Here is a 1,152,981-nt window from a genome sequence, read left to right as displayed (position 1 = left end):
CCCCCAGCCTGTCCTCCCCCAGCCTGTCCTCCCCCAGCCACTGTGCTGAGAGTCGGCACACAATTCCCTGCCCGCACAAGGCCCCAGTGGCGACAAAACCCCCACTCCCGCACAAGGCCCCAGTGGTGACCAAATCCCCCCCCCTCCCGCACAAGGCCCCAGTGGTGACCAAACCCCCCCTTCCCGCACAAGACCAAGTGGCGACCAAACCCCCCCCCCCCCCGCACAAGGCCAAGTGGCGACCAAAAATTCAACAGATATTCCCAAATATAAATATTTATTATTATATAAAAAATCCACACCACAGTGTAAATAAACAAGTGATCTCTAGATCATGTACATATTAAAATGTTCAAAGAAGACAATGAATGTAACAAGTTGACAAGGTTCACAGACCACTTAGAGCACAGGACTTAACTTAGGCTGGAAATATATCTTTCTTCAGCACCATAGATTTATTGGAGCATATCAGTCCATAAGGTCCAAGCATATATGTGCTATTGCTCTTTCTGAAGTCCTTCAAAATGAACCGTCCACTTAGATGTCATATAGATATATTCAATTCCTCCACCTCGACGCGTTTCCCCACACAGCAAGTATGGTTCATCAGGAGGCAAAAGATGAGGATTTAGGTGTACAGGTCCATGGCATCAGAGAGACAGGATCAGCAATGGTACAGACAATGCTGTGTAGATGACCACCACTGTCCAAGTGATCGCCATGAGTGATCAAACCCTCACTCCCACACAAGACCAAGTGGCGACCAAACCCCCTCCTCCCGCACAAGGCCAAGTGGCGACCAAACCCCCCCTCCCGCACAAGGCCAAGTGGCGACCAAACCCCCCCCTCCCGCACAAGGCCAAGTGGCGACCAAACCCCCCCTCCCGCACAAGGCCAAGTGGCGACCAAACCCCCCCTCCCGCACAACCCCCCCCTCCCGCACAAGGCCAAGTGGCGACCAAACCCCCACTCCCACACAAGACCAAGTGGCGACCAAACCCCCCCCCCTCCCGCACAAGGCCAAGTGGCGACCAAACCCCCCCCCTCCCGCACAAGGCCAAGTGGCGACCAAACCCCCCCCTCCCGCACAAGGCCAAGTGGCGACCAAATCCCCCTCCCGCACAAGGCCAAGTGGCGACCAAACCCCCCCACCTGTACAAGGCCCCAGTGGCGACCAAACCCCCCCTCCCGCACAAGGCCAAGTGGCGACCAAACCCCCCCACCTGTACAAGGCCCCAGTGGCGACCAAACCCCCCCTCCCGCACAAGGCCAAGTGGCGACCAAACCCCCCACTCCCGCACAAGGCCAAGTGGCGACCAAACCCCCCCTCCCGCACAACCCCCCCCTCCCGCACAAGGCCAAGTGGCGACCAAACCCCCACTCCCACACAAGACCAAGTGGCGACCAAACCCCCCCCCCCCCCTCCCGCACAAGGCCAAGTGGCGACCAAACCCCCCCTCCCGCACAAGTTCAAGTGGCGACCAAATCCCCCTCCCGCACAAGGCCAAGTGGCGACCAAACCCCCCCTCCCGCACAAGGCCCCAGTGGCGACCAAACCCCCCCACCTGTACAAGGCCCCAGTGGCGACCAAACCCCCCCTCCCGCACAAGGCCAAGTGGCGACCAAACCCCCCCACCTGTACAAGGCCCCAGTGGCGACCAAACCCCCCCCTCCCGCACAAGGCCAAGTGGCGACCAAATCCCCCTCCCGCACAAGGCCAAGTGGCGACCAAACCCCCCCTCCCGCACAAGGCCCCAGTGGCGACCAAACCTCCCCACCTGTACAAGGCCCCAGTGGTGCATCAGCTGCTTCTGCCCTTTGCACTTCACAGGGGATGATAGAAGTGGATTAGGCCTCTTTCACACATCAGGTTTTTTTGCCATCAGTCGCAATTTGTCATTTTGTGAAAAAAAACTGATCCAGTGCTGGATCCGGATTTTTTTTATTGACTTGTATTAGCGACGGATTGCCTGACATTTCATCCGTCGTGCTACGGATCCATTGAAAAATGTTTGTCTGGCCGACGGAGCCGATGTCCACATGAACTATTTCTTTGTGTTGAATAAACGGATAACGACGGATCTCTCTCGTCCGGGAAAAAAAAAATGGTACGACGGATCCTTTTTTTTGCAGGATCCGTCGCATCAGTTTAACAACAATCTGTGACAATGTCACAAGACGGATTGTGACTGATGCAAAAAAAAACAAAAAAAACTGATGTGTGAACGAGGCCTTACTCTGAACTCTTTCTGCGAAACACCGTCTCCCAAGCCGTCACCTCCAGAGCTACAAAGCCGCGGCTCACAATGCGCTGTCATCTCTGAATGTGGATTTTTATCCCACAGCTCAGACTTGCAAAGTGCCCCCCACCCCTCCGATTCCCATACTGGGGTCCTACAGCTTTAACCACAGCGGGCAGCTCACCAAGGCTGCACAATAAGCAGCGCGTACAGCCAGTCACAAGTTTGGGAGCGGAAGGGGGGGGGGGGGAGCAGATGGTGAGAATAGTAATACACTCAATAGATCTTTATTTTAGCATATTCCACCCTCCGCTGCCAAGAACATTTATTTGTGAACTGCTGTCAGATTCTGAATGAACGCGCTACAAGACAGACTCGGACCGCTCCAATTCTAGCACAATCCCCCTGTGACTCAACAACATCAGGTTTGTGCCCATTCTTGGCCAGTTGGCAGAATACAGAGGACATTCAGAAGTAACAGGGTGCAAAGCCAGGAATCAATGGCGCCCAAAACCTTGTGTCCGCAGCACCCGCTCGTAGAGAAACATTGCCACACACGTGGGGTGGGCTGCACGTCTGATCCGCGACGCCTTCATAGGGCGGGTGAAGATGGTTTTTGGCATCACCCATACTGACCTCTTATTCACCAACGCGGTCTACAGCTGATGTCCTGGCAAAAATCTGAGCCGTGCAAGCTATGTACTTATACAGACACGTAACGTGAGCCGAGCCGTGTCACAATCTGACTACACGTCCTGAATGCGGATTTCAGTGGCTCTCGGGAGGGGGTGTGTAAATGCCCCATGTATGTAAATCATAGAGTAACGGTGGATGTATGCATGCTATGGGCTATTCTACATGGGAATTATAACCCTCTGGCACATATGTTAAAGGGGTGCATAAAGGGAACCTGTCAAGTAGATTTTTGACTATAAACTAAACAACATTATTGGGCCCTTTAAGAGCTGGGAGTTAGTTAAAGGGGTTTGTCCACTATTCGGACAACCTCTTCTCAATCTTGACGTTTGCACCACAGTAAATTAACACCTATACTCACCTCTAGTGCAAATGCCATGCCAGTGTTGATGGCGCTGGCTCTCCTGGGGATCACCTTATATTGTTTGGCCACAGGGATCACATGATATGACAATGACACGTGATCCCCAGGAGAGCCAGTGTCGACAGCTGGAATGGCACCAGAGCAGAATTTAGGTGTCATTTTAGAAGGAAACATTAGGACTGAGAAGAGGACGTCTGAATACAGTAAATTCCTTTGGGGCTACCTAAGAGTTTTGGCCACAACACATAACTGTGCTAACACTACATCACAGGGTAATGCAAGTGAACCCGCCATCTGCAATATACCACAACTACAGCAAGAAAATTGCCCAATAAAATCAGAACCAGTTGGATTTTTTTTGTGACCACCCAGGTACAACCTGCAGCCCGCCAACCATATCACAATGGCTATCAGCGAGCTCCTGCCTCCCCCTTAGAACAGTTCATCCTTCCATCATAGAGACCGAGGAGCGGAAGTCAATAAGTGACAAAACGACTTATTCTGAGCACTTGGTGGTTTTGTAAAACCAGATGTTTCCTTTCTGGGTTTACCACAATTTACATATTCCGGTGAGACCTTCTCTACATGGGGCCTGGTGACCTGTGAGACGAGGACAATGCTCCGGAGCATCGCTCTAGTAATGCCGATAACACTATAGGGCTCCGTGCAGAATAATCGGGATGGATTTAGAAACCCAGGGCGATTGGTTAGGGCCCTGGTCATCATTATTCAGATGTCAGGACTCACTCAAGCTCCAGGAGAACCCATCAATAAGGACTGAACTCCACGAACTAAGCCAAACAAAGGTGTATAAATGAAATACGTACGCAGCAGAAGTAGGGAGGACATGGTGGTCCTAGGACTGGAGAGAGGATTGGATAGTAAACTAGAATGTGGCATTTGTGCAAAGTGATGTCTCAACCTAAATAGAATCTTGGGGGGGGGGGTTTAAAAAAAAAAAAAAAAAAAAAAAAAAAAAAAAAAAAGAATTCAGTACATACGGTCTATTAAAGACTAGTTTTGTCGGAGAGTGTTCCTGTACCTTGGAACTCCTCCCTCTAATAAAAGGGGATGTCCGTTACTGGACAACCATTCTAAAATGCTGCTCCAAAAAATATAAATAAATAAATAAATGGAATACTGCTGTCCTGGAGAAACGTCTGTGCGGTGTCTGCGAGCGCTCCACATGACAAGGTCATGTGAGTGCTGCAGCCAATGAGCAGCCACTGATTGGCTGCAGCCTTCACTCTGCCATCTGAGCCACGCGAGTAGCTCACATCAGCACCAGGACACAGTGCAGAAAATGCCAGAACAGCGCTTTTTGGTTTGTTTTTTTCAGATGGGACTCTTTAGCATTTAAAGGGAACCTGTCAGGTGCAATATGCACCCAGAACCATGAGCAGTTCTGGGTGCAGATTGTAAATCCCTGCCTAAGGGTACCGTCACACTTAGCGACGCTCCAGCGATCCCACCAGCGATCTGACCTGGCAGGGATGGTCGCTGGTGAGCTGTCAATCAGGCAGACCTCCACAGCGATCAGAGATCAGCATGTAACGACGCTGTGCTTGGTAACCATAGTACACATCGGGTTACTAAGCAAAGCGCTTTGCTTATAGTTACCCGATGTGTACCTTGGCTACGTGTGTAGAGAGCCGGCTTCTAGAAGCTGCGGACGCTGGTAAAGATAAATATCAGGTAACCAAGCAAAGCGCTTTGCTTGGTGCAGAAGCCGGCTCCTGCTCCCTGCAAATTCAGTTGTTGCTCTCTCGCTGTATGTGTGCTTCACAGCGGGACAGCAACAACCAAAAAATGGCCCAGGACATTCAGCAACAACCAGCGACCTCACAGCAGGGGCCAGGTCGTTGCTGGATGTCACACACGGCAACATCGCTAGCAAGATCGCTGCTACGTCACAAAAACCGTGACTCAGCAGCGATGTCGCTTAGTGAGACGTGGTCTTAACTGTCCCTGTATCTAGTGGCAAACTTTTTCTAAAGATCCTTTATGATATGCTAATGAGCGCTGGGGCTAGTCGCAGTTCCTGCTCTCATTTTGCCCTCTTAGCATGGTAGTATGCCCACAGGGGTGGGCTAACATGCTATTCAATGCAGCATCACCAGTGGTGGCGCCCGTACCTCTCTGGTGCTGCAGCCTCCGCACTGCAGATGATCAAGTCACCGCACTTCTGGTCACGCGCACTATAAAGACGGGTGTACGCATCCCGACTTCAGAGAGGTCTAGTGCGCATGACCGTAAGTGCCGGGCATTCTGCGCATGTGCACTGTCCGGTGCGGAGGCTGTAGCACTGGACAGGTACGGGCTCCACCGCTGGTGATGCTGCACTGAATAGCATGTTAGCACGCCCCTGTGGGCACACTACCATGCTAAGAGGGTGGAATGAGCGCAAGAACTAACGCCCTTGTGACTAGTCCCTGCGCTCATTAGCATATCATAAAAGGATCTTTAGAAATCCTTTTTCTAAAGATCTCTTTATCTATGCTACTAGATACAGGGATGGTTAGGCAGGGACTAGCAATATACACCCAGAACTGCTCGTGGTGCATATTGCACCTGACAGGTTCCCTTTAAGAAAAGGTTGTCCAGGAGTGTATTACCCCTTTAAAATCAGTCAACACATGGGAAGGAGCCACTCACTTGTGGAAGACTCAGCCATTAGTTATTGGCCACCTCTGCACCTGAATGGATGGCAGGTATTACATTTGCAGTCGGTAGCAAATCTATGTGATACTTTATAATATTTCAGAACACGTCCTTCCAAAATGATTTTTCCATGCAAAGTGCACAAATTTTTGCAAGTGCCATAATCACCTGAATGCAACGTGCAGAAATCCATGCGATCGCTGCACGAACAACCCCATTCACTTGAATGAGAAAATTTTTGCGCCGGAAGAATATAGCCCAATAAATATATAAAATATATGTATAACAAAAGTAACACCATCATGAAAAGCAAATTCAAATGCAATCTTAAACTATAAAAAGAAACCTCCCCCCGGCTTAGTGCACCGCCCTTAGGAAAGCGGCCTGTAAATTACAGCCATTTGGCTGGACACCGCCGTGCTTCCCGTACAGCGCTCAGCTGTCAATCACCAGTCTTCTGTAAGGAGCAGAGTTTACAAATGTCATTTTTAATAAACCGGATGTCAATTTAATTAACAGAAGAGATCAGAAGGCGGAATTTGCAATTACATCTGCAGACGAGTAAATGATGGTTTATTAGGCCTGGAGACTCAATAAAAACATTAAAGCCACTGGGAGGCAAGTCATGTACGCGGCTTGTACTGACGGGAGGCGTCCGTTTCTTCACCGCCCTGTCTGCGTTACGCCTCCATGTCTACACTTGTATCATAGAAGAGCACAGGCCAGTCCTGAAAAAAGGACGCCCAGGATACACGGTATACCGTATATAAAGACATTGCACCGCATTAGAAAAGTCATGGCGGCCTTCCTCCTAAACGGCACCACCCCGGTCCACCACAGAAGATCACCCCGATAGAGCAGACAATTCAATATACAACCTGTAGACCGGCCTGACACTAAAGAACGCAGTCACTTTTTGGAAACATGGACAACGCTTTAGGCTGCTTTCACACTACGGTTTTTTTAACATCAGTCATGAACGTTTTTTTAACGCAAATGAGTTTTCATTTCAATGCATTTGCAATGGACTCGCGCCAACATGCGTTCACCTGCGTTTGCGTACGTTATAGTGAGGATCCTGCGACTTGCAGTTTAACTTTTTTCAAAAACGCTACTTGTAGCATTTTTGAGCTGCGTCCAAATACTGCAAATTGCTGGATCCTGACTATACTGCACGCAAACGCATGTGAACGCTGGCATGCTGATAGACAGGATCCTGCTTGCTCTACTGAGCATGCCCAGAAACCAGCCTCGCATGATCAGTCTCTCTCTCCCTCTCTCCACCTCCCTCCCCCTCCCTCTCCACTCTCCCCCGCCTGAGAGCGGAGGACGCTCGTAACCAAGGTAAACATCGGGTAACCGCGGTCTTAGTTACCAGATGTTATCTTGGTTACGTGTGCAGGGAGCAGGCAGCCCGGATCCTAGCAGCTGCAGACGCTCGTAACCAAGGTAAATATCGGGTATCCAAGCAAGTTACCCAATGTTTACCTTGGTTACTAGACTCAGAAGCCGGCTCCCAGTCTTCCACGTTCAGTTCCACTCACTCCCGATCACATGACTCCAACGTCCGCCCATAAACTTAAAGTGACAGGATCCTGCAAAATACATACTTTTTTTGCTGTAAAAACAGGATCTGCTTTTGCAGCAAAAAAAACGTTCATGACGCATGTTAAAAAAACGTAGTGTGAAAGCAGCCTAAAATGCATAGGATGGCAATCTACTCCTAAAAATCACAATGGTCAACAAATCTTCCGAATGTATCGGACCTTTTATTGGCGCCAAGGTTTGCAGATGAAGGCAGCTTTCATGGTTCTGTGAAAAGGAGATTTTTTTTTTCCCCCCAAAATGGTCTACTGGGAGGAGAGGAGATAAGTTGCCAATTGCTGAGGGACCAACACCTGGAACCCCACAGCAATCTAAGGAATGGAGCTATATAAATCCTTGAGACAACTGATCGGTGGTAGGGCATGCTTGGGTTCTGTTTTGGGGACTTCCAGAAAAAGCCATGTGCTGTATTCTGCCTTATCTGGCAGTCCCATGGTCAATGAAGGCAGCAGAAGTTAAGCGTGCCCACCCCCGCTCCATGGATGGGGCTGCAGAGTCCAGGTCTCTGGATCACAGCAGTCAGACCCCCCAGCAATCTACTCTTTGAATAAGGTAAAACCCCTTTACCTTAGAACAGAGGTCTCAAACACGCGGCCCCTCAGGCTGCCTCTTGCGGCACGAAGGCACAGGCCCCCTTTGACGATCAGGAGCCACAGCCATCACTGCTTTATTTCAGATGAACATTTTGCCGCAGCCACGCAGAGTCAAGCTCTCTGCACTATTCCAATGGCAGCCACTGGCCAATCAGAGGCAAGCAGCTGATGCGTATGACATCACCCACTTGCATTTGATTGGCTGGTCACGAATCTGCGCCGCGGCAAAACGTTCATCTGAATTTTAGATGAAGAGCTGACAGCGGCCGCGATCGTCAATGGGAACTTGTGCGTGAGGGCCGCAAGGAGCAGGGAAGAGAACGCCTAGGGAAAGGTGGACAGTGTGTGTGTGTGTGTGTGTGTGTGTGTGTGTGTGTGTGTGTGTGTGTGTGTGTGTGTGTGTGTGTGTGTGTGTGTGTGTGTGTGTGTGTGTGTGTGTGTGTGTGATAATAAAACGGGCAAAAAAAAGGTTTAAAAACAGTGATCCAAAAGGTGTAGAGAAAAAAAAAAAAAACTACCACTTTGTCCTGCAATCAATGCACCCCCCCCAGGTTATTTTTTTTTTCTATATGCGGCCCATACACCCAGCTGAGTTTGAGAACCCTGCCTCAGAATATAAGACGTATGGTATCTATATGCTTTCTCTACTATAGAAATAACCTACACCTATGAGATTTTTATGTTCCACAGCCCTTTACAGACACTGAGCCCCAATGGTGACATTGATGACAATCTAAATTCCCCATTTGTACATTTTTGGAGTTTGAGAGGAGCCCGAAGCACCTAGGAGAAACAGACGCCAACACAGTGAGAACATACAGTCTCCATGCAGACGTCCTTGGCGGGATTTGATCCCAGGACCACCAGGCTGCTCTTCACACCTCTTTTCTGTGTTAAATGCACCTTGAGAGCTCGCTCACACGGTACAATTATGGCACAACCCCTCAACAAATCGCCAGCACCGACAAATTATCTAAGAATTATTAGGAGGCTATGATTAATCATCCTGTCTGGAAACACTATTGTCCCATTGTCTCTCCTGCATGAGGGGAACATTCCTGAGCTCTAATATCACACAGTGGTATTAATCCTAATTCCATAGACGCTAAACACACCGAAAATGGCTTACTGAGAAAAGTCTGGAGAGTTCACACTTTATGGTAACAGTAGAAACAAGCCGTGCACCATGGTAAAACCAGGACAAAAAACTGCAAGATTGCATACTTAGGAGGAAAAAAAAATGACTGAACTAGGCCCTCTTATAGGAAGTCTCCCGGCAGAGGATGTCTGAGGAGAGAAGAACCAGGCATATTGAACTTTTGATCTTAGAGGAGGTAAGGTGGTACCAGAAGTCCCCTCTCGAAACACCAAGAGCACATGAACACTCGGCCGAATAGGGTATGCATGTGTATGGAAAAAATGGGGGGCCAGATCTAAGGTGTATGGTCCAAGATGTAATTGAGAAGCTCGACCCTCGCTCATTTCAAATGGGGGACACCATCGCCTCCCTCAGGATCAGTGCAAGCGGTGGGACCACCAACGATGAGCACGATACCGACAATCCTGTAGGTAGGCAATATCTTCACCATTAATGTGGTCTCACATCCTCCTCAAATATGCAGGTGTTCCCGCCAACTTCATACACACTTAGCCCTATTCTTCTTTAGACATGGGTGGGTGGGTCAGTTCCTAACTATAGTTTCCATATGGTTTACCTTGGCTTTACTTTGTCTTAGGAGTCCAGAATTTTCATAAAACCACAAATTTAAAGCATTACTTCCAGAGATGAAGCAGTGCCATAATCCAATGACGCACATCTCCATCTAACGACCTCACGTCCCTCGGTATAAATTATTCAATTTCTGGAAAATCCATTAAAAAGTTAGAAGCCGGTGCCATAGAGCTGACTCCAAAATGTAGTTTGGACAGCAGTAGACTTCTCCCAGCTGCTCCGGTGGGTCATGAATATCGCTCACAAAGCAGCGCTCCTCTCCACTGTGGAGAATTATTTCACCTGATTACAATTAGACTATTATTTCTGTAAGTGATATGTAGGTCAGTCACAGCTTTAGGGAAACCGGAGAGAAAACTACAAGATTACTAAACATTGTGTATATAAATCATCATCTCCAGCAAGTTCCCAGTGTATCTACCTTATGGTAGAGATTACTTTTTTTCCTACTGCAAAGTAGAATTCAAGGGGTAGTCTCAAGTTATTTGGCTACATGATAGGTGAAAACTTGCTGATCGCTGAGGGTAAGCCAACCAGGAGCCCCAGCAATCCCGAAGATCAGGTCTGCCCCAAACAGGAGCCCCAAAAGTCCTGAAGACTGGATCCACCCCAAACAGGAGTACCATCAATCCTGAAAACCGGGTTTGCCAGTCAGGAGCACCACCAATCCCAAAGACCAGGTCCGCCAAAGAGGAGCGCCACCAATCCCAAAGACTAGGTCCGCCACCAATCTGAAAGACCAGTTCCTCCAAACAGGAGCCTCACCAATCCCAAAGCCCAAATCCACCCCAAACAGGAGCTTGAAGACTGGATCCGTCCCCAAACAGGAGCTCCACCAATCCCAAAGACGGGGTCCACCAAACAGGAGCCCCACCAATCCCAAAGCCACCCCAAACAGGAGCCTGAAGACTGGATCCGCCCCAAACATGAGCCCAACCAATCCTAAAGACCAGGTCCGCCAAACAAGAACGCCACCAATGCCAAAGACCGGTTTCGCCAAACAGGATCTCCACAAACCCTGACGACCAGGTTCTTAATTAATATGGTCTATGGGACATCTGGAAATAGCCAAGCACACTACGGCCACAGGACCACTTTAAAGGGTGCACTTTACAAGTTCCATTCTTGGGATCGGTGGAGGGCTGAACAGTCAGACTCACAGCAAACAAGTTTTCACCTATCGTGTAGGTCAGCGATAATTTGCCCAATTGGCATCATTTGAAAAGAGCTTTTGACCTATAAAGAGAAACAGAATTTCTCTCCCCCCCTCCTCCCATCACAAAAAGTAGCACAATAGGATTGCCTAATAAATCAGACGTTGCAGAGGCTAGCCACCACTTCTCACTCTCCGCCTTATCAGAAAGGCAACGTGAAGGCTCCCCTATACAAAGACTAACGTCAGCCAACTGTAATGCCTCTGGGAGCCCTTGACCACCATTTTTTTTTGTTCTCCAGACAGTTCTCAGATGTCTGGTGCTCAGAACACAGGAGCCAGTGGAAAGCTTCTGGCCAAACATCTAGCTACAGTATGAGGCCTAGCCTTTAAGACCCTATAGATTTGGAGATGTTGCTGACAAAACTAGAGGAGTGCACACTGGTGAAACTTTAGAAACAGGGAATTAAACCTATGGCACATGACAGAAGGGCACAGAATTTATGAAGTAGTCAGTGTAAATGTGCGACTGCAATCATATGATGTGGTATGTGCCGCACTGCTGCATGCATTACATGGAAAACATTGCAATAATCATATATTATATTTATTTATAGAGCAATAATTATAAAATAATTATATTTTAGCAGTGTGGAGGCATGGCATTTTTTATTTATTTTTTATTTTTAAATAAAAAAATAAAAATCTGGCAGCAATAGACAATACCTAATACCTACCTGTATTTGGGCCTTGCAGACGGACGCCTCCCTTCCCCATAGCTGGTCCGCAGTCATACTGAGGGCGGAACGCTCTGCAGTTTTGGGAGATAACCGCTCTGCATCAGATTCCAATGTAAAAGCGATTGGACGGTTTCACTGCTCATTATCTGCACAGTCAATAATTAAATTTTAACCCTTGATGTCTGATTATCTGCCCCCCCTCCCCCCCACCATCCTCCAAACCATCCAAATAACATGAATTCACACAGGTCGCTAAAGGATCCACCGCTCCCGATTATTGTGTAATGTGACTAGGTTGAGCGACTTAACCAAGAACACAAAAAAATTTAGGAAACAAAAAGAAAAAAAAAATTCTTATTTAAATTTTGAAATTGTGTGATGTAAATAGAGATCGTGCGCTGGAAATTCAAGGCGCGAACAGGGCGGATCGTGCTCAAAGACAAAGAAATAGTTAAATAGCAATTAGGAGTATTGGAATGGTTAAAGGGAACCTGTCACCAGATTTGGGGCCTATAAGCTGCGGCCACCACCATTGGGCTCTTATATACAGCATTCCAGAATACTGTATATAAGAGCCCAGGCCGCTGTATGTGACGTAAAAATCACTTTATAATACTCACCTAAGGGGCGGTGCGGGGCAGACTGGTCGGATGGGTGTCCCCGGTACCGGCGCCTCCACTTTCAGCCATCTTTGTCCTTCTTCTGAAGCCCGGGTATATGACGCGTCCTACGTCATGCACATGAGCCAGCATTGAGGTTCTGCGCAGGTGCACTTTGATCTGCCCTGAGCAGGGCAAATCAAAGTATTTTAGTGCGCATGCGTGGGACCTCAATGCCGGCTTGTGTGTATGACGTAGGATGCGTCATCCACACTAGCTTCAGAAGAAGGAGGAGGACTAAGATGGCCGAGAGAGGAGGCGCCGGTACCGGCGAATGGAGACACCCATCCGCCAGTCTGCACCATACCGCCCCTAAGTGATTTTTACACAGCGGCCTGGGCACTTATATACAGCATGTTAGAATGCTGTATATAACAGCCCACTGGGGGTGGCCACAGCTTATAAAGGGACAAATCTAGTGACAGGTTCCCTTTAAGTATGTACAATACTATTGAGTGAGCACTACCATGCTCAGGTGCTCAGTACTTGTAACTAGTGATGAGCGAGCACTACCATGCTCAGGTGCTCAGTACTTGTAACTAGTGATGAGCGGGCACTACCATGCTCGGGTGCTCAGTACTTGTAACTAGTGATGAGCGGGCACTACCATGCTCAGGTGCTCAGTACTCGTAACTAGTGATGAGTGAGCACTACCATGCTCAGGTGCTCAGTACTCGTAATTAGTGATGAGTGAGCACTACCATGCTCGGGTGCTTAGTACTCGTAACTAGTGATGAGCGGGCAACTACCATGCTCGGGTGCTCAGTACTCGTAACTAGTGATGAGTGAGCACTACCATGCTCGGGTACTCAGTACTCGTAACTAGCAGTCAGATGATCGGATGGACGTGACTCAAGTACAGAGTATAATGTCAATAGAGAACTCCCTATTGCCTTCCATTATACTCGATACTACGAGTCAGACCCATCCAAGTGTCCAACTGCTCGTTACAAGTACCAAACACATGAGCATGTTAGTGCCCACTCATCACCATTTGTAAGTCAAAGCCAGGAATGGGTAGAAAAAAAAAGAAACATAAAATCATCAAGAATGGCTTCCGTGTTTCTATTATACTTTTCCTCAGATTGTTCCACTCCTGGTTTTGGCTACAAATAGTGAGGTAAAAAGGTCACCAAATACTCAACGTGTATATGTGGCTTTACAATGTTAAGTCTATGGAGCCTGGTTCTAACACTCCATAGACCAAATTGTAAACGCTCCCTCCGAGTCACGCAGAACGAGTCAGAAAGTCAGCAGACCGTCAGCAGAGCACCGCATAGGAGGAGGAGCAGGGAGCAGACCGCCGACAGCGCCGCATAGGAGGAGGAGGAGCAGACAGCGCCGCATAGGAGGAGGAGGAGGAGGAGCAGACAGCGCCGCATAGGAGGAGGAGGAGGAGGAGCAGACAGCGCCGCATAGGAGGAGGAGGAGCAGACCGCGCTGCATTGGAGGAGCAGACAGCGCCGAGGAGGAGGAGCGGACAGCGCCGCATAGGAGGAGGAGGAGGAGCAGACAGCGCCGCATAGGAGGAGGAGGAGGAGGAGCAGACAGCGCCGCATAGGAGGAGGAGGAGGAGGAGGAGCAGACAGCGCCGCATAGGAGGAGGAGGAGGAGCAGCAGACAGCGCCGCATAGGAGGAGGAGGAGGAGCAGACAGCGCCGCATAGGAGGAGAAGGAGCAGACAGTGCCGCATAGGAGGAGGAGAAGCAGACAGCGCCGCATAAGAGGAGGAGGAGGAGACCGATGCTAGATACCGCAGAGGACGACGGTAGGTGTACATAAACACACTGACACTACATGTATATATGCTCAGCGAAGAACAGTGGAAAAGCAGCCACACAGATACAAATGGCAAGTGGAGGATATATAGAACATCCATAAGGGGTGATGTGTGCAAAACGGGGGCAGATTTAAAAATAAGCTCATAATTTGTGCCACTATAAGACCACATTGTGACTTCATGAATAACCCTTAACTACAAAACATTGCAGATATGATGGTGATATGAGCTGTCACTGGCAGAGACAGACGTGTTTTTCCATTAAACATTTCCAATAACCAAGCAGGCAGCAAAGCAACAAAGGACAAGATGACAGAAGCACTGAATCACCGCTGACCTCTGGACTGGGAGGACACAGCCCTAGAGAACCCAGAGGCAAACGCAAGAAAGCCGGGCACGAGCCGCAAGAAAGGACAATCACTCAAGACAGACATGGTTTATTGGCCTCAGACATGGAGCCTGAAGAGCGGCACATACAGGCACCGTACATACAGCGGAGCAATAACCCTGCACTGCTCCATATTTTATGTGCAGAAAAATCTACTGTAATGACAGGAAAAATGCTGTGTAAAATATCGGCTTTTTAATGCATTTTTTTCTTATTCCTTTGAATCGGTGAAAATTGCCGAAAGAATTGCCATACCGCAGATAGGAAACGGCTTCACATCTGCAAGGAAAACAATAAGCAGTATGTGTATGAGGCTTCAAAAATATCACTTTTTTGGTACAGTTAAACTGCATTTTTTGAGGCAAAAATGCAATGTGTCAACAAGCCCAAAAAAGATGCCCACCATACACATGGCACCGCCATACGCAAAACAAGCCGACCGCCGTCCCTCCTGATACCCAAAGTGCTCATGTGTCCTCGGTGAAACGCCTGACAGCCGCTCTGTTCCTACTAGCATTTCAACATGCCCGATCCTTCTCTCTGGAAGTTGAGGACGTCTCCATGCACATTGTTTTATCGCTTGATCCTATTCGCACATTACCATGGTCAAAAAGCAGACGCTGCATTCCACCGAATGGTGCAATCAGCGCTGAAATGCAGCACGAGACCGGTCGCTCTGGTTGCCTTGGCAGCTGTCTGAGACAGCAACTCTGCAGGGGCATCTTAGGACGACGTATGTGGCCGAGGCAACGGTAAAGCTCTGTCTGACACCGCATGGAGTACCAATTTCAGCAGAAGACAATGGCTACTATAGCCAGACTGTCACTTTGAAGAAAAAAAAAATAAATAATATAATAGGAGTTAGTGAGATAGATTATTATAATAAATTATATATATATATATATATATATATATATATATATATATATATATATATATATATATATATATATATATATATATATATATATATATATATATATATATATATATATATTTATATTCTATAAATATATAATATATAGTAATAGATATATATATATATATATATATATATATATATCTCAAGAGATATATAAATAATATATTAATATAAATAATATATATTAACATTTTTATCTCTCTCTCTGTCTCTCTCTCTAACACTATCTATATCAAACCACTTCTAGATGGTGCCATTCAGGATTCCAGGAAAGTAGAGTGACATCATATGGGGATTAGTATGATAATTAAAACAAAAATAATAATGACAATGTAACCGTAGCCATGACAGACGTGTGCATGAATGACGACAACTCCCAACATCAGCCGGTGTCTAATGGGATCAATGTAGGGATGGGGCTCCCCGTCCCCAGAAAGCAGCAGGACAGCATTTCAGGAGCGGCTGCAGTTTCCAGTAGCTGTAGATCCGCAGGGAATCACCGCCACGAGGATCAGCCACGATAATTATCCAGATCTGTTACAATAACCTCCACCCTCCATTCACCTCGCCCTGACACTGCCGCACATCAGATCACCGCTGGATGAAGCGGCACACCCTGTATGGGTCAGCAAAATAATAAGCAGCCGTCTGCGGGCAGATTCAGGGCGTCCTTGGACAACAAGCGGCGGAAATCAGAGGAACCAAGACGATACAGCAGTAATGGACGCCCATCTGCGAGGAGCAAAGTGCGCTGTAAGGGCAGCATACTCGGGGTCAAGCTGTAAAAGCAGCAGAAAAACACGCCTGATTTCTATATACCAAGGGTTATTCCCATCTCCGAAATCCTATTCCTATATGTAGCAGGTGTAATATTGGCAAATACCTCCAATTAGAAATGTAGTATAGTTCTGATTCGCTATGTCTCTTACCTCATGTGCAGGGCATTACAGGTTACGACCACAAGCAACTAACTAGTCACTATATGTGTGGTCTAAATCGTAACCATAGTACTGCAATGCCCTTCACATGAAGTAAGCGACACAGTAAATCAGGAGAACTATACTACATTTCTAATTGGAGATATTTGCTAATATTCCACCTACTACATATACACAGGAACTTGGAGATTGGGAATACCCCTTTACATGAATAGCAATACCACACACAGCCTATATTCAGGTGTGGTGCGGTTTTGGTTTTTGGGGGGAGTTTGTAATCAGCCATGTTTTTTTTAATCCAGGGCCATCGCTTTTCAACTTTTGCTCTGTAGTTTGGCTATATCTCCAGCTACAGAAATGATGGCAGAGGAGCGGGCAGCTGAAGATTAGCATGTGCTATCATACATCTGCCCACCAGTGTCCAACAGAAACCTACAAGCCACGGAAGTGTGCTGCAAAGCCACGTCACAACTGCCACGAACTCACGAGATACGTGTAGGTTTTGCCAGATTTTGTTATGGGAATGTCACAGCCCACCCTATGCTTTGGGCTAAACCTACCTGATGGAAAGACCCCTTTGATGAATGATTATAAAGAGTAGTCCTGCTGGGACCCCCACTTATCGATACTACACAATTAAAGTTTAACTGTCCTTTTCATTCTTATTTCATAAATCAATAAAACACATGGAAATAAGCAAATTTGCTATATATCTTATCAGACATTTTCTTCATCGGACAGAATTGTTCAGTGATTATCATGTCGCACCCAGGGATATGGGCTACTCTGTTCCTGGCAAATGTCTATTGGGAGGTCATAGTGGTGGCCGTTACCCGGTTCAGTGCCCTGGGCCCTTTTTGTAATGGGGATATTTACAGGGGAGATTATGATAATGGTCACTTGTGACACCACTTGCGGTATTGCAGCTATATGTAGGGAGCCATCGCTGCAGAATGTCTCTACTGGGGCTGGTGGTATTGGCAGCTAGTATGGTGGTCCCTCCGCAAGTAGGGTTTTGCCCCAGAGGGTGTATGGTGCAGTGAGCGTCGGAAGAAGGGAGTCCAGACAGGTATTCAGTGCAACTGGTTTACTCACTTTCTGCAGATGTTAACTGGTTGCCCGAGGCCGGCTGGTTTCACCTCCAGGTCCCTTAGTCCCAGTGCCAGTCTGGTTTCTCTGGTACCTTCTTCCCCTGCACCTGTCTCTGGTAAGTGGGTCCCCGTGGTATGGAACACTGGGGGTCCCCGTTCTGTGGTTTGTCCACTTCTGTCCGCCTGACGGTAGCGTGAACCCTGTGGGGTTGGAGTCTCTGGTCCTGTCCCTGGCTCTCTCTTTGCTACCGAGTCTTCTGATTCTTTAGGGTCAGCGAGGTCCTCGATGGTCCCCTTTTCTGTGCAGGGGATAACAGGTCGGCTTGAAGCTCTTTCCTATCCTAGGGTCCTGTACCCCGTTGGTGCGTAGATCTGGGAGTACTCCACCGGCAACCACCTCTCCTGGGTACCAGGTCACAGTCAACCCAAGTCAGAACATCTCGGTCACACCTTTACGCTTTTACAGTCACTGCTCAACTCTCCACTGTCACTGCAGTTCTTCTTCAGACTACTGACTTCTCTCCACAGTCTGCCCCTCCCACCTCGTCAACTAGTGGACTGGATTAGCTCCACCTCTAGGATGTCATCCATGGTCCCACCCTAGCTAGGTACCATTGTATGGGGGATTGTTGGGGAAAACTGGGATTACCTGGGTTTTGGGTGTTACCGGCACTGCGGTTCTGGGTCCCTAAGGGGGTAGGCCCTGCATCCTGGTGGGGATGCAGAACCTTGTAGCACCTTGAGGGCTTCAGGAGCGCTACAATCAAAATTCTCAATTCTGAGATCAAATCTGTATTCAGTGAAGACTTTCCCATTACTGAGATAGGAGATGGCAGTTGGTGCTGATGAGATTCTATGTAGATAGAAGAGAGGAAGGGCGAAGCTGTGTCTCTAGCTCCTCCTACCATCTCCTACCTCAGTAATGGGAAAGTCTTCACTGAATACAGATTATACCTCAACTGATAATTTTGATAATGACTGATCAATAATCCATCCACCTCACAGTTGTGACATATCAAGATGCTGATTAGCCAGCATGATTATTGCACAGGTGTGCCTTAGGCTGGCCACAATAAAGGCCACTCTATAATGTGCATTTTTATCACAAAGCCCAATGCCACAGGTTTTTTGCGAATTGAATGTTCATTTCTCTGCCATAAGCTGTCGCCAGGCGAGTTTTAGAATCAGTACATCCAACCGGCCTCATAACCACAGACCACGTGTAACCACACCAGCCCAGGATCTCCACATCCAGCATCTTCACCTCCAAGATAGTCAGTAACTGTCTCAGGGAAGCTCATCTGCGGCTCCTCGTCCTCACTGGGGTCTCCACCTGACTGCGGTTCGTCAGTGTAACCCACTTGAGTGGGCAAATGCTCACATTCGATGGAAATCAGGCATGTTGGAGAGGTTCTCTTCACGGATGAATTGTGGTTTTCCCTGTACAGACTGGCAAGTGGTGGTCACACCAAGTACTGATTGGTTTCCTGACCCATCAATACTGTAAAATTAGACATTTTATAGTGACCTTTTATTGTGGCCAGCCTAAGGCGCACCTGTGCAATATTCATGCTGGCTAATCAGCACCTGGATCTCAGTAATGGAGAAGTGATCACTAAAGGCCCCGTCACACTAAGCAACATCGCTAGCAACATCGCTGGTAACGAACAACTTTTGTGACGTTGCTAGCGATGTTGCTGTGTGTGACATCCAGCAACAACCTGGCCCCTGCTGTGAGGTCGTTGGTTGTTGCTGAATGTCCTGGGCCATTTTTTAGTTGTTGCTGTCCTGCTGTGAAGCACAGATCGCTGTGTGTGACAGCGAGACAGCAACAACTGAATGTGCAGGCAGCAGGAGCCGGCTTCTGCAGAGGCTGGTAACTAATGTAAACATCGGGTAACCAAGAAGCCCTGTCCTTGGTTACCCGATATTTACCTTTGTTACCAGCCTCCTCCGCTCTCACTGCCTGTGCTGCCGGCTCCTGCTCTGTGCACATGTAGCTGCAGCACACATCAGGTAATTAACCCGATGTGTGCTGTAACTAGGAGAGCAAGGAGCCAGCGCTCAGTGTGCGCTGCTCCCTGCTCTGTGCACATTTAGCTGCAGCACACATCGGGTTAATTAACCTGATGTGTGCTGTAACTAGGAGACTGGGGGCTGGTCACTGGTTGCTGGTGAGCTCACCAGCAACTCGTGTAGCCACGCTCCAGCGATCCCTGCCAGGTCAGGTTGCTGGTGGGATCGCTGGAGCGTCGCAGTGTGACAGCTCACCAGCAACCTCCTAGCAACTTACCAGCGATCCCTATCGTTGTTGGGATCGCTGGTAAGTTGCTTAGTGTGACTGGACCTTAACACAGATTTAGACAAGCTTGTGAATATTTGAGAGAAAAAGGCCTTTTGTATCCATAGAAAAAGTATTAGATCCTTTAGATCCTTGAAGTTCAGCTCATGGAAAATGGGAGAAAACACAAAAGTGGTGCATATATATATATACATATACACACACACATTCATACACACACATACACACACATACACACACATACACACACATACACACACATACACACACATACACACACATACACACACATACACACATTCATACACACATTCATACACACATTCATACACACATTCATACACACTTTCATACACACATTCATACACACATACACACACACATACACACACACATACACACACACATACACACACACACACACACACACACACACACATACACACACACATACACACACACATACACACACACACACACACACACACATATACACACATACACACATGTGAGTGTATATATCTATCTCTAATAGATTGCAGTATATGAAAAATCATTTCTTACACTGGAGTTCCCCTTTAACTCAGTAATCGTCAATTGGACTGTTGCGGGAAGATACTGAACACTTTCACTACTACGACGTGACATTTCCAGAGGAACCTGCCGCCCGTCAATGGGCACTAGGTGCTTTATAGTAAACTGGGAAAAGGCCCAAACCAAATTCCCCATCGTGTGCACGACTTCCGGGTCTGGATTTGGCAGCGCTCTGGGTGTTATTAGAAATGTGAACTGGGGCCTGGCCGCTGCGGGACTGGAAATAGAAATTCTTATCTGCCTCAGCCTATTCCTACCTCCAGAGGCGGCTCTGCAGACAGGCAACCTTTGGACGCTGCTGGCCGGCCGCTCTCCTCAACCTCTCCCTTTCCAGACGAGTATATTTAAATAGTTTTCCATCAAGCATTGGTGTAGTGATGGGGGATCTCTGGAGACCACTCACTGTCTCTTGCTAGAAAGGTTGGCTTTGCCCAATATGAGGGTTTCTTCTTTCTGGAGAAGAGCTAATTTAAATACTTTTTTTTTTTTAGCCAGGGAGCCAACATATACCAGTGCGTCACAGACAGTCCACGGCCTCCCACCTCAACTAGCCATGTATCGGATACGTGCCTCCAGCCTTCATGAGAAGTCTCCAGTCACCAATGATCTCTGCAAAGACAATCCACATCCCCATCCCCAGAGTAGGGGGTCACTCTAAATCAATCCCTTATAGCATGTTCACATCTGCACAATACAAGTCTGTACATTTCCTCATCATCTTCTATTAGGCGATTAAAAAGGGTCATCCAGAATTAATTTCTCTTCTTTTGGGTAACCCTTTATGATAAGAAGCTGTGCAATTAACAAGGGACATCAATAAAAAGGGTAATCATCTGTTAGATCAGATCCAGCAGTAATTAGTTGGTAAAAATGTTCTGCAAACAATTTTGTCAGTTTTGAAAATGATTGATTTTTGCAGGATCCGGGATATGTTATACACACACACACACACGCACACACACACACACACACACACACACACACACACACACACACACACGAGTTTATGGAAAACTGATCCCATTAAGAGGGAACCTGTCACCAGATTTGTCCCCTATAAGCTGCGGCCACCACCAGTGAGCCCTTATATACAGTATTCTAGAATGCTGTATATAAGTGCCCAGGCCACTCTGTATAATGTAAACACCAGCTTTTATTATACTCACCTGCGGGGCGGTTGGGCCTGATGGGCGTCGCTGGTCTCGGTCCGGCACCTCCCATCTTCCTGCAATCTCAGTCCTCCTTCCCAGCTCCATGTGGATGACGCATTTTATGTCATCCACACAGAGTCCTCCTTTGCATTGCTGCACACGCTCTTCTTTCGGCCCTGCTGCAGGCAGAACAAAAGGACTGTAATGCACAGGGAAAGGTCAAGGAATGCCCGCGCATGCGCACTACAATGCTTTGATCTGCCCTCAGCAAAGCAGTGAAAAGTGCAAATGCGCATTGAGGACACTGTATGGATGACACAGTACACGTCATCCAAATAAAGGAAGAGAGGAGGTGCCGGACTGAGACCAGCAACGTCCATCAGACCGGACCGCTCCACAGTGAGTATAATAAAGGTGGTTTTTTTTCGTTATACAGAGCAGCCTGGGCTCTTATATACAGCATTCCAGAATACTGTATATAAGAGCTCACTGGTGGTGGCCCCAGCTTATAGGGGACAAATCCGGTGACAGGTTCCCTTTATCCGATTCCTTTTTATCTTCCATTTAAAGCTGATCCAGTAAGCAAAAAATTGATCCATTATCATTGCTGTTTAACCATTTGTTTTACTTTCAATCAGTTAACGGATCCATTCTTTATAGACTCCAATGTTAATATAAAAAAAAACAAATGATCCTGCAAAAATCAATTCTTTCAAAAAGGAGTAAAGTTTTTTGGCGTCGGATTGCTGCTGGATCTGCTCTAATGGATGAGTACTGGACATGTGGACTCAGGCTAATTTTATGGAGGAACACACAGCCCCTCCATCTGTGCTCAGATTTGGCCATCTCCAAATGGTGGAGGAATGCAACTCACTAAATAAAGACCCCATATGTCAGATGGGAAACCTTTTAAAAAGGTTATCCCCTAACCTAAAAGATCAGGGTATAACTAGCTGTTTGCTGGGGGTCTGACTTCTGAGGCCACCATGGATTTGAGACGTTTGACCAGGAGCGCGCCCCCCCCGCGACGTTTGACCAGGAGCACGCCCCCCCCCCGCGACGTTTGACCAGGAGCGCGCCCCCCCCCGGCGACGTTTGACCAGGAGCGCGCCCCCCCCCCTTGCGACTTTTGACCAGGAGCGCCCCCCCTCCCCCTTGCGACGTTTGACCAGGAGCTGCAAACCCCCCCCCCCGCGACGTTTGACCAGGAGCTGCGCCCCCCCGCGACGTTTGACCAGGAGCGTCCCTCCACCCCTTACAAGACTGCTCTTTATTCCAGCCGTTCTCAGGGTTCTAGCGTCCCAATCTTCAGATCGGCACATTTACCCCAAGGGGAGCTTGGATAGGGGATATATTTCTGCAACCAATAATCTTCAAAATGAACACCTGCAATACCAGACACCTCCTACAAACAAGAGTGGCGCTATTTCCAGAGCAAGAGAAAGTTTTCCCAATCTCAAACAAACCTCTAAACACCGTCCACCAGAAATAATCCCAGATAAGCTATCCTGAGCCCGGTGAGGACAGAGCGGCCCCTCTTACATAATGTGAGTGGAGATCAGCGCAGCTGTGTCTAGCATAGTCTTACATCCCAGCGTTCCTCAGCTTCCTACTTGAGGTGTTGAATATGCCAAAATGACACACCCAACGACGATGCTGGAAAGAATGAAGAAAAAAAAAATAAATCCTCGGAATATATTATACATTTACACCGGGATTTTCCTTTGTGGGTTTCACCCAATCTGCAGGAAGGAAAGTCGTGCACTTGCCGAATTTCTTCATTTCTCCGTACCCCGGCGTTAGTGATAGAAGGGAGTCACCAGAAATGCGAGGCACATCATTATGTCAAGCGGAAAGCATTTAACCTGCTTCATTCCCAAGCTCAACGCTGCTGCCGCCCGGGGCTGCTATGATCACAAACGATATGCAGCAGAGGAGTGATAAGAGGGGGGATAGGGGCCAAGCCAGTGACAGCAGCGCTGCAGGCAATCATCGCCTGCTGTGCGATGCGCAGCTGCCGCCACCACTGAGCGAGAGGTGTGTAAATTCACTGGTGCCTCCACCAGACAAGTCAGCACAGATCAGCCGTCAGCGCAGCACATAACTACAGCACAGGAAGGGCGCACATACATCTGCAAACACCGGCACCGACATCAATGCAACCCCTCTACAGAGGTCATAGCGGGGTACATGGGTGTAATATAAGGGGGCTCCGCTACTTGGGACCCCCTTCTATTAACTAGAGCAGAAAAATCACTACAAAAAGTAGTTCTTGTTCTGGCAAACCTGCATTTCTTAAGTCAAGGTCTAACCTTGGTATAAGTGAGGGGGTTCCCAGGAGACCCCCATTTATAGCCACAATACCCAAAACCATAGTTGGAACGCCCAAGATAGCTATATACACGAAAATGTATATTGACCGACTATATCAATGTTTGGCAGCAGACGACCTAATGTAGAAAGGTATATGGGAGGGATTGGGCATGTTGAATATTAACATGACCAATCCCCTGTTCTAAGGGGAAATGAAACCCCCATTCATAGCCACAATACCCAAAACCATAGTTGGAAAGCCCAAGATAGCTATATACACGAAAAAGTACATTGACCGACCATATCAATTTTTGGCAGCTAGTATAGAAAGACGTATGGGAGGGATTGGGCATGTTGAATTTTAACATGCCCAATCCCTTGTTCTAATGGGAAATTAAACCCCCATTCATAGCCACAATACCTAAAACCATAGTTGGAACGCCCAAGATGGCCATCTACACAAACTACGTTGACTGGCCATATCGATTTTTGTCAGATCACCTAATGTAGAAAGACGTATGGGAGGGATTGGGCATGTTGAATTTAAACATGACCAATCCCCTGTTCTAATGGGAAATGAAACCCCCATTTATAGCCACAATACCCAAAACCATAGTTGGAACACCCAAGATAGCCATATACACGAAAAGGTACATTGACAGACCATATCAATTTTCGGCAGCTAATGTAGAAAGACGTATGGGAGAGATCAGACATGTTGAATTTTAGCATGACCAATCCCCTGTTCTAATGGGAAATGAAACCCCCATTCATAGCCACAATACCCAAAGCGGCGATATACACAAAAACTTTGTTGACTGACTATTTTTGTCAGTAGACCACCTAATGTAGAACGCGTATGGGAGGGATTGGGCATGGTGAATTTTAACATACCAAATCCCTTGTCCTAATGGGAAATAAGCCACAGTCACAAGTCTTTGGAGTGTGTAAGAAGCATGCTCACATATGGGGAGAGGGGAGTCATCACAAATTAGAGACTACCGCTAATCCGGGCATGAATTTGTATAGGGGGAATTGCTGTCAGTCAATCTAAGAGTATAGGGAAACGGAGAAGAACAGCTGAGCGCTGAAGTGAGTGTGCATGTGTACTGGAGGCGGGGGGGGGGGGGGGAGTAATAGTCAGTAAAATGAGTGTGCACATGTCTGGGGAAGAAGAGGGGTTGTGGTCAGGAAGAGTGGCTGAACTGAGCATCCCTGTGTATGGGGAGGGGGGGGGATAAGATTTGTCAGGTGACTCAAGGGTGCATGTGTATTGAGGGGCAGGAGAAATCAGTCATCAGTCTGAGTGTACATATGTATAGGTGGGAGGGAGTCAGGGAGAGAGGCTGAACTGAGCGTGCATGTGTATAGGAGAAAGGGAGTCAGGAAGAGTGGCTGAACTGAGCGTGCATGTGTATAGAGGAAAGGGAGTCAGGAAGAGTGGCTGAACTGAGCGTGCATGTGTATAGAGGAAAGGGAGTCAGGAAGAGTGGCTGAACTGAGCGTGCATGTGTATAGAGGAAAGGGAGTCAGGAAGAGAGGCTGAACTGAGCGTGCATGTGTATAGACGAAAGGGAGTCAGGAAGAGAGGCTGAACTGAGCGTGCATGTGTATAGGGGAAAGGGAGTCAGGAAGAGTGGCTGAACTGAGCGTGCATGTGTATAGAGGAAAGGGAGTCAGGAAGAGAGGCTGAACTGAGCGTGCATGTGTATAGGGGAAAGGGAGTCAGGAAGAATGGCTGAACTGAGCGTGCACGTGTATAGAGGAAAGGGAGTCAGGAAGAGAGGCTGAACTGAGCGTGCATGTGTATAGAGGAAAGGGAGTCAGGAAGAGAGGCTGAACTGAGCGTGCATGTGTATAGAGGAAAGGGAGTCAGGAAGAGTGGCTGAACTGAGCGTGCATGTGTATAGAGGAAAGGAAGTCAGGAAGAGAGGCTGAACTGAGCGTGCATGTGTATAGAGGAAAGGGAGTCCGGAAGAGAGGCTGAACTGAGCGTGCATGTGTATAGGAGAAAGGGAGTCAGGAAGAGAGGCTGAACTGAGCGTGCATGTGTATAGAGGAAAGGGAGTCAGGAAGAGAGGCTGAACTGAGCGTGCATGTGTATAGAGGAAAGGGAGTCAGGAAGAGTGGCTGAACTGAGCGTGCATGTGTATAGAGGAAAGGAAGTCAGGAAGAGAGGCTGAACCGAGCGTGCATGTGTATAGGAGAAAGGGAGTCAGGAAGAGTGGCTGAACTGAGCGTGCAGGTGTGTTGGGGAAAGGGAGTCCGGAAGAATGGCTGAACTGAGCGTGCACGTGTATAGGGGAAAGGGAGTCCGGAAGAATGGCTGAACTGAGCGTGCACGTGTATAGAGGAAAGGGAGTCCGGAAGAATGGCTGAACTGAGCGTGCACGTGTATAGGGGAAAGGGAGTCCGGAAGAATGGCTGAACTGAGCGTGCACGTGTATAGAGGAAAGGGAGTCCGGAAGAATGGCTGAACTGAGCGTGCACGTGTATAGAGGAAAGGGAGTCCGGAAGAATGGCTGAACTGAGCGTGCATGTGTATAGGAGAAAGGGAGTCAGGAAGAGTGGCTGACCTGAGCGTGCATGTGTAAAGGGGAAAGGGAGTCCGGAAGAATGGCTGAACTGAGCGTACATGTGTATAGGAGAAAGGGAGTCCGGAAGAGCGGCTGAACTGAGCGTACATGTGTATAGGGGAAAGGGAGTCAGGAAGAGAGGCTGAACTGAGCGTGCATGTGTATAGAGGAAAGGGAGTCAGGAAGAGAGGCTGAACTGAGCGTGCATGTGTATAGGGGAAAGGGAGTCCGGAAGAGAGGCTGAACTGAGCGTGCATGTGTATAAGGGAAAGGGAGTCAGGAAGAGTGGCTGAACTGAGCGTGCATGTGTATAGGAGGAAGGGAGTCAGGAAGAATGGCTGAACTGAGCGTACATGTGTATAGGAGAAAGGGAGTCAGGAAGAATGGCTGAACTGAGCGTGCATGTGTATAGAGGAAAGGGAGTCAGGAAGAGAGGCTGAACTGAGCGCACATGTGTATAGGAGAAAGGGAGTCAGGAAGAATGGCTGAACTGAGCGTACATGTGTATAGGGGAAAGGGAGTCAGGAAGAGAGGCTGAACTGAGCGTGCATGTGTATAGAGGAAAGGGAGTCAGGAAGAGAGGCTGAACTGAGCGTACATGTGTATAAGGGAAAGGGAGTCAGGAAGAGTGGCTGAACTGATCGTGCATGTGTATAGGAGAAAGGGAGTCAGGAAGAATGGCTGAACTGAGCGTACATGTGTATAGGAGAAAGGGAGTCAGGAAGAATGGCTGAACTGAGCGTACATGTGTATAGGAGAAAGGGAGTCAGGAAGAATGGCTGAACTGAGCGTACATGTGTATAGAGGAAAGGGAGTCAGGAAGAATGGCTGAACTGAGCGTACATGTGTATAGGAGAAAGGGAGTCAGGAAGAATGGCTGAACTGAGCGTACATGTGTATAGGGGAAAGGGAGTCCGGAAGAGAGGCTGAACTGAGCGTGCATGTGTATAGAGGAAAGGGAGTCAGGAAGAGAGGCTGAACTGAGCGTGCATGTGTATAGAGGAAAGGGAGTCAGGAAGAGAGGCTGAACTGAGCGTGCATGTGTATAGGGGAAAGGGAGTCAGGAAGAGTGGCTGAACTGAGCGTGCATGTGTATAGAGGAAAGGGAGTCAGGAAGAGAGGCTGAACTGAGCGTGCATGTGTATAGAGGAAAGGGAGTCCGGAAGAGAGGCTGAACTGAGCGTGCATGTGTATAGGAGAAAGGGAGTCAGGAAGAGAGGCTGAACTGAGCGTGCATGTGTATAGAGGAAAGGGAGTCAGGAAGAGTGGCTGAACTGAGCGTGCATGTGTATAGAGGAAAGGAAGTCAGGAAGAGTGGCTGAACTGAGCGTGCAGGTGTGTTGGGGAAAGGGAGTCCGGAAGAATGGCTGAACTGAGCGTGCACGTGTATAGGGGAAAGGGAGTCCGGAAGAATGGCTGAACTGAGCGTGCACGTGTATAGAGGAAAGGGAGTCCGGAAGAATGGCTGAACTGAGCGTGCACGTGTATAGGGGAAAGGGAGTCCGGAAGAATGGCTGAACTGAGCGTGCACGTGTATAGAGGAAAGGGAGTCCGGAAGAATGGCTGAACTGAGCGTGCATGTGTATAGAGGAAAGGGAGTCCGGAAGAATGGCTGAACTGAGCGTGCATGTGTATAGGAGAAAGGGAGTCAGGAAGAGTGGCTGACCTGAGCGTGCATGTGTAAAGGGGAAAGGGAGTCCGGAAGAATGGCTGAACTGAGCGTACATGTGTATAGGAGAAAGGGAGTCCGGAAGAGCGGCTGAACTGAGCGTACATGTGTATAGGGGAAAGGGAGTCAGGAAGAGAGGCTGAACTGAGCGTGCATGTGTATAGAGGAAAGGGAGTCAGGAAGAGAGGCTGAACTGAGCGTGCATGTGTATAGGGGAAAGGGAGTCCGGAAGAGAGGCTGAACTGAGCGTGCATGTGTATAAGGGAAAGGGAGTCAGGAAGAGTGGCTGAACTGAGCGTGCATGTGTATAGGAGAAAGGGAGTCAGGAAGAATGGCTGAACTGAGCGTACATGTGTATAGGAGAAAGGGAGTCAGGAAGAATGGCTGAACTGAGCGTGCATGTGTATAGAGGAAAGGGAGTCAGGAAGAGAGGCTGAACTGAGCGCACATGTGTATAGGAGAAAGGGAGTCAGGAAGAATGGCTGAACTGAGCGTACATGTGTATAGGGGAAAGGGAGTCAGGAAGAGAGGCTGAACTGAGCGTGCATGTGTATAGAGGAAAGGGAGTCAGGAAGAGAGGCTGAACTGAGCGTACATGTGTATAAGGGAAAGGGAGTCAGGAAGAGTGGCTGAACTGATCGTGCATGTGTATAGGAGAAAGGGAGTCAGGAAGAATGGCTGAACTGAGCGTACATGTGTATAGGAGAAAGGGAGTCAGGAAGAATGGCTGAACTGAGCGTACATGTGTATAGGAGAAAGGGAGTCAGGAAGAATGGCTGAACTGAGCGTACATGTGTATAGAGGAAAGGGAGTCAGGAAGAGAGGCTGAACTGAGCGTACATGTGTATAGGAGAAAGGGAGTCAGGAAGAATGGCTGAACTGAGCGTACATGTGTATAGGGGAAAGGGAGTCCGGAAGAGAGGCTGAACTGAGCGTGCATGTGTATAGAGGAAAGGGAGTCAGGAAGAGAGGCTGAACTGAGCGTGCATGTGTATAGAGGAAAGGGAGTCCGGAAGAGAGGCTGAACTGAGCGTGCATGTGTATAGAGGAAAGGGAGTCAGGAAGAGAGGCTGAACTGAGCGTGCATGTGTATAGAGGAAAGGGAGTCCGGAAGAGAGGCTGAACTGAGCGTGCATGTGTATATGGGGGTCAGAAGGAATAGCTGTGAAACAAACCAAGGGTGCGCTTGTGTGGAGGGGTCAGGAGGAACAGTGGTCAGTCTGAGCGTGCATGTGTACATGGGGCTGGTGGGGATTGGAAGAATAATCAATGATGACTAGAACTAGAAGAATATCCAGCACCGATGTCGGCTTCCTGAGTGAATTAAAAAAAAAAAAAAAAAAAAAAAATTAAAAATCAAGCATGTTTAAAAACACAGTGATAATGATCAGCTCACGCGCTTCAGACTCAGCAGGGGGCCCTTAGTCATAGGATTGGAAGAATAGGAGTTAGTCCAATCAAGTGCGCACATATATGGGGGTAACCGGGAAGAATAAGGGTCCGTGCCCACAATCCGGATCAGTAGGGTTCTGGACGCTGCATTGTACAGTACAAGCACAGTGGATGGGATTAATAGGCATCTCCTGCCCGCTGCGCTTCTGTTTAACTCTGCGTAAACTGACGCACAGCTTTCCTATCCAAAGCACGTCAATTTCTCATGCAGAGCCGCTTAAGTCTCCAGCGCGAGAAACCTTCTGCACTAAATCTGCATCTTCTGGCAGAAAAACGCACCAAATCACAAGGCGCATTTTGGGCACTTTTTTGCCATGCGTTTTTCATAAGACCGACTTGAAAAACGCAGGAAAATAAAAAAAAAAAGCACGCAGAATCGACACGCTGCAGAATCGACACGCTGCAGAATCGACACGCTGCAGAATCGACACGCTGCAGAATCGACACGCTGCAGAATCGACACGCTGCAGAATCGACACGCTGCAGAATCGACACGCGGCAGAATCGACACGCGGCAGAACCGACACGCGGCAGAACCGACACGCGGCAGAACCGACACGCGGCAGAACCGACACGCGGCAGAACCGACACGCGGCAGAACCGACACGCGGCAGAACCGACACGCGGCAGAACCGACACGCGGCAGAACCGACACGCGGCAGAACCGACACGCTGCAGATTATTTTCTGCACCAAATCTGCAAGGAAAAAAATAAGCCACGTGGGCACAGCACTTCACGATTCTCATGGACTTTGCTGGCATACAGTTTTGTGACAAATCTGCACCCAAAAGCACAGTGCGCACAGGGCTAAGTGCTTGTATTGGGTGGTCGGAGGAATCTGCGGCCCATATAAGCATTCACTCAACAGTTATTGAAAGCGCATGGCCACTTCTACTAGGAAAGGGTCAATCACCTAAACTGGGGATGTTGGTGGGTGATCTGGTGGTCTCAGCTCCGTGGGACCTAAGCACAGGACTGGGACTGGACTAGCCCCCTATATATGTGGCACCTCTGCTTTGCGTGGTGTGCACTAGGAGCAGTACCCGCTCAGCACCGCTGCCTCCCGTGCCCCGGGGTGGTGCCATCCTCCGTAGTGTGACACGTTGGTCCGGTGCCCGGGATGACTTTCCTACATCCTCCTCAGTACACGGCTCCCAGCAGCTGAACGTCACAAACACCGGGGGCTACGAGGACACAATGTAACATATGGTGAGAGCTCAGCCAACAACCGCTCTGCAGCAGCTGGCAACATCCACACACCAAGTAACAACCTGTCTCCACAAGATCTCACAGCCACCTCCCCAGGGGCCACCAACACAGGAGGACCCCAAGGAAGACTGCTCCATGGTAACAATGTAACCACAAGGCTGGAGACTAGTAACGGAAGAGGTTCTGCAGCAGCCACACATACAGAGTGTAGATTACTCCTTTAAATCTATCCTTAAAGGGATACTCCGGTCGTTTATCTATAGTGCAGTGATAAAGGAGACATGTCCCCCAATAATCAGTTACAGGGGATACACAATAATTCAGCCTGCAAATAAAATCTGGCTGCTCCTCACAGACAGCGCCACACTTGCACTAAGGCTGTGTCTGGTACTGCATCTCAGCTCAGGTCAGGTGAAGAGGGAAGAGCTGCAGTACCAGACACAGCCTATGTACTGGGAGTGGCGCTGTTTGTGGGGGGAAAAGACCCTTTACGTAATAGTGCACATTCCCAGTGAGAACACATCAAACACATCATCTATAATGACAACCACATAGCACAATCATCACCATATTTACTAACGATCCGACCAGCAGAATACACAGGTTCTGTGGTCGGCTCACTGGTTCCAGTCACACACTGTTTTGGGGGCCGAGCCAGGGCCAGCATGGAGCTCAGCACCAGGAACCAAGACCGGCCGCCGGGAACCAACCAGAGCCCGGCCCGGCCCGGAGCTCGGCCGCCGGGAACCAACAAGAGCCCGGCCCGGCCCGGAGCTCGGCCGCCGGGAACCAACCAGAGCCCGGCCCGGAGCTCGGCCGCCGGGAACCAACCAGAGCCCGGCCCGGCCCGGAGCTCGGCCGCCGGGAACCAACCAGAGCCCGGCCCGGCCCGGAGCTCGGCCGCCGGGAACCAACCAGAGCCCGGCCCGGAGCTCGGCCGCCGGGAACCAACCAGAGCCCGGCCCGGAGCTCGGCCGCCGGGAACCAACCAGAGCCCGGCCCGGCCGCCGGGAACCAACCAGAGCCCGGCCCGGCCGCCGGGAACCAACCAGAGCCCGGCCCGGAGCTTGGCCGCCGGGAACCAACCAGAGCCCGGACCGGCCCGCAGCTCGGCACCGAGAACCAACCAGAGCCCGAACCGGCCCGCAGATCGGCACCAGACACCAACCAGAGCCCGAACCAGCCCAGAGCTCGGCACCGAGAACCAACCAGAGCCCGAACCAGCCCAGAGCTCGGCACCAGACACCAACCAGAGCCCGAACCAGCCCAGAGCTCGGCACCAGACACCAACCAGAGCCCGAACCAGCCCAGAGCTAGGCACCAGACACCAACCAGAGCCCGAACCAGCCCAGAGCTCGGCACCGAGAACCAACCAGAGCCCGAACCAGCCCAGAGCTTGGCACCAGACACCAACCAGAGCCCGAACCAGCCCAGAGCTCGGCACCAGACACCAACCAGAGCCCGAACCAGCCCAGAGCTCAGCACCGGGAACCAGAGCCCGAACCAGCCCAGAGCTCAGCACCGGGAACCAGAGCCCGAACCAGCCCAGAGCTCAGCACCGGGAACCAGAGCCCGAACCAGCCCAGAGCTTGGCACCCAGAACCAGAGCCCGAACCAGCCCAGAGCTTGGCACCCAGAACCAGAGCCCGAACCAGCCCAGAGCTTGGCACCCAGAACCAGAGCCCGAACCAGCCCAGAGCTCAGCACCGGGAACCAGAGCCCGAACCAGCCCAGAGCTCGGCACCCAGAACCAATTACCATCAAGTTGCTCCATAGTTTAATATTTTATCGGTGCAATAATTGTCGCTGCAGGTGGAGGACAGTCTCCGGCCACACGGCACCTCCAGAACCAAACAAAATCTCACCGGTCGCATGAGATTTAGATTGTGGCCAGTGAGCTGGGATTTTTGGCTACCAACCAGCTATGTGACCACTTACAAAAATCAGAGGTCACCAAGGAGCCAGAGCCCATCTGGACTGAGTGCACCCCTCCCCCAACAAGAGGTTCTGCAGCAGCCGGTCCGCACAATGATGGCTCCTGCAGCGCACACTTGTCTGAGTGCACCGGCCAGGAATAAAAAGAGAATTAAAAGGGGCGGAGCGGAGGCGTCCTGGGGAGGGGGACAATGGGGGGCCACACAGGGGGCGAGCCCGGCTGGAGGACTACAACTCCCAGCATGCAGCCCTGCAGGTGCTCTGTTCTCACCTCCTCAGCGCCCGGACTGATGAGCGCCTGCTGCTGCTTCTCGCCGTCGCCCTCCGCTGGAGCAGTCCGGCAGCTCGCCATGATTCCCCGTGCGAATTACAGAGGAGACGCGAAGGAGTCCACATTGGAGGGAAGGCAGGAGCGCGGTCACCGGGACACAGGGAGCCGCGGGAGGCCGAGCGGCCGGCGGAGCGGAGCGGACATCGTGCCACCCGCCGCCCGTGCACAGAGTGTGTGTGAGCGACAGGCGCCGTGAGAGCGGCGGGGGGCGGGGGCTGCAGCACTCAGACCAATCAGGAGGCGACGTTACTGCTCCGCCCACTACGGTAACCCTATCGGTGACGGGAGTGAGCGTACACTGCGCCTTCACCAATGCCTGTGTCTACAGAGGGCGCTGGTAGTGTAGAGGTTAAAGAAAGGGGGCGGTGCAAGTGACGTCACCCACCAGAAGGCTTCAAAAGTGGGTCGGGGGCTGTTGAGGGCAGTTATAGAGGAGGAGTAGGGGGCGTGGCCTGTGCGGCGCAGGTGGCTATGGACGCGCCCTTGAAGTTGGACCGGACCGCTTGTTTTTTTGTCTTTTTATTTCTGCTATTTCCATAATATTCCGCTCTGTTCTGCAGGAGCAGTTGTATAGTTTTACAAGGAAAAATGCAGCGTGTGCACATGGCCGAAGGCTGAGTGTTCCATTGCAGAGGTTTCTGCACCATATCAGCAGCAAAAAACGCGCTTTTGACGCATTTCTGATGTGGTTTTTTTCATGTGTTTTCTTTGCGTTCTTCGGTGGAAAAAAATGACATTTTTTTCTAAGCCAAATCTGCAAACAAAAAAGCAACATGTGCACACACCCAGCGTGCGGTGGCGTCTGGGGGCAGTCCCTCGCCCACAGGGCCCCCACTAGGAACTGCAGGGCCCCATGCTGGCAACATTTTCAGGCTCCCTCGAGACTCCGCCCGGGCTCCACCCACAACTCCGCCTCCATCCCGCAAACATCCCACAGGCTCACCGCCACTCTTGAAAATACTTGTGTGTATATATATATATATATATATATATATATATATATATATATATATATATATATATATATATATATATATATATATATATATATATATATAATATACACACACACACAGTCATAGCCAAAAGTGTTAGCACCCTTGCAGTTGTTCCAGAAAACAAAGTATTTCCCTCAGAAAATGGATAGACCCAATACTCCGCCCCTCTCCATAATATCTCTCCCACACTGCCCCATGTATAATATTTCCCCCACACACTGCACCTCTGTATAATTCCCCCCCCACACACTCTGCTCCTCTGTATAATATTACCCACACACACTGTCTCTCTGTATAATATCCCTCACACACTGCTCCTCTGTATATTATCCCCCCACACACTGCCGCTCTGTATAATATCCCCACACACTGCTCCTCTGTATTATATCCCACACACACACTGCCCCTCTGTATAATATCCCCATGCACAATGTCCCTCTGTATAATAATCCCACACACACTGTCCCTCTGTATAATATCCCTCAAGTACGCTGCCCCTTTGTATACTATTCCCCCACACAAGCTGCCCCTCTTTTTTTTTATGTATATATATTTCACACACACACAGAACCCCACTGTATACTATCTTCCCTACACACACACACTGTCCCTCTGTATAATATCCTCCTGGTATGTATGTGCTCCTCCTGGTATATACAGTGTTTTTCCTAAAATAAGACCTACCCCAAAAATAAGCCCTAGCAGTAATTTTAAGTATTTTCAGAGCAAGGCTTAAATATAAGCCGTCCCCTGAAAATGAGCCATAGTTGCAATTCAATAATGAAGTGTCCTTGAAGCTAAAAATGTTACAGATACTGCAGGACATTTCATTATACATAGCGGGCACCCCGCAATCACACTGAGCAGACGCTGAGTGGCAGGACCTGTAGCGATCGCACCCCCCACACACATCACACACACAATCGCACATCACACACACAATCACACATCACACACACACAATCACCCTTCAGATTGCTCACACACACTCACCACATCCAGCGATACCGATCCTGAGAAGTCGTGCGGTGGAGCGCAAGGACCTGGGACACGTGACATCCTCCCACCCCTGCGGCCGGGGTACATGCTAGAATGTACGGGCTCCTGACAGGTATAACCTAACGGACGCACTCTGTACTGCTGGATGGATGGATGGAGTGTGTGTGTGTGTGTGTGATATCTGATGTGTGTGAATGAGTGTCTGTGTTATGAGTATGTGTGTGCGTCCTTTCAGTAGCAGGAGGCAGTGTGCAGCATATTTGCTGGCAGCGGCTGCCGGAGATCACAGGGAGGACTTCAGAGTCACTCAGCCGTCTGGGGTCTGGTAAGTTTGAGTCCACTGGGAAGGGAGTGGGTCTATTTTTTTGCGGGTGTAAACCTACCCCCAACCGTGTTTCTCCGAGAATAAGACCTCCTTCAAAAATAAGCCCTAGCGCTTTTTTGGGGGCAATAAAAAGTATAAGACAGTGTCTTATTTTTGGAAAAACAAGGTATGTGTCTTTTCTTCTATATATGTCCCTCTCCAGGTATATATGTCCCCATTCTGGGCCCCCCTTCCTGATATGTAGGTACCAACTTGGTTTATTGTCCCCATGCTAGCATATATGTCCTCCTCCTGGTACATATGTCCCCATCCTGGTTTATCCCCTTCCTAGCATATGTCCCCATCCTGAGCCCCTCCTGCCATACATGTCCCCCTCCTGGGCACATTCTGGTATATATGTCTCCTTCCTAGTATATATGTCCCCTTCCTAGCATATGTCCCCATCCTGGGTCCTTCCTGGTGTATACATATCCCTCTACTGGGCACATTCTGGTATATATCGGTTTATCTATATATCTGTAGCTAAATGCACCAGGCTTATGCAAATAGAAGGAGAGGGTCCTCATCGATCATTACGTGGTCTGTTTGATGTCAATTTTTTAAAACAGAATAAATGTCCTGTATGCAGAACCTTTTCTGCTATTCTTAAACAAAAGGGACCTCCGACAGGTCCTGTTATTATTAATGTGTCCCCCCCCCCATTTGTATAACTGATGGGGATCACTTATTCCGTTGTCTGTTCCTAAAACAAAGTGAATGTCTCAAGAATAGAATGAATGTGAACAGCGCCTTAGATGGAACCATCTGGCGGAATATCTCATTACTGAATTACCTATATATTCGGTATAAAGGTTACAGATTAATAGCCAAAGTCTATGATATATATATATACAGTCATGGTCGAAAGTGTTGGCACCCCTGAAATTGTTTAAGAAAATGAAGTATTTATCCCAGAAAATTCTTGCAATTACACAGGTTTTGTTATACACGTGTTTATTTCCTGTGCATTGGAACAACGCAAAAAAAAACAAACAGAGAAAAGAAGGCAAATTGGACATAATTTCACACAAAACTCCAAAAATTGTTGTCCCCCCTCAACTTAATACCTGGTTGCACAGCCTTTGGAATAAATAACTGCAATCAATCCCTCCTATAACTATCACAAGCTTCTTACTCCTCTCACCTGGAATTTTGGACTCTTCTTTATAAACTGCTCCAGGTTTCTCATAGTTGAAGGCGTCTTCTCCCAACAGCAATTTTAGGATCTTTCCACAGGTGTCAATGGGATTTAGGTCCAGTCATTGCTGTCACTTCAGAACTCTTCAGCGCTTTGTTTCCATCCATTTCTGGAGGCTTCTTAAAGCATGTTTGTGATCATTGTTCTTTTGGAAGACCCATGACCAATGATGCAAACCCAGCTTTCTGACACTGGGCACTACATTGTGACCCAAAATCCTTTTGTAATCTTCTGATTTCATGATGTGTTGCACACCATCAAGGCACCCAGTGCTAGAGGCAGCAAAACAGCCTCAAAACATCTCTGAGCCTCCACCATACCTGGAAATAGGTACTTTGCTCTTTTCTTTGTAGGCCTTGTTCTGTTTTCGGTAAACAATAGAATGATGTGTGTTACCAAAAACCTCTATCTTGGTCTCATCTCTCCACAAGACAGATTTTGGCTTACTCACATACATTTTGGCAAGCTGCAGTATAGCTTTTTTATGTCTCTGTGTCAGCAGTGGGGTCCTCCTGGGTCTCCTGTCATAGTGTTGCAATTCATTCAGTTGTTGACTCTGATGCACCTTGAACCTGCAAGATGGCTTGAATTTCTTTGGAACTTGATTGGAGCTGCTTATCCACTATCTGGACTACCCTGCGTTGCAATCTTTCAGCAATATTTCTCTTCTTGAATATGTTGCTCACCATGGACAAAGGAACATCAAGTTCTCTGGAGATGGACTTGTAACATTGAGAATGTTGATATCGTTCAATAATTTTGGTTCTCAAGTCCTTCAACAGTTTTCTTCTTTCTATGCTTACTGTGACCCACACACTGACATACACTGCAAAGATGGAGTCAACTTCTCCCCTTCTTCAGGTGTGCTTTTCATATTGCCCACTCTTGTTACTTGCTACAGGTGAGTTTGAATGAGCATCACATGCTGGAAGCAATGTTATTTACCCCCAATTGTGGAAGGGTGGCAATAATTTTGTCTGGCCCATTTTTGGAGTGCTGTGTTAAATTATGTCCAATTCGCCTTTTTTTCCCTCTTTTTTTTGTGTTGATTCAAGACACACAAAGGAAATAAACATGTGTATAACAAAACCTGTGTAATTACAATAATGTTCTGGGAGAAATACTTAATTTTCTGGAACAATTTATAGGGTGCCAACACTTTCAGCCGTGACTGTGTGTATAAAGGAACGCTAACATTTTGGTGGCATTTGTAAAATTGGCTTCCACATATAAAATACTGGGGTCTATTAAGTTGTACAGGTATTAATAGTAGTGTAGTGTACGTTGACCATTATGGTTTTATATTTCTGAAGAAAATACATATTTTTTTTGGGGGGGGGGGGATCTATATTTCCCATACACAGTGCTGTCACCTCCCTGTGCAGCCAAGTGATCCGAAATTGCTGTTTTGTCTGTGACTGAACCACGCAGTCCTGTCCTCACAGACAATGGCTGCCCCCATAGCCCGCTCTGATGTAATGTGTGTCTGGGATGCCCGCTGTGCCGGCCATTTCTGCCTCAGCTGTGACTGGAAGCAGGTGCATAGCAGGAATGGAGATAGACGTCTCCCCTCGGGTGTCTATTCCCCCTCCGCTCACTCCCGGCACATGTGGCCGAGACAAATCTGCCTGTAACCTGTGCAATCATTGATCTCACAAGTCATGGCTGCCTCTCTGTGCCGGCCACCGATACTATGCCCGTTACATGTATCCGGCCACTTTCTCCACACTTTCTGAATCCAATCTTGAACTTTGTAAGCAGAGAAGCTTATGCAGAGTGAACACATGGCCAGACTAATGCTGTACTCCCTGCTGGGACAGGGCTGAGCGCGGCATCTGTCTGCTCATTAAATATTAACATTTTATAGGCCTCTTTTTACAGTATATTTCCAGTGCAGGATGGTGCGAGCCCAAAAATAAGGGCGTCTCATATCTATCTATTTGTATGTGTTTTTATCTGTCGGGTATTTCATATCTATCTATCCTATCTATCTATCTATCTATCAATCTCTCTATCCATCCATCTATCTATCCCTCTATCTATCCCTCTATCTATCCATCTCTCTATCTCTCTATCCATCCACCTATCCATCCACCTATCCATCCATCTATCCATCTATCTATCCATCTCTCTATCCATCTATCCATCCATCTATCTACAGTCATATGAAAAAGTTTGGGCACCCCTATTAATGTTAACCTTTTTTCTTTATAACAATTTGGGTTTTTGCAGCAGCTATTTCAGTTTCATATATCTAATAACTGATGGACTGAGTAATATTTCTAGATTGAAATGAGGTTTATTGTACTAACAGAAAATGTGCAATCCGCATTTAAACAAAATTTGACCGGTGCAAAAGTATGGGCACCCTTATCAATTTCTTGATTTGAACACTCCTAACTACTTTTTACTGACTTACTAAAGAACTAAATTGGTTTTGTAACCTCATTGAGCTTTGAACTTCATAGGCAGGTGTATCCAATCATGAGAAAAGGTATTTAAGGTGGCCACTTGCAAGTTGTTCTCCTATTTGAATCTCCTATGAAGAGGGGCATCATGGGCTCCTCAAAACAACTCTCAAATGGTCTGAAAACAAAGATTATTCAACATAGTTGTTCAGGGGAAGGTACAAAAAGTTGTCTCAGAGATTTAAACTGTCAGTTTCCACTGTGAGGAACATAGTAAGGAAATGGAAGAACACAGGTACAGTTCTTGTTAAGCCCAGAAGTGGCAGGCCAAGAAAAATATCAGAAAGGCAGAGAAGAAGAATGGTAAGAACAGTCAAGGACAATCCACAGACCACCTCCAAAGACCTGCAGCATCATCTTGCTGCAGTTGGTGTCAATATGCATCGGTCAACAATACAGCGCACGTTGCACAAGGAGAAGCTGTATGGGAGACTGATGCGAAAGAAGCCGTTTCTGCAAGCACGGCACAAACTGAGTCGCCTGACGTATGCAAAAGCACATTTGGACAAGCCAGTTACATTTTGGAAGAAGGTCCTGTGGACTGATGAAACAAAGATTGAGTTGTTTGGTCATACAAAAAGGCGTTATGCATGGAGGCAAAAAAACACGGCATTCCAGGAAAAGCACTTGCTAGCCACAGTAAAATTTGGTGGAGGTTCCATCATGCTTTGGGGCTGTGTGGCCAATGCCAGCACCCGGGAATCTTGTTAAAGTTGAGGGTCGCATGGATTCAACTCAGTATCTGCAGATTCTTGACAATAATGTGCAAGAATCAGTGACGAAGTTGAAGTTACGCAGGGGATGGATATTTCAGCAAGACAATGATCCAAAACACCGCTCCAAATCTACTCAGGCATTCATGCAGAGGAACAATTACAATGTTCTGGAATGGCCATCCCAGTCCCCAGACCTGAATATCATTGAAAATCTGTGGGATGATTTGAAGCGGCTGTCCATGCTCGGCGACCATCAAACTTAACTGAACTGGAATTGTTTTGTAAACAGGAATGGTCAAATATACCTTCATCCAGGAACTCATTAAAAGCTACAGGAAGCGACTAGAGGCTGTTATTTTTGCAAAAGGAGGATCTACAAAATATTAATGTCCCTTTTATGTTGAGGTGCCCGTACTTTTGCACCGGTCAAATTTTGTTTCAATGCGGATTGCACATTTTCTGTTAGTACAATAAACCTCATTTCAATCCAGAAATATTACTCAGTCCATCAGTTATTAGATATATGAAACTGAAATAGCTGAAATTGTTATTAAAAAAAAGGTTAACAGTAATAGGGGTGCCCAAACTTTTTCATATGACTGTATCTATCTATCCATCTATCCATCCATCTATCCATCTCTCTATCCATCTCTCTATCCATCCCTCTATCCATCCCTCTATCTATCTATCTATCTCTATCTATCCATCCATCTATCCATCCATCCATCCTATCTATCTATCTATCTATCTATCTATCTATCTATCTATCTATCTATCTATCCCTCTATCTATCTCTATCTATCTATCCCTCTATCTATCCCTCTATCTATCCCTGTATCTATCTATCCCTCTATCTATTATCTATCCCTCTATCTATCTATCTATCTATCTACTCCCAAAACTTGGGGCCGCATTCCAAAATCAGATGATGAAAAAACGGAGTTATCAGCATTGGCTGATTAAAGAATGGGATTATTAAAATCCGTTTTCCCTGACTTTGGAGCACTGCCCCCATATTTAGATTTCTTGTTTTTAATGCACCACTCAAGTGTTTTTTGTTTCTGCACTGGAGTTTTGCTTTAAATCTAAGCCCCCTGTCATATATTCACCTTCCAAAAAGGAGACCGCTGCACTCTGTAGTGCTAAGATATGTGTAACAATGAATATGGGAATATAGACATGCAATACTGCTAATTACTGCTATGAAAAACATGGAAAAATTAAGATACTAAGCACGCAAAAATGGCCAGTTTTATGTGAGCCCAACAGCCAACAGCAAGGCAACCTCTTTTTGTTGGGTCCCTGCCTACTCCAATACCTCTCTTTGGGTTAAAAACCATCTCCAATTTATAGGCGGACGGGAACCTGCAAAAGAAGAAGATTTAAAATCGTCTACTGCTGAAGAGCGGAGTGCTCAATCAGAAGGCATAGCCCTGTAATCTAAGAAAAAGACTGATGGCCCATCCTACCTTTCTAATGTGAACAGTTGCAAACTGAACATGAAACGCAGTAAAAAAAAGAAGACAGTTGAACTGTGTAGTGCTAAGATATGTGGAACAATGTATATGGGAATATAGACATGCATTACTGCTATGGAAACAAGCAAAAATTGAGATACATAGGGTACAAAAATGTCCACTTTAATGTGAGCCCAACAGCCAATGGCAAGGCGAGTTCTTTTTGTTGGGTCCCTGCCATGAGTCTTTTTCTTATATTATGGGGTCCTGCCTTCTGATTGAGTACACCTGCTCTTCAGCCTCATGCGATTTTAATTCTTTATTTGCAGATTCCTGTCCGCCCATAAATTGGAGGTTTTTTGTAACCCAAAGATAGGCATTAGAGTAGTCAGGGACCCACCAAAAAGAGGTCACCTTACTGCTGGCTGTTGGGCTCACATAAAACTGGCCATTTTTGTGTGCTAAGTATCTCAATTTTTACATATTTTCCATAGCAGTAATGCATGTCTATATTCATTGTTCCACATATCTTAGCCCTAATGAGTGCAACTGTCTCCTTTTTGTTACTATGTTTCATGTTCAGTTTGTACCTGTTCACATTAGAATGGTAGGATGTGCCATCAGTCTTTTTCTTATATAATCACCTTCCGGCGACTTCACCTTTTGCCAACTCCACTCCGGTCCTGTGGCGCCATCTAATGCCTGTAACTTCTGACCGGAAATCAGAAGTTACATCAGAAGCTCCCAATGTAAGTCTATGAGAGCAAAACGAGGCTCCCATAGACTTATATTGAGTTGTGATCTCTGGCATGCTCTAGTAGACCGACCATATGGACAACGATAACAGAAAAAGACGCCAGAAGGTGAGTATAAGACCAGGAGCAAGGGAGCCAGATTTAAAGCACCACTCCAGTGGTGCAATAGAAAGAAACACTGGAGTGGTACCCTTAGATGTTTTGGTGATAATTTTGGGGGTTTTGCACATATTTTGCATAAAAAGTGCTGATTTTATTTTTTTTTGTCTATTTATTTGTGTTTCTAGCTACGTCTCAAATGTATCTATCACAGTTCTATCTGTCTACTTATCTTATATCTCTTTGTGTGTCTATGTAGATCATACTTATCTATTTATATGTGTTTCTACTATATAAATAAGACAGCACTTACGTAAAGTGTGCAAAAAATAAGGTTACTTTATTGACCCATCTCAAGTGCAACATTTCAGCTCCATAAATAACAGGGATGAGCCTTTCTCAAGCATGGCAATCTGCAATGCAGGGATATATAAAGGGCGAGCGCTTAATACATCAATTTATATACATTAAAATGCAAAGAAATAATATGACTGTGACACTGCAATATACACCGGGGTAATAAGTATTGAACACGTTATCAAATTTCCAAGTAAATATACAGTATTTCTAAAAGTTCTATTGACTTGAATTTCTCACCAGATGTCGGTAACAACCCATCCAATGCACACAGGCAAACAAATCAAACCATATATATCCATAAATTAAGTTATATGTAATAATAAGAAATGACACAGGGAAAAAGTATTGCACACACTTACTGAAATTTATTTAATACTTCGTACAAAAGCCTTTGTTGGTGATGAAGCTTCAAGACGGCTTCTGTATGGAGAAACTTGTTGTCTACATTGCTCAGGTGGGATTTTGGCCCATTCTTCCACACAAACACTTTTCAAATCTTGAAGGTCCCGTGGGCTCCTTCTATGAACTCTTATCTTTATCTCCTTCCATAAATTTGGAACATGGAAAACATGCAAAAATTGAGATACATAGGGTACAAAAATGTCCAGTTTAATGTGAGCCCAACAGCCAATGGCAAGGCGACTTCTTTTTGTTGGGTCCCTGCCATATAGGGATATTACGGAGTGTAGGGAACAGTCTCAGGTGAGTGCAGGAGATGACCCCGCTCCCCTCTCCCAGCGCCAGGACTCACTAGGGCACTCCCTGGGGATTCCCTTATTCCTGGCAATACCCCGGTAATCACTACTTGACAGGGTGGTAGTCTGAATGACCAACACCCCATTCTATCCTCTCTGTAATAGAAAGCTCGGGACCTATAATGGGACACTGACCTCTACAATCATACATTTATCTCCTATCTATTGACAAGTGATATATGGCTTTTATGGATAAGCCCTTTAAGTTTTTAAGATGCTTGGAAACCTAGGACCTGCTATCTGGGCATTAGCAAAACACTCCAGTAATGAAATGTTTATTATTGTCACTACATCACTGTCCGTACGTGACTGTAATTTACCTCTGTTTTGGGGCATTGTGGTAGCATGATTTTGTGCACTATATGGGTGTATTTCTTAGGCACTGCTGACAATATTTTGCCCAGAGGTATTCACGGACCTTAATTCTGTCTTGATCTCTGCAGAAGAGGAGACTGTCAGTTTGGTCAAGGGCAATCCTGAAGAATGGGGGACAACAGGGGCATCTTTATTAACTTCTGCACTGGGAAAAATGCTTTTTTTTTCTTAAAGAAATCTACAATGTATAATTGTATTAAATGGTTTTGTATTTTTTTTAAATAATATATATATATATTTTTTTTTTCATTTTTGGCATAAAAAAAACAAAAAAAACCTCTGAAGCTGTGAACTCGTAATATAATAAATTTGCATTAAGAGAGTCAGGTTCAGAAATAAAGAATCTTTGGCTTCTACTCCACCTTTTTGCTTCCCAGGACTGATCTTTCTTTCCTTTCTTGCAAAATCAGAAATTGTCTGTGGATTAATGAGAACAAATAACTTTCACTTTTCAGCCTGACAGATCCCCCGCTGGGTCACGTTCTATAGACTCTGCTCCTTGAGCCGTCTCCAGCTCAGTCAAGAAGCAACCAAGGAAGTCACAAAAATAGATCTTTTTAGCACTTTTCCCTGAAATGTATGTGCGGTTGGTTTAAAAATAAAATTGTGTCATTCACTGTCACCTGATAATGATTTTCACAGCACATTGCCGAAGGATTCTTCCCTGATGTGAGTTATCACTTTGTGCCAGAAGGAGCTGCCACAAGGTCTCTTGCAATTGTCTTCATAACCACAGAATGAGCAAATTACCACACCATAATATACAAGTGCCTCTCAATAAATTAGAATATCATCAAAAAGTTAATTTATTTCAGTAATTCAATACAAAAAGGGAAACACATATATTATATAGAGTCATTACACACAGAGGGATCTACTGCTATATATTATATAGAGTCATTACACACAGAGTGATCTATTCCTATATAATATAGTCATTACACACAGAGGGATCTATTCCTATATATTATATAGAGTCATTACACACAGAGGGATCTATTCCTCTTTATTATATAGAGTCATTACACACAGAGGGAGCTATTCCTATATATTATATAGGCATTACACACAGAGGGATCTATTCCTATATATTATATAGAGTCATTACACACAGAGGGATCTATTCCTACATATTATATAGAGTCATTACACACAGAGGGATCTATTCCTATTTATTATATAGAGTAATTACACACAGAAGGAGCTATTCCTATTTATTATATAGGCATTACACACAGAGGAATCTATTCCTATATATTATATAGAGTCATTACACACAGAGGGATCTATTCCTACATATTATTTAGAGTCATTACACACAGAGGGATCTATTCCTATATATTATATAGAGTCATTACACACAGAGGAATCTATTCCTATATATTATATAGTCATTACACACAGAGGGATCTATTCCTATATATTATATAGAGTCATTTCACACACAGGGATTTATTACTATATATTATTTAGAGTCATTACACACAGAGGGATCTATTCCTATATATTATATAGAGTCATTACACACAGAGGGATCTATTCCTATATATTATATAGGCATTACACACAGAGTGATCTATTCCTATATAATATAGAGTCATTACACACACAGAGGGATCTATTCCTATATATTATATAGAGTCATTACACACAGAGGGATCTATTCCTATTTATTATATAGAGTAATTACACACAGAAGGAGCTATTCCTATTTATTATATAGGCATTACACACAGAGGAATCTATTCCTATATATTATATAGAGTCATTACACACAGAGGGATCTATTCCTACATATTATTTAGAGTCATTACACACAGAGGGATCTATTCCTATATATTATATAGAGTCATTACACACAGAGGAATCTATTCCTATATATTATATAGTCATTACACACAGAGGGATCTATTCCTATATATTATATAGAGTCATTTCACACACAGGGATCTATTCCTATATATTATATAGAGTCATTACACACAGAGGGATTTATTACTATATATTATATAGAGTCATTACACACAGAGTGATCTATTTCAAGGGTTTATTTCTGATAATGTTGATTATTATGGCTGGATACGTCTGTGTGTGGCGGCCCTGTGAATCTCCCCCCAATTTTTGACTGGCCTTTTCTTAATAATCCTATCAAGGCTGCGGTTATCCCAGTTGCTTGAGCACCTTTTTCTACCACACTTTTTCTTTCCACTCAACTTTCCATTGATATGCTTAGAAAAAGCACTCTGTGATCAGCCAACTTCTTTAGCAATGACCTTTTGTGGCTTACCCTCCTTGTGGAGTGTGCCTTCTGGACATCTGTCAAGTCAGCAGTCTTCCCCATGATTGTGCAGCCTACTGAACTAGACTAAGGGACCATTTTAAACGCTTTGGAATCCTTTTCAGAAATAATGACTTCTGGGTTTTCATTGGCTGTAAGCCATAATCATCAACATTAACAGAAATAAACACGTGAAATAGATCACTCTGTGTGTAATGACTAAATATAATATATCTGTTTCACTTTTTGTATTGAATTACTGAAATTAACTTTTTGATGATATTCTAATTTATTGAGATGCACATGTACATATTCATTGAGGATAAGGGGCTATAACAATATTAAAATAAAGTCCATCCCTTTGGGTTCCTGCCTTTGACATCAATGGGTTCGCATACCTGAAGGAAGGCACGGACGCCGGGCCGTACGAGCACTGCGCTCCTTCACCAAGGAGACTCTGTGTACGGGTGTGACTTCAGGTTGGGTGCTTGACACTTATTGCTTTCTTCAGGCCGGTGTCCATCATCATAGACAAAATAATAACCAACGCAACAACAGAGTTCACTTGGCAACCAAAATAGTTCAATTTATTCTTCACTCCGTTATGACAGACATGGCCTCACTCCTCATGGTTCTGGTGCACTGTTTCTGGGCTACTCTTTCTTGACCTGTTCCCCGCTATCATGGTACCCATCCTCATCTGCCAAGTCATTGTCTCCGTTCCCCACCTTTCCTTACACCGTCGTTCGCTTCTGGACCCACACGACTTTCTAGTTGCATGACTTCCCTCTGCCTGCCGGGGTGAGCTGTAAGCTCCGGACCCCACGAGCTTACTTCAGGGTTCCCTGACTGGTCCTAACACCATGGCCATGTCTTCTCTTACTCGAACCCTATGCAGAACTGTCACCCCACGAGGCCCGCACCAGTAGCCAAACCACGTGCCATCTGTCAATCCTCCTCTAACTTGATTTAACCCTATCTCATCTAACATCTAATCTACTGGTGCTCCAGCCCACCCGCTAGCAAACGGCTCCAGCTCTTCATCGCGATCCTACACTCCTCTAGCAGCATTTACATGTTAATACACATTTATAACAATCAACACCATATAATACATTTAGGGGTACTTTACACGTTGCAATATCTTGTGATTGCAGCTGTAGCGAACATTATCACTACGGCAGCTTCACACGCACATACCTGGTCGGCGACGTCACAGTGACCGCCGAACAATCCCTCCTTCAAGGGGGAGGTGCGTTCGGCGTCACCACGACGTCACCGCAACGTCACTAAGCGGCTGGCCAATAGAAGTGGAGGGGCGGAGATGAGCGGGACATAACATCCCGCCCACCTCCTCCCTTCCGCATTGATGGTGGAGGCAGGTAAGGAGATGTTTGTCGTTAATGCGGCTTCACACACAGCGATATGTGGTGCCGCAGGAGCGACAAACAACATCGTACCTGCAGCTGGAGCGACATTATGGAAATGAACGATGTGACACAGATCAGCGATTTTTGACTGTTTTGCGCTCGTTCATCGTCGTTCCTAGGATTTACACATTGCGATGTCGCTACCGGCGCCGGATGTGCGTCACAACAACCGTGACCCCAACGATATAGCGGTAGCGATGTCGCAACGTGTAAAGTACCCCTTAGTATAAAACACCTTTCACCGTACGGGTAGACTCCGCTCACTCTCCAAGGATCAGCTAAGCACTTTTTGTCTTTTTTTTCTACCTATCTGTATTGGTCTCAGGACCTAGACATCAACCAATCAAAACTGACTACAATAAACCAAAACTTAAAAAAACCCAAAACTTTTAGCTACCCTTTAAATAGTTTCTATTGTATTGTATTGTATTGTATTGTTAGTTAGCCCTGCCCATGGTAAAGTCCTGGGTCACCCTCAATCCTGCCAGAAGTGCCCATTTGTGGGTAGGCTTTATATAATCCACACACATTTTTAGCCAAGATACTGTTTCCGAAAAATCAGAAGAGTCCCAGCAAAATCTGGACGGTTGGCATGTATGGGATTGTTAGGATAGACCTGTCATATCACAAACAAGTTTTGAAACCATTGAACATTTATTTGTGGTTTGAAAAAATGGTTCCATCTAATTTGTAGTTAAAAAAGTTTTAAAAAACTTGTCACCAGGTCAAAATTCCCACTGTTCCCCTGAGGAGTACAATTATTTTTTTGTTGTTTTTTATTTCGCCGTACACTGGTTTTGGGTTTTTTTTTTATTAGGTGGGCATGGCTCACAACATATTCGGGGGGTGGGGGGTGTCTTTATCATCTTTATTATTATGTGTCTTTATTGTTACTCGGTGGGAACGCCCCCTTGGAAAACTAAACTAAATATATACGTAAGTAAGTAAATGACAGCAATCCTGAGATCTGGTCGCTGCAACCCCATGAGTGAGGCACTTTAGCCTTTTCTTAAAGGGTTTGTCCACTGCTTTTTCATTGATGGCATATTCTTAGGATAGGTCATCAATGTCTGATCAGCTGAGGTCCGACACCCTGCACCCGCTGATGATCAGCCGTTCTCGGTGGCGGCGGTGGCAACAGGTGACTGGAAATGCTCACTTCCCGAGCTGCTCTGTCTTCTGATAGCGGCCATTGCTGGGTACTGCACATCCGCCATTCAAGTCAATAGTGCAGGATGTGCAATACCCAATCGCAAAAGCTATCAGAAGACAGAGCAGCTGCGGATCTGAGCATTTCCAGCCGCCTGCTGCCACTTCCTGCACCAAGATAAGCTTATCAGCGTGGGTGTCGGGTGTCGGGGTCAGACATTGATGACTTATCCTAAGGCGGGCTTTGCACGCTGCGACATCGGTAACAATGTGTTACCGACGCTGCAGCGATAGTCCCCGCCCCCGTCGCATGTGCGATATCTTGTGATAGCTGCTGTAGCGAACATTATCGCTACGCCAGCTTCACACACACTTACCTGCCCTGCGACGTTGCTCTGGCCGGCTAACTGCCTCCTTACTAAGGGGGCGGGTCGTGCGGTGTCATAGCGACGTCACACGGCAGGCGACCAATAGAAGCGGAGGGGCGGAGATGAGCGGGACGTAAACATCTCGCCCACCTCCTTCCTTCTGCATAGCCGGCCGGGACGCAGGTAGGAGATGTTCCTCGCTCCTGCGGCTTCATACACAGCGATGTGTGCTGCATGCTGGAACGAGGAACAACATCGTACCGTCGCAGCAGCAGCATAATGGAAATGTCGGACCCTACACCAATCATACGATAACGACGCTTTTGCGCTCGTTAATCGTATGTAAAAGGCTTTACACACTACGATGTCGACAGTGACGCCGGATGTGCATCACTTTCGATTTGACCCCACCGACATCGCACCTGCGATGTCATAGTGTGCAAAGTACCCCTTAGGATAGGCCATCAATGTAAAAGTAGTGGACGACTGTTACGGTAACCGAGGGGCGATGACTGCCCGGGGGTGGACCCACTGGACCGTGCACCAGACTTCCCCAAAGGAGCAATCAGCAGTGAACCCCTATACAGGGATTGTGAGGTGCTCCAAATGGAAAGCCTAAATGCATGGCATCCGGGGACCAGAGGAGGTAGTCTCTTACGGACGGATACAAACTCAATGTCCAGTGTAGATGTGGCGGCACCGAGGTGAAGGCTGAGAAGAGACGGTGCTTTGGTTATGATGTGGCCAAGACAGCTCTGTGGTGATAGCTCAGGTGTGGCGGCACTCTGGTGATGGAACAGACGTGACGGCACTGTGGTATAGGCTCAGATGTAGAGGTGTCACGGGCGGGGAGGAGGGTGTCAGCACACTACGCTCACCCCTTCTACTCGGGTCCGGCGGCCGCTGCTCAGTGGTGGCTCGAGCTGTAGGCCGGATCCCGGGGGTCTCTCGAGCGGCACTCCTCGCCCGTGAGTGAAAGGGCTTGGTTGGGTGTGGGGATTGTTTGTAGTCCGTGACGCCACCCACGGTTGTGGTGATTTCACCACCGCTGCTCAATACGGGGGTCCCGGGGATGGTGATGCGAAGCAGCCAGGTGTTGTGTTGCCCCTCCGTGGGTAGGGGTCGGTGATCCCGGGGCCCGGTGACGGTTTGGGAGGTGCAGGGCCTGGTGGGCGCAGGGACGCGGGGGCAGCGCTGTGCCTTGCGGCACTGTGGTACTCACTCAGCCTGAGACGTTGACACAGTTTGTACGGTAAACCAAACGGCTGGTAAGACGGTCCCACGGACGGCTGCAACTGCTCTCCCAGTAGGTGACGGTGATGTCCCTCTTTCTTGCACCTTGTGTACTAATTGGTTGCGATGGGTCCCCACCGGTAACCCGCTCCCCGGCTTCAAGCTGGACCGGGGGAGCTCTACTCTTTGCCCGCAGGCGCTGGCCCTGAGAAACTGGTGCCGTGGCGGTGGCGGTGTCTCTCCTGCTCTGGTTGGGCTGTTGCCTTCAATCGGGACTTTGTTGTTGGGGGATCTACGTCCCCTTCACTGACGGATTTGGCAATTTTCGGCGACTCCTAGCCTTGCCGGGGTCCGAGAGGCCCCTGCCCTGGTGCTGACTGTCCTTCGGAACACTGCTCCAGACCACCGGGCACACAGCCTACGGGGTCCTTCCAGGAACTTCCAAACGGTCCCCCTCCAGACAGTCACCGCCGTTGCTGACCTGCCCTGCACTTAGCTGGACTCTTCAGGCTTTTCTCTCTCTGTCACCACTCTTGCTTTCCTCCTTTACTACTTTTCCTTCCTTCACTTTCACTTAGTCGTTTGCTCAAGCCCTGCCTGGGCTACTCCTCCACTCCTTCCACTTCCTCCTCCCTGACTCAACTGCCTGGTACTTCCCGCCTCCAGAGCTGTGATCTCCTTGGTGGGCGGAGCCAACCGCCTGGCCCACCCCCTGGTGTGAATCATCAGCCTCTGGAGGAAGGCAACAAGGATTTTTGGTTCAACTTAGATGTGCCTACCTGGGATGTAGGGTGTGGTGGTGTGTGACACGTGTCCCCTGGCTTGCCCAGGGCGACACAGAGGCACTCTGGTAAAGGTACAGACGTGATTGCACTGCGATACAGGCTCAGATGTGGTGGCACTCTGGTGAGGGTTAGACATGACAGTACACAGGCAATAGTGGAAAGGAGGCTCTAGGACGAGACAGAGGTTAGCAACAGGAGATTGGTTAACATATGGGGACCTGAGAACTAGCAATGCACAAAAGGTAACATTGCTCAGGCGCCTCCTGTCAGGAGAGGCGGTCTTAAATATCTTTAGGGTAATAGGTGAACTCAGGATACAGGTAATGGGACGCCGGACCCTTAAGAAAGGCAGTGTGGCCACTTACTGAAGCCCTGCACGTGGCCTTGAAGCTGGAAAAGGTTGCAGCAGACTCTGGGACAGGAGTGGAGGGAATGGAGCCGCCGGATGGATGAGAGGGAACTGGTCTGGGTCTGTCGTGGTCTGGGACCGGGAACATGTGGAGATACCATGCTGGGACCAGAAGCTGCAGAGCTGCTGGAGAGGTGAGAGGGGAACGCCCCCGTCGGGCACGTAGACGGCACACTGGAATCGGGTTTTGGCACTACAACAACCTCTTTAAATGGAGCGGAAGTGCGCATGCTCAATCTGCACTTCATTCATTGTCTACAGGATCACTAAAAATAGCTGAGTGCTTCACTCAGCAGTCCCATAGGAAATAAATGGAGTGAGGTTGAGCATGCGCCAAATCGCTCCATTCAAGACGGGGCTGTTGAGTTCTGCTCTCAGGACTCCAGAACAACAAATTCTTAAGGAACCCAGTGTTTGGATCTGCAAGTTTTCCCTTTTATTACAAATAAGAGATAACTTGGGGTTTTTAGTTTGTTTGTTTTTTTGGAGGGGGGGTAAGATTAACCCTTTAATATTAGCCCTATTGGGGGGTATTAACCCTTTAAATTAGCTAGGAAAATATTAGCCCTATTGAGGGGGTATTAACCCTATAAATTAGGTAGGAAAATATTAGCCTTATTTATATTTATATAAAAATCTAAAAAATATGTACATTTTTTATAAAAAAAAAATGCAATTAAATCTATGATTTTAGCAGAAAATAAAATTTAAAATTTTAGTGAGTCAAAAAAAAATAAAATAAATTGTAGCCTTATAACCAAAACTGTACAACTCCTGGACCAGACGAGACGGTGCTGCTAACCGGTCAATTCATCATAAGTGCATAAGGCTGAATTAGAAATTGTGCATTACCATATCAATGCGCAGCAGCCGAGCGGATTAACTGAGCGCTGCATACAAGACCCTCCAGCACTGAGGGGGGCATACGAACAATACCCCACCAAAGCTCCTCCGCCACTGAATAGAGTCTATGAACGCGCCTGGAAGATTTCTCTTCAGTTACTCGTCTGGCTTGTAGGACATTGGACATGACCAGGGTTCAAGGCAGCAGAACTGATTTATTGTGTTCCTCTACTAATAATTAGGAATAGTCTCAATAAACCCCCCCGCCATATATATTATGGCATTAACAAGGGTGACTTTTAATGATATAGTGCCGCCTTATTCCGTAGTTCTGTGCTCACACTATACGTCCTGACAATGGGACCCCATAAACTAATTATTCCAGACATGTGCAAACCTGAGTCTTAATTTTGTGGGAAACCATTTGACCTTGTAGGATTTTTTTTAATTAACCAGAGAAAACCCAACTATAGAATGAGGGGAGAGAAAAAAACAACCCATACGGATTCTTTTTAACCATTGTGACATGGTATGGCAGTATTATTTAAACTAAATCTATGGCAGCTTTATTTTACAGGGGCCTTGTTCACTTGATTTTCATCAGTTTAAGAAATGTAAATAATATATTTACAATGTAAGTTTTTCTTGTAACTTACTACATTTCTAACATCTAAAAGGTCAATTTTTCTGAAATATTGTTTATCACATGATTACATATGTGACTGATTATTAAATTGGAAATTTTGCCCCTCAATGACTTAATCCCTTAGGGTTGGGGAGGAACTCTTCTGTATCTAAAGAGTTAATTTAAATTTTTGGAAATTAAGCTTTTTTTAATACCCACTACTCTATAAGTCTTGTATAAAGCATAAGGCTATGTGTCCACGGTAGAATGTACCTGCGGATTTTTCTGCATGAAAATCCGCGACTTTCGCGGCAAATCCGCACCTTTTTTTTTGTTGCGGATTTGCCGCGGATTTACCGCGAATTTGCCGCGGATTTTGATGCGGATTTTTTTTTTTTTCCCCACTCTATACCCAAAATCCGCACCAAAATCCGCAACAATAATTGACATGCTGCAGATTTTTCCGGATCAAAATCCGCGGCAAATCCGCCGCGGAAAAATCCGCAGCATGGACACAGCATTTCCAAAATGCCATTGAAATGGCTTGGAAGTGCTACAGATTTTCGGAAAATCCGCGGCAAAATCCGCGCAAAATCCGCAGCGTGGGCACATAGCCTAAGGGGCACTTTGCACACTGCGACATCGCAGCCCGATGCTGCGATGCCGAGTGCGATAGTGCCCGCCCCCGTCGCAGCAGCGATATGTGGTGATAGCTGGCGTAGCGAAAATTATCGCTACGCCAGCTTCACACACACACTCACCTGCCGTGCGACGTCCCTGTGGCCGGCGGCCCGCCTCCTTGTTAAGGGGGCGGGTCGTGCGGCGTCACTGTGACGTCACACGGCAGGCGGCCAATCGGAGCGGAGGGGCGGAGATGAGCAGGATGTAAACATCCTGCCCATCTCTTTCCTTCCGCATATCCTACGGAAGCCGCAGTGAGGCCGGTAGGAGATGTTCCTCGCTCCTGCGGCTTCACACACAGCGATGTGTGCTGCCGCAGGAGCGAGGAACAACATCGGACCGTCGCGTCAGCGTAATCATGGATTACGCCGACGCTGCACCGATGATACAATAACGACGCTTTTGCGCTCGTTAATCGTATCATCTAGGCTTTACACACTGCGATGTCGCATGCGATGCCGGAAGTGCGTCATTTTCAATTTGACCCCACCGACATCGCACCTGCGATGTCGCAGTGTGCAAAGCCCGCCTAAGAGTATATTGATCCGACAATGGACGGTTGTGAGCGAGTCTCAATTTTGGCAGTAATATCACCAAATTTTCAATAATTTTGGGACATATAGTCAAATCTGGTTTTTGAACTATTTATTACAGTTGAAACCAGAAGTTTCACTCCGTTCGCTATACATCTATATATAGCGATATATATATATATCTCACTATCTGACATGAAATCAGAATAAACTTTTCCAAATTTAGGTCAATTAGGAACCAAAATTATTTATATTTGCTAAATGCCAGAATAATGAGAGAATGTTTTAAAGCATTTTTATTACTTTCTGCAAAGTCAAAAGTTTCCATACATTTCATTAGTAGTTGGTATATTTAAAAATATAAAAAATATTTTTTATAGTAGTCTCTAAGATTTACCCTGTCTATCAACTATTTTTGCTTCCTCATTGTTTTTAATTGTTCATTTTAATTAATTTGTCAATAAAATATATATATTTTACATTTAATGTTGTTTTGACTCTTAAGGGCGCTACCGAAAGCACCCGCCCCCGTTGTTTGTGCGTCACGGGCAAATTGCTGCCCGTGGTGAACAATATTGCCAGTACGCGTCACATACTTACCTTCCTAGCGACGTCACTGTGGGCGGCGTACTGCCTCTTTTTTAAGGGTGCGGTTCGTGCGCCATCACAGCGACGTCACACAGTTGCCCGCCAATAGAAGCGGAGGGGCGGAGAGCAGCCGCATTAACGACACGCCCACCTCGTTGCCGGCAGAACGCAGGTACGTTGTTGTTCGTTGTTCCCATGATGTCACAAGTAGCGATGTGTGCTGCCTCAGGAACGACGAACAACCTGCGTCCAGCACCAGCAACGATATTTGGGAAATGAACGACGTGTCAACAATCAACGATTAGGTGAGTATTTTTGATCGTTAGCGGTCGTTCGTAGGTGTCACACGCAACGACGTTGCTAACAAGGCCGGATGTGCGTCATGAATTCCGTGACCCCCAACGATATCTCGTTAGCGATGTCGTTGCGTGTGAAGCGGCCTTTAGAGGCAGGTTTTTGCCTTCTTTGCCCTGGGGAGTCTTTTTGAGATAAATAAAATATATTGTGGTCAATTCATAAAAACATTTATGCAAGAAAAATGGTGTAAAAACTTTGAAAAGTCTTAATTTTTTGCGCCGGGCGGAGTTGCACAAAAATGTTAAGACATTTGGTGTTTTCATACCAGTTTAAATCATCTCCACCGAAATGGCCGGAACTAGGGAGGGGGCAGAACAAAGTAACGTTTACTTGCCTGGAGGATCAAACTGGAACTGGACCAGCCACCGAGTCTTCACTACTGCCAATGAAGGTGGCAGCAGGTACACAAGCCGATAAGTGGCCAACAGAGGGCAGCAAAAGAGGATATGTGGTACCTCGGCAGCTGGCGCAATGTATATAGTACAATCTCTGATAGAAGCAACAGCAGCAGCAGGCAGAGATGTGGATCTGTCCAGTATGGATGGATACGGCATCAGTGACTGGCATGGATTACAGCAGCGGGTATTGAGGTAGCTGACTGGCATGGATGATTGTAGCAGCAAAAGCAGATTAGGATTGCACTAAAAAATAAACATAAGTCAGCAGCAGAATGTAGCACAATAACAGCAGCAGTGACAGCAGCACTAAGGACATGAGAACTAGCAACGTAACTAATTTGTTGCCCAGGCACCTCTCTTAAGGGGAAGGTGCCTTAAATACCTGAAAGCTCTCAGCTGACCTGAGAGGCACTTCCAAGTCACGGCGCGCTGGCCCTTTAATAAAAGGGGCATGGCCGCACACGCACCTTATGAGCATTCCCAGGAGGCCTGTCAGGAGTCTGCAGGCCTCGGCAGACAGCATGATCTGAGGATGGGGCGGACACTGCAGGACTGTCAGGCAGGTGAGAGAACTGACGTCCTCGCCAGGGAAGGGAGGCAGGACAGTGCAGGGATGCCAGTATAGGCGTTACACAAAGTTGGCATTAGGTCAAATGTAGGTAAAACGTCTAAAGAGGAATGTAGGGCTGCCTCTGGGTTGATAATTTTGTTTGCATTGTCAAAATAAAATAAGGAGGCAGCTGCTCAGAGCAAAAAAATTTTATCTACCTGACTGTGGAGACACAAGGGTCAGTGAGAGCACTCTTTCACTGGCCTGCTGTCTTCAGACTGCATAGACCAGGGCTCATCCCACTGAACGCTCGCACTCCTTCCCTGTGGGCAAAACACTACTCAGACAACCCAGGGTGAGGGAACCACACATTGGTAAGACTTTATTAGTTCACCAACAGTCAAAAACATATAGTACATTCCCAGCAAAACACAAGATGATACAAGTGACAGAGTCTCACCCTTCCGCTGGCCCTCCAGGGATTAAAATCTTCATGACTTCAGGGCTTCCAGGGTCAACTATCCCAGTCCAGCAGGACCTCTTTTTTTGTGGACACCCACTGTTAACAGATGGCGGCAAGCTTGGGAAGCTAACCAAGCACAGCAAGGTATGTAGCCAGCCAGACGACCTAGTTGTCCCAACCTGGGCTCAGTGTTGAGCAGTGAAGCAGTTCTATGATCCTTCAGCTGGAACGGTGGATCATGAGCTGAAATACTGTAGAATGGATCTTGAAGCAGTTCTGTTATCTCCCACAACTGGAACCATAACTCCTCAGCTGAGGTCATGTATAATATCTTTCTGGTGAGAGAAGTAAATTAGTATCAGGAACCTGTGATGTTGAGTGCCTCAGCCAAAAGGGCCCATGTACATTTAGACAAGGTACAAATACTTGTTCATTTTATGTAGCGGCATAATGTAGTGGCACAAAAAGGCCTGATTCATCATTCTTTTTGCAGTTTTTTTTATAGTAAATGTTTGTATTTTAGCAATTTTCTTGCTACATTTTTACACTACTTTTTCAGCCCTTTTTATATTTGGGTTTGCTCAGCAATTTGGGCCTGGTATTCAATAACCAGATGTTTCTGGCTAATTCATTATTTGTGTCTGTCAATTTTTTTGTTACGCGTTTGAAGACTATAGTACACCATTTTACTTCAAAAAGGCACACATTTTTTAGCTGCGGGTTGGATACAAAATAGAGGCTGTGAGCTCTATACAAAATAGAGACTTCAGGCTGTATACAAAATATTTGCTGCGTGCGATATATAGAGTTTGTGGGTTGTATACAGAGGCTGCAGGATATATACAGAGGATGCAGGCTGTATATAGAGACTGCGGACTGTATACAGAGGCTGTAGGCTTCATATAGAGGCTACAAGCTGTATATAGAGGCATCGGGCTGTATACAAAATATTTGCTGCATGCGGTATATAGAGTTTGTGGGCTGCATACAGAGGCTGTTGGCTGCATATAGAGGTTATAGACTATATAGAGCCTGCAGGCTGTATAAAGAGGTTGCGAGTTGTAGATAGAGGCTGTGGGCTATATATAGTGTATACACAGCACTATACTGTATACACAACCACACTATATACATACACTATATACAGACACACTGTAATAGAGGATATAGTGTGGACCTGCATATACAGTATAGTGTGGTGTATTAGCTGGGAACGAGAGCTGGAAGACAGACACACACAGATCATACTAGCCACGAGCACTGCCAACACTCAAATCCTAGCGTGTTCTGTGGTGACTTCTGGTTTGTAATGTGCATGTTAGCTTATTTAGCGCATGCGCAGTACAAACCTCACAAGAAACAGCGGACAGGCTGGCAGCATCTGATGTCACTGAAGATGTCAGACTCGACCAGCCCCGTCTGCTTTGTGTGGCTATGGCATTACTAACAGGTGGGAGGGCGGGCCCCAGGGAGCGGAGTGGGGCCCGATGAAGAGGTGTAGGTATAGGCCCTGAGATGGAGTGTTACCCAGTGAAGAGATTGGGAGGCGGAGCCCAGGATCTTTAATATAGTCATTTTTTTTACAAAACATTCTGTAAAAAAATAAATACATAGAGTCATGTCAGATTTTGATCTGATTTGTGAATCAGACTTTCACATTCAAGTGGCTAGGGTCACAAAAATAGACAGCGCATGGGTGCAATCTGTATGCTGTCCAATTTTCATTGACTGTGAGGCTATGTGGAGACAGAGCCTTTGCTGAGTGTTTGGAGCAGAAAGCAAAAAAATGTTGACATTTAGGCGGGAGTCACACTTGCGAGTGCCTCGCGTGTATCTCGCGCAAGTATCTCATTGAATAACCCGGAACAGGTGCACACTCTCCGGACAGGAGCATCTCAGCTGCATAGACATACATGCAGCCAACCCGCTCCTGTCAGGAGAGAGTGCGGCTGTGCCGGGTGATTCCATGAGAGACTTGCGCGAGTTACACATGAGGCACTCGCAAGTGTGACTCCGGCCTTAGAGGAAAATTTGGAGAGTTTTTGTTCAGTTTCTGCTACAAAAACTGATTGAAAAACTCCTTGTGCACAAATCCTTAGCGAGGAGAAATCTGGAAAACCTCCATCACTGTTCCTACTCATACAAGAAAAGCAGATGATACACGCATGGAAAACACTGACACCCTAACTAAAAACTGATGGAAATCAAAACAAGCAGACAAGAAAAAAAATCAGATGTGTGAATCCGGCTGTATATTAAGAAATAATCATAGTTTAACTTTAAGCATTTGACATTTAGTACGAGGCTGGAATGCCGGTTATATAACTGCCTCCCAGGCACAGGAATGTGGATCTGAGATTATTATTTATAAAGTTCCTAAGAAGTCTTCTCAGTGAACTTGGAGCTGGATGGTCAATTAATAACTAGACTTAATGGAATATCAGGCCGTCTGTTAACAGGGTTGTCCAACTTTGGCACAAAAGCTTGCAGTCACTTTATATGACACAGATGTGAATCCTGACAGCATGCACAGTGCATGCTACAGGATACGCCGATGCTGAGAACGGGCAGTGATGTGACCACAAGTAAGCGATATGTATAATCCCAGCCACATTCCAACTAGACTTGCAAGCCATGCACGTCTAGTTGGAGTGTAGCCGGAAGTATGCATATTGCATACTTGTAGTCGCATGACTGCCTGGTCTTAATGCCGGCACTGGAGAATCCAGACAGCACACTCTGTGCATGCTGTGAGGATTTACAAGTCTGCAGTCACATAAAGTGACTGCAAACTTTCATGACAAACTTGGACAACCTCTTCAATGATAGGACTGTGCAGACTTTGTGATCATTAATGAACTTTATTTCTTACAATGACATGTATATTTTAATTAATTCATGGCTTAAATGAGCATCCAAGACCTTCAAGGTCCACAGAAGAGAGGAACCTCACTCTGTTGACTCAAGTTATTTATTTCCTGCTGCTCAGAGAGCTGTACCAAGTCTGGAATCACATCACCTCGTGTGCCTTATGCCTTAAGGCCCTGTTACACGCAGTGATATCGCTAGCAAGCGTACCCGCCCCCGTCGGTTGTGCGTCACAGGCAAATCGCTGCCCGTGGCGCACAATATCGCTCGGACCCATCACACGGACTTACCTGCTTAGCGACGTCGCTGTTGCCGGCGAACCACCTCCTTTCTAAGGGGGTGGTTTGTGCAACGTCACAGCGGCGTCACTAAGCGGCCGCCCAATAGAAGCGGAGGCAAGGAGATGAACAGCCATAACATTCCGCCCACCTCATTCCTTCCGCATTGCCGGTGGCCGCAGGTAAACTGTAGTTCGTCGTTCCCGAGGTGTCACACGTAGCGATGGGTGCTGCCTCGGGAACGATGAACAACCTGCGTCGTCAACACTCAACGATATTTTGAAAAGGAACGACGTGTCAACAATGGACGATTAGGTGAGTATTTTCCATCGTTAACGGCAGTTCGTTGGTGTCACACGCAACGACGTCGCTAACGATGCCGGATGTGCATCACGGAATCTGTGACCCCGGCGATATATCATTACATATGTTGTTGCGTGTAACGGGGCCTTTATATTGTATGGAAAATTCAAAAAGGTGCTGTCAATCCCAAAGCCCTCGATGAATGTTAAAAGAGAGTCCAACATATTTACAAACCAAAACCCTACCCGAAGGTCACAGGACAAGTACACGTCCTTTCTAAAGCTTGGGACAACCAATATCTTCCCATAAAAGGAATCTGTCACCAAGTGTTTTCTACCTCATCTGAGAGCAGCATTTTGTAGGAAAAGAGACCCTGAATCCAACCATATATCACTTAGTATACTGGGTGCAGCAATTCTGACGCAGAGTTCCTAGATAAAGCATGAGAAAGTTAACTTCACCCACACAAGGCTCTCTATGCACAATGTCTATTGACAACAAGCTGCTTAGCAGAGGAGGGGGCATGGTCAGACAAGGGCTCACCTGCCATGTACTCCAGGCAATGATGATAATCTCCTGGTGATAAGATATGAATTGTGTAGAAACAACAGCACACAGCTGTTATGTGCTATAGTGTACACGTAGAAAATAAAGTAAACTAAGGTCTAAGGGATACTTTTCACATAGCGAGATCGCTGCTGAGTCACAAGTTTTGTGACGTACCAGTGACCTCATTAGCGATCTCGCTGTGTGTGACACTGAGCAGCGATCTGGTCCCTACTGTGAAATCGCTGATCGTTACACACTCTTCTGGTTCATTTTTTGCTCGTTGGTCTCCCGCTGTGCAGCACCCATCGGTGTGTTTGACGGTGGGAGACCAACGAGCACCGACTTTGTGTAAGCACCGTATGCTGGAAACCAGGGTAAATATCGGATAACTAAACAAAGTGCTTTGCTTAGTAACCCGATGTGTACCCTAGCTATGTATACAGGGAGCCAGCGCTGGCAGCCTGTAAGCGGTGTACGCTGGTAACCAGGGTAAATATCGGATAACCAAGCAAAGCGCTTTGCTTAGTTACCTGATATTTACCCTGGTTACCAAGCGCAGCACGAGTCGCTGGTGGCTGGTCACTGGTCGTTGGGAAGAGCTGACTGTTTGACAGCTCACTAGAGACCCTGTAGCGACGTACTAGCGATCCTGACTAGGTCGAATTGTGGTCGGAATCGCTGGTACTTCGTTTAGTGAGATGGTACCCTAACTCAAAACTACTGCACCTGACCCACCCGGATCTTGTACAGACTAGAGTAGAGGTCTAAGCTACAATTTCCCTAAAGGCCCCTGCGTGGACTGAAACAACTCTAACTGGATGTCTAGGATGACCACTCGGACCTTTGTTTCCTAAGTGGACAACGGTGGTATGATGTACCTCCTTAAGAATCCGGATGAAGGAGCAGAGTAAAAAAATAAAAAAATAAAGTAAACACTTGGCAGACAGGCTGTAATTCCTAGCAATGTGCACTTCAGAAATACCACCAGTAGAAAAGGCAAGCCCAGGGAAGCTTTAAATAGTTACACCCCTGATAGGGCAGACTGAATTACAGCATTGGAAACACTTGATGACAGAAAGGCATTGAACAAAAACAAAGTGTTCAGAACCAGAACAGTCACAGTGTATAGCTTTACTTTTATTTAAGTGGTAAAAAAAATGTCATGTTTGTAAAAAAAAGAATTGTGCTTTTGTTGCCATTTTTCAAGACCCATAGCGTTCTCATTTTTGGAGATATGGGACTGCATATTGGCTTATTTTTTTTTTACTTGAGCTGGTGTTTTTAATTATAACAATTTTGCATAGATATATTTCTATGGCTTGTTATTGTATTTTAATGCAATGTTGCAATGACAAAAAAACGTAATTTTGGCGGTTAGAAATTTTTGCTTGCTACGCCGTTTACTGTTCAGATTATTTGATTTTATATTTTGATAGATCAGGCATTTCTGAATGCGGCGATACAAAATATGTATATTTTTTATTGTTTTATTCCCAATATGGCAAAAAAGCAGGTGATTTAAACTTTTTTTTTAATTTTTTTTTATTTTTAAACTTTTTTATAATTTTTACTGATTTTACTAGTTACTAGTTTACTAGTTAGGTGACTTTATGCCTGCACTGTCCAATCACTTTTCCTTATCAGAGCGACGCTCTGCCGGCATTCACAGGAAACACGTCATGGCAGCGACAGGGGTCATCATCTGACTCCGCCCTCCATGCCAACCCATTGGTGCCCCGTGATCACGTCATGGGGCACTTCCCTGTGCTGTCCTGCCCCCCTTCCCTGGCGGGGACGTTGGTTCTCTCACCTGCTTGGCCCTCCTACGGTGGTCGCCCCGTCCTCGGTTCATGCTGCTGTCTCCTGGGGCCTGCACACATTGCATAGGCCTCTTGGAAATGCCTGTAGGGTGCGCGCACAACCTTACCCCTTTTCTTAAAGGGCTAGTGAGTCCTGATCCAGAGGTGCCTCTCTGGTATGCTGAGAGGTTTCAGGTATTTAAGGCACCTTTAAGGGAGGTGCCTGGGCAACGAGTTCCTAACCTTGCTAGTTCTCTGGTCCCGTTGTGCTGCTACTGTCTTTGTGCTGAGTTCTGCTGCTGATTCATCTCTGTGTTTCAGTGTATTGTTAGTGTGCTGCTGCAACCATTCACGCTGGTCGGTTACCACAATATCTGCTGCTGCAAGTGTCATCATCGGCCGTTGTTACCGTATCCATCCATCTATACCGACTGAATCCACTATTCCAGCTACTGCTGCCATTACTATTACCAGAGTCTATATTATACTCGTGGCACCAGCTGCCAATGTACCACAGATCCCCATGGGCTGCCCTTGGCCACCTGCTTACAAATGTTACTTCACCACTGGAGTCCGCTCCAGCAACTTCTACTCCGATTGCCAGGCGATGGCGTGTTCCTGCCGTGGATAATGCTGGTGATGGAAGAGGAGTCGATACCAGCGGCGCCGGTGGGCGCAGGCTCCGCTCATCCACTGGTATGGGTTTCCTTGGGACCTGTAGTACCACTGACTGACTGTAGGTGGCATGTGTCTCCCAGCTGAAGTTACCATCATTCAGCTACAACCAATGGGAAGACACCACACCCTTCTTAATTCCCCTCCTGTCTGCTGACCACTGCCAGAGATAGTTCTGAAATCCTGGTTCCTGTTCCGCCCTGTTCTGTTTTGTGATTCCTGTGTTCTGACTTCTGCGTGTTTCCTGACTACCCTCCTGCCTGCTGTTTATGTACCTCACTGCTCGATCCGGATTTGACCTGTGCTACGTTTTCTGATTACGTCCTTGCCTGCCGATTCTGTCCCTGTTCTGCTATTCCTGGTTGGACCCTGCCTAACGACTACTCTCATTGGACTGCAGCCTTCCACAGGTAGTGATCACCTTGGGCCCTGTGTAATTCCAAATCCCTGTATAGGGGTTAAAGGGTTTCAGGGTTCTGGGGGTCCTGCTTGATGAGTGGCTTCCCTCTAGCCTGTCCATTACAGCCTGTCTGAGTCTGTGGATCCAGGCAGGCATTACAACCAGCATGTGTACCTACTGCCACCTCTGGTGGTAGTAGTGAAGACTCGGCGGACGGTCCAGTTTGTTCCTCCAGTCTAAGGAATAGTTACCGAATCTTCTTCCACACCACCCTAACGTTCTCCCTAATTATACCTATCCTTGTGACTGCAAACTTTGAAGACTTGTCTTTCCTTTTATACCTGGTTACTGGATCCGTGTTATCTCCATAATTGTGTCATGTGGAATTCAGAATATTTGGTTGCTCGTATTATTTTGATGAGTGGAAATATTCAGATCTTGGCAGAAAGGAGCGATGAGCAATGTGGTGAAATGGTGCTCGTTAATTAGAGGGGAACGTTGAATTTCACATAATTTACATTTTTAGTTAAAAATGAGTCACCCTGCTATTTAGATCAACCGCTAACTGAAAGAGCGTAAACACACCACGTCTGCTGATGAGACGGAGCCGCCTACACTTTATACATTTCCCCAGGTAGATGCAGGTTTCTGGCAAATCTTAAAGATCAAAAAACATCAACTGTTTAAAATTACAGATTAAATTCTCATCGGACTCATCAGAGATGTATCAAATTGATAGAAAACACATTGCAGTCAAATCGGAATGTTTGCTACCAAAAATCTCAGCAAAACCAAGGGATGTCTCCCACTTTTGAAATACCTCTGTGAACTGACTCTCCATGTATAACAAAAGAATCTAATGCATTCGTATAAATATACTCAACAAAAAATATAAAACAGCACTTTTGTTTTTGCTCCCATTTTTCATGAGCTGAACTCTAAAGGCCCCGTTACACGCAACAATGTATCTAACGATATATCGCCGGGGTCACGAATTCCATGATGCACATCCGGCATCGTTAGTGACGTCATTGCGTGTGACATCAACGAGCGGCCGTTAACGATGGAAAATACTCACCAAATCGTCCATCGTTGACACGTCGTTCATTTTCAAAAAATCGTTGATTGTTGAGGACGCAGGTTGTTCGTCGTTTCCGAGGCAGCACACATCACTATGTGTAACACCTCGGAATCGACGAACTACAGCTTACCTGCGGCCACCGGCAATGAGGAAAGAAGGAGGTGGGCGGGATGTTACGGCCACTTCTATTGGGCGGCCGCTTAGTGATGCCGCACGAACCACCCCCTTAAAAAGGAGGCGGTTCGCCGGCCACAGCGACGTCGCTAGGCAGGTAAGTCCGTGTGACGGCTCCGAAAGATATTGTGCGACACGGGCAGCCATTTGCCTGTGACGCACAAACGACGGGGGCGGGTACGCTCGCTAGCAATATCGCTGCGTGTGACAGGGCCTTAGGATCTTAGGCTCTGTTCACACTAGAAAAAGGATTTTTCTCAAGAAATTTCTTGAGAGTCTGAAAGATTAGTGCACTTGCGGTCAAAAAGGGCACCAATAACGCACCAAAAACCGCATGCGGTTTTACCACGGTTTTGTGCATTTTTGATGCGTTTTTGGTGCGTTTTTTCCGCAGGTCGGTCCCTGCGGTTTTTTACCATTATCTATGGCAAAAAACGCAACATGCACATTCTTTTTCTCAAGAAATTCTGCAGAAAGAATGTTCTTGAGAAAAAAACGCAGTGAGCGCACAGCTATTTTTTTTCCATAGGTTTTGCTGGGGAATGTCTGCAGAAAGGTTACAACCATTTTCTCCAGAAATTTCTGCAGCAAAACCGCAAAAAAAAAATGCGGGTAAAATCGCAGTGTGTGAACAAGGCCTAAGACTTTTTCTATGTACACAAAATACCTTTTTCTTTCACAAATTAATCACAAATTTGTCTAAATCTGTGTCAGTGAGCACTTCTCCTTTGATAATCCATACCCCGCACAGGTGTGACATATCAATATGCAGATTAGACAACATGATTATTGCACAGGTGTGCCTTATTCTGGCCACAATAAAAGGTCACTCTAATTGCACTCTACCTCAAAAACTACATCGGTGGCATTGTGCTGTGTGATAAAACTGCACATTTTAGAGTGGACTTTTATTGTGGCCAGCCTAAGGCACACCTGTGTAATAATCATGCTGGCTAATCAGCATCTTGATATGTCACATTTGTGAGGTGGATGGAGTATCTTGACAAAAGAGAAGGGCTCACTATGACAGATTTAGACAAATTTGTGAATAATATTTGAGAGAAAAAAGTATTTTGTGCAAATAGAAAAAGTCTTAGATCTTATGCGGGCGTCACACGACACGATCTATCGTGCGATACATCGTCGGGGTCACGGTTTTTGTGACGCACATCCGGCATCGTTTGCGACGTCGTCTCGTGTGACACCTACGAGCGACGCAAAACGTTTGCAAATGGTGTGAAAATCGTTTATCTGTCACTCGTCGCTCATTTATAAAAAAATCGTTTATTTTTCTTTGCGCCAGTTGTTCATCGTACCCGGGGCAGCACACATCGCTCCGTGTGACACCCCGGGAACGATGAACACAGCTTATCTGCGTCCCGCGGCATCCGCCGGCAATGCGGAAGGAAGGAGGTGGGCGGGATGTGTACGTCCCGCTCATCTCCGCCCCTCCGCTTCTATTGGCCGGTCGCTGTGTGACGTCGCTGTGACGCCGAACGTCCCTCCCCCTTCAGGAAGAGGATGTTTTCCGCCCACAGCGAGGTCGCTCAGCAGGTAAGTACGCGTGACGGCGGTTTAACGACTTTGTGCGACACGGGCAGCGATTTGCCCGTGACGCACAAACGACGGGGGCGGGTACGATCGCTTGTGCAATCGCACAATAGATTGTACCGTGTGACGCCCGCATTAAAGTTTAATTAATGAAAAATGAGAGCAAAATCAAGTGTTGCATTTCTATTTTTGTTCAGTATAGCTGCCATATACTTTGATACCACATTTCTCCAGCAGTAGCCACTGTCAGATGGCGACTCAAAAGTTAAAAGGTTTGTGCTAGAACAATCCCTTTAATGGATTACAGTCAGGGCCAGAAATATTTGGACAGTGACACAAGTTTTGTTATTTTAGCTGTTTACAAAAACATGTTCAGAAATACAATTATATATATAATATGGGCTGAAAGTGCACACTCCCAGCTGCAATATGAGAGTTTTCACATCCAAATCGGAGAAAGGGTTTAGGAACCATAGCTCTGTAATGCAGAGCCTCCTCTTTTTCAAGGGACCAAAAGTAATTGGACAAGGGACTCTAAGGGCTGCAATTAACTCTGAAGGCGTCTCCCTCGTTAACCTGTAATCAATGAAGTAGTTAAAAGGTCTGGGGTTAATTACAGGTGTGTGGTTTTGCATTTGGAAGCTGTTGCTGTGACCAGACAACATGCGGTCTAAGGAACTCTCAATTGAGGTGAAGCAGAACATCCTGAGGCTGAAAAAAAAAATCCATCAGAGAGATAGCAGACATGCTTGGAGTAGCAAAATCAACAGTCGGGTACATTCTGAGAAAAAAGGAATTGACTGGTGAGCTTGGGAACTCAAAAAGGCCTGGGCGTCCACGGATGACAACAGTGGTGGATGATCGCCGCATACTTTCTTTGGTGAAGAAGAACCCGTTCACAACATCAACTGAAGTCCAGAACACTCTCAGTGAAGTAGGTGTATCTGTCTCTAAGTCAACAGTAAAGAGAAGACTCCATGAAAGTAAATACAAAGGGTTCACATCTAGATGCAAACCATTCATCAATTCCAAAAATAGACAGGCCAGAGTTAAATTTGCTGAAAAACACCTCATGAAGCCAGCTCAGTTCTGGAAAAGTATTCTATGGACAGATGAGACAAAGATCAACCTGTACCAGAATGATGGTAAGAAAAAAGTTTGGAGAAGAAAGGGAACGGCACATGATCCAAGGCACACCACATCCTCTATAAAACATGGTGGAGGCAACGTGATGGCATGGGCATGCATGGCTTTCAATGGCACTGGGTCACTTGTGTTTATTGATGACATAACAGCAGACAAGAGTAGCCGGATGAATTTTGAAGTGTACCGGGATATACTTTCAGCCCAGATTCAGCCAAATGTCGCAAAGTTGATCGGACGGCGCTTCATAGTACAGATGGACAATGACAAGCATACAGCCAAAGCTACCCAGGAGTTCATGAGTGCAAAAAAGTGGAACATTCTGCAATGGCCAAGTCAATCACCAGATCTTAACCCAATTGAGCATGCATTTCACTTGCTCAAATCCAGACTTAAGACGGAAAGACCCACAAACAAGCAAGACCTGAAGGCTGCGGCTGTAAAGGCCTGGCAAAGCATTAAGAAGGAGGAAACCCAGCGTTTGGTGATGTCCATGGGTTCCAGACTTAAGGCAGTGATTGCCTCCAAAGGATTCGCAACAAAATATTGAAAATAAAAATATTTTGTTTGAGTTTGGTTTATTTGTCCAATTACTTTTGACCTCCTAAAATGTGGAGTGTTTGTAAAGAAATGTGACAATTCCTACAATTTCTATCAGATATTTTTGTTCAAACCTTCAAATTAAACGTTACAATCTGCACTTGAATTCTGTTGTAGAGGTTTCATTTCAAATCCAATGTGGTGGCATGCAGAGCCCAACTCGCGAAAATTGTGTCACTGTCCAAATATTTCTGGACCTAACTGTATGTCAGTCTGGAAATGTTTACACACCCATAACATGTTTTACAATCCAATAAACTTGTACCGTCTACATTCAGAGAGAGGAATAGACTGTTACGGAAAGTAGGGACTCAAGCCTAAGGCTATGTGCCCACGTAGCGTATTTTCATGCAGTTACGCTGCGTTCTGCACCGCAGCGTAACTGCATGTGTCCTGCGTCCCCAGCACAATCTATGAAGATTGTGCATAATCCATGCCCACGTGACATATTAGAGCGCAGCGCTGCCGAAGCGCTGCGTTCTAAAAAGCAACATGTCACTTCTTTCATGCGCTTTACATGCAGCCCCCGCTCTGTCTATGGGAGGGGCTGCATCCAGAGCGCATGAAATCGGCTTTTCAGTACGCACTGTTTCTGCAGCGATTTGAAGCGCACGTGTGCTGTTCAAATCGCTGCAGACATTTCTGCAGGGACAGAACGCAACGTGGGTACATAGCCTAACACCTCTACATGCAGCAGTCAATAGCAGCCACGGCATCTAAGCAGTTTGACAGAGAGACAGGCCTCCTGTTTGCCTTATTGCAATGGATAATCCTGGTAGTGGGTCCCTGTGTCTGACTTCACTCTTATTGAGCCCTGCCTCAAATAGGAAAAATGAAAAACTTGGTTTTAAGAAATATTTTAAAAATGTTTCAAAAACTTAATATTTTTCCCTTTCTCTAATTCCTCCCTTTTTCCTTGTATTTCTTGTATTAAAATTTGTAAAAAGTTAATAAAAAGATGCAAACAAAAACAAAACAAAAAAAACTTAATATCATAAACATTAAAAATGGTAAAATTCAAAGTTTTTTGTGCGCCTCCCACAAAAATGAAATAAAAGTTGCATGTACACAAGAGGAGAATCCCTAAAATTGCCATCCTAAGATAACAAGCCACAGTTTCTTTGTCAAACAAATAAAAAATGTCTCATCGAGGACCTGCAAGTGCAATGCATCGAGGACCTGCAATGGAACGCATCGAGGACCTGCAGTGGAACGCATTGAGGACCTGCAGTGGAACGCATCGAGGACCTGCAGTGGAACGCATCGAGGACCTGCAGTGGAACGCATCGAGAACCTGCAGTGGAACGCATCGAGGACCTGCAGTGGAACGCATCGAGGACCTGCAGTGGAATGCAACAAGGATCCTTCTCAGAATATGGCTACACAAACAAAAGTTTTGTCTCAGCACAATATATTGTGTTGTTTCAATTGTTGCCTTGTTTTCTCTATAATCAAATCCAGTTAAAGATAAAAGATGTAAAATAAAAATGTGAAAACAACTTCTTAATATCTTACTTCTATGCAATAAGATTCTATTAAGACTTGAGCCTAAAGCTGTCACGAGTGTGTCACGGTCTGATGTGATCTCGGGGTGATCTGGGATCTGTGGATCTGGGATCTGTGGATCTCAGGTCCGCCATGGTGCCTGCTCTTCATATACCCTGAGTTGCAGCGTATTTAGTTCCATCGTTACTATTGCAGCTGCAAAGTTTTCTATGGAAGAATCCATGGAGTGCTTTTTTGTTGTGTCTTTCCCCATCTGTTTGTCTTACCTTCCTCGTCTTGTCTTATTGTAGTAGTGTTCACTAGTCACTGTGAATTCAGGGCCAGCGAGTGCCTAGGCATGGGATCGATGTGGACCCGTCTAGGGATGTTAGGGAATGCAAGTGTAGTGCCAACGTCTCTGCAGAGACGCCGACTTAATCACCGGCCCAGCCGGGTCACGTGTCTCCCCTGCACTTCTCCGGCCATAAATGTGTGCTACTGCCTTCTTCCTCTCCCAGGCCATGTGCATGCAGGGCCTGGGAGTGTACGTAAGAGACACGCACGTGCAACGGCCCTCCTCTTGAAGGGCCAACACGCTATTTCCAGGAAATGCCTCTCAGCCTATGACTGAGAGGCACAGTGTATTTAAGGTATCCTCCCATTAGGGAAGGTGCCTGTGCAGTGCCTCTAGTTAGTCAGTCAGTGGTCTAGTCTGCTACCGATCTGCTACCGAGCTAGTTGTCAGGCCCTGAGCTCCTGTCCTGTTGTCCCTGTGTTCGTCTCCAATACCTGCCTTCCCATACCTGTCTTCCCCTGCCGTGCCCAACATTCTTGTTTATACTCGCCTGCTCTGCCTGTATCTGTCATGCCTGAGTCTGTCACCAGTCCTGGGGATTAGCTGCCACAGTCCTGGTCATTGCCCTGGGAGTTGAACCTGGTGTTCGCCCAGTGGTGGGTGCTTAATTAAGCCCTTCCTACTAGTGGTCTAGTGAGTCCACTAATCCCGTTTGCTGCCTCTACATCAACTGTGAGGGTTACATCAGGGACCAGCTTCAGATGAGTGTTAGGAGGTGACTCTGCTTCTCTCTTCCTTGTACCAAGGCCTACCATTGCATCGTTTCCCCGGTATACCCTTTGTGTTGCGTTGCTCGCCGAGGGACCTCCCCTCCCCCCACATGACATTACTCTAGTGTTCCTGCTGTGTTGCGCCACTCGATGGGAGTCCCCTTCTTCCTGGCTTGACACCTGTAGTCACATCATGACAAAAGCCTTCTAAAGCCTGAGTCAGCACAACTGAAAGATACATATGATGATTTCTGCTCCCTTTTAGCATTGAGGTCCTGGGGTCAAATCCATCCAAAGACCCTAGCATTTTCATAGGTCTTGTTACTCACCTTGTCTGCTTCCAGCACCGCATCCTGATGAGTGGACGCGGCTACTGCCAATGGTCGTGCAGGGCGGCGGGACATTTAAACTGTTTTTGTCTACCCGCTATGAGTTTTCTTCTTTACCATGACCTCCTGTGTTGTTTGTTGAGCCTCTGAAGGCTGCCATGGTATCTGGTGACGAAAATGAATGTCTCACCTGCCAACCTGTTTTATGGGGAAAAGTCCCACTTATAGCCTTGTGGTTTTAGGTTTTATTTTCCTGGACTCCTGCTTCCAGTGTGTTTAGCTTGCTATTATATCTGTTAATTTTATTCATGACTAAAGGCCACTTTACACGCTACGATTTATCTGACGATATGTCGTCGGGGTCACGGATTTCGTGATGCACATCCGGCATCATTAGCGACGTCGTTGCGTTTGACACCTACGAGCGACTCCGAACGATCGCAAATTGGTTGAAAGTTGTTGATCGTTGACACGTCGTTGAGTTTCAAAATATTGTTCGTCGTTTGGAACGCAGCAGACATATTGCTACGTTTGACACCCTGCCAACGACGAACAACATCCACACGACCGCCTTGGTCAAACAATATATCGCTGAACGATGTTGCGTCGTTTGTGAGATCGTTACGTGTGACCGCTAATAAACGACCTATGTGCGATCTCGGCAAATCGTAACTACGATCTGGGCGTGTCACATCGCTAATGAGATCGTCAGATAAATCGTAGCGTGTAAAGCGGCCTTTAGGCTTTCCTCCTGTTCTCCTGAACTCTTACTTTTGCTAACCTTGGTACTGATTCTGAGCTTGTTGGAGACTTTACTCAAATCTCATCCCTTGGCATGTTTGTATCTCGTCTTTTTTCCATGCAACAATTGATACCATTGCTGACCACATCTCGCTCCTACAATGCAATGGCCACCAATATATGAAAATTTGGGCAACATGATCTGTGAATCCTTAAGCAACAAAGTGCACACCCCTTTGGTGGTTGTGAGTGAAGTCCAGGGAATTCCTTAAACCTCTCACTTCAGTCTACCCTCTATCCAATGGATGGTGGTTGGAGAGTCTACATTCCTGCATGGGATTCGCAGGGATTTTCGGTTTTCAAATCCATTTAATTGACTAAACCTGTCTTTATGTATATATAGTGTAGCTGTCATGTATCAGCGTTCGAGCCCTTCAGCCTGTGCTTTGTGGTTGGCTTGTCTGTCCACTGAGCAACTGCGGATACATATTTTCTCTGGTTGTTTATTATCTGTTATCATTGCTTTGGTCTTTTAGATTAGCAGGTGTTTTCATTTACTTATTTGTTTGTCCAGTCACCTTTCGGGTGGTGCTATAAATCTGCTGGTGATATTTTCACTTGGATGTCCAGCCATACTGCCGTTGTTTATGCCAGACAGTGAAAGACCAGCTTGAGGTTCATCTCTCTGCTGTTTATGCTATTCACCGTGCACCTATCATCTGTTTCTGAGTAGGAAGTAGGCGGCGTAGACTTTTGCAGTATTTACCTTATCCTTTCTTCGATATTTTGTGGTTTGTTACTTTGAGAATTTTTTGTATCTTAGCACTTCTTCCTTTCTGTAGGTATATTACACTCTTCTCTACCCTCTTGGTTATTCAGGAGGTATGTGAGGCACTCGATGGCCATTCAGGCAGCGTAGACCCAAGTTGCCACAGTTTAGTTTGGGTCATTCAAGTAAATGCAGGAACCACTGGGGACTGCAGGGCCCAGATCTTTAGTCTGAACAGGAACTGTCTGAGTCAGTTGCAGTATTTTCAATGTTTTACCAAGTTATCCGGAGTGAGTTTATTACACAATCATGACAGTTGTATAACTCCGGATTCTAGTGCCGTTACAATCCTTTTCTGGGTTACAGTAATTATATTGGTAATCACCGGATCACACAGGGGTTTATGTGTAAGCCAGAAGTCATTAGTAAAATGTAGGTCTATGTAGCATCAGAACGAAGCTCCATAGGCTTACATTACATTTAGGTAATAAAAAGTTTTTATGTCAATGCTTCCTTAATTAGCATAATATATTTGTTTTGTCTGGGAATGTATGCACTATAGTACATTATATTGACTACCATTTTATACTAACAGAAATCTGCCCTAAAATAATAGGATAGCAATCTGAGCATCTGAAGTAAAAGCTACTCTGCTGTGACTGCTCAGCATTCAGAAAAACAGGATGGACAGCAGTGTGAGAAGCCTCTTCTTACCACTGCATGCCTGGTATCTCCAGTATTGGCCCAGATAGACAGGGTGGACAGCAGTGTGAGCAGCCTCTTCTTACCACTGCATGCTTGGTATCTCCAGTATTAGATAAGATAGGCAGGGTGAACAGCAGTGTGAGCAGCCTCTTCTTACCACTGCATGCTTGGTATCTCCAGTATTAGATTAGATAGGCAGGGTGAACAGCAGTGTGAGCAGCCTCTTCTTACCACTGCATGCTTGGTATCTCCAGTATTAGATTAGATAGATAGGGTGGACAGCAGTGTGAGCAGCCTCTTCTTACCACTGGATGCCTGGTATCTCCAGTATTAGATAAGATAGACAGGGTGGACAGCAGTGTGAGCAGCATCTTCTTACCACTGGAAGCCTGGTATCTCCAGTATTGGATTAAATAGACAGGGTGGACAGTAGTGTGAGTTGCCTATTCTTACCACTGTATGCCTGATATCTCCAGTATTGGATCAGATAGACAATGTGAACAACAGTTTGAGCAGCTTCTTTTGGAAACGGTATGCTAGGTATCTCTAATATTACATCAGAAAGACAGTGTAGACAGCAGTGTGAGTTGCCTATTCTTACTTCAACACCCCTGGTGTCTCCAGTATTGGATCAGATAAACAGGGTGGACAGCAGTGTGAGCAGCTGCTTCTTACCATAGCATGCTTTGTATCTCTAGTATTCGATCAGACATACAGGGTGGACAGCAGTGTGAGCAACCTCTTCTTACCTCAGCACTCCTGATATCTACAGTATTAGATTAGCTAGCTAATTAAAGGAATTTAAAAATGTATTTACAATGGCATTTTCTTTTTATATCTATTTCTGGAGAACCTCTTTAAAGGGTTTAAACAACAATGCTCATGTCTTAGTAGATGTGATGGCATTATCACCTGTCACCTGATGCAGAATTGAGCAGTGCTGGAAATAAACGTATAATAATCGTGAAATCTAAACTCTGTGGCCACAACAGATTATTGGTTGGGGTCCCAGCTTAAACAACTAATAACGCCGGTAAAAACGCAACGTGTGCACATAGCCTAAAAATGTAACTTTCTAATTGTATCTAACGTAAATAGTATTTTCTCCAAGTTGCAGATCATAAGTCCCAAACATAAAAGAAACATTTTGGATAATGAGGCTCTTAAATGTATTTAATAAATTAAATCAATGTATCACATTAATGTCCTAATTTCTTGCTTTTTAATGATGGACAATAACCTTTCATAACATATTTCTGTAGAAAAGAATATCAAATGTTCACCTTCCCCAGGAGTCACCAGTAATTACCAACAATATTCCCGTCTCTTACAGGATTTCTTTTGTTGCGTTCGTTTTGAGAATGTAACTGTCAGGTTCGTTTTTCTTTACGCGTCGTCCTAATCAAGGACAATATGTTTTACTGCTAGACAAGATTGGGCAGGAGAGTAATTACTGATCGTAAAAATATTAGAAGAAGACAACTCTCACCATAAAAAGTTTGTCATTTCCTTCATTACTGTCAGTGTTAGTAAAGACAATAAGTCAGACACAGTCTACTACTCCCAATTACATTATTCTGTATAGAGGACTATGTGGGGCCCATTATTCTGTATGGAGGGCAATGTGGGCACATTATTCTGTATGGAGGGCTATGTGGAGCCCATTATTCTGTATGGAGGGCTATGTGGGGCCCATTATTCTGTATGGAGGGCTATGTGGGGCACATTATACTGTATGGAGGGCTATGTGGGGCCCATTATTCTGTATGGAGGGCTATGTGGGGCACATTATACTGTATGGAGGGCTATGTGGGGCCCATTATTCTGTATGGAGGGCAATGTGGGCACATTATTCTGTATGGAGGATTATGTGGGGCCCATTATTCTGTATGGAGGGCTATGTGTGGCCCATTATTCTGTATGGAGGGCTATGTGGGGCACATTATACTGTATGGAGGGCTATGTGGGGTCCATTACTCTGTATGGAGGGCTATGTGGGGCCCATTATTCTGTATGGAGAACTATGTGGGGCCCATTATTCTGTATGGAGGGCAATGTGGGCACATTATTCTGTATGGAGGATTATGTGGGGCCCATTATTCTGTATGGAGGGCTATGTGGGGCACATTATTCTGTATGGAGGACTATGAGGGGCACATTATACTGTATGGAGGGCTATGTGGGGCCCATTATTCTGTATGGAGGGCAATGTGGGCACATTATTCTGTATGGAGGATTATGTGGGGCCCATTATTCTGTATGGAGGGCTATGTGTGGCCCATTATTCTGTATGGAGGGCTATGTGGGGCACATTATACTGTATGGAGGGCTATGTGGGGTCCATTACTCTGTATGGAGGGCTATGTGGGGCCCATTATTCTGTATGGAGAACTATGTGGGGCCCATTATTCTGTATGGAGGGCAATGTGGGCACATTATTCTGTATGGAGGATTATGTGGGGCCCATTATTCTGTATGGAGGGCTATGTGGTGTACATTATTCTGTATGGAGGGCTATGTGGGGCCCATTATTCTGTATGGAGGGCTATGTGGGGCACATTATTCTGTATGGAGGACTATGAGGGGCACATTATTCTGTATGGAGGGCTATGTGGGGCCCATTATTCTGTATGGAGGGCTATGTGGGGCACATTATTCTGTATGGAGGGCTATGTGGGGCCCATTATTCTGTATGGAGGGCTATGTGGGGCCCATTATTCTGTATGGAGGGCTATGTGGGGCCCATTATTCTGTATGGAGGGCTATGTGGGGCCCATTATTCTGTATGGAGGGCTATGTGGATCCCATTATTCTGTATGGAGGGCTATGTGGGGCCCATTATTCTGTATGGAGGGCTATGTGGGGCCCGTTACTCTGTATGGAGGGCTATGTGGGGCCATTATTCTGTATGGAGGGCTATGTGGGGCACATTATTCTGTATGGAGGGCTATGTGGGGCACATTATTCTGTATGGAGGGCTATGTGGAGCCTATTATTCTGTATGGAGGACTATGTGGGGCCCGTTATTCTGTATGGAGGACTATGTGGGGCAGATTATTCTGTATGGAGAACTATGTGGGGCCCATTATTCTGTATGGAGGGCAATGTGGGCACATTATTCTGTATGGAGGATTATGTGGGGCCCATTATTCTGTATGGAGGGCTATGTGGGGCACATTATTCTGTATGGAGGACTATGAGGGGCAGATTATTCTGTATGGAGGGCTATGTGGGGCCCATTATTCTGTATGGAGGGCTATGTGGGGCACATTATTCTGTATGGAGGACTATGAGGGGCACATTATTCTGTATGGAGGGCTATGTGGGGCCCATTATTCTGTATGGAGGGCTATGTGGGGCACATTATTCTGTATGGAGGGCTATGTGGGGCCCATTATTCTGTATGGAGGGCTATGTGGGGCCCATTATTCTGTATGGAGGGCTATGTGGGGCCCGTTACTCTGTATGGAGGGCTATGTGGGGCCATTATTCTGTATGGAGGGCTATGTGGGGCACATTATTCTGTATGGAGGGCTATGTGGGGCACATTATTCTGTATGGAGGGCTATGTGGAGCCTATTATTCTGTATGGAGGACTATGTGGGGCCCGTTATTCTGTATGGAGGACTATGTGGGGCCCATTATTCTGTATGGATGACTATGTGGGGCCCATTATTCTGTATGGAGGACTATGTGAGGCCCATTATTCTGTATGGAGGGCTATGTGGGGCACATTATTCTGTATGGAGGGCTATGTGGGGCACATTATTCTGTATGGAGGACTATGTGGGGCCCATTATTCTGTATGGAGGGCTATGTGGTGCCCATTATACTGTATGGAGGGCTATGTGGGCCCCATTATACTGTATGGAGGGCTATGTGGTGCCCATTATACTGTATGGAGGGCTATGTGGTACCCATTATACTGTATGGAGAACTATGTGGGGCCCATTATTCTGTATGGAGGGCTATGTGGTGCCCACTATTCTGTATGGAGGGCTATATGGGGCTCATTATTCTGTATGGAGAGCTATGTGGGGCCCATTATTCTGTATGGAGGGCTATGTGGGTCCCATTATTCTGTATGGAGGACTATGTGGGGCCCATTATTCTGTATGGAGGGCTATATGGGGCTCATTATTCTGTATGGAGGGCTATGTGGGGCCCATTATTCTGTATGGAGGACTATGTGGGGCCCATTATTCTGTATGGAGGGCTATGTGGGGCACATTATACTGTATGGAGGGCTATGTGGGGCCCATTATTCTGTATGGAGGGCAATGTGGGCACATTATTCTGTATGGAGGGCTATGTGGGGCAGATTATTCTGTATAGAGGACTATGTGGGGCCCATTATTCTGTATGGAGGGCTATGTGGGGCACATTATAATGTATGGAGGGGTATGTGGGGCCCATTATTCTGTATGGAGGGCTATGTGGGCCCATTATTCTGTATGGAGGGCTATGTGGTGCCCATTATTCTGTATGGAGAGCTATGTAGGGCACATTATTCTGTGTGGAGGGCTATGTGGGGCCCGTTATTCTGTATGGAGGGCTATGTGGGGCCCGTTATTCTGTATGGAGGGCTATGTGGGGCCCATTATTCTGTATGGAGGGCTATGTGGGGCCCATTATTCTGTATACAGGGCTATGTGGTGCCCATTATTCTGTATGGAGGGCTATGTGGGCCCATTATTCTGTATGGAGGGCTATGTGGGGCCCATTATTCTGTATGGAGGACTATGTGGGGCCCATTATTCTGTATGGAGGGCTATGTGGGGCCCATTATTCTGTATACAGGGCTATGTGGTGCCCATTATTCTGTATGGAGGGCTATGTGGGCCCATTATTCTGTATGGAGGGCTATGTGACACATATTATTCTGTATGGAGAGCTATGTGGGGCACATTATTCTGTGTGGAGGGCTATGTGGGGTCATTATTCTGTATGGAGGGCTATGTGGGGTCCATTATTCTGTATGGAGGAATATGTGGATCCCATTATTGTGTATGGAGGACTATGTGGGGCCCATTATTGTGTATGGAGGGCTATGTGGGGCCCATTATTATGTTTGGAGGACTATGTGGGGTCCATTATTCTGTATGGAGGGATACGTGGAACCCATTGTTCTGTATGGAGGACTATGTGGGGCCCATTATTCCGTACGGAGAGGTATGTGAAGCCCATTATTCTGTATGGAGGACTGTGTGGGGCCTGCCATTAGGTTGGCCCATGACTTTGCCCAAGTTTTTAATTTTAGCTCCCTGTGTATTTAAGCTTGACATCCCTGTTTTAGAAACTTACTTTTGGTTTGGATGAATTTGATTGGATACATTTTGATTGGATAAATAGCAATTCCTTTTTATGTTGTTATTATTTTGCAGAATGTCATCTGCTGTTGGTAACAGCCTGTAGCCTTGTGAATAGCCTTAAGGTCCAGTCACACTAAGCAACTTACCAGCGATCCCAATAACGATAGGGATCGCTGGTAAGTTGCTAGGAGGTTGCTGGTGAGATGTCACACTGCGACGCTCCAGCGATCCCACCAGCAACCTGACCTGGCAGGGATCGCTGGAGCGTCGCTACACGAGTTGCTGGTGAGCTCACCAGCAACCAGTGACAAGCCCCCAGCGCCGCGTGGAAGATGCTGCGCTTGGTAACTAAGGTAAATATCGGGTAACCAACCCGATATTTACCTACCTTGGTTACCACCGCACGGAGCTACACGTGCAGAGAGCAGGGAGCAGCGCACACTGAGCGCTGGCTCCCTGCTCTCCTAGTTACAGCACACATCGGGTTAATTACCCGATGTGTACTGCAGCTAAATGTGCACAGAGCAGAGAGCAGCGCACAATGCTTAGCGCTGGCTCCTTGCTCTCCTAGTTACAGCACACATCGGGTTAATTAACCCGATGTGTGCTGCAGCTACATGTGCACAGAGCAGGAGCCAGCACTGACAGTGAGAGCGGCGGAGGCTGGTAACAAAGGTAAATATCGGGTAACCAAGGACAGGGCTTCTTGGTTACCCGATGTTTACATTGGTTACCAGCCTCCGCAGAAGCCGGCTCCTGCTGCCTGCACATTTAGTTGTTGCTGTCTCGCTGTCACACACAGCGATGTGTGCTTCACAGCGGGACAGCAACAACTAAAAAATGGCCCAGGACATTCAGCAACAACCAACGACCTCACAGCAGGGGCCAGGTTGTTGCTGGATGTCACACACAGCAACATCGCTAGCAACGTCACAAAAGTTGTTCGTTAGCAGCGATGTTGCTAGCGATGTTGCTTAGTGTGACGGGGCCTTTAGGTATACAGGCTGCCCTAATTACATAATACCTATCTCTACCAGCATGCAACAAAGAAGAAATTAAAGGGTTGTCCACTACTTGAGCAACCCCTAGTGAAATAAAATAACATATACTCACCTCCTTCACCTCTGCCATTCCAGTAATGTTGACCCCGGGTCTCCTGGGGATGGCTAGACATTGTTATTCCATGTAAGTCCTTCAAGCCAAACAGCAGCTGATATTGGGCTGCTCTGCTCTCATTTCTTCCTTTTGACCAAAAATTCATTCAAGGGTAGTGAGAGCACAACCACCCAATAGCGGCTGCTGATTTGCTGCACGGCTCACATGGTCAACAATGCCATACGAACCCCATAAGATCTGGCATCAATATATCACTGGAACGGCAGCAGTGCGGGAGGGGAGTATATGTTTATTATTTTAGATGGGGATACTACATTTAAAAAGGGGTTTTCCAGGTAGTGGAAAAACCCTTTAAAATTTTCCTAAACTTTGCAGCTTGTTAGAATCTGTGATATTTAATTGCTAGAAGTTTTATCCTAAAGACACTTAAAACAATGGTGCAAATGTATTAATAGGGTTATAATATGAAAAAAAATTGATACTCCTCTCCCGGACCGACTTTTTCATAGATAGCATTGGGCATTGAGTGTTCTCTGTGTGACCATAGAACTTGTACACCCCTACGACCAACAGAACCATCGGCTCTCTGTAGGGCACCGCAGGGCACCATTTCCCTGCATTACATCATCATTACTTCATGCAATTTTTTTAGACTCTGTTGGACTCTACATGAATCCGAAAGGAAAAATAAGTGCCAATATGCTTCTATGGATGTTGTATTATGACTTTCCTATTAAATGCTTGTAGAGAACAGCATTTTGGTCCTGTACATGACCCCTTTCCCAAATTGAACTCATAATTTTTGTTATCTTTTTCAATAAGCAATTTCTTAATCCCTTTCAGTGCAGGTGCCGTCTGTATCACACAGTTGGCTCCTGGGAATATCTGCTGCCATTGGAGCTAGCAGGATTGCAACAATTTAACCACTTAAATGCTGCTATCAAGCTTAACATCGACAGTTAAAAAGCCTCCAATATAGTGGTTGTAACTCCAGAGCCCATTGACCCCCTCCCCTGTGCATCGCGATCGTGGGGTGCCAAATATTTTGCCAGGAATCTTCTGAAGGCCTCTGTGTCTGCTATAGTATTACTCCTATGATGGCCATCCCACGGCTGGGCTTCATAGGAGACCAGTAATTTTACAATACACTGCAATGCTTTATTTTTGCAGTGTAGTTTGCAACCGATCAAGAGATTGCAGGTTCAAGTCCTCTATAAAAACTAACAAAAGATATAAAAAAATCCAGCCAAAAAAAACAAGCCCTCATGCAACTATGATGGTGAACGTTATGGCTCTTGGAAGATGGTGAGACAAAATAAAAACTGCAAAAGCAAAATATGACCCAGTCTTTAAGGGGATAAAATTATTCCAAAGCTTCATTCACGGAATCTTCATATTTTAGTTTTAAATTTTAACTTTTCAACCTGAAAGTTAATTTTTACCAGCATATGAAAGCCACATTCCTGCAAATTGCTCATTATTTTTATGTCTTTTAACCCCTTACAGTCAAATGTTACATGTTCTACATTTCTGCATGAGGAAAAAGGGAAGAATGCAGACTCAGGAGTGGCAAAAGGAGAGTCAGTCATCCGCTCTGCCTTTCCATAAACATCTCTAAATCTGTCATTCAACCGCCGAGCGCATGCATGTAAATGTCTCTAATTTTAAAGCAGATATGAAAATATAGTAACCCACAGGAGGTCCTCATGGCTTATAATTCTGTTCTTAGTGCGTGACTAAGTGGGGGTGAGTAAGGTAAGCTGCACATTATATCAGTGGATTAGGAGACAGGTCACCAGTATATGGAAAAGAGTAAACTGGTGACAACTATTCCCAACACATTACAACTTCTATTTCATATTAAATAAGTCCAAAAAAGCATTGGGGCATGGCACTGCATTATAGAATTTTTCAACAAACCATTATTAAATCAAACAATGGGGGCAAGCGATTCATGCAAAAATATTTTTAATAAGAATTTTTTATTACATAAATTGATCAAACATCAAAACATAAAACACTTCCTTGAGGAACTATGATGTTTGCCAGACAGTATTTTTCATATTTATATACAGCTGCAAATATCCAATAAATAGAGCTAATCATGCATAACCCTCCAATATTCAAATATATATAGATGAACAGTACTATGCAGTGAAAAAGTTCTATCAAAAATCAATATAATAGCAGTACTGATTATGAGAACCCTAGTTAGTAATATAGTGAATGTTCAGGACAAAAACCCTCCCATTCAGAAATTATACACAACTGGGTGAAAAAACGTTTTTTCATTCAATATAACCAGTATCACAAAGATATCAAAAGATGTATTTCTTTATTTCTCCAGTGAATTAATTTGGACATCCTCATGATCCCTGCATCTGATTTAATGAAACCTCTCCACGTGGGAGTTTACAGCGTGGTTAGCAACATTGCCTGACAACAGTGTGCGCCATATATGGACCGGGCAGTGATTTGTATTGCCCAGGTTTGCACACGCCTTTTAAGCTCTCCATTGTTGGTATCAGAAGCATGTGGTTATCCACAGCTGATTAGCATTCGTCTTCAATGGTTTCGAGAGTGAGCACACTATATAAGGTTGGTAATCCCCCACCATGGCACGCCTCCTGGAAGAAGCCCAGAGGCGAAACGATCGTCGAGGTGGAGGGACGTGTATGTTTGCCAGCAGCTTTCGATTGACTGATTTCAGCTGTTTTCAGATATTAACGGTAAAATCTTGTTTTCCATGAACCTCCATATTTAATTATCCGTGCAGCATCTATCTGTTTGCTGCTCCTTATGCATGACTGATGTCAAATACATAGTATACTGATTATGCATTGCCTGTGTATCTTTGTATAACGGGGCTGTCAATAGTTGGCTCCGTTGTTATATTGGTATATGTGCACCTTCCCTCTAGCACTGTTTATGGAACATGAGGATGTCCAAATTAATTCACTGGAGAAATAAAGAAATACATCTTTTGATATCTTTGTGATACTGGTTATATTGAATGAAAAAAACGTTTTTTCACCCAGTTGTGGTGTATAATTTCTGAATGGGAGGGTTTTTGTCCTGAACATTCACTATATTACTAACTAGGGTTCTCATAATCAGTACTGCTATTATATTGATTTTTTATAGAACTTTTTCACTGCATAGTACTGTTCATCTATATATATTTGAATATTGGAGGGTTATGCATGATTAGCTCTATTTATTGGATATTTGCAGCTGTATATAAATATGAAAAATACTGTCTGGCAAACATCATAGTTCCTCAAGGAAGTGTTTTATGTTTTGATGTTTGATCAATTTATGTAATAAAAAATTCTTATTAAAAATATTTTTGCATGAATCGCTTGCCCCCATTGTTTGATTTAATAATGGTTTGTTGAAGAAAACTTCTTTTCATGTCTGTTCTCTTTATCTATCCAATATGTCTGATATGTCTGTCTATCTACTGTATCTATTTATCTATCCATCTGTCACGGCCGGGCGGTCGGGCAGACCCAGGAGGTGGATCCACTGGACCGAACTCTCTGAGATGGTGGTAGGGAGTCCGGCAGCTGAAGCACTGATGGGCAGTAGAACAGTCCGTGCAAGTGAAGGCAGCGGAGGAGTCCCAGGGACCACGGAGTCACAGAAGGTGGTCTTGGTGACGTAGCTCAGGTTCGGAGGCCGAGGTGATATCAGGCGGGGTCCGGAACCTCTGGAGCAAGATGACGGGTCACCGCAGGGATCCGGGATGGTACGGACTGTCAGATGGCAGACGGACAGCGTGCGGGGATCAGGACACGGCAGACTGGATGGCGAGGCAGGTACGGCTCTACAAAGACAGATAGGTGAGTACAGGCACATAAACACCAAGAGACCTGACTCCTAGCTCAGGGAACACGAAGATCAGGCCCCGCCCCCTTGGACAATGACCCCCTATATACCCTGTACCTGTGCAACCTCATTTCCTGTTAATGGACGCTGGCCCTTTAAGAAAGGGTCAGTGACCGCGCGCGCGCCCTAATGCGCATGCGCGCCGCCCGGGTGCCAGAAGCCAGGGAAGGAGGCTGCGAGGAGGACGCAGGGGAGCCGGCCAGGTCCAGGGAAGCTGTCGGGCGCCGGGATCGGGGGCCCGGAGCCCTGGGACGGACGGAATCCGGTGACTGGGGAGCGGAGAGCGTGGCAGGTGAGCCGGGGAACGGGGGTGAGGACCCGGGGAGCGTGACAGTACCCCCCCCCCCCACGCCCCCCTCCCCGCAACCGGGACATGAAGGCACGGATAAGAGGAGTGCCCACGTTCTCCCTGGGCTCCCAAGACCTATCCTCAGGACCATACCCTTCCCAGTCCACCAGGAAGAACTGTCGACCTCGTACGGTCTTCATGGCCACGATATCCCTTACCGCATAGATGTCATCATCGGCAATAGGAGGAGGGGCCGGACTGGCAGCAGCGGAGAAGGGACCAAGGACAACCGGCTTGAGCAGAGAGACGTGGAAGGAGTTGGGTATCCTCATCGTGGCCGGGAGCTGTAGCTTGTAGGATACCTCATTGATCTTGCTGAGGACCTTAAACGGCCCGATGTAGCGAGGACCCAGCTTGTAGGAAGGTATCTTCAATCGGATGTACTGGGAAGCAAGCCAGACCAGGTCACCAGGAGAGAAACACGGAGGATCCAGACGTCTCTTGTCAGCGTGTTTCTTCATCCGCTGGGAAGCGCGCCCAAGGGACGCTTTGACAGAGTCCCAAACGGTAGCAAAGTCACGAACTGCAGTATCAGCAGCCGGGACATCCGATGAAGGGGATATAGGCAATGGGACGGCGGGCTGGAGTCCGTAAACAACATGGAAGGGAGATTCGGAGGATGACTCACTGACGTGGTGGTTATGGGAGAATTCAGCCCAAGGCAGAAGCGAGGACCAGTCGTCGTGATGGGCGTTGACATAGTGACGTAGGTATGAGGTCACGATTTGATTGACCCTCTCCACTTGGCCGTTAGACTGAGGATGGTAAGAAGAAGAAAAGTCCAGAGTCACTCCCAGATGTTTGCATAGAGCCCTCCAGAAGCGGGAGGTGAACTGAGTTCCTCTGTCGGACACTATGTGGGATGGAAAGCCATGCAAGCGGAAGATGTGATGTATATAGGCTTCCGCGAGTTCCTGAGCAGAGGGCAGTCCGGCCATAGGAACGAAGTGGGCCATTTTGGAGAATCGATCAACCACGACCCATATGACTGTGTGCCCGGAGGATAATGGCAAGTCCGTAATAAAGTCCATTGCTATGTGTTGCCACGGGACTGAGGGTATCGGTAAAGGCAGAAGACGGCCATGGGGCAAGTGTTTGGGCGTCTTGTTCCTGGCACAGGAGGAGCAGGCAGAGACAAAAGCAGCGACGTCCGTGCGAAGGGATGGCCACCAGTAATGGCGTACAATCGCACCCCATGTTCTCTTCTGACCAGCATGCCCGGCTGTTTTTGAGGCATGACCCCAGTGTAACACTTTTTGCCTGTCGGTATCGGAGACATAGGTCTTCCCGGGCGGTATCTGGGCTAGGGTGACAGGGGCCACCGGAATGATGTTGCTAGGACAGATGATGGGTTGGGTAGTCTCTTCCTCCTGCTCCATGGGCATGAAAGACCTGGACAAGGCATCAGCGCGTACATTCTTGTCCGCGGGTCGGAAGTGAAGCTGAAAGTCGAACCTGGCAAAGAATAAGGACCACCTGGCTTGCCGTGGGTTCAGTCGCTGAGCGGACCGCAGGTATTCTAGGTTCTTGTGGTCCGTGTAGATGATCACGGGATACACTGCACCTTCCAGGAGGTAGCGCCATTCCTCCAGTGCCAGTTTGACTGCCAAGAGCTCTCGGTCCCCGATGGTATAGTTGCGTTCAGGCGCTGAGAAGCCCTTGGAGAAGAATCCGCAAGTCACCATCTTCCCGGAGGAGGACTTCTGCATGAGCACTGCTCCGGCTCCTGAGGAGGAGGCATCCACCTCCAAGGTGAACTGGCGGTTCAACTCCGGACGGTGAAGTACAGGCGAGGAAGCAAAAGCCCGCTTCAAAGAGCCAAACGCGGCGTCGGCCGCAGGCGACCAGTCCTTTGGATTTGCCTCTTTCTTAGTCAAAGCGGAAAGTGGAGCAGTCAGAGCAGAGAAGTGAGGGACGAATTGGCGGTAGTAGTTGGCGAATCCCAGGAAGCGTTGGATTGCCTTCAGTCCAGAAGGGGGAGGCCAGTTGAGAATGGCGGAGACCTTCTTGGGATCCATCTGCAGTCCAGTCTCAGAGATGATGTACCCCAGAAAGGGGAGAGAAGACTGCTCAAAGACACACTTCTCATACTTTGCGTACAGACGGTTCTCTCTTAGTCGTCGTAGAACCAGCTGTACGTGCTCTCTGTGGGTTGGGAGGTCCGGAGAGAAGACAAGGATGTCATCTAGATATACTACCACACAGGTGTAGAGGAGGTCTCGGAACACGTCGTTCACCAGTTCTTGGAAGACGGCAGGGGCGTTACACAGGCCGAAGGGCATCACGCAGTACTCATAATGTCCATCGCGCGTATTAAACGCGGTCTTCCATTCGTCACCAGAGCGGATGCGCACCAGATTGTAAGCACCCCGAAGATCCAGCTTGGTGAACAGACGAGCTCCTCTAAGCCGGTCAAACAATTCGGGGATGAGCGGCAGAGGGTACTTGTTCTTAACAGTGATCTGATTCAGACCCCGGTAGTCGATGCAGGGACGTAAATCGCCCTCTTTTTTCTTGACAAAGAAGAAACCTGCTCCAGCAGGAGAGGAGGATCTCCGAATGAATCCCCTAGCCAGGCTCTCTGAGATGTAAGTCGACATAGCCCTTGTTTCGGCTGGAGATAAAGGATATATCCGTCCTCGTGGTGGCGTTGTTCCAGGGAGCAGGTCGATGGCACAATCGTAGGGGCGATGTGGCGGCAGTACCTCGGATTCTTTTTTATCAAAGACATCAGCAAAGGACCAATAAGCCGAGGGCAGCCCCGGTAGGTTCTCAGGAACCGGAGGTCGTCGGATGGGTTGTGTGGATTTTAGGCATCTCTCATGACACGAAGCACCCCAGCGGGTGATTTCGCCAGTGCCCCAGCTGACTGATGGTTCGTGAGTCCGTAACCATGGAAGGCCCAGCAGGATCTGATGGGACATGTGCGGAAGGACGTAGAAGGCGATGTTCTCGGTGTGAAGAGCACCGATGCGCAGTTCAACCGGCCTGGTGGTCCAGGAGATGGTGTCAGAAAGGGGTCTCCCATCCACAGAGGCAATCACCAGGGGCTTGTTGAGTGGGATAACAGGCACCTGGTATTTGTCCACGGTGGCTTGCTGGATGAAATTGCCTGCTGCCCCGGAATCAAGATAGGCCTCAGCCGTGAACCGCGTCTCTCCCGTTGTCACTTGCACGGTCCATGTGACCGGATCAGAGAGAGTCCCAGCACCTAGGGTGGCCTCTCCTACCAACCCTAGGCTTTGGAGTTTCCCGGCCTTTCCGGACAGGAACGGAGGAGGTGTGTGCCCTCACCGCAGTAAAAGCAGAGACCCTTGGCAAGCCGCTCTGTTCTACGTTGTGCAGACTGACGCACTCGGTCAATCTGCATGGGCTCGTGGACGGGACTCCCAGCTGTTGATGACTGAGGTACGGAGGGCTTCTGAGGAGGAGATGAATGCCGTAACGGGCGTCTCTCACGAGATAGCTCTTTGGAGCGCTCCTGAAAACGTATGTCCACACGAGTTGCTAGGGCAATCAGGGCATCTAGGGTGGAGGGCACGTCCCGACCCGCCAACTCATCCTTGATGCGACTCGAGAGTCCCTCCCAGAAGGCGGCTGTTAGGGCCTCATTATTCCACCCGAGTTCTGAAGCCAAAGTGCGAAAACGGATGGCGTATTGGCCCACCGTCAGTGTTCCTTGACGTAGGCGGAGGAGTGATGAAGCAGAGGCAGAAGCGCGTCCCGGCTCGTCAAAGGTGCTGCGGAATGCCTGCAGGAACTGTTGAAGATCCTTGGTCATGGGGTCCTCCTTCTCCCACAGGGGGTTCATCCACGCCAGCGCCTCGCCCTCTAGGTGGGACATTATAAAGGCGACCTTGGCTTGGTCGGAGGCGAACAGATGTGGCAGCTGCGTGAAATGAAGGGAACATTGATTTATGAAGCCCCTGCAGGTCTTGGGATCTCCAGCATAACGAGGAGGTGACGCCAAACGGAGTCGGGAAGCATCTGACGAGGTTGCCACCGGTGCGGGGGCCATGGCTTGCCTGGCGGGGGACCTGGGTGCCGCAGGCGTCATTGATGCTTGTAATGTGTACAGGCGGGTGTCCACGGAGGTCATGAATTGCAGCATGCGGGTCTGGACTTCACGCTGGCGTTGGAGTTCCTCTTGCAGGGCCATTAGTGCTGCAGCGGGATCCATGGCCTGATCTTACTGTCACGGCCGGGCGGTCGGGCAGACCCAGGAGGTGGATCCACTGGACCGAACTCTCTGAGATGGTGGTAGGGAGTCCGGCAGCTGAAGCACTGATGGGCAGTAGAACAGTCCGTGCAAGTGAAGGCAGCGGAGGAGTCCCAGGGACCACGGAGTCACAGAAGGTGGTCTTGGTGACGTAGCTCAGGTTCGGAGGCCGAGGTGATATCAGGCGGGGTCCGGAACCTCTGGAGCAAGATGACGGGTCACCGCAGGGATCCGGGATGGTACGGACTGTCAGATGGCAGACGGACAGCGTGCGGGGATCAGGACACGGCAGACTGGATGGCGAGGCAGGTACGGCTCTACAAAGACAGATAGGTGAGTACAGGCACATAAACACCAAGAGACCTGACTCCTAGCTCAGGGAACACGAAGATCAGGCCCCGCCCCCTTGGACAATGACCCCCTATATACCCTGTACCTGTGCAACCTCATTTCCTGTTAATGGACGCTGGCCCTTTAAGAAAGGGTCAGTGACCGCGCGCGCGCCCTAATGCGCATGCGCGCCGCCCGGGTGCCAGAAGCCAGGGAAGGAGGCTGCGAGGAGGACGCAGGGGAGCCGGCCAGGTCCAGGGAAGCTGTCGGGCGCCGGGATCGGGGGCCCGGAGCCCTGGGACGGACGGAATCCGGTGACTGGGGAGCGGAGAGCGTGGCAGGTGAGCCGGGGAACGGGGGTGAGGACCCGGGGAGCGTGACACCATCTATCTATTTATCCTCACATCTATCTGTCTATCTATCTATCCCTCTGTCTATCCCTCTATCTATCTGTCTATCTATCTATCTGTCGCGGGCGGAGGGGTCAGAACGCCGCTCGCCTGGTAATCGCTGGTGCTCGGGTCCGGTGCTTCTGCTCCTCGGTGGCTCGAGCACGGGGCTGGACCACGGGGCTCGAGCAGCGCCTCCTCGCCCACAAGTGAAAAGGGGAGGGTTGGTGGTGGGATGTCGGTTGTGACGCCACCCACGGGTTGTGGTGATGGTGGGCACCACCGCTGCTGGTGACGGGGGATCCCGAGAGCGATGGTGGAGAGCAGCTAAGGTGTTGACCCCTCCGTGGGTAGGGGCTGTTGGTCCCGGGGCCCCGGTTGGGGAGCAGGGAGGAGGGGATAGGTGCAGGTGCCGATGCGGGGAGGCAGCGTGGATGCGGGGCAGCGTTACTGTGCAGCGCTGTGCCGGATAGCACTGGTGTACTCACTCAGGTAGTCAAGAACAGAGTCTCTGGTAAACCAAACGGCTGGATGGACGGGGCCCGCAGTCGGCTGCGGTATCTTCACTCTCCCCGGACGGGTTGATGGTGGCTGTCGTTCCCTGCACCTATGTGTAAGTGTTTGACCCCTATGGATTCCCACGGGTGGTCCGCTCCCCGGATTGTACGTGTCGGGAGATCCCGTTTTGCCCGCAGGCGCTGGCCCTTGGATCTCTGGCCGTTGGCGGTGGCTCTTATCCGGACGGGTTGGGCTGTTGCCTTCTGACGGGACTTGGTTGGGAATGAACCCCTGAGGTCCAGACCACAATCAGAGAATTCGACCTTTGTGGCGGCTTCCGAGCCTAGTCGGGGTCTGAGTACCCTGCCTTGGTGCTTGGCTTTAATCTGCTCCCCGGTTTGGTACCGGCGGGCCACCGCCCGACCCCGGTCCTACGGTTCCGCAGACCTCCACCAACTCCTGCAGACGGCCACCACCATCTGCCGACCTTGCTGATGGTGCCTGGGCTCCGACCCAGACACACACAGTCTCTCCTTCTCTCTCTACCACCTCTCTATTTTACCTCCTGAACTTGACTTTTCTCAAATAACTACTTTTCCCGCCTCCAGGCCTGTGAACTCTTCGGTGGGTGGGGCCAACCGCCTGGCTCCGTCCCACCTGGTGTGGACATCAGACCCTGGAGGGAGGCAACAAGGGTTTTGTTTGACGGGTGTTCCTGACCAGGGGAGGGTGTGTGTGTGTGTGTGAGATGTTATTCTGTGACCCCTGGGGTCCAGGGCGTCACATATCTATCTATCCCTCTGTCTATCCCTCTATCTATCTATCCCTCTATCTATCTATCTATCTATCTATCTATCTATCTATCTATCTATCTATCTATCCCTCTATCTAGCTATCCCTCTATCTATCTATCTATCTATCTATCTATCCATCTATCCCTTTATCTAGCTATCTATCTATCTATCTATCATAAGAATGGGGTCATCATTAAAAGTGGTCTTTAACTTTATGTAGCCATCAGCTGCCCCACATATACCCGTTCACACTCAGTTTTGATGAGCATGCATGTGCTCTCAATGTGGAGAAAGGAAAGGAAAGGCTGATGTGTCGCCCTGGGCAAGCCAGGGGACACAGGTCGCACACCACCACACCCTACATCCCAGTTAGGAACACCAAAGCTAACCAGAAATCCTTGTTGCCTTCCTCCAGAGGCTGATGATTCACACCAGGGGGTGGGCCAGGCGGTTGGCTCCGCCCACTGAGGAGATCACAGCTCTGGAGGCAGGAAGAACCAGGCAGTTAGAGGGAGATAGAGTGTAGAGTTTGAAGAACATGGAGGTCTAGCTGAGGGCTAGAGAGCAGTTAGAGCTCAGGGAGAGCTTGAGAAAACAACTAAGTGAAAGTGAAGGAGAAAAGTAGTAAAGGAGGAAGGCAAGAGTGGTGACAGAACAGAAGGAGTGTGCAAAGCCTGAAGTAGTCCAGCTGTGTGCAGGACAGGTCAGCAAGGTCAGCAACGGCGGTGACTGTCTGGAGGGGGACCGTTTGGAAGTTCCTGGAAGGACCCCGGAGGCTGTGTGCCCGGCGGTCTGGAGCAGTGTTCCGAAGGACAGTCAGCACCAGGGCAGGGGCCTCTCGGACCCCGGCAAGGCTAGGAGTCGCCAGAATTTGCCAAATCCGTCAGTGAAGGGGACGTAGATCCCCCAACAACCAAGACCCGATTGAAGGCAACAGCCCAACCTGTACAACAGAGACACCGCCACCGCCAGGGCACCAGTTTCTGAGGGCCAGCGCCTGCGGGCAAAGAGTAGAGCTCCTCCGGTCCAGCTTGAAACCGGGGAGCGGGTTACCGGTGGGGACCCATCGCAACCAACAAGTACACAAAGGTGCAAGGAAAAGGGACATCACCGTCACCTACTGGGAGAGCAAGTGCAGCCGTCCGTGGGACCGTCTTACCAGCCGTTTGGTTTACCGTAAAAACTGTGTCAACGTTTCAGGCTGAGTGAGTACCACAGTGCCGCAAGGCTGCCCCCGCGTCCCTGCGCCCACCAGGCCCTGCACCTCCCAAGCCATCACCGGGCCCCGGGATCACCAACCCCTACCCACGGAGGGGCAACATAACACCTGGCTGCTCCTCATCACCGTGGGTGGCGTCACGGACAATAAACAATCCCCACACCCAACAACCCCCTTTCACTCACGGGCGAGGAGTGCCGCTCGAGAAACCCCCGGGATCCGGCCCACCGCTCGAGCCACCACTGAGCAGCCGCCGGACCCGAGCAGAAGGGGTGAGCGTAGTGTGCTGACACCCTCCTCCCCGCCCGCGACACTGACACCTCTCACAGCTGTTTATCTCCTTAAAGGAGTTGCCTCCTTTTCCTTTTTTCAGAAGCGCACTGGTCTCCAGTCTCTTGGCTTCTTGCTAGCCGGGGGGGGGGGGGGGGGTGCAGTACCGGTATGACTTATTGTGTATGGCCAGCTTTATGGATATTGTTTATGTGGCGCCCCTGACCTGGTCAGGCACCACTGAGTACTGCACCCATGCTGGGGACAGTACAATACAGGTAATCCAGAAGGCTGACAGGGGTGTGGTACACAGGCGCATAGTAATCAGCTCTCACACATGTACCCATGAGAGGACCCCTGGGGATCCCAGGAGGGGGAAAAGCCTTGACCTTCACTGGAATAGTGGAGGGGGCCAAAAGCCTCCATCTCCTCTCAAGGGGTGTGGTAAGAGAATCTGGTTGCTAGGTGGCGTAGGCAAGAACAGGAGAGGAGGGGCAGTGAGTCAGTTAGAGCAGAACTCCATAGGGCTCAGTGAGGAGCAGACCTGTGGGGCTGTTGCTGTCTAACAGCGCCCGCGCAGTGGCTACTGACGGGGGAGAACGGTCAACTAGGAGGGCTACCCGAAATCCATCTTCAGCTAAAGAGAGAGCACGGAGTGGGAAGTAAGGAGACTGCTAGAGAGTACCAGGCCCAAACGGGCGGCAGATCCCGAAGCGGAGATAGATCCAGCTTTCTTTTGCTAAACCTGCCGGTGTGGGGCTCTCAAAGCCCACGCCACAACACCACAAAAAGCCGCAGCCACGTAGCCACAGTTAGGGCCCATAGCTCACAGGAGGCAAGAAGCTGGAGTGATCTGGCCCAGGCAACAAGCACACGGCAAACGAAGGGGAGTGAGGCTTCAGCAACTTCCCTGGGTGACCCCCATAGGGACTCAAAGTCGGGGTCACCCCAAACCACCAAGGGCTAAGGAAGGCGAGTTAGTAGTCACCCTCACAAGTCAGCCTGAAGGACACCTGGTTCCCGCCTGGTTCATCCCAGCTACGCCCGGGTTACTCACCCTGACACCTGAAGTGAGTAAAAACCCTGAAAGACATTCTGCCTGTGTGGAGTTATTCTGCGCCTTGTGGTACTACGCACCTACATCGGGCCCTGGGGCTTGCCTCACTCTCAGGAGGCTATTCCAACTAACTGCACATACCATCAGCCCCAGGCGACCCTCAACCTGCAGTGGCGGTCCCTACTGGCCGCAATACTGAGAGTGGCGTCACGACAAGAAGAAGATCTCCTACCTGTGACAAGATCCAGCTACGTGGAGTCCCTGAAGGTAATGCACCGACACTACACCTGTGGGGCTTCACATTTAGACTTTAGAATATGATATAAACATCTCAGTGTGTTCACAGCCGCACAATAAAACAATTAGCCGGGTGTAGAAGTATAATTGATATACAGTCATATTGATTCAAGTGGAATCACAAGATGAAGCATATAACACACAATTTTTATTGATTGGGTTAAAATCAAATTAGTAAAGGAAATGAGAAGGGTTCAATACAAATTCTGTATGCAAAGGTTAATTTCCAAGACCTGTGAAGAAAAACTACAAATGTTCATACCTCTGTTTGTGGATACTGGATATATAAAAAGGGCATACTTTTAGAATAGTACACGGTATGGCTTATGATTAAAATACTCCTATAATAAAATATCTGCTCTACGCTGTACCCCATAAAAATTAATTCCGCCCGTGTTCTTTGCACATAATATGACGCTCACACTGTCCCTCTTATGGTACATGCTCTCCACACTGTCCTTTCCATATTGAGCTCCCTCTTCACATGGTCCTCTACACTGAGTCCCCTTACACTGTCCAGAATTTATACTGTGCCCCTTCATCACACACACCCTCCTCATTATGGCCTCACACTCCCTCCTGCTCCCTCTCTATACTGCTTCACCATTACCCATTCTTTATTCTGTGCCCCCCTCACATGTTTTTCATCCCATACTGTCTCCTCACTAACTCCCACTCAGCCCCCCTCACTCCCCATACTGTGTCCACATACACTTCCCACTTTCACTTTGTGTGCACCCTTCTTGCTCCCTTTCCCCCATACCGTGTCCTTAAATTTACTCCCTCGTTCCCCATACAGTCCTTAAATTCCCCCACTCACCCCCCCATATTGTGTACTCAAACCTTATTTCCCCCATTTGCTCCCCATACTGTGTTCATATGCAATCCTCCCCTTGCTCACCATACTTTGTCTGTATACATTCCCCTCACCCTTTCTCCCAATACTATGCCTGTATACATCGCCCTCAACCTCTCTCCACATACTGTGTCTATATATACATTCCTCCCTCAACCTCTATCCCCTTATTGTGTCTGTATATATATATTCTCCCTTCACTCTCTATCCTCATATTGTGTCTTTACATACATTCCCTGCCCACCCTCTATCCCCTTATTGTGTCTATATATACTGTAATGCTGCCACCAGGGAGAGCCAGAGCTCTGCAGCAGACGACACTACACAGAGCAATGAGAACCAGGAAGGAAATGCACAGCGTTCTCATGCACTGCCTAATCAGCACAGCTGAGAAGCAGAACTGCAGGGTTTGTGAGGAATAGTCAGACAGGCTGGGTCAGACACCATACGGGCAGAAGCAAGACCGGAGGAGCAAGCAGAAGCGAAGTCAAAGTCAGGCTAAGATCAGTACCGAGGAAGCAACCGAGTGGGGAATAAGAGGGGGGACACAGGACAGGAGGGATGACCAGGGGACAGAACACAGACAAGGGCAAGGGGGCACAGGAACAGACAGATCAGGATATCAATCACAGGACCAGCAATCACAGGCAAAGCAGAGCTAAGCTTATAGCCGGCACTGGTTCACTGGAAGTGTCAGCTTTTAAGGCATCCAGGGGCCAGAAGTGAGGCCTGAGAGATGGCTCCGCCCCCTAGCCATGTGGATAGGGAGGCGAATCATGACATATACATTCCCCATCACTCTCTACCCACATATTGTGTCTCTATATACATTCCCCCTCACCCTCTATCCCCTTTTTGTGTCTGTATATACATTCCCCCCTCACTCTCTATCCACATATTGTATCTCTATATACATTCCCCCTCACCCTCTATCCCCATATTGTGTCTGTAGATACGTTCCTTCCCTCTCACCCTCTCTTGTTTCTCTTCGGTGTCTTCAGCTCCTCTGGGGCACTTACCACCTCTGTCTGTCTCCTCTGTGGCGCCAAATGATGTCAGAAGCATGATCAGCTGACCTGATCATGCTGCTGACGTCCCCCTGAGCAGGAAGTGCCAATGGTCAGGGATTCAATTATACTCGTCTGAAATATGCGAGTACAATTGATCAGTGGGAGCCGGCGCGTGAACTTTCTCTGAGCCAGCTGTCAGTTCTACAGCCGGCTCAGTGAATGGCAGACTTCCAATGGGGGGCACAAAACACAGCCTCAGGCAGCCCCCCTATTAGCTGTACCCGGGGCATAAGTCCCACTGGCCCTACCCCCCTAGACACACCTCTGTTATGTCTCTACCAGCTTAGAAGATGACATTTGTGCCCATTCTAGTTTGCAAAATAGTTCTAGCTCAGTGTGATTGAATTGAGTTGTCTGTGAACAGCAATTTTTAAGTCTTGTCACAGGTTCTGATTGGAATTTAGATCTGGACCGTTCATACACTTGAATATGCTTTGATCTAAACAATCCATTATATCTCTGGCAGTATGTTTAGGGTCATTATCCTGCTGGAAGGTGAACCTACGCCCTAGTCTCAAATACTTTAGAGCCTCTAACAGGTTTTTCTCCAGGATTGCCCTGTATTTAGCTCCATCCATCTTTCTATCAACTCTGACGAGTTCCCGTGTCCTTGATGAAGAAAAGCCTCCCCACTGCATGATGCTGCCACCACCATGTCTGATGGTGGGATGGTGTGTTCAGGTTGATGTGCAATAATAGTTTTCCACCTCATATAGCGTTTTGCATTTAACCCAAAAAGTTCTACTTGAGTCTCATCTGACCGGAAAACCTTCTTCCACATAATAGGTGTGTCCCTTGCATGGTTTTTTGCAAACTGAAAATTGAATGTCTAATGGTTTGCTGTAAAAAATGGCTTTTTTATTGCCAGTATTCCGTAAAAGCTGTGGTCTCTGCAGCTCCTTTAGTGTGACCAAGAGCCTCTTGCTGCTTCACTAATTAGTATTTTCCTTGCTTGGGATATCAGTTTAGGTGTATGGCCAAGTCTTGAGAAATTTGTAGTTGGGCCATATGCCTTCCATTTTGGATAATGGATTGCACAGAGCTCTTTTACTCTTGTCCACAACTTTATCCCTGAGCTGTCTGGTGTGTTCCTTGGTTTTCATGATCCTGTTTGATCTCTAATGTTCTCAAACAAAACTCTGAGGCCTTCACAGAACAACTGTAGTTAAACTGAGAATAAATTACACACGTGTGGACTCAATTTACTAATTAGGTGACTTCTGGAGACCTAAGGTCACTAAGGATTTTATTTATGGGTATCGGACTACAGGGGGCTGAATACAAATGCAACTCACAATTTTCAGAGTTATTTTTTTATGTTTTTTTTTTAATATATCTTATCTGATCATTCATTTTTAAAATTTTCAATTCATGGTTAAAATCTGTATTCAGAGAAGATTTTCTCTTTAAAGTGAACCTGTCAGGTCCGATATACACCCAGAACCAGGATCAGTGCTGGGTGCATATTACTAATCCCTGCCTAACCGTCCCTGTATACACTAGCATAGATAAAGAGATCTTTAGAAAAAGTATTTCTAAAAATCATTCATTGTATGCTAATGAGCGAGGGGACTAGTCCCTGGGCATTAGATAACCTTGCCAGTCGGCTAAATTAACATGTTAGTACGCCCCTGTGGGTGTGCTAACATGCTAATGAATGCGCAGCGTCAGACGATGGTCATGCTCACCTGCCACTGGATTTCGACTCAGTGCGCATGACCCCGCAGTTTGGGTCATGCGCACTATGAAGCCAGGTGTACGCGTCCTGGCTTCAATCTGAAGTAGTGCACATGACCGAAATTGTGGGGTCCTGTGCACTGAGCCGAAATCCAGCACAGCTTTTTTCTACTATCTGCAGGATGTTCTGTTTTTAAAAGTTTCTACAATTTTAATTTGGATGTTTCAATAAAAGTTTTAGTTTTTATCGATACTTTGGATACTTGGATTTTCTCTAACTTTGAAATTTCTTCCCTACCGGGATTTTTCATCCGATTACTTTCGATGTATCTAATTAAGCGTTTGAGGGGTGAAATCACACATTTTTTCTATATCTGATATGTTCACACATCACAAATTTGCTCCAGTCGATGAAATGTTTATTTTAGTAGCAGAAGAAGTTCAAGGCTAACAATTTTATTTATGTAGTAAATGTGTAATTCATGTGCAGCTGATCCACACCACGTTGTGATGCAATGGCTATCAGGGATTTGCCAGGTATAAGAGAAGTCCCAGTGAGCGTCGCAACACACAGGGTAGACAGGGAACACGATACAATGGTGGGCCCTGCCGCTAGGGAGACAGGATCGGGGTCACCACCTGCCACTTACCTGAGGCTGATTCCTGCATTCCCTATCGTCCCGATATGGGTCCTTCCCCTTGTTGCCAATCATGTGCCTAGGCCCTCCCGTACCCTGAACTCACCCTGGCTAGTGAGAAGGCTAGAGAAAGAGCACTAGTCTCACCACTGCAATAATACAACACAAGGGAAGGGAGACAAACAGGGGAAAAATAGACACAAAGGGAAACCACTCCAAGCTCCTACAATGTAGCAAACACCACAGCTGTAATTGTCATGACTCCTCAGCTTCTTTGAGAGACAGGCTTCTTTCAAAGTGGTCATCATCAGAATGAGATTCTATAGCCATCATCAGATAACAGAACAAATGAGTTGTTATAGCGAAAGGAGACTGGTCAAAAAAGAGAAGCACCTGGGATTAAGGCTACAAAGTACAGCCAGATAGGAAAGAGTCCATAACCCCTACAGCACTAAAATCAAGTAGATTTACTCAAATACAAGTAGTGGACCTTCAAGCAAAAAAGCATTGTGAAGTTCTGGTTCTCGACTTGCCAGAGGTGTCTCCAGAGTGGGACGAATTCATGACACACATTAAAGGCAATCTGCCTGAGAGAAGTGTGCAGCCCCAGCGCAGACCAGGGTGCTCGGATCTGGGATAGTTGTGGCTCGAGGGGTCCAGACCCGGGCTCGGCAGACACTCAGATCCTTGAAAAGAGGATTATTTACAGGGGAGAAGTTCGTGACGCCACCTGCGGGTTGCAGTAATGGGAGTACCACCGCTGCTGGAAGGAGTACCAGGGCAGATGGTGGGGAGCAGCAAGGTGTCAGTCCCTCTGCAGGTATGGAAGGCCCCGGTTTCTGGGGTTGTTGGTGAGATGTTTGGGAGCGCAGGGTGCAGGGGAGCCAGGTTACTCACTGCGGGTAGTCGTGGTGCAGGATTAGGATTAAAAGCAGATGTCGCGGGCGGGGAGGAGGGTGTCAGCACACTACACTCACCCCCCACTGCTCGGGTCCGGCTGCTGCTGCTCAGTGGTGGCGGGCGGGGAGGAGGGTGTCAGCACACTACGCTCACCTCCCACTGCTCGGGTCCGGCTGCTGCTGCTCAGTGGTGGCTCGAGCGGTGGGCCGGATCCCGGGGGTTTCTCGAGCGGCGCTCCTCGCCCGTGAGTGAAAGGGGGGGGGTTTGTTTGGGGATAGTTTATTGTCCGTGACGCCACCCACGGTTGTGGTGATTTCACCACCGCTGCTCTATATGGGGATCCCGGGGATTGTGATGCGGAGCAGCCAGGTGTTGTGTTGCCCCTCCGTGAGTAGGGGTTGGTGATCCCGGGGCCCGGTGATGGCTTGGGAGGTGCAGGGCCCCGTGGGCGCAGGGATGCGGGGGCAGCGCTGTGCCTTGCGGCACTGTGGTACTCACTCAGCCTGAGACGTTGACACAGTTTTTACGGTAAACCAAACGGCTGGTAAGACGGTCCCACGGACGGCTGCACTTGCTCTCCCAGTAGGTGACGGTGATGTCCCTCTTCCTTGCACCTTTGTTTACTTGTTGGTTGCGATGGGTCCCCACCGGTAACCCGCTCCCCGGCTTCAAGCTGGACCAGGGGAGCTCTACTCTTTGTCCGCAGGCGCTGGCCCTCAGAAACTGGTGCCCTGGCGGTGGCGGTGTCTCTGCTGTACAGGTTGGGCTGTTGCCTTCAATCGGGACTTGGTTGTTGGGGGATCTACGTCCCCTTCACTGACGGATTTGTCAAATTCTGGCGACTCCTAGCCTTGCCGGGGTCCGAGAGGCCCCTGCCCTGGTGCTGACTGTCCTTCGGAACACTGCTCCAGACCGCCGGGCCACTACCAGTCCGCGATCCTTCCAGGAACTTCCAAACGGTCCCACTCCAGACAGTCACCGCCGTTGCTGACCTTGCTGACCTGTCCTGCACACAGCTGGACTACTTCAGGCTTTCTCTCTCTGTCACCACTCTTGCTTTCATCCTTCACTCTATCTGCACTTCACTCAAGCCCTGCCTGGGCTAATCTCTGTTGTTTACTCCTTCATGTCCCTCACTGGACTCTCCTCTCAAGCTCTTCCCTGAGCTGACTCATAAACTGATCTGCCTGGTTTCTTCCCGCCTCCAGAGCTGTGAACTCCTTGGTGGGCGGAGCCAACCGCCTGGCCCACCCCCTGGTGTGAACATCAGCCTCTGGAGGAAGGCAACAAGGATTTCTGGTTAGCTTTGGTGTTCCTAACTGGGATGTAGGGTGTGGTGGTGTGTGACCTGTGTCCCCTGGCTTGTCCAGGGCGACACATTCCCCCTTAGCAAAATGCAGACCGTCCGCGGGCTGCCGTCCAACACCGGTTTTATTTTTCTGCAAAAGATAACATGGTAAAATAATAACATATGTACATTTTTAATGGATCTTCCCATAACGGGAGGCACATTTCTTTAACGTTGCATAACGGTTTACGGTTACGGTTTCCGCTCTCTCCCACCCAAGTAACCTGGCCCTGATGCTGCCCCTAAAGCCCAGGCAGCACCCCTTGACCCACAGTCCAGCACACGGTACCCGAGCGGGATCTGTCCTTCCCTCCAGAGGGTAGCCACCGGTTCCTTTGGTGGCTGGGCCCCAGCCTGCTCTGCTGAGGGCCCTCCCTCCAACCTGCCTCTCCGGAGGCGGCCTGCGGAAACGGTAACGGCAAACAACATATTTACAAGCCACTTAACGTTTGTGGTTGCCCTGCAAGTTCACGGGCTTGTCCATGGATAGTTCCCATGCAAAACTTTTAAACGGTCCCCACGGGGACAACGGTGCCGGCTCCGGCCGGTTCAATCACAAAGGCAAATCAGGTAAGGTACTCGGTATCATCTTCATCATTCTTTCAAACTTTTCAACTTTTAACCATGAACTCAGTGGTGGTCCCAACGGGGACTGGACAACGGTGCTCCGCTGCCCTACTCCAGGCCTTCAGCTTCATCCGAGGGAGGGGGTGCCGAGCTCACTCTGCTCTCCTGGCTGCCCCGTAGTTTCACATCCAGGGCAAACCACCCCCTCTCTCCGCAGTGTCGGGTGTACCGAACAAGGTCTCCCGGCATTAGGTTGCGGCCAGGATGCTCTTCGGGCAGGTGGGCATTCACATCCCGCCGGGCTACAAACACTTCGGCCTCCAGGCCCGGCTCGTAGATGAACCCGTAGCCCCGGCGGACATCAAACCGCCTCACCTGCCCCTCGTACAGCGGTCCCCGGACACGGAACGTGGCCTGGCGGAGATTTTCTTTTTCTCGGATAGCTCGGGACACCAGCTCGGCCTTCTTCCGTTCCCTCTCAGCGATCTCCAAGCCCAGCTGTACCGGCTCCCTATCCCAATACGGCGCTGCTGCCAGCGCCGGCGCACGGGTCGGGCCCCGCGGGACATCCTGGACGTTGCCCACTGTCAGGAATCTGGGCGGCATGTCCCGCGATGTCTTGGCCTTGGGCGCTGCCTTGCAGCAACAACCCGGCGCTACCTCAGCCGAGGTGTGGGGAATGGGCATAGGGGCTTTCCGCTGCTGGGCCTTCGGTTCGGAGCGGGTCATCGGCTCCGGCTCGGGAAACTTCTCAAGGGATGCCTCCGGTTCAACCTTCGGAATCTTCCACGGCAACACCTCCGGTTTACTACGGGCTCCGGCTACAGGTTGGCCCGCCTGGGCGGGGACGCTGGGTACTGCTACCGATTGCAGTGGTAGCAGGCCTAGTGGCGGGGTCACGGCCTCTGGGACGGGTGGCGAGGGAGGCGACGGGGGGAGAGGGCTTGGACTGGGCCCCACAGCCGCGATGACCGGCCCTTCAAGGGCATCGGGACGTGGGTCACTCACTCTCCCTTTCTCCGCCTCCTCCTCGCGTCTCCGCACGGTGGCTACAACGTCCGCCATGTCGGCCTCCCACTCCTCCATGAGGAGCTGCATCTTCACCTGCAGCCGTTGGTAGAGCTGCGCGGTCCGGATTTCCACCCACGCCGCGGTTCCAGGCGCGGGGGCTACGGTGTCGCGGGACGGCATCCACATGATGGCTTCTTCTTCCAGGAACGGTATGTCTGCAGAGTCCTGGCGTCCCTGCTTTTATAGCTGCAGCTACATGCAGCCAGCCGCCATCGCGTCCCCCTTAGCTCTTTTCGGCCCCTTCTTTTTCGGGGCGGGATCTTGGCCTTCGCGCCTCTACTACTCGAGAAGACGCTCGAGCGGGAACTTTTCGCGCCAAAGATGGCGACTTCTGAAATTTTCCTGCCGGATACCTCCGGCGGTAACAAGGCGAACCTCTACCAGACGGCAGAGCGGTAAGATCCTGTTCGTGACGCCAAATTGTCGCGGGCGGGGAGGAGGGTGTCAGCACACTACGCTCACCCCCCACTGCTCGGGTCCGGCTGCTGCTGCTCAGTGGTGGCTCGAGCGGTGGGCCGGATCCCGGGGGTTTCTCGAGCGGCGCTCCTCGCCCGTGAGTGAAAGGGGGGGGGTTTGTTTGGGGATAGTTTATTGTCCGTGACGCCACCCACGGTTGTGGTGATTTCACCACCGCTGCTCTATATGGGGATCCCGGGGATGGTAATGCGGAGCAGCCAGGTGTTGTGTTGCCCCTCCGTGGGTAGGGGTTGGTGATCCCGGGGCCCGGTGATGGCTTGGGAGGTGCAGGGCCCCGTGGGCGCAGGGACGCGGGGGCAGCGCTGTGCCTTACGGCACTGTGGTACTCACTCAGCCTGAGACGTTGACACAGTTTTTACGGTAAACCAAACGGCTGGTAAGACGGTCCCACGGACGGCTGCACTTGCTCTCCCAGTAGGTGACGGTGATGTCCCTCTTCCTTGCACCTTTGTTTACTTGTTGGTTGCGATGGGTCCCCACCGGTAACCCGCTCCCCGGCTTCAAGCTGGACCGGGGGAGCTCTACTCTTTGCCCGCAGGCGCTGGCCCTCAGAAACTGGTGCCCTGGCGGTGGCGGTGTCTCTGCTGTACAGGTTGGGCTGTTGCCTTCAATCGGGACTTGGTTGTTGGGGGATCTACGTCCTCTTCACTGACGGATTTGGCAAATTCTGGCGACTCCTAGCCTTGCCGGGGTCCGAGAGGCCCCTGCCCTGGTGCTGACTGTCCTTCGGAACACTGCTCCAGACCGCCGGGCCACTACCCGTCCGCGGTCCTTCCAGGAACTTCCAAACGGTCCCACTCCAGACAGTCACCGCCGTTGCTGACCTTGCTGACCTGTCCTGCACACAGCTGGACTACTTCAGGCTTTCTCTCTCTGTCACCACTCTTGCTTTCCTCCTTCACTCTATCTGCACTTCACTCAAGCCCTGCCTGGGCTAATCTCTGTTGTTTACTCCTTCATGTCCCTCACTGGACTCTCCTCTCAAGCTCTTCCCTGAGCTGACTCCTAAACTGATCTGCCTGGTTTCTTCTCGCCTCCAGAGCTGTGAACTCCTTGGTGGGCGGAGCCAACCGCCTGGCCCACCCCCTGGTGTGAACATCAGCCTCTGGAGGAAGGCAACAAGGATTTCTGGTTAGCTTTGGTGTTCCTAACTGGGATGTAGGGTGTGGTGGTGTGTGACCTGTGTCCCCTGGCTTGTCCAGGGCGACACACAGACACTCACACTGAAGATAAACCAAAGACTCTGTACATCACAGTCTCTACAGAGGAGCCCGTCCTGGTATCCGCTCCCATCGGTGTCACTGGGTAATCCGGTGCTGCTTCCGTGCACAAGTTAGTTCTCTGTGTGGCCCCTCGGGTTGAAGCTGTTGGGGCCCCGCTCACTATGTTTTTATTGTAGCTGTGCTCTTGATGGCTGGCACTTGGGATTTTAGTGGGCCGCATTACTGGAAAGCCCTATCCTCCGTGATGTGCTGTCGCCTCCAATCTCTGAGCTCTTAGGGAAGTTCATAAAGAGACTCTCCCTCCCAGGTTAATTATCAGGATGATGAACTGGCTCCTGACCTAGGGTCCTGTACCCCATCGTGCTCGGTACCGGTCAGTTTCTTTGGATGTCTGATTCCGACAGTCCTCCTAGACTATGTCCGTCGCACCCTTCCAATGTCGCTGCCACCGGTCCCTAACTCCTCTGGTCCCGGTCTACCGTCTGCGACCCAACCTCGGTCTAGCTCCCCGGGAGCTACTACTCCCCAGCTCCTCACTCTTTGAGGGCTCTCACTCAACTATCCTTCCTCCCTCCTACCAGTCTGCTTGACCCCTAGGTGGGTGGCCTTATTCCGCTTAACCAATCCACTGGTGTGTCTGACAGGATATGATGTGAGGTGTGATTGGGATTTGTGCTGATGTTAATGAAACTGGCTTCTTAAGAACCTAGCACCCTGAGTAAGGATTGCAGTACCCTGTGGCACCCTGATATACTCAGGGGCGCCACAGAAGCATGATGTGGGGGCTGAGATCCTGAGTCCAGCGATGTGTCACTTTCTGGGCTGCTTTCTGTCATTTTGATACAATCACTGCTTTCTTTGCTGCAGATCTAGCAGAGCTCTGAATGCTGAGCCATGTATAAACCCACCAACACCACTAACTTTCTATTTACACTGTATATTGATATAAAGGTGCCAATTAGTGGTGGGTGAGGTTACACAAAGCAGTTGACTAGGAACCACGAGACACCTAGTTCTGTAGTGATAATCTCCAGTTAATAAAACACTGATTTTATTGTAACAACAACACACCATGGCAATCATGGTATCTCTGCTATTACATCATACTGCCCTCTCAGATTCCTTTTAAGCCTCATTGGGGTGGTGGAGGACGGAGGAAAAATGTAATGGGGATGGCTGTGTAAAGTTAAAAACCACTTGAAACTGGGAAATCTTTAAAGAGGATCTTGTCTGTTCTCTTCAAAACTGCGCCACTCTTGATTATGGACTGTCTAGGTAATGCAGATTAGAGCCATTAAGATCAATCCGCTTTATCCTGCAACACGAAAGCTTATGGACTGGTTTCTGGAAGAAAGTACCCAGACGTTTTAATCTTTTAATACCCTTTAATATACAGTTCATATATATTGGAGGCACAGTAATTCTGCATAGAAGACCATGGCTGTCTCATTATGATTTTGTGCATCATGGAGTCATATTGCAACCACATTACTGAGCCCAAATAAGTTATTTTGGAGGGCGAATCTTATAAGGATTGATAAAAAAAAATTCGGAAATACAAGGTTTTATAGAAAAGTTACTTTGGAATGTTTGGTTCCCTTCTCTTCTACAATGGAAAGATTCAGTGGTTAGTCATGTGGATGTATTAGCTGCGGACTCTTCTTGTAAGTCACTTTCATAAGTTTTTGGACTCAGGACAAGCACATTTGCTACAGTCTGACATTCTGGGACAATAGTCTGGCTTCAAGACACTGGAATGTTATGAAAGCGAAATAATGACATTCCTCGGGGACTGATTTCCTTTCTGGCTGGATAGTTGGGTTCTACTGACAAGATAACAAAAATAAAAACAAAACATTTATGCAATCTATCTAAAAGAAGAAAAACATGTATGTGTAACCCTGCGGGGTATGAAACGGGCAACGATACAAATACAGACAGTATAGGAATATGAACGCTATCTGGATGAAGAAAGTTAATATTTATACATTAGAGAGGACATTACTTATTGCTTGCATAATTTGGGGATATGAATGATGAATGGGACTGAGCTACGGAACTTGGCACAGCCACACTTGTAGCACTTTATAAACTGTAATGGTCACCCTTCCTTCAGGAGATTTGCGAGGGTCCCATATATTGACCCCCTCCAATCAGGTATACAATGCCTAGGTGATCTGTCACGATTCCTCTGTGCAGAGCATCTTGCATATTAGGAGATGCTCTGCTGTGCTTTCTTGGGCTACTGGCTGGCAGGTTGATTGACAATGCAGGCTTCCATGCTGGTTCCTGGGGGGTGCTGATTGCTCAGGTATTCCATCTTCCTGGTAATTGCTCTGCTTCTTTACTGAGCATGCTTTTCCAGAACCTCGCCAGTCGTACATTCTGGTTCTGTAGTTGTGCTGTTGGCCTGTGTTTCTGCATGCGTCCTGATCTTTGTTTCTTGTCCCCGGACCGCTGTTTGACTCCTCTCTGGCCACTCCCTGTTCCTGTCATGACCTTCTGGCTTTTGATCTCAGACCGTTACCTGACCACGTCTCAGTTTTTCTCCCTGAATCTATATGCACACTCCTGGAATTCTGACCCTCGGATTGTGATCTGACTACACTTCTGAATACTCCCTGTACCCATACGTGTCTTCCTGTTAGCAGACCCCGGCTTGCCTGACTACTCTTCCGTCTGTACTACCTGTAAGTAGTGACTTGCATTGCATGATCAACGTTTAAAGGGGATTGTCTGGTAAAAAGAGGATGTGATAATAAGAGGATAGGTGATAATTTGATGATTGGTGGAGGGTCCGATTGCTTGAATCCACCATAGCAGGACCGGGAACTTTTATCCCCTTTTAGAAACGAGTGGGTGAATACATGCTCAATCACCATTCCATTCATTCCCTATGGGGCTGCCGAGTTCTTGGCTTATATTTTCAAAATAATAGAGAATGAATTATGCAGCGATTTGGCATCTGACAGTTTGCAACAGGTAAAAAAATTCCCCCTTCAGCCTATTGGTACAGAGCTCACCACTTGGACTTCCACCGATCAATAAGTTTTTGTCAAAAAGTAACAATGTGTTTTAATCAAAGGCTTTAAGTTTGATGAAATCCCTCTGGCTACCAGAGATGAGTAGATCTTTTGAAATTTAAATTCGATGACTTCTGTGAATTTTCTCACTACTGGAAATCTTGGAATTGCTCGAAAAATACATATGGAGGTGAGGTGAGAAGAGAAAAAGAGAAAAAGAACCCTGGTGACCAAAACAGCTTACACTCTACAGGAGAGAGAGAGAGGATCCCACTGACCATAAGAGCTTACACTGTACAGGAGAGAAAGAAGACCCCACTGATCATAAGATCTTACACTGTACAATACAGATCAGGGAAGCAGGCTGTCATTCATTACATGTCTCACACTGGTAAAATAAGCTCTGGAAGCAGATTCTCAGAGAGATCTGTGTCTGGCACATAGATATGTTGAGCTGTTAGCTCATTTACATATTAAGAAAAATGTAGAATCCTTGGGAATAAGACATCGGGTCACAGGTCTTAAAGTATAACTTTATTAAACTTCCTATGACCTGTATGCCCATATTGACGGCTTAGGAGAGGGTTGATCCTCCTGACAGACTCCCTTTAAGTGCCTATGGTCTTTAACAGTGTTTTCCTGTGTAGTGTTTGACTATTTCTAGAAGTCCCGTGGACAACGAATGAGCAGAAGTCAACCATGTGCACCTCTGCTCCATTCAAGACGGGACTAATGTGCACGTTCCAGGGGGTCTGGAGCTCCATTCTCAGGGAATGCTGGGGGCCAAGTGATCAGTACGTTATCTCCTATCCTATGAATAGTTGATAACTTACCATCCTAGGAATAACCTGATAAGGATAAGTGGCATTCTGGAGATGAACTCTTGAGATAACCAGAGATCTACAGTTGGGTCCCATAAATCTCCTTACAGATGGAATATCCCGGTAGTTTCTCCACAGGTAAGTCTACACTTTATGTGTCCTATTTTTGGAGACAAGCAATAAGGGAAAACATTTACAAGTATTTTAATCCGTGGGTGATGATTTCATCATCCCTCTATGAAAATACTCTGTGATGACAGAACATGCCAGGCTTTATTTTCTAATGGAGGTTCCATGTTTTATTTTTGGCAGGGATGTTAGTCAGTTCCTGATTAGTAACCTCGATGCCGATGTCACCAGGTCTGTTATCCAAAGCACTGATAATGTTGGGTTTCATGTGTGATTAGATCTAAAGGCATTGATAGTCTCTGCACTAGTATCTAGTATCGAATTGCACAATGGTTTGTCACCTCTTCTTCCAAAAACAGTGAACTGGTTTCTAGAGTTACAGATAGAGTTCACAATAGTGACGATATTTTCAAGCCCTCACCAATCTGATTGCACTTAAATATACCTCCTCTGATAATCTAGACTATATATTTACATCTATGTAGTCCCATCGTCGTGTTACGTCACCACCGGAGTCCGCTCCAGCGACTTCTTCTCCAATCGCCAGGCGACGCCGTGTTCCTGCCGTGGATAGTGCTGGTGATGGGAGAGGAGTCGATGCCAGTGGCACCGGTGGGCACAGGCTCCGATCATCCACTGGGCTCAGTTATCTTGGGATCTGCAGTACCACTGGCTGACTGTGGGTGGCGTGTGTCTTCCAGCTGAAGTTGCCAGCGTTCAGCTACAGCCAATGGGAAGACACCACACCCTTCTTAGTTCCCCTCCTGTCTGCTGACCTCTGCCAGAGATAGTTCTGATTTATTGGCTCCTGGTCCGCCCTATTCTGTTTTGTGATTCCTGTGTGCTGACTTCTGCGTGTTTTCTGACTACCCTTCTGCCTACTGTTTTTGTACCTCGCTGCCCGATCCGGATTTGACCTCTGCTACGTTTTCTGATTATGTACTTGCCTGCCGATTCTGTCTCTGTTCTGCTATTCCTGGTTTGACCCTGACTGACGACTACTCTCTCGGACTGCAGCCTTCCACAGGTAGTGATCTCCAGGGCCCTGTGTAATTCCAAATCCCTGTATAGGGGTTAAAGGGTTTCAGGGTTCTGGGGGTCCTGCTTGGTGAGTGGCTTCCCTCTAGCCTGTCCATTACAGCCTGTCTGAGTCTGTGGATCCAGGCAGGCTTTACAGGTCGTAACTGCATAGTTGTATGTGGTAAGAGAAAGTGTGCTCAAATATCGTGTGCATTGTCCACCAAGAGGCCCTAGTGGAGAACACAGATAGAGGGAGGTTCTACGTATGGGATCTAGACAGCCAAGTTTTGCCATGGCTAGGACCTGCTAACAGTGGCCTGAGAAAATGATGACTGTAGAAACTGTGCAGGTGTGGCAAATACCAACGGTCTTGCTCAAGTGAGTGGCCAACAGGGTCTACGCCAAGCCAGATGAGGTGTAACAGAGGAGCATCTGATATCGTTAGAGAGTTTTTTAGGCAACAAGGTGCAATCGTATAGGAACCCTACAAATTCAGTTAACAGGGTGCACCCTTTCTCAGTATCAGGGGTATGGCCCAAAGACAATTAATCCAGGCAGTGATTATAGCAAAAGAGACTTTCCCCAATTGTTTTCAATTTGCAAGGACTCTGACTTGAGTGTGACAGCAAAGATGTGGACCTCGAATGGGCCGTAAGGCTAAGATCCCTGAAGACTTGTCTCCTCAACACTCGCTCACCCCATCACTTGGCCATCTTACATAAGCACAGATTAGCATAGTAGACTCCTCTAATCATGTAGGTCCTATCCTCCCATTTTTTTTCTTCAATCTAGTCTTCAATGTTTGAATAAGAAAAAGACTGATGGCACATCCTACCTTTATAATGTGAACAGCTGCAAACTGAACATGAAACATAGTAACAAAAAGGAGACCGCTGTACTCTGTAGTGCTAAGATATGTGGAACAATGAATATGGGAATATAGACATGCATTACTGCTATGAAAAACATGGAAAAATTGAGATACTTAGCACACAAAAATGGCCAATATTATGTGAGCCCAACAGCCAACGACAAGGCGACCTCTTTTTGTTGGGTCCCTATCAAACTAATGCCTCTCTTTGGGTTAAAACCCCCCCCTACGATTTATGGGTGGACAGGAACCTACAAATAGAGAATTAAAATGGCCTAAGGCTGAAGAGCAGGAGTGCTCAATCGGAAGGCATGACCCTGTAATCTAAGAAAAAGACTGATGGCACACCCTACCTTTCTAATGTGAACAGGTGCAAACTGAATATGAAACATAGTAACAAAAAGGAGACGGTTGCACTCTGTAGTGCTAAGAAATGTGGAACAATGAATATGGGAATATAGACTTGCAATACTGCTATGGAAAACATGCAAAAATTGAGATACTTAGCACACAAAATGGTCAGTTTTATGTGAGCCCAACAGCCAATGGCAAGACCATTTTTGTGTACTAAGTATGCTCAACTCGCCATGTATTTTGCAATTGTCAGCACCAAATAATATACCATATAAAAAAGCCACACTCTTCCTGCAAAACTAAAATACACAGTACAATGCATAAAAAGCAGCAGTTACGGAATGTCTAATTGTGATGCCATATAGTGCTTGAACAATGCCAACATAAATTGTATAAATAAAAACTACATACATGGAATAGTGTGTACAATGTCTGTCGATACTGTTGTGTAATTAACGGGAATATCCACCCCTCCTGATTCCATTTGTTTCCCCAGGTAAAATAATAAAGCCTATACTCACCTCTCTTACTGGCACCTTTCCAGCAATGCCGCTACTCGCAGTGCCGCAGCGCTCACTACCTGTTGATTAACTTGTTTGGTCCAAAGGCGGGGAGACAAAAGCTGGCACTGATTGGACGCTTTGTGAAGTCACATCAGCCCTAACACCGCAAACCGCGAATTCTTTGCAACACACGCTTTGCAGGTAAATTTCTGGATTTTGAGGAATTTTCATTTCTATATTTTAAAAAGAATTAATCCTCCTTCGGAAAAAGGATTGCCAAAGAAATGCAAAAACTCAAGAGAATTGCTTGTGATAAGCACGCACACCATCTCTGAGTGACACAGATTAGAGATTTTTTTTTCCTGTACAAATTATTGTGTTGTCTTGCTGCTGCTTTCCGGTGCATTAAGAAGGGTGAAAAAAAAAATGTGCAGGTGTAGTTCAAATGCAGCAGGACAGATACCAGTTACAGATACACTTCACTGATCAATCACACTGAGTCTGTCACTGGTGCTGATGGCAATTTTCCTATCTCTCACTCCCCCAATTGAATCTCTGTATTAGGCTGTCCCACTTGCGTATGACTCGCACGAGTGCAGTGAGAAAATATTGTTACATTGCGCTCGGCCCCATGTAAGATAATGCTGCAACTCAGATCTGCAAGTTTTTCCTCAGCCCTAAACAGACTGAGGAAAAAAAATTGAAGCATGATGAGATTGTCTGTGTCACTCGCACCCATAAAGTCTATGGGTGCGAGAAAAACATTGGCTGCACTCACATGTTATCCAAGTGCAGTGCGATATATGCGCAGGCTGAAAATGGAGGAGATAGGGAGATTAACCTCTCCCTCTCCTCAACAGCTGTGACCCGATTGCAAGCCACTCGGCTCACACTCGTAGCAGAGCCTGAGGTGAGGGTCATTAGCATATCGCATCAGAAGCCATACGCAAGTGTGACCCCAGCCTTATTCACAGACTACTACACTCATCTTCTTCACTGCTGCAGTTCTACAACACTATTCTACTTGAAGTATTTGTCCAATGTTTTAAGCCTTTCTAGTCCAATTTCTATTCTTCAGCTGTGAGCTGAGATGTATTCTCTTTATTTTAAATCACTCTAAAATGGCTGCTGCATTTCCTGCCTTGGCTTTTATACAAGCTATGATAGTCCTCTTGCACAGCTTCTAGCTTCCCAGTTGCAGAACAAAGTTCACAGAGCAGATTACATGGGATAACAAGCTCTTTACTTCTTGGAACATGCGGTAATGATATGCACAGTCATACAGAATTGCATCAGGAAGAGAAAGTGAAACCAGGAAGAAAAACAAAAGACTTTTTACAATACAGTGAGTAAGGAAACTTTACACAACATCTCCAGCTACTGTTAGATCAGCATAAAGTCCTCCTTAACACATACAAATAAGTCCTCATCTGTTGTATATACCAACAAGTCCCTCCTAATTGCCTGTGCTATATCATGTAATGTAGCGGCAAGGCTTTATGGCTTACGGTTTAGGTCATGTCAGCTTTCTGTGCCTGATGCAATCGTTTGCAATTTGCATCAATTAAATCACAAATTGTTTAAATTTGATGGGACCTGAAAATTTCATAAAATTCAACCTGAATATGATTTGCATTACATCAATTTTCTCATCTGTCATTTTTTAATAAAGGTGGGGTATTAGTTAAATAACACATTAGTTGAGTAATTAGTTAAATCTTGCTGAAAGGGAATCTATCAGCACTCTTTCACTCCACAAATAATTTATATGGGCATGTAGATCTTTCAAAGACAAGGCCAACAATACTTTACATGGCCAGTCCTTTCCCTGTTACTGAAAAATCAGCATTTGAATGGATATGCAAATGAGGTTTTAGATTTGAAGCCCCTGGCACTCCAGCTCTATTCCTCGCCCAGCGCTGCACCTCCTAGTTCTAACCCTAACCCTAGTCCTACCCTAACTGTAGATCAAAGAGAAAAGCACGACCAGAAATCCAAGGTGCAAAAGGTGAAATCTTTATTAACACAGGGGTAGGTGCGGGGCGGCACGAAACAAGTGGGGGCGCAGACACCATTCACTGAACAGATTATATATACACAATTATCACTGGTTCTTTATAAACTGATGTTTTGGTCTATCCATAATGTAATGTAATCATATACCATCAACTATTTCATATATTGCATGTAAATTACACAAAAATACACATATGATAGAACCAAAACCACCATTAACCACCAGGCAGGGCCATGTCGCAATCTAATGGAGAGGAAAAATTTCCTACAATACACATCCATCTGACTGCCTGATACTAATTAATGGGGAGGAAAAATGTCCTTAAATTTCCATCTATTAGAGTCCTATAATCAAATTGAAACAATATTAGGACAATAATAGTAGCAGTGACATATCCAAAAGACTCAGGGGACTAAGCACCAAGGCTTGTATAAGTAAGAATAGACAGGTGGCACATTTTTACCTGGAAGGCAATGGTGGTCAGAGGGAGGTGTTCAGAGAGAGGTGTTGTCTGCGTCCTTCCCGACGGCCGTTTCGGCTATGCAGCCTTCGTCAGGCTGACCCCCTGACGAAGGCTGCATAGCCGAAACGGCCGTCGGGAAGGACGCAGACAACACCTCTCTCTGAACACCTCCCTCTGACCACCATTGCCTTCCAGGTAAAAATGTGCCACCTGTCTATTCTTACTTATACAAGCCTTGGTGCTTAGTCCCCTGAGTCTTTTGGATATGTCACTGCTACTATTATTGTCCTAATATTGTTTCAATTTGATTATAGGACTCTAATAGATGGAAATTTAAGGACATTTTTCCTCCCCATTAATTAGTATCAGGCAGTCAGATGGATGTGTATTGTAGGAAATTTTTCCTCTCCATTAGATTGTGACATGGCCCTGCCTGGTGGTTAATGGGGGTTTTGGTTCTATCATATGTGTATTTTTGTGTAATTTACATGCAATATATGAAATAGTTGATGGTATACGATTACATTACATTATGGATAGACCAAAACATCAGTTTATAAAGAACCAGTGATAATTGTGTATATATAATCTGTTCAGTGAATGGTGTCTGCGCCCCCACTTGTTTCGTGCCGCCCCGCACCTACCCCTGCGTTAATAAAGATTTCACCTTTTGCACCTTGGATTTCTGGTCGTGCTTTTCTCTTTGATCCATAACTATTACGACTTATCCTCAGTCCCCATCCAGTTCCCTATACATAACATGGTGCTTATCTATATATATAATTGCCTTATTCTGTCTGTCTGTCTGTCTGTCTGTCTATCTGTCATGCTCCAAAATTGTGTCCTTACGGTGACACAAAGCTGATTGGCCGCTGGGCTCGCCATGGCCCCGCCCCCCCACACGGATTGGCCGCTCGCCCAGGCTGCGCCCCCACACGGATTGGCCAGCCGCTCGCCCAGGCTCCGCCCCCCCCACAGATTGGCCTCTCGCCCCGGCACCCTGCAGGCATTGGCAATTCGGCCACGCCACGCCCCGCCCCCCTCACGCAATGCACGCTAGCTCTGGCCCCGCCCCCTCCCTCCCCCCGCGCATTCCCCGAACTGACACGGCTGTCACGGAGGTGAGTACTGTACTCCCCCCCCCCTCTCCCCCCCCCCCGCGCATTCCCCGAACTGACACGGCTGTCACGGAGGTGAGTACTGTTCTCCCCCCCCACCCCCATCCCCCCCCCGGCCCCCGCTCGCACGGGAGTGGTGTGGATACGTTGGTAACCATGCTCGCATGGTTACAAGCGCATCAAGGTCCTGCTGCGGCGGAAGATCCACACGCACACACATAACAGCACACACACAAACATACACACACATCAGATCACACTCACTCTCACACACACCTCACACACACCTCACACACACCTCACACACACCTCACACACACCTCACATCGCATCCACACACTCACAGCATCCGGCGATATCGCTTGCTTCTCGGCCTCGATACTGTGCTGTTGTGACCTTCCAGGACCTGACGGAGGATCACATGGCTAGAGGCATGTGGTATCTCCGGATGTTGTGAGTGTGAGCGCGTATGTGCGATATCGTCAGTGTCTGTGTGTGTGAGTGTATGCGATCGGGTGTGTGTGAGTGGATGCGATCGGGTGTGTGTGAGTGGATGCGATCGGGTGTGTGTGAGTGGATGCGATCGGGTGTGTGTGAGTGGATGCGATCGGGTGTGTGTGAGTGGATGCGATCGGGTGTGTGAGTGTCGGCAGAGGAGCACGGCGTGCTGGAGGAGGCTGGGAGCAGAGAGGCTGATCATGGGGAAGGCTGGGAGGGGGAGGCTGATGCCGGGGGAGACTGGGAGGGGAAGGCTGATGCTGAAGGAGGCTGGGAGGGGGAGGCTGGGAGGAAGGAGGCTGGGAGGAGAGAGGCTGATCCTGGGGAAGGCTGGGAAGGGGAGGCTGATGCTGAGGGAGGCTGGAAGGAGAGAGGCTGATGCTGGGGGAGGCTGAAAGGAGAGAGGCTGAGGCTGGGAGGAGAGAGGCTGATGCTGGGGAAGGCTGATGCTGACGGAGGCTGGGAGGGGAAAGCTGATGCTGGGGAAGGCTGGGAGGACGGAGGATGGGAGGAGAGAGGCTGATCCTGGGGAAGGCTGGGAGAGGGAGGCTGATGCTGGGGGAGGCTGGAAGGAGAGAGGCTGATGCTGGGGGAGGCTGGAAGAAGAGAGGCTGATGCTGGGGGAGGCTGATGCTGGGGGAGGCTGGGAGGAGAGAGGCTGATGCTGGGGACAGAGAGGAGAGGCTGATGCTGGGAGGAGAGAGGCTGATGCTGGGATGAGAGAGGCTGATGCTGGGAGGAGAGAGGCTGATGCTGGGGGAGGCTGGGAGGGGGAGGCTGATGCTGGGGGAGGCTGGGACGAGGGAGGCTGATGCTGGTGGAGGCTGATGCTTGGGGAGGCTGATGCTGGGGGAGGCTGGAAGGAGAGAGGCTGATGCTGGTGGAGGCTGATGCTTGGGGAGGCTGATGCTGGGGGAGACTGGGAGGGGAAGGCTGATGCTGAGGGAGGCTGGGAGGGGGAGGCTGGGAGGAAGGAGGCTGGGAGGAGAGAGGCTGATCCTGGGGAAGGCTGGGAACGGGAGGCTGATGCTGAGGGAGGCTGGAAGGAGAGAGGCTGATGCTGGGGGAGGCTGGAAGGAGAGAGGCTGATGCTGGTGGAGGCTGATGCTTGGGGAGGCTGATGCTGGGGGAGACTGGGAGCGGAAGGCTGATGCTGAGGGAGGCTGGGAGGGGGAGGCTGGGAGGAAGGAGGCTGGGAGGAGAGAGGCTGATCCTGGGGAAGGCTGGGAAGGGGAGGCTGATGCTGAGGGAGGCTGGAAGGAGAGAGGCTGATGCTGGGGGAGGCTGGAAGGAGAGAGGCTGAGGCTGGGAGGAGAGAGGCTGATGCTGGGGAAGGCTGATGCTGAGGGAGGCTGGGAGGGGAAAGCTGATGCTGGGGAAGGCTGGGAGGACGGAGGCTGGGAGGAGAGAGGCTGATCCTGGGGAAGGCTGGGAGAGGGAGGCTGATGCTGGAGGAGGCTGGAAGGAGAGAGGCTGATGCTGGCGGAGGCTGATGCTGGGGGAGGCTGGAAGGAGAGAGGCTGATGCTGGTGGAGGCTGATGCTTGGGGAGGCTGGGAGAGGGAGGCTGATGCTGAGGGAGGCTGAGAGGAGGGAGGCTGGGAGAGGTAGGCTGAGAGAAGAGAGGCTGATGCTGGGGGAGGCTGATGCTGGGGGAGGCTGGGAGAGGGAGGCTGATGCTGGGGGAGGGTGGGAGGAGGGAGGCTGGGAGGAGAGAGGCTGATGCTGGGGAAGGCTGGGAGGAGAGAGGCTGATGCTGGGGACAGAGAGGAGAGGCTGATGCTGGCAGGAGAGAGGCTGATGCTAGGATGAGAGAGGCTGATGCTGGGAGGAGAGAGGCTGATGCTGGGAGGAGAGAGGCTGATGCTGGGGGCAGAGAAGCTGATGCTGGGGGCAGAGAGGCTGATGCTGGTGCAGCATGAGGGATGGAGCACGATGGGGGGGTGCGCAGCATCGGGGATGGAGCATGATGGGGAGTGCGGAGTATGGCGGATGGAGCACGTTTGGGAGTGCGCAGCATGGCGGATGGAGCACGTTTGCGAGTGCGCAGCATGGCGGATGGAGCACGTTTGGGAGTGCGCAGCATGGAAGATGGAGCACGATGGGGGGTGCGCAGCATAGGGGATGGAGCACGATGGGGAGTGCGCTGCATGGGGAATGGAGCACGATGGGGAGTGCGCTGCATGGGGGATGGAGCACGTTTGGGAGTGCGCACCTCCCCCCAACACACACACACACACGCGCGCGCGCACTGCACAACACACCACACACACACACACTGGGAACCACAAACAACTGCCCTACACAGACACCCACACACACAGACAACGCTGCACACACACAACACCCAACACACAAACACCGCGGCACACACAAATATACGCACATACCGCACAACACACACATTGCACAAAACATACCTCCCCCCAAAACACACCACACACACACAAACCGCACAACACACACACAACGCTACAGACACACAGCGCTCCACAAACAACGCAACACACGCAACACACATACAACACCGCTCTCACCCCCCGTCACACCCAGACAACACCCAGAACATGTACAGCCCCTACACAAACACTTGGTAACTACACACAACAACATCTATATATATATATATATATATATAACAAAAATCATACATTAACTACACAATACGTAAATTCTAGAATACCCGATGCGTAGAATCGGGCCACCTTCTAGTTAGTCATATATGTATCTGGTAAATCATGGTGTGGCTGTGGCTCTTTTTGTCTACCCTAAGTGTAGCCCAAACCCTATCCCTTGCACTAACCCTAGTTAGGGTTAGAAAATGTAAGTAACAATTTAAAGCTTATTATAATACATTACAACACTAGTGTTTTTTTGTTTTTTTTACAGGAGACGTCTTCCCCAAAAGGTCTTTGTCTCTCCTCTCACAAAATCACAAATGAGAAAAGTGGGAGGCTGCAGTGGAACACAATACTACATTTTTCAACTAAGTTGCAACCTAAACACATTTTGATTGCTGTACTCTGCTTAGAAGCGTGTATCACTCACCAGGATGTTAAAGCAGCTCCTTGCTGCTTCACTTATTTTGCTCACCAGACAGGCACATACTGCGTGCCGCCCTGCCCTCTGCCCTCCAAGGAAAAGCAGCAGTGAGGGCAGATAGGCAAAATGTTGCACCCTTATAAAATTTGGTGCCCAGAGCAATCTTCATTGTGGATGTCTTCTTTATGCTATGCCACTATATACCCAAGCTGCAATACCACTTGCAATTTGTGAACATGGGGCCATTTTTGTAAAGAAGCAGCAGTGTTTCCTCATCCTCGACAACCTATTTAACGTTGAAACTTTTTAGATTTTTTTGTTGATGCTGCTTAATTTGACAGCTAAAAAACCCTAATAACATTCAATCAACACTCTGCAGATCATATGACTACATTAAAAGTTATATCTATTAAACGATTTGTCCTGTCTAAATCAATAAGTCTGTAGTCACTCGATGTGATGGGAGACTTGTCAATCGCTCAATGCAAGTGTATTGAACAAGGTCACAACCTCCTTGTCGGAATGTGGCCGGGAGTATGCAGATCGCATACTCCTGGCCACGTGACCGCCGTTCCGGGCTGTGGATCCGGTGGATCCTCACAGTGCGCGCGATGTGAGGATTCACAGTTCTGCAGTCACTTTATGTGATTTAGACTGACAACCCCTTTAAAGGGCACTTTGCACGTTGCAACATCGCTAGCCGATGCTAGCGATACCGAGCGCGATAGTCCCCGCCCCCGTCACAGATGCGATATTTTGTGATAGCTGCCATAGCGAACATTATCGCTACGGCAGCTTCACACGCACTCACCTGCCCTGCGACGTCGCTCTGGCCAGCGACCCGCCTCCTTCCTAAGGGGGCGGGTCTTACGGCATCACAGCGATGTCACAGGACAGGCGGCCAATAGAAGCGGAGGGGCGGAGATGAGCGGGACGTAAACATCCCGCCCACCTCCTTCCTTCCGCATAGCCGGCGTGAGCCGCGGGACGCAGGTAAGGAGATGTTCCTCGCTCCTGCGGCTTCACACACATTGATGTGTGCTGCCGCAGGAACGAGGAACAACATCGTATCTCCTATCGGTCCGATATTATGGAAATGACCGACACTACACAGATCACCGATTTACGACGCTTTTGCGATCGTTTATCGGTGCATCTAGGCTTTACACGTTGCGACGTCGTTACTGGCGCCGGATGTGCGTCACTTTTGATTTGACTCCGACGATATCGCAGTAGCGATGTTGCAACGTGCAAAGTACTCCTAAGGATCAGACACATCATCCACTTAGTTCACCTTGATCGGGCAGGTAAATGAAGCAGGTTGGCTGGATGACGTAACTCAGAGCTCTGCAGATGAATGTAGACAGAGAAATCCGGAGCGTAAACAATGTTGTCATTTTGTGTTATTTTAATATTATGTCTGTTCAGCTCGTGGGCTAGATTACTCCTGGGAAGGCAATTATGTCTTGAAGATTATCATTATGCACCTGCTATAAACCATTTGCTGCTTATTTAGTTACTTTTTAGAATTCTGTCCATATGCTCTATTTTAATGTCAGATTCTCTACCCTTTACTTCATTATGAATTAAGAGGATATGTCTGTGATTTGCTTTTCTCATCTTTCTTTACTGTAGTTTCCCAGTCATTTTTTTTTATTCCCCATTCAACAATGAAGTCATTGCTAGGGGTTTCAGAAGCAAAAACACTGAGAAAATGCTCGAATGTCTTTAGTCTTCACATTGAATTGTACTTAAAGGGAACCTGTCACCACTTTTTTGGCCTATAAGCTGCGGCCACCACCACCGGGCTCTTATATACAGCATTCTAACATGCTGTATATAAGAGCCCAGGCCGGGGGTATAACATAAAAATCACTTTATAATACTCACCTAACGGTCGAGCTGTGGGCCTTATGGGCGTCTCCGTTCTCCGGTGCCGGCGCTGCCTCTTTTGTCCATCTTTGTGCTCCTTGTTCTCTAGCCGCGGTGCATGACGGGTTCGATGTCATCCACACTCGCCGGCATTCAGGTCCTGAACAGGGCAGATCAAAGTATTGTAGTGCGCCTGCGCGGGACCGGCGAGTGTGTATGATGTAGCCACGTCATGCACACAGGCTTCAGAAAGAGGACAAAGATGGCCGAAAGAGGAGGCACCGGCACCGGACAACGGAGATGCCCATATGGCCCACCGTGCGACCGTTAGGCAAGTATTATAAAGTGTTTTTTATGTTATACCCCCGGCCTGGGCTCTTATATACAGCATGTTAGAATGCTGTATATAAGAGCCTGGTGGTGGTGGCCGCACCTTATAGCCAAAAAAGTGAAGACAGGTTCCCTTTAATAGTATGGAGAGTCTTCAGAGCAGAATCCACCTGAACAATGGTCGGGTCACTTCTTTTAGCCGTTTGTCATGTTTTAAAACCTAAAGCGGGTAAAACGCGTTAAAAAAACCTAAACATTTGCGTAACAAGTGTTTTTCAATAGAAATGTGTATATTTATGCTTTTGAGCATTTATTGAGTGCTTTTTCGGGGAGATTACAGGAGGAATCTGACTGAAAAAAAGCATTATGTGCAAATAGCCTTAAAGAGAACCAATCCCCAGGATTTTCGTATATAACCTACAGCCAGTGCTATACTGGCACTATCAGGCTGATTCTCTACATACATGTAGAGGTCAGCTCGGATGTTTAGGTTTTGAAATCCAAAAAAGTAAAGTTTATAAAGTTAGCTACTTACTGAGTGACAGCAGCTGAGGAGCAGATAATATATTCATAGTTATCTCCTCCCCCTGTGAGAATTAGCATAAATATTATACAAATTATTCACTTTGCCTCTTGCAGGACCTGTGTGAGGTCATACAGGTCGTATAGCACTTGCTTTAGGTTATATACGAAAATCCTGGTGATTGGTTCTCTTTAATGAATTTTCAAACTATCAAACACTTATTGAAGGCCTGATGGTGTGCTTTCATGACCCTCAGAACTCCACTCCTCCACTCAAATGAGGTGTTCTGAACGCCCATCTGAATCTCTTTCCACCATAGGTTGTCAAGAGTTTTCACAGGACAAACCTCTGTCTGATCACCTTGTTGATAGCTCAGCACATCTTGACTCAGGATTAGTAATGCTAAGGTAAGGATGGTTGACCTCGAGGAGATGAACATCCAACACCGCGGAGACACCATCATGTGTTTCTCAACGCAGTGACACTAGAACAAGGCCCCCTGGGAAAATATGCAAAACAAGAATGCCGCAGAGACACCATCACATGTTTCTCAACGCTGGCAGGAAACTAGCCAGATCTTTCACCGGGAAGGAACAACCACGAGAAGGGCAGTCTCCAGTCAAGGAGACCACCTATGCCAAACATGGTATCCATCCACAGACAGCTGTTTTTCGGTATTTGCCCCTCATCAGTGTGGAGTAGGAAACTGGCTAGTGGGAGTAATGCCTAGTAGAAGACTACATAGGTAAGGATGGTTGACCTCGGGGAGATCAACATCCAACACAGCGGAGCCACCATCGCGTGTTTCTCAACACAGTGACACTATAGAACAAGGCCCCCTGGGAAAATATGCAAAACAAGAATGCCGCGGAGACACCATCACATGTTTCTCAACGCTGGCAGGAAACTAGCCAGGTCTTTCACCGGGAAGGAACAACCACGGGAAGGGCGGTCTCCAGTCAAGGAGACCACCTATGCCAAACAAATTTCCTGTCAGCGTTGAGAAACATGTGATGGTGTCTCCGCGGCATTCTTGTTTTGCAGGATTAGTAATGGGCAGACCCGGACTATAAAAGTCCAGATCCACACAGGTGCAAAGGGAACTCCGGGTAACGTTCCGGATCCTGCCACCTGGGTAATAAAAAAAAAAATCACAGAAAAAAGAAAGACAAGAATAAAGCAAACGCTTCATACTTACTCAACGCGGCTGTACACTGCTTCTGGGTCTGCTCACTCTACTTGGGCCGCTCATTATCTTCACTGCTCCCCCCACTCACCGGCAGTCTCCGTGCCTCTGATTGATTGCAGTCAGACAACGCCCCCACACTATTTGACAGCATGTCTGATTGCTTTCAATCTTACTTGCTGTCTGCGTCTAGATTGGTGTAAAAATATAAAAAAATAAAAACCGGTCCTCCACCTGTGATCACAGGTAACCTGACTTCAGGTGATCTTAGGTGAGGTCACTTAGTTCAATGAGGTCACCTGAGGTCAGGTTACTTGCGATCACAGGTGAAGGACTGTGAGAGCCTCCAGCTGTGACAGCAAATAAGCTGAGTGACGTCACCGCTCATAATTGCGGCTCATTCTCTGGCTGAAGCTCACAGCGGTCGGTCATATTCTATGCCCACACACTGTCACTTCAGACGTAGCAGAGCTGGAATCGTTGTGGGACCTCGTGTGGATTACGTCGGATCTGGGTGTTTGGGAAGTTAATAAATGGGAGAAAGAGGTTTTTTTTGTATTTTGTTTCAAATAAAGGATTTTTTCGGTGTTTGTGTTTATTTACTTTCACTTACAGATTAGTAATGGGGAATCTCATTGATGCCTCCAATTACTAATCTAGGGTTTAGTGGCAGCTGTGATCTGTCATTATCTCCTTATTACCCCGATTGCCACTGCACCATGGCAATTGGAATGAGCATGGTAAAGGGGGTGTATTCTTCTTGTCCTCCCTCCTTTGTGATTGCAGAATCTGCTCCTGCTTGCTGATTTTTGCTGCACCTTTTTACCCTGTTTATGTGGTATTTATGAAATCTTATGTACTATTATGTATGTTTTTGGTGCATTTTGCTTGTTTTTCTGCTGTTGTTCATCCATCAGTATTGAGGCTTTGCCTTTCTTATTAATATATAGTGTCTTATTTTTTTATATGGAGGGGGTGACCTGTGGGTTTTTTGTCTTATTATATGCAAGCCCCTGTATGTGTTGAACACTTTTTTTTTAAAATGCTTTTAACTCCATATTGGTGTTTTTTGGCTAATAAAAATTGATTGAATATTTTTTATTTGGTGATCCCAATTACTACACACCTTCTTGCTTCTTTTATATGGTTCTATTTACTTTCACTTACAGATTAGTAATGGGGAATCTCATTGATGCCTCCAATTACTAATCTAGGGTTTAGTGGCAACTGTGCGCTGTCATTAACCCCTTATGACCCCGATTGCCACTGCACCAGGGCAATTGGGATGAGCATGGTAAAGTTCTGGGGTTGTCTTTAATGGATGCGACAATCCTGGGCAGCAGCAGGCTGCTATTTTTAGGATGAGGGGGCCCAATAAGCATGAGTCTCTTCATCCTGAGAATACTAGCTCCCAGCTGTGTGCTTTATCATGGCTGGGTATAAAAATTGGAAGGAGGGACTGCCTGCCGGTTTTTAAAAATTATTTATTTAAGTATTTAAAAAAAAAAAAAAAAAGGCGCATGCGGTTCCTCTAATTTTTATACACAGCCAAGATAAGCGCACAGCTGGGGGCTGCAGCCCATAGCAGTATGCTTTATCTGTGCTGGGTATCATAATATGGGGGACCCTATGCCAATTTTTTCAATATTTATTTTTACACCAATATAGACACAGACAGAGTGTGTGATTGCAACCAGTCAGACACGCTGTCACACAGGCTGGGTCACTGTGTGATTGCAACCAGAGAAACGGCTAGTTTGCAGGGAAGCAGTGCATATGCATGAAAATAATGAATAAGGAAGTAGAGTGAGCTGCCCCAGAAGTATTGTACAGCCACATGGAGACCGGTAAGTATGAAGCACTTGCTCCACTCCCCCTATTCATCATTTTTAAGCATTTTATTCAGGACCCCATAGACTTATATGGGGACCGGCATCCGGTCAGATATCTGGGATCAAAACCGACCCCAGACCGGGTTTATTTTTAAAACCCGATTGGACTTGCCCATCACGGGCATCTGCGGTTCTGATCATCACTACTCATGATAGGAAGGACACTCTAAACAGCTTAGCAACAATACTGTACTTTCTCAGCTGCACTTGATGATGGCTGAGATTCAGCAAATGGATAGTGGATAGGGACTTTCCCTTGGGTTACCATGGCTAGACTCCTTGTGACCAGGGCAGACACTTCACCATTCAGCTGGACAGGTTGAACCAAGACATCATAATCTTGACCTTGTGACCCTATTCAGACCTATTGCACCAGACCACCGTCTCAGTAGCTGCAGGTAAACAGGTTGTCTATGAACCATTGGGGCGATACCATTTTTCTCATCTGAGCCAGCAAACGTTTGATGCCTATGCAGCAGGCAGATCACCCTCTGAAGCACTCTTTCTTCGGATGGAGCCAGAGTCAGTTCCTGCTTCAAAGCATCCAGAATCACTAAGACAAGCTATAGCTGGCATAGGAGGAAGGACCCAGCCAGTAGATATATGTAGGGAGCAGATGTGATAGGCTCCCTCACAACAGGTGATCAAAGAAAGCAAACAAGCAGACTAGCAGAGATTAACTCTTGATAGCCTGCCTATGAATCAGCACACAACAGGTCTATGTCCGAGTCTGCCTGTGTTGTGCCCAGGCACCAGAGAATCTATGGCAGAGTGTCCGAATCAGGAATCTGAACAGGACCTGGACGCCACCATGACAGTTGGCGAAGTTAGAGAAAATCTCCGTGTGAAAGTATTCAACCCCTATTCAGCTCTTTAATGTAAACACATGCTTAGTTATTGCTAAGTGACTTCAACACATATGGCTATGGGTGAACAGATTGTAGCTGGTTTTCACTGTTCTCTTGTCACACACGATCTGTAATGTTTATTCAGTATTTTATGGCTTTTTTTCCCTATCCCTATTACAAAGCTGTAAACTGTGACGTCCTCTCACTATCCGGATTCACTACAAAATGTCTGCTACATTCCCTGCCTCTGCTTTTATACAGGCTTATGTTAGTTCTAATGTGGTCATATCTAACGTCATATGAGCCAAATTGAATTGCAAATTGTTTACATTTATTGAGGTCCAGAGAATTTCCTAAAATTCACTACTTATTTGATCAGCAGCAAATTAATTTGTTCATCCCAAATACACAAGTGACCTAAAAATAATTTTAAATGGGATTACTGAAGCAGACAACGCCCATCCATAGTCACTACATCTGACACTCGGAAGCTACTACAATAGTAAGCAGCCAGCAAATACTTTAGTGATGAGAGCAAATTGTTTTTGCCTTGATTGATTACAGACAATTCATTATGTTCCCATGACAGATTTATTAAATTATTGTTTACATTCTTTTTATCTATTGAATATTGCTAAGATTTCAGCTGAGAGGACAATTACTAAATTACCAATTTTTGTTTTGAAGGCTTGTACCTGTGTCATGAAAAAAATATTTTCAATAACTTAGTGGTTATTTTGAGTTAATAATATGGCACCGAGTCATTTATTCAATTATTCCTTTATTCATTTTTAGACCCCTGATATTTGTAATCGGACTCCAGTTTCAGATTTTTTGTGTGGGAGTGTTTCTCTCAGCAATACACTGACAAGCAAAAGGGTAACAATGTTTTGATTTTTCAGGCTCAATATCTCACCATCGACTACAGCTTTGAGTGTGAGACTACCATCATTTTATAGAGAATCATAGGCCCTCTTCACACATTCGTGCATTAAACCCAGAGGTGTGACAGTCTGTGGTGCAGGTCAGTATGGCCATCCATGTGTCCCTGTGTGTGTTCTCCGTGTGACATCCGTATAGCACACGGACAGCATGCACTGTGTGACATCCATATAGCACACGGGCAGCATGAACTTGTATACTTACCTGGCTCAGACTCTGATGTCACACTTGCTTCTGGGTCCACAGTCAGTGCAGGGTATATTCATGAGGCATAATGAGCGGGATCCGGAATCAACAGCAGCGCCGGAGACAGGTAAGTTTAAAAATCCATTTTATTTCAGTGAAAGGGGGCTGAATGGGTGTCCTCCAGTAGGTATCACACTGATGTCACACGGATCACATCATTGTGCGGTCCGTATGACATCCGTGCTGACAGTCAAAAATGGACATGTCGCCTTGTGAAGTACATGGACATGCATGTGCTCCACACAAACACACGGTCTATGTCAAAACACAGTGTTATGAGCAAACCCATTGATTTCAATGGGTCTATGTGTGTCCGTGTCATAGGCTGAGACGCATTTCCTGGAAGTAGCACACCAGCCCTTTTAGAGGAAGGCTGGTGTGTGCACGCCCTAAGCACACTCCCGGGAGACCTGGGCTGCATGCACAGGCCCCGGCAAGGGAAGGAGGCAGCTGCACACGTGGACAACCGGGGAGGTAGGTGCGGGGGAGGACCTGAACCGGCCAGCGCGGTGAGTAAGTCAGCGGCCCTGCATGGACGCCAATGTTGCACTATCTTTGTTGTTCTTGCCAACCAATCAGAGCTCAGATGTATTGAGACCGCGCTCATCTAGTCACTTTTGGCACAGATTCCGCATATCACATACTCCCAGCCACTTAACCACCATTCCCAGCGCTGACACTGGAGAACCCTCACAGTGCACAGTGCACGAGATGTGAGGATTCACAAGTCTGCAGTCAAATAAAGAGTCACAGAGTGACTGCAGACTTATGGATTTAGACAGGCCAACCCCTTTAAGGTGACAACCATCATTCCAGACCTTATCCCCAAATAAGTGGGGGCACAATGTGCAGTGCTTAAGGGGTTCTCCCGGAATATAAATAAATAATAGAGAAGTCATTGTAAATAGCCTCCTACATACCTTGAAATCCTTCCCTCTGTGTTAAATTTTCATATATACGGTTTGTTTTTCCCTATCTTTCTTTCAAGAATCATATATATATATATATATATATATATATATAGATATATGTATATATATATATATATATATATACTAGCTGTACTACCCGGCTTCGTCCGGGTTAATAACTGCTGTTAACAAAATAGAATGTATTAACAAAAATGTATTCTGCACACAAAAACCACAAAACAAATAGATATAAATGTAATTATCTGTCTCCCCGTCTGTATATATCTCTCTGTCTCTCTTTCTTTGTCTGTCTGTCTCTTCCCCTGTCTGTCTCTGACTGTCTCTGTCTCGTTCTCTGTCTGTCTCAATCTTTTTCCCTGTCTGTCTATCTATCTCTGTCACTTTCCCTGTCTGTCTCTTTCCCTCTCTTTCCCTGTCTGTCTCTTTCCCTGTCTGTCACTTTCCCTGTGTCACTTTCCCTCTCTTTCCCTGTCTGTCTCTTTCCCTGTCTGTCTCTTTCCCTCTGTCTCTTTTCCTGTGTCTGTCTCTTACCCTGTCTGCCTCTTTCCCTCTCTTTCCCTGTCTGTTTCCATGTGTCTGTCTCTTTGTCTGTCTCTTTAGCTGTCTGAGTCTGTCTCTTAACCTGTCTCTCTTTCCCTCTCTTTCCCTGTCTGTCTCTTTCCCTGTCAGTCTGTCTCTTTGTCTGTGTCTGTCTCTTTGTGTCTGTCTCTTACCCTGTCTATGCCTGTTTTTTACCCTGTCTGTGTCTGCCTCTTTCCTGTCTGTGTCTGTCTCTTTCCCTGGCTGCATTGTGACATGCCAACATTCCATATAAGGGCGTGGCTGCGCATTCTTCTGAAGTTCTGGCTGCACTGTGGCTCCCAGCTCCATTCGCTTTAATGGAGGCAGGTTTTTTGGTGAATAACTGTAAAGCGCAGGGTTAAAATTTCCCCTCAAAACATAGCCTATGATGCTCTCAGAGTCCAGAAGTGTGAGTGTGCAAAATTTTGTGGCTGTAGCTGCGACGGTGTAGATGCCAATCCCGGACATACACACACATATGCACACACACATACACACATTCAGCTTTATATATTATATATATATACCGTATATATATATATATATATATATAATATATAAAGCTCAGTGTATGTGTGTATGTATGTGTGCGTGTGTGTGTGAGTGTGTGTCCACTAAAGGAATCCGCACCGTCACATTTACAATCATGACATTTTGCACAGACGCCTCATGTGACCCAGGGAACGTCATAGACTATGTTTTGACGGGAAAAATTAACCTCAAGCTTTACAGTTACTCTCAAAAACCCTGCCTCCATTAATCTGAATGGAGCTGCAGACTATTAAAAGCAACTGTCAGTGGTTGCTATAGGAACAAAATAAACTGTTAGTATAAGAAGCTTACTTGTGAGTGAGAAACAGAAAAAGACAGACAGAGACAGACAGGGAAAGAGACAGAGAGACAGAGACAGCCGGGCAAAGAGACAGCCAGGCAAAGAGACAGACCTGGAAAGAGACAGACCTGGAAAGAGACAGACCTGGAAAGAGACAGATCTGGAAAGAGACAGACGGGGAAAGAGACAGCCCTGGAAAGAGACAGCCGGGCAAAGAGGCAGCCAGGTAAAGAGACAGCCGGGCAAAGAGTCAGACTGGGAAAGAGACAGCCGGGCAAAGAGACAGACTGGGAAAGAGACAGAAGGGGAAAGAGACAGAATGGGAAAGAGACAGCCTGTAAAGAGACAACCCGGGAAAGAGACAGCCCAGGAAAGAGACAGACAGGGAAAGAGACAGACGGGGAAAGAGACAGCCCTGGAAGGAGACAGATGGGGAATGAGACAGATAGATAGAGACAGACAGACACAGAGAAAGAGAGAGACACAGAGATAGACACAGAGATAGAGAGAGACAGACAGAGAGACTGATACAGAGACAGACAGAGAAACTGATACAGACAGAGACAGACACACAGAGACAGACAGACAGAGACAGACAGAAACTCAAAGAGAGATAGTTACTATCCCGGGCAAGCATTTTTTTTTTCTTATTTCACTGCTGAGGTGGTGCTTCTATCCTAAGTTCCTTGATTCTAATCATATACTCACCCTCCAGTGTCTTCTTCTAGCACCGTCACTCTGGTTCTCTCTTCTGGAGTTTGTGACCTGTTGGTGTCTCCTTCTGTCTGTCTCTTTCTGTCTGTTTGTCTCTGTGTCTGTCTCTTTCTGTCTTTTTCTGTATTTCTTTTTCTGTCTGTCTCTGTCTCTGTGTGTCTGTCTCTCTGTCTGTATCTGTGTGTCTGTCTCTTTGTCGGTCTCTTTCCCTGTCTGTATGTCTCTCTGTCTGTCTCTATCCACGTGTGTCTCTGTTTCTATCCATGTCTGTCTTTCTGTGTCTGTCTCTGTCTGTGTCTATCTCTCTGTCTGTCTGTCTCTGTATTAGTCTCTCTGTCTCTCTCTATCTTTCTGTCTCTCTCTATCTCTGTGTCTGTCTATTACTCTTTATATCTGTGTCTGTTAGTCTGTTTCCCCATATGCCTCTTTCCCCATCTGTCTCTTTCCCTGTCTGTCTCTATCCCTGTCTGTCTCTTTCCCCATCTGTCTCTTTCCAGGTCTGTCTGTTTCCCCGTCTGTCTGTTTCCCCGTCTATCTGTTTCCCCGTCTATCTGTTTCCCCATCTATCTGTTTCCCCGTCTGTCTGTTTCCCTGTTTGCCTCTTTCCCAGTCTGTCTCTTTCCCTGTCTGTCTCGTTCCGGTTCTGACTCATTCTAGGTCTGTCTCGTTCCAGGTCTGTCTCTTTCCCTGTCTCTTTCCCTGTCTGTCTCTTTCCCCATCTCTGTCCTTGTCTCTATCCTTATCTGTCTGTTTCTTTCCTTGTTTTTGTCTCTTTCCCTGTCTGTCTGTCTTTTTCTCTGTCTGTCTCTTTCCCTGTCTGTCAGTGCCTGTCTCTTTCCCTGTCTGTATCTGTCTGTCTCTTTCCCTGTCTGTGCCTGTCTGTCTTGGTCTATCTGCCTCTGCCTGTCTCTTTCCCTGTCTGTGCCTGTCTCTCTGTGTCTGTCTGTCTCTTTGACTGTCTGTCTCTCTCTCTCTTCATGTCTGTCTGTCTCTTTCCCTGTCTGCCTCTTACTCTGTCTGTGCATATGTCTGTCTGTCTCTTTCTGTCTCTCTTTATCTGTCTCCCCACCGACATCATAATACCTCACACATCAGCTTCTTATACTATGAATGTCCTTTGTTCCTATAGCAACCAATCACAGCTCCTATTAATAACCTATAGCTTGCAGCTTCATTGACTTTAATGGAGGTAAGTTTTTTGGAGAGTAACTGTAAAGCGCAGGGTTAAATTTTCCCATCAAAACATAGTCTATAACGTTCCCTGAGTCACATGGGGTGTCTGTGCAAAATTTCGTGATTGTAAATGCGACGGTGCGGATTTCTTTAGTGGACAAACATACATACACACACACGCACACACACACACACACACACACATACACTCAGCTTTATATATTAGATATATATACACAAACACTGTATATATGCAACAAAAGTATAACCGCTTCACTTTTGTTTTTGCTCCCATTTTTCATGAGCTGAACTCAAAGATCGAAGACTTCTTTGGATGCAAAAGTCCTTTTTCTCTCAAATATTTTACACAAATTTGTCTAAATCTGTGTTAGTGACCTTTTCTTTCTCCTTTGCGAAGATAATCCATCCACCTCACAGGTGTGGAATATCAAGATGCCGATTGGACAGCGTGATTATTGCACAGGTGTGCCTTAGGGTGGCCAAAATAAAAGAACACTCTAAAATGTGCACTTTTAAGGTATGGGGAATACCAACAACTTGAACCTGAGCTGCAGCACGGTGGCCAAGATCATACAGTGGTTTAACAAGACAAAAAAAATCGACCAAAAGTCGACCAAAAAAATTGATTGCACATGCTCAGTGTTATATCCAGGGGTTGTCTTTTTAAAATAGATGTATGATTGCTGCCAGCATTGCTGCAGACGTTACAGAGGTGGAAGGTCCCCCTGTCAGTGCTCAGACCATATGGCACACACTGAATGACTTGATTTCCATAAGGATAACACAAATTGAAGACCAGGGTGGGAGGAGCCCACCCGGTCAGCAGCAGCTCATGGTAACGGTCATAAGCAAAAAGAGAACAATGAGCAAAAAATGCTGACTAAAAAATCATTTTTATTTGTAGTCAAAGTGCACAGTGCATAGAGTATTTTGAAATACTTTATGCACTGTGCACTTTGACTACAAATAAAAATATTTTTTTATTCAGCATTTTTTGCTCATTGTTCTCTTTTTGCTTATGACCATATGCCACACACTGCATCAGATTGTTCTGCATGGCTGTTGACTCAGAAGGAAGCCTCTTCTAAAGATGATGCACAAAAAACATGCAAACAGTTTGCTGAAGACAAGAAGATTACTGAAACCAAGTCCTGTGGTCTCATGAGACCAAGATAAACTTATTTGGTTCAGATGGTGTCAAGTGTGTGTGGCGGCAACCAGGTGAGGAGGTCAAAGACAAGTGTGTCGTGCCTACAGTCAAACATGGTGGTGAGAATGTCATGGTTTAGGGCTAGATGAGTGCTGCCGACTGTGGGGAGCTACAGTCATTCAAAGAACCATGAAAGCCAACATGTACTGTGACATACTGAAGCAGAGCGTGAACCCCTCCCTTCGGAAACTGCCACAAACATGCTTCAAGTTGACCACTGCCTTACTAAAGAAACTGAGGGTAAAGGTGCTGGACTGGCCAGACATAACTTAACCCTATTGATCATCTGTGGGGCCTCCTCGAATGGAAGGTGGAGGAGCACAAGGTCTCTAACTTCCACCAGCTCCGTGATGTCATCATGGAGGATGGAAGAGGATCCAGCGGCTCCTGTGAAGCTTTAGTGAACGCCATGCCCAAGAGAGTTAAAGCAGTGCTGGAAAATAATGGTGGAACCACAAAATATTGACACCTTGGGCACAATTTGGCCATTTACACTTAGGGGTGCACTCACTTTTTTATTACCAGCGGTTAATGGCTATGTGTTGAGTTAACGGACATCAAATTTACACTGTTATGCAAGCTGTACACCGACTACTGTACATTGTAAAACAATAACAGGATAATTGTGGTGTACTCCGCGCTGCTGTACACAGAATCACTCCATGCAATAAAGCAATGTGGGTAGTTTATTCTATGCGTTTCGAAGAGATATCCTCTCTTCATCCTCAGAAAAATCCACCAATAAACCATAACAGAGATAGAGGTACCAAAGAAAGTCCAGCTCGATCCTCGGGGTGTATTAAAAATCCAAGCTCATGGAACAACGCGTTTCGACACATAGTCTTAGTCTTGAACAAGACTAAGGGTGGCTTTACATGCTGCGATATCCGGCCCGATATCGCTAGCATGCGACCCACCCCCATCGTTTGTGAGAAACGGGCATATTGCTGCCCGTCGCGCACAAAATCCGGCACCCCCGTCACACATACTTACCTGCATAGCGACGTCACTGTGACCGGCGTACCGCCTCCTTTCTAAGGGGGCGGTCAGTTCGGCGTCACAGCGACGTCACTAAGCGGCCGCCCAATGAAAGTGGAGGGGCGGAGATGAGCGGGACGTAACATCCTGCCCACCTCCTTCCTTCCGCATTGTGGCCGGAGGCAGGTAAGGAGATGATCCTCGTTCCCGCGGCGTCACATGTAGCGATGTGCACTGCCGCAGGAACGAGGAACAACTTCGCCCCTGCGACAGCAGCGATAACTGGCAGCGGACCCCCATGTCAACGAGGAGCGATTTTGGACGTTTTTGCAATGATCCAAAATTGTTCCTAGGAGTCACACGCTACGACATCGCTACAGCGACCGGATGTGCGTCACAAAATCCGTGACCCTAACGAGATCGCTGTAGCGAAATCGTAGCGTGTAAAGCCCGCTTAAGACTATGTGTCGAAACGCGTAGTTCCATGAGGTATATCCCCCTACAATACTTTGCCAAACTGCTGTATTTTAATGGATATATTCTAATAAAGCTTGGATTTTTAATACACCCCGAGGATCGCGCTGGACTTTCTTTGATACACATCTTAGGATACTTGGCAGCGGAGCCCTCCGTGCGCTGGATCCAGGCGGGGAGCGGTGAATGGCAGTAACGGTGAGCTGAACCCTCTCTCTCCCTTTTTTCACAAGAGATAGAGGTACATGAAAATATAATAAAATACTTACAAAAATGTGGGGGTGTACTCACTTTTATTATATACTGTATTTATAGTCAGTGAAAATGTGTAATATTAGGATAATTGTGACCTGCTTATATTTGAATCTCATAATATAAATATCTATCTGCAATCTGTATATAACAGAAGTAGAACTATTTACTTGTGCCTAAAAACTAGCAATCAGCAAATATGGGAAGGATCGAATATATTGTATTTGTATCAGTGGAGACTTTATTACAAAGCTCCGAGTCCCAACAGTAAAATAGTTAAAGGGATATTTGGACGCTCCCCATCAACTTGTTCTGCGGATTCCAAATTCAAGACGGCTCTGCTGCATTCTAAAGAGAGGGCAAAAGAAGTTCAGCCAAAGTTTAGAGGGGCAGAAAATAAAAGCACAGGCTGCATGAAGAAAGAGAGAGGAATGAAGAAAAATAGAACAGACCTTTGTAGACCTTGTGTGGGTAATGTGTGCAGGGACAATGGGATATGATGAGCTCTGGAAGAGATCCTACAATTTGCTTCATCCCTAATATAAGCAGAATCAATTCTGATTAGAATTAGAGTGTAATTTCCTACTTTTTGTATTTTTTTTTATATAAAGTACCTAATGATTATTTTACATTTTTATATGTACTAAACTTCTTATTAAACTAATAATATCAGAATTCATCAATGGGGTGCTGTAGTGTCTCAAAAGTATCAGCTGAATCTGCAGAATTCTTTTGGATTTGCGTTTTATAGTTTTATATCAGCTAAGATTTAGGCAAATAATGGGTCCCCTTTTAAAGAAAATGTATAGAAAATGATAAACTGATCCGTTAATAATGGCATCTATAAAGTACAAACAAGTAACATATTGCCCAAATTGACTAGTCACGGCTGAAAGTGTTGGCACCCTTTTAATTGTTCCAGAAAATGTAATATAATTATTGTAATTACACATGTTTATTTTTTTTTGTGTATATTGAAAAAACACAAAACAAAATAGCAAAAAAGTCAAACTGAAAATAATTTTACACAAAAACCCAAAATTGTTCAGGACAGAATTGTTGACACCTTTCCAAAATTGTGGGTAAACAACTTTGTTTCAAGCCTGTGATGCTCGTTCAAACTCAGTGATAAGAAACAGGTGTGGGTAATATGAAAACCACACCTGAAACCAGATAAAAAGGGGAGTTGACTTAATCTTTCCACTAAATCTTTGTGTGTGCCACTCTAAGGCGGGCTTTGCACGTTGCAACATCGGTAACAATGTGTTACCGATGCTGCAGCGATAGTCCCGCCCCCGTCGCACGTTCGATATATAGTGAAAGCTGCCGTAGCGATTATTATCGCTACGGCAGCTTTACACGCACATACCTGCCGTGCGACGTCCATCTGGCCGGCGTCCCGCCTCCTTCCTTAGGGGGCGGGTCGTGCGGCGTCACAGTGACGTCACACGGCAGGCGGCCAATTGAAGTGGAGGGGCGGAGATGAGCAGGATGTAAACATCCCGCCCACCTCCGTCCTTCTCATTGCAGCCGGGAGGCAGGTAAGGTGAAGTTCCTCGCTCCTGCGGCTTCACACACAGCGATGTGTGCGGCCGCAGGAACGAGGAACTACATCGTACCTGTCGCTCCCCCGGCATTATGGAAATGTCGGAGGCTGCAGCGATGATACGATGACGACGATTTTGCGCTCGTTCATCGTATCATCTAAGATTTACACACTACGACATCGCAAGTGACGCCGGATGTGCGTTACTTTCGATTTGACCCCACCGACATCGCACCTGCGATGTCGTAGTGTGCAAAGCCCGCCTAAGTGTGGAGAACAAAAAGAGGAAAAGACAACTAGAGTACTTCAGAACCAAAATTGTTGAAAAATATCAACAATCTCAAGGTTTCCAGATCATCTCCAGAGATCTTGATGTTCCTTTGTCTATGGGGTGCAACATAATGAAGTTTACAATCTTTGGCACGCTAAATAATCTCCCTGGACATGGATGGCAAAGAAAAACTGATGAAAGGTTAGACCGCAGAATAGTCCAGATGGTGGCTAAGCAGCCCTAATCAGGATCCAAAGAAATTCAAACTGTCCTGCAGGCTCAGGGTGCATCAGTGTCAGTGCAAACTATCTGTCGACATTTGAATGAAATTAAACACTATGGCAGGAGACCCAGGAGGACCCTACTGCTAACACGGAGACATAAATAAACTAGACAGCAGTTTTTCAAAATGTACGTGAGTAAGACAAAATCCTTCTCTGAAAGTGTCTTGTGGACAGATGAGACCAAGATAGAGCTTCTTGGTAAAGTTCAGCAGTCTACTGTTCACCAAAAATGGAAAGAGACCTACAAAGAAAAGAACAGAGTACCTACAGTAAAAAAAAGTGGAGGTTCAAATATGTTTTGGGATTGTTTTCTTGCCTTTGGCACGGAGTGTCTTGATTGTATTCAAGACATCAAGAATTCTGAAGATTACTAAAGGATTTTGGGTCGCAATGTAGTGCCCAGTGTCAGAAAGCTGGGTTTGCGTCCTAGATCATCAAGACAATGACCCCAAACATACTTCAAGAACTCCCCAGAAATAGATGTAAAGCGCTGGAGAGTTCTGATGTGGCAGCAATGAGTCCGGATCTAAATACTGTTGACATTTGTGGAGAAATAGTAAAATTGCTGTTGGGAGAAGGCGCCTTCAAATATGAGAGACCTGGAGCAGTTTTCAAAAGAAGAATCCAAAATTACAGTAAGAAGCTTGTTGATGATTAAGGAAGCGATTGATTGCAGTTATTTATTCCAAACGGTGTGCAACTAAATTTTGAGTTGAGTTAAGATGAGGGTCGCAAAAATTTTGTCCAGCCCATTTTTGGAGTTTTGTGTGAAATTATGTTCAATTTGCCTTTTATTCTCTTTGTGTTCTTCCAATCTAGAGAAGGAGGCTGCAGCTCCCGCTCCGGTCGCAGGAGCGGCGGGTCGGGAGACCCCAGTGGTGACTCCCCGCGTGGTGGCGCCTGAGGATGAAGGAGCCGCGGATCCCGTGTTGGACGCCGAAGCTGAGGCGGAGGGATACGGGCTGCTGCTGGGGACCGCCGCTTGGTTGGAGCGAAAGATGGCGCAGTTTTCCATCCACGTACGGGTCGAATCGATGCAGCAGGCTGTGGGCTGGAGAGGGGAGATGCAGAAAATGGTGGCCATGGTGTGGGCAAATGAGAGGCCCGCCTCCTGGAAGGCACCCCGGCAGGATAAGGCCGTGCAAACTCTTCCAGGCCCGCCGACCCGTCAGGAGACCAGGCCCGCTCATGGTGAAACCGGCGAACCCCAGATGTCCCAGCGTCCAGAAGAGACGGCGTCGTCTGTGGGGCTGTCCCAGATCTCCGTGCAAGCCTTGGGTGTAAGGAGGGCGTACATGGGTGCTCAGCTGCACGTCCGGCTTTCTCCGCCACCCTCTGACCATGAAGATGAAGAGGAGTGTTAAGGTAGCAGTTCCCGGCTACCATACTGCCCGTCCCCGTTGGGACTTTGTTTGATTCCGTTGTTTACCCATTTACATGAACAAGGCTGAGGACTTGCAGGCCACCCAATAACTTTTGGGTTTGTATATAATCCCGGACCACCCTTTCACGTCTTCAGTCTCCGGAGAGGCTGGTTGGAGGAAGGGCCTGCGGCAGAGTAGGCTGAGGTCCCGTCACCATGGTAACCGGTGACTACCCTCCAGGGCCAGGGGTCCCCTGGACGTGGGGCCTGTGAGAGACTGCCGAGTATGGAACTTTGTACCCGGCCCGTTGTGGGCAAAACCTGGACCTGAACCCGTTTCCTGGACTGGGGAAAAGGGGTGCTGACCTGTTCTTAGAAGCAGCATCAAGGCTAGGTTTGCTTGGGTGGGCAAATGAAAGGACCCGGTCCCGTTCCCGTTGAATAAAAATGTTTTTACCCATTTGCAACGTTTAAGAAAAATGCCTCCCGTAAGGGATGATCCAAAAAGTCTGCTTAAAAATGTAAAAAGTTAATATATTTGTCTATTTTTTCCTGTTTTATCTTTTTCAGTTTTCAAAATAAACCGGTGGTGGTCGGACAGCCCGCGGACGGTCTGTATTAAACCACGGGGGAATGTGACGCCCTGGACTAGCCAGGTGGTCACAGGTAGGCCCTTGCATAACACCAGTCCCAAACATAGGTAACACCCGCCAAACACATAAACCCTAGTTACCTCCCTCAGTGCCTAATGGACACACCAGGGGGGCGTAGCCAGGCGGTTGGCACGCCCACCGAGGAGTTCAGAGGGTCTGAGGCAGGAAACACAGTAGTCGGTTAGGAGTTGAGTGGTGAAGTTCAAGTGCAGAGGCAGACCTGTGCCCAGGTCTGCCGCAGACTGACAACAGGTGTCTGGGTCGGAGCCCAGTCACCTCTGGCTAGGAGGCATATAGTGGCCTAGCCTGCAGGAGCCGGGAAGACGGCCAGGTGGAACCGTAAGGGACCGGGACAGGGTAGTGGCCCACCGGTACCGACCTGGGGAACCGACTGGAAACCGGAGCACACAAGGGGGGTACTCAGACCCTGAAACGAGGTCCAGAAGCCACTGGACCGAGTTAATTTACTGATTGAGGTCTGGACTATAGGTCCTTTCCCACCCAAGTTCCGACTAAAGACAGCAGCCCACCGAGGGGGATAGAAAGCCACCGCACAGGCAGAGAGATCCCACGGGCCAGCGTCTGAGGGCCAACGGGCTTCCCCGACACACATACCGCCGGGGAGCGGACTCCCGTTGCTGAAGCGAAGGCAGTCAACATACACACTACACGGTGCAGGAGAAAGGCAAATACCACCAAACAGGGTGGGGGACCAGACGCAGCCGGCTGTGGGCACCGACCACCGTCATCTTAGTTTACCAGAGACTCTTGTGCATCAATCATAGTGAGTACAAATGTGCCCTCGGGCCGCGCACCGCCAAGCACCGACATACCATCCCAATCGGGTCCCGGGGCCATCATCCCTGCCTACGGAGTGGTTAACATCTTGCTGCATAACCATCTCCCCCGGGTGCCCCGTAACTGCAGCGGTGGTGTCTATACCTTCACCACATCCCGTGGGTGGCGTCACGAACTTAACTAAAAACGACGGCCCTGGCCGTACACCTACCTACCACCCCCTACGTAGCGCCAGCATCCTTTCAGAGCGAAGTGACCCCGGGTCCGGAGGCGCTCGAGCCACCCACCAACGAGCCTGGATCCGAGCGGCTCGGCTGCAGCCGAGTGCGGGGCGGTACATATATATATATATATATATATACACATATATATATATAAAAAATTCTGCTTGTGTTTCTAATTTGATATTTTCCTCTATTCTGCAGTGACTTTATGAATAAGACCATTTGAAAGTTTGAAAGGTGGAAACATTAAAAATTGTGGTCACCTCACCAACTGTATATATCCTGCACCTACTCTATTGATTGTATATAACTGCATTTGAACCATTAAAAATTACTGTGATTCAACTAGGATGTGTGCAGCGAATAGTTTTTACACAGATTTTAGAGGCCTCTTCCGCTTGCACCTCGATCTTCAGTGCACGGCAACCTCTTCCTATTATGTAATCTCGCATTGAGTTCAATGACTTCACCTGAGGTCACAGCTGGGGTTCTCTTGGTACCCCAGCTGTGACCTCAGGTAAACTGATCTAAGGTGATCTCATTGAACTCAGTAACCTAACCTCAGGTGAAGACATTGAACGTGATACCGAATTGCCAGATTAGGCAATATGTGCACACGTTCAATATTTGGTTACAGACATTTTTGCATCAAATCTGCATCTTCTGGCAAAAACCCTGCACTGATATCCCATGCATTTTTATGTGGTTTTGATGCTTTTTTTGTGCCAAGAGAGCATGCCCTGAAGGATTCAGGCAGTGTTGAAAGCCAAAGGTGGATTTACAAAATAATAACAAAATAATAAAAATAAAAATTTAGATTTTAAGGAGCAAAACAGTAACAATACAGTGATATAGCAAGAATTTGCATAACTACTCATATGCTGGATAGTTGGAAGTCAAATGTATGTATGAGATAGCCAAAATAATTCTCTATAAAATGATAGTAGTCTTATGATCAAACCTGTAGGGATATATGGAGACTGAAAGTCAAAAGGTCAAAATATTGTTACCCTTTTGCTCATCAGTGTATATCCATATTAAAGGCTATAGACCGGACGTTCCTGGAAGCCTGTGACATAAGACATTCATTCATTGTTTATGGCTAATGACTTTCATGTCTATGAGGTTATAAGACCCAGAGCCAAGAATAATATCACAAACTGTATAAGATCTTCCATTAACGGGTCATTCAAAGGTTTTTACATTGATAACCGAACCACATCACCATACTTATGTCCTAACTGAATTAATAAATGAGCTGCGCTGAGTGCGAGCGATCCTGGACGTGACAACAGTTGCCGCTGTGTATGAGCCACGAATGAGTATAATGTCATAACTCAGCAATGACAAAGATTCCATTAAACAGACAGGAGTATGATGTTTGCAGTCAGGCATCTGATGAGCGCACTCTGCATTCCGCCATTTCCTAATGAGCGTTCCTTTATGTGCTGATACTTCTGGGTTCTGTTTGTTTGTTCTTTATGGTTTCATCTATCTGGGATGTCATACACAAAGACGAGCCAGAACATGAAATGTCAATTCATTCCATGTGGAAATACCAAGGCATGGTGATAAGGTAGATCGACAGAGGCTGGCGGCAGCCATGGATGACCTAAGATTGCAATCACAAAATAGACTTTATGGTTCCTTCAATTTATGTTCAAGGCAAATTGTGATGTCAACTGTTTTAGCCTCCCACATACATTACAGGAATTTCTAGAAAGTCTCATTGTTTAACTTCTCTTTGTGCTGCCAAACTTTACCCACTAAGACAGCTTAGCCAAGATGGAGAATAAAATCTAGTTAAGGGACATTGGCGTCTGTATAGCTTTCTTTTCTTCCTAGTCCGCACAAGGAAATTCAGAATCAGTTTTGACTGTGATGTTGTGTCAGTCCCTGTTTATTTGGTTCAAAATGATTAAATGGAACCTGTCATGTTAATATCGATATGACTGATAGTTCGGCAACCTGGAGAAAATTAATTTTGTTTCTCCTGGCAGCCGCCGGCATCAGTCGTAGAGTTGTGCCGACACAGCTATAGCCTTCATTCACTATACTGTAAGCAGAGGCTATAAGCACGTCTGTCATGCTTGCTGGGTGTAGCAAGCATGGTGATGTGCGTTCAGAACTACGTGCACAACAAAAAACACTAGAAAAGGGGACACCGGGGACACAAAAATAACCGGAGACCCTGGAACTAGTGAGAGTGTAGATGGACACCTCCTAATCTCAACTGAGCTATCCCTCCTCTTTTCACCAGTCCCTATACAGTCTCCGCAACTGTCGCCTAACAGGAACCTGAGACCTTCGGAAGACTCTATAGCAACCCTGACTAGTGAGGGGGCAGGTGAGGTTCACTAGACCTCACTGCTGCACTAACAACACACCAGGCAAGTAAAGACAAACAAGGAGAAAAAACAACCAAAGGGATATAGCCTGAGAACAAGAAATTCCTACTGCAGAACCTTCCTCCAAGGCGTCCAGAGACCAAATGACTTTGTATCTTCAGCAGGGATTTCTGGGATACACCACTATATAAATCTGAAGGGCGTGACTACTTAATAAGTGCAGCTGATTACTCAGCAAGGAACTGCTTGGAAAGGCTGCAAGAGCAAAACTAACCCTTAACTACTTCAGTACCAAGAGAAACAAAACCCATTTATAGAAAAAGTCATCCAAAACTCCAGCGGACAAATTCCAAGACTAAAGGGGGCTTTACACGCTACGATATCGTTAATGTTTTATCGTCGGGGTCACATTGCTAGTGACGCACATCCGGCGTCATTAACGATATTGCAGCGTGTGACACTTACCAGCGATCTTAAGCGACCTCAAAAATGGTGAAAATCGTTCACCATGGAGAGGTCGTTCCAAAACCAAATATTGGTAATGGTTGATTATCTATGCTGTTCCTCGTTCCTGCGGCAGCGCACATCGCTGTGTGTGACACCGCAGGAGCGAGGAACGTCTCCTTACCTGCCGCCGGCCACAATGAGGAAGGAAGGAGGTGGGTGGGTGGTTGCGTCCCACTCATCTCCGCCCCTCCGCTTTGATTGGCCGGCCGCTTAGTGACGTCGCGGTGACGACGCTGTGATGCCAAACGTCCCTCCCCCTTGAAGGAGGGATTGTTCGGCAGTCACAGCGATGACGCCGACCAGGTAAGTGCGTGTGATGCTACCGTAGCGATAATGTTCGCTACGGCAGCGAACACACGATATCGCACACACGACGGGGGTGGGTGCTTACACGCTCAATATCTCTAACAATTGCTAGCGATGTCGTAGCGTGGAAAGCCCGCTTAAGTTGATATTATTAAACAATTATTGCAAAGCAAATTTTATTAATTAATTCCATTAAAAATAGATCCACACATGGGTCAAAATCTTATATCAGATAGGAATAGTAGTCTCTCGGACTACGCGTATCAGCGTATGTGCGCCTTCTACATGGACCCATTTAAATGTAGAGAGCCAGATGAGAGGCTCCAGTCCAAAGGCTGTAACTGGTCTCTACATGCAGGGAGACGAGTGTGACAACATCCTGGTGCTTTGACTGACAGCTGGCTTTGCAGTGCAGCGCTTTATTTTTAGGTTCTATATCAATAATTCTGATACTTGAGGTTCTACTAAAATTCGGGGTCTAAATGTCATGAAAAATTCTACATATTTAAAGGGGGTGATAAATCTCTTACATTTCTGAAATGTCAATTAACAAATTCATATCTGATAGATGAGAGCCCCACCTCGGAGACTGACATCTATCTGGAGTCCAGTGATCATTTCCCCCATACACATAAATGGAGAGAACCATGCCCATGCTTCCACTTACCCCACTGGTCCTAGTTCTCAAGTTACATAAGAACAACCGTTGCATTCGAAAAGTGCGCCACTTTCCCCTTTCTCCCGCCTATTTTGTTTTGAATTTTTATAAATTAAAATGGAGTAAAGTGAAAGTTTTTACTTACCCATCTCTGGAGCTGGAGCCATTTTTTCTTTTTCATTAATCTTTTAACCATCATAGACTAAAAAAAATAAAAATGGTGAGAATACTTATTCAGAATCAACCATAGAGAATAAGAGGTCATCCCAGTATATAATAATATTAAAATACAGATTTATTTTTTTTTGTTTACTCTATGCTAATGAGAAAGTGGAATTATGATAAATCCAAAAAGTATTGACATTTTTTGACTATCTTTTAAAATGGTGCCATTCTCATGTAGAACCCTAGAATCCCATTTAAGGGAACCCCGATAAGGCTTAAGTCAGGTTACCCAACTCTCTTCAGTGACAAGTTATATATAAGAATTATTTCAGCAAATAATAAGAAAGGTTGAATACCTAGATTGAGCAAAAACATTTACAGGACCCTAGCCCTGCAGCAACGTCCATGGTCCATGTCCGCCCATCCAAAGCCCTGCGAAGATCTACCCACTGGCATCACACCCTCTTCTTCTGATTAATATACCCAACCAGAGCGAAAACGTTGTTTCAGAGCTACTAATCAGAAGATGTTGGAATAGGTTTGCAAGGCTCTTTTTCCGGTGGCCACAGACTACTGATGTGGCCCTTGCTCAACCTAGGTATTAAAGCATTCTTATTATTTGCTGATATAATTCTTGCTGTTGCAAATACACAGTTTCGTAGTTCCTAATATTCCTAAATTGTCTGGAACTGTTAAGACGGCGTCACACGTATCTATTTATTGTGCGATCGCACAAGCGATCGCACCCGCCCTGTCGTTTGTGCGTCACGGGCAATTAATTGCCCATGGCGCACAAAGTTGTTTACCCCCGTCACACGTACATACCGCCCTCACGACGTCGCTGTGGGTGGCGAACATCCTCTTCCTGAAAGGGGAGGGACGTGTGGCGTCACAGCGACGTCATACAGCGGTCACCCAATAGAAGCGGAGGGGCGGAGATGAGCGGGACTTAACATCCCGCCCACCTCCTTCCTTCTGCATTGCCGGCGGCCGCAGGTAAGCTGTGTTCATCGTTCCCGGGGTGTCACACGAAGCGATGTGTGCTGCCTCGGGAACGACGAACCACTGGCGCGCAGAAGGAGGAACGATTTTATGAAAATGAACGACTTGTCAACGAGCAACGATAAGGTGAGTATTTTTGCTCATTCACAGTCGTTCGGAGGTGTCACATGCTACGACATCTCTAATGATGCCGGATGTGCGTCACGAATTCTGTGACCCCGAGGACATATTGTTAGATATATCGTAGCGTGTGACGGTGCCTTTACAGTTTTTCTGAAACAATTCTAGCAAATTCAGGGAAGGGTTTACAAAAAACCTCTGGTAATTCAGTGATCCCTTTCTGTTTGTTTTTTTTTGGGGGGAGGAGTGTTCCAGGGTAAAAATCATGGTGGAACGTAAATGTTCTCAAATCTCAAACATTAATGTCTCCATATTGAAAAAGGTATATGTTGCAGTAGACAGATCTTTCTCGTAAGCCAACTGTATACAGTAAAAAAAATATACTGAGGACAACCAGTCCCTCTTGTCTAGCCTATTACAGTTGTACTAAAACCCACTTCTGTTCCTTAAATGGAACCTATCATGTCCCCAAATGTTATTAAACTATAGATTGTGATGCTACCACCAGGGGGAGCCGGTAGTCAGGCAGGATGTAGTGCTTCTAAGTGTAGTCCGGCGCAAGCCCACTAGAGGTCACTAGTATCCACGGAAGGATGCAATAGAATAGTAGATTAAGCAGAAGGTCAGTGCCAAGAAGTCACGTAGGTACAGAGGGGTAAGCGGAGTCGGAGTCACATGAGAGCTGAGGGTCAGAAAGCCAGGAGGTATCGTCAGGAGCTGGAGGGGAGCAGAGCCGTAGTTAGATAGCAAGCCGGGGTTGGAAACCGAGAGGACAAGTAAGAATAGAGGAGGGAGGGAGACGGGATAACAAAGCAGGGAGCGAGTTAGGGAGACAGGGAGGTCAGACAAGATGGGAAGGATGGAGGTCAGGGAAAAGAGTACTAGGTAGCAGGCAGGATCAGAGCAGACTCACAGGAACCAGAAGTGTAGAGCAGGAACTATCACTGGTGGCGTACCGAGGAAAGCAGTTCCAAAATAAGACAGCGTAATCCCCAGAACGAGGCACAACAGAATAGGCTCCTCCAATCAGACCTAACCATGGATAATGCAGACTGCAGGAAAAGAAATACATAAAATGGCTCTGCATAAGCAGAGTTATATGTCAATCAGGACATAGATGTAGCATTAATCTGCAGGTTAATAGTGTTATAATGCTGCAGCTACTGGGAGAAACTTAACTTTATTTCTCTGGGAGATGATGGCTTTCAGTCATGGGGCCGTTCATGGTGCGGCTACATTCACTATTCACTATACTATGTGCGATGATTGTAAGTACGCTTTGGCACATTGATTGATAGATCGCTCTACACAGATGCCCTGCAGAGTGAGCTGGCAATCAAAGTGCCAGTGCATGCTTACAGCCGCCGCTTACTGTGTACTGAGCGGTGACTGTATCTTTACCGGCACATGTCTAGGACTGAAAGCCGGAGGCTGCAGGGAGGAATAAAGTTCATTTTCTCCCAGTAACTGCACTTTCAGTAAAACAGATGGACAGCATTGTAATGCTATTAACCTGCAGATTAACCCCATGTCTGCAGGTTAATAGCGTTTGGGGGTTCCCTTTAATGTTTTATCCCAACCATTGGCACCTACTTGCCCAGTCTCGCCATGACTGCACTACGGAGAGATTTTTGCCTGTAGACACTTTTCTCTTCTACTCCTTCAAGGCCTAAAATAAGTCAGTGTCTTCCTTTTCCTTTAGTCTTTAATACATGTTCCTTTATTTTCTTCTTTTCCATATTCCCCTAAGTCCTTTTATAATTGCTATGTAGATCAGAAAAGCGGTCACACTTAAATTTGTAAAGCAGATGGCACAATCCTGGCATTAAACGGATTAGAGGAGAGATGCAGACATGAATTTAATGAAATGTTATACTTGGGATTATATCTCCCCATTTCCAGTGATCTCTGAATATTATTAAAGCTTTTTTCTTCCATAGAGGCTGATTCTGGAACTCCGAGGTCGTGTCACTAGAAGTCTATTATTCTTGCCTAAGGTTGGATTTGCCCACAATGCAATTTTACATATTCCGATCATACAATAGCAGAGAAAGGCTCCACAGAGAGAGTATAATTTTGCATGACATTACTTTCCCGGGGGCTGAATCGAGCTACCCACAGGGTAAATTCAAAGGCAGTACCATGCAGAATGTTTATATATTATTTTTAATGGGGAAAATAGGTTTTCCTTTAGAATAATTAAATGTATGCCTCTTGTATCCTTTTCTAAGAATATAATAGTTCCCCTATTCCATTATTCATAGACTCATAATGAGGGTTATGTATAACTTGTGTGGCTAAATTAAAAACTAAAGTCAATTTATCAATAAAGGTCACTCAAATTGTAATTGGAGCAAAAAGTGCCCATCTGCAAAGGGAACCAACCAGAAACCCCACAAGGCCTAAAAAGCGATGAAATAGTATTTACCAATCAACACATCGCAACTCAGCCTATGAACAAAAACCACCCCTACTGCAACATCATAACACTAGAAGGCAACTTGTAAATTAAGATATTTTCTTCAAATATTCAAATTTTTAATATAGCGGAAGTACACCGAAAACTTAATTACGTATATCTGTAAGGCTATGTGCGCACGCTGCATTTTTTGCTGCGTTTTTGCGTGTTTTTCGGGTGCGTTTTTGGTCTCAAATCTGCATGAATTTCCTTCCCCAGCAAAGTCTATGAGATTTTATTTTTGCTGTCCGCATGGTGACCACAAAGATGCAGCATGTCAATTCTTTTTGCGTTTTTCACTGCGTTTTTCACCCATTGAATGCACTGGATAAAAACACAGCAAAAAAAAGCCTCAAAAAACACATCAGAAACGTGCATAAACGCATGCTTTTTTTATGCGTTTTTCCTGTGGGTGCGTTTTTGTGCTTTTTTTAGGGGCCAAAAACGCTGCATGTTTGTAGTCAGAAAAATGAAATTAAAATATAAAATATAATATATATATATATATATATATATATATATATATAATATAAAATATAAAATAAAATATGATGTTATAAAGCAAGCTTTAGAGACATCTCAGGTCTCTTCAGAAGGGACCTGAGATGTCTCGAAAGCTTGCTTTATAACATCATATTTTATTTTATTTTAGTTAGCCATTAAAAAGTATCACAACTACAAAATTTGAATTTTGTTTCTCTCACTGACAGCAATCAGTCATTTTTCATCTGGCTAACACGGTACCAAAACCTGTAGTCAGAAAAAAACAGCATGCGTACATAGCCTTACTCTGAGTTTTGCAGAAACTTAGCTGACTGTCAAGGCGGCATTGGGCTCTGTTCAGATTACAGATTCTGATACTCTAACCGATGATTTCTCTAATGTCTGGGATCAACATAGGCAGACTCGGGTGTCAACCTGCTGTGTGCTGATTCGTAGGCAGTCTAGCAAGAGTTAGGGGTACTTTGCACGCTGCGACATCGCTAGCCGATGATAGCGGTGCCGAGCGCGATAGTACCCGCCCCCGTCGCACATGCGATATCTTGTGATAGCTGCCGTAGCGAACATTATCGCTACGGCATACGGCAGCTTCACACACACTTACCTGCCCTGCGACGTCGCTCTGGACGGCAGGCGGCCAATAGAAGCGGAGGGGCAGAGATGAGCGGGACGTAAACATCCCGCCCACCTCCTTCCTTCCGCATAGCCGGTGGAGGCAGGTAAGCAGATGTTCCTCGCTCCTGCGGCTTCACACACAGCGATGTGTGCTGCCGCAGGAACGAGGAACAACATCTTATCTCCTATTGGTGCGACATTATGGAAATGTCCGACGCTACACAGATCACCGATTTACGACGCTTTTGCAATTGTTTATCGGCGCATCTAGGCTTTACATGTTGCGACGTCGTTACCGGCGCCGGATGTGCGTCACTTTCGATTTGACCCCAACAATATCGCAGTAGCAATGTCGCAATGTGCAAAGTACCCCAGTAATGTCTGCTGGACTCTTTGCTCCTTTGTGGGGAGGCTTATCAAATCTGCTCCCCTCCTATTTATGTTGGTTGATACCTTCCACCCATGCCAGCTATAGTTTATTTTATCTTGGTCTGTGAGGTGTGATGTCCCAGAATTACTGGTAAAAGTTGTGCTCTTTTCTTAGTGTGGTTGTGGAGTTTATCCCTGTTGTTTTGTATCTTCCTTCCTGCTCTTGTTTTTCTCCTGAATCTCTTATTGTCTTTACCTTTGTGTATGTGCGCTGTGTGACTGTTCTGGCTTGCCTTGACTTTTTTTATCTGTGGGTTTCATCACACTCCTGTCTCGTCCCTCCCTGAGGGGAGGGAGAGGGGGAATCAGATCAGGACTGGTCAGGAGCAGGGCCAGGAAGGAGACTCATGATTCTCCACCATCAGGAGTATCCATGAGATTAGGGATAATATAAGGCCCCCTAGCTTCAGTGACAGCTTAGGAGCCCCAGTATCACATAGACATCATGACAATATTAACTGAAGGACATACCATGAAAAAATAGCTCAACACAGAAATAAAGGCTCCAGGGCTCTGACGAACATTTCGCTCAGTGGCTTTCTCAAGGAGTCATATTATTCTCACTTTAACAGATAAAAATAAACAATTTAGATGGAAAAATTAATATTTTTTATTTAGTTGCAAAATAATTCTGCACACAGAGATAGTCTCACTTTTACATTCTTAAATATTCAAGGTTCAGGCTTATTAAGCTTTTCATTTGACCGACAACTCTTTAGTTGTTCAGTAATAACAATATCAATAAAAAATGCAAATTGTCCAACAATTGTGCATACACGCTGAATTGTAAAGCGCTGCAGAATATGTTGGAGATATAGAAATAAAGATTATTATTATTATTATTATTCCTCAACATTGAGATTGTAAACATAAAAACAAAAAGTTTGGGACATCACAGCATGAATAGATATTTTACTAGTAGACAAATGGTAAAAAAATGGAAATAACATTTTCAAAAAAATCTTGATTTTTTTTTAGTATTGAGGAGGAGCTCAACACACAGAAATCCTCGGCTGCTATCAATGAGTTTATTATAATTGTCTGAAAAATGTTCTGCAGCGCTGAATGCATTTGAAAAAATCATCAATATCTGCTGCTGGCAGCGCCCTTTGTAATTTTCTATCAATGACTTCCCAGCTGTGCTCAATGGGAGACAATGGGAGATAAGTCCGGACGAAGGCACGTCTGACTGCAACCAATCAGAGATGCGAGGACTGCCGGTGGGCGGGGAAAGCAGTGCATATGCATGAGGTTAGCGAGCAGAAGTAGCATTAGAGCCGCATGACGACTGTTAAGTATAACGCGCTTTCTCTAATCTCCCTGTCCCTTCAATCACCATTTTTAAGCTCCTAATTCGGGTTCCCATAGACTTATTAGGGGACTGGCATCCGGCCAGATATCCATGATCAATTCCGGGCCTGAACAGAGTATTTTTTATAATCAGGTTGGATCTGCTGATCCCCGGGTGTCTGCGAGTCTGTCCATCACTAATTGTAAAGTGTTTTATCCCTCATGGCCGCAGTACTGCCAATGGTCACAAGATGTTACTGGTCTCCTGTTCACTACTGTATAGAATTGGGTGGGAGAGTAGGTCTGCTTAGCAACAGACAGAAGAGATGGGGACAGTTATGGCAGGGTTAACTGCATGGTGGGCCCACAGTGGTGTGGGAGGGTCTTGTAGGGAGAAGCAGTTTCCTCTTTAGTATAATTGTATAGAGGAAGCCAGAGAGAGAAGATGGAGGAAGGAAGGTGTGAGCAGACCAGGCTCAGTATGCAGATGAAATCTCCAGAGGCGGACTCAGCAAAGGGAGACTCTCACCTGGCAAGCTTTGTGGAAAAGTGTGGCTTCATTGTCAGGCCAACGGAAAAGGGGACCTTAGTGAAGAAGGGAGGCCCTGCTGAAGAACAGTGGTGTCACAATTCTTGCTCGGGGAAGACGCTCGAGCAGGAAATCTTCACGCCAAAAGATGGCGGCACTTCAAATTTTTCGGCCGGACGCCGCCGGCGGGGACTGCAAGGTGCACTTCTACCGGTAGGTAGATCGGTTCTATCCTGTTCGTGACGCCAAGTTGTTGCGGGCGGAGGGGACGCGCTCGCCACACTCGGGTCCGGGGCTTCTGCTGCTGCTGCTCGGTGGCTCGAGCAGTGGGCCGGACCCGGGGACTCGAGCAGCGCTCCTCACCCGTGAGTGAAAAGGGATGGTTTGTTTGGGGAGAGAGTTCGTGACGCCACCCACGGGACGTGGTGATGATGGCACCACCGCTGCTGGTGACGGGGACCCCGGGAGAGATGGTAGGGAACAGCTAGGATGTTGTCCCCTCCGTGGGTAGGGGTTGGTGATCCCGGGGTCCGGTGGTGTAATGGGGAGGCTGTATGGCTGGGGGTGCAGGGTTGCAGGGACAGCGCGGCGCGGTGCCGGACGGCTCTGGTGTAATCACTCAGACAATCTACGACAGAGTCTCTGGTAAACCAAACGGCCGGATGGACGGGTCCCGCAGCCGGCTGCAGTGTTGTTGTGCTCTCCCCGGACGGCTGATGGTGGCTGTCTTTCTCTACACCTGTTAGAATGTTCTGACTCCTGTGGTTGCCCACCGGTAGTCCGCTCCCCGGTGTATAGGTGCCGTAGGAGCCCGTTTTGCCCGCAGGCGCTGGCCCTTGGATCTCTAGCCTATGACGGTGGCTGTATATCCTCTCTGTGTGGACTGTTGCCTTCTGTCGGGTCTTGGTTGTTGGGAAACCCCTGGGGTTCCTGTCACACTTGGATTTGACTATTGTCGGCGGCTCCAAGCCTGGTCGGAGTCCGATGGCCCTGCCTGGGTGCTTAACTTCACTCCGCTCTCCGGTTCTGTAGCGATGGACCACCGCCCAACCCCGGTCCTACGGTTCCGCAGAGATCCGCTAACTCCTGTAGACGGCCACCACTGTCTGCCAACCTTGCTGTCAGTGCCTGGGCTCCTACCCAGGCACACGCAGACGTTTTACTCCTCTCACTTTCACCTCCAAAACTAATCTGTCTGTTTTTCCCGCCTCCAGGCCTGTGAACTCCTCGGTGGGTGGGGCCAACTGCCTGGCTCCGCCCCACCTGGTGTGGACATCAGACCCTGGAGGGAGACAACAAGGGTTTTTGTCTGACTGCTGTAACTGTCTAGGGTAGGGGGTGTGTATGTTGTTATGTCTGTGACTACCTGGCTAGTCCAGGGCGTCACAGATGCCCCGGGGCTCAGTGTCCAGAACACGGGAGGTGATGGCTGTTGGTGGTGATGCACCGGGCCGGACCAGAGGGTGTTGGTGTACTCACGATTGAATAAATGCACACAAGTCTGCTGGTAAACCAAGGTGTCAGTGGCCGGCTGCCGCTTCAGGGTGTATACGGTTCCCACAGTCGGCTGGTGTACCAATGTCACTTCCTCCGGCACTTTGTATTTTCCTTCTATTTTAGACAACCTTGTATGGAACGGGGAAGTCCACTCCCGGTTTGGTTTTGGTTGGGAGATGTGCCAGCGAAAACTGATCCTTGGGATCTCAGTGGGTTGTTGCGGATACCCTATCCCCCGCGGTGGGCTGCTGTTTCGCTCTATCTGGGCTAACACAATGGAACAACGTCTGGAACCTTGATCCCGGCCTGGTTAATTAGAGAAGGGGCTTGCAACCGTCTTCTAACTAGGGTCCAGGTACCCTGCCTGTGCACGGTTTCCGAACCGGATGTCCGCTGTCGGTACCGGCGGGCTCCAACCCTGTCCTGGTCCACTCTGGATCTCCCGCAACCGGACTTCCGTCGCCTTTGGACACGGTCCACTGCTTGCCACCTAGCCAGTAGACCAGGGCCACTACCCTGGCTACCGTTCACTAGGGTCAAACTTGACTCCAACTTCAACTTGCACTTCCAGTTCACTTGAACTCTAACTTGAACTCTCACTTGAACTCTCACTTGAACTAACTGGTTCCCTCCCCCGGATCCTCAAGACCCCTAGGTGGGCGCTCCCAATCTGCCTGGTCCCGCCCAGTGGTGTGTCCTTCCTACCCTGAGGGGGGTGGCTAGGATTTTGTGGCAGATGGAACCTGATGTGGGATGGTGTTGTGTGGGGTGTGTGTTTTTCTGTGACCACCTGGCGGCGCCAGGGCATCACAACTACTCTTCCGAACATGCGACCCCGTAAGATAGTGACAAGCGTTACAAGTGGCATGGGATCAACGACTCTAAGAGCTGTCCTTGGAAAGTAGCATAGCAGTGCAGGGTATTATAGCCACAGCAAAATAAGTGGATCCATGTGATTGTGTATCGGTAGGATGCAGAAAAACCAATCTCCCCTTCCCTCCTTGGCAGCCTCTGTAGGAGACAATAAGATCATGTTTATAACCCTTCTGGAAGATCCGGTCTATGTTACGGTGGAAAATGGACGATGTATTATTTGCTGTATCCTGAACTTGAGTACACTTGAATACATAGAAATTTAAGTTTTTAAAACTTGATTTGGCTCTTTAATGTGAATGCAAGACTCAGCGGTACCGCACTACATACAGCAGAGGGCAAGATGAAGGTGTCCAACCAAGAGGTATCGGCACAAGTGGGATGTGCTACATCACCCTTTTCTGTAGCGTGCCGGGGTGAGCGAAGTGAAGCCCTCGTCCATGATTGCCACCCTGGGCACGTTCACACTGAGCCATCTCTTCTGACCAGATTTCTCGAAGTCAGCCTGGGTAATTCGTTCCATGTTACGTCCTCAGTTTACATTGCTGCGTGCTGTAATTTATACTGTCTTTGAAATAATTTCTGTTTGATTGAAATGGATAAATATTCTAAAAGTCTAGGAATCTGTAAAATCCTAAACAATTCCAAATTGCGCAATATGGGATTTTGGGAGGTTCTTGCTGCTCTGGTAATCCTTATTATTTCCCTATGTTTTATGAAATTGATATTATACATGAAATCATAGAATAGTGGAGTTGGATATATGTTGTAGAGATGATATACATTGGATCCATGTTATTATAATTATCTATTCTCTAATGTTGTTATCACAAGATAATATTGGTGCAGGGTCTACAAGGTATGTCCAGTTATGACCACTTAATTTAGTGCAATGTGCTCTTCCTTACCTTACATTATAAGTAATAGGGAAGTAATAGAAGTAAACCGAAGCCTGTTAAAAGATGAAGAACCTCATAGTCATATGGAGCTGTATCAATCAGAGTTTACCAACTTCTCCCGTTTCCCCAAAAATAAGACCTACTCTGAAATTAATCCCTAGGTTGATGTTTTGGGGCTTTTTGGAGTATGCTTAACATATATGCCCCATGTAAAGCACCAGCAGGGGGAGCTGGAGCACAGGGAAGTGCAGGGGCCGTAAAGCATCCAGTAGGTGACATGCTCACCCAGTGGATGAAAGGGGATAGTTGTACGTGCCGGGGTCGGTGCCAGGAGATAATGAAATACCAGGGGTTGAACGGAGACTGAGTCAAGGGAAGCCGGGTCAGAAGCCGAGAGAGAGCGTCAAGGACCGGAGGGACACGGAAATCAGAGTCAGTGACGAGCCGTGGTCGGCAGCCGGGAAAGCAGATAGAAGTGGGGAAACACTGGGAGAGGAGCGAAGGAAAGGTAGCTGGAGAAAGTAGGATGGAAGTCAGAGAAGAAGGACGCATTCAGGGGACCGGGAGAACAGGGAGGACGTTTGCCGTCAGGGGACCGGGAGAACAGGGAAGACGGACGCAGTCAGGGGACCGGGAGAACAGGGAGGACGGACGCAGTCAGGAGAGCGGGAGACAGGGAGGATGGAAACAGTCAGGAGGACAAGAGAACAGGGAGGATGGATGCAGTCAGGGGACAGGGAGGACGGAGACAGTCAGGGGACAGGGAGAAGAGGGAGGACGGACGCAGTCAGAGAACCGGGAGAACACGGAGAACGGACGCAGTCAGGGGACCAGGAGAACAGGGAGGATGGACGCAGTCAGTAGAGTGGGAGACAGGGAGGACAGAAACAGGAGAACGGGTGAACAAGGAGGAAGGGCAGGATCAAGTACTCACAGGGACCAGCAATCACGCTGCGAAGCACAATTATAACTGGCGCCAGATCACCGGAGATGACCCCTAGATAAGGCGCCGTGATACTGGAAACTGAGGCATGGGAGAAACCTCCCACAGGCCAAACCTCGGGGAAAGCTGACAACCCTGCAGCCACGGGGCCAATAGGTCGTGACACCCTACTCCAAAAATAAGCTCTACTTGTGATTCCATAAGGAAGTGTCTAAACAGCTGCAAAAGTTAAAGAATACAGCAGGACACTTCATCAAAGAATGCAGACATCAACAAAATAAGGAGGGGACATGTGGTAGACTTGAAGTTCAAAGAAACCATTGAAAACTGTAGTGCTGTAACTGGTGAGTGGCCACATGAGAATTAGTGATTTTCCGGCATGCTACTGTGCCGCCCTGGCAAAAACAAGGTGTCACAGAGGGCTGCATCTATCTTTTTGGTGCAGATCTCACTTTCCCTTGGGGAGTTTCCCACACCAATACACACCAACCAATCAGGCCCCACTCGCCCCCTCCTCAGGAAAACGGGAGGGGGAGAGATGAGCTTGGAGAGAGCAGAGTTTAGTTTCAGTCAGTTCGCAGGAGGAGAGAAGTCTGGACGCAGCTCCAGTGGGGAGCTAGGCAGAGTGGCAGTAAGGGCCCCAGGAATAGGCCAGCCGCTTGTGGGGACCTAAACTGGACCGGGAGAGGGTAGTGGCCCCCCGGAGCCAGCTGTCGGGACCCTGTCTGGACCTGAGCACGGAGCAGACACAGACTCAGACCTCAGGCAGGAGAACAACACCTGAATTACACACACGGGTGTGGGACCCGTCTTCACAGCATCCGTGGGCACCACTTACCAGCAATTTGGTTTACAAAAGACTCTGAGTATTTCTTCCATCTGCGTTCCTGACCCTCCACATCAATCCAGATTCATCCAGCACCACGATAACCGAACTGTGAGTGTACTATTCCCTGCAATCCCTGTCACCACCACAACCCCCAATTGGGCCCCGGGACTACACCTCCCCTACCCATGGAGGGGATTCCACCTTGCTGCCCCACACCACCAGTCCCGGGCACGGTCCCCAGAGGCAGCGGCGGTGCCACCTTCTCATCACCGCAACCCATGGGTGGCGTCACGGACAATTCCCCTGTACATAATCCCCTTTTTGCTGTGGAGCCTGGGATCATAGACCGGGTCACGCCACCGTACACCTACAAAAGTGACCCCTTGGCCCGGATATGAGTACCCCTTATCCCTGGGCGACACACTACCATTGAGTACTGTGGCGGCCATATGCCAGATTGCTGAATTCAAACAAAGTGAATTGAAAACATGTTTTGATTTGTTTGGCAGATGTTAGTCTAATGTGTATGGGGGCTTTTGGGTATTAAAATGAATAAAAGATTAAAAAAAACTAAATTTCCATTTTACAAGGCCACATGTGGCGCCCCTGAATATGGTGCCACAGGGAACTGCATCCTGTCACCCAGGGTGCAGGGCTTACCCCCCATGGTTCCAGGTTCTTAAGAAACCTGTGTCACTACCATCAGCACCACAAATCCCAATCACACCTCACATCATGACCTGTCAGACACACCAGTGGGTTGGTTAAGCTGGAATAGGGCCATCCACCTAGGGGTCAGGCAGACTGGTGGGAGGGTGGAAGAGAGCAGAATAGTGAGAGCCCTCAAAGAGTGAGGATCTGGAGTAGTAGCTCCTGGGGAGCTAGAGCGAGGTTGGGTCTCAGATGGTGGTCCAGGACCAGAGGAGTCAGGGACCGGTGGCAGAGACATTGAAAAAGGGTGCGACGGACATAGCCTAGGAGGACTATCGGCATCAGAAACCTAAAAGAACTGACCGGTACCGAGCACAACGGGGTACAGGACCCTAGGTCAGGAACCAATTCAACGTCCTGATAATTACCCTGGGAGGGAGAGTATATTTATGAACTTCCCTAAGAGCTCAGAGATTGAAGGTGACAGCACACAGCGGGGGATAGAGCTTTCCAGTAAAGCGGCCCACTAAAATCCCAAGTGCCAGCCATCAAGAGCACAGCTACACTAAATAAAGTGAGTGGGGCCCCAACAGCTTCAAGCCGAGGGGTCACAAAAGTGAACTAAATTATGCATGGAGGCGGCTCCGGATTACCAAGTGACACCGGTGGGAGCGGACACCTGGACAGGCTCCCCGTAGTGACTGTAATGCACAGAGTCTTTGGCTTATCTTCACTGTGAGTGTCTGCTTTATAATCCTCATCCAGGACTACCCACAGTGAGTAACCTGGTTCCCCTGTACCCTGCGCTCCCAAATATCCTACCAAAACCCCAGAGGCCGGGGCCTTCCCTACCTGCGGAGGGACTGACACCTTGCTGCTCCACACCATCTGCCCCGGTACTCTTTCCAGCAGCGGTGGTACTCCCATTACCGCAACCAGCAGGTGGCATCACGAACTTCTACCTTGTAAATAATCCCCTTTCAAGGATCGGAGTGTCTGCCGAGCCCGGGTCTGGACTCCTCGAGCCACGACCACCTCGGATCTGAGCACCCCGGTCTGCGCTGGGGCGGCACACACACATAGCGATGATGTTATGCTCATGGGGTGAGCACTGTTTAGTGGGTCCACTGGACCGAAAGTACCGTTCACTTTCTTGGGGGAGCGAACTGACCGGCTGCCGAGTCTGCACTACTGCCTCCGACAGTGGCAGCAGGTATATGGACCAGTAAGCAGCTGGCAGAGGGTTGCCCCAGGGGATCTGTGGTACCTGTGGAAACAGCAGCATTAGTAGGCAGAGGGGTGGATCCATTTGGGATGGATGAATGGATGTTGGCAGCAGCGGCTGGCGTGGATACTTGTGGCAGCTTGTATAGTAGGAGACAGCCAGCATGGATGGTAGCAGCAGATAGAGAGACACTGTAACAGATATACAGTCAGCAACAGCAATATACTTAAACAGTAACAGCAGTAGCACTGAGAACTAGCAACTAAAGTAACGCGTTGCCCATAGGACAGAGGTGCCTTAAGTACCTGCAACCTTCCAGCTGACCTGGGAGGCATTTCTGGGTTAGGAGGATGCTGGTCCTTTAAGAAAAGGGGCATGGCAACGGGCACTCCCTATGGGTAGAGGCTGGAAGCCTGCAAGGTGCACAGACACTCTGGGAGACAGCACCATGGGACGGAGACAGGACCGCTGTCGGAGGATGCCTGGTTAGGTGAGGATGCCAACGTCCTCACTGGGAGAGGGGCGCAGGACAGTGCAGGGACGTCGTGAGGGTTACACACGACCTGAAAGCTTCAGTATCCAGATGATATTTTTTGGTAATAGTAAATGATGATAATGTCTCATTATATTTACCAGGAGCCCCGTGAACTTGGAATGATTAAATCCTACTGAATGTTGTGTAATATAAACCACATGAGCAGCCGTCCCCCACCCTCATACCATCCCAACACATCACAAAAAATGTCTCTCTGTTTTTCCTCTAAATATTTGGCATTTCTTTGGCCTGAACCTAATGTTGAAGTCTAGTTGTGAAGAACAATATTGAGGACCTTGATGAATAATACTACTAAACATGTCATAATGTGTTAACACGCAGAAAAGCATTCTAGGCCACAACGTGTCCACATCATCGGCCAAGTCACATTTTCTATTTTTTCTAGCAGCTGTAATTGTATTTTCAGATATTTCAGAAATTGATCTGGACCCTAATTTAAATATCTGTTAGATTTCTCAGTAGACAAATGGATCTTCAAAGCCAAAATTGGCTAGACGAGGGGCAGAGTCTAAGGAATCTCTCTGTCCATCACCTTTAACCTCACCAAGGGGGTATGGTTTTTCCTGGTCGGAGTCCCAGACCACAATCTGGAGGAAATTTATGGATTGCATTATGGTAGAGAACTTGTCCTGAAGCCATTAACATAGAAAGAGGTTGACAACTAAATATTAACCAGGATGCGGCAATGTGGAGGATGACATGGAACTGTAGTCAGGACACAAAAGTGGACAGAGACAAAGGACAAGGCAGGAACTTAATCTAAGAACTAGATTAAGGTCAGAATTTTAGACTCAGACTTCCAGTACTTACTAAAGCTGGGTTTACACACTGCAACATCTCAAACGACATCGCTGTAACGTCACCGGTTTTGTGACGCAATAGCGATGTTGTTTGCGATGTTGCAGTGTGTGAATCCTATCAGCGACCTGGCCCCTGCTGTGAAGTTGCTGGAAGTTGCTGATCACTACACGTCGTTCAGGACCATTCCTAGGTCCTTTGTTTCCCGCTGTGCAGCATGAAGTTTCAGTGTGTGAATCCTTTTCAGCGACTTTGTTAGCAACTTCCCTTTGAAAAGGCTGCTTATCAACGTCCCCAACAACCAGCTAGGTCGCTCTGCAGGTCCGGATCGCTGGTAAGTTGTTGGCCAGGTTTGCCGGGTTGAACGCTCACCAGAGACTTAGCAGAGACTTATGGAGATCGCTATTGCGTCACTAAACCGGTGACGTTACAGCGATGTCCTTTGCGATGTTGCAGCGTGTAAACCCAGCTTTACAGTAGACTTTTCAGCAGTCTCATTATCATCACAGACAGGATTGCAATGACTGATAACACCTTTATTCACAGTTGATAACATCCACCAATCACAATAGATGATGTAACAGCTTAACCTTCTTTCACAATGATATTTGCACATTCTCCTTCGATGCTTCAGTTAAAAAAAATAAGGTCTGCTTCTTTATCCACTTATGAACCACCTCTTTTCCCCCTTTTATCCACTTCCTGATCTTATCCTTCATTTGGAAAAAAACATCTCAAATGTGTCTTGGTCAAAATAAGATGGTCTTCCAGCACACTGAAGTTAAAGGGAATTTGTCACCAGGTTTTTGATACCTCATCTGAGAGCAGCATAATGTAGAGACAGAGACCCGGATTCCAGCGATGTGTCACATACTGATCTGTTTGCTGCCATTTTGATAAAATCAATGTTTTCTCTGCTGCAGATCTAGCAGTTATACAGAGCTCATGAATATGGTGGACTACCTGCAGCATGCCAAGTAGTTCTGTATTATTAATCTGCTGTTGATTAAAAAGTGATTTTATCAAAACTACACTAAGCAGCCCAGTAATTGACACATCACTGGAATCAGAATCTCTTCCCCTACGTTATGCTGCCCTCAGATTAGGTGGCAAAAAACTGGTGACAGATTCCCTTTAAGAAAACAGCTGCCTATTAAAGTCTATGGAGAGGGATTGCAGGGGGAGGAGCAGAGTCAGAATTAGAGTGAAAGAGAGAGGTACATATACAGGCAGAGCAGTGCTGCCGCTTTTTAGTATTTACTCCACCCAAGTGTTAGATTCACAGCTGCACTGCGTCATACTGCCAGGCCAGTTTTACCATATACTGTGTGCAGAATTATTAGGCAAATGAGTATTTTGATCACATGATACTTGTTATACATGTCGTCCTACTCCAAGCTGTATAGGCTGAGAGCCAACTACCAATTAAGTAAATCAGGTGATGTGCATCTCTGTAATGAGGAGGGGTGCGGTGTAATGACATCAACACCCTATATACGGTGTGCTTAATTATTAGGCAACTTCCTTTCCTTTGGCAAAATTGGTCAGAAGAGAGATTTGACGGGCTCTGAAAAGTCCAAAATTGTGAGATGTCTTGCAGAGGAATGCAGCAGTCTTAAAATTGCCAAACTTTAGAAGCGTGATAAATGAACAATCAAGCGTTTCATGGCAAATAGCCAACAGGGTCGCAAGAAGCGTGTTGGGTAAAAAAAGGCGCAAAATAACTGCCCATGAATTGAGGAAAATCAAGCGTGAAGCTGCCAAGATGCCATTTGCCGCCAGTTTGGCCATATTTCAGAGCTGCAACGTTACTGGAGTATCAAAAAGCACAAGGTGTGCCATACTCAGGGACATGGCCAAGGTAAGGAAGGCTGAAAAACCACCACCTTTGAACAAGAAACATAAGATAAAACGTTAAGACTGGGCCAAGAAATATCTTAAGACTGATTTTTCAAAAGTTTTATGGACTGATGAAATGAGAGTGACTCTTGATGGGCCAGAAGCTGTATCAGTAAAGGGCAGAGAGCTCCACTCCGACTCAGACACCAGCAAGGTGGAGGTAGGGTGGTATCATCAAAGATGAACTTGTGGGACCTTTTCGGGTTGATGATGGAGTGAAGCTCAACTCCCAGACCTACTGCCATTTTCTGGAAGACAACTTCTTCAAGCAGTGGTACAGGAAGAAGTCGGTATCATTCAAGAAAAACATGATTTTCATGCAGGACAATGCTCCATCACATGCATCCAACCACTCCACAGCGTAGCTGGCCAGTAAAGGTCTAAAAGATGAAAAATAATGACATGGCCCCCTTGTTCACCTGATCTGAACCCCATAGAGAACCTGTGGTCCCTCATAAAATGTAATATCTACAGGGAGGGAAAATAGTACACCTCTCGTAACAGTGTCTGGAGGCTGTGGTGGCTGCTGCACAAAATATTGATCGTAAACAGATCAAGCAACTGACAGAATCTATGGATGCTCGGCTGTTGAGTGTCATCATTAAGAAAGGTGGCTATATTGTTCACTAATTTTTTGGGGTTTTGTTTTGTCATGTCAGAAATGTTTATTTCTAAATTTTGTGCAGTTATATTGGTTTACCTGGTGAAAGTAAACAAGTGAGATGGGAATATATTTGCTTTTTATTAAGTTGCCTAATAATTCTGCACAGTAATAGTTACCTGCACAAACAGATATCCTCCTAAGATAGCCAAATCTAAAAAAAAAACACTCCAACTTCCAAAAATATTAAGCTTTGATATTTAGGAGTCTTTTGGGTTGATTGAGAACTTAGTGGTTGATCAATAATAAAAAAAATCCTCTAAAATACAACTTGCCTAATAATTCAGCACACGGTGTATAGTGAACATGGTAAATAAAAAGCCCCCAAAAATATTGTGTAATTGCTTTTTTTTGCAATTTCACTGCAATTGGAATTTTTTTCCATTTTCCAGAGTAGTTCAATGGAGACATTCAAAAGTACAACTCATCCCCCAGAAATCAAGCCCTTATATATTGGTATATTGGTGTCGCGGGCGGGGAGGACGCCGCCGCTGCTGCGCTCTCGCTAACGCTCGGGTCCGGCGCTGCTGCGGTTTGCTGCTCGGTGGCTCGAGCGGTGGGCCGGATCCGGGGACTCGAGCGGCGCTCCTCGCCCGTGAGTGAAAGGGGTAGTTGGTTTGGGAGATTTACTCCGTGACGCCACCCACGGGTCGTGGTGAAGATGGGCACCACCGCTGCTGGTGACGGGGATCCCAGGAGCGATGGTAGGGAGCAGCTGGGATGTTGTTTTCCCCTCTGTGGGTAGGGGTCGGTGGTCCCGGGGCCCGATGATGTGGCGGGGAGGCTGGGTTGGTGAGGTGCAGGGTTGCAGGGACAGCGCGGCGCGGTGCCGGATGGTACGGGTGTACTCACTCAGTAAGAGTGTACACTCACTCAGTGTACAAAGTCCTCGGTAAACCAAACGGCTGGATGGACGGGTCCCGCAGCCGGCTGCAGTGTCTCTCCCCGGACAGGTGATGGCGGCTGTCTTTCCCTGCACCTTGATGTTCTCAGTTGACTACTATGGATCCCCAAAGGTAGTCCGCTCCCCGGTGTATGGGTACCGGAGGAGCCCGTTTGCCCACAGGCGCTGGCCCTTGGGTCTCTAGCCTTAGGCGGTAGCTGTATACCCTCATGGTGTGGGCGGTTGCCTTCAATCGGGACTTTTGCTGTTAGGAAACCCCTGGGGTTCCGGTCACATTCGGATTTGACTATTGTCGGCGGCTCCAAGCCTGGTCGTGGTCCGATGGCCCTGCCTGTGTGTGCTGGCTTCACTTCGCTCCCCGGTTGGTACCGGCGGGCCAACGCCCGACCCCGGTCCTACGGTTCCGCGTTGCTCCACCACTCCTTCAGACGGCCACCACCGTCTGCCAACATTGCTGTCAGTGCCTGGGCCACAAACCCAGACACCCAAGTGCTTGCTCCTCTCACTTCAAACTCCAACACTTAACTGTCACTTTTCCCACCTCCAGTCCTGTGAACTCCTCGGTGGGTGGGGCCAACCGCTTGGCTCCGCCCCACCTGGTATGGACATCAGACACTGGAGGGAGGCAACAAGGGTTTTGTGTTTGGCTGGTGTAACGGGGTGCCAGGGGTGCCTCGGGGGTTGTAGTCGTGGCTAGAGATGAGCGAACCGGTCCCGGTTCGGCTCGAGGTCGGCTCGCCGAACGGAGGTCCCGTTCGAGTTCGGCTCGTCGAACGTTCGACGAACCGAACTCGAACTGCATAGGAAACAATGGCAGGCAATCACAAACACAGAAAAACACCTAGAAAACACCCTCAAAGGTGTCCAAAAGGTGACAAACAACTCACAACACAACACAAACACATGGGAAAGTGACAAGGACATATACTCATGCGAAAACAAAAGAGCAGGACAAGGAAAAAGAGGAGACACAGATATAGGCATGGCACGCCCTTCTAAAATTATGTAAAACACCGCAAGGTGACTCCAAGCGTAGTCTCCCTTTTTTTCCAAAAATTGTGCCCCACACACACCCACCCATTCAGTGGCAGCACTTGTGCCCTAGTTGTGCACTTCACAGCTAGATTTGCATCAAGCACATTCAAAAATACGGCCGAATTAACCGTCCCCAGGATGACACCGGGGTAGGTAGCTAAGTCTTTCCTGATCCCAGCTCTGTTCATCTTGGCTTCTTTTAAAAACACAGCAAGCAAGGGTTACTCCAAGCGGAGTCTCCCTTTTTTCCAAAAATTGTGCCCCACACACACCCACCCATTCAGTGGCAGCACTTGTGCCCTAGTTGTGCACTTCACAGCTAGATTTGCATCAAGCACATTCAAAAATACGGCCTAATTAACCGTCCCCAGGATGACACCAGGGTAGGTAGCAAAGTCTTTCCTGATCCCAGCTCTGTTCATCTTGGCTTCTTTTAAAAACACAGCAAGCAAGGGTTACTCCAAGCGGAGTCTCCCTTTTTTCCAAAAATTGGGCCCCACACACACCCACCCATTCAGTGGCAGCACTTGTGCCCTAGTTGCAAACAGGATGTTTTGATTTGTATCAAGCACATTCCAAATCCACAAGCATTTACTCTCCCCAGGATGACACAGGGGTAGTAAATTCCTTCTGGATCCATGACTTGTTCATTTTGATGAACGTCAGTCTGTCCACATTGTCACTGGACAGACGTGTGCGCTTATCTGTCAGCACACACCCAGCAGCACTGAAGACACGTTCAGAGACAACGCTGGCAGCTGGACACGACAAAATCTCCAAGGCGTAACTGGAGAGCTCTGGCCATTTTTCTAGATTTGAAGCCCAAAAGGAGCAAGGCTCCATTTGCAAAGTCATGGCATCGATGTTCATTTGGAGATACTCCTGTATCATCCTCTCCAGCCGTTGACTATGTGTCAGACTTGTTGTCTCTGGTGGCCTTGCAAAAGAGGGTCTAAAAAAATTATGAAAAGATTCCATAAAATTGCTGTTACCAGCACCAGATACGGTCCTACTGGTACGGGTAGACTGTTGAAGATGACGAGACCGTCCCATGTTTGTCAAGTTACAACTGGGAGATTCACTCCCTGCACCTGCACGGTTGTTTGGTGGAAAAGCCGAGCTAAGATCGAGTAACAGCTTCTGCTGATACTCCTGCATACGTGCGTCCCTTTCTATGGCTGGAATTATGTCACAAAATTTGGACTTGTACCGGGGATCTAATAGTGTGGCAATCCAGTAGTCATCATCACTTCTAATTTTGACAATACAACTGTCATGTTGGAGGTAGTGCAACAAAAAGGCACTCATGTGTCTTGCGCAGCCATGCGGACCAAGTCCACGCTGTGTTTGTGGCATAGAGGTGCTACCCGTTCTTTCTTCCTCTGACATCTCCCCCCAACCTCTTTCAACTGAAATTTGACCAAGGTCTCCCTCATCCGCTGAGTCTTCCATGTCCATGGACAGTTCGTCCTCCATTTCTTCATGTTCTCCTGCACCTTCCTCAACATTTCGCCTGCTACTATGCGCCCTTGTTGATCCCTGTCTCCCATGGTCCCATGCCTGCTGCGTTGGTGATGATGAACGTCTGGACCTTGGTGATGTTGTTGTCCCTTGCGCATATGAATCCTCCTGTAGTTCCTCCCCTTCCTGTTGTCCCACCCCTTGACTCCGAATAGTGTTTAGCGTGTGCTCCAGCATGTAAATGACTGGAATCGTCATGCTGATAATGGCATTGTCAGCGCTAAACATATTCGTCGCCATGTCGAAACTGTGCAGAAGGGTGCATAGGTCCTTGATCTGAGACCACTCCATCAGGGTGATCTGCCCCACCTCTGCATCTCGTTGGCCCAGGCTATACGTCATGACGTATTGCACCAGGGCTCGGCGGTGCTGCCACAGTCGCTGTAACATGTGGAGAGTTGAATTCCAGCGTGTCGCCACATCGCATTTCAGGCGATGAACCGGCAGGCCGAAAGACTTCTGGAGCGATGCAAGTCACTCAGCTGCGGCGCTTGAACGGCGGAAGTGAGCAGACAGTTTTCGTGCCCTGTTCAGAAGGCCATCTAGGCCGGGATAGTGTGTTAAAAATTGCTGGACGACAAGGTTCAACACGTGAGCCATACAAGGTACGTGTGTCACCTTGCCCAGGCGAAGGGCCGCACCCAGGTTTGCAGCATTGTCGCACACGGCCTTACCAGGCTGCAGGTTGAGTGGAGACAACCATTTATTAAACTCGGACCGCAGAGCTGACCACAACTCCTCAGCTGTGTGACTCTTATTCCCAAGACATGTCAAGCTAAAGACCGCCTGATGCCCTTGCGCTCTGCTGCCAGCATAGTAATGAGGGGTGCGTGATTCCTTCTGCGCAGTGAGAACGCTGGTGGCCTGACCAGGCAGGCTTGGGGCGGAGGTGGAGGACCCAGATGAGGTGGAGGAGGCAGAAGCAGTGGCGGAACTTGGACAGACAGAGGATTGACACACAAGTCGTGGGGACGGCAAGACTTGTGCAGCAGACCCTTCACCATCTATCACCATAGTTACCCAGTGCCCAGTCAGCGACATGTATCGTCCCTGTCCATGCTTACTGGTCCAAGTATCGGTGGTGAAATGCACCCGTTCACACACAGAGTTTCTCAAGGAAGCGGTGATGTTGTGTGCGACATGCTGGTGTAGCGCGGGCACACCTTTCTTAGAGAAGTAGTGGCGACTAGGCATCTGGTACTGGGGCACAGCGACAGACATAAGGTCTCTAAAATCCTGTGTGTCCACTAGGCGGAAAGGCAGCATTTCGGTAGCCAAGAGCTTACAGAGGGATAGAGTCAACCTCTTAGCTTTGTCATGGGTCGCAGGAAGTGGCCTTTTATTTGACCACATCTGAGGGACAGAGATCTGGCTGCTGTGTGTAGACGGTGTTGAGTAGGGTGTCCCTGGAAAAATGCAGGTTTGTGAGGAAAGTGCAGGCGGAGACATGATGTTGCCTTCATCCAACGTTGGTGCTATCGATGTCTGAGAGAGCTGTACACACTCACTTGTTTCCCCTTCCGAACCAACTGACGACCTACCAAGCAAACTGCCTGTTGCGGTTACAGTGGTGGAAGTTGTGCGTGGAAAAACAGGTGTGACAGCTGTCCCCACAGTCCTAGAAGATGAAGAGCGCGCGGATGCACTGGAAGGGGCAGGCCGTGGATGGTTCGCTCCGCTAGGCCGCATTGCAGCACAGTGAGCTTCCCACCGGGACCTATGATATTTATTCATGTGACGATTCATGGAAGAAGTTGTCAAACTGCTGAGGTTTTGACCTCTACTAAGAGAACCATGACAAATTTTACAGATCACATAATTTGGGCGATCTTTTTCTATGTCAAAAAAGGGCCAGGCTAGGCAAGGCTTAGAGGCCATGCGACCTGTTGATCCACCCCGAATAATGCTCAGAGGCAGAGTGGTGGCTGAGGATGCAGTTGTAGACGTGCTACCAGTGCTCCGACTCTGTCCAGGAAGGCGCAAGGTAACTTCGTCGTCGGTTGCATCCTCCTCCACCGCCTCTGTTGACCTCCTCGAGTGCCTGACTGGGGATTGACAGTAGGTGGGATCTAGAACTTCATCATCAATTGTTGTGTTTGCACTCCCCTCCCCCTCAGACCGAGCCTCTTCTTGCCCTGACCGAATATTTAAGTTGTCATCCCAATCGGGTATCTGCGTCTCATCTTCATCAGTATGTTCCTCATTGTCTATAACCACAGGTGTTACAGTTTGTGACAAAGGGTCAACATTATGCTCAGAAACTTGGTCCTCACGGCCTGAATCAGAGTCACAAAGGTTCTGGGCATCACTGCAGACCATTTCCTGTTCTGTACTCACTGTAGCTTGGGAGCAGACCTCTGATTCCCAGGCTATAGTGTGACTGAACAGCTCTGCAGACTCAGCCATCTCAGTTCCACCATACTGTGCAGGGCTGATGGAAACGTCAGAGCTGGGAGAAAGCAAGTTTGATTGGGATGACAACTCAGAGGACTGGTCTTTTTTGGATGCGGTACTTGAAGTGGCTGAGAGGGCACTTGTTGGACCACTTGAGATCCATTCAAGCATTTTCCTTTTTTGGCCATCATCTACCTTTGTTCCTGTTGTTCGTGTCCGTAAAAAAGGGAGCACATCGGATTGTCCACGGTAAGTAGTAGACATCTTACTTTTGCTGGTAGATGGTCTATCTTCAGCAGATGATAATGGAGCTTTGCCACCTTCCCCACGGACAAAACCTTTTTTGCCTTTTCCACCACGCCTCTTCCCCTTTCCACCAGCATCTGTCATTTTGCCACTCATGTTGATTGCGACAAGATTGTGCACTGAAAATGTGGTAGTAAAAATTGAGAGGTGGTGTAGATTGCAGCGGTGGTCTAGCTTTATTAACAGCAGAATAATAAAGAATAAATATCCCTGACAATGCAACTACGGCCCTTAAACTGGCAGCAAAAATTGCTAGTATAATGGCTTAGTTATAATGAGTTGGAGTGTGCAATGCAGGCAGACGTGCTGCAAATGTCTTTGCACTAGTGTGACTAGACAACAGTCCAATAGCCACGTTTAGGATGCCACTAGGTACACTGAGTGTTTGCTAGTATAATGGCTTAGTTATAATGAGTTGGAGTGTGCAATGCAGGTAGAGGTGCTGCAAATGTCTTTGCACTAGTGTGACTAGACGACAGTCCAATAGCCACGTTTAGGATGCCACTAGGTACACTGAGTGTTTGCTAGTATAATGGCTTAGTTATAATGAGTTGGAGTGTGCAATGCAGGTAGAGGTGCTGCAAATGTCTTTGCACTAGTGTGACTAGACAACAGTCCAATAGCCACGTTTAGGATGCCACTAGGTACACTGAGTGTTTGCTAGTATAATGGCTTAGTTATAATGAGTTGGAGTGTGCAATGCAGGCAGAGGTGCTGCAAATGTCTTTGCACTAGTGGGACTATAGCAAAGTCCAATAGCAACGTTTAGGATGCCACTAGGTACACTGAGTGTTTGCTAGTATAATGGCTTAGTTATAATGAGTTGGAGTGTGCAATGCAGGTAGAGGTGCTGCAAATGTCTTTGCACTAGTGTGACTAGACAACAGTCCAATAGCCACGTTTAGGATGCCACTAGGTACACTGAGTGTTTGCTAGTATAATGGCTTAGTTATAATGAGTTGGAGTGTGCAATGCAGGTAGAGGTGCTGCAAATGTCTTTGCACTAGTGTGACTAGACAACAGTCCAATAGCCACGTTTAGAATGCCACTAGGTACACTGAGTGTTTGCTAGTATAATGGCTTAGTTATAATGAGTTGGAGTGTGCAATGCAGGTAGAGGTGCTGCAAATGTCTTTGCACTAGTGTGACTAGACAACAGTCCAATAGCCACGTTTAGGATGCCACTAGGTACACTGAGTGTTTGCTAGTATAATGGCTTAGTTATAATGAGTTGGAGTGTGCAATGCAGGTAGAGGTGCTGCAAATGTCTTTGCACTAGTGTGACTAGACAACAGTCCAATAGCCACGTTTAGGATGCCACTAGGTACACTGAGTGTTTGCTAGTATAATGGCTTAGTTATAATGAGTTGGAGTGTGCAATGCAGGTAGAGGTGCTGCAAATGTCTTTGCACTAGTGTGACTAGACAACAGTCCAATAGCCACGTTTAGGATGCCACTAGGTACACTGAGTGTTTGCTAGTATAATGGCTTAGTTATAATGAGTTGGAGTGTGCAATGCAGGTAGAGGTGCTGCAAATGTCTTTGCACTAGTGTGACTAGACAACAGTCCAATAGCCACGTTTAGGATGCCACTAGGTACACTGAGTGTTTGCTAGTATAATGGCTTAGTTATAATGAGTTGGAGTGTGCAATGCAGGTAGAGGTGCTGCAAATGTCTTTGCACTAGTGTGACTAGACAACAGTCCAATAGCCACGTTTAGGATGCCACTAGGTACACTGAGTGTTTGCTAGTATAATGGCTTAGTTATAATGAGTTGGAGTGTGCAATGCAGGTAGAGGTGCTGCAAATGTCTTTGCACTAGTGTGACTAGACAACAGTCCAATAGCCACGTTTAGGATGCCACTAGGTACACTGAGTGTTTGCTAGTATAATGGCTTAGTTATAATGAGTTGGAGTGTGCAATGCAGGTAGAGGTGCTGCAAATGTCTTTGCACTAGTGTGACTAGACAACAGTCCAATAGCCACGTTTAGGATGCCACTAGGTACACTGAGTGTTTGCTAGTATAATGGCTTAGTTATAATGAGTTGGAGTGTGCAATGCAGGTAGAGGTGCTGCAAATGTCTTTGCACTAGTGTGACTAGACAACAGTCCAATAGCCATGTTTAGGATGCCACTAGGTACACTGAGTGTTTGCTAGTATAATGGCTTAGTTATAATGAGTTGGAGTGTGCAATGCAGGTAGAGGTGCTGCAAATATCTTTGCACTAGTGTGACTAGACAACAGTCCAATAGCCACGTTTAGGATGCCACTAGGTACACTAAGTGTTTGCTAGTATAATGGCTTAGTTATAATGAGTTGGAGTGTGCAATGCAGGTAGAGGTGCTGCAAATGTCTTTGCACTAGTGTGACTAGACAACAGTCCAATAGCCACGTTTAGGATGCCACTAGGTACACTGAGTGTTTGCTAGTATAATGGCTTAGTTATAATGAGTTGGAGTGTGCAATGCAGGCAGAGGTGCTGCAAATGTCTTTGCACTAGTGGGACTATAGCAAAGTCCAATAGCCACGTTTAGGATGCCACTAGGTACACTGAGTGTTTGCTAGTATAATGGCTTAGTTATAATGAGTTGGAGTGTGCAATGCAGGCAGAGGTGCTGCAAATGTCTTTGCACTAGTGTGACTAGACAACAGTCCAATAGCCACGTTTAGGATGCCACTAGGTACACTGAGTGTTTGCTAGTATAATGGCTTAGTTATAATGAGTTGGAGTGTGCAGAGGACAGGAGGGTACAGTGCCAGGATTGTGGGGTCTGGGTAGAGGAAAGGAAGCCTGCCTTTCTATTCCCTCCTAATAGGGAAATGCAGGGAGGAAATCCCTGACCTTTGCTACACAGATGCTGTCGCTGTTTTCAGGACCTGTCACCTTAACTCTGACCCTGCCCGTACGAGCCCTTAAAAGGACTGATAGATAGTGCTATCCCTAAGCTGTCCAGCGTATCCAGTATCGGCGATAGGACAAAGGACGGAGCTGCGCCAGTGATGTCTGACACCAAGGACGCAGAAGAGATAATGGCGTGCTGGAGGAAAATGTCCGGTTTTATAATGCAGGGACATGTGACATGGACATCCTATCACACATGCCGTTGCTTCTCTGGCTAAAAGTCCACTTAGCTGTGTGTGTGTCTGTGATTGGCTGACATGCTGGCCCGCCCCACAAGACGCGTGCGCTTAGGGAAGGAAGACAAGGAAAAAAAAAAAAAAATGGCGATCGCCATTATACAAACAGGAGTGATCTGAATGCGCTGTTCACGCACACTATACACTGAAATGTCATAATAGTGTGAGTCACAGAGTGACTTACACTATTACAGCGGAAAGCCAGCTAGGAATTAGCTGGTTTTTTGCTGCTAGAACCGTTCTCGAACGTTTCTAGAACTATCGAGCTTTTGCAAAAAGCTCGAGTTCTAGTTCGATCTAGAACAGGCCCCAAAATCACTCGAGCCTAGAACTGGAGAACCACGAACCACGAACCGCGCTCAACTCTAGTCGTGGCCCCTTTGCTTGGCAGGCTCACCCCCGGCTCCGCCGTCACTATTGGGACAGGAGATGACTTGGTGGGGCAGAGTGTGGTGGTGCAGATAACGCCGTCAGATGTACAAACACTTTGCAGACGTAGGTCGGTTGAACCAGAAGGCATGTTTATTGCACACTTCTTCAAAACAGAGGCAGGAATCAGATGGTTTCACACGTTCAGCTGGGGAAAACCTTTTCTGGACGTCTCCTCTAGTGGGGATGTGCCCGGCTACTCCACTTCACCTAGGCTCCCACTCCGGCTATCACAGACTGGACCCACACCAACTGTGCTTCACCCTGGAGGACACTTCTCTTAGTTTCCTTCGCTTTCCTGTCTATCCAGCTCCCACACTCTGCCCCTTCTGCTTCTTCTCTCCTGTCCCGGACTCAACTGCCTCCCGACTCTAACTTTTTCCTTAACAACCCTTTTCTCCCTCCCCTTTTTGCTGCCGGCTCCTCCTTTCCTTCGTTCTGTTTCTATGGGGACAGCCGTCCCACCCGGCCACTAGGGGAACCCACTAAAACAGTAAAAACATTTTTATTAAATAACATTAACAATTCTCAGGGTACAACTGCGCCTCATTGTAAGGGGTCTGCCCACCCCTTACATTCCTCCCCTCTTTGAGCCTAAGCCTCCCGGCAAGGCACAAACCTAGAAAATACAACTTAGCAGCAAAGTCATTTTTATAAAAAACTCTAAACAGGTTCACATCAAGGCACACTCAAGGGGCGCACCAGTCTGGCGCCCGGAGTCCCTCCTGGGAGCTCCCGGTCTTGGTAGTGTGCCCGGATGCCTTCAGCACTCCCGGTCTTTGCAGGGCTTCTGCCCGGAGGCTTTCACAGCCCTCCCGGTGTTGGTAGGCAGGAACAAAAACCGCAAAGTCCTCCTTAACAACACAGAGGGAGCCCCTGGCTCAGTCCAGCATCAGGCTCCTTCCGGGCTCGGTAGCTTAAACAGGTTGCAAACTGTGGAACTTTTCTGGCTCTTTAACAATGCCGGTATTCAACACGAACATGTCCATTACCTCCGGTCATTACGGGTCACTCGGGATGGTAAGCGCGCTGCCATTCGGCCCGCTGAGCCCTCACATAATCAGAAAGGGACTGACCTGGCAAGCGACGCAGTCTCCGGGACGGCTCGTAGTTGACGGTTGGTTCTGGTGCCTCCGTCTCCGGTCTTGCCTCCTCAACCCCCGACGGGGGTGACGGGGTCGCTGAACGGGACGGCTGGGGACAGTGGAGATGCTGGGGAAAGTGGAGGTGGGCCTTCTTTTCCCGCTCTTGCATACACTCCACCCCCAGTCTCGCACATCACGTCGACCCAGCATAGGCGGCCCTTCTTTTTCTCTGTAACGCCGGCCTCTTCACACTTCTTCAACAACATCCTGGGGCCAGCACCTCCCCTCTTTGGGCGGTGTACTCCGTACTTCTTTTTCTTCACCGGCCAGCCCCAGGCTTTTCTTTTGGCGCCAATTCTTCGCGCGCTTCCTGTGTTCATGCAGACGGCGGCCGTCTTGCCGCCATCTTGTGCCCGGTCCAACGCCTTAGGCACCACTTGTTCTTCCCACCATGGGATCGGGACCCTTCGCCAGTAATCCGGATCCTGCCGACTATGCCACATATAACGGGGTGCCAGGGGTGCCTCGGGGGTTGTAGTCGTGGCCCCTTTGCTTGGCAGGCTCACCCCCGGCTCCGCCGTCACTATTGGGACAGGAGATGACTTGGTGGGGAAGAGTGTGGTGGTGCAGATAACGCCGTCAGATGTACAAACACTTTGCAGACGTAGGTCGGTTGAACCAGAAGGCATGTTTATTGCACACTTCTTCAAAACAGAGGCAGTAATCAGATGGTTTCACACGTTCAGCTGGGGAAAACCTTTTCTGGACGTCTCCTCTAGTGGGGATGTGCCCGGCTACTCCACTTCACCTAGGCTCCCACTCCGGCTATCACAGACTGGACCCACACCAACTGTGCTTCACCCTGGAGGACACTTCTTCTCTTAGTTTCCTTCGCTTTCCTGTCTATCCAGCTCCCACACTCTGCCCCTTCTGCTTCTTCTCTCCTGTCCCGAACTCAACTGCCTCCCGACTCTAACTTTTTCCTTAACAACCCTTTTCTCCCTCCCCTTTTTGCTGCCGGCTCCTCCTTTCCTTCGTTCTGTTTCTATGGGGACAGCCGTCCCACCCGGCCACTAGGGGAACCCACTAAAACAGTAAAAACATTTTTATTAAATAACATTAACAATTCTCAGGGGACAACTGCGCCTCATTGTAAGGGGTCTGCCCACCCCTTACACTGGTGTCCCTGTCTAATGGGGGTGGGGTGTTTGTGTGTTATCTGTGACGACCTGGCTAGTCCAGGGCGCCACATTGGCGGAAAAATAACAAAGTTATGACTCTTAGAAAGAAGAGAGGAAAAAACAAAAACGAAAAAAATTAAAAATGGCCATGGCGTAAAGGGGTTAAAGTCACTCTTTTATGTTTTTTTTTGATTTCTCCAGAAAGTTGCAAAATTTGTCACAGTTGTACTCCAGTCCAACCCTGGAGCAATTTTGTGACATTTTAGCGGAACATACAACTTTTTGCCCTAAAAAGTAGCATAAGAAACCTCAAAATAAACAGCATTTTTGCCACAAAATATAATCGCGCTGTATAAATAAAATAAAAGTTATTTATTTTTGTTCAAAAGTCATGAACCATGTGTGTCATTTTACAGAATTTGGAGCAAAAAAACCCATCAACGAATACCATGATGCAAAGAAAGGAACGTACCTTAAAAAGGAACGCAAATGATGAATCCTGTCCATTGAACAATTTTAGGCCTCTTTCACACGTCCATGTTTCCGATATGTATCGTGTCCGTTTTTGCACGGACCTGAGACACAGACACATGTAGACCTATTAAATTCAATGGTTTTGCGCACACGTCTGTGTGGACCACATGCATGACCGTTTGCTCCACATAACAACATGTCTGTTTCTGGCCAGCAGCATGGATCTGTGTGGCATCAGTGTGCATTTACCAGAGGACAACTAAGTCACTGAAAAAAGATGTTATTTATATATACCTGTCTCCGGTGCTGCTGTTGCTTACGGGTCCTGCTCATTATGTCTCATAAATATTCACTGCACTGACTGCAGACAATGAAGCAAGTGTGCATTGCTGGAGACAGGTAAGTATACAAGTTCATACTGTCCGTGTGCTATCCGGATGTCACACGGATAGCACACGGACACACGGATGGCCAATGGAACTTCACAACGGACCGTGCAAAACGTTTGTGTTTTGCATGGACGTGTGAAGGGGGCCTTAAGGCCCCGTCACACGCAACGACGTATCTAGCGATATATCGCCGGGATCACGGATTCCGTGACGCACATCTGACATCGTTAGAGATGTCGTTGTTTGTGACACGCATGAACGACTGTTAACGATGGAAAATACTCACCAAATCATCCATCGTTGACACGTTCATTTTCATAAAATCGTTGATTCTTGAGGGCGCAGGTTGTTCGTCGTTCCCGAGGCATCACACATCGCTACGTGTGACACCTCGGGAACGACGACCTACAGCTTACCTGCGGCCGCCGGCAATGAGGAAGGAAGGAGGTGGACGAGCTGTTACAGTCGCTCATCTCCGCCCCTCCGCTTCTATTGGGCGGCCGCTTAGTGACGCCGATGTGACGCCGCCCGAACCGCCCCCCTAGAAAGGAGGCGGTTTGCCGGCAACAGCGACGTCACTAGGCAGGTAAGTCCGTGTGACGGCTCCGAACAATATTGTGCGCCTTTCGGGTAGCAATTTGCCCGTGACGCACAAACGACGGGGCGGGTACGCTCGCTAGCGATATCGCAAGCGATATCGCTGCGTGTAACACCCCCTTTAGACAAAGGGGTTGATCCATCAATCACTTTACGCCATATTTTTTATGACTATTGACGTTTTTACACTAGTCCCGGACACCTTATCCAACTTTTAGAATGTGTGGGGAAAGAATGGGTGAGCATTTCAGATAGATTTCTCATTTTAGGCAGTTATTAGGTCAGGAATGTAGTCCAGTCCCCAATTTCCATACATTTCTTGTGGCTTGGCAGCTGAAAAATGCACAAATTCATTAGAAGGCACAGGTTTCTTTGTGAATTTGGTGCATCTTACTGCAGCGCACACCATTAAAACTCCATTCTTGGTGATTTTCGGCTATAGTAGTTCTTTTTATGATGACAAATTGTCTAATTTGGACTGTAATTCTGCTCCATCTTTGATATATGATCACTTTCATTGCTCCATGGCACAAACCAGTGTCCATACCGTATCCTCTCTGTATTCGGAGGTGCACCACAGTATAACATACAGCCTGGCTAATCAGCTTACCCTACACATACATAACTGAGTGTCCAAAGTTCACAGTGTGCTGATCTCTGCTTACCGTCAGGTCATGTTACAGGGAGAAACCGTTAGGAAATGGAATTTTTACTTTATGGTAAAAACAGAGAATTTAGTTCTACAAAGTTCTAGTATTTTAGTGTATCTCCATTTAAACTCTCTACGGACTGGAGGAGGTGGGGTAATTGGGGTTGGTTCAGATGCTATAAGTTCACTTGTTTATGTAGAAATTTAATTTAGAAGCCTTCTATATCAAAGGGAGAACTAATTTTTAAGTTGTGCCAAATTAAGTTTTAACATAAGTTTAGACTTGCTTGAATCGCATCGAGAGTTGAGAAGGATTCAGGTAGTTTTGAAAGCCACAGAAACATTTACAAAATACTAACAAATAAAAACAATTTTATTTGGAAAATCACATACAGACATGAATGAAAAATCTAAAAACAACCACAGGATCTTTTCCCAGAAGAAGCATGAATACCCCAGCGAAACGCGTGTCGGTTGTCCTCTGGTCCTATCCTGGGGGGTTGTTGATGACCTAGGAGCAGTCCTGATTTATATTTGTTTGCACTTGTACTTTACGTAATTATGGTCTCCTTATCATTATTACTTGCCCTGAAAACAGTTCCCAGTTTGATATGCATTATATGGGATATCTCCCTTGCATTTATATTGTTTGTATTTTTACTCCTATTTCAAAGAATACTGGGTCCTGTTTTCTACTTGTATACCATATACTATTAGTTGACTTCTTTCCTATACACTTCCCATCATCTCCCCTTCTCCACTCTTCTAAGGTTGTTTTTAGATTTTTCATTCATGTCTGTATGTGATTTTTCAAATAAAATTGTTTATATTTGCACAAGTACTCCATTCCTCTTGTTTTTTATATGTTAAACTGAGTTGTGCATACACCTGCATAGCTGTACGAAGGCTAGCCAGGTGGTTATACAGTCAACTTGAATTTGAGATTTTTGCTTCTAAAATACTAACAAAGTAATAAAAATATATATTTTTTATTTTTAGGAGCAAAACAGTAACAATGCAGTGACATAGCAAGAATCTGCATAACTAATCATACACTAAATAGCTCCATGTCAAATTTATGTATGAGATAGTGAAGATGATGGTCTATAAAATGAAGGTAGTCTCACGCTCAAAGCTGTAGCGGACGGTGAGATATGGAGCCTGAAAGCCAAAAGTTCAAAACATTGTTACCCTTTTGCTTGTCAGTGTAAGGACAAGAGTTAATGGAATATCACTATGCAACGTAAAATTAAGGATTAGATAGTTTTCCATGCGTTAGGGTAGATTAGTAACATCCAAACTAATGCTTCTGACATATAGATATTTGTCCTGTAAATTGGTAAATAATAATAAAAAAAATCAGGTGAAAAGTAGAATTAGATAAATATCTGAAAATACAATACAATAAAATACATCACAAAACCATAAAATGTGCATTCTGATTAGAACTGTCATGATGACTTTGGGGTAGTAGGGAACCCAAGCTGCTCCTAAGCTGTCTCTTCAGCTAGGGGACCCTATGCTGTCCCTAACCTCAGGGATACCTCTAATGTTGGAGAGGCCTGAGCCTCCTCCCTGGGACTGCTCCTGACCAGTCCTGAAATGATTCCCCCTCCTCCCCAGAGAGGGACAGGATAGGAGTGTGTTGAAATCACAGATAAAGACATACAAGGGAAAAAAACAAAACTCTTGACACACAGAACGCACACACAGGATAAGAAAATAAAAAATTCAAAAGGAAAAAGCAGAGAATAAAACAACCGCTCCAAGCAATAGGCACAACTTTCACCAGAGTCTGGAATACCACACCTCACAGAGCAACAGAGAAATAAGCTGTAGCTGGCATGGGTAGAATGATTCCACTAGCATAAAAAGGAGGAAAGCAGATGTGGTGGGTCTATCCACAACATGTGATTAAAGGAGCAAAGAGACTAGTAGAGATGAACTCTTGCTAGCCTGCCTATGAATAAGCACACAGCAGGTTGATGCCAGCGTCTGCCTATGTTGATCCCAGACACCAGAGAAACCATTGGGTGGAGTGTAACGGCCCTGTTACACGCAACGATGGATCTAACAATATATCGCCGGGGTCACGGATTCCGTGACGCACATCTGCGATCGTTAGCGACGTCGTTGTGTGTGACAACAAGGAACGACCGTTAACGATGGAAAATACTCCATCGCTGACACGTCATTCCTTTTTAAATAATCGTTGATTGTTGATCTCGCAGGTTGTTTGTCGTTGCCGAGGCAGCACACATCGCTACGTGTGACACCTTGGAAAAGACGAACTGCAGCTTACCTGCAGCCACCAGCAATGCGGAAGGAAGGAGCTGGGCGGGATGTTACGGCCACTCATCTCCGCCCCTCCACTTCTATTGGGCGGCCGCTTAGTGACGCCGCTGTGACGCCGCACAAACCGCCCCCTTAGAAAGGAGGCTAGGCAGGTAAGTAGTGTGAAGGCTCTAAACGATTTTGTGCGCCACGGGCAGCGATTTGCCCGTGACGCACAAACGACAGGGGCGGGTGCTTACACCAGTGATATTGCTGCGTGAAACACCACCTTTAGAATCTGCAATCTGAACAGAGTTCAATGCCGCCACGACAGTCGGCGAAGTTTGTGGAAATCTCTGGGTGTCAAGAACATGTATAAGGTTATAATAATATCACTATCATGAGTATTAGCATATACATAAATTGTATGTGAAAGATCAATTATTCTAGTCATTAGTACAATGCATTTATGCTCTTTTGTTAATAATAAGAAAAAGATAGCTATATAATTTATATAAACATTTGCCCTAATATAAAAATGAAAACATGTTACGATAGATAGATAGATAGATAGATGGGTAGATAGATAGATAGATAGATACAGAAATAGTGTTTAGTACACTAGCAAATATTCATGAATGAACAATCCCAGGAACACTCATTTCCCAATTATTGGCTTGTCTAAACAGGCTGCAGAATACCTGACAGAGAAGACAAATGGTAATTCAGGGGGTTGATATAGGACTTTTAAGCTTATAAATCATCATTCTCAGCAGCACAGTGTTTTATGGAAACTGAACATTGTGCTGCTGAGAAAATTACTGTATGTACCACAAAATGATGAATTTTGTGATTTTGTCCTCATCAGGAATATTGATTATATAATCAAAGATGGTCTGTAGGGTATGTGACAAATATTTGAATACCGTATTACTTTGTGCAATGCGCATTCAAATAGGTATTAACCCCTTTACGACCGAGGAGGTCCCAGTACTTCCTAAATTAAAGGAGTAATCATCGCTGATTCCTGCTGATTTGAACAGCAGACATGTGCGGCTAAAGGCTACTTTACACACTGCGATATCGGTCCTGATATCGCTAGTGTGGGTACCCGCCCCCATCTGTTGCGCGACACGGGCATATCGCTGCCCGTGCCGCACAACATCGCCCAGAGCCGTCACACATACTTACCTGTCCGGCGACGTCGCTGTGACCGGCGAACCGCCTCCTTTCTAAGGGGGCGGTCCGTGCGGCGTCACAGCGACGTCACTGAAACGTCACTGATCCGCCGCCCAATAGCAGCGGAGGGGCGGAGATGAGCGGGACGTAACATCCCGCCCACCTCCTTCCTTCCGCATAGCGGCCGGGAGGCAGGTAAGGGGAGCTTCCTCGTTCCTGCGGCGTCACACGCAGTGATGTGTGCTGCCGCAGGAACGAGAAACAACTTCGTTACTGCTGCAGTACCGATTTTTAAGAATGGACCCCCGTGTCGCCAATTAGCGATTTTGCACGTTTTTGCAACGATGCAAAATCGCTTATCGGTGTCACACGCAACGGCATCGCTAATGCGGCCGGATGTGCGTCACAAATTCCGTGACCCCAACGACTCCGCATTAGCGATGTCGCAGCGTGTAAAGCCCGCTTAACAGGCACAGGTGGATCCGCGATCCACCTGTGCATGTTAACCCCGTGGATTGCACTGTCAAAATGTGACAGTGCAATTTAAATGGCCACAGAAGGGAAATCGCCTTTTACTGCCGCCATCAGAGGTCCCGTGACACAATCACGGGGAGCCGATGGTTTCCATAGTAGCGACGGATCACGTGATGACTCCTGTCACTATCATGACGTAGTTCCTGTTACAGCCGACAGAGCAAAACCTCTAAGAGCAACACTGCATTTCTGCTGATCAGAGCTGTGCAGCTCTGATCAACAGAAATTAATCAGTGATCAGACTACTGATCCTTATAGTCCCCTAGGGAGACTAGTAAAATTAAAAAAAAAGTAAAAAAAAAATAAAAGTTCAAATCACCACCTATTCGCCGCATTGAAGATTAAACAAATAAAAAATATACATATATTTGGTATTGCCGCATTCAAAAATGCCTGATCTATCAAAATATAAAATTAATTAATCTGATTGGTAAATGGTGTTGCCGCAAAAAAATTACAAACACCAAAATTACATTTTTGGTCATTGTAAATTTTGCGCAAAATGCAATAACAGGCGATAAAACGTAGCATCTGCACAAAAATGGTACCAATAAAAATTGAAGCTCAAGACGCAAAAAATAAGAAATCACTCAGCCCAATATTATGAAAAATTAGAACACTATGGGTCACGGAAAATGTCGCAAAAAGTGTACCACTTTTTTTACCAAACTTCTGAATTTTTTTTAACCCCTTAAACTCGCACCGACCCGAGGCATCACACGGACACATTAGTGTTACTATACAGTGAACATAGTGAATAATATACCCCCAAAACAATCGTGCAATTGCACTTTTGTCTTTGCAATTTTTCTGTACTTGAAATTTTTTTTGCCATTTTCCAGTACACTGTATGGTAAAATTCATGGTTTCAATAACTTCAACTCGTCCTAAAAAATACAAGCCCTCATATGGCAAAATACGGGTCTTGGAAGAGGTAGAGCAAAAAACAAAAATGAAAAGCAGAAAACCGCCAGGGGATGAAGGGGTTACAGTATTAGTTAAATACATAATGACCATCTGTGTTTCTATACAGACTGTCGGCGATGTGTTCAACAGAAATGTGTGGCAACGCAATAGAGAATTTGGCTTTGACTACATCTGCGGACAATTTACAGCGCTGACCATGGAGAAGATATAGTCCGGTATTTTTTATGGCCCTCAAATCAGAGTACTCATGAAAGATCCACACTTTAAATAATCACAGAGCAATGCCGAGGCAGATGCATGGTCTTCTTTCACTATGGTTGTATCAAAGTGCATTATCCCGAAAGCCGCTAGGATCTTTTTGCCTAAGTGGGGAGCAGGGTGAATGATTCCACCAATATTTAAGAACTATAGAAGAAAGATACTGAGAATACTGGGCTACCCACATGATGGCAAATTACTGCTGGACACTTCAAAGTGCAACTCACCGCAAAAAAAGTCTTTAAAGATCTGCTTTTGCAAGGAATCTCAGTAAATGATCAGTGTATCAATGACAACTTTTTATGCATGTTTAATGCTCATTTTGTGATGTAAATTCTTAATAAATAAAAGAAATTCACATGTATAAATTTGTTTTAATAGCCAAGAAGACAAAAATAATAATGTATAGTAGACATGCAGTCCTAGTGTTTGATCGCATGCATGTACATAGGGTACATCACATCTCATTAAGTAGAACTGATGGAAGAAAATAAGGACAGATTTAGAATCGGCTACAAAAACTGGCCTAAAACAGGTGAAATATCTTAGGTAGTAATGTGACGCCCTGGCCGGGCCAGGTAGTCACAGATAGGGCCCCGCATTACACCTGTCCCTCATAGGTAACATACAGCCAAACATTTAAACCTAGTCATCCCCCTCAGGGCTTGATGGACATACCATGGGGCGGAACTAGGCGGTTGGAAGACGCCCACCAAGGAGTCTCAGACAGCCTGAGGCGGGAAAGTAAAGAGAACAAGTCTAGAGTTCAAGTTGGAGAGGTGTGTGGGCTAGATCTGTGTGCAGCTCCAGCTGAGGAGAGAACCCAACTTGAGCAGGTGCCAGGGTAGGAGCCCTGGTACCTTTGGCTAGGAGGCAGATGGCGGTCTCTGTCTGCAGGAGCCGGGAAGACGGCTCGGTGGAACCGAGGTGGACCGGGACAGGGTAGTGGCCCGCCGATACCGACCCAGGGAACCGACTCAGAAACCGGAGCACAAAGGGGGTACTCAGACCCTAAACTAGGTCCAGAAGCTACTGAGGGCTAGCTAATTAACTGATTGCAGCCAGGACTAGAGGTCCTGTCCCACCCAAAGTCCCGACTGAAGGCAACAGCCCAACGAGGGGGATAAGCAGCCACCGCCACGGCTCAGATATCCCACGGGCCAGCCTCTGCGGGCAAAGGTCTCCTTAGGTGACAACAAGCCGGGAGCGGACTCCTGAACTTGCAAGCACAGGCAGTCCACCATCCAACACAGGTGCAGGAGAAAGACAGAGACCACCAGCCAGGTGGGGGACCAGACTGCAGCCGTCTGCGGGCACCGACCACCATCACCTTGGTTTACCAGAGACTCATATGTTTACTAATAGTGAGTACAACAGCACCCTTCGGTCGCCCATCTCCCTGCACTGCCAAACACCCCCAACGGGTCCCTGGGCCACCATCCCTGCCCACGGAGGGGTTAACAACTTGCTGTCAAACATCTCCCCCGGGTGCCCCATAACTGCAGCGGTGGTGTCCACCTTCACCACATCCCGTGGGTGGCGTCACGAACTTAACACGGCTCCGGCCGTACACCTACGTCCCCAACCACAACCCCCTTTTCAGTTGAAGTGACCGCGGGACCCCCGGGTTCGGAGACCCTCGAGCCACCCACTGTAGGTCCGGATCCAAGCGGCTCGTCAGTAATTTTCTTGTTCCCCAGTGTTATCAATCATGCTGTGCAAATGGAAATTTGGTCAGCCAGACTAAACCGCCTATTAAACCATCACCAGTCGACTTACATGTAGTGGAACGGCGGTCATTTAGCACTCGTGGCCGGCCAGCACCCCAAATAGGTGACAATAAGGAGGAGGTGATGCTGGAGCCTGTGAGACTCCATGCTGTGAGAGGGGGGGATGAGCTCCACTTGGAGGCAGCTAATTGATCAGATCAAACAGCACAGTTGTTCAGCTGTATAAGGAGAGACCTCGCACCTGGCACAGGTTTAAGCGGGCTTTACACGCTGCGACATCGCTAATGCGGAGTCGTTGGAGTCACGGAATTCGTGACGCACATCCGGCCGCATTAGCGATGCCGTTGCGTGTGACACCGATAAGCGATTTTGCATCGTTGCAAAAACGTGCAAAATCGCTAATCGGCGACATGGGGGTCCATTCTCAAATCTCGTTACTGCAGCAGTAACGAGGTTGTTCCTCGTTCCTGCGGCAGCACACATCGCTGCGTGTGACGCCGCAGGAACGAGGAAGCTCCCCTTACCTGCCTCCCGGCCGCTATGAGGAAGGAAGGAGGTGGGCGGGATGTTACGTCCCGCTCAGCTCCGCCCCTCCGCTGCTATTGGGCGGCGGTTCAGGGACGTCGCTGTGACGCCGCACGGACCGCCCCCTTAGAAAGGAGGCGGTTCGCCCGTCACAGCGACGTCGCCGGACAGGTATGTATGTGTGACGGCTGTTGTGCGACACGGGCAGCGATTTGCCCGTGTCGCGCAACAGATGGGGGCGGGTACCCACACTAGCGATATCGGGACCGATATCGCAGTGTGTAAAGTAGCCTTTAGGCTACCTTCCCACAATGAGCTTTTGATGCTGTGTATTTTTGCTGCATCAAAAACGCAGCGTCTTAGACCACATGCAGATGTTAAGTATTTGGTGAGTTTCTTACCTCAGTATTTGTAGCCAAAAACAGGAGTGGGTGATAAATACAGCAGTGGTGCCTGTGTTTCTATTATACTTTTCCTCGGATTGTTCCACTCCTGGTTTTGGCTACAAAGTCTGAGGTAAAAAACTCCCGAAACACTCAACGTGTGCATATGGCCTAAGACACTGCATTCAAGATACAGCGTCAAAAAACTCACCAAAAGCTCATCCTGGAAACATAACCTAAGGCCGCATGCACATGTTGAGTATTTGGTGAGTTTTTTACCTCAGTATTTTTAAATAAAAACCAGGAGAGGAACAATCAGAGGAAAAGCATAATAGAAACACGGGCACCACTTCTTTATTTATCACCTACTCCTGGTTTTGGCTACAAATACTGAGGTAAGAAACTAACCAAATACTCAATGTGTGCATGCGGCCTTAAGGCCCTGTCACACACAGAGATAAATCTGTGGCAGATCTGTGGCAGATCTGTGGCAGATCTGTGGCAGATCTGTGGCAGATCTGTGAAAGATCTGTGACAGATCTGTGGTTGCAGTGAAATTGTGGACAATCAGTGGCAGGTTTGTGGCTGTGTACAAATGGAACAATATGTCCATGATTTCACTGCAACCACAGATCTGCCAAAGATTTATCTCTGTGTGTGACGGGGCCTTGAGGCTATATTCCCATGAAGAGCTATTGGTGAGTTTTTGGATGATGCACTTTTTTTCTGAGTCATAAACGCAGCATCTTAGGCCACGTGCCCACGTTGAGTATTTGGTCAGTATTTTACCTCAGTATTTGTAGCCAAAACCAGGAGTGGGTGATAAATACAGAAGTGGTGCCCGTGTTTCTATTATACTTTTCCTCTGATTGCCCCACTCCTGATTTTCACTTACAAATACTGAGGTAAAATACTGACCAAATACTCAACGTGTGCATGTGGCCTTACAAATACTGAGGTAAAATACTGACCAAATACTCAATGTGTGCATGTGGCCTTTGCTGTGTTTTTGACTTGGCTAAAATACACAGGATCAAAAAGTCGCCATAGAGAGAACATGAACTTTTTAAGATGTGATGCATGCTGGGAGAAAAAAATGAAATCTGCACCCATCACTAACTAGAGGGCATAGTATGGGAAGCTCAGAATTCATACATTGCTTTTTTCATTATTTTAGTATTCATTTGCAGTGACTGGTTATACAGTATGTTCAGCAAGGCTGGAGACATACAGATTATCGTGTGCAGCACGGAGAGAGAGCCGGGAGTATTGCACACAGATGGCTTGCTTGGTTCGGGATTCTGTATTCTGTCCGGCTGCCATGGTTTTCTCATGTAGCTTTGGATATATTTCAGTCTTCACAGCAGTCACTCTCGAATGACCTCCAAGTGACCATTTCACACATATTGTCCAACATATTAGCCTGTAATGGACCAGACCGCAGCTTCTTACACTGCTGTGAATTGCTCCACTTTTCTTTGCTATTCATTTATTTATTTTTTTAATAAAATGGTTATACAAAGTGAAACATTTTCTATGTAAAAAATACACAGCTATATAAATGAAAATAACATTACATTTAGGGGTCACTCACGCCACCGTATATATCAGACGAGTGCTATCCAATATTTTATTGGATAGCACAGTGCTGATCTGTGTTTCTTATCTCATACTGATTCAGCATGAGAAAAAAAATCACGGCATGCTAATCGTACGCTATTTACCCATTCAAGTCTATATGACCGTGGAAAATATTGGACTGCACTCGGATGACATCAGAGTGTGGTCCGATTTCCTTGCACTGACAGAGAGAGACATTTTGTTCTCTATCTTCCCCTCACAGTGTGATCCGATTCTCTCAACCAAGAGCAGCAGTTTATACTATCCTGACGCTCAGATCAAACACTAATCAGAGATTCATATACAAAAGGAGAGAGATATTGGAGCACCCAAAAACCACCAAGGAAAATTAGAATAAAATGAATACAATTTTATTGAGTATGTTATTTAAAAGACAAGAAATACAGAATATATCTCATGTGTGAACAGGTCAAACAATGGAGGAAAAAAAACATATAAGGAGGATAAATCAGAAACATATACAGTTAGGACCAGAAATATTTGGACAGTGACACAAGTTTTGTTATTTTAGCTGTTTACAAAAACATGTTCAGAAGTACAATTATATATATAATATGGGCTGAAAGTGCACACTCCCAGCTGCAATATGAGAGTTTTCACATCCAAATTGGAGAAAGGGTTTAGGAATCATAGCTCTGTAATGCATAGCCTCCTCTTTTTCAAGGGACCAAAAGTAATTGGACAAGGGACTCTAAGGGCTGCAATTAACTCTGAAGGCGTCTCCCTCGTTAACCTGTAATCAATGAAGTAGTTAAAAGGTCTGGGGTTGATTACAGGTGTGTGGTTTTGCATTTGGAAGCTGTTGCTATGACCAGACAACATGCGGTCTAAGGAACTCTCAATTGAGGTGAAGCAGAACATCCTGAGGCTGAAAAAAAAGAAAACATCCATCAGAGAGATAGCAGACATGCTTGGAGTAGCAAAATCAACAGTCGGGTACATTCTGAGAAAAAAGGAATTGACTGGTGAGCTTGGGAACTCAAAAAGGCCTGGGCGTCCACGGATGACAACAGTGGTGGATGATCGCCGCATACTTTCTTTGGTGAAGAAGAACCCGTTCACAACATCAACTGAAGTCCAGAACACTCTCAGTGAAGTAGCTGTATCTGTCTCTAAGTCAACAGTAAAGAGAAGACTCCATGAAAGTAAATACAAAGGGTTCACATCTAGATGCAAACCATTCATCAATTCCAAAAATAGACAGGCCAGAGTTAAATTTGCTGTAAAACACCTCATGAAGCCAGCTCAGTTCTGGAAAAGTATTCTATGGACAGATGAGACAAAGATCAACCTGTACCAGAATGATGGGAAGAAAAAAGTTTGGAGAAGAAAGGGAACGGCACATGATCCAAGGCACACCACATCCTCTGTAAAACATGGTGGAGGCAACGTGATGGCATGGGCATGCATGGCTTTCAATGGCACTGGGTCACTTGTGTTTATTGATGACATAACAGCAGACAAGAGTAGCCGGATGAATTCTGAAGTGTACCGGGATATACTTTCAGCCCAGATTCAGTCAAATGCCGCAAAGTTGATCGGACGGCGCTTCATAGTACAGATGGACAATGACCCCAAGCATACAGCCAAAGCTACCCAGGAGTTCATGAGTGCAAAAAAGTGGAACATTCTGCAATGGCCAAGTCAATCACCAGATCTTAACCCAATTGAGCATGCATTTCACTTGCTCAAATCCAGACTTAAGACGGAAAGACCCACAAACAAGCAAGACCTGAAGGCTGCAGCTGTAAAGGCCTGGCAAAGCATTAAGAAGGAGGAAACCCAGCGTTTGGTGATGTCCATGGGTTCCAGACTTAAGGCAGTGATTGCCTCCAAAGGATTCGCAACAAAATATTGAAAATAAAAATATTTTGTTTGGGTTTGGTTTATTTGTCCAATTACTTTTGACCTCCTAAAATGTGGAGTGTTTGTAAAGAAATGTGTACAATTCCTACAATTTCTATCAGATATTTTTGTTCAAACCTTCAAATTAAACGTTACAATCTGCACTTGAATTCTGTTGTCGAGATTTCATTTAAAATCCAATGTGGTGGCATGCAGAGCCCAACTCGCGAAAATTGTGTCACTGTCCAAATATTTCTGGACCTAACTGTAGGTATAGGGAATAAGAAATAATGCAAGAAGTTAAGACCAGTTCATAAATCAAATAATAAAGCTACATAGCTAATCCCACCAATGGTCAAATATTACTATGATGGTTGCCACCACAACAGTGTAGCAGTGCTAATGTGCATATAGCATAATTTACTCACAGTAATTTTCTTCACAGAGCCCCGACACACGTTTTGCAGAATTGCTTTATCAAAAGGAAGTGACACTTCCCTTTGATAAAGCAATTATGCGAAACGTGCGTCATGTCACTTCCCTTTGATAAAACAATTCTCTGAAATGTGCGTCGTGTCACTTCCCCTTGATAAAGCAATTCTGTGAAACACGTGTTGGGGCTCTATGAATGAGTTGTGCTTTATGGACACTAGCACTGCTAGACTATTGTGGGGGAATCTTTCCCTAATATGGAGCTTACTGTCTGCCCCATGGAGTTTTTGCCTTTCTCTGGATCAACATGTTAGGCTGTGGGTTGAAGTTGATGGACTTAAGTCTACCTTCAACCTTAAAAAAACTATGAAACTATTATCTTAATATTTGACCATTGATGAGATTAGCTATGTAGCTTTTTATTTGATTTATGAACCAGTCTTAACGTCTTGTATTAATTATAATTGCCTGTACCCACATGTTGTTGATACAGAATACACAGCCGCTCCTGTCAGCTCAACGCAGCTAATGAAGGGAATAGCGCGATCAGCTGAGCTGTCACTGAGGTTACCCGCTGTCACTGGATCCAGCGGTGGCCGCGGGTAACCTCAGTGACAGCTCAGCTGATCACGCTACTCACCTCAGTTGCTGCGTGGAGCTGACAGGAGCGGCGGTGTCTTCTGCAGCTCCGGTCACCTCCATGCAGCAGAGCTGGAAGCGACGCTGGACCATCCTGGATTACGCCGGACATGGAGGGCTTTTTCGGGCTTATTTAAGTGGTGAACCAGGGTATATGTTTGTGTTTTTATTTCTGATAAAGGATTTTTTCGGGTGTGTGTGTTTATTTACTGTCACTTACAGATTAATCATGGAAGGTATCTCGTGGAGACGCCTGACATGATTAATCTAGGAGTTATTGGCAGCTATGGACTGCCAATAACTCCTTATTACCCCAATTGCCAAAGCACCAGGGCAAATCGGGAAGAGCCGGGTACAGTCCCAGAACTGTCGCATCTAATGTATGCGGCAATTCTGGGCGGCTGCTGGCTGATATTGTTAGGCTGGGGGGCTCCCCATAACGTGGAGCTCCCCATCCTGAGAATACCAGCCTTCAGCCGTATGGCTTTATCTGGCTGGTTTTAAAATTGGGGGGACCGCACGCCGTTTTTTTTAATTATTTAATTATTTATTTCATTGCACAGTATAGACACGCCCACCAGCTGCTGTGATTGGGTGCAGTGAGACACCTGTCACTCAGCGTGGGGGCGTGTCTCACTGCAACCAATCATAGGCACCGGTGGGCGTGGAAAGCAGGGAATACGAGATTGTTTAATGAGCGGCCTGCTTTTTCAAAATAGTAAAAGCCGCCGGAGCAGTGTGAATGCCGTGCAGCGCCGCGCCGGTGATCGGGGATCGGTGAGTATGAGAGAGGGCTGCTCAATTCAGTTACTCAGGAGTTTAGCGGTCACCGGTGAGTCCTTCACAGGTGACCGCTAATCAGGACGCGGCACAGACAGAGCCGCAGCATGACAATGAAGTCGGGTGAAGTTCACCCGAGTTCATTCTGACAGTGCGGCTCTGTCTGTGTCTGCTGTCATCTGCCATTCAGCTCTGCTACATGGCTGTCTGTGTCTGCTGTCAGCGGCCATGTAGCAGAGCTGAACGGCAGATGACATAGTAAAAACGCATCCCTACACATTACACACGCTTGGCAAGTCAATAAATAAAAAAAAAAAAAAAAAAAGGTGCCCGATGCATACGTCACAGAACACGATCTAAAGGATCGCACACAAAATTGATCAATTTAACATAGACTACTAACGCACGTGTGACAGCAAATGAACGACCTACGTGCGATCTCATTAAATTGCATATGCGACCTGGGCGTGTCACATCGCATACGAGATCGCACACCTAATTGTAAGGTGTAAAGCTGGCTTTAAGGCCACTTTACACACACAGATAAATCTTTGGCAGATCTGTGGTTGCAGTGAAATCATGGACATATTGTTCCATTTATACACAGCTACAAACCTGGCACTGATTGTCCACAATTTCACTGCAACCACAGATCTGCCGCAGATTTATCTGTGTGTGTAAAGTGGCCTTTAGGAGAAGTATCCTTTGGATCAATCTTTGTGGCCCAATAATGTGTGAGAACCTGGGTCCACTGCAGGATCTTCTGGTATTATTAGGACCAGTGCGACCCTACAGGACCCCAAAAAAACAACTATTTATATCTCAGTTTCTCTAAGGACTTGTTCACACATTGCATATTTACCACAGAAAAAAAATGATGCATTTTCTAGTACCAGCAATTTGAGTGAGATTTCTGCATTCTCATACACATGGTGCTTATTTTTCCTTGCAAATATGAACCATTAAATTGTTTTTTTCAAATCAAAAACTCACCAACAGCTCATTGCGGGAACGTGGCCTAAATAGTGGCAAATAGCAACGATTTGTCTGCCACGAGATTGGTCTATTGCAAGGAAAAATATGCTGCAAATACTCACATAGTCCTAGGAGCAGAGATGTTCACATTACGTGCAATCAATCCTGATTTTTCGGGTCTTCAATGAAATTGGGCCTTAACTTTTATGTGATGTTTGATGTTATGTGATATTGAAAGAAAACTCCTGAGCAGTATGAAACATTTTTGCCTTAAAAACATATCATAATCTGAGATTGATTTGGATCCCTGTAAAAACATATCAATTATCTGCCACTGGCAAGGATAAAAATACAAATCAGTGTAATAAGGGGAGGAAAAGTTGCAGTATGGATGCGGCATACATATACAATAGGGAAAATATGAAGTTGATACACTGATGATTTAGCAAGTTTTCCCACCTACAAATAATGGAGAGGTCTGTAATTTTTATTGTAGGTACTCTTCAACTGAAACAGACAGAATCAAAAAAATCCAGAAAATCACATTGTATGATTTTTAAATAATTAATATGCATTTTATTGCATAAAATAAGTATTTGATCTCTTATCAACCGGAAAGAATTTTGGCTTTCACAGATCTGTTATTTTTTCCTTTAATAATTCTTCCTACTCTGCATTTATTACCTGTATTAATTGCATCTGTTTGAATCCGTCATCTGTATAAAAGACACCTGTCTACACACTCAATCATTCACACTCCAACCTTTCCACCATGGCCAAAACCAAAGAGTTGTCTAAGGACACCAGGGACAAAACTGTAGACCTGCGCAAGGCTGGGTTGGCCTACAGGACAATAGGCAAGCAGCTTGGTGAGAACGCAACAACTGTTGGCACAATTATTAGAAAATTGAAGAAACACAAGATGACTGTCAATCTTACTTGGTCTGGGGGTCTATGCAAGATCTTGCTCATGGGGTAAGGATGATTCTTTGAAAGGTCATGAATCAGCCCAGAACTACACAGGAGGATGTGGTCAATGACCTGAAGAGATCAGGGACCATAGGATTAAACATTACCATTAGTAACACACTCGACATGTTTGGAAGAAGAAGGAAGATGAGTACAACCCCAAGAACACCGTCCCAATCATGAAGCATAGGGGTAAAGACATCATACTTTGGGGGTGCTATTCTGCAAAGGGGACAGGACAATTACACCGTATTGAAGGAAGGATGGATGGGGTTATGTATCACAAGATTTTTGCCAACAATCTCTTTCCCTCAGTAAGAGCATTGAAGACGTGTTGTGACTTTGTCTTCCAGCATGACAATGACCTAAAACACACAGCCAGGGCAACTTAGGAGTGGCTCTATAAGAAGCATTTTAAGGTCCTGGAGTGACCTAGCCAGACTCCAGACCTGAAGCCAATGGAAGATCTTTGGAGGGAAATGAAATTCAATGTTGCCCAGTGACAGCCCTGAAACCTCAAAGATCTGGAGAAGATCTGTATGGAGAAGTGGGCCAAAATCCCTGCTGCAGTGTGAGCAAACCTGATCAAGAGCTACATTAAACTTCTGACCTCTGTAATTGCAAACAAAGGTTTCTGTACTAAATATTATATTCCGTTTTTCTATTGTATCAAATAATTATTTTATGAAATACAATGCAAATTAAATATTTAAAATCATACAATGGGATTTTCTGGATTTTTATTATTCTGTCTGTCACAGTTGATGTGACAGTTGTACCTATGATAAAAATTACAGACCTCTCTATGCTTTGCAGGTGGGAAAACTTGCAAAATCGCCAGAGTTATCAAATACTTATTTTCCCCACTATAGCTGTACAGACTTTGCTGTGTATACCTCTTAAAATGTCCAAAAAAGTCCATTTTGGGGGACACATTGGCGGTAACGTTGTCGCTTCTTTGAGAGCCATTTCAAGAGACAATCCTGCAAAAGAGCTGTATTTTTGGGACACATTCAAATATTTTGCCCAGATTTGGCAGCAGTTTTTGTCCCTCATTCCAAATTTTCATGTTAACCTAAATTGAAAATGGAAATTTTGAGAAACCTTCGTTTCCAGCAGATTTTGTTTTATTTTTAAAGACTTGATGACTTTATTTCACTGTGTTGATTTTTTTTCTCACTTTTTCTTCCTTCGTGCCAAAAATAAATCCTTTTTCACCCATATACGTTAATGCATTAAGGAAATCTTTTGAAAAAGCTGCCTGGAATGGAAGCTGGCGGAAAATAGACAAAGTGTAATAATTACTCCCAGCGTTGTCATTTATAGATGTTGGCTGACTGAGCAGCAGAGAAGTCTTAAATCCTCTCCGCCTTGTGTGAGTCAGAGCTGAAAGCACTTGATAAACATTAGGGCGTAGTCCTCCAATTGAACATAAGACGCCGTGCCAAGGTTATTTGTTTTTTATGATGTATGACCAAATAATATCAGAGCGCAATTTCTTATCGTTAATTCATTTTCTCCTTTCTAAGATGCAGACCTTCAATAATAATCTTATAAACGCAGGAAACGGTTATGTAATAGGTGACGGTGACCTCATGTCTTTAAAGCCGCCACCCTGCCCGTCTATTGCTGCGCGTGGCGTTGGGTGTCAGAACCCCGGCCATAGTTTATTCCTGGCCAGGTCATAGAAAATGTGGATCAAGTGATGCTGAATTTGGCAACGATGTACCGTGAAGGTCTTAAATTGCAGTTAGTGTCTTGTTATTTTTTTTCTAAGGAGGCTACAGGCGGGTCATTTTTAATGCAATGAGTCAATGTCTTATTAATAGATCACTTTGTGATAGATTCCTATGCGCCTGTAGATCATGGACTTTTATCCGGCTGTGTTCGTGTGTGATGACGAGGTGATCAAATCATAAAAGCTGCCTGTCATGATTCACCTTTGAGTCTGTTCTTTGCAGAGCCATTTGATTTTGTCTATTGCTTGGTTGTTTGTATTCCCCGGGTCCTTGCCTTTCGGCAGGGATTGTTTGGTGTCTCGTTGCGGTAATCACCTTGCTTTATATTTGGGCTGTTTCCACCGGACCTTCGCCAGTAATAGTTCCTGCTCTGCAGTGTGCGCTTATGGTTTCCGTGAGTTCTTTCTGATCCTCGACCTGCTACCCTGACTCCTTTCCCTGTCTACCGCTCTGTCTATCTTGTCTGTGCTCCCTGACTTCCTGACCCTTCGTTTGTCTTGATCCCTCAGTCCCGCTTCCCCTTCGACTTCTGACCTCTGTTTCCTCTCTGACTATGGTTCTGCTCCCCATCTGGAACTGACACTATCTCCTGACTACTGACCTTAGGCATCCACGTGACTTTGGCTCCTCTTCCTCCTTTGCACTGACATGACCTCCGGCTCTGACTCTTGGCGTGTACGGCCATTCTACTACCTCCCCATCTAGATACTGGTGACATCTAGTGGGCAGACGCCACATTACACCTAGGAGCTCTACATCTCTCCTGTGTACCTGCTCCCCCTGGTGGTACCATTACACTGTCAATGACACTGACACAATGCCAAATGACTAAACTAGCCATAAGAGCATAGGAACTGGGGATCAAAAAATATCATTTTGAACCCAAATATGAAATGTTTGACTTTAACAGAAGGCAGTTGGTTTGCTGAATGGCAGCACCATAATGAATGTATGCTAGCAACAGTGAAGCATGGCGGAGAGTCCTTGCAAATGCTGTGGTAAGAAGAGACTGCTCACACTTAAGTCTTTTATAGTCTAATACTGGAGATCAGGGGTACTGATGCAAGAAGAGGCTGCTCACACTGCTGTTCTCACTGTCTGTCTGATCTAACACTGGAGATGCTAGGATTGCTGATATAAGAAGTGACTGCTCAGAATGCTGTTCATTCTATTCTATCTGATCAAATAAAGGAGATACCAGAGGTCTGAGGTAAGAAGAGTCTGCTCACACTGTTGTCCACCTTGTCTATCTGATCAAGTAGTGGAGATTACGGGGAGTGCTGAGGTAAGAAGAGGTTGTTCACACTGCTGTCCACTCTCCCTTTCTAAATCCTGAGCAGCTGATGTGTTCTGGAAGTAGCTCAACAGTACATGATATAGAATATCCATAGGTCACAGCAATGGAGCTTGCTACTGCACATGCTCACAAGCTCCTACCCTATTAATATTTTAGGGTAATTTTCTATCAGTGTAACAAGACACTGATCATTTTAATGTACTATAGCGATCACGTTTGATTTGCTAATCAATTATATTTTGGAATTTTTGTATGAGAACCTTTCTTTTATCTTACATAGTTACATAGTTACTTAGGTTGAAAAAAGCCCTAGGTCCATCTAGTTCAACCTTCCTCCACCAGTTCTACATTTAGTCACTAAGTCATTTATAACCAACAATGTTTTGTACTGAGGAAATCATCCAGCCCTTTTTTAAAAGCTGTTATAGTATCTGCCATTACTACCTCTTGTGGTAGTGTATTCCACAGTCTGACCGCTCTAACTGTAAAGAACCCTTTCCTATTTAGGTGTCGGAATCGCTTTTCTTCCACTCGCAGTGAGTGCCCCCTGGTCCTTAGTACTGTCTTTGGAAGAAATAAGTCATGTGCCAGTCCTTTATCTAATTTTTTTTATCTTAGTAGAGAGCCCCTTCAATCTTTGAATGAGATGTTATACATAAATCAGCATAGTAGAAATAAATTAATGTAATATTATTCCACCAATTAAATAACTACTCTGAAAAAATCAATGAAGAATGGTTATAATGGAGAATTCCTAAATAATTAATAAGATATGGATTTTATTCTACTACAATGAAAGATTTATCAAGGTCGGACCTTATGATGTTATAATTACAGATTATTGAGTGAATATCACTATAAAGAACAATCAGGGCTATTTTATAGGGAGATCATTTGACTATATAGTTACACTTCTGCACTCCAGCACCCTATTGTCCTCTTTCAATAGATCTGCCTGGCACCTCTCTTGGCCAAAACGTCTGTCCTTCAACCTGAATGGGTGAAGATGCGCAAAGAAAACACAGAAAGGAAAACAATGGCAGTGCCAGATCTGTCATATGACGGACACAAACTATTATAGCTGTTACGGTCGCCAAGGAGATAGTCTCTTAAGGGCGGGTACAGTCTCTTAATGTCTGAAATGATGTGCAAGGATGTGGCAGTATGGTGGTGGGAGTGTGGACTTGGCAGCATGGAGGTTATGGTTCTGACATGGCAGCACGGTGGTGGGAGCTTGGACTTGGCAGCACGGATGTGGTGGCTCAGACGTGGCGGCAAGGAGATGGTGGGTCAGACGTGACGGCACGTAGGTAGTGGCTCTGACGTGGCAGCACGGAGATGGTGGTAGAGAGCAGGCTCTAGGACAAGACAGAGATTAAGCACACGAGAATTGTACTAGGACTCCCTAGCAGGACTAGACATAGTAACGTACAGGCACCTAAGAACTAGCAATGAACAATAGGCAACGTTGTTCTGGCGCCTCCTGTACGGGGAGGCGGTCTTAAATACCTTAAGGTAGTAGGTTACTACAGGAATCACTTCAAGTTAATAGGACGGCAGCCCTTTAAGAAAGTTGGTGTGGCCGGGCTTGCACCCTATGGGTACTCACTGAAGGCCTGCATGCGGACTGTAAGGAGGGAGAAACCATGGCAGACCCCAGGGCAGGAGAGGGGAGCGGCGACCCTGTTGAGGCTTGGAGCGGGTGTTAGTCAGGATGCTATGCTGCGGCCGGACACGGAGCACATGGGACCAAGAGACAAGTGAGGAGAAGGGCAACTCCTCTGGAGACTGGGAGCGTGAGCGTGCGGGGATGCTATGTTGGAACTACAATAGTATTTATCAGGTCTTCATCATGGTGTCCACATGCTGATCTATTTTTTCTATACTTTTTGACACAATCTGAGGCTAAAATGGAGCCTTTAAGGGGTTGTCCAAAGAACAAAGTTCATTTTAGTCTCTTCATGACATCACTATTTTCCATTTTTTGTTTCCGTTTCCCCCCCTTCTTCCAAGAACCATAACCATAACGTTTTTATTTTGTTCTACACGTAGCCATATACAGTCCCTGACAGATGTTCTGTCGCTTATTCATGTTATGTAAATAAAGCTTATAACCTGACTTTAAATTCATCCATTGGTTTTATAAATTACTCTTTTGAAAGCTGAAACCCTCCCAAATTTGGTTTAGGTTATGAAAATAAAGTTGCTGCAAAGCTGAAATATTGATCATTTAATGAACACGGAAAATTCAGATTTTACCAAAGACAAAAGTTTTGTCGCCTTGTCATATAATGCACCCAATCCTAGTTTACATCCTCACCTGTGCTCACTAAATGATCGGTTAATTAGTGGGTGTGTATAAAAAGAAACCCAACACTCCAGACCTTCAGTTGAACTACAACTTGACCACTGACAACATGCCAAAAATCCACCCTGCGACCAAAGCCTTGATTATCAAGAGGCTGAAGACCAATCCACTGCAGAGGTGGCTGGCACTTTTAATGTGTCTCAGCGTCAAGTACAAAGAATAAAAAATAGATTTGAAGAGACTGGAGATGTTTTTGACAAACCCGGATCCGGCAGACCCCGCAAGACAACTGCTCAGGAGGAATGTTTGTTGGTTAGAAAATCCAAAGCCAGCCCCTCTTCCACTGCAGCAGAGCTCCAACAGGCCTAGCCACCTCAAGTCCCTGTGTCAACTAGAACAGTTTGTAGGATTCTGTCTCGAAATGGCCTCCTTGGTCAAATCAGTGCCCAGAAGCCAGCACTAAACAAAAGGCAATTAAAAAACCAAGTGGCATTTGCCAAGTAACACAGCCTGCTAAACAGATGGACGCTGGAAAAGTGGCAGAAGGTGGATTTCTCTGATGAATCTTCAGTTAAATTGCACCACAGCTGCCGCAAATACTGCAGGAGACCTACTGGAGCCCGTATGGATCCAGATAACAGTTAAGTTTGATGGTGGAAAGATCAAGGTCTGGGGTTACATTCAGTATGGGGGTGTGCGAAACATTTGCAAGGTGGAAGGCAATATCAATAGCCTAAAATATCAAGAAGTATTAGCTATCTCTTACATTCCTAATCATAAAAGGGGTCAAATTCTGCAGCAGGATGGTGCTCCATCTCACACATCCATCTCTACAACAAAGTTCCTCCTGGCAAAGAAGATCAAGGTGCTCAAGGACTGGCCAGCCAGTCACCAGACATGAACATCATTGAGCATGTTTGGGGTAGGATGAAAGAGGAAGCTTGGAAGACAAAACCAAAGAATCTAGATGAACTCTGGGAGGCATGTAAGACTGCATTCTTTGTTATTCCTGATGACTTCATCAATAAATTGTATGAATCATTGTTGAACCGCATGGATGCAGCTCTTCAAGCTCATGGAAGTCACACAAAATATTAAATATGGCTCTAATAGCACCACAACTTCATTCACCAATATTATGCAACACATCTTTGTATTAGAAGATAATTATTTGTTTGAATTTCACATTACTTTCTGTGGGCGACAAAACTTTTGTCTTGCCACAATCTGACCTTTCTGTGTTCATTAAATGATCAATATTTCAGCTTTGCAGCAACTTTATTTTCATAACCTTAACCAAATTTGGGAGGGTTTCAGCTTTCAAAAGAGTAATTTATAAAACCAATGGATGAATTTAAAGTCAGGTTATAAGCTTTTATTTACATAACATGGATAAGCAACAGAACTTCTGTCAGGGATTGTAAGGGCTTGTTTTTTTTTGTGGGACAATTTGTACTTTTGATTGACACCGTTCATTTTATCATGTGTAACATGGCAAAGCGGTAAAAAACAATCCAAGTGCGTTGAAATTGCAAAAAAGTGCCCTTCCACAACTGTTTATTTTATTTACCATGTTTGCTATACGGTAAGGCTGACCTGATATTATGATCCTCCAGGTCAGTACTGGTAAGGAGATACTAAACATATATAGGGGGTTTTTTTATTGAAAGTGGGGGTTCAGCCATTTCCATTACTGGCCACATCGATATTATGTTGAGAAACAAGGTTTCTCTCAAATACCTTGTGTTGTCAATAGTGCCTCTGAGCGGCACTATTGCGGTCCACTCACCCCCTTCGCGTGACGCCCCGGGCTCCGTGACCTCTGATGTACAGAGTTGTCAACTGAGCCCGATAGGTGGCGTCTCGTCACAGCCCAGCATCACAGCCCAACATCTCCCTGCTCTCCATGTCTTTCACTACAGAATGCCGCAAGCAGGAGCGCTGCTGGGCTGTGACAAGCGGTGAAACGCCGCCCAGAGCCCAATCACTCACGGAGACCGGGGCCAGCCACGGTGATGTCAGGTCAACTGGAAGTTGACGTGACATCACCGGATCCCAGAGGTCACGGAGTCCAGTCAAGGAGCCACACCAAGGACACCCATCGGACCAAACTGTCTTGATATACATAGAGCACGGGAGAATTTAAAAAGTTTTTTTGGGAGTATACAGGGGAGTAAGGGGATAATATACATCTTTATGGAATGAAGCACAGGTGCTGCTGAAGGTGCTAGTATTTGTTCAGACATGAAAAAACTGGTGACAGGTTCCTTTTAACCTATGGGTAAACACTGGAGTGGACATAACTGTCCAAAACGCCTTAGGTGCAAAATGTCCTCCTTTTGGTTTGTTTTATTTATTTTGTAATGCAGGTCTAATAAAATTGGAATATTTAATGATTCCGGTGCTGGATTCCACCACTCCATTTTCCTATAAACATACCCCTCAGCATTAGTTACGAACTCAAATACACCTGTTTTCGGCTGTCTAACATTGACGGTTTGTTTATATCGCACTGATCAGGGCTGCGGCATAATTTGATGTTCCTGGGAAGCAGCACAAATTACGAGACCTGACATTTCTAATTCTGGTGTCTTCTTATGTGGCAGAAGGAGCTTTGGGCCTCTTGAGGCACCAGAACTGGATTGCAACCACTAACCTTTACATTATGTCCCTGATTACGACTGACAACCTTCCATCACCTGAATAGAAGACAAAGTGATTTACAAAATCTTTTGTTTTTCAATTTTGAATTTTTGTTTAATTTTACTCATAAAATCTAGAAATTGTATGTATTTTGTGATCCGCAATGGAGTGGAGCACCGGTAAGGCGAGTTACCCTCTCTGGGAACATTAAGAGATTGTGTTTCCAAATTGCATTGGTCGAAACTTAATTTTTACCGTGAAACAAAAAAAGTTCTGTGCAGAGAGGAGACATCTCTTTTTTTTTTCTTAATAATGATTTCTAAAATGATATTTTCACAGGGAGAATAGACATCTGGCTGCACTAAATATGTTAGAGATTAACATCTCAGCACGCCTGTCATCAGCTTCATAATACCCACACATGGAACAGAAAATACTTTATCCAGAAAATAGCGGTGGACTGGCCCACCAGCTGCTACAACGTGACTCAACATCATCACCTTGGCGTGTTCAAGGGATAATTGTATCTTCTGAAATAACATTTTCGGCCATCTCTCTCCACTCTAAGTTTACAACTACTAGTTATTACCTTTCTCCACATACTAATATACAATATACTGTACATTAAAGAGTTTTTTCCTGGAAACAAAAATTGTTCAGAAATGACCTGCAAATAGTAAGTTATAAGACTTTAAGGGATTGTCCGGGACTTTAAAGAGGACCAACCACCAGGATTTTCCTATATGAACTAAATCCAGTGCTATACTGGCGCTATCATGCTGATTCTATACATACCTTTAGTTGTCAGATCGGATGTATACCTTCTGAAATGTAAGTAAGGAAAGTTTGTGAAATGCACTGTTACTTGATTGATAGGTGCAACAGACTATATAATAGGTGGGTCGGGTTTTGCTAGGTATTCCCACACCTGTCTGCTGCCTGTCCTTCCTCCCCCCTGTCTTTACTCCCTCTTCCCCCTGTAATAACAGAGACAAGGGGAGGAAGAACAGGCAGCAAACAAGGGCAGAAATAACCCAACCCATCTATTAGATATTCCATTGCACTTATCAATCAAATAAAAGTGCATTTCACAAACTTTACTTGCCTTTCTTTCAGAAAGTATACATCTGATCTCATAACTAAAGGTATGTATAGAATCAGCATGATAGTGCCAGTATAGCGCTGGCTTTAGTTTATATAGGAAAATTCTTGTGGTTGGTCCTCTTTAATCCTCAGAATAGGTCATCAATGTCTCATTGGTGATAAAGCGACACTCAGTACCCCGCAGAACAGCTGTTCCTGATGATGCTGATGGCCGAAACAATGCAGCACAGCACAGCTCTGTCAACTGTGTAGTGGCCGTGGCCAGGTACTACACATCCGACCCCTATTCAAATCAATAGAGAGCATATGTGCGGTGCCCGGCGGTGGTCACTATACAGTTGATGGAGCTATGCTATGCATCAACTGAGTAGTTTCAACCACTGGCAGCACTAGCGACAGCTCATTGAAAGGGGTGTCGGGTGTTGTTCTCCCACCAATCACACATTGCTGACCTATTCTGAGTCCCAGACAACCCCTTTAATTATATACTTCTATTAGACAAGGGGGCCCCAGCCTCTTGTACCCGCTGCATTCTGGTTTCCAGCTCTGTGCTTGGGACAAGATTTTTCTAGAGTTAAGCAGACCAGTGGAAGTTCGGTTCGACAGGTTCATCCTGACTTTGGATAAAGTTTGGTTTGGGACCTGGACTTGACCTGAACCCCAACTGAAGTCACTAATTGGGCGGTTCGGGTCTCCACCTACATATAGCCAGCCATAAACAGATCACTTCCAGGGGCAGGTGGGCAAGGTTTTTCCATTGTTTTCTTTGGTGTACACTACATCTGATCATGCTGTTATTACCCTCAGTGTGAGCCGTTCAAACACTGCAAGTGTCTTTTACCGGATGAGCTCCGAGCGTACCCGAGCACAGCAATACTTGCATGAGTGGTTTGCCTATGTAAAGTACCCGAACTCCGAACTCTGTTTTTTCGTAAAGTCTGTGTTTGGTATGAACACCGAACATCAACCCTTGGGTTCGCTCATCTCCACTTATTTCAGTAGCTCCATCATCCCCCATGCCTGTCCACACATTGAAGAATGGGGCTGGCTTATTTATTGAAATAATCAGGTTGCCACCTCCCTTCTCTCACTGTTCTGGTCACTTGTCAATACAGAAAGTACTGTCCTGTATCAAACACGGGTCTCGAAACCAAGCTGCTTCAACTTGGGATAAAGTGCCTACATGATGATTGGGGTACCTGTAATACTAGTAAATTATATAACTTGATAATTAAAGCTAATTTTTGAACAGTTTTTCTCTAGAAAGAACTTTTAAATGGGGTTTCAGCTTTTTTTTTTAAATCTATAGAGCAGGGTTCCCCAACTCCAGTCCTCGAGGGCCGCCAACAGTGCATGTTTTCAGGATTTCCTTAGCATTGCATGGGTGTTGGAATCATCAACTGTGCAGGTAATTAAATTATCACCTGTGCAATACTAAGGAAATCCTGAAAACATGCACTGTTGGCGGCCCTCGAGGACTGGAGTTGGGGACCCATGCTATAGAGGGTACAAATTCTTATATATACAGTTGTGCTCAAATGTTTACATATCCCAGCAGATTTTTTGCTTACTTGACCTTTTTTCAGAGAATATTAATGATAACACAAAATCTTTTTTCCCACTCATGGTTAGAGGTTGGGTGAAGCCATTTATTGTCAGACTACTATTTATTTTCTCTTTTTAAATCATAATGACAACCAAAAACATCCAAATGACAATGATCAAAAGTTCACATACCCCAGTTCTTAATATCGTGTATTGCCCCCTCTCACATCAATGACAGCTTGAAGTCTTTGGTGGTAGTTTTGGATGAGGCTCTTTATTTTCTCAGATGGTAAAACTGCCCATTCTTCATGGAAAAAGCCTCTACTTCCTGTAAATTCCTGGGCTTTCTTGCATGAACTGCGCGCTTGAGTTCTCCTCAGAGTGGCTCAATGATATTGAGGTCAGGAGACTGAGATGCCCACTCCAGAACCTTCACTTTGTTCGGCTGTATCCAATGGCAGGTCGACTTAGCCTTGTGTTTTGGTTTATTGTCATGGTGGAACGTCCAAGTACGTCCCATGCGCTGCTTCCGGGCTGATGAGTGCAAATTTGCCTCTGATAACATGCTGCATTCATTTTTCCTTAAACTTTGACCAAGTTTCCTGTGCTTTTGTAGCTCACACATCCCCACATCATCAGCGATCCACCCTTGTGCTTTACACTAGGAATGGTGTTCCTTTCATTATAGGCCTTGTTGACACCTCTCCAAATGTAACGTTTATGGTTGTGGCCAAAAATTTCGATTTTGGTCTCATTACTCCAAATTACCTTGTTCCAGAAGTTTGGAGGCTTGTCTCTGTGCTATTTGGCGTATTGTAGTCGAGATACTTTGTGGCATTTGCGCAGTAATGGCTTTCTTCTGGTGACTCGACCATGCAGCCCATATTTCTTAAAGTGCCTCCTTATTGTGCATCTTCAAACAGCCACACCACTAGTTTTCAGTGAGTCCTGTATTTCAGCTGATGTTATTTGTGGGTTTTTCTTTGCATCTCAAACAATTTTCCTTACAGTTGTGGCCACAATTTTTGTTGGTCTACCTGATCATGGTTTGGTTTTTACAGAGCCCCTGATTTACCATTTGTTAATCACAGTTTAAACACTGCTGACTGGCATTATCAAGTCCTTAGATATCTTTTTGTATCCCTTTCCTGTTTTATACAGTTCAACTATCTTCACCCGTAGATCAGTTGACAATTCATTTGCTTTTCCCATGACTCACAATCCAGAAATGTCAGTGGCTGGATGAAAGATGCAAGAGTCTGTCTGGATCCCAGAAACACACTCAGCTTTTATGCAAACAGAAAAAAGCTGTGGAAATAAAAGCGCAGATAGGGTATTACCCCAATATGTGTGGGGTGAGGAGGGGGAAGTAATAAGACTCACCAGATGCAGTTGTGACAGTCACAACAACTTTACTTGCGTGTACAACTAGATCAAAGCTGCAGCCACCCAAACGGCAGATAACAGAGAGGGGTAGAGAGGGGTTATTTAATGCCGCGCCAAATGATCACTGTTCAAATGTCAGATTAACGTGTCTTTATTGTTGGCATAGGTCTACGCGTTTCAGGAGCTCAGCTCCCTTCCTCAGAATCGTCAAGCACCAAAGAAACATCAAATCACTGATGTTTCTTTGGTGCTTGACAGTCCTGAGGAAGGGAGCTGAGCTCCTGAAACGCGTAGACCTATGCCAACAATAAAGACATGTTAATCTGACATTTGAACAGTGATCATTTGGCGCGGCATTAAATCACCCCTCTCTACCCCTCTCTGTTATCAGCTTTTATGCACACACACTGATTACAAGAAAACAGGTCACAGGTGAGGATGTTATCTTTATTAGCCATTCAAACCCATTTGTGTCAACCTCTGTGCACGTTATCAGGCCAAAATCACCAGGGTATGTGAACTTTTGATGAAGGTCATTTGGATGTTTTTGGTTGTCATTATGATTTAAAAAGAGAGAACACAGTAGTTTGGCAATAAATGGCTTCACCCAACCACTAACCATTAAACCCGCTTTACACGCTACAACAAATCTAATGATGTGTCGGCGGGGTCACGTCGTAAGTGACGCACATCCGGCATCGTTAGTGTTGGTGTAGCGTGTGACAGCTACGTGCGATTGCGATTGGACGTAAAACCGTTCATCGCATACACATCGTTCATTTTCATAAAAATGCATGTCAGGTTGTTCAATGTTCCCGAGGCAGCATAGTTACATAGTTACTAAGGTTGAAAAAAGACCTAGGTCCATCTAGTTCAACCTTCCTCCACCAGGTCTACATTTGGTCACAAAGTCATTTATAACCAACAATGTTGTGTGTACTGAGGAAATCATCCAGTCCTTTTTTGAAAGCTGTTATAGTATCTGCCATTACTACCTCTTGTGGTCGGCATTCCACAGTCTGACTGCTCTAACTGTAAAGAACCCTTTCCTATTTAGCTGTCAGAATCGCTTTTCTTCCACTCGCAGTGAGTGCCCCCTGGTCCTTAGTATTGTCTTCGGAAGAAATAAGTCATGTGCCAGTCCTTTATATTGACCACACATGTATTTATACATATAAATGAGATCTCCTCTGAGACGTCTTTTTTCTAAGCTAAACATATCTAACTTTTTCAACCTGTCGTCATATGTGAGGCCTTCCATTCCTTGTAGTAGTCTAGTTGCCTGCCTTTGAACTGACTCTAACTTCCGAATGTCCTTTTTAAAATGTGGTGCCCAAAACTGAATCCCATATTCCAGATGTGGCCTTACAAGTGATTTATAGAGAGGTAACAATACGTTGGGATCACGGGATCTAATCTCTCTTTTTATACACCCTAGAATCTTGTTTGCTTTAGCAGCTGCTGCCTGACATTGAGTGCTGCTGCTCAGCTTATTTGTAATGAGAATACCCAAGTCCTCCTGTTCTGTAGTCCCGAGTTTACTTCCATTTAATGTATACGCAGTTATACGATTACTCCGTCCTAGGTGCATGACTTTACATTTATCAACATTAAATCTCATTTGCCAAGTATCTGCCCATTCTGTCATCTTATCCAGATCTTTTTGTAATATTATACTATCAAGGTCAGTTTTTAATATCCTACATAGTTTGGTGTCATCAGCAAAGACTGACACTTTACTATCAATCCCATCCACAAGGTCATTAATAAAGAGATTGAAAAGAATTGATCCTAGCACAGATCCCTGCGGCTCCCACTGCTGACTATGACCCTTTTAGAGAATGTTCCATTTATGACTACTCTTTGTTTCCTATCTTTTAGCCAATTCCTTACCCAGTTGCATATAGTTTCCCCTAGTCCTTGCTTCTGGAGCTTTAGTATAAGGCTATTATGTGGTACAGTATCAAATGCTTTTGCAAAGTCCAAATAAATCACATCAGCTGCATTACCAATATCCAGGTTTGCACTTACCCCCTCATAGAACCCCAACAGGTTGGTTAGACACGATTTATCTTTCATGAATCCATGCTGTCTGTCAGTTATTATATTATTTTCTGCATCATATTTTTGCATGTCATCCCTTAAAATGCCCTCAAAAACTTTGCATACTACTGATGTCAGGCTTACTGGACGGTAGTTGCCTGGATCTACCCTCTTACCTTTCTTAAATATCGGTACCACATCAGCAATCCTCCAATCCTGAGGCACCAACCCTGTTACAAGCGAGTCTAAAAAGATAAGATACAGCGGTCTGTCAATTACGGAGCTCAATTCCCTCAATATTCGTGGATGAATGCCATCTGGCCCGGGGGATTTGTCAATGTTTAATTTACCCAGACGTAGGCGTACTTCTTCTTGTGTTAAATTAATTATATCGGGTGGTGAACTTTGATTTTTCACTTGTTGAATGATGCCTGGTACAGTCAGTTCCTTGGTGAACACAGAAGAGAAATGCCTATTTAATATCTCAGTCTTTTGTTTGTCCTCTATAACTAACTTGTTATTTGTCATGCTCCCCGGGTCCCCTGTCCAGCTCCCCGGCTCCCCTGCCACGCTCCCTGGCTTCCCTGGCTCGCTCCCCGGCTCCTCTGTCCAGCGTCCCCCGCTCCACAGCCTCCAGGCCTCCTCACCTAGGATCCCCAGACGTCCCGGTCCCCGCTCCCAGCGTCCGCTGTCAGCTTCGCTCCAGCCCGGCTCCCCTGCCTCCTGTTCGCCTCTCCCTGCCCTGGCTTCTGGCACCCGGGCCTCGCGCATGCGCATTAGGGCGCGCGCGCGGTCATTGACCCTTTCTTAAAGGGCTAGCGTCCACAGACAGGATATTGAACACACAGGTACAGGGTATAAAGGGGTTTAATGTCCAAGTGGGCGGGGCCTGTTCTTCATGTTTCCTAAGCTAGGAGTCAGGTCTCCTTGTCTCTGTGATATACTCACCTCTCTCTCTTCTAGAGCCGCTCCTGCCTCGCCATCCGGTCCTGCCGATTCCCGAACCCCGCACGCTGACTATCTGCCATCCCGTCAGTACGTACCATCTTTGATCCCTGTGGTGACCCGTCCTCTCGCTCCATCAGTTCCGGACTCTGCCTGACAACATCTTGGCCTCCGAACCTGAGCTCCGTCACCCGGACTACCATCTGTGACTCCGTGGTCCCAGGGACTTCTACATTCCACTATTTTGCACGGACTATCCTGCTACCTGTAGTGCTCCGGCTACCGGACCCCTTGCCTTCAGTGAGGAGTTCGGCCCAGTGGATCCACCTCCTGGGTCTGCCCGTCCACCTGGCCCTAACAGTAAGAACAGGCCATGGATCCCGCCGAAGCACTAGCGGCCTTGCAGGAGGAACTCACACGCCAGCGTGAGACCCAGACCCGCATGCTGAACTTTATGTCTTCTGTGGACGCCCGCCTGAACACGCTACAAGCGTCGGTTACATCTTCGGCATCTCGAGCTTCCACTGGACAATCCACGACCCCAACTCCCGTGGCAGCCTCCTCGGATGCTTCCAGGCTTCGTCTGGCCCCACCACCCCGGTACGCCGGAGATCCCAAGACCTGCAGGGGATTCATAAACCAATGCTCCCTCCATTTCAAGCAGCTGCCGCATTTGTTTGCTTCCGACCAAGCCAAGGTCGCCTTCATGATGTCCCATCTAGAGGGTGAGGCACTGGCGTGGATGAACCCCTTGTGGGAGAAGGAGGACCCTGTGACCACTAACATCCAGGAGTTCCTGCAGGCATTTCGTGGCACCTTTGATGAGCCCGGACGCGCCTCCGCGTCTGCCTCATCTCTCCTCCGGTTACGTCAGGGGACTCTGACGGTGGGTCAATATGCCATCCGTTTTCGCACCTTGGCTTCGGAACTCGGGTGGAACAATGAGGCTCTAACCGCCGCCTTCTGGGAAGGTCTCTCGGGTCGAATTAAAGATGAGCTGGCTGGTCGTGACGTGCCGTCCACCCTGGATGCCCTGATTGCCCTAGCAACTCGAGTGGACATTCGCTTTCAGGAACGATCCAAAGAGGTGTCCCGTGAGAGACGTCCGATACGGCATTCCTCTCCTCCGCAGAAGCCCGCCGTACTTCAGTCAACGGCATCTGGTGTCTCCGTCCACGAGCCCATGCAGATCGACCGTTTGCGGCAGTCTGAACAACGCCGAGCAGAACGACTCGCCAAGGGCCTCTGCTTCTACTGCGGAGAGGGCACACACCTTCTACGCTCCTGTCCAGAGAGGCCGGGAAACTCCAAAGCCTAGGGTTGGTAGGAGAGGCCACCCTAGGTGCTGGGACTCTCTCAGACCCGGTTACGTGGACTGTTCAAGTGACAACGGGAGAGACGCGGTTCACGGCCGAGGCGTACCTCGATTCCGGGGCAGCAGGCAATTTCATCCAGCAGGCCACGGTGGACAAGTACCAGGTGCCTGTTACTCCACTCGACAAACCCCTCGTGATTGCCACTGTGGATGGGAGACCCCTCTCTGACACCATCTCGTGGATCACCAAGCCGGTGGAACTGCGTATCGGTGCCCTGCACACCGAGAACATCGCTCTCTACGTCCTCCCACACATGTCCCATCAAATCCTGCTGGGACTCCCCTGGTTACGGACACACAAACCGTCAGTCAGCTGGGGCACTGGTGAAATCACCCGATGGGGCTCCTCTTACCACGAGAACTGTCTGAAGACCATATAACCCATCCGACGACCTCCGGTTCCAGAGTCCCTACCAGGACTGCCTTCGGCCTATTGGTCCTTCGCGGACGTCTTTGACAAAAAGGAATCAGAGGTACTTCCGCCACATCGTCCTTACGATTGTGCCATCGACCTGCTCCCGGGAACTACACCACCTTGAGGTCGGATATATCCGCTGTCTCCTGCCGAAACAAGGGCCATGTCTACCTACATCACAGAGAACCTGGCAAGGGGATTCATTCGGAGATCCTCCTCTCCTGCTGGAGCAGGCTTCTTCTTCGTTAAGAAGAAAGAAGGCGACCTACGCCCATGCATAGACTACCGGGGATTGAACCAAATCACCGTGAAAAATAAGTACCCCCTGCCGCTCATCCCCGAATTGTTTGATCGGCTTAGAGGAGCTCGTGTGTTCACCAAGTTGGATCTTCGGGGTGCCTACAACCTGGTCCGCATCCGCTCAGGGGACGAATGGAAGACCGCGTTCAATACTCGCGATGGGCACTATGAATACTGTGTGATGCCCTTCGGCCTGTGTAACGCACCAGCAGTCTTTCAGGAATTGGTGAACGACGTGTTCCGAGACCTTCTCTACGTCTGTGTGGTGGTGTATCCTGATGACATCCTGGTCTTTTCTCCGGACCTCCAGACCCACAGAGAGAACGTGCAGCTGGTACTACAAAGACTGAGGGAGAATCGTCTGTACGCCAAGTACGAGAAGTGTGTCTTCGAGCAGTCTTCTCTTCCCTTCCTGGGTTACGTAATCTCCGATACCGGCCTGCAGATGGATCCGGAGAAGGTCTCTTCCATTCTCAACTGGCCCCCTCCTTCTGGACTGAAGGCAATCCAACGCTTTCTGGGATTCGCAAACTATTACCGTCAGTTCATCCCTCACTTCTCTGCTCTGACTGCACCTCTCTCCGCCTTGACCAAGAAGGGGGCTAATCCAAAGGACTGGTCACCTGCGGCCGACGCCGCGTTTGGCTCCCTGAAGCGGGCATTTGCTTCCTCCCCTGTGCTCCACCGTCCGGAGTTAAACCGACAGTTCACCTTGGAGGTGGATGCCTCCTCCTCGGGAGCCGGAGCAGTGCTCATGCAGAAGTCCTCCTCCGGGAAGATGGTTACTTGCGGTTTCTTCTCCAAGAGCTTCTCTGCGCCTGAACGCAACTACACCATCGGTGACCGAGAGCTATTGGCAGTCAAACTGGCTCTGGAGGAATGGCGCTACCTTCTGGAGGGAGCAGTGTACCCCGTGATCATTTACACGGACCACAAGAACCTGGAATACCTGCGGTCTGCTCAGCGACTGAACCCACGGCAAGCCAGGTGGTCCTTGTTCTTTGCCAGGTTCGATTTCCAGCTCCATTTCCGACCCGCGGACAAGAATGTACACGCAGATGCCTTGTCCAGGTCATTCATGCCCATGGAGCAGGAGGAGGAGACATCCCAGCCCATCATCTGCCCTAGTAAAATCATTCCGGTGGCTCCTGTCACCCTGGCCCAGATACCGCCCGGGAAGACCTATGTCTCTGAAACCGACAGACAAAAAGTGTTGCACTGGGGCCATGCCTCGAAAACAGCCAGCCATGCTGGTCAGAAGAGAACATGGAGTACAATTGTACGTCACTACTGGTGGCCATCCCTTCGCACAGACGTCGCTTCTTTTGTCTCAGCCTGCTCCTCTTGTGCCAGGAATAAGACGCCCAAACATCTGCCATATGGCCGTCTTCTGCCTCTGCCTATACCCTCTGTTCCGTGGCAACACATTGCAATGGCCTTTATTACGGACTTGCCCCTGTCCTCCGGACACACAGTCATATGGGTCGTGGTGGATCGGTTCTCCAAAATGGCTCATTTCGTCCCTATGGCAGGACTGCCCCCAGCCCAGGAACTCGCTGACGCCTATGTACAACACATCTTCCGGTTGCATGGCTTTCCATCACACATTGTGTCCGACAGAGGAACTCAGTTCACCTCCCGCTTCTGGAGAGCTCTCTGCAAACATCTGGGAGTGACTCTGGACTTTTCTTCAGCCTACCATCCTCAGTCGAATGGCCAAGTGGAACGAGTCAATCAGATCTTGACCTCCTTCTTTCGTCACTACGTCAACGCCCATCACGACGACTGGTCCACGCTTCTTCCTTGGGCTGAATTCTCCCATAACCACCACGTCAGTGAGTCCTCCTCTAGCTCCCCCTTCCATGTCGTTTACGAACTTCAGCCTTCCGTCCCATTACCTGTATCCTCTTCCTCGGATGTCCCTGCTGCTGATGCTGTAGCACGTGACTTTGCAACAATTTGGGACTCTGTCAAGACGTCCCTTGGACGTGCTTCCCTTCGGATGAAGAGACACGCAGACAAGAGGCGTCTGGATCCCCCGTGTTTCTCTCCAGGAGATCTGGTCTGGCTTGCCTCCAAGTATGTCCGATTGAAGCTACCATCTTACAAGCTGGGTCCTCGCTACATCGGGCCGTTTAAAGTCCTCAGCAAAATAAATGAGGTCTCCTACAAGCTGCAGCTCCCGGCCACGATGAGGATACCCAACTCCTTCCACGTCTCCCTGCTCAAGCCGGTTGTCCTTGGTCCCTTCTCCGCTGCTGCCAGTTCGGCTCTTCCTCCTATTGCCGATGACGACATCTATGCGGTAAGGGATATCGTGGCCATGAAAACCGTACGGGGCCGGCAGTTCTTCTTGGTGGACTGGGCAGGGTATGGTCCTGAGGATAGGTCCTGGGAACCCCGGGAGAATGTGGGTACTCCTCTGATACGTGCCTTCCTGTCCCGGTTGCGGGGAGGGGGGCGTGGGGGGGGGGTACTGTCACGCTCCCCGGGTCCCCTGTCCAGCTCCCCGGCTCCCCTGCCACGCTCCCCGGCTTCCCTGGCTCGCTCCCCGGCTCCTCTGTCCGGCGTCCCCCGCTCCACAGCCTCCAGGCCTCCTCACCTAGGATCCCCAGGCGTCCCGGTCCCCGCTCCCAGCGTCCGCTGTCAGCTTCGCTCCAGCCCGGCTCCCCTGCCTCCTGTTCGCCGCTCCCTGCCCTGGCTTCTGGCACCCGGGCCTCGCGCATGCGCATTAGGGCGCGCGCGCGGTCATTGACCCTTTCTTAAAGGGCCAGCGTCCACAGACAGGATATTGAACACACAGGTACAGGGTATAAAGGGGTTTAATGTCCAAGTGGGCGGGGCCTGTTCTTCGTGTTTCCTAAGCTAGGAGTCAGGTCTCCTTGTCTCTGTGATATACTCACCTCTCTCTCTTCTAGAGCCGCTCCTGCCTCGCCATCCGGTCCTGCCGATTCCCGAACCCCGCACGCTGACTATCTGCCATCCCGTCAGTCCGTACCATCTTTGATCCCTGTGGTGACCCGTCCTCTCGCTCCATCAGTTCCGGACTCTGCCTGACAACATCTTGGCCTCCGAACCTGAGCTCCGTCACCCGGACTACCATCTGTGACTCCGTGGTCCCAGGGACTTCTACATTGCACTATTTTGCACGGACTATCCTGCTACCTGTAGTGCTCCGGCTACCGGACCCCTTGCCTTCAGTGAGGAGTTCGGCCCAGTGGATCCACCTCCTGGGTCTGCCCGTCCACCTGGCCCTAACATTATTATATTTTAAGGGGCCAATACTATCCTTTGTTTTCCTTTTGGCATTAATGTATTTATAAAAGATTTTGGGATTTATTTTAATGTCATTGGCGATTTTTGTTTCAGTAGCTAGTTTTGCTTGTTTGATTTCTTTTTTACATTTTCTATTGATATCTTTATACTCCTGAAATGCTATTTCTGTATTCTCAGCCTTCAAGATTTTAAACGCCCTTTGTTTTTGTTTTATTATACTTTGTACAGTCTTATTTATCCATAGTGGTTTCTTTTTATTCCGGGACATTTTATTACCAGAGGGTATACGTTTTTTACAGGACTCTAGCAGTATATCCTTAAACTTTCCCCATTTATGTTCAGTATCCCCAGTTACCATGACTTTGTCCCAATCTATACATTTAAGTTCTTCCCTTAATTTGTTGAAATCAGCTTTCCTAAAATTCCAGGTTTTAGCATTTCCCCTTTGAAATGTTTTATTGAATATTACGTTGAAGCTTACCATATTATGATCGCTGGTGCCCAAGTGCTCCCGGACCTGTAGATCTGAAATTGTATCCGGTCTATTTGACAGGACCAGATCTAGCAAATTATCTCCCCTGGTCGGTTCACCTACCATCTGAGAGAGGAAATGGTCTTGAATGGTAGATAAGAATTTACAGCTTTTAGCACAACCAGAAGATTCTATGTCCCACTGAATGTCTGGATAGTTGAAATCCCCCATAATAAGAACCCGATTATTATTATTAGCTGCCTTTTCAATTTGTTCCAGCATTTCACCCTCTACATGTTCAGGTATGTTAGGAGGCTTATAGCAAACTCCAATTAGCATTTTTCCATTATTCCCCTCCCCATGTACATTTACCCATACTGACTCTACATTGTTGCAGTTCCCCCCAATGTCATCATTCAACACAGGTTTTAGGTTAGATTTGATAAATATACACACCCCACCACCTTTTTTGTCTTTCCTGTCCCTCCTAAATGTATTATAACCCTGTATGTTTGTCACCCAGTCATGGCATTCATCCAGCCAGGTTTCCGTAATTCCGACCACATCACAATCCATGGTTGACATAAGAGTCTCCAATTCATTCATTTTGTTTGCAAGACTTCTTGCATTTGCCAGTAGACATTTAATCCTATTAACACCTTTATTACTCATAGCCTCCCTATGTTCCTTGCATGTCCCATTCCCCCCTAATCCTTCATTGACCCCTACCGTCTCACTGTCTCTATCTGCTCTATCTATCCCCTTTTTTGCTCCACTACCCTCCCTCCCCCCAGATCCTAGTTTAAAAGCTCCTCCATCGCAGTGTGTGACACCCCGGGAACATTGAACAGATCTTACCTGCGTCCCGCAGCTCCCGCCGGCAATGCGGAAGGAAGGAGGTGGGCGGGATGTTTACGTCCCGCTCATCTCCGCCCCTCCTCTTCTTTTGGCCGGCTACCGCGTGACGTCGCTGTGACGCCGAACGTCCTTCCCACTCCAGGAAGTGGATGTTCGCCGCCCACATCAAGGTCTCATGGACGAGTAAGTACGTGTGACGGGAAATAATCGTTTGTGCGACACGTTCAACAAATTCAACATGCCGCACATACGATGGGGGCGGTTACGATCGCATACGATATCGTATGCTAAATCGTAACGTGTAAAGCAGGCTTAAGTGGAAAAAAAGATTTTGTCTTCTCATTCATATTCTCTGAAAAAAGGCAGAGAAAACAAAAAATCTGCTGGGGTATGTAAACTTTAGAGCACAACTGTATATAAAACATAAAGAAACTTGTCTCTGGAATCCGTGCCCTAGCTCCAGCACTGCCTCTCCAATGGTCTTAGTGGTCCAGACCAAAAGTGACCACATTCCAACCACCAGTCACCAGACCTTGTATCCAATCAATAGCCTCAGTGGTCGGAACGTTATCACCACTGTAGCCAATCTCCAACCTTCGCAGTCAGGTGACTGGTACCCAGACCATGAAACCCAGATTTGTGAAAGCAGCCTAACTCATTATATCCTGACAGTCGCCGTGTAACTTATCACTGACGTTTTTCATAATGTCTTGGTGGACATATGAAAAACTGGCTATATATTGCCAAAAAGAATTATAATAGAAAAACAGAACACGGCCTAAACCATCCTGGTATTATGATCATTACCACCGGGCGTCCATGTTCAGAATGTGTGGATATAACGTAACATTTTCAGAGAACAGTTCCAGACACATAACGCAACATCTGGTAGATCCATCTAATAGTGAAATTATTTCCACCGTGTACATGTTTTTCATTATGTAACTTTGCAACTATACTTTGTTTTGTAATTGTACAATTTGTGCAGGACGGATGAGAAAATCATCTGAATGTTGTAATGTTGTTTGTTAGGAAGCTGGAATGCGGAAGTTCTGCTCATGTCCTTTTGGTTACATTTCAAGGTGAACTGCAGAGAAAACTTAATTCGATATTAGTTATGCAGAACTAGCTCAAATCCGCTATTTTTTGTATTGCAAACTTGTCTTGCACAGATTTTGATATTGGTGAAAACTAATGTTACTTGTGAAATACCCCCAGGAAAAGGGACAGACCCCCTAGTGGTTTTGTTAATGTTGAACCTTATGGGTTATTGTCACTTGTGTGATACATCCACATGTTACCTCTGAAGGATATGGAATCAGGAGGTCTCGATGCTTAATGGAGTCCATAGAGTATTGGAGTGGATTTACTTTCATTTGATGCTGAAGGGGTTAAGGAACTTTTGCTTTCTGGCTGAGATTACTCATAGCCTTAATCGCAGCTGCATCATCTTAGCTTTACACAATTCCACTATATTTACCCAATCCTGGCTTCACTCCATGCCGGTAATAGATCTTCTATACTGACCACTTCGAAGGAGCCAGTTCCTGGAGAAGCTGAAGTGTTTGTTTCATTTGCAGCTGTGAAGTTTCCTGCTGTAGAAACTCAGAAGTGCTATTTATTGTGTCTTTCTCCACCTGATTGTCTTACCTTTCCTGTGTTTTTTTTCCATTGCAGTAGTGAGACTAGTGTCTTGCTAGCCTACACTTGGAGCTATAAAGCTATAAAGTTTCTTGCTGAAGAAACTCATTAGTGGTATTTTGTGTCTTTCTCCACCTGTTTGTCTTACCTTTATCATGTTTTTTCATTGCAGTAGCAAGACTAGTGTCTCACTGGCCTACACACTAGCCAGGGTGAGTTTAAGGCCAGCGAGGGGAAATCCATATGATGGTGCTCAGGGGGAAGGACCCATCTAGGGTTCTTAGGGAGTGCAGGTTCAGACTCAGGAAAGTGTTACGAGGTGACAGCCCTTCCCTCACCCTATCGCTAGGGCCTTACTTTAGATCTTCCCTGGCTTTCCCTGGCGGAGAGCAGCCGAATGTAAGACACGCCCACCTCGTTGCCGGAGGACGCAGGTACGGTGTTTTTCGTCGTTCCTGGGGTGTCACACGTAGCGATGTGTGCTGCCTCAGGAACCACGAACAACCTGCGTCCTGCAACAGCAACGATATTTGGGATTAGAACGACGTGTCAACGATAAACGATTAGGTGAGTATTTTTTATCATTAGCGGTTGTTCGTACGTTTCACACGCAACAACGTCACTAACGAGGCCGGATGTGAATCACGAATTCCATGACCTCAACGACATCTCGTTAGCGATGTCGTTGCATGTAAAGCCCCCTTAAGGTTGCAAAATTCAAACTAGCTGGATCAGTAACAGAAGGAATACAACCAAGGACAGAGTTAGAAGCCAAAAACGTTGTCAAGTGAATGGCCAAGTCAAATGCCAGGAAATCAGTGAAAATGTGGTCAGATAGGTCAAGGTCAGGATCACGGGTGTTATTTGCAAGAGAAAATCAATCCTGTTGAGACTCGCATCGACCAGCAATAGGCAAGTCCTTAAGGGCCGCGATATTCTTCACCTGCTCCCGGAAGGGATGGTAGGTTTGACAGAGCATTGGACTTGTTTGGGAGCAAGGATAAAATAGCCAGCCCAAGACTACAGCTTAAGCTCCGGAGATGCATCCCTCCCAGTCATGTCCACAGAGCTGCTCCCTTCTCATCTATATAAGGTGCACACATTCCCACCATTGGCTAACACCAGGCAAGGCAGCATCCTGCGTTGCCGAGCAACTGGGAGACACAGAGTCCCATGTCTACCGGGCTATGAAAAAACTGGGAGGCGTCCCACATTCCCACATCACACATATCCCTATGTCATAGAGGCAGACATAGGGGTACTTCTCACATAGCGAGATCGCTGCTGGATCACGGTTTTTGTGACGCACCAGTGACCTCATTAGCGATCTCGCTGTGTGTGACACTGATACCAATAGTGAAACGTGGTGGCTTGATGATGCCTATAGTGAAGCATGGTGGGGGTTTGGTGATGCCTTCAGTGAAGCATGGCTGTGGCTCAGTGAAGCATACAGTGAAACATGGTGGTGGCTTGGTGATGCCTACAGTGAAGCATGGTGGTGGTTCAGTGATGCCTACAGTGAAGCATGGTGGTAGTTTGGTGATGTGTTCAGTGAAGCATATCCGTGGCTCAGTTATGCCTACAGTGAAACCTGATTGTGTCAGGGGCTGCTTTGCTTCTGCTTCGGTAGCAATAGAAATCTCCAGCATGTCACACGATCTCATAGTAAAAAACGTCATACCAACTGTGAGTAGCTGAAGTTTGGGCATCATTTGACCTCATAACAAGACAATGATCCCAAGCATACCTTAAAGTCCACCAAATCTTGGTTTCAGAAGAAATCCCGGAAAATTCTGAAGGGCTATCAAAATTACCTGGCTTGAACCCCATAGAATTTTTTTTTTTTAATTTGAAGAGGACGATTGCAGCAAACAAACCATGTATTAGTGACCTGAAGGCCATTAACCATGAGGCCTGGAATAAGATTCCACAGGAACGCAGCCATGAACTAGTGTCTGGTTATGCATGACGTTTGCAGCAGGTCATAACAGCCAGACGTTCTCTATTAAGTTTGTAAGTTATGGTAGTAATCCCTAATTTCTATTGAGGGTTGAACAATTTTTTATTGCAGCTGAAAATGCTTGGACTGGTCCAAGGACTGAAGACTCACACCACGTCATGCACCAGACACTAACTGCTATGAATTAGTAGATCTAGTAAAGGTTTACATCTTGGACCGAGCACCATGGCACATGGAGTCCCTACAGCTCTGTAGTATGAGGTGTGCAGCACGGATCAGAAGTCCCTAGAGCTCTGTAGTATGAGGTGTGCAGCACGGATCAGAAGTCCCTAGAGCTCTGTAGTATGAGGTGTGCAGCAAGGATCAGACGTCCCTAGAGCTCTGTAGTATGAGGTATGCAGCACGGACGGATCAGAAGTCCCTACAGCTCCGTAGTATGAGGTGTTCAGCACGGATCAGAAGTCCCTAGAGCTCTGTAGTATGAGGTGTGCAGCACGGATCAGAAGTCCCTAGAGCTCTGTAGTATGAGGTGTGCAGCACGGATCAGAAGTCCCTAGAGCTCCGTAGTATGAGGTGTGCAGCACGGATCAGAAGTCCCTAGAGCTCTGTAGTATGAGGTGTGCAGCAAGGATCAGAAGTCCCTAGAGCTCTGTAGTATGAGGTGTGCAGCAAGGATCAGAAGTCCCTAGAGCTCTGTAGTATGAGGTGTGCAGCACGGATCAGAAGTCCCTAGAGCTCTGTAGTATGAGGTGTGCAGCAAGGATCAGAAGTCCCTAGAGCTCTGTAGTATGAGGTGTGCAGCACGGATCAGAAGTCCCTAGAGCTCTGTAGTATGAGGTGTGCAGCACGGATCAGAAGCCCCTAGAGCTCTGTAGTATGAGGTGTGCAGCAAGGATCAGACGTCCCTAGAGCTCTGTAGTATGAGGTGTGCAGCACGGATCAGAAGTCCCTAGAGCTCTGTAGTATGAGGTGTGCAGCACGGATCAGAAGTCCCTAGAGCTCTGTAGTATGAGGTGTGCAGCACGGATCAGAAGTCCCTAGAGCTCTGTAGTATGAGGTGTGCAGCACGGATCAGAAGTCCCTAGAGCTCTGTAGTATGAGGTGTGCAGCACGGATCAGAAGTCCCTAGAGCTCTGTAGTATGAGGTGTGCAGCACGGATCAGAAGTCCCTAGAGCTCTGTAGTATGAGGTGTGCAGCACGGATCAGAGTGCGGGGAGATATTTGATGGATGATCTGGAGATTCATTAGATTATTGAGATTCTAGATACTATTAATGATTAGAAGGCGAGGATGGAATTTGTTTTCTAAAGGTGGAGCTCTCTTCTTGAAACAAATATCGTGACACTCCTAGAAACCTTTTAACAGTGTCATTTGCTTAATCACATCTTCCACTTGTATTTTCATTTCTGTTGCTTATTAACCCCTGGTTAACAGAGACATTGTTGTCTCCTTAACTGAGGTGTGTCTATCAGAGGTTGCATTGTACCAGGAGTGCCCATTTAAGAATGACATTCTTTGACAAGGCCCACAGATTAACTTGTAAGAAGAGATTCAGATCCCTACAATCCCTTGCACTCTTCTATCTATAGGATTGATAGGATTATTCACACTTGGTTCTTGGCCTCCTAGAATGATGACAGATCCTTAAGTAGAGAGGTATCATAAATATGCTCAGCAAAGCATATTCTGATGTTGTTCAAAATCTGAAAAAAGTTTGATGACAGCTCATGGTGCATGTAGCTATATCCGCAAAGACGAGAAGGACACCTGCTATCCACAATGCTAAGAAAGAAATGTCACTCGATTTATTTTTTCCATTACTTCATTGCTCTATGTTTCTAAGGAAACCAAGGAACTCCAGATTTTATTGCAAATACATTTATTGAGATGGCATGTTTATCAGCATATTGGTCAATATCAAGATGGGCCAACTTTTCTGTCCAATTTGGACCTTGATCAACTCCACATAGAACCTGTCAATAGGAGAAACCTGAAGGCAAACAGCAAATGGGACTGAAACATTGGCCCTTCTCCATGTAAAGGCCCCGTCACACGCAGCGATATCGCTAGCGAGCGTACCCCCCCCCGTCATTTGTGCGTCATGGGCAAATCGCTGCCCGTGGCGCACAATATCGTTAGATGCCGTCACACGGACTTACCTGCCTAGCGACGTCGCTGTAGCCGGCGAACAGCCTCCTTTCTAAGGGGGAGGTTCGTGCGGCGTAACAGTGGCGTCACTAAGCGGCCACCCAATAGAAGCGGAGGGGCGGAGATGAGCGACCGTAACATCCCGCCCACCTCCTTCCTTCCTCATTGCCGGCGGCCGCAGGTAAGCTGTAGTTCGTCGTTCCCGAGGTGTCACACGTAGTGATGTGTGCTGCCTCGGGAACGATGGACAACCTGCATCCTCAACAATCAACGATTTTTTGAAAATGAACGACGTGTCAACGATGGACGATTTGGTGAGTATTTTCCATCGTTAACGGACGCTCGTTGGTGTCACACGCCACGACGTCGCTAAAGATGCTGGATGTGCGTCACGGAATCCGTGACCCCGGCGATATATCGTTAGATACGTTGTTGCATGTAACGGAGCTCTAACACAATATACTAATCAACATACCGTTTGAATACATTCCTTTGCATTAGAATCTGGAGTGCCTTGGTTTTCCTTCTGAACTTTATGGTTGATACTTACCATTCAGCACCTGATAACCCACCCCCGTGAACCTACCATTTTGAATTAGTGTTCCATGTTTAGATATGAACTGTTTTTTTTCCAACATAAGACTTGAATGATTCTTAGAGGCACTTTGCACACTACGACATCGCAGGTGTGATGTCGGAGGGGTCATGTCGAAAGTGACGCACTTCCGGCGTCGCACTCGACATCGTAGTGTGTAAATCCTAGATGATACGATTAACGAGCGCAAAATCATCATAATCGTATCATCGGTGTAGTGTCTGGGAATTCCATAATTACGCGACTGCGACAGGTACGATCTAGTTTATCGTTCCTGCAGCAGCATACATCGCTGTGTGTGAAGCTGCAGGAGCGAGGAACATCTCCTACCTGCGTCCTGCAGCTCATGCCGGCTATGCGGAATGACAGAGGTGGGCGGGATGTTTACGTCCCGCTCATCTCCGCCCCTCCACTTCTATTGGCCGCCTGCCGTGTGACGTCGCTATGATGCCGCACGACCCGCCCCCTTAATAAGGAGGCGGGTCGCCGGCCAGATCGACATCGCAAGGCAGGTGAGTCCATGTGAAGCTGCCGTAGCGATAATGTTCGCTACGGCTGCTATCACAAGATATCGCTGCTGTGACGGGGGCGGGGACTATCGTGCTCGGCATCGCAAGCATCGGCTTGCTATGTCGTTGTGTGCAAAGTGCCCCTAAGATTTAACATCACATCTGATCTTCTGGGACCCACACAATTCTGAAACTCATATATACTTATGCTAATGAGCCTCTACTTCCACTCTGCTGCAAGCGTGATCCGATCCTGCAATCGGATCACAGCTGGAGAGGGAGGGATTAATCTCCTCATCTCCTCCATTGTCAGCCTGTACGTATATCGCACTGCACTTGGATGACATCCGAGTGCAGTCCGATGTTTCTCTTGCACCCATAGACTTGTATGGGTATGAGTGATCCGAGACTCGCAGACAATCGCAGCATGCTGCCATTTTTTTCTCAGTCCAATTAAGGCTGAGGAAAAACTAGCAGATCTGAGCTGCAGCATTGACTTACATGGGGTCGACTGCAATTTGAGATTTTCTCTACACTCGTGTGAGTGCCGCTTTATTCATACATACATTTTGTAATGGTTGAAGGAATTATGAACTATTCCAAACATCCGTCAATTTTGAAACAAAACCTTCAGGCCTCTGTTATAAAGCTGAAGATGCAGAGGAAATTCACCTTTCAGCATGCAGCAAGATCTTTGGAATCTTCAAATGTGAAACCATTTTCATTGTGTTTTACAAGTTTGTGTAAGCATGTAAAGTTAACAGCGCAGACAGGGAGACAGCAGCGAACATGTTATTTTTGATAAATGAGCACGGTGTTGAGTCAGCAACTCTGATGAGCAATGTAGTTACTGCCCAGTGCCTGTTAATACCTGAACTTTACCTGTACTTTATTGCTAGTCACAGTTGATGGAGCTGCATTCGGGGAATATGGATTACAGTGGAACTTCTTGGGAACATTTTTGATAATAAATTGGTAAATGAGGGATAGTGTGGGGGAGGGATTATTCAAATAAACTTATTTACCTGTGTGTGGTTTTCTTTTTTGGAGTACTGGATTAGTAATGGGGGGTGTCTGATAGACTACTCTCCATTACTAACACTAGGGCTTGATGCCAGCTGACACTACACATCTGACATCAACCCCCCAAAATATTACCCCAATTGCTACAGCACCGGGAAAATCAGGAAGATCCAGGCAAAGAGTCAGAATTGGCTCATGTAATGTGATGTGCTAATTCTGGGGCGGCTGTGGGCTGGTATTTTTAGACTAGGAGGGGCACAAGAACCATGGACCTTCCCAGCGTAATAATATTAGCCCCGAGCTGTCGCTTTATCTTGACTGGTTATCAAAACTAGAGGGGACCCCAAATATTTTTTTACAATTATTTATTAATTTAGATACCAGCAGCGAACTGGGAGTCCAGGCATATTCCCTATGCTGTTTCCATCCATTTCAGTTATTTTCCTGCTCTCTAGCCCTCCTGTTAAGATTGCTTTACATGCAGCGGTATCGCTAGCGATGTCGCTCATGAAAGCACCTGCCCCCGTCGTTTGTGCATCACGAGCAAATCGCTGCCCGTGGCGCACAATATCGCTAGGCCCCGTCACACGTATTTACCTTCCCAACAACATCGCTGGGGGCCGCCGAACCACCTCTTTTCTAAGGGGGCGGTTCGTGCGGCGTCACAGCGACGTCACACGGCAGGCGTCCAATAGAAGCGGAGGGGCGGAGATCAGCCGCATTATCGACACGTTCACCTTGTTGCCGGAGGACGCAGGTAAGCTGTTGTTCGTCGTTCCCGGGGTGTCACACGTAGCGATGTGTGCTGCCTCAGGAACAACGAACAACCTATGTCCACAACGACCAACGAGATTTTGAAAATGAACGACGTGTCAACGATCAACGATTAGGTGAGTATTTTTGATCGTTAACAGTTGCTTGGAGCTGTTACACGCAACGATGTCGCTAACGACGCCGGATGTGCGTCACGAATTCTGTGACCCCGATGACATATCGTTAGATATGTCGTTGCGCGTAAAGCCCCCTTTAGAGTCTTCTGGAAAAATGCTCCAGTTTTCCATTGACTTCCTTTATACTCATTACTCGAGTCAAGCCCGTCCGAGCGTCAGACCTGTTCAATTCGAGTACCAAGCATTCAAGCATTTTAGTGTTCACTCATCACTAGACCGTAGCCCACACGATCAGCAGCTAGTGTCACCTGTAACATCAACCAGCTTAAAATACCTGTTTTAAAGTAAAAAGAAAAAAAAATATCGAATGAAAAACATTGTGTTATGTGAAAAACTACAATAATTTGCAAACCCAGAATGTGTAACAATAACAACCTAAACCTGCACTAAAGTATGAAATTTTAATATATAAATATAATATATAAATAATAAATATTATATTATATAAATTAAATAAATAAATAAATTATATATTATATAATATATAAATAAATATAATATATAAATATTATAAAGTATGAAATTTTCTTCTTTTTTTCATTATTCTGCCTCAAACAAAATAAAAATGGTATGTAACTAAAAATACTACCAATTAAAATCACAGGTAATCCTGAAAAAAGAATGTCCTAATACAGGTCCATAAATGGAAAAATAAAAATATTATTAATCTTTTAATGCAGCAGCATAAAATATATTTTTATTGTCCAAAATATTAAAAACCTAAAAAAAAAAATCACATTTGTATCATCATATTTGTGACGATGCATAGCATAATGTTATTTATACTGCAGGGGAATATTGCAAAAGTAAAACCCAAAAAGCAATTGCTGTTTTTTTCCGCCATACAGTGGAAATAAAAAGTCTACATACCCGTATTAAAAAAAAATAAATAAAAAAAACCAATGAGGTTGCATAAATATTTACACCGTTAAACCAATACTTTGTCAAAGTACTCTTTTAAATTTATGATAGCCCTAATTCTTTTTGGATAGGAGTCTGTCAGCGTGGCACATCTGGAATTGGCAATGTTTGTCCACTTTTTTTGCAATAGCTCCAAATCCATCAGATTACAAGGGCATCCCCTGAGTGCAGCACCCTCTTTAGGGCAATTCACAGATTTTTGGATTCAGATCTAGGCTATAGCTGAGTTATTCCAAAACTGTGATCTTCTTCTGGTAAAACAATTCTTCTATTGATCCTCTTCATTTTTATAGCAGAAACCTGAAGGTTTTATTGCAAAATTGACTGTTGTTTGGAATAGTTCATAATTCCTTCAACCATTACAGAAGCTTCAGTAACAACCATCAAAAAAACAGCCCCAAAGCACAATTCCACCTGCCTCCACCATGCCACACTGTGTGTATGGTATTCTTTTGGTGATGCACAGAATTGGCTTTGCGCCAAATATACCTTTTGGATAAAAAGTACAACCTTCGACTCATCAGACCATAACATATTTTTCCACATGCTTTTGGCAAACTTGATATAGGTTTTGTCAAAACTTATTTCATTGTAAGAAAAGGTTTCCATCTCGCCACCTACCCCATAGGACAGACATATGAAGAATACGGCAGACTGTTGTCACATGCAGTTCACAACTAATCCTTTTCATAAATTCCTGCAGCTCCTTTATTGTTGTAGTAGGCCTCTAGGGAGCCTACTGGACCTATTTTCTTAATGTCGTTTAATGAATTTTTGATTGAATTTGTCCAATTCTAGGTAAAGTCACTGTTGTGCCAAATTTAAAGGGATTGGCCTCTACTTTATAAGCCCCTTTAATGTGAACTAACTGTCATAGATAAGCATTTCACTAAATACTTTGCTTTTCCAAATGATGCTGTTACCTGAGCTGCTTTTCTGGTCGCATAATCTGTGGAGGAGAATCTCCTGTTTCCTGTGATATCATATCAGATTCTATCTCACATCCAGGCTCTGGAAACTGACAAATGGGCGAGGCTTGCCATGCATGTGCGTGCAGCTTGTTGTGCTGGTGGGCAGGGTGCATTCACCAGAGCTCATCTGTAAAAGCAGACATCTTTCCATGGAGACCCAGCTCTCACTTCCATCTGTATATGTAGTGAGGGGTATATACATGTACATACCCTGCTGTATGTGGAGTTTCAGGGGTGTGTATTATCCTTAAGCATTTAATGCAAAACCAATAATAAAGTCAGGGACGTAGACAACCTAAGCCACTTCTTGATGACCATTTTCACAGTGTTTAATGGTATATTTAATTCCTTGGAATTATTTTTGTACCCTTCTTCTGACTGATAGCTTTCAACAATGAGATCCCTTTGCTGTGTTGTAAGCTGTTTATGGACCATGGTTTTATACTGTAAAAGGAAAATCCGGCTACAACAGCTAAACTTTATATGGAGTTAATCAGAATGGGTGTAAATGATGGCAGCCGTATACTGACTACTATTTTACAAGAGTTTAATTATGATTGGCTAATTCTGAGTACAACCACATCCCCAATTATAAGAGGGTGTTCACATTTATGTAAGCACATTAAGATTTGTTATTGTTATTCCCACCTCAATATGATTTCATTTTGCTTCTCAATGGATTTATACAGATTATGGATAACATTAAAATTGGAAGGAGTTATTAAATGATTCTTATTATGTTTTTTTACATGAGAAAAACCTGGTATTTTAACAGACTTTTAATATCCACTGTACATTACATGAAACCCAAAATGGTAATATTAACCCTATAAAGACAGCCCATTTTCATTTTTACAACTTTATTTTTTTCTCCTCTTCATAGAGTCATAGAATCATAGAATGGTAGAGTTGGAAGGAACCTCAAGGGCCCCTGTGATGTCACTCAGGTGATTTGCAGTCACAGGTGGAGGACTGTGGGAACCTCCAGCTGTGACCGCAAATCACCCCTGAGTGATGTCACCACTGATCGCGCGGCTCACTTAAGGTACCGTCACACTAAGCGATGCTCCAGCGATCCCACCAGCAACCTGACCTGGCAAGGATCGCTGGAGCGTCGCTACACGGGTTGCTGGTGAGCTGTCACACAGGCAGATCTCACCAGCAACTAGTGACCAGCCCCCAGACAGCAGCGACGCGTGGAAGCGATGCTGCGCTTGGTAACTAAGGTAAATATCGGGTAACCAACCCGATATTTACCTTGGTTACCAGCGCACACCGCTTAGCGCTGGCTCCCTGCACACCTAGCCACAGTACACATCGGGTTAATTACCCGATGTGTAGTCTGGCTATGTGTGCAGGGAGCCGGAACTGACAGCGTGAGAGCGGCGGACGCTGGTAACGAAGGTAAATATCAGGTAACCAAGGAAAGGGCTTCTTGGTTACCCGATATTTACATTGGTTACCAGCGTCCGCAGAAGCCGGCTCCTGCTCCCTGCACATTCAGTTGTTGCTCTCTCGCTGTCACACACAGCGATGTGTGCTTCACAGCGGGAGAGCAACAACTAAAAAATGGTCCAGGACATTCAGCAACAACCAACGACCTCACAGCAGGGGCCAGGTTGTTGCTGGATGTCACACACAGCAACATCGCTAGCAACATCGCTGCTATGTCACAAAAGTCGTGCCTCAGCAGCGATGTTGCTAGCGATGTTGCTAGCGATGTTGCTTAGTGAGATGTGGCCTTTAGTCTCTGCCTGCAGATCACAGTGGGTGGTCATTGTTCTATGGCCACTCGTTGTGACTTCAGATGTAGCAGAGCTGGAATCATCATGGGACCTCGTGTGAATTACATGAGACCTGCAGAGGTGTTTTTGGGGTTAATAAAGTGGTGAAAGAGGGTGATTTTTTTGTCTTTTATTTCAAATAAAAGATTTTTTCGGTGTTTGTGTTTATTTTTTTTCAGTTACAGATTAGTAATGGGGGGTCTTATAAATGCCTCCTATTAATAATCTAGGGCTTAGTGATATCTATGTGCTGTTATTAATGCCTTATTACCCCAATTGCCATTGCACCAGGGCAATTGGGAAGAGACGGGTAAAGCATCAGGTTTTCATATCTAATTGATGCGATGCATGGAGCTGGCTCAGGAGCTGAGCCTGCTTCACACAGGGCAAGTGCCAGCTGTGTTATGCAGTCAGCACCTGCTTTTAAAGAGGTTGACCACTACTTTTACATCAATGGACTTTCCTTAGGCTTGAAACACACATCCGTGAAACACGTGCGTGTTTGGTCCGTTTCCGTGTATACTGGAGACACGGCCAAACGTGCACCAATGTTACTATATCTCTGCGGTTACAATTGCGTTTTTGGTTATGTCCGTGAGTCTGTCTCCGTGATGCGTTTTGTGGGCCGTGTCTCACGCCAGCATGTCCGTTTTATTCACGCAACACGCAGCACGGACCCAATGAAAGTCAATGGGTCTGTGCGCACGTCCGAGTGACACGGACGCATCTCTGTTTGTTCCCTGTATGTTTTGTGCTTTTTTCATGTGATGTCAGTCTTTTTTCTTTTTATGTTTCGTTCTCTCCCTCAGTCCGTCGGTCGGTCTCTATGTCTGTCCCTCTAACTGTCTGGCGGTCAGTTCCCCCCTCTCTCATACTTACCATTCCCCGATCTCCGGCGCAGCGCTGCACTGCTGTTTTAAAAACTCCGGCGGCTTTTCCTCTTTTGAAAAAGCCGGCCGCCCATTAATCAATCTCGTATTCCCTGCTTTACCCGCCCACCGGCGGCTGTGATTGGTTGCAGTGAGACACGCCCACCACGCTGAGTGACAGCTGTCACACTGCACCCAATCACAGCAGCCGGTGGGCGTGTCTATACTGTGCAGTAAAATAAATAAATAAATAATTAAAAAAACCGGCGTGCGGTCCCCCCCCATTTTAATACCAGCCAGATAAAGCCATACGGCTGAAGGCTGGTATTCTCAGGATGGGGAGCTCCACGTTATGGGGGGCTCCCCACCCTAACAATATCAGTCAGCAGCCACCCAGAATTGCCGCATACATTATATGCGACAGTTCTGGGGCTGTACCCGGCTCTTCCCGATTTACCCTGGTGCGTTGGCAAATCGGGGTAATAAGGAGTTATTGGCAGCCCATAGCTGCCAATAAGTCCTAGATTAATCATGTCAGGCGTCTATGAGACACCCTCCATGATTAATCTGTAAATTACAGTAAATAAACACACACACGCCCGAAAAAATCCTTTATTAGAAATAAAAAACACAAACAAATTCCCTCATTACCAATTTATTAACCCCGACAAACCCTCCATGTCCGGCGTACTCCACGGACCTCCAGCGTCGCGTCCAGCTCTGCTGCATGCAGGTGACAGGAGCAGCAGAAGACACCGCCGCTCCGGTCACCTCCACGCAGCTAATGAGATGAGTAGCGCGATCAGGTGCTGTCAGTCAGGTAACTCGCGGCCACCGCTGGATCCAGCGGTGGCCGCGGGTAACCTCAGTGACAGCAGCTGATCGCGCTACTCATCTCATTAGCTGCGTGGAGGTGACCGGAGCGGCGGTGTCTTCTGCTGCTCCTGTCACCTGCATGCAGCAGAGCTGGACGCAACGCTGGAGGTCCGTGGAGTACGCCGGACATGGAGGGTTTGTCGGGGTTAATAAATTGGTAATGAGGGAATTTGTTTGTGGTTTTTATTTCTAATAAAGGATTTTTTCGGGCGTGTGTGTGTTTATTTACTGTAATTTACAGATTAATCATGGAAGGTGTCTCATAGACGCCTGACATGATTAATCTAGGACTTATTGGCAGCTATGGGCTGCCAATAACTCCTTATTACCCCGATTTGCCAACGCACCAGGGTAAATCGGGAAGAGCCGGGTACAGCCCCAGAACTGTCGCATATAATGTATGCGGCAATTCTGGGCGGCTGCTGACTGATATTGTTAGGGTGGGGGGCCCCCCATAACGTGGAGCTCCCCATCCTGAGAATACCAGCCTTCAGCCGTATGGCTTTATCTGGCTGGTATTAAAATGGGGGGGGACCGCACGCCGGTTTTTTTAATTATTTATTTATTTATTTTACTGCACAGTATAGACACGCCCACCGGCTGCTGTGATTGGGTGCAGTGTGACAGCTGTCACTCAGCGTGGTGGGCGTGTCTCACTGCAACCAATCACAGCCGCCGGTGGGCGGGTAAAGCAGGGAATACGAGATTGATTAATGGGCGGCCGGCTTTTTCAAATTAGAAAAAGCCGCCGGAATAGTGTGAACGCCGTGCAGCGCCGGTGATCGGGGATCGGTGAGTATGAGAGAGGGGGGGACACTTCAGTCACTCGGGGGATTAGTGGTCACCGGTGAATCCTTCACAGGTGACCGCTAATCAGTACACGGCACAAAGACAGAGCCGCGGCATGACAATGAAGTCGGGTGAAGTTCACCCGAGTTCATTCTCATCCCGCTACTCTGTCTTCCGACATGTAGTAACGACATTTTGCATCACACACGTACATTTCACACGAACAACACATACACATGTCAGTTATTTCACTCACGCACACACGGACATTCCACACGCACATACGGCTAGCATACGGGATACACACGCAGGCCACACATACCATAAAAACGGACCTAAAAAACGGAAAACGGACCCGAAAAACGGCCCGTTTTACACGGACGTGGTTTTCACGGATGTGTGGCGGAGCCCTTAGAAGAAGTCATCATTGTCTGATCAGCCAGGGTGCAACATCCGGCACCCTTGCCGATCAGCTATTGCCGATGTCGGCGGGGGCAGCAGGCAGCTATAAATGCTTAGTTCCGGAGCTGCCCTGTCTTCTGATAGTGGCAAGGTACCGCACATCCACCTCCCTTTTCAAAACAATAGGAGACGAATGTGCAGTATCCGGCCGCTGCCGCTATCAGAAGACAGGGCAGCTCCAGAACTGGGCATTTCCAGTCGCCTTATACTGCCGCCAGCACCAATAACAGCTCATCGACAGAGATGCTCCATACACCGCATCAGCTCCATGATGGTTATATCTCACTGATTGGTAAAAGGTTAAATAATTAAACTAGTCTAAAAAAAAAACAATAAGCAAAAAAAGTAAACCTTCATATTTTTTTATGGCTTTTGGAATATTACAATAGAAAAAAAACAACAAAATTGCTGTATCCCTAAAGTCAAAACTATCTGTATCCTTCAGGGGTTAAGCTAGAATATATATTTTCATCATAACATCTCGCTGGTCACTCTGATAAGAAAAAAATGTAATAAGGCAGGTCATTATCAAATACTCACGAGATGGGGAAATTATTAGTTTTTTCTTGTTATTAGTCTAGTCCCTGATCCAGACGATGATTTGATATCATTTTATTACAATTCTTCACGCGGTCCAGTGCCAGCTCTCATTCCTATTTGGCAGCTCTTCCTTGATTCCCTTGAGCTCACGTTCGGATATATAATTTCAGACATATGAGTAGTGTAATTTGCTGCACTCATATTAATAAAAGCTGTTGTCCAGACAATTGGCGTTACTGCGAAAACTGGGTGATGGCGCGGATTTCCTGGGAGGACCCAGCATTCTTGGCTGCATGAATGTGGCTGCTACATAGCAAGGAGCATGATGAATAAGAATGTCCCTACAGGAGCAAAGAGGGGCATGAGGAACATAACTTCCCATTAAGCCGGTGTCACACTTGCGAGTGTCTCGCGCGAGACTTGCGTTGCATCCCCCGGCATGGACTCACATTCTCCTCACAGGAGCGTGTCAGTTGCATGCATCTCTATGCAACTGCGACGCTCCTTTGAGGAGAGTGTGAGTCCATGGCGGGTGATGCAACACAAGTCTCGCGCGAGATACACTTGAGTCACTCGCAATTATGACACCGGCCTTAGGGGCACTTTGCACACTACGACATCACAAGCCGATGCTGCGATGCCGAGCACGATAGTCCCTGCCCCCGTCGCAGCTGCGATATCATGGTGATAGCTGCCGTAGCGAACATTATCGCTACGGCAGCTTCACATGCATTCACCTGCCCTGCGACGTCGCTCTGGCCGGCGACCCGCCTCCTTATTAAGGGGGCGGGTCGTGCGGCGTCATAGCGATGTCACACGGCAGGCGGCGAATAGAAGCGGAGGGGCGGAGATGAGCGGGACGTAAACATCCCGCCCACCTCTATCCTTCCGCATAGCCGGCGTGAGCCGCAGGACGCAGGTAGGAGATGTTCCTCGCTCCCGCGGCTTTTCACACAGTGATGTGTGCTGCCGCAGAAACGAGGAACAACATCGTAACATCGGTCATTCCCAATTAATGGAAATGACAGACGCTACACCAATGATACGATTACGACGATTTTGCGCTCATTAATCATATCATAAAGGATTTACATACTACGATGTCGAGAGCAACACTGGATGTGCGTCACTTTCGATTTGACCCCACCGACATCGCACCTGCAATGCTGTAGTGTGCAAAGGGCCCCTTAGACTGCGGGGAATTAAAATATGTAGATATTTCTTTTCAGTTACAGATTAGTAATGGGGGGTCTCATAGATGCCTCCCATTACTAATCTAGGGCTTAGGCACCTAGAATAGCAAAATTAAAGTAACGGCTAATAGACATAACAGTGTTTGAGTGTTGGGTCATGTGCACATGAGAATTTGCAGCAGATTTTTGGCAGGGAAAACACTCTGTAAATTTGCACATATTTGCAGTGTTTTTGTGTGCGTTTTTAATGCATTTTCATTTGTGTTTTTTCCAATTTTTTTCAAATGAAGCAAAAAACTGAAAGAACTAACAGGCTGCAGATATGGAAAAAAAGTCATTGATGGTACAATCTGCAAGGCAATAAACAACTTTAGATTTCAGAAATCTCATTCACTGCTGTTAGAGCAAGTGCAGAAAAACACATGAGAATAAACACTTATAGATCCATAAAACCTCAAAGTTGTACTTAATCATAGAATCATAGAATGGTAGAGTTGGAGGGGACCTCAAGGGCCATCGGGTTCAACCCCCTGCGAGTGCAGGTTTCCTAAATCATCCCAGCTATATGTTTATCCAATTTCCGCTGGAAGATTTCCATTGATGGAGAGCTCACCACCTCCCATGGTCGCCTGTTCCACTCCTTGACTGCCCTCACTGTCAAAGTTTTTCCTAATGTCTCATCTGATTCTCCTTCCTTTTAGTTTCATTCCATTGCTTCTTGTACTTCCTTGTGCTAATGAGAATAGGGTAGTTCCCTCTGCACTGTGACTACCTTTCAGATATTTGTAGACCGCTGTTAAGTCTCCTCTCAGCCTTCTCTTTTTCAAACTAAACATCTCTAGTTCTTTCAGCCGATCTTCATATGACATGGTCTGCAGACCTTCTACCATCTTGGTTGCTCTTCTCTGGACTTGCTCCAATATATCAATGTCTTTCTTGAATTGGGGTGCCCAGAACTTTACACAGTATGTGCACTTGTACATTGTATTGTGGACCCATAGCTGTTCTGCTGCGTGCCCACAATCAGGATTTACAATGTTTTGGATGCAGCGTATTTTCCCTGCGTCCAAAATGCTGCGTTGTAAAGTACAAGCACAGTGGATGGGATTTCTAGATATCTCATGCCCATATTGCTTGTTTTTCCGGCAGAGAATACTGACCTCTTCCCGAGCCGCAGCATGTCAATTTTTTGCTGTGTAAACAAATTCTTATCAAGTAGCAAAATAAATGAACAAATGAGAAATCTAAATCAGTGTTTGGTGTGACCCCCTTTGCCTTCTCGGTACACTTGCACACAGTTTTGAAGGATCTTGGAAAGGAGGTTGTTCTAAACATCTTGGAGAACTAACCACATATCTTATTGGGCTCAGAGCTCTGCGGGGGACGGATTATCACTTCCAGGTCTCCTTGTTATTCTTTATGCTGAATGAAGTTCTTTTCGACTTTGTCTGTATATTTGGGGTCATTGTTCTGCTGCAGAATTAATTTGGAGCCAATCAGACGCCTCACCGATGGTAAAATATGATGGATCAGTTTCTGCCTGTAGTTTAGATACAACCTTTCTGCCATGTTCCTTCTAAAACCTTGTGTATTTGTACCTAGAAGAATTGATACTTTTATGCTATTTTGAAGACAAAGTAGCCACTAAATATTGATATGATTTAGCTTTTAGACTCTGGCTGCAAACCCCCAAAGTAACTTTTGGAAACAAAGGACAGTAACACTGTGACTTACAAATGTAATTTGTTTTGTGACTAAGTTTTTAACTTAATTTGCTCTTATGTCAAATTAAATTTCCCAGTTAAAATTAATTGACATGCTATTAATCCATTATAGCCCCTACTTATGGCCCCCCATCCTGGTGTAAGGCTCCCATCCTGGTACTTTATATATGGTCCACCAACCTGGTACATGGCCCCCATCCTGGTATATATGATCCCCCATTCTGCTACATGGCCCCCTCCTGGTATTTATGATCCCTCATTCTGGTACATGGCCCCATTCTGGTATGTATGATCACCCATTCTGCTACATGGCCCCCTCCTGGTATTTATGATCCCCCATTCTGGTACATGGCCCCATTCTGGTATGTATGAATACCTATTCTGGCACATATCCCCCCATTCTGGTACGTATGATCCCTCATTCTGGTACATGGCTCCCTATCCTGATACATATGATCCCCTATTCTGGTGCATGGTCCAACATCCTGGTACATGGCCCCCCAACTTGCTACATGGCCCTCATTCTGGTAAATATTATGCCCCCCCATCGTGGTACATGGCCCTCATTCTGATACATGCCCACATCCTGGTACATGGCCCCCCCATCCTGGTACATGATCTCCATACTGATACATGCCCCCATCATGGTACATGGCTTCCATCCTGGTACAAGGTCCCCCATCCTGGTACATGACCTCCATACTGATACATGCCCCCATCATGGTACATGGCTTCCATCCTGGTACAAGGTCCCCCATCCTGGTACATGACCTCCATACTGATACATGCCCCCATCATGGTACATGGCTTCCATCCTGGTATTGGGTCCCCCATCCTGGTACATATGATCCCCTATCCTGGTACATGGCCGCCCCATCCTGGTACATGACCTCCATACTGATACATGCCCCCATCATGGTACATGGCTTCCATCCTGGTACAAGGTCCCCCATCCTGGTACATGACCTCCATACTGATACATGCCCCCATCATGGTACATGGCTTCCATCCTGGTATAGGGTCCCCCATCCTGGTACATATGATCCCCTATCCTGGTACATGGCCCCTCGTCCTGGTACATGGACCCTCATCCTTGAATATATGATCCTCAATTCTGGTGTATGGCCCCACATCCTGATAAATGACCCCATCACGCTGCACAAACTAATTTACTCACCCTTCCTCTGGTCCCTCGCAGTGCAGCATCCTCATTTCAAGGAGCCAGCTGATCAGCGTGTGAGAGCGCAGCGCTCACATGTTGATCAGCTGACATGCTGCCACACGCTGAAATAGCTGACACCGATCTGCGGGAGATTGGAGGGGGGGAGAATATAAGCTGCTCGTACCTCACATTTCTGCTCGCATCATGAAGAAAAAAAGATACAGAGCGACAAATTCATAAATTGGTGCACTCATTAGTCAAGGTATTACTGTGTTATACATAGAAGTAAAAGTAATTTAATATCATTGTTTGCCCCAAGGAGTATTGAAGGAGCTTTTAAATGACATATTAAAATTTCATATAATAGTCTATGACATTCTACTGAATCCATACTCTGCTCTTTGTATACCGGCCAGATCTTCACACTTCTCACTAGTCTTTTGAGTTGTTGGTGAACGTCTCATGATCTAGACTCTGTCAAAGAATTAAAAGACCCCCCCAAAAAATAAATAAATTGTCAAAAATGTTGTTAATTATAACCCTAACTTGCTTCTAGCTACCTAATTTCTAACACACATACATGGCTGCATGCCTATATTCATAATGACTGTATAAGGTAACGATTCAGTCCCAGCAGATTAGTTTCGTCGGCATATACTGTAAGGGGAAAACTTTGCCAGCGCAGAACAAAGGTCTTTATGTTGTGTTCGAAGTTTTCGAAATAATAGTTTGTTTCATGGTCGTAAAGGGCGAGAGACTCGACACATTTACAAAATAAATTATTTTAGTGCCTCGTTAGAAGTAAGAAAAAAAATAATAGGGCAAAAAAGTGTAGAAGCATAATTATGGGGGACCGGGGGTGGCCAGTGTTGTTCACGCTTTGGTGGTATGCCATCACCGTCCGGCATCAGTATTCAGTCAGTATAATGTGCCATTATTCATTATTATTTGATCATTGTATTGTATTTTTATCCAATTGCTGTATACTGTTATTATTCGGTTATGGCATGGTGGTATTATATGCTGGTTCCTCTTCTTCTTTTCCCCTCAGGCTACGTTCACATGACCGTAGTGCCATCTGTGGAAAACTGACGGCACTCTGACCAATGATATTCAATTGGGTTGATCAGATTTTTCAGGGTTTTTTTACACGGTCCAACTGTCCAGAAGATTTTTATGGATACATTAACGTAGGAAACTGTATTTTGTTGTTATAAAATTATAATTGCTGCTGATGCTGATATATAAAAACAGATGACAATACAGCAGAAAAATAGTGTTTCTTTTGGATGAAAATCGGGCATTTTTTTTTTAATACACTCATTTGAACTTCTTCCTGTATCTAAAACTGAATGTTTCCAAAACTGAACTCCTTGTGCTTCCCTCTCTGATGCTCGACACTATGTGGCGTACTGTGATGCTAGTCACTGGGTGATGCTAGATACCAATTTTGTGAAGTGTGAATGGAGAGGTAGTCAAAAAAGCCAGGGTCAGGAACCAGGAGGACATGAAAGGACACAGGGAACCAGGCAGAGAAGAGATCAGGATACAGGCCGAGGGTCAGGATTCCAGGAGAGTATGTATAGGATACAGGGAGAAGGAGACATGGTCAGGAGAAGATCCAAGGTCAGAAGCCAGGAGGTAACGACAAAGTCAGGGGGATGGGTAGAGCAGAGTCAACTACAGTCAAGGGTCGAGAAGCCAAGATCAGATAACTGTTCACAAAGGGAGCCAAGAACACTTACTGCGGAACCAGGATATATGACATACCAGGCGAGCATGCTCCCTAATGAAGTAGAGCAATCACCCGGAATGAGGAGCATCTGGGAAAGCTCCTCCTAAAACCAGTGTAGGACCCAATGCTGAGAAACAACCAATCCACAGAAGCTCAAGACAAACAGCAGAGCATCTAAACCTGCAAAACGCTCTTGTGACGGAACAAGCAAGTACCGACTCTGCAGGAGAGCATTGCAAAACATAACAGTGCACAAGATCCTCCATACATCGGAACCCTGACACTCCCTCTACTAATGTACCTAAACCCAATATTTTTACATCTGTGTGTGTTAGCACCATAACATCTAGGCAGCATATCCACTGACTTGGTTTGATCTATCCTTCACTCTTTATATCCATTTTCTCATTTGCTCATGTCACCTGTACCTCAAAAACATCTCCAGAATTCACCCGTTTCTTACCATCGCACCACAAAAGTTCTTTCTAATCCTAAGATTTATTATCATCTTGATAACTGAAACTCTCCAGTAAATGGTCTTCCTCACACTAAACTCTCCCCTCTCCAATCTAGCATGAGGGTCATCAGGTCACAATCAGAGGGTCAGAATTCCAGTAGGGCACGTAATAGATTCAGGGTGAAAACTGATATGTGGTCAGGTAAGAGTCCAAGGTCAAAAGCCAGGAGGTCATGATAGGAACAGGAGCGTGCAGAGAGGAATCAAACAACGGTCTGGGGTCAAGAAACAAAGATCAGAACACATGCAGAAACACAGGGCAACAGCAGAACTACATAACCAGAATGTACAACTGGCAACCAAAATCGTGTTATTTACCAGTGCGACAGTTTTAAATCTAACCTATTAACAAATCTTTTAGGCCAGACACAACCCCTCACTAATCCACCTATTCTGAGCTCTCCATTCCCTAAAAAAATGGTTTTCTCTAAAATGTTAATGCACAGGAACAGAGACAGGGAGTTACGAAGAAACTGAAGCATGAAGGATCAGATGCTCTGGAAGGTCTAAAAGCCAATCTGCTGCATTAGAAGATAGGAGTCCTTGGTAGAGTTGGGACCCAAATGCTTTGAGTTAAACTGAAGAAAAAGGCAGATGTGAACAGCTATCACTTTCTCTAATGTAATTCTATAGGTCTCCATTTAGAATACAGATAAAAGTGAACAGGGAATAAAAATGCTTAAAGTTGCAATGCCAAGGATTCTGATGTTTCCTAAGAAATGCCCTTATTGTTCATCTTCCCCAGGTATTATGTGCAGGGAAATTCAGGAAAGGCACAGTTGTTTTCAATACACACATTGTGCTGACGAGACAGTGAAAAAAAAGAAGTTCTCCTCTATGAAACGTTCACAATACAGGTGCCAGGAGATCATGGCTCTGCTGACGTCTGCATTCCAGCCAAGTCAATGGAACATTTTATGAGTTGCAGGCTGAACTTTTATGAATAAGAAGAGATCTGTCGAGTTATCTGTTAACAGTTTCCATAGATGATTTGTTCGTTAGCCAACTAGGGAGCTGTCTGTGCACAGTTTTGACGTAAGGCCTTCCCTAAATCCTTGTTATCAGTGGCGTAACAAGAGTTTGATGGGCCTGGTGCAAAATTTGGACCTGGGCCTCCTCCTCCCTGTTGGTCAGATGTATGTATATCTATGTATACATTTAGCATTCTAAATCAATCCTATAAAGACATACGATTTGCCCCCCTCATTATGTAGTAATGTCACCCACCCTGTTCTAATTTCCCCCATCTTGGGCTCCTTTCTCGTAAATATGTCCCCCATCTTGGTATACAGTGCCTACAAGTAGTATTCAACCCCCTGCAGATTTAGCAGGTTTACACATTCGGAATTAACTTGGCTGTGACATTTGGACTGTAGATCAGCCTGGAAGTGTGAAATGCACTGCAGCAAAAAAGAATGTTATTTCTTTTTTTATTTTTTTTTAAATTGTGAAAAGTTTATTCAGAGGGTCATTTATTATTCAACCCCTCAAACCACCAGAATTCTGTTTGGTTCCCCTAAAGTATTAAGAAGTATTTCAGGCACAAAGAACAATGAGCTTCACATGTTTGGATTAATTATCTCTTTTTCCAGCCTTTTCTGACTAATTAAGACCCTCCCCAAACTTGTGAACAGCACTCATACTTGGTCAACAAGGGAAAGACAAAGGAGCATTCCAAGGCCATCAGAGACAAGATCGTGGAGGGTCACAAGGCTGGCAAGGGGTACAAAACTCTTTCCAAGGAGTTGGGCCTACCTGTCTCCACTGTTGGGAGCATCATCCGGAAGTGGAAGGCTTATGGAACTACTGTTAGCCTTCCACGGCCTGGACAGCCTTTGAAAGTTTCCACCCGTGCCGAGGCCAGGCTTGTCCGAAGAGTCAAGGCTAACCCAAGGACAACAAGGAAGGAGCTCCGGGAAGATCTCATGGCAGTGGGGACATTGGTTTCAGTCAATACCATAAGTAACGTACTCCACCGCAATGGTCTCCGTTCCAGACGAGCCCGTAAGGTACTTTTACTTTCAAAGCGTCATGTCAAGGCTCGTCTACAGTTTGCTCATGATCACTTGGAGGACCCTGAGACAGACTGGTTCAAGGTTCTCTGGTCTGATGAGACCAAGATTGAGATCTTTGGTGCCAACCACACACGTGACGTTTGGAGACTGGATGGCACTGCATACGACCCCAAGAATACCATCCCTTCAGTCAAGCATGGTGGCGGCAGCATCATGCTGTGGGGCTGTTTCTCAGCCAAGGGGCTTGGCCATCTGGTCCGCATCCATGGGAAGATGGATAGCACGGCCTACCTGGAGATTTTGGCCAAGAACCTCCGCTCCTCCATCAAGGATCTTAAGATGGGTCGTCATTTCATCTTCCAACAAGACAACAACCCAAAGCACACAGCCAAGAAAACCAAGGCCTGGTTCAAGAGGGAAAAAATCAAGGTGTTGCAGTGGCCTAGTCAGTCTCCTGACCTTAACCCAATTGAAAACTTGTGGAAGGAGCTCAAGATTAAAGTCCACATGAGACACCCAAAGAACCTAGATAACGTGGAGAAGATCTGCATGGAGGAGTGGGCCAAGATAACTCCAGAGACCTGTGCCGGCCTGATCAGGTCTTATAAAAGACGATTATTAGCTGTAATTGCAAACAAGGGTTATTCCACAAAATATTAAACCTAGGGGTTGAATAATAATTGACCCACACTTTTATGTTGAAAATTTATTAAAATTTAACTGAGCAACATAACTTGTTGGTTTGTAAGATTTATGCATCTGTTAATAAACCCCGCTCTTGTTTGAAGTTTGCAGGCTCTAACTTATTTGCATCTTATCAAACCTGCTAAATCTGCAGGGGGTTGAATACTACTTGTAGGCACTGTATATGCTCCCCCATCCTGGTAAGTAGGTCCCCCATCCTGGCATACAGTCAGGGCCAGAAATATTTGGACAGTGACACAAGTTTTGTTATTTTAGCTGTTTACAAAATCAGGTTCAGATATACAATTATATATATAATATGGGCTGAAAGTGCACACTCCCAGCTGCAATATGAGAGTTTTCACATCCAAATCGGAGAAAGGGTTTAGGAATCATAGCTCTGTAATGCATAGCCTCCTCTTTTTCAAGGGACCAAAAGTAATTGGACAAGGGACTCTAAGGGCTGCAATTAACTCTGAAGGCGTCTCCCTCGTTAACCTGTAATCAATGAAGTAGTTAAAAGGTCTGGGGTTGATTACAGGTGTGTGGTTTTGCATTTGGAAGCTGTTGCTGTGACCAGACAACATGCGGTCTAAGGAACTCTCAATTGAGGTGAAGCAGAACATCCTGAGGCTGAAAAAAAAGAAAAAATCCATCAGAGAGATAGCAGACATGCTTGGAGTAGCAAAATCAACAGTCGGGTACATTCTGAGAAAAAAGGAATTGACTGGTGAGCTTGGGAACTCAAAAAGGCCTGGGCGTCCACGGATGACAACAGTGGTGGATGATCGCCGCATACTTTCTTTGGTGAAGAAGAACCCGTTCACAACATCAACTGAAGTCCAGAACACTCTCAGTGAAGTAGGTGTATCTGTCTCTAAGTCAACAGTAAAGAGAAGACTCCATGAAAGTAAATACAAAGGGTTCACATCTAGATGCAAACCATTCATCAATTCCAAAAATAGACAGGCCAGATTTAAATTTGCTGAAAAACACCTCATGAAGCCAGCTCAGTTCTGGAAAAGTATTCTATGGACAGATGAGACAAAGATCAACCTGTACCAGAATGATGGGAAGAAAAAAGTTTAGAGAAGAAAGGGAACGGCACATGATCCAAGGCACACCACATCCTCTGTAAAATATGGTGGAGGCAACGTGATGGCATGGGCATGCATGGCTTTCAATGGCACTGGGTCACTTGTGTTTATTGATGACATAACAGCAGACAAGAGTAGCTGGATGAATTCTGAAGTGTACCGGGATATACTTTCAGCCCAGATTGAGCCAAATGCTGCAAAGTTGATCGGGCAGCGCTTCATAGTACAGATGGACAATGACCCCAAGCATACAGCCAAAGCTACCCAGGAGTTCATGAGTGCAAAAAAGTGGAACATTCTGCAATGGCCAAGTCAATCACCAGATCTTAACCCAATTGAGCATGCATTTCACTTGCTCAAATCCAGACTTAAGATGGAAAGACCCACAAACAAGCAAGACCTGAAGGCTGCGGCTGTAAAGGCCTGGCAAAGCATTAAGAAGGAGGAAACCCAGCGTTTGGTGATGTCCATGGGTTCCAGACTTAAGGCAGTGATTGCCTCCAAAGAATTCGCAACAAAATATTGAAAATAAAAATATTTTGTTTGGGTTTGGTTTATTTGTCCAATTACTTTTGACCTCCTAAAATGTGGAGTGTTTGTAAAAAATGTGTACAATTCCTACAATTTCTATCAGATATTTTTGTTCAAACCTTCAAATTAAACGTTACAATCTGCACTTGAATTCTGTTGTAGAGGTTTCATTTCAAATCCAATGTGGTGGCATGCAGAGCCCAACTCACGAAAATTGTGTCACTGTTCAAATATTTCTGGACCTAACTGTATATGTCCCCCATCCTAGTGTATATGTTCTTCATTCGAACCCACATCTGTTATGATCCGGTAACCGTGGAAGATTACAAAAAACTCTCATTGGTGGAAAAACACCAAGAAAAACAAAAGTAGTTGGAACCTGGGCTGACCGCATTCCCCTAACTATCAGACCACACTAGAAGCAGCCGAGGAGCATTCCTAAACACCTAGACACCACGTCACAGCCTGAGAAACTAGCTATGCCTCAGATAGAAATGAGGAAATCTACCTTGCCTCAGAGTAGTCCCCAAAGGAGTAGACAACCCCCGAGATATAAAGATTACGGTGATGTAGTAAAACACGATACACAGAGAAGAAAAATAGATTTAGCAAAGGCGAGGCCCCACTAACTAGATACAAAGGAAAGGAAAAGAAACTGATTGTGGTCACTACAAAATTCCTGTAGAAGAATACCAATCTCCTGATAGGAAAAATGGCCCTGGAGGTCGAATGACCTCACCCCAACTATATCAGGTACTGCTGTAAATAATGAGAGAAAAAAATACCAAAAAGAACACAAAATTCAAATAATCAAGTTAGACAGGGAGAAACTCCCTTTTCTTGCAGCAGAGCTAGCAAAGGGGAAACCTCCATGCTCACCACACAAGAGAAACCAAACTTCACCTGCAAGATAACAGATACCAAAACAAAGAAAAACTCTAAGGTGCAAACCAGGAAGCAAGGGAAAAACTAGCAAACTTATCTGCAGAAGTCTTGCACAGGGAAACAGGGAAGGACAGAACTCCAAGCCAGGTTCAGAGCCTGAGGAAAATTCAAAAATAACCGGCGCCAGCAAGGCAAAAAGTGCTCTCCTATATACACCAGGCTTGTCTGCAATAGGACCTCCTTAACTCCCAATTAACGCCGACATCTGTCTGAGTCACAGGCTCAGACTCAGCTCCATTACTATTCCTGGCCACCAGAGGGAGCTCCAAAACAGCACCCACACAGACAACATTCACAACACACATCCTAGTGTATATATAACCCCATCCTGGTAAAAATATGTCCATCCTGGGATATATGTTACCATCCTGGTAGATATGTCCCCATTCTGGGCCCCTCCTTGTATATACTGTCACCCTCCTGGTGTCTACTGTCTCCCTCCTGGACCCCTCCTGGTATATTCTGTCCCCCTGCTGGGCCTCTCCTGGTATATACTGTCCTCCTCCGGTATATACTGTTCCTTTGAGCGCTTTGTCAACCCCACTAAACAACTATAGAATGACACAGTGGGGACACACAGGGCGAAAAGCATGAACTACTTATCATTAGATGACTCAGGTAGAAGTTCAGTAGAGTTTTCAGTAACGATACCACAAAGGAGTACAAGCCACCTGCTTCCACCAAGGCTTGAAGGACTGAAAAATATCACTAGCACCAATTAAAAGAAGAAAATAGGGGTATTTAAACACCAAGGGAATAGTGTTAATCAACAGCTGGGTGGAAGTCCAGCTCCTCCTGGGTCTAAAAGGGAGAGAGATGAATCCAGCAGGAAAGCTACCTATACCAATGAATACTGACAATAGGAACAATGGAAAGTCAGGGAGCATTCTGCACAGCCTGACGCTGTGACCTTCTATGGCCAGAAACATGACTGTCTGTCACACGTGACACAAGGTGGTGCAAATCTGATTTGCAGCTACAGGAAACATTCATAGCAGATAATTACTGCTAAAGGGGCATTTATAAATTATTGAGGCCAATAGCTCAAAGCGAGGTTATGGACGTCTTCATACGTCCAGGAAGACCTCTTTGTAGGTGGTGACGCCACTCTGTTGGCTGGAAAAGTCAGAAGGAGAATCAGAGTAGGACTAAAGACTAGGAGCAGTTTACTCACTAATTCAATGGGCGGTTGGCTGGGAAGAAAAGTTGTGTGAAGGTTTTCATTTTTTTGGAACTTGTATAGCTATATTTTGCAATGAACACTTATGTTTCAAGCAAACTCTGATTATTATCGATCATTCTAGTGTCAGCTTATTGTAGTAAAATATCTCCTCCAAGAAGATATTGTATCACCCAGGCTGGTGACCTTGCATTCTCCTTTTCCTCTCCCCCAGCGTGGTCGTCGGTTCCCTCCCCTGTCCAGGCGTCCTGCTGCTGTGGTCCCTTTCCCATCCCATGCTGCAGCTCCACAGAGTGTCTGTACTCCTAGCAGGCTCCCGGACCCTGCCTATAGGGCAGGCTCGTAGCCATGCCCCCTTTCTTAAAGGGCCAGCATCCTCCTAACCTCGAAGTACCTCCCACGTCAGCTAGGTGGCAGTAGATATTTAAGGCCACTCTGGCGTTTGAGAAGTTGCCTGGGCAATGAGTTACACCTAGACTCATTGCTGTATTCAGGTTCACTATGCTGTTGCTAGTTGTGCTAGTTCTGTTGCTTATACCTGTCTGTATTACAGAGTGTTGCTGCCATTATATCTACCTGCTGCTGCTGCTGTGAACCACTACCTCGGCTGCCTTCCACGATACCTGCTGCCACTAACTATCATCACCAGCTGCTGCCGTCCATCCATCCATCCTGGGCGGAGCCTCTATTCCTGCTTCCATTTTCATCAGTGACTGTTGCTCTCGTACCCCTGGGGCTAGCCGACACAACACCAAGTCTCCCGAATAACACCCGGACCAATCCCTGCAGTGTAACACCTCCACCATTAGGGGCTCTGGAGAAAACTGGGCAAAAGTCCATAGTCACGCCCCTCCGGGTTTCTGTGTATTGCGTCCCAGTGGGTTTATTAAAATCCCTGCTCTCCCGGCGAGCATAACAGATATCCAGAAATCTCACCCCATATCCATTTCTTATCCTTCACTGGATTTAATTAGCATTATTATTCCCTTCTTTATTTTAGGCTTTCCATTTGTTAGAGATAGGCCCACTGCAAAAGTAAGCTCCATTAGACGGCAATATGCACTTTACGTCTACTGCGCTCTACTTTTTTTTATCGCTATTGATAGAAGCCAGATGCTCCGTTTTATTGGATTAAATTTGCATTTGATCCAGAAAGTAGTGGGCTGTGACTTTTCACAACAGGCCAGAAAACACATTAAAGTGAGTTCCTGTTCAACTGTTATTGTTGGTGGTTGAATATCCCTTGGTAATTCTAAAGATGAAGGGAGTGGTCCTCAAACTATTGTCTAACTGTACACATCCAAGCGGAAAGGGCCGCACATTCATTGGCTTCCATGTAAGAATCTGCAGCTGGAGAGTTAAAGGCTTCTCCGTGGAGAAACCACATGATCCATATTCCTACAGTACGCTCCTCGCTCTGACATTGGAGACATTGTTCTCCTTCATTTTTCATCTGACTCAATGAAAAGCTATGTGTATACGTTTTTTTTTAAATATATTTTTTTAATCTTAGTTTTTTTTTGTCTTGACCAGATGCTGATTACTCATCACCGTTCTCCTTTTGATTATACCACGCACGATATTGTCTAACAAAGCACTTACTTATCTGTCCAAACTCAGGTAGCACTTAAAAGTGGCCGGCAACATTTTTATTTACCTTTTCTACCCTAAAGATAGTCATAAAATAGTTTGAAATTGGGTTGTCCCCTACTTAGATATTCAAGACGTTCCATTTGTCATGAATATCCCTTCCGTGGGGGGTCCGAAACCCAACACCTACACCAATGAGCCTCCAGCATTTCTAGTGGTGGTTGGATATAAACAATGTGCAAATCTGGAACAGTGCAGTTTCATATATTGTGTGGTGGCCGCTCTTGGATAATACAACTCAGCTCCCATTGTAATAAATAGGATACTTGTCACGATTCCTTTTTGCAGAGCATCTTGCACACAGGTAATGCTCTGACGCGTCTTCCTGAACTTCAGAGCCGGCAGTGACAAGTTTCCTTTCTGCAGAGCATCTTTTATTTGGAGATGCTCTGCTGTGTTTGTTTGAGCACTAGCTTTCAGGTTGTTTGACAACACAGGATTCCATGCAGGTTCTGGGAGGTGCTGTTAGGGCCAGGTGGACGGGCAGACCCAGGAGGTGGATCCACTGGGCCGAACTCCTTGATGATGGTAAAGGGTCCGGTAGCTGGAGCACTACAGGTAGCAGGAGAGCCCGTGCACAAGAGTATAATGGAGAAGTCCCTGGGACCACGGAGTCACTGATGGTAGTCCGGGTGACGGAGCTCAGGTTCGGAAGCCGAGATGATGTCAGGCGGAGTCCGGAACCGTTGGAGCGAGATGACGGGTCACCACAGGGATCAGAGATGGTACGGACTGTCAGGATGGCAGATAGGCAGCGTTCGGGGTGCGGGATTCGGCAGGACCGGATGGCGAGGCAGGACCGGCTCTAGAAGAGAGAGAGGTGAGTATCTCACAGGAACACAAGGAGACCTGACTCTTAGCTTGGGAAACACGAAGAACAGTTCCCGCCGCCCACTTGGACACTAAACCCCTTTATACCCTGTACCTGTGTGCATCATTTCCTGTCAGTGGACGCTGGCCCTTTAAGAAAGGGTCAATGACCGCGCGGGCGCCCTAATGCGCATGCGCGCGGCCCGGGTGCCAGAAGCCAGAGCAGGAAGCTGTGAGGAGGAAGCAGCAGAGCCGGGCTGGGGCTGAGAAGCCGACGGGCGCCGGGAGCGGGGACCAGGACGCCTGGGAAGCGCAGGCAATGGAGGCTGGAGAGCGGGGAGCGGCGGAGACCGGACCGAAGAACCGGGGAGCGAGGCAGGGGAGCCGAGGAGCGTGGCAGGTGAGCCGGGGAGCAGGGCAGGGGACCCGGGGAGCGTGACAGGTGCTGATTACTCAGGTGTTCCACTTTCCTGGTAATTGCTCTGTTTCATTACTGAGCATGCTCTCCCAGAACCTCGCCAGTCGTACTCTCTGGTTCTTCAGTTGTGCTCTTGGCTTGTGTTAGTGCTTGTGTTCTGATCTTTGTTTCTTGACCCCAGAGCATTCATTGACTCCTCTCTGCCCGCTCCCTGTTCTTGCCATTATTTCCTGTCTTCTGACCTTGGACTGTTACCTGACCACGTCTCTGTCTGCTTCCTGAACCAAATACAGACTCTTCTGGAATTCTGACCCTCGGTCTGTGACTTGACTGTGTTTCTGCTTACTCCCTGTGTCCTGTCGTGCTCTCCTGTTTCCTGACCCCGGCTTGCCTGACTTCTCTTCCATCTATACTATCAGTAAGTAGTGACTAGCATCACAATACTTAAAGGGGTTCTCCCACAAAAGGAAGTAAACTTTAATCAGTAGATCTTGGAATAAAAATTATTTCTACAATTGTATATATTTAAAAAAAAAATGTTCCTATGTTGAGAAAATCTTATATCCAGCTCCGGCAAAAATTAAGAGATCACTGCATAGTTTTATAAAAATCAGCCTCTCTACATGTCGATTCCAGTGTCAGTTGAATTCCAACCAGAGTAAACTCATTCTACTGGCCAGAGGAGTGGCATAAAGTCACCGAAAAGCAGTGTGATAGACTGGTGGAAAGCAGCCAAGACGCATGAAAGCTGTGATTAACAATCATGGTTATTCCACAAATATTGATTTCTGAATCTTCCTGATAAAACATTATTAATATTGTTGTTTCTAAATGATTATGATCTTGTTTTATTTGCATTATTTGAGGTGTGAAAGCAATGCATATTTTATTACTTTGACAATTTCTTATTTTCAGAAAATACAAAATTTATTGCTTGGAAATTCTGAGATGTTGTCAGTAGTTTATAGAATAAAAAAAAACAATTTACATTTTACTCAAAAATATACCTATAAAGAGAAAAATCAAAAAAACTGACAATTTTGAAGTGGTCTCTTAATTTTTTCCAGAGCTGTATGTGTCCCTGCTGCGTACTGTGTAATGTCAGTGTCTGATTGTACAGGGACATGGTCTGATGTACACAGGCTGTAGCTGTCTATTTTATCTGTCCTGGGTATCAAAATACGGCGGACCCTATGACATTTTTTTCCAATTATTTCTTTTTATACTCCACCACCACTCAGCAAAGCCGACACGTTCGAAGTCTGACTGCAACCAATCACAGACTCTGTCACAGAGGGTGGGCGGGGAAGCAGTGAATATGCATAAGAGTTAATGAGAGGACCCGGAAGCAGTGTGACAGCCGGGTGGAGATCGTTAAGTATAACTGACATGCTCTAATCCCAATTTTGCACCGTTTTAACTTTTTTATTATTTTTATCTGGGTGGCCAAACTTGAACAGTAACATCGACTTCCCTTTCAACTTTTCAGGTAGGGTTTGTCCATCACTAATAGGGAATAAAAAAGTTTATTAAAACTAACATGTCAGGAGATCCCACAGATCCTCTTTAAGGCCCCCTTCACACGCACGTGTCTCCGGTACGTGCTAGGTCCGTGCCTGCATGTACCGGAGACACGGGCACACGTAAACCCATTAAAATCAATGTGTGCAGCCATTGGCCCGTGCCTCCGTGTGGAGCATACATGTGTCTGTGTGCTCCACAAGGATGCATGTCCGTGTTGCTCCGGCATGCAGTGTGGATGCGGTCCCGTGTGACACGCGCCGGAGAAAACTCACGTGTCAGAGAAAGAAAAAAAAAATCTTTACTCACCTTCTCCTGCCCTCCTGTCTCTGCCGCTGCTGTCACTTGCTGCCGACCGCCGCTCATTATGCTCATTTAATATTCACTTCACTGCGACAGAAGCGGAGGGGGAGTCGGCAGGGCTGGAGACCAAAGATCCGCACCACGGACAGCGACGCCAGGGACAGGTGAGTAGAAATTATCCGTTCTCCGTGTGTTATCACGGATAACACACGGAGAACACACGCAGTGCCATAAACATGGCACACGGAGGGGAAAACGCACCTTTGACACATCCGTGAAAATCACGCACGTGTTTCACGGACGTGTGAAGGGGGCCTAAAGTACATTAGTTCGACTCTGCAAAATCTTGTACACTTTCCAGGATTGGATGTAAATGACAGAATGTAGTAATGTGCTCATTCAATGCTTCTGTAGTAGAAGCAGGAGCTCCGGAACCTCCACACATCACACTTTTCTTGCAGCATGACATACTATCCTTTTATGTACAGTATTTGTTTACCAAAATTTAATTTCAATTTTCTGAAATCCTTCCAGCATATGAGATATCTCCAATTATATATTTATTATTAGTCCTAGGGGCACATTTTTCTTAGTGACCCTTTTAATTAGATTTTAACTATAACATTATAAGTTTGTGGAGGAGTAAATTAGCAGCTAATAGGACAGAATATATTTAGAATGAATCACTACTCTCCCCCCTTATTCACTTATTCACTATTTACCCATCGTAACATAGCGCAGTCCCTAGCAACGTTTCCAGACTGAAAACTGGCAAGAACTTACTTTAAGGGCGGCTTTGCACGTTGCGACATCGCAAGCCGATGCTGCGATGTCGCACGCGATAGTCCCCGCCGCCGTCGCAGGTACGATATCGTGTGATAGCTGGCGTAGCGAAAATTATCGCTACACTGGCTTCACATGCACTCACCCGCCCTGCGACCGTCGCTCTGGCCGGAGACCCGCCTCCTTCCTAAGGGGGCGGGTCGTGCGGCGTCATAGCGACGTCCCACGGCAGGCGGCCAATAGCGGCGGAGGGGCGGAGATGAGCAGGATGTAAACATCCCGCCCACCTCCTTCCTTCCGCATATCCTACGGAAGCCGCAGTGACGCCGGTAGGAGATGTTCCTCGCTCCTGCGGCTTCACACACAGCGATGTGTGCTACCGCAGGAGCGAGGAACAACATCGGACTGTCGCGTCAGCGTAATTATGGATTACGCCGACGCTGCACCGATGATACGATTACGACGATTTTGCGCTCGTTAATCGTATCATCTAGGCTTTACACACTACGATTTCCCATGCGATGCCGGATGTGCGTCACTTTCAATTTGACCCCACCGACATCGCACCTGCGATGTCGTAGTGTGCAAAGCCCGCCTAAAGGCTACTTTACACACTGCGATATCGGTCCCGATATCGCTAGTGTGGGTACCCGCCCCCATCTGTTGCGCGACACGGGCATATCGCTGCCCGTGCCGCACAACATCGCCCAGAGCCGTCACACATACTTACCTGTCCGGCGACGTCGCTGTGACCGGCGAACCGCCTCCTTTCTAAGGGGGCGGTCCGTGCGGCGTCACAGCGACGTCACTGAAACGTCACTGAATCGCCGCCCAATAGCAGCGGAGGGGCGGAGATGAGCGGGACGTAACATCCCGCGCACCTCCTTCCTTTCGCATAGCGGCCGGGAGGCAGGTAAGGGGAGCTTCCTCATTCCTGCGACGTCACACGCAGCGATGTGTGCTGCCGCAGGAACGAGGAACAACCTCGTTACTGCTGCAGTAACGAGATTTGAGAATGGACCCCCATGTCGCCGATTAGCGATTTTGCACGTTTTTGCAACGATGCAAAATCGCTTATCGGTGTCACACGCAACGGCATCGCTAATGCGGCCGGATGTGCGTCACGAATTCCGTGACCCCAACGACTCCGCATTAGCGATGTCGCAGCGTGTAAAGCCCGCTTAAGGGTTCGCTCACATCTGCACATAAACAATCGGTCCAATTTTCATCCCAAAAAGTTGGGAAAGTGAAATCCATTTGGTATTCCGTATGTCATGTGAGTGCTATGCGAGTGTGCGATTCTTTCTCACCTAGCATCTGTATGCGATTTTTTTTTTCAGCAGCTATTATTCTACCATCATTTACAGGACCATATACAGGGTTCTATGCTAGGGAATGGTAGTGTATCCGTCAAAATTTGATCGCCCACCAATGGTCCATTTGTCATCTGGCCAATTACAGCTGAGGAAAAACTCGCAGATTAGCACTGACTCATTGAATAATATTGGTGTAAGTGCAATACGATTTTTCATCACAGTGCACTCGTGTTTATACACAGATGTAAGCAAACCCTAAAGAGCACATATCAGTAGAGATGAGTGACCCCTAAAGAGATCATATCATCAGTAGAGATGAGTGAACCCTAAAGAGGACATATCATCAGTAGAGATGAGTGACCCCTAAAGAGGAGATATCATTGGTAGAGATGAGTGAACCCTAAAGAGGACATATAATCAGTAGAGATGAGCGACCCCTAAAGAGGAGATATCATTGGTAGAGATGAGTGTGTTGCGCCCAGGGAAGGGGGTACTCAGTCCCGGGCGGTTGCAAATGGGTATGTCACTCTGGTGGCTGTTGCCCGGTCCCGTGCCCTGGGGCTTCTTTTGTAAAAGGGGAATATTTACAGGAGAGATGAGAGTTAATATCATGTGACGCCACCTGCGGGTTGCGGTTAAGGATAGAGAACCGCCGCTGCTAAATGTGGGCACTCCCAGAGCTGGTGGTGATGGCAGCAATGGTGTTAGGCCCTCCGCAGGTAGGGCCGTGCCTGGGAGATGATAAGGGACAACCACACCAGGATCAAAAAGTACAGGGATAATACACCCAGGGATGACACAGTACAGGGGTAATACACACAATGATGTCACAGTACAGGGGTAATACACACAATGATGTCACAGTACAGGGGTAATACACACAGTGATGTCACAGTACAGGGGTAATACACACAGTGATGTCACAGTACAGGGATAATACACACAGTGATGTCACAGTGCAGGGATAATAAACACAATGATGTCACAGTACAGGGATAATACACACAGTGATGTCACAGTACAGGGATAATACACACAGTGATGTCACAGTGCAGGGATAATAAACACAATGATGTCACAGTACAGGGATAATACACACAGTGATGTCACAGTACAGGGATAATACACACAGTGATGTCACAGTACAGGGGTAATACACACAGTGATGTCACAGTACAGGGGTAATACACACAGTGATGTCACAGTACAGGGGTAATACACACAGTGATGTCACAGTGCAGGGATAATAAACACAATGATGTCACAGTACAGGGATAATACACACAGTGATGTCACAGTACAGGGATAATACACACATTGATGTCACAGTGCAGGGATAATACACACAGTGGTGTCACAGTGCAGGGATAATACACACAGTGATGTCACAGTGCAGGGGTAATACACACAGTGATGTCACAGTACAGGGATAATACACACAGTGATGTCACAGTACAGGGGTAATACCCACAATGATGTCACAGTACAGGGATAATACACACAGTGATGTCACAGTACAGGGGTAATACACACAGTGATGTCACAGTACAGGGATAATACACACAGTGATGTCACAGTACAGGGGTAATACACACAGTGATGTCACAGTACAGGGATAATACACACAGTGATGTCACAGTGCAGGGATAATACATACAGTGATGTCACAGTATAGAGATAATACACACAGTGATGTCACAGTGCAGGGATAATACACACAGTGATGTCACAGTACAGGGGTAATACACACAGTGATGTCACAGTGCAGGGTTAATACACACAGTGATGTCACAGTACAGGGATAATACACACAGTGATGTCACAGTGCAGGGATAATACGCAGTGATGTCACAGTACAGGGATAATACACACAGTGATGTCACAGTACAGGGGTAATACACACAATGATGTCACAGTACAGGGATAATACACACAGTGATGTCACAGTACAGGGATAATACACACAGTGATGTCACAGTACAGGGGTAATACACACAGTGATGTCACAGTACAGGGGTAATACACACAATGATGTCACAGTACAGGGGTAATACACATAATGATGTCACAGTACAGGGATAATACACACAGTGATGTCACAGTACAGGGATAATACACACAATGATGTCACAGTACATGGATAATACACACAGTGATGTCACAGTACAGGGATAATACACACAGTGATGTCACAGTACAGGGATAATACACACAATGATGTCACAGTACAGGGATAATACACACAGTGATGTCACAGTACAGGGATAATACACACAGTGATGTCACAGTACAGGCATTATACACACAAGGATGTCACAGTACAGGGATAATAAACACAGTGATGTCACAGTACAGGGATAATACACACAGTGATGTCACAGTACAGGGATAATACACACAGCGATGTCACAGTACAGGGATAATACACACAGTGATGTCACAGTACAGGCATTATACACACAGTGATGTCACAGTACAGGGATAATACACACAGTGATGTCACAGTACAGGCATTATACACACAGTGATGTCACAGTACAGGGATAATACACACAGTGATGTCACAGTACAGGCATTATACACACAGGGATGTCACAGTACAGGGATAATAAACACAGTGATGTCACAGTACAGGGATAATACACACAGTGATGTCACAGTACAGGGATAATACACACAGCGATGTCACAGTACAGGGATAATACACACAGTGACGTCACAGTACAGGGATAATACTCAAAGTGACGTCACAGTACAGGGATAATACACACAGTGATGTCACAGTACAGGGATAATACACACAGTGATGTCACAGTACAGGGATAATACACACAGGGATGTCACAGTACAGGGATAATAAAGACAGTGATGTCACAGTACAGGGTTAATAAACAATTTATATGAGGGTAGTTGATATTCCCAATAATAAATACTTTACCCTGATTCAGAAGGATACTGTGGTATTGGACTTTATAGTATATTTAATCAAATGATGTGTACAAATCCTCCAATGATAATCTCCTGCTGATAAAACAATTATTGTATCAAAAATACAGGAAGTAGCTTAATAAGTGACTTTGCTGGAATTGGAGCCTGTGTCTCTACATTATGCTGCTCTCAGATTAGGTGGCAAAAACCTGTTGACAGGTTCCCTTTAAAGATTTGACTGATATTCTTAATGTCACAAGACAGAAAACCTAACGTGTCCACTTTAAAAGCCAAATAAGACGCTCTTGAAGTTGAGTAAGGTGTGACCTCATATTTCCAACCTTCTGCATTGTACCTATCTGCCAAATCAGAAAATGAACATTTAGGAAAATTCTGCATGTTTGGACTTACAACCCTGGTGACTGGAAATTTGTAGCTACAGAATAAACCTGAAATGAGAAAAACCCAAATTTGAATCATTTTCTGATGGGGAAAACGTCCAAATGTAACACTGAAGCAGATTGTGAGTCACAGGGTGTAACCATTCATCATGAGAGATACTAGATAAAGTAGTCAAACATTCCAAGGAAAGGCAATTGCTGATCCGAGAGCCATTCTACGTCCATGTTGGCTTGTTCCACTTCATAACCTGAAGTGACTTTCGAAGTGAATAAATGGCATTATTTACCGGGCCATCACTCTGGGAACAAAGCTTTACTAACGCTAATGCATGAAGTGTTCCAGTTAATACACGTGCTTGAAAAACCGCAACAAGAATTTTCTAAAATGTGGTTTATACAGCTTTCAGCATTGATGTAAAATTCTATTTACCGTGATTTTCAAAAAATAAGACCACCCCCAAAAATAAGCTCTAACAGGAATTTTCAGCATTTTCGGTGTAAGGGTTAAATATAAGCTCTACCCCGAAAATAAGCCCTAGTCGCAGTTCAACAATGAAGTGTCCATGCAGCTAAAAAAGATAAAGAATATTGCAGGACACTTCATTATAGACAGCGGACACCCCCAAAAGAGAGAAGACAGAAGACCCCCGCGATCATACTCACCAGACGCCGAACAGGAGGACCTGCATTGGAACGCACACCCACACACATCAGATCACACACCCACACACATCAGATCGCACACACAATCAGATCACACACCCCCACACATCAGATAACACACCCCCACACATCAGATAACACACCCCCACACATCAGATCGCACACACAATCAGATCACACACCCCCACACATCAGATAACACACCCCCACACATCAGATAACACACCCCCACACATCAGATCACACACCCCCACACATCAGATAACACACCCCCACACATCAGATAACACACCCCCACACATAAGATCGCACACACAATCAGATCACACACCCCCACACATCAGATAACACCCCCCCACACATCAGATAACACACCCCCACACATCAGATAACACACCCCCACACATAAGATCGCACACACAATCAGATCACACACCCCCACACATCAGATAACACACCACCACACATCAGATCGCACACACAATCAGATCACACACCCCCACACATCAGATCACACACCCCCACACATCAGATAACACACCCCCACACATCAGATCACACACCCCCACACATCAGATAACACATCCCCACACATCAGATCGCACACACAATCAGATTGCAGACCCAAACATGTCAGATTGCACACACTCATACACACACACAAACATCAGATTGCACACACACATCAGATCACACAGACACATTCACCACATCCGGTGATACCCATTGCTTCCGGCCAGCATGTGAAACTGGGATGCAGTCTGGTGGAGTGTGAGGACCTGTGGTGGAACGCAATGATTCGTTCCACTGCCAAGTCCTCCATGCATTCCACTGCAGTTCCTTGCACTCCACTGCACTGCATCCCAGGTTGGCCTGCTAGCTGGAAGCAGTGGGTATCACCAGATGTGGTAAGTGTGTGTGTGAGTGTGTGTGTGTGTGCGTGCGATCTGATGTGTGTATTTGAAGGAGTGTGTGTGCGATCTGATGTATGTGAGTGGGTCAGCCAGAAGCAGGAGAGGACCACGTGGAGCATACCTGGTGGGAGTGCCCACTGAAGATCGCAGGAGGCCCTGGAAGCCAAGCAAACATCCGGTGTCTGGTAAGTATGATTTTCCTGGGAAGAGGGCTCTGCTTTTTTGAAGAGTAAACTTACCCCCAACCATGTTTCACATAAATGGGAGGGTGTTGATCCAGGGAACTAGTCTGATTGCCGTATGTGGAGTCAGGAAGGAATTGTTTTCCCCATTGGAGCTTGTTTGACACATTGGGGTTTTTTTGCCTTCCTCTGGATCAACATGTTAGGCTACGGGTTGAACTAGATGGACTTAGGCGGGCTTTGCACACTACGATATCGCAGGTGCGATGTCGGTGGGGTCAAATTGAAAATGACGCACTTCCGGCATCGCATGCGACATCGTAGTGTGGAAAGGCTCGATGATACGATTAACGAGCGCAAAAGCGTCGTAATCGTATCATCGGTGCAGCGTTGGCGTAATCCATAATTACGCTGACGCGACAGTCCGATGTTGTTCCTCGCTCCTGTGGCAGCACACATCGCTGTGTGTGAAGTCGCAGGAGCGAGGAACATCTCCTACCGGCGTCACTGCGGCATCTGTAGGATATGCGGAAGGAAGGAGGTGGGCGGGATGTTTACATCCCACTCATCTCCACCCCTCCGCTCCGCCGCCTGCCGTGTGACGTCGCAGTGACGCCGCACGACTCGCCCCCTTAACAAGGAGGTGGGTCGCCGGCCAGAGCGACGGTCGCAGGGCAGGTGAGTCAATGTGAAGCTGCCGTAGCGATAATGTTCGCTACGGCAGCTATCACAAGGATATCGCTGCTGCGACGGGGGCGGGGACTATCGCGCTCGGCATCGCAGCATCGGCTTGCGATGTCGTAGTGTGCAAAGTACCCCTTAGAGTCTCCCTTCAAACTTAAAAACTATGAAACTATGAAATAAGACCTACCTGAACATAAGCCCTAGCGTTTTTTTCGAGGCAAAAAAGTATGACAGTGTCTTATTTTTGGAAATACATGGTATTGCACCTTTTGTTGCACCCTACTGTTTCTTCATGCCAGACTTTTTTTCCCATGAGGTGGGACCTCTATAGACAGTGTGGTTTTCCAGAACCTCCCATCGATACTTGATACGATTGAGATCTGAAAAATCTGGTGGGTCAAGACTTTAAATTCTTTTTTTTTTCTTCAACTGTCTCGGACTATTCCTAAGCAATTTTGCAGTGCGTCAGGCCATTTGGGAGTGAGTGGCCATCCTTTACCCCTCGTGCACATCAATGAACTGTGAGCGCCAATGAACCTGGTAAGCCTCATGCAGGAATCAGAAGTGAGGGACGGTGGAGCACTGAAAACTAAAGGGGGAGGCTACGATGTTCTCTAAAGTAGTAGGGGGGATTCCTGTAGGCAGCTGAGATTATAGAGAGGTTTTGTTGACTGGAAGAGTGGCCATGTAGTACAGCCCTGAAGTACAAAGAGGGAGGGTTGCTGTAGTTGGAGGCGTCGTGACCAAAATAAAAAGCTACCCAACTAAAGGATAACTCACCGAAAAGGACATAAAATTAAAAAGACTCACAGAAAAATAGGCGACTGTACTTACCAACACCGGGTCACAATATTAATGCACTGCAGGATGCAGCAGCTCCAATGATAAAGGTGGGGGCAGCACAGGTGCAAAAAATGATGAAACAACCACTCGTGCACCTACTGTACCATTCATGGAGTTGGTGGTTGCCAGACACCGTGCGCTCCACTTATCTCTTTCACTTATACAAACCTTTATCCATGTGCTTGTATAATACAAGGTAACCACTACTTCCGTGGATGATAAATGTGGTTGTTGCACCTGTGCTGCCTCAACCTTTTCCATCAGGACCTGCTGCATCCTGCAGTGCAGTTCTGTGTGTCCTGCTTTATTTTCTGTGATGCTTTTTTAATTTTATAGCTTTTTCAATGAGTTGCTTGGAATTTCAGTGCGGGACTCACAAGACTATGAGACCCCTTGACATGGGTTGCGAGCTTGCGTGTTTTGGCTAAAACATCCACCAATACCTCATGTATTTTATACATCTTTTTCATCATTTTTGTAGCACATTCTTTTCATCATTTGCAGAGAGCAATCAAACTCTTTAATGTTAGCTTGGAGAATTTAGGTGTCAGGGACTGGAGTAAGATTTCTGGTGTGAGGTATGCCACAGCCCTTCAGGAATAAGACAGGCTTTGGTGTCATGCCTTCCGTTTCACACCCATCCCAACTCAGCTTCACCTATTGTAGCGTAGATGGGCCAAACAGGCGTGAAAATGTTTGTGCAGTTGGGCAAAAAATGTGTGATTTATGAAAGTGTTTTACACCAGATTTCTGGAGAAAACAATTTGATTAATCGGAAAATATGAGTTTTCCGATCAGAAACTGTTTAAGTTTTTTCAATGTTTTTGAAAACGTTTTGAAGCATTAAGAGTTTTTTTAAAAGAATTTTTGACTTGATGAGTCAACATTGGAGCAGATGTCTGGAGAAGTCCCATTTAGAGGTGACATGTTATTTTTTTTCCAGCAGATATTTTTCATACCTTGAAAAGGAAACAAAAATGCTAAACCCCCCCCCCCCTGAACATATGAAAAACGAAGTGGATTAACACTGGAAAGAATTGGGAGGGTATTTCTATTGTTATTCAAGCACTTTTTAAATAGAACCTGTCACCTCCACAGCTAATTTCCAGCAGATAGTGCTAGTGTACAAGTAAATCATGTCTTGCTGCCTTACTCTAGCAGCGGCTACAGGGAGAAAATGAACTTATATTCTCCCTGTTGCTCCTTTCCAGTCATTGGGGCAGTGCAAGGAGTGGTTATAGTCACCACTAACTACACAGTGAATTTCATGTAATTATTCTCCGACGCATTGTTTGACAATCTGCTCTTTGCGCACACACTGCACACACATGCTGCAGAGCAGGCTGCCAATCAATGTACTTGGGGAATGATTACAGTGTGGTCACTATACAGTAAGCAGTGACTGTTTCAGCTCCCTGCAATGCCCCAAATGACTGAAAACGAAAGGCTGCAGGGAGAATAGGACTTTCATTTTTCCCTGTAGACGCTGCTCCAATAAGTTATATGTGCAGGTAAATTGCATTTTTTGGAGGTGACAGGGTACCTTTATTGCAGTTTTTAGAGCAGATCTGAATATAGCCTTTGGCTTCTGTGTGCTTGGACCCCGGACAGCTGACACAGAGTCTTTAAGAAACAGCGCTTCTGAGTCTTTTTTTTTTTCCAAAGATTTTAAGTGAATCTGTGAGTAAATCCTCTGTGCGTCTTTGTTAAAAACTGGAACCCTGATTGCACTAGGATCTAAGGCGGGCTTTGCACACTAAGACATCGCAGGTGCGATGTCGGTGGGGTCAAATTGAAAATGACGTACTTCCGGCATCGCATGCGACATCGTAATGGGTAAAGGTTCGATGATACGATTAACGAGCGCAAAAGTGTCGTAATCGTATCATCGGTGCAGTGTCGGCGTAATCCATAATTACGCTGACGCAACGGTCCGATGTTGTTCCTCGCTCCTGTGGCAGCACACATCGCTGTGTGTGAAGTCGCAGGAGCGAGGAACATCTCCTACCGGCGTCACCACGGCTTCCGTAGATAATGCGGAAGGAAGGAGGTGGGCGGAATGTTTACATCCCGCTCATCTCCGCCCCTCCGCTCCTATTGGCCGCCTGCCATGTGACGTCGCAGTGACGCCGCACGACCCGCCCCCTTAATAAGGAGGCGGGTCGCCGGCCAGAGCGACGGTCGCAGGGCAGGTGAGTCCATGTGAAGCTGGCGTAGCGATAATGTTCGCTACGGCAGCTATCACAAGATATTGTACCTGCGACAGGGGCGGGGACTATCGCGTGCGACATCGCAGCATCGGCTTGCGATGTTGCAACGTGCAAAGCCCACCTAAGGCAATATACAAGCCCCATATTATGGATCTGTGCAACACATATGGGCAATCTTGAGGTTAGCATGAGGTCTAACCTGTCACCATAATGTAAAGGGGGCTTTATATGCTGCGACATTGCTAGCGATGTCGCTAGCGTTCGTACCCGCCCCCGTCGTTTGTGCGTCACGAGCAAATCACTGCCCGTGGAGGACAAAATCGCAAGTACCCATCACACGTACTTACCTTCCTAACGCCGTCGCTGTGGCCGGCGAACAGCCTCTTTTCTAAGGGGGTGGTTCGTGCGGCGTCACAGCGACATCACACGGCAGGCGTCCAAAAGAAGCGGAGGGGCGGGGAGCAGCCGCATGGATGACACGCCCACATCGTTGCTAGTACGATGTTGTTCGTCATTCCTGGGGTGTCACGCGTGGCGATGTGTGCTGCCTCACGAACGACGAACAACCTGCGTCCAAAATCAGAAACAATATTTGGGAAATGGACAAAGTGTCAACAATCCACGACTTGGTGTGTATTTTGCATCGTTAGCGGTCGCTCGTATGTGTCACACGCAACGAGTCCGGATGTGCGTCACGAATTCCGTGACCCCAACGACATCTCGTTGGCGATGTCGTTATGTGTAAAGCGGCTTTTAGACGTAGACCTGCCATTCGGTTTCTTGCATGTACCCAACACACACATACAGCTGAGCTTCCGGATGAGGCTGTGAAGAATCGTCTCATCACTGTGTGTGGGAAGCTATGAGAACATCTATATTTAACCTTGCAGTTTGTATTTGTTAAAGTAATGAGAATAGCAAAATAGATCGCTTTAATTTAACTGGAATTTCCACTGATTATGTGAGACTGCACACAGGATACTAATGTATGTGGAGGAGACCTATTCTACATTATTCATACGTAATTGTGGTAATAGGACAATTGCAGATGAACATAAAGCAGACGCATGGCAGCTACTGTTTGGTCATCATAGAAAACAATAGGTTTTCCTATATTACAGCACCACTCGAGCGTTTTGTTTTTCAGTGCTGTAGTGTACGCTCCTGTCATATACTAGACTTCTGGTGGCTTCACCATTACCAACGTGCACTGGTCCCGCAGATCCATCTTTCCTGTAACTTCATACAGGCCGAAAGTCAGAAGTTACATCACAAGCTCTCAGTACAAGTCTATGTGAGCAAGAAAGAGGCTTTCATAGACTTGCATTGAGTTGTGACCTCACAAATCACTGGAGCCTAAGGAAAGCGATGCTGGAAACAAATTGAAGACACCAAAAGGTGAGTATAAGGCCTCAGTTCTACTTGCACTTTGCTTCTGATGTGAGAGCATTAGATGTGATATGCTAATGACTCTTGTCTCCCGCTCTGCTGCGAGTGTCAGCCGAAGGTCATGCGACTGTGATCCAATCTTTTGATCAGATCACAGCTGTGGAGGAGAGGGAGGGAGCACTTTCTCCCTCTTCTCCTCTGCCTGTCTTTGCATACATCGCACTGTACTTGGATGACATCTGAGTGCAGTGTGATGTTTCACACGCACCCATAGACTTATATGGGTGTGTGTGTGAGCCAACTCTCTCTGCCAAACGCAGCATACTGCAATTATTTTCTCATGCTGATCTGGACACTGCTCCAGAGTTTTGCACTAGTGCAATGTGATGTTTTATTGGGTTGTACTTGGCCATGCAAAATGCAAGTCAAACCAAGCCCCTAGGCCTCTTTTACACGTCTGTGAAAATCACGCACGTGTTTCATGGACGTGTCAAAGGTGCGTATTGCCCTCGGTGTGCTGTGTGTATGGCCTATGTGTGTTCTCCGTGTGTTATCCGTGATAACACACGGAGAACAGGAACTTTCTTTTCACCTGTCCCTGGCGTCGCTGTCCGTGGTGCTGAACTTCGGTCTCCGGTCCTGCCGACTCCCCGCTGCTGCTGCTTCCAGCCGCAGTGAAGTGAATATTCAATGAGCATAATAAGCGGCGGTCGGCAGCAAGTGACAGCAGCGGCAGAGACAGGAGGGCTGGAGAAGGTGAGTAAAGGTTTGTTTTTTTTTTCTCACAGACACATGTCTTCTCTCCGGTGCGTGTCACATGGAACACATCCATGTGGTCCGTTCGCATTACGTGTGACATGTTTGCATTCCGTGTGACACCAGTGCTGCCGGAGAGAAAACGGACATGTCGGTGTGAGAAACACACGGACACACGTAAGTACGGAACGGACACACGTTCTATGCGAAAATACTTACGTGTGTCCAACACCATAGGAATACATAGGTCTACGTGTGTACGTGTCTCCGGTACGTGAGAAAACTGCCAAACACGTACCGGAGGCACGAACGTGTGACAGAGGCCTTACGATGGGTTCCGAGGACTTGAATTTAAAGCACCACTCCAGAGGTGCAATAGAAAGAAAATGCCGGAGTGGTGCTTTAAGGTCGATCTGTCACCAGATTTCCCAGTACAAACTGTATACAGTACATTACTAAATATATCTCTTAGTCCTAATGAGGCTGTTGTACGTAATTTCATCATTTAAGTCAGAATTACTGTATAATCCATTATGAAAGTTTTTTTTCTCCCACCTAACCGCCTGATTAACAGCTTCTCAGTGTCCCTCTCCTTCACACAGATCTCACACTGTTTAGTACAAGCTGCAGCTGTCTCTGGGTGGATGTAGACTGAATATGTCGCGGGTGGAGGGGCCGCGCTCGCTACGCTCCGGTCCGGAGCTGCTGCTGCTCGGTGGCTCGAGCGGTGGGCCGGACCCGGGGACTCGAGCAGCGCTCCTCGCCCACGAGTGAAAAGGGGGTGGTTTGTCTTGGGAGATAGTTCGTGACGCCACCCATGGGTCGTGGTGATAATGGGCACCACCGCTGCTGGTGATGGGGATCCCGGGAGCGATGGAAGGGAGCAGCTAGGATGTTGGTTCCCCCTCCGTGGGTAGGGGTTGGTGATCCCGGGGCCCGTTGGCGATACGGGGAGGCCGGATAGCTGGGGTGCAGGGTTGCGGAGGCAGCGCAGCGCGGTGCCGGATGGCACTGTTGTACTCACTCAGGCACAGATTCACAGAGTCTCTGGTAAACCAAACGGCTGGATGGACGGGTCCCGCAGCCGGCTGCAGTGTCTTTACTCTCCCCGGACAGGTTGATGGTGGCTGTCTTTCCCTGCACCGTTGTGTAAGTATCGACTCCGATGGTTTCCCAACGGTAGTCCGCTCCCCGGCGTGTATGTACCGAAGGAGCCCGTTTTGCCCGCAGGCGCTGGCCCTTGGATCTCTAACCTATGGCGGTGGCTTTCTATCCTCACTGTGTGGACGGGTGCCTTCTGTCGGGTCTTGGGTGTTAGGGAACCCCTGGGGTTCCGGTCACTCTCGGATTTGATCGTTGTCGGTGGCTCCTAGCCTAGTCGGGGTTCGATGGCCCTGCCTTTGTGCTTGGTACAAATCTGCTCCCTGGCTCGGTACCGGCGGGCCACCGCCCGTCCCCAGTCCTACGGTTTTGCTGACTTGCACCACCTCCTGCAGACGGCCACCACCGTCTGCCGACCTTGCTGACAGTATCTGGGCTCCGACCCAGACACTAGCAGTTTCTCTACTCCACTCCACTTGAACTCCAGACTGAACTGAACTACTTTTCCTGCCTCCAGGCCTGTGAACTCCTTCGTGGGTGGAGGGAGGCAACAAGGATTTTGTTTGACTGATGTAGACTATCCAGGGGAGGGGTGTGTGTGTGATGTTATGTCTGTGACTACCTGGCTAGTCCAGGGCGTCACATTCCCCCTTGGTGAAATGCAGACCGTCCACGGGCTGCCCATCCATCACCGGTTTTATTGAAAAATAGAAATTTAACAAGGAAAACATATAACATAAGCATATTTTTCATTCTTCCCTTACGGGAGGCTTTTCTCTTAAATGTTACTTAACGGCATAAAAACATTTTTATTAATAACGGACTGGTTCATGTTCTTCCGCTCCCCCACCCAAGCAACCTACACCTTGATGCTGCCCCTAAGAAATGGGCAGCACCCTTTTACCCCAGTCCTGGTCCAGGTTACCCGAGCGGGAACGGGTACGGTGTCTCGCAGCCGGCTGTCATTTCAGGGGACCCCACGTCCAGGGGGACCCCTGACCCCCGGAGGATAGTCGCCGGTCCTGGTGGCGACTGGACCCCAGCCTACTCTGCTGCGGGTCCTTCCTCCAATCTGCCTCTCCGGAGGCAGCAACAGAATACAGCCCACAAGTTATTTACAAGACCACAAGTTCGTGGTTGGCCTGCAAGTTGGACCGCTGCCTTACTTGAGGTCGCCTTGCTCATACGTCTCCCCCAACTTGACATCCAGACGGTACGGTGGGGAGGGGACTGGGACCGCATCTGGACACCGCGGCCTTCCCTCTGCTTCACATCTAGGGTAAACCATCCCCTCTCCCCGCAATGTCGGGTGCAGGTCACCAGGTCGCCCGCTTGCAGGTCACGACCAGGGTGGCCCCGTTGGAAAATGGGAGTTTACATCCCGGCGAGCCACAAATATCTCGGCCTCCAGGCCCGGTTCGTAGACGAAGCCATATCCCCGCTGAGGGTCAAACCGTCTGACCTGGCCTTCGTAAACCGGGCCCCGCACCCGGAAGGTGGCGTTGAGGAGATTGTCTTTTTCTCTTATGGTGCGAGCCAGCACTTCGGACCTCTGTTGCTCTCGGGCGGCAATCTCGTGGCCCAGCGGGTTCGGCTTCTTGTCCCAGTAGGGGGCATTTGCATGCCCCTGCGCGTGGGTCGGGCCCCGCTGGACCTCCCCCACACCGGCCATGACCGGTATCCTCTTTGGGGGGTCCTGCGGTGACGTGGCCTGGGATGCTGCCTTGTAGCGGCGACCCAGCGCAGCCTCAGCCGAGTAGTAGGGTTTAGGGACAACAGGCCTCATCTGCTGGGCCTTCCTGCCCGCGGCTTCCACCTCTTCCGTAGCCGGACGGACTGCCGGAACCAGCACTTCCGTGGGTGCGGCCACTTCCGGGGCCGACGGCTTCTTTTCGAGGATGGGCACCTCCTGCGGGATCTTCCATGGCAGCGGGATCAGTGCGGGTCGTTCACGGGCAACGCCTACAGGCTGGTCCTCCAGGGCGGATGGGCTGAACTCCGCTACCGGTGTTGGGGGCAGCGGGCCTAGTGGTGGGGCAGCAACAACCGGTGCAGATGGCGGGGGAGGCAGCAGGGTGAACGGACGCAGACCGGGCCCCTCAGCCGCAGCGACCGGTCCTTCAAGGACACAGGGGCGTGGGGCGCTTACCCGCTCCTCCAGCACTGTCTCCACCTCGCGTCTCCGCACGGCTGCCACTACTTCCTCCATTTCGGCCACCCATGGCTCCATTAGGAATCGGACTTGGGCCTGCAGGCGGCAGCACATTTGCGCGGTCCTGGCCTCCACCCACGCCGCTGTTCCTGGCATGGGCTCTGGGATCTCAGCATTGCCGGACGGGACGGACATACTGGCGCTTGTGCTTCCAGGAACCGGATGTGTAGCAGAGTCCTGGCGTCCCTGCTTATGCCTTCGGATACATCAGGCACACCTGCACCCGCCCCCCCTTGGTTCTTTCTGCCACTTCCCTCTTCTGGGGGCGGGGCCTCACTTTCGCGCCTTCCCTGCTCAGGGAAGACACTCGAGCGGGAAATCTTCGCACCAAAGATGGCGGAACTTCAAATTTTTCGGCCGGACACCGACGGCGGGGACTGCAAGGCACACTTCTACCGGTAGATAGATTGGTTCTATCCTGTTCGCAGACGCCAAGATGTCGCGGGCGGAGGGGCCGCACTCGCTACGCTCGGGTCCGGAGCTGCTGCTGCTCGGTGGCTCGAGCTGTGGGCCGGACCCGGGGACTCGAGCAGCGCTCCTCGCCCACAAGTGAAAAGGGGGTGGTTTGTTTTGGGAGATAGTTTGTGACGCCACCCATGGGTCGTGGCGATAATGGGCCCCACCGCTGCTGGTGACGGGGATCCCGGGAGCGATGGAAGGGAGCAGCTAGGATGTTGGTTCCCCCTCCGTGGGTAAGGGTTGGTGATCCCGGGGCCCGGTGGTGATACGGGGAAGCAGGGTAGCTGGGGTGCAGGGTTGCGGAGACAGCGCGGCGCGGTGCTGGATGGCACTGTTGTTCTCACTCAGGCACAGATTCACAGAGTCTCTGGTAAACCAAACGGCTGGATGGACGGGTCCCGCAGCCAGCTGCAGTGTCTTTGCTCTCCCCGGACAGGTTGATGGTGGCTGTCTTTCCCTGCACCGTTGTGTAAGTATCGACTCCGATGGTTTCCCAACGGTAGTCAGCTCCCCGGCGTGTATGTACCGAAGGAGCCCGTTTTGCCCGCAGGCGCTGGCCCTTGGATCTCTAGCCTATGGCGGTGGCTTTCTATCCTCACTGTGTGGAGTGTTGCCTTTTGTTGGGTCTTGGGTGTTAGGAAACCCCTGGGGTTCCGGTCACTCTCGGATTTGACCGTTGTCGGTGGTTCCTAGCCTAGTCGGGGTCCGATGGCCCTGCCTTTGTGCTTGGTACAAATCTGCTCCCTGGCTCGGTACCACCGTCCCCGATCCTACGGTTTTGCTGACTTGCAACACCTCCTGCAGACGGCCACCACCGTCTGCCGACCTTGCTGACAGTGTCTGGGCTCTGATCCAGACACTAGCAGTTTCTCTACTCCACTTCACTTGAACTCCAGACTGAACTGAACTACTTTTCCCGCCTCCAGGCCTGTGAACTCCTCGGTGGGTGGGGCCAACCGCCTGGCTCTGCCCCACCTGGTGTGGATATCAGACCCTGGAGGGAGGTAACAAGGATTTTGTTTGACTGATGTAGACTATCCAGGGGAGGGGGGTGTGTGTGATGTTATGTCTGTGACTACCTGGCTAGTCCAGGGCGTCACAAATACACTTGGAGTCATGAGTAGAGATGAGTGAACCTCAGGTATGGTGTTTGTACCAAACACAGACTTTACAAAAAAAATCAGAGTTCAAATTTGGAGACCTGATGCTTTACGTATGAACATCACTCGTGCAAGGATCGCTGTGTTTGGGGACGCTCGGTGTTCAGCCCAGTGTGAGCCGCTTGCAGTGTTTGATCAGCTTGTACTGAGGGTAACAACAGCGAGATCGGATGAGTTGGAAAAATTGCCCACCCGCCCCCGGAAGTGATCTGTTTATGGCTGTCTGCATGTGGGAGGAGACCCAAACTGCCCAATTAGTGACTTCCATTGGGGTGCAGGTCAAGTCTGGGTCCCAAACCAAACTTTTTCAAAAGTCAGGCTGCACCTGCAAAACCTAAATTGAACAGGTCCGCTCATCTCTACTCAGGAGCTCTCTCTCACAGTGGCTGGATTTATTCTCATTCTTACGGCCGGATAGGCTGTGACCAATATGGTTGAGACAGGGGGTGTGGACCCACTGGACGACAGTGCCCAGGCTTACCCTGAAAGGCCGTGACTAAAGCGGCTAGCTGGTTTTCTCTAGAGCCCCTGGTGGAGAGGTTAGGTTTTTGCTGCAGGTAGCTGCTAGGTACCACTCAACGGTGGTCCCCAAGTCCACAGTAGCTGACCCAAATAGCAGCAGGTGAGATGGAGTCATAACAACAGGCAGAAGTCAGGACTCACAGTAGGCGAGATGGAATCGGAGCCAGAATCAGGAGTTTGGATTGGTAGCAGCAAGACAGTTGCATGCAGAGCCTCTCAGGCCATACAGGAACAGGTTCAGACAAGATGGCTGGTACAGACTGGACGGCTAGTTTAGGAACTGGCAAAGACAGGTTCAGAAACATAGGACGGGAACTAGGAACACATGCTGGACAGACACAGGAACACAGGCTGGATAAGTACAGGAACAAAGGCTGGACGGGAACTGGAACACAGTTTGGACGGGTACAGGACGAAAGGCTGGACGGGTTCAGGAACAAAAGCTGGACAGGTACGGGAACAAGGCTGGATGGGTACGGGAACAAGGCTGGATGGGAACTGGAACACAGGCTGGATGGCACAGGAAAACAGGCTGGATGGGTACTGGAACAGAGGCTGGATGAGCACTGGAACACAGGTTGGATGGGTACAGGAAGAAAGGCTGGACAGGCATAGGAACACAGGCTGGGCAGGCACAGGAACACAGGCTGGATGAGTACTGGATCACAGGCTGGATGGGTACTGGTACACAAGGATCTGACTCAAATCTAGTAGTTAATAGACACGCTAGACACTAATGATCTGGATGATGCCGTTGCTCTTTTCTTGGGACATCTTCATGGTTGCTCATCGATTCGAACCACTTGCCTTTTGCTCGGGAATCAGCCTAATCACACACTGAGCTATTAGGGAATGTGAAAACAGGCTGTAATGTATAGTATACAGGAAGAAAAAAAAATTCAACCACCAGGGTCAAAACAGTAACAATGCAGCGAGATGACAAGAATCTGCATATCTAATCATATACTAACTAGTTGCAAGTCAAATTTATGTATGAGATAGCCAACATGATTGTCTATAAAATGACGCTATTGTCACGCTGAAATACATAGTGGATGCTGTAATATGTTGGCTGAAAGACAAAAGTTAAAAACATTGTTACCCTTTTGCTTGTCATTGTATAGCAACATGTGTGCCAGCCAATTTTTTAAGGTTTTAATTTATGAGACAGAGGTAGAGTGGGGGCAGAATTCTTTTGATATTAAATACTCTAAAATAATTTACAAGTTAAAAGTTTATTTGAAGAATTATAGAATCCTGGACAATGCCTTTAAATATAAAATTATTTGCTACATTATTTTGTGCCCTATAAAATGACTTTTCTAGACGATAGTATATTCCAATATGTCTACATTACAAGGGTTTACACTGAGACAAGGGGCTGACCTATGGCAGTGGTCAACTGACCTAAGAATATTTTTGGATTGTGAAAGGATAAATCATACAAGACCAAGGGAGAACATAAAAATTTCAAGTCGATGTTGACCAAGTCAGAAATTACAGTGCAACTCATTCATCATCCTTTAGAATTTTCATTCAAGAGCTTTTCAGACTCCAGTGAACTTGTCGGCTCTCTTGTTGAGAGCTCTGAGTTGTGCCTATCCTCTATTATTCCTGTCACTAATGTATGAAAAAAAAGACATATGGGCACTATCACTCCCTTTGTCAATAGTATACAGTATGTTCGTGGTGTAATATTATGTGCACTTATTGGACAGTGTTAAGTCTTTTTTACACGTCCACAATTTACGGTCCGTGGACAAGCTGCAATGCCCCCACCAGCTGTGGGTCTCTGGCACCAACTCAACAGCTTGATAGACAAGTTTGAGGCTACTGACTTTGGGTCAAAGGACCTGCGGCCAGTGTGGACATTGCGATCCATACTTGGACTATGAATGTTGTTTGTATGAAACTGACCTTAAGCCCCCCCCATACACATTAGTTAGTTCTGGGCAAAATGATGGTTCAGTGTCACACTTTACACAATGGCAGCCGTGTTCAGACCAACAGATGTCTGACTCACAACAAAAACATACCTCAACAACACCACAAACAAGGGGGACACCAGGAACCCAATAACAACAGTGGACCCTGTACTAGTGAAAGGGTTGATGGGCACCTCCTGTCCTTATCTGGTGCTGTATCCTGCACACCTAGCCAGACCCTATAGGCTCTGCACCTGCCACTGAGCAGGAATACCTGAAGCCCTGAAAAATCCCTAGTATAGTCCTCGCTAAGAAGTGGGAGGAAAGGTACACTTGACTCACCGCTGCACTCATACAACAGGAGGGTAGGTGAGACAAACAGGGGAATAACAATCAAAATGGAGAAGATATGTCTCAGGATGAATCCACAGCAGCTCTTTCCACCAAGGCGGCTAGTATACAAATGGTTTTATACAATCAGCAAAGATTGCTGGGAAACTTTACTACTTAAACACAAAGGGGCGAGGCAATAGAGCAGCTGCAGCTGACCTGCACTGCTGGGAAGCTGCTAACAGCAAAACTGACATTAACTGTTTCAGCACAAAGAGAAAGGAAACAACATTTAAATGAAGAGTCCCAGATAGAGATTAGAGGCGCCAGTCCTAAAGCTGTCACTAGTCTACAAACACAGGGAGACGACCATGAAATTCAGTTGATCATTCAGGCAGCAGCTTTCTCTTCTCGGTCCCCCATAGACATGAATGCTCATTCTGCCGAGTGCTCCTGATTCGGAGCCAGGTATATTTTTCTCTGAAATGTCAGATGGAAAATATCATTTAACATATCAATGGCGGTGGTTGACAGGTCTGTCCCCTACACTATGAAAGGAAAAGTTGACTTTTAATAGGATTAGAAAAACATGTCTACTTTCTTCCAAAAACAGTACCACTTGTGTCCACCGTTTGTGTCTGTTGTGTCTGGTATTCAGAAGGGTGAAGTACGCAGACAGCAGAGGGACTGGAAACCACAGGCAGACAGTTCATGCCAAAACATGCTGGCAGGTAGTGCGATACCGGAAACCGCAGGCAGGTAGGTAACTGTGGAACTGGAGGCGGCAGCCAGCAAGTAATGTCCTTGAGACTGCATACAGGTTGCAGACAAAGCTCTCTGGTAACTAGGAAGTATTAATACTATGGAAGCCGTACACAGCCAGGGAGACGTCCTGAAAACTGTAGGCAGACACATGGAAGACCGGGAACAGGGAGCACACAGAACTCCGGATAAATTAGAATGTCTGATAACCATGGACGAAGTCCTGGAAACCGGAGGCAGGTAGTGCGATACTGAAAACCGCAGACATGATGGTAACTATGGAATTGGAAGCTGTAGCCAGATTGTAGAGGTACTGGAAGCCACAGGCGAACATGGGTCATCTTGAAGACCGCAAACAGGTTGCTGTGCACAAACAAACTAAAGTCCCAGGTCTAGGAAGGCCTTATGTAGGCTTTGTCAGTTCACCACGTGGGAGCCAGCTGGGGTACTTGCAAAGCCCAACGTGGAGCACAAGACAGTTTAGTGGATCGGGGACAGGTGGGAAAGATATGGTCTTTACTAAAGAATATGAAAATTAGCACAAAATAAAAAACACCGATCTCTCTGTAATGTTATAGCAGTATTAATAAAAACAAGAAGCAGAAAACGGGAGCATTGAGATTAAAATAGAAGTAAAAAATGATACAGGTAAAATATATCTTTGTATCGTGTTAGCCAGTAGAGATAAAAAAAAGTTTGTTTAAAAGAACTGAGAGTCCTCAGTAGTTGATACCTTTTAATGGCTAACCGAAAATATGGTAGTAATAGCAAGCTTTCGAGACTCTCCGGTCTCTTCTTAAGGCTCAGTAGCTGAAGAAGAGACTTTAGAGTCTCGAAAGCTTGCTATTATTACCATCTTTTCGGTTAGCCATTAAAAGGTATCAACCACTGAGGACTCTCAGTTCTTTTAAACAAACTTTTTTTAAGTAAAAAATGGACACTTTAGGCTTGATGATACAGTTAGGTCCAGAAATATTTGGACAGTGACACAATTTTCGCGAGTTGGGCTCTGCATGCCACCACATTGGATTTGAAATGAAACCTCTACAACAGAATTCAAGTGCAGATTGTAACGTTAAATTTGAAGGTTTGAACAGAAATATCTGATAGAAATTGTAGGAATTGTACACATTTCTTTACAAACACTCCACATTTTAGGAGGTCAAAAGTAATTGGACAAATAAACCAAACCCAAACAAAATATTTTTATTTTTAATATTTTGTTGCGAATCCTTTGGAGGCAATCACTGCCTTAAGTCTGGAACCCATGGACATCACCAAACGCTGGGTTTTCTCCTTCTTAATGCTTTGCCAGGCCTTTACAGCCGCAGCCTTCAGGTCTTGCTTGTTTGTGGGTCTTTCCGTCTTAAGTCTGGATTTGAGCAAGAGAAATGCATGCTCAATTGGGTTAAGATCTGGTGATTGACTTGGCCATTGCAGAATGTTCCACTTTTTTGCACTCATGAACTCCTGGGTAGCTTTGGCTGTATGCTTGGGGTCATTGTCCATCTGTACTATGAAGCGCCGTCCGATCAACTTTGTAGCATTTGGCTGAATCTGGGCTGAAAGTATATCCCGGTACACTTCAGAATTCATCCGGCTACTCTTGTCTGCTGTTATGTCATCAATAAACACAAGTGACCCAGTGCCATTGAAAGCCATGCATGCCCATGCCATCACGTTGCCTCCACCATGTTTTACAGAGGATGTGGTGTGCCTTGGATCATGTGCCGTTCCCTTTCTTCTCCAAACTTTTTTCTTCCCATCATTCTGGTACAGGTTGATCTTTGTCTCATCTGTCCATAGAATACTTTTCCAGAACTGAGCTGGCTTCATGAGGTGTTTTTCAGCAAATTTAACTCTGGCCTGTCTATTTTTGGAATTGATGAATGGTATGCATCTAGATGTGAACCCTTTGTATTTACTTTCATGGAGTCTTCTCTTTACTGTTGACTTAGAAACAGATACACCTACTTCACTGAGAGTGTTCTGGACTTCAGTTGATGTTGTGAACGGGTTATTCTTCACCAAAGAAAGTATGCGGCGATCATCCACCACTGTTGTCATCCGTGGACGCCCAGGCCTTTTTGAGTTCCCAAGCTCACCAGTCAATTCCTTTTTTCTCAGAATGTACCCGACTGTTGATTTTGCTACTCCAAGCATGTCTGCTATCTCTCTGATGGATTTTTTCTTTTTTTTCAGCCTCAGGATGTTCTGCTTCACCTCAATTGAGAGTTCCTTAGACCGCATGTTGTCTGGTCACAGCAACAGCTTCCAAATGCAAAACCACACACCTGTAATCAACCCCAGACCTTTTAACTACTTCATTGATTACAGGTTAACGAGGGAGACGTCTTCAGAGTTAATTGCAGCCCTTAGAGTCCCTTGTCCAATTACTTTTGTTCCCTTGAAAAAGAGGAGGCTAGGCATTACAGAGCTATGATTCCTAAACCCTTTCTCCGATTTGGATGTGAAAACTCTCATATTGCAGCTGGGAGTGTGCACTTTCAGCCCATATTATATATATAATTGTATTTCTGAACATGTTTTTGTAAACAGCTAAAATAACAAAACTTGTGTCACTGTCCAAATATTTCTGGCCCTGACTGTATGTCCTCTTCAGAGTTTGCTCATCTCTACTGATGATATGTCCTCTTTAGGGTTGGCTAATCTCTACTGATGATATGTCCTCTTTAGGATTGGCTAATCTCTACTGATGATATGTCATCTTTAGGGTTCGCTCATCTCTACTGATGATATGTCTTCTTTAGGGTTCGTTCATCTCTAAAATTGATATGTCCTCTTTAGGGTTTGCTCATCTCGACTGATGATATGTCCTCTTTAGGGTTCGATCTTCTCTACTGATGATATGTTCTTTTTAGGGTTCGCTAATCATTACTGATGATATGTCCTTTTTAGGGTACGCTCATCTCTGCTGATGATATGTCCTCTTTAGGGTTCGCTCATCTCTACTGTTGATATGTCCTCTTTAGGGTACGCTCATCTCTGCTGATGATATATCCTCTTTAGGGTTCGCTCATCTCTACTGTGAATATGTCCTCTTTAGGGTTGGCTAATCTCTACTGATGATATGTTGTCTTTAGGGTTCGATTATCTTGCTCATCTCTACTGATGATATGTCCTCTTTAGGGTTCACTTGTAGCGCCCCTGAGACACTCAGGGCACTACAAGGAACTGCATCCTCTTTGGGATGCAGGACCTACCCCCTGGGCCCTAGAGTACCAGTGCCGATACCACCAAAGCATAACTAAAATCCTAGTTCTCCACTCCACACCGGGCATAGAGGGTTAACCATGTAAAGGGATGGTCGCCATGGAAAGGAACGAGTCCCAGGATTAGCCAGCCTAGTGGGAGGGGTCAGCAGTTAGTAGAGAGTCCAGAGAAGAGTGGCACACAGGAGAGGTGTGCGGACGTGCCTGAGCTGGGTCCGTGCAGTGGTGACCCGGGGGCACAGGAGAGAGGTCGCCAGGATGGGCACCGGAGATACCGCTGGGATCGGGGCACGCACGGGGCACAGGGCTTGATAAATACCTGCCCGGTGAGGACACCTTCACGGACTTCACCAAACCAAATAATCTGGGGGCATCAGCAGTAAACTAGGATCGGGGTTCGGACACTTACCTCCCCACAGGGTCCGCACTGCCCGCCATACGGAAAAGGAGACTGTACCCCAAAAAGGGACAGTAGGGCCCCAAATGCTCCACGCTATGGGGACCCAACCAACAGAGAGTGCCGGGGACAGAGCAACCTGGGTCACTACATTGGCACTGGTCCTCCTGGGACCTGAACCAGCAACCCCTGGGTCCAAGTGAATAGAGACTGTTAAAAACAACCTGTGTGTATTATCCTTGTACTGTGACGTCCCTGTGTGTATTACTCCTGTACTGTGACGTCCCTGTGTGTATTATCCTTGTACTGTGACGTCCCTGTGTGTATTACTCCTGTACTGTGACGTCCCTGTGTGTATTATCCCTGTACTGTGACATCACGGTGTGTATTATCCCTGTACTGTGACATCCCTGTGTGTATTATCCCTGTACTGTGACATCCCTGTGTGTATTATCCCTGTACTGTGACATCCCTGTGTTTATTATCCCTGTACTGTGACCTCCCTGTGTGTATTATCCCTGTACTGTGACATCACTGTGTGTATTATCCTTGTACTGTGACCTCACGGTGTGTATTATCCCTGTACTGTGACATCCCTGTATGTATTATCCCTGTACTGTGGCATCACTGTGTGTATTATCCCTGTACTGTGACATCACTGTGTGTATTATCCCTGTACTGTGACATCACTGTGTGTATTATCCCTGTACTGTGACATCACTGTGTGTATTATCCCTGTACTGTGACCTCACGGTGTGTATTATCCCTGTACTGTGACATCCCTGTGTGTATTATCCCTGTACTGTGACATTCCTGTGTGTATTATCCCTGTACTGTGACATCACTGTGTGTATTACCCCTGTACTGTGACATCACTGTAGTTATTACCCTTTCTCACACATGACGTTTCTGTGTATACGTCCTTACATACTAGTGTTGTGCCTTCACCCATAACTATATTTAGCTGGTATCTGAGGTTTTACAGAGGCAGAAATCTCTTTGTATTACATTATAATTACATTTGCTTAAGATCCATTTATATTATAAAGCCTTTTTGCTTATAAAACCATTTATTTCTCTAAAAATCATATTACTGCAAATGGAAACGAAAGCTAAAGCCGCTGATTCATTAAGTGGGCAGAGGAGCCGGAGCGGGCGCCTACCCGATGAATCATGTACCCTGATCACAGCCAGTAGTAATGAGATTTCAGTGGCAGGTTCTGTTCTAAATGAAGTCTTCATTGCTACATACATAGTGATAGAAATGAATGAGATTTGGCAGAAACATCTCTCACAAGCTCAGTGGCCCAAGAGATATTTGAGAAATTAGGTTTTCTGGCTTAAAGGGATTGTCCTGCAGAACAAAAATATGTTCCATTGTGTGTGAAATGTTCCTGTATATCACGACACTTACTAATATGTTATCGTTTACTAACTTTCCCTGATGTCCCGGTTCCAGGACCCCTCTTTCCATCGCGGCAGCTCTACTTCCATGATGGATTTCACACAAGACTAAAGGCCCCGTCACACGCTACGATATATCACCGGGGATACGGAATTCGTGACGCACATCCGGCATCGTTTAACATATCGTAGCGTGTGACAGCTACGAGCGACTGTGAACGAGCAAAAATACTCACCTTATCGTTGCTCGTTGACACGTCGCTCATTTTCATGTCGTTCCTCCTTCTGCGTGCAGGTTGTTCGTCGTTCCCGAGGCAGCACACATCGCTCCGTGTGACACCCCAGGAACGACGAACGACAGCTTATTTGCGTTCGGCGGCAATGCGGAAGGAAGGAGGTGGGCGGGATGTTTATGTCCCGCTCATCTCCGCCCATCCGCTTCTATTGGCCGGCCGCTGTGTGACGTCGCTGTGACGCCGAATGTCCCTCCCCCTTCAGGAAGAGGATGTTCGCCGCCCACACTTACGTTGTTAGGAAGGTAAGTACGTGTGACGAGGATTAACGACATTGTGCGCCACGGGCAACGAATTGCCCGTGACAAACGACGGGGGCGGGTACGATCGCACGATATATTATCACCATGTGATGGTGCCTTAAGTTTTCTATCTATCTCTCTGTCTATTATCTATCTATCTATCAGAAGGAAATGACACTTTTTGTTTTTTCTCAATGTGCTTTATCTCATTGAATGCATTAAAACATATGTACCAACCCGCGGTAAAACAGCGGCAAACCACAGCAAATCCGCATGCGGTTTTCGGGTGCGGTTTTGCTGCAGTTTTTTGCCGTGGGTGTGGAATTTTTTTTTTTGCCTGTGGAATTTTCTTAAGAAAATTCCATTTTCTAGTGCGCACAGGGCCTAACAGTCAGGAATAAACCTCTATCCTCCCCTCAGTTGAATCTAATCTTTGCTCTTAAAGGCTTATGAAAAAATCAGTGTTTCACAGCACCAGCAAAATACAACATTTCTGAAATCCTGTGCACATGTTGCTTATTTTTTCCATGCAGATTTGAACCTTGAGCAGTTTCTTTCAGTGTTTCACAGTGTTTTTCACCCGATCAAATGAGTAGGAAAAAAAAAATGCAAGTAAACAATCATAAAAAAATGCAGAAAAAATTACGAGTCTTTTATGCAGTGATTTTCCTGCCACCACTTTGGTATTTGCAGCAAATTTTACTCCTACAAAAAAAACAAAACAAAAACGTGCAGATACCCCAAAGGGGCTAGCTCCTCTCGGTGGATACAGTCTTTACTAATAGAGAGAAGCCAGTCTCCCCTTTAGGCTACTTTCACACATCCGGTTTTTGCTCTGCAGCACAATACGGCGCTCTGCAGAAAAACCGCAACCGTTTTTTTGCTGGCGGTTGCGTTTTTTTTGCATACTTACATTAGTGCCGTATTGTGCCGCATGGGCTTGCGTTCGGTCCAGTTTTTGCCGCATGCGGCAGATTTAGCCGGTGACGCGGCCGGATGGAACGTTGCCTGCAACGTTTTTTGCTCTGGCAAAAAAAAACGCATTGCGCCGCATCCTGCCGCTGCGGCGCATTTTTCAATGCATGCCTATGGACGCCGGATGCGGCGCGATGCGGAAAAAAACGCATCCGGCCGCCGCATGCGGTTTCTTCCACTGCGCATGCACAGAAGCGTGCCGCAACCGGAAAAAAATGGACGGGCCGCATGTAAAAACTTATGGAAAGGATGCAGTGTTTTCGCCGCATCCGTTGCATAGGTTTCACAGCCGGATTGAGCCGCACTGCTAAAACCGGATGTGTGAAAGTAGCCTATCCAGTTTGAGCACTGCGGCTCAATCCGGCTGTGAAACCTATGCAACGGATGCGGCGAAAACACCGCATCCTTTGCATAAGTTTTTACATGCGGCCCGTCCATTTTTTTCCGGTTGCGGCATGCTACTGAGCATGCTCAGTAGAAAAAAACGCATGCGGCGGCCGGATGCGGTTTTTTTCCGCATCGCGCCGCATCCGGCGTCCATAGGCATGCATTAAAAAATGCGCCGCAGCGGCCGGATGCGGCGCGATGCGTTTTTTTTTGCCGGACAAAAAAACGTTGCAAGATACGTTGCCTCCTGCCGCCACTTTAATTAATTTTGCCGCATCCGGAAAAAAACGGATGCAATGCAAACCCATCAGGCACAATCCGGTAACAATGCAAATCTATGGGGATAAAACGGATGCGGTACCGGATACGTTTTACCCGTTTTTTTCCGGATTTTGCCTGATGGAAAAAACCTGATGTGTGAAAGTAGCCTTAGGGTGGCAATCCTCACCCTCTCGCCATAGTGACCGTTCCCTCATCCAGGAGGTCTAGTCTCTTCTTTCTTTGGCAGATTACAACTGCAGTGCTCACTGGAGCCTTACATGAATCTCATTGGCCCTAACAATTTCAATTGTCAAGTATTGCTTAGCGTTCACTTAGAACAGCAGATAATCGTATAAAAAGAATCTATCAGCAATTTCTTGCTATGTAATCAGAGAGCAGCATGATGTAGGTGCAGAGACCTTGATTCCAGCGATGTCACTTACTGAGCTGTGTATTGGCATTTGAAAAAAAGTCATGTTTTTATTATTTCTAGTGGACTAGGTGTCTTGTGCCTTCTAGTCCATCCACGCCCCCACCGCTGATTGGCAGCTTTCAGTGTATATTGACAGAAAGCTGCTAATCAGTGGTGTGGGTGGGATTATACAGAGCTCAGCATTCAGAGCACTGCTAGATCTACAGCAGAGAAAACTGTAATTGTATGACAACTGCAGTATGCAGTAAAGTAAGTGAAACATTGCTGGAATCAGGGTCTCTCTACCACATCATGCTGCTGTCAGATTACATAGCAAAAACCTGCTGATCAGATTCCCTTTAACATTGCATTAGCACAGTCCTGAACAGTTCAACATGTAGCAAGAAGGGTTCATATTGTAAAACGTTTGAAATATGTAAGAGGTTGGCAAACTCATTTTGAACCATTCTGTGTCTAAATACATAGATCCTAGCAAATTTGGCTTTTTGGCACCCCCTGACACCTAGTACACAGGGAAATGGCATCAATTGCTTCTTCCCTCTCTCCTTCCCATCAGTACTAGCTATGACCCTGAGTTTCTTCTGCACTCAAAGTACCATCACAGCTTCCCCCCTACTAGAGAGGTGCGTTAAATCTAAGCCCCCCATCCAATGTCTTATGCTCACCCTCTGGTGTACAGTGCTGGCCAAAAGTATTGGCACCCCTGCAATTCTGTCAGATAATACTCAGTTTCTTCTTGAAAATGATTGCAATCACAAATTCTTTGGTATTATTATCTTCAATTATTTTGCTTGCAATGAAAAAACACAAAAGAGAATGAAACAAAAATCAAATCATTGATCATTTCACACAAAACTCCAAAAATGGGCCAGACAAAAGTATTGGCACCCTTAGTCTAATACTTGGTTGCACAACCTTTAGCCAAAATAACTGCGAACAACCGCTTCCGGTAACCATCAATGAGTTTCTTACAATGCTCTGCTGGAATTTTAGACCATTCTTCTTTGGCAAACTGCTCCAGGTCCCTGAGGTGTGAAGGGTGTCTTCTCCAAACTGCCATTTTGAGATCTCTCCACAGGTGTTTTATGGGATTCAGGTCTGGACTCATTGCTGGCCACTTTAGTAGTCTCCAGTGCTTTCTCTCAAACCATTTTCTAGTGCTTTTTGTACTGTGTTTTGGGTCATTGTCCTGCTGGAAGACCCATGAGCTCTGAGGGAGACCCAGCTTTCTCACACTGGGCCCTACATTATGCTGCAAAATTTGTTGGTAGTCTTCAGACTTCATAATGCCATACACCCGGTCAAGCAGTCCAGTGCCAGAGGCAGCAAAGCAACCCCAAAACATCAGGGAACCTCCGACATGTTTGACTGTAGGGATCGTGTTCTTTTCTTTGAATGCCTCTTTTTTTCCTGTAAACTCTATGTCGATGGCTTTTCCCAAAAAGCTCTACTTGTGTCTCATCTGACCAGAGAACATTCTTCCAAAACGTTTTAGGATTTCTCAGGTAAGTTTTGGCAAACTCCAGCCTGGCTTTTTTATGTCTCGGGGTAAGAAGTGGGGTCTTCCTGGGTATCCTACCATACAGACCCTTTTCATTCAGACGCCGACGGCTAGTACGGGTTGACACTGTTGTACCCTCGGACTGCAGGGCAGCTTGAACTTGTTTGGATGTTAGTGGAGGTTCTTTATCCACAATCCGCACAATCTTGCTTTGAAATCTCTCGTCAATTTTTCTTTTCCTTCCACATCTAGGGAGGTTAGCCACAGTGCCATGGGCTTTACACTTCTTGATGACACTGCACACTGTAGACACAGGAACTTTCAGGTCTTTGGAGATGGACTTGTAGCCTTGAGATTGCTCATGCTTCCTCACAATTTGGATTCTCAAGTCCTCAGTTCTTTGGTCTTCTTTCTTTTCTCCATGCTCAATGTGGCACACACAAGGACACAGGACAGAGGTTGAGTCAACTTTAATCCATGTCAACTGGCGGCAAGTGGGATTTAGTTATTGCCAACACCTGTTAGGTGCCACAGGTAAGTTACAGGGGCTGTTAATTACACAAATTAGAGAAGCATCACATGATTTTTCAAACAGTGCCAATACTTTTTGTCCACCCCCTTTTTTATGTTTGGTGTGGAATTATATCCAATTTGGCTTTATGACAATTTTTTTTTTCATTGAACACAAATTAAATGAACATAATAATACCAAAGAATTTGTGATTGCAATCATTTTCAGGAAGAAACTGTATTGTATTAAAGTAAAGAGTATGCTCTGACAGAATTGCAGGGGTGCCAATACTTTTGGCCAGCACTGTATACACCTTTTTTTTTCAATGTCGTTATGGTGCAGCGGCACTATCTTATGATTGTAACTTTTGACTAGCCAAAAGTCAGAAATGATGTCCCAAGCTCTAAATGCAAGTCTATGACAGCCAGAATGAGGCTTCCATAGAGTTGTATGGTGTTGTGATGTCTGGCGCTCTCCATGAAACACTGGAGCAGCCAGCAGGTCACCAACCTGAGCGAGAGTGATAACAAAGAGGAGGAGAACAAGACAAGGGAAAGGGAACTTGGATTTAAAGCAGAACTCCAGCAGTAAAATGTAAAACAAATCAATGGAGTGGTGATTAATAATGGTTATGGGCAGGGTCGCCATTAGGAATTTCAGGGTTACATACTGGCAACATTTTTGGGCCTCCTTGAGACTCCACCCCTGAAACCTTCCACAGTTGCGCCGCCACTCTTGGAAAAACATTATATATATATATATATATATATATATATATATATATATATATATATTGTAAGGATGCAATGTGGTAGATGGCCGGTATGTGTCACAGAGGGGGAAATCCTCTGTGATCTGAACCTGGAATGTTTCTCTGGGACTTGTAGTTCCATGAGGATTGTTGTACACATTCAGGGCTGGGTTCATGGGATGGTCAGAAGTGATGGGCGGGACTGACCATCCACATACCTCCCATACGTAGGTGTGTCTCATGGGATTTAATGGAGCTGTCGTTTGTCACATGATCTCTGTGTGCTGGTGGGAGCCATCTTGGTTAGAGCACATGTGCAGGAGATCCTGTGCATACAGAGCTGGTGAGGGCTCTGAAATGTCAGGGAGCTGCAGAATCCACTGAGGCTTTGAGGAATTGGAACGTGTACAAGGGCCGGGATGTTGAGCCCAGTGTGAGAGTCTCCCTGGACTGGATGGAGGCAGACTGACAGCCTGCAAACCTACTGGCAGGTAACACCCCAGAAAGGGGACTATACTGGCTGATGCCAGAGAATGAACTGTATGAACAATCAGCAGTTTAAACAGACAGTGAGACATTGTCCTGCGGGAAAGTGGCTGTGGCCCATTACACTGCGTGGTTTATGAGGATGTGAATAAATCACCGAGATTCTTTAAGTGACAAAGTGCTTGTGTGTGTCTTGATCCCGCTGCCAGACGTGTGCCCCAAGACGTTCAGGGCCCAGGTCGTCACATTATATATATATATATATATCTCACACAAATGTTAACATGTTAAAAATGTTAGCACCCTTTAAGTTGTTCCAGAAAATGAAGTATTTCCCTCAAAAAATTTATAATACAACCCCCCTACACTGCCCCTCTCCATAATATCTCTCCCAAACTGCCCCAATGTATAATATACCCACACACACTGACCCTTTGTATAATATCCCCCCACACACTCACCCTATGTATAATATCTCACCCACACACTGACCCTCTGTATAATATTCCCCCACACACTGACCCTTTGTATAATATCCCCCCACACACTGACCCTATGTATATCCCCCCACACACTGACCCTCCGTATATCTCCCCCACGCACTGATTCTCCGTATAATATCTCCCCCACACACTGACCCTATGTATAATGTCCCCCCACACACTGACCCTATGTATAATATCCCCCCCACACACTGACCCTCCGTATAATATCTCCCCCACACACTGACCCTATGTATAATATCCCCCCACACACTGACCCTCCGTATAATATCTCCCCCACACACTGACCCTATGTATAATATCCCCCCCACACACTGACCCTCCGTATAATATCTCCCCCACACACTGACCCTATGTATAATATCCCCCCACACACTGACCCTCCGTATAATATCTCCCCCACACACTGACCCTATGTATAATATCTCCCCCACACACTGACCCTATGTATAATGTCCCCCCACACACTGACCCTATGTATAATATCCCCCCCACACACTGACCCTCCGTATAATATCTCCCCCACACACTGACCCTATGTATAATATCCCCCCACACACTGACCCTCCGTATAATATCTCCCCCACACACTGACCCTATGTATAATATCCCCCCACACACTGACCCTATGTATAATATCCCCCCCAAACTGACCCTATGTATAATATCCCCCCACACACTGACCCTATGTATAATATCCCCCATACACTGACCCTATGTATAATATCCCCCCACAAACTGACCCTATGTATAATATCCCCCCACACACTGACCCTCCGTATAATATCTCCCCCACACACTGACCCTATGTATAATATCCCCCCACACACTGACCCTATGTATAATATCCCCCCACAAACTGACCCTATGTATAATATCCCCCCACACACTGACCCTATGTATAATATCCCCCATACACACTCACCCTATGTATAATAACCCCCCACATACTGACCCTCCGTATAATATCTCACCCTTTGGCACTGCTTTCTGAAGACCATAGTAATGCCATAGCAAGAGTCAATTATACTATTCGCATATATTTTTTGGAATGTGGCATGAACCAAGAAAACTCAGAGGAAAAATTGAAAAACACATTGGAGATGATTAATGAAAACTGGGCTGCATGCCAGCAAAGCTGTTTTCACCCATAGAAATCCATAAAAATGCTTGGTTATGAACCAGTTTTCATATACAGAACCTCAGCGCAACCGCAGAGTTTGCAGCCAATTTGTGGTTTTATTATTATGGGTAGCATCATTATAATGCTGTAGGATATGCACATTTCTATAAGGAAAACATAAAGCGCCTTTAATCATCTGCATTGTGGATTCAGCATTGTAAGAAGAGATAACTATATATCACGCAATACAGCTGGGGTCAGAGGGATTTAGACTTTTACTGCACTATTGTCATGAAAATTGTGGTTAGAGAATCGTCTTAATTTTATGCATTCCCAGACTATGAGATAGATACGGACTTCAAAGTGTTCTTCCTTTGATCCGCTTATTTTCTCCATACAGTCAGTGAGCCACAAATTGGAGGGTCATTAGTTGAGCCGCTGATGGTTCATTTCCACAGCTGATCACCCAGCTTCAACCTCAGATCTGGTGACATCTCACCTGGGCGCTGGAGACACACATGAAGCAATTCCGGAGAAAACCCCTCCTATGTCACGTGCTTTAAATATTCCCACCAGATGGCAACCTTAGATGACCGCAACACTATTCCTATAAGTATTATATTTTACATTGAGTTAATTTGCTGCCAAATAATTCCAACATATGAAATTGTGAAAAAGTTAGACTATGTTCCCATGTCCAGTAATCATCCGTTACAATGGATCCAGCAGCAATCTACTCCCAAAAAAGTTGTGCACAACTATTTTGTCCATTTTCCGTTTTTTTTTAATATGACAGTTTATGTAAAATGGATCAGTTAACCGATTGCTACAGTGTTTCTCCGAAAATAAGCCCTAGCAGGAATTTTCAGCATTTTCTGCGTAAGGCTTAAATATAAGCCCTACTCTGAAAATAAGCCCTAGTCACGGTTCAATAATGAAATGTTCATGCAGCTAAAAAAGTTAAATATACTGCAGGACACTTCATTATAGAAAGCAGACACCCCCAAAAGAGAGAAGAAAGAAGACCCTACAATCATGCCGACTAGACCCCGAATGGGAGGACCTGTAGTGAAACACATCAAGGACCTGTGGTGAAACGCACACCCACACACTTCAGATCACACCCACTGATGCGCACACACACTCACTCACTTACCACATTCGGCGATGCAGATTTCTTCTGTCTGGCAGGGGAACCTGGGACGCAGAGCATTAGAGCACAAGGACCTGCGTCGCAACGCATGGAGAACCTGCGTCGCAACGCATGGAGAACCTGCGTCGCAACGCATGGAGAACTGCGTCGCAACGCATGGAGAACCTGCGGCGTAACGCATGGAGAACCTGCGGCGTAACGCATGGAGAACCTGCGGCGCAACGCATGGAGAACCTGCCGTGGAACGCAACGAGAACCTGCAGTGGAACACAGTAATGTGTTCCACTACAGGTACTCTATGCGTTCCACCACAGGTCCTCGCTCTCCACTGCACCGCATCCCAGGTTCCCCTGCGGGCCGGAAGTAATCGGTATTGTTGGATATGGTGAGTGTGTGTATGAGTGATTGTGTGTGCGCAATCTGATGTGTGTGTAAGCATGAGTGTGTGTGCGAATGTGATCTGATGCATGTAAGTGTGTCTGCCAGGAGCAGGGGAGGAACAGTTGTGGAGCATACCTGCTAGGAGCGCCCGCCAAAGATCGCAGCAGGACCTGGGAACGATGCATACATACAAAATCTAGTATGATTATCCTGGGAAGGTGGGGGGTGGTCTACTTTTTTGGGGTGGTAAAGATATTCCCAACTGTGTTTAACTGAGAATACACCCTACCCCATAAGTAAGCCCTAGCACATTTTTTGGGGTAAAAAATAATATGAGAGAGTGTCTTATTTTTGGGGAAACACGGTATTTAGCCATCCATTTGTAAAAGATCCATTTTTGCTTACTGGATCATTTTCAAATGGTAGATAAATAGCATAATTCACAATCTGTATACAGACCACAATGCACAGTCCTGCTATGAGTCCTAATCAGAACTAAAAATGTCACATATACCTATGACACCATAGTTTGTTTGGGTCAGGAGACCCCAAGCTCGTCCGTGATTTGCAGCCCAAATACAGAGTGTGAAGGAGGCTGGATTCTATGACTGTTTCAATGATAATTGCAAAGAAGTCTTCATCTGATGCTATTTCAGCAGTACAGTCCCTGGCAGACGTTCTGTCGCTTATCCATGTTATGTAAATAAAAGCTTATAACCTGACTTTAAATTCATCCATTGGTTTCATAAATTACTCTTTTCAAAGTTGAAACCCTCCCAAATTTAGTTTAGGGTTATGAAAATAAAGTTCCTGCAAAGCTGAAATATTGATCATTTAATGAACACAGAAAGGTCAGATTTTGGCAAGACAAAAGTTTTGTCGCCTTGTCATATAATGCACCCAATCCTAGTTTACATCCTCACCTGTGCTCACTAAATGATCGGTTAATTAGTGGGTGTGTATAAAAAGAAACCCAGCACCCCAGACCTGCACTTGAGCTGCAACTTGACCTCTGACAACATGCCAAAAATCCACCCTGTGACCAAAGCTTTGATTATCAAGAAGCTAAAGACCAGATCCACTGCAGAGGTGGCTGGCACCTTTAATGTGTCTCAGCGTCAAGTACAAAGAATTAAAAACAAATTTAACAAAACTGGAGATGTTTTTGACAAGCCCAGGTCCGGCAGACCCCACAAGACAACTGCTCAAGAGGAACGTTTGTTGCTTAGAAAGTCCAAAGCCAGCCCCTCTTCCTCTGTAGCAGAGCTCCAAAAGGCCTGGTCACATCAAGTCCCCTGTGTCAGCTAGAACAGTTTATAGGATTCTGTCTCGAAATGGCCTCCATGGTCGAATCAGTGCCCAGAAGCCAGCACTAAACAAAAGGCAATTAAAAAACCGTGTGGCATTTGCCAAGTCCCACAGCCTGCTAAACAGATGGCCGCTGGAAAAGTGGCAGAAGGTGGGTTTCTCTGATGAATCTTCAGTTGAATTACACTACAGCAGCCGCAAATACTGCATGAGACCTACTGGAGCCCGTATGGATCCAGAAAACAGTTAAGTTTGGTGGTGGAAAGATCGTGGTCTGGGGTTACATTCAGTATGGGGGTGTGGGAAACATTTGCAAGGTGGAAGCCTAAAATATGAAGTATTAGCTGCCTCTTACATTCCCCAATCATAAAAGGGGTCAAATTCTGCAGCAGGATGGTGCTCGATCTCATACATCCATCTCCACAACAAAGTTCCTCCTGGCAAAGAAGATCAAGGTACTCAAGGACTGGCCAGCCCAGTCACCAGACATGAACATCATTGAGCATATTTGGGGTAGGATGAAAGAGGAAGCTTGGAAGACAAAACCAAAGAATCTAGATGAACTCTGGGAGACATGTAAGACTGCATTATTTGCTATTCCTGATGACTTCATCAATAAATTGTATGAATCATTGTTGAACCGCATGGATGCAGTCCTTCAAGCTTATGGAAGTCACACAAAATATTAAATATAGCTCTAATAGCACCACAACTTCATTCACCAATGTTATGCAACATATCTTTGTATTAGAAGTTAATTATTTGTTTGAATTTCACATTACTTTCTGTGGGAGACAAAACTTTTTTCTTGCCAAAATCTGACCTTTCTGTGTTCATTAAATGATCAATATGTCAGCTTTGCAGCAACTTTATTTTCATAACCTTAACCAAATTTGGGAGGGTTTCAGCTTTCAAAAAAGTAATTTATTAAACCAATGGATGAATTTAAAGTCGGGTTATGAGCTTTTATTTACATAACATGGATAAGCGACAGAACTTCTGCCAGGTACTGTACATTCTCATGACTAGTAGTGATGAGCGAGCACTACCATGCTCAGTGCTTGGAAAGAGCTGTCAGACGCCTGGACAGGCATGACTGTGTGGCAAGTATAATGGAAGTCAACTTCTGGAAAAATGATAGAGTTTCCCATTGACCTCCATTATACACGGCAGACAAGTTGAGACCGTCCGAATGTCAGACAGCTCGTTCTGAGTATCGAGCATGGTAGTGCTCACTTATCACTAATGGCTAGGCAATGACCCATAGGCAATGTTGACCTGTTCACATGCCCAGTGCACCACCACTCCACATGGCTCTACAGGTATTAAAATAGGACTAGGGGAAATGTGCAAATGGGTTAAAACTGGCTTAGTGATAGTAAACCAAGGGTGATTATTAATGGAACATATGCCAATTGGATCACAGTTAAATGTGGGTTTCCCAAGCTAGAGGTCAGTATTGGGGCCTGTTCTTTTTTAATACACTTAGTAATGAGTTTCTTAAGAGTATACAAAGTACAACTTCAATATCTGTAGATGATACTAAGCTCTGAAAGGTAATTAACACAGAGGAGGATAATTTAATATTATAGAGTGGTTCATGTAAGCTGGAAACTTTAGTGACCCTTGCCAGGCAGCTTCTGCCACAGCTAATAAAATGATGGAATGCATTAAAAGAGGCATAGATGTTGGAGAACATAGCTTTGCTTCTATACAAGTCATTAGTGAGGCGACACATATATACCGGAGCACAACAGGACTGTGAAGACATACAGTTAGGTCCAGAAATATTTGGACAGTGACACAAGTTTTGTTATTTTAGCTGTTTACAAAAACATGTTCAGAAATACAATTATATATATAATATGGGCTGAAAGTGCACACTCCCAGCTGCAATATGAGAGTTTTCACATCCAAATTGGAGAAAGGGTTTAGGAATCATAGCTCTGTAATGCATAGCCTCCTCTTTTTCAAGGGACCAAAAGTAATTGGACAAGGGACTCTAAGGGCTGCAATTAACTCTGAAGGCGTCTCCCTTGTTAACCTGTAATCAATGAAGTAGTTAAAAGGTCTGGGGTTGATTACAGGTGTGTGGTTTTGCATTTGGAAGCTGTTGCTGTGACCAGACAACATGCGGTCTAAGGAACTCTCAATTGAGGTGAAGCAGAACATCCTGAGGCTGAAAAAAAAAAGAAAAAATCCAACAGAGAGATAGCAGACATGCTTGGAGTAGCAAAATCAACAGTCGGGTACATTCTGAGAAAAAAGGAATTGACTGGTGAGCTTGGGAACTCAAAAAGGCCTGGGCGTCCACGGATGACAACAGTGGTGGATGATCCCCGCATACTTTCTTTGGTGAAGAAGAACCCGTTCACAACATCAACTGAAGTCCAGAACACTCTCAGTGAAGTAGGTGTATCTGTCTCTAAGTCAACAGTAAAGAGAAGACTCCATGAAAGTAAATACAAAGGGTTCACATCTAGATGCAAACCATTCATCAATTCCAAAAATAGACAGGCCAGAGTTAAATTTGCTGAAAAACACCTCATGAAGCCAGCTCAGTTCTGGAAAAGTATTATATGGACAGATGAGACAAAGATCAACCTGTACCAGAATGATGGGAAGAAAAAAGTTTGGAGAAGAAAGGGAACGGCACATGATCCAAGGCACACCACATCCTCTGTAAAACATGGTGGAGGCAACGTGATGGCATGGGCATGCATGGCTTTCAATGGCACTGGGTCACTTGTGTTTATTGATGACATAACAGCAGACAAGAGTAGCCGGATGAATTCTGAAGTGTACCGGGATACACTTTCAGCCCAGATTCAGCCAAAGGCCGCAAAGTTGTTCGGGTGGCGCTTCATAGTACAGATGGACAATGACCCCAAGCATACAGCCAAAGCTACCCAGGAGTTCATGAGTGCAAAAAAGTGGAACATTCTGCAATGGCCAAGTCAATTACCAGATCTTAACCCAATTGAGCATGCATTTCACTTGCTCAAATCCAGACTTAAGACGGAAAGACCCACAAACAAGCAAGACCTGAAGGCTGCGGCTATAAAGGTCTGGCAAAGCATTAAGAAGGAGGAAACCCAGCGTTTGGTGATGTCCATGGGTTCCAGACTTAAGGCAGTGATTGCCTCCAAAGGATTCGCAACAAAATATTGAAAATAAAAATATTTTGTTTGGGTTTGGTTTATTTGTCCAATTACTTTTGACCTCCTAAAATGTGGAGTGTTTGTAAAGAAATGTGTACAATTCCTACAATTTCTATCAGATATTTTTGTTCAAACCTTCAAATTAAACGTTACAATCTGCACTTGAATTCTGTTGTAGAGGTTTCATTTCAAATCCAATGTGGTGGCATGCAGAGCCCAACTCGCGAAAATTGTGTCACTGTCCAAATATTTCTGGACCTAACTGTAGCTGAACTATAGTGGGTGCAGAGAAGAGCGACAAAGGCAGCACCACGGTTACCACTTTGGTAATGGGTGGCACTGCTGTTACCGAATTTTGCCGGATTCAGAAGACGGCAGTCTGTTTCACCCTGGACATGAAATACTTAAAAGTAAAAAAAGATCCAAATGTAAGTAGAAAATGTACACAAGGTTGTATTGGAGTTATAGAGCCTTCATTTTAATTACAGCGTCTTTCCAGTTCTTTTCAGGGTTTTGTTTTCTCCTTGTACAGGTGCTGAGTATTGCAGACGACCACTCGTCACACCTTATATTTTTCTTTGCCTTTTTCACTGATGATACATAAATGCTGCAAAACCCAAAATGAGAAATGATTATAGACGGCTTCATATATTAATAATCACAGCAATGCATTGACCTTAGGTCACCTTTGGATTTCTAACTTCGTGTTACACTATCTACCCTTATTTATCAGTATCCCGGCTCCAATCTTTGACACGTTATTCCCTAGAGAGGAGAGTGCAGCACCGGGGGAACGGGAGAAAAATGAGTGTTATTTGTCTATGTGGGGGCTCATACTGTATATAGGAGGGCTAAATGGGGCTCTTCTCTATATAGGAGGGCTATATGGGGGCTCTTCTTTATATAGGAGGGCTATATGGGGGCTCATACTGTATACAGGAGGGCTATATGGGGGCTCATACTGTATATAGGAGGGCTATATGGGGGCTCATACTGTATACAGGAGGGTTATATGGGGGCTCATACTGTATACAGGAGGGCTATATGGGGGGCTCATACTGTATATAGGAGGGCTATATGGGGGGCTCATACTGTATATAGGAGGGCTATATGGGGGCTCATACTGTATACAGGAGAGCTATATGGGGGGCTCATACTGTATATAGGAGGGCTATATGGGGGGCTCATATTGTATATAGGAGGGCTATATGGGGGCTCATACTATATACAGGAGGGCTATATGGGGGCTCATACTGTATACAGGAGGGCTATATGGGGGCTCATACTGTATACAGGAGGGCTATATGGGGGCTCATACTGTATACAGGAGGGCTATATGGGGGGCTCATACTGTATACAGGAGGGCTATATGGGGGGCTCATACTGTATATAGGAGGGCTATATGGGGGCTCATACTGTATACAGGAGGGCTATATGGGGGGCTCATACTGTATATAGGAGGGCTATATGGGGGCTCATACTGTATACAGGAGGGCTATATGGGGACTCATACTGTATACAAGAGGGCTATATGGGGGCTCATACTGTATACAAGAGGGCTATATCGGGGCTCATACTGTATACAAGAGGGCTATATGGGGACTCATACTGTATACAAGAGGGCTATATCGGGGCTCATACTGTATACAAGAGGGCTATATGGGGCCTCATACTGTATATAGGGGGGCTATATGGGGGCTCATACTGTATATAGGAGAGCTATATGGGGGCTCATACTGTATATAGGAGGTTGAAAAGGTAAACCAGCTCACCAGGTGGAATTTAGAAAAAGGTGGTATATAGGGCAGCGCACGGATAAGCAGGTCGGCTATCCAGATCCAAGAATAAAAAATAGGCAAGATTAGCAACATGTCTCCGATGAGATAAAATCCAATTTATTAGAAAAACATTAAAATATGTAAAAAAAATAAATAGGGAATGCACTAAACAGTCCGGTGACCCTGTAATCGGGGTCTCTGCCTCTACAGCATGCCACTCTCAGATGAATGTCAGCAGGTTTTTGCGGTCATCTGAGAACGGCATGATGTAGAGGCAGAGACCCTGATTACAGGGTCACCGGACTGTTTAGTGCAGTTTTTATTGAATTCCTGTTTTCTCTGCTGTGGATGTAGAAGTGGTCACAATGTTGAGCTGTGTATATCTCCGCCCACACCCCTGATTGGCAGCTTTCTGTGCACACGGTGCATTGTCAGCAAGCTACCAATCAGTAAGGGGGGGGGTTACACAGATTAGCCTGACTGGGGTGCACATGAGACCTAGTCCTGCAGTGATAATTTCCTGCTGATAAAACACTGATTGTATTGAAATTACAGCACACAGTCTGCGCCCAATCACCGCAGGCTTCTCCCTCCCTGCCTTCAACCCCCTGTGTATTACTTATATGTCTGAAGGCAGGGAGGGGGAAGCCTGCGGTAATTGGGCGCAGGGCTCGTGGAGAGTAAGTGCCAACACCTCTGCAAGAGTGACGTATAAGCTTTTTTAATTTTAATGGGCTCAAACATAGGGAACGAGAAGTGGTTGTCCTAGTAGTTGACAACCCCTTTAACCAGCTTCATTTTTACTAAAAAAAAACCCAGATTATTTCAGCACTGAATGGATGTAAAGATTACTTACGTGAAGGTCTCGGAAGTGTTCATTGTAGTCCAGGGCATACCCAACCACAAAAATATTGGGAATTTCAAATCCAATATCTAAGACAGAAAAAAAATGATGTGGAAGGAAGATTGAGATAATGCCCCCCCCCCTTCTAAAATATTATTATTATTTATTTTTATAGCGCCATTTATTCCATGGCGCTTTACAAGTGAATATAGACAAAGAATGAAGGAAACAGTGTTGCAGATGTAGTAGAGCTGAGTTTGTCAAAGCTTTCAGAGGTTTTTTTTGCACAAAATGTATGAAAATTGTATTAGAGATTTCTGTAAATGGCAGACAATGAGAAGCAAAAGGGTAACAATGTCTTGAACTTTTGACTTTCAGGCTCCATATTTCCCCATTTACTACAGCTTTGAGCGTGAGACAACCTTCATTTTATAGACAATCATCTTGGCTATCTCATAGATAAATTTGGCTTACAGCTATTTAGTGTATGATTAGTTATGCAGATTCTCATCATGTCGCTGCATTGTTACTGTTTTGCTCCTGGTAATGAAAAATCTTTTTCTTCCTGTATACTACAAATTACAACCTGTTCTCACATTCTCTAATAGCTCAGAGTGTTATTTGGCGGATTCCCAAGTGAAAGGTCACTGGTTCGAATTGAGAAGCAATCAAGAAGATTTCCCAAGAAAAGAGGAACAGCGTCATCCAGCTCATCGATAGTGGTCTCTCGGCAAGAAAATTGCCAAACTGCATGATATGAGGCCATGACAGTTGGAAGGATATGAAATTAAGTCCATCCATTCAAAAGCCAAGAAGTGGACGTCCAGGCAAAATATCGGAGTCAATAAGTCGGCTCATCACCAGGTCTATCAGTTCTGGCGCAACAAACACGGCAGCGGAGTCAGCTCACATGCTTCATAATAGTGAGATCACAGACGTCCATACAAGCACCGTGCGACATGTTACACAAGTCTGGAATGGTGGCCCAGAAAAAGGTGAAGAAGCCTCGACTTCAATATCATCATAGGAAGTGTTGGCTTGTGTTTGCAGAAAAATGGAGAAAACTGGAAATAGGTGATTTGGAGCGAGAGACGAAAGTCAATAGATGGCACTGATGGGAGTAAATGGGTCTGGAAGAAACAAGGGAAAAAGAGGCTAATAGATCGAGAAATTGAAGGAACTGTCAAGTGTGGTGGAGGAAGCCTGGTGATATGGGGTTGTTTCACAGCCAAAGGCGTTGAGTACTTGACGAGGATTGATGGTGATCTCAATGCTGAGCTATAGGTGAGTATCCTACAAGGTGAGTTATTTTGTACACAGGAGTATTATGGGTATGAAAAGGATGACAGTGTTCCAGCAGGACAACAACCCGAAGCATACATCGAGATTGGACAAGAAATGGCTCAGTGACAATTAAGTAGAGGAGCTGGATTGTCCTCACAGTCCCCAGACCTCAACCCAATCCAGCACTTGTGGGTACAAATTCCCAAGTGAGCTGACCAGTATGCAACAATATTGGGGACACTGGGATAAGAGTTCGGTTGAGACATGTGTCGTGGGCGGAGGAGGGGACGCTGCGCTCACCCACTGCTCGGGTCCGACTGCTGCTGCTCGGTGGTGGCTCGAGCGGTGGGCCGGATCCCGGGGACTCGAGCGGCGTTCCTCGCCCGTGAGTGAAAAGGGGAATGGTTTTGGGGATTTATTGTCCGTGACGCCACCCACGGTTGTGGTGAGGTTGGTGACACCACCGCTGCTCTGGACGGGGATCCCGGGAGCGGTGACAGGGAGCAGCTTGGATGTTGGTTCTCCCCTCCGTGGGTAGGGGGTTGGTTGTCCCGGGGCCTGGTGATGGGGTAGGGTTGGTTGGCAGGGGGGTTACGGGGCCTGGCGAGGTGCAAGGTCGCGGGGGCAGCGCTGTGCCGCATGGCACGGTGGTACTCACTCAGCCAGTAACGAATACACAGTCTCCGGTGAAACAAACGGCTGGATGGACGGGTCCCACAGACGGCTGCGGTGTTTCTCCTCCCGGCAGGTTGATGGTGACTGCCTTTCCCTGCACCTGTGTAGTGTGAACGGTTCCAATGGGTTCCCACCGGTATCTCGCTCCCCAGCTTGGATGGGTGCTGAAGGAGCCCCTTTTGCCCGCAGGCTCTGGCCCTGGGAACTGTAGCCTTGGCGGTGACTGTGTTTCCCTTCACGGTTTGAGCTGTCGCCTTCTATCGGGACTTGGCTGCTGGAAAACCCCGGAGGTTCCCTTCGCTAACGGATTTGGCAATTTCAACGGCGACTCCTAGCCTTGCCGGGGTCCGTAAGCCCCTGCCGGATGGTGCTGGCCTCTCTTTGTTCACCGGTCCGGTACCGCCGGCCAACCACCCGTCCACGGTCCTTACGGTTCACTCTGATGAGCCTCTCCTGCAGATGGTCACCACCGTCTGCCAACCTTGCTGCTTGTGCCCGGGCCACACACCCGGACACGGTCAGTCTCCTCCTTTACCACTTCACTTCTCTCCCTCCAGAACTGATCTGACTCCTTTTCCCGCCTCCAGGACTGTGAACTCCTCGGTGGGCGGGACCAACTGTCTGGCCCACCCCCTGGTGTGGACATCTGTCCCTGGAGGAAGGCAACAAGGATTTTATGTTTGGCCTTGGTGTGCCTAATCGGGGTGTGGGGTGTGTTGGTGTAGTTCCTGTGACGACCTGGCTTGTCCAGGGCGCCACACATGCATAAATCTGATCTAGAGAAAACCCAGAGGGATTCAGGCAGTGGTCAAAACCAAAAGTTGGATTTACAAAATAAAAATGAAAATTTAGATCTTTAGGAGCAAAACAGTAACAATGCAGTGACCTGACAAAAATCTGCATAACTAATTATGTGCTAAATAGTTGCAAATCAAATTTATGTATGAGATAGCCAAGATGATTGTCTATCAAATGAAGGTTGTCTCACGCTCAAAGCTGCAGTGGATGGTGAGATATGGAGCCTGAAAGCCAAAACATTGTTACCCTTTTGCTTGGCAGTGTATATTGCCCCCATTCTTCCAATATCCCTTTTTTCCATAGACTCGCATTGTGGCATCAGAACTTAGGAAATTGCTCTAAATTGGGGCTCTCCTCACACACACACACATATATATATATATATATATATATATATATATATATATATATATATATATATATATATATATATATATATATATATATATATATATATATATATATATATATATATATATATATGGTATAAAATATGGAACAATTAACACCTTGACCATGATGGTTTTAATATTTTTCTGACTTTCTGTTATCAGTAATATTGTTGTCACCCATTTCTGGGCTGATATAAGGCAGGGTACAGCCTAAAGGATATCATCATCATCATTTGACGTCCACAGAACAGTGCCTCCTCGTGGTCAACAGTTGTAAAAATATACGGTTTAGGTGGAATCAACCACAAAAGGTAAAGAGATATTTTTAGTAATTTTTAGTCAGTCACATTCATAGGATTAAGAATTATACATCACAGTCTCATTTGTCATTCTCCATCTTCGTAAATGATAAATCTGCCTGTATAAGGAACAGTAGATTCCTCCTCTTCATATTTATATATATTTTTCTGTAGCTTATATAGCGCTATTAGATATTATATAGATATAGCATATTCCATTCCGTAGCACTTTACAGTATATTATATATATATAGATAGATAGAGAGAGAGAGCTCTATACACAGTACAGACCAAAAGTTTGGACACACCTCCTTATTCAAAGAGTTTTCTTTATTTTCACGACTCTGAAAATTGTAGATTCACATTGAAGGCATTAAAACTATGAATTAACACGTGTGGAATGCAATACTTAACAAAAAAGTGTGAAACAACTGAAAATATGTCTTATATTCTAGGTTCTTCAAAGTAGCCACCTTTTGCTTTGATTACTGCTTCAAGCTTCAAGAGGTAGTCACCGGAAATGGTCTTCCAACAGTCTTGAAGGAGTTCCCAGAGATGCTTAGCACTTGTTGGCCCTTTTGCCTTCATTCTGCGGTCCAGCTCACCCCAAACCATCTCGATTGGGTTCAGGTCTGGTGACTGTGGAGGCCAGGTCATCTGGCGTAGCACCCCATCACTCTCCTTCTTAGTCAAAAAGCCTTTACCCAGCCTGGAGGTGTGTTTGGGGTCATTGTTCTGTTTAAAAATAAATGATGGTCCAACTAAACGCAAACCGGATGGAATAGCATGCCGCTGCAAGATGCTGTGGTAGCCATGCTGGTCCTTTATGCCTTCAATTTTGAATAAATCCCCAACTGTGTCACCAGCAAAGCACCCCCACACCATCACACCTCCTCCTCCATGCTTCACGGTGGGAACCAGCCATGTAGAGTCCATCCGTTCACCTTTTCTACAAAGACACGGTGGTTGGATCCAAAGATCTCAAATTTGGACTCATCAGACCAAAGCACAGATTTCCACTGGTCTAATGTCCATTCCTTGTGTTCTTTAGCACAAACAAGTCTCTTCTGCTTGTTGCCTGTTTTTAGAAGTGGTTCCCTAGCAGATATTTTACCATGAAGGCTGCTGCACAAAGTCTCCTCTTAACAGTTGCTCTAGAGATGTGTCTGCTGCTAGAACTCTGTGTGGCATTGACCTGGTCTCTAATCTGAGCTGCTGTTAACCTGCAATTTCTGAGGCTGGTGACTCAGATAAACATATCCTCCGCAGCAGAGGTGACTCCTGGTCTTCCTTTCCTGGGGCGGTCCTCATGTGAGCCAGTTTCTTTGTAGCGTTTGATGGTTTTTGCCACTGCACTTGGGGACACTTTCAAAGTTTTCCCAATTTTTCGGACTGACTGACCTTCATTTCTTAAAGTAATGATGGCCACTCGTTTTTCTTTACTTAGCTGCTTTTTTCTTGCCATAATACAAATTCTAACAGGCTATTCAGTAGGACTATCAGCTGTGAATCCACCAGACTTCTGCACAACACAACTGATGGTCCCAACCCTATTTATAAGGCAAGAAATCCCACTTATTAAACCTGACAGGGCTCACATGTGAAGTGAAAACCATTTCCGGTGGCTACCTCTTCAAGCTCATCAAGAGAATGCCAAGAGTGTGCAAAGCAGTAATCAAAGCAAAAGGTGGCTTCTCTGAAGAACCTAGAATATAAGACATATTTTCAGTTGTTTCACTCTTTAAGTATTTCATTCCACATGTGTTAATTCATAGTTTTGATGCCTTCAATGTGAATCTACAGTTTTCAGGGTCAGGAAAAAAAAGAAAACTCTTTGAATGAGAAGGTGTGTCCAAACTTTTAGTCTGTACTGTATACATATACATACACACACTATATTATATATATATTATATATATATATACACACACACACACACAGACAGTATACACACACACACACACATACGCATACATACACACATGCACAAATATATATATATATATATATATATATATATATATATATATATATACACACACACACACTGCATATATTATTTATACATTTTTATTTTCACTTTTTGTGCTATAATGTATGTATTCAGGGCTGAAAAAGTAAAACCAACAAAAAGACAAGATTTTTGTAATTAAGTTTCATTAAAAATGTTGCACCATTTGACTCCTATGGCCTGTGTGTACCACTGTTCTTTGCTGGCTGCAGAGTGAGTTAACTGAGTCACCATAAGTGAGCTCTGACAGAAGTTTTTGTAAGTCTTTTGTGTTTTTCTGAGCTCTTAGCTATTTTATGACTACCGACTGCTTCAAAGGTGAATATGCAGGGAAACACAAAAAGCCTTTAAACCTCAAACGATGCCCAATTTTTAATGAAAACCAATTGTAAAAATATTCATTTTTCCGGCCTAATATACATGCATTATTTTAAATGAAAGGGGATGTTACTAGTGTGAGACATGTAGATCAGATGAATAGACTGTCAGTCATTACAGGTCTCACCCTTTCCTTTTAAATAACCTCCAGAGGCAGATTCTCAGGGAGATCTATCTCCGGTCCATAGATCTTTGCTCATTTATATATAAGAAAAAAATGTGAATTTCTTCGGCATAAGACCTTCAGCTTCCTATGACCTACATGCCCATACAGACGGCTTAGGAGGGTTGATCCGACTGACAGATTCCCTTTAATCCGGCGAAAGCAACATCTGCACAGACTTTGCCTGTTCTCCCCGTGTTTGCTCCAGATTCTTACATTTCTTTCCACACAAAAGAAAAAATAATTTGGATTTTCGACTGTAAACCTCGGTGGTGACAAGAACGGACGCGGATGATCTCTGTACTGCGCTGTAGAATATGTTGGCATCAAATAGATAACTAAAACCTAAGCTAAATCATTATCAAAGTTGGATCTGACGAAATATTTGTGCTTATCGCAACGCAAAACATTGAAACAATTCTGCATTCCTGCTGTAGACATCAAAGCTTCATTCTAATGGGAATATTGATACAATCTGTAAAATACCGAGCTAGGAAAGTATATATATATATATATATATATATATGGTATATGTTTTACACATTGCTTGTATGAACTGCTGACTGAACAGCAGCGAGGAATAAATCCACTATCAGCAATACACAGCTCTGCCCGGGGGGCACATTCTTTGAACAGGGCAAGTCTATCCTTGTGTTTGCATAGTAAGTGATCATCATGGCTACTGTGTGCACCCGGGAGGGGTGGAGAAAAAAAAAATCACCGTATACTTCAAACTATGAGGTATATACACACACACAGAGGGTTTAAGGCTTTTCCCCGTTCAGTTGTTCCGTTGGTGCTTCCATCTGAACCCCCCAGCAAAACATGTTTTGGACATATGCACCAAAGAGGCCACGGACTATAATGGTGCAGATGTTGTCACCGTGTACTCAGGAGTATACACCTACTAGAGGCAGACACCCAGACACAGTCTACTACGTCTGTGTGTCCACCTTCAATAGGTCTATACTCCCAAAAACGGTGCACGACAGAGCACACGGTGACTCCGTCTGCTCCATTATAGTCCGTGGCCCTGTTGACAAATACGTCCGAAATCCGTCTTGCAGGGCTTTAGGACAGAAGCCCAGACGGGACCACTGAACAAAAGCCCCGACGGGACCACTGAACAGGGCGAGGAACGTAGTGTGAAAGTGGCCTTAGAGTAAAACGTGAGAGTAAACTCTTAAACTCCTCCTCAAAATCTGCTCCGTTTTTGCTCCGAAAACTCAACAGAAAGATTATGTCCACAAACCTGAAGACTCTACAAAATACTAGTACTTTTTATAAATAAAGCTTACATGGTGAGGAAAATACAATTATAGTAAGAACTACTACAATCCTTAGGTAAAGCCATTCACTGCACAGAGCAGTTTTCCAGGTCCAGTCCTCACGAGGTCCCAGCCCTCTCGAGTTACCAGCCCTCCCGAGTTACCAGCCCTCTCGAGTTACCAGCCCTCCCGAGTTACCAGCCCTCCCGAGTTACCAGCCCTCCCGAGTTACCAGCCCTACCGAGTTACCAGCCCTCCCGAGTTACCAGCCCTCTCGAGTTACCAGCCCTCTCGAGTTACCAGCCCTCCCGAGTTACCAGCCCTCCCGAGTTACCAGCCCTCCCGAGTTACCAGCCCTCTCGAGTTACCAGCCCTCTCGAGTTCTCAGCCCTCCCGAGTTACCAGCCCTCTAGAGTTCTCAGCCCTCCCGAGTTCCCAGCCCTCTCGAGTTCCCAGCCCTCCCGAGTTCCCAGCCCTCCCGAGTTCTCAGTCCTCCCGAGTTACCAGCCCTCCCGAGTTACCAGCCCTCTCGAGTTACCAGCCCTCTCGAGTTACCAGCCCTCTCGAGTTCTCAGCCCTCCCGAGTTACCAGCCCTCTAGAGTTCTCAGCCCTCCCGAGTTCCCAGCCCTCTCGAGTTCCCAGCCCTCCCGAGTTCCCAGCCCTCCCGAGTTCTCAGTCCTCCCGAGTTCTCAGCCCTCCCGAGTTACCAGCCCTCTCGAGTTACCAGCCCTCTCGAGTTACCAGCCCTCTCGAGTTACCAGCCCTCCCGAGTTCCCAGCCCTCCCGAGTTCCCAGCCCTCCCGAGTTCCCAGCCCTCCCAAGTTCTCAGTCCTCCCGAGTTCCCAGCCCTCCCGAGTTCTCAGCCCTCCCGAGTTCCCAGCCCTCCCGAGTTCTCAGCCCTCCAGTCAACAGTGCATGTTTTCAAGATTTCTTTAGTATTGCACATGTATTGCTATTATCACCTATGCAGGTAATTAAATTATCACCTGTGTAATACTAAGGAAACCCTAAAAATATGACCTGTTGGTGGCTCCTGAGGCCTGGAATTGGGAAACCCTGACATAGAGCATTAAAGAACAATGTGTGCCAATGAGTCACTAGGGCCAACATGGTGGAGAGTGAGTGCCATAGCTAGTTTCACCTTCATGGTACCATCCTGGCCTCATAACAGGGTCGTCCGGTGCTTGCTGATCCTTCTGATCTCCTGCAGAACTATAGGAGCTTTACCACGCCTCTCACTTCCATATCAACTGGAGAGAAAGTGTTAATCGACACTGCGGTAGGAACGGAGACCAAGAAGAACAGACCCTGGATAGTGATATATTGTCAACGCGTTTCGGAGCAAACCTACCTCCTTCAGGACAATCACAATTTGTGATTCTCTTGAAGGAGTTTTTTTTCACTCCGAAATAAGTCAACAATAAATCACTATCAAGGATCTGTTCTTCTTGGTCTCCATATATATGGCAGCGTGGATTAACCCCTTCTCTCCAGTTGTTTAGCATTTATTTCACTGTGGGGCTGCTGCAGCCGTTCCATGTTTTCTTCAGTAGTTTTGACTTTCACAAATTTTTCAGGTGAGCGCATTTCCTGAATTTTACACCTTTTCCATGATAGATAAAACCCTAATCTTATTCTAATTGTCTCACCAGTTGCTCTACATTCTCACTTCTGTATCGGGAGGACAATGGGGCTGTTTACTTCTTGTGCCTATCGCACACGTGTCCCAGTAGGCATCAGTGGACAGGACATCATCAGCCCAGCTCACCATCTGAAGCCAAGGCAGAACAGCCCTTTTTCTAAAAGCGGTGAAAAAGTGCACAGTGCATGATGTAGGGGCTGAGATCCTGATTCCAGGGATGTGTCCCTTGCTCAACAGCTTGTTGTAGTTTTAGTACAATCAGTGTTTTAATAGCAGGAGATTATCACTGCAGGACTAGGTATTATGTGCCAGGCAGTCCAGCTAATCTGTGTAACCCCACTCTCACTACTGATTGGCCACTTGCTGACAATGTACAGTGTACACATGAAGCTATATATCTGTGGTGGGGACGAACACAACTCAGCATTCATAGCACTGCTACCTCTACAGCAGAGAAAACAGGGATTGTATCAAAACTGCACTAAGCAGCCCAGTAAGTGACATCGCCGGAATCAGGGTCTCAGCCTCCACATCATGCTGCTCCCGGATTTCATGGCAATAATCTAGTGACAGATTCCCTTTAATACACTGAAGATGTCATCAATGGCAGATAAGTAGGGCTCCGATACGAGGCATTCCAAGTAGCGTTCTCGGCAATGGTGACTGCACAGTTTATGGAGCCGAGGTGTTCCGGATCTAGTTACTGCGCACATCTGTCCGGAGCTAAAAAAAAACCCCAACTGATTGGTATTGAATTCCCATCAATCTAATAGTGATGTCCCATCGGAAGGTTACATCATCAACATCATAACGTCGGAGACTAGAGGGATACGGTCAGTGCTGTTTGTATCAACTTTTACTCTATTTTGACCTGACAATTAAAACTGATATTAGGGCTTTTGGAATCTTTTTTGGAGCATGTGAAGAAATTATGATGGCTTTACATAGGACTGCAAATTAACCTTTTGAAATTTCTTCACAATGAACTTTCTGGTGGAACCACACAGTATTGGTGATCCTCCAGAGCTTGACCTGGCTCCCAGCTTCAGCTAATGGTGGGTCCCATAGGGAGAACGGACCGCACGCTAAATAGGAGATATAACCCCAACCTGTCTCCCTACAATAAGAACGCATATCGAGCCATAAACTGCAGCAAACTAAGGACAGCAACACAAGACAATAAAATGTAAAAGCGTCTCACAGTCAGGTCTGTATTTGTTATTGGGCGATCGCTTCACCAACAAACTGTAAAGAAAAACAAACAAATCATTAGGAATTGATTGATTTCACGTTATAAAATTTATATTTTATATATATATATGTACATATACATATATATATATATATATATATATATACACACACACACACACACACACACACACACACACACACACACAGTACAGACCAAAAGTTTGGACACACCTTCTCATTCAAAGAGTTTTCTTTATTTTCATTACTCTGAAAATTGTAGATTCACATTGAAGGCATCAAAACTATGAATTAACACATGTGGAATGAAATACTTAAAAAAGTGTGAAACAACTGAAAATATGTCTTATATTCTAGGTTCTTCATAGTAGCCACCATTTGCTTTGATTACTGCTTTGCACACTCTTGGCATTCTCTTTATGAGCTGCAAGAGGTAGCCACCGGAAATGGTTTTCACTTCACAGGTGTGTCCTGTCAGGTTTAATAAGTGGGATTTCTTGCCTTATAAATGGGGTTGGGACCATCAGTTGTGTTGTGCATAAGTCTGGTGGACACACAGCTGATAGTCCTACTGAATAGACTGTTAGAATTTGTACTATGGAAAGAAAAAAGCAACTAAGTAAAGAAAAACGAGTGGCCATCATTACTTTAAGAAATAAAGGACAGTCAGTCCGAAAAATTGGGAAAACTTTGAAAGTGTCCCCAAGTGAAGTGGCAAAACCCATCAAACGCTACAAAGAAACTGGCTCACATGAGGACCGCCCCAGGAAAGGAAGACCAAGAGTCACCTCTGCTGCGGAGGATAAGTTTATCCGAGTCACCAGCCTCAGAAATCGCAGGTTAACAGCAGCTCAGATTAGAGACCAGGTCAATGCCACACAGAGTTCTAGCAACAGACACATCTCTAGAACAACTGTTAAGAGGAGACTTTGTGCAGCAGGCCTTCATGGTAAAATAGCTGCTAGGAAACCACTGCTAAGGACAGGCAACAAGCAGAAGAGACTTGTTTGGGCTAAAGAAAACAAGGAATGGACATTAGACCAGTGGAAATCTGTGCTTTGGTCTGATGAGGCTAAATTTGAGATCTTTGGGTCCAACCATGGTGTCTTTGTGCGACGCAGAAAAGGTGAACGGATGGACTTTACATGGCTGGTTCCCACCGTGAAGCATGGAGGAGGAGGTGTGATGGTGTGGGGGTGCTTTGCTGGTGACACTTTTGGGGATTTATTCAAAATTGAAGGCATACTGAACCAGCATGGCTACCACAGCGTCTTGCAGCGGCGTGCTATTCCATCCGGTTTGCGTTTAGTTGGATCATCATTTATTTTTCAACAGGACAATGACCCCAAACACACCTCCAGGCTGTGTAAGGGCTATTTGACTAAGAAGGAGAGTGATGGGGTGCTACGCCAGATGACCTGTTCTCCCCAGTCACCAGACCTGAACCCAATCAAGATGGTTTGGGGTGAGCTGGACCGCAGTGAAGGCAAAAGGGCCAACAAGTGCTAAGCATCTCTGGAACTCCTTCAAGACTGTTGGAAAACCATTTACGGTGACTACCTGTTGAAGCTCATCAAGAGAATGCCAAGAGTGTGCAAAGTAGTAATCAAAGCAAAAAGGTGGCTACTTTAAAGAACCTAGAATATAAGACATATTTTCAGTTGTTTCACACTTTTTTGTTAAGTATTTAATTCCACATGTGCTAATTCATAGTTTTGATGCCTTCAATGTGAATCTACAATTTTCATGAATCATGAAAATAAAGAAAACACTTTGAATGAAAAGGTGTGTCCAAACGTTTGGTCAGTACTGTATATATATATGTATATATATATATTATATATATATATAGATAGACACACGTACAGTATATAGATATTAGATATATTTACACATATACGTATGTGTGTGTGTGTGTGTGTGTCTCTCATATATATATATATATATATATATATATATACACACACACACACACACACAACCACATCCTTTCATCATAGGAAATACAGAAATGTGTAAAACAGATGTTCTCCAAATATGAGGACGACTTTTGGCTGTCATAGTTCTCGTGGGCTTCTACATTACAGTAGTGGTTCCAAAGTCTTCCCCCTTCCTTTTCCTTTTCTGATTCTTTAGGTCTAGTGAAATTTGAATTCGGCATTTTGCTCGTGTTTGGCCAAGAAATTCGATTTGCATTTCCTTATTATCAAGTAGAACGTTCCATATTAAATGTGTTGCGATGTGGGTGCCAGAAGCCCTGCTGGAGAGTGAAGGCCAGAAGATAGAAGAGGCCGGATGGAGCGGAGGACTGGACAGGAGTGGGCCGCGGCGATGGAGGAGGTAAAGACTGAGGAAAATAATTTTTTTTTACCCCACTTTCCAACCCTGTATAATTCGAAAAAAATGGTGTCTTGCCGCCCTTTTGCTGAGTTCCTGGCATCTCTGAGTGCCATTAAGAATTGATATACTGTAGGGGGTGCTCAAACTTTCACTGCCCCCCCCCCAACCCAAAAAAAACCTTTTTTATTTCCCCAGTAATTCCATTAACGTCAGATTATCTGGCTCAGTCTGAATGATGAGTAATGATAGATTTCACAGCCGTCATGTACAAATTAGCTCCAGAGAGAAGGTTTTCCCCCCATGAAGTAATGCCGTGCTCTACTGGTCAACTTTAAAAAGGACCACAAAGGTAGAAAATTCACAAAGAAAACCCCCCTCTCCTTAATACCCCCTTATGTTAACCCTTTTTTGTATCATATTACAATTAAAACTCAAAAACATATAACAAGTAACCAATGACCAGTATGTCATTGGTTATGAACAGGTTAAAAAAAAAATAATCCAAATGTTTTGCTCTTTGTTTCCCTGGCACATTTAACTTTGATGTGGTCTATGGTCATAATTTAGCTGAAAGGAGCTAACCCCCCCTCCCCCTAAAACAGATAGAGTTGGAAACTCTCATGGGACTGTCAAAATGAGCTCACTGATGGACTCTCAGTTAGCCCTTTCTTAAGTAACAGTCAGTACAGCACAGAGGTCACAGATGGAAACTAGAGGAAAGGTTATAAAAATGACTTAGCCAAAAATATACATATATAATATACATTTAATTATGGGGAAAAAAAATGTTGCCAAAGCTGGACAACCACTGTCCTCAAAAAAAACTTTTACCCCTTACATCACCCAGGTATTGACACCAGCACTGATAGAGGATCATTTGCTAGAACTGTTAATGCAACTATAAAATCGGGAAAAAAAAACCACAAAACTTTTTGCCTTTCTTCCATTTTTCCCCTATGGGTGTAACAATGACATATACAGTGCTGGCCAAAAGTATTGGCACCCCTGCAATTCTGTCAGATAATATTCCACAAATTCTTTGGTATTATTATCTTCATTTAATTTGTCTTCAATGAAAAAAAATAAAAAACATGGTCATAAAGCCAAATTGGATTCCACGCCAAACATAAAAAAGGGGTGGACAAAAGTATTGGCACTGTTTGAAAAATCATGTGATGCTTCTCTAATTTGTGTAATTAACAGCGCCTGTAACTTACCTGTGGCACCTAACAGGGGTTGGCAATAACTAAATCACACTTGCAGCCAGTTGACATGGATTAAAGTTGACTCAACCTCTGTCCTGTGTCCTTGTGTGTAGCACATTGAGCATGGAGAAAAGAAAGAAGACCAAAGAACTGTCTGAGGACTTTAGAATCCAAATTGTGAGGAAGCATGAGCAATCTCAAGGCTACAAGTCCATCTCCAAAGACCTGAAAGTTCCTGTGTCTACGGTGCGCAGTGTCATCAAGAAGTTTAAAGCTCATGGCACTGTGGCTAACCTCCCTAGATGTGGAAGGATAAGAAAAATTGACGAGAGATTTCAACGCAAGATTGTGCGGATTGTGGATAAAGAACCTCCACTAAAGGGTGCTTTACACGCTGCGACATCGCTAGCTGATGCTAGCGATGGTGAGCGTGATAGCACCCGCCCCTATCGTTATGCCGATATATTGTGATCGCTGCCGTAGCGAACATTATCGCTACGGCAGCGTCACACGAACTTACCTGGTCGTCGTCGTCGCTGTGACTGCCGAACAATCCCTCCCTCAAGGGGGAGGGACAATTGGCACCACAGCGACATCACCGCGACGTCACTAAGCGGCCAGCCAATCAAAGCGGAGGGGCGGAGATGAGCGGGACGAACATCCCGCCCACCTCCTTCCTTCCTCATTGCTGGCGTGTGGCAGGTAAGGAGAGGTTCCTCGTTCCTGCGGCGTCACACATAGCGATGTGTGCTGCCGCAGGAACGAGGAACAACTTCGCCCACGTGACAGCAGCGATATTTGAGAATGGACCCCCATGTCAACCAGGAGCGATTTTGGACGTTTTTGCAACGATCCAAAATCGCTCCTAGGAGTCACACACAATGAGATCGCTACAGCGGCCGGATGTGCGTCACAAAATCCGTGACCCCAACGAGATCGCTGTAGCGATCTCGTAGCGTGTAAAGCCCGCTTTACATCCAAACAAGTTCAAGCTGCCCTGCAGTCCGAGGGTACCACAGTGTCAACCCGTACTATCCGTCGGCATCTGAATGAAAAGGGACTGTATAGTAGGATACCCATGAAGACCCCACTTCTTACCCCGAGACATAAAAAGCCAGGCTGGAGTTTGCCAAAACTTACCTGAGAAAGCCTGAAACATTTTGTAAGTATGTTCTCTGGTCAGATGAGACAAAAATAGAGCTTTTTGGGAAAAGCCATCAACATAGAGTTTACAGGAAAAAAAAAAGAGGCATTCAAAGAAAAGAACACGGTCCCTACAGTCAAACATGGCGGAGGTTCCCTGATGTTTTGAGATTGCTTTTCTGCCTCTGGAACTGGACTGCTTGACCGTGTGCATGGCATTATGATGTCTGAAGACTACCGACAAATTTTGCAGCATAATGTAGGGCCCAGTGTGAGAAAGCTGGGTCTCCCTCAGAGGTCATGGGTCTTCCAGCAGGACAATGACCCAAAACACACTTCAAAAAAGCACTAGAAAATGGTTTGAGAGAAAGCACTGGAGACTACTAAAGTGGCCAGCATTGAGTCCAGACCTGAACCCCATAGAACACCTGTGGAGAGATCTCAAAATGGCAGTTTGGAGAAGGCCCCCTTCAAATCTCAGGGACCTGGAGCAGTTTGCCAAAGAAGAATGGTCTAAAATTCCAGCAGAGCATTGTAAGAAACTCATTGATGGTTACCGGAAGCGGTTGTGCGCAGTTATTTTGGCTAAAGGTTGTGCAACCAAGTATTAGGCTAAGGGTGCCAATACTTTTGTCTGGCCCATTTTTGGAGTTTTGTGTGAAATGATCAATGATTTGATTTTTGTTTCATTCTCTTTTGTGTTTTTTCATTGCAAGCAAAATAAATGAAGATAATAATACCAAAGAATTTGTGATTGTAATCATTTTCAGGAAGAAACTGAGTATTATCTGACAGAATTGCAGGGGTGCCAATACTTTTGAATAGAATGGAGCAAAAAACCTTTTGCTGAAAATGTGGTCCAGATGTAAGGGTTGTCTTCTTAAAGAGCTGGTCTTTATAGAGGTTTCATTGTACATTTTTCAGTTAGTAGCAACTCTGCAAAGGTATAGATACCGACCTCGCCACTTTCACCATTTTCGGGCTGTACTTTTCCAGATGATTTAGGAGAACTTCCATTGTTCTGCCGGTTCCTATAACATCCTGCAAATGAAATAGACACTGGGTAAATATATAGACAGAGCAGTGGCTTCAGCTGAATGACTATAGCTGGAAAGTCATCAAAGAAGGGTCAAAGACAATTAGAAGAGAACACGCATCAATCTCAAATCTAGTTGTGTGGCCACCGTTGGGTACAATTGTTTTGTTTTCTTACACAAATACATGTATTTTTGGCTAAAAAGCATTTTTGTGATTGGGACTAATTCAAAATTTTGCCTCCTATACCCACTGTCAGTTGCAGCTGCAGAATGAGGTAACTGAGAATCTGTCAGTGAGCTCATTGTAATCTTATCGGGCTGAGTTTCCTCATATTTTCTAAGCTAAAAAACAATAATGCCTCTCTTTTCCTATACAACAATCAGTGGGAAATGGACAGCACTTGGATGGCATCGGTTATGTCAACAGCCTCTATTATAGGTGCAAATGCTACCAAGAAAAATAGGGATAGCACTCATATGCAAAAAAAAACAAAAAAAAAAAAAAAACCCAACCCCCCCCCCCCCCAAAAAACCCCACAGACGTCTGAATGAGCACTAACAGTATAATGGGAGAATTTGCAATTCATCAGTCTTTTCTTTTTTAGCTCTTCTCAGCTGATTTATGACAACAGACCACATCAAAGTTGAATTTGCAGAGATACAAAAAGCCTGTAAAAATAAAACTGTGCAAAATGTTTAATTAACTAGAATTGTAAAACTGTTTTTTTTAGCCCAAACTTTATGCATTTAAAGTAAAGAAAAAAATAAAATAAGTTTTTTCACCAGCGGTGGACAAACCCTGCTGTACTAGGTGGTAGTATTAGTATCATTAGTTAAAGGGAACTTGTCACGTAGAACATAGTATCAGACCTGTTGGCAGTATATTAAAGAGTTGGATGAGCCGAGTAGATTGATATGTAATTTGGTTGGAAAAGATTCAGTATAATTTGGATTTTATTTCCCCGCTAATTCTAGGTTTAGGAGTCGAAGGGGCGGTCCTAATCAGTGATTAGTTATTCAGTCATCTCCACATCATCTCCTGTAGAACCTCTAGTCTAGAGTCTATAATTGTGTCAACACAGGGGATCTGAGTTTTAGTTTTGTTGGAAATAATTCTGTATAATTTGGATTTTATTCCCCTGCTAATTCTATGTTTAGGAGTCCAGTGGGCGGTCCTAATCAGACAAAGGTTCTACAGTCATCTCCAAATACAGTTGTCTTCTGTTGGGCCTCCGAGGTCCAAAATTGTGTGAACACAGGGGGAGCGAAGTAGATTGATGTATAGTTTTGTTGGAAATGATTCAATGTAATTTAAATCTTATCCTTTTATATCCCAGCTAACATTATGTTTAGGAGTCCAGTGGGCGGTCCTAATCAGTGATCGGGTCTAAACTCAGTCTCCACATACAGTTGTTTTCTGTTGTATCTCCGGTGTCCATGATGGTGAATTTATTATATACTATATATTATATATATATATATATATATATATATATATATATATATATATATATATATATATATATATATATATATATATATATATATATACTGTGAGGTAGCACGGTCGGCTGCGCAGCAGAAGACACGGGATTCCAGGCATCAAGGTTCACAGCACACGGTTTTAATGTCCAAACAAAAAGTCCATAACAAAATACATGTGCCTCTCCAGCAGAGGGCTCAGGAAGTTCTGGTCACTTCCCCCACACCCGGCACACCTGCCCTTGTTCCTGATTCTATTTAACCCTTCCTTCAGCCTGTAGGGAAACAGCATTAACCCTATAGTGGATTTACTTTCTATCATGGAGTGAGCACAACCGGGGCGAGACATACCGGCCGTCATAGATAACCCCGGTCACAGTCTCACATACCCCCCCCCCTCAGTTCAAGCGTGCGGGGTTGAACTCCCACCATCAAACACGGGCCGCGGGACAAGGCATCGGCGTTGCCCTGCAACCTACCGGCCCGGTGTTCAACCGTAAACCGGAAGTTTTGCAGAGAAAGGAACCACCGGGTAACCCGGGCATTCCGTTCCTTGGCGGACCTCATCCAGACCAGTGGAGAGTGATCCGTCACCAAGCGAAACTGCCGTCCCAGCAGGTAATAGCGTAGGGACTCCAAGGCCCACTTGATCGCCAGGCACTCCTTCTCCACTACGCTATAATTCCGCTCGGGAGGGGTGAGCTTCCTACTTAAGAAGGTGACGGGGTGTTCCTCCCCCTGAACCACCTGAGACAGCACTGCACCCAGGCCGATCTCCGAGGCGTCAGTCTGTACTATGAACTCCTTCCGGAAATCAGGGTTGACCAGAACGGGCTGTCCGCACAGGACCTCCTTCAGGGCCCGGAAGGAGTCCTCGGCCTGCGGGGTCCAGCGCACCATGACGGACTTCTTGCCTTTGAGAAGGTCCGTCAAGGGGGCTGATAGTCCCGCAAAATCCTTTACAAACCTCCTGTAGTACCCCACGATACCCAGGAAGGCCCTAACCTGCTTCGTGGTCAGGGGTCTAGGCCACTTCTGGATCGCCTCAACCTTGTTAATTTGGGGCTTAATCACTCCTTGGCCTATCACGTAGCCCAAGTAGCGGGCTTCCGTGAGTCCCAATGCACATTTCTTGGGATTGGCTGTCAATCCGGCTGTTCGAAGCGCGTCCACCACCGCTTGTACCTGTTCCAAGTGGGTCTGCCAATCGGAGCTGTAAATAATGATGTCATCCAGGTACGCTGATGCATACGCCTGGTGGGATTCCAGCACTAAGTCCATCAACCTCTGGAACGTGGCCGGAGCGCCATGTAACCCAAAAGGCAAGACAACATAGTGGAAGAGACCCTCCGGCGTAACAAAAGCGGTTTTCTCCTTGGCGGACTCCGTTAGTGGCACCTGCCAGTACCCTTTGGTCAGGTCGAGCGTGGTAAAATATCGCGCCTGTCCCAGCCTATCAATCAGCTCATCCACCCGGGGCATGGGGTAGAGATCGAACTTGGATATTTCGTTCAATCTCCTAAAGTCATTGCAGAACCTTAAGGAGCCATCGGGTTTTGGTATTAGGACAATCGGACTAGCCCATTCACTCCGGGATTTTTCGATGACCCCCAGGCGTAACATTGTCTTTACTTCCTCCGATATGGCTTGTCGTCGAGCCTCCGGTACCCGGTATGACTTCAGGCGTACCTTCAGGTGGGGCTCGGTGACAATATCATGTCGTATCAGACTGGTCCTACCGGGCAGCTCGGAGAAGACATCGGGGTTCTGCTGAACCAACCGTCTGGCCTCTCGCCTCTGTTGCTTGGTGAGGGCTTCTCCAATCCTTACTTCCGGTTCGTCCTCTCCGGAGGTCGCTGGAGCCGGATGTGAACGACCCGAAGAGGAGGGAGGTGGGGAAAAAACAGCCATCAGGCTTTCCCGTTCCTGCCAAGGTTTTAATAGGTTGACATGGTATATTTGTTCAGGTTTCCGCCTACCGGGCTGCAATACTTTATAGTTAACCACCCCGACTCTTTCCTTTATCTCGTAGGGGCCTTGCCACTGAGCCAGGAATTTGCTCTCCGCCGTGGGGATCAATACCAACACCCGATCCCCGGGTTTAAAGGTCCGCACGGTGGCTTGTCTATTGTAGCGGCCGCTTTGCGCGGCCTGAGCCTCCTGTAAATGCTCCTTCACAATTGGCATGACCGCGCTTATGCGGTTCTGCATACCCAAAATGTGTTCAATCACACTTTTATGGGGGGTGGGCTCTTGTTCCCATGTTTCCTTTGCCAGGTCCAACAATCCCCGGGGATGTCGCCCGTATAACAATTCAAAAGGCGAAAACCCCGTGGATGCCTGTGGCACCTCTCGTATGGCAAACATCAAATAGGGAAGCATCATATCCCAGTCTTTCCCGTCTTTTGAAATCACCCTTCTTAGCATGGTTTTCAGGGTTTTATTGAAACGCTCGACTAAACCGTCCGTTTGAGGATGATACACAGACGTACGCAACTGCTTGATCTGGAGTAGCCGGCATAGCTCTTTGGTCACTTTAGACATGAATGGGGTCCCCTGATCCGTAAGGATCTCCTTGGGCAATCCCACCCGGCAGAACACAGCAAACAACTCCCGAGCTATAAGCTTTGCTGCAGTATGTCTGAGAGGTATCGCCTCGGGATACCGGGTGGCATAGTCAACGATCACTAGGATGTGTTGGTGCCCTCGAGCGGACTTTACGAGGGGCCCCACCAGATCCATCCCTATCCGTTCAAAAGGGACTTCTATAATGGGTAACGGTACCAACGGACTGCGAAAATGGGTCAGGGGTGCAGTAAGCTGACACTCCGGGCAGGTTTCGCAGAACCGTTTTACCTCCCCAAAGACCCCGGGCCAATAGAACCTTTGCAATATTCGCTCCTGCGTTTTCTTGACCCCTAGGTGGCCACTCATCAGGTGTTTATGAGCCAAGTTGAGGACCCGCCGGCGATGCGGCTGGGGCACCACCAACTGTTCTACCCCTACGCCCCGTATTTCATCTACCCGGTAGAGTAAATCCTGCTTAAGAGCGAAATGGGGGTACCTTACCTGGGCACCGGGCAGCTGTGCCACCCTGTCAACTACTGTCACCCGACTCCGGGCATGTATTAATGTAGGGTCCTGGAGTTGGGCTGTCCCAAACGTATCCGGGGACGCCTCCAACTCCGGGATGGGCTCGATCGTCTCAGCCTCTCCTGCCAATACCTCTAGGGGCGACCTATCGGGTTCACACTCTGTCCCTATCATGGTGACCCCTACGGCAGGTGTCCCGGATTCAGGATTGTAGGGCTCAGGTCCCGGACCGACCAATATCTGAGGGGACTTAGGGGGTCCCCTCCATAGAGTCCAAAAATAGGGCAGATCCCTTCCTAGGATCACGTCATAAGGAAGAGTGTTAAGAAGTCCCACCTCATGTTGCACCTGACCGCAAGGTGCTGTGATGGTGACAATCCCCGTGGGATAGTCGCGGCGGTCCCCATGTATGCAAACCACCCCCACGGTGCGTCCTGTGGCCTTTACTTTAGCTCTCAAGGTGGATCGCACAAGGGTCACTAAGCTTCCGGAATCCAACAATCCTGTAACCGGACATCCATTCACCTGTATTTGGCACAAGTGGGGCTCCGTCTCTGGGGAGACCAGGTCAGCGGTACACACCACCTGAGCATACATTGAACCCCGCCGGGTAACCCCACAATCCATGGGCTCCGTGGTGAGTGGACACTGGGCTTCCATATGTCCCACCCGCTGGCACCGCCAACATCTAATGGGGACGGAAACCCCCTTGACGGGTTGTCGTTTAGGGTACAGAACCTTCCGGACCTCAGGAATGGCGGCCGCGGCCTCAGACGGGACGGTAGGGGACTCCTGTACCGTTGTCAGCGGTGGGTCCTTGGCCCTAGGCTTGGAGGGGCCGGACCGACGGGCGGTACGCAAAGTCTCAGTGTCCCGTATCAAGTCCTGCGTAGCCACATGCCGCTCTACCAGGGACACTAATTGGTCCAGGGTACTCGGGTCACCCTGTCCGACCCACCGTTGAACGGTGACGGGTAAAGTGCGCACAAAACGATCCACTACTACCCTTTCCACCATTTGCGCCGGGCTCAGAGTGTCAGGCTGCAACCACTTTTTTACAAGATGCAACAAGTCATAGGCCTGGGAGCGTACGGGTTTGGCTTCCTCATAGAACCACTGATTTACCCGCTGAGCCCGTACATAGGTATTCACCCCCAACCGAGCCAGTATTTCGGCTTTCAGGGTCACATAGTCAATGGCGTCCTCGGCACAGAGGTCCAGGTACGCTTTTTGGGGTTCCCCCGTCAGATAGGGCGACAATACCTCAGCCCACTGCGGGGTCGGCAGCTTTTCCCGCTCGGCCACCCGCTCAAACACCGCCAGGAACGCTTCCACATCATCACCCGGGGTCATCTTTTGCAACGCTTGTCTCACCGCTTTCCGGACGCTGCCGTCGTCACCCGGTCCCGGGGTTGTTGCTGCCGGTCCGGCACGGATCGACTTGGCCAGGAGAACCATCTGTTCTTGGTGCCTTTTTTCCTGCAATTGCAATGCTTGCTGCTGACGTGCATTGGCCTGCTCCATCTGTTCTTGGTGCCTTTTGTCCTGCACTTGCAAGGATTGCTGCTGACGTGCATTGGCCTGATCCATCTGTTCTTGGAATTTTTTTTCCTGCACTTGCAAGGATTGGAGCAGGTGTGCATTGGTCTGTTGCTGCTGTGCATTAGCCTGTTGCTGCTGTGCATTAGCCTGTTGCTGCTGTGCATTAGCCTGAGCCAAATGCTTTAGTATGTCCTCCATGGCGTCGCCGGGTTTGGGCTGTAGTATAGCCGCTCGAATCCAGGACATGCGCAGCTGGGTCACCAGGGATGGATGCTACACCTCACCGGCTGTCATGCCCGCATTCTCCACCATATGTGAGGTAGCACGGTCGGCTGCGCAGCAGAAGACACGGGATCCAGGCATCAAGGTTCACAGCACACGGTTTTAATGTCCAAACAAAAAGTCCATAACAAAATACATGTGCCTCTCCAGCAGAGGGCTCAGGAAGTTCTGGTCACTTCCCCCACACCCGGCACACCTGCCCTTGTTCCTGATTCTATTTAACCCTTCCTTCAGCCTGTAGGGAAACAGCATTAACCCTATAGTGGATTTACTTTCTATCATGGAGTGAGCACAACCAGGGCGAGACATACCGGCCGTCATAGATAACCCCGGTCACAGTCTCACAATACATACATACATACATACATACATACATACATACATACATATATATATATATATATATATATATATATATATATATATATATATATATATATATATATATATGTGTATATATATATATATGTATATATAAAATAAATTCACCATCTGTCTGTCTCTTTCCTTGTCTGTCTGTCTCTCTATCTCTGTGTTTTCTCTATGTGTGTATCTGTCTGTTTCTCTCTTTGCCCGGCTGTCTCTTTGCCCGTCTGTCTCTTTGGACGTCTATCTCTCTGTCTGTCTCTTTTCAGGGCTGTCTGTGTCTGTCTGTCTGTCTTTCTCTCTCTATCCGTCTCCCCACCGACATCATATTACCTCACACATAAGCTTTCTATACTAAAGGCTACTTTACACGCTGCGATATCGGTCCCGATATCGCTAGCGTGGGTACCCGCCCCCATCTGTTGTGCGACACGGGCAAATCGCTGCCCGTGCCGCACAACATCGCGCAGACTCGTCACACATACTTACCTGCCCGGCGACGTCGCTGTGACCGGCGAACCGCCTCCTTTCTAAGGGGGCGGTCCGTGCGGCGTCACAGCGACGTCCCTGAGCGGCCGCCCAATAGAAGCGGAGGGGCGGAGATGAGTAGCCGGAACATCCCGCCCCCCTCCTTCCTTCCTCATAGCGGCCGGGAGGCAGGTAAGGAGAGGTTCCTCGTTCCTGCGGCGTCACACATAGCGATGTGTGCTGCCGCAGGAGTGACGAACTACTTAGTTACTGCTGCAGTAACGATAATCGAGAATGGACCCCTGTGAGGCAAATCCCGGGATATGAAGATGAATTATGACTCCAGTCATAATCCCTCATCACTCCCTGGCAGTGCCCCCTCCCTTCTTGTTCTCAGTGTTCCACTTACACCTCCATGGCCATGTCCTGTGATATGGAAATTAGGTGGTGTGGGAACAATGGACACAGGATGACTCCCTGCCGTCACCCTGTAGTAGGAGCTGCTAGCTAGTTAGCAAGGCTATGGAAATAGCCAGACAGAACGACTCCAGTAAAAAATGGTTCATATCTCGCAAGCCATATTTCCGATAAATATGGCAACCATAAAAATGGTGTCTCTGCATGCGGACGATGCCGGCACACCCTTTTTATGGGAGCAGGACATTGGGAAATGCCCCAGGCGTGATATCAGCCAATGGGGAACTGGCAGACAGGTCATGAGTCCCCTCGTTCTGTAGCTAAATTCATAACTGTCACAATGAGAGCATTGGCGTCTGCCTACGACGCTCCCAGGCAAAGTTATGGCCAATATCCCCTTTGCTGGATAATTCTGATCCATGCAGGGGGAGTGGCAGTGCTTCCCTGTGAGGTCACTAAGGTAGGAGGGGACCTGGATCTGCCCAGGTTGATAACCCTACTTCGGCCATTTTCCAGGGTTCTTTCGCTGGGGGCACGTGTAGGAAACATCTGTGGGAAGGATCCTAGAAACCTGGGTACAGCGCCCCCCTGTGGCCAGACGCAACAAGGTAACTGCTGGAACTGTGTATGCCTGTTTGTAACCCATGCTTTGATTGTAACTGTACTCTGACATATGTATATTCTGTAGATTCCCTATTGTATATATTGTAGTTTCTAGTGTGCTTTAGGCTGATTAAATTATATAATTAATCTTGGGCTGTTCTGTTATCTCGATCTTGAATCCCACGTCTGTGTGTTCGGCTAATAGTTACCGTGAAGCGGTTGGTGGCAGCGAGTTGTGCCAAGGATTATTGTGGGGAGGCCAGTGAGATTCGGGAAGATATTATATATTCCGCCCGCGGAGGTCGGGGGAATATATACCCTACTCTCACCGGGGACCCTTCAATAATCGGCATAAGTAGTATAGCGGCCTCCTTGCTTATTGTCGGGCAATTCCATAATTGGCCTGACTATAAGAGGGGCGCTAGAGAGCGCGTCACGTGCTCTGTCTGTCGGTCGGGAGGTATAAAGGAGGGGTGACCCCCACTTGTTACCCCCCGATTGTGACGTACTGGTAGCCAGCGCGGGGGATTTCTGAGTGACCCCCCCGGTGGTTTGTGACATATTGGTGGCATAGCGGTGGGATCGAGATAATAGTGTGTGTGAGTGTGAGACCCATACTCCCAGACACTAAAGACTGCCTGCAGCAGCTGTGGCTGCTGGGGTCTTCAGACTAGCTCAACACTAGAGTGTCAGAGTGCAGATACTGTAAGGTGTGTGGAGGCATCAGGTGTCAGTTCTGTGTCAGTGACCAAAAGTCTGCAAGAATGGCTGATGGCACCAGGAGCAGAGCTATGCAACTGGCCAATGCTAAAGCAGGAGCCGAAGAGAGGGAGGACGGTGCTGTGGACAGTAATGAGGAGGTTGCCCACGAGTCCTCCAGGAGCTCGACGCCAGAAAACCGTTCTGCAGAGGACAGCGCACAAGCTGGCAATTATGGACAAGATGAGGAGCAGCTCACCCAAGGGTCCTCAACGAGCCAGATGCCAGCCCTCCGCTCTGCAAGGGACAGTGAATCACCAGGCTCCGCAGCGGGCCGCAGATCACCACGTGCCATTCCACCGAGCCTGGGAGGCTCGGATAGCCTTCTTCAAATGGCTATGGCCCTTCTCCAGGCTGGAGACCAGGAGGGCTACAAGGGACTCCTGGCAGAGCGCAGGGCAGAGCGGCAAGCAGCGCGTGAGGCTGAGGCTGCGGAGCGGCAGGCAGCGCGTGAAGAGCGCCAGGCAGAGCGTGACTACCAGCTGCAGCTAGCTCAGCTCCGGCCCTCATCAGCCACACGTGACCTTCAAGACACCAAACTTCCAAAGGTCCGTGTTGAGGACTTCCCAGTGCTGGAGAAGGATGGAGACTTGGACTCTTTCTTGACTGCGTTTGAACGGACTTGCTTGCAGCACCATCTGAACAAGGACCAGTGGGCCAAATACCTGACCCCCCGTCTAAGGGGTAAGGCCCTGGATATCCTTGGGGACTTGCCTGCTGAGGCAGATCAGGGCTACGACACCATCAAGCGGGCCCTGATCCAACAGTACAACCTCACCCCGGAGTCCTACCGCAAGAAGTTCCGGAGCCTACAGAAGGGACCAAAGGACTCCTGGGCTGACCACAGGCGGGCACTTGCCCGAGCTGCCGACCACTGGACCCAAGGCCTGCAGCTTTCCACCGGACCGGAGATCCTGGACTTGTTCATCACGGAGCAACTCTTGTGGAACTGCCCGGAGGATCTCCGCCAGTTCATCCGAGACCAGAAGCCAAAGGGGTCCACGGCTACAGCTGCCCTGGCTGATGACTACACCAACAATCGGGCCCCTGAGGCCAGGAGAGCAGCCACCAGCAGCACCTGGAGAGGGGGTAAGATGAACTCTGCGACTGCCCCACCTGCCCCTAGACTGCAGGGGGTGTCCCCCTCAACTCCCCTCTCCAGGCCCGTGGCGGAACCAAGACGGTGCCACCAGTGCAACCTACCTGGACACTTCAAGGCCATGTGCCCTCAGCGTCCCAAGGCCCCGGCTCCGTCCCCGTCCCAAGGGCCGCCCAAGGTGTATTGTGTGGGTGGGGGTGGTGGTAGGTCCCTGGACAGCTTCCAACCTGTCACCGTCGGCCGGTCTGTGACCATAGGACTGCGAGACAGCGCCTCGGAGGTGACTCTGGTGCGGCCTGAGATGGTGTCCCCCCAAGACTTGATCCCTGGAAAAACCCTCGCTGTCTCCGGGATTGGAGGCATTGACCCGGCGCTGCCTGTTGCTGACATTTATGTGGACTGGGGCGCAGGGCGAGGGGTGAGGGAGGTGGGGGTAACTGATCGGATCCCTGCAAACGTGCTACTTGGGACAGATTTGGGGCAGATAACCTCCCAGTTTGGGCCCCAACCAAGGGCTGAACCTTCAGCCCGTACTGACATGACTCCTAACAATGTTAATGTGTTATCTATGAATGATGTAAGGGAGGAGGGAGTGAACTCTGATATTTCTGCTTGCATAGACACCATAGACACACACTCAGCTGCAGCTGTGACAGGGGAGGGGGTCAGAGAAAGGTGTGACAATGCCTCTACAAGTAACCAGCCTGTGAGCTGGGATCTGTTGCCCTCTGCAGGGATAAGAAGAGAGCAGGGTGCTGCAGGGGGAGGACCAGTGTGTGGGGTGGGGGCTACCACAGCAAATGTGGGGTCCCCAGAGATTTCACAGCGGGGTTCTGTTGCTGCAGGAGGGGAACAGGCAGGTGAGATTGGGGCCGGTCCAGGAGCGGAAGTGCTCCCAGGTAAGATCTCGGTGCATGGTTCCCCCACAACCGGGGTGTCAGGAAGCCAGGTAGGTCTGCCTGAACCGGCGACTTGGTCAGGAACGGAGGAGGAGCAGGCACGACCCACGGTCGCAGCGGCTGTGGCCGCTGTCACCCGCAGTGGGAGTGCTGGAAGCCAAGGGGCCTCCCGGAGGTCCGATAGCTCTTCCCCTTCTGACCAAGTGGCAGCCGAGTCAGGTGGAGGCCAGGACACAGGTCCCGGGGTACTGACCGAAGATGTGACAGTCTCGTCGATTCTGGCCACATCTAGTCAGGGGTTTCAGGCAGCGTTAGAAGCTGACGACAGCCTGAAAGCTCTTAAGGAGCAGGCGGCCCAGCCTCCCTCGGACTCGGACCCGGAGCGAGTGGTCTGGGACCAAGGACGGCTGTACCGGGCCACGGTCCAGCAGGGTTCACCGGAGGCGTGGCCCAGGGACCGACAGTTGGTGGTACCCTATCCGTTCCGGACGGAGTTGTTGCGGATCGCACATGAGATTCCGATGGCCGGACACCTAGGGATCGCTAAGACCAAGGCCAGGTTAAACCAGCGTTTCTACTGGCCAAAAATGGGGGCCGATGTGGCTGCCTACTGCCGTTCGTGTGAAACCTGTCAGAGAGTGGGGAAGGCGGGGCCACGCCCCAAAGCCCCACTAGTATCTCTGCCAATCATCGATGAGCCTTTCAGGAGGGTGGCTGTGGATCTGGTCGGCCCGCTGGCCATCCCCAGCAGCTCCGGGAAACGCTTCATACTGACGGTAGTGGACTATGCCACCCGGTACCCAGAAGCAGTGGCCTTGTCGTCCATTCGGGCTGACAAGGTGGCCACCGCATTGCTGGAGATTTTCTCCCGAGTGGGTTTTCCCCAGGAAATGCTCACTGACCGGGGGACCCAATTCATGTCCCAGCTGATGGAGGCCCTCTGTAAGGAAGTCCAGGTGCGACATCTGGTGGCCAGCCCGTACCATCCACCGACTAATGGCCTGTGCGAGCGGTTCAATGGCACCTTAAAGCAGATGCTTAAGATGTTGGTCGACTCCCATGGGCGTGACTGGGAGCGGTATCTCCCACACCTGTTATTTGCTTACCGGGAGGTTCCACAGGCCTCAACAGGATTCTCACCGTTTGAGCTCCTGTACGGGCGACGTGTGCGGAGCCCCCTGGCTCTGGTGAAAGAGGCTTGGGAAGGGGATTTGGCCACCCCTGGAGTGTCGGTTATCGAGTATGTCATGCGCTTCCGGGACAAAATGCAGGCCTTGACGCAACTGGTACACGACAATATGGCTCAAGCCCAGGCCGATCAGAAGCGTTGGTACGACCAGAACGCTTGTGAGAGGACCTACCAAGTGGGTCAAAAGGTGTGGGTACTGGTCCCCGTACCACAGGACAAGCTTCAGGCAGCCTGGGAAGGCCCATACCTCGTGTACCAGCAGCTCAACCCTGTGACGTACCTGGTCACCCTGGACCCTGCCCGTGGAAGGCGGAAGCCCTTCCATGTGAACATGATGAAGGCACATCATGAGCGGGAGGCATGTGCGCTCCCCGTGTGCAACCTGCCCGAGGAGGGAGAAGCGGAAACCCTCTTGGATATGCTAGCCCAGGTTAGGGCAGGCGGATCCATTGAGGATGTGGAGGTTGGCCACCAGCTCTTGGAGGACCAACGGTCCCAGCTGTGGGCCACCCTACACCCCTTCCGGGGGTTGTTTACCAACCAGCCCGGAAGGACTGACTTGGCTGTCCATCACGTGGACACTGGGGATCATCCCCCGATCCGGCGTTCAGCATATCGGGTCTCCCTGGAGGTGCAGCAACACATGCGCCAGGAGATTGACGAGATGCTGAAGCTGGGGGTGATCCAGGCATCCAACAGCGCTTGGGCCTCGCCTGTAGTCCTCGTCCCTAAGAAGGACCGAACCACTCGGTTCTGCGTGGACTACAGGGGGCTCAATGCGGTCACGGTCGCCGATGCGTACCCAATGCCACGCATCGATGACCTGCTCGATCAGTTGGCCGGGGCTCAGTACCTGACCATCATGGATCTGAGCCGGGGATATTGGCAGATCCCCCTGACTCGCAAGGCCAGGGAACGCTCTGCCTTTATTACCCCATTTGGACTGTACGAGTCCACGGTGATGCCATTCGGGATGAGGAATGCCCCTGCCACTTTCCAGCGGATGGTCAACACCCTGCTCAAGGGACTTGAAGGGTACGCGGCCGCGTACCTGGATGACATTGCCGTCTTCAGTCCCACCTGGGAGGACCACCTAGAGCATCTAGCACAGGTGCTCAGGCGGATCCACCGGGCAGGTTTGACCATCAAGCCGGGAAAGTGTCAGCTGGCCATGAGCGAGGTCCAGTACCTCGGTCACCGGGTAGGCGGGGGAACACTGAAGCCCGAGCCTGAGAAAGTGGAGGCCATCGCATCCTGGCCCACCCCCAGGACCAAGAAGCAGGTGATGTCCTTCTTGGGGACCGCTGGGTACTATAGGAGGTTTGTTCCATGCTATAGTAGCCTGGCAAAGCCCCTGACGGACCTCACCAAGAAGAAGCTGCCCTCTGCAGTCGATTGGACAATGGACTGCGAGACAGCCTTCCGGGCCCTAAAGGACGCCCTGTCCAGCCCGCCCGTGCTACAGGCAGCCGACTTCACGCGGCCGTTTGTAGTACAGACCGACGCCAGTGACTTCGGCCTCGGTGCGGTGCTCAGCCAGGTGGACTCTGCGAGCCAAGAGCACCCAGTCTTGTACCTGAGCAGGAAGCTGTTACCAAGGGAAGTTGCCTATTCCACGATGGAGAAGGAGTGCCTGGCCATAGTGTGGGCCCTGCAGCGTCTGCAACCCTATCTATACGGGCGCCACTTCATCGTGGAGACGGACCACAATCCCCTCAGCTGGTTGCACACCGTCTCTGGGACGAATGGGCGATTGTTGCGATGGAGCCTTGCGCTCCAGCAATACAACTTCACCATTCGCCACAAAAGGGGCCGTGACCACGGTAACGCAGACGGGCTGTCCCGACAAGGAGAGGTCGCGGACGGGCGCACGGGGGAACACCGGAGTGTGCTGCCCCCTAGCGCCCTCAAAAGGGGGGAGGTGTGAGGCAAATCCCGGGATATGAAGATGAATTATGACTCCAGTCATAATCCCTCATCACTCCCTGGCAGTGCCCCCTCCCTTCTTGTTCTCAGTGTTCCACTTACACCTCCATGGCCATGTCCTGTGATATGGAAATTAGGTGGTGTGGGAACAATGGACACAGGATGACTCCCTGCCGTCACCCTGTAGTAGGAGCTGCTAGCTAGTTAGCAAGGCTATGGAAATAGCCAGACAGAACGACTCCAGTAAAAAATGGTTCATATCTCGCAAGCCATATTTCCGATAAATATGGCAACCATAAAAATGGTGTCTCTGCATGCGGACGATGCCGGCACACCCTTTTTATGGGAGCAGGACATTGGGAAATGCCCCAGGCGTGATATCAGCCAATGGGGAACTGGCAGACAGGTCATGAGTCCCCTCGTTCTGTAGCTAAATTCATAACTGTCACAATGAGAGCATTGGCGTCTGCCTACGACGCTCCCAGGCAAAGTTATGGCCAATATCCCCTTTGCTGGATAATTCTGATCCATGCAGGGGGAGTGGCAGTGCTTCCCTGTGAGGTCACTAAGGTAGGAGGGGACCTGGATCTGCCCAGGTTGATAACCCTACTTCGGCCATTTTCCAGGGTTCTTTCGCTGGGGGCACGTGTAGGAAACATCTGTGGGAAGGATCCTAGAAACCTGGGTACAGCGCCCCCCTGTGGCCAGACGCAACAAGGTAACTGCTGGAACTGTGTATGCCTGTTTGTAACCCATGCTTTGATTGTAACTGTACTCTGACATATGTATATTCTGTAGATTCCCTATTGTATATATTGTAGTTTCTAGTGTGCTTTAGGCTGATTAAATTATATAATTAATCTTGGGCTGTTCTGTTATCTCGATCTTGAATCCCACGTCTGTGTGTTCGGCTAATAGTTACCGTGAAGCGGTTGGTGGCAGCGAGTTGTGCCAAGGATTATTGTGGGGAGGCCAGTGAGATTCGGGAAGATATTATATATTCCGCCCGCGGAGGTCGGGGGAATATATACCCTACTCTCACCGGGGACCCTTCAATAATCGGCATAAGTAGTATAGCGGCCTCCTTGCTTATTGTCGGGCAATTCCATAATTGGCCTGACTATAAGAGGGGCGCTAGAGAGCGCGTCACGTGCTCTGTCTGTCGGTCGGGAGGTATAAAGGAGGGGTGACCCCCACTTGTTACCCCCCGATTGTGACGTACTGGTAGCCAGCGCGGGGGATTTCTGAGTGACCCCCCCGGTGGTTTGTGACATCCCCATGTCACCGATGAGCGATTTTGCACGTTTTTGCAACGATGCAAAATCGGTCATCGGTGTCACACGCAGCAACATCGCTAATGCGGCCGGATGTGCGTCACAAATTCCGTGACCCCAACGACTCCGCATTAGCGATGTCGTAGCGTGTAAAGCCCCCTTAACAGTTTATTTTGTTCCTATAGCAACCACTAACAGTTGCTATTAGTAGCCTATAGCTCCCACTTCCATTCAGCTTAATAGAAGCAGGATTTTTGGAGAGTAAAGGGTGCTTTACACGCTGCGACATCGCTAGCGATTGTTAGCGATGTCAAACGTGATAGCACCCGCCCCAGTTGTTCGTGCGACATTTGGTGATCGCTGCCGCAGCGAACATTATCACTATGGCAGCGTCACACGCACATACCTTGTCAGCGACGTCGCTGTGACTGCCAAACAATCCCTCCTTCAAGGGGGCGGTTCGTGCGGCGTCACTAAGCGGCCGGCCAATAGAAGCGGAGGGGCGGAGATGAGCGGCCGTAACATGCCACCCACCTTCTTCCTTCCTCATTGCCGGTGGACGCAGGTAAGGAGATGTTCGTCGTTCCTGCGGTGTCACACATAGCAATGTATGCTGCCGCAGGAACGACAAACAACATCGTACCTGTGGCAGCAGCAACGATATTATGGAAAGGAGCGACGTGTCAATGATCACCGTTTTTGAATGATTTTGCGATCATTGATCGTCGCTCCTTGGTGTCACACTCTGCGACGTCGCTACCGGCGCCGGATGTGCGTCACTAACGATGTGACCCCAACGATATATTGGTAGCGATGTCGCAGCGTGTAAAGCACCCTTAAGTGTAAAGTGCAGGATTAAATTTTCCCGCCAAAACATAGTCTATGACGTTCCCTGAGTCACATGAGGCATCTTTGCAAAATTTCGTGATTGTAAATGCGACGGTGCGGATTCCTTTAGCGGGCATACATACACATACATACATATATACATACACTCAGCTTTATATATTAGAATATATATATATATATATATATATATATATATATATATAATGTATATACCTAATAATCTAATATATAAAGCTCAGTGTATGTATGTGTTGTAGCGGGGTGGGGGTCCCCCAGGGCGACAAAGAGGCAATGACCCAAAAAGTCCGATCAACACAGGTTTATTGCCTTCGCTGAACAGGTAAACGTCCTCCGGGATACAGCCAGGCTATACACAGTCCATAGGATACCACATCACACAGGTACCGGTTGCCGTAGAAGACGGTCTTACTATAGCTCGCCCTGCTATTTCAGGTGGGCCCACAGACCTGTGTTATCGCTCCACACAGGTCTGAACTCCTCTCAGCTTCCTGCTCTGCAGCTTACAAAAGCCGACTCTGCCCCGCCCAGGCCCTTACAGAGACCTTTTAATTGAACTGTGGTCATGAACCACCTGCATAACCCGGCCTGGAGATAGTGGACTGACCGCTAAGCAGGGCTCTAATATGTTTCTGTACGCATTCTGGGAGATACATACCGTCCGTCACATACGAATGGCCCCACTATCTCACATGCCCCCCCTCCGTTCAAACCCGAGGGGTTGAACAGACGCCCCCAAACAGGCCGCCCGAGACAGGGCATCCGCATTGCCCTGGGATGATCCGGCCCGATGTTCCACCGTAAAACTGAAATTTTGAAGGGACAGGAACCAGCGGGTGACCCGTGCATTCCGTTCTTTCGCATTTCTCATCCAGACGAGGGGCGCGTGGCGTGGTCCGTCACCAACCAAAACTGTCGCCCGAGCAAATAATAACGCAGGGACTCCAAGGCCCATTTAATAGCCAAGCATTCCTTCTCCACTACGCTATAATTCTTCTCCGCCGGGGTAAGTTTCCGGCTCAAATAGGTAACCTGATGCTCAGTTCCGTTCACCTCTTGCGAGAGTACGGCACCCAGACCCACCTCGGAGGCATCCGTTTGCACAAGGAAGGTGTTACCAAAATCGGGGCTAATGAGGACCGGTTGTCCACACAAGGCAGTCTTCATGGACTGAAACGCCTCCTCGGCCTGAGGGGTCCAGCGTACCATGGCCGCCTTCTTACCCTTCAAAAGATCGGTCAAAGCCGCCGTTCTCCCAGCAAAGTCCGGTATAAACCGCCGGTAATACCCGACAATGCCGAGGAACGCTCTCACCTGTTTAGTGGACACTGGTCTGGGCCACTTTTGGATGGCCTCGATTTTATTTACTTGGGGTTTGATCACCCCGCCGCCAATCACATACCCCAAATATCGGGCTTCCTCCTGACCGATTGCACATTTGGTTGGGTTTGCTGTCAATTCTGCCGCCCGTAGGGAGTTAACGACGGCCTGGACCTGGGACAAGTGGGTCTGCCACTCAGCACTGAAGATAATGATGTCGTCTAGATAGGCGGATGCGTACTTCTGATGGGGTTCCAACACTATGTCCAACAGTCTTTGGAAAGTAGCCGGGGCTCCATGTAAACCGAAAGGCAAGACACAACATAGTGGTAGAGCTCATCTGGTGTTATAAAGGCCGTTTTTTCCTTGGCTGACTGTCAGCGGCACCTGCCAATAGCCTTTGGTAAGGTCAAGCGTCGTGAAATATTGAGCCTTTCCCAACCGTTCAATAAGTTCGTCCACCCGGGGCATAGGGTAAAGGTCGAACTTGGAAACCTCATTCAATTGCCTGAAATCATTGCAGAAACATAGCAACCCGTCGGGTTTTGGAATCAGCACAATGGGACTAGCCCAGTCACTCTTTGATTCCTCGATCACCCCTAGGGTAAGCATCTGTTTCACCTCTGCTGCAATGGCTTGTCTCCGGGCCTCGGGCACCCGGTACGGTTTCATACGCACCTTTACCCGAGGCTCGGTGACAATGTCATGTTGGATAACCGAAGTATGGCCGGGTAACTCTGAAAACACATCCGAGTTCTGCTGTACTAACTTCACGACGCTGCGGTTTAGTGAATGTGTCGCCTAGGTGTACCCCCACCTTCGGTCCCCAGGATGGGCAGCACTACAGGATCCCCACAGGGCTCCACCGGTGTCACTCCCGTAACCATACAGTCACGGTCTTTCCAGGCTTTAAACAAGTTAACATGATACAATTGTTCCGGCTTCCACCTCCCCAGCTGGTGTATGCAGTAGTTCACCTCCCCTACCTTTTCCCGAACCTCATAAGGCCCCTGCCATTTGGCCAACAGTTTACTCTCGGCCGTGGGCACCAAGACCAAGACCCGATCCCCTACATTAAAAGATCTGATGGTGGCTCGTGTGTTATAAGTGCGCCTTTGTGCCCCTTGTGCCCTTGTTAAATATTCTTTTACAATAGGCAAAACCGCTGTGATGCGGTCCTGCATTAGAGCCACATGTTCAATCACACTTTTATATGGGGTGGGCTCCTGTTCCCATGTTTCCTTGGCTACATCCAGCAAGCCCCTAGGGTGTCTGCCATAAAGCAACTCGAATGGTGAAAAACCCGTGGATGCCTGCGGCACCTCTCGGAGCGCAAACATAAGATAGGGCAACAGCATGTCCCAGTCCCTCCCGTCCTTGGCAACCACTTTTTTTAAGCATGGACTTAAGGGTTTTGTTACACCGTTCGACCAGCCCATCGGTTTGCGGATGATAAACCGATGTGCGCAGGTGCTTTATTTTCAACAGTTTACATAATTCTTTTGTCACCTTGGACATAAACGGAGTCCCCTGGTCAGTAAGGATCTCCTTTGGTAGCCCAAGACGACAAAACATGGCAAATAATTCCCGGGCAATAAGCTTAGTGGAGGTATGGCGCAGCGGAATGGCCTCGGGATAGCGTGTGGCATAATCCACCACCACCAAAATGTGTTGGTGACCGCGTGCGGATTTTACCAGGAGTCCTACCAGATCCATTGCAATCCGTTCAAAAGGTTCCTCTATAATTGGGAGAGGCACCAATGGACTCCGGAAACTTGCAATGGGCGAGGTCAGCTGGCAGTCCGGGCAGAATTCACAGAATTTCCGTACCTCTGCGTACACTCCCGGCCAAAAGAACCTCTGTAAAATGCGCTTTTGTGTCTTGGTAACCCCTAAGTGCCCCCCCAGGGGGTGTGTGTGAGCCATGTTAAGCACTGCCTGACGGTGGGATTGGGGCACTACCAGTTGTTCTACTATCTCTTCCCTGATTTTGTCTACTCGGTAGAGTAAATCATTATAAACCGCCATGCGGGGAAAGACAACTTCTGCCCTTGGTTGTTGAGCCACCCCATTCACCTCTTTTACATTCCCCCACGCCTGGGAGAGGGTAGGATCCCTCAGCTGCGCCATCCCGAAGACCTCCCGGGACGTGTCCAGCTCCGGGATCGCTACGGTCTCTTCGCTTTCTCCCGCCAATACCTCTAGGGGACCCCTGTCAGGTCCACCCCCTGCCCCTAGGTCGGAGACCCCTACAGCAGGTATCCCTGACTCGGGATCCTCGGGTTCTGCACCCGGACCCATTTTTGCCTGGAAAAAGTGCTATTACGCTCCCACTGGTACCAAAACAACGGAAAATCCCTTCCCATTACTACCCCGTATGGTAGGGTTTTCACCACTCCAACCACATGCGTCACGTCCCCGCACGGAGTGGAGAGGCATACCTCTGCTGTTGGATATTTGCGGAGTTCACCATGTATACACACAATCCCAACCTCCCTCTGCGTGGACTCCGACCCAGAGATCAGCGACCCATGAACGAGGGTCACTATGCTGCCAGAGTCCAAAAGGGCCTCTGCCCGATGCCCGTTTACAAACACATGACAAAGAGGAGGTTCCAGAATAGGGCGTGCAGTATACACCATATTAGCATACAGAGACAGTCGGCGTGTGTACCCGCAATCCACGGATTCCGGAATCAAAGGGCAGTAAGTGGCAATATGGCCTGGCCCTTGACATCTCCAGCATCTCATAGCGGTGGCCCCACCAGTTTTTGTAATCATTCTTGGGGGAACTGGTCTTTTGCCACTCTCAGTGCGGGTTGCTCCCTCAGCAAGGGCTTGGGTTTTGTTGTTTACCAGCACCGTACGTCTATCTCGGCCAGGGTCCAGTGGCCGCCGGGCCTGACGCACTGGGGCAGAGTCTCGTATAAAGTCCTGTGTGGCAGTATATCGCTCCACTAGATTCACCACCTGATCCAGGTTACCCGGGTCTCCTTGCCCCACCCAACGTTGTATAGCGATTGGCAGAGTCCGCACCAGCCGGTCGACCACCACCTTTTCCACCATCTGGGCTGTAGACGAAACCTCCGGCTGTAACTACTTTTTCACCAATTGAAGTAAGCCATATGCTTGAGATCTGGCAGGGCTGGTCTCCACATAGGTCCATGTAAATACTCGCTGTGCCCTCACATATGTATTAACCCCCAGACGTGCAAGGATCTCACCTTTTAGTTTCTCATAGTCCAGGGCATCCTCCCGGCTGAGGTCAAAGTAGGCTTTCTGGGCATCCCCCATAAGAAACGGAGACACCACTTCCGCCCACTGGCCTACCGGCAGTTTTTCCTGCTCCGCTGTGCACTCAAAGACGGTAAGGAACACCTCCACGTCCTCCCCTAGGCTTAGCTTCCGCAGGGCAGAGCGAGCCCTGTCCCGGGGTTCCCGTCGGTCTGAGGCAGTTGTCGGCGGTATCTCATGCAGGGCCGCAATCTGTTGCCGTAGTAGTACATTCGCCTCTTGTTGCTGTCGTTGGGTCTCCTGGTGGTGTCGCTGGAATAGACCCAATTGCTCCTGTTTTTGCTGAGTTAGTACCAACTGCCGCAGAAGCTCCTCCATGTTATCAGCCGGTTTATACTGTAGCGTACCAGGCCTAATTATTGACATGCAGAGCCGTTACAGACTTCAGCTGGTGGTCAGGCTTGCTTCCAGTTGTGCAGTGGTGGGGTTATGCCCGCATTCTCCACCATAATGTAGCGGAGTGGGGGTCCCCCAGGGCGACAAAGAGGCAGTGACCCAAAAAGTCCGATCAACACTGGTTTATTGCCATCGCTGAACAGATAAACGTCCTCCGGGATACATCCAGGCTATACACAGTCCATAGGATACCACGTCACACAGGTACCGGTTGCCGTAGAAGACGGTCTTACTATACCTCGCCCTGCAATTTCAGGTGGGCCCACAGACCTGTGTTATCGCTCCACACAGGTCTGAACTCCTCTCAGCTTCCTGCTCTGCAGCTTACAAAAGCCAACTCTGCCCCTCTCAGGCCCTTACAGAGACCTTTTAATTGAACTGTGGTCATGAGCCACCTGCATAACCCGGCCTGGAGATAGTGGACTGACCGCTAAGCAGGGCTCTAATATGTTTCTGTACGCATTCTGGGAGATACATACCGTCCGTCACATATGAATAGCCCCACTATCTCACAGTGTGTATGTGTGTATGTCCGGTAAAGGAATCCGGGCAAAGAGACAGACGGGCAAAGAGACAGACGGGCAAAGAGACAGACGGGCAAAGAGACAGACGGGCAAAGAGACAGACGGGCAAAGTGACAGACGGGCAAAGTGACAGACGGGCAAAGTGACAGACAAAGACAGACGGGGAAAGAGACAGATGGGCAAAGTGACAGATGGGCAAAGTGACAGACGGGCAAAGTGACAGACGGGCAAAGTGACAGACGGGCAAAGAGACAGACGGGCAAAGAGACAGACGGGCAAAGAGACAGACGGGCAAAGAGACAGACGGGCAAAGAGACAGACGGGCAAAGAGACAGACGGGCAAAGAGACAGATGGGGAAAGAGACAGACGGGGAAAGAGAGAGACAGACAGACACACATATAGAGACAGACACAGAGATAGAGAGACAGACAGACATAGAGATGGAGACAGATAGACTGATACAAATACATACAGAGAGATAGAGACAGACAGAGACAGACACAGACAGACAGCGACACACAGACAGAGACTGGAAGAGAGACAGAGAGACAGTTACTATCCCGGGAAATGCCGGGTACTACAGCTAGTATATATTTATTTATGAAGACATCAAGATCCGAAAGTCCAGTCACTTTCTCTATGTAACACATTATACTTGGCTCTACATGGTTCTGCTTTTACGTCAAGTCCAATTGTTTTTATAGTACAATAAATATTACTGCAGCAAGAAATCCGATAAATTGTTTTGAGGAGTAAATTGGACTGATGTGGTGCTTTTGCTCAGTGAGAATAGTTGTAGAAGCCATGAAATAGAACATAAGCTTTCAGCGGCACTGGCTACTATTCACATCTGTGCGGCATGGCCTTTAAAAATAAAATAAAAAAAAAAATGTAATAAAAAGACAGCAAAGTGCTAATGTCGCTGGCGGAGGGGCCGCGCTCGCTACGCTCGGGTCCGCGGCTGCTGCTGCTGCTCGGTGGCTCGAGCGGTGGGCCGGACCCGGGGACTCGAGCAGCGCTCCTCAACCACGAGTGAAAAGGAGGTGGTTTGTTTTGGGAGATAGTTTGTGACGCCACCCACTGGTCGTGGTGATGATGGGCACCACCGCTGCTGGTGACAGGGATCCCGGGAGCGATGGCAGGGAGCAGCTAGGATGTTGGTTCCCCCTCCGTGGGTAGGGGTTGGTGATCCCGGGGCCCGGTGGTTATACGGGGAGGCTGGATGGCTGGGGTGCAGGGGCAGCGTGGCGCGGTGCCGGATGGCACTGTGGTACTCACTCAGGCACAAATTCACAGAGTCTCTGGTAAACCAAACGGCTGGATGGACGGGTCCCGCAGCCGGCTGCAGTGTCTTTGCTCTCCCCGGACAGGTTGATGGTGGCTGTCTTTCCCTGCACCTGTGTATGTATGTGTTGACTCCGATGGCTTCCCAACGGTACTCCGCTCCCCGGCGTATAGGTGACGAAGGAGCCCGTTTTGCCCGCAGGCGCTGGCCCTCGGATCTCTAGCCTGTGGCGGTGGCTGTGTATCCTCACGGTGTGGACTGTTGCCTTCTGTCGGGTCTTGGGTGTTAGGAAACCCCTGGGGTTCCGGTCACTCTCGGATTTGACCGTTGTCGGCGGCTCCAAGCCTAGTCGGGGTCTGATGGCCCTGCCTTTGTGCTTAGCTTCATTCCGCTCCAGGGATCGGCACCTGCGGGCCACCGCCCGACCCCGGTCCCACGGCTCCGCAGAGATCCACTAACTCCTGCAGACGGCCACCACCGTCTGCCAACCTTGCTGATAGTGCCTGGGCTCCCACCCAGGCACTCACAGTTTCTGTCCTCTCACTTCCACCTCCAAACTTAATCTGTCACTTTTCCCACCTCCAGGTCTGAACTCCTCGGTGGGTGGGGCCAACCACCTGGCTCCGTCCCTGGATCCGGGCTCGTTGGTGGGTGGCTCGAGCGCCTCCGGACCCGGGGTTACTTCGCTCTGAAAGGGGATGCTGGCGCTTTTGGTGGGGGTTAGGTAGGTGCACGGCCGGAGCCGTGCTAGAGTTTGTGATGCCACCCACGGGATGTGGTGAAGGTAGACACCACCGCTGCAGTTACAGGGCACCCGGGGGGAGATGTTATGCAGCTAGTTGTTAACCCCTCCGTGTGCAGGGATGGTGGCCCCGGAGCCCGTTGGTGATAGCTGAGCGGTGCAGGGCGATGTGCGCAGCCAGAGGGCACTGTTGTACTCACGATTAGTAACACACACAAGTCTCTGGTAAACCAAGATCATGGTGGTCGGTGCCCGCAGCCGGCTGCAGTCTGGTCCCCCACCCGGATGGTGTTCTCTGCTTTTCTCCTGCACCGTGTTGTGTAGATGTAGACTGCCTGCGCTTCAGCGACAGGAGTCCACTCCCCGGCTTTGTGTATGTCGGGAGAGCCCGGTTGCCCGCAGACGCTGGCCTGTGGGATCTCTCTGCATGTATGGTGGCTTTCTATCCCCCTCGGTGGGCTGTTGCCTTCAGTCGGGACTTGGGTGGGAAAGGACCTATAGTCCAGACCACAATCAGTTAATTAACTCAGTCCAGTGGATTCTGGACCTCGTTTCAGGGTCTGAGTACCCCCCGTGTTCTCCGATTTCCGAGTCGGTTCCCCGGGTCGGTAGTGGCGGGCCACTACCCTGTCCACCACGGTTCCACCGAGCTGTCTTCCCGGCTCCTGCAGGCTGAGGCCACCGCTTGCCTCCTAGCCAAGGCGTTCGGGCTACGACTCTCACACCTGTCACTGTCTCCACTCCACTGACAACTCCTTACTACTACTCGTTTTCCCGCCTCAGGCTCTCGGAACTCCTCGGAGGGCGTGGCCAAATGCCTGGCTCCGCCCCCCTGGTGTGTCCATCAAGCCCTGAGAGGGGTGACTAGGGTTTTTGTGGTTGGCTGATGACTCCTTTTTAGGGGATTGGTGTTATGCGGGGCACTACCTGTGACTACCTGGCTAGTCCAGGGCGTCACACTAGTATGAAATAAGGTCCCCCAGGTGGAGGTTAGAGGATGCCAGAGAGTCCCAATGCAACCGGCCAGAGAGTCCCAATGCAACCGGCCAGAGAGTCCCAACGCAACCGGCCAGAGAGTCCCAACAAAACCGGCCAGAGTCCCAACGCAACCGGCCATGCTGAACCTTCCGTCCAAGTTCCCCTACAGGCTACAGTGTTGTTCAAAGAGGGATTTCCTGAGTAGATTAGTATATAGATTTTTAGGAAAATCCATTTATATAAATCCCTGCTCATTCTGCGTCTTCTGAGTCTAGAGGGCGGTCTCACTCACTGATCGACAGCTCTCTCCATCTGCTGTTATTAAAGGAAGGCAGCCAAGTACTTACAGGACCGCCCACTGGACTATTAAGTCGAAAAGAAACAAAAATGTTAAATAGATTAGAAGTTTTACTTAATTTGAATATTTTCCCACAAAACGATGAGCTCCTCCTGCAGGACAGACTTTTCAATGTGACATGTTCCTTTAAGCGTTTACCACTTTGTGCAGTAATGCTAGTTAGCACCTATCACTGCTGTTTAACCACTTAAATGCTGCTATTAATCTCTGATCCTGGGTGGGGTATTTGTTTGTGACCCATGGCAAGTACGGTGTCTTACTGAATTTCCATGGCAGTTGGGACTCCTGTTTAAAACCCTGTTGCCACCATCTGGGTGCTCCTGAGACGCCCACCAAAAAATGCTTTAAAAATAAATAAATAAAATAAATAAAAAGGTCTAGAAATGATATTAAGAAATGGAAATGTGCTTACCTCTACAATCAGGACATTCTGGAATAAAGAGAAACACAAATGAACCGCGACACTCTTGTCCATACAATAATATAATAATAATAATAATAATAATAATAATAATGTGCAATACCAGACACAGCGTTTACTGATTGGATTAATTTATTTTAGATTTTGATAGATCAGACTTTTATGAACTCCTCCATACCAAATATGTGGGGTTTTTTTTCATTTTTTTTTAATTATTTTATTTTTTTAATGTCGTAAAACAAAACGGGGGGGGGGGGAAGCTTGATTTGAACTTGTGAGTGTTTTGGGGTTTTTTTTAAAAAAAAAGGTTACTTTAATTTAAAAAATTTTTTTTATTGCGTTTAACATTTGACATTTTAATTAGGGATGATCGAATACCTCAAATATTCGGCTTCGTGAATATTTGCCGAATAGGTCGCCGCTATTCGACTATTCGTGAATATTTGATGCACAATGTAAGTCTATGGGAAACCCAAGTAACAAGTATTCGGAACTATTGGGGCTTCCCATAGACTTATATTGCGCATCGAATAGTCACGAATAGTCGAATAGCGGCGACCTATTCGTTGGATATTCGCGAAGCCGAATATTTGATGTATTCGATCATCCCAAATTTTAACATTTAATCATCTGAACAGTTGTGTGATACACAGCAGTGCATTAGCACCGCTGTGTATAGCAGATATATAACAATCTATGAATGCCAGCCACAGTCTGGCATTCACAGGACAATCATAACAGGCGGGGGGAATCAGTAAACTCCTGATTCATGACAACCCATCGGCACCCTGCGATCATGTCACGAGAGCACCGATGGGCAGGAGCAGTGACGCGTCTCCTTATTCAAAGATTGACAGTGGAATATAACAGGTTAACAGCTGCAAGGGGGTGGCACATGATGTCAGGGAGCCAGCATATGACATACCAGTACTTCACATGCATTAAAAGGAACCTGTCAGCCCGTTTTCACATATGGAAGTAGTGATGTGGCTGTATAGGTCCTTTTTTTCCAATAAAAATGTGACCTTTTTTCTAGAGATCCGATGTACCAGTCATGAGAAATTTAGTGTAAAAGTCATATGCAAATCGGGATGAAAGTAAACTGGGGGTGTATACAAGCACTTAGACCGCCTCTTTCAAGGGAAGTGCCACGCCCCCAGTGCCCTTTCAATCTGATTTGCATATATCTTCTCCACTACATTTCTCATGACTGGTTCATCGGATTGTTAGAAAAAAGGTCATATTTTTATCAGGGGATGGCAACCTACACAGCCACAGCGCTTCCTCCATGTGAAAAAATCTGCTGACAGTCTTGCTTTAAGTTTGTTTTAGAGAGACCTGGTATAACTTAGTGCAGTCAAATGAATGGAGAGACCCAACCGGGAATTCCCAGAAATAGTTTAGCAAAGGCTGAATATAACAGGTGACTCAGGGAGCATTTCTTTCTGTTGGGGGGCTATTTATCAGACTGAACAGTCAATAAATGGCCCTTATTGAATTGGAAGTATCCAGAGTTACATGAAGATTGCTCATACACTTAATTTCAATCCCATTCAGTGAGAATCGCCGGATACAGCGAATGAATCGGCTTTTGTGCAGGGAAAGGTGGAAGTGTTTAAGTGGAGTCACTTTATATTAAAGTGAAACGATGCATTAAATACCTTTCCAGTCAATTTTGACAGGTCCTCCCCTCCAATTATCTGTAGGTCTTCTGTAGACTTGTCATTCTGAACAAAACAAGATGGAGATATTAGCTGGAAATTACTGGCACACTCATCCATGAGTCAGATCACATCCATTATCAGCATTACACCTACAGAGGCCAACCCAGTGCACAAAGCAGACGCTGCTCGGGGGAGATTCATCAGTCTTGCCTAAGAGAAAATACTTGTTGCTAATAATAATAATAATAATAATAAAAAAAAAAAAAAAAAAGATAAAACTATAGTAAAGTATGTATTGTATACAGAAAATTCCAAAATATAGAATTTAAGCTGGAAGAGACTTAAGTGGCAGATCCCAGGAGGGCTGTTTTTCCATAGTGATCCAGATGCAATGAGGCTAATGCTCAAACTGATCATGAACACATTGAACTGATTGCTTAAAGGGGGTATCCTATCAGGGTAAGTGATGGCATAATGCTGGGATATTTAATCAAGTACTGGTCCAACTGTGAAACCACAATGAAATTCATTAAAAAATATGGCGCCACCCACTGTGCAGGAAACTACAGCACAACTGCGTTCCTTTGAACAGCGTTACAGCTTCCTGCTGATTGGGGGCAGCGCTTCACAGGGAAGGAGCCTTAAGTTCCTACGTTCTCCTAACTTTAAAGGTACTCGGTCAGCAAGTTTCTGCAATGTATCTGAAGACAGCATGCTGGAAGAGTTAAGACAGAGACTTCAGCCCTGCCTCTGTCTTTTTTTGTTTACCTGCAATATTAGCTTAAGCCTCTTATCTTTATCATTAGTGGGTCTCAGCAGCCTGTGAGCTCTACTCTGACTATTCCCCCTTCTGTTATTAGCTGCTTCTGTCCATGGGGGCCTTATTAGGTCCACATCATGAGACAAATTTGATTTTCTCATGTATGTGATTTCTCAATAAAGAAGACAGAATTTTTTATGGAAAATTTTGGTGCTGGACCTTTCCTTTTTCTTTTGATTTGTGGTAGCCAACTACATCTTCCCACCTGTGGGTCTACAGAAATAACGGGGAGCTATCTCCCCATCCCTGTTTCCTTTGGATTACACAATGTTAGCTTAAGCTTATCATCTTTATCATTAGTGGGTCTCAGTAGCTGTGAGTTCTAGTCTGACTCCACCCCCTCTGTGATTAACAGTTTCTGTCTATGGAAATTAGTGATGGGCAGTCCGACTCTTTTTGGTGATCCGGTTCCCATGGCTCCGCTCACCAAAAAGAGTCGGCTCTTTCAGATCGTTCTCGGCTCCTTATTAAATATGTGTTCACCCCAGGTGAACACATATTTAAGATTGTAGTAACGCCGCCAAAGCCCCGCCCACCCGTGGCTAAACCTCGCCCACTTACAAGCGGCCAATTAGATTGCTGAGTAGGCGGAGTTTAGCCGCAGTGGGCGGGGTTTTGACGGCGAAAAGAGCCGTTTAGATATTTCAGTGGCTCACACTGGTGATCCGGCTCCTGTCGCTCACAGCAGGGAGGCGGATCTTTGTGTCGGATCGTTCGCAACCGACACATCACTAATGGAAATGTACACTCAAAGCCTGGTGTGGTGGAGACAGCTCCCAGAGCTCTGCTGCATGCAAAATCTAAAATGTTTCACTGTGTCAGAACAGCTGCACCCAGTAATCTAAGTGATACATCATTGAACTCCGGGCCTCTTTGCCTACATCATGCTGCTCTCAGATGAGGTAGCAAAAACGTGCTGACAGAATCCCTTCAATTCAGGAAAGTGAGCACTCTAAACTGAACATTCCCTAGAGCAGTGTTCCCCAACCTATGGCTTGTGGGCCCACGATGTGTGGCCTGCAGGAATCTGCCAGTTGGTGCATTAGCACCAGTTCCAGCAATGATGTAAAGAACTGGTCTCCAGACGGTGACTTGTGAGTATCTCCGCACAGATGAGCAGTTCTGGACACACATATATTGACCTACGGGCTGAAGATGGAAATTAAAGTGGGGTAAGATGGAAAAAAGATAATACTGCCAGATAGGCGGCATGGTGACTCAGTGGTTAGCACTGCAGCCTTGCAGCGCTGGGCTCCTGGGTTCTAGTCCCAATAAGGACAAAATCTGCAAGGAGTTTGTATGTTCTCCTTGTGTTTGCATGGGTTTCCTCCGGGCTCTCTGGTTTCCTCCCACACTCCAAAAACATACTGATAGGAAATTTAGATTGTGAGCCCCAATGGGGACAGTGTTGCCAATGTATGTTAAGCGCTGTGGAATTAACAGCGCTATATAAATTAATAACTATTATTATTATTATTATTATTATAGAAGGGGGACATGAAGCTGTATGTGATGGGAGTGCTTAATGTGACTATACCCAATAGTGGCAAAGTGGGGAAACCTGGGATATAAGTGCACTGCCTCTGTGCGAATTCCACAGGGAGGCTCTGGATGTCAATAATGGAAGCTCTGGGTGTCACTACTGGGGGAGGAACAGGAGCTGAATGTCGGAGGTCTCTGGATGAGGCTTGCAAACCTCTCTCAGAGCTGAATGTGGCTCTCAGGGTAAGTAAGGTTGTGGTCCACCATTCTAGAATCATATATTAGATTTTTGACACAAAGGAGAACCCACATAGAAGAGCCAAGGACCAAAAAGCCACCACCATGGATTTTTATAGCTGTTAAACTCATCCATGAGATAGATCAGATGCTCTACTGGAATGTCAGGAAAACCTTACCAGAAGAAAGACCGTAAAACACTTTCTCCCATGGCAGGATCTCATCCCATAATAGTTGCTAAACAGGTGGTCATGGATCCGGCTTCTATAACCTTCGTGCCGAGTCTACCCAAACATTTCAAAGAATTGTCCATGAAAGGAACGCAAGGACACATTGTGTTCTCAAGAATGTAGAATATAAAACATCCTAAGAAATATACAAAAATGACTCCCCATTTGGATGTTTTTGCAGGTTTCCCTGACTGTGGACCTTTCTTCTCAAATATGAGGTCTCACACCATAGGACATGGACAGGGGTTGGCCTTGGGAAGCCAAACTGATTGCACAAAATATATAGATATATTAGTTCCTCTACTTCCTTTCTCGAAGGATAAGTTGGTGGCCAGTGTTCCAAAGACATTGAAACACTAAATACGAATAATCATTGACTTACACAGTAACTTCTCAGCCTGATAAAGTCTACTCTCATAGAGATGAACCTTTCTGAATTGCGGCTCAGGTTTTTTATTTGTTCCACGAGATCAGCACAGAATTTGTAGCCTCCTTTGAGCACGCACAGGACGGTGATCTGATTGTCTCCGATGTCTTTCATAATATCATTGGCCAATCTTTCTATCCTGGAAAAGAAACACAAGTAAAATGTCTCAGAGTCCAATTATCTGCCGGTCATAGAAGAGCGGAGGAGGAGGCGAGTCATTATCTAATGCCACTGGCATTAAGGATATTACTGAAAATATAATAGAGGTTACAGGACGGTAGGATATTGTCCTCATCAAAGGTAAGAGATGAAAGACGCTCTTCAACTAACATCAGAGCATCTCTTTCAAGATCCAGACTATTGTCAATAGAAACTATGTAAAAGAAAAAAAAAGCGTGAGTCCGATAAAAAAAAAAGCCGATTGACAATGCGGCGTAGGTAAATAAAGTAATGTGGACAACTTTGGGACACAAAGTGTGACTAGTCTGGAATTTCAGTTGAGCAAGCACTACCATGCTCAGATGCTCGATACTAGTAACTAGTGATGAGCGGGCACTACCATGCTCGGATGCTCGATACTAGTAACTAGTGATGAGCGGGCACTACCATGCTCGGATGCTCGATACTAGTAACTAGTGATGAGCGGGCACTACCATGCTCGGATGCTCGATACTAGTAACTAGTGATGAGCGGGCACTACCATGCTCGGATGCTCGATACTAGTAACTAGTGATGAGCGGGCACTACCATACTCGGATGTTCGATACTAGTAACTAGTGATGAGCGGGCACTACCATGCTCAGATGTTCGATACTAGTAACTAGTGATGAGCGGGCACTACCATGCTCGGATGTTCGATACTAGTAACTAGTGATGAGCGGGCACTACCATGCTCGGATGTTCGATACTAGTAACTAGTGATGAGCGGGCACTACCATGCTCGGATGTTCGATACTAGTAACTAGTGATGAGCGGGCACTACCATGCTCGGATGTTCGATACTAGTAACTAGTGATGAGCGGGCACTACCATGCTCGGATGTTCGATACTAGTAACTAGTGATGAGCGGGCACTACTATGCTCGGATATTCGATACTAGTAACTAGTGATGAGCGGGCACTACCATGCTCGGATGTTCGATACTAGTAACTAATGATGAGCGGGCACTACCATGCTCGGATGTTCGATACTAGTAACTAGTGATGAGCGGGCACTACCATGCTCGGATGCTCGATACTAGTAACTAGTGATGAGCGGGCACTACCATGCTCGGATGTTCGATACTAGTAACTAGTGATGAGCGGGCACTACCATGCTCGGGTGCTCTGTACTGGTAACTAGTGATGAGCGGGCACCACCATGCTCAGGTGCTAAGTACTGGCAACCAGTGATGAGCGGGCACTACCATGCTCGGGTGCTCAGTACTCGTAACTAGTGATGGGCCGGCACTACCATGCTCGGGTGCTCGGTACTCGTAACTAGTGATGAGTGAGCACTATCATGCTCAGGTACTCAGTACTCGTATCTAGTGATGAGCGGGCACTACCATACTCGGGTGCTTGGTACTTGTAACAAGTGATGAGTGAACACTAACATGCTCAGGTACTCGGTACTAGTAACTAGTGATGAACGAGCACTACCATGCTCGAGTGCTCCATACTCGTAACTAGTGATGAGCGGGCACTACCATGCTCGGGTACTCAGTACTCGTATCTAGTGATGAGTGGGCACTACCATGCTCGAATGCTCAGTACTCTACCATGCTCAGGTGCTTGGTACTTGTAACAAGTGATGAGTGAGCACTACCATGCTCAGGTACTCGGTACTAGTAACTAGTGATGAGCGGGCACTACCATGCTCAGGTACTCGGTACTAGTAACTAGTGATGAGCGGGCACTACCATGCTCAGGTACTCGGTACTAGTAACTAGTGATGAGCGAGCACTACCATGCTCGGGTGCTTGCTACTTGTAACCAGCAGTTGGACGCTCGGACAGGCTCGACTCCTGTACCGACTATATCGGAAGTCAATGGGGAACTCGAGTATTTCATGCAACCTCCACGGGTACAGCCCCAGTGATATACTCCGTGTCTAATATTTATGGAGCACTTATATCTTATGAATTAATGAACAAGTCTGATGGATAAGTAATTAATATAAATCACATCACCGGCGGGGGGGCTTCAAATATTGGGATGAAAAAGGTAGAATTAATAAATCTGCCCCAATGTATCTATTGGAACTGGTATTGGGGGACACTACCAAGATTTGTTGGTTGCCTATTTGCCAGCGTGACTCTCAGTACTGGGAATACCTGTCAACTATGACTCCATGGGGGATGAAGACACATTCCAGATCCTCGCAGTAATGGTTGGGGAGGGTGAACACATCTAAGTTATATCCCGTCCAGCTGTCAGAAATCTACAAAGACAAAATATTAATCATAGTGAGATGAGCTGCACATTTCATGACGGTCTCATAAGTCTATGTATAGGTGTGAAATTAATGTGTAATCATCTATAAAAAAAATATATATATTTATGTCAGGTGATATTTATTATTATTATTATTTATTAATTAGAGCACCATTTATTCCATGGCGCTTTACACGTGGAACGGGGCATACATAGACCAGTACAATAATCATGAACAATACCAGGCTCAGACTGGTACAGGAGAAGAGAGGACACTGCCTGCGAGGATCACAGTCTACAGTGGATGGGTGAGAATGTGCCGCCCTCGTGCCAGCAGCCGGCGCTGCTCAGATCCGGGCCTTCAGGGGTGGTGGCTCAAGGGTCTCCGGACCCGAGGGTCTCGCGGACACGCCGAATAAATGGGGGGACGTAGATGTACGGGCTGGACCATATTAACTTCGTGACGCCACCCATGGTGTGTGGTGAGGTGGGGACACCACCGCTGCTGTTACGGGGCACCCGGGGGAGATGTTGTGCAGCAAGTTGTTAACCCCTCCGCAGGCAGGGATGGTGGCCTCGGGACCCGGTTGGTGCGTGCAGGGGATGGCGACCACAGGGGGAGCTGGTGTACTCACAGTTAGTTAAAACACACAAGTCTCTGGTAAACCAAGGTGATGGTGGCCGGTGCTGCGGCCGGTTGTGTTCTGGTCGCCCACCCGGCTGGTGGTCTCTATCCTTTTCCTGCACTGCTGTATGTAAGAAGGACTTTCCTAGTGTGAAACTCAGGAGTCCGCTCCCAACTGGATGTGGGTTAAGGAGCAGTGCCCGCAGATGCTGGCCCGTGGGATCTATGGGCCCTGGCGGTGACCTCTTATCCCTAATCGGTGGGCTGTTGTCTTCTATGATGGACTTTGGGTGGGACAGGACCTCTAGTCCTGGCCTCAATCGGTTAATTAACTAGCTCCAGTTGGTTCTAGTCCTGGCTTCAGGGTCCGACTGCCCCCCTTTGTGCTACGGTTTCCGTGTCGGTTCCCCGTGTCGGCGGGCCCAACCCTGTCCCGGTCCACCTCGGTTCCACCGAGCCATCTTCCCGTCTCCTACTGACGGAGACCACCGTCTGCCTCCTAGCCAGTGGCACCAGGGCTCCTACCCTGGTACCGTTCAACTTGGACTTCACCGCTGGAGCTACCCGTAGCTCCAGCCCACACTCCTCTCCAAACTGAATTTCAGACTTAACTGACTTGTTTTCCCGCCCTGGGCTGTCTGGACCCCTGGGTGGGCGTGTCCCAACCACCTGGTCACGCCCACTGGTGTGTATCTTTCCCTAAGGGGGGGGTGACTAGGGTTTTCTGGTTGGCTGTGTGTTTCCTAATGAGGGACGGTGTTGTGCAGGGGCCTAACTGTGACTACCTGGTTTTGCCAGGGCGTCACAAGAATACAGTAGGTGAGGACCCTAGCCGCGAGGGCTCACAGTCTATAGGGGATGGGTGAGGATACAGTAGGTGAGGACCCTGCCCGTGTGTGATCACAGTCTACAAGGGATAGGTGAGGATACAGTAGGTGAGAACCCTGCCTGCGAGGGTTCACAGTTTACAGGGGATGGGTGAGGATGCAGTAGGTGAGGACCCTGCCCGTGTGTGATCACAGTCTACAGTGGATCGGTGAGGATGTAACGGGGGCAGGGGGCGCCTCAGGGGGTGTAGTCGGGTCCCCTCGCCTTGTGGGCCGCAGGCTGAACCCCGGCCCGGCCGTTACTTGCAATACAGGTGTGTTGTTGGGGCAGAGTGTGGATGCATGGGGCCCATTCATGACAGCGTTCTTTCTGTGCTCTCCAGCTCCTTCTTCACTTTCAGGAAAGAGACAATTGCAGGCAGCAGATAAGCCAAACACCGTTTTATTAGACAAAGCTTCCATCTTTTTGTTTGCAGCAGGTTTACTTTAGTACGTTACAAGTTACAAGTCCTTTCCTACGAAAACGGTTTCCTTTTTCTCTACGGGCACTTTCCTTTGCCTGCAGGGGCCAATTGTTATCCCCCTAGCAGTGGTACTCCTATCCCGATTTTAGTCCAGCCCTTTCCCAGGGATTTGTATTGAACTAGGGGACGGCTCCAGTACTCACTACCGGCTCCGGATTAGCTCCAACTTCTCCGCTCCACTGCCACAGCACCCACTCCTGCACTCTGCCCCGGCACTTCTCCTCAGCTCTCTCCTGTTACATTCCCAGCACACTGCCCTGCATTCAGAGCCCAACCCCCCTTCTCTTCCCTCCTAGGCTGCCCTGCCCCTTCCTTCCCTGTTACCAGGGGAACCACTCACTACACTGGCACCTGGGGGGGAGAACCGTACATAACACACAACATTGTACAATGTGCCACCATACTCCTGTGGCGTCTTCAGGGGGGGAAAAAACGTCTTCTCCACACTAGGGGTCCGTCCACCCCTTACAAGGATACAGTAGGTATGGTCCCTGCCCGCGAGGGCTCACAGTCTATAGGGGAAGGGTGAGGATACAGTAGGTGAGGACCCTGCCCATGAGGGCTCACATTCTATTTGCACTTTCTTGCATCCATGTTCAGGTACATGGTAATTGCAATCATATCATCTAATCAGAGAGAAGGAGCTTCTTCTGTCTGCCCACTGGTCTCATGTAACACAATCCTTAGAAGGATCTACCCCTTTAAGTAGAAGTAATGTGTCTACATTAGGCTTTGTTCATAATTACTCTTTTATTTTCAGTTGTTTTTTTTTTTTGTCTTAGGAACAGCTCCACTAAAGTATCCAGGGATTTCCATTGACCCTGTCAGCAGGATTTAGCACTATAAAGTAAAGCTATGACCATAATGGGGCTGTGGTGCTGATGAAATGGACGCCTGCAGTGAATGAATCCGATCTGTGGTTGCTGCATAATCTTCCTCTAAAGTTTTCATGATAATGTCATCCGTGCACCAGGGTGGGACTTGTGAGGTAGGGTCTTCTGCTTCTCCACCCCTCCGCCTGCCTCCTCTGTTTCTTCAACAGGTCTCTGATTATTCAATGATCTGCTTACTGTTTTGAAATTCCGCGTCTCTGCTGCCATGATTGCGGTGGGCAGCAAATGCGCAATGTGATTCTGCAGGACTTCAATAATATGGTGCCGGATGCGGCGCATGCGCAGACTGAGCTTTCGGCTCAATAACCTCTTAATTAAGCGGAAATCTTGATCTGCACATGCGCCACATCAGTGCCATATTATTGAAGACAGTCTGTAGAATCACACTGCGCATGGTCCTCAATAAAATGGCGTCAAATTTGGCGCAGGCACAGATTGAGATTTCAACTTAATGAAGAGGTCATTGAGCTGAAATCTCAGTCTTCACATGCAACAGATCCAGTGCCATGTTCTTGAAGACCTGCAAACCATCCGCAGAATCACACTGTGCATGTGCTGCCTACCACCATCATGGCAGTGGTGGAGGCGCGGAATCTAAAAAAGGAGGTAGGTCACTGAATAATCAATGGACCTGTAGAAGAAAGAGGTGGCAGACATAGTTGGCTGAGCACTCCTCCCATCAGTCTAAGGGCTCATTCAGATTTCCGCTTTTTGCGTGTGATTGTTATTTGAGCGTTTCGCAGATAGCATTCATTCATATGATAGTGAATGGGGCTGTTCCTATTTACGTGATTTTTCTCGGGCCAAGCAGTATGTGCAAAATCATGGAGACATTGCTCAGTAGTGGTCCGAGTGTCAGATTAAAATCGCCAATGCAGGTCTATGTATCCATGAAAAAAAATCTGACCACACTCGATTTCCCATTGGAGTGCAGTCCAGTTTTTACGGACTGTTAGATAGGAGAACGTAGAGAATTATTATTTTTTTTAGCATATGAGAAAAAATGATGAAACTTGTACAAAACTGAAAATGAAATGCGGTCAGTTTTTCTCGTACGTGAAAAAAACCTGCCATGTTGTGACGCCCTGGACCCCAGGGGTCACAGGTAATAAGGCTATGTGCGCACGTTGCGTACAGTTCACTGCAGAAATTTCTGCAGCGATCTGAAGAGCACATGTGCGCTTTAAATCGCTGCAGAAATGTCCGTAGTGAAGCCGATTCCATGCGCTCTGCCTGCAGCTCCTCCCATAGACAGAGCAGGAGCTGCCGGCAAAGCGCACGGAAGAAGTGACATGTCACTTCTTAGAACGCAGCGCTTCAGCAGTAGCCGAAGCGCTGCGCTCTAAAACGCCACGTGCGCACGGCCCCTGCACAATCTCCATAGACTGTGCAGGGGACGCAGGACGCATGCAGTTACGCTGCGCTACAAAGCGCAGCGTAACTGCATGTATTTGCGCAGCATAACTGCATGTATTTGCGCAACGTGCGCACATAGCCTAACACCTACCACATACACACACCCCCCCACCCCCTGTGAGGTCACACACACGTCACCCGAAAGGGAGACCTGATGCCTCCCCCAGGGCAAGTAGAGCACACCAGGTGGGTGGAGTCAGGCGGAAAGACACGCCCACCGAGGAGACTACTGTCCTGAGGCAGGAAGTTCAAGCAGAGTAGTCTGTACAGTGACAGTGAGTGGTAGTGGAGTAGCTGTCGGGGACCCGGGTAGGAGCCTGGGCCCCTTGGAGAACGTCAGGCAGGCAGACGGTGGTGGCCGCCTGCAGGAGTACCGGTACAGCAACCGGCGGAACCGTACGGACCGGGCCTGGGTTGGAGCCCGCCGGTCCTGAACCGGGGAGTCAACCGTGTACCGGAGCACCAGAAACCGGGTACTCAGACCCCGTCCTAGCTTAGAAGCCACTGAGTATAGGCAAATTGACTGATTGCTGGCTGGACCTCACGGGTTCATCCACACCCAAAGTCCTGAAAGAAGGCAAAAGCCCACCGAGACCGGGTGAGCGCCACCGCCAAGGGCCAAACACCCGACGGGCCAGCGTCTGCGGGCAACCGAGGGCTCCTCCGGCAGCTCAATGCCGGGGAGCGGGCGGCCACTGCCCAGGCAGGGGAGCCGAAACACAACTACCAGAGGTAAAGGGGAAAGGGGCCACCATCAACCCCACAGGGGACATCAGCAGCCGGCCGCGGGAACCGACCACATCCGAACTTTGGTTAACCAGTGACTCTGAGTGTGAATTAATCGTGAGTACACCAGTGCCATCTGGGCACGACACTACACCGCGGCACGGCACCCTGCACCCCGACAACATCATCAGCGCTTGCAGTCCCCCAAGCCGGGCCCCGGGACACACCGCCCCTACCCACAGAGGGGGCTACCATCTCGGCTGCGGACGCAACACCGATCCCAGACGAGCCCGCCATCGCCTCAGCCGCAGCGGTGGTGCATCCCGTCACCACGACCCGTGGGTGGCGTCACGACCCGTGAGACGACAGCGCGGCCCTCCCCGGCTGCGCCCCGTCCCACCACCATCACCACCACCCCACTACCTCTCCCCTCTAACAGAGCGACGTGACCCCCGGTCCGGAGGCGCTTGTGCCACCGACAACCCGAGCCCGGACCTCGAGCGGCTCGGCCCGAGCAAGCGGAGGAAGCGGCCGGGCCCCTCTCAGGGCGGTACAATGTGAATGAGCGCAGAGTTCTCCTTCAGGTGTCAGTAACTTTCTTGTAAATGGTCCGCGTTTCATCAATGTTTTTGATTAGAGCGCCATCAGTGTTTGGTCCGAGTTTCATCAGTTTTTCTCAGAGGGAAAAAAATAAAAATAAAAAAAAAAATAAATAAAAAGTTTTCCCAGCTTCTCGTATCAATCTGTGAAAAACAGAAAATAAATGGATGACATCCAAGTGCTGTCCGATTTTTTCACGAATCCCGAGATTAGCATTGGTGACACTCAGGTTCAATATCTGACAAGTCTCTGCTTTTGTGTGGACCACTCGGTTCAAGGAAAAAAAAAAAAATCTACATGTGAATTACTCCATAGTAGGTACGAGCGGCATGTGTGAAAATTACGGAAAACACGTACAAGAAAAACTGAGCCCTAAGGCTGGAGTCACCCCCCGAGTGCCATCGACTGACAGGCAGACCGTAATGTATGGACAGTCCGGGGGTCTCCTGACGCGTACTCTGCCTCCTCATACAGTATATGCCTCTGAGGCTGCGCCGTTTCGGTCAGGAAAACCACAGCCGGTCCAAACATGACCGCCTGTGACACACTGACATGTAAATGCGGCCTTAAGCCATTTATACATTTTTGCTGGATCTTACCTGCCCTTTAAAAAGGGGTCTACCCATCTCCAAAATCCTGTCCCAATATGGAGTAGGTGTAATAATAATATTAGCAAATATCTCCAATTAGAAATGTAGTATAGTTCTCCTGATATAGCCATGTCTCTTCCCTCATGTGCAGGGCATTGCAGCTTAGGTATCCATGGTTACGACCACTCATATAGTGAGTTAGTTAGTTGCTAGTAGTCATAACCATGGATACCTCCCTGCAATGCCCTGCACATGAGGTAAGCAAGCTTGGAATATATGGTGTGCACTCTGCCCTAATGGGGAGGAAAGATTGAGGTGCTAGTGAGGGGGACCGAGATCCAGACTACAATATATATAGGACACTGTACTCTCATAGAATTGGAAAAAATATCAATAGATTTGTTTTTGTGCCAAAAATGTATTTATTTATATTTTTATATTTTTAATTAATAGGCAGACTGAGTGATAGGGGACGTTTCGGCCCAAACATAGGCCTTCTTCACGCCAATATACACTCAGATGCTGAGAGGTGGTTTATTCAGATTCTGTACGTGCAGAAAAAGAGGGGGGGGGGAGGTTTTTTTGTTTTAGAGGAACACCACTTAAATTATTAACTCTTTCATTGGTAGTCTCAATGGACAAGTCCTTATTAGTGTTTATGTGAAATTTCACAAAGCCAGTAATTTGAACCAAAAAATTATTCTTTTCTTGTGGTCCCTTGAATGTTAGTATGGTCAATATAGCAGGTGCTGGGGCAATATAGAAGTCCATGCAGGTTGAACCATCAAGAATAATCATAAAATATGCGTTCTTATTAGTGCTATCATGGAAGCCTACTGTGTCCTTGCTTATGAACACCAGAGGTAGTTTTATGGCTTGCAGACCCTTGGAACTATGGTGTACATCAGGAGTCACGTATTGTAAAAGGTTCTAAACACCACTGTGGAGCTTGGTATTAGCTGCACATTCTTGGTTCAGTAGGAGTACAAGGCAGTGGGTAGTGAATTCCTCTGGTTGCCGTCTTCCCAGACCGTGGCTAAAATGAGGTAAGCAACACAACTAATCAGGAGAACTATACTACATTTCTAATTCCAGGTATTTGCTAATATTATTATACCTACTACATATTGGGATAGGATCTGGGAAACGGGAATATCTCTTTAAATCTGTAGGTTTTGTTTCGGGAGAGGCATATACTGTATGGCTAGTCACCTTGTTGTGTCTGGTGGGCACTAGGTACTTCAGCTTTACATATATTCTATATGGTGATAATGTTGATTAAACTTAAAGGGTATTCCCCATTTCCAAGATCCTATCCCAATATATAGTAGGTGTAATAATAATAGCAAATACCTCTAATTAGAAATGTAGTATAGTTCTCCTGATTAGCTATGTCTCTCAGCTCATGTGCATTGCTGCTAAGGTATCATCGGTTATGACCACTAGAAACTAACTAAGTAACTAGCTGCGAATATATGCATGGTCGTAACCATGGATACTTAAGGTCCTGCACAATGTAAGCAAAATAGTGATTCAGGAGAACTATACCACATTTCTAATTGGAGATATTTGCTAAAATTATTTATTATTATTACATCTACTACATATAGAATGAAATTCTTAAAAGTGTTTGAAACAACTGAAAATATGTCTTATATTCTAGGTTCTTCAAAGTAGCCACCTTTTGCTTTGATTACTGCTTTGCGCACTCTTGGCATTCTCTTGATGAGATGGTTGATGAGAGGCAGTCACCGGAAATGGTTTTCCAACAGTCTTGAAGGAGTTCCCAGAGATGCTTAGCACTTGTTGGCCCTTTTGCCTTCACTCTGCGGTCCAGGTCACCCCAAACCATCTCGATTGGTTTCAGGTCTGGTGACTGGGGAGGCCAGGTCATCTGGTGTAGCACCCCATCACTCTCCTTCTTAGTCAAATAGCCCTTACACAGCCTGGAGGTGTGTTTGGGGTCATTGTCCCGTTGAAAAATAAATGATGGTCCAACTAAACGCAATCCAGATGGAATAGCACGCCGCTGCAAGATGCTGTGGTTGGCATGCTGGTTCTGTATGCCTTCAATTTTGAATAAATCCCCAACAGTGTCACCATGAAAGCACCCCCACACCATCACACCGCCTCCTCCATGCTTCACGGTGGGAACCAGGCATGTAGAGTCCATCCGTTCACGTTTTCTACAAAGACACGGTGGTTGGATCCAAAGATCTCAAATTTGGACTCATCAGACCAAAGCACAGATTTCCACTGGTCTAATGTCCATTCCTTGTGTTCTTTAGCCCAAACAAGTCTCTTCTGCTTGTTGCCTGTCCTTAGCAGTGGTTTCCTAGCAGCTATTTTACCATGAAGGCTGCTACACAAAGTCTCCTCTTAAGAGTTGTTCTAGAGATGAGAAGGTGTGTCCAAACGTTTGGTCGGTACTGTAAATTTTATATATATTGCAAGGATGCAACCGGCAATGTGGCAGATGGCCGGTATGTGTCACAGAGGTGGAAATCCTCTGCAATCTGAACCCGGAATGTTTCTCTGGGACTTGTAGTTCCATAAGGATTGTTGTACACATTCAGGGCTGGGTTCATGGGATGGTCAGAAGTGATGGGCGGGACGGACCATCCACATACCTCCCATACGTAGGTGTGTCTCATGGGATTTAATGGAGTTGTCGTTTGTCACATGATCTCTGTGTGCTGGTGGGAGCCATCTTGGTTGGCGCACATGTGCAGGAGATCCTGTGCATACAGAGCTGGTGAGGGCTCTGAAATGTCAGGGAGCTGCAGAATCCACTGAGGCTGTGAGGAATTGGAACGTGTACAAGGGCCGGGATGTTGAGCCCAGTGTGAGAGTCTCCCTGGACTGGATGGAGGCAGACTGACAGCCTGCGAACCTACTGGCAGGTAACACCCCACAAAGGTGGACTTTACTGGCTGATGCCAGAGAATGAACTGTATGAACAATTGGCAGTTTAAACAGACAGTGAGACATTGTCCTGCGGGAAAGTGGCTGTGGCCCATTACACTGCGTGGTTTATGAGGATGTGAATAAATCACCGAGATTGTTTAAGTGACAAAGTGCTTGTGTTTGTCTTGATCCCGCTGCCAGACGTGTGCCCCAAGACGTTCAGGGCCCAGGTCGTCACAATATATATATATTAGATATATACACACACACACTAATATAATATATATATATATAACCAGCCATGAAGAGTCCATCCTTTCACCTTTTCTGCATCGCACAAAGACAGTGGTTGAAATCCAAAGATCTCAAATTTGGACTCATCAGACCAAAGCACAGATTTCCACTGGTCTAATGTCCATTCCTTGTGTTCTTTAGCCCAAACAAGTCTCTTCTGCTTGTTGCCCGTCCTTAGCAGTGGTTTCCTAGCAGCTATTTTACCATGAAGGCCTGCTGCACAAAGTCTCCTCTTAACAGTTGTTCTAGAGATGTGTCTGCTGCTAGAACTCTGTGTGGCATTGACCTGGTCTCTAATCTGAGCTGCTATTAAGATGCGATTTATGAGGCTGGTGAGTTTGATAAACTTATCCTCCGCAGCAGATGTGACTCCTGGTCTTCCTTTCCTGGGGCGGTCCTCATGTGAGCCAGTTTCTTTGTAGCATTTGATGGTTTTTGCCACTACACTTGGGGACACTTTCAAAGTTTTCCCAATTTTTCAGACTGACTGACCTTCATTTCTTAAAGTAATGATGGCCGCTCGTTTTTCTTTACTTAGCTGCTTTTTTCTTGCCATAATACAAATTCTAACAGTCTATTCAGTAGGACTATCAGCTGTGTATCCACCAGACTTCTGCACAACACAACTGATGGTCCCAACCCCATTTATAAGGCAAGAAATCCCACTTATTAAACCTGACAGAGCACACCTGTGAAGTGAAAAACATTTCCAGTGACTACCTCTTGAAGCTCATCAAGAGAATGCCAAGAGTGTGCAAAGCAGTAATCAAAGCAAGAACCTAGAATATAAGACAAATTTTCAGTTATTTCACACTTTTTTAAGTATTTCATTCCACATTGTGAATCTACAATTTTCAGTCATGAAAATAAAGAAAACTCTTTGAATGAGATGGTGTGTCTAAACGTTTAGTCTGTACTGTATACATATACATACACTATATATAATATATATATATATATATATATATATATATATATATATATATATACACACACACACACACACACACACACACACATACATATACACACACACACATACACAGTATATATGTTCACCTTTTTATATAATAATATACTATCTCAGTGTATTTGGAAGTTGATGATCTCCTGTCAAATAGGCCGGACGGCTTAGATGTTCTAGCATGGTGGATACTGAGGTCTACAGTAGACTCCAGCAAACTATTGGCCGTCCACAATCGTATCGTACACGGGGCCAATGGTCTTCAGAAGTGACGGCTACCATAATAAAACATTTAAAATAGTGGTGACTCATTTCACAGGAATATTGAAGAGGTTGAAATGTTGGGAGTGGAACTCTCTCTGGTGACATCAGTTACCCTTAGGTTCCGGCTATGTAACAGGCCGGCTTTCTGTGCTGCACAGAGCAGGCTCAGCTGCTGAGCTCGCTGCTAGTGTTGAGCCACCCCCCAAGTGTTCGAGTTCGGTTTGTCGAACGGCGGGATAGTTCGGCGAGCGTTCAACGAACACCTTCGAACCCATTGAAAACAATGGCAGGCAAACACAAACACATTATACATATACACATACAGTTAATAAACATTGCCATTATACTTACAAGTCCCCGCGACACGTCCTGCACTCTGTCTCCCGCAGCTTTTCCTTCCGATCATCGCTGCGCCCTCCTGGTAACCAGCACTGATGATGGGACCTTCCGTGACGTCGTCATAGCATGTGACCAGTCCCGTGTGTATTATCTCATTGGCTACAGACTGGTCACATGGCTAGATGTCATGCTAGGTCTTGTCAGTGCATCTCTCTGGTACGCGGTGCTCGTTTGAGCATCTCCGTGTACAGGCGAGATGCTTGGGCACATGCTTGGCTCCCCGTTCCTGCATGTGGGCGCTCTTTACAGAGTCAGCCCACATGCAAGGACTGGATGCCACAGCCGGTGAATAGCGGCACCGGGAATCATGTGATCGGAGATCACCGTTGGTATAGTAACCCGCCTGTCAGATTACTATTTCAACGGTGCAAAACTACAAGGCTCAGCATACTCCATCCAGAACTGTATGCAGGAGTTTTTTGCCCCCCAAAAAAATTACGTGGGCTTCGCCATATTTTTGTATGCTAGCCAGGTCCAGCAGGCAGCTACGGGCTGCCCCCAACCCCCAGCTGCCTATTTATACCCGGCTGGGAACCAAAAATATAGGGAAGCCCTTTTTTTTTTTTTTAATTATTTCACAAATTTCATGAAATAATTAAAAAAAAAAAATGTGGGCTTCACCCAATTTTTGTGTCCAGCCAGGTACAACTAGGCAGCTGGGGTTTGGAATCCGCAGCGCAGGGTGCCCAAGCTTTCTGGGCACCCTGCGCTGCGAATTACAGTCCGCAGCCGCCCCAGAAAATGGCGCTTTCATAAAAGCGCCATCTTCTGGTGCCGTATCCAACTCTTCAGCTGCCCTGGTGATGGGTGGCTCGCTGGGCAATAATGGGGTTAGGGCTAGCTGTATATTATCAACTGGCCCTAAGCCCGAAATTCATGGTGTCACGCCAATATTAGACATGACCACCATGAATTTCTAGTACAGATAAAAAAAACAAAACACAACACACAGAAAAATATTTTTATTAGAAATAAAACACAACACAATTAGTGATTCCATCTTTATTGAAATAAAGAACCCCCCCCCCTCCACAGTAATCCTGGGTCAAGGGTCCCGCGCCGTCCAATCTGGATCCAATATCATATGATCGGTTTGCTGGAAGGCAAAGCAATCAGATGATGTGTCTGCAAAAAAATGACACAGCAGCTGATTGTATAAACTGCTTTTATACAATCAGCTGATGCATCAGTGCAAAAAAAAACAAAACTACACAGTTCTGTGCAGACTCCTGTCCGACAGCAGCAGCTGATAGTTTAGCTGGCCTCACCGCTCGACTTATAGTGTCAGCTGATTCCATCAGGTGACCGCATCAGCTGATCATCGCCAGGTCTGAGAGAGAGAAAAGAGAGAGAGAGAGAAAAGAGAGAGAGAGAGAGAGAAAAGAAGAGAGGGCGAGAGAAGAGGGCGAGAGAAGAGAGAGCAATGCAGCCTCATTCCGTGAACTGCTCCGATTTTAGAGGTGTGTCCTGCAGCTCACAGCTGATGTCCGGCTCCTCCCCTCAGTGCATAATTAAATTAAATTATAATTATAAATAATAATTACAATTTAAAATTTAAAATAAATTAAATTATATTCTTTACCAGGACGGCCAGGACTAGAACTCGTGAAGTAATTCTTCTTAGGCTGGAAACACATCTATGCGAGTAAAATCGGTCCGACTGGGCTGAAAAAAAACTCGTCTGATTTTAGTTCACGTTAGGTCCGAGTGCAACGCAACTGCGATGCTTTTTCTGAATAAATTAATGCTTTTACTAGCGTGTGTAATGCGTGTGTAATGCATGTGTAATACGTATATTTTACTATGTCATCTGCCATTCAGCGCTGCTACATGGCCGCTGACAGCAGACACAGACCTTGATGCAGCAGAGCTTAATGGCAGATGACAGCAGACACAGACAGAGCCGCACTGTCAGAATGAACTCGGGTTAACTTCACCGGACTTCATTGTCATGCTGCAGCTCTGTCTGTGCCGCGTCCTGATTAGCGGTCACCTGTGAAGGACTCACCGGTGACCGCTAATCCCCTGAGTAACTGAATTGAGCAGCCCTCTCTCATACTCACCGATCCCCGGCGCGGCGCTGCACGGCGTTCACACTGCTCCGGCGGCTTTTACTATTTTGAAAAAGCCGGCCGCTCATTAATCAATCTCGTATTCCCTGCTTTCCCCGCCCACAGGCGCCTATGATTGGTTGCAGTGAGACACGCCCCCACGCTGAGTGACAGGTGTCTCACTGCAACCAATCACAGCAGCCGGTGGGCGTGTCTATACTGTGCAGTGAAATAAATAAATAAATAATTTAAAAAAATGGCGTGCGGTCCCCCCCCAATTTTAATACCAGCCAGATACAGCCATACAGCTGAAGGCTGGTATTCTCAGGATGGGGAGTTCCACGTTATGGGGAGCCCCCCAGCCTAACAATATCAGTCAGCAGCCGCCCAGAAATGCCGCATACATTAGATGCGACAGTTCTGGGACTGTACCCGGCTCTTCCCGATTTGCCCTGGTGCGTTGGCAAATCGGGGTAATAAGGAGTTAATGGCAGCCCATAGCTGCCACTAAATCCTAGATTAATCATGTCAGGCGTCTATGAGACACCCTCCATGATTAATCTGTAAGTTACAGTAAATAAATACACACACACGCCAGAAAAAATCATTAGAAATTAAAAACCCAAACACATTCCCTGGTTCAGCAATTTGTTTTTTTTCGTCTTTTATTCCAAACAAAGGATTTTTCGTTGTGTGTGTTTATTTACTTACCTTCCATGATTAACGTGTAAGTGAATCTCGGGGAGACGCCTGTCATGATTAACCTAACCTTATTACCCCGATTGCCCCCGCACCAGGGCAATTCGGGATGAGCCGGGTAGAGTCCCGGGACTGTCGCATCTAATGGATGCGGCAATTCCTGGCGGCTGCTGGCTGATATTGTTAGGCTGGGGGGCTCCCCATAACGTGGTGCTCCCCATCCTGACAATACCAGCCTCCAACCGTGTGACTTTATCTTGACTGGTATCAAAATTGGGGGGAACCGCAGGTTTTTTTTTATTATTATTTATTTATTTATTTTACTGCACGATATAGACCCGCCCGCTGAAGGCTGTGATTGGTTGCAGTGAGACAGCTGTCACTCAGTGAGGCGTGTCTGACTGCAACCAATCATAGGCACCGGTGGGCGGTGAAAGCAGGGAATACCAGATTGAATAATGAGCGGCAGCCATTTTCAAAAGAGGAAAAGCCGCCGGAGCTTTGTGACAGCCATGCAGCGCCGTGCCCGTGAACGGTGAGTAGGAAAGAGAGAGGGATTGTGCTGGGGACGCAGGACGCATGCAAATACACAACGTGCGCACATAGCCTTACTGTGAAAAGCCACACTTTTGGTGATCGAACGGTAACTCGAATGGTTGAACATGAAGCAAATCATTAGAGTTCGTCGAACGACTGGAACACCGCCCAAAATCACTCTAATTTGAAATTGGCGAACGGTTCGAATCGAACATCGCTCATCTCTACTCGCTGCACATAATACTGGTGCATGGTCGCCATTGCCAAGAGTATAATGGGGTCAATTTGGTTTCTGTTATGTGTCCATTTTTTGGCTAAAACAAAGCGCTGCATGCACGTTGCAAAACTTCAACCAAAAGACCAGATTATACTCACCAGGGCCCTCACTCTTTAGTTTACATCTGACGCGCCCACGGGGTCGGGGGTTACTCGTCGCCGGGCCATGGTGCTTCTCCTTGGACGCCGCCGTGGCCTTGCCCATTTCCGTGACCCCCGGGTGTCAATAAAAGGCGGGGGATGGGGATAGTTGTTCGTGATGCCACCTGTGGTGTGTGGCCAATATTAGCTGCCGCCAGGGGACTTCTCTGTTGGGGCGGATGACAATGCAGCTCAGATGGTTCAGCTACAGGCAGAGCTATGCCCCAGAGAGGATGGTGGTGGTAGTAGTCTCTCAGGCGCTGATGGCGCGGTGACGTGACGGGGAGGCCACCGGCAGTAACAAGACGACACAGGTGGAACAGTTCAAGGTCTCTTACTCACTGGTCACACACCGCCGTTGGAGCACCAGGTTGCTTTGTGATGGGCCTCAACCGATCCCGGATACTTCGGAGGTCGTGGCCGGTGGTTCCTGTGCATCTTCCTTCGATGTTTTCCCTCCACCCCAGCTCCTGGGCCGTGGAGCGGGTCACGGGTGCCTTCTGCACTCCCCGCGAACCCTGGGATCCCCCTTCTTTCCTCAGAACTCGGGTCGAGTCTCCGACTCCAGACACGGGCCCCAAACTTTCCATGTCTTTCCGGAGTCTACCCTGACTCGGACGCTGTCCGGTGCTAACTGCTCGTGGTGTGTCAGATGGCTCCTGACTTCCCCTGTGTGGGAGTCCCTGAACTAGTGGGCATGAGATCCTATACCTCGTGATGACTACCCCAGCACCTACCCTAGCCCGGTCCCGGTGACAGAACCCCCGTGTTAGGTGTTGGTTGAGTGTGGTGGTGGTTGTTACCGGTGACGACCTCTTCCGTATCCGTGATGAAAACTGCACCTTTGATGCAGTACCCTGTGGCGCCTGAGGCCGCAGGGGCACCACACATCTATTTTGTAATGATCAGTTTTTCACATGAGTGTTCTCTGTTCTCAAAAAGCAAATTGAGTGTGAATACAGCCTTATTCTAATTGCAAGAAAGTTGTGTGGGTTCACTTACCACCAGTCCATGGCCTGGGTTGTGAGAAAGCTGGGAGAAGTTGTCATCCATTTATGCCGAAGTCGGACGCCTTGTGAGTGCTGCAGGAGGAGGGAACACAACGTGTGCAATATTCTTTGTAGCAGGTGATTTTTGGCAGCTTAGTACATAGAGCAAACAATAAAACCTGCATATTCCAAGATCACGTTTACTTTCCTGCAAAACTGTTTGTTGGGAAAAGCAAAGTCCCTTCAGTTTGGTTTTATATAAAAATCTATTGTTACCACATAGAAGAGGATATAGTATATACCATTATCATATACAGTAATCCGAGGCTAAAGAAAGTTGTAGACTTTAAGGTTTATTTGGATAAAAGACTGAATCCCACAAGGGCCATTCGGCTATGTAGGCATGGGCATAACTATAATGGAGCAAGCTCACCCAGGTCCTGGAGCCTAGCGGGGCCCAAAAGGTCCCATTGACCCACATGAGAAATCATATATCAATGATTGGGGCCCTATTGCAGACCCCTCCGAGCTTCTAGATACGCCACTAGGGTATGTAGGGTGTCAAAAGCTGCATGAAGGGAATGTTACATTTAAAACCTAGAAGATCTGAATTATGGAATAAACTAGGGTGTGCGCCATGGTAGGAATCTTACTCCAATCTCTGACTGGAGTAAGGAACGCCACAACTCATTATGAATTAGATGAGCAAAGGTATCATGCCCCCGCCATCCCCGGTCAAACCCCAGTTTCACCCATACTGGCGCAATTGCGAGAAACTGGAGTAAAAACACAAAAAGTCTTTTCAATGTAATTTACTACAGAATTCTGCCAAAATTCCTTTGATGAATCGGAGCCTATGTATAGGTTTCTACACTTTGCTCCATTTTTGTGTGGATATTTTACCCTTTTTGTTCAAGATTTCATTTTTAATCTGTTTTTTTAAATTAAAATTTTCACTTTTTTGTGTCTGTTTATGGAAATCTGCAGAAATAGGGATAATAGAAAACATAAGTACACACATGGGAAGCATGCATGAAAAAGAGAATGCATTTTTCAATTCACCCCATAGACCTCTATGGGCTAAAAACAGATCGACCAGAGCATGCAGTGTACTGTTGTACCCCGCTATAGGAAGGCAGGGGCGGTGGTGGAGCGGGGGTCACAGAAGGAAGGGGCGGTGGTGGAGCGGGGGTCACAGAAGGAAGGGGCGGTGGTGGTGGAGCGGGGGTCACAGAAGGAAGGGGCGGTGGTGGTGGAGCGGGGGTCACAGAAGGAAGGGGCGGTGGTGGTGGAGCGGGGGTCACAGAAGGAAGGGGCGGTGGTGGTGGAGCGGGGGTCACAGAAGGAAGGGGCGGTGGTGGTGGAGCGGGGGTCACAGAAGGAAGGGGCGGTGGTGGTGGAGCGGGGGTCACAGAAGGAAGGGGCGGTGGTGGTGGAGCGGGGGTCACAGAAGGAAGGGGCGGTGGTGGTGGAGCGGGGGTCACAGAAGAAAGGGGCGGTGGTGGAGCGGGGGTCACAGAAGGAAGGGGCGGTGGTGGAGCAGGGTCACAGAAGGAAGGGGCGGTGGTGGAGCAGGGTCACAGAAGGAAGGGGCGGTGGTGGAGCGGGGTCACAGAAGGCAGGGGCGGTGGTGGAGCGGGGGTCACAGAAGGAAGGGGCGGTGGTGGAGCGGGGTCACAGAAGGCAGGGGCGGTGGTGGAGCGGGGGTCACAGAAGGCAGGGGCGGTGGTGGAGCGGGGGTCACAGAAGGCAGGGGTGGAGCGGGGGTCACAGAAGGCAGGGGCGGTGGTGGAGCGGGGGTCACAGAAGGCAGGGGCGGTGGTGGAGCAGGGCGGTGCAGTGGGTGTCCCAGATGCTTGCTGCAGGTGCTGGCGGGAGCAGCCAGAAACTGTCAGCGGTGCAGGCTTCAAAGATATGATGCCCAGAGTCAGCGTGTGCGCAGATTGAGCTATAGGCTCAATGACGAACCGAGACCTCATCTGCACATGTGCCACTTTTTCTTATATCCGCTGCTAGGAGATCAATGGGCCAGAGGCAGGGCGTGCGCTGTTGAGATCTTGAGCAGAGAGCTCAATCTGCGCACACGCTGACTCCGGGCGCCATTATTTGAAGCCTGCACTGCCGACATTTTCAAGATGCCTCACCTTCCGCAGATGCCTCCTACCATCATTCTCCACCACCCCGATAAGCTAGATTCGGCTTATAAGATGTATCTCTCATTTTCCTCCCACATTTTTTGGGAGGTAAAGTGCGTCTTATAATCCGAAAAATACAGGTAAATAATAAAGTAAATATAACTCCGCTACTTTGCGGATTTTCGCATATCGAGGGGGTCTCTAGAACGTAACTCCCGCAATAGGTGAGGGATCACAGTTTTGTGCCCTGGTGTAGACGGATAAAAATCATTGAGCCATTTCTATAACTTAGGTTGTCGCCTATCGTGAACTTTCAACCTATAATAATAATAACACTAATAAAACGCATTAATAATTCAGCAATATTTCGCAAGCACTCGCGTGTGATCCACAGGAGCTTCTCAGCTCACATCCATAATTTACTGACTCCCTTCCCTTTCCTCCCTATGGCACTCAGTAATCCTACACTCACACAGACCCATGTGCGCTCTGAGAGCCTCTCTAGTGCTCACCACCCTCACACACAACCCCAAAATCAGGGAAACTTCACTCTTCTACCCAGAGAAGCCCTCATTTCACTGCATCTTTTATAGACCCCCCTCCAACCATATGCAGACCCCAAAGCCCCAGCTCACCTCAACGTCCCTTCCTGTCTGTGGAGGGAAAAACAAAAAAAAAAAGGAAGAAGGGAATATGGGGGAGGTTGAGATCTGAGCTGGGGAAGGAGGGCTCAGCTCAAAGACACTGCTTGTTTCCCTACAATTTGCTGGCAATCTGAGACTCAAGTAATAACCCTTTCCTTCCCAGAGAGGCATGCAGAGCACATGGCGTACGTAATATGAGCCATGTGAGATGTTGGGAGAAGAGACTACAAAGTGAGAATCCTTTATGGGTAAGAATTTTAGGAAAACTGGACTTGATGTAAAATGGGAAAAAAAATCGCAGAATGTGACAATGCGGGTAACATTACAAAAGTCGGTCGTAAATGCTGCAATTATTAGTCGGCTGTTGTCACCGTCAACTAGCGATTGTCACATGTGCTTCAGACATTTCAAGGGCATGTTCATCTCAGGGAGTCTCCATGGGGATCTTATTCCCTTGTCTAAGGGTGGCTTTACACGCTGCGACATCGCTAGCCGATGCTAGCGTTGACGAGCGTGATAGCACCCGCCCCTATCGTTATGCCGATATGTGAAGATCGCTGCCGTAGCGAACATTATCGCTACGGCAGCGTCACACGTACTTACCTGCTCGGCGACGTCGCTGTGACCGGCGAACCACCTCCTTTCTAAGGGGTTGGTTTGCTCGGCATCACAGCGACGTCACTAAGCGGCCGCCCAATCAAAGCGGAGGGGCGGAGATGAGCGGGACGTACATCCCGCCCACCTTCTTCCTTCCTCATTGCTGGAAGGAGGCAGGTAAGGAGAGGTTCCTCGTTCCTGCGGTGTCACACGTAGCGATGTGTGCTGCCGCAGGGGCGAGGATCAACTTCGCCCAAGCGACAGCAGCGATAATTGGGAGAGGACCCCAATGTCAACGAGGAGCGATTTTGGACGTTTTTGCAACTATCCAAAATTGCTCCTAGGAGTCACACACAACGAGATCGCTACAGCGGCCGGATGTGCGTCACAAAATCCGTGACCCCAACGAGATCGCTGTAGCGATCTTGTAGCGTGTAAAGCCCGCTTAAGGTCACACATCCAGTAGAACGGATCTGTTGGCAAAATAGTTCTGCAAACACAACTTTCTTGTCCTTTTTGAAAAATATTGTTTTTTTCTTTTTTTTTTACAGAATTCATTCTTTTAACATTGGAGTCCACGGAAAACAGATTCCATAATTGATTGCTATTTAATCATCTGTTCTTCTTTCATTTGTAAAGGATCCGTTTTTTGCTTACGAGATCACTTTCAAATGGAAGATAAATAGGAGTCAGGTAATGGATCCGTTCTCCATAGACTCCAATGTTAAACAAACAGATCCTGCAAAAATCTGTTTTTTTCAAGACAGATAAAAGTTTTGTTTGCAGAACTGTTTTGCCAATGGAGGTCTGCAGGGTCTGTTCTAACGGATGATAACTGGACGTGTGAACTGAGCCTTAGGCCTTCTTCACATGCATCGGAGACACAGACTCACGTAGATTCATTAAAATCAATGGGCTTGGTCACACATCTGTGTTTTCACACAGAGCGAGTGTCCGTGTGATCCACACGGCGACATGTCTGTTTTCTGCCGGCAGCAAGGATGCCACACAAACTTCACACTGATGTGATCCATGTGACATCAGTGTGACATGTACAGAAGAAGACATAGGTGACATAAAAATAAAAAAAATGTATACTTACCTGTCTCCGGTGCTGCTGTTGCTTCCGGGCCCGCTCATTAAGCTCATGCATATTCACTGCACTCAGGGCGGTCCAGGAAGTAACAGCAGCGTCGGAGACAGGTAAGTATACCAGCTCATGCTGTCCATGTCCTATCCAGAGATCACACGGATAGTACAGGGACAGCACATACATACCTTCATCACGGATTGTACAAAATGTTAATGTTTTGCACAGATGTGTGAAGGAGGCCTTCATGTCCTCCAAATGTAGTATGATTGCCACACAATCAGGTTAAATGTTTATTAGAGTTGGTGCGAATCGATTCATCGGCCACTGGACGGGAGCCCTAAGTACCTCCAACCTTTCAACATTGGATTTTCTTTTGATTAGCCATCCTGGTGCAACGTCACATACGTGTCATGTCACAATGATAATGTCAGCTAATCCAAAGGATCTGGCTCGGATGCCATCAGGTAGAAGGCGATTCTCAGGGCTCCCGTCCAGCACCCATAGATTACTAACATGGCCGAGAAGCATGAGTGGTCATGAAATTGTGAATTCTTGGGGTGGTCACATCGGTAAATTGCTGATATGTCCATGTTCTTATCACATCTTAACCCACGTACCAATCAAGGATGAAACTCTGACTGTAGCAGGTTTTATGGGGCCGCTGATCACAATGGGGCCCCTAGATGCCAGACGGGCAAGAATGACAGATACACGCTCTTCTCTTCCGGGTTTTCCTGCAGTGTCGTCCACTCTGCATGTGCAGGACATGTCAGAGGGAGCAGCAATGTGGGAGGAAGCCCAATCCAAAAGTTTGCTATGGGGTGCAGGCTCTTCTAGTTATGCCCCCAAGGTGTAATAAAACCTAGCACCGTTTTATCAGCAGAATGATTGAGGGCAATACATGCTGTGGTTTTCGAAAATATTCATGAATTGACTCATTCAGTAATTTGTCCGTGTGCACACAGACCAAATATACCCATCTTCAAATACCGAATTCTATTCACAATATGGATCTGTAGCGGTTTCCATAATATACAAGTTTACTGTTTGCAGCGATTTAGGATCTATGAACAGGGTGTTACCCAAGCATGAGCCATAAATGTGTAATGATAAGCCAAAGGTTGCTGAATGGAGGTCAGCCAGACATCTCCACCAAGCTGGAGGAGGAGAGGAGACTGCTGAATGGAGGCTAGTCAGACATCTCCACAAAGCTGGAGGAGGAGAGGAGACTGCTGAATGGAGGCTAGTCAGACATCTCCACAAAGCTGGAGGAGGAGAGGAGGCTGCTGAATGGTGGCCAGCCAGATATCTCCACCGAGTTGGGGGAGGAGAGGAGGCTGATAAATGGTGGCCAGCCAGACATCTCTACTGAGTTGGAGGAGGAGAGGAGGCTGCTGAATGATGGCCAGCCAGTCATCTCCAATCAAGCTGGAGGAAGGGAGGAGGCTGCTGAATGGTGGCCAGCCAGATATCTCCACCGAGTTGGGGGAGGAGAGGAGGCTGCTGAATGGTGGCCAGCCAGATATCTCCACTGAGTTGGAGGAGGAGAGGAGGCTGATGAATGGTGGCCAGCCAGACATCTCCACTGAGTTGGAGGAGGAGAGGAGGCTGATGAATGGTGGCCAGCCAGACATCTCTACTGAGTTGGAGGAGGAGAGGAGGCTGATGAATGGTGGCCAGCCAGACATCTCCACTGAGTTGGGGGAGGAGAGGAGGCTGATGAATGGTGGCCAGCCAGACATCTCCACTGAGTTGGAGGAGGAGAGGAGGCTGATGAATGATAGCAAGCCAGATATCTCCACCGAGTTCAAGGAGGAGAGGAGGCTGCATCAGGGTTCAACAAAACCTTATTATTGCTGGAGCTGGTATAGGATACATTTTGGAGTGTAGGGGGTTTTACTACTGACATGTGACCGCCATTAATATAAGATTCACTAGCTGCCTTGTATTGTGACTAATGAGAATCATCCACTCCTGACAGTCATGTGGGCTTCCTGCAAATGTGATAATGGAACACACAAGGGGATCACTTGGAGATCGCATGATCACAAGAGCAACAACTCATACATCATATTGAAACAAAAAGGCACTAAGAGTCTTTACATTTGCAATAAAGGAATACCCACACAAGCAGAAATTAGAATATATTAAATATTTATTAAAGTGCTGAAGGGTATAACAGTGATTAAATACATATAATATTAGAATGACCAGAGGGGAGCTGTGCTGGAGGGAAAGAGAACCTCACGTGTCCCAGAACCTAGAAAGGGAGTTAGTTTCCCAAATCTAGAAGTGATCATAAAGATTAACGGCAAGTGCCGAAGGTGAGAGGCAGCTGCATCAATGGTTTAAGCCTCAAATGTAGTAATTAAACTACAGTGTGTAATATAATAATGAAGGCAGCGTTACTCACCAGAAAGGATCACAATGAAACCGGGATAAAACACGTGGGGACCGGCGTCCCAACACGTGTTTCGCGTTGGTGTGCTTCGTCGGGGGACAGATAATGGTCATATTACACTGCCTTCTGTTCTAAACTAATTAGATCCACAATTCGGACTTTTGGACATGTGCCAGGTGCGGTATGAAATAGTATTTTCATGCATTTAATTTGGTAAGGACATTAATTGCAAACATTTTTATTAGGAAGGAATAATATATTTCCTTCTTTCATTTGTTCCATCTGTATGAGTGATATTGTGCATCTACAGCGAGGCCTTACATCTAGTGAGGCACATGGGTCGCTGAGCCGGTTTTGTGCAGGAAAATGGTTCTGAGGTGAGTCAGATTTCAGCGTTTTAAAACCTGTTCTCCTGGTATTTGTGACCCTGGATGCTTCTTTCTTTAAAATGGCACCAGCCAGTCCTGGTTATTACCTCGGCTGGCTCCTCTGTATGCTAATAAGCTTTGCATGTCTCCATGATTAGCTTTACACTAATTATAAAAATGGGTGGGTGTGAATGTACAGGATTTTTTTCCAGGGCCCTTTGGTTTTTGGTCTACAAGAAAATCTGACTAATTTTCCACTTTATTATAGAGACTCCTAATGATCTCCTCCCACAATCCATAGAGATGGGGAATTTTAATTATGAGCCCCAATGAGGACAGAGATGACTCATATACATCTGACAGATTGGGTACTGATGGTTTTGCTATACTCATGTATGTACGCTCAGATCTTTGCTAGCATGCTGCTTTTCTCATACATATTTATTTATATTAAAAGAAAAGCCATCAACAGAGGTGGGTATAACCCCAAAAATGTCACTGTCTCTATACCTTGTAATGTGGCCTTGATGTCTCCTGCTTGTCACCAGTGGAGTTACTGTCTATGGAGGCATGACATCCCACTCTTCTTGAAGGGTGGCCCTCAGGTCATTGAGGTTCTGGGGTACAGAGATCCGAACCTCTGTACAGCGACTCAGCTGATCCCATAGGTTTTCTATGGGATTCAGGTCTGGAGAATGTGCAGGCAGCTCAATTTGAGGTACTCCTAATGGTAAAGGTAATCCCTGGTGATGCAACCTTGATGAGCAAGAGCATTGTCGTCTATGACTGCATTAATGATGTTATTCCAGTAATAGGGGCTATCACTGTACCATTCACAGTGTAGGGCAGTTCTTTACTTACTAGACACACCTACCCACACTGGAACACCACCACTACTCTCCTTGATGTCTCCAACATGATGATGGTGGCCATCATTTCTGCTCAGCTTGAATCGACTCATCAGTGTGTAGAACGGCTAGGGGAGGCAGTGGTAGTCATGTGTGCAAGGGTTCCAAGGCCACAGCGCAGCCGCTCGGTAACCCCTTGCCTCCCGGTCTCCGCCCCACTGCAAGGATGCTTTTTCCACTGTCAATTCATTCTCTCTTATCAATAAAGCAGACACTGGTGTAGTTCCTTTAAACTGCCAATTCTTACTGAACTTCAAAACGGAAATTTTCCTTTTGTATAACACGGGCACCGCTTCTGGACCCAATAAGGTTCCTTCCAGACTCCAATTCCACATATAATTTAACAGCCGTCCGCTTTCCTAGCACCAGTGTTCCATCGAACACCCCTAGGCCCCTCATTCTCTTGTCTGATGTCACACTGCACAAACCAAATCAAATAGTCTTTAAGCCTATCAGTCCCATCCACAGGGATTAGCTTGCGCTTTGGAAAGACTACATGCGACAGCACTCCTCCGTTCCGTTACTGCTTTTGGCCAGGACCTACCCTTTACTGTTCAGGGCCCACTGACCTTTGGTCTTGCAGAGGATTTCTTTGGGTTTTCTTATCCAGGAAAGAACGTACTCCATCCCAACTGACTGGACTAAAACCCCTCTTCTGGGGACGCAGTTCCACAGTCCTCTCAAGAGCAGGGCCCCCCATGTCCGGGATGAAAGGGCTGACCCTTATGATCTTCAATTTATAATCTCTTAGCCTCTTGTCTCTATCTCCTCCTGGTGACTCTCCTACCCTCCTTCTATATCATGTCCTATATATACTGTCCTCCTCCTTTCTCTTAACCCTTTCCATGCCTACCCAGGTGCCAGGACAGCCGTCGCTAGAACACTGCCACCTGGTAGCCATTTACAAGAAACCTAATACATTAGATTACATTACATCAAATCTTCTGTGTGCTGGATACTTCTGCGGGGGGGGGGTGGGGGTGGGGGGGGGGGTGGCGTAGCCTTGACCCCTCCACAAGTGAACAGCACTGAAGCTCACTGGTCTCTCGTCCAACATAGATGAATCATGTGCCTGGTGGTTCCCTTTCAGGTCATCTAGCACGCAGACCATGCTGATGTAAACACTTTTGAATGGTGGGACGTGACACTTGGGAGCCTCTCACCTCCCTTTAAAGGAAATCTGTCACCAGATTTTTACCTATTAAACAAAAAGAATCACCTTCTGCAGCTCCGAGGCTGCGCTCTATGAAGGTGCACCTTGGCCCTGTCTCCCCTTCCAGACCCCAAAAATAACTTTATAAAACTTGACTGCTAGGAATGGTAATTATCTGTGTTGGCCAGATGGGCGGGCTCATTTTCTGCTCCTTTATCCCCCTCCTGCTGCTGATCACCGTCCTCCTTCCTTGATTAACACTCAGGTTGACGCCCTCCGTCATCCTCCTCGTCGCATTTTCAAATCTCGCGCCTGTACAGTTAGGTCTGCTCGTGCAGGCGCAGTTCGCTCTGCCATAGCGCGGCCAGAGCAGAAAATAAAGCTGCCCTAGCTCGCTCCGGTGAGCTAAATGCGCAGGCGCGAGATTATGGGTGGGTACGAGCATGGCGCTGGTGAGGTCATGCACAGCGCTGACCTCACCAGCGCCATGCTCGTACCCGCCCATAATCTCGCGCCTGCACATTTAGCTCACTGGCGCGAGGTAGGGCAACTATGTTTTCTGCTCTGGCCGCGATATGGCAGAGTGAACTGCGCCTGCGCGAGTAGACCTAACTGTACAGGCGCGAGATTTGAAAATGCGACGAGGAGGATGATGGAGGGCGATCAGCGGCAGGAGGGGGATAAAGGAGCAGAAAATGAGCTCGCCCATCTGGCCAACCAAGGTAATTAGCATACCTAATGGCCAAGCTTTATAAAGTTATTTTTGGGGTTTGGAGGGTGAGTCAGGGCCAAGGTGCACCTTCATAGAATGCAGTCCAGGAGCTGCAGAAGGTGATTCTTTTAGTTTAATAGGTAAAAATCTGGTGACAGGTTCCCTTTAAATGTGTCTGGATTTGTATAGAATTCATCATCTGGTTCTGAAGGGCATTGTTCACAATGAAGCAATCATGAGTGTGGGTTGTGGCTAAAGGACATCCACTTCTCTGTCTTTTTTATGTGACTCTTCCAGTATCTCTGTGTCACGGGTATGACGGGATCAATATGAACAGGGGAACCTAAACTGGCCCTCAGGCAAGGGGAACCCTGGCTGACCTTGATCCCAAAGATACGTTTAAAGGTGACGATGTTTGGGCTGCCTTCCTTACCCTAGCTCCTGAACAACCCTGGCCTAGTGGCCCCCCTCTCTCCACCCAGGTGAGGATCGAGACAGGAGTGATTAAATCACACAAATAAACAGACAAGGAAAAACCTAAAGCAAACTCACAGCAATCACTCAGAGGTATAGACAATAAATGATCAGGAGGAAACTAAAGGCCCAGTCACACACAACGACTTACCAGCGATCCCGAAAATGATGCGACCCTGATAGGGATCGCAGGTAAGTCGCTGGGAGGTCGCAGGTGAGATGTCACACAGTCAGATCTTACCAGCGATGCAGGAACAATACAGGTCGCAGTAGCGACCTGTATAACGATCTCAGCAGTCACTGTGACCCTGTCACACAGTGTCAAACACAGCGATGTGTCCTGCCCAGCAGGACATCGCTTTTGAAGAAAATGGCCTGGACCATTCTGCAACGACTAGAGATCTCACAGCAGGGGCCTGATCGCTGGTAAGTGTCACACATAACAAGATCGCTAACTGGATTGCTACTGCGTCACGGAAGCTGTGACTCAGCTGCGATCTCGCTAGCGATTTCGTTATGTGTGGCGGTACCTTTAAGGAAGGGAGAAGATAACCAGACAACAAGAGAATTTCCACAACAAACCAAACAGCAAAGAGAAGTTCACCAGCAACTGGATAAGAAAGCACTAGGATCAGGAACGTATAAAGCTATCTGCGGCATGTTTGAACAGGATCCACCATCTTAAAAAGGGTAGAGGTGACTGTGATAGGTCTCCTGCAACATGTGACTCAAACAGTAATCCACAGGCTAGCAGAAATTAACTCTTGTAAGAGTCAGCATCGTGTGGAGTGTCTGACTCTGCTGTATGAGCAGCATCAGAGGTAGTCATCGTCTTGCTTAATGAGGGATGACACAGGCCTAATTTCATCTTGATGGATCACAATGCTCCTGCTCATTGAGGTTTCATCATTAGGAACAGCTTCTGGAGACTGGGGTAACTCAAATGGAGTGGCCTGCACTTTCTTCAGACCTGACGTCTATGCCTGGTGGTGTGGTAAGAGATACAACATGGTGTCTGGCTCAGAACTCACCGAATGTCAGGGCAACTTCTGACGCTGTTCACACAGCAGTCAGACACTCAACGCAATGCTGCTTTTGAGTTGCACAGACAGGCTCGGGCATCGACCAGCTGTACTGTTGTTGGTGATCGGACTTGCTATTTCTGCTAGCCTTTGGATTACTGCTTGAGTCACATGTTTCAGGAGACCTATCACAGTTGCTTCTGCCCTTTTTAAGATGGTGGAGCCTGTTCAAACATTGTAGCAATATCTTGTTACGTTTTTCAAAAATGTCACAAATATCACAAAGATTTTTTGTGAGTAGTGTATATACAATCTATCACAAAAGTGAGTACACCCCTCACTTTTTTTGTAAATATTATTTTTATAACTTTTCATGGCACAATACTGGCAACAAAAGTGAGTACACCCCTACGTGAAAATGGCCATATTTTGCCCAAAGTGTCAATATTTTGTATGCCCATCATTATTTTCAAGCACTATCTTAACTCTCTCGAGCATCACAGGAGCCGCTGGATCCTCTTCCATCCTCCATGATGGCATCACAGAGCTGATGGATGTTGGAAACCTTTCACTCCTCCACCGTTCATTTGAGGATGCCACATAGATGCTCAATAGGGTTTAGGTCTGGAGACATGCTTGGCCAGTCCAGCGCCTTTACCCTCCGTTTCTTTAGCAAGGCAGTTGTCATCTTGGAACTGTGTTTGAAACCGTTATCATGCTGGCATACTACCCTGCGGCCCAGTTTACGAAAGGAGGGGATCATGCTCTGCTTCTATATGTCACATTCGATGTTGGCATTGATGGTTCCCTCAATGAACTGTAGCCCCCCTAGAGCCAGCAACACTCATACAGCCCCAAACCATGACAATTCCACCACCTGTAGGCAGGACACACTTGTCATTGTACTCTTCACCTGGTTGCTTGACACCATCTGAATCAAATAAATCGTTGCCCGTGGAGCACAACATCGCGCGGACCCTTCACACTACTTAACTGCCTAGCGACGTTGCTGTGACCGGCGAACCGCCTCCTTTCTAAGGGGGTAGTTCGTTCAGCGTCACAGCGACATCACAGCAGCGTCACTGCTCCACCGCCCAATAGAAGTGGAGGGGCGGAGATGAGCGGGACGTAACATCCCACCTCCTTCCTTCCTTCCTCATTGCGGGCGGACGCAGGCAACGTGAGGTTCCTCATTCCTGCGGTGTCACACATAGCGATGTATGCTGCCGCAGCAACGAGAGTCTACATCGCTAGCTGCAGCAGCAGCGATTATCGAGAATAGGGGGCATGTCACCGATGAGCGATTTTGAACGTTTTTGCGACGATTCAAAATCGCTCATAGGTGTCACACGCAACGAAATCGCTAAAGCGGCCGGATGTGCGTCACAAATTCCGTGACCCCAACGAGATTGCTTGAGCGATGTCGCAGCGTGTAAAGCGGCCTTTATGGATAGCTGGAGAAATGGGTGTGTCTGGCTATCCACATATCTCCGCCCATGGGTGTGTCTCAGGCTTTTAAAATGGTGTCAGTTTGTTTGGCACATAGTCTGTGTGTGGTGTTATTGTGAAACCTCCAGGAGTTAACCTCTGAGAGGGGGTTGGATATACTGAGAGGGGTCAGTGTGCAGAGGCTGGGGAGCCTCCGGAAGCATTCTCTGAGAGCTAGAGGATTCGCTTCTCCTGACCAGGAATGGACGTCCTTCCACATTGCTGTTGCTTTGAAGCCACCAGAAAGCCTATGTTATGTTAGGGAAGTGCCGGTTTAGGTGTATGCAATAATCTTGCTGGATTGTGACAGTGTACCTTCATTGCTACCTTGAGAAGTGCGCTCTGGTGAGTGATTCCCACTATACAGTATATACATTTTTTATTTTTTTTGTACACTATTATTGTAAGGAAGAGTGATATAAAGAATTAGCAACAATATATTTTATTATCTTTCACTAGAAATGCTACTCTCTTCTATGTTTTCTCTGCACACTGTACATGGGGGGGGGGGGGATGTTGGATATTTAGTTATTAGCGATGTAGATGATCTTGTGTCGTTCCATCATATCAATATCCCGCTCCAATATTTTCATTTCTGCCTCCAGCCTTTCTTTATGCGCTTTCTTGGGGACTGTATCAATCACAACTGACAAGCCTTGGTACTCATGGTGGAGCTGATCCCAGTTTTTCTTAATTCCCTATATGAAGAAGAAAATGGAATTAGGACGCAAGCCATAGATGACCACATAGAACCGACAAAGGAGATGGACTTGTTGCCTTCCCTCTGAAGACACCAATTACGTTACTCAGCACTTACAAACAAAATAAAGCAAGTGTGAACAGGTGCAAGCTGCTAGGCTTGCATAATATTTATTTATTTTACTCACTTACTTAATATAGCGCTATTAGCTGCTATGATCTCTGCTATACTGGATTTCTGCTCTGCATTCCTTAGCACAAAAAGAGAAGCTTCAACAGCATGGGGGAAATTATAAAGCAGTAATAAGCTGTTTGGATACAAATTAAGCTCCTGGGTGAGGTGAGAGACTTGTTAGAAAACTCAGCCTGATCTTTCCATGTGTAAATCTTCTTGCTTACTCACTCGGCTCCTCACTCCCCTTCCATCTCCTTTCTTTATAAGTACTAGCAATATACCTGCAGCTTCGCTTTATGAAAATTATATGTTAAATTCTTGGTAACGCTTGCTAAGGTAAAATTCACAGTTTCAGCCTGAAGTTTACATCTTCAGCGTTTACATGTTTTTTTTCAACTTTTATTTTTTGTTAGTTTGGCGTTAACACTGAAATGAACAAAAAACAGTTGTTAGTATTAGTTTTTGACCCTCACACTGGTCAAAGGTCTAACAGGTGAATCTATAAATATAAAGCGGAAAATGTGTCACGGGTGACAGACAGTCCTGTGGTGTCCGGCTATAGAAGGTCACAGCGTTTGGCTGCACAAACTGCTCCCTGACCTTCTATCATTCCTGCTGGGTTTTCATCCCATTCCCTTTAGGACCTTGGAGAATTGTGCCGCTTGTCAGCTGCTGTTCATCAGCAATTCCCTTTCTTTATATAACTTCACTTCCTGTTACTCGGTGCTGATGATATTTGATACATCTTTATCAAGTCTTCAATGCAAACAGGCAGCTTGCATACATCAGGAGAATCTTAGGGGTACTTTGCACACTACGACATCGCAGCTGCGATATCGGTGGGGTCAAATCGAAAGTGACGCACATCCGGCGTCGCTGTCGATATCGTAGTGTGTAAAGCGTTTTTGATACGATTAACGAGCGCAAAAGTGTCGTAATCGTATCATCGGTGTAGCGTCCGACATTTTCATAATTGCGCGGCAGCGACGGTATGATGTTGTTCCTCGTTCCTGCGGTAGCACACATCGCTGTGTGAGAAGCCGCAGGAGAGAGGAACATCAGCTTACCTGCGTCACCGCAGCTTACACCGGCTATGCGGAAGGAAGGAGGTGGGCGGGATGTTTACGTCCCGCTCATCTCCACCCCTCCGCTTCTATTAGCTGCCTACCGTGTGACGTCGCTGTGACGCCGCATGACCCGCCCCCTTAGCAAGGAGGCGGGTCGCCGGCCAGAGCGACGTCGCAGGGCAGGTGAGTGCATGTGAAGCTGCCGTAGCGATAATGTTTGCTACGGCAGCTATCACCATGATATCGCAGCTGCGACAGGGGCGGGGACTATCGCGCTCAGCATCGCAAGCATCGGCTTGCGATGTCGTAGTGTGCAAAGTACCCCTTAGTGCTTGTTGCAGCTTCTCTCCCGGAGTCACTAGAGATAAGTTGTTTGTAGTTTTCCTGTGTTTGTTATCCATGTTTTTTCCTTTAGCGCCTAGTGGAGTTGACAAAGAGCTCATCCTATCCGCTCCCTACCTAGGGCCCAGATCAGGGTCAGGTATCTGGCTTGGCGCATAGCTGCGGAACCTATCTAGGGCAGTGAGGGACCCCAGGGCCCAGAGCTAGGCTTGATCAGGGGTCCCCATCTCATTATTTCGTAGACACAGGGTTTCCCTTTCCGTTTGCTGTTCAGTTGGTACTTACTCATACCTAGCGTGACAGCTTCAGTGTTGAAAGCTGCACTTGAGTTGCTATAGGCAACCAAAACGATCTTACAGTGAGGCACTCTTCATAAATGAGGCCCTGATTATGTCTGCAGGGTCCTCACTCCTCTTGGTTTCTATTAAATTGTGTTATTCTGTAATGTACAATATTGTCTGAATATGTCCCCTTTGAATTGTAAAGAGCTGTGGAATATGTTGGTGCTAGAAAAAAATAAAAACATTATCACAGCCCGCAGCACAGCGCACCACCCGCAGTAAGCCCAGATCACAGCGCACCACCCGTGGTAAGCACACAGCACACCACCCACAGTAAGCCCACAGCACACCACCCGCAGAAAGCCCACAGCACAGCACACCACCCACAGAAAGCCCACAGCGCACCACACCACCCGCAGTAAGCCCACAGTACAGCAGACCACCCATGGTAAGCACACAGCACAGCACACCACCCGCAGCATCTCACCTGCCACCTGTGACCCCGCTCCACCCCCCCCCGGTAAACTACATTTGGATTATAAGACGCACTCCTCATTTTCCTCCCAAATTTTTGAGACAAAGACAGACACACAGAGACAGAGACACACCGAGACAGACACACACACACAGAGACAGAGACACAGAGACACACAGAGATAGACACACACAGGCAGAGACACACACAGACAGAGACACATACAGAGACAGAGACACACAGAGACAAACACACAGAGATAGAGACAACTGTAATTTGGATAATGTATCTTCATTTACACCAGTTTAGACCTTCAGTTTATAAAGTGCTGGCAATCATTCTATTTTACACACAAAGACACACAAATAAAAACACACAGAGACACACACATATACACACAGAGACAGACACAGACAGAAACACACAAAGACACACACAGAGACACACAGACAGACACACATAGAGACACACAGAGACAAACACACAGAGACACAGACACACAGAGACACACAGGCACAGAGACGCACTGACACACCCAGAGAAACACAGAGATACACAGAAAGACACACACAGAGACAGACACACACAGAGATAGTCAGACACAGAGAGACAGAGACACACAGAGACAGAGGCACACAGACACACTCAGAGACACACAGAGACACACAGAGATAGACAGACACAGAGATAGAGACAAACATAGACAAAGACACACAGAGACATGCAGAGACAGACACAACACAGAGACACACAGAGGCAGATACCATAGAGACAGAAACACGGAGACACACAGAGAGACACAGGCACAGAGATACAGAGAAAGACACACAGACAGATGCACAGAGATAGAGTCACAGACAGACACAGAGAGACATACACAAACACACAGACACAGATACAAAGACACACACAGACAGAGAGAGGGAGACAGAGAGACAGACAAACAGAAAGAGACAGACAGTCAGAGAGGGGGAGTGGGGGAGAGGGAGAGTGGGAGAGAATATGAGTGAGAGAGACAGTTACTATCCCGAGCAATGCCGGGAACTACAGCTAGTCTGAAATATACTTATAAAAAATGAAGGTACTTAGCGCGTAAATTGGCCAATTCATGAGATCTGTCAGCCGTGGCAATGCATCCTTTCTTGACGGGACAACCTGACATAGTCAAGTTTCTTGCAATAGTTTCAAGGTAATAAAAGACCTTCTTTTCTCAATGGGAAATAGTGAGGCAGCATGGCACTAAGGGGTACTTGGCACGCTGCGACATCGCTAGCATCGGCTAGCGATGCCGAGCGCGATAGTCCCCGCCCCCGTCGCAGGTGCGATATCTTGTGATAGCTGCCGTAGCGAACATTATTGCTACGGCAGCTTCACACGCACTCACCTGCCCTGCGACCGTCGCTCTGGCCAGCGACACGCCTCCTTCCTAAGGGGGTGGGTTGTGTGGCGTCACAGCGACGTCACACGGCAGGCGGCCAATAGAAGCGGAGGGGCGGAGATGAGCGGGACGTAAACATCCCGCCCACCTCCTTCCTTCCGCATAGCCGGTGGAGGCAGGTAAGGAGATGTTCCTCGCTCCTGCGGCTTCGCACACAGCGATGTGTGCTGCCGCAGGAATGAGGAACAACATCGTATCGCCTATTGCTGCGACATTATGAAAATGACCGATGCTACACAGATCACCGATTTTCGTCCCTTTTGCGATCGTTTATTGGCGCATCTAGGCTTTACACGTTGCGACGTCGTTACTGGCGCCGGATGTGCGTCACTTTCGATTTGACCCCGACGATATCGCAGTAGCGATGTCGCAGCGTGCAAAGTACCCCTAAGACTGGATACACACATACAGTATACTTTATTATGGAGCTAAAAGTGCATGTGTAGAATATAGAAGTACAAGTCCATCCTGTATGTTTCCTATTCCTTTTGAATCTATTTTTTGCTTTTGCGCAAAACCTGTGTTTGTGAATCTAGCCTAATACTGAGATTTTACAAGGGTGTCCAAAAGGGCCTACGTATAGGACCTTCAACGTTAGACCTGAATACCTCAATCACACTCTGCCTCTCTTCTCCAGAGAGCTGTTTCATGGCTCCCATCCGAAGCCGTTCCTTCACATAGGCATCGTATTCCTCTTGGGCTCTCTGCACTTCTTCATTTCTCTTTGCTAAGTACTCAGGAGTAGAACCATAATCCTAAAGAGCAAAAACAATAACATAAATAATAATAATGTGAGGAATGTACACGAAAAGCGCATCCCATCCGATTTGTTAAGGAGGATTACAACTGTACATTATTTCTAGTTCTAAGGAGAAATGAAGAACACTTTAAACTTTGTTTTTAAGTCATGTGAAATTGTATCTGAGAGAATGACTCTTTATAAGGGTTTTCAGCTTGAAATCCTTGTATTCCCCATGTTGTATCAACACTGAAGGATTTTTGTGACTTCTGCATTGTGCTGTTTCTGGAAATCTATAAAATAGTTGACCACTGGATATTATCATTTTCTTCCTTAAGGCCCTGTCACACACAGAGATAAATCTGTGGCAGATCTGTGGTTGCAGTGAAAGTGTGGACAATCAGTGCCAGGTTTGTGGCTGTGTACAAATGGAACAATATGTCCATGATTTCACTGCAACCACAGATCTGCCAAAGATTTATCTCTGTGTGTGTGACAGGGCCTTTAGGCTAGGTTCACACTTCCGTTAAATTGTATCAGTCACAATCCGCGGCTCTGGTAAACAACGGAATCTGTTTAGCGGATTCGGTTGTTCCCATAGACTTGTATGAGCGGTGGATTGTGACTGATGATGCTGCGTTGCACCCTCCGCCCGACTGATCAGTCGTGGAACGACTGACTGCGGGGCTGAAGGAATGCAGCCTGTAACGTTTTTTGAGCAGCGCAATTCATAGGATTTCGCTGCGCATGCTCTCTCTGGCTCCCTGCACACGTAACCAGGATACACATCGGGTTACTAAGCAATGCGCTTTGGTTAGTTACCCGATATTTACACTGGTTACGTGTGCAGGGAGGCCGACACTTCCCCGCTCGGCTTCGCCCCCACCCGCACTCCACATGTATACACACACACACACACACACACACACTCACCTGTCCCCAGCCCTGCAGTCCCCGCGGCACTGACGTCCTCAGCGCCACGGCCCCGCTCGGCTCCACCCACCCCGAACTCCGCCCCCCCGCACACAACGGAGTCCGACAATTGAAGTCTGTTCTTTGTCATCCGTCGTACAACGCATCAGTCACATGCGTCAAGCAACGCATGTGACTGATGCAAAACAACGGAAATGTGAACCTAGCCTTAATCAGATCCACAATCAACACTATTTCTTGGACAAGATCCCCCACACGTTAAAGTCATCTGAACCCAACAATTTTCGGTGGGATTGGCTGAACATCTGACAATAATGGAGGCCTCCTGATGCTCTCTACCAAGAGATGATGATGGAAGATAAAGAATCCGCCTGTTTAAGAGAAGGCAACGGTGGTCACGTGGCCACAAGTGTGTGATATGCAGACTCCTGGCCACAATACAACTAGAAGGGCAGAGCCTCACTCAGTGCAAATGTATTAAGCGAGCCTGTCGTTCTCTAGCATTCTGCCATATCACTTACTCACGGTCATGTGACTGCTGTTCCTGGTTCAGAAACTGGTGAATCCACACAGCGCACAGTGTGTATGATGTGAGGATTCATAAGTCTAAATAGAGTGACACATAGAGTGACTGCAGACTTATCAATTCAGATCGGACAACCCCTTTAAGGTGCCCATACACAGCCGGCTGACAATCCAGAGGCAGCGAGTATTAAAAAATCCCAGAGATTGGCAGCATGGGTTGTTATCTGACTGTCAGTTTTTCCTCTCAGTTGCCAGCTTCTGAATTCTTTTATAAACCTCTCTTTAGGGATATTTGGGTGCAGTTTATAGTTTGTTCCTGACTGAGTTGTGGAGAGGTCATCTTCTGTTGTTGTTCCATTATGTCTTCCTTTAGTGTTAGTGGTGTTGATGAAGAGCTCATACCCTTCATCGTTACTTAGGGCCCATTTGCCAGGGTGAAATAGAGCCCCAGGTATTCCTGCTTGGAAACTGTATAGGATCGGTGACGGCAATTAGGGTGAGCTGCAGGTTATCAGGGGTCTCCACTTCCCCCCTTTCCCTAGCTATAAGGCATTCCTTCCCCCTTCCTGTGTGTTATAACATATGGCTGGCTTAGCCTTTCGCCCCTGCCATGACACCATCTCTCCCGATTTCCCTATATACATGACTGCCTGGCTCAGCCCAAAGCCCTTGTGTTCTCTATGGGGAGAGTGGACTGAGATGCTGACGGACTCATTAGGACACAATTTTTCTGCCAACAGAACAAAGAAATCAGGCAAATAAAATGAAACCACCCCGATCCTTATTTCCCCTGACAGCAATTGTCCTGGGAGAGACAGGAGGCCCCGATATATGTTGGGTTCAGCCGACTTTCATCAAATATGTATTGGATTCATAAAGTTTATTCTGAATGATTTTGTTTTTGCTTTTTTGTACAGGATGCATTTACTTCTGCTTCTAAAATTAGTCATCCAGGATAGGTAGCTGCCATGTTTATAGCATTTCTATCCTATGCATTAGGTATAATGCCCTGTGCAGCGTGCACAATATGGTATAGATCAGTGGGAGTGCTTAGTAAGTATATGATAACTGTCACTTGAGATGATTGATATAGCTTGTTATCAATGCAGTGTATAAATTATGTACTCCTTCCTGTTATGTTAAGAGCCTGCGTGACGTATACAGAAATATTACCTTCTTTTTGATGTATTTAGGAACCAGTCCAGAGGTTTCCAGGAGATGTTTATCCCCCCTTTTGGTGTCTACATAGACAGGTTGTGGTTTCTTAGGCACAGCCATGACAGCCTCGGCTACGTTGGTTGTGATGAAGCTTTTGTTAGTTTGCACTCCCATGAGTGGTTGCTCCGTTTTGTGCGGTACCGGGGGGCGCTTGTCTTCTGCCAAGCATCGGGGCGGTCTACCTGTGGAGTCATACAAAGCGCTCTCTTGATATGAACAAGAGAGCAAAACCTATAAGTCATGATTGTTTTAATTGCCTTATGTGATGATTATACGATGCAGATTTTTAATATACTATGTGCAGCAAGTTGTGTTTTAAAGAGATATTCTCATCTCATAAATTGATGACATATCCCTTTATGATCAGTGGGGTTCTTTCTCCAGGGACCACCGATCCTGAAAATGAACCTATGTCTTCTTCTAACTGTTCCGTGCACAATGTCACTCTCGGCCACCCGGCAAGACAGGAAGCCGAAGCTTGCCATATTCACTTTACTGGAGCTGGGCTACGAATCTCTGCACAGTCAGACAGCCAAAGGATTGATGTGAGTCTCTGAGGTCACTGATCATATCCTACCTGTAGCACCGGCGTCTCTGCAGAGACGCCGACTTACCGCATCGGCCAGGTCGCGTCCTCCTCCCGCACTTACCCAGCCAATCACATGTGCTGCTGCCTCCTTCCCCTCCCAGGCCCTGTACTTGCTGCCCATGGATCCCGGGAGTGCACCTAAGACACGTGCGTGTACACCGGCCCTCCTCTTAAAGAGCCGGCATGCCATTTCCTGTAAATGCCTATGGCTGAGAGGCACTGTGTATTTAAGGCACCCTCCCATTAGGGGAGGTACCTGCGCAACACCTTTAGTTAGTCAGTCGTCAGTCTGCGAAGTAGCCAGGTGTCAGGTCCTGAGCTCCTGCACTGTTATTCCTATGTCCGTTTCCCGTACCTGCCTTCCCATACCTGTCTATTCCTATCTGTACCAGCCTGGCCAGCCTACCTCAGTCACCTCACCTATAACCGTCTATTCCTGTCACCTGTCCAGGGGGTCAGCTGCTATAGTCTCGGTCACTGTTCTGGAAATGGTATCATGGTAACAGGCGTTTAGTTAAGTCCCTCCTACTAAGGGGTAAGCCCGGGTTCCCCCTGTGGCCCACAGGGTTCACTAATCCCGCTCACTGCCCCTACACTGGCCATGAGTGTTACACTACTATTTGAAATCACTTTAATAACTGTAAAACTGCAGTTGGATGGAGCTACATGGTGACTTTGGTGTGACGCCCTGGACTATCCAGGTCGTCCCAGGTAGTCATACACCACACCACACCCCCCTTCCAGTTAGGTAACACCAGCCAAACTAAAACCCTTGTCATCACCCTCCAGGTTTGATGTCTCAAGATCGATATGTGTTCCTGCTACATCACAGCATAATGTAAGTAAGTGGGGTTGCATTGCACCAGGGACCATGACAATCATGTGGTAAAAAGTCTGAACCAGCTATACATTTTGTAACTTGCTTGTTGAGATATCTTGAAGGTCACAATGTGAGCCCATCTTTGGCTGTGCAACCAGTGTCATTCACAAAGTCACCATGTAGCCCCAGCCTTAGGATAGGGTCCTCACATGGTGCTACACCCATGCTTCCGACATCCACACCCATCTTCTGGCCCTGTTTGTTTCTACTAAAAGCTATATTTTTGCTGATCCTGGAATCCTTCAGCTTCATTATGGAAACATGGAACCGAACGCTCACCTGGCACACTTTACCTGCACATGGACCAGGTCACTTACTTTGTGCCAGGGTGGCTTCTTTTGTGTGCTTCTGTAGAAATTCTTTAGGGGAAGGCACTTCTACTTTGGCTGGACCCAAGGTTTTGTGGGCTGCTTTATTTTTCTTCTCTTCGATCTTCACCGAATCACTGAATGTTGAAATATATCTGTACAAAAAAAAAAGATGATATAATTTTTACTCTTTGGTGGGTGATCTAACCACTGGAACCTAAATGGGGAATAATTTTTACCCCCTTTAGATTGAAGTGTCAATTTTCATTCTCGGACAGCACTCTATTCATTCCCTATGGGCACTTGTTTTTGTCCAGCAGCTCCATAAAGAAAGAATGGAGTGGCGGTCAGGCGGTCTCTGAGTAGTAGGTATAAAAATATTCTGTTCTACCAATTGGTGTGGGTCCGAGCGATATAACTGATATATACTAAAGCTTAATCCCATAGACCCTGTATAGCAGCCCCCAGAAACACTAATCATACCATGAGACGCTGTGTGCCACATATTCTAAGGGGTACTTTGCACGTTGCGACATCGCTATTGCGATATCTTCGGGGTCAAATAGAAAGTGACGCACATCCGGCGCCGGTAACGACGTCGCAACATGAAAAGCCAAGATGCGCCGAGAAACGATCGCAAAAGCGTCGTAAGTCGGCGATCTGTGTAGTGTCGGACATTTTCATAATGTCGCACCAATAGGAGATACGATGTTGTTCCTCGTTCCTGCGGCAGCACACATCGCTGTGTGTGAAGCCGCAGGAGCGAGGAACATCTCCTACCTGCCTCCACCGGATATGCGGAAGGAAGGCGGTCAAGAAGGAGCTCATCGCCGCCCCTCCGCTTCTATTGGCCGCCTGCCGTGTGACGTCACTGTGACGCCGCACGACCCGCCCCCTTAGGAAGGAGGTGGGTCGCCGGCCAGAGCGACGTCACAGAGCAGGTAAGTGCGTGTGAAGCTGCCGTAGTGATAATGTTCGCTACGGCAGCTATCACAAGATATCGCATGTGCGACGGGGATGGGTACTATCGCACTCAGCATCGCTAGCATCGGCTATTGATGTTGCAGCGTGCAAAGTACCCCTTACTCTTCAACAACGCTCCTAAATTGTTATGACATTGAAACCTAGAGTTGTTTAAACATTTTGTGATGGATGCATAAAGATATAATGTATGTAGGCTGAAGTGTACGATGGTGGTAGAGTTCCTACCACTAAAGACACTAAAAGTGTTCTTAAATATGTACGTGTGATAATATATAAAGTAATGGTATCTTGTAAAGTAATGTAAGATATAGGAATGCATAAGATGTAGTGTAATGTAAATATGTAGCAGTGTTGGTGAAGCAATGTAGTAATGTACAATGATGTATGGTGTCTGCAAGTAAACATCGCCATCTACTGGCTGGACATTATAACAGTATAGGTAACTTAGGTTTCCCGGTAACTGACTGCAGGGCAAGAGACAGTTAAGCTGTGGGATTAGCTCACAGGGGAAAGAGCCAGTTCCTAGGAAAAGGAGAGACTCTATCTTGCTAGTGAGTAGGGTGGACGTACAGTCTATAGAGTCGTGTTTTGGTCACATTCTGTGGGTGATTTGTGGAGGCTTCAACCTTGAGACTGAACAAGAGTAGGGTGAGAGAACGAACCAGACACAGAGAGTGGTTGTATCTCAGAACAGAGATTAGCAACTAAACCTGACACTGTTAAAAAAAACGAACGTGATGCTTGTGGATAGGGTCTAGAGACGGACACTTGGTAGCAGGTCCCGAGTAGCTTACTGATGAGAGGTATCGGGCCGGAACGGTGTTGGAAGCAAGAAGAGTATGCAGTCCTGTATGGCAGATCTGTAGGAGGGGGGCAGATTGCAGATTGGTTAGGCAGACAGGCCAGAAAAGTAAGTCAGTTCTGCAGAGAGGTTTCCTGGGGCAAAAATTTCAGGGTCCACATGGGAATCAGGAGGTCTCCTCCATTGTGTCCTAAGGACATGGAAAACCGCAAAGATAAGTAACGGGGAAGAGCAGAAGCCAGACTCGGGTGCTGAAAGGCTAATAACCAGGGCAAGGGCTAGACAGAATATAGACTTGCAGCAGCAGAAGGAAAGTGGCATGTCTGTCCTGGTAAGTTTGTTATGAAGGTCTCCCTCATGAAGATTGCTTCTGTGATGTGTTACCCAACTATGTCTATGACAATGACCGGTGACAGGGTGGTGAAAATGTGGCGCCCTGGCCTAGCCAGGTCATCACAGATAACATACAAACACCCCATCCCACTAGACAGTGACACCAGCCAAACACAAAATCCAGGTTCTGATGTCCACACCAGGTGGGGCGGAGCTAAGCAGTTGGCCCCACCCACCGAGGAGTTCACAGGCCTGGAGGCGGGAAAAGTGAGTAGTTGAGTGTTGGAGTTTCAGGAGTGAGGAGCAAGCACTTGGGTGTCTGGGTTTGTGGCCCAGGCACTGACAGCAAGGTTGGCAGACGGTGGTGGCCGTCTGCAGGAGTGGTGGAGCAACGCGGAACCGTAGGACCGGGGACGGGCGACGGCCCGCCGGTACCGACCGGGGAGCGAAGTAAAGCCAGCACACACAGGCAGGGCCATCGGACCCCGACCAGGCTTGGAGCTGCCGACAATAGTCAGATCCGAATGTGACTGGAACCCCAGGGGTTTCAAAACAGCAAAAGTCCCGATTGAAGGCAACAGCCCACACCGTGAGGGTATACAGCTACCGCCTAAGGCTAGAGACCCAAGGGCCAGCGTCTGCGGGCAAACGGGCTCCTCCGGTACCCATACACCGGGGAGCGGACTACCGTTGGGAATCCATAGTAGTCAGAAAGAGACCATTAAGGTGCAGGGAAAGACAGCCACCATCACCTGTCCGGGGAGAATCACTGCAGCCGGCTGCGGGACCCCGTCCATCCAGCCGTTTGGTTTACCGAGGACTTTGTACCTTTCTTGCTGAGTGAGTACACCCGTGCCATCCGGCACCACGCCGCGCTGTCCCTGCAACCCTGCACCTCACCGACCCTGCCTCCCCGTGACAACATCACCGGGCCCCGGGACCACTGACCCCTACCCATGGAGGGGGAAAACAACATCCCAGCTGCTCCCTACCATCGCTCCCGGGATCCCTGTCACCAACTGCGCTGGTGCCCATCTTCACCACGACCCGTGGGTGGTGTCACGGACTAAATCCCCCAAACCAACCACCCCTTTCACTCACGGGCGAGGAGCGCCGCACGAGTCCCCGGATCTGGCCCACCGCTCGAGCCACCGAGCAGCAGCCGCAGCAGCGCCGGACCCGAGCATTAGCGAGAGCGCAGCAGCGACGGCGTCCACCCCGCCCGCGACAAACATGCCGCAGAAGATGTGTCGCGGGCGGGGAGGAGGGTGTCAGCACACCGCGCTCACCCCTTCTGCTCGGGTCCGGCAGCTGCTCCTGGTGGCTCGAGCCGTGGGCCGGATCCCGGGGTGTCTCGAGCGACACTCCTCGCCCGTGAGTGAAAGGGGGTGTTTGTTGGGTGATGGGATTGTTATAGTTCGTGACGCCACCCACGGTTGTGGTGATTTCACCACCGCTGCTCAGTGTGGGGGTCCCGGGGATGGTGATGCGGAGCAGCCAGGTGTTGTGTTGCCCCTCCGTGGGTAGGGGTTGGTGATCCCGGGGCCCGGTGATGAGATGTGAAGTGTAGGGCCTGGAGGGCGCAGGGACGCGGGGGCAGCGCTGTGCCTTGCGGCACTATGGTACTCACTCAGCCTGACACACGGACACAGTTTGTACGGTAAACCAACGGCTGGTAGGACGGTCCCACAGACGGCTGCACCTGCACTCCCGGTAGGTGACGGTGACGTTTCTCTTCCTTGCACCTATGTTGTCTGATGGTAGCGGTGGATTCCCTCCGGTTACCCGCTCCCCGACTGCAATCTGGGCCGGAGGAGCTCTACACTCTGCCCGCAGGCGCTGGCCCTGGGGAAACTGGTGCCCTGGCGGTGGCGGTGTCTCCCCGGTAATGGTCGGGCTGTTGCCGTCAATCGGGACTTGGTTGCTGGGGGATCTGCGTCCCCGTCACTGACGGATTTGGCAAATTTGGCGACTCCTAGCCTTGCCGGGGTCCGAGAGGCCCCTGCCCTGGTGCTGACTGTCCTTCGGAACACTGCTCCAGACCACCGGGCCCACAGCCAACGGGGTCCTTCCAGGAACTTCCAAACGGTCCCCCTCCAAACAGTCACCGCCGTCGCTGACCTTGCTGTTCTGGCCCTACACTAAGCTGGGCTCTCAGGCTTTCTTTCCTTCTGTCACTTTGCTTACTCTTCTCCTTTACTACTTTCCTTCCTTCACTTTCACTTAGTTGTTTACTTTAGCCCTCAGCTAGACTTCACTCTTCCCCTGCCCGGGGCTATCTGCTGTTCACTCTTTCATGTCCCTAGCTGGACTCTATCTCCTGGTTACTTCCTGCCTCCAGAGTTGTGAGCTCCTTGGTGGGCGGAGCCAACCGCCTGGCCCACCCCCTGGTGTGCATCATCAGACTCCTGGAGAAAGGCAACAAGGATTTGTGGTTAGCAGGTGTGCCTACCTGGAGTGTGGGGTGTGGTGGTGTTGTGACCTGTGTCCCCTGGCTTGCCCAGGGCGACACATTCCCCCTTAGCAAAATGCAGACCGTCCGCGGGCTGCCGTCCTACACCGGTTTTATTTTTCTGTAAAAGGGGATAACAAGGGTTAATCAAACATAAATACATTTTTTTTTTTTTTTAATCAAAAACTCTTCCCAAACGGGAGACACATTTTCTTAAACGTTGCAACGGTGTACGGTCACGGTTTCCGCTCTCTCCCACCCAAGCAACCTGGCCCTGATGCTGCCCCTAAAACCCAGGCAGCACCCCTTGACCCACAGTCCAGCACAAGTCACCCGAGCGGGATCTGTCCTTCCCCTCCAGAGGGTGGCCACCGGTTCCTTTGGTGGCTGGGCCCTGGCCTGCTCTGCTCAGGGCCCTCCCTCCAACCTGCCTCTCCGGAGGCGGCATTGCGGAAACGGTAACGGTACCCCACATATTTACAAGCCACTAACGTTTGTGGTTGCCCTGCAGAGTTCACGGGCTTGTCCATGGATAGTTCCCATGCATATTAACTTTAACGGTCCCCACGGGGACAACGGTGCCGGCTCCAGCCGGTTGCAATCACACGGTGAATCAGGTGAAGTACTCGGTCATTTTCATTTTCATCATTTCCAACTTTCAACTTTTTCAAACAAACACACAACACTCTTTTACATTTGCGGACCCCTTTCATTCATAGAACGGTCTCCCTGTACCTAAGTGGGGGTCTACCTAGGTTGGAACGGGTGGACCTTCGGGGCCCGGTGTCAGTGGTACTAGACAGTGGGGTAGAGGGAACAATCGGTTCCTCCTCCCGGCTATAGTGTGGAGCAGGCGGAGGTGCAGGGGGGCTGGGTGCAGGTTCATCCCTGGGCACTGGCACGGGTTCTGGCTCACGGTTAACCGCTTCCACTACTTCTTCATCCACGGGTTGTGGGAACAGTATCACTGGAAGTATCACCGCGCCGTTCTGTGTAGGCCAGTTTGCTGGGAAGTCACCCATTACAGTGTGGATTACCTCTGCTGCCTTTTCCACTGGTGGAGAAACCGGTACTTCAGCTTCTGCTTTCAATACTGGGGGGCATTTTTTTAGATGGTCCCGAGAAACTGTGGCCAGGGTGCCCCCTTGGTCACGACTGATCTGGTAGGTTTTCCCATTGTCCCACTCGGTGGGTTGTACGACGTAAGGGACTTGCTCCCACTGGTCATCCAGTTTGTGGGCTTTTCTCTTCCGTTTCAGCACCACATCTCCTGGCTGGAAAGGACTTGCAGGCGCCTTCTGGTTGAACCGGTGCTCTTGCTGTTCTCGACTTCGACTGAGGTTTTTCTCTACATACTCCTGGATTTGCCGGTACTGGGCCCTCCTCCGACTCTCCCACTCTGCCGTCGAAGGGAGTGCTTCCGGAGCTTCCAACCCCATCTCCAGATCCACCGGCAGGCGGCCAGGCCGAGCCCTCATCAGATACGCTGAGGTGCACTTTGTCGAGCTGGTTGGGATATTATTGTACATGTCGACCAAGTCGGGTAACTTTTCCGGCCACATGTTCCGTTCTTCCAGCGGTAGCGTCTTGAGGAGCCCCAGGACCAAGTGATTCATTTTCTCGCACATGCCGTTGGTTTGGGCGTGGTACGGAGTGGTCCGGATCTTCTTGCAGCCGTACAACTGGCAGAATTCGTGAAACACCTCTGCTTCAAAAGCCGGGCCTTGGTCAGTCAGCACCTTCTCGGGGTACCCATGAGGTCGGCAGAAATAAGCCTGGAACGCACGAGCAGCAGTTCGACCAGTCAGGTCCTTGACGGGGACTACCACCATAAATCTTGAGTAGTGGTCTACCATGGTCAATGCGTAGGTGTACCCACTTCGGCTAGGGGTGAGCTTAACATGGTCCAGGGCGACCAGTTCCAGCGGCTGATGGGTGACGATGGGATGTAACGGTGCCCTCTGGCTAGTCTCGTCCTTTCTCCTCAGCGTACAAGGACCGCACTCTCGGCACCAGGCTTCCACCGATTCACGCATCCCACTCCAATAGAACCGCTCCCTCAACAGCATCTCCAGCTTCTTCCACCCGAAGTGGCCAGCACCATCATGGTATGCCCGCAGTACAGTAGCGACATCAGCCTGAGGAACGATCAACTGGCATATTTTCTCATGGGTCTTCGGGTTGATCAGCTCACGGTACAGCCTCCCTTGGTGTAGGTAAAGCCGTTTCCGTTCTTTCCACAAGCGTTGGGCTTCGGCTGGAGCGCTAGGGTCCATTCCCATGGCACCTTGTTCCACCAGAGTCTTGACAAGGCGGACAGCCGGCGCTTGGTCCTGGGCGTCCTGCCACTCTTGACTGGGCCGCGGGTCCAGATCCACCCTTTGCTGACACACCTGTACCCTCTCAGTAGGCGGCTGGTGAAACGCAGGCAGCTCAATCTCCTCGAGGTCGTCGTCCTCACACCCCTCTTCTGACAAATGGGGCATCCGGGAGAGTGCATCTGCATTGATCTTGACACGACCAGCTCGGTACTTTATGGTGAAATCATAGTTGGCTAACCGGGCTACCCACCGCTGCTCCAGCGCGCCCAACTTGGCCGTGTTCAGGTGAGTTAACGGATTGTTGTCCGTAAACGCGGTGAATTTTGCTGCCGCCAGGTAGTGGCGGAACCGCTCTGTGATAGCCCACACCAACGCCAATAGCTCGAGCTTGAAGGAGCTATAGTTCTCAGGGTTCCTTTCGGTCGGCCGGAGTTTTCGGCTGGCGTAGGCAATCACCTTCTCCTTTCCATCCTGGACCTGGGACAAGACCGCTCCTAGCCCCACGTTACTGGCGTCCGTGTGGAGAAGGAACGGGCGCCCATAGTCAGGGTACGCCAAGACCTCTTCTCCGGTCAAGGCCGCCTTCAACTGGCCAAAGGACTCCTCATGCTTGTCCTCCCACAACAGTGGGGCTCCAATGGGTCTACCACCTTTGGTCTGTCCCACGAGGAGATCTTGCATGGGGGCAGCCATCTTCGTGTACCCCTTTATAAAACGCCGATAGTACCCTACCAGACCCAGGAACTGCCTTACTTCCCTCACTGTGGTTGGTCTCGGCCAGCCCTGGATGGCAGTGATCTTCTCAGGGTCGGGGGCAACACCATCCGCACTCACCACATGTCCTAGATAGTGCACCCTGAGTTTCAGCAGATGGCACTTCGAGGGCTTAAACTTCATCCCGAACTTGGCAAGGGACGCGAACACCTCGGCCAGGTGCTCCAGATGGGCTTCATACGTCTGGGAATAAACAATCACATCATCCAAATACAGCAGGACGGTCTCGAAGTTTAAATGTCCCAAACAGCACTCCATCAACCGTTGGAAGGTCCCGGGGGCATTGCACAGCCCAAACGGCATGCTATTGAATTCGCAGAGCCCCATCGGGGTGATGAAGGCGGTCTTCTCCCGGTCCTCGGGGGCCACGGCCACTTGCCAGTATCCGCTGGTGAGGTCAAGGGTCGAGAAGTAGTTTGCAGTTCTCAGTGCAGCCAAAGATTCTTCAATATTGGGCAATGGATAGGCATCTTTATGGGTTATCTGGTTGATCTTCCGGTAGTCCACACACATCCGCATGGTACCATCCTTCTTCTTGACCAGTACCAACGGAGCGGCCCAGGGACTACAACTGTCCCGAATAACCCCTGCCTCCTTCATATTCTTCAACATATCTTTGGCACACTGGTAATGTGCAGGGGGAATAGGTCTATACCTCTCTTTGATAGGGGGATGTTCACCCGTGGGAATGTGGTGTTGGACCCCCTTGATCTGCCCAAAGTCTAGGGGGTGCTTACTGAAAACCTGTTCGTACTCCTGCACTACCCTGTGTACCCCTGCCCTGTGATGTGTAGGGGTGTCGTCAGTGCCCACATGTAGCTGTTGGTGCCACTCCTTGGTGTCCCCCTGGGGTGGGGAAGTGCTGGTGGTAGGTGGGCGTGTGGATGGACGGGCTTCCTGGATAGTGTGAGGGTCCAGGGTGAGCAGCTTGGCAATGGTGGCATACCGGGGGAGCCTGACTTCTTCCTCCCCACAGTTCAACACTCTCACAGGCACTCTCCCTTTCTTCACATCTACCACCCCTCGGGCGGCCACTACAGTGGGCCAGTGCTCGGAAGGCATGGGCTCCATCATCGCAGGGTAGTCACGCCCCTGAGGCCCTACTGCTGCCCTACACCAGATCATCATCTCACTCCTAGGGGGCACAGTTAATGGAGCAACATCCATCACTCGCACTCCACCAATCTCCCCTCCGGTTGAGCTTACATGCTGGCGGTACATCAGGGCGCGGATCTCACGCTGCACAGCCCTCTGCCGGCTCCCCGCCGCCGTGGCGGCTAGCCGTTGCAAAAGGTTCAACACATCAGCCATGCAGTGTTCCATCACATTGGTTCCCAGCACTATTTTCGGGTTATGATCACTGGGTTCATTCATGATCACAATCATGCCCTGATGTTGCAGTTCAGCTTGCCCCACTGTCATAGCCACTTCTTTATACCCCACCTGGGTCAATGGAAGTCCATTAGCGGCAATCAAATTTATACTAGGGTCTGGAGGCGCCAGCTCGTCTGTGGCCCAATACTGCTGATACAACGTGTACGGTATGGTAGTTACCTGTGATCCAGTGTCCAAGAGAGCCATCACTGGTATGCCGTCCACAGCCACGGGGATGATAGGGCGGGCCCCGACATATTGGTCTCGCCAGTCCGGGGGGCAACGGTGTTCTACTCCTGAGGATTGGCCCGGGGCCCCAGGGGTTGCTCGTTTAACGGGCACTGTCGGTAATAATGGCCCGGCTTACGGCACTTGTAGCAGATTGGAGGTCTGCTCCGCGGGTTGTTAACGCTTCTCCGCTGCATCCAGGGTACATCTTCAGGGCTGTCAGCGAGCTGTATCTGCGCTGGAGGCTGGGATCTGGTCAGAGGTTGCAGTGCAGCAAGGATTTTGGCAAGGTCTCCGTCCAGGCGACGGACCTGGGCGGCCAACTCTTCGACTGTGCTGCTCGGGGCTGCAGGCATTACAGAGGTTGGTTTGGCTGAGGCCGCCATAACAGGAGCCGTCTCGACGGGCCACGGGACGGGTTCCAGAACTTCAGCAGCTAGGGGCTGTAGTGCTTTAATAGCCCGCTCCTTTAACACAGCGAAGTCCACATCAGGGTGTTCTAGGGCCCACAGCCGGAGTTGTTTACGATCCTCAGGGGACCTCATCCCCTGCGCAAATTGCTCCACTAACATCTTGTTGCTATCCGCCTCATTAATAGAGTTCACCCGCTTCAGCGTGCGGAGGGCGGTCTGCAGACGTAGAGCATAGTCCCGAATGCTATCCCCAGCTCGTTGCTGGCACTGGTAAAACTGCATCCTCAGCTCAGCTTCGGTCCGGGTCTCGAAGGCAGTCTGTAGCCTCTCGAAGATGGCGGCTACAGAGAGCCGGTCCCCCTCGGCCCAGGTCTCCGCTTCCTGCTCCGCCGCACCGGTTAACTGGCCTAGCACTATCGCCGCACGTTGCTTATCAGTCAGGGGATACAGCTCTAGCAACGGATTAAGCTTCTTCCGGAAAGCCTGTAGGGCATCCGGTTTCCCGTCATACCGCGGTAACCAGGCAGCTCCGGGTGCATAGGGCAAGGAAAACGGCATGACCTGAGCAAGCGCGGGGGCCGCGGCACCTCCCGCCGGTACAACCGGGACTTGGGCAGGCCCATTCCCATCCGCGTGTGCAGCTGCGGCTGCGACCACCGCTCCTCCAGCGGCTCCGTCGGGCGCAGACATCTTGTTTCCGTCCCCCTTAGCTCTTTCCGGCCCCTCCTCTCTCGGGGCGGGGTTTTGGCCTTCGCGCTTCTACTGCTCGAGAAGACGCTCGAGCGGGAACTTTTCGCGCCAAAGATGGCGGCTTCTGAAATTTTCCTGCCGGATGTCTCCGGCGGTAACAAGGCGCACCTCTACCTGACGGCAGAGCGGTAAGATCCTGTTCGTGACGCCAAGTTGTCGCGGGCGGGGAGGAGGGTGTCAGCACACCGCGCTCACCCCTTCTGCTCGGGTCCGGCAGCTGCTCCTGGTGGCTCGAGCCGAGGGCCGGATCCCGGGGTGTCTCGAGCGACACTCCTCGCCCGTGAGTGAAAGGGGGTGTTTGTTGGGTGATGGGATTGTTATAGTTCGTGACGCCACCCACGGTTGTGGTGATTTCACCACCGCTGCTCAGTGTGGGGGTCCCGGGGATGGTGATGCGGAGCAGCCAGGTGTTGTGTTGCCCCTCCGTGGGTAGGGGTTGGTGATCCCGGGGCCCGGTGATGAGATGTGAAGTGTAGGGCCTGGAGGGCGCAGGGACGCGGGGGCAGCGCTGTGCCTTGCGGCACTATGGTACTCACTCAGCCTGACACACGGACACAGTTTGTACGGTAAACCAACGGCTGGTAGGACGGTCCCACAGACGGCTGCACCTGCACTCCCGGTAGGTGACGGTGACGTTTCTCTTCCTTGCACCTATGTTGTCTGATGGTAGCGGTGGATTCCCTCCGGTTACCCGCTCCCCGACTGCAATCTGGGCCGGAGGAGCTCTACACTCTGCCCGCAGGCGCTGGCCCTGGGGAAACTGGTGCCCTGGCGGTGGCGGTGTCTCCCCGGTAATGGTCGGGCTGTTGCCGTCAATCGGGACTTGGTTGCTGGGGGATCTGCGTCCCCGTCACTGACGGATTTGGCAAATTTGGCGACTCCTAGCCTTGCCGGGGTCCGAGAAGCCCCTGCCCTGGTGCTGACTGTCCTTCGGAACACTGCTCCAGACCACCGGGCCCACAGCCAACGGGGTCCTTCCAGGAACTTCCAAACGGTCCCCCTCCAAACAGTCACCGCCGTCGCTGACCTTGCTGTTCTGGCCCTACACTAAGCTGGGCTCTCAGGCTTTCTTTCCTTCTGTCACTTTGCTTACTCTTCTCCTTTACTACTTTCCTTCCTTCACTTTCACTTAGTTGTTTACTTTAGCCCTCAGCTAGACTTCACTCTTCCCCTGCCCGGGGCTATCTGCTGTTCACTCTTTCATGTCCCTAGCTGGACTCTATCTCCTGGTTACTTCCTGCCTCCAGAGTTGTGAGCTCCTTGGTGGGCGGAGCCAACCGCCTGGCCCACCCCCTGGTGTGCATCATCAGACTCCTGGAGAAAGGCAACAAGGATTTGTGGTTAGCAGGTGTGCCTACCTGGAGTGTGGGGTGTGGTGGTGTTGTGACCTGTGTCCCCTGGCTTGCCCAGGGCGACACAGATGCAAGTAAGTTTTTCACACCCCAGCCGGAGCGAAACCCATGCACAACAATTTATTGAAGAAGGAGAGTGGAGCCCTGCCGGCCTTCACCTGGCTACCCCATTTAGATTCGAGAGCGTCGTTACTCCCTGTGGCAGGGGGGACGTCAAAATGTGGGTGAAAAAAAAATGACTTTAACGTGTTGTTCTGGTACTGTTATTCTAAACTGGGTGGTGGCAGAAGGACTGGGGACCTCCATGATAATAACAGCTCAGGTGAACTTGGGAAAGTGTGTTTAATGGTGCTTTATGCTAAAGGAGCATCAGATGTGTACCTGCTACATCTTGTGTATAATTGTCAACCAATTAAAATAAAAAGCTGATACTCCCCTCCTGTATCCGGCGTTCCCTGGGCTCACGTTCTTGTGACATTTGAGTACAGTTGTGAGCAAGCACTGCCATGCTCGGGTACTAGTGATGAGCAAGTCAGACATTCAGATAGGCTGAACATGTGTGACGAGTATAATAGAAATAAATGGGGAACTCAAGCATTTGTCTGGAAAATGCTTCACAAAAATGATGCTCGAATTCTCCATTGACTTCCATTATACCCAGTACTCGAGTTGCGCCCATCCGAGCATCCAACTGCTGGTTACGAGTATGGAGTGTCCGAGCATGGTAGTGCCCGCCCATCACTAGTTACGAGTATCGTGCACCCGAGCATGGTAGTGCCCGCTCATCACTAGTTACGAGTACCGAGCATCCGAGCAAGGTAGTGCCGCTCATCACTAGTTACAAGCATCTTGCACCCGAGCATGGTAGTGCCCGCTCATCACTAGTTACGAGTACTGAGCACCTGAGCATGGTAGTGCCCGCTCATCACTAATTACGCGTATTGCACACCCGAGCATGGTAGTGCCCGCTCATCACTAGTTACGAGTACTGAACACCTGAGCATGGTAGTGCCCGCTCATCACTAGTTACCAGTACCGAGCATCCGAGCATGGTAGTGCCCGCTCACCACTAGTTACGAGTACCCATGCACCCGAGCATGGTAGTGCCCGCTCATCACTAGTTACGAGTATCGTGCACCCGAGCATGGTAGTGACCGCTCATCACTAGTTACGAGTACCGAGAATGGTAGTACTCGCCCATCACTAGTTACCAGTACTGAGCACCTGAGCATGGTAGTGCCCGCTCATCACTAGTTACCAGTACCGAGCATGGTAGTGCCCGCTCATCACTAGTTACGAGTACTGAACACCTGAGCATGGTAGTGCCCGCTCATCACTAGTTACCAGTACCGAGCACCCGAGCAAGGTAGTGCCCGCTCATCACTAGTTACGAGCATCTTGCACCCGAGCATGGTAGTGCCCGCTCATCACTAGTTACGAGTACTGAGCACCTGAGCATGGTAGTGCCCGCTCATCACTAGTTACGAGTACTGAGCACCCGAGTATGGTAGTGCCCGCTCATCACTAGTTACGAGTACCGAGCACCCGAGCATGGTAGTGCCCGCTCATCACTAGTTACGAGTACCGAGCACCCGAGCATGGTAATGTTCGCTCATCACTAGTTATGAGTACTGAGCGCCTGAGCATGGTAGTGCTCGCTCATCACTACTCAAATGTCAGAAGAACATGAGCCCTGGCAACGCAAGCGCCGGATATAGGGGGGAGTATCAGCTTTTTAATTTTAATGGGCCATACATGGGGAATGAGAAGGGGATATATTACCAATGGACAACCCCTTTAAGACGGTTGTTTGTAAGTCGGAGATTGCCTGTACAAGTGACTGCAGATTTATGTTACCTAGGGAGGATTATAAGAAGTAAAACAAAACAATAAACATTTTTAGAAAACATTTGTTACATATATAAATTCATCTAAAAAAAGTAAAAAAAATCTACATATTTGGTATCTCCTGCATAATTGTCCAAACTAATAAAAAGAACATAATATTTACCCTTTAGAGTGAATGCCAAAATGAAAAAAATTGAAATGGCAGGGTCACTGTTTTTACTCACTACGACTCGCTAAGAAAATGGAATAAGGGACATTAAAAAGTTGTGAGGACTCCAAAACAGTGCTGATAAAAACTACTGCGAAAAACAACTACTCTGCCAATAATAGGAAGTTATAGTTTGAAAAAGGGCGAAGAAGAGTAAATCACAAGTGTAAAGGGGTCCACATGTCCTCGAATATATTTGTGACCGATCTGTCAAGGTATTGGTATGTATTTCTATCAGAGATATTACGGATAAATGAGACAGAGAGAGAGAAAGAGAGAGATAGATAGAGGGATAGATAGATAGAGGGATAGATAGATAGAGGGATAGATAGATAGATAGATAGATAGATAGATAGATAGAGGGATAGATAGATAGATAGATAGAGGGATAGATAGATAGATGGATAGAGGGATAGATAGATAGATAGATAGAGGGATAGATAGATAGATAGATAGATAGAGGGATAGATAGATAGATAGAGGGATAGATAGATAGATAGATAGAGGGATAGATAGATAGATGGATAGATAGATAGATAGAGGGATAGATAGATAGATAGATAGATAGATAGATAGAGGGATAGATAGATAGATAGATGGATAGAGGGATAGATAGATAGATAGATAGAGGGATAGATAGATAGATAGATAGATAGATAGATAGAGGGATAGATAGATAGATGGATAGATAGATAGAGGGATAGATAGATAGATAGATAGATGGATAAAGGGATAGATAGAGGGATAGATAGAGGGATAGACAAAGTGGATAGATGGATGGATAAATAGATAGGTAGATAAATGTTAAATAGAGGGATATATAAAGATAGAGGGATAGATAGAGGGATAGATGGATAGGTAGATAGAGGGATAGGTAGATAGAGGGTAGATAGAGGGATAGATTGATAGAGGTATAGATAGAGGGATAGATTGATAGAGGGATAGATAGAGGGATAGATAGAGGGATAGATTGATAGAGGGATAGATTGATAGAGGGATAGATTGATAGAGGGATAGATGGATAGATAGATAGAGGGATAGATAGAGGGATAGATAGAGGGATAGATTGATAGAGGGATAGATAGAGGGATAGATTGATAGAGGGATAGATTGATAGAGGGATAGATTGATAGAGGGATAGATTGATAGAGGGATAGATTGATAGAGGGATAGATGGATAGATAGATAGAGGGATAGATAGAGGGATAGATAGAGGGATAGATTGATAGAGGGATAGATAGAGGGATAGATTGATAGAGGGATAGATTGATAGAGGGATAGATTGATAGAGGGATAGATGGATAGGTAGATAGAGGGATAGATAGAGGGATAGATAGAGGGATAAATGGATAGAGGGATAGAGAGATAGATGATTAGATAGAGGAATAGCTAGATGGATAAATAGATGGATGGACAGAGAGATAATTAGGCAGAGATATAGATAGATAGATGGATAGAAGGATAGATAGAGGGATAGAGGGATAGATAGAGGGATAGATAGAGGGATAGACAGAGGGATAGACAGATAGATAGAGGGATAGATAGAGGGATAGATAGATAGATCTAGGGATAGCTCCTCTTTGTCTCCGGGGTACATGTGAGCTGCGCTCTACACTCTATCCCTGTCTCCCCTGTGTGCTGCCCCCCCTGTATTTCTCACCTGGGGGGTTTGGGCGCTTTCGCCTCCTCGGTGGGGATGAGGTTATAGATATTCTCCTCTGGGCTCATGGTCTTCATCTTCCTATATGAGGAGTCCTCGCTGCTGTCACTGACTCCAGGACACCGCCGCTCTCCAGTGTTGTCTATACGTTACTGCGGCAACCGTATCTACACAGCTGCTAGCTTTTCCTGGCTGCTTTTTTTTTCCAACTAGCTTTATTTAAACAAATTAAATTATACAATCCCAAGTAGTTGTAGAAAATGTCGCTTTTTAGAATAATTTTTTCCATTTTCCTCTTTGCCTTCCAAGAGTTATAAAATAAAGACATTCTGTTAGTTAGCGCATTTCTATTTTTTTATTTTGGCATTCATTTTTTAAATAAATCTTATCATATTTTATTAGCCTGGTCACTTACGGATGTCAGACATGATTTTTTTCAAAAAAATGTATTTACATTACAGGAAAAGCCGGGAAATATGAACTTATATTGCAAATAATGAAAACATGGAAACAAAATTTTCAAAACATCTTGATTTATTCAGTATCGAGTGCAGAAATCCCCGCACTTCCAGCCTTGGCTGCTATCAATAAGGTTATTAATCGTTGTATGAGGAATGTTCTGCCGTGTTAAATGCACTTGTACAAATCATCAAGATCCGCTGCTGGCAGCTCCCTTTGTAGTTGCCGACTAATGACATCCCAATGTACTGGATGGGAGGCAAGTCTGGAGACGCTGCAGGTAATGGGAGCAAGTATAGGCCACGTAGACTACTGATAGTAGTACCAGAACAAATGGCCTGACTTTGTTGTATTGAAAAACATCTCTAGTGTCACACACGGACGTAGGGAAGGTCCGGTGTGGGGCAAGACACACATGACAAGCAGGGGTTTCACCAACACCAAACACGGGGTACACCGGGGACAGTTATCAACGGTGGGCCATGGTGCCAGTGAGGGCGAAGGTAAGACACCTCCTGCACTTATTTGCAGCTGCACTCGTCACTTTTAGCCAGTCCCTATACAGGTTCCTCAGCTGCTTGCCAGCAGGAACCTGAAATCCTGAGACCCTGCAGTAAACCCTGGCTAGTGAGCAGGCAGGTAAGGATCACTAGCCCCACTGCTGCACTAATACAACATGAAGGGATGGTACAACAGACGGGGGTAACAACAAAGGACAAAGCCCAGCTTCATGGCTGCAGTCAGACACCAGGACTGCAGTCTACAATGCTTCACTGCAACATGGGTTCCAGCAGTTCCTTCTACCTCGAGGCCTAGCTACAGAATGGAATGGCGTCTTGATGAATGAACGCTCTGTAGGATGATCGATCTTGTGCAGCCTAGATAGGTCCTCTATTGGGACATATGACCATATATGGTGGAAGGGAGAGGTCACCAATTGGAAATACCTGAGGCCAGGAGTCAGAAGCTGCTGGAAAGCAAACCTGACATTAACCCTTTCAGCACCAAAGGAAAGAGAATACATTTAATGTGTGAGGAGTCTCAGATGGCAAAGAGAAACTCCAGATCCTGTCACAACTCTTTAGTAACAAAGAGATGGCCGTGACGTCTGGGGACTCTTTGGGCAAATCACCGTATCACTGGTTCCACAATGTTTACGTCTTGGTGTTACAATTTTAATGTTGATAAATGTTTTTTTTTTTACCTTTTTTATTTTGTCCCCCCCCTAGACAATACTGTAATATTGCAGGCAGTGTGTTTTACAATTCAATAGATCCCCTTGATTGGCATAACAATGCCATCGGCACCCCAAAATCATGCTGTGAGTGGGCCAATGGGAGTCAGAAGGGACACAGTCACCCATATCTGTTTATCTTTCTCCTATGTAGCTTTCAATTTCAATTTTGGAACAAATCAAGCCAAACGTGTCACTTGAAGCAAGAATTACCAACTTACATCTTGTCTACTTTGGACACATTCTACGAAAAGAGCAATCATTGGAGAAGGACATCATAGTGGGAAGAATAGAAGGAACAAGGTGAAGAGGAAAACCAGCAACCCGATGGCTTTATACTATCAAAAAAAGTCAAAGAAGATCCTGGAGGACCTATCTAGGTGAAGAAGACCTTGATGGACCTATCTAGCCTAAGGAGACCTTGACGGACCTATGTAGCCAAAGAAACCCTGGTGGACCTATCTAGGCAAAGAGGACCCTGGTGGACCTTTTTAGGCGAAGAAGACCCTGGTGGACTTATCTAGGCTGCACAAGATCAATCTTCCTAAAGACCATTCATCCATCAAGTCGCCATGGCTCCAGATCAAGCAGAAGGCTGTTAGAAAGCTACAGTTTTTAAGTATTTCATCTTGAATCTTGTTAACTCACAACTATCACCCCAAACAATTATAATAATAACCTCCGTCTCTCCTATGCCCTGTAGACCGGCTATAATTTTTCCCGTAATGACACAGGTGATTTGTCAAGCACCGCAAAATGGCACTGCTAACTGTTTCTAGGAGACTGAGGACACCTCCTGGTTCAGCCCAGATCCTACCACAAGACACGGAGCTACTGCTATAAATCATCCATTACTACAACCAGACTGCCTGCATCACCTGAGCCTGTAACATAAGCATCGGTCAGCAGGTTGTGTGCTGCCCCCTATAGGTTGTATTATTCTCCTGTGCACAGCACACAAAGACTGTCACAACTTTATCTCTTGTGCATTAATATATGATAAGGGAAGCTATCATGAAAAATGACTTATTGTTTTAAATCAGGTTTTGTGTTAAACATTTTTTTTTAAAGATTTTTTGTTTGTTTTCATACTGCAATTACGTTTCAGGAAGAGCTTTCAGCAGGTTCCTTATCATCAGAGGCAGGATTATAATGACAGGTAACATCTCTGATAACACTAGATACACAAATCACAATAGGTGTTCATAAGGAGCTGCCAATGGATTAAAGACTCTCCGACCAATGGATGTAGAGCGGAGCCCACATCTGTAATAGATTCTGAGTTTTTCCAGTAGAAAGCGCTGGTTACACTGATTTTATTGGTGTGTTTGATTACAGATTATTTTGTTCTCAGCTTAAGATGCTTTTGACTGAATGTCTCAGAGGCTCCCATTAAGTCATTCTGTCGCGGGCGGGGAGGGCGCTGCGCTCGCTAACGCTCGGGTCCGGCGCTGCTGCTGCTGCTCGGTGGCTCGAGCGGTGGGCCGGATCCAGGGACCCGAGCAGCGCCCGTGAGTGAAAAGGGGGTCTTTTGTTTGAGGATTTAGTCCGTGATGCCACCCACGGGTTGTGGTGAAGATGGGCACCACCGCTGCTGGTGACGGGGATCCCGGGAGCGATGGTAGGGAGCAGCTGGGATGTTTTCCCCCTCCGTGGGTAGGGGTTGGTGGTCCCGGGGCCCGGTGGTGTGACGGGGAGGCAGGGTTGGTGAGGTGCAGGGTTGCAGGGGCAGCGCGGCGCTGTGCCGGATGGCACTGGTGTACTCACTCAGCAACAGATGCATAAAGTCTCCGGTAAACCAAACGGCTGAATGGACAGGTCCCGCAGCTGGCTGCAGTGTCTCTCCCCGGACAGGTGATGGTGGCTGTCTTTCCCTGCACCTTTTGTGTACAGTGTTGACTCCGATGGCTTCCCAACGGTAGTCCGCTCCCCGGCGTATAGGTGCCGGAGGAGCCCGTTTTGCCCGCAGGCACTGGCCCTTGGATCTCTAGCCTGTGGCGGTGGCTGTATATCCTCACGGTGCGGACGGTTGCCTTCTGACGGGACTTCAGTAGTTAGGAAACCCCTGAGGTTCCTGTCACACTCGGATTTGACTATTGTCGGCGGCTCCAAGCCAGGTCGGGGTCCGATGGCCCTGCCTGTGTGCTTAACTTCACTCCGGTCCCCGATTCGGGACCGGTGGGCCACCGCCCAACCCCGCTCCTACGGTTCCGCAGAGATCCGTCATTCCTGCAGACGGCCACCACCGTCTGCCAACCTTGCTGTCAGTGCCTGGGCTCCAACACAGACACTTGCAGTTCGTGACCTCTCACTTTCACCTCCTAAACTGATCTCTCTCCACTCCTCAACTGAACTGACTGCTTTTCCCGCCTTCAGGCCTGTGAACTCCTCGGTGGGTGGGGCCAACCGCCTGGCTCCGCCCCACCTGGTGTGGACATCAGGCCCTAGAGGGAGGCAACAAGGATTTTGTGTCTGACTAATGTAACTGTCTGGGGGTGGGTGTGTGTGTGTGTTTTGTCTGTGGCTACTTGGCTAGTCCAGGGCGTCACAATTCTTCACCCTTTAACGGAGTGTCAACCCCAGCGTGTCTCCATGGACTCTAAAATAATCAGGCATATAGTAGGATTCATTAGGATGCTTTACATGCTGCGACATCGCTAGCGATTGCTAGCAATGTCATGCGCGACAGCATCTGGCCCCTGTCGTTCGTGCGATATGTGGTGATCGCTGCTGTAGCGAACATTATCGCTACGGCAGCGTCACACGCACATACCTGGTCCGCGACGTCGCTTTGACCGCCGAACAATCATTCCTTCAAGGGGGAGGTGCGTTTGGCGTCACAGCGACATCACAGCGGCGTCACATGGCAGCCGTCCAATAGCAGAGCAGGGGCGGAGATGAGTGGCCGGAACATGCCGCCCACCTCCTTCCTTCCGCGTTGCCGGTGGACGCAGGTAAGGAGATGTTCGTCGTTCCTGCGGTGTCACACACAGCGATCTGTGGTGCCACAGGAACGACGAACAACCAGCGGCATGCACCAAAAACGACATTTTGAAAAGGAGCAACGTGTCAACGATCAACGAATTTTTCCATTTTTGTGATCGTTGATCGTCGCTCCTTGGTGTCACACGCTGCGATGTCGCTAACGGCGCCGGATGTGTGTCACTAATGACATGACCCTGACGATATATCGTTAGCGATGTCGCAGCATGTAAAGCACCCTATTGTCCTGCATCTGATGGATGGCTATGCGTCCTTGTTCCTCTCTGCAGGGGATTTTCCTAATACACATCTTTTCAGACTGGGCTTCTGGAACCCTCTGCATACAGTGAGCTTCATGTAGAAAATGTCTGAGCGATACGTGTGATGAGTACTTCTGCCCATCCAAGGGCTCATCCCAGGAAAGGTACAACAATAAGCCACACTTTTGGTTAGTGAGGTTGCTGGTGCGATGAGGTGAAGGAGTGATGATCTGTTGCTTCTGGAACCTTCTGCATACTGTGAGCTTCCTGTAGAAAATGTCTAAGGGAGTGGGTGTGATGAATACTTCTGCCCATCAAAGGGCCTGATCGCAGGCGAGAGAATAAGACACACGTTTGGATAGTGAAGGTTGTTGGTGCGATGAGGTGAAGGGGCCAGGATCTGTTGCTGTACCAAGTCCTGGTGCCCATGAATGGACTATAGAAATTGGAGCTGGAGACAAGTGCAACGGATGTGATATCCAATGTCTGGATTTGCGGAACTATCTTAAGAACTGTTTTTGCCAGCTACATGCGCTACAGTCGCGATACCCATTGTCTGGAAAAGCATAAGGATTTTGGTTGCCTTTAAACCGTAGACGGAAGAGATTAAAAATGTTGTATCGTTAACCTGCCTAGGTGATTAATACAAACCACAAACTCAGATCTTGACAGTGATGTCATCAGTGACCCCGCCCCCTCTCTTCAGATGACCTTTGCACCCGCTCATTAGATGCTTCCATATAAAAGATAGGGGTGGGGTCTGACCATTGTGGCTAATGTACAGGTATTGTTTCCTGAAACAACAAAAAGTTAGAGCCTATCTTACAACAGTTTGTGATATGTAAAAAAAAGGGCAAAAATAAAAGCAAAAATAGAAAAAAATAATACAAAACAATAGCTCCTTATGTGATGACAGTTTCCCTTTAACACAACTGAAAATCCTGTGAACGGGAGAGGATTTTCACTAAATATTAAGTTCATTTGCAGCCGCCGTATTGATCACAAGTGGCTTTGATGACATCCTGCCAACAGTTTTATAATGCTGTAACCAAAGCCATCCTCTCGCAAATCAATAATCTGCATTATGCTGCTGCATCGGAAGAGGAGCTGTCAAGAAAGACGGCTTTTACGCAACTCGTATGAAAATCCCCTGAATGCGAATATTGAAAAATCCTGAATGACAGCCTGTTATTACAGGGAATCCCAGATTTCCCCCTCTCCCTATGAGAGTAAATGTGTTTCGCCAGCTCTACTGGGGATTCTTCGGTTTTTAGAAGGTGGAGATGTTTTATCTTTAATATTAATGTTTGATCATAAGTTTCTCACCTCCTTTGATCGGCGCAATAAACACAATGGTGGAGTATAGCTTTTCTTTAACAATTTGGAGATGCAGCCATTTTTCGTGTTTCTTTTACGTTTACATTTTTTTACTCATTATTCCAAAAGCCAGCACTTTTTTTTAATTTTTTTTTTCCATTGACATAGCCACACAGGAATTGTTATTGGTGAGAAGAGTTTTAGTTTCTTATAGTTTGAGACATTTTACATATCATACAGTTTTGATACTATTAATTTTGTTCAGTACATTTATGATGATACAAAATTTAAGTTTTTGTTTGTTTTTTTTTACTACCGATAAATTTGATTTGTTGCATAGTATTCTTGGAGTTATGGCCTTTATGTGGGTTGGAAAATCACCGAAATAGATGGGAACAGCATGGGAAAGAGACCTAGATGCATCTGACTACCAGGTCACTACTGGAAAATAAACACTTTTATTTTTATTTTTTTTTAAATGACATTATTTTTTGATAGCCAGTTAAGGTAAAGCAGACAGCTGGGGGCTGATATAGGCTAGGAAGGTCCATGTTTATTTGACCCTTCCCAGTCTAAAAATAACAGCCTCAAGCCACCCCAGAATTGGTACATTACACATAAGATGCGTCAATTCTGGCACTTTTCACGGCTCTTATCAATTGCCCTGGTGCGGTGGCAATCAAAGTAACTTATTTTGCTTTGGTGTCAGCTGTGTAATGACAGCTGACATTAAGCCCAGGGGTTAGCAATGGAGAGGTGTCTATCAGACACTGCCGAATAACCATGGACTTTCTCAGCCTGATAATATAAGCCCCCAGCTGTCTGCTTTGCCTTGGCTGATTATCAAAAATGAGGGGGACCTCATGTTGTTTTTTAAATTATTTATTAGGTTAAAATGAAGATAAAAAAACCTTAGGGCCACATGAAAAGTACTAACGGGTGCAAGTGTACAAACCCTGCTCTATTCTAAGCTCTCCCTCCTAGATCATCTCTCCTAGCACTGCTTCCAGAGGAGATTGTGCCAAGCATCATGTCCTCGGGTCTCATATAACACTTGATGACGCTCGGCAGCCGGCCAATCACAGCAATACTAGTATCCCGGCTACAGCATTACCGTGTAAGGCAGGTAATCACCGCATGGTTATTGGCTAACAGCCTTAAAACAGGCAGGGTGTGGTGTCGAGCATGGCTCTCAAACACCCACAATACTTGATTGAGTAACAAGTGTACTCCAAAACCCTGATGCTCGATCGAGCATCGAGCAGTAACAAGCACGCTCCCTCATCACTAGTTCCTAGAAATGCCCCTACCTGTCCAGCGTAAGTGTACCTTAACTTGCAGGCACAAGAATGCTCTCTCTGAAATAGAAAAAACTGTAAAATATCTGATTTGGCAAATATGAACACAAACAATCCAGAACTCAGGGGCAAAACTACAATAGGTGCAGGGGTTACAATCACACCCGAGGCCTGGGGCATAAGGGGCCCAAAAAGTCTACATGAAAAGACCAATACTATTAAAGACTTTTAATATTTGGATTCCCCATTGGATCTTTGCACTAGGCCCCATGACCCTCAAGTTACATGACTGCCAGAACTGTTAGGGTACCATGATGAGTTTTTGACATGGCGTATTTTTCCTGAATCAAAAATGCAGTGATTTACAGTTCTAGCAAAGTGGATGAGATTTATAGAAATCTCCTGCACACTATATAATAATTAATAATAATATTATTCATTTATATATATATATAGCGCTATTAATTCCGCACCGCTTTACATACATTGGCAACACTGTCCCCATTGGGGCTCACAATCTAGAGTTCCTATATGTATGTCTTTTTGAAGTATGGGAGGAAACTGGAGTACCCGGAGGAAACCCACACAAACACAGGGAGAACATACAAACTCCTTGCAGATGGTGTCCTTGGTGGGATTTGAACCCAGGACCCCAGAGCTGCAAGACTGCAGTGCTAACCACTGAGCCACCGTGCCGCACTATGCTGCTTTGTTACTCTGCGTAAGACCCCCTTCACATGTCTGTGTTTAAAAAAAAGAACATTTTGTCCCGTTAATGATGTGGGTACATATGTGTGTGCGTGTTTCATGTGTGTGTAAAGTGTGCGCTATTTGGAACTTCTATATTCATCTGTCCCTGGCGCTGCTGTCTCCGGCACTGCTGTCCCCTACGCTGCTGTCTCCGGCACTGCTGTCCGTGGTGCTGCTGTCTCTAGTGCTGCTGCTGCTTCCGGGTCCGCAGTGCAGTGAATATTCATGAGCATAATGAGCGGGCCCGGAAGCAAGTGATAGCAGTGCTGGACACAGGTGAGTAAGGAAAATCATATACTTCAAGGACATGTGTTTTCTTCGGTACGTGTCACACTGATGTCACGTAGATCACATCAGTGTGCGGTCCGTGTGACACCCATGCTGCTGGAGAAAAATGGACATGTCACTGTGTGGAGAAAACATGAATGAGAACGCAGACCCATTGATTTTAATACATATGAAAATGGACGTCATATGTAGAATCACGGACGTGTGAAGGGGGCTGAAAACTGACCTGCATGTGTCCAATATGCAAGATGTCAATTTCTCTTGTGGTTACGCGGAGTTTTCTATGCGGAATTTTTCCATAGACTTGCATTCGATGTGTAGAATCCGCAGGTGAAAATTCACACATGCGTTTTTAGTGTGTAAATGCATCAAACACGCATATAGTCCGCACCTAAGAAAGTCAACACCAGGAAGGTTCATAAACAAACCAGCTTTATTTAAAGCATGACACACCAGAGAGAAAAAAATCAGCGTCAAAAATGCAATAAAATTGCACACAAAAGCGCCAGGACAAAACACAAGTAAATTAGGTGCAGAAATTCTGCAGCATCAATACTCAACCAATACTGATATCGCGAACATAGCCTTATGTTTAATTTGTTTGTATGGATATTAATTTTTCCTCATTATTATTCACAATTTTTCCGGTAATACATTTAATGTTTGAAGAGTTGAGAGGATTTTTCATATAATAACATTTGTACTAATTAATTCATCATTTATCCTCTTGCATTTATTGGTGTGCTTATTCCTTCTGGATTTTTTTGTGTTCCTTTTTTTCTCTCCTAATTTCGGATATCAGAAAAGGACGCAAATAATTCACTATTTTACATAATTTGGAGTATTTACTTTTCCTTAAGCGGGCTTTACACGCTACGATATTTCTAGCAATTGCTAGCGATATCGTATGCAAAAGCACCTGCCCCAGTCGTGCTTGCGATATCGTGTGATCGCTGTCGCAGCGAACATTATTTGTACGGCAGCGTCACACGCACTTACCTGCTCGTCGTCGTCGCTGTGACTGCCGAACAATCCCTCCCTCAAGGGGGAGGGACGTTCCGCTCCACCGCGACGTCACCGCGACGTCACTAAGCAGCCGGCCAATCAAAGCGGAGGGGCGGAGATGAGCGGGACGTAACATCCCGCCCACCTCTTTCCTTCCGCATTGCGGCAGGTAAGGAGACGTTCCTCGCTCCTGCGGTGTCACACACAGCGATGTGTGTTGCCACAGGAGCGACAAACAACATCGATAATCAACCATTAGGGGCACTTTGCACACAACGACATCGTAAGCCGATGCTGCGATGCCGAGCACGATAGTCCCCGCCCTGTCGCAGGTGCGATATCATTGTGATAGCTTCCGTAGCGAACATTATTGCTACGCCGGCTTCACACACACACACACACTAACCCGTGCGACGTCGCTCTGGCCGGCGAACCGCCTCCTTATTAAGGGGGCGGGTCGTGCGGCGTCACTGTGACGTTACACGTCAGGCGTCCAATAGGAGCGGAGGGGCGGAGATGAACGGGATGTAAACATCCCACCCACCTCCTTCCTTCCGCATAGCCGACGGGAGCCGCGATGACGCAGGTAGTAAATGTTCCTCGCTCCTGCGACTTCACACACAGCGATGTGTGCTGCTGCAGGAACGAGGAACAACATCGGACCGTCATGTCAGCGTAATTATGGAATTCGCCGACGCTACACCCAGGGCCGGCGTCAGCACCCGGCAAACCCAGGCAAATGCCGGGGCCCTGGAGAGCCGGAGGGGCCCACTCGGCCTTGTCAGTTCTCCTGTCCCTTGGCCGGGGCCCACTCGCCTTTACAGTTCTGCTGCCCCCGGCCGAGTTCCGGGGACCGCAGTCTTCGGCAGCAATCTGCGGCGCCGTCACTTTAAGGCGCGCAGACATCCTGGTTTGAATTTCATCTGTGGGCGGAGCTGCCGCCTTCTCAGTCCCACAGATGAAGGAGGCGAGCTTCTGTCCGGCGCTGTGTGGGCCCCCTCTCCACCGTGACCTAATCGGGTAAGTGCCCTCCCCGCCTCCCCATTAGTGCCCTCCCCGCCTCCCCATTATAGGCCCCGGTGAGCTGCTTCTAACCCCCCAGATGTATGCCCTGCCAATCCCCCCCCCCGCCGATTCCGCGGGTGCTGTACCCGCCAAGCCGCGGGTGCTGTGCCCGCCGAGCCGCGGGTGCGGGGCCCGCCGAGCCGCGGGTGCGGGCCCCACAGAGCAGCAGAGTTGTGTGTATTTATCTGTATGTAGCAGAGTTATATGTGTTTGTCTGTATGTAGCAGAGTTGTATGTGTTTGTCTGTATGTAGCAGAGTTGTGTGTGTTTATCTGTTTGTAGCAGAGTTGTGTGTGTTTGTCTGTTTGTAGCAGAGTTGTGTGTGTCTGTTTGTAGCAGAGTTGTGTGTGTTTGTCTGTATGTAGCAGAGTTGTGTGTGTTTGTCTGTATGTAGCAGAGTTGTATGTGTTTGTCTGTATGTAGCAGAGTTGTATGTGTTTGTCTGTATGTAGCAGAGTTGTGTGTGTTTATCCATACCTCCCAACTTTTAAAGAAGGAAAAGAGGGACAATGTTTGCGGCGCGCACAGCGCGCCGCGGCAAATTTTTAGGCCACGCCCCCTAACCACACCCATTTCACAGTCACGCCCATATCCACTCCCCATCCACACCCATTCAGCACAAACATGCAGGCAGCTGGCGGGCCTCCAGCACGGACACGCAGGCAGCCGGCGGGCCTCCAGCACGGACACGCAGGCAGCCGGCGGGCCTCCAGCACGGACACGCAGGCAGCCACAGTGAGGCGGCCGGTCGCCCGCACAGTGAGGCGGCCGGTCGCCTTCACAGACAGGCGGCCGGCCGCCTTCACAGACAGGCGGCGGGCCGCCCGCACAGAGAGGCGGCCAGCCGCCCGCACAGAGAGGCGGCCGGCCGCCCGCACAATGAGGCGGCGGGCCGCCCGCACAGACAGGCGGCGGGGGGCGCCCGCACAGACAGGCGGCAGGGGGGCACCCGCACAGACAGGCGGCAGGGGGGCACCCGCACAGACAGGCGGCAGGGGGGCGCCCGCACAGACAGGCGGCAGGGGGGCGCCCGCACAGACAGGTGGCGGGCCGACCGCACAGACAGGCGGCCGGCCGACCGCACAGACAGGCGGCCGGCCGGGGGTGAGGGGGGAGGGAGGGAAATCAGCGCTGGGGAGATTAGTTTACTGTACCAGCAGCAGCACAGGCAGCGCTCCTCTCTATGCCACGTCTACTAGGATGGTAGGAGGGAAAAGCAGGGAGGCGGAGAGAGAGTGGGTGGGCGGAGCCCGGGAGCCGGCCATCCCGCCCGTGGCAACGGGACAAACAACGTAAAGCGTGAAAGTCCCGCTGTATCCGGGACGGTTGGGAGGTATGCAGCATGTTAGAATGTGTACATGTGTAAGATCCCGCTGGTGGTGGCCGCAGCTTATAGGCCCCAAATCTGGTGACAGGTTCCCTTTTAAAGTGAACCTGTCAGGTGCAATATGCACTCAGAGCCAGGAGCAGTTCTGGGTACATATTGCTAATCCCTGCCTAACCGTCCCTGTATACACTAGCATAGATAAAGAGATCAAGAACAAATATTTTTAAAGATCTTATATCTTATGCTAATGAGCGCGGGGACTAGTCCGAAGGGCGTTACTTCACTTGGCTAGTCGGCTCACATAGCGTGTGAGTACTCACACAGGGGCGTAATAACATGCTAACATGCTATGCGAGCCGACTAGCCAAGTGAAGTAACGCCCTTCGGACTAGTCCCCGCGCTCATTAGCATAAGATATAAGATCTTTAAAAATATTTGTTCTTGATCTCTTTATCTATGCTAGTGTATACAGGGACGGTTAGGCAGGGATTAGCAATATGTACCCAGAACTGCTCCTGGCTCTGAGTGCATATTGCACCTGACAGGTTCACTTTAAAGGGAAACTGTCACCAGAAATTTAGCAAAAAAAATAAAAGATTCCCCTCTGCAGCTCCTGGGCTGCATTCTGGAAAGGTTCCTGTTGCTATTGTGCCCCCTTTGAGACCTAAAAAAATACTTTATGAAGTCTTACCTTTTTGTATGCAAATCTGTTTTTATGGTCACGGGGGCGGGCTGTCTGGCGTCCGTTATTCCCCCTCCTGCCGCTGTACGCCGTCCCCCATTGCTCATTTCCATACATGAGGACGCCTTCCTCATGTAACTGTCCTCCTGAAGTTTTGTGCATGCCCAGTGCCACTCTCGCGGGACTGAGCACTGTGCAAAGTGTGAACGCTTTTGAGGTGATTGCGCAGGCGCGAGATTATGGGCGGCGCTGTGATTGTCATCAGCAGCGTCATCCAAGTACCCGCCCATAATCTCGTGCCCGCGCTTCTCACTCTGCCTCCACCGTTATGCGCAAGCACTGGCCATATGAACCATGTTACCTATTACCGTGGGCGCGAGATTATGGGCGGCGCTGTGATTGTCATCAGCAGCGTCATCCAAGTACCTGCCCATAATCCCGTGCCCGCGCTTCTCACTCTGCCTCCACCGTTATGCGCAAGCACTGTCCATATGAACCACGTTACCTATTACCATGGGCGCGAGATTATGGGCGGCGCTGTGATTGTCATCAGCAAAGTCATCCAAGTACCCGCCCATAATCTCGTGCAAGCAGTAATAGGTAACATGGTTCATATGGCCAGCACTTGCGCATAACAGTGGAGTCAGAGGGAAAAGTGCGGGCACAAGATTATGGGCGGGTACTTGGTTAACGCTGCTGATGACAATCACAGCGCCGCCCATAATCTCGTGCCTGCGCAATCACCTGAAAAAGCGTTCACATGCGCAAAACTTCGGGAGGACAGTTACATGAGGAAGGCGTCCTTGTGTATGTAAATGAGCAATGGGGGACTGCGTAAAGCGGCAGGAGGGGGAATAACGGACGCCAGACAGCCCGCCCCCGTGACCATAAAAACACATTTGCATACAAAAAGGTAAGACTTCATAAAGTATTTTTGTAGGTCTCAAAGGGGGCACAATAACAACAGGAACCTTTCTAGAAGCAGCCCAGGAGCTGCAGAGGGGAATCTTTTATTTTTATTGTGAAATTTCTGCTGACAGGTTCCCTTTAACTGGTAGAGGAGCCAGGATAAAGCAGAGCTGAAGCTGTTGGGCAGCTAGGACCCAGCAGCTCCACAGGCAGGAGACCACTGATCGGTAAGCTAATAGAAGCCTGCAGATGTCACTCTGCATAGGTTATTACTGGCCAGTGCTATCTGCAGGAGAGAGAAGTGCTGATTGCACGGTCTCCTCAGCTTCCTGACTCCCCGCGTGTCTGCAGCAGTGAGAAGCCGCACACGGGGAGTCAGAGAACAGCTGCAGACAAACGCAGGCTCCGGGACTGGGGGGGTCGGCTCTGGTGCAGGGGGGGGCGGCTCTGCTGCAGGGGGGGGGTCGCTCTGCTGCAGGGGGGTCGATCTGCTGCAGGGGGGGGCGGCTCTGCTGCAGGGGGGGGTCGCTCTGCTGCAGGGGGGGGGTCGCTCTGCTGCAGGGGGGTCGCTCTGCTGCAGGGGGTGATTCATACCTCAGCAGCAGTCACAGGAGTAGGTGCGCGCTCGGCTCTGTAATGAGAAACAGCGAGGCGGGGCTACAGTGGGTGGGTGGAGCCCGGGACAAACAGCCTCACGGGCGGGAGTCGGGATCAAAGGCTCAGAAGAGGGACTGTCCCGCTATATCCGGGACGGTTGGGAGGTATGGTTTATCTGTATGTAGCAGAGTTGTGTGTGTGTGTCTGTCTGTATGTAGCAGACTTGTGTGTGTGTGTCTGTCTGTATGTAGCAGACTTGTGTGTGTGTGTGTGTCTGTCTGTATGTAGCAGACTTGTGTGTGTGTGTCTGTATGTAGCAGACTTGTGTGTGTGTGTGTCTGTCTGTATGTGGCAGACTTGTGTGTGTGTCTGTCTGTATGTAGCAGACTTGTGTGTGTGTGTCTGTCTGTATGTAGCAGACTTGTGTGTGTGTGTCTGTATGTAGCAGACTTGTGTGTGTGTGTGTGTGTGTGTGTGTCTGTCTGTAAGTGTATATGACTGTATAGATTTGTCTGTTTATATGTATTTTTGTGAGTTTGTCTTTAAATATGTATATGTACGTGTTCGTATCGGTGTCTGTGTGTGGATGGGGCCCACTGGGACTCTTCCGCCCGGGGCCCACAAAAACCTGGAGCCGGCCCTGGCTACACCGATGATATGATTACGACGCTTTTGCGCTCGTTAATCGTTTCATCTAGGATTTACACACTACGATGCCGAGAGTGACGCAGGAAGTACGTCACTTTTTACATGAACCCACCGACATCGCACCTGCGATGTCGTAGTGTGCAAAGTACCCCTTACCGATTTTTGGTTTTGGGACGACCTCTCCATGGTGAATGATTGTCACCATTTTTTAGGTCGCTTAAGGTCGCTGGTCAGTGTCACACGCTGCGATATCGTTAATGACGCCGGATGTGCGTCACTAACAACGTGACCCCGACAATAAAACATTAACGATATCGTAGCGTGTAAAGCCCCCTTTAGGTGTGGCTTTTTATTATATTTTTTTTGTGTTTTTCACATTTAGGCTATATACTGTTACACAATTGCAACCTCTGCTTCTGGGGGGTGCATTTTGCTTCTGTGTTTGCAGACGATCAGTATTGCCCATTTAAGACGTTTCCCTTTTAATACAAGTGAAGTGAAGCATTATGGGTAGGTGTGATTGTCAGACAGGAGGAAGAAGTGCGCAGGCCTGCCTTGTTCTGCTGCTGGTAGTGCCCATGTAAACGAGCCTCAGCTCTGCAGGTAAGAAGTGCATACAGTACCCAGAGGCCACCCTATGAATGGAAATGTGTCCATATACTTCTGTACTAGAAATACATATACATTGTATACATTGTTGTTGCCATGCAAAAGTTACTGTGTAAAGAGCACAGCATTACAAAATTAAAGGGGTTTTGCACTTTAAGAAAAGTGGAACCCCAACATATTTATATACATAACATAAACAGAGCAGGTATGATATACAGCCTTCCAGGAATGCCGCCACTGTTTTGGCTGTAGCATGTTGACAGCTCATATGACCGCTGCAGACAATCACTGAGCTCATTGACTCTGCTGATGTAGATGGCACAAGAGGCTGCTGCAGTAGTGATGTCACTGCTGCAGCCAAAACAAACACCTGAGAGGCGGTGTAAAGTTTGCACTAGTCTGTTTGTTACATTTGTTACATTGCATATATAAAAGTGTTTGGGGTTCACTTTCCTTAAAGGAACCTCTCACCAGATTTTTCACTATTAAACTAAAAGTGTCACCTTCTGCAGCTCCGGGGCTGCATTCTATGAAGCTGCACCTTGTGCCCAGACTCCCCTTGCAGACCCGAAAAATAACTCTGTAAATCTGACCGCCACGTATGCTAATTACCTGATCTAGTTGGATGGGCGTGCCCATTCATTTTCGGCTCCTGTCCCCCCTCCTGCCGCTGTTCGCTGTCCTCCTTTCTTGATTGACGTGGATGACGCCTCCGTCATCCTCCTCATTGCTCTTTCAAATCTTGTGGCTTTGCAGTTATGTCGGCTCGCGCAGGCGCAGTTCGCGCTGTCATATCGCGGGCAGAGCAAAAAACATAGTTGCCCTCATGCGCGCCGGTGAGCTATTTGCAGAGGTGCGAGATTATGGTCGGTGCTGTGCATGGCGTCACTGCGTCATCCTCGTACCCGACCTAATCTTCCTGCCTGTGCATTTAGCTCACCACGAGGGCAACTTTGTTTTCTGCTCTGCTCGTGATATGGCAGAGCAAACTGCGCCTGCGCGAGCAGACATGACTCTGCACAGGCGTGAGATTTGAAAGAGCAACGTGTATGATGACGGAGGCGTCATCACGTCAATCAAGAAAGGAGGACGGCGAACAGCGGCAGGAGGGGGGGACAGGAGCCCATAAAGAGGACACCCACCCCACTAGATCAGGTAATTAGCATACGTGGTGGTCAGATTTTCTAAAGGTATTTTTGGGGTCTGCAAGGGGAGTCAGGGAACAAGATGCACCTTCATAGAATGCAGCCCAGGAGCTGCAGAAGGTGACACTTTTAGTTTAATAGTGAAAAAACAGGTTCCCTTTAAAGAGACCATGTCAGCAGGATTTAACACTATAAAGTAGAGCTATGGTCAAAATGACACTGAGATGCTGAGTAAATGGATACCTGCAGAGAAGGAATCCAATCTGTGGTTGCTGAATAATCATCCTCCAAAATTTTCAAGATGACGTTATCCATGCATCAGGAAGGGACTTGGGGTGGTAGGGTCCTCCTCTTCTCTTCCCCTGCCTCCTCTGTTTCTTCCAACACTGATTATGCAGTGACCTGCCTCCTTTTTTAAATTCCACGCTGCCACTGCCACCGTGATTGCAGTGTGCAGCGTGTGTGCAGTGTGATTTTTGGGGGCAGTCTTCAATAAAATGGCCGTGGATGCACTGACAGAGATTTTAGCTTAATTACCTCTTCATTAAGCCAAAATCTAGATCTGCGCATGCTCCACATCTGCCGCCATTTTATTGAAGACCGTGCGCAGTGTGCTTCTACAGACTGTCTTCAATAAAATGGAAACAGATGTGGCGCAGACTGAGATTTCAACTCAACGACCTCTTCATTAAGCTGAAATCTCGATCTGCACATGTGCCGCATCCGATGCCATTTTATTGAATTCCATGCGCAATGTGATTCTACAGCGCAAGATGGCAATGGTAGCCATATAATTTGCAGGTTTTCAATAAAATGGCGCCAGATGCTTTGCATGCACACACAAAGTTTTCAGCTCAATGATGTCTTCATTTAGCCATAATCTCGATCTGCGCATGTGCCACATACGGTGGCATTTTATTGAAGACAGTCTGTAGAATCAAACAGAGCATGGTCTTTAATAAAATCGCATCGATTGCGGCACATGCGCAGATCGAGATTTTGGCCAAATGAAGAGGTAATTGAGCTGAAAACTTGGTGTGCGCATGCAAAGCATCTGGCTCCATTTTATTGAAAACCTGCAGACCTCTAATAGAATCGACGGCGGCGCAGAATTTCAAAAAGGAAACCGGAGGCAGGGAGAAGGGCGAAGAAGCAGAGGACCCTACCCTCAAATCCCAGGATATTGTAATACTAGGCTAGCAAATGGGCTCTTTACCCAATTTAGAGTTTTGGAAAATGCGGTCCTTGTATGCTCCATGACGTATGGATTGGCTGCATGTCTTCCGACCCAAACTTAATGCACCACTGATTCTTCAACCAAATCAATATACAGTAATGCTGAGTAGTTAGTTTACCTGGAATGAGGACTGGAGGGATTGGTCTACTGTACATTATTCTATCCAACACCATAATCCCGGGAGCCGAACTATTGTGATGTTCCCTCATGAAGACTTCTTCACGGCATTGCCCAGGTGGTCTCCAATCCAATCATTGCTATCATTGACAAAATATCAAAGATAAAAGGGGATTCAAAACTGAAGATTCTAGACCTTAATTCCTGCCTCCATTGCCATCTTGTTCTGCACTATGAAAGCCTTTGAGAGCAATGGAGTGGTCAGTGGAACACCTGTAACTAGACAACTAGATTATAGCCACATTTTTTACAAATGCTTTCTGTTTATTTATTATGCATTGCTTATATAGCGCCAACATATTTTGCAGCGTTTTACAGAGATTATAATCACAATGTAAATTTCTTATCAGTATGTCTTCGGAGAGTGGGAACAAACCGGAGAACCTAGGGGAAACCACACAAACACAGGGACGACATATAAACTACTTGTAGATGTCCTTTAGTTTAGCACTGAACAGGGTAAGGATCTGTCTCTTCATACAGTGTCACGACAAATAAGAGAATTTGGACTGAAAGTCCACTCTGCAGTGACCAAGCCTCTCATTTGCAGAAAAAATCAAAAGGCTAGTCCAACTTTGTGAGGAGCTTGTTGTGTGGACAGAGGAGAAGTGGTCCACAGTTTATTTTAGTGATGAAAGGAAGTTTAATTTATTTGGATCTGATGGGAAACATTGTTTGTCGACAAACTGGGGAAAGACTGAACCCAGAGTGTGTTAAGAAGTCAGTGAAAGGTGGTGGAGGAAGTGTAAAGGTTTGGGGAATGTTTTCTGCAGCAGGAGTTGGACTGCTCCTACAGCTACATGGCAGAGTGAATGCAAGTCTGCATCAGAACCTTCTTCAGCAACACGTGGTTCCTTACTTGTGTTCATCACTGACTCAGCCAGCAATGTTCATGTAGGACAATGCCCCCTGTCACACAATAAAACGGGGAAAGCAGTTCTTTGAAACAGAAGACATTGAAACAATGAAATGGCCAGCCCAGAGTCCTGTTCTAAACCCAATAGAAAACCTCTGGAAAATCCTTGGTGACAATGTTTTGGTCAAGAAACCCACAACAGTCAAAGAACTGTGGAAGAGACTGGAAGAGGAGTGGGCCAAAATCCCACCAGAGCAGTGTGAGAGACTAGTGGCTGCAGATGTGCTGAAGTCATTCACAGCGACGGCCGGTACACGTCCTACTGATTGGTGACTGTTGTTAAATACAAAAAATGTAGTAATCTTTCCCTGTGCTACAGTCATTGCTGTTTTCTGAATATGATTATCACGTTTTGGGCAAAATAAAGGTTTAATGTTGATAAACTTTGGATCTTTTCTAAAACACTGTTCTAGCGGCACGCTGCACCCCTTACAAAAAAAGCATAAAATGTTCAAAAAATGTAGATTACATATTTCTGAAAAAAGCAAGTGATCATACATTGTTCTCTAATTTTGATCTCCAGGGTACTTGGTTCTCAATGTTTTAATGTTTATTTAATGTTGATGTTGATGAAATCCTTATTTTTTTTTTTCAGTGAGGCATACCAAAGCATGTGCTAATACAGATAAGAAGTTTAGAAATCTGAAGAAAATGGCAAGTCTCCGCAGTCTGCATTCCATAATTAAAATGTCTAGGTTTCTGCTTTCAAATTCCTGGACACATTCCAAGCTCTCAACTCTCAGTTCTCTTGTTGGAGAGAAGAATTTGATTCTGATGGGGCCTCCAGGCTCGGGGAAGACCTCCGTTGGCAGAATACTTGGGCAAAAACTTGGTTGCCCTGTTATAGATGTAGATGACGACATCCTTGAAGAAACCTGGAATATGAGCGTCTGCGATAAATTGCAGGATGTTGGCGATGAGCAATTTTTAGAAGAGGAAGGAAAAGCTCTTTTAAAGTTTTCAGCATCTGGAAGTGTAATTTCCCTTACGGGATCAAACCCTCTTCACCTCAGCAGCATGGAACACGCTAGGAAAAATGGAATAGTTGTTTATCTTGATGTCCATTCACAGGATATCATTGAGCGGCTTGAACGAATGAAAGTGGATCGCATTGTTGGCCAAAGGTCCGGCATTTCAATAGGCGACATACTTAAGAAAAGGAAGCATTTTTATAAAAAGTGGCATGATGTGCGCGTACTGTGTCAGACAGGGGATTGTGTAGAAGTGGTGGCTGACAAAGTCATCGATGCCGTTAAAAGATATCAATGTGTAAATTCTGAAACTTTCGTTTCTACGAGATCTCGAGAGCCAAACCAAAAACAATCAAAATTCTTCAGTGATGTCGTTGTAGAAGGCTTGGCCAGTGATGGAGGACTTTATGTTCCTGGAAGTGGCCTCCCCAAGCTTACTGATGGTGAATGGAGAAGACTTGTGCAATCATCGTATATCGAAAGGGCTCAGGTGATAATGGAAAGGTGTATACATCCGGCTGACGTACCCCCCGTAGTTTTAGGTGAAATTCTTGAAAGAGCCTATGGTGACAACTTTTCTTGTAATAAAATTGCTCCCGTCAGACATTTGTCAGGGAATCAGTTCATCCTCGAACTATTTCATGGACCAACAGCTTCATTCAAGGACTTGGCCTTACAGTTTATGCCTCATATTTTTGCCTATTGCATTCCAAAAGTATGTAACTACCTTGTCTTAGTAGCGACGTCTGGAGACACAGGCAGTGCGGTCTTGGATGGATTCAGCCGCCTCAATGACCTTGATAAGCGAAGAATTGCCGTGTTTTGTCTCTATCCAGAAAACGGAATTAGCCAAGTGCAAAAATCACAAATTATTGCCTGCCAGGGAGAGAACGGATTAGCAGTGGGAGTAGAATCGGATTTTGATTTCTGTCAGAAAGCTATTAAAGCGATGTTCACTAATCCAGAATTCACTGGCTTTCTTACTGCTGAATATGGGACAAGTCTAAGTACGGCTAACTCCATCAACTGGGCCAGACTGCTTCCTCAGATCGTCTACCATGCGTCTGCCTATCTAGATCTGGTCAGCCAAGGTGTTATTACCTTCGGATCCCCAGTCGATGTGTGTATTCCCACTGGAAACTTTGGCAACATCATGGCTGCGCTCTATGCAAAACAAATGGGGATCCCTATCCGTAAATTTATCTGCGCATCCAATCAAAATCATATTTTGACTGATTTTATAAAAACTGGACTTTATGACCTCCGAGGAAGAACGTTGCGTCAGTCCTTCTCCCCGGCGATTGATATCCTTAAATCATCCAATTTGGAACGTTATTTGTATCTTCTTGCAAACCAAGATGGACAACTTGTCAATGAACTCTACAGTCAACTGGATAGTCAAGGATATTTTCAACTACCAGATAATTTATTCCGTCTTTTGCAGCAAGACCTTATCAGTGACTGGTGCTCGGAGTCAGACTGCATATCGGCAATCCGTGCCGTCTACGGTGCAACAGGATATCTCCTGGACACGCACACAGCTGTTGCCAAAGTAGTCGCAGATAGGGTTCAGGACCGTACATGTCCCGTTATCATTTCATGTACAGCTCATTACGCCAAGTTTGCACCTGTTATTTTACAGGCATTAGGGATTGAAGAAATTAAGCAAAATCCATTATCTCAGCTCCATGTGTTGAATTCCTTCCACCCGCTGCCTCCGGCTCACAAGTCACTACTAGGATTGCCTAAAGACAAAGACCATCACCAAACCCATAAATGCCAGGCTGACTCCATCCACGTTATGGACAGTGTAGAAAACTATCTACAAAATCTATTTTTAAAAGTTCACTAACGGCCAAAGCGGTAATGATATTTCCTATAAGAAGAAAAAAAGTTGTCTACTGGAAAAGCCAGACGTTTGATAAGGATAAAAACACAATAGGAAAATAACTTCCGCCAAAACAGATTAGGAACATGAGCAAAACATAGAAACATTGCAGGAAAGCTATTTCAATGCTAATCTGGAAAAGGAAAGACCAATCTATAATTAGGCTGTTTTGCCAGGAATGTATTGTAATCCTCTAGGAAAACATGACACCAAATAATTAGCAACTGCTGTGGAAGTAGATACAACCCCTCGTATGGACTGAGCTACAGTCATTAGGGAAGTGCAATATGAGCGATTCCCTACAATATACATATTACCCCAATGCTATCTATACAACTGCAGAATGGTTCAACAATAAATATGTTGTCAGTATCTTATGTGTATCCAAAGTCTTATTTTAGTAGCTAGAGGCAGAATATCTGGCTATGCCAATTTTAAAGGGCCTTTCAGCAACTTTCTGTGTACCCACTCTTCACCCATTCTCATCCTTGCTGGTTCTTTGACTCTCCACCCATGCTCATCATTGCTTCATCTCCTGCCCAGACTCACCACCCATGCTCATCATTGCTAGTTCTCCTGCCTTTACTCTGTACTCATGCTCATCATTGCTGGTTCTACTCCCCTTACTCTCCACCTACGCTTATCACTGCTGGCTATGCTGCCCTGACTCTCCACCTATGCTCATCAATGCTGGCTCTTTTGCCCTGACTCTCCACGCACACTCATCAATACTGGCTCTCCTCCAGCCCTGACTCTCCACCCATGCTCATCAATGTTGACTCTCCACCCATTCTCATGATTGCTGTTTCTGTTACCCTGACTCTGCACCCATGCTCATTATTGCTGGCTCTCCTGCCCTGACTCTCCACCCATGCTCATCAATGCTGACTCTCCTGCCCTGACTCTCCACCCATGCTCATCAATGCCTGCTCTCCTGCCCAGACTCTCCACCTATGCTCATCAATGCTGGCTCTCCTGCCCAGACTCTCCACGCACACTCATCAATACTGGCTCTCCTCCAGCCCTGACTCTCCACCCATGCTCATCAATGTTGACTCTCCACCCATTCTCATGATTGCTGTTTCTGTTACCCTGACTCTCCACCCATGCTCATCAATACTGACTCTCCTGCCCAGACTCTCCACCCATGCTCATCAATGCCTGCTCTCCTGCCCAGACTCTCCACCTATGCTCATCAATGCTGACTCTACTGCCCAGACTCTCCACCCATGCTCATCAATGCTGACTCTCCTGCCCAGACTCTCCACCCATGCTCATCAATGCTGACTCTCCTGCCCAGACTCTCCACCCATGCTCATCAATGCTGACTCTCCTGCCCAGACTCTCCACCCATGCTCATCAATGCTGACTCTCCTGCCCAGACTCTCCACCCATGCTCATCAATGCTGACTCTCCTGCCCAGACTCTCCACCCATGGTCATCAAAGCTGGCTCTCCTGCCCAAACTCTCCACCCATGCTCATCAATGCAGGCTCTCCTGCCCAGATTCTCCACCCATGCTCATCAATGCTGACTCTCCTGCCCAGCCCAGACTCTCCACCCATGCTCATCAATGCTGACTCTCCTGCCCAGACTCTCCACCCATGCTCATCAATGCTGACTCTCCTGCCCAGACTCTCCACCCATGCTCATCAATGCTGGCTCTCCTGCCCAAACTCTCCACCCATGCTCATCAATGCAGGCTCTCCTGCCCAGATTCTCCACCCATGCTCATCAATGCTGGCTCTCCTGCCCAGACTCTCTATCCATGTTCTTCATTGCTGGCTCTCCTGTCCAGACTCTCCACCCATGCTCATCAAAGCTGGCTCTCCTGCCCAGACTCTCTATCCATGCTCTTCATTGCTGGCTCTCCTGTCCAGACTCTCCACCCATGCTCATCATTGCTGGCTCTCCTGCCCAGACTCTCTATCCATGCTCTTCATTGCTGGCTCTCCTGTCCAGACTCTCCACCCATGCTCATCAAAGCTGGCTCTCCTGCCCAGACTCTCTATCCATGCTCTTCATTGCTGGCTCTCCTGTCCAGACTCTCCACCCATGCTCATCATTGCTGGCTCTCCTGTCCAGACTCTCCACCTATGCTCATCAATGCTGGCTCTCCTGTCCAGACTCTCCACCTATGCTCATCAATGCTGGCTCTCCTGCCCTGATTCTCCACCCATGTTCAACTCTGCTGGTTCTCTTGCCTTGACTTTCCACTCATGCTCATCAATGTTGGCTCTCGTGCTCTGACTCTCTATCCATGCTCTTCATTGCTGGCTCTCCTGTCCAGACTTTCCACCCAGGCTCACACTGCTGGCTCTCTTGCCTTGATTTTTCACCAATGCTCATTATTGCTGGCTCTCCTGCCCAGACTCTCCAGCTTCACTTATCATTGCTGGCTCTCCTGCAAAACTGGAAAAATGGAAATCCGTTTACAAGTACACACAAATGTTTTTCTGACATTACAATTGAGTAATAAAACACATTTTTGTGACATCATAACTATTGATTGTAGCTTTCATCACCATAGAGCCGTTGAATGTACACAATAGTATCATCACACTATACTGTAGCAAAGCATGTAGTAACATACTATTGTGACCATAATATAACAACAATATGGTGACATCATTATAATAATTACAAAATGTAGCGACATCACAATAAATTAAAGCCTTTAAATAAACTTAACGTGTGAAATCATAGCAAATTGAAAGGCGTTGTAACGTCATCACAATAAAAAAAGAAACTAATTACATTTTGAGATGATTTTTTCACCTTAAGGACTGGATTGATATTAGTGATAATAAATCTATAGTCTGCAACCAATCTAACAGCTTCATGCAAGTCATCCATTTCTGATTTATACTGACCTCTGGTGGTTTGATGAAGTAAGTACATTTTTTTTTTTTTAAAGTGTAATTCGTGGTGTAGAATAATTAAAATTCTCTAGAGATAGTGATTTGTAAATCTTGGAAGACATTACAGTTATTTTAGATGATGAACGATCATTACTGTTAGGTTGGATCAACTTGTTTATACAAATCATCTGCATTCCACATTTACATTTATTATATCATTGGAGAAAAAGTTTGAAATGGCATAAAACGTCTTTGGCAAAAGCCTTCTGTAATAGTACAAGTTATATATTATAATTTAAATTGGGGTGGGGAACCAAGGGCCATTTGGAAATTTCTACCAACTTTCGGGGGCTGCACAAAATTATCAACTTGAAAACTACCCTCCTATATTTGGTCAAACAATAAATTAACTCCCTCTGGTTGTTGGAGCGGCTTCTCTTTGGTGCGGATGTGATGTTCGGTGAAATTGATCATGTGACTTCTCACAGCTGCTTTTCCAGGTTTGTCTCGGTCTGGAGCGGAGTCAACTCTTTGTGATAAGTTTTGTAAATCATATAAAATAGTACAGGAGACACTGGGACTGCTGTATATACATCACATAGGAGACGCTGGGGCTTCAGTATATACATCACATGAGACATGAGGGCTTCAGTATATAGATTACAGGACACGTTTGGTGCATGTGCATGACAGGAGGGGCTTTGGGCATATACATCACAGAAGGAGCGGGGGTACAGACAGCACTGGAGGCACAGACAGCACTGGGGGGTATATACCGCACTGGGGGGCAGAGACAGAACTGGGGGTATATACATCATTGGGGAGCACATACAGCACTGGGGGTGTATACATCACTGGGAGACACAGACAACACTGAGAGCCATTGGGGTACTTTGCAAGTTGCGACATCGCTACTGCGATATCGTCGGGGTCAAATCAAAAGTGACGCACATCCAGCGCAAGTAACGACATCGCAACGTGTAAAGCATTTTTTTCACCAATTAACGATCGCAAATGCGTCGAAAATCGGTGATCTGTGTAGGGTCGGACATTTCCATAATGTTGATGCGACCGCAGGTACGATGTTGTTCCTCGTTCCTGCGGCAGCACACATCGCTGTGTGTGAAGCCGCAGGAGCGAGGAACATCTCCTTACCTGCCTCCACCGGCAATGCGGAAGGAAGGAGGTGGGCGGGATGTTTACGTCCCGCTCATCTCCGCCCCCTCCGCTTCTATTGGCCGCCTGCCGTGTGACGTCGCTGTGACGCCACACGACCCGCCCCCTTAGGAAGGAGGTGGGTCGCCGGCAAAAGCGACGTCTCAGGGCAGGTATGTGCGTGTGAAGCTGCCGTAGTGATAATGTTCGCTATGGCAGCTATCATAAGATATTGCATGTGCGACGGGGGCGGGTACTATCGCGCTCGGCATCGCTAGCATCGGCTATCGATGTCGCAGCATGCAAAGTACCCCATAGACATAACTGCAGGTATATACATCACTGCTGGACACAGACCACGGGGGGTGCACTTACTGCAGTTTGGGTCTATACATCACTGAGGGGCACAGAAAGCACTGAGGGGTATACACAGTACATCAGGGGGGAATACAAACATTACTGGGGGACACAGACAGCACTAAGGGGCACAGACAGCACTAAAGGGTATAGACATTACTGGGCAGTATAGACATCACTGTTGGGCACAGACAGCACTAGAAGACACAAATCACTGGGGGCGTATACAGCACTGGGGGCATATACAGCACTGGGGGCATACACAGCACTGGTGGGCACAGACATCACTGGAGGGGACACATACAGCACTAAGGGGATTTATACATCACTAGTTTGTTTATACAGTACTGGGAGGCATGTACAGTACAGGGAGAGATGGGCCTGCAGCTCTTCTAAGTTCTGTGGGACAGGAGCGCATCACACACTAACACCGCCCATAAAGTACATCCTCAACTTGCTGGCACTGGCCAGAGTGAAGATATATTCCTTCGGTATATGCCCACGCAGCATTCAGTAGTGAACACGGCGTGTGAGTGCTCGCAGCCCACGTAGCACTTTAAAGGGTCGGCAGCTGGCGCCCCAGCAGTGCAGTCCCCGGGAATCTGCCCTGGGGCTGCAAAAAAAAAAGGTGTTATACATAATAAGGGAGGTTTTTTTTTTCCTTTAAACGAGTATTACCTCCATATTTCTGCAAGTAAAGCTGAATTTAGAGTGAAAGACAATGGTGAACGAGCATTCTTGTAGAACACTTTTCACAATTGTCTTTCAGTGTAGACAGGCTGCTGATCACCCAAATAACTAGCAAAACGCTAATTCATTGGGTGAAATGATCTTTTGCGCAGCTCAATAATAATCTTTATAGCCCTAACGTATTCCACAGCGCTTTACATACATCAGCAACATTGTCCCCATAGGGTATTCATATTGTGAGCCCCAATCAGTGTGGAGTGTGGGAGGAAACCCACACAAACACAGGGCGACCATACAGACTCTTTGCACATGTTGTACTTGGTGGGATTTGAACCCAGGACCCCAGCATTGCAAGACTGTAGTGCTAACCACTGAGCCACCCAAGATCAAAAGCTATTGTTCTCAGTAGTGCATCGTCCTGCCAAGAATGATGGTAGCCTATGTGCTCTGAATGATCTATTACAGATCATTCAGTACTAGTGATGAGCGAGCACTACTATGCTCAGGTGCGCAGTACTCGTAACAACCAGTCAGATTCTCAGATGGGCTCGGCTTATGTACCGAATATAATGGAAGTCAATGGGGAACTCAAGCATACTTCTGGATCTTCGAGAATAATGCTGGAATTCCCTATTGACTTCCATTATACTCGGTACACGAGTCGAGTCCGTCAGAGCTTCCGACTGCTGGTTACGTGTACTGAGCATGGAAGTGCTTGCTCATCACTAGTCAGTGCGCATCATTTACTGCAGCTTGCCTGTATAAACAGACTATTAAACGACAGCCGATCAGTAATGGTTTACCTATTGGTGGTTGTTTGCTGCCGGTGGGTCAATGTAAATATACAGTGTAAATATAGAATAAATATTTACATCCAGTAACTTACCATTGATTGCAGCCATTTTCTTTGTTTTTTTTCCTCCATCTTGTCAAATCTTCATGTTGATGTCTTTATTCTGTCATGTGGCCACTGCAGAGTTTTCCGCACTGATCACCGCCTCACAATAACCGAAGATAACCCACATGTTTATGACTCGTATGCTGAAGCCATGAAGACATCTGCATTTGTAGGTGGAGCAAAGCTACTTCTGCCGGAAGAGTACACAACAAAACGTATGAAGAAGTTAAGATCCCACCGCTGCCACCAATTGTGGAGACATGGGAGTCAGTGGGTGCTCTTATCCGCTGGCCTGGCCGCCTTAAGAAAGAACGCATGGACCAGGGCTCATCCCAACTGAATGCCCAAATTCCTTACCCGTGGGCAGAACACTACTCAGACAACACAGGGTGCGGGAACCACAATAATTAGACTTTATTGGATCCCCAACAGTCAAAGGCATATAACACAAAACCATGCAAATCACACAATGTAACAGGCAACAGAGTCTCACCCTTCCGCTGGCTCACCAGGGAGTAGACTATTTGTGCCTTGGTAGCTTCCAGGGCCACATACCCCAAACCAGCAGCACCCTGCTTTTGGCAGGCACCGGGAACAGGATAGTGACAAGCGTAGGAAGCTTCACAAGCACAGCAAAGTCCGTAGCCAGGTAACCAAATCGTCTCAACCCTGGGTTTCTTCCTGCTGAATCCTAGAATCCTCGGAATTACTCCTGCACAATATAATCCAGTTTCTGATCTAACTTGTGCCGAAGTGCCTAGGCTGGGTAAATGACTTCCAACCGGGACCGAAACACCTAGATTGAAGCCATGTAGCAAAAGAACACCCTGGTGACCCAAACATTCTTTTTTTTATAACTTCCCAGGGTATTGTGGTCTTACCGGATTGGTGGAATAAGGCTGTGCTCTTATTGGGTGGCATTCCAATCTGCATAGTTAATTCTCCTGCATAATTCTCCTCTGAGTGAGGTAGACAGAGAGGCTGAGGGAACTTACATTAAATTAGAAATGCACAACCTCAGACAATGGAAGGCTCCGATGCGTCCAGCGGAAAACAATGACTTAAACACGAGTTACCACACAAAAGAGGCCCATGTCTGTCCAAATTAAGAACATTAACCCTTGACAGACATTGAACAGGGCTGTGTCTTCACAACCATCTAACTTAAGGGAGCTGGAGCATTTTTGCCTTGAGGAATGGGCAACAATCCCAGTGTGAAGATGTGGAACACTCATAGAGACTTATCCAAAGCGACTTGCACCTGTAATTGCCGAAACAGGAGGCTCTGTAAAGTTCTGACTTTAGGGGGGTGAATAGTTATGCACACTGACGTTTTCAGTTATTTTGCCCTATTTCTTTGCTTGAACTGATGCAAACCATCAAAAAACAGCGAAATTCCAGGTTGTGAGGTAGCAAAACACAAAAAATGCCAAGGAGGGTGAATACTTTTGCGAGACGTAGTTCAACAGATACAGGAAGAGTAAAGGTCGCTTTACACGCTACGACATCGCTAGAGCGATGTAGTTGGGGTCACGGATTTTGTGACGCACATCCGGCCGCATTAGCGATGTCGTTGCGTGTGACACCATGAGCGATTTTGCATCATCGCAAAAATGTGCAAAATCGCTACTCGGTGACATCCCCCCCCCTATTCCCAATTATCGTTGCTGCTGTGTGTACGATGTAGTTCGTTGTTCCTGTGGCAGCACACCGCTCAGTGTGACACCGCAGGAACGAGGAACCTCTCCTTACCTGCGGCCGCTGGCAATGAGGAAGGAAGGAGGCGGGCGGGATGTTACGTCCCGCTCATCTCCGCCCCTCCGCTTCTATTGGGTGCCCGCTTAGTGATGTCGCTGTGACGCCAAACGAACCGCCCCCTTAGAAAGGAGGCGGTTCGCTGGTTACAGCGACGTCGCTAGGCAGGTAAGTAGTGTGACGGGTCTGAGCGATGTTGTTCGCCACGGGCAGCGATTTGCCTGTGTTGCACAACCGATGGGGGCGGGAACGCACGTAACGATATCGGTAACGATATCGCAGCGTGTAAAGCAGCCTTAAGCTTACAATGTATTTTTTTAATACATTCTTACCTCATCTGCCCAAAAATTTTGCACATACATGGAAATGAGTGTATCGCCTCCTTGTATTAATCAGTATGAAGAAAATCAAGGGAAACTTAGACGTGCTAATATTACTTTAGTCTCCACAATGCAGTTAATTAAAGCTTCACCATCTTGTGCTTGGCAGTCACAGATCTATAATCTACTGGGCTTAATGCTCTATTCCCATTATAGATTTCATATTGCAGCCTCAGACTCTTTGATGCTGTAAATTTGCTAATAAGAGAAAAAAAATAGCAGAGAGAATTAAATGAAACCCTCTCGGAATAGCACTTTATTAAAAAATGTGATTAAATTTGTTAGAAGCGGTTAGTCTAATGGTTATAAATGATTCATTCTATTACAATGAGCCCGAGACTTATCCAACTGCGACTTCATTCTCTATAAGGTTAAGCCAAAGTGCAGGGGTTAAAAAGAAGCCAATATAAAGTCTATTGACTGAGGTCACTTAGGAATATCCGGGACCTGGAATTGGAACTGCTTTCTCTGGTGACTTTTCATGGACTTTTCACCATTTTATATACATTTTTTTAGTGGCGTAACTTGAAGCTTGTGGGCCCTAATGCAAAATCTTCAACAGGGCCCCCAACTATCATAGGTCTATAATAGTAATAGTCTTTTCATATGGAGCAAAGGGACCTTTTTGCCCCCCCCCCCTTCAGTCTTCAAAGCCTGGGTGTAATTGCAACCCCTGCACAAATTATAGTGCTGTGTATAGGAGGCTGTGTGGGGGCTCCTGCTGTGTATAGGAGGCCGTGTGAAGGGGATCTTGCTGTGTATAGCAGGCTGTGTGGAGGCTCTTGCTCTGTATATGAGGGAATATGAGGGAATGTGGGGGCTCCTGTTGTGTATAGGAGGCAGTGTGGGGGCTACTGCTGTGTATAGGAGGCAATATGGGGGGCTCCTGCTGTGTATAGGAGGCAATGTGGGGGGCTCCTGCTGTGTATAGGAGGCTGTGAATTGGCTTGTGCTGTTTATATGAGGCAGCCTGGGGGCTCCTGCTGTGTATTGGAGGCTGTGTGGGGGGCTCCTGCTGTGTATAGGAGGAAGTTTTGGGATTCCAGCTGTTTATAGAATGCAGTGTGGGGGCTCCAGCTGTGTATAGGAAGCAGTGTGGGGGCTCCTGTTACATATATGAGGCTTTGTGTGGGCTCCTGCTGTATATAGGAGGCTGTGTGGGGGCTCCCTGCTGTATATATGAAGCTGCGTGGGGGCTCCTGCTGTTTATGGGAGGCAGTGTGGGGACTCCTGTTACATATATGAGGCTTTGTGTGGGCTCCTGCTGTATATAGGAAGCTGTGTGGGGGCTCCTGCTGTTTATGGGAGGCAGTGTGGGGACTCCAGTTGTGTATAGGAGGCTGTGTGCGGGCTTCTGCTATATATAGAAGGCTGTGTGGGGGCTACGGCTATGTATAGGAGCTAGTGTGGGGGCTCCTGCTGTGTGTAAGAGGATGTGTGGGGGCTCCATCTGTGTACAGAATGCAGTGTGGGTGCTCCTGCTGTGTATAGGAGGCATTGTGGGGACTTCAGCTGTGTATAAGAGGCAATGTGGGGGCTCCTGTTGTGTATAGGAGGCTGTGTGGGGGCTCCTGTTACATATGTGAGGCTCTGTGTGGGCTCCTGCTGTATATAGGAGGCTGTGTGGGGGCTCCAGCTGTATATAGGAGGCTGTGTGGGGACTCCTGTTGTACATAGGAGGCTGTGTGGGGGCTCCTGCTGTGTATAGGAGGCTGTGTGGGGGCTCCTTCTGTATATAGGAAGCTGTGTGGGGGCTCCAGCTGTGTAAAGGAGGCTGTGAGGGGGCTTGTGCTGTGTATAGTGGACTACACTTGCCTTGAACCATGTCGCTTCCATTAGTTGTGTTCTGGCCTGAAGTCTGCATATTGCACTCTTGGCCGCTGTTCCCAGCCCTGACCCAAGAGAATCCTCGCAGTGTACAATGCGTGCACTCGGAGGATTCACAAGTCTGCAGTCACATAGAGTGGCACACAGAGTGAGTGCAGAATTTTCATTATAGACTGGACAACCTCTTTAACATTATTACACGATAGGGAACATTATTAAATAATAGGCCCAGGATGAAGAGCATACATTATTTGTTTAAGGTGGCATTTATAGGGGCCAATTAGGAAACATTATTAATGTTTTAATATATTTTAGGGTTTGCTCACACTGGCATATATTCTCATGTGAGCGCATCGGATGCGATATGCTAATGACACTCGGCTCAAACTGTGCTACGAGCGTGAGCCTAGTGTCAGTCTACTGTGCTTCCATTCTCTCATATGCAAGAATCAGAGCAGAACTGCGGAGAAGATGGAGAGATTCATTTGTCCATCTTCTTTGTCTGTTTTGGCATATATCGGACTACATGTGGATGACATCAGTACAGTTTGATGTTTTCACGCACCCATAGACTTGTATGGGCACCCTCAGTCCGATATAAGCTGCCAATCACAGCATGCAGTTATTTTCTCATGATGTGGTAGTATTTGTCCCTTGGATGTGGTATTGTTCGGTCACCATATGATGGTAAGATGTGGTCTGGTCATAGTTTGGCAGTATTTCTCTCTTGTATGTGGAATTATTCGGTCACCATGGAAGTAATATGTGGTCTAGTCATGGTGTGGTGGTATTTGTCCCTTGTGTATGTTATTATTCGGTTACCATGTGATGGTAAGATGTGGTCTGGTTATGGTTTGGTGGTATTTCTCTCTTGTATGCTGTATTATTCGATCACTGTGTTAGTAATATGTGGTCTGGTCATGGTGTGGTGGAATTTGTCCCTTGTGTGTTATTATTAGTCTTGGCATAGTGGATTTTGTTGTGTATGACTGTCATTTGTTCTCTCTGATATTAATTAGATGAAGATTATTTTTTTCCATTTGAGATTAAATACTGGGAAGTTTAACCCCTCCTTGTCCTGTGGCTATTACATAGCTGCAAAGATGCACTTATAGGGGTTCACCAATGAAAACAAGTAATCGCCTCTCTTCAGGTTAAGTGTTGGCTTATTGATTAGTGGGGGTCCTATTGCTGGGACCTGCACCTATTGTCAGCATATGGAACTTTTATCACCATTAGACTGGATCTCATTTACGACTCGATCACTGATCCATTCTTTCCCTCGGCAGCTGTGAGCGCTGCACTTGGCTTTTTCTGGCAGTTCCAATGAAGATGAATGGAGCTGCGGTCACACATCCGACCTGCGCTCTATTATAAAATCGGGGGAAAAGTGTCCTGTCAGGGATAACATTTCCCCATCCTTCCAATTGGTGCTGATTCCTATGGTTTGATTTCAACAATTAATAAGTTATCACTGATCCTGTGGATTCCAAGGATCGGTGATAACTTGTTTTCATAAAAGAACCTATTTTATACAAAGTACTGTAATTGTACATCCCAGTTATGGTGCGCACAGCAGAGGTGCAGGAATCTCCTGTATTTTACAGTTGACGCTCCATTATAACGGGGATAACAGCTAACAGGTATTTGCATATACAGTGGGTACGGAAAGTATTCAGACCCCTTTACACTTTTCATTCTTTGTTTCATTGCAGCCATTTGGTAAATTCAAAAAAGTTCATTTTTTTCTCATTAATGTACACTCTGCACCCCATCTTGACAGAAAAAACCCCAGAGATGTAGAAGTTTTTTGCAAATTTATTAAACAAGAAAAACTGAAATATCACATGGTCATAAGTATTCAGACGTTTTGCTCAGTATTGAGTAGACGCACCCTTTTCAGCTAGTGCAGCCATGAGTCTTCTTGGGAATAACGCAACAAGTTTTTCACCCCTGGATTTGGGGATCCTCTGCCATTCTTCCTTGCAGATTATCTCCAGTTCCGAAAGTGAGGGGTGCATTTTATAATCTGAATGTAGCTTACTAGTGTGGTGGAGAGTGGTCACAAGAGGCTGGGGGAATGCTGCGGTGGCTGGGATGGCGTTGCGGCGGCTGTGCAGGGTCTGCAGAGGCTGGTGGTACGGCAGCTGTTAGGTGCAGCAGCGGCTGGTGCTGGGGCGGCTGTGTGGGGTCTGCGGCGGCTGTGCAGGTGCAACAGTGGCTGTGTGGGGTCTGCGGCGGCTGGTGCTGGGTCTCCAGTGGCTAGTCCTGGGGCAGCTGTGCGGGATCCGCGACGGCTGGTGCAAGGTCTCCGGCGGCTGGACTGGTGCTGCAAGGTGGGTAGTGAGGACTTCAAATAATGCCGCCTGGAGTCGGTGCATGCGCAGATGGAGCTCTCATTTGCACACGCGCCGCCTCCAGCCCATTTATCTCCCAGCAGCGGATTTCAGGAAAATGGCGCCCGGAGGTGGCGCTTGCGCAGATGAGATCTCAGCTTGCCATTGAGCTGAGAGCTCAATCTGTGCTGACTCCGGGGTGACATTTCTTTGAAGCCCTCACTGCCCATAGCTGCTACAGCTCGAGCCCCAGCACAGCTGCACCAGTAATGCTTCCCCAACACCAGCACGGCTGCCCGAGCCCCAGCACAGCTACCCAAGCCCTAGTCTCCGCCGCAGCCCCAGCACAGCTGCACTAGCCTACAGTTTCTGGCAGACCCACCCCCCCGCCTCCTTTGAGCCCACTCCACCACCACTGCTGCCCCCTCCGGTAAGACACCACCGGATTATAAAGCGTACCCCATTTTTTTTTTTTTACCTTTTTTTTGCTCTGAATTTGGGGTGCGTTTTATAATCCGTTGCATCTTTGTTTTCTTTTCTGTACTTGCCTAATTTCACTGTCTGATGAAGACCCAAATATAGGTCAAAATGTAACATTTTTTGGATTGCCTGTATAATAAAGTCCTTATAGGGCAGCACGGTGGCTCAGTGGTTAGCACTGTATGGTGGCTCAGTGGTTAGCACTGCAGTCTTGCAGCACTGGGGTCCTGGATTCGAATCCCACCAAGGACACCATCTGCAAGGAGTTTGTATGTTCTCCCCGTGTTTGCGTGGGTTTCCTCCGGGTACTCCAGTTTCCTCCCACACTCCAAAGACATACAGATAGGGAATTTAGATTGTGAGCCCCAATGGGGACAGCGTTCCTGATGTATGTGAAGCGCTGCAGAATATGTTAGCGCTATATAAACATAAAGATTTTTTTTTTCTTTATATTCAATTTTGGAGTGCCAAGTTTTCTTGTATCTAATGATGGGTTAGAAACCTTTTTGAGCACCATAATCCCAAGTGTGCCATAAACCTTATTCTACTTCATCATCATATGTCACAACATGTGATATAAAAATGGGAACGTACTGTCCCGTAATTGTAATTTTAGAAACTTAGACATTGTCTGATTACGCGTTAATCCAAAAATATGTGTTTAGCCTTTACTATACCTATACAGAATGTGGAAGAATAGTGTATGTATTGTTCATTTTACAAACTACCTGCAAATGATCATCTAATTTTTCAAGTCTACAGTCTGGGTGTCAATGGAAACACTTATTAATAAATTAGTATAATCAATTAACTTGGTTAAGTGATGTAGTTCCTACTTATCACCTCCAGATGGCACTTGCGTCCAATCTCTATCTGATAGTATTTGGTTCTCTGATGCCCAATCTGTAAATCCCCCAGTAATTTACTGGAAGACGATGAACATGAAAGAGTGGGAACGTGAAAAACTCAGCCTTGGGAAAAGTAATTGCCATGAAGATCTGTTTTTAGTGCTGTACTATGATAATGTAGTTATATATAATAAATGTATGTAATAATAAATAATAATAGTAATAATAATAACATGACTTCTACAATTAGTTCATATACCATAACACATGATAAATTAGTACCTGATGTTTGGATAGAGGCGTCAATTCATCATCACCTTTGCCTCTGTATTTGTCTATTATTTTGTGTTTTGCACCTTTTTTGTGTTTTGCACCTTTTTTGTGTGCACACAATTCATCATTCTATTATGCTATTTTTTTTAGTCTTTTTTAGTCTATTCCATATGTGGTCGCTTTTTTCCCCCCTTTTGTCGCTTTGTGAGCGAAATTTAGACGTTCCAGATTTATTTGACTAATTCATCAATTGCAACTTTAAAAAGTTGCAAACTTGGGTGTAACTTCACTCCAGTTACCCTCACCCCCCCCCCCCCCCCCACACACCCTCCTGGTGTAATTCCGGTATGACAACTGTTTGCACTTTTTTGTGATGTTTTGTGTAATTTTTTTCAACTTTTGGTGCCATAAGTCGCAAAAAAAAGAAAAAAACACCCCATGTTTTTTTGCCCCATTTCATGAATGTTGTATGCTGTACTGATGAATTTGGTGCCAAAAACAGGCAACTAATACCACAAGATAAAGTAGGAAAGTAACTTAAAAAAGTGATGAATCAGGGCCCAGATGTCAAGATTCAGTTTGGACTCTGCTGTTGTAGAGTTGTATTTGTCACCTGGTCCTGCGGTCAGTGTTTCCCTGTGCCTGGCCGGTGGGAGGAGCCTATCCTTTCGTGCCTCGTACCTGGAATCATGATGCTTTATCAGGATGTCTCGTTCATCGGTGCGGCGCCAGTTATAGCCCTGCTCTGCAGCGTGCGCACCTGGTACCTGCAAGTTCTCCTGATTCTGCCTGCTACCTCATCTAACCTTCCTGACTTCCATCCTCCCAATTCGGTCTGACCTCCCTGATTCCCATCCCCTCTGTCTTGTCTTTCCTTCCGGTCTTCCTCTCCTGCTCCCTGTTTGTTGTTCTGTCCCTGTGCCCCCCTTCTATGGCTTGCTCTCCTGGTTCCCGACCTCTGGCTGTCTCCTGACACTGACTCTGCCTACTCCCTTGTACTGCATGACCTCCCAGCTCTGACCCTGCTTGTAGAACTTCTCCGAGCAATCAATTTGTGATTACTCCTGTGACACCTTGTGGATCCATAATCCTGTTACACACACACCAGTGTTCTGGCTCCCCCTAGTGGTGACTTTACACCAGAATGATTAGACCTTTTACAATTTTTTCTTAAAGAGAATCTGTAAGGCTAATTTTACTAATAAAACTAGAAGTATGGCATTATAGGACATAGAACAACAATAAAAATGATACCTGTATTGTAATTGTCTTTTCAGAGAGGAAGGAGACAAACTCTAGTGCTATATACCTATTGGAGGTAGCAATCCTAAAAGTCAAAAGTGGCCGTGTAACAAGCCTTTTCATATGACCTAGGATTTATGCCAGATCAGAACCTCAATTTGCAGACACGGTGTTTTGGGATGATTGTCCCTCGTCAGGGCAAAGTATGAGATCTGATCTGGCTGAATGACAGCCAGATTGGTTTGTCAGTCTCCGCAAGGAGAAAAGTTTTCCCGTTAGACCCCAGTAGAGCTTTTCCTTCAGCCAGATCAGATGTATATACAACAGGTGAAATAAGTTTTCATTTTTTAAGTAAATATAATTCTAAAGGTGATCTTAACATGAAATTCTCACCAATTGTGGGTAACAATCCATCCAATCGACTCAGGAAAATAAATCAAACCATACAGTATATATCCATAAAAGAAGTGATGTGTAAAAATGAAAAATGACACAGGGAAAAACCATTGAACACGCTTACTGAAATGTATTTAATATTTCTTACAAAAGCCTTTGTTGGTGATGAAGCTTCAGGACGCCTCCTGCATTGTGTGTTATGGCATCCAAAGAGTTTAATTTTGGTCTCATCTGACCTGACTATATTCTCCCAGTATTGCACATACTTCTCTAAATGTTGTGGAGCAAACTTTAAATGTGCTTAAACCTTTTTTTTGTTCAGCCATTGAGTTTTACGTGTTGAGGGTGCATACAGGTCATGGAGGGTCAGTGCATTACTTATTGTTTTCTTTGAAACAATTGTACCTGCTGATTCCAGGTTTTTCTGCAGCTCTCCACTTGGCTCTTGGACAACTCATCTGATAATTCTTGTCACTCCGCTGTCTGCAATCTTGTGTGGAGCACATTGTTGTGGCCGGTTTATGTTGAAATGATGTTCTTTCCACTTACAGATTATGACCCCAAAGTGCTCACTGGAACTTTCGGTAGTTTAGAAATTCTGTAACCAATGTCATCAGTGTATTTTGCAACACTAAGGTTGTAAAGGTCTTGAGACAGCTCACTGGTTTTACCCATCATAAGGTGTTTCTTGTGGGGCACCTTGGTGATGAGACACCTTTTTATGGGCCATCAGTTGAACCAGCTGATATAATTTTCAATAAGTGGCATCATTACTGTGGGAACCTTTTTGCTTTGACCGCGGCTAACCTGAGTGACGTTACCACTGGTCGTTGCTCATTCTCTGTCTGCAGTTACAGAGTGCAGCCATGTTCCGTGATCGCGTGCTGTGACTCAGATGTAGCAGGGATGAATTGTTGTAGGACCTCGTGTGGATTAAGTCGATCCTGCAGGGGTGTTTTGGGGGTTAATAAAGTGGTGAAAGAAAGTTTTTTTTGTATTTTATTCCAAATAAAGGATTTTGTCAGGGGTTTGTGTTTACTTACTTTCAGTTACAGATTAGTGATGGGGGGTCTCATAGATCCTCCCCATTACTAATCTAGGGCTTAGTGGCAGCTGTGGGCTGTTATTAACCCCTGCTATTACTCCGATTACCACAACACTTTTGCAATCAGGTACAGCAAGATAAAGCACCATTCTTGTGGCATATAATGGATGCACAATCCCGAGCAACTGTAAGCTGCTATTTTTAGGTTGGGGTTAGCCTAATAACCATAGGCCTCCCCAGCTTGAGAATACCAGCCGCCAGCTGTCGGGCTTTATCTTGGATGGGTATCAAAATTGGGGGGGACCGCACGTCACTTTTTTAAATAATTTATTTAAATAATTAAAAAAAAAAGCCTCATGCGGTTCCTCTTATTTTGATACACAGCCAAGATGAGCGCACGGCTGGGGTCTGCAACCTGTAGCGCTGGGCTTTATCTGTGCTGGGTATCATAATACAGGGAACCCTGCACCAAGTCATTTATAACCAACAATGTTGTGTGTACTGAGGAAATCATCCAGCCCTTTTTTAAAAGCTGTTATAGTATCAGCCATTACTACCTCTTGTGGTAGTGTATTCCACAGTCTGACCGCTCTAACTGTAAAGAACCCTTTCCTATTTAGCTGCCGGAATTAATTTATTTATTTTTACTGTCTGATATAGACGAGCACAGCACTTGTGATTGGAAACAATCAGTTGGGATGAAGAAGAGAAAAGCACTGCACAAAGAACCAGGGGCACTCCTATTATAATATGAATATCAAAAACACCTTTATTCAATATTATAGTGGTATGCTCCATCTCCTTTTTTTGTGGAAGCAATCAGTTGACATGCTGACACTCAGGGTAGGGGCGCATTTGACTGCAACCAATCACAGACACCGCTGGGCGGGGAAAGCAGTGAATATGCAATGAGGGTTAATTATCGGTCCCGGAAGTGAATGCACGGCCTGGAAGTAGTGAACTACTATGATGGATGCTCGGTAAGTAAAGTGCTCCTATCCCTTCTACTAACATTTTAAATCACCGGAAACTGGTCCCAATAGACTCATATGGGGACCGGAATCCAGACTGGAACCGGATTTTAAAAAACAGATAACAGGGACCCGCCGGTCCCAGTTATCTGACAGTCCGCCCGTCACTACTTACTAATATTTATTTTGGGGGGTAGGGGGTGTTCAGTTAGGCATTTTGTATTGTGGAGGTCACTTTATTCCTCCGGCAGCACAAATAGGTCCTTGATAATTGTTCCTGATTACTGTCTGCAGTCCATATGACTATTACGCAAACAAAATAACCACCTCTACAATGTACAGAGAATTAGGTAAAAAGGGGTAAATTACAAAAAAAACAAGCAGACAAGAATAAATAATAAGTATCACTAATAATATTTAGGTGATACATTCTCCTTAGCCTTATTTAACCTTTGATTCTCCTCTTTGTCCACAGCTGCCACTTGAGCATAATACCTCGGTAAAAAGGCTGAAAATTTACAAATGTAATCATAAAATCAGCGACTGAAGTGTTTTTATTTATCTTAATCAAGAGTGCATAATACACCCAAGGAAAAAACATGCATTAACGAGCCGCAGTGCATCAATTACATTGCGTGCCACAATTACAGCTGCCCATGAAGCCTTTTAGCAGTTGTGTTAATAAAAGAATTAAATTGAAATATTAAAGGAAAATGTATCTGTAAAACCGTTCAGTTCTATTGCATTTTATTTGTTTATAGCCCATGAAAAATGAGTGTGCGGTCCTTTTCTTCTGGTCTACTGAGTTTTTATGTTTGTAACCTAATTATGTTTATTTGCTTGACTAATGATAGTGCTATAATTACTTTACAATCAAAGGACACACCGGGAAAATAGCAATTTGCATGTAAATTGGATCAGTGATGATGACAAACCATCTTATCTAAAAGTAAATTTATTTATTTATTTTTTTAAAAAAGTGCGATTCGGGTGAACTTTCCATTCTCCAACAAAGTTCAGAAAGGTCGAGGACGCTGACTGTGATGATCGGGCTGCCTGAACTCACAGATTACTCTAAAATGAAAGCAGTGGTCTGAACTTAAAGGGATAATCCAGTTTACACCCTACATATTTTTTTCATTCTTTGCAAATTGAATAATTATTATTATTTTTTTTTTTTTGCATAAATTTCACATTTGCTATTGGCATATGTGACACCCCTCGACTATCAGGTTGTCACAGGGTATTGTGCAATCTGCCCTTCTGTGCAATATCCACCTCCTCCTTGGTTATGGGTCCCCAACTACATGGTGTTGCCTACATCAGCCAATAAAATCCTAGGTACACTCTGCACCACACCCACCAGACACACCAGTGGACGGTCTGAGTGGAATAGGGTCGCCCACTTGGGGGGTTGGTTAGGGTAGGTCAGGAGTGTCAGGAGTAGGTCAGTGTGAGTTGGAGAGTGAAGGAGAGAGGAGGTCAGAAGCCGGGCTCCTTGGAAGCAACTAGGTAGCAGACGATGGTCTGAGCCTAGTAGGAGCTAGGCCCCCGGTCGCAGGGGTTCGTGACAAGGGGCACAGAACTGTCGAGGAGGACAGCCGGCGGCCTTGCACCATCACCGGGCTGGGACCAAGGCACGATGGGGTACGTGGACCCTAGGTCAGGGAGTAGCTTCAGGCAACCTGACAATTTACCCGACGAGAACGGAGCCTTCAAGGTCCGTTCTCCAACCGCTCCAAAATTGGGGTACTAGCGCAACGAGGGGGATAGGACATTCCACTAAAGCGGTCCAGAAAATCCCAAGCGTGAACCCTGAGAGCAAGCTCCCACAGTTAGCCACACTGGGGAGCGGGACCCGACTAGGTTTACGCTACCGGGGCCAACCAAGAAGTGAACTAAGTGCCAGGAGGAAGGTCACAGATCACCAAGCAGCACCATCGGGGACGGGACCCAAACTAGCTTAGCGGCAGCGGTGTCCAGAACTTTGGTTTATCCAGTTGTCGGTGTCAGCTTTATGGACTGTGTGAGTATGAAAGTGTTCCTCTTCACTCCCCACGGCACCCCCCAGCTCCCATCACCTAGTCTCGGGGCATTCCCCCCTACCCGTGGAGGGTTCTAACATCCGGCTGCCCCACTCCATCGCCCCGGGTACTCCCAACTGCAGCGGTAGTACCCCATATTACCACACACCACGGGTGGCGTCACAAACTCTAAACATAATCCCCTGTAAATACCCCCTTCATTTGAGTGGCCACACGACCCCTGGGTCCGGACACCCCTCGAGCCACCGCGGATCTGGATCCGAGCAGCCAAGCTGCTGACACGGGGGCGGCACACATATTAATTGTTTACTTCATGGTAGGAAATAACATAGTTACATAGCTTGAAAAAAAGTCCTCGGTCCATCTAGTTCAACCTTCCACCACCAATTCTACATTTTGGCATAGTCATTTATAACCAAGAATGTTGTGTGTACTGAGGAAATCATCCAGCCCTTTTTTAAAAGCTGTTATAGTGTCTGCTATTACTACCTCTTGTGGTCGGCATTCCACAGTCTGACTGCTCTAACTGTAAAGAACCCTTTCCTATTTAGCTGCTGGAATCTCTTTTCTTCCACTCGCAGTGAATGCCCCCTGGTCCTTGTAGCACCCATCCCTACCAGGTCCCAGGGGGGGCGCTTCTCCTCTCACCTGCCCGGTTCCAGCGCGGCTCCCACGTGTGCTCCCGCTCCCAGCCTCCGGGGGTGTTGTCCTTCCTCTCACCTGCCCTGCAGCTCTGCAGCCTCCTCTCCTGCTTCATGTCCTGCCGCGGTCTTCTCACACCACCGGGCCATGCGTCCTGCTCCAGAGTCTGCTGCTTCTGCCTGCTTCCAGGCCACATGCAGGTCTTCAGTGAGTGCTCATAGGGTGCGCGCGACCATGCCCTTTCTTAAAGTGGTAGCGTCCCATTACCTGGAAGGGACCTTAGAGGTCACCTGTTACCTAAAGGGTATTTTTTAGTTCGCCTCCCTTAACAGGAGGCGTCTGAGCAACGCTACCAGTAGCGTGTTGCTAGCTCTCAGGTCCCCAGTTGTTATTGTGTCTAGTCCCTGTACCTGTCCCAAGTTACTAACCTCTGTCTTGTCCTAGAGTATCATCACCTTCATCGCCTGTGTGCTGTCTTGTCAGTGCCTTGACCGCAGTACCGTCTGTCTCAGAAATCTCCTGATTGTCACGTCACCTGAGCCTCCACCACAGTGCCGTCTCGTCCCAACCTACTCTTCGGTGCCGTGTCGTCTCTGCCTCCACCTTGGTGCCATTATATCTCGGACTCCAGCCCTGGACGTTGTTACTATATCAATCCATAACAGACTGCCCCCTATGGTCCCTGCCTGCCGTGCATTTAGGCCTTTTGGAAGTGCCGCATAGTCCCTGTATGGTCACTTCCACAGGTGAGTCCGGTGCACAGTCCAGTGGGTCAACCCCCGGACACTCACCGCCATTCGGTGAGCGTAACAGTCCTTAGTATTGTCTTTGGAAGGAATAAGTCATGTGCCAGTCCTTTATATTGACCACACATGTATTTATACAAATAAATGAGATTTCCTCTGAGACGTCTTTTTTCTAAGCTAAACATATCTAACTTTTCCTCCTCTCATCATAAGGGAGGCCTCCATTTCTTGTAATAATCTAGTCGCCCGCCTTTGAACTGACTCTAATTTCTGAATGTTCTTTTTAAAATGTGAAGCCCAAAACTGGATCCCATATTCCAGATGTGGCCTTATATGGGATTTATAGAGGGGTAACAATACGTTGGGATCACGGGATCTAATCTCTCTTTTTATACACCCTAAAATCTTGTTTGCTTTAGCAGCTGCTGCTTGACATTGAGTGCTGCTGCTCAGATTATTTGTAATGAGAATACCCAAGTTCTTCTCCTGTTCTGTAGTCCCGAGTTTACTTCCATTTAATGTATACGCAGCTATAGGATTACTCCATCCTGGTTGAATTATTTTACATTTATCAATGTTAAATCTCGTTTGCCAAGTGTCTGCTCATTCTGACATCTTATCCAGATTGTTTTGTAATATTGTACTATCAAGGTCAGCTTTTAAAATCCTACATAGTTTGGTGTCATCAGCAAAGACTGACAATTTACTATCAATCCCATCCACAAGGTCATTAATAAAGAAATCTAATATATAAAGCTGAATGTGTGTATGTGTGTGTGTATGTATATATGTATGTCTGGGATTGACATCTGCACCGTCACAGCTACAGCCACAAAATTTTGCACACTCACACTTCTGGACCCCGAGAGCGTCATAGGCTATGTTTTGAGGGTAAATTTTAACCCCACACTTTACAGTTATTCACCAAAAAACCTGCCTCCATTAAAGCGAATGGAGCTGGGAGCCACAGTGCAGCCAGAACTTCAGAAAAATGCGCAGCCACGCCCTTAAATGGAATGTTGGCATGTCACAATGCAGCCAGGGAAAGAGACAGACACAGACAGGGAAAGAGGCAGACACAGACAGGGTAAGAAACAGACATAGACAGGGTAAGAGACAGACACAAAGACAGACACAGACAAAGACACAGACTGACAGGAAAAGAGACAGACAGGGAAAGAGAGGGAAAGAGAGAGACAGGTTAAGAGACAGACACAAAGAGATAGAGCCAGACACAGAGAAACAGACAGACAGGGAAAGAGAGGGAAAGAGACAGACAGAGTAAGAGACAGACAAAGACAGGTAAAGAGACAAAGACACACAGGGAAAGAGACAGAGGGAAAGAGACAGACCGGGAAAGAGACAGACAGGGAAAGAGACAGACAGGGAAAGAGACAGACAGGGAAAGTGACAGAGATAGATAGACAGACAGGGAAAGAGATTGAGACAGACGGAGAAAGAGACAGAGACAGTCAGAGACAGACAGGGAAAGAGACAGACAGACAAAGAGATAGAGAGAGATATATACAGAGGGGGAGACAGACAGAGAATGGGAGAGAAACAGAGACACAGTTACTATCCCGGGCGTTAATACATTCTATTTATACATTCTATCCCGGGAATGTTAATACATTCTATTTTGTTAACAACAGTTATTAACCTGGGCGAAGCCGGGTAGTACAGCTAGTTAATAATAAAGCTGGGGATGAAACAAGGACTATAGGGTCTTCCCTGATATGAAAGGGAAAAAGGTGAGAAAATAGGCGGCTCACCTTTGGTGGTTGTGTCACCCACATTTAGTGCAAAAACGTTATCACCTGTCGCAGTGTCCACGAGCCGTAAGGCCGCAGGAAACAAACATGAACCTGGTCAGACGTGGTCAATCTGCTCTTCTGTGAATAAGATAATGGTCCAAACTGTAGTATAAGAGAAAAGGAGCTTTATTGATTTGTTTTGAAGTGACTCCCCACTTATTCTTCAGAATAGGCACTAAATTACCAATAGACTATGATTAAGAGTGGTTTTTCGCTTGAAATGCGTTAGATGTTTTTATTCTTACCTGTTTTTTAACATGCATCAATAAAGAATCCCTTTTATTTAAGAACATTTCGGTATTCATATGACAAGAATTTCCTTGGATTGTGCTGGATCCTTCATCCATTTTTCACAGACCTTAAAGGGAACCTATCAATCTGCATATTGCTAATCCCTGCCTAACTGTCTCAACCTATAGTAGCATAGATAAAGAGATCTTTAGAAAAACTATTTCTAAACATCCTTTATGATATGCTAATGAGGCCAGGGACTACTCGCAAGTGCGTTACTTCCCTTGGCTAGTTGGTCCCCTTAGCATGTTAGCACGCCCCTGTGGGTGTGCTAGCATGCTAATGAATGTGCAGCGACAGAGGCATGGCCGCTCTCACCTCAGCTGCCACAGCTGGTTTTTGGCTCAGTGGCCAACATCAGACTGTCCCAAGATTTCCGGTCATGCGCACTATACCAGTTTGAAGCCGGGACTTGTACACTCGGATTCATAGTGCGCATGACTGGAAGTCCAGGACTTCTGATCATGCACACTGAGCTTAAAACCAGCAGTGGTGAAAGCGACCATGTCCCTGATGTTGCACATTCATTAGCATGTTAGTACACCCACAAGGGTATGCTTTCATGCTAAGGGGGCCAACTAGCCAAGGGAAGTAACACCCTTGTGACTAGTCCCTGGCCTCATTAGCATATGATAAAGGATCTTTAGAAATGCTTTACTAGATACAGGGATGGTTAGGCAGGGCTTAGCAATATGCACCCCGAACTGCTCGTGGTTCTGAGCACATATTGCACCTGACAGGTTCCCTTTAAAATAACAAAACATTCTACACCCATTTTTATAAATGGCCATTACGTCTACTGCATGATCCTGGTCCACCATTGTCACAGCTAGCAGCAGTGATTGGCTGCAATGGTCGCACAATTGAAGAAGACATTTAATCATGGAAGGTACTCATGAAATACTATTAAAATTTTATATATTGCTACTTTATCTCTTGATTCTTTTTAACTTTATTTTGTATCTCAAATGGTGAAAAATCATCATTGCACCCAATTCATCATTTGCGATTCTATTTAAGTCACTTTTCTTTCTTCGTCTTTTGGTATTCTCTGACTTTTTTTTGCCAAATTCATCAAAATGGCACATACGGTTTATGAATATTGCGCAACTATTTAGTCCAAAAAAATGAGATGTCTAATATTGCATCAAAATGTCTGGCGTACATGAAATCACTCCAGGGAATGGGGATGGCGTGCATATTTTCAATAAAATTTGCTATTTTTCAAAAAGTCACCATGATTTTTCAGGTGAGAATATTTGGAAAAACCTAAACTCAGTCCACAGTGATAAACTAAACAACAACAACAAATAAGAACTAAACAGACGACCACATAAATTACAGTAATTTTAAAGAAGGTGCAGCTGGAAAAGTTGAATAAGGCACAAAGAACCAAAAAAATTTGCAAAACACCAAAAACTTGATCCGTATATGTGTTTCAAGGGGTTGCAGAGTCGTTGTTTTTTCCCTTTTTTGTTCTTTTTCTCACTTTTGTAGCCTTTGTGTTCCTTTTCTCATAGAATAGGGAAGGATATAACAAGGTGAAGGGATCTCAGGGGTCATGATAAAATGATATGTGATGCAGAGGATTAGAGAGTCTTGGGTTGTTGTGCAGTTTTTAGTTGCAGCATGGATGATCCACACACCTCTCAATAAGGGGCAGAACCTTCCTGCATAGGAACTTTTTGAAACAACATTGTTAAATTATAGCTTAATGTGGTCTCTGGATGGAGCTATATGGCATACATATGGCATGATTTTGACACTGTCCACCTACAGTGCCTACAAGTAGTATTCAACCCCCTGCAGATTTAGCAGGTTTGATAAGATGCAAATAAGTTAGAGCCTGCAAACTTCAAACAAGAGCAGGATTTATTAACAGATGCATAAATCTTACAAACCAACAAGTTATGTTGCTCAGTTAAATTTTAATAAATTTTCAACATAAAAGTGTGGGTCAATTATTATTCAACCCCTAGGTTTAATATTTTTTGGAATAACCCTTGTTTGCAATTACAGCTAATAATCGTCTTTTATAAGACCTGATCAGGCCGGCACAGGTCTCTGGAGTTATCTTGGCCCACTCCTCCATGCAGATCTTCTCCAAGTTATCTAGGTTCTTTGGGTGTCTCATGTGGACTTTAATCTTGAGCTCCTTCCACAAGTTTTCAATTGGGTTAAGGTCAGGAGACTGACTAGGCCACTGCAACACCTTGATTTTTTCCCTCTTGAACCAGGCCTTGGTTTTCTTGGCTGTGTGCTTTGGGTCGTTGTCTTGTTGGAAGATGAAATGACGACCCATCTTAAGATCCTTGATGGAGGAGCGCAGGTTCTTGGCCAAAATCTCCAGTTAGTCCGTGCTATCCATCTTCCCATGGATGCGGACCAGATGGCCAGGCCCCTTGGCTGAGAAACAGCCCCACAGCATGATGCTGCCACCACTATGCTTGACTGTAGGGATGGTATTCTTGGGGTCGTATGCAGTGCCATCCAGTCTCCAAACGTCACGTGTGTGGTTGGAACCAAAGATCTCGATCTTGGTCTCATCAGACCAGAGAACCTTGAACCAGTCTGTCTCAGAGTCCTCCAAGTGATCATGAGCAAACTGTAGACGAGCGTTGACATGACGCTTTGAAAGTAAAGGTACCTTACGGGCTCGTCTGGAACGGAGACCATTGCGGTGGAGTACGTTACTTATGGTATTGACTGAAACCAATGTCCCCACTGCCATGAGATCTTCCCGGAGCTCCTTCCTTGTTGTCCTTGAGTTAGCCTTGACTCTTCGGACAAGCCTGGCCTCGGCACGGGTGGAAACTTTCAAAGGCTGTCCAGGCCGTGGAAGGCTAACAGTAGTTCCATAAGCCTTCCACTTCCAGATGATGCTCCCAACAGTGGAGACAGGTAGGCCCAACTCCTTGGAAAGGGTTTTGTACCCCTTGCCAGCCTTGTGACCCTCCACGATCTTGTCTCTGATGGCCTTGGAATGCTCCTTTGTCTTTCCCATGTTGACCAAGTATGAGTGCTGTTCACAAGTTTGGGGAGGGTCTTAATTAGTCAGAAAAGGCTGGAAAAAGAGATAATTAATCCAAACATGTGAAGCTCATTGTTCTTTGTGCCTGAAATACTTCTTAATACTTTAGGGGACCCAAACAGAACTCTTGTGGTTTGAGGGGTTGAATAATAAATGACCCTCTGAATAAACTTTTCACAATTTAAAAAAAAAAATAAAAAAAGAAATAACATTCTTTTTTGCTGCAGTGCATTTCACACTTCCAGGCTGATCTACAGTCCAAATGTCACAATGCCAAGTTAATTCCGAATGTGTAAACCTGCTAAATCTGCAGGGGGTTGAATACTACTTGTAGGCACTGTATATGCAAAATGGCATTTCTAGTAAGTGTTATATCTCATCTGATCTTTATCTGAATCTCACAGCTGGACTGCCCATTACTGCTGTATAATGTGTGTCGCCCAGGGAAGGGGGTACTCGGTCCCGGGCGGTTGCAAACAGTAATGTCACTTCGGGTGGCCGTTGTCTGGTCCCGTGCCCTGGGGACGCTTATTAAACGGAGGTATTTACAGGGCATAATAGAGTTAATGTTCGTGATGCCACCTGCGGGTTGCGGTTAAGAATGTAGGACCGCCACTGCTCAACGTGGGTACTCCCAGGGATGGTAGTAGTGGCAGCTACCGCAGGTAGGGCTGTGCCTGGGAGATGTATGATGTATAATGATGATGGAGACCACACCAGGTTAACTTTAACAGTCTCTACTCACATGGACACTCGGCTTGCTTGTTCCGGTCCCTGTACTGCCAGTGCCAGATAGTGACTCCGGTTGCTCTGTCCCCGACACTCTCAGTGTGGTTGAGACCCTGAAACTTGGAACTCTGGGGGTCCCTCCGCTGTGAGACAGTGGTCCATCCGTTTGGCTGGCAGTGCGGACCCTGCGGGGAAGTAAGTGTTCGAACCCCAATCTTAGTTTACTGCTGATGCCCCTGGATCTGAAAGGTCAGTGAGGCCCCTGGAGAGCCCTCACTGTGCAGGTATTTGCCAAACAGTCTAAAACTTGCGCTTGACCTAGGGCCCTGTGCCCCGTGTGTGCCCAGATTCCAGTGGGGCTCCCTTGTACCGTTCCTGGGGTCTTGACTCCTGCCCAGAGGTACTCTCTTGGCCTGGCTGGCAATCTGACTGCCGTGCCCCTGAGTCACCGTTACACAGACCCAGCTTGAGGCACGTCTGCTCTCCTCACTACATTCTGACAGACTACTTCCTCTTCTCTCACAGACTGGCCTGCCCCCTCCCACCTGGTGGTCAAGTCCCTTGGTTCGCTCTGACCACTGGGTGGCCCTCCCACTAGCCCTGGTGTGAGTGGTAACTGGGATTTTTAGGTGTGTGTTGCTGTTGCTGGCACTGGTGTTACAAGTCCCAGGGGGTAGGTCCTGCATCCCCAAAAGGATGCAGTTCCCTATAGTGCCCTGAGGTTCTCAGGGGCGCTACAAATGCATACCTCCCAACTTTTGAAGAACAGCAAGAGGGATAAAATATGTGGCGCACAGCTTGCCACTGCATTTATTGACCCCTCCCCTAGCCACACCCATGTGGCAGTAAAGTTTCCAGGACTATTCAGTCGTTCATAGTTGTAGAAGCCAAGAACTTTCTCATCTTTATGTAGCTTCACTATATGCAGATAAAAACGCAACGTGTGAACACGGCCTAAATATCCAAGCAAAGTGGATGTGATTTCATGAAATCTCCACCTGCTGAACTCTATTGCATTGCGTGGTGCGGACACCTGCAGGAAAAATGACAAAAACAGAACGGAGAATAACAAGAATAAACAATTATAATCGGCGCCACTGAGTACTGCACCCATGCTGGGTCAGTGCAAACAGGTAATCCTGAAGGCTGGATTAGGGTGTGTACGCACAGACACATAGCAACCAGGTCTCCCACACCATAGAGGGGACCCTTGGGCAGACCCAAGAAGGGGCTTGCCTCCACATCCAATCTAAGGGTGTAGGGGAGGGCCTGGAAGCTAGGTTGCAGTGGCAGTCAGGAAAGTAGGAGGAGAGCCAGTCTGATAGTGGAGACGCAGGAGAGCGGACACTCTAGTCAGACCCTGCACGTGGACTAGCCGCTGGCGGGGGAGAACAGTTGCCACACAGTCAGCCTGAAAGGCATCTGAAGAGAGTCAGACAGTCGAGTACGGGGACTCCTGGTAATCAGGCACGCATGGGGAACAGGTCCCTAGAGCCAGACATCTATTTAGTGATCTGCTAAAACCTGCTGGTGAGGGTACTTGAGGTACCTCACCAACAATACAGAGTCCGAGCCTCAGGAGCAATGAGGGGGCCCATAAGGAGGATCGAGCCTGGAGCCATCTTCTTTGGTCCACGCTGCCGGCAAAAGGGCCAGAAAGGGCAGAAAAGGCAGTTGCGACTTCCCTGGATGAATCCCACAGTACTTCAAGTCAGGGGTTATCCGAAACAAAGAGTGCTAGGAAGGAGAGCTAACGGTTTCCCTTAGACCAGCCTGAAGGATACCTGGTTCTCTCTTGGTGTATCTCAGCATCACCCGGGTACCTTACAACAACACCTGAAAGTGAGTAAAGACCAGTTGCAAGACACTTTGGACTGAGACTGAGTTATTCTGCGACCTGTTGTTCTACACGCACACCTGAGCCCCTGGGGCCAGCCTCACTCATGGGAGGCCACGCCATCTAACTGCAGACTCCATCAGCCCCAGACGCTCATTAAAGCTGCAGTGGCGGTCACCCATATCCCTGACCGCAAACCGTGAGTGGCGTCACGACTCAGATGTAAATAAGCTGACATACCTGTCGCCAGAAGATCCCACAGAGAAGAACCTGTGGCGTCCCTGGAGGTGGAGCGGTGTCCCCGAGGTGACCGCTGCAGCAGGTGGGCGACACATCCACCCATGCAGTTAAAAGGACAACATGGAAAAGGAGAAAAGTACTGCACAAGAGTGGAGAACACACCTGGAGAAAAAACACAGCATTTACACTACGTGTGAACACTGCCTCAGTGTTATATTTTTATTACATTTTTTATGGGTTTAATAGAGAAAAATGATCAGTCATGTCATGTTTTTACGCCATTTACTGAACCCCATAAATAATCTGATCACTCTGTTGCACGGGTAGTTCCGATTAGATACACCAAAAATGTCCATTTAATTTGTTGATTGGTGATGGTTTTTTTTTTTTAAAAAGCGCATTAAAAATGACAATATTTTATTTTTTTAAATTATTTTTAGTAATTTTATTAGAAGAAAATATTTTTCTTCTATTCTCCCTCTAGAATATAAGAGACAGAGATACTGCTCTGTACAATGTATCTCTATTTCCAATGCAATTTGCCTGTGGTGTCAGAGACTGCAATGCAACTTCAAATACACACTATCGTCCATATGACATCACCAGTGTCTGTAGCTCCAAAGTGAGGGCTCCTGTTGAAATGCTTGAAAGTTGTTGGTTTGAGTCACATGGAGGGATGAAGATAAAGAAAAAAAATGATGTTTTTGTATTTATTTCTCTTTAAAGTTTTATAGGTACAAAAAATTCTGACATTTTCTTCCTCTAGGGACATAGAGATACAGTATATTTGCAATGTATCTCTTCGTAGCTGAATCATCTCCTTCTGTGTTCCCTGCCTGCAATACAGGTTAAGATAACCAAATCCTCCTTTACCTTTCTGTCTAGGCAGTGGCTTGATGGTAGAGCTGCTGCTGATAGCTGAGTTCACAAGTTCTTGTCCTGGTGAAACCAGAGGAGAAGTTAATTTATGCACTGAGAGATGTGCCCACCCTTCTGCCCTATAGTAATGTGACCCATACTTGTCTCATATAATAATATTAATTTTATATAGTGCTATTAATTCCAGAGCGCTTTACATACATTGGCAGCACTGTCCCCATTGGGGCTCACAATCTAGAGTCCCTGTCTGTATGTTTTTGGAGTGTGGGAGGAAACTGGAGAAACCCATGCAAACATGGGGAGAACATACAAACTCATTGCTAATGTTATTCTTGGTGGGATTTGAACCCAGGACCCCAGCGCTGCAAGACTGTAGTGCTAACCACTGAGCCACCATGCCACCCAATGTGCCTATTGTTTAGTAATGTCCTCTTTCTGGTTCCCTTATTGTCCCCTGTTATGCCGTTGTTTCCACACACAAAAAAATATTCTCACCTATCCTTCGTTCCTGTGGTGTCCTCTTATCTGCTTCTTGCAATCTACAGGTACATAGACCCCTACTTAATTGCTTCTGGTGCATGGGGTCACCGCTGCAGGCTGCCGTCATGGCTTTACTTCAGTTGAATGCTTTGTGGCGCCATATAGCATTGAACCGCAGTAAAGCCGTGACAGCAACGGCGGCCCCATGCACTGAATGTGATCATCGATAGGTACTTCTTGCAGACTGCAGGCACATAGACCCCTCAATGATTGTGTCCTGCACACGGAGCCACCGCTGCTGTCAGTGCTTTACTGCAGTTGAATGCGCCAGAAAGCATTCAACTGAAGTAATGCCTTGATGGCAGCCTGCAGTGGCGGCTCTGTGCACCGGACGTGATCATGGAGGGCTCTATGTGCCTGCGGTCTGCAAGATGCAGGTAAGAGGACACCAAAGGAACAGAGGACAGGTGAGAATAATTTCTTATGGGACCCTTACTCGAGTGTAAGCCGAGTGGGGCGTTTTCAGCATAAAAAGTGGGCTGAAAAACAGCTTATACTTGAGTATATACAGTTAGGTCCAGATATATTTGGACAGTGACACAATTTTCGCGAGTTGGGCTCTGCATGCCACCACATTGGATTTGAAATGAAACCTCTACAACAGAATTCAAGGGCAGATTGTAACGTTTAATTTGAAGGTTTGAACAAAAATATCTGATAGAAATTGTAGGAATTGTACACATTTCTTTACAAACACTCCACATTTTAGGAGGTCAAAAGTAATTGGACAAATAAACCAAACCCAAACTAAATATTTTTATTTTCAATATTTTGTTGCGAATCCTTTGGAGGCAATCACTGCCTTAAGTCTGGAACCCATGGACATCACCAAACGCTGGGTTTCCTCCTTCTTAATGCTTTGCCAAGCCTTTACAGCCGCAGCCTTCAGGTCTTGCTTGTTTGTGGGTCTTTCCGTCTTAAGTCTGGATTTGAGCAAGTGAAATGCATGCTCAATTGGGTTAAGATCTGGTGATTGACTTGGCCATTGCAGAATGTTCCACTTTTTTGCACTCATGAACTCCTGGGTAGCTTTGGCTGTATGCTTGGGGTCATTGTCCATCTGTACTATGAAGCGCCGTCCGATCAACTTTGCGGCATTTGGCTGAATCTGGGCTGAAAGTATATCCCGGTACACTTCAGAATTCATCCGGCTACTCTTGTCTGCTATGTCATCAATAAACACAAGTGACCCAGTGCCATTGAAAGCCATGCATGCCCATGCCATCACGTTGCTTTCACCATGTTTTACAGAGGATGTGGTGTGCCTTGGATCATGTGCCGTTCCCTTTCTTCTCCAAACTTTTTTCTTCCCATCATTCTGATACAGGTTGATCTTTGTCTCATCTGTCCATAGAATACTTTTCCAGAACTGAGCTGGCTTCATGAGGTGTTTTTCAGCAAATTTAACTCTGGCCTGTCTATTTTTGGAATTGATGAATGGTTTGCATCTAGATGTGAACCCTTTGTATTTACTTTCATGGAGTCTTCTCTTTACTGTTGACTTAGAGACAGATACACCTACTTCACTGAGAGTGTTCTGGACTTCAGTTGATGTTGTGAACGGGTTCTTCTTCACCAAAGAAAGCATGCGGCGATCATCCACCACTGTTGTCATCCGTGGACGCCCAGGCCTTTTTGAGTTCCCAAGCTCACCAGTCAATTCCTTTTTTCTCAGAATGTACCCGACTGTTGATTTTGCTACTCCAAGCATGTCTGCTATCTCTCTGATGGATTTTTTCTTTTTTGCAGCCTCAGGATGTTCTGCTTCACCTCAATTGAGAGTTCCTTAGACCGCATGTTGTCTGGTCACAGCAACAGCTTCCAAATGCAAAACCACACACCTGTAATCAACCCCAGACCTTTTAACTACTTCATTGATTACAGGTTAACGAGGAAGACGCCTTCAGTGTTAATTGCAGCCCTTAGAGTCCCTTGTCCAATTACTTTTGGTCCCTTTAAAAAGAGGAGGCTATGCATTACAGAGCTATGATTCCTAAACCCTTTCTCCGATTTGGATGTGAAAACTCTCATATTGCAGCTGGGAGTGTGCACTTTCAGCCCATATTATATATATAATTGTATTTCTGAACATGTTTTTGTAAACAGCTAAAATAACAAAACTTGTGTCACTGTCCAAATATTTCTGGACCTAACTGTACGGTACATTCTTTGAAAGTCTTTTTGGAATAAATCCCACTAGATACCTAGATTTTGGATGTGGTACCATAAGTAAGGTACATATCCCTTTCTTCTACACCTTTCAGCACACGCTGACGTTCGTTCAGTTCATTGGTACATGGTGGCTCTGCATTGTGCCAGCTATTTCGGGACATGGCTTGCAGCTGTACAGGAGATTATACCCTCCATTACTGTGTTCTCATAAACTGTTGCCCAACACTCATTTACCGTTCATTCTAATGGAATCAGTCTGGGAAGACACAGATAATGTAGTCTCCGTCTCCCTTTTCTGTTTTCTTTCACTGATTAATGTTTGCATCTAAACTTTGGCATCACAAGTGATGTTTGCTTGTAAATGCTAGTCAGCTGACACATATATTCAGATGGCATCCGTGACGCGCCAACAATGCCAATGAAGAATCTTTTGTACTAAGGAGGACTGTACAATACGGATCTATGTCTTTCCAAGCCTCTTTTACAGTCATATCCCAGAGTAAGGGGTGGCACTAGGAGCTGCATAAGGGCTATGTAATATTGCTGTTTCTAGCTGTTGTTTCTATTGTTCATTTATCTCATGTTAAAGGTGTTCTCTGTCTTCAGAAATATTTGGGTCCCAATCAGGTAATATGTTAAATAATAAAATGAAACCTTAGTAAGTTGCTGCCGCTTCAGCGCTGCCTCTGCTGCTCCCCACTGGTCTTGGGTTACAGGGCTGCAGTGGTGATGTCCATAATACCCCCTGCATGACTGATGACATACTGGTACGTACGTCATCGGTTATGTCGCGATAATCATTGCTGGCTGCTGATTTAATTAGCAGATATGTTGGGCTAACAGGAGCGGGTGGATCTGCGGTCCACCCGTGCCTGCTTGCCATTTAGCAAAACACTAAACCTCCACTCATACTTGGTCTCCTTATAGCCTCAGCCCCCTGATCAAGCCAGACCTGGTGAAACATGTTTGGGAGGCTAATAGCCGAACAGTTTAATAAGCTGAATTAGGGAGAGATCAATAAAAGGTATAATAATAGGAAACTCAGGTCCGCAGCCTGACAGCTCATACAAGATAAGATGATCTAATAATAAGCTCTCCTTCTCTGCTATGGTTTTAAATGGTCAATCATTTAGTGTTAATGGTTTTGAGTTAGGGTACCTCTAGTTGCCTTTGGCAAATTGTGTGTAATGCTTGCGACTTAGATCGCGCTGTCAAAATGCGACAGTACGATATAAAGTATATACCAACTTACCAACATTGGTGTTGGTGAAAAAAGGATGTCATATATTTTATATATATATGAAGGTCCAGACCTTAGGCCCGTCTGAACACGCCATTGTCACGCTGTACTACGGGATGTCCTGAAGCAGTATAGCGCAAACTGCACTAGAAGGCAGCAGAGTGGTAGTAGAGCCAAGTAACCCTACAAGGTGGCAGTGGAATAGTCAGAGAGCCTAGAGGCCAAACAAAGTACAAGGGGAAACACCAAACTCCGCGTCATAAGCAAGCTACGAGGTCAGGAGACGGTCGGTCACGGAGATATCAGAGGAGAGAGACAGAACCAAGTTGGGGATGGTGCATAAGTCAAGTACCAGGAAGTCAGAATACACAAGGGGATAAGGTAGGAGGGCTGGGGCCGGCAGCGGGCTGACAGACACGGGTCAGGAAGTCAGGGGAATGCAGTAGGACGGATCAGGGAACTTCATCAGAGCCAGCTATACACGTTGTAGGTATAGACTATGACTGGTGCAGCAGAAGAGTTGCAGCAGTAAGATACAGTTAGGTCCAGAAATATTTGGACAGTGACACAATTATCGCGAGTTGGGCTCTGCATGCCACCACATTGGATTAGAAATGAAATCTCTACAACAGAATTCAAGTGCAGATTGTAACGTTTAATTTGAAGGTTTGAACAAAAATATCTGATAGAAATTGTAGGAATTGTACACATTTCTTTACAAACACTCCAGATTTTAGGAGGTCAAAAGTAATTGGACAAATAAATCAAACCCAAACAAAATATTTTTATTTTCAATATTTTGTTGCGAATCCTTTGGAGGCAATCACTGCCTTAAGTCTGGAACCCATGGACATCACCAAACGCTGGGTTTTCTCCTTCTTAATGCTTTGCCAGGCCTTTACAGCCGCAGCCTTCAGGTCTTGCTTGTTTGTGGGTCTTTCCGTCTTAAGTCTGGATTTGAGCAAGTGAAATGCATGCTCAATTGGGTTAAGATCTGGTGATTGACTTGGCCATTGCAGAATGTTCCACTTTTTTGCACTCATGAACTCCTGGGTAGCTTTGGCTGTATGCTTGGGGTCATTGTCCATCTGTACTATGAAGCGCCGTCCGATCAACTTTGCGGCATTTGGCTGAATCTGGGCTGAAAGTATATCCCGGTACACTTCAGAATTCATCCGGCTACTCTTGTCTGCTATGTCATCAATAAACACAAGTGACCCAGTGCCATTGAAAGCCATGCATGCCCATGCCATCACGTTGCCTCCACCATGTTTTACAGAGGATGTGGTGTGCCTTGGATCATGTGCCGTTCCCTTTCTTCTCCAAACTTTTTTCTTCCCATCATTCTGATACAGGTTGATCTTTGTCTCATCTGTCCATAGAATACTTTTCCAGAACTGAGCTGGCTTCATGAGGTGTTTTTCAGCAAATTTAACTCTGGCCTGTCTATTTTTGGAATTGATGAATGGTTTGCATCTAGATGTGAACCCTTTGTATTTACTTTCATGGAGTCTTCTCTTTACTGTTGACTTAGAGACAGATACACCTGCTTCACTGAGAGTGTTCTGGACTTCAGTTGATGTTGTGAACGGGTTCTTCTTCACCAAAGAAAGCATGCGGCGATCATCCACCACTGTTGTCATCCGTGGACGCCCAGGCCTTTTTGAGTTCCCAAGCTCACCAGTCAATTCCTTTTTTCTCAGAATGTACCCGACTGTTGATTTTGCTACTCCAAGCATGTCTGCTATCTCTCTGATGGATTTTTTCTTTTTTGCAGCCTCAGGATGTTCTGCTTCACCTCAATTGAGAGTTCCTTAGACCGCATGTTGTCTGGTCACAGCAACAGCTTCCAAATGCAAAACCACACACCTGTAATCAACCCCAGACCTTTTAACTACTTCATTGATTACAGGTTAACGAGGAAGACGCCTTCAGTGTTAATTGCAGCCCTTAGAGTCCCTTGTCCAATTACTTTTGGTCCCTTTAAAAAGAGGAGGCTATGCATTACAGAGCTATGATTCCTAAACCCTTTCTCCGATTTGGATGTGAAACTCTCATATTGCAGCTGGGAGTGTGCACTTTCAGCCCATATTATATATATAATTGTATTTCTGAACATGTTTTTGTAAACAGCTAAAATAACAAAACTTGTGTCACTGTCCAAATATTTCTGGCCCTGACTGTATAGTGTGCCGGAAGCAGGAACGAAGCAGAGAAAGGTTAACACCTGACATGATCAGGCTGGAGCAGGAACACTGCCAAGGCAGATTCTGGCCTGAATCATGACAGCCATGACCCATATTGAGTCACCAACTTTTAGAAGGAGTTTACGTAAATACCATCATATTTTGGCCCAGGACAACCCAAATTTGGTCTCCAAATTGCCATTCTCTACTTGCTTCTTTTCAAGTTTGACTTCAATGATGTGATTATGTAAAGCCCAGTCAATGCTAGAAGATTCTGGACCAAAGAGAAACCAAGACATAATCAAGAGGAAGACCGGGCAGGGAGTTATGGCAGTAGGATAGTTGAGGTGAAGATGCAGTAGAGGTGAATATCTGCTCCTAGCCAATAGAATCCAGAAAAACTACAGTTAATAGCAGCCATTTTGATGAATTCACCTAAATTGAATCTCCAAAAATTTGGTTGGGAAATTCATAGTGACATTGAGCTTTTTTTTTAGAATCGATTTGCTTGTCTTTATCCAAGCACTAAAGTTCTCCTTGTTTACATAGAGCTCTAACAGAAAGATCAAACACTTAACCAGTCAGTTAATTAGTTGATCAAAGTCATGGAAGAATTACAAGTCCCATTAGGCTACCAGTGGGGAGTAATAATAATAATAATTTTATATAGCGTCATCGTATGCCGCAGCACTTTACAATTGAATGGGGAAATTTACAGACAATAAAGACAATAAAAAGGAACACATTCAACAGATACAGGAAGAGTGAGTATGGCTTTATCTGGCTGGTATTAAAATTGCGGGGGACCTCACGCCGGATTTTTTAATTATTTATTTATTTATTTTACTGCACAGTATAGACACGCCCACCGGCTGCTGTGATTGGGTGCAGTGACACAGCTGTCACTCAGCGTGTGGGCGTGTCTCACTGCAACCAATCATATTTGCCGGTGGGCGGGGAAAAGCAGGGAATACGAGATTGTTTAATGAGCGGCCGGCTTTTTCAAAAAAGGAAAAGCCGCTGGAGCAGAGTGAACGCCGTGTAGCGCCGGTGATCGGGGATCGGTGAGTATGAGAGAGGGGGGGACACTTCAGTCACTCGGGGGATTAGCGGTCACCGGTGAATCCTTCACAGGTGACCGCTAATCAGGACGCTACACAGACAGAGCCGCGGAGTCGCTGTAAAGTCCCCTTTACACACTGAAACTTGCTAGCGATGCATGCTGCACAGCGGGAAACAAAGGACCTAGGAATGGTCCTGAACGATTTGTAGCGATCACAACTTCACAGCAGGGGCCAGGTCGCTGATAGGTTTCACACACTGCAATGTCGCTGGGGAGGTCGCTGTAACGTCACAAAACCGGTGACGTTACAGCGATGTCGTTTGCGATGTTGCAGTGTGTAAACCCAGCTTCAAGGCTGGTATTCTCAGGATGGGGAGCTCCACGTTATGGGGAGCCCCCCAGCCTAACAATATCAGCCAGCAGCCGCCCAGAATTGCCGCATACATTAGATGCGACAGTTCTGGGACTGTACCCGGCTCTTCCCGATTTGCCCTGGTGCGTTGGCAAATCGGGGTAATAAGGAGTTATTGGCAGCCCATAGCTGCCAATAAGTCCTAGATTAATCATGTCAGGCGTCTCCCCGAGATACCTTCCATGATTAATCTGTAAATTACAGTTAAAAAACACACACCCGAAAAATCCTTTATTAGAAATAAAAAACACTAACAAATTCCCTCATTACCAATTTATTACCCACAACAAAGCCCTCCTTGTCCGGCGTAATCCACGGTCCTCTAGCGTCGCATCCAGCTCTGCTGCATGCAGGTGATAGGAGCAGCAGAAGACACAGCCGCTCCTGTCACCTGCACGCAGCTAATGAAGAGAGCCGTGTGATCGGCTGAGCTGTCACTGAGGTTACCTGGATCCAGCGGTGGATGCAGCGGTGGCCGCGGGTAACCTCAGTGACAGCTCAGCTGATCGCGCTACTCACCGCCGCTCCGATCAGCTCCACGCAGCAAATGAGGTGAGTAGCGCGATCAGCTGAGCTGTCACTGAGGTTACCCGCGGCCACCGCTGCATCCACCGCTGGATCCAGGTAACCTCAGTGACAGCTCAGCCGATCACACGGCTCTCTTCATTAGCTGCGTGCAGGTGACAGGAGCGGCTGTGTCTTCTGCTGCTCCTGTCACCTGCATGCAGCAGAGCTGGATGCGATGCTGGAGGACCGTGGATTACGCCGGACAAGGAGGGCTTTGTTGTGGGTAATAAATTGGTAATGAGGGAATGTGTTTGTGTTTTTAATTTCTAATAAAGGATTTTTTCGGGTGTGTGTGTGTTTATTTACTGTCACTTACAGATTAATCATGGAAGGAATCTCGGGGAGACGCCTGACATGATTAATCTAGGACTTATTGGCAGCTATTGGCTGCCAATAACTCCTTATTACCCCGATTTGCCAACGCACCAGGGCAAATCGGGAAGAGCCGGGTACAGTCCCAGAACTGTCGCATATAATGTATGCGGCAATTCTGGGCGGCTGCTGGCTGATATTGTTAGGCTGGGGGGCTCCCCATAATGTGGGGCTCCCCATCCTGAGAATACCAGCCTGCAGCCGTAAGGCTTTATCTGGCTGGTATTAAAATAGGGGGGACCGCACGCCGGATTTTTTAATTATTTATTTATTTTACTGCACAGTATAGACACGCCCACCGGCTGCTGTGATTGGGTGCAGTGACACAGCTGTCACTCAGCGTGTAGGCGTGTCTCACTGCAACCAATCACATTTGTCGGTGGGTGGGGAAAGCAGGGAATACGAGATTGTTTAATGAGCGGCCGGCTTTTTCAAAAAAGGAAAAGCCGTCGGAGCAGTGTGAACGTGCAGCGCCGGTGATCGGGGATCGGTGAGTATGAGAGAGGGGGGGAAATCACCAGCAAATTAGGTGAGTAACGCGATCAGCTGAGCTGTCACTGAGGTTACCCGCTGTCACTGGATCCAGCGGTGGCCGCGATTAACCTCAGTGACAGCTCAGCTGATCGCGCTACCCACCTCATTTGCTGTGTGGAGCTGACAGGAGCGGCGGTGAGTAGCGCGATCAGCTGAACTGTCACTGTGGTTACCCGCGGCCACCGCTGCATCCACCGCTGGATCCAGGTAACCTCAGTGACAGCTCAGCCGATCACACGGCTCTCTTCATTAGCTGCGTGCAGGTGACAGGAGCGGCTGTGTCTTCTGCTGCTCCTGTCACCTGCATGCAGAAGAGCTGGATGCGACGCTGGAGGACCGTGGATTACGCCGGACAAGGAGGGCTTTGTTGTGGGTAATAAATTGGTAATGAGGGAATTTGTTTGTGTTTTTTATTTCTAATAAAGGATTTTTCGGGTGTGTGTTTTTTAACTGTAATTTACAGATTAATCATGGAAGGTATCTCGGGGTGACGCCTGACATGATTAATCTTGGACTTATTGGCAGCTATGGGCTGCCAATAACTCCTTATTACCCCGATTTGCCAACGCACCAGGGCAAATCGGGAAGAGCCGGGTACAGTCCCAGATCTGTCGCATCTAATGTATGCGGCAATTCTGGGCGGCTGCTGGCTGATATTGTTAGGCTGGGGGGCTCCCCATAACGTGGGGCTCCCCATCCTGAGAATACCAGCCTGCAGCCGTATGGCTTTATCTGGCTGGTATTAAAATAGGGGGGACCGCACGCCGGATTTTTTAATTATTTATTTACACGGCACACAGAGCCGCGCGGCATTAAATGAAGTCGGGTGAAGTTCACCTGCTTTTTTGACACGTCCCCAACGACCAGCTAGTCGCTCTGCAGGTCCGGATCGCTGTTAGGTCGTTGGCCAGGTCTGCCTGTTTGACAGCTCACCAGAGACTTTGTAGCGATCCCGGTTAGGTTGAGATCGCAGGTTGGATCGCTAGAAAGTCTCAGTGTGTAAACCCAGCTTGAGGGTCCTGCTCACAAGCAACAATCTTTAAGGAATAAGGAACTGTTGTCATGTATAAGTGTTTGTCCATCAATATAATAAATAGGGCATTTCAAATAAGCTGCATAATCCAGTCATCAGCCAGAATCTGTGCAGTTACTAGGTGCTATTGGGTGGATGAAAGATAGGGAGACAGATGAAAAGGAGGGAGCAGATTCATGAGTAAAATTTATAAAGCAGGAACAAGGATAGTTAAGTTCGTGAGTTGAAGTGATAGGCCTGCCTAAAGAGATGGGCTTTTGTGCCGCCCCAGCGTCAGCAGCCAGAAATGCTTGGATCCAGATCTGTGGTGGCTCGAGGGGTCTCCGGACCCGGGAGGGGTCGTGCGGCCACTCAAAATAAAAGGTTTTTTTTTACAGGGGATTGTGTGTTTAACGTTCGTGACGCCACCCATGGTGTGTGGTAAGGTGGAGTACCACCGCTGCTGTTGGGAGCGGCCGGTGGCGATGGGATGGCAGCCAGGTGTTTAACCCCTCCGTGGGTATGGGAAAATACCCCGGGACTCGGTGATGGTAGTGACGGGATACCGTTGGGGAGGAAAGGGTCACTGCATACTCACTCAGTCCAATAACACTGACACCGACAACTTGTAAACCGAAATTCTGAGCACTGCTGCAGCAGGGAGGGAGCACGACTGGATCCCGTGCCCGTTGGTGTTGCTTGTTAGCCTGTGACCTTTCCCTTGGCACCTTGTTTACTGTTTGGTCTCTGTAGTATAGAACTAGTCGGGTCCCGGTTACCCGTATGGCTAACGGAGTGAGCTTGCTCTCAGGGTTCACGCTTGGGATATTCTTGACTGTGTATTGGGAAAGTCCTATCCCCTCATTGCGCTAGTACCACGATTTTTGAGCGGGTGGAAAACGATTCCTGAAGACTTCATCCTTGTCGGATGAATTACCAAGACACGTGAAGCTACTTCCCGGCCTAGGGTTCACGTACCCCGTCGTGCCCTGGCCCCTGCCCGAAGATGGCACAAGGCCGCTGGCTGCCCTCCTCGGCAGTTCCCTGCCCCTTATCACGATCCCCTGCGACCGGGGTTCCAGCTCCTACCAGGCCCAGACCAACATCTGCCACCTACTATTCTCAAGGAGCCCTACTCCCAACCTCCTCCAACGCTACTCCTCACTCAACTGTCTCGCTCCTGTCATTCCTGACCCTCCCTAACCAACCCCCCAAGTGGGCGGCCCTATTCCCTTCAGGCTACCCATTGGTGTGTCTGGTGGGTGTGGTGCAGACTGTTCCTAGGATTTTAATTAGCTTGTTCTTAGCAACACCAAAGGTCAGGGACCCGTAACCAAGGAGGATTGGATACTGTGCATAAGGGCAGAGTGCACAATACCCTGTGACGACCTAATAGGCCAGGGCGTCACATTCCCCCTTGGTTAATCGTAGCTCGTCCCCGAGCTCCAGGACACCAGAGGTTTATTTTTTATTTTTAAACTGTAGGAAGTAAGAAAAAGGTTAACATTTTTTTTTTTATTTAAATTTTCATCCCACGCAGGGGAGGCACTTTACTTAAACGTTACTTAAACTTTAAAGAGTTCATCTCCCAACGATGGGACGCTACCGGTTTTAGTGATAACGGAGACTAAACCTGCTCCGTTGCAGCCTCTTCCTGCGACAGTCCAGTCCCAATGTCCCGGATCCCAATAACCCGCCACCCAAACAAACCTGACCCCTGCAAACCAATCCGTGGGTCCATGACCAGGTTAAGGTCCCGGGTTTGGTCTTAGACGACTCTGGTTGGCACAGGAGGTGCAACTATATACAATACACAAGTTTGTGTTGGTCACGCCAGTCCTGTGACCGTGGTCCATTTTTACTAACTACAAAATCAACGAGTCCATGTACCGGGTGTACACACTGTAAAGGAATTTGGTTATCAATCAGGTAACTTCTTCGTTCATTTGCAACTGGTTAATTAAAACACTTACAGTGCCTACAAGTAGTATTCAACCCCCTGCAGATTTAGCAGGTTTGATAAGATGCAAATAAGTTAGAGCCTGCAAACTTCAAACAAGAGCAGGATTTATTAACAGATGCATATATTTTACAAACCAACAAGTTATGTTGCTCAGTTAAATTTTAATAAATTTTCCACATAAAAGTGTGGGTCAATTATTATTCAACCCCTAAGTTTAATATTTTGTGGAATAACCCTTGTTTGCAATTACAGCTAATAATCGTCTTTTATAAGACCTGATCAGGCCGGCACAGGTCTCTGGAGTTATCTTGGCCCACTCCTCCATGCAGATCTTCTCCAAGTTATCTAGGTTCTTTGGGTGTCTCATGTGGACTTTAATCTTGAGCTCCTTCCACAAGTTTTCAATTGGGTTAAGGTCAGGAGACTGACTAGGCCACTGCAACACCTTGATTTTTTCCCTCTTGAACCAGGCCTTGGTTTACTTGGCTGTGTGCTTTGGGTCGTTGTTTTGTTGGAAGATGAAATGATGACCCATCTTAAGATCCTTGATGGAGGAGCGGAGGTTCTTGGCCAAAATCTCCAGGTAGGCCGTGCTATCCATCTTCCCATGGATGTGGACCAGATGGCCAGGCCCCTTGGCTGAGAAACAGCCCCACAGCATGATGCTGCCACCACCATGCTTGACTGTAGGGATGGTATTCTTGGGGTCATATGCAGTGCCATCCAGTCTCCAAACATCACGTGTGTGGTTGGCACCAAAGATCTCGATCTTGGTCTCAGCAGACCAGAGAACCTTGAACCAGTTTGTCTCAGAGTCCTCCAAGTGATCATGAGCAAACTGTAGATGAGCCTTGACATGACGCTTTGAAAGTAAAGGTACCTTACGAGCTCGTCTGGAACGGAGACCATTGCGGTGGAGTACGTTACTTATCGTATTGACTGAAACCAATGTCCCCACTGCCATGAGATCTTCCCGGAGCGCCTTTCTTGTTGTCCTTGGGTTAGCCTTGACTCTTCGGACAAGCCTGGCCTCGGCATGGGTGGAAACTTTCAAAGGCTGTCCAGGCCGTGGAAGGCTAACAGTAGTTCCATAAGCCTTCCACTTCCGGATGATGCTCCCAACAGGAGAGACAGGTAGGGCCAACTCCTTGGAAAGGGTTTTGTACCCCTTGCCAGCCTTTTGACCCTCCACGATCTTGTCTCTGATGGTCTTGGAATGCTCCTTTGTCTTTCCCATGTTGACCAAGTATGAGTGCTGTTCACAAGTTTGGGGAGGGTCTTAATTAGTCAGAAAAGGCTGGAAAAAGAGATAATTAATCCAAACATGTGAAGCTCATTGTTCTTTGTGCCTGAAATACTTCTTAATACTTTAGGGGAACCAAACAGAATTCTTGTGGTTTGAGGGGTTGAATAATAAATGACTCTCTGAATAAACTTTTCACAATTTAAAAAAAAAATAAAAAAAGAAATAACATTCTTTTTTGCTGCAGTGCATTTCACACTTCCAGGCTGATCTACAGTCCAAATGTCACAATGCCAAGTTAATTCCGAATGTGTAAACCTGCTAAATCTGCAGGGGGTTGAATACTACTTGTAGGCACTGTACTTTCTAACATTTTCTAAATGAAAAATTACAAACTGTGGAAAATAACAAACGAAAACACCTATACTTAAGAGTTCTATGGCATTGTTAAACTACTGGCATTATGAATATTTTTCAATAGTAGATTGCCGGGTCCCGTAGCTACGCTTCCTTGCGACTACGTGCCACTGATGCCGGCACAAACCCTTCCTCAAACATCACATGCTTGGTCACCTCCAGAGCATACCAGCCCCGCTCTCCGCAATGCCGGGTGTAGGTAACCATTTCTTCGGGTTGAAGGTTGCGCTCGGGATGCCCCCAAGGGAGGTGCTGTGCGACGTCCCGCCGGGACACAAACACTCCAACTGTGAGTCCTGCTTCTCGGATGAAACCCCATCCCTGCTCGGGGTCAAACTGATCCACAAGGCCACGTCACCATGGCCTCTTAACCCGGATCCGCGGTGCTCAAGGGGTCTCCGGACCCGGGAGGGGTCGTGCGGCCACTCAAAATAAAAGGGGGGTATTTACAGGGGGTTGTGTGTTTAATGTTCGTGACGCCACCCATGGTGTGTGGTAAGGTGGAGTACCACCGCTGCTGTTGGGAGCGCCCGGTAGCGATGGAATGGCAGCCAGGTGTTTAATCCCTCCATGGGTAGGGGGGGAATGCCCCGGGACTCGGTGATTGTAGTGACGGGATACCGTTGGGGAGGAAAGGGTCACTGTGTACTCACTCAGTCCAATAACGCTGACACCGACAACTTGTAAACCAAAATTTTGAGCACCACTGCAGAAGGGAGGGAGCACGCCTGGATCCCGTGCCCGTTGGTGTTGCTTGTTAGCCTGTGACCTTTCCCTTGGCACCTTCTTTACTGTTTGGTCCCTGTAGTATAGAACTAGTCGGGTCCCGGTCACCCGTATGGCTAAAGGAGTGAGCTTGCTCTCAGGGTTCACGCTTGGGATTTTCTGGACTGTGTATTGGGAAAGTCTTATCCCCCTCGTTGCCCTAGTACCACGATTTTGGAGCGGGTGGAGAAAGATTCCCGAAGACTTTGTCCTCGTCGGGTGAATTACCAGGACGCGTGAAGCTACTTCCTGACCTAGGGTCCACGTACCCCGTCATGCCCTGGCCCCTGCCTGGAGATGGCACAAGGCCGCCGGCTGCCCTCCTCGGCAGTTCCGTGCCCCTTATCACGATCCCCTGCGACCAGGGTTCCAGCTCCTACAGGCCCAGACCAACATCTGCCACCTACTATTCTCAAGGAGCCCTACTCCCAACCTCCTCCAACGCTACTCCTCACTCAACTGTCTCGTTCCTGACACTCCTGACCCTCCCTAACCAACCCCCCAAGTGGGCGGCCCTATTCCCTTCAGGCAATTTAGGCAATAGGTTTGGTCATAGGCCACTATCTTCCCTCTTCCTAGTCACAGTGTTTCCCTTCCCTTTCGCCGTGCGCTTGGTACTTTGCCATATCTAGCGTGACAGCTTTCGTTCCTTGGGCAGTTAGAAAAACGTTTCTATTGTGTCACTGTAAGCATGTGGCCAAAAAAGTAGATGGAGCAGTCAATATCATGTTTTGGATGTTATCACCTATCTGACGTAGTCTAATCACACCCGGCAGTGCTAGACAACCTGTTAGGGAAATGGCAACATTCATTGCCAATTTATTCACACATTTTCTAGAGGAATGACTGAGGAAGATCACAACACAACACAGAGTCTTAAGAAAGGATGATCCAGAATTGTTATTTCATTTAGAATTTATTAAATGGAAATGTCATGAGCAGTGACGGGTCGTCTAAATACAATTTTAAAAGACCCAAACCACAGGAAAAATCCTCCGCACTCATTAGTTGTTGCAAATAGCTCGTTCTCCATGTGCTGATTATTCACGTTACTACGCTATTCATGCAGGATAAATGACTTTTGTGCCCCCAGGGTGTAACAGACATTTACTTGTCTTACTCTTTTCTATCATTCTCCTTGAATAGCTGTCATAGGTCTGGCTGATTTTTCATCCTGAACAGACTGTATTTGTTGTGGGAACTTTGTCTATGTGTATAGGCTATGGCGTTCCTCCTGACTAACATATGGATGATAATTTTATGTGGACATAAGTTGTTGGCTAGAGTGGGAATACAAGTGGCTGCTGATAAGTCTTTGGCATTACCCAGAAAGAAACGAGATAGGATGATGATACTTTACATTTATTCCACATACTATCCACTGATGACAACACACTTCTTACATTGGTATTCCAAGTTCTGTAAGTCCAGCAAAAAGAAGGATTTCGGTTGTTCTTCAAACCAGGCACCTGTAGCTGTCATAGCATCAGAAATGGTGTGAAATTTGGTACCCTTGAGGTGTTTCTTCAGGTTTGGAAAGAGATGATAGTCGGAGGGAGCTAGATCTGGTGAATACGATCAATAGTCAACCAGCTGGAAGCCCAACTCTGCCAGTTTTGCCGTGGTCGGTTGTGCAGTGTGAGCGTAGGCGTTGTCTTGCAGGAACAAGATTCCTTTGGAGAGCTTGTTGCGCCTTTTAGCCTTCAGAGATGCCTTCAATTGGTCCTAAAGTTCAATGTAATTCCTTGCATTGATGGTGGAACCCTTTTGAAGGTAGTCCACTAGCAGCTCGCCCTCCTTATCCCAGAACACAGACGCCATCACCTTAGTGGCTGATTTTTGCCCCCTTAACTTCTTTGGATGAGGAGAACCTCTGTGATTTCACTCTTTTGACTGCTCCTTCCTTATTTTCAGCGTCATACAAATAAATCCATGTCTCATCCATAGTGTCTGGTCGATCCAGGAAGTTCTTATCAGTCCGGAAACGCTGATAAATGGATTGGGAAGTTTTCACTCCCATGCTTCTCTGATCTGTTGTCAAACATTTGTGGACCCACTTTGCAGATAGCTTCTTCATGTCCAAATGTTCATGGATAATGATATAAACACATCCACAGGAAATCTCCATGATGTCTGCTATGGCTTTAGCTGAAATTCATTGATTCTCCAGTATGAAGTTGTGTAAAGCATCGACGATTTCCGAAACAACAACCACTCTCGGTCGTCCATGACATTCCTCATCATTGTTGCTGAAGTGGCCCGTTTTAAATTTGTCAACCCAGCAGAAGGAGTCCCTCACCCGCAACTACCTCCCTGTGCCCCTGCTCTACATTCACACATTCAATATTTGGTCGGTATTTTACCTCAGTATTTGTAGCCAAAATCAAAAGTGGAAGACAAAAACAGAAGTGGTGCCCATGTTTCTATTATACTTTTCCTCTGATTCTTCCACTCCCGATTTTGTCTACAAATACTGAGGTAAAATACTGACCAAATACTGAGTGTGTGAACGTGGCTTTACAGGCAAAGCAATGGAGTCATTACAATGGGGTACATACCAGCAAAGAAGCGGCTTTTGACTTAAAAAGGGGGTAGAGTGGGTGCCCATCTCTTCACAGCCATGCTCGCATGGAGGAGCTGCTCTCTGGACTTCATCACTGGGTTTGGGTCAATGTAAGCGGAACAGAACCAGTGGCTTTGTTCTTCTTAAAGAAGCACTCCCATGGAGGATTGTGGCGAGCAGGGTGTTATAATTTGGGCTTTTGACCAACATTTGCCCTAGTTTAACCACTTTTAGGATCTGATTATAGATGGTTAGGATCTGGTATGGTAAGGTCTGCAAACCATGTCATATGAAGAATGGCTGAAAGAACTAGGGATGTTTAGTTTGAAAAAGAGAAGGCTGAGACGAGACTTAATAGTGGTTTACAAATATCTGAAAGGAAGTCACAGTGCAGAGGGAACTACCCTATTCTCATTAGCACAAGGAAGTACAAGAAGCAATGGGATGAAACTAAAAGGAAGGAGATTCAGATTAGACATGCGGAAAAACTTTCTGACAGTGAGGGCAGTCAAGGAGTGGAACAGGCGACCACGGAAGGTAGTGATCTCTCCATTAATGGAAATCTTCAAGCGGAAACTGGATAAACCATATAGCAGGGATGATTTAGGAAACCTGCACTCGCAGGGGGTTGGACCCGATGGCCCTTGAGGTCCCTTCCAACTCTACCATTCTATTATTCTATGATTCTATGGTATGTCAATGCGGTCCAATATAATTAAATAATATTTGTAAGACAAACCATCATAAATCCGCAAATGTTCTAATAGATAAATAGATACAGGATTTGACTTTCTTCTCCCCTGTCTGTCTTGATTTGTTCCTTTGCTCGGCATAATATGTGTGGTTTGACAGTATGCCAGTCTGCATAAAACAGCTGAGAAAAAGAGAATAATACTCAACCCTGAGCTGTGACAACTCTTCAAAAGGTAATCTAAGCTTACGGTAATTAAAATCATCTCTATGCTGATGTTTGCCATTATTAGCATTGTGGGGAGCATGGATCATCGAGCACTATTCACACTGCACTGGAGATTGTACACTTGTTTAATATGAATACTGATTACAAGATAGACCATGAATGCCTTGTAGGTACGGGTTACACCTCTTATCAGAATGGCTCTTCCATTTCATTCTAAAGCTGGGTTTACACACTGAAACTTTCTAGCGATCCCACCAGCGATCCCAACCTGCCCGGGATCGCTACAAAGTCTCTGGTGAGCTGTCGAACAGGCAAACCTGGCCAACGACGCAACAGCGATCCGGACCTGCAGAGCGACCTAGCTGGTTGTTGGGGACGTTGTAAAGCAGCTTTTTGAAAGGGAAGTCGCTGTAAAGTCCCCTTTACACACTGAAACTTTCTAGCGATGCATGCTGCACAGCGGGAAACAAAGGACCTAAGAATGGTCCTGAACGATTTGTAGCGATCACAACTTCACAGCAGGGGCCAGGTCGCTGATGTGTGTCACACACTGCAATGTCGCTGGGGAGGTCGCTGTAACGTCACAAAACCGGTGACGTTACAGCGATGTCGTTTGCGATGTTGCAGTGTGTAAAGCCACCTTATGGGATTTTTTGCCCCTTTTTAAAATTCACAGTTGAGGACCATCATGATAAGAGAAAGAAAAAAGCTATACCCCCCTGGAAATCTGCTCCACCTACCATCACTTTGGCTCTGAAGATCTACACATGATGACGTCACGACAGTGATTAGCAAAAAAGAGACAGCTGCACTCTGTAGTGCTAAGATATGTGGAACAATGAAAATGGGAATATAGACATGCATTACTGCTATGAAAAACAAGTAAAAATTTAGATACTTACATACTTAGCACACAAAGATAGCCATTTTTATGTGAACCCAACAGCCGATGGCAAGGTGACCTCATTTTTGTTGGGTTCCTACCAAACTAATGCCTCTCTTTGGGTTAAAACCCCCCACAATTTATGGGTGGACATGTTCAGTTCCTGTCCACCTATAAGTTGATAGGGACCGAACAAAAAGAGGTCGCCTTGTTGTTGGCTGTTGGGCTCACATAAAACTAGCCATTTTTGTGACGTGCTACGTATCTAAATTTTTACATGTTTTTCATAGCAGAAATGCATGTCTATATTCCCATTTTCATTGTTCCGCATATCTTAGCACTACAGTGTGCAACTGTCTCCTTTTTGTTAGTATGTGCCATGTTCAATTTGTACCTGTTCCCGTTAGAAAGGTAGGATGTGCCATCAGTCTTTTTCTTACATGACACTGATTGGCTGCAGGGTTCAGAGACTCATGGTAAGGATCTAATTGCTTCAGATCAATCAAAGACTTCGGGAGCGGCAGTCCTGAAACACGGAGTGGATTCCAGAGGCAACTGCAGCATCTTTTTTTCTTCTTTTTTTATCAGTATAACTCCACACCATATATTTTTTCACTTCAGTCTTAATGGGAATCCGGGATGAAGTGGAGGGATGATCTTCGGCACTTCAATTAGAATTAATCTAGAGGCAGTAGGCAAAATTGACCTCCACTCCATTCAGCCCTGGTACTTTACATCACTGCAGGGCCACGCAGGTCAGACCCTCGCCGATTGGAAAGATATTCTCTATCCCATATGCCTCTACCAAAAATGTTACTCCAGCTAGGGGCATGATTTGTACCACTTCTGAGGTGCAGAGCTGGCCGCAACTGATATAAAACCTCCAAAAGTTGCAATAAAATTTCACAACTTTGAGTTTCATGAAAATGTTGCAATATCTTAAAAAACTGGACCATAGTATTTTTCCCCACTCCTAGTTTATTATATAATAGAATATAATAGAATATTAGAGTTGGAATGGACCTCCTGGGTCATCTAGTCCAACTCCTGCTCAAAGCAGGATTCACTAAATCATCCCACACAGATGTCCGTCCAACCTCTTTTTAAAGACTTCCATTGAAGGAGAACTCACCACCTGTTGTGGCAGCCTGTTCCACTCATTGATCACCCTCACTATCAAAAAGTTTTTTCTAATATCTGATCTGTGTCCCTCCCCATCAGTTTCATCCCGTTACTTCTAGTCTTTCCTTGTGAAAAAGAGAATAAAACTGATCCCTCTACAGTGTGACATCCTTTAAGATATTTGTAGACAGCTATTAGGTCTCCTCTCAGTCTTCTGTTTCGCAAGCTAAACAATCCTAAATCCTGAAACCGTTCCTCATAGGACCTGGTTTGCAGGCCAGTCACCATTCTGGTCACTCTTCTCTGAACTTGCTCCAGTTTATTGATGTCTTTTTTAAAATGTGATGCCCAGAACTGGACACAATATTCCAGATGAGGTCTGACCAAAGAGGAGTAAAGGGGGATAATGACTTCACGTGATCTAGACTGTATGCTTCTGGTAATACATCCTGGAATGGTGTTTGCCTTTTTTGCTGCTGCATCACACTGTTGACTGTTATTCAGTTCAAATGTATAGAGGAGTTCAGAAAAAATACTCCCCACCCAATAGGAAAGAGAAAAAGTGCAAGCAGGGCGAGCATCTGTCACGCTCCCGGTGTCACGGCACCGCTCCTTACCCACTGATCCGGTCCACGTGCCCACCGGTCATGGCTGCCGCTCCCGCTTGTGCTCTCCGGCGTCCTGTCCCTGGTCTCTTGTGTCTGACTCTGATTCTTAGGCACATGTATGTGTATAGGGCGGGGCCGCGTCCACTCACCTAGTCTTATAGGCCCAGCACTCCTGAAGCAGGATATGACATGTTACAGGGACAGAGTATATAAGACTTCCTTTTCCATGTGGGCGGCGCCTGTTCAACGTGTTTCATTAAGCTAGGTATTTAGGTCCCCTCTTGCCTAGTCTCCTATTAACCTTGTGTATTTCACAGAGCCAGTCCTGCCACTCTAACCTGGTCCTGACCACGGTTCGCCCTGGAAGTCCTTTGGTGACTGTCGGCTGTGACCCCACCATCTTCTCCAGCCTGAACCCGTCCCCGATCCTCGGCTTCACCTGTGGACCTGCCCACTTGTTCACCTGGACCTGGATCCCGCCTGACATCTCTACCCGGCACCTGGACCTGAGCCTTGTCATCTGGACTACCTCCAGGAGCTCCGTGGATCCGGAGACATCGTCATTCCAGTCTCCTGAAGGACTCTGTTCCTGTACCGTTAGTGCTCCGGCTACCGTGCATCTAAGCCCTCTGGTGGGGTGATCGGACAGTCCCTGTACAGAGTTTAGCTCCGGGTTGCCTCACTGGAGGAGTCCGGTGCACAGCCCAGAGTATCCACCACCGGGACATAACAGAATCCTATCCCAACAGGCCCCACAACAGCTACATTGCCTGCCGCTACATCACATATACCCTTATTCACATTTACCAAAGTAAAATTACTTGTGTATAGTGTTTAGACATAACTTCGTGTTTAAGTTTTTCCTGGACTATTCGGGATAGGTAAGGTGAGTATACTTGTCACGCTTGCCGAGGGAAGCAAGCATGGTGGGGTGCATTCAGACCTATGTGCGTCTGATGCACAACAAAAAAACACAAGAAAAGGGGGGCACCAGGGACACAAAAACAAAAGGAGGCCCTGGAACTAGTGGAAGGAGTTGGTGGGCACCTCCTAATCTCACCTGCAGCTGTTTCTCCTTTCTTCACCAGTCCCTATACAGTCTCTGCAACTGTCGCCGAACAGGAACCTGAGACCCTCGGAAGACACTATAGTAGGCCTGACTAGTGAGGGGCAGGTGGTGTTCACTTGACTTCACCGCTGCACTAACACACCAGGGTAATAAAGACAAATGGGGGGCAAAAACAACCAAAAGGATATAGCCTGAGCACAGTAAACTTCTACTGTAGAACCTTCCTCCAAGTCGGCCAGAGACCAAATAACTTTGTATCTTCAGCAGGGACTGCTGGGATACACCACCATACAAGAGGAAAAACTGACACTTAACCACTTCAGTGGCAAGAGAAACAAAAGCCATTTAAATGTAGAGAGCCAGATGAGAGGCTCCAGTCCAAAGGCTGTCACTGGTCTCTACATGCAGGGAGACAAACGTGACAGTACTTCAGTATTTTAGAGCATACTGAATGTTTTCAAAATTCCAGAAGTGGGCATCCAATTTAATAGAACCTGTCACATTATTTGCCCTACAATATCTGAGAAGTCTCTGAATTGTTCCTCGATAACGTGTCTCTAAAGCTAAATGCAACAGTATAAATGTCCAATGCACAACACAAAGGGTCCTTTTCTTTTAAAATTTGAAGATCTTTCATATATACAGTATATTATGTGTTCATGGCACAAAATCACATCAGCATAAGGCACTTTAAGTTCTAATTTGTTAATTGGTTATTCAACTAATTTAGACCTGATTTATAAAGGATTAATAAACATTAAATGAGCAATAAACTACATTTCATAAATATGATAATTGCACAGAGCAGGATGCAATGACCACATAAACCAAAGTCACTTTGTTACATAAGTCGTTATATAACGGGCTATACATTTTTTTTTAAAGCTGCTTTTCCTATCTGTAGGGACTGAATCCTCTTTTTTCTGTGGCAGCCAGCAGTGGTTGTTAATGTATCATTACTATTCAATACCACATGCAATCAGGCAAAAATGGAACTTTTCTATCTGGGTCACAACCATGAATAGAAAAGAAAGAAAAGACTTCCAGAAGCCCAAGGCACATTTCATTTCTTCACAAAAGGTATTGTAAAAATACATTGACCTTATAGGTTAGAAACATTTGTTTCCACATATTTCTTGGGGACAATTTTATGTCTTTGGATTGCATTATGTAAAACTTTGTAGTGCTCGTTTCATTTCTTTTGCATCTGATCGCTGCCTCAGCGTTAACAAACTTTTAAGTTTTCAGGTAAGCCACTGTGGGCATGGGGATGAAATAATAATGCCTTAGCTATACTTTAAAGAGAGTCTGTCAGGAAAACTAACAGTATAGTCTAAGCACAAAACCTTGTAAAGGATATAGCCCTGTATAAAAAAATATGTCACTGTCATCTCCCTGTTTTTTGGAGATTAGTGACAGGTTTAGGACTGAGGTCTCTCATTTCCATCTGGGATTCTACATTTAAACAAAGTTGCCTTTCTTTTGGGGCTTAATTAGTTATTGTCAGTTTTGTTGTCTGCAGCTCATTGCAGTAAATGTCAGCTTTAGGTTTAAGTAGTGTGGTTTCCCAGCAATCATTGCTGATAATACAATCCATTTGTATTCTGGCGCTTTAGTGGAAGGTTCTACTGAGGAGTTTAGCTGAAGTTGGACTTCTGTTCTGTTGCTGTCATACCGACCCTCTTGTTGTATTAGTGCAATGATGGTACTAGCAATCCTCATTCACCAGCTCACTACCCAGGGTGTCTACAGGGTCCCATAGGGCCACAGGTATCCAGCTTGGTGACAGGTTGAGAGAACCTGTATAGGGACTGGCTTAGAGAATAGGGACAGCTGTAGATGAGTGCACCCGCCAAACTCGAACATCTGCAGGTTCACTCATCTGTACTCACAAGTGGAAAGTGCTTGTTGGAATTTTATCACTTTACCAAGTATCGACATTCAGAAAATACATAGTTATATGTGATTTCTTTTTGTTTTGTAATTCAAAAGTTATTTGTCTTTGTCTATAGTGTCAAAATCATCCTGACAGTGAAAGGCTAAACTCAGGGAATACTGTTTTTTATCCTTTTGCAGATGTAGAAGATGCTGCCCTTGGCTGAGATTGGATGCGCATTTTGCCATTTAACTTCGCTTTCTACATGCATATTTCATATATCATCACATTATAAAATCTTCAGGATGGATTACAAGCTGCTTTGATGCAGGAATGGAGGAAATTGATGTGATGGACGAGTGTCCAGATGAGTGTATGCGGATTCTGAGGGCTAATGATCTATTTGTCATGTGAACATTGACACTTTATTTCTTAACAATCAGGAGACTGAAGCTCCATTTGATTAATTTGGTTTCTTCATTTCTGGGAAATGGAGCTAAAAGATGAATGAACAAAGCTAAAATTGATTGCGTGTGATACAGTGTATCAATCATTAGTTCAGACTGGCAGATCTGCTTTGTTTCTTTGCTGGATAATGAAATATGAAATGAAGGAAGAAACACAGGAGTTTATATTGTGGAGTGGGTGAGAATGTGAAACTGAATAGATTTATTGCGGTCACCTCAGATTTGGATTTCAGACCATTTTATTAGACATTGTCTAGACAGTTGAGACTGAAGACATTTAATTTCATTAACAGGGGTGTCTCATTTGCAAAACCAATTTCCTTAAATACTATTATTTGCTATGAAAAAAAACCAGTTTTTGTTTTAGTCAGCTTGTCACATCATTGATGGTTAGGTAGCAGGGACAGTGTGCACCTGAGCAGTCCCACGATTAAGGAGTTCTCAGGATTATCCCTGATGGTGGAGTTGCCTTAGTCTCGTTTCTTGCTAAGCTCTTGGATTCTTACCCAAATGTCCCCCTTATCCCTCCAAGGATTAAAGGGGCAGGAGAGCAAGGAAACACACAGGTAATCAAGACAAGGCAACATGTATGACAGGGCTCTAAGATCATAGAATTATAGAATGGTAGAATTGGAAGGGACCTCAAGGTCCACCAGGTACAACTCCCTGCCAGTCCAAATTTTCCTATATCAGCTATATGTTTATCCAGCTACCACTTGAAGTTTTCCATTAATGGAGAGCTCATACCTCCTGAGGTAGCCTATTCCAATCTCTCACCGCCCTTACAGAGCTTCTCCAGTTGGAAGCTGCACTGCTGCTAAAGGAACGAACATCTAAGCTTAACAGAAATTAGCTCCTTCATCGTGGTCAGACTAGAACTTCTATAACCGGCATAGAGTGAAGCCAGGGGTGGGTAGATATAGCGAAAGGGAGAGATAATCATAAGCTGCAGCTGAAATGAAGGCTAAAGAGAATTCTCAACCACAATGGAAAAGGTACTTAACCCCTTCAGCATAGAAGGAAAAATACATCGACAAAACAACAGTCAAGTGAGCTCTACAAAAGGCCTGCTATAGAATAAACACTGAGACCTTCCGTGGCTATGACGTCACGGAAGGTCTTGTTAACTGAACTTTGACTGTCACTGTGCGAGTGTTGCATTGCATCACCCGGCACATCACACACTGTCCTGACAGGAGCGGTCGACTGCATGTATTTCCTTGCAGCTGAGTTACTTCTATCTGGAGAGCATCAGGCTATACAGAGCAAAGAAGCAGAGCTGACATGGCTCTTCTTGCTTCTCTCACTGTATAGCCGCTTGTCTTTACAAAATGATGAAGCAGAGTTGACATGGCTCTCTCTGTGGACTATGTCAGACTAAGGATTTTTGAGTAAAATGTAAATTGTTCTTATATTCTATAAACTACTGACAACATGTCTCCAAATTTGCAAACAAAAAATTTTGTATTTATTCTCTGAATATAGTAGTTCATAGAATAAAACAACAATTTATATTCTACTCAAAAATATACCTATAAAGAGAAAAATTAGAAAAACTGAAAATTTTGCAGTGGTCTCTTAATTTTTGCCAGAGCTGCGTAGATATGTGTGTATATATATATATATATATATATATATATATATATATATATATATATATATATATATATATATATATATATGTGTATGTATATATATATATATATGTGTACACAATATATAGTTGTATAAAATAAATAATATAAAAAAATGACGTAGCACTCCGTGGTATTTTTGATTCGCGGTGCAGATAAAGTGGATGGCTATGGGCTGCCACCCACATCTGTCTGGCTTTACCTTGGCTGGCAATCAAAATACAGGAAAGCCCATTAAGTTTTGTTGTTTTTTTTTTTTTAATTATTTAAAAAAAAATGAAAAAAAAATGTATGGGCTCCCACCGTATTTTGATCGCCAGTCAGATAAAACCAGGCAGCTGGAGGCTGGCATTCTCCGCAGCCCGCAGCAGTCCCTGGAAATAACGCATTGTTTCTTAGCGAAATTTCCAGGCGCTTTACCCCACTCGTCCAGCGGCCCTGATGGCGCTGGCACGCTGGGTAATAAAGGGATTAATACCAGCTTTATATTCTCAGGTGGTACTAAGCCCGAAATTCATGGTGTCATGCCAAATTAAACATGGTCACCATGAATTTCTAGTAAACAGGAAAAAAAAAACACAAACAGAGAATTTTTTTTTTATCAGAAATAAAACAAAAAACATTTAGAGGCTCCATCTTTATTATAAAAAATTTCTTAGTTCGATGTAGTCCACAGGGAGAGCCATGTCAACTCTGCTTCAACACTCTGTGAAGACAAGCGGCTCTACAGAGAGAGAAACAGATAGAACATTGTCAGCTCTGCTACATTGCTCTGTACAGAGCAAGAAGCAGGCTGACAGTGAGGGTATGATTCCACTTGTGACTCGCATCGTTATCAGCCAGTTTGGCCTGATGCTCTCCGGACAGGAGAGCCTCAGCTGCATGGAAATACATGCAGCCGACTGCTCCTGTCAGGACAGTGTGCGGCCGTACCGGGTGATGCCGATGCGACACTCGCATAGTGACAGTCAAAGTTCAATCGAGTCCATGAGTCATGGACTCAGGTGAACCCTGAGGTCACCGCGAACATGGCCAAAAACAGCCGAAGACTGCCGAGTGACGAGCTGTGCAGTGCATACCCATGGAAGTTAACAGGACCTGCCAAGATGTCATAGCCATGTGACCAGTCTAATCCAATGTCTGTACAACATTCACACCAGACTGGTCACATGGCTATGATGTCATGGGAGGTCCTGTAAGTCAGTGCTGGTTACCAGGCGGCACAGCAATGATCGAACACAGAAGCAAAAGTGGCCGGGAGACAGTCTGCAGGATGCATCGCGGGACCTGTAAGTATAATTCATAATGTTTTTTAATAATGTGTTTTTTTTTACAGCCCCTGGACCCGAACTGTAACAAGAACTTCCCAGAAAGCTCATGTTCGGTATTGTGTGCACAAACACAATGTGTTCGGTATGAACCCTGAACCTAACAGTTTAGGTTCACCCATCCCTACTATTCAACACTTTCAACTCTCTCCTCCATCCCCCAGTGCTACCTCCTTCTTCTCTCAACTCAGCTGAAGACATTGCCTCTTTCTTCAAGCAGAAGACTGATAACATAAGAGCAAGCTTTGGCCCTCACTCCCCCCAACCCCTCCTCATAACTACTGAGCCCTCTTCCTCCAAATCCAGCTTCTCCACCATGACAGAAGATAATCTCTCCACTCTACTCTCAAGATCACATCTCACCACCTATGCACTTGACCCACTCCCATCCCACCTCATCCCCAATCTCACCGCAGTCCTCATCCCGTCCCTAACCCATCTTTTCATCCTATCACTAACAACTGGTGTATTCCCTTCATGCTTTATACATGCCTCCATCACACCTATCCTCAAAAAGCCATGCCTTGACCCAGCCTCTGTGTCTATCACTTTTCCCCTATGCCTCAAAACTACTGGAACAGCATGTTCATCTTGAACTGTTTTCCCTCCTCTCCTCCTGCTTCCTCTTTGACCGGTTACAATCTGGATTCCCACCGCATCACTCCACTGAAACTGCCCTAACTAAAGTCACCAATGACCTACTAACTCCCAAAGCCAAGCAACACTACTCTGTCCTCTTCCAGGACCCGTCCTCTGCCTTTGACACAGTGAACCATTTCCTCCTAATAAGATTCTCTCATCTCTTGGCATCACAGATTTGGCCCTATCGTGGATCTCTTCACACCTAACAGACTGTACATTCAGGGTCTCCCATTCTCACACCACTTCCTCATCTCACCCCCTATCTGTTGGTGTTCCCCAAGGTTCAGTTCTTGGACCCATGCTGTTCTCCATCAACACCTTCGGCCTGGGACAGCTCATAGAGTACCATGGCTTTCAGTATCACCTCTATGCTGATGATATGCAGATCTACCTATTTGGACCTGATATCTCCTCCCTTATAAACAAAATCCCACAATGTCTGTCTGCTATTTCATCTTTCTTCTCAGTGCAATTTCTAAAGCTTAACATGGACAAAACTGAATTGATTGTCTTTCCTGCTCCTCACTCAACCACTCCAAGAATCCTATCCATCAAAGTTGATGGCTGCTCACTCACCCCAGTCTTGCAAGCTTGTTGCCTCGGACTCTGCTCTATCCTTCAAGTCACACATCCAAGCCATCCTCACTTCCTGCCGACTACAACTCAAAAATATCTCCTGGATTCGAGTATTCCTTAACCAAGAATCATTAAAAACACTAGTGCATGCCCTCATTATGTCCCGTCTTGACTACTGCAACCTCCTGCTCTCTGGCCTCCCGTCTAACACTCTTGCACCCCTCCAATCTATCCTAAACTCTGCGACCCAACTAATCAATCTCCTCCCCCCCCACTATTCTCCAGCCTCGCCACTCTGTCAATCCCTTCACTGGCTTCCCATTGCACAAAGACTCCAGTTCAAAACACTAACCATGACATACAAAGCCATCCACAACCTGTCTCCTCCATACATGTGTGACCTAGTCTCTCGGTATCGACCTGCACGCAACCTTAGATCCTCACAAGATCTCCTTCTCCACTCCTCTCTTATCTCCTCTTCCCAAAATTGTATACAAGATTTCTCCTACGTCTCCAGCATACTCTGCAACGCTCTAACCCAGCATATCAGACTCTCATCTACCATAGAAAGCTTTGAAAGGAACCTGAAGACACACCTCTTCCGAGAAACCTACAACCTACAATAACCCTCAGACCAGTACATCACTGCGCAACCAGCTCTACCCTCACCTATTGTATCCTCACCCATCCCTTGTAGACTGTGAGCCCTCGCAGGCAGGGTCCTCTCTCCTCCTGTACCAGTCTGCGCCTTGGTGTGCATGATTATTGTACTTGATTTTATGTATACCCTTTTCACTTGTAAAGTTACATGGAATGAATGGCGTTATAACAATAAATAATAATAATAATAATAATAATAATAATAATAATAATAATACATAAGCTACATCACTAAAGGAAAGATACCTTTTGTGCCTTTCCCGATTGTGAAACACTAACCCCCAATTAGTGGAGAGTAAATACAGGAAATTGGTGTAGCTAGACCTACAGGATGTTGAGTTCCTTCAGAATGTAGGAGCAGGATCTGTGCCCTGAGAGGAGGCTGGGAATAGACTTGATGCCATGACTGACCACCATGTGAGAAGTGACAGTCGCTACCACATCTGTGATCTACAAGGTCTGAGGTGTCTGGATGTTAGTTGATGTACAACAGCAAAAGCTAGTCCGAAAGAGTGAGCAATGAGTGAGTGTTAAACATCCTCTGTGAATGGAAATGTCTCAGAGAAGAGTGCAGAAGCACAGAACAGCAATGATAGTGTCAGGGCAGAGGAGAGAGGCTATACCAGCTGTATAGGACAAGACATAGGAAGGGGGAAGGAATGCCTTATTGCTAGGGAAAGGCGGATGTTGTGACCCCTGACAACAACCTGCAGCTCACCCTCACCAACTCTATACAGGTTCTGCACCTGTCACCGAGCTGGCTACCTGTGGCCCTGTTATACCCTGGCAAAAAGGCCCTAAGTAAGGATGTCGAGTATGAGCGCTAGTCATCAATACCAACACTAAAGGAAGACATAAGGAAACAATACAGGGGAAACATGAATGCTATCACCAGAGCCCTGGTAAATAGCAAAAGTCAAATACTTATCTGAGGAGCAGCAACCCCAGAAGTCTCTGGAGCAACAGGAGACAAGCACTGCAGTCCACAACAAGGAGAAAACTATAAACTGCACCGAAATCACCCCAAGGTGAGGTTAATAAAGGAAGTCAGAGGATAGCAACTGAAAGGAAGGACTGACAGCTCTCCAGGGTCATAAAATCCGCAAGCTGCAGAAACAAGGAACTGTCAGATAACAACACATGCTGCCAATCTCTGTGATCCTCTAGCACTTGCTGCCACTGGATTGTCAGCTGGCTGTTATACATCTGTGACAGGCCGTGGCACATCCATGACAGATAGTCAAGGATTGAGGCCAAGAGTTGGCCTGCGTAAACCTAAAGGGTGCTTTATATGCTGCGACATTGCTAATGATATATCGTCGGGGTCACGTCGTTAGTGACATACATCCGGCGTCGTTAGCGACATCGCAGCGTGTGACACCAAGGAGCGACGTGCAATCGTTGATCGTTGACACGTTGCTCCTTTTCCAAATATGGTTGCTGCTTCAGGTACGATGTTGTTCGTCGTTCCTGCAGCAGCACACTTCGCTATGTGTGACACCGCAGGAACAACGCCAAGAAAGAAAAAGAATATACCCACAGAGGGATCACCAAAAAAATTGTAAAATAGAAAATCTTTATTACAAATAGGAAGACATATGGAACTCCATACTGGGAGTGAACACACAATGAACAATTAAAAACATTTAAAACATACACAGATCCCCTAAGCCAAAGCACATATGGGATAAATACTAGATTGATAGGAACAACGAACATCTCCTTACCTGCGTCCACTGGCAATGAAGAAGGAAGGAGGTGGGCGCTGTGACGCCGCACGAACCGCCCCCTTAGAAAGTAGGCGGATCGCTGGCCAGAGTGACGTCGCAGGAAAGGTAAGTCTGTGTGACGGGTGAAAGTGATGTTGTGCGCCACGGGCAGCGATTGGCCCGTGACGCACAACCGACGGGGGCGGGTGCTTAAACCAGCGATATCGGTACCGATATCGCAGCTTGTAAAGTACCCTTAAGACTTATCATGCTGGAGAGGCATCTCCTGAGCAAGTGTGCCTAAATTAAAGTGGAAGTGTGTCAAGAGTGTTTTTCCTTCTGTTGAACCATATAGAGTTTTGCTAAGATAATGTTCAAGTTTGCCATAATCTGGAACTTCAATAAAAGTTTATTGAAGTATTATACTGAGTTTGATCATTTCTGTGTTCTGGACCCCAATTTGTTGCCTGGTCTTGACTTATATGGAGGGAAGATCAAGACTTGCTGCTACTCTTGGAGACTAAAAGGGTACTTTACACACTGCGACATCTCATTAGCGATGTGAAATTTTAGATCGCAAGTGTGATCTTTCGGGATCGCACATAGGTCATTTAACGCATGTTATTTCACATCGCTAATGAGATCGCTAGCGATGTCGCAGTGTGTAAAGTACCCTAAATCGTTCCAAATAGTCTATGATTAGAACTTTGTACAAGAAGAGCAGCTCTGAAATACAAACTGCTGCTCTAACATGTAGAATTGTGCCGGCTCATACAGCGCAACATGGAGAAAATGGCAAATGGATTTCATGAATATGCAGTATATATAACTGTGACCTAACATTGAAAACCGTGTATGATCTAGCTCAAGATCTACCTAAAACGTCCAGTATGTTCAGGATTTCTATGTTCTGTTTGTTCCTTTTAGTCAATCTAATAATGTCCCTTTCTACAACCTCAGGCGATTCATCCTGTATTGTAAAAGCAAAATGTTCCGAGTACTGTATGTCCCCTTAATGGACTTACAGATAAGATGCCATTTGTTTGCAAATATGCCGAGAGCAAAACATATCCATATTTTAATTACAATTAATATAGAGAATGTTTATCTGTGGTTTATATAAAATCATAGAAACTCCATTAAGAAGGCATTTGGCTCCGAGCGATAAATGAACTTACAAAGCTACAGCTAATGGCCCGGCTTTTCAAATATCACGATCATTGTTTCACGGTTAAGGGGCTCACATATTATTAGAGAATAGACGTGAAGGAGGCTGAAGAGAAGCAAATAAACTTTTTTATTTATTATAATTAGAATGAAAACAAAGGAAAGACAAAGTAAACACCACATATTCATTCTGTAATTTCGGCAAGTATGTAAAAAAGTACAACTTCTTCTTTGATGCATATAGAACAACCTATTGATATATAAAGGGCATGTGTCAGCAGGATTTCACACCTCGAGCTATTTATGTGCGCATGTAGCTCTTTCAAAAACAAACCCAGTAATACCTTTGTGAGAATACAATATATTTTTCTATATGCTTTTTTACTGTGAGAATATGTATATATGTATCTCTATATACTCTTATATAACCATTATATACTTTTCTATAACCAAGTTTTCTTTTTTATATGAGTACGAAGAGAGAGTGTGTTTTTGGATTACTGCTACATGTCAGGGAAGCAAGTATGCGGACATCAAGGTCACCAGCTGCAGACTAAAGGTACCGTAACACTTAGCGACGCTCCAGCGATCCCACCAGCAATCTGACCTGGCAGGGATCGCTGGAGCGTCGCTACATGGTCGCTGGTGAGCTGTCAATCAGGCAGATCTCCACAGCGATCAGAGATAAGCCACCAGCCATCAGCGACCCGTGTAACGACGCTGTGCTTGGAAACCATAGTACACATCGGGTTACTAAACAAAGTGCTTTGATTATAGTTACCCGATGTCTACCTTGGCTACGTGTGCAGGGAGCAGGGAGCCGGCTTCTAGAAGCTGCGGACGCTGGTAACCAAGGTAAATATCGGGTAACCAAGCAAAGCGCTTTGCTTGGTTGCCCGATGTGTACCTTGGTTACCAACATCCGCAGCTTCCAGACGCCGGCTCCCTGCTCCCTGCATATTCAGATTGTTGCTCTCTCGCTGTCAAACACAGCGATGTGTGCTTCACAGCGGGAGAGCAATGACCATAAAATGGTCCAGGATATTCAGCAACGACCAGTGACCTTACAGCAGGGGCCAGGTCGTTGCTGGATGTCACACACAGCGACATCGCTAGCAAGATCGCTGTTGCGTCACAAAAAACATGACTCAGCAGCGATGTCGCTAGCGATGTCGCTTAGTGAGACGTGGCCTTAATACAAAGCAACGGAATGCAGATGTGATAAAAGACTGGCTATCTGTGCAAGTCCAAATTCAAGGGTGAAGATGTTACGTGCCAGAGACATTGTCAGAGATGGAGTCGGAAAATAGGAGGCATTGAGAGGGAGTTCCAAATTGGATACATGTCACAGACTTTTTGCATATTTTTTAATATAACCAATGGCATATTTACGAATTTTACTAAGAGATTAACCCTTAAATGCTCTATAAAAGGCTTGCAAAAATAAAGCACATCACTCTTGTGCACCTACCCTCACTGAGAGGGGGTTTACACCAGATATCTGTGTGGTCTAAATCTCTTTGCTGACAATCAGTGATTTACAATCTGAGGTTAGCAGACATTCACTGTTAAGAAGGAGATATATTTTCCGAAAGTGTGGAATGTCTCCTTATCACCTCTACATGGCTGGTCCGTTCCTCCATTACAGAGAAATCAACATATGAATGATATGCAAATGAGTCTGAAGCTCTGAAGCCTCTGTCACTCCAACTCTATTTCCCAACCCGTGCCACCTCCTCCTGCTTGATAGATGGCTCCTTTGCCTGAAGTCACACAGCATAGAGGCTGACAGTCCAGCAGAAGAAGGCAGCGCTGAGCAGGGAATAGAGCTGCAATGACGGGGCTTCAGACCTACCACAGTCCTCTCTCCTCATTTGCATATCAATTCAAACGCTGATTTCTCAGGATCAGAGGAACACACTGGTCATGTAAAGGTATTGTTCATTGAACAGGACTTCATGCAAATATAAATATTTTGTGGAGTGAAAACCTGCTGACAGATTTCCTTTAAAGGTTTGTTGTAAACCTCCTGTATAGGTTCTTTTGTAAGTATAGAGATGAAACATCAGAGCTTCCTCTGGTGGATTCAGGTTCTAAGACATTAAGATACCCAGTACTGTACATGTAACAGAAGACAACCCTTTTTGGAGGTTTGGTTGTGGCACTAAATTTGTTAACTGTCAGTAATTTTTTCATATCCTGGCTATTGTGGCAGTAGAGTTGGAGAAGGCAGCTGCTTGTATCTCCTTGGCATGATGGTACCTAAAGGGTCCTACTCCTAACTACCTTAAAGAAGAAATAACAAATATACAGCTGCACTCTGAAACGCTAAGGCATGCAAACATTGAATATAGGAATTTGGACATGCAATAAGGAAATAAATAATAAAAAATTGAGACACTTAGAGCATAAGAAATGCCAGTTTTATGTGAGCCCGGCAACCAGCATCAAGACGTATCTAATTTTGCTAGGTCCCTACCAATTAGAGGCATAGGGTCTTTCTGGATGGTGACATGCTGTTAGTCACAGTGGACATAGAATCTCTCTTCACCTGCACTGACCATCCACATGGACCCTGTTGGCTATTTGCCATGAAACGCTTGATTGTTCAGTGTGACATATCACAATTTTGGACTTTTCAGAGCCCGTCAAATCTCTCTTCTGACCCATTTTGCCAAAGGAAAGGAAGTTGCCTAATAATTAAGCACACCTTATATAGGGCGTTGATGTCATTACACCGCACCCCTCCTCATTACAGAGATGCACATCACCTGATTTACTTAATTGGTAGTTGGCTCTCAGTCTATACAGCTTGGAGTAGGACAATAGGTATAAAAAATATCATGTGATCAAAATACTCATTTGCCTAATAATTCTTGTTATGATCCGGAACCATGGAAGACAACCACAAATACTTGGCAAAAAAGGTGGCAAGAGCATTGGCAACTAATCTGGCCACCATCCCCTTTCTAACCAACACAACTAGAAGTAGCCGAGGGGTGAACTAACATCCTGTGCACCGCGAACCCAGCCGGAGAACTAACTATCCTAAAGGTAGGAAAGATGAATAACTCTCTGCCTCAGAAAATAGACAAGAATAGCAAGCCCCCCACATTCAAAGACTGCGGTGATATAGGAAAAACACAATACACAGGTAGATGACAGGATTAGCAAAAGGTGAGGCCCCCACTGACTAAAATAGGAAAGGACAGGAAAGGGACTGATGGTTGCCAGAGAAAAACCCTGCAAAATACCAACTTCCTGATAGTACAAAAAGGCCCTCAGATCACTCGATCTGAACTCCGTCCTATACCAGGTGCCCTTGTCATACCAATGAACAGAAAACAAGAATTATAACAAATTCAACAAGCCACAAACACATGGACCCAAAGGAGTTATACTCCACACAGAACTGCAGGGAGTTCCTCAACAATCCACTGAGGGGGAAAATCCCTGGAAGGAAAAAAAACGGAAACCAACCACAACAAATGACAAACCCAGATAAACAAAAGAACCAGACAATAAATAAAGAGCAAGCACTTATCTGGAGTAGATGTGGTGTAGAGCAGGATTAAGCAGGCTAGAGATACAAAGAACAACTGACATCCGGCAACAGCCTGCAATCAGACCAGGACTTAAATAAGCAGAGAGTTAGGAAAGGAAACACCCACTGCACAACACACCTGGTCTCTGTCCAAACCTTTCCTGGCCACCAGAGGGAGCCTCCCAGCAGCTAAAACATAACTAACATTCACAACAAATTCTGCACAGAGTGTATATGCATCTTACCAATCATAAGCAATTGGGGGTATGTCCTGACCCATATTTCCAGCGGGTGAGTCCTGCTGGGTGAGTCTTCGGCCCCTCTCCTGGCAACTCAATGTGCATGTCCAGGAGCCAAAGCAACACATCCTCACTCCCTGACATGCGCACAGACACCAAGTACAAAAAACCCATCGAAAGCACTCCTTCCACAGGATAAAATTCAAGGGCAATTAGGCCCTTGAATTTTGATACTTCACCTGCTGTGTGATGCTGTCATCTTCCTTTATGGCTATATCTGAGTCGACTCCTTGGAAGTTGGATGAGCGTCCCTTTGCGTGAGCTAATTGCCCTTGAATGCTGTCCTATGGAAGGAGTGCTGCGGACCGTATTTTCATTATGGCCTTTTTTATACGCTAAATGTCTCAGTTTTTAAATTTATTTTCTTAGTAGTAATGTATGTCCACATTCCTGTATTCAATGTTTGCATGCCTTAGCGTTTCAGAGTGCATGTGTTTAATTGTTAGAATATGTTGCATGTTCAGTTTGCACCTGTTCACATTTGTCTGTTAGGAAGTGGTCAGTTGTTTCATTTTACCTTGAAGATGAAGACCCTTTAAAAAAGTTGTCTCACAACCATATTTATCACCTATACACAGGAATGGTGATACATATATAATAACTGAAGGTCTAGCCACTTGGACGCCCACTAATCCTGAGACTGTTGTACCAAAGAGCCTAGTATTGACCTCTGCTCCTCTTCTGTAGACCTATAGGAGTGTTAGAGCAATGACTGACCATAAATACGATAGACAGTGAATGGAGTATTTTCATACATGGCACTACAACAGCCACCTTAGGGACCCACATTCTCAAGATCATGGTGGTCCCATCGATTGAATAATTATCTTGTGGATAGGTGTTAATGGTGTTTATGGGTTAAATGCTTTATGTAATAAGAATAATAAGACGGGAGCACAATGAGGAGTACCAGCGATATTGAAAACTAAAAAAAACTTTTATCCACTGCTCACCTTTAAGGGTTGTGCACCCCCGCACAACCCTATTGTTAGGCTAAGAATGTACCCATCGAAGGATTCCTGCCGTCCCCTCTCGCTATCGCCGCGGCTTCAGTGTGCTCGGTCCGGACAACACGTGATCATACACAATGCTCCGTCACAGCAATTCCTGTGGTCTCTGTGATAATGTACCCGGTGTCCTGCAACTCTGCTCCTATTTGGCTAAATGGTCTCCTTTCCTCAAAGCAGCTCCTGCCATGCTTCCCACAAAGGGGAATATATGTGTGGAGCCCCTGAGTATATCAGGGTGCCACACGGTACTGCATCCCCCAGGGTGCAGGACCTACTCCCCCATGGTTCCAGGTTCTTAACAAGCCGGTGTCGCTAACATCAGCACAAATCACAATCACACCTCACATCACGTCCTGTCAGACAAACCAGTGGGTTGGATAAGTAAAATAAGGCCACCCACCTAGGGGTCAGGCAGACTGGTGGGGGGAAAGGAAGTAAGTTAGAGTCAGTGTTAAGTAGAGGGTTGAGTGGGAGCCCTCGAGGAGTGAGGAGCTGGGGAGTAGTAGCTCCCGGACAGCTAGACCAAGGTTCGGTTGCAGACAGTAGTCCGGGACCAGAGGAGTCGGGGACCGGTGGCAGCAACATTGGAAGTGTGCGACGGACATAGTCTAGGAGGACTGTCGGCATTTGACATCCAAAAGAACTGACTGGTACCGAGCACGATGGGGTACAGGACCCTAGATCAGGAGCCAGTTCATCCTCCTGATAGTAACCTGGGAGGGAGAGTATCTTTATGAACTTCCCTAAGAGCTCAGAGATTGAAGGCGACAGCACACCGCGGGGAATAGAGCTTTCTAGTAACGCGGCCCACTAAAATCCCAAGTACCAGCCATCAAGAGCATAGCTGCACTAAAAACATAGTGAGCGGGGCCCCAACAGCTTCAAGCCGAGGGGCTACACAGAGAACTAACTAATCGGTGGGAGCGGACACCTGGACGGGCTCCCCCCATAGAGACTGTGATGTACAGAGTCTTTGGTTTATCTTCAGTGTGAGTGTCTGCTTTCTAATCCTCATCCTGCACCACGACTACCCACAGTGAGTAACCTGGCTCCCCTGCATCCTGCGCTCCCAAACATCTCACCAACAACCCCAGAGGCCGGGGCCTTCCCTACCTGCGAAGGGACTGACATCTTGCTGCTCCCCACCATCTGCCCCGGTACTCCTTCCAGCAGCGGCGGTACTCCCATTACCGCAACCCGCAGGTGGTGTCCCAAACTTTTCCCCTGTAAATAATCCCCTTTCAAGGATCTGAGTGTCTGCCGAGCCCGGGTCCGGACCACTCGAGCCACGACCACCCTGCATCCGAGCACCCCGGTTTGCGCCGGGGCGGCACATATGCAAGGAAACAACAAAGCCGGTCTGATGGAGCGCTATAACGGAACAATGAACCAAAGGGTTTTTTAAAAATTAGCCAACCAGATATCACCTGAGTAAGACAACATACTGGTGGTCGAAACGCGTTGTGGCTCATAAGGGACCATTAATAAAAGGTTGGCTAATTCTTAAAATACCCTTTGGTCCATTCTTCCTTTATAGCGCTCCATCAGACCGGCTTTGTTGTTTCCTTAAATGCCTTATGTAAAAGGCTGTGCATCAAATGAAATGATGGTAAGTGATGGCCAGGTCTATTATCTGGCAAGACAAGCCAGTCCGAGAAATGTTGATGGTGCGGAGGATTACTGTGGTCCAGAGCTGATGTCTATTTCAGTTCAATTACTAACAAGTTCATTTTCCAAATTGTTTAGTAGCTAAGAGAAAAGTGTAAAAATAAAACCCTTCCTCTGTGATTGCCATGGATGCTCCTCTTCCTCCTCCGGGAGTTGCCTTACAGCTTTATTATTCTCTTTGTGGGTAGCAGGTGATGGTGTCGTTGGAAAATATGAATCAATATGAGAACAGACTCTTTAGAGTGACCGACCTATCCCCATGGTATATCGTTGACGTCATGTGTCTTGGGGCCTTCATCACTTTGGCTCCAGCACTCACCATCTCTGATGAGTTACTTCTTTCCCACCCATATAAAATGGAGCAGGACCATGTATTTGTGTGACTCTCTGTGTTGTGAAGAAAAGTGTAATTCCTTAAAGGGAATCTGTCAGCAGGTTTTCGTTATGTAATCTACGAGCATGTGTAACGTGTAATTCCCAATAAAAATGTTTTTATTTATAAAAGTTCAAATCACATCCCAAACCCCCAGTGATAAAGTGCATGTGACTATACAAAGAAGATAAAATAGGGTTACACTCAGGGAATGTCCCTAAATTAAGAAAGGGCCTAGATAGTCCAAAATGAAAAAAAAAAAGTACAGCACACTTAAAAAAATAGACTTTAATTTGAAAAAATATTTTAAAAATTGAATATAGAAAAATGGCCATACAAGCCGTGTTTACGCGTTTCAGGGTGAGCATGCCCCTTAATCATAACTTCACAGCACATACAAATTTCTTGCGTTAACCCCTTCACCCCATTTTTCCATTTTATTTTGTTTTTATCTTCTCCTTCTTCCTAGAGCCATAACTTTTTTATTTTTCCATCAATCTTGCCATATGAGGGCTTGTTTTTTTGCGGGACGAGCTGTACTTTTAAATGTAGCCATACGTTTTACCATATAGTGTACTGGAAAACAGCAAAGAAATTTCAAGTGTGGAAAAACTGCAAAAAAATAGTTTTTGAGATATTTTATTCACCATGTTCACTATTTGTTAAAACTGATGTGTTGGTGTGATGCCTGAGGTCGGTGCGAGTTTGTAGATACCAAACATGTATAGGTTTACTTTTATCTAAGGGGATAACCAAATTCACAAGTTTGTCCAAAAAAAGTGGTGCATTTTTTCGCCATTTTCCAAAACCCGTAGCGTTCTCATTTTTTGGGATCTATGGCTCAGTGATGGCTTATTTTTTGCATCTCGAGCTGACGTTTTTAGCAGTACCATTTTTGCGCAGATGTTATGTTTTATTATTGAATATTGCGCAAAATTTGCAGAGACCAAAAAACGTAATTTTGGCATTTGGAATTTTTTTGCCACTACGCCGTTTACCGATCAGATTAATTGATTTTATATTTTGCTAGATCGGGCATTTCTGAATGCGGCGATACCAAATGTGTATATTTTTAATTTTTTTTACCCTTCTATTTTCAATGGGCCGAATGGGGGGCGATTTGAACTTTTAGATTTTTTTTATTTTTTTTAATTTATTAAAAACTATCTTTTTTAATTTTTTTTTAAATTTTACTAGGTCCCCTAGGGGCTATAAGAATCAGCAGTCTGGTCGCTCTTCCATTTCTCCAGATCACAGTAACACAGCTGAGATCTGGAGAAAAGCTGCTTTACACCCTCACGCACAGCCCTCTGCCGGCAGTAAGAGAAAGTGACTCATGATAGCTACGGGAGTCATCCCATGATCCAGTGCTACCATGGCAACCACCATAAGTCAAGTGATCACGTAACTTGACTTCCGATAGGGCTAGGTAAGTTATGCTTATGGCGGCATGCTGATACATTTCGCTGTCAAATTTTGACAGCGAGATTTAAGGGGTTAATAGGCGCGGGTGGAGTGCGATTCCACTCGCGCCTGGCAAGCACACGTCAGCTGTTGAAATCAGCTGATATGTTCACGTATTGCCACGGACTGCCCATGGCAGGTGGCTGGGATCAATCTCACACGATCCATGACGTACCCAGTATGTCATGTGTCGTGGAGAGGTTAAAAGTCCTTAGAAAGACCCATCCCCTAATCACATGATTACAAAAAAACTAAAACTTTTTAAAACATATGTATGAAAAAACACTCGAAAATACAAAACAAACAATGCACCAGCAATTCTATTAAACTTTGTAATGTAGAATTAAATCCGACCTTTTGTTCAGACCATTTGGATAAGATGAATCCAGCATAAGGATCCAAAAAGGCTTCTCTATTAAAAGGTGCACATTTACGATCATCGCCCCACTGTCATGCTAGGTATGGGGAAATACCAAGCGCACCATGAAAGGGAAGGGAAACCCTGTGTCTAGGAAGAGGGAAGATGGTGACCACTGATCAAACCTTCTGCTGGTCCCTGGGGGTTCCTCACCACCCTAGATAGGTATCCAGCTCAGCGCAGAGGTGCGGATCTTCACCCTAGGTATCCCTAGTGCTGGACCCTAAATAGGAAACGGATAGGATGAGCCCTTTGTCAACGCCACTAAACAAATATAGAAGACACAAGGAGGATACACACGGGGAAAAGCATGAACTACTTATCCACAGATGACTCAGGATGAAGTGCAGCAAAGCTTCAGCAACGATACCACAGAGGAGTACAAGCCACCTGCTTGTAACCAAGGCTTGAATAAACGAAATAATATCACCAGCACCAGTCCAAAGGAAGGGGTATTTTAAGCACAAGGGGGAATACTGATGATCAGCAGCTGCATGGAAGGTGAACTCCTGCTGAGTCCAAAAGGGAGAGATATGAATACAGTAGGACAGCTCTCTATACCAAGGAATACTGACACAAGGCAATAGTACATGATTGTGGACATTACAGGATAGGGCCAGAATTACTATATGTTGCCAATTGTAAAACAATATCCCTGTATGGGGTGGATTGGGGTACAAAAAAAGGAATTTTTTTTTTTACAAAACAAACTAAAGTATAAAAATTCAATTTTATGTAAAACTGGAGTAAAAAGAAGACCTATTCTATATGCATATCATATATGCGAAGCACCATTAAAAAAAATAAAAACATGCCCCAAAAATATCAATAGTCATATAGAAAAACAATGGTACCAATGAAAATGTCATCTTCTCCCGCAAAGAATTTGTCCCATCATAAAACAATTTTTTTCTATTTACCAGCCTGGGTATGAGACCTCTGTTTTAGATGGTCAGCCAACTACAAATTTAGCGGGTTTGACCAGCTTTTTTCCAATATGTGCGGAGGCTTTTAGTCTGAGCCATAAAGGTGAGAAGCTTGCAGAATTCTGATGTTGGGTAGATCTTTATTATTAGGGATGATCGAATACCTCAAATATTCGACTTCGTGAATATCCGATGAATAGGTCGCCGCTATGCGAATATTCGATGCGCAATGTAAGTCTATGGGAAGCCCGAATAGTTCAGAATAGTTGTTAATTGGGTTTCCCATAGACTTACATTGTGCATCGAACATTCGCGAATAGTTGAATAGCGGTAACCTATTCGGCAAATATTCGCGAAGCCGAATATTTGAGGTATTCGATCATCCCTATTTATTATCTAATCATGTCCACTCTGGAAGCAGTTGCAATAACACTCGTCAATTCCCTTATAGGCGGGATGACCCTCCATGGCTAGGAGGCAGCGGCAAACAACGATGCAGGATCTGTCAAAAGTTCTGGTTACGCTCAGACAGTATTTCTAAATCAATAAGAACTGTGAATCTGGCTTCCTGCAGACAGGATTGTACTCAATAATTTATCTGCTCTATTTCTGGGGCGATGCCCATATGTACAATGAGGTGATAATTACATTACCCCAAGACAGAAGTGACAGAAGGGTCAATGAAGAAAATTAACAACAAAGGGGAGAAAATAAATTACCAACCTGAAGGGCCGAGGTGGACATACACCGGACGTACTCTCTAAAAATACAGTAAATATCAGTTGAACTTGGTTTTATTATGACACATACCTATGATTATAATATTAATGGTATTTTCTTTATTAGCCCTAACAGCAGGAAACATGGTCAGATAGCCCGTGCGGGTCCTTTATATGCTATGTAAAAATTGTCTCCCTCCTTGAAAATTTCTTATAACTTATTAGTAGTGATGGGCTGACCCAGACTATAAAAGTCCATATCCGCGCGGGTTCAAAAGTCCTTGAGCAACGATCCCGGGCCCAGCGTTCTCAGGGAACTCCAGGTAGCAATCCAGGTTCTGCAACTCGAATAAAAAAAAGGAAAAATAAAGAAAAAAAGGAAAAGCAAGAGCGTTATATTTACCGAGTCTCTTGCGCACTGCTTCTGGGGCCACTCATTAACCTCATACACATGCGCTGCTTTCCCCGCCAACCGGCAGTGCCCGCATCTCTGATTGGTGGCAGTCAGATGCGCCTCCACCCTGTGTGACAGTGTGTCTGACTGCAACCAATCAGAGGCACTGTATGTTTTTCTCTATTTGGTGTAAAAATAAACAAATAAAAAAATTGGTGTAGGGTCCCCCCTATTATGATACCCAGGACAGATAAAGCATACAGCTACAGGTTGCAGCCCCCAGCCATCTGCTTATCTTGACTGTGTATCAAAATAAGTGGAACCACATGTGGCTTTTTTTTTCTACAAAATGATTTCAATCAATAATCTAAAAAAACAGCATTCGGTCCCCCCCAATTTTGATACCCAGCCATGATAAAGCCAACAGACTAGAGTATGGCTCAGCTCACCGTGGTGCAAGAATACAATTATTAATGGATTGTTTCTTCACACAGAAAAATTTCCATTTGTAAAGAGAGTCTTTCTCTATAAAACTACTTGTGACTTCTATTGACATCCCCACACCTTTATAATAGGTAAATGTATTTAAATTCCTTTTTGTGAATATTATACTGTATATCTATATATAAAAAATATTTTTTGTAGTTATTAACATGATGCAATGTCTCTATGAAAATATCACATGTATATTCTCATAATGTGGTACTAATAGTTTGTTATACTGTTTTATTATGTACAGTAACAGTGATCGAAGAAGGCCTTTGCCGAAACGTTTTTTGCATGTTACTTGGAATGTCACAATAAAGAAATAGAAAAATAATAAATTTTGAGTGCCAGAGTTTATTCTATTATATTTTATGATAAAGCCAACAGCTGGGAGCTGGTATTCTCAGGCTGGGGTGACCCATGCTTATTGGGCCCCCCAGTCTAAAAATAGCAACGTGCAGCCACCCAGGATTGTTGCATTCATTAGCTGCGATAATCCCAGAACTTTACCTAGCTCATCCCGATTGCCCTGGGTTGCTGGCAATCGGGCTAATAAGGGGTTAATAACAGCTCACAGCTGCTATTAAGCCCTAGAGTAGTAATGGGGAGGGTTTATGAGAGATATAACCACAAACACTGAAAAAAATCCTTTTTCAGTGCTTTATTAAAGGCCAAAACATCCAGGTCTGATGTAATCCACATAAGGTCCCACAATGATTCCAGCTCTGCTGCATTACTCAAGGCACAATGCACTGGCATAGAACATGATTACCCACTGTTGGCTTCAGTCAGAGACTCAGCCTCAGGGATGAGCGGTGATGTCACTCAGGTTATTTCCTGTCACAGCTGGAGGTTCCCACAGTCTTCCTGTGACCATAGGTAACCTGACCTCAGTTAACCTCATTAAACTCAGTGACCTCAGTGAGATCACTGAGTTCACAGACCTGTATCTTCTGGCAGAAAAACATTTTTTTTGCCAAGAGATGCAGATTTGGTGCTGAAATTTTTACACCATATTCCTGCATCCAATCTACACCTCCTGGCATAAAAAATAGGATAAATACTGCATCATAATGCAAGCAGTTTTAATGGTATTTTTTTTACTGGATGTGTAGATTGGGTGCAGGAATATGGTATAAAAATATGGTTTTGATGCCGTTTTGGTATGGCTTTTTACCAAAAGGGGCAGATTTCTCTCCTAAATCTTCATCCATCACCTATGAGTGATTTTATCGAGAAGGGAAATAACCCGCATCAACTCAGCCGCAAAGTGGAGAACACATAACGTTGCAGAGTGGGATCACTGAGTGCTGAGCAGCAGAAGGAGGAAAAGTCACCAACACTGCTGACTCGATAACTGCAGAGTCCAAACTTCTCTGGCATTAACATCAGCACAGACAATGCGCACTCTCCAGGAGCTTCATGGCAGAGCAGCCACATGCAGCCATACATCACCAAGTACAATTCCAAGTGTCAAATGCAGTAGTGTAAAGCCGCCCCCACTGTACTCTGTAGAAGTGCAAATATGTTCTCTAGAATGACAGATCACACTTCTCCATGTGTCATTTGATGGAAGAGTCTGGGTTTGCTTAATGGTAGGAGAATAATAATCATGCATTGTTCCAACCATAAAGTTTGGTAGAGGTGGGCTCGTAGGGGTAAACCTAGTCCCTTAGTTCCAGTGAAGGCAAATTATTCTGCTTCAGATATTCAAGACATTTTGGCCAAGCTAGCTTTATGGGAACAGTTTGGGGAAGGCCTTTTTGTGTTAGTGCACAATGTCCATAAAAACATGGCTTGGGGAGTTTGGTGGAAGAATATGACCAGCCGCACAGAACTTGGACCTCAACCTATCCAACACCTTTAGGATGAATTAGAACAGAGACTGTGAGCCCTCTACTCCAATATTAGTGTTTGATCTCACTAATGCTCTTTTGGATGAAAGGGCAAAAATCCCTCCAAAATCTTGTGAAAAAGACTTCCCAGAAGAGTGGAAGCTGTTATTTCTCCAAAGTAGCCATCTCCATACTACTGTCTATGGAATTAAGATAGGAGGTCAGAAAATATCCTGGTGTCTGTTTTAATCTTATCCCAGTTTCCATTGTATCTCCTTTGCTTTTGATTGCAGCTCATGTTCCAAGTGGCTTAGGGTACCGTCACACTAAACGACGTACCAGCGATTTCGACCATGATACAGGGTCGCTAGTGAGCTGTCAAACAGTCAGATCTCACCAGCGACCAGCCACCAGCTACTCGTGTAACGATGCTGCAATTGGTAGCCAGGGTAAATATCGGGTAACTAAGCAAAGTGCTTTGCTTGGTTACCCGATATTTACCCTGGTTACCAGCGTACACTGCTTATAGGCTGCCCGCGCTGGCTCGCTGTATACGTAGCTAGGCTACACATCGGGTTACTAAGCAAAGCGCTTTGCTTAGTTACCCGATATTTACCCTGGCTACGTGTGCAGGGAGCTAGTGCGGACAGCCTGTAAGCGGTGTACGCTGGTAACCAGGGTAAATATCGGGTAACCAAGCAAAGCGCTTTGATTAGTTACCCAATATTTACCCTTGTTACCAGCGTACGCTGCTTACACAAAGTTGGTGCTCCTTGCTCTCTCGCTGCCAAACACAGCGATGTGTGCTTCACAGAGGGAGACCAACAAGCAAAAAATGAACCAGAACAGTATGTAACAATCAGCGATTTCACAGAAGGGGCCAGGTCGCTGCTTAGTGTCACACACTAAGAGATCGCTGATGAGGTCACTGGTACGTCACAAAACCTGTGACTCAGCAGCGATCTTGCTATGTGAGAAGTACCCCTTAGTCCAGGAGATAGTATAAAGTGCCAGGGAGGGGCAGTCGTGGGCGAGGGTAGCAGTCCTCAACCCACCTTGGCACAGTACAGACATGGGGGGCAGAGTGGTGTATGAGATGGGTGTGGAGGTGGTACCTGCCTGCAGCTGCGCTTCTGGGTTTTCTGGCTTCTCAGGACCTCGTTCAGTACAATCAGAGTCAGTAACGAGTCCACCAATTAAAACTAAACATTTTCTTAGCACACAGCCTCCATTTTTTAAAGGCAATTTTTGCTTCTAGATTTTTTACAGGCATGTCTTTCATTGCAGAACCTGGCTTCCCAGCTACGGCCACCATGAGGCAATGTATCCTCTCCTTCCTGACCCAATCACTAAGTATGATGGCTGGTCTGACGGTTCAAATCTTGACTAATGGTTGGACTCTTGATGATGCCCTTCTGAGCTATTTTTCCCACAGGTACTCACTGCTGCCGGGCTAGGAAAGGGACGCTATCCCTTATTACACCCAATAGCAGAGGGGCTCATTCTCCTCTTCAATCTCCTTTTCTCCTTCTATCTTCGCTCTGTGCCTGTCTTCTCCACACTCCACTATGCTACATCTGACCCTGCAGGTCCTTTCTCTCTTCTTGTCACCACTCCCTATTTGCCTTGTACCAGGAAGCTTCTTCCCTATATCTCCTCTGTGTCGGGGACCATCCTCCCCCTTTCAACCCATGCGATCCTGTCACTCCCTACACACTCCCTTATGCTGAGGGACCAGGGACCCAGTGACACCTAGTGGTGGCCGGCTATATTACACAGTGAAATTCCCCACATACAATACATTACTAAAATACATCAACTTGCCATCACCTTCTACAACATGCTTTGAGAGCGGCAGGGCACTGGACACCCTCTTACAATAGCACCATTGTAATCCTACTGAATACAATGACTTCTTACAGGTTGCCAATAACGCTGTTGCTTTAGTGCTGAGAACTATTAATATTAAAAATATGTAAATTATAGGTTTTGACACCGAGAAGGAGAATTTGCTTGTAGCAGTTGTAAATAAAGGTTATTGGTTACTATTATCTCCAGGGTGCCATAAGGATTTCGTCTTCCACTATTAATATTTCATCTCCCTCCTGCTTTTTACTGAGGGTGCGGTTTGCCATCCTGTCAGGAGCACCATCTTTTTTTTTTCACCACACTAAACAAAAAGGATGATTTTAAAAAGGCCCCATTTGTTATAATTGGGCACATTACTCTCTCAGTGACCACATAAACACTTTCTAAGTTATGATGGATCAAGTGCGGATTTTATATAATAGGGATTTTTCCTATTCCAGTGTTGGTTTATTTATTTTCTCATGTAATTCATGCTTGTATTTTAGGACTCATTTCCATGCACACAGTTATATTATGCCTTTATTTTATACCGGTATAACGCCTTATAGAAGTGTTTTCATGTTGCTTCTTCAGGAGTACATCACTCACCTATCTCAAGGCTTCCTTGTTTCCAGGAGTGGTATGCAAATCAAAAAAGGTCAGTGGAGCCTCTGTTAGGAGTCTCGACACAGAAAATAGCCAGATATCCCTCCGGGAAGGACCCAGCCAAGAACTGGCTCTTTTTAAGGAGACCACCATAACCACTATATCCTTTTTTGATTTGCATATGTCCCAGGGGGCAATGCACCTAGGATTTCACTGTGTTGAGCGCCCTCGCTGGCTGTCGGCAGTGTTTTTTCTGGCTGGTCTCCCCGAGATCAGTGATTGTTTTGTCTTGCTGATCTACTTGGCATTGCTCCCACCTAGCCAGAATCCTAGTCCACACTGATGAGGGGCAATACCCCGAAACAGCTGTCTGTGGATGGATACCTGGCCTTGGTATTTTCCTTGTCATATCTTTAAACTCGTCAAAGAGTTAGATATTGACTAAATGGGCCACTTAATATGGTGGTTATGGTGGTCTCCTTAAAAAGAGCCACTCCTTGGCTGGGTCCTTCCCGGAGGGATATCTGGCTATTTTCTGTGTCGAGACTCCTAACAGAGGCTCCATGGACCTTTTTTGATTTGCATACTTCCCAGGGAACAATGCACCTAGGATTTCACTGTGTTGAGCGCCTTTGCTGGCTGCCGGCAGTGTTTTCTCTAGCTGGTCTCCCCGAGATCAGTGATTGTTCTTGTCTTTCCAGGTCTGTCTCTTTCCCAGGTCTGTCTCTTTCCCCGTCTGTCTCCCTGTCTCTTTTTCTGTCTCTTTCACTGTCTGTCTTAGTCCATCTCTTTGTCTGTGTTTTTTCCTGTCTGTCTCTTTCCCTGTCTGCCTGTCTGTCTCTTTCCTTGTCTGTCTTTTTCCCCATCTGTCTTTGTCTCTCTTCCTGTCTCTTTCCCTGTCTGCCTGTCTCTGTCCCTGTCTGCCTGTCTCTGTCCCTGTCTGCCTATCTCTGTCTGTCTGTTTCCCCATATGTCTCTTTCCAGGTCTGTCTCTTTCCCCGTCTGTCTCTTTCCCCATCTGTCTCTTTCCCCGTCTGTCTCTTTCCAGGTCTGTCTCTTTCCAGGTCAGTCTCTTTCCAGGTCTGTCTCTTTCCAGGTCTGTCTCTTTCCCCATCTGTCTTTCCCCATCTGTATCTTTCCCCATCTGTCTCTTTCCCCATCTGTCTTTGTCTGTCTCTCTGTCTATCTCTTTCCAGGTCTGTCTCTTTCCAGGTCTGTCTTTTTCCCTATATGTCTCTTTCCCGTCTGTCTCTTTCGCCATCTGTCTCTTTCCCCATCTGCATCTTTCCCTGTCTGCCTGTCTGTCTCTTTCTTTCTTTGTCTGTCTCTATCTCTCTGTTTCTTTCCCCATCTGTCTCCTTCCAGGTCTGTCTCTTTCCCAGGTCTGTCTCTTTCCCCGTCTGTCTCCCCATCTCTTTTTCTGTCTCTTTCACTGTCTGTCTGTCTCCATATATTTGTCTGTGTCTTTTCCTGTCTGTCTCTTTCCCTATCTGCCTGACTCTGTCTGTCTCTTTCCTTGTCTGTTTCTATTTCTCTGTCTCTTTCTCCGTCTGTCTCTTTCCCCATCTGTCTTTGTCTCTCTGCCTGTCTCTGTCCCTGTCTGCCTGTCTCTGTCTGTCTCTTTACCCGTCTGTCTCTCTGTCTCTATCTCTGTCTCTTTCCCTGTCTGTCTCTGTCTCTCTCTGTCTCTTTTGGTCTCTGTCTCTTTCTCTATCCGTCTCCCCACTGACAACATATTACCTCACACATAAGCTTCTCATACTAACAATGTCCTTTGTTCCTATAGCAACCAACAGCTCCTATTAATAACCTGTAGTTCCAGGCTCCATTCACTTTAATGGAGGAAGCTTTTTGGAGAGTAACTGTAAAGCGCAGGGGTTAAATTTTCCTCTTAAAACATAGTCTACGATGTTCCCTTGGTCACATGAGGCATCTGTGCAAAACTTTTTCTGTCTCTTTCACTGTCTGTCTTTATCCATCTATTTGTCTGTGTCTTTTCCTGTCTGTCTCTTTCCCCATCTGCATCTTTCCCTGTCTGCCTGTCTGTCTCTTTCTTTCTTTGTCTGTCTCTATCTCTCTGTTTCTTTCCCCATCTGTCTCCTTCCAGGTCTGTCTCTTTCCCAGGTCTGTCTCTTTCCCCGTCTGTCTCCCCATCTCTTTTTCTCTCTCTTTCACTGTCTGTCTTTATCCATCTATTTGTCTGTGTCTTTTCCTGTCTGTCTCTTTCCCTATCTGCCTGACTCTGTCTGTCTCTTTCCTTGTCTGTCTCTATTTCTCTGTCTCTTTCTCCGTCTGTCTCTTTCCCCATCTGTCTTTGTCTCTCTGCCTGTCTCTGTCCCTGTCTGCCTGTCTCTGTCTGTCTCTTTACCAGTCTGTCTCTGTCTGTCTCTCTGTCTCTATCTCTGTCTCTTTCCCTGTCTGTCTCTGTCTCTGTCTGTCTGTCTCTTTCGGTCTCTGTCTCTCTCTCTATCCATCTCCCCACTGACATCATATTACCTCACACATAAGCTTCTCATACTAACAATGTCCTTTGTTCCTATAGCAACCACTCACAGCTCCTATTAATAACCTGTAGTTCCGGGCTCCATTCACTTTAATGGAGGAAGCTTTTTGGAGAGTAACTGTAAAGCGCAGGGGTTAAATTTTCCTGTTAAAACATAGTCTACGACGTTCCCTGGGTCACATGAGGCATCTATGCAAAATTTCCGATTGTAAATGCGACGGTGCGGATTCCTTTAGCGGACACACACACACACACACATACATACATACATACATACACACATACATACATACATACATACACTCAGCTTTATATATTAGATTTCGTATACGTTTTTATTGGTGATGATGACAGCTTGAAGATGCCTCCTCTATAGAGAAACTAGTCACTTGCAGTGCTCAGGTAGGATTTTGTCCCGTTCTTCCACACAAACACTCTTCAAATCCTTCTATGAACTCTGAGCTTTAGTTCCTTCCATAAATATGGATTCAGCTCCAGTGATCGGCTCGCCTATTCCAGAACCTTTATTTTCTTTCGCTGAAACCAATTGAGCATTTATTTCCTTGTTGTGTGTTTGGGATCATTGTCTTGCCGAAATGTCCACCCTCATTTCATCTTCATCTTCCTGGTAGATGGCAGCAGATTTTTATCAAGAATATCTCCATACAAATTTTCCATTCATCCTTTCTTCAATTGTATGGCGTTTGCCAGTGCAGTATGATGAAAAACAGACAAACACCATGATGTTCTCGCATCCAAACTTCACTGTGGGTATGGCGTTTTGGGTTGATGGGCAGTGTCATTAAGATGGATATGTCTGGGCTCATTCTGTATATAGGGAGTTATGTGAGGACTCATCCTTTTTATAGGGAAGCTATGTATGGGCTTACACTGTATATAGGGGACTTTGTGAGGGATCAAACTGTATAAAAAGAGCTATGTGGGGCTGATAATGATTTAAAGGGGCTATGTGAGGGCTCATCGTAAATATAGGGGACCATGTGAGGGTTCATACTATATATGTGGGGCTATGTTAGTGATAATTAGTGATGAGCGAGCATGCTTGTCACTACTCGGTACTCGCACGAGTATCGCTGTACTCGGGCTGCTCGGCGGGGACCGAGTAATCTCGCGATACTCGTGCTGTACTCGTGGTCTTCATTTCTGCATGTTGGCGCTCTTTTGAGAGCCAGCCCTCATGCAGGGATTGGCTGGCAGACCACTGCAATGCCACAGCCCTGTTAGTTGTGGAATTGCAGTGATTGGCCGGCCTGCACAGCGTGACCGAGCCTTTATATCGGCCGGCGCGCTGTGCTCTGCTCACAGCTATCCAGACTGTCAGTGCAGGGAGAGTGTCGCTGATTCAGGGAAAGCTTTGCGGCCCTTTATAGCTTTTTCAGTTGCAGGGCTGCAAACAGTGTGACCAAAAGTCCTTCTCAGGACTATTCTAGTTGTATACAGGCAGGCAGGGTATAGCCAGGTCGGAGTACAGTAGCAGAGTCCTTCTCAGGACTACTGTTGCTATATACAGGCAGGGTATAGCCAGGTCTGAATACAGGCTAGTGACCAAAAGAGTCCTTGTCAGGACTATTGTACCAGTATACAGGCAGGCAGGCAGGCAGGGTAGTGGTGACCGTATACCAGCCTTCATCATATCTGGGGCTGGTGTACACAGTGTAAAACAGTCCAGATAGTGTCTGACTTGTCTGTAATTGTCGCTCCCCAAAAAAACCTGTTAGGTTCTTATTGCGTCCGTGCTTGGTTTTTAAAACCGCACGTGTGTGCCTGTTGGTGGCAGCGTACAGGTGCACTTGTGTGCAATTTCCAGAAACTTTAATATAACGCACAAGTAGTGAATATACACGTCAGCAGTGCACAGCATTGCAAAATGCGCAAGGGCATTGGCAAGGAACAAGGAAGTGGACGTGATGGTGGTGCAGGCAGAGGCCGAGGTCGTGGGCAAGCTCTAATTTCGCCACAACAAAGGGCCACATCTAGTCGCTCGCACGTCCTGTCCCAAATTCTTGGGGACCGCAGCAGTACACCGCTCTTGAACCAAGACCAGTGTCAACAGGTTGTTAGTTGGATAGCAGATAATGCTTCCAGTCAGATTGGCACCACCACAAACACTCTGTCTTCCACACGGTCAAGTGTCAGTAGCCGTGATACTGCACCGCACATTTCTGAACCTGATCCTCCTTCCTACCACCAGGCTGAGTACACGTCCTCCTCGGACATTAATGATCCCACACTTGGACACTCGGAAGAGCTGTTCACGTTTCCATTCACACATTCTGGCCTCTCGCCAGCTCATATTGAAGTGGGTCATGAGGAGATCGTCTGTACAGATGGCCAAATATTTGAGCAGCCACGTTCTCACGAAGTTGGCAACGTGTCTCAACAAGTGGTGGACGATGATGAGACACAATTGTCAGGAAGTCAGGAGGAGGAGCAGGGTGCGGAAGAGGAAGACGACGTGGTGGATGATCCAGTAACTGACCCAACCTGGCAGGAGGATATGCAGAGCGAGGACAGCAGTGCACAGGGGGAGGGAGGCGTAGCATCACAACAGGCAGTAAGAAGCAGGGTGGTGGCCCCAGGCAGAAGTCAGGCAACCGTTCCCCGGAACAACACAACGACACAAGGTGCCTGTACAAATGTTAGGTCTTCCCGAGTCTGGCAGTTTTTTAAGTTGGATCCAGATGATTCAAAAAAGGCCATTTGCAACACCTGCCGTGCCAGCATCAGCAGGGGTACCAAAACTAGCAGCCTGACCACCACCAGCATGATCAGGCACATGTCAGCCAAGCACCCGACTTTGTGGGAAGTACAACAGAGTCGAGGAGCAGTGCTTGCTGATGTCACTGCTACGTCTTCGCTGGTTGTGCATGCGAGCCAATCCCCTGTCCATGCTGCCTGCGAACAAGCCTCCTCCACTCCAGCACCTGCAGTTGCCTACGCAGAAAGAACACCATCATCAAGCACGTCCTTGTCCCAGCGCAGCGTTCAGTTATCCATTCAGCAAACCTTTGAACGCAGGCGCAAATACACTGCCAACACCCCACATGCCACAGTTCTAAATGCTAACATTTCGCGACTGCTTGCGCTGGAAATGTTGCCTTTTAGGCTGGTGGAGACAGAAGCATTCCGTGACCTGATGGCGGCAGCTGTCCCACGTTACTCGGTCCCCAGCCGCCACTATTTCTCCCGGTGTGCCGTCCCCGCGTTGCATAACCACGTGTCACAAAACATCACACGTGCCCTGAACAACGCTGTTTCACCCAAGGTCCACCTAACCACAGACACGTGGACAAGTGCTTGTGGGCAAGGCCGCTACATCTCGTTGACGGCACACTGGGTTAATATTGTGGAAGCTGGGACCCAGTCTGAGCGAGGGACGGAACACGTCCTTCCCACACCAAGGTTTGCAGGCCCTACCTCAGTCAGTGTTTCACCCACACTCTACAGCTCCGGAATGTCATGCTCTTCAGCCTCCTCCTCCTCCTGCGCATCCTCATCCACTGTGCCCTCCACACCAGTCACAAGCTGGAAGCACTGCAGCACTGCCTCGGCGAAGCGGCAACAGGCTGTGCTGAAGCTAATCTGCATAGGTGACAAACCCCACAATGCAGAAGAGCTGTGGACAGCTCTGAAACAGCAGGCAGATCACTGGCTCACACCTCTGAACCTAAAGCCAGGAAAGGTCGTGTGTGACAATGGCCGGAACCTGGTGGCGGCTTTGAGGCGAGGCCAGCTGACACATGTTCCATGCGTGGCCCATGTGCTCAACCTCGTGGTTCAGCGGTTTATAAAGTCATACCCAGAGCTGTCTGATCTGCTGGTAAAAGTTCGCCGCCTGTCTGCACATTTTCGAAAGTCACCTACTGCTTCAGCCGGCCTTGCCGGCTTTCAGCGCCGTTTGCATCTTCCGGCTCACAGACTGGTGTGTGATGTCCCCACGCGTTGGAATTCAACTCTGCACATGTTGGTCAGGATATGTGAGCAGAAGAGGGCAGTTGTTGAGTACCTGCATCACCTAAGCCGTCGGGAAATGGGTCAAACTCCACACATAACACCTGAGGAGTGGAGATGGATGTCAGACCTATGTACCATCCTCCAAAACTTTGAGGACTCCACCAAGATGGTGAGTGGTGATGACGCCATTATTAGCGTCACCATACCGCTACTCTGCCTTCTAAAACGGTCTCTGCTGAAAAACAAACATGATGCATTGCAGGCGGAGCGCGATGAGTTGCAGCAAGAAACAGTAGTGGGTGTGGGTGATAACACACAGCCCAGCCTCGTCTCATCACAACGTGCAGTGGAGGACTATGACGAGGAGGAGGATGAAGACATGGAGCAACTCTCCGGCCAAATTGAGGATATGACATGCACACCAGTCATATCCTCGGTTCAGCGTGGCTGGCCAGAGGACAGGGTAGATGAGGAGGAGGAGGAGGAGGAGGAGGACAGCATGTTCAGTCATCTTGTTGGTCAGGCTACTGAAGTCCTGGCTGTTAAGAGTCTGGCGCACATGGCTGACTTTATGGTAAGCTGCCTGTCTCGTGACCCTCGCGTTAAGAACATCTTGGCCGACAATCATTACTGGTTGGTAACACTGTTAGACCCACGCTACAAGGAGAACTTTTTGTCTCTTATTCCCGTGGAGGAGAGGTCAACCAAAATGCAGCAGTTCCGGAAGGCCATACTCACGGAAGTAGGCAAAGCATTCCCCTCAGAAAACGCTAGCGGCATAGGTCAGGAATCAGTGGACAACCGAGGCGTACAGCCGAGAGAGGCACAAGTCCAATCCGCCAGAGGTAGGGGAACAGTCTTTAAGATGTGGGACAGTTTTCTCAGCCCCTCACGTACCACAGCCCCTGAGGTGCGGGGTAGTGCCACAAGAAATCCTAAGTTTGCCCAGATACTGAAGGAGTACCTTGCAGATCGAACAACTGTACTCCGACATTCCTCTGTGCCTTACAATTATTGGGTATCCAAGCTGGACACGTGGCATGAATTGGCTCTCTACGCCTTGGAAGTCCTGGCCTGCCCTGCTGCTAGCGTTTTGTCAGAGCGTGTTTTTAGTGCCGCAGGTGGAATCATTACAGATAAACGCACCCGCCTGTCAACTGAAAATGCTGACAGGCTGACTCTGATCAAGATGAACAAGGGTTGGATTGGGCCAGACTTCACCACACCACCAGCAAATGAGAGCGGAATTTAAAGTTTGCCATGTACCTCCACTCACCCATGGGTACACACTTCTGGACTTTGGATAATCGCTGGACTGCTCCTCCTTCTCCTCATGCGCCACCATGATGATGACCGTTACAAATTGCAATACTTAGGCCTTTGTTTCAGGTATACCCCCAGTGGTAAATTTTTTCGCCCATTCTTTGCAGAATGGACATTACAACGACAGGAGACCCGCTCCTTTGCAATGGGAACAATGTTTTGAGGCCCTCATGCACGTCTCTACCCAGGGACAACGTGGAGCCTCCCAATTTTTGGCTGCCCTGCCTAAGGGCTATACTATAATACACCCACTTCCTTAAAATGGACACTTAATGTTTTGAGGCCCTCATGCACGTCTCTACCCAGGGACAACGTGGAGCCTCCCAATTTTTGGCTGCCCTGCCTAAGGGCTATACTATAATACACCCACTTCCTTAAAATGGACACTTAATGTTTTGAGGCCCTCATGCACGTCTCTATCCAGGGACAACGTGGAGCCTCCCAATTTTTGGCTGCCCTGCCTAAGGGCTATACTATAATACACCCACTTCCTTAAAATGGACACTTAATGTTTTGAGGCCCTCATGCACGTCTCTACCCAGGGACAACGTGGAGCCTCCCAATTTTTGGCTGCCCTGGCAAAGGGCTATACTGAAATAGACCCACTTCCTTACAATGGGCACTTCAGGTTTACAGGCCATAATGCACGTCTCTATCCAGGGACAATGTGGAGCCTCCCAATTTTTGGCTGCCCTGGCAAAGGGCTATACTGAAATAGACCCACTTCCTTACAATGGGCACTTCAGGTTTACAGGCCATCATGCACGTCTCTATCCAGGGACAATGTGGAGCCTCCCAATTTTTGGCTGCCCTGGCAAAGGGCTATACTGAAATAGACCCACTTCCTTACAATGGGCACTTCAGGTTTTCAGGCCATCATGCACGTCTCTATCCAGGGACAATGTGGAGCCTCCCAATTTGTGGCTGCCCTGGCAAAGGGCTATACTGAAATAGACCCACTTCCTTACAATGGGCACTTCAGGTTTACAGGCCATCATGCACGTCTCTATCCAGGGACAATGTGGAGCCTCCCAATTTTTGGCTGCCCTGGCAAAGGGCTATACTGAAATAGACCCACTTCCTTACAATGGGCACTTCAGGTTTACAGGCCCTCATGCACGTCTCTATCCAGGGACAACGTGGAGCCTCCCAATTTTTGGCTGCCCTGCCTAAGGGCTATACTACAATAGACCCACTTCCTTACAATGGGCACTTCAGGTTTACAGGCCATCATGCACGTCTCTATCCAGGGACAATGTGGAGCCTCCCAATTTTTGGCTGCCCTGCCTAAGGGCTATAATATAATACACCCACTTCCTTACAATGGGCACTTCAGGTTTACAGGCCCTCATGCACGTCTCTATCCAGTGACAACGTGGAGCCTCCCAATTTTTGGCTGCCCTGGCAAAGGAAAATACTACAAAGACTCACTTCCTAAAAATGGGCACATTAGACTCAAGAGGCCTTCATGTACGTCTCTTCTCAGGGACATCGGAGTGCCACACAATGTTTTCACGTAAAATCTTTCATGTATTAATCTCAAAAAGTAACATACACCAGCTCTATCTCACTATTGGGTATGTGCCCTTAACATTTCCGCCATGAAAAATCATTTTGGGGTCATTTTGGAAGGTTTTCTGGTGAGTCCGTAAAAATGGCGTAAAACGCGGACAAAATTGTTCACAGCTGTGACTTTTGAGTGATAAATGCTTCAAGGGGTCTTCCCCATGCTGTTGCCATGTCATTTGAGCACTCTTCTGAGACTTTTGTGCCATTTTTAGGGTTTCTCCATGCTGCCGGGGGGTCATTTCACAAAAATACTCGGGTCTCCCATAGGATAACATTGGGCTCGTTGCTCGGCCCGAGTACACGAGTATCTTGGGAGGCTCGGCCCGAGCTTCGAGCACCCGAGCTTTTTAGTACTCGCTCATCACTAGTGATAATACTATATATAGCAAGCTATGTGAGGGCTCATATTGTATAAGGAGTTATGTGGGGGCTCTTACTGTATATAGGGGTTTAAATTGTATATACGGAGGCTACGTGGGGGCTCATAATCTATATAGGGAGCTATGTGGAGACTCATGTGGTATATACAGGATTATGGGAGGGCTTATACTGTATATAGGGCGCTATGTAGGAGCTCATACTGTATATGTGAGGCTATTTGAGGTCTCATTCTTTATATATGGGGCTATGTGAGGGTTCATACTGTAAAAAGAGAAATATGTAAGGACTAATACTGTATATAGGTACAATGTGGGACTCATGCTGTATATAAAGAGGTTACGTGTGGGCTCATGCTGTAAATAGAGGGTTGTTAGCAGATTTAATTCTGCTCAATATTAACTAACACAAATTAATATTAATATACAATAATAATTATACTTAATATATTAATATTGACCAGAATAAATTTCAGCCTATTGGTTCAGCCCTTCATATCAGTCATGGTCTCTCAGGTGGCCCCTTGGGGAAACTAATTGCCCACAACTCTTCTTTTATGTATAGCGCTATGTTATATGTATAGTGCTGTACATAATGTTAAAAAAAATTGCAGGGCGCTGTTTCTGTCTTTTGGCATCTACAGATGTGCAACAGAACACCTGTGTTACTCACGTAAACTATTACCAGAACTATCAAAGGAAAACGTGGCACTAGGCAGCGAATAGAGCTGGAGTGACGGAGGCTTCAGATCTACAAAAAGCGCTTCAGTCACAATTACATATCAATTCAAATGTTAATTTCTTAGTAACAGAGGAATGAACTGACCATGTAGAGGTATTGCTGGACTTGTCTTTGAAAAAACTACCGTACATATAAATGGTCTGGGTGGGGGTGAAATCCTGCAGACAGATGCCATTTAAGTCTTCATTAACTAGAATCTTTTTTAAAATCTATTTTACGTGTTCATACACACACACACACACACACACACACACACACACATACTAACACACACATACACACACACATACACACACATACACACGCACACATACACACACACACACACACATACTAACACACACATATACACACACATACACACACATACTCACACACGCACACATACACACACACAGACACACACACACACATACTAACACACACATATACACACACATACTAACACACACATATACACACACATACACACACATACTCACACACACACACACATACACACACATACACACACATACACACACACACACACACACACGTATAAATATACATTTGAAACAGAAGTTTACATAAACTCTCTAAAAAGACACATCTGCAGGTTTTTCTCATTATCTGACATGAAATCAGAATAAACCTTTCCAGTTTTAGGTCAATTAGGAACCAAAATTATTTATATTTGCCAAATGCCTGAATAATGAGAGATAGAGAATGTTTTAAGGCATTTTTATTACTTTCTGCAAAGTCAAAAGTTTACATACACCAAGAGTGCTATGCCTTTAAACAATATGGGACAGCCCATATGATGATGTCTTTGGAAGCTTCTGATAGGTTTATTGGCAACATCTGAGTTAATTAGAGACATACCTGTTTATGTAAATGTCTGGTTTCAACTAATATATATATATTCATCTTTGTGAACAGGGTTTGGGGTTTCTGTCTCCATTACATTGAATGCTTTAAAAATTCAAAAAATCTTTGCAAATGTCCTCCAGTTTCCCCATGCAGTGATTTTATGAATGTCTGTTTTACATCAAGTGTTGTTCACACTAAAGTCACAAAACATAAAAGGAAAAACAAAGAATATTTTTGTTTTTGCATAAAACTCATGAACTGCACACCAAATTTTGAAAAATTTGGGGCACGAAAATGCCAACAACTACCACAAAACAAAAGAAAAAAATATAAGTGACTTAAAAAATGCAAATGATAAATCGGGTCCTTTATATTTTAAAGTTGATTTGTAGAATTTGCACAAATTTTACCTTGTGTATTGCAAAGGATGAAATTTATATTGTAAGTCCTGAAAGTGTTAATTGTCAATTTTGTGATTTTGGAAACCTGTAGTGCAGGTTAACATCCTACTTTGGCTATGTGCGCACAATGCATGTTTGTGATGACCACAACGATGCACACTTTTGGTCCCAGAAAAACGCTCCCTCCTTATGCATTTTTTGCTGGGTTTTCCTGCGTTTTTTTTACAGTGCTTTTCACCAGTGCGTTTCTTAAGTCAAATCTATTGCCTGGAAAGGCTCAAAAACGCAGAAAGAATTGTGGTCACCACAAAGACGCAGCCAAAAAAAAGCTGCAACGTACGGACAGAATAACTGAAATCTCATAGACTTTGCTGGGGAAAAAAATGCATGCAATTTTGCGTCCAAAAATGCACCCAAAAAACGCGGAAAAACGAGGGAAAAAATGCACAAGGCCTTATGTCCCCCACAGAATTATTACACAGTGAGCCGTCAGGATTTGGTAAATCCCATCCACATTGTATTACTTTGTGGATTTTCCCAGTGGAAATTCCAGATGAAAAATCATCAGTGAATTTATTGTTATTCTCTTAGCTTTTTATTATTGTTTTATGCCTTTTAAGTAACATGGAAATAAATATGTTTAACATGAAGCTTATGGATAACAGTGCACCCATGGTTCTCATTCTCACTGCGGTATCTCTGGAAATTCTGATACAATCTCTCCCGGCAAAGAGAAGAGTAATCAATAAGTTAATGTTCCATACTAGATGTCTGATGTGGTGGGGGATGGGTAAAGGCTTTCAGATAAAACTGAGCGATGGCTTTCAAAGCATTACTTATTCAACTAATGTCACAAGACAATGTACAGTACCCTATGACTGATGACTGGACCAGTTTATCGGTTCCCAGTATGTTTGTGTATATCAGAATATGGTATGTAAATTGCAAAATTATGTAATCTAATTGTTGAAATTAATCTAATCAAACGTAGCAATTTATAATAAAACGCATTTCGCTTTAATCACAGAAGAATCAGGTCTGCTAGGTGCTTAAAGTGAATCTGTCAGCAGAAAATGACTGTTCAAACCAAGCACATGTGCTTAATTCACCCTTGGAGAGGTCGAGCAGTTTAGTGAACTTTTCTGCCTACCTGTTTTCTATCTTTTTCTCATGATGGAGTGTGGAAACATGAGGGAAAAATGAGGAAAACAAGTAGGTGGGAAGGAGCACTGAACTGTCTCCTCCTATACCAGTCTGTTTTGTACTGTTAATGATTGTTGTACGTATACCCTCTTTCACTTGTAAAGCGCCATGGAATAAATGGAGCTATAATAATAAATAATAATAATAATAATAATAATAATAATAATAACTGCCCGGCCATGCCAAGGGTTCAACAAGCATTTGTGCTTGGTTTGAATAGTCATTTTGTGCTGAAAGATTTTCTAACAACTGTGGGCCATAACATTACGTCCTAAGCCTGTGGCTGCTGCGGTCAGCCGGCGTCAATCCCGCAAATGGCTGTACTGGTATAACATGAGGATTGTGCGGGCACAGAAATTGTGAATGCACAATCACTGCCAGGAGCATTTAGGGAACTGAGAAAGGGCGTGTGCTCGCTCTCGCACCCTTTCGGGACTGCTGCGACATGATCATGGGGGTCCGATGGTAGTCATGGCAACCCGACACTATCATGACAATTTCCGGGTTTTCCAGCTATGGAAGCGTGTAAAGGGCACTTTACACGCAGCGATATCGCTATCGATATCGCTAGTGAGCGTACCCGCCCCCGTCGGTTGTGTGTCATGGGCAAATCGCTGCCCATGGTGCACAACATCGCTTATACCCGTCACACGTACTTACCTGCTTAGCGACGTTGCTGTTGCGGGCGAACCGCCTCCTTTCTAAGGGGGCGTTTTGTTCGGCATCACAGCGACGTCACTAAGCGGCCGCCCAATAGAAGCGGAGATGAGCGGGACAAACATCCCGCTCACCTCCTTCCTTCCTCATTGTGGGCGGCCGCAGGGACGGTGATGTTTCTCGTTCCTGGGGTGTCACACGCAGCGATGTGTGCTGCCGCAGGAACGACGAACAACCTGCGTCCTGCAACAGCAACGATAATTGGGAATAGAGCGACCGGACAACGATATGGTGAGAATTTTTGATCGTTAGCGGTCGTTCGTGCATTTCACATGCAACGACATTGCTAACGAGGCTGGATGTGCGTCATGAATTCGTGACCCCAACAACATCTCATTAGCGATGTCTTTGCATGTAAAGCGGCCTTTAGACCATGTCAACAACCTGGTCTAAAAGGCTTCTGTCAATGTAACACTGACTAGTATAATGTATTGCAATGCTTACGCATTGCAATACATTATTTAAGTCATCAGAGTAATAAAAGTTAAAGTCCAAAATGAGGATTAAGCAAAAAATTAAAAAAAGTTTAAAAAATTGTAAAAATATTTAAAAATAATCATAAAATAAAGAACAAAATGCATAAAAACCCTATAGATACATATGTTTATGTAAAAAACATAAAACTATATATATATTTGTCATTGCCACTTCCTGATCTATAAAATTGTCACAATCTTTAACCCCTTCAGTGAACACCATAAAAAAATTAAAAACTTGGCAAAAAACAATACTTTTTCATCATACTGCTGAAAAAAAGTGGAACAGCTGAAAAGGTAACATTGCCCCGCAAAAACAAGCCACCACATAGCTCCATCAGTGAACAAATAAAAATGTTACAGTTTTCAGAATATAGCGATGCAAAAAATTATTTTTTCTATCAAATTTTGTTTGTGTAAAAGCGACAAAACATAAAAAATGATATAAACATGGTAAGTGCAAAAAACACCCAAAATTTATTTTTTTGGGGGGAGAATTACTTGTTTTTGTTCATTCTGCCTCTTAAAAATCAGAATAGAAAGCATCCAAAAACTGATATGTGCTTAAAAATGGCTGTTGATTTGTTTATTCTTCCACTTAAAGATCACAGTAAGGCTCAGCTCACAATTATATTGCGCTCTACGCTGAGCACTTACAGCAGAATTTCCATGTAAATGTTTAAAATACTTGATTCAGACAATATCCCCAATGGAAAACTCCCTATAACGAGGCAGAGGGATTCATTTTGGACTTTCTCTGTCCTATAATCCTGCGATGTCCATCTTTTTAAGGTTGTATAAAAAGTGTGGTTATCCCAACTTTTGTGCACTTCTGGAAGACAACATCGCTGAACAGAGGCCAGACGGACTCCAGATTAACTCTGCTGCCTCATATATTGCATGGCTCCATTGGGGGTCTCATCTGATTCATGTCTTATGGAGATTTAGATGAAAAGTAAGGGCTTAGCGTAGAGCACAGGATAAATATGATTGAAAGTTTTTTGTAAAATGTTCCCAATAAAAGCTTCAACTCAATCTACAAAAAACAAGTCCCCACTAAAGTCCATTATCTGTCAATGGAGAAATAGGGGGCATCCACATTACCGGTAGCACAAAGGCTCTGAGAAAGATCTATGGCTCCCCTAAAAAGAAATATGGCAAAATCTGTTCTCCCAAATCCAGAGTCCCACAATGTGTATATACCACATTCAGCATCCACACTTTTGGCATTTCAGTAGTGATGAGGGCCTGTTTAATTTAAGGGGTGTGTGCCTCCAGAAGCCCAAGCTGGGCACAACACACTGGGCACTACAATGTACTGGGCACTACAATGTCAAATTTGCAATCTTCCCTCGGCAACAAAATGTTTCCAGTAAAAATGTAATTATTTTTCTTTACTTCCAAATGGTATAAAATTCTGTGACACACCTGTGGTGTCAATATGATCACTGCATGATTTAGATGACTTCATTGAGAGGTTTAGATGGTAAAATGAGGTCACTTATGGGGAATTCTGTGTTTCTGGCACCTTTGGTGCTCTGTCAATGTGACATGGCACCCACAAACCAAAACAGCAAAATCTGCACTACAATATAGTACTCCTTCACTTCTGTGCGTTACTCTGTGCCTGAAAAGCTGTTCCTGATTACATGTAGGGTATTGGTGTACTCAGGAGAAATTGCATAGCAAATTGTATCAACCATTTTTTCCTGGTACGCATCTGAAAAGTAAAAAGAAACATGTTTGTGGGAAACATTTTTTTTTTTTAATTTTCACTTCTCAATATTATAACTTTCTGAGAAGCAGCTATGGGATGAGATTTCTCACCCTACCTCTAAATAAATTCCTTGAGAGGTGTGTTTTCCAAAATGAGGTCACTTGTTAGAGATTTCCACTTTTTGGTCACATCAGGGGCTCTGTAAATGTGGCAATGTATCTGCTATCTATTCCAGCCAATTTTGCACACCAGAAGTCAAATGGTTCTCCTTCCCTTTCAAGCCCTGCCGTGCGCCCAAACTGTAGTTTTCCACCGCATATGGGGTAGTTACATACTCAGAAGAAATTGCACAACAAATTGTATTATCCATTTTCTCCAGTTACCCTTGGGAAAATTAAAAATTTGGGTCAAAAGAAACATATTTGTGTGGAAAAATTTAATTTTTCATTTTAGCTGCCCAACGTGATAAAATTCTGTGATGTACCTGTGGATTCAAGGTGCTCACAAAACATCTAGATAAATTCCTTGAGGGATCTTGTTTCCAAAATGGGGTCACGCATGGGGATTTCTGCTGTTTCGCATGTCAGGGTCTCATCAAATGTGACATGACATACACTAGCTATTTCAGTTGCCCAATCAGTAGATTTCCACCACATATGGGGTATTGGTGTACTCAGGAGAAAATGCACAACAAACTTGATAGACCATGTTCTCCTAGAATCTTTGTGAACATTTGGGGCTAAAGCAACATTTTTGTTGGAAAAATGTGCTTTCTTATTTCCACAGTTCAATGTTATAAGATTCTCTGACACACCTACGGGTTCAAGGTGCTCACTAAACAACAAGATAAATTCTCTGAGGGGTCTAGTTTTCAAAATGGTGTGACTTGTGGGGAGTTTCCACTGTTGAGGCACATCAGGGGCTCGGCAAAGGTCGCATGGCATCTGCTATTTCAGACAAATTTGTGCTCCAAAAGTTGAATGGTGCGCCTTCCCTCCTGCGCCCAAACAGTAGTTTTCCACAACATATGGGGTATCGGTGTACTCAGGAGAAATAACACAACAAATTATATGTTCCATTTCTCCTGTTAATTTTGTGAAAATACTAAATTTGTGGCTAAAATAATATTTTTGTGGGAAAAAGTAACAATTCCATTGTTTCCCCTCCACATCGCTTTAATTCATGTGAAACGCCTAAAGTGTTAATACACTTTTTGCATGGGGTTTTAAGCAGTTTGATGAGTGTAGTTTTTAAAATTGTGTCACTTTTGGGTATTTTCTGTTACCTAGGCCGCTCAAAGTCACTTCAAATGTGATGTAGTCCCTAAAAAAAATTGGTTCTGTAAAATTTGTTGAAAAAATGAATTATTGTTGATAAATTTTTAACCCTTCGAACTTCCCAAGAAAAAAAAAATGTGTTTCAAAAATGCTGCTGATGGAAAGTAGACATGTGAGAAATGTTATCTAATATTTATTTTGTCTGGCATAAATATCTAATTTAAGGGCATAAAAATTAAAAGTTTGAAAATTGCAACATTTTTTATTTTTTTTATCAGATTTTTTATATTTTCATAGATAAACATAAATCATATCGACCGAAATTTACCACAATCATGTAGTATAATATATCACCAAAAATTATCTCAGAATCACTGAAATATATCGAAAATCAAAAAGGTCCATGGAGCCTTTGTTAGGAGTCTAGACACAGAAAACAGCCAGATATCCCTACGGGAAGGACCTAGCCAAGTAGTGGCTCTTTTTAGGAGACCACCATAACCACCCCGAGATCAGTGATTGTTTTGTCTTGTTGGTATTTCCCTTGTCATATCTTTAAACTCATCAAGAGCTAGATATTGACTAAAAGGGCCACTTAATATGGTGGTTATGGTGGTCTCCTAAAAAGAGCCACTCCTTGGCTAGGTACTTCCCGAAGGGATATCTGGCTAGTTTCTGTGTCGAGACTCCTAACAGAGGCTCCATGGACCTTTTTGATTGGCATACTTCCCAGGAGGCAATATACCTAGGATTTCACTGTGTTGAGCACCCTCGCTGGCTGACGGAAGTGTTTTCTCTGGCTGGTCTCTCCGAGATCAGTGATTGTTTTGTCTTGTTGGTCTACTAGGCATTGCTCCCACCTGGCCAAAATCCTACTCCACACTGATGAGGGGCAATACGCCAAAACAGCTGTCTGTCGATGGATACCTGGCCTTGGTATTTCCCTGGTCATATCTTTAAACTCGTCAAGAGATGGATATTGACTAAAAGGACCACTTAATATGGTGGTTATGGTGGTCTCCCAAAAAGAGCCACTCCTTGGCTAGGTCCTTCCCCGAGGGATATCTGGCTGTTTTCTGTGTCGGGACTCCTAACAGAGGCTCCATGGACCTTTTTGATTTGCTTACTTCCCAGGGGGCAATGCACCTAGGATTTCACTGTGTTGAGCACCCTTGCTGGCTGACGGCAGTGTTTTATGGCTGGTCTCCCGAAGATCAGTGATTGTTTTGTCTTGAAATATATTGAAAAATTCCAGAGTTATTACCACAGAGTGCCACCGGTCAGAACTGAAAAAACTGGCCTGTTGAGGAAGGTGAAAACAGGCTGGAGGGTGAAAGGATTAATATATTTTTTTTATGTTTATGTCTTGAATTAAAGAAATATTATTTTGTAAACAAAAAAAAATCATTTGTTTCTGTGTTGTCATATTCTGACAGCAGGATAGATTGATGTTTTTATTGGTACCATTTTAGGGTATATAAATATTTTATGATTGCTTTTTATTGAATTTTTCGGGAAGCAGGATGAACAAAAAAACAATTCTCTAACTGTTTTTTAGGTTTTTATGACAATTAATGTGCAGTATAATTGCCTCGTTAGCTTTGTTTTGCAGATCAGTGTGATTACGGCGATATAAAAGTTATATTTGCATCATTGATCTTTGAGCGTTTTACAACTTTTGCACAATAAAAATGCTTTAAAAAGAAAAATAAACTTTTATGTTGCCTTATGCAAAGACGTATGACATTTTTCCTTTTTCCGTGTATGGGCTTGTGTTTTTTATGGAACGATCTGCAATTTATGTAAGTATCAGTTTAGGATCCATATAACTTTTTGGTCACTTCTTATTACTTATTGTTTTTGCCTTCTTGTGGATCAACATTTTAGGTTAGGTCATGGGGTGCACACAGGCTCAGGGAGACAACAGCATGGACTGGGGATGGGGCAGCCACCGCAGGACATCCGGACAGGTGAAATAAGGGGGGCAGGACAGCGCAGGGACGCTGGTATGGGCGTTACAGTGAAAATGCAGTGAAATCAATAGTGTTCTATAAATTAATAAATAATAATTATAATAAGAATAAAAAAATGCTGGAAGGCGAGTATAAAACCGGGGACAGGGACCTCAGATTAAAAGCAGCACTCCAACACTAACCCCCCCTCCAAAAAACGCTGGAATGGTGCTTAGGAAACATTAATGTTGGCAATTTAGCACAAGTCTGTGATGGTGGGATATTGTGGGTTATGTACAATTTTGTGTGGGTTAATGTTTAGGCGTGGTTCACTGTCCATTATTTGTATTGCTTGTGTGTACATCGTATTGTCTGCAGGGTTACAACTCCTTGAAGCGTTTCTGTCCCTAAGTGTGGGGGGAGGTGGGCCTGGACGTCATCTAACCTTTTTGCTTACCTGGGGGTATGAGGCGGTCTGTTTGAGAACTTCAAGAGTGAAGCAGGAAGATTGAACCTCTGAGGGAAAAGCTGTGCCTCCCCAAAGAGACCTGGACATTTATCGCTTATTGGATTATATTCATATTTCTGGACTAATTTTACCCTCTGTATGGTGGATTATGTTATGGACCGTTTGATTTGCTTGGAATAAATGCTCTTTGGATTGTACAGCCATCTCTCGCTCTGTTGATTGTGTGATATGGGAGAAGGACCCCGTCACAGGTCAAATCCAGGTCAAATCCATAGGTTGGGCCAGAAATATTCAAGAATTTGCCTTGTGACTTCTGAAACTCAACACGTCCCTGGCAAATTTAGGATTGTTGGCAATATCACACTCATAGTACTGGCATCCACTGACACTGTCTCTTGCAGGGCCTAATAGAGGTACTAAGATGAAAGTCATGGAACCAGTGTAAGGCCATAGCATCTCATTGGCATACAGATTATTGCATCACGGGCAGAAAGTAAGGGTGATGGAGACCCCATGATGTTTTTTTAAGTTTTTTAAATTTAAAGTTGTTTAAATAATTTAAAAAAAAACAAAACATCATGGAGTCACTCATATTTTGACACAGCTAAGATAACACACACAACGGAGGGCTGCAGCCTCCAGCCATCTGTTTTATCTGCACTGGGTATTAATATATGGGGGACCCTACGCCATTTTTCCCAATTGTTTATTTATATTTACACTCCACTTTCTGACCCAGACAGCTAGTGGGAGGGTAACCAATTACCTTTGTTAGGCCTCTGTCACAAGCACGTGAAATAAACAAAATGTTTTTTCACGTACGTGTTAAAGGGGTGGTTTGCTCCCCGTGTGCTGTGTTTGTGGCACGTACGTGTTCTCCGTGTGTTATACGTAATAACACACAGAGAACGGAAAGCTCCGCCTTACCTGATTCCTCCGGAGCTGTCTGTGGTGCTGAATGACAGTGTCCGGCACAGGCCACGCCCCGCTGACAATGCTTCCGGCCCCCAGTGAAGAAGATGCGTTGTTCAAATGCACTGGGGGACGGATGCAGGTGACAGCCGCGGCAGAGACTGCAGGGCTCGTGGAGGTGAGTATGTGTTTTTTTTATTTTTAACATGACACGTATGTTTCTCCGGTGCGTGTCACACGGGACTGCATCTACACTATATCTGCGTGGTACGGGTGTGGGCCGTGTGACACCCGTGCTGCCGGAGAAAAACGGACATGCCGTCGTATGGAACACACGGACACACGTAAGTACGGAACGGACACACGTTCCGTTCCTAAATACTTACGTGTGTCCTAACCATTAGGATTACCTAGGTCCACGTGTGTATGTGTCTCCGATACGTGATAAAACTGCCAAACACGTACCGGAGGCACGAATGTGTGACATAGGTCTTACAGAGGGTGGGTGCGGAAGCAGGACTGCAACCAATCACAGGCACTGTTACAGTGGGTGGGCGGGGGAAGCAGTGCATATTCATGAACTTTAATGATTAGACTAGGAAGCAGTGTGACAGCCATGAGGAAGCTCAGTAAAGTATAATTCTCCTGTTTTAATGACCGCACGTCATTATTTTTTTTCCCTGCACCTGGCCATCACAGTAACGCCAGAGGCAAAGATGGCTACGGCATTATTGTGATTGGCAAATAATCCTTGCATCTTTAGTGGCAGAAAATCAGGCGCCAAACATATTGGGAGGGGACTTGAAACGCACAAAGGGAATACTAATATGCTCATTGAGTAACGGATATCGCGTATTCCTTAATATTCATGCGAGTATAAAATAGTGGCGAGTATATTCGCTCATCACTATATATTATCTCTATACGATATCAGGAAAAAATGTCATAGACAGCCATATCTGTGCCGAAAGTTAAACATTGCACTTTATGTTAGGAAATCTGTCATGTATTATCCTTTATCCTGCAAATCCAGGATTAAAGTCAGCAACCCGTCTAATCCAGGCATTTATGGGCAGACTAATTTCTGTTGAACATTCTGCATTTTCCGGTGTATGGAGCCCAGCAGAGGCTCTCTGGCCACATCGGGATGCCATAAAGCAGCTTTGTCTTCTCCAATGCATTTTGTACTGGCAATTTGTCCCTAATTGTGTAAATCAATACATTGACAGATTTCCATCATTTACAACTCATTACAGAGCTGTAGAGGCTGTGGCCGCCCACTAGGATCGTCACTAAAGACAATTACGTTCTGCCAGTCACAACCAACAAACACTATTAAAAGACGCAATACACATAAATATAAGATTTCTCAATGATGATTGGGTAAAATAATCAAAATTGTTTAGGGTTAAATCTATAAACTTGCCCCTGTGAAAAGAAGAAAATACATTTACTACTAAGTGCACAGCGATGTATATATATCAAATATTGTCTTTTTTATGTGAGCTTCTTCTGCATCCGATATTTTCTGGAATGCTGCCTACATTTTTGGGGATTTTACTATGCTTGCCTATAATTGTTTGTTGGCTCACCTGCGATTTAGCGAAACGTTGCCACCTGTTCACATGGGCCAATAAATATGTCTGTTTTTTGCCTGGAATGTGCTAATGATGTGCTGCCCAATTCTTTTTGCTTTTTTTATCTATCTATCTATCTGTCTGTCTACTTATCTATCTATCTATCTATCTATCTGTCTATCTATCTATCTATCTATCTATCTATCTGTCTGTCTGTCTGTCTGTCTGTCTGTCTGCCTTTCTGTCTATCTATCCAGTGGTGCAGCTAGAGTCTGATGGGTTCTGGTCCAAAATTTGGACCTAGGCCCACCCCTGCATGTTAGTCAGATATATGGGATGTAAAGACATATGTGTTGCCCCCCTCTCATTATGTGTAATGTTCCCTATCCTTTGCTCCTTCCAGATATATATTTACCCATCCTGGTATATATGCCCCCAATCCTGGGCCCCTTCCTGGTATAATTGTATCCTATACAGTTCCCTTCCAGGTATATCCAGGTATATATGCCCCTCATTCTTGGACCCTTTCAGGTATATCTAACCCCTACCCTTGACCTTTTCAGGCATATATGTCCCCCGCCCTGGGCTCCTTCCTGGTATATCTGTCTGCCATCCTAGGCCCCTTACAGGTATATATGCCCCCCATTCTTGGCTTGTTCCTGGTATATGTCTTCCCCATCCAAGGGCCCTTCAGGTAAATATGTCCCCCATCCAAGGCCCTTTCCTGGTATATGTGTCCTCCATCCTGGTATATATGTCCCCCATCCTAGGCCCCTTCCTCATATATATGTCCCCCATCCAAGGCCCCTTCCTGGTATATGTGTCCCCCATCCTGGTATACATGTCCCCCATCCTGGGCTCCTTCCTGGTATGTCCCCCATCCTAGGCCCCTTCCTGGTATATGTGTCCCCCATCCTGGTATATATGTCCCCCCATCCTGGGCCCCTTACTGGTATATATGTCCCCCATCCTAGGCTCTTTGCTAGTATATGTGTACCACATTCTGGTATATGTCTCCAATCCTGGTCCCCTTCCTGATATATATGTCACCCATTTTGCTCACCTTTCCCTATTCCAACATCGCTTGATGTCTTCTTTTGTATCTGTCTCCAAGGCCGGCAGCTGACATCGGCATACCTGCTATAGGCGACGGATGACACCACTGCCATGCGACACCAATTTCTGGCATGCCTATGTCAGCTGCTGACCTCTGACTGGCGTGTATTGTGGTGCGGAATCTGGCGAGTCTCTGAGCCGCAATACATTTCAGCTGAATACATACAGCTGAAATAGGTGCGAACATCGGCGGAGCCCCCTCCTGCACGCGCTCAGTCACTGTCGCACCCTTTGCACCCTGTATCTATATCTGTTATACTGTTCATCTATCTTTTTATCCCTCCATCTATTTCAAGAAAATATCTATTTTTAATATAAGTTTCCAAGTAACCATCTCAAACCCATTACAGCAGATCAAGCAGAGAAGCCATTATCCCGGCCTCTAATATTGAACCATGATTCAACTGAGCTAATTTTTCATCTATTGACACACAGTGAAACAGGACGACTTCTGTTTTCTAACGCTCTGCCTTGGTAATGCTGTGTTGACAATGAAAGCCTTTACAGTTTAGTACCATTCTGGAAAATGACACAGTAAAAAGAAAACCCTCATCTAATGTTAATGTGATAAAAGCTTGCCATTAAAATCTACAGATGCATCATTAACTCGGTGTGACAAATTCAAAGGACCTACGTGACTGCTTGTGACTTCATGTCATTAATTTTTTACAAGGAACCTATTTTCAGAAAATTACCAATTGCTACAATCAAAGTTTTGTATGTAAGACTTAATTATTATAAAATAAAACCTCAGAAGAAAATAAATATTGTAGGTTCCATCTGGTTATCAAGAGTTTGAGACATCATGAAGAGCAGATGCTATTAATTATACCCTGATAGGGTCAGTAGTAGTGATGAGCAAGCACTTAACTGCTCGAGTGCTCGTTACTGGAAATAAATACATAAATAATAATACTATTATTAAAAAAAAAGGCATAGGGTTCCCTCATTTTTGCTAACTAGGCAAGGTAAAACAGGCAGTTGCAGGCTGTTATTATCAGGGTGGGGAGGTCCATTGTTATTTGACCCTTCCCAGCCTCAAAATAACAGCCTGCAACTACCTGTTTTACCTTGCCTAGTTATCAAAAATGAGGTAACCCTATGCCTTTTTTTTAATATTAGTATTATTTGCTTGGCAGGATATCAAAAATAGGGGGGACCCCACACGTTTTTTTTTAAATTATATATTTTTTATTAAGTTAAACAAGGCTAAAAACATCCTTTAGTACCTGCTCTAATGTAAGCTCTCCCTCCTACATCAACTCTCCCTGAACTGCTTTCAGAAGACAGTGCGCCGAGCATCAGGCCCCCTTGTGTCATATGGGGTTGAATGATGCGATGCGGCTGGCCATTCACAGTAATGCCAGTGTAAGGGGTCCCAGGCTCTGCCACCCTTACAGAAGTGTTCAACTGCACTATTCCCTTTATCTGTGCTTATGAACTTAATGATTGTGTGTAGTCGTGGCCACCAGGTGGCAGTGTGCCCTTATGGACTGCTCCCCTGAGCTATTGTGTAGGAAGGGGTTAAGAACAGGGAGGGCTGTAGTGTATAAAAAGGCCAAGTAATAGGAAGTGGACAGGAGAGTCCCACAGTAGGAGTAAGAAGAAATAGCCCCCAACAGAGAGAATTGTGCTGACCCTCAGGGTCCCTCCCGTTACGGTCAGAGGTACTTGTGTGACCCCGCTGGAGAGAAATCTGGATGACAGGATCGGCAGTTGTTACTTGGAGAAGATACCCCGCGATTCCCCTTGCTTAAGAAGACGGTTAGTGTGGCCCTACGATAGGATGGGAGCCAACGTGGGAGCATTCAGTGAGCTCCTCGTGTGTGGTGTATACAGTGCAGGGGATGATGGACCTAGTGGTGCACATGGAGGCTCAGGAGCCAGGGGAGCAGCCAGCCAGGCAAAAATATGTAGTAGTGAAATCCCAAAGGAACCTCTCTGGGTTCAGAAGCGGCGCTCCTAGGGTGCGAGTTCATGATGATGATGATGATGATGATGATGATGATGATGATGATGTACAGAAGATGACAAGTAAGTTTCTGAGTTTGAAACGAAACCCTTTGTGTTCAAGTTATTGTCTCAGAGAAATAGTGAATTTGTGGTTGAACTATTTAAGAAAGGCGTGGCGACCGGGGCGCGAGGGTTTAAAGACTGGCTGCGCTGCGGCCTACCAGCCCCTGAGCAGGGGAACACAGTAGCCCCCACTAACCACTCTTACACCAGTAGGAAAAATGTCTACAGCATTACCATGTGTGGCAGGTAATCCCCACATGAAACATGCAGGTGAGGACTAGAGCTTTCATTCGAGCACCCATGATAATCGATCAAGTACTGAGCAGTACCGAGCATGCTCGCTCATCACTAGTCAGCACTCATCTAATTATCACCACACACAGGACTACAATCAAAGGTAACGCCAAGAGCTGGAGGCAGATAGCACAAGATCACGTCATCGATAATAAAGGCCCCGTCACACACAGAGATAAATCTTTGGCAGATCTGTGGTTGCAGTGAAATAATGGACATATTGTTCCATTTCTACACAGCCACAAACCTGGCACTGATTGTGTGACGTCCTGGACTAGCCAGGTAGTCACAGGTAGGCCCTTGCACAAACACCTTCCCCTAAAAAGGTAAAAAGTCATCCCTCTCAGTACTTAACGTTCACACCCGGGGGGCGGGGCCAGGCGGTCGGCCACCAAGGAGTTCGGAGAGTCTGAGGCGGGAAAAACAGAGAGTTCAGTGACAGGAGTGGATGAGAGTGGTAGCAAAGTGAAGACGTCTGTCAGGGATCTGGGTTGGAGCCCGGATACCCTGTGGCCAGGAGGCAGACGGTGGTGGCCGCCTGCAGGAGCTGGGATTACAGCCGGTGGAATCGTAAGGGACCGGGACCGGGTAGTGGCCCGCCAGTACCGAATCGGGGAACTGATTGGAAACCAGAGCACCAGGAGGGGTACTCAGACCCAGTACGAGGCCCAGAAGCCACTGGACCGAGTCGAATTCACTGATTGGGGTCTGGACTTTAGGTCCTTTCCCACCCAAGACCCGACTGAAGACAACAGCCCAACCAGAGGGATAGAAAGCCACCGCCCAGGCATCGAGATCCCACGGGCCAGCGTCTGCGGACAAACGGGCTCTACTGGCACACACAAAGCTGGGGAGCGGACTACTGTCACTCAGGCATAGGAGTCACCATTCTACTAAAAGTGAGGTGCAGGAGAAAGGCGGAAACCACCAACCTGAAAAAGGCGGAAACCACCAACCTGAAAAAGGCGGAAACCACCAACCTGAAAAAGGGGAAAAGCGCAGCCGGCTGCAGGCACCGTCCACTATCTTGTTTGGTTTACCAGAGACTCCAGTGTGTCTGTAATAGTGAGTACAACAGTGCCCTCAGGCCGCACACCGCGCCGCACCGCACCGACACGCCAGCACGCATCCATCCCCCCGCCTCAGCACCTCCCTCGGGCCCCCCGGGACCATCACCCCCTACCCACAGAGGGGTCAACACCAAGCTGCGCAACACCGTCCCCGGGAGCTTAGTCAACGGCAGCGGTGGTGTCCATCTATTCACCACATCCCGTCTGTGGCGTCATGAACTTAACCCCCAAAAACAACCGCGGCCTCGGCCGTGGACCTCCCCACCGAACACCACCCCTCACGTAGCGCCAGCATCCCTTCAGAGCGACGTGACCCCCGGGTCCGGGAGGAGCTCGAGCCACCCAACGACGAGCCCGGATCCGAGCGGCAGCCGGCCGAGCCCCGGGGCGGTACAATTGTCCACAATTTCACTGCAACCACAGATCTACCACAGATCTACCACAGATCTGTATGTGTGACAGGGCCTTAAGTGGTGAACAAAGGTACTTGTTGTAGTTTTGATAAAATCCCAATTTTATTTGCTGAAAATCTACCAGTTCTCTAAATGAGCTCTGTATATCCCTGCCCATACCTTGATTTCAGCGATGTGTCACTTACTGTGCTGCTTGCTGTAGTTTTGATAAAATCATAGTTTTATCACCAGGAGATTATCACTAAAGGAACTAGGAAACCTGCTGCCATGAAGTGCTCCATATTTATGAGCTCTGTATAACCACACCCCACCACTAATTGGCCGTTTTCTGTCTATGCACAGTGTACACAGAAAGCGGCCAATCAGTGGCGTGGGCGAGGTTCTACAGAGCTCAGCATTTAGAAAACTACTAGATGTGCAGCAGAGAAAACAGTGATGTTATCAAAACTGCAGCAAGCAGCTCAGTAAGTGACACATTTCTGGAATCTGGATCTCTGCCCCTATGTTATGCTTCTCTCAAATGGAGTAATGAAAAGCTGGTAACAGATTCCCTTTAAGTATCAGTGAGCATTTTCTCACCTGCAGTTTAGTAGTAGAACTCCTAATAATCACACGTCCATTGCTGATAAGCAGTTCTCCGTGCACGGATTTTATGGGCTTCCATTTGGACTCAGGGGCTGAAAAGATGTATCTGTCACTTCTTTTTAACCCCTTATATAAAAGTAAACCTATACATGTTTGGTGTCTACAAACTCGCACTGATCTGAGGAATCCCACCGACACATCGGTTTTACCATATAGTGAACATAGTGAATAACATATCTCAAAAACAATAGTGCTATCGCACTTTTTTTGCAATTTTTCTGCATTTGGAATTCTTTGCCGTTTTCCAGTATATATATATATATATATATATATATATATATATATATATATATATATATATATGTATAGCTATATGGTAAAACTTATGGTTTAATTTAAAAGTACAGCTCGTTCTGCAAAAAATGAGCCCTCGCATGACCATATTAACTGAAACATAAAAAAAGTTACGTCTCTCGGAAGAAGAATGGCGAAAAAAAAACCCCGAAAGAGAAAAATCGGCCGGTCGTGAGAGGGTTAATATCAGATTAATTGCTGTAAATTGCAAAACCTATGTTTCATATAATCCTAAGGCAAACCCGTCCATGGTAGAGGATACGCTGTGTGCCCGGGTATCACTGATTCTGAAGCCCGAGCCCCTCCGTCCTGTGCCGCAGATTTGTGAATGTCAATGGATTACCAGTAATGCATTAGCAGCAATCGATGTGGTTTGAGGGGACTTTTGTCTCTGGGATGGCATTTTCTGTTTCTTTAGAAAGCTATAAAATATTTATATTGGATTCGACATCCTGATCAAATGCTGCTTTGAAGTATATAAAAAAGTCAACTAAAACAGATCATTCACTTCCTTAGAGAAACCTGACAGTATTTCCAAAATATCCTCCACTATTGTGCTCCTGTCAGTGCAGAATGAAATTATTAGACAGCCATATTGAGATATATATATATATATATATATATATATATACAGTATATTGTCCAAGAAGTTCCAGATTGGTGTCAGTTCATGAAGTCATTGACTGGGACTTTTTTCCCAGTAGGTAAGTCCAATAGGGGAAGAAGTCTGAGGTGTAAGGGGCACTTTGCACACTACGACATCGCAAGCCGATGCTAGCGATGCCGAGCGCGATAGTCCCCGCCCCCGTCGCAGCTGTGATATCATGGTGATAGTTGGCGTAGTGAACATTATCGCTACGGCAGCGTCACACGCACTCACCTTCCCTGCAACGTCGCTCTGGCCGGCGAACCGCCTCCTTATAAATGGGGCGGGTCGTGCGGCGTCATAGCGACGTCACACGGCAGGCGCCCAATAGAAGCGGAGGATCGGAGCTGAACGGGACGTAAACATCCCCCCACCTCCTTCCTTCCGCATAGCCGGCGTGAGCCGCAGGACGCAGGTAAGGTGATGTTCCTCGCTCCTGCGGCTTCATACACAGCGATGTGTGCTGCCGCAGGAACGAGGAACAACATCGTAACATCGGTCATTTCCAAATTATGGAAATGACCGACGCTACACCGATCATACGATTTGGACGATTTTGCGCTCGTTAATCGAATCAAAAAGGTTTTACACACTACGATATCGCCTGCGATGCCGGATGTGCGTCACTTTCGATTTGACCCCACCGACATCGCAGCTGCGATTTCGTAGTGTGCAAAGTGCCCCTGACCCTCAATCTGTACAGAAGACGTACACATCTACTCCTACATTGTACTTGCATATAGGTTTTTATGAACTGACCAGTAAGAAATTGCTCATGGTTGTCTTTATGGTGTAAACATGGTTGTCTTCTGTTGAGCAGTTTGGACCAACTGGTGTGTAAGGGCTTGGGCCAATATATATCCAAATGGATAGTTTGACCATGTAGTTACTTCAGGAGACAACTAGTTTGAATCAAGTTATCATTCATTATCTATTATACAGTGTGCCCACCCATATCCTGTCCACCGCCATTAACATGAGAATGGCGGCAGCTATAAGCATAGAAGTGGTGTCTAGGTATAGTAAAGTAGCCATGCGCTACGCAATGAAACCACCTATAACGCCACCTGGTGGAAAACAATGGAGATAGCATTTTTATCTTGAAAACGGAACAAGATAGAGGTAAAAAAATAAATTACAAAGTTGTAGGGCATCATCAATTCAATATGAATCGACACCTTGCATACAGAAATGCTATGATTAGAACGTGTAAAACTCACAAGGCTGCGGACGTGAAGCGATACCTAATGGAGACCTTCCTAAAAGTCATTGGGTATAGTGGCTGTGTGGAGTGGCCTCCACGCTCACCTGACCTGTCCCCACTGGACTTCTTTTTGTGAGGTCACATCAAGCAGCAGGTGTATGCGACCCCTCCACCAACATTGCAGGACCTACGACAGCGTACCACAGATGCTTGTGCAAACGTGTCACCTACCATATTGCACAACGTGCAGCAAGATACAGTATGCTGTCCAGAGTCCAGATGTGCATTGCAGCTGACGGGGGCCACTTTGAGCATCAAACTTAAATAAGGGCCATCTGTGTGACCAGCATTCAATGTTTTGGGGGGGTCATGGGTTTCATATCATATGATTTCTGTATGCAAGATGTCGATTCGTATTGAATTGATGATGCCTCTTTATAATTCACTTTTTCTCTCTATCTCGTTCCGTTCTCTAGATAAAAGCTAACTCCGTTGTTTTCCACTAGGTGGCGCTATAGGTGGTATCATTGTGTAGCGCATGGCTACTTTACTATACCTAGACACCACTTCTATTTCTATAGCCTCCGCCGTTCTCAAGTTAATGGCAGTGGACAGGATATGGGTGGACACACTGTATTTATGGTCTTTTCATTCATTCATTACAGTGACCCCCCTGTAACATTCAGTGCAACCTAGGGTGTAATGATTGTCATTGTAGAGGGATCCGAGGATGCACATTCAGCTGAAATGCATTGCAGCACAGAGACCGACTGGGTCCTTGTACTGCAATAAACGCTGCCAGCCAATCAGAGGATGGCAGCTGACGTAAGCAATAGCATGCTCATTACTGGGTGTGTCACCCATAGCAGGCACACCTCTCACGCTGTACAAAGAGCTAGTAAGACGTAGTACAGTGTATTCCCCACTAGGTGGCAGCAGAGTAGTGAAGGAGAGTCAGAGTAACACTGTAACAGAAGCAGCTGAAGTACAGCAGAGTAACTTCAGCAAGCAGTTCGCAGGCAAACCACCAGGGGGCAATAGAGTAGTCAAGCAGTCAGGGTCAAGCCAGGAAAGTCAAGTCACTGCAAAGGGAGGATCAAAATCAAGTCAGAAAACAGAACCAAGTTGGAAGCCAGGAGATCAGGTATGCAGAGGGAAACATAAATAACTAACAGGAGTGGGAGGTCAGGGATCGGGAAAGACAGACGAACGGGGGAGGGTACAGGTCAGGGCAGAGTAACAAAAAGTCAGATCAAACAGGAAATCTCACCAGAGCCAGTCACAGGCTGCAGAGCAAAACTATAACCAGCACAGGAATGCAAGTACATAGACCATATATAGTGTCTCCTAAAACTAGAATGAGGCTGATGGGAGTTAACCCCTGACATGACCAGGCCGAGTCTGGGAAACTCTGGAGCGGGGAGTACCGGTCCTGGCTCATTACAACACAAATTTCAGCTGCCGGCCTCCGCACTGGCTATGGGACGTGGACACTGGATGTCATGGGAGCTTTGGAAGGTGAGAAGAATGTGTTTGTTTTTTTAATCCATTAAAGAACAGCAGTAGAATTGGGAACATATATACAGTACTTTAGGGGCTCAGGATGGGAGACATATATAACAGGTTGGGGGGCATATATACTAGGAAGGGGCCAAGGATAGGGGGTCATATATAACAGAAAGGGCCTCAGTATTATGGTCATATACAACAGCATGGAGGATAAATATACCAGGAAGGGGGACATACAGTATGGCTAAGCATAGCTAAATAAATTTTATTTGGTATATATTTAGCATAAGATGGTCTATGTGTTAAATAGTACTTCATAAATAATGACCAAGTGTGGTGTGAGTCCAACCTCACTAGTACTAGAAAGGAATGTCTGCAATGGCAGTTACTAACAATGTTTCCTCGAAAATAAGACCTACCCCGAAAATAAGCCCTGGCGGGATTTTTAGGACTTTCTGGAGTATGCTTAAAATATAAGCCCCACTCCAAAAAAAGCCCTAGTTCTGGTTCCCTAATGCGGGCGTCACACGAGACGATCTATCGTGCGATATGTCGTTGAGGTCACGGTTTTCGTGACGCACATCCGGCATCGCTTGCGACGTCGTCCCGTGTGACACTTATGAGCGTCTATAAACGATCGCAAATCAGTTATGAATCGCAAATCGTGTACAGGTCGCTCATTTTTAAAAAATCGTTTATTCTACTTTGTGCCGGTTGTTCATCGTACCCGGGGTAGCACACATTGCTCCACGTGACACTCTGGGGACGATGAACACATCTTACCTGCGTCCCGCTGGCAATGCTGAAGGAAGGAGGTGGGCGGGATGTTTACGTCCCGCTCATCTCCGCCCCTCTGCTTCTATTGGCCGGCGGCTGTGTGATGTCGCTGTGACACCAAACGTCCCTCCCCCTTCAGGAAGTGGATGTTCGCCGCCCACAGCGAGGTCACTCAGCAAGTAAGTACGTGTGACGGGGGTTTAACGACTTTGTGCGCCATGGGCAACTAATTGCCCGTGCCGCACAAACGACGGGGGCGGGTACGATCGCTCGTGCAATCGCACGATAGATCGTACCGTGTGAAGCCCGCATAAGGATGTGTCTAAGCGGCTGAAAAAAAGTAAAAGTATACAGTAGGACGCTTCATCAAAGAAAGCATACACCCTCAGAAGAAAGGAGACATCCCCAAAAGAAAGCAGATACCCCTCCCCCCAAAAAGCAGACACCCACCCCACAAAAAAGAAAAAAAAATCACACCCACCAGACGATTTACAAACAATTACAGTTCGCAAGTGTCAATGGTGGATGGGCTCTCACACAGAGATCCGTGTTGCTGTCAGGTTCCTCTCCTTTTCAGCTGCATTGAACTGCAGATCTCACAAACAGATCAGTTACCAGTTTCACTCAGCAGGATTGATACTGCTTCCGGTCACCAGGGGGAGCCAACTGCTGTAGAACACCGGGGTACCTGACAGAGATGCAGATATGTATGTGAGAGCCCATTCACTTGCCAATTCTAATTGTTTGGGGTCTAGTAAGTGCCATTCTTTTAGGGGGTGTCTGCTTTCTTTTGGGGGTAAACGTAGCAATACATAGAGAATAATACATTTAAGCAGATAAATTAAACCTTTGTAAATATGGTATGTGCCCACCACTGTAGGACGAGTTCTCCACCATGAGATTAGCAGCTCAGAGAAGAAAATGTGCATCTGAACCAATAATAAGAATAACACAAAAAGTTGATGTTCCAGAATATGATGACAGGATTAGATTTGAGTAAAGAATAAATGTGGATTCTTGTTCATGGGAAAATATAAGACATCCCCTGAAAATAATCCCTAGTGCTTCTTTCAAAGCAACAAATAACATAAGACCCCGTCTTATTTTTGGGAAACAGGGTAGTAGTATGGTACAGTATTTTTAGTTAAAAGTATTATGACAGATGGTGAGATAACCAATTATCAGAATCCTCAAATCCCATAATCCCGTTATTATTGGATTGAATTCATTTCATACTATCCTCTTTAATGATACAATATAATTTTTCTTCTATCGTATCATAAAAGAGGATCGTATGAAAGGAATAAAAAAAAAACAAAAAACATTTTTTTGTAATATCAACTTTCAGATATAAAGTTTCTATAAAAATGCATCCAGGATGGTCACACTCCGATTCACCGAATACTGACAGTTCAATTCCAGCCGCGTCGGCATAATTTGAGGTTTATCGTTTACGAGTCACTTTCAATCTGTCACGTTTCCAGGTCGAGACGACTGCCGCTTATTTCAGACTGCAGATGTGTTAAGGATTTTGGCCGTCTATTAACTATGTCAGCAAAGATCATTTGCCCCCCAGTAAAAAAAAAAAAAAAAAAAAGGGTCTGCCAGACTGATTTATATTTCGGCATTTTGCTTTATGGCTCTATTTATAGGGGGTGATATATTTAGCAGCAATCTCCCTATATTGCACGCAATTGACCTGAAGTCCTCAGTCTTTTCACCGCATATCAAGCCGCATGACAAATGGTGGATAAATTAAATATCATTTCATCTAATCGTACATTGTGTAAAATTATATCCCGATTATCACTTGATTTGGAAGATGTATGCACTTTCTAAATAGACACTTGTAATATGCTCATGAGAGTCGCTAATTACACATAAATTAGATTTGTCTTGAAATATTAATATAAATTCGCATCGCACGCTGCAAGGGAGATACATAAAATGCTCATTTTAAAACTTACAATTTGTTCTCCTTTGTCATCAGGGTACATGTTAATTAGAGGAAGACGACATAATATGCCAAGCTTCTTTGTGGCACATAGAATATATGAAAACAGGTTACGGAATCTCATTGCTCTCAGTAGTTCAGTAGAATACACAGTTACAGTGTATCAATGCGGCGCAAAAACGCAATATGAATAATTTTTTGACGATTATTAGACAGTAAAGCGGGCTTTACACGCAGCAATATAGCTAGCGATATCGCTGGTGAAAGCACCCGCCCCCGTCATTTGTGTGTCACAATCGCTGCCCGTGGCGCACAATATCGTTAGGACCCATCACACATACTTACCTGCCTAGCGACGTCGCTGTTGCCGGCGAACCGCCTCCTTTCTAAGGGGGCGGTTCGTGCGGCGTCACAGTGGCGTCACTAAGCGGCCGCCCAATAGAAGCGGAGGGGCGGAGATGAGCGGATGTAACATCCCGCCCACCTCCTTCCTTCCTCATTGCTGGCGGCCGCAGGTAAGCTGTAGGTCGTCGTTCCCGTGGTGTCACACGTAGCGATGTGTGCTGCCTCGGAAACGACGACCAACCTGCGTCCTCTACAATCAACGATATTTTGAAAATGAACGACGTGTCAACGATGGACGATTTAGTGAGTATTTTCCTTCGTTAACAGTCGTTCGTGCGTGTCACATGCAACGACGTCGCTAACGATGCCGGATGTGCGTCACGGAATCCATGACCCCGGCGATATATCGTTAGATACGTCGTTGCGTGTAACAAGGCCTTTAAGCTATTTGATTAATCGGTATGAATGTGAGTACGGGTCATACGAAGGGCCCAGAAAGAGCGGTTGGTTCACGCACCACTACGTTCCACATACCCATGAGTCAGAATAAGGACTCCGAGGACTGGCGATATATCGTTAGGTACGTCGTTGCGTGTAACAAGAGAAGGGAAAATGAATGAAAAGAAGCTACAAAAAGATTGTCATTTTTTTGGACATTTGTTATGTTGGGATCTGAGCCACGTCTGTATACTGTGAAAAGTGCAATGAAAATATATCGTAACTGTTTGTTAAAACTTTAAAATATATCCTTTAAAAAAATTGGACCCAATTTTTTTTCAAAGAGATGTCAAAGAAAACTTAAAAGTATTTATGTTCCCAAATTGCCACCATTACCTGTCACACTACCCGAGTGTAGCAAGCGTGGCAAGGTGCGTTCGGATCTACATGCATCTGAAGCATAACAAAAACACAAGAAAAGGGGGCACCGGGGATACAAAAACAATGGGAGGTCTTGGAACTAACCTCCTAACTAGAGATGAGCGAACCGGCCGTGGTTCGGCTCGAGTTCGGTTCGTCGAACGGAGGTCCCGTTTGAGTTCAGTTCGTCGAACGTTCGACGAACCAAACTCGAACCACATAGGAAACAATGGCAGGCAATCACAAACACAGAAAAACACCTAGAAAACACCCACAAAGGTGTCCAAAAGGTGACAAACAACTCACAACACAACACAAACACATGGGAAAGTGACAAGGACATATACTCATGCGAAAACAAAAGAGCTGGACAAGGAAAAAGAGGAGGACACACAGATATATGAGTATATGCAAGGAAACGTCGATGCCATTACTGTGCAACTTGAGCCCTGCTCATTTTAGGCGTCCAATCTGGATAAATTGCCTGAGCTTGCCACGTACGCCTTGGGGATCTTGTCGTGTCCTGCAGCCAGCGTTCTCTCGGAACCTTTCTTCAGTGCTGCTGGGGTCTGCTGGCAGATAAGCACACGCGTCTGTCCACTGACAATGTGGACATGGCTCTCAGAGGACTTTTCTTCCCCTGGGTCAGCCAGGGGACGCGAAAGGCACACGTATTTTTGAGAGTGCTTCATGCAAAGCATCTTTTTCATTTTGAAAAGGGGGATCAACTGATGCCAGTCAAGTGGGGTGTGTGTGGCCCAATTAGTGGCAATGAGGGAGACTGTGGTTGGAGTCCCCTCGCTGTGTTTCTAAAAGAACCAAGATGAACAAGTCATGGCTCTCAGAGGACTTTTCTTCCCCTGGGTCATCCAGGGGAGGTGAAAGGCATGCGTATTTCTGAGAGTGCTTCATGCAAAGCATCTTTTTCATTTTGAAAAGGGGGGTCAACTGATGCCAGTCAAGTGGGGTGTGTGTGGCCCAATTAGTGGCAACGAGGGAGACTGTGGTTGGAGTCCCCTCGCTGTGTTTCTAAAAGAACCAAGATGAACAAGTCATGGCTCTCAGAGGACTTTTCTTCCCCTGGGTCAGCCAGGGGAGGCGAAAGGCACACGTATTTTTGAGAGTGCTTCATGCAAAGCATCTTTTTCATTTTGAAAAGGGGGATCAACTGATGCCAGTCAAGTGGGGTGTGTGTGGCCCAATTAGTGGCAACGAGGGAGACTGCAGTTGGAGTCCCCTCGCTGTGTTTCTAAAAGAACCAAGATGAACAAGTCATGGCTCTCAGGGGACTTTTCTTCCCCTGGGTCATCCAGGGGAGGTGAAAGGCATGCGTATTTTTGAGAGTGCTTCATGCAAAGCATCTTTTTCATTTTGAAAAGGGGGTCAACTGATGCCAGTCAAGTGGGGTGTGTGTGGCCCAATTAGTGGCAACGAGGGAGACTGTGGTTGGAGTCCCCTCGCTGTGTTTCTAAAAGAACCAAGATGAACAAGTCATGGCTCTCAGAGGACTTTTCTTCCCCTGGGTCAGCCAGGGGACGCGAAAGGCACACGTATTTTTGAGAGTGCTTCATGCAAAGCATCTTTTTCATTTTGAAAAGGGGGGGTCAACTGATGCCAGTCAAGTGGGGTGTGTGTGGCCCAATTAGTGGCAACGAGGGAGACTGTGGTTGGAGTCCCCTCGCTTTTGAAAAAAGAACCAAGATGAACAAGTCATGGCTCTCAGAGGACTTTTCTTCCCCTGGGTCAGCCAGGGGACGCGAAAGGCACACGTATTTTTGAGAGTGCTTCATGCAAAGCATCTTTTTCATTTGGAAAAGGGGGGTCAACTGATGCCAGTCAAGTGGGGTGTGTGTGGCCCAATTAGTGGCAACGAGGGAGACTGTGGTTGGTGTCCCCTCGCTGTGTTTTACATGATTTTCGAAGGGCATGACATGCCTAAGAGGTTGAGTTTCAGCATCTGCAACTTGGTTACAGAAAGGCTGCATTTACACCCTTTTGAGACCGAGGATTTTCGAGACCTTATGCCCATTGCAGTGCCCCAAGAGCCGATGGCCAGTCGCCACTCCTTCTCCAAGAAAGGCGTGCCCGCGCTACCACAGCAGGTCGCACACAACATCACCGATTCCTTGAGAAACTCTGTGTGTGACAGGGTGCATTTCACCACAGATACTTGGACCAGTAAGCATGAACAGGGGAGTTACATGTTGCTGACTGGGCACTGGGTAACTATGGTGAGAGATGGAGAAGGGTCTGCTGTACAAGTCTTGCCGTCCCCACGAGTTGTGTGTCAATCCTTCCTCTGTATGTACAAGTTCCTCCACTGCTTCTGCCTCCTCAACCTCGTGTGGGTCCTCCACCTCGGCCCAAACCCTGTGTGGTCAGACCACCCTTTCTTGTAACTGCGCCCAAGGAATCCCACACACCTCCTTACTATGCTGGCAGCAGAGCTCAACAGCATGATGCGGTCGACTCTTTACTTAGAAATGTCTGGGAAATGTGAGTCACACCGCTGATGAGTTGTGGACGGTAAGATCTGGAGAGTGAGACCGAGTTTCATCAATGGTTGTCTCCACTCAACCAGCAGCCAGGGAAGGCCGGGTGCGACAATGATGCAAACCAGTCTGCGACCCTTCTTCAGGGAAATGTGACACACGTGCCTTGTATGGCTCACGTGTTGAACCTGGTTGTCCAGCAATTTTTAAAACACTATCCCGGCCTACATGGCCTTCTGCAGAGGGCACGGTGTAACGCCTATCCTGGATCGACACACTCAGATGGGCTGTAAAGGATAGGCTAGAGGCAAGCCACTCACCAAGCTGGACACCCAGAACCCTGAAACCCTTTAACCCCTATACAGTGATTTGGAATTACACAGGGCCCAAGTTGATCAATACCTGTGGAAGGCTGCATTTACAGAGAATAGTAGTCATGCAGGGTCAAAAACATTAATTGAGGAAGAGGAACAGAATGGGATGGCTAGGACTTAATCAGAAAACAAGCAGAGGTGAAATGCGGATCGGCCAACGAGGTACATAAACAGCAAGCAGGAAAAGTAGTCAGGTAACAAGCACACAAACTCATAAAACTGAACTGGGGGTAACAGTAACAAGAGGTTCATAGCTTTGTCTGGCAGTGGTCTGCAGACAGGAGGGGCCTAAAAAAGGGTGTGGTGTATTCCCATTGGTTGTAGCTGAATGATGGTACTTCATCTGTGAGATACCCACCACCTACATTCAGCCTGTGGTTCTGCATCTGTCAAGGTAACGCAGCCCAGTGGGTGAGCATAACCTGCGTCCACTTGCGCCGCTGGCATCGACTCCTTTCCCATCATCAGCACTATGCACGAAAGGAACACGTTGTTGTGACGCCCTGGCAAAGCCAGGTTGTCACAGAAAGAGTTAATCTTCCTTGGTAATCTGATCCCACACCGGTGCAGCAGGACAAACCACATCCCCCAGGGTAAGAGAAAAGCAGAGCAGAGGGGAGGGGCTGGAGCAAAGTGTTTGGAGAGACAGAGAGAAGAGAAGTCTGGAGTTGTAGCTCCCAGGCTGAAAGTGAAGCGTGCTCCGAGAGGGCCGGGACAGGCCGTAGTGAGGAAGGGGCCAGAGGTAGCCGGGGCAGGGTAGTGGCCCCTCGGTACCTAGGGTGACCCGGATCACTACAGGGGAGTGGATTCCCCGTTCCCGGCTGAGGAGAAAGAGGAAGAGAGTGGAGAGAAAGGCATCTGGCTGCAGGGAAAGAACAACAGGAGCTGCTGCACCGTGTGTGGGACACTAACACCCCCGTACCGAAGGCTGCGGACACTGGCAATTCCTAGTTTACCAGTGACTCCGTGTGAATTACTTGTGAGTACGCCCGTGCCCTCGGGCACCGCACCGCAGCACTGCGCCCTGCTCCCTGCTTACTCCATCACCGGGCCCCGGGACAGTCAACCCCCTACCCACGGAGGGGAGAAATAACATCTAGCTGCTCCATACCATCGCTCCCGGGATCCCCGTCCAGAGCAGCGGTGGTGTTCCAACCTCACCACAACCGTGGGTGGCGTCACGGACAATCTCCCTTACCAAATCCCCTTTTACTGTGGAGCCTGGGATCACAGACCGGGTCACGCCACCGTGATACCCACAGAAGTGACCCTGTGGCCCGGATCTGAGTACCCCTGGTCCCCGGGCGACACATTGTCACCTGGCGACCGGAGTACAAATTGATTGAGTGGACTACGTTGGTGACTTAACAGCCGTGTCCGGCAATGATGCAAACCTGTCTGCGGCCCTTTGTCAGGGCAATGTGACACACGTGCCTTGTATGGCTCACGTGTTGAATCTGATTCTCCAGCAATTTTTAAAATACCATCCCGGCCTACATGGCCTTGTGCAGCGGGCACGCTGCTATGTGCTCACTTTCATCCTTCGCACCCAGCAGCTCAACAACTTTCATCGCTCCGGAAGTCTTAGGGTCTGGCGGTTAAACGCCTGAAATGCGATGTTACGACACCCAGGAATTGGAATCTGCACATGTTGCAGCGTCTGTGGCAGCACCGCAGAGCCCTGCTGAAATACGGTATGACGTATACCCTGGGCTAACTTGATCCAGAGGTGGTGCAGATCACGCTGCTGGAGTGGTGTCAGATCAAGGACCTATGCACCCTTCTACACAGTTTACAAATGTCGACGAAGATGTTTAGCACTGGCAATGTCATTCTCAGCGTGACAATTCTGGTCATCTACATGATGGAGCACACTGTAAGCATTATTCGGAGTCAGGTGTTGGTCCAAGAGGAAGGGGAGGAAGTACAGGAGGAGTCATATGCAGAAGGGATAATAAGATCTACAAGGTCCAGACGGTGAGCGGCACCTAGGCGGAAGTCAAGGGACGGTGGGGGAGAGGGATTAACAAGGGCGCATAGTATCAGGAAAAATTGTTGAGGAAGGTGCAGGAGCCCATGAAGAAATGGAGGACGAACTGGCGATGGGCATGGAAGACTCAGCAGATGAGTGAGAGCTTGCTCACATTTCGGTTGTGCGAGGTTGTGGGGAGAGGGCAGAGGAAGGAGGCACGATTCTCACCTCTCTGCCACCAACACACCAAGGACTTGGTCCTCCTGGATGCACAAGACACATGAGCGCCTTCTTGCTGCACTACCTACAACATGACCCTCAGATTGTACGAATTCGAAGTAATGCTGACTACTGGGTTGCCACACTGTTAGATCCTCGGTACAAGACAAAATTTGGCGAAATAATTCCTGCCATAGAAAGGGACGCACGTATGCAGGAGTGTCAGCAGAAGGTGGTACGCAATATTAGAGTTGCTTTTCCACTAAACACCTGTGCTGCACAGAGTGAATCTCAACGCTTTGTCATGGATAGGAGGAAATGGTCTTTTACTTGTCCACATCTGAGGGACCGAGGGCTGGCTGCTGTGCTGAGATGGCGTTGAGTATGGTGTCCCTGCAGAGTTGCACTTTTGGTCATATACAAAATGAGTTGAAAAAGGACAGATGCTGGTGGAAAGGGGAACAGGTGTGTTGGAAAGGGGAAAAAGTTTTTGTCCGTGGGTTTGGTGGTTAAGCAAAAGTAACATTTGCTGAAGAAACAACATCTGTTACGGTGGGACTGGCAGATTTGGATAAGGTGGTATATACTATGTTACCGCTATATAACGAAAATTAATAAGAAAAGAAAGAGAAAGGTATATATCCCCATCAGCAGTCAGTGTCCACCGTGCTCCCAGATGGAAAAGGAGAGGTTGGCAACTGGAAGGTTAGGTGGAGGATACAGATCTGTGTGGCTATGAAACTAATAGTAGCCTGAACCAAGTTAGACGCCACTCGGATCTGGAGACTGGGAGCCCTGTTAGCGTCACAGGGTCCACACGCCCACCCAGCCCAGGAACTCCCTGTTAACATCACAGGGGCCATTGAGTACGCTGACCGTGTGCATTGGGGCCACACCTGTGGACAGCAGGCGCATCAGCAGCAGCAGGCCTGTTAATGCCACTGGGCTGCACAAGCAGGACTGGTAGGACAGGAGCTGGTCTTAACCGTTCTGCGTTACCAACTGTGGTGGCGGCCTGCATCGACGCCCTATCCCTGCCTACCTCTGGCCTAAAGCCGCAATGGGTTCAACACATGGAGGTGTGCTCTTTCGGAGCATAATAGAAGACTGCGCACCTCCTTGTTGGCTCCAGCCCGTTTTATAACCTGGGTCCGCCCCAAACCAGGGTGTACCACAATGCACCTCCTGGAGACAAAAGCAGAGTGACACGTCATGAGTGGCATAACTAGCGTCCTATTTGGAACCGCAACTTCAATAATGACCTCATGGCTGCCACGACACAAACACCTCACCAGTCATCGTCTGACCATCAATAATGAGGTGACAAGTCATATAGGCGGGCCTCTGCAAGCCATTTGGGAGTGGCCTGGCCACATCGTCAGGACACCTGATGCCCTGTGGTGTATATGGGCCCCCCACATCAGGAGCAGGGCCAAAGAGTTCATTACCGGACCTAGTCTCTGATGCAGTAAGTGTCTGAGCATGCTCAGTAGCATGAAATACAGTCTCTGAAAAAAGACTATCAGCTTTAGCATGGTGTCTAGGCACAAAACAGGACTTAGACCCGGCACGGAGTGCAAGTACCTGTGCAAAGAGGCTTTTCGCACTAAGTGTGGGAGCATGCGCTGTATCCCGAAATGAAGACTTAGCCTCAGGAATGGCACAGTCAGGCTGAGCATACTCACTAGGCGAAACACTGTAGTTAGGCTGCGGCTGGGTTAAATCGGCACACGCAAGCGCACTAGCAGCCTCTCCACACTGAGACGTGGAGGAGAAATTGCTCTTTGGGTGTGGACTTGGAGATGCTGTCTATGAACAGAAGGAAAAGCTAAAGGTGTGTGCTACAGCAAGGAGCCACCGTGGAAACACTTCGTTCAATTGTGAGGGGAGTCATTTTGGAGTTTGGTGAGGAGTACCGTAACGCCAGTGAGCAGCATCCTGTGCCACATACCAACATTCTTACGGTGCTGTCTATACTGTTTACCGTGAGAGGAGCGTAAAGTCTGTATTTCTGGCAACTGGACATCACAGTACCTGGGTAGGGTAGGCTGTGCCCAGACAATAATGCGGGCACGCAACACTTTGTTTTATTAGCAAAACACATATCTGTTCTTGGTAGGCTGACTATTTATAGACAATAAGACTTGCTGCCTCTGCACTGTCAAATTGTCACGTACACTTTAAATCATAGAGGGACAGCGACACATGTTTGCATTGACTGTTGATTTTCAAGATTTCCATGACTGTGTTGCACAGCTGTGAGGTTTGCATTCACACTGTTATCATCTGCCTTATCTGTGAGGCTTTAGCTAACAAGGGTATTCAGGGGGGGTAATGTGTTTTGTCTATGTTTACGTAGATAACTGGGAAGCTCTTGTGATGCGCCACTGGTAAGTCATGTTCGCGCACACACACACACACACTCACAAACACACAATTACTGCTACGCAGAGGGATTAGCAGGTAGTAGGCAACAGAATAGATTGTTCAATTATTTAAATTGTATGCATGGTTCTTATTGTTTGTTTTGGTAAAGTTAAACAATCATTTATCAACCCAACTGCCTAGAGTCCTTTTCCTGTTGCCTGGTTTTGCTGCATACTGTGGAGCCCACCCTGTACATGACTTAAAATGAAGCATAAGTCGCAATGTGAATTTCACTGAGCTACAATGCGACCTAGCGTGCCTGTGCAACCACCGCCTGCCCCATCAAGTGCATCTGCGTGCTCTTCATCCTCTGTGACTGTGGGGACAGCAGTCACACATGGTTTTTCACACTGAACTTCCACCCCTTTACACGCAACAGGGAGTGTGATTGGCAGGTCATCACTTGTTTTGGAAGTGGAAACAGATGGTATTGTTGAGCTGTCAGACATCGAGAAAACCAACATTGGATGCAGGCTACATTATATCCACACCTGCACCTTCATCACAGATTGGCTGGACTACCTGCATTTAATAATTGCATTCCAGAAATGTAAAGGAGTGTAGAATGCACATGTGTTGTACCTTGCTTGGCAGCAAAGGAACACTAACTTATTAACTTAGGGGCACTTTGCACACTGCGACATCGCAGGTGCGATGTCGGTGGGGTCAAATTGAAAATGACGCACTTCCGGCATCGCATGCGACATCGCAGTGTGTAAAGGCTGGATGATACGATTAACGAGCACAAAAGCGTCGTAATCGTATCATCGGTGCAGCGTCGGCGTAATCCATGATTACGCTGACGCGACGGTCCGATGTTGTTCCTCGCTCCTGCGGCAGCACACATCGCTGTGTGTGAAGTCGCAGGAGCGAGGAACGTCTCCTACCGGCCTCACTGCGGCTTCCGTAGGATATGCGGAAGGAAGGAGGTGGGCGGGATGTTTACATCCTGCTCATCTTCGCCCCTCCGCTCTGATTGGCCGCCTCCCGTGTGACGTCGCAGTGACGCCGCACGACCCGCCCCCTTAACAAGGAGGCGGGTCGCCGGCCACAGGGGCGTCGCACGGCAGGTGAGTGTGTGTGTGAAGCTGGCGTAGCGATAACTTTCGCTACGCCAGCTATCACCACATATCGCTGCTGCGACGGGGGCGGGCACTATCGCACTCGGCATCGCAGCATCGGGCTGCGATGTCGTAGTGTGCAAAGCCCGCCTAAGTATTACAGACAATTTTAGGATGGCAGAAAAAGAGTCAGCTCTTTGGGTAAATTAAATAGCGTGACAAAAGTGGACAAGTGGGTACAGTGGCTGTGTTCTGTGGGTACCAGGACAGTAAAGGAAGCCTCACTTTCTATCCCTCCGAATGATCAAATGCAGCAAGGAATTCCCTGAGTTTGCTATAAAATTAGCATAGCAAAATGTGCATGAGGGTGTCATGCAGAGGTGCTGCAAATAGATTTGGACCAGTGGGGCACTAATGGAGTACAACAGCCAGTTCTTGTATGCCACTAAATGGCAGTATTTTTTGCTATCATTATAGCTTATTAAAAACAGGGCAGGAGGGTGTCATGCAGAGGTGCTGCACATAGATTTGCACCAGTGGGGCACTAATGGAGTACAACAGCCAGTTCTTGTATGCCACTAAATGGCAGCTTTTTTTGCTATCATTATAGCTTATTAAAAACAGAGCAGGAGGGTGTCATGCAGAGGTGCTGCACATAGATTTACACCAGTGGGGCACTAATGGAGTACAACAGCCACTTTTAGGATGCCACTAAGTTCACTCAGTGTTTGCTAGTATAATGGCTTAGTAACAATGAGTTTGAGTGTGCAATGCAGGCAGACGTGCTGCAAATATCTTTGCACTAGTGGGACAATACAGAAGTCCAACAGCCACGTTTAGGATGCCACTAAGTTCACTCAGTGTTTGCTAGTATAATGGCTTAGTAACAATGAGCTTGAGTGTGCAAAGGGCAGGAGGGTACAGTGCCAGGGTTGTGGGTCTGGGTAGAGGAAAGGAAGCCTCCCTTTCTATCCATCCTAATGGGGAAATGCAGCGAGGAAATCCCTGACCTTAGCTACACAGACGTTGTCATCTTGTGTAGCTGTTAAACTCTGTTTTCACGGCCCTGACTGTCACCTATGGCTCTGACCCTGCCGGTATTAGCCCTTAAAAGGACTGATAGAAACTTCTATCCCTATTCTGTATAGCGCTGTGTATAGAGCGTACACAGCAGTATCGGAGATAGGAGCTGCGCCAGCGGTGACTGACACCAGGGACGCAGAAGGCAGCTAATGGCGTGCTGGAGGAAAATGTCCGTTTTTATAATGCAGGGACATGTGACATGGACATCCTATCACACATGCCGTTGCTTCTCTGGCTAAAAGTCCACTTAGCTGTGTGTGTGTCTGGGATTGGCTGACATGCTGGTCCGCCCCACTACACGCGCGCGCTTAGGGAAGGAAGACAAGGGAAAAAAAAATGGCGATCTCCATTATCCAAACAGAAGTGATCTGAATGCGCTGTTCACGCACACTATACACTGAAATGTCATAATAGTGTGAGTCACAGAGTGACTTACACTATTACAGCGGAAAGCCAGCTAGTAATTAGCTGGTCTTTTTGCTGCTAGAACTGTTCTCAAACGTATCTAGAACTATTGAGCTTTAGCAAAAAGCTCGAGTTCTAGTTCGATCTAGAACAGCCCCCAAAATCACTCGAGCCGCGAACTGGAGAACCTCGAACCGCGAACCGCGCTCAACTCTACTCCTAACCTCACCTGCAACTGTCCATTCTTTCCTCACCAGTTCCTATACGGTTTCCGCAACTGTCGTCGAACAGGAACCTGGAACCCTAGGAAGACCCTATAGTAGCCCTGACTAGTGAGGGGGCAGGTGGAGTTCGCTAGACCTCACCGCTGCACTAACAACACACCAGGGAAGAAAAGACAAACGGGGAAAATTTACAAAAAAAAGGATATAGTCTAATGGTCATGTCACACATAACGACGACGACGTCGCTGCTAAGTCACCATTTTCTGTGACGTAGCAGCGACCTTGCTAGCGATGTCGCTGTGTGTGACATCCAGCAACAACATGGCCCCTACTGTGAGGTCGCCGGTCGTTGCTGAATGTCCTGGACCATTTTTTGGACGTTGCTCTCCCGCTGTGAAGCACACATCGCTGTGTGTGACAGCGAGAGAGCGACGAACTGAATGTGCAGGGAGCAGGGAGACGGCTTCTGGCAGCCTGCGGTAAGCTGTAACCAGGGTAAACATCGGGTAACCAAGCGAAGCGCTTTGCTTGGTTACCCGATATTTACCTTGGTTACTAGCGTCCACCGCTCTCAGGCTGCCAGTGCCGGCTCCCTGCTCCCTGCAGGTTTGCTTATTAACCCGATGTGTACTCTGGCTACGCGTGCAGGGAGCCAGCGCTAAGCGGTGTGCGCTGGTAACTAGGGTAAATATCGGATAACCAGCGAAGCATTTTGGTTTGTTACCCGATATTTACCTTACTTACCAAGCGCAGCATCGATTCCACGCGTCGCTGCTGGCTGGGGGCTGGTCACTGGTCGCTGGTGAGATCTGCCTGTTTGACAGCTCACCAGCGACCATATAACGACGCAGCAGCCATCCTGGTAAGGTCAGATCGTCATTGTGATCGCTGCTGCGTCGCTACATGTGACCCTAGCTTTAGCACAGGAATTCACCTTGCAGAACCTTCCTCAAAGGCGGCCAGGACACAAATGACTTTGTATCTTCAGCAGGGAATGCTGGGATAGACCACTATTTAAACCTGAAGTACGTAACTACTGAGTAAGTGCAGCTGAGCAAGGAACTGCTTTGGAAAAGCTGCAATAGCAAAAACTGGAAATTAACCATTTCAGTGCCAAGAGAAATGAAACTCATTTAAATGAAGAGAGCCAGATGAGAGGCTCCAGTCCAAAGGCTGTCACTGGTCCCAACATGCAGGGAGACGAACGTGACACTACCACATACTTCTGTTCCTGCAGTCCTTAGTGCATAAGCATATTTGTCATTCAGGTAAAAATTAAGTTAAATGCTTGATTGCACCATATGATTAGTTCTTTTCACACAAAGTAATGGAGATGATGTCTTATTCCCTATTATTCTTGTTCCTATATCGTTTGACTGACTTTATAGAAGAAGGAAACGTTACTATAAACCTGGCCGAAATCCTGTGCCAGCACCATTGTACCATTGTACTCTACTATGAAGAAAGCAAATGGAGAGAGTGAAGGATATCCAGCAATTGTTATTTTCATAAAATCATTCATTATTGAGTATGTAGTTAAAAATCTTTGAACATGAAGGTTCAGTTCCTGGATAAAAACATTTCGGAATTAATCTCTAGTCATGTGGACCAGAGCTGCACAGATCTGCTAATCAGATCCGCAGACATATGCGGGGAATGATAACAATGCCTCTAACTCCTCCCTCTGTCTATAGCTCCTCCCTCTGCCTCTAACTCCTCCCTCTGCCTTTAGCTCCTCCCTCTGCCTCTAGCGCATCCCTCTGCCTCTAGCTCCTCCCTCTGTCTCTAGCTTCTCCTTCTGCCTTTAGCTCATCCCTCTGCCTTTAGCTCCTCCCTCTGTCTCTAGCTCCTTCCTCTGCCTTTAGTTCCTAGCTCTGTCTCTAGCTCATTCCTCTGCCTCTAGCTCCTCCCTCTGTCTCTAGCTCCTCCCTCTGCCTTTAGCTCCTCCCTCTGTCTCTAGCTCATTCCTCTGCCTTTAGCTCCTCCCTCTGCCTCTAGCTTCTCCTTCTGCCTCTAGCTCATCCCTCTGCCTTTAGCTAATCCCTCTGTCTGTAGCTCATCCCTCTGCCTTTAGTTCCTTGCTCTGTCTCTAGCTCATTCCTCTGCCTCTAGCTCTTCCCTCTGTCTCTAGCTCCTCCCTCTGCCTTTAGCTCCTCCCTCTGTCTCTAGCTCATTCCTCTGCCTTTAGCTCCTCCCTCTGCCTCTAGCTCATCCCTCTGCCTTTAGCTCCTCCCTCTAGCTCCTCCCTCTGTCTCTAGCTTCTCCTTCTGCCTCTAGCTCATCCCTCTGCCTTTAGCTCCTCCCTCTGTCTCTAGCTCCTTCCTATGCCTCTAGCTCTTCCCTCTGTCTCTAGCTCCTCCCTCTGCCTATAGCTCCTCCCTCTGCCTTTAGCTCCTCCCTCTGTCTCTAGATGCTCCCTCTCTCTCAAGCTCCTTCCTCTGCCTCTAGCTCCTCCCTCTGCCTTTAGCTCCTCCCTCTGTCTCTAGCTCATTCCTCTGCCTCTAGCTCCTCCCTCTGTCTCTAGCTTCTCCATCTGCCTCTAGCTCCTTCCTCTGCCTCTAGCTCCTCCCTTCTCCCATTGTCAGAGAATCTCATCAGTAACAACTGCCACCTCTTATGTAGATAGAGAAGGGAGGAGGGGTGGAGCTCTCTCTCTAGCTCCTCCCACAGCATCTAGCTCCTCCCTCTGTCCCTAGCTCCTCCCTTCTCCCATCATCATAGAATCTGATCAGCACCAACTGCCATCTCCTATCCCAGTAATGAGAAAGTCTTCACTGAATACAGATTTTACCTCAGATCTGAGAATTTTGATAATGACTGATCAATTCTGGCAGAGAAAGAAGCAAATCTGTCTAATAACAAATATTACAAAATTGCTTATTTTTATGTGTCCTATTGATTTATCAAATAAAAATTAAAATGACTTACGCTTTTAAATGTAGAAATAAGTTTCAGCTAAAATGATGTGCATTTAAAGGGGTTGTGCACCTTTGGTCCACAAGATGGATAATCCCTCTAAATGCATGTATTTGGGACTAAAACTAATTTGCAATTGGGCGTCATAAAATATTTGGCACTCTGTCTTCTAGCCTTCATGTTGGGGCTCGCTCACATGTGTGTATAAATCAGACTAGTGGAATTCGTAAAAAAAAAAAGGGATTGCAGTCTGCAATGTTATCCGGTGAGGCGGTGCGGAGCTGTGTTTTTTTTTCTCAGCTTTTTTGAGGATGTTGCAATTTGACTCCAAAATCAGTACATTGTCAGGAAGAAATTGGATACTATCATCAGTATAGCATCCGATTATTCTGTAAGACGGGAAACTGTAAAAGATTAATAGCCGCTGAATAAAAAAACGGATTGAATGTTTGATCCAATTGGCTTTTGCAGCCTGTATGTGTGGTGTCCCTGAAGCCATCAGAGAGCTGCAAGGTACTGCATCCTGTCAAAGATGCAGGGCCTACCCTCAGGTACCCAGAAGACCAGTGCCGGTAACAGCAAAACACATTATAATCCCTGTTTTTTCCCCATTCCTAAAGACTGGTGACAGGCTAGGGTTGGACCCAATGGATGCCCACCCAGGGGTGGGGCCGATACAGTCCACTAGGTGACAACCATGGGAGGAGGGGTCAGACAGTCAGTTAGAGTCAGTAAGTGGACGTGAGAGGAGACGGACGTAACTGTGTCGCCCTGGACAAGCCAGGGGACACAGGTAACAACACACACACACCCCCACCCCCAGCAGTTCACAGCAGACATCCCCAAAGTGACCTGCTTTCTGCCTCGGGCTCAGACTGACACACCAGGTGGGCGGAGTCAGGAGATGGAGGCGCCCACCCAGGAGTGAGCTGGCCTGAGGCAGGAAACGAGCCCAGACGAGTTCAGGAGTGAAGGAGAGAGGAAGTCTGCAGAGAGGCAGACGCAGACTGGGGCCTAGGTTGGAGCCTAGGGCCCCTGTGCAGAAAGACAGGCAGACGGTAGTGGTGTGGCGCCCCTGACCTGGTCAGGCACCACTGAGTACTGCACCCATGCTGGGGACAGTACAAACAGGTAATCCAGAAGGCTGACCGAGGTGTGACTACACAGGCGCATAGTGATCAGGTCTCACACATGTACCTTTGGGAGGACCCCTGGGGATCCCAGGAGGGGGAAAAGCCTTCACCTCCACTGGAATAGTGGAGGGGGCCAAAAGCCTCCATCTCCTCTCAAGGGGTGTGGTAAGAGAGCCTGGTTGCTAGGTGGCGTAGGCAGGCACAAAGGGAAAAGAGAAGGAGGAGTAAACAGTCTGCAGCAGAGGGTGGAGGAGTGAGGAGCATGGAAGTGGAGCTCAGACAGGAGCAGCGGTGAAGGTCCCAGATGTGAGCCGGTTCAGAGCAGAGTCCAGGGAGCCCCAAGGAGAGCTGACCCCTTCCCCTGGGCTGCTGTAGTCTGACAGCGTCCGCGCAGTGGCTACCGACGGGGGAGAACGGTCACCTAGGAGTGCTACCCGAAACCCATCTCCAGCTAGAGAGAGAGCACAGAGTGGGAAGTAAGGAGACTGCTAGGGAGAACCAGGCCCAAACGGGCGGCAGATCCCGGAGCGGGGATAGATCCACCTTTCCTTGCTAAACCTGCCGGTGTGGGGCCCTCAAAGCCCACACCACAACACCTAAAAGCCGCAGCCACGTAGCCACAGTTAGGGCCCATAGTTCACAGGAGGCAAGCAGCTGGAGTGAGCTGGTCCAGGCCACAAGCAAACGGCAAACGAAGGGGAGTGAGGCTTCAGCAACTTCCCTGGGTGACCCCCATAGGGACTAAAAGTCGGGGTTACCCCAAACCACCAAGGGCTAAGGAAGGCGAGTTGGTAGTCACCATCAGAAGTCAGCCTGAAGGATACCTGGTTCCAGCCTGGTTCATCCCAGCTACGCCCGGGTTACTCACCCTGCCATCTGAAGTGAGTAAAACCCCTGAAAGACATTCTGCGTGTGTGGAGTTATTCTGCGCCTTGTGGTACTACGCACCTACACAGGGCCCTGGGGCTTGCCTCACTCTCAGGAGGCTATTCCAACTAACTGCACTCACCATCAGCCCCAGGCGTCCCTCAACCTGCAGTGGCGGTCCCCACTGACCGCAATTCTGAGAGTGGCGTCACGACAAGAAGAAGATCTCCTACCTGTGACCAGATCCAGCTGAGTGGAGTCCCTGAAGGTAATGCACCGACACAACACCTGTGGGGCTTCACATCTGGCGTCACGAACAGGATAAGGACTAGACCTGTTCAGACAGGTGACCATGTGCCTGGGCGGTCCGCTTGAAAAATTGGAAGCGCCGCCATATTGCCACCATGAAAAGCGCGCCGAAAAACAACAGCAGCCCGCGCTGGAAGAAGTTACCGCCCACGAAGAGGTGTGGCTACCCAGAGATCCCCTGCAGGGTCCTGACCTCGCAAGTGATGAGAGCGGAGGCGTCCAGAGACGTCGGGACAGAAAGGGAGCCAGAAGCCTGCTGCTGGGAGAGGAGCTGCTGAAAGAGGCAGAGCGGAAACTGAACAGCTTGCTACTAGAGGCAACGACGAGTCCACTGCTGGGAAATCGTGCAGAAGAGGGCGCAGAAGAAATGGCGTCTGACCGCAGAAACCCAGAACCGGGCTCCGCTGCCTGGTGGTATCGGGAGCTGGCCCAGTTCTGCGACCGACTGGAGACCCGGGTCGTGGAGCAGATCAGAGAAGAACGCATGGAACTTCTGGAGATGGCTGCCGCGGTTCAGGCCTATGAAGGGAGAGCCGCGCGCCGAGCGCCAGACCGAGTGGCAACGACTCAGACCCCGATGCTGCCACCGATGGGTGAGTCCGGTGTTACCCCTGCCAGCACGAGTGCCCCGACCCCTGCTGCCGCCGCGACCCTAATCCACGCCGCAGGCGTAACGCTGACCCAGGCCGCCGCCATGCTAGGCCCGGCCCGCCAAGCCCAGACCGCGGCAGCAACGCCCAGTCCGTCCCGCCAAGAACCGGCTACGGTAGCGATGCCCGCTGAGGCTCCGGCTACGACAGAAACGCCAATCCAGGCCGCCGCCATGCCAGGCCCGGCCCGCCGAGACCCCACCGCAGCAGCAACGCTCGTCCGCGCCGCAAGTGAGGTGCTGAACCAGGCCGCAGCCACGTCCGGTGCGGCCCGCCAAGCTCCGATCGCTGCAGCGACGCCCAGCCCAGCCTGCACCGATCCCATCGCGACAGCGACGCCGATCCAGGCCGCCGCCACACAGGGCGCGGCCCGCCAAGACCAGGCCGCCGCCATACAGGGCGCGGCCCGCCAAGACCAGGCCGCCGCCATGACAGGCGCGGCCCGCCAAGAGATTGCATCACCAATTTCCCCGGCCTGCAAGGCCAGAGCAGACACCGCTCCCCAGTCCAAAGAGGTCCCTGCTGGAAAGCCCACACTGGGGGAGGACCCCGCATACTGGCAGCTGAAGGCTGACATGGAGGCCAAGTTTCCACAATGGATGGTGGACCGGTACATGCTCCCTCCGCATACCCCCAAGAGGATTCCGGCAACCCCTGCAGCAATCACGCCAAAGAGTCCCCCGCCTGGGCCTGCTGAAGGAAGTTCACCCCCAGCACCGCCACCAAAGGAGTGCCAAGAAGAACTAAGGGGGAGAGGAGGCCAGGAAACTGAGGAGCTGACTCAGGAGATACCAGCAGTGGATCCATGCCCAGAGCCGGAGATGTTGCCATATTCCCGCTGGGATGAAGAAGACCTGACACCTTCTGCTGAGGAAGATCTGCCCCAAAGCCTCACCTGGGAGCTTGTAAGCTGCACATCGCAGAATCCAGCCCGCAAGACACGGCGCCGCAGCAGAACCCAGTCTTCCCCTGTGCCGCCATCCCCAGAGCAGAGAGAAGTCACGGCCAGAGACCTACAAGAAAAACGGTTCCTGAGAAGAGCCAAAGCACAGGTTAGAGGACCCCTTTGTAGAGGAATTGTGGAAGACTTTAGCCTGAAGTCAGGATACGGATTCATCGTTGCACCTGGTATCAAAGAAGGCATTTTTGTCAATAGGAGAGACGTCAGAGCTAATTTGCCCAGAGGACATCCTGGAAGAAACTTAAAGATGGGAGACTCCGTACAATTTACCATGCATCAAGGAGAAAGAGGGTGGTACGCGCTAGATGTAGTACCATGTCCTAAAGAAGAAGATAAAGAAACAGACACAGGAAAAGAAAGAAAAGACAAGGAACCTATCGATGAGACCACCACAGATGAAGAGAAAGGTCAAGGAAGCAACAGGTGCCGCAGCCCTACAGGCCCAAGCCCTGGTGAGGAGGAATCCATGTAAATAACATAAGAAATACAGCAAGTTACCAGTTTGAAAAAGTTTGTTTTGCAACGTTTTACAAGTTTAAGTATGTGCCCACATAAACTGATGTGAGAAATGAACCTTAAGGCTATGAACTGGCTATAGCCACAAACTCTCGCAGTGTAAATAGTTACACCAGAGGGCACCACCACCACCAGAGTCAGCCTGTTTAGGGGCTTGGCTCGTCTGCAACCAGGGAGCACGTCCGTATATAGGGCCTTGGCTTACCTGCAACCAGAGAGCATGCCTGTTTATGGGGCCTGGCTCTCCACCACAAAGAGGGTACCTGGTCAGCACCAACTGTGGAGGCCGCCTCTACATCCTGCCAGAAGAGGCTGAAGGCGCGGCTCCACCAGGCCAGGTATACCCTGAAAACCACCAGCCCATGAAAGCCGCCTCTACATCCTGCCAGAAGTGGCTGAAGGCGCGGCCAACGTGAAAGGGTTTTGGGTGGGTTAACGGACTTGTGGGTGGAGGGTGGTGATGTATGGTACCTGGTGCTTTTAAATGTTTTACATGTTTTAATGTTTTATGCATTTTAAAATGTTGTCTTGCAGCCCGAGGACGTGCTGGTGATAACTAAGGGGGAATGTGGCGCCCCTGACCTGGTCAGGCACCACTGAGTACTGCACCCATGCTGGGGACAGTACAAACAGGTAATCCAGAAGGCTGACCGAGGTGTGACTACACAGGCGCATAGTGATCAGGTCTCACACATGTACCTTTGGGAGGACCCCTGGGGATCCCAGGAGGGGGAAAAGCCTTCACCTCCACTGGAATAGTGGAGGGGGCCAAAAGCCTCCATCTCCTCTCAAGGGGTGTGGTAAGAGAGCCTGGTTGCTAGGTGGTGTAGGCAGGCACAAAGGGAAAAGAGAAGGAGGAGTAAACAGTCTGCAGCAGAGGGTGGAGGAGTGAGGAGCATGGAAGTGGAGCTCAGACAGGAGCAGCGGTGAAGGTCCCAGATGTGAGCCGGTTCAGAGCAGAGTCCAGGGAGCCCCGAGGAGAGCTGACCCCTTCCCCTGGGCTGCTGTAGTCTGACAGCGTCCGCGCAGTGGCTACCGACGGGGGAGAACGGTCACCTAGGAGTGCTACCCGAAACCCATCTCCAGCTAGAGAGAGAGCACAGAGTGGGAAGTAAGGAGACTGCTAGGGAGAACCAGGCCCAAACGGGCGGCAGATCCCGGAGCGGGGATAGATCCACCTTTCCTTGCTAAACCTGCCGGTGTGGGGCCCTCAAAGCCCACACCACAACACCTAAAAGCCGCAGCCACGTAGCCACAGTTAGGGCCCATAGTTCACAGGAGGCAAGCAGCTGGAGTGAGCTGGTCCAGGCCACAAGCAAACGGCAAACGAAGGGGAGTGAGGCTTCAGCAACTTCCCTGGGTGACCCCCATAGGGACTAAAAGTCGGGGTTACCCCAAACCACCAAGGGCTAAGGAAGGCGAGTTGGTAGTCACCATCAGAAGTCAGCCTGAAGGATACCTGGTTCCAGCCTGGTTCATCCCAGCTACGCCCGGGTTACTCACCCTGCCATCTGAAGTGAGTAAAACCCCTGAAAGACATTCTGCGTGTGTGGAGTTATTCTGCGCCTTGTGGTACTACGCACCTACACAGGGCCCTGGGGCTTGCCTCACTCTCAGGAGGCTATTCCAACTAACTGCACTCACCATCAGCCCCAGGCGTCCCTCAACCTGCAGTGGCGGTCCCCACTGACCGCAATTCTGAGAGTGGCGTCACGACAAGAAGAAGATCTCCTACCTGTGACCAGATCCAGCTGAGTGGAGTCCCTGAAGGTAATGCACCGACACAACACCTGTGGGGCTTCACAGTGGCCGTCTGCAGGGAGCCGGGGAGACAGTTGGTGGAACCACAGGTAGCCGGGGCTAGGCGGTGGCCCCCCGGTACTGAATCGGGGAGCCAGCTGGAAACCGGAGAGCAGGAAGAGTGTGCACGGAGGCGAAGGAAAGGACTTACACTAGCAACCTGGGGTCAGGGGAAAAACACCGCAGCCGCCTGTGGGACCCGTCCATCGAGACGTTTGTTTCAGCAGAGACTCTGTGTGCTTCATTGGGCTGAGTGAGTACCACCGTGCCGTGCGGCACAGCGCTGTCCCTGCGCCCCTGCACCTCCACAGGCCCCCTACCCGCCTGCCCAACATTCCAACACCCCATCACTGGGCCCCGGGATCACCAACCCCTACCCACGGAGGGGCAACACAACAACTGGCTGCTCCACACCATCACTCCCGGGATTCCCAGCCAGAGCAGCGGTGGTGTACACTCAATCACCACAACCGTGGGTGGCGTCACGGACAATAAACTATCTCCCCACACCCAAAATCCCCTTTTCACTCACGGGCGAGGAGCGCCGCTAGAGTCCCCGGGATCCGGCTCGTCGCTCGAGCCACCGAGCAGCAGCAGGCCGCAGCAGCCGTGGCAGCCGGACCCGAGCAGTAGGGAGAGCGCGGCGTCCCCTCCTCCACCCACGACATAACCACACTGACAGGAGAGTGTAACGGTGATCTGAGGGCCCAGGGGTGTGGTTGCCGGTGGAGTATGGTGGAGTACTTCTGGAATCATAGCACCGACGGGGTACAGAGCCCTAGGTCAGGCAAACATACGGGCTACGATTGAGAGATTACCAGGAGGGGACCCCCTGACTCTCCATGCCACGGGGACCCACCAACCACAGACAGGTACAGGGAAAAGAAGCCACCAGGTCACCATCCTGGCACTGGGACTAAGGGGACCAGCGATCAGGACCAGCCTTTCTCGGGTTACCAGCCATAACAACGCTGTGAGTAAAGAAACCAGTTACACTGCAATCCCTTGTGTGGCCTACCTTCTTTCCGCGCCTAACAACATCATCTATCCTCAGGGGTCCGGCCCTACTTGCGGAGGGGGCCCAACATCCAGGCTGCCATCAACACCAGTCCCAGTAGGGAGAACTGTGCAGCAGCGGCTCCACTAAATAGCTGCAACCCGCAAGTGGCGTTAAGGCAAAAACATTTGTCATCTCCCCTGTAAATATTACCCCTTTTTTAAAGCGACCCCCTGGGTCACGGAATCGGGCAACGACCACCCAGTGACATCTCCCCAGCAATACATCGCCCGGGACCGAGTACCCCATAGCCCTGGGGCTTCACATATGTATCACAGTATATTGCAGACTACAGAATGAGTTAACAGTGAATCTGTCAGTGAGCTGGTTCGAGCTGCTGCAGCAGTTGTAACTCTCCTAATTTTTTTATGAAGGTCTCTAGTCTGATATATGACCTCATAAAAATTGAGCTGAACCTTGATGTGGTCAGAAATCAGCATAGAGCAGTTTCAAAAAAGAAAGACCCATCTGTGTTGATTTTTACGTTCACAAAAAGTGGATTGTGTTTCTTCCATGTGTCGACCGTTTTGCCTGTTTTTCATACATTTTAAAAACCTGTTTTCCTTATCTGTTTCCAAACATTGAAGGAGGGAAACTGAGCAATGAAAAAGTTAAAAATGGATGAAAAATAAAAGGGACACACGTACATGTTACCAGATGCCTGAGTGGTTCTATTTCATTCTGTGGGTCCCTGTTGGGGGTCTGTCTGAATCCTGTCTGAGGCATACTATTAGGGGAATTCAAATGGAACCCCAAAACGCACTTCAGAAATGCAGTGTGAACAAGGTCTAAGATTTGTGAACTTTGCCATCAGGGTAAGCTCACTGACAGATTCATTGGTAACTCATTTTGCATTGCCCAGGTCTACTTTAAAGGGTAAGGCGGGCTTTGCACATTGCGATATCGCAAGCCGATGCTGCGATGTCGCACGCGATAGTCCCCGCCCCCGTCGCAGGTACGATATCGTGTGATAGCTGGCGTAGCGAAAATTATCGCTACGCCAGCTTCACATGCACTCACCTGCCCTGCGACCGTCGCTCTGGCCGGCGACCCGCCTCCTTCCTAAGGGGGCGGGTCGTGCGGCGTCATAGCGACGTCACACGGCAGGCGGCCAATAGCGGCGGAGGGGCAGAGATGAGCAGGATGTAAACATCCCGCCCACCTCCGTCCTTTTGCATAGCCGGTGGTAGGTAAGGAGATGTTCCTCGCTCCTGCGGCTTCATACACAGCGATGTGTGCTGCCGCAGGAACGAGGAATAACATCGTACCTGTCGCGGCACCGGCATTATGGAAATGTCGGTGAGTGCAACGATGATACGATAACGACGTTTTTGCGCTCGTTCATCGTATCATCTAGCATTTACACAGTACGATGTCGAAAGTGACGCCGGATGTGCGTCTCTTTCGATTTGACCCCACCGACATCGCACGTGCGATGACGCAACGTGCAAAGCCGCCCTAATTCTTCTTTCAAGTAACTTCAGAGTAAGCACTCATACGTGTACTGTATATGAAGATTAATACTATTTCTGACCAATATATGACTTGTATTCTCTATTTAGCCAGTTTTATCCTCTGCAGGCCCTTTTCCTGAGGATAGGGTCACACGACAGCTTTCTCTCCATCTAAGACTAATCAGTTTGATCAGAGTGTCATCAGTTTTTCTTTGAGGACCTTCTCCGTGCTGTCAGTCCGTGAAAATCGTATTCAAATCTCATCCGAGTGCTATTGTCCATGTTATTCGTGGACCCTTAAGGACGCTTTACACGCAACAATATCGCTAACGAGATATTGCTGGGGTCACGGAATTCGTGACGCACATCTGGCCTCGTTAGCGACGTCTTTGCGTGTGACACCTACGAGCGTCCGCTAACGATCAAAAATACTCACCAAATAGTTGATCCCAAATATCCCAATATGGTCCTTCCTGAGGCAGCACACATCGCTTCGAGTGACACCCCGGGAACGACGAACAACAGCTTACCTGCGTCCTCCAGCAACGAGGTGGGCGTGTCGTTAATATGGCTACTCTCCGCTCCTCCGCTTCTATTGGTGGGACGCTGTGTGATGTTGCTGTGACGCCGCACGAACCTCCCCCTTAAAAAAGAGGTTGTTCGCCGGCAACAGCGACGTCGTTAGGAAGGTAAGTATGTGTGACGCATACCTGCGATATCGTTCGCCACGAGCAGCGATTTGCCCATGACGCACGAACGACGGTGACGGGTGCTATTGCGATGTTGCTGCGTGTAATGCAGCCTTTAGACTTTCATTGCCACTTTTGATCTGACTCTCGATTTTTTTCCTCAGACCACTCAGTCTGAGTAATAGATTGGACATGTGCAGAGCCCCATAGAGTATCATGAGAACAAGTGCAGCCCATGAAAACCACGGATAACATTAAACCGAGATCATCGGTCATGTGCATGAGCCTTTACAGAGAGCCTGGCACGGGTGACAGTCGTAGAAGGTCACAGTGTTTGGCTGCGTAAAATGCTCTCTGACTTTCTGTTGTTCCTGCTGTTATTCATTGCACTAGATAGCTTTCCTGCTGGATTTTCATCTCTTCCCCTTCCGGACTCTGGAGAGCTCTCCTTCCATCCAGTTGCTGATTATTAGTATTCTCCATGTGTTTAAATACTCCCATCTTCTCTGGACTGGTGCTGGTGATATTATTCAGATTATTCTAGCTCTGGCTGCAAGCACCTTTCTTCAATGTCCTGTGCCTGATGTCCCTTGTCTGGTGATCTGAACCTGATGACCCGTGCCGGAAGTTCTGTACCTGCCTGTGCCCGTGCGGCATGTTCCCTTCCTGTTCTACCCTATTTGTCCCTCCAGTCATGTTTGTTCTGCCTAAACCCATACTTCCTGCCCTGTCAGACTGTCATACTTGCCTGACCTCTGTCCTGCTGTCTCCCTGCTCTGCTCAGCTGCCGCAGTCCTGGTTACTGCCCTGGCAATGGCACCTGGTGTTCTGCCTCGCGTCAGGCTCTTAGTTAAGCCCCTCTCATGAAAGGGTAAGCCTAGGTTCCCCCTGTGGTCCAGAGGGTTTACTCTTTATCACAATATCCCAATCTCTGATGATTGCCCGGAGCACCATCAAATCTATTATGATCAAATATAAAGAACATAGTACCACAACAAACCTACCAAGAGAAGGCCACCCACTAAAACTCTCAGCCTGGTCAAGGAGGGCATTAATCAGAGAGACAGCACAGAGACCAAAGGTAACCTTGAAGGAGCTGCAGAGTTCCCAAGCAGAGACTGGAGTTTCTGTCCATATGAGCATAATACGCCATACACTCCATAGAGCTGGCTTTTATGGAAAAGTGGCCAGAATAAAAGCTTTTATTTACAGCCAAAAATTGGAAGGCTCGTTTTAAGTTTGCCAAAAGACATCTGTGAGACTCCCTAAATATATAGAGGAAGGTGCTCGGGTCAGTTGAGACCAAAATGTTACTTTTTGGTCACCAAGGTGATTGCTATATCTGGCACCAAACCAACACAGCTCATCACCCCAAGAACACCATCCCCACAGTGAAACATGGTAGTGGAAGAATCATGCTGTGGGAATGTTTTTCAGCAGCAGTGACAGGGAAAAATGGTCCAAGTCCAGGAGAAGATGGATGGTGCGAAATACACGTATATCCTTGAGCAAAACCTTTTTCAGTCTGTCAGTGATTTGATACTGGGACGGAGGTTTACTTTCCAACAAGACAATAACCCAAAGCAAACTGCCAAAGCAACACTCGAGTGTTTACAGGGAAAGAGTGTAAATGTATTGGAGTTGCCTAGTGAGATCCCAGACCTTAATCCAATTGAGCATCAGTGGTCAGACTTGAAGATCTCTGTTCACCAGAAGAAACCTTCCAACTTGCAGGAGCTGGAGCTGGAGCAGTGTTGCCTTGAGGAATGTCCAAAAGTTCCAGTTGCAAGATGTCAAAAGCTCATAGAGGTTTTTCCAAAGCCACTTGCAGCTGTAATTGTTGCAAAAGGAGGCTCTACAAAGTACTGACTTTAGGGGGGTGAATAGTTAGGCACACTGAAGTTTTCAGTTATTTTGTCCTATGTGCAAATGTTCACAGTTGTTGGCATGTTCTTTATATGAACTGATACAAATCTTCAACAAAAACAGTGAAATTCCAGGTTGTGAGGTAGCAAAAAAAACCAAAAAAAACTCCCCAAAAAACAAAAAAGATGGGTCGGATAGATCGGAAAGATGGGATGCCAAGATGGGTCGGATACTTTCACAAGACATTGTATTAAGCTATGGCAATGAACAGATATACATTCACATTATGATCCCAATTCATCAGTCCTATATTTTTAAAATGACTTTTCTTTTTATGTTTGCGATATTCATTTTGCATCAAATTCTTCAAAATGGAGCAAGCAGGCTGATGAATTTTGCTCAAAAGTTGCTTTTTCCTTGTCTTTTACCTTTTTTTTGCATCTTTTATAAAGCAAAAAAATCACATGATCCTTTAAAATATCGCACATTAATCTTTAACTGTACAGATAAAATTAAACAGATTTTGTGTTCCGGTATTGGACTGGAGTACACTTGTACAAAAAAAAGAAAGAAAAAAAGCAGCATTTCAAAAAGTCACAAATGATAAATTAAGCTAAAACATCTGGTAAAGGAAAAATACATGCACTTCCAAAAAACTAGCTTAGAAAAGTAAATCAAATAATGAATAAGGCACAAAGATTAAAGTTAATATTATTATTATTATTATTAATAAAGAAAAAATCAGACTTAAAAGTCATAAAGACAAAGACTATTTGTCTCTATGAGTGTATGTCGCGGGCGGGGAGGAGAATGGCAACGCTGCGCTCTCCCACTGCTCGGGTCCGGCCGCCGCTGCTCTGCGGCTGCTGCTCGGTGGCTCGAGCGATGGGCCGGATCCCGGGGTCTCGAGCGGCGCTCCTCGCCCGTGAGTGAAAGGGGGTTTGTTGTTTTGGTGGTGGGGAATTTGGTGATTGTCCGTGACGCCACCCACGGTTGTGGTGATTGTAGTGACACCACCGCTGCTCTGAACGGGGATCCCGGGAGCGGTGACTGGAGCAGCTAAGTTGTTAGTCCTCCCCTCCGTGGGTAGGGGGGTTGATGGTCCCGGGGCCCGGTGATAGGGTAGGACAGGATGTCAGGCGCGTTATGGGGCCTGATGAGGTGCAGGGACGCGGGGGCAGCGCTGTGCCGTACGGCACTTTGGTACTCACTCAGCCTGAGACGTTGACACAGTTCACGGTAAAACACACGGCTGGAAAGACGGTTCCCACGGACGGCTGCTGTTGCTTTTCCCCGGTAGTTAACGGTGACTGTCTCTTTCCCTGCACCTAGTACTTCTGTTGGTATCGATGGGTTCCCACCGGTAACCCACTCCCCGGCTTGGATATGGGCCGGAGGAGCCCCTCTTTGCCCGCAGGCGCTGGCCCTGAGAAACTGGTGCCTTGGCGGTGGCGGTGTCTCTCCCACACGGTTGGACTTTTGCCTTCAATCGGGACTTAGTTGTTTGGAAACCCGGAGGTCCCCTTCACTGACGGATTTGGCAAATTACGGCGACTCCAAGCCTTGCCGGGATCCGAAAGGCCCCTGCCAATGGTGCTGGCCTCACTTTGTGTACCGCTCCGGTACCGCCGGGCCACCACCCGTCCACGGTCCTTTCGGCAACTCTGGTCGGCCACTCCTGCAGATGGTCACCGCCGTCTACTAACCTTGCTGTCACTGTCTGGGGCACACACCCGGACGCTCTCAGTCAGTTTTTGCTTGCTCTCCTACCACTTCACTCCTCACACTTCTACTTCCCTAGCTTAACTGTCTACTTTTCCCGCCTCCAGGGCTGTGTACTCCTCGGTGGGTGGAGACCAACCACCTGGCTCCACCCCCTGGTGTGAACATCAGCCCCTGGAGGGAGGCAACAAGGATTTCTGGTCTAGCTTTGGTGTACCTAACCGGGGTGTAGGGTGTGGTGATGTAGTTACCTGTGACCCCTGGCTTGCCCAGGGCGTCACATGTACATCTCTATGGGTTCATATATACAGTTGTAAGAATGGTGGACTGTTGCTGTTGCGTTCCTGACCCTAAAAACACCAATCGCGTTGTGAGGTGTAAAGTGAATAATGTCTTACGTATTTTGTAAATATTGTGTCATGTGGATTGTAATCTAATGTGATGTATTACAATGAATTCTTATGTAATGTACAGTGTAGCCTGGGATATGTAGTGCTGATAGTGTGTTATAAACTTGCTGTACATTACACATTACATATATGGTTGTCAGAGTGTAAGGTAAAAAGTAGTTAAGTGTTGGGACTAGCCCACAATGGGAGGGGTCAGTCGATAGGGAAAAAGACAGGTAATTTTAGAAAGTTAATGAAGACCCAGTGTGTAACAGAGAAGAAGGGGTGGTCTGCAGGTTGTCAAGGCCATATGTAAAGGGTGACGTGTGGCAGGAGGAGAAAAGAAACCTTAAGAGAGATAGCGTTATCCTTAGGTGTTGACTGGAACATGGAGTCGAAACAAAGGTGAAACTAGAGACCGCCTTTCAGATGGAGCAGCCCCAGATGATAGGAGCCAAAGGACAGGACTCTAGTGGCCAGGTGTCACGCTGTACAAAGTGCTGGTAAGATGTAGTACAGCGCATTCCCCATTAGGTGGCAGCAGAGTAGCGAAGAAGAATCAAGGTAACAGTGTAACAGAAAGGCAGCTGAAGTACAGCAGAGTAACATCAGCAAGCAGTTCACAGGTGAACCACCAGGGGGCAATAGAGTAGTCAAGCAGTCAGGATCTAGCCAGGAAAGTCAAGTCACTGCAAAGGGAGGATCAAAATCAGGTCAAAAAACAGAACCGAAGTCGGATGCAGAGAGATCAGGTATGCAGAGGGAAACACAAAGGGCACATGGAAGACAAGACAGGAGCGGAGGGTGAGGTGACACAAACACGGAAAGGAGGAAGAACCAGGATGGGTAAACGAATAACAGGAATGGGAAGTCAAGGACGGGGAAGGGTACAGGTCAGGGCACAGTAACAGGGAGTCAGGTCTAGCAGGAAATCTCACCAGAGCCAGTCACAGGATGCAGAGCAAAACTATAACCAGCACAGGAATGCAGGTGCAGCAACCAGATATAGTGTCTCCTGAAACTAGAACGAGACTGATGGGAGTTTACCCCTGACATGACCAGGCCGGGTCTGGGAAACTCTGGAGCGGGGAATACCAGTCCTAGATCATGACATCATTTCCATAATTGTCAAGGTACCAGGATAATATTGACTGGTGAATGAATATAGTCGACTTACCCTGGCGGAGACTCCCCAAGTAAAAGAGAGCATGAAACCCTGCTCTATCTTGGTGGCAAGGCCCCTATACCTCCCATGCCTCCTCCTCTACGAGGAGAAGAGACGTGTAACTAAATAAAAGCAAGTGACTGTCATGAACTCTACCATTGTGATGGACAGGGTTGCACTAGGACTCCACGACTAGGATATCGTTTATTGTTATGCATTGTATTGTATTATATTTCTGTACCTATGCTTAGCTTTGCCTTTCCTTATGTTTTGTCTCTACTCACTCCCTGTAGCCCTGTGATCTAGCTTGTCCCCTCCTTCCGTCTCCATTTTGTGAATGTGCCTCCACCTGCAAGCATCCTGTCTTATGTTCTCTGGAGAAATTATTCCTTCTTACCTGCCGCTTTCGTCATTGAATACAAGATTTTCAGTTAAAAGCAACCCTCTTTTCCTGGAGTCTTCTTACATGCGATCGTGGCTGAGTTAAGGGGGTGTTACATGCTGTGATATCGCTAGCGAGCGTACCCGCCCCCGTCGTTTGTGTGTCACGGGCAAATCGCTGCCCGTGGCGCACAAAATCGTTAAGAGCCGTCACACGCACTTACCTGCCTAGCGACGTCGCTGTGGCCGGCGAACCGCCTCCTTTCTAAGGGGGCGGTTTGTGCGGCGTCACAGCAGCGTCACTAAGCGGCCGCCCAATAGAAGCGGAGGGGCGAAGATGAGCGGCTGTAACATCCCGCCCACCTCCTTCCTGCCTCATTGCCGGCGGCCGCAGGTAAGCTGTAGTTCGTTGTTCCCGAGGTGTCACACACAGCGATGTGTGCTGCCTCGGGAACGACGAGCAACCTGCATCCTCTACAATCAACGATTTTATGAAACTGAACGACGTGTCAACGATGGACGATTTGGTGAGTATTTTCCATCGTTAATGGTCGTTCGTGCGTGTCACATGCAACGACGTTGCTAACAATGCCGGATGTGCGTCACTGAATCCGTGACCCCGGCGATATATCGTTAGATACGTCGTTGCGTGTAACGGAGCCTTTAAGCTATCTGATTAATCGGTATGAACGTGAGTACGGGTCATACGAAGGGCCCAGAAAGAGCGGTCGGTTCAGGCACCACTACTTTCCACATACCCATGAGTCAGAATAAGGACTCAGAGGACCAGTAATATCGGGAGCGACTCAGTAAAGAATTAAGACTATGTGTGAAAATTCTTTGTACTGAAGAAACGATCTGGAAGTTATGTGTGAAGTTGTTGCTAAGCAACTGTTGAGTAAAGTGGTGTTATTTAAGATGAAGTGGTGGTCTCCTGATTCGTCATATAGTCATAAGCCAGCCAAAACTAGGGAAGCATGCGGCCTGCGCGGTCCAACAGCCCACACAACACAAGTCCACACACCCAGCCAGGACCATGTATTTCATGGAGCATGTCAGGGTGTCTAGAGTTAATCGATCTCCAACAACTACCGCCACATGGCACCCTACATAGTTATACCCGAAAAAGTTGTCACCCTTAAAATTGTTCCAGAAAATGAAGTATTTCCCCCAGAAAATGATTGCACGTACATGTTTTCTTAGACATGTTTATTTTCTTTATGTTTATTGGAATAACACAAGAAAAAAAGAGAGGGAAAAAAAGGGAAATTGGACATAATTTCACACAAAACCTCAAAAATTGGCTGGACAAAATTGTTGGCACCTTTTCTAAATTTTGGGAAATAACTTTGTTTCAAGTATGTAATGATCATTCAAACTTGGTGGCCATACATCCTCAATAACCTGAAAACGAATGTTCTCCAGATTTTTACCACACAATTCAATTATGTATCTAGAAAGGGTGCTTTTCTCACTCCTGGAAGTCTAAAGTGGTCTAAGATGGGACCTCTAAACATTCTTGTGTTTTTGCCAGCATAATTCCGGGACCATCATAAGTATTCAGATACAGTGACGAGCAAAAGGGTACCAATGTTTTGAACTTTTGACTTTCAGGCTCCATCTCTAGCCATCTTTTTATTAAAAATCATCTTGGCTATCTCATACATAAATTTGACTTACATCTATGTAGCATATGATTAGTTATGCAGATTCTTATCATGTCACTGCATCGTTACTGTTTTGCTCATGATGTTTGCATAAATATTTTCTTCCGTTATACTACAAATAACAATGGGTTTTCCCTAACAGCTAAGTGTGTTATTAGGTTGATTCCCAAGCAAAAGGTCACTTGTTTGAATTGAGAAGTAGCCATGAAGAAGATTTCCCAAAAAAAAAAACCAGCATCATCCAGCTCATCGATGCTCGGCCAAGAAAGTTGCCAAACTGTATCATGTGAGGCCATAAGAGTTCGAAGAATAAGAAATGAAGTCCATCCATCCATTCTGAAACCAAGAGGTGGACGTAGGCATAATATCAGATTCAACAAGTCGGCTCATCACCATCACAGGGTCTATCAGTTCTGGCGACAAACTCGGCAGTGAAGGCGGCTCATATGCTTAGTAATAGTGAGATCACAGACATGCATGCAGGCATTGTGCGACACACGTTACAGAAGTCTGGAATGGTGGCCCGAAAGAAAGTGAAGAAGATTCAACTTCAATATCATCATAAGAAGCATTGGCTTGAATTTGCAAAGAAGTACGAAAAGTAAAAGTGGAGAGTAAAAGATTGTAAATGGCTGATTTGGAGTGATAAGACGAAAGTCAATCGGGTCTGGAAAAAACAAGTGAAAAAAGGCTAGTGGAGTGAGAAATTGAAGGAACTGTCAAGTTTGGTGGAGGAAGCCTCTTGATATGGGGTTGTATCACAGCCAAAGGTGTTGGATACTTGACCAGGATCGATTGTTGTCTCAATGCTGAGCTATATGTGAATATCCTATAAAAGACGTTACTTCATACACGAGTGCTATGGGTATAAAAAGAATGACAGCATTTCAGCAAAATAATGAACCGAAGCAGATTGGCGAAGAAATCGTTCAATAACAATGAAGGAGAGGTGCTGGATTGTCCCCACAGTCCTCAAACCTCAACCCAATCCAACACTTGTGGGTAGAGTTGAAGACAATACATACATGTATACAAACCCAAGTGAGTCATCCAGTATGCACCAATATTGGGAATGTGTAGAAGATAGTAGAGATGAGTGAACTTGTTTGGCTTATATTGGCCAACTTCAAATTCAGTACAAACATCTCCCTATCCGGTTCTAGGTCATGTACCCAAGCCTTTTTGGGAAAACCCGGTAATGATACGCTATGTTAATTTGCTAAAATACTTAACTAATACCATATGATGCTTTTGGATAGGATTGGAGCGCTGTATAATGAACGGGGGGATGTGTTTAATGATGGGAGGAGGTGGGGAGAGGCCAGAGGAGCATCACACTTTTTTTTTCCTTAACTTTATTTTTGGATGTTCTGCAACCATTCATGGGACAGAAAACATCCACAAGGTTCAGACACCAGAGCTTGTGTGATTTGCTGCCTAAGTCCTCTGCATATAAATGCGAACATGCGGCGTTGGCACCATTTTATGATTGTTAAAGCTTAGGGAATGGGCTGCTGCCGATACTGCTAGACAGTGAGCTTAGCTAGGGGTTTAATCATATAATTAATAGGTAATGATGATTCATAGGTAGTTGAGAAGTTGAGATAGATAGGAGAGCGATAGAAAAGGGACATGCAGTGTAGGAAAATATGTGTGCCATAAATCGGCATTGCAAGATGGAAATAGGGATTGCTACTTGTGAATGCCTGCTAAAGAGTTGCCAGTGAACCATCTCAATAGAGATTGCTACTTTTTAGTGATTGCTAAAAATTTGCCAGTAGTGTGTGTGTGAATTATATTTTGGAAAGGAGCAGTGTGTGTGGGGGGGGGAGGGGCATATTATGGACAGGAGCAGTGTGTGGGGAAAATATTTTGGAAAGGAGCAGTATGTGTCGGGGTATATTATGGAGAGGAGCAGTGTGTGTGTGTGGGGTGGAGTATATAATGTAGTGGAGCAGTGTAGGTGTGTGGGGTGGAGTATATAATGTAGAGGAGCAGAGTAGTGTGTATGTGCAAGTTGCAGTATATAATGTAGAGGAGCAGTGTGTGTGTGTGCGGGAGGTTATATTATGAAGAGGAACAGTATATGTGTGGGGTGAGGTATATTAAAGAGAGGAGCAATGTGTGAGGGGGGGTATATTATGGAGAGGAGCAGTGTATGTGTTCGTGTGTGGGGGTGTGTGTCATGGAGATGAGCAATGTGTGTGGGAGGGTATATTATAGAGTTGAGCAGTTTGTGTACATCTGGGGGGATATATTATGGAGAGTGACAGTGTGGGGGTTTATTATGGGTAAGATCAGTGTGAGAGGGCAATTTGTGCAGGAAGCACAGCATTTATTCAGGGTCACAGCGTGGGACATAATAATATTTTTGGGATGATATAATGATACTTTTATTTGTAACTGAACCATGTCGGAATGTGCTGTTGAAGATGGAGAAAAAGGAAATTTAGAGAGAGTATCATGGCGTCTCTAGTACATGAAGACAGAAGGGATGGGAACGGCTCCAATTAGAGACTGTCATCTATAAGGTAGCTGGAGATAAATATTTAATTGTGATACTGTCTTTTATCAGTACTGTAGTTCCTGTATGGTCTGTAGTCTGATGACGGCTGGTAACAACTCCCAGAATTACCTTACCAATATTACCTTACCTTACCCTTACTCAGAACTCCTTACCAACGTTAAGCTTAAGGAAATGCTAGGAGTTGTAGGTTCATGTGATACAATTGTATATGGTGCCAGCCTAACTTTACAATTGATCGCTGTACTAAGCTTGTTATTGCATTCATGTACTGATAGTTGTTCTGGCACTGCATTCATGTACTGATGGGGGTTTTGATCCTGCATACATGTATCAATCCATAACGTTCTTCATAATTATGTTAAAATGGAAAAATCCTCAAAACTTAGAATTTTGAGATTAGGATCAGGATTAGGTGGATTTCTGCTCTAAAAACTCAGTGCAAGTTAGAATGTGTTCTCATGAGTTTTTGAGACAGAAACTGAGCAGAAAATACCAAATTCCTTTTCAAATACTCACAACTTGGTTCTGGTGATTAACTAATGACAGTGGTTGTGGTGATGTATTCATGTAAGTACCCTTTTACATTTTTTGCGGCTCTTGGGATTGTCTATGTATGGCCCTCGGACCAAAAAATGTTGTGCAGCCCTGCTATATCTGCTATATCTGCTTGATACAACAGTGGATAGAACCTGCTCCTATGAGCATAATGCCCCGAGGTAAGGGAGAGACTGCCCATATAAGCTAAATATAGAGGTGAGAGCCTGACCCTATGATTTTAAGAAAAGAGAGAAAAACCTGCCTATATGAGCTTACATAGAAACCATAGTTTTAATTTTTGCTTAATAAACCAACATCATGCATGAAAATAAGAAACTTTACAATATATCTTATGAGAGAAATTTGCTCCTTTCTTCTCCTGGACTGATTTTTCATTGTCAATTCATGGGTAAAATCTGTATTCAGTGAAGAGAGATTTCTCCACTAATGAGATAGATGACAGTTGGTGTTTTTAAGATTCTATGGAGGAGGGAGGAGCTAGAGGTCGACACAGACATTCTGGTGCAAGGTCTCTGGAAACAAAAGTTACAGTTCTCCATAGAACTTTATGAGCACCAACTGTCATCTCCAATCTTAATAATGGTAAAGTTTGTACTTACTGAAAATAGATTATACCAATGAATTTTGATTTTTGAGAATGAAACATCAGTCCTAGTGGAGAAAAAAGTGGATTTTTGCAGACACATTGCAAAGTTTCTTATATTCATGCCTATGGCTGAGAGGCACTATGTACTTAAAAGGGGTATTCCCATCTCCAATAACCTATCCCAATATGTAGTAAGGTTAATAATAATAATAATAATAATAATAATAATAATAATGCTAATAATAATAATGATAATAATAATGGTAATAATAATAATAATGATAATATTAGCGAATATTTTTAAATAGATTTGTAGTATAGTTCTCCTATTTAGCAATGTGTCTCACCTCATGAGAAGGACATTACAGAAGCTTAGGTATCTGTGGCGCCCTGGACTAGCCAGGTCGTCACAGATAACACTCAAACACCCCACCCCCATTAGACAGGGACACCAGCCAAACAAAAATCCTTGTTGCCTCCCTCCAGTGTCTGATGTCCACACCAGGTAGGGTGAAGCCAAGCGGTTGGCCCCACCCACCGGGGAGTTCACAGGCCTGGAGGCAGGAAAAGAACAGTTTAGTCCAGAGGTGGAAGTGAGAGGAGTAATCTCTGTAGTGTCTGGGTTTGTGGCCCAGGCACTGACAGCAAGGTTGGCAGACGGTGGTGGCCGTCTGCAGGAGTGTTGAATCAACGCGGAACCGTAGGAATGGGGTTGGGCGTTGGCCCGCCGGTACCGACTGGGGAGCGAAGTGAAGCCAGCACACACAGGCAGGGCCATCGGACCCCGACCTGGCTTGAAGCCACCGACAATAGTCAAATCCGAGTGTGACCGGAACCCCAGGGGTTTCCTAACAACCAAAGACCCGATAGAAGGCAACCGCCCACACAGTGAGGGTATACAGCTACCACCTAAGGCTAGAGACCCAAGGGCCAGCGCCTGCGGGCAAACGGGCTCCTCCGGCATCCATCCACCGGGGAGCGGACTACCGTTGGGGATCCATAGTAGTCAACTAAGTACATCAAGGTGCAGGGAAAGACAGCCACCATCACCTGTCCGGGGAGAGACACTGCAGCTGGCTGCGGGACCCGTCCATCCAGCCGTTTGGTTTATCGAGGACTTCGTGCATCTCTTACTGAATGAGTACACCCGTGCCATCCGGCACCGCGCCGCACTGTCCCTGCAACCCTGCACCTCACCAACCCAGCCTCCCCGTCACATCACCAGGCCCCGGGACCACCAACCCCTACCCACAGAGGGGGAAAACAACATCCCAGCTGCTCCCTACCATCGCTTCCGGGATCCCCGTCACCAGCAGCGGTGGTGCCCATCTTCACCACGACCCGTGTGTGGCGTCACGGACTAAATCCCCCAAACCAACCACCCTTCTCACTCACGGGCGAGGAGCACTGCTCGAGTCCCTGGATCCGGCCCACCGCTCGAGCCACCGAGCAGCAGCCGCAGCAGCGCCGAACCCGAGCGTTAGCGAATGCACAGCAGCGGCGGCGTCCTCCCCGCCCGCGACATATCCATTTTTATGAACACGCATACAATAACAGTTAGTTGCTAGTGGTCATAACCATGGATACCTAAGGTCCTGCAATGCCCTGAACATGAGGTAAGAGACATGGCTATATCAGTAGAGGTAAACTGGAGATCAAAATTAGAGCACAATGTCTGATCACTTGCTTTTTTAAGGAATAATGTAATCTACATTGATGGACATTTGAATGTGTTTTTGTAAGGTGGCACCATGCCACTAGAATAGGGTTTTACAAAAGATCCAAAGTTTATCAACATTAAACCATTAAACCTTTATTTTGCCCAAAACGTGACGATCATAATTAGAGAACAGCAATAACTGATAAGTACATTTTCTGAAGGTAACAACACTCACCAATCTGTAGGACGTGTACCGTGTACACTTACTATTGTGGCAGGCTTCTCTTCCGGGTTCTCCTTGTCAGTTTCAGACGCGCACTGAGCATGCGCAGTGCGCGTCTGAAGACGGCGCGTAAACACCCGGAAGAGAAGCCTGCCACAATAGTAAGTGTAAACGTGCGTGCGCAGGATAGAATGAGCGACGGTGACATCGCTCATGTGACTCCATGGTATCACGCCCACAGGGGCGTGATACCACGGAAAGTATGCAGGGCAAGGTGCCGCACCCTGTAACCAAAAGCTCTCTAATTTACATAGGAAATATGAAGGTAATAAAACATTTTTTATTACTTTCATATTATACAATTTTATAACACAGGGATGGGTAGGGAGGTGTAATTATGGCACACATGCGTCTGCTGATAGGTCAGAACGCATATTCTAGGTGACAGGTTCCCTTTAACAGACTTCGGGTTCAGTTTTTCCCCAGTTTGTCGATGAACATAATGTTTCCTATCAGACCCAAATAAATTAAACTTCCCTTCATTACTAAAATGAACTGTGGACCACTTCTCCTCTGTCCACACAACATGCTCCTCACCAAGGTGAGTCTAGTCTTTTGATTCTTTCTGCTAATGAGAGGTTTGGTCACTGCAGAGTGGGCTTTCAGTCCAAATGCTCTTAAACATTGTGACATTGTATGATAAGAAAGATCCTTACCCTGTTCAGTGCTGAACTGGCGAGCAATTTCATCTGCAGTGTAGAAACGACTACCGAAGGAGATCTCCGTATTATCCTGTCCTCTCTTGCATTTATCTTTCGAGGGCGACCATCCTTTTTGGGGAACTTGAGTGGTTTTGTGACGTTGTAAAGATGCAATATTCTCAAAATCACAGTCTTGAAACTACTTCTGTTGCTATGGTTGATAGGGTCAACCCTTTGACCTTCATCTGGACAACCTGCTGCCAGAGGGTTTCAGTCACTTTGGAACGGCACGCCATTTTTGAAAGTCAGTGGTAATTGGAAAGTTAGGCTGCCAGTTACAAAGGGTTTATCAGATAATTAATGAAATTAGCACCAGGGGCCAGATTAACACCAATAACTGCAGATATCTGAAAGTGTCCTCTAATTTTGATCATTTTTCATTTATCACATTTATATTTTGATTATGTGCATTTTGAAAAAATTCAATTTATGAAATAAGCTTGAAATACTGTGCGTTTCCTTATGTTAAGACATAATCACATAGGACGTCACAATGACCGCAACATTTAGGAAATCGTGTGCTGTGTCTAATTTTGATCTCCAGTGTATACTATATTTGTAATTGGAGATATTTGCTAACATTATTATTATTACACCTGCTACATATTGAGAAAGGATATTGAAGATGGGAATACTCCTTTTAGGCATCCTCCCACTAGGAGAAGTGCCTGAGCAACATGGTCAGTTAGTTTGTTAACGTCTTGCTAGATAGTTGTCAGGTCCTCTTGCTCCATTGCCCGTTACCTGCACCTGTACCTGCTTACCCGTACCTATCTCCAGCACCAGCTGTCCTATCTGCACCAACCATCCTGGCTTGACCACCTGTCCCACCTGCACACGCTACCTGTATGTTTCTGAGTCCGTCTCTGTCTAAGGGGGTGTAAGGCTCGGCTGCCCCACACCTGACTACTGTGTATAAAATGTAATATTTAAAGTTTATGTGTAATGGTGTAATGTGTTTAAACAGCCACTAGGTGGCTACAATGTGTAAGCTGCTTCCCTGGTATTCCTGGGCTAGAGGGAGTTAGGGAAGGGGACGGGCTTAGTCTGAAAAAGAGCGGTTATGAAGTCAGTTGGTGTGAGGAGAGTCCCTGAGGGAGAGGAAGAGGCTGCATCTGTGAGAGGCGTGGTGGAGGAAAACGCCAATAATTTTAATTTGGCGTAACCTTCTGGGTCGAATCTGGGTGCCGGACACACAGTGCGGCCCGGGTGGTGGCCATTCAATGGTGGGGATCTAACAAATCCCCTCAGTCAGCGAATGGTCAGTGGGCCCTTGAGAGAGGAGTAGGTCCTGACTGACTGGAAAGACTGTTGATTCTGCTGTGGTTATTGAAGCTCAAGGGAAGGATGAAAAGCTTAGGAACCCTAACGAGGCCCCAATTACCAAGGAAGCGGTCGACCGGAAAAATGTACAAATTAATAGTGGCTCCGGTTGCTAATGGCAACGACCAAAAGGAAAAGCCGGAGGGTATGTCTAAAGAACGGTATTTATTAAGGATGATGTCCTCGGTAACTAGAAAACGATGTGCCCGCCGTTGGCAAGATGTTACAAGTTAACAGATGTTTTTGTTCAGAAAAGTCTGTGTCAGTGTGTGGCGTTTGAGGGCACTGGGACCTGCTGCAACCAGCAGCTGGTAAGCAGTCCTGAAGATAGAACAAGCACTGCCCTCCAGCCTGCAAGTAAGTGCCCCGCACCACAAGCCCCGGCAACCCTTCCCCTGTACTAGAGGGGCAGACATGGTGCAGAGAACTATTCCAGGGCTGTGCTGCAGCAATCTGGCAGTTTCTGGTACGACTACCATTGCACCCTGCCGTCCATCTAACACCTGCCCTGGGGGTCAGCTGCCACAGCCCTGGACACTGCTCTGGGAGTGGCACCTGGCGTCTACCAGCAGCCATGCCCATCCTCACCATTTGGGGCTCTGGCGTATTCCCGATAGACACTTAGTTAAAGGGAACCTGTCACCACTTTTTTGGCGTATAAGCTGCGGCCACCACCACCGGGCTCTTATATCCAGCATACTAACACCTGCTCAGGACCTGAATGCCGGCGAGTGTGGATGATGTCAGACACGTCATGCACTGTGGCTAGAGAAGAAGGAGGTCGAAGATGGCCGAAAGAGGCGGCGCCTGCACCGGACAACAGAGATGCCCATATGGCCAACTGCGCGACCGTTAAATAAAGTGATGATAAAGTGTTTTTTATGTTCTCACAGCAGCCTGGGCTCTTATATATGTCGCGGCGGAGAGGGGTTTTGGGGGAACGCCGCTCGCCTGGGGAATCTCTGGCGCTCGGGTCCGGTGCTTCTGCTCCTCGGTGGCTCGAGCACGGGGCCGGACCCGGGGGCTCGAGCAGTGCCTCCTCGCCCACGAGTGAAAAGGGGGAGGTTTGGTGGTGGGATGTCGGTTGTGACACCACCCACGGGGTTGTGGTGATTGTGGGCACCACTGCTGCTGGTGACGGGGGTTCCCGGGAGCGATGGCGGGGAGCAGCTGAGGTGTTGGCCCCTGCGTGGGTAGGGGCTGGTGTCCCGGGGCCCGGTAGGAGGGAGCGTGCTGCAGGGTGCAGTGCTGCGGTGCGGTGCCTGATGGCACTGTTGTACTCACAATTGAACCACACAGAGTCACTGGTAAACTAGAAACTGCCGGAGTCCGCAGCCTTCGGAATGGAGGGTGTTTAAGTCCCACACACGGTGCAGCAGACCCCTGTTCTTTCCCTGCAGCCAGGTGCCTCTTTTTCCACTCTTTCTCTTTCTTTCCTCCTCGGCCGGGAACGGGGAGTCCACTCCCCTGCAGTGATCCGGGATCTCTTTCGATACCGGCAGGCCACTACCCTGCCCCGGTCACCTCAAGTCCCCTCCTCAGTAACAGCCTGTCCCGGCCCTTTTGGAGCACGCTTCTGTAGCAGCCCGGGAGCTACAACTCCGGACTCCTCTCCTCTCCCCACACACTCTACTCCAGCCCCTCCCCTGCTGTTCTGTTTTGCTCTTACACTGGGGGGGGGGTGTCTGTCCTGCTGCACTGGTGTGGGATCAGCTTACCAAGGAGGAGAATGGCCTGCACTTTGCTGGATTTCTGCAGGCTCTGTGACACCCTGGTTTTGCCAGGGCGTCACATATACAGGATGTTAGAATGCTGTATATAAGAGCCCGGTGGTGGTGGCTGCAGCTTATATGCCAAAAAAGTGGTGACAGGTTCCCTTTAACTAAGTGTCTATCGGGAATACGCCAGAGCCCCAAATGGTGAGGATGGGCATGGTTGCTGGTAGACGCCAGGTGCCACTCCCACGGCTGTGTGCAGGACTGTGGCAGCTGACCCCAAAGGCAGGTGTTAGATGGGCGGCGGGGTGCAATGGTAGTCGTACCAGAAACTGCCGGCTTGATGCCGCACATCAGGGTAAGTCCAGGTCCCCCTTGTGGTCCAGTGGATCCACTCCTGCTTGCCATCTCAACACCGATAAGCGTTATGAGCGTTACACCATCAATGTTAAGCTAGTGGACAACCTGTTTAATACAACAAGTGAGATCTTGCCATGTGAGTGTAATATACCATTGGCAGTCTGCCCATATAAGCTCAGTCTATGTGCAAGGAAATGCAGTTGCACAAGACAACATGTAATAATGATGTAAGAATTGCCTGCAATCGGTGTTGCATCTGAAGTCGACAATGCAGAGAAATAAACACGCGACTGCTTCTGTCACTTACAAATCCTGTAAAAAAAAAATAAAAAATAGAGCAACATTGAAAAGGCTGGAAAAACAAGAATCCCAGAAGCCAGAGCAGTGTTTCCAGGAGGAGGAGACAATTCTCAGTGATGTCTCAGTGTTTTCCTAATCACTAAGCAGCCAGCTCAGGTTCAGCACTGGACAGCTCCTTCCACCTTTCCTCCTGCATTACAAATGGCTGTTCCCTGATTGACATTGCAACTGCCCATACACAGCCCCAGAAAGACTAAGTATACCTATAGGAGTAGACTGGGAGGAAGGGGGGGAAGAGCTGAACGGGTTTGGTTGTGGCAAAGTGTAGTTAAATCCTTTCGCGAGCAGAGGAAGGCGGAGAATATTCCTTAAGCTCATCCAAGTACTCAATTAGCCAAAGCCCACATTGCATTGTTCTTCAATGGGCTTCATTGCTTTGATGCGCGCAGTGGATGTGGCTACCCGTGAGATGAAGATATTAGAGGGTGATGTCCCTGGGAATTTGTCTTCTCTTTCCTCTCTGAAGACCATAGTCGAGGATGAGGATACAGACGTAAGCAGCCTAACTATAGCTTCTGTGCTAGATGGGATGTAACCTGCTCAGATCAAGGCAGTTGTCTGCGTAATTCCTACTGGAAGCCTGCTGGGGGAAGACGGGATAGACTGGATATTCATTTCTCTTCTGATTTTTTTTTTCTTCTTCATTTTTTTTTTTTTTTTTTCCTTATCTGACCACAGGTGATATCATTAGGGGTGGATGCACCACGATGATCCAGGATGTGCGATTCTAAGACCTGATCACAACTGATTTGAGTTCTTTTGGATTTGCAGATCACTCCTGATCATGGCTTATATTATGATTCTTGCAGCCTTCCTTGCCCATGTCTGTTTTCTGGCAGCCTCTAGCCTAGACTTGGAAGGGCGTATAGCTCATCAAGAAGAGCACAAGATAACCAGGGATAAGCAACCCATCTACAACCACCCTAGAAGCCTGGAGCATCCCTCCATGTGGATCAGGACCACGGAGAGCACCGTTCTAGAACAGAATCTGGCTGAGGACTTGCCAAAACATGTGGCTTCTTTCCTATATACAGGGGATTCTAATGAACTCAGGCGAGCCAACTGCTCAAAGAGGTATGAGTTGACTAGTCTATCAGGTGTTTCACCCACAACTACTCATCAGTCTTTGCACAGTTCGGTGGATTTACTTGTCCATTCCTCCAACTTTTTAAACATGATGTTCCAAAGCAATAAATCCAGAGACCACACCTCGCAGAGGGACTTGGAGTGGTACAGTGCTCTCATAAGGAGTATCCTAGAAGGAGAACCTAGAATTTTTAGGTCTGTTATCACTTTAAACATGGACCCATTATACCATATTCCCGAGGTGTATCTGCAGGCATCTCGAGAAGAAGACAAGCTCCATCTCCAAGATCTGTCCTCTTCAGCTCAACATCTGGCCAATGCCACCCAGGAAACTGAGTGGTTTCGGGCATTCAAACCCAAGGGGAGGCCTCACCACCAGCACAAGAGGGTTTTAAATGGTGCTAAAACTTTAGATGAGAGCTGGAAGAAGGGCTTTAACTACCTTACTGACAGGAGTCACATCAAGTGGTCCTCACCTTTTCTGGAATGCGAACATGGGAAATACAAAGCCAACTGGCTCCTTTCTCTTTCTGCTGCATTTTATGGGCTTAAGCCAAATCTTGTTCGAGAATTCAGGTAGGAAGACATTTTCTAAGGAGGGAGAGCTCTAAGTCTTCTTGTTCTGCTGTGCCATGATATCCACAGGAGACATGCCAAGGGGGCCAATTTTCTTATTAGGGCTAGGTTGCACCAGATTTCTACCTTGATAATAGGCGACTAATAAGGATACAAGGAGGGAATCTCTTCTGCAGAAGATACAGCAGCTGTTTCTACATATCTGATAGTGGAGTTCTGTGAAGCATGTATTTGCATAATAACAACTGCAGACTAATTAAGTTTGATAATTACACAGGACATTGTAGAAACCTAAAATTGAATCTTTTGTTTCAGACACATATCCCCCACCGGTAGGAATGCAAAGCTTAATGATGGTGGCTGTGCAATTAGAGACTGTCATAATTTTACCAGTTGAAAAGAACTGTGCACTGTTCCGGAAAGCAGACACAACCCATAATGATGGCCATACACACTACACATACATCACACACATCACACATACACCAGCAGCAGCCTGCTAAATATAGAGCACAAATCATAGAAACCATTGCCACCCTTTGTGTGCCAGAGTCCATACAAGGCAGAGTGAGATCTGCTGTGTAAACTCATTACGGCTCTCCATCATTTATTAATCATATGTTGAAGTGCATACAGTACCATAATATATTTATGGGCTCTGCTCCACTAAATACAAGCATGGACCTGTGCCAGTCTATGTGATCATGGCACTTGGCAGTGAGGAGCAGTGCCAGGCAACAAGCAGCCTGCTTTGTAGTTAAGATTCTGGGATTTCAGTCATTTACTTGACGTGGGATAAACTTTATGCACTTATTACATGCAATAAGCCAATAATGTCAGGATTATTGTACTTAAGTACAGAAAGGGGCTTCCTGGTGAGCGGCATGGGAGTAGGGGCGGAAGGCTAGAATAATGCAGATTATATGAAGACATAAATGACAAACACAATCCTTGGACTGACAATACTGAATAAAATTATTATTTATTATTTTTACTTATTTATTGTCATTTTTTTGTTAATTTTATGAATTTATTTATTTGTTGTTCATTTAATGTATGTATTTATTCATTTTTAGTTAATTTTATTTATTTTTTATTTATTTTTTGTTGGTTTGCTTTACGTATTTATTTTTCGACATTTTATGTAATTATTATTTGTTGTATGTTTTATATATTTATTAATTTTTTGTTAATTTTATATTTTTTTTATTTTTTTCATTTTATTTATGTCCATTTTATTTATTTATTTTTGCTTATTGTAGTTATTTATTAGTTTTTGTTCATTATATTTATTCTTTTTTGTTCATTATATTTATTTATTCTTTTTTGTTCATTTTATTTATTATTTTTATTCATTTTATTCATTATTTTTTGTTCCTTTTTTTTATTTTTGTCCATTTTATTTATTTATTAGTTTTTGTTCATTTTATTTGTTTATAATATTTTGTTCATTTTATTTAGTTTTGTTTAGTGTATTTATTTATTATTTTTTGTTCATTTTATTTATTATTTTTTATTCACTTTATTTATTCATTATTTTTTGTTCCTTTAATTTATATTGGTGCATTTTATTTATTTGTTTATTTTATATATTAGTTTTTATTCATTTTATTTATTTATTATTTTTGTTCATTTTATTTATTTATATTTTTTCGTTCATTTTATTTATTTATTTTTGTTCATTTTATTTATTTTTGTTCATTTTTATTGTTGTTCATTTTATTTATTAAGTTTAGTCATTTTATTTATATTATTTTGTGCATTTTATTTATTTTTGTTCATTTTATTTATTTATTTATTTTTGTTCATTTTATTTATTCATTATTTTTTGTTCATTTTATTTATTTTTGTTTGTTTTCTTTATTATTTTTTGTTCATTTTATTTATTTATTTTTGCTCATTTTATTTAATACTATATTGTTAATTTTAGTTTTTTTTATTTTTGTTTATTTTATTTAGTATTTATTTACTTATGCTTGCAGAGCACATTTCATAGTCACATATGAATATTAATTATTTATTATTTAATTATTAATTGTTGATTTTTTATTTATTTATTTATTTTTTAATAACTTTCTGTATCATGCATCACTCTTCCTAATGATAAATCTCCTTTTTATCTCATTATGATGCGCTGATTGTCTGATTATCATTATAGATGTTTGTTGTCAATTTTCATTAGAACAATTATCGCTCTGTGTAAGTTGCAAAGTCAATAAGTAGAGGTAAAAAAAAATATATGCATTTTATCTCTTAGTGGTAACCCTGTGTAATCATTAACATGAGGTTGTTGTTTACTCCACACGCAGAAGCTGAAGCCTACACACAGACCTCGTATTTCTTGCAGCTGATGTTTTGCTACAAGTGTTTCCAGTCTAGTCAATGCTTTTTGAGTTTACGCAGCTCTCCCTGGGCATATGACATTAAGGATCTCTCCTTGGTATAGGTCATCAATATCAGATCTGTGGCGGTCCGAAACCCGGCACCCCATCGGTTAGCGCAGTGCTGCTCTGTTCAGTGTTTACATCCGGCCGCTGGTACAGCTAATACCGGCTGTAGGGTGTCAGATTCCACTAATAACCTATCGATGACCTATCCTATGATTTTGATGACCTATCTTGTGGTATGGATGAACTATCCAATATCCATATACTTGGAGAACCCATGTATCAGCCGCACATGTTCTCCTGTTTCTCTAATTTTCTACAGTGTAAGTCGGGTCTAGTTTCCCGCCAAGCTTGGTCAATATGTTGGGTATCTATACCGGAAACTACACAAAATATTATATAAGTTGTGCCAAACACGCTTGCATTTGGTCTGCATCTTGGTACATCTGCACTAGCCAACTAGGCTTTTTAATACAACTTTTTACAAAATATAAGTGAATACCACATGGTAGGATGGTGGCATGTAGCACGTTATCCATATTAGGTTTCCATCTCAAGGCATCAATTCATCTGAATCCTTAAAATATACATAATGCAATATAAACCCAGCCAAAAATCCAAGCTCTTTAATTTGAAGAGAACCCCTTCCCTTTGGAAAAGTCTTAGTTCCACAGGGATTTTAAACTTATAGGTACAAACAAAATGCACATCAAACAGAGATCTTGAAAATGCTGAGGCATTGAAACAAATTATAATAATATGTACATTAAAGGGGTATTCCACCAGGCATGCCCCTATCCATAGAATAGTTACTAATTTCTGGAGGGTAGGACCTCCGCCATCCACCTCCAGTGAACCCAAGTTCATGGCTCTGGCTTCTGAGTTCATGGCTTGGCTTTTTTCAGTGGTCTTATAGAATAGAGGAAAATGTTCTGATTTCTAGAGGGTTGGACCACTGGCGTCCACCTCCAGTGATCCAAAGTTTATGTCTCTGGCTCCAGAGAATGGGGTTCTGCATGGATCGGAGGTGGACATGATTGAACTCCACTTTTTTTTATTGTCTATGAACTGCCAGAAATCGCTGAGCGCTGTGCTTGGCATTTTTCAGTGGTCTCATAGTGGATAGTGGAAAACTTACTGATTTCTGGAGGATTGGACCATTGGCACCCACCTTCCGTAATCCCAAGTTCATGGCTCTGGCTCCTGAGTTTATGGCTTGTCTTTTTTCAGTGGTCTCATAGAATAGAGAAAAACTTACTGATTTCTGGAGGATCGGACCATTGGCATCCACCTCCAGTGATCTCAGGTTCATGGCTCTGGCTTCTGAGAATGTGAATCTGCATGGATTGGAGGTGGACACAATTGAGCACCACTTTATTCATTGTCTTTGGGACTGCCAGAAATCGCTGAGTGCTGTGCTTGGCTTTTTTCAGTAGTCTCATTAAATAGAGGAAAACGTACTGATTTCTGTAGGGTTGGACAACCGGCACCTACCTCCATGGATCCCAAGTTCATGGTTTTGGCTCCTAGGGATCTGCATGGAGCAGAGGTGGACACAATTGACCACCACTTAATTCATTATCTTTGGGACAGCCAGAAATTACTGAGCGCTGTGCTTGGCTATTTGCAGTGGTCTCATAGAATTGAGGAAAACATACTAATTTCTGGAGGATTTGACCATTGGCATCCACCTCCAGTGATCCCAAGTTCATGGCCCTGGCTCCTGATAATCGGGATCTGCATGGAGCGGAGGTGGATATGCTTGACCACCACTTTATTCATTGTCTATGAACTGCTAGAAATCACTGAGCGCCGTGCTTGGCGTTTTTCACCAGTCTCAGCGACAATTAATAGAATGGAGGTCAAACCAGTCCCACACTGCTCCATACAAGACGGGCTGCAGAGTTTTGTTTTCAGAAGCTAGAGCCCAATTCTCAAGATTACTGGGGGTCCTAAGAAAACAAACCCCCAGCAATTATTCAGTTTCCACCTCTCCTATAGATAAAAGATTATTTCTATTGGGATATCACTAAAAAAAGTTGCAGAAATGTAATCATCACACAGTAATTTAACTTTATTCACATAAAACTGAGAAAATATATTTTTCTTTCTAGTTATAAGTTACACTTCTTCATAAGTATCTTGTCTAAACGTCATGCATTATTAGTTGTATCTCCTTCAGACATCTTAGGGTACGTGCACATAGCAGCTTTCTATTTAAAAAATATCCTTAAAAAACAAATGAAAGACTTTTCCTATTAATTTTATTGTAAAACCACTTTGATATTCAAAAATTTAGTAATTTACTTCTGCTTAAGGGTTTGAAAAATGCTAAAAAAGAAAGTACGTTACGCCTTAGAAGCTGCTCCAAACTAGATGCTGTGCAATAAAAGTTAACAAAAAACTTTAGGAAACTATTCCAAAATGCTTCAAAACCACTTCAGGAAACAAAAAACTCCTCTAAAAGCTCTCGAAATAGAAGTGCTTTTTTAAGCTTTTTACCCTAGAAAACTCGTATTTTTTGACTGCCTTAAAAAAAAAACAAAATCACCCTGCGCACATAATCTAAAGGGTGCTTTGCACGCTGCGACATCGCTAACGATATATCGTCGGGGTCACGGTGTTTGTGACGCACATCCGGCGTCGTTAGCGACATCGCAGCGTGTGACAGCTAGGAGCGACGATCAACAATCGCAAAAGCGGCAAAAATCGATGATCGTTGACACGTCGCTCAAATCATAATGTCGTTGGTGTTTCATTTCGCAGGTTGTTCCCCGTTTCTGCGGCACCACACATCGCTGTGTGTGACACCGCAAGAACCACAAATATCATCCTACCTGCGTCCACCGGCAATGAGGAAGGAAGGAGGTGGGCGGGATGTTCCGGCCGCTCATCTCCTCCCCTCCTCTTCTATTGGGCGGCCGTTTAGTGATGCCGCTGTGACTTCGCTGTGACGCCCTTGAAGGAGGGATTGTTCGGCGGCCACAGCAATGTTGCTGAACAGGTATGTGCGTTTGACGCTGCCGTAGCGATATTGTTCGCTATGGCAACGATCAACACATGTTGCACGAACGACGGGGGCGGGTGCTATCGCTCGCGACATCGCTACCAATCGCTAACAATGTCGCAGCGTGTAAAGCACCCTTGAGGGTCTATTCAAACTGAGGTTTGTAGGAGTTTTTGGAGTGGAGACTCTACAAAATCCTTCTTAAAAATTCATTCCAAAGATTGGAGGTTTTGCCTAATCTCTGCTCCAAAAACTCAGCAAAAAGACATTGTGTGCACATATCCTACTCTGTCGAGTTGAGTGATTTGCGTTGCACAATGATCATCATTCTTGGCAGCGCATTGTCCGGTGTAAACAGAACCTTCGCAGCTGAAAACAATGGCAGCCTATACGCACTGAGTGGCGGATCGGGAGCGGCGGGCGCTTACTGTTGCCGATTGGGAAATGTAAACTTATATTTATCACAGAGGTTCCTATGAAATTATGGCCGTCTGTAACTGGAGCCCATTAGCTGACTATAGACTTTTGTAAACGGAACAGTCTGTAGTCAGCGATTTTGGTCATTGTATCCCTATTTCTCACATTTTTTAATTATTATACTAATGTAAATGTTAAAGTAAAACTTAAAATGATATTTCCACATAAAACATGTCTGATCAGAAGTAACACTTTTGTGGGTCTTTTGCTCAAGTTGCTTTGAAATACGGGATACAATTAGGAGTAATGCCTTCAGTCGTATTACGAGCTCCCAATTATATGGAGCCATAATCTGGCACCAATAGAAATCTCTAGGGCCATGCTGTACCTCCAGTTCATACTTAGGCGCATATGATGATGCTGCATGGAGAGTCTACAGCTCTGTGAGAGTCCATATACATCGCTGCATTAGTATGTCTGATAGTGGAGAATCACTTTTTATGGTCTCATAGACTAGATGATTCATATAGAGAAGGCTTAAAGGGGTATTCTGTAACGCTCACCACTGGTGTTGTTGAGGTGGCAAGCAAGAGTAAAAAACGACCACTGGAGCACAGTGGGAACCCGGGCTTACTCTTTAGCAGGAGGAGCTTAAAGGGAACCTGTCACCAGATTTGCTGACTAGAAAGGCCCCGTTACACGCTACAATTTATCTGACGATATGTTGTCGGGGTCACGGTTTTCGTGATGCACTTCCGTCGTCGTTAGCGACGTCGTTGCGTGTGACACCTACGAGCGACTCCGAACGATCTTAAAAATATCGAAAATCATTGATCGTTGACACGTCGTTCAGTTTCAAAAACATTGTTCATCATTTCGAACGCAGCAGACATATTGCTATGTTTGACACCCTGCCAACGACGAATAACATCGTTAGTGCGTCCGTCATCAGTGACGCGGGCGTGTTGTTACGAGCAATGCTCCACGCCTCCTCCGCTTTGAGTGGTGGTACCAACTGCATTCTGATTTGGCAGGCATGGTTGATAAGGCGGACAAAATTATACGCCTCTGTTGTTTCCAGAATCGTTGGGAGGATTGCAGTGTGACGGTGTCCACACGACCGCCTTTGTCAAACGATGTTGCGTCGTTTGTGAGATGGCTACGTGTGACCGCTACAAAATTACCTATGAGCGATCTCGGCAAATCATAGCAGCGACCTGGGCGTGTCACATCACTAGCGATATCGTTGCGTGTTATGCTGCGGCCACCACCAGTGAGCCCCTATATAGAGCAACAAGTCTTTCCAAAAGTGAAATCCAACTCCCTAAGAACTTTTTGGCAGGCTTGTAGACATTAACTGCTTCCTTACTTTAACACTTTGAATGCCAAATTGGAGATCAAGAGAAAAGCTGGGCACCTCATGTTTATTGAGCTGTGTGTTTCTCTGGGATAACGCAGGGGTTGAATGGTAAAAGGAATGGCTTTTGCAGTGCAGATGGTTTGACGTGAGCAGGAAAATCACCATTCAGACTGTTATTTTTGCATGACTCAAATCACCAGATATTCAAAAAAAAACAAGTCACATATTGTGTATCCTGACTGTGAGCCTGGTCTTAAACCAGTACCACACAATGTAGAGATTGAGAATCCACTGTCTGCCTCTCCCACAGCAGTCATGACAATGGCAACTGATGGTTCTGATCCTGATGTAGAAGAATATATTGATTGGCCCGATGTATACCTTGATCCAGAAGAACCAGTGGGTCAGCTGCACTTGCTGAGCCAATGACATTTAGATGATCTTGTAAGATATTTGTCCACGGCCTCCTTCACACGTCCGTGTCTCCGGCACGTGTGTTGTCCGTTTCCTCACGTGCCGGAGACACGGGCACACGTAGACCCATTAAAATCAATGGGTCTGCGCACACATGCGTGTTTTGCTATGGACCGTGTTTACGTGTGGAGCATACGTGTGCCCGTGTGCTCCACACGTAGACATGTCCATTTTTCTCCGGCATCACGGGTGTCACACGGCCCGCACACGGACCGCATAGATGTGATCCGTGTGACACGCACCGGAGAAAACACACGTGCTTGTACAAAAAAAAAAAATCTATACTCACCTTCTCCAGCACTGCTGTCTCTGCCGCTGCTGTCACTTGCTTCTGACCGCCGCTCATTATGCTCATTGAATATTCACATCACTGCGGGCTGGAAGCAGCAGCACCGGGGAGTCGACAGGACCAGAGATCAAAAATCAGCACCACGGACAGCAACGCCAGTGAGAGGTGAGCAGAAAGTTCCCGTTCTCCGTGTGTTATCACGGATAACACACGGAAAACACACGTTGTGCCATAAAAACGGCACACGGAGGACAATTCGCACCTTTGAAATGTGATTTTCACGGACGTGTAAAGGGGGCCTAACGAAAAGTCAAAACTGCTAGCTTCTAAACTTGGGCAATGGAATTTGCTACAACTAGGCTCCACACCAAGTTTGCTGAATATTATGCAATGAAAAGCGTTGTCTGTTTCTGTACTGATGTAAATGGTGTTACGATGCAGTTGGATGGTACACACATTCCCGATGAAGGGAGGTTATTCATAGACTCCTGCAAAACGAGTTTGAAAACTGACTTGTTGCACAATGGTAACGAAAAACCATCTTTTCCATTGGCTCATGCGGTTGGTATGAAAGAGACCCATGCTTGAGTAGAGTTAATTTTGAAAACAATCAAATAATCAGAACATGAATTGGAAATTTGGGCTGACCTGAAAATGGTAGAACTGCTGCTTGGCCTACAATTTGGGTACACGTAGCATATATGTTTCTTGTGCCTATGGAACAGTTGTGATGGCAGCAAAAATTACAAAATGTGCGACTGTACAATAAACCCCTCTGCTGGGAGGAAATTAAGGCCTTAGCTACACGACATGAAAATCAGAGCAAGTGGAATGCGATAAAACATCGCATTCCACTCGGACCATTATTAGCCTATATGTCAGCACCCATGAGCGATTATTTTCTCAGCCCTAATCGGACCGAGAAAACAATCACAGCATGCTGCGACTTTAATGCGATACTTCTTTCTTTCGCACCCATTCAAGTCTATGGGGTGAGATAAAAATCGCACTGCACTCGCATTACACCGGTGTACCACGAGTGTAGAGCGAGAATGGTAATAGCTGGCAAAAGGAGGAGAGAGGGAGATAAATCCCTCCCTCCACTTTGCAGCGCCGGCCCACCCCTCCTCAGTGCCGACCCGCCCCCCGCAGCTGAGGTCTAATCGCATGATCGGACCTCAGTTGCAGTGACATTCACATGACACTCGGCTCCTGTTGTGCTGTCAGCGTGAGCCGAGTGTCATGTGAGGATCACACTAGTCCACCGTGTGGCCCCGGCCTAATTGTAATTCTCCTGTTAGCACTCCAGTTTCAGTCACGGTGCAATGCCGACGTAGATTCAGTCACCGCTTTGTGTATGGAGAGTGGAAGCTGTAATCATCCTCCTCACTGACTGACAGCTGTGTCTGGTGATGAGCGGCTGTCAGTCAGTTCAGGGGGCGAGGTTATAGCCGCCACTCTCCATACACAGAACGGTGACTGAACCCACCGGCAGCAGGATTCAATGTGGAGGTGTAGGGCGGGTTCAGAATGCCATTATCCTGCAGATTAACTCTATATCTGCAGATTAATACCAGGTTACCATCATATTATGTCATGAAGGGGTTAAACGGGAATACAAGACTTTTTTGAAATGTTATTATTCCATTACATTTGTATATACTGTTTACTACGGAAACTTTGCTGTAGATCAGATAATTGTTGGAGTAAAACACGTTGTGTACAAACTTGTTCAATGCTTTCCAAGTGCTGAATCATTTGGACACACGTATGCATAACAGCATTTCCTGACATGATACATCAATTCTGACTTTGGTTTTGGAACATGGACACTTGATTTAGTATAGGACACATGGTTTTTGCTCAGTTGAAGACAACATTTTTGTTGTTGTGATGTGTTACTGAACTTCTGCATGCGGTTTGGATACAATCCCTGTTTTCTCTGCTTTAGATGTAGCAGAGCTTAAAATGTTGAGTCGTGTATAAAAACATGCAAATGACCCTGATCAAAAGTTTACATACCCTGGTGATTTTGTCCTGATAACATGCACAGAAGTTGATACAAATGGGTTTGAATGGCTAATAAAGGTAACATCCTCACCTGTGACCTGTTTTCTTGTAATCAGTGAATGTGCATAAAAGCTGAGTGAGTTTCTGGGATCCAGACAGACTCTTGCATCTTTCATCCCGCCACTGACGGTTCTGGATTGTGAGTCATGGGGAAAGCAAAAGAAATGTCAACAGATCTACGGGAAAAGATAGTTGAACTGTATAAAACAGGAAAGGGATACAAAAGATATTCAATGAATTGATGATGCCATGTCAGCAGTGTTCACACTGTGATTAACAAATGGAAAATCAGGGGCACTGTAAAAACCAAACCAGGATCAGGTAGACCAACAAAAATTTTGTCCACAACTGCCAGGAAAATTGTTCACGATGCAAAGAAAAACCCACAAATAACATCAGCTGAAATACAGGACTCACTGAAAACTATCGGTGTGGCTGTTTCAAGATGCACAATAAGGAGGCACTTGAAGAAATATAGGCTGCATGGTCAAGTCGCCAGTAAAAAGCCATTACTGCGCAAATGCCACAAAGTATCTCACCTACAATACACCAAACAGCACAGAGACAAGCTTCCAAACTTCTGGAACAAAGTTATTTGGAGTGATAAGACCAAAATCAAACTTTTTGGCCATAACGATAAACGTTACATTTGGAGAGGTGTCAACAAGGCCTATGACGAAAGGAACCCCATTCCTACTGTAAAGCACGGAGGTGGATCACTGATGATGTGTGAGCTACAAAAGCACAGGAAACTTGGTCAAATTTGAAGGAAAGATGAATGCAGCATGTTATCAGCAAATACTGGACGCAAATTTGCAGTCATCAGCCTGGAAGTAGCGCATGGGACGTACTCAAACGTTCCAACATGACAATGATCCAAAACACAAGGACAAGTCGACCTGTCATTGCTACAGCAGAACAAAGTGAAGGTTCTGGAGTGGCCATCTCAGTCTCCTGACCTCAAGATCATTGATCCACTCTTGGGAGAACTCAAGTGCGCAGTTCATACAAGAAAGCCCATGAAGTTACAGGAACTGGAGGCTTTTTGCCAAGAAGAATGGGCAGCTTCACCATCTGAGAAAATGAAGAGCCTCATCCACAACTACCACAAAAGATGTCAAACTGTCATTGATGTTAGAGGGGGCAATACACGGTATTAAGAACTATGGTATGGGAAGTTTTGATCATTGTCATTTGGATGTTTTTGGTTGTCATTATGATTTAAAAAGAGAAAAACACAGTAGTGTGACAATAAATGGCTTCACCCAACCACTAACCATGAGTGGAAAAAAAGATTTTCTGTTATCATTCATATTCTCTGAAAAAAGGCCAAGAAAGCAAAAAATCTGCCGGGGTATGTAAACTTTTGAGCACAACTATATATATGTAAAGATGTTGTTAAATCCAGTGGCTGAAAATCTGTATAAACCTAATAGATCCTCCAATGAGGGTTTGCATCTAGTTCAGACGATCCTCTGTGAGGTGACCACACATCAGCAGCACAAATCTCCCTCCTGTTCTGATGATTTACTACAACACATCAGCGCAGACACAATGTATTAGCGTTAAGTCCAGACTGTTCGGCTCGCTGAGGATTACCTAGACGCATTATGTCTGCATGGATTTTCATCCCATAGATGTAAACATCTCGCCAACATGGGCTGGGTTTAGTGGGAGAGGAGTGGCCTCTCAATATATTTATTACCATTTAAAGGGGTTGTCCATTTCTGAGGGCTTTTTTTATTTCTTAAATACCTGTATGTATTTGATTCTAAAAATCATTTTTTTAATTGGATTTCATGAAATTTTTTATACCATTGTGCTTTTATAAACTCTCTGCTTCCTTGCAATTTTTTTATATTGTTTGTGAAAATAAATCAGCTAAGAGAAGCTCAGAAAGACACAGATAAGAGAGTTACAAACTCCCTTTCTGACAGCATAGCAAGTTTACTGATGGAGTCTTAAGGCCCCGTTACACGCAACGAAGTATCTAACGATATACAAAATGTGAAAACACACAATGGAGTATAAAAATCCACTAATTTATTTGATATATAATATACAAACATGTATCATAGAAAAAACTTTATAGGTTAATGCAAAATAGAAAAGAGACAAAAACAAGGAGGTGGCCCTTGAAAAAGGATCACGAAACGGGCGTCGGGCTTGGACCAGTGACTATCGGATCCTGCTTATTCATCAGGAGGGTATGTAACTCCTCTATTCGTGTGTCCCTAATGTAAATACTATTGAGTATTTTGCTACCATACTGTATGGGGTAGGGACCTGTGGTAGTTAGAGTGTGAGTAGCCCCCTGATTACAAGTGGGACTTTATTGAGATTTTAGGTCTGTGGGAGGTGGGATAACGAGTGCCTTTATTCTACCTGTAATTTACTGCCCCCTTCTCCCCCAGACTCTTCCAGGTAATGAATATTAATGTAGTCACTTGGTCCCCACCTTGTTGAGATTTACTACCTCTTTGTTTTTGTCTCTTTTCTATTTTGCATTAACCTATAGAGTTTTTTCTATGATACATGTTTGTATATTATATATCAAATAAATTAGTGGATTTTTATACTCCATTGTGTGTTTTCACATTTTGTATATCTCTGCAGGAGTTGATCCTATTATTATCTTTCATTATGGGGGAATTTATGTGCACTAGCACTTGATGACGGTTTCAATATGCTTTCCCCCCACTTTTTCCATGAATATTGTATTCATTGAAGTATCTAACGATATATCGCCGGGGTCACGGATTCCGTGACGCACATCTGGCATCGTTAGCGACGTCGTTGCGTGTGACACCAACGAACGGCAGTTAACGATGGAAAATACTCACCAAATCGTCCATCGTTCCTTTTCAAAAAAGCGTTGCTTGCTGAGGACGCAGGTTGTTCATTGTTCCCGAGGCAGCACACATCGCTATGTGTAACACCTCGGGAGCGACGAACTACAGCTTACCTGCGGCCGCCAGCAATGAGGAAGGAAGGAGGTGGGCGGGATTTTACGGCCGCTCATCTCCGCCCCTCCGCTTCTATTGGGTGGCCGCTTAGTGACGCCGCTGTGACGCCGCACGGACCGCCCCCTTAGAAAGGAGGCGGTTCGCCGGCCACAGCGACATTGCTAGGCAGGTAAGTACATGTGATGGCTCCTAACGATATTGTGCGCCACGGACAGCGATTTGCCCGTGATGCACAACCGACGGGGGCGGGTGCCTTCACCAGCGACATCACTAGCGATGGCTTTTTAGCAAACCTGTGATGCTAGTCACTACTTACAAGAAGTATGGTTGGAGGAGTGGTCATGAAAGCCGGGGTCTGGTAACGGGAGGACGCGTATGAGCACAAAGAGAAAATAGGGGCGTAGTCAAGTCAAAATCCGAGGGTTAGTCATCCAGGAGAGCACATATTAGATTTCTGGGAGAAGCAGAAACATGGTTAGGTAACGGTCCAAGGTCAAAAAGGCAAGCAGTCATGACAGGAACAAGGGACAGGCGGAGAGAAGTCAAATAACTTTTCGAGGTCAGAGAGAAAAGATAGAGACACAAGCCAACAGCACCACGACAGAACCAGAAAATACAACTGGCGAGGTTCTGGGGGAGCATGCTCAGTAAAGAAGCCTGAGCAATGCCCAGAAGATGGAACACCTGAGAAATCAACATGGAACCCTGCGCTGTCAATCAAGCTGCTAGCTCAGTAACTCAGGAAAGTGCAGCAGAGCATCTCTAAAGGCAAGATGCTCTGCAGAGAAGAATCGTGACATATGGAAAACTTGACTAATCTGCACCAACATGGAATCCTGTGCTGTCAAACACACTGCTAGCTAGTAACACAGGAAAGAGCAGCAGAGCATCTCCAAAGGCAAGATGCTCTGCAGAGAGGAATCATGACAAAACCCATTTGCAAAAATGATTTTTGGCCCCAATGACATAAAAAAAAATCCAATCTCATCCGGGACCCCTGTAACCTAGATGTTTGCAGTAAACTGTATCGCAAATCAGTAATACATTAGGAGCATCTTGCTCTTGCAGGGTTGATATTAATACAGACGTGGTGTATTATTAGGTTGTAGACCATTTATCACTTTGACAAGTAATGAAGATTCTCTTTTAGTCCCTATCTATACCACCTAATAATTTTAAATGAGTAAGAATGGGTTTAGGTGGCCACATAATGGCACATGCCGCCCCGGCATCTCAATACTATGGAGCTGTGGGCAGTCCTTGTTCTGCCATATGGTGCCTCCCTATGGTGCCATGTTACACACTGCCTGATAGAGCATGTAAATCAGAAAGAAAAAATATTTCAAATAACTTAGAGGCATGAACGAGCATCACCCCATAGGGGGATATTGGACTATTCTGCCCACCTGCTCTTTTTTCATATTTATTATACTGCCCAGTAATAGGTTGTACAGTATACTCGAGTGTCCCTATGGGTTATCCTCATACTATACAGACCAATGCGTATGTGCCGCCCCCGTGTCAGCAGCCGGGCTGCTCGGATCCGAATCCGCGGTGGCTCGAGGGGTGTCCGGACCCGGGGGTCGAGCGGTCACTCAAATGAAGGAGGTATTTACAGGAGGTTATGTTTAGAGTTCGTGATGCCACCCGTGGTGTGTGTTAATGTGGAGTAACACCGCTGCGGCTGGGAGTACCCGGGGGTGATGGAGTGAGGCAGCTGGATGTTAGAACCCTCCACGGGTAGGGGGGATGCCCCAGGACTCGGTGATGGGAGCTGGGGGGAGCCGTGGGGAGCGAAGAGGGACACTTTCGTACTCACACAGTCCATAAAGCTGACACCGAGAACTGGATAAACCAAAGTTCTGGACACCGCTGCCACTGAGGGGAGCTAGTTTGGGTCCCATCCCCGATGGTGCTGCCTGGTGATCTGTGACCTTCCTCCTGGCACTTAGTTCACTTCTTTATTGGTCCCGGTAGCGTAAAACTAATTGGGTCCCGCTCCCAGTGTGGCTAACTGTGGGAGGTTGGTATTTTCTGGACCGTTTTTGTGGAAAGTCCTATCCCCCTCGTTGCGCTAGTACCCCAATTTTGGAGCTGGTGGAGAATGGATCTTGAAGGCTCCGTTCTCATCGGGTAAATTGTCAGGTTGCCTGAAGCTACTCCCTGACCAAGGGTCCACGTACCCCGTCGTGCCCTGGTCCCAGCCCTGTGATGGTACAAGGCTGCCGGCTGTCCTCCTCGACATTTTCATGCCCCTTGTCACGATCCCCTGCGACTGGAGGTCCAGCTTTTACTAGGCCCAGACCACCGTCTGCTACCTAGTTGCTTAAAAGGAGCCTGGCTCCTGACCTCCTCTCTCCTTCACTCCCTACACTTCACTCTACACTCTCCAACTGACAACTCCCTGACACTCCTGACCTCACCAACTAACCCCACAAGTGGGTGACTCTATTCCACTCAGACCGTCCACTGGTGTGTCTGGTGGGTGTGGTGCAGAGTGTACCTAGGATTTTATTGACTGATGTAGGCAACACCATGTAGTTAGGGATCCATAACCAAGGAGGAGGTGGATATTGCACAGAACGAAGGGCAGATTGCACAATACACTGTGACGACCTGATAGTCCAGGGGCGTCACACGTAGTCTGGGACACCATGGTAGTTTTCTACCAGCCATTCAAATGTAGTGTTTTTAATCAAATGAAGAAATGCAATTTTTAATTTTTTATGAGAAACATTTTTTTTTTGTCCACTTGGATTTGCTGGAAATTGTGAAACTACTTCACTATTTTTTTTTTTATTGTGTCCCTGTGTAGCACCATTATTTTCATATTGATAGAGTTGTCTGATGACTTGCTTTGTTCTTGGGGAGCTGATGTTTTACAGATTACATTTTGATAAAACATTTAGATTGCTTAAAACACAGTTCTGATGTTTCAATTATTTTTTGTACGTCATTTACTAATCTGCTTAATTAATTTCATATTTTCATAGATGAGACTTTTACGGATGAGGCAATATCAAATACAGTGCCTTGCGAAAGTATTCAGCCCCCTTGAATTTTTCAACCTTTTCCCACATTTCAGGCTTCAAACATAAAGATAAAAATTTTAATGTTCTGGTGAAGAATCAACAACAAGTGGGGCACAATTGTGGAGTTGAGTGAAATTTTTTATTGCTTATTTTAAACTTTTGTAAAAATAAATAACTGAAAATTAAGGCGTGCAATATTATTCGTCCCCTTTAAGTTAATACTTTGTAGCGCCCCCTTTTGCTGCGATTCCAGCTGCAGTCACTTGGGGTATGTGTCTATCAGTTTTGCACATCGAGAGACTGAAATTCTTGCCCATTCTTCCTTTGTAAACAGCTGGAGCTGAGTGAGGTTGGATGGAGAGCGTTTGTGAACAGCAGTTTTCAGCTGTTTCCACAGATTCTCGATTGGATTCAGGTCTGGACTTTGATTTGGCCATTCTAACACCTGGATACGTTTATTTGTGAACCATTCCATTGTAGACATGGTTTTATGTTTGGGATCATTGTCTTGTTGGAAGACAAATCTCCATCCCAGTCTCAGATCTTTTGCAAACTCCAACAGGTTTCCTTCAAGAATGGTTCTGTATTTGGCTCCATCCATCTTCCCATCAAATTTAACCATCTTCCCTGTTGCTGCTGAAGAAAAGCAGGACCAAACCATGATGCTGCCTCCACCATGTTTGACAGTGGGGATGGTGTGTTCAGGGTGATGAGCTGTGTTACTTTTACACCAAACATATCCTTTGGCATTGTGCCCAAAAAGTTCGACTTTGGTTTCATCTGACCAGAGCACCTTCTTCCACATGTTTGATGTGTCTCCCAGGTGGCTTGTGGGAAACTTTAAATGACACTTTTCATGGATATCTTTGAGAAATGGCTTTCTTCTTGCCACTCTTCCATAAAGGCCAGATTTATGACTGATTGTTGTCCTATGGACAGACTCTCCCACGTCAGCTGTAGATCTCTGCAGTTCATCCAGGTGATCATGGACCTCTTGGCTGCATCTCTGATCAGTCTGCTCCTTGTTTGACATGAAATGTTTGAGGAACGGACGGGTCTTGGTAGATTTGCAGTGGTATGATACTCCTTCCATTTCAATATGATCGCTTGCACAGTGCTTCTTGGGATGTTTAAAGTTTTGAAAATCTTTTTGCAACCAAATCCAGCTTTAAACTTCTCCACAACAGTATCCTAGACCTGCCTGTTGTGTTCCTTGGTCTTCATGATGCTATTATTATTATTATTATTACTATTTATTATTAATGCGCCATTTATTCCATGGCGCTTTACAAGTGAAAGAGGGTATACATACAACAATCATTAACAGTACAAAACAGACTGGTATAGGAGGAGAGAGGACCCTGCCCGCGAGGGCTCACAGTCTACAGGGAATGGGTGATGGTACAATAGGTGAGGACAGAGCTGGTTGCACAGTGGTCTACTGGACTGAAGGTTATTGTAGGTTGTAGGCTTGTTGGAAGAGGTGGGTCTTGAGGTTCCTCTTGAAGCTTTCCACGGTAGGGGAGAGTCTGATATTTGCGCTATCTGTGCTTTAAACAGAACACTGAGACTATCACAGAGCAGGTGCATTTATACGGAGACATGATTACACACAGGTGGATTATATTTATCATCATCAGTCATTTAGGACAACATTGGATCATTCAGAGATCCTCAATTAACTTCTGGAGAGAGTTTGCTGCACTGAAAGTAAAGGGGATGAATAATATTGCACGCCACAATTTTCAGTTATTTATTTTTTACACAAATTTAAAATAAACAATAACTATTGTTCCACTTCACAATTGTGTCCCACTTGTTGTTGATTCTTCTCCATAAAATTTAATTTTTTTATCTTTTTGTTTGAAGCCTGAAATGTGGGAAAAGGTTGAAAAATTCAAGGGGGCCGAATACTTTCGCAAGGCACTGTATGTTTATTATTTTTTTAATTTTGGAAAAATTCTAAACTTTGTAGAAACTAAATCAGTTTGTATCGCCATTTTCTAAGACCTGCGCCTTTTTAATTTGTCCATTGATGAAACTGTTGTTTTATTTGCATGGCAAGCTACGGTATAATTTTTATTTGTTCCATGTTGAGGTTCAAATTTATTTTTTTTGGGGGGAGTCAAACGTCAGAAAGAAGTTAAACTGCACTGGTACATGAAAAAAGCCCTGCGATCGGTTATTATGGGTAATGTAGACAATTTTTCTCTGTTGATAATTTTGCCCCTATATGTGGCCCAAAATAAATTTTACTTGTAAGAAATGTAATTTTGGGAATTGGCATTAGTGATATTGAACTCTTAAGCGGGCTTTATACGCTGCTACATGGCTACCGATATATTGTCGAGGTCACGTCGGTAGTGACGCACATCCGGCACCGGTAGCGACATCGCAGCATGTGACGCAAATGAGAGACGATCAACGAGCGCAAATACGTGCTATATCGTAGCTCGTTGTCACGTCACTCACTTCCATAATATCGCTGCAGCGATGGTACGATGTTGTTTGTCGCTCCAGCGGCATCACACATCGCTGTGTGTGACGCTGCTGAAACGATAAACATCTCCTTACCTGCCTCCACTGGAAAAGGAGAAAGGAAGGAGGTGGGTGGGATGTTCTGGCCGCTCATCTCCTCCCCTCCTTTTCTATTGGGCGGCGGTTCAGTGACGCTGCTGTGACGTCGCTGTGACGCTGAACGAACTGCCCCCTTAGAAAGGAGGCGGATCGCCGGTCACAGCGTCGTCGCAGGGCAGGTAAGTAGTGTGACGGGGGAGTGCGATTTTGGGCACGATGGACAGCGATATGCTCGTGTCGCACAAAAGAGGGGGCGGGTACGCACGATAGATATATCGTCACCGATATCGCTCCCGTAGAGTTTTTATCATGAAATGCTTCTTTCCTCACTGCTAGGACCCTATGTGATCAGTTTTGCCAATTGGAGGAAGGTAGGAAAGTCTTTTCCAAACCCGATAAACCCCTTTACGAATGTACTTTATGTAGGTAGGATCATGCACTAAGTGCCAAAAATTTGTAAGTTTTCTGACATTTTTTAACTCTTGATGAAAACTTTTGGCTAACGATAGCTTTCTTCACAAAATAAATTTGATTCCTGGGGATAACAACAACATGACATCCTCTGATTGTCTTATTATAAAAGGAGTTGTCACAATCCCTCTGTGCATGGCATCTTGCACACAGGTGATGCTCTGCTGCGCCTTCCTAAACTACAGAGCTGGCAGTGAGATGTTTCCTTTGTGCAGAGCATCGTGCTTTTGGAGATGCTCTGCTGTGTTTCTTTGAGCACTTGCTGACAGGTTGTTTGACAGCACAGGATTCCATGCAGGTTCTGGGAGGTGCTGATTACTCAGGTGTTCTACCTTTCTGGTAGTTACTCTGTTTTATTACTGAGCATGCTCTCCCAGAACCTCGCCAGTCGTGCTCTCTGGTTCTGCAGTTGTGCTCTTGGCTTGTGTCTGTTCTCATGTTCTGATCTAAGTTTTCTGACCCTGGATCGTTGTTTGACTCCTTTCTGCCTGCTCCCTGTTTTTGTTATTAACTCCTGGCTTTTGACCTTGGACCATTACCTGACCACATCTCTGTCTGCTCCCTGAATCTAATACGCACTCTCCTGGAATTCTGACCCTCGTCCTGTGACTTGACTGTGTTTCTGCTTACTCCCCTGTGTCCTGTTGTGTCCTCCAATTTCCTGACCCCGGCTTGTCTGACTACCTTCCCTTTATACTATCTGTAACTAGTTACTAGCATCACAGACATCTTAAAATGAATGTCTACTTTGGAGGAATAATATTGATACTTTCATCCAACTATTTCCTTTTTTATAGTGGAAATTTTCATAGCAGGCACTGGAAAAATACCCATCATTCTTCACTACCTGCAGTAATCTAGTAAAATCATAATTAATGGTTATTCCCATTTTTGCAAGTTTTCACCTATCTACAATTTGCCCGTCACCACTCTATTCATTGTCTATGGGATTATCGCTGCACTCAGCTATCTCCACTTTATCAAGGCATTTCAGAGCCTTGATTTTAGGATTGATGAGGGTCCAAGCTGTTGAATTGCCAAGTTATTGCTTATCTTGTAGATAAGTGATATCTTCGAAATCTGGGAATAACTCTTTAACAGTAGTGATAAGCGAATGTGCTTGCCAATGCTCAATACTAAATTGAGCATTGGGGTGTTCGAGATTGCTTGTTACTCGATCGAGTATCAAGGTGCTTGAGTGCCATGCTCAAGTCACCATCCCGCATGTATTGCAGCTATTAGACAGCCAATAAACATGCCGGGATTGCCTGCCCTTAACGGTAATGCTGTAGCCATGTTGGCTACTTTGCATTACTGTGATTGGTGCATTGCGTCACTGAGACCCAGCGACACTGATGAGAGTTGCCATCACTATCCGGCGCCTATGAATAGCTGTACTTTACTATTATTCACAATTGCTGGAGCTGCATTTCAGGAACGTGGACTACATCGGAACTTCAGTGGAACATTTTTGATTTTTTGATAAATTAGTCAGCAAAGGATAGTGTGGAGGAGTCTTTATATAAATATATTTTTTGTGTGTATGTCTTTTTTTTCTTTTCACTTACTGGGTTAGTAATGGGGGTGTCTGATGGACCCCTCTCCAAAACTATCCCCTGGGCTTGATACCAGGTGACATTACACAACTTATCAACCCTAAAAAATATTACCCAGATTGCCACCGCACCAGGGGAATCGGGAAGAGCCGGGCGAAGTGACGTATCACATAATATGCACCAATTGTTGGCCAGATGCAGGCTGGTATTTTTAGGCTGCAAGGGGCCAAATAACCATGGACCTTCCCAGCCTGATAATATCAGCCCCCAGCTGTCTGCTTTATATTGGCTAGTTATGAAAAATGAACAGGACCCCATTTCAGTGTTTAAAATGAATTATTAATTTATATAGTTCCTAGCAGTGACCTGGAACATTAGGTGTCTTCTCCATGCTGTTCCATCCATTTCAGTGACTTCCCAGCCCCCCCATCCCTCCTGTTAGGGTCTTCTGGAAAATTTCTCGAGTTTGCCATTGACTTCCATTATACTCGATACTCAAGTTGAGCCCGACGGAGTGTACGACGGGCTTTATTCAAGTAACAATCACGCAATCGTTTTAGTGCTCGCTCATCTCTATTTAACAGCAATGTCCTAATACAAACTTATTATAAGGACTTGTTTTATAAGCTGGAGCTGAGCTCAGATTCGCCATCGCTGCCCTGTGAATTCGTCAGCAGAATGCAGGCACCATTTATAGCAGCCTGTATTGTGCCTAGGGAGCAACAGGCACAGGCTATCATAAAACACCGGCTGACAGGAAAGCCATAGGGAACGCCGCATTTCCTTACGGCTTCCCTGCCTCATTACTGGAATGTGAATGCTGGTAATGGGTGTGATGTCTATAATGAGCCTATATCAGAGAATTGCTCTTCGTGCAGGTCTGTAATACATAAGTGCGCTGTACGCTCCCCGAAGTAAAGCCGCCACCTGATTCCACAATATTATGCTACATAAATGTGGTCCCTGATTCTCATGTCCTGTATATTTCCTGCCCAATATTCCAGAATATATATATTTTTATTTTTCGATCATGTGTGATATTTGAGATATCTAGTAGGAGTCACATAATCCGTTTATGCATCGATTCTGCCCATGACGGAGAAGTGATTATTGGCAAATCCACTTTCTATTCATTTCAAATGATGCTTTGACCTCAAACTGTCCTTGAAGGTCATTGGAAATAAGATGCTCTGCGGAGAACGTTAAGCTTCTGTAATTTTTTTTTTCCTCCTCACCTTTGCAGTAAGTCTCCTACTCCGTAACAGAAGATGAATCATTGAAATTATATCTTTAACTATTTACTGTAAGAGCCTGAAATTCCCTAATGTCTAATATATTGCAGTCGCTTCAAGTGCGGAGACTAAAATTCGAGATGCCTGATTTTCTGCACGAGTTGATTTATGAGCTCTCGCCATATCCACGTTTAGAAGACCTTTACTTTATTGTTGAGTTTCCATGGAGCTGTAGATTTTTTTTTTATTCTGTCGAAGAAAGTAATGCAGTGTGCGAAAGGAAATTCTGATTTCATTATAAGAGTGCGAGCGTGTTCCAGCTGTCACCGGGCTGCCTCTTCGCTGAATGGTGCCTAGAATAGGAAATCTTTATCTCATTACACAAGACTTAATACAACAAATAATGCTTAAACCAATAAAGCAAGCAACGTAAATAGGAACATTTACCATAAACACAGAGTCCATGCATCAAGCCCTCCGCTAGCTCTGGACACAATAAATGAGTAAAAGACAATAACAAATTATTAGGAATAATCTTAGTCATTATTTTTATGTTCTGTAAAGCGGATCAGTCACCAGATTTCACTACACAAACTGCATACATTGCTAAATAGATCTTAGACCTGATAAGGATGGTGTATTTAATTTGAAAGTCCATGTTAATATGACCATAATAGTTTATCTCAATCTTCAGTCATCTGTCTTGATTAATAGTTCCTTGCTGTTCCTCCTCCCTGCTGAGATCTCACACTGCTCAGTACAAACTGCAACTGTCAATAAGTCTGGGTGGGTGGAAGCAGAATACAATTGGACTCATGAGCTATTTTTATTAATTAACTAAACTTTTAAAATGTTTATATGAAAGGAGTTGTCCAGGTACCTCAGTGTCCCTCCTCCCTGCTGAGATCTCCCGCTGCTCAGTACAAGCTGCAGCTGTCAATAAGTCTGGGTGGGTGGTAGCAGAATACAATTGGATTCATGAGCTATTTTTATTAATTAACTTATAAAATGTTCATCTTAAAGAAGTTGTCCAGGTACCTCAGTGTTCCTCCTCTCTGCTTAAAGAAGTTGTCCAGGTACCTCAGTGTTCCTCCTCTCTGCTGAAATCTCCTACTGCTCAGTACAAGCTTCAGCTGTGAATAAGGCTGGGTGGGTGGTAGCGGAATACAATTGGACTCATGAGCTATTTTTATTAATTAACTTATAAAATGTTCATCTTAAAGGAGTTGTCCAGGTACCTCAGTGTCCCTCCTCCCTGCTGAGATCTCCTGCTGCTCAGTACAAGCTGCAGCTGTCAATAAGTCTGGGTGGGTGGAAGCAGAATACAATTGGACTCATGAGCTATTTTTATTAATTAACTAAACTTATAAAATGTTTATCTTAAAGGAGTTGTCCGGGTACCTCAGTGTTCCTCCTCCCTGCTGAGATCTCCCGCTGCTTAGTATAAGCTGCAGCTGTCAATAAGTCTGGGTGGGTGGTAGTGGAATACAATTGGACTCATGAGCTATTTTTATTAATTAACTTATAAAATGTTCATCTTAAAGAAGTTGTCCATTTACCTCAGTGTCCCTCCTCCCTGCTGAGATCTCACACTGCTCAGTACAAGCTGCAGCTGTCAATGAGGCTGGGTGGGTGGAAGCTGAATACAATTTGACTCATGAGCTATTGTTATTAATTAACTAAACTTATAAAATTTTCATCTTAAAGGAGTTGTTTGGGTACCTCAAAGTCCTTCCTCCCTGCTAAGATCTCATACTGCTCAGTATAAGCTGCAGCTGTCAATAAGGCTGTGTGGGTGGAAGCTGAATATAATTGGACTAATGAAGTATTTTATTCATTAGCTAAACTTATAAAATGTTCATTTTAAAGGAGTTGTGCGGGTACAGCATATGGATGACGTATATATAGCTGCTGGAGCTGCAGAATGGCTCCTATATTAAAAAAAATAGGAGCTGTTCTGTAATACATTTAACATAGTTGTTAACTGCAACTCAATTCAAAGTCTTTACATCCATCTGCCGCTGGAAAAAACAACTAATCCATTGGGGTAATTGCTGTTGGCCTCCTACCACTCTTATTTTGATTAGCTATCTTAAAGATAGGTCATCAATATCTTATGGCTGGACAACACTTCTAATTTCAGGATTGTGCATCGATCCTGACATATATTTTCAAAGTGAATATATCAATCTTATCAGGTCTAAGCAATCCAATTCAGGCTGATTTCAGACATCTGTGCAACAAGTCTGTGTAGGGACTAGCCACTGGTCTTTGGACATCTGGCTATAAGGCTACAGAGTTCAATTCGGAAGATCAATGGCTAGTCCGTATATCATAAATTATACCTTGACATTGTTTCAGGAAGTAAATTTAAAAATTGAGACACTTGGAGCATAAAAAGGCCAGTTTTATGTGTGAGCCCTGTAGCCAGCGTCAAGGTGTATCTCTTTTTGCTGGGTCCCTACCTAAAATGCCTCTATCTGGGCTGAAAAAGTCTACAAATTTATGGAGGGGCAGGAACCTGCTATTAGAAAATTAAAAATTGCCTTAAGGTAGGTGCTAAGCAAAAAGAGATACACCTTGACACTGGCTGCTTGGCTCACATAAAATTGGCTTTTTTTATGCGCTTGTTTCAATTTTTAAATTTATTTCCTTAAGAATAATACATGTCCAAATGCCTGTATTCAATGTTTGCATGCCTTAGCTTTTCAGAGTGCAGCTGAATATTTATAAGTGTATGTTTCATGTTCAGCATGCACCTGTTCACACTTGCCTGATAGGAGTGTCATCAGTTTTTTTAAAGTTTACTTTATTTTTTTTATTGTTTCTCGACGGTTTGAATGTGATCTGATAATGTATACAACTTGTATGGTGAAAGTCTGTTGACGGCAGGTCCACTTTAAATTTTTCTTAAGCCTCATGCACATTGCAGATCAATAGATAGAGAGCCATACGGTTTAATACCTACATACTACAGAGCTATAAGCATTTCATGTACAACCAAATGGTATCTCCATATAACACAGCACTATTGAGGTTCACCACACTTGCAAACTATCACCTATCCACAGATGCCATGGATGATCAATGGGACCCCCTACAATACCAACAATGAGGCTCTAAAGTGCCCCATATGAATGGAACGATGACCATGCATGTGCACCAAGCTCCATATAATGCTTAAGAGACAGCAAAGTAGCGTTTGGCTATGTTCAACAGTTGCATAGACAATGAAGTGAGTGCACATGCTTTCTCAAGATCAGTAGGACCCCCAGTGTTCATCGATTTATATCCTATTCACCATAGAACAGGTGATAACTTGCTGGGACAAACCCTTTAAAGAGATATTCTAATGTAGGGTAGGATAACTCCATCATATGGTATCCATTGGAGCTTGATGCCAAAAAAAACCTTCTTATGAAGCGATGAACCGAGGGCCCTCCGATCTGAAGATCAAGTCATGGGATCAGATGGACTAACGGATAAACCAGGGAGAATGTTTATTTACAAGGAGTAACAAATGCAAGCTGCCAAGCAGCAAGAGGGGGAAAAAGGAGTAAAGGTGGGAAAACACCCCTCCGTACAGCATGAGAAAAAGAAAGACTTCAACCAGCTCACCCGATCCAAAAGGGAACCACAAACCCAGGACGGTGCATGGACAGGTTTTCTAGTCGGCCAGACTGCAACAACGAAGGAGGAGAAAAATCCAGCATCCAAGTTCAAGTGTTACTATAAAACTAATCCATTTAATAGTTCTGCATTAAAAATACTTTCCAGTGGTTTAAAATCAAGTGCACATAGTGGTAAATAGTACGCGTTTCGGACGTTCCATCCTTAGACTGAGACTAAGGACGGAACGTCCGAAACGCATACTATTTACCACTATGTTCACTTGATTTTAAACCACTGGAAGTATTTTTGAATGCATAGCTATTAAATTGATTTGTTTTATAATAACACTTGGACTTGGGTGCTGGATTTTTCTCCCTCTCCGTACAGCAGTATACTCTTTAGATAAAGTGAACAACCCAGGTCGCCGCAACTAGTACAACATACAATATAGTTTTAACAGTAGTACAGCGATATGCATATATTCAATGTTAAACAATCTTGGTTTGCCTATCCTAACTGGTCTCCTCTAAAGGGGCCATGCAGATACCACACTCTGGCTACGGAGGCCTAATATGGTTCCCTAACTGCTGTGCTTGGGCATACACTCACAGCTCCGTCTGCAGGATTGGTCCGCTCTAAGGCTTGACAGTACAATGCTCCACACTTCACTCCTTGAGGGCGATACAGGACTTCTCTTTCCACGCTTCACCGGGCAGCTGGGCTCATCAGGCGACGTGTCATAGCAGGCCAGATACCGACTCTCCTGTGTGCATCCCTCAGATGGACTAATGGATAAACAGGGAGAATGTTTATTTATAAGGAATAACAAATGCAAGCTGCTGAGTAGCGGGAGGGTGGAAAAGGAATAAAGGCGGGAAAACACCCCTCAGCACAACAGTATACTCTTTAGCTGAAGCGAACGGTGAGGTCACTGCAACTAGTACAACATACAATATAGTTTTAACAGCAGTACAGCGATATGCATATATTCAATGTTAAACAATCCTGCTTTGTATATCCTAACTGGTCTGACCCTAAAGGGACCGTGCGGATACCACACTCTGGCTATGGAGGCCTAATAAGGTTCCCTAACTGCTAAGCCTTAGAGCTCCGTCCGCTCTAAGGCTTGACAGTACAGTGCTCCACACTTCACTCCTTGAGGGCGATACAGGACTTCTCTTCTCACGATTGACTGGGCAGCTGGGCTCATCAGGCGACGTCTGCTAGCAGGCTGGATACCGACTCTCCTGTGTGCATCCCTCAGCATGACCTGGAACTCTCACACTGGCTACCACTTCCTGTTCTGCCTGCACTTTTCCCAGGTCAGACCAAACAAACACACAGCAGCAGGGGAGATGCGGCTCATTCCATAGTGTTCTGCAGGAGAGCCAGTCTCTTAAAGCCACAGTACAACAAAATCTTAAAGTCACAGTAAATTAACATCCTTCGTAAGGGCTGCACTCCCCTACAGTTATGCATCTATATTAAATGGGAGGCATACACAGGTAGAGAATGGCCCCAAGGTGTAAGGGGGTCCATTTCCACCTCGAAAGCAGGTGACATTCTGCATTATGATGAGCAAAGGACCTCTATATTGTTCTTGCACAGGTTCCCTCTTCTGTATTCTTTGCCTCCATCTTTATAATTGTCATGTTAGCTTTCATTATAATCCTGCCTGTAATGATAATGACCTAACTGCTGAGGAGCCATCTCTACAAAACAGTAAAGGGTGCTTTACATGCTGCGACATCGCCAACGATATATCGTCGGGGTTACGTCGTTAGTGACGCACATTCGGCGCTGTTAGCGACATTGCAGCATGTGACACCAAGGAGCGACGATCAACGATCACAAAAACGTCAAAAACCGTTGATCATTAACACGTCGCTCCTTTACATAATATCGTTGCTGGCTGCAGGTACAATGTTGTTCGTAGTTCCTGCGGCATCACACATCGCTATGTGTGACACCGCAGGAACGACGAACATCTCCTTACCTGCGTCCACCGGCAATGCGGAAGGAAGAAGGTGAGCGGCATGTTCCGGCCGCTCATCTCCGCCCCTCCTCTGCTATTGGATGGCTGCCGTGTGACGCCGCACGAACCGCCCCCTTAGAAAGGAGGCGGATCGCCGGACAGAGCGACATCGCAGGGAAGGTAAGTACGTGTGACGGGTGTTAGCGATGTTGTGCGCCACGGGCAGCGATTTGCCCGTGATGCACAACCGACGGGGGCGGGTACACTCGCTAGCGATATCGGTACCAATATCGTAGCATGTAAAGTACCCTTTAGTGTCATTCTAATGTGAGGTTCAACGACTAGTGTGAAAAAGGATAGATTGTTTTCTTAATATATGTAGGGACATGGAAAATAAATGAAAAGGCTGATTAAAGCTGATTTTTTTTTTTATCTTGAGATTATATTCCCTTTCATTTAATGAGACTTTCTTTCGATAGAATAATGCTCAATTTATAAAAAAAAAAAAATTTGACTATATTTATAAGCTGGGGACTCAATGTTCTTGAAGCATTAAACAACCTAATCAAGCAAAACAGCACAAATGCATAGAGGTTGATTGGATTATATAGTATAATTGTCCAACAACCGGGTCACCGAGCTGTGTTCTGCTCTAATAAATTGGTCCAGTTATTTTAGCTATTATGATTTATTAATAAAAAAATAAATATTCCTGGTGATCTACGCCTCCTCTTCCAAATCCTAAAACTACTAAACTGGCAACAAATACAGAAATTAAATTAATATATCGCATAGAAATTTAAACTTTGTTGCAGATGTTGACAGCCGTCATCCTCTTTTAGCTCATGAGTTCGAAAACTAGACATTTTTTTTGCTAGTTGCCGGAGTAAATTCTGGATACTTATTTACAAAATCACAATTTACCTCTATTTGTTGCTAATAACTGGGACAGCCAACCACCCAACCTCTAAAGCCTGCTTTACATGTTACGATTCTGCATATGATATCGTATGCGATCGTAACCGCCCCCATCGTATGTGTGGCACGTTCAATTTGTTGACTGTGCCGCACATATGAGTAACCCCCCGTCACATGTACTTACCCGTCCATACGACCTCGATGTGGGCGGCGAACGCCCACTTCCTGGAGTGGGAGGGACGTTCGGCGTCACAGCGACGTCACGCGGCAGCCGGCCAATAGAAGTGGAGGGGCGGAGCTGAGCGGGACATAAACATCCCGCCCACCTCCTTCCTTCCGCATTACCGGCCGGGAGCCACAGGACGCAGGTAAGATCTGTTCATCATTCCTGGGTGTCACACACTGCGATGTGTGCTACCCCGGGTACGATGAACAATCTGACGTTCAATTCATGAGGAATGAACGATGTGCGTGCGATGAACGTTTTACCGTTCATTTGCAATCGCACGTAGCTGTTACACACTACAATGTACCTTACAATGCCGGATGTGCGTCACTTATGACGTGACCCCGCCGACACATTGTAAGATACATTGCAGCGTGTGAAGCGGGCTTAAGACCCCCAGAAGACTCAAAATCTTGGGGTTCCAAAACCCTAATTCTGCAATCGCTTAGTGATTGTTATCCCCATACATACAGGATGACTTGTGATTATAGGAATAACCTTTGACAATCAGCAAATCCATGGAAAGGACATCACAGACTTGGCGCTATCTTGGATCCCCTCATACCTAACTGACCGGACTTTCAGCATCTCCCATTCTCACACCACTTTGTCATCTTGCCCTAATCTGTAAGTGTCCCTCAAGGTTCCGTTTTTGGACCCCTCTTTTCAATCTACACCCTCGACGTGGGACAGCTCATGGAGTCCTACGGCTTTCAGTATCATCTCTACACTGATGACATACAGATCTACCTCTTCGTACCTCACATCACCTACTTACTAACCAAAATCCTGCAGTGTCTGTCTGCAATTTCATCCTTTTTCTCTGCTCGCTTTCTAAAACTTAAGATAGACAAAACAGAATTCATCAACTTTCCTCCTCGCACTACCACACCACCTGACCTATCCATCAAAGTCAATGGCTACTCATTCTCCCCAGTCCCGCAAGCTCACTGCCTGGGAGTAACCCTCGATTCTTCTCTCCTTCAAGCCACACATCCAAACCCTCTTCACCTCCTGTGCCTGCAACTCAAAAAAAAATTTCCCGGATTCATACATTCCTTTCCCAAGAAGCTGCAAAAACACTATTACATTCCCTTATTATCTCCTGCCTGGACTACTGCAACCTCCTGCTCTGTGGCCTCCCTTTAAACAGTCTTGCACCCCTTTAATCTATTCTAACTATGCTACCCAATTAATCCACCTGTCCCCCCGCTACTCCCTGACCTCTCCTCTCTGCCAATTTCTTCACTGGCTTCCCATTGCCCAACGCCTCCAGTTCAAAACACTAACTATGACATAGAAAGCTATCCACAAGCTGTCTACTCCCAGTACAAAATAATAATAATAATAATAATAATAACAATAATGTATAATTCATCAGAAAATAATTTATTGTTTAATTCAGGGATTTGTTTGTTAAAAATATTAAAAAAACATTGATAATGTTTTTTTCCCTATTAAAATAAAATGTAGAAATGTTGCAATTTTCACACTGACCACTGGGGGGCATTTTACACTATAACTTGCTGTTGATTCAGGAAGCAACACATATACATTAGCCACAATGAACAGACTCAAACCCTTATCTTTTGTATTGAAGCAGCTAATGAGCGTGTGCTAAGGGCATTGTGAGGAGAGGAGGAGCAAGGTCAGCTTTGACATACAATAGAAAAATTCTTCCAGCCGAAAATCCAGATAAAAAATAGAACTAATGACATATTCAGTTTCATCAGCTGTGACATCGCCTACTGTGTTTGATGGATCCTTTGTTGCCTGTCATTGTAATCCTGCCTCTGATGATAAGGAAACTGCTGTAAACTCTTCATGAAATTATAGGAAGTAAGAGTCTAAAAACGTCCAGTGCGAAAAGTGTAACATTATTATTTTAGTTTTTAATAAAGATTGAGATTTTTTTAAGAAAATGGCATTTTTCTTAAATACATGTTGTCATGAAGACCTTGTGTAGATTAACCTTACCGACTCCTTCAATATCTATATATTTTCAATATACGTTATTCGTGTGGCGTCTTTTTGATGTATTTGGTCATTTGAAACCACAGAAAATCTTCATGAGAACTCTAAGAGTCAATTCTGAACAGGAGCTGTCATCAGGTTTTGAGTAGCTGCAATTGATCATGTCTCAGTTATATATACCTAATGTACATTAAAGGGGCTTAAGATATTGATGACCTCTCCTCAGAGTAGGTCATCAATATCAGATCAGTGGAGGTCTGACATCCGGCATTCCCTGTTTTCAGCTCTGATGGTGTCCAAATGTAAATTGTGAAATGCCAAACACCAAAGCTCTGTACAATGTGTAGTCCCGTGGTGAAAAAAAAAATAGTGGATAGTATGGGGGATTTTTTATTCAAATGAACTAGTTTTCCTCTGTATGTGTGTTTTATTTTTACTTTGCACTTACTGACTTAGTAATGGGGGTTTCTGATAGATGTCTCTCCATTACTAACCCCATGTAGCATCAGGTCCAAGTCTTACATTTACTTTACACTTACTGGGTTAGTAATGGGTGTGTCCAATAGACCCTTCTCCATTACTATCCCCAAAAAGCATCGGGTCCAAGTCTTACACTTACCGGGTTAGTAATGGAGGTGTTTGATAGATGCCTCTCCATTACTAACCCCAACGAACATCAGGCTCAAGTCTTACATTTAATGGGTTAGTAATGTGGGGTGTCTGATAGGCACCTCTGTTACTAATTCCAAAATGCATCAGGTCCAAGTCTTACACTTACTGGGTTAGTAATGGAGGTGTCTGACAGACACCTCTCCATTACTAACCCCACGAAGCATCAGGTCCAAGTGTTACACTTACTTGGTTAGTAATGTGAGTGTCTGATAGATGCCTCTCCTTTACTAATCCTACAAAGCATCAGGTCCAAGTCTTAGGGGTACTTTGCACGTTGTGACATCGCTACTGCGATATCGTTGGGGTCAAATCGAAAGTGACGCACATCCGGCGCCGGTAACGGCGTCGCAACGTGTAAAGCCTAGATGCGCCGATAAACGATCGCAAAAGCGTCGAAAATCAGTGATCTGTGTAGCGTCGGTCATTTTCATAATGTCGCACCAATAGGAGATACAATGTTGTTCCTCGTTCCTGCGGCAGCACACATCGCTGTGTGTGAAGCTGCAGGAGCAAGGAACATCTGCTTACCTGCCTCCACCGGCTATGCAGAAGGAAGGAGGTGGGCGGGATGTTTACGTCCCGCTCATCTCCGCCCCTCCGCTTCTATTGACCGCCTGCCATGTGACGTCGCTGTGACGCCGCACGACCCGTCCCCTTAGGAAGGAGGTGGGTCGCCGGCCAGAGCAACGTCGCAGGGCAGGTAAGTGCATGTGAAGTTGCCATAGCGATAATGTTCGCTACGGCAGCTATCACAAGATATCGCAAGTGTGATGGGGGCGGGTACAATGCTAGCAATGTCGCAACGTGCAAAGTGCCCCTTACACTTACTGGGTTAGTAATTGGGGTGTCTGATAGATGTCTCTCCATTACTAACCCCATGAAACATCAGGCTCAAGTCTTACATTTATTGGGTTAGTAATGTGGGGTGTCTGATAGACATTTCTCCATTACTAACCCCACAAAGCATCAGGTCCAAGTCTTACACTTATTGAGTTAGTAATGGGGGTGTCTGATAGATTCATCTCCATTACTAACCCCACGAAGCATCAGGTCCAAGTCTAAGAGACTCCATTACAGATCCAGGAGACTCCAGCACAAAACATGCTTACACTGTGTTTTTGCCACATGTCAGTGGCTCCATCAAGGTATCCATATGAAGACCAGAAAAATGGGTTTCATGAGAGACCCTTGACAGGTCTATTGAGTTTAAAGAGGCAGACAGAGTCAATGTGTCCACTGTTTTTTTTACCCACTTCAAGGAGGGGGATTCTGCTGAAGCAAAGGCCAGACAGAGCTCAAGTGACTCCATCTGCCTCATTAAAGTGAATGGTCCTCTCTGGGGTTCCACCGAATTCCTGTTTATCAGGGCTTCATGTGGAATCCCCGATGGAGCCACTGACGAGTGGCCAAAATGCAGTTTAACCTTGGCCTTACCGTGAACTTTTGCACTTTGATTTTTGTAGAGAATTGGAGATTTTGTAGAGCAGACTGTAAGGAAATAGTGTCAAGTCCCCGATAACCCAATCGAATGTGCATTTTGATCCGCTGTCATACTTGGCACCTAGTGCTATTGATAACAATGGTATCCTTTTTAGGTTGAATAGACAAAAAGGTATTCTTTGCTATGCATTTAAAAAAGAGGTGGATATAAACTGAACCAGGAATTAGAGATGATCAGATCAATTTGGGCAACCCCAATCCATGGTCGAGGTCAGTGCTCTCTGGCTGTGGACAGGATTTGGGTACATTTTCTGAGCTTTTGGGTTCCCCAGCATGTTGTTTGATTCATTAGCTTGCTGTGGCCTCACCTGTGCGGCATGTGGCACACAAGTGACATCTTGTCAGCCCGGCTAATCATAAGCCGAGCCTGGTATCCCAAAGGGTATGGAAATTTGCTCAACTCCTGTCCACGGCCAGAGAGCACCGACCTGGAACGTGGATCGGAGTTGCAGGAAGTGATCGACATATCACTACTGGTAATACACAACTGGCTTATATTGTATCCAGCTAACCAAAAAGATATCAGGTAAAAATACACGTAACTAGTAAACAATGAGTATAGCATAAGAAAAAGTTTGAAGACCGCATCCAGTGACCAGTGAGATACAATCTAACGAGAGAACTGACCCCTGTTTTAGTTTTCCGAGGCTTAGGCAAGGGCATAAAAATGCAGCACCTGTTTAAAGGGTGGACGTGGCAGGAATATATGAGGCCGTGTCACTCTTTGTAGACAGGCTTTGGTTTTGTTCTTTGCTTTGACACTGACACATTCAGATGGGAACAATAGGACGCTCTATCTACATAGTTATTAGAACACAGTGCAGACACTTACCTTTCTACCGTGATTGATTTCTTCTGTCAAGATCAACAGGGGGTTCCAGTTATTTAATTAGATTTTCAGAGTAAGGGACATGTTTGCAAATGAGCTTAGGCTGTAAATATCCCCAAAGTCAGCTGGGGAGCCGCTATCGGGAGCTGAATAGTGATCTTCAGTGTAATCACACCGCAAGGTCAGCCATTTTAAAGTATCTGTGCTCCTTGGTTATCCATTAGGGAGGCAATGAAGAGAGAAGAAGCTTTACAAAGATTTACATATATGCATACATGCATATGGAGGAAATTATTATTTGGGATTATTGCTGACATTTACATGAATGGGATAAAAGATAGTAATAAAAGGGGATTATGTTCTTTCTATTTGGTTGAACATCTTATGTTTTATTAGTAATATCAGCATTTCTATTTTGTATTATTTCCAGCTATGGGATATGTCAAGACACCACAAATCGTACCCAGGGATCTGCCCTGGAGAAGTCCACCAATCTTTGTGTTCAAAACATTACCTTTGCCATATAGGAAAGCTCCAGCAGAGAAACCATTAATAGGTGTCATGCAGTGACTATAGGGGTTCCACCAAGTACACGGGAACCCCCGGCCAGAGACGCAACACACAGGATACACGTTACAATGGTGGGTCCTTATGCTAGGGAAAGGGGAGTAGGGTCACCTCCTAAACTCACCAGAGGCTGATTCCTGCACTTCCTAACGTCCCTATACGGGTTCTTTCACCCTGTCGCCAATCGCGTGTCTTTCCCTTTCTTTCCCTGGACTCAGCCCTGTGTAGTGAGCAGGGCAGCGGAAACGCTAGTCCCGCACCAGGTTAAAGACACAGAGGGGAAATGACAGTCAGGGATAAAATAAACAGCAATCATACAAAGCACTCAAAATAACAATAGGTAAATGAGGAACGGACCAGAGGGAAAAAAACAAAGAGGACAAATGAAGGGAAAAGCAACACAACTTTCACTCAGTATACATTCTCTGAATGGCTTCCTGGTCCTCAGCTCACAGGTTCCCTCTAGAAGAAAGTATAGCACAAACTATCACCAGTGTTTTACTTGGATTAGAAGAGAGGTGTTTATAGCAGAGCTGATTAGCAATAGAGAACAGCTGACTATTGCTCACACTCAGAGTTCAGGAGACCAGAGGATCTACTTAACCTTAGCTGCTTGGATAACGTTACCGCTAAGTGACATGCAGTGGTTCAGGACCACCCCTATCGTGCTGCTTGGATAAAGGAGAATCTGCACAGCCAGCAGTATTAAATGAGCAAGTATGTATGAAGCCCTGAGCTGTGATCTCCTGATACCAGGAATAGGAAGGACCACTGTCCGTCATGGTACCCTCGTGACAATGGGGTTGTACACCAATTGTTTCTAAAATAAGGTCAAGAATGGCTTAAAATAAAAAAAAACTCGTGCTCACCTACTGATCTCCTGCAGTGCTCCCTGGGTTCTCTGGGTATATATGATTTCAAATGTACAGACATGTGACTGCTGCAGCCAATCATTGGCCACCCTGCTGCTCTAAGTTGATGTCCCACTCCCCACAGAAAGCAAATGCTTTTTGCTTTGGTTTCCGCTTTAGCGGCTCCACTTTTAACTCACAGAAACATAGATAAGCATTGATGTGGGAGCAGATCATCAGAGCTGTTGAGGGAGACAGACATATTATTAGGGATGAGCAAACCAGAATTTTAAAGTTCGGTGCGCAAACTCAAACATGAACTCTTTATGGAAGTCTGTGTCTGAGTTTGGAGTTCGGGTGCTGAATAGAGTTTGTTGAAAGACTGGTAACTCCAGTCCTCAGCTGTCTGCTTTATCTTGTCTGGTTATCAAAAATAGAATGGATCCCATATTATTTTTTTAAAATTATTTATTTAAATAATTACAAAAAACAGCATGAGGTCTCTCCTATTTTTGGTAACCGTCCAAGGTAAAGCAGACAGCTGTGGACTGGTATTGTCAGGCTGGGAAGGCCCATGGTTATTTGGCCATTCCAGCCTAAAAATAGCAGCCCTCAGCTGCCCCAGAAGTGGTGCATCCATTACAGGTGCCAATTCTGGTGCTTTGCCAGCCTCTTACCAATTGCCCTGGTGCGATTGCAATCAGGGTAATATTTTTGGGGTTGTTGTCTGCTGTGAATTGACAGCTGACATCAAATCCAAGGGTTAGTAATGGAGAGGTGTCTACTTTATCTACACTGGTTATCAAAAGTAGCGGGAACCCCATATAATTTTTCTTTATGTATTCCCTATCCACATTTGTTTGCAGTACAATTGCCCTGCTCTTACCCCTTTTTGCTTCCTTTTGCAGCCCCCTAGTTATTACTATGACCATTTTACAGACATTTTACAGCACCAAAGTTCAGGTCCCCACTGGCTTATACAGGGTTTGGTGTTCAAGGTCAAGTTTTGGTCCCGAACCAAACTTTTAACTAAAGTCCGGCAAACCCAGTTATCCCGAACATGCCTATTTATTATAATTGGTAAGCCTGATCCCTTTTCGATGTATGGATCAGCCATGAGAGAAAATAGAGATGTTTCTGCTATTGAAATAAGTGGTTAGCCAGCCCCCTCCACACACAGCTTTGCTGATGTTCTGAAACAAGAAGTGTCATGTATGAAACCATCGCTATAGATAAATGCAATCCAGAGTGACAGTGCATACAAGGTATCCCCAACCTACATATCCTCACATACACAAAAGGTTTATCAAAGCAGATGCTGCAAATACTATACATCCAACCATTCATACCTGCTGAACACTAGTTGCGCGTTTCACCAGAAAAGCTTCTCCTGGGGATTAGCTTGCCCATTATCCAACACTACAGTGCTCATTGCTACTGGACTACCATATTAGTTTTTGTTTTGTACATGTACATTGTACGTCATTGCAAAGATATCAGAGAGTGAAACATGCGACCACGAGAGGTAGTGATCTCTCCATCAATGGAAATCTTCAAGTGGAAACTGTATAAACATATAGCTGGGATGATTTAAGAAAACCTGCACTCGCAGGGGGTTGAACTTGACGGCCCTTGAGGTCCCTTCCAACTCTACCATTCTATGATCCTATGTTTTGAGCCCCAATACTCTGATACATAATGAATAGGGATGATCGAATACCTCAAATATTCGGCTACGCCCATATTCGACGAATAGGTTGCCGCTATTCGACTATTTGCGAATATTCGATGCGCAATGTAAGTCTATGGAAAACCCGAATAGTTGCCAAATAGCAACTATTAGGGCTTCCCATAGACTTACATTGCGTATCGAATATTCGCATAGTGGCGAGCTATTTGTCGAATATTCACGAAGCCGAATATTGCCGAATATTTGTGATATTCGATCATCCCTAATAATGAATAACAGAGTATTACCATGTGTGTGCTATATTACTAGTATTATTCTATGTGGTAGAGGGGCCATTGGACTCAAGGGCTCAGGAACAACCGCTATCTTTGCACCCCCTATAGCTATTCCTTTATTCCTGGGAGAAGTCACCTTCGCGAACTTAAAGGAGGACATGATAATTATATTCCTTTTTCTCGTTTACAATAACATCACTTCTACATGTATTTGTTTTTTGTTTTTTTGTGTGCAGTGAACCCATTAGCCAAGTCATGCGCTTCTGAGAATAAAATAAATACTTTTCTACCGTGTAACAGATGAAATGTGTTTGGCATAAGCTTCTGTGTGTGTTTTTTTAATCATCAATATATGTGTCAACAGATTTTGCTCGGGGAGTCTCAGCTATATCATACTGTGCTGCGCAGACCATATGGCATTTCGTTAGATTTGTGTCCCTGTTTAAAGACAAAAATACATCACATGTTCAGTTCATTTTGGTAAAGTGTACCCGGAGTCAGGTCTAATTGTAATAGAAAGGGAGTTATTTGTTAGTTGTGTATAGGTGGCTTATTTCTGAGTTTTGGCATGTGCCTCCCTACTTTTCCGGCCATGTCTGAACACCCTCCTCAGGGAATGCAAACGTGGTCCTGTTTTACATTAGTCTGTCCCTACCAAATAGGAAGTCTATGTCTTACTACAAAAGTGCTTATCTGTTGTAAGAATTTCTTTGCCGTAAGCCTTGAGTGGCGTAATGTCCCATTTAAACCCTAAGCAGCTACTTCTAGCTGCCAGTTATAGATTTTATCTATTCTGGTCTGATGCTTGTCTAGTTCTAGTATCCTGTAAATTCTGGTGTTTAGTTCTTGACAGCTTGTATTTTGACTTCCTGACTTTTTCTTGATTTGTCCTTGACTTTGACATCCTGGTAACGACCCACCGTTTTGACCCTTCTATCTGCCAGCTCACTTCACCAGCCAACAGCCACATTGTGGACATAACCCAGAGGGCCCTGTATGAGTATAGAAAGGGTGAAGGCCAGAGTTCCAATAGGACTTACTAAAGAAAGTTGATTGGTGGGGTTTGTGAGGATAGCAACAAAGTTCAAGATGCAAATAAAACGTAAGTTGCACATGTCCCATCAAAAAAATATGAAGAGGGATACAGCTCATATAGGCGTTTATTTTCAGTGCTTCACAGACTTGTATCATGTTTCCGGGTTTTATACAATTGTTAGAACTTGATTACCTTATTTTGTCTGCTTTTTCCCCGAACACTATGCTGAAGGGCTGTTTTACCTGTTTAGTTCTTACTCTCCGATAATTTTTTTTCAGCTGCTACTCAACAAGGAGCCCTACTCTACTTTTCAATCGGAACATTGGACTTTCCCTTTCAGAACTTCTTTGCTTTCCTCCATTTTAAAGGGAACCTGTCACCACATTTGGGGCCTATAAGCTGCGGCCACCACCACCGGGCTGTTATATACAGCATTCTAACATACTGTATATAAGAGCCCAGGCAGCTGTGTAGACTGTAAAAATCACTTTATAATACTCACCTGAGGGGCGGTGCGATGCAGACTGGTTGGATGGGTGTCTCCGTTCTCCAGTAGCGGCACCTCCTCTTTCGCCCATCTTTGTCCTCCTTCTTCTGAAGCCGGGGTGCATGACGCGTCCTACGTCATCCACACTAGCCGGCATTGAGGTCCTGCGCATGTACACTACAATACTTTGATCTGCCCTGTGCAGGGCAGATCAAAGTGCGCCTGCGCAGGACTTCAATTCTGGCCTGTGTGGCTGACGTAGGATGCATCATGCACCGAGGCTTCAGAAAAAGGAGGAAAATAATCATTAAACACATTAACAAATTTCTAAGTAAATACATTTCAAAAGGTGCCATTGATATGAATTTCTCACCAGATGTCAGTAACAACCTATTCAATTCACACACTATAGATGTCCACAAATTATGTATAATAATTAATAATGAGAATGACACAGGGAAAAAGTATTTAACATAATTACTAAATTTATTTAATACTTCCTTCAAAAGACTTTGTTGGTGATGACAGCTTCAAGACGCCTCCTGTATGGACAAACTAGTGGAATGTATTGCTCAGGGGTGATTCTGGCCCATTCTTCTACACAAACACTCGTCAAACCCTGAAAGTACCACGGGCTCCTTCAACGAACTTTGAGCTTTAGCTCTTTCCATACATTTTCTATTGGATTCAGGAAAGGTACGGCTCGGCCATTCTAGCAGCTTTATTTTCTTTCTCTGAAAACAATTAAGAGTTTCATCAATTGTGTGTTTGGGATCATTAACTTACTGAAAAGTCCACTCTTATTTCACCTTCATTTTCCTGGTAGATGCCAACAGATTTTTATCAAGAATGTCTCGGAACAGTTGTCCATTCACCCTTCCTTCAATCATATAAAATTTGCCAGTGCCGTATGCTTAAAAATAGCCTCACATCATAATGTTACCACATCCAGCCTTCACTGTTGGCATGGTGTATTTGGGGTGATATGTATTGCCTTTTGACCTCCAAATATGGTATGTTTTACGTCATCAAAAGAGTTCAATTTTGGTCTCATCTGATCAGACTATATTCTTCCAGTATTTCACAGCCTTGTCTAAATGTTGTTGATCAAACTTTAAAGGTACTTGAACATGCATTTTGTTCAGCAATGGAGTCTTGCGTGGTGAGCGTCCATACAGGCCATGGAGGTTTAGTGATTATTTATTGTTTTCTTAGAAACAATTATATTGGGTCCTTCTGTAGCTCTCCACAGGTGGTTCTTGGAAAACTCTCCTGATAATTATTTTCACTCCTCTATCTGAAATCTTGCAGGGCACACCTGGAAGTAACCTGTTTATGGTCAAATTATGCTCTTTCCACTTCTGGATTATGGCCCCAACAGTACTCACTGGAATCATATAAATATTTCTGTTACTAATGCCATCAGTATGTTTTGCTACAATAAGGTTCTGAAGGTATTGAGATAGCTCACTGGTTTTACCAATTATGAGATGTTTCTTGTGTGGCACATTGGTAATGAGACACCATTTTATAGGCCATCAGTTGAACCAGCTGATATTGTTTTTGACTAATTGGCAGGATTGCTTTATAATTACTGATACATTTCATCTGGTGTCATGACTTTTCATGGTTTTTTGCACCTTTCTTTCTGCATGTGTTCAATACTTTATCCCTGCGTATTTTCTCATTATTACACATACCTTAATTTATGGATATCTATGGTTTGATATCTTTGCCTGTCTGTATTGGATGTGTTGTTACTGACATCTGGTAAGAAATTCATGTCAATACCAGCTTTAGAAATATAGTTACTTAGAAAATTGAAAACTAGTTCAATATTTTTTTCACCCTCTGCATATTACAGAAATTCACAATTTTGCAAAGCCTTATCAATAAATATATAAATAGTTACTCTTTAAAGGGGTTATCTAGTACTAGGATTACCCCTTCTCATTCCATATGTTTCCCCCAATTAAAATAAAAAAGCTTATACTCACCTCCCGTGCATGCACCATTCCAGCAGTCTTAGTGCTCATGTTCCCAAGGTTAACCTGAGGTTGTGACGGTATGCGAGCCCCAGCCCAATTACCGCTGGCTTCTGTCTTCCTGCCTTCAGATATATGAGTTAATCGACAGGAAGTGAGAGTTGTGGCTGACGCTCACGTCTTGTTGATTATTCCCGCGTCTGAAGGTGGGGGGGAGAAAAGCTAGTAGTGATTGGGCCGTGGCTCGTGTGACATCACAACTAGAGATAAGTGCACCTGAGGCTTGAAGTTTAAGGTTCAGGTTCAGAAACCGAGTTCCAAAACAACAAGGTTCAGGTTCGAGGTTTGAGCGAGTGATGAGTACAATCCACTCAAGTGAGCAGCGCCGTGCTTGGGTATGAGTGATGCACAGCCCTGTGCGAGCCGCGTGCAGTGTTTAATCAGCTCACATTTGGAGTAAAATCAGCGTGATCAAACCCACCCTAAAATAAATTTAAACCCCACCCTGCCCCAGAAGTGTTTTGCTAATGGACCGTAAGCAAAACACTTCTGGGGTAGGGTGGGTAGGGTTTATACATTTTTCTGTGAGCCGATCAAACACTGCAGGCGGCTCGCAAAGGGCTGTGCATCACTCATACCCAAGCACAGCGCTGCTCGCTTGAGTGCTTAGTACTCATCACTCACTCGAACCTCAAACCCGACTCTTGTATTTTTGGAAGTCAATTTCAGAACCCGAACCTCGAGCCTCAGGTTTGCTCATCTCTAGTCCCAACCTCACATTAGCCCTGGGATCGCGAGTGCCCACACCACTGGAATGGTGCATGCTCTGGAGGTGAGTATAAGCTTTTTTATTTCAATTGGGGGAAACATTTGGAATGAGAAGGGGTTTGTCCTAGTAGTAGATAACCCCTTTAAAGGGATATTCTATTTAAGCCTTTCACAGATAAAATAATTCCTAATCCCAGTATTCTGCAGTCTTGATGATCTATATTTTCTTGTGTAAATTTGCATTTCTATCACAAGTTTTGGCATTAGGTGCTTATTTCAGAACATACTTAGATTAGTGAGGACAAATGATGAATCTCCTGACAAGTCGGAGATACAGTTACTTCTATCATCAGATGTGTAATGATGCAATTTATTGTCAGTCCCCATGGCAACTTCACAATTTTAGTTTGTGAACGTTTAATATAAGGCAGCATACACTCAATCAATGTTCATAATCCTGGTGGGTGGTTTTTAAAGGGCAACTTCTATACTGATGAGTTATTATAGTGTGTAGTTAAATTATCTGTATAGTCCAAAACTTGATATTTCGACATAGATAGTTTACATATATAGGAATGTAGACATGGTACAGTCTCAGATTGAATTATCCTGGATCCACCAAGATATATCATCAATATGGTCTAATAGGTCATTCGTAGATCATCTTAGAAAAATTATACAGTAGTGGTAAGGGTTTACCTCCACATGGGATTGTCTTCTGATGGACCTTTTGAGTCTATTATTGAGCCAGAGCCCAAAACAACCAGAGGATCTTCTTAAGGCCCTTCACACACTGCAACATCGCTAGCGATATCGCTGTAATGTCACCGGTTTTGTGACGTAATAGCGACCTCCCCAGCGACATTGCAGTGTGTGACACGCATCAGCGACCTGGCCCCCGCTGTGAGGTCACTGATCGCTACAAGTCGTTCAGGACCATTCTTTGGTCCTTTGTTTCCCGCTGCGCAGCATGTATCGGTGTGTTTGACACCATTACAACGACATCGTTAGCGACCCAGCCCATTGGCGTGCTAGTGTTCCCTTTCCAGCGAGGTCGTTCTGCAGGTCCATATCGCTGCTGCGTCGTTGGCCAGATCTGCCTGTTTGACAGCTCACCAGCGACTGTTAGAGACTTTCCAGCAATCCCGGCCAGGTTGAGAACGCTGGTGGGATCGCTAGAAAGTCTCAATGTGTAAAGGGGCCTTTATACTATCAAAATCCAATCACAACCTCATTACTTGGTCAAAATTTGGTCACAAAAACACAACAACCATTTTATCTTGTTTGGGTATTGTTCCAGGAACCAATCTTTTCAGATTCAATTTTGGAATATCGCTTTTCGAGATCCTTTACCATAAAATTCAGCCATAAAATGATTAGTGTGGTTCAATGCTGATGTTGCGAGATAAAGCCTGGTTCACAGTCAATGTTGTAATTCGTCATGAAGGTGTTAGACATGATTTGAGCTCAATACAGGTGCAAGTCCAGTTCTTCCACATCAATCTCATACATATTTTGTAATAGAGTTGAACCAACCACTCACTGTTACTAAGATGTCCATGCCAAGCCACAAAGAACAAACCCAAGCCCTTGACCTCTACAAGAGACAGCAGTACTAACTCGAATGGGAGCATTCTAAAAAGGAAATGCAGCAATAAATGCTCATTTATTTACAGTTTCTGAGGAAGTTTCATAGTTAAAGAGAATTTGTCATCAGGTTTTTACTACCTGAGAGCAGCATAATATCGAAAAAGAGGCCCTCATTCTATATCACTTAATTTAGTGGGTGCAGCAGTTGTGACACAATCAGTTGTATAATGTAATAGAGCTCAGAAAGTTAACACTGCCCACACCACAGCTTTCTATCTACATTGTCTATTAAGCGTGAGCTGCTTATCAGATGTCATGTCATGACTGTCACTGCCATCTCCCTGTTTTTGAAGATCAGTGGCAGCTTATGGAGTAGAGCCGTTTATCTCTATCTGGGACTTTGCATTTAAATGTCGTTTCATTTCTTTCTGTACAGAAATAGTTATTGCCAATTTTTCTGCTCGTAACTCTTCTGCAGTTAAGGTCAGCTGCACCTGCTCTGTAGACACACAACCTATGGGTTTAAATAGATAGGTCTCCAAGCAAGCCTTGCTGATTATACAAAGCCATTTGTATACTGGCCCCCTTTGGTGAAGAAGCTGCTGAAGGATTCATCCTGGAGTTGAATCTTCTTCATTTTTGATTGTATTTCCCTATTTGTCGCACCTACCATCTTGCTGTATTAGTGCAGTGGGGGGCCCAGTGAGACGCACTGTCCCACTCCTCAGCTAGGACTATAGTAGGGATTTTTTTAGGGCTTCAGGTATCCTCCTTGGCGACAGATGCGAAGCCTGTATAGGGTATGGTGAGGAGTGCAGGATACAGTGCCAGGTGAAGGCAGGAGGTGTCAATCTACCTTCTCAGTAGGGCCAGTGCAAACCATTGTTATTGTGTCCCTGGTGTTTCCCCTTGTTTGTTGGGTGTTATTGTTGGGTGTTTTTTGTTGCGCCTCAGACTGTTGTTCTGTAGATTGTTGGTCTGAACGCGCTTGCCACGCACGTAGTGTGACATCAAATGAGGGTTTGTGATCGGATCAGAGCTCGAGCGATGCAGTCCAGGCAGTAATAATCTCCTAGTGAGAAAATCTTCATTATGTGGCGATAACAGCACACAACCTTATAAGTGACACATCTATGAATTCAGTGTTTTAACAGCAACACCATACTGTCTTTGTATTACATAGAAAAAACTGCTCACAGAATCACATTTATGGTGCCCATACACATTTGGTAGCTCAAGCAGAATGCTTGCTATGCCTCTAGACTCAATGGCGTATATAGGCATGCTCATCTAGTTTGAATGAATACATATATATCAATTTATTTATCAATATGAAGAACACTCAGTAAAGCTCTACTTTGCTGTAGAGATGAGCAGACCTTTTGAAATTTTTTTCTGCAGGTTCAACCTTTAGGGGTACTTTGCACGTTGCGACATCGCTACTGCGATATCATCGGGGTCAAATTGAAAGTGACGCACATCCGGCGCCGGTAACGACGTTGCAATGTATAAAGCCTAGATGCGCCGATAAACGATCGCAAAAGCGTCGTAAATCGGTGATCTGTGTAGCGTCGGTCATTTCCATAATATCGCACCAATAGGAGATACGATGTTGTTCCTCGTTCCTGCGGCATCACACATCGCTGTGTATGAAGCCGCAGGAGCGAGGAACATCTCCTTACCTGCGTCCACCGGTTATGCAGAAGGAAGGAGGTGGGCGGGATGTTTACGTCCCGCTCATCTCCGCCCCTCCGCTTCTATTGGCCGCCTGCCGTGTGACGTCGCTATGACGCCGCACGACCCGCACCCTTAGGAAGGAGGCGGGTCGCCGGCCAGAGCGACGTCGCAGGGCAGGTAAGTGCGTGTAAAGCTGTGGCAGCTATTACAAGATATCGCATGTGCGACGGGGGCGGGTACTATCGCACTCGGCATCGCTACCATCGGCTTGCGATGTCGCAGTGTGCAAAGTACCCCTTAGAATGAAGAATTTAGATAAAGATCGATTCTGGTCACTAACTTGACCTGAACCCCAAAGGAAGTCACTGATTGGACAGTTTGGGTATCCGCACACTTTCAGCCAGCCATAAACAGATCAGGTTCGGTGGAGGAATCGCGGGCTTTTTCAAATATTTTTTTGGTGGCTACACACTACATCCGATAACACTCTTGTTACCCTTAGTGCGAACCATCCAAACACTACAAGCAGCTCATGCTGGGCCAAGCACCGGGCGTACCTGATTACAACTATGCTCGCTCGAGTTGTGTTTTGGTAAAGTAGTCCAATTTCAGAACACTGAACTTTACTTTTCAGGTTCACTCATCTCTACTTATCTGTTCTGGGAAATGTAGTATTGGACATGTTGAAATCCAACATGACCAATCCTGTTTACTTTCTACAATGTGTGTGAGCGCTTTTCCAAGAGTATGCTCTTCATATCGCTCACTGCAGCAGATACTTGAAATTGTACGTAGTAATGTCAAGCTTCTGTGCTACAATTTAACCAGATGGAAACCATATTTATGAAGTTAACAATAGTTGTGAGACCGACATTGTCTTCAAAAGTGATTGTTGTAATTGAGGAATTTTTAGATGCTACATGATTCACAAGTCATGTAATACTGTGAACCTTAGTGGTCTATTGATATACTTGATTGATATACTGTTGAAGAGGACCTGCTAATTGCCATAAATATGAATATTTGTTAACTTGATGGAAATCCAGCTGTTGTTTTGTTTCTGTGATTCTCCATTCATAGGATATGGCCCTGTCTTTCCTCTATATAAATCTGTTTTTTTTTAAGCCAACTAGGTGTTTCTTCTCACACTGGAAAGACACACTGATGGGAATTTTAGATTGTGAGCCCCAACGGGGACAGTGATGACCATGTCTGTAAAGTGCTGTGGAATTAATAGCGTTATATAGGCGAGTAAAAAAAATAATGGAATGTAAAGGGAAAAAAAAGTGTTTAACACACCCTCCTTTCACATTTGAGAAATATAATGCAAATAAGAAATATACATATTTGGTATTTTCTGTAAAAATCCAGTCTATTAAGATATTACTTTTTTTTAAATGTGTTAGAAAGAAAGAGAAAAAAAGTCAAAACGCAAGAATGGCACTTTATTGGTTGTTGCGCTACCCACAAAGAATGCAATAAATATAGATTAAAACGTAGTATGTATGCCAAAGTGGTATCAATAAAAATATAAGCTGAGTGTACACAAACCAAGCACCATCACAGCTTCATTGACAAAGCAAAAAGGTTTTCGAAAAATGGCAACACAAACCAAAATTATTGTTACAATGTTCGGAATCCTTTTTGACTAATAAAGTATTAAAAATCCCTTAGAAGTTTGGTATCACCATTATCATGCCTCAGGATTTGATCCTGCATTTCCTTCTCCACCGAGCCACAGTCAGGTTCGGTCTCTGTTTAGGTTCTGATCTTCTTTTGTTGTGTTCAGTCCTTTTCTGCCAGCAGGTGTTTCCATGCTGTAATTCAGCCTGCCCTATACCTGGCAGATGTAACTATCTAAAGTTTCTCCTGACTTCTTTTTCCCGCTGTTGATGTTTTGAAGTGATCTCTGCTTTGAGCTACACACTTTCAGCCTATTGTTACTCCCTGGCAGATTGTTTTGGTTTTACTTATTTTTTTACACTGAACCTTCTGTCGGATTCTTTAGGAAGTACATGATACCTTCGATGGCTGATTAGGAAGCTATAGTCTGAGCGGTCCTCTTGGTTATGGTTGTTTCAGTCTGGTAAGAAAGAAAAGTTTTTGTTTTTTTTTGTTTTTTTTTTCTCCAGCTCACCCGTAGTATTTTTTCACCTGGCTCCAGGACCCAGAATGGTGCAGGGATATAAATTCCGTGTTCAGGAATATAAAGCAGCAAGTAGTGGAAATTCCTTTCCTGATCCAGCAACACGTCCGAGATAGATGTGAATTAAAAATTCATTTTATTGAAAAATTGTTAAAACACCAATCATCAGAATGACATCCAAAAAAATTTTTTCCCTTAAAAAGAAAGCATCTTACGCGTTTCTGGCCATTGTGGCCCATTGTGATGTCTATGACTAAGGGCCACAATGGCCAGAAACGCGTAAGACGCTTTCTTTTTAAGGGAAAAAATTTTTTTGGATGTCATTCTGATGATTGGTGTTTTAACAATTTTTCAATAAAATGAATTTTTAATTCACATCTATCTCGGACGTGTTGCTGGATCAGGAAAGGAATTTCCACTACTTGTTGTTTCAGTCTGGGAAGGAGCCTTTAGGGACTGCGGTTTCATGACTCTCTCATGGCTCTGCTCATGCAGAGCCACTATATGTGTTTGTTTTCCTTCTGTTGGTTTCCTCTGGGGATTAGGTCATTTGTGAGGAGCCTATTCTGTCTGGCCTCATTCTGGTGGTCTTGTTAGTTTTTTATTGGAGTTGTTCCTCTCTGAATGCTGTCAGTAATAGTTCCTGCTCTGCAGTGTACATTTCCTGGTTTTCATGAGTTTTGGATCTTGTTTCGCTTCCACGTACCAGCTTTCCCTCTGACCTCCATTCTGTCCAGTCTTGGCTTACTTCCCTGTCTCTGTACCTGCTCTCCCCCTGACCTCTGTTCCATCCAGTTTTGTCTTAAATCCCCTGTCTCCGTACCCTTTTTTCGTTTGTAATCCCCTCTCTGCTCCCTCCTCCAAACTCACTTGTCTGCTCGGCTTCTGACCCCGTTGTGTACTCTTAGGGGTACTTTGCACGTTGCGACATCACTAGCAGATGATAGCGATGCTGAGCGCAATAGTGCCCGCCCCCGTCGCACATGGGATATCTTGTGATAGCTGCCGTAGTGAACATTATCGCTACGGCAGCTTCACACCCACTTACCTGCCCTGCGACGTCCCTCTGGCCGGCGACCCGCCTTCTTCCTAAGGGGGCGGGTCGTGTGGTGTCACAGCGACGTCACACGGCAGGCAGCCAATAGAAGCGGAGGGGCGGAGATGAGCGGGACGTAAACATCCCGCCCACCTTCTCTCTTCTGCATTGCCGGTGGAGGCAGGTAAGGAGATGTTCCTCGCTCCTGCGGCTTCATACACAGCGATGTGTGCTGCCGCAGGAACGAGGAACAACATCGTATCTCCTATTGGTGCGACATTATGGAATGACCGACACTACACAGATCACCGATTTACGACGTTTTTGCAATCGTTTATCGGCGCATCTAGGCTTTACACGTTGTGACGTCGTTACCGGCATCGGATGTGCGTCACTTTCGATTTGACCCCGACGATATCGCAGGAGCGATGTCGCAACGTGCAAAGTACCCCTTACTTCGGCTTTGTTTCCCTCTGGCTCTTGACATGACCTCCTGGCTTTCCGACCCGCTGCTCTCACCTGGCTCCAGCTTTGTTTGCTCCTCTGTACAGACGTGATTTCCTGGCACTGACCTCAGGCTTACTGACGACTCTCTTGCATCCCCGCATTGGTGCTAGTGGAGTTCCGGCGCCCCCTAGTGGTAGCATCACATGCACAGCTGGGAGCTGTAGTCTGTGCAAGAACTGGGCGGTTCAGCTGCAGTTGTACTGAGTGAGACCTTGCAATGTTCTGCATATAACAGCCATACTCAAGGTCATGATCTCTAAATAATAAATGCCGTAAAAACAAAACTGAAAAAAATAGCAGAATTACATTTTTTTTTCACTGTATTAACACACTAGTAATGTTTTTTTTTCTGTTTTTCCATATATTACATGGCAAAATGAGTAGCATCACTCAAAACTACATCTCGTAGAGTAAAAAAAAAATGAAAGCACAAAACCGGAAAATTTCTCAGTCACGAAGGGGTTAAAGTCGTCCTCAAATATTTGTAAATTTAATTAGTTGGCATTTTATAAACAATTTACATTTATTTTTTAATGGTCCTCAAGGAGAAACTATTATCCCAGCAAGATTTTTTTTTGGCTTTTACTATTGTAAAATGAGCTCGTAATGAACATATTAACCGGCATCCTCGTATGATGAAAATGATAATGAAGTGATATTGTTTCTTGCTAAGGGAATCGATTCAGATTATATTTCCGATGATGATGTTAATATTATTATTTTTATATTCTTAATTAGTAGTGTATTAGGCCATTGACTATAATGGAGCAGACGGAGTCAGCATGTGCTCTGTCTTGCACCATTTTCGGGCGTATACGCTTTCTGGAGGCGGACACCTAGACATAGTAGACTACATCTTAGTTTCCGCTTCCAGAAAACGTATATGCCCGAAAATGGTGCACGACAGAGCACACGGTGACTCCGTCTGCTCCATTATAGTCACTGGCCCTGTCGGCGCATGCGTCCAAAACCCGTTTTGCTGGACGGAAGCCCTACAGGACCAATAAACAGAGGTCAGAATGGCCTTACTGTTATTGTCTACGAATGTTTTTGGTTTCCAATTTTTAATTTATGTTTTTGGGCATCATCTATTGACTTATTAGGTGAGCACTTATGTCTGTCAAGATAAATAGAGACCTATTCAGGTATCACTTAGGTTGATTTTTTTTTTTGCAGTAATCCTGATTGTCATACAGAAAATCAATATTAGATGGTTAGTTGGCCCCTCAAAAAATTAGGCAACACAACCAGCAACATCTTAGGCTGTCAAATATGAAGTTGCAATTTTGCTCTGGTCTTTTTATGCAGTTGCCTTAAGTTCCTTTGTTTTCATCTTGCAGGGGAGTACTCAAAGTGGATGTCAATCTTCAGAAAACGGACATAGATCAATGCTCAAATGATGGATGGTTTTCTGGTACTCATAGATGTCAACACAACAGCTCAAAGGTAAGCACGCATGAAACAAGACTTTAAATTGTAGGTAGAGATGAGTGGACCCTTGCAGTGGCGTAGCTACTGCTTTTGCCGCCCGGGGTGGTCGTTGAATTTGACAGACACACACAACTCTGCTGCATAGACAGACAGACACACACAACTCTGCTTCATAGACAGACACACACACACAACTCTACTGCATAGACAGACAGACACACACAACTCTGCTGCATAGACAGACAGAGACACACAACTCTGCTGCATAGACAGACACACACAACTCTGCTGCATAGACAGACAGAGACACACAACTCTGCTGCATAGACAGACAGACCCAGCTCAGCTGCATAGACATACACACACAACTCTGCTGCATAGACAGACACACACAACTCTGCGGCGTAGACAGACACACACAACTCTGCTGCATAGACAGACACACACAACTCTGCTGCATAGACAGACACAACTCTGTTGCATACATACAGACACACAACTCTGCTGCATACATACAGACAGACAGACACACACACACAATTCTGCTGCATACAGACAGACATACACAACTCTGCTGCATAGACAGACACACACAACTCTGCTGCATAGACAGACACACACAACTCTGCTGCATAGACAGACAGAGACACACAACTCTGTTGCATAGACAGACAGACCCAGCTCTGCTGCATAGACATACACACACAACTCTGCTGCATAGACAGACACACACAACTCTGCGGCATAGACAGACACACACAACTCTGCTGCATAGACAGACACACACAACTCTGCTGCATAGACAGACACACAACTCTGCTGCATACATACAGACAGACAGACACACACACACACACACAACTCTGCTGCATACAGACAGACACACACAACTCTGCTGCATAGACAGACAGACACACACAACTCTGCTGCATAGACAGACACACACAACTCTGCTACATAGACAGACACACACAACTCTGCTGCATACATACAGACACACAACTAACTCTGCTGCATACATACAGACAGACACACACACACAACTCTGCTGCATACATACAGACAGACACACAACTCTGCTGCATACATACAGACAGACAGTCACACACAACTCTGCTGCATACATACATACAGACACACACAACTCTGCTGCATACATAGAGACAGACACACACAGCTCTACTGCATACATACATACATACAGACACACACAACTCTGCTGCACATATAGACACACACACGGTTCTTGGAGGCCACACACGCGGCTCTTGTGGGCCCACACACGCGGTTCCAGGGGGCCAACACATACGCTCGGGGGGGAGCACGGCATACACCTGGGGGCGGGGAGAAGCCCATACAGCTCACTGGGGCCCATAAACCGGGTGGCTGGGAGGGAACATACAGGTCGAGTGGGGGGGGTGTAGCACTTACCGCTCGGTCACGAAGAAGAGGGGGCCCACACAGCACCGGAGGGAAGCACTGTGCTGGGGGTCGCTGGCTGGCACTGCGCCTCCTTCATCTGTGGGATTGAGCAGGCCGCGCAGTTGCTCCTCCCACAGATGAAGTTCAAACCAGGAAAACGCTGTGGTCTGCGCGCCTTAAAGGAACGGCAGTCACAGTTTCCTGCCAAGGACTGCGGTCCCCGACACTCAGCCCGGGGGCAGCAGAACTGAAGGCGAGTGGCCAAAATGCCTCCCCCCTGACACGTGCCTCCCAGGGTGGACCGCCCCCCTCTGCCCCCCCTTTGCTATACCACTGGACCCTTGGAAATTTGGGTTTGGTGGGTTCAGCCGGACGTTAGATTAAGTTCTATTCTGGACCTGGACTTGACCTGAATCCCAATGGAAGTCACTCATTGGGCAGTTCGGGTCTCCACCACATGCAGCCAGCCATAAACAAATCACTTCCGGAGGTGGAAAGACAGAGGTTTTTTTGGGGGAGGGGGACACACTACATCTGATAATGCTGTTGTTACTCCCAGTGCGAGCCGTTCAAACACTGTAAGCGGCTCACACTGGGCTGACCACCGAGCGTACCCGATCGCGAGTGGTCTGCATTTATAAAGCACTCAAACTACGAAGACTCATTTTTTTGGAAAGTCTGTGTTCAGTATGAACATTGAGGTTTAGAGTTTGGGTCTGCTCATCTCTAATTGTATGTTGAGCTTAAACAAATAAAGGGGCATTCTCATCTTAAAGGGAACCTGTCAGCAGATCTGGGGCCTATAAGCTGCGGCCACCACCAGTGGGCTCTTATATACAGCATTCTAACATGCTGTATATAAGATCCCAGACCGCTGTGTAGAACGTAAAAATCACTTTATAATACTTACCTAAACTGTTGCTGCGGTCGAGTTGGGTCAGATGGGCGTCTCCGTTCTCCGGTGTCGGCGCCTCCTCTTTCAGCCATCTTTGTCATCCTTCTTCTCAAGTTGGGTTGCATGACGCATCCTATGTAATCCACACTCGCCGGCTGGCGAGTGTGTATGATGTAGGACGCGTCATGCACACAGGCATCAGAAGGAGGACGGAGATGGCCGAAAGAGGAGGCGCCGGCACTGGAGAACGGAGATGCCCATATGACCCAACTCCACTGCAGCAACCGTTAGGTAAGTATTATAAAGTGATTTTTTATGTTCTACACAGTGAGCTGGACTCTAACATACAATATGCTACAATGCTGTATATAAGAGCCCACCGGTGGTGGCCGCACCTTATAGGCCCCAAATCTGCTGACAGGTTCCCTTTAAGGTCTCATTCAGATGTCCATTTTTCACATACAAGTTCTATCTGTGATAATCTATGAGACCATTCCAATGTCCATGATTTTTTGAGGACTGTCGGTCTGCGGAAAACTGTGGCGACATGTCCAATTTTCATCAGTGTGTCGAATTAAAATCGGCAATGCAAGTCTGAGTCGGTGAAAAAAATTAGCCCGCACTCAAAACTCACTGGAGTGTGGTCCGATTTTCATGTACTGTCAGAATGGTGAAGGTGGAAACCCTTTTTTTTCTCTCCACCTACGAGATCACACTCGGACCACACTCACATCAAACTCTGGTCAACAAAATGGGTCAGTTTTTCCTCATCCGTGAGATAATCAGGCATCTGAATGAACCCTAAGGGGTACTTTGCACACTACGACATTGCAGGTGCGATGTCGGTGGGGTCATGTCGAAAGTGACGCACTTCCTGCGCCGCTCTCGACATCGTAGTGTGTAAATCCTAGATGATACGATTAACGAGCGCAAAATCGTTGTAATCGTATCATCGGTGTAGCGTTGGCAAATTCCATAATTATGCTGACGCTACGGTCCGATGTTGTTCCTCACTCCTGCGGCAGCACACATCGCTGTGTGTGAAGGCGCAGGAGCGAGGAACATCTTTTACCTGTGTCACCGCGGCTCCCGTCGGCTACGCGGAAGGAAGGAGGTGGCCGGGATGTTTACATTCCGCTCATCTCCGCCCCCCTGCTTCTATTGGCCACCTGCCGTGTGATGTCGCTGTGACGCCGCACGACCCGCCCCCTTAATAAGGAGGCGGGTCGCCGGCCAGAGCGACGTCGCACGACAGGTGAGTGCATGTGAAGCAGCCGTAGAGATAATATTCGCTACGGCAGCTATCACAAGATATCGCAGCTGCGATGGGGGCGGGGACTATCGCGCTCGGCATCGCAGCATCGGCTTGCGATGTCGTAGTGTGCAAAGTGCCCCTAAGGACTGGTATGCAATAGCTTCATGATTGATAGGAGCTGACTGTCAGCATCGGAAATTAAGAAGATGCTCCCTCATGGCTCAATTCAAGTAAAATGGTCTGCATTGCATTTTCCTACATAGACTGAAAAAAACTGTATAAACTGTAGCTCTAATTTGGATTCATTTTGAGAAGAAATGGTGGCATATCTTAGCCCTGTCATCACTTCTATTGATGGCAAAACCCCTTTAATGTAAGGTGTGGGATTCACATACCGCTTCACAACATTTGTATCATATCATACGTTGTCATCAAAATCTTTCCCAAAAATGTGTAGTTCAACACAGTTATAGAGAGAAAATGAACATTGATAAACATTTTGAGGAAAAACCCCGAAATAATTTAATGTGGCATATAACTTTGGTGAATGTTGTAGAGGCAGTGTGTATCTGAATAGTGCTTTAAAATGGATGTAGTTAGAGATTTCTGACTTATTTTATCTGCTTTATGATTGATAATTGGAATTCACTGAAAAATACACTCAAATTTCAAACATGTATTATAAAAACAAAGTATGTTTGTAGATATTTAATGCACTCAGTCTTAGGGGTACTCTGCACGTTGCGACATCGCTACTGTGATGTCATCGGGGTCAAATCAGAAGTGACGCATATTCGGCGCCAGTAACGACGTTGCAACGTGTAAAGCCTAGATGCACCGATAAACGATAGCAAAAGCGTCGTAAATCGGTAATCTGTGTAGCGTCGGTCATTTCCATAATGTCGGTACGATGTTGTTCCTCGTTCCTGCGGTAGCACACATCGCTGTGTATGAAGCCGCAGGAGCGAGGAACATCTCCTTACCTGCCTCCACCGGCTATGCGGAAGGAAGGAGGTGGGCGGGATGTTTACGTCCCGCTCATCTCTGCCCCTCTGCTTCTATTGGCCGCCTGCTGTGTGACGTCGCTGTGACGCCAAACGACCCGCCCATTTAGGAAGGAGGCGGGTCGCCGGCCAGAGTGACGTCGCAGAGCAGGTAAGTGCGTGTGAAGCTGCGATAATGTTCGCTACGGCAGCTGTCACAAGATATTGCATCTGCAACGGGGCGGGGACTATCGTGCTCGGCATCGCTATCATCGGCTAGCGATGTCGCAGCGTGCAAAGTACCCCTTAGGGTACTTGCAGGCGGGACGCAGGTAAGGAGATGTTCCTCGCTCCTGCGGCTTCATACACAGCGGTGTGCTGCCGCAGGAACGAGGAACTACATCGTACCTGTCGCTGCAGCGAAATTATGAAAATAACCGATACTACAGAGATCACCGATTTTCGACGCTTTTGCGATCGTTTATCGGTGCTTCTAGGCTTTACACATTGTGACGTCGTTACTGGCGCCGGATGTGCGTCACTTTCGATCTGACCCCGACGACATCGCAGTAGCGATGTCGCAACGTGCAAAGTACCCTTTAGACTGGCCCAACAGAGTACCGGAGGATCCTCTGGTAGGCCCAGGCACTAAAATATTAAAACTCTCCAAAATTCCAGGATAAGACAATCCCATTTGTAGATGCTTTTTGAGCATATAATTTGCTACTTGGGTCTATTTTTTATTTGTTCTTTGTCAAATAACCTATTAGAGCCTATTCATTATATTTCCTGTGTTTACAATAATATTAACACAGATTACAATACAATTAAAGGTGAATTTGTACATGTTCTCTATGGATGGTAGTTGCATTTTCATTTCTTGTGATGTGACCTGAGATTTCCTGTTTTAAGGCTGCTTTCACACATCCATTTTTTCCTGTGCGGCACAATCCGGCACTTTGCAGAAAAAACGCAACCGTTTTTTTCTTTGCTGCCGGTTGCGTTTTTTTTGCATAGACTAACATTAGTGCCGCATTGTGCCGCATGGGCTTGCGTTCCGTCCGGTTTTTGCTGCATGCGGCAGATTTAGCCGACGCGGCGGCCGTATGGAACGTTGCCTGGCGCGTTTTTTGTGCGGCAAATAACCTGCATCGCGCTGCATCCGGCCGATGCGTTGCATTTTCCTATACATACCTATGGACGCCGGATGCAGCGCGATGCAGCAAAAAACGGACGTGCCGCATGTAAAAAACTTATGCAAATGACGCGGTGTTTTCGCCGCATCCGTTGCATAGGTTTCACAGCCGGATTGAGCCAGCACATTATGGCCTTGCAGCACTGTTTTTCTGAACGTGCAGTTGAGCTGTTTCATATTTGCGTGAACGTTTCTTGTTCTCTCTGTATGTGTGTTGCTTATTTCCATATGCGATTGTTTTCTCTAGCATTACTAAAATTAATTGACAAGTTCATTGACTTTATTGACTTTATAGACTTCAAATTGCCTATAACACGTATGGGCAGGCTAGAATTGGTGAAGTGCTTCCCCTTGAGGCAGGGGGCAACAGTTTTTGTCCACTATCAGTACAGGACTATAAAATATGTTGACGATACATAATGTGATCTCAGGAGATCTAGGATCAGAAGGTCATAGTGTAGAGTTAACCTCGGATCCTCTTTAGTGCCTGCTTGTCGTTTACCCTGAGTTGGAGATTTTTTTATTCCATTTGCTGCTGAAGGGGTTAAGGTTCTATTCTATCCAACTGTGTTTTAAAAGGTAGTGGTAACCTCAGCTGCAGCCACTCCCTTCTGCTGTAAATATCCACTCCTCACTCCACCCTGTGCCAGCTATAGTTCATTCTATACTCTCCACTTTGAAGCAGCCTCTCTCTGGAATAGCTTAGGTGTTCCTTTCTGTTATAGCTGAGAAGTTTCCTGCTGGAGAAGCTGTGGAGTGATAATTTTTGTGTCTTTTCCCACATGTTTGTCTTCCTCATGTTGTGTTATTGCAGTGGGGAGACTAGCATCTTGCTGGCCTTCACACTAGTCAATGTGAGTTCAGCGGCAGCGAGGGCCTAGGCATGTAACGGCGCACTGGGGAAAAGACTCATCTAGGGCCATTAGGGAGCGCAATGATCAGCCTCAGGTGACTGTTAGAAGGTGACCCTGCTCCACTCTCCCTAGCACCAGGGACTTCCATTGTATTGCTTCCCTGGTTTTCCCTTTGTGGTGCATCACTCGACTGGAGACCTCTCTTATCTGGTGTGATAATTATGTTTTTGAGTGAGATATCAACCCCATCAGCAGTGGTTCGTTCAGTCTGTTACCTAATGCACTATGTTTAATGCCCAGAAGGAAGTGAGTGCTATTAAGAATAGCTGTGTATATATACAGTTAGGTCCAGAAATATTTGGACAGTGACACAATTTTCGCGAGTTGGGCTCTGCATGCCACCACATTGGATTTGAAATGAAACCTCTACAACAGAATTCAAGTGCAGATTGTAACGTTTAATTTGAAGGTTTGAACAAAAATATCTGATAGAAATTGTAGGAATTGTACACATTTCTTTACAAACACTCCACATTTTAGGAGGTCAAAAGTAATTGGACAAATAAACCAAACCCAAACAAAATATTTTTATTTTCAATATTTTGTTGCGAATCCTTTGGAGGCAATCACTGCCTTAAGTCTGGAACCCATGGACATCACCAAACGCTGGGTTTCCTCCTTCTTAATGCTTTGCTAGGCCTTTACAGCCGCAGCCTTCAGGTCTTGCTTGTTTTTAGGTCTTTCCGTCTTAAGTCTGGATTTGAGCAAGTGAAATGCATGCTCAATTGGGTTAAGATCTGGTGATTGACTTGGCCATTGCAGAATGTTCCACTTTTTTGCACTCATGAACTCCTGGGTAGCTTTGGCTGTATGCTTGGGGTCATTGTCCATCTGCACTATGAAGCGCCGTCCGATCAACTTTGCGGCATTTGGCTGAATCCGGGCTGAAAGTATATCCCGGTACACTTCAGAATTCATCCGGCTACTCTTGTCTGCTGTTATGTCATCAATAAACACAAGTGACCCAGTGCCATTGAAAGCCATGCATGCCCATGCCATCACGTTGCCCCCACCATGTTTTACAGAGGATGTGGTGTGCCTTGGATCATGTGCCGTTCCCTTCCTTCTCCAAACTTTTTTCTTCCCATCATTCTGGTACAGGTTGATCTTTGTCTCATCTGTCCATAGAATACTTTTCCAGAACTGAGCTGGCTTCATGAGGTGTTTTTCAGCAAATTTAACTCTGGACTGTCTATTTTTGGAATTGATGAATGGTTTGCATCTAGATGTGAACCCTTTGTATTTACTTTCATGGAGTCTTCTCTTTACTGTTGACTTAGAGACAGATACACCTACTTCACTGAGAGTGTTCTGGACTTCAGTTGATGTTGTGAACGGGTTCTTCTTCACCAAAGAAAGTATGCGGCGATCATCCACCACTGTTGTCATCCGTGGACTCCCAGGCCTTTTTGAGTTCCCAAGCTCACCAGTCAATTCTTTTTTTCTCAGAATGTACCCGACTGTTGATTTTGCTACTCCAAGCATGTCTGCTATCTCTCTGATGGATTTTTTCTTTTTTTTCAGCCTCAGGATGTTCTGCTTCACCTCAATTGAGAGTTCCTTAGACCGCATGTTGTCTGGTCACAGCAACAGCTTCCAAAAGCAAAACCACAAACCTGTAATCAACCCCAGACCTTTTAACTACTTCATTGATTACAGGTTAACGAGGGAGACACCTTCAGAGTTAATTGCAGCCCTTAGAGTCCCTTGTCCAATTACTTTTGGTCCCTTGAAAAAGAGGAGGCTATGCATTACAGAGCTATGATTCCTAAACCCTTTCTCCGATTTGGATGTGAAAACTCTCATATTGCAGCTGGGAGTGTGCACTTTCAGCCCATATTATATATATAATTGTATTTCTGAAAATGTTTTTGTAAACAGCTAAAATAACAAATCTTGTGTCACTGTCCAAATATTTCTGGACCTAACTGTGTATATATATATATATATATATATATATATATATATATATATATATATATATATATATATATGTTTTGTTTTGTTTTTTCCTGGAGAAAAATTGTAGATTTCATTACTTTCTTGTGCGCGGATGGGCTTATAAAGTGGTGTGTCGTTTAAAAGAGGAGTGACTCATGTTCAAATGTTTTCACACCTTGTGCTAGACATTCATGCCTGATTTTTAAAGAATTGTGTCGCCCTGGGCAAGCCAGGGGACACAGGTCACACACCACCATACCCTACATCCCAGTTAGGAACACCAAAGCTAACCAAAAATCCTTGTTGCCTTCCTCCAGAGGCTGATGATACACACCAGGGGGTGGGCCAGGCGGTTGGCTCCGCCCACCGAGGAGTACACAGCCCTGGAGGCGGGAAGAACCAGGCAGATTAGCTCAGGGGGAGCTTGAGTGAGGAGCTAAGTAAACAGAGTCCAGTGAGGGGCATGAAAGAGTAAACAATGAGAGTAGCCCAGGCAGGGCTTGAGAAAACAGCTAAGTGAAAGTGAAGGAAGAAAAGTGGTAAAGGAGGACAGCAAGAGTGGTGACAGGAAAGAAAGAGTGTGCAGAGTCTGAAGAGTCCAGCTGTGTGCAGGACAGGGTCAGCAAGGTCAGCAACGGCGGTGACTGTCTGGAGGGGGACCGTTTGGAAGTTCCTGGAAGGACCGCGGACGGGTAGTGGCCCGGCGGTCTGGAGCAGTGTTCCGAAGGACAGTCAGCACCAGGGCAGGGGCCTCTCGGACCCCGGCAAGGCTTGGAGTCACCAGAATTTGCCAAATCCGTCAGTGAAGGGGACGTAGATCCCCCAACAACCAAGTCCCGATTGAAGGCAACAGCCCAACCAGTGTAGGAGAGACACCGCCACCGCCAAGGCACCAGTTTCTCAGGGCCAGCGCCTGCGGGCAAAGAGTAGAGCTCCTCCGGCCCAGCTTGAAGCCGGGGAGCGGGTTACCGGTGGGAACCCATCGCTACCAACCAGACATTTCAAAGGTGCAAGGAAGAGGGACATCACCGTCACCTACTGGGAGAGCAAGTGCAGCCGTCCGTGGGAACCGTCTTTCCAGCCGTGTGGTTTACCGTAAAAACTGTGTCAACGTCTCAGGCTGAGTGAGTACCACAGTGCCGCAAGGCACAGCGCTGCCCCCGCGTCCCTGCGCCCACCAGGCACTGCACCTCCCAAACCATCACCGGGCCCCGGGATCACCAACCCCTACCCACGGAGGGGCAACACAACACCTGGCTGCTCCGCATCACCATCCCCGGGATCCCCATATTGAGCAGCGGTGGTGAAATCACCACAACCGTGGGTGGCGTCACGGACAATAAACAATTCCCACACCCAACAAACCCCCTTTCACTCACGGGCGAGGAGTGCCGCTCGAGAAACCCCCGGGATCCGGCCCACCGCTCGAGCCACCACTGAGCAGCAGCCGCCGGACCCGAGCAGAAGGGGTGAGCGTAGTGTGCTGACACCCTCCTCCCCGCCCGCGACAGAATCATCAAGTATTATTAAATAGATTTCTAGACTTAGATATTGATGGCCTCTCCTAAGGCCGGCTTTGCACAAATCGAAAGTGACGTACATCCGGCATCACTTGCGATGTCGTAGTGTGTAAAACCTTTTTGATACGATGACCGAGCGCAAAAGCATCATTATCGTATCATCGGTGTAGTCTCCGACATTTCCAGAATGCCGGTGCAGCGACAGGTACGATGTTGTTCCTCGTTGCTGCGGCAGCACACATCGCTGTGTGTGAAGCCGCAGGAGCGAGGAACATCTCCTTACCTGCGTCCCGGTTGCAATGAGGAAGGAAGGAGGTGGGCGGGATGTTTATGTCCCGCTCATCTCCGCCCCTCTGCTTCTATTGGCCGCCTGCCGTGTGACGTCGCTGTGACGCCGCACGACCCGCCCTCTTAGGAAGGAGGCGGATCGCCGGCCAGAGCGACGTCGCAGGACAGGTGAGTGCATGTCAAGCTGCCGTAGCGATAGTGTTCGCTACGGCAGCTATCACAAGATATCGCACGTACGACAGGGGCGGGGACTATCGCACTCGACATCGCAGCATCGGCATGCGATGTCGTAATGTGTAAAGCCCGCCTAAGAGTAGGTAATCAATATCACATCCCAGGGATCCCACACCTAGCATCCCCACCTTTATGCTGCTCCCAGATATACACAGTATTCAGAGCCGGAATATCACAGCTCAGTACCTCGAGTAGTGGACGTTTTTGGGTACTTTAGTTCAGTTCCCATTGATATGAATGGGATACTCCTTCAATAACTAAGTCTATTTAACGAGGGTATATCATCAGCTCAAGAGTGGCCAGTTCTTGTTATTATATAATTCCCCCTGTTCTCCTGTGTATGGCATCTTTTTTAAAATCTCCCATATGAGTCTTGAGATATGGGACCTTTTTATTTCATGCTAATGTTTATGGTCTTCACCAAGAGGATTCTCGGGGGATGTGTCTTTAGGCTGCTCTACATTCCTATCTTGTGAACTGCTTGGTAAAGATCATCAAAATTTATACTACATAAAAATGCCCATATCGCTATGGTGGATTTAATGTCATGCAATAACCGTGGCAAACGCGTTCATACCAAAAAGAGTCTGACGCACAATGAAAAAAATCACCAAAATAACACCAAAAACAAGGGGGGCACCGGGAACACAATAACAATGGTGGGCCCTGGTGCTAGTGAGAAGGTAGATGGGACACCTTGTATCCTCACCTGTAGCTCTACCTACTCTCCTAGCCAGTGGCAATACAGTCTCCGCAACTGTCGCCGAGCAGCACCCCGAGACCCTGGGAAGATTCTATAGATGCCCTGACTAATGAGAGGCAGGTGAGGTACACCAGACCAACCGCTGCACTACTAAGACAAAAGGGTAGGGGAGACAAACAGGAAAAACTGCAACACAAAAGGATAAGGTACAGCTTCTGGAACGCTCCAACTGAGCTCCTTCCACCAAGGGGGCCAGTATACATATGGATTTGTATCTTCAGCAGGGATTGCTGGGTAATACTTCTATGTAAACCTGAATGGCGTGACTATAAAGCAATTCCAGCTGACACACTCAGCTAGGGCCTGCTGGAAAAGCAAAACTGACATTAACCATTTCAATAATAAAAGAAACTAAACACATCAAATGTATAGAGCCAGATGGAGATGAAAGGCTCCAGTCCAAAGGCTATCACTAGTCTCCAACAACAGGGAGACAGCCATGACATTTATAAAACAAACAAAACAACAAATAGAAAGATGAATAAAGGGGAGCAGCAGGAATAAATAAGTACACAAACTGGAATCTTTTGACCTGGTGACAGGTTTTCTGTAAATAGGTCTGATCCATAATACCATACTTGGCCTTGTTGGTACTGTTGCTGATAGCAATCCATCATCTAGCGCCCATGCCCACCAGAAGCCCCCTGTTACGAACCAGCGTCGCCATAGCAGCAAGCAGCCTGCTGCGGTTCCTGTTGCGCCCAGGCGCTAGCTGCCGTTCTTGGCCGTGCCTTGGGTCGACCAGTTGGCTGCTCCTTCCACCACGTCTAAGTGTGGAGAGGCAGCTAGTGCGCATGCGCGCGCTGATTTACCCGAGCCAGAGTTTAAGCCTGGTGTTTTACCTAGTGAACATGCTCAGCCTGATTGTGTCATTTCTGAGACTAAGTCCTCAGTTGAGGCTACTGAGCATGCTCCCACAATTAACCCTAACAGCCTCTTTGCACAGGTACTTGGACTTCGTGCTGTGTCTAAGTTCTGGGATGTGCCTACTGAGCATGCTCAGGCAGATAGTCTGATTTCTGAGTCTGTTGTTCAGGCTACTGAGCATGCTCAGGCACTTAGTGCATCAGAGGCTAGGTCCGGTAAGGGCCTCACTGAGCATGTCCGTGAGGTGGCAGGCCCTGATAGGGCAGAGGGTGTCAGATGTCCTGATGACGTGGCCACTCCGGACTGGCTCGCAGAGGCCCGCCCCTATGATCTGGCACCTCACCATTGGTCGTCAGACGATGACTGGTGAAGTGTTTGGGGTGTGGCTGCCATGAGGTCATCAGTGACGTGGCGGTTTTGGATAGGCCGCTGGTGACGTCGCTGATGATATGGCACTCTGCCATTGGATCTTGGTGGTTCCAACCTGGGTTTGGGGCGGATCTAGGTTATAAAAGGGGCTGGAGACAACATGGAGGTGCGCAGTCTTCACTCATATTCACTTAGAATTCATGGTGGCATAAGCCTTGTGGGAAGCGGTAGGTAGGGCTAGGCGAACGGTGCCTGTCACGCCAAGATTCGTGGCTAAGCACATGAGGGTCAGGCGCCGTGTTTCCTTGCTACCGTTCCTGTTGTGCTATAGCAGTCCAGTGGCGTTAACTGGGCTGCGGCTGCTGCGTCACCTGTCCAGTTGTGCCTCCTACGCACACGGACAACATACCTGCTGCGTCACCTCTCTGAGAGTGCCCTCTACACACACGGACAACGCACCTGTTGCGCCACCTGTTCGGTTGTGCCTCCTACGCGCACGGACAGCATACCTCAGGACCCCTGTGGAGTTAACAGGGTGTTCCAGGATTGGGTGTGTAAACCTATTATCCTCCTTGGCTTCCCAGTCAACGCTACTGGTGTGATCCCTCGGCCTGACGTGTCCTCTACACACGTGGCCATTCGAGTAGTGACCAGAAACGCTAATCAAAGGACCGCTCGGCCTGTCGTGTCTGACACACGTGGCCAACAGGGCGCTGTCACAGCGGTCTTCTCGGTCAACGCTACCTGGTCACCATCTGGCCTGACATGTTCCCTGCACACGTGGTCGGGGTTGCGCCAATTCCACTGAAAAGCTAACTGGGTTGTCGGCCGGTCTGATGTGTCACTACCCTCGTGACTGGTTCCCTGGGTTATCTCAGAGCCATCCAGCTCTATAGTCTCCGCCTAACCCACAGGATGTCAGCAGCTCCATTACCATCTGGAGCACGGTGGGCGCCGACTGGCGATTGGGATATATACCCCCTGGTCCTAATCTGTCGTTTCCCCCATAACACCCCCATCTACCTTGATATTCCTGATTTATATCATGTAACACTTTTAATATCAATGATGGCCTACACAGAAACTCCCAGGTAAAATAAGCCACAAATAGGTGACAATAAAACCCAAAAGCTCAGTTGAGTGCCCTATAGATTCTTCATGAGAAGATTATGGGCTGACTCGTATTAGACCCTAGATACCCCATAGATTATAAAGGGCTCAGTCTTCATTTTCAGATTTTAAAATAATTACTAATTAAGTTATGCAAATGGGGAACATAGTGTTGGAAACTTCAAGTGAAATAAGCCTCAAATAAATGACCATAAAACCCAAAAGCTCAGTTGAGTGCCCTATAAATTCATCACAAGAAGCCTATCGACCAGCTCGTAATAGAACATGGAAGCCAAATAGATTATAAAGGGCTTAGTCTCCATTTTCATATTTTGTAATAATTACTAATTAAATTATGTAAATGGTGAACATAGTGTTGGAAACTTCCAGGTAAAGTAAGCCATAAATAGGTGACCATAAAACCCGAAAGCTCAGTTGAGTGCACTATAGATTCTTCACAAGAAGACTATGGGCCGGCTCATATTAGAGCATGGATGCAAAATAGATTATAAAGGGCTTAGTCTTCATTTTCATATTTTAAAATAATTATTAATGAAATGATGCAAATAGATGCATCTAAAATAATTATAATATATATTTTTTTTTTTTATTAATAAAAATACTTATATTTTAACACAAACTATTAGTCAACATCACCTTGTATAACCAGGCAAATATCAGTAGCTTGGATACGAAGTCATGTATAACCAAGGTTATAGATTCATTTTACCTGGGACCCATTGCCATGGAAACACATTTCTCATGCTATAGGAAAACATCATAATAGGCAGAATTGTCTGTTCATTCAGCAAAATAAGGTCAGAATCAATTTAAGAATTAAGCCTGACTGAATTAATCGCATGACTCATGAAACATCGGAGGAAAATAAATTGCACTTATCTATCATTCCTGCCCATGACAACAATGCCTGTCATATTGAAATCCATCATTAGTAATACATTTATATTTAATATGCCTGATGGCAAAGAAGATTCATGCTGCATAATAGATCCGAAAATGTAAAGGCCCGCATGTAAAACATGTTCAATGGGCAGCACAATCCATAAATTGGAAGAAGGATCCAGAGCTCAGACTGGACGGTGACCTTAGGTCGTCCTCGGATAAATAATTAGTGATGGTTGAATTTATTTGAGAGGAATGTAACTGTAATTGACGCTTTAAAAAAAAATAAATCCATATTTTATGAGTGGATATAATGCCGCTATCATTTTTCTGAATCGTAGAGGGCCAGAAAATGGTAAAAAAGACCTCTCTGCTGCTACCTGTAACGTCTTTGGCACTTCTACGTGCTAAAACCCCGGGACCTCACTGTGCAGACATGATGTAAGGTTGTGAGGTCAAGACATGTGTAGTGACTTTACGATGGGCTCTCTAAGCCATGACTTTTACCTTGACAAGGCCCAGGACGGTCTTGCATGTCATAGCCGAAAGTTCCGTGTTGTGATTTCAGGATGTTGCGTTGATAAGAGGAGGCACCGAGGATCATGTAAGAGACAGTGTGGCGAAAATGAGAATAAATTTGTAGCATATCAAATTTCCTGGTAAAATCCGGTGAATTTGGCGAAGTAAAATTTCTTCAGATCTGTATTACGTCACCACCGGAGTCCGCTCCAGCGGCTTCTACTCCGATCACCAGGCGACGCCGTGTTCCTTCCGTGTATAGTGCTGGTGATGGGAGAGGAGTCGATGCCAGCGGCGCCGGTGGGCACAGGTTCCGCTCATCCACTGGGCTGGGTTTCCTTGGGATCTGCAGTACCACTGGCTGACTGTAGGTGGCGTGTGTCTCCCAGTTAAAGTTACCATCATTCAGCTACAACCAATGGGAAGACACCACACCCTTTTTAATTCCCCTCCTGTCTACTGACCACTGCCAGAGATAGTTCTGAAAATTCTGGTTCCTGTTCCACCCTGCTCTGTTTTGTGATTCTCGTGTTCTGACTTCTGCTTGTTTCCTGACTATGTCTCCTGCCTGTTTAGGGTACCTCGCTGCCTGATGCGGATTTGACCTCTGCTTTGTTTTCTGATTACATCCTTGCCTGCCGATTCTGTCCCTGTTCTGCAATTCCTGGTTTGACCCTGCCTGACTACTACTCTATCGGACTGCAGCCTTCCACAGGTAGTGATCACCTTGGGCCCTGTAAAATTCCAAATCCCTGTATACGGATTAAAGGGTTTCAGGGTTCTGGGGGTCCTGCTTGGTGAGTGGCTTCCCTCTAGACTGCCCATTACAGCCCGTCTGAATCTGTGGATCCAGGCAGGCATTACAATCTGCTCATCTCTATCAATAACCCATTGGACGTGTATAAATATTCTGTTAGCTTTGGATTCTCATGTAGCATTTGGCATCTGTTCAAAAATGTTGTTTTATTTGGAGATGAAGTTTTTTGGTTTCTGCATTGGAGTTTCCTATTCTGATTGTGCTCTCTGCCTATCAGCCACACGGTGATTTTAATTAGTGCTAGATACTCTCTACCCATGTATTTGTACCGCCCCGCTCTCAGCAGCCGAGGCCAGGGCCCTATTTGTGACTAACAGGCCCGGCCAGGGCGTCACACTCCCCCTTGGTTAAACACAGACTGTCCGCGGGCTGTCCGACCACCACCGTTTTATTTTGCTGTTTAACTGAAATGAGATAAAACATGTTTACAATTATAATAACATATTTACATTATATGAAAGCTTGGTTTCTTTCCTTACGGGAGGCAGTTTACTTAAACGTTGCAATAAAACATTTTATTAACCGGGAATGGGACGGGACCGTGTCCTTCTCATTTTTGCCCACCCAAGCAAACCTAGCCCTGATGCTGCCTCTAAAAACCAGGTCAGCACCCCTTTTCTCCATTGCAGGAAATGGGTTCGGGTCCGGGTGTTGCCCATACGGGCCAGGTAATAAGTTCCTTACCTGGCAGTCTCTCCCAGAGGCCCCACGTCCAGGTGACCCCTGACCCAGAGGGTAGTCACCGGTTTCCATGGTGACGGGACCTCTGTCTACTCTGCCGCAGGCCCTTCCTCCAACCAGCCTCTCCGGAGACTGAGGCATGATGAAAAAGGGTGGTCAGGGACTATTTACAAGGTCCAATAGTTTTTGGGTTGGCCTGCAAGTTCTCAGCCATGTCACTATTTAACTAGAAAAACAGGAACATCAACAGGGTCCCAACGGGGACTTGCAGAAAGGTAGCTGGCAATCGCTACCACTTAACACTCTTCATCTTCAGGACTGGATGGCGGGGGAGGGGAATGCGTGCGCTTCCGGGCACTGTTGCTCACCCTCCTCTTGACATCGAGAGCGAACCATTCCCTCTCCCCACAATGTCGGGTGTAGGTTACCAGTTCTCCAGGCTCCAGGTCCCGGTCGGAATGGCCAATAGGGAGATGCGGGTAGATGTCCCTCTGGGACACAAAGATCTCTGCGTCCAGGCCCGGCTCGAAGATGAAACCTCATCCTCTTTGGGGGTCGAAGTGCCGGACCTGGCCTTCGTGTGTCAGGCCCCTCACCCGAAAGATGGCGTTGCGGAGGTTATCCTTCTCCGTATAGGTCCGGGCCAGCACCTCCACTTTCCTCTTTTCGTGGGCGGCGATCTCCCAGCCCAGCTGGCGCTGCTGCCGCTCCCAGTATGGAACGTCTGCCTGCTCCGGTTCGCTCTGCGCGGGGGTCGGGCCGAGCCGGAGTTCCCCCGTGCCAGCTACGACCAACACTCTCTACACTGGGGAACCATGCTGTGTCATGCCCTGCTCGGCTGCCTGAAAGCTGCAGCCCCGCGGTGCCTCAGCCGGGGCCTGGGTTTTGGGAGCGGCCAGCTTTGCCCGCTGGGTCGACTTCCGGTCAGCAGCCACTTCTATCTTGGCCGGGCAGATTGCCGGGGTCTCTGTCGACTGGTGCGTGGCCTTTTCCGGGACCGGCGAGTTCAAGGCGGGACAGGGCATCCTCCGGAGGTTGATCTTTCGTGAAGCCGGGATTGGTGTCGGGGTGGTGATGGGCTGGCTGTTGGCGGCTTCCTCGAGCTGGTCCTCGGGCTGGTGGGACGGACTCTGGTGCCGGTGTTGATGGCAGCGGATCGAGCGGGGGGTCAGCAGCAACCGGGACGGACGGCGAGGGAGGCAATATAGAGGGCAGGGGCAGACCGGGTCCCTCAGCCTGGTCGGCCGGTCCCTCGGGGACATAGGGGCATGGGTCTCTCACCTGCTTCTCTAAAGTTGCCTCCACTTCGCGTGCCCGGACGGCCGCGGCCAGCTCCTCCATCTCGGCCATCCACCGCTCCATTATAAAGCGCGCCTGCGTCTGGATCCGGCGACACATCCGCACGGTCTGAGCTTCCACCCATGCCGCTGTTCCGGGCACGGGCTCTGATACTCCGGGCTTGTTAGACAGGTCGGCCATGTCGCTCTCACGCGGTCCAGGAACCAGAAGGGTGGCAGAGTCCTGGAGTCCCTGACCTTTATCGGTCACATTTCGCGCAGAATTTTCACCCGCCCCCCTTGGTATTTTCTTGGCACTCCTGTGTCTGGCTGGTAAGTTTCGTTTTGCGACTTCCGGCTTTGCTTTACGGCCGTGTTCCCAGGGGGAGGGGCTTCAGCTTCGCGCCCTTTCTCGGGGAAGGAGACCCTGGGCGGGAATTGTTGCGCCAAAAGATGGCGGCAAGATGGCGTTTTCTGGAAAAAATTTTCAACGGATCACCGATGACTTCAGTACAAGGCGCACTTCCACAAGGTAAGTGGATGGGTAAGTATCCTGTTCGTGATGCCAGAAATTTGAGGTGTACTGCCCCGCTCTCAGCAGCCGAGCTGCTCGGATCCGGCCCTTCTGTGGGTGGCTCGAGGGTCTCCGGATCCGGGGGCCTCACGATCACTTCAAATGAAAAGGGGTAGTGATGGGATGGTGGATTTAGGACGCATATGTACGGGCTGAGCCATACGGAGTTCGTGACGCCACCCACGGTGTGTAGTGATATTTGACACCACGATTTGATGCAAGGAGATGGGCGACCGCAGGGTGCTGATGTACTCACTATTAGAAACACACACGAGTCTTTGGTAAACCAAGGTGATGGTGGTCGGTGCGCGCAGCTAGCTGCGTTCAGGTTCCCCCACCAGGCTGGTGGTCTCTGTCTTTCTCCTGCACCTGTGTAAGATGGTGGACTGCCTGTGCTTGCAACTTCAGGAGTCCGCTCCCGGCTTGTGGTTGCCTAAGGAGCCCTTTGCCCGCAGACGCTGGCCCGTGGGATCTCTGAGCCGTGGCAGTAGCCTTTTATCCCCCTCGATGGGCTGTTGCCTTCAGTCGGGACTTTGGGTGGGACAGGACCTCTAGTCCTGGCCGCAATCAGTTAATTAGCTAGCCCCCAGTCACTTCTGGACCTAGCTTCAGGGTCTGAGTACCCCCCTTTGTGCTCTGGTTTCCGAGTCGGTTCCCCGGGTCGGTACCGGCGGGCCACTACCCTGTCCCGGTCCACCTCGGTTCCACCGAGCCGTCTTCCCGGCTCCTGCAGACGGAGACCACCGTCTGCCTCCTAGCCAAAGGCACCAGGGCTCCTACCCTGGCACCTGTTCAACTTGGGTTCTCGCCTCTGCTGGAGCTGGACACAGCTCCAGCCCAAACACCTCTCCCACTTGAACTCTATACACTTTCTGAACTTTTCCGTCCCAGGCTGTCTAAAACTCCTAGGTGAACGTCTTCCAACCGCCTGGTTCCGCCCCCTGGTGTGTCTATCAAGGCCTGAGGGGGTGACTAGGGTTTTGTGGTTGGCTGTGTGTTGCCTGTGAGGGAAGGGTGTAATGCGGGGCCCTATTTGTGACTACCTGGCCCGGCCAGGGCGTCACATATTTGTAGACTTTTAGTCCAGGAGAGACATGAAACTAGCATAGGGACCCCATCAAAAAAGATGACCTTGCTGCACATGATTGCTCAAAAATTGGCCAATTCTTGTATGCTAAAGAATTTTCATTTTTCTAAGTATATTTTATATAGCATTAATGCAGTTTAAGTTTCATATATTCTATGTTGGTATAGGTCTTGGCACTTAGAGTGCTGCTGTACCTTTTTGTTTGTGTTTCATGTGATTATAGAAGCTGGCACCTGTTCACACATGTTTTCTTTGGAGATGCAGTTTTTTCGTTTCCACAACAGGCAGGTAGGTATCATAAGCACATACAGAAAGGAAGTTATGAATTAATTAGGGTGGAGATAGCTGCATGAGCTAGCTAGTAACCTAAGCTCTTAGATCCTGCTCACTAGTCTGCAAGAATTAACTGAGAAGTAAAGATGTCAGCTGGACTATCCCTCCAATGAAACTGATAGCCCTCATGGTCCATTGTATTATGCAATTGAATGCAGCCATATAGAGCTCATGGGTTTTCCCTGAGTTTGAAACCCACAACCTCTCGTATCCCAAGCTACAAGCCTACCACTAGACAAATGATGGGTTATTGGTAGATCTAGTGGTAGGCTTGTAGCTTGGCATACGAGAGGTTGTGGGTTTGAATCTAAGGGAAAGCCCATGGACTCTTTATGGCTGCAAAGAATTAACTCCTGCAGAGCTGAAGACCAGTGAACCTGAACCAGCTGACACCCGGCTCAGGCTGAACAATACAAAAGCCTCAGGTTGCTTGTCAGGCGGTGTGAACAGGGGCCAACCAAAACCATGCCCGCAGCTGTGTGCAAAGTCGAACATCGCATGACACGTTGTGAGTTGTGGGAAGCTGAGGTGGTGGGACAGGTGAGGGCCAAAGTAAGTATAATATAGATATATATTTTTTTTTTATTTTTCAACCCCATTTATGCCCTGTGACCTGAAGAGACCTCAGAATCTAATGAATGTCAATTGGGACATCTTAAATTTGCATCCATCAATTTGATGCAAATTGAATTATTTAATGAAATTCAATGAAATCTGTGGAATTTCAGCAGATTTGCTCATCTTTGGTCTGTTCCCAACTTTTTATTTTGCCTGGTGTAAACAGGCCATTAAAAAGTGCTAACAAATTTGTAGATTATAGTGGTACTTTGGAAACTTCAGATACTGGAAGATAGGGCAAGGAAACACATTTCCAATGACGACTATTCGGTCATTATCCAGATCTCAAAATTCATGTTTAATCTTATGCAAGGTAGGCTCACTAGTTGACTGATGTACATATCAGTGCATTTGTGGTCCTCGGCTCCTCCTTGCTTATTCCCGTCAGTGCTGCCCCCACTTCTTGATTGACAGAGGAGATAGAGGCGCTTCTGTAGGCCGTTACTTCTGCTCTACATCTTCAATCAAGAAGTGGGGGTGACTCTGGCGGGAAGAAGTGAAAAGGAGCCAAGGACCACATGTGCACCGATACGCGCACCAGTTCACTTCCGATCCTAATTTGTGAAGAATTAAAATATGAATTTCAGTGCAACGGAGAAGGGGATAACAGTTATCATTGGAAATGTGTTTCCTTGCCCTATCCTACAGTACATCAAGCTTCTTAGGTACATTCTTACTGACGTGTACTTTATAAATAATACTTTCATACTTGAGTTTTGGAAATGTACATTAATTTTTGATGAGGGGTCTTGTTCTGTAAGGCAAATGGAGTTCATTGGTTGTATGATATAAGCACAAATTGGATATAATACGTGTGAGCCTACATGCTGTTAAGAACCAGATAGATGCTTTCTGGATCAATACAGTTAACTAATTGATGCAAATGTGTTGATCACTTCTATTAGAGGAATGAAGGTCAAGGAAATGCAATGAAAACTCTGCAAAAGATCCTCGTCTATTATCCAGACCAGAGTTGATTTTCTGTGACAGATTTTTAATTCCATCATATAGTAAGCAAAATGGCCACATTCTGTAAGAGACCATCCCAATGGAAGACTACTTTTGCAATGCCATTTTGGGTAGATATGTAAGAGGGGTGTACTATTGCTGTCACGTTCTTGACCCCTGAAGACACCAATAGTGTTGTGTATTGTAATGTGAATAATATCTTGCTGCTTTTGTCTATAATATGTTATGTGAACTGTGATGATAGTGTGTGTATAGTGTATAATGTGTTCCTGTGTAACATACAGCATAACCTGTGATATGTAGCATTGATAATGTGAAGAATGGCATAGCATTCATATAGGAAGTTATGAGACTATAATTAAGTGAGGGGACTAGCCCACAATGGGAGGAGCTAACTGATAGGGTAATAGACAGTTCCTTTGAGAAGAGTCAGTTCAGTTTAGGAGTAAATACCTAGTGAGCGACAGTTACGGATTGTCTGTAGGTCTTGAGGTAGCATACAGTTGGTGGTTTGTGGCATCATTGAGAAGAAAGGCGACTGGAGACGAAATAGTGTGAACCTGGAGCTTGACTGAGACACGAAGTGCAAACAGCGTTGAAACAATAGACCAATCCTCGAATAGAACGGCTCCAGACAATAGAAGTCAGAGTACAGGACGTTAATGGCCAGGCTTATTAGCCATCAAGGTAATGGGTTACTCTTAACTGGCATGTGAATGAAGTTGGCCTAACAGAACAGATTCTCCTCGAGTGTTTGAGATTGCAAGGATCTACTCTGACCATGGTGATGGGACCCCTGATCCTCACCCCTGTTAGGAGACTAGACGTAGAGCCACTACAAGGGAAAGTGACTGTCAAGAGTTGTACTGTAATGCTGAGCTGAGTTGTGCTGGAACTTACAGGACCAGTAGGAGCTGAAGTGACCCAGTTGGAGCTCGGACTGTGTCTGATTATTCCTTGTAGAACTGTTTGAAACTAACTGTTGGTCTCTTGTGGAAATGAGTCGTCATCGAGCCCTGGCCAACTGACGTGAGCGGCAGTATGGGGCCTGCATAGGTTCACAGCCTACATGACACAAGTCCACACACTCAGCTAGGACCAACTTTTCCATGTAGCATGTCCGAGTGTCCGGAGTCAGTCCCTCGACCACGACTACTGGCCCACACTACTCTATAGTTATCTCAGAAAGGTTTCCCTGTACTATTTCTAGTGGGCAGACGGGATATTAAATTACACAAGTGCCTTTAATGCAGGAGTGTCAAGCTCAAGGCTGGCAGGCCAAGTTCAGACCACCACATCATTTTATGTGGCCTGAGAGCTGGGTTGCAAGTAAAACCCCGGGTGCTTTTCTTTGTGTCCATGGTAAAGAGTTATCATCATGTATGCGTAATAAAAATTCAAAAATCTAAAAGACGAATCAGACTTCCCCATGTGTAAAATCCATCATGGATGAAAACCTCAGTTACTCTGTACTCAGCAATAAATTCACATAAGAAAATCATCAATGCCCAGTGGGGATATAAGGTTGGTCTATACAGTGACCTTTTTTTTTTCTTGCGGTCTTTCTTAAGGGAAAAGAAAATATAATATCCCAGAGTATTATAATAATAGGACAGATAATACATCATGCAGCAGAATAATTCCCGAGACAGGACTTGAATGTGTAAATCTAGATTAATGGACTTTGCAAGGTCACAGTGATGCATTATATTGGCAATGAAAAAAGGGGATAAAAATCCTTCACAAAAGTACAATGCTATTGTAAATATACATATATTACTAAACCTAAATATAAAATATAACGGGGATTCAATTATTATACTATCCTATTTGTAAAGAGGTGACATTTCTAAAAATCACTCTGGTCTGCCATGTATCAAATGCACAACATAAAAATGAGCTTCACGGAATATCCCTGACAATCCTACCCCCACTGCACACCAAATAGGACAATAGATAAACATGGCAAACATCACCCCGTGGAGGTTCTGATGGTGCATGATCATTACACAGGTACCAACCCTTCCAATAAATGAGGGCTATGGATATAAATAAGTGTCTTATGCAGCATAAGCCATCTAGACAAGGGAAATGTATCTCTCTGGACACCCTCACCCATGGAAATATCAGTTTGGCCGAGCATTCTTGTCTTCTTTCCAGACATAATCATTTGGTCATGGCTAATGTCCACTCCCTCTCCATTAGAAAAAAATAATCAGATGATTGTCTTATCAGGGGACAGTCGGACTCATTGGCTTATCTGGCCAAAATCGTCTGGTTTGGCCAACATTTATCTAAAGTGTATAGGGCCTTTAAATAAAACAAATGACTCACTGTTATGGGGGAGTGCTGTGGGCATCTTCTGTGCAGTAGTCATTATGTAGGAAGACGATGAATTGTCACACTCACCTACTGTCAAGGCTGTGATCCTTTGTTATCTGCCTCCAAGGAGGAGCATATTTAATTCCATTTGGTGCTGAATTATAGCTGTTAATGGCAGATGCAACCACGCCCTGCTGCTATGTAAACCCACCCCTCTTATGAGGCAGATTTCAGGTTTACAGAATTCCAAATAGTCCTACATTTTTAAAGTCTTAAAAATGTAGGGCCAAGTCCATACAGGGGTTTTAGAGCTTTGTCTAAGGATAGGTTCACATGACTGTATTTTCTCCATCCAAGAAAATGGTTTGATTAGGCTAATCAGACTCTGATCAGAGTTTCTGTCATGGGAAATCAGGGTAACAGAAGATGAACCCCTAAGCTGATCCTTAAACTTGGGACTTTAAGCTTTCCCTTTTCCCAGAGGTAAGCTTGATGGTAGCTAGGTCTGGGCCCCCAGCATGTCCCTAACTCTTGTTTTAGCCCTGATCTTACACCCCTTCTCCCCCCACCCCAGGAGAGGGTCGGGAATGGAGAAGCAAACCCCACAAATAACAGTCAGGGGAAAGAACCAAAACTCATGCACATGGCAACCAGACACGAGGGAGCGACAATACGAACCCAGGAGGAAATAGACACAGGAATCAAATAAACTAACAATGGGGATATTTCCACAGCAAACAAATGGTCACCAAGCTCTGGATGACAAAAATAAGGACCGATACGCAGGAGCAACGCTGAAGCTATATTCGGCGACCAGCAACAGAATCCAGAACCTTTATAAAGGGTAAAGGTGACTGTGAATGGTCATTAGCAGCCTGAGATCCCAGCAACCATTCCCAACCCAGAAAGACATAACTCCTGCTGTACTGCAGAGCATTGAAGCAAAACACAGCCACGCCCGTGACACCCAGCGAGTGCAAAGCCAAACACCACATGACAGTTTCAACTAAATTTGATGAAAGTGGGATAATTTTTACTTGGAGGTGGAGAATAATAAAAAAATGTTTTTCCATTCTGACAATTCATCATGACCACAGACCTATAGACTTGAATGGCTGAGTGCCACCCGATTCTCAGAAGCAAATTGTGCTTGCTACAAATTTTCTTTTCCCCTGGACCACTTTGGCCAAGGAAAAAATTGGACATGTACAATAATATTGGTGTGACTGCAATCGGATGTTTCGATGGATCACACTAGAGCTGAAAATGCAGTCACCTGCACGAATCCTAAATAAAAAGACAAGCAGGGAGCATTAAACAGACATGAGACGAAATTAATCATTGCAGAAATTTAAAACAAAAGTAGCTAAAAAGAATATGGTATCAGGTGAATGATGGAAATTCAACTCTTAACCGGGCTTTACACGCAACGACATCGCTAACGAGATGTCGTTGGGGTCACGGAATTCGTGACGCACATCCGGCCTCGTTAGCGACGTCGTTGCGTGTGTGTCACGAACAGCCGGGGGGGGTCACTCAGAAATTCTCCGTGCTGGCCACCAATGTCACGATCGGGGGGTAACAAGCGGGAGTCACCCCTCCTTTATACCTCCCGACCGACAGACAGAGCACGTGACGCGCTCTCTAGCGCCCCTCTTATAGTCAGGCCAATTATGGAATTGCCCGACAATAAGCAAGGAGTCTGCTATTCTACTTATGCCGATGATTGAAGGGTTCCCGGTGAGAGTAGGGTATATATTCCCCCGACCTCCGCGGACGGAATATATAAAAACCTCTCCGAATCTCACTGGCTGCCCCACAATGATCTTTGGCACAACTCGCTGCCACTAACCGATTCACGGTAACTATTAGCCAAACACACAGGCGTGGGGTTCAAGATCGAGATAACAGGACAGCCCAAGATTAATTATATAATTTAATCGGCCTAAGCCACACTAGAAACTACAATATATACAATAGGGGATCTACAGAATATACATAGGTCAGAGTACAGTTACAAGAAAGATATGGATTACAAACAGGTATACAATTCAATCAGTTACCTTGTGCGTCTGGCCACAGGGGGGCGCTGTAGACCAGGTTTCTAGGATCTTTACCACAGATGTTTCCTACACGTGACCCCCGGCGAAAGAACACTGGGAAATGGCCAAATTGGGGTTATCAACCTGGTCAGATCCCTGTCCCCTCCTACCTTCGTGACCTCACAGGGAAGCACTGCCACTCCCCCGGCCTTGAGTTAGAATAATATTCCCAGAGGAATATTAATCATAACTTTCCTGGGAACGTCGTAGGCGGACGCCAATGCTCTCATTGTGACCGTTATGAATTTAGCTGCAAAACGAGAGGACTCATGGCTTGTCTGCTAAATCCCCACCGGCCGATATCACGTTTGGGGTATTTCCCAAGGTCCTACTCCCATATAAAATATGGGCCAGCACCGTCCGCATGCGGGGACGTCATTTTTATGCTTGCCATATTAATGGGAAATATGGTTCACGAGATATTAACCATATTTTACCGGAGCCGCTCTGTCTGGTGGCCTCCATAGCCATATAATGAGATACAAACTCTTGTTACAGGGTCACGGCAGGGGGGGCATCCTGTGTCCACTGTTCCCAGGTCATCTAATCTCCATATCACAGGAGATGGCCATTGGATGTGTTGCTGGGATGTGACACCTTCCCAGATGTTGGACATCTGAGAACAAGAAGGGAGGGAGCTCTACCATGGAGTGATGAGAGCGATTATGACTGGAAATCATAATTCCTCTTCATATCCCAGGATTTTCCTCACAGTGTGAAACGCAGGAACGACCGTTAACGATCAAAATTACTTACCTAATCGCTGATCGTTGACGCGTCGTTCCTTTCCTGATTATCGTTGCTGTTGCAGGGCGCAGGTTGTTCGTCGTTCCTGAGGCAGCACACATCGTTACGTGTGACACCGCATGAACGAGGAACATCACCGTACCAGCGGCCGCCCGCAATGAGGAAGGAAGGAGGTGGGCGGGATGTTACGGCCGCTCATCTCCGCCCCTCCGCTTCTATTGGGCGGCCGTTTAGTGACGTCGCTGTGACGCCACACAAACCGCCCCCTTAGAAAAGAGGTGGATCACCGACCACAGCAACGTCGCTAGGCAGGTAAGTAGTGTGACGGGTCTTAGTGATGTTGTGCGCCACGGGCAGCGATTTTCCCGTGACGCACAACCGACAGGGGCGGGTATGCTCGCTAGCAATGTCGCAGCGTGTAAAGCCCACTTTCTATAGAAAATTGCAATACATGTGCTTCTTTACTTTAACTTTACTTACGGTATATTATAGTCCCTCTGTAAGGAAAAAAAATTGCTTCTATTTATTAAATTGCAGTTTTCTATTTTCAATCAATTCATTATACAGATAAATGCATTGTTTATGTGGGCCTGTTAAAGATCCGGCATTTCCCTTTCAAATGTTCTTGTGAATAGAATAAAAACGTAATCTGCCGATAAAATGAGAAATAAATGGGATGTTAAAGCTGTTTACAAATAAAGGAGTGTGTATAATCATCCCTACGGTTCTGTTATTCAACCCCGACCTAATGGAGAAATTATCTCAGCAAGAAGGCAGAAAACTGAAGAAAGTGCAAAAGCGGAATTACTGCACTAAACTAACTTAATGCGCTCAAGCAGTTTCCCGGTTCCCTGGTTTGGCTGATAATGGTTTCTGGCTGTGATTTCCTTTGGAGAACTAAATCCACTAGTCTTCCATGTATAACCACCCACACTGCAGAGCATTTTCTATCTCCCTGTAGCTATAATGCGGGCCTAAGTACATGTTTTACATATAAGGAGGCAACACCGACATTACACATTTTAGTTCCACAAAGCGAGTGCATACAAATACTCAGCGTGTTGCGTTTTATCCGGAAGGTATTTATACAAGATACTAATCACCTCTTAATTGAGTAATAATACACTCATTCCTTCTATTGTCATTTCTATTGGTCAAATCATTTACATTGTGCTATTCCTGAATTTTATTTTTGGATTTTAAAGGGAACCCGTCAATCGTTTTATTTTTATACTAAACCCCCATTACTTGCTTTTAGTTTTTAAAATTAGTAATTATATGTGATATTAATAAATTTATTATGTAAAATGTAATGTTTTATCAAAACATATATATATATATTCATTTAAATAGTGCTATTAATTCCACAGCGCTTTACATACATTAGCAACGCTGTCCCCATTGGGGCTCGCAATCTTGGTTACCTGTGAGTATGTTGTTGGAGTGTGGGAGGAAACCAGAGGAAACTCACGTAAACACGGGGAGAACATACAAACTCCTTGCAGATGGTGTGCTTGGTGGGATTTGAACCCAGGATCCCAGCGCTGCAAGACTGCAGTGCTAACCACTGAGCCACTGTGCCGCCCATGTACTGTAGGCAAATTATATCTAGCCAAAGTCATGTAGGTGGACCCACTTGGTAGTAATGTCTAACGCTCGCGGCTGATGTAAGGGCAGCGAGCGGGATTAGTGGACTCACTGGATCACAGGGGGGGATGGGGCTTATCCCTTAGTGGAAGGGGTTTAGCTAAGGGATGCCAGGTACCACTCTCAGGGCAGTGACCGGGACTGTGGCAGCTGACCCCAGAACAGGTGATGGACTCAGATGCAGGCAGGATGATTGAGGCAGGCTAGACAAGCGGGTATGGACAGGTATCTTGGGCACAACAGATAGGTATGGGAATGCAGACTCGGGTACAGGTAATTGACACAGCGATAATGGGACCTGACAACTAGCTAGACAGACAGGACACTGACTAACTCAAGGTGTTGCACAGGCACGTCTCCTAATGGAAGGGCGCCTTAAATACATAGTGCCTTTCAGCCATAGGCTGACCCTTTAAGAGGAAGGCTGGTGCATGCATGTGCCCTAACCACACTTTCTGGAGACCTAGGCTGCATGCAGAGGCCCCGAGAAGGGAAGGAGGCAGCAGCAGACGTGAATGACCAGGGAGGTGTGGGGGGAGGACGTGACCCGGTCGGTGCGGTGAGTAAGTCGGCATCCCTACAGGGACACCGGGGCTACATAAAGTCATGATAGAAAGGTCCTGATTGATATCCATGATAATACTGGGAATTCTGCTATGATAGGCCTGTGGCTTTTGTAGTGTGCTGCTAATTGTGGGCCAAGTACCCCTATCTTCATTGTACATGCGCCGGAACTAAAAGACAAAAGGGCATGTTCGGGACTTAGAATTGGTTTGAGGTAATACAGTTAGGTCCAGAAATATTTGGACAGTGACACAATTTTCGCGAGTTGGGCTCTGCATGCCACCACATTGGATTAGAAATGAAACCTCTACAACAGAATTCAAGTGCAGATTGTAACGTTTAATTTGAAGGTTTGAACAAAAATATCTGATAGAAATTGTAGGAATTGTACACATTTCTTTACAAACACTCCACATTTTAGGAGGTCAAAAGTAATTGGGCAAATAAACAAAACCCAAACAAAATATTTTTATTTTCAATATTTTGTTGCGAATCCTTTGGAGGCAATCACTGCCTTAAGTCTGGAACCCATGGACATCACCAAACGCTGGGTTTCCTCCTTCTTAATGCTTTGCCAGGCCTTTACAGCCGCAGCCTTCAGGTCTTGCTTGTTTGTGGGTCTTTCCGTCTTAAGTCTGGATTTGAGCAAGTGAAATGCATGCTCAATTGGGTTAAGATCTGGTGATTAGAAAAAACAAGCCTGGCTCACTATCTTAGTTGGGTGCTCTGGAGAAAAAAACAACTGCAGAAAATTACATGTAACTCCGGCACTCCTTAGAAAAAATGTATAAAGTCTTGGGTGGTGCTGAATACGTTTTTATTAAACAAAGGAATAAAGTCTGTCCCAACGTTTCGGTCTACACCTGACCTTTATCAAGGGATCTATCAGACTGACAAAGTGAACAAGAAAAAACAAAAAACAACAGAAACAAACAATGAGTATACAATAAATATACAAAAAATAAGTGTATCATCACAAGGAGAATCATACAAAGGTGATTGAGGGAAAACATGACATGAAAATGAAACACATCTTCTGATGCAAATATTTTGTAAATGCACATCATACCCTGGAAGAGGGAGTACAAATAACACAAAATTACAGACAATGTATGAACATAAGATACCATGGACAGGTGCCGTAACTAGTAAATTATACATTTGGACATACCTAGAGAATTGTAGAGAATAGAATGAACATGCACCAATGGATGACACGTGTAGTAGTCAACCGCGTCTAACACTAGGGTTCGGTACTATATGAGAAAATGAAAAGAGCTCTAAGGTATGCGCAAAGATACATGATCAAAATTGTGAGCATCGACATTCACTAGGTACCTTGTGACCGTATAACTCAGGTTATGTGCCGCGCTCATTACACAAGAAAAGACGTGTCTTGTTGGCAGAGCCTTGAGAGGCAAGATACTATTTATATTCTAGGTTAAAAATGATAAGGGTTAAGGAAGAAAAGTACAGAATCAAATCCCGAGATAACGTGGAGTATCTAGGATCATACCTGTGCATTTGCTGTTTGGCAGAAAAAGGAAGGGGGGGGGGGAACAATTAGAATGAACAGGGTGTTATGTCCAAAAATGTGTCCTGATGGGAAAAGCAGAGGTAGTAAGATGTACTAATGTCATTCTCCATATATTGTCGTTGAGTGATTATGTACTGAAAAATGAAGTACCTGATTTCTCAGCGTTGGAATCACATTCACTGTAGTATCAGTTAGAGGTAAAGACCATGTATTTCCGGTCAGGTAATAAAGAAGGTAATATGACTATTCTCTGGGTGAGAAAGAGAAAAGGAGAAAGATAAGGGACAAAAGGGAGAAAAATGAGAAGATAATAAACACAGCATCTTAAAGGGGGATACTGGTGTGTTCATGTGCCCTTGAATAAAGCTGCCATATATATATCATGAAAAATAGGAAACATATGTCGCCCAGTACCAGGACATATGGTAAATTCCCCACAATGATACCTTAATCCCTCTCTTCTCCCAGAGTACGGATAACCATCCTCCTTATATACATGCACTTCCACTTTTTCCTGTTAGATTCTTCTCCTGATGCCACCGAAGTTTTGCCATTGTGGCTTTCCACATTAAATATCCTATTATCCCATGTGACAGGTACATTACTGTTTCCTATTTTTCATGATATATATATGGCAGCTTTATTCAAGGGCACATGAACACACCAGTATCCCCCTTTAAGATGCTGTGTTTATTATCTTCTCATTTTTCTCCCTTTTGTCCCTTATCTTTCTCCTTTTCTCTTCCTCACCCAGAGAATAGTCATATTACCTTCTTTATTACCTGACCGGAAATACATGGTCTTTACCTCTAACTGATACTACAGTGAATGTGATTCCAACGCTGAGAAATCAGGTACTTCATTTTTCAGTACATAATCACTCAACGACAATATATGGAGAATGACATTAGTACATCTTACTACCTCTGCTTTTCCCATCAGGACACATTTTTGGACATAACACCCTGTTCATTCTAATTGTTCCCCCCCCCCCTTTTTCTGCCAAACAGCAAATGCACAGGTATGATCCTAGATACTCCACGTTATCTCGGGATTTGATTCTGTACTTTTCTTCCTTAACCCTTATCATTTTTAACCTAGAATATAAATAGTATCCTGCCTCTCAAGGCTCTGCCAACAAGACACGTCTTTTCTTGTGTAATGAGCGCGGCACATAACCTGAGTTATACGGTCACAAGGTACCTAGTGAATGTCGATGCTCACAATTTTGATCATGTATCTTTGCGCATACCTTAGAGCTCTTTTCATTTTCTCATATAGTACCGAACCCTAGTGTTAGACGCGGTTGACTACTACACGTGTCATCCATTGGTGCATGTTCATTCTATTCTCTACAATTCTCTAGGTATGTCCAAATGTATAATTTACTAGTTACGGCACCTGTCTATGGTATCTTATGTTCATACATTGTCTGTAATTTTGTGTTATTTGTACTCCCTCTTCCAGGGTATGATGTGCATTTACAAAATATTTGCATCAGAAGATGTGTTTCATTTTCATGTCATGTTTTCCCTCAATCACCTTTGTATGATTCTCCTTGTGATGATACACTTATTTTTTGTATATTTATTGTATACTCATTGTTTGTTTCTGTTGTTTTTTGTTTTTTCTTGTTCACTTTGTCAGTCTGATAGATCCCTTGATAAAGGTCAGGTGTAGACCGAAACGTTGGGACAGACTTTATTCCTTTGTTTAATAAAAACGTATTCAGCACCACCCAAGACTTTATACATTTTTTCTAAGGAGTGCCGGAGTTACATGTAATTTTCTGCAAGATCTGGTGATTGACTTGGCCATTGCAGAATGTTCCACTTTTTTGCACTCATGAACTCCTGGGTAGCTTTGGCTGTATGCTTGGGGTCATTGTCCATCTGTACTATGAAGCGCCGTCCGATCAACTTTGCGCATTTGGCTGAATCTGGGCTGAAAGTATATCCCGGTACACTTCAGAATTCATCCGGCTACTCTTGTCTGCTGTTATGTCATCAATAAACACAAGTGACCCAGTGCCATTGAAAGCCATGCATGCCCATGCCATCACGTTGCCTCCACCATGTTTTACAGAGGATGTGGTGTGCCTTGGATCATGTGCCGTTCCCTTTCTTCTCCAAACTTTTTTCTTCCCATCATTCTGGTACAGGTTGATCTTTGTCTCATCTGTCCATAGAATACTTTTCCAGAACTGAGCTTGCTTCATGAGGTGTTTTTCAGCAAATTTAACTCTGGCCTGTCTATTTTTGGAATTGATGAATGGTTTGCATCTAGATGTGAACCCTTTGTATTTACTTTCATGGAGTCTTCTCTTTACTGTTGACTTAGAGACAGATACACCTACTTCACTGAGAGTGTTCTGGACTTCAGTTGATGTTGTGAACGGGTTCTTCTTCACCAAAGAAAGTATGCGGCGATCATCCACCACTGTTGTCATCCGTGGACGCCCAGGCCTTTTTGAGTTCCCAAGCTCACCAGTCAATTCCTTTTTTCTCAGAATGTACCCGACTGTTGATTTTGCTACTCCAAGCATGTCTGCTATCTCTCTGATGGATTTTTTCTTTTTTTTCAGCCTCAGGATGTTCTGCTTCACCTCAATTGACAGTTCCTTAGACCGCATGTTGTCTGGTCACAGCAACAGCTTCCAAATGCAAAACCACACACCTGTAATCAACCCCAGACCTTTTAACTACTTCATTGATTACAGGTTAACGAGGGAGACGCCTTCAGAGTTAATTGCAGCCCTTAGAGTTCCTTGTCCAATTACTTTTGGTCCCTTGAAAAAGAGGAGGCTATGCATTACAGAGCTATGATTCCTAAACCCTTTCTCCGATTTGGATGTGAAAACTCTCATATTGCAGCTGGGAGTGTGCACTTTCAGCCCATATTATATATATATAATTGTATTTCTGAACATGTTTTTATAAACAGCTAAAATAACAAAACTTGTGTCACTGTCCAAATATTTCTGGCCCTGACTGTATATCCTGTCTTCACCCCGTATAGTTCTGCTCTGGGTCATGTCTAGAATGGAGCTTTTACTTTAAGGGATGATATCATGGAAAGGGACACAGCCTCCTCCATCACAGTGCATAGGGATCATACCAGCAGTGTGCGGAGGTGCTACTAAAAGGAAACAAATTTACTGCAGGAGGTGGGTTTCTATGAAAGGGGAAAACAAGAAATTTAAACCGCAGGATACGGCTCTATATACAGGGGACACAAAGCAGAATGTACTCCAGGAAGGGGCTCTGTACACAGTGGACAGAAAAGAGGATATATTGTATTATGAGGCTATATACATGAAATTAGTTGAGCTGTGTATATTGCCTGCTGTTTTTTTGATGCATGACAGATGGTTATTTTCTGAGATATGCATCAGTAGAGCAGTACTTACAGTTTTTCACAACTATTCTCCTTTGTGTGCCTGTCCTGTATGTAGTGATGTACAGATCTAGTACATTATAGCTTCATTGGAACTCTTTAAAACCCCAGATATGACAGCTAATAGTTGTTTATCACATTTTAATTAAGTTGGTTGGATAGAAATACGAGATAGCACAAGAGATCGGGGGCGGCATACATCCAATATTTTCATATATTAATCACTGTGTTAGGATGGTGAGACCAGATTTTATGGTAATAAAATGCTAATCTCTCATGATTTGAATAACACATTTTGTATAATGAGAAATAATATTGCAGTTCAAGTGACCAAATGGAAAACAGAAAACTAGGTAGAGCCTGTAAAAATAACCAACTATATCTTCAGTATTGGATATTGTTTAATAGGATCAAGAAAACATTTGTAATATTATATAATTTTTCACGCATACATTCTGCATTGCAGCATGGATCTTCTCAACCAAGTGCCGCCATATGTTGTAAAGCTGTCTATTCACTCCTGGGAGCTTTGCTACCTATGAGGGAAGATTCAGAATTATTGTCTCCAAAGTATACAGAGATTCACTATGTTTCTGTCGGGGGAGACCGCTAAGGGGTCTTCAGAGTCACAGAGTCGGAGTTCAAATCAAATCTGCTCAGATGTATGTATGAGGAAAAATGACCACACAGAGACGTGTCTCTATCCGGGAGAGGATCAATGCTCCTCTAATCCGTATATTATAAAATACACACAGTTATTCAGTTCAACATTGTCCTTGAATGGTCAGAGATAAACAGCAGAGTCCATATAGTATGTCATCAGCCTGTTACTGGCTTCCTAATACCAGTTCAAACCAGCTACTGAATACTTCTTTTTTCATTGTACATTTTGGCTTCATTATCTTTGTTAACACCTTGCTGACCATACATCTAAGGTCCAGTCACACTAAGCAACTTACCAGCGATCCCAACAACGATAGGGATCGCTGGTAAGTTGCTAGGAGGTTGCTGGTGAGATGTCACACTGCGACGCTCCAGCGATCCCACCAGCAACCTGACCTGGCAGGGATCGCTGGAGCGTCGCTACACGAGTTGCTGGTGAGCTCACCAGCAACCAGTGACCAGCCCCCAGCGCCGCGTGGAAGATGCTGCGCTTGGTAACTAAGGTAAATATCGGGTAACCAACCCGATATTTACCTTGGTTACCAGTGCACGGAGCTACACGTGCAGAGAACAGGGAGCAGCGCACACTGAGCGCTGGCTCCCTGCTCTCCTAGTTACAGCACACATCGGGTTAATTACCCGATGTGTGCTGCAGATAAATGTGCACAGAGCAGGGAGCAGCGCACACTGCTTAGCGCTGGCTCCCTGCTCTCCTAGTTACAGCACACATCGGGTTAATTACCCGATGTGTGCAGCAGCTACATGTGCACAGAGCAGGGAGCAGCGCACACTGCTTAGCGCTGGCTCCCTGCTCTCCTAGCTATAGCACACATCGGGTTCATTACCCGATGTGTGCAGCAGCTACATGTGCACAGAGCAGGGAGCAGCGCACACTGCTTAGCGCTGGCTCCTTGCTCTCCTAGTTACAGCACACATCGGGTTAATTAACCCGATGTGTCCTGCAGCTACATGTGCACAGAGCAGGAGCCGGCACTGACAGTGAGAGCGGCGGAGGCTGGTAACAAAGGTAAATATCGGGTAACCAAGGACAGGGCTTCTTGGTTACCCGATGTTTACATTGGTTACCAGCCTCCGCAGAAGCCGGCTCCTGCTGCCTGCACATTTAGTTGTTGCTATCTCGCTGTCACACACAGCGATCTGTGCTTCACAGAGGGAGAGCAACAACTAAAAAATGGCCCAGGACATTCAGCAACAACCAACGACCTCACAGCAGGGGCCAGGTTGTTGCTGGATGTCACACACAGCGACATCGCTAGCAACGTCACAAAAGTTGTTCGTTAGCAGCAATGTTGCTAGCGATGTTGTTTAGTGTGACGGGGCCTTTAGCTGGTGAGAATCAACGGATTATACATTCTCTTAGTATATTATGAATACTTGCATTGTTAGCCTAGTATAATTTGTTTCAATGACGTATTCCAAAGGTGCATCCTGGTATATAAATAAATCAACAGAAATTGCGGTGGCCCCTGGGCATCAGCTGTGTTGCTTGTGTAGACGGCAGGCGGTAATCCTCCACATACACTGGGCAGGTGGTACTTATCCCCCAAGCAAAAAAAGTTCCTGGATAGAGTCCAACAATAGAGATAGGGCAACACTCACCAACGTACAGCCATTTCGCGTGTACTCCATGGACCCGAGGAAGCGTGAGTACACGCGAAACGGCTGTCGTCCATGAGGGGGCCCTGCTGTCAACTCTGCTCCTGCCTTTTTACCTGCACCATGAATAAATAAAGTCTTTTTTACTGGACGTTGGTGAGTGCTGCCCTATCTCTATTGTTGGACTGCATCCTGGTATGTACATCAGCATCTGAACAATACTCATACAAACACAACGATCTTATTATATGGACAATTGATTCATAGCCTGGACATTCACATTTCCACACCGGTCTATAGCCACAGTGTGATAGATTCATACAACACAATGTCACGCACGTGACTAGTGGGGTTTACCCAGTACCTGGTAAACCCCCAGAAGATGTTACACACAAGGGTCACAATACAATGGAGGTCCCTGCCTCTGGGCAGAGGGGTGAGGAGGCATCTCCTGAACTCACCTAAAGCCAACTCCTGAGCTCCCTAGCGTCTCTATACAGGTTATTTCAACCTGTCACGAGCAGGATACTGCAGACTCTCAGCTGGTCCTATTCTCACCCTGCCTAGTTAGCAGGCCGGCGAGTCCACTAGACTCGCCACTACAATACAGAAACACGAGGGTAGGAATGCAAACAGGGAAAATAGACATGCAAGGAAAACACACTCCAGGTGGCTTCAGTGCAGCAAACACCACTGCTGCACACAACACTACAGACGTCTTCCAGAGTAGGCTCCTTCCAAAGTGGACCAAATAGAAATGAGGATTCAGTTTCTATCACAGGCATTATATGATCAGATCACGACTTAAATAGGGAAGGGGAGTGATCCCAAAGAGCCACACCTGAGATTGACAGCTAAAGCCCGCAGCCAGGCAGGAAAGTGTGCTTAACCCTTACAGTACCACAATGAAGAAGATGTTATTAAATAACAGCAGTGGACCTGCCAGCAGCAAGGCGCTGTGACCTTCTGACCATAGATTCACCCGAGGTCTCCCCCAAGCGAGATACAGTCATGACACACAACAGATGCATACCTATAGGAGATACAGAGGTAAAAATTGCCCCATTGTAACATAAGATACTAGTATTGTAAATGACACATGGTAGGTGTGTACCATTCTTCAGAGTTTCATTGACGTCCAGGACCCCCAAGGTTACTCCTCTGCTGCACAGATCTGTAATATATCCAAGAACATTCTTTACATTGACCCTAATAAAAAAATAAACAAAAAAGATGAAGGGAGAACATTATGGATTATTACCCTGCAAGAATCTTTCTACATTACATCAGAGCATGTGCACCAAATGTATACATAGACCTCCATTTCACCAGACAAAGGCCAATAGTGTCCTCTTGGCCTCCATTGAGTCAATGTAGATTTTTATGCCTTCTTTATTGAATGCAATGGCATTGTAGACTAGTAGATATACTTTAGTAGAGCGTCATGACGTATGCCTTCAATTTTGTCTACTGGGTTTCCTCCAGGTATAAGGGAACTCCCAGCAACACACAGGGTACATGGGGAACACTATACAATGGTGGCCCCTGGTAGTAAGGAGAGGGGAGCAGAGTCACCTCTTGCCACTCTCCTGAGGCTGATCCCTGCACTCCCCAACGTCCCAATACGGGCCCCCCTATGACAGAGAGGCACTATGTATTTAAGGCACCCTCCCATTAGGGGAAGTGCTGAAGTTAGTCTTCCAGTCTGCTAGCTAGTTGTTGGGTCCCATACTTCTGTCCAATCACCTGTACCTGTGACCGTCTTCCCATACTTATCTGTCCCTGCCATGCCCACTATTCCTATCCGCTCCCACCTGTCTGCAGCAGCTATCCCGTCTGTACCTGTCTTCATCCATTCCCATATGTGAGTCTGTCTCCACTCCTGGGGGTCAGCTGCCACAGTCCTGGTGACTGCCCTAGGCATGGTACCTGGCGTTTGCCTTGCTGCGGCTGCTTACTTAAGCCCCTCGCACTAAAGGGTATGCTCGAGTCTCCTCTGTGGCCCAATGGGTCTACTCCCCCTTGCTGCCTCAACAACACTGGCGGTGCTCATTACAGACCTCCAATTACAAGGAAGAGGGTCTTAGTTGTCAATTAATCCTCAGGAATGAGAGGTTCAGTGTTTGAGTATATGCATCTAGTCCATTCATTGTTCTTCTTGGCCATCTCGGTCAGTCTCATACACTAGGAGTGGAGCTGCACCTTTCATACCTAGTCATGGAGGATTTCAATGGTGGGATCTCCAGCAATCAGACTTTTATCACCTGTTCTGTGGCTAGTAGATAAATGGTTTTGGCATCAATACAGAAATTGAATTATAAGACACCCCCAAGATCTAAGGGGTCACAAGTCTGGACATTCTCCAATTACAGAAACCCACAAAGTTTTATTACTTTTGTTGAAAAGTCCCTTTAATCTTTGCGTATTGACCAAAATTGAGCTTTAAGTGACAGCAATGGCTCCACTTTATTCCAATAGCTGCAGTTTCACTAATGCAAATATTTGTTGAATCAAATGTATGACAGTTCCCGGATAGCCTAAGAAAATCATGCTCAATTAGCTTCTGACAGACGTGCAGCGTGCCAAGTTTTGACAGACTAAAAATTAGACTTAGCTATGAAGGAGTTACATGAAATGCCAGAGTCGCTAGTGTGAAGAAAAGATCAACTGCGGCTTATCTCCAAATGATCATGACAAGTAACTGATACACGGCTTCAAGGGGCTTCATGGTAACCCTTTAACAATTGAACATTGCGGAAGACAGGACATGTTGATGATGCTCATAGAAGCCCTTCTCAACTTGTGAGCCAAGCACGTACCCATGCCGATCTCTGCCAGTGGATGACATGACTTTTTGGCACCAAAGATAATTCTTAAGAATGTTTCACCACTTTAGATACACAGGTCATTTCCATAAGATGTGCCATAATGACTAATAGGTGGTGGTACCAAAGATAAAAATCCCACATGTTACGAAAACAGGTGTTATTTGCCATTGTTCGGTAAGTAAAGGCCCTACCCATGCTTTATACCCAACAGTCATAGGTCTCACATTTCTGGAAGCCTTTAGAGGCAGGGTGTTATGATTCCTCTGTGCAGAGCATCTTGCACACTAGGAGATGCTCTGCTGCGCTTTCCTGGACTACTGAACTGGCAGTGACACGATTCCTCTGTGCAGAGCATCTTGCACAGTAGGAGATGCTCTGCTGCACTTTCGTGGACTACTAAACTAGCAGTGACATAATTCCTCTGTGCAGAGCATCTTGCACATTAGAAGATGATCTGCTGTGTTTTCCTGAGCTACTGAGTTGGCAGGTTGATTGACAGTGCAGGATTCCAGTCTGGGTCTGGGAGGTGCTGATTACTCAGGTGTTCCATCTTCCTGGTAATTGCTCTGCTTCTTTATTGAGCATGCTCCTCCAGAACCTGACCAGTCTTACATTCTGGTTCTGCAGTTGTGCTGTTGGCCTGTGTTTCTGCATGTGTTCTAATCTTTGTTTCTTGACCCTGGACCGTTGTTTGACTACTCTCTGCCCGTTCCCTATTCCTGTCATGACCTCCTGGCTTTTCACCTCGTACTGTTACCTGACCACGTCTTAGTTTTCTCCCTGAATCTATTATGTGCTTTCCTGGAATTCTGATCCTTGGATTGTGACCTGACTATGCTTCTGTATACTCCCTGTATCCATACGTGTCCTCCTGTTACCAGACTCTGGCTTGCCTGACTATGCTTCCATCTGTACTATCCGTAAGTACTGACTTGCATTGCACAGGGTAACAAAAAGGAGACAGTTGCACTCTGTAGTGCTATGATATGTGTAACAATGAATATGGGAATATAGACTTGCATTACTGCTATGAAAAACAGAAAAATTGAGATACTTAGCACACAAAATGGCCAATGTTATGTGAGCCCAACAGCCAACGGCAAGGCGACCTCTTTTTGTAGTAATGTATGTCTATATTCCTATTCCCATGTCTCCTTTTTGTTACTATGTTTAATGTTCAGTTTGCACCTGTTCACATTAGAAAGGTAGGATGTGCCATCAGTCTTTTTCTTAGTTTAGAGGCAGGGTCTGCCACTGACTCAGTAGTGGTAGTGTAATAGTACGTATTGCATTAGGATAGTGATCAAAGAATTGTATGTTCAAGTCTCCTTGTCGTACTAATGAATCTTATAAAGAAAACATTTCAAGTGATGTTTGTGCAAAAAATGGTAAAACATCAAAAAGTTATATATTTGATATTACATGAATTATACTGACCCATAGAGTAAAGTTAACACAGAAAATAGTATAATATTTAAAAATTTGAAAACATAATGAGTCAGGATTGCTGTTTCTTTTCATTTCCTCCTATAAAGAGTTAATAGAATTTAATAAGCCACATGCACCCCAAAACAGTGTGCGGCAAAATACACAATACCCTTTACAGCTATGTACATGGAAGAATAAAATTATGAATATTTGCATGCAGGATGAAAAAAACTGAAAAAATAGTTTTAAGGACCCCAAAATGACCATTCGTGAAAAGGGTTTTTTACATGGCCAGTTCACGTTCCTTTAGAAGCTGCCTTTAACTGCTGCTGGGCAAAGAGTTGTATTATATTTACAAACAATGTAACTTTTTTGATTATTTTTAATTACCCTCCATCAATTCCAAAATGGTTATATATAACATATGTCATTACGGTATTTTGTTTCTTTCTTTCTTTCCCAAAGATAAGGGTGGATATACTGTACCATTGGTGCAACCTGTGCAGCCATATAAGTGCCCAAGAGTAAAGGGGACCCAATTCCACCTCCAACGCTTGTGAAGTTGTGCAATCTAATGAGCTATTAGACTGTAAAGAGCCCATATATTATTCTTGCACAGGACCCTCTTCTGTCTGTTTCTGTTCCTGTCCAAAGACTATGCTACAGCATGGTTATACATGGTAAATTGATGTTTAAAAGCTGCTTTCAACTGCCAATTCTTACTCTATTTACAATAATAGTATGGGAATCCCCCTGACAGAATTCTTATGGTTTTTTTGCCTTCCTCTGGATGAATATTGTTAGGTTATAGGCTGAACACGATGGGCTTGTGTCTCCTTTCAACCTTAAAACTTTAAAACTATGAGGATAGGAGTAATGAAAGGAGAAGCACTGACAGAGAAAATCTTATACCCTGTAAATATAATACAGATCTTGGCCCAGCAGCAGTTAAAAGCAGCTTCTAAAGGAACATGAACTGACCATGTAAAGAAAAACACCGCAGCACAATATTTGGTAAAGAAGTAGCAAAATAAGTTAATTGTCACCGGTGTTACGGGTGACAGCCAGCTTCTGGTCATAGAAGCTTACAGCGTCTGGCTGCACAGAATGCTTCCTAACTTTCCATTGTTCTTGCTGTCAGTATTCATTGATATAGGTAGCTTTCCTGCTGGATTCATCTCTCCCCCTTTTGGACCCAGCAGGAGCTTGCCTTCTACCCAGCTGTTGATTGTCAGTATTCCCTTGATGTTTAAATACCCCTTCCTTCCTTGGACTGGTGCTGGTGATATTTTCAGTTGTTTCAAGCATAGGTTGCTAGCAGGTGGCTTGTACTCCTCTGTGGTATTGTTGCAGAAAGCTCTGCTGAACTTCTACCTGAGTCATCTGTAGATAAGTAGTTCATGCTTTTCCCCCCGTGTACCCCCCCCCTTGTTTCTTCTATATTTGTTTAGTGGGGTTGACGAAAAGCTCATCCCATCCGTTCCCTATTTAGGGTCCAGCACTAGGGATACCTATGGTCAGGTATCCGGCTTGGTGCATTGGTGCTGAAGGAATAGTAATAGAAAGGGAGTGGGGAGGGGGAAATTGGATCCAGCACCCGAAAAATTCTTGTAAATTCCTCCCATTCTATTACCATTCCTGTGCACCAGAGTTGGCTGACCTGGAGGCTCCGTGCACCGCTTGTTATTTCTGAGGCATCCATCCCGGTAAGCTGAAACTAATTTTCTTCGCATGGGTGCGGAACCTATCTAGGGCGGTGAGAGACCCCAGGAACCAGCAGGAGGTTTGTTCAGGGGTCACCATCTTCCCTTTCCCTAGACACATGGTTTCCCTTCCTTTTCGCAGTGCACTTGGTACTTCCCCGTACCTAGCGTGACAGTAATGAACCATATTACAAAAATTCATAACGTTGCACTGCCTGGAGGATAACTAAATAAAATAAGTTGAGTTACGCTTTAAAAATTATCTCTATAATAAAACTTAACTGTTATTTTCCTGATAGTTTTATTCTATGAATAAAATTATAATATAATAATATAGAATATAATAATATTAATATTAATAATAATATAATAATAATTGAAATAATATAATAATATATATAATAAATAATATAATAATGAAATAATATAATGAAATAATATAATAATATTATATATAATGTATATAATACTAATAATATATATATATATAATAATAATATATAATATAATAATAAAAATATATAATAATATAATAATATAATATAATAATTATTTTTTATATATGCTATTCTACCATAATATATATATATATTTATTTATATATATATATATATATATATATATATATATATATATATTATGGTAGAATAGCAAGCTATAGTACGTAATGTTTTACATTTGTATCTTCTATCGAATGTATACTGTAAAACAATGGATGACTCCATGTTATAGGTAGTCATCATAGTTATCAGTGGTGATGACAATTACGTGACTCAGTGATTGCTTGGAAATGAATGATTCATCTTCTACTATCTCCAATCACTTGTGTAATATTACGACCCCTTCACATGAATGAGTCGCGCGGAGGCCTTGACATCTCTCATATGTAGATTCAACCAGAGAACACAGAATGTAACACAAGTATTCGAGATCGCAATGGTTGGAAGGGAACGGCAACGCATCGTTTTACCATTGCCGTTGAACACCTACATCACAAGCCCAAGTATGTGTTTTCTTTGTTCCTTTCTCGTTGTATCATCGCAGAACATCCTGACATTGACATTTGACCAGATTAATATGGTTTATCTGTTGTCGGTGACTACATATACTCTTCAGCTAATTGTGCTTGACAAAATTTGCCATAAATAATTTATTTCAATTTATTAAATAAAAGTTACCATTGTACATGTCTTATCTCGGCCGCGCAGAGAGGTAGGATCCTTGTTCTCTGTAATATAATTATTTACTCGTATGGAAGAGGGATTAGTGATTTACATAAGAAGGGAATTTGGCAGGACAATGTGTTGCTAAAATTGCTGCTATTCGGTTCCACTCGGAAAACTGTTACCAAAAAACTTGATTGAAAATTAGTGCCAGGAAACAGCTTATTTTACATATAGTACAAAACAGTGACAGTGCTGCCGAAGAAAACGTTGAGTCTCTTGGCAATCACATTATATCAAATGATAACATGTAAACAGAAACATATTGAGCTTCTCCCATTGTTTGCACAATTGAACCTCAAGTTGTATCCATCTGGAAGGAGTCCAGGTTCTCAGCTTCTGCAGTTTGGAGAAAAATTGTATTAGCGTAATTTAGCATTTCCCTTAATAGTTCCCCCACCCCGTTGATGAATTTTTGAGGCATGGGCTCCCCCGACTTTCTCATACATGTACACTCGGCCAAGCATGCATGTGTTCTATATGTGGAGAAGTAAAGGGGTTATCCACTACTAGGTCAACCCCTTTTGATTCTATGTTGTCACAGGTGACCGGGGAACACAGGGAAACTTATACTGGCCTTAAGGCTGAGGCACCTGCGTGCACCCTCACACCCGGAGGTACTCTTGAAAGTAGGGAGGTCCAGGCCCCCAACCTGGCCCTATCTCCTGTCCTCGTCCCTGATGGTAAGACCCCCCCCTCCACAAGCCACCACTCGCGGGGAAGGGGCAAGAACAGAAATCAATAACCCATGCAAATAAAGACTAACAAGGGTAACCACGACAACTCGTACACACGCCAACCACACAAAAAGGAGCCACTAAAAGTGCACAAGGGGAAACAACATAAATGGGGAAGAAAACAGACTACTTGGTCACTTCCATACCGTAACAAGCACACCACAAACTGCTGCAGCTTGCACCAATGCTACAGCCAACAAAACAAAACAGAAAGAGGGTCACTCCAGCTCCTTACACCTTCTGGCCAAGCTTTCAAATGATTGCAAATAACCCGAGCCCTCTGGTGGAAGTAGAGGGTATATATAGGACCTGGGTGTAAACTGACATTAACCCTCTCCTCCCCAAAGGAAAGGGAATCCATTTAGTAAGCAGAGTCTCACAAGGAAAGTGAAACTCTGACCCAAAACATGTCACTAAACGCTACAACAGATAGAAGACCGTGACACATGTTTCCACCTGGAAAAATAAAGACTTTACTCACCTCCCCTACCGGCGCCCTTCCAGCAGTGTCTGGGGTCACGTGGAGTTGTGATATCACACAAGCCACACGTCCAATCAGAGCCGGCTTCTCTCTCCACGCCTTTGGACCAAATGAATAATCAACAGGAAGTGAACTCACTTCCTGTTGCTTAACTCGTTTGGTCCAAAGGCAGGTAGAGCACAGTTGGCAGTGATTGGACGTGGGGCTCGCATGACGTCACAACCCCATGTGAGCCCCCATACCGTAATGAATGGTAAAAAGAAACAATTTTACTGTTCTTATGGTAAAACGTCCTCTTTAATTTTTTTAATTTTTTTTTTTTAAATTTAACGTTTTCTTTACGTCTCCTAAGGTGCCTTGAACCTGTAATCATGTTGATTGTATGTCTTTGGAATATCGGAGGAAACCTCACAAAAAAATTCCTTGCAGATTCTGTCCTTAGATGGTGTTGATCCAAAGACTCCAGAGCTGCAAAGTAACTGTGCTGCTAATCACTGAGCTGCCATGCTGCCCGTATTTCCCTGAAATCTTCAGTGCTTCAGTACATGGTGAGATTTCCAGTCTCTTAGGAATACACTGATGGTTTCAACGGTGGGTCCAACAGCCATGAGAGCCCATCATCACCTTGTACTACTCATACTGCAGGGGGCGTGAAGAACTACTGAATCGGCACCTAGGTCACCTCACTTAGATGCTATTTTAAGAGATAGACACCAGTATATAAATTGTTAAATAGCAGCAATCGGAGTCAGCTCTGATCTCTGCTGTTAGAAGAACTTACTGGTTGCAGCGGTGGACATAATATTGATGCAACCTTTGCATCCACACAGGGGATCAAGAGGGAATTGCGCTCATTTCCGTCTCCAAACTAGGTGGAATTGAGCATTATAATGAATTATTGGACTGTAAAGGGCCCATATACTCTTATTGCACAGAGGTCCTATTCTGTCTTTGTCCCCTACTGACCAGATGTATCACAGAGCTGACATTACCTTATACAGAGAGAGATCAGCTCCTAAGGCCAATCCATACACCTGCTCCCAATATGCACCATGTATGTATGGAGTCTTTGGTGTCTTGGATATTACAAAATTAGATTTGCTCTGCAGCGTTTGGAGGGCTTCAAATTCAAGCCCTCAAAATAGTACAAAACCCCTGACCAGACTTGCTAAATCAATTGAGACCAAATAACTGATTCAAAAACCAAACCTTCAAAACTGATACATACCCCACACAAGACCCCTAAATACAGGCCACTGACCAAACTGCTAAAAATACACATTCAAGACCAAATTCCCCAAATTAATCCAAAGAGCATTCAGACAAGTCTTATACCTCTGACGGACACTGCAGTGTCTCCAAGTATCCTTACATATTTTATTTCACACAGGGGTCCAGGAGCATATTTTAAAACACACCATACTTTTTTGTGGTTTGCAAGTGTACCGCCCCGGGGCTCAGCCGGCTGCCGAGCCGCTCGGATCCGTGCTCATCGGTGGGTGGTTTGAGCTCTCCACGGACCCGGGGGTCACGTCGCTCTGAAAGGGGGTTGGTGCTACACGTAGGGACTTTGGTGGGGAGATCCACGGCCTGAGCCGCTGTGGTTTGTAGGGGATTTAAGTTCGTGACGCCACCCACGGGTTGTGGTGAATGGATGGACACCACCGCTGCCGTTGACTAGGCTCCCGGGGATGGTGTTGCGCAGCTTGGTGTTTACCCCCTCCATGGGTAGGGGGGATGATGGTCCCGAGGGCCCGAGGGAGGTGCTGAGGCGCGGGGATGGATGCGTGCTGGGGTGTTGGTGCGGTGCGGCGCGGTTCGCGGCCCGAAGGCACTGGTGTATTCACTATGATAAACACGCTGGAGTCTCTGGTAACCAAACAAGATGGTGAATCTCATACAAGAAATATAAATTAGCAATTGAACTAAAAAAATAAATTGATTAAACAATAGGAAATAGAACAAAGCAATATGGAGACAATTACAGATTTCCAGATCTTCAGATAGATGTAAAATATCATAAGTACCAAGAAGCCATACCCGAGATTCACTATCAACTAATAGTAAATGTGTTCCTGCTTCTCCCAAAAGCCTGTTCATTCGAATCTCTCTCGTATTCTCTCATGGACCATTAGCTAGCAATAAAAAAGTGCTCATTAGGGAAATGAGGAAGTTGCTAAAAATATTCAGCCCGCAGAGGGGGGAAAAAGGAATTTTGTAAAAGATTCTTCTTCACTATTTTGCTGTGTACTTTACTGTTCATTTGTTTAAGTAAATACTTTTTTCCTACTTTCATACCTTATGTAACTGTCATATTATGGGATCATCTGATGCAATGGATTCTATAAGCCGTAGTTTTGGGTGATAGCACGGACCGGAGGCAATGATGCAGCGGATCGGGACTTGCTGGACCAATTTAAGTTAAAAAAGGCATGAAGATCCAACGTAATCCATAGTGTACTGGTCCCACAACGTCCCCGGAATCCATACTTCAACCTATGTAGCCTCTTCTCCATGGATTATGTCGGATCTTTTTCTTTTATAAATTGTAGAATGGGGGATAGTTTGGGGGAATCTTTATTCTTATATACTATTTTTTTCCTTTGTGTGTGTGTGTGTGTGTGTGTGTGTGTGTGTGTGTCTTTTTTAACTTTACACTTACTGGGTTAGTAATGGAGGTGTCTGACAGACGCCTCTCCATTGCTAACCCCTGGGCTTGATGCTAGCTGACAAGTAATGAGCATGCTGAGCACCCTAATGCTCGATCGAGTATCAAGCAGTGCCAAGCACGCTCGCTCATCCCTAGTCCTTATTACAAATGTTCTACCATTTTGATGCTGTAAAGTGGCTTTAAGTACTTTATCTATGTCATCACTTTGCAAAAATGTTACAAACCCATTATAGAGTTTCTACTTCTGACTATTGTCTGTTCTCTCACTCCCTACTGTAAGGGCTCACTGACATTGTCGTATTTTGTCTCCAAAATATCGTATCACACTCACACCAATATTAGTCTATGGGGGTGCTCACATGTCAGATTTTTTCCGCAGACCTTGTTGATCCAAAGAAAAAATCTCAGCATACTTGAGTTTGATCTGTTATTTGGGTCGCACTCGGCATTGCAAGTAAATGAGTGTGTGGAAACCCTCTGTCATGATAGGTTTGGGGAAGTACCAAGTGAACAGTGAAAGGGAATGGAAACCCTGTGTCTAGTGAGAGGGAAGATGGTGACCCCTGACAAACCTACTGCTGGTCTCTAGGGTCCCTCAACACCCTGGATATGTTCCGCACGTATGTACCTGACCCTAGGTATCCTTAGTGCTGGCCCCTAAATAGGGGACAGATGGGATGAGCCTTTCATCAACCCCACTAAACAACTATAGAAGACACAAGGGGGACTGTTATGATCCGGAACCATGGAAGATCACCATAAATCATTGGCAAAAAGGTGACAAGAGAATTGGCAACTAATCTGGCCGCCATCCCCTTACTAACCATCAACACTAGAAGTAGCTGAGGGGTGAACTAACATCCTATGCACCACAAACCCAGCCAGAGAACTAGCTATCCTAAAGGAAGGAAAGATGAATAACTCTCTGCCTCAGAAATAGACCGCAAAGGTAAAGCAAGCCCCCCAAATTCAAAGACTGCGGTGATATAGGAAAACACAATACACAGATAGATGATAGGTTTAGCAAAGTTGAGGCCCCATTGACTAAATAGGAAAGGATAGGAAAGGGGGTGATGGTGGCCAGAGAAAAACCCTACACAAATGCACATATCTGATAGTACAAAAAGTCCCCAGATCACTAGATCTGAACTCCGTCCTATACCAGGCGCTCTTGTCATACCAATAAACAGAAAGCAGGAACCATTACAAATTCAAGAAGCAACAAACACATGGACTTATAGGAGCAATACTCCAAACATAGCTGCAGGGAGCTTCCCAGCTAAGCAACAGAGAGGGAAGATTCCTGCATGCAAATAAACTGACAATAACCACAGAAAATGACAAACCCAGATAAGAGCAAAAAGAACAAAACAACATAAGAAAGAACCAAGCACTTATCTGGGGTAGATGTGGTCTGGAGCAAGATGAGAAGGCTGGAAAACCAAGGAACAAATGACAACCGGCTCAGCCTGCTAGCAGACCAAGGTTTAAATAGGCAGAGAGTTAGCAATGGAAACGCCCATTGCTCCAACACACCTGGTCTCTGTCCAAACCAGTCCTGGCCACAAGAGGGAGCCTCACAGCAGCAAAAGCATAACTGACATTCACAACAGGGAACACACAGGGGGAAAAGCATGAACTACTTATTATTAGATGACTCAGGTTGACGTTCAGCAGAGCTTTCAGCAACGATACTACAGAGGAGTACAAGCCACCTACTTGTAGCCTCGGCTTGAAAGAACTGAAAATATCACCAACACAGTCAAAAGGATGGAAGGGGTATATAAGTTTGACGCCCCAGGGCTGTTGGGTACTCGGTCCTGGGCTCTATAGTGTTCGGTGGGGTTAGTCGTGGTCGTAGTACCATGGCCCTTGGTGTGCCGTCCCTCAGGAAAGAAAAAGGGGTTTTTAAGAAAAATAAATTAATAAAAGTGCTTGTTGACTACGCCACTTGTGGTGTGCGGCCAGGTTATTTGGGGCCGCCGTACAGGTTTCTGCTGGGGCTGATGGAGTGATGCAGCCTGGATGGTTAGAGCCCTCCACAAGCAGGGGCAGGCTCCAGCAGTGAATGATGGTGGTGGTAGTGGGGAACAGTCTATGTGAGTGCACGCCGCCAAGGAAACAGTCCACACCAGAGTTGCAGTTTAACTTGCCTCGTTTACTTTTGGTACTGGAACCACGGGTGCCGGTTCCAGGTGTACCCACTCCCATTGTTCTCCGTGCCAGCTGGACCTGGGATGGCTGTCCTCCATGCACACTTGTTGTGGTTGGGCTCCTGTGGCCTGGAGCTACTTGGAAGTCCCTTCTTTTATCTCTGGGCCCTAATGCAGGCAGCCTGGACTATTTAAGGGGTTCAGTCCCTGGTCCCCTCTGTGCTGCTTGTGCTTCAGGCTTTTTAGGTTGGCGATTGACCCTGGAGATCTTCTCGCCCGGCAGAGTTAACAGCTGACCATAAAGTGTCCCACTGTCCTAGGGTCTGCACCCCGCTTTGTTCTGAGTCCCGTGAGCTTGGTTCCAAACTTCCACAGTTCCTGCCGTGGTTCCTAGAGCCTGCTGCTTCCACAGGTAACCCACGGTGCCTGGAGTCCCGTTCCGTACTCCACAGTTGTCACTCCTTTTACAGCAATCCGTTGTCTCTGCAGGTCACTCTTTTGTATGTTACTCTTTCTACTCCTTCACTTCACTCCTCTCTCCTTCTCCTCCCCACTAAACTTCTCCTGACTTACTGAACACCATTTCCTTCCAGCTTCCCAACTGACCACTGGCCCCTTCCCCTCACTGGGTCTCTCCCTAAAGGCTGGGTGGCTACTTCCAATCAGTGCCCTCCCCTTTTACCTATTACTAGACAGTCTCCTTGGTTAGTGTTGGGTTTGTGTATGTGGCCTGAAGTTGCTGGTGTATTGACTGGCACGGATATTCCGGGGTTTGGGTTTCCACGGGTTACTTTTTTGGCACCTGGTACTGCAGGGGTGCTCCATAAGCACCAAGAGAATGCTGATGATCAGCAGCTGGGTGGAGGTCGGGTTCCTGCTGGGTCCAAAAGGGAAAGACAAATCCAGCAGGAAAGCCACCTATACCAATGAATACTGACAGCAGGAACAATGGAAAGTCAGGGAGCATTCTGCACAGCCAGACACTGTGACCTTCTATGGCCAGAAACCACATGACTGTCTGTCACACGTGAAACACCTGTGACACCATAGACAAAAGAGATAAAAGGGCAACACAATACAATATATAGTGGAATTTTAACCAAACACACACCAAAAAGCAAATATAGCGAAGAAAATCATCAAACTGTACTCGGATTACATCTGAGTGCAATCCAATTTCCACAGATTCACAGAATGGAGAAGATGGAGAAAGTTTCTTTTACATCTTCTCCTTACAGTGAGATTTAAATCTCATGATGTGAAATAATCAAATCACACTACGCTGACACTCAGATCAAACTCGAATCAGAGTGTCATGAGCATAACTGACTCAGAAGAGAGAATCTACGATCGTGTGGCCCCGACCTTATAGATGGCATCAGGGAGAAGTAGAGAATTGTGCACAGAGTCTACATGTGAGTAATATGCTGCGGCTTCCTGCGTTTCCTGACAGTCTCTGTATTTTGTCAGTTTCTATTCTGTTTGTCCTGCTTTTTCTACATGGATTTGTGACTGTCTGCAGTGGTCACAAGTCCTTGTGTAAATATCATATCTGGATGCAGAGAGTGCCGAGGGATCTGATAAGCAGTGGAAATGGGGGACTGGAAAATTCACTATAAAACCATGTTTCTATGGCAGAATTTTGGCATTTGTAAGCCAAAACTAGAGATGCAATGAACACAGATGCAAAATAGAATATTACTGTGTAAAAGTGACCTTTAGTTAAAAGAAAATTCTAGACCTTTTAAAAAAAAATTGTTCGGATTTGGGTCTATTTAGAATTCAAAATATTTACATATTTTTGAGAAATGTGCTCTAGCCAATGCCAAAAATCAGTTGAATATACAACTTAACCACTGCCGGGGTTAAAAAATGCACAGAAGACGTAGACTTGTTTCGTATTCATATATAGCGCAATTTTCCTTTCTAATGGTATTAATACATATACAGTTAGGTCCAGAAATATTTGGACAGTGACACAAGTTTTGTTATTTTAGCTGTTTACAAAAACATGTTCAGAAATACAATTATATATATAATATGGGCTGAAAGTGCACACTCCCAGCTGCAATATGAGAGTTTTCACATCCAAATCGGAGAAAGGGTTTAGGAATCATAGCTCTGTAATGCATAGCCTCCTCTTTTTAAAGGGACCAAAAGTAATTGGACAAGGGACTCTAAGGGCTGCAATTAACTCTGAAGGCGTCTCCCTCGTTAACCTGTAATCAATGAAGTAGTTAAAAGGTCTGGGGTTGATTACAGGTGTGTGGTTTTGCATTTGGAAGCTGTTGCTGTGACCAGACAACATGCGGTCTAAGGAACTCTCAATTGAGGTGAAGCAGAACATCCTGAGGCTGAAAAAAAAGAAAAATTCCATCAGAGAGATAGCAGACATGCTTGGAGTAGCAAAATCAACAGTCGGGTACATTCTGAGAAAAAAGGAATTGACTGGTGAGCTTGGGAACTCAAAAAGGCCTGGGCGTCCACGGATGACAACAGTGGTGGATGATCGCCGCATACTTTCTTTGGTGAAGAAGAACCCGTTCACAACATCAACTGAAGTCCAGAACACTCTCAGTGAAGTAGGTGTATCTGTCTCTAAGTCAACAGTAAAGAGAAGACTCCATGAAAGTAAATACAAAGGGTTCACATCTAGATGCAAACCATTCATCAATTCCAAAAATAGACAGGCCAGAGTTAAATTTGCTGAAAAACACCTCATGAAGCCAGCTCAGTTCTGGAAAAGTATTCTATGGACAGATGAGACAAAGATCAACCTGTACCAGAATGATGGGAAGAAAAAAGTTTGGAGAAGAAAGGGAACGGCACATGATCCAAGGCACACCACATCCTCTGTAAAACATGGTGGAGGCAACGTGATGGCATGGGCATGCATGGCTTTCAATGGCACTGGGTCACTTGTGTTTATTGATGACATAACAGCAGACAAGAGTAGCTGGATGAATTCTGAAGTGTACCGGGATATACTTTCAGCCCAGATTCAGCCAAATGCCGCAAAGTTGATCGGACGGCGCTTCATAGTACAGATGGACAATGACCCCAAGCATACAGCCAAAGCTACCCAGGAGTTCATGAGTGCAAAAAAGTGGAACATTCTGCAATGACCAAGTCAATCACCAGATCTTAACCCAATTGAGCATGCATTTCACTTGCTCAAATCCAGACTTAAGACGGAAAGACCCACAAACAAGCAAGACCTGAAGGCTGCGGCTGTAAAGGCCTGGCAAAGCATTAAGAAGGAGGAAACCCAGCGTTTGGTGATGTCCATGGGTTCCAGACTTAAGGCAGTGATTGCCTCCAAAGGATTCGCAACAAAATATTGAAAATAAAAATATTTTGTTTGGGTTTGGTTTATTTGTCCAATTACTTTTGACCTCCTAAAATGTGGAGTGTTTGTAAAGAAATGTGTACAATTCCTACAATTTCTATCAGATATTTTTGTTCAAACCTTCAAATTAAACGTTACAATCTGCACTTGAATTCTGTTGTAGAGGTTTCATTTCAAATCCAATGTGGTGGCATGCAGAGCCCAACTCGCGAAAATTGTGTCACTGTCCAAATATTTCTGGACCTAACTGTAAATGTGGCAGATCCAGTATACAGGGGATACATCACTGTCACAAGATACGATATGTTCTATCCTGTAGACTAATGTCATCTCCAAATGGGAAACCTGTGTAGAGCACTGAACGTGTCTCTGATTAAAGGGGGAATATTGATTGAGAAATAGCGAGGTGATACAGCAGAGGTATTGCTGGTCAATTGTATGGATTTCTCATTAATGGCTGAACTTTTGGAGGAAGGAGCACAATTAGAGGTGGAATATTACCGTTAATCACCCTGGAGGCCTTCTTGTTGTTTACCTCTGCTTGCACATTTCCAATAAGCACAGCCTGGTCATTTTTTTGGGGGCGGGGGACAAACAGCAATACCTACATGTTAAAAAGCACAGTGCCTACAAATGAGCCTTCATGTTTCATTGTGCTCCATTATATACAATTGGTGTGATTACGTGGATGCCAAGAATGATCATTTTTAAGCAAGCCTAAAAATAATTAAGTTCTTCAGGTACCGTACTTGGTTGCCTTTTTGGACAAGATGATAATTAGGAGTGAGGGTTCAATTATTGGTAGCACATCTCGATAATTTGGAACACATTCCTGATTATTGGCCAACCTAATCGGGTGAAGCCTCTGTCTTTTCCAAGAGGAAACACCTGCTTTTTTTTTTTCTTGAAGTATCTTTTTTTTTTTTTTTTTTTATTGTTTCCTGAAATATTTTTTGAATCGTCCCATTGTTTTGTATTTTAAAGGGAACCTGTCAGGTCCAATATGCACCCAGAACCAAGGGCAGTTTTGGGTGCATATTTGCGAATCCCTGCCCAACCGTCCCTGTATCTAGTAGCATTGATAAAGAGATCTTTAGAAAAAGTATTTCTAAAGATCTTTTATCGTATGCTAATGATCGAGAGGACTAGTGTGACGCCCTGGACTAGCCAGGTAGTCACAGTTAGGCCCCCGCACAACAACCTTCCCCTAAAAAGGGTACTATCTGCCAACCTAAAACCCTGAGTCACCCCTCTCAGGTTCTGACGTACACACCAGGTGGGCGGAACCAGGCGGTTGTCCACGCCCACCGAGGAGTTTGGATGGCCTGAGGCGGGAAAACACGTTAGTCAGTTAATGAGTGGAGAGGAGAGTGGGAGGGAAAGGAAGGAGAGGAGTAGGGAGAGTGACAGAGGAGAAGAGAACGTCTGTCAGGGGTCTGGGTCGTAGCCCAGACACCCTGTGGCCAGGAGGCAGACGGTGGTGGCCGCCTGCAGGAGCTGGAACTACAGCCGGTGGAACCGTAGGGACCGGGGATGGGCGGTGGCCCGCCGGTACCGAACCGGGGAACCGATGGAAACCAGAGCACCAGGAGGGGTACTCAGACCCAGTACGAGGCCCAGAAGCTACTGGGCCGAGTCGAATCAACTGATTGAGGACTGGACTTGAGGTCCCTTCCAATCCAAGGCCTGACTGAAGACAACAGCCCACCCAATAAGGATAGAAAGCCACCGCCAAGGCATAGAGATCTAAAGGGCCAGCGTCTGCAGGCAAACGGGTTCCTCAGCACACATTCAGCTGGGGAGCGGACTACCGTCGCTGAAGCGTAAGCAGTTAAATCTACACAAAAAGGTGCAGGAAAAAGGAGGCAACCACCAACCTGAAGAAAGGGGAGAAGCGCAGTCGGCTGCGGCCACCGTCCACCATCTTGTTTGGTTTACCAGAGACTCCAGTGTGTCTGTAATAGTGAGTACACCAGTGCCCTCGGGCCGAGCACTGCACCGCGCCGCACCGCATAAACACTGCCCTACACCCGCATCTCCAGAGCGACCCCTCGGGCCCCGGGACCATCACCCCCTACCCATGGAGGGGTTAACATCAAGCTGCATAACACCGTCCCCGGGAGCCTAGTCAACGGCAGCGGTGGTGTCCATCCATTCACCACAGCCCTGTGGGTGGTGCCACGAACTCTTAATTCCAAAAACCACCCCACCTCTGCGCTTAGCGCCAGTGAGAAACCCCCCTTTTCAGAAAGGCGGCGGGACCCCCGGGTCCGTGAGAAGTTCGAGCAACCCACAACGAGCACGGATCCGAGTGGCTCGGCAGCCGGCCGAGCCCCGGGGCGGTACACTAGTCTCCTGGGCATTAGTTGCCCGGCCAGTCGCCTCCATTAGCATGGTAGTACGCCCCTGTGGGGGTGCTAACATGCTAATGCATGCGCAGCATCAGAGGATGATCTCACTCACCTCTCCCTCACCATCACGTCCGACGCTGGATTTCGGCTCAGTGCACATGATTCTGGAGGTTCAGTCACGTGCACAACTTCAGTTTGAAGCCAGTACGTGTATACCGAACCTCCAGGGTCATGCACACTGAGCCAAAATCCAGCATCGGACGCGATGGCAGCGGAGAGGTGAGTGAGATCATCGTGTGACGCTGCACATTCATTACTAGCATGATAACACGCCAACAGGGGTGTACTAACATGCTAATGGAGGTGACTAGCAAGGGGAAGTAACACCCATGGGACTAGTCCCCTCGCTCATTAGCATACGGTAAAATATCTTTAGAAATACTTTTTCTAAAGATCTCTTTATCTATGCTAGTGTATACAGGGATAGTTAGGCAGAGATTAGCAATATATACCTAGAACTCCTCATGGTTCTACATGTTCCCCTCCTTTCTCCTTACCTATTGACTTTTTTTCCTGACTCCCTGACCTCGGCTGATCCCCTGACTGAAGCTCTGTGCGCTCCCTTGTACTTACGTGACCTCTCCGTTTACCGACCCCGGCTCCTCCCCTGATTCCATCTCTGCACGCTCCCTTGTACTTACATGACCTCTCTGGTTACTAACCCCGGTTCGGCCTCTAACTCCGGCTCTGCTCGCTCCTTTTGTTATTTACATTATATGCTGGCTTTTTACCCCCGGCTTTTTTGACTGCCCCTCACTACGTGTGTTTAGCGAATCCTAGTGTACAAACCCGGAAGATCCACTCCACTAGTGTGCCTGGAGACACCTAGTGTTTTGTTGTCTTATTTCACCTAGGTTCTCATCATCACACCTGCTGACTTCCATTAAAAGGGTTAATCCTAAAAAAAGATCAAGTTATTCTCTATTCACAGGATAGAGGATGTTACGGAAAGCTGTGATTCCTACTGATTGGCCTGATTGATATTCTATGGATAGGAGATAACTTGATTTTTGGGTACTAACCCTTTAAACTCAAAGCAATTGTATTTTTTAATTTTGAGGTCCATGAAGTAAACTAAGAGGTTTTCTTGTTCTCCGAAGTCATTTTGCATAAGTGTAAAAAGAAAAGTATCTGTCAAATTTTTATGTATAACTAGTATTAGTTTATAATATCTTTTCTTTTATAGCATTCAGTTAAATGTATATGTAGCACCCACGGGGCAGGGGTTAAACTGTTAAGGGGGCTTTACACGCAGCGATATCGCTAGCGATATCGCTGGTGAAAGCACCCGTCCCTGTCGTTTGTGCATCACGCTGCCCGTGGCGCACAATATCGTTTGGAGCCGTCACACGGACTTAGCTGCCTAGCGGCATCGCTGTGGCTGGCGAACCGCCTCCTTTCTAAGGGGGCGGTTCGTGTGGCGTCACAGCGGCGTCACTAAGCGGCCACCCAATAGAAGCGGAGGGGCGGAGATGAGCAGCCATAACATCCAGCCCACCTCCTTCCTTCCTCATTGCCGACGGCTGCAGGTAAGCTGTAGTTCGTTGTTCCCAAGGTGTCACACGTAATTATGTGTGCTGCCTCGGGAACGACGAACAACCTGCATCCTCAACAATCAACGATTTTTAGAAAATGAACGACGTGTGAACGATGGACGATTTGGTGAGTATTTTCCATCGTTAGCAGTTGTTCATACGTGTCACACGCAATGACGTTGCTAACGATGCCGGATGTGCGTCACAGAATCCGTGACCCCGGCGATATATCGTTAGATATGTCGCTGCGTGTAACGGGGCCTTAACTCATCACCAGGCCGGTGATGTCGGGTATGGGGATGTCACGGGTGGCCCTGCCCGGCTTCGTTGCCCAGAGGCGTACAATAAAATGGATGAAGGATGGAGGATGGGTGATGGGGATTGTCTCGTGATGCCACCTGCGGTATGCAGCCAGAGATTAGCCGCCACTGCAGTCGCTGTCCTCTGGGGCGGATGGTGTCATAGCTACTATAGTTTAGCTTCCCACAGGTGAAGCTAGGCCCCAGTGAGGATGATGGTGGTGGTGGTAGCCGTTGACGCCAAAGCGCGGGGCACCGGTGCCGACAATAACAGGACAGCACAGGGGGCTGCGGTCAAAGTTCTTTTTACTCACAGTACTGTCGTCACCCTCAGAGTACCGGTTTCTGCCGTGATGGGCCCCAGCCGTTCCCGGGTAGTTCAGAGGCTACCACCGGTATTGTGAACTGAGAGACCTTCCTTTCGGTGCGCTTTAGTGTGGATCCCCGTGACTTGAAATTACTTGGGGACCCCGGTGTTCTTGTAGTGTTAGCTCCCGTCCCATGTGCAGGAGATGCGGGTCCGTGGTGGGATCTGACCTTGATCATGACGCCACACCCTATGTGCTGCTATGCTCCGTGATCTTGTGGGACATACAATCCCCCTGTCCTGCAGATTCTGGTGGTGCAACCTCAAGTGTACGCCACCTTAGGGCTCTGCACCCTAACTGCGCTGGTACTGAGGGAGCTATTGAGCTCTACCTCCCGCTACTATGTTGCTCCTCTGTCTCTCCAGCTCACCCGGTAAACTCCTGCTTCTTCCAGTCGGGTCAGTTCTAACAAGAGAAGCTCTGAAGCACTCTCTCCTGCTACCGTGTTGTTCTGTGTCCCAGACTATTCTGAGGTAAAAGCTGAGTGCTCTCTCATTCCCCTGTGCTTCGCCCACCTTCCTGATTATTCACTGGTGGCTGGGAAAAACCTGTTGTTATGGTTTCCACCTTTATCCCAGTTTCAGTGTCTGGCTGCTACGCTAAGAAAGCACCTGAGCTGTGTGTGTTGTGTAAGTGAAAATCAATGGTTAACCTCTTCCTTACCCGGGATGAGCATTGCACCTTAAATCAGATGCAATACCCTGTGGTGACTGAGCCTCAGGGGCGCCACATATATATTCCTTTTATCGGTGTCTCTTTTTTAAAGTTTTCATTAACTTTCACTTTAGATTGAACATTTCTACATGGTCGGCTTCTGTCTCAAAAGCTGGAGCCTCAGTGCTAAAATTGAACATACCATTCAGTACTATAACGTTGATTTTCCTGTCGCAATGGTATTGGGTGAAAGGGTGAGACATATTAGGCAGCAAGAGAACAGTCAGTTCTTGAGGTTAATATGTTAGAGGCAGTAAAATAAAATTGCAAATGTGGGTAGCAGCGTTTCATTAGGACTAAATTAGGAAGCCTAGATGCCTGGGTCAGAGCATATCTCATAGCAGCAGGACTTGTGGGCTGTTTCTAGTATATGGCAGCTCTGGTGGGGTGTTTCAATGTACCAACAGTCATGTGAGGTGTTTCAGTGTGTAGCCGCTCTTGTGGGGTGTTCCCAATGTACCGCCAGCCACGTGAGGTGTAACGGTGTATAGTCGCTCTTGCGGGATGTTCCCAATGTACCACCAGTCATGTGAGGTGTATCGGTGTATAGCTGCTCTGGTAGGGTGTTCCCAATATACCGCTAGTCATGTGAGGTGTACCATTGTATAGCCGCTCTTGTGGTTTGTTCCCAATGTACTGCTAGGTATGTGAGGAGTACCGCCGCTCTTGTGGGGTGTTTCCAATGTACCACCAGTCATTTGAGGTGTACCGGTGTATAGCCACTATTGTTGTTTGTTCCCAATATACCGCCAGTCATGTGAGGTGCACCGGTGTATAGCTGCTCTTGTGTGGTTTTCCCAATGTACTGCAAGTTATGTCAGGTGTATCGGTGTATAACTGTTCTGGTGGGTTGTTACCAATGTACCGCTAGTCATGTGAGGTGTACCATTGTATAGCTACTCTTGTGGTTTGTTCCCAATGTACTGCTAGGTATGTGAGGAGTACTGCCACTCTTGTGGGGTGTTCCCAATGTACTGCTAGTTATGTGAGGAGTACTGGTGTTTAGCACCTCTTGTTGGGTGTTCCCAATGTTCCACTAGTCATATGAGGTGTACCAGTGTATAGTCACTCTTGTGGGATGTTCCCAATGTACCACCAGTTATATGAGGTGTACAGCGGGCGTTGTAGGATGTTCCCAATGTACCACCAATTATGTGAGGTGTAGAGCAGGCCTCGTGGGGTGTTCCCGGTGTACCGCTAGTTTTTTGAGATGTAACTGTTGTACAGCAGGTCTTATGGGGTGTTCACAGAGAAATGGAAAGTACCCACCAAATGTGGTTCAAGGGAAATAACTGGTGAACTGCAGACAGGGTCAAGGTTCATTGCGTTAAAGGTGTTCAATGGACTCTAAGATTCCTTATATCCCTTTCTATTGAATCATGGGATGTGCTGGAAAAAGAAGTCCGATCCATGGAGGTCAAACCTCACAACTTTTACAGGACTCAAAGGATTTGCTTATGATGCCAGATACCACAGGAGACCCTCAGAAGTCCTATGGAGACCATGTCTCGATGGATCAGAGCTATATTTGGTGCAAGTGCCTCTATTATAATTGATGTGTATATCTTCGTGTACTGAGGAATGGACATTCTAGAAGGATCTAATGGATATTGGAGAAGAATTATACACCTGCACATGCAGAGGATGCATTTCTGTGAAGCAAACCCTGAAATATATGTCAGAACACTGAAGAGTGTGAAGCGCCTGCATCAAGTTGCTATGGAGATGATCGTATCCTCGACGAATGCTAAAGCAATAGAACATGTGGAAATGCTCAGTAACATCCTAATCAAGGCACAGGATAAAACAAAAGAAAACAGCGCTGGCTAATAACCGTCCCTAAACCAAAAATGTGTGGACATTCACAAATATCCACATATTCATCAACAATGTGAGATGGAAAGGTATCGACTCCATTCTCTAAGATCATGTTAACACCGTAAACAAAAAGGCCAATGAAGAGTAGTGATGCTGAAATGGGGGGGGGGGGGGGAGGTGGATTTATCAGGTGGATAATGGGCAGTATCCCATCTCCCTGGTTCAGTTGGTTCTGATCTTGGAAAACCCAATTGTTCACACAGATGGGCTATAGCAGACAACCAGTTCTAATAACATTGCTGTCTAAGGGAAATAGAAAGACTCTAGTGGACAAAAAAAAGAAAAATGAGGTTGTTCAGCAGTGTAAAAACATTTATCAGATGAATCCAGATATCTGCCTCACCATACTGATGAACGGCTCAGAATATGGTGCAAGCAGCAGAAATAGTTGAAGCTTTTCATGTCAGGTTTCACCACCAGCTCAAGCTGGTGGAGTAATAGTAGGGGGGGATTGTGTTCTTGGCACACGTTGGTGTAGCGCCCCACGGGGCAGGTGTTTTCAGCCTATTCTATTCGTCGCCAGGTCGGGCTGCAGATCCTCTGCGTTGTCACGAGGTGGCTTGGCCCGGTTCCGTTGCCCCGAGGCGTACAAGAAGGGAAGGATGGCGGTGGACGGGAGGCAGGAGGGAGGATGAAGGTGGTAGTTGGAGGTGGAGGATGGGGTGACGATGAGGAAAGTCTTTTAGATGATTGTGACGCCAGGGATGGGCCGCTGCTGCCGTTGCTGCTCTCCAGGGCTGATGGTAAGGGTCGCAGCCAGGATGGTGTCGCTCCTCACAGGCGGAGTGGGATTACCCTGGGGAGGAAGATGGAGGACAGGCAGGGGTTCGGTGGTAATCCCCGATGGCGCCGCAGCGCTGGGCGCCAGCGCCGGTAAAGGATAGGCAGAGACAGGGTCTTCTGTTTCAGGTCTTTTTACTCACAGGTAGTTCAGGCACTGCCCCAGAGTACCGCTCTCTGTTACGATGGGCTCAAGCCGATCCCGGCTAGTCGGCGGTCACGGCTGGTGCCCGTGAAAGTTGTCTGTGTGTTGTTTTCTGAAGGCACCAGCAGTTAACTCCCTTCTAATCCAGCATAGATATTACCCTTCTAAGAAGGTGTAATACCCTGTGGCGCCTGAAGCCTCAGGGGCGCCACATTCCATGGTGGGAAATGGCAGCACTCTGGGGCTGCAACATTTTACAGGAATCACCGCATTTTGTTATGCATTAAACCAAACAATATTTCTGCTGCACATGCATTAGAGACAATAGCTGAGTGGATAGAGCGCTCACCTAGGAAGCATAAGGTTGCGAGTTCTAGACCTGGTAAAGAATGACCAGGTGTAGAACTGGTGGAGGAAGGTTGAACTAGATGGACCTAGGTCTTTTTTCAACCTTAGTAACTATGTAACTATGTAACTATGTAATGCTGGGACCTGGGTTGCCTTTATTCGAAGCTGTCTGTCTTTTCAACATGGAAGTGGTTCTGAAATTTTACAGATATATGTGTTGCTTCAAAATGGTTCTGCTTTTAATATAATTAGGAGGCCACATGGCACAATTAAATATAAAATATAGAGTAGGACCCCCCCCACCTATTGAGATTTGCCATGACGTGGCAGGGGTGGCTCAAAAAATGGATCAATTGTTTACTAAAAATCTCATTTTACATTATAGTACAGTTGGAATAATTGTGAATTTACACTTATAATTTGTTGCATGCCATTCTCAAGCAGTGCTGGCTCTCCCTCTTTTATTGTTATTGCTGACATAGGTGGAAGGATCTAGCCAGCAGATATAGAAGGGAAGCATATGTGATTAGCTTCCCCACAACATGTGATCAAAGGAGACTATTAAAAAGACTAGCAAATATTAACTCTTGTTAGCCTGCCTATGAATTACTATTCTGCAGGTCGACAACTAACACCAGAGAAGTTATCAGGCGGAGTGTCAAAATCTGTAATCGACACTGCCATGACAGTCGGGAAAGGTTGTAAAAATCTCTGTGTGATAAGCGCACAGTGCCTGTTATAAGTCTACATAGAGTGACTGCAGACTTAAGGGGGCTTTACACGCTGCGACATCGCTAGCGATCGCACCCGCCCCTGTCGTTTGTGCGTCACAGGCAAATCGCTGCCCGTGGCGGACAAAATAGTTAGTACGCGTCACACCTACTTACCTTCCTAACGACGTTGCTGTGGCCGGCGAACAGCCTCTTTTCTAAGGGAGCGGTTCGTGCGGCGTCACAGCGACGTCACACAGCAGGCGTCCAATAGAAGCGGAGGGGCGGAGAGCAGCCTCATGAACGACACTCCCACCTCGTTGCAGGTACGGTGTTGTTCGTCGTTCCTGGGGTGTCACACGTAGCGATGTGTGCTGCCTCAGGAACGACAAACAACCTGCGTCCAAAATCAGCAACGATATTTGGAATATGAACGACGTGTCAACGATCAACGATGTGGTATTTTTGATCATTAGCGGTCGCTCGTACGTTTCACATGCAACGACGTCGCTAATGAGGCCAGATGTGCGTCACGAATTCCGTGACCCCAACAATATCTCGTTAGCGATGTCGTTGCGTGTAAAGTGGCCTTTATGGTTTAAGAAAGGACAACCCTGATAAGCTTATAGAGCATTTCTAGGATAAAATAGATTGGACTATTCAGAGCATAGTATCTCCATCTAATTTTCGGCAACTGCACAAAGCTATTCTGTTCTTATGGGTCAACGTTCCTGCAGAAAGATTTCAACACCTAGTGGGATTTATGGCACAACAACCTGCTGCAGTTCTGAAGGACAAAGGAGGTCCGACACTTCACAAGATAAGTGTTTTTCGAATAAATTGTAAATTCGGTGTATATAGGTATTCCTTCTATAGCTAATATCCAGCACACATAGCAACGTCCCAGAAGAGGTCTGTTTATGTAAATCCTAATACACTGATGTGACGAAAAAATATTTTTATTTTTCTGGTATGATAATTTCGGAGGTAACACATGATTTCCTCTTAATAAAGTTACAATGTTTTCATTTTGTATTTTATGACTTGAAGCATGGGTTGATTTGACACAGCCGGTCGCTTTTGTAGTAGAAAACAAGCATCTTCATCTTCGCCTCGTCTCTGTGGTGCTTCACTTACCATCTGCCTTTGTGCATTAGTAATTATGTCCAGGCAAATGAAATGCAGCAGGAACTCTGATGTAGCTGGTTAGACCTTCTGTTACTAAATTGAGAACCTTAACTAATTTGTTATACGACATTAAATTAAAAGAGATTTTGTTACAAGAGCAAATAAAAGGCCAAAACTTCCCCGAAAATTATTGAAAAGTTCACTTGCCCCAGATGATGCAATGATGAAACATATAATGTGTCTCCGTGTTTGCTCTTATTGTTCCCCACTGGGCAGGGAATAGAGCTGGAGTGACGGAGGTTTCAGATCTACAAATAGCTCTTAAGCCTCCTTTGCATAGGAATTCAAATGCTGATTTCTCATTAGAGAAGGAATGCACGACCATGTCAAGGTATTGCTTGACTTGTCTTTTGAAAGAGCTACAGTCATATATAAATAATTCAGGGCAAATCAGGTCCTCCGGAGTATCCTGTATAAAGACGCTCTTCACCTTTTTCCCAGGGGCACATATTTCCATAATATAGTATATGAAAATGAGTTTGTAAATTAGACAATACCTTTAGAGAGAATCTGTCAGCAGTAAAGAGGACCAACCACCAGGATTTTCTTATATAAACTAAAGCCAGTGCTATACTGGCGCTATCAGGCTGATTCTATACATACCTTTAGTTGTGAGATCGGGTGTATAGTTTCTGAAATATAGGCAAGTAAAGGTTGTGAAATGCACTTTTATTTGATTGATAGGTGCAACAGAATATCTAATTGGTGGGTGAAATGTTGCTTGTTATTCCCACTCCTGTCTGCCTACTTGTCCTTCCTCCCCCTTTCTTTCCTCCCTCCTTTCTCACCCTTTCTTTCCTCCCTCCTTCCTCCCCCGGAGTAACAGACAGAGGGCGAGGAAGGACAGGTAGGCAGACAGGGGCAAGAATAACTAGCAGAACCAGACCCACCTATTAGATATTCCGTTGCACCTATCAGTCAAATAACAGTGCATTTCACAAACTTTACTTGCCTGTATTTCAGAAAGTCTACATCTGATCTCACAACTAAAGGTATGTATAGAATCAGCATGATAGCGCCAGTATAGCACTGGCTTTAGTTTATATATAAAAATCCTGGTGGTTGGTGCGCTTTAAATACTGCTGACAGATTCCCTTTAACGGAATTGTCTAATTTAGAAACCCATTTTCATGTACCCTATTATGGAAATATGTGCCTCTGGGCAAAAGGTTAAGAACGTCTATATAAAGCATCCCCTACTCCGGAGGACCTGACTTTCCCTGCATTATACAGACAACCCATTGCTTTAAATAGTCACTGGGTTCATTACATAGGCTTCATTACTCCTGTTGTGGTGCTGTGGGAAAATTGAATAAATTGAATGCTCACTATTAGGTTTACTAACAGAAAACCTACTAAAGCCCAAAGGTCCCTAACCAACCATTGCAGCCATGATACACCTGGTTTACAAATTGGTTAATAAAAAGTATTTGATGAGAACTTATCTGTTGCATACTTTTTATGCAATGTGATTATAGTTTTGTTCGTAGCTAATTCATATAAGGAGCGTCACCTCTAGATATGAGCCTTGAGGACATGTTGGGATACCTACATAGTCAGTTGCCTTGGTAGTTCGGTCCTCTTCAGTTTCTATACTTCACAGACTGTGTGACATCACCTGTTACTCCACTGGCAGACACAGACAGATGAGGGCCCCTGTGCAAGAACAATATGTGGGCCCTTTACAGCCCAAGAACTCATCAAAATACACAACTGGACCTGCTTTGGAGGTGGAAATGGGCCCCCTTGGCTCTTGTGCCCCTTTGTGGCTGCATAGGCTGCACCAATGATATTTCCGCCCTTGTGCTGCTTGTTGTGTTGCTTTGCTTCCATCTCCATGGATGCTACCGGCCAGGGCTTCCTGGATTGCTCCATCACATCTTGGCTTTTCATTTTCGGACTTAACTATTAGCATTGTGTGTACCATTATTTGTATACCTGGTATTCAGCTATTACGCTACATCTGTCAGTCACCTGCTGGCATTTCTACATTTTGGATCTCCCTCCATTGAAGAAGTGTGCAACCCATAGCGAAACGCGCGTTGGTGGTCCCCTGATCCTATTTTTTTTTTTTGGGGGGGGGGGGTCTCTGATGGCCTAGGAACATTCCTGGACTGTGTTTCTACCTGCACTTGCACCTTAGGTAACTATGGCTTTCTTGAGTTTTGTATGGCCTGGGTGCCTTTATAACTCTTTCATATAATGAATTTTTGTGGTATTGCACATGTACATTGATTACCTTTTGTATTTACTATACCTTGGATGCCATTAATTCCTAACATATATGGCCTCAGCTCCCCCCCTGTTTCTCCATTATGTGAGATTGTTTTTACATCAATCTTTTTATCCATACCTGTGTGTGATTTCTTACATAAAGTTGTATTGTTTTTGCACAAAGTACTCTTTGTCCTCTTGTTTACATTTGGCATTTCTACAAGCTCGCTGATATCCTTTTGCTTATACAACCACATTTTTAGGTCACTTGCTCTTTAGTTCTTTTACTGTTTTATCAGCCTAGTTGACTTTTTTTGCATCATGTATTCCTGATATTATATTTGGCCTTTATGACATGTGTATTATTATTGTTTGTGTTTTTCTGCTATTTGTACTAGCAACTACGGTACTATGTACCTCCGACACACTATTCTCCATCATTTTTTATAATAAGTTGACCACATCTTTATAGTTCTTCTTGAAGTATCTTTATGGTATCTTGTAGTGCGGTGGTTTATATATTTTTATGTTGTCTTCTAGTTTAGCTCTAAGCAAAAATCCAGCAAAGCCAATTGCGTTGTTGCCTATGTATGTCATTATGATAATACCTAATATAAAACAAAATTAAGATAAAAATGCAGCCGGTATTAGGACTAGGCACAATCGCATGATACATACTGTAGGAGAAAAAGGTAAAAATTGCGATCAAACGCCCATAAAGCAAAGCAGTGAAAAATCTTAATTAGTAATTACACAGGTGAGGGTGTATTACACAGACAAACATATAGGGGGCGCACATTCCAGCAGATAACATATTACATATCGAGCTGAACATACATTTGCAACATACAAGCAAACCAGAATATTAGACCACTAGGTGAACCCACTATAAAGAATAAAGAGGTGGAATGTGATATTTCAAGATATCAACAGAATATTAGCATAATATAAACTGAAGGCTCACCTATAATGAGGCTAAGAAGGTGGATAGCTCGTGCGGGAAGGAATGGCGACCACACAAGCTATCTACCTTCTTGGCCTTATCTTGTTGTGTAGTGTCACGCCGGGAGAGGGGAGGACCGCTGAGCAACGCAACACACAGGGTACACGAGGAAAACAATACAATGGTGGGCCCTGGCGCTAGTGAGAGGGGAGCAGGGTCACCTCATAGCACTCACCTGCGGCTGATCCCTGCACTCCTGAATGCCTCTAGGCAGGTCTTTTTCCCTGTGCGCCGATCACGTGCCTTGGCCCTTGCTGACCCTACACTCAGCCTGGCTGGTGAAGGCCAGCGAGAAGCTAGTCTCGCTACTACAATAAGACAATATGAGGTAGGTGAGACAAATGGGTGAAGAAAGACAACAACAAGCACTCCTAGGTTTCTTCAGTAAGGAGCTTCGCAGCTGCAATAGAAACAACACCACAGCTATGCAGCAATTAGCTCCTTCAACATGGTCAGAATAGATTTCAGTTATAGCTGACATAAGGAGAAGTGAGGAGCGGATAATTATAGCAGGAGGGAGTGGCTGCAGCTGAGCCTTAGGACTGGAGCTTCCCATCTCCATCTAGTCTCCTCATTTAAATGAGGTTTACTTTCCTTTGGCATCTCATGAGTTAATTTCAGTTTTGCTGCCAGCAGCTCTGAGAAAGGCAGGTCAGCTGTTGTTGCTTTGGGCCCATTCCCATTTAGGTTAAATATTGGAGCCTTCCCAGTAGACCCTGCTGCTTTTAGAATCCATTTCTACTTTGGCCAGCCTGGTGGAAGGAGCTGCTGAGGTATTCTCCTGTGCCCATCCACCTGCTACTATTGAGTCCGTCTGCTACAGTGAAGTTTGGTGTTTTGTATCCTTCAGTTTATTCCCCTGTCAGTCTTTCCTTTCCCTCCATGTTTATTAGTTGAGTGGTGAGTCTAGTGTACTCACCGGCCTACTCACTAGACAGGGTGAGTTTAGGGCCAGCTGAGGGACCCCGGTATCCTGCTCACAAACAGGTTGAAAGAACCTGCATAGGGACATTAGGGAGCTCAGGAGTCAGCTTGAGCTGAGTGCAGCAGGTGCCCCCTCACCCCTCTCCCTAGCGGCAGGGACCTCCGTTGTAACCCCGGTTTTTCCCCCTTCTTGTGATGTCTATGGGTAGTGCGTCAGCCACCTGTTGGTCTGATCGCGGGTGTCACGTATTATATATAGACATATTCTACTCCGTGCGTGACACTTAAGGTTACAACTACCTGTTACATCACTGCAGGATAGAAAAAAATCTTAACTCTTTCAGTGCCAGATGGAATGAAATTTGCTCCAACGCAGGGTTAATTTAGAGCGGGCACTAAAGCGGATCTGTGATCCACAAGACGCTGTGACCTTCTGATCCCAGATTGTCCCGAGATCACATCAGGCCGTGATGCACTTGTGACACCAACATGCTAGTCAATGGCCAACATCTTCCTGTTATGTACTGTACTTTCTTGGCAAAACGTGATGTGGCACTTGGCCACTGCGATCAGAGTTTGGTTACAAGCTCAGGTGCTTGTCCGGACTACCGGGGCATGTGGGCATATTTTATTTTTATTTTATAGCCATTGCTGCACTCAACCCTTTTAAGTTTACAGTATCTACTAGTAAAAACTGTCATAAAAATAAGACTTTAATACAATACTCGGTAAGATCCCGAAGCCTTACAGCATAACTGATAATAACCAAGACGTGGGAAGCCTGGGAGAGTCTATCCGGTGTTACTAAATGCAATTTCTAAAAAATGTATTAACCAGGCTGCTTAAGTCCACCGGGCCCAGGAGCACCAACGTCAGCAAAGCTATATATAGCAACAGTGAGAATTCTTCTCCGCTCCCTGCCTTGTTATCTACACCCGCTCCACTTTCCACTGAGCAGCCAGTTGGCTGAACCGGTGGGGTTGTGGAGATAAGTATTGCCTCATCAGACTGTGTTCACATGTACAAGGAACAAGTAAATTGATTTGGAACATGAAACATAATAATTCCTCTCCATAAATGGCCAGAGCGGAATCGAATTTTATATAGTATATCACTGTACAGACTAAATTATACATCCATATTACTGTAGGGCCAATTATACATTATACATGGAAGAGTGTAAATTACGACAAGCTCGGAGCAATATCTGTTTGCAAGGACATTTAGTGAGGAATGTTAAATAGTAAAAAAAAAAAATCTGGGGCAAATCCGAACCAATATGAACTTTTCGGATGATATATTCTGTGTAAATATTTGCTGTTAAAGGGAACCTGTCACCATATTTGTCCCCTATAAGCTGCGACCACCACCATCTCTTATATATAGCATTCTAGAATACTTTATATAAGAGCCCAGGCCACTCTGTATAATGTATATCTAAAAAACAGCTTTTATTATACTCAACTGCGGGGCGGTTGGGTCCAATGGACGTCACTTGTCTCAGTCCGGCGCCTCCTATCTTCTTGTGATTGCCGTCCTCCTTCCCAGCTCCGTGTAGATGACGTGTCCTATGTGTTATGCTCACAGGGCGAGCACGGGGTTAATGGGACTAAAGGTACCGATCACTGGCCTAGAGGAGTGAACTGGATCGGCTGCTAAGTCTTCACTAAAGCCACCGAAAATGGTGATAGGCATAAACGCTGGTAGGCAGCTGACAGAGGGCAGCCCCAGGGGATTAAGAGTACCTCAGCAGCTGACAACACGGATACAATACAGTCTCTGGTTGTAGAAACAGTAAGAGCAGCCAGTGTCATGGATTTGAATGGATGGATGTGGCAGCAGTAGCCGATGGGGATACTTGCAGCATTGGATATTGTAGTAGGCAGCCGGCGTGGATACTTGACGCAGCAAATATCGTGGTAGGCAACTGGTGTGGATAGTTGCAGCCGCAGACTTGTAATACACTGAAACACAGATACGAATCAGTAACAGCATTCCAAACAATGATAGCAGTAGCACAAAGGATCTGAGAACTAGCAATGTATAGAACACATTGCTCAGGCACCTCTCTTAAGGGAAAGGTGCCTTAAATATCTGAAGCCTCTCATCCAAGCTGAGAGGCACTTCCAGGTCAGGGCATACTGGCTCTTAAAAAAGAGGGGTGTGTCTGGTGTACACCCTACGGCCATTCCCAGGAGGCCTGTGCGGCATGTGCAGACCCTAGAAGGCAGCAGTATGGACAAGGGTTGGGGTAGCAACCACTTGGTGACTGGGAAGGTAAGAGCTGGCGTGCCCGCTGGAGGAGGGAGGCAGGACAGAGCGAGGAGGCCGGTATGGGTGTTACACAACATCATGCTTACAGAATCCATCATTGCGCTCATGTGCACTTCTCTCTGCACTGCTGAAGGCAGATCAAAGTATTATAGTGTGCATGCGTGGGTGTTCTTTGACCTTTGCCCTTGCAAGAAACTACTTTGGACTTGTACTGTATGACAACAATAGTCATGGAGCTACTGCATTTTGTAAAAAGTATTGTTATTATGGGAATAACCTTTAACCTACAGACTCCAACTTTAGTTTTGACTTTGGTCTGTTTCACCATTTGTTTTCTCTAATTATTTTGCAACCCAACATCTGATAGTTGTGAGAGACAAGTGTGTAACAGATGGCCAGGGGAAACAAGAAACCCTATGCAGACCGTTAGACTGGGGTCCCTGAGCTCACCCTCACACCCATAGGTATCCTTAAAGGTAGTGAGGTCTGGGCACCCCAACCTAGCCCTGCCTCCTGTCCTAGCCCTGATGACAAAGTCCCCACCTCCCACACCATCCAGGAGACCGACTAGGACGGAGATCTCAAAAACCTCACCAACAATGAAAAACAGATGTCAAATAAAACCTCATACATACCTAAAACCTACACCAGGAACAACCAAGGATATACGGGAAGGGATAACAAGGGAATGGATGATGTACAAAAACACTTGCACAAACTACAAAAGACAGCAACAGCAGTGGTGGTCACATGGTGGTTATGTCCTCTGCTCCCAGGCTAGCTCCTAACTGAATAGAATAACCAGCAACAAGTCCAGGAAGCAGAGGGCTTATATCGAGGCTGGGAAGTGATTAACTGCTGCCAGCTGAGCAAGTCTGGTGCTGCACCAGAAGAGGTGCCCGAAGGGAAAACTATAATTAAAGGGCATGCTTGCAGATGGTAAGCCCTGAGCCTGTCCCTATACATGTGACACTGGCCTTTGCAATGACTGACTGAGGATGCTCATTTTCAGCTGATGTGAGTACAAAACCAGGCAAAAGGCTTCTTTAATGGGTGTTCAAGGGTAGAAATTTAGTGTAAGCAAATAATCCTAGATCCACATGTATATTTTTCTGTATATTTTAATATGCATCTCTAATTGTGCTGGAAGCTTCATGATAGATATATAAAGTATTTACTGTTGATGTCTTCATGTTACATTCTGCCAATTATCTTGCATTCAGTCTGTATATTGTTCATAGACCTCTAATTTTCAGTTCTACTCCTAATGATATGTAATGATTCCTGGCTGGCTCGCCAAATAATTAGTATATCCATGGGAACCGTGGCGCCCAAATCCTGGCCAGTTATTTTCATTTTTGCAAGTGATTAATGCATTCATTAGTTTAGGCAGAATTGTAGCAAATATTGATCATCCTGTTCAGAAGAAAATATTTGTTGTTGTGCCATTGGTGTTCATTACTTATTATTAACTCATTATATTGGACATAAAGTCTAACAGTTGTGATAGATCAGTGTTTCCGTCTTAGTGATCAATGTTCCCTTCATTATAGTCAATAAGTAGATGTTCCTCATTTACATTTATCTTCTTTATATAATATATAGTAAGTAAAGCTCATAGTTTAAGCCACTTCTGTAACTGATGGAAACTAATTACATGGAATCACCTGCATACAAGATATTATTATCACGCTTGTGCTGTGTCATCACTTTACATGGAGATATCGGCTTAAGACAATTTCCATAAACCTTAAAATTGCAGATGGCTGTCGGTGTGGTGCGTTCTCCTTTCAGGTCATTCCCTTAAGCCAGAATATAGTGACATACAAAAGAGGCGCTCTCGTCTTAGCAGACCAATACATACAGTCATATGAAAAAGTTTGGGCACCCCTAATAATGTTAACCTTTTTTCTTTATAACAATTTGGGTTTTTGCAACAGCTATTTCAGTTTCCTATATCTAATAACTGATGGACTCAGTAATATTTCTGGATTGAAATGAGGTTTATTGTACTAACAGAAAATGTGCAATCCACATTTAAACAAAATTTGACCGGTGCAAAAGTATGGGCACGTCAACATAAAAGTGACATTAATATTTTGTAGATCCTCCTTTTGCAAAAATCACAGCCTCTAGTCGCTTCCTGTAGCTTTTAATGAGTTCCTGGATCCTGGATGAAGGTATATTTGACCATTCCTGTTTACAAAACAATTTCAGTTCAGTTAAGTTTGATGGTCGCCAAGCATGGACAGCCGCTTCACATCATCCCACAGATTTTCAATGATATTCAGGTCTGGGGACTGGGATGGCCATTCCAGAACATTGTAATTGTTCCTCTGCATGAATGCCTGAGTAGATTTGGAGCATTGTTTTGGATCATTGTCTTGCTGAAATATCCATCCCCTGCGTAACTTCAACTTCATGACTGATTCTTGCCCATTATTGTCAAGAATCTGCTGATACTGAGTTGAATCCATGCGACCCTCAACTTTAACAAGATTCTCTGTGCCGGCATTGGCCACACAGCCCCAAAGCATGATGGAACCTCCACCAAATTTTACTGTGGGTAGCAAGTGCTTTTCTTGGAATGCCGTGTTTTTTTGCCTCCATGCATAACGCCTTTTTGTATGACCAAACAACTCAATCTTTGTTTCATCAGTCCACAGGACCTTCTTCCAAAATGTAACTGGCTTGTCCAAATGTGCTTTTGCATACCTCAGGTGACTCTGTTTGTGGCATGCTTGCAGAAATGGCTTCTTTCGCATCACTCTCCCATACAGCTTCTCCTTGTGTTGACCGATGCACATTGACACCATCTGCAGCAAGATGATGCTGCAGGTCTTTGGAGGTGGTCTGTGGATTATCCTTGACTGTTCTCACCATTCTTCTTCTCTGTCTTTCTAATATTTTTCTTGGCCTGCCACTTCTGGGCTTAACAAGAACTGTACCTGTGTTCTTCCATTTCCTTGCTATGTTCCTCACAGTGGAAACTGACAGTTTAAATCTCTGAGACAACTTTTTGTATCCTTCCCCTGAACAACTATGTTGAATAATCTTTGTTTTCAGATCATTTGAGCATTGTTTTGAGGAGCCCATGATGCCACTCTTCATAGGAGATTCAAATAGGAGAACAACTTGCAAGTGGCCACCTTAAATACCTATTCTCATGATTGGATACACCTGCCTATGAAGTTCAAAGCTCAATGAGGTTACAAAACCAATTTAGTGCTTTAGTAAGTCAGTAAAAAGTAGTTAGGAGTGTTCAAATCAAGAAATTGATAAGGGTGCCCATACTTTTGCACCGGTCAAATTTTGTTTAAATGCGGACTGCACATTTTCTGTTAGTACAATAAACCTCATTTCAATCCAGAAATATTACTCAGTCCATCAGTTATTAGATATATGAAACTGAAATAGCTGTTGCAAAAACCCAAATTGTTATAAAGAAAAAAGGTTAACATTAATATGGATGCCCAAACTTTTTCATATGACTGTATATTACATGGTTGGCCATATACAATATTTGAATGCTCTCACATCCCAGTGCCTATGTGGTGCCCCTGACCTGGTCAGGCACCACAGAGTACTGCACCCAAGCTGGGACAGTGCTTGCAGGTAATTCCAAAAGGCCAGAATGAGTTGTGTACACACAGACACATAGTGACCAGGTCTCCCACACCTTTAGAGGGGACCCTTGAGTAAAATCTGAAGAGGTTAACTTTCAATTCTCAGCAAGGGGTGTAGGGGAGGGGCTGGAAGCTAAGTTGCAGAGGCTGCAAGGACAGTAGGAGAAGCGAGCCAGTCTGGAGCAGTGTCCAGAAGTTGCTGAAAGAGGCAGATGTACAGCCACGCTAATCAGACCCTGCATGTGTGGTAGCTGTTAGCGGGGGAGTACAGTGACCAGAAAGTCAGCCTGAAAGACACCTGAAGAGAGGCAGTCGAGTACAGGGACTGCTGGTTACTCAGCACGCACAGGGAACAGGTCCCTAGAGCCAGACATCCATCTACTGATCTGCTAAACCTGCAGGTGAGGGGACTAGAGGTTCCTCACCAAAGATACAGAGCTCGAGCCTCAGCAGCAACAGGGGGACCCATAAGGAGATAGGGCCAGAAGCCATCTCACCTGGTCCACGCTGCCGGCAAACGCGCCAGAAAGGGGAGCAAAGGCAGTAGCGACTTCCCTGGATGAATCCCACGATACTGCAAGCCAGGGGTTATCCGAACCAAAAGAAGTGCAAGGAAGGCGAGTTATTAGCTACCCTCAGAACGGCCTGCAGGAATTCCTGGTTCCACTTGGTATAATCTCAGCATCGCCCGGGTATCTCACCAACCGACTAAAAGTGAGTAAACAAGTTGAAAGACATTTCTGAACTGAGACTGAGTTATTCTGCGACCTGTAGTTCTACGCACATACACCCGAGCCCCTTGGTCCAGCCTCACTCTCGGGAGGCCATACCACCAGACTGCAGACACCATCAGCCTCAGACGCTCGTTAAACTGCAGTGGTGGTCACTACCCTGACCGCAAACCGAGAGTGGCGCCATGACTCCTATGAACGTGAACCTGACATACCTGTTGCCAGGGGGGTCCCTAAAGAGAGGTCCCCGCAGTGTCCCGAAGGTGACCGCTGCAGTGCTGTGGTGGGCGACTCACCTACAAATAGTAATAGTGCCCCCTTTAGATGCCACACAGTAGTAGTCCCACTCATAAGGTCTCGTGCATGTATATTGCCTACTGCAAATTATATGCTCCTTTTTTACCCTAGATAGTAATTATCTGACTTGTGATGCTCAACACTATGTGGTGTTAGTGTGATACTAGTCACTAGGTGGTGCTAGATACTACTTGTGTGCAGTGTGAACAGAGAGGTAGTCAAACAAACTGGGATCAAGAACCAGGAGGCCACAACAGGACACAGGGAGCAGGCAGGGACGATATCAAGATACAGGCCGAGGGTCAGGATTTCGGGAGAGTATATATAGGATATGGGGAGCTGGAGGAGACGTGGTCAGGAGGTCCGAGGTCTGAGGCCAGAAGGTAACAACAAAATCAGGGGGGCCGAGCCGAGCAAAGTCAGCTGCAGTCCAGGGTCGAGAAGCCAAGATTAGATAACTGTACACAAACTGGAGCCAAGAGCACTTACTGCGGAACCAGGAAATACAACTGGTGACATTCTGGATGAGCATGCTCCCTAATGAAGCAGAGCAATTACCCGGAACGAGGAGCATTTCATAAAGCCCCTCCCAGCACCAGCGTAGGACCCAATGCAGAGGAACAACTGTTCACAGGAGCTCAGGACAAACAGCAGAGCATCTCAACCAGGAAAATGCTCTGTTCGATGGAACAAGCAAGTACCGGCTCTGATGAAGAGCATGACAGAACATCACAGAGCACAAGATGCTTCACACATCGGAACCGTGACTTGACCTTTTTCAGCAAATATGACCCTTTTCTGTCCTAAATTATTTACCCCATTTGTGTCCTTCACACAATAAATGTTCCCCCACTGTCCCTGTGTCCCTTAAAGGGAATCTGTCAGTAGGATCAGCCCTCCTAAGTTGTCTTTATTGTTATGAAGGCCATAGAAAGTTTAATAAAATGATACCTTGATATCTAGGATACGATATCTTATTTGAGAGAAATCCATATTTTTATTTCTGTTCTTCTGACGTACATGTCTCACACTGATAACACCACCTTTTATTTAGCATATGCTCTGGTGACAGATTCTCAGGGAGAGCTATGTCTGGACAATAGATCTTATTTAGAGCTTGAGAAAAATGTGGATTTCTCTGGAATAAGACATCAGATGGCAGATATCAAGGTAACATTTTATTCATCTTTCTATGACCTACATGCCCATATAGATGGCTTAGGGGGGTTGATCCTACTGACTGATTCACTTTAAAAAATAATATTCCCTTTCTGAACTAAAACAGTACTGAAAACCTCCTCTGGCCTCCCACTTAATAAACCTGACCAACTTGTACTGCTAACGGGATATGTTGCCAACTTCTTCCCAAAAAATGATATAACTTATATTCAATTTACGCTGAATTAAATTTCTTCTTGTCTGTAAAGTCAGCAGCCTGGTAGACACAATACCAATATAGTTTCAGAAATGACTATCTTTTGCAATAGCATAAGCACACAACTAGTTTAGAAATAAACACTCCCGTAGCATATTATTTAAACACCAAAAGAGCTCTTATTTACAATAGCTTCCTCAGAGGCTCAGAGGGGCTGTATATGCGAAACGAGCGTGGAGGTTCAGGCGCAGATGAGAACCTCAGGTGCAAAATAGATAAGATTATCCTTGATCCTTGCTAATGGAAAAAGTATTGAGATAGTCAGTATGTATGTATATATATATATATATATATATATATATATATATATATATAAAGAGAGAGAGAGAGAGAGAGAGAGAGAGAGCACTTGCAGTTTACACACTAACACCTAGTTTACATGCTGTCGATCTCCATTACTTGAAGACATTGTTAATATCTGATTTGGCATATTGGAACACTAACACTTTATGTGCTTGCATTAGTTGTATGTAATTGCTTGCCTGTTTATACAACAATTAGGATTTATGTATTATACTATGCTTATGCCCATATGGCACATTTATTATATTCTTTTGCAATAACCTTTTTGTCTAAAGCTCTTAATGTTGCCCATTTCTTGGTGCTTCTTCCAAAGATCTTGAATAACACTTCTTAAAATCCCAGTGTGCTTTGAAATGTTTCTATGGAGAGATACCTTGCTGATGCACTATAACTACTTTGTATCTTGTTGCTTAACTCAGTCCTCCCACGGTGTATGATCTGTGACATTAAACTAACTTCCTCATCTTCACCTTTGTAGCAGAGTTTGGCTGTTCCTCACCTAGCATTAGGTTTCCTACACAGCTGTTCCTGTTTCAGTTAATGACCATTTTCATGTGTAGGTAAAACAATCATCATTATTACCTGTTTAGTATAATTGACTATTCTCACACCTATCCTACAAAACCCCTGACTTTGTGCAGCTATTCATAGAAAAATTAACACTGTTTTCAACGGTGGTCTCAATTAGGACTTATGAATTATTATATGCTTATCCTTATGTGATATCATTATAGGGCAAACCAGTTGTCTTAACAAAACTTTATTTTTAATGGCAATTGTCTCTTGAGCTGCATATTTGTTTTCAATTGTTTAGTAATTTATTATAAATAAAAATGATGATTTTTCTGTAGCATTTTAAGTCTGTGCCTTTGTTCTTTAACCATGCCTTAGGTCGCTTCCCTCCAGTTATATATGTCCTAGGTTGCCTCCCTCCGGTTATATATGTCCTAGGTCACCTACGGTTATATGTCTCTTCCCTCACATGTCTGCTGATCTGATCACATCCATGTACAGCTAACAGGCATGTGTGGATCTCTGATCCACCCGAGCCTGTTAATACCTTAGATTGCACTGTAAAACTCTGACAGGGCGATCTAACTCTCTCCGACAGGGATCACTCTGTTCCCCGCCACCATTGGAGTCCCATTACGTGATCACAGGACGCCAATTAGTTGTCATGACAGCGCGGGATCAGATGACGACCCCTGTTGCTGTCATAATACACTTCCTGCAAATGTAAGCAGAGTGCAGCACGCATTTCTACTGATCAGTGCGATACTGATGCTGAAGCACCGCTCTGATTAGGAGAAGCGATCTGACAGTGCAGTTATAAAGTCCCCTAAGGGAACTTGTGAAGTCAATAAAAAATGTTAAAAATAAGTGTTTAAAAAAATATAAAAAATAAAAGATCAATTCACCCCCTTTTTGCCCCATAACTACATTTAAAAAAAAAAAATAACACACTCAGAATTGGTATTGCCGTGTTCAGAAATATCCGATCTATCAAAATATTAAATCAATTAATCTGATCGGTACATGAGGTGGTGAGAAAATAATTCCAAATGCCAAAATTAAGTTTTTTGGAGTTGCTACAACGTTTCATTAAAGTTCAATAACAGGGGATCAAAACATCACATCTATGAAGAATGGTATAATTAATAACGTCAGCTGAAGAGGCAATAAATAAGCCGTCACTGAGCACCAGATCCCGAAAAATGAGAACGCTAAGAGCCTCGGAAAATGGCAACAAAAGCGCTATTTTTTTTTTTTTTTTTTTTAGAAACTTCTACTTTTTTCACCACTTAGATAAAACTAAACCTATACATGTTTGGTATCTACGAATTCGTACCGACCCGGAGAATCAGAATGCCTGGTCAGTTTTATCATACATGATAAATAAAAAACCCAAAAAACAATTGTGCAATTGCAATTACATTTTGTTTGCCAATTTCACCGTACTTCGAATTTTTTTCCCAGTATTTCAGTAACATATGGGGCAGAATGAATGGTGTCATTCAAAAGTACAACTCGTCCTGCAAAAGACAAGCCCTTTTATGGTTATATTGACGGAAAAATTAAAAAGTTATGGCTCTTGGAAGAAGGGGAGGAAAAAATGAAAAATGGAAAATCACCAGGTGGTGGAGGGGTTAATTGGACTGTATTCAGTCCTGACATCCTTTCTTTAATATTGATCCTGGCAGCATTTTAGCGACTAATATTAATGTAAATCTCAGACTTCTACTTCCCAACAGTAACAACATGCAGGAGGCAATTGTCTGACAATCTGATTGCAAGAAGTACAATATTTCACATTTTTATAAAATAAATCTTTACATGTAAAATAATTATTAATTGGAGAATTAGAGTTTCCAGCAAAACGTAGAAAATAATGCAGAGTAATGAAGTGATGTACTACATGTCCCAGCAAAGAGGCAGAAAGGTAAAGCTGAACAAAAAAAGGCACAAAACAGCAAAAACCTGCAATGATTAATCAGGTCCCTTGAGCCTCTGAAGTTCCTCCTGGAACTACATCTCTTATTTCTTCATTGTTTCTCCCACTGTGGTAGATGGGATACCTGGATTAAGTGATATTGAGATACGACAAGTCCTGCCATAGCCTGTAAGTGAGCGAATGCACACTCTGATATTGAAGTACTACAGATTCCGGCATAGGCTGTGAATAAGTGAATAGTGGAAGCTCGGCCAACCTATATTATTGGAGAGATTATTTCAGGGCATTGTTCACAATGAAGTGGTCATCAGTGTGAGTTGTGGCCAAAGGATGTCCACTTCTCTGCCTTTCTGTGAAATCTTCCAGTCTCTCTGTATCTCTGTTGCAACCTGGTGATGACACTCTGCAATGGCGCAGTACTGCTGATAAATTGTTAGGTGCTGTCTTGGTCTCATGATGTCAAAATGTGAACAACATGATGAGGAGGACTGTTCAAACACCAATTCTAATTGAACCCTGACATTTATTGGATGATTCATGGATCTAACACCTGTTTGTGTGAACTTTGCCATAAAGCTCCTTGTTAGAGAACAGCAAGTTGAGCAAAAAGTCCTAAAACAGTTGGACGTGTGCCGTCAAAAGTTCAGAGAAGGTCACATTAGGGTCACCTGGAAAGGTTAGAGGGCATTTTAGGATACTCCTGAAATTTCACCTGAAAGTCAAATATCCCTAACTTTCTGTGAGTGTTGTGTGTGTGTGTGTGTGTGTGTGTGTGTGTATATATATATATATATATATATATATATATATATATGTACAGTATATATATAGTGCCTTGCCAACTTATTCATACCATATGAACTTTTCCACATTTTTTCCACATTACATCCACAAACTTACCGTAATTGTATTTTATTGTGTTTTTTGTGTGTTTTGTGCTGTGTGATAAAACATTAGAGTGGCCTTTTATTGTGGCCAGCCTAAGGCACACCTGTGCAATGATCATGTTGGCCAGCCTAAGGCACACCTGTGCAATAATCATATTGGCCAGCCTAAGGCACACCTGTGCAATAATTATGTTGGCCAGCCCAAGGCACATCTGTGCAATAATCATGTTGGCCAGCCTAAGTCACACCTGTGCAATAATCATGTTGGCCAGCCTAAGGCACACCTGTGCAATAATCATGTTGGCCAGCCTAAGGCACATCTGGGAAATGATCATGTTGGCCAGCCTAAGTCAAACCTGTGCAATAATCATGTTGGCCAGCCTAAGGCACATCTGTGCAATAATCATGTTGGCCAGCCTAAGGCTCACCTGTGAAGTAATCATGTTGGCCAGCCTAAGGCACACCTGTGCAATAATCATGTTGGCTGGCCTAAGTCACATCTGGGCAATAATCATGTTGGCCAGCCTAAGTCACACCTGTGCAATAATCATGTTGGCCAGCCTAAGGCACACATGTGCAATAATCATGTTGGCCGGCCTAAGCCACATCTGGGCAATAATCATGTTGGCCAGCCTCACATTGCACAGAATAATCACGTTGGCCAGCCTAAGTCACATCTGGGCAATAATCAAGTTGGCCAGCCTAAGGCACACCTGTGCAATAATCATGGTGGCCAGCCTAAAGGTCCAGTCACACTAAGCAACTTACCAGCGATCCCAACAACGATAGGGATCGCTGGTAAGTTGCTAGGAGGTTGCTGGTGAGCTGTCACACTGCGACGCTCCAGCGATCCCACCAGCAACCTGACCTGGCAGGGATCGCTGGAGCGTGGCTACACGAGTTGCTGGTGAGCTCACCAGCAACCAGTGACCAGCCCCCAGTCTCCTAGTTACAGCACACATCAGGTTAATTAACCCGATGTGTGCTGCAGCTAAATGTGCACAGAGCAGGGAGCAGCGCACACTGCTTAGTGCTGGCTCCTTGCTCTCCTAGTTACAGCACACATCGGGTTAATTACCTGATGTGTGCAGCTAGCTACATGTGCACAGAGCAGGAGCCGGCAGCACAGGCAGTGAGAGCGGGGGAGGCTGGTATCAAAGGTAAATATCGGGTAACCAAGGACAGGGCTTCTTGGTTACCCGATGTTTACATTAGTTACCAGCCTCAGCAGAAGCTGGCTCCCTGCTCACTGCACATTAGTTGTTGCTGTCTCGCTGTCACACACAGCGATCTGTGCTTCACAGCAGGACAGCAACAACTAAAAAATGGCCCAGGACATTCAGCAACAACCAACGACCTCACAGCAGGGGCCAGGTTGTTGCTGGATGTCACACACAGCAACATCGCTAGCAACGTCACAAAAGTTGTTCGTTACCAGCGATGTTGCTAGCGATGTTGCTTAGTGTGACGGGGCCTTAAGGCACACCTGTGCAATAATCATGCTGTCTAATCAGCATCTTGATATGCCACGCCTGTGAGGTGGATGGATTATCTCCGCAAAGGAGAAGTGCTCACTAACACAGTTTTAGAGAATATGGTGAAAAATTGACAGAAAATGTCTTAGATCTTTGAGTTCAGCTCATGAAAAATGGGAGCAAAAGCAAAAGTGTTGTGTTTATATTTTTGTGTGTGCATAACTATCTTTATTCCTTGCCTATAGTCATTAAATAACTTGCATTTGTAGTTGAATTAGCCTCGTGTCAGTCTTATCAATATTGTACTGAACAGTCAAACGTTGACTATGAGCCGTATATATGTAAGAAATTGCTGACCTGCTGTTCTTTGAAGCCATTCCAAGTCTACATACATTACATTGCTTGTTTTCTTTATTCCAGTGTATACCAATTAAGGGCCTTGGATTTGTTCTCGGAGCCTACAAATGCATTTGCAAGCCTGGATTTTATCATCCTCCTGACATCTTTTCAGAGAATGGCTTTCAAAGTAAGTGCCTTTTGGTTGAGCAAGAAAAAAAAATAGTGTCATTAATAATGCAGGACTCCTTTTTATCCTTGTCAGGGTTATACAGTAAATCCCTAGGGGTCTGCAACTTTATAATTATATAATCACTTAAATAGGTTTAGCCCTTTGTTTTGTCATCTACGGTTCTCACTGGGACCCTGGAATATATTTATTTTGGTGTATTTTAGTATTTTTCATGCTATTAAATGAACTCAGTTAGTAAAATAACCTAACATTTAGGGGGAAACGCAAAAAAAATATGTTTTTTTAAGAAAGCACCGAAACGCGTGTCACTGTTAGATTGCACAGATTTTTCTTCTTGCTGTGGCTAAACAAATTTAAATGGATTTTTAAAATTTGATAAAAATATTTTGTTTTATATTTTTTTAGTTCGAGGCATCCGCTGGAATTTGCTCTACTGATTATTCAATTTTTTAAGAAAGGCACCAAATATTCCCTGTATCACAGAAAGCTATGATGGAAATTTATCAAGACTGTTGTTTTTTGCCTAAAACCAGGAGCCTATTGGAGTAGGGTGCACTAAAAGTAATAAATCTTTGGCCAATAAATGAAATCTACAACAACTCGGAGCTGACTTAGATTTTAGTTACAATTTGTACCTGGCGTTAGACAATTTTTCGTAGGAATATTGGCTGTGCCCCTTTTGCAACGTTCCTCCTACTTTAAAAATAAAAAGTGCTATAGGGGGGTGTTAAAGGGTTAAAAAGTTTCAAAATATCCCTTTTGTCAAATTTTGGGACACTGGAATGTTTTGTAAGACTATGATAAGTCATCAATATCACATTGATGAAGGAAAGAGGGTTGATTTGCATCTCCATGTCATGGGCTATGTAATGACAGGACAGGGGCCCCTAGGCTGGCCCTCAGACTTGAGACCCTGTGTTGTCCCTTATCTCAGAGGTAGGCTTGATGGTAGCCAGGTCTGAGCACCCAGCATGACCCTAACTCCTGTCTGAGCCCTGATCTTACTCCCCCTCTCCCCCACCCTTGGGGTGGGCCAGAAACCACAAAGACAAGACCCCACAAAAAGACACAGACAAGAGAGAACGGAAACTTGTACACATAGCACTCAAACACACAGGAGACAATATGTGTACTGGGGAATAATGAAAAAGGGAAGTAAGTAACGCACAACTGGGGAATGCTCACACCACTCAAAAGCGCAACACGGATCACCATTAACAAGATAACTACCAAGACCGGGTTCGCTGGAGCTTATGCTGAAGCTATCATTGGCGCATACTGGAAGGAAGCAATTAATGGGGTAGTTATCAACCTGAGCTCTTAGGTGCTGCTTACAAATCTACAGGAATTAACTCTTGCAGAGCTTACGACCAGTGAACATGAACCAGCAGATGCCCGGCTCTGGTTGAACAGTCTAGAAACCTCAGGTTGCTTGTCAGACTCTGTGGTGTGAACAGTGTCTGACGACGCCGTGCCTTCAGGTGTGTGCAGAGCCAAACATCACATGACACTCCACCAAACCTTTGGCTTGAAACTGGGTCCCTCAGTGATTACTAGGAACAGCTCAGCACACTTCCTAGTGGCAATGCCTGGTACTGCACCTTGGTTCTAGTCTAGGTGCAATGTCCTTCTAATGCCTTTCTAGTTCACCCATGGCACCCCCAGGTCCCTAGGCACATGCACCATTATTCTCTAATGTAAGCATTGATAATAGAATGGCCGTGCCTTGCTCACATGCTGATGGTGTTGTCTCGTAACCAAACAATAAATTTCACTGCTGTCCATTAGCGTGGCTCCCATTAGAGACAATGAAGTTTATTGTAGGACGAGTGAAGTAATGATTTTTTAAATACAGTAGAAGTCACAGTTCATAGTAGCTCCCATGCATCAATAATAACTTCTATAAAGCGAGCATTATAGAAAGGAGCGCAGCAATATTCCCGGGTTCCTCAACGACAGTTCTATAAAGACCTTACTCAAAGATCCGAGGCGCGTTCCTCCCATTGTTCTGTGGAGTCTAGGAAAGGTTAATGCTGTTAATCGCAGCTTCATATTTATCACTTTTCCTACATTGTATTAATTACAAAAGCATATCAAGAATAGTATTAAGGCACAAATAGCTACTAATCTAATTAAAGAATTCAGATTAAGAAGCGTAATAGGTATCATAGAGATAAAAACCAAAGATCATAGCCTAATAATACATATGGCAATGCCTCTAGATGAGTGGTCCTACATATCCACTGCACAGGTCTCCTCTGGAACAAAACATACCGGTATGTTAGAAGGGTTGCATATTGAGATTTTAGAACAACTCACTTGGATAGATGCATGCAATACCTCGTGTGTCCTGCAGAGGCCACTGTAGGAAAAATGTGCAGCTGGCCAAGGGGTTTCAGAAGCAGCGATCAGATGATCGTTAGGCTAGCCTCCCTATAGAAAGACATTTAATCTGGCCAGCACCGTTGAATCATATGGAAGACAGTAGAGATTCAATATAGCATAGTATTTATTTTCAAAACATGGGTGATAAAATCAATCCATGGACACTGAGTCCAGTCTATTCATTTCAGGCAGATTCCTGCCCTTAATCATGACAACCAGTATCCTTAAAGGGAACCTGTCACCAGATTTGGTGACTATAAGCTGCGGCCACCACCAGTGGGTTCTTATATACAGGATTCTAACATGCTGTATATAAGAGCCCAGACCACTGTGTAGAATGTAAAAATGACTTTATAATACTCACCTAAGGGACGGTTCGGTGCAGACTGATCAAATGGGTGTTTCCGTTCTCCGGGTGCGACACCTCCTGTTTTGGCCATCTTTGTCCTCCTTCTTTTGAAGCCTGGGTGCATGACGCATCCTACGGCATTGAGGTCCCGCTCATGCGCACTACAATAGATCAAAGTGGCCTCCAATACATATATTCCATCTGTGTAATACATTAATGAAACCCAACTGTCAAAATTAGTTTTTTTAACCCAAAATATATCCATTGAAATAAAAAAACAATGTCCATATATTTTAATATGTTGCCCATATAACACATTTAGGCAGATGCATCATTTTTTAAACAAATAGTTGGTTTGGACCAAATCAATGTTTTTTTCTGTTTCTTGCATTTTGTAGATGTCCTCAATTATTTTTACTCTTTTGCATATTATTTACATGAATTATTTTCATCCCTATAGGGGAGAGTGAAGAGAACCAGTTTTCTAGAGGAGAAATATCTGAAGAGGAATATAAGTGTCTACCCTGCAGGGAAGATTGTTCATACTGTACGGCTGATGCTCCCTGCTATGCGCAGGAGGACAAGTATCTGCGGATTGCTGTCATCTCGTTCCAGGCTTTCTGCATGCTGCTAAACTTCATAAGCATGCTCGTGGTCTATCATTTCCGTAGAGCAAAGGTAAAAACCTTTACTTGTTTTGATAGCTACAATTCGTGCTGGATATTCGTTCCACTACAAGGTTCCCAGATAGGGTTTCTGGGGGAGTTAAAGGGGGTGGTCCGACACCTAAAATTTATTTTCTAACTAACTACCTTTACCCCCTATCCACTTTTGTGATTATTTTTATTATACAATTCCCTACACTTCTCCCCTCTCTATCTAATCCCTAAAAATGTTTTTTTTTTTACTGCACTTCCTGTGTCGTTTCATTTGAGAGAAGTCTCAAATGTGACGTCACAGGAGGCTGGAGCTGCAGTCACTACCCTTAGGGGTACTTTGCACACTACGACATCGCAAGCTGATGGTAGCGATGCCGAGCGTGATAGTCCCCGTCCCCGTCATACATGCGATATCTTGTGATAGGCTACGGCAGCTTCACATGCACTTACCTGCCCTGCGACGTCGCTCTGGCCGGCGATCCGCCTCCTTCCTAAGGGGGCGGGTTGTGCGGCGTCACAGCGACGTCACACGGCAGGCGGCCAATAGAAGCAGGGGGGCGGAGATGAGCGGGACGTAAACATCCCGCCCACCTCCTTCCTTCCTCATTGCAGCCAGGACACAGGTAAGGAGATGTTCCTCGCTCCTGCGGCTTCACACACAGCGACGTGTGCTGCCGCAGGAACGAGGAACAACATCGTAACATCGGTCCTTCCGAAATTATGGAAATGGCCGACGCTACACCGATCATACGATTTCGACGCTTTTGCGCTCGTTAATCGTAGTAAAAAGGATTCACATACTCCGATGTCGACAGCGACGCCGGATGTGCGTCACTTTCGATTTGACCCCACCGACATCACACCTGTGATGTCGTAGAGTGCAAAGTACCCCTTAGTGTCCATCACCCCTCCAGCACATTACTAGGGGCAGAGCTGCAGATACTTACCAGTTTCTTGCATCGCAGCCCCATAAGGATGTCCTAGATCCTGGATGAGGCGTGATGGACACATTGGCCGGGGTTAGTGGAGTGCTGGTGTCACTCACTACCTCTATCACTGCCCCATATAACGCTTTGTTTGAGGATGGTGCTAGAAGCAGTAAGTGACACAACTGCCACCCTCTTATTATTATTATTATGATTATTATTATTCATTTATTTATTTATAGAGCACTATTGTTTCCATAAGAAGGGGTTATATACAAAATACATATACATGTTACAGCAAACAGACTGGTACAGGGGGAGAGGGCCCTGCCCTTGAAAGCTTACATTCTTATGACGCTTTGTTTGAGGGCAGTGCTAGATGTAGTAAGTCACATCATTGTCGTCCACAACTTCTAGCACTACTTATAAACTAATCTTCATAAGAATGTAAGCCCGTAAGGGCAGGGCCCCCTCACCTCTGTACCAGTCTGTCTACTGTAACTTATATCTGTATTTGTATGTAACCTCCTCACATGTACAGCACTATGGAAGCTATAGTGCTCTATAAATATTAATAATAATAATTATAATAAGGGGGTGGGGCTGGTGTCACTTATTGCTTCTAGCACCGCCCTCAAACAAAGCATCATAAAGGGGCTGCGCTGGTGTCACTAATTGCTCCTAGCACCACTCTCAAATGAAGCATCATAAGGGGGTGGTGCTAGAAGTAGTGAGTGACACCAGTGCTCCACTAACCCCGGTCACTGTGTCCATCACGCCTCATCCAGGATCTAGGACATCCTCAGGGGATGGCAATGCAAGAAACTTGTAAGTGTCTGCAGCTCTGCCCCTCGGTGACGTCCTTTTCCAGTATTGGCGATGGATGCTGTGTAGAGTGACTGCAGCTCCAGCCTCCTGTGACACCCCATTTGAGGCTCCTCTCAAACAAAACATCACAGGTAGTGCAGTAAAAAAAAAACATCTATAGGAATTAGATAGATAGGGCATAAGTGTAGGGAATTGTATAATATAGATAATAAATAGATAGACAGATAGACAGACAGACAGACAGACAGACAGACAGATAGATAGATAGATAGATAGATAATACATTTTAGGCATTAATAATAATAATAATAATAATAATTTTATTCATTTATATAGCGCTATTAATTCCACAGCGCTTTACATACATTTGCAACACTGTCCCCATTGGGGCTCACAATCTAGAGTCCCTATCTGTATGTCTTTGGAGTGTGGGAGGAAACCGGAGTACCCGGAGGAAACCCACGCAAACACGGGGAGAACATACAAACTCCTTGCAGATGGTGTCCTTGGTGGGATTTGAACCCAGGACCCCAGCGCTGCAAGGCTGCAGTGCTAACCACTGAGCCACCGTGCCGCATTGGACCACCTCTTTAATATATTCTATGTATAAAGTCTTCTGCACAGTTTGCTATATGTTTTTATTGTATATACATTATTTTGTTTCATGGCATAATGTCACATTGATTGCATTGTGAGTTTTAAGATACTAAGCAACAAAAGAAAGAATGGATACATAGTCAAATCTTGCAAATCATGATTTAGTTGGAGTTGTTGCCCACAGAAGTTAATTTCCTATCGAAAGACCATTATTCCTTGGTCTAAAAATTGAGATACTTAGTTCGTAAAAATGGCCAGTTTTATGTGAGCCCAACAGCCAACGGCAAGGTGACCTCATTTTGTTGGGTCCCGATCAAACTAATGTCTCTCTTTGGGTTAAAAACCCTACAATTTATGGGCGGACAGGAACCTACAAATGGGGAATTAAAATAGCCTAAGGCTGAAGAGCGGAGTGCTGAATCAGAAGGCATGACCCTGTAATCTAAGAAAAAGACTGATGGCACACCTTACCTTTCTAATGTGAACAAGTGCAAACTGAATATGAAACATAGTAACAAAAATGAGACCGTTGCACTCTGTAGTGCTAAGATATGTGGAACAATGAATATGGGAATATAGACTTGCAATACTGCTATGGAAAACATGCAAAAATTGAGATACTTAGCACACAAAATGGCCAGTTCTATGTGAGCCCAACAGCCAACGGCAAGGTGACCTTTTTCTTTTGGGTGCCCATCAAACTAATGCCTCTCTTTGGGTTAAAAAACCTACAAATTATGGGCTAAGTATCTTAATTTTTGCATGTTTTCCATAGCAGTAATGCATGTGTATATTCCCATATTCATTGTTCCACATATCTTAGCACTACAGAGTGCAACTGTCTCCTTTTTGTACAACATTTTTGTACAACATGAAAGATTTTATGACTTTTCGCAGTTTTGCCTCAGTTTTGGCCAACTCCAACAGCAATTAGAATGGTTAGGGGACCTCAGAGACGATGTGGTCAAAAGCACCTGAGAAAAGTATTTGGAGAAAAACCGAGCATTCGCTAGTTCAGATGAGACTCAGTCCTTGAGCCCATGCATAGAGTAACTATTTTTAATTGTTCCGTTACAAACATTCCATAGGAATCTGAATTGGGAAATGTATTTTTAATTTGTGAATGAAAAATGGATGCCATATGATTAGCAAGATGGGATATATAGATGACACAGACATGTCAAAAATGGAACATATTACCTAAATAATTAGGGGAGGTTCACACATGGCGGATATACTGCAGATCTTTTATTGAAATTTCTGGGTAGAAAGGCATATTAATAGGATGAGGATAATAAAACTCTTCAGCAAAAATGTACCTGGGGTGCAGATTTTAATCCTGCTTTATATCAACTTTACATGATGGATTTTTTAACAGTGAAGTTTTTATCTTTTGCAATACTGGGGGGAGTGAACACTCGGCAATTCTGCAGGACATTCTGTCCTGGATATTTCTGTTCATTTGCTACTGATTCAAGGTGAAAAACAAAATGGAAAATTGTAGTTTGAATGTTCAATAAAACCGGTTACTATACATGTTATTTTTTTCTAATCTGTTAGGGATTATGGATTTTTACTTTTGACAAATGATTATAGGGGCAGCCTTCTTACTGGAGCTGCTGACCATTTACAGATATTATTATTATTATTTCATTATTTATTATAGCGCCATTTATTCCATGGTGCTTTACATGTGAAAAGGGGTATAGATAGAAGCCAATAATCATGAACATTTCAAGGCACAGACAGGTACAGGAGGAGAAAGGACCCTGCCCACGAGGGCTCACAGTCTAAGGGGGATGGGTGAGGATACAGTAGGTGAGGACACTGCCCGCGAGGGCTCATAGTCTACAGGGGATGGGTGAGGATACAGTAGGTGAGGACCCTGCCCACGAGGGCTCACAGTCTAAGGGGGATAGGTGAGGATACAGTAGGTGAGGACACTGCCCGCGAGGGCTCATAGTCTACAGGGGATGGGTGAGGATACAGAAGGTGAGGATCCTGCCCTCGAGGAATAACAGTCTACAGGGGATGGGTGAGGATTCATTAGGTGAGGTTCCTGCCCACGAGGGCTCACAGTCTACAGGGGATGGGTGAGGATACAATAGGTGAGGACCCTGCCCACGAGAGATCACAGTCTACAGGGGATGGGTGAGGATACAATAGGTGAGGACCCCTGCCCACGAGAGATCACAGTCTACAGGGGATGGGTGAGGATACAATAGGTGAGGACCCTGCTTGTGAGGGATAACAGTCTATAGAGGATGGGTGAGGATACAGTAGGTGAGTACACTGCATGTAAGGGCTCACAGTCTACAGGGGATGGGTGAGGATACAGTAGGTGAGGACCCTGCCCGCGATGGATCACAGTCTACAGGGGATGGGTGAGGATACAATAGGTGAGGACCCTGCCCGCGAGGGATCACAGTGTGCAGGGGATGGGTGAGGATACAGTAGGAGCTGAGGGTATAAAAGGTCGTGCGGCGTTATAGCGGACTGAGGGTTATGGCAGGTTGTAGGATTATGCTTTATATCAGCAACATGGACAATAAATTGGAGATGTCTATTGACTTCTATGAGAGCGTGTTGTGAGCACGCTTTTTTACATGTGCAAAGGTCATTTCACAGGGAGTGGGAAGAGGTGAGCTGTAATCATCACCTATTGTGAATTGTGAATTCTGTGCTATCTATATACAGGTGATACCTGATATGTGTAATCCTGCCTATGATGTTAATAAGATGACTACTGAGAAGTTTTCTCTACAGAATTGAAATAATCAGTCTATTATGAGGCTCAGTGGTAAAAGTAAAAGAGCAAGACTTCAGGATTTTTTTTTTTTTAATATACAGTATATCACCAAAGTGAGTACACCCCAATCAGTTTTGTGAATATTTTATTATATCTTTTCATGCAACAACAATGAAGATCTGACCCTTGATACAATGTGCAGTGTCAGTGTACATCTTGCATAACAGTGTAAATTTGGAGCCCTCTAAATAACTCAACACATAGCCATTACTGTAATGTCTAAACCAATGGCAACAAAAGTGAGTACACGGGTTACTGAAAATGACCAACTTATACCCAGAGTGAGAATATTTTGTGTAGCCACCATTATTTTCAAGCACTGCCTTAACTTTCTTGGGCATAGAGATCACTAGAGCTTCTCAGGAACCATTGGTTCTTTTTTATTCTGCATGACGACATCACAGAGATGGTGGATGTTAGATACATTGCGCTTTTCCATCTTCTTCTTGAGGATCCTCACAGATGCTCAATAGGGTTTAGATCTGGAGACGCTTGGCCAGCCCAGCACCTTTACCCTCAGTTTTTTTTTAGCAAGTCAGTGGTCGTCTTGGAGATAAGTTTGAGGTCGTTATCATATTAGAATATTGCCCTATGGTGCAGTTTCTGAAGGGAAAGGATCATGCTCTGCTTCAGTATGCCATAGTACATGTTGGCAGTCATGGTTCCCGCAATGAATTGTAGCTCCCCATGATACTCCCACCACCATGCCTGACTGTAGGCAGGACACACTTGTCTTTTTACTCCTCGCCTGGTTGCCGCCACACACGCTTGGCACTATTTGAACCAAATAAGTTCATCTTGGTCTCATCTGACCACAGGACATGGTTCTAGTAATCCATGTCCTTAGTCTGCTTGGATTCAGCAAACTGCTTGCAGGATTTCTTATGCATCATCGTTAGAAGAGGCTTCCTTCTGGGACAACAGCCATGCAGACCAAATTGATGCAGTGTGCCGCATATGGTCTGAGCACTGCCAGGTTGACACCCCCCCCACACCCCTGTAGCCTCTCCAGCAATGCTGGCAGCACTCATACATCTATTTTGAAAAGATGACCTCTGGATATGATGCTGAACATGTGCACTAAACTTCTTTGGTTGACAAAAATAAATTACAGCTTGCGGTCCCCCCTATTTTTTTTATAATTAACCCAGGTAAAGTTGAGTGTTGGGTTGGTATTATCAGGGTGGGAATGGCCATGGTTATTGACCCCTCCAACCTGAAAATAGCAGCCCACAGTCACCCTAGAATTGGCGCACCCATTAAATGCACCAATTCTGGCTCTTTACTCTATTCATCCCAATTGCCCTGGTGCAGTGGCAATCAGGGTAATATATAGGGATGATGATAGCTGTGATTGATTTGTCAAAAAACCCAGCTGCCATCAAGCCCTAGGTTAGTAATGGAGATGCATCTATGAGACACCACCATTAATAGTCATGTAAGTCAAAATAAATAAGCACACGCAGAGAAAAATCCTTTTTTTAAAATAAAAAATACAGACCTGCAGGTCCAAAGTAATCTACACGATGCCTCATGATGATCTTGGGCTCTGCAACATCCAGAGGCTGCAGTGACAGAAAATACGATTGCTCATTGCAGCCACTGGAACAAACTGAAGGCAGTGGTCACTTCCACATCTGTGACCACCTATGAAGTTGCTGCCAGATTTCCGGACTGCTCTGACGCTGTGTCATGCAATCCAAAAGTCTATCAATCCAGCAGCTGGTTCAACTGAAGTCACAGTTGGAGGTTTCCCCTGTACCCTATGCAGATGTTACTCGAGGTTTAGCTCCAAAATCACCAATGTAAGGGCGGCATCTGAGCCTGTTCACGCAGCAGAGTCTGACACTACACTCTAGGTCTCGATAGGCTTCTGAGTTTCTCAGACAGGAGTGCAGGAGAAACTTCCGCTAGCCTGGTGATTGTCTCTGGAGTCACATGTTGTGAGAGACCTATCACACCTACTGACTTTTTTGGATAGTTTATTTGATCCTTCCGGATTGGTTATAGTTTGATGTGATACCAGTCCTTGTGCTGTGGTGTTCCAGTTTCTGTAGATCTTGTTTTTCCTGTCTGTCTTTTTGTGTGGGATTAATCACTCCTGTCTTGGCCCTCCTCGGGGGTGGAGGAGAAGGGATATTGGAGCAGAGCAGATCAGGAGCAGGACTAGGTTGGCGGTCCAAACCGTTTCACCATTAGAAGTACCTCTGGGATAAGGGACAGTTAGGGCCCCTTAGCTTGAGATTCAGTCTAAGAGCCCCAGTTATCCCTTTTGTGATGCCTGCCTGGAGCCACGGACTCACGATCAGTGAAACAGGTGAATAGAGGCAACCGCCCACAAAGCAGGAACCCGGACCCCGCAACCCTTTAACCTCTATACAGGCCCCCTGCACCTCCGGGCCTGGTTGTGATCCCTGTGACCACGATCTTTCCGTCCCTGCGTAATGGTAGTATTTCTTTAGCGGTGTTTACCTTTTGGCTTGTTTTAACTTTGCTCTATATATAGGGTTTGGTCTCAGCTGCAAAGTTAAGAATTTCAACATATCACTGAAATAGTAAGCACATCTAAATATAGCAAAATCTTAATAGCACATGCTGCTTTGAGATAAAAGTAGAAGTCCGTGATTAGAGAGATGAGTAACTATTTTTATTTATGTAGAATGCAGAGTAGTAGACTAGTATCTCAACACAAATGGGTGGAACTAGGGGGGTGCAGATTGTCATTGCTCTTGCAGGCCATGTTGCATATTTTGTATTGAAGTTCAGTAGCAACATCTTATGCTTCTAATAAAACACAAGGATAAATGTGTAAAAAAGGCTGTGTCAAAAACGGAGTAGGGGAAAGTCTGGTATGAGCCCAAATACACAACTTAAATGGGGAAAACACCACGTCAAAACAAGGGGTACACCGAGGATACTTTAACAACGGTGGACCCTAGCACTAGTGAGAGGGAAGGTGGGCACCTCCTCACTTACCTGCCTCTGTACCCTGCACTCCTAACCAGTCCCTGTACAATTCCACACCTGTCACTGAGCCGGAACCTGAAGCCCTGAGATGACCCTACAATGGTTCCTGGCTAGGGAGTGGGCAGGTGATGCACCACTGCACTGAAACAATACACCGGGAAAGGAAGACGAACAGGGGGAAAACACCACAACAAACTGCTGCAGTCAGCACCAAGACTGCAGCCACACCAGAAACTCCAAGAGAGGGTAACAGCAGCTCCTTCTTCCTTCAAGACCACAATCCAAATGAATCCAGAATAACCGGCACCCTCTGCTGGGAGCAGAGGGTATATAAAGGGACTGGGAGTGGTCTAAAACTGGAAACACCTGGGATGGTAATTGACCTGCTTGCTTTCAAGGAATAATGACATTAACCCTACAACTGCCAAAGGAAAGGCAAACACGTTTAAAATAGCAAAGTCTACCAAGGTAAAGTGAGACTAAAGGCCCCGTTACACGCAACGACATCGCTAACGAGGTGTCGTTGGGGTCACGTAACTCATGACGCACATCCGGCCTCGTTAGCAACGTTGTTGCGTGTGACACGTACGAGTGACCGCTAACGATGCAAAATACTCACCAAATCGTTGATTGTTGACACGTCGTCCATTTCCCAAATGTCGTTCCTTGTTTTGGATGCAGGTTGTTCGTCGTTCCTGAGGCAGCACACATTGCTACGTGTGACACCCCGGGAATGACGAACAACAGCGTTCCTGCGTCCTCCGGTAATGAGGTGGGCGTGTCTTCCATGCGGCTGCTCTCCGCCCCTCCGTTTCTATTGGACGCCTGCCATGTGACGTCGCTGTGATGCCGCACGAACTACCCCCTTAGAAAAGAGGCTGTTCGCCGGCCGGCCAACAGCCTCTTTTCTAAGGGGGCGGTTTGTGCAGCGTCACAGCGATGTCGCTAGGAAGGTAAGTATGTATGATGGCTCCTAGCGATATTGTACGCCACGGGCAGCGATTTGCCTGTGACGCACAAACGACGGGGGCGGGTGCTTTCATGAGCGACATCACTAGCGATGTCCCTGCATGTAAAGCCCCCTTAAGACCCAAAACCTGCACTAAACTCCTATAGCATAGAGAGAATCATGACAGGCCTATATTATTGAGGAACCTCATAACAGATACCTAACTGCCATGCAAAATATGATACAATATTTTCCTAACAAATCCACCTACTGATGTCTACTGACAGATTAATGCTCATTATATTTAAGGATCATTTTAACTGGGATCCTTACAATTGATATAAGTTAAAAATTATGTAGCCTTTTATATACCACTTAGTTTCAAATTTTGGGCATTTAATGATATTGTGCGTCTGCATTCAGATTTTAAGCCTGGTTTCATTTATTATGTGTCCCCAATATTACTTTCAGGCATCTGTTGAGTTCACTTTTTGTTAATTTAGTCCAAGAATTCAATCCACATTATATGAAAATTTTACCCATTATGTAAATGTTATAGACTTTTAACGACCTTCCTAAGCAGATAAAATCATTAGGAGGAACATACGACGTGAATGAAACCAAGAAGCATTTCCCACAGCAGAAGAGCGCCAGATCGTTTTCATCCAAGCAAAATACTCCTACCTTGGAATCTCCCAGTATCTATTCGGAACTGGGTTGAACTGGTCCATTAGAGGACTCTCTGGTGAGTTCAGTTCTCCCACAATTATGGACACTATTGATCCAGCACAACACAACTATTTGGGAGCCAATCGCTCGCAAATAATTATTTGTCCATATTTTGTAATATATCGTGTGTGCAATAATGAAAAAAGTATATGATGTATTTAAAGGGAACCAATCACCAGGATTTTTTTATATAACCTAAAGCCAGTGCTATACTGGCACTATCAGGCTGATTCTATACATACCTGTAGTGGTCAGCTCGAATGTTTAGGTTTTGAAATCCAAGAAAGTAAAGTTTATAAAAGGAGCTGCTTGTTGAGTGACAGTTGCAATAGAGCAGATAATATATTTATAGTTATCCCCTCCCCCTGTTAGAATTAGCATAAAAATTATGCAAACGATTCACTTTGGCTGTTGCAGAACCTGTGTGAGGTCATACCCATGTGACCAGAAGGGGCGGGAGCTCAGCCAACAAAGATGGATACCAGGTCACATGGGTATGACCTCATACAGGTCCTGCAGCAAAGTGAATCGTTTGTATAATACTTATGCTAATTCTAACAGAAGGAGGGGATAACTATGAATATATTATCTGCTCCTCAGCTGCTGTCACTCAACAAGCAGCTAATTTTATAAACTTTACTTTTTTGGATTTCAAAACCTAAACATCCGAGCTGACCACTACAGGTATGTATAGAATCAGCCTGATAGTGCCAGTATAGCACTGGCTTTAGGTTATATACGAAAATTTTGGTGATTGGACCCCTTTAAATGTGTAAAATAGTGGTGGTGTGGGGGAGGGGGCACAGAGTGATCTCCATTAATGTGTCCTAATGGAACCAATCATTGATATACACTAACGATAATTTATTTTATGGCATTTTGTTATCACACATTTACAATATATATTTTTAACATTATCTGATTTTCCTATACTTTGAATTAGCCTAAAATGTGACATGATAAAACCAAGGGTAAGTTGATATTTAAAGGCCATATAAAAACTTCAAATCATTTATTATTGCATTGCATGTACTTTTAGAAATAAAATTGATATAAAAAATAAACTGTTTTTCTTGCAGAGCTTGTATGAAATACACTACAATGCAGGCTGCAGAATCCCCTTCTGAGCACATTGTCAACTTACTCAGTGACTGCTCAAGCTTTTAGTCCCTTTTTCATCTATCCTAAAGCTAATCAAATTGTATCTGATCTTTTTTTTTGTTTCTTTGGGTTTTTTTTAAGAAAAGATCAGAGAGGGGCTGCACACCTGAGCAGTCAGTAAGCTGCGTGAGAGAATGTGCACAGAACAGGATTGTGCAGCTTGCACTGTATTGTATTATATGCAAGTTCATCAAAACAAACTTTTGAATTTGTAAAGCAAAGACGGTAGGAAGACTAACAATGTTCAGCTGTGCAGGTTACTGTTGAATGTCTGGTGTTCTCTGATAAGACGTTTGCCCAGTGAACTAGAGCATAGCAAAAGAAGATTATCTGCACTCCTCAGAAAAAAAATTAAATCATTTTTCTTCTTTAATTGAACATGGTTAAAAACTGATAAAGCCACAGGCTATGTCGACATTGTTCTGACACCTTTCGGAGCAAGGAAGTGCCATTATTCACAGAATGTGCTCAAAGCAGGATTGTGCAGCCTGCACTGTATTGTATTACATGCAAGTTCTACAATACAAACAATAGATTTTGTAATAGAGGCCAATTGAAAATCTATTTTAAATTCTGAAAATTACATTCAAATTAATAAAAAATGGTTTCAAGTTTTACAAAGCCCATAAAACATCTACAAGTCTTTAGCCATCATTGTGAGCCACTGCTCAGGACTTTTTTGATTGACGTAACAGTAACATCACCCAGACATTGCTATAAACAGTCACTGAGCTCAGTGGTTAATGCGGATGTAGATAGCATTAGTCACTCAGTGATTGGCTAAAGTCTCCTCACCACTGGCATGCTGGAATAGTGTGTCAGTCTCCACAAGGAGAATAGCTTCCCCTTTAGACCCTATCTTAACTTCTCATTCATGAGGGGTTGACACGGACAAATATGTCAGATTAAGAGTCAAATCGTTTGACTCATAATACAACATATTTGTCCTTGTCAATTCACAACTTAAAGTTGTTCTATTAGATAAATCCTTAGAGAAAGACCTATTATAGGTCGAAACGTTAGGATATTCTTTGGAATTTTTCACAACTTTTTCTGTATTGTCACTAATAAAAAGCATTGAAAAACCACCAAGAACTCTCTTTAATTTTCTAGATGTGTGCTATAGTCTTTATATTATCTTAACTTCTCATTCAACCAGATTAGATCTCATACTTTGGACTGACGAGGTGCATCCATTCCAAAACACCGTGTCTGCAAATTGAGGTTCTGATCTGGCATAAATCCTAAGTCATATGACAAGGCTCGTTAAAGGGTCACTTTTGAGTTTTAGGATTGCTACCTCCAATAGGTGGGAATACAGTTCATCTACTTCCTCATTGAAGAGACAATTTGTACGTTTCAAAGAGGAGCATTGTGGCTTAAAGTCCCCTCACCACTGGCATTCTGGAATAATGGGTCAGTCTCCGCAAGGAGAATAGCTTCCCCTTAGACACTATATCATAGTACGTACTCTTCTGCAGTTTAGGTTTCTTAACAGGATCCAACATTTTTTAATGATTTCCTTGATTTTAAAGTATTTTAACATTGCTGTATGTCTGTATGACAAAAAGTGTTCCTAACTGATTTAAACCCAAGATTTCCAAAACTGAACAAAGGTCTTTGACTAAAAGCCGCCTCTTCCTACGAGCTCCTTAAACAATGTCTTCTACTTTAGGCTGCTTTCACACATCCGTTTTTTGCCGTGGGGCCCAATATGGCGCTCTGCAGAAAAAACGCAACTGTTTTTTTTTTGCCGCCGGTTGCGGTTTTTCCCGCATAGATTTGCATTAGCGCCGTATTGTGTCGCATGGCCTTGCGTTGCGTCCGTTTTTTGCTGGATGTGGCATATTTAGCCCATTCGGCGGCCGGATGAACGTTGCCTGGCACTTTTTTTGTGCGGTGAAAAAAACGCCTTGCGCCGGATCCGGCGTGATGCAGTGCGATTCACAATGCAAGCCTATGGACGCCGGATGCGGCATCCTGTGGCAAAAAACGCATCCGGCCGCCGGATGCGGTTTTTTGTACTGCACATGCTCAGTATCAAGCCGCATGGAAACACTTATGCAACGGATCCGTTTTTTTTCGCCGCATCCGTTGCATAGGTTTTTGAGCCGGATTGTGCCGCTCAGCACAAACCGGATGTGTGAAAGCAGCCTTAAGGTCCACATCGAATTCTGATATTTTTCCAAACTGTGTCACTGCACTTTAGACCTTGGTTCACCCTACCCCCTAGGTCAAGCCACGCTCTATTATGACTGCACCATGCCCTGCTGTTCTCAAGACTTATAAGCTACTTACGATAATTCTTCACGTTCTTAGGTCATCCACTTCACTTGTTCATGATTACCGATGATCGCGTATTACCTTCTATACAATGCGATGTTCGTGAGCACGTTGTAGATATTAATTGTTACCTAGAAATACATTTACAAGTCACCTAACTCCATTCAAGTCCTTGTTTCACTTTACTGCACACAGTTGGACCTGGTGCCTCGTTATTTACACCTCGTTTAATATGTAGCTGTTAGTCATCTGGTAAAGCACAATGAGCTGATTATATTCAAAAAGACTGCTCTGACCTTCTGTTCTGTGGAATATGTCAAAGAGCCACAGTAGTGTGAACACTTTGAATTAAAGGAAGGTAATTAAGAAAAATGGCTGGCATCTTTTGACATTATCTCAAGTTGAGTAATTGTGCACACTACCTTTACCATTGTAATTTCTGTCTATATCTGATGATTTGTGCATACATCATTTCCTCCGTTGTAAGGTTGCACACCTTTTTTAACCTTTTTTGTGTAAATTATGCATGCAGTGGCTTTTGTCTCTATTTCGCTTTGGCTGTGTGTAGTAATTGCTTAACACTGAGGTGTTCCAATTTTGCAGCTGGGCATAATTAACATTAAAAAAATGCACGTATGCCTGACATTAGGAAAAACACATTTCCACCTAAAATACAGCCGCATTCTAGTTTATCCCCTGTTTCTCTATCACCATTATTAAAATAATTAAAGCAAACACTTAACTTACACATCGAATTACCATGAACAAAAGATTCACATTTTCAATCATTAAAGGGGTGATCTGAAAGTACTGTATTTTCCGGATTATAAAACACACTTTCCCCCCCAAAACTGGGGGTAAAATGGGGGTGTATGTTATAATCCAGGTTACTGGGACAGGGGTGGTGAAGCGGGGTTATAGGAGGCAGGATCAACGATACTGAGGGCTCGGATGAGTAGTGGAGCGGCTTATGAGGGACACAGGATGGGGTGTCTCGGTGGCGGATGCATTGATCTGACTGCAGGCTCCACTGACACGATGAACTTCAATAAAATGGCCGCAGAGGCTGTGTGTGCACCAATTGATGAGCTGGACTTCAAGAAAATGGTCACAGAGTCCTATCTGTACACGCGCCATCTCCGAGGCTATTTTTTTAAAGATCATCTCGACAACCGCGGGCGATTCAATGGAGCATGCTGTCAGATCAATGGCATCTGCCGCTGAGATACCCTGTCTTGTAACCCTCATGAATCGTTCCACTGGATTGACAACCCTGAAGCCCACCGGCAGAACAATGGCACCGGCCGCAACACCCCCGAGCTCACTGTATCAACGACCCTCCTGAGCCACAACACCACCTCCTCTGAGCCCACAGCATTGCTGACCCTGCCTCCTGTGATCTTCTTGAGCTGCTCCACCACCGCCGCTCCCCCCTGTAAAGCATTAAGATTAAGACACACTTGGATTATAAAACGGACCCTCATTTTACCATTAAAAATTATTTTTTCCTATTTTCCTCCTCTAAATTTGCGGTGCTTCTTATAATCCAGTGTGTCTTATAAAACGAAGAATACTGTAAAACCTATTTTGATCCTAAATGCTTTTATATTTAATGTAATAAACTAATCACATATCTAATTTAGTTTGATTAAAATTCCGTAACATTTCCTCTCTATTCAAACTGCTTTATTTTCTTTTTTAACTTCTGCCTCTGATGATGTTTGGTTCAGAATCCTAATGTATGCTGGGATAGTCAAACGAAGCGTCATTAGGGAGAAGAGTCTGTGGCCACTGCCACAACCTTTGCTCCCTCCCTGAAATGAACCATCAACAGTGACACCAACCCTTTCAGGGGCTGAATTAGTTTCTGCTCTATTGAGCATGTGTCAGATGTGAACTTCAATGGATGCTCAGTAGATTCTGTCTACGGCTCTCCAGTATGTCCTCAATCAATTATCAATTGTAAAAAAAAATCTCTTGATTTAGATTTTCTGTAGATTCGGGGCTCAATCTGGTGATCATTTGCTGTGTGGTTGATTTCCTTCCCTGCTAAGCCACAGCCTGGTTGGTCTCTGTCCAGCTGCTGATGGTTCTCTTATTTTGGTTTGTCTTCCTCTGCTTTGTTGCTAGTCAGGTATTTCTCACTTTCTTATTTTGTCTCTGTCCCATCACAGCTTGGGTGGGGCTATTTATACTCACCTTGCAACAGTCTTCTTTGCTGGCTGTATTTCTAGGTAGACTTCAGCTAAAGAGTTGCTGCCCTGCAACCAAAGAATTTTGCCTGCTAGGCAGACACCAGTTGTGTTACTACTCTATTTGCTTATTTACCTTCACAACACCTTTCCCTGGTCCTCATTTAGGTTGGTGAGATGTTTCCTTTACCTGCATTTATTATTCTCCATTTTCCCCCTTTGTGTATGCACTTTAAGTTTTCTAACCTTGGGCCAAGTCCACTGTGGAGACACGGGGCTCAGTGGGTGCTCTCGTCCACTAAAACCCGCCGCCTTTAGAAAGACAGCGTGGCTCAGGGCTCATCCCAACTGAACACCGGCCTCCTTAACCGTGGGCGTAACACTACTCAGACAACACATGGTGAGGGGACCACAATAATTAGACTTTATTGGATCCCCAAACAATTAACGGCACATAACACATAACCAGCAAAACACACAAATGTAACAGGCATTTAAATCCGCTGGCTCACCAGGGATTTAGAATGTCCATGCCTCAGAGGTTCCAGGGCCGCTTACTCCAGTCCAGCAGCACCCCGCTTTTGGCGGGCACCCACCAAGAAAGGAATAACGCCAGATTTAGGAAACTGTGTGAGGTCTGCAAAGTCTGTAACAGGTGACTGAACTGTCCCAACCTGAGTGTCCTCCTTAGGTAGTCCTGGTATGATGTTACAATCCTGGCAGCCGGAGTCGAAATCCCTAGGCTGTGGATATGGTCTCCAACCGGATCCGGAGTCCCTAGATTGAAGCCATAAGATATTCTGATCCTCTAGTCAGCTCCAAAGAGCTTAGACTGGATCCATCAACCTTCATCAACCCTGGTGGCTTAAAGAAGACCCTTTTATAGCCATAACCTTCCCTTAGGATACACTGCGTCCTCATCGATTGGTTGGACAAGATTGCTTCTCCCATTGGATGAATTTCAAGCTGCATGGATAATGTTCATTTAAATGATGTGCATAGAAAGACTCAGTATATCTACATGGAGTCGGCAAGTCACAGACTCAACAATGGCTACTAAGGTAATCACATTAGCAATACACAACTACAATACAATGGTTACTGGAAAAGTCTGGAGAACAATACGTCTAGCTTTCAGTGGCCAACACAATTACATTGAGTCAACAAGAGTCTTGTAAAAACAATGAGGGACTTCTCCCCCATCTATAGACAATCTAGTGTGCTGTCTGGCTGGATTTTAAGAAACTTTAACCCATGAGAGTCCATGTCGTCACATTCCTCCCCCTTCTTAATATTAGCCAGACATGATAGGCTTCCGATCATCCTTCTCCTCTTGACGGCATTGTCCTTTTTAATGGTGAGGTCAGCAACAGAGGCTTGCATCTATACACCTCCCCCTGATTACCTCCCCCAAGTTGAACAGCCATATTGTGGACAAGCACTAAGGTGGGGTCCATGAGTTGGGCCTGCACAAATCTCCCACTATCAATCCTCCCCCAGTCAATAGCCATAGTGTGGTTAGACTTACTCACGGTTCTTGGCTCAGAAGTGGATGATGGAGACCGGGAATGCAAACCATCCCTGGAAAAGATGTTAGAAAGATCCACATCAGGGTCCTGCTTGGCTTGGAGGTGGGTGATGGCTTCTTCAAACTGACTGGATAGTCCTTGTCCTAGGTCATTCTCCAAAATGACTGGTGTGAGCAGGTAATTCACAAGCCCCACTTTCACTTCCCTTTGAGTGGTATCCGAAACAACAGGCTTGGTGGGGCCATCTATGAACCCAACTTCAACTTCCTCCTGGCTAGTCCCCGAAACAGCAAGTAGTGGAAATTCCTTTCCTGATCCAGCAACACGTCCGAGATAGATGTGAATTAAAAATTCATTTTATTGAAAAATTGTTAAAACACCAATCATCAGAATGACATCCAAAAAATTTTTTTCCCTTAAAAAGAAAGCGTCTTACGCGTTTCTGGCCATTGTGGCCCTTAGTCATAGACAACTCCCGAAACAGTCTCCGAAACAACAGGTGTGAGGAGGCTGTCCATAAACTCCATATCGACCTCTTCCTGGTCAGACCCCAAAGTAACTGGTGTGGGGACGGTGTCCATAAGCTCCACATCAGCCTTGCTCTGATTAGTCTCAACAATGACAGGTGTGGGGAGGCTGTTCACAAGTCTCACATCAACCTCTCCCTGGTCCTTTCCCGAAATAACTGGTGTGGGGACGGTGTCCATAAGCTCCACATCAGCCTTGCTCTGGTCAGTCTCCACAATGTCAGGTATGGGGAGGCTGTTCACAATCCCCACATCGATCACTTCCTGGATGGTCCCCAAAATACCAGGTGTGGGGAGGCTGTCCACAAGCTGCACCTCGACCTCTCCCTGGTCGGTTTTTAGGTCCAACTGCACACATGCCAGAGGGACGTCTGAGCGCTGGCCCTCAGCCAGGGAGATGGATAATTGGGAATCTGGTACAGGGTCTTCTGGAGAAACAATAACTGGGCTTACCAGAGTGATGGAAGATCCAATGTCTCGAAGTCCCTGAGCCTGTATATCACCGACCTTGACCGTCTGGATGTGGGGATGGAGGTTGGCTGGTGTACGTTGTCCGACCTGCCCTAGGGTGTGGACTGGATAAACCACTTCCTCAGCTATTGGTGTTTCTTGGGAGTAGCATTCCTCAGGTATCGTTGGTTCATCTCGGCATATGTTGACTGGTTGGACTGGCAGATGGGCTCCAAGCATGCGGCCTCTTTGTTTTGGTGCAGCTTCTGCTGGGTAGCGGGACCATCCTTCTCGACCGGCTGGTGCTAGCAGTACAGCAGCTGGAATCGCATAAACATATTCCATAACCCAAGCCCTCTCTTCTCTTGAGGATCTAGGCCCCAAAGCATCCGACAACGATAACAACGCTGTGGCTTGGGCCATTTTGGACAAAGTTGATTTCCGATTGTCACTAGATCCATGATGTGGCACATAGTTTAAATCCTCTGGGTCAATATCGACGGGATCCTCATCGTCCTCTGCATCAATCTGGGCATCCCAACTGACTAATTTCTGGATCAAGGCTGACCGAGTCTCAGCGTTCCAGTAGATAATCTTTCGCCTCTGGCACAGATCCTGTAGCATCCATTTACTGCAGCGGTCGTAACTCCTCCCTTGTCCTTGTCCCATGGCTGAGCTGGTGGGGTTGGACATGGCAGCGTCTGGAACCTGAATGCCTCCCCTATGGCCTGCTGGGTATGCTTATGTGCCTCCCTGGTTGTTGAGCCCTGGACGGTGTCTGAAAACACCAGTCCGCTGCAGCTCCCCTGGGTAAACCAGGCTGAGTAGTATCCCACTGCTGCCACCAATTGTGGAGACATGGGGCTCAGTGGGTGCTCTTGTCCACTAAAACCCGCCGCCTTTAGAAAGACAGCGTGGCTCAGGGCTCATCCCAACTGAACACCGGCCTCCTTAACCGTGGGCGTAACACTACTCAGACAACACATGGTGAGGGGACCACAATAATTAGACTTTATTGGATCCCCAAACAATTAACGGCACATAACACATAACCAGCAAAACACACAAATCTAACAGGCAACAGAGTCTCACCCTTCCGCTGGCTCACCAGGGATTTAGAATGTCCATGCCTCAGAGGTTCCAGGGCCGCTTACTCCAGTCCAGCAGCACCCCGCTTTTGGCGGGCACCCACCGAGAAAGGAATAACGCCAGATTTAGGAAGCTGTGTGAGGTCTGCAAAGTCTGTAACAGGTGACTGAACTGTCCCAACCTGAGTGTCCTCCTTAGGTAGTCCTGGTATGATGTTACAATCCTGGCAGCCGGAGTCGAAATCCCTAGGCTGTGGATATGGTCTCCAACCGGATCCGGAGTCCCTAGATTGAAGCCATAAGATATTCTGATCCTCTAGTCAGCTCCAAAGAGCTTAGACTGGATCCATCAACCTTGATCAGCCCTGGTGGCTTAAAGAAGACCCTTTTATAGCCATAACCTTCCCTTAGGATACACTGCGTCCTCATCGATTGGTTGGACAAGATTGCTTCTCCCATTGGATGAATTTCAAGCTGCATCGATAATGTTCATTTAAATGATGTGCATAGAAAGACTCAGTATATCTACATGGAGTCGGCAAGTCACAGACTCAACAATGGCTACTAAGGTAATCACATTAGCAATACACAACGACTTCTCCCCCATCTATAGACAATCTATCGTGCTGTCTGGCTGGATTTTAAGAAACTTTAACCCATGAGAGTCCATGTCGTCACATCCACTTGTGCACAATCTTTCTTGTTTAGTTATAGCGACCTCCCCTCTAGCTCTTCATAGGGTGCGAGAAACCGCACAATGGCCTTTCAGTAGCCAGATCCGAGTTGGTGTTTTTAGTTGTGCACCCAGCTCATGTTTCTGGAGACATGCAACCTGTAAATTAAGCTATTAAGCGGGCTTCCTTCACTACAGTAATGCCAAACATGTGGACACTATATGTGGTTTAGGTGCACTGTGGGGATCAGAAAGGAGAGAGGCATTTGGATTCGGGAGCACAAATTTTTCTAAATTTCTTTTTGATGGTGAGTCATAACGCTTTTCCAGAGCCTTTGTGCTACTAGTAACTTGGAAACCCCCTATATTTGAGTTTACATATGATGGACCAGATTGGACACTTGTTTTTTGGTTGTTTGAGGTTAAGCTTTTATTGTGCACATTTTACATAAAATCTTGGATCACATTTATACTGTGTTCTACACTGAGTACTTGTGACGCCCTGGGCAAGCCAGGGGTCACAGGTCACAACACCACACGCACCCCACATTCCCTGCAGGTACACCAAGCTAACCCAAAATCCTTGTTGCCTTCCTCCAGGGGCTGGTGTTCACACCAGGGGGTGGGCCAGGCGGTTGGCTCCGCCCACCGAGGAGTACACAGCCCTGGAGGCGGGAGGAACCAGGCAGATAGAGTTTAGGAGGAGGAAGTAGAAGGAGGTGAAGTGGAGAGCTGAAGTGAGAGAAAAGTGACAGTAGTAAAGCCTGAAGTTGGTCCGGGTGTGTGCCCCGGACTGTGACAGCAAGGTCAGCAGACGGTGGTGATAGTCTGCAGGGGGACTGCTCGGAGGTTGCTGGAAGGACCGCGGACGGGTGGTGACCCGGCGGTACCGGAGCAGTATACGAAGAACAGTCAGCACCAGGGCAGGGGCCTTTCGGATCCCGGCAAGGCTAGGAGTCGCCATAATTTGCCAAATCCGTCAGTGAAGGGGACGTCTGTCTCCTAACAACCAAGTCCCGATTGAAGGCAACAGTCCGACCGATAAGGGGAGACACCGCCACCGCCAAGGCACCAGTTTCCCAGGGCCAGTGCCTGCGGGCAAGAGTAGAGCTCCTTCGGCCCAGCTTGAAGCCGAGGAGTGGGTAACCGGTGGGAACCCATCGCTACCAAAGAGACTTTCATAGGTGCAGGGAAGAGACTGTCACCGCTAACTGCAGGGAACATCAGCACCGTGAACCGTCCGAGGGACCCATCCAACCAGCCGTTTGTTTACCGAGAACTGTGTCGTGTTTACTGGCTGAGTGAGTACCTCCGTGCCGTGCGGCACAGCGCTGCCCCTGCACCCCTGCACCTCCACAGGCCCCATACCCGCTTGTCCACCATACCAACCCCATCACTGGGCCCCGGGAGCACCAAGACCCCTACCCACGGAGGGGCAAATCAACAACTGGCTGCTCCGTACCATCACTCCCGGGCTCCCCAACCAGATCAGCGGTGGTGCCCACTCAATCACCACAGCCGTGGGTGGCGTCACGGACAATAAACTATCCCAAAACCCAATCCCCTTTCACTCACGGGCGAGGAGCGCCGCTCGAGTCCCCGGGATCTGGCCCATCGCTTGAGCCACCGAGCAGCAGCAGGCCGCAGCAGCCGCGGCAGCCGGACCCGAGCAGAGGGAGAGCGCGGCGTCCCCTCCTCCGCCCGCGACATACTTACATCAAGGTTTCCATCTAAATCTCCAAATTACAGGATTCAGATAACACCTCAGGGGGATCCATTCATTATAATGAGGCAGCAGACTTATTCTGGTCTTCATCTGTTCAGAAGTGAAATAACTGTGGTTGACATGCTTTTATGCACCACTGAAGAGGCGGACAATGTCAGATCATAGCAAAGACTAAGTTCAAGGGGACTCTATCTACATCATTATAGTGGTTCTGTCAAAATAAAGTATTTCATGGAAACACGGACACCATTTCTGCATTTGTAAGGGGGTCAAGGGCTCGGCCACCCCATAGATAAAAATGTTGCAACTGTATAATGCTTGATGCAGCCACTAGGTGGCCACAGTGTAGTGACTACTTAGATGGTAACTTCGGGTTAGATAGCGTTAACTGCAGGGAGGAGTTAAACAAGGAAAAAGGGCAAGCAAGCAGGAAGTCACAGGAGAGTCCTGAGAGAGAGACAGATGCTGTGTCTGTGGGAGGCATAGTGAGTGAGGAACCCAGTAATCAGAATTTAGCCAGACCTTTTGGTGGATCAGGATCTCGGACACGCATAGTCCTAGACAGGAGAGCATCAGAATATAGTGCAAGTTGCTACATCCCTAGGAGAGGGTTAAGTCTGTACGTTCCTGGGTGGTAACTGTTCTTCCTCTGGATAATACCCAAAGAATTCCCTTCCCCTCAGAAGGCAGAAGGTCATTTTGGCTCTAAAGTGAGTAGGTACCGAACATAGAGGCAGAGGAGAGCTGTCGTGATTAGCTCCTTCACTAGCTAATGCCACATCCCTGTGGGTTGGAAGAAGTGTGCTTAAAGGACTTTTTGAATCTCCCAGCGTATTATGACTTCAGAAGAGAAGATGAGGGGCTTAGAGGCATTTGTAGAGGCCCAAATACCAGGAAAGCGGTTGACCTTCAAAGTATGTTGCTAACAAAAAACCCCTTCGGGGAACAACTATATGCTCGCCTTGATCATGATGAAATTTGGTGTTCAAATTCTACAAGTAAAGATCCAGTGATAGAAAGACCTTTGAAAGTGTCTGTATTTTTGTATCAACATGAGAATGGGCTTTTAAAATTTAATTGCAGTGGAGAGGCGATCGGGACTTTAAGAGTTAACATCAGGCTGCACAGCATCCAAGCCTCTGCCATGATTACAACTGCCCCCATCTGCCCCTCCAACTCATTGATTATCCACTCCTGGTTTTTGCTTACAAATACTGAGGTAAAAACCTCACCAAATATTCAATGTGTAGCCTAATTGTGTAAATTAGTTTTTGATGGTAAATGTCCTTTTTTTAAAATTAATAATGTATTTTGTAATATTTGATATACCGTATTTTCCAGATTATAAGACGCACTTTTTTTTACCCCAAAACTGGGGGTAAAATGGGGGTGCGTCTTATAATCCAGATATGGCTTACCGGGGTGGTGGTGGTGGTGGCGCAGTGTCGGCAATACTGATAGGTTGGAGAAGGGAGTGTCACTGCAGTGGAGCAGCTCAGGTGGGTCACAGGATGGAGAGTCAGCCATACTTTTGGCTTGGGGAATGTTGTGGCGTCCATCTTATAATCAGTGCATCTTATATGAGCTCACCAGAGGGGAGCGGCGGTGGTGGAGTGGTTCAGGAAGGTCTCTGGAGGCAGGGTCAGTGATGCTGTGGGCTCGGAGCATGGGAGTGTCATGGCTCAGGAGGGACACTGTGTGGCTTAGGAAGGTCTCTGGAGGCAGGGTCGGTGATTCTGCAGGCTGGGAGGAGAGGGTGTCGTGGCTCAGTAGAGTCAGTGGGCGGAAGGTAAGCCATTCTGCAGGCTTGAGGGTGTTGAGGCGGCGGGCGCCACTGATCTGCCGGTGGGCTGCGGGCTCTTTTGAATCACCTGTGGTTGATGCACTGGACACGCACCACACACACACTGCTTCAGTAGCCATTTTTTTGAAGTCCATCGTGTCAACTGCCAGAAATTCAATGCAGCCATTTGGCAGATAGAAGGTACCCGCTTCCGCAACACCCTCGAACCTGCAGTATTGCCGACCCTCCGACCACTGACCCTACTGAGCCACGAAACCCCCTCCTCCCAGCCCACTGCATCGCCAACCCCCCGTCTAGTAACCCTCCTGAGCAGTGACACCCCCTCCTCCGAGTGGCAGCATTGCTGACCCTGCCCCCTCAGACCTTTCTGAGCTGCTCCACCACCGCCGCTCCTCCCTGGTGAGCTAATATAAGATGCTCTAGGATTATAAGACGGACCCTCATTTTAACATTAAAACTCATTTTTTTTTTCCTATTTTCCTCCTCTAATTTTGGGGTACGTCTTATAAACCGGTGCGTCTTATAAAATGAAAAACTTTGTACATTAAAAATTCTGAAATCTTGCAATTTTCCTAATGCCAAATAAGCTTAATACTAGGTTCATACTTCCTGTTGTTTTCAGACGCTGCACGGACAGCAGCAATAGACTGTCTCTGATCTAAGTGCTTTTTTGCATTGTGAAGGGAAGAGGAAGAGACGTGTTGTCACATCATCTATTGTGATTGGTGAATCCTGTGTTATGTGTGGTATCTGTCATTGGAATCCTGTCTGTGACGATAATGAGAATACTAAAAAGTCTGCTACGTAGAACAGGAAGTATAATGCGGGCGTCACACGGTACGATCTATCATGCGATCGCACGAGCGATCGTACCCGCCCCCGTCGTTTGTCCGTCAGGGGCAAATTGCTGCCCGTGTCGCACAAAGTCGTTAAACCCCCTTCACACGCACTTACCTGCTGATCGACCTCGCTGTGGGCGGCGAACATCCTCTTCCTGAAGGGGGAGGGATGTTCGGCTTCACAGTGACGTCACACAGCCGCCGGCCAATAGAAGTGGAGGGGCGGAGATAAACATCCCGCCCACCTCCTTCCTTCCGCATAGCCGGCGGGTGCCGCAGGACGCAGGTAAGCTGAGTTCATCGTTCTTGGGGTGTCACACGGTGCGATGTGTGCTGCCATGGGTACGATGACCAACCAGCGCAAAGAAAAATAAACGATATTTTAAAAATAAACGACGTATACACGAGTCGTGATTTGTAACCGATTTGCGAACGTTCAGCGTCGCTCGGAGGTGTCACACGGGACGACGTCGCAAACGATACTGGATGTGCGTCACAAAGACCCTGACCCCGACGATGCATCGCACGATAGATCGTCTCGTGTGATGCCCGCATAAGTCTAGTATTAGGCTTAGGGGTACTTTGCACACTACGACATCGCAAGCCGATGGTAGCGATGCTGAGCGCGATAGTCCCCGCCCCCGTCGCAGCTGTGATATCTTGTGATAGCTGCCGTAGCGAACATTATCGCTACGGCAGCTTCACATGCACTTACCTTCCCTGTGACGTCACTCTGGCCGGCGAACCGCCTCTTTCCTAAGGGGGCGGGTCGTGCGGCGTCACAGCGACGTCACACGGCAGGCGGCCAATAGAAGCGGAGATGAGCGGGACGTAAACATCCCACCCACCTCCTTCCTTCCTCATTGCAGCCGGGACGCAGGTGAGGCGATATTCCTCGCTCCTGCGGCTTCACACACAGCGATGTGTGCTGCCGCAGGAACGAGAAACAACATCATACCCGTCGCTGCAGCGACATTATGGAAATGCCCGACACTACACCAATCATACAATTTCGACACTTCTGTGCTCGTTAATCGTATTAAAAAGGATTCACATACTCCGATGTCGACAACGACGTCGGATGTGCGTCACTTTCGATTTGACCCCACCGACATCGCAGCTGCGATGTCGTAGTGTGCAAAGTACCCCTTAGTGTTCAGTTTGAAAATACAGATTTTTTTAATACAGAAAGTGTGTGAATAATTAAAAGAAACATTAACATTCTTTAAAAGATACATTTATTATACAACACGGATTTCAACAAAAAGTCATTTTCTGAAGACACATTTCCTTTCAAAGAAATATCAATGGACTAAATATTAACCTTGTAGATTTGGCGTTATTAATTGAAAATCTGGCTAACTTCTATTACTCCTTACCTAGATCATTTTATATAAATGGCAGGTTTTTCAAGGAAAGTAGCTTCAATATCTTTTTCCTTCATGCTTCATTCAACTCCGCGAACAGCAGCCGTATAAAATTGAAAGCAGAGAAAATAGTTATTAATGAAACGACCTCTCTAAAAGTCATACGGCAAGAATTCACTGAGCGAGCCACCACAGTAACTCACCAAAATATCACTGATGGGATCAACTGACCTTGAGGTCATGAAAACTAAAGGAGAGACCTGCCGGTTCGAAAAGATATTCACTGCCGGATCTTCAATCACTTATATCATATCATATCATCAGTGGCATTCTTCCCCAAAAATGTACGTGGGAAGTTATCCTAAGGACTTGTTTCAGAAGCACTTGGGGGTTCTTGGTGCTGGAATTATGCTAACAAACAACATAAAAGTACTTCTAGAAAACTACAAAATATGAAGCACAAGTTTGTTATTTAGGTAGGTCCGAAAAAATTTGGATGGCAAAATAGGTTTTGGCATTTTAGCTGTTTACCATAAACATGTTCAAGTTTCAGTTATATAATCAATATGAGCTTAAAGTGCAGACTCTCAACTTTCATTTGAGTCTTTTCAGATCCTAATTGGAGTAAGGGTTTAGGAATTACAGCTCTTTAATATTTAGCTGCCTCTTTTCCAAGAGGTCAAAAGTTATTGGCCAATTATCTCAATAGCTCTTTAATGTGATGCATGGGCTATTCCCTCTTTAATCCAACATCAATTAAGCAGCTAAAAGGTCTGGAGCAGATTCCAGTTGTGGCCTTTGCACTTAGAAGCTGTTGCTGTGAACCCACAACATGAGGTCAAGGGAGCTCTCAATGGAAGAGAAGTAGACCATCATTAGGCTGAACAAAAAGTACGCCATCAGAGAGAGCAAGAGAGTAGAAATGTTAGGAGTGGTCAAATCAACTCTGACCTGGATCCCTAAAATCGATCTGCTCATCTCTAGTAGAGATTAGTGAACCTGAGGCTCGAGGTTTGAAGCCGAGTTCCAAAAAAACAAGGTTCGGGTTCGAGGTTTGAGTGAGTGACGAGTATGAACCACTCAAGCGAGCAGCGCTGTGCTTGGGTGTGAGTGATGCATAGCCCTGTGCGAACCGCGTGCTGTGTTTGATTGGCTCACATTTGAGGTAAAATCAGCGTGATCAGATGTAGTGTACATAAAATGATTTTTTTATACTCATCTGTCTCCAGCCCTGTTGTCTTCGGCACTGCTGTCACTTGTTTCAGGGCCCGCTCATTATGCTCATGAATATTTACTGCACCGCGGACCCAGTATCAGCAGCGCCCGAGACATCAACACCATGGACAGCAGCGTCAGGGACAGGAAAAGTTCCTGATCCCCGTGTGTTATCACGGATAGCACACGGAGAACACACGTGTGCCAAAATCACAATACATGGATGGCCATATGCACCTTCAACATGGCCATGCAAAACATGTGTGTTTTCCATGGACGAGTAAAAGAGGCCTTACACTTATGGTTGATCGGGTCGGCTGTTGGTGTTTGATTGATAATTGATAGGTTTAACAATTGTTTTGTGGCTGTTTAAAGTTTGAGGTCAATACTGGAAATCAAACACAGTTTTTGATAACCAGGAGGTGGCATACCCACCAGCGAGACTGTAGTTCGGAAATGGAGATTTGGGTTACGCAACGTCTGGTTGAATAAATAAGTGAAATTATGTCCATTCTTTAACCAAACGATTATGTATTGGGTTATGATGAGTATTCATATACAAATTCCTTGCCCAAACATACAAAGGGGATAATGTTCACTGCAGGCAAGGATAAGTTACGTCTATAGGCTTATTATTATAGGCTCACTGCTTCTGACGTAGAGAAAAGTAACAGCTCAGCTTGCATTTTCTTCATCACATAATTAACTCAGACTTTTGCCCTTGTCCAGACACCAGACCAATTTAAAGCGAAGCTGTCAGGAAGTTTAGAGTAACCTGATTAATTATATTGCTGGGTAGGATAATAAAAGTTCAGCCATACTTTCCTCCTCACATGAGCTGAAGATGATTGGCGCTAGATGGGAATTATGTAGAGCATCGGCACATTTGTCCGGAATTAGCTTACCCTCAGTAAACGGTGCAAGAGGATGGTGGTTAGACAACATGGCCACTATATTACACTCGTGGGAGGTGGAGAATCATTTCGGAAGATGTGAGGAGAAAAGGGACATATTCCGCGCTGTTGAGGCTCCAAAATTAGTTTCACACCATGTTTTTAAAGGAGTTGGGTCTCCACAACTCTTCAAGTTTGCTCTCTTTTTTTCCTATATATTCACATAGATTAGACCTTATTGCGCTGTTTTGTATTTCCAGATTTTCTACATACTTAGAATAATTTCTGTACAGAGCTGCAGAAATCTATAAATTGCTGATATTAAAAACAGATGAGGCAAAATACCATCAGGCAATGCCCTCTAAATCCTGGTGTAATATACAGTATAAAACTATTTGCTGTCCATACATTAAGGGCCTGGTGTGAAAGCCTGACCACATCAGATGTGACTATACCTTTAAAAACCTGTCACCAGGTTTGTCTAATAGAAAATAAACCTACTATCTTTTCCCCTTTTTAACAGCGATCTAGCAACCTGTATATAAAGCCCCCGTCACATTTAACGACTTACCAGCGATCCCGAAAACGATGCGACCTGATAAGGATCGCTGGTAAGTCGCTGGGAGGTCGCTGGTGAGATGTCACACAGTCAGATCTTACCAGCGATGCAGGAACGATGAGCGACCTGTGTAACGATGAGCGACCTGTGTAACGATGAGCGACCTGTGTAACGATGAGCGACCTGTATAGGAGGTCATTGTTAGGTGTCAAACACAGCGATGTGTCCTGCCCAGCAGGACATCACCTTTGAAGAAAATGGTCCGGACCCTTTGGCAACGACTAGCAATCTCACAGCAGGGGCCTGATCGCCAGTAGGTGTCACACATAACGTGATTGATGGCAAGATCGTTACTGCATCACAGAAACGGTGACGCAGCAACGATCTCGTTAGCGATCTCGTTGTGTGTGACAGGACCTTAAGACCCAACCCTCTGCATATCCCAAAAAATAGCTTTCATAATCCCCCATACAGTACAGTCTGGTCCAAAGAGCAATGCTAGACTTGCTCAATGCCTCCTATATGCCTGCAATCGCATGCTTCTACCTTTCTTCCTGTGGATTATGTGTCCTACGTCATCAACACATCACCTCCAATCTCACTCATGTACAGGCACACTTATCCCTGAGAGGCACTGGTTACTTAAGGCACTCTCCCACTTGGTAAGGTGCCTGATCAACGTGATTATTTAGTGGTTTGATCCCTAGTCAGCTAGTTGTCAAGTCCCCTTATCTTCTGTGCTTCTCTGTTACAGTGTACAGTGTCCTTAGCTATCTCCTGGTCCCGTCGGTACCCTGGGGTCTGTTCTTCCTGACCGTGCCATCTGCCACAGCTATCTCGGTGGTCCCAGCTTTAGTCATGACTGTGTCCATCCACTGCAGCCATACATTATGCTTCAGATACCCACGTGGTCCCAGTTTTACTAGTGACTGTGTCCGTCCACTCTGGCCGTGCCACTTGCCTCAGCTACCCCAGTGGCCCCAGCTATAGAAGTAACTTTGCCTATCCTCCCGGGCTGTGCCCTCTACCCCAGGCCACCTGGTGGTCCTGGCTGCACTAGAGACTCTGTCTATTTGTTCCAGTGTCCATCCCTGCCCTGGGGGTCAGCTGCCACAGTCCCGGTCACTGTCATCGTGTGGCACCTAGCGTCTGCCTCTCTGTGGGTGCTTAGTCTTCCCACTAAAGTAAAATCCTCCCTGTGGTCCAGTAGGTCCACTCCTGCTCGCGACTTTACCATCTGCAGTGGTGAGCGTTACACACATGCCCATTACAAGATTTTTCTCTACCCTCAAAAGGGCAGGGCATAGTATTCTGGTGCAGGGGCAACATTGGGGGTGCTATGTGGATGACATATGATGCGTCATTGACATGCAGCAGGACAGGAGGATGGTGATTGTGGGTAATGATGAACAAGACAAACGTTGCCCATCGGACCGAGACCATACCGGGGATTATAAAAGGCATTTTTGGGGCTATTTATATACAGTTTGCTACACTACTGTAAAAGAGGCAAATAAGGTGGGTACCTTAGCTTATATTGGATAAACCTCGTGAATGGTTGCCTTTAAATGCTCTACAACAAACTCCTAGCTACACATAGAAGTAGCAGAGAGAAAACAAACCTGAGGGAACAGTATTATTTGTGAAATATGGAGCTCAGGAAGGGAATATTTGTTAACATTATTGAATTTGTACGACTCCCCGGTGATTAGACAGAGAGGGTTTAACACAACATTAGATTAATAAGATTGATGACGATCATGGATTGTGAACTTGTTTATTTGCTGGAAAAATATTTTGCTGTAGGAGAATGATATACCCAGTGCACGCTGCCTTTTCGGAGGTTTGCAGTAAAGTAAATCCACTGTGTACACTGGACTGCCGGTAGATATTGCATTGCCAAAGTAATAGAGATATCTTACAAGTACAATATTTATAGATTTGGATTGTTTAAAGAGTTACTTCATGTCATTTTGAAAAACTGTTTTCAAATCTCTTACATAGATATTCTTTCATTTACGTTCTTCAAGACCAGACATCTGCTACAATGATCCTCTCCAGCTCTGGAGGACCCGACTTGTCCATACACAGGCAGTTATATTGGGAATCATGTAATACTTCATGTCTCCTGTGGGGGCACTGTAGAAAAATTTGAAACTCGTTTCCTTCCGACACTGATTATTGATCCTCGCAGCTGAGGAACTTCCTGTGATCATGTAATTTTTTAGGAACCCTTCTATTGCATGTGTCAAGTGACTTTCATAGATTATAAGAAAATATTCTATTGCATGATCACTCAAAGCCCTTTTCAGCACATTTTTGGTAGCTGTTATAATGGATGTTCCTATATTTAGTATTTTTACTTACTTTACCTATAATGTTTTTGACTATATACCTACCTGACCTCACATACTGTATTAGCTCGCCTTTGACTGATTATCGGCAAGGTATTGTCTATGATTTAGTACTATGCTTCCCAGCTGCTGTTGAGTATTAAAAACCAATGGCATAACTTGAAGGTCTTTGGCCATAATGCAAAATCTGTTACCGGATCGCCAATTCTCACAAGTCTTAATAGTGTTGGTCTTCTCATGTGGCTCCCTCCGCTAGGCCGTACCATGTGAGCCAGCTTTAGGTGTCACTCTAAGTACGGGGAAATACCCAGCCTATGGCAAAAGAGAAACCCTGTTTCTAGGGAAAAGGAAGGTGGTAACCCCTGACCGAACCTACTGCTTATCCCTATGGTCCCTTACCACCATAGATAGGTTCCGCACCAATGCTCCAAGCCAGATACCTGACTCCAGGTATCCCTAGTGCTGGGCCCTAAATAGGAAATGGATGGGATGAGCTCTTTGTCAACCCCACTAAACTACGATAGAAGACACAAGGGGGACATATAGGGGAAAATGCATGAACCAGTTATCATTGGATGAGCTCAGCAGAGCTTTCAGCAACAACACCACAGATGAGTAGTAGCCACCTTCTTGCAGCCAAGGCTTGAGGCTTGAAGGAACTGCAAATATCACCAGCACCAGTCCCACGAATGAAGGAGTATTTACACACCAAGAGAATGCTGATGATCAGCAGCTGGGTGGAAGTCGAGCTTCTACTGGGTCCAAAGGGGAGAGAGATGAATACAGCAGGAAAGCTACCTATACCAATGAATACTGACAGCAGGAACAATGGAAAGTCAGGGAGCATTCTGCGCAGCCAGACGCTGTGACCTTCTACGACCAGAAACCACATGACTGCCACCCGTGACACACCCATGACATTAGGTCTGAGAGAGGGTGTCTGCCACATTTAGCTCCTGCCTCCCCCACAGTAATGGCAGTAAGAGCCCCCTTTATCAGTATATGGGCAGTTAAAGTTTCCCCACAAAAATAACACCTTTCCCCATTGGGTCTTCTTTCCACCAAGCACTCCAATCATGTTACCACACTAAGCTTCAATCACCTTCACTATCTATAAGTATCTATAAGTATCATCCTACCTCTAGCTTTGTACTTCCTTAATTTATCTCTCTAATCCCAAGGACAGTATATGCACATCTAGTTTTGTTCTTCTGTGAGGGCTTACAAAACTCACCATCTGGAAACCTGCTCTTTATAGCTGTTTTATGGACAAATTACTAATGCACCAAGCTGGCAAAAAACTGCGAGTCACATGTCATGGACCCGTGAGCCACATGTAGCTCTCGAGCCACAGGTTGGTGATCCCTGCTCTAGGACTTAGGTGCGACTGCAAACCCTGCAACCTCTGTAGATATGCCCTTATATAAGACCATAATGAAAGTCATGGTAAATGGGGCCATATAGGCTGACACTGTCAGAGTCTACTGTATTCAGGCAAAAGTGTTGTAAATATTATGTAATTTATACTCAAACCACTTGCTTGGTATCTATTGGGTATTAAAGGGGTTATCCACTACTAGGATAACATCTAATGCCATATGTTTGCCCCAGGTAAAATAATAAAGACTATACTCACCTCCCATACCGGCTCTGTTCCAGCGATGTCCGGCTCGTGGTGCGGGGACTCACATGGGGTTGTGACGTCATGCGAGCCAGGGTCCAATCAGTGCTGGCTTCCTTCTAACCGCCTTTGGACCAAATAATCTATCAGCAGGAAGAAGGAAGCCGGCGCTGACTGGATGCAGGGCTTGGGTGACGTCACAACCCCACGTGATTCCCTGCACCGTGAGCCGCAGGATCTCTGGAATGATGGAATGGAGTATAGTCTTTATTATTTTACTTGGAGCAAACGTTGAATCAGGAGGGGTTGTCCTAATAGTGGACAACCCCTTTAAGGTCAACTCACATCAGTTGTGTGTTTTGTTGTTTTTTTGTTTGTTTTTTTAAATGGAGCCACTAATGCATTCATATATTTTCCAAATCAATTTTAAAGCTCAAAGAGGTTGTCGACTTCAACAACGTTTTATTTTAAAAATGTGCATAAGAAAAAACAAACTATTCACCGATCAACAGCTGCTTCCATTTTGACTTGTCCTGTTTTCCCTGCCGGGCTCTACTTTCTTTTTAGAAAACAAGAGAGGACCTAGCGTCACCTTTTCACGGGTGCTCAGGAGGAACAAATTGCCAAGAGAAAAGAGATAACTCCGGCACACTGTATTATTTCCCAAAATGAAAATCAGAGACAAAATAATGATGAAATCTTCTTCTTTTTCTTGATCTTTTTATTGAAAGCAAAAAACAGGGGGGTGCTGTACAATTGCAGAGAGTCCGCCTGGTTACGTTACAACATTTCGGCCTACCTACCGGCCTTCATCCGGTCGGACAAACTGACTAGAATATTTTGACAAATTAGACATAAGAAAATAGATCAATACAGACATACATGTGCATACGCATACAATGAAAATTTAGATACTAATCATATCTGAAACAAGCATATTCTGGAGGAGAATGCAACAGATATCTCGTGGGTCAACAAAAGAGACCTTTGGAACACAAGTGAGTGAGATGTGGAGTTGTGAGTACCGAAATGGAGAAGGGATTAATAAAGAAGTTGTAGAGGGGGAGGAGCATAAGGGTAAGAGGCTCACCTATACATGCAGGAGTCCCGGTATAGGCGGAGAAAAAGTGCTGATGTGAGCAATCTCTTGTCTAGATATGTAAAAATGAGGAATCAGTCAAAGAGGGCATATAGTGAAATGAGATGTTAATAGGGTGAAATGCGACATACCTAGTGATAGACGTGGATATTTCAAATCAAATGGTCAGCTACGAAAACCGTTTAGGTTCTTTGTGGTTCTGAGGGGATATGTGTATGTGTATACATTAAATATACGTATATATATATTTTTGTATTTAGTCTTTGTATATGTGTTGTATAGTACTTGAAGAGTAAAATATCATGGAAATTATTAATTATAGAATAGGTAGGCCGAAACGTTGTAACGTAACCAGGCGGACTCTCTGCAATTGTACAGCACCCCCCTGTTTTTTGCTTTCAATAAAAAGGTCAAGAAAAAGAACAAGATTTCATCATTATTTTGTCTCTGATTTTCAATTTGGGAAATAATACAGTGTGCCGGAGTTATCTCTTTTCTCTACTTTCTTTTTAATCTTCTTGACCACAGGAAATGACTGTTCAGCCAATCACTGGCCATAGCGGGGATCTGCCTCAGCCATTCATTGGCTACAACAGTCACATGTTTCTGTGTTGAATATCGGATAGAGATTGGTCGGAGAAGAGCTAAATATTGCTACTTTACAAAGTGGAAAACCCTGCTTACATGGGGGAAAAAACATTTCAGCAAGAAACAAAAATCTGGTGGAACTCCAGCCCGACTTTGCCTTATTTACCGCCAACATATCCAGGTTTGATCCAACTTCCGCCTAAGTTTGGTGGCAATAATGATCATAAAACCCTAACTAAAGTCAAAGACAAAGTAGAGCTCCTTTTTGGGGTTTCTAGGGTGCTAAAAGCTTTACAACTCCCATTTGACCCCATGTAGTACATAAAACAAGGAAGAAAATAATATCTGCAGTATATTCCTAATACAGTTTTGCAGGAGGACCTATGAAATGGCCTTCATGTTTGTGAAAATAATGGGGGGAAAAAGCAATTTTGAGGATTTTGGAATAATATCTGTACTGTACATACATTTTCATACATGACTAATACATGTTTCTTTCTGATTAAACTATATTTTCATTAAATTCCATGAGCTGAGACATATTTTCATTACTTTTCTTATAGCATGACCTTTAGGGTTGTGGGGAATGCGATGTGTAATTTTATGGATAGTTGCCTTGTTATGGAGTTATCAATCTCAATTTTGCTTTCGACAAGACTCTGCCTCATTCTACTTCTGATCCGCCGATACTCTGACCCGTTAGTGAGGGAGAACCAAAAAGATATTGCAATGTAAAAATGTATTGCTGAAATTACTTAGGTGACCGTACATGGGACAAAAGTCCTTTATTGACACTTTGGAATTTTTTTACATGATCAAATGGACACTTATCAGAAACCCATCCCTAAAGACTAATATTTTGCACATAGAAGATTATTTGCATGGAGAGAAATATTATACCTCTTACATTGCATTTTTGTTTTGAAGTCAATATAATCGCATATCTTTAACAACGTGTGAGAAATAGGTGCCCCAATCAATGGATCGTGTTGGTAATAAAAACTAAAATATAGGAGCTAATGCTTCATTCTATGAGCCATTTTACTTTGGTTGAATGATCCACCTACTGTATTTTTCTCTAAAATGAATATTCCCATAATTAAGAAAGATAAATGGACCCTGGTGCATATCCCAATCCCATGTACCTGTCACACTTGCTAAGTGTGACGAGCGTGGCATGTGCGTTAAGACAAAAAATCATAACAAAGGGGACATCAGGGACATGATAACAATCGAGGGCCCTGGAGCTAGTGACAGGGGTAGATGGGACACCTTCTATCCTCACCTGCAGCTGTCCCTACTCACCTAGTCTGTCCCTATACACTCTCCGAAACTGTCGTTGAGTAGGAACATGAGACCCTGAGAAGCCCTGTAGATGCCCAGGCTAGTGAGAGGCAGGTGAGCTTCACCAGACCTACTGCTGCACTAATAAGACGCAAGGGAAGGAAAGACAAACCAGGAAACAGCAATGAAAAAGGATAAAGCCCAAGTTCAGGACAACTCCTCAGCAGGACCATCCACCAAAGTGGCCAGAGAACAATGAATTTGTATCTTCAGCAAGGATTGCTGGGAAACACCTCTACTTAAACCTAAAGGGGCGTGGCTGGAAATCAGCTGCACTTCAAACACTCAGCTAAGAACTGCTGGACAACAAAAATGACATTTACTAAGGCACTGAAAGAAATGAAACCACGTTTACATGTAGAGTCCCAGATGGAAATGAGGATTCCAACCCTGAATCCGTCACTAGTCTCCAAAAATAGAGAGATGACCGTGACAGTCAATTGAAAGTAGTATCAACTAAAAGGAAACAAGGCCTACTATAAGCCGGAAACGTGGTGGAATTTTTGTTCTTGTCAATATTGCCAATATGAAGTTTTTATAAAGATGTGAATACATTTACAAGAAATTTTGCTGCTCAAAAATTTGTTTCTCAAGGGAACATCAAGATTTTAGAAGATACAAGTATTGTGAACCCAGTTCTCTGACCGTTTGACTCATACTTACATAATTTGAACAAATCTGGCTTGACATGCTGATTTCTATAGACTAGCAGAACCAGTGGCGTAACTAGAGTTCGATGGGCCCCAGTGCAAAATTTGGACTTGAACCCCCCCATTCCCGCATGTTGGTCAGATGTATATGTATGTATACATTTAGCATTCTAAATCCTATAAAGACATACGAGTTGCCTTTCCTGGCATTATGCAGTAATGTCCCCTGTCCTGTTCTAATATACCCCATCCTGGGCTCTTTCCTGGTAAATATGTCCCATATCCTGGTATATATGTCCCCATCCTGGTATATATGCCCCCATCTTGGTATCTCCCCCAAAACTGGTATATACTGTCCCCCTCCTGGTATAAATATTCCTCTCCTGGGCCCCTCCTGGTATATACTATACTCGCTCTGCCCAGTTGTCACATCGCACAGTGTCCTCCTCTATAGCATGCGTCCGTGCTATAGCAATGCATGACATCATTGTCATGCGCTGCCTCAGTCACGAGGCTGCTGCTGAAAGCTGCTGGCTTCTGTTTGCCAGCACTGTGTATCGCAGTGCAGGGACCCGACAGGTCTCTGCACTGTGATGCATTTCAGCTGGATGTGTACCCTTGGACGCACACCCACCTGAAGCAGGTGCTAGGGTCAGCAGGCCCCAAGCACCACCAGGCCAGGTTGCAGTCACGATCCCTGCAACCGCAATCGTTCCGCCCCTGAGCAGAACATCTAATGTGAATAGGAGGCTCCTGACTCACATCTCAGAAAGATGAGCTGCCACCAGAGGTGATTGCAGTATATTACCCTCCTTCCATTTACCAGATGGAGAGCACAGGCACACTCTTCTGAATCGAGCATGCATATGTATGTGGGAGTCGGAAGAATTAGCTGTTGGACAAATAGGAGTTCACCTGAAAACTATTGGAGGTGTATAAGCATCTTTATTTTTGAATGTGCTCTTCTTTTAAATTGAATGGCATACGTAGAACATTCCTAGCTCCCCAGGCATAAGTGGGGAAAGAAAGGGGCAAAAGCATCGGAGAATGCCTGCTTTACAGAGATATCATATAGATTCAAAGAATATTTTATTTAAAATTTTCATTACATGGTATATAAAGTGTGATTTTCTATTTCTGTCTTAAGCAATTTCTCACACTAGTGTAATTTCGTTTGTATATAAGTGAAGTCATAACAATGTGATTGATCTACAAATCCAAATGGTGATCAATGAGTCAATGTGTTTCCTAGTCAGTGTTGCTTGACTGACATAGATGTGCTCATTCTTAAGCCTGCTTTACACGAGTCGATCTATCGTGTGATAGCACGAGCGATCGTACCCGCCCCCGTCGTTTTTGCGTCACGGACAAATCGGTGCCCGTGGCGCACAAACTCGTTTAACCCCCGTTACACGCACTTACCTTCCGGACGACCTCGCTGTGGGCGACGAACATCCACTTCCTGAAGTGGGAGGGACGTTTGGCGTCACAGCGACGTCACACGGCAGCCGGCCAATAGAAGCGTAGGGGCGGAGATGAGCAGGATGTAAACATCCCGCCCACCTTCTTCCTGCCTTTAAGCCGGCGGGTGCCGTGGGATGCAGGTACGCTGTGTTCATCGTTCCCGTGGTGTCACACGGAGCAACGTGTGATGCCACGGAAACGATGAACAACCTGCACCCATGAAAATTAACGAGATTATGAAGTTAACAACGAGTACACGACTCACGATTTCTGAGCGATACTGCGTCGCTCAGAGGTGTCACACGAGACGACGTTGTGCACTATGCCGGATGTGCATCACAAAAACCGTGACCCTGACGACATATCGCACAATAAATCGTCTCGTGTAAAGCCCGCATTAATCATAAATAGTAATTGTTTGACTCTTTTCTTTTTCTAGAGCATCAGAGCTTCAGGACTTATTCTACTAGAGACCATTTTGTTTGGATCACTTCTACTATACTTTCCAGTAAGTGCATTGATTTATGTATGTATTCACACTATTGCATACCTGCTATTGGATTATACATTTTGTATACAAGAAAATAAGTTGAAGCATCAGTGGCATTACTAAAAATCTTTTTAAAGCCTTGTTCACATGATAGATATCAAATACAGGGGGTGGTGACAACCCGTCCAATTCACACAGGCAAAGAAATCAAACAATAGATGTTCATAAATTTAGTGATGTGTAATAATGAGAAATGTTACAGGGAAAAAATATTGAAGACACTGAAATGTTTTTAATACTTCATACAAAAGCCTTTATTGGTGGTGACTAGGGATGATCGAATACTTCCATTATTTGGCTTCGCAAATATTTTCCGAATACCTCGCCGCTATTCGACTATTTGCAAATATTCGATGTGCAGTGTAAGGGGTACTTTGCACACTGCGACATTGCAAGCCGATACTGCGATGTCGAGCGCGATAGTCCCCGCCCCCGTCGCAGCAGCGATATCTTGTGATTGCTGCCATAGCGAACATTATCGCTACGGTAGCTTCACATGCACTCACCTGCCCTGCGATGTCGCTCTGGCCGGCGAACCGCCTCCTTATTAAGGGGGCGGGTCGTGCGGCGTCATAGCGATGTCACACGGCAGGCGGCCAATAGAAGCGGAGGGGCGGAGATGAGCGGGACGTAAACATCCCGCCCACCTCCTTCCTTCCGCAGACCCGGCGTTAGACGCGGTGATGCAGGTAGGAGATGTTCCTCGCTCCTGCGGCTTCTCACACAGCGATGTGTGCTGCCGCAGGAACGAGGAACAACATCGTACCTGTCACTGCTGCCAAATTAAGGAAATGTCGGACCCTACACCGCCTATGTCTATGGGAAACCCGAATAACAACTATTCAGAGTTATTCGGACTTCCCATAGACTTGCATTGCGCATCGAATAGTCGAATAGTGGTGAGGTATTCGGAAAATATTCATGAAGCCAAATAATCAAAGTATTCGATCATCCCTAGTGGTGACCACTTCAAAATGCATTCTGTATGAATAAACTAGTCGCCTGCATTGCTCAGGTGTGATTTTGGCCTATTCTTCCACACAAACACTCTTCAAATCCTGAAGGCTCTGTAGGCTCCTTCTATGAATTCTGAGCTTTAGTTCTTTCCATATATTTTCTATTGGATTCAGGTCCAGTGATTGACTGGGACATTCTAGTGGCTTTATTTTCTTTCTCTGAATCCAACTGTTTCCTTGGCTGTGTGTTTTGGATCATTGTCTTGCTGAAATGTCCACCCCCGTTTAATCTTCCTCATCCTGGTAGATGGCAGCTGGTTTTTATCAAAAATGTCTCAGTACACTTGTCCATTCATCCTTCCTTTAATCGTGTGAAATTTGTCAGTGCCGTATGCTGAAAAATAGCCTCACACTGTGATGTTACCACCTCCAAACATCACCGTTGGAATGGTGTTAAAAGCCTCCAAACATGGTGTGTATTATGGCATCCAAAGAGTTCAATTTTGGTGTGATCTGACCAGACTATATTCTCCCAGGCTTGTATAAATGTTGGTGAGCAAACTTTAAACATGCTTGAACAGGCTTTTTGTTCAGCAATGGAGTCTTGCGTAGTGAGGGTGCATACAGACCATGGAGGTTGAGTGCATTACTTATTGTTTTCTTTGAAACCATTGTACCTCCTGATTTCTGGTTATTCTGTAGCTCTCCACAGGTGGTATTTGGCTCTTTGACAACTCTTCTGATAATTCTTTTCACTCCTCTGTCTGAAATCTTGTAAAACCACCTGGTCATGGCTGGTTTATGGTGAAATTAAGTTTTTTCCACTTCCAGATTATGGCCCTAACAGTGCGCACTGGAACCTTAAGTAATTTAGAAATTATTTTGTAACCAAAGCCATCAGTATGCATTGAAACAATAAGGTTGAGAATATTTTGGGATTGCTCACTGGTTTTACACATCATGAGATGTTTTTTGTGTAAATAGAAACCTTTTTATAGGCCATAATTTGAACATGTTTTAGGTATAAATGACATAGTACTGCAAAGGGGCCCACCGGAGGATTCTCCTGTTCTCCTGTGGGTCAGTCCAAGCATGGTTACAGTGGTCGGACCTCCCACTAACCTACAAGCTATTATCTATCCAAAATGGAATATCTCATCAATAACCCTTTACGAGCATCAACTGCAAATTTTGCCCATTTAGCGGCACAATTGTGATGCAAATACTCATGAGAACCTGATTGGAAAGGTTGAATTAATTAAACCTGATTGATCACAGTGATGAATGCACAATTACAATATTGAGCAGTCCACACAATGGAGGAGCCAGCTATTTACATGAATGACATATGCTATCCAGTTATCATGAACCTTGCCAGCGTACTGTTGGCTTATTTTAGTTCTTCATATAAATGCTCTTGACATTTAGATATGACATTTTATACAGCTCCAACTATGCATTTTCTGTTGATTGAAAATGGAGCCTTGTCTTTGAGCTTTAGGTTTTCTCGAATCTGCAGAAAGAGGACACACGGCTAACACCGAAAGAGCTAATGATGAAAAACGCAAGTGGACAGAAGTTTTCTTTTAGGCTACTAATTATAATTAGACCTTTTTAATTACAGTGTAATTACTATTCAGGGTTTTAAAAGTGAAAATAGATCCCTTCATTCGAGACCGAAGAAGCCATCAGGAATAAGAGGGGAAGGTGAGAGAAAAGTTCTTGAATAACTTAGAATACAAATGGAATTTTCTCAATGACAATGACTTTGATAAGACGTTGACCTTTTCTCATATTCCCCTGACTACCTATAAAAAAATCTCTGTGGTTAACCCCCCCCCCTTGTATTTGGTCTTTAGTAATGGCACTCGTAGCTCCTCTAAGTGCAGAAAACCAGTTTTATTTCTATAATGGTCTGACCCTTTTTGACCATATATTTTAAAGTGAGTGAAATAATTAAAAACTCCACCCGGTCAACAATATTTAAATAATTAATGGTTGCTCTAAGCTATAAGCAAGGGTGCCACCATCTTAAAGGAAATTTATCACTAGAATTATTCCTCCTAAGCCGTCTTTATGAGCAAATAGGTCATACAGAGTTGAATAAAATAATAACTTGATATCTGCAATCTACTGTTATATTCCACAGAAATCCAGTTTTTGTTAATATGCAAATGAGCTGTTAACATCTATGGGCCAGACACAGATCTCCCTGAAAAACTGCCTTTAAATGAAAGTGAGCTTTAACAGTTAGAAACATGTAATGACTGAAAGTCTGCTCTCTTGATCTACATGTCTCACACTGGTTACACCCCTTTTCATTTAGAGTCAGATTTTCAGGGAATATTTTCTCCCGCCCATAGATTTTAGCAGCTCAATAACATATTAAGAAAAACATGGATTTCTCAGGAATAAGACGTTAGATTGCAGATATCAAGGTATAATTTTATTTAGCGTTCAATGATCTGCATGCCCATATAGATAGCTTAGGAGGATTGATTGCACTAAGAGATTACCTTTAAAAAAACTGCCCAACGAGGAAGTGATAAACAATAACCAATTCACTTCGATTGGCCATTAGAATGTACAGTAATATCTTGACTTACCAGTTTAATTCATTCTCCTATATCTATTTGCTCTTATGTCAAATTCAAATTCCCAATTAAAATTAATTGATATGCTATTAATCTGTTCCAGCCCCTACTTATGGCCCCCATCCTGGTACTGTATATATATACCCCCATCCTGTTACATGGCCTCCATTTTGGTACATGGCCCCCATCCTTGTATATACAGTATGGTCCCCCATTCTGATATATATCTATAATCCCCCAGCCTGGTACATGGCCCCATTCTGGTACATGGCCCCCATCCTTGTATATATGGTCCCCCCATCCTGATATATATCTATAATCCCCCATCTTGGTACATGGTCCCCATTCTGGTATATATGGTCCCCCATCCTGATATATATCTATAAACCCCATCCTGGTACATGGCTCCACATCCTGGTACATGGCCTCCCACTCTGGTACATGACCCCCATCCCACCACACACTTAAAAAAAAAACTATTACACTCTCCCTCTTTCCGGTCCCCCACAGTGTGACATCCTCATCTTATGGAGACAGCTGATGGCATGTGGGAAAGCAGTGGTTACATGCTGATCAGCTGACACGCTCCCACACGCCATCAGCTGCCTTCATAAGATGAGGACTCCATGCTGCAAGAGACCAGAGAGAGGATTAGTATAATAGTTTTTTAAGTGTGTGGCATGATGGTGGCCATGTACCAGGATGGGGGATCGTATACTGTATATCAGATTGGGGACCATATATATCAGGATGGGGAACCATATATACTAGTAAGAGGATCATATATACTCTATGACATGAGGACGCCGGACTATGAGATGAGGACCCTGGACTGAGGATGAGTATAAGTTTTTCTAAGTGTGCATTGTGATGCAGACACATCTCATCAGCTGCCGGGATACTGTACTCGTTGCTCTCCACACCCGGGACAATGGGTGGGGAGCAAGGGAATATTCAGTTTCTTAATGAGCAGACACACATGATCACGCAGCAGCTGCTCATAACTCAGATTTGTGCTTATATCATGAAGCAAAAAAGATAGAGAACGACTGATCAAATATTGAAAAATTCTTACGTTGGTGCACTTGGTAGTCAAAGTATTATTGTATACATATTTGTCAGAACCTATATTATACTGTAGATTCTATAAAAAAAGAAAAAGAAGGAATAAATAGAGAATCATGCTGCATTTTTTTATTTCCACTTGAATAATGGAGACCATAGTGAAAAGTTGCCGAACCCCACTATTGTCAGTTGCGTCATTCGGGTAGTGTTGGTGTCAGTTTCTCTGGCTGTAACAGAAAATGGTGATATTCCTTAGAGAATTTATCACTCACTGTAACTTTACAGATAGCTGACATTGGATCTTCTTCTGGGTTTGGCATGGTAAGGATATGCCTGAATTTGAAAATCTTTAAGAACTACTGTACATAAAGCTACTGTATATTCAGCCACAAAGGCTTGGAATTAACCTATCCCTATAATGACTTTCTCTATAATGACATTTTAATTAAATCACTCCATTACAGAAAAAATCAGCTCAGCTATTTATAGAATGTGAGAAAAACAAATAATAACTAGGATTTATGAGACATATGTAGCGTGGCGCGAAATGGTAGTCGTGGGCGAGGTCTGCATTGTCTTCACCCAGTCTCACTTCATGTAAGGCCTCTGTCACACATTCGTGCCTCCGGTACGTGTTTTGGCAGTTTTTTCACGTACTGGAGACACATGTGTGGCAGAGGCCTAAGGCCCCCTTCACACGCACGTGTCTCCGGTACGTGCTAGGTCCGTGCCCGCATGTACCAGAGACACGGGCACACGTAAACTCATTAAAATCAATGGGTTTATGTGCACACACGTGTTTAGCCATGGGCCCGTGCCTTCGTGTGGTGCACACGTGTGCCCGTGTGCTCCACATGGATGCATGTCCGTGTGTCTTCGGCAGCACGGGTGTCATGCGGCCCGCACACATACCACACGGATGTAGTGTGGATGCGGGCCCACGTGACACACGCCAGAGAAACACACATGTCATTTTAAAAATAAAAAAAAACATACTCACCCCCACCAGCCCTGCAGTCTCTGCCGCGGCTGTCACCTGCATCCGACACCCAGTGAATTTGAACAATGCATCTTCTTCACTGGGGGCCGGAGGCAGCATCAGCGGGGCGTGGCCTGTGCTGGACACTGTCAGTCAGCACCACAGACAGCTCCGGAAGAAACAGGTAAGGCGGAGCTTTCCGTTCTCCGTGTGTTATTACGTATAACACACGGAGAACACACGTAGTTCCATAAACACGGCACACGGAGGGGAAAACGCACCTTTGACACGTCCGTGAAACACGTGCGTGATTTTCACGGACGTGTGAAGGGGGCCTAAGACGGTGTACTGGCTGGGTGTGTGTGCTGTTACTACTAGGGTGGTATTCTCTTGCAGGCCACATGCTGCCTTTGGCCAGGACCAGTTGTTACACAGCTCACTGAATGAGACCACCACTTGTTTGAAAAACGTAGTTTTACTGAAGAAAAGGTTGATGACAACGATACGACATACAATAGCAGGCACATATCTTCTTGGACGTTTTGTTATCACCACAGAGTATCTCCAAACATATTTCCTCTGCATGTTCAATCTGACATATTCCTCCCAAGTCTGAGATATTTCACCACCACCCAGCTCAGCTTTACTGCACAGTCAATTAAAGTCATCCTGTCCTTACTGCAGTTCTTTATCTTCTCCCTCTTAAAGTGATAATGCCAATATAGCTGGACTAGGCTTGTAGCCTACTGATGCTTAAAGGACTGCAGCCTGGGAGCCTCTTTGTCTCATGTACTATCCCATCCTGGCCTGTTACCTTAAGAGCCATAAGCTACTAGGGACCAAATCACTAAACTTCCTTCTGCCAGACCTCTCTCTTTCTGCCACTCTCTTGCTTTCTTAGTTCTCCATCCTGCGTCTGGCAAAACTCTCTGTGTTTCAGTCTTCTCTCTCTCTCTTTCTCTTTCTCACTCTTTCTCTCAATCTCACTCCCGTGGTTTTCGGTCTTTTGTCCCAGGACACCCACTGTATGCGGTCCTGCTCCTTAGTCAGATCTCTTGCCTGCAACTGCTGCAGTCTCATCCCTATCTGAACACTACATGGAAAACTGTCCTCTCTCCCTATGCACTAGCTTCTCCCCTATGGGCTAGTCCCAACATTAACTATGTCTGCCCCTGAATTGTGTTGCTGGGCAGACTTAACCTTTCACCTATATTTTTATACACATACATGCAGTCTTGCAGCGCTGGGGTCCTGGGTTCAAATCCCACCAAGGACACCATCTGCAAGGAGTTTGTATGTTCTCCCCGTGTTTGCGTGGGTTTCCTCCGGGTACTCCGGTTTCCTCCCACATTCCAAAGACATACAGATAGGGACTCTAGATTGTGAGCCCCAATGGGGACAGTGTTGCCAATGTATGTAAAGTGCTATGGAATTAATAGCGCTATATAAATGAATAAAATTATTATTATTATTATTATTATTATAAAACATTACCAGCCGTTAACTCTATCTTTTACTACATATAACACTGTTATTCACTATGCATCATACCTTATATTACTATACACATGACTCATCACATTACATTACCATCACAATAATGCTTGACATTATATCACATAACCATAATGCAATTGATGTCTTCAAGGTTTAAAGGCAACAACCCAACCACCTACCTTCACACTTACTATATAATTCCCTTGTTCTAACTGGAAATCTTATTTACTACTAATTTCAGAAAATTGTGGAAAAATATTGAGACTGACCATGTAGTGATTACATATTCTAATGTACAAACTCCCCTTCATCTTAAAGGAGTTAGAAAAACATAACTGTTTTTTTTCCTAAAAAAAGCACCTTGTCTGTCCAACTGTTGTATGATCCGCGCCTCCGAGCGCAATAAACCCAGTCAGAGGTCAAGATACTGTAAAGGTAGATTAGTGGGGGTTGCGATCACCTTATGGGGTTGTGTAAGTGTGGGTACAATACTGGTAATGGCCTGAAGACATCTCTTCTGTCAGCTGCTGCTTCTTTCCTGAATGATGGTGGATAAACAACACTGCAGTATATACAATAATATTGTCAGGCTTCCACCATGGGGCGCAGAAGCAGAATGGACATTGAACTCCAAAGAGCAGTTATTCTAAAGCCCACAAGTGGGCACAGGCAGCAGTGAATAGGTAGTCAGCAAGCTTAAGTCTTAGCCAGGAAGTCACAACTGAACAGGGGAGAGAGAAAGCCATAAAACAGGTAGATGTCAGGAGCCAAGAAGTCACGTCAGAAGCCAAGAAGGGAAGCAGAGCCGGGGTCAGGAAACGATACCGGGGTCAGAGGCCAGGACAGCAAGTAAGTACAAAAAAGGAGGAGGGGACCAAGACATAGAATGGGACCGGGGTCTGAGAGACAGGGCAGACAAACAGTACAAGGGAAACAGAGGTCAGGAACAGGTAAGCTGGGTAGCGGGACGGATCAAGGCTAACTCACAAAAAAACAGTTGTACACGTTGCAGAGCAGGAACTATTACTGGCGGCGTTCCGGAGTTCTCTACACTATCATAAAGCGGCGTGAGTCCCAGAACGAGGCACAACAAAACAGACCCTCCCACCTGACTTAATCCTGTCAGAGTCAAGCTACAATCATGACAAATATACAGTAGAAGAAAATTCAGGACAAAGAATAGAGCATGCAGGTTAGTTTCTTTTATTGGTAATACATTCTGGCTATGCGTTTTAATACCAAATTGTATTTTTATTCAGTATCGGAACAGTTATTCTCAACAGCGCCTGTGTCCTCCATTTTCCTATATACAGTTAGGTCCAGAAATATTTGGACAGTGACACAATTTCCGCGAGTTGGGCTCTGCATGCCACCACATTGGATTTGAAATGAAACCTCTACAACAGAATTCAAGTGCAGATTGTAACGTTTAATTTGAAGGTTTGAACAAAAATATCTGATAGAAATTGTAGGAATTGTACACATTTCTTTACAAACACTCCACATTTTAGGAGGTCAAAAGTAATTGGACAAATAAACCAAACCCAAACAAAATATTTTTATTTTCAATATTTTGTTGCGAATCCTTTGGAGGCAATCACTGCCTTAAGTCTGGAACCCATGGACATCACCAAACGCTGGGTTTCCTCCTTCTTAATGCTTTGCCAGGCCTTTACAGCCTCAGCCTTCAGGTCTTGCTTGTTTGTGGGTCTTTCCGTCTTAAGTCTGGATTTGAGCAAGTGAAATGCATGCTCAATTGGGTGAAGATCTGGTGATTGACTTGGCCATTGCAGAATGTTCCACTTTTTTGCACTCATGAACTCCTGGGTAGCTTTGGCTGTATGCTTGGGGTCATTGTCCATCTGTACTATGAAGCGCCGTCCGATCAACTTTGCAGCATTTGGCTGAATCTGGGCTGAAAGTATATCCCGGTACACTTTAGAATTCATCCGGCTACGCTTGTCTGCTGTTTTGTCATCAATAAACACAAGTGACCCAGTGCCATTGAAAGCCATGCATGCCCATGCCATCACGTTGCCTCCACCATGTTTTACAGAGGATGTGGTGTGCCTTGGATCATGTGCCGTTCCCTTTCTTCTCCAAACTTTTTTCTTCCCATCATTCTGGTACAGGTTGATCTTTGTCTCATCTGTCCATAAAATACTTTTCCAGAACTGAGCTGGCTTCATGAGGTGTTTTTCAGCAAATTTAACTCTGGCCTGTCTATTTTTGGAATTGATGAATGGTTTGCATCTAGATGTGAACCCTTTGTATTTACTTTCATGGAGTCTTCTCTTTACTGTTGACTTAGAGACAGATACACCTACTTCACTGAGAGTGTTCTGGACTTCAGTTGATGTTGTGAACGGGTTCTTCTTCACCAAAGAAAGTATGCGGCGATCATCCACCACTGTTGTCATCCGTGGACGCCCAGGCCTTTTTGAGTTCCCAAGCTCACCAGTCAATTCCTTTTTTCTCAGAATGTACCCGACTGTTGATTTTGCTACTCCAAGCATGTCTGCTATCTCTCTGATGGATTTTTTTTTTTTTTCAGCCTCAGGATGTTCTGCTTCACCTCAATTGAGAGTTCCTTAGACCGCATGTTGTCTGGTCACAGCAACAGCTTCCAAATGCAAAACCACACACCTGTAATCAACCCCAGACCTTTTAACTACTTCATTGATTACAGGTTAACGAGGGAGACGCCTTCAGAGTTAATTGCAGCCCTTAGAGTCCCTTGTCCAATTACTTTTGGTCCCTTTAAAAAGAGGAGGCTATGCATTACAGAGCTATGATTCCTAAACCCTTTCTCCGATTTGGATGTGAAAACTCTCATTATGCAGCTGGGAGTGTGCACTTTCAGCCCATATTATATATAGAATTGTATTTCTGAACATGTTTTTGTAAACAGCTAAAATAACAAAACTTGTGTCACTGTCCAAATATTTCTGGACCTAACTGTATGTATACACGTTCCTCTGCATCGCAAGTCTCCTGCCTCAGAATAACCCTACACTCTAACTTGCCCTTCAAACCCCATATCCAAGCTCTTACCACCTCTTACCAACTTTAACTCAAAAATATTTCCAGAATTTGTCCTTTCTGTAACCTTGAACTTACAATATTGCGTACCCTCAGCGTCTCCTGACTTAAGAATTGCAATATGCTTCTTTGTGACCTCCCAACTAGCCTAACACCCTACCACCTCTCCAATCTGTCCTTAACTCTGTTGTCTGATTAATCCACCTCTCCCCGCTACTCCTCTGCCACTTTCCCCACTAAATCAAGATTATACTACTAACAACAACTTACAAGGCCGTCTATAAGCTGTCTCCTCCATATTTCGCCAAACTAATCTCCCGATACCTCGCCACAAGTAATCTCTGGTCGTCTCAAAACATCCTCCTGCCCTCTGCCCCTGTATGTTCTTCACTCAGTAGCCTCCAAGACTTCTCCTTGGAGTCCCACATCCTCTGGGTGGAAATCAGTGACTCAACACATTTGACTTATCTCCCACATTTGGAACTTTCAAGCGAAACCTGAAAACTAACTCATTTATTCAAAAGTGTCTACAGCCTGCGAAAACCCTGCCACCACCTCACTACCACCGGAACACCAGAACTGATACAACCCCCACCCCCCATTCCGTTTTCTCCTTTCCCAGTTTTCTGAAGACTTTAAGCCCAGGAGTGCAGAGACCTCGTCCCCACTGCATCTGTTTGTTTTTGTGAATCATTTCAGCAAGGTTTAATAGAGGTGAATTTGGGATCCAGATTTCGAGAGCCTACAAGACACATCCAATCTGGCTCGGAGGTAGACCACATGCACATAAAGGATCAGCTGTAACTAGTTCTCTATCACTGTGCAGATGCGGTGTAACATATAAAGTGCTGGAAAGTCCAGCCACATGGGATAAATTGCAATCTCCTGCAAGATTTTAACTGCCATTAAAATCTCTACCAAGTAGACAACAACATATAAAACGGCATAGCAGAATTCTGTATATTTAGCAGTGGCTCAGTGGTTAGCGCTGCTTTGCAGCGCTGGGATCCTCCATTCATCCCACCAAGGACATCATCTGCAAGGAGTTTGTATGTTCTCCCCGTGTTTTCGTGGGTTTCCTCTGGGAACTTCTTTTTCCTCCCACACTCCAAAGACATACTGATTGTGAGCCCCAATGGGGACAGGGATGATGGATGTGTCGCGGGCGGGGAGGGTGCTGCGCTTACCATGCTCGGGTCCGGCCCTGCTGCTACTGCTGCTCAGTGGCTCGATCGGTGGGCCGGATCCTGAGGACTCGAGCGGCACTCCTCGCCCGTGAGTGAAAGGGGTGGTTTGTGTGGGTTTGGGATGTCGGTTTGTGACGCCACCCACGGTATGCGGTGAGGTTGGGACACCACCGCTGCTCTGTACGGGGATCCCGGGAGCGATGACAGGGAGCAGCTGGGATGGTTCTCTCCCCTCCGTGGGTAGGGGGAATTTTGGTGGTCCCGGGGCCCGGTGATGTTGACTGGAAGGTGGATGGCGGGGTTTGGCGAGGTGCAGGGTCGCTGGGGCAGCGCGGTGCCAGACGGCACGGTGGTACTCACTCAGCCAGTAACGTACACAGAGTCTCTGGTAAAACAGACGGCTGGATGGACGGGTCCCACAGGCGGCTGCGGTGATCACTCCCGGTAGGTTGACGGTGACTGTCTCTCCCTGCACCCTTGTTGTGTTTTCGGCCCCGATGGCTTCCCACCGGTAGCCCGCTCCCCAGCGGTGTGTTTGCCAGAGGAGCCCCTTTTTGCCCGCAGGCGCTGGCCTTGGGAACCCTAGCTGTGGCGGTAGCTGTATTTCCCTTCACGGTTGAGCGGTTGCCTTCAGTCGGGTCTTTACTGCTGGGAAACCCCGGAGGTTCCCGTCGCAGACGGATTTGACCGGTTTAACGGCGACTCCAAGCCTGGTCGGGGTCTGTAGGTCCTGCCGGATGGTGCTGGCTTCTCTTTGCTCCCCGATCTGGTACCGGCGGGCCACCGCCCGTCCACGGTCCTTACGGTTGTGCGTCAATCGGCCTCTCCTGCAGACGGTCACCACCGTCTGCCAACCTTGCTCTCAGGTGCCCGGGCCACGTACCCGGACACGGTCAGTCTGCTCCAGCTCCTCAACTACTACTTCCACCCTTCACTTTCCCTCACGGAACTTCAACTCACTCGCTTTTCCCGCCTCCAGGGCTGTGAACTCCTCAGTGGGAGGAGCCAACTGCCTGGCTCCACCCCACCTGGTGTGGACATCAGCCCCTGGAGGGAGGCAACAAGGATTTGTGTCTGACTTTGGTGTTCCTAACCGGGGTGTGGGGTGTGTTGTTGCAGTACCTGTGACGTCCTGGCTTGTCCAGGGCGCCACAGCTGTACAACGCTGTGGAAAATTAATGGCTCTGTAAGCAAGTTAAATAGGTAAATTAATCATATTGAAAATGTGAAGGTCTGCTGGGCCTGTTTTCTATTATGTCTACCCTGTAGGGATTTTAATGGCTGTTTAAACAGTAAAGAAGCTTACATTTTATTATCCTGTGTGGTTAGACATTCTAGTATTTTTCTATGGGCATTCCTATAGTTATGATTGCCTAAAGAGGATCATATGGTGATAATGATGACATGAATAATCAGAGGTTTTAAAAGACAACCTTTTAGTGTTCCCACTGTCATTAGCCCCATAGCCCCTGAGGAAGTCTTTTTATATTGATGAACATATTTGTGTTTGTATATAAACTAGGTTCTGGTTAAGTACAGTATAGCAGTCACACTGCAGGCACATCGTCTTTGGACATATTGCATTATGGTTTTTAGAAAAGTATAATTAGTTGTAGAAAAAGACATGGTCCGCACCTTCAAAATGTATACATTTATCTGTGGCTAATAATAAGCAAACAGGTGGACATTCGGGTCTGCAGAAAATTGGGTTCAGCGATCGAACTTGACCCCAAACAACGAACCTTATACAAATCAATGGGGACGAGTCATTCGGGACTGTGAAATGGCCGTAGTAAGCACTAGGGGCTGTGGTGGAAGTTAAATGGTAGTAAGAGCAGGAAAGTTATACATACCATATTTCCCAGTGTTTCCCTGAGAATCATGCTGCATTCAGACTCTTTCGGGCCAGCTAATTAAGGTTGATGAATATTCACTGCTTCCCCTGCCTACACTGTGCTAGTGTCTATGATTGATTACACACTGCTATACACGCCCCCACCCTGTGGCCATGTCTGTGATTTTGTTGCAGTCAGTTTGCTGTATGGTAGTGTAAAAATAATTAAATAAATAATTATAAAAAGTGATGTAGGCTTCTGTGACGCCCTGGCTGAGCCAGGTAGTCACAAATAGGGCCCCGCATTACACCTATCCCTCATACAGTGCCTACAAGTAGTATTCAACCCCCTGCAGATTTAGCAGGTTTACACATTCGGAATTAACTTGGCATTGTGATATTTGGACTGTAGATCAGCCTGGAAGTGTGAAATGCACTGCAGCAAAAAAGAAGGTTATTTGTTTTTTTTTTTTTTTTTTAAATTGTGAAAAGTTTATTCAGAGGGTCATTTATTATTCAACCCCTCAAACCACAAGAATTCAGTTTGGTTCCACTAAAGTATTAAGAAGTATTTCAGGCACAAAGAACAATGAGCTTCACATGTTTGGAATAAGTATCTCTTTTTCCAGCCTTTTCTGACTAATTAAGACCCTCCCCAAACTTGTGAACAGCACTCATACTTGGTCAACATGAGAAAGACAAAGGAGCATTCCAAGGCCATCAGAGACAAGATCGTGGAGGGTCACAAGGCTGGCAAGGGGTACAAAACCCTTTCCAAGGAGTTGGGCCTACCTGTCTCCACTGTTGGGAGCATCATCCGGAAGTGGAAGGCTTATGGAACTACTGTTAGCCTTCCACGGCCTGGACAGCCTTTGAAATTTTCCACCCGTGCCGAGGCCAGGCTTGTCCGAAGAGTCAAGGCTAACCCAAGGACAACAAGGAAGGAGCTCCGGGAAGATCTCATGGCAGTGGGGACATTGGTTTCAGTCAATACCATAAGTAACGTACTCCACCGCAATGGTCTCCGTTCCAGACGAGCCCGTAAGGTACCTTTACTTTCAAAGCGTCATGTCAAGGCTCGTCTACAGTTTGCTCATGATCACTTGGAGGACTCTGAGACAGACTGGTTCAAGGTTCTCTGGTCTGATGAGACCAAGATTGAGATCTTTGGTGCCAACCACACACGTGACGTTTGGAGACTGGATGGCACTGCATACGACCCCAAAAATACCATCCCTACAGTCAAGCATGGTGGTGGCAGCATCATGCTGTGGGGCTGTTTCTCAGCCAAGGGGCCTGGCCATCTGGTCCGCATCCATGGGAAGATGGATAGCACGGCCTACCTGGAGATTTTGGCCAAGAACCTGCGCTCCTCCATCAAGGATCTTAAGATGGGTCGTCATTTCATCTTCCAACAAGACAACGACCCAAAGCACACAGCCAAGAAAACCAAGGCCTGGTTCAAGAGGGAAAAAATCAAGGTGTTGCAGTGGCTTAGTCAGTCTCCTGACCTTAACCCAATTGAAAACTTCTGGAAGGAGCTCAAGATTAAAGTCCACATGAGACACCCAAAGAACCTAGATAACTTGGAGAAGATCTGCATGGAGGAGTGGGCCAAGATAACTCCAGAGACCTGTGCCGGCCTGATCAGGTCTTATAAAAGACGATTATTAGCTGTAATTGCAAACAAGGGTTATTCCACAAAATGTTAAACCTAGGGGTTGAATAATAATTGACCCACACTTTTATGTTGAAAATGTATTAAAATTTAACTGAGCAACATAACTTGTTGGTTTGTAAGATTTATGCATCTGTTAATAAATCCTGCTCTTGTTTGAAGTTTGCAGGCTCTAACTTATTTGCATCTTATCAAACCTGCTAAATCTGCAGGGGGTTGAATACTACTTGTAGGCACTGTAGGTAACATGCAGCCAAACATTTAAACCCTAGTCACCCCCTCAGGGCTTGATGGACACACCAGGGGGGCAGAACCAGGTGGTTGGAAGATGCCCACCTAGGAGTCTCAGACAGCCTGGGGCGGGAAAGTTCAGTGGAGTTCTAGAGTTCAAGTTGGAGAGGTGTGTGTCCTGGAGCTGTGTGCAGCTCCAATAGAGGAGAAAAACCCAATTTGAGCAGGTGCCGGGGTAGGAGCCCTGGTGCCTTGGGCTAGGAGGCCGACAGCAGTCTCCGTCTGCAGGAGTCGGAAAGACGGCTCGGTGGAACCAAGGTGGACTGGGACAGGGTAGTGGCCTGCCGGTACCGACCCGGGGAACCGACTCGCAAACTGGAGCACAAAGGGGGGTACTCAGACCCTGAAGCTAGGTCCAGAAGCTACTGGGGGCTAGCTAATTAACTGATTGCGGCCAGGACTAGAGGTCCTGTCCCACCCAAAGTCCCGACGGAAGACAACAGCCCAAACGAGAGGATAGAAGGCCACCGCCACGGCCCAGAGATCCCACGGGCCAGCGTCTGCGGGCAAAGGGCTCCTTAGACGACCACAAGCCGGGAGCGGACTCCTGAAGTTGCAAGCACAGGCAGTCCACCATCCAAAACAGGTGCAGGAGAAAGACAGAGACCACCAGCCAGGTGGGGGACCAGACCGCAGCCGGCTGCGGGCACCGACCACCGTCACCTTGGTTTACCAGAGACTCGTGTGTTTACTAATAGTGAGTACATCAGCACCCTCTGGTCGCCCATCTCCCTGCACCGCCAAACACCCCCAATGGGTCCCGGGGCCACCATCCCTGCCCACGGAGGGGTTAACAACTTGCTGCACAACATCTCCCCCGGGTGCCCCGTAACTGCAGCGGTGGTGTCCACCTTCACCACATCCCGTGGTTGGCGTCATGAACTTAACACGGCTCCGGACGTACATCTACGTCTCCAAACCACAAACCCCCTTATAGTTGAAGTGACCGCGAGACCCCCAGGTCCGGAGACCCTCGAGACACCCACTGAAGGTCCGGATCCGAGTGGCTCGGCTGCCGAGCACGGGGCAGTACACTTCCACCATATTTTGATAGCCAGCTAAACAATTATCCATATAGCTTCCCATGGGCAAGTGGCTGAACAGTTAGGGCCCCTGTGCTGCTCTGCTCTAATTCACATTAAGGCCGACTGACATAAGGTAAGGTTTTCACTCCCAGTATGTTTTCCTGACCAAGCCATTTTATTAAATTCTGACCAGTGTCACTTTATGTGTTAATAACTCTGAAACACTTCTGTATATTCCAGTGATTCTGAGATTATTTCGTGACATATTGTACTTCATGATGTCAGTATATTTAGGACTATATTTTTTGTGATTATTTGTGAAAAAAATCAGAAATCTAGCAAAATGCACCAGCATTGCATTACATTACATCTTTCAGTGCTGCACTGCTACAAGCCTCTGAGATCATGCTCCTAGCATGATCCCAGAGGCTTTCCATAGCTGGGTGACCCAGAAGTCATCATGATGAGAGGGGTTTAGGGGGTTTAACAGCATGGGACGGCATGAGGACCATCCCTGGCTATGACAATTGGGGCTCAGCTGTCATGTAAGACAAGCTTCCAGCTCTTGTGCCCGCATGATCTCCAGGACGTACTGGGTACGTCTAAGGTCGGGAAGTTTCCAACAAACAGGATGTACCCAGTATGTCCAAGGTCGTGAAGGGGTCAATATTAGAGACAAATTAGGACCTTCCAGACTGGGTACTCCTTGTCACCTTGATCAAAGTAGCGTCAAAGTAAATACCCTGTGATATTTGCATGTACTATTGTTTACTTATTTACTTACTTTTGGGTATATGCTTGGTTTTGTTTTTTAGTTATTTGTTTGTTTTTTTCTTGGGTTTTGACTGTGAAATGGCAATAATGTGAACTTACTCTTATACATTGCACATATACCAACTTATACTCCAGCTCATTTCTTCAGTTTTCATGGAGTAAAACGCAGATAGCAATATAAAACTGCTATAGTACAATGTTGAATACCGGTATTAATTTGCACTTGTGGCAAAATTATGTTAAATAAGTGTTACATTTGCCTTCCGCCTAATAGCAGCACAAATGGCCAGTAATACCACACACAACCAGTGGGCAGGAGTGGTGCTGATATTAATTAAAAGGAACCATGTGTTTCAAAAAGCTTTTGGTCCATGATTATAGGCATGTGAAAACAAATTACTAGCGATAAGGACAGGCAGGCGATCACAAGCTGACACCAGGAAAACTGTTGTGTCCATCGTAAGACTAGAAGCTAAGCCGCCCGCACCGTGTATAGAGCAGCTGCAGGATGATCTGGATTATGCCATGGACTATCACAACTATAGTAGTAAATTATATACCCTAATTTGTAGATTGTAAGATACACTTTTTTTCCCCCCAAAATTATGAGTAAAATGGGGTGCATCTTACAATGCGGATATGGCCTACCGGGGTGGCGGTAGTGGACGGGGTCATAGGAGGCAGGGTCGGCAATACTGAGGGTGTCACTGTGGTGTCGCGGCGGCGTGGGCTCCTGATCTGACAACACTCTGACACCGCGTCCTGTGACCCTCCTCTGCAGTGACACCGGCAGGTCAATGGTGCTCGCCGTTGCGACACCCCCGAGGCTGCAGTATCGCTGACTCTCCATCCACTAACCCTCCTGAGATGCAACACCTCCTCCTCTGAGCCTGCAGCATTGCTGACCCTGCCTCCTGTGACCTTCCTGAGACGCTCCACCACCGCCATTCCCCACTGGTATATATATTATAGACACTGCACTCTCTACTCAAAACGAAGTATATAAAGACCAACAAATTTGTTTTTTCAAAAAAAATTTTTTTGTATTTTTATTTTTCAGTGGTTTGTCAATGCTATAAGTAGAAGAAAGGATAGTAGCAATAATACATATGGTGGGACGTTTCGGCCTTAACATCGGCCTTCTTCACGCCGTATTACACTGTAAAAAGGGTAAAATAAAGTAGAATCAACATACATGAAAAGAGAGTTATTTACATATATTTACATTTATACATCAGAAAAAAGAAAAGACTATCTGTCTCAGAAAAGGAATATTTTTCTTTTGCGAAGGAATTTTTTTCCATGTCGACATTGAATCCTTGGACATATGAGGTGCAACATTATATAATATGGTTACCCTAGAGGTATCATGTAGAGACCGGACAAAAAGCGACAGTAGTAAAGATGAAAAAATATAAAAATATATATGAGACCTACCTCCATAAGGGTGAGGGAACTAGTTTCCAAAAGGTGAAAGGAGTGAATGCAAGAAGGAATAGAGTAGAGGGAACACTCTGGGTATTGTTTTTTTCTATTGGTCACAGAAAGCAATTCCTGTAAATAAAGGTAAAGGATTGAGTAGGTGGCAGACCAACATATAGAGTATTTACGGATCCCTAATGGGGATATGTACATCTAGATTAGATTACCTGGTGGGAAAAGTATCTCAGGGTGCGTCTGCTCTGGCGAGATCTAATGTGTATATCCGTAGAACATTTGGGATTGTAGTCCCTATAGTATAGAGTAAAAAATATGATGGGTTTTTTCAGAAGGGGTTTTTTTAAAAAAAGTATCTATGAGATACGTCGTGGATAAGCTAGCTACCTCGTAGTATTGTATATCCTTATTTCAATAATATTGGGGGTAGTGCAGAACCTTGTTCTGGATATGATATTCTTAATTACAACACCAAGCTGCTTGTCCTATAGAAAAAGGGACATGTATGGTCAGCCAGTCACTGGAGCTATGATACGGGTTATATAGCAGCAGAAATACCTTTTTGGATTCCACAAAAGAGTTATGGTAAATTGGATGCCCTGTGTTGATCTTTACAGAATGTGGTTCCTTAAAAGAAATATGAGTTGAGCATATTTAGGATTATTGTACATATGTGCGGTCATCAGTGTACAATGTAAAGCAACGGTACCTTGGAGCAGTCTAGATTATTAATCACCACTTGTTGCAGGGAGTAGTTAGCCAGCAGGAGCTTGCTATAATCTAGGAAAGGTAGTATGTGTCAGGGTTGAAAACAAGTACCAGGTCATATAGTAGAGCTACTCAGCATACTATGCGTTACCTGTATTATCTTTATGCAGAAGGTATATATAGGAGAGTGTTGGGTGTCCCTCTATAGGAAAAATAGATGAAATTAATAGATTGTATGGAGGGTGCTTCCAGGTGGAGGGGTGTAGGATCGCATCATACCTTATGGACGCCGTCTTCCCAGACTGTGGCTGCTGCAATGAGGAACTGTGTTCGTGGGCTATTTACCTCCGAAATCCGGAAGTAACGTCAGACGCCGGCGCATGCGCAGTAGCACTATGCGTTCGTATTAGTGTGAATAAGGTACCGTTAGGTATGTAATAGAGGCACAGGCGCCTGCGTAGTTGGTGGTTTTTAATACTTAGGGGAATAACTGTACTGGGAAGACGCTTTCCTGGTATGTAGATGTTTGTAACAGTAAACGAAGAGGATAGATGATAGAGAATGAGAAAGGAGAATCAGTAATGATTGACATTATGCAAAACGGTGTGTGAGAATCGCACTGCAGATGGTATATATACACAATGAATAGTAAGTGGACATGAATATATATATATAAACATTATGAACAGAGGCACAATTTAACCCTACTGTAGCATAGGTAGTGTATCACAATGGTTAAATGCCATATAAACATAAGTCGTATGACCTAAAGGAAAAAAATGTTAATAGTAAGAGGACATGAATATATAAATATAAACATTATGAACAGAGGCACAATTTAACCCTATTATAGCATAGGTAGTGTATCACAATGGTTAGATGCCATAAAAAGATAAGTCGTATGACCTAAAGGAAAAAGATGTTAATGCATAAACTATAAGGGTCCCAATATACTACAAGGTGCCTAAACAGTATAGAGTACATAATACTATGTGGTGGTGCCAATATATACTTTACCATCTAACAGTGGGTGCGTGGTGGAAGCAGAAATGGTGGTAGAGGTTTTTCTTAATTTTTCTGTAAAGAATTACAAGAAGATTAGTTCTCAGATATCCTATAGTTTAAAGAATAGATAAACACTTGAGAAGCTATTTTTTAAGTAGGCCAATCGATTTCTCTATTAAGTCCTTTAGGTGTAAGGGTTTGGAGTTTATATATCCAAAAGCTTTCACGCTTTTTCAAGAGTTCTATGTGGTTACCACCACGTCGCGGCCTGTGTACTCTGTCTATAACTTGGAACCGCAACTATATAAAAGAAATAAGACGCCAACTTGACGACACTACCACGTACCAAAAAATATCATTTGATCCAGTGTTCAAAATCCAACAAAAAATCCAGAATTTACTGACCATTTATCAGGATAAAGGCACCATTGATTCTTCTACTCGCTCTTTTCTAACCAAAACACATCCCATAACTCCCGTTTTCTATATCCTACCCAAAATACACAAATCACTCACAAACCCCCCCGGGCGGCCTATCGTAGCTTCTACCGAGTCCATCCTCTCACCCCTATCCATCTACCTCGAGAAGATTCTTACCCCCCTTACCAAAAAGACCAGGTCGTTTATATTGGACACCAATAGTTTTCTCCAAAAAATTACAAGTATAGGTTCAGTATCCCCCAATAATCTCCTTTGTACATGGGACGTATCCAGCTTGTATACCTCCATTTCACACACAAAGGGTATCAAAGCCACCAAATTAGCACTAGACGACACTAATCTAGAACAAGACTCCATCGACTTTATCATGGCTCTTCTAGAAATAGTTCTCAATGAGAATTACTTCCTATTCAAAGATGACTTCTATATCCAGTGCCACGGGACCGCAATGGGATCAAATGTAGCCCCTGCGTATGCAAACCTTTTTATGGATTTTTTTGAGAATCGGTACATCTACTCCTACCCATCGTTTGATGAACTGGCCCTGGTATGGGTCCGTTACATCGATGATATTTTTTGCATATGGCAGGGTGATACTACAAGCCTCTCTTCCTTTAATGATTACATCAATAGTATATGGCCGGAGTTAAAATTTACACTCAACCATCACCCAAGTGAAATCAATTTTCTTGATACGTGTATTAAAAAAGATGTAACGGGCCTTTTATCATCTGATCTCTATCGTAAGCCTACCGACCGCAATTGCATGCTTTTATACAACAGCTGTCACCCAAAATCCACTAAGAACAGTCTACCAAGGTCACAGTTTAAAAGGATCACTCGTATAGTCTCAGATGATACCATCAGGAAACAGAGATTAGAAGAGATGACTGAGAGGTTCCTCGTACGGAACTACCCTGAGACCTTATTAAAAACAGAAAAGGAAAGGGCTCTCCTTGCTACCACTACGGAAAAAGAGACTATCAAATATGACAGAATTCCGTTTGTGCATACACACCACCCCTCTATGCCCAAAATATATAACATTATTCATCGCCACTGGCCGCTTCTCCAAAAGGCTTATCCAGATGTAGGTTCATTTACCCTTCCTCCACTAATGTGTAAAAGGAGACCACAAAATATAAAAGATTCCCTGGTCAAAGCCGATGTGGGAAGTGATAAATCCAACACTCAAACATTTCTAGCGCCTAAACGAACTGGCACCTTTCCTTGCCTCAGTTGCGCCTCCTGCTCAAACGTGATAAAGGGTGACCATTTTATGCACCCCAGATCTGGTAAGAGCTTTCATATTAAGGAACACTTTACCTGCGAAAGCAATTTCGTAATTTATATAATTAAGTGTCCTTGTGGTTTACTATATGTAGGGGAAACGATCCAACATGTAGGTGACAGAATTGCTAGCCACAAATCGACTATTAGATGTGGGAAACTATGGCTTCCTATCCCTCACCATTTTCATGAAGCCAGACATAGTGTGGCGCAATTGCGGTTCCAAGTTATAGACAGAGTACACAGGCCGCGACGTGGTGGTAACCACATAGAACTCTTGAAAAAGCGTGAAAGCTTTTGGATATATAAACTCCAAACCCTTACACCTAAAGGACTTAATAGAGAAATCGATTGGCCTACTTAAAAAATAGCTTCTCAAGTGTTTATCTATTCTTTAAACTATAGGATATCTGAGAACTAATCTTCTTGTAATTCTTTACAGAAAAATTAAGAAAAACCTCTACCACCATTTCTGCTTCCACCACGCACCCACTGTTAGATGGTAAAGTATATATTGGCACCACCACATAGTATTATGTACTCTATACTGTTTAGGCACCTTGTAGTATATTGGGACCCTTATAGTTTATGCATTAACATCTTTTTCCTTTAGGTCATACGACTTATGTTTATATGGCATTTAACCATTGTGATACACTACCTATGCTACAGTAGGGTTAAATTGTGCCTCTGTTCATAATGTTTATATATATATATTCATGTCCACTTACTATTCATTGTGTATATATACCATCTGCAGTGCGATTCTCACACACCGTTTTGCATAATGTCAATCATTACTGATTCTCCTTTCTCATTCTCTATCATCTATCCTCTTCGTTTACTGTTACAAACATCTACATACCAGGAAAGCGTCTTCCCAGTACAGTTATTCCCCTAAGTATTAAAAACCACCAACTACGCAGGCGCCTGTGCCTCTATTACATACCTAACGGTACCTTATTCACACTAATACGAACGCATAGTGCTACTGCGCATGCGCCGGCGTCTGACGTTACTTCCGGATTTCGGAGGTAAATAGCCCACGAACACAGTTCCTCATTGCAGCAGCCACAGTCTGGGAAGACGGCGTCCATAAGGTATGATGCGATCCTACACCCCTCCACCTGGAAGCACCCTCCATACAATCTATTAATTTCATCTATTTTTCCTATAGAGGGACACCCAACACTCTCCTATATATACCTTCTGCATAAAGATAATACAGGTAACGCATAGTATGCTGAGTAGCTCTACTATATGACCTGGTACTTGTTTTCAACCCTGACACATACTACCTTTCCTAGATTATAGCAAGCTCCTGCTGGCTAACTACTCCCTGCAACAAGTGGTGATTAATAATCTAGACTGCTCCAAGGTACCGTTGCTTTACATTGTACACTGATGACCGCACATATGTACAATAATCCTAAATATGCTCAACTCATATTTCTTTTAAGGAACCACATTCTGTAAAGATCAACACAGGGCATCCAATTTACCATAACTCTTTTGTGGAATCCAAAAAGGTATTTCTGCTGCTATATAACCCGTATCATAGCTCCAGTGACTGGCTGACCATACATGTCCCTTTTTCTATAGGACAAGCAGCTTGGTGTTGTAATTAAGAATATCATATCCAGAACAAGGTTCTGCACTACCCCCAATATTATTGAAATAAGGATATACAATACTACGAGGTAGCTAGCTTATCCACGACGTATCTCATAGATACTTTTTTTAAAAAAACCCCTTCTGAAAAAACCCATCATATTTTTTACTCTATACTATAGGGACTACAATCCCAAATGTTCTACGGATATACACATTAGATCTCGCCAGAGCAGACGCACCCTGAGATACTTTTCCCACCAGGTAATCTAATCTAGATGTACATATCCCCATTAGGGATCCGTAAATACTCTATATGTTGGTCTGCCACCTACTCAATCCTTTACCTTTATTTACAGGAATTGCTTTCTGTGACCAATAGAAAAAAACAATACCCAGAGTGTTCCCTCTACTCTATTCCTTCTTGCATTCACTCCTTTCACCTTTTGGAAACTAGTTCCCTCACCCTTATGGAGGTAGGTCTCATATATATTTTTATATTTTTTCATCTTTACTACTGTCGCTTTTTGTCCGGTCTCTACATGATACCTCTAGGGTAACCATATTATATAATGTTGCACCTCATATGTCCAAGGATTCAATGTCGACATGGAAAAAAATTCCTTCGCAAAAGAAAAATATTCCTTTTCTGAGACAGATAGTCTTTTCTTTTTTCTGATGTATAAATGTAAATATATGTAAATAACTCTCTTTTCATGTATGTTGATTCTACTTTATTTTACCCTTTTTACAGTGTAATACGGCGTGAAGAAGGCCGATGTTAAGGCCGAAACGTCCCACCATATGTATTATTGCTACTATCCTTTCTTCTACTTATAGCATTGACAAACCACTGAAAAATAAAAATACAAAAAAAAATTTTTTTGAAAAAACAAATTTGTTGGTCTTTATATACCTCGTTTTGAGTAGAGAGTGCAGTGTCTATAATATATATGATAGTCTGGGCCTTGGTCCACTCACTAGCACCTCCAAATTCACTTATAGCTGAGTGCACACCATATAACTCTATATTCCCCACTGGTAAGCATTAGGATTAAAGGCCACTTTACACGCAACCCCATTGCTAACGAGATATCGTTGGGGTCACGGAATTCGTGACGCACATCCGGCTTCGTTAGCGACGTTGTTGCGTGTGACACGTACAAGCGACCGCTATTGATCAGAAATACTCACCAAATCTTTGCTCGTTGACACGTTGTTCCTTTCCCAAATATTGTTGCTCATTTTGGACGCAGGTTGTTCATCGTTCCTGAGGCAGCACACATTGCTACATGTGACACCCCGGGAATGACGAACAACACTGTACCTGCGTCCTCCGGCAACGAGGTGGGAGTGACCTTAATGCGGCTGCTCTCCGCCCCTCCGCTTCTATTGGTTGCCTGCTGTGTGATGTCGCTGTGACGCCGCACGAACCGCCCCCTTAGAAAAGAGGTTGTTTGCCGGCCACAGCGACGTCGTTAGGCAGGTAAGTACGTGTGATGCGTACCTCTGATATTGTTCGCCACGGGCAGCGATTTGCCCGTGACGCACAAACGACGGGGGCGGGTGCGATCGCTAGCGACATCGCAGCGTGTAAAGTGCCCTTTAGACACACTAGGATTATAAGACGGACCCTCATTTTAACATTAAAAATTATTTTTTCCTATTTTCCTCCTCTAAATTTGGGGTGGGTCTTATAATCCAGGGCGTCTTATAAACCGAAAAATACCGTACTTCACTGTTTTTGTAGCTCGTTGTTGATTAATTGAACTATTAAGGTTGGGATTTATACCTTTATGTTGTAATTTAACTAATGCTAAATATCACTAATAACAAAAAAGGAAAGGCACAACATCAGAATTCATGCCAAAAGCAAAATCTATAATCATATAGCCAAGGTAAATAAATTAATGAGACTGAACAGCTCTATTCATCATTACCGGATTTAATGCGCGTCTGTACTTTCACGACCAAATAATGAGAGCCTTTGCTAATTTACACTCGGCCTCTTTGAACAGGATCAGCAGGAATAATTTACAATATTTAAAAGGATTTTTTTAATCGTTAATTGGTTAAAAAAATAAGAAAGAAAAGAAGAAAAAGGAAACTTTAAGTCATCTAGGGGAGTGCTGAGTTGTAGATTTAAGTTTCCTTGAAAAATGGAGAGAGGACGGAAATGATTCTTATCTTCCTATTTTTGACCCACTTAACTTATTCACATTCTGATGACTTGAAAGTGAAGCAGACGCGAGCTAATGAGAATCATATAATCATTCATTACTAAAGTGCTGATATAACTATTAGGAAACAACTAGTCCTTCATGGTTTGGACTTTTCACAAGGGATTTGTAAACTGAGATTGATTAGTACTGTATGTATTGATCCCACTTGCATAAAGGGGGCTTTACATGCAGCAACATCGCTGGTGATGTCGCTAGTGATCGCATCCGCCCCCGTCGTTTGTGCGTCACGGGCAAATCGCTGCCCGTGGCGCACAATATCGCTAGTCCCCGTCACACGTACTTACCTTCCAAGCGACGTCGCTGTGGCCGGCAAACCGCCTCTTTTCTAAGGGGGCGGTTCGTGCAGCGTCACAGCGGCATCACACGGCAGGCGTCCAATAGAAGCGGAGGGGCGGAGAGCAGCCGCATGGATGACACGCCCACATCGTTGCCGGAGGACGCAGGTACAGTGTTGTTCGTCATTCCTGGGGTGTCACAAGTAGCGATGTGTGCTGCCTCAGGAACGACGAACAACCTGCGTCCAGAACAAGGAACGATATTTGGGAAATGGACGACGTGTCAACAATCAACGATTTGGTGAGTATTTTTGATAGTTAGTGGTCGCTCGTAAGTGTCACACACAAAGACGTCGCTAACGAGGCCGGATGTGCGTCACGAATTCCGTAACCCCAGCGATATCTCGTTAGCGATGTCGTTGCGTGTAACGGGGCCTTTAGGGTCATCACCAGCAGTAACAAGCTAGCAATGTAATAGACAGCAGGGCGCTCGGGTGACGGTGGGTTCCATATCTATGAGGCCATCTGCAGTCATGCGCATATGGTATGTCCAGCTATTTTTAGTCATTTTTTTTCTTTCTGTGTATTGACTTAAAGGGTCCATAAAAGAATGTTTGTTGAAAAATTTGTATACCCTATACAATGTAATTTTTCCAGTTGCTGTGAATATCGCATTTGTTTTCCCGCGTGCGTAGAACATTGTTGCCATAAGCAACAAACACAAAATTTTGAAAACATATATTAGACACATAAGGTTTTCATGAGATGTAACATTCATTTACATAGAAACAAAGAAAGATCACAAAGCCAAAGACTTATCAGCAGCCCCTCGTATAAGGAATAAGTAAGAACGTATTAATTTTATTTTCAAGAAAGTGATGTTTATGTGTAATAAATAGACAGCAATTCTTTATCTTCATACTAGCATGTATTCTTTTTGCATTGATGTCCTAATGAATGTCAAAAGCGAGGACCTGCGTACGCCCCTCCGGTATAATTGAGGTCATTGTAAGGGAAAGACAATTTCAATATAAACGTAATACCCATGAAAGGAAATGATTTGCTGCTATAATTGTTCCATCTTCCTAAATAATACATTAGGATTAGACATGGTACACTGGATAATATAAATTATTAAGGTAAATCTGACACACTACTGCAAGTTACACTTGAACTTTGTGATTATTGTAGACCTTCACTTACTATTTGTATTTTATCTTTCTTATAGAATAGCATTTGTAGTTTGTGTCGATGTCATGTGCAACGGGAAATAGAAATTCAGCTATGACGGCTTCGGATTTGTTTTAACTAAAACTGCAAATTATGCACAAGTCACAATTAGACTCATATCTGTTATATAAAGCTGAGTGTGAATGTGTGTTTGTGTATGTGTGTCCGCTAGAGGAATTCGCACCGTCGCATGTACAATCACGAAATTTTGCACAGACACCTCATTTGACTCAGGGAACGTCATATACTATGTTTTGAGAGGAAATTTTAACCCCGCGCTTTACAGTTATTTGCCAATAAACCTGCCTCCATTAAAGTCAATGAAGCTGGGAGCCACAATGCAGCCAGAGCTTCAGAACAATGAACAGCAGCGCCCTTGAGTGGAATGTTGGTGTGACGCCCTGGCAAAACCAGGTAGTCACACAGTTTAGGCCCCCGCACAACACCACTCCCACACAGGGTTAAAGCAGCCGACAAAATCCTAGTCACCCCCTCAGGGAAGGACAGACACACCAGTGGGCGGGACCAGGTGGAAAGGAAATGCCCAACTAGGGGTCTGGAGAGCCCAGGGCGGGAAAACAGGGCAGATCAGAAAAGTAGTAGTTCAAGTTTAGAGCTCAAGTTGAGAGGAGTGAAGAGGAGTAGTTGACAGGTGTCAGGGTCGGAGCCCTGACACATTGGCTAGGTGGCAGACGGTGGTCACCGCAAGTAGGAGATGGAAAGATGGCTCGGCAGATCTGAGGTGAACCGAGTAGGGTTGTAGCCCGCCGGTACCGACACCGGAGAACCGACCCGGAAACCGTGCACAAAAGGGGGTACTTGGATCCTGAAGCCAGGACCGGCACCGATGGCCTAGCTAATTAACCGATTGAGGGCATTATTGCAGGTCTTGTCCCAACCTAAGTCCCGAAAAGTAGAAAACCACCCACAGAGAGGGATAGGGCATCCGCCAGGGCCCGGTAGATCCCACGGGTCAGCGTCTGACGGGCACAGCTCCCAACCAGAGGACGGGGAGCGGACTCCTGCGTTACATACCGGGAAGTCTACACAAGAAAACACAAAGTGCAAAGAAAAGGGGCAGTGACCATCAGCCCGGATGTGGGACCAGATACACCCGTCTGTGGCAGCCGGCCACCATCACCTTGGTTCACCAAAAGATTTGTGTGATTGATTCCACAGTGAGTAACTTTCCCGGCCTGACCGGGTGCGCCAGCCACTGCCATTATCATCCCCTGCACAGAGACATTGGGTCCCGGGGCATCCATCGCTGCCCACGGAGGGGTTAACATCCAGCTGCCAGTCCATCGCCCCTGGGAGCCCCACAACAGCAGCGGTGGTGCTACATCTCACCACACAACGGGGGGTGGCGTAAAAAGACAGTTTTCAACAACCCCCGTACAAATACGCTCCCCTTTTATTCGGAGTGTCAGCACGACCCCCGTGTCCGGAGAACCCCCTCGAGCCGCACCGTAGATCCGGATCCGAGCAGCACCAGCTGCTGGCACGGGGGCGGCACATTGGCGTGTCACAATAAAGCCAGGGAAAGAGACAGACAGAGACAGACAAAGAAACAGACAAATAGAGAGACAGACACAGGGACAGAGACAGACAGGGAAAGAGACAGACAGTGAAAGACATAGAGAGACAGACAGAGAAAGAGACAGACAGACAGACAAGGAAAGAGACAGACAGACTAAGAGATAGAGTAAAACAGAGAGAGACTGGGAGAGAAACAGTGAGACAGTTACTATCCCGGGTAATGCCGGGTGCTACAGCTAGTTGATTAATAAATGTGAATCTGACTTTGGTTTGGAAGTTTTTAGGTCCTGTGCAGCTTTAATGGCCTCTTTTCATTTTCTGTGTTGGGGAGAGTTCAAAACCGTCGCAAATCTACAGAAAATCACTATGTAATACATGTGAATAAGGTTATTAAAATCCCATCAGCATGTAGTGAAAAAACTTCTAAAAAAGAAAAACATGCTACCTTTGGGAGGTTTGTCCAAGGCTGACATATTGATGACTTATCCTTCAGATAGAGTATATCACAAAAGTGAGTACACCCCTTACATTTTTGTAAATATTTTATTATATCTTTACATGGGACAACACTGAAGATCTGACCTTTGATACAATGTACAGTGTCAGTGTGCAGCTTGTATAACAGTGTAAATTTGATGTCCTCTAAATAACTCAACACACAACCATTAATGTCAAAACCTCTGGCAACAAAAGTGAGTACACTCCTAATTATCTGCTGCCTGGCCTTTGTAGATGCTAGACTGTATGAGTAATTTCTATCACGTGATAGGGGCATGTTATGATGCAGCCCATACAGTCTCTAGCATCTACAGAGGCCAGGCAGCAGACAAGTGCGGGAATAGATTGCAAAACCCGACCCACCTATTAGCTATTCGGTAGCTGCTGACAATCAAAAACCAGTGTATTGCTGGAACTTTACTTGCTTGTGTTTCAAAACCTATACATCCAATCTGACCACTACAGGTATGTATAGACTCAGCCTGATAGTGCCAGTATAGCACTGGCTTTAGTCTAGATAGGAAAATCCTGGTGATTGGTGCGATTTAATGGCTATTCTTTTAGATGATCTGCAGAAGTTCCCAAAATGTTAGTTCTCTAGTTATTACAGGTCTGAAGCACCTATGGATTCAAGAGAATCTATCTATCTGTTTCCTACCATTTACAACCTTAATTTCCAGGAAGACATTTGCAATTAAAAGTAATCTGATATTAGAATTTTGCCCTAATCTGAGAGCAGCATAATATAGAGACCCTGATTCCAGTGATGTGTCACCTACTGGGCTGCATGCAGTAATTTTAATATAATCACTGTTTTCTCAGCAGGAGCTTATCACTAGAGGACTAGTCGACCAGCTGCCATGTAGTCCTCTACATTCATGAGCACCCTAACCACTAATTAGAAACTTTCTGCCTATGCATAGTGTACACAGAATCAGTGGTGGGTCGGGGTTATACAGAGCTCAGCATTCAGAGAAATGGGAGATTTTCACCAGAAAAAAAACATGACTTTATCAAAACTGCAGCACCCAGTAAAGTAAGTGATACATTGCCACAATAAGGGTCTTCTTTACGTCTACATCATGCCGCTCCCGGATGGGAGAGCAAAAACCTGATGGTTACTGGGGACATCTTCCCTTTAAAGCTTACCAGCCTATGTTTATTATAAATCAGAGCATTTTTCTGCTTGATTCCATTCATTCATATTAGATACATATTGTTAATGGAAAGGTCAGGTATTAGTCATAAAGAAGCAATAACCCATTATATAAGAAAGATGATATGACAAACACACTTCTGGACATGAGCTTTCATATTTTTGATTCATTTAATAGGGAATGTCAAGGGTCATGTATCAGATTATAATCCAATTTGTCTTGTAACAAGAACTAAGTGCATTAACTTTGGGCAACGTCACTAAAACATTTATAATGTACGTCAGAGCGTCTGAGTCTTTTTCTCCTGTGCCCCACTCTTTACTGGTATTTTCAGAATACTCTAGCTATGGAAGTCTTTTGGAAATCTGAAAAATTCATAAAAACTCTGAATAAGTTATTTTTTGCTAACTGTACCCTATACTGTATACTTCTCAAAACTCCATTAAATAATAATAATAATAATAATTTATTCATTTATATAGCGCTGTTAATTCCACAGCACTTTACATACATCATCATCACTGTCCCCATTGGGGCTCACAATCTAAATTCCCTATCTGTATGTCTTTGTGTGTCGCCCGGGGACCAGGGGTACTCAGATCCGGGCCACGGGGTCACTTCTGTGGGTATCACGGTGGCGTGACCCGGTCTGTGATCCCAGGCTCCACAGAAAAAGGGGATTTGGTAAGGGAGATTGTCTGTGACGCCACCCACGGTTGTGGTGAGATTGCAACACCACCGTTGCTCTGGACGGGGATCGCGGGAGTGATGGAATGGAGCAGCTAGATGTTAGTTCTCCCCTCCGTGGGTAGGGGGTTGGTTGTCCCGGGGCCCGGTAAGGTAGGTGGATGGGTAGCAGGCGGGCTACGGGGCCTGGTGAGGTGCAGGGTCGCGGGGGCAGCGCGGTGCCGCACGGCACGGTGGTACTCATTCAGCCGGTAATGATGATGACACAGTTCTCAGTAAACACACGGCTGGATGGACGGGTCCCACAGACGGCTGCGGTTGTTGTTTCTCCCCTGACCCAGTTTGGTGGTGTAAGTCCTTTCTTTCACCTCCGTGCACACTTCTCCTGCGCTCCGGCTTCCAGCTGGCTCCCCGGTTCAGTACCGGTGGGCCACCGCCCAGCCCCGGCTACCTACGGTTCCACCAACTGTCTCCCCGGCTCCCTGCAGACGGCCACTACCGTCTGCCTGACTTTCTGTACGAGGCCCTAGGCTCCAACCTAGGCCCCAGTCTGCGTCTGCCTCTCTGCAGACCTCCTCTCTCTTCCTCTGCCTGAACTTGACTGGGCTTGTTTCCTGCCTCAGGCCAGCTAAACTCCTGGGTGGGCGTCTCCATCTCCTGACTCCGCCCACCTGGTGTGTCTGTCTGAGCCCGAGGAAGAAAGCAGGTCACTTTGGGGATGTCTGCTGTGAACTGCTGGGGGTGAGGGTGTGTGTGTGTGTTGTTATCTGTGGCCCCTGGCTTGTCCAGGGCGCCACATTCCCCCTTAGCAAAATGCAGACCGTCCGCGGGCTGCCCGTCCATCACCGGTTTTATTTTTCTTTTAACTGCAAAAGATTAAAACATTAAACACAAGCATTACTTTGCAAACTTCCCACAACGGGAGACATATCAAACATTAAAACACTTTTAATAATAACAATAGAACGTGTCCTTCAGTCACCCACCCAAACAACCTGGCCCTGATGCTGCCCCTAAGCAAATGGGCAGCACCCCTTGACCCCAGTCCAGAACCAGGCTGCCCAGATAGTTAACGGGATGGGTGCTTCGCTGCCGTTGCGGCCGGGCGGACTGCCGGAGCCGTCGTCATCTCCGTCGCGGCCAGGCGGACTGCCAGGGCCGTCGTCATCGGCGGTGCCGCTGGGATGGAAGCCGGGACCGGTGGCAGGGCGTTGACAAAGGTAAGACCTGGGGACCCCAGGTCTGGGCCCTCCCTCGCAGACGCTGCGAGCTCCGCTACCGGTGACAGGGGTAACGGGTCGGTCGGGGTGTTGGCCACGGTCACGGGCACCGAGGTTTCAGTGGTGCCGGACGGACGGGACATCTCGTGCAGCGGTGTTCCAGGAACCAAACACTGGCAGAGTCCTGGCGTCCCTGCTTCCACAGCCGCGGTTCACATGCGGCCGGACGCCATCCCGTCCCCCTTAGCCTCTTTTTAGCACTTCTTTCTTCAGGGGGCGGGGCTCCACTTTCGCGCCTTTCCTGCTTGGGGAAGGACGCTCGAGCGGGAAATTTTTCGCGCCCAAGATGGCGGCTTTGCAAAATTTTTGCAGCGGAGCACCGCTGACAGTCCAGAACAAGGCGCACTTCCTCCAGGTAACTGGATGGGTTCGATCCTGTTCGTGACGCCAAATGTGTCGCCCGGGGACCAGGGGTACTCAGATCCGGGCCACGGGGTCACTTCTGGGGGTATCACGGTGGCGTGACCCAGTCTGTGATCCCAGGCTCCACAGAAAAAGGGGATTTGGTAAGGGAGATTGTTTGTGACGCCACCCACGGTTGTGGTGAGATTGGAACACCACCGCTGCTCTGGACGGGGATCCAGGGAGTGATGGAATGGAGCAGCTAGATGTTAGTTCTCCCCTCCGTGGGTAGGGGGTTGGTTGTCCTGGGGCCCGGTGAGGTAGGTGGATGGGTAGCAGGCGGGCTACGGGGCCTGGTGAGGTGCAGGGTCGCGGGGGCAGCGCGGTGCCGCACGGCACGGTGGTACTCACTCAGCCGGTAATGATGATGACACAGTTCTCAGTAAACACACGGCTGGATGGACGGGTCCCACAGACGGCTGCGGTTGTTGTTTCTCCCCTGACCCAGTTTGGTGGTGTAAGTCCTTTCTTTCACCTCCGTGCACACTGCTCCTGCGCTCCGGCTTCCAGCTGGCTCCCCGGTTCAGTACCGGTGGACCACCGCCCAGCCCCGGCTACCTACGGTTCCACCAACTGTCTCCCCGGCTCCCTGCAGACGGCCACTACCGTCTGCCTGACTTTCTGTATGAGGCCCTAGGCTCCAACCTAGGCCCCAGTCTGCGTCTGCCTCTCTGCAGACCTCCTCTCTCTTCCTCTGCCTGAACTTGACTGGGCTTGTTTCCTGCCTCAGGCCAGCTAAACTCCTGGGTGGGCGTCTCCATTTCCTGACTCCGCCCACCTGGTGTGTCTGTCTGAGCCCGAGGAAGAAAGCAGGTCACTTTGGGGATGTCTGCTGTGAACTGATGGGGGTGGGGGTGTGTGTGTGTTGTTATCTGTGGCCCCTGGCTTGTCCAGGGCGCCACATTTGGAGTGTGGGAGGAAACCGGAGAGCCCGGAGGAAACCCACACAAACACGGGGAGAACATACAAACTCCTTGCAGATGGTGTCCTTGGTGGGATTTGAACCCAGGACCCCAGCGCTGCAAGGCTGCAGTGCTAACCACCGAGCCAACTGGTCACCAGATTTGGCGACTGTGGTCACCACCAGTGAGCTCTTATATACAGCATTCCTGAATACCATATATAAGAGCCCAGGCTGTGCTGTAGAACATAAAAAACACTTTTATAATACTCACCTAGGGGTGTGGTCCGCTCCGATGGGTGTCGCTCCTCTCTGCTGCAATCTCCGTCCTTCTTATACCCAGCCCAGTCTGGATGACGCGTCTACGTCATCCACACAGTCCGACATTATGGTCATGCGCTAGCGCACTTTGACCTGCCATGCTGAGGGCAGGTCAAAATATTGGTGCGAGAAAAGATTAAAGACCGCCTGCGCATGCGCACTACAATACCTTGATCCGCCCTGAGCAGGTCAAAGTGCGCCTGCTCAAGACCACAATAACCAGTGTGCATGATGTAAGACACGTCATGCACACGGGCCTCAGAAGAAGGAGGATGGAGATCGCCGCACAGAGGAGGCTCCGGACCAGAGAGCAGTGACACCCATTAGACCAGACCGCCCCCCTGAGTGTCATAAAAGAGTTTTTTACGTTCTAAATAGGGGCCTGGGTTCTTATGTACAGTATATACAGTATTCTGTAATACTGTATATAAGAGCCCATTGGTGGTGGCCACGGCTTATAGTCACCAAATCTGGTGACAGGTTCCCTTTAAGGTCATTAATATGTCCCTTACAGAGATAATCTCTTATGTTCAATCTTATGGAGCTTTCGACTATATGTTAGACCCGTTGAAGCAATGAGACAGAGTGCGAAACGGCCGTCGTCTGACGTGTTGTTCTGTCTTACCCCTTCCTGCTGCCACAGCACGTAACCTCCACCCGTGAATAAAAGTTTTTCTGCACAACAAGAAGCGGTGAGTGCCTTCGTTTCTCCTATAGACTACTTGGTCCTTTTTGAGCCTTCTAGAAATACCTGTTCAGCTGAGTGGTGGTTGAGACGGATCACTGCTGTTGCCAATGATTGGTTAAATGGGCATTACCTGGCAATTTTTATGTATCTAGATGCATGGAAGTGGTGACCAATTTGCACCAGAAATCTTAGTTTTGTTCTGTCCAACTCCAGAGAACAATGAAATGATATGAGATTCATTTGAAGAAGGAACCTTTGTGCTCTGAAAGCTTAATATAATTTTTCTGGTTAGCCTATAAAGGTATGACTCCTAATATACTTTTGTCATTCTTGGGACATAGTATTTCAATTGAGATTCATTTGAAAATTAGTTTAAAAAAAGCAAGTCATGGGAAGACGTTTCCTCTTGTTGGCTCTCCTACACCTTTTTCCTTATCGAATGATTTCTCCTTTATGGGGTGCATTCTCATGATCAGTGTTAGCAGCGTTTTGGGTGCAGCATGTTTCAGTTGTGTCCAAAACACTGCATTGTACGGTACAAGCACAGTGGATGGGATTTATAGAAATCTCATGCCCACTATGCGTGTACAACCTGCAGCAAACACTGACCTGCGGTGCGGCTTTCCGAGCCACAAACATGTCAATTCTTTGCCGCGGAGTCACAAGTGTTCTCTGTAGGGAGAACACAATCGAGATACCGCAGCCTCCAGAACCCTGATCATTGGTATGAGTAGCTGCGGTTTCCTGCATTCTCCTGTGGAGGAGGCTCGCTGCCCCGCAGGTCAGACCCCACCAAGTCCAGGACACAGCGGGTCCTGATTGTGGGCACGTAAGTGCTAGTTCAGCATCTGGATATTAGTTGGGTCCCCAAAACTGAGAACCACTGTAAAAGTGCAGCCACTATTCTGGGAGACTCAGGCCACTCATGTATAACATAAATTGCCATTCGCGCCTGCTATCAAGAGCTACTTCTGAATGGTGCAGAAAGGGAAGTTCTGTTAATAGAAGACATCCATCACAAAGACATCAGTTAGTTTGCCAGCGGTACCAGGAGCCAAACTTGCAGCAATGACGTTACGAGATGGTAAAAATAGTCCATCCAAGATAAAGCAACCAGCGCCAGGTGAGGAGGAAATTTAGAGTTAAAAGGACAATTTTAAATGTCTTCATGTGAAGTTTAAAATATTCCAGATTTCAGCTTTCAGCAGAAATATTCAGAACTCGACCATAATGGGAGAAAGTACCGGTTTAGGCCCCCTTTAAACATTCGTGTTTCCAGAACGTGGTGTCCATGTTCAAACGGAGACACATTCATATGCATACTCATTAATATCTGTGTTGATTTTCACACCTCCGTGTGACCCACAAAGAGATATTAAATTTTTAACATCAGCACGGATGACAAGCGCCAATAGAGGTTTGTGGGTCCATGAAAAACATATAGATGACATCAGTGTGACATGGACCAGAATTGCATGCATTCAAGAAATTAAAGATTTTTATGTGTTAAAGATGAAGAAAGATAGATAGAGGGATAGATAGATAGATGATAGAGAGATAGATAGATAGATAGATAGAGGGATAGATAGATAGATAGATAGATAGATAGAGGGATAGATAGATAGATAGATAGATAGATAGATAGATAGAGGGATAGATAGAGGGATAGATAGAGGGATAGATAGATAGATAGATAGATAGAGGGATAGATGGATAAATAGATAGATAGAGGGATAGATAGATAAATAGATAGATAGATAGATAGATAGATAGATAGATGGATAGATAGATAGATGGATAGAGGGATAGATACGATAGATCGATAGATAGAGGGATAGATACGATAGATAGATGGATAGATAGATGGATAAATAGAGGAATAGATAGATAGATAGAGAAAGACAGATAAATGATTAATAGATAAATTGATTTTACAGCTATTAGACAAATAAATAAATAATTGAGAAAAGAAAACAGTTTGGGCTCCCCCTATTTTTGATAACCAGCAAAGGTAAAGCAGACAGCTGTGAGCTGATATTGTCAGGCTGGGAAGGTCCATGGATATTGGCCCCTTCCCATCCTAAAAATAGTAGCCTGCAGCTGCCCTAGAAGTGGTGCATAACATTATATGTGCCAACTCTGAAGCTTCGCCTTGGCTCTTCTCAATTCTTCCTGGTACGTTGGCAATCGAGGTAATGGTTTATAGAGTTGATGTCAGCTGTGTAGTGTAAGCTGGTATCAAGCCCTTGTGTTAGTAATGGAGAGGTGTCTATCACCCCCCCCCATTACTAACCTAGTAATAAAAAAATTACACACTCACATGAAAAAATAATTTATTTCTATAAACACTCTGTGAAACTTCCCTTGTTTACCACTAAAAAAAAACAAAACTCATGCAGCTCACTATTATGAAGCATTCACTGCTGTATTTGTCATACTGAAGCTGATAGACCTTGTGATGAGCCGACTTGTTGACTCAGATATTTTGCCTGGACGTCAGCTTTTGGTTTTTGAATAGATAGACAGACTTCATTTCTTATTCTTTCAACTGTCATGGCCTCACATGATGTAGCTATCAATTAACTGAATTATGCCGTTTCTCTTTTCTTGGGAAATCTTTATGGTTGCTTCTCTATTAGAACCAGTGACCTTTTGTTCGGGAGTCAACCTAATAACACACTGAGCTATTAGAGAATGTGAGAACAGGTTGTAATTTGTAGTATACAGGAAGAAAAAGATTTTTCAATCACCAGGAGCAAAACAGTAACAATGCAGTGACGACAAGAATCTGCATAATTAATCATAAGCTAAATAGTTGTAAGTAAAATTTATGTAGGAGACAGAAAAGATGATTGTTTATAAAATGAATGCAGTCTCACGCTGAAGGCTGTAGTGGATGGTGAGATATGGAGCCTGAAAGTCAAAAGTTCAAAGTATTGTTACCCTTTTGCTTGTCACTGTATGTGAGAATTCAAACACCCACCGAATTGTACAAACTCATTGCAAGATCCTGTTTTGTTATTTTTGAAGAACTTTAGTCAAAAATCATCCTTGGTTTATAGTTATTGTGTCATTCAGTCAACAGATCCTAAACTATTAGATAAAAAAAAAAGTTTCATACAATTTGGAAAAAAATGAGAATAAAATCTTTGTATGAAGTGAAGGTTTTCTGAACAATGTTATTGAATAATTCTTTTTTTTGTAAAATGTTTTGTCCTCCAATGTTTTTCCCAAAGGCTGTAGATCATAAGACATTGTGCCTATCTCTTCTCCACTCTTGTTATCAGAAGGATCCAGTCACTTCTTAGAATCCCAAGAGCTACATGGTTTGTATTCAGTAACATTTCTACAATGGCGTGCTTCATTGATTACGTGGCCTTGACTTTTAGAATTTCTACAGAACACTATATGGATGTGCAAGGTTAGAAAATAATTGTAAGGATATCTGTACTTTAAAGATTCCTAGGAGCCGAAATATATGACATACAGTTAGGTCCAGAAATATTTGGACAGTGACACAATTTTCGCGAGTTGGGCTCTGCATGCCACCACATTGGATTTGAAATGAAACCTCTACAACAGAATTCAAGTGCAGATTGTAACATTTAATTTGAAGGTTTGAACAAAAATATCTGATAGAAATTGTAGGGATTGTACACATTTCTTTACAAATACTCCACATTTTAGGAGGTCAAAAGTAATTGGACAAATAAACCAAACCCAAACAAAATATTTTTATTTTCAATATTTTGTTGCGAATCCTTTGGAGGCAATCACTGCCTTAAGTCTGGAACCCATGGACATCACCAAACGCTGGGTTTCCTCCTTCTTAATGCTTTGCCAGGCCTTTACAGCCGCAGCCTTCAGGTCTTGCTTGTTTGTGGGTCTTTCCGTCTTAAGTCTGGATTTGAGCAAGTGAAATGCATGCTCAATTGGGTTAAGATCTGGTGATTGACTTGGCCATTGCAGAATGTTCCACTTTTTTGCACTCATGAACTCCTGGGTAGCTTTGGCTGTATGCTTGGGGTCATTGTCCATCTGTACTATGAAGCGCCGTCAGATCAACTTTGCGGCATTTGGCTGAATCTGGGCTGAAAGTATATCCCGGTACACTTCAGAATTCATCCGGCTACTCTTGTCTGCTGTTATGTCATCAATAAACACAAGTGACCCAGTGCCATTGAAAGCCATGCATGCCCATGCCATCACGTTGCCTCCACCATGTTTTACAGAGGATGTGGTGTGCCTTGGATCACATGCCGTTCCCTTTCTTCTCCAAACTTTTTTCTTCCCATCATTCTGGTACAGGTTGATCTTTGTCTCATCTGTCCATAGAATACTTTTCCAGAACTGAGCTGGCTTCATGAGGTGTTTTTCAGCAAATTTAACTCTGGCCTGTCTATTTTTGGAATTGATGAATGGTTTGCATCTAGATGTGAACCCTTTGTATTTACTTTCATGGAGTCTTCTCTTTACTGTTGACTTAGAGACAGATACACCTACTTCACTGAGAGTGTTCTGGACTTCAGTTGATGTTGTGAACGGGTTCTTCTTCACCAAAGAAAGTATGCGGCGATCATCCACCACTGTTGTCATCCGTGGACGCCCAGGCCTTTTTGAGTTCCCAAGCTCACCAGTCAATTCCTTTTTTCTCAGAATGTACCCGACTGTTGATTTTGCTACTCTAAGCATGTCTGCTATCTCTCTGATGGATTTTTTCTTTTTTTTCAGCCTCAGGATGTTCTGCTTCACCTCAATTGAGAGTTCCTTAGACCGCATGTTGTCTGGTCACAGCAACAGCTTCTAAATACAAAACCACACACCTGTAATCAACCCCAGACCTTTTAACTACTTCATTGATGACAGGTTAACGAGGGAGACGCCTTCAGAGTTAATTGCAGCCCTTAGAGTCCCTTGTCCAATTACTTTTGGTCCCTTGAAAAAGAAGAGGCTATGCATTACAGAGCTATGATTCCTAAACCCTTTCTCCGATTTGGATGTGAAAACTCTCATATTGCAGCTGGGAGTGTGCACTTTCAGCCCATATTATATATATAATTGTATTTCTGAACATGTTTTTGTAAACAGCTAAAATAACAAAACTTGTGTCACTGTCCAAATATTTCTGGCCCTGACTGTATGGTGTTGATACAATATGTTAACTTGCGAAGATTAATATTCTCTTGTAGAAGGAATGAAGCTCCTATAACCAATATTTTATTTTACTAATTAAAACCAGACACTGATGGAGGTGTCAATCTTGCTTGAACTGCTGATACCAACATTCAGAGACAAGCTTCTCATCTGTCACATGGACCATAGAAACTTGTCGTTTGGACTCAGTTCCATTGAGTTCTGTGGGAGAGCGCTGTGGTCATGCTCGGTGACTTCGGCAGAAGGTATTGTGTGGGATGTAGGGAAAGCTGAGTTGTAACTGTAGCATTGGCGGATCTTGTGTTATCTATTGTAAGGTGAAGAAATGCCCTATCGCTAGGGAAAGGGGGAAAATAGTGACCCCTGACAACAACCTGCAGATCAGCCTCGCTGTTCTCACCATGCCCTATACAGGTTCCGCACCTGTCACCAAACAGGAATACCCCAGCCCTAGGCAAACCCTGATCTGGGCCCTAAGTAAGGATGGAAGGTATGAGCTCTTCGTCAACACCACTATCACTAAAGGAAGACACAAGGGAACAATACAGAGGAAACACAACTGCAATCACCAGAACCTTAGTAGATAACAAAAGACAACACATATCTGAGCTGCAGCAACCACAGGAGTCTGGAGCAACAGAAGACAACCTTTCCAGACCTAAGCAATTAACAAACTATAAACCGCACCCAAATATCCCCAGGGTGAGGTTTATAAAGGATGTCAGAGGCTGGCAAATGAGAGGAAAAAATGACAGTGTCCCAATGTCCTAGAGTCCACTGCTGCAGAAACAGGGAACTGTCAAATAACAATACGTGCTGCCAATCTCTGGGATTTTCTTACACATTGTCACCCGGCCGTGACACATCCGTGACAGTTTTACCTTTCATGGTAATCCTGGCTGTGATGATAATGAGATTTCAGAGAAGTGATCTGGACAGAACAGGTAGTGTGAGTCTATTATAAGGCTCAGTGGACTAGTGAAAATTTAAGATTTTATGACTTTATTAAAATAGCAAAATACCCATAGCTTCGCTCGCAGAAAATGATATTTAAATTGTTGGTTATGTATGTTAAGGTTACATTTCCAGTTCGACTCTGAACTTAACAAATTTAGTGTTAAAAATTAGTTTTTTTAACCTCTTCTTTTTTTGCTAGTTTGGCGTTACCAGTGTCAGCCTTTGATTCAGCCTGTCTCATCCATTTCCTTTCAAGCTGGGTTTCGCAGTGTTCACTTGTCTCAGCTGTTTGAGACAGTTTTGCTTTGTTAGCTTCTGCATTAACTTGCCCAATAGATGTTCATTTTTTGGGCGGCATTTTCAAAAACCAGTCCAGTGTATATATCTATATATATATATATATATATATATATATATATATATAAATAACACAGAATGTCTGTCCTGAAGGATCTCAAATCTCATTTATGAAAACTGCCTCACAGTCAGACTGTTTGGTCATGTGCGCACGTTGCGATTTTTTTCATGCGTTTCCGCAGCGTTTTGAGCTGCAGCGTTTTAATGCAAAATTGCATGCGTTTTGATTTCCAGGCAAAGTCTATGGAAAATAGGGCTTTCTTGTGCGCACAATGCTTTTATAAACGCAGCGTTTTTGGTGTCAAAAATTTGCCAAAATCTCTGCTGTTAAAGAAGCAGCATGTCAATTGTTTTTCCATTTTGGCTGCGTTTTGCTAACATTGAAGTCAATGAGAATTATAAAAACACAACCTAAATCAAAATTCTAGCTGTTTACATGCTTTTTTGATGCTAAACACATGCTTTTTTGGCAAAATCAAAGCATGCGTTTTTGGCATTATAGTCAGGTCAAGAGGTTTCCATTTGCCCTCACATCCATTCCGACTTTAAAAAATGAGTCAAACAATACATTTACTTTATTTTGAACATAATTATTAAATCTCATTAATCATTTTCGGAAAATTATCATTATAGTGTTTGATTTATAGTTTATAATTTTTTTTTTATTTTTTTTAATTTTTTTTACTACTGTTTGAATGTTTAAACTTCATTTAGTTGTGTATTTGTATTGAAAACGCATCTCAATTTAAGCACTGAAAATGCATGTAAAACGCGGTCGAAACGTGGCAAAAGCGCAAGAAAAACGCATGTGTATTTCCCGCGTTTATGTGGTCAAAACCAAATTTGACAATGACAAATTCTGCCAGACGATGCGTTCATTTCTGCAAGTTACTGAACGCAACGTGCGCACATAGCCTTTTACTTGTCCATAGCAAACAATCAGAGCTCAGCTTTGACATTACCTCTGCAGCTTCAGTGCTGAAAGCTGCACTTTGGTTGCTATAGGCAACCAGAATGATCTTACTGTGAGTCAATTCTTGTAAATGAGGCCACAGTTACTTCTGCAGTGGCTTTAGGCAACTAGAACAATCTTACTGTGAGGTGTCATGACCCCGGCTGTCAGTGTTTCCTGGAGCGTGGCCAGAGGAAATAGCCCCCCCTACGTGCCTCATTCCCGGGATCACGGCATCTTTATTTATTGGGAACTTCCGTTCATTCGGTGACAGTTATAATTCTGCTCTGCAGTGTGCCGCTGGTGCCTTGTGAGTTCTGATTCTGCCTCCCGTCCTGACTGTGTCTGCTCCCTCACCTCCTGTCCTGCCTGTGTACGTTCTCCCTGCCTTCTGTCCTGACTGTGTCTGCTCCCTCACCTCCTGTCCTGCCTGTGTACGTTCTCCCTGCCTTCTGTCCTGACTGTGTCTGCTCCCCCACCTCCTGTCCTACCTGTGTTTGTTCTCCCTGCCATCCGTCCTGACCGTGTCTGCTCCCCCACCTCCTGTACTGCCTGTGTACGTTCTCCCTGCCTTCCATCCTGACCGTGTCTGCTCCCCCACCTCCTGTCCTGCCTGTGTGCGTTCTCCCTGCCTTTGATCCTTACCGTGTCTGCCTCCCACCTCCTTTCTTGCCTGTGTACGTTCTCCCTGCCTTCCATTCTGACCGTGTCTGTCCCCCACCTCCTGTCCTGCCTGTGTATATTCTCCCTGCCTTCTGTCCTGACCGTGTCTGCTCCCCCACCTCCTGTCCTGCCTGTCTACGTTCTCCCTGCGTTCTGTCCTGACCATGTCCACTCCCCCATCTCCTGTCCTGCCTGTCTACGTTCTCCCTGCAGTGCGTCCTGACCGACTCTGTTCCTCTCTGACTCCCATCCTCCCTCCTCTGTTGTTCTGTCCTCCTGTACTCCCTGCTATTACCAGCTCTCCCGGCTCCCGACTGCGGTCTTGTCTATTTACTCTGGTTTCCGCACACTCCCAGGTCTTTGACGTTCCCTCTCGGTACCTGACTTTCCCTGGACTCTGTCCCCGTTTACCCCTTTGTACCTCGTAGACATCCTGGTCCTGACCCCGTACGACCATCCACTTCTTTCACTGGGGGGGACTTGTGTTACGAGGGGGACCCGGGGAAGCGTGCCAAGATGGGAAATGGACAGCTTCCGCCGGTCAAGGTCCACTGTGCGGTGTAAGGGACCGCCGCTATGGTGGGTGAAGAGTGAGCGGGTTGCTGCTAGCGATCGTCTGGAATGTCACAGACGATCCATGTACACCGATCTGCCCTAACCCGTGAGGGTTGTATGGCACGGATCTCACGGCTCGGTGTACCTGTTGCACGGGGAAGCACAGAGGTGCCCACGCACGTGTGCCAGTGGAAGTCACGAGAATATGGCACGAGGGTAGCACAGAGGTGCCCACGCACGTGTGCTTTCAATAACCAGGTGAGTCCGGTGGAGACTCGAGGAGCTCACCTGGGACAGAAACACGGCCTGTTGAAGGGGATACTGCCGGAGCAGCAAGGCAGGAACACGGCCTGCAAACGAGGTACTGCCGGAGCAGCAAGGGCCAAGCCCACAAGAGACAGTAATGCCTGAGCAGTGGCGTGGCAGCACGCTGCCAGACATCCAAACATAGAAGGACGGTCGCGCGCCGCCATGATGGCAGGGGGAGCTTTTAAGGAGGTGCAGCTCCACCCGAGGGCGGGCGCGAGGCGGAGATGACGGACTTGACCCAATCAGGGTCCACGACGTCCCAGCCTGGCCAGTCAGGATTCACCACGTCACCAGCCTTGTCATCAAGCCGTGTGACGTCAGTGAGCGAATCAGGACCCACCACGCATTGCACATGCTCACCCTCCTGCCTCTGGGAAATAGAGGCGGGATCCTCGGTCTCACAATGTGCAGAGATAACGGGAATCTCACTGCTTCCCTGAGCAGTAAACCTCTGCACATTGCGCAGCCTCGCAGACCTTCGGGGCCGCTGAGCAGGAGAGTGTCAGGTTTCCGGGTTTTCCAGTCCTCTTTTGAAAGAGCTTGCCCTCGGTTAACATGGAGTTTTATGTTCTGTTGCCCTACTTCCTGTCCAGCTGCTTAAAAGGCCGCCTCTAAGCCTAGTCCAGTGCCTGAGTATACTGCTTGCTGTGTGCTCCTGCCTTGCTGCTGCTGCTACTTGATTACCTTTGGATCCTCCTGAAAATCTACCGACCGACTCTGGACCACACCCGGTTTCTTCAAACTGTGCCCGGACTCCGTCTGCCGTCTTTGGTCAGCACGTCTGCCCGGTTTCTTCCGGTTCATAACCATTCTGGACTTTCATCCCGTACGGACACTTCTGGACTTTACCGCTTGCCCCTTGTGTCCCGGCTGCGGCGCATTTAGGCCTTCCGGGGTTGATTGCCGGACAGTCCCTGTATAGGGGTTCGCTCTGGTGGTCTCCCTGGGGGAGTCCGGTGCGTGGCCCCGGGAATCCCCTTCGCTCCGTTTCGGAAAGGTATTTTCATGTGTTTGTTATACTGTGTATTTCCGTTGTGTATCTACCGTGGTTACATATCATAAACATCTTGTACCACAAACTCGTCTCTGGCTGTCATTGCCCTACGCTATCGAAATCCTCAAAACATACAGTAGTATTACAGAGAGTCTGCGGCAGGCCAGGAATGGGAGACCGCTTCACTCCTTGTAACAGGAGAACCACTAGGTGTCACCCTTCTGCTGCCTCTCTGAGAAGGTATCTCCTGCACACTGCGCAGTCTGGCAGACCTTCGGCGCTGCTGAGCAGGAGTGCTCGTGGCAGGCAAGGAATGGGAGACTGCCTCAGTCCTTGCCTCAGGAGAGCAACGAGATGTAACATTACCCCCCCGTCTAGGCCCCCCCCCGTCCGTGCTCGAAGGCCGCTATCAAACCCGGGGCGCGGATATGATCCTCCAACTCCCAGGATCTATGCTCCGGACCACGGCCGGCCCACTCCACGAGGTAGTACCTCTTGCCCTGTATGACTTTTGTCTCCACAAGTTTTGCCACCTCAGGGTCGTCGGACGGGGAGTCGGTTTGAGCCGGCAGGGACCCCGAGAATTTATTAAGTCGTACAGGTTTCAGGAGGGACACGTGAAAGGTGTTGGTTATAGCCCAGCATGGAGGGAGCTGGAGTCGATATGCCACTGGGTTTACCTGCTGTAGTACTTTAAACGGACCCAGATACCTAGGGGCGAATTTGGCTGCCTGTACCCGTAGGTTAACATTCTTAGAGGACAGCCATACTAGGTCACCAGGGGCGAAGGATGGTGCAGGGCGGCGGCGAACATCAGCCGTTGTCACCATCCGGTCTTTAGCCCTTTTAAGAGCCTCTTGGGTGTCATCCCAGATCTCCCGGGCCTTGGTCGCCCAATCCTCCACTCTAGTATCGGGTGACGTAATGGGCATCGGAACCGGGATTCTGGGATGTTGTCCGTTATTGAGTAGGAACGGAGTCTGGCCAGAGGATTCATGGACCGAATTGTTAATGGCAAATTCGGCCCAAGGAAGGAGGTTAGCCCAGTTGTCGTGGTGCGCGGATATAAAATGGCGGAGGTAAGTTACCAAGGTCTGATTAGTCCTCTCCACTAGTCCATTGGTCTCGGGATGGTATGCGGAGGAGATGTTCAGCTCTATCTGCAGGAGCTTACAGAGCTCTCTCCAGAAGCGAGACGCGAACTGGGGACCCCGGTCGCTCACCACCTTGTCAGGCATGCCATGCAACCTAAATACATGCCGAATGAACAAGGTGGCGAGAGCACGTGACGTCGGGAGTCGTGGGAGAGGCACAAAGTGGACCATTTTAGAGAAGTGGTCAGTGATGACCCATACGACCCTGTGCCCTGCTGACTTGGGCAGATCTCCCAGGAAGTCCATCCCTACCACTTCCCAGGGACGATCCGGCACTGGCAGTGGGTGAAGAAGACCTGCCGGTCTCTGCCGGGACGGCTTATTCCGAGCACACGACATACAGGCTCCCACATACTCCTGTATGTCCTGGGGTAGTCTCGGCCACCAATAATGCCTGGTCACCAGGTCTCTGGTCCTTTTGACCCCGAAGTGACCCCCAACCTTGGAGGCATGGGCCCACGATAGCACCTCGTTCCGTAGTTCAGGGGGAACGAGGGTCTTGCCAGGTGGCACCTGGTCCAAAGAAGTGGGAGTGACCATCCTCAAGCTGTCCGGGGGTAGTATAAGACGAGGCTCCTCCTTGTCCTCCTCCAACACAACCATACAACGTGACAAGGCATCGGCCCGTACGTTCTTCTCACCGGCCAGGTGGCGGATAATAAAGCGGAACCGGGAGAAGAATAAAGACCAACGGGCCTGCCTTGGGTTCAGGCGTTGTGCTGTCTGGAGGTATGTGAGGTTTTTGTGGTCAGAAAATACCTCAAATGGATGCTTCGCACCCTCCAGGAGATGCCGCCATTCCTGGAATGCTAGTTTCATCGCCAGTAACTCCCTATCCCCTATGGAGTAGTTCCTCTCGGCCGGAGAAAAGGTCTTGGAGAAAAAGAAACAAGGATGCTTCCTTCCTCGTTCGTTTTTCTGGTACAGGACTGCACCTGCACCGACCGAAGAGGCGTCTACCTCCAGTAGGAAGGGTTTGGAGATGTCTGGACGATGAAGGATGGGAGCTCTGGAGAAGTGAGTTTTGAGAGTGTGAAATGCCTCTACCGTTTCTCGTGTCCATGCTTTGGGATTAGCGCCCTTGCGGGTAAGGGCAATGATGGGTGCTGCCACCGTCGAGAAGTTGGGAATGAACTGGCGATAATAATTGATAAACCCCAAGAATCGCTGGATCGCCTTCAGCGAGCGGGGCTCAGGCCAGTTCATCACTGTCTCCAACTTCCCCGGATCCATTGCTAACCCCTGACTGGACACGATGTACCCCAGGAACGGCAAGGATTCCCGTTCAAAAACGCACTTTTCCAGCTTAGCATATAGCGAATGGGTACGGAGCCTCTTAAGTACTCGGATGACATCCCTCCGATGGGTGGTAAGATCGGGGGAGAAGATAAGAATGTCATCCAGGTATGCAACCACGGAAAGATACAAATCCCGGAAAATGTCATTCACAAAGTCTTGAAATACGGCGGGGGCATTGCAGAGTCCGAAGGGCATTACTAGATACTCGTAGTGACCGTCCCTGGTGTTAAAGGCGGTCTTCCACTCATCGCCCTTTCGGACTCGCACTAGATTATACGCCCCGCGTAGATCCAGCTTTGTGAAGACCTTTGCCCCGCGGAATCGATCAAATAGCTCAGTAATGAGGGGCAAAGGGTATTTGTTCTTGATCGTGATTGCATTTAATCCCCTGTAATCGATACAGGGGCGCAGATCCCCTTCCTTCTTCTGCACAAAAAAGAACCCTGCACCAGCCGGTGAAATAGACTTGCGAATGAACCCCTTCGCCAGGCTGTCCTGAATATATTTGGACATAGCCTCCGTCTCTGGCGCAGAGAGTGGATACACTCTGCCCCTAGGGGGCTCGGAGCCTGGCTTCAGGTCTATTCGGCAATCATATGGCCGGTGGGGAGGAAGAGTATCTGCCGCCCTTTTTGAAAAGACATCCCTGTAGGCCTCATAAGGTGTCGGTAAACCCGGCCCCTCTGTATTCCCTGAGGACCCTACCGACCTAATGGTAGCGGGTGGTTCGGTAGTCACGAGGTGCTCTCTACAGGATCCTGCCCAGGATGAGATCTCCCCTGTTGCCCAGTTGAGTATAGGAGCATGCTGTCTCAACCAGGGAAGGCCCAGTAGGATCTCATCCGTCCCCCCTGGAAGCACCAGGAAGGACACCTGCTCATGGTGTCCCGGTGGTACATCCATCCTGAGAGGGATGGTGATCTGGGTGATAGGATCGAGTAGTATGGACCCGTCGACTACCCGAACCCTGAGTGGCTTGGGCAACAGAACCAGGGGAACTGAGTATCGGGTTGTCAGGGAGGTCGAGATGAAATTGCCTTCAGCGCCTGAGTCCAAGCAAGCCATGGCAGAGAAGAGAGTAGTGCCGAACTGCAACTGGGCGCTGATAGTCAACCTAGAGGGAGAGGTAGCGTCTAGAGTCCCCCCTCTGATAGAAACTAGACGCTGTCTTTTCCCGACGGTTTTGGGACATCGGGTAGCTATGTGTCCCCTCTGCCCACAGGAAAAGCAGATGACACAAGACCGAGAACCTGGGGCAGAGGAGACCACCTTGGACACCTCCATTGACTCCACGGAGTCGCCTACAGAACTGGCTGGGAGACCTGTCTGATGGAAGACGGGAGGCAGACGCTTTTTAGGCCGAGAAGACGTGGGTGCTGAAGAGACCTCGAGCCTTCGCTCCGCCTGGCGGATGCCTATGCGAGAGGCAACCTGAATCAAGGACTCTAAAGTGGCAGGCACCTCACGCGTGGCCAGTGCGTCTTTGACAAACTCTGCCAGGCCCTCCCAAAACACAGGGACAAGGACCTTATCCGGCCAGTCTAGCTCTGCGGCAAGTGTCCTAAAGTGTACCGCAAAGTCCCCGACTGAAGCGGACCCTTGCCGAAGTCGTAGGAGGCGCAGTGCAGAGTCGTGGGTGACTTGAGGCCCGAGGAACACCATTCTCATGGCCCCAAGATAAGCTGGTAAGTTATTCACCACACGATCTCCGCGCTCCCACAACGGCGTGGACCACTTCAGCGCTCTCCCTGTGAGCAGGGACTGGACGAAGGCTACCCTCGCCTTCTCGGTAGCGTAAAGAGTCGCGGACAGCTCTAAGTAGGTGGTAACCTGGTTTATAAAACCACGGCACTCAGAGCTGTTGCCGCTAAAGCGCTCTGGAAGCGCAAGGCGAGGAGACCTTCCGCCCAATAGCACAGCCTGGGTAGCCGCCTGGGTGGCGACTGTCGTCAGAGTAGTCTTATCGGAGGAAGACTGCTCCACTGCTGCCAATCGTGACTCCAACTGCTGCACATAACGCAGCAACTGCTGCTGCTCTTCAGCCATAGCCAGACCTTTGGCGCGACCGTAATGTTACGAGGGGGACCCGGGGAAGCGTGCCAAGATGGGAAATGGACAGCTTCCGCCGGTCAAGGTCCACTGTGCGGTGTAAGGGACCGCCACTATGGTGGGTGAAGAGTGAGCGGGTTGCTGCTAGCGATCGTCTGGAATGTCACAGACGATCCATGTACACCGATCTGCCCTAACCCATGAGGGTTGTATGGCACGGATCTCACGGCTCGGTGTACCTGTTGCACGGGGAAGCACAGAGGTGCCCACGCACGTGTGCCAGTGGAAGTCACGAGAATATGGCACGAGGGTAGCACAGAGGTGCCCACGCACGTGTGCTTTCAATAACCAGGTGAGTCCGGTGGAGACTCGAGGAGCTCACCTGGGACAGGAACACGGCCTGTTGAAGGGGATACTGCCGGAGCAGCAAGGCAGGAACACGGCCTGCAAACGAGGTACTGCCGGAGCAGCAAGGGCCAAGCCCACAAGAGACAGTAATGCCTGAGCAGTGGCGTGGCAGCACGCTGCCAGACATCCAAACATAGAAGGACGGTCGCGCGCCGCCATGATGGCAGGGGGAGCTTTTAAGGAGGTGCAGCTCCACCCGAGGGCGGGCGCGAGGCGGAGATGACGGACTTGACCCAATCAGGGTCCACGACGTCCCAGCCTGGCCAGTCAGGATTCACCACGTCACCAGCCTTGTCATCAAGCCGTGTGACGTCAGTGAGCGAATCAGGACCCACCACGCATTGCACATGCTCACCCTCCTGCCTCTGGGAAATAGAGGCGGGATCCTCGGTCTCACAATGTGCAGAGATAACGGGAATCTCACTGCTTCCCTGAGCAGTAAACCTCTGCACATTGCGCAGCCTCGCAGACCTTCGGGGCCGCTGAGCAGGAGAGTCTGCGGCAGGCCAGGAATGGGAGACCGCTTCACTCCTTGTTACAGGAGAACCACTAGGTGTCACCCTTCTGCTGCCTCTCTGAGAAGGTATCTCCTGCACACTGCGCAGTCTGGCAGACCTTCGGCGCTGCTGAGCAGGAGTGCTTGTGGCAGGCAAGGAATGGGAGACTGCCTCAGTCCTTGCCTCAGGAGAGCCACGAGATGTAACAGACTTGTGCCCTCTACTGGAGTATTCCTGTCAGCACTCTCTTGGTGCTCCAGCTCCCCCTGCTGGTTTGTTACGTCTAGTGTCATCTAGTGGGGAATCCCTACCTAGCACTTTCCTGGTGTTCCAGCTCCCCCTGGTGGTTCATTACATGAGGTAAGCATGAGGGTCAGTCTAGGAGCCCCGGTCCCCTGTTAACCCCTCACACCCTGTGACAGAGACACAGCCAAGGTAAAGGGGCTAAAACCTGGCCACCACTGAGCAAGACAGAATTTGCAGGAGACTATCTTTTTCTGCTTCCAGCTTCCTCCTCCATAGAATTTTAAAATAATCCAATCTCAGTAATGTGAAAATATGTCTTCACTGAATACACATTTTACCAAGGAATTGAGAGGGAAAAATCAGTCCAGTAGTAGAAAGAAGCAGATTTATCTGATAAGGTATATTACAAAATTTCTTATTTTTACGGGTATTACTGATTTAGGAAATAAAAAGTAAAATAATGGTTACTCCTTAAAGGTATTAGTTACAACTGTACAAAGTAGATTGGTTCTGTAGTGATGACTTCTACTTGTCTCTTCTCTGAAAAACATGAAAAAACAATATAAAAAGACAAACACTACACATTCCCAAGACACAACCCCTTCTGCTTGGATGTCATTACGGTAATACATTTGAAACAATGCTATTTATTAATTTTTATAATTTACATAACTTTAAACAATGACATCTCTTTATAACTCCCCCACTACAATATCGCTTTCGTTTAGGATTTGCTCACACTACAGAATAAAGAAATTGGTCTGATTTTCATCTCGGAAAGTAGGACAATTTTTTTTATCATTTGTCATCCATGTGCAATCTGTTTTTTTCAGCAGCTATTAGTCATTTACACTCATTTCCAGGACCATTTACAGTATTCTATACTACAGAATGATAATGTATCTGTAAAAAATGGATGCCATTAGGGTGATCCGCGTGGCATCCGATTTTTTTTTTCTCACACTCATAGCCTTGAATAGAGGAATCTCATCCATTTTACGCAACCATACTGTCATGAGTGTCTTCCGTCCTTTTGATATTTGTAACAGTTTTGGGATCTGAGTTCCTCATTAACTTGTGAGGATCAATATATTAAATGTAATTGAGTTCTCTTGGTGTAGCAAGGGTTAATGTCATTGTCCCTGCTAGTAACTCCTCGGTTATTGACCCCACATGCAGCTGTATGTGACCACTTCCATTGCCTCTAAATAGTCACATGACCCATCACCTGATGCTGGATATAGAAGATTCATTCTGTTTTGTCAACGTTTGGAGGGAGGAAGCAGTTAGGAGCTGCTAGAGCTTTTTCTTCAGTCGTTTTGTTGTTTGGAGTCATGTTGCCTGTAGCCTTGGTGTCTGGCTGCAACTGTATAGTTTTGTTAATATCCTTTTGTCTATTTCCCTCTGTATGTCTCCCTACCCTTGTGTTTTATTATTGCAATGGTGAGACTAGTGCTCTCGCCGGCCAGGGTTAGTTTAGGACAAGCAAGGGCCTAGGTACAAGATCAGTGATGAGGTGAAACAACCCCTATAGGGACATTACGGACTGCAGGTAACAGCCGCAGGTGAGTGCAGGTGATGACCCCTCTCCCATCTCCCTAACACCAGGGCCCACTCTTGTATTGTGTCCCTATTGTACCATGTTTGTGGCAGCACTCATTGGGAGTTCCCTTATACCTGGCGGAACCCCGATAGTCACACTGTAACACAAACGCAGCATCCTGTGTGTTTTTTTCTCCTTACAGCTGAGAAAAAAATGCAGATCTGCACTGACTCATTGAATAACATTGGTCCAAATGCAGGGTCATTTTAGCTCTTGGGCCTGATGGGCACTTTTCCGGGGGCCAAACGAGCATAGGGTCCCCTGCTATTCTGTGTAGTTAAATCTTCAGACAGCTTTACACTGAAAGCATGGCCATGGTTAACTGAGCGTTTTTCATGCCGCTGCCTCCTTCCCCGTTAAAACTAACAAAATATAGCCTGAAAAAGAAGATTTGTATCTTGGCTAACAGAGGTCAGATAAGATTCTGGCTTCAACCATGCTCCGTCCCACAAGTTGTACAGCATGTGTTTAATGTTTTATTACCAGTTTTATTGAAGTGTCAATTAAATAAATACAGTATATGATTAATATCTGATCCAAGCGTCACCATATTGCATCCGATTCTCTCACTTTGGATGTTATACGCTCATGTGAGTGCACCCTACTGGGTAGGTTTCATCAAGTTTTTAATGTTTAATATATTTTTTAAATAGTTTGCATTTATTTTTAATTTAGTCTTTAAAAAAAAATCTTCAAAAACTAAAGTTTACACACTTTCCAATAAGCCTCACAAAACACTGACACTTCATGGAAACGTATGCCCTGTGTTGTGATCGTCTCCCAGAATGTAGAGACCAGTGACAGCCTTTGGACTGGAGCATCTCATCTGGGTCTCTACATTTAAATGGGTTTCATTTTTCTTGGCACTGAAGTGCTTAAGTCGTAGTTTTTCCTCTTGCAGCTTTTCCAAGCAGTTCTTTGCTGAGTGTTTTCAGCTGCACTTACTAAGTCAAATCATTCAGCTTTAAATAGTGGTGTATCCCAGCAATCCCTGCTGAAGATATAAAGTCATTTGGTCTCTGGCCGCCTTGGAGGAAGGTTCTGCTGTTGAAGCTTCCTGTGCTCAGGCTATATCCTTTTGGTTGTTTTTTCCCCGTTTGTCTTTACTTCCCTGGTGTGTTGTTAGTGCAGCAGTGAGGTCTAGTGAACTCCATCTGCCCCCCACTAGTCAGGGCTACTATACGGTATTCCTAGGGTCTCAGGTTCCTGTTCGGTGACAGTTGCGGAGACTGTATAGGGACTGTTGAGGAGAGGAGGGACAGCTGCAGATGAGGTTAGGAGGTGCCCACCAACCCCTCTCAGTATTTCTAGGGCCCCCCTTTTCTTGTGTTTTTTGTTGTGTATCAGACCCATGTAGGTCTAAACGCACCTCGCCATGCTTGCTACACCCTACAAGCATGACATCCTCTCTTTACCCACCAATTTTTGGTATTTTTACATCTCCTAGCACTTAGCATTGCATGAATCCGTAACTTCATGTTTCAGTTAATAAATAATGGATGCTTTCAATTTTTAGTTGAATTTGGGTAAAATTACATTATAGTTTGCAAGTTACTGGCAAAAGCTATTGCAATTCTTCAATAGTTTTTCATCCCTATTTGATCCTTTCTTGATATTTCTTCTTAGCTAAACACAGTGCGGTAAATTAAATGATTTTTCTCTTATTTGTTTGTGCGGCTTGAATTTTCCTTTCAACGACTGCATTAATATTCATCTGCGTGTGGTCTTTAAAGAAGATGTTGTGTGATCCAGATTCCACATAGCAGATCTGTGCTATATAAAGTAAATGGTATATACGTGTGTGGTGTGGGGAGCTTCTCCGTGGGTTAAAGACTCCTTCAAGCGAGAAAGCTGTGTGACCTACATACCCTTTTCTTTTGCAGCTATGTTAGCATAGTGATATTTGCTTTCTGAAATATTTTTCTCTTATGCCCTTAGAGCATTGGTGAAAAATGTGCCCATTAAAACATGAAAAGACAAACACTGCATATTCCCAAGACGCAACCCCTTCTGCTTTGAATTCTGTAATACTGGAACGTTTAAAATCATGCTTTTTTTAATAACTTACATAACATTCAGGCACCTTATACTTCCCCCATTAAAACATTAATTTTGTTTATCGTTAATTTTTTTTTACATTTTTTTAAATTGCTATTTTTTTGTCTTAAATCTTAAAATATTGCACTTTTCACACTTTCCACGAAGCCTCACAAAATGCTGACACCTCAAGGTAGAGGTCACTTCTCAGTCATCACAAGCAGAGTTACAATAAAAGGTAACACCGCTATATTGAAAACACATGATCCACCATTCATAATTGAGGTCGGTCACAGCTTACCTCCTCCTCCTCTCTGCAATAATTATAAAATAAAAAAAATCTACAGGTTTGAAAGTAAAATAATGTTTCAAAATCTGCATCTTTTCTTGGAATATTTTCCTATATTTTTTTTTTCTCACAACTCTGTTTTCTGCAGTTCTTTTGTTATTCCTCCTAGGAATAAATAACTTGACAATTGGATTTTACCACTCAAACGTGGCCTGTTTGCGCCCTTATTTTAGCCCCGATGCTCACCTAAGTTTGCATTTTTATTTATGTCCCCTATATGGTTCCAGAAATATGGGACCTTTTATTGGGTGACAATTTTTATGTTCCTTCCTAAGGTGTGTGACTATTGGGTTAATAATGCAGCGTTTACTAATCATGCATCTCCTGAGAATCTTTACACCATTAGTGGAATTCCTTTAATGGAAAAAGGAGAGAAGATGGTGTTTTCTGAGCATAGGTAGTTTAAAAGAGAGATTAAAATCTATCTAGAATTTGCTTAACTGATGGAGTTGTGCATATTTGGGCACAACTCCTAAAAATGCATGAAATAAATCCAATGGGTGTAGCCGATCTGGTGTGCCGGAAATTCCTTCAAGTGAGTTGCGGCAGGGCATAATGAGGATGGGCTCCTGAAGAAGGCTGGATACAGTCGAAACGCGTTGTGTTTTAAAATACATTTTTATTTTATTCTTCTGGTATTTCTTTGGTCGTTTTTTTTTCAATTGGATTACATCTCTAATCAATCATGGGAGTGCCCTTCTCTTGGTAGCTCCAGCCTCATTACTTCCGAGAATCAGGTGAATTGTGGCCCCCTTTGAAAGACAACAAAAATTATTAGTACTAAATAAAATGTTCTGTACAGTGAAACCTGTAAAAAAGATGAAAAATAGAAATGCCAGATTAGTGTTATTAGTGTATTTAGTCACTACACTTTCCTAAAAAATGCAGTAAGAAGCAATCAACCATTGTATGTATACCAAAATGGTATCAATTAAAGCTTCAACTTGTCGCACACAAAAAATAAGGTCCAAAATGAAAGTGCTACTGTAGAGCCCCACGGAGCAAGTGTTTTAACCTACTCTTTGCCGGGCCGGGTGATGCAGATCCTCTGCGTCGTCACGGGGAGGCCTGGCCTAGTTCCGTTGCCCCGAGGCGTACAGTAAGGAGGGTGGTAGGAAGGATGGAGGTGGTAGTTGGAGGTGAAGGATGGGGGTAACGGTGAGGAAAGTCTTAAGATGATCGTGACGCCACCTGTGGTACGTGGCCAGGTAGGCGGCCGCCGCTGCAGGGTCTCTCACTGGGGCAGATGTTGGGTGCAGCCGGGATGGTATCACTCCCCACAGGAGGAGCGGGCCCCAGGAGGATGGCAGAGGCATGGCAGTCCCCGGGAGCGCTGGAGCGCAGGGCGGCGGCAATCAGAGTCAGAGTCAATAGGTGCCGGTTCCAGGTCTTTACTTACTGGTTCAATGCTGCACCCCGGGTACTGGTCTCTGCCATGATGAAGCTCCGGTCGATCCCGGGTAGATCAGAGGTTAGGTCCGATATGGCAGTCTCTGTGGGTCTCTCCTTCTCTAAGATACTTTGTCGATCCCCGTGGCATAAAGCACCTTGGGGACCCCCTTGATTGTTTAAGTGTCCCAGCCCTATCGCAGGTGAAGTGGACCCTCGCCTTGGGACAAGCCACTGAACTCAGTCCCGGATCTCGTGTATCACGGTGCCTCGAGCTATTTGGGTGGTGGACAGGAGACTTGAAATCTTTCTGTCCTGCAGATTTTGAAAGCCAACGTGAAGTATAACTTGCCCTAAGACTCTGCACCCTGTATTAGCGCCTGTGTCGGTGAAGCAATTAAGCTTTCCTTCGGCGACCGCTGTTGAACTCCTCTGCCCGACAAGATTTACTGATACCAGTTCCCTTCCGCCCGGCGTCTCCAGCTTGCTCCGGGTCTGTCCGATTCTACCTGGAAGAGCTCTAAAGCACGCCTTCCAGGGACTGTGTTGTTCTGCATCCCAGACTGATCTGAAGTCATTCTGTCTCTCCTCCTGGATTTCACTGTGCTCTCCCCTCCCTCTGGATGAGTCACCAAGCTAGGGGACTTTCCAGTTGTCATGGTGATCACCTATGCGCTAGTTAGGGAGAAGCCAATGTTTTGCAAGGGAAACTGACTCATTTCCTAGCTGTGTTAAGCAAGCTATGACACAGGTTGTTGTATAAGAGAGACATACCAGACACCAATCTCCCATACCCAGGGTGGATATTGTACCTTAATTGAGATGTAGTACCCTGTGGCGACCAAAAGCCTCAGGGGCGCCCCACTACTGGTCTAAGAAAACGAGGACCCAAACAGTTGATTGTCACATCATGGCTACGCAGTGCCTTGGCCAACACAAATTGTGATGTCAGAGATTTCCTCAACACTGAAAGCCCCAGCATTGAATGAAGATGTCGAAAAAGACGGTGTCACGAGTGTGTCATGGGTGACAGACAGTCATGTTGTCTCTGGCAATAGAAGGTCACAGTGTATGGCTGTGCAGAATACTCCCTGACTTTATATTTATTGTACTAGGTAGCTTTCCTGCTAGGTTTGCATCTACTCCCTTTTAAGACCCAGTGGAGCCCTTCTTCCATCCAGCTGCTGGTTATCATTATTCTCCATGTGCTTAAATACTCCCATCATCCCTGGACTAGTGCTGGTGATATTATTGAGCTCATTCACACTCTGGTTGCAAGCAGATGGCTTGTCCTCAGCTATGGTGTTGTTGCTGTTACTTTGCTGTCTTTCTGCCTGAGTCAGCTGTGGATAAGTAGTTCATGCTTTTCCGCCTGATTGTATTTTTTAGTGTTTAGTGGGGTTGACGAATAACTCATCCAACCCCTTCCCTATTTAGAGCCCAGCACTAGGGATACCTAGGGTCAGGTATTCGGCTCAGTGCATAGGTGTGGAACCGATCTAGGGTGGTGAGGACCCCAGGGACCAGCAGAAGGTTTGGTCAGGGGTCACCATCTCCCCCTTCCCTAGACACAGGGTTTCCCTTCCCTTTTGCTATTCACTTGGTAATTCCCGTACCTAGTGTGACAGCCAAAGAGAATGTTGTTGTAATGATGGCAGAGAGGGCTGTGAAGAGGAACAGATGGGGACTGCAGCAGCGAGGCAAGTGAGAGGTGAGTATTTATTCCCCGCCTTTTTCTGTCTCTCTACAAATCAGTAAAATGATGGTTGCACATTATTTTACTGAATTTGCATGAAGTAAATCACAAAAATCTCAGATTTAAGTAAAAAAACTATTTCAATTACACTATTTCAATTTGTCTCAAACCAATTAGCCCATTTGGTCCATTCATAATAATGATAATATAATGATGTTATATTACCGATCCAGACCCGTGATACAGAGAAACATATTTTTAGGAATTTATGAATTCAAATTGCATAAAAGGTAAACAGAAAAGTCCTTCAATCCAATGACAGGAAGTTCACGGCGTATGAGTGTCAGTGTGACAACCTTCAAAATCAAAAGCCATTCCAGGAGGTCCATCACGAGCCCACCGCCCGGAACTTTCACCCTGAATATTTTTCATACTGACAGATACGGGGATGAAACTGTCAGATCAACAGATTCTTTAGACAGATGTTATAAGTTAAGGATTTGATTGAATATTCATGTCTGTACACGTAGGAAGTGATCATCGGACAAAATAAGAGAATGTTACAATTCTTAAGGGTGCTTTACACGCTGCGACGCGATGTCGAGCGCGAAAGCACCCGCCCCCGTCGTACGTGCGATATTGCGTGATCGCCGCCGTAGAGAACATTATCGCTACGGCAGCGTCACACGCACATACCTGCTCTGCGACGTCGCTCTGGCTGGCGATCCGCCTCCTTTCTAAGGGTGCGGGTCGTGCGGCGTCACAGCGACGTCACACGGCAGCTATCCAATAGAAGCGGAGGGGCGGAGATGAGCGGGACGTAACCTCCCGCCCACCTCCTTCCTTCCGCATTGCCGGTGGACGCAGGTAAGGAGATGTTCGTCGTTCCTGCGGTGTCACACACAGCGATGTGTGGTACCGCAGGAACGATGAACAACATCGTACCTGCAGCCGCAACGATATAAAGGAAATGAGCGACGTGTCAACGAGCAACAATTTTTCACGTTTTTGTGTTCGTTGATCGTCGCTCATTAGTGTTACACGCTGCGATGTCGTTAACGGCACCGGATGTGCGTCACTAACGACGTGACCCCGACGATATATCGTTACAGATATCGCAGCGTGTAAAGCACCCTTTAGACTTAAGACTAACCATGCTTTTACTTCTTGTTTTTTTACATTTGTACAAAACAATTATACAATTTTAAGGCTTTTAGTATGTCTTGGGACTTTTTCTTTGCAGGGTAATATTGAGATTCCAGAGCCCAATCATTGAAGGGAATATGTATTGTAGCAAAGCTAGGTAGGACTCTGGTAAATCCTAGCACTGTGGGGCTTGATTACATGCACCTGGCTAGCTTTGACTAAGAACCAGGTCATGTGCTCACCTGAGTCTCTCATCTACAGTGTATGGAAACCTGTTTGGTGCTGGAAGCTGCTGGAGCTCAGGCTAAAGGGGTCACCAAGCCAGTAGGACCATACCCCTTATTTATGGAAAGTTTGCCCCCAGGAAACACCGACAGTAATCTGTTTGGGTGAGCCCGAACAGACATATATGTATCGGCGTAATGAACTATTTGCTGGTATAACTCTGTGCCCAGAAGAGGCTGTTTAGTTTTGAATCCCTTGAAATTTTATGAATTCGATAAAACTGCATGTTTGGAGCAAACTGAATTGCCTGTGTGAACACTACCTAATGCCTACCCGGATGATTAATCCGTACAGTATACAGTTAGGTCCAGAAATATTTGGACAGTGACACAATTTTCGCGAGTTGGGCTCTGCATGCCACCACATTGGATTTGAAATGAAACCTCTACAACAGAATTCAAGTGCAGATTGTAACGTTTAATTTGAAGGTTTGAACAAAAATATCTGATAGACATTGTAGGAATTGTACACATTTCTTTACAAACACTCCACATTTTAGGAGGTCAAAAGTAATTGGACAAATAAACCAAACCCAAACAAAATATTTTTATTTTCAATATTTTGTTGCGAATCCTTTGGAGGCAATCACTGCCTTAATTCTGGAACCCATGGACATCACCAAACGCTGGGTTTCCTCCTTCTTAATGCTTTGCCAGGCCTTTACAGCCGCAGCCTTCAGGTCTTGCTTGTTTGTGGGTCTTTCCGTCTTAAGTCTGGATTTGAGCAAGTGAAATGCATGCTCAATTGGGTTAAGATCTGGTGATTGACTTGGCCATTGCAGAATGTTCCACTTTTTTGCACTCATGAACTCCTGGGTAGCTTTGGCTGTATGCTTGGGGTCATTGTCCATCTGTACTATGAAGCGCCGTCCGATCAACTTTGCGACATTTGGCTGAATCTGGGCTGAAAGTATATCCCGGTACACTTCAGAATTCATCCGGCTACTCTTGTCTGCTGTTATGTCATCAATAAACACAAGTGACCCAGTGCCATTGAAAGCCATGCATGCCCATGCCATCACGTTGCCTCCACCATGTTTTACAGAGGATGTGGTGTGCCTTGGATCATGTGCCGTTCCCTTTCTTCTCCAAACTTTTTTCTTCCCATCATTCTGGTACAGGTTGATCTTGGTCTCATCTGTCCATAGAATACTTTTCCAAAACTGAGCTGGCTTCATGAGGTGTTTTTCAGCAAATTTAACTCTGGCCTGTCTATTTTTGGAATTGATGAATGGTATGCATCTAGATGTGAACCCTTTGTATTTACTTTCATGGAGTCTTCTCTTTACTGTTGACTTAGAGACAGATACACCTACTTCACTGAGAGTGTTCTGGACTTCAGTTGATGTTGTGAACGGGTTCTTCTTCACCAAAGAAAGTATGCGGCGATCATCCACCACTGTTGTCATCCGTGGACGCCCAGGCCTTTTTGAGTTCCCAAGCTCACCAGTCAATTCCTTTTTTCTCAGAATGTACCCGACTGTTGATTTTGCTACTCCAAGCATGTCTGCTATCTCTCTGATGGATTTTTTTCTTTTTTTTCAGCCTGAGGATGTTCTGCTTCACCTCAATTTAGAGTTCCTTAGACCGCATGTTGTCTGGTCACAGCAACAGCTTCCAAATGCAAAACCACACACCTGTAATCAACCCCAGACCTTTTAACTACTTCATTGATTACAGGTTAACGAGGGAGACGCCTTCAGAGTTAATTGCAGCCCTTAGAGTCCCTTGTCCAATTACTTTTGGTCCCTTGAAAAAGAGGAGGCTATGCATTACAGAGCTATGATTCCTAAACCCTTTCTCCGATTTGGATGTGAAAACTCTCATATTGTAGCTGGGAGTGTGCACTTTCAGCCCATATTATATATAATTGTATTTCTGAACATGTTTTTGTAAACAGCTAAAATAACAAAACTTGTGTCACTGTCCAAATATTTCTGGACCTAACTGTATGTTATTAGACAATGACTTATTGTTTACATTTTGTAGGTTTTACTCTCCCTACTTTGCCTCATGCCTAGAAATGTGTAAATTTGTTCAAGGTGATTTAAATTTGCTTCAATTTTTACCCCCAAATTAATTTTTGGGTGGTTTGCTTTTTTTGGAGGCGGCCACAATTTTGCTAAATTGGAAAGGAGCTAAGAAAAAAAAATAATTCTCAACTTGATACTAACTGTCCCAAAACAGCCAACTGTCCAATACACTGCCCTTATTTCCAACGTGCAACGTCCTCTTTGGGCCTCTTCATCCTGCATCGGGGCTTCTGAGAAAGTCTCTGAGGTTTCAATATCATGATGTGCACTTTTTGATATGCTCCCTTGACTTGGGGCAACATTGTGATTTTACCACAAGTGTCATGACGTCAGAAGCTTACTCAGGGCTGTAAACCCCAGTGCAGAGTGAAGTTTTTTAAAAAAGACATCAAACACTTGAACAAGGATGGAAGAATAGACTTTTTGGGAGAGCTTTTCTTCAGCAGGGGCAGGCAAGTTGGTCAGAGTTGATAGCAAGATGGATGGAGCAAAATACTGGGCAATCCTGGTGAAAAACCTATAGGAGGCTGTAAAATACTTGAGACTGGGGCATAGGTTCACCTTCCAGCCTGATGACTCTAAACATCCTGCCAGAGCTACAATGGATGGTTTAGATGAAAGCATAGTCATGTGCGTGAATGGCCCAGTCACAGTCCAGACCTAAATCCCATTGTGACATTGTGGCAAGGCTTGACAATTGCTGTTTACAGATGCATCCATCCAAGCTAAAGCTATTTTGCAAAGAAGAATGGGCAACATTTCAGCATCTAGATGTGCAAAGGTTGTAGAGAGAAACTCCAAAAGACTTGCAGCAGTAATTGCAGTGAAAGGTGGTCCTACAAAATATTGACTGAGAGGGCTGAATACAAATGCACATCATAATTTTCATATTTATATTTTTAAAGTAGTTTTAAAAACATGTATCATTTCCTTTACACTTCACAAATACTTGCTACTAAGTGTTGGTATATGGCTAATGATGCCCGAGCGTGCTCGTCACTGCTCGATACTCGATTGAGCATCAGGGTCCTTGGGTACAATTCGTGGTTGGTTGAGTATCAATGTGTCAGGGTTTCCCCTTCCTGTCCACATGGCTAGGGGGTGGAGCCTTCTCCCGGGCCTCACTTCCGGAGCTGGGATGCTTTAAATTCTGTCATCTCCGGTGAACCATCGCTGGCTATAAGCTTAGCGCTGCTTTGCCTGTGAGTGCTAGTCCCTGTAAGTGTGATCCTTATCCGGTCCTTCTCTGTCCCCTAAGCCTCTGTCTGTGTTCTGTCCCCTAGTCGTTCTGCCATTCCTCTGTCCCACCTCCTTCCTTCCCACAATAGCCCCGGTTGTTCCCCCCACTCGATTGTTTTCTCTGGTACTGACCTCGGCCTGATCTCAACTCCTCCTCTGCTAGTTCCTCCGGTCTTCCTGCTGTCCGTACTGTGTATGACCCGGACCCATCTGACCATCCCCCACATGCTCCACAGCTTTAGCTGTCCGGCTGATGCTGGCAGACACTGCATTAGCACACACTGGGAGTTCCCCTCCTTGCTCATTCAGCTCTGTGTAGTGTCTTTCCCTGCAGGACTCCAGCTCTCCCTGCTGGCAGCCTGACACAAAGGTGTTTCAATGTGTCCTTCGTGAAACATCGAACACACTGCACATGCTCGCTTCAGTGAATAATGGGAGTGGGCATCTCAGTGAGGACCACTTGTAGTCTCTGAATGGCCCTCACTGGACCCTCCCTCCACCGGAAATGCTTTGCTTATGGCTGGCTGTATGTGATAGGGGAGAGCCAAACTGCCCAATCATTGACTTACTCGAGTTGAGGCCATCCATGAGTCCAACCTGTTTGACAAGACTAAGGCTGTGTGCACACGTTGCGTTTTTTACCGCGGAAATGCTGCGTTTAGAACCGCAGCGTTTCAGTGGCAAATTGCATGCGTTCAGCTTTCCCAGCAAAGTGTATGAGAAAGCCGAAAAATCAGTGCACACACTGCGTTTCTAAACGCAGCGTTTTGGATGCCAAAAATCGGTGCGGAAAGAAAAGCAGCATGTCACTTCTTTTGTGCGGTGTGGCTGCGTTCTCTCCCCCATTGAATCAATGATGTGGGTCAGAACGCAGCTACACCGCAGTGAGCTGCTTTTTTGTTGCAGTCCGCGGGCTTTGTCGGCATGCCAGAACGCAGGCATTTACCTGGAAGTGAGGTCAAGAGGTTTCCTGTTGACCTCACTTCCTGGCAAAGTCCTGGAAAGCCCCCGGTGTCGCCAAAGTGCCCGCCCCGACCCCAACCCCCCTCCCGAAAATCCAACATGGCCGGCCGCAACCTACTCCTATGATTTCTGTCGCATGTGCCTTAAGACATGCGACAGAAAAATGCCCCCCAGGCCCTGCCAGGTCACCCCCTATTCCCCCGGTATTCCCCCTTACCTGTACGGTCGCAGCGCTGATCCCCCGCGGCCCCCTCCTCCTTCACAGCAGACGCCGGTCAGTGCGGTCACATGAGCAGAGCAGCTGACAGCCAGCACTGTGTTCAGAGAGCTGTGCTGGCTGCTCGCACTATGCAGCTGTGACCCGGGGAGAGTGGGTGCAGATTTTTGGCACCCACTCTCCTCAAATGGAGGGTCTGCCCTCCTAGAAAATGGGGGATACGTTCCCTGAACGTGCCCCCATATTCTAGAAGGTCCAGAGCCGACGTGGGACGTCCAAATGGATTTCTGCAGACCCGTTTTTTTCAAATTTTTTGATTAAATTGGAGAACAAGGGAATGATTTGGGGAGTGTTTTTTCTAATAAAAAATTTTTTGTCATTTTTTTTTGCTTTTGTTTACTGTCAATTAGTTATGTCTGGTATCTGATAGACGCTGTGACATCACTAATTGCTGGGCTTAATGCCAGGTGACATTACACATCTGGTATCAACCCCATTTATTACCCCGTTTGCCAACGCACCAGGGCGCGGGATGAGTTGGGGCGAAGCGCCAGGATTGGCGCATCTAATGGATGCGCCACTTCTGGGGCGGCTGCGGCCTGCTATTCTTAGGCTGGGAAGAGTCCAATAACCATGGCTCTTCCCACCCTGAGAATACCAGACCCCAGCTGTCAGCTTCACCTTGGCTGGTGATCTAATTTGGGGGGACCCCACGTTATTTTTTTTTTTAATTCTTTATTTATAAATTTAAAAAAAAAGCCTGGGGAGCCCTCCAAATTGATCACCAGACAAGATGAAGCTGCCAGCTGTGGTTTGCAGGCTACAGCTGTCTGCTTTACCCTGACTGGCTATCAAAAATAGGGGGGCCCCACGCAATTTTTTTCATTTTTTTTTTTTATAAATACTAAGCTAGGCACCCTTTAGTGCCACATGAAATGTACTAAAGGTGCCAGCTTAGAATATGCAGGCGGGGGTGGGACGTTATATATATTTGACATCCATTCATCCATTGACGCTTTTTTGGCTGTGTGCCCACAATCAGGTTTTGCAGCGTTTTGGGCGCTGAGTGTTTAACCTGCATCCATAACGCTGCGTTGTGCAGTAGAAGCACAGTGGAAGGATTTTTGGAGATCCCGTGCCCACTGTGCTTCTTTTCTCCGCAGCATAAACTGACCGGTGGCGTGGCTTCCCGAGCCTCAGCATGTCAATTTATGCTGTGGAGACAATAGTGCTCTCTGCAGGTAGAATAGAGCTAAAGTCCACAGCAGCCTGAACCCAAATCGTGGGCATGGCCAGCTGTGTTCTCCTGTTGACAACATTCACATCTCTGCAGGAAGGCTGGCACTGTGTACTAAACGCCGTGTCGCTGGATCACGGCCACATAGCCTAAAAGTGAGAATATTGTTGCTACAGCAACATTTTGGGTGAAGTAGCGGATGATTCAAAATGCTTAATATACTCCTGAATAAAATCCTTGAGGGAAGCAGATTCCAAAATGGGGTCACTTGTGGGGGTTTTCTGACGTATAGGTACCCAAGGGGCCCTGCTAATGTGACATGGTGCGCAAAGTATATTTCAACTTTTCCAAAATTCAAATGGTGCTCCTTCCATTCCAAGCCCTCCCATTTATCCAAACAGAATGTGGAGAAGGAAATGACATCACAGGGTTTTTTTTCCAAAGGTTTGTGTTCAACCAACTTTATTAACACTGACAAGTCTTAAAAAACGCACCTAAAAAAACGCATGGAAAACGCATGAAAAACGCATGCGTTTTCGATGCGTTTTTCTCAAAAAGCATTGTTTACAATTCTCCCCTCTGCCAGAGAGTGCGTTTTTTTCCGCGCTGAAAAAAAGCAACGTGTGCACATAGCCTAAAGAGCATTCGAGCATTGTTCTGTTCGCTTATCATTACGAGTAGCGAGCACCGAGCATAGTTGTGCTCGCTCATCACTACTGTATATATCACATAAAATCCTAATAAAATGGATTTGTTTGTGGCTGTAATGTGAAAACGTTCACGGGGTATGAATACTTTTTCAAGGCACTGTAGATGACACAGGATCCACCATTCACAATAGGTGATGGACACAACTCACCTCCTCTCCCTTCTTGCATAATGACATATGTAGAGGTCACAGTGCATGCCCAGAATACTCCAACATAGAAATCAAATAGTCCAGGTTAAAATGTAATAAGAATTTTATCAGTATTTATCTTTATTTCTATAAAAATTATTATTATTATTATTATTAATTTCAGTATTTAGCATTATTTCAATAAAAATATTATTATTATTAAAAATTATTTCAGTATTTACCATTATTTCTATAAAAAATATTATTATTATTGTTATTATTAATATTATTATTAATTTATTGAAAAAAATATAGTATTGAATCAAACCATTTAAAATACATAAATTCTATTTGATTAAAGTGCAGATTTATTTATTATTTTGTGACTGATGACTTATTTAAAAATTGGAGTATTTCGGTAATAACCTAAATCCAGACTCCTGCTATTGCCCAGTGAATCTGTTGGAAAAATACACAGATGCAGACGACACAATTTGTCATAAACCACCAGTGTCTATGGAAGGGCTGACAGGAAAGCCATAGGGAATTAAGCTCTGCTTTCCATCTTTATTATCACACATCTTCTGTTTGTGAGTGGAGCGATTCTAATAACAGGACCTCCTACAGGGACATAACCATTGATGTGAGCACATTTATCTTTTAGGAATATTGAATTGCTTTGTTTTTTTATGGTATATACTGTACAAATAATGTGCAAAAGTTTTAGGCAGGTGTGGAAAAAATGCTGCTATGAAAGAATTCATTAAATAAAAGAAGAGTTGATAGTATTTTGTTTATTAATAAAAATAAACTAAGGGAATGAATAAAAGAGAAATCAAAATTGGATCAGTATTTGCCCTTTCTTTGCCTTCAAAACACAATACATTTTTCTACATAGGGATATTGTAGGATTATAGTCAAGTGAATAAATAACCAATTATGTGATAATGATCCCCATTTTCATATATAGGTTAAAACAGTCATTAACTAAAACAAAAACAGCCGTGTAGGAGGCTGAAAACTGGGAAAGGAACAGTGAAACTCTGGTAGAAAGGTGAGGTTGTGTTACGTCATACACCATGCCAAGATTGAGCACCACAGGACACAAGGTAGTTATACTTCAACAGCAAGGTCTCTCCCAGGCAAATATTTTGAAGCAGACTGGGGTTTCAAGATGTGCTGTTTAGGGAAAGAACCAGGAAATGTGCAACACTGAGGACTTGCTTGTGCTGTGGTTGGCCAAGGAAACTTAGTACAGCAGATAAAAGACACATCATCCTTACTTCACGTCAAAATCAAAAGATGTCCACTATCCATCAGTGCCATCAACTCAGAATAGACAGCAAGCAACCAATAGGACAGATACATCCATCTATTATTGGGAGAGGTCTGACCAGGAGTAGCCTTCATGGAAGAATTGTGGCCAAAAAAAAGCCATGACTTCGACATGGAATCAAGGCCAACTGACTCAACTACGCATGAAAACATAGGAACTGGGGTGCAGAAAAACTACAGCAGATGCTTTGGACTGGAAAGTCAAAATTTGAAATATTTTACTGTAACAGACGTTTGGTTGCTAAAGGGCTGGAGACTGGCACAATAAGTGCCGACAGGCAACCATTAATCATGGTGCAAGGTCCTTGCAAGTTTGGGGTTGCATTTCAGCAAATGGTGTTTGAAATTCGGTCAGGATTTATAGTGTCCTCCTTGCTAAGAAATAGAAATATAGGCAAATACTTAGAAATTATGCAATACTATCAGGGAGTAGGGATGAGGGGACCTGTGGAAATTTGAGTTCGCCGGGTTCGGCCAGACTTTAGCTAAACTTTGGTGCTGTAAAATACCTATATGCCATTTTGGTCATAGTAATGGCTCGAGGGCTGCAAATTGAAGCAAAATGTGGATAAGAGCAGGATCATTGCTCTGCAAACAAATGTGGACAATGAATAATAAAAAAAGTGATATGGGGATCCTCCTATTTTAGATAACCAGAGAAGGTGTAAAGCAGACAGCTGGGGGCTGAACTTACCATGAACTGTCTAATTTACTTTGGCTAGTTATCAAAACTATAGGCGATCTCACACTTTTTTTTTTTCCCAAACATTTTTATTGATTTTCCAAATTTTATAAAAACCATAACAAAATGAGTATGATTACAATCAATTGACAGAGTATGGTATAGAAAAAGAAAAAGTGGGGTAAATCCCCCTCTTGCTAGTCCAGATTATTCTTTCATGAAAAATGACAAGTAATGAAACCACACTTTTTTAATGATTAATTTTAATCATTTAAAACAACGACGTGAGGTTCCCCAGTCAAGGTAAAGCAGACAGCTGGGGGCTGGTATTATCCGGCTGGGAAGGCCCAAGTATATTTGTCCTTTTCCAACCTAAAAATAGCAGTCCGCAGCCACTCGAGAAGTGGAGCATCAATTAGAGAGAGAGCCTAGCCACCACTTACTGAAACCCATCTTTGTGTCTCTGCTCATACAGCTGAATTATACTTTACAACAGACAGTGGACAGAAAGTTAGACAGAAGGAAGAGAACTTATGGCAGTTTGTAATGATTTGGGGTAAAGCAAGATATTCTTTACTTAAAGTGATTTAACTTTTTATCGTACTATCTATCAAATAGGATCAAGTTGTATGAATGTACAGGGACCAGTGAATTATATGCCATCACTGTAAAATCTATGATAATCTTTTTATCCAACACAGAATGTCAGACCTTGCACTTACATGATCGCTGGATGTGCAGAATAAGCATTATAGAAACTTGTCTAGTTAATATCCAGAAAGGAAAAGATGTGTTATAAATATCTGAAGTAAAACTACAAGAAAGCAGATATGTCCAAAACCATTTATTCTTTACTTCTATGAGTTAATGTAGCCTGTCAGTAGTCTGCACATGATGGTCTGAATCAGTACTGTACAAGGTTTTGGGCAGGTGTGGAAAAACATGCTGCAAAATAACAATACTTTAAAAAAAACAGAAGTTTATTTAATTTAATAGTTTCTTTTTATCAGTTAAAATGCAAAGTGAATGAACAAAAAAGAGAAAATCTAAATCAAATCAATATATGGTGCCATCACCATTTGCCTTCAAAACAGTATTAATTCTAATCTGTGCACTTGCATACAGTTTTTAAAGGGAACCTGTCAGCAGAAATTTCGCCCAAAACCTAAAAGATTCCCCCTCTGCAGCTCCCGGGCTGCATTCTAGAAAGGTTCCTGTTATTATTGTGCCCCCTTTCTGACCAAAATAAAGACTTTATAAAGTGGTACCTTTTTGTATTCAGATACTGTAAATGTGACACGGGGGCGGGCTCTCTGGCGTCCGTTATTCTGCTTCCTGGTCCTGTATGCCGCCCCCATCGCTCCTTTCCATAGCTGATGCACCGCCCACTGCTCCAGCCATCCCCGCGCATGCCCAGTGCCAGTCTCACGGGACTGAGCAGTGTGACCGCTGGTGACGTGTGCGCAGACAAGTGATTATGGGCGGGGCTGTGATTATCAGCAAGTACCCGCCCATAATCTCGTGAGCGCGCAAACCTCACCAGCGGTCACACTGTGCTCAGGGTAGATGCTAGACTGTATGGGCTCCTTCCAGGGATGACGTCCCCTTTGTCACGTGATAGTATTTTGAACACGCCCCTATCACGTGACAAAAGGGACGTCATCCCTTGAAGCAGCCCATACAATCTAGCACTACCCTGAGCACAGTGTGACCGCTGGTGAGGTTTGCGCGCTCACGAGATTATGGGCGGGTACTTGCTGATAACAATCACAGCCCCGCCCATAATCACTTGCCTGCGCACACGTCACCAGCGGTCACACTGCTCAGTCCCGTGAGACTGGCACTGGGCATGCGCGGGGATGGCTGGAGCAGTGGGCGGTGCATCAGCTATGGAAAGGAGCGATGGGAGCGGCATACAGGACCAGGAGGCAGAATAACGGACGCCAGAGAGCACGCCCCCGTGTCACATTTACAGTATCTGAATACAAAAAGGTACCACTTTATAAAGTCTTTATTTTGGTCTCACATGGGGCACAATAATAACAGGGACCTTTCTAGAATGCAGCCCAGGAGCTGCAGAGGGGGAATCTTTTAGCTTTTGGGCGAAATTTCTGCAGGCAGGTTCCCTTTAAGGAATCCTGGAAGGGAGGTTGCTCCAAACATCTTGCAAAATTAACCACAGAGGTATATGACTTCAGATGTAGCAGAGCTGGAATCATAGTGCGACCCCATGTAGATTATGTCGGACCTGCAGGGGTGGTTTCGGAGTTAATAATTGGTGAAAGAGGGTGGGGTTTTTGTATTTTATTTCAAATAAAGGATTTTTTCAGTGTTTGTGTGTATTTCTTTTTACTTACAGATTAGTAATGGGGGGTCTCATAGACATGATTTTGGCACACGTGTGTCCTCCTTGTGATATCCATAATAATACATGGAGATCAGGCACTCCTATAATCACTTGTCCCTGGCGCTGCTCTCTGTGGTGCTGATTAGGGATGATCAAATACCTCAAATATTCGGCTTCGCAAATATTTTCTGAATAGGTCGCCGCTATTCGACTATTCGCGAATATTCGATGCGCATTGTAAGGCTATGGGAAACCCGAATAACAACTATTCGGAACTATTCGGGCTTCCCATAGACTTACATTGTGCATCGAATGTTCGCATAGCGGCAACCTATTCGTCGGATATTCGCGAAGCTGAATATTTGAGGTATTCGATCATCCCTAGTGCTGCTGACTCCGGCCGCCGCTGTCTCCCCTCTGCTGTTACTTCCAGGTCGCGGTGCTGTGAATATTCATGAGCATAATTAGCCTGCCTGGAAGCAGGAGACAGCAGCGGCTGGAGACAGCAGCGCTGGAGACAGGTGAGTATAAAAATCATTTAATTTCAAAGATACGTGTTTTCTCTGGTACATGTCCTGTGGTTCACATCACTGTGTGGTCCGTGGGACATCAGTGATGCCAGAGAAAAACACATTTTTCTCTGTGTGGAACACACGGACATACGTGAGCGCCACATGGAAACACGGTCAGTGAAAAATCACTGATGTGTGCGCAGACCCATTGATTTTAATGAGTCTGCGTATGTCCGTGATTCCGGTATGTATGAAGAGGCCTTATACATGTACTGATGTGTGAAGGCGGCCTTATACATGTACTGATGTGTGAAGGGGGCCTTATACATGTACTGATGTGTGAAGGGGGCCTTATACATGTACTGATGTGTGAAGGGGGCCTTATATGTGACGCCCTGGGCAAGCCAGGGGTCACAGGTCACAACACCACCACACCCTACACCCCAGTTAGGAACACCAAAGCTACACAAAAATCCTTGTTGCCTTCCTCCAGGAGCTGGTGTTCACACCAGGGGGTGGGCCAGGCGGTTGGCTTCGCCCACCGAGGAGTACACAGCTCTGGAGGCGGGAAAGCCAGGCAGTTGAGTGATGAGTTGAAGTCTAGCTGAGGGCTAGAGTGGAGTCCAGCTAGGGCAGTGAAAGTGAAAGTAGAAGGAAGTGAAGTGGAAAAAGAGGAAAGTAGGAGTAGTGACAGTTTGTAAAGCTTGAAGTTGGTCCAGGTGTGTGCCCCGGACAGTGACAGCAAGGTCAGCAGACGGCGGTGATAGTCTGCAGGGGGACTGCTCGGAGGTTGCTGGAAGGACCGCGGACGGGTGGTGACCCGGTGGTCTGGAGCAGTATACGAAGAACAGTCAGCACCAGGGCAGGGGCCTTTCGGATCCCGGCAAGGCTAGGAGTCGCCATAATTTGCCAAATCCGTCAGTGAAGGGGACGTCTGTCTCCCAACAACCAAGTCCCGATTGAAGGCAACAGTCCAACCGTAACAGAGAGACACCGCGACCGCCAGGGCACCAGTTTCTCAGGGCCAGCGCCTGTGGGCAAAGTAGGGCTCCTCCGGCCCATATCCATAGGTGGGAACCCATCACAACCATCATCATCTTAGGTGCAGGAAAAGGGACCGTCACCGTCAACTACTAGGTAAAAGCAAGTGCAGCCGTCCGTGGGAACCGTCTTTCCAGCCGTGTGTTTTACCGAGAACTGTGTCATCGTCTCAGGCTGAGTGAGTACCACAGTGCCGCAAGGCACAGCGCTGCCCCCCCCGCGTCCCTGCGCCCACCAAGCTTTGCATCTCCCACCTCATCGCTGGGCCCCGGGACAACCAACCCCCTACCCACGGAGGGGAGGACTAACATCTGGCTGCTCCATACCATCACTCCCGGGATCCCCATACAGAGCAGCGGTGGTGCCAACAAATCACCACAACCGTGGGTGGCGTCACGGACAATAAACAATCCCCACTCCCAAACAACCCCTTTCACTCACGGGCGAGGAGCGCCGCTAGAGTCCCCGGGATCCGGCCCATCGCTCGAGCCACCGAGCAGCAGCAGGCCGCGGTGGCCGCGGCAGCCGGACCCGAGCAGTGGGAGAAGCGCGGCGTCCCCTCCTCCGCCCGCGACATATACATGTACTGATGTGTGAAGGGGGCCTTATACATGTACTGATGTGTGAAGGGGGCCTTATACATGTACTGATGTGTGAAGGGGGCCTTATACATGTACTGATGTGTGAAGGGGGCCTTATACATGTACTGATGTATGAAGGGGCCTTATACATGTACTGATATGTGAAGGCGGCCTTATACATGTACTGATGTGTGAAGGGGGCCTTATACATGTACTGATGTGTGAAGGGGGCCTTATACATGTACTGATGTGTGAAGGGGGCCTTATACATGTACTGATGTGTGAAGCGGGCCTTATACATGTACTGATGTGTGAAGGGGGCCTTATACATGTACTGATGTGTGAAGGGGGCCTTATACATGTACTGATGTGTGAAGGGGGCCTTATACATGTACTGATGTGTGAAGGGGGCCTTATACATGTACTGATGTGTGAAGGGGGCCTTATATATGTACTGATGTGTAAAGGGGGCCTTATAGAAATGGTTTTGGTCATCCAAATGTTTTAGTCTAGTTTATCATTTGTGACCCTTCAAATGTTGGAAAATTTTTGTTCAGTGGTTTTCCAGTACCATAATGGAGAATAAACGCTGTCTAATTTTTGGTGACTAACGTGCAACATTTTACTGCTTATTGAAAGAATCCTTCAACTATTTACGATAAAAAGGTGCAACACAAACAAAAAAAAAGGCCTCTTTTGAATTTGTGCTAATGCAAACACTGTGCGTCCATCTTGATTTATTTGGCGCAAAATTCGCCAGCAAAAAAAGTGGACAAGACAAAAAATTACTTAATGAAAAGTCGGCAAATAATGAATCTGGTCCTCTATACTGTATGATTCTATGTTTGCTGGGAAACGTACTGATTTTTTTTTTTTATTATTTTTCTCTATTTGGATGGGGATAAGTACTTTAAATTTAGAGTGTTCGGCCCAATTTACAGTATAGCATTAGACCGAAGCAAGCATAACACAGCTGGATATTATATATTTCCAACTGATCTTTGCAAGAATACAATTTCTTTTTTCTTATCTATAATATTCGAGAAAAATAGACATAGAACATAGAGAGAAATAAACCGGGTGCATTTAGTGGTCCAGAGAGAGAGACTGGACCATTAGCTCCTCGTGATGTGGTGATAGATGGCTGACCCAGCTCTTCTAAATGTTTTTTCACCTCATTAGTTTGTAAATTGCCCTTGGTTTATGCAGTGGGCTGAGAAGCTATTCTAAATCCATTTGCTTTATGTTTGTTTGTATGTAATAAACCTGAGATATTTTTACCTACAAACTCCGCACTTCCAGCGGGGTAACGTTAAGCTTGTGGGCCCCAATGAAAAATCTCCAACAGGGCCTTTAATATTATTGATCTTCTCATATGGACCAAAGGGACTATTTGCCCTTCCCTAAAGGCCGCTTTACACGCTACGACATCGCTCAAGCGATCTCGTAGGGGTCACGGAATTTGTGAGGCATATCCGGCCACTTTAGCGATGTCGTTGCGTGTGACACCTATGAGCGATGTTGAATCGTTGCAAAAACGTTCAAAATCGCTAATTGGTGACATGCCCCCCTATTCCCAATTATCGTTGCTGCTGCGTGTACGATGTAGTTCATCGTTCCTGTGGCAGCACACCATCACTATGTGTGACACCGCAGGAATGAGGAACCTCACCTTACATGTGGCCGCCGGCAATTAGGAAGGAAGGAGGTGGGCGGGATGTTACGTCTCTCTCATCTCCGCCCCTCCGCTTCTATTGGGCACCCGCTTAGTGACGTCGCTGTGACGCCGAATAAACCAGCCCCTTAGAAAGGAGGCGGTTTGCTGGTCACAGCGACGTCGCTAGGCAGGTAAGTAGTGTGACGGGTCTGAGCGATGTTGTGCGCCACGGGCAGCAATTTGCCCGTGTTGCACAACCGATGGGGGCGGGTATGCACGCTAACGATATCGGTAACGATATTGCAGCGTGTAAAGCGGCCTTTAGGCTCCATGGAATACAACTTCTCCACCCTCTGTGACTATACCGTTGGGTAATTCTTATTTATTTACAACTTTTTGAAAAATTGTGAAATGTCTAAAGTACAAAAAAAGCAAAAACTTAATCATGATTGTCAACTGTCCCTTTTCCAACAGGTTATTATCCTATATTTTGATCCAAGCACTTTTCGCTGCATTCTCCTTCGATGGGTTCGACTTTTGGGATTCGCAATTGTCTACGGAACTGTGACATTGAAGTTATACAGGTATCATACACTATTTTTCTCAGACAATATAATTCTGACTTTTACATCTTTCATTGTCTTATCAATGTACATAGTTTCTTTATTATGTTATCTCTATTATTATTTCTTTCTTTTATTTAAAAAACACAGAATATCCACCTAATTAAAGGGGTTATCCCACCGATTACAGATTACCTATCCACCGGAGACGATTTGATACTACTTTGTTTCCCTGAAAATAAGTCCTAGCCCGAAAATAAGCTTGAATATGATTTTATAAATGTCGTATGCTTGAAATATAAGCCCTATTCCATAAATAGGCCCTAGTTACGCCCATCACTACCCTTGAATTGAGAGCGAAAGATCAATCAGGAGAAACAAACATTTCTGTAATAAGGTCTGTGATAGACCTTCACTGGCCAGCCACGCTGTGGAGTAGTTGGATGCATGTGATGGAGCATTCTTGGCCCAGTCTTGACATTTTATCTTATGTTTCTTGTTCAAAGGTGGTGTTTTTCAGCCTTCCTTACCTTGGCCATGTCCCTGAGTATGGCATACCTTGTGCTTTTTGATACTCCGGTAAGGTTGCAGCTCTGAAATATGGCCAAACTGGTGACAAATGGCATTTTGGCAGCTTCACGCTTGATTTTCCTCATTTCATGGGCAGTTATTTTGCGCCTTTTTTTCCCAACATGCTTCTTGCGACCCTGTTGTCTATTTACCATGAAACGCTTGATTGTTCGGTGATCACGCTTCAAAAGTTTGTCAATTTCAAGACTGCTGCATCCCTCTGCAAGACATCTCACAACTTTGGACTTTTCAGAGCCAGTCAAATCTCTCTTCTGACCCATTTTGCCAAAGAAAAGGAAGTTGCCTAATAATTAAGCACACCTTATATAGGGTGCGGATGTCATTACACCGCACCCCTGCTCATTACAGAGATGCACATCACCTGATTTACTTAATTGGTAGTTGGCTCTCAGCCTATACAGCTTGGAGTAGGACAACATGTATAAAAAGTATCATGTGATCAAAATACTCATTTGCCTAATAATTCTGCACACAGTGTATAACAAATATGTTTATTTTCATCTGTACTGTTGATCTATAAAAATAAAAATTAAAATGATGGTTACTCTGTAATATAGTCAAAGGGTATCTTTTCTCTCTCAGAGCAGCAATATTTGGTCCTTATTTTATCTACCTACTGTTGTTCAGAGTTTCATCCTATAATTAGTGCAGAGCTTTCTTCTACTTTCCTCTTGGCTGTCCTATTTGGCAGCAAAATTGGCATCTTGTCTAGGACAGATTCATCAAACCTTAAGGGTTTCTGGTCTGCTTTGAGGTCAATACATGTCCCTATATATTGAACTTGCTTTTTCTTTACAATAGTTTGACTTGTTAGATCAAAACTTGTAGGCTGGGTAACATCATGATACATTTTCATAGAAACAAAAACAATTTTTGATGAAGAACTTCAAATCAACTGCAAAGAAATAGGGAGGAATTAACATTAAAAATGTCCACAATAAGACACAAACAATAGATCCACAACAATTTGCAGCTTTTTTCATCTTTCAAAGGTTTTAAAATGTGACAAGACATAAGTAAAATATCACCTATATTATACAAGTGCATCTCAATAAAAGAGAATATCATCAAAAAGTTAATGTAGTTCAGTAATTCACTAGAAAAGCGAAACACATAGCCCTCTTCCCTATGTACTAGTTTTTACAAGCTTTTAAAATGGTCCCTTAAGCGGGCTTTACATGCTACGAGATTCCTACAGCGATCTCGTTGGGGTCACGGATTTTGTGACGCACATCCGGCCGCTGTAGCGATCTCGTTGTGTGTGACTCCTAGGAGCAATTTTGGATCGTTGCAAAAACGTCCAAAATCGCTCCTCGTTGACATGGGGGTCCTCTCCCAATTATCGCTGCTGTCGCGTGGGCGAAGTTGATCCTCGTCCCTGCGGCAGCACACATTGCTGTGTGCAGTGTGACACCGCAGGAACGAGGAACCTCTCCTTACCTGCCATACGCCAGCAATGAGGAAGGAAGAAGGTGGGCGGGATGTTCGTCCCGCTCATCTCCGCCCCTCCGCTTTGATTGGGCGGCCGCTTAGTGACGTCGAGCGAACCGCCCCCTTAGAAAGGAGACGGTTTGCCGGTCACAGCGACGTCACCGAGCAGGTAAGTACATGTGACGCTGCTGTAGCGATAATGTTCGCTACGGCAGCGATCTTCACATATCGTCATAACGATATGGGCGGGTGCTATCACGCTCGCCATCGCTTGCATCGGCTAGCGATGTTGCAGCGTGTAAAGCCACCCTTAGTCTGGTTCAGTAGGCTACACAATCAGGGGGAAGATTGCTGACTTGACCAGTCCAGAAGGCAGTCATTGACATACTCCACATGGAGGGTAAGCCACAAAAGGTCATTGCTACAGAAGTCGGCTGTTCACAGAGTTCTGTATTCAAGCATATTAATGGGAAATTGAGTGTAAGGAAAAAGTGTGGTAGAAAAAGGTGTAAAAGCAACCACCGGGATAACCGCAGCCTTGATAGGATTGTTAAGGAGGGGCCATTAAAAAATTTGGGGGAGATTCACAAGGAGTGGACGATATATATAATATATATATATATATATATATATATATATATATATATATATATATATATATATGATCAGTAACCTCTTCCCAAGCTGGCGATTTTTCAATTTTGCCTTTTTTGCTTATTCCTCTTTTTCCAAGAGCACTCAGAACTTTAGGGCTTATTGTATATGGGAAAAATTGTAGTTTTGACTTTATTTTATGCTAAAGTTTTTATTTATTTCAGTGTTTAAAAAAACCTTCAGAATCTTGTAAAAACATTTTTATTTTTTGCTTCTATTATTTGTGTTTCTAAGAGCCAAAACTTTTTTATTTTTCCATTGATGGAACAGAGCTTGATTTTTTGTGTGCTGAATTTTTTGTTCTTATTGATACCATTTTGGGGTCCAACTGATCACTTTTCATTGAATTTTTGGGGAAAATGCAATGACTTAAAAATGGTAATTCTTTAAGCTATTTTTTTTCCTTTTGACGTTCAATGTATAGTTTAAATCATTAATTTTGATGATTCGTACTTTTTCAGATTTGATTATGACAAATACTATTTTTTTATATTTTTTAATTTAATTGCGAGGGACTGATATGACCCAGTACATGACCTCACCAGCAACCAGGCTATTTTAATGTCACTAATAAATGGTTAAACAGTAGTGATCAGAGCTACTGTAGTAACACAATAGACATCTGTTTAGTATGAAGTGGGATCATCTTCTGAGCACCCGAATGTGACCTGTGCCAAAAAATGTATGTAAGAAGTTCTTACAGGAATAAAACTTTGAGGGTCAGGAATTAACGGGATAAATGGTTGTCTCCCTGTTTTTAGAGACTAGTGACAGCTTTAGGACTTGAGCCTCTGATCTCTATCTGGGAGTCTACATTTAAATGTTGTTTTGTTCCTCTTGGTGCTGAAACAGTTAATGTCAGTTTTGCTACTAGAAGCTTTCCAGCAGTGCAGGTCAGCTGTAGCTTGCTCTGTAACCACACCCCTTTGGGGTTAAGTAGCAGAGTTTCCCAGCAATCTATGCTGATTATACAAAACCGTTTGTATTCTGGCCGCCTTGGTGGAAGGAGCTGCTGTGTATTCGTCCTGATGTCATATCCTCTCCAGTTTGGTTGTTATTCCCGTTTGTCTCACCTACCCTCTTGTTGTATTAGTGCAGCAGTGGGCCTAGTGACCCTTACCTTCCCACTCGCTAGTCAGGACTATTGAAGTGTCATTTCATTGCTTCAGGTTCCTGCTCGACAACAGGTGCAGAGCCTGTATCGGGTCTGGCTAGGAGTTCAGGGTACAGCGGCAGGTAAAGGCAGGTGCCCCATCTACCCTCTGACTAGCACCAAGGACCACCATTATTATAGTGTTTCTGGTGTCCCCCTTGTTTGTGGTTTTGTTGTGGGGTGTTTTTGTGGTGCGTACAGACATCTGTTGGTCAGCACGCACCCGCCATGTGTAAAACGTGACAATAGCCTAAGGTTGTGCATTCCAGACTTCCAGTGCAGCTTAAAAAAGTCTTGGCAATAAAGGTGAGAGCTTCGGATAATGGATTTTGTCTGGCTTATATGCCTGTTTAATCTTTTCTAACCACCGCAGTAACAATTGCTGCAGAGTAAATATTTTTTTATTGTTAAAAAAAAATCTCCAAATAAATAAAAAAATATAAAAAGTATAAACATTTTGGTGAATGATACATAGACTATTACATTTGATTATTCGTATAACACACAATGATAAGAAATTCTTTATTTAGTCTTCTTGAGATGGAAAAAAAACTATTGATTTATTTTGTACCAAGTCATTTCTGGGAAATAAGCAAGATGTGACGTATTAGTGTAAAGAAACGCAATGTAATGCTGCCACCAGGGGGAGCCAGAGCTCTGCAGCAGACGACACTACACAGAGCTATGAGAACCAGGAAGGAAATGCACAGCGTTCTCATGCACTGCCTAATCAGCACAGCTGAGAGGCAGAACTGCAGGGTTTGTGAGGAATAGTCAGACAGGCTGGGTCAGACACCGTACGGGCAGAAGCAAGACCGGAGGAGCAAGCAGAAGCGAAGTCAAAGTCAGGCTAAGGTCAGTACCGAGGAAGCAACCGAGTGGGGAATAGGAGGGGGGACAGGGGACTGGAGGGACGACCAGGGGACGGAACACAGACAAGGGCACGGGGGCACAGGAACAGACAGATCAGGATATCACTCACAGGACCAGCAATCACAGGCAAAGCAGAGCTAAGCTTTTAAGGCATCCAGGGGCCGGAAGTGAGGCCTGAGAGATGGCTCCGCCCCCTAGCCATGTGGATAGGGAGGCGAATCATGACACGCAATCTCATTACCATCAGCCCTGCGCAATAGGTAAAACATGACTGAAATAAACTCTTAAGGCCGCTTTACATGCTGCGATCTCGCTAGCGAGCGTACCCGCCCTCGTCGGTTGTGCGTCACGAGCAAATCGCTGCCCATGGCGCACAACATCGCTCAGACCCGTCACACTAGTTACCTGCCTAGCGACGTTGCTGTGACCGGCGAACCGTCACAAAGTGGCCGCCCAATAGAATTGGAGGGGCGGAGATGAGGTGGACGAACATCCCGCCCACCTCCTTCCATCCTCATTGCCGGTGGCCGCAGGTAAGGTGAGGTTCCTCATTCCTGCGGTGTCACACATAGCGATGTGTGCTGCCGCAGGAATGACGAACAACCTGCGTCCTGCAACAGCAACGATAATCGGGAATAGAGCACCGGGTCAACAAGCAACGATAAGGTGAGTATTTTTGCTCGTTAGCGGTCGCTCGTACGTTTCACACACAACGACATTGCTAACGAGGCTGGATGTGCGTCATGAATTCCATGACCCCAGCTACATCGCATTAGCGATGTTGCTGCGTGTAAAGCGGCCTTTAGATGTGAACACGTACCAAATGTTTCACCGATACATTTTAGATTTTGGCATTTGGGTAAAATGATGAGACTTTGTGCATAACCACGGCTGTAGTTACAGTTTCTGCTGCACGAGGCACTAAGATTGAATAGGTCCTAGTTAATCAGTTGCCAATTTTGCAAACACAGTGAAAATCACTGTGCTAAAGCGGAAGAATTGTCACAGTTTGGATTAGGTTTCTATGTGGCTTACAAAGGTGGAACATTCGCAGTTGCAGGAGGCCCTCCGAGCCAGGGGTTGCAGGGGGCCCACCGGGTGCCTGCACTGTGATACACGCTGCCAGCCAATCAAAAGCTGGCAGCATTCATCTGCGTCCCCGTGACTGAAGCGGCACATGACAATGACGTCATACATTGCCATAGCACGAACGCCGATGAAAGCTGCCGGCCACACAGTGCGGCAGGTGGGTCAGGGGTGAGTACAGTATATACCAGAAGGGGGACACTATATACAAGGAGCGGCTGAAGAGAGGAGCATATATAGCAGGAGGGGGACAGTATATACCGGGGGGACATTATATACCAGAAAGTAGGCAGTGTATTCCAGGAGGGACCCAGGAGATGAGCATATACACCAGGAAAGGGACAGTATATACGAAGAGGGGTCCAGTAGGGATACAATATATACCAGGAGTGGGACAGTATATACCAGGATGGGGGACATATATACCAGGATGGGGGACATAATTTCTAGGATGGGGGGAGATTCCAAGATGGGGAGCATATATACCAAGATGGGGAACATGTATACCAGGATGGGGAACATATATACCAGGATGGGGAACATATACTGTATACCAGGGTGGGAAAACATATATACCAGGATGGGGGACATATTTACCAGGAAAGAGCCCAGGATGGGGTACATTAGAACAGGATGGGGGACATTACTACATAATGGGGGGAGGGCAACTTGAATGTCTTTATAGGATTTAGAACAATAAATGTATACATACATATACATGCATCTGACTAACATGCAAGGATGGGGGGCAGGTCCAAATTTTTCACTAGCGCCCATCAAACTCTAGTTACGCCACTGGTGTTTTAGACACTTTTTCATGTCTTACTATACATTTGGAAATACAGTATGTCCAGAAAAGAGGATGGCGGTTTAAATACATTTTCCAAATTACTCCTGTGTGCACATTTCAGTTTCTAGATGTGGCGCCCTGGACTAGCCAGGTCGTCACAGATAACACACAAACACTCCCACCCCCATCAGACAGTGACACCAGCCAAACAAAAACCCTTGTTGCCTCCCTCCAGTGTCTGATGTCCACACTAGGTGGGGCGGAGCCAAGCGGTTGGCCCCACCCACCGAGGAGTTCACAGGCCTGGAGGCGGGAAAAGTGAGAGTTAGAGTTTGGAGTTTGAGGAGTGAGGAGTGTGCACTTCAGTGTCTGGGTTTGTGGCCCAGGCACTGACAGCAAGGTTGGCAGACAGTAGTGAAGCAACGCGGAACCGTAGGACCGAGGTCGGGCTTTGGCAACCCTGCATCCCAGCCATCCTGCCTCCCCGTCACCTCACCGGGCCCCGGGACCACCGACCCCTACCCACGGAGGGGGAAAACAACATCTCAGCTGCTCCCCACCATCGCTCCCGGGATCCCCGTCACCAGCAGCGGTGGTGCCCATCTTCACCACAATCCGAGAGTAGCGTCACGGACTAAATCCCCCAAACCAACCACCCCTTTCACTCACGGGCGAGGAGCGTCGCTCGAGTCCCCGGATCCGGCCCACCGTTCGAGCCACCGTGCAGCAGCAGCCGCAGCAGCGCCGGACCTGAGCGTTAGCGAGCGACCAGCAGCAGTGACGGCATCCTCCCCGCCCACGACATAGACCAGTTGCCCTTTTGGCACATTAGAATAAAGAATGGCACATGTTATGCAGAGGCAAAGTTATAGGAGCTTTAAGTTACAGGGATGGTTTATTACCGGTCGCTTCCGCATTAGGAGGTCAGTGGTGCCAATAATAATATCCCTCAGATATCTGCCAGAATGTGTTCACGATTTGTAGCTGCATTTGTTCTATTCTAATGAACAAGACAGGTGCATAGTGTAGCATCGGTGTCACTGCACTGCGCTGCCTCTCCCCAGCAGTGACACTCACTCACCACCGCAGACAAACTGCACCTTCCTGGCTTGCTTTCCCATAGTCCTCCGTGTGTCAGTTTCCTTCCTCCTCCTCCTCCTGGGGCTTGTGCACACCATACAGGTCTCCCGGGAATGCGCACGCACCTGCCTTGTTGCTTTTGAGTGGCACTAGGTACTTAAGGCACCCTGCCACTAGGGAAGGGGCCTGAGCAACTTGGTCAGTTAATCAGTATTGTCCCTCTAGCTAACTAGTTCACAGTTCCCTTTGTCCACTGTTTGTTACCTGTGCCAAAGTCCATCAACCTGTACCTGTCACCCCGCCTTGGCTGTACCCTCAGTACCTGCCTGTTCTGGCTGTAGAGTCTACCTCAGCTGTCCCCACTTGCACCTATCAGTTCTAGATACTTCGCCTTTCCATACTTGAGCCCGTTCCTGTCCTGAAGTGAGGTTCCACAGTGTCGGTCATTGTCCTCGGAGTGGCATCTAGCGTCTGCTTTGGTAGGTGCTTAGTCAAGCCCTGCCCACTAAAGTGTAAGCCCGGGGACCCCAGTGCTCCATTGGGTCCACTCCCGCTTGCCGCCCCATCATCACTTGCAAGTGTTATACATAATACCTGCAGATTAGGCGTTCATATGTGAAGATGTAACATCCTTAGCACCGCTCGCCTCCTGATGTGGAAGTGAGCGACACTGGACAACGCCTTCAAAAAAGGTACTGTATATGCAGTATGGTTAGTTGTGGCATATCTACCTCCTGGATCCAGACCTATCTGGTCAGACGTGTACTATGCAGCTGATGAATTAACCCAACCAAGCCCTAATATGATTTTTGTTCCGTTATAAAACAGATTATAAACTGAGCATTATCAGAGACTTAATATTTAATTGAACACATACAGTGTTTGCATGTTCAATTAGGCTTGTCTATACTATGTATAAGCTGGAGCAGAGGTAATGCCTTGCCCGTACCAATAATTCATAAGGAGATTAATGAGCAATCGTACTGTGCTCATTCTACACTGCTGGGAGGGTTTTATCAGATTAAAACACAGAGAAAATAGATAGAAAACTTTACATAAAAAATAAGCTATACGACTAATGAATATAAAGGAGCTGTCCCGCCATCTGAAATTACATTTCTCTGTTAGATCTTGTATTACATAGCAATATTTCAATTGCGGTCATTAAAAAAAATGCTCCTGTGTGTACGGATCACTGTCACATATTGGGACGTTTCGAAAGACTTCTATGATTCCGGGAGATTTGCCAACTCTTCTAAGAATGTTGGAGGTCTGCCATTTTTTTTCTGGAGCCTCCAGTACTAGAGCTGAGCAAATTAATTTAGGACAAATCAAATTTGTCACAAGTTTCCTGAAAATTTTGGATTCTAACAACTCTAAAATTTTTCGGGAACCAAATTGCAAATATATATTAAAATAGCTTGGAAAAAGTGAACATAATATTAAAAAAACACATTATACTCATCTGACATCTTCTCCATCATCACTGTAGTTCTTGGGTCCTCCTCAAGGTCTTCACCTTTGGGTTTTTCATGTGGGGGGCAGTGTGTGTCTCAGAACCAGAAGAACCACAGTGTGAAGACCTGCGAGGAGGACCGAAGAGCTACATCACCAACAAAAGGAGCATTAGGAGTCAGGTGAGTCTAGGATAGGTAAATATAATGTGTTTTTATTAACCCATTCCTGAACCTTTGTTTATAAGGCTTTGGGGTTTGGAGAGACCTTAGAGTATAATGGCAATTAGGACCCTTTCGATAGGGCTCAAATTTATTCTGACCAAATTTAATCTGCTGGCCAATTCCAGCAAATTTATCGAAAATTAATTTTGGGAGATTTTCTCATCTATATAAAGGACATTTTGGCCGTGTTGGAAATTGTGAATAGTTGGATGTTCTGAAAAACAATAAAATGTCTTTAGGCGGTGCCATAACAAGTATGTAATAGCAGTATTTAGTCACAGGAATGTTTTTTTTTAACACCACAAGATGCCAGGAACTGGCAAACGCTAAGTCTATTTTTTTCTGTTCTTCCAGGGTTCTGAAGGTGTTCCTCTCTCGGACAGCCCAGCGCATCCCGTACATGACCAGTTGTAGAGTAATGAAGATGCTGTCTGTAATTCTGCTATTAGTCCTCTGGTTCCTTGTTGCTTGGACATCTGCTGTTTTCCAGAACATGGATCGAAATATTCCTCTGATTGGCCAAGGAGAAACGTCTGACCATTTCCAGTTTAAGATGTGTCTGATAGATCGATGGGATTACATGATGGCCATTGGTATGTTGGACTGATACAGATAAGGTTTCAGCTCATTTCATTGTTTAGGGATTGGTTTTAACTTGGTGTAGAATATTATTTAACTTTAAAACACTGAAAGAAGTACTAGGTTATACATTTTGTAGTCCCAATATTCTATCTGTAGAATAACCTATCAATATTAGATTGGTGGAGGTTCTGACTCTCGGGATAGAATGGCTGCAGGGTTCTGATAGGTATCATCCCAGAAAGGAGAAGTAGAGAAATACTCCATAAGAGTAAACACTGGTGTAAGATCCAGCTGGTGATCAATTGAAGCCGTGAAGATTGAATATTTAAAGAGGTTGTCCACTACTTTTACATTGATAGCCTATCCTAAAGGCCGCCTTACACGCTGCGACATCGCTAAAGCAATGTCTTTGGGGTCACGGAATTCGTGACGCCCATCTGGCTGCAGTAGCGATGTCGTTGCGTATGACACGTGCGATCGAAAATCATCACAAACACATGCAAAATCGCTAATCGTTGACATGCTCCCCTATTCCCAATTATCGTTGCTGCTGCAGGTACGATGTTGTTCGTCGTTCCTGCGGCAGCACACATCGCTATGTGTGACACTGCAAGAACGAGGAACCTCACCTTACCTGCGGTCGCCGGCAATGAGGAAGGAAGGAGGTGGGCGGGATGTTCGTCCCGTTCATCTTCGCCCCTCCGCTTCTATTGGGCGGCCGCTTAGTGACGTTGCTGTGACGCCGAACGAACCGCCCCCTTAGAAAGGAGACGGTTCGCCGGTCACAGCGACGTCGCTAGGCAGGTAAGTAGTATGACGGGTCCGCGCGATTTTGTGCGCCACGGGCAGCGATTTGCCCGTGACGCACAAACGATGGGGGCGGGTACACACGCTAGCAATCTTCCTAGCGAGATTACAGCGTGTAAAGTGGCCTTTAGGATAGCTCATCAATGTATGATCAGCTGGGGTCCGACACCCGGCACCCCCACCGTTCAGCTGTTCTTGGTACCAGCGGCAGTCAGCTGGAAGTGCTCAGTTCCGGGGTTGCCCTGTTTACTGCACATACACCTCCCATTCAAACCAATAGGAGACGGAAGTGCAGTACCTGGATGCTATCAGTTGACAGGGCAGCTCCAGAACTGAGCATTTCTGTCCTTTTCAATGTAAGTACAACTGCCTCCCCAGGTCTAAGATATCTATTTAATAATATATGCAGGTTATATTATGATTTCTGCTGACAGATCCACTTTACGACCGATAAGACTTCTCACAGTGACTTTATTCACATTGTTTTAATACGTTTTACGTCTTCCAGGAGCGCTGTAGACACATCGCTATGAACCAATTTAAATGTTACTCATCTAAAAATTTGGTATATGTTAATATTATGCAAATAAGCAGCTGCAATTTCCTTAAATCTTTTCTTTTTAAAGTAGGACACTTGATTCATTTTCATTATCTCAGCGAACACATTAGACTTGAAGACACGCTTAATGTTACTTTTAAGCCTTGTTCTCAGATAGCGGGTTCTGATCATAATAAAGAAATATTACAGCGATTCAGGATTACAACAGGACAATGTTCTGGAAAAGAAATAATTGAAAAACGAAATCATTTTCCTAACTTTTTTTACAGTTCCGAATATAGCGCCAACTTATTCCACAGCACAGTACAGAGATTATTATTAATCACCACAGTCCTTTTGCCCTTCAAAATCTCAAAGGGGCCAATTTCAAGGCCCTAGCAGTATGTTTTGGCGGCATCATACACAGAAAGATCACACAAACTCCATTTCAATGGAGAAATGTGCCCAATGATCAACTTTAGGCTACAAATAGTGGGTTCTTGGGGCACACCATAGGGAAGGAAAATTTAGCCACATCAACATTGGGAACATACACCAACTTGGGACATCTGCATTTGGTGTCTACAGCTAAGGCTACATTCACACGACCGTCCCGTCCATTTTTACACATATGCATCCCTGTGACAACCACATCTGTTCCATTCCGCATATGGTCATCTTTCCATCCGTATGGCTTCCATTTTTTTGTGGTCCGCAAAAAAACGGAAGAAAGGTTTGTGCCATAATCCAGGATCCATTACATACAGTTAAAAGCTAGAAAGATAGATAGATAGATGATAGGAAAGACATATATAATGTCCCACTCCCCTGCATTTTGTAAGCTTGCACCTTTTAGTGCCTTTCATGTGGCACTAAAGGGTGGTTAGCTCCAAATTACATATTATCCTCCAAAAAATGACTTGGGGTCCCCTCCTATTTTTGGTAGCTCGCAAGGTGAACAGACAGCTGCAGTCTGCAGACCGCAGCTGGCAGCTTCACCTTGGCTGGTAATCCAAAACAGAGGGCACCCCACGCTGTTATTTTAAATTAAATAAATAATTTAAAACAAAACACGTGGGGTTTCCACCAAATTGGATCACCAGCCAAGGTAAAGCGGACAGTTGTGGTTTGGTATTCTCAGGCTGGGGAGACCCATGGTTATTGGACCCTCCCCAGCCTAAAAATCGGTAGGAAGCAAGTCCTTTATCCGTCATCCAGACAAATTTCACATGATCTCTGCTGTCGTTCAGCAGTACCGCAGTATTAATACTAATATCTGGTCAACAGTATACATGTATATGGACACTAACCACAATTTCTAGGGTCTGTCTCTATCTAAAGCTGACCATAGATCATAGGATTATTGAAGAACAAGATGTCATTTGGCCAACAACTGTCTGTCCACACTCCCCCATACACATGAATACTCGGCTCTGGCCAAAAGTAAATCTGTTCTCAAAGGAGAGAAAGCCACTACCAAATGGCTCTGAGAGCAGATAATCTACTGAAAACCAAAAATGTTGGGAAGGAGAATTCAATCTGTCCTATCCATATCTGTCCAATCATCATCTGTTGGTGAAGAGTTGGGATGCCCCCTTACATCTTAAATTTTTGGCCAGTATGCCGATATTTGTGGTTTTGGCTGATTTTAGTCCAATGTATATAGGGGGTGAAATAGTACTGACATCTACGTAGCTTTACACAATACTCTATATAAACTTTACTATGTAATTGGCACTTCTTGATTTATTGGCTTTTTCGATAACATTTGACATTACATACAGTCATATGAATAAGTTTGGGCACCCCTTCTAATGTTAACCTTTTATCTTTATAACAATTTGGGTTTTTGCAACAGCTATTTCAGTTTCATATATCTAATAACTGATGGACTGAGTAATATTTCTGGATTGGAATGAGGTTCATTGTACTAACAGAAAATGTGCAATCCGCATTTAAACAAAATTTGACCGGTGCAAAAGTATGGGCACCTCAACATAAAAGTGACATTAATATTTTGTAGATCCTCCTTTTGCAAAAATAACAGCCTCTAGTCACTTCCTGTAGCTTTTAATGAGTTCCTGGATCCTGGAAGAAGGTATATTTGACCATTCCTGTTTACAAAACAATTCCAGTTCAGTTAAGTTTGATGGTCGCCGAGCATGGACAGCCCGCTTCAAATCATCCCACAGATTTTCAATGATATTCAGGTCTGGGGACTGGGATGGCTATTCCAGAACATTGTAATTGTTCCTCTGCATGAATGCCTGAGTAGATTTGGAGCGGTGTTTTGGATTATTGTCTTGTTGAAATATCCATCCCCTGCGTAACTTCAACTTCGTCACTGATTCTTGCACATTATTGTCAAGAATCTGCTGATACTGAGTTGAATCCATGCGACCCTCAACTTTAACAAGATTCCCAGTGCCGGCATTGGCCACACAGCCCCAAAGGATGATGGAACCTCCACCAAATTTTACTGTGGGTAGCAAGTGCTTTTCTTGGAATGCCGTGTTTTTTTTGCCTCCATGCATAACGCCTTTTTGTATGACCAAACAACTCAATCTTTGTTTCATCAGTCCACAGGACCTTCTTCCAAAATGTAACTGGCTTGTCCAAATGTGCTTTTGCATACCTCAGGCGACTCTGTTTGTGGTGTGCTTGCAGAAACGGCTTCTTTCACATCACTCTCCCATACAGCTTCTCCTTGTGCAACGTGCGCTGTATTGTTGACCGATGCACATTGACACCATCTGCAGCAAGATGATGCTGCAGGTCTTTGGAGGTGGTCTGTAGATTGTCCTTGACTGTTCTCACCATTCTTCTTCTCTGCCTTTCTGATATTTTTCTTGGCCTGCCACTTCTGGGCTTAACAAGAACTGTACCTGTGTTATTCCATTTCCTTACTATGTTCCTTACAGTGGAAACTGACAGTTTAAATCTCTGAGACAACTTTTTGTATCCTTCCCCTGAACAACTATGTTGAATAACCTTTGTTTTCAGATCATTTGAGAGTTGTTTTGAGGAGCCCATGATGCCACTCTTCATAGGAGATTCAAATAGGAGAACAACTTGCAAGTGGCCACCTTAAATACCTTTTCTCATGATTGGATACACCTGCCTATGAAGTTCAAAGCTCAATGAGGTTACAAAACCAATTTAGTGCTTTAGTAAGTCAGTAAAAAGTAGTTAGGAGTGTTCAAACCAAGAAATTGATAAGGGCGCCCGTAGTTTTGCACCGGTCAAATTTTGTTTGAATGCATATTGCACATTTTCTGTTAGTACAATAAACCTCATTTCAATCCAGAAATATTACTCAGTCCATCAGTTATTAGATATATGAAACTGAAATAGCTGTCGCAAAAACCCAAATTGTTATAAAGAAAAAAGGTTAACATTAATATGGGTGCCCAAACTTTTTCATATGACTGTAGTGGGGATTTTGCGGAGACAACATTATTTAGATGTTTGGCATTAAACTAAGGACAATGTTCCAGGTAGAATATTGTTGTTTTGGGAACAGGACGTAATTGAAGGATCAACTCAGCTAATCCTGTATTAACCGGTGTAGGATATCCATTATATTTCTGTACAAATAATGAAAATCTAAAAACAGAATGGCTCATAGATGGATGTCCTATTTACTTGTAGCAACATACACTCGCTAGAAGATATTATGAAATGCAGTCAAGGTAAAATCAAAGACATATGGAGGTACATTTGGACTACACACTTCTGTGGATGCTGTAAAGTGATACTTATACACCTCATATGAGGTATGCAGCTGTCATAAGAGATTTTCACAATAGAGGGTGCAGAAAGCAGTAACAACCTGGCCAAGGTGACGGAGAGGAACGCAAGGCTTCCTTGATACATAGGTAGGCAACGGTATTATACAGTAAATGGCATCAGATAGTTTTGGATCCTATTATGGATTTTGCATAAGGGTCCAGAAACTTTCTAGAGGTTGTTGCATTAACACAGTAACACCTATCTACATGCAAGATGATGAAAAAATGATTGTTGGAGATTCTGGTAAAACCGTTGATTTTTGGTGATCTAGGTAGTTGGATCTGTTCTGCTGATTGGTGATATATGTTGTTCATGAGACAACCATTTTAAAGGAATTGTCCCCTACTAAGATAATCCCTTCTGATTCCACATGGTTCCCCCAGGAAAATAGGAAAACCCATACTCACCTCCGGTGCTGGCACCATTCCTGTGGTGTTCATGCTTGTAATACGGGTGCAAACCTGACATTGTGATATGATAACGAGCTCAGCACCCTGCCAGCCCCGGCTTCAGACATGTGAGGAATCAACAGGAAGTCAACAGCAGCCGCAGCACTCACTTCCTGTTGATTTAGCCCATTTATCCGAAGGTGGGTAGACAGAAGCCAATGGTGATTGGGTGCGGGACTCGCGTGATGTCGCAACGTCACATGAGCCCAGGGATTGTGAGTACTGGCACCATTGGAATAGCACCGGCATGGGAGGTGAGTACCGGCACCACTGGAATAGCGCTGGTATGGGAAGTGAGTACCAGCATCACTGGAATGGGGTGGGCATGGGAGGTAAGTATAGACTTGTTTATTTTACCTGGGGGAAACATTTGGAATCGGAAGGGTTGTCCTAGTAGTGGACAACCCCTTTAAGTTTTACCTTTAGACAATATGACTATACACATGAAACAAATGTAACATAGGACTTCCAACAGACTGAGAATGATAGGACATACACAAGGCATCCGTTTTCTGTAAAATATACTGTATATTATATGTTAGTTATGGTTATAGTAACCACTTGCACATATAAATGGGGACCCAAAATGACTATTAGAAACCTCACTGTCCAATTATGCTGAGGGTATGAATTTCATTATCTTTGTCTGAAACGTACTACACAAGGACTCCTGGGTATTTGCCTTTTCATTTTTTCCTTTGCAATCAATGTCTTGCTTAGTGTAACAATTCCCTTGGATTCTTTTTTAGTATTAGAACATATTTCTTTGCTTAACAGAGAAATATGCAGAGGATTCATGTCAAATTTTTGGAAATTTCCTGAAGCCAGTGCAGAAGATTGCATTATCCAGAGAAGGCTGATATGACCTTGGGTGTGGCCGGGAAGGCTTCCTTACTATTCTTCAAAGCTATCACATCACATGGCATAGCTAAACTAATCATGAGAGACTATCATAGCCTATATAAAAGCCGAAGCCGGGAATGCAGCAGCCAGTAGGGGGGTGAATCTGGTTAGTGAGAGTTTAAAACTTAGTAATTATGATAGGGAAAGAAAGCTTTGTTGTTCCAAAGCCATATACTGTATGTTGAGATCACTTTGATATTATTTAGGATTTCTTTGAGTTGAAGAGCTTAAAACAAGTTGCAGATACGAGACCTCTGAATGTTATACTTCTCTCTTCAAAGCAATTTAATTACTTCGTGAATCAAATTTTTGGAAGAAATTCGGCAGAGTCGGCGAATACAGATTAGCTCCTCTCTATTACTTACGCTATAGACACGTTTGTGCAAACATATGGTTCGAGGAGTCATCTTTCCCAACACATATCATCTCTACGTCTTCTCCGCACCTTCTCTGTGTCTGATGGAACACATGACCAGTGTTGTTCTTCTTAAGGGAACATTTAAGTGTTTTTGGTCATTCATTCTATCTTTTCGTATTAATAAACTTGGGAGCTGTTTACATTGCATTTTGACCTATTCTTTAGGTATTTTTGTCTGGATCCCCAAAATGGGATTCAGGCAAACCTTCTGAATGACCCGTAGAAAACAGTGAGACATATACGGATTTCAAATGGACTCCATTCGTGATTCTTCCAGCGATGTCTTTCTTTTCAAACAGGCAGAAGAACATAGACACAGATTTATCAAAAGTGTCTAAAAGGAAAACTGTCTTTGTTACCCATATCAACCATTCAGCGCAGCTTCCATGTTCCCAGATCAGTTTATGAAATTAAAGTGTCACGGGCGAAAGACAGTTATGTGGTTTCTGGCCATAGAAGGTCACAGTGTTTGGCTGCGTAAAATGCTCCCTGACTTTCCATTGTTCCTGCTGTCAGTATTCATTGGTATAGGTAGCTTTTCTGCTGGATTCATCTCTCTCTCTTTTGGACCCAGCAAGAGTCCTACTTCCACCAAGCTGTTGATCATCAACATTATCTCGATGCTTAAATACTCCCTTCTTCCCTGGACTGGTGCTGGTGATAATATTTAGTTTACGCTAGCTCTGGTTGCAAGCTGGTGGCTTGCTCTCATTTATAGTTCACACACTTTTCCCCCCTCTGTGTCCTCCTTGTGTCTTCCTGTAGCGTTTAGTGGGGTTGACAAAGAGCTCATCCCATCCGTTCCCTATTTAGGATCCAGCATTAGGGATACCTAAGGTCAGGTATCCGGCTTGGCGCATAGGTGCGGAACCTATCTAGGGTGATGAAGGACCCCAGGGACCAACAGTAGGTTTGGTCAGAGGTAACCATCTCCCCCTTCCCTTAACACAGGGATCTCCTTCCCTTTCCTTTTCGCTGCTCACTTGATGTTTTCCCGTACCTAGCATGACAGAAAGCTATGCTGTGCTTGGTTGCTATCGGCAACAAAGTCACTTTTTCTTTTAGACATTTTTGAAAACTAAGACCCATAGTCTATTACATACTGTTCTTGTCTGATGGTGTCACACTTGCAACTTACTCGTGCGAGAATAGAGTCCTAGTGGGGTTGACAAAGATCTCATCCCATCCGCTCCCTATTTAAGGTCCAGCACTAGGGATATCTACGGTCAGGTATCCAGCTCGGTGCATAGGTGGGGAACCTATCTAGGGTGGTGAGGGACCTCAGGGACCAGCAGTAGGTTTGGTCAGGGATCACTATTCCCCTTACCTTACCGTTCGCTGCTCACTTGGTACTTCCCCATACCAAGCGTGACAGAAAGCTATGCTGTGCTTGGTTGCTATCAGCAACCAAGTCACTTTTCCCTTTAGACACTTTTGAAAAATAAGGCCCATAGTCTATTAAATACTGTTCTTGTCTTAGGCCGGTTTCCTACTTGTGAGTGACTTGTGCGAGAATAGAGTCGCATCACCCGGCACGGCTGCTGCTCTCCGGACAGGAGCGTGGAGCTGCATGTATTTCTATGCAGTTGTACGCGCCTATTCGGAGTCGGAGAGTAGCAGCCATGCCAGGTGATGCAACTCGATTCTCAAATCAGTCACACACTGGTCACTCGCAAGTGTGACACCGGCCTTAAAGTCAGACACTTCCAAAAACATAGGATTCACATGGACCGCCCAATGGAAGGGCCAAAACACAATGTAAATGGGTTTTTTATTCCTTTTAAAACTAAATTCACAAGATGCTTATGTAGTGCAAAATTTCCAAGCTTAATTGTGTGTAAAAAAAAAAAAAGCATAATAAAGTATCAGCAAAATTAAAGGGAAATTGTCACCACTATAAGCTGCGGCCACCACCATTGAGTCCTTATATACAGCATTTTAACATGCTGTATATAAGTGACCAGGTTGCACTGTATAACTTAAAAATCACTTTTAAAATACTCACCTAAGGGGCGTTCTGGTCCAATGAATGTCGCTGCTCTCCTGTCTGACACCTCCTCTCTGCTGCAGTAGCTGTCCTTTTTCTATCCAGCCCATTATGGATGACATGTCTAACGTCATCCACAGTGGGCGGGATTGCAATCCTGCGCAGGCGCACTCTGATCTGCCCTGCTGAGGACAGATCAAAGTATTGTAATGTGCATGCATGGGTGCTAACCTTTCCTCGCACCTGCATATTACAGTACTTTGATCTGCCCTGAGCATGAAAGATCAGAGTGCGCCTGTGTAGGACCTCAATGCCGGCCTGTGTGAATGATGTAGGACACGTCCTGCATAGGGCCTCAGAAGAAGGAGGACGGCGATCGCCGCAGAGAGGAGGCACCGGACCGGAGAGCAGCGACACCCATTGGACTGGACCGCCGCCTAAGTGAGTATTATGAAAGTTATTTTTATGTTATACACAGCGGCCTGAGCGCTTATATACAGTATTCTGGAAAGCTGTATATAAGGACTTACTGGTGGTGGCCACAGGTTATAGATGACAAATCTGGTGGCAGGTTCCCTTTAATAAGAATGTAAAAGTCTCAGCTACACTTTGCAGCAATTTTTCACACATAAATTGACCTGATCAACAAAATCTTCAAAATCAGTTTGGAAACACGTGTGGGTTTTAATGCAAAAACATTAGCAGAAATGCAATGGAAAATCTGCATCACAGCTCCAATATGTGCATGTAGACAATAAATGCCTTAGTTCTACATACTGTCTGCATTGTGTCTCATGTCTTATGGTGCCTATATGACTTATATAATTGTAAAACTACTGTGTCCTCTTTATTTTTTAGGTGAATTTGTATTTCTCCTCTGGGGATTGTACCTTTGTTATGCAGTGCGAACCGTCCCCTCCGCCTTCCATGAGCCCCGCTATATGGCCGTAGCCGTTCACAACGAGCTCATAATCTCAGCAATATTCCACACCATTAGGCAAGTAATTGTAAATGACATCTTGTAGAAGGCAGAACATGAATAACAGTTGGGTCATACAACGTTTGTCATATGCATCGGAAAACCATTCGGTGTACAGTATGTAAAATGTATCCATCGGCAGTATATACAAATCTTTTCACGTTTCAATGTATCACTATTACAGGTTTGTGTTTGTGACGAAACTTCAGCCAGACTGGATGTTGATCCTATTTTTTGTTCACACTCATCTGACTGTGACAGTAACGGTGGGATTGCTGCTAATACCCAAGGTAATCATTATCTACTTGTCCGTAATTTAGTAAATAGTATTTCTGAGAGTAGGACCGGACAGTCTGTCTGGCCACATGAAACTGAGCTCAATGGCCAATTGCCGCACGATTTTATTGTACAATTGTGCGAGTATTGGCCCACCGTGCATGGGTAGACCTTTTGACCGTACTGTCTAGCTCTACCCTAATTCTACAACCTATTAAACAATGATGGTCGATGTCAAATGCAACATGGAACACATACTGTAGGTAGTCTGATATAAGACTTGAATGGTAAAGCTTGAGTAATACATTTTGAGCTTAGAATATCAGTAGGTATACTAACTCTCAATAAAATACCCAACTCAATTTGGAGACTTAAGCCGGCTTTACACGCTGCAATGTATCTTATGATGTGTCGGCGGGGTCACGTCGTAAGTGACGCACATCCGGCATCGTAAGGTACATTGTAGTGTGTGACAGATACGTGCGATTGTGATTGAACGTTAAAACGTTCATCGCATACACGTTGTTGAATCCTGACAAATTGCATGTCAGGTTGTTCAATGTTCCCGAGGCAGCGCACATTGCAGTGTGTGACACCCCGGGAACATTGAACAGATCTTACCTGCGTCCTGCGGCTCCAGCCGGCAATGCGGAAGGAAGGAGGTGGGCGGGATGTTTACGTCCCGCTCATCTCCGCCCCTCCACTTCTATTGGCCGGCTGCCGCGTGACGTCGATGTGACGCCGAACGTCCCTCCCACTCCAGGAAGTGGATGTTCGCCGCCCACATCGAGGTCGTATGGATGGGTAAGTATGTGTGACGGAGGTTAATCGTTTGTGCGGCACGTTCAACAAATTGAACGTGCCACACATACGATGGGGGCGTTGCAAATCGCATACGATATCGTATGCGAAATTGCAACGTGTAAAGCAGGCTTTATTCTCAATGATTCATGGGAAAGAAACATGAAAATATCTTTTACCTGCCAAACCAGAAACTAGAATTGAGCAAATGGATTAGAGGAGAATAAAATCGGTCTCAAATTTTACAAAAATGTTTGAATGTACTTGCAACAAAATTTTTCAGGACTCAAAGGGTCAAACAGGGGTTAAAAAGGAATTATATACAGTACAGACCAAAAGTTTGGACACACCTCTTTCAAAGAGTTTTCTTTATTTTCAGGACTCTGAAAATTGTAGATGCACATTGAAGGCATCAAAACTATGAATTAAAAGATGTGGAATGAAATACTTAACAAAAAAGTGTGAAACAACTGAAAATATGTCTTATATTCTAGATTCTTCAAAGTAGCCACTTTTGCTTTGATTACTGCTTTACACGCTCTTGGCATTCTCTTGATGAGCTTCAAGAGGTAGTCACCGGAAATGGTTTTCCAACAGTCTTGAAGGAGCTCCCAGAGATGTTTTTTGCACTTGTTGGCCCTCTTGCCTTCACTCTGCGGTCCAGCTCACCCCAAACCATCTCGATTGGGTTCAGGTCTGGTGACTGTGGAGACCAGGTCATCTGGCATAGCAGCCCATCCCTCTCCTTCTTGGTCAAATAGCCCTTACACAGCCTGGAGGTGTGTTTGGGGTCATTGCCCTGTTGAAAAATAAATGATGGTCCAACTAAACGCAAACTGGATGGAATAGCACGCCGCTGCAAGATGCTGTGGTAGCCATGCTGGTTCTGTATGCCTTCAGTTTTGAATAAATCCCCAACAGTGTCACCAGCAAAGCACCCCCACACCATTACACCTCCTTTTCCATACTTCACGGTGGTAAACAGCCATGTAGAGTCCATCCGTTCACCTTTTCTACAAAGACACGGTGGTTGGATCCAAAGATCTCAAATTTGGACTCATCAGACCAAAGCACAGATTTCCACTGGTCTAATGTCCATTCCTTGTGTTCTTTAGCCCAAACAAGTCTCTTCTGCTTGTTGCCTGTCCTTAGCAGTGGTTCCCTAGCAGCTATTTTACCATGAAGGCCTGCTGCACAAAGTCTCCTCTTAATAGTTGTTCTAGAGATGAGAAGGTGTGTCCAACCTTTTGGTCTGTACTGTATGTATATATATATATATGTATATATATATATGTATATATATATATATATATATATATATATATATATATATATATATATACACATATATATACTTAGCTCTCCTCATGTACTCCTTTCACCCAGCCAAATCAGGCCATCTGCTTTGTGCTGATGAGGGGGAAGCAGCCCGAAAAGCATGTCTGAAAATTAAGTTTCGGGTTTGATTTCTTATCCTAAGTGGCAAATGCTCGTTAAAGGGTCGATATTAACGTCCAAGACTGCTACATCTGAAAAGGTACACTGCAGCTCATATACATAGGTTTGACCTGTCATACATGACAAATCTCTACCACACCACTTAAAGACTTTCAACAATGCCGTTTGAAAGACAATCCGAAAGTGTTCTAAATATATCAGCTCACTGATAAAAATGGCACAAATCAAGGAGAAGATTGAGTAAAGTCTCTGGTTTGAAGAAGACACATTTAGCTTAGAAAACTCATTGACAGAGGTGGGTGGTTCTCCTCCCCAGCTGAGAGGTGGGTTTGGTGTCTGGTCATAAGCAGACGTCACAGCAAATGAAAGGTACATAAACCAGTTACATTTGTAATGTTATAAGGATTAAAGGGTTATTCCCTATCTATAACGTACTGATTGCTGGAGGTCCAACCACTGCGAGCCCCAACAATATTAAGAGTGGGGCTCTCAAATCCAAAAACTGGCTCTGTAGAGCTCAGTCATGAATAGAGGCCAGAGAAGAGGTGAATATTAATCTTTTTTCAACCCTTTCCCGACCCTTTTAAAGCAAGAAAAAAGTTGGCCAAGGGCCATTGTAATGTGTCGCAAGGCGATAGTTGTGAGAGAGGGCTGCATCTCCCATGTCTGGGCACCCTACAGAACATTGCGAGTTGTACAGTATTTGTAGGAGCATTGTGGTACCTGGGAGCCAGAGATCTCCTGATTCCAGTCTGTTGTACCTTGGGTGCTACTGCTCCTTCTGTTTCTCACAATAAGATAACCAAGCCAGTACTTGATAACAAAGTCTCTTTTATGTATGATTTATCTTTTTTACAGTAAGAACAGGTCATGCAGGCTACATTTTTCTCTTTACAATAAACTGGCTCCTTTGCAAGACTAACAGACAGCATCTTATTGTAGGCAACAGAGATTACAAATGAATGGGAGGAAAGCTGTAGTGCCTGCATCTTTCCAGATATAGGAAGATACATGGGTTCAGGTTTGTCGCTATGGTACCTATACTTTCTCCACCAGATCTGCTACAATCTCAGGGCCGCACCTAGTGCCCAGTGTCCGCAGCAGGGCATCCCTTTTTCCGCTAAGGTTCCCTTTTCTGCTGGCCAGCATTGTTTCCGCACCTTTCTCAGCTTTGCCTTGCAGGAGTTCCTCCACTTGCCTTAGGTTCTTTAAATCTCCAGATCAGCTATATCCATTCCTTTTGAGCCTGGCTCAGACACCCCCATACTTTGCACTGACGAGGGGCAAGCACCCCGAAACACCGTGTCTGCAAATTGGGATTCTGATCTGGCTTATATATCCTGAGTCATATTGCAAAGGATTGTTGAAAATCCACTTGTGACTTTTAGGATCGCTACTTCCAATAGGTGGCGCTGTGCTAGAGTTTGTCTCCTTTACTGGAGAGACAATTTAAGTACACCTGAGCACTTTCACATCCCTCACACAACTCCCTGTCTCCTCTCTAACCCCCATCACTCCTCCCCACTGAGGGCTGGCTGTGCTATGCAGTTAACCCTGTGAGAACCCTAACCCAAACTGCGGCCATGGGGATAAAAACATTTTGCATTAAATCAGCACCAAAAAAGACATACTGTATATCAAACATCTGCATTAATTAATGTTGTTTTCAGGGGGAATACATGACTGCTGATTCACCTTCTTACACCATTTTGCTGGATTCTCGAGATTCGAATTGTATTTTTTTTGGGGGAAATTCAAAGCAAATATGATTCACCTGAACTCAATTCGTTCATCTGTAACAAAATAATTCAAATCCATTTCAGCTCCATCCAAGGCCTCTTTCACACGTCCGTGAAAATCACGCACGTTTTTCACGGACGTGTCAAAGGTGCGTATTGCCCTTGGTGAGCCGTGTGTATGGCACACGTGTGTTCTCCGTGTGAACTTTCTACTCACCTGTCCCTGGCGTCGCTGTCCGTGGTGCTGATCTTCGGTCTCCGGTCCTGCCGACTCCCCGCTGCTGCTGCTTCTGGCCGCAGTGAAGCGAATATTCAATGAGCATAATGAGCGGCGGTCGGCAGCAAGTGACAGCAGCGGCAGAGACAGCAGGGCTGGAGAAGGTGAGTAAAGTTTTGGGTTTTTTTTCACACAGACACATGTGTTGTCTCCGGTGCGTGTCACACGGAACACATACGTGTGGTCCGTATGTGTTACGTGTGACCCGTTTGCATTCCGTGTGATACCCATAATGCCGGAGAGAAAACAGACATGTCTACGTGTGGAGCATACGGGCACACGTATGCTCCACACGTACACACAGTCCATGGCATAATACGCACGTGAGCGCAGACACATAGATTTTAATGGGTCTATGTGTGCCCGTGTCTCCGGTACGTGAGGAAACGGACCAAACACGTACCGGAGACACGGACGTGTGAAAGAGGCCCAAGACAGAGTCTGGTTTTTGGTTTCCAGAGTCCCATTCTCAGGACCAGCTGTAAGACCTCTGGCAATCAGTAAATTATCCCCTTTTCTATGGTTACATTGGCCAACGTTTATGCTTAGAAAAGGAACCCTAAAAATAAAGGCTTAAGCAATATTCATGTCTATTGTATTTTTTTGCCTATTATTTTCTATGCTTTATTTCAGTTTTCACACTCACATAATAATCCAAGAGATGACATCGCAGCTGAGGCCTATGAAGATGAGTTGGACATGGGAAGATCTGGTTCTTATCTAAACAGCAGTATCACCTCTGCTTGGAGTGAGCACAGTTTGGATCCAGAAGATATCAGGGTAAGATCATATACATCTTACACTTTTGGAGGTTAATCTTCAAAAAGTCTAAGGCAAAAATATAAAAAATACTGAATAATTTGTGCTGTACTGATATCATCTGGCCACTATGATCCAATTTATTCCTAAAAGTAAGGGGTCTGCACGATTTGTGTTTTTTTTCCATCTCTATCTATGGGACGGTGATGGCAAATCAGTAATAGATGGAAAATCAATTAAAACAAACTAAATTAAAACAGTAAAGGATCCTTTACACACTGCAGCATCGCTAGTGATATCGCTGTAACTGCACCGGTTTTGTGACGTAATAGCGACCTCCTAAGCGACATTGCAGTGTGTGATACGCATCAGCGACCTGGCCCCTGCTGTGAGGTCGCTACAAATCTTTCAGGACCATTTTTTGGTCCTTTGTTTCCCGCTGCGCAGCATGTATCGGTGTGTTTGACACCGTTACAACGACATCGTTAGCGACTTAGAACCCAGTCCTTAGGTGTGCTATAGCGTTCCCTTTCCCGCCCCCTTACCTCCGATTGGTGGTCGCTTTTGCATTCTGATTGGGCAGCTTGCACTGAAAAGAAGGCAACTTTAGCGCTTCCGTCCTTTGTTTCAAAGCTACCTTGTTCCTGAGCGTGCTGATTTGCGGATCATTAGAGAGTTCTCCAGTCTACAATACTATAATGCCTATACGGGAAGCATCATTTGATTGAAGCTGTATTGATGCTGTATAGATAAACCAGTGTGGAGTCGCCGCACAGAGAACTCTACAAAGCTCTGCTAAGCAACAGAACCTCAGGAACAAAGGATAAACAACCGTGACTTTTGCCAATTTTTCCAAGCTCAGGGTCGCCAATAAGAACGCACTAGCGATCACCAATCGGAACTGAGGGGGGCGTGTAAAAAGGACACCTAGGTGGCTTCAGCACCAAACACCACACCCCTAACATAGGTGTGAGTGGTCAAATAGCTGCTGTGTGACACATGCCCAACGACCAGCGAGGTCGTTCTGCAGGTCCGTATCGCTGCTGCGTCGTTAGCCAGATCTGCCTGTTTGACAGCTCACCAGCGATTATTTAGAGACTTTCCAGCGATCCAGGCCAGGTCGGGATCGCTGGTGGGATCACTAGAAAGTCTCAGTGTGTAAAGGGGCCTTTAGACTGGTAGGTACCAAAAATGTATTTGACAGTTACCAAATATCCCGTTAAAGGATTGTATATCCTCCCTTTAAGACCAGAGAGTCCAAAACACAAATCCATATTTGTGGGAAATAATATTCTTAGGCTGGGGCTACACTATGACATGTGTCACATGACAGCAATTCTCAGAAAATTTGCGCAACAAAAAACACCTGTGCCACTTGTCTGAAGCTTATTGTCAAGTGACTGTTTAGATCTGATTTGTTTTTTAAAAAAATGGCCAAATTGCACATGTAACTTGCATTGAAGTCTATGGCAAAGGAGTCACATGTGATTTGTGACCAGTGACAACAACTCCAACACTTTTGAAAACATTTGCGACTTTGTGTTGCAGGTGGTCCGCAGTTTGTGGTGTCATTAGATGGGATATTGCTGTGCGACATTGCAATTTCAATGTTACATTGTAAAAAGATGGACATACTGTCCATATTCCACCTTGAAGACACAAGTATTGTTATGTGAAAAGTGCGTTGTGACATGCGTTATTAGTGATAGATGGTGTTTTATTTGACAGTATAGAAAAATAGAGTTAATGTTTAGGACTTGCCAAGAGTAGGAGGGGCTACAGTGAAGGTACAGATACAGCTTCCTGTCAGGAGATCAGATAGGGCCCAGTGTACAGTAAGAACAGACCTAAGGTCTGGCTAGTGAGCAGAGGCACATAACTTGTGTGTCCTTAATGTGTAAGGAGACTAAAGGGGGCTTTACACGTTGTGACATCGGTAACGATATATTGTTGGTGTCACGACGTTAGTGACGCACATCCGGCGCCGTTACCGACATCACAACGTAATTAATTGGTGTCGTTTGCTTCACAATAGTATTCAAAACAGCCAAGCAAATAGTGTAAGAACTGTGGTAACAATTAAAATTTAACCTTTTATAGCTAATTATTAAAAAGTATTAAACCACACAACAATTCTGGTTGTAAAACCAACCCAATAAATGGAGCAGATGTCGGGCTCTTAGTATTACCAAATAAGGACAAACTTCACACGGAGGGAAGAAAAAATCTTCCCACCATAGTGATGGTAATAAAGACAACAACAGTTGTCAGACACAATAAACAATATTGTAAGCAGTATTCAGCAGGGTCATATAGACAACACTTACTGTAATCTCTATATACAATAAAGAAAAAAGAAGACAAAGTTGTCCAATATATAGAGGGGGGGGCACACACCGTTATAGCCTCACATTACCCCTCAATTGGCAACCATCTGACCTGATGTGCTCTCAGACCTCCCAACGCGTTTCATAATTTGCTTAAAGGCTTTATGCCAGGCCCAGACACAACATGCTGGAGGTCTTTTTCTGAAGATCTTTCTTGACCATAGTCCCCTGAGGAATAAGCAAATTATGAAACGCGTTGGGAGGTCTGAGAGCACATCAGGTCAGATGGTTGCCAATTGAGGGGTAATGTGAGGCTATAACGGTGTGTGCCCCCCCTCTATATATTGGACAACTTTGTCTTCTTTTTTCTTTATTGTATATAGAGATTACAGTAAGTGTTGTCTATATGACCCTGCTGAATACTGCTTACAATATTGTTTATTGTGTCTGACAACTGTTGTTGTCCTTATTACCATCACTATGGTGGGAAGATTTTTTCTCCCCTCCGTGTGAAGTTTGTCCTTATTTGGTAATACTAAGAGCCCGACATCTGCTCCATTTATTGGATTGGTTTTACAACCATAATTGTTGTGTGGTTTAATACTTTTTAATAATTAGCTATTAAAGGTTAAATTTTAATTGTTACCACAGTTCTTACACTATTTGCTTGGCCGTCATCACAACATGTAAAACCTAGGAGCGACGATCACCAATCGCAAAAACATCAAAAATCGTTGATCGGTGACACGTCGTTCCTTTCCATAATATCGTTACTGCTGCAGGTACAATGTTGTTTGTCGTTCCTGCAGCACCACACATCGCTATGTGTGACACCGCAGGAACGACAAACATCTTCTTACCTGCGTCCACCGGCAATGCGAAAGGAAGGAGGTGGGCGGGATGTTACATCCCGCTCATCTCTGCCCCTCCGCTTCTATTGGCCGGCCGCTTAGTGACGTCGCTGTGACGCTGAACGCACCTCCCCCTTAGAAAGGAGGCGGTTCGCCGGTCACAGCAACGTCGCTATGCAGGTAAGTATGTGTGATGGGTCCGCGCGATTTTGTGCGCCACGGGCAGCGATTTGTTCGTGACGCACAAACGATGGGGGTGGGTACGCGGGTACGGTACCGATACCACAGCGTGTAAAGCGGCCTTAAGGCCCCCTTCACACGTCCGTGATACACGTGCGTGTTTGGTCCGTTTCCGTATATACCGGAGACACGGCCAAACGTGCACCAATGTTAATCTATGATTGTGGTCACACGTCCATTATTTCATTATGTCCGTGTGTGCGTGTCCGTGATCCGTATGTGTTTGCGTTTGGCACGGATGCATGTCCGTTATCTGCACGGAGCACGCACACGTGGACACAATGAAAGTCTATGGGTATGTGCACACACGTTAGTAAACACGTACGCATCTGCCTATAGTCCGTGTCCGTTTGGTGTTTTTATTTCTAGTGATGTCGGCTATTCTTTCTATTTCTGTGTATGTCGGTCAATCTCCCTGAGTCCGTCGGTCAGTCTCTCTGTCTCTCTGTCGGTCTCTCTGTCTGTCTGTCCCTCTCTCACAGTCTGTCGGTCAGTTTCCCCCCCTCTCTCATACTTACCGTTCCCCGATCTCCGGCGCGGCGCTGCACGGCATTCACACTGCTGCGGCGGCTTTTACTATTTTAAAAAAGCCGGCCGCCCATTAAACAATCTCGTATTCCCTGCTTTCCCCGCCCACCGGCGCCTATGATTGGTTACAGTGAGACACGCCCCCACGCTGAGTGACAGGTGTCACACTGCACCCAATCACAGCAGCCGGTGGGCGTGTCTATACTGTGCAGTAAAATAAATAAATAAATAATTAAAAAAAAACGGCGTGCGGTTCCCCCCAATTTTAATGCCAGCCAGATAAAGCCATACGGCTGAAGGCTGGTATTCTCAGGATGGGGAGCTCCACGTTATGGGGAGCCCCCCAGCCTAACAATATCAGTCAGCAGCCGCCCAGAATTGCTGCATACATTATATGCGACAGTTCTGGGACAGTACCCGGCTCTTCCCGATTTGCCCTGGTGCGTTGGCAAATCGGGGTAATAAGGAGTTATTGGCAGCCCATAGCTGCCAATAAGTCCTAGATTAATCATGTCAGGCGTCTATGAGACACCTTCCATGATTAATCTGTAAGTGACAGTAAAAAAACACACACACCCGAAAAAATCCTTTATTTGAAATAAAAAACACACACAAATTCCCTCATTACCAATTTATTAACCCCGACAAACCCTCCATGTCCGGCGTTCTCCACGGACCTCCAGCGTCGCGTCCAGCTCTGCTGCATGGAGGTGACAGGAGCAGCAGAAGACACCGCCGCTCCGGTCACCTCCACACAGCAAATGAGATGAGTAGCGCGATCAGCTGCTGTCAGTCAGGTAACTCGCGGCCACCGCTGGATCCAGCGGTGGCCGCGGGTAACCTCAGTGACAGCAGCTGATCGCACGGCTGTCTTCAGTTGCTGCGTGGAGGTGACCGGAGCGGCGGTGTCTTCTGCAGCTCCTGTCACCTGCATGCAGCAGAGCTGGACGCGACGCTGGAGGTCCGTGGAGAACGCCGGACATGGAGGGTTTGTCGGGGTTAATAAATTGGTAATGAGGGAATTTGTGTGTGTTTTTTATTTCAAATAAAGGATTTTTTCGGGTGTGTGTGTTTTTTTACTGTCACTTACAGATTAATCATGGAAGGTGTCTCATAGACGCCTGACATGATTAATCTAGGACTTATTGGCAGCTATGGGCTGCCAATAACTCCTTATTACCCCGATTTGCCAACGCACCAGGGCAAATCGGGAAGAGCCGGGTACAGCCCCAGAACTGTCGCATATAATGTATGCGGCAATTCTGGGCGGCTGCTGACTGATATTGTTAGGGTGGGGGGCTCCCCATAACGTGGAGCTCCCCATCCTGAGAATACCAGCCTTCAGCCGTATGGCTTTATCTGGCTGGCATTAAAATTGGGGGGAACCGCACGCCGTTTTTTTTTAATTATTTATTTATTTATTTTACTGCACAGTATAGACACGCCCACCGGCTGCTGTGATTGGGTGCAGTGTGACACCTGTCACTCAGCGTGGGGGCGTGTCTCACTGTAACCAATCATAGGCGCCGGTGGGCGGGGAAAGCAGGGAATACGAGATTGTTTAATGGGCGGCCGGCTTTTTCAAAATAGTAAAAGCCGCCGCAGCAGTGTGAATGCCGTGCAGCGCCGGTGATCGGGGATCGGTGAGTATGAGAGAGGGGGGGACACTTCAGTCAATCGGGGGATTAGCGGTCACCGGTGAATCCTTCACAGGTGACCGCTAATCAGTACTCGACACAGACAGAGCCGCGGTATGAGGATGAAGTCGGGTGAAGTTCACCCGAGTTCATTCTCATCGCGCAACTCTGTCTGCTGTCAGCCGACATTTATAAACGACATTGTGCATCACACACACGGACATTACACACGGACATTACACGTACACATACACGTTAATTCCACACGCACACACGGACGTTCTGCACACAAACACGGCTAGCATACGCAATTCACACAGGTGCCACACGGACCATAAAAACGGACACAAAAACGGGACACGGACCCGAAAAACGGCCCGTAACACACGTGCGTGTTTTTCACGGACGTGTGAAGGGGGCCTAAGACTGTGAATAGCGTGATCCTGAGTAAACAGAGAGAATTAACTGAAGGACAAAGTGATCAATTGAAGACAGGTTCTGGGAGAAGATGCATAGCAGTACAGCCCCGAGTTTAAAGGGAACCTGTCAGCAGAAATTTCCCCTAAAACCTAAAAGATTCCCCCTCTGCAGCTCCTGGGCTGCATTCTAGAAAGGTTCCTGTTATTATTGTGCCCCCTTTCTGACCAAAATACAGAGTTTATAAAGTGGTACCTTTTCGGATTTGGATTCTGTAAATGTGACACGGGGGCGGGCTGCCTGGCGTCCGTTATTCTGCCTCCTGTCGCTTTAGGCCGTCCCCCATCACTCCTTTCCATAGCTGTGGACGCCGCCCAGTGCTCCACAGGTCCCCGCGCATGCCCAGTGCCCATCTCTCGTGGATGAGCACTGTGCCCAGTGTCACCGCTGGTGACGTGCGCGCAGGCTTTAGATTATGGGCGGTGCTGTGATGTTTATTACCAAGCAACCGCCCATAATCGCGGGACCGCGCTTTCCCCCTCGGCGTCCTTCGCTCTGCGCAAGCGCGGTGCTGCTGACCCCACGTCACCTCCTTCCCATCTTGCCCTGAGGCAGGAAATAGATGCCCCTGTGGAGCACTGGGCGGCGTCCACAGCTATGGAAAGGAGTGATGGGGACGGCCTTAAGCGGCAGGAGGCAGAATAACGGACGCCAGGCAGCCCGCCCCCGTGTCACATTTACAGAATCCAAATCCAAAAAGGTACCACTTTATAAACTCTGTATTTTGGTCAGAAAGGGGGCACAATAATAACAGGGACCTTTCTAGAATGCAGCCCAGGAGCTGCAGAGGGGGAATCTTTTAGGTTTTAGGGGAAATTTCTGCTGACAGGTTCCCTTTAAAACTCTCATTGAATTGTCCAAAATCAGATCCTTGCCAGCCAGAGGAAATAAATGGAAATCTTCAAGTGGAAACTGGATAAACATATAACTGGGATGATTTAGGAAAACCTCCACTCGCAGGGGGGTTTAACTCTATGGTCTTTGAGGTTCCTTCCAACTCTACCATTCTATGATTCAGAGTCATCGGCATCATGCCGCCTGCAAGGGTGTAGCTCTACCATAGTTCAAGTCCACACACCCACCCAGGATCTCCACCTTCAGGTGACGTGGCGGTGCGCTATAGACGAAGTACCTCGCTCATTACTATCGCCCCAGCTATATTAGTGTGACAACTACTTCTACTGTAGTATTAGGCTGGTTTCACACATCCGGCATTTCGCCGCTTTGCCGGATCCGTCACACTCCAGTACAGTGTGATACAGTACAATGGCGTCGCGGCAAGCTCCGGTCACATGCTGTCATGTGACCGGAGCATGTGACCAGATCTTGCCGTGATGCCATTGTATTGAATTGCACTGTACTTGAGTGTGACGGATCTGGGAAAGTGGCGAAATGCCGGATGTGTGATACCGACCTTAGTGACAGTGGTACAGAGGAATGGTTACATCTGTGCTGTTCAAAAAGCAAGTAGGAGGTACTAAGATCAAGAGCAAATGATGGGATGTTCCTCAGGAGTCCAGTCCTAGAGATCAGCTTATTATTGGTGGAAGCTGCCATTGTGTCCACATTTTTCCTCCTGCACTAGCATTGCCAGATAACTATTTTACTTCACTTAATATGAGACTGTTGTTTCATTGATGTGAGAGCAGGTTGTTTGTTTGATTGCCATTTTTGGCTACTAGAAGAGGTTTTAAATTAGGGAATCTCCTCTATAGCAATCGTTTGCTCTAACACATTTCATGAGCAGGAACTATGCTGTTAAGTCAAACCCTTTAGGGATTGAATCCTTAAAAAAAAAGCTAAATTTGGAAGAATCCAATTTTATTTTTTGTACAGCAATTTAAACAATACAAATCTGAGCTCTGGTTGTTTGCTGTAAGCATCAGCCCCAGAGATCGTACCAGTTTTGAAAACAGTGACCGACCAGTTGTATTTTACACATGTTTATAAGAGAGCCTGTAAGTCTAGCAGCATCAGTAATCCAAGATAGATGACTGACCAAGTAAAAACATATTCATTACTTAAGTTTGCCTGTATTTTGTGTGTGATGATGTTACTATAGCATGTGTGTATTTATAGGCCTTGTTCTGTTGAGCATGTGCATGTATCTAAAGTCTGTGCTCCATTGTGTTGAAGTCACAATAGTTTATTGGGCTTTATAGGCTGTGCTCTATTTTGAAAATGTAACATTACCAGGTTTTTATGTTGGCTCATTTATTTCAGTCAATGTGATATGAGGCCTGGCTTTTTTGGAGTACGAGTTGCATTCTTTAATGGCACCATTTTACCATTTTGTAAAACTTTTTTGTTTGAAATGCAAAAAAAAAACCTTCTTGCAATTTGAACATTGTTTATTGCCTTTTTTCATGGCTTATACCATGCTCTAATTAATACATTTCATTCTATTCATTGTAACAAACATGATGAGGGGAAATAAACATGTTTTATGGAAAAATAATTCATTTTTGCGTTCCAAGAGCCAACATTTAAATTTTCTATCAACGTATCCATATGAGACCTTGTTTTCAGCCAGACAGGTTAAGGTTTTTGGTAGTATTTTGGTGTATATAAACGCAGGTATGTCTATATGTATTGTTTGGGGGGGTTTCTGCAAAAAGTTTCCCCATCAATTCTGTGCTCTTGTTTTTTAATTTGTTTTTGCCAATTTGTGGGGGTTCCACTATTGGTCCCTTCACCAGTACTTTGAATATTTAATTCTGAAAGGTCACATTGTAAGTGACCCATGGCACAGCACATGCACCAAAACTGGCCCAAAATAGTAGTGGTGGGCTAACTGCGGAAGTCCCATAGACGACGAATAGAGCAGTGATGTGCATTAAGAATTAAGCCTCAAACACATGCAGATGTTACACATACCAATAAATATTCCTTCCATTTTAAATGTCATAAGTGATGGCAGAAGTTTTACAACCAAGCAACCTGATGACCTATGCACAATGCAACAGACCGAGCCTCCATGGCAGGGCACACAGCCTGTAGAGCGTCTTTAGTACCGAGCCTCTGGATTCTGTTTGCATGATGGCATTATTCTGTAGAAGTAACATATTCATAGAAAGAATACCTCCATATACAATATATCACAAAAGTGAGTACACCCCTCACATTTTTGTAAATATTTTATTATAGCTTTACATGGGACAACATTGCAGATCTGACACTTTTTATACAATGTACAGTGTCAGTGTGCATCTTGTATAACAGTGTAAATGCGGTGTCCTCTAAATAACTCATCACGCAGCCATTAATGTCTAAACCGCTGGCAACAAAAGTGAGGACACCCCTAAATGAAAAAGGTGAAATTGTGTCCAAAGTGTAAATATTTTATCTGTCCACCATTAGTACTGCCTTAACTCTCTTGGACATGGATTTCACTAGAGCTTCACAGGAGCTGCTGAATCCTCTTCCATCCTCCAGGACGACATCACGGAGCTGGTGAATGTTAGAAACCTTGCGCTCCTCCACTTTTCATTTCTAGAAACCCTACAGATGCTCAATAGGGTTTAGATCTTAGATCGCTTGGCCAGACCAGCACCTTTACCCTCAGTTTCATTAGCAAGGCAGTGGTCATCTTGGAGGTGTGTTTGGGGCCGTTATGTTGGAATACGAAGTGAGGAGATCAAGCTCTGCTTTAATATGTTGGCATTCATGGTTCCCTCAGTGAACTGTAGCCCCCACAGCCGGCAGCACTCATGCAGCCCCAAACCATGACACTCCCACCAACAGACTTGACTGTAGGCAGGACACACTTATCTTTATTCTTCTCACCTGGTTGCCAGCTCATACTTGACACCATTTGAACCAAATACGTTTATTTTGTTCTCATCAGAGCACAGGACATGGTTCCAGTAATCCATGTCCTTAGTCTGCTTGTCTTCAGCAAACTGTTTGTGGGCTTTCTTGTGCGTCATCTTTAGAAGAAGCTTCCTTCTCAGATGACAGCCATGCAGACCAATGTGAAGTAGTGTGCGTCGTATGGTTGATCACTGACAGGCAGACCCCCCACCCCTGTAACCTCTGCAGCAATGCTGACAGCACTGATCTGTCTATTCTGACAAGACAACCTCTGGATATGACGCTGAGCACGTGCACTCAACTTCTTTTGTCGACCCTGGTGAGGCCTGTTTTGAGTGGAACCGGTCTTGTTAAACTGCTGTATGGTCTTGGCCCATGTGCTGCAGATCAGTTTCAGGGTGTTAGCAATCTTCTTATAGCCTGGGCCCTCTTTATGTAGCGCAACAATTCTTTTTTTCATATCCTCAGAGAATTCTTTGTCATGCGGTGCCATGTTGAACTTGAGTTACATGACAGTGGAGAGGGAAAAGGGCTAATAATGTAACCATTTTCACTTAGTCTTGCACACACTTTTTTTGCCAGTGGTTTACACATTAATGGCTGTGTTTTTAGTTATTTAGAGGATACCAAATTTACACTGGTATACAAGCTGCACACTGACACTGTACATTGTATCAGAGTGTCAGCACAAAATTACTGTTCAAACTAAGCACTGAGGCTCCTTGCATCCTTCACATGGCCATACAGCTCAGTGCATTTTTCCGCTCACTTTTCTTTCATCTAGCTTTGGTCTTCTCTGACTTCTGTAAGGCCATATCTATTAATCAAGAGACCCAGAGATAGATGCAAAACAAGTAGGTGGGAAGGTGCATTGTAGTGTTTGACCACGCCGCATGTGCACGGAGCACTGGTGCTTGGTTTGAACAGTCATTCTGTGCTGACAGTGCTTACCAACTCTTTGATAATCTGTTTAAAGGGAACCTGTCACCGGATGTTTATAATACTCACCTAACGGTCGGTGTGAAGCAGACGGGTTGGATGAGCGTCTCTGTTCTCAGGGTCCACGCTTCCTCTTTCGGCCATCTTTTTCTCCTTCATCTGAAGCTAGTATGGATATGTTCTACGTCATCTACACTAGCCGGCAATGAGGTCCCGCGCAGGTGCACTACAATACTTTGATCTACCTTGCTCAGGGCAAATCAAGGTGCGCTTATGCCGGACCTCAATGTCGGCTTGCGTGTTTGACATAGGACGACACATCATGCACCGAGGCTTCAGAAGAAGGAGGACAAAGATGGCCGAAAGAGGAGGCGCTGGCACCGGAGAACAAAGACACCCATCCGACCAGTCTGCACCGCACCGACCATTAGGTGAGTATTATAAACATCCGGTGAAAGGTTCCCTTTAATATCATACATTAAAAAAACACCTATAAAAGCATGTATTTTTGAAAATGTGCATGTATTTTCCATTGATCACTACTAATAACGATTACCTTTGTTTAAAAATGGAAAAAACATATGTTTACATGCGGTATTCAGAATTTTTTTGGTGCCTTTTTATTTGTATTGGCGCCCGAAGTCAATAGGTAGATAATTTTCTTAGTTGGCTAATATTAAATGATAACAATGAATGATGAACGCACCCCAAAGTTAACTGCACTCATTGATGCCTAGTAACATTAGTTTGGTTCTTCGTTTCAGACACCTGATGAAATTGACCAGGGCCGGTCATATGGCAATGGCTGTGGTGTCAGACAAACTCATGTGAGCAGAAATTGCACGTTTTGTCACTTGCACGTGCCTTAGAAACCATGTAGCCAACCTTGTTAGCTACTTATTTACAGAAATGCACTAATTGCTTGTTCTAGTCACCGACTGGTTTTGTCATCACAATATTGTGAGTCTGCATTATATGTTTGCACTTAACTTGGGAATGTTGTGTCAGGTCATTGTGTTTCTGCACTGATTGAAATTGCCACACCGAGAAGGAAAAATCATGGAATTATGCTAGACATGTATAATGCGAGCAAGGGGTAAGTGGATCCACTGGACCAAAGGCACCGATCACTGACCTGGAGGAGCGTACCTGAACGGCTACCAAGTCTTTGCTAAAGCCACAGGTGGTGGACATAGTCTAAAACGCTGGTAGGTATCAGACAGGAGCAACACCAGAGGATCACGGTGCCCCAGAAGCTGGCAACAATGGTATATACATAAATAGCCTCTAATAGTGGCAGCAGCAGCAAGTATCATAGGTTCAACCGAGATGGGTAGTCGCATCAGCAGTGGCCAAGATGGGTAGTTGCAGTAATGTGGGAGCAACCGGTGTGTACAATTGCAGGAACAGCAGTAGCAGGTATGGATAGTTGCAGCAGAAGTGGAGTCATTAGGCACTGGAACACAGAAGAGCATCAGTAGTACAGCACACAACACAATAACAGCAGCGGCAGCACAAAGGGACCAAAAAACTAGCAACGTTAGGAACACATTGCCTAGGCACCTTCCTTTAGAGGAAGGTGTCTTAAACACCTGATGTCTCTTGGCCATAGGCTGAGACCTACTTCCAGATTAGAGTGTACAGGCCTTTTAAGAACAGAAACGTGTCCGTGAGCATGCCCTAAGGACACTTAAAGGAGACCTGGGCAGCGTACGCACGCCCCGAGAGTTGGGAGTCAGTGGCAGGAACCGGGGACAGAGCAGTGACCCTTTGGCAGCCAGGAAGGTGAGAGTGCCGCGTCAATGTGGGGGCGCCAGTATGGGCGTTACACATGATAATAATATGTAAATGATAAAAATGTGGAAACAAAATGTTCAAAACATTTGGATTTATTCAATATCAAGTATATGGCCATGTGCAGAAAACCCCGAAACTTACAGCCTTGGCTACAATCAATGAGGTTGTCTGAGGAATGTTCTGCCATACTAAGTGCACTTGGCCAAATCATCAAGATCCTCTGCTGGCAGCTCCCTTTACAAATGCCGATCAATGACTTCCCAGATGTGCACAATGAGACACAAGTCCAGAGATACTGCAAGGCATGGGAGCACAGTTAGGCCATGAAGCCTGCTCACAGCCTTTCAATAGATTATTTGTACCTCAAATCGGCACTAATAAGAAATACAAATAATGTGGGTGTTATTCAGCCATCATAGATGCTGAGCTCCACCCATGGATAGTAACCTCTTAAATGCAGCTGTCAATCTTTATAGCATGCCTCAAGAGGTGACAGAGGGAGTGCACTCTGCACTAAATTCCCATCTACCCGCCTTCAATGTGATTGCTGTGTGCCAATGGATTGCTATGATAGCTGTGCTCTACTGAACACTTCCGTGCCTATCGTGACCGTGCTTCTTTGAAGACTAGTCTGTCCGAGCTTCATAGGAGACCATCATTTTTAGTATACACAGCAATACTGTGATATTACTGGGTACAGTACAAGCGGTCGCAGGTGAAAGTCCCCTAAAGGGATAAAGTAGTAAAGTAAAAATGAAAAAAAAAAAAATGAAACTATGAATATATATATATATATATATATATACACATACTGTATATATATATATATATACAGTATATACACATATATATATATATTTATATTTATTTATTTAAAGGCAATGAGGATGTAGACCAGCTCACCCGTGACAGCTCTGAATGAATGGTTTCTCCTGTTGTCCTGAATATTGCACAGATCCAGACCAGGAGTGGGTCTTGAACAATGTAGAAAAGGAAGAGTGATCCAGCAAATATCAAGAGGTCCGGTTGGCATAAGACAATGGATTTATTGGAAAAAAAATTAAAAAATATATATAGCAGAGCTGTAAATAATAAGTTGCAGAAAATAGTGCGTTATGGACAACGCGTTTCGGCGGTATAAGCCGCCTTCTTCTAATAACACCGCAAAAATGCAATAAGGAGCAATTAAAACCCCATATCTACTCCAATATGGTGCCAATAAAAACATCAGTTTGCCCCTCAAAAATAAATTCCTTTGCACACCCTCATTGACCAAAAAACAAAAATGTTTTAGATCTTGGAAAATGGAGACATAGGCTCAATAAAAAAAAAATATGAATCAAAGTACTAGGTTACTTTTACTGTGTAATGATAAACATAAAATCCAAAATATTGCAATTGGAGCTGCATTTTTTTTTCTTAATATCTCCAAATATTTTTCCCGTTTTTCAATTCATCTCATTGTAAAATGGATAGTGTCATTCAAAACGACAACTCACCTTGCTAAAAACAAGCCGTCCTACTTTTATATCAACAGAAAAGTAAAAAAATAAATTCATGGATCTTAAATGAAGGGGAAGAAATTTCTCAGAGCAAAAATGGAAAATTGCTGTGTCATGGAGGGGTTAACTAAAAAAAATAAACATATATTTCTCTTAGTACAGAGTGATTAAAAAACAAAACTAAAACAACTTACTATTTTCCTAAGGCAAAAAGTAGATATGTCCTTAAGATTTCTTCAAGTGCTCCAAAATTATATTTAAAGCTGAGATCATTTCATTTTGATTGATTTATTATTCATTTATTCCCACTTCAAAGTAAGAGTAAAAAAATCACTGTGCAAAGTAGTAAAATCAGATAAGCGTTCTTGACTTGATCAAAATCAAAAAAGTGAATAAAAGAACTACAGTAATATTTTACCCCCTGTTTAAATCAGATTTTTATGTTAAGTTTATTTATTTTTTTTTTATTGTGCCAATGTTTCTTTTTTTTTTTTTTTCATACCACAATTTGTATTAAAAATTAATTAAATTTTGCAATTTTCACTGGGGTTATTTTAGACTCATACTTATTGTTCTTTCAAAAAATCTACATGAACATTAGCAGCAATAGATAGGGTCAGAGACTATCTGTTGTATTGAAGCATCTAATAAGCGTGTGCAAATGTCATAGTTAAGAGAGGTGGAGCAGGGTCAGCTGAGACATCTCCTATTGTTATTGATTGACACCTCCGAACAAGCAAAAATACTCACGTTATCGTTGCTCGTTGACACGTCGCTCATTTTCAAAATATCGAACGTCCTTCTGTGCTCCGGTTGTTCATTGTTCCCGTGGCAGCACACATCGCTCTGTGTGACACCCCGGGAACGATGAACACAGCTTACCTGCATCCCACCGGCAATGCGGAAGGAAGGAGGTGGGCGGGATGTTACGTCCCGCTCATCTCCGCCCCTCCGCTTCTATTGGCTGGCGGCTGTGTGACGTCGCTGTGACGCCGAACGTCCCTCCCCCTTCAGGAAGAGGATGTTCGCCGCCCACAGCGAGGTCGTGCGGGAGGTAAGTACGTGTTTCGGTGGTTACCGACTTTGTGCGCCACAGGCAATGAATTGCCCGTGGCGCACAAACAACGGGGGCGGGTGCGATCGCACGATATATCGTCCCGTGTGACGTCGGCATTACAGTCCTTGCTGCTACAATGTAAATTTAAAAGTCCTTTTCAGGGCTAATTCTATCCTATTCCCTATTAATAGTGCTCTTGGCTGCATTTAGTGTAGGGACAGCTGCTGGATAAGTGACAGAGTACTAGTTTGTGTTTAAAGGCATATAGGCAGGGATTATTTGCTTACTGTCCTTTCCGCTGCAATATAAAACCAAAAGACCTTTTCAAGCCTACATCTATTCTATTCACTATTAATACTGCCCTGAGGTGCATTCAGTGTAGGAAGAGAAAATGTAACTGCCTTGGGGGTAAAAATGGGGCCCTTACCTCTTGGGCCCCGATGCAGCCACACAGGTTTCACCAATTGGATGTCCGCCCATGAGCGGTATTAAAGCTTATATAAGTGCCCCAAGATGGTTTGGTGATGTTTTCCAAACATAGGTCAGGACTTTTCATTTGCAAATGTCTCCCATAAATTAAGATATATTGAAACTCCTTCTTCAGTCTATTTCAAGCCTCTGGTCTGATGCCCTGAGGTGGCACAGGAGGAACTGTCACCGGCATACTCTAGGCCAATCCAGGCCTTGTTAATTTTGATAAAAGTGAGCCTGTCAGCATTTTCAGTTGACATGCAGATGCGCCTATTAGTTGTTAAGCCCCTGCTGACAATAAAAACTCACTCAGACAAAACGCTATCGGTAGGGCAGGCCAGCACCACCAAGGCGTAGAGGGACAGTTCATGCCACATTTTCAGCTTGGATACCCAATAGTTGTACGGCACATAGGAATCATGGAGGATGCTGGTACGGTTGACTAGGTACTCCTTCACCATCTTCCAAAACCTTTCCATCCTTGTAAGAGTACCCCGTGCATTAGGGACTGAGCACTGGGAGGGTCTAATGAAACTGTCAGACTGATAGTGTTCCCCTTCCTCTGTTGGATCTCCCTCATCTCTCCTCCTTGATTGTCCAAGGAACTATAACCTCTGCCGCTGACGTTGATAGATGGAAATTTTTTTTACTAATTGATTGACTAGGGGCTTTTGATATTGCACCATTTTACTTGACCCACTCCGCCACAGGAAGGAGAGATGTGTGGCACCCTGGACAAGCCAGGACGTCACAGGTACTGCAACAACACACCCCACACCCCTGTTAGGAACACCTAAGTCAGACACAAATCCTTGTTGCCTCCCTCCAGGGGCTGATGTCCATACCAGGTGGGGCGGAGCCAGGCGGTTGACTCAACCCACCGAGGAGTTCACAGTCCTGGAGGCAGGAAAAGGAAAGGAGAGAGAGTGCAGTGGAGTTTGAGAAAGGAAGGAGGGAAGTGGTAGTAGAGGAGCAGACTGACCGTGTCCGGGTACGTGGCCCGGGCACCTGATAGCAAGGTTGGCAGACGGTGGTGACCGTCTGCAGGAGAGGCCGATTGACGCACAACCGTAAGGACCGGGGACGGGCGGTGGCCCGCCGGTACCGGATTGGGGAGCGAAGAGAAGCCAGCACCATCCGGCAGGGCCTACGGACCCCGACCAGGCTTGGAGTCGCCGTTAAACCAGTCAAATCCATCAGCGACGGGAACCTCCGGGGTTTCCCAGCAGTAAAAACCCGACTAAAGGCAACCGCTCAACCGTGAAGGGAAATACAGCTACCGCCACAGCTAGAGTTCCCAGGGCCAGCACCTGCGGGCAAAAGGGGCTCCTCCGGCAAATATACCGCTGGGGAGCGGGTTACCGGTGGGAAGCCATCGGGGCCGAGAACATAACACCGGTGCAGGGAGAGACAGTTACCGCCAACCTACCGGGAGTAACCATCCAGCCGTTTGTTTTACCAGAGACTCCGTGTACGTTACTAGCTGAGTAAGTACCACCGTGCCATCTGGCACTGCGCTGCCCCGCGACCCTGTACCTGGCCAAGCCCCGCAATCCACCTTACAGACAACAACTCCGAGCCCCGGGACTACCAAAAATCCCCCTACCCATGGAGGGAAGGAAAAACATCCCAGCTGCTCCCTGTCATCGCTCCCGGGATCCCTGTACAGAGCAGCGGTGGTGCCCCAACCTCACCACACACCGTGGGTGGCGTCACAAACCGACATTCCAAACACCAACAAACCACCCCTTTCACTCACGGGCGAGGAGCGCCGCTCGAGTCCCCGGATCCGGCCCACCGCTCGAGCCACCGAGCAGCAGCAGCGCCGGACCCGAGCATGGTGAGCGCAGCGCCCCGCCGCCCGCGACATGGAAAGTTTTCCTTGTTGCGTGGGTCAAGAAGTGTGAAGAACTAGTAATCAGTGTGGACCAAAATACATATAGTGCAAAGGAAAGACAGTGGAAATGACTCGCCCACCACAGGGCCTTAGGTGACTCGGTGTCGGGCCGGACTAGTCTAGGGTAGTCAGCGGTGGCGGGGCCCGACTCCGTGACCCTGGTGGAGTCAATTAAAGTGGCAGTATGGATGGGGGAGATGGTGATGTTAAAGTTTATAATATATTCGTGACGCCACCTGTGGTAATTTGCAGCTATGGAGCCGCAGCTGCTGGAAGGGACCTCCGGGGCTGATGTTATGGCAGCTAAGGTGTTTCTTGCTCTCCACAGGTAGAGCGGGTACCCCGGGGCAACCTTTGGTGCTTGGTAAAGTCTATGGTGTTGTAGGTGCCGAATGAATCAGACAACACCGGGCTTGTAGCTAAGATGTTTACTCACTGTTTCTGAGTCCAGGTGTCGACAAAACCAGTTGCCCGGCAGTATGCCGGGATCCACTGTCAGGGACCTCCGCCGATCCCAGGTAATTCAGGAGCCAATGCCGGTACACCCCTCTTTGTGTCTCTTTCCCTGACTGTCTTCTCAGCCTTGACTCTATTTGATGAACTGGTCTTGGCCTCCACCACAGGACCTGAACAAGGGGCTTGCCTCACTGGTTTCTTGCCCTCTTCCCAGGGTGACTGTGGCACGTTATGGCCCCGGGCGCTTGCAACCACCCCGGGCCTTCGGTGTTACTTTATGGGGAAATGTCTTTCTTCCCTCTTTCTGGGGACCGTCCCCAAATGCAACCAGATCCCTCCACCCGATCTTCCTGTGGAACAGGCCAGGAGCCAATATGCCATTCCGTGGCCCTGGGATCCTTTCTGACTTTCTTCAGGTATCACCTGGGCCTAACTAGACCCCAGGATCTCCACCAGAAACTTCTTGCTGTCGCTCTCTCCTGAGGTAACTACCTCCCTCTCACACTCTCCTCACTCCTCTGCTCCTTCTGACAGACTGCTCTCACCGACTGAACTTGAACTTCCTGGTTCCGTTATCTACTCACACTTTCTGACTCCTCCCACACACCCACTGGCTAGGCCCCACCCACACTATTGGGGACCAGGAATGGGACTTACGGCCCCATGAATACATCTATGGGGGTGGCTGCCACTATCCCTGACCCAGTGTATGCCTATCAATTGGTGTGTGCAAGTTTTAGTCTGTGGACCGGCATATGACCCCATTCTTACCCAGGATGGGACATCACACCTCTGGCTGAGGTGCAATATCTCTGTGGCGACGGAAGCCTCAGGGGCGCCACAGAACATAAAGTCAGCCATATGTGCTAGACTCCAAACAGGCAGAACTTCCCTGTCCCCACCAGAAAGACGATTTTCCATCTCGTCCCTCTCTTCCTTCTCCTCCTCTTCTTCAGCCCAAATATGCTGAACAGATGAGATGAATATGTTGTGGATGGTATCGTCTGTAGCAGAGGCGACCATCTCCTGTTCCTCGTCCCCTTCAGCCCCCTCCTCCTCATTATCACCTAATCCGCCCTGAGAAGAAGAGAAGAGGCCGGGTTGGGTAGTTTCGCCCTGTGTACTTTCTTCTGCCATCTCCATCTGGTCCATATACAAAGTTTCCTCTTTAATTGTATGCTTGCTGGTGGCTAATGATAATTTAAATGATGAAAAAGCCCACAACCACACCTTTTTCAGCCTTTATTTGAACCCATATCCTTTGTTTGCAAACATTTTGAATTTTTTGCAATAAAAAAGATCACATTGTTACAACGCTGTAAAAAAAACCGCTGCAGCATGTGATGCCCTGACCGCTGCAGCCTATCACACACTATAGCGGTCCCGTGTCTAGTAGAACGGTGACCTAATTAATGCCTGTACAGACCACAAGATGGTCTGCGCTGGATCCAGGAGGGTGACAGCAGGTGAATACAATTTATTTTGTTTTTTTAACAAAATTTAGCCCCCATTAGATCCTTTTGCCAGACAATGTCTTTACAGTACATGTATTCTTTCAGACAACTCCTTTAAAGGGAACCTGACAACTGATACCTAAGAGCCGTGGGCAGCCTGTACTAGGCAGTGGCTATACGATCCCCGCCTGGTATCTGTGACCCTAAAACACTGTAGAGATTCAGAGAAAAACATTAATAACTGTCAGGGACTGAGCCGCATGAAATACTATATCCGCAGTGTTTTAGAGTCACACGTGCCTGGTGGAGATCATACAGCAACTGCCTGATACACGCTGCTTGATACATGAGCGCTCTATACCACGGGTGACATGTATCCGCTGGCAGTTTTCTTGTAAGCAGCACTCTATACCATGAGTGGGTACAGAAGAGATACAGAGGAAATACCAAAAAACAGCAGCACCATAGACATAAAGAAGCCTCTCACTAACTTGTTTATTGATGAAATAAGTGTATATGAATGCAGGGTGATAACACACTCACCGCCGCTCTCTCCAGTGTCCAGCGCTGTTCTGCTCCTCTTCTCAGGGATGTCACCGCCGCTCTCTCCAGTGTCCAGCGCTGTTCTGCTCCTCTTCTCAGGGATGTCACCGCTGCTCTCTCTGGTGTACAGCGCTGTTCTGCTCCTCTTCTCAGTGATGTCACTGCTGCTCTCTCCAGTGTCCAGCGCTGTTCTGCTCCTCCTCTCAGTGATGTCACTGCCGCTCTCTCCAGTGTCCAGCGCTGTTCTGTTCCTCTTCTCAGTAATGTCACCGCTGCTCTCTCCAGTGTCCAGCGCTGTTCTGTTCCTTTTCTCAGTGATGTCACCGCCGCTCTCTCCAGTGTCCAGCGCTGTTCTGCTCCTCTTCTCAGTGATGTCACCGCTGCTCTCTCTGGTGTACAGCGCTGTTCTGCTCCTCTTCTCAGTGATGTCACTGCTGCTCTCTCCAGTGTCCAGCTCTGTTCTGCTCCTCCTCTCAGTGATGTCACTGCCGCTCTCTCCAGTGTCCAGCGCTGTTCTGTTCCTCTTCTCAGTAATGTCACCGCTGCTCTCTCCAGTGTCCAGCTCTGTTCTGCTCCTCCTCTCAGTGATGTCACTGCCGCTCTCTCCAGTGTCCAGCGCTGTTCTGCTCCTCTTCTCAGGGATGTCACCGCCGCTCTCTCCAGTGTCCAGCGCTGTTCTGCTCCTCTTCTCAGGGATGTCACCGCTGCTCTCTCTGGTGTACAGCGCTGTTCTGCTCCTCTTCTCAGTGATGTCACTGCTGCTCTCTCCAGTGTCCAGCGCTGTTCTGCTCCTCCTCTCAGTGATGTCACTGCCGCTCTCTCCAGTGTCCAGCGCTGTTCTGTTCCTCTTCTCAGTAATGTCACCGCTGCTCTCTCCAGTGTCCAGCGCTGTTCTGTTCCTTTTCTCAGTGATGTCACCGCCGCTCTCTCCAGTGTCCAGCGCTGTTCTGCTCCTCTTCTCAGTGATGTCACCGCTGCTCTCTCTGGTGTACAGCGCTGTTCTGCTCCTCTTCTCAGTGATGTCACTGCTGCTCTCTCCAGTGTCCAGCTCTGTTCTGCTCCTCCTCTCAGTGATGTCACTGCCGCTCTCTCCAGTGTCCAGCGCTGTTCTGTTCCTCTTCTCAGTAATGTCACCGCTGCTCTCTCCAGTGTCCAGCGCTGTTCTGTTCCTTTTCTCAGTGATGTCACCGCCGCTTTCTCCAGTGTCCAGCGCTGTTCTGGTCCTCTTCTCAATGATGTCACCGCCGCTCTCTCCAGTGTCCAGCGCTGTTCTGTTCCTCTTCTCAGTAATGTCACCGCTGCTCTCTCTGGTGTACAGCGCTGTTCTGCTCCTCTTCTCAGTGATGTCACCGCCGCTCTCTCCAGTGTTCAGCACTGTTCTGCTCCTCCTCTCAGTGATGTCACTGCCGCTCTCTCCAGTGTCCAGCTCTGTTCTGCTTCTCTTCCCAGTGATGTCACCGCCGCTCTATCTTGTGTCCAGCGCTGTTCTGTTCCCCTTCTCAGTGACATCGCCACACTCCAGTATCTCCGGGTCACACTGCTCTGCAGGATTTCAGATTTGCTGTGCACACATTTTTGAGCTGCATTTTTGTGGGGACCACAAAACTAGAGCATGTCAATTCTTTTTATGTTTTTCATGTGTTTTTTAATGCAGGTTTTTTTAACCACAGGGTGCATTTCTGTGGTTACCACAAGAATGCAGCAAGCGGACATAGCCTAAGGGTATGTGCACATACTGCAGTTTTGTTTCTCCAGCGAAAAACGCACCCTCTGGCAGAAAAAAACGTGTGGCCGGAAAAACACATCCAAAAACCGCATGCGTTTTTACCGTGTTTTTGGTGCGTTTTTTGCAACGTGCGCACAGCCTTTCTGAAATCTAATAGACTTTGCTGGGGAAGGTCATAGGCCGGAATCACACTTGCGAGAGACTTGCAGCGCATCACCCGGCATGGCCGCACACTCTCCGGACAGGAATGTCTCAGCTGCATAGAAATACATACAGCCGACCCGCTCCTGTCAGGAGAGTGTGCGGCCATGCCGGGTGATGTGATACGAGACTCGCGTGAGTCTCTCACAAGTGTGACTCTGGCCATACATGCAGTTTACAACCACAAACTGCACCAGAAAAGCAGCAAAAACACAGCAAAAAAAAAAAAAGCAGCGTGCCTAAAAGAGATTTCTGGCTCAAACAGAGTGTAGTGTGAGCCAAGATACTGGAAAGCGGTGAGGACACTCAGAAGAGAAGAAGACAGGTGGTAGGGGACTATATAAATACATTCACACTACATGACATGCACACACAGACTCCATCAGTAAAAAAGAGAGTAGGAGGCTTCTCTATATGTATTCACCTATATGTTCACATGCATCATCACATCCGGCCTTTGTCACACTTGTAATGGAGCTGAAATATCACATATAAACATATAGGTGAGTACATGGATGTAGACGCAGATAACTACACAAGCATCATATACACATATGTACACAAATACATAGACATGACACACATTACACATGGACTCACCCTCTCTGCAGATGATTGTACTTCCATCGTCTCTGTGGTGCAGCCTCCCCTCCTCCTGGGGCCCGACTGCTGTATTTGTCGCGGGCGGGGAGGAGGGTGTCAACGCTGCGCTCTCCCACTGCTCGGGTCCGGCCGCCGCTGCTCTGCGGCTGCTGCTGCTCGGTGGCTCGAGCGATGGGCTGGATCCCGGGGACTCGAGCGGCGCTCCTCGCCCGTGAGTGAAAGGGGTGATTTGTTGGTGGGGGATTTGATTAATGTCCGTGACGCCACCCACGGTTGTGGTGATTGTGTGGACACCACCGCTGCTCTGTCTGGGGATCCCGGGAATGGTGGTATGGAGCAGCTAGATGTTGGTTTGCCCCTCCGTGGGTAGGGGGTTTGGTGGTCCCGGGGCCCGATGACGGGGGGTTAGGGTGGTGGACAGGCGGGTTATGGGGCCTGTGGAGGTGCAGGGACGCAGGGGCAGCGCTGTGCCGCACGGCACGGAGGTACTCACTCAGCCCAAAGATGATGACACAGTTCACGGTAAACAAACGGCTGGTTGGACGGGTCCCTCGGACGGCTGCGGTGTAGATGTTCCCTGCAAGTTAGCGGTGACTGTCTCTTCCCTGCACCTAGAAACGGTTGTTGGTAGCGATGGATTCCCACCGGTAACCCGCTCCCCAGCTTGGATATGAGCCGGAGGAGCCCCTCTCTTGCCCGCAGGCGCTGGCCTGGGAAACTGGTGCCTTGGCGGTGGCGGTGTCTCCCCTTCACGGTTGGACTGTTGCCTTCAATCGGGACTTTGCTGCTGGGAGACCCGGAGGTCCCCTTCACTGACGGATTTGGCAAATTACGGCGACTCCTAGCTTTGCCGGGATCCGAAAGGCCCCTGCCAATGGTGCTGGCCTCTCTTTTTATACCGCTCCGGTACCGCCGGGCCACCACCCGTCTACGGTCCTTTCGGCAACCTCCGATCAGCCTCTCCTGCAGATGGTCACCGCCGTCTGCCAACCTTGCTGTCTCAGTCCGGGGCACACACCCGGACCAACTTCAGGCTCTGTTGCTGTCACTTTCCTTCACTTCCACTCCTGTCACTTGCTCCTCTACCACTTCCTTCTACTCTCCAACTCAACTCCAACTCTAACTCAGCTAAACTGCTTGGTTTTCCCGCCTCCAGGACTGTGAACTCCTCGGTGGGCGGAGCCAACCGCCTGGCCCACCCCCTGCTGTGAACATCAGCCCCTGGAGGAGGGCAACAAGGATTTGTGTTCTGACCTTGGTGTACCTGCAGGGAATGTGGGGTGTGTTGTGGTGTCATGACCTGTGACCCCTGGGTTGCCCAGGGCGTCACATTCCCCCTTAGCAAAACGCAGACCGTCCTCGGGCTGCCCGTCCAACACCGGTTTTATTTTCCTTTTTTTTTTTTCTGAAAAGATAAAAAACGGTAACACATACAGTTATATTAACATCATCCCACAACGGGAGGCACTTTTCTTAAACGTTACGGTAACATTTTAAACGGTTGCTGCTGCCGCTCTCTCCCACCCAAGTAACCTGGCCCTGATGCTGCCCCTAAGAAACAGGCAGCACCCCTTGACCCCAGTCCTGAACCAAGTTACCCGAGCGGGATCTGTCCTTCCCCTCCAGAGGGTAGCCACCGGTTCCGGTGGTGGCTGGGCCCCAGCCTGCTCCACTGCGGGCCCTCCCTCCAACCTGCCTCTCCGGAGGCGGTACGGTGGCAGTTGCAACAAAACATATTATTTACAAGCCACTAACGTTTGTGGTTGCCCTGCAAGTTCACGGGCTAGTTCATAGGAGTTCCTATGCAAAACCTTTCAAGCGGTCCCCACGGGGACAACGGTGCCGGCCACGGCCGGTTGCAAATCACGGATGCAGACAATCAGGTTACTGTTCGGTAATCATTTTCATTTCCTCATAAACTTTTAAACTTTTAAACAAACACAGTGCTGGTCCCAACGGGGACTGTGACAACGGTGCTCCGCTGCCCTACTCAGATTCCTCAGCTAAGGCGGATCCGTCCCCCTCTACCAGCATATCAAACATGCACTGACATGCCTGCTGTGACAGGGGTACCCGGTACCCATTTCCACCGGTACGCGGGGTATGGAAAACCACTGGGTCTCCTTCATAGCGGGAACGCTCACTTGCCTCCTCAAACTCAGCAGTGGACCCGGGGCTGGGGCCGGAGTCATCATCTCTTGTTCCCGCGTCAGGCGGGTTACCGCCAGCTGCCGCAGCCTCCTGTTTTCCAGCATCCAGCACTTCGGACCCTTCTGCGGTAGCACGGAGCAGCAGATCAGGCGAGTTTACACTGAGGCGCCCCATAAGTAATGGCAAGGGTGATGCATAGGCCGAGACTAGGCCGGGCCCCTCAGCCGCAGCGGCCGGTCCTGGTAGGACATAGGGACGTGGGTCACCAGTCGGCTCTGTTACATCTATTCCCCTCCCGTACATCGGGGCAGTTGTAATCAGCATCTCCACCTCGTTGGTCCACTGCTCCATCATCCGGAAGATCTGATCCTGCTGACGTTGGTGGAATTTAATCACCCGGCCTTCATCCAGGCCACGGTCCCGGGCTCGGGGTCCGGCGCAGTCACTGCCGGGACTTCTGGCATCATTCTGTTAAGGGGCCGCGGTCCTAGCGGTTCCCCCTGGAGTAATTCAGGGACGTCCTGGACGTCTGCAGCCGGTGGGTCCGCCGGGGCGGCTTGGCAGGGTATCGCTACCCAGGTAGCGGGCCTAGTGGCGGAGCGGCAGCAGCTAACACGGGTAGCGGGGAGAGAGGCAGGGTGAGCGGAAGCCGGCCGGGCTCCTCAGCTCCAATGGCCGATCCCTTAGGAATACAGGGGCGTGGGTCTCTTACCCGCTCCTCCAAATCCTCTTCCACCTCGCGTCTCCACATAGCAGCCACCACGTCCGCCATGTCGATCTCCCACTCCTCCAGGAGGAGTTGCATGTGGGCCTGCAGACGATTACTCAGCGGGACAGTCCGGTCCCTCAACCACGTCGCCGTGCCGGGCGCGGGGGTTTCGCTGTTATTAACTGGAGCGGACATCTCTGCAGTCGTGCTTTCCAGGAACGAGCAACAAGATGGCCACAGGGTCCTGACGTCCCTGCTTTTATAGCCACCTCACATGCGACCAGTCGCCATTTCGTCCCCCTTAGCCTTTTTCCGGCTCCTCCTCTATCGGGGCGGGGTTTTGGCCTTCGCGCCTCTACTACTCGAAGACGCTCGAGCGGGAACTTTTCGCGCCAAAGATGGCGGCTTCTGAAATTTTCTGGCCGGACACCTCCGGCGGTAACAAGGCGCACCTCTTCCAGACGGCAGAGCGGTAAGATCCTGTTCGTGACGCCAAGTTGTCGCGGGCGGGGAGGAGGGTGTCAACGCTGCGCTCTCCCACTGCTCGGGTCCGGCCGACGCCGCTCTGCGGCTGCTGCTGCTCGGTGGCTCGAGCGATGGGCCAGATCCCGGGGACTCGAGCGGCGCTCCTCACCCATGAGTGAAAGGGGTGATTTGTTGGTGGGGGATTTAATTGATGTCCGTGACGCCACCCACGGTTGTGGTGATTGTGTGGACACCACCGCTGCTCTGTCTGGGGATCCCGGGAATGGTGGTATGGAGCAGCTAGATGTTGGTTTGCCCCTCCGTGGGTAGGGGGTTTGGTGGTCCCGGGGCCCGATGATGGGGGGTTAGGGTGGTGGACAGGCGGGTTATGGGGCCTGTGGAGGTGCAGGGACGCAGGGGCAGCGCTGTGCCGCACGGCACAGAGGTACTCACTCAGCCCAAGGATGATGACACAGTTCACGGTAAACAAACGGCTGGTTGGACGGGTCCCTCGGACGGCTGCGGTGTAGATGTTCCCTGCAAGTTAGCGGTGACTGTCTCTTCCCTGCACCTAGAAACGGTTATTGGTAGCGATGGATTCCCACCGGTAACCCACTCCCCAGCTTGGATATGAGCCGGAGGAGCCCCTCTCTTGCCCGCAGGCGCTGGCCCTGGGAAACTGGTGCCTTGGCGGTGGCGGTGTCTCCCCTTCACGGTTGGACTGTTGCCTTCAATCGGGACTTTGCTGCTGGGAGACCCGGAGGTCCCCTTCACTGACAGATTTGGCAAATTACGGCGACTCCTAGCCTTGCCGGGATCCGAAAGGCCCCTGCCAATGGTGCTGGCCTCTCTTTTTATACCGCTCCGGTACCGCCAGGCCACCACCCGTCCACGGTCCTTTCGGCAACCTCCGATCAGCCTCTCCTGCAGACGGTCACCGCCGTCTGCCAACCTTGCTGTCTCAGTCCGGGGCACACACCCGGACAAACTTCAGGCTCTGTTGCTGTCACTTTCCTTCACTTCAACTCCTGTCACTTGCTCCTCTACCACTTCCTTCTACTCTCCAACTCAACTCCAACTCTAACTCTCACTCAAGCTCTGCCTGAGCTAAACTGCTTGGTTTTCCCGCCTCCAGGACTGTGAACTCCTCGGTGGGCGGAGCCAACCGCCTGGCCCACCCCCTGGTGTGAACATCAGCCCCTGGAGGAGGGCAACAAGGATTTGTGTTCTGACCTTGGTGTGCCTGCAGGGAATGTGGGGTGTGTTGTGGTGTCATGACCTGTGACCCCTGGGTTGCCCAGGGCGTCACATATTCTCTTGTAATAGTTCCAGTGCATTAGGGGGAGAGCAGCTCAGGGATAAAGGGGGCATGGAGCCATATCTGTATACAGCGGCCTCCCTGGTCTGCTGGAGACAGAGCTGGTGGGCAGAGCCTGCTCTCTGACTCTGACACAGTCTTCCTCTGCGCGCAGGCCGGAAGCTTCTGCAGAGATAAATCCTCCCTCCTGCAGGCCCGCAACAGGTGAGGGAAGGGGGCCGGGGTACTTGTCAGTTCAGTTTAATCCTATGTGTTCAGCTGATCGGGCCCCTGCCTCTCCTGTTAAGATTGAAGCTGCCACCGGCAAAATACATCAACACATATTTTCAGGCCCTCGGGTCCCCCTACTGCTCGGGGCCCATGTGCCACTGCACCAGCTGCACCAGCGCTATGTCCGCCAGTGGTTGACACAGTTTATTTTCATTGTATATTTATAGTCCCTGATATACTTTTATTTGGCTTTGCACCAATATGGGTGATCCTATTTTTAGAGGGGTTGTCCATTACTTTGAACCACTTTTCCTTTATTTTATCATCTGGACTAAAGCTTCAAAAACACTTTTGGAACATTTTCAGGAATATTTTTTTAAATTCACTTACCGTAATTATCTTTTCTGTTAGCGCTGTGTCGATACTGGTCACAAGGTCCCACCTTCAGCTTTACCCTCTATTTCCACCAGCCTCCAGCCTTGTATGGAACATCTGCAGCATGTGTGTCGCCCGTGGATAAGTACTCAGATCCGGGCCACGAGGTCACTTCTGTGGGTATCACGGTGGCGTGACCCGGTCTGTGATCCCAGGCTCCACAGTAAAAAGGGTTAGGTAAGGGAGATTGTCCGTGACGCCACCCACGGTTGTGGTGAGGTTGTGACACCACCGCTGCTCTGTATAGGGATCCCGGGAGCGGTGACAGGGAGCAGCAGAGCTGTTAGTTCTTCCCTCCGTGGGTAGGGGTTGGTTGTCCCGGGGCCCAGTGATGGGGTGGAGGATGAGGGATGGCAGGCCAGGTGTGGGGCCTGGTGAGGTGCAGGGTAGCGGGGGCAGCGCTGTGCTGCACGGCACGGTGGTACTCACTCAGCCCAATGATACACACAAAGTCTCTGCTGAAACAAACGGCTGGTTGGACGGGTCCCTCGGACGGCTGCGGTGTAGATGTTCCCTGCAAGTTAGCGGTGACTGTCTCTTCCCTGCACCTAGAAACGGTTGTTGGTAGCGATGGATTCCCACCGGTAACCCACTCCCCAGCTTGGATATGAGCCGGAGGAGCCCCTCTCTTGCCTGCAGGCGCTGGCCCTAGGAAACTGGTGCCTTGGCGGTGGCGGTGTCTCCCCTTCACGGTTGGACTGTTGCCTTCAATCGGGACTTTGCTGCTGGGAGACCCGGAGGTCCCCTTCACTGACGGATTTGGCAAATTACGGCGACTCCTAGCCTTGCCGGGATCCGAAAGGCCCCTGCCAATGGTGCTGGCCTCTCTTTTTATACCGCTCCGGTACCGCCAGGCCACCACCCGTCCACGGTCCTTTCGGCAACCTCCGATCAGCCTCTCCTGCAGACGGTCACCGCCGTCTGCCAACCTTGCTGTCTCAGTCCGGGGCACACACCCGGACCAACTTCAGGCTCTGTTGCTGTCACTTTCCTTCACTTCCACTCCTGTCACTTGCTCCTCTACCACTTCCTTCTACTCTCCAACTCAACTCCAACTCTAACTCTCACTCAAGCTCTGCCTGAGCTAAACTGCTTGGTTTTCCCGCCTCCAGGACTGTGAACTCCTCGGTGGGCGGAGCCAACCGCCTGGCCCACCCCCTGGTGTGAACATCAGCCCCTGGAGGAGGGCAACAAGGATTTGTGTTCTGACCTTGGTGTGCCTGCAGGGAATGTGGGGTGTGTTGTGGTGTCATGACCTGTGACCCCTGGGTTGCCCAGGGCGTCACATATTCTCTTGTAATAGTTCCAGTGCATTAGGGGGAGAGCAGCTCAGGGATAAAGGGGGCATGGAGCCATATCTGTATACAGCGGCCTCCCTGGTCTGCTAGAGACAGAGCTGGTGGGCAGAGCCTGCTCTCTGACTCTGACACAGTCTTCCTCTGCGCGCAGGCCGGAAGCTTCTGCAGAGATAAATCCTCCCTCCTGCAGGCCCGCAACAGGTGAGGGAAGGGGGCCGGGGTACTTGTCAGTTCAGTTTAATCCTATGTGTTCAGCTGATCGGGCCCCTGCCTCTCCTGTTAAGATTGAAGCTGCCACCGGCAAAATACATCAACACATATTTTCAGGCCCTCGGGTCCCCCTCCTGCTCGGGGCCCATGTGCCACTGCACCAGCTGCACCAGCGCTATGTCCGCCAGTGGTTGACACAGTTTATTTTCATTGTATATTTATAGTCCCTGATATACTTTTATTTGGCTTTGCACCAATATGGGTGATCCTATTTTTAGAGGGGTTGTCCATTACTTTGAACCACTTTTCCTTTATTTTATCATCTGGACTAAAGCTTCAAAAACACTTTTGGAACATTTTCAGGAATATTTTTTTAAATTCACTTACCGTAATTATCTTTTCTGTTAGCGCTGTGTCGATACTGGTCACAAGGTCCCACCTTCAGCTTTACCCTCTATTTCCACCAGCCTCCAGCCTTGTATGGAACATCTGCAGCATGTGTGTCGCCCGTGGATAAGTACTCAGATCCGGGCCACGAGGTCACTTCTGTGGGTATCACGGTGGCGTGACCCGGTCTGTGATCCCAGGCTCCACAGTAAAAAGGGTTAGGTAAGGGAGATTGTCCGTGACGCCACCCACGGTTGTGGTGAGGTTGTGACACCACCGCTGCTCTGTATAGGGATCCCGGGAGCGGTGACAGGGAGCAGCAGAGCTGTTAGTTCTTCCCTCCGTGGGTAGGGGTTGGTTGTCCCGGGGCCCAGTGATGGGGTGGAGGATGAGGGATGGCAGGCCAGGTGTGGGGCCTGGTGAGGTGCAGGGTAGCGGGGGCAGCGCTGTGCTGCACGGCACGGTGGTACTCACTCAGCCCAATGATACACACAAAGTCTCTGCTGAAACAAACGGCTGGATGGACGGGTCCCACAGGGGGCTGCGGTGTTTTTCCCCTGACCCCAGGTTGGTAGTGTAAGTCCTTTCCTGCACCTTCCGTACACTCCTCCTGCGCTCCGGTTTCCAGCTGGCTCCCCGATTCAGTACCGGTGGGCCACCGCCCAGCCCCGGCTACCTACGGTTCCACCAACTGTCTGCCCGGCTCCCTGCAGACGGCCACTACCGTCTACCTCACTCTCTGTACTAGGGCCCTAGGCTCCAACCTAGGCCCCTGTCTGCGTCTGCCTCACTGCAGACCTCCTCTCTCTTCCTCTCCTAGACTTGTCTCCCCTTGTTTCCTGCCTCAGGCCAGCTAAACTCCTGGGTGGGCGTCTCCATCTCCTGACTCCGCCCACCTGGTGTGTCTGTCTGAGCCCGAGGAAAGGAACCAAGTGTCACTGGGGATGTCTGCTGTGAACTGCTGGGGGTGGGGGTGGGGGTGTGTGTGTGTTGTTACCTGTGGCCCCTGGCTTGTCCAGGGCGCCACACATGCATATGCAAACTTGCACAGCCCTGTTGAGACCACCTCGCATTGACATCACTCTACTGTTTTTTACAAGATTAGATAATGTATGGGGAAACTATTACATGAATCCAAGGCAAAGCCGACAAGCGGGAAAATGGAAATATGTTACTAGTTTCTGCGCAATAGCGATGCAGCAAAATAGTGCATAAACAGTATGCATGTGTGTGTGTGTGTGTATATACATATATATATATATATATATATATATATATATATATATATACAGTGCCTACAAGTAGTATTCAACCCCCTGCAGAATTAGCAGGTTTAATGCAAATAAGTTAGAGCCTGCAAACTTTAAACAAGAGCAGGATTTATTAACAGATGCATAAATCTTACAAACCAACAAGTTATGTTGCTCAGTTAAATTTTAATACATTTTCAACATAAAAGTGTGGGTCAATTATTATTCAACCCCTAGGTTTAATATTTTGTGGAATAACCCTTGTTTGCAATTACAGCTAATAATCGTCTTTTATAAGACCTGATCAGGCTGGCACAGGTCTCTGGAGTTATCTTGGCCCACTCTTCCATGCAGATCTTCTCCAAGTTATCAAGGTTCTTTGGGTGTCTCATGTGGACTTTAATCTTGAGCTCCTTCCACAAGTTTTCAATTGGGTTAAGGTCAGGAGACTGACTAGGCCACTGCAACACCTTGATTTTTTCCCTCTTGAACCAGGCCTTGGTTTTCTTGGCTGTGTGCTTTGGGTCGTTGTCTTGTTGGAAGATGAAATGACGACCCATCTTAAGATCCTTGATGGAGGAGCGCAGGTTCTTGGCCAAAATCTCCAGGTAGGCCGTGCTATCCATCTTCCCATGGATGCGGACCAGATGGCCAGGCCCCTTGGCTGAGAAACAGCCCCACAGCATGATGCTGCCACCACCATGCTTGACTGTAGGGATGGTATTCTTTGGGTCGTATGCAGTGCCATCCAGTCTCCAAACGTCACGTGTGTGGTTGGCACCAAAGATCTCGATCTTGGTCTCATCAGACCAGAGAACCTTGAACCAGTCTGTCTCAGAGTCCTCCAAGTGATCATGAGCAAACTGTAGACGAGCCTTGACATGATGCTTTGAAAGTAAAGGTACCTTACGGGCTCGTCTGGAACAGAGACCATTGCGGTGGAGTACGTTACTTATGGTATTGACTGAAACCAATATCCCCACTGCCATGAGATCTTCCCGGAGCTCCTTCCTTGTTGTCCTTGGGTTAGCCTTGACTCTTCGGACAAGCCTGGCCTCGGCACGGGTGGAAACTTTCAAAGGCTGTCCAGGCCGTGGAAGGCTAACAGTAGTTCCATAAGTCTTCCACTTCCAGATGATGCTCCCAACAGTGGAGACAGGTAGGCCCAACTCCTTGGAAAGGGTTTTGTGCCCCTTTCCAGCCTTGTGACCCTCCACGATCTTGTCTCTGATGGCCTTGGAATGCTCCTTTGTCTTTCCCATGTTGACCAAGTATGAGTGCTGTTCACAAGTTTGGGGAGGGTCTTAATTAGTCAGAAAAGGCTGGAAAAAGAGATAATTAATCCAAACATGTGAAGCTCATTGTTCTTTGTGCCTGAAATACTTCTTAATACTTTAGAGGAACCAAACAGAATTCTGGTGGTTTGAGGGGTTGAATAATAAATGACCCTCTGAATAAACTTTTCACAATTTAAAAAAAAATAAAAAAAGAAATAACATTCTTTTTTGCTGCAGTGCATTTCACACTTCCAGGCTGATCTACAGTCCAAATGTCACAATGCCAAGTTAATTCCGAATGTGTAAACCAGCTAAATCTGCAAGGGGTTGAATACTACTTGTAGGCACTGTATATATATATATATATATATATATATATATATATATATATATATATATATATATATATATATATTTTTTTTTAACATTTGTTTAGAGGCAAAAGATGGAAACTAATATATAGTAGTGGACTATGACTATGACTTTACGTATAGTGTTATTGTAAATGATTATTGCATATGGGATGTTCTACTGTCACATAGAGATTTTTGCAGACATCGCCAGCTGTCATGGCGGCGCCCTGATCTGTGGAAACTACAGATTCTGGCACTCTGCCTGCTAACTTCTCTGATGTCTGTGATCAGGGCGGTGAGATGTGTGCGCCGACTGACAGGCTTAGGTAAACTAGTGAGCTGCTTGTTAGTCTCTTTGATTACGTGCTGTGGGGGAGCCAGTCACGTTTGCTCTCCTCCTCTATATGCTGGCTGGACTAGTCCATTAATGCCAGATACATCTTACTGATAATGGTCTGGTGAGGTGGTGTGATCTAGACTTATTAATGGTTGTTTTGCAATATTGCTGTGAGCAGTTGTGGTGTTAACCTTTGTTGTCTTTCTATTGCTGCCTTCCTGCTCTTGCTTTTCTTCTTAGTCTCTTATGGTTTATTCCTGTGAGTTTGCAGTGTGTCTGAGTTTTGGTTTTCCCCTATCTGTCTTAATCTATGTTTCCATCACACTCCTGCCTCTTCCTTCCCTTGGAAAGAGGTGTGGGAGTTAACAGATAAGATCTGGTCAGGAGACCAGTAAGGCACAGGACTTACCACCTTCAGGGTAATCTGGAGTTCAAGGATAGCCTAGGGTCCTGTAAAGTGAGGGACAATATAGGAGCCATCTGTCCCTCACTATCATGCAGTCACATCATGACACCTCCTTTTGTTTATCACCCTTCTTTTCCCTTTTTTGTGACTTTTTGTATATTGCCATAGTATTGGTAAATACTATTAATAACCCAGAAAAAAATTAAGGACTATGTGGCTGATTCATCAAGACTGACATATGCTAGCGCTACTCCAGTTTTGCTAGAGTAGCAGGTGCCAAATTCATTAAAAAGTGGACAGGCACCAATTCAGAAATTCGACTCCCGTAAAGGACTGAAATATCATTTATAGCATACAAAATGCCGTTACTTTTGATGAATTTAATAATCGGGCGTGGCATGCCTCGTTCCGTCCGGCTCCTCCCTAGATTCAGCCATTTCATTAGCGCTTGTTCAAACTATAGTGAAAATGGCAGAAGTTGCAAAGATTTTTCACAAATCCCACTAATTTTCTGGTGTAAAAGCTTTGATGAATTGGCCCCATAGTGAATAATGGTAGATGCATTACCTATGCTAACAAGTATATTGTGTTTTTTTGTCATATATTTAGGATGAGCTGAAGAAACTCTACACTCAGTTGGAGATTTACAAAAGAAAAAAGATGATTGCAAATAATCCACATCTCCAGAAAAAGAGGTGTTCTAAGAAAGGATTGGGAAGATCAATCATGAGGAGGATAACCGAGATCCCGGAGTCCGTTAGCAGGCAGTGCTCTCGGGAAGACAAAGATGGTGGCGATCATAGCAATCCTAAAAACAATACGAGTAACTCTAAAAAAAGTCATCAGGATTCCAATGCACATAACGCAAAGTCGAAGGATGACTCAAAGCACAGGCCATTCTCGCTGAAGAAGTCACATAGCACATATGACCATTTAATAGGACCAAATGACAAACCCAATGGAGTTTCTTCAGAAAAAATGGATGTGTGTGAAAATGCAATACAGACTTCAATCAATGGAAAGAAACCGGGACATAAAGATGCTGACGAGCTGGAGATGGGATCTGCTGAATCGGTACCGTTAGTCTGCAAGTCTGCCAGTGCTCATAACCTAAGCCTAGATAAAAAACCTTTACACCCAAGTTTATCTGTCATACAAAAGTCACTTAGCGCCATTGCTAACTCTAAAGAGAAAAGCCTTGGACTTAGTGACCAAACGAAATGTGCAGAGGATTCGGATAAGTATCAAAGAGTAGACTCGAATGAGAGTGCAGGTCAGAAATGTATGACTTGTTCCGACAAGGAGGAAAACATAGAGCATCACAGGACATCAAGCCCCATTGAAGAAACCCCAAAATCTCACAAACCTGGAATCATGAAACAACAAGCAATGAGTCTGACATTGGCGGATACTGAGAAAACAATCGCTACTCCTGGGTTTAAAGAAAAATTTGATATTGAAGAGGTATGTCCTTGGGAAATGTACGACCTTACTCCCACTACAGTGCCTTCTGAAAATAAAGTCCAGAAGCATGTTTCCATTGCACCTTTGGACTCAGAAAAATATCATACATCACGTTCTAAGAGCAAATCTCACAATCGATCTAAACCAACAGATCAAGGACATCATCAATCAAAGCAGAAGAGTCCAAGTAAATCTGACCTAAACGCAAAGGAAAGCCAAGAACAAGTCTTGAAAGACGAAAATGCAAAAAAGTCTCAATCTGTTGACACAGGACCAATAGATCAAGAGTTAGTGACCAAACAAACTGCTAATATACAAGAAAAAGAACGCAAAAAAAATCCACCCATCATTGAGGGGGTATTACCATCACCAGATGGCCACCATAATTCCAATAATAACCTACCACAAACATTAGCTCTTCGAGCTGAAGTATGTCCATGGGACTACGATTCACAGGATGCATTAAATGTAATGAGAAGTACAGATTTGCCTACCAGCTTGGCTTTAAGCCCTGCATCCCCTTCTAAAGACATGCCAATAAGTCCTTCGAAAAAGAAGGGATCAAAAAGTATTGCAAAAAAAGACGAAAGGGGTCAAAATAAAAGTCACGAGAATGAGATGGATCCAGTTATAAAGATGGACAAGTCAAAAAGTGCCGAGGTTTGCTCCATGGTTGGAGACCATTCCTTGGCTGTTTCGGTAAATAAAGGGAAAAGTACCTCAAACCAACATGGCATAGACAAATGCAAACTAGCGGAAGTGTGTCCATGGGAAAGTCTTTCCGCTTCACAATTGGATCAAGACACGGAATCATCTGACAGCAAACAAAAAATAACGCAAAAGTCAACTATGGTGGACATCTGTCCATGGGACTATCATGATAACAGCGATGGGAAATAATGATGGTCAAAGAAGTGATTGGTGGGGGATGGGTGGGGCAAGCCGCCAACGGCAAAACCAGAGAGTGGGACGTATCACTTGACATATTTAACCCTAATAGCACTGCTAATTTAATGCATCCAAAAAGTACATTTTCTAAAGAGACTGCTCTCATTTTCTTATATGTGTATATGTTTCTTGTACACAGTCATGTCCCATGTTAAAGCATTCCAGATTGTATAATATTTGCAAATAACTTTGATATATTGTGACACAAAATATTTATGCAAATTTGCAGATATTGTATTGATATTGCAACCAAAATACCTGCTCTAAAGTTTTTCTTTATAGACTTTCTGTAACTTTTCACTTGGCTTCGGAAGCCATTCTATTGTAACGAGAACTATTTTTGGGGGCTGATGTGGTTTATATTGTGGTTTTGATTTTTTTTTTCTTTTGTTCACCTCTCTATAACTATTCAGTACTCTAGTTTGATACTGTATTATTCAGGGTTTTCTTATTTTTAAATGGAATGTTACCATACCTGTTCTGCTTATTGTAAATATATAGTTACTAGTGCTTATGGCCTTAGGTTTAGTAGAAATCAAATGGTCCTATCTAAATATGAATTTGTGTACCTCAGGGGACAACTTATGTATTATTTGGCACAATTCTTATATAGTAAAATGTATGAATGGTCACACATTCACTTCTATACTCCAGGACCAATCACATTGTGTAATACCTAGTGCAGGCCTGCGGGGGCAGTGTGTGACAAACCTTTGAATACTGGCTCACGCATTGCCCTCTCCCGGTCAGCGCTAGGAATTATACGCCTATCAATTTTGCAAAAAGCGTTCCTTTAAATCTTAAAGGTTTTTCGAAATATATAAACATGGACCATCTCTTTTTTTTCTAACTTCCATGCACACATTCATCGTTCTTTATGGGAATATAATAAATGCATTTATTACAAAATACACAGTTATAAATCACAAATGTGGATGACCAAATATATGTTTTACCATATTGTACTTGTGAAATATAGAAGTTCCGAACCTCACAAAAATCTTTACCCATCAGTTTCATGCAAAATTACATGTAGTTCATTGGTTTTAAAAGGGTTTATTGGAAAGGTAAAAAATGGCAATGGTCTATCCTATATGTTAAAGGGTTATTCGGCTCATTAAAAGTCATCCAAAAGGATCTATCCAGCCCAAACAGAAAGAATGGAGCAATGGCTCCGGTAGTCTGTGCTCGGGTCAGAATACGAGGCGGTCGGAACGTCTAATAAACAATAATGACCTCACCAATCCCACCTACTTATTGTGTTCTGTTGCTTCCCGGTTTCCTGCCTGTCTCTGCTTCCTGATATGCAGTGATTGATGACATCCTGTAACTTGTACATGTATTTTGTATGTAACCCCCTTCTCATGTACAGCACCATGGAATCAATGGTGCTCTATAAATAAATAATAATAATAATAATAATAATAATCCTGACACATAGATATTTGACCACTGCAGCCAGTCACTGTTTATTATGGTCTATAGCCAACCATGCAAGCACCAGAAAAAAGCCCTGATACCCAAGTTGAGCCCAAAGGTTCCTTTCCACATTAGAAGATACCAATATTATAAATACCACCTTAGGTGGAGTACCTGTTATAGATGTTGCACTAGTACTTAGGAGCTTTGGGTTTTTCTCTAGGCGCCACAGTTTTATGGCTCATTTTTGTGATTAACAGGACTCACTAAACCAGTTTCACACATCCGGCAGTTCGCCGCTTTGCCGTAGCCGTCACACTCCAGTACAGTGCACTACAGTACAATAATATCGCGGCAAGCTCCGGTCACATGCTCTGGTCACATGACAGCATGTGACCGGAGCTTGCTGCAATGCCATTGTACTGTATTGCACTGTACTGGATCCAGAAAAGTGGCAAAATGCCGGATGTGTGAAACCGGCCTAGGACTTTCTTCAAATTGGACATTGGCCGTCCATTCTAACAATATCCATGCATGGCAAGAGACAAGGCCTTCCATTTTTGGTTTAACAGTTAAACACTTTTTATGACAAGATCTAGCACAAAATAATATAAAATAATGTGCCTTCTAGTAAGAGGCTGCCATGTGAAGCAGATTTTGTTTAAAGAGAAATCAAATTTCTTCTATTTTTTTTATAAAATAACAGGCATGTCCTCTAGTGATGGGCGAATAGTAAAATATTCGCATTTGGATTATTCGTACCGAATACAGTATTCGTCAAGAATAACAAACCTTATACAAGTCAATGGGGAAACTGAGCATTTCCCTTGGAAATCTTCAAGGAAAATTCTCGGATTTCCCATTGACTTGCTTTAGGTTTGTTATTCTTAATGAAAACCGGAATAGTAGTAGGTTAGGTATTTGGTATGAATAATCCAAACCCAAATATTTTACTATTCGCCCATCACTAATGTCCTCCTCTGTGACACGCACTTCCCTAGGTTGCCATTATGAGTGACCTTTTTAAGATTGTATTAACACATCCCCTTCTCCACACCATTGAGTTACTTGACTTTCTATAAAATCATCCCTAATGAGATAAGGAAATGTATATAGTCTGTGGACAAAACCTAATATGTAGAAAAATATTGTGTGCTGCTCTGTGGAATATATTGGCGATATATCATTGAATATAAATAAAAATGCAGATCTTGTCCAAGTGGGACAAGGGTTCGATGAAGTAGGTCATACATACTTGCAAATTCATTCTGGAAGAATCCCAGACTTTAGTAGGAGACGGCAAATCATCTGGGCATCACTGAAGCCTTCGAAGAGATGAGCAAATTCATTTGTAAGGAATCAAATTTTTCTAAGAATTTCCTTCAAAATACAGTTTTGCCAACTGTTATATTACTGTTTTCCAAGGCCGAGAAAGGATTGTTAAACATTATCTTCACCTCTTCTTAGACCTCTGCATTCTTTTCCCGCCTCTGCCCATCTGTTGATCAACTCCTTTATCTTCTCTATTCTGACTTCTGTCTATCTTCCCCTTCTGGACCTCAGTTCTGTCATTCTCAAGCTCGCTGAATGCTTATAATGTGAGTTGTGCCACAAACATTTTTTTATCCCCTGCCTAGCTAGATTTTATTTTTACCAAATTTATTCAATGCAAATGAAACTTCCCATCCAAATTCAAACAAATTTGAATTTCGACAGATTTACTCATCTCCATTCTTAAACCATAGAAGAACAAATTTCACCAGCACCCAAAACCCATTCTGGGGTCAAGGTATAGCTAAGTTCCTAGGAAACAAGTGTGGTCAGTGGTGTAACTAGAGTCTGATGGACCCCTGTGCAAAGTTGTATGGGCTCCTGTAGATTTCTAAATCCTATAAAGACATACCAGTTCCCCCCTCCCTCTTCATTGTGTAGTACTGACCCCCATCCTGTACTAATGTCCCTCATCCTGGTATATATAGCCCCATTTTGGTATACATGGCCCCATGCTGGTATATATGGCTTCATTATGGCTCCATCCTGGTGTATGACCCCATCATGCTATATCCTGGTATATAAATCCCCATCATGTCTTCATTCTGGTATATATTTCTCTATAATGGCCCCATCCTGTTATACATATCCTCATAATGGCCCCATCCTGGTATAGAGGTCCCCATACTGGTATAGATGTCCCCATAATGGCTCTATCCTGGTATACATGGCCCCATAATGGCCCCATCATGGTATACATGTCCCCATAATGGCCTCATCCTGGTATACATGTCCCCATAATGACCCCACCCTGGTTTATGTCTCCATACTGACCGTATCCTGGTACTTATGATACAAGCCCTCCTCCGATGATGACATGCCACAACTGACTAGCGCGTAAGCGGGGCAGTGCATGACATCACTGTCATGCACGGTGCGCCCACTTACAGGGCAGTCAGCTGCTGGGTACAGGCATATTTTCTGCTCCCCATGCCCTGGATTATGGACGTGGGGGAGCAGTGAATATTCATAGCCTTAATCGGCGGCCGGCACATCGCAGTTCAGGGACCTGACAGGTCTATGTGCTGCAATGCATTTCAGCTGGATGGGTGCCCTAGGATGCCTATCTAGCTGAAACAGGAGCTGGAACCGGCGAGTCCCCTGTACCCCCGGGCCAGGTCGTGGTTACGATTACATTGACTGCGATTGTTACGCCCCTGAGTGTGGTCATAATAAAACTATTTCCAGCAGAAATGTTGTGTGGCGTGTAAACCGTATCCCTCCGGACATGTAGTATAAAAGGATTAAAAGTATAAGGTCATCATCTAGGGTATCATTAAACTTTTGGAATTTGAGTGCGACACCTTTAAAACCAGTGACTACAAAGTCTTGCTACTATTGATACTAAAGGCATATCAATACATTTACATGAATATGGGTCTCTTTTATCAAGAATAACAAATAAAATGTAAGTGTTACCCCATAGCAGCCAGTCACAGAATGAAAGTTGGTGGGTAACCAGTTTTTGTGTTGGACAGTCTGGCCACGTCTCCATCCATAGAATCTGGTCCTTGTACTAAGTTGTCCTCTGACTGCATGCATTAATTGCACATCACCGTTTGTGTCTCTAATTTATAGAATTGTTTTGGAATAAAGTAATTAATAATTATATGTTATTTTTTTACCAAATGACTTATGCAGTAAGAGTGTACCCCGTCATCACGATATCATTATTTGCATCAAATCTGCCGGTAGTTCTCATTTTATGGCCTAGATTTCTGCATGTGAGTGGTAGATAGGACCGATGAAACACTGCCTTCTGACTTTTAGTAACTCTCTAGAAGAAATATGCATAAGAAATGAAACTATAAGAGATGTCACCCTAATGTGTGTTACTTATAATATATTACATAATGGTATTTACTGTACAGCATCCACCATTTAAAAGATAAAAAAAAGAATTTGATAGACTGATGTTGTGATGTGTCGCAGCATGTAAATATTATAATAAATGCAATAAAACACATTTGTAAGGAAATTGACTTGTGTGATATATTTTATATATATTTATATTTTTTAAATATTTATTTATATGTATTTTTTTATATTTTTTTATATATATTTTTATTATATATATATATTTATATATTCAGTGATTGCACTGAAAACGATGCAAATTACATATGCAAATAAAATCTAATTAAAGGGGTTAAAGTGCAACTGTGATTTTAGATGAGAAAATATATATGTAGAGTTGTCAGCTCACCCCTCTTCACTCCTGGATCCTGCACCGATGCACGGAAACGCCCTGGCCCGGGCGGTAATGGATATCAGGAAAGGCAAAGATCCAGCATCACAGAGAATTGAAGGTTAAAACTCGGATTTATTAGAGCAAAAAGGATAAAACCATACAGACTGTACGGAGTGCACAAATTCACAAGTGGAAAAATGTGGGCTAACCTACGCGTTTCGACCAGAGAGTCTTATTCATGGCATGTATAAGACTCTCTGGTCGAAACGTGTAGGTTAACCCACATATTTTTCCACTTGTGAATTTGTGCACTCCGTCTGTATGATTTTATCCTTTTTGCTCTAATAAATCCGAGTTTTAACCTTCAATTCTCCGTGAAGCTGGCTCTTTGCCTTTCCTGTGATTTTAGATGACTTGTATACATGAGGAGTAATACTATATCTGGCCTTTATTTGACCTGGATCTTCTATTTTTGCATCTTTACCTAGTGTACCTGTACTCACTAGGAGCTGCATCACCACTCTTTTTTCTAGCTCCTTTTTCTTCTCCACCTCAACCCTCCATAAATACGTAGGCAGCAGCTGTAATCTGATACCTAAGTGGACTAATAACCATGAAAACAAAACTCAAACTGAATGATTATTACCCACCCGTCCTGGCTCCAGGGCTGAGTTTTGACTAGCTCCCTCTGTCCTAGTTCACATTGGGTTTCTATAAACACTCAGTACGCACCTGAGATGTCAACTGATCCTTCAGTCTTTTACGGCTGGCTCAGGTGGGTGGGTGCAGCCTGAGTATTCAAATAGATGTGTATCTTGTTACCACATGCTTTCCACGTCTTTGGATTATGTTCTGCAACAGCCAGTTGCCTGATTATCAATTTGACTACTCTTGAATGCTATCCATCTTCAAGCTCCTAATAACAACTCAGCTTTTCTATGTCTTGCACGGAGTTGGAGATGTCTGTATATAATGTGTGACACACACGTTCAGATCAATGGCCATCTAACGCACTACAAAAAACACCTCAAACAAAGAAGGGGTGAACATCAGGGTCACAATACAACAGAGGTTCCTGTCGCTAGGGAGAGGGGTGAGGGGGCACCTCCTAAACTCACCTAAAGCTGACTTGCATGCTCCCTAGCGTCCCTATACAGATTATTTCAACCTGACGGCAAGCAGGATACCTTGGACCCTCAGCTGTCCCTAAACTCACCCTGCCTAGTGAGTAGGCCGACAAGTTCACTAGACTCGCCACCACACTAATAAACACGGAGGGAAAGGAAAGACAGACGGGGGATAAACAGAAGGATATAAAACACAAAACTTCACAATAGCAGATGGACTCTAAAGTAGCAAGTAGATGGGCACAGGAGAATACCTCAGCAGCTCCTTCCACCAGGCTGGCCAAAGTAGAAATTAATTCTAACAGCAGCAAGGACTTCTGGGAAGGCTCCAGTATTTAACCTATATGGGCGTCGGCTCAAAGCAGCAACAGCTGACCTGCCCTGGCTCAGAGCTGCTGGCAACAAAACTGAAATTAACTCATGAGACGCCAAAGGAAAGGAAACTTTGTTTAAATGAGGATTCTAGATGGAAATGGAAGTCTCCAGTCCAAAGGCTGTCACAAGTCTCAAAAGTTTCAGAAAATGATGCAAAAAGGAGTGATTCATTTAGAGGAGGAGTGACTGCCAATTCAATTCAACGTTTCGACCCTCCTGGATCTTAGTCAAAAGTCGCTTATGGATGAGAAGCTGAGGTATAGGAGTGAAAGTGCAGACAGCGCTGAGGTATGTATCAAATAAGTGTCCTTGAGGATATAGGGCTGAAACGTGCATTGGCAAGCGCTCCAGCGCTGTTGCTATCAGTGGTCAGAATCAGAATTGGGATGGTCAGTCATTGGTCTATGGGAAAAAAGGGTCTGCAGCTCATCACATCCTGTAGAGCTGAGAAAGTCCTTCATCAGGTGGGGTTGAGCAGAAGACTGCACCAAGCCGTGTTGGACTATGTAGGTAAAAGCATTACTAAGCTCTAAGAAACTACTACCCATAATATCCAAATATTGGTGAATATATTAAAAAAATATTTAATATAATGAGCAGATACACCATACAGTGGTAATATACTACTTTACCTCGAATATCATAGACAGCGTGTACAGTAATTAAAAGTTTGGATACCATTCTATCCCTCAATTATCTTCTTAGACTGCTGAAGTACCTTCCTCAAGACAGGTAACATGAATGATAATGAAGAGAAAATCTGTCACTTATATTGGTTACATGCCAACAAAGTCAAGTGAACTATTAAATTTAGCATATTAATGAATGACACACAATGGCCTCCAATGACAGTAGATAGGCATAAAACCAATGTGGTCTATGTTTTCAGACTCCGTACAGGTGAGGCAGTCAAAGCTCATTGAAGTGATAGGGTGACACTAAAGTGCAAATCCCAGACAGGGGCTCAAGGACCGTGTAGAATTAGGGCCAATGACAAGTGATTTGTGCTTAGTAACACCTAGGACTAGAGATGATCAAATGTTTTGAAATTCAAATGCACCGGGGCCTGGTTTGCTCAAGGAGCAGCTGCTTGTTTACAGAGATACTGGAATTCTCCAAATATAACCTACTATTATTATTTTCAAGTGGACTATTGTGGACATATTTTGTTGGTAAGATGTCCAGGATCATGTCTGACCAGAAGACATCAACCTGCAAGAGAATCTAGACCTTTATACATCCCTGGTAAGAAGCTATTGGGAGCCGCAAGCTCTGGCTCCACCGCAGAAGCTGGGTTGACGTCATTGGTGCAGAGAACAGTTCAGACAGACCTGCCGATACCAGCTTCCCGTGGATTACAGGTCCAGATGATCAAGGGGACTTCATTCCATAAGACAGTTGAGTGAGGGAATGTAGGGGGAGAGGCACAAACACAGATTTACTATCCAAAAACGGAGACAGTATCCGGCAAATGTCTTGTGTCGTGAGTGACAGAAGTGCTGCAGAAGATCACGGTTCTTCTGTCGTGCAGGAGATTCAAAAACCGAACAGAATAGAGGTGAGGTCTCCACAAATAGATCAGACACTCACAGTGAAGGAGGGGGTTTATAGATCAAAATTCTGTGAGAAGAATGCACCACAATCAGGCGACTCCCCTATATCAGATTCTTAAAGGGGACAAATGGAGGATATTTATCACAAGAATCCTGGCAGTGGGGAGCGCAAAGCTGAAGAATCTTTGGTTAATTTGCATAAATGCCCTATTCTTCATAATTCTATAGGTAAAGCCAAAGCCACACGGCATGAAAATCGGTGCGAGTGGAGTGCGATAAAAAATCGCATTCCACTCAGACCAATATTAGCCTATGTGTCAACACCCATGAGCAATTATTTTCTCAGCCCTAATTGGACCGAGAAAACAATCGCAGCATGCTGTGACTGTAATGCGATCAAGGTTTCTCTCGCACCCATTCAAGTCTATGGGGCAAGAGAAAAATCGCACTGTACACCGGTGTACCACGAGTGCAGGGTGAGAATGGCAATAGCCGGCTATGGAGGAGAGAGGGCGATAAATCCCTCCCTCCCCTCCTCAGTGCCGGCCCTCCCCTCCTCAGAGCCAGTCCACCCCCGCAGCTGAGGTCCGCTCGCATGATCGGACCTCAGTCGCAGGGACACTCGGATGATCAGACCTCAGTCGCAGGGACACTCGCATGACACTCGGCTCTGCTGTACTGCCAGTGTGAGCCGAGTGTCATTCGAGGGGATCGCAGTAATCCCCGTGTGACCCCAGCCTAATAATGATGCTGATTCATATAGAGAAGATAAATACTAATGGGGTTGAACTTGAACCAGTGGACATTAATGACATTTTTAAATGTGGGAGAAAAACGATTTTGGCAGCTCCCCTTCCTAAATGTTATAAATAGAGTGTCTAAATAAAAGCAGAAAGGACTTTTTGTTAATAAAGGGAAATTCTAAATCTTAAGTTAATGGAGAATTTTACTCAACATTAGAGAAGTGTAGTATAATGGTGATGGCTTCAGAAAAATTTCCAAACATTAAATATAGATGAACAGGAAAGAAAGGAGACCTTGATGTGTTCAGTTAACTTTATCTTAAAGATGTATGCTTATGTGTTGCCCAACTGCAGCGGTCGCCCCAGGGACACCATTCCACCTTCGAGGACGCCACAGGGTCTTCACTTTGGAATCTCTGGCCACATGTATGTCAGGTTTATTTACATGGGAGTCGTGACGTCACTCACGGTTTGCGGTCAGGGTTATGGGTGACCGCCACTGCAGATTTAATGAGCGTCTGGGGCTGATGGAGTCTGCAGTCTGGTGGTATGAACTCCCGTGAGTGAGGCTGGCCCCAGGGGCTCGGGTGTGTAGAACAACAGGTCCTAGAATAACTCAGTCTCAGTCCAAGGTGTCTTTCAACTTGTTTTACTCACGTTCAGATGTTTTTGTGAGGTAACCCGGGCGATGCTGAGATAAATCAGGAGGAACCAGGTATCCTTTAGGCCGGTCTAAGGGTAACCGTTAACTCGCCTTCCTAGCACTTCTTGTTTCGGATAACCCCTGACTTGAAGTACCGTTGGATTCATCCATGGAAGTCGCTACTGCCTTTTCTCCCCTTTTTGGCCCGTTTGCTGGCAGCGTGGACCAAGGAAGAGGACTCCAGGCTCGATCCTCCTTATGAGCCCCCTCGTTGCTGCTGATGCTCGGACTCTAGTTGGTTGGTGTGGGACCTGTGGTTCCCCTACCGGCAGGTTTAGCAGATCAATAAATGGACGTCTACTCTAGGGACCTGTTCCCCGTGCGTACCTAGTCACCAGGAGTCTCTGTACACGACCAGCTGACTTCCTCAGCGTCTTTCTGTCCAACTTGCTGGTAACCGTTCTCCCCTGCTAACGGATACTACACGTGCAGGGTCTGACTAGCATGTCAGCACAAGTCTCTCCTTCTCCTTTCTGCGCCTTCTGCTACCAGACTGACTAACTCCTACTACTTTCCTTACAGCCACTGCCACCTTAGCTTCCAGCCCCTCCCCTACACCCCTAGATGAGATGTGGAGGAACGCCCCCTCTTGGGTCTGCCCAAGGGTCCCCTCTAAGGTGTGGGAGACCTGGTAGCTATGTGTCTGTGCATACACACCCTATTCCAGCCTTCAGGAATTACCTGAAGTACTGCCCCAGCATGGGTGCAGTACTCAGTGGTGCCTGACCAGGTCAGGGGCGCCACACTTACAAGATGCAGATGAAGAACGTTCCCACTGTAGTGACTCCCACTCAATGACTATTCATTGGATGGTCATAGCCTAGATGATGAAGCTTTGGGCAGACTTTATATGAAGAAAGGGTGATATCTTTCATGGACAAATCTCATTCTCCAACCAGCAACATGGGATCACAGATGAGTGGGTCGTATAACCTTTTGATCTCAAATATTCCAAAAGAAAGGAATTTGACTATAAAAGAACATCAAATGCAGGCTCAAGCTAATGATTTGATGGAACAAGTCCCTCGTATATCTATTACCATATCTGGGGTTTCTCCTTATCCCGAAACTTATGGGAATGACCTTTGCTCAATTGAATCATTGTATGCTTCTGAGCCCCTTCTTTAAAAAAAATCATATTAAAAGCATGCATTATCGAAAGACCTGGGAAATCTACCCACAAACTACAAAGGGAATCATTTTATTGATAACTCTCCAAATTCAGAAATCTTGCCATATACAACACAACAGTGACAGAACTATTTATTAAATATATATTTGAAGGAATTAAACGGTCTATACAAAAAAAAAAAAATAATTTCTAAATCCAATATCTCAAACCCAACGAACTTAGATATATTTGGCTCAAACACTATGGAAACAATAACAGATTCTTCTTTAAACCCCACTGAACCTACCACTTTCCTTCAGATCTTTACAAAAAGAAATTTACTCCTTATAATAATCTCAGACAGCATATTTTGAAGACATCTCTAGGAAAATCTAAAAATTAAGGGTTTGCTGGAAAAGATTTTACCTCTACTATTAAACACTACATTTCCAAAATGGTATGGCAGTTAATTCCAGGTCTTCACAACAAAAATATTGTGACAAAAACCTTTAGAATCCTCAAACCAATGGGTCTTCCTGCGGAAATTGCAAGAGATGTAATTGTGACTTTAAAATGAATTCAAAAACTAATGCTAAGAAACTCCCAACACCATACAAATCTACGAGCGGCAATCCAAAAGTAATGATAATCGGTTATTTCTATTGCACACAGAAATGAAAATAAAATGATTTCTCCTCTCTTAGGTACCTACTAGTCCAGGAAAAAAAATCACTTAAATAGGCCACGATTCCCGGGAGCTACATTCATTTGAGTATGAACTGCCGAGGAGTGAACATCAAAATGGAAAAAAACGAGCTCAGAGCTGTCATCAAATACCTCTGCTTGAAAAAAAGAAAAAAAAGACTACCAAAGACATACACAGCGACTTGGTGGAAACATTGGGGGACTCTTCTCCTCCATATTCCACAGTTGCACGCTGGGCCAAGAAATTTAAGCTGGGAAGAACATCGTCGGAAGATGAACATCGTGAAGGACGCCCATCCACGTCCCTCAATGAAGAAAGCGTGAAAAAAGTTGAAGTTGTATTGGCAGATCGAAGAGTGACTATCAGGTATGTAGCTGAGGTCACAGGGATCTCATATGGCAGTATTCAAAGAATCCTTGCAAAAGAATTGCATATGAGAAAGGTCTCCGCGTGTTACGGGGGGACCGGCAGATTAGGACCAGGGGGTATATATCCTAATCGCCAGTCGGGGCCCACCATGCTCCAGATGACAAAGGAGCTGCTGGCACCTGAGGGTTAGGTGGAGACTATAGAGCTGGATGGCTCTGAGATAACCCAGGAACTCTGGGAACCGGTCACGTGTGTTGGGACACGTCAGACTGGACGACAACCCGATTAGCGTTTTGGTGCACCTAGCGCTACACCAACCACGTGTGCAGGAAACACGTCAGGCCGGGTGGTAATCAGGTAGCGTTGACCGGAAGACCGCCACGAAAGCGCCCTGTCGGCCACGTGTGTAGGACACGTCAGGCCGAGCGGTCCTCCGATTAGCGTTTCTGGCCACCTCTCGACTGGCCACGTGTGTGTAGGACACGTCAGGCCAGATCGGTACACCAGTAGCGTTGACCGGGAAGCCGAGGAGGATAAGGAACACCCTGTTAACTCCACAGGGGTCCTGGGGTACGCTGTCCGTGCGCGTAGGTAGCACAACCGGACAGGTGGCGCAGCAGGTGCGTTGTCCGTGTGCGTAGGAGGCACAATCGGACAGGTGGCGCAGCAGGTGCGTTGTCCGTGTGCGTAGGGGGCACAATCGGACAGGTGGCGCAGCAGGTGCGATGTCCGTGTGCGTAGGGGGCACAATCGGACAGGTGGCGCAGCAGGTGTGTTGTCCGTGTGCGTAGGGGGCACAATCGGACAGGTAGCACAGCAGCCGCAGCCCAGTTAACGCCACTGGGCTGCTATAGCAAGACTAGAACGGCAGGAGGGAGGCACGGCGCCTGACCCTGATGTGCCGAGCCACGAATCTTGGCGTGACAGGCACCGTTCGCCTAACCCTACCTACTGCTTCCCAACATAGGCTTATGCCGCAATGAGGCTCTAACATGAAGGTGTACTCTGACTGAGCAAAAGTGAAGACTGCGCACCTCCATGTTGACTCCAGCCCCTTTTATAACCTGGGTCCGCCCCAAACCCAGGGTGGAACCACCAAGGTCCAATAGCAGAGTGCCATGTCATCAGTGACGTCACATGCGACCTATCCGGAACCGCCACGTCATTGATGACCTCATGGCAGCCACGCCCCAAACACTTCACCAGTCATCGTCTGACGACCAATACTGAGGTGCCAGATCATAGGGGCGGGCCTCTGCGAGCCAGTCCGGAGTTGCCACGTCATCAGGACACCTGACACCCTCTGCCCTATCAGGGCCTGCCACCTCACGGACATGCTCAGTGAGGTCCTTACCGGACCTAGCCTCTGGTGCACTAAGTGCCTGAGCATGCCCAGTAGCCTGAGCAACAGGCTCAGAAAGCAGACTATCAGTTTGAGCATGCTCAGTAGGCACATCCCAGAACTTAGACACAGCACGAAGTCCAAGTACCTGTGCAAAGAGGCTGTTAGGGTTAATTGTGGGAGCATGCTCAGTAGCCTGAACTGAGGACTTAGTCTCAGACACAACACAATCAGGCTGAGCATGCTCACTAGGCAAAACACCGGGCTTAAACTCTGGCTGGGGTAAATCGGCGCACGCATGCGCACTAGCCGCCTCTCCACACATAGACGTGGTGGAAGGAACAGCCAACTGGACGACCCGAGGCATGGCCAAGAACGGCAGCCGGCGCCTGGGCGCAACAGGAACCGCAGCAGGCTGCTTGCGGCTATGGCGGCGCTGGTTCGTAACAGTACCCCCCCTCTAGCGGCCCTCCCACTCGAATGGTCTAGTCGCCACAGATACCACTGAGCGACGGGCGGAAGATGGAGACATGCAGTGGGAGCTACAAGACTCGCTCCACCGTGTAATCACCCCAGACGACCAGTCGATATGTGGGGAATGTTGCTTCAACCAAGGAATACCCAGCAGAATATCATCTGCACCCTTAGGGAGAACCAGAAATGAAATGGTCTCCCTATGCCCAGATGACATGGCAAGGGTAATGGGCACTGTCCGCTGGTGAATTACCTTGGGCAACAAGGACCCATCCAATACACGGACTCTCACTGGCCTTGGCATTTGCACCAGTGGGATGGCATGCCGCCGGGCAAAAGAGGAGGAGATGAAACTATCCCCAGCACCTGTGTCCACACTTGCCCTTGTGGACCATGTTGACCCCTTAAAGGAAATGGACGCGGGAAACGTCACCCTAATGGATGACGCAGAGTCCAGTCTACCTCCAGCTATGGTCACCAATCGTGGTCGCTTATCCTGACGCTTTGGGCAACGGTTGGCATAATGACCATACTGCCCACAAGCAAAACAGGAAATGCCCTTGCGACTCGAAGACCTAGCAACACCAACCCTAGAGATGTCCATAGGGACAGAGATGTCCTCTGAGGGAGGTGCAGTAGGAGAGACCACTACAGTGGCTGAACGACCCTCTGACCTGCGCTCCAGCTGACGTTCGGAGGTCCGCAGGTCAATGCGGGTAGCCAGAGTCATGAGGCCCTCAAGGGTAGTTGGTACCTCACGCGACGCTAATGCGTCCTTCACGTGCGAGGCTAATCCCCTCCAGAACAGTGGCATGAGAGTCCTCTCTGACCACCCCAGTTCTGCAGCAAGTGTCCTGAAACTCACAGCATATTGACTTGAGGAGGTATGCCCCTGCTCCAAAGTCAGTAGCTGTAGGGCCGAGTCGTGAGTGACCTGAGGCCCCAGGAACACTTGTCGCAAGGACTCCAAAAACTCCTTAGAGTCCTGTACTACGGGGTCATTCCTCTCCCACAATGGTGTAGCCCACTCCAGTGCTCTATCAGAGAGCAAGGAGATGATAAACCCCACCTTCGACCTCTCTGTAGGAAACCGTGCAGCCAACAGCTCTAGATGGACTGAGCACTGGTTCACGAATCCCCTACATGCCTTGCTGTTCCCCGTAAACTTGTTGGGCAGCGAGAGGTGAGGGAGGGTTGGAGTAGGCTTGGTGACTGACACCATTGCAGCCGCTTGAGCCACCACATCATCCATATCAGCAGCAAGAGCAGACTTCTCCAGAGACCTCACTCTGGCATCAAGCTGCAGCATGAACTGACGTAGCTGCTCCATCTCCGCCATGCCAGCCAGACCCTGGCGCAGTCTTACTGTTACGGGGGGACCGGCAGATTAGGACCAGGGGGTATATATCCTAATCGCCAGTCGGGGCCCACCATGCTCCAGATGACAAAGGAGCTGCTGGCACCTGAGGGTTAGGCGGAGACTATAGAGCTGGATGGCTCTGAGATAACCCAGGAACTCTGGGAACCGGTCACGTGTGTTGGGACACGTCAGACTGGACGACAACCCGATTAGCGTTTTGGTGCACCTAGCGCTACACCAACCACGTGTGCAGGAAACACGTCAGGCCGGGTGGTAATCAGGTAGCGTTGACCGGAAGACCGCCACGAAAGCGCCCTGTCGGCCACGTGTGTAGGACACGTCAGGCCGAGCGGTCCTCCGATTAGCGTTTCTGGCCACCTCTCGACTGGCCACGTGTGTGTAGGACACGTCAGGCCAGATTGGTACACCAGTAGCGTTGACCGGGAAGCCGAGGAGGATAAGGAACACCCTGTTAACTCCACAGGGGTCCTGGGGTACGCTGTCCGTGCGCGTAGGTAGCACAACCGGACAGGTGGCGCAGCAGGTGCGTTGTCCGTGTGCGTAGGAGGCACAATCGGACAGGTGGCGCAGCAGGTGCGTTGTCCGTGTGCGTAGGAGGCACAATCGGACAGGTGGCGCAGCAGGTGCGTTGTCCGTGTGCGTAGGGGGCACAATCGGACAGGTGGCGCAGCAGGTGTGTTGTCCGTGTGCGTAGGGGGCACAATCGGACAGGTAGCACAGCAGCCGCAGCCCAGTTAACGCCACTGGGCTGCTATAGCAAGACTAGAACGGCAGGAGGGAGGCACGGCGCCTGACCCTGATGTGCCGAGCCACGAATCTTGGCGTGACAGGCACCGTTCGCCTAACCCTACCTACTGCTTCCCAACATAGGCTTATGCCGCAATGAGGCTCTAACATGAAGGTGTGCTCTGACTGAGCAAAAGTGAAGACTGCGCACCTCCATGTTGTCTCCAGCCCCTTTTATAACCTGGGTCCGCCCCAAACCCAGGGTGGAACCACCAAGGTCCAATAGCAGAGTGCCATGTCATCAGTGACGTCACATGCGACCTATCCGGAACCGCCACGTCATTGATGACCTCATGGCAGCCACGCCCCAAACACTTCACCAGTCATCGTCTGACGACCAATACTGAGGTGTCAGATCATAGGGGCGGGCCTCTGCGAGCCAGTCCGGAGTTGCCACGTCATCAGGACACCTGACACCCTCTGCCCTATCAGGGCCTGCCACCTCACGGACATGCTCAGTGAGGTCCTTACCGGACCTAGCCTCTGGTGCACTAAGTGCCTGAGCATGCCCAGTAGCCTGAGCAACAGGCTCAGAAAGCAGACTATCAGTTTGAGCATGCTCAGTAGGCACATCCCAGAACTTAGACACAGCACGAAGTCCAAGTACCTGTGCAAAGAGGCTGTTAGGGTTAATTGTGGGAGCATGCTCAGTAGCCTGAACTGAGGACTTAGTCTCAGACACAACACAATCAGGCTGAGCATGCTCACTAGGCAAAACACCGGGCTTAAACTCTGGCTGGGGTAAATCGGCGCACGCATGCGCACTAGCCGCCTCTCCACACATAGACGTGGTGGAAGGAACAGCCAACTGGACGACCCGAGGCACGGCCAAGAACGGCAGCCGGCGCCTGGGCGCAACAGGAACCGCAGCAGGCTGCTTGCGGCTATGGCGGCGCTGGTTTGTAACACCGCGCGTTGGGTGCCAAAAATGTTAACCGACGAGCAAAAGAAGAATCGAGTTGACATTTCAATAGCAAATCTCGAAAAGTTCCAAGCAGACAATGAGAATTTTTTGTCACGTTTTTTGACCATGGACGAGACCTGGATCCACCACTTTGATCCCGAAACTAAACAACAATCGAGAACATGGAAACGAGCCGACGAACCGTCGCCGAAGAAATTCAAAGTGTCAAGCTCAGCAGGGAAGGTTATGGCGTCCATTTTTTGGGACGCTGAAGGAATTATTATAGTGGACTATTTGGAGAAGGGAACCACTATTACGGGCTCCTACTACGCAGAACAAGTAAGAAGATTGTGGGAGGCTAACAAGGAGAAAAGGTGCGGCAAACTGCGGGCTGGAGTGCTGTTTCACCAAGATAACGCGCCGGCTCACAAAGCTGCAGTTACCATGGCAACCATTCAAGAAGCAGGCTTTGAACTGGTGGAACACCCCCCTATTCGCCAGATCTAGCCACCAGTGACTTCTGTCTCTTTCCTCGCCTCAAGGAACACCTCCGGGGCAAGAAATTTGATGACAATAGCGACGTGATAACCGCTGTTGGGGATTTATTTGAGGGTCAAGATCAAGAATTTTTTTAGAAGGGAATTCTAAGTTTAGAAAAGAGATGGACTAAATGTATAGACTTGTTAGGAGACTATGTAGAAAGATATTTTTTTTTTTAATATATTCATTGTGTCTATTATTGATTATCATTACTTTTGGATCGTCCCTCGTATTTTCCTCTTCAAAGATCTATCTAAGATAACGATTTAAGGTCAAAATTGCTTCTCAGTTACTAAGAAAGCGAACAAAAGGCACCAATCAGCAACTTCAACTTGGAAACAAATTCCTCTCCATCGACTCTTCAGATAAAGGTCCAACCTCCTTAGACATCTGAAAATACCAATAAATCTTCCAAACTTCTTCCCTACTTGAAGGAATATAATTCTGCATTATAACTGGGATGAAACTTAATTCTCTCTTTTCTAAACAGAAATTGGATGTATAGTTGGATTCAATTTTAAACTTTGTATGTGAACTACAAAATTGGAATAATGTGAATCTTTCTTCATTGACCTACTAGGTTTACAGATTATGGACTGAGTAATTAGCTTACTATCACTGAAATACAACTTGTTCATCAGAAATATCAGGGATGTTATTTGGATTACAAAGGTTAAAACTCAATTGGAATACAATTAGTCATACACCGTGTGCAGAATTATTAGGTAAGATGTATTTTAGCAGATTTTTTTTATTATTGATCAACAACTATGTTCTCAATCAACCCAAAAGACTCATAAATAGCAAAGCTTAATATTTTTGGAAGTTGGAGTGGGTTTTTTTTAGATTTGGCTATCTTAGGCGGATATCTGTTTGTGCAGGAAACTATTACTGTGCAGACTTTTTAGGCAACTTAATAAAAACCAAATATATTCCCATCTCACTTGTTTATTTTCACCAGGTAAACCAATATAACTGCACAAAATTTAGAAATAAACATTTCTGCCATGCAAAATCAAAACACCAAAAATTAGTGACCACCATAGCCACCTTTCTTTATGATGACACTCAGCAGCCTACCATCCATAGATTCTGTCATTTGCTTGATCTGTTTACGATCAACATTGCGTGCAGCAGCCACCACAGCCTCCAGACACTGTTCTGAGAGGCGTACTGTTTTCCCTCCCTGTAGATCTTACATTTTATGAGGGACCACAGGTTCTCTATGGGGTTCAGATCAGGTGAACAAGGTGGCCATGTCATTATTCATTTTCATCTTTAAGACCTTTACTGGCCAGCCACGCTGTGGAGTAGTTGGATGCATGTGATGGAGCATTGTCTTGTATGAAAATCATGGGGTTTTTTTTAACGATACCGACTTCTTCCTGTACCACTGCTTGAAGAAGTTGTCTTCCAGAACCTGTCAGTAGGTCTGGGAGTTGAGCTTCACAGTTGAGCTTCACTCCATCAATCCTCAACCCGAAAAGGTCTCACTAGTTCATCTTTGATGATACCAGCCCATACCAGTACCTCAGCTCCACCTTGCTGGCGTCTGAGTCAGAATGGAGCTCTCTGCCCTTTACTGATCAGGCTCTATCCCATCCATCTGGCCCATCAAGAGTCACTCTCATTTCATCAGTCCATAAGACCTTTGAAAAATCATTCTTAAGATATTTCTTGGCCCAGTCTTGACGTTTTATCTTATGTTTCTTGTTCAAAGATGGTGGTTTTTCAGCCTTCCTTACCTTGGCCATGTCCCTGAGTATGGCACACCTTGTGCTTTTTGATACTCCAGTAATGTTACTGCTCTGAAATATGGCCAAACTGGTGGCATATGGCATCTTGGCAGCTTCACGCTTGATTTTCCTGAATTCATGGGCAGTTATTTTGCGCCTTTTTTGCCCAACACGCTTCTTTCCACCCTGTTGGCTATTTGCCATGAAACGCTTGATTGTTCGGTGATCACGCTTCAATAGTTTGGCAATTTCAAGACTGCTGCATCCCTCTGCAAGATATCTCACAATTTTGGACTTTTCAGAGCCCGTCAAATCTCTCTTCTGACCCATTTTGCAAAAGGAAAGGAAGTTGCCTAATAAGTATGCATCCCTTATATAGGGTGTTGATGTCATTACACCACACCCCTCTTCATCAAAGAGATGCACATCACCTGATTTACTTAATTGGTAGTTGGCTCTCATCCTATACAGCTTGGAGTAGGACAACATGTATAAAAATTATCATGTGATCAAAATACTGATTTGCCTAATAATTCTGCACACAGTGTATTCTTTTACTCAAAACAATTACATAGGTCTACAATAAAATTATTTTTCTGGTACCTGTTTTTTATGGTACAGAAGCAGAGAAAAGGAATTCCTTCCATACTTTTCTCAAGACGCTGCTCTATTGTATTGCAGTGATGTTCCTTGGCTGATGGAAGAATATAACAGAACACAATGTGAGAGAGTGGAGACTCTTTATTGATTCATCCAAAAGAAGTCTGAGAGCCACTACTGCACAATGGCAGCAAGTATGTTCAGTCCCTGTAAGTAGTGATGGGCGAACCTAAACTGTAAAGTTCGGGGTCCGTACCAAACATATACTGTTCGTGCACACGTTACCGAACACGAGCTTTCCTGTGAAGCTCATGTTACAGATCGGGTCCAGTTCGGTCCAGGGGCTGTAAAAAAAAAGCAGATTATTAAAAAAACATTATGATTATACTTACAGGTCCCGAGACGTGTCCTGCAGACTCTTTCTCCCGACCGCTTCTGCTTCTGAGTCCGATCATTGCTGTGCCCCCTGTAAGCACCACTGCCTAAAGGACCTTCCATGATGTCATAGCCATGTCACAAGTCTGGTGTGAATTTTGTACAGACATTGGCTTACAGACTGGTCACATGGTTATGACGTCATGGAAAGTCCTGTTAACTTCATTGCACTGCTCGTCACTAGGCAGTCTTCGGCTGTTTTCGGCTCATGGACTCGATTGAACTTTGACTGTCACTGTGCGAGTCTCGCATTGCATCACCTAGCGCACACTCTCCCGACAGGAGTGGGTCGGCTGCATGTATTTTCATGCAGCTGAGACGCTCCTGTCAGGAGAGTGTCAGGCCGTGCGGGGTGATGCTCTGTGAGACTCGCATGAATCATACGCAAGTGGAATCATACCCTCAGTGTCAGCCTGCTTCTCTCTCTGTAGAAATGCTTATCTTTACAGAGAGATGAAGCAGAGCTAACTCTGTTCTCCCTGCTTCTCGCCCTGTAGAGACACTTATCTGTACAGAGTGATGAAGCAGAGCTGACATTGCAGTACCTGTGGACTACATCAGACTAAGGATTTTTTTTATAATAAAAATAGTCTTTAAATGTTTTTTTTGTTTTATTTCTAATAATAAAAAAAATAATTCTCTCTCTCTCTCTCTCTCTCTATATATATATATATATATATACACCATGAATTTTGTGCATAGTACCAGCTGAGAATACAAATTTGGTATTAATCCCTTTAATACCCAGCATGTCAACGCCATTAGGGCCCCTGGACAAGCCGAGTAAAGTGCCTGGAAATGGTGCTAAGAAACAATGCACCATTTTCAGGGGTGGCTGTGGTTTTTAGCGTGGGGGGCTCAGAACGCTTGGGCCTTACCACTCTGATAATCCCAGCCTCCAGCTGCCTGGCTTTACCTGACTGCGATCAAAATACGGTAGGAGCTCACGCATTTTTTTTAATTATTTTTTAAAATTATTAAAAAAAAAATAATGAGCTTCCTGTATTTTGATTGCTAGCCAAGGTAAAGAGAGGCAGATGGCGGTGGCAGCCCGTAGTTGTCCGCTTTATCTACCCTGAGAATCAAAAATACTGCAGAGCGCTACGTTTATTTTTTTTAATTATTTATTTATTTTTACACTGCTATATGTGTGAGGGACCCAACAGCCAATCTCAGATGCTGTCACGCAGAATGGGCGTTTGTAATTGGCTGTTGGAGTAACCTGGAATCTGCCCATACAGTCTAGTTGCTAGACTGTATGGGCTGGTTTAAGGTTACTCCAGCATCCAATTACTCTGTGACAGTGTCTGTGATTGTCTGTTATTTTAACAGTAAAATAAAACAACATCACAGAGAAAAAATATTTTATTAGAAATAAAACAGACATTTAGGACTCCATCTTTATTACTCAAAAAAACCCCTCTAACGTAGTCCAAAGGGGGTCGAGCATTTTCAGCTCTGCTATATCTGACTTACAGGACCTTCCATGACATCATAGCCATGTGACCAGTCTGGTGTGAATGTTGTTACCTCATGGGTTACAGGACCTTCCGTGACGTCATAGCCATGTGACCAGTCTGTAACCCAATGTCTGTACAACATTCACACCAGACTGGTCACATGGCTATGATGTCATGGAAGGTCCTGTAAGTCAGTGGTGGTTACTCAGGGGCACAGCAATGACTGGACCCGGACACAGGAGCAGCCAGCAGACAGAGTCTGCAGGATGCGTTGCGGGACCTGTAAGTGTAATGACAATGTTTTTTAGTAACTATATTCTTTATTTTACCAAAACTCCCCCCCCCCCGCTCATCCCATAACTGTAAAGTCCAAGTTCTGTGTTCGGACACAAGTTCACGTTATCTCAGAACCCGAACTAGAACTTTGCAAAACATTCGGGCGAGGTTCCCGAACACAAACAGCAGGGGTTCGCCTATCGCTCCCTGTAAGGCATTCTGTGCACTTGAGGAAAAGCTATGAGAATTTAGACTTTTCTCAAGAAACTAAATTATGAGGATCAAGGATGGTCAATATGTGTTGATTTGAACTTTTTTTCTTTGCTCCTTGGGCAGCAAGGAGGATACATGAAATATCCATGCTTTTTGTGTGAATGGGATAGCCGGGTTAGGAGTCATCACTGGAGTAAAAAAAAAAAAGTTGGCCAATGAGAACATCGCAACCTGGACTCAAGAACAAAGCTGCGGAAAGTTTAGTTGATCCCACTAAGCTCTCAACTGATGAAGCAGTTTGTGAAAGATATACAGAAAATAGAGACTTGTAAGTACCTGTGTACCAAGTTTCAGTGACTGTCCTATGCCAAAGTGAAGGAAGACAGTTTAGTGGGTCGGAATATTTGGAAACACATGTAGGACGACGTGTTTAAAGCAAAAATTAAAGCTGTAGAGAAAAGGACTTGAGATTTCGTTAAGAAATTTCTAGGTAACAATAAATACCATATCTAAAATTTAAGTCCATCATGGAGAACATGCGGAAATGTTTCAAAGCCTTGGGTTGTCTTATGAATCTGAAGTAACATTTTTACATTCCCATTTGGATGACTTTCCTGAAAACCTTCGTGTTGTTAGGGAGAGCAAAAAGAAATATTTTATCAGGATATCAAGGATATAGAATGATGATACCACGGTAGATGGAAGGTGAACATGACGGGGACGACTGCTGGATGCTTCACATAGAAAATCCGCAGCCTTCTACCGTGTTTTTCCAAAAATAAGACCTCCCCCAAAAATAAGACCTAGCAGGGATTTTCAGCATTTTCGGAGAAAAGCTTAAATATAAGCCCTCCCCCGAAAATAAGCCCTAGTCGCGATTCAATAATGAAGTGTCCGTGCAGTTAAAAAAAGATACAGATACTGCAGGACACTTCATTATATACAGCGGGCACCCCGTAATCATACTCACACGACGCTGAGCGGCATGACCTGCAGTGATCACACACCCGCATACATCAGCTCTCACACACAAACACACACACACAATCAGATCTCACACACACCAGATCTCACACGCAAACATCGGATCGCACACACAGATTGCACACACAAACATCGGATCACACGCAAACATCAAATAACACACACACACACACAAACATCGGATCGCACACACATCGGATTGCATACACACTCACCTCATCCAGCGACACCGATCTCTTCTCGCCGGGGGAATCCTTAGAGACAGTGTGGTGGAGCGCAACGAACAGGACCAGCGGCCGGACACGTGACTTGCTCTCATTCCCTGCTGCCGTAAGTGCTGGATGTGATGTGTGTGTGTGTGTGTGTGTGTGATCTGCTGTGTGTGTCTGCGATCGGCTGTGTTTTTCTGGAATCGGCTGTGTGTGTCTGCGTTCGGCTGTGTGTGTTTGCGTTCAGCTGTGTGTGTCTGCGTTCGGCTGTGTGTGTCTGCGTTCGGCTGTGTGTATCTGTGATCGGCTGTGTGTGCCTGTGATCGGATGTGTGTATCTGTGATCAGCTGTGTGTGCCTGTGATCGGATGTGTGTATCTGTGATCAGCTGTGTGTGCCTGCGATCGGATGTGTGTATCTGTGATCGGCTGTGTGTGCCTGCGATCGGATGTGTGTATCTGTGATGGCTGTGTGTGCCTGCGATCTGCTGTGTGTGATCTGCTGTGTATATCTGCGATTTGCTGTGTGTGTGTGGCTGCAATCGGATGTGTGTATCTGTGATCGGCTATGTGTGCCTGCGATCTGCTGTGTGTGCCTGCGATCTGCTGTGTGTGCCTGCGATCTGCTGTGTGTGATCTGCTGTGTATATCTGCGATCTGCTGTGTGTGATCTGCTGTGTATATCTGCGATCTGCTGTGTGTGCCTGCAATGGGATGTGTGTATCTGTGATCAGCTACAGTTAGGTCCAGAAATATTTGGACAGTGACACAATTTTCGCGAGTTGGGCTCTGCATGCCACCACATTGGCTTTGAAATGAAACCTCTACAACAGAATTCAAGTGCAGATTGTAACATTTAATTTGAAGGTTTGAACAAAAATATCTGATAGAAATTGTAGGAATTGTACACATTTCTTTACAAACACTCCACATTTTAGGCGGTCAAAAGTAATTGGACAAATAAACCAAACCCAAACAAAATATTTTTATTTTCAATATTTTGTTGCGAATCCTTTGGAGGCAATCACTGCCTTAAGTCTGGAACCCATGGACATCACCAAACGCTGGGCTTCCTCCTTCTTAATGCTTTGCCAGGCCTTTACAGCCGCAGCCTTCAGGTCTTGCTTGTTTGTGGGTCTTTCCGTCTTAAGTCTTGATTTGAGCAAGTGAAATGCATGCTCAATTGGGTTAAGATCTGGTGATTGACTTGGCCATTGCAGAATGTTCCACTTTTTTGCACTCATGAACTCCTGGGTAGCTTTGGCTGTATGCTTGGGGTCATTGTCCATCTGTACTATGAAGCGCCGTCCGATCAACTTTGCGGCATTTGGCTGAATCTGGGCTGAAAGTATATCCCGGTACACTTCAGAATTCATCCGGCTACTCTTGTCTGCTGTTATGTCATCAATAAACACAAGTGACCCAGTGCCATTGAAAGCCATGCATGCCCATGCCATCACGTTGCCTCCACCATGTTTTACAGATGATGTGGTGTGCCTTGGATCATGTGCCGTTCCCTTTCTTCTCCAAACTTTTTTCTTCCCATCATTCTGGTACAGGTTGATCTTTGTCTCATCTGTCCATAGAATACTTTTCCAGAACTGAGCTGGCTTCATGAGGTGTTTTTCAGCAAATTTAACTCTGGCCTGTCTATTTTTGGAATTGATGAATGGTTTGCATCTAGATGTGAACCCTTTGTATTTACTTTCATGGAGTCTCTCTTTACTGTTGACTTAGAGACAGATACACCTACTTCACTGAGAGTGTTCTGGACTTCAGTTGATGTTGTGAACGGGTTTTCTTCACCAAAGAAAGTATGCGGCGATCATCCACCACTGTTGTCATCCGTGGACGCCCAGGCCTTTTTGAGTTCCCAAGCTCACCAGTCAATTCCTTTTTTCTCAGAATGTACCCGACTGTTGATTTTGCTACTCCAAGCATGTCTGCTATCTCTCTGATGGATTTTTTTTATTTTTTTTCAGCCTCAGGATGTTCTGCTTCACCTCAATTGAGAGTTCCTTAGACTGCATGTTGTCTGGTCACAGCAACTGCTTCCAAATGCAAAACCACACACCTGTAATCAACCCCAGACCTTTTAACTACTTCATTGATTACAGGTTAACGAGGGAGACACCTTCAGAGTTAATTGCAGCCCTTAGAGTCCCTTGTCCAATTACTTTTGGTCCCTTGAAAAAGAGGAGGCTATGCATTACAGAGCTATGATTCCTAAACCCTTTCTTCGATTTGGATGTGAAAACTCTCATATTGCAGCTGGGAGTGTGCACTTTCAGCCCATATTATATATATAATTGTATTTCTGAACATGTTTTTGTAAAGAGCTAAAATAACAAAACTTGTGTCACTGTCCAAATATTTCTGGCCCTGACTGTATGTGTATCTGTGATCGGCTGTGCCTGCGATCTGCTGTGTGTGCCTGCGATCTGCTGTGTGTGATCTGCTGTGTATATCTGCGATCTGCTGTGTGTGTGTGTGTGTGAGTGATCTGCTGTGTGTGTGATCTGCTGTGTGTGTCAGCGTGTCAGCTAGCAGCAGGGTAGGACGGCGTGCAGCACCGACGGGAGATCACAGGAGGACCTTGGAACCACGCAAACATCCTGGTCTGGTGAGTATGAGTCTCTTGGGAAGTGGGGGGTCTGCTTTTTTTGGGGGGGTAAACTTACCCCCAACCGTGTTTCTCCAAGAATAAGACCTCCTCCAAAAATAAGCCCTAGTGCTTTTTTGGGGGGCAAAAAAAAATATAAGACAGTGTCTTATTTTCGGAAAAACACGGTTCGGAAAAAGAGAAAAAGAATCAAGAGAAAAGGCGAAAGCGCAAGAATTCATTTCCAAGAAATTTGCAGATTGAAAGTTCAATACATTTTTAAATATGATATTGTGCACATTTTTGGCTACAATAAATAATATTTTTCTTGTTTATCTCTCTTGCACGTAATTTCATACATGTTTTGTGCAAAATCCATACATAATAGTTAAAAATGGTAGTGCTTTTTTAAATCATGGCATAAGAAAACACAGGAATTAGTCATTGGATTTGAAGAAAAATTCATGAGCCCAAATTTTGCGTGCCTGTGTTATCAGTATGCTTTTAGCCCAAATATTTGTCCACTTGGATATTGGAAATTTAAAACTGAACATTTCCCTCCAGAGCCAAAATTGATATTTCGGCCCTGACAGTAATTTAGTAGACTCATATCATTATGTGATTCTTTTACTAACACGCTCGTCTTTTACTTTCTCTTTTAATATTACAGGATATAAGTAAACTTCTATATTATTGCATAGTTGGTATTCATAACTTAATGTTTTAACTGTCTGCTTGTCTCCTCTCTAGATGTTTTACAGGTGTTTTTCTACCCTCCTTTCTTCTTCCCCTATTTTTTCTAAATAAACTAAAGCAGGGACCCCTAAATTAGCCCTCAGATTTTGGACTCTATGCTGTCCCTTATCCTAGAGTTAGGCTTGATGGTAGCCAGGTCTGGACTGCGAGCATGACCCTAACTCCTGTCCGAATCCTGATCCAATGCCCTCTCTCCCCCACCCTGAGAGTGGAGATGCAAACCCCACAAATACCACAGAAAGGGGAAAAGAAAACCAAAACTCGTACACACTGCACACAAACACAAAGGATAGACTGTATGTGTACTGGAGGGAATAAAGTATAAGAAAGGACGTAAATGTACCACGGGGAAACTTCCACACCACTCAAACAGCAAACTACTGGTCGTCACAAAGACAGGAATTGCAGGAGCATAAGCTGAAGCTATCATTGAGAACAACAAATGGACTCCCAAACTTTAAATAGGGAGGAGACAGCTGGATAGGAATTAGCAACCTGAGTCTCAAGTAGCCGCTCACCACTCCACAGGAATTAACTCCTGCAGGACTGGAAAGCAATGGAAAAGACTCAGCCAACGCCCGGCTGAGCAACTAGGAGAGATCAGGTTGCTTGTTGGACTCTGCAATGTGAACACAGTCCGACGCTGTTGTTGCACCCCACGAATGTGGACCTGAACACCGCATGACAGTATATCACCTCTTTTAAGTGGTGTAACACAAACACAATCTTAATAATGTCAAACTGGGGAGTCAAGATGGAGATGGGAGGCTCCAGTCCTAAGGCTGTCACTAGTCTCAAAACAGCAGAGAGGCGACCGAGACTCAAGGTAAGTAAACGTAAAAAAATAGGGAGTACTTGTCATAGGGCACAATATTGATGCGATGTGTATGGATGTAAAGTTTGACATTCACTGTTAAAAATGTCTGAATATTGAGCAATTTTCGTATGTATTTAAATAAAAAAACAATTATTCCCCCTTCATAAAAATGATTGCTCAACAAATGTAAAATCTCAGTACATTCATCACAACTAGTAAAACAGATTTGCAAAAAAAAAAAAGAAATTGCTTGTGACATGCACTCTGTTTCGTAGACAGATACAGTTAGACTATGTGTGCATGTTGAATAAAAAACGCACTTTATGGCAGAAAAACGCACCAAAAACTGGTGTTTTTGGTGTGTCCTTTGGTGCTTTATGTCATGATTTTTTCATAAAATCACTATTTATAAGGGATAAAAAACACAGGAAGAAAATGCTCCAACAATTGACATGCTGCAGATTTTTTTCTGCACCCAAAACCGCAAGGAAAAAAGATGCAACGTGCACACAACACTTCAGACTTTTCACAGACTTTTCTGGCATAAGAATAGACATTCAAATTTGGGCAACAATCAGCACGATAATGTCACACTCGCCAGGTGTAGCAAGCATGGTGAGGTGTGTTCAGACCTCCGTGGATCTGATGTGCAACAAAAAACACAAGAAAAGGGGGGCACTGGGGACATAAAAACAAGCAGAGGCCCTGGAACTAGTGAGAAGGGTAGGTGGGCACCTCCTAACCTCAATTATATCTTCTCTCCTCACCACTCCCTATACAGTCTCCGCAATTGTCGCCGAACAGATGTCTTGGACCTTCGGAAGACCCGATAGTAAACCTGACTAGTGAGGGGAGGGGTGGGGTTCACTAGACCTTACCGCTGCACTAATGTGCCGCCCCCATGCCAGCAGCCGGCGCTGCTTGGATATGGACCCGCTGCGTGGCTTGAGGGATCCTCCGGACCCGGGGGTCACGCGGACACGCCGAATGGAAAGGGGGACGTAGTTGTACGGCCTTGACCATATTCGGTTTGTGACGCCACCCACGGTGTGTGGTGAAGTGGGACACCACCGCTGCTGTTGTGGGATATCCGGGGGAGATGTAATGGCAGCCAGATGTTAACCCCTCCGTGGGTAGGAATGGTTGCCCCGGGGCCCAGTGTCTCTGTGCAGGGTATGGCGATGGCAGGGGCTTGCGTGCCCGGACGGACCAGGGGATGTTTGGTTACTCACAAGCAAATGAATCACACGAGTCTTTTGGTAAACCAAGGTGCTGGTGGCCAGCCGCCGCGGCCGGTTGTACTCTGGTCCCCCACCCGGGCTGGTGGTCGCCGTCTCTTCCTCTGCACTGTTTGTGGTTGTGTGTTTGGACTTCCCGGTATGGAACATGGGAGTCCGGTCCCGGCTTTCTGTGTGCCTGAGGAGCCGTGCCCGCTGACGCTTACCCGTGGGATCTATGGGCCCTGGCGGTTGCCCTATCCCTCTCTGTGGGTGGTTATCTGCTTCTGGGACTTTGGTTGGGACAGAACCTATAATCCTGCCCTCAATCGGTTGATTAGCTAGGCCGTTGGTTCCGGTTCTGGCTTCAGGGTCCGAGTACCCCTTCTATGCACAGTTTATGGTTGGGTCTCCGGTGTCGGTACCGGCGGGCTCCAACCCTGCTCCAGTCCTCCTCGGATCTGCCGAGCCGTCTTCCCGTCTCCTGCTGACGGAGACCACGGTCTGCCACGTAGCCAAGGTACCAGGGCTCCGACCCTGGCACCGTTCAACTTGAACCTTTCCTCCGCTAGAGCTACACCTAGCTCCAGCCCACACTCCTCTCAACTTGAACTCAAACTCAATCTGGACTTGAGCTCGAACTGACTGTTTTCCCGCCCCGGGCTGTTTAGACCCCTAGGTGGGCGTTCCCTAACCACCTGGTCCCGCCCACTGGTGTGAATGTCTTGCCCTGAGGGGGGTGACTAGGGTTTCAGGTCAGCTGTATGTAACCTAGGTGAGGGATGGTGTTATGCGGGGGCCTAATGTGTGACTACCTGGTTTTGCCAGGGCGTCACACTAACAACACACTAGGGTAGTAAAGATAAAAAGGTGGAAAATTAAGAAACAAAAGGATGCAGCCTGACCACAGGAAGTTGACTTCCAGAACCTTCCTCAAAGGCGGCCAGGACATAAATTAATTTGTATCTTCAGCAAGGATTGCTGGGATCCACCACTATTTAAAGCTGAATGGCGTAACTACTTAGTAAGTGCAGCTGATCTCTCAGCAAGGAACTTCTTTGGAAAAGCTGCAATAGCAAAACTGTCACTTAACTTCAGTGCTAAGAGAAATGAACCCATTTAAATGAACAGAGCCCAATGAGAGGCTCCAGTCCAAAGGCGGTCACTGGTCTCAACATGCAGGGAGACGATCATGACAGATAAACTACACCAACTATGCAAAAAAATTTACAGCATGCGCACAAGGCCGTATAGGGGTATTACAAGCCTGGGACACAAGTCTACAGTCACTATGTGACTATAGTCTGCTGAATTGTGAAGTCAGATAGCACTTGTCTGTGATTTACACTGGTTTGATCAAGCTCTTATAATAATTTATCATATTTTGATAGAAATACATATATTGAACAATTCTCCTACAATCATGTCCCACGCAATATCCATAGATTGTGTACCCCCAATATTGGCCACAATAAGATGCTGATTTATTAATAGATATAATTTATATTCTGCCTTTTCACAAGCAAGAAAAACTGAAGGAAAATGAGTAGGAAGGTGTGTGGAGGTGTAGGAGGAGAAGTAAGTATATAAGAACGTTTAGAATTGAATTTTCATTCTTGGAATACGGGAGGGGGTCACTTATTTTACATTGCATTTAATCTCATTAAGTGCCCACTTGTTATTGTCTAAGATAATCTCAGTATACACTTGAGGCGTCAGGTGCCATAGGGTATTGCATCCAGTAACAGGCGCGGTGCTAACCCTGGGTTCCTGGAAGACCAGTGCCGGTAAATACCATTCAAACACACACATCCATGCCCTTTTTTCCAGACTGGGTAATAGGCTAGGGACGGATCTGATGGGTGGCCACCTATTGGTCGGGACTTATCCAATCCGCTAGTCAGACACCTGGGAGTTAGGAGAGGTTAGGAGAGGTTAGTCAGTGCAGTTGACGAGAGACAGACATCTTGACAGACAGTGAGTCCGAAGGTCAGTCAGAAGTTGATATGCAGGCAAAAAGTGTAAAGTGACTTGCTGGGCTCAAGGTGTACGGTCACCAGGGAGAGTACAGTGTGAGTATGTCGCGGGCGGGGAGGGCGCTGCACTCACCATGCTTGGGGTCGGCGCTGCTGCTGCTGCTCGGTGGCTCGAGCGATGGGCCGGATCTGGGGACTCGAGCGGCGCTCCTCGCCCGTGAGTGAAAGGGGGGTAGTTTGGTTTGGGGATTTGGTCCGTGACGCCACCCACGGGTTGTGGTGAGGTTGGAGCACCACCGCTGCTATTGACGGGGATCCTGGGAGCGATGGCAGGGAGCAGCTGGGATGTTTCTCTCCCCTCCGTGGGTAGGGGGGTTTGGTGGTCCCGGGGCCTGGAGAGGTGACAGGGAGGCAGGGTTGGCAAGGTGCAGGGTCGCTTGGCTGTGCAGCGCGGTGCCGGACGGCACGGTAGTACTCACTCAGCCACAAATGGATGCAAGTCTCTGGTAAAACAAACGGCTGGATGGACGGGTCCCGCAGCCGGCTGCTGTGGTTTCTCCCGGACGGTTGGTGGTGGATGCCTTTCCCTGCACCTTTTGTGTATCTTCGGTCCCGATGGCTTCCCACCGGTAACCCGCTCCCCAGCGTGTATATGGGCTGGAGGAGCCCTTTTGCCAGCAGGCTCTGGCCCTGGGAACTCTAGTTGTGGCGGTAGCTGTATGTCCCTTGTGCTGTTTGGACGGTTGCCTTCAATCGGGTCTTGGCTGTTTGGAAACCCCTGGGGTTCCGGTCACTAACAGATTTGACCTGTTTAACGGCGACTCCAAGCCTGGTCGCGGTCCGCAGGCCCTGCCGGTTTGTGCTGGCTTCACTTCGCTCCCCGGTTCGGTACCGGCGGGCCACCGCCCATCCCCGGTCCTACAGTTCCGCGTCGAACTGCCTCTCCTGCAGACGGCCACCACCGTCTGCCAACCTTGCTCTCAGTGCCCGGGCCACGTACCCGGACAGTCAGTTTGCTCCTCTACTCCTCCTTCACTCATTCTCACTTTCCTAACTCCTCCCAACACTGACTTCCTTCTCCCACCTCCAGGACTGTGAACTCCTCAGTGGGTGGGGCCAACCACCTGGCTCCACCCCACCCAGTGTGGACATCAGCCGCCGGAGGGAGGCAACAAGGATTTGTGTCTGACTGATGTGCCTATCTCGGGGTGGGGGTGTTGTGCTGTAGTACCTGTGACGACCTGGCTAGTCCAGGGCACCACAAGTACTCACGGGACCGAACACCGGCGGGGTGCAGAGCCCTAGTTCAGGAAGACGCTTCAAGCTCACCTGATAAATCTGACCGGTGAGGGAATCATCATGGTTCCTCACCAACGTAAGTGTCCGGGGCACAGCAGGAAAAAGGAAACACGGGAGCTAGGACAGAGGTCCACCCAAGAGAGGTTCAAGCTGCCTGCTATATGGGCCAGGGCTGTGACAACAGGAGGGGACTCCAGAACGCTTCAGGCCACGGGGACCCACCAACTGTAGACAGGTGCATGGAAGTAAAGCTCAGCAGGTCACTACACCGGCACTGGGATCAAGGGAATACCGAATCACCTGAGGCCCAGATTGGTAGAGACAAGCACCAGCCAGGTTGCAGCTTCACGGAACCAGTGAGTAAAGAACAAGTTAAACCGCAGCCCCTGTGTTGTCTGAATTCTTCCTGGACCTGGGCATCACCATACTACAATCACCATCATCCTCCCCTGGGGCCTAGCTCTACTTGTGGAGAGCCATAACATTCAAGCTGCTCAATACCACCTGCCCCAGTAGTGAGAGACTTTGCAGCGGCAGCTTTCCCCACACAGCCGCATACCGCAAGTGGCGTCACGAAAAACATTGATTTTATTTTCATTTTTCCTTTTATTTCCCTTTTTTAGGCGACCCCCAGGGTCACGGAACCGGGCACCAGCCATCCGTGATACATCCCCGTGATGCAAGGCCCAGGACCGAGTACCCCAAGGCCCTGGGGTGTGTCACACTGATCTTGGGAAGCATCTACCCCACATCACATGCAGCTGATATCATCTTGATTCGGTGGAGACCTAAGTGCTTATAAGGTTCTGTGGGAAGAACAGGTGAGTGATAGCTTACCCTCAATCTACCTGCAGCTGCCACTAGGGGGAGCGTATTGCACAGGTGTGTACAGTACATGGCTCCCTCTAATCCCTTTGAAAAAAACAGTATGCAGAGAGTTCCCCATAGTGGCAGCAAAAAGATTTGTACCCTGTGCAAATGTCATCTGCAGCCTGTTGCACATAGCTTGACTCCCAATAGATCAGTCAGGATTGCAGCTATCTACGATCCTGGCCATTTCACTGTTTACATGCTGCAATTCTTACTGACCATGAATATAGGTAGTTTGATCGTGATGGTTCTGTCAGCCCCTTGCACCATGACTGTGCATTGCCGATGGGCTGCCATGGCAGACGCAGGCTTAAAAACAACCAATCACCAGGAATTTATTGTATGACGTAAAGGCATTGCCATACAGGCAGTAAGATGCTGAATCCAGGCATACCTTTTATAGAAAAATCCAATGCTTGGTTGATGAAAAACATTTTCAGTCACTTGGAAAAGGCGGGAGGAAGGGGTGTGCTGTCTGTTAGAAGTCAGTCAGAAAGAGGTGAAGAAGGAAGTAGTTAGTCTGAGTAGAGGAGGAGAGGAGTAATAGAAAGTGGGAAGTACTAAAAAGACCTGCAGTGAGAACGGAGTGCTATAAAAGGAGTGAGAACTGTGGAGTACGGAACCGGGACTACAGGCACCGTGCGTTACCTGTGGAAGCAGCAGAATCCAGGTATCACGGGAGGCCTGTGGAAGTCTGGAACCAAGGCTCACAGGACTCAGCACAAGGCGGGGTGCAGACCTTAGGACAGTGGGACACTTTATGGTCAGCTGTTAACTCTGCCAGGCGAGAAGATCTCCAGGGTCCATCGCCAACCTAAAAAGTCTGAAGCACAAGCAGCACAGAGGGGACCGGGGACTGAACCCCTTAAATAGTCCAGGCTTGCTGCAATAGGACCAAGATAGAAACAGAGGGGCTCCCAAGAAGCTCTAGGCCATGGGAGCCCATCAAAAAGTGTGTGTGGCGCCCTGGACAAGCCAGGACGTCACGAGCACTACACCAACACACCCTACACCCCGGTCAGGTACACCAAAGCCAAACACAAAATCCTTGTTGCCTTCCTCCAGGGGCTGATGTTCACACCAGGGGGTGGGCCAGGCGGTTGGACCCACCCACCGAGGAGTTCACAGTCCTGGAGGCGGGAAAAGTAGAGAGATCAGTTTTTGGAGTGAAATGGTAAAGGAGCAGACTGACCGTGTCCGGGTGTGTGGCCCGGACATACAGCAAGGTTGGCAGACGGTGGTGACCGTCTGCAGGAGAGGCCTATTGGAGCTAGCCGTAAGGACCGTGGACGGGCGGTGGCCCGGCGGTACCGGACCGGTACGCAAAGAGAAGCCAGCACCATCAGGCAGGGGCTTACGGACCCCGACAAGGCTAGGAGTCGCCGTGCAATTTGTCAAATCCGTTAGCGAAGGGAACCTCCTGAGTTTCCCAGCAGCCAAGTCCCGACAGAAGGCAACAGTCCAACCGGTAGAGGGAAACACAGTCACCGCCAAGGCTAAAGTTCCCAGGGCCAGAGCCTGCGGGCAAAAGGGGCTCCTTCAGCAACCTTCAAGCTGGGGAGCGGGTTACTGCTGGGGAGCGGGTTACTGGTGGGAACCCATTGGAACCGTTTACACTACACAGGTGCAGGGAAAGGCAGTCACCATCAACCTGCCAGGAGGAGAAACACCGCAGCCATCTGTGGGACCTGTCCATCCAGCCGTTTGTTTCACCGGAGACTGTGTGTACATCATTGGCTGAGTGAGTACCACCGTGCCGTGCGACACAGCGCTGCCCCTGCGACCCTGCACCTCGCCAGGCCCCGTAACCCGCCTGTCATCCATCCCTACCCCATCACCAGGCCCCGGGACAACCAAACCCCTACCCACGGAGGGGAGAACCAACATCCCAGCTGCTCCCTGTCATCGCTCCCGGGATCCTCGTCCAGAGCAGCGGTGGTGTCACCAACCTCACCACCACCGTGGGTGGCGTCACGGACAATAAATCCCCAACACCAAACCCCTTTTCACTCACGGGCGAGGAGCGCCGCTCGAGTCCCCGGGATCCGGCCCACCGCTCCAGCCACCACCGAGCAGCAGCAGCAGCAGCCGGACCCGAGCAGTGGGAGAGTGCAGCGTCCCCTCCTCCGCCTGCGACATGTGCATGGAGGACAGCCAACCCAGGTCACAGCTGGCACGGAGAACAAGGGGAGCGGATACACTTGGGACTGGTACCCACGGGTTCAGGTACCACCACAGCAAAGTAAACAAGGCAAGTTAAACCGCAACACTGGTGTGGACTGTGTCCTTCACGGCGTGCACTCACATAGACTGTTTTCCCACTACAACCCTCTGCTTGCGGAGGGCCCAAAACACCTAACCTGTGCAATTCCATCAACCCCAGCAGAATCCTGCAGCGGCGGCTTCAAATAACCTGACCGCACACCGCAAGTGGCGTAGTCGACAAAAACTTTTTTCTTTTCTTTTATTTAAACCCCTTTTTATTTCGGGCCCCCAGGGTCACGGAACGGGGCATTGGCGGAGACCACGACTCCCCTGAGTGTCACACACGCCCGGGACCGAGTACCCCACAGCCCTGGGGCGTCACATTTGTCTGGAGTGTTCCATTAAAGCAGACAGTTATTTAAAAACAATTTTTTCCACCTTCTTTGAAGCTACATTATCCACATAAAAGAAATGTATTCACATGTTTAACCCATCTAATCATAAATGAACCTTAGAGCAGATCTAATACATAATTCATGCTACAATTATCGTAAAAATAGAAGAACAGAAGCAGCAAATAAATTTAACAATTTAGTGTGGTAAAAACACAAGAAATAGAACTATAAACAGATATAGTATGTGGAAATTACAACCTCTGTGACATGTCAAGGCTTACAGTGGATGCTAATGCATTTAAAGGGATTGTCTATGTAGCGCCCCTGAGACCCTAAGGCACTACAGGGAACTGCATCCTCTTGGGCATGTGTGGCGCCCCTGAGGCTTCCGTCGCCACAGGAACATTGCACCCCAGCCAGAGGTGTGATGTCCCATCCTGGGTAAGGAAAGGAGTAAATGCCGGTCCACAGGCAAATCTGCACTACACCCATTGTTAGGTACACACAGGGATCGGGGATAGTGGCAGCTACCCTCCCATGCTGCATGCTGGGAGGGGCCGTAAGACCCATCCCTGCTCCCATAGGGTGGTAGCTTAGCAAATGGGGGGTGGGAGGAGCCAGACGAGAGTAGAGTAGAAAGAGGAAGGTCGAGTTTAGTGAGTGAGTGGTGAGAGTCTGCGGAAGGCAGAGGAGAGAGCTGAGAGAAGTGCTCTAGTCAGTCAGGAGCAAGAAAGAGAAAGTGACGCTTCCTGGTGAAGACCCTGGGGCCCAGTAGGTCCAGGTGACACCAAGTAGAGAACAGAAGGGATTCCAGGGCCACAGATAGCTTTCAGGCTTGTGGCCTGTTCCACAGAAACATCGGTGGAGGGATCAAGCTGCATACAGGGGACGGTCCCTAGAAACTGGAGGAAGAGAAGTCATTTCCAAAAGTAAAAACCGAAGCCCAGGGAAGTTGCAAACTCCCCGGGCCACAGCCCACAGCAGAACCTCTGAAAAGAGGGTAAAACTACCGACAGGCAAGCCCCTGGCCCGGAGGCTGTAGTGGAGGCCAAGCCAGGTTCAGCCAACAAGGGTGAGGCTCAGAAGTCAGCTGAAGAAAGGAACACAGTAGAGGGGTGCACCGGCTTTTATTCCAGGATCTACCTGGGATCGGCGGAGGTCCCTGACAGTGGGTCCCAGCAGTCCAGAGGCACCTGCGCGCCACAACCAGGAATTGTGAGTAAAGATCTTGAAACTGCACTCCCTGGTGTTGTCTCCGTCATTTCACTGCATAGACTTCCATCACTGCATAGACTTCTATCACTACATCGACACTTACAAGCACCAACTGTTGCCCCGGGGTCCAGCTCCACCGTGGGGAGCAGTACCACCATTGCTGCCGTTCCATCACCCCGGAGGCCCCATACCGCAGCGGCGGCTTAATAGCCGCAAACCACAGGTGGCGTCACGAACATAAACTTACTTTAATCACCCCCAACACTGAAGCCATATTAATTGACCCCACCAGGGTACGGAGTCGGGCCCAGCCACCACTGACGACCCTCCGGACTAGTCCGGCCCAGCACCGGGTGTCCCATAGCCCTGGGGTGGGCGAGTCACATGCAGGACCTACCACCTGAGACCTGTAACACCAGTGCCAGCAATAGCATCACACACCTAAAAATCACAGTTACCACTCACACCAGGGCTAGTGGGAGGGCCACCCAGTGAGCAGAGCGAACCAAGAGACTAGACCACCTGGTGGGAGGGGGCAGGCCAGTCTGTGAGAGAACAGGAAGCAGTCTGTCAGAATGTAGTGAGGAGAGCAGACGTGCCTCTAGCTGGGTCTCTGTAACGGTGACTCAGGAACACGGGAGTCAGATTGCCAGCAAGGGCGAGCGAGTACCTCTGGGCAAGAGTCAAGACCGCAGGGACGGTACGAGGGAGCCCCACTGGAATCTGGGCACGTACGGGGCACAGGGCCCTAGGTAAAGCGCAAGTTTTAGACTGGCAAATACCTGCACGGTGAGAGCTCTCCATGGGCCTCACTGACCTTTCAGATCCAGGGGCATCAGCAGTAAACTAGGATCGGGGTTTGGACACTTTCCTCTACCTCAGGGTCCGCACTGCCAGCCGAATGGACAGACCGCTGTAGATGGGGGACCCGCACAGTTCCAAGCTTTGGGGTCTCAACCACACTGAGAGTGCCAGGGAAAGAGCAACCTGAGTCACTATCTGGCACTAGCAATACAGGGACCGGAACCAGTCGTCCAGGGTCCACAGCGAGTAGAGACTGTTAAAGTTAACCTGGTGTGGTCTCCATCATTATACACCATACATCTTCCAGGCACAGCCCTACCTGCGGAAGTCCTACCACCATAGCTGCCACTATCACCATCCCTGGGAGTAGCCACATTGAGCAGTGGTGGTTCTCCATTCCTAACCACAACCCGCAGGTGGCATCACGAACATTAATTCTATTATCCCCTGTAAATACCCCTTTTATTAGTCGTCCCCAGGGCACGTGACCAGCGACGGCCACCTGAAGTGACATTCCCGATTGCAACCGCCTGGAACCGAGTACCCCCTTCCCTGGGCGACACATCTACATAGACACATCTATGAACAGCCATTTTGTTTATATATTTTTTATTTTAAAATTTTGGTTCAAACAAAACAAATTGTTCACACAGTAAAACTTAACAACAATTAGTCACATTACAATCTAAAGTTAAATTAACATTCAATTTTTGAAATAGAAAAAGTGGAGCACGGGAAAGGGGGAAAACAAAAAAAAAAAAAAAAAAGAAAGGGGGGGAGAGGGAAAGGTTATATGATTAAAGAAAAAGGTAAACTAGAGCTATAGAAGAGTTTTGGCTGAAAATTTAAACTGAATCTCTTAACACATAAATTGCTAAACGTAACTATTAGAATAAAAAAGACGGAGAATATAATTAAATCATTTTTACAGCTAGTAGCTCCACTAACTCAAGGATTTAATATAATAAGATTGGGATTGAACTTCTTTGACCAAAGATTCCATCTCACCGAGTACTTATCATATAATCTATCTTTCAAAGCAAACTTAAATTCGTAAAGATTGTGAGAGGAAATTCTTTCTATTACTTCATGTATAGATGGAATATTAGTATTTCTCCAGTTGGCAGCGAGGAGATTTTTAATCACTTGTATGATATGACAGGTAATATATCTATAATTTAAGTTAAGTTCATCTATCCCAATTGATAGCAGAACTAATTCCGCAGAGAGACTAATTTCAGATGAGGTTACATTATGGAGGAGAATTTCTGTATCTCTCCACAATTCCTTTAGTTTTGGACAACTCCAAAAAATATGACTGGTAGTACCTCTCTCTCCACATTCTTCCCAACATAAATCAGAATTTTGAGAAGAGAATCTATGTAGTTTTTGTGGGGTATAATACCACTCAACCAGAATCTTATAATAAGATTCTTGTATGGATATACAGGTAGGCATCGAGTATGTATAGGTTAATGCAGATTTCCATTTGTTAGATTGAAATGTTGTATTCAATTGTTTTTCCCAAGATTCCATATATTTCAATTTCTTAAATGTATAGTCATCATTAAAAATTGAATATATGTTTCTGGTATTCCATACACCTATGTTTAATGGGTTGTTTAGTAAGTCTATGATGAAGGTGGGTAATTTTTTTGATAGAAGATGTGTTTCTTGCAGAAACTCCCATATACGAGTCCATTTATATTTCTCTGATATTGGTAGATTGTATTTTATAAGTAATATGTTAAAAGGAATAATATCTTTATTACTTACAATATCGTCAAGGAAATGTATACCATATATTTTCCAATTTAATAATTTAATTCTTGGTATCATCAGTTCCACAGTATCTATCGAGATGTTTTTTAAACTTGTCATCAAGACCTTTTGTGCTAATAAACAGTTTAGCAGAGTTCTCCAAGCTTTTATCTCTGCATTATTAGTTGGGTTTCTTGTCAATTTTTTATTTGTTCTAAGCAGATATGACTCGCCCACCCCAGGGCTATGGGACACCCGCCGGTGCCGGGCCGGACTAGTCCGGAGGTAGTCAGTGGTGGCGGGGCCCGGCTCCGTGGCCCTGGTGGGTGTCAGTTGAATATGTGGCTTGCTTGTTAATGGTTGTGTTCGTGACGCCACCTGTGGTATGCGGCTAGTAAGCCGCCGCTGCTGTGTGAGGCCTCCGGGATGATGTTACTGCAGCAATGGTAGTACTGCTCCCCACAGGTGGAGCGATGCCCGGGGCACAGTTGGTGCTTGTGAATGTCTATGCAGCTGAAATAACAGAGACCACTTCAAGGGTGCAGTTCAAGTTCTTTACTCACACTTCTTGTCACAGCTGCAGGGACCCTTGGACTGCTGGGACCACTGTCAGGGACCTCCGCCGTTTCTGGGTGATTCTGAAAGTGAAAGCCGGTGCCCTTCTCTTAGTGTCTCTTTCTTCCGCTGTCTTCCTTAGCCTTGCCTTTGTTAGGATAGACCTGGCTTGGCCTCCACTACAGCCTCCAGGCTGGGGGGTCACCTGTCGGCTGATTACCCCTTTTCTGGAAGTCTGCTATGGGTTCTGGCCCTGGGAGCTTACAACGTCCCTGGGCCTCGGTTTTTACTGTTTGGAGATGATTTTGCACTCCTCCAGTCTCTAGGGACCGTCCCCTGTCGCAGCTTAATCCCTCCACCGATGTTACTGTGGAACAGGCCACAGCAGCCTACAACTACCCGTGGCACTTCTAGGGCCCTCTCTCCTTGGTACCTCTAGGCCTGCTCGTGATACTTCCAGGACTACCCGCGGCCCTGCGACTCCTTCTGTTCCTACGTGGTGTCACCTGGACCTCTGGGTCCCAGGGTCTTCACCAGGAAGCGTCTCCTTCAGTTCCTCTGCTCCTGTCTGACTTGGAGCTTTCTTTCCTTCTTTCTTTCTTTCTTTTCTTTCTCCTCCTTGCCTGCCTCCAGCAGGCCTCCTCCTCCCTCCTCTCTCTCGTTCTTGTTCTCCAACTACATGCTGGCTCTTCACCCTTGCTCTCCCTGAGGTAGACTGACTTCACTAGACCTTCCTCTCTGTCTCTGCTCTCAGATGGCTCCTCCCACCTCCCAGTTGCTAAGCTGTAACCTATAGGAGCAGGGATGGGTCTTACGGCCCCTCCCAGCATGCAGCATGGGAGGGTTGCCTGCCACTTTCCCTGGTCCTAGTATGTACCTAACAATGGGTGTAGTGTGGATTTACCAGGGGACCGGAGTTCACTCTCTTCCTCTCCCAGAATGGGGCATCACACCGCTGATGGGGTGCAATGACCTGTGGCGACGGAAGCCTCAGGGGCGCCACACTCCCCCACAGCAAATCCCAGCACGTCCTCAGGCTGAAAAACAACAAAAACATGTGGAGAAACTGCAAAACATTTTTGTATGCAAAGTAATAAAACAATAAAACATTTCTTCCCTTTATGGGAGGCACATATCAATAAACGTTGAGAACTTCTTATAAAGAAACTATGTGTGCACTTTCAGTTCGTTGCACAGTTTGGGCACTTCCCCCATAATTCTGGTAGGGGGCACAACGGGTGCAACTAATTACATTTTTGGCTACAACAAGTCCAGTAGCCCGACAGTTCGTTTCTTTCAATCGACAAAACGACACAATCAACCAGCCATTAAGTCCAATGGCCTGGTTACATAGGACACATAAACAACATACCAGCCACTAAGTCCAGTGGCCTGGTATGACATGACACATACACTTCCACCGGGGCCCACATTCCAGTTCAGTGGCCCGGTAACACATAACATGGGGGGTGACGTCTTCAAAAAGCATTAGGGGCAGTACAGCAGGAAAGGGTGTCATCTTCGAAAAGAATAAGGGGCAAAACACGAGGGACTTCTTCAAAAAGAATGAGGGGCTATGTACAGTTCAGCATCTCTTCATCTTCTTTACTCTCGAGGGTAGATATCAGGGTCCCACTCCGGCATGGCTCCTGGCAGCAGGTATGCCGACGATATCATCGTCTGGGTCCCCTGGGCGCTGGTCCCTGACCTTCTGCGCTGTGCTGCAGCCTGGATTGGAGTGGGACTACTTGCGGGTGTCGCACGGCGCTGCTGCAGAGGGCTGCTTGTCTGCAGGGGGCTGTTGCTGTGGTCTCTAGGGCCCTGCTTTGGCCGGGCTCCCTGCATCACACACGCCATGGAGATCCTGGTCTGCGTCTCCTGAGTGACTGTCGCAGGACCTCTGCTCAGTTCGGTGGCCCGGGTCGGCCTTGAGGTGGTGCTGCTGCTAGGGGAGATGCTGCGCTCTTGCACTGTGCGGCGCCACTCTGGCTCTTCTGGGGCCGCTTTTTCCTGCAGGATATGTACATGCAGCGCGTACCATCCGCGGCCCCCCATCAGCCGGGTATACTCCACCACATCACCCGGCTTGGCATCGCGCCCTGGGTGGCCTCTGGGCAGGTGCTCCTCGATGTCTCTCCGGGCCACAAACACGTCCTTGCCCAGACCGGGCTCCCGGATGAAGCCCCAGCCGCCTTTCTGCCGGAAATCAACCACGGTGCCCCGTCTTACTGGGCACTCGGATCCCTTCAGGGCCTTCCTGACCTCTTCTTTGGAGGCCAGATTGGCGACTTCTCGGGCCCTCCGTTTCTCCTCCCGGAGTTCCCGCTCCCTCGACCACCAGCCTCCGGCACGTCATCTCGTTGGCCAGGGGAGTTTCCTTGGGGAGCAGCGGCCACTGCAGTCCCCTGGTTTCTATGGGCGCTGCGTCCCAATTCACTCCCGGGGATGCCATTCCCAGGAGGCTCACAGGGGGACTCGGCAGGGGGCCCACTAGTTGTTCCGGGTCCACCCCTCCCCAGGCTCCGTCTGCGGGGGTCTCAGGCAGGCCTCCGGTGCCCCACCGGGTGTCAGCGGGGCTGGCGGGGAAGGCCAGGGGGTCGGTGAAGAGGCTGGTCGGGGGCGCGTGGCGGGGCCATGGGTCCGGACGGATCGGGGCTTCATTTAGCTCACCCTGTTGCTGCTCCGCGGCATCCATCCACTGGCCCAGGCCTTCCGGTATCAGCGGTGTTTCCCTCTGCTGGTCCGCTTCCACCTCCACGCTGCTCAGCCTCCGGGCCAGGACTCGCATTTCCTCTCTCAGCAGGTCCAGCTCGGGATCCACTCTTCCGGTCCCTGGTGCACCTTGCTGCAGCTCCTCCGCCATGCTTCCGACCTGGGGAATGCTGCCCGGAACACTGCTCGAGTGCTCGACCACGCCACTCGGCTGCTCCCTTTTTTTCTCGGAGGCGGGGCCGGAGGCTGCACTAGCAACTGGCGCCAGACTGGCGCCCAGCCCATCACGGCCGGCACCGCTCCGCTTAGTATCAGGTACATTTTCTTTATCTGCTGGTCGGGCGTTTAGACTCTCTCTGCCAGTCGGCCAGCTTGTCTAGTCGCCATTGCTTCTTCCTCCGCCTTCCATGGCGGGCACCGCTTCGCGCTCTTTTCTTGGACAAGGGGGCGGGGCTTCTCTTCGCGCCCTTTCTTCTTGCACGCCCCCCTTCTTCCCGCTCTCAGCAGCGCTAATGGCGGCGGTTTCTCAGTAAAGTACACAGTCTGTCACACGGTTCTCCAGGCGCACAGTACCCGGTTAGACCGGGCACGAAATCCTGTTTGTGACGCCAAAATTTGACTCGCCCACCCCAGGGCTATGGGACACCCGGTGCCGGGCCGGACTAGTCCGGAGGTAGTCAGTGGTGGCGGGGCCCGACTCCGTGGCCCTGGTGGGTGTCAGTTGAATATGTGGCTTGCTTGTTAATGGTTGTGTTCGTGACGCCACCTGTGGTATGCGGCTAGTAAGCCGCCGCTGCTGTGTGAGGCCTCCGGGATGATGTTACTGCAGCAATGGTAGTACTGCTCCCCACAGGTGGAGCGATGCCCGGGGCACAGTTGGTGCTTGTGAATGTCTATGCAGCTGAAATAACAGAGACCACTTCAAGGGTGCAGTTCAAGTTCTTTACTCACACTTCTTGTCACAGCTGCAGGGACCCTTGGACTGCTGGGACCACTGTCAGGGACCTCCGCCGTTTCTGGGTGATTCTGAAAGTGAAAGCCGGTGCCCTTCTCTTAGTGTCTCTTTCTTCCGCTGTCTTCCTTAGCCTTGCCTTTGTTAGGATAGACCTGGCTTGGCCTCCACTACAGCCTCCAGGCTGGGGGGTCACCTGTCGGCTGATTACCCCTTTTCTGGAAGTCTGCTATGGGTTCTGGCCCTGGGAGCTTACAACGTCCCTGGGCCTCGGTTTTTACTGTTTGGAGATGATTTTGCACTCCTCCAGTCTCTAGGGACCGTCCCCTGTCGCAGCTTAATCCCTCCACCGATGTTACTGTGGAACAGGCCACCGCAGCCTACAACTACCCGTGGCACTTCTAGGGCCCTCTCTCCTTGGTACCTCTAGGCCTGCTCGTGATACTTCCAGGACTACCCGCGGCCCTGCGACTCCTTCTGTTCCTACGTGGTGTCACCTGGACCTCTGGGTCCCAGGGTCTTCACCAGGCAGCGTCTCCTTCAGTTCCTCTGCTCCTGTCTGACTTGGAGCTTTCTTTCCTTCTTTCTTTCTTTCTTTCTTTTCTTTCTCCTCCTTGCCTGCCTCCAGCAGGCCTCCTCCTCCCTCCTCTCTCTCGTTCTTGTTCTCCAACTACATGCTGGCTCTTCACCCTTGCTCTCCCTGAGGTAGACTGACTTCACTAGACCTTCCTCTCTGTCTCTGCTCTCAGATGGCTCCTCCCAGTTGCTAAGCTGTAACCTATAGGAGCAGGGATGGGTCTTACGGCCCCTCCCAGCATGCAGCATGGGAGGGTTGCCTGCCACTTTCCCTGGTCCTAGTATGTACCTAACAATGGGTGTAGTGTGGATTTACCAGGGGACCGGAGTTCACTCTCTTCCTCTCCCAGAATGGGGCATCACACCGCTGATGGGGTGCAATGACCTGTGGCGACGGAAGCCTCAGGGGCGCCACAGATAAGCTAAGAGTAAGTCTTTTTTATTTTTATTCCAGGTGGTGAATTTTTCAAGAGACATCCAACTGTTATCAAGGTTCTCTAATAGTGTAAACTGAGTTTGTTTTACTAGGTTGCTTAGGTAATAGGATTGTATATTAGGCACACCCAGGCCACCTTTCAGTTTGTGTTTAAATAGAATGGTTTTAGAGGTTCTAGGCTTTTTGCTTTGCCAGACAAACTTTTGTAATTGAGATTGAATTTTTCCTAACCACTTATTGGGGATATTAAGGGGTAAACATCTAAAGGTATATAGAATTTTTGGCAAAATAATACCTTTGTATGATGATATTTTCCCAAACCATGAGGTCTTTTCTATTTTTAAAGCTTTCAGGACATTGTCCAGAGCAGCAAGAAGGTGTTTCATGTTAGAGGGTATAATTTTATTTAAATTATTAGAAAGCAATATACCTAAATAAGGTACATTACCTTCCCCCCAGGAATAGTTAAATTCTTTATAGATAGCATCTTTTAGGCTGTCATCTAAATTGAAACTAAGAATTTGTGACTTAAGTTTATTAATTTTGTAGTAGGAGATATTATTAAATTCCTGTAAGGCCTTGTCAATATTTCTTAGAGATTCTAACGGATCTGTGATTGATAAAATAATATCATCCGCATAAAGGGTCAGTTTATACTGTTTCCAATTAGTATTAATTCCCTTAATTCTATTTTCCATTCTAATATACTCTGCTAGAGGCTCCATAAGTAAGGCGAATAGAAGTGGCGATAGTGGGCAGCCCTGTCTTGTACCATTAGTAATAGGAAATTTTCTCGAAATATAATTATTAACGTAAATTTGAGCTGAGGGTTTGGAGTAAAGAAGGGATATGAGATTTTTAATTTGCCCTATGAATCCAAATTTTTCCAAAGTTGCATCCAAGTAGCCCCAATGGATTCTATCAAATGCCTTCTCTGCATCTAATGCAAGAAACAGAGAAGGAACTTTTTCTTTGTTAATATGGTCAATTAGATTGATGAGTTTTCTAGTAGCATCCGAGGCCTGTCTCTTTTTGATAAACCCAACTTGGTCCATATTAATTATTTCTGGGATTATAGTTTGGATTCTATTTGCAATTAATTTTGAAATAATTTTCGTGTCCGTATTTATAAGCGAAATTGGCCTATAGTTCGAAACATCCATAGGATCTTTCTTTGATTTCAACAGCATAATTATATTTGCCCCTAACATTTCCTCGGGAATATCATTTGATGATAATATATAATTATTAAGATTGGTTAGGTGGGGTATTAAAATGTTTTGAAATGTTGTGTAATATTCATTATTTAGGCCATCGGGGCCAGGAGATTTTTCATTTTTTAAATTTTTAATAATGGTCTCTATTTCTTTATTTGTGATGGGCCTTATGAACAGCCATTTTGATACACTCTAATATACAGTTGTAGCCAAAATGTTGGCTTTTACAAAGTTTGCTGCTTCGGATATTATACTGGCAATTTGCATTAATTCTTGATTTTTATGAAGAGTGTTCAGATAAATTGTAAAAAATTGCAAAGTCATTCCTTGCTATGAAAATTATCACAAAAATTCAATTGCAATTCAATTCAATTTCAGCCCTGCCACAAAGTGACACGTTTACTTCATTTCAGTGATCTCTTGTTAGCTTATGGGAAAGTGTAGCTGAGGACAAGGCAGCTGAAGGGGGCTGGTGCTTGAAGTAATTTTCTTCTTCTGTGAACCTTAGCTACATGAAAGGAAACACATGCAATCATGATTGACTTGCATCAAAAGGGCTTTACAGGCAAGGCCGTTGCTACTTGTAAGATTGCCCCTAAATCAACCATTTATTGAATCATTAAAAACTTCAAAGATATAGGTTCAATTGCTTTGAAGAAGGCTGGATGGAGCCCAAGAAAGGCCAGTTAGTGCTATGAGCATTTCCTAAAGAAGATTCAGCTATGGAGTTGGCTCAACACCAGTACAGAGCTTGCTCAGGAATTGCAGCAGGCAAAGTGTGATGGCTTTTGGAGGTTGGCCTGATGTCAATAAAGACAGTAAATAAGCCACAAAATGCTAAGGACAACCTCACATTCTGCTGGACGTACAAGGAGTGGACTGTAGAGGACTGGGGTAAAGGCAAAACATTGCCAAATTTTTAATGAAACCGAATAGAAAGAATGATTTTTAGCCCCAAATACATGTAATACATACTAGGGAACCTGTCATCAGGATTATGCCTGTTAAAGTAAAGGTATGGCTATAATGAAGCTATTAAACTGATAGTACAGAAATCCGCATTATGGTTATTGTTTAATTAGAGTTTTAAGTTTGGGTTTTATAAGCTGTTGGTGCATTGGGGTGGCACTGTGGGACCGGACTGTGAGTAGGGTTTTTGGCTCTGGCCTGGCCCCTTCACCTAAAGTTTGTGCAGGCACCGTCCTCACTCCAGGAGGCACTTGCGCCTATTGATCTCACGCCAGACTTCTGTAAAATGGCATGGGTGGAGGCGCATGTGCAGATTAACCCCCCCCAGCAGGCTTTAGGAAAATGGCACCAGCGGTGCGCATGCGCAAATTTGTATCTCGACTCAATGACGAGCCAAGATCTTAATCTGCCTCCACCGCCATTTTACTAAAGTCCGTCAAGAGATCAATCTGCGCAATAAGCAGGGGGAGGGGACAGGGAAAAGCCGAAGACCCTACCCTCATTCCCGCCACACAATACCACCCCAATGTGCCAAACCTTAGGAAGGGAAACTTCAAATGTTGATTAAACAACAACCATGATTCAGATTTCTTCTTTGATGGTATCTATTGAATCAGTGTAATAGCGCCATTAACACCAAACCTTTACTTTAACATGTATAATAGTGATGACAGGTTCATTTCATTTTTTTTTCTTCATTTTTCTGGAATGATACAGTGGGAAATCTCCAATATACCTGATCCGCTTCCCAACCAGGCAAATGAATGTTTTTGAACTTTTTATATTTTCTTCCAAGAACCATAACTTTTTATTTTTCTGATGACATCCCCTTATGAGGGCTTCTTTATTGCCTGGACGAGTCGTGGTTTTGAATGACCCTACTTATTTTACCACATGATGGACTGAAAAATGGGGAAAAAAATTAAACCGAACTGAAATGGTGGAAATAAGCAATTAAATTTTGCCAGTGTTAGTTGGGTTTTGTTTTTTATGGTATCCATTGTGCAATATTAATGTCCAGGCGATTTTATTGTTTTTTGAAAAAAAGGGGATTCATATTTGTATTTATTTAATTTAAACTTTTTATTTTAGTTTTCCTTGTATTTTTAGTCCCCCTGAATCCTTTTATTGCTTGCAACACTTCAGTGAAAATGATCATCTGTCACAGGTGTGTCATGTGTGACAGACAGTCATGTGGTTTCTGGCCATAGAAGGTCACAGTGTTTGGCTGCACCGAATGCTCCCTGACTTTCCATTGTTCCTGCTGTCAGTATTCATTGGTATAGGTAGTTTTCCTGCTTGATTTATCTCTCTCCCTTTTGGACCAGGCAGGAGCTCGACCTCCACCCAGCTGTTGATTATCAGTATTTCCTCGGTGTTTAAATACCCCTTCCTTCCTTTGACTGGTGCTGGTGATATTTTCAGTTCCTTTAAGGCCGGTTTCACACATCCGGCTTTTTGCCGTTTTGCCGGATGCGGCGCTCTCCCGTACAGTTAATACAGTACAATGACAGCGCTGTAACTTCCGGGTCACATGCGCTGGTCACATGACAGCATGTGACCAGCGCTTGTTGCGCTGTCATTGTACTGTATTAACTGTACGGGAGAGCGCCGCATCCGGCAAAACGGCAAAAAGCCGGATGTGTGAAACCGGCCTAAGCCGAGGTTGCAAGCAGGTAGTTTGTACTCATCTGTGGTATCATTGCTGAAAGCTCTGCTGAACTTCCACCTGAGTCACCTGTAGATAAGTAGTTCATGCATTTTCCCCGTGTGTCCCCCCATGTGTCTTCCTGTAGCATTTAGTGGGGTTGATGAAGAGCTCACCCCATCCATTCCCTATTTAAGTCCCAGCACTAGGGATACCTAGGGTCAGGTATCTGGCTCGGCGCATAGGTTCGGAACCTATCTAGGGTGGTGAGGGACCCCAGGGGCCAGCGTTAGGTTTGGTCAGGGGGTCACCATCCTCCCTTTCCCTAGACACAGGGTTTCCCTTCCCTTTCGCCGTGCGCTTGATACTTCCCCGTACCTAGAGTGACATCATCTTCATTGAAACCCAGGGGTTCACAGTGGTACTACCGGTAGTAGCGACTTTGGCTTTCAGGAGGTCCTCTGCTATCATGGCACCACACAATCATGTCACAGGGGGTGAAAGTGCATCCTATTTTAGAAAGGGATTTTATTACATGTCCCTCTAATGTGATTTAATTTCACTAGAAAGCTCCATTTATAACCTAACTCTCTGAATTTTGCACCTGATAGTTGGCGGCTTTGTAATTTTCTCTACATTTAATAATAATGCACTAGTGCCCTCTTCTGTCCATCTGTAATACTACAAGAATACAAGTAGATATTATACAAAGTGCTATTCTCTAGATGACGGTGTGAGGAATCCGATAACCCTGACAGCTGAGTTCAGTGAATTTTATCTAACGCAAATATTTAATACTTCATTTGGTGTTTTAAAGTTAATAAGAATGTGATATAGTTTTACATTAAGTTTTTCGTTTTTTTTATAAACACTTTTTTTTATATACGGTATATATATATTTAGTAGAGTAAGTCACTTGAAGGTGTTTTCTGCGCCCACTTCTCAGCTTTCTGTGTAGGTGTAATGTGTGAGTGTGGTTGCGGCTTCAGTGTGTGGCGCTCCAGATTCTCAACAATGTATAGGATTATGTTTGACAGATATAGCACAAAAGTATCTCCAGAATTTGACCTTTTCTTACAGTACAAACAGCAAAATATATCGGAAAAACTCCCTGAACTTCCAGCCATTGTTTCATTATAAATTAAGAAATATCGTCTGGAACACCATTCTAAGTCTGAACTGGGTGCAAAAACCTAAAAAATTTCACTATATAGCGAGAAGGCCTGCACACCAGTGACAGTGCAAGGGGAATAAATGTCAAGCAGAAACTGCTGTGTGAATACTGGCATGAAAAATACAATAGCTATATGTGAAAATGAAAACGTGACAATGGAATCTGCATAACTGCCATGAACATGTTGCCGGCGGGGCCGAACCGTAGCTAAGGGGCTGCTCGGTGATGCTCGGATCTGGGGCTTTACTATGGTTCTAGTGGGAACCGGACTCGGGCTCGAACAGCGGTCCGCCGCCCACAAGTGAAAAAGGGGATATTTACAGGGGATTGTCTGTGAAGCCACCCGTGGGTTGCGGTGATGGATGGTGACAGATATAGGGGTGTCCGGGGCTGGTGAAGCACGGCAGCAAGATAGGATCCCCTCCACGGGTTGGGAAGTTGTAGTCCCGGGGCCCGGTGTCCCTGTGCTGGTTATGGCGATGGCTGGGGCTTGCGCGCCCGGATGGACCGGGGGATGTTGGGTTACTCACGAGTAAATGAATCACACGAGTCGTTTGGTAAACCAAGGTGCTGGTGGCCGGCCGCCATGGCCAGTTGTACTCTGGTCCCCCACTCGGGCTAATGGTCGCCGTCTTCTCCTCTGCACTGTTTGTGGTTGTGTTTTAGACTTCCCGGTATGGAACACGGGAGTCCGCTCCCGGCTTTTTGTGTGCCTAAGTAGCCGAGACCGCTGACGCTGACCCGTGAGATCTATGGGCCCTGGCGGCTGCCCTATCCCTCTCTGTGGATGGTTGTCTGCTTTTGGGACTTTGGCTGGGACAGGACCTATAATCCTGCTCTCAATCAGTTGATTAGCTAGGCCGTTGGTTCCGGTCCTGGCTTCAGGGTCCAAGTACCCCCTCTGTGCACGGTTTCCAGTCGGGTTACTGGTGTACGTACCAGCGGGCTTCAACCCTGTCCCGGTCCACCGCGGTTCTGCCGAGCTGTCTTCCCGTCTCCTGCTGACGGAGACCACCGTCTGCCACCTAGCCAAGGTACCAGGGCTCCGACCCTGGCACCATTCAACTTGAACTCTCTCCTCTGCTGGAGCTCACCTAGCTCCAGCCCACACTCCTCTCAACTTGAACTACAAACTTAATCTGCCTGTTTTCTCGCCCCGGGCTGTCTAGACCCCTAGGTTGGCGTTCCCCAACCACCTGGTCCCGCCCACTGGTGTGCCTGTCTTGCCCTGAGGGGGGTAACTAGGGTTTCAGGTCGGCTATGTGTGACCTAGGTGACGGAAGGTGTTATGCGGGGGCCTAATGTGTGACTACCTGGTTTTGCCAGGTCGTCACAAACATATGAATAAATATGTTCATGGCAGTTATGCAGAGACCATTGTCATATTTTCATTTTTACATATAGCCAGTGCTTTTTTTGCGGCGGTACGCGCCGGTACGGCATACCAGAAAATCTGAAGAGCGCCTCTGGCTCTGTTCACATGGCTAATTTGTAAACTATACAAATTAGCCATGTGGAGCGGAGGCACAAGCCAGAGGCGTCTCGAGGGTAAGCTGGAGGGGCGCTGTCGGGCTGCCTGATGCGGCGGTGTGGAAGTCTGCCGGGTGGGAGCCGCTATTCTCTGAGCGGGGCTGTCACGCTGACAGCCGCACTCATAGAAAGTGCAGCGCGCGGCTCCCACTGATCAATTGTCCTTGCATCTGTCAGACATGAGGACAATTGAAGCGGTGACACCCGCGCTGACTTCCGGGTCAGAGCGAAGACTTTTATGTGATCAGGTCAGCTGATCAGACTGCTGACCCGGAAGCCAGCGCCGCAGCGCGGAGGCGGCAGAGAAACGCTGATAAGTGCTCCACTGTGGAACTGAAGAAGACATGGAGGAGGAACATTATGGGGTAAGAGGGGAGTATTTATGAAACAGTATGGGGGAGAGAGGGTGGGGGAGGGAACTAGCTGGGAAGAGATGATGGGGAGGGGTAAGTATCTTTGGGCACAGTATGGGGAGAGAGAGGATGAGGTTTCATGCATGGGGAGAGAGAGGATGAGGTTTCATGCATGGGGAGAGAGAGGATGAAGTTTCATGCATAGGGACAGAGAGGATGAGGGGGTGATGCATGGGGACAGAGAGGATGAGGGGTGATGCATGGGGACAGAGAGGATAAGGGGTGATGAGGGGTGATGCATGGGGACAGAGGATGAGGGGTGATGCATGGGGACAGAGAGGATGAGGTTTCATGCATGGGGATAGAGAGGATGAGGTTTTATGCATGGGGACAGAAAGTATGAGGGGGTGATGCATGGGGACAGAGAGGATGAGGGGTAATGCATGGGGACAGAGAGGATGAGGGGTGATGCATGGGGACAGAGGATGAGGGGGGTGCACGGGGACAGAGAGGATGAGGTTTCATGCATGGGAACAGAGAGGAAGAGGGGTGATGCATGGGGACAGAGACAATGAGGTTTCATGCATGGGGCCAGAGAGGATGTGGAGCGAACTGGAAAGAAATTTTGAGGACACAGAATAAAGAGTGACATGGTATGAGGAGCAAGTGGGCAGGATGGGGAGTGCGGTGTTAAAGTATATGGACACACAGGAGGTAGTGAGGAGACAGTAAGGGATGAGAAGAATGTGAGGGGCACAGAATAAAGACTGGGTAGTGGAGGGGGTTGGTATGGAGGGGGGCAGAATGGGAGGACAGTGTGAAGCCATAGCAAGGAGGGGAAGTGTGATGAGGGCACAGTATAAAGACTGGGCAGTATAAGGGGACACAGTGTAAATGAAACTGTAAACAGTAGGCTCAGTTTGGAAAGAGGGAATATGTAGGCCATGTACCATAGAGGGACAGTGTGGGTCATATTTTGTGCAGAGAATACTGTGAGGGGCCATTATTTATTCTGGGGCACAGTGTAGGGCAGATATTTTTAAGTAGAAGTATTATAATCATTCTGCTACTTTTAGGGGCATCGTATCAGGATGTGTTACAGAAGACCGAAGAAGATGGAAATCTGCAGAGACGAGATGTGAATGTGAAAAGTCATCATTGCATCAGGACAAGATGAAAAATAGAAAGAAATGACTAGAGACAACATCATCTATAAGGTACCTGAATGTAAATGTTTATTTGTGATACTATGTCTCATCATTTTAGGCCTTGGTCCCACTTGAGCATTGCTTCTGATGTGAGCGCAATGGGACCCCCACTGATCAGCTGTTCTTGGTGCAGGTGGCCGGAAATGCTTATGTGATGCCCTGGATCCCAGGGGTCACAGGTAACAACAACCACCACACAACACACAAACCCCCATCCCTTGTGAGGACCCTCCCGTCACCCGAAAGGGAGACCTGATGCCTCCCTCAGGGCCAGTAGGGCACACCAGGTGGGCGGAGTCAGGCGGAAAGGCACGCCCACCGAGGAGACTACTGTCCTGAGGCAGAAAATACGAGGAGTTTTGGTTTTAGTCAGTTAGTCAGACAGAGGGTGAAGAGTTGGAGTTGACAGGAGGTGTGGAGGAGAAAACTGTCAGGGACCCGGGTTGGAGCCTGGCATCCCCGTTACGTCAGGCAGGCAGATGGTGGTGGCCGCCTGCAGGAGTACCGGTATAGCGACCGGCGGAACCGTAGGGATCGGGCCAGGGTTGGAGCCCGCCGGACCTGAACAGGGGAGTCAACAGCTAATTGGAGCACCAGTAACCGGGTACTCAGACCCCGTCCTAGCTTGGAAGCCACCGAGTGTAGGCAAATTCACTGATTGCAGTCTGGGCCTCACGGGTTCATCCTCACCCAAAGTCCCGAAAGAAGGCAACACCCCACCGATACCGGGTGAGAGCCACCACCAAGGGCCAAACATCCGACGGGCCAGCGCCAGCGGGCAACCGAGGGCTCTTCTGGCAGCTAAACACCGGGGAGCGGGCTACCTCTGCTCAGGCAGGGGAGCCGAAAACTACAACAAGAGGTGCAAGGGAAAGGGGCCACCATCAGCCTCACAAGGGACACAAGTAGCTGGCTGCGGGACCCGACCATACCCGAACTTTGATTTACCAGTGACTCTGAGTGTGAATTAATAGTGAGTACACCAGTGCCATCCGGGTACGACATCGCACCGCAGCACGGCGCCCTGCACCCAGACATCATCTCCCGACACACCACCCCTACCCACAGAGGGGCTAACATCCAGGCTGCGTCTTCAACACCGATCCCGGGAGCCCCCTTCACTCCAGCTGCAGCGGTGGTGCATCCCGTCACCACGACCCGTGGGTGGCGTCACGACCCGTACAACGACAACGCGTCCCCCGGCTGCGAACCTCGTCCCACACCACCACCCCATTGCCTCCCCTTAACAGAGCGACGTGGCCCCCGGTCCGGAGGTGCTCGAGCCACCGACAAACTGAGCTCGGACCTCGAGCGGCTCGGCCCGGCCAGGGAGCGGCCGAGCCCCTCTCAGGGAGGTACACTTATTTCTGGATCTGCTCCGTCCTCTGATGGTGTCCATGGCCGGGTACTGCACATCCACCTCATTGATTTTAACAGGAGACTGCTGCCACTATCAGAAGATGGAGCAGGTCCAGAACTGAGCACTTCCGGCCACCTGACACCAACGACACCTAAAGTAGGAAATTGGTGGGGTTGCCAGGTGCCGGACCCTGACCAATCAGACATTGGTGACCTATCCTAAGGAAAGGTCATTAATGTTAAAGTAGTGGACAATCTCTTTACTAAAGTCTTGTGCCGTCTGACAAGTTAAGGGTTACTATGTTTTAATTTATGTTCTTAGGAGCATTAAAGGGGTTGTCCAAATTTGTGATGAGTCTGCAGTCACTCTGTGTGTCCCTCTGTGACTGCAGACTTCTGAATTCTCACAGTGTGCACACTGCCCGCTGTCAGGATTCTCTGGTGCCGGTGGTGAGAGTGGGAGGTTATGAAGCTGCAAGTATGCGATTCACATAGATGTGGTCACGTGCTGAACAGACATGCTCAATGAAAATGAATTGACTGAGGCTGGACAAATATTTTTTTTACAAAAAAAGAACTGCATATAGCTATTGTATTTTTCATGCCAGTGTTCATACAGCAGTTTCTGCTTTCCATGTATAATGTATTCCCCTTTCATAGTCACTGGTGTGCAGCCCTTCTCTCTATATTGTTTCATTATCATGCTTTCCAGAGGTGGACATACTATTGGTGCAAACTATGCAGCCGCACAGGGGCCAGGAGTTAAGAGGGTCCATTTCTACATCTATGTAAGCACGGTGGCGGGGGTGCTGTAATCATGGTTGTGTGTGTCATGCAACCCCTAACCCTGCTACAGGTAGGTGATCGGGCCCATGAACGTATGGGCTTTGTTCACTTACTTGACGCTCTGGGGACACTCTGTTTTTTCTTTATTCTGAGGCAATCAAACAAGGAGATTTCTTCTCTTTTAAAAAACAACTTTGACCATAACTTTCAAATGTTGGCAGAGGTGACATACAAGAAATGCAGGCACTTTAAACTCCCTCTTAAATGGTCACTTTAGGTTTGATTTCTTTTTATCGGTTCCTTTCAATTCACTATTTTTTTATCTCTCTTCCGGTGCCCTCTAGCACTACACTGCACTTCCTCTGACTACCTCTGGTCTCTCGGCTGCGCTATGCTACCAGCCGGCAAACTTCACCCTGTTTCTCACTTGACGTTGTGACTTCTGGCTGTCTCAAATCATCCGGCTGCCCTCTGTTACCAGCCGACTTCTCCTTTGTGCCCAATGGACTTCACGAATCACCTATGTTGTCCAGCAGGCCGCTGACAACAGACCTGCTTGTAGGGGACCCGATCCACCGACAGTAGTGATGTGTCGGTCGCGAACGATCCAACACAAAGATCCGGCTCCCTGCTGTGACTGTGCAAGCCACTAAATTTTCTAAATGGCTCTTTTCACCGCTGAAACCCCGGCCATCTGCATGTAAACCCCGCCCACTCAACAATTTAATTAGTCCCTTTGTAAGTGGGCGTGGTTTAGCTGCGGGTGGGTGAGGTTTCAGAGGCGTTACTATAAATTTAAATGTGTTCAACTTTACCTTGGGTGAACACATCTATATATATAATTGCCTTATTCTGTCTGTCTGTCTGTCATGCTCCAAAATTGTGTCACCGTGACATGTCCTTACGGTGACACAAAGCTGATTGGCCGCTGGGTTCGCCATGGCCCCGCCCCCCCACACGGATTGGCCTCTCGCCCAGGCTCTGCCCCCCCCCACAGATTGGCCTCTCGCCCCGGCACCCTGCAGGCATTGGCAACTCGCCCACGCCACGCCCCGCCCCCCTCACGCAATAGACGTTAGCTCTCGCCCCCCCCCCCCGCATTGCCCGAACTGACACGGTCACGGAGCCACGAATCCCAGGTGAGTACTGTACTCCCCCCCCCTTTCCCCCCTCACCAACGGGAGCCCACATCAGCGTACGCCGCCGCCGTATGCTGGTGTTGGCTCCCGTGCGAGCGGGGGACGTGTTGCGCTGGTAACCATGCTTGCATAGTTACCAGTAAATCAAGGTCCTGCAGCGGCGGCACTTCCACACGCACAAACATAACAGCACACACACACGCATACACACACACATCAGATCGCACTCACTCTCACACACACCTCACACACACCTCACACACACCTCACACACACCTCACACACACATCGCATCCACATACTCACAGCATCCGGCGATATCGCTTGCTTCTCGGCCTCGATACTGTGCTGTTGTGATCTTCCAGGACCTGACGGAGGATCACATGGCCAGAGGCATGTGGTATGTCCGGATGTTGTGAGTATCAGCGCGTATGTGCGATATCGTCAGTGTCTGTGTGTGTTAGTGGATGCGATCGGGTGTGTGTGAGTGGATGCGATCGGGTGTGTGTGAGTGGATGCGATCGGGTGTGTGTGAGTGGATGCGATCGGGTGTGTGTGAGTGGATGCGATCGGGTGTGTGTGAGTGGATGCGATCGGGTGTGTGTGAGTGGATGCGATCGGGTGTGTGTGAGTGGATGCGATCGGGTGTGTGAGTGTCGGCAGAGGAGCACGGCGTGCTGGAGGAGGCTGGGAGCAGAGAGGCTGATCCTGGGGAAGGCTGGGAACGGGAGGCTGATGCTGATGGAGGCTGGAAGGAGTGAGGCTGATGCTGGGGGAGGCTGGAAGGAAAGAGGCTGATGCTGGTGGAGGCTGATGCTTGGGGAGGCTGATGCTGGGGGAGACTGGGAGCGGAAGGCTGATGCTGAGGGAGGCTGGGAGGAAGGAGGCTGGGAGGAAGGAGGCTGAGAGGAGAGAGGCTGAACCTGGGGAAGGCTGGAAAGGGGAGGCTGATGCTGGGGGAGGCTGGAAGGAGAGAGGCTGATGCTGGTGGAGGCTGATGCTTGGGGAAGCTGATGCTGGGGGAGACTGGGAGCGGAAGGCTGATGCTGAGGGAGGCTGGGAGGGGGAGGCTGGGAGGAAGGAGGCTGGGAGGAGAGAGGCTGATCCTGGGGAAGGCTGGGAAAGGGAGGCTGATGCTGAGGGAGGCTGGAAGGAGAGAGGCTGATGCTGGGGGAGGCTGGAAGGAGAGAGGCTGAGGCTGGGAGGAGAGAGGCTGATGCTGGGGAAGGCTGATGCTGAGGGAGGCTGGGAGGGGAAAGCTGATGCTGGGGAAGGCTGGGAGGACGGAGGCTGGGAGGACGGAGGCTGATCCTGGGGAAGGCTGGGAGAGGGAGGCTGATGCTGGAGGAGGCTGGAAGGAGAGAGGCTGATGCTGGCGGAGGCTGATGCTGGGGGAGGCTGGAAGGAGAGAGTCTGATGCTGGTGGAGGCTGATGCTTTGGGAGGCTGGGAGAGGGAGGCTGATGCTGAGGGAGGCTGGGAGGAGCGAGGCTGGGAGAGGTAGGCTGAGAAAAGAGAGGCTGATGCTGGGGGAGGCTGATGCTGGGGGAGGCTGAGAGAGGGAGGCTGATGCTGGGGGAGGGTGGGAGGAGGGAGGCTGGGAGGAGAGAGGCTGATGCTGGGGAAGGCTGGGAGGAGAGAGGCTGATGCTGGGGACAGAGAGGAGAGGCTGATGCTGAGAGGAGAGAGGCTGATGCTAGGATGAGAGAGGCTGATGCTGGGAGGAGAGAGGCTGATGCTGGGAGGAGAGAGGCTGATGCTGGGGGCAGAGAAGCTGATGCTGGGGGGAGAGAGGCTGATGCTGGTGCAGCATGGGGGATGGAGCACGTTGGGGGGGTGCGCAGCATCGGGGATGGAGCATGATGGGGGGGTGCGCAGCATCGGGGATGGAGCACGATGGGGAGTTCACAGCATGGGGGATGGAGCACGTTTGGGAGTGCGCAGCATGGCGGGTGGAGCACGTTTGGGAGTGCGCAGCATGGGAGATGGAGCACGATGGGGGGTGCGCAGCATAGGGGATGGAGCACGATAGGGAGTGCGCTGCATGGGGGATGGAGCACGATGGGGAGTGCGGAGTATGGCGGATGGAGCACGTTTGGGAGTGCGCAGCATGGCGGATGGAGCACGTTTGGGAGTGCGCAGCATGGCGGATGGAGCACGTTTGGGAGTGCGCAGCATGGGAGATGGAGCACGATGGGGGGTGCGCAGCATAGGGGATGGAGCACGATGAGGAGTGCGCTGCATGGGGGATGGAGCACGATGGGGAGTGCGCTGCATGGGGGATGGAGCACGTTTGGGAGTGCGCACCTCCCCCCCCAAACACACACACACACACACGCGCGAGCGCACTGCACACCACACACCACACACACACACACACACACACACACACACACTGGGAACCACAAACAACTGCCCTACACAGACACCCACACACACAGACAACGCTGCGCACACACAGCACCCAACACACAAACACCGCGGCACACACAAATATACGCACATACCGCACAACACACACATTGCACAAAACATACCTCCCCCCAAAACACACCACACACACACAAACCGCGCAACACACACACAACGCTACAGACACACAGCGCTCCACAAACAACGCAACACACGCAACACACATACAACACCGCTCTCACCCCCCGTCACACCCAGACAACACCCACAACATGTACAGCCCCTACACAAACACTTGGTAACTACACACAACAACATCTATATATATATATATATATATATATATATAACAAAAATCATACATGAACTACACAATACGTAAATTCTAGAATACCCGATGCGTAGAATCGGGCCACCTTCTAGTATTTAATAAGGAGCCAAGAACGATCCGAATGAGCCAGCTCTTTATGGTGAGCGGATCCATGGGAACCAGATCACCAAAAAGAGCCGGACTGCCCATCACTAATCGACAGTGTGACGCCCTGGCACAGCCAGGTTGTCACAGAAAGAGTTAATCCTCCTTGGTAATCTGATCTCACACCGGTGCAGCCAGGCAAGCCACAGCCCCAGTGTAAGAGAAAAGCAGAGGAGAGGGGAGGGGCTGGAGCAGAGAGTGTGTGGAGAGCAGACAGGACAGAGGTCTGAAGTGGTGGCTCCCAGTCTGGGAGGGAAGCGTGCTCTGAAAGGGCCGGGACAGGCCGTAGTGAGGAAGGGGCCAGAACAGGTAGCCGGAGCTGGGCGGTGGCCCCTCGGTACCTGGGTACCCGGATCACTACAGGGGAGAGGATTCCCCATTCCCGGCTGAGGAGAAAGAGGAAGAGAGAGGAGAAAAAGGCACTTTACTGCAGGGAAGGAACAACAAGGGCTGCTGCACCGTGTGTGGGACACTAACACCCCCGTACCAGAGGCCTCGGACACCGGCAATTCTTAGTTCACCAGTGACTCCGTGTGACTTTCTTGTGAGTACACCCGTGCCCTCGGGCGCCGCACTGCAGCACTGCGCCCTGCCCCCTGCTTATCCCATCACTGGGCCCCGGGACAACCAACCCCCCTACCCACGGAGGGGACATAACAACTACGCTGCTCCCTGTCATCGCTCCCGGGATCCCCTTCCAGAGCAGCGGTGGTGTTCCACCATCACCACAACCGTGGGTGGCGTCACGGACAATCTCCCCTAACAAGCCCCCCCCTTTTACTGTGGAGCCTGGGATCACAGACCGGGTCACGCCATCGTGATACCCACAGAAGTGACCCTGTGGCCCGGATCTGAGTACCCCCTGGTCCCCGGGCGAAACAACAGCACCTCACCTGCCCTTAAAGGGACTGTATCGTCAGAAAAAAAAAAATTAAATACCTGAAAAAATGTAAAGTAATCTTATTTTAATGTTTTGTTTAAATATTATTTTCTTTTTTTAATTGAGCAAAATGTAAAAAAAAAAATTAAAAAGTTTAATATTTTCCACTGTTTCCACTGTTAAACACTAGGGGGAGCAGCTTCTGAAATCCTACAGAAATTCAACTGTAGGAAAAAGCTCACGTTACAGCTTGCAGTAAAGTAGGCGGAGTCTGCTCTCCTGTGTGTGGTGGCGCCTCCACCTCCCAATCTGAGTGTTTACAAAGGATAACAGAGAATGACATGTAGGGACACAGTGCAGAGCCATTTTCCTGGTGACCAGAAATGTCTAAAGTGTCACCAAGGACAGCAGGAGTATCACACAGGACAGGATTAGATACACGGCTCTGCAGACAGTATCACACAGGAGAGGATTAGACACACAACTCAGCAGACAGTATCACCCAGGCTAGGATTAGATACACGGCTCAGCAGACAGTATCACCCAGGCTAGGATTAGATACACGGCTCAGCAGACAGTATCACACAGGCTAGGATTAGATACACGGCTCAGCAGACAGTATCACCCAGGCTAGGATTAGATACACGGCTCAGCAGACAGTATCACACAGGCTAGGATTAGATACACGGCTCAGCAGACAGTATCACCCAGGCTAGGATTAGATACACGGCTCAGCAGACAGTATCACACAGGCTAGGATTAGATACACGGCCGTGCAGACCGCATCACCCAGGACAGGATTAGATACACGGCCGTGCACACAGCATCACCCAGGACAGGATTACATACACGGCCGTGCACACAGCATCACCCAGGACAGGATTAGATACACGGCCGTGCACACATCATCACCCAGGAGAGTATTAGATACACGGCCGTGCACACAGCATCACCCAGGACAGGATTAGATACTGTCTGCTGAGCTGTGTATCTAATCCTGTCCTGGGTGATGCTGTGTGCACGGCTGTGTATCTAATCCTGTCCTGGGTGATGCGGTCTGCTGAGCTGTGTATCACCCAAGAGAGGATTAGATACATGGCTCAGCAGATAGTATGAAACAGGAGAGGATAATACACAGCCGTGCAGACAGCATCAGCGGCGGTACTCGCATGCAGTGGGGCACGGGGACACACAGACACAGCAGCGGCGAGCAGAGCGGTGGCTCGGGAGAGCGGAGGGAGGAAGTGTCATCGGAGACGGTAACGGCGGGGGGAGGGGCGGCACTAGCGGGGGCTGAGGAGAGCGAAGGGATGGGGTGTCAGCGGAGACGGGAACGGCGAGGGGCGGCACTAGCGGTAGCAGTAGCGGGGGCTGGGGAGAGCGGAGGGAGTCGGTGTCATTGGTAACGGGGGCAGGGGAGGGGAGGCGGCCTGTACTCACACATCCCGGCGGTTGACAGGGGTGAAGTGGAGCAAACAGCATACGCTGTGAGCTCCACGATGATGGCGGCTGAACTCCTCCCTCTGCTGTGATCTGGACAGCCCAGGGGGCGCATCCAGGTCACAGCATACGCCCACTGTAACGTTAAACATAGGGTCGGATAGCGACCACTATTCTCTATGCACAGGGGCTGCCATAAAGGAGTGTGTAACTGTCGTTACACACACAGCAAATCCAACATGGCCCCCAGTGCATACAGTAAAATTAGAATAACAGAAAAAGTAAATAAGCTACGATTTTCATTTTGTATTAGAAATACTTGATTTCAGAATCACTATTTTTAATACAAAAATAAAAAAACGCGATACTGTCCCTTTAAGGCAGACAAACTCCAACTCCCTGAATGTTTCCTGTCTACCAGGGATCTAGTTACCAAGCTCCTCCCAGGGCCAAAACCTGCAATTAACCCCTGGTACACTTTGCTCTGACACTGCAGCCGAGCTACTCGGCCCTACTGCAATTCACCAGCCCTATCTATTTAGCAACTTTCCTATCTCTGATACATCTGTGAACCACTCTACCAATTCTGCATCTAACATTGCACTTTACACCTAAAACTTGTGACTGTACATTACATTCAATACACTACAATACATTACAATGTTATACTCTATACTGGCCCTAGATGGCCTCAGCACACTCTTCTACATGCTCCTATAAGATAAAAGCTGAAAGGGAACCTGGAACCAGATTTGGGGCCTATAAAATGCGTCCCTCACCAGTGGGCTCTTACATACCTCCCAACATTTAAAGATGAGAAAGAGGGACAAAGTATGCGGCGCGCGTAGCGCGCTGCGGCAATTTTAAGTCACGCCCCTAACCACACCCATTTTGCAATCTGTCACGCCCACATCCAATCCTTTTCAGCACTGCTGATCATATTGTTTAAGGCTGCGTGCCCACGATCAGTATTTGCAGCATTTTGGATGTAGCATGTTTTTGCTGTGTCTAAAACGCTGCATTGTACAGTACAAGCACAGTGGAGGAATTTCTAGAAATCTCCTACCCATTGTGCTTGTTTTTTCTGCAGCAAACACTGACCTGTTGAGCGTCTTTCCAGATTGCAGCATATCAATTGTTTGCTGCAGTTGCATGCGTCCTCCGTAAGGAGAACACATCAGGAGACCGCAGCGCACTGAACCCTGATCGTGGGCACAGGCAGCTGCGTTCTCCTGCAGAGGAGACGTGCAGCCCCGCAGGTCAGGACCCGCTGCCTCCAGGACACAGCGAGTCCTGATCGTGGGCACAGGCAGCTGCGTTCTCCTGCGGAGGAGACATGCAGCCCCACAGGTCAGGACTCGCTGCCTCCAGGACACAGCGAGTCCTGATCGTGGGCACAGGCAGCTGTGATCTCCTGCGGAGGAGACGTGCAGCCCCGCAGGTCAAGACCCGCTGCCTCCAGGACACAGCGAGTCCTGATCATGGGCACAGGCAGCTGCGATCTCCTGCGTTCTCCTGCGGAGGAGACGTGCAGCACCGCAGGTCAGGACGCGCTGCCTCCAGGACACAGTGAGTCCTGATCGTGGGCACAGGCATACGCACATATTCGGTACATATTTGAAGACAAATTCCCTAAAATACATATAAACAGACAAATCTATACACATTCATCTGCACTGACATACATATATACATATATATATACACACATTGGAGGTAATAACATGGGGAAGCCGGGAGCAGCCGCACTCACCTACCCCGCTTGTCTCTATCCAGCTCCTCCTCGGCAACATTTTAACAGACCTAGCAACGCACAGTGCACACTGACACCGCTGTGTATGTATCACAAGGGAGGATGGGGGTTTTATATACTCATATATATATATATATATATATATATATATACAGTATATACAGCACAGGAGGGGCTGGGGGCTTTAGTATATACAGCACAGGAGGGGCTGGGGGCTACAGTATACACAGCACAGGAGGGGCTGGGGGCTACAGTATACACAGCACAGGAGGGGCTGGGGGCTACAGTATACACAGCACAGGAGGGGCTGGGGGCATAGACAGTACTTGAGGGGCATACATATTAGGCCTGTTTCAGATGTCAGTGATTCTGGTATGTATGTGCTAGTTTTTATACGTACCAGAATCACTGACCTATGCAGACCCATTATAATCAATGGGTCTGCACACACATCAGTGATTTTTCACTGACCGTGTCTCCATGCGGCGTACATGCGTATCCGTGATTGCCGCACAGACACATGTCTGTTTTTTTTCTGGCATCACTGATGTCCCACGGACCACACTATGGTGTGATCCGTGAAACACGTACCAGAAAAACACGGACATTTAAAATAAAAAGCTTTTTCAACTCACCTTCTCCAGCGATGCTGAGTTCGGCAGCTGCTCTCTGCTTCTTCCTGGCTGGTTCATTATGGCATGCATATTCATTTATGCAGCCAGAGCCGACCCGGAAGTAGCTGCAGAGGTGAGAGAGCGGTGGCTAAATGCTGAATCGCGGGACTCTTTAGCACCTCGGAGAGCAGGAGCGGGGGCAGGTGAGTATATGTCCATGTGCAATCACGGAGTACGGATCACGTATCATGGATTGCACATGGACAACCACTGTGTGCCGTGAATCACGGAGTATGAAGGGACATATGCGTGTTTAACACGTCAGAGAAGAATGTCTGTGTTTTTCACTGAGCGGCATACACGTTACTAAGGGGTACACACATTACTGGGGGAAATACACTTTACTGTGGGGCATATAAATAACTGGTAACATAGATATTACTAAGGGGCATATAGCTCTGGTGTTGGGGCTTATACAGCTCTGGGGGCACATACAGCTCTGATGGGGGGGCTGGGGGCACACAGATGTGGTGAGTAGGGGGTGGCTGGAGGCATATAGCTCTGGTGAGGAAAGGGCTTGGGCATACAGATCTGGTGAGGGGGGCTGGGATACATCTGGTGGGAGGGGGCTGGAGGCATACAGAGCTGGGTGGTCCTAGGGGGCATATAGATCTGGTGGGGGGGCTGAGGGGGGCATACAGATCTGGTGTGGGGGTAAGGGGCATACAAATCTGGTGTGGGGGCTGGGGGTATACAAATCTGGTGTGGGGGTTGGGGGGCATACAGATCTGGTGAGAGGGGGCTGGGGCATACAGATCTGGTGAGAGGGGGCTGGGGGATACAGATCTGGTGGGAGGGGGCTTGAGACATACAGAGCTGGGGGGCATATAGATCTGGTGGGGTGGCTGGGGGGCATATAGATCTGGTGGGGTGGCTGGGGGGTATACAAATCTGGTGTGGGGGCTAGGGGGCATACAAATCTGGTGAGGGGGGTGGCTGGAGGCATATAGCTCTGGTGAGGAGAGGGCTGCTGGGGCATACAGATCTGGTGAGGGGGGGCTGGGGGATACATATCTGGTGGGAGGGGGCTGGAGGCATACAGAGCTGGGGGTGCTGGGGGTATATAGATCTGGTGGGGGGGCATACAGATGTGGTGAGGGGGTGACTGCAGGCATATAGCTCTGGTGAGGAGGGGGTTGGGGCATACAACTTTGGGTAGGTGGGGGGTCACATACAGCGTTCCTTGGTGTTCAGCTCCTCTTCCTGCAGTCTCTTTATCTGTGGACAGAGCTCAGCGTGATGCTCGGTAGCTCCGCCCACAGATGCACTTCCATACACAAACAGCCCAGCAGTGAGCAGTGAGTGCACACTGAGCTGCAGGTGCCGATTTAAAGTGCCGGCAGCCAGAGTGCTGCTGCCGCCCACCCATAACAGCGGCAGCACAGAGCCAGAGCAGTGAAGCAGCGCTCGGCTCTGCTCTGCTCATGTACATTAGGAGGGGGAGAAAGTCAGACGGGGAGAGAGCGGGTGGGCGGAGCCACGGGACAAAAGCCTCACGATCGGGACACCGGGACACCCGCTGAATTCCGGTACAGTCCCCTGTATCCGGGACGGTTGGGAGGTATGGCTCTTATACACAGTATTCTAACATGCTGTATATAAGAGCCCAGGCCGCTGTGTAGAACATAAAAAAACACTTTATAATACTCACCTAGGGGGTCGGTGCGGTGCAGACTGGTCAATTGGGTGGCACTGTTGTCCGGGACCGGCGCCTCCTCTTTCGGCCATCTTGATCCTCCTTCTTCTGAAGCCGGTGTGCATGACGCGTACTACGTCATACACACAGGCCGGGGTTAAGATCCTGCGCAGGTGAACTACAATACTTTGATCTGCCCTGAACAGAGCAGGTCAAAGTGCGCCTGTGCAGGACCTCAGTGCTAGCGAGTGTGTATGATGTAGGACGCATTATGCACGCCGACTTCAGAAGAAGGAGGACAAAGATAGCCGAAAGAGGAGGCGCCGGACCCGGGGAACGGAGATGCCCATTTGACCAGTCTGCACCGGAGCGACCTTCTAAGTGAGTTTTAATGTGCTTTTTATGTTCTACACAGCGGCCTTTGCTCTTATATACAGCATGTTAGAATGCTGTATATAAGAGCCCACTGGTGGTGGCCGCAGCTTATAGGCCCCAAATCTTGTGACAGGTTCCATTTAAAATTCTCTAAGTCTTAAATTACAGCTAATAAGAACATTTTGGTCGGGGTCTTCAGGGGGAGGACTTCTTCACATCCTTTGTCCTCCGACCACCTTTTTACATGTAAAGCAGGTCAAAATGTGCATTATGATGAGTTATTGGGCTACAAAAGGTCCAGCAATTATGTTTGTGTCGCGGGCGGAGAGGAGTTTTCGGGAACGCTGCTCGCCTGGGGGAATCTCTGGCGCTCGGGTCCGGTGCTTCTGCTCCTCGGTGGCTCGAGCACGGGGCTGGACCCGGGGCTCGAGCAGCGCCTCCTCGCCCACGAGTGAAAGGGGAAGGTTTGGTGGTGGGATGTCGGTTGTGATGCCACCCACGGGGTTGTGGTGATGGTGGGCACTACCGCTGCTGATAACGGGGGTTCCCGGGAGCGATGGCGGGGAGCGGCTGAGGTGTTGGCCCCTCCATGGGTAGGGGCGGTTGGTCCCGGGGCCCCGGTTGGGGGGGGAGAGTTGTTTGGTTGGATGGATGTTGGTGGGTAGGGGCTAGGTGCAGGTGCCGATGCAGCGCGGCAGCGGGGCATCGATACGGTTCAGCGCTGTGCCGGATGGCATTGGTGTACTCACGCAGGTAGTCAATAACAGAGTCTCTGGTAAACCAAACGGCTGGATGGACAGGGCCCGCAGTCGGCTGCGGCGTCTTCACTCTCCCCGGACGGGTTGATGGCGGCTGTCTTTCCCTGCACCTGTGTGTAAGTGTTTGACCCCTATGGATTCCGATGGGTGGTCCACTCCCCGGCTTGTACGTGTCGGGAGAGCTTATTTTGCCCGCAGGCGCTGGCCCTTGGATCTCTGGCCGTTGGCGGTGGCTCTTATCCGGACGGGTTGGGCTGTTGCCTTCTGACGGGACTTGGGTGGGAATGAACCCCTGAGGTCCAGACCGCAATCAGAGAATTTGACCTTTACGGCGGCTTCCGAGCCTAGTCGGGGTCTGAGTACCCTGCCTTGGTGCTTAGCTTCAATCCGTTCCCCGGTTCGGTACCGGCGGGCCACCGCCCGACCCCGGTCCTATGGTTCCGCAGACGTCCACTAACTCCTGCAGACGGCCACCACCGTCTGCCGACCTTGCTGATGGTGCCTGGGCTCCAACCCAGACACACACAGTCACTACTTCACTCCTCAACTCCAACTTCACTCCACTCCAAAACTAAATTGCAACTCCCTCTCAAACTTTTCCCGCCTCCAGGCCTGTGAACTCCTCGGTGGGTGGGGCCAACTGCCTGGCTTCGCCCAACCTGGTGTGGACATCAGACCCTGGAGGGGGCAACAAGGGTTTTTGTTTGACGGGTGTTCCCTACCAGGGGAGGTTGTGTGTGTGTGTGTGATGTTATTTTGTGACCCCTGGGGTGCAGGGCATCACATTTTCACAAAGGCCTCTTCTGTCTATGTCCGTACCTGATGCTTTCCATTCTGCCAATGACCTAAGACTTCATTTCTACATAATCCTCACACTCCTATATCCAGAACTCATGCTTCTGTAGCTCAAAATCAGTTTTCTTGGTTTGTGATGAAGGCTCAGAAACACGCCACTCACATCACTCTTACCATCTCTCCTCTTCCCAGAACAGTGGTGAGGTCACTGATTGAGGAATGTGCTGCTGAAAAGGAGTAGTAACCTGTTTGGCACCTATTCTGAAGACATTGTATAAACATAATGTTGTAACCTGTTTATCTGTGTGTTTTTATCCCTATGTATTCTCCACAAGTTTAGTAACCTTGGTACTAAAGGGCCCGTTACACGCGTCGATTTATCTGGCGATATGTCGTCGGGGTCACGGATTCCGTGAGGCACATCCGGCGTCGTTTGCGATGTCGTTGTGTGTGACACCTACGAGCGACTCTGAACGATCGCAAATAGGATGAAAATCGTGGATCGTTGACACGTCATTCATTTTTAAAAAATTGTTCGTTTTGGGGAAGCAGCCGACATATTGCTCCGTTTGACACCCTGGCAACATCGAACAACATTCAAACGACCGCATAGGTCCAACAATATATTGTTGATCGCTGATGCATCGATTTTGAGATCGTTAAGTGTAACAGTAAATAAACGAACTATAAGCGATACTGGCAAATCGTAAATACGATCTGGGCGTGTCAAGTCGCACATGCGATCGCACGATATATCGACGCGTGTAACGGGCCCTTTACAGTTAACAATTGACCAGTTCATGGCTTGGAAGTTGTTAAAGAAGCACTCCCATCAAAGTTTTTGTACTTGGTATGATTTTTAAGGGCCGTCGGTCATTTTGCCAATTTTTCACTTCCAAGCGTGCCAAATACGGTGTGAAATAGTACAAAATGTTCCCAATTGTTTACACGTGCACGTTTCTCCTTTATGAAGGTAGGGAATACAAAATCAGCCCACCAAACCATAAACTTGCTTTCCAAAAATTAAATATTTCTTCTTCTATTCCGAGCCCTCCCGATTGTCCAAACAGAACTTTTTGACTACATGTGGGGTATCACCGATCTCATAAGAAATTGGGTAACATACCGTGAGGTCCACTGTTTTCTGTTATCTTTTCTAAAAGTGCAAAATGTGGTGCTAAAACTAAATTTTTGAAAAAAAAATAAAAATTTCCATAGGACAACGTAATGTTATCAAATTCTGTTAAGTACTTGTGGGTTCAAAAAGATCACTGTACCCATGGATAAAATCCATGAGGGTGTTTAGTTTCCAAAATGGGGTCACTTGTGGAGGGATTCTGCTGTGTAGGTACATGAGAGGCTTTTCCAAAATTCAAATATTGCTCCTTCTGTTCCGATCCCTCCCGTTTGTCCAAACAGAGCTTTGGATTACATGTGGGGTATTGCCGTGTTCATAAGAAATTGGGTACCAAACTGTGGGGTCCACTTTTTGGCATTACCTCTTGGAAAAGTGAGAAATTTAGTGCTAAAAGAACATTTTAGTGAAACAAATGAAAATATTCAATATGACGGCCTAATGTTATCAAATTTTGTAAAGTACCTATGGGTTGAAAGTGCCCCTATACCCCTAAATAAAATCCTTGATGGGTCTAGTTTCCAAAATTGGGTGCACCATGTCACACCACTAAGGTACCTATACAGGAAAAAACCCACAGGGGACCCCATCTATTTTAGCCAAATTTGTGTTCCAAATTTCAAATATTGCTCCTTCTGTACCGAGCCCTCCCGTTTGTCCAAACAGAGGCTTTTAACCACATATGGGGTATCAGTGTGCTCAGAAGAAACTAGGCAACAAATTTTGGGGTTCACTTTGTCATGCTATCCCTTGTAAAAGTAAATAAATTGAGGGAAAAGCAGCAGTTTTAGATAATATGTAAATTAATTTATCTTTTCATATTTTTCAGACAGCTATGCTTCGTACCCCACCTGAAAAAGTACTATTCAAATGCTAACAAAAAAATCTTCATATGCACTGCAATGTAAAAACGGCTTGCTGTTCATATGTTTAGCTATGGGGTTTTTTTTTTGGACTATTTCATGTTTCCAACGATGCAAAACGTTAAACATAATCTATAGGCAACATAATCTAGGGTCAGAGACCCTATCTTGACTATAATACCACTTAATTTATTGGGTGCATTTGTTATATTTTTTCTTCTACTGAGATAGTAGAGCTCAAAACGTTGAGCTGTGTGTATAACCCCACTCCCACCACTGATTGGCAGCTTTCTGTCTACACTGTATAAAGACAGAAAAGCTGACTATTAGTGGTGGGGGCATGGTTGGACCAAGAGGCATGCTGGAATTTTGGTCTTTTCCCTTACCATCAAGCTGCTAACCCAACCATTTTTCAGTTGGCTTCTGCTTTTAAGTTTTCACTAGTTTGTATACCATTGACACATGTAGGAATGTGGCTGCGTAGTGAACAGTGGCACATCCAGCAGAAATGCATTGTAGCTCAGAGACCAGTCAGGTCCCTGCACTGCAATACACTCTGCCATCCAAACAGAAGCAGGTAGCTGATAACGGCGTGCCCGTGACTGGGGGTGCATGAAGGTGACATCATACGTCACCATCGAATGCATGCCGATGTTAGCTGCTGGTCACTTTGTCAGTTACAGAGGAAAATATCATGGGACATGGGAGTCGGGGAACGTGAGTAGCATATTTTTTTTTCTGTATTGGAGACAGAACAGGGACTATATGCCAGGAAGGGTTCAAAGATATGGACATATACACCGTGTGCAGAATTATTAGGCAAGTTGTATTTTAGAGGATTTTTTTTATTCTTGATCAACAACTATGTATGTTCTCAAACAACCCAAGACTCATAAATATCAAAACTTAATATTTTTGGAAGTTGGAGTGGGTTTTTTTTAGATTTGGCTATCTTAGGAGGATATCTGTTTGTGCAGGTAACTATTACTGTGCAGAATTATTAGGCAACCTAACAAAAAAAAAATATATATTCCCATCTCCCTTTTTTATTTTTACCACGTAAACCAATATAACTGCACAAAATTTAGAAAGAAACATTTCTGACATGCAAAAACAAAACCCCAAAAAATTAGTGACCAATATAGCCCGCTTTCTTTCTGATGACAACAGCCGACCATCCATAGATTCTGTCAGTTGCTTGATCTGTTTACGATCAACATTGCATGCAGCAGCCACCACAGCCTCCAGACACTGTTCCAAGAGGTGTACTGTTTTCCCTCCCTGTACAACTCACATTTTATGAGGGACCACAGGTTCTCTTTGGGGTTCAGATCAGGTGAACAAGGGACCATGTCATTATTTTTTCATGTTTTAGACCTTTACTGGCCAGCCACGCTGTGGAGTAGTTGGATGCATGTGATGGAGCATTGTACTGAGTGAAAATCATGTTTTTCTTGAACGATACCGACTTCTTCCTGTACCACTGCTTGAAGAAGTTGTCTTCCAGAAACTGGCAGTAGGTCTGGCAGTTGAGCTTAACTCCATCCTCAACCCGAAAAGGTCCCACAAGTTAATCTTTGATGATACCAGCCCATGCCAGTACCCCACTGGCGTCTGACTCGGAGTGGAGCTCTCTGCCCTTTACTGATCCAGCCTCTGGCCCATCCATCTGGCCCATCAAGAGTCACTTTCATTTCATCAGTCCATAAAACCTTTGAAATATCAGTCTTAAGATATTTCTTGGCCCAGTCTTGACGTTTTATCTTATATTTTCTTGTTCAAAGGTGGTCATTTTTCAGCCTTCCTTACCTTGGCCATGTCCCTGAGTATGGCACACCTTGTTCTTTTTGATACTCCAGTATGGCCAAACTGGTGGCAAATGGCATCTTGGCAGCGTCACGCTTGATTTTCCTCAATTCATGGGCAGTTATTTTGCGCCTTTTTTCCCAACACGCTTCTTGCGACCCAGTTGGCTATTTGCCATAAAACGCTTGATTGTTCGGTAATCACGCTTCAAAAGTTTGGCAATTTCAAGACTGCTGCATCCCTCTGCAAGATATCTCACAATTTTGGACTTTTCAGAGCTCGTCAAATCATTCTTCTGACCCATTTTGCCAAAGGAAAGGAAGTTGCCTAATAATTAAGCACACCTTATATAGGGTGTTGATGTCATTACACCGCACCCCTCCTCATTACAGAGATGCACATTACCTGATTTACTTAATTGGTTGTTGGCTCTCAAGCCTATACAGCTTGGAGTAGGACAACATGTATAAAAAGTATCATGTGATCAAAATACTCATTTGCCTAATAATTCTGCACACAGTGTATAACAGGATGAGGATGAGGACATATATACCAGGATGAGAGACATATATGCCAGAATAGGGGACATATATTGCAGGATGGGCCCAGAATGAGGACATATACCGTATTTTTCGGACTATAAGACGCACTTTCTCCCCCCCCACCAAATGTTGGGGGAAAGTGGGGGTGTGTCTTATAGTCTGAATGTGGCTGTGGGGAATGAGGGTGCTGCGGTGGAGCGGGTCATCGGTGGCATGAGTAGGCTGTAGCAGTCTGCTGTGACCACGTGGGCCCGCTCATTTAATATGCACGCCCATCCTCCCGCCCATCATCCCTCAGCGCTGAAGCCGGCGCTGACAGGTGGGCGGGATGATGGGCGGGGGGTGCGTGCATAATTAACAGCCGGCAACTACAGCCTGGAGTGATCATGTGTGGCTATATTCACTGCTCCCCGCACACCATCATCAGCGCGGGGTGCAGTGAATAAGTACGGTATAGTTACCCGTCACCGTTGTCTGCAGCATCGCTCGTCCTCCTGTCTGCCGGCCCGCTGATCTGTGTAGAGAGCGGTGAGCACAGCTATGACGTCATCCCTGTGCGCACCGCTAGTCTCCACAAAGGTCAGCTGATAAGCAGGAGGACGAGCAATGCTGCAGACAACGGTGATGGTTCCACACTCCAGCGGCGCTGCTGCCGACACTGACAGGAGGAGGAGCGATGCTGCATGGAGCGAGGAAAGGTGAGTATAAACGTTTATTTTTTTTGTGTGCCACAGGATACAGGCCATATACCAGAATGGGGGTATATAGCAGGATGCGGCCATATACCAGGATGGATGGGGGTATATACCAGGATGGATGGGGGTATATACCAGGATGGATGGGGGTATATATCAGGATGGATGGGGGTATATATCAGGATGGATGGGGGTATACAGCAGGATGGATGGGGGTATATAGCAGGATGGGGGTATATAGCAGCATGGATGGGGTATATAGCAGGATGGATAGGGGTATATAGCAGGATAAGGGCATATACCAGGATGGCGCTATGTAGCAGGATGGGGGCTATACCATGATGGCGGTATATAGCAGGATGGGGTACATATACACAAGGATGGGGATCATATACAAGGCAGGAGGATCATTACCAGGATGGGGTACCTTAGTAGAGAATTTGAGGACATTACACCCATAACAGTGTCAGCAGCAAATCCTCGCCCCATAACAGTGTGTCATGACCACATTTTTTGCTTAACATTTTATTTTCCTATTTTACGCCTCTAAAACCAGGGTGCGTCTTATGGTCCGAAAAATACGGTATTCCATAATGGGGACCATACTGTATATAGCAGGATATGGGAAAAATATATCCCAAAATGGGGACCAATATATACGAGGATGTAGAACATACATACCAGGATAGAGGACATATATACCAGGATGGGGGAACATATATCAAGATAAGGGCATATATACCAGGATAGGCCCAGAAAGGGGACATATCTACCTGAATTGTGGACATGTATACCAGGATGGGCCCAGGATGAGGATAAATTTACTAGGATGGGGAACATATAAGCCAGTATGGGGAACATATATACCAGGATGAGGACATATATAACCAGTATGGACCCATGGAAGTGCCTAGTCGGCGTGAAACGGTCGTCATCCTTTGAGCTCTCCCTCACCACTCCCCCTCCCTTGTTGTTGTTTGTTCATGTTATTTCATTTTCAACAATAAATCTTGGACTGAAGGTTGAGTGCCCCGTGACTTCTACTTTTTTTGGAATCTGCATCTAATCCTGGGACTACACACGGAGTGAGCACCGCCCGTCCCAACAAGACATAGACTTCACAGGACATCTGTAAGTACACTCCCTCCTGTTTGCAGTGTGGTGCTGCCATCCAGTACATTTTCTTTTTTCCTTGTTGAACGATTTATAACCAGGATAGGCCCAGGATGAGAACATACTGTATATGTCAAGATCGGAGACATACAGTTTATACCAGAATGAGGACATACATACCAGAATGGTGACAAATATACCACAATGTGGCCCAGGATGGAGACATATATACCAGAATAGAGACATATTTACCAGGATAGGGGACATATTTACAAGGATGACACCTAGGATGGGAGACATATATACCAGTATGGGTGATATATTTATCAGGATGTGGGGACATATTTACTTGTTTGGGGGACATGTTTACCAAGAAGGGGTCCAGGATGGGGGACGTAAAGGCTGGTTTACACGTTACGATATCATAAGCAATATCGCTAGCGAGTGTACCCGCCCCCGTCGTTTGTGCGTCACGGGCAAATCACTGCCCGTGGCGCACAATATCGCTAACACCCGTCACACATACTTACCTACTTAGCGACATCTCTGTGGGCAGCGAACAACCCCTTTGTTAAGGGGGAGGTTCGTGTGCCGTCACAGCGACATCACACAGCGGCCGACCAATAGAAGTGGAGGGGCGGAGACCAGCCACATTAATGACACGTCCACCTCATTGCCGGAGGACACAGGTAAGCTGTTGTTCGTCGTTCCCGGGGTGTCACACGTAGCGATGTGTGCTGCCTCAGGAACGACGAACAACCACCGTCCACAATGAGCAACGACAATTTAAAAATGAACGACGTGTCAACGATTAGGTGAGTATCTTTGATTGTTAACACTCGCTCGTAGCTCTTACACGCAACGACGTCGCTAACGACGCCGGATGTGCGTCACGAATTCCGTGACCCTGACGACATATCGTTAGCGATATCGTTGCGTGTAAAGCACCCTTTAGTACACGATGGGGGACATTACTGCATAATGAAAAGGAAGGGCCAGCAACTTGTATGTCTTTATAGGATTTAGAATGCTACAAGGGCCCAGGCATGTGACCAACATGCAGGGGGGAGGGGGCCAGGTCCAATTTTTGCACTGGGGCCCATATATAACTCTAGTTATGCCACTGGTAGTGAGGTGTGATAGTGGTGTAGTACTGCAGAGGAAGAGTATAGTACAGTCAGAGGGAGCTGTGCAGTTCTCTTTAAGGCCCTGTCACACGCAGCGATATCGCTAGCGAGCGTAACCGCCCTCGTCGTTTGTGCGTCACGGGTAAATCGCTACCTGTGGCGCAAAATATCGTTCGGAGCAGTCACACGGACTTACCCGCCTAGCTACGCCGCTGTCACTAAGCGGCCGCCCAATAGAAGTGGAGGGGTGGAGATGAGTGGCCGTAACATCCCGCCCATCTCTTTCCTTCCTCATTGCCGGCACATACCCAATAGTGAGATAGATCTGGTGTATGTTACTTTTTGAGATTAATACATGAAAGATTTTACGTGAAAACATTGTGTGGCACTCCGATGTCCCTGAGAAGAGACGTACATGAAGGCCTCTTGAGTCTAATGTGCCCATTTTGAGGAAGTGAGTCTTTGTAGTATTTTCCTTTGCCAGGGCAGTCCAAAATTGTGAGGTTCACCAATGCCCCTGCATACAGACGTGCATGAGGGCCTCAAAACATTAAGTGTCCATTGTCAGGAAGTGGGTGTATTATAGTATAGCTCTTAGGCAGGGCAGCCAAAAATTGGGAGGCTCCACATTGTCCCTGGATAGAGACGTGCATGATGGCCTTTAAACCTGAAGTGCCCATTGTAAGGAAGTGGGTCTATTTCAGTATAGCCCTTTGCCAGGGCAGCCAAAAATTGGGAGGCTCCACATTGTCCCTGGATAGAGCCGTGCATTATGGCCTGTAAACCTGAAGTGCCCATTGTAAGGAAGTGGGTCTATTTCAGTATAGCCCTTTGCCAGGGCAGCCAAAAATTGGGAGGCTCCACATTGTCCCTGGATAGAGCCGTGCATTATGGCCTGTAAACCTGAAGTGCCCATTGGAAGGAAGTGGGTCTATTTCAGTATAGCCCTTTGCCAGGGCAGCCAAAAATTGGGAGGCTCCACGTTGTCCCTGGGTAGAGACGTGCATGATGGCCTCAAAACATTAAGTGTCCATTTTAAGGAAGTGGGTGTATTTCAGTATAGCCCTTAGGCAGGGCAGCCAAAAATTGGGAGGCTCCACATTGTCCCTGGGTAGAGACGTGCATGAGGGCCTCAAAACATTAAGTGTCCATTTTAAGGAAGTGGGTCTATTTCAGTATAGCCCTTAGGCAGGGCAGCCAAAAATTGGGAGGCTCCACATTGTCCCTGGGTAGAGACGTGCATGAGGGCCTCAAAACATTAAGTGTCCATTTTAAGGAAGTGGGTGTATTTCAGTATAGCCCTTAGGCAGGGCAGCCAAAAATTGGGAGGCTCCACGTTGTCCCTGGGTAGAGACGTGCATGAGGGCCTCAAAACATTGTTCCCATTGCAAAGGAGCGGGTCTCCTGTCGTTGTAATGTCCATTCTGCAAAGAATGGGCGAAAAAATTTACCACTGGGGGTATACCTGAAACAAAGACCTAACTATTGTAACGGTCATCATGATGGCGCATGAGGAGAAGGAGGAGCAGTCCAGCGATTATCCAAAGTCGAGAAGTGTACCCATGGGTGAGTGGAGGTACATGGCAAACTTTAAATTCCGCTCTCATTTGCTGGTGGTGTGGTGAAGTCTGGCCCAATCCAACCCTTGTTCATCTTTATCAGAGTCAGCCTGTCAGCATTTTCAGTTGACAGGCGGGTGCGTTTATCTGTAATGATTCCACCTGCGGCACTAAAAACACGCTCTGACAAAACGCTAGCAGCAGGGCAGGCCAGGACTTCCAAGGCGTAGAGAGCCAATTCATGCCACGTGTCCAGCTTGGATACCCAATAATTGTAAGGCACAGAGGAATGTCGGAGTACAGTTGTTCGATCTGCAAGGTACTCCTTCAGCATCTGGGCAAACTTAGGATTTCTTGTGGCACTACCCCGCACCTCAGGGGCTGTGGTACGTGAGGGGCTGAGAAAACTGTCCCACATCTTAAAGACTGTTCCCCTACCTCTGGCGGATTGGACTTGTGCCTCTCTCGGCTGTACGCCTCGGTTGTCCACTGATTCCTGACCTATGCCGCTAGCGTTTTGTGAGGGGAATGCTTTGCCTACTTCCGTGAGTATGGCCTTCCGAAACTGCTGCATTTTGGTTGACCTCTCCTCCACGGGAATAAGAGACAAAAAGTTCTCCTTGTAGCGTGGGTCTAACAGTGTTACCAACCAGTAATGATTGTCGGCCAAGATGTTCTTAACGCGAGGGTCACGAGACAGGCAGCTTACCATAAAGTCAGCCATGTGCGCCAGACTCTTAACAGCCAGGACTTCAGTAGCCTGACCAACAAGATGACTGAACATGCTGTCCTCCTCCTCCTCCTCCTCCTCCTCCTCCTCCTCATCTACCCTGTCCTCTGGCCAGCCACGCTGAATCGAGGATATGACTGGTGTGCATGTCATATCCTCAATTTGGCCGGAGAGTTGCTCCATGTCTTCATCCTCCTCCTCGTCATAGTCCTCCACTGCACGTTGTGATGAGACGAGGCTGGGCTGTGTGTTATCACCCACACCCACTACTGTTTCTTGCTGCAACTCATCGCGCTCCGCCTGCAATGCATCATGTTTGTTTTTCAGCAGGGACCGTTTTAGAAGGCAGAGTAGCGGTATGGTGACGCTAATAATGGCGTCATCACCACTCACCATCTTGGTGGAGTCCTCAAAGTTTTGGAGGATGGTACATAGGTCTGACATCCATCTCCACTCCTCAGGTGTTATGTGTGGAGTTTGACCCATTTCCCGACGGCTTAGGTGATGCAGGTACTCAACAACTGCCCTCTTCTGCTCACATATCCTGACCAACATGTGCAGAGTTGAATTCCAACGCGTGGGGACATCACACACCAGTCTGTGAGCCGGAAGATGCAAACGGCGCTGAAAGCCGGCAAGGCCGGCTGAAGCAGTAGGTGACTTTCGAAAATGTGCAGACAGGCGGCGAACTTTTACCAGCAGATCAGACAGCTCTGGGTATGACTTTATAAACCGCTGAACCACGAGGTTGAGCACATGGGCCACGCATGGAACATGTGTCAGCTGGCCTCGCCTCAAAGCCGCCACCAGGTTCCGGCCATTGTCACAAACGACCTTTCCTGGCTTTAGGTTCAGAGGTGTGAGCCAGTGATCTGCCTGCTGTTTCAGAGCTGTCCACAGCTCTTCTGCATTGTGGGGTTTGTCACCTATGCAGATTAGCTTCAGCACAGCCTGTTGCCGCTTCGCCGAGGCAGTGCTGCAGTGCTTCCAGCTTGTGACTGGTGTGGAGGGCACAGTGGATGAGGATGCGCAGGAGGAGGAGGAGGCTGAAGAGCATGACATTCCGGAGCTGTAGAGTGTGGGTGAAACACTGACTGAGGTAGGGCCTGCAAACCTTGGTGTGGGAAGGACATGTTCCGTCCCTCGCTCAGACTGGGTCCCAGCTTCCACAATATTAACCCAGTGTGCCGTCAACGAGATGTAGCGGCCTTGCCCACAAGCACTTGTCCACGTGTCTGTGGTTAGGTGGACCTTGGGTGAAACAGCGTTGTTCAGGGCACGTGTGATGTTTTGTGACACGTGGTTATGCAACGCGGGGACGGCACACCGGGAGAAATAGTGGCGGCTGGGGACCGAGTAACGTGGGACAGCTGCCGCCATCAGGTCACGGAATGCTTCTGTCTCCACCAGCCTAAAAGGCAACATTTCCAGCGCAAGCAGTCGCGAAATGTTAGCATTTAGAACTGTGGCATGTGGGGTGTTGGCAGTGTATTTGCGCCTGCGTTCAAAGGTTTGCTGAATGGATAACTGAACGCTGCGCTGGGACAAGGACGTGCTTGATGATGGTGTTCTTTCTGCGTAGGCAACTGCAGGTGCAGGAGTGGAGGAGGCTTGTTCGCAGGCAGCATGGACAGAGGATTGGCTCGCATGCACAACCAGCGAAGACGTAGCAGTGACATCAGCAAGCACTGCTCCTCGACTCTGTTGTACTTCCCACAAAGTCGGGTGCTTGGCTGACATGTGCCTGAGCATGCTGGTGGTGGTCAGGCTGCTAGTTTTGGTACCCCTGCTGATGCTGGCACGGCAGGTGTTGCAAATGGCCTTTTTTGAATCATCTGGATCCAACTTAAAAAACTGCCAGACTCGTGAAGACCTAACATTTGTACAGGCACCTTGTGTCGTCGTGTTGTTCCGGGGAACGGTTGCCTGACTTCTGCCTGGGGCCACCACCCTGCTTCTTACTGCCTGTTGTGATGCTACGCCTCCCTCCCCCTGTGCACTGCTGTCCTCGCTCTGCATATCCTCCTGCCAGGTTGGGTCAGTTACTGGATCATCCACCACGTCGTCTTCCTCTTCCGCACCCTGCTCCTCCTCCTGACTTGCTGACAATTGTGTCTCATCATCGTCCACCACTTGTTGAGACACGTTGCCAACTTCGTGAGAACGTGGCTGCTCAAATATTTGGCCATCTGTACAGACGATCTCCTCATGACCCACTTCAATATGAGCTGGCGAGAGGCCAGAATGTGTGAATGGAAACGTGAACAGCTCTTCCGAGTGTCCAAGTGTGGGATCATTAATGTCCGAGGAGGACGTGTACTCAGCCTGGTGGTAGGAAGGAGGATCAGGTTCAGAAATGTGCGGTGCAGTATCACGGCTACTGACACTTGACCGTGTGGAAGACAGAGTGTTTGTGGTGGTGCCAATCTGACTGGAAGCATTATCCGCTATCCAACTAACAACCTGTTGACACTGGTCTTGGTTCAAGAGCGGTGTACTGCTGCGGTCCCCAAGAATTTGGGACAGGACGTGCGAGCGACTAGATGTGGCCCTTTGTTGTGGCGAAATTAGAGCTTGCCCACGACCTCGGCCTCTGCCTGCACCACCATCACGTCCACTTCCTTGTTCCTTGCCAATGCCCTTGCGCATTTTGCAATGCTGTGCACTGCTGACGTGTATATTCACTACTTGTGCGTTATATCAAAGTTTGTGGAAATTGCACACAAGTGCACCTGTACGCTGCCACCGACAGGCACACACGTGCGGTTTTTAAATGCAAGCACGGACGCACTAAGAACCTAACACAGGTTTTAGGAGCAAAAATTAAGAACTCTGACACTATCAGCCACTGCTGACTGACGTGTATTATACACTACACTTGTGCGTTATATAATAGTTTGGTAAAAACGCACACCAGTGCACCTGTACGCTGCCACCAACAGGCACACACGTGCGGTTTTAAAAACCAAGCACGGACGCAATAATAACCTAACACAGGTTTTAGGAGCAAAAATTAAGAACTCTGACACTATCAGCCACTGCTGACTGACGTGTATTATACACTACACTTGTGCGTTATATAATAGTTTGGTAAAAACGCACACCAGTGCACCTGTACGCTGCCACCAACAGGCACACACGTGCGGTTTTAAAAACCAAGCACGGACGCAATAATAACCTAACACAGGTTTTAGGAGCAAAAATTAAGAACTCTGACACTATCAGCCACTGCTGACTGACGTGTATTATACACTACACTTGTGCGTTATATAATAGTTTGGTAAAAACGCACACCAGTGCACCTGTACGCTGCCACCAACAGGCACACACGTGCGGTTTTAAAAACCAAGCACGGACGCAATAATAACCTAACACAGGTTTTAGGAGCAAAAATTAAGAACTCTGACACTATCAGCCACTGCTGACTGACGTGTATTATACACTACACTTGTGCGTTATATAATAGTTTGGTAAAAACGCACACCAGTGCACCTGTACGCTGCCACCAACAGGCACACACGTGCGGTTTTAAAAACCAAGCACGGACGCAATAATAACCTAACAGGTTTTTTTGGGGAGCGACAATTACAGTACAGACAAGTCAGACACTATCTGGACTGTTTTACACTGTGTACACCAGCCCCAGATATGAAGGCTGGTATACGGTCACCACTACCCTGCCTGCCTGCCTGCCTGTATACTGCTACAATAGTCCTGACAAGGACTCTTTTGGTCACTAGCCTGTATTCAGACCTGGCTATACCCTGCCTGTATATAGCAACAATAGTCCTGAGAAGGACTCTGCTACTGTACGCCGACCTGGCTATACCCTGCCTGCCTGTATACAACTAGAATAGTCCTGAGAAGGACTTTTGGTCACACTGTTTGCAGCCCTGCAACTGAAAAAGCTATAAAGGGCCGCAAAGCTTTCCCTGAATCAGCGACACTCTCCCTACACTCACTGTCAGAATAGCTGTGAGCAGAGCACAGCGCGCCGGCCGATATAAAGGCTCGGTGACGCTGTGCAGGCCGGCCAATCACTGCAATTCCACAACTAACAGGGCTGTGGCATTGCAGTGGTCTGCCAGCCAATCCCTGCATGAGGGCTGGCTCTCAAAAGAGCGCCAACATGCAGGGATGAAGACCACGAGTAAAGCACGAGTATCGCGAGATTACTCGGTCCCCGCCGAGCAGCCCGAGTACAGTGATACTCGTGCGAGTACCGAGTAGTGACAAGCATGCTCGCTCATCACTAATTATAAAGTCTATATGTCAATCTCTATGTCTTTTTGATATGTCAAGGAGTGTGATTTTTTTATTAAACTAATCCTTCAAGACACCGTCTCTTACACGACTTTTTGTACATTGCTTAGGCTTAAAAAAAAAAAAAGTTCACTGCAGTACATGAGTCATCAGCCATACAGAGAAAATTGCTCGCTGAAAGCTTCCTACTGCGTATACGGAAAAGCTGTATGTGCCCAATTATTCCTTCCGAATAACAATGTTTGCCTCAGGGCTTTCTTCTTTTCCCCTTGCAAGTAGATTAGGCTGCAGACTTTTAAGCATTTGAGGACATTTCCCATCAGAACCCCGGATTATGTTATCAGCAGAAAACAGATGGAGAGTATCAGAACAATGTCAGCCATTCTTCACCTGTTGCGCCCATATTAAAACCCAAGAATTGAATGGCTTTGAAATCTGCAAGGATACATTTAGTATTAGGAATAAAAAAAATACATCATTTTATACTAGTTGCAATATCTGCACAGCGTAGGGCTCACAGTTTAACATTTTACTTAGTTTGCAAAAAAATTATATGGGTTATATTATAGGAGCAAAAATGACGCTCCCATTGTTGTACAAGGAAACACTTAGGGGTACTTTACACATTGCGACATCGCTAGCATCGGCTAGCGATGCCGAGCACGATAGTACCCGCCCAAGTCGCACATGCGATATGTGGTGATTGCTGCCGTAGCGAACATTATCGCTACGGCAGCTTCACACACACTTACCTGCTCGGCGACGTCGCGGTGACTGCCGAACAATCCCTCCTTCAAGGGGGAGGTGCGTTCGGCGTCACAGCGACGTCACCGCGACGTCACTAATCGGCCGGCCAATAGAAGCGGAGGGGCGGAGATGAGCGGGACATAACATCCCGCCCACCTTCTCCCTTCCACATTGCTGGTGGACGCAGTTAAGGAGATGTTTGTCGTTCCTGCGGCTTCACACACAGCAATGTGCACTGCCCCAGGAACGACAAACAACATCGTATCTGCAGCAGGAGCGACATTATGGAAATGAACGACGTGACACAAATCAGCGATTTTTGTCACTTTTGCGCTCGTTCATCGTCGCACCAAGGCTTTACACATTGCGATGTCGCTACCGACCGACGCCGAAAGTGCGTCACTAACGACGTGACCCCGACGATATATCAGTAGCGATGTCGCAACGTGTAAAGCCCCCTTAAAGGGATTCCTATGGTAAATGTCCAGTATTTTTTTAGCAGCATGCTGTTTATCAGTGGGTCGCAGACCACCCATCTGATCTCCTCTCTTCTGTACAGGTTTGTTGCTGTCACTCATGCTGCAGAAAAGCCCCAATCACTTCAGAACTGGTTCAGAGATTAAAGAGATTGTCCACTACTGGGACAACCCCTTCAGATTCCACGTTACCCCCAAGTAAAATAATCCAACCTATACTCACCTCCTGTACCGGTGCCATGGCTCGCAGTGCAGGGCTCACGTGACATTGTGATGTCATGGAGCCCCATGTCCAATCAGTGCCAGCTTCTGTCTCATTTTACATACACGGTATAAACAAAAGCAGTGGGCCACCTAGACATTTCATCTACAACAGTGTCACAATTCCTCTGTGTGCAGCATCTTGCACATTGGTGATGCTCTGTCGCGTTTTCCTGAACTTCAGAGCTGGCAGTGACATGTTTCCTTTGTGCAGAGAATTTTGCATTTGGCGATAATCTGCTGTCTTTCTTTGAGCACTAGCTTACAGGTTGTTTGACAGCACAGGATTCCATGCAGGTTCTGGGAGGTGCAGATTACTCAGGTGTTCCACCTTCCTTGTAATTGCTCTATTTCATTACTGAGCATGCTCTCCCAGAACCTCGCCAGTCGCACTCTCTGGTTCTGCAGTTGTGCTCTTGGCTTATGTTTGTGCTCATGTTCTTATCTAAGCTTCTTGACTCCGCACTGTTTATTGACCCCTCCCTGCCCACTCCCTGTTCTTGTCATTACCTCCTGGCTTCTGACCTCGGACCACGACCTGACAACGTCTCTGTCTGCTCCTTGAATCTTATACGTACTCTCCTGGAATTCTGACCCTCGGCCTGTGACTTGACTGCATTTCTGCTTACTCCCTGAGTCCTGTTGTGTCCTCCTGCTTTCTGACCCAGGCTTGTCTAACTACCCTTCCGTCTATACTGTCCGTAAGTAGTGACTAGTATCACAAGTAGCTTTTATGACTGTGCCGTCCCCGTGCTAGTGTACCGCCCCGCGGGCTCGGCTGCGATCGCCGAGCCGCTCGGATCCGTGCTCGTACGGTGGGTGGTGGCTCGAGCCTCTCACGGGGCTCGGGGGTCACATCGCTCTGTAAGGGAGTTGGCGCTACACGCAGGGACTTGACGGGGAAGATCCACGGCCGCGGAGGTTTGGTTTGGGATGTAAGTTCGTGACACCACCCACGGGTTGTGGTGAATAGATGGACACCACTGCTGCCGTTAACTAGGACGGTGTTGTGCAGCTTGGTGTTGACCCCTCCGGGGTAGAGATGAGCGAACCGGTCCCGGTTCGGCTCGAGGCGGTTCGCCGAACGGGGGGTCTGGCTCGAGTTCGGCTCGTCGAACGTTCGACGAACCGAACTCGAGCCCATAGGAAACAATGGCAGGCAATCACAAACACAGTAAAACACCTAGAAAACACCCTCAAAGGTGTCCAAAAGGTGACAAACAACTCACAACACAACACAAACACATGGGAAAGTGACAAGGACATGTACTCATGCGAAAACAAAACAGCTGGACAAGGAAAAAGAGGAGGACACACAGATATAGGCATGGCACGCCCTTCTAAAGTCATGTAAAACACCGCAAGGTGACTCCAAGCGGAGTCTCCCTTTTTTCCAAAAATTGGGCCCCACACACCCACCCCTTCAGTGGCAGCAGTTGTGCCCCAGTTGTACACTTCACAGCTAGATTTGCATCAAGCACATTCAAAAATACGCCATTCTTATCCGTCCCCAGGATGACACCGGGGTAGGTAGCAAAGTCTTTCCTGATCCCAGCTCTGTTCATCTTGGCTTCTTTTAAAAACACAGCAAGCAAGGGTTACTCCAAGCGGAGTCTCCCTTTTTTCCAAAAATTGGGCCCCACACACACCCACCCCTTCAGTGGCAGCAGTTGTGCCCCAGTTGTACACTTCACAGCTAGATTTGCATCAAGCACATTCAAAAATACGCTATTCTTAACCGTCCCCAGGATGACACCGGGGTAGGTAGCAAAGTCTTTCCTGATCCCAGCTCTGTTCATCTTGGCTTCTTTTAAAAACACAGCAAGCAAGGGTTACTCCAAGCGGAGTCTCCCTTTTTTCCAAAAATTGGGCCACACAGACACCCACCCCATCAGTGGCAGCACTTGGGCCCTAGTTGCAAACAGGATGTTTTGATTTGCATCAAGCACATTCAAAAATACGCTATTCTTAGCCGTCCCCAGGATGACACTGGGGTAGGTAGCAAAGTCTTTGCTGACCCATGACTTGTTCATCTTGGCTTCTTTTAAAAACAATGTAAGCAAGGGTTACTCCAAGCGGAGTCTCCCCTTTTTTCCAAAAATTGGGCCCCACACACACCCACCCATTCAGTGGCAGCAGTTGTGCCCCAGTTGTACACTTCACAGCTAGATTTGCATCAAGCACATTCAAAAATACGCCATTCTTATCCGTCCCCAGGATGACACCGGGGTAGGTAGCAAAGTCTTTGCTGACCCATGACTTGTTCATCTTGGCTTCTTTTAAAAACAATGTAAGCAAGGGTTACTCCAAGCGGAGTCTCCCTTTTTTCCAAAAATTGGGCCACACAGACACCCACCCCATCAGTGGCAGCACTTGGGCCCTAGTTGCAAACAGGATGTTTTGATTTGCATCAAGCACATTCAAAAATACGCTATTCTTAGCCGTCCCCAGGATGACACCGGGGTAGGTAGCAAAGTCTTTCCTGATCCCAGCTCTGTTCATCTTGGCTTCTTTTAAAAACACAGCAAGCAAGGGTTACTCCAAGCGGAGTCTCCCTTTTTTCCAAAAATTGGGCCACACAGACACCCACCCCATCAGTGGCAGCACTTGGGCCCTAGTTGCAAACAGGATGTTTTGATTTGCATCAAGCACATTCAAAAATACGCTATTCTTAGCCGTCCCCAGGATGACACCGGGGTAGGTAGCAAAGTCTTTCCTGATCCCAGCTCTGTTCATCTTGGCTTCTTTTAAAAACACAGCAAGCAAGGGTTACTCCAAGCGGAGTCTCCCTTTTTTCCAAAAATTGGGCCACACAGACACCCACCCCATCAGTGGCAGCACTTGGGCCCTAGTTGCAAACAGGATGTTTTGATTTGCATCAAGCACATTCAAAAATACGCTATTCTTAGCCGTCCCCAGGATGACACCGGGGTAGGTAGCAAAGTCTTTGCTGACCCATGACTTGTTCATCTTGGCTTCTTTTAAAAACAATGTAAGCAAGGGTTACTCCAAGCGGAGTCTCCCTTTTTTCCAAAAATTGGGCCACACAGACACCCACCCCATCAGTGGCAGCACTTGGGCCCTAGTTGCAAACAGGATGTTTTGATTTGCATCAAGCACATTCAAAAATACGCTATTCTTAGCCGTCCACAGGATGACACCGGGGTAGGTAGCAAAGTCTTTCCTGATCCCAGCTCTGTTCATCTTGGCTTCTTTTAAAAACACAGCAAGCAAGGGTTACTCCAAGCGGAGTCTCCCTTTTTTCCAAAAATTGGGCCACACAGACACCCACCCCATCAGTGGCAGCACTTGGGCCCTAGTTGCAAACAGGATGTTTTGATTTGCATCAAGCACATTCAAAAATACGCTATTCTTAGCCGTCCCCAGGATGACACTGGGGTAGGTAGCAAAGTCTTTGCTGACCCATGACTTGTTCATCTTGGCTTCTTTTAAAAACAATGTAAGCAAGGGTTACTCCAAGCGGAGTCTCCCCTTTTTTCCAAAAATTGGGCCCCACACACACCCACCCATTCAGTGGCAGCAGTTGTGCCCCAGTTGTACACTTCACAGCTAGATTTGCATCAAGCACATTCAAAAATACGCCATTCTTATCCGTCCCCAGGATGACACCGGGGTAGGTAGCAAAGTCTTTGCTGACCCATGACTTGTTCATCTTGGCTTCTTTTAAAAACAATGTAAGCAAGGGTTACTCCAAGCGGAGTCTCCCTTTTTTCCAAAAATTGGGCCACACAGACACCCACCCCATCAGTGGCAGCACTTGGGCCCTAGTTGCAAACAGGATGTTTTGATTTGCATCAAGCACATTCAAAAATACGCTATTCTTAGCCGTCCCCAGGATGACACCGGGGTAGGTAGCAAAGTCTTTCCTGATCCCAGCTCTGTTCATCTTGGCTTCTTTTAAAAACACAGCAAGCAAGGGTTACTCCAAGCGGAGTCTCCCTTTTTTCCAAAAATTGGGCCACACAGACACCCACCCCATCAGTGGCAGCACTTGGGCCCTAGTTGCAAACAGGATGTTTTGATTTGCATCAAGCACATTCAAAAATACGCTATTCTTAGCCGTCCCCAGGATGACACCGGGGTAGGTAGCAAAGTCTTTCCTGATCCCAGCTCTGTTCATCTTGGCTTCTTTTAAAAACACAGCAAGCAAGGGTTACTCCAAGCGGAGTCTCCCTTTTTTCCAAAAATTGGGCCACACAGACACCCACCCCATCAGTGGCAGCACTTGGGCCCTAGTTGCAAACAGGATGTTTTGATTTGCATCAAGCACATTCAAAAATACGCTATTCTTAGCCGTCCCCAGGATGACACCGGGGTAGGTAGCAAAGTCTTTCCTGATCCCAGCTCTGTTCATCTTGGCTTCTTTTAAAAACACAGCAAGCAAGGGTTACTCCAAGCGGAGTCTCCCTTTTTTCCAAAAATTGGGCCACACAGACACCCACCCCATCAGTGGCAGCACTTGGGCCCTAGTTGCAAACAGGATGTTTTGATTTGCATCAAGCACATTCAAAAATACGCTATTCTTAGCCGTCCCCAGGATGACACCGGGGTAGGTAGCAAAGTCTTTCCTGATCCCAGCTCTGTTCATCTTGGCTTCTTTTAAAAACACAGCAAGCAAGGGTTACTCCAAGCGGAGTCTCCCTTTTTTCCAAAAATTGGGCCACACAGACACCCACCCCATCAGTGGCAGCACTTGGGCCCTAGTTGCAAACAGGATGTTTTGATTTGCATCAAGCACATTCAAAAATACGCTATTCTTAGCCGTCCCCAGGATGACACCGGGGTAGGTAGCAAAGTCTTTCCTGATCCCAGCTCTGTTCATCTTGGCTTCTTTTAAAAACACAGCAAGCAAGGGTTACTCCAAGCGGAGTCTCCCTTTTTTCCAAAAATTGGGCCACACAGACACCCACCCCATCAGTGGCAGCACTTGGGCCCTAGTTGCAAACAGGATGTTTTGATTTGCATCAAGCACATTCAAAAATACGCTATTCTTAGCCGTCCACAGGATGACACCGGGGTAGGTAGCAAAGTCTTTCCTGATCCCAGCTCTGTTCATCTTGGCTTCTTTTAAAAACACAGCAAGCAAGGGTTACTCCAAGCGGAGTCTCCCTTTTTTCCAAAAATTGGGCCACACAGACACCCACCCCATCAGTGGCAGCACTTGGGCCCTAGTTGCAAACAGGATGTTTTGATTTGCATCAAGCACATTCAAAAATACGCTATTCTTAGCCGTCCCCAGGATGACACCGGGGTAGGTAGCAAAGTCTTTCCTGATCCCAGCTCTGTTCATCTTGGCTTCTTTTAAAAACACAGCAAGCAAGGGTTACTCCAAGCGGAGTCTCCCTTTTTTCCAAAAATTGGGCCACACAGACACCCACCCCATCAGTGGCAGCAGTTGTGCCCCAGTTGTACACTTCACAGCTAGATTTGCATCAAGCACATTCAAAAATACGCCATTCTTATCCGTCCCCAGGATGACACCGGGGTAGGTAGCAAAGTCTTTCCTGATCCCAGCTCTGTTCATCTTGGCTTCTTTTAAAAACACAGCAAGCAAGGGTTACTCCAAGCGGAGTCTCCCTTTTTTCCAAAAATTGGGCCCCACACACACCCACCCCTTCAGTGGCAGCAGTTGTGCCCCAGTTGTACACTTCACAGCTAGATTTGCATCAAGCACATTCAAAAATACGCTATTCTTAACCGTCCCCAGGATGACACCGGGGTAGGTAGCAAAGTCTTTCCTGATCCCAGCTCTGTTCATCTTGGCTTCTTTTAAAAACACAGCAAGCAAGGGTTACTCCAAGCGGAGTCTCCCTTTTTTCCAAAAATTGGGCCACACAGACACCCACCCCATCAGTGGCAGCACTTGGGCCCTAGTTGCAAACAGGATGTTTTGATTTGCATCAAGCACATTCAAAAATACGCTATTCTTAGCCGTCCCCAGGATGACACTGGGGTAGGTAGCAAAGTCTTTGCTGACCCATGACTTGTTCATCTTGGCTTCTTTTAAAAACAATGTAAGCAAGGGTTACTCCAAGCGGAGTCTCCCCTTTTTTCCAAAAATTGGGCCCCACACACACCCACCCATTCAGTGGCAGCAGTTGTGCCCCAGTTGTACACTTCACAGCTAGATTTGCATCAAGCACATTCAAAAATACGCCATTCTTATCCGTCCCCAGGATGACACCGGGGTAGGTAGCAAAGTCTTTGCTGACCCATGACTTGTTCATCTTGGCTTCTTTTAAAAACAATGTAAGCAAGGGTTACTCCAAGCGGAGTCTCCCTTTTTTCCAAAAATTGGGCCACACAGACACCCACCCCATCAGTGGCAGCACTTGGGCCCTAGTTGCAAACAGGATGTTTTGATTTGCATCAAGCACATTCAAAAATACGCTATTCTTAGCCGTCCCCAGGATGACACCGGGGTAGGTAGCAAAGTCTTTCCTGATCCCAGCTCTGTTCATCTTGGCTTCTTTTAAAAACACAGCAAGCAAGGGTTACTCCAAGCGGAGTCTCCCTTTTTTCCAAAAATTGGGCCACACAGACACCCACCCCATCAGTGGCAGCACTTGGGCCCTAGTTGCAAACAGGATGTTTTGATTTGCATCAAGCACATTCAAAAATACGCTATTCTTAGCCGTCCCCAGGATGACACCGGGGTAGGTAGCAAAGTCTTTCCTGATCCCAGCTCTGTTCATCTTGGCTTCTTTTAAAAACACAGCAAGCAAGGGTTACTCCAAGCGGAGTCTCCCTTTTTTCCAAAAATTGGGCCACACAGACACCCACCCCATCAGTGGCAGCACTTGGGCCCTAGTTGCAAACAGGATGTTTTGATTTGCATCAAGCACATTCAAAAATACGCTATTCTTAGCCGTCCCCAGGATGACACCGGGGTAGGTAGCAAAGTCTTTGCTGACCCATGACTTGTTCATCTTGGCTTCTTTTAAAAACAATGTAAGCAAGGGTTACTCCAAGCGGAGTCTCCCTTTTTTCCAAAAATTGGGCCACACAGACACCCACCCCATCAGTGGCAGCACTTGGGCCCTAGTTGCAAACAGGATGTTTTGATTTGCATCAAGCACATTCAAAAATACGCTATTCTTAGCCGTCCACAGGATGACACCGGGGTAGGTAGCAAAGTCTTTCCTGATCCCAGCTCTGTTCATCTTGGCTTCTTTTAAAAACACAGCAAGCAAGGGTTACTCCAAGCGGAGTCTCCCTTTTTTCCAAAAATTGGGCCACACAGACACCCACCCCATCAGTGGCAGCACTTGGGCCCTAGTTGCAAACAGGATGTTTTGATTTGCATCAAGCACATTCAAAAATACGCTATTCTTAGCCGTCCCCAGGATGACACTGGGGTAGGTAGCAAAGTCTTTGCTGACCCATGACTTGTTCATCTTGGCTTCTTTTAAAAACAATGTAAGCAAGGGTTACTCCAAGCGGAGTCTCCCCTTTTTTCCAAAAATTGGGCCCCACACACACCCACCCATTCAGTGGCAGCAGTTGTGCCCCAGTTGTACACTTCACAGCTAGATTTGCATCAAGCACATTCAAAAATACGCCATTCTTATCCGTCCCCAGGATGACACCGGGGTAGGTAGCAAAGTCTTTGCTGACCCATGACTTGTTCATCTTGGCTTCTTTTAAAAACAATGTAAGCAAGGGTTACTCCAAGCGGAGTCTCCCTTTTTTCCAAAAATTGGGCCACACAGACACCCACCCCATCAGTGGCAGCACTTGGGCCCTAGTTGCAAACAGGATGTTTTGATTTGCATCAAGCACATTCAAAAATACGCTATTCTTAGCCGTCCCCAGGATGACACCGGGGTAGGTAGCAAAGTCTTTCCTGATCCCAGCTCTGTTCATCTTGGCTTCTTTTAAAAACACAGCAAGCAAGGGTTACTCCAAGCGGAGTCTCCCTTTTTTCCAAAAATTGGGCCACACAGACACCCACCCCATCAGTGGCAGCACTTGGGCCCTAGTTGCAAACAGGATGTTTTGATTTGCATCAAGCACATTCAAAAATACGCTATTCTTAGCCGTCCCCAGGATGACACCGGGGTAGGTAGCAAAGTCTTTCCTGATCCCAGCTCTGTTCATCTTGGCTTCTTTTAAAAACACAGCAAGCAAGGGTTACTCCAAGCGGAGTCTCCCTTTTTTCCAAAAATTGGGCCACACAGACACCCACCCCATCAGTGGCAGCACTTGGGCCCTAGTTGCAAACAGGATGTTTTGATTTGCATCAAGCACATTCAAAAATACGCTATTCTTAGCCGTCCCCAGGATGACACCGGGGTAGGTAGCAAAGTCTTTCCTGATCCCAGCTCTGTTCATCTTGGCTTCTTTTAAAAACACAGCAAGCAAGGGTTACTCCAAGCGGAGTCTCCCTTTTTTCCAAAAATTGGGCCACACAGACACCCACCCCATCAGTGGCAGCACTTGGGCCCTAGTTGCAAACAGGATGTTTTGATTTGCATCAAGCACATTCAAAAATACGCTATTCTTAGCCGTCCCCAGGATGACACCGGGGTAGGTAGCAAAGTCTTTCCTGATCCCAGCTCTGTTCATCTTGGCTTCTTTTAAAAACACAGCAAGCAAGGGTTACTCCAAGCGGAGTCTCCCTTTTTTCCAAAAATTGGGCCACACAGACACCCACCCCATCAGTGGCAGCACTTGGGCCCTAGTTGCAAACAGGATGTTTTGATTTGCATCAAGCACATTCAAAAATACGCTATTCTTAGCCGTCCCCAGGATGACACCGGGGTAGGTAGCAAAGTCTTTCCTGATCCCAGCTCTGTTCATCTTGGCTTCTTTTAAAAACACAGCAAGCAAGGGTTACTCCAAGCGGAGTCTCCCTTTTTTCCAAAAATTGGGCCACACAGACACCCACCCCATCAGTGGCAGCACTTGGGCCCTAGTTGCAAACAGGATGTTTTGATTTGCATCAAGCACATTCAAAAATACGCTATTCTTAGCCGTCCCCAGGATGACACCGGGGTAGGTAGCAAAGTCTTTCCTGATCCCAGCTCTGTTCATCTTGGCTTCTTTTAAAAACACAGCAAGCAAGGGTTACTCCAAGCGGAGTCTCCCTTTTTTCCAAAAATTGGGCCACACAGACACCCACCCCATCAGTGGCAGCACTTGGGCCCTAGTTGCAAACAGGATGTTTTGATTTGCATCAAGCACATTCCAAATCCACAAGCATTTACTCTCCCCAGGATGACACAGGGGTAGTAAATTCCTTCTGGATCCATGACTTGTTCATTTTGATGAACGTCAGTCTGTCCACATTGTCACTGGACAGACGCGTGCGCTTATCTGTCAGCACACACCCAGCAGCACTGAATACACGTTCAGAGACAACGCTGGCAGCTGGACACGACAAAATCTCCAAGGCGTAAGTTGCGAGCTCTGGCCATTTTTGTAGGTTTGAAGCCCAAAAGGAGCAAGGCTCCAGTTGCACAGTCATGGCATCGATGTTCATTTGGAGATACTCCTGTATCATCCTCTCCAGCCGTTGACTATGTGTCAGACTTGTTGTCTCTGGTGGCCTTGCAAAAGAGGGTCTAAAAAAATTATGAAAAGATTCCATAAAATTGCTGTTACCGGCACCAGAAAAGGTCCTACTGGTACGGGTAGACTGTTGAAGATGACGAGACCGTCCCTTGTTTGTCAAGTTACAACTGGGAGATTCACTCCCTGCACCTGCACGGTTGTTTGGTGGAAAAGCCGAGCTAAGATCTAGTAACAGCTTCTGCTGATACTCCTGCATACGTGCGTCCCTTTCTATGGCTGGAATTATGTCACAAAATTTGGACTTGTACCGGGGATCTAATAGTGTGGCAATCCAGTAGTCATCATCACTTCTAATTTTGACAATACGACTGTCATGTTGGAGGTAGTGCAACAAAAAGGCACTCATGTGTCTTGCGCAGCCATGCGGACCAAGTCCATGCTGTGTTTGTGGCATAGAGGTGCTACCCGTTCTTTCTTCCTCTGACATCTGACCCCAACCTCTTTCAACTGAAATTTGACCAAGGTCTCCCTCATCCGCTGAGTCTTCCATGTCCATGGACAGTTCGTCCTCCATTTCTTCATGTTCTCCTGCACCTTGCTCAACATTTCGCCTGCTACTATGCGCCCTTGTCGATCCCTGTCCCCCATGGTCCCATGCCTGCTGCGTTGGTGATGATGAACGTCTGGACCTTCGTGATGTTGTTGTCCCTTGCGCATATGAATCCTCCTGTAGTTCCTCCCCTTCATGTTGTCCCACCCCCTGACTCCGAATAGTGTTTAGCGTGTGCTCCAGCATGTAAATGACTGGAATCGTCATGCTGATAATGGCATTGTCAGAGCTAAACATATTCGTCGCCATGTCGAAACTGTGCAGAAGGGTGCATAGGTCCTTGATCTGAGACCACTCCATCAGGGTGATCTGCCCCACCTCTGCATCTCGTTGGCCCAGGCTATACGTCATGACGTATTGCACCAGGGCTCTGCGGTGCTGCCACAGTCGCTGTAACATGTGGAGAGTTGAATTCCAGCGTGTCGCCACATCGCATTTCAGGCGATGAACCGGCAGGCCGAAAGACTTCTGGAGCGATGCAAGTCGCTCTGCTGCGGCGCTTGAACGGCGGAAGTGAGCTGACAGTTTTCGTGCCCTGTTCAGAAGGCCATCTAGGCCGGGATAGTGTGTTAAAAATTGCTGCACGACAAGGTTCAACACGTGAGCCATACAAGGTACGTGTGTCACCTTGCCCAGGCGAAGTGCCGCACCCAGGTTTGCAGCATTGTCGCACACGGCCTTACCAGGCTGCAGTTTGAGTGGAGACAACCATTTATTAAACTCGGACCGCAAAGCTGACCACAACTCCTCAGCTGTGTGACTCTTATTACCAAGACATGTCAAGCTAAAGACCGCCTGATGCCGTTGCGCTCTGCTGCCAGCATAGTAATGAGGGGTGCGTGATTCCTTCTGCGCAGTGAGAACGCTGGTGGCCTGACCAGGCAGGCTTGGGGCGGAGGTGGAGGACCCAGATGAGGTGGAGGATGCAGAAGCAGTGGCGGAACTTGGACAGACAGAGGATTGACACACAAGTCGTGGGGACGGCAAGACTTGTGCAGCAGACCCTTCACCATCTATCACCATAGTTACCCAGTGCCCAGTCAGCGACATGTAACGTCCCTGTCCATGCTTACTGGTCCAAGTATCGGTGGTGAAATGCACCCGTTCACACACAGAGTTTCTCAAGGAAGCGGTGATGTTGTGTGCGACATGCTGGTGTAGCGCGGGCACACCTTTCTTAGAGAAGTAGTGGCGACTAGGCATCTGGTACTGGGGCACAGCGACAGACATAAGGTCTCTAAAATCCTGTGTGTCCACTAGGCGGAAAGGCAGCATTTCGGTAGCCAACAGCTTACAGAGGGATAGAGTCAACCTCTTAGCTTTGTCATGGGTCGGAGGAAGTGGCCTTTTATTTGACCACATCTGAGGGACAGAGATCTGGCTGCTGTGTGTAGACGGTGTTGAGTAGGGTGTCCCTTGAAAAATGCAGGTTTGTGAGGAAAGTGCAGGCGGAGACATGATGTTGCCTTCATCCAACGTTGGTGCTATCGATGTCTGAGAGAGCTGTACACACTCACTTGTTTCCCCTTCCAAACCAACTGACGACCTTACAAGCAAACTGCCTGTTGCGGTTACAGTGGTGGAAGTTTTGCGTGGAAAAACAGGTGTGGCAGCTGTCCCCACAGTCCTAGAAGATGAAGAGCGCGCGGATGCAGTGGAAGGGGCGGGCGGTGGATGGTTCGCTCCACTAGGCCGCATTGCAGCACGGTGAGCTTCCCACCGGGACTTATGATATTTAGTCATGTGACGATTCATGGAAGAAGTTGTCAAACTGCTGAGGTTTTGACCTCTACTAACAGAATCATGACAAATGTTACATATCACATGAGTTGGGCGATCTTTTTCGATGTGAAAAAAGGACCAGGCTAGGCAAGGCTTAGAGGCCATGCGACCTGTTGATCCACCCCGAATAATGCTCATAGGCAGAGTGGTGGCTGAGGATGCAGTTGTAGACGTGCTACCAGTGCTCCGACTCTGTCCAGGAAGGCGCAAGGTAACTTCGTCGTCGGTTGCATCCTCCTCCACCGCCTCTGTTGACCTCCTCGAGTGCCTGACTGGGGGTTGACAGTAGGTGGGATCTAGAACGTCATCATCAATTGTTGTGTTTGCACTCCCCTCCCCCTCAGACCGAGCCTCTTCTTGCCCTGACGGAATATTTAAGTTGTCATCCCAATCGGGTATCTGCGTCTCATCTTCATCAGTATGTTCCTCATTGTCTATAACCACAGGTGTTACAGTTTGTGACAAAGGGTCAACATTATGCTCAGAAACTTGGTCCTCACGGCCTGAATCTGAGTCACAAAGGTTCTGGGCATCACTGCAGACCATTTCCTGTTCTGTACTCACTGTAGCTTGGGAGCAGACCTCTGATTCCCAGGCTATAGTGTGACTGAACAGCTCTGCAGACTCAGCCATCTCAGTTCCACCATACTGTGCAGGGCTGATGGAGACTTCAGAGCTGGGAGAAAGCAAGTTTGATTGGGATGACAACTCAGAGGACTGGTGTTTTTTGGATGCGGTACTTGAAGTGGCAGAGAGGGCACTTGTTGGACCACTTGAGATCCATTCAAGCATTTTCCTTTTTTGCCCATCATCTACCTTTGTTCCTGTTGTTCGTGTCCGTAACAAAGGGAGCACATCGGATTGTCCACGGTAAGTAGTAGACATCTTACTTTTGCTGGTAGATGGTCTATCTTCAGCAGATGATAATGGAGCTTTGCCACCTTCCCCACGGACAAAACCTTTTTTGCCTTTTCCACCACGCCTCTTCCCCTTTCCACCAGCATCTGTCATTTTGCCACTCATGTTGATTGCGACAAGATTGTGGACTGAAAATGTGGTAGTAAAAATTGAGAGGTGGTGAAGATTGCAGTGGTGGTCTAGCTTTATTAACAGCAGAATAATAAAGAATAAATATCCCTGACAATGCAACTTAGTTATAATTAGTTGGAGTGTGCAACGCAGGCAGACGTGCTGCAAATGTCTTTGCACTAGTGGGACTATAGCAAAGTCCAATAGCCACGTATAGGATGCCACTAGGTACACTGAGTGTTTGCTAGTATAATGGCTTGGTTAGAATGAGTTGTAGTGTGCAACGCAGGCAGACGCGCTCTGCAAATGTCTTTGCACTAGTGGGACTATAGCAAAGTCCAATAGCCACGTATAGGATGCCACTAGGTACACTGAGTGTTTGCTAGTATAATGGCTTGGTTAGAATGAGTTGTAGTGTGCAACGCAGGCAGACGCGCTCTGCAAATGTCTTTGCACTAGTGGGACTATAGCAAAGTCCAATAGCCACGTATAGGATGCCACTAGGTACACTGAGTGTTTGCTAGTATAATGGCTTGGTTAGAATGAGTTGTAGTGTGCAACGCAGGCAGACGCGCTCTGCAAATGTCTTTGCACTAGTGGGACTATAGCAAAGTCCAATAGCCACGTATAGGATGCCACTAGGTACACTGAGTGTTTGCTAGTATAATGGCTTGGTTAGAATGAGTTGTAGTGTGCAACGCAGGCAGACGCGCTCTGCAAATGTCTTTGCACTAGTGGGACTATAGCAAAGTCCAATAGCCACGTATAGGATGCCACTAGGTACACTGAGTGTTTGCTAGTATAATGGCTTGGTTAGAATGAGTTGTAGTGTGCAACGCAGGCAGACGCGCTCTGCAAATGTCTTTGCACTAGTGGGACTATAGCAAAGTCCAATAGCCACGTATAGGATGCCACTAGGTACACTGAGTGTTTGCTAGTATAATGGCTTGGTTAGAATGAGTTGTAGTGTGCAACGCAGGCAGACGCGCTCTGCAAATGTCTTTGCACTAGTGGGACTATAGCAAAGTCCAATAGCCACGTATAGGATGCCACTAGGTACACTGAGTGTTTGCTAGTATAATGGCTTGGTTAGAATGAGTTGTAGTGTGCAACGCAGGCAGACGCGCTCTGCAAATGTCTTTGCACTAGTGGGACTATAGCAAAGTCCAATAGCCACGTATAGGATGCCACTAGGTACACTGAGTGTTTGCTAGTATAATGGCTTGGTTAGAATGAGTTGTAGTGTGCAACGCAGGCAGACGCGCTCTGCAAATGTCTTTGCACTAGTGGGACTATAGCAAAGTCCAATAGCCACGTATAGGATGCCACTAGGTACACTGAGTGTTTGCTAGTATAATGGCTTGGTTAGAATGAGTTGTAGTGTGCAACGCAGGCAGACGCGCTCTGCAAATGTCTTTGCACTAGTGGGACTATAGCAAAGTCCAATAGCCACGTATAGGATGCCACTAGGTACACTGAGTGTTTGCTAGTATAATGGCTTGGTTAGAATGAGTTGTAGTGTGCAACGCAGGCAGACGCGCTCTGCAAATGTCTTTGCACTAGTGGGACTATAGCAAAGTCCAATAGCCACGTATAGGATGCCACTAGGTACACTGAGTGTTTGCTAGTATAATGGCTTGGTTAGAATGAGTTGTAGTGTGCAACGCAGGCAGACGCGCTCTGCAAATGTCTTTGCACTAGTGGGACTATAGCAAAGTCCAATAGCCACGTATAGGATGCCACTAGGTACACTGAGTGTTTGCTAGTATAATGGCTTGGTTAGAATGAGTTGTAGTGTGCAACGCAGGCAGACGCGCTCTGCAAATGTCTTTGCACTAGTGGGACTATAGCAAAGTCCAATAGCCACGTATAGGATGCCACTAGGTACACTGAGTGTTTGCTAGTATAATGGCTTGGTTAGAATGAGTTGTAGTGTGCAACGCAGGCAGACGCGCTCTGCAAATGTCTTTGCACTAGTGGGACTATAGCAAAGTCCAATAGCCACGTATAGGATGCCACTAGGTACACTGAGTGTTTGCTAGTATAATGGCTTGGTTAGAATGAGTTGTAGTGTGCAACGCAGGCAGACGCGCTCTGCAAATGTCTTTGCACTAGTGGGACTATAGCAAAGTCCAATAGCCACGTATAGGATGCCACTAGGTACACTGAGTGTTTGCTAGTATAATGGCTTGGTTAGAATGAGTTGTAGTGTGCAACGCAGGCAGACGCGCTCTGCAAATGTCTTTGCACTAGTGGGACTATAGCAAAGTCCAATAGCCACGTATAGGATGCCACTAGGTACACTGAGTGTTTGCTAGTATAATGGCTTGGTTAGAATGAGTTGTAGTGTGCAACGCAGGCAGACGCGCTCTGCAAATGTCTTTGCACTAGTGGGACTATAGCAAAGTCCAATAGCCACGTATAGGATGCCACTAGGTACACTGAGTGTTTGCTAGTATAATGGCTTGGTTAGAATGAGTTGTAGTGTGCAACGCAGGCAGACGCGCTCTGCAAATGTCTTTGCACTAGTGGGACTATAGCAAAGTCCAATAGCCACGTATAGGATGCCACTAGGTACACTGAGTGTTTGCTAGTATAATGGCTTGGTTAGAATGAGTTGTAGTGTGCAACGCAGGCAGACGCGCTCTGCAAATGTCTTTGCACTAGTGGGACTATAGCAAAGTCCAATAGCCACGTATAGGATGCCACTAGGTACACTGAGTGTTTGCTAGTATAATGGCTTGGTTAGAATGAGTTGTAGTGTGCAACGCAGGCAGACGCGCTCTGCAAATGTCTTTGCACTAGTGGGACTATAGCAAAGTCCAATAGCCACGTATAGGATGCCACTAGGTACACTGAGTGTTTGCTAGTATAATGGCTTGGTTAGAATGAGTTGTAGTGTGCAACGCAGGCAGACGCGCTCTGCAAATGTCTTTGCACTAGTGGGACTATAGCAAAGTCCAATAGCCACGTATAGGATGCCACTAGGTACACTGAGTGTTTGCTAGTATAATGGCTTGGTTAGAATGAGTTGTAGTGTGCAACGCAGGCAGACGCGCTCTGCAAATGTCTTTGCACTAGTGGGACTATAGCAAAGTCCAATAGCCACGTATAGGATGCCACTAGGTACACTGAGTGTTTGCTAGTATAATGGCTTGGTTAGAATGAGTTGTAGTGTGCAACGCAGGCAGACGCGCTCTGCAAATGTCTTTGCACTAGTGGGACTATAGCAAAGTCCAATAGCCACGTATAGGATGCCACTAGGTACACTGAGTGTTTGCTAGTATAATGGCTTGGTTAGAATGAGTTGTAGTGTGCAACGCAGGCAGACGCGCTCTGCAAATGTCTTTGCACTAGTGGGACTATAGCAAAGTCCAATAGCCACGTATAGGATGCCACTAGGTACACTGAGTGTTTGCTAGTATAATGGCTTGGTTAGAATGAGTTGTAGTGTGCAACGCAGGCAGACGCGCTCTGCAAATGTCTTTGCACTAGTGGGACTATAGCAAAGTCCAATAGCCACGTATAGGATGCCACTAGGTACACTGAGTGTTTGCTAGTATAATGGCTTGGTTAGAATGAGTTGTAGTGTGCAACGCAGGCAGACGCGCTCTGCAAATGTCTTTGCACTAGTGGGACTATAGCAAAGTCCAATAGCCACGTATAGGATGCCACTAGGTACACTGAGTGTTTGCTAGTATAATGGCTTGGTTAGAATGAGTTGTAGTGTGCAACGCAGGCAGACGCGCTCTGCAAATGTCTTTGCACTAGTGGGACTATAGCAAAGTCCAATAGCCACGTATAGGATGCCACTAGGTACACTGAGTGTTTGCTAGTATAATGGCTTGGTTAGAATGAGTTGTAGTGTGCAACGCAGGCAGACGCGCTCTGCAAATGTCTTTGCACTAGTGGGACTATAGCAAAGTCCAATAGCCACGTATAGGATGCCACTAGGTACACTGAGTGTTTGCTAGTATAATGGCTTGGTTAGAATGAGTTGTAGTGTGCAACGCAGGCAGACGCGCTCTGCAAATGTCTTTGCACTAGTGGGACTATAGCAAAGTCCAATAGCCACGTATAGGATGCCACTAGGTACACTGAGTGTTTGCTAGTATAATGGCTTGGTTAGAATGAGTTGTAGTGTGCAACGCAGGCAGACGCGCTCTGCAAATGTCTTTGCACTAGTGGGACTATAGCAAAGTCCAATAGCCAGGTATAGGATGCCACTAGGTACACTGAGTGTTTGCTAGTATAATGGCTTGGTTAGAATGAGTTGTAGTGTGCAACGCAGGCAGACGCGCTCTGCAAATGTCTTTGCACTAGTGGGACTATAGCAAAGTCCAATAGCCACGTATAGGATGCCACTAGGTACACTGAGTGTTTGCTAGTATAATGGCTTGGTTAGAATGAGTTGTAGTGTGCAACGCAGGCAGACGCGCTCTGCAAATGTCTTTGCACTAGTGGGACAATAGCAAAGTCCAATAGCCACGTATAGGATGCCACTAGGTACACTGAGTGTTTGCTAGTATAATGGCTTGGTTAGAATGAGTTGTAGTGTGCAACGCAGGCAGACGCGCTCTGCAAATGTCTTTGCACTAGTGGGACTATAGCAAAGTCCAATAGCCACGTATAGGATGCCACTAGGTACACTGAGTGTTTGCTAGTATAATGGCTTGGTTAGAATGAGTTGTAGTGTGCAACGCAGGCAGACGCGCTCTGCAAATGTCTTTGCACTAGTGGGACTATAGCAAAGTCCAATAGCCAGGTATAGGATGCCACTAGGTACACTGAGTGTTTGCTAGTATAATGGCTTGGTTAGAATGAGTTGTAGTGTGCAACGCAGGCAGACGCGCTCTGCAAATGTCTTTGCACTAGTGGGACTATAGCAAAGTCCAATAGCCACGTATAGGATGCCACTAGGTACACTGAGTGTTTGCTAGTATAATGGCTTAGTTATCAGTTGGAGTGTGCAGAGGACAAGAGGGTACAGTGGCAGGATTGTGGTGCTCTGGGTAGAGGAATGGAAGACTGCCTTTCTATTCCCTCCTAATGGTGAAATGCAGGTAGGAAATCCCTGACCTGGGCTACACAGACGCTGTTGCTGTTTGCAGGACCTGTCACCTATGGCTCTCTGACCCTGCCGGTTGGAGCCCTTAAAAGGACTGCTATAAAGTGCTCTCCCTAAGCTGTCTAACGCTGTGTATGCAGCGCATACAGCTGTATCGGCTATAGGACTCAGGAAGACGGAGCTGCGACAGTGATGTCTGACACCAAAGACGCAGAAGGCAGATAATGGCGTCCGTGAAGAAAATGTCCGGTTTTATAATGCAGGGACATGTGACATGCAGATCCTATCACACATGCCGTTGCTTCTCTGGCTCAAAGTCCACTTAGCTGTGTGTGTGTCTGGGATTGGCTGACATGCTGGCCCGCCCCACAAGACGCGCGCGCTTAGGGAAGGAAGACAAGAAAAAAAAAAAAAAAAAAATGGCGATCGCCATTATAGAAACAGCAGTGATCTGAAGGCGCTGTTCACGCACACTATACACTGAAATGTGATAATAGTTTGATTCACAGAGTGACTTACACTATTACAGCAGAAACCAAGCTATGATTTAGCTGTTTTTTGGCTGCTAGAACCGTTCTCGAACGTTTCTAGAACTACCGAGCTTTTGCAAAAAGCTCGAGTTCTAGTTCGATCTAGAACATGCCCCAAAATCACTCGAGCCGCGAACTGGAGAACCACGAACCACGAACCGCGCTCAACTCTACTCCGGGGGTAAGGGAATGATGGTCTCGGGGGCCCGAGGAAGGTGCCGAGGCGTGGGAGCGGATGCGTACAGGGTGCTGATGCTGTGCGGCGCGCGGCCGAAGGCACTGGTGTACTCACTATGACACAAGACACCGGAGTCTCTGGTAAACCAAATGGGGTGATGAACGGGGCCTGCAGCCGGCTGCAGCTTCTCCCAGAATAGGTTGGTGGTTTGCGCCTTTCTCCTGCACCTCTTTGTATGAATGTTTGACTCCTATGCCTAAGCAACGGTAGTCCGCTCCCCGACTTGTATATGCTGTAGGAGCCCGTTTGCCCACAGACGCTGGCCCTTTCGGTCTCTATGCCTTGGCGGTGGCTTTACCCTGTATGGTTGGGCTGTTGTTTTCGAACGGGTCTTGTGTGGGATAGGTCCTAAAGTCCAGTCCGCAATCAGTTGATTTGACTTGGCCCTGTCGGTTCAGGGCTTTGTACTGGGTCTGAGTACCCCTCCTGGTGCTCCAGTTTCCAATCGGTTCCCCGGTTCGGTACCGGCGGGCCACCACCCGACCCCGGTCCCTACGGTTCCACCGGCTGTAATCCCAGCTCCTGCAGACGGCCATCACCATCTGCCTCCTTGCCAAAGGTGACTGGGCTCCAACCCAGCCACCGGAGTAGTCTGTTGGCAGGCCTGGGCACAGGACTGCCCTTCAACTTGACTTCTCTCTACTCTGCACTACAACTTGACTGACTGTTTTCCCGCCTCCAGGCCTGTGAACTCCTCGGTGGGCGGATCTGACCACCTGGCTCCGCCCCCTGGTGTGGACATCAAACCTGGAGGGTGGTGACAAGGGTTTGTAGGTTGGCTGCTGTCACCTGATCAGGGAGGGGGGTGATGTGTGTGTTACTACCTGGGACGACCTGACTCGTCCAGGGCGTCACACTAGAAGCAGCCGGCGCTGCTTGGATCCGGTCTCACTTTGTGGCTCGAGGGATCCTACGGACCCGGGGGTCACGCGGACACGCCGAATGAAAAGGGGGACGTAGTTGTACGGCCTCGGCCGTATTCGGTTCGTGACACCACCCACGGTGTGTGGTGAAGTGGGACACCACCGCTGCTGTTGTGGGGTACCCGGGGAAGATGTAGTGGGAGCCGGATGTTAACCCCTCCATGGGTAGGGATGGTTGCCCTGGGGCCCAGTGTCTCTGTGTAGGGTATGGCAGTGGCAGGGGCTTGCGCGCCCGGATGGACCAGGGGATGTTTGGTTACTCACAATTAAATGAATCACATGAGTCTTTTGATAAACCAAGGTGCTGGTGGCCGGCAGCCGCGGCCGGTTGTACTCTGGTCCCCCACCCAGGCTGGTGGTCGCCGTCTTTTCATCTGCACTAGTTGTGGTTGTGTTTTTAGACTTCCTGGTATGGAACACGGGAGTCCTCTCCCAGCTCTCTGTGTGCCTGAGGAGCCGTGCCCGCTGACGCTGACCCGTGGGATCTATGGGCCCTGGCAGTTGCCCTATCCCTCTCTGTGGGTGGTTGTCTGCTTTTTGGACTTTGGTTGGGACAGGACCTATAATCCTGCCCTCAATTAGCTAGGCTGTTCCGGTCCTGGCTTCAGGGTCTGAGTACCCACTCTGTGCACGGTTTCCGGTCGGGTGGCCGGTGTCAGTACCGGCGGGCTCCAACCCTGTCCCGTTCCTCCTCGGATCTGCTGAGCCGTCTTCCCATTTCCTGCTGACGGAGACCACCGTCTGCCACCTAGGCAAGGTAGCAGGGCTCCGACCCTGGCACCGTCCAACTTGAACTTCTCTTCCGCTGGAGCTACACCTAGCTCCAGCCTCCACTCCTCTCAAATTGAACTACAACTTCAATCTGTTTCAGACTTCAGACTGTTTTCCCGCCCTGAGTTGTCTAGACCCCTAGGTGGGCGTTTCCTGACCGCCTGGTCCCGCCCACTGGTGTGCCTTTCTTGCCCTGAGGGGGGTGACTAGGGTTTCAGGTCGGCTGTATGTGACCTAGGTGAGGGAAGGTGTTATGCGGAGGCCTATTGTGTGACTACCTGGTTTTGCCAGGGCGTCACATGACCTCTCATTCTACATCTATAAACATTAATATGGAGTCAGCAGCTATAAAAGCTTCCACACTTCTGAAAAGGCTGTTTACAAGAGGTGTCTCTGGGAATTGTCACCCATTCATCCTGAAGAGCATTTGTGAGGTCAGATACTGATGTTGGGCAAGAGGACCAGGCTTGCAATCCTCATTCTAGTTTATCATAAAGATTTTGGATGGGGTTGACTGCATGGCGAGGGTCTGGATTTTACTTTGACAATAAGACCGAATGCCTATGAGGGGCACTGCAGCCAGAAACTTGAGATGCTGCCCCCTGACTGCTGGCCCCTCTGCATGTTAAAATAGAGTTCTCCCCCCTGGAAAGACACTGACCTGCCGCCCCCGCCTCCTGTGGTGTGACTGGCCTAAGCCCCGCCTCCTGGATACATATCACTGTGCTGCCCAGCTTCCAGCCTCTCGGCTGCAGGACCCGGACCTGTTTGGACAGCCGGACACAGGGACCCGCTCCTGGATGCGGAATGAGAGCTATCAGCAGGGAGGTAAGCGTTTCAGCTCACAGCGCTGTTAGCTGTGAGCGGCTCCCTCTCTGCTGAGGCACAAGCAGTGTGTGCCGGTGAGCGCGGCGTTCTATGGGAACGACCCGCCCGCTGGTCCGCTTGTGCTCGTCATTTTTTAAACACCCTTAACCCCCTCCCTCCCTCCAGCCTCCCCAAAAATCAGCATGGAGGAAAGCGTCCTGCTCACGGCGATTTTAGCTGTGAGCGGCTCCCTCCATGCTGAGGCTCAAGCTATGGGCGCCGGCGAGCGGCGTTTCTGAGGAAACTACCTGCCCGCCGGTCAGCTTGAGCCGCCATTAAGTTTTTAAAAAAAAAAAAAAAGAGCGCTTCGCGCTTTTTGTCTTTGGCCCCGCCTACCCGCCGCCCAGCCACCGCCGCCCAGCCACTGCCGCCAGTACTGAGAAGGAGCAGGGTAGGGCTGTGTGCGCTTTGCACGGCACCGAAAAGGTGTGCCTCAGAGCGCAGCTGAAAAGCTCCGTTCTGAGGCGCATGGTGCCGGCAGAGAACGTGCGCTCAGCCTGCAGCTCCTGCCATAGACAGAGCAGGAGCTGCCGGCGGAGCGCACGGAAGAAGGGACATGTCACTTCTTAGAACACAGGGATTCGGGCAACAGCTGAATCGCTGCGTTCTACTATGCAACGTGCGTACGGCCTCTGCACAGTCTCCATAGACTGTGCAGGGGACGCAGGACGCATGAATTACGCACACAGCCTAATTGAAGTGCAGACTCAGGGCAGTCCCTGTCACAGCGCAGGTTGGAGGCACGGTGGGGGGGAATGTAGTATGCAGGCACTAACCTGCAAGAGTTCAAATCATCCCATCCCACACACACTGAACTTCCCCTCCCCTCCGTTTGTATGCCCCGGGAATGCCAAGGGGGCTAGCCTGGGAATGAACCAGGTACCATGTGGGTCTCCCAGTGAGCGGGCGGGTTAAGGGATTCTGTTAGGACTTCATTGTTCAAATTGAGGGGCTGGTAGTGAACAGGGGCAAGAAGCAACAGTCAGCAGGTGGCATGTTTTCCCTCCTGCTGATACCACACCTACACCAAGCCCCCTCCCAGGCCAAAACACACTCCATTTGACATTATGACAATGGTGACTGTTAACAGCCCCGTTGTCACACAGTGGTTTCAGCATGTTATGGCGGCGGTGGGTTCGGTGCCGACCATCGCGTTGTATGGTCATGTGCAGGGGTCACGGTAGCAAGCTTTGGCATGGGTAGCCACCATGTCCGGAGTCTGTCATCTTAACCCTTGGATAGGTGTGAGCGTCGTCGTAGCAGGCGTTACGTGGGTAGATCTAGATCCAGGCGTCTTGTCATTTCCTGAATCACCAGGTGAGTACCCTGATGGGGAGTGCGGGGTGGGATAAGTCCCCCTTGGGAGGATAACGTGATGTCACAGGTAACAGGCTTCCCGCCCAGCTCTACATGTTGTCACTAAGTTATTTATAACAAACAATGTTATTGGTGCTGAGGGAATCGCCCTTCCCCCGTTCCTGTTAAAAGCTGTGATGGTATCTAGCATTCCTACCCCTTGTAGACAGCATTCCACAATCTACCCGCTCTAATTGTAAAGAAGCCTTCCCTATTTCGGAGGATTAAGTTTGGTGACAGTTTATTTATATTGACCACGAGGGTATTTATACAAATTATTATTATTTATTATAGGGCCATATAATTCATGGCGCTTTGCATGGGACGGGGGTTTTACAAAATACGTACCAGTATACTAATCATAGACCATACAAGGCGCAGTCTGGTACAGGAGGAGAGAGGACCCTGCCCGCGAGGGCTCACAGTCTACAGGGGATAGGTGAGGATACAGTAGATGAGGGCAGATCTGATTGTGCGGCGCTGTATCAGACGGAGGGTTACGGCAGCTTGTAGGCTTGTCGGACGAGGTACGAATGAGATCTCCTCTGAGACGTTTTTTCAAAAATTAAACATATCTTATTTTTCAACCTTAATTTAATACAGGCGGCCTTCATTCCTTGTAATAATCTTGTTGCCACCGGTTAACTGACCCTTCAAGTGATTTAGTGATTAGTGACAATATGATGGGATCACGGGATCTCACACCCCTGTTATACCCCTAATTTCATGCTGTAATTGAAAGAAGTGATCTATATTGGCCACAGATAGTTTTATCGAAATGTGAGAAGTATATTTTGGTACAGTTGCATGGTTTGATTGTTTTTCTAAAATTGCTTCTCTTTTGTAGTGAAGTAGTTTTCATACTTTTGTACTAGATTTTCCCTCTTTGGTTAATTACGTATGTTTTAATTGGTTTTCCTTACCGTAGGAACCGAAAATAATCAAGTGAGATGGGTAAACCGGCAAGGTTAGCTATTCGCAGAATAATTAGGTTCGCTAATATTTTCTGGACAATTACATCCACATAAATATTCTAAAAGGTATAAATTCACTTTTAGTTTTTGGGTACGTTGCATGGATTGGGGACGCTGCCCCATTGGGGCTTACGGTCTGGATTCCTTACCTGTATGTTTATGGGGGTGTGGGAGGAGGCTAGAGTGCCCGGAGTAGGCCCACGCAGTCACGGGGAGAGCGTACAGGCTCCTTGCGGATGGTGGCTTTGGCGGGATTTGGGCCCAGGACCCCAGGGCTGCAGCTAGCCACTGAGCCACCGTGCCATGCCATAATAGTTTCAAGAGCAGGAACAGACAGATTTGTAGATGGAGTATTACGGCGTTGCAGGGCCAGCTGTTTGAGATCATTTGCGATACAAAGGGTTTATATAGTTATATATATATATTAAAAAAAAAAAAAAAAAAATGCTCCTTATGCGGGGCCCGGGGGGGGGCATGGTCCATTAACCTACCTTTGATTGCGCCTTTCCCCCTATTATGGTTCCAGCTACACAAAAGGGGGGGGGGGTGGACTGGGAAATAGGAGAATGACCAGTGGTCCGACAGTGCCGGTGGGTAAAAGCCTTAACCAACTACAGCCCTTTCCTCGAATAAGTAATCAGGCTGATTAGGTTTTTTGTGGCTTGGAATGCCTATGGGTCAATGCAGGGTTGAAGACAAAACAGGCATCTGGGTTCCGGGTTAGCATCGGGCACCTTATTGCAATCCCAATCTCAGGTATTTTGGTAACTCAACCCACCAGCAGGATCCAGGTTTGGAGTTCTCAGCCAGATGGTGGGGTGTGTGGTGAAGTTAGGCCCATGATCCAGGCCTCCATTTTGCATGGACTTGACGGTTCTATGGTACGTTATTCAGCGGGTGTTGCTCTGGTGGTTTATGTGCGTGACGATTTTACAAGCCACCCTCTTGTATTACACGCCCTGCAGTAGTCAGCGAATGTGCACCATTTTCGGTTGCAAGCAAACTGTTACGAGGACGGTCTTCCCAAATTTAAATTGTGGAACAGTACTGAAGCGATGAGGGTCTTTTGGGGTGAAAGGTATTGAAGGGTTGGATGATTATGGTAAGTGAGTGGAGCACAGCAGGCCTATTCTTTTTTAGCCGAAGATTGTTTTGTTTTAAAAAAAAAAAAAAAAAAAAAAGGGGTGGTTTGGATTGTTCGCCCCATTGCAAATCTATACATTGATATTTTGGATCTTTTTCTCCCACTCGGCGGGTGTCCCGACGTTGTCGGTTGTTTCTCTTAGGCGAGCGGGAGTATGGGACCAGTTTTTACCCATGACGACGGCACTTCATTTTAGCGTCACGTAGTTTGTCCTCCATTTTGTGGGCTGGTTTTTGGTTGGTAATGCGACGGTTACTCGTTCGTTATTTTTGGTGTTTGCCAGCCTGGTACCCGGCACGTACTCTCCCAGAGTTGGGGTGCTACAAGGCTTCAGGAGCCAGCATACATGAGCACAGTTTCAGTGGATCAGGTGACGACAATGGAAATGCATTATGAGGGACGACAGGTCGGAGTTGGTTTTCTTTTTTGAAATCGGGTTTTTATTCGACACGTAAGGAGATTCAGAACAGCGTACAGGGCTAATGTAAAATGATATGATTGTGATTTGTTTATCCAAAAAAAAAAAAAAAAAAAAAAAATGTTTTGTCAGTACCACCTTGGAGAGAAGAGGTGTTTGACGGTTACGAGAATTCCCTGTTCTGACAGTGTTTTTGCCTTTCAGATCCAAGTCGGCCCAGTGATTGGGTCCGAGGTTACTTCCATATATGTTGGCTGCGGGGAGAGCGGATCTTCGCCTCTTCGCCTTGGTGGTCGGTTCTTTGTTCCTGTTACAGTGGATGTAATTGGAGAGGTTGCCGGGGCTTGGCTCAGCTGTGGGTTTATCGGAGGGGACCAAGATTGCGTGAGCTCTCTTTTTTACAATCGACTTGGTGATACACATAGGCTTCGAGTATCTGGTCCAAGGCCGTCTAGCTAGGCCTCTTACCCTTATCCGGTCAGAGAGGTACAAGTTTCCCTGTTTTAGTGCAGAGTGTTACAACGATCCGGTCGAAGGTTACCCTCTGGCCCAGGGGGCTTGGAGCTATGGAAGAAGGTGATAAGGATCTCTCCTGGCGCATGGTCGATCGGGGCCTACCCAAGTTGTGCTGTTAATAAAGTGTTTTTATAAAAAAAAAAAAAAAAAAAAGGTTGGAGGTCTGGCACCGCCAGCTGGAAGGCAATATTTGGCTGTCCTTAAGCTCAGATGGGTACATCCCGAATGATGATGTTGTGGATATGGTGGTTGCGGAAATTCCTGGGACGGCTCAGGTATTTTAGTTTTTGGGGGGGGTCGCAGCTTGCTGGCGCTGTGCTGCTCCTTGGCGGAAGGGGTAGGAAAAGTGGTGGTGAAATACCCGCGCCGGACGGCCGGAAGGCGGTACATTTACCTGAACCCCGTGATGTTGGCAAGTTAATGCCTGGTTAAAAGCTGCGACCAAATTTTATGCCAAAAGATGAGAGTGTTTTTTTCCCCATACCTCTCTCCAAAAATGGAAAATTCAAATAAAAGTATTTTAATTTATAAGAGAACGGTGTTGTGTCTTTCTAGGGGGGGAAAAATGGTGGTTGTTGGGTCCTGGCAGTCTGAGGGGCACTGCAGCCAGAAACTTGAGATGCTGCCCCCTGACTGCTGGCCCCTCTGCATGTTAAAATAGAGTTCTCCCCCCTGGAAAGACACTGACCTGCCGCCCCCGCCTCCTGTGGTGTGACTGGCCTAAGCCCCGCCTCCTGGATACATATCACTGTGCTGCCCAGCTTCCAGCCTCTCGGCTGCAGGACCCGGACCTGTTTCCCACCCTCCCTCCCTTTTGTTTTCCAAGTTTGTTGGAGTTTACTGTGTTTTAAGTCGCAGCAGCGGAAGGGGTAGGAAAAGTGGTGGTGAAATACCCGCGCCGGACGGCCGGAAGGCGGTACATTTACCTGAACCCCGTGATGTTGGCAAGTTAATGCCTGGTTAAAAGCTGCGACCAAATTTTATGCCAAAAGATGAGAGTGGTTTTTTCCCCATACCTCTCTCCAAAAATGGAAAATTCAAATAAAAGTATTTTAATTTATAAGAGAACGGTGTTGTGTCTTTCTAGGGGGGGAAAAATGGTGGTTGTTGGGTCCTGGCAGTCGGAGAACTCTAATGGACCATTCGGCCCAGGTGAGAAACCAATTCTGTGAAAGATTTGTGATATTTGGGGGCTTTGAAGGGGATTTGCATTAGGCCTTACAAGTCTCAAGTTACACTATTGGCTATAAACGACAATTCTGGGTTTATGGTGGTTTCCTTCCCATTTAAACCCTGACTACATGTGACGAGCTACCCTTTGATGGAGTCAAGAGTTGCTTTTCAGTCTCTTACAATATTTTAGGTTGACCCATATATTACAAACAAGTAAAATAATGAGGTGATTGTGTACACCATTGGTCCTGTATTCAGGATTCACAGCCATGAGTCTGAGGCCACGTTGGAGGTATACTTCGGTGGGATTTCCCTATATACAAAATGTATGCCACTGTATAGGCATCTGACCCTTGCATTGTATGATAAGTGGAAGATGTCTACCACAAGACGTAAGATGAGCAGAAGACCACCTGCAAAGCGCAGAGATTTATGATCCAGAAAACAGCTGTTGCGTGAGCACATTTAGGTTGCTGACAATGACGGCTTTTTGTACTGAGAAGTTAGACAGGAAAATTGCAGTAGATTTAAAGGATAAACATATGAAGAGCCGTGAGTCAGGATGAAGATGGAAGAATCCATCGTAGCCATGGAGACAGAGGTAATTAGAGCTTGTCTCTACAGGGTGACAGAGGATGCGGATCACGGTAGAAAAACTGCACACATTTAAGAACTATATAAAAAATACAATTTAGAACTGAATGAGGAAACAAAGGCCATAGAATATTTGTTTGCCTCATTTTTGAGTTGTTTTTTCTTCCTCCTTTTTCCCAATTCTTCATCTTGTGTATTTAAAAAAGCACTTCCAATAAACTTCTTATGTCCTAACCCTGATCTAATGTAGTAAGGAAGGAGACGAACTCTAGTGCCACCTATTGGAATTAACAATCCTAAAAGTCAAAACAAGCCTTTTCATATGACTTATACGGGCGTCACACGGTACGATTTATCATGCGATTGCATGAGCGTTCGTACCCGCCCCCGTCGTTTGTGCGTCACGGGCAAATCGCTGCCTGTGTCGCACATAGTCGTTAAACCGCCGTCTCATGTACTTGTCGCGGGCGGGGAGGAGGGTGTCAGCGCACCGCGCTCACCCCTTCTGCTCGGGTCCGGCTGCTCAGTGGTGGCTCGAGCCGTAGGCCGGATCCCGGGGGTTTCTCGAGCGGCGCTCCTCGCCCGTGAGTGAAAGGGGGTTTGTTTGGGGTGTTGGAATAATGTCCGTGACGCCACCCACGGTTGTGGTGATGTGTGGCACCACCGCTGCTCAATGCGGGGGTCCCGGGGATGGTGATGGGGAGCAGCCAGGTGTTGTGTTGCCCCTCCGTGGGTAGGGGTCGGTGATCCCGGGGCCCGGTGATGGCTTGTGAGGTGCAGGGCCTGGTGGACGCAGGGACGCGGGGGCAGCGCTGTGCCTTGCGGCACTGTGGTACTCACTCAGCCTGAGACACGGACACAGTTTGTACGGTAAACCAAACGGCTGGTAGGACGGTCCCACAGACGGCTGCTTTGCTTCCCCGGTAGGTGACGGTGATGTCCCTCTTCCTTGCACCTGTATGTACGGATGGTTGCGATGGGTCCCCACCGGTAACCCGCTCCCCAGCTTCAAGCTGGGCCGGAGGAGCACTACACTTTGCCCGCAGGCGCTGGCCCTCAGAGACTGGTGCCCTGGCGGTGGCGGTGCCTCTGTTGTACAGGTTGGACTGTTGCCTTCAATCGGGACTTGGTTGTTGGGGGAATCTACGTCCCCGTCACTGACGGATTCGGCAAATTTGGCGACTCCTAGCCTTGCCGGGGTCCGAGAGGCCCCTGCCCTGGTGCTGACTGTCTTTCGGAACACTGCTCCAGACCACCGGGCACACAGCCAACGGGGTCCTTCCAGGAACTTCCACACGGTCCCCCTCCGGACAGTCACCGCCGTCGCTGACCTTGCTGTTCTGGCCCTACACAAAGCTGGGCTCTCAGGCTTGCACACTCTCTGCTCTGTCACCACTTCTTGCTTTCCTCCTTTTCCACTTTTCTTTCCTTCACTTTCACTTCTCTGCTGTTTACTCTAGCCCTACCCGGGCTACTCTGCTGTTGACACAGGCTCACCCTGGGCTCATCTGCCTGACACTTCCTGCCTCCAGAGCTGTGAGCTCCTTGGTGGGCGGAGCCAACCGCCTGGCCCACCCCCTGGTGTGCATCATCAGACTCCTGGAGGAAGGCAACAAGGATTTCTGGTTCAGCTTAGGTGTGCCTACCTGGGATGTGGGGTGTGGTGGTGTGTGACCTGTGTCCCCTGGCTTGCCCAGGGCGACACATTCCCCCTTAGCAAAACGCAGACCGTCCGCGGGCTGCCGTCCTACACCGGTTTTATTTTTCTGTAAAAAGGGGATAACAGGGTTAAACAAATATACATTTTCAATACTCTTCCCAAGACGGGAGGCACATTTACTTTTAACGTTTCAACGGTGTACGGTCACGGTTTCCGCTCTCTCCCACCCAAGTAACCTGGCCCTGATGCTGCCCCTAAAACCCAGGCAGCACCCCTTGACCCACAGTCCAGTACACGGTACCCGAGCGGGATCTGTCCTTGCCCTCCAGAGGGTAGCCACCGGTTCCTTTGGTGGCTGGGCCCTGGCCTGCTCTGCTCAGGGCCCTCCCTCCAACCTGCCTCTCCGGAGGCGGCCTGCGGAAAACGGTAACGGTACCCAACATATTTACAAGCCACTAACGTCTGTGGTTGCCCTGCAAAGTTCACGGGCTTTTCCATGGATAGTTCCCATGCAATAACAACTTTAAACGGTCCCCACGGGGACAACGGTGCCGGCTCCAGCCGGTTGCAAATCACAGCAGACAATCAGGTAACTTTTCAGTGTCATCATTTTTCATCATTCAAAACTTTTCCAAACAAACAAGTAACTCAGTGGTGGTCCCAACGGGGGACGGTGCTGCGGGCATCCGCTGCCCTACTCCGGTCCTTCTGCTGCTTCATCCGAGGGAGGAGGGTGCAGAGCTCACCTTGCTCTCCGGGCTGCCCCTCAGCTTTACATCCAGGGCAAACCACCCCCTCTCTCCGCAGTGCCGGGTATACCGCACCATGTCTCCCGGTATAAGATTACGGCCAGGATGCTCCTCGGGCAGGTGGGCATGCACATCCCGCCGGGCTACAAACACCTCGGCCTCCAGGCCCGGTTCGTATATGAACCCGTAGCCCCGGCGGACATCAAACCGCCTCACCTGCCCCTCGTAGAACGGGCCCCGGACACGGAAGGTCGCTTGCCGCAGGTTCTCTTTTTCCCGTATGGCTCGGGCCACCAGCTCGGCTTTCCTTCGCTCCCTCTCCGCGATCTCCAGGCCCAGCTTTGTCGGCTCCCTGTCTCAGTATGGTGCTGCTGCCAGCGCCGGCGCACGGGTTGGGCCCCGCGGGACATCCAGAACGTTACCCACTGTCAGGAAGGTGGGCGGCGTATCCCGCGGTGTCATGGCCTTGGGCGCTGCCTTGCAGCAACAACCCGGCGCCTCCTCAGCCGAGGTGTGGGGGATGGGCACAGGGGCTTTCCGCAGCTGGGCCTTCGGCTCGGAGCGGGTCATCAGCTCCGGCTCGGGAAACTGCTCGGGGACTGTCTCTGGCACAATCTTCGGGGCCTTCCATGGTAATGCCTCCGGTTTGCTTCGGGCTCCGGCTACAGGTCGGTCCGCTGGGGCGGACGGGCTGGTTATCGCTACCGGTTGCGGTGGCAGCGGGCCTAGTGGCGGGGTCACGGCCTCCGAGACGGGTGGCGAGGGAGGCAACGGGGGGAGAGGGCTTGGACCGGGTCCCTCAGCCGCAGCGACCGGTCACTCCGGGACATAGGGGCGTGGGTCACTCACCCTCCCTTCCTCCGCTTCCTCCTCGCGTCTCCGCACGGTGGCTATAACGTCCGCCATGTCGGTCTCCCACTCCTCCAAGAGGAGCTGCATCTTGACCTGCAGCCTTAGGTGGAGCTGCGCGGTCCGGATTTCCACCCACGCTGCGGTTCCCGGCGCGGGGGCCACGGTGTTTCGGGACGGCATCCACATGGTGACTTTCTCTCTTTCTTCCAGGAACGGTATGCTTGCAGGGTCCTGGCGTCCCTGCCTTTATAGCCGCAGCTACATGCGGCCAGCCGCCATCGCGTCCCCCTTAGCTCTTTTCGGCCCCTCCTCTCTCGGGGCGGGGTTCTGGCCTTCGCGCCTCTACTGCTCGAGAAGACGCTCGAGCGGGAACTTTTCGCGCCAAAGATGGCGGCTTCTGAAATTTTTCTGCCGGATACCTCCGGCGGTCACAAGGCGCACCTCTACCAGACGGCAGAGCGGTAGGATCCTGTTCGTGACGCCAAGTTGTCGCGGGCAGGGAGGAGGGTGTCAGCGCACCGCGCTCACCCCTTCTGCTCGGGTCCGGCTGCTCAGTGGTGGCTCGAGCCGTAGGCTGGATCCCGGGGGTTTCTCGAGCGGCGCTCCTCGCCTGTGAGTGAAAGGGGGTTTGTTTGGGGTGTTGGAATAATGTCCGTGACGCCACCCACGGTTGTGGTGATGTGTGGCACCACCGCTGCTCAATGCGGGGGTCCCGGGGATGGTGATGGGGAGCAGCCAGGTGTTGTGTTGCCCCTCCGTGGGTAGGGGTCGGTGATCCCGGGGCCCGGTGATGGCTTGTGAGGTGCGCAGGGCCTGGTGGACGCAGGGACGCGGGGGCAGCGCTGTGCCTTGCGGCACTGTGGTACTCACTCAGCCTGAGACACGGACACAGTTTGTACGGTAAACCAAACGGCTGGTAGGACGGTCCCACAGACGGCTGCTTTGCTTCCCCGGTAGGTGACGGTGATGCCCCTCTTCCTTGCACCTGTATGTACGGATGGTTGCGATGGGTCCCCACCGGTAACCCGCTCCCCGGCTTCAAGCTGGGCCGGAGGAGCACTACACTTTGCCCGCAGGCGCTGGCCCTCAGAGACTGGTGCCCTGGCGGTGGCGGTGCCTCTGTTGTACAGGTTGGACTGTTGCCTTCAATCGGGACTTGGTTGTTGGGGGAATCTACGTCCCCGTCACTGACGGATTCGGCAAATTTGGCGACTCCTAGCCTTGCCGGGGTCCGAGAGGCCCCTGCCCTGGTGCTGACTGTCTTTCGGAACACTGCTCCAGACCACCGGGCAGACAGCCAACGGGGTCCTTCCAGGAACTTCCACATGGTCCCCCTCCGGACAGTCACCGCCGTCGCTGACCTTGCTGTTCTGGCCCTACACAAAGCTGGGCTCTCAGGCTTGCACACTCTCTGCTCTGTCACCACTTCTTGCTTTCCTCCTTTTCCACTTTTCTTTCCTTCACTTTCACTTCTCTGCTGTTTACTCTAGCCCTACCCGGGCTACTCTGCTGTTGACACAGGCTCACCCTGGGCTCATCTGCCTGACACTTCCTGCCTCCAGAGCTGTGAGCTCCTTGGTGGGTGGAGCCAACCGCCTGGTCCACCCCCTGGTGTGCATCATCAGACTCCTGGAGGAAGGCAACAAGGATTTCTGGTTCAGCTTAGGTGTGCCTACATGGGATCTGGGGTGTGGTGGTGTGTGACCTGTGTCCCCTGGCTTGCCCAGGGCGACACATACTTACCTGCAGAGCGACCTCGCTGTGGGCGGCGAACGTCCACTTACTGAAGGGTGAGGGACGTTCGGCGTCACAGCGACGTCACTCAGCCGCAGGCCAGTAGAAGCGGAGGGGCGGAGATGAGCGGGACTTAAACATCCCGCCAACCTACTTCCTTCCGCATAGCCAGCGATTGCCGCGGGACGCAGGTAAGCTGTGTTCATTGTTCCCGAGGTGTCACACGGAGCGATGTGTGCTACCCCGGGTACGATGAACAACCGGCGCCATGAAAAATAAACAATTTTTTAAAAATAAGCGATGTGTACACGACTCACGATTTGTGACCGATTCTGCATCGCTCGGAGGTGTCACACGAGACGACGTCGTGAACGATGCCGGATGTGCATCACGAAAACCGTGACCCCGACGATGCATCGCACGATAGATCATCTCGTGTGATGCCTGCATTAAGATTTATGCCAAATCAAAACCTCAATTTGCAGACATGGTGTTTTGGGATGGTGGTCCCTTGCAAGTGCAAAATATTAGATCTGATTTGGCTGTATGAGAGGCTAAGATGGCGTCTAAGGGGAAAACTTTTCCCCTTTGACCCCTTTTCACTGGCAGTCAAATTGGTTTGTCAGACATCATCTTAGCTTCTCATACAGCCAAATGAGATCTTACTTTGCACTGATGAGGGTAAATCACCCCGAAACACCATGTCTGCAAATTGAGGTTCTGATCTGGCATAAATCCTAAGTCATATGACAAGGCTCGTTAAAAGGCCACTTTTGAACTTTAGGATTGCTACTTCCAATAGGTGGTACTAGAATTTGTTTCCTTCCTCCCTGAAGAGACAATTTGCATATTTCCCAGAGGAGCATTGCAGCTATAAGTCTCACTGGCAGCCAGATTAGTTTGTCAGTCTCCGCAAGGAGAGAAGTTTTCCCCTTAGACCCTATGTAATGTAGTGTAAGTGTGTAAATCCACTTACTGATCGCCATCTTTCCCAGTTTCCAGTGCTGATCTGGCCATCTCACTCACATGACTTATATTCTGATCACACTGGGGTCTATATGTGACCTGAAATGGCTCACAATGTAAGCCTCTGGGGCATCATAGTGAGACTCCATAGACCTATAGACCCACACATAGACCCCTGTTTAAGCCGGTAAGTCAGACTAGAAGTCACATGAGTGAGAATACCGGATCAGCGCTGGAAAGCGGGGAAGATGGTGATCGGTAAGTATATTGCTGCACTTACTCTACATTACAAACATATATTTGGACACTGGCCGAATCTTTGTGATTTGGACTCTGCATGTAACTATTTTTGATTCTACATAAAACAACTGAGATGCAATTGAAGTGTAGACTTTCAGGTTTAATTAAAGCGGTCAAAGCAAAACTATCCTGTGAAACGTTTAGGAATTACAACCATTTTTCTACAAAGACTCCTGGTTTCAGGGGTTCAAAAGTATTTTGACAAATTTACTTTACCAAAAATAAAGTGGCAATTTTTAATACTTTGTAGAGAATCTTTTGCAGGCAATGACTGCCTGAAGTCTGAAAGCCATTGACGTCACAAATGGCTGGCTTTCCTCCTCTGTGATGCTTTGCTGCCTTTACTGCAGCTGACTTCAGTTGCTTGTTCATGTTTCTGCCTTAAGATTTGTCTTAAGCATGTGAAATGCATTTATATGGGGTTGAGATCTGATGATTGACTCGGCCATTGCAGAATATTCCACTTCATTACATTAAGAAGCTCCTGGATTGCTTTCACAGTTTGTTTTGGGTCATTGTCAATCTGTACTGTGAAGCACCGTCCAATCATCCTTACTGTATTTCAGAAAATATCACCCTGAACACTTCAGAATTAATCCGGCTGCTTCTGTCTTCAGTCACATCATCACAAACACTAAGAACCCGGTATTATTGGAAGCCATGCATGCTCCACCATCACAATGACTCCACCATGTGTTACAGAAGATGTGATGAGCTTTGGATCATTGTCACGCTTCCCGGTCCCCGTGCCCCGCTCTCCGGTCCCCGTGGCCCGCTCTCCGGTCCCCCTGGTCCGCTCCCCGGTTCCCGGCGGCGTCCCCTGCTCACCACTCCGGTCCCGGCCTCTTCGTCCTCGCCTGCGCCCTCCATGTGGCCTGCTTCCCGCTCCCGGCGCCCCTCTGCGACGTGGGACACTCACCCGGGCACTCCTGCTTCCTCTGCACCGCTCCCTGGACTGGCTTCTGGCACACGAGCCTCGCGCATGCGCATTAGGGCGCGCGCGCGGTCATTGACCCTCTCTTAAAGGGCCAGCACCCAGAAACAGGAAATTGCATAAACAGGTACAGGGTATATTAGGATTCTCTTTCCTGGTGGGCGGGGCCTCTTCTACGTGTTTAGTAAGCTAAGAGTTCAGGTCCCTGTATTGCTGTGTCCAGTATTAACCCCTGTCTGTCTCGCAGAGCCTGTCCTGCCACGCCAGCCGGTCCTGACCACGTCCGTTCCAGTACTACTGACGGTGACTTCGGCGGAAGTTCCACCACCTCTGCAGCTCCGCCAGTCTCCAGTCCCTGGCTCCGTTTGGTGACCCGTCTCCTCGCTCAGCAGGTTCCGGATTCAGTCTGACCCTTCAACCCAGCCTCGGACCCTGAGCCTCGTCACCCGGACTACCGTCTAGAACTCCGTGTTCTCAGCGACATCTACTTTCCAGCTCTCCTACGGACTGGCTTGCTACCAATAGTGCTTCGGCTGCCGTGCATCAAGACCCTTTGGCGGGGTGACCGGCCTGGCTGCCTCACCAGGAGTACCCGGTGTACGGTCCAGTGTTTCCACCACCCGGACATAACAATCATGAGCCGTTCAAAGCCTTCACATTCTGGTTTGGATTATATATGTTGTCCACCGATCACTGTACTTCTTAGCTGGCAATACCTCTAGATGGACTTTTTTCTAGGAGTTCCAGCCCTTTAGCTTAGGGGGTTTATCTTTCATCACCCCTGCTTTGTTACAAAATACCAGGGATTGTCTATCTGCTGTCTCTCAAAGCATGACCTCCCTCTATCTGAAACTGAATCTCTCCAAAACTGAGTTTCTTGTGTTTCCTCCCTCTACTAACCAACCTACACCCAACATCTCAATTACCTTCGATGATTTAATCATTACACCCAAGTGTCACGCTCGCTGTCTTGGGGTCATATGTGACTCAGAACTCTCCTTTATATTCCCCATATACAATCCCTCACTCGCACATGTCACCTGCATCTTAAAAACATCCCCAAACCGACCATTTCTCACTTTCGAAACAGCAAAAACCCTTACTGTTGCTCTTATTCATTCCCGCCTGGATTACTGCAACTCTTTACTGATTGGTCTCCCTCTGACCAAATTTTCTCCTCTCCAATCTATCTTGAATGCAGCAGCCAGGGTCATAGTCCTGTCCAGCCGCTTCACTGATGCCTCTGTAGTGCCCCTGAATACATCCGGGTGCTACAGGGAACTGCATCCTGTTGTCTCAGGATGCAGGACCTACCCCCCATGGTTCCAAGTTCCCAGAAACCAGTGTCACCTCCATCAGCACCACAAATCCCAATCAACACCTCACATCATGACCTGTTAGACATACCAGTGGGTTGGTCCAGCTGGAAAAGGGTCACCCACCTAGGGGTCAGGCAGACTGGTGGGAGGGAAGTGAAAAAGTCTAGTGAGAGCCCTCAAAGAGAGAGGAGCTGGGGAGTGTGAGCTCCTGAGGAGCTAGAAGGACCGAGGTTGGGTCGCAGACAGTTGTCCGGGACCAGAGGAGGCGGGAACCGGTAGCAGTGACATTGGATAAGGGTGTGACGAACATAGTCTAGGGGGACTGTCGGCACCAGAAAGCCCAAAAGAACTGACCGGTACCAAGCACGACGGGGTACAGGACCCTAGGTCAGGAGCCGATTCAACGTCCTGGCAATTAACCTGCAGAGGAAGGGGACCTTGAGGGACCTTCCCAAAGAGCTCAGAGACTGAGGGCTTCAGCACACTGCAAGTGCCAGCCCTTGGGAGCAATTCTTCACCTAAAAACTGAAGAGCGGGACCTTATAGTTTCAGGCTGGAAAGATCCACACGGACACGAAACTGTGCACGGAGGCAGGCTCCGGATTACTATGTGACACCGGTGGGATCGGGTACTTGGATGGGCTTCCCACAGTGGCAGCGGCACACTGAGAATTTGGTTTACTTGCAGCGTGTGTGTCTCCTTTATAATCCTCATCCAGCACCACGACTACCCACAGTGAGTACCCTGGTCCCCTGCACCCTGCTCTCCTAGATAACCACCAACAACCTGAGCCCGGGGCCTTCCCTACCTGTGGAGGAACTAACATCTGGCTGCTTAACTCCATCTGCCCCGGTACTCCTTACAGCAGCGGCGGTACTTCAATTACCGCAACCCACAGGTGGCGTCACGAACTTATCACCTGTAAATACCCCCTTTATACGGATCAAAGTGTCCACGAAGCCGGGTCCGGACCCCTCAAGCCACGATCCCGCATCTGAGTAGCTCGACTAACACCGGGGCGGTACACCTTGAATCTTACCTGGCGTCATGAACAGGATAAGGGCTGGACCCATTAACCCGGGTGATGTGCGCCTTGCAGAACTGTTACAAACTGTGCTTTGACTGTCCGTTTGAATTGCTGCCATTTTTGACGCCATTTTGGCACCTAAAAACAACAACTGCGCTATCATCCCCACAAAAGGGCGTGAAGATGAAGCCCCGCCCTGTGGGAGTAACAGGATTTGAAGGCGGAGATTGGCGCAGGGACACCAGGACTTTGCAGAAAAGTTCATGGAAGAGAGAGCAGCAGGATGTCGGTGCCAAGAGACTGGTTGCCTGTGCGTTCCGTTCCCGGAACGGCTACATGGATTGAAGAGGAGACAGAGTGGCTCTGCAGGAGGATGCGGATGCAGTTCCTGTTCCTGCTGGACGACTGGAGGATCGAGATGAGGAGTGTGGCCCCGGCGGTGCGGGCCCGTGACGTGGAAGCCCTGAGTGTGGAGCGGGTAAGCAGAAGCCCAGTTCCGGTTGATCCGGCCTACCCGGCCACGGAACTCGGTCTGTCCCTGGCCACCGCGACAGCCATGTCACCTCCTCCACCCTCGGCTGAAGCTATAGCCGAGCCGCTGCCCCGACACTGGCAAAGGAGCCTCCAGCCCCTGCGGAAGATGAGCAGGTCGCAATGCCTCCGGCCTGACCACCGGCCAGACCAGACCAGGCCGCCTCACCGGGCCTGTACCTCGTTGCAGAGTACCCGGCCACTTCTACCCCGGCTGCGGAACAGCCAGTATGTCTTGTTGCTGCTGCAGGGGAGGAATCTGCCGACATGCTGGTTCCACTACAGCGCGGCCCCCTTGGTAGCTGCCGAGGCCTCGGGAATCCGAATGCAGCCAGTTCCTCTTGAGGAGGCGGAAACTGAGGTCCACGCCCCATACTGGGAAAGACACCATCAGCAGCTGCTTGTGGAAATGTCCGTCAGGAAGCAGCGTCGGGCAGAGGTTGCCACCCGCACGCATAGAGAAAAGGAGCATTTAAAGAAAGCTGCCTTCCGGGTCAGAGGGCCGCGATACCGGGGCCTTGTTGAATGTTTTGACCTCATCAAGGGGTGGGGGTTTATTGCTGAGCTGGGCCTTGCTGCTGGGGTGTTTGTCTCCAGGAGGGATGTCGCAGAACACCTCCCAAAGGGGCACCCAGACCGAAACCAGGAGATATGGTTTTATACTGCCAACATTGTGGAGATCGGGGCTGGTATGCCCTGGAGGTTAGCAGGCATGCCATGCAAGATGGAAAAATAGTGCCAGCCTCCACAACAGCCCCAACTCGCCCACGAGAGTGATGGTAGCGGAACCCAGCTGCCTTAGTAGTTACTCTTGTTTTATATTGTGTTTGTTATTTTTCTTGAAAATCTGCATAATTGAAAATATTTGAACAAATGCTAATAACCCGAATAAGTAAACTGATTTGGAAATGTTTTACAATTTTTGCACCTGGTGCATGGACCCTGTTTTACCCCCCCTAGTATTAAAAATGGACCATGGCTGCAGAACTGGCAGCAGCCAGCACGAACGTGTGCTTATTGTAAATAGTTGCACATAGTGTACCTACCAGAGTAGTTCTCTGAGCCACCAGGACTTCAGTTCTGTCACCATGGACCCTGCAAGGAACTCGGGGTGGTGTGACACCATGATTAGCAGTGGCACCAGGGGTTCAGGTGTTTTGGGTGGCGGGCTGAAGGGAAAGGGACAACGGAAATGGACTGTCACATGAAGGGGCTGCAGCGGAGTAGGCTGAGTCCCCGATTACCGCTACAACCGGTAGCGTTCCCAGGTGTTCTAATGTTGGACTACACATGGTTGTAACGTTTAAGTGTATTGCCTCTCCTGTGTGGGAAGAGTATTTAATATTTAATATGTTATTTCTTTTATTCCAGTTCAATAAAAACTCTGTGTGTCCTGTAGCTTGGGGACAAGCTACGTTTAACCAAGGGGGAATTTAGCACCCTTGAATACATCAGGGTGCTATATGGAAATGCATCCTGTTCCCTCAAGATGCAGGACCTACCCACATGGTTCCAAGTTCGCAGAAACCGGTGTCACCTCCATCAGCACCACAAATCCCAATCAACACCTCTCATCATGGCCTGTCAGACACACCAGTGGGTTGGTCCAGCTTGAAAAGGGCCACCCACCTAGGGATCAGGCAGACTGGTGGGAGGAAAGTGAAAAATTCTAGTGAGAGCCCTCAAAGAGAGAGGAGCTTCCCTGTCCCAACTTCTAAATGCTATTCATAATCTTCACTCTCCTATTTCTGTCTTTACATCCTACATACAACCAATAGCAAGTAAGGGCACCCAAACGGTTACTGTCCAATGATCAGATCATTCATCTTTATATGTAACCAATAAACTAGCATAACGATGGCCGGACCAGATACCACAAGTGTGCTTCACCTTTTGTGTCCCCCTCTTTCCCCATAGATTGTAAGCTTTCGAGTAGGGCCCTTATTCCTACTGTAGTTGCTGAATTATGTGCTATTTTGTTTTTGTTTGTACAAGCCCCCATCTGATTGTAAAGTACTGAGGAATATGTTGACGCTATATAAATAAACTTTATTATTATTATTTGTGTAAACACCAGTTGATTTCTTGCTATGAGTTGGTTTATTTTCTTTTCACCTTATATAAACATGTTTAAGTTCTCCTACTCTGGGTATCGTGTGTTGTTGCACACCCTCCTTTCCTCTTGTTGGCAGTGAGTCCTTTAGCTGGTACGAGAAACCCCTAGATGGCCTTTTATGGAGTCAGGTCTGAGGTGGTCTTGTTTATTGTTCAGCTAGGGTCTTGCTAGTGTGTACAGGGACCAGTTGGGTAGGGGTATCATCTCCCTGTAGTAGATATTTTCCCTTTTCGTTAACCATGTGTGAGAATGTTTATGGTCATAACAGGTGAACACTGTGTCTTTGCTTTTATTAAGTCTTCTCTTTATGGTAGATTTAGATGCTGAAACATCAACTTACTGGAGAGTGTTCTTCACTTGGATGGATGTTGTGAAGGGGTTTTTCTTCACCATGGAAAGGATTCTGTGATCATCTCCCTCTATTGTCCTCCATGAACGTCCAGGCCTTTTTGAGTTCCCAAGTTCTCGAGTGTGCTCTTTCTTTTGCAGAATGTACCAAACATTTGGCCACTCCTAACATTTGTGCTACCTCTCTGATAGATTTCTTCTTTTTTTCCAGCCTAATGATGGTCTATTTCTCTTCCATTGAGAGTTCCTTTGACCACTTGTTGTGGATTCACACAAACAGCTTCAAACCGCAAATGCCACACCTGTAATCAGCTCCAGACCTTTTAGCTGCTTAATTCATGATGGATTAACAAGGGAATAGGCCATGCAACACATGGCTTTTGAGATAATTGTCTGATTACTTTTGGTCACTTAAAAAGCTGAAATTCATAAAACCTTTCTCCAATTAGGATGCAAATATCCTCAAATTAAAGCTGAAAGTCTGCACTTTAAGCCCATATTGATATATGACTGTATCTTGAAAATGTTACAGTTAAGATACCAAAACTTGTGTCACTGTCCAAGTATTTCTGCATCTAATTGAATACATTTATGAAGGTTTAGGACATAAAAAGATGGTACACAGTGAATGCAGCCCAAGCTCCTCCATTGATAGCCAGATCCTTATATAGGGGAAGAAGGATTGACACCAAGGAGTCCTTGAGACAACTAAGTAGCTTGTGCCAAGATTGCCCAAAGTTGCCCTTTATAGTTTTAAGATTCCTAACAGTATGTAGACTATAGTTTTGGCACGTAACGGAAACTGTCACCAGGTTTTTCCTACTTAATCTGAAAGCAGCAGAACATGGAGGCAAGGACACCGATTCCAGAGATGTGTCACTTACTAGGCTGCTTGCTGTACTTTTGATAAAATCATTATTTTATCAATAGACGTTATTACTAGTGGACTAGTAAGCCTGCTGACATGTAGTCCTCTATATTCATGAGCTTTATATAACCTTGTCCACATTACTAATTAGCAGAATTCTGCCAAGCATACAGAGAAAGCTGTCAATGAGTGGAGTGGGTGGGGTTATACAGAGCTCAGCATTCAGAGAACTGCAGATAAAACTTTATCAAAATTGCAGCAAGCAGCAAAGCAAGTGATACTTTTGTGCCTCCCCCACGTCAACAGTTGGGCTGCTCGGATCCGGATCCGCACTAGCTTGAGGGGTTTCCGGACCCGGGGGTCGTGCAGACACTCAAATAAAAAGGGGACGTATATGTATGGGGATTGTTATAGATACTTCGTGATGCCACCCACGGTGTGGTAATATGGAGTACCACCGCTGCTGTTGGGAGGCACCCGGGGGCGATGGAATGGCAGCTGGTTGATAACCCCTCGTGGGTAGGGGTGGATGCACCAGGGCTCAGTGTCCAGGATACGGGAAGTGATGTAGGCCAGAGGTGGCGTGCTGGGCCGGACCGGGGAATGTTGGTGTACTCACTTCTGAAGAATTGCACACTTTTCTGTTGGTAAACCAAGGTGTCAGGGGCCGACTGCCGCGTCCGGGTGTACTCGGGTCCCACACCCAGCTGGTGTACCAATGTCCCTTCCTCCGGCACTCTGTAATTTTTCCTCACTTTTGGCCGACTCCATCTGGAACGGGGGAAGTCCACTCCCGGTATATTCTGGTTGGGAGATGTGCCCGCGAAAACTGACCCTTGGGATTTCAGTGAGTGTTTTCGGATACCCTATCCCCCACGGTGGGCTGCCGTTTCACTCTGTCTGGGGTAACACTTCTGGAGCTAGGCCTGAAACCTGCTCCCAGCCTGGTGAATTAGAGAAGGGGCTTGCAACTGTCTTCTAGCTAGGGTCCAGGTACCCCGCCTGTGCACGGTTTCGGGACTGGATCTCCGCGGTCGGTACCGGCGGGCTCCAACCCTGTCCCGGTCCACTCTGGATCTCCTGCGACCGTACTCCCATCGCCTTTGGACATGGTCCACTGCTTGCCACCTAGCCAGAAGACCAGGGCCACTACCCTGGCTACCCTCACTAGGCTTAGCCTTGACCTCCAACTTCCACTTGAACTTCACTCAGACTACTGTGTTCCCGCCCCCGGATGCTCAAGACCCCTAGGTGGGCGCTCCCAATCAGCCTGGTCCCGCCCACTGGTGTGTCCTTCTTACCCTGGGGGGTGGCTAGGATTTTGTGGCTGATGGAACCCAGTGTGGGATGGTGTTATGTGGGGTGTAGTATTCTTCTGTGACCACCTGGCGGCGCCAGGGTGTCACACTTTGATGGAATCAGGGTCTCTGTCCTATATCATATTGCTTTAAGATGGGGCAGCAGACATATTCCCTTTAAGATTGAGTGTTTGTAAAGACATGTGCAGATTAATGATGCCAACAGCAGCGGAGACTGCAGAGAGCAGCCAAGTAAGACAGTAGTGCAGGGGCAAGTTGTAATTTGCCCATTTTCACAAAGCCTCCAATATATATTTGACTTCTTAGTACTTACAGGACCACATGGACTGGAGTGATGGACCAATGCTGAGCACATGCAATAAGAAGGATTAGCTCTGAAAATATGTGAATCCTTTACAAAAGCGGAGCAGGGATTTATTGGTAGAAGAATGCCAACTTAACTTATGATAGCACTTCGCAAAGTTTTCTCCCTATCTCTAGGAACAATGCCGACGATTTGAGGCAAAGTGAGCAACAACTATTGATCACATGCTATTTATTAATATTTATTAAAGAGAATCTGTCACCAGGTTTTTGTCACCATATCATAGAGCAGAAAAATATAGGATAAAAATAAAACCCCGATTCCAGTGATGTATCACTTACTGGGCTGCTGGTTATAGTTTTGATAAAAATCACTGTTTTATCAGCAGGAGATTATCATTAGCTGACTAGTAAACCTGCTGCCAGGTAGTCCTCAATATTCATAATCTGTTTATAACTCTACCCCCACCACCACAGATTGACAGCTTTCTGCCTATGCACAGTGTACACAAAAAGCTGCCAATCAGTGGTGCGGGCGGGGTTATACAGAGCTCATCATTCGTAAAACTGGTAGATCTGCAGCAGTTTAAACTGGGATTTTATGAAAACTACAGCAATCATCCCAATAAGTGACACATTTCTGGAATCAGGGTCTCTGCCTCTACATTATGTTGCTCTCAGATAGTGTGGAAAAAACATGGTGACAAATTCCTTTAAGAAGTGGTTCCCTATTAAAACATTGTTGTAGCAAAGAAAAAAAAAATCTCCTTATGTTGGTCTTGGGTCCATTCGCCATTGCTAAGAAATGTTTAATAATAACAGAGAAGACATTAAAAATCAAATATATAAGTTTGGCACTGGTGTACCAACTACATTTGGCTCAGTAAAGATTCCAACAGTTGACGCCACATCACATTGGTATGGAGATGAAGTGGTATAAATGGGAAAGACTGAGATCAGAGCCCCAAGTCTATAATGGACATACAACAACCACTTAAATCACATATGTTATATAAGTTTAAATACCCAATATGTCTGTATGTGTCATTTATATCACTCGGTAAGAGTAGCAACGATTAAACATAAACCCATTAAGGCTAAGACCGCACTTTCCGTTCTCCTACTTGCAGTTCTAAACGCACGTTTTGGGCTTAATTGATTTGACCAAAGTTGCCTTTTCCAGAAATTTAGCGCTAAAAACGCATGCGTATTTACCGCGTTTTAGATGCGTTTTTAGCACATGCTTTTTCACCTGCGTTTTGACAGTTGCGTTTTGAACATCAAGACAATGCTAAATAAAGATTAAGTAGTCAAACATCATGAAAAAAGAGAAAAAAAAGGAAAACATAATTTTGGAATAAATAAAGAAAATATTTATATTTCATGAAATTATAGCGGTTTTATAATATTTAATGTTAAAATAGCAATAAAATCAACATTTTTTTTAATTTAATTGTCGGATTATGTGTGTGTGTAAAGGGACATATTATTCCATTATTTTAATGTTAGAAAAGCATGCGTTTTTGAAGTCAAAAACGCTTGTTTTCAGCACCTAAAAAGCAGGTAAAACGCAGGTAATTTGAAGTCTCTTGGTTTTTGCCATTTCTCATTGGCTTCAATGTTAGCAAAACGCACCTAAAATGGCAAAAACAATTGATATGCTGCTTCTTTGAACACATGGTTTTTGCCACAGAATATACAAATTAAACGCAGCGTTTTAAAACGCAAAGTGCGGTCTAGAAATCTACATTTTCCATAGACTATTATGGAAAAGCAAAACGCATGCCTTTTGGAATGAAAAAGGTGCATCTCAAAACGGACCTAAAAAGCACCTGAAACACAGGTGGCTACGCAAATTGCGGTCTTAGGCTACTTTCACACATCAGTTTTCTGCATTCAAGCACAATCCTTTTTTTTCCTCATCTAAAGGATCCGGCAAAAAAATGTAAAACCGTATCCACCGGATCCGGTTTTTAACGGATCCGTTATGCCGGATGCGTAAAAAAAACGGATCCGTTGGATCCGTTTTGCATCCGTTTTTGCACCCGTTTTGTCCGTTTTTTTTGATGGATCAGTTTTTTTAATTAATTTGGTGCATGCGCAGTTTACAAAAACGGATCCGGCAGCCACATCCTTTTTTTACCGCATTGCGCCGGATCCGGCGTCCATAGGCTTTCATTGTAAAACACGCCGTATCGCGCCGGATCCGGAGCGATGCGTTTTTTTTGCCGGACAAAAAAACGTTGCAAGACACGTTGCCTCCGGCCGCCGCTTTAACTAATTTTGCCGCATCCGGAAAAAAACGGATGCAACGCAAAGCCATCAGGTACAATCCGGTAACAATGCAAATCTATGGGGATAAAACGGATGCGGTACCGGATCCGTTTAACCCGTTTTTTTCCGGATTGTACCTGATGGAAAAAAACTGATGTGTGAAAGTAGCCTTAGCCTAATAAAGGCCACGAGAATCCTTTCATACTCAAAAAATGTTAAACATTAGTTTTGTAGAGTACAATAGTGCCATCTGCTGACGCTGTGCAATCTTCTCAAGCATGGTATATTAAGCTATTAAAGTAAGATATTTCAGTCTAAAATGTATGATTATTTATAAATATTAAATAAACTTTAATTCATCCTTTACTGCATCACGTGTCATTACAATGTCAGGTGAGAAGTGTGATACATTATGGTGCGGAGCTCTTTAGATGTTCAGCTTGTTACATCTGTATTCCTCAGTTTGTTTGTGGTATGCTTCTTGCATAAAAAACAATAGATATAAATTAACGCCGGATAGGACAGGCCCACCGGATTACCGGAGGATTCTCCGATGGGCCCTGTACTATTAAGTGTTGCAGGTGCAGACAGCAGCTAGATGTTTATCAGTTTCTGACTCTTTCGAGAGTGGTAGACGCTGATTACCACCACCTTCTGCTGCAACGTGCAGCTCAATCTGCTTTCCGAAATGCTGTTGTTTCAATCAGCTGTCACCTTATCACTGCTGTTTTCCTGGGCTGAACAAACCAGGAGAGCAGGTCTGATGAGAAGACTAAAGGGTGCTTTACATGCTGCGACATTGCTAGCGATTGCGCGATAGCACCCGCCCCCGTCGTATGTGCGACATTTGGCGATCGCTGCCGTAGCGAACATTATCACTACGGCAGCATCACACGCACATACCTTGTCAGCGACGTCGCTGTGACTGCTGAACTATCCCTCCTTCAAGGGGGAGGTGCATTCGGCGTCACCGCGATGCCACTAAGCGGTCGTCCAATAGAAGCGGAGGGGCGGAGATGAGCGGGACATAACATTCCGCCACCTCCTTCCTTCCGCATTGTCGGTGGACGCAGGTAAGGAGATGTTTGTCATTCCTGCGGTGTCACACATAGCGATGTGTGCTGCCGCAGGAACGACGAGCAACCTCGCTACTGACCAGACAATGATATTTGGTGTTTGCACGACCACTCCAATACCAATAATTTTTACCTCTTTTACGATCGTTTTAGGTCACTCAGAGGTGTTACGATGTCGCTAACGACGTCGGATGTGCGTCATAAACACTGTGACCCCGACGATATATCGTTAGCGATGTCGCAGCGTGTAAAGCACCCTTAACACTGATTAGCTACACTGCAGTCAATCAGTGTTAGTTTTCATTGTACCCTTTGTCCATTGGCTCAATAGCACAGCTCAGACGAAGAGCTGTGCTGTGATTGGTTGGAGCGCCTGCTTCCTCCTCTACTCACTAGTGTGCTAGCTGTGAAGACCAGAGGCTAGTAGATGGCTGCCTAATGCACTTACTGGGCCAAACTAAACTAAAGTGAGTTTGTTTCTCTGAGTGTTAGTATTGCTCCTCGGTGACTCCGAGCCCCCAGACTCAGAAATATCAGTGGGGGTGACAGTATGGGAGTGGGTCTTTGGTAAGGGGTGATGGTACACATTGTTAATACCGCTACATAGCTCCCAATCTTCCTGGTTTCAGCGGGAGTGTTCAGGCAGTCCAAGTTTTTGTCCCGACTTCTCACCTCTCCTCGCTGGTCCTGTAGCTCCTCCTTCTTAAAATGAAGGATCGGTATCTCTCTGCATGAACATAAATTGAATAAACAGTTCTCTATTTGGGTCCCCCTAGGACTTGAAATCTTGATCTTCTAATTTGTAAGCAGCAGCTCTAGCTATGAGCCAAAGCTCAGACTGAAGAAGAGAGGAAAATTTGGTATATTTGAGCTGTATTGCAGGCAGGGACCCCAGAAAAAAATTATTCAGGTACACAGAGCTACAGTACATCTGTACATAGAAGTGTATTTCTAGGTACCTGTATGCTAGAGGTGAATAGAAAATGTCATACAGCAAGCGTGGCGAGTACATTCAGAACAACTGAAGCCTGACGCACAACAAAAAACACACCTCAAAACACCAGAGACAAGGGCGACACCGGGGAAAACAATTACAATGGTGTGCCCTGGAACTAGTGAAAGGGTAGATGAACACCTCCTATCCTCACCTGTAGCTGTCCCTACTCCCTTATACAGTCTCCACATTGGTCACCGAACACCATCCTGAATCCCTGGGAAACTCTATAAATGCATTGACTAGTGAGAGACAGGTGAGGTTCACTAGACCCAGCGCTGCACTAATAAGACAAGAGGGTAGGGGAGACAAACAGGGTATAAACAACCAAATGGAGAGGATACGACTTCAGGAGAACCCACAGCAGCTCCTTCCACCAAGGCGACTTGCATACAAATGGCTTTATATAGTCAGCAAAGCTTGCTGGGAGACCTAGCTATTTAAACACAAGGGGGGGGGTGTCTACAGAGCAGCTACCCTTAACTGTAGGAGAGCTGCTGGCAGAAAAACTGGCATTAGCTACTTCAGGAACAAAGGAAATGAAACAACATTTAAATGCAGAGTCCCAAATAGAGATACCCCAAGACTGGGTTTTTTTCAGGTAACAGATAAGTGAAGAGACTAGTGAGTTTGGAGTAATAGTTTGAGGACAGGCTTCGGGGTATAGATAAAGCATGAGTGGGGATGAGGGGATTTTGGTTCTAAGTTCAGGCTTGAAAGTGTAGATATGTGAAGCCCCACAGGTGTTGTGTCGGTGCATTACCTTCAGGGACTTCACTCGGCTGGATCTTGTCACTGGTAGGAGATCTTCTATTTGATTGTCGTGACGCCACTCTCAGTATTGCGGTCAGTGGGGACCGCCACTGCAGGTTGAGGGACGCCTGGGGCTGATGGTGAGTGCAGTTAGTTGGAATAGCCTCCTGAGAGTGAGGCAAGCCCCAGGGCCCTGTGTAAGTGCGTAGTACCACAAGGCGCAGAATAACTCCACACAAGCAGGATGTCTTTCAGGGGTTTTACTCACAGTTGATGGCAGGGTGAGTAACCCGGGCGTAGCTGGGATGAACCAGGCGGGAACCAGGTATCCTTCAGGCTGACTTTTGATGGTGACTACCAACTCGCCTTCCTTAGCCCTTGGTGGTTTGGGGTAACCCCGACTTTTAGTCCCTATGGGGGTCACCCAGGGAAGATGCTGAAGCCTCTCTCCCCTTCGTTTGCCGTTTGCTTGTTGCCTGGGCCAGATCACTCCAGCTTCTTGCCTCCTGTGAACTGTGGGCCCTAACTGTGGCTACGTGGCTGCGGCTTTTAGGTGTTGTGGTGTGGGCTTTGAGGGCCCCACACCGGCAGGTTTAGCAGGGAAAGGTGGATCTATCCCCGCTCCGGGATCTGCCGCCCGTTTGGGCCTGGTTCTCCCTAGCAGTCTCCTTACTTCCCACTCTGTGCTCTCTCTCTAGCTGGAGATGGGTTTCGGGTAGCCCTCCTAGGTGACCGTTCTCCCCCGTCGGTAGCCACTGCGCGGACGCTGTCAGACTACAGCAGCCCAGGGGAAGGGGTCAGCTCTCCTCGGAGCTCCCTGGACTCTGCTCTGAACCGGCTCACATCTGGGACCTTCACTGCTGCTCTTGTCAGAGCCTCACTTTCCTGCTCCTCACTCCTCCACACTCTGCTGCAGACTGTTTACTCCTCCTTCTCTTTTCCCTTTTGTGCCTGCCTACGCCACCTAGCAACCAGGCTCTCTTACCACACCCCTTGAGAGGAGATGGAGGCTTTTGGCCCCCTCCACTATTCCAGTGGAGGTGAAGGCTTTTCCCCCTCCTGGGATCCCCAGGGGTCCTCTCAAAGGTACATGTGTGAGACCTGATCACTATGCGCCTGTGTAGTCACACCTCGGTCAGCCTTCTGGATTACCTGTATTGTACTGTCCCCAGCATGGGTGCAGTACTCAGTGGTGCCTGACCAGGTCAGGGGCGCCACATTCCCCCTTAGTTATCACCAGCACGTCCTCGGGCTGCAAGACAACATTTTAAAATGCATAAAACATTAAAACATGTAAAACATTTTTAAAACCACCAGGTACCATACATCACCACCCTCCACCCACAAGTTCGTTAACCCACCCAAACCCTTTCACGTTGGCCGCGCCTTCAGCCACTTCTGGCAGGATGTAGAGGCGGCTTTCAGGGTCTGGTGGTTTCAGGGTATACCTGGCCTGGTGGAGCCGCGCCTTCAGCCTCTTCTGGCAGGATGTAGAGGCGGCCTCCACAGTTGGTGCTGACCAGGTACCCTCTTTGTGGTGGAGAGCCAGGCCCCATAAACAGGCATGCTCTCTGGTTGCAGGTAAGCCAAGGCCCTATATACGGACGTGCCCCCTGGTTGCAGACGAGCCAAGCCCCTAAACAGGCTGACTCTGGTGGTGGTGGTGCCCTCTGGTGTAACTATTTACACTGCGAGAGTTTGTGGCTATAGCCAGTTCATAGCCTTAAGGTTCATTTCTCACATGAGTTTATGTGGGCACATTCTTAAACTTGTAAAACGTTGCAAAACAAACTTTTTCAAACTGGTAACTTCTTTGCTTCTCTGTACTTTATGTGGATTCCTCCATACCAGGGCTTGGGCCTGTAGGGCTGCGGCACCTGTTGGTTTCTTGATCTCTTTCATCATCCGTGGGTTCTTTGTATTTTCTTTCTTCTTCTTCAGTGTCTGTTTCTCTTTCTTTTGGACATGGCGTGACATCTAGTGCATACCATCCTCTTTCTCCTTGGTGCATGGTGAATTCCACTGAATCTCCTGTCCGTAGGTTTCTTCCAGGATGTCCTCTGGGCAAATGAGCTCTAACGTCTCTTCTATTGACAAAAATGCCTTCTTTCATACCAGGTGCTACGATGAAGCCGTATCCTGATTTTAGGCTGAAGTCTTCCACAATTCCTCTACAAAGGGGTCCTCTGACCTGTGCTTTGGCTCTTCTCAGGAACCGTTTTTCTTCTAGGTCTCGGGCCGTGACTTCTCTCTGCTCTGGGGATGGCGGTGCAGGGAAAGACTGGGTTCTGCTACGGCGCCGTGTCTTGCGGGCTGGATTCTGCGAGGTACAGCTTACCAGCTCCCAGGTGAGGCTCTTAGGCAAATCTTCTTCAGCAGACGGTGTCAGGTCTTCTTCATCCCAGCGGGAGTATGGCAACATCTCTGGCTCTGGGCATGGATCCACTGCTGGTGGCTCCTGAGTCAGCTTCTCAGCTTCCTGGCCTCCCCTCCCCCTTAGTTCTTCTAAGCACTCCTTTGGTGGCAGTGCTGGGGATGGACTTTCTTCAGCAGACCCAGACGGGGAACTCTTTGGCGTGGTTGCTGCAGGAGTTGTCGGAATCCTCTTGGGGGTGTGCGGAGGGAGCATGTACTGATCCACCATCTCCTGTGGGAACTTGGCCTCCATGTCAGCCTTCAGCTGCCAGTATGCAGGGTCCTCCCCCAGCGTGGGCTTCCTAGCAGGGACCTCCTTGGACTGGGGAGCAGTGTCTGCTCTGGCCTTGCAGGCCGGGGAAAATGGTGATGCAATCTTGTCTCGGCGGGCCGCGCCTGACATGGCGGCGGCCTGGTCTTGGCGGGCCGCGCCTGGCATGGCGGCGGCCTGGATGGGCGTTTCTGGCGCAGCTTGGATCGGCGTCGCAGCTGCGATGGGGTCTTTGCAGGCTGGGCTGGGCGTCGCTGCCTCGATCGGAGCTTGGCGGGCCGCACCTGACGGGGCTGCGGCCTGGTTCAGCACCTCACTTGCGGCGCGGACGAGCGTTGCTGCTGCGGTGGGGTCTCGGCGGGCCGGGCCTAGCATGGCGGCGGCCTGGGTTAGCGTCACACCTGCGGCGTGGATGAGGGTCGCGGTGGCAGCCGGTTCTCTGCGGGCCGGACTGGACGTCGCTGCAGGGACCGGGTCTTGGTGGGCCGAGCAGGGCATCGCTGCGGCAGCCTGAGCTTGGCGGGCTGCACCTGGCGTGGCTGCGGCCTGCTTCAGCGTCGCCGCGCCGGACGCCTCTTCAGGGACCGCGGACGTGGCAGCAGGGGTCGGGGCACTCGCGCTGGCAGGGGTATCACTGGACTCACCCATCGGTGGCAGCATCGGGGTCTGAGTCGTCACCGCCCGATCTGGCACTCGGCGCGCGGCTCTCCCCTCATAGGCCTGAACCGCCGCGGTCATCCACAGAAACTCCGTCCGTCCCTCTCTAATCAGCCTTCCGACCCTGGCTTCCAGTTGGTCGCAGAACTCAGCAAGCTCCCGACACCACCAGGCAGCGGAGCCTGGCTCTGGGTCTCTGCACTCAGACGCCATTTTCTCTAATAGCAAGCTGCTGGCTTCTTTTCCGTTCCGCCGTCTCTGGACGCTTCCGCTCTCTCTACAAGCGAGGTCAGAACTCTGCAGGGGATCTCTGGGTAGCCACACCTCTTCGTGGGCGGTAACTTCTCCCAGCGCGGGCTGCTGTTGTTTTTCGGCGCGCTTTTCATGGTGGCAATATGGCGGCGCTTCCAATTTTTCAAGCGGACCGCCCAGGCACATGGTCACCTGTCTGAACAGGTCTAGTCCTTATCCTGTTCGTGACGCCAGATGTGAAGCCCCACAGGTGTTGTGTCGGTGCATTACCTTCAGGGACTCCACTCGGCTGGATCTTGTCACTGGTAGGAGATCTTCTATTTGATTGTCGTGACGCCACTCTCAGTATTGCGGTCAGTGGGGACCGCCACTGCAGGTTGAGGGACGCCTGGGGCTGATGGTGAGTGCAGTTAGTTGGAATAGCCTCCTGAGAGTGAGGCAAGCCCCAGGGCCCTGTGTAAGTGCGTAGTACCACAAGGCGCAGAATAACTCCACACAAGCAGGATGTCTTTCAGGGGTTTTACTCACAGTTGATGGCAGGGTGAGTAACCCGGGCGTAGCTGGGATGAACCAGGCGGGAACCAGGTATCCTTCAGGCTGACTTTTGATGGTGACTACCAACTCGCCTTCCTTAGCCCTTGGTGGTTTGGGGTAACCCCGACTTTTAGTCCCTATGGGGGGTCACCCAGGGAAGTTGCTGAAGCCTCTCTCCCCTTCGTTTGCCGTTTGCTTGTTGCCTGGGCCAGATCACTCCAGCTTCTTGCCTCCTGTGAACTGTGGGCCCTAACTGTGGCTACGTGGCTGCGGCTTTTAGGTGTTGTGGTGTGGGCTTTGAGGGCCCCACACCGGCAGGTTTAGCAGGGAAAGGTGGATCTATCCCCGCTCCGGGATCTGCCGCCCGTTTGGGCCTGGTTCTCCCTAGCAGTCTCCTTACTTCCCACTCTGTGCTCTCTCTCTAGCTGGAGATGGGTTTCGGGTAGCCCTCCTAGGTGACCGTTCTCCCCCGTCGGTAGCCACTGCGCGGACGCTGTCAGACTACAGCAGCCCAGGGGAAGGGGTCAGCTCTCCTCGGAGCTCCCTGGACTCTGCTCTGAACCGGCTCACATCTGGGACCTTCACTGCTGCTCTTGTCAGAGCCTCACTTTCCTGCTCCTCACTCCTCCACACTCTGCTGCAGACTGTTTACTCCTCCTTCTCTTTTCCCTTTTGTGCCTGCCTACGCCACCTAGCAACCAGGCTCTCTTACCACACCCCTTGAGAGGAGATGGAGGCTTTTGGCCCCCTCCACTATTCCAGTGGAGGTGAAGGCTTTTCCCCCTCCTGGGATCCCCAGGGGTCCTCTCAAAGGTACATGTGTGAGACCTGATCACTATGCGCCTGTGTAGTCACACCTCGGTCAGCCTTCTGGATTACCTGTATTGTACTGTCCCCAGCATGGGTGCAGTACTCAGTGGTGCCTGACCAGGTCAGGGGCGCCACAGATACAAGTTGAGGACAAGTTTGGTAAATTAGACTTGTATATGACTTCCTTCTTCACTTCTGTCTGATGCACATCATTTAGGCAGCATGGTGGCTCAGCAGTTAGCGCTGCACAGTGGCTCAGTGGTTAGCACGGCACAGTGGCTCAGTGGTTACCACTGCACGGTGGCTCAGCAGTTAGCGCTGCACAGTGGCTCAGTGGTTAGCACGGCACAATGGCTCAGTGGTTAGCACTGTAGCCTTGCAGTACTAGTTCTTGGATTCAAGTCCAACCAAAGAGAACATCTGCAAGGAATCTGTATGTTTCCCCTATGTTTTTGTGGATTTCCTCTGGGTTCTTCCAACACTCCAAAACCTAAAGACAGGGAATTCAATACCGAATGGTATATGAATATAATGACACTATATACAGTATGTAAGGTAAATAAATAATACATCTATATAGCACAGAGAGAAAGTCCTGAACTCTCACTGCCTTATCTACTTATAGGGACTTATATAACACCTGGATACATTTATTTGTGAACCATTTCATTGTAGATTTTGCTTTATGTTTGGGATCATTGTCTTGTTGAACGACAAATCTCCGTCCCAGTCTCAGGTCTTTTGCAGATTCCAACAGGTTTTCTTCATGAATGGTCCTGTATTTGTCTCCATCCATCTTCCCATCAATTTTAACCATCTTCCCTGTCCCTGCTGAAGAAAAGCAGACCCAAACCATGATGCTGCCACCACCATGTTTGACAGTGGGGATGGTGTGTTCAGGGTGATGAGCTGTGTTGCTTTTACGCCAAAGATATCGTTTGGCATTGTGCCCAAATAGTTTGATTTTGGTTTCATTTGACCAGAGCACCTTCTTCCACATGTTTGGTGTCTCCCAGGTGGCTTGTGGCAAACTTTAAACAACAATTTTTATGGATATCTTTGAGAAATGGCTTTCTCCTTGCCATTCTTCCATAAAGGCCAGATTTGTGCACTGTACGACTGATTGTTGTCCTATGGACAGACTCTCCCACCTCAGCTGTAGATCTCTGCAGTTCATCCAGAGTGATCATGGGCCTCTTGGCTGCATCTCTGATCAGTCTTCTCCTTGTTTGAGATGAAAGTTTGGATGGACGGCCGGGTCTTGGTAGATTTGCAGTGGTATGATACTCCTTCCATTTCAATATGATCACTTGTACAGTGCTCCTTCAGATGTTTAAAGTTTTGGAAATCTTTTTGTAACCAAATCTGAACTTTCAACTTCTCCACAACAGTATCACTGACCTGCCTGTTGTGTTCCTTGGTCTTCATGATGCTCTCTGTGCTTTAAACAGAACACTGAGACTATCACAGAGCAGGTGCATTTATACGGAGACTTGATTACACACAGGGGCTTATATTTATCATCATCAGTCATTTAGGACAACATTGGATCATTCAGAGATCCTCAATGAACTTCTGGATTGACTTTGCTGCACTGAAAGTAAAGGGGACGAATAATATTGCACGCCCCAATTTTCAGTTATTTATTTTTTAAAAAAGTTTAAAATAAGCAATAAATATTGTTCACCTTCACAATTGTGTCCCACTTGTTGATTCTTCACCATAACATTAAAATTTTTATCTTTATGTTTGAAGCCTGAAATGTGGGAAAAGGTTGAAAAATTCAAGGGGGGCGAATACATTCACAAGGCACTGTAAACTGGTCCTGAAGAGGAAGAGGATGGGGGGAGTTGTTGAATGGATTAGAATTCCATCTAATTATTCCCATGCAGCAAATTTATTAATAATGAATTAATTCTTATCTTTCCCTATTACCAGCCAAAACAGCAAAGAGGAGAAAAAAACCCTCAAGGTAGGTGCAATGCTTTGGATGACGCCTTTTATTCCTGCCATAATAGCGCAAATAAAGGTAACAGGAGAAGATTCTCCCATCAGGACCCCGTCTAATACTGAAGCAAAATTACTCAAAGTTTTAAAAAGCCATTTACAGTAATGGAGTTTACCCTTAGGATTCATTGGAGAGTTTCCGATTGTAATATCTGCAGATTGTGGGGGACCCATGTACAGGACTCACCAAAATCATCTGGTGTCTCCAGGACTGTACAGAAATGATCCCCCCACTAATCCCCCTCCCCAATCTAGACCCCTCTCAGCAGACGCCATTGTCTCCCCAGACCTGTCCATCCCCAAGTATGTTCACCCCAATTTTATCTCCTGCAGATTCCACAGATCCATATTCTGCTGCTTCCGCAATGATACCAAGGGTTACATCTCGTGGCTCTCCTGAGGCAAGGACTGAGGCAGTCTCCCATTCCTTGCCTGCCACGAGCACTCCTGCTCAGCAGCGCCAAAGGTCTGCCAGACTGCGCAGTGTGCAGGAGATGCCTTCTCAGAGAGGCAGCAGAAGGGTGACACCTAGTGGTTCTCCTGTTACAAGGAGTGAAGCGGTCTCCCATTCCTGGCCTGCCGCAGACTCTTCTGCTCAGCGGCCCCGAAGGTCTGCGAGGCTGCGCAATGTGCAGAGGTTTACTGCTCAGGGAAGCAGTGAGATTCCCGTTATCTCTGCACATTGTGAGACCGAGGATCCCGCCTCTATTTCCCAGAGGCAGGAGGGTGAGCATGTGCAATGCGTGGTGGGTCCTGATTCGCTCACTGACGTCACACGGCTTGATGACAAGGCTGGTGACGTGGTGAATCCTGACTGGCCAGGCTGGGACGTCGTGGACCCTGATTGGGTCAAGTCCGTCATCTCCGCCTCGCGCCCGCCCTCGGGTGGAGCTGCACCTCCTTAAAAGCTCCCCCTGCCATCATGGCGGCGCGCGACCGTCCTTCTATGTTTGGATGTCTGGCAGCGTGCTGCCACGCCACTGCTCAGGCATTACTGTCTCTTATGGGCTTGGCCCTTGCTGCTCTGGCAGTACCTCGTTTGCAGGCCGTGTTCCTGCCTTGCTGCTCCGGCAGTACCCCCGTCAACAGGCCGTGTTCCTGTCCCAGGTGAGCTCCTCAAGTCTCCATTGGACTCACCTGGTTATTGAAAGCACACGTGCGTGGGCACCTCTGTGCTACCCTCGTGCCATATTCTCGTGACTTCCACTGGCACACGTGCGTGGGCACCTCTGTGCTTCCCCGTGCAACAGGTACACCGAGCCGTGAGATCTGTGCTATACAACCCTCACGGGTTAGGGCAGATCGGTGTACATAGATCGTCTGTGACATTCCAGACGATCGCTAGCAGCAACCCGCTCACTCTTCACCCACCATAGCGGCGGTCCCTTACACCGCACAGTGGACCTTGACCGGCGGAAGCAGTCCATTTCCCATCTTGGCACGCTTCCCCGGGTCCCCCTCGTAACAACCAAGGACTAAAGGCCCCGTCACACACAGATAAATCTTTGGCAGATCTGTGGTTGCAGTGAAATCATGGACATATTGTTCCATTTGTACACAGCCACAAACCTGCCACTGATTGTCCACAATTTCACTGCAACCACAGATCTACCACAGATCTACCACAGATCTACCACAGATCTACCACAGATCTACCACAGATCTACCACAGATCTACCACAGATCTACCACAGATCTGCCACAGATCTGCCACAGATCTACCACAGATCTGCCACAGATCTGCCACAGATCTGCCACAGATCTGCCACAGATCTGCCACAGATCTGCCACAGATCTGCCACAGATCTACCACAGATCTGCCACAGATCTACCACAGATCTGCCACAGATCTACCACAGATCTATCTCTGTGTGTGACAGGGCCTTAAGGACCAGGTCAGTGCGATTACAGCCAAGCCAAATAAGTATAGCTTGAAGGATCAGCGACAGAAAGTTAGTCAAACCAAATAAGTGTAGTTATATTTTTATTTCTTTATTTTTAATAAAAAAAAGAGGGGTGATTCAAGTTTTTATATTTTTTATTATTATTTACATTTTTAACTTTTTTTTATGTCCTTAGGAGATTTTAACCTTGGTCAATATAAAGGACTGGCACGTGACTTATTTCTTCCAAAGACAATACTTAGGACCAGGGGGCACTCACTGCGAGTGGAAGAAAAGCGATTCCGACAGCTAAATAGGAAAGGGTTCTTTACAGTTAGAGCAGTCAGACTGTGGAAGGCCGACCACAAGAGGTAGTAATGGCAGACACTATAACAGCTTTTATATCAGGGCTGGATGATTTCCTCACTACACACAACATTGCTGGTTATAAATTACTTAGTGACCAAATGTAGAACTGGTGGAGGAAGGTTGAACTAGATGGACCTAGGTCTTTTTTCAACCTTAGTAACTATGTAACTATGTAACCTATAATCATCGGATGGCTTTTTCTATATTCTGCAAGCTGTATTGCAGTATATAGCTGAAATTGTCAATGAAGCTTGTGGCTGGGCTTCACAGGAGTACCAATATGGCAGCCACAGTTGCCTTTAGCCGCCATGGTGATCATTACCCACAACCAAAGTGTGGGGCTGTCTATAGGGGGCCTGGAATAATGTATACTAAATGCTAGTGTACCGCTCCCATGTCAGCGGCCAAGCTGCTCGGATCTAGACCCGCGGTGGCTCGAGGGGTCTCCGGATCCGGGGGGTACGCGCAGACACTCGAATTTAAAGAAGAAGGGGGGGTATGTACAAGGGAGATAGAAAGTTCGTGACGCCACCCACGGTGTGTGGTAATGGTGTAGTGACCACCGCTGCTGTTGGTGGGGGAGCCCGGTGACGGTGGTGTGGCAGCCTGATGGTTAACCCCTCCGTGGGTAGGAGGTTTGTGTCCCGGGGCCCGTTGGATGATTGGCGTTTGGGTGCCGTGGGAGATAGGAACAGGGGTTTCAGTGTACTCACTCAGTCCAGGAATAACAACACCGACAGCATGTAAACCAGAATTCTGAGCACCACTGCAGCCTCTAGGCAGCACGCTTGGGTCCGTGCCCTTGGTGTCACTGTTAGCCTGTGGCCCTGTCCTTGGCACCTTCGTCACTGTTGGACCCTTGGGTATGAAACTCCTCGGGTCCCGCTCACCCGTATGGCTAACGGAGTGAGCTTGCTCTCAGGGTTCACGTGTAGGATTTCTTTGGACTGTATTGGGAAAGTCCTATCCCATCGGTGTGCTAGTACCCTGATTTTGGAGCAGGTTGGGGATGAATCTTGAAGTCTTCACCCCCGCCGGGTAAATTACCGGAACGCGTGAAGTTACTTTTCGGCCTAGGGTCCACGTACCCCGTCGTACCCTGGCTCCTGCCCGGTGATAACTCAAGGCCACCGGCTGCCCTCCTCGGCTGTCCGTGCCCCCTGACACTATCCCCTGCAACCGGGGTTCCAGCTCCTCCCAGGCCCAGACCAACGTCTGCCACCTAGTACTCAGAAGCCCTGCTCCTCCTGTGACCTCTCCACACGAAAGTCACTTCCTCCTCCTCTCCTCCTTTCAGCTCAACTCTCCTCTCAACTTTAGCTCAACTGTCACTTTGCTCCCCTTCCCCTCTCCAACCTCCCATGTGGGCGGCCCTATTCTCTTCAGGCCCCCCAATGGTGTGTCTGGTGGCTAAAGTGTAAAGTGTTCCTAGGATTTTGAATGGCTAAGCTGTTAGCAACACCAAAGGACCAGGACCCGTAACCAAGGAGGGTGGATACTGTGCAGGAGGGCAGATTGCACAATACCCTGTGACGACCTGATAGGCCAGGGTGTCACACTAGCAGATACCGGCTGTATAACACAGGCTATGCACACATGTTTATTGGGAAGGGATTAAAATAAAGTGTATGTTCTAGAACCAAATCACTCTCCTATTGTGAAGAGTGTCCTGCTGAGCTCAGCACTACAGGGAGCTGCTCCTGCACAACCTGGAGTCTGACTCCTCCCACATATTAGTATGACATCATCATTAAAGGTCCTTTAGCTCACTGCCAATCACAGTGCACAACTATATGACCAATCACAAAGCAGACTTCTAAGCAACTCATCAGCTGCTGACTACATCCAATTAGAGGCCACGTTACATTGTAGCAGGAAGTATAGCTGCAATAGGTTAGCATTCTGATCGCTGCTGCTTGAAGCAAGTGCTGCCTGTGTGACGCAGCCAACATCGGGAACTGCACATCCTCCACCTACTGATTGAAATAGAAGGTGGATATCCAGTATCTGGCTGTGGCCACTATACATCAGATGAAGCCGCGCTGTGCAGCTCCAAAACGTAATAGTTCTAGGTGGTGGCACTGGGAACAGCTGATCGGTGGGGATTTCAGGTGCCACACACCTATCAATTAGACATTGGTGACTATCTGATCAGTTAATGTACCGGACAGCCCCTTAAACGTTAATCCCCTTAGAGTTTCGGGGGGGGGGGGGGGGTGTTACATTTTTCTTTTCACTTCCATTTTCATTTTTTCTTCCTCCCCTTTTTCCAAGTCACATCATTTTTTTTCACTCCCCATAGCCGTGTCAGGTTTTTTTTTGCAGGACAAGTTGTAGTTGACATCATTCACGTTACCATATAATGTACTGAAAAAAAACATTCCAACTGGGATGAATTGGTGAAAAATAAAAAAAAATTCAAAGAAGAAATACAATTCCGTATTTCTTTTATTTAAATTAAGTTTTTTGCTTTTTTTCTGGTCTTCCTTGTATAGTAAAAATTACCTTCAAATATGATCGTCCAGGTCAGTACATCACGGCGATAACAAACTTGCATTTAGTTATAAATATATTTTTTTAGGGGGTGTGAAAAAATGTAGTACTTTTCTAAAAACACCGTTGTTCGAGACAAGTAACGGGGGAAAAAATGGGGACATTGACATTTAATGTTTTTTTTTATATTTGTAAACACAGATCTAATTGTTTTTTACTTTACTTTTTAGCTTCCTTATGTGACATGAACCTGTGATGATCCGATCCGGTTATTGCAGTTTATAGTGTAAAGATGGCAATGACGGGAGACTTCATCACGTCCCATCAGCATCCAGCGATCTGGTGCAACAGCAGCGCTGGCAGATGGCGGATATGTAATATAGCTTGTATCTACCATGTGACGAGGGCTCAGATCTTGAACCTGCGCCAATGACAGACGCCCTGGCGCAGATCATACAGTTAGCCCATGTGTGCAAAGTGCTTAAAAGGGCTGTTCCCTCCTGGTTTCTCTCCGGTCCATCACATACTTTTTCTTTTTTACTATGTTTATGTAGCGCCCCTGAAGCCATCAGGGTGTTACAAGGTTCTACATCCCCATAAGGATGCAGGGCCTACCCCCTTAGGGACCCAGAACCCTAGTGCCGGTACCAACAAAAACCCAGGTAATCCCAGTTTTTCCCCAACAATCCCCCATACAATGGTATGTAGCTAGGGACCAATGGATGGCCGCCTAGAGGTGGAGGCAATCCAGTCCAATAGTTGACCAGGTGGGAGGGGCAGACTATGGAGTGTAGTCAGAAAGTGTCAGACAGGCGAGGAGTGAAGGTGGAAGCAAAGCGACGTCCTGACTCAGGTTCATGGTGACCTGGTACCCAGGAGAAGTGGTTGCCAGTGGAGTACTCCCAGAACTACGAACCGACGGGGTACAGGACCCTAGACAGGAAAGAGCTCAAAGACGACCTGTTAACACCTGCACACAAGGGGACCATCAAGGACCTTGCTGACCCTAAAGAATACGAAGACTCGGTAGCAAAGGAAGAACTGGGAACAGGACCTGAAACTCAAACTCCGCAGGGTTCACGCTACCATCAGGCAGACAAAAGTGGACAAACTACAGAACGGGGATCCCCAGTTGTTCTTTACCACGGGGACCCACTTACCAGAAACAGGTGCAGGGGAAGAACGTACCAGAGAAATAAACTGGCACTGGGACGAAGGGGACCTGGAGGTGAAACCAGCCGGCTTCGGGCAACCAGTTAGCATCTACCAGCAATGAGTAAACCAGTTGCATTGAAAAACTGTGTGGACTACCTTATTTTGATGCCCACTGCACCATACACCCTTTGGGGCAAAATCCTACTTGCGAAGGGTCTACCATTCTAGCTGCCAATACCACCAGCCCCAGTAGAGACATTCTGCAGCAGCGGCTCCCTAAACTTAGCCGCAACACCGCAAGTGGTGTCACATGTGGACATTATCTTATTCTCCTCTATAAATATCCCCATTACAAAAAGCGCCCAGGGCATGGAACCGGGCAACGGCCACCACCGTGACATTCCCAAGAGAGACACGGCCCGGGACCGAGTATCCCATATCCCTGGGCGCGACATTTATGTCATTGTTAATAATTAAGAAATAAAAAACAAGCCTGTAATGTTTTCTTATTTTATTATTTTCATAAATTCTTTAGTCAAAAGAACAAGCTCCTGACCATGACATGAAAATTTTAATTCACATAATTGGGAATTTTGAGACCTATTTTAGAAGCACAAGAAGTGTTAAAGGGAACCAATCACCAGGATTTTCGTACATAACCTAAAGCCAGTGCTATACTGGCACTATAAGGCTGATTCTATACATACCTGTAGTGGTCAGCTCAGATATATAAGTTTTGAAATCCAAGAAAGTAAAGTTTATAAAATCATCAGCTTCTTGAGTGACAACAGCTGAGGATCAGATAATATCTGGGGTATTCATAGTTATCCCCTCCCCCTGTTAGAGTTAGCATAAGTATTATATAATCGATGTAACTTTTCACTTCCAGGACCTGTGTGAGGTCATACCCATGTGACCAGAAGGGGCGTGGCCTCAGCCAACAAAGCTGATACCACGAAACGACATTTTTCTGTTGGCTGAGGCCCCACCCCTTGTGGTCACATGGGTATGACCTCACACAGGTCCTGCAAGTGAAAAAGTGAATCAATTATATAATACTTATGCTAGTTCTAACAGGGGGAGGGGATAACTATGAATATCCCTCCAGATATTATCTGATCCTCAGCTGCTTTCATTCAAGCAGCTGCTGATTTTATAAACTTTACTTTCTTGGATTTCAAAATCTAAACGTCCGAGCTGACCACTAATGGTATGTATAGAATCAGCCGGATAGTGCCAGTATAGCACTGGCTTTAGGTTATATACGAAAATCCTGGTGATTGGTTCCCTTTAAGGCAGCAGCTATTTGCCCTCTCCCCAGTGTCGGTATTCCATGGGCGAGGTTCTGCTCACAGCTACATTCACACAAAAAAGTAGAAGTACCAATCAAAAACCTGACTAGTTTGAAGAGAATGGGAGAGGACATGATGCAGGTCAGAAAGAACCTCAAGAAGACAACTATATAGGAGTAAAATCTTAAACAGTTCCTTACCGACAAACGTGCAAATGCCAAGATAGTGCCGAGCATCATCTCCAGGTTCCCACAGGCAATAAATCTCGATTTAGAAGTCAGACAAGATGTGGAACATTTGGAAAGGGTTATAGGATTCAGATACGACTGTCCTCAGCATGGCACAGCGCTCCCCGAAGTCTTTCTTCCGAACAACTAATACTTGGAATTTAGCCACAAATATCTGCTATCTCCAGTCCCTCAGATGGCCATCCAAAGTCCTTTGCCAGCTGATGGTCAAGTCACTCAGAACTTTTGCAAAAAGCGTCGACCTCAGCAAACAGAATGTGGAGAATTTACTAGGACTTTGCACAATATAAGGTGGCAAAAATCTGCGGGAGTTTGTCGGGGAATTGATTTCTAGATATCTGTACAGTACAGACCAAAAGTTTGGACACATCTCATTCAAAGAGTTTTCTTTATTTTCATGACTCTGAAAATTGTAGATTCACATTGAAGGCATCAAAACTATGAATTAACACATGCGGAATTAAATACTTAACAAAAAAATGTGAAACAACTGAAAATATGTCTTATATTCTAGGTTCTTCAAAGTAGCCACCTTTTGCTTTGATTACTGCTTTGCACACTCTTGGCATTCTCTTGATGAGCTTCAAGAGGTAGTCACCGGAAATGGTCTTCCAACAGTCTTGAAGGAGTACCCAGAGATGCTTAGCACTTGTTGGCCCTTTTGCCTTCACTCTGTGGTCCAGCTCACCCCAAACCATCTCAATTGGGTTCAGGTCTGGTGACTGTGGAGAACAGGTCATCTTTCGTAGCACCCCATCACTCTCCTTCTTAGTCAAATAGCCTTTACACAGCCTGGAGGTGTGTTTGGGGTCACTGCACTGTTGAAAAATCAATGATGGTCCAACTAAGCGCAAACTGGATGAAATAGCACGCCGCTGCAAGATGCTGTGGTAGCCATGCTGGTTCAGTATGCCTTCAATTTTGAAAAAATCCCCAACAATGTCACCAGCAAAGCACCCCCACACCATCACACCGCCTCCTCCATGCTTCACGGTGGGAACCAGTCCATCCGTTCACCTTTTCTGTGTCGCACAAAGACACGGTAGTTGCATCCAAAGATCTCAAATTTTGACTCATCAGAAGGCACAGATTTCCACTGGTCTAATGCCCATTCCTTGTGTTCTTTAGCCCAAACAAGTCTCTTCTGCTTGTTGCCTGTCCTTAGCAGTGGTTTCCTAGCAGCTATTTTACCATGAAGGCCTGCTGCACAAAGTCTCCTCTTAACAGTTGTTCTAGAGATGTGTCTGCTGCTAGAACTCTGTGTGGCATTGACCTGGTCTCTAATCTGAGCTGCTATTAAGATGCGATTTCTGAGGCTGGTGACTCGGTTAAACTTATCATCAGAGGTGACTCCTGGTCTTCCTTTCCTGGGGCGGTCCTCATGTGAGCCAGTTTCTTTGTAGCGTTTGATGGTTTTTGCCACTGCACTTAGGGACACTTTCAAAGTTTTCCCAATTTTTCGGACTGACTGACCTTAATTTCTTAAAGTAATGATGGCCATTCGTTTTTCTTTACTTAGCTGCTATTTTCTTGCCATAATACAAATTCTAACAGTCTATTTAGTAGGACTATCAGCTGTGTATCCACTAGACTTCTGCACAACACAACTGATGGTCACTCCCAACCCCATTTATAAGGCTAGAAATCCCACTTATTAAATCTGACAGGGCACACCTGTGAAGTGAAAACCATTTCCAGTGACTACCTCTAGAAGCTCATCAAGAGAATGCCAAGAGTGTGTAAAGCAGTAATCAAAGCAAAAGGTGGCTACTTTGAAGAACCTAGAATATAAGACATATTTTCAGTTGTTTCACACTTTTTTGTTAAGTATTTAATTCCACATGTGTTAATTCATAGTTTTGATGCCTTCAATGTGAATCTACAATTTTCAGAGTCATGAAAATAAAGAAAACTCTTTGAATGAGAAGGTGTGTCCAAACTTTTCGTCTGTACTGTATATTTTATCCAAAAGTACAAATCGTATCCTAAACAACATCAAGAACATGAAGTCCCTGATTAAGCTGGACGACTGTGACCTACTGCTCTAGACAGGGTTGGCCTGGTCCACCAGACCGCCGGGTCATCCCCCAGTAGGCCCCAGGTCCTTAGTGGGCTGCTCCATTCTTCATATACGGCTGGTTAACCCCATGCTGGTAACCGCAGGCTGGACTAGGGCAGGGGGCCCTAGGAGGCTCTACCAGCAGCTGTGCCAAGTCCGCAGGACCGCCTGTCTCTATGTCAATTGGGGCTGCACTGCGTCTTCAATTATTTGTGTGCCACCCCGGCCATGTCAAAGTTAACAGACGTGGCTGTGTCTGCTAACTGTGATATCACATAGCGCGCCCTGCACTGCTACTTCCCACCGGAGAGGATTTTCAATGAAGCTTGCAGGCCAGACTGGAGAAAAGCCAGAGGAAAGTAAGAGCTCCCCTAATATGTGTGTATATTTATGTATAGTTATGATTGTTTATATGACTTTTTTGTATAAATGAGTATAATCTGTGTACATGTGTGTGTATGAATGTATGTTGGTCTGCACATTAGTGCCTGTGCCTGTCTACATTCTTGTGCATGTTTGTGCATGTGTGCCTGTGTATCTATGTATTTGTACTTGTATGTGCTTGTGCCTGACTGCGTTCTGTGTGTATGTATGTGCCTATGTATGTGCATGCTTGTGCCTGTGTGTCTGTGCATGTTTTTGCCTGTCTGCATGTCTACATATGTGTGTGTGTCTGTGTTCGTGCATGTGCCTGGCTGCGTTCTTGTGCATGTTTGTATGTGTGCATGCATATGTCTGCGTGTTTATGTATGTGTGTATGTCTGTGAGTGTTTGCGTTCATGTGCCTGTCTGTGTGAATATATGCATGTGTCTGTCTATGTGCACCTGTCTGCATGTGTATAAGTTTTTCTGCATGTGTATTATGTCTATATGTCTGTCTATGTGTACGTGTGTCTGCCTGTGCACATGTCAGCATGTCTGTGTGTACATTTGTCTGTGTGTCTATGTATGTAAGTTTGTATGTGGGCAATTCTGTGTCTACATATGTGGGCCGTCTTCATGTCTGTGTGCATGTCTTCATGTGTGTTCATGTCTGTGTGTTAACGTTTGTATGAGTGTGTGTGCTTGTCTGCATGGGTGTGTATGTCTGCGTGCATTTGTCTGTGTGTATGTCTGCATGCATTTGTCTGAGTGTCTGGGTATGTCTGTGTGTATACATATGCAAGTGTGTATTTGCATGTGTGTGCATCATAAATACACATTGCTCATAAATTACACATAAAAACAATTCAGGGGGTGCAGGGTCACAGATCACCCTCCTACAAATATGGATGCAAATGTGCTTGTTTTTCTGTGGTTCGAGTTCCACACAGTCCTACACAAAGGCCCTTCACTACCAGTGCCCACCCCTACATTAATGTATCAGCATAGAATTGTGGACCTAAAAACTGACACAATGATAAAATTTGACTTTCAGTCTTATCTCACACATCTATTTTTTACAACTTTTATTTTATAAATCAGTATAAAGCTGGTTAGCCCTTATCCTGCTGTGTGACCTATAAACCACTCTCATTATAGTCCCTAAATTAGCATGTTGAGATTAAACTGAGCAGAGACAAGTGAGTCACAGCGCAGCTTCCGAGTCAGAACTTTATGTGCCAGCTAATGGTTGAATAACTATTAAGTCTTATATAAATGATGGGGCAGAGAAAAAATTACTTTAGTCAAAATTGTGGCATTATTTTCCACAAAGTTATTTTACTTAAAGGGTAACCATAACAAAGAAGTGAAAAAATTAATAGTGACATGTCTTAAGTAGTGATGAGCGAGCACTACCAGGGGTGTAACGATCATGGTCACAGCGGTTACAGAGGGCCCTCCTAGCGCCTGTTTCAGCTGGATGTGCGTCCAAGGGCGTGCATCCAGCTAAAATAGATTGCAGCACAAAGACTAATTGGGTCCCTGCACTGTGATGTGCGGCTGCCAATTAAAGCTATGAATATTCACTGCTCCCCATGCCCATAATCCAGGGTGTGGGGAGCAGAGAATATGCCTGCATCTGGCAGCTGACCATGCTGTAAGTGGGTGCACAGTGACGTCATGCGCTGCGACACTTACACGCTGATCAGTTGCAGCATGCCATCATCAGAGGAGGACATCGGTCGAGCGGGGGTAATGTGAATATAATAGTTTTTTTTAATTCACTCTGTGCGGTGCCTGGGGGTATCATATGTACCAGTATGCGGCCAGGATGGGGACATAATCCAGTCTGGGGCCATTATGGGGACATGTAGACCAGGGTGGGGCCATTATGGTGGCATGTATATGTTGCTGACGAGGACCGCTGCCGCTGCAGGGGCCGCTCAGATCCGGGTTTGTTACTGCGGCTCGAGTGGTGACCGGACCCAGGCTCTCATGGCCGGCCATCCTCACAACCGTAGGAAGGGAGTATTTACAGGGGATTGATGTGTCGGTGACGCCACCCGTGGTTGCGGTGAGGGATGTTGACACCGCCGCTGCCTAGTGATGGGGCGCCCGGGGCTGATGGAGCAGGGCAGCAAGATGGGATCCCCTCCACGGATAGGGGAGGCGTGGTTCCGGGGCCCAGGTACACGGGGGTAATGGCTGCTGGAGGTGGCGTGCCGGGTTAGACCGGGGATCAGTGTTGTACTCACAGTTCAAAGAATCACACACAAAGTCAAGTGGTAAACCAAGTTGCCAGTGACCGGTCACCTCCGACGGGTGTGTTCGGGTCCCACACCCAGGTGTAGAAAACAGGGGTCCCTTCCTCCTGCACCCAGTGTCTATGTCTTCTTTGGGACAACTCCGCATGGAACGGGGAAGTCCACTCCCGGTACTCTGTACTGTATGTTTGGGAGCTGTGGCCCACGAAATCTGACCCTTGGGATTTCCGTGGATTCTGACGGACACCCTATCCCCTGCGTTGGGCTTCCATTTCGCTCTCTGGGCTTCTGGAGAACAAGGCCTGAAACCTCGTCCTCTGCTTTATAATTAACAAGGGGCATGCAACCTTCCTCGTCCTAGGGTCCAGGCACCCCGTCTGTGCACGGCCTCCGGACCGGATTCCCGCTGTCGGTACTGGCGGGCTACAACCCTGCCCCGGTCCACTTAAGGTCTCCCGCGACTGGATCTCCGTCGCCTGTGGCCCTGTTTGCTGTCTGCCACCTAGTCCGGTAGACCAGGGGCCCCTACCCCTGACTCCGCTGCACTTCACACTTCAACTGTCAGTACTTGACTACTTGGTTCCCTCACCTGACACCTCAGGACCCCTAGGCGGGCGCTCCTATCCGCCAGGTCCCGCCCACTGGTGTGTCCCTACTGTCATGAGGGGGTGGCTAGGCTTTAATGGCTGTGTGTTGTACCTGGGTGTGGGTTTTTGGTGGAATCAAGGAGGGTGGACTACTTCTGTGACTACCTGGTTTTGCCAGGGCATCACATATACCAGGATGGGGCTATTATGTGGATGTATACCAGGATGGAGCCATTATGGGGACATCTATACCAAGATGGGGCCATATATGCCAGGATGGTGCCATTATGAGGATATATACCATTATGTGGCCAGAATAGGGCCATGATGGAGACATATATACAAGGATGAAGCCATATGTACCAGGATAGGCCATGATGGGGACATACAGTCATATGAAAAATTTTGGGCACCCCTAATAATGTTAACCTTTTTTCTTTATAACAATTTGGGGTTTTGCAACAGCTATTTCAGTTTCATATATCTAATAACTGATGGACTGAGTAATATTTCTGGATTGAAATGAGGTTTATTGTACTAACAGAAAATGTGCAATCCGCATTTAAACAAAATTTGACCAGTGCAAAAGTATGAGCACCTCAACATAAAAATGACATTAATATTTTTTAGATCCTCCTTTTGCAAAAATAACAGCCTCTAGTCGCTTCCTGTAGCTTTTAATGAGTTCCTGGATCCTGGATGAAGGTATATTTGACCATTCCTGTTTACAAAACAATTCCAGTTCAGTTAAGTTTGATGGTCGCCGAGCTTGGACAGCACGAATCTGCTGATACTGAGTTGAATCCATGCGACCCTCAACTTTAACAAGATTCCCGGTGCCGGCATTGGCCACACAGCCCCAAAGCATGATGGAACCTCCACCAAATTTTACTGTGGGTAGCATGTGCTTTTCTTGGAATGCCGTGTTTTTTTGCCTCCATGCATAACGCATTTTTGTATGACCAAACAACTCAATCTTTGTTTCATCAGTCCACAGGACCTTCTTCCAAAATGTAACTGGCTTGTCCAAATGTGCTTTTGCATACCTCAGGCGACTCTGTTTGTGTTACGGGGGCTGTCTGATTATAAAAACCAAAGAGATATCAGACAGTCAGGGTCCACCGTGCAGAGACTCTGCTGCAGACTATGGCAGAGTGCAATACCTCTGTTAACTCACAGAAGGATATAATAAGTAAGTAAAGCAATTCCTCCCTTACTTGGAGGGTGTGTGGAATGATCTCTGTTGATAATCACAGAGACAAAGGCAATGTGTGCGAAATGGCACCTACCTAGGTCCGCTCTTCTAGTGGTGCAAAAGAGACGAACAGCAGCGTAAGCCGCACAAAGCTCCTACCTGCGTTCGCTCCACTAGTGTGCGAGGAAACGAACCACTAGATATGGCACCTGCCTAGGTCCGCTCTTCTAGTGGTGCAAAAGAGACGAACAGCAGCGTAAGCCGCACAAAGCTCCTACCTCTGTTCGCTCCCCTAGTGTGCGAGGATACGAACAACTGCCAGACGCAGTATAAGGAACGTTACCCTAGCGGCAACGTCCACCTACGAGTCGAATCACAAGGCCCAGCCAGACCATGTGCCTCAGGCACCTGCCTATGTCCGCTCCCCTAAGAGGTAAGGATACGGACAGCAGCCGAAGCTGTAAGGTATAAGAACGCTACCCTGCCGGTAGCGCTCACCTAGCATAGACAGAGAGATGCCTAGAGGAACGTGCACAGAGCGTCTACTCTCATGCATGAACCAAGAGGACTGAGCACCATGCGGCGTGTGTCAGGGTCTTATATAGACTCTGTGCCTCATCCAAGATGGAGGACACCAGAGCCAATCCGCTGCCAGAACGACAGGAGTGACGTCATGCTGGCCTATCACCGAGCAAGGCGTCACAAGCACATGACCAGCGACCAATCGGCATAGAAGGTGTCAGAGACATGTGACCTCGTGTCAGCGATGATGTCACCCGCACATGTGCAATGGCTCCAAGATAGGACTTAGTATCCGGCGCTCGCACATGTGCAGTAGCAAGAAATCTGGACTTAGTCTCCAGCGCTCGCACATGTGCAGTAGCAAGAAATCTGGACTTAGTCTCCAGCGCTCGCACATGTGCAGTAGCAAGAAATCTGGACATAGTCTCCAGTGCTCGCAGCAACCGTAACAGTACCTCCCCCTCAAGGGCCCCCCTCCCGGCGACGCAGGTAATCGGCAACTAAGTCGGGAGCATGGACAGCCTCCTCAGGCTCCCAAGAGCGATGTTCCGGGCCATAGCCCTCCCAATCTATCAAGAAGAACCTGCGCCCTCTAACCATCTTAGAACCAACTATGGCTCGTACCTCATAGCTAGAGCGAGAGGAATCAGAGGCAGGAGAGTGCACTTCACGAGCGTGAGGTAAAATAGCCGGCTTTAGCAGTGAGACATGGAATTTGTCATGAATCCTAAGATGGACAGGTAACTTCAATTGGTAGACTACAGGATTTACCTGTCGAAGAACCTCATAAGGACCCAGGAAGCGAGGAGCAAATTTGACAGAGCTCACTCTAAGTCTCACGTGTTTTGCAGAGAGCCACACAAAGTCCCCTGGAGAAAAGACAGGAGCCGGGCGACGAAACCGATCGGACACCGTCTTCATACGGTCCTTAGCTGCTTGGATCGACTCTTGAGTCCGATCCCAAACCTCTCTGGCATTAGTTGCCCAGTCGGCCACAAGAGGAGGAGGTGCAGCAGCGGGAAACGGTACCGGTACCCTAGGGTGTTGCCCATTATTGAGTACGAACGGTGTCTGCCCAGTGGCCTCAGCCAGCGAATTGTTAAGGGCAAATTCTGCCCAGGGTAGAAGGGAGGACCAGTTATCGTGATTCTCAGCAACAAAGTGTCGAAGGTATATAATCATAGATTGATTGGTACGTTCAACCAAACCATTGGTCTCCGGATGGTATGCCGAAGAGAGATTCAACTCAATTTGCAGAAGGCTACAAAGATCTCGCCAGAAACGGGAAGTAAATTGCGGGCCTCTATCACAAATGATACGATCTGGCATCCCGTGAAGCCTAAAGACATGCTTGAGGAATAGTTTGGCTAGTACCCTGGAAGATGGGATTCTCGATAACGGTACGAGATGAACCATCCGGGAGAAATGGTCCGTAATGACCCACACAAATCTATGTCCCTGTGAACATGGAAGATCACCCACAAAGTCCATGCCTACCACCTCCCATGGTCTATCTGGCACTGGTAAAGGATGCAAGAGCCCAGCCGGTCTCTGCCGTAATGGACGGTTGCGAGCACACGAGTAGCAGGAACCGACATATCTCTTGACGTGGCTGGCTAAGTGTGGCCACCAATACCACCTCTCCAGTAACTCTCGTGTCCGCCTAATACCAAAATGCCCACCCACCTTTGAGGTGTGGGCCCATGACAGTATATCATTCTGTCGATCAGGCGGAACAAAGGTCTTGCCCGGTGGGATTTGGTCTAACGTCACAGGGGAGAGCGTATGAAAAACCCTGGAGGGAAGGATAAGACGAGGTTCGTCAATCTCTTCCTGGGTAGAAAGCATAGAGCGAGACAGGGCGTCTGCCTTGTTATTTTTACTCCCAGACAGATAGTTGATGGAGAAGTGAAAGCGGGAGAAAAACAAGGACCAGCGGGCTTGGCGAGGATTCAGACGCTGAGCGGTTTGTAAGTACGTCAGATTCTTATGGTCTGTATAGACCTGGAAAGGATGTTTCGCTCCTTCCAGCAAGTGACGCCACTCCTCCAAGGCTAATCTCAAGGCGAGCAGTTCCCTATCCCCAATGGTATAGTTTCTCTCTGCCGGTGAAAAGGTTTTAGCAAAGAAGAAACACGGCCTTTTTCTACCTGCACCGTTCTTTTGATACAAGACCGCACCAGCACCCACTGAAGAGGCATCAACCTCTAAGAGGAAGGGCTTACTCTCATCGGGTCTTTGAAGAACAGGAGCAGTTGAAAAGTGTCTTTTTACTGCCTCAAAAGCCTGAGATGTCTCAGTAGACCAGGCTTTGGGATTAGCACCTTTCTTAGTCAAGGCCACCAAAGGGGCCACCAAAGTAGAAAAATGGGGTATGAACTGCCTGTAATAATTTATGAATCCTAAGAAGCGTTGCACCGCCTTCAAGGAATGAGGTTCGGACCATTGCAGGACAGCAGAGAGCTTCGCAGGATCCATAGCCAGGCCCTCTTGTGAGATAATGTAACCCAAAAAAGGCAATGAGGACTGCTCGAATACACATTTCTCGAGTTTAGCAAACAATGAGTGCTCCCTTAAACGGGAAAGGACACGAACGACATCCTGACGATGAGTCTCCAGATCAGGAGAAAAAATCAGGATGTCGTCCAGATACACCACTACTGAGGATAACAGTAAATCCCTGAACACATCATTTACGAAGTCCTGAAATACTGCGGGTGCATTACATAACCCAAAAGGCATGACGAGGTATTCATAGTGACCGTCTCGGGTGTTAAAAGTGGTCTTCCATTCGTCACCCTTTCGAATTCGTACCAAGTTATACGCACCCCGCAGATCCAACTTCGTAAAAACTTGAGCTCCTCTCAGTCTGTCAAAGAGCTCCGAAATTAAAGGTAATGGGTATTTGTTCTTTATTGTGATTGCATTGAGACCCCTGTAATCTATGCAGGGACGCAAATCACCCTCTTTCTTCCGAACAAAGAAAAACCCAGCTCCCGCGGGAGAGACAGACTTACGAATGAACCCCTTCTCTAAACTCTCTCTTATATAGGTCGACATGGCCTCCGACTCAGGTATCGACAGGGGGTAAACCCTGCCTTTAGGTGGAACCGAACCTGGGATAAGGTCTATGGCACAGTCATACGGCCTATGGGGTGGAAGAACCTCAGCACCCTGTTTGGAGAACACGTCAGCGAAATCCAGATAGGGTGTAGGTATGGGAGAGAGATCAGTTGATGCAACCGCAACGACCTTAGGTGGTAAGGGAAGACATCGGGACTGACATTTCGAACCCCAACTAATAATGCTGTCAGACTCCCAGTCAATGTGAGGAGCATGAGTCCGAAGCCATGGAAGACCCAGAAGGATGTCGTCTATACCCTCAGGCAAAACAAGAAAAGAAATCTCCTCTATGTGACCCTGAGACAGGGAAAGGCGCAAGGGAACTGTCCTCAATGTAATGGAGTCAGACAACATAGTTCCATTAACAACACGGACAGGAATAGGCGCCTCTAACATGATAGAGGGAATATTGTGTCCCTTTACAAATCCTGAGGACACAAAAGTCCCGTCAGCTCCGGAATCCACAAAAGCCATAATAGGCCATGTATTCTCAGATAACGAGAGCTGACCTGGGATACAACACTTAGAGGGTGCAGAAGACGTCTCTAGTAACCCCCCTCTAATGGTTACTAGGCCAGGGAGTTTCCCTGACGACTAGGACACTTGTTGGCATAGTGCCCAGCCTGACGACATACGTAACATATAGGAGGACCAGACTTGCGTAGTCTGGAGAACGTATGACCTAACTCCATAGGAGTGGGAGATGTTTCAGATGCTGAGGAAGATGGTAGTGGACCCTCAACAACTGGAATAGCCCGATGCTTAGGGCGTGAGGAAGAGACCTCGAGTCTACATTCCTTATGGCGTACATCGATCCTCGTTGCTACTGTGATCAAGTCCTCCAGAGAAGCAGGGACCTCACGAGTAGCAAGAGCATCCTTGACATAGCCTGCCAACCCTCTCCAGAAGATAGGAATCAACACCTTCTCTGGCCAATCTAGTTCTGCCACCAGAGTTCTAAAAGCAATGGCATAAGAACTAGTGGATAACGAACCCTGAGATAGATCTAACAGTCTCAGGGCCGCATCATGGGTAACCTGCGGACCCATGAATACCGCCTTAAGAGCATCAAGAAAGTCTTGATGTCTCAGAGTAACCACATCAGAGCGCTCCCATAAGGGAGTCGCCCATTCTAAGGCTTTGTCCTGAAGTAAGGAGATGATAAAGCCTACTCTGGACCTCTCCGTAGAGAAGCGAGAAGAGTTGACCTCTAGGTGTATCTGACACTGACTAATGAAACCACGACATGATCTGGCATCGCCAGAATATCTGTTTGGCAGAGCAAGTCGAGGATCATGTGCAGATGTCACCATGGTCTGAGGTTTATCCTCTATACTCTTGAGCCGTGACTCAAGTACTTGTATGTAACGATGTAACTGCTGATATTCTGCCATAACTGCCAGACCCTTGGCTCAGTCCTAATGTTACGGGGGCTGTCTGATTATAAAAACCAAAGAGATATCAGACAGTCAGGGTCCACCGTGCAGAGACTCTGCTGCAGACTATGGCAGAGTGCAATACCTCTGTTAACTCACAGAAGGATATAATAAGTAAGTAAAGCAATTCCTCCCTTACTTGGAGGGTGTGTGGAATGATCTCTGTTGATAATCACAGAGACAAAGGCAATGTGTGCGAAATGGCACCTACCTAGGTCCGCTCTTCTAGTGGTGCAAAAGAGACGAACAGCAGCGTAAGCCGCACAAAGCTCCTACCTGCGTTCGCTCCACTAGTGTGCGAGGAAACGAACCACTAGATATGGCACCTGCCTAGGTCCGCTCTTCTAGTGGTGCAAAAGAGACGAACAGCAGCGTAAGCCGCACAAAGCTCCTACCTCTGTTCGCTCCCCTAGTGTGCGAGGATACGAACAATTGCCAGACGCAGTATAAGGAACGTTACCCTAGCGGCAACGTCCAGCTACGAGTCGAATCACAAGGCCCAGCCAGACCATGTGCCTCAGGCACCTGCCTATGTCCGCTCCCCTAAGAGGTAAGGATACGGACAGCAGCCGAAGCTGTAAGGTATAAGAACGCTACCCTGCCGGTAGCGCTCACCTAGCATAGACAGAGAGATGCCTAGAGGAACGTGCACAGAGCGTCTACTCTCATGCATGAACCAAGAGGACTGAGCACCATGCGGCGTGTGTCAGGGTCTTATATAGACTCTGTGCCTCATCCAAGATGGAGGACACCAGAGCCAATCCGCTGCCAGAACGACAGGAGTGACGTCATGCTGGCCTATCACCGAGCAAGGCGTCACAAGCACATGACCAGCGACCAATCGGCATAGAAGGTGTCAGAGACATGTGACCTCGTGTCAGCGATGATGTCACCCGCACATGTGCAATGGCTCCAAGATAGGACTTAGTATCCGGCGCTCGCACATGTGCAGTAGCAAGAAATCTGGACTTAGTCTCCAGCGCTCGCACATGTGCAGTAGCAAGAAATCTGGACTTAGTCTCCAGCGCTCGCACATGTGCAGTAGCAAGAAATCTGGACATAGTCTCCAGTGCTCGCAGCAACCGTAACAGTTTGTGGCGTGCTTGCAGAAACGGCTTCTTTTGCATCACTCTCCCATACAGCTTCTCCTTGTGCAACATGCGCTGTATTGTTGACCGATGCACAGTGACACCATCTGCAGCAAGATGATGCTGCAGGTCTTTGGAGGTGGTCTGTGGATTGTCCTTGACTGTTCTCACCATTCTTCTTCTCTGCCTTTCTGATATTTTTCTTGGCCTGCCACTTCTGGGCTTAACAAGAACTGTACCTGTGTTCTTCCATTTCCTTACTATGTTCCTCACAGTGGAAACTGACAGTTTAAATTTCTGAGACAACTTTTTTTATCCTTCCCCTGAACAACCATGATGAATAATCTTTGTTTTCAGATCATTTGAGAGTTGTTTTGAGGAGCCCATGATGCCACTCTTCATGGGAGATTCAAATAGGAGAACAACTTGCAAGTGGCCACCTTAAATACCTTTTCTCATGATTGGATACACCTGCCTATGAAGTTCAAAGCTCAATGAGGTTACAAAATCAATTTAGTGCTTTAGTAAATCAGTAAAAAGTAGTTAGGAGTGTTCAAATCAAGAAATTGATAAGGGTGTCCATACTTTTGCACCGGTCAAATTTTGTTTAAATGCGGATTGCACATTTTCTGTTAGTACAATAAACCTCATTTCAATCCAGAAATATTACTCAGTCCATCAGTTATTAGATATATGAAACTGAAATAGCTGTTGCAAAAACCGAAATTGTTATAAAGAAAAAAGGTTAACATTAATAGGGGTGCCCAAACTTTTTCATATGACTATATATACTAGGATGGGGCCATGAAGGGGACATATATACTAGGAAAGGGCCATATATACCAGGATATAGCCATGATAGGTCATACACCAAGATGGGGGACATATTTACCAGGAAGTGGCCCAGGATGGGGGGGTCATTAGTACAGAATGGGGGTCAGTAATAAACAATTACGGGGGAGGGGGGCAACTTTTCTGTCTTAAAGGATTTAGAACGTTATAATGCTCCATACATCTGATCAACATGTGGAGGGGAGCTAGGCTCAAACTTTGCACCGGGGCCCATCGGACGCTAGTTACATCACTGAGCACTACCATGCTCGGGTGCTCGGTACTTGTATAGAGCAGTTGGATGTTCGGATGAGCGCGACTCGTGTACCGAGTAGAACGGAAAGGTAATGGGGAAATTTAGCATTCTGGCATTGGTCTTATATTCCGTGTTTCTCCGAAAATAAGACAGGGTCTTATATTATGATTCTGTGGGAGACGTGGTGAAAGGAGAGCCCCATTCATTTCAATTTGGTCTGAACTTTGGGTCAAATCCAGGTACCGGACACGCAGGGTCCTAGTGAGGAGAGGACTGTCTGAACTGCATCCCAAGGTGTGGGTAAAGTCTGTGTGGCCTGGGTGATGGACATTCCCTGGCGTATACCCAGCGAACCCCCTCAGTCAACGGAAGGTCAGGGGGCTCTGAAATGAAGAGTGGGTCTTGATGAAAGTGGGAAGAGGAGTGCTGTCACAGAAGGCCCCGTCAATAGCTACCAGCTAAATCACTGTGGGTGGGATGAGGGGGTGATCGTAAGGACTTTTTGATTCTGCCGTATAAATAAAGGCGAAGAAGAGGATGAGGGACTCAGTGGCTCTATTGGAAGCCTGAATACCAGGGAAGTGGTTGACTGTCATCTCTAGTGGAAAGGAGTGAGGAAAGAGGAGCTGAGTTAGAGACTCAGACTTACCCATTCACTACATTACTCGGTTCTGTACAATGTCCTTGTGTCACTTGGAGACAGGAAAGTAGGAATTCTTGGTATCTCAGTATACTGCGTATGGGAAACATCATATACTTAAGGCCCTGTCACACACAGAGATAAATCTGTGGCAGATCTGTGGCAGATCTGTGGCAGATCTGTGGCAGATCTGTGGCAGATCTGTGGCAGATCTGTGGCAGATCTGTGGCAGATCTGTGGCAGATCTGTGGTTGCAGTGAAATTGTGGACAATCAGTGCCAGGTTTGTGGCTGTGTATAAATGGAACAATATGTCCATGATTTCACTGCAACCACAGATCTGCCAAAGATTTATCTCTTTGTGTGACGGGGCCTTTAGTCTCTACCCACTAGCTCAGAGGCGACTGACAATTTGAGACAGAAACTGGGAAGGGAATAGCTGCAGAATACAAGTCATATAGTGTCCATAAATAGTGCTATTTCTCATATACAGAAATGGCAGCTTATTCTGAAAAGACAAATGAAACACCAGGAACTATTTAAGTATAGGGTTCTAATACCTTACAGGCGATAATAAATAATCTTTTATATTCATTATATGTGTTTTTTTCATTGTAGTGGGTGCAATGTGACAAGTTCACCAAGGATGTGTTGCTTTTTGAAGCAAGGGGAGAAAACTAAAGAGTGAAGACACTTATTACACTGCTAAAATCTGAACATTTTGATGGGGAGACATTATCTAAATAATACTGTTTGAAAGCCATTATTATCTTGCAGCAGCTAGAATAACACCTTGTGCTCATCACACAACAAAAGATATGACGGAGGGCTAGATTTCTTGTATATTAACATACATTGGTGTGTATGAGTGCGAGTGGGAGAAAGTATAGTGTACGGGCATAGTGCAATATAAAAAGAACAGCTATAAGAGATAGGATGATACAAGGATATACAGTATAACGATATATAAAATGATAGCCTTAGGGGAACTTTGATAGAATTTTTTTGGTAGAGGGTACTGGGCTTGGGACATTAAATACATTATACTACTGCGCCAATATTACGGGCATATAACAAATTGCCCTTTTTTGTTCCCAAATGAAGGATATTTCAGTCTTTCCCTTATACTTTCTGTACTTTTTATATCCATGTGTGTTTTGTCTCAAAATATGCATCTGTGACACCCTGGCAAAACCAGGTAGTCACACAATAGGCTCTCGCATAACACCTTTCCTCACCTAGGTCACATACAGCCGACCTGAAACCCTAGGCACCCCCTTCAGGGCAAGACAGGCACACCAGTGGGCAGGACCAGGCGGTTAGGAAACGCCCACCTAAGGGTCTAGACAGCCCGAGGCGGGAAAACTGAGTTGAAAACAAGCAGTTCCTAAGTAGAGTTCAAGTTGAGAGGAGTAGAGGCTGGGGCTAGGTGTAGCTCCAGTGGAGGAGAAGTTCAAGTTGAATGGTGCCAGGGTCTGAGCCCGGTACCTTGGCTAGGTGGCAGACGGTGGTCTCCGTCAGCAGGAGACGGGAAGACGGCTTGGCAGATCTGAGGAGGACCGGGACAGGGTTGGAGCCCGCCGGTACCGACACCGGAAACCCGACCGAAAACCGTGCACAGAGGGGATACTCGGACCCTGAAGCCAGGACCGGAACCAACGGCCTAGCTAATCAACCGATTGAGGGCAGGATTACAGGTCCTGTCCCAACCAAAGGCCCAAAAGCAGACAACCACCCACAGAGAGGGATAGAGCAACCGCAGGGCTCATAGATCCCACGGGTCAGTGTCAGCGGGCACCTTGGTTTACCAAAAGACTCGTGTGACTCATTTACTTGTGAGTAACCAAACATCCCCTGGTACGTCCGGGGCGCGCAGGTCCCTGCCATCGCCATACCCTGCACAGAGACACTGGGGCCCGGGGCAACCATCCCTACCCACGGAGGGGTTAGTGTGACGCCCTGGTAAAACCAGGTAGTCACAGAAAGAGTTAATCCTCCTTGGCAGCTACACAATCCCCACACAGATGTACAGCAGCCAATCAGGCCCTACTCACCCCCTCCCAAGGAAAAGGGAGGGGGCGAGAGGAGTTAAGGAAGTGACAGAGCACAATTTAGTTGAGTTGTGCTGTAGTCAGTGGAAAGCTGACAGGGGAGGCTTGCAGCTCCCCAGAGAAAGTGGTAGCGGGGGTTGGAGCCCTGGACTACCGAACTAGGTGGCTGTGAGGGCCACAGGCGACAGAGATCCAGCAGCGGGGAACCTGAGGCGACCGGGACAGGGTTGTAGCCCGCCAGTGCCAGGAGAGGGACCCAATCCGGAGGCCGTTCAAACGGACTAGTCCAGACAAGAGCGAGACAGACGGAGAGTGTTGAAGGAAGGGCCCCTGACTGTACATCTGGGTGTGGGACCCAAAGACACCCGCCAACGATGACCGGCCATTTGGCAAGTTGGTTTACAAAGAACTCTGTGTTTTCTGACCACACACATCAGCCTAGCTTCATCCAACACCAGGACAACCGAACTGTGACTTTCCTACTACCTGCAATCCCTGCCACCACCACAACTCCCAATTGGGCCCCCCAGGACTACAACTCCCCTACCCGTGGAGGGGATCCCACCTTGCTGCCCCACACCATCAGTCCTGGGCACGGTTCCCAGAGGCAGCGGCGGTGCCACTATCTCATCATCGCAACCCACAGACATTCTCCCTTTACATATTCCCCTTTTGTTGTGGAGCCTGGGATCACAGACCGGGTCACGCCACCGTGATACCTCTAGAAGCGACCCCATTGGCCCGGCTCTGAGTACCCCCTATCCCTGGGGGACACATTAACATCCGGCTGCCATTACATCTCCTCTGGGTATCCCACAACAGCAGCAGTGGTGTCCCACTTCACCACACACCGTGGGTGACGTCACGAACCGAATAAGGTCAAGGCCATACAACTACGTCCCCCTTTTTATTCGACGTGTCTGCGTGACCCCCGGGTCCGGAGGATCCTCGAGCCACACAGCGGGGCCGGATCCGAGCAGCACCGGCTGCTGGCACGAGGGCGGAACACATCAAATTGCATGTGTGAATGTACAATGCCTCTCCTTTCACACAAACCCTGTAAAAATCATAGTCTTCCTGCCATCAATCCCTTCAACACAGAAGTTAAAACTGTTTATGGTATACGTACCACTCTAAAATCGCAAGAAACTATCCCGATACTCACACACTGTAACTTGCCATCCAGTGAGTGAGTAGTTCATCTTTATCAGCATTCTCCCAGCACAAGTTTTGGAATTTCCTTTCTCACCTTTCCCAGGATGCATTGCTTTTCGGCTTTGCTGTTATGCCTGTATGCAGTTTGACAAACAGTAGAGCAAGAGTAGATAGACAAAGAGCCTTCCGCACCTATTTTAGAGACACAAAGTCCCTTCCCCACCTACTATATAGTTGCAAATACCCACCACCATTACTCACTACCCACCTACTGAAGAGACACAAAAAACCCTCCCACACCTACTACTGAGACAAAAACACCCACCCCCACCTACTACTGAGACAAAAAGACCCACCCCCACCTACTACTGAGACAAAAGACCCAACCCCACTTACTGTAAAGACGCAAATATCAATCCACACTGACTGTAGAGTCATAAAGATCCACCACCACCACCTGCTGAAACAAGACATACTTCCACCTACTGTAAATACATAAAGATCCACCCCAACCTCCTGTAAAGACAAAAATACTCACCACTACCTACTACAGAGAAACAAATATTCACCCCCACTTACTCTAAAGGCACAAAAACATACCCCTCTACTACAGAGAACACAAATACCCACCACCATCCTACTACAGAGGACATAAAGACCCATCCCCGCCTACTGTAGAGGCACAAAAACCCACCCCACCTACTGTGAAAACACAAAGACCCACCCCATCTACTGTAGAGACAAAAAGATCCCCCCCACCTACTGAAATGACACAAATACTGACCCCCACCTATTGTAGAGACACAAAGACCCACCCTCACCTACAATAAAGTCACAAATACTCATCACCCCCTACTGCAAAGACACAACTACTCAACCTCACTAACTAAAGACGCAAAAACCCACCCCCACCTATAGAAGAGACACAAAGATCCACCTACTGAGGAGACAAGTTCCACTCCCACATACAGTGTTGACACAAAAACTCACACCCACCTATGGTAGAGACACAAAGACCCACCCCCACCTACCTAAAAGATACAAATACTCACCACCATCTACTGTATAGTAATAAAGACCCAGCCCCACATACTGTAAAGACACAAAGACCCACCCCCACCTACTATAGAGACAGACACAAAGATCCATTCCTTCCAACTGAAAAGACACAAATACTGACCCCCACCTACTGTAGAGACACAATGACCCACCCCCACCTACTATAAAGTCACAAATACTCTCACTTACTGTAAAGACACAAAACCTGCCCCCACCTACTGTAGAGACACAAAGACCCACCCAACCTATTGAAAATACAAAAAAAATACTCTCCCCACCTACTGTATAGACAGAAAGAGCCACTCCAACCTACTGTAAAAACACAAAGACTCACCCCACCTACTGTAGAGACAGAAAGACTCATCCCAACCTATTGTAAAGACAAAAATACTCACCACCACTTACTAAGAGAAACAAATACTCACCCCCACCTACTGTAAAGACACAAAGACCCACCCACATCTATTGTAGAAATACAAAGACCCACACTCATCTACCTAAAAGACATAAATATTCACCCCAACCTTCTGCAGAGACAGAAAGACCTACACCAACGTTCTGTAAAACCAAAGACCCATCCCTCTACTGTAGAGACACAAAGACCCTCCTACTGAAAAGATACACATGCTCACCCCCACCTACTGTAGAGACATAAAGACCCACCCTAACCTACTGTACAGACAAATTTACTCACCACTACCTACTACAGAGAAACAAATACTCACTCCCACTAACTGTATAGACACAAAAACCCACCCCCAGCTACCGTAGAGGCACAAAGACCCACCCCTACCTACCGCAGAGGCACAAATATTCACCTCCACCTGCTGTACAGACACAAAGCCCTGCACCACTTCTTGCTTACATCTTAGAGTGTCTACAGCTAGAGACAGATTACACTTGACAACAGGCAGCACAGATGTTATACAGACAGGAGACGGCTAGTGACCGGCACTTTGGAGTGATTTTTCAGGGCTTAATAAACATATTTGCAGATTGTTTGTTTATTATATTATCAAGCAAAGTCTAAAATAAGAGACAATTAAAAGTACCACTATGTGCGCCAAATAATGACTGTGCAAACATACAAAAACAGAGTTGTACTGAGGCATTGTACATGGCAACTAAGGTAATTTATAATATAATTGAATAAATCTAGTCTACAACAGAGATGGTTTTAGAGGTGGTCTCATGGAGAGGTTGCATTGCCTCCTTAAGTTTATTCAATCTTTAGTACCAAAATAGCAAAGTTCTAGAGATGAGACAATAGATTGTAACTAAATAAATTAGTTAGAATTTCCTCCAGACATTTGATTTGGTTAAAAATAATACAAGATTATACTTTCTTGTCCTTCACCTATCCTGCCGCCATAGCTCACTGCCTTAGTCCTCTGATAATTTTGGACATACCTTTGGATGGATCTTACCTGGGGGGGAACGATCCTGGTTGCAGGGATCATGACCACGACCAGGGCTGGGGTTACAAGGGGCTCTCTGGCCCCAGCTCCTGCTTCAGCTCGATGTGCATCCAAAGCCGCATATCCAGTTGAAATGCATCGCGGTGAAGAGACCCGTTGAGTCCCTGCACTGCGATACACGCTGCCGGACAAACAGAAATTGGCAGCTTTCTTCAGCGTCCCTGTGACTGAGGCGGTACATGACAATGATGTCATGCATTGCAATAGCACAAACGCCGATGAAAGCTGCTGGCCATTGCTGGCCAGCTATAGAGGAGGACGCCACGTGGCATGGGAGCTGGGGCTGTGTTGAGTACAATATATACCAGGATGGGCCCAGGAGAGGAACTTATACAGCAGGAGGGGGACAGTATATACCAGAGAGGGGACATTATATGAATTCTAGGAGGGGCCCAGTAGTGGAACATATACACTAGAAGTGAAACAGTATATACCAGGAGGGGGACAAGATATACCAGGAGGGGCACAGAAGAGGAATATATACACAAGAAGGAAGACAGTATATACCAGGAGGGGTACAGTATAAACCAGGAGAGGGACAGTATACACCAGGATGGAGGATATATATACCAGGATGGGGGACATATTTACTAGGTGGGGAACATATTTACCAGGATGGGGTGCATTTTCACCAGGATGAGGAAACATATATAACAGGATAGGGGACATATTTACCAGGAAGGAGACCAGGATGGGCACATTAGAACAGGCTGCGAGACATTACTACATAATGGGGGAGGGCAACTCGTATGTCTTTATAGGATTTAAAACACTAAATGTATACATATATACATATTGTGGAGGTCACCTGAGCTGTAGTATGTTTGTTTAAATATAATAAGAATATCTGTGTATATAACTAATCAAAATGTAGATGTAGATGCAAAATTATCTGTCTGTCTATGTAGCAATTGCACAGACCTATAGCATAATTCAAAGTTGTATAGTCATGAAGGAGTTAACCAAAGATAATGAAGCAAAAATGTGAAGCTACAAACTCTTATCAGTAGTGTCCATACAGAAAGAATGTTTTAATGAACAGATGTATTGTAGAAATGCTGGGAGAAAATGGGGAGTGAAAAGCACTCCTTGTTAGCTTCAAGGTTATTCATGTTTACGGTATAATTGGATCTATCTTTATTAAACTAGTTCAGTTGGTGACACTGGCTGAAAAGAGAGCATGTCTGTGTTCTTTGTCTTATATACATTGATATATATATATATTGGCACTGATATACAGCTAATATGGCATCGTCTCTGGATATCCCAAAAGAGGACTCCATTAGTAGTCTTCAATGCAAATTCCTCCCTTGACAGTTTGGCGCACCCAACGTGGAGCTCCTTCAAGGACGCACTACCGACCTGCAAATACCGATCGTTTGGATGTCACGGACTGAGACCTCCCTCCGCTCCAACCAGGCTGATCACCTCCGACCCCACGGGTAAGTGTTACATACTGTGTATTAACTACCGTTGTGGTTGGTTTTGGAGAGGAGGGAGTGACAGGCTGTGTGTCCATATCGGTGTTAAAAGGTACCTGATTGTGATTTAGGGGTAGTGCCCGCTGGAGCTCAGAGCACGATCCCAGCTCTGAGGTGTGGATCAAGTGTCACACGGGATCCCTAGGACAGTTGTTAGGGCAGGAAAGATGGTGGTGGCTGGATATAGCTAGTTAGACTGACCCGGTCTGTAATTAAAGACGCGGGGGGGTTCCCGTGACTGAAGATAGGGATTAGGACATTAAATTTGATACAATTGACCAAGTCCGGAGGTCGGGACATTCTTGTATATGCATGTACATTTTTGTACGTCCTCCTCCTTTCATGAGACAGATCCTCAATGAAAGAAGATAGGGATTAGGACAATAAAAAATATTGGTGCAGCTGATCAAGTCCGGAGGGAATACATTTTGTACCCCTCCTCCAAGCGCGGGATACCCTTATTACTATATAGCTGAGGAGTTGCCAGCTAGTATAGAGGTGTAGCCTTAAGTTCCGGCCGGGCTTTAACGTACACCGCATAGTCATATTATTGTAATCCAGACACCACCAAGATAGCAAAAATGTTTAGAACGGAGAAGACAAGGTTAAGAAAGCTGAGGATTCATGGAATGGATTTAGTAAACATTCCTTAGGGAGGGGCACGTGTTGGAGACAGTTCAGCTGTGTAACGTGCCCCGGAGATTTCCAGAGTATTACTTGTTAATTGATGCTGAATTGTTTAACAGAATAACGCAGATATTGCTATCAGACAGATATATTGAGGTTAAAGAAGAGGATGAGTGAGGAGATGTTGTGTTTTTCTATATGTTACCCAAGTCTGAGGACAGATATGAGGGTCCTCTGGCAGGTTGTATTGTTGCTGCCCCACAACCTGATCCCCATTCTATTCCCCTGTCCCGGAGATATTCACAGATGCTGCAGTCACTAGACAGCATCCCTTAACTCTTTCCACACCCATCCCCTGGTCCCTCCCATACCTGCAATGCCGTCTCTCCCCTCACCGGCCAGTCTGCCGTCACACTCCCCAATTACCAATCCCCTCCCCTTGGATCCCCCTTTTTCCCTTAGGACACATAGTGAGCCTTACCCCGAACCTAACAAGGAACAGCCCTCATTTAAATATGTCCCTTCCAACCCCACCCAGTCAGCGGCATTAATCACCTGCCTGCCAGATCCCGACATTAACCCTATGCGATTTTATAGGAAGATGCTACAGGTCCATCAGTTATATTCAGCTGCTCAGAAGGACCTTGTTAATCTCACCAAAGTAAAAGCAGGAGACAGTTTTTGGCCCTTAATGAAATTCTATTTCACAATGCCCCAGGCACTGATGACACTATTTTCCAAAGTGGACAACAGTATTGTGCCGCTTTAAAAAAAATGGGCTCAGGATCAATTTGTGTATACAACCGCGCCAGTGCAGCCACCACCACAGCCCATGCCCCAGCAGGGCCCAAACCCCGTATACATAGCTCCCAATCAACAAAACCAGCAGAGCCAGCAACAGAATTGTTGGCGTTGTGGTCAACCCGGTTACTATCAAAGAAAGTGTCATACCCCCAAATCTCAGTGTTTGGCCAGGAACCCTCAAAACCCTAACCAAAACTTGCAACACATAAATTTACAATAAAGGTGTTCCCTGTAGATCCAGTAATGATCTACCTGAAGCCTGGTGTGCTTTTTCCCAGAGTATCACAGTATCCCTTTAAATCAGTCCCAGGAGATTTCCCAAGATACTGCCCACAGTCCGGCTGCACCCAGGAGTCTGCCCCAACCTTCCCTAATGACACAGGAGGGAGCCCCGCCTGCTTGTTTTTGTTGCAGTGATTTCCAGTCCCAAAACATCTACTTTAATGATGCTCTCGCACTCCTGCAGGGATGTGTGGGAGGGTATACAGTACGCTGCTAGTTATCACAAGTTGTAAAAGAAAAAAAGGTAGTTTCAGCAGATTTACAAAGCTGTTTCTGTCTTATGTACTAACAAGTGCTTTTTCCGGCTGGTGGAGTGGATTTTGTTTAATCCTTAGAGTTCAAAATTTCATAGGAGATTATCAATAGTATTCTGCTGCTATTTAAATAATTAAATTAATTTTGCAGGGAAAAGTATATTTTTTAAAATATACAAATTAGGGGTTTTTTTGTTTTTATGGTTATGTTTTTGTTTTGTATTATTTTTGCATACAAAATGCCAATATTGATTACTTTCCTTTTCTTTTGTAGATACAGAATATCTATGAACCCTGTTGTAAAGTTTCAAAATTTCCCAGTAGAGTATAAGTTATATTTATTTGTTGGTTAATCATATTGTTTACTGTTATGGATCTATATAATTTGCCAAAGTAGTATATAAAAAGGGAGGAAGTAGATATCTATTGCATTTTTCCAGCAGCAGATATATTGGATAGGCTTTAAAGCAGGCTTTAAAGCTGGCCTTTCTTTTGCAACAGTTATGTCATGTTTATTGGATTATTATGAATGTAGGAATATATGTCTGTTATAGGAATGATCTAATCTATATTTCTTTTAGTTTTTGTTTTTATAGATGAAACCAGATGGTGGTCGATTCTGCACTGGATATGCCACAGTTTACACAACATGAGGTAATCTAAATTTAGGCCACTCCCTCCCCTCCTTTCAGTACAGGAGGAAGTGACGCAAGTGCCTCTCTAGATGGGTGGAGCAAAGGTAGGTAAGATAGTCAAAATGTATGTAGGATGTAGATCTTTTCTATTGTCAAATAAGCTAGGTACGCCGAAAAGAAAGTCTAGATCTGAGCTGATGGAATCGGATGGAGATCCCCGCACAGGTGCAGCTGACCAAGAAGCAGTGAACGGGCCTAGAGTTGAGGAGTCCTTTACCATGCATAGAGACCATGCCTCGGTGACATCTGTCACGTCAGTGACTTCTGTCACTCCTTGTGTTCTTAAATCCCTACAGGAACAAGCGAATCAACAAGGAGTGGAGTGCGAGACGCAGGGAGCCGGCTGACTGAGGACGGTCTGTGGATGAAGGGCGGTAAGCTTTCTCTGCCATGAGATCTCTTCTTAATGATGGCCCAAGTAACATGGTGTCAGGGCCAGGTGGACGGGCAGACCCAGGAGGTGGATCCACTGGGCCGAACTCCTAGATGGTGGTAAGGGGTCCGGTAGCTGGAGCACTATAGGCAGCAGAACAGTCCGTGCACACGAGTATAACGGAGAAGTCCCTGGGACCACGGAGTCACTGGTGGTAGTCCGGGTGACGTAGCTCAGGTTCGGAAGCCGAGAAGATGTCAGGCGGGGTCCGGAACCTTTGGAGCGAGATGACGGGTCACCGCAGGGATCCGAGATGGTACGGACTGTCAGGATGGCAGATGGACAGCGTTCGGGGTTCGGGATTCGGCAGGACCGGATGGCGAGGCAGGCACGGCTCTACAAGAGAGATAGGTGAGTATATCACAGAGATACCAGGAGACCTGACTCCTAGCTTAAGAAACACGAAGATCAGGCCCCGCCCCCTTGGACATTACACCCCTTTATACCCTGTACCTGTTTTGCATCGTTTCCTGTTAATGGACGCTGGCCCTTTAAGAAAGGGTCAATGACCGCGCGCGCGCCCTAATGCGCATGCGCGCGGCCCGAGTTCCAGAAGCCAGAGCAGGAAGCTGCGAGGAGGAAGCAGCAGGGCCGGGCTGGGGCTGTGAAGCCGACGGGCGCCGGGAGCGGGGACCAGGACGCTGGGGACGCGCCGGCAAAGGGTGCTGGAGAGCGGGGAGCGGCGGTGACCGGACCAAGGAACCGGGAAGCGAGGCGGGGGAGCCGGGGAGTGTGACAGGTGAGCCGGGAGGCAGCGCAGGGGACCCGGTGAGCGTGACAGTACCCCCCCCCCCACGCCCCCCTCCCCGCAACCGGGACAGGAAGGCACGGATCAGCGGAGTACCCACATTCTCCCGGGGCTCCCAGGACCTATCCTCAGGACCATACCCTGCCCAGTCCACCAGGAAGAACTGTCGACCCCGTACGGTCTTCATGGCCACAATATCCCTTACCGCATAGATGTCGTCATCGGCAATAGGTGGAGGAGCCGAACTGGCAGCAGCGGAGAAGGGACCCAGGACAACCGGCTTGAGCAGGGAGACGTGGAATGAGTTGGGTATCCTCATCGTGGCCGGAAGCTGTAGTTTGTAGGAGACCTCATTGATCTTGTTGAGGACTTTAAACGGCCCGATGTAGCGAGGACCCAGCTTGTAGGATGGTATCTTCAATCGGACGTACTTGGATGCAAGCCAGACTAGATCTCCAGGAGAGAAACACGGAGGGTCCAGACGTCTCTTGTCTGCGTGTCTTTTCATCCGCAGGGAAGCACGCCCAAGGGACGCCTTGACAGAGTCCCAAATGGTTGCAAAGTCACGGGCTACAGTATCAGCAGCAGGGACATCCGAAGAAGGGGATACAGGCAATGGGACGGAGGGCTGAAGTCCGTAAACGACATGGAAGGGAGAGCTGGAGGACGACTCACTGATGTGGTGGTTATGGGAGAATTCAGCCCAAGGAAGGAGAGTGGACCAGTCGTCGTGATGGGCGTTGACATAGTGACGTAAGAAAGAGGTCAAGATTTGATTGACCCTCTCCACTTGGCCATTAGACTGAGGATGGTAGGCAGATGAAAAGTCCAGAGTCACTCCCAGATGTTTGCAGAGAGCCCTCCAGAAGCGGGAGGTGAACTGAGTTCCTCTGTCGGATACGATGTGTGATGGAAAGCCATGCAAGCGGAAGATGTGATGTATATAGGCGTCCGCGAGTTCCTGAGCAGAGGGCAGTCCAGCCATAGGGACGAAATGAGCCATTTTAGAGAACCGATCCACCACGACCCATATGACTGTGTGTCCGGAGGACAATGGCAAGTCCGTAATAAAGTCCATCGCTATGTGTTGCCACGGAACTGAGGGTATCGGCAGAGGCAGAAGACGGCCATATGGCAGGTGTTTGGGCGTCTTGTTCCTGGCACAAGAGGAGCAGGCAGAGACAAAAGCAGCGACGTCCGTGCGAAGGGATGGCCACCAGTAATGACGTACAATCGCACCCCATGTTCTCTTCTGACCAGCATGACCGGCTGTTTTCGAGGCATGACCCCAGTGTAACACTTTTTGCCTGTCTGTCTCAGAGACATAGGTCTTCCCGGGCGGTATCTGGGCCAGGGTGACAGGGGCCACCGGAATGATTTTACTAGGACAGATGATGGGTTGGGTAGTCTCCTCCTCCTGCTCCATGGGCATGAAAGACCTGGACAAGGCATCAGCGCGTACATTCTTGTCCGCGGGTCGGAAATGGAGCTGGAAATCAAACCTGGCAAAGAATAAGGACCACCTGGCTTGCCGTGGGTTCAGTCGCTGAGCGGACCGTAGGTATTCCAGGTTCTTGTGGTCCGTGTAAATAATCACAGGGTACACTGCTCCTTCCAGAAGGTAGCGCCATTCCTCCAGAGCCAGTTTGACTGCCAAGAGCTCTCGGTCACCGATGGTGTAGTTGCGTTCAGGTGCTGAGAAGCTCTTGGAGAAGAATCCGCAAGTCACCATCTTCCCGGAGGAGGACTTCTGCATGAGCACTGCTCCGGCTCCTGAGGAGGAGGCATCCACCTCCAAGGTGAACTGGCGGTTTAACTCCGGACGGTGGAGTACAGGAGAGGAGGCAAATGCCCGCTTCAGAGAGCCAAACGCGGTGTCGGACGCAGGTGACCAGTCCTTTGGATTAGCCTCCTTCTTGGTCAAAGCGGAGAGAGGAGCAGTCAGAGCAGAGAAGTGAGGGATAAACTGGCGGTAGTAGTTGGCGAATCCCAGGAAGCGTTGGATTGCCTTCAGTCCAGAAGGAGGAGGCCAGTTGAGAATGGAGGAGACCTTCTTTGGATCCATCTGCAGTCCGGTATCAGAGATGATGTACCCCAGGAAGGGGAGAGAAGACTGCTCAAAGACACACTTCTCATACTTGGCGTACAGACGATTCTCTCTCAGTCTTTGTAGAACCAGCTGTACGTTCTCTCTGTGGGTCTGGAGGTCCGGAGAGAAGACAAGGATGTCATCCAGATACACTACCACACAGACGTAGAGAAGGTCCCGGAAAACGTCGCTCACCAGTTCTTGAAAGACGGCTGGGGCGTTACACAGGCCGAAGGGCATCACGCAGTATTCATAGTGCCCATCGCGCGTATTGAACGCGGTCTTCCATTCGTCCCCAGAGCGGATGCGTACCAGATTGTAAGCACCCCGAAGATCCAGCTTGGTGAAGACACGAGCTCCTCTAAGCCGGTCAAACAATTCGGGGATGAGCGGCAGAGGGTACTTGTTTTTTACGGTGATTTGATTCAAACCCCGGTATTCTATGCATGGGCGTAAGTCGCCCTCTTTCTTCTTGACGAAGAAGAAACCTGCTCCAGCAGGAGAGGAGGATCTCCGAATGAATCCCCTTGCCAGGCTCTCTGTGATGTAAGTAGACATGGCCCTTGTTTCGGCTGGAGACAATGGATATATCCGTCCTCGAGGTGGTGTTGTTCCTGGGAGCAGGTCGATGGCACAATCGTAAGGACGATGTGGCGGAAGTACCTCGGATTCCTTTTTATCAAAGACGTCTGCAAAGGACCAATAGGCCGAGGGCAGCCCCGGTAGGTTCTCTGGAACCGGAGGTCGTCAGATGGGTTGTATGGTCTTCAGGCACTTCTCATGGCACGAAGAGCCCCATCGGGTGATTTCGCCAGTGCCCCAGCTGACTGATGGTTCGTGTGTCCGCAACCAGGGAAGTCCCAGCAGGATTTGATGGGACATGTGTGGGAGGACGTAGAAAGCGATGTTCTCGGTGTGCAGGGCACCGATACGCAATTCCACCGGCTTGGTGATCCAGGAGATGGTGTCAGAGAGGGGTCTCCCATCCACAGAGGCAATCACGAGGGGCTTGTCGAGTGGAGTAACAGGCACCTGGTACTTGTCCACCGTGGCCTGCTGGATGAAATTGCCTGCTGCCCCGGAATCGAGGTATGCCTCAGCCGTGAACCGCGTCTCTCCCGTTGTCACTTGCACAGTCCACGTAACCGGGTCTGAGAGAGTCCCAGCACCTAGGGTGGCCTCTCCTACCAACCCTAGGCTTTGGAGTTTCCCGGCCTCTCAGGACAGGAGCGTAGCAGGTGTGTGCCCTCTCCGCAGTAAAAGCAGAGGCCCTTGGCGAGCCGCTCAGCTCAACGTTGTTCAGACTGCCGCACTCTGTCGATCTGCATGGGCTCGTGGACGGGGGCCCCAGCTGTCGATGACTGAAGTACGGCGGGCTTCTGCGGAGGAGAGGAATGCCGTACCGGACGTCTCTCACGGGACACTTCCTTGGATCGCTCCTGAAAGCGAATGTCCACTCGAGTCGCTAGTGCGATCAGGGCATCCAGGGTGGTCGGTACGTCACGACCCGCCAGCTCATCTTTAATTCGCCCCGAGAGTCCTTCCCAGAAGGCGGCGGTTAGGGTCTCGTTGTTCCACCCGAGTTCCGAAGCTAAGGTGCGAAACCGGATTGCGTATTGGCCCACCGTCAGAGTCCCCTGACGTAAGCGGAGAAGAGACGAAGCAGACGCGGAGGCGCGTCCGGGCTCATCAAAGGTGCCACGGAATGCCTGCAGGAACTCCTGGATGTTCGTGGTCACAGGATCCCCCTTCTCCCACAAGGGGTTCATCCACGCCAGTGCCTCACCCTCTAGATGGGACATGATGAAGGCGACCTTGGCTTGGTCGGAGGCAAACAAATGCGACAGCTGCGTGAAATGGAGGGAGCATTGGTTTAAGAATCCCCTGCAGGTCTTGGGGTCTCCGGCGTATCGGGGTGGTGAGGCCAAACGAAGTCTGGAAGTATCTGAAGATGTCGCCACGGGAGCTGGAGCCGTGGATTGACTAGTGGAAGCCCGGGACGTTGAAGACGTAACTGCCGCTTGTAGCGTGTTCAGGCGGGCGTCCACAGAAGACATGAATTGCAGCATGCGGGTCTGAGTCTCACGCTGGCGTTGGAGTTCCTCCTGTACGGCTGCTAGTGCTGCAGCGGGATCCATGGCCTGATCTTACTGTCAGGGCCAGGTGGACGGGCAGACCCAGGAGGTGGATCCACTGGGCCGAACTCCTAGATGGTGGTAAGGGGTCCGGTAGCTGGAGCACTATAGGCAGCAGAACAGTCCGTGCACACGAGTATAACGGAGAAGTCCCTGGGACCACGGAGTCACTGGTGGTAGTCCGGGTGACGTAGCTCAGGTTCGGAAGCCGAGAAGATGTCAGGCGGGGTCCGGAACCTTTGGAGCGAGATGACGGGTCACCGCAGGGATCCGAGATGGTACGGACTGTCAGGATGGCAGATGGACAGCGTTCGGGGTTCGGGATTCGGCAGGACCGGATGGCGAGGCAGGCACGGCTCTACAAGAGAGATAGGTGAGTATATCACAGAGATACCAGGAGACCTGACTCCTAGCTTAAGAAACACGAAGATCAGGCCCCGCCCCCTTGGACATTACACCCCTTTATACCCTGTACCTGTTTTGCATCATTTCCTGTTAATGGACGCTGGCCCTTTAAGAAAGGGTCAATGACCGCGCGCGCGCCCTAATGCGCATGCGCGCGGCCCGAGTGCCAGAAGCCAGAGCAGGAAGCTGCGAGGAGGAAGCAGCAGGGCCGGGCTGGGGCTGTGAAGCCGACGGGCGCCGGGAGCGGGGACCAGGACGCTGGGGACGCGCCGGCAAAGGGTGCTGGAGAGCGGGGAGCGGCGGTGACCGGACCAAGGAACCGGGAAGCGAGGCGGGGGAGCCGGGGAGCGTGACAGGTGAGCCGGGAGGCAGCGCAGGGGACCCGGTGAGCGTGACACATGGACTAACATCTGTGAAAGTTGGATATCAGTGTGCGCTTTGGTGACGCCAGGGTTCAGTACCCAGGTAGGCAAACTCACCCGGTCTTGGGAAGCACGTTTTTAAAATAATGAGGAAAACTGTAAAGAGTCCGTAGAAACACCCTGCACCTGCTCTACCCATTCTTAGAGACTACAAACTGATTATAGAGGTTTATCATGAGCACGTTGTATGCAAGTCTGTGCGTGTTGTGTAGATTTCTTTTCAGGTTTGGTCAGAGGCTTTCCAGTGCAGAAAACGACGTCATTGCTGAAAATCCACATAATGCAAGTGGTATGTAAAAAAACAAACTAATAAGTTGTAAACCAATGCGTGTTTTGTTTCTCTTTAGTGTGTGTTGTGTTTCTCTTTAGTAATAAACAGGTCCCAATGTAAAATGTTTTTTTGGTCTAGCGCAAAGCATGTATAATCTTTATATGATTGACTAATTAGAGAAATAAACAAGTGTATTTTCTAATTCCAGATCCTAAATCAGAGTTAGTAATATATGGTTTCCCGTCAGGAGACTGATTAATCCTAAATGGACACGGAAATTTCGATAAAGCTCAATGGCAGGACAACATGGATTCACGCCCCGCATTGTAGAAGGGTCGATCCACCGGAGCTGCACTGAGCGTCCTGCTTATATTTATCCTTTACAAAAAGACCTGTACAGTCCCAAACAATCATTGCCGAAACACTTAGAAGAGAGGACTTAGAGAACCTTGAGACATGGTAAAGTCCAACTACAAAGGGTGAGGACTCGCCTAGGGGTCCTTGGTCTCAAATCGGTGAAAAAATCCCATTCCCCTCTCCACCCATGCCTCAACGTTCAGTCAGGCAGGATTTCCCAATAGATCTTTCTTCCTCTTTTCCTAAGGGAACACAGTAACCTTAGGCTATGTGCACACGTTGCTTTTTTTTCAGCGCGGAAAAAAACGCACCCTCTGGCAGAGGGGAGAATTGTAAACAATGCTTTTTGAGAAAAAAAAGCATTGAAAACGCATGCGTTTTTCATGCGTTTTTCATGTGTTTTTTTAGGTGCGTTTTTAAGACTTGTCAGTGTTAATAAAATTGGTTGAACACAGACCTTTGGAAAAAAAAACCTGTGATGTCATTTCCTTCTTCTCCACATTCTGTTTGGATAAATGGGAGGGCTTGGAATGGAAGGAGCACCATTTGAATTTTGGAAAAGTTGAAATAAACTTCGCGCACCATGTCACAATAGCAGGGCCCCTTGGGTACCTATACGTCAGAAACCCCCCACAAGTGACCCCATTTTGGAATCTGCATCCCTCAAGGATTTTATTCAGGAGTATATTAAGCATTTTGAATCCACAGCTACTTCACCCAAAATGTTGCTGTAGCAACAATATTCTCACTTTTACGCTATGTGGCCATGATCCAGCGACACGGCGTCTAGTACACAGTGTCAGCCTTTCTGCAGAGATGTGAGTGTTGTCCACGGGAGAACGCAGCTGGCCATGCCCACGATTTGGGTTCAGGCTGCTGTGGACTTTAGCTCTATTCTACCTGCAGAGAGCACTCTTGTCTCCACAGCATTAATTGACATGCTGATGCTCGGGAAGCCACGCCACCGGTCAGTTTATGCTGCGGAGAAAAGAAGCACAGTGGGCATGGGATCTCCAAAAATCCTTCCACTGTGCTTCTACTGCACAAAGCAGCGTTATGGACTCAGGGAAAACACTCAGCGCCCAAACCACTGCAAAACCTGATTGTGGGCACACAGCCAAAAAAGCGTCAATGTATGAATGGATGTCAAATATATATAACGTCCCACCCCCGTGTTACGAGGGGGACCCGGGGAAGCGTGCCAAGATGGGAAATGGACAGCTTCCGCCGGTCAAGGTCCACTGTGCGGTGTAAGGGACCGCTGCTATGGTCAGGAAAGAGTGAGCGGGTTGCTACTAGTGATCGTCTGGAAGGTCACAGACGATCTATGTACACCGGTCCGCCCTAACCCGTGAGGGTTGTATGGCTCGGGGCTTCTCGATCGGTGTACCTGTTGCACGGGGACGCACAGAGGTGCCTACGCACGTGTGCCAGCGGGAGTCACAAGATATGGCACGAGGGTAGCACAGAGGTGCCCACGCACGTGTGCTTTCAATAACCAGGTGAGTCCGGTGGAGACTCGAGGAGCTCACCTGGGACAGGGACACGGCCTGTCGAAGGAGATACTGCCGGAGCAGCAAGGCAGGAACACGGCCTGCTGAAGGAGATACTGCCGGAGCAGCAAGGCAGGAACACGGCCTGCAAACCAGGTGCTGCCTAAGCAGCAAGGGCCAAGCCCACAAAAGACAATAATGCCTGAGCAGTGGCGTGGCAGCACGCTGCCAGACATCCAAACATAGAAGGACGGTCGCGCGCCGCCATGATGGCGGGGGGAGCTTTTAAGGAGGTGTAGCTCCACCCAAGGGCGGGCGCGAGACGGGCGTAACCCAATCAGGATTCGTGACGTCCTGGCCCAGCCAGTCAGGATTCAGCACATCACCAGCCTCGTCATCGGGCCGTGTGATATCAGTGAGCGAATCAGAAGACGTCACGTGGAGCACATGCTCATCTTCCTGCCTCTGGGTCATAAAGGCGGGATCCCCGGTTTCACAATGTGCAGAGACATGGGAAGTCTTGCTGCTTCCCTGAGCATCTATTCTTTGCACACTGCGCAACTTCCCAGAGCCTCCGTGATGCTGAGCAGGAGAGCTCGTGGCAGGCAAGGGATGGGAGACCGCTCCATTCCTTGCAAGAGGAGAACCACTAGGTGTCACCCTTCTGCTGTGTCTCTGATAAGGCAACTCCTGCAGTCTCCCAGACCTTTGGCGCTGCTGAGCAGGAGGGCTCGTGGCAGACAAGGAATGGGAGACCACCTCATTCCTTGCAATAAGAGAGCCACGACGTGTAACACCCCCGCCTGCATATTCTAAGCTGGCACCTTTAGTACCTTTCATGTGGTACTAAAGGGTGCCTAGCTTAGTATTTATCCAAAAAAAAAAAATGGCATGGGGTCCCACCTATTTTTCATAGCCTGTCAGGGTAAAGCAGACAGCTGTAGCCTGCAAACCACAGCTGGCAGCTTCATCTTGTCTGGTGATCAATTTGGAGGGCTCCCCAGGCTTTTTTTTTTTATTTATAAATAAAGAATTAAAAAAAAAAATAACGTGGGGTCCCCCCAAATTAAATCACCAGCCAAGGTGAAGCTGACAGCTGGGGTCTGGTATTCTCAGGATGGGAAGAGCCATGGTTATTGGACTCTTCCCAGCCTAAAAATAGCAGGCCACAGCCGCCCCAGAAGTGGCGCATCCATTAGATGCGCCAATCCTGGTGCTTCGCCCCAACTCATCCCGCGCCCTGGTGCGTTGGCAAACGGGGTAATAAATGGGGTTGATACCAGATGTGTAATGTCACCTGGCATCAAGCGCAGCAATTAGTGATGTCACGGCGTCTATCAGATACCAGACATAACTAATTGACAGTAAACAAAAGCAAAAAAAAATGACAAAAAAAATTTTATTAGAAAAAACACTCCCCAAATCATTCCCTCGTTCACCAATTTAATCAAAAAATTTGAAAAAAATGGGTCCGCAAAAATCCATTTGGACGTTTCACGTTGGCTCTGGACCTTCTAGAATATGGGGGCATGTTCAGGGAACGTATCCCCCATTTTCTAGGAGGGCAGACCCTCCATTTGAGGAGAGTGGGTGCCAAAAATCTGCACCCACTCTCCCCGGGTCACAGCTGCAGAGTGCGAGCAGCCAGCACAGCTCCCTGAACACAGTGCTGGCTGTCAGCTGATCTGCTCATGTGACCGCAGTGACCGGCGTCTGCTGTGAAGGAGGAGGGGGCCGCAGGAGATCAGCACTGCGACCGGACAGGTAAGGGGGAATACCGGGGGGAATAGGGGGTGACCTGGCAGGGCCTGGGGGGCATTTTTCTGTCGCATGTCTCAAGGCACATGCGACAGAAATCATAGGAGTAGGTTGCGGCCGGTGCGCTGCTGTGCGTGCGGCCATGTTGGATTTTCGGGAGGGGGGTCGGGGGTCGGGGCGGGCACTTTGGCGACACCGGGGGCTTTCCAGGACTTTGCCAGGAAGTGAGGTCAACAGGAAACCTCTTGACCTCAATGCCAGGTAAATGCCTGCGTTCTGGCATGCCGACAAAGCCCGCAGACCACAACAAAAAAGCAGCTCACTGCGGCGTAGCTGCGTTCTGACCCACATCATTGATTCAATGGGGGAGAGAACGCAGCCACAACGCACAAAAGAAGTGACATGCTGCTTTTCTTTCCACACCAATTTTTGGCATCCAAAACGCTGCGTTTAGAAACGCAGCGTGTGCACTGATTTTTCGGCTTTCTCATACACTTTGCTGGGAAAGCTGAACGCATGCAATTTGCCACTGAAACGCTGCGGTTCTAAATGCAGCATTTCCGCGGTAAAAAACGCAACGTGTGCACACAGCCTAAGTATTTAGACATGGCAGAAGTGAGTCAAGGGGGGACTGTTGAGGGTACGAATTGAGTAATCTAAAATACTTAATTCAGCCATTTCATAGACCCAAAAATGTGGTTTGGTTAATGTAATCTAACCATTTACAAATGCTTTTGTCTCCTACTAATTTCAGTGATTTTCCTTAATACAAAATGCTAGATATGGATTTTCTCATTTCAGGAAAAGTTTTGGAGGAATCTATCCCATCAGGCTGATGTCTCCCCGGCCTAGTCTGATGAGCACTGGCAGTGACACGCGAGTTAACGTTATATTTCAAAAACCAATGGACTCGAAATAACCGAAGCAGAAAGCGGCCACTATTCTACCCATTATCCCAGAAGGTTTTTCCAAGTCTGTGCCACAAACTGTTCACATGAAGCCTCATCATGTTTTGTTGTTTTTTTTTATCAAGAGCAGATTATCCAGGTTCACAAAGTGGACCTAAGTGGACTAGCACTGACTAAGCATCCTTCTTTTTGTTTCATATCCGGAAAGAAGAACCATGGACAATTTGCAATTTCCAAATGTCCTTTTGTTTTTTTGTTTTTTAATTATGTGCTAATTTTTAAATAAGGTTTAGATTCAATTTTTCTTAATCAGGATAATGTGCCCTAATGAGAGTAATAACGCCAATTCTAATAGCCCCTATAAATCATAGAGTTATGTTTAATAAATAAAAATAAGTATTTAAGGGGGGAGCTAAAGCCTATAGTGTTAACTTAAACAACAAGCCCATAGAAAGCCCACATATATAGATATGGATATAATTAAAGTCCCAAATAACAAAATATATCTAAAATGGGGAAAATTTTTAAATTTAAGGTTAATAATATTCACAGATATTTTATTAAGGGGGGACTGTGGAGGTCACCTGAGCTGTAGTATGTTTGTTTAAACGTAATAAGAATATCTGTGTATATAACTAATCAAAATGTAGATGTAGATGCAAAATTATCTGTCTGTCTATGTAGCAATTGCACAGACCTATAGCATAATTCAAAGTTGTATAGTCATGAAGGAGTTAACCAAAGATAATGAAGCCAAAATGTGAAGCTACAAACTCTTATCAGTAGTGTCCATACAGAAAGAATGTTTTAATGAACAGATGTATTGTACAAATGCTGGGAGAAAATGGGGAGTGAAAAGCACTCCTTGTTAGCTTCAAGGTTATTCATGTTTACGGTATAATTGGATCTATCTTATTAAACTAGTTCAGTTGGTGACGCTGGCTGAAAAGAGAGCATGTCTGTGTTCTTTGTCTTATATACATTGATATATATATTGGCACTGATATACAGCTAATATGGCATCGTCTCTGGATATCCCAAATGAGGACTCCATTAGCAGTCTTCAATGCAAATTCCTCCCTTGACAATATATATGCATCTGACTAAAACGGGGGTGGGGGGGCAGCACTGGGGCCCATCAATCTCTAGTTACTCCACTGGTTTTACCTTCATTCTTCGGTCATTATCCTCTGGCGCTGAGAAGGCCCTATACAGTTATGTGGGCAGCAACACAGGGCATTAAACTCAATGATGTGCACGTGGGGCGACTCGTAATTGAGGCTGTGGTCCCCATGTGACCATATGAGGCCTAGTCAGCGCAGAAAGACAAAGACCAAAGAAGAGCTGCAGCAGCAGAATAGATGAGGGAAGGGTGAGGGACAAGGAAACATCATCATGTCATTTTTAACCCCTTCACGACTCTCCATGTATTATAGATTAGGGTTTGGAAAGACTGTAAAGCTTAATGGCTTATTCGAGAATGAATTGTACTGTATTTATAGTGACTAAAATTTTGAATGACTCAACCCAAAACAAATATTGGGAGAGGCTTTTGTATTTTTTTTAAATTGGTAAAACTAAATACCGTTCTCTCAATTTCTGCGCTGCAGGCCTGTAGACTTTGGCATACCATTGCATCCCTTTTTCAGCCTAGTAGGTTTTATATATTTAAAAATTAGACAAAAGAGTTACATTTCAGAATGCGATGTGCACCTAGTTATTGTAAAAACACAGAAAATGGAAGAAATTTAGCATTTTAAGTAAAAAAATACACATATAGTATTTGTTGAAAGTGTAATTTCCAGATTTGTCCACATGGTGGCAGTGTGGCACTAGCAGTGTACTGTTTAGATATTACATTTTGTAGTTTTATTCTGCCTTTTATATTACTAGTATGTAAAATAACATAAATAGGGAAGGTTACATAATACTGCATAATACTAAAAAATATTTCTGCTTCAAACCTTTCCTACTATATTTTTGCAGCCTCTTGAAAGCAAATTAAACAATAATGATCCCTGATTGCTCTTTTGTCGATGAAAATGAGAGAGCCTATTGCAGATCCTCCACTTAACCTTTTAGTATTTCTTGAGTCCGGTCCTTTGTCTTCTCATATCTGGTGTTTGGTTGCAGCTGGCCATGTTATGCTTCACTAATGCTATAGTGACACGGATGGCGGCTCCTGATAGACACATTAAGAGAACATATTCTCCCATAATTACATGCCAGTCATCTATTTATGATGCGTCCCCGAAAATAGACTGTGTTCAGTTATTATATGCTGGGAAGGGACAAAGACACCTAGACAAAGGCGCCTGCTTCAAGCACGGGTATGTGCCGTTGTCTAAGCCCCCTCCTCCTCCCTGTTCAGATGCCAGTCACTATATAGCTCATGTAGCTGGTGTAAGAAATTGTGCTTTGCGAATGTAACTGTAGAAATAGACCAATATATGGCTCAGTTCAGACTTTGCGTTCTTCTTTTTGTGCACCAGAACCTTACATTGACTAAAGGCCGCTTTACACACTACGATTTATCTGACGATCTCATGAGCGATGTGACACGCCCAGATCGTAGTTACATTTTGCCGAGATCGCTCTTAGGTCGTTTATTAGCAGTCACACGTAACGATCGCACAAGCGACGCAAACTCGTTCAGCGATATATTGTTTGACTAAGGCGGTCGTGTGGATGTTGTTCGTCGTTGGGAGGGTGTCAAACGTACCAATATGTCTGCTGCGATCCAAACGATGAACAATATTTTGAAAGTGAACGACGTGTCAACGATCAACAATTTTCAACCTATTTGCGATCGTTCGGAGTTGCTCGTAGCTGTCACACGCAACAACGTCGCTATTGATGCCGGGTGTGCATCACGAAAACCGTGACCCCGACGACATATCGTCAGATAAATTGTAGCATGTAACGCCGCCTTAATCCTGCCATGATTAGTGATGAGCGAGCTCTAAGATGTTCGGTACTCGAAACCAGCAGTTGGACGCTCGGTTGGGCGCGACTTGTCTACCGAGTATAATGAAAGTCATTGGGGAACTCGAGGATTTTTCCCAGTTGAGTTGTAGGTGGTGGACTTGCCCCTGTACTGGTCGTGCTGGTCATGCTATATATTCTATGTGTTATACCAATTGTACAATTGTATTGTATATGTTAATATGTAATGCTGCTAGCTAGGTGCAGGCTCCAGGTGCAGTAGAGCGGGACTGTTGCCAACAGGTGCCACCTAGTGGTTGGGCTGGGATAGCAGCAGAGTGGAAAGGATGGGGTTAAGGGGGAAGTGACAGATGTGGGAAGGAGGACAGTATAGAGGTCTTGAAAGGAGTCAGTACAGTATATGGTTCAAGTGAGAGAAGACATGGCCTCAGTGCTAGGTCTGGTCAGCGAACCTTGAGGTAACCTCAAGAGGTCCGGAGCCTATGGCTCACCTCGACGAGCTTAGAGAGAATTACATCTAGAAAGCTATCAGGGCCCAGCAGCAGATACAGGTGTGAGGAAGCGGGGGAAAGGAGACACAGACCCTTGAGCTGTAGGACAAGATTCAAGATAGTGTGTGGGGGGGCAGGTTGAGAAGCAGTACCGCACACTGAGCATAAGAAAGGGAAAGAAGGTCATGTCTGTCATAACGGTATGAAGAATAAAAATGAACGATGGTTGTAAAAGTGAACTCCAGATTTGCGTGTGTTACTAACTGTCTACAATGGCGACTGTCTGCAGGATGATGGACACCGGCCTGAAAAACCCTCCTTCAAGTGGTGCTGTGAGCAGCGTCATTTCCAGCACAACCCAATAAAGAAGTCTGTGGGGAAGAAGCCTAAGATTAGAGGACTACTGGCCGCAAAATAAAGATGGCAGGACATGACCTGGAACAGGAGACGAACCCCACGCATCGTGGGTGGTGCAGTGGAAAAAGAGCATAAAGCTGGATCCTGTTTGGTCGAAAGCTGGAGATTAAGACATGCCCTGTGTTGTGTGGTACCAGCCTCTCATGGGTGTACCAAAGAGAGAGGGCTCACCCTTCCCAAGTACAGTTAGGTCCAGAAATATTTGGACAGTGACACAAGTTTTGTTATTTTAGCTGTTTACAAAAACATGTTCAGAAATACAATTATATATATAATATGGGCTGAAAGTGCACACTCCCAGCTGCAATATGAGAGTTTTCACATCCAAATCGGAGAAAGGGTTTAGGAATCATAGCTCTGTAATGCATAGCCTCCTCTTTTTCAAGGGACCAAAAGTAATTGGACAAGGGACTCTAAGGGCTGCAATTAACTCTGAAGGTGTCTCCCTCGTTAACCTGTAATCAATGAAGTAGTTAAAAGGTCTGGGGTTGATTACAGGTGTGTAGTTTTGCATTTGGAAGCTGTTGCTGTGACCAGACAACATGCGGTCTAAGGAACTCTCAATTGAGATGAAGCAGAACATCCTGAGGCTGAAAAAAAAGAAAAAATCCATCAGAGAGATAGCAGACATGCTTGGAGTAGCAAAATCAAAAAGTCGGGTACATTCTGAGAAAAAAGGAATTGACTGGTGAGCTTGGGAACTCAAAAAGGCCTGGGCGTCCATGGATGACAACAGTGGTGGATGATCGCCGCATACTTTCTTTGGTGAAGAAGAACCCGTTCACAACATCAACTGAAGTCCAGAACACTCTCAGTGAAGTAGGTGTATCTGTCTCTAAGTCAACAGTAAAGAGAAGACTCCATGAAAGTAAATACAAAGGGTTCACATCTAGATGCAAACCATTCATCAATTCCAAAAATAGACAGGCCAGAGTTAAATTTGCTGAAAAACACCTCATGAAGCCAGCTCAGTTCTGGAAAAGTATTCTATGGACAGATGAGACCAAGATCAACCTGTACCAGAATGATAGGAAGAAAAAAGTTTGGAGAAGAAAGGGAACGGCACATGATCCAAGGCACACCACATCCTCTGTAAAACATGGTGGAGGCAACGTGATGGCATGGGCATGCATGGCTTTCAATGGCACTGGGTCACTTGTGTTTATTGATGACATAACAGCAGACAAGAGTAGCCGGATGAATTCTGAAGTGTACCGGGATATACTTTCAGCCCAGATTCAGCCAAATGCCGCAAAGTTGATCGGACGGCGCTTCATAGTACAGATGGACAATGACCCCAAGCATACAGCCAAAGCTACCCAGGAGTTCATGAGTGCAAAAAAGTGGAACATTCTGCAATGGCCAAGTCAATCACCAGATCTTAACCCAATTGAGGATGCATTTCACTTGCTCAAATCCAGACTTAAGACGGAAAGACCCACAAACAAGCAAGACCTGAAGGCTGCGGCTGTAAAGGCCTGGCAAAGCATTAAGAAGGAGGAAACCCAGCGTTTGGTGATGTCCATGGGTTCCAGACTTAAGGCAGTGATTGCCTCCAAAGGATTCGCAACAAAATATTGAAAATAAAAATATTTTGTTTGGGTTTGGTTTATTTGTCCAATTACTTTTGACCTCCTAAAATGTGGAGTGTTTGTAAAGAAATGTGTACAATTCCTACAATTTCTATCAGATATTTTTGTTCAAACCTTCAAATTAAACGTTACAATCTGCACTTGAATTCTGTTGTAGAGGTTTCATTTCAAATCCAATGTGGTGGCATGCAGAGCCCAACTCGCGAAAATTGTGTCACTGTCCAAATATTTCTGGACCTAACTGTAGATGATGGGGAACAGGCGGCAGCTCTGAAGAAACAGGTGGAGGAGCCAAAGGAGGTCCCACCCTTGAGATTCCTCCAACTAGGTTGGTCGGTGCCATTTCTGTGGAGAGCGCAGAGCGAGGTGGAAAAATGGAGCCATTCTTGCCAGAGGACAGCTGCTGGTATGCCGTAGTGGTAGTGGCTGCCGTAGCTGGCAGAACTGGGTTGAACAAATGACCGCAGAGGCAATAGGGGGGCTGGGAGGTCTGCAGCTATGGAAAGAATCCCCAGAAGAATGGGACTTGTGGTACCACCTTGCAGCCACTAAAGACTGGACCCTCCTACCTAAGGAGATGGTCATGGCGACAACCTCCGAACAGATAGGGTTAAGGGGCAGGTCTCAAGAGGAGTCAGTACAGTATAGGGTTCAAGTGAGAGAAGATGTGGCCTCTGTGCTAGGGCTGGAAAGGCAATCCTGAGGTAACCTCAAAAGGTCCAGAGCCTACAGCTCACCCTGGTGGGCTTAGAGAGTGTTATGGCTAGATAATGTCAGGGCCCAGAAGCAAACGTAAGTGTGAGGAAGAGGGAAAAAGTAGACACAGACCCGAAGCTCGAGGACAAGATCTAAGATAGTGGGGGGGACATGCCGAGAAGCAGTATCCCACACTAAGCAAAAGGAAGGGAAAAAAGGTCATGTTTGTCATGAGGGTGTGGGTTGAAGAGTAAAAATGAATTATTCTGGTTGGCCAAGTGAACTCCAGTGTTGCATGTGTTACTAACTCACTATGACAGTGACTGCTAGCATGGTGATGGACACCGGCCTGAACAATCCAGTAAGTGTCATGTACCCCACCTGAAATCACATCCACTCATGGGGTCTCCTTGGCGAAGGAGTGCAGTGCGCGAGCGGACCAGCACCCCCGTACTTCAGAGTTGAGCTCGTCCTAGCAACTACTTGTTTCAAGTAATGTCCAAGTTCGTGAAGGGGTTAAATATGTAGAAGCTCCATACCTTCTTTAATTGTACACATATCTAAAAATGTTTGGTCCATAGATTGTTTTGACCGAAGAACCTTTATAAATGGAGATGCAAGAAACAAAAAAACATGGAACCGCTCACCGTTGTTGGGTTTGCCTGGATAAACCTCTGTTATGATCCGGTAACCGTGGAAGAATAAAAAACTCCCATTGGTGAAAAATCACCAAGAAAACAGGAGTAGTTGGAACCTGGGCTGACCGCAATCCCCTGACTATCAGACCACACAAGAAGTAGCCGTGGAGCGTTCCTAAAAACCTAGATGCAACGTCACAGCCTGAGAAACTAGCTACGCCTCATAGAATGAAATGAGAAAATATACCTTGCCTCAGAGTAGTCCCCAAAGGAGTAGATAGCCCCCCAGATACAAAGATAACAGTGCTATAGGAAAACACAAAACTCAGATAGGAAAAATAGATTTAGCAAAGGCGAGGCCCAACTAACTAGATACAAGGCAAAGGAAAGAAACTGATTGTGGTCAGTACAAAATCCCTGTAGAAAAATACCAAAATCCTGATAGTAAAAAACGGCCCTGGAGGTCATACGACCTCACCCCCAATATATCAGGTACTCTTGTAAATAATGGGAGAACAAAATACTAAAAAGAACACAAAATACAAAAGAGCAAATAATCAAATTAGACAGGGATAAAATCCATTTTCCTGCAGGAGAGCTAGCACAGGGGGAACCCCCATGCTCACAACACAAGAGAAACAGAATTTCACCTGCAAGAAAACAGATACAAAGCAAACAAGGAAAAACAACCACCCTAAGGTGTAAAGCAGGAAGCAAGGCAAAAACTGCAGAAGTCTTGCTCAGGGATACAGGGAAGGACAAAATTCCAAGCCAGGAACAGAGACTGAGGAATATACAACCATAACCGGCGCCCAAAGGGCTAAAAGTTCTCTCCTATATAGAAGAGGCTTGTCTGCAATAGGACTTCCCCAATTCCCAATTAACACCGACACCTGTCTGAATCACAGGCTCAGATTTAGATCCACTACCATTCCTGGCCACAATAGGAAGCTTCAAAACAGCACCCACATAGATGACATTCACAACAAACCTCCTTAAATACATCCAGGAGTCAAGCAGGAACTCGCGGCAGCCTTACCGCACATACAGTGCCTACAAGTAGTATTCAACCCCCTGCAGATTTAGCAGGTTTGATAAGATGCAAATAAGTTAGAGCCTGCAAACTTCAAACAAGAGCAGGATTTATTAACAGATGCATAAATCTTACAAACCAACAAGTTATGTTGCTCAGTTAAATTTTAATAAATTTTCAACATAAAAGTGTGGGTCAATTATTATTCAACCCCTAGGTTTAATATTTTGTGGAATAACCCTTGTTTGCAATTACAGCTAATAATCATCTTTTATAAGACCTGATCAGGCCGGCACAGGTCTCTGGAGTTATCTTGGCCCACTCCTCCATGCAGATCTTCTCCAAGTTATCTAGGTTCTTTGGGTGTCTCATGTGGACTTTAATCTTGAGCTCCATCCACAAGTTTTCAATTGGGTTAAGGTCAGGAGACTGACTAGGCCACTGCAACACCTTGATTTTCTCCCTCTTGAACCAGGCCTTGGTTTTCTTGGCTGTGTGCTTTGGGTCGTTGTCTTGTTGGAAGATGAAATGACGACCCATCTTAAGATCCTTGATGGAGGAGCGGAGGTTCTTGGCCAAAATCTCCAGGTAGGCCGTGCTATCCATCTTCCCATGGATGCGGACCAGATGGCCAGGCCCCTTGGCTGAGAAACAGTCCCACAGCATGATGCTGCCACCACCATGCTTGACTGTAGGGATGGTATTCTTAGGGTTGTATGCAGTGCCATCCAGTCTCCAAACGTCACGTGTGTGGTTGGCACCAAAGATCTCGATCTTGGTCTCATCAGACCAGAGAACCTTGAACCAGTCTGTCTCAGAGTCCTCCAAGTGATCATGAGCAAACTGTAGACGAGCCTTGACATGACGCTTTGAAAGTAAAGGTACCTTATGGGCTCGTCTGGAACGGAGACCATTGCGGTGGAGTACGTTACTTATGGTATTGACTGAAACCAATGTCCCCACTGCCATGAGATCTTCCTGGAGCTCCTTCCTTGTTGTCCTTGGGTTAGCCTTGACTCTTCGGACAAGCCTGGCCTCGGCACGGGTGGAAACTTTCAAAGGCTGTCCAGGCCGTGGAAGGCTAACAGTAGTTCCATAAGCCTTCCACTTCCGGATGATGCTCCCAACAGTGGAGACAGGTAGGTCCAACTTTTTGGAAAGGGTTTTGTACCCTTTGCCAGCCTTGTGACCCTCCACGATCTTGTCTCTGATGGCCTTGGAATGCACCTTTGTCTTTCCCATGTTGACCAAGTATGAGTGCTGTTCACAAGTTTGAGGAGGGTCTTAATTAGTCAGAAAAGGCTGGAAAAAGAGATAATTAATCCAAACATGTGAAGCTCATTGTTCTTTGTGCTTGAAATACTTCTTAATACTTTAGGGGAACAAAACAGAATTCTGGTGGTTTGAGGGGTTGAATAATAAATGACCCTCTGAATAAACTTTTCACAATTTAAAAAAAAAAATAAAAAAAGAAATAACATTTTTTTTTGCTGCAGTGCATTTCACACTTCCAGGCTGATCTACAGTCCAAATGTCACAATGCCAAGTTAATTCCGAATGTGTAAACCTGCTAAATCTGCAGGGGGTTGAATACTACTTGTAGGCACTGTATGCTTAAACAGGAGAGGGGAAAAAGAAAAGTCCAGATAGAAAAGCCCCGGATAAAAGTAAAATGTAACTTTTATTTCACCGTTAAATATTGGCAACGTACTCAAGCAATCTCTATGGGTGGCAGAGTGACACAGACAATGCGTTTCGGCATTCAATCGCCTTCCTCCTTTCCTGTTCACTTATAAATGGAGAAGTTGTTTTATGTGACAAAACATTTACCCAGTTCTGATTTTGTATGATATCTAAAGCAAAGAATTGAAAAAAAAAAAAAAATATTTACATAAAATTGCAATGTCCTTTAAACTGTCTGATTCTTGAGATAACAAAATAATTTGTGATGATGAGACCTTCAGATAAGAATTAAATGGTGCGGCCCTTCTATAAATTGAATATAAATGCTGGTAATATTCTATTTCTAAGCCACAATTCTGATTAATCCCACTTTGAACATTTATAAATTAATATTCACCATTGCCCAGAAAATAACAGCAATAAATCATGATATTATTTTGTGACTTTGATCCCTCTGCTCATTTATTGTTTAATATTTCATGTTTATCTTTTAATATTTCTCACCATTGAAATATTATCAGTCAGAGCTGTGTGACTTTGCATTTGTCATTGATCATTTTGCGGTTTATTTTCATCTGCATAACTGAGGCGTCACATCATCTCCCATTACAATGTATATCTATCTACTGCTTTAAAGAAGTGAATTGCTTTTCATTTGCAGTCTGCACATTAGAGGTGAATATATGATAAGGATTGGTCAACGAACAGGTCTACAATGAAGACTCGGACGACTCTCTTGTCATTTGCAGACGGTAGTAAGTACACTTTAAAGGGGTTGTCCAGTCTTCTAACAAAAGGAGGCCACAGTCACTTTATTTGACCGTAGAGTTCTGAATCCCGATAGCGCATGTGTCATGGATGTGCCTTATTGTGCACAGGTCTGCAGCTTGTGTCTAGATTAATTTGCTTTCTTTTGGTGCTATTAAGGGTTAAGGACTGTTTCCTATCTGGCTATCCTTTGGAGCCTTAATCTCAAGTGCATCTCTTTGTGACCACTCCCTTTCACTATATATAGTCATACTTTAACATCTGATGCCGGTTATAGAATATCATCATTCTTATGCTGACCACTTTGGAAGAAGCTGAAGTTTTGTGACAATTGAAGATGTGGTGATAGCTGCCCTGGAGATGCATGTGTGCCGCCCCCGTGCCAGCAGCCAAGCTGCTCTGATAAGGGTGCTCGGTGGCTCGAGGGTCTCCATACCCGGGGGTCGTTCAGTCACTCAAATGAAGGAGGGGTATTTACAAGGGAGATTATATAGTTTGTGATGCCACCCGTGGTATGTGGTAATTAGGAGTACCACCGCTGCAGTTGGAAGTACCCGTGGATGATGGAATGGGGCAGCCAGGTGTTAGAACCCTCCACGGGTAGGGGGGGAATACCCCGGGGCTCGGTGATGGTAGAGGAGTGCCGTTGGGTGCAGGTTTGGGAGGTTGGAAGGCAGGGAGCAGGGAACTCACGATTGGTAGTCGTGGTGCTGGATGAGGTTGGTGCTGTTTTGAAGGCCATTACACACACAGACTGTAGTTAAACCAAAAGTCCTGGAGTACCGCTGGCACTCAGGAGGGGAGCCCGTCTAGTTGTCCGCTCCTAATGATATTGCTTTGCTGTGTGACAGTCTAGTCCAACCTTCCGAGAGCTTCTACTCCTCAGCCCCTCTCACCATGAGGGCTGCTGCTTTGCTGTCCTGGGAGCTCCAAATCCCCAGCTTTCTCTCCTCCTGAGAGCTACTACCTTGCTCCCTTTTCCTTTGCTCCCCTGGAGCCGACTGCCCTGTCACCTCCCACCAGTCTGCCTGACTCTTAGGTGGGCGGCCCTTTCTCCACTAGACCTGCCCACTGGTATGTGTGACTGAGATTTTCATGCTGATGTTAGCAATATCATTAGGTGGCACCTGGAACCAAGGAGGGTGGGTTCTGCACTATAAGGACAGGAGTGCAATTCCCGAGGACACCCTGACTGGTGCAGGGGCGTCACACATCGAGTGTTTTCTGTTGTGAATGTTAGTTATGTTTTGGCTGCTGGGGGGCTCCCTCTGGTGGCCAGGAATGGTTTGGACTTGGACCAGGTGTGTTGTGCAATGGGTGTTTCCTTTGCTAACTCTCTGCTTATTTAAATCCTGGTCTGATTGCAGGCTGTTGCCGGATGTCAGTTGTTCTTTGTATCTCCAGCCTGCTTCATCCTGCTCTACACCACATCTACTCCAGATAAGTGCTTGCTCTTTATTTATTGTCTGGTTCTTTTGCTTATCTGGGTTTGTCATTTGCTGTGGTTGTTTTCAGTTTATTTGCTTGCAGGGATTTTCACCCTCAGTGGTTTGTTGGGGAACTCCCTGCAGTTCTGTGTGGAGTATAGCTCCTTTGGGTCCATGTGTTTGTGGCTTGTTGAATTTGTTATGATTCTTGTTTTCTGTTCATTGGTATGACAAGGGCACCTGGTATAGGACGGAGTTCAGATCGAGCGATCTGAGGGCCTTTTTGTACTATCAGGAAGTTGGTATTTTGCAGGGTTTTTCTCTGGCCACCATCAGTCCCTTTCCTGTCCTTTCCTATTTTAGTCAGCGGGGGCCTCACCTTTTGCTAATCCTGTTATCTACCTGTGTATTGTGTTTTTCCTATATCACCGCAGTCTTTGAATGTGGGGGGCTATTCTTGTCTATTTTCTGAGGCAGAAAGTTATTCATCTTTCCTACCTTTTAGGATAGTTAGTTCTCCGGCTGGGTTCGCGGTGCACAGGATGTTAGTTCACCCCTCGGCTACTTCTAGTTGTGATGGTTAGTAAGGGGATGGCGGCCAGATTAGTTGCCAATGTTCTTGTCACCTTTTGCCAATGATTTGTGGTGGTCTTCCATGGTTCCGGATCATAACAGTTTTCCTTTTTGTGCCTATCCCCCCCTGTCTGTCTTCCTACCCTTGTGTTGTATTATTGCAGTAGTGAGACTAGTGCTCTCACCAGCCTTCTCACTAGCCAGGGTGAATTCAAGGCAGGTCAGTGCCTAGGTACGTGATTGGTGACAAAGAGAAGGACTTGCATAGGGACATTAGGGAATACAGGGATCAGCCTCAGGTGAGTGCAGGAGGTGACCCCATTCCCCTCTCCCTAGTGCCAGGGCCCACCATTGTATCAAATTCTCAGTGTACCCTGTTTGTTGCGGCGCTTGTCAGGGTTCCCTTATTCCTGGCAGAACCCCGGTAGTCACTGTGTTACGATATGGTGCATATGCTGTCAGTAGAGACCGGTTTTGCCAATGAAAGTGGGAAGTCACAGGAACACAGAGATATGATTCGCATACTTCTGGCCGCATTCCAACTATACTTGCTTGTCCTCACTCAGTACAAGGGAATTGAAAAAAGCTGAGCACGTCTAGTTGGCACGTGAGTGCATGTACAGTATGCAAATCACATACTTGCGATCACTTGACAAACCGCTCTCATCAGCAATGCCAGTGAATCCTGACAGTGTACACACTCCAAGCCATCAGGATTCAGAAGTCTACAGTCACATAACGTAAGACTACAGAAAACATAAAATATCTGGTATTCTAGTATTGTAAATGTAGTACTGGTAAAGACCAGTACAGCGCGTGTTCTTCAGACAGATAGCGGAATAGTACATATACTCCAGTTTTAGAGCAGCATAGCTCATGTAGAACTAGTAGAAAGCATTGTAGTGCATATAGCACTGGTATAGTACCATACAGTACATATAAGTCAGATAGAGAGCAGAACAGTACATGTAGTGTGGGTAGAGAACAGAACAGTACATATAGGACAGGTAGACAGCAGTACAGTATAGTATGTATAGTACAGCTAGAGAACAATGGAGTACATATAGGACAGGTGGAGAGCTATACAGTATAGTATGTATAGTACAGCTAGAGAACAATGGAGTACATATAGGACAGGTAGACAGCAGTACAGTATAGTATGTATAGTACAGCTAGAGAACAATGGAGTACATATAGGACAGGTAGACAGCAATACAGTATAGTATGTATAGTACAACTAGAGAACAATGGAGTACATATAGGACAGGTGGAGAGCAATAAAGTATATATTGTTTAGATCGAGCAGTACAGTACATATAGAACAGGTAGACAGCAATACAGTATAGTATGTATAGTACAACTAGAGAACAATGGAGTACATATAGGACAGGTAGACAGCAGTACAGTATAGTATGTATAGTACAGCTAGAGAACAATGGAGTACATATAGGACAGGTAGACAGCAATACAGTATAGTATGTATAGTACAGCTAGAGAACAATGGAGTACATATAGGACAGGTGGAGAGCAATAAAGTATATATTGTTTAGATCGAGCAGTACAGTACATATAGAACAGGTAGACAGCAATACAGTATAGTATGTATAGTACAACTAGAGAACAATGGAGTACATATAGGACAGGTAGACAGCAGTACAGTATAGTATGTATAGTACAGCTAGAGAACAATGGAGTACATATAGGACAGGTAGACAGCAATACAGTATAGTATGTATAGTACAGCTAGAGAACAATGGAGTACATATAGGACAGGTGGAGAGCAATAAAGTATATATTGTTTAGATCGAGCAGTACAGTACATATAGAACAGGTAGACAGCAGTACAGTACATGTAATGCAGATAGAGAGTAAAAGAGCACATGTAGATTACATAGAGAGCAGTACAGTGTATCCAGTACAGCTATGGACGAGTAAAGTACATGTAGTACAGGTAGAGTGCATCACAGTACATATAGCATTACAACTAAATTAGAACAGATAAAAGCAACTCTGCAGAACATCAATGTGAACTGTGCTTTATTTACCTATATCTATTACAAAGACATGAGAAATTTCTGATCCTTGCTGGAGCAATTTTCAATCACTACAGTCCATGTTATACTGGTAGACAGCAGGACAGAAAATGTAGTGCAGGTATAGAGCAGTGTAAGGCTATGTGCGCACGTGTGCGCTCTGCACTGCACCTAAAAGGTGCGCTTCAGAGCGCAACTGAAAAGCTCCGTTCTGAAGCGCATGGTGCCGGCGAGAACGTGCGCTCTGCCTGCAGCTCCTGCCATAGACAGAGCAGGGGCTGCCGGCAAAGCGCACGGAAGAAGTGACATGTCACTTCTTAGAACGCGCGCTTCGGGCAGCAGCCGAAGCGCTGCGCTCTAAGACGCCACGTGCGCACGGCCCCTGCACAATCTCCATAGACTGTGCAGGGGACGCAGGACGCATGCAGTTACGCTGCGCTGCAAAGCGCAGCGTAACTGCATGTAATTACGCAACGTGCGCACATAGCCTAATACATTTTGTACACATGGGGAATAGCACAGTACATATAGTACAGGCAGGGAATAGTATAGTACATAAAGTGCATTTAGGGAATAGTACAGTACAGATAATACAGTTAGGGAGTGGGACAGTACATGCCGTACAGGTGGAATTGAGTAAATGTAGTATAGGCAGAGAACAGTAGCGTATGTCCATTAGTGGTAAAGGGCAGTACAGTACATGTATTTCAGGTAGAAAGAAGTATAGTATAGTTCATGTAGTGCAGGTAGGGAGTAGTACAATACATGTAATTTAAAGTGGGAATGGTAAAGGTAGAGAACAGTAGAGAATGTATATTACAGGTAAAGAGCAGTACAGTACATATGTGATGCCCTGGACTAGCCAGGTAGTCACAGACAGGCCCTTGCACAAACACCAGTCCCCTAAAAAGGTAACAGCAGCCAACCTAAAAACCCTGAGTCACCCCTCTCAGGCTTTTACATTCCCACCCGGGGCAGAGCCAGGCGGTTGGCCACGCCTACCGAGGAGTTCGGATAACCTGAGGTGGGAAAAGGAAGCAGATGAAGTTAGGGAGGAGAGGAGAGCAGTCTAGGAGGTGTTAGTAGGAGACAAACGTCTGTCGGGGATCTGGGTCGTAGCCCAGATACCCTGTGGCCAGGAGGCAGACGGTGGTCACCGCCTGCAGGAGTCGGGAAGACAGCTGGTGGAACCGTAAGGGACCGGGACAGGGTAGTGGCCCGCCGGTACCGAACCGGGGAACCAACTGAAAACCGGAGCACAAGGAGGGGTACTCAGACCCAGTATGAGGCCCAGAAGCCACTGGACCGAGTCAAATTCACTGATTGGGGTTTGGAACTTAGGTTCTTTCCCACCCAAGTCCAGACTGAAGACAACAGCCCAACGAGGGGGATAGAAAGCCACCGCTCAGGCAGAGAGATCCCACGGGCCAGCGTCTGCGGGCAAATGGGCTCTCCCGACACACACAAAGCCGGGGAGCGGACTCCCGTCGCGGAAGCGCAGGCAGTAAAAATCTACAAACGAGTTGCAGGAGAAAGACGGGGTCCACCAAACCGGGTGGGGGACCAGACGCAGCCGGCTGCAGGCACCGACCACCATCTTTTTGGTTTACCAGAGACTGTATCTGTCATAGTGAGTACAACAGTGCCCTCGGGCCACGCACTGCCCCGCATCACGCCAACACGCCTGCACCCCCACATCCTAACCCCAACAACCGAGCCCCGGGACCATCATCCCCCTACCTACGGAGGGGTCAACACCTGGCTGCGCAACACAGTCCCTGGGAGCCTAGTCAACAGCAGTGGTGGTGTCCACACTCACCACGACCTGTGGGTGGCGTCACGAACTTAAACCTAAATCCTCGGCTCCGGCCGTGAACCTCCCCACCAAAACCCCCTCACGTAGCGCCAGCCTCCCTTCAGAGCGACGTGACCCCCGAGTCCGAAGGCGCTTGAGCCACCCACCGACGAGCCCGGATCCGAGTGGCTCGGCTGTGGCCGAGCCCCGGGGCGGTACACATATAGTAGTGGTAGAGAGCAGTACAGTATATGTAGTACTGGTAGAGAGCAGTACAGTACATATAGTACTGGTAGAGAGCAGTACAGTACATATAGTAGTGGTAGAGATCAGTACAGTACATGCAGTACTTATACAGAGCAGTACAGTACAAATAGTACTGGTAGAGAGTAGTACAGTACATATAGTACTGGTAGAGAGCAGTACAGTACATATAGTACTGGTAGAGAGTAGTACAGTACATATAGTACTGGTAGAGAGCAGTACAGAACATATAGTACTGGTAGAGAGCAGTACAGTACATATAGTACTGGTAGAGAGCAGTACAGTACATATAGTACTGGTAGAGAGTAGTACAGTACATATAGTACTGGTAGAGAGCAGTACAGAACATATAGTACTAGTAGAGAGCAGTACAGTACATATAGTACTGGTAGAGAGCAGTACAGAACATATAGTACTGGTAGAGAGCAGTACAGTACATATAGTACTGGTAGAGAGCAGTACAGTACATATAGTACTGGTAGAGAGCAGTACAGAACATATAGTACTGGTAGAGAGCAGTACAGTACATATAGTACTGGTAGAGAGCAGTACAGTACATGTAGCAGTGGCTGGCAGGGTGAGATAGCTACTGTTGGCCAGCAGTTCCATGGTACTCACCTGACCAGTCTGTCCTGCTCTTAGCACATTCACATACATATAACAGCAGCAGGTTACTGAGGTGAATGAATGTTATTTGCTGGATGAAGTGGCATTAGTCCCTGTATAATCACGCTCTGCACTGTGTGCACTGCGCTGTACGTCTTGTACCCTCGCTGCAGTTGTGCTCTCCTCTCCGCTACCTCCTGGACACAACAGGCTTTTGTCTCTATCAGACGATCAATTCGTCAGATTGCCAGTAGTGTTGCCATTTGTAAACCACTGGAGCGAGAAATTAAACAGACTTTCCCTGAGCAGTTCTTGGAATAAGATAGTATGTTCCCATATGTGATGTGAGAATTCCTGTGTACAGGGGATGGGGCGCAGCGTCCACATAGCAGCAGAAAGGAACGCCCGGATTGTATCATCCACACTGACACAGCAAGTGATAGGTACAAAGATATATAGGATTAAAGAGACAAATCTCTAAGACATGATAAATTGACAAGAGAGGTTATATAGATAGATAGATGGATAGAGGGATAGATAGATAGATAGATAGATAGATAGATAGATAGATAGATAGATACATAATAGATAGATATATAGAGGGATAGAGTGATAGATAGATAGATAGATAGATAGAGGGATAGAGGGATAGATAGATAGATAGATAGATAGATGATAGATAGATAGATAGATAGATAGAGGGATAGATAGATAGAGGGATGGATAGATAGATAGATAGATAGATAGATAGATAGATCCATTCCTAGGAGTAAGCAGCATTGAAGATGAGCTCCTGAGTTTTTCATCATTTATACCTTGTAATGAGCGAACAGTAAGACAAAACCTTGAAATATTGGACTCTGTGGAACAGGAAAGTGAGCTGCATTGAGCTGGACTAAAGATTTTTATGAAAAAAAGAGGAAATAGAGGATTTAAAGGACATAAGAAAAAACCTGTTGAAGGACAGATCACATACAACAGGAGGTCTCCAAACTGACAACTGACACCCAGAGATCTGCACATCCAAAGGTAGGACCATCCTCCATCCATACCACAACCTACAGACAGAGCTGTAATTACATCTCTGATAAATAAGGATTATTATAAAAATGGAAAATATAAATGTAGAACAAGTAACTGGGCAGAGAGCAGAGCTGGAGACACGAGACACCAGGAGGTCACACACTCTGGAAATCACATACTCTGAAGGGCAGAAAAGCATTCATGCGCAAAAAGCCATAAAACATGCAAAGATTAGAGAAGATCCAGAGACCCTCTTTTCTGATTTTACCTCTAAAGAGAAAGATAAAAGGAAAACCAATTTATTATTTTTCACAGACCAACCCTTAGCCTGGCACACCGCTCTGTGCAATCAATATAAGTATATATCCAAGAACGGCATTAATAAGGGCCGGCAGATCAGAATTAGAAACCAAAAAGAAGACGAGACCAACTCACTGACCATAAACGTGTACAATAACGGCATAATCATGGTACAAGGGGCTGAGGAAAACTTACATAAATTTGAAGACAGCTTTTCTCAAATTAAACTCCAGGCACAAAACTGCAAAGAACAACAAACCCCAGCAGCCACCATCAACTCTATAGAGACCTCCAGAGACAGAACTGCAGCCCCCAACACTTCACACCCCTCACCTGAGACCCTCAGAGACTGTTTATCTCAACTAGAAAGAGACTTTGTACAATTTAAAGAAGAACTTCAAAGAAACCTTGGTGACAGAAATGCAAATGACCAAGTAATGAATGAGATAAGCAAACTGAGATGTGAATACAGGGTGGCCCTGCAGGAAATAAGAAGCAAAATGTGTGAACTACAGCAAGAAAATGCCCGACTGAGACAGGAGATAACAGAGCTGAAGACTCCTGGATGCCTGAAACAGGAGGACGCCATAGAAACACAGAGGAGTGAAGACAACATGGCCTCCACTGGCCAGGAGGGAGCTATGGTAACTAACACCAGTACAGACAACATGGCCTCCACTGACCAGGAGGGAGCTATGATAACTAACACCAGTACAGACACCAAGGCCTCCATTGGCCAGGACACTGAGATACCAAATAACTCCAACAATATGAATGCTCCTGAAAATAACATAAGTGAACCACAAACAAGAGATACAGAAAAGAGAAGAGAACCAGCCACCAGCAAAATCTCCAGCACAGACCCCCAGCTTCACCCACGTACCCCACCCGTGACCTCACAACGTTTTGATACCATCCTAATAATGGACTCAAATGGGAAATACCTGAAAACATGGCGACTATTTCCAGGAAAAAGGGTCAAAAAAATCCACTGTGCAACTATTGAGCAGGTGACAGCAATCATCAATAACCCACGGTTCACAAGCCCAAATCATATTTTTATACACACAGGAACAAACAATCTGCCAGCCCAACACCAGCAGATCGCAGGACAACTGACCCAACTAGCAAAGACGGCAAAACTAAAATTCCCAGACAGCAAAATAATTCTATCATCTCTGCTCCCAAGAAATGATGTATCCAGCCAAACTACCCAGAGCATCAACACGGACCTGACCACAAGAATCAAGGCTGTGCCCGACGTGATCCTGGCACAACACCCCTCCATAAAACACCAACACCTCTATGACGACAAGCACCTAAACAAACAAGGGGTCAGCCTACTGGCCAAAGAGCTGAAGGACATTATACTAAACAGAGACCCCATGCCTGGACTCAACCACAACCAAAATCCCATGGAAAGACCCCCAACAATAAAAAGACAGGAAACCCCAATTTCATCACAGGAGGCCAGAAACAAAGCCCTTCACCCAACATCGGGCCATCAGAGGAGGAGACCACCATGGAGGGGACCATCAGCCCCACACAGAGACATGCAGGGCAGAGATATGGAAGAGATTAGAACCCTGCTCAGTACATTGTGCAGGAAACTAATGTGACTGGATCTAACACACCTATAAACCAGTCGTAAATCCAGAGTGTCTTACACAGCCGCACTCATTACAAGGTATATACACATGAGGTATATAGAAAAAGAAAAAAAAAAAAAAAAAAATGACCTCATTCACAATCAGCAGCTGGAACATCCAAGGCCTGAGCACCTCGGCCTTTGGATGTAAAACAAATGACCCCGACTTTATTCAAAGACTGAAGAATATAGACATTCAGATCCTCCTGGAAACATGGACCAGAGCTGAAAACGAATCTCCGGTGCCAATCGGATACAGGGAAATCTCTGTCCCTGCCCTTAAAAATAAAAACACCAAACAGGGCCACTGCTCAGGAGGAATATTGATCTGGTATAAAGAAGAGCTCCACCAGTACATCACACCAGTGAAGAGAGGAGGCAGCCACATATGGATCAGAATCAGCAGCTCCATCCTCACCTCTCAGTCCGATGTCTACCTCTGCACCACCTATATACCACCGCCAGAGTCCCCCTACTTCAATCCAGACAGCTTTGAGATCTTACAAGAAGAAGCCACCCATTATCAGGTCCTGGGCAAAGTTCTCATCTTTGGAGACCTCAATGCAAGAACAGGGAGAGAAAAAGACTTTCTGACCACAGATGGAAACATCTACATATTTGGGGCAGAGAACGACAGTCACGACTCAGAACACTCAGAGAGAAACAGCTATGACAGTACAGTCAACAAAAGTGGCAAAAAGCTCCTGAACTTATGTAAAAGTTTAGGTCTTCATATTCTTAATGGACGTACAAAGGGAGACTCACTGGGAAGATATACACTAAACTCCCATGTAGGAAGGAGTGTAGTAGACTACGCCATTACAGATATGGACCCGGCAAATATTAGCGCCTTCATAGTCACCCCACAAACGCACCTGTCAGACCACAGCCAACTTCTCCTGTACATAAAATCTACAGAGAAACCATCCACACAAAAGCCACAGCAGAGCAGCCTCTACAACCGACCTCCATCCTATAAATGGTCCAAGACGTCAGAAATAAAATATAAAGAGGCTCCCAACAGACCGGAATTACAGGAGATGCTCCACAACTTCTACAGCTACAAGTACAAGTCAAACCCAGAAGGAGTGAATCAAGCTGCAAAAGACCTCAACAAAATATTCCACACCATGGCCAAATTGTCCGACCTCAAACAAGTCAACTACAAGAGGCCAAAAGAAAAGCAGATCAATGGTTGGTTTGACAAAGAGTGTAAAGCCGTTCGAAAGACCCTGAGAACAGCCTCAAACAATAAACACAGAGACCCCAACAACCCAGACCTGAGGGAAGCCTATGACACCATACAAAAGCAGTACAAAACCATCCTCAGGAGGAAGAAGCAGAGCTACATCTCTACCAAACTTAGCCAACTCCAAGACGCCCTCCAAGACAACTCCTTCTGGGAAATATATAGCCACATGGACACAAAGAGCAAGAAAAAGAATGATACCCATATCCAAAATGGCAACATCTGGCTCCAGTACTTCAGAGACCTCTACAAAGACATCCCAAAAGAAGGACTAAGCCAAGAGCAGGAAAACATAACATCAAAACTAAAGGCAATGGAAGAGAAAATCAAAAACTTCCAAAACCCACTGGACACACCAATTACATTACAGGAAGTTGCAGAGAAAACCACTTCCATAAAGTGTAAAAAATCTAGTGGTCTGGATGGAATCCCCCCAGAGATGTTGAAGTACAGCCCACCAGAAATTCAAGCTGCAATGGTTAAACTGTTCAACATTGTGCTGAGTGCTGGCTACTTCCCTCGTACCTGGAACCAAGGACTCATTACACCGATCCACAAGAGTGGGGACAGGTATGACCCTGCCAACTACAGAGGCATATGTGTCAGCAGTAACTTGGGAAAACTGTTCAACAGCATCCTAAACAAAAGGATCATCAGTTTCCTTACCGAGCACAATGTCCTGAGCAAAAGCCAAGCAGGGTTCGTGCCAAACCACCGCACCACGGACCACATCTACACCCTGCACAGTCTCATTCAGAGCCACATCCACAATACAAAGCATGGGAAGATATACGCCTGCTTTGTAGACTTTAAAAAGGCCTTCGACTCAGTGTGGCACCCGGGCTTGTTCTTAAAAATGCTGGAAAGCGGAATAGGAGGAAAGACCTACGATGTCATCAAAAGCTCCTACACCGAGAACCTCTGCAGTGTGAGTGTGAATGGCAGGAGAACGGCTTATTTCCAGCAAAGCCGAGGAGTCAGACAGGGCTGCAGCCTAAGTCCAACGCTCTTCAATATTTACATCAACGAGCTGGCTACTGCTCTAGAATCTTCAACTGCTCCAGGTCTCACACTCCATGATGCCCAGGTGAAATTCTTGCTCTATGCAGATGACCTACTGCTGGTGTCACCAACCGAGAAAGGTCTCCAAGACAACCTACAAATTTTGGAGAAATTCAGCTCCACATGGGCACTACCGATCAACCTAAAGAAAACCAACATCATGGTGTTCCAGAAGAGAAAAAGAAGATTTGACCAGCATCCTTCATTTGTCGTAAACGGCTGCACTCTAACAGGAACAGACAAATACACCTACTTGGGCCTGGAAATTCACCAGTCAGGGAGCTTCAAACAAGCCATAGAGACCCTGAAAAACAAGGCCTGCAAAACCTTTTATGCCATCCGAAGGAAATTGTATCATCTGAAGCCACCAGTGAGGGTCTGGCTAAAAATCTTCGATTCCATCATTGCCCCAATCCTCCTGTATGGCAGCGAAGTCTGGGGCCCTCACACTTACCCAGATTGGTCAAGGTGGGATTCCAGCCCAACAGAAATATTCCACCTGGAATTCTGTAAGCACCTTCTCCAGGTCCATCGAAGCACCTCCAACAGTGCCTGTCGAGCTGAGCTGGGCAGATTCCCTCTACACCTAGCAGCTCTGAAGAGGTCACTATCATTTCAGGCTCACCTACAGAGTAGCAATCCAAGCTCCCATCACCACAAAGCTCTGATATATATACGTGGGCCAGATGAACCAGGACCCCTGGCACAGCTCTCCCAAACCCAACTGGACAAAACAACCAATCACAGCAGCCTGACAAGAACCAGAATCAGGAAGATGGTAGACGAGGGCCAGGAGAGGTATGTCAATGACTGGAGGACCGACATCAACACCTCACAGAAACTGACCACGTACCAGAGACTACAGAGAGACTACAGACTGGCCCCATATCTGGAAAAACTCCCGGATCCCAGAGATCGCAGGACCCTGAGCCGATATAGACTCAGTGCCCACAGTCTAGCCATCGAATCCGGTCGACACAAGCAGAGCTACAAGCCCAGGGAGGACAGACTGTGCCAACACTGTGACCTGGAGGCCCTGGAGGATGAAACCCACTTCCTGCTACACTGCACCAAGTACTCAGCAGTGAGGGACACTCACTTCAGGAGACTCTCCCATCTCTTCCCGGATTTCAGCTCCATGAAGGAGGAAGAGAAAACATATATCCTGCTGGGGGAAGAAGAGAGCGCAGTGGAGATAGCAGCGCAGTATGTGAGCGAATGTCATAGACTTCGAGAAAGAGAACTATGATAAGTCATGGACTTCCATAGCCCCCCATCCCAGATGTGGCCCCCCAATCCCCACCCTAGATATGCTCCATCCACCGTTACCATAGTCCCCACCGTGGATATGCCCCATCATAAGCCATGGACTTCCATAGCCCCCATCCTAGAAGTGCCCCCACAGTCCCCACCCTGGATGTGCCCCATCCATCCTTCCTACAGTCCCCACCCACCATCCCCACAGCCCCAGTCCCTAATGTACACTTGCTTTGGCAAAACGAATTGTATTTGGTCCTGCCAATAAAGCTTATTTGATTTGATTTGATTTGATTTGATAGATAGATAGATAGAGGGATAGATAGATAGAGGGATGGATAGATAGATAGAGGGATGGATAGACAGATAGATAGATAGATAGATAGATAGATAGATAGATAGATAGAGGGATAGATAGATAGATAGATAGATAGATAGATAGATAGATAGATAGAGGGATAGATAGATAGAGGTTTAGATAGATAGATAGATAGATAGACAGACAGACAGACAGATAGATAGATAGATAGATAGATAGAGGGATAGATAGAGGCATAGAGGGATAGATAGATAGAGGGATAGATAGATAGATAGATAGATAGACAGACAGACAGACAGACAGATAGATAGATAGATAGATAGATAGATAGATAGAGGGATAGATAGAGGCATAGATAGAGGCATAGAGGGATAGATAGATAGATAGATAGACAGAGGGATAGATAGATAGAGGGATAGAGGGATAGAGGGATAGATAGAGGGATAGATAGATAGAGGGATGGATAGATAGATAGATAGATAGATAAATAGATGGATAGATAGAGGGATAGATAGAGGGATAGATAGATAGATAGATAGAGGGATGGATAGATAGATAGATAGATAGATAGATAGATAGAGGGATAGATAGATAGATAGATAGATAGATAGAGGGATAGATAGATAGATAGATAGAGAGATAGATGGATAGATAGATAGATAGAGGGATGGATAGATAGATAGATAGATAGATAGATAGAAGGATAGATAGATAGATAGATAGATAGAGGGATAGATAGATAGATAAATAGAGGGATGGATGGATAGATAGATAATAGAGGGATAGATAGAAAGATAATAGAGGGATAGATAGATAGAGTGATAGATAGATGGATAGATAATAGAGGGATAGATAGATAGATAGGTATGTCGCGGGCGGAGGGGGGGACGCTGCGCTCTCCCACTGCTCGGGTCCGGCCGCGGCTGCTGCGGCTGCTGCTGCTCGGTGGTGGCTCGAGCGGTGGGCCGGATCCCGGGGACTCGAGCGGCGCTTCTCGCCCGTGAGTGAAAAGGGTGGGGATATGATGGTGGGGATTTGGTTATTGTCCGTGACGCCACCCACGGTTGTGGTGATATTGGTGACACCACCGCTGCTCTGGACGGGGATCCCGGGAGCGATGACAGGGAGCAGCCTGGATGTTACTTCTCCCCTCCGTGGGTAGGGGGTTGATTGTCCCGGGGCCCGGTGATGGGGTAGGGATGGATGGCAGGCGGGTTACGGGGCCTGGCGAGGTGCAGGGTTGCGGGGGCCGCGCTGTGTCGCACGGCACGGTGGTACTCACTCAGCCAATGATGAGGACACAGTTCTCGGTAAAACACACGGCTGGATGGACGGGTCCCACAGACGGCTGCAGTGTTTCTCCTCCCGGCAGGTTGATGGTGACTGCCTTTCCCTGCACCTATGTAGTGTAAGGCTATGTGCGCACGTTGCGTACAGTCACTGCAGAAATTTCTGCAGCGATCTGAAGAGCACATGTGCGCTTTAAATCGCTGCAGAAATGTCCATAGTGAAAGCCGATTCCATGCGCTCTGCCTGCAGCTCCTCCCATAGACAGAGCGGGAGCTGCCGGCAAAGCGCAGGAAAGAAGTGACATGTCACAGTAGCCGAAGCGCTGCGCTCTTAAACGCCACGTGCGCACGGCCCCTGCACAATCTCCATAGACTTTGCAGGGGATGCAGGATGCATGCAGTTACGCTGCGCTACAAAGCGCAGCGTAACTGCATGTATTTACGCAACGTGCGCACATAGCCTAACGGTTCCAATGGGATCCCACCGGTAACCCGCTCCCCAGCTTGGATGGGTGCTGAAGGAGTCCCTTTTGCCCGCAGGCTCTGGCCCTGGGAACTTTAGCCTTGGCGGTGACTGTGTTTCCCTCTCTCGGTTGGACTGTTACCTTCTGACGGGACTTGGCTGCTGGGAAACCCAGGAGGTTCCCTTCGCTAACGGATTTGGCAAATTCACGGCGACTCCTAGCCATGCCGGGGTCCGTAAGCCCCTGCCGGATGGTGCTGGCTTCTCTTTGCGTACCGGTCCGGTAGCGCCGGGCCACCGCCCGTCCACGGTCCTTACGGTTATCTCCAATAGGCCACTCCTGCAGACGGTCACCACCATCTGCCAACCTTGCTGATCTGTCCGGGCCACACACCCGGACCAACTTCAGGCTGCTTAACTGCCACTTTCCTCCTTCCACTTTCACCTCCAAAACAAAACTGCTTACTTTTCCTGCCTCCAGGACTGTGAACTCCTCGGTGGGTGGGGCCAACCGCCTGGCCCACCCCCCTGGTGTGAACATCAGCCCCTGGAGGAAGGCAACAAGGGTTTGTGTCTGACTTCGGTGTGCCTGACCGGGAGTGTGGGGTGTGTAGGTGTTGTTCTGTGACGACCTGGCTTGTCCAGGGCGCCATATTCCCCCTTAGTAAAATGCAGACCGTCCGCGGGCTGCCCGTCCATCGCCGGTTTTATTTTCACAAACTGGAAAAGATAACAGTAAACACATTACAAGTATAATAACATCTTCCCACATCGGGAGGTACTCTTACTTAAAACGTTGCAAAACGGTTACGGCTTCCGCTCTCTCCCACCCAAGTAACCTGGCCCTGATGCTGCCCCTAAGCAAACAGGCAGCACCCTTTGACCCCAGTCCAGCACAAGTTACCCGAGCGGGTTCTGTCCTTTTCAGGGGACCCACGTCCATGGGGAGCCCCTGAAGCCCCCAGAGGATTGCCACCGGTTGCGGTAGTGGCGGGCCTGGGCCATCACTTCCCTACAGGCCCATCCTCCAAATCAGCCTCTCCGGAGGCGGTAACAGTTTAGCCATAAAAACATCATTTTTATTTACAGACCACAAGTTCATGGTTGCCCTGCCAGTTCTCGGGCTTGTCCGTAGTAGTTCCTACGCATTTGATAAAGGGGTCCCAACGAGGACCAGTTGCCGGCAACGACCGGTGCTAATCAAGGCTTGTTAGTCTGGTGAACTTCGGTTAATCATTCTTATCATTCATTTTCAAAACATTTAAACGGTTACAGGTGGTGGTCCCAACGGGGACACTGCAACGGGACTCCACTGCCCTTACTCCGATTCTTCTGCGTCGGCTGGGGGAGGAGGTGCAGTGGACACTCGGGCTTCTTGGCTGCCCCTCAGCTTCACATCCAATGCGAACCACCCCTCTCCCCACAGTGCCGGGTATACTGCACCAGGTCTCCAGGCATCAGATTGCGGCCTGAATGCTCCTCCGGCAGGTGGGCGTTGATATCCCGCCGGGCTACAAAAACTTCGGCCTCCAGGCCCGGTTCATAGATAAAGCCATAGCCCTGGCGGACATCAAACCGCCTCACCTGCCCTTCATACAGCGGGCCCCGGATACGGAAGGTCGCTTGGCGGAGGCTCTCCTTTTCCCGGATCGTACAGGCCACCAACTCTGCCTTCTTCCTATCTCTTTCCGCGATCTCCGGGCCCAGCGGTGTCGGTTCCCTGTCCCAATACGGAGCTGCTGCGAGCTCTGGTGCACGGGTCGGGCCCCGCGAGACCTTCTGGACACTGCCCACCACTGGTGATCTCGGTGGAAGGTCCCGCGGTGACTTGGCCTGGGGTGCTGCCTTGCAGCGGCAACCCGGCGCAACCTCAGCCGAGGTGTGGGGGATGGGCACAGGGGTTCTCTTCCGCCGGGCCTCCTGCACGGAGCGGCCTATCGGCTCCGGCTCGGGAAGTTTTTCGGGCGATGCCTCTGGCTCAGGCTTCTGCACCTTCCAGGGTAGCACTTCCGGTCGGTCACGGGCTCCGGCTACAGGTCGATTCGCCTGGGCGGACATGCAGGGTACCGCTACCGGTTGCGGGGGTAGCGGGCCTAGTGGCGGGGCTGCGATGGCCAGTACGGGTAGCGGGGGAGGTAGTAAGGTGAGTGGGCGTGGACCGGGTCCCTCGGCTGCGATGACCGACCCACTAGGGCCACACGGGCGTGGGTCACTCACCCTCCCTTCCGAAGCTCCCTCTTCCTCGCATCTCCGCACGGTCGCTACGACCTCCGCCATGTCGGCCTCCCACTCCTCCAGGAGGAGCTGCATCTTGACCTGCAGCCATTGTTGGAGCTGCGCGGTCCGGATCTCCACCCACGCCACGGTTCCAGGCGCGGGGGCTACGGTACTGTGGGACGGCATGAACATGCCTCTGGCGGCCTCTTCCAGGAACCAGCAACAAGATGGCCGCAGGGTCCTGGCGTCCCTGCTTTTATAGCCGCGGGCTACATGCGGCCAGATGCCATCAGTCCCCCCTAGTCTCTTTCCGGCTCCTCCTCTACAGGGGCGGGTTTTGGCCTTCGCGCCTCCACTACTCGAGGAGACGCTCGAGCGGGAATTTTTCGCGCCCAAGATGGCGGCTTCTCAAATTTTCCGGCCGGACACCTCCGGCGGTAACAAGGCGCACCTCCACCAGACGGCAGAGCGGTAAGATCCTGTTCATGACGCCAAGTTGTCGCGGGCGGAGGGGGGGACGCTGCGCTCTCCCACTGCTCGGGTCCGGCCGCGGCTGCTGCTGCTGCTCGGTGGTGGCTCGAGCGGTGGGCCGGATCCCGGGGACTCGAGCGGCGCTCCTTGCCCGTGAGTGAAACGGGTGGGGATATGATGGTGGAGATTTGGTTATTGTCCGTGACGCCACCCACGGTTGTGGTGATATTGGTGACACCACCGCTGCTCAGCCAATGATGAGGACACAGTTCTCGGTAAACACACGGCTAGATGGACGGGTCCCACATACGGCTGCGGTGTTTCTCCTCCCGGCAGGTTGATGGTGACTGCCTTTCCCTGCACCTATGTAGTGTAACGGTTCCAATGGGTTCCCACCGGTAACCCGCTCCCCAGCTTGGATGGGTGCTGAAGGAGCCCCTTTTGCCCGCAGGCTCTGGCCTTGGGAACTTTAGCCTTGGCGGTGACTGTGTTTTCCTCTCTCGGTTGGACTGTTGCCTTCTGACGGGACTTGGCTGCTGGGAAACCCAGGAGGTTCCCTTCACTAACGGATTTGGCAAATTCACGGCGACTCCTAGCCTTGCCGGGGTCCGTAAGCCCCTGCCGGATGGTGCTGGCTTCTCTTTGCGTACCGGTCCGGTACCGCCGGGCCACCGCCTGTCCACGGTCCTTACGGTTAGCTCCAATAGGCCACTCCTGCAGACGGTCACCACCGTCTGCCAACCTTGCTGATCCGTCCGGGCCACACACCCGGACCAACTTCAGGCTGCTTAACTGCCACTTTCCTCCTTCCACTTTCACCTCCAAAACTAAACTGCTTACTTTTCCCGCCTCCAGGACTGTGAACTCCTCGGTGGGCGGGGCCAACCGCCTGGCCCACCCCCCTGGTGTGAACATCAGCCCCTGGAGGAAGGCAACAAGGGTTTGTGTCTGACTTCGGTGTGCTTTAACGGGAGTGTGGGGTGTGTAGGTGTTGTTCTGTGACGACCTGGCTTGTCCAGGGCGCCACAGATAGATAGAGAGATGATAGATAGAGGGATAGATAGATAATAGAAGAATAGATAGATAGATAGTTAGATAGATATCATGTAATTCAATTCCAGCTAATGATCTGGGTCCAGCAACTCACACGCTATACACTTACCGGTCTCCGGCGTGGCTGTAACTCTCCCGAGGCTGCTCACTCTTCTTCCGGAGCTGCTCATTATTGCTCATCCATATTTACTGCTTCCCCCACCCCCCGGTCATACAGGCATCTGTGATTAGTTGCAATCAGACGCACCCTCAGCTCGTGTGACATCATCTGACTGCAGTTAATCACAGACCTTGTCTGCGGGTCAGTATTGTGGTATAAAAATAAATAAATAAACCGTTGTTTGCATTTCTTGGCCAAGAGATGCAAATTTGGTGATTAAATTTTTACGCCATATTCTGTTTTTTTTTTTTAATTATTTAATGAATAATAATAATAAAAAAGCCACATGCGATTCCTCCTATTTTGATACACAGTCAAGATAAGAGCACGGCTGGGGGTTGCACCCTCTAACCATATGCTTTATATATGCTGGGTATAATAATATAGGGGGACCCTACGCTGGTTTATTCATCTATTTATTTATTGATTTACTTTTAGACTATGATAATGACCCGCAGACTGGGTCTGTGATCACAAGCAGTCAGATGCTTTCACATGGGCTGGGGGCGTGTCTGACTGCAACCAATCACATACACCAGGACGGTCAGTGGGCGAGGGAAGCAGTGAATATGAATGAGCAGTGACCCCAGAATCAAAATGAGCGACTGCGAGAGCAGTTACAGTTATGCTGGAGCTTTGGTAAGTATAGCGCGCTCACTCTACTCCCCTTATCCCTTCTACCACCAGTTTTAAGCACCGGATTCTGGTCCCCATAGACTCATATAAGGTCCAGTGTCCTGCCAGATATTTGGGATCAATTTTGGGCTGGAGCCGATTTTTTTTGTAAGTCCGGATAGTCCCACTGTTTCCGCATATCTGCGAGTTCGCCCATCACTACTCATTTTTTGTTAATTTCCCCTGTTTGAAAATGTTACCAGTATAAAAGACACCTGTCCACACAATCAATCAATCAATCAATCAATCACACTCCAACCTCTCCACCATGGTCAAGAACAAAGAGCTGTCTAAGGACACCAGGGACAAAATTGTAGACCTGCACAAGGCTGGGATGGGCTACAGGACAATAGGCAAGCAACTTGGTGAGAAGGCAACAACTGTTGGCGCAATTATTAGAAAATGGAAGAAACACAAGATGACTGTCAATCTTACTCCATGCAAAATCTCACCTCATGGGTTAAGGATGATTCTGAGAAAGGTCAGGAATCAGCCCAGAATTACTTGGAAGGACTTAGTCAATGACCTGAAGATAGGTGGGACCACAGTATCAAAGATTACAATTAGTAACACACTGCGCCGTCATGGATTAAAATCCTGCAGGGCACACAAGGTCCCTCTGTTCATGCCAGTGTCGCGGAGGAGGGGACGCCGCGCTCTCCCACTGCTCAGGTCCGGCTGCCGCTGCGGCTGCTGCGGCCTGCCGCCGCTGCTCGGTGGCTCGAGCGATGGGCCGGATCCCGGGGACTCGAGTGGCGCTCCTCGCGCGTGAGTGAAAGGGGATTGGTTTTTGGGATAGTTTATTGTCCGTGACGCCACCCACGGTTGTGGTGATTTGTTGACACCACCGCTGCTCTGTATGAGGATCCCCGGAGTGATGGTATGGAGCAGCTAGATGTTAGTCCTCCCCTCCGTGGGTAGGGGGTAGTTGTCCCGGGGCCCAGTGATGAGGTGGGTGATGCAGGGCTTGGTGGGGTGCAGGGACGCTGGGGCAGCGCTGTGCCTTGCGGCACTGTGGTACTCACTCAACCTGAGACAATGACACAGTTCTCGGTAAAACACACGGCTGGAAAGACGGTTCCCACGGACGGCTGCACTTGCTTTCCCCAGTAGTTGACGGTGACGGTCCCTTTTCCTGCACCTAAGATGATGATGGTTGCGATGGGTTACCATCGGTAACCCGCTCCCCGGCTTGGATGTGGGCCGGAGGAGCCCTACTTTGCCCGCAGGCGCTGGCCCTGAGAAACTGGTGCCCTGGCGGTGGCGGTCTCTCTGTAACGGTTGGACTGTTGCCTTCTATCGGGACTTGCTTGTTGGGAGACCCAGAGGTCCCCTTCACTAACGGATTTGGCAAATTCACGGCGACTCCTAGCCTTGCTGGGATCCGAAAGGCCCCTGCCACTGGTGCTGACTGTTCTTCGTATACCGCTCTGGTACCGCCCGGCCACCACCCGTCCGCGGTCCTTTCGGCAACCTCCAAACAGCCGCTCCTGCGGACAGTCACCGCCGTCTGCTGACCTTGCTGTCTCAGTCCGGGGCACACACCCGGACCAGCTTCAGGCTTTACAAACTGTCACTTTTCTGTCACTGCTCTCACTGTCCTCCTTTACCACTTCCTTCTACTTCACTCCTCTAAACTGGACTGCCTTGTTCTCCCGCCTCCAGGGCTGTGAACTCCTCGGTGGGCGGAGCCAACCGCCTGGCCCACCCCCTGGTGTGGACATCAGCCCCTGGAGGAAGGCAACAAGGATTTTAGGTTAGCCTTGGTGTTCCTAACTGGGGTGTAGGGTGTGGTGGTGTTATGACCTGTGACCCCTGGCTTGCCCAGGGCGTCACATTCCCCCTTAGCAAAATGCAGACCGTCCGCGGGCTGCCCGTCCAACACCGGTTTTATTTTCTGAAAATATATAAAAAGGTAAACATAATACAACTTATGACATCATCCCACATCGGAAGGTTCGGTACTTAAACGTTGCAAACGGTAACATTAAAACGGTTGCGGCTGCCGCTCTCTCCCACCCAAGTAACCTGGCCCTGATGCTGCCCCTAAAACCCAGGCAGCACCCCTTGACCCCAGTCCTGAACCAGTTACCCGAGCGGGATCTGTCCTTCCCCTCCAGAGGGTAGCCACCGGTTCCTGTGGTGGCTGGGCCCCAGCCTGCTCCACTGCGGGCCCTCCCTCCAACCTGCCTCTCCGGAGGCGGTAACGGTTAGCTGCAACAATATATTATTTACAACCCACTTAACATTTGTGGTTGCCCTGCGAGTTCTCGGGCCTGTTCATAGAAGTTTCTATGCAGCTAAATGGTCCCCACGGGGACAACGGTGCCGGCAACGGCCGGTTTCCAATCACGGTAGACAATCAGGTTACTGTTCGGTAATCAATTTTTCATTTTTCAAAACTTTTTAAAACTTTCAAACATACTGACTGGTGGTCCCAACGGGGACGGTGCAACGGTGTTCCGCTGCCCTACTCAGAGTCCTCGACATCACCTGAGGGAGGGGGCGCAGCGCTCACACGGGACTCCTGGCTGCCCCTTAACTTAGCATCCAGCGCGAACCACCCCCTCTCCCCACAGTGCCGGGTGTACTGCACTATGTCGCCCAGCATCAGGTTACGACCGGGATGCTCCTCTGGCAGGTGAGCATTCACATCCCGCCGGGCTATAAACACTTCGGCCTCCAGGCCCGGTTCATATATAAATCCATAGCCCCGGCGGACATCAAACTGCCTCACCTGCCCTTCGTACAACGGGCCCCGGACCCGGAAAGTTGCCTGACGGAGGTTCTCTTTTTCCCGGATTGCACGGGCCACCAACTCTGCCTTCTTTCTTTCCCTCTCTTCAATCTCCAGGCCCAACTGTACCGACTCCCTGTCCCAGTACGGCGCTGCTGCGAGCTCCGGCGCACGGGTCGGGCCCCGCGAGACCTGTTGGACATTGCCCACTGCTGGTACTCTGGGCGTCAGGTCCCGCGGTGACTTGGACTTAGACGCTGCTTTGCATCGGCAACCCGGTGCAACCTCAGCCAAGGTGGGGGGGACGGGCACAGGGGCTTTCCGCGGTTGGGCCTTTGGCACGGAGCGGGTCATCGGCTCCGGCTCGGGGACTTTCTCGGGGGACGCCTCCGGTTCGATTTTCGAGGCTTTCCAGGGCAGCACCTCCGGTCGACTACGGGATCCGGCTACAGGTCAGCCCGCCTGGGCGGCCATGCTGGGTATCGCTACCGGTTGCGGTGGTAGCGGGCCTAGTGGCGGGGTCACGGCTTCCGAGACGGGTGACGAGGGAGGCAGCAGGGGGAGAGGGTTTGGACCGGGTCCCGCAGCCGCGATGACTGGCCCTTCAAGGGCATCGGGGCGTGGGTCACTCACCCTCCCTTCCTCCGCTTTCTCCTCGCGTCTCCGCACGGTCGCGATGACGTCCGCCATGTCGGTCTCCCACTCCTCCATGAGGAGCTGCATCTTGACCTGCAGCCTTTGGTAGAGCTGCGCGGTCCGGATCTCCACCCACGCCGCGGTTCCAGGCGCGGGGGCTACGGTGCTACGGGACGGCATGAACATGTTGCTGGCGGCCTCTCCCAGGAACAAGATGTCTGCAGAGTCCTGGCGTCCCTGCTTTTATAGCCGCGGCTACATGCGACCAGTCGCCATTTCGTCCCCTTTAGCCTCTTTCCGGCCCCTCCTCTATCGGGGCGGGGTCTTGGCCTTCGCGCCTCCACTACTCGAGAAGACGCTCGAGCAGGAACTTTTCGCGCCAAAGATGGCGGCTTCTGAAATTTTCTGGCCGGACACCTCCGGTGGTAACAAGGCGCACCTCTACCCAACGGCAGAGCGGTAAGATCCTGTTCGTGACGCCAAGTTGTCGCGGGCGGAGGAGGGGACGCCGCGCTCTCCAACTGCTCGGGTCCGGCTGCCGCTGAGGCTGCTGCGGCCTGCCGCCGCTGCTCGGTGGCTCGAGCGATGGGCCGGATCCCGGGGACTCGAGCGGCGCTCCTCGCCCGTGAGTGAAAGGGGATTGGTTTTTGGGATAGTTTATTGTCCGTGACGCCACCCACGGTTGTGGTGATTTGTTGACACCACCGCTGCTCTGTATGAGGATCCTGGGAGTGATGGTATGGAGCAGCTAGATGTTAGTCCTCCCCTCCGTGGGTAGGGGGTAGTTGTCCCGGGGCCCAGTGATGAGGTGGGTGATGCAGGGCTTGGTGTGGTGCAGGGACGCGGAGGCAGCGCTGTGCCTTGCGGCACTGTGGTACTCACTCAGCCTGAGACGATGACACAGTTCTCGGTAAAACACACGGCTGGAAAGACGGTTCCCACGGACGGCTGCACTTGCTTTCCCCAGTAGTTGACGGTGACGGTCCCTTTTCCTGCACCTAAGATGATGATGGTTGCGATGGGTTCCCACCGGTAACCCACTCCCCGGCTTGGATGTGGGCCGGAGGAGCCCTACTTTGCCCGCAGGCGCTGGCCCTGAGAAACTGGTGCCCTGGCGGTGGCGGTGTCTCTCTGTAATGGTTGGACTGTTGCCTTCTATCGGGACTTGCTTGTTGGGAGACCCAGAGGTCCCCTTCACTAACGGATTTGGCAAATTCACGGCGACTCCTAGCCTTGCCGGGATCCAAAAGGCCCCTGCCACTGGTGCTGACTGTTCTTCGTATACTGCTCCGGTACCGCCGGGCCACCACCCGTCCGCGGTCCTTTCGGCAACCTCCAAACAGCCGCTCCTGCGGACAGTCACCGCCGTCTGCTGACCTTGCTGTCTCAGTCCGGGGCACACACCCGGACCAGCTTCAGGCTTTACAAACTGTCACTTTTCTGTCACTGCTCTCACTGTCCTCCTTTACCACTTCCTTCTACTTCACTCCTCTAAACTGGACTGCCTTGTTCTCCCGCCTCCAGGGCTGTGAACTCCTCGGTGGGCGGAGCCAACCGCCTGGCCCACCCCCTGGTGTGGACATCAGCCCCTGGAGGAAGGCAACAAGGATTTTAGGTTAGCCTTGGTGTTCCTAACTGGGGTGTAGGGTGTGGTGGTGTTATGACCTGTAACCCCTGGCTTGCCCAGGGCGTCACACCAGCACATGGCCAGGCCCGTTTGAAGTTTCTCAATGACCATCTGTATGATCCAGAGGAGGCATGGGAGAAGATCGTGTGGTCAGATAAAACCAAAATAGAGCATTTTGGTATCAACTTGACTCACCATGTTTGGAGGAAGAAGAAGGATGCGTACAACCCCAAGAACACCGACCCAACCGTGAAGCATGGGGATGGAAACATCATACTTTAGGGGTGCTTTTCTGCAAAGGGGACAGGACAATTGCACCGTATTGAAGGAAGGATGGATGGGGTCATGTATCGCAAGATTTTGCCCAGCAACCTCTTTCCCTCAGTAAGAGCATTGAATATGGGTTGTGACTTGGTTTTCCAGCATGACAATGACTCGAAACACACAGCCAGGGAAACTAAGGAGTGGCTCCGTAAGAAGCATGTCAAGGTCCTGATTCAGTAATGGACCCAGAAGAAAAGCCTGTAGACAAGCTCAGCTCAGCTCCCGCAGTGGGTAGACAGGAAAGAAATTCTTGTTCTGTAGATAAATGCTGCTCAATTCAACTAAATAGAACCAAATTACAGGGAAATGCAGCTTCTGAGAACTGGAAGTCCCTGCTGCAGCCTTCCCCTAGTAGTAATGCTGCGGATACAGTGGGATTTACATAATAACACTAAAAGCTACAATAAAGTATTTTTTGTTAATTTCACTACATGGCATGAATGAGTCCTGTAGTACTTTGTAATTGTTACGTTCGTCTCCCTGCATGTTGAGGCCAGTGACAGCCTTTGGACTGGAACCTCTCATCTGGCTCTCTACATTTAAATGGGTTTTGTTTCTCTTGGCACTGAAATGGTTAAGTACCAGTTTTGCTACTGCAGCCTTTCCAAGCAGTTCCTTGCTAAGGGTTTTCAGCTGCACTCACTTTGCAGTCACGCCCTTCAGCTTTAAATAGTAGTGCATACCCTGCTGAAGATACAAAGTCATTTGGTCTCTGGCCGCCTTGGAGGAAGGTTCTGCAGTTGTTGTTTCCTGTGCTCAGGCTATATCCTTTTGGTTGTTTTTTTCCCCCTGTTTGTCTTTACTTCCCTGGTGTGTTGTTAGTGCAGCGGTGAGGTCTAGTGAACCCCACCTGTCCCTCACTAGTCAGGGTTACTATATGGTCTTTTGAGGGTCTCAGGTTCCTGTTTGGCGACAGTTGCGCAGACTGTATAGGGACTGGTGAAGAGAGGAAGCACAGCTTTAGGTGAGCATAGGAGGTGCCCCACCAACCCCTCTTACTACTTCCAGGGCCTCCCGTTGTTTTTCTGTCCCCGGTGCCCCCTCTTGGTGTTTTTGTTGTGAATCAAACGCACGTAGGTCTGAATGCATCACGCCACGACAAGCGTGACAGAAATCTTGCAATTGCAGGACATGTCAAAGTATAGCTTTACTGTCCTTTGTGTAATGCAGGGTCAAATCTTCCATCATTCACATATATGTGTAAGACGTACAAAGATGAAGTATCAGGACCACCTCAGCTCAGCTTCTCTAGGGGTCACAAAAAATATATATTTACCCACATCTAATTACGTAAATTATACGCTTATAAGGTGAACTGTTTACTTTCCTGGAGGATGTTTGTCAGCTCTATCCCTTTACTTCCATCCATTGTCATTCAGCCGGCACAGTGGGGCGCCGGGTGCCATTCGTCACTGCTGCCATTGTATGAACCATTGTGCGAATCGTAAATTTATAGGTGAGAACTCGATGGCTCTTTACATTCTGATTTCCAACCGCTCTAATATAAATCATTACTTCACTCATGATAAATTACACCGCGTGCACTTCTATTATTTTCTTTGCACAAATAATGTTACACAATGTTATTCTTCTTATGGTAATCAGGTTTATTCAGTTGTAGCAAATATTAATGCTGCACAATTAGGCTTTAGACATTTGGCAAACCCCTTAGAATCGCTTGATAGATGGTAACATTAAAGATGTATTTTCATTTCCAAAATTCATTACCTCTCATTGACTATAGATCGGTGAAGGATCACTGCTTGGACCCCCACCAATAACAAGATTGGGGACTTATTTCCTCCATTCTCCCCAGGCTCTTTCCTAGAGAAAGACTGTGGCCAAGAAGAGTTGAATAGATTGGGCAGTCATGTATGCACCGTGCTGCTAAATTAAAGGGGTTGTCCACTACTTGCTAGCCGATCCTTAGGGGTCCTTTGCACACTACGACATCGCTAGCCGATGCTGCGATGCCGAGCGCGATAGTCCCCGCCCCCGTCGCAGCTGCGATATCATGGTGATAGCTGCTGTCGCGGGCGGAGGAGGGGACGCTGCGCTCTCCCACTGCTCGGGTCTGGCTGCCGCTGCTGCTGCGGCCGCTGCTGCTGCTCGGTGGTGGCTCGAGCGGTGGGCCGGATCCCGGGGACTCGAGCGGCGCTCCTCGCCCGTGAGTGAAGACCGCTGCTCTAGACGGGGATCCCGGGAGCGGTGACTGGGAGCAGCTTTGTTGTTAGTTCTCCCCTCCGTGGGTAGGGGGTTTGGTCGTCCCGGGGCCCGGTGATGGGGTAGGGATGAATGGCAGGCAGGTTACGGGGCCTGGGGAGGTGCAGGGTCGCGCTGTGCCGCACGGCACGGTGGTACTCACTCAGCCAAATGATGAAGACACAGTTCTCGGTAAAACACGCGGCTGGATGGACGGGTCCCACAGACGGCTGCGGTGTTGTTGCTCCCAGCAGGTTGGTGGCAACTGCCTTTCCCTGCACCTAAGATGTCTGTACGGTTCCAATGGGTTCCCACCGGTAACCCGCTCCCCGGCTTGGATATTGGCCGGAGGAGCCCCTTTTGCCCGCAGGCGCTGGCCCTGAGAAACGGTTGCCTTGGCGGTGGCGGTGTCTCTCTCACTCGGTTGGACTGTTGCCTTCTGTCGGGACTTGACTGTTTGGAAACCCAGGAGGTCCCCTTCACTAATGGATTCGGCAAATTCACGGCGACTCCTAGCCTTGCCGGGGTCCGAAAAGCCCCTGCCAGATGGTGCCGGCTTCTCTTTGTGTACCGGTCCGGTACCGCCGGGCCACCGCCCGTCCACGGTCCTCACGGTAGACTCCAATCGGCCACTCCTGCAGACGGTCACCACCGTCTGCCAACCTTGCTGCTCTGTCCGGGCCACACACCCGGACCAACTTCAGGCTGCTTAGCTGTCACTTTTCTCCTCTCTCACTTTCACTTCTCAACTGTCCTCACTCCTCTCCAAAAACTAATCTGCCTGGTTTTTCCGCCTCCAGGACTGTGAACTCCTCGGTGGGCGGGGCCAACCACCTGGCCCACCCCCTGGTGTGATCATCAGCCCCTGGAGGAAGGCAACAAGGGTTTTGTGTTCTGGCTTTGGTGTGCCTGCTGGGAGTGTGGGGTGTGTGGGTGTTGTTCTCTGTGGCCCCTGGCTTGTCCAGGGCACCACACTGCCATAGCGAACATTATCGCTACGGTAGCTTCACATGCACTCACCTGCCTTGCGACGTCACTCTTGCCAGCGAACCGCCTCCTTCCTAAGGGGGCAGGTCGTGCGGCGTCATAGCGACGTCACACGGCAGGCGGCCAATAGAAGCGGAGATGAGCGGGGCGTAAACATCCCGCCCACCTCCTTCCTTCCGCATAGCCGGCCGGGACACAGGTAGGAGATGTTCCTCGCTCCTGCGGCTTCACACACGCTGATGTGTGCTGCCGCAGGAACGAGGAACAGCATCGTAACATCGGTCTTTCCCAAATCATGGGAATGTCCGATGCTACTCCGATGATACGATTACGACGCTTTTGTGCTCGTTAATCATATCAAAAATGCTTTACATACTACGATGTCGACAGCGATGCCGGATGTGCGTCACTTTCGATTTGACCCCACCGACATCGCACCTGCGATGTCATAGTGTGCAAAGTGCCCCTTAGGATAGGTCCGACAGCAGACACCCCCACCGATCATCTGTTCTCGGTGCCGGAGGCAGTAGCCTGTGGCCACAAATGCTCAGTGCTACTCAATGGCGGACATACTGCCAGTGCAGCCAGTGCCCAGAGGTGAAGGGGGGGGGCCCATGCAGGGCATTTAAAAATGAGGGCGAGCTGGCCTGTTGTTCAGAGCCCGAGGTTCCGGAGAACCATGGCCAGATTGCCCACATCTTTCATAAACAATGCGCCGGTCAGCGAGCGATCTTGCTACGCAGTGCAATCAGCAGAACCGCAGGTTCTACCACATCAACTGATAGTGGCCAGGTACTGCACATCCACCTTCTATTGATTTAAATGGGAGGTGGATGTGTGGATGCTATCAGAAAATGAGGCAGCTCCGGAACTGAGCAATTCCAGCTATCTGCTGCCACCACCGGCATCGGGAACAACTGATCGGTGGGGGTGCCGGGTGTCAGACCCTCGTTGGTCAGACATGTGACTCGCCCACCCCAGGGCTATGGGACACCCGGTGCCGGGCCGGACTAGTCCGGTGGTAGTCAGTGGTGGCTGGGCCCGGCTCCGTGGCCCTGGTGGGTGTCAGTAGAATATGTGGCTTGATGAATAAGGTTTGTGTTCGTGACGCCATCTGTGGTCTGCGGCTATTAAGCCGCCGCTGCTGTGTGAGGCCTCCGGGGTGATGTTATGGCAGCAATGGTGGTACTGCTCCCCACAGGTGGAGCGGAGCCCCGGGGACACTGTTAGTGCTCGTGAAAGTCTATGGGGTTGTGTGGCTAACACGGTGCAGGGCCGACAGGCAATGAAAGAACCAGGCACAAACAACAGTCTCTTTACCTTTTCCTCTTTTACTTTGGGAACAGTCCAGTCCTGGGAGACCGTTACAGGTGGTGATGGGGATCCGGTCGGCCTGGAAGTACTTGGGGTGATCTTTCTGGCCAGCTGAGTATGAGGCCTACTCCTGTGCTTTTCTTTGTTATGATAGGACCCTGCTTCTCTGAATCCAGCAATGGCCCTCTTTGCTGCTGGGACTGGTGGTATGTCCCTTTCCCTCTGTAGCAGGCTGCGCAGGCCCTCTCTGGTGCTTCTCTGCTGGAGTCCACACCGGGCCCTGATGCTGCAGCTGTACCTTTGGGATGTTTATGGGCCAGATGCTTGCAGCCCTCCTGCCCTTCGGATTCGGCTACCAGGGAGTATTTTAAGCCCTGGTGGCCACAGACTCCGATGTCCGAGTCTCTCGGCTGCCTCTCTGCTACTCCTGCTTCCCTGGGCCAAGCTACTCTAGCTCTAGGCCCCAGATCCACAGGACAGCTCACTCTGCGTCTGCTTCCTTCCACTTCTCTCTACAGACTGACTACTACTTCCTCCCTCAGGCCAGACTTGAGGAAGCTCCCTGGAATTCCAGGTTCAGAGCTCCCCCTGCTGGCCGGAGGGAGAACTGCGTTGGGTGTTAACTTGCTGGCCAATGGACCTCCCCATTACCTCCAGGCTCAGCATTAACCCTTTGGAAGGTCAATGCTGTTGTGGCGACCAGGTCCTGGGGCGCCACACATGGATGACCCATCCTAAGGATAGGCCATCAATGATAAAATAGTGGACAACCTCTTTAGTTATCTATTTGAGTGAGGATAGCCAAGAGCAAGGGATTAGTCAGGTTATCGCCAGCGAAGGCTGAAATGCTCAACGCTATTGAATTTTTTCACCTTTTTCTGCAGCAAAAAAACCCAAAACATTGCCAGAAATAATGTTGAGAAAAATATGTGCATTTTTGTATGCATTATTGATGTATTTTTACATGCTGGTATTGTGAAATGATGAGGGTTTTTTCAAAATGACTGTTACTGTATCAATGACTGTGCTATCAATGGTCACTGTAGATCTATGAAGGATCTAATGCTGAGATCTCCACTGATCACCAGAATGGTGGACTTATTTCCTCCATTATCCCGAGGTTCTCACCTGGAGAAAGACTGTGGCCAAGAGGAGTTGAATAGACTGGTCTAGCAGAAAAACGTGAGAACAAGCCTTTAAATTGTCTGTAGTTGCAAATGATATTGCCATAAGCAAATTTATATACCATATAGAAAAGAAAAACATGATAATAACCCATATTTATGTTCTCTCTGGAACATCCGGCCGAGTCTGACAGCAGCTTCCATCCCCCACAACTTCACGATCTTGTGAAAACTGCTTAGACTGCATTGAAAAAAATCGTTTAAAGAAACTGAGTCCTCAGTGGACTTTCTAAATAGTCTCTTTATTAAACATTGTCTACCATTTTATTGTCTTATTTAGCTGAGTGCTTTGCAAAAATGTTGCAAATTTATCAGAGCTTTTGCACGTGCTTCTGAGAGCTCTCTTTCTGCCCGGTCTCTTCTTTCAGTGTCAGAGAAAGCTGCACAGAAGGGGTCGTACACAGATGTCTAAAATTGTCACGATAGTGACTAAGGTTAGTCTGGCATACAACGCAACACACAGCACAACAAAGGGTACACCGGGGAAACTATAACAACGGTGAGCCTTAGCGCTAGTCAGAGGGGAAGATGGGATACCTCCTTCACTCACCTGCCACTGTACCCTACACTCCTGACCTGTCCCTAAAAAGGTTTTGCACCTGTCGCCGAACAGGATACCTGAGACCTCGGCAGACCCTGTATTAGCCCTGGCTAGTGAGTTGGCAGGTGAGGGATGCTAGCCCTACCACTGCAGTAATTAAACACCAGGGGAATGAAAAACAGACCAGAAAAAAACGACAGACAGCTGCAGTCAGAATCGGGACTACAGCTTACACAGCAACTTATAGAGAGGGTTCTACTAGCTCCTTCCAACTCCTGGACAAGCATCCAAGTGAGTAAGAGAATAATCGGCACCCTCTACTGGGAGAAGAAGGTAAATATAGGGACAGGGAGTGGTCCCAAACCGGAAGCACCTGAGGAGATAATGAGAATGCTGCTGGAAGGGAAAAATGACATTAACCCCAATATAGCCAAAAGAAAGGAAATACATTTACTATTCAGTCTAACATGGAAATGACTAAATAGCCCTGCATATGACACTAGTCTCATAATACAGAGAGACAGCTGTGACAAAAATGTGGAGAGGGTAGAAAGTATCCATGTTAATGATGAAAGCTCACAAAGAAAAAAACTGTTCGGGATAGAAGTTGTGCTGATGTAATGACTTCACATCTAGCCTATATTATTGAGAGAGATGCTTCCTTCAGAGAAAAATCAGAAATTTCTGGAAATCTGAAATCAGAATGTATGGGAAAGTACCATGTGTACGGCGATAGGGAAGGGAAACCCTGGGTCTGGGGAAGGGAAGATGGTGACCCCTGACCAAACCTACTGCTGACCCCTGGCTGGCTCCCCTGACCACCCTAGATAGGTTCCGCACATATGCACCAAGTAGGATAACTGGCCCTGACTGACCCTGAACTGGGCCTTAGGTAAAGAACGGATGGGATGAGCACTTAGTCAACCCCACTAAACTCTAAAGAAGACACAGGGAGCACAAATAGGGGGAAGTGAATGAATAACTTATCTCCAGAAAGACTCAATGAGAGGAACAGCAACAAACAACAATGTTTCTTCAGATGAATACAAGCCAACTGCTTGCATCCAAAGCCTGTATAGGAAGATAACTCTATCACCAGCAAATCCTAAAGGAAAATGTGAGTATTTAAGGACACAAGGGGAAGTGATGATGATAAGCAGCTCTGAAAGGTGAGGATATCCACAGGGTCCTAAAAGGAAAGGGATTAACGAAGCAGAGGATGCATAGTATACCATTTACACCACAGCAGGAAGAAAAGAGTGTCAGGGAGCAGTTTGTGTAGCCGAACACTACGACCTTCTACAGCTGGACACCACAGGACTGTCTGCTAACTGTGGCACACCCATGAAAGTCTGTGAATGAATAAAGATTGACCGAAATTACAATTACTATTTAATTAACTGAAGGTAATCACTAACATATGTGTCCATAGCATTTAACGTACATTCTGAGCATGTGTAAACTATCATATGGGATTCTTTAAATCTTTGTCAATATGGATAGTAGCACTGAAGGTATACCTGATCAGAGAGGAGCCTATTTTTAGGACAATCATGCTTTGTGACTTGTGTATGATGCAGGAGAGCTCAAGGTCTGGAGTTTAATCCATAGAATGAAGAAGGTGTGGACACATCTCATCAAGCAAAGCCGCCATCTGGTCAGGATCTAAAAATGTATGAAAAAATGTTTTAATATCTGGAGCTTCAAAAAATTGGTGAGGCGATCAAAATACATTTATTGGAAAACTGCACGGATCTCCGCTAATGAAACTCTGGCCGTATCGTTAATAGTCAAGCATAGGTTGGTCACCCCAATGACTTACTTGTGCATAAAAATGAGTATGGTAAAGATTTTGAAAAATGTCATCTAAAAGGTGCATTAAAGGGGTTTTCCAAAAAAAAAAAAATAACATAAATGGCCTTTCCTTTATGTTTGGTGGCCATTTGACCTACTAGCTTAGCAGAATAAATGAGCCATGACGTGCTCCTCAACGTTATTGCTCTTTAATTGTTTACACAGTTCTAATGGTTTGTCAGCTCAGGTGACTGTACTGATTCTGCAATTCAGTCTCTTCCATTTTTAAAATCTGGTTGTATTGGCCCATAAAGGTTTACATTTTCTTAAAATTGGCATAGCTAAAAAGTGGGGAAACCTGGGACCCTCAAGTATTCACCCTCCAACCCCATCTACAGGTATCTTAACTTCACTGCAGAGTTTTTTTAAGGCACAACCTCAAAGTAACCACCCATAGAAACAGCTAAAAGATGGTAGAATCTAAGACATGAGCCAAAACGAGAATGAAGAAGCTTACTCAGAGAAGCCAACCGGGGTCAGAGCTGGGAGAGATCTATATGGTGGTCAAGCCGGTCAGGGCAGGTACATTTCACACACTACGGAAGACTAGTAGAAGGTCAGGGCAAACAAAGTTCACCCAATGTGGAGGACATGTAAAGGTCTGGGCAGGCAGCGGACAAGAATCAAGGTCGTAGTGCAATCTGAGTAGAAAACTGGAAGACACCGCTCAGTAACACAGAACTGTAGAACATTATTTCTCAGTTAGCATTGGGGAAGGGTTCCTAAAGTATCCTGGGTCTGCTGAGCATTGGTGTAAGGTTCTGGTTTTCCATGGAATTTGTTGTGTCTTCTTGCCCTTATCCAAGATGGAGTTTCTTGCCTTGTCTTGCCCTTGAACTTCCTATCTGCCCTGCTTATAAGTCTCGGTCTGGGACTTATTAGTTGCCTAAGTATTTTGCTGCTGCTAGTTTTTGAGTTGCTCCTGACTTGCTACTGGACTTACTGCTGCCGCATGTTAGTGATCTGCCTCATTACTGCTCAGCGGCCTGCAGTCCTCGGTGCATAATCCTGTTCCTGGCTGTGGTTCCCTCCCTTCAAGGCTTCTAGGAGAACAGCTTCAGACTGCTGGACTTCCCTGCCCTGTAAGGACTTTGATTCTTTGTTTGTGATCAGTGGACTCAATCTATACGGGCTGTGTGCCGGACTTGAGTGTGACTTTGTCAGCCCTGGGAGGTACACTGATAACCAATTGTTTGCTGTGCGCACTCCTGCTTGCTATTCTGGACATTTACGTATTTGTTGCTGCGTGTACACATTATTCTAGACTTACACGTATAGTGAGGTGAACACTACAGCATATTACTTGTGGGCATTGTTGTTTTAGTGCCAGTCACACTCCTGCATATTATTTCCTGACTTTCGTGTGGGTCATTTAGTATTTCTGGACATTCATTTATTTGTGCTGGTTGCACTTGCATTTAATTTGTAGTTGCCACTGTTATTCACTGGTACTTCTCTGTGTGTTTATTATTTGTTACTACAAAGTATTTACCCTACCCTTCTCTCAGTTTCGTTATCTTCCACACTATCAGATTCCAGAGTCTCTACATAAGTATTAGCGCTTGTGCGCACGTTGCGTCGTGTCACTGCAGAAAATTCTGCAGTGATTTGACAGCTCATGTGCGATTCAAATCGCTGCAGAAACACTGCATAATGGAGTTGAACAGTTGCTCACAGATGACTGCTGGAGGACAATCTCAACAGCCTTGTGATCAGATTATCAGCTGACCCCTCTAGACAAATATGGAAAATCCCTTTAAAAGTATGTTCACACAGGGCTTTTTTGGTGCGCTTTTGGTGCGTTTTTTAGCTGCAGTTTGCCTTGGTTTTATGCAAATCCATGCTAATAAAAAGCTGCGTTTTACAGCACCGGCAAAGTCTATGAGATTTCTGAAATCTCATGCACACACACACACACAAACACCTGCAGATTTTTTCCTGATTGTTTTGTCAAATACCTGCGTTTTTGCTACAGATTTCAAAGAATTTGCATGTCAATTCTTTGCAGCGATTTTGCAACGTTTTTTCATTGACACAACCCATTTTGTAGAAAGAAACGCACCAAAAACGCAGATGACTCAAAGGAGATTTCCTACCACAAGATCAGGTTTTGGTCAGGAAAAAAACTTACCAAAAAATCCCTGTGTGAACATAGCCTAAAGGGCACTTTACATGCTACGACATCGCTAGCGATCTCATTAGCGATGTGAAATTCTAGATAGCAAGTGCGATCTTTTGAGATCGCACGTGCGTAAAATAACCTATGGCGGGCTTTGCACACTACGACATCGCAGGTGCGATGTCGGTGGGGTCAAATATCGAAAGTGACGCACATCCGGCGTCACTTGCGATGTCGTAGTGTGTAAATCCTAGATGATACGATGAACGAGCGCAAAATCGTCGTCATCGTATCATCGCTGCAGCCTCCGACATTTCCATAATGCCGGGGGAGCGACAGGTACGATGTAGTTCCTCGTTCCTGCGGCCGCACACATCGCTGTGTGTGAAGCCGCAGGAGCGAGGAACTTCACCTTACCTGCCTCCCGGCTGCAATGAGAAGGACGGAGGTGGGCGGGATGTTTACATCCTGCTCATCTCCGCCCCTCCACTTCAATTGGCCGCCTGCCGTGTGACGTCACTGTGACGCCGCACGACCCGCCCCCTAAGGAAGGAGGCGGGTCGCCGGCCAGAGGGACGTCGCACGGCAGGTATGTGCGTGTAAAGCTGCCGTAGCGATAATAATCGCTACGGCAGCTTTCACTATATATCGAACGTGCGACGGGGGCGGGACTATCGCTGCAGCATCGGTAACACATTGTTACCGATGTTGCAACGTGCAAAGCCCGCCTATGTGCGATCTCAAAAGATCGCACTTGTGATCTAGAATTTCACATCGCTAATGAGATTGCTAGCGATGTCGCAGCATGTAAAGTAGCCTTAAGACATTTCCTAAGTTTTGTTTTAACATATTCAGATAGTAAGCTTATTCTTACATTCTATCTATACCTCCCAACATGTAAACTCCCATTTTAAACTTCACCCAGAATTCACCCACAAAACATAAAAAAGCCCATTTAAGGGTGAAAATTATATAAAACTGAATGATCTTCCTGCCTAAAAATGGGACATTTACACAATACGGTATCGAGTCACAACCTGCATATTGCATGGATTATTGGAGCCTACAACGAAGGAATAAGTATAAAAAAATGATAGAATAATATTTCAGACTCTTATATTGAAAAAAAAGTGGGAGCAGCTTCAAAGAACAAGGTTCAAGTCACAGCTTTTAAAAAGAAGGGCAGAACATGCAGTCAGCGGCTCCGCCAGAAGCCATTGTGGAGACCTTCATTTGTACAATGTATTGTCTATAATTACATGTTGTAGGAAACAAGTGTAATAATGTGTACATATGAACTCGTCGTAGAAGTGAACATAGTGATTTTACCTGAAGCAAGGAGTAGGAGTTCAACAGATTTCTATTCCTTTCTACCCCAAATGCTTTTCTATGATTAATTGTACAGATTCTTAGCAATGTCGAGTGCAATCATGGTTTGTGCATGAAGAAACCATGCTGTCCACGAAGGGAACCTGTGATATGATCTTGGTGGTGAAGGCAACAGTCCACTTATTGCTTAAGGTAGTATTAATAATAAGTCCTTGAATATTTATTCTACTCACTTATATAGCACCATCATATTCCACAGTGCTTTACAGACAACATCACTGTCCTCATTGGGGCTCACAATCTAAATTCCCTATCAGTATATCTTTGGAGTGTGGGAGGAAACCGGAGAACCTGGAGTAAACCCATGGGGAGAACATAGAAACTTTATGCAGATGTCGTCCTTGGTGGGATATGGTTAAATCAGATCTATCTCAAGATGAGGAAGATCTGAGGTTAAGTCTGCTGAACAGACTAGTAACCATGAGATCATCCAGGATTGTTACAGACCTCCATGTACTGCGTGGACTTGCTGTGTATCATGGTTTCAATGTTTGTGGAAGTCTGGCAGCTGTTAATAGAGTTTTTACGGACAGGGTTAGTGAAAATCACTCTGTTTATCAGATGCCAGGCGTTGCCTTGTTTTCTCATTTACCTTTCCAACACCTCTCCTCTCTGTGCTTAGTTATGTTAATAGGAGCTTTCATTGCTTTCATTTATTTTTCTACTTTTTACCCCCTTGTGCATGTGCATTAAGTTTACTTACCTTCAGTCCCCATCAACCTCTGCACACTTTCTCTCTATTGTTTAGATGGGGATAGCAGCCTCCTCTCTGGTTACTCATGTAGGGGGGGACAGGGTTATTCCCATCCCTGCAGAAGGAAGTAGCCGGCACACTGATGGTCTATGTATAATGTGTAAAATGTAAGTGTAATGTATAATGTGCATGTGAATTGTATAAAAAGCCACCAGGTGGCAGTGTTGTAGCACGGCTGTCCTGGCACCTGAGTGAGCAGGGCAGGAGTTAAGAAAGAGGAGGAGAGTCCCCGGGAAGATGGAGCTGTGAGATTCCTCACCCTCCCATTTGGATATTCGGAGCCTATGGGTCACCCCCACGGCTGTGACATGCGGGATCCGGTCCGGATTGTGGAACCACATCTCCCAAGCAGATGGGTTTAGTCTGGGGATCAGGGGCCTGGTATCGGTATCTACTGTCAGGAAAGTCCAAAAGACCTCACTCTCAGAAGGTCAGTGCACTCCCAGTGGTTGGGGTATGTCTTGATGGCCTGGCACGAAGGTGAGACTCCTGGGCGGTTGTGGACCCCTGTGTGAAGAGTAGTGACAGAAAGAGAGGCCCAGGAAGTACAGAAGGTGCTAGGGTGTCGGAGTTACTGCCTGCTGCAAAATTATGTAAAGTGTGAAGGATAGAAGGAACCCCCATGAGACCGTTACTGGTGCTGGCAAAATGCGGACCGAGGTATTGTGAAGATCCCAGAAATATAGTTAACGTGTTTAAGAAAGAACTGAGACTGGACTTTATTTTCTGAAGAAGTGAGAGAATGTGATGTCACCAGACACTGTGTCAGAGTCCTCCTGTGTGTGGTGTGGCGATGAGGAGGTGAGGGGTTAATGACAGGCTGTGCTGTGACCTGTTGTTCCCCTGCTGCAGCGACTACTACACACTGCCTGCCCCATGCCCTCCACCACACTCAGGAGGAATGAGAAACAGCTTGATGGCCTTTCAGGGAGCCAGGTCTGATTTGTGGTTTTTATTTGTGTGGCTAGGGATATTCTAGTCTGTACAGGAACCAGTACGGTGTGGGTGTGGCTGTAGTGTCGTAGGCTTTATTTCTCCCTTTACCCATGTTTGAGTAGGTGCATGCATAACAGTAACAACCAAGTTTTGCACCTCCATTGTGTTGTGTAACTGCCAAGCTGTGTATCTTTCATTTATTTTCATATATCACTGCAACTGTTATTACGCCACTAATACCAAGCTCTATAGTATTTGGCGCCCTAGTCAGAAATGTAGCTAATCAGTAAGAATTAATTTTCTTTTCTAAGAGAATCTTTGTTTCAGGAACATACTAAAAGAATATATAGCCTGGCAAGCCGTGCAGGTAAATATTGCGAGAGAAAATATTATGCACATTTTACCAATGCATTTCTAAAAGTGAAAAACACTCCGACATCCGCAGCATAAATTTTACATTTTAAGTCAATTTTCAAAGCAGATTTTGTCCTGCGATTTGGAAATAAGACTTATTTATTTAAAATTCTTTTCCCACTGGTTGCATTATAAATTGGCGGCTGCGTTGCAGAAAAACCACATCATTTAGTTGCAATTTTCCAAAATTAGCGCAAAGAAGTTCTATTTGAAAAATCATCTGCATTTACGCTACATGGGAACATAACCTCAGACCATACATGTGGGAATAATGGTAAAACTTGTATCGCTGTCAATGTTTTCTATATAAAACATAAAGCAATTAAAAATGAACACGAGATTTAGTTTCCAAATTAATGTATCGTCTATTGAACATTCACACTGTGTATAAATCTACTATAAAACTTTAATTAATTTGTCTTTTGTGGATCCGCTCTTACCTTGGCCCGTTCTCACAGAGCGACACATTAGCTGCTGACCCATTATTCTAATTGAAATCATTAAAGTTTTAGCAGGCCGCACCTCGGATTAATTTCCACTGCCTTTTACAAGACATACTATGTACACGAGCCGCTTACTATAGGATAACTTCTGGTGCTCTGGCAAAAATGTGAAAATACTATTAGACCAAGTCAGCTAAGTGAGTGACAGATATGATGGTTGTATAGGTAAACGTAACAGTATCTGATCAATGTGGTGGGAAATAAAAAACAAAGAAGCATTCTTGTTTTACGGATATTTTCCATATGGGAAACGTTAGAGAGTACCAGGGTCAGGAGCATGTTGCATCCGGATGATGGTACCATTGGACAGGAAAGGATTTCTCTTCCTGAGGAAGGAGACGGATGTCTCTGAAACGCGTAGAAACTGTCAAATAAAAAGGAAATTTTTTAATTTACACACATCAGTGGTTTTTAGCGCGGCATAAACCCGGTCTTCTCTTCTACCTGTGTGATACAAAATTCTTCTCCCGGGGCTGCAGCTAAACCACCGGGCACTCACAGGCTATCATAAGAGGTTGTGACTGGCACAACCTCACCAGGTGAGTGCTTCTTTGTCTTGTCTGTCTACCCTCATACCGGGTAAGACCCTATTGTGCTTTTTCCCCCCCTACAGTTTTGGCTTGGCTGGGAGTTGTCGCGGGCGGGGAGGACGCCGCCGCTGCTGACGCTCGGGTCCGGTGCTGCTGCGGCTGCTCGGTGGCTCGAGCGGTGGGCCGGATCCGGGGACTCGAGCAGTGCTCCTCGCCCGTGAGTGAAAGGGGTGGTTGGTTTAGGGGATTTAGTCCGTGATGCCACCCACGGGTTGTGGTGAAGATGGGCACCATCGCTGCTGGTGACGGGGATCCTGGGAGCGAAGGTATGGAGCAGCTAGGATGTTGTTTTCCCCCTCCGTGGGTAGAGGTCGGTGGTCCCGGGGCCCGGTGGTGTGACGGGGAGGCAGGGTTGGTGAGTTGCAGGGATAGCGCGGCGCGGTGCCGGATGGCACAGGTGTATTCACTCAGCAAGAGATGCACAAAGTCCTCAGTAAACCAAACGGCTGGATGGACGGGTCCCGCAGCTGGCTGCAGTGTCTCTCCCCGGACAGGTGATGGCGGCTGTCTTTCCCTGTACCTTTGTGTATCTGTTTGACTACGATGGAGCACCAACGGTAGTCCGCTCCCCGGTGTATGGATGCCTGAGGAGCCCGTTTGCCCGCAGGCGCTGGCCCTTAGGTCTCTAGCCTTAGGCGGTAGCTGTATACCCTCATGGTGTGGGCGGTTGCCTTCTATCGGGTCTTTGGCTGTTAGGGAACCCCTGGGATTCCGGTCACACTCGGATTTGACTATTGTCGGCGGCTCCAAGCCTGGTCGGGGTCCGATGGCCCTGCCTGTGTGTGCTGGCTTCACTTCGCTCCCCGGTCGGTACCGGCGGGCCAACGCCCGACCCCGGTCCTACGGTTTTGCGTTGCTTCACCACTCCTGCAGACGGCCACTACCGTCTGCCAACCTTGCTATCAGTGCCTGGGCCACAAACCCAGACACCCAAGTGTTTACTCCTCACACTTCAAACTCCAAACTCGTTCTCCTCCAAACTCTGACACTTTTCCCGCCTCCAGGCCTGTGAACTCCTTGGTGGGTGGGGCCAACCACTTGGCTCCGCCCCACCTGGTGTGGACATCAGACCCTGGAGGGAGGCAACAAGGGTTTTGTGTTTGGCTAATGTTACTGTCTAATGGGGGTGGGGGTGTATGTATGTTACCTGTGACGACCTGTCTAGTCCAGGGCGCCACAGAGGTAGGGGGGAAAATGCCCCAGGACCGCTCCCCCTGCAGCTGTGCAGGGCCACCATGTGACTGTGCAGGGCGCACTGCAATCACTTTAACAGACATGTCCGCATACAGTGCACTGTGTGGCCTTGACTACTAGGAGTGATGCCGCCAGGTCGGCACACAAGAAAAAGTAAAGGCGCAGTGGCGGCCTGGCCGTGTCACTGCTAGCAGATACATTTGCACTGTGACTGGCCATGTCTGTTAGTGACGGTCATCACGCAGCATGCCCTGTAGCGTCACATGCCCAGAAGGAACTGGACAGGAGAAATGCGGGGAGGTTAATGCGGCTGCTGCATGCTAATGTGGCGCCCCTGACTTAGTCAGGCACCACTGAGTACTGCACCCATGCTGGGGACAGTACAACACAGGTAATCCAGAAGGCTGACCGAGGTGTGACTACACAGGCGCATAGTGATCAGGTCTCACACATGTACCTATGAGAGGACCCCTGGGGATCCCAGGAGGGGGAAAAGCCTTCGCCTCCACTGGAATAGTGGAGGGGGCCAAAAGCCTCCATCTCCTCTCAAGGGGTGTGGTAAGAGAGTCTGGTTGCTAGGTGGCGTAGGCAGGCACAAAAGGGAAAAGAGAAGGAGGAGTAAACAGTCTAGAGTCTGCAGCAGAGTGTGGAGGAGTGAGGAGCAGGAAAGTGAGGCTCTGACAGGAGCAGCAGTGAAGGTCCCAGATGTGAGCCGGTTCAGAGCAGAGTCCAGGGAGCTCCGAGGAGCTGACCCCTTCCCCTGGGCTGCTGGAGTCTGACAGCGGCCGCGCAGTGGCTACCGACGGGGGAGAACGGTCAACTAGGAGTGCTACCCGAAACCCATCTCAGCTAGAGAGAAGAGCACGGAGTGGGAAGTAAGGAGACTGCTGGAGAGTACCAGGCCCAAACGGGCGGCAGATCCCGAAGCGGAGATAGATCCAGCTTTCTTTTGCTAAACCTGCCGGTGTGGGGCTCTCAAAGCCCACGCCACAACACCACAAAAGCCGCAGCCACGTAGCCACAGTTAGGGCCCATAGGTCACAGGAGGCAAGCAGCTGGAGTGGCCTGGCCCAGGCGACAAGCACACGGCAAACGAAGGGGAGAGAGGCTTCAGCATCTTCCCTGGGTGACCCCCATAGGGACTCAAAGTCGGGGTTACCCCAAACCACCAAGGGCTAAGGAAGGCGAGTTAGTAGTCACCCTCACAAGTCAGCCTGAAGGACACCTGGTTCCCACTTGGTTCATCCCAGCTACGCCCGGGTTACTCACCCTATCAACTGTGAGTAAAAACCCTGAAAGACATCCTGCCTGTGTTGAGTCATTCTGCGCCTTGTGGTACTACGCACCTACACCGGGCCCTGGGGCTTGCCTCACTCTCAGGAGGCTATTCCAACTAACTGCACACACCATCAGCCCCAGGCGACCCCCCAACCTGCAGTGGCGGTCCCTACTGGCCGCAATACTGAGAGTGGCGTCACGACAAGAAGAAGATCTCCTACCTGTGACAGGATCCAGCCGAGTGGAGTCCCTGAAGGTAATGCACCGACACAACACCTGTGGGGCTTCACATCTGGCGTCACGAACAGGATAAGGACTAGACCTGTCCAGACAGGTGACCATGTGCCTGGGCGGTCCGCTTGAAAAATTGGAAGCGCCGCCATATTGCCACCATGAAAAGCGCGCTGAAAAACAACAGCAGCCCGCGCTGGGAGAAGTTACCGCCCACGAAGAGGTGTGGCTACCCAGAGATCCCCTGCAGAGTTCTGACCTCGCTTGTGAAGAGAGCGGAAGCGTCCAGAGACGTCGGGACAGAAAGGGAGCCAGAAGCCTGCTGCTGGGAAAGGAGCTGCTGAAAGAGGCAGAGCGGAAACTGAACAGCTTGCTACTAGAGGCAACGACGAGTCCGCTGCTGGGAAATCGTACAGAAGAGGGCGCAGAAGAAATGGCGTCTGACCGCAGAAACCCAGAACCGGGCTCCGCTGCCTGGTGGTATCGGGAGCTGGCCCAGTTCTGCGACCGACTGGAGACCCGGGTCGTGGAGCAGATCAGAGAAGAACGCATGGAACTTCTGGAGATGGCTGCCGCGGTTCAGGCCTATGAGAGGGGAACCGCACGACGAGTGCCAGACCGGACGGCGACGACTCAGACCCCGATGCTGCCACCGATGGGTGAGTCCAGTATTACCCCTGCCGGCCCGGATGCCCCGACCCCTGCTGCTACGACCGCGGTCCCAGAAGAGGCGCCTGGCGCGGCGACGCTGAGCGAGGCCGCAGCCACGCTAGGTGCGGCCCGCCAAATCCAGGCCGCCGCAGCGACACCCCGCCTGGCCCGCAAAGGTCCGACTGCCACGGCGATACTCATCCGTGCCGCAGGTGTGACGCTGACCCAGGCTAGCACCCTGCTGAGCCCAGTCCGCCAAGACCCCACCGCAGCAGCGACGCTCGTCCGAGCCGCAAGTGAGATGCTGAACCAGGCCGCAGCCCCGCCAGGTGCGGCCCGTCAAGCCCCGATCACTGCAGCGACGCCCAGCTCCACCTGCACGGACCCCATTGAGGATGCGACGCCAATTCAGACCGCGGCTGCAATGCCCAGTCCGGCCCGCCAAGAACTGGCCGCAACAGCGACGCAGATCCAGGCCGCCGCCACGTCAGGCTCGGCCCGCACAGACCAGGCCGCCGCCATGCCAGGCGCGGCCCGCCAAGACCAGGCCGCCGCCATACAGGGCGCGGCCCGCCAAGAGATTGCATCACCACTTACCCCGGCCTGCAAGGCCAGAGCAGACACCGCTCCCCAGTCCAAAGAGGTCCCTGCTGGAAAGCCCACGCTGGGGGAGGACCCCGCATACTGGCAGCTGAAGGCTGACATGGAGGCCAAGTTTCCACAATGGTTGGTGGACCAGTACATACTCCCTCCGCATACCCCCAAGACGACTCCTGCAGCAATCATGCCAAAAAGATCCCTGCCTGGGCCTGCTGAAGAAAGTCCATCCCCAGCACTGCCACCAAAGGAGTGCTCAGAAGAACTAAGGGGGAGGGGAGGCCAGGAAGCTGAGGAGCTAACTCAGGAGCCACCAGCAGTGGATCCATGCCCAGAGCCGGAGATGTTGCCATATTCCCGCTGGGATGAAGAAGATCTGACACCGTCTGCTGAAGAAGATTTGCCTAAAAGCCTCACCTGGGAGCTTGTAAGCTGCACTTCGCAGAATCCAGCCCGCAAGACACAGCGCCGCAGTAGAACCCAGTCTTTCCCTGCACCGCCATCCCCAGAGCAGAGAGAAGTCACGGCCAGAGACCTACAAGAAAAACGGTTCCTGAGAAGGTCCAAAGCCCAGGTCAGAGGACCCCTTTGTAAAGGAGTAGTGGAGGACTTCAGCCTAAAGTCAGGATACGGGTTCATTGTTGCACCTGGTATCAAAGAAGGTATCTTCGTCAATAGAAGAGATGTGAGAGCTCATCTGCCCAGAGGACACCCTGGCAGAAACTTAAAAATGGAAGAGTAGAGGAATCTGCATAAAGTAAAGCATACAGCAAGTTAAAGTTTTGAAAAGTTTGAAGTTTTGCAACGTTTACGTTTAAGTATGTGCCCACATAGACTTGTGTGAGAAAACCATAAACCTTAAGGCTATGAACTGGCTATAGCCACAAACTCTCGCAGTGTAAATAGTTACACCAGAGGGCACCACCACCACCAGAGTCAGCCTGTTTAGGGGCTTGGCTCGTCTGCAACCAGGAGGAGCCCGTCCGTATATAGGGCCTTGGCTCGCCTGCGACCAGAGAGCATGCCTGTTTATGGGGCCTGGCTCTCCACCACAAAGAGGGTACCTGGTCAGCACCAACTGTGGAGGCCGCCTCTACATCCTGCCAGAAGAGGCTGAAGGCGCGGATCCACCAGGCCAGGTATACCCTGAAACCACCAGCCCATGAAAGCCGCCTCTACATCCTGCCAGAAGTGGCTGAAGGCGCGGCCAACGGGAGAGGCAGATTGGAGGAAAGGTCTGGGGAAGTAGATGGCCCAGATCTGGTTACCAAAAGGACCGGTGACCTGCCTCCTGAAAGGGTTTGGGTGGGTTAACGGACTTGTGGGTGGAGGGTGGTGATGTATGGTACCTGGTGCTTTTAAAATGTTTTACATGTTTTAATGTTTTATGCATTTTTAAAATGTTGTCTTGCAGCCCGAGGACGTGCTGGTGATAACTAAGGGGGAATGTGGCGCCCCTGACCTAGTCAGGCACCACTGAGTACTGCACCCATGCTGGGGACAGTACAACACAGGTAATCCAGAAGGCTGACCGAGGTGTGACTACACAGGCGCATAGTGATCAGGTCTCACACATGTACCTATGAGAGGACCCCTGGGGATCCCAGGAGGGGGAAAAGCCTTCGCCTCCACTGGAATAGTGGAGGGGGCCAAAAGCCTCCATCTCCTCTCAAGGGGTGTGGTAAGAGAGTCTGGTTGCTAGGTGGCGTAGGCAGGCACAAAAGGGAAAAGAGAAGGAGGAGTAAACAGTCTAGAGTCTGCAGCAGAGTGTGGAGGAGTGAGGAGCAGGAAAGTGAGGCTCTGACAGGAGCAGCAGTGAAGGTCCCAGATGTGAGCCGGTTCAGAGCAGAGTCCAGGGAGCTCCGAGGAGCTGACCCCTTCCCCTGGGCTGCTGGAGTCTGACAGCGGCCGCGCAGTGGCTACCGACGGGGGAGAACGGTCAACTAGGAGTGCTACCCGAAACCCATCTCAGCTAGAGAGAAGAGCACGGAATGGGAAGTAAGGAGACTGCTGGAGAGTACCAGGCCCAAACGGGCGGCAGATCCCGAAGCGGAGATAGATCCAGCTTTCTTTTGCTAAACCTGCCGGTGTGGGGCTCTCAAAGCCCACGCCACAACACCACAAAAGCCGCAGCCACGTAGCCACAGTTAGGGCCCATAGGTCACAGGAGGCAAGCAGCTGGAGTGGCCTGGCCCAGGCGACAAGCACACGGCAAACGAAGGGGAGAGAGGCTTCAGCATCTTCCCTGGGTGACCCCCATAGGGACTCAAAGTCGGGGTTACCCCAAACCACCAAGGGCTAAGGAAGGCGAGTTAGTAGTCACCCTCACAAGTCAGCCTGAAGGACACCTGGTTCCCACTTGGTTCATCCCAGCTACGCCCGGGTTACTCACCCTATCAACTGTGAGTAAAAACCCTGAAAGACATCCTGCCTGTGTTGAGTCATTCTGCGCCTTGTGGTACTACGCACCTACACCGGGCCCTGGGGCTTGCCTCACTCTCAGGAGGCTATTCCAACTAACTGCACACACCATCAGCCCCAGGCGACCCCCCAACCTGCAGTGGCGGTCCCTACTGGCCGCAATACTGAGAGTGGCGTCACGACAAGAAGAAGATCTCCTACCTGTGACAGGATCCAGCCGAGTGGAGTCCCTGAAGGTAATGCACCGACACAACACCTGTGGGGCTTCACACTTCCCCATCATTGTTATAATGACCTGGAATTCCCCTAGTGCCTACGTCTGCTAGGAACTGGCTGAGTCACTTCCTGACTGTGTTTAGATGAGCTATGTGAGGTGTGTGTAAACTTACCGGGTTAACCTCTTCCTGCCCGGGAAGGATATAATAATATACCCTGTAGCGCCCAGTTTCAGGGGCATTACACACTCCTTATCTGCTGCTGCTGCTGCTGCTACTACAACCACCTACACTGGCTGTCTGCTATGATACCAGCTGCTTCAAGTATCCACGCCGGTCGCTGTTGTCGTAATAATCCATCCATCCTTCCATCCATACATCCTGGATGGATCCACAACTCTGCCTGCTGCTGCTGTTACTACTACCAGATACTGTACTGTGTCCGTGGTCCCAGCTGCCGAGGTACCGCAGATCCCCTGGGGCTGCCCTCTACCGGCTGCTTACCAGCGTGTGTACCTGCTGCCACCTCCAGTGGCAGTAGTGAAAACTCAGCGGCCGGTCCAGTTTGCTCTCCCAGGCAAGTGAATGGTACCTTCGATTCAGTGGACCCACTAATACAGTGCTCACCACGCGAGCATAACACCCAAATTGCGCAATTAGTGACCAATAAGGAAGTGTCTAAGCAGCTAAAAAAGATCCAGAATACAGCAGGACTCTTCATCAAAGAAAGCAGACATCCCCAAAAGAAAGCAGATCCTGCCCCCTCCCAAAAACAATTGAACTCACCAGACCCCAAATAATTACAGTTGGCAAGTGATGATGATGGATGGGCTCTCACACAGAGATCTAAGTTGCTGTCAGGTCCCTCGTCATTGCAGATGCATTGCACTGCAGCTCTCACAAACAGTTCAGGTACAAGTAACACCAGGGGGAGCCAATTGCCGTAGAACGCAGGGGGGCAGCGACACAGATTTGTATGTGAGAGCCCATTCACTTGTCCACTCTAATTGTTTGGGTAAGTGCCATTCTTTTAGGGGGTGTCTGCTTTTTGGGGGGTAAACTTAGCAGTACATAGAGAATAATATATTTAAGCAGGCAATTTAAACCTTTGTAAATATGGTCTGTACCCACCACTATAGGACTGGTTCTGCACCATGAGAATAGCAGCTCAGAGAAGAAAATGTGGATCTGAAAAAGTAAAAGGATTCAAACAAAATGTTGATGTTCCAGAATGTGATGACAGGATTATATTTGAATAGATGGTGATTTTTTTTTTATTTTTTTTTCAAGAATAAATGTGGATTGTTGTTCACAGGAAAATATAAGACATCCCCTGAAAATAAGCCCTAGTGCATCTTTGGGAGTAAAAGATAATATGAGACCCTGCTTTATTTTAGGGGAAACAGGACAGATAGATAGATAGATAGAAAGATGGATAAATAGATGGAATTTGCAGCTTTTATACGGGAGCACAAATGGATTTTTGCTAATTACTTCCTTGGAGGGGCGACTGATAAGTCTTTGGGTTTACCCAGAAAGAAACGAGATAGGATGATGAAACTTTACATTTACTCCACACAGGGCCGGATTATAGGCGGGGCAGGCGGGGCTTCAGCCCCGAGGCCCCCACCAAAAGAGCTTCCAAGGGGGCCCCCACCACCAGGGCCATACTTGCCACCCGTCAGCAATTTTTTTTTTCTTTTCTTCACACCCGCTCCCCCTCCGTTAAGACAGTCTAAATCAGCTGTGTTTTCGGGGGGGGGCACCTACATTTATTTGTATCTGCGTCTCTAAGACGCAAAAACAAGCTGCGGGCACAGGACGCTGATTGACCTCGGAAGTACCATCGGCTGTACTTCCGGGGTCAGAGGTGTGCCTGCTCCCTGCTCTGCTGCGGCGTCCAATGCTGCGGACGTCACAGCAGGACGCCGCGGACGTCACAGCAGGACGCCGCCGCGGAGAAGACCCACGCGCGCGGCCGGCCGCGGAGGAGAGGACCCACGCGCGCGGCCGGCCGCGGAGAAGACCCACGCCGCGGCCAGGAGAGGAGACTAACCGGAGCAGGAGAATGGCCGCGGCACCGGAACAGCAGCAGGAGGATGGCGGCCTATACCGGAGCAGCAGGAGGATGGCATCAGAGCAGGTAGGGACAGAGCTGAAGAAAGATGTGTGGTGTGATGCAGAGCTGTGTGGTGTGATGCAGAGCTGTGTGTGTGATGCAGAGCTGTGTGTGTGAAGCAGAGCTGTGTGTGTGAAGCAGAGCTGTGTGTGTGAGTGTGTGTGTGAAAGAGAGCTGTGTGTGTGTGTGAAGCAGAGCTGTGTGTGAAGCAGAGCTGAAGAAATATGTGTGGTGTGAAGCAGAGCTGTGTGTGTGTGTGTGTCTGTGTGTGAAGCAGAGCTGTGTGTGTGTGTGTCTGTGTGTGAAGCAGAGCTGTGTGTGAAGCAGAGCTGAAGAAATGTGTGGTGTGAAGCAGAGCTGTGTGTGTGTCTGTGTGTGAAGCAGAGCTGTGTGTGTGTCTGTGTGTGAAGCAGAGCTGTGTGTGTGTGTGAGAGAAGCAGAGCTGAAGAAAGATGTGGGGTGTGAAGCAGAGCTGTGTGTGTGTGAGAGAAGCAGAGCTGAAGAAAGATGTGTGGTGTGAAGCAGAGCTGTGTGTGTGTGAAGCAGAGCTGAAGAAAGATGTGTGGTGTGAAGCAGAGCTGTGTGTGTGTGTGTGTGAAGCAGAGCTGAAGAAAGATGTGTGGTGTGAAGCAGAGCTGTGTGTGAAGCAGAGCTGAAGAAAGATGTGTGGTGTGAAGCAGAGCTGTGTGTGAAGCAGAGCTGAAGAAAGATTTGTGGTGTGAAGCAGAGCTGTGTGTGTGTGTGAAGCAGAGCTGAAGAAAGATGTGTGGTGTGAAGCAAAGCTGTGTGTGTGAAGCAGAGCTGTGTGTGTGAAGCAGAGCTGTGTGTGTGTATATATGAATCAGAGCAGTCTATGCGGCACCCCAGAACTATATGGGTCCCCCAGAGCGCTAAGCCACCCATCCCAGTAATGTGTACGCCACCAGAGCGGTTTGCCACTCCAGTAACGTCTATGCCCCCCCCAGTAATGTCTATGCCCCCTGCCCCTCCTGTAATGTATTTATTGTAGGCCCCAGCCCCTCCTGTGATGTATATACATCAGTGCTGTGTCAGTGTGCATGGTGTGCAGTCATGTCTGTTATTGATGGCCATCATGCAACACAGCCATATGTCCTGGAGGAGCTGAAAACAAGCGGGAGAGGTGAGTGAGGCTGCTTGTGACTTCTCCATATTAACACCTGTAATGCGTCTGTGTCTGCATGTATGTCAGTATATATGACTATGCATATATTTGTCTGTTTAAATGTATTTTTGTGAATTTGTCTTCAAATATGTATATGTACGTATGCCTGTATGTGTATGTGTGTGTCTGTGTGTGGATGGGGCCCACTGAGACTCAACCGGGGACCACAAAAACCTGGAGCCGGCCCTGGCTGCCTTAACATTGGGATCAATTAAAAATATGTGAGTAAAGGCCGCTTTACACGCTGCGATATCGGTCCCGATATCGCTAGCGTGCGTACCCGCCCCCATCTGTTGCGCGACACGGGCAAATCGCTGCCCGTGCCGCACAACATCGCCCAGAGCCGTCACACATACTTACCTGTCCGGCGACGTCGCTGTGACCGGCGAACCGCCTCCTTTCTAAGGGGGCGGTCCATGCGACGTCACAGCGACGTCACTGAAGCGTCACTTAACCGCCGCCCAATAGCAGCGGAGGGGTGGAGATGAGCGGGATGTAACATCCCGCCCACCTCCTTCCTTCCGCATAGCGGCCGGGAGGCAGGTAAGGGGAGCTTCCTCGTTCCTGCGGTGTCACACGGAGCGATGTGTGCTGCCACAGGAACGAGGAACAACTTCGTTACTACTGCAGCAACGATATTAGAGAATGGACCCCCATGTCGCCGATTAGCGATTTTGCACGTTTTTGCAACGATGCAAAATCGCTTATCGGTGTCACACGAAACGGCATCGCTAATGCGGCCGAATGTGCGTCACGAATTCCGTGACCCCAACGACTCCGCATTAGCGATGTCGCAGCGTGTAAAGCCCCCTTTACTCTACTTTCTTTGTATAAGTGACGGCTGTGAGTTATCCTGGACTGTATCTGTATTGTAGTCCTGTAAATCTGAATGTGGCAGATCAGGGTAAAGGTCCAGTCACACTAAGCAACTTACCAGCGATCCCAACAACGATAGGGATCGCTGGTAAGTTGCTAGGAGGTTGCTGGTGAGATGTCACACTGCGACGCTCCAGCGATCCCACCAGCAACCTGACCTGGCAGGGATCGCTGGAGCATCGCTACACAAGTTGCTGGTGAGCTCACCAGCAACCAGTGACAAGCCCCCAGCGCCGCGTGGAAGATGCTGCGCTTGGTAACTAAGGTAAATATCGGGTAACCAACCCGATATTTACCTTGGTTACCACCGCACGGAGCTACACGTGCAGAGAGTAGGGAGCAGCGCACACTGAGCGCTGGCTCCCTGCTCTCCTAGTTACAGCACACATCAGGTTAATTACAGGATGTGTGCTGCAGCTAAATGTGCACAGAGCAGGGAGCAGCGCACAATGCTTAGCGCTGGCTCCTTGCTCTCCTAGTTACAGCACACATCGGGTTAATTAACCCGATGTGTGCTGCAGCTACATGTGCACAGAGCAGGGAGCAGCGCACAATGCTTAGCGCTGGCTCCTTGCTCTCCTAGTTACAGCACACATCGGGTTAATTAACCCGATGTGTGCTGCAGCTACATGTGCACAGAGCAGGAGCCGGCACTGACAGTGAGAGCGGCGGAGGCTGGTAACAAAGGTAAATATCGGGTAACCAAGGACAGGGCTTCTTGGTTACCCGATGTTTACATTAGTTACCAGCCTCAGCAGAAGCTGGCTCCCTGCTCACTGCACATTAGTTGTTGCTGTCTCGCTGTCACACACAGCGATCTGTGCTTCACAGCAGGACAGCAACAACTAAAAAATGGCCCAGGACATTCAGCAACAACCAACGACCTCACAGCAGGGGCCAGGTTGTTGCTGGATGTCACACACAGCAACATCGCTAGCAACGTCACAAAAGTTGTTCGTTAGCAGCGATGTTGCTAGCGATGTTGCTTAGTGTGACGGGGCCTTAAGATACATGTTTATTGGATTTCTATCTAAATGCTACGGTTCGCGCTCTACTGTTATGGCTAAAAATGTTAACGTTTATGGGGCCCCCACCAGATTTTATGCCCAGGGGCCCCCACCAACCTTAATCCGGCCCTGACTCCACATACTCTCCACTGATGTCAACACACTTCTTGCATCGGTATTCTGTAAGCTTAGCAAAATGAAGGATTTTGGTTGTGTCTCAAACCAGGCATCTGTAGCAGTCATGGCATCAGAAATGGTGTGAAATTTGGTACCCTTGAGGTGTTTCTAAAGGTTTGGAAACAGATGATAGTCGTAGGAAGCTAGATCTGGTACATAAGGTGGGTGGTCAACCAGCTGGAAGCCCAGCTCTGCCAGTTTTGCTGTGGTTGCTTGTGAAGTGTGAGCGGAGGAGTTGTCTTGCAGGAGCAAGATTCCTTTGGACAGCTTGCTGTGCCTTTTGGTCTTCGGAGCTCCTTTTATTGGTCCAAAAGTTCAACATAATACCTTGCATTGATGGTGGAACCCTTTTGAAGGTAGCCCACTAGCAGCACGCCCTCCTTATCCCAGAACACAGATGCCATCACCTTAGTGGCTGATTTTTGCACTGTGCCTCCACTCTTTTGACTGCTCCTTGTTTTCAGGGTCATACAAATAAATCCAGGTCTCATCCATAGTGACCAGTCGATCCAGGAAGTTCTTATCAGTCCAGAAATGCTGACAAATGGACCGGGAAGTTTTCACTCACATGCTTCTCTGATCTGTTGTTAAACAATTGGGGACCCACTTTGCAGAAGCTTCCTCATGTCCAAATGTTCCTGTATAATGACACAAACACGTTCACAGGAAATCCCCTTGATGTCTGCTATTGGTTTAGCTGAAATTCGTCGATTCTCCAGTATGAGGTTGTGCACAACATCGATGATCTCCGGAACAACAACCACTCTCGGTCGTCCAGGACGTTCCTCATCATTGGTGCTGAAGTGGCCCGTTTTACATTTGGCAACCTAGGCAGCTGTGGAATATGAAAGGCATTGATCCCCCAATGTCTGCGACATATCAGCATGAACATCCTTCATGGACTTTCCTTGCAGAAACAAGAATTTTATCATTCCTCTGCTCTCAGTTGCAGTGAATATCGCATTAGATTCCGCCATTTTGTTTTCCAGCGTGTGTAGAACACTGTTGCCATAAGCAACAAACACAACATTTTGAAAACATATATTAGACTCATAAGGCTTTCATGTGAAGTAACATTCGTTACCATAGAAACAAAAAAAGATCACAAAGCCAAAGACTTATCAGCAGCCCCTCGTTTATCTGTTTAATTTCAGTTATCCATATGCAAATTTCAGAAGAGTAAAAACAAATGTGTGCATGTAAATATGTATGTAAATGTAGGCACGCAAGCACCTAGACTTCTTTCATCCTCCAGGGAAGGGGTTAAATATCCAGTGGAGCATTAATCCTCTCGTCGGCTGCATTAGGAGCTTTGCACTTACACCTTCTCTAAAGAACCCAGAAAGGGATTAACTATTTCTGGAAGTTTGAGTTTGTGTAAGTCGCCTGCGTGTGAGAGAAGGTCCGGCTGCTCAGTTCTGTGTTATTTGGAAGCAATTCTGAGGTTCTGAGCACTTCTGTAAGATGACATACAATTCCTTTTGATACAGGCGATGACCACAATGCCACCCGAGACAATGAACCGGCATGAAAATTTCTAGGGCAGCGTCAGTAAGGGAAGACTGTCAGAGTTAGACTGACACCGGTGTGACAGCTTACATTGGTCATCGCTATGTTTACCCGTAAAAATTTAATGCACTGCACATCGGAGAATAGGCATGTAAAAGGGAACGACACTTGCGGAGTAGATGAGCCTCACAACCTATGCCTGCTGCTCTTGGCCTCTTCTGCCTTCTTGTAGGTGAGTAATTCTTTGTACAATGCCTTTCGTAAGTGTGGTAGAATTATCTGTAACATTAGTACTTGTCTTATTCTTCCGGAAGACTTGTGTATTTCATGTTATTGGGGTGTTAAATAACAACGCTTTTAATCCCTTTCTAGCATAACTAGACAAAGGCAGAGGGACATGAAGGTAGGGGTTGCAGGTCAGGTAGTAGAGGTAGGGGTTGTAGGTAGTAGCGGTAGCGATTGTAGGCAGTAGAGGTAGGGGTTGCAGGTAGTAGATGTAGGAGTTGTAGGCGGTAGAGGTAGGGGTTTTAGGGAGTAGAGGTAGGGGTTGCAGGTAGTAGATATAGGGGTTGTAGGCAGTAGAGATAGTGGGTGTAGGTAGTAAAGGTAAGAGTTGTAGGTAGTAGAGGTAGGAGTTGCAGGTAGTAGAGGTAGGGGTTGCAGGTAGTAGAGGTAGGGGCTCCAGGTAGTAGAGGTAGGGGTTGCAGGTAGTAAAGGTAGTGGTTGCAGGTAGTAGAGGTAGGAGTTTTAGGTACAAGAAGTAGGGGTTGCAGGTAGTAGAGGTAGGGGTTCCAGGTAGTAGAGGTTGAGGGTAGTAGAGTAGTAGAGGTAGGGATTCCAGGTAGTAGACGTAGAGGTTGCAGATAGTAGAGGTAGGGGTTCCAAGTAGTAGAGGTAGGGGTTCCAGGTATTAGAGGTAGGGGTTGTAGGTAGTAGAGGTAAGGGTTGCAGATGAGGGTCATGGAGCGTATAGGAAACCAAAAGGTTCCAAAAGTATTTTATGACCCATGATAGTTGGTAGCTATGGTGGTGACTTTGAATTGTGTTCCCATGAGCTTCACAATTGGCCTTGCGGCTAAGAACAAGGTCAATGCCAACATTTATCCCATAAAACCCAGGGATCTGGGTCTTTGCAGCTTTTGAATCTACAATGATGCCACTGTCAATGTGTCAATGTTTCGAAGACTTTTCTACATGAAACTGCAATTACCCATAGCTATTAATGAGATTGTAATCCTAACCTTTAGTACAAGTAGATGAGCGGTAACATCTGCTTGGCAGACAATGCTTATAGCACCTTTTTACCATAAGTAGCCTGTAAGACTATAAGTCTAGTTAAGGCTGTGGAGTAAAGTATACCATGCCAACTATGAGGCTATAGGGTGGTGCAATGATGAGTGCGAAAATATTTTCTGGTATATTCTACAGCAACTTGTAGTTGTTGCTTTTAATATATATTTATGTTTGTGGTGGGAAAAGTTGTAGGACTTCAAGAAAAAACCTAATGCCTCAAGTCGGCATTGATGGTTAGACTGGTTCATCAGAGGACAAGAGAACTCTCACGTGGGTCCATGACTTGATGTGTTTGTAAGCTCCAGACTCAACGGAGCCCATCTGGTTACTGATACAATTAAGGGAGACAGTGAGGAGCAGGGGCACTCTAAGCGTCTACTTGTTTGCAGGTCGGCAGTGGTTTCATAGACGATTTACACAGGCAGACCTTGCTTCAGATGTAATCAATCATTCTGTGCACATAGGCTGCGATTGTTCTCAACAGCACAAGGTGATGTGCTGCCGAAAACAATGAGAACAAAAAGATCCTTTCTCCGGATAAACAAGTGTTTTTCTAGTTTGTCAGGTGATCGTCAGCCTAATTACAATGCATAATTATCATGAAATGTGTCTTCGTGGGAACTCTTACATTATCATGCAGTGTAAATGGATCTTATGTTTTGCAATGAGGATCGATTGTATGATACCTGTGTATAGTCTTGGGATTTTGACAGCATGGTGCTATGCACCTTTTGGTAGCCCTATATGTGTACTGAGGTGTGTGAGTGGCCGGTTATCCCTATGATTTCCTTGTTCCCACTCTTCATCAGCACACTGTGGTTTTGTTACGCTGGACACCAGGAGTTGACTGGATGGGAACCCAACTGGTCCTCAGACTAAATGCACCTTGAGCTTTTCTTCAACCCAGAGGTACACTTGATGGTAGTGAGGTCTGAGCCACCAGTTTCTCCCTATCTCCTGTCCACTGCCCTGATGTAATACCCTCCACACCCAGCACCCAGGGGATGGTAGTCAAAAAACCCCACTGGCAAATAACACAGACAGGTGAGACAACAACACTCATGTACACCAAAGACCAACAGCAGGGGGACCACAAAAAGGTGCACAGAAGGTAAGTAAGGTAAGGAGAAAGTAACTAATCAGCGCGGTTACTTCCACACCAAACAACCAAACAACAGCAGAGAAGAGATAAAGATCTGAGCTCACATCCTAAGGTCCATCTTGATGTCCTTGCTCCTTGAGACAGATTACAAACACATTCTGCAACACTGGCTACACGTTTAAAAAAATAGTGAAGGGGCAAAGACCCACCCCCACTTCCTATAAAGAGACAAAGACCCACCCCCACTTCCTATAAAGAGACAAAGACCCGCCCCCATTTCCTATAAAGAGACAAAAACCCGCCTCCACTTCTTAGAAAGAGATAAAGATCTGAGACCACATCCTAAGGTCCATCTTGATGTCCTAGCTCCTTGAGACAGATTACAAACACATTCTGCAACACTGGCTACACAACATTTAAAAAAAAATAGTAAACATTTGTAGTCTACGTAATTAAATCAAATTTATGAATCAAAAGTCAAATACATGATGCATCCCCAATAAGGGCAATAGCCTGAGATAGTCCACCACCAAGCAATGGGGCATGAAGTCTTAGAGGCTGCTAGTAATGTTAAACACCTGGCTTGTTCTTCTACAAAGACACTTTGTAAGCCGACACTTGAAATTTCCTCGAGGCTGCAGGAACAGAAACGCGCAGGGAAAAAGTTCAATACACAGAAGGCTTTTACAATGCTTGACTGGTCAACTTGGTTGGGATCCAGCCTTTCTAACCCTTGAAGCTAAAGCTGTATTTGTTCTATGCAGTATGGGTGATGAGTAGAAAGAAAACATACAAAGACTTTGTCTATCTAATTAGTGATGAGCGAGCATGCTTGTCACTACTCGGTACTCGCACGAGTATCACTGTACTCGGGCTGCTCGGCGGGGACCGAGTAATCTCGCGATACTCGTGCTTTACTCGTGGTCTTCATTTCTGCATGTTGGCGCTCTTTTGAGAGCCAGCCCTCATGCAGGGATTGGCTGGCAGACCACTGCAATGCCACAGCCCTGTTAGTTGTGGAATTGCAGTGATTGGCCGGCCTGCACAGCGTCACCGAGCCTTTATATCGGCCGGCGCGCTGTGCTCTGCTCACAGCTATTAGTGATGAGCGAGCATGCTTGTCACTACTCGGTACTCGCACGAGTATCACTGTACTCGGGCTGCTCGGCGGGGACCGAGTAATCTCGCGATACTCGTGCTTTACTCGTGGTCTTCATTTCTGCATGTTGGCGCTCTTTTGAGAGCCAGCCCTCATGCAGGGATTGGCTGGCAGACCACTGCAATGCCACAGCCCTGTTAGTTGTGGAATTGCAGTGATTGGCCGGCCTGCACAGCGTCACCGAGCCTTTATATCGGCCGGCGCGCTGTGCTCTGCTCACAGCTATTCTGACAGTGAGTGTAGGGAGAGTGTCGCTGATTCAGGGAAAGCTTTGCGGCCCTTTATAGCTTTTTCAGTTGCAGGGCTGCAAACAGTGTGACCAAAAGTCCTTCTCAGGACTATTCTAGTTGTATACAGGCAGGCAGGGTATAGCCAGGTCGGAGTACAGTAGCAGAGTCCTTCTCAGGACTATTGTTGCTATATACAGGCAGGGTATAGCCAGGTCTGAATACAGGCTAGTGACCAAAAGAGTCCTTGTCAGGACTATTGTAGCAGTATACAGGCAGGCAGGCAGGCAGGGTAGTGGTGACCGTATACCAGCCTTCATATCTGGGGCTGGTGTACACAGTGTAAAACAGTCCAGATAGTGTCTGACTTGTCTGTACTGTAATTGTCGCTCCCCAAAAAAACCTGTTAGTAGGTTATTATTGCGTCCGTGCTTGGTTTTTAAAACCGCACGTGTGTGCCTGTTGGTGGCAGCGTACAGGTGCACTGGTGTGCGTTTACCAAACTATTATATAACGCACAAGTGTAGTGTATAATACACGTCAGTCAGCAGTGGCTGATAGTGTCAGAGTTCTTAATTTTTGCTCCTAAAACCTGTGTTAGGTTATTATTGCGTCCGTGCTTGGTTTTTAAAACCGCACGTGTGTGCCTGTTGGTGGCAGCGTACAGGTGCACTGGTGTGCGTTTACCAAACTATTATATAACGCACAAGTGTAGTGTATAATACACGTCAGTCAGCAGTGGCTGATAGTGTCAGAGTTCTTAATTTTTGCTCCTAAAACCTGTGTTAGGTTATTATTGCGTCCGTGCTTGGTTTTTAAAACCGCACGTGTGTGCCTGTTGGTGGCAGCGTACAGGTGCACTGGTGTGCGTTTACCAAACTATTATATAACGCACAAGTGTAGTGTATAATACACGTCAGTCAGCAGTGGCTGATAGTGTCAGAGTTCTTAATTTTTGCTCCTAAAACCTGTGTTAGGTTATTATTGCGTCCGTGCTTGGTTTTTAAAACCGCACGTGTGTGCCTGTTGGTGGCAGCGTACAGGTGCACTGGTGTGCGTTTACCAAACTATTATATAACGCACAAGTGTAGTGTATAATACACGTCAGTCAGCAGTGGCTGATAGTGTCAGAGTTCTTAATTTTTGCTCCTAAAACCTGTGTTAGGTTATTATTGCGTCCGTGCTTGGTTTTTAAAACCGCACGTGTGTGCCTGTCGGTGGCAGCGTACAGGTGCACTTGTGTGCAATTTCCAGAAACTTTGATATAACGCACAAGTAGTGAATATACACGTCAGCAGTGCACAGCATTGCAAAATGCGCAAGGGCATTGGCAAGGAACAAGGAAGTGGACGTGATGGTGGTGCAGGCAGAGGCCGAGGTCGTGGGCAAGCTCTAATTTCGCCACAACAAAGGGCCACATCTAGTCGCTCGCACGTCCTGTCCCAAATTCTTGGGGACCGCAGCAGTACACCGCTCTTGAACCAAGACCAGTGTCAACAGGTTGTTAGTTGGATAGCAGATAATGCTTCCAGTCAGATTGGCACCACCACAAACACTCTGTCTTCCACACGGTCAAGTGTCAGTAGCCGTGATACTGCACCGCACATTTCTGAACCTGATCCTCCTTCCTACCACCAGGCTGAGTACACGTCCTCCTCGGACATTAATGATCCCACACTTGGACACTCGGAAGAGCTGTTCACGTTTCCATTCACACATTCTGGCCTCTCGCCAGCTCATATTGAAGTGGGTCATGAGGAGATCGTCTGTACAGATGGCCAAATATTTGAGCAGCCACGTTCTCACGAAGTTGGCAACGTGTCTCAACAAGTGGTGGACGATGATGAGACACAATTGTCAGCAAGTCAGGAGGAGGAGCAGGGTGCGGAAGAGGAAGACGACGTGGTGGATGATCCAGTAACTGACCCAACCTGGCAGGAGGATATGCAGAGCGAGGACAGCAGTGCACAGGGGGAGGGAGGCGTAGCATCACAACAGGCAGTAAGAAGCAGGGTGGTGGCCCCAGGCAGAAGTCAGGCAACCGTTCCCCGGAACAACACGACGACACAAGGTGCCTGTCCAAATGTTAGGTCTTCACGAGTCTGGCAGTTTTTTAAGTTGGATCCAGATGATTCAAAAAAGGCCATTTGCAACACCTGCCGTGCCAGCATCAGCAGGGGTACCAAAACTAGCAGCCTGACCACCACCAGCATGATCAGGCACATGTCAGCCAAGCACCCGACTTTGTGGGAAGTACAACAGAGTCGAGGAGCAGTGCTTGCTGATGTCACTGCTACGTCTTCGCTGGTTGTGCATGCGAGCCAATCCTCTGTCCATGCTGCCTGCGAACAAGCCTCCTCCACTCCTGCACCTACAGTTGCCTACGCAGAAAGAACACCATCATCAAGCACGTCCTTGTCCCAGCGCAGCGTTCAGTTATCCATTCAGCAAACCTTTGAACGCAGGCGCAAATACACTGCCAACACCCCACATGCCACAGTTCTAAATGCTAACATTTCGCGACTGCTTGCGCTGGAAATGTTGCCTTTTAGGCTGGTGGAGACAGAAGCATTCCGTGACCTGATGGCGGCAGCTGTCCCACGTTACTCGGTCCCCAGCCGCCACTATTTCTCCCGGTGTGCCGTCCCCGCGTTGCATAACCACGTGTCACAAAACATCACACGTGCCCTGAACAACGCTGTTTCACCCAAGGTCCACCTAACCACAGACACGTGGACAAGTGCTTGTGGGCAAGGCCGCTACATCTCGTTGACGGCACACTGGGTTAATATTGTGGAAGCTGGGACCCAGTCTGAGCGAGGGACGCAACACGTCCTTCCCACACCAAGGTTTGCAGGCCCTACCTCAGTCAGTGTTTCACCCACACTCTACAGCTCCGGAATGTCATGCTCTTCAGCCTCCTCCTCCTCCTGCGCATCCTCATCCACTGTGCCCTCCACACCAGTCACAAGCTGGAAGCACTGCAGCACTGCCTCGGCGAAGCGGCAACAGGCTGTGCTGAAGCTAATCTGCATAGGTGACAAACCCCACAATGCAGAAGAGCTGTGGACAGCTCTGAAACAGCAGGCAGATCACTGGCTCACACCTCTGAACCTAAAGCCAGGAAAGGTCGTTTGTGACAATGGCCGGAACCTGGTGGCGGCTTTGAGGCGAGGCCAGCTGACACATGTTCCATGCGTGGCCCATGTGCTCAACCTCGTGGTTCAGCGGTTTATAAAGTCATACCCAGAGCTGTCTGATCTGCTGGTAAAAGTTCGCCGCCTGTCTGCACATTTTCGAAAGTCACCTACTGCTTCAGCCGGCCTTGCCGGCTTTCAGCGCCGTTTGCATCTTCCGGCTCACAGACTGGTGTGTGATGTCCCCACGCGTTGGAATTCAACTCTGCACATGTTGGTCAGGATATGTGAGCAGAAGAGGGCAGTTGTTGAGTACCTGCATCACCTAAGCCGTCGGGAAATGGGTCAAACTCCACACATAACACCTGAGGAGTGGAGATGGATGTCAGACCTATGTACCATCCTCCAAAACTTTGAGGACTCCACCAAGATGGTGAGTGGTGATGACGCCATTATTAGCGTCACCATACCGCTACTCTGCCTTCTAAAACGGTCCCTGCTGAAAAACAAACATGATGCATTGCAGGCGGAGCGCGATGAGTTGCAGCAAGAAACAGTAGTGGGTGTGGGTGATAACACACAGCCCAGCCTCGTCTCATCACAACGTGCAGTGGAGGACTATGACGAGGAGGAGGATGAAGACATGGAGCAACTCTCCGGCCAAATTGAGGATATGACATGCACACCAGTCATATCCTCGATTCAGCGTGGCTGGCCAGAGGACAGGGTAGATGAGGAGGAGGAGGAGGAGGAGGAGGAGGAGGACAGCATGTTCAGTCATCTTGTTGGTCAGGCTACTGAAGTCCTGGCTGTTAAGAGTCTGGCGCACATGGCTGACTTTATGGTAAGCTGCCTGTCTCGTGACCCTCGCGTTAAGAACATCTTGGCCGACAATCATTACTGGTTGGTAACACTGTTAGACCCACGCTACAAGGAGAACTTTTTGTCTCTTATTCCCGTGGAGGAGAGGTCAACCAAAATGCAGCAGTTTCGGAAGGCCATACTCACGGAAGTAGGCAAAGCATTCCCCTCACAAAACGCTAGCGGCATAGGTCAGGAATCAGTGGACAACCGAGGCGTACAGCCGAGAGAGGCACAAGTCCAATCCGCCAGAGGTAGGGGAACAGTCTTTAAGATGTGGGACAGTTTTCTCAGCCCCTCACGTACCACAGCCCCTGAGGTGCGGGGTAGTGCCACAAGAAATCCTAAGTTTGCCCAGATGCTGAAGGAGTACCTTGCAGATCGAACAACTGTACTCCGACATTCCTCTGTGCCTTACAATTATTGGGTATCCAAGCTGGACACGTGGCATGAATTGGCTCTCTACGCCTTGGAAGTCCTGGCCTGCCCTGCTGCTAGCGTTTTGTCAGAGCGTGTTTTTAGTGCCGCAGGTGGAATCATTACAGATAAACGCACCCGCCTGTCAACTGAAAATGCTGACAGGCTGACTCTGATAAAGATGAACAAGGGTTGGATTGGGCCAGACTTCACCACACCACCAGCAAATGAGAGCGGAATTTAAAGTTTGCCATGTACCTCCACTCACCCATGGGTACACTTCTCGACTTTGGATAATCGCTGGACTGCTCCTCCTTCTCCTCATGCGCCATCATGATGACCGTTACAATAGTTAGGTCTTTGTTTCAGGTATACCCCCAGTGGTAAATTTTTTCGCCCATTCTTTGCAGAATGGACATTACAACGACAGGAGACCCGCTCCTTTGCAATGGGAACAATGTTTTGAGGCCCTCATGCACGTCTCTACCCAGGGACAACGTGTAGCCTCCCAATTTTTGGCTGCCCTGCCTAAGGGCTATACTATAATACACCCACTTCCTTAAAATGGACACTTAATGTTTTGAGGCCCTCATGCACGTCTCTACCCAGGGACAATGTGGAGCCTCCCAATTTTTGGCTGCCCTGGCAAAGGGCTATACTGAAATAGACCCACTTCCTTACAATGGGCACTTCAGGTTTAAAGGCCATCATGCACGTCTCTACCCAGGGACAATGTGGAGCCTCCCAATTTTTGGCTGCCCTGCCTAAGGGCTATACTGAAATACACCCACTTCCTTAAAATGGACACTTAATGTTTTGAGGCCCTCATGCACGTCTCTACCCAGGGACAATGTGGAGCCTCCCAATTTTTGGCTGCCCTGGCAAAGGGCTATACTGAAATAGACCCACTTCCTTACAATGGGCACTTCAGGTTTAAAGGCCATCATGCACGTCTCTACCCAGGGACAATGTGGAGCCTCCCAATTTTTGGCTGCCCTGCCTAAGGGCTATACTGAAATACACCCACTTCCTTAAAATGGACACTTAATGTTTTGAGGCCCTCATGCACGTCTCTACCCAGGGACAATGTGGAGCCTCCCAATTTTTGGCTGCCCTGGCAAAGGGCTATACTGAAATAGACCCACTTCCTTACAATGGGCACTTCAGGTTTAAAGGCCATCATGCACGTCTCTACCCAGGGACAATGTGGAGCCTCCCAATTTTTGGCTGCCCTGCCTAAGGGCTATACTATAATACACCCACTTCCTGACAATGGACACTTAATGTTTTGAGGCCCTCATGCACGTCTCTACCCAGGGACAATGTGGAGCCTCCCAATTTTTGGCTGCCCTGGCAAAGGGCTATACTGAAATAGACCCACTTCCTTACAATGGGCACTTCAGGTTTAAAGGCCATCATGCACGTCTCTACCCAGGGACAATGTGGAGCCTCCCAATTTTTGGCTGCCCTGCCTAAGGGCTATACTATAATACACCCACTTCCTTAAAATGGACACTTAATGTTTTGAGGCCCTCATGCACGTCTCTACCCAGGGACAATGTGGAGCCTCCCAATTTTTGGCTGCCCTGGCAAAGGGCTATACTGAAATAGACCCACTTCCTTACAATGGGCACTTCAGGTTTAAAGGCCATCATGCACGTCTCTATCCAGGGACAATGTGGAGCCTCCCAATTTTTGGCTGCCCTGCCTAAGGGCTATACTGAAATACACCCACTTCCTTAAAATGGACACTTAATGTTTTGAGGCCCTCATGCACGTCTCTACCCAGGGACAATGTGGAGCCTCCCAATTTTTGGCTGCCCTGGCAAAGGGCTATACTGAAATAGACCCACTTCGTTACAATGGGCACTTCAGGTTTAAAGGCCATCATGCACGTCTCTACCCAGGGACAATGTGGAGCCTCCCAATTTTTGGCTGCCCTGGCAAAGGGCTATACTGAAATAGACCCACTTCCTTACAATGGGCACTTCAGGTTTAAAGGCCATCATGCACGTCTCTACCCAGGGACAATGTGGAGCCTCCCAATTTTTGGCTGCCCTGCCTAAGGGCTATACTATAATACACCCACTTCCTGACAATGGACACTTAATGTTTTGAGGCCCTCATGCACGTCTCTACCCAGGGACAATGTGGAGCCTCCCAATTTTTGGCTGCCCTGGCAAAGGGCTATACTGAAATAGACCCACTTCCTTACAATGGGCACTTCAGGTTTAAAGGCCATCATGCACGTCTCTATCCAGGGACAATGTGGAGCCTCCCAATTTTTGGCTGCCCTGCCTAAGGGCTATACTGAAATACACCCACTTCCTTAAAATGGACACTTAATGTTTTGAGGCCCTCATGCACGTCTCTACCCAGGGACAATGTGGAGCCTCCCAATTTTTGGCTGCCCTGGCAAAGGGCTATACTGAAATAGACCCACTTCGTTACAATGGGCACTTCAGGTTTAAAGGCCATCATGCACGTCTCTACCCAGGGACAATGTGGAGCCTCCCAATTTTTGGCTGCCCTGGCAAAGGGCTATACTGAAATAGACCCACTTCCTTACAATGGGCACTTCAGGTTTAAAGGCCATCATGCACGTCTCTACCCAGGGACAATGTGGAGCCTCCCAATTTTTGGCTGCCCTGCCTAAGGGCTATACTATAATACACCCACTTCCTGACAATGGACACTTAATGTTTTGAGGCCCTCATGCACGTCTCTACCCAGGGACAATGTGGAGCCTCCCAATTTTTGGCTGCCCTGGCAAAGGGCTATACTGAAATAGACCCACTTCCTTACAATGGGCACTTCAGGTTTAAAGGCCATCATGCACGTCTCTACCCAGGGACAATGTGGAGCCTCCCAATTTTTGGCTGCCCTGCCTAAGGGCTATACTATAATACACCCACTTCCTGACAATGGACACTTAATGTTTTGAGGCCCTCATGCACGTCTGTATGCAGGGGCATTGGTGAACCTCACAATTTAGGACTGCCCTGGCAAAGGAAAATACTACAAAGACTCACTTCCTCAAAATGGGCACATTAGACTCAAGAGGCCTTCATGTACGTCTCTTCTCAGGGACATCGGAGTGCCACACAATGTTTTCACGTAAAATCTTTCATGTATTGATCTCAAAAAGTAACATACACCAGCTCTATCTCACTATTGGGTATGTGCCCTTAACATTTCCGCCATGAAAAATCATTTTGGGGTCATTTTGGAAGGTTTTCTGGTGAGTCCGTAAAAATGGCGTAAAACGCGGACAACATTGTTCACAGCTGTGACTTTTGAGTGATAAATGCTTCAAGGGGTCTTCCCCATGCTGTTGCCATGTCATTTGAGCACTCTTCTGAGACTTTTGTGACATTTTTAGGGTTTCTCCATGCTGCCGGGAGGTCATTTCACAAAAATACTCGGGTCTCCCATAGGATAACATTGGGCTCGTTGCTCGGGCCGAGTACACGAGTATCTTGGGAGGCTCGGCCCGAGCTTCGAGCACCCGAGCTTTTTAGTACTCGCTCATCACTATATCTAATATATAAAGCTGAATGTGTGTATATGTGTGTGTATGTATGTATGTGTGTATGTCCGGGATTGGCATCTGCACCGTCGCAGCTACAGCCACAAAATTTTGCACACTCACACTTCTGGACCCCGAGAGCATCATAGGCTATGTTTTGAGGGGAAATTTGAACCCCGCACTTTACAGTTAATCACCAAGAAACCTGCCTCCATTAAAGCGAATGGAGCTGGGAGCCACAGTGCAGCCAGCAGCCACGCCCTTATATGGAATGTTGGCGTGTCACAATGCAGCCAGGGAAAGAGGCAGACACAGACAGGGTAAGAAACAGACACAGACAGGGTAAGAGACAGATACAAAGAGACAGACAAAGAGACAGACTGACAGGGAAAGAGACAGACAGGGAAAGAGAGGGAAAGAGAGAGACAGGTTAAGAGACAGACACAGACAGGTAAAGAGACAGACACAGACAAAGAGACAGAGACAGACACAGGGAAACAGACAGACAGGGAAAGAGAGGGAAAGAGACAGACAGGGTAAGAGACAGACAAAGAGACAGACACAGGGAAAGAGACAGAGGGAAAGAGACAGACAGGAAAAGAGAGGGAAAGAGACAGACAGGGAAAGAGAAGGAAAGAGACACAGAGAAAGAGAGAGACAGGGAAAGTGACAGAGATAGACAGACAGGGAAAGAGATTGAGACAGACGAGAAAGAGACAGAACAGTCAGAGACAGACAGGGAAAGAGACAGACAGACAAAGAGAGAGAGACAGACAGAGAGATATATACAGAGGGGGAGACAGACAGAGAAAGGGAGAGAAACAGAGAGACAGTTACTATCCCGGGCGTTAATACATTCTATTTATACATTCTATACCGGGAATGTTAATACATTCTATTTTGTTAACAACAGTTATTAACCCGGGCGAAGCCGGGTAGTACAGCTAGTAATACATAAATGACGTAGGTTCCCCAGAGGTCGCCCATCTGGCTACTAATTGGGCCATGGAGAAAGGAGATTGGTCTCAGCAATATGAGTGGCTAGAACCTGCACAGGGCTGAGGACACTAGGAACTCTTATTACAATGGCTAGCAGTACCTGACAGGAGCCCTAATTATAATTTAAAAGGGTTTTCCATTTCTAGGAACAATTTTTGGGGTTTTTTTTACTTTAAGGGAGCCTGTTATGTCCTTTTTTATATTAAATCACCCCCAATACATTTAAATGATGCAATGTGCATCACTAACATGGTTTTCTAAAAAAAAAATTAAAGAAAACAAAACATGTATTTATCTTAAAAAAAAGAGTTCATATGCTTAGGTGACTGCAGTACAGACCTTTGGTTTCAGTCATGATGATGATCCTTTTGCTGGGAATTAGTCATGTCACTCATGTTCAAGAAAAAATATTTTTTGAACTTAGTCACGCCCCCTGCAGTGTAATTGATTATATACAGGTCCTTTACCAGAAATTCTCTGCTAAGCACTGCCCATTACAGTCACATGATCGTGACATCACACAGGTCCTGGATAGACTATTTGTCCAATGTTCAGCTGAGCTCCGCCCATTACAATGACATGATCGTCACATCACACAGGTCCTGCATAGACCAGCTGAGCTCCTTAGATCAACATTGGTCTATCCAGGACCTGTGTGATATCCTGATCATGTGACTGTAATGGGCGGAGCTCAGCAGAGAATTTCTGGTAAAGGACCTGTGTATAATCAATTATACTGCAGAGGGTGTGACTGAGCTCAAAAAAGAATTTTGCTTGAACGTGATTGACAGTGACTGATCCCAGAAAAAGGCTGCCCTCATGACCGAAAACATCTGTACTTGATTCATAGAAACATATAAACTTTTTTTTACGATAAATACATAACATTTTTTTTTTTTTTTTTAGAAAAACATGTTCGTGATGCACATTGCTTCATGTAAAACACATGGGGGACGGTTTACTATATACAGTGGAACCTTGGATTAAGAGTAACTTGGTTTGAGAGCGTTTTGCAAGACAAGCAAACATTTTTAAAAATTTGTAAGTTGGTTTAAGAGCAATGATTTCCAGTAAGAGCAAATACTCACCGCACACTTCCGGTTCTGTCCTTTCACCGCACTCTGATCCGGTCTGGAGATAACTCTATATGTACTGTATACTATTATACAGTATATACTATATAGCATGTCTATCAATTTGTATTTGTGGATACAGTATTATACTTGCTTTCTGCTAACCAGTACAGCACATTGACTGTGCTGTAATTAATTGCCTGTGCAGTATTCCTACCCCACATTTGGCTTAGTTCTGCCCTTTTTTTGCAGAGAAAGATTTGGGTATGAGTTTTTTGTGTATTCTACTAGAATAAAGGTTGTAATAGTTATACATCATTTTTCTCTATACTGTACCTCCCACACACCAACACTTCTGTTGTAAGCTAAGCGCAGCTTCATTTGGTTTAAGTTTTTACTGTACTGCACAGTATTTTGTATTAGTGTACTGTAATCATTTTATATGAATGCAGTACATTATATTGTATTACTGTAATAAGTTTGTATAAAGACAGTAAATATTTTTAGGTTGTGGAACGAATTGTCTGTTTCAGTTATTTCCTATGGGAAAATTCGCTTTGATATAAGAGTAAGGGGTACTTTGCACGCTGCAACATCGCTAGCCGATGCTAGCGATGTTGAGCGAGATAGTACTCGCCCCCATCGCACATGCGATATCTTGTGATAGCTGCCGTAGCAAACATTATCGCTACGGCAGCTTCACACGCACTTACCTGCCCTGCGACGTCGCTCTGGCCGGCGACCCGCCTCCTTCCTAAGGGGGCGTGTCATGAGGCGTCACAGCAACGTCACACGGCAGGCGACCAATAGAAGCGGAGGGGCGGAGATGAGCGGGACGTAAACATCCCGCCCACCTCCTTCCATCCGCATAGCCGGTGGAGACAGGTAAGGAGAAGTTCCTCGCTCCTGCGGCTTCATACACAGCGATGTGTGCTGCCGCAGGAACGAGGAACAACATCGTACCTGTCGCTGCAGCGAAATTATGAAAATGACCGACACTACACAGATCACCGATTTACGACGCTTTTGCGATCATTTATCGGTGCTTCTAGGCTTTACCCGGCGCCGGATGTGCGTCACTTTCGATTTGACCCCGACGACATCGCAGTAGCGATGTTGCAACGTGCAACGTACCCAGGGCCAGATTATAGGCGGGGCAGGCGGGGCTCCAGCCCCGGGGCCCCAACTAAAAGAGCTTCTAAGGGGGCCCCCACCACCAGGGCCATACTTGCCACTAGGCACCTCTCAGCATTTTTTTTTCTTCACACGCTCTCCCCCTCCGTAAAGACAGTCTAATAAATCAGCTGTGTTTTGGGGGGGGGTGGTGCACCACCATTTATTTGTATTTGCGTCTTTAAGACGAAAAAACAAACTGCGGCCACAGGAAGCTGATTGACCCCGGAAGTACCAGCGCTTGCACTTCCGGGGTCGGAGGTGTGCCAATGAGCTCCCTGCTATATGCTGAGGCTGTCATGGGCGTACCCAGCGAGGGGCAGAGGGGGGCAGCTGCCCCCCCTAGAAGCAGGGGCATGGTGTAGTGGGCCGCTGTATCTGTTGTCACCGCCGCGCTCCTCAGCAGTGTGTACATGCTGGGCACACTAGCTGCAGCAGGAGCAGGAGGCAGCATGCTGTGCTGTGTCGGCTCAGCTGGGTGCCCAACATGTTCACACTGCAGAAGAGCGCAGCAGAGCCGGTCCAGTGACCGCAGCTTCCTCCTGCCTATTCAAATGTATTTGCGTCTTTCAGACGTAAATACATTTGAACAGTGCGCCGGGACTGGGCCCCGCCCCTGACATGCAGCAATGTGATGAGATCATCACCTTGCCGACGTCATCACAGTGCTGCGGGCGCCACACAGGGGACATCAGGAAGCGGTAAGCGCTCCATGAAGGAGCTGAAGAGACCGGTTTAATTAATGGGGATGAGTGGGGAGGGGCTGAGGACACATAATGGGGAACATTTGTGAAGGAACACAGCTTTGTGACAGGCAGAGGAGGAGCACTGTATTCCAAGGGAGGGGGGAGGCAGGAGTGTGTAGGGATGGGGCAGTGTAATTTGTGTGTGTAGGTGGTGATGAGGGTTGCATTGTATTGTGTGTAGGGGGAGGGGTAATGGGGGGTGCATTGTATTGTGTGTGGGGGGAGGGGTAATGGAGGGTGCATTGTATTGTGTGTGGGGGGAGGGGTAATGGAGGGTGCATTGTATTGTGTGTGGGGGGAGGGGTAATGGAGGGTGCATTGTATTGTGTGGGAGGAGGGGTAATGGAGGGTGCCTTGTATTGTGTGTGGGGGGAGGGGTAATGGAGGGTGCATTGTATTGTGTGTGGGGGAGGGGTAATGGAGGGTGCATTGTATTGTGTAGGGGGGGAGTAATGGGGGGTGCATTGCACTGTGTGGGGGGAGGGGTAATGGAGGGTGCATTGTATTGAGTGTGGGGAGGGGGTAATGGGGGGTGCAGTGTGTGTGTGTGTGTGTGTGTGCGTGTGTGTGTAGGGGGTGATGTGGGGTGCATTGTGTGTGTAGGGGGTGATGGTGGGTGCATTGTGTGTGTGTGTGTAGGGGGTGATGAGGGTTGCATTGTATTGTGTGTTGGGGAGGGGTAATGGGGGTGCATTATATTGTGTGTGGGGGGAGGGGTAATGGAGGGTGCATTGTATTGTGTGTGGGGGGAGGGGTAATGGGGGGTGCATTGTATTGTGTGTGGGGGAGGGGTAATGGAGGGTGCATTGTATTGTGTGTGGGGGAGGGGTAATGAAGGGTGCATTGTATTGTGTGAGGGGGAGGGGTAATGGGGGGTGCATTGTACTGTGTGGGGGGAGGGGTAATGGAGGGTGCATTGTATTGAGTGTGGGGAGGGGGTAATGGGGGGTGCAGTGTGTGTGTGTGTGTAGGGGGTGATGTGGGGTGCATTGTGTGTGTAGGGGGTGATGGGTGGGTGCATTGTGTGTGTAGGTGTTGTGAGACTGTGACCGGGGTTATCTATGACGGCCGGTATGTCTCGCCCCGGTTGTGCTCACTCCATGATAGAAAGTAAATTCACTCTAGGGTTAATGCTGTTTCCCTACAGGCTGAAGGAAGGGTTAAATAGAATCAGGAACAAGGGCAGGTGTGCCGGGTGTGAGGGAGTGAACAGAACTCCCTGAGCTCTCTGCTGGAGAGGCACATGTATATTGGTGTGGACTTTTGTTTGGACATTAAACCGTGTGCTGTGAAACTTAATGCCTGGATCCCGTGTCTTCTGCTGCGCAGCCGACCACGCTACCTCACATATGGTGGAGAATGCGGGCATCCCAGCCGGTGTGGTGTGGATTCCTTTTCTGGTGACCCGGTAGCACATGTCCTGGATTCAAGCGGCTATACTACGGCCCAAACCCAGCGACGCCATGGAGGACATACTAAAGCATTTGGCTCAGGCTAATGCACAGCAGCAACAGACCAATGCACACCTGCTCCAATCCTTGAAATCGCAGGACCAAAGACACCAAGAACAGCTGGTTCAGGCCAATGCACGTCAGCAGCAAGCCTTACAATTGCAGGAACAAAGACATCAAGAACAGATGGTTCTCCTGGCCAAGTCGATCCGTGCTGGACCGGCAGCAACAACCCCGGGACCGGGTGATGACGGCAGCGTCCGGAAAGCGGTGAGACAAGCGTTGCAAAAGATGACCCCGGGGGATGATGTGGAAGCGTTCCTGGCGGTGTTTGAGCGGGTGGCCGAGCGGGAAAAGCTGCCGACCCCCCAGTGGGCTGAGGTATTGTCGCCCTATCTGATGGGGGAACCCCAAAAAGCGTACCTGGACCTCTGTACCGAGGACGCCATTGACTATGTGACCCTAAAAGCCGAAATACTGGCATGGTTGGGGGTGAATACCTATGTACGGGCTCAGCGGGTAAATCAGTGGTTCTATGAGGAAGCCAAACCCGTACGCTCCCAGGCCTATGACTTATTGCATCTTGTAAAAAAGTGGTTGCAGCCTGACACTCTGAGCCCGGCGCAGATGGTGGAAAGGGTAGTAGTGGATCGTTTTGTGCGCACTTTACCCGTCACCGTTCAACGGTGGGTAGGACAGGGTGACCCGAGTACCCTGGACCAATTAGTGTCCCTGGTAGAGCGGCATGTGGCTACGCAGGACTTGATACGGGACACTGAGACTTTGCGTACCGCCCGTCGGTCCGGCCTCTCCAAGCCTAGGGCCAAGGACCCACCGCTGACAACGGTGCAGGAGTCCCCTACCGTCCCGTCTGAGGCCGCGGCCGCCAATCCTGAGGTCCGGAAGGTTCTGTACCCTAAACGACAACCCGTCAAGGGGGTTTCCGTTCCCATTAGATGTTGGCGGTGCCAGCGGGTGGGACATATGGAAGCCCAGTGTCCACTCACCACGGAGCCCATGGATTGTGGGGTTACCCGGCGGGGTTCAATGTATGCTCAGGTGGTGTGTACCGCTGACCTGGTCTCCCCAGAGACGGAGCCCCACTTGTGCCAAATACAGGTGAATGGATGTCCGGTTACAGGATTGTTGGATTCCGGAAGCTTAGTGACCCTTGTGCGATCCACCTTGAGGGCTAAAGTAAAGGCCACAGGACATACCGTGGGGGTGGTTTGCATACATGGGGACCGCCGAGACTATCCCACAGGGATTGTCACCATCACAGCACCTTGCGGTCAGGTGCAACATGAGGTGGGACTTCTTAACACTCTTCCCTATGACGTGATCCTAGGAAGGGATCTGCCCTATTTTTGGACTTTATGGAAGGGACCCCCTAAGTCTCCTCAGATATTGGTCAGTCCGGGACCTGAGCCCTACAATCCTGAATCCAGGACACCTGCCGTAGGGGTCCCCATGATAGGGACAGAATGTGAACCCGATAGGTCGCCCCTAGAGGTATTGGCAGGAGAGGCTGAGACGGTCGAACCCATCCCGGAGTTGGAGGCGTCCCCGGATACGTTTGGGACTGCCCAACTCCAGGACCCTACATTAATACATGCCCGGAGTCGGGTGACAGTAATTGACGGGGTGGCACAGCTGCCCGGTGCCCAGGTAAGGTACCCCCATTTCGCTCTTAAGCAGGATTTACTCTACCGGGTAGATGAAATATGGGGCGTGGGGGTAGAGCAGTTGGTGGTGCCCCAGCCGCATCGTCGGCGGGTCCTCGACTTGGCTCATAAACACCTGATGAGTGGCCACCTAGGGGTCAAGAAAACGCAGGAGCGAATATTGCAAAGGTTCTATTGGCCCGGAGTCTTTGGGGAGGTAAAACGGTTCTGTGAAACCTGCCCGGAGTGTCAGCTTACCGCACCCCTGACCCATTTTCGCAGTCCGTTGGTACCGTTACCCATTATAGAAGTCCCTTTTGAACGGATAGGGATGGATCTGGTGGGGCCCCTCGTAAAGTCCGCTCGAGGGCACCAACACATCCTAGTGATCGTTGACTATGCCACCCGGTATCCCGAGGCGATACCTCTCAGACATACTGCAGCAAAGCTTATAGCTCGGGAGTTGTTTGCTGTGTTCTGCCGGGTGGGGTTGCCCAAGGAGATCCTTACGGATCAGGGGACCCCATTCATGTCTAAAGTGACCAAAGAGCTATGCCGGCTACTCCAGATCAAGCAGTTGCGTACGTCTGTGTATCATCCTCAAACGGATGGTTTAGTCGAGCGTTTCAATAAAACCCTGAAAACCATGCTCAAAAGGGTAATTTCAAAATTTCAAAAGACGGGAAAGACTGGGATATGATGCTTCCCTATTTGATGTTTGCCATCCGTGAGGTGCCACAGGCATCCACGGGGTTTTCGCCTTTTGAATTGTTATACGGGCGACATCCCCGGGGATTGTTGGACCTGGCAAAGGAAACATGGGAGCAAGAGCCCACCCCCCATAAAAGTGTGATTGAACACATTTTGGGTATGCAGAACCGCATAAGCGCGGTCATGCCAATTGTGAAGGAGCATTTACAGGAGGCTCAGGCCGCGCAAAGCGGCCGCTACAATAGACAAGCCACCGTGCGGACCTTTAAACCCGGGGATCGGGTGTTGGTATTAATCCTCACGGCGGAGAGTAAATTCCTGGCTCAGTTGCAAGGCCCCTACGTGATAAAGGAAAGAGTCGGGGTGGTTAACTATAAAGTATTGCAGCCCGGTAGGCGGAAACCTGAACAAATATACCATGTCAACCTATTAAAACCTTGGCAGGAACGGGAAAGCCTGATGGCTGTTTTTTCCCCATCTCCCTCCTCTTCGGGTCGTTCACCTCCGGCTCCAGCGACCTCCGGAGAGGACGAACCGGAAGTAAGGATTGGAGAAGCCCTCACCAAGACTCAGAGGCGAGAGGCCAGATGGTTGGTTCAGCAGAACCCCGATGTCTTCTCCGAGCTGCCCGGTAGGACCAGTCTGATACGACATGATATTGTCACCGAGCCCCACCTGAAGGTACGCCTGAAGTCATACCGGGTACCGGAGGCTCGACGACAAGCCATATCGGAGGAAGTAAAGACAATGTTACGCCTGGGGGTCATCGAAAAATCCCGGAGTGAATGGGCTAGTCCGATTGTCCTAATACCAAAACCCGATGGTTCCTTAAGGTTCTGCAATGACTTTAGGAGATTGAACGAAATATCCAAGTTCGATCTCTACCCCATGCCCCGGGTGGATGAGCTGATTGATAGGCTGGGACAGGCGCGGTATTTTACCACGCTCGACCTGACCAAGGGGTACTGGCAGGTGCCACTGACGGAGTCCGCCAAGGAGAAAACCGCTTTTGTTACGCCGGAGGGTCTCTTCCACTATGTTGTCTTGCCTTTTGGGTTACATGGCGCTCCGGCCACGTTCCAGAGGTTGATGGACTTAGTGCTGGAACCCCACCAGGCGTATGCATCAGCGTACCTTGATGACATCATTATTTACAGCTCCGATTGGCAGACCCACTTGGAACAGGTACAAGCGGTGGTGGACGCGCTTCGAACAGCCGGATTGAGAGCCAATCCCAAGAAATGTGCGTTGGGGCTCACGGAAGCCCGCTACTTGGGCTACGTAATAGGCCAAGGAGTGATTAAGCCCCAAATTAACAAGGTTGAGGCGATCCAGAAGTGGCCTAGACCCCTGACCACGAAGCAGGTTAGGGCCTTCCTGGGTATCGTGGGATACTACAGGAGGTTTGTAAAGGATTTTGCGGGACTATCAGCCCCCTTGACGGACCTTCTCAAAGGCAAGAAGTCCGTCATGGTGCGCTGGACTCCGCAGGCCGAGGACTCCTTCCGGGCCCTGAAGGGGGTCCTGTGCGGACAGCCCGTTCTCGTACACCCTGATTTCCGGAAGGAGTTCATAGTACAGACTGACGCCTCAGAGGTCGGCCTGGGGGCAGTGTTGTCTCAGGTGGTTCAGGGGGAGGAACACCCCGTCACCTTCTTAAGTAGGAAGCTCACCCCTCCCGAGCGGAATTATAGCGTAGTGGAGAAGGAGTGCCTGGCGATCAAGTGGGCCTTGGAGTCCCTACGCTATTACCTGCTGGGACGGCAGTTTCGTTTGGTGACGGATCACTCTCCACTGGTCTGGATGAGGTCCGCCAAGGAACGGAATGCCCGGGTTACCCGGTGGTTCCTTTCTCTGCAGAACTTCCGGTTTACGGTTGAACATAGGGCCGGTGGGTTGCAGGGCAACGCCGATGCCTTGTCCCGCGGCCCGTGTTTGATGGCGGGAGTTCAGCCCCGCACGCTTGAACTGAGGGGGGGGTATGTGAGACTGTGACCGGGGTTATCTATGACGGCCGGTATGTCTCGCCCCGGTTGTGCTCACTCCATGATAGAAAGTAAATTCACTCTAGGGTTAATGCTGTTTCCCTACAGGCTGAAGGAAGGGTTAAATAGAATCAGGAACAAGGGCAGGTGTGCCGGGTGTGAGGGAGTGAACAGAACTCCCTGAGCTCTCTGCTGGAGAGGCACATGTATATTGGTGTGGACTTTTGTTTGGACATTAAACCGTGTGCTGTGAAACTTAATGCCTGGATCCCGTGTCTTCTGCTGCGCAGCCGACCACGCTACCTCACAGTGTGTTTGTGTGTGTGTGTAAGGGGTGATGGGGGTGCATTGTATTGTGTGTGTATGGAGTAATGGGGGGTGCATTGTATTTGTGTGTGTGTGTGTGTGTCAGAGCTGTGTGTGTAAGAAGCAGTACTGTGTGTGTGTGTGTGTGTGTGTATATATGAATTAGAGCAGTCTGTGCGGCCCCCCCCAGAACTATATGGGTCCCCCAGAGCACTATGTTACCCATCCCAGTAATGAGTACACCACCAGAGCTGTTTGCCACTCCAGTAACGTCTATGCCCCCTGCCCCTCCTGTTATGTATATATTGTAGCCCCCAGCCCCTCCTGTGATGTATATACAGCAGTGCTGTCAGTGTGCAGTCATGTCTGTTAGTGACAGCCATCGTGAAACACAGCCACATGTCCTGAAGGAGCTGGACGGAAACAAGCGGGAGAGGTGAGTGAGGCTGCTGGCGACTTCCCCATATTAATACCTGTAAGGGCACGTAACTGCTGAATATTCTGCAGCGATTTGACAGCACATGTGCGCATCAAATCGATGCAGAAACACTGCATAATGGATGCAGTTTTTATGTACAAAAAAGCCGATTTCATGCGCCATGGCTGCTGCCCCCACCATAGACAGAGTGGGAGCTGCATCCATAGCGCACAGAATAATTGACATGCTCATTTTATGAGCGAACAGATATGGGTCAATATTTTAGCACCCAAATGGCTGTGTTCATAAAAGCAACGTGCGCACGTGTCATGCACAATCATCATAGACTGTGCAGGGGATGAAGGACGCATGCATTTACACTGCAGTGCTATACGCAGCGTAAATGCATGGAATTACGCAACGTGCGCACAAGCCCTAATGTGTCTGTGTCTGCATGTATGTCAGTGTATATGACTGTGCATATATTTGTCTGTTTATATGTATTTTTTCTGAATTTGTCTTCCAATATGTATATGTACGTATGCCTGTATGTGTATGTGCGGCGTCTGTGTGTGGATGGGGCCCATTGAGACGCTTTCACCCGGAGGCTACAAAAACCTGAAGCCGGCCCTGGCTGCCTTAACATTGGGATCAATAAAAAATATGTGAGTAAGGCTACTTTGTGTATAACAGCATTAAAAGTAAATCCTTTATTATAAATGTTCTAAAAAGAAGAACACAGTTCCTCTAATTTATGTATCATCAGCTCACAAAGCCCTCACCATGAATCTGTAACATGAATGCCCAGATAGCTTATAGGCAAATCATACTGCATCTAGAAAAACATGGTGGTGGCCACTAGGTCAAAACAAATAAACAAAACCAACACAATAAACAAAACAAAAAGTGATTATGCCGGATCAACGGACGTTAGTCCAAATTGATAGAAAAACTAAGCATAAAAAGTGAATATACCTAACAAAACAAGTTGTCAATTAACACCTGATACTGACAATGGTCAGATACCATAATTATTAACATATGTTAAGGCATATAAAAAGGAATGGTCTCACCAAATCCTTCCAAAGATGGGGGGCAGGCAGTCTCTCCTTCAGATTCCTGGGTTCAGTATGCTAGTCCAGCATTCACTCTCCCTATCCAATCAGGAGACCACAAAATAACAAAGTTACCTGCCACCCCAAACTACCGTCCTAACAAGGACGGTCCACATCTAGATTGCAAGGTTGGACCCCTAAGCTGACCCTGTTAGTGTCCCGACGCGTTTCGTCCACATCGACTCTTCAGGGGACATATTGTTAGATGTATACCAGGTCCTTATTGCCAGCCCTCACATGCCTCAGATGTCAAAGAGTCTGGCTCATGAAAAATGGGGTCTTTTAAACATAGCGTTAATGTGGCTCCTCCAATCAGGAGGGACAACTCACCTGATGTTTAATTCCATTAGCGTCATGTAGATAGTGATGTAATCCCCTTAGTTCTCAGCACGTGTAGAGCAGCATCCAAAGCTGCTCAGCGTGCATTTCACCCTGGGACCGCCCATAACTGTCAGAAGACAATAGTGATAGGAGGGGAGGAACACCTCCCCCCTAGCCCATAGTGTGCCTCCTCCATACATCATATAAGGCATATGCTACAATAGCGTCCCACCTAGAGAGAATCTCCAAACGGGGGGCACACATGACGGGCGGGGAGGATCTCCCTCTCCTCCCCACCCGAGGCGTATCTCCTCATTACGTCCCCCAAGATTGCGTTCCACTAGCGTTCCACCCAGGGAACACCCCCGGATACGCATAACAGACCGGGAGCACCTCCCCTCATCGTCAGTAATACACCTCCTTATTATAGCTTCATTGGCCTAAGTCCCGTCACTCTTCCACCAAAAGACACGCCCCCAGCCCAGGGAAAAACATAGCGAATGGAGGAAAATCCTCCCCTCACCCATAGCAGAATCCCCCTGACAGGCTGTGGGGCGTGCGCTCAAACAGTGGAACCGCATATCGCCATCACAGGCAATATGCCAACAATACCAACTGACAGGTCACCCCCGACACCCGTGTAAACAGTAACCTGTGGGGGGGCGGAACCAAGCCATCCCAGTGCTGCACATAGGGGGGATGAACCAGCTCCAAAAACAAAACATGTAATTGGACAGCTGGTCATTCCATCAGGGCAGCATTGTTTCCTATTGGAAGCCCCATACATATGGGGATTCCTATTATCAATAGGGGTCACCTCCCACCGGTTAGACTGTAAGGGGCGATGTGGCCAGCCGATGGAAGGGGAGAACATAGTAAATTAATGAGATATATGAGGGGAATAGGGTGTATCCCAGGGAATTATTAGAGACATTATTCAAGGTAACTATTATACTAAGGGACAATGGTGTCTTCAAATATGTATATGTACGTATGCCTGTATGTGTATGTGCGTGTCTGTGTGTGGATGGGGCCCACTGAGACGCCTTCACCCGGAGGCTACAAAAACCTGAAGCCGGCCCTGGCTGCCTTAACATTGGGATCAATAAAAAATATGTGAGTAAGGCTACTTTCACACATCAGTTTTCTGTATTCAGGCACAATCCTTTTTTTTCCTGATCCAAAGGATCCGGCAAAAAAATGTAAAACCGTATCCACCGGATCCGGTTTTTAATGGATCCATTTTGCATCCGTTTTTGCATCCGTTTTGTCCATTTTTTTGATGGATCAGTTTTTTTAATTAATTTGGTGCATGCGCAGTTTACAAAAACGGATCCGGCAGCTGCATCCTTTTTTTACCGCATTGCGCCGGATCCGGCGTCCATAGGCTTTCATTGTAAAACACGCCGGATCGGCCCGATGCGTTTTTTTTTGCCGGACAAAAAAACGTTGCAAGACACGTTGCCTCCGGCCGCCGCTTTAATTAATTTTGCCGCATCCGGAAAAAAACGGATGCAACGCAAAGCCATCAGGTACAATCCGGTAACAATGCAAATCTATGGGGATAAAACGGATGCGGTACCGGATCCGTTTAACCCGTTTTTTTCTGGATTGTACCTGATGGAAAAAAACTGATGTGTGAAAGTAGCCTTACTCTACTTTCTGTGTATATGTGACTGCTGTGAGTTATCCTGGACTGTATCTGTATTGTAGTACTGTAAATCTAAATGTGGCAGAACAAGATACAATAAATGTTCATTGGATTTATATCTAAATGCTACAGTTCGCGCTCTACTGTTACGGCTAAAAATGTTAACGTTATGGGGCCCCCACCAGATTTTCTGCCCAGGGGCCCCCACCAACCTTAATCTGGCCCTGAAAGTACCCCTAACTTGGTTTAAGAGCAGACTCCCGGAAACAATTATGCTCGTAATCCAAGGTTCCACTGTATATAACAGACATGACAGGTTCCCTTTAAATGCATGTAATAGGGGCTAAAAATATTTCTGGAAATTTGACTTCATTAAACGTTTTGCACTATTTGGCTTTTACTGGCCTTGTTTCCATTCACATTCAAATTTGGTGTGGTCTGTAATCATATATCAGAGAAGCTAATACAAAAAAAATTGAACAGTTAAAAACTTTCTCATTGCACCGTCAGAACAAACAAAATAGTGGCACATTTTTTAATGAAACCCAATTACAAAGATTTAGAAAAGTACATGCATTTAGGTAAGTAAAAAAAATCCTTGACCCTATTGGGCTTCTGGTAGTCAATGGCCACCATCTGTGCAAATATAATCAAGGGTAGTCCAATATTGCAGCATTACTGGGGCATTAGAAATCATGTCAACATCCAGTGCAACCCAATTTACTTCTTTTTCCACCTATCTGCATTGCTAACACTGACTCTTAATTTTTGATTAGTGTTTGGGTTCTATTATAGTCATTATCTCACATATTTAGCACGTGTGCCAGTTTTTACCAAGTCTTTATCTCTCTTTGTGTCGGAAGCTTTGAATTCTTTTGCAGCAGTGACATCCATTGTTCTCCGGGAAGTATTGACTGACAGTGTTTGCATGTATTACTATTCTTTTGCCTCCAAAGACATGCAGGTTTTTCCTGTCTTTTGTGTTAGTCTCACAGGTTTTGTTACAAGACTCTCATTGTCAGCCATGTCTGAAGGTCAGTGACAGGTCAGATTTAGAGGATCGCTATAGTCAACACTTCGCAAGTGGCTTACAGTGGATGCATCAAGTAGTTGGGTTTTTTTTGTTTTTTTTTTTTTGTTTTTTTTAAGAAAAAATACATAATAGAATTTTATTTGCATTATATAAATATGGAATCAGTCATCCAGCCTGAACTGCTACAACTTCAGTATAAAAAATTTGCGCATTAACAAATGTCATCATAATATCATGATATTAGAAAACCTCAGAATACTACCTATCATAAATGTTCTGCCTATGCTCGGTGTCATGTACCTATGTATGTTGTGAGCATGCTCAGTGACATGTACTTATGTATGTTGTGAGCATGCTCGGTGACATGTACTTATGTATATTGTGAGCATGCTCGGTGACATGTACTTATGTATATTGGGAGCATGCTCGGTGACATGTACCTATGTACTGTATATTGTGAGCATGCTCGGAGACATGTACCTATGTACTGTATATTGGGAGCATGCTCGGTGACATGTACCTATGTACTGTATATTGTGAGCATGCTCGGTGACATGTACCTATGTACTGTATATTGTGAGCATGCTCGGTGACATGTACCTATGTACTGTATATTGTGAGCATGCTCGGAGACATGTACCTATGTATGTTGTGGGCATGATCGCTGACACAGCTCCTTTGCTCCGATGCAAAATCTTAATCAGGGCTTCGAAAGTCCAAGTGAGATTTATCATTCTAATGTTTTACAGAACAGAAAATTGTTTAAAATCCCCATTAAAAACCTTTAGGACCAATGACTTATATGTACAGTACATCTTTGGCCGCATCCCTGCCTTTGATGCTGGCTCACATTCTGAGCTTGCATCTTTTCCCGCACTTAATACCTGATTTAATCAGGCATCCAGTGCTTTTTACAGCAGCATTTAACACGCACAAACAGAAAGAACGTCATTGATCCCACCCATCGGCGCGCCTGTGATGTGATCGTGGGACGCAGATGGGTTATCATGTCATGATAGCCATGGGTCAACTGATGACCCCTGTGTCTGTCATGACAATCTTCCCGGGAGCTGCACGCCGGCATTCATAGAGATCAGTGCTGGTACTGATGCTAATGCACTGCTCTGTATAGCACAAGTGATTCACCAATCACAGCTTCTAGTTATTAAATCAAATAAAAAGTTTAAAAAAGTTTTACTTTTTTAAAAAAAATTAAAAAACACAAGTTCAAATTATCCCCCTTTTGCCCCATTAAAAAAATAAAACACACACCCCCATATATATATATACACATAGCGAGAGAGAGAGAGATTAGTCTTGTCTGATAAAATATGTGAAATCCTACCAAATTGTGATCTAGGAAGACTGTCTTTCATGGATTTAGGATGGCAACTCTTGTAATCTAGGAGGCTATTGCTATCGATAGGTTATGTGTACAAATAAGTTGTTAGCCGCCCCTCTAGATCTTTTTTAACTATGGTGTCTGGGAAAGAAATTTGTGTTGGGCTATAGTTAAGAGAAAATTGTAACTCAGGTTTGATGTAATTGAGAAAGGAGAAAAGTTTTATAATGGTTTTGATTGTGCCATGCCAAATGCAGAAGACATCCTCTATGTATCTATGCCAACTGATGCAGAGCCTAATAAAAAGGTCATTTGTGTAGATAAATCGCTCCTCAATTTTGTTCATGCAGATGTTGGCGTAGACTGGAGCTACATTGGACCCCATAGCTGTACCACACGTCTGTACAAAAGGTCAACCCCCCAAAAAACAATCTCATGTAGAATTATGTTTAAGAGATCTAGGCATAGGTGACAGGTTCTCGATCATGTCAGAATGAGTGCATGTGTAGGAAACGGCCTCAATGCCTCTTTTGTGGGTTATAGATGTGTACAGACTACATTTAGAGTCACTAGTAGGCTCTTAGTAGGAATTGTGGTGACATTTCTAATGATTCTAAGAAAAGGTCCTGTGTCTGGAATATATGATCTTGAATTTCTGGTAAATGTAGTGAGAATTTCTTCTAGCTAAATCGAAATGGGGGAAATGGTAGAGTTGGTAGATGTAACTATGGGACACCCCGGTGGATTTGCCAAGGACTTATGAATTTTGTGAAGGATATAAAAAACGGTATCACTGGATGAATGTTAGTTAGGAACGTGGCTGTCGTCTTTGCTATGCTGCTGTTCTCATTGTATCTTACTAGTGTGAGACCAATCCTGTCCCTAATATGGTGAGTTTGATCTTTTGGAATTTTTTTAGGTAATTTCATCCGAAAGTTGGCATCTAATTTTTTGTATGCAATATGTAGAGGTCATAAATATAACCACAATAGCACCTCCCTTGTCAGACGGTTTATTGTGATGTTTTCATTGTGTATAAGGAATGTAGGACTTGCTTATCTGTAGTGGGAAGATTCCGATGCATGGGAAAAAAAACCCTAGTTTTTGTTCATGTATTTTTTGTTTTATGTTCCCATCCTTGACAATGGAGAGTTCGGGAATAGAGGAACCATCAAATGGAGGCACTCTATTTACGGAGGTCTCAGTTGGTAAACCAAAATGAGTTTTCAGTCTAATGAAGCTGTAAAACTGTTTGTAAGTCCCGTTCCAGCTGGTATGAATTCCAGTTGAAAGTTAGGCAGAAGGAAAGTACTCTCTGTAGAACATCCATTTCTGAAGGAGATAAGGTGTTAATTATCAGGTTGGGTGCTTTACCTAAAGCTGGGTTTACACACTGCAACATCTCAAACGACATTGCTGTAACGTCACCGGTTTTGTGACGCAATAGCGATGTTGTTTGCGATGTTGCAGTGTGTGAAACCTATCAGCGACCCGGCCCCTACTGTGAAGTTGTAATCGTTACAAATCGTTCAGGACCATTCCTAGGTCCTTTGTTTCCCGCTGTGCAGCATGAAGTTTCAGTGTGTGAAGACTTTGCAGCGACTTTGTTAGCAACTTCCCTTTCAAAAGGCTGCTTATCAACGTCCCCAACAACCAGCTAGGTCGCTCTGCAGGTCCGGATCGCTGTTGAGTTGTTGGCCAGGTTTGCCTGTTTGAACGCTCACCAGAGACTTAGCAGAGACTTAGGGAGGTCGCTATTGCGTCACCAAACCGGTGACGTTACAGCGATGTCCTTTGCGATGTTGCAGTGTGTAAACCCAGCTTAAGACCACATTGTCATTCTTCTCTTTGAGTGGCTAGTGATTTTGTGTGTTGTACTGACTATAAAATGAGGATTCCTGTAGTGACTTGTGGAAAACACTCCCAGAGCTGAAGGAACTATTTGGACGTTGACTGGAATTTTGGCTCCAGGATCTTGTGGTGGAGGAATCGTTCCATCTGTAGATTTGGTTGTGTAGGTAGTCCTCAGTGTCTCGTTGAAATTTCAGTCTCTTTGTTTCTTGGAGACTTTTCTTGTGTTCCTCTAGTATCGCGTCAGTCCTGCTTTTCATGCTATCCAACTCTGTGGATGATAAAGTTGTGGTTAGTTGCAATTTAATCACCTCTTTTTTGTCGAGAATCATTGATGGCTCTAGGGAGAAAGTCTACAGTTAGTCTACAGTTAGGAAAATGATGTTCAGTGAGCACTTGTTCAGGATCTTCTGAAATTTTTCACAATTATCAGGGTCCTCAGTGAAGATGGTTGGATGTAGGTGGCACCTCAGGCCACTCGGGATGTTCTGTTGTTTGTGATACTCGGCAAGGGCTGTACAGTGTAGGTCGTAGGAGATCAATTTTTGCATTTCTTATTCATAATAACTGGATCAAAGATCCTTTGAGGGAATGTTCAAAAATTCACTAGAGGTAGTTACTAGTGACAATATGCTGTTGATTAATTGGGCTGTATTTTTTGGTACAGAACACTATGATAATGGTGATGATGATGATTATGAATCTTGATGAATCGGGTCAAATATTTTTGTGGCCCATGGATAACTAGGACATAAGCTTTATTTAGCAGAGTGAAACAATACCGTGTATGGTCTAGATAGGGAAAATTCTCTTTTAATGAGGCTGGAAAAAAGTTTTACCCTAACCTGAGAAAGGCTGAGTTGTCACATGCCATACATGGTTGAGGTTCTTCTAGGATGGTGAAACAGGGGTCAGTGACAATGATACTGAAATGACACCTGATGATCTTCTGGATATGGCAATATCTCCAAGTGCAGGTGTAAGTGAGACATGGTTCATTACTGTCTAGAGTTTTATTAATTGGTTTGTCTGCATCTACTGGTCCTCTTTAGCATTCTACATCATATACTTTATTATATAGTCTAGTATATGTTATAATCTATAATAAGATTTTATTTAATATGCCTTCAGAATCTGAGCGTAAAAATAACCTTTAACACATTTATAGACATCACTGAGTCCTGTAGATCACCATTAAATCATGTTGTGATTATAAAGGTCAGCCTAAAACCTCATTGTATAGAATATTAAACATATAATCAGCTATGGGATTTCAATTTTTAACAACAGGTTCTCTGTTTGTGTTATGAAAACATGCCCATTTTGCCAGCCACACTCATTTTAATGTACTTTTGTCTACCACTAAATACAAGTAAAAGCAGGTAAATGTAAAACTGCTTTCCTTTTCTTATCCTAGTTACAGCTTTATATACAGTCTCATTGCCACTTGTGAGGTCAACATTTTTTTAGTCACTGTAAGTCACTTTTTAGTATTGTGAATAGTATTAAAAGGTTTTCTACAAGTATTGAAAAATAATTGTAAACGAGGACCTCCTGTCCATCTGTCAATTGAACTGTCTGCTGCTACTAATCTCTAACCATAGCAGCCACAGGCTAAAATGCTTGACATACCACCAATCACACTGTGACCAGACCAAATTTTACCACCACATAGTGATCAAATAGTATCACATACAAGAGCCAAATGTTGCCAAACTGTGACCAGACCACATATTACCGTCACATACTGACTGAATGGTACGACATACAAGAGACAAATTCCACCACACCATGACCAGCCAACATATTACCACTGCATAGTGATTAAATAGTTTCACATGCAAGAGACAAATACCACCACACCATGACCAGACCACATATTACCACCACATAGTGATATAATAATACCACATACAGGGAAAAATACCACCAGACCACATATTACCACCACACAGCGACCGTAAACTACAATACTACTCATTAGCAAAAACCATAATACTATTAACATTAATATTACTATCAGTGATGTGATATACAGGAGGTCTGTATATAATGTATAGTGTACAGGCAATACAGTGATCACTGGTGACATTATACACTGGAGTTCCATATATAGTGTATAGTGTACAGGTAATGCAGTGATGATCACCGGTGACATTATACATAGGAGCTCTATAGTATATAGTGTAAGTGTGCAGGTAATATGTTGAGTCACCAATGATGCCTGTATTTGAAGTAATTAATCTTTGTTTTTCCTTTTCATCCTGTGCCGGCCGCTATCAGTTCTTGCAGCCAAAAATCGTCTCTGCAGAAAATAACACACAGTCATTTATAATTCCTCACTTCTAGTACACATTCCTCACTTTTTCTCCTGACATCTATACTGCCCTAGATGAAGAAACAAAGCAACATAGTGCCGCCCTGAACAGTAACATGACCTCCCTTTTGTCACCCCCATGAAAAACAATATCCTCAAAAGAAAAATACAGGATATTACTGCAGAAATAATGTCTCCTAATTGGCCCTACAGTAATTAGTTTCCCCAGGATAGGGAACATAAGGGCCCAGGATGGGGAAATATATGGTCCTGGAGAGAATATAAAGACCCAGACATGAAGGCCCAGGATGGGTCACATGAGGGCCTAAGATGGGTGACATAAGGGCTGAAAATTGGTGACATACAGTATTTCTCCCATTCTGAGCCCTTATGGCCCTCATCCTGGGCCTATTTGTCACTCATCTTGGCCCTTAAATCTCTTATCCAGGGCCCTTATGTCCCTCATCCAGGGCCTTCATGTGGCTCATCCTGGGTCCTCATTTCACCCATATTAAGCCCTCATGTCACCCATCCTGGGCCCTCATGTCTGCGACTTTAGCTTCTCTATGCTGAGCCCATATGTCTCCAATCCTGGGCCCATATGTCCTCAATCCTGCGTCCACATATCCCTCATTGTGGCCCCCATGTCACCCATCCTGACCCTTATCTTCCCCATCCTGGCCCCTTATGTCCTCCATCATGAGCATTTATGTCATCCATCATGAGCCATTATGTCCCTCATCATGGGCCATATCGCCTTCATCCTGGTCCTTATGTCACCCATTCTGGTCCTTATGTCCTTCATCATCCCTCATTCTGGTCCCCTTTGTCCCCCATCATGTGTCCCCTCTGTAACAAACACATAAGAACAGTTTTTTCTTACCTCCTCACTGACTATTAGTACCTTCTTCTATTTTCTTGCATGAACATCGGTGTATTACTGCTGGCCGACGTCATCTGCCGGCCTCTGATAGGTCGGCTGTCTTCTTACTATTGCAGTGCGGGAAGTCGGTGGTTTTCCGTGTTGTAATACATTACAACTGACATTCGAAGAATCGGAGCAGTAAATTTAACACCCGCTCCACTGAACCACAGAGAACCGGCTGAATTCCACCCCTACATGTAATGTACAACAACTGTATTATTACTTGAACTATACTAATTGTTGCAATTTATCAGTGAAAGTACTCCAACTTTTTAGCACAAAAGTGTGTAAAAAATAATGCATTTTTAGTTAGACATATTTATGATTTGCTTCCTGAAGAAAGAATATTTATTAGACAGTCTTAGCACTTGTTTTTAAAGCTTCAAAGTAAGCAGAGAGTCCGTATGTCTGAGTTTTAGATATATTTATGAACTGTTTATGTCCCTTTTTTGTGTAAAAGCAAAAGTTGGCGTGCTTTATACCAAGTTGTGAGAACTTTCTAAAACTAACCTTTCTTTTGTAAAAACAAACCTGCACAGCTTTCAAAAGAAAAATGAATCCCTTCACCCCCTGGCCATTTTACATTTTTGTGGTTTCTTTTTCTTTCTACCCTTCTTCCAAGAGCCATACCTTTTTTTATTTTTCTGTCAATATAGCCATTTGAGGGCTTTCATTTTGCTAGCTGAGTTGTACTTTTGAACGGTACCATTTATTTTACCATGTACTGTACTGGAAAACGAGGAAAACAAATTCCAACTGCTGTGACGTTTCAAAAGAAAGTGTAATTTCACAATTGTTTTTCAGGGTTTTTTTATTTACCATGTTCTCTACGTCATTTCTTTAAACTCGTTAAGAGCTGGATATTGACTAAAAGGGCCACTTAATACGGTGGTTATGGTGGTCTCCTAAAAAGAGCCAGTCCTTGGCTAGGTCCTTCCGGGAGGGATATCTGGCTATTTTCCATGTCGAGACTCCTAACAGAGGCTCCACGGACCCTTTTGATTTGCATACTTCCCAGGGGGCAATGCACCTAGGATTTCTCTGTGTTGAGCGCCCTCACTGGCTGTCGGCAGTGTTTTCTCTGGCTGGTCTCCCCGAGATCAGTGATTGTTTTGTCTTGTTGGTCTACTTGGCATTGCTCCCATCTAGCCAGAATCCTACTCCACACTGATGAGGGGCAATACCCCGAAACAGCTGTCTGTGGATGGATACCTGGCCTTGGTATTTCCCTTGTTATATCTTTAAACTTGTCAAGAGCTGGACATTGACTAAAAGGGCCACTTAATACGGTGGTTATGGTGGTCTCCTAAAAAGAGCCAGTCCTTGGTTAGGTCCATCCCGGAGGGATATCTGGCTATTTTCCGTGTCGAGACTCCTAACGGAGGCTCCACGGACCCTTTTGAATTGCATACTTCTCAGGGGGCAATGCACCTAGGATTTCACTGTGTGGAGTGCTTTTGCTGGCTGCCGGTAGTGTTTTCTCTGGCTGGTCTCCCTGAGATCAGTGATTGTTTTGTCTTGATGTTCCCTATAATGGTAGAATTGACCTGGTGGTATGATTCCCCAAGTCAGTATGAGTATACAGTTAGGTCCAGAAATATTTGGACAGTGACACAATTTTCGCGAGTTGGGCTCTGCATGCCACCACATTGGATTTGAAATGAAATCTCTACAACAGAATTCAAGTGCAGATTGTAACGTTTTATTTGAAGGTTTGAACAAAAATATCTGATAGAAATTGGAGGAATTGTACACATTTCTTTACAAACACTCCACATTTTAGGAGGTCAAAAGTAATTGGACAAATAAACCAAACCCAAAAAAATATTTTTATTTTCAATATTTTGTTGCGAATCCTTTGGAGGCAATCACTGCCTTAAGTCTGGAACCCATGGACATCACCAAACGCTGGGTTTCCACCTTCTTAATGCTTTGCCAGGCCTTTACAGCCGCAGCCTTCAGGTCTTGCTTGTTTGTGGGTCTTTCTGTCTTAAGTCTGGATTTGAGCAAGTGAAATGCATGCTCAATTGGGTTAAGATCTGGTGATTGACTTGGCCATTGCAGAATGTTCCACTTTTTTGCACTCATGAACTCCTGGGTAGCTTTGGCTGTATGCTTGGGGTCATTGTCCATCTGTACTATGAAGCGCCGTCCGATCAACTTTGCGGCATTTGGCTGAATCTGGGCTGAAAGTATATCCCGGTACACTTCAGAATTCATCCGGCTACTCTTGTCTGCTGTTATGTCATCAATAAACACAAGTGACCCAGTGCCATTGAAAGCCATGCATGCCCATGCCATCACGTTGCCTCCACCATGTTTTACAGAGGATGTGGTGTGCCTTGGATCATGTGCCGTTCCCTTTCTTCTCCAAACTTTTTTCTTCCCATCATTCTGGTACAGGTTGATCTTTGTCTCATCTGTCCATAGAATACTTTTCCAGAACTGAGCTGGCTTCATGAGGTGTTTTTCAGCAAATTTAACTCTGGCCTGTCTATTTTTGGAATTGATGAATGGTTTGCATCTAGATGTGAACCCTTTGTATTTACTTTCATGGAGTCTTCTCTTTACTGTTGACTTAGAGACAGATACACCTACTTCACTGAGAGTGTTCTGGACTTCAGTTTATGTTGTGAACGGGTTCTTCTTCACCAAAGAAAGTATGCGGCGATCATCCACCACTGTTGTCATCCGTGGACGCCCAGGCCTTTTTGAGTTCCCAAGCTCACCAGTCAATTCCTTTTTTCTCAGAATGTACCCAACTGTTGATTTTGCTACTCCAAGCATGTCTGCCATCTCTCTGATGGATTTTTTCTTTTTTTTCAGCCTCAGGATGTTCTGCTTCACCTCAATTGAGAGTTCCTTAGACCGCATGTTGTCTGCTCACAGCAACAGCTTCCAAATGCAAAACCACACACCTGTAATCAACCCCAGACCTTTTAACTACTTCATTGATTACAGGTTAACGAGGGAGACACCTTCAGAGTTAATTGCAGCCCTTAGAGTCCCTTGTCCAATTACTTTTGGTCCCTTGAAAAAGAGGAGGCTATGCATTACAGAGCTATGATTCCTAAACCCTTTCTCCGATTTGGATGTAAAAACTCTCATATTGCAGCTGGGAGTGTGCATTTCAGCCAATATTATATATATAATTGTATTTCTGAACATGTTTTTGTAAACAGCTAAAATAACAAAACTTGTGTCACTGTCCAAATATTTCTGGACCTAATTGTATATAAAAAAAAATACAAAAAAAAGACAGTTTGCGCTCTGAAATGCTAAAGCATGAAAACCATGAATGTATGAATATAGATATGCATTAGATTAGGAAAATCTAAGAAAAATTAGATATGTAGCATATGAAAACGGCCATTTTTATATCTGCCCAGTAGCCACGTCAAGGCATACATCGGAACTGGGTACCCACTCTAAACTGAAGCTTTTCTCTTGTTTTAAAAACCTCCTGTGTATGGGCAAGTAGGAACCTTCTAACCTGTGGCTAGTGGGCAGGGGTGCACAGTCAGAAGGCATGATGCTCACTAATCTAGAGAAAAAGACTGACAGCACTCCCGAAACTGCAATGTAAACAGGTGCATAACTGAACATGACATAAAAAAAGAGACAGTTTGCACTCTGAAATGCTAAAGCATGAAATCCATGAATGTAAGAATCTAAGAAAAATGAGAAATTTAGCATACAAAAACGGCCATTTTTATAATTGCCCAGTTGCCACGTCACTGCATATCCCGTAACATGGTACCTACTCTACTCTCTCTCTCTGGGTTTAAAAACCTATGTATGTGACAACCCATGACATCCGGGTGCGCTGATGAGAGTGGGGAATAACGCGATCCCCGCCGCAGCATGTTAATTCCCGCTGTCAGAAATTGATAGGATTTAACTGGTTGAATCTGGTTAACTGGTTAGAAGCACGTGATGGCTGATCAGATGAGCTATCATGTGCAGGGAAAGATGCTGTCTTGGCATGAGAGCCCGCATCAAAGGCAGGGACACAACATATGACATAAAATATATGTCATATGTCGTGAAGTGGTTAATTGACTCCATGAAGCAAATCTGCACATGTCCTTACTAGTACAAACACAAATTCCAAAAATACACCGATTTATCAATCTCTTATAGCACCATTTTATTCACGACAGAACATAAAGTAAATCAGATCCGAAGGTGAAAGTTCGACATTTTTCCATTTCATTTGAAACAATTAACTTATTTAGAAACTGATAGAGGCAAAAGATCTGAAAAAAAATTGGGACAGAACTAACAAATGGCTGGAAAAGAAATTGATGCTAATGAAAAATAGCTGGAAGGTCAATTTTCAACTAAGTCACATGACTAAAAAGAGAATGTTAGAGAGGCAGAGTCTTTCAGAGGCGTAGATGGTCAGAGGTTCACCGATCTGTGATCAACTACGTCTAAAAATTGTGGAACAACTTCAGAAAATTTTTCCTCAACTTTGAATTGCATCAAATATTGAATCAAATATTCCACCATCTTCTGTACATAATATCAATAAAATATTCAGAGATTCTGGAGAAATCCATCTTCACAAGGGACAAGACCGAAGGCCAATATTGGAAGTTGTAAATCTACAAGCCTTCAGGCTGTACTGCAATAAAAGCGAGGATGATTCAGTCATGCAAATCACTGCATAGGCTCAGGAATATTTCCAGAAATCATCGTCTGTAGACACAGATAACAGTTCTGTTCAGTCTACAAATGCACGTTATGCTCTATCATACAAGGAAGAGGCCATATGGCAACACAATCCAGGAAAGCTGCTGTCTTTTCTGGGATAAGGCTCATTTAAAATATACTGAAGCAAAATGGAAAACTGTTCTGCATTGGATTAATCAAAATGTGAAATTCTTTGAGGAAACCATAGACTTTATGTGCTGTGGACTCAAGAGGAGAGGGACCATCCAGATTGTTATCAGCACACAGTTTCTGCATCTCTGATTGAATGAGGCTGTATTAGTGCCTGTGTCATGGGAAGCTTACACATTTTAAAAGGAACTATTCATGTTAAAGGATGCTTTACACGTTACAATTTGTCGTGCAATCGCATTTGCGCTCGCACCTGCCCCCATCGTTTGTGCGGCACAGGCAATTTGTTGCCCGTGTCGCACAATGCTGTAACCCCCCCGTCACATGTACTTACCTTCCAAACGACCTCGCTGTGGGCGGCGAACATCCACTTCCTGAAGGGGGAGGGACGTTCGTCGTCACAGCGACGTCACACAGCGGCCGGCCAATAGAAGCGGAGGGGCGGAGATGAGCGGGACGTAAACATCCCGCCTACCTCCTTCCTTCCGCATTGCCGGCGGGACGCAGGTAAGCTGTGTTCATCGTTCCCGGGGTGTCACACGGAGCGATGTGTGCTGCCTTGGGAACAATGAACAACCAGACGTTCGATTTTTAGAAAATGAGCGACGTGTCAACGATGAACGAGAAGGTGAGTATTTCAGCTCGTTCACCGTCGCACGTAGCTGTTACACGCTACGATATCATTAACGATGCCGGATGTGCGTCACTTACGACGTGACCCCGCCGAAATCTCGTTAGATATATCGTAGCGTGTAAAGTCCGCTTAAGCATTATTTAGAGTAGAGGTTTTAGAACAAGGCATCTAATTCGGAGAATGTGCTAAACCACATACTGCATCCATCCCAACAGCATGACTTCACAGAAGAAGAGTTCAGGCGATGAACTGGCAGCCTGCATTTCAGACTTTCCACCAATAGAAAACATTTGTCACTTTCTGAAACTAAAAATCCAACAAAGACCCTGAACTGTGGAGCATCGAGAATCCAACACCAGACAAGAATGGGACAACATTCATCTCCCAAAACTCCTGGAATTAGTCTCCTCCCTGCCCAGATGTTTTAGGACTATTATAAAAAGAAGAGGGGACACTACACAATGGTAGTCATGGCCCGGGACAGAAAAAGGGACACTACACAATGGTAGACATGGCCTGGGCCAGAAGAGGGGACACTACACAATGCTAGACATGGCCCGGGCATGAAGAGTGGACACTACACAATGGTAGACATGGTCTGGGCCCAACTTCTTTAAGATGTCTCACTGACCCCAATTAATAAATGAGTTATTTTTTTATTTTTTTTAAATGAAATGGAAAAATGTCTAAATTTCAACTTCTCATCTGTGGTTTATGTTCTGTTTTGTCTGTAAGAGATTTCCAAATATTTTCTTTACAGTCTACACAGTGTTCAAACTTTTTTGGAATTGGGTTTCTAGTAATAATACATCTTGATGCCACATATACTAATATAGCACTCTGATCCTCCCTATATTCTAATAATGCCCCTTATCCCCCATATAGTGCATATTATTAAATCCCCCCAATGATCCCCCCATATACCAATAATAACCTCTGTTTCCCCATATATACTGATAGTGATCTCGATCGCTACTATATCTGATCTTTGAATTTCCCCAGAAAAAGTTATAATGAGGCATAAAATAAATACATGTAAATAAGCAACTAACCTCTGGATCCTTATGAGTTCACCCGGCACGGTTAGCATTGAGGTGCAAACAGAGCAACAAATTGATGTCACGCATTGGACGTGTCAGAATACTTTTGCCCTGTTTCCCGACCGTGTAAGTGGGTTCGAGGAGACCACCTCTTGGCGCCCTATGCTATATGTTTATTCATGCGGCTTGGAGCTCTGCATCAGAA

At 46.8% G+C, this 1,152,981-nt stretch overlaps 5 protein-coding genes and 1 pseudogene across 9 annotated transcripts in view; 3 read left to right on the top strand and 3 right to left on the bottom strand.

The window, feature by feature from the left end:
• Positions 1 to 33,277, bottom strand: part of ARHGAP21 (Rho GTPase activating protein 21) — a 197,313-nt gene extending 164,036 nt beyond the window's left edge. Inside the window, exon 1 of the mRNA XM_075315549.1 lies at positions 33,036 to 33,277. Coding sequence (XP_075171664.1) covers positions 33,036 to 33,116 — 81 coding nt within the window. The 5' untranslated portion in view covers positions 33,117 to 33,277. The remainder of the gene's footprint in view (positions 1 to 33,035) is intronic.
• A 249,797-nt stretch (positions 33,278 to 283,074) lies between these two features.
• PRTFDC1 (phosphoribosyl transferase domain containing 1) lies at positions 283,075 to 659,981 on the bottom strand. Of its 4 annotated transcripts, none has more exons than XM_075315545.1 (11): positions 659,972 to 659,981; positions 349,687 to 349,768; positions 333,852 to 333,958; positions 331,493 to 331,676; positions 328,339 to 328,404; positions 326,669 to 326,686; positions 301,015 to 301,097; positions 295,358 to 295,401; positions 285,258 to 285,334; positions 284,396 to 284,451; positions 283,075 to 283,230 (listed from the first exon to the last, which is right to left on the bottom strand). In XM_075315545.1, the coding sequence occupies exons 2-11, from the start codon at positions 349,735 to 349,737 to the stop codon at positions 283,086 to 283,088; spliced, it is 831 nt and encodes a 276-aa protein (XP_075171660.1). In that variant the 5' UTR covers positions 349,738 to 349,768; positions 659,972 to 659,981; the 3' UTR covers positions 283,075 to 283,085. The 4 variants fall into 4 exon arrangements, with proteins under 4 accessions (XP_075171660.1, XP_075171661.1, XP_075171659.1 ...); XM_075315546.1 differs by lacking the exon at positions 659,972 to 659,981 and adding an exon at positions 650,715 to 650,724; XM_075315544.1 differs by lacking the exon at positions 659,972 to 659,981 and adding an exon at positions 352,444 to 352,546 and having other exon boundaries at positions 349,687 to 349,766.
• Positions 363,102 to 387,998, bottom strand: ENKUR (enkurin, TRPC channel interacting protein). Its single transcript, XM_075316798.1, has 5 exons — positions 387,837 to 387,998; positions 372,347 to 372,492; positions 370,516 to 370,766; positions 367,754 to 367,900; positions 363,102 to 363,366 (listed from the first exon to the last, which is right to left on the bottom strand). The coding sequence occupies exons 1-5, from the start codon at positions 387,911 to 387,913 to the stop codon at positions 363,193 to 363,195; spliced, it is 795 nt and encodes a 264-aa protein (XP_075172913.1). The 5' UTR covers positions 387,914 to 387,998; the 3' UTR covers positions 363,102 to 363,192.
• On the top strand, positions 403,183 to 412,101 carry THNSL1 (threonine synthase like 1). Its single transcript, XM_075315541.1, has 2 exons — positions 403,183 to 403,260; positions 407,337 to 412,101. Exon 2 carries the CDS (start codon positions 407,393 to 407,395, stop codon positions 409,562 to 409,564), a length of 2,172 nt encoding a protein of 723 aa, XP_075171656.1. The 5' UTR covers positions 403,183 to 403,260; positions 407,337 to 407,392; the 3' UTR covers positions 409,565 to 412,101.
• Positions 561,817 to 875,140, top strand: GPR158 (G protein-coupled receptor 158). Of its 2 annotated transcripts, XM_075315542.1 has the most exons (13): positions 561,817 to 562,214; positions 562,400 to 563,383; positions 612,883 to 612,988; positions 694,093 to 694,198; positions 697,396 to 697,613; positions 735,265 to 735,333; positions 809,265 to 809,374; positions 819,045 to 819,283; positions 829,025 to 829,163; positions 829,330 to 829,435; positions 834,330 to 834,476; positions 846,032 to 846,094; positions 868,390 to 875,140. In XM_075315542.1, exons 2-13 carry the CDS (start codon positions 562,506 to 562,508, stop codon positions 870,142 to 870,144), a joined length of 3,936 nt encoding a protein of 1,311 aa, XP_075171657.1. In that variant the 5' UTR covers positions 561,817 to 562,214; positions 562,400 to 562,505; the 3' UTR covers positions 870,145 to 875,140. The 2 variants fall into 2 exon arrangements, with proteins under 2 accessions (XP_075171657.1, XP_075171658.1); XM_075315543.1 differs by lacking the exon at positions 846,032 to 846,094 and having other exon boundaries at positions 561,817 to 563,383.
• A 114,728-nt stretch (positions 875,141 to 989,868) lies between these two features.
• Positions 989,869 to 1,016,511, top strand: LOC142243972 (transcription termination factor 1, mitochondrial-like; annotated as a pseudogene).
• Positions 1,016,512 to 1,152,981: the final 136,470 nt, after the last annotated feature.

This window comes from Anomaloglossus baeobatrachus, chromosome 6, assembly GCF_048569485.1.
Source record: "Anomaloglossus baeobatrachus isolate aAnoBae1 chromosome 6, aAnoBae1.hap1, whole genome shotgun sequence".
Taxonomy (NCBI): domain Eukaryota; kingdom Metazoa; phylum Chordata; class Amphibia; order Anura; family Aromobatidae; genus Anomaloglossus; species Anomaloglossus baeobatrachus.
This window is presented reverse-complemented; position numbering and strand designations above follow the sequence as displayed.

What these genes read in the sequence shown, in the direction of transcription:
- PRTFDC1 (XM_075315545.1), bottom strand. Translation starts at nt 349,737, where the DNA reads ATGGATGACAACTTCTCCCAGCTTTCTCACAACCCAGGCCATGGACTG. An exon ending in CATGGAGTCATAGTTGACAG is followed by an intron (nt 331,677 to 333,851) that starts GTATTCCCAGTA and finishes TTTCTTTTCCAG; the next exon opens with GATAGAAAGATTGGCCAATG. An exon ending in AAAATGGTGAAAGTGGCGAG is followed by an intron (nt 295,402 to 301,014) that starts GTCGGTATCTAT and finishes TTTTCTTTACAG; the next exon opens with TTTGTTGGTGAAGCGATCGC.
- ENKUR (XM_075316798.1), bottom strand. Translation starts at nt 387,913, where the DNA reads ATGAAGACCATGAGCCCAGAGGAGAATATCTATAACCTCATCCCCACC. An exon ending in AAAGCGCCCAAACCCCCCAG is followed by an intron (nt 372,493 to 387,836) that starts GTGAGAAATACA and finishes TTTTTTGTACAG; the next exon opens with ATATATTTCAACATTCAGTG. An exon ending in AGAAGCCACCCTGGCACAAA is followed by an intron (nt 370,767 to 372,346) that starts GTAAGTGACCTG and finishes GTTCATATCAAG; the next exon opens with AGAGCGCTTTGTATGACTCC.
- THNSL1 (XM_075315541.1), top strand. Translation starts at nt 407,393, where the DNA reads ATGGCAAGTCTCCGCAGTCTGCATTCCATAATTAAAATGTCTAGGTTT.
- GPR158 (XM_075315542.1), top strand. Translation starts at nt 562,506, where the DNA reads ATGGCTTATATTATGATTCTTGCAGCCTTCCTTGCCCATGTCTGTTTT. An exon ending in GGATTACATGATGGCCATTG is followed by an intron (nt 819,284 to 829,024) that starts GTATGTTGGACT and finishes TTTATTTTTTAG; the next exon opens with GTGAATTTGTATTTCTCCTC. An exon ending in GATTGCTGCTAATACCCAAG is followed by an intron (nt 829,436 to 834,329) that starts GTAATCATTATC and finishes GCTTTATTTCAG; the next exon opens with TTTTCACACTCACATAATAA.